Source organism: Leucoraja erinacea, chromosome 20 (assembly GCF_028641065.1).
Source record: "Leucoraja erinacea ecotype New England chromosome 20, Leri_hhj_1, whole genome shotgun sequence".
Taxonomy (NCBI): Eukaryota; Metazoa; Chordata; class Chondrichthyes; order Rajiformes; family Rajidae; genus Leucoraja; species Leucoraja erinaceus.
The window spans coordinates 34,520,850-35,598,466 of NC_073396.1; the positions used below are offsets into that span (position 1 = coordinate 34,520,850).

Here is a 1,077,617-nt window from a genome sequence, read left to right on the forward strand (position 1 = left end):
GTTCATATCTAGCAACACGATCAACGAACCAGACAGCAGTTGGACGCAGTCATGCGATTAGCAAGCGATTGATACGATTTGATGGGGCACCCTGAGCTTTTTTGCACTAGTATTAGGGTTAAGTTATTGAATTTATTTGTTTCTCATACATTCTCATACAATCTATGAATATTGTGTTTACACGCCACTGTTGCAAATAAGAATTTCATTGTTCTGTGGTGGGTACACATGGCAATTATACATTCTTGACTCGACACTTCACATGCATTTTTGCAATAGAAAACATAGAAACATAGAAACATAGAAAATAGGTGCAGGAGTAGGCCATTCGGCCCTTCGAGCCTGCACCGCCATTCAATATGATCATGGCTGATCATCCAACTCAGTATCCTGTTCCTGCCTTCTCTCCATACCCCCTGATCCCTTTAGCCACAAGGGCCATATCTAACTCCCTCTAGAATATAGCCAATGAACTGGCCTCAACTACCTTCTGCGGCAGAGAATTCCAGAGATTCGCCACTCTCTGTGTGAAAAAAGTTTTCCTCATCTCGGTCCTAAAAGATTTCCCCTTTATCCTTAAACTGTGACCCCTTGTTCTGGACTTCTCCAACATTGGGAACAATCTTCCTGCGTCTAGCCTGTCCAACCCCTTAAGAATTTTGTAAGTTTCTATAAGATCCCCCCTCAACCTTCTAAATTCTAGCGAGTACAAACCGAGTCTATCCAGTCTTTCTTCATATGAAAGTCCTGACATCCCAGGAATCAGTCAGGTGAACCTTCTCTGTACTCCCTCTAAAACGGGTACCTATAGCACTCTGCGCCGTTAGAAAGGGTCATCAGTTAGTCAGGAAGTGACCATTCGCCTCCAAAGAGCAACCCTTTGTTAGGTGGCTTCACTAAATGGTGTGATTCAATATTCCTCCAGCAATTATTTTTTTTTTGCTAAAGATTTGCAGTCGCATGCGATTTAATACCATGTTCCGTTGCGATCTATCTAATGGATGGCCCATGCTGAAGCACACGCAGCATTGAAATGTTAATACCACAATCAACAAGAATATTGAACAATACAGTAACTGAGGACACTGGAGTTTAATTTTACAAATGCCCATTTTCACAAAGCAAGTAACTTTAGGCAACGTTACCGGTTTTTAAGAAGGCAGACATTGCACTGACCACTTGAAAATAAATCAGTGGTTAACTGGCAATGTAAACATGATGGTGTGCCTGCCACCAAAGTAGCAGGCACTGTGGGAGCACGGTGGGGGAGAGGGAGATGAATGTGGATGGACAGGGGATGAAACAAAAAGATAAAGAGCTGGTTTCAGACCAACAGCAGTACAAAACTTGAAACAGCTGGTCACAGGGCTAAGAGGCGGAAGTGCTTCAGGCTGCTGTTGGACTGAAACCAGCTCTTTATCTTTTTGTTTCACAGATTCACTTCAAGCTCGGTCTCTACATTATAAATGCAACATGAACAGTGATGGAAATGGGTTTTAGGAACTAAGGGTACGCTAAGGTCTGTGAGGCTGAGGTTGGGAAGGGGGGTAGACGTTATAAGCCCCCCGTGAGAAATTTTATTTCTCTGAAATGGAAGATAGACATAAAGCTGGAGTAACTCAGCAGGACAGGCAGTGCAGCGACTCTGGAGGGAAGACCCTTCTTCAGACTGAACTGAACTCTCGTCGGTGAGAGTATTTGTGATTGTCTGAAGAAGGGTCTCCACCAGAAACGCAACCCTCTTCCCAGAGCTCCTGCCCGTCCCGCTGAGCTCTGGGAAGAGGGTTGCGTTTCTGGTCAAGATGAGAGAGAGAGAGCGAGAGAGAGAGAGAGAGAGAGAGAGAGAGAGAGAGAGAAAGAGAGAGAGAGAGAGAGAGTCGTTTTTAAAAAGAAATCTGCATGGCGAATGTTTTAAAAAAATCTTTATTTAACAAAGCAAATTTGTATTTCCATACGAAATATGGAACATTAGTGCGGGCTCCTCTTAGGCGCGGGACCCAATGGGGAGCAATCGGTCCAATTGGCTTTAGGCCGGCCCTGGCAGTTCCTTCCTACACATGTTGGAATGGAAATTCCATCAAATAACCTTGTACAATGCCAGCATGGACTTGCCTGCCTCGTCAATCATCTCTTTGCCTTTGCAAACAAAGATCTATTTTATGGAAATACTGTTTCAGGATTGGCACAGAGCGGCCAATCTCTGCCGTGAAGAATGGTGCAGCACACATAGTGAGCAGCTGATGTGTGAGCTTTCACCTCATGTTTCGCCAAAGGTGTATTTCACCAACATTGGCTGCCTTAAAATATGTAATCATCATACTTACGCATATTTTTTTCATGTGTTTACGGTTGGAGTATTATAGTAATTGCATTATTGGGTCAGTAGAAGGCCTGATCTAATGATTTCAATTCCCACCACACCAGCTGAGTAATTTAAATTCAGTTAAATACATTTACTAATTAAATTAATCTGGAAATCAGTGTTAGTATCAGTGACCATGAAACCGCGGATACTATTAAAAACCCATCTGCTTCATTAGTATCTTAAGGGAATGAATTCTGTTGTCCTTACCCATTTTGGTCTGTATATTTTTACACACGGCAACAGCTTAACTCTTCATTGCCCAACAAGTTACTCAGTTGCACCCACCAGTTGCACCCACCGGCGGAATTAGGGGTGGAATAAATGCAGGGTTTTCCAGTTCTACCCACATCCTCTGTCAAGCTTCTCAGGTTTGTGGACGACACAACCCTGATTGGACTGATCCAAGATGGGGAGGAATCTGCCTACAGGCAGGAAGCTGGCGTCCTGGTGCCGTAACAACAACCTAGAGCTTAATGCTCTTAAGACAGTGGAATTGATTTAGGAGAGCTCCCTCTCCCCTCACCCCAGTCACCATCAACAACACCACAGTCACATCTGTGAAGTCTTTTAAGTTCCTGGGAACCATCATCTCCAAGGACTTTAAGTGGGAGGCTACCATCGACTCCACAGTCAAAAAGGCACAACAGAGGATGTACTTCCTGCACAATCTGAGGAAGCACAATCTGCCACAGGCAATGATGGTCCAATTCTACACAGCCATCGTAGAGTCTATCTCACCTTCTCCATCATGGTCTGGTTTGGTTCAACCACCAAGCACGACACCTGGAGGCTGCAGCGAATCGTCCGATCAGCAGAGAAGATTATTGGCTGCAACCTTCCCTCCATTGATGAACTGTACACTGCAAGGGCCAGGAAGCGAGTGGGCGAGATCATCTCTGACTCCGGACTGTCAAAGCTGCCACAGCCAGACATAAAAACAGGTTTTATCCATGAGTAGTTGCTCTACTCAACAGCCAAAAATCTGTAGCCTCCCTTTGATCTGGTATTTTGTTGATTCACATGCTTGATCAATGGTGTTTTATCATTAATGTTTTATTATTATTAATGTTTAGTGTTTTCTGAGTCATTCGTAACTGTCACTGTGTGTCATGTTACTTGTGGGTGGAGCACCAAGGCAAATTCCTTGTATGTGAATACTTGGCCAATAAACTTACTTACTTACTTACTTACTTATACTGGTGAAATTGGTGTGCTGCAGTGGCTCAGCAGAAGAGCTAATGCCTGACAGCGCCAGTGACCCGGGTTTGATTCCGACCACGGAGTTTGTACGTTCTCCCCGTGACCCTTCGTGGGTTTTCTCCAAGATCCTCGGTTTCCTCCCACACTCAAAAGACGTACAGGTTTGTAGGTTAATTGGCTTGGTATAATTGTAAAAAAATTGCCTTTAGTGTGTGCAGGATAGTGTCAGTGTGCGGGGATCGCTGGTCAGTGGGCCGAAGAGCCTGTTTCCATGCTCTCTCGCTTCTTCTTCTTGCATATGGCGAGCACAGCTGAAAGTTGTAGGACAACTTGTTCTATTTGATCTTATCTGATTGTGCACGCCAGGTTGATTGCATTAGTTGAAACAGGGCGGACCACGTGAAGGTTGCAATCTCCCACCCCGCTCTCTCGCTGAACTAAACTAAACAATTAAAAAGAAAGCTTATCAGAAATAGAGGTAATAGGCGATATAATGGAAATTGGCTCTACAAATCATGTTTTTGCTAAATATAAATGTATGAATGAATGCATGAATAAATAAATGAGCCAATGAATAAATGCATATTTTATTATCACATGTTACAAGTCACGGTGCAATTCTTTGCTTGCATTCCCAAGATATGCAAATAGTCACCACATAAAGGAGGCTGACAAATTTACAGAGTATCCACGCCAGGTCCCCCTTTGTTCTCCCCTCCCTCCTCCCCCTGTAACACAGTCTGTAAATAATACAATTTAAACTTGTTAGCAAATATAGATCCAATTGATTCATCTATTATTATGTCATGCTTTTGTTTTCTTTTCATTTATAAGTTGGGGAGAAGGCAGGAATGGGGGAACTGATTGGGGATGATCAGCCATGACATTGAATGGCGGTGCTGGCTCGAAGGGCCGAATGGCCTACCCCTGCACCTATTGTCCATTGTCTATTGTCTAAGTTGTAAATGATCTTTAATGGAAACATAAAATGCACTTGTACTTTGCGGGGAATAGAGGGATAGAGATTATGTGCAGGCACATGAGCAGTTGCAGTTGTACTGGTCAGCGCAAACATCATGGGCCGAAGGGCCAGTTCCTGTGCCCCTGCACTGTTTTGTATTCTTTCCATCATATAACTGTTTACTAAGTTTAAAAGTAATTGTTCTTGATTAGGCATGTGGACTATTTCTGAGACAATTATTGCAGCTCATGTGCATTTTAACGTTAAATGCGAGTCCTCGCATTTTAAAACCATGAAATATTTTGTACCCCCCGCATCTCCTCCCTCTTTGTAGTTCTGTCAGCATTACTATGATTGCTTGGCTTGTTCAGATTATAAAGACCATTGAACAAAATATTCTGTAAACAAATGTTGGTGCCCAGCACACGGGCAAAATGGCACAATTCCAACTCTCGGCTGACCACTTCATAACCAGGTCAGAACATTGGTTACAGCATCAGTATAAATGATATGCAGTTGTTCATATGTGATAGGAAAAGAATTAGGCCAGTCAGCCCATCAAGTCTACTCCGCCATTCAATCCAATCATGGCTGATCTATCTCTCCCTCCTAACCCCATTCTCCTGCCTTCTCCTCTTAACCCCTGACACCCGTACTAATCAAATAGTATGGGTGAGGTTTGTACATTCTGCCTGTGACCATGTGGATTTTATCTGGATGAATTGGTTTCTTCCTATATTCTAAAGACATGCAGATTGGTATGAATCAAATTGGGTGAATCAAATTGGCAGGGGTGCTGAGGAAGAGGATTTCTTGGAATGTATGCGGGATAGTTATCTAAATCAATATATAGAGGAACCAACGAGAGAGCAGGCTATTTTAGACTGGGTATTGAGTAATGAGGAAGGGTTAGTTAGCAATCTTGTTGTACGTGCCCCTTTGGGCAAGAGTGACCATAATATGGTTGAGTTCTTCATTAGGATGGAGAGTGACATTGTTAATTCAGAAACAATGGTTCTGAACTTAAAGAAAGGTAACTTTGAGGGTATGAGACGTGAATTGGCCAAGATTGACTGGCAATTAATTCTAAAAGGGTTGACGGTGGATATGCAATGGAAGACATTTAAAGACTGCATGGATGAACTACAAAAATTGTTCATCCCAGTTTGGCAAAAGAATAAATCAGGGAAGGTAGTACATCCATGGATAACAAGGGAAATCAGGGATAGTATCAAAGCGAAGGATGATGCCTACAAATTAGCCAGAAAAAGCAGCATACCGGAGGACTGGGAGAAATTCAAAGACCAGCAGAGGAGGACAAAGGGCTTAATTAGGAAAGGAAAAATAGATTATGAAAGAAAACTGGCAGGGAACATAAAAACTGACTGCAAAAGTTTTTATAGATATGTGAAAAGAAAGAGATTAGTTAAAACAAATGTAGGTCCCTTGCAGTCAGAAACAGGTGAGTTGATCATGGGGAACAAGGATATGGCGGACCAATTGAATAACTACTTTGGTTCCGTCTTCACTAAGGAAGACATACATAATTTGCCGGAAATAGCAGGGGACCGCGGGTCAAAGGAGTTGGAGGAATTGAGTGAAATCCAGGTTAGCCGGGAAGTGGTGTTGGGTAAACTGAATGGATTAAAGGCCGATAAATCCCCAGGGCCAGATAGGCTGCATCCCAGAGTACTTAAGGAAGTAGCTCCAGAAATAGTGGATGCATTAGTAATAATCTTTCAAAACTCTTTAGATTCTGGAGTAGTTCCTGAAGATTGGTGGGTAGCAAACGTAACCCCACTTTTTAAGAAGGGAGGGAGAGAGAAAATGGGGAATTACAGACCAGTTAGTCTAACATCGGTAGTGGGGAAACTGCTAGAGTCAGTTATTAAAGATGGGATAGCAGCACATTTGGAAAGTGGTGAAATCATTGGACAAAGTCAGCATGGATTTACGAAAGGTAAATCATGTCTGACGAATCTTATAGAATTTTTCGAGGATGTAACTAGTAGCGTTGATTCAGATTCAGATTCAGATTCAATTTTAATTGTCATTGTCAGTGTACAGTACAGAGACAACGAAATGATAGGGGAGAACCAGTGGATGTGGTGTATCTGGATTTCCAGAAGGCTTTCAACAAGGTCCCACATAAGAGATTAGTATACAAACTTAAAGCACAAGGCATTGGGGGTTCAGTATTGATGTGGATAGAGAACTGGCTGGCAAACAGGAAGCAAAGAGTAGGAGTAAACGGGTCCTTTTCACAATGGCAGGCAGTGACTAGTGGGGTACCCCAAGTGTCAGTACTGGGACCCCAGCTATTTACAATATAGATTAATGATCTGGATGAGGGAATTGAAGGCAATATCTCCAAGTTTGCGGATGACACTAAGCTGGGGGGCAGTGTTAGCTGTGAGGAGGATGCTAGGAGACTGCAGGGTGACTTGGATAGGCTGGGTGAGTGGGCAAATGTTTGGCAGATGCAGTATAATGTGGATAAATGTGAGGTTATCCATTTTGGTGGAAAAAACAGGAAAGCAGACTATTATCTAAATGGTGGCCGATTGGGAAAGGGGGAGATGCAGCGAGACCTGGGTGTCATGGTACACCAGTCATTGAAGGTAGGCATGCAGGTGCAGCAGGCAGTAAAGAAAGCGAATGGTATGTTAGCTTTCATTGCAAAAGGATTTGAGTATAGGAGCAGAGAGGTTCTACTGCAGTTGTACAGGGTCTTGGTGAGACCACATCTGGAGTATTGCGTACAGTTTTTTGGTCTCCAAATCTGAGGAAGGACATTATTGCCATAGAGGGAGTGCAGAGACGGTTCACCAGACTGATTCCTGGGATGTCAGGACTGTCTTATGAAGAAAGACTGGATAGACTTGGTTTATACTCTCTAGAATTTAGAAGATTGAGAGGGGATCTTATAGAAACTTACAAAATTCTTAAGGGGTTGGACAGGCTAGATGCAGGAAGATTGTTCCCGATGTTAGGGAAGTCCAGGACAAGGGGTCACAGCTTAAGGATAAAGGGGAAATCCTTTTAAAACCGAGATGAGAAGAAACTTTTTTCACACAGAGAGTGGTGAATCTCTGGAACTCTCTGCCACAGAGGGTAGTTGAGGCCAGTTCATTGGCTATATTTAAGAGGGAGTTAGATGTGGCCCTTGTGGCTAAGGGGATCAGGGGGTATGGAGAGAAGGCAGGTACGGGATACTGAGTTGGATGATCAGCCATGATCATATTGAATGGCGGTGCAGGCTCGAAGGACCGAATGGCCTACTCCTGCACCTAATTTCTATGTTTCTATGTTTCTATGTATATTCATTAGGTCACGGTAAATTACACCTATTGTGTGGATGAATGGTGGAATCTAAGGGAAGTTGATTAGAATACGCTGCTGAATAAAAAAAGGGATTAATTGAGGATTAGTGTAAATGGGTTGATGGTCAGAGCGGACTTGATGAGGGGCCTGTTACTGTGCTGTGGGACCCAATAGCTCTAGGTAGTAGCACTAGGAATTAGAACTATCTTCGAGGTATTAGTGAATAATAAAAAACATGTCTCAGGAAGCTGTCAATGGACGATGAATAAACCTGAATTTCCTAGAAAAATCTATGTATCTCTGCCTTAAAAATATCCATTGACAGTCTTCTGTGGCAATGAATTCTACCGATTCACCACTCTCTGACTGAAGGGATGTCCTTTATTTCCGAGGCTCTGACCTCTGGTCCTAGACTCTCCCACTGGTGGAAATATCCTCTCCACATCCACTCTACCCAGGCCTTGCACTATTCGGTAAGTTTCTATGAGGTCCCCCCTGAACCCCAGTGAGTGCAGGCCCAGTGCCGTCAAAGTGTTACACTTAGCCATGCATGTTCTGAATGGAAACTGGCTGATAGATTCTCGTCTGTATCTCTCCTGAATTTAACTTTCACCAAAGTCAATGGAAATAAAAAAATGAGAAGCATTTGAAAGATGAACCTGCAAAAGAGCAGCCAATTCGAGACGTTTAAGAAGGAACTGCAGATGCTGGAAAATCGAAGGTAGTCAAAAATGCTGGAGAAACTCAGCGGGTAAGGCAGCATTTATGGAGTGAAGGAAATAGGCAACGTATCGGTGTCTATTTCCATCGCTCCATAGATGCTGCCTCACCCGCTGAGTTTCTCCAGCATTTTTGTCCACAGCCAATTCTAGGCAAATGCCTTAAGATACGATCGATCTTGCTGCCAGAGGGGAGATCTTGCAGCCGTTTCAATTGGACATCTCTCCACGGTGTTTAAATTAAATAAATTAATTCAATTAAAATAAAATAAAATAAAAAATAAAATAAATTAATTTATTAAGTGAGATAAAATAAATTAAATTAAATTAAATAAGCCACGGTGTTTAAATAAAAGGGAGAAATTATTTGCATCTGTCCTGATTTTATTTTTTTACAATTTTTCAGGTACTCTTTGGCACGAGGAGCAAAAACGTGACCTCAAGGAAGTGTTGAAATGTACAGACGCTGAGGTGCCATTGGTTTTTGTCAGTGGCAACCATGACATAGGCAACACCCCGACTGCGGACACTATCCTGCAGTACTGCGAGAGCTGGGGCGATGATTACTTCAGCTTCTGGGTCGGCGGCGTCTTATTCCTCGTGCTGAACTCCCAGTTTTTCCACGACGCCTCCAGTTGCCCCGAGTTAAAGCAAGCCCATGACCAGTGGCTCAATGCACAGCTCGCTGCAGCCGAGTGCAAGAAGAGCAAACACGTGATTGTGTTCCAGCACATCCCCCTCTTTCTCCAGGACCCTGACGAAGAAAATGGATATTTTAACCTTGAAAAGTCTTTACGGCGAGATCTTCTGCAGAGGTTTCAGAAAGCAGGTAAAGTGCGTTTCCTTCCTTCTGTATGTGGCTTCTGTTGTATCTTTAACGGAATAGCTGAGAAACATGAGCATAGGATTTTTCTTCTGAAGAAGGATTTCGACCCGAAACTTTGACTATTTCCTTCGCACCATAGATACTGCCTCACCCGCTGAGTTTCTCCAGCACTTTTGTCTACCTTCGATTTTCCAGCATCTGCAGTTCCTTCTTAAACATTTTTCTTTGCGTGTCTGCTGGATATGCATCGTCCCTTAGATAGTCTGGGCCTTTGAGAAGAAACCTTATATTTCCCATGCCAGCTCTTTGCATGTCTTGTGTGCGTGGCTCAGGCCACCTTCCCTTCCTCTCTCCCTCCATCTCTTCCTCCCTCCCTAAGCTTTTGTTTTGGAGCTTTCGAGGTGATAATTGAGACATCCGCAGCTCGGGGATGGGAGGGGAGATTAACAAGATATTGCTCAGATATTAACAAGCCTAGTTCAACTGCCGATCACTAAAACCTGTGCCAACGAATATCCCATCTTTACCTTCCCCTTGAATGCTCTGACACCCAGTTCACCAGCTTGGCTGAATCCTGACGACTGCACCATTCTGAAGAAATGCATAGGAATGAACTGCAGATGATACAAGATACAAGATACAAGATACATTTAATTGTCATTCCTCTGGTCGAGACTTGACCTTCAGGCCCTTCTCTCCTTCTCTCCAGAGATGCTGCCTGTCCCGCTGAGTTACTCTGGCATTTTGGGTCTACCTTTGATTTAAAGATGCTGGTTTACATTGAAGATAGACACAACATACTGGAGTAACGCAGCATCTGCAGAGAAGCAATGGGTGACGTTTCAGGTCGGGATCCTTCTTCAGAACCTTAATTTTTCAGAATTCTTAAGAAATCTTTGTTATCAGAAGGGAGTTATTTGGCTATTCCAACCTATTGACTTTATTTCAATAGTATTTATAAATTACTTTAAATAATTTTCACCATGTGGTCAGAAACAGAGGTCTGCTGCTTCATCAGGCAAGAGGTCTTTGGGCAGCTTAATTGCCCGATATTGCCTGGTGCATAGAGCATGGTGTTGAAGGAGTGAGGTTAATCCTGTGCCGAAGCTTTTCCTAGCTCTGCCTTTTACTGCCGTGGCATCTTGGTGAATTGGGACAAGAATAATATTATTTTGTGCAAACTGTTGCCATTTCCTAAAGTTAAAGTGTAGTATATTATCTACTGCAGTCTCGTTGAGAATCCCCAATGGATTCTGTTTTGGCAGCAAAAATGAACTTTTATTTCAGTTAAGGCTTATTTCCCAATGCAATCAGATCATTGAAGATATTTTCCGTCCCTGCTACTAACAGCTGAGATTTATCTCAAGACTATCTGGGTCTATAATATAATATTTATAAAATATATCTGAAAGACATGAGGAAACTGTAGTCAGGTTTAGTGGAATGAGCAGAGAGGCAGCGTATACATGCAACACAAAATTGGAACAGGTAATTAGTAGGCAAGGGGAATGGTGGTCTTTCATTCACAGGGGAAAGTATTGGAGGCTGGGAGTCTTGTCATTTCTGTATGATGCTATGGCAAGATCACACTGGGAATACTGTCCATTGTTTCTCCCCAACTGCTATCAGGGAACTGAATCATCCGACCACAACCAGAGAGCAGTGCTGAACTACCATCCTCTCAAGGCCTATCCTTGATCGGAGTTTGCTGGGATAACCTTATTCCCTTATCAAGTAGACACAAAATGCTGGAGTAACTCAGCGGGACAGGCAGCATCTCTGGAGAGAAGGAATGGGTGACGTCTTGGGTCGAGACTTGACCTTCAGACCCTTCTCTCCTTCTCTCCAGAGATGCTGCCTGTCCCGCTGAGTTACTCTGGCATTTTGGGTCTACCTTCGATTTAAAGCAACATCTGCAGTTCTTTCCTACACATCCATTGTCAAGAGTCTATACACTGTAAATGGGTCGATTGAAATCATGTAATGACTTTCTGCTGACTGGTTAGCACGCAACAAAAGCTTTTCACTGTACCTCGGTACACGTGACAATAAACTAAATTGACTGTTTCAGTCACTGTTTCGAAGGAAAGACATGCCGGCCTTGAGTGTATTCCAGAGAAGGTTCACTAGATAGATCCCAGGCTTCTAATAAGTATGTTGGATCTACACTCACAGGTATTTAAAAGAATGATTGGTGAATTTATTGAACCATGTAAGATTATGAGGTGTATCGGAGCAAGCCATGAACAAGCTGTCCAACAACAAAGCAAGTGTCTAAGGTGACTTGTATAGGGTGGACAATATTGAGAGTAATTACTCGATGGTGATTGTGTCACATGAGGTGTATCGTGCCATGAACAAGCTGTCCAACAACAAAGCAAGTAGCTTGGATCATATCTCTGCTGAACATCTTAAGTATGCGAATATGAGGATAGCTCCCTTCCTAGCTATTTGTTTTACTGGCTTTATGATTCATGGCTTGTTACCAGACTCAATGTTGTCTGTCCTGTTAGTGCCGGTCATTAAGGACAAAGCTGGTAAAGTAGGCAGCCTAAATAATTACAGGCCCATAGCTTTAGCCAGCATATTGTCAAAAGTTTTAGAAAGAGTTCTGCTGGATAGAATAAATGAGTTTGTTAACTCCACAGATAACCAGTTTGGCTTTAAAGCTAAACATGGAACTGACTTATGCATATATGCTCTAAAGGAGATTGTAAACAAATATAGAGGCAAACACTCTTCAATCCTTATGTGCTTTATTGATGCTTCCAAAGTATTTGACCGTGTTAATCACAGAAAGCTGTTTGGTAAAATGAGACAAAGAGGGGTGCCTAAATACATTGTTAGAATTCTGGCCTACTGGCATGCCCACCAGACTATGCAAATAAAATGGGGCAATAGGGTCTCAGCCCCATTTGGGGTTAGCAATGGTGTTAGACAAGGGGGAATTTTGTCCCCAGTCCTTTTTAATCTATATATTGATGATCTGTCTAAACAATTGAAAGCCTGTAACACTGGGTGCGTGATTGATAATATTTTAGTGAACCATATTATGTATGCAGATGATCTTGTGGTCTTTAGTCCATCTAGCGCTGGTCTCCAGCAGCTTCTTACTATATGTTCTGTGTATGGTGTGGAACATGATATTAAATATAATGCTAGTAAGAGTGCTGTTATGATCTGTAGAACCAAATAAGATAAATGCCTAAAATATCCTGATTTTAAATTGCCTGACAACAATCTTAGTGTCTGTAATAAGATAAAATATCTAGGGCATATTATTACAGAACAAATGACAGATGATGAGGATATTTATAGGCAACGACGCATGCTGTATGTACAGGCGAATATCCTCTTGCGTAAATTTGGTGCGTGTGCAGATGTGGTGAAGATGTCGCTATTTAGAGCATACTGCACACCACTCTACACTGCGCACCTGTGGTCGAACTATTTAAAGACAAGTATGCAGAGACTAAAGGTGGCATATAATGATACCATGAGAACACTGCTAAGGCAACCTAGATGGTGTAGTGCCAGTAATATGTTTGTGGCTGCATGAGTCAGCACTTTAGAAGCTATCCTAAGAAATCACATGTATAAATTCATTTGCAGGATAAATGACTAAAAATGTGCTTATTGTGGCCTTGACAAACATAAGGGTCAGCACTACACGCTACGAATCCCAGTTGTGGAGACACTGGTATCGTTGTCTCGTTGTAGGACATTGATCATCTTTTAATCTGGATTTTTAACTTAAGCATTGTGGTATTTTTTAATATAAATTATTATGTTTTTATAAGTGATATACCAAGATTTTTTATGTATTTATGATATTTGATATGCAATGCATTTTTAATGTAATGTTTCCCCTTGTCTGGACCTTGAGTCCATAGTAAAAATTATTTTATTATTATTATTATTATTATTATGAGTTTGGAAGCCAAAGTAGTGACAGGATGGATGAAGCCGTTGAGGATATTTACTTTTTGCGGGGTCGACAGCTGGGGGAGTAGTTTTGAGGATGAAAGATCACTACCAGGAAATATTTGATAATGTGTGATCTTTATCCCAGACAGCTGAAATGCCGAGTTATTAAGTACATTCAAGATGAAGGTGAAGATTTAGAATATAAGGGAATGAAAGATTATTGGAAGCAGGCAAGAAATGTAGCGGAGGGTATTGAGCAGATATGACACATCAACTGGTAAAGCAGACTCAAGGAGATGATTGGCCTTTTTCTGTTTCAGTATTCTTATTGAATATGTGTGTGAATGGACATCCCGGGGAAGAGATACGTTGTTAATGTGAAGACGTATATGCTGTAGTGTGAATGAACAGTGACCCAGTGAAGTGCGGTGCAGTGTGAATGAACAGTGGAGCCAGTGGTTCAGATGTATCATGGTTCTGAAAGTAAAAACACAAAGGAAAAATACATTTTTTTCCAAGTGCCACGGGGTTCAAGAACCAATGACCAATGATGAATCGAACCAAATGATGAACAGCCACAATTGAAACAAAATGACCCCATTTTGTTTTCTTCCTGAACATGGTGCAAAGGTACATAATGTGGTGGGCAGGCGGGTAAATTCAATGGGCAGGAATTCCAAGGACAAGTGTGCAGTGGTACACAGAAATGCAAATACAGGTGCACAACCTTTTATCCGAAATTCCGGAAACCGAAAAGCTCCGAAAATCGGACATTTTCGGTCCTGGAAAAAGGGAGGGTATATTGCCCGGGAGAGTAGGAATCCTTAGACCTAGTACAGTGAGCGTTCACCGAGGGTCACCCGGAGAGGTTCCTTGGTCACCTCTCCGGGTGACCCTCGGTGGACGCTCACTGAACTAGGTCTAGGGATTCCCAAAAATGCTGGAGAAACTCCGCAGGTGCAGCAGCATCTATGGAGCGAACGAAATAGGTAACGCTTCGGGCCGAAACCCTTCCTCAGACTGCCCTATCAGTCCCCCCTATCAGCCTGAGGAAGGGTTCGGCAAAGGGAGGGGAGAGGAGGGAAAAGAGAGAGGAAGGATCTGCCGGACTGTGTGTGTGTGTGTGTCTGTCTGTGTCTGTGTCTGTGGCCAGGTGATGCCGAGGTCTGTGAATGTTGCTGCAACCCCCGATGTGTGCGCGCAGCGGCGGGAACGGATGCCTGGGGCCACGCGGCAGCTGCCGCCGAGGTCTGTACACGTTGCTGCAACCCCCGGCCCGGCCCTCCGTGTATTGTTCACCACGTCTTCCTGGAGAGAGGGGGAGGGCGGGAGCCGGGACTGTGTGGTTGAAGCACGGCGACTAGAGGGACGGGAGAGCTGCCCCGGGAGCGTGAGGGCACCTCCCCCTTCTCCATTCCCCCTCACACCCCCCTCCCCATCTACCCCTTTCTTCCCCCTCTACCTCTCTACTCTCTCTCGGCCCGCAGCGATCTGCCGGACATGCTGTGTGTGTGTGTGTTTGTTTGGCGGAGTCTGAGGGGAGAAACGCCGGCACTAAGAGCGAGCGAACGCGCGGACAGAACGGACAAAAGCAACGATCATAGGTCGGAATAGGTGACCAAAGATCTTTGTAGGTGACATTTTGGGTCGAGACCCCTCTTCTGACTGACTCGGGGGAAAGAGGAGCAAGAGCTATGGACGGTACTAAGGACAAGTGAATGGAAGATATGCCGATATCGCCCGTTTCCCTTTCCCTTGACTATCAGTCTGAAGAAGGGTCTCGACCCGAAATGTCTACCAACGCCGCTCTATGAACGTTGCTTTCGTCCGTCTGTCCACGCTTTCGCTCGCTCTTGGTGTCGGCGCTTCTCCCCTCATGGCAGCTATTGAAAAAGTAGACCCGAAATATCACTTATTTCCTCCTATTATCACGTATTCCTCATCAGAGATGCAGCCTGATCCGCTGATTTACTCCAGCCTTTTGTGTCTGTCTTCGGTTTAATCAGCATCTGCAGTATGTGCCGTTTAAAAAGTACAAGGCTTGTGCCGTTTAAAAAGGAAGTGATAAAAAACATTTAAAACATTCAACAACACCTAAACTGTTCCCCCGCAACGCTGCGAGAGGCATAACTGAAGTCGGGTCGGGGTTACTGAAATGACGTAGGTTGCGCTCCGGTGCGGACTATGCGTCAGTTCATTGTATTTAGCAGGAGTGGACCATCTTGCGCGCTATAAGATCTTTGCTCCAATTGATTTGATTACTCTAGCGCGGGGCCCCCTTAGGCATGGGGCCCAATTGGGAGAAATAGGTCCTATCGGCTAAAGGCCGGCCCTGACCGGGTAACTGCTGGGACCGAGGCGCAAACTCGCGACCTTGCGGCCACGAGCCGAGCACTCTACCACTGAGCCACATGTTAAAATCTACGCTAAAAACCTTCTGTTCGGAAAACCGAAAAATCCCGAAATCCGAGAAGTGTCTGGTCCCAAGGCTTTCGGATAAAAGGTTGTGCACCTATAGCAACACTGATGCCTCACATCTCCTGCGCACCCTGATTCAAATCTGATCTTTTATGGTCTCTGGGTCGAGTTTGCATGTTCTCCCTGTGACCTTATGCGGTTCTTTGAGCATGCACTGGTTTCCTCGCACATCCTAAAGATATGCTAGTTAATTGACCACTGTAAATTTTCCGTGTGTTTGGATGAGTGGTAGAATCTGGGAGCATTGATGGAATTGGAGTCAGACAGTCACGCAGTACGGAAACAGGCCCTTTGCTCCAACTTGTCTGTGCCGATCCAGGTCCAAGCTAGTCATATCTGCTCATGTATTCATCAAAGCTTTTCCTATCCATGTACCTGTTCAAATGCTGACCGGTTGCATCGTGGCTTGGTTCAGCAACTTGTGCGCACAGGAGCGGAAAAGACTGCAAAAAGTAGTAAACACTGCCCAGTCCATCATCGGCTCTGACCTCCCTACCATCGAGGGGATTTACCACAGTCGCTGCCTCAAAAAGGCTGGCAGTATCATCAAGGATCCACATCATCCTGGCCACTCACTCATCTCCCTGCTACCTTCAGGTAAAAGGTACAGGGGCCTGAAATCTGCAACATCCAGGTTCAGGAACAGCTTCTTCCCCACAGCCATCGGGCTATTAAACACAACTTGAAACAAAAATCTGAACTTTAATAGCCTATTGCACTTTATATGCTTATTCGTGTGTGTGTATATTTATTCAACGGTATATGGACACACTGATCTGTTCTGTATTTATTTATGCCTACAATATTCTGTTGTGCTGAAGCAAAGCACGAATTTCATTGTCCTATCTGGGACACATGACAATAAACTCTCTGGAATCTTGAATCTTTAAATGCATTTTGGATGTTGTTATTGCGCCTGCCTCAGCTACTTCCTCTAGTAGATCATCCTATATACCTACTACCGTCTGGGTGAAAACGCTGCCCCTCAGGTTCCTATTTAATATTTCCCCTCTCACCTTAAACTAATGCCTTCTAGATCTTGATTTCTTTACTCTGGGAAAAAGACTGTGCGTTGACCCTATCTACTGCCCTCATAATTTTACACATATCTTTAAGATCAAGCTTCAGCCTCCTGTGCTCCAAGGAATAAAGTCCGAGCCTGCTCATCCTTTCAAGCACTTGAATTCTGGCAACATCTTGGTAAATCTGATCTATCGTACACTCTTTCCAAACTGAACACAATACTCCAAGTGCGGTTTCACCAATGCATTGTGCAACTGTAATATAATGTCTCAACTTCTATACTCAGTTCCCTGACTGATGAAGGCAAAATAACTTTTTCAACACCTGGGATGCCACATTCAGGAAACTATGTACTTGCATTCCTAAAACCCCTTTTTCACGGGGCGACTTGACGCAAGAGTTAACCAAAGTTGAACATCGTGGGAACTTCTTGCGATAACCGTACGGCATTTGTGGACCACCATGGACCACCGTGGCACTAACGGCAGGTACTCGCGTAACTTGGTGACTCGGGAGAAAATTCAAACAAGCTTGAATTTCTCCAAGAGTGACTTGTACACTTGTGGTTGAACATTGCAACATTATATGCACGTAGTGGCCAGTGCAATATCCGTACTGACTCTTGCGGTTACCGTGGGAACTCCTGCGAACGGTGAACCCGGAAGCTGGACAGAGGGGACAGAAGGTGAGTAAATATTGTCTTCTGTGGGATTGAATTTAAAAAATAAAGATTTGCATCCGCATATGGACATCAACTTATTCATGAGTTATGTTAATGAGATTCAAGAAAATAACTATAATCTTTAAAAGGGACTTTACTGAAAGGTCCCGCATTTTTATGGTCCGTGAGAAATTTTTCACATGTACTTCTTTGAGAGATACAGCTCGGAGTCCTCGCCGACCAGCGATCGATGCCTTTCCGAAGCAGGGTCCGGAACGCTACCAATCAATGTTCTCCAGAGACCCGTGTAAAGGAGTGAACTGCACATGCTGGTTTAAAACGAAGACAGACACAAAAAGCTGGAGTAACTCAGCGAGTCAAGCAGCATCTCTGGAGAAAAATAGGTGATGTTTCGGGACGAGACACATCTTCAGACTCAATTCCGATTAGGATGTCTGAAGAAGGGTTCCGATTCGAATCGCCACCTATACTTTTTCTCCAGAGATGCTGCCTGACCCACTGACTTACTCCAGCTTTTTATGTTTTTCTTCCCAGATCTGACTTACCTGCTGAGTTACACCAACATTTTGTGTCCGTGTTCACTATGAACATTGAATTATTTAATTTTAGGTAACTTACACTCTCTCTCTCTCTCCCCCCCCCACACCCCCCCCCCCCCCCCCCCTCCCCCATGCAGTAAATGTCGGTTAACCAGTCCAAGGTTTGCAACGCTGGTTCCCTCTTGGGATCACACTATCCTTAGCCAACAATTGGCCTATCAGGGAACCAAATATAGACATAAAGTGCTGGAGTGACTCAGTGGGTCAGGCAGCATCTCTGGAGGAAAGGGTTTGGTGACATTTCGGGTCGGGACCCCTCTTCAAAATACCCTGCTGAGGTCATCTGTTGTTGGCCCTGATTTGTCCCGGTCTTTTCGTGCTTCCAGTTCCCCCCTACAATCATCCCGAAGAAGGGTCCCGACCAAAAATGGAATCTATTCCTTTTCTCCACAGATGCTGCCTGACCTACTGAGTTACTCCAACATTTTGTGTCTAACTTGCTGATTCAGACAGTTTTTGATTTACTCTGAAACACGTTGGAAATTTAAACTTGGGCGCAACTAACATCGTCTTACTACAGTGGGAACTCTTTAACTCAGCGGGAAGGCATTGTTGCTCCCTTCAGTTTATTCAGTTAATTGTTGCTCCCTTCAGTTTCCCAGGGGGTCGGGATGGGACTGGAGTTGGGAGGGAAAGGTGGGGGAGTCGAGGGAGAGGAGGGGAAGACAGATGGGGGTGTCTTCATTTACTGGCGGCGGGTGTCTGTCACTGAAACAGGCAGGTGAGATTTCACATCCACCTTATATGTGCCTCTCTCTCTCTCTCCCTCCCTCCCTCTCAAACAGGCTGAGAGACTCTGCCTCTGTGAGTGTACGTCTATTTCTCCCCCTCTCCCACACACAGTAAAGACCGAGTAACTGTGCTCACTCCATCTGTGTCTCCCACATACACAGTAAAGCTCTGCTTTGTGTGTGTATATACCAATTCAACCAAGGGAGGATATTTATAGTGTGTGAAAAAAAAGTGACATCATTTGTGCCACGTGATGATTTAATTACACTTGACAGTTTACAATGTCATTCAAGATTTAACAGGAAAGCTCGGGAGACGGACAAGTCACTCGCACAAATAACAGAAATGCCGAGTGCCGTGGGAACTCTTTGTCTACCCCCCCCCCCCCCCCTTTATATCATGTGATATCGTGCTAGACCACGACCACTTCACTCTGGCTACATCTTGCGTCAAGTCGCCCCGTGAAAAAAGCCTATTAGACAGACACAAAAAGCTGGAGTAACTCAGCGGGACAGGCAGCATCTCTGGTGAGAAGGAGACCCTTCTTCAGAGATGCTGCCGGTCCCCCTGAGTTACTCCAGCTTTTTGTGTCTATCTTTGGTTTAAACCAGCATCTGCAGTTCCTTCCTATAGTTTTTGTCTACTTGCATTCCTAGATCCCTCTGCTCAACAACACTACCCAGGGCCTTACCATTCATTGTGAAGATCCTGCCCTGGCTTGACTTCCCAAAAATATCTCACATATATCTGGATTAAACTCCATTTGCCGTTCATTGGCCCACAAGCTCAGTGATCAAGATGTAGTTCTTGATAACCATCTTTACTGTCTACGAAACGTGTTGGAAGGAACAGTCTAAAGAAGAGTCTCAACCCAAAACGCCACCCATTCCTTCTCTCCAGAGATGCTACCTGTCCTGCTGAGTTACTCCAGCACATTGTGTCTATCTTTACCACCTCTCTGGTATATCTGCAAACTTATGAACCTTGTTATTCAAACCATTGATATCGATACAAGACACATAGAAAATAGGTGCAGCAGTGGGACATTCGGCCCCTCGACCAAGCACCGCCATTCAATATGATCATGGCTGATCATCGACAATCAGTACCCTGTTCCTGCCTTCTTCCCATATCCCATGATTCCTCCAGCCCTAAGAGCTCTATCTAACTCTCTTTTGAATGCATCCAGTGAATTGGCCTTAAGAGTCAGAGAATTCCACAAATTGACAACTCTGGGTGAAAACGTTTTTCCTCATCTCAGTTCTAAATGGCCTACCCCTTACTCTTAAACCTTGGTCCCTGGTTCTGGACTCCCCCAACATCTGGAACATGTTTCCTGCCTCGAGCCTGTCCAATCCCTTAATAATTTTATATAAGATGTCCTCTCATCCTTCTAAATTCCAGTGAATACAAGCCCAATCGTTCCATTGTTTCATCATGTTACAGTCCCGCCGGGAATTAACCTTGTGAACCTTCGCTGCACTCCCTCAATAACAAGAATGTCCTTCCTCAAATTACAACTGCAGGACCTCTTTGCTCCTATACTCAAATCCTCTTGTTATGAAGGCCAACATGCCATTAGCTTTCTTCACTGCCTGCTGTACCTGCATGCTTACTTTCATTGACTGATGTACAAGGCCACTCAGGTCTCATTGCACATACCCTTATTCTAATCTGACACCATTCAGATAATAATCTGCCTTCTTGTTCTTGCCACCAAAGTGGATAACCTCACATTTATCCACGTTATACTGCATCTGCCATGCATCTGCCCACTCACCCAACCTGTCCAAGTCACCCTGCATCCTCATAGCATCTTCTTCACAGTTCGCACTGCCACCCAGCTTTGTGCCATCTGCAAATTTGCAAATGTTACTTTTAATTCCTTCATCTAAATCATTAATATATATTGTAAGTAGCTCTATGCAATCCCTGCACTGAGCCTTGCGGCACCCCACTAGTCATTCGCTACCTGCCATTCTGAAAGGGACCCGATAATCCCTACTCTTTGGTTCCCAAACTGCCAACCAATTTTCTATCCATGTCAATACCCTACCCCCAATATTATGTGCTCTCATTTTGCCCACTAATCTCATGTGTGGGACCTTATCAAAGGCTTTCTAAAAATCCAGATACACTACATCCACTCTCCCTTGTCCATTTTACTTGTTATATCCTCAAAAAATTCCAGAATATTAGTCAAGCAAGATTTTCCCTTCGTAAATCCATACTGACTTGGACCGATCCTGTTATTGCTATCCAAATGCATCTTTAGTAATTGACCCCAGCATCTTCCCCTCCACCGATGTCAGGCTAACTGGTCTATAATTCCCTGCTTTCTCTCCTTAAAAACGTTGATAACATTAGCTACCCTCCAATCCACAGGAACTGATCCGAAATCTATAGAACTTTGGAAAATGATCACCTCTTGAGTACCCTGGGTTGCAGGCCATGAGGCCCCAGGGATTTATCAGCCTTCAGTCCCATCATTCTACCCAACACCATTTCCTGACTAATGTGATCCTTCAGTTCCTCCTAATGGTTCCTTCACCTCAATTCCCTTATAAAATCCAGTTAATTACACAACTCTAAATCCAGAATTGTCTTCTCCCTGGTAGGCTCCAGTACAAGCTGTTCTAAGAATCCATCTTAGAGGCACTCCACAAACTCCCTTTCTTGGGTCCAGTACCAACCTGAGTTTCCCAGTCTACCTGCATATTGAAATCTCCCTTAACCACCGTAGCATTGCCTTTGTTACATGCCAATGTTAACTCCTGATGCAATTTGCACACTATCACCAGGCTACTGTTTGGGGGCCTGTAGATAACTCCCATTGGGGTCTTTTTGCCTTTACAATTTCTCAGTTCTCTCCACAATGACTCTACATCTTCTGATTCTATGTCACTCCTCGCAAAGGACTGGGTCCATTGCTATGTCAAACAACAATGGACCCAGCACCTGTCCCATGGCACACCAGGACTCACAGATCTCCAGTCCCAAAAAAACAACCATCCAGTACCCCACTCTCTGCTTCCCACCATAAAGTTAGTTCTGTATCCAGTTAGTTAACTCTCCCTGGATCCCATGTGGTCTAACCATCCAGAGAAGCCTACTTTGCAGAACCTTAGCAACGGCCTTGCTGACGTCCACATAGACTAAGTCTATGCCTCCGGCCCTGCCCCAAGGCAATGTATCTACTGAACTTGCAGTCATTGACTTTTGCCCCAATGGCCGACATCCCACTATTGCACTCTTCATTGGATCCTGCCAATCTAATTTAAACCCTCTAGCAAACCTGCGTCCCATGATATTAGACCCTCTCCAGTTCAGGTGCAACCTGCTCCCTTTGTCCCTCAGGTACTATCATACCTTCACATTACTACCCTCAGTAGCATGTGGCACCGGGAGTAATCTGGTTACTAACCTTGTATTCCTACTTTGTCACCCTTTTGCCTAACTCCCTATATTCACTCCACAGGAAGCCTGACCTTTTCCTACCCATGTCATCTGTGCCAATGTGCACAATGGCTTGTAACTGCTACCCTCCCTCTTGGGAATGTTCGACAGAGGTTCTGTGACATCCTGGACTCTGCTACCAGAGGGACAACATACCATCCTGGAGTCCCGCTTGGTGCCGCAGAACCTCGCGTCTGTACCCCTTAACTAACGAGTCTCCTTTCCCCATATACCGATGTTTCTTCACTGTACCTAGCTGTGCTTCAGAGCCACACCTGGTGCCACACACCAGCTTGCTGCTGCTGCTCCCCTCTGAACAGTCATTGCCTCCACTGTATCCAAAGGAGTAAACTTGTTTACGGGGGTAACAGGGGATTCCTGCTCTCTCCGCCTACTTCCCTTCCTGATGGTCACACATCTACTTTCTGCCTGCAACTTTGGTATGACCATCTCACCACAACTCCTGCCTATGATCCTCTCTGGACAATCCTGAGATTGTCCACCCCCACCTCCAGTCAGTCAGCAGCTACGCTTGGACACACTTCCCACAGGTGTGGTTCTCGGGGACATGGGGGGTTCAGACAGCCTTGCAGGCAGAGCGGACCAGTTCCCCTATCGCTGGTCGGTGTGGACCCGGTGGGCCGAAGGGCCTGTTTCTGTGTAATATCTCTAAAGAAGGTTCAGCCTGACAATAATATATTGTAGTAAACTTAGATAACAAGTCGGATTGAGAATTTTCTCAGGGTTATTCTCATCTTGCACGAGTTGCCTTTTATCAGGTGAAATTTGAGGAAAATTCCCATTATTTTCTATACATTTTTATATATAGTTGCAATGCTGAGCAGAACATGTTGCAATGCTGAGCAGAACATAAAAGTAAAAGTGATATTTCATCCGTGGATTGCTCCTATGCGGATATCAGGACAATAAATAATCCTCCAACATTTTGGCCATCTCCAACGGGATCCCACCACTGGCCACATCTTCCCATCTCCACCTCTTTCTGTTTTCTGCAGCGACCGTTCCCTCTGCAACTCCCTGGTCAACTCGTCCCTTCCCACCCAATCCACCCCCTCCCCAGGTACTTTCCCCTGCAACTGCAGGAGATGCAACACCTGTCCCTTTACCCCCCTCGACTCCATCCAAGGACCCCGGCAATCTTTTCAAGTGAGGCAGAGGTTCACTTGCACCTCCTCCAACCTCATCTACTGTATCCACTGTTCCAGGTGACAACTTTTCTATATCAGCGATACCAAGCATAGGCTCGGCGATCGTTTCGCTGAACACCTCCGCTCAGTACGCCTGAACCTACCTGATCTCCCAGTTGCTCAGCACTTTAACTCCCCCCTCCCATTCCCAATCTGAGCATTTTATCCTCCAATGTCAGAGTGAAGCCCAGCGCAAATTGGAAGAACAGCACCTCGTATTTCGCTTGGGCAGATTACACCCCAGCGGTATGAATATTGACTTCTCTAACTTCAAATAGCCCTTGCTTTCCCTCTCTCTCCATCCCCTCCCCCATCCCAGTTCTCCCACTAGTCTTCCTGTCTCCGCCAACATTCTATCTCTGTCCCGCCCACTCCCCTGACATCAGTCGGAGAAAGGGTCTCGACCCGAAACATCACCTATTCCTTCTATCCAGAGATGCTGTCTGTCCCACTGAGTTACTCCAGCATTTTGTGTCTACCGAGGACAATAAATGGACTCATCAGCGGGTGAGGCAGCATCTATGGAGCGAAGGAAATAGGCAACGTTTCGGGTCGAAACTCTTTGGCGGGCTTTTTGGAACTCTTAGGTTACACATGCTTGAGAGTCAGCAACAGATTGAAACTGGAGATAAACTACTTTCTGGAGGATTCTTGGGGATTTTATGAGATGTCCCAAGCTCCAAGAATGTACGAGGATTGCTTGGCACTCACAACCAATACCATTTGAACTGATGCATCAAGAGAAGCAAAAAAAAAAGATGCATTACCGTTTTGACTTTGGAGGTGGGGGTTGGGTCGTGTCCCTTGGAACAGGGATCTTGTATTTCCAGTAAATTATGAAAAACTGATCAATGAACACAGTGGGTTAGTCTGGTGGCAACAAAGGAATTCTCCAAGAACAAATTAATTGTAAGTCGTGAAGATACACACAGAACAGCTTGACAAGTCTTCAAGGTCAGTACAAAGTAACTGAGCTTTAGACAGCCTTATTAATGTAAAATTAAAGAAGGGAAAGAATAATCATAATGAAAACCTCATGAATTATGGGCATATTCCACAATGCAGTTGGTTCCATTGGGAGTTGATTTAAAGCTTTTGTAAAAGTAATAGTTGATGGCAGCACAATGCAGAACACAGAGTCCTGTGTCTCTTTGGTATCAATACCTTCTAAATAAGCAGTGGGGGAGGTCAGAGCACATTGTTGGTAATAAAGATTCCCCCCAACCACGCAATGCATTGATTTCTGTAAAACTGACTGTTTTTGCTTCAATGCATTTCACCTTCAGCTTGCAGGATTTATTAGAGGTGGTGTTTGATTACTGTTCCCAAGGTGATTCCTCTATCTTGCACGCTATCCTCTTGCTGCACTCTTCACATTACTAACTCGGTTGTAAATCATGGAGGACTCCGTTGACTCTTTGGACTTTTGCAAGTTGAGTGGGATGTCAGGGAAGAGAATAAACAGTTCAGCCATGTGGCGGCTTCACAAATTGGAGTCTGGAGTGCTACCTGCTCTCTGCTGAGTGCGATGAATTATTAAACATGTACACGGAAGGGTCTTCATTATGTGTAAATAGACTTTGAATTCCTTGTGTTTGATTTTATTTACAAAATTCAGATGGTGTTAGTTCAAAAGATTGCAATGGCTTGCTTCTTGGTTTTAGTTGCTAGTCTTGGTTCCTTTTGATTTGTTTTGTTTAGTTTTGAAAATAATTTAGTAAAGAATGTTTAGTTTTGTTTTAGCTTAGTTAAGACGGCACCATAGCGCAGCGGTAGAGTTGCTGGCTGACTGCACTTGCAGTGCCGGACACCCGTGTTCGATCCTGACTACGGGTGCTGTCTGTACGCAGTTTGTACGTTCTCCCCATGACCTGCTTGGGTTTTCTCCGAGATCTTCGGTTTCCTCCCACACTCCAAAGATGTACAGGTTTGCAGGTAAATAGAAACATAGAAACATAGAAATTAGGTGCAGGAGTAGGCCATTCGGCCCTTCGAGCCTGCACCGCCATTCAATATGATCATGGCTGATCATCCAACTCAGTATCCCGTACCTGCCTTCTCTCCATACCCCCTGATCCCCTTAGCCACAAGGGCCACGTCTAACTCCCTCTTAAATATAGCCAATGAACTGTGTGGCCTCAACTACCTTCTGTGGCAGAGAGTTCCAGAGATTCACCACTCTCTGTGTGAAAAAAAGTTCTTCTCATCTCGGTTTTAAAGGATTTCCCCTTTATCCTTAAGCTGTGACCCCTTGTCCTGGACTTCCCTAACATCGGGAACAATCTTCCTGCATCTAGCCTGTCCAACCCCTTAAGAATTTTGTAAGTTTCTATAAGATCCCCTCTCAATCTTCTAAATTCTAGAGTGTACAAACCAAGTCTATCCAGTCTTTCTTCATAAGACAGTCCTGACATCCCAGGAATCAGTCTGGTGAACCGTCTCTGCACTCCCTCTATGGCAATAATGTCCTTCCTCAGATTTGGTTGGTTAAATTGGCTTGGTTAAATTGGCTTGGTTAAAATGTAAATTGTCCCCAGTGTGTGTAGGATAGTGTTAATGTGCGAGGATCGCTGGTCACTGCGGACTCGAAAGGCTGAAGGGCCCGTTTCCACGCTGTATCTCTAAACTAAACTAAACTTTTGTTTTGTTTATTATTATCACATGTATCGAGGTGCAGTGAAAAGCTTTTGTTGTGGTGCTATCCAGTCAATGAAAGAATATACATGGTTACAACCAAGCCATCCACAGTTTAGACTTGAAGGGACGTGGAGAACAAAGGTGGACCCTGTGTGGGGCAGGGGAGGGAAGGGGGCACTCTAGTTTTGAATCCTCTGCCCAGGGGATAAGTCTGTGTTTGTTTGTTTGTTTGGTTGTTCATTTGTTCTGGTGAATGCGCTGTATACACGGCAGCCAGCTAACAGTCGCTTGCCTTTTCACTTTTAATTTATTTTTGTTTTCACGTTTAATGTCAAGTTTTTGTGTACCTTGTGTGTTGCAACTGTCAGCAGACCAGTTTCCCTCTGGGGATGAATAAAATGTTATCGTATCGTATCGTATGTTGAAGGAGTGGAGCGATTGCAATGTATGACAGCAGATCCTCTTCTGGAACCAGTGAGCAAAGAGCCGCCCAGCTCAAGCGTGATGAGGTCCTCATAATCTTGTTATGGAACATCCCGTTCATCACGGCAGATTTTACATCTTTAAATGTCACTACTGCCATCATTTTAAAGCGGTTGGATATCAGAGCACAGCACAATATTAAGCTTGGCGCGTAGCTCAGTCAAGCCAGGTTGAGACTAGGCCAAGTCTATAATTCAGAAGGCAGAGCATAGAAAATGTAGAATCTCCAAATAGTGAAGACAGAATCCATGTACAATACTTGCTGGTGGCTAAGAGAAGACAGACACAAAAAACAACTAAAGAAGAGAAACAACTCTGAAGGAGGGTCTCGGCCCGAAACGTCACCCATTCCTTCTCTCCAGAGATGCTGCCTGTCCCGCTGGGTTATTCCAGCTTTCTGTGTCTATATAAGGTTTAAACCAGCATCTGCAACTCCTTCGTACACTAAAAACAACTGTCATCATCAAAAGGAAAGATAACCTGTGAAAGATATTTGGGAAACTTTCTCAAGTTCTGATAAGTTAACTTAAACTTCAGGATTTAAAGCAGTGGGTCTGGACACCAAGTCCATTACCCTCTTTCTTCAGACGAGCATAATGTGCACCCTGAATACCTTATGGTTAAGATGACCTTGGCATTGCAGTCTGGCCTCACATTGTTTTCTGCAGGTTGAAAGGGTTGTTTACATTGTATTAAAAATGTACACTCAACTAACTCAATTATCAAATCCCTGCAGCTGCCATGGTGATTGCATCATTTTTTCATGCTGTCAATCAATTTGTAAAGTTACTTGATTAAAAATAAAACAAAAAGGCACAAAGTTCTGGAGTAACTCAGCGGGTCAGCCAGCACTTTTGAGGGACATAATGGACAAGCGATTTTTCGAATCATCTGAAGAAGGATCCCGACCTGGAATGTCACCAGTCTACGGTCTTCAGAGATGCTGCCTCACCCGCTGAGTTACTCCAGCACTTGTACTTTTTTTGTTTGTAAATCAGCACCTGCAGTTCCTTGCGCCTACATGTAGTAAAGGTTATCCTTGGTGCCAGAATGCATCAGATGAAAAAAATATTTTTTTGTATTCAATTACTTTTTTTTCACATAAATTTTGTAAAAGCATGTTTTTAATCCGCCCCCCAGATTTTTTGGTCGTGATTTGTGAATTCCGTGACTACCATAATGCGGGATATTTGCCTGTATGCTTATATCCTGTCTTTTTGGAATTGCACCAAGAATCAGCCTCAGTTCTCAAATATATAAATGTAAAAACAATATCACTGCAGTGTAGCCCAGTGGCGCAGCGATAGAGTTGCTGCTTCACAACGCCAGAGACCGCTATTCGATCCTGATTACAGGTGCTGACTCTACAAAGTTTGTCGTTTCTCCCTGGGGCCCCCGTGAGATTTCTCTTTGTGCTCTGGTTTCCAACTTTCCAAAGACCTGCAGGTTTGTAGGCTAATTAACTTCTGTAAATTCCTCCAGGTGTGATGGGTAGAACTGGTGTACAGGTGATCGCTGGTCAGCGTGGGTTTGGTGGGCAGAAGGGCTTGTTTCGATGCTGTATCTCTAAACTAAACTAATGGTCAGTGAGCAAGCTTGACTGCAAATCTCAACAAATTTAGTTTCTGGGTCCCTTTTATTACTAAAGTTCTATCATACCAGTCAAGGCCCACCATGGCTCCAGTCTACATAGGGACTGATCTCCACTGGGAGATGGAGTCATTTGTGTAATTCATCTGGATGTGATAGCAGAAAAGACAAGAGGCCTCTTGATGGGGTTTGTTAGGCCTCCAAGTACCTACTTGTTCTTTCTATTAAGAGAGATCACGGAATCACTCATTGTTCCTGTAAGTGGGGTTCTCAAATACCTGGGAACAGCTAAACATGAACACTGCAAATTTATTGAATGCTGAATGAATATTGCTTTCAGTTCCTGACAGGCATCATTTTTTTATGGGCTGCCGATTCCCTCACACATTGATTATCCTTGACTAGCCTCAGTGGGAGTGAACTAACCTCGAGCTAGCAAGAGGTTCATGGGGCCTCATTAGGCACTGTAGGTGAAATTCCGAGGGCCAACCCTAAGGTGGGCGGCATGGTGGCGCAGCGGTAGAGTTGCTGCCTTACACCACTTACAGCGCCAGAGACCCAGGTTTGATCCAGGCTACAGGTGCTGTCTGTACGGAGTTTGTACGTTCTCCCCGTGACCTGCATGTGTTTTCTTCGAGAACTTTGGTTTCTGTACTATATTCATATGTATTTATGTATATGTTAATGAGTTGGCATTGTATATAAGCAGGGAATGTAGGGTAATAAATCTCTCTCTCTCGTGATCCAGGCAACCTGCGTGTAAGTTGTTATTCATTCTGCCGCCGGAATATAACAAAATTGGTGAGGAGGGTGGGATAGAGTTTGTGAACTCATTCTTTAAATGCAGTGCAGGACTGTTTTGCAACATGCAGTATTGTTTAACATTTTGAACAGTAAATACGGAGTTGTGTCGCAGTTGTTTGCGAGCTGGACACGATAAGCCCCAGATCCTATGCAGGGGACTGTAGTTTAAAACAGCAGCTGTACAAATTGGCGAGAATTTGTCAGGCTATCTCTATGTTGTGTCTACGTGGCAAGATGCTGTCCTTGAGATTGTATAAGATTTTAGACTGAGTTTTTTTTGGCGAGCTCCTTAAGCTGAATAGCCTTTGTACAGCTAAGTTTTAGGGTGAATTGTTACACCAGAACAGACAGGAAATCGGGGTTTTTGAAAGGACTTTAAAAAAAAATAGAGAACGACACGATGGCAGCGTCCGCAGGCCACATTGGAAACCTTGGCACTTTTGACAAGAGTAGAGAGCCGTTCAGCTCCTATATGGAGAGAGCAAATATGTTTTTCACGGCAAACAATATAACGGAGATTAGTGGTAAAGGAGAGAGTGACTGAAACAAATAAAGCCGTTTGCGAACGCATGAAAGCGATTCTGCTCACGGAGACCGGTCCTGAAGTGTACGGCGCACTCGTGAATCTCCTTGCGCCCATAAAGGCAAAAGGCGTGCCATTCAATGACATTATGTAGAAGGTGGAGGAGCACTTCAACCCAAAGCCTCTGGAAATTGCAGAAAGCTATAAATTTGGCACTAGAAACCAGAAGCAGAATGACGCAATCAATGAGTACATTGTTGCCTAGAAAAATTTAACTGTACACTGTAAATTTGGAACCTTTCTTTGACGCACACTACGCAACAGATTTGTTTGTGGTTTAGTGGATGAATTAATTCAGTCCAAACTCATGAACTCTCCAGATCTTACAATCGAGAAAGCATGCAAGATTGCTACCACAATGGAGATGGTGTCAAAGCATGCTCACGGGTTTCGTCCACCATGGACTGTAGTGACCATTTACAGTCACAAGGCAGTGCCTATGGCCAAACCAAGAGGCGCTAAACCAAAACCTAAGTCTGGCGAGGAACCGAGTTCAGCCAGTTGTCATCGTTGCAACGGTAATCACTCATCCTAATTTTGTCCGTTCAAAATGGCCAAGTGCTATAATTGCCAGAAGAAAGGCCATATCGCCTCAGCATGTCGGGCCAAGCATAAAACAGGAAACCAACAATCTGCGGGAAACAAGCAACAACACCAGAAAGGAGTTCACAACTTGGAGGTGAACCCATATGGAAATGAACTTGGGTTGTACACCATTTATGCAACCAACATCGATAAGCCTACAACCACCCAAGGCAAGGACTTTCAAACTAAACTGTTGATTAATGAACGGTTAATCGATATGTGTATTGACACGGCAGCAGATTGTTCGGTCATGAGCAAAGACCTGTACGAAACAAAGTTCCCACAGACACCATTGTTTGAGAGTAAGGTCAAGCTGACAACCTACTCGGGCGAAGTTTTGGAGACTTGTGGACAAATGAACTGTAAAGTTCAGCATAATGGTCAGTCAGTAACACTGCCCATCATAGTGGCCAGCTACAGAAATAAACCAACCCTCCTTGGAAAGGATTGGCTGAGTAGAATAGAGTTAGACTGGAAGAACATTTTCAGCGTCGATTTGTCCAAATCACGTCTTGAAAACGTCATAAACAAACATGCAGAAATATTTGCCGACAGTTACACGGGAATAACAGGGTACACTGCACACATTCGACTTAAGCAAGATGTGAAACCTGTGTATTGTCGACCAAGACCTGTACCATATGCACTAAAGCAACAAGTGGAGGAAGAACTTGACAGGTTAGAGCGGAATGGAGTACTCGTGAAGACAGACCAGAGTAACTGGGCAACGCCAACTGTGGCCGTACCCAAGGCCGACAAAACTGTTTGCCTATGTGGTGACTACTAAGTCACAATCAACCAAGCCATTGACGATGAACAATATCCGTTACCAACCTCACAAGATCTTACGCAGAACATAGCGGAGCAAGAGTTTTCACTAAACTGGATTTGTCTCACGCTTATGCCCAACTCAATGTCGACAAAGAAAGTCAGCAGTACTTGACTATCAACACACATAAGGTCTTGTATTCATATACAAAGCTGCCCTATGGTGTGAAATCCTCCCCAAAAATCTTCCAGTCTGTCATGGACAAAATGTTACAATAGCGTCTGCCACTGTGTGTGCAACCAGGAAGACCTACTGATATTCACAGAGGGCATGGTAGAACATCTGGAAATCCTTGTGCAAGTTCTCACACGACTGAACTGCCACAATGTCCAACTGTGACAAAGTAAATGTGCATTTGCGCAGTCAGAGGTGGTCTACCTTGGACTCAAAATAGACGTCAATGGACTTTGCCTTGTGAAGGCGAAAGTGGAAGCAATAGTGAATGCTCCAAAACCCAACAATGTGTCAGAGCTACGATCATTCCTTGGATGGTGCAGTTGTATGCACGATTCCTTCCAGATTTAGCAACTGTGCTAAAGCCACTACATCATCTGCTACAAAAAGATGTGAAATGGACTTGGGTGAAAGGCGCAGCAATGTGCATATGACATCTGCAAGGAATATTTGACAAATTCCTTGTTCACTACGATACGACACTGCGAGATGAAACTTGCTTGTGATGCTTCAAGTTATGGTGTAGGTGCAGTGATCTCCCTCGTAATGAATGAAATTGTAATAATGACAGGAAAAGCCTATTGCTTGTGCATCCCGCACCCTATCACCGAGTGAATGCAATTATGCACAGATAGAAATCGTGTTCGGAATCAAGAAATTCCATCAGTTTCTTCTCGGCAGACCATTCACCTTAGTGACTGATCACAAGCCACTACTAGTGATACTGGGTCCCAAGTCAGCTATACCTTCCATGGCGGCATCAAGGATGCAGCGCTGGGCAATTCTGCTGTCCCAGTACAAGGTGGAGTATAGAAGCTCCAAGTGCAACGCAGTTGCAGGTGCGTTGTCCCAGTTGCCCCATGAGAACTCTGATGTGGGAAGTAAGAACTCAATCTACACACGGCAAGTTGTAGATGAAGACTTTCCGGTGAATGCAACAGAGATTGCAGCAGAAACAGATAAAGACACGGTGCTGAAGAGGGTCTAGGAACAGACATTGAACGGTTGGACTGAAATCGAAATTGGATTGAACTCAGTTCTGAACTCAGAGCTGAAGCCTTTCCATAATGGACGCCATGAATTGTCATGTGAGCACGGATGCATTAAGTGGTTGTACTAGAGTCTTTGAGAAACAAAATTATGAATGAACTTTATGCCGAACATTCTGGCATAGTAAGCATGAAATCAGTTGCCAGAGGTTTCGTGTATTGGCCTTGTATTGACAGTGACATCGAGTCATTGAGCAAATGTAGCGTCTGCCAAAATTACCGGAGCAAACCACGAAAAAACACCACTACAAGCCTGGTCATGGCCAATTAAACCTTTTTCAGAGAGTTCACGTGGATTCATGATCACTTTCCGGTGCTGGTAGATAGTCATTCCAAATGGATTGAGGTTAAGGATATGGGGTCAAGCACTACTACTGAGCGTTCCATAGATGAGTTGAGATCAGTTTTTGCACGCCATGGTTTACCGGAAGAACTTGTTTCTGATAACAGGCCTCGTTCAGAACGTTTATTCAGAAAGAGTTCATGCAACGGAATGGTGTAAAACACGCACTTGTCCCGCCATACCATTCAGCCTCTAACGGGGCGGCGGAAAAGTCTGTTAGAATTGTCAAAGACGCTCTCAAGAAACAGGTTTTGCAGGGTAGTTCAAAGCTCAGCATGAAACATCGTTTGGCTAGTTTCTTGCTGAAGTACAGAACCACACAACACACAACAACGGGTTACTCACCTGCAGAACTGTTGTTGAAGAGAAGGCTAAGTCTAGTTCAACCCAATTTTGCCTTTTGGGCAAAAACAGTTAAGACAAAAATGCCACTTTGACTCCCACAAAAAGGAGAGGTACTTCAAGCCAGATGAGCAGGTTCATGTTCTCAGTCCTCCCAACAAGTCCAGTCGAGACAAATGGGATGTTGGCAGAATAGTGGAAGCATGTGAAAGAAAAAGATACTTAGTTGAAGTCGGAGATAGAATCAAAAGTGTTCATGTTGATCAAATGAATATTCCAGTCAAATATGAACCAAAATCTGAGCATGAAGTCCTAATCCCTGAGTCTTTATCGGAAAGTGAGCTGGAAGCGCCAACTGTGATTGAAACACAAAGTTCAGTTAGTACAGACAAAGGAACAGATTCCTCTGGTCAAAGTCAGGGTACTAAAACAGAGCCAAACAAGCCAACAATTGAGTCAAAACCTAAACCTGTTACTGTTAGACGATCACGCAGGATCCGTAAATCAGTAGGCAGATTAGGTTTGTAAGTTAAGTAACTCACTGTATAAGTAAAACGAAAATGTGTAGATATGTAAAATAAATATATTATGTTTATCATTTAAGATTTTATAAACACTGGTTTAAATCAAGTATCACAACAACAATTGTAACTGAGTACTTGGATTTAATACTTTAAAAAAAGGAGAGCAGTGTAATGTATTCATATATATTCATGTACATGTTAATGTGTTGGTGTTGTATCTAAGCAGGGAATGTTGGGTGATAAATCTCTCTCTCCTGATCCACGCAACCTGCGTGTAAGTTGTTATTCATTCTGCCATCCGGAATATAACAGTTCCCTCCCAATTCCAAAGACGTACAGGTTTGGAGGTTCATTGGCTTGATGTAGTTGTAAATTGCCACTAGTGTAGTGGTAATGTGCAGGGACTGTTGGTCGGCGCGGAGTCGTGGATGAAGGGCGTGGTTCTGAGCTGTATCTCTCTAAACCCTGAACACTAAACTACCAGACACGCCCCCTATCTCCAGCAATGGAGGAGGAAGGCCTTCGTACTCGCTTGGCTGAGGTTTCGCACACACAGTCAGGTTTTGACCTAAATTCTAGTCCCCAACAGGGACTCAGCCTGCTTTCCAGATTGGGATCCCAAGGGAACTTCGGGCATGAGGGAGCTCTGCGCTCGTGTGTTTGGATGAAAGAATAGAATTCCACCCAGTGGCTTTTTATTTTTTAACTCTGCAGGAGGTAATATCATCTTGCTCTGGACACTGGGAAACTGAGAGTCACCCTTATGGAATCCAGTTATAGCTTTATGCCAGGCTAGAATTATACAGCCATTGCTGCTATCTCAAACCATCATTTATTTCATTCACACTAATTAATTTGTCATGTCTGATTCACTAGTTGTCCAGGGTGTTGCATGGATGTGTACCTGAAATCACTTACACTGATGATCGACATGATTTTAATTACATCATTTGGAAATTAATGTGCTAAAATGCCGATATTTCATCAGTAAAGATCTCGATGTGGCTTGGAGCTGGATCATTGCCAGCAGAAAATGGTATATGGCCATGAATTTGTTAAGCTTCTTTATTTGAAGGAATTAATGCATTTTTATCTAGATTAGATGTTCATTATAAAACTTTAATAGTCAAATTGGAAGATTATACGACCATCCATGTAATGATGTGATATATTTTTTCTTTGCTAAGAATTGGTTGAAAAAAGTATGTTGGTGCATTACAAGTAGCTCATCTTATTGAGCGTTGGCACCTGGCCAATTCAATCCTCTTTATGTACTTTGTAAATTGTGCAGCTATGAAAATGCATTAGCACAATTTATGTCCTAATATCAAAAATTGAATGTCCTTGAGACTATTCTGAAATCAAACAGCGACACTTTGGGAACAGCCTGGTGTACAGCGAAGAAATCCCAATGGACTATGACCCAGTTTTGAACCATTTAATTGATACCTGGTCCCAGGGCACAATGCTGGAGTAACTCAGCGGGACAGACAGCGTCAATGGAGAGAAGGAGCGGGTGACGCTTCAGGTCGAGACCCTCTTCACATCCCGGTCTTCCTGTACTGAATTACTGTTAAAGGTCTGCCTTTTTGTTGGTTACGTCGAATGGTCCTCGGCCCACCATTCCCCAACTCTTTCTCCACTACAATGACTGCACCGGGGCTGCTGCTTCCTGCATCCATGCAGAACTTGATTTCATCAACTTTACCATTAACTTATTCTCATCTCTCGACTTTGTCTACCCGTCTGCCAATACAACCCCCTTCACCCGTATCCACATCCCCCGTCTGAAGAAGGGTCTCGACCCGAAACACCGCCTATTCCTTCTCTCCAGAGATGCTGCCTGTCCCACTGAGTTGCTCCAGCATTTTGTGTCTATCTTCGGGGTAAACCAGCATCTGCGGTTCCTTCCTCCACATATCACATGCCAGGCTTTATCCTGCCCCCACCTCAACTCCAGCTTGGTCTCCTGCTCTACAATCAGTCTGAAGAAGGATCCTGAAAGGCCACCTATCCATTCCCTCAATTGATGTTGCTTGACTTGCTGAATTACTCCAGCACTTTGTGCTTTGCTAAAAGAAGCTATTACTGCTTGTCCATCACATTCCTCTATATTCTTTTATGTCCATTCTTTGATATATAATAATGACTTGGGGAGACAAGCAGCTGATGAAATTTAATATAGAGACATGTTCAGTGATGCATCGTAGCAGAAAACAAGGACAATAAGGTAGGCTAAATGGCACAGTGCTAAAGGGTGTGTAAAAACAGTCATTGACAGCAGTAGATGTGTTCAGGATAAAGGCAGCAGGTGCAAAGGCAGAGAAGTTATATTAAACTCGTATAATACATTGTTTAGTATGAGGAGTTAAATCAATGCTGGTCACTGCTTCAAGAAGGAGAAGGTGCAGCAATGACTTGGTAAAACAGTTGCAACGATGAGGGATTTGGGGCATGTTAGACTGGAGAAGCTGAGATTGTCTTCATTCCCCAGACTTGAGTGTTTTATTGTCATATGTCACAAAACAGAACAATGACATTCTTTAGGCCTGACCCTCAAGCGATTTTTAGGCGACTGCTGGCGACTGTCATAGTCGCAGAAGGTCGCCGAAAAATCGTCGACGTTAGGTGATTTTTTAGGTGACTGCCGGCGAATGCGACAATGGAATTCACCAAAGTCAGCACCGGCGACAACCTACGTCACCTGGCGACACCCTACGGTAACCTGGCGACAACCTACGTCACCTGGCGACAACCTATGACTGCACCCACGTCAAGCTACGCTCATTTGGCATCAATCCTGTGGTCGCCACTGTCGCCGAACAGCGGAGACCAGAAAGACGTTACGACTCTTTGTGCGACCGAGGAGACTACTCACGACCATACAGGCGACACCCCGGCGACCGTGTGGCGACAGCCTAGTCACCTGCAGTCGCCTAAAAAAATCGCCTAAGTGGGACAGGCCCGTAACCTGCAGCAGCACAACAGATATGTAAATATGGCACTCGATAAAACCCATAATAAACAACAATGGCAAATTTGATGAACAGATCGGGTAGAAGCCCAGAATCTCTTGCCCAGAGTAGAGGAATCAAGGACCAGAGGACGTAGGTTTAAGGTGAAGGGGAAAAGATTTAATAGCGATCTCAGGGGTAACTTTTTCACACAAAGAGTGGTGGGTGGATGGAACAAGCTGCCAGAGGAGGTAGTTGTGGCTGGGACTATTGCAACATTAAAGAAACAGACAGGTACTGTACATGGATAGGACAAGTTTGTAGGGATATGCTCCCACCGCAGGCATGTGGAACTAGTGTAGCTGAGACATGTTTGGTGGTGTGAGCAAGTTGGGCTGAAGGGCCTGTTTCCACATGGTATCACTCAAAGACTACGACGCTTAAAAAAAGTTATTTATGTCTATGTGTGTGGATGTGTGTGTGTGTGTGTGTGTGTGTGTGTGTGTGTGTGTGTGCGCACGTGCGTGCGTGCGTGTGTGTGTGTGTGTGTGTAAATACAAACAAAAATAATGCAAAGTGACAAATAATGCCCTCGGGACTATATGGTTCGGAACCTATTTGAGGTTGTAGTGTTTAATACACTGCTGGTTGGAGGAGAGAAGCTGCTCCTGAACCTGAACTTTACTGTTTTCCGGCTCCTTCTTCCCGATGGCAGGAGTGAAATGACAGTATGGCCAGGGAGGTGCGGGTCTCTGATGTTGCTGGCTGCCTTTGTGAGGCAGCGACTCTTCCAAAGTCCACCATCAGTTCCTTGGTCTTAGTGACGTGGAAAGCAAGGTGGTTGTCCTGGCACCATTTGGCCAGTCGATCGATCTCCCAACTATACTCTGACATCATCATCTCTAATTCATCCAACAACGGTTAATGTCATTGGTAATCTTGAAGATGGAGTTGGAACTGTGCCCGGCTACACAATCTTGAGAATACAGTGAGTAGAGCGAGGGGGTGAGCACGCAGCCTTGTGGTGCCCCCGTGCTGATGGTTATCGAGGAGGAAGTGTTGCTGCTAATTTGTACAGATTGTCATCTGTTAATGAGGAAGTCGAGGATCCAGTTGCAGAGGAATGTTCAGAGACCCAGTTCCCTGAGCTTGGTAACAAGCTTGGAGGAGATGATGGTGTTAAACGCTGAGCTGTAGTCTATAAACAACAGCCTAGTGACGTATGTTTTTATTGTCCAAGTGGTCCAGTTGAGTGCATTGTAGCCCTGTCATGGCTGCCGAACATCTGCCATCCCCCAGCTTAGAGGGAAAGTCCTTTTGGCCTTTTGGATGGCCTTGTCTAGGTCAGATCTGGACTTCCGATATCCCCCTGCATTGCCAGACTCGAATGCCCTGGATCTGGTCCTCAGAAGAATGCGGATCTCCTGGTTCATCCAACGCTTCTGGTTTGGGAACACAGTTCTATGGATGGATGGCTTTGGTGGGAACACAGTCCTACACACATTGTTAGTAACAACTGGCGTATTCATTCGGGTCACATTGCCGAGTCCTTGAACGTTGCCCAGTCTACTGACGCCAAGCAGTCCCGGAGTCGTTCCTCTGCCTCCCCTGACCAGCCCTGTGTAGTCCTCACCGCTGGGGGTGGGTTCTTCAGTTGCTGCCTAAACGCAGGAGGCAGCACCAGGGCCGGGTGGTCTGATGTCTCACTGTGAGGGAGGGGGATGGATGGATGGGCATCAGAGATCGTGCTACGGCAGTGGTGGGAGGGGTTTGCTCTCCTGGTGCCACAGGACGCGTGGCTGGTGGTAGTTAGGGAGTGAAGCACTAAAGTTTGAGAGGATGTGTAGTAGAGGTGTACTAGATCACGATGCTGGAGGTGGGATGGACAGAGGGAAACATTTCCCTTCACTTGGTTGGCTTGAGGTCAGGTTCAAGTTGCCGGGCAGCAGATGGCAGGGGGATGGGTGAGTGGGGAGGTGGATGTGAGCGTTGACTTTCATTATGCAGGGGATGGCGAAGATCGGGAACGCTGCCTGGAAGGTGGTGGATATGGCCTGTCAGGGCTTTCAAAAGGAATTGGACGCCCACTTGAGACAAAATAATTTGCAGCCTGAGGTGAATAGTCTTCTCCTGCACCATTGAACCTGCGGAGATTGGTTGTGTCTCACCGCACATGCTGAGGGAGTTCTCCATCCAGTACTATCAGCGTGTTCTGCTTTAATCTTTATTCTATTCCAAATAAATATTTACCCCTTTATTGAGAGTCTGTGCTTCTGATTCCAGAACCAGGGGCCACAGTTTAAGAATAAGGAGTAAGCCATTTAGAACGGAGACGAGGAAACACTTTTTCTCACAGAGAGTGGTGTGTCCATGGAATTCTCTGCCTCAGAGGGCGGTGGAGGCAGGTTCTCTGGATGCTTTTAAGAGAGAGCTTGAGAGGGCTCTTAAAAATAGCGGAGTCAGGGGATATAGGGAGAAGGCAGGAACAGGGTACTGATTGGGGATGATCAGCCACGATCACATTGAATGACGGTGCTGGTTCGAAGGGTCGAATGGTCTACTCCTGCACCTATTGTCTATTGCCTATTGTCTATAACATTGTCCTAAAACTCTGCACTGAAGAGTCTAAATATCTTCTATTATTTTGGCTAAAGTTATACCCCAAAGCACATAAAGGAGCAGTGAAGACTTAATTTACCTTTTCTAAAGCACAGTCAGGGTTCTTTCATGTAACCTTTTCGCCCTCTCGTAAAAGAAGGCCTTGTTTCCGTGGCTCCTTTATAGCTCCGAGTATCAAATTAATGAAGCTCTTCGTGACGCTTTCAGGCCCTTGGTTTCCTCTCTGAAGCAGAGCGTTCAAAGCTGAACAGAGTCACTGCAGCGTGCAGGACCCTTAGATCTCCCACAGACCTTGGCTGAACGCTCAGATCCATGCGCAGCATTCATTGTGTGGCCAGGCTACTTCATTCACCCCACTTTACAGCCCCTATTTGATTGAATCACCTCATCAAGTCATTTAAATGCGTGACTGGGTACATTTTCCACAGGGGATCTTCTAGAAACATATAAAATTATAAAAGGACTGGACAATCTACATGCAGGAAAAATGTTCCCAATGTTGGGTGAATCAAGAACCAGGGGCCACAGTCTTAGAATAAAGGCGGGAGGGGGCATTTAAGATTGAGGTGAGAAAAAAACGTTTTCACCCAGAGAGTTGTGAATTTATGGAATTCCCTGCCACAGAGGGCAGTGGAGGCCAAGTCACTGGATGGATTTAAGAGAGAGTTAGATAGAGCTCTAGGGGCTAGTGAAGTCAAGGGATATGGGGAGGACGGGTTATTGATTGGGGATGATCAGCCATGATCACAATGAATGGCGGTGCTGGCTCGAAGGGCTGAATGACCTCCTTCTGCACCTATTTTCTATGTTTCTATGTTGATGTACAGATTTGTCATTTCATCGCAGTTTGGGTTTCGCATCTAATGATTCCACCCGGTACAGAATCACTGTGGAATTACAAATATCCTCTTCCCATTTCAAACTACCTCTCCAGTGTTACTGGAAATTGCTGATCACCATTTTACCCCTAAATGTTGTCATTTTCCACACCTGCGACACTGTTCTAGCAGTTGAAAGCTTTGCTCTTCACTTACATCTCAAGTGACTCCTTTTCCTCTCCGCTACTGCCTTTATCCTACTTGTACATCGTTCAGCATGTTGCCTGGTTACAGTCATCCTGCATCGGTTTATGAAGTGTGATTAGATGTGTACCTCATAAAGCCAGAGCTTACATCAATATGGTCACGTCCAGCGAGCCTGAACTTTGCCATTACAGTTGGGGCCTCCCTGCTGATTGATCATTGTTCTGACTGGACTCTTGGTTGTGATCAGGTTTGTATTTGTGGTAACTTGGTTACTAATACTAGTTAAAATAATTCTGTTGAATGATCCTTGGCTTAGTTCCCCTACCCTCTTAAACTACCAGTGTTGTGGCTTCACCTTGTTCCGTTGCCTATATCCTTTCTGCTTAAAACTACATCCACACTCACAGTATCTTGTTTCTGATTTACTCCAACAAAATAGTAAGATTAAACGAGAACTTACCAGTTTGAAGTTTGATCTGTATTTTATGAGGAGGAACGTTGAGGGAATACGTGAAGAACCCGCTTCCAACGCATGCGTGTCATTCTTCAAAGCAGCGGTGTGAGGTCACAGAAAACTATAATGACCTAACATAGTAAGATTATCAAAGAGATACCAGTTTTTGATATGATCATAGGAGGGTGGGAGCGGAGGGCACGTATTCCCTCAACGTTCCTCCTCATAAAATACAGATCAAACTTCAAACTGGTAAGTTCTCGTTTAATCTTACTATTTTACTTCGGAGTCACGTGAGTGACTACGTGAAGATTTCAAAGCTCTGTGACCTCATGCCGTGGAACGAGTCCATGCTTCACAACTGCCTTGGGTATTGGGAGAGAGCATCATTAGTAATTTTAAAACACACTTATACAAAGAGTTGTGTGGTATAACGAAAAAATAAATTTATTAATTGAAAATCATAGCCCTGTAACCTTTCGGGCAAATTATATTGTTGAACGTAAAATGGTTTCCGAACACGATGATGGCTCCAAAACTGGTTTATTATAAAACCTTTGGAAAATCCTTTCGGATGACCATCCTGCCATTCTGAGGATTTGGTCTGTGGGTACCTCTAGAATTTTTGCTGCGGATGTTGCTGCAGCCCTGGTGGAATGAGATTTAAAAACATTAGTGTCTATTCCTGCCATCTTTAGGACATATTTGAGCCACCTTGATATAGTTTGGGTCGTGACCCTTTTGTGCGGTTTCTTGTAAGAGATTAACAACGCCATTTCCTGACCTCGAATGCTCTTAGTATATTCTATGTATAATTGGATGTGTCTTGCTATACACAGTCGTTCGTCATATGGATATACCATAAATTCAAACACTTGACCCGATGAACCTGGTCTGTTTTGTTTTATTAAATCCTGTATGACAAACACCAGTTTCTCGGGTGAGATGATCAGGGAGTCCAGGCTCAGTTTGCTTAATGACTGGACTCGTTGTGCGGTAACTAACGCCATGAGCATAACCATCTTCATGGTCAGTTTCTGAAGTGACAATGCTGTTATGGGCGACCAGCTCCTCAGCATGTTTAGAACGACACCCACCTCCCAGATTTCGGAGTACCTGGTTTTAGGGGGAATTGCATTGAATATGCCCCTCATAAGTTTTGTTACCAGGGGGTGCGTTCCCACCGTGGCCGCTCCGTTCCTTGTGATAGGTAATTGGAGAGTGCACTTGTGGCATTATTGATGGCACTGTAGCCCAATCGATTATCATAATGGAGGCTTGTTAACAATTCCAATACGGCCGGAATGTTCTTGGCCCTTTGGTCGAGGTTGTTGTCCAAGCAGTATATGCCCCATTTCTTGATGTGTCCAAGGTACTGCTTCCGTGTTGACAGTCTTTGTGCAGATGAGATGAGATTCATCGTCCTGTCTGACAGCCCCATGCCGTGTAGTGGGTCTTTCAGACTCTACAAATCAACAAATCCCTAGTCTTATGGCATGGATGACTGCCCCCAGTCACTGGATGAATTAATAAATTCGGGCTATGTCCATAAGGGAACATGGTTCTAACACCATCCCCTGTATGACCGAATACCACGGTTGAGTAGGCCCATCGGGTACTATGAGAATCCCAGATGCCGAGTCTTGGTGAATTTTCCTTAGTACCCGATTGATGAGGCAGAACGGGGGAAATACATCACCCTATGGCTTTGTTTACGTAACAATGCCAAAGCTGGTTTCAGAATTTTAGTAAATAATCTGGGGGCTGATGTTAGCCCATTTGGTAAGGCTCTATATTGCCAAAGTTCCCCCATCCAGTTAAATTTCAAATACCATCTGTGATACCCTCTGATGGGTACTGTATAGTGTGCATCTTTTAAGTCAATGCTTGCCATATACAAACCCAGCTGACACTAATTCTTTAGCAGTAATAAGAGTATCCATCTTAAAATGAACATATTGAACAAATGTGTTTAGGGTTGAAAGGTCAATGATAATCCTGCAACCCCCATCTTTTTTATTTTTAATAAATATGTTTGATACAAATTCTAATTTTTTCATGAAAAGTATGCTCAATCACACCTTTTGTGTACAATCTTTGTAGCTCCATGTGGGCTTTAGATTGTTCGATTTTTGTAAGGACAAAATGCCTTTCTCGTGTTGTACTGGGGATTGGGATAAGTAAATTCTATCAGATAACCCTGAATACTGCTTCGAATATACGAGTCTGTAGTGATTTTACACCATACATAACTGTAGTATTGCAACCCCCCCCCACCGTCGTGGGTCCCTTTTTTACAGAAGAACCACACCCACCTACCTCCATGGTTACTGGTGGTTGTGTTATTTACTCGTTTTTTTGAAAAGGGGGGTTCTGGTTTGATATCTCTTGTTCGGGGTTGTGTGGGAGGTTGAGGCTTCCGCATCGTCCAGGGTGGCCATCCCTGGCCATACCCTAAAAAAGGCTGCTGCGGGTAATATTGATTTTTGGCACTGCCACTGGTATGAGCCACATTTTTTGGTTTTGCATGTGGCTGGTATCGTGCTCCAAAATAGGCCTTTGCGCTGGCCTTGATGAGCCCCAGTGTCTTGGCTTCGTCATCCAGTTTTTTGACTTGTGCGGTCAAGTCTTGTCCAAACAAAAGGGTTGAGGTATTTGCGGTTCTTTGTTTGCAAATGGTAGCATATTTGGGGTCCAGTGCTGGCTGAATGGCAGCCTTCCGCATGTTGTTCAGCTCATATTGTACATTGCAAAACAGAGCTAGTGCGTCTTGATGGTCTTTGGTTAGCTCTGTTTTGTTCAGGGTGCGGGTGTATGCTGTGATCCCTGCCGTCAGTCCCTTTAAGGTTTTCTGGATCTTGAGGTCCTGGTTCCTAATGTTCCTCCCCATATGCTGCCAAATGCATTGGTTTACACTGGGCACCTATAATGCCTCACAGTTGCCAGGTGGCAGATGTCTGGCCAGTCTCTGTAAATATTTCTTGTTGGAGTTTGTGGCCAGACATATAGTGCCCCTGTTTGACTTGGCTTAAAGTAATCAGCCACCATGTCCAGCAGTGTCCCTGCTGTTTTAGGATCATGGGACGCTGTATTACCAGGCTCTGGCCCATCAGGGTCCTGCCCACTCTTTTTTATAGAGTTAGAGGTCTCTAGGGGTCCCGCACGGGGTACCCATGTGGGGCTTACCTCCTGCCCACTGTGGCTAGTCTCCACATCCATGTGACTGCTACTGTGAAGGAGCTCCTTTTTTCCTCCGCTGTTCCCGTCCCCCGTACACACGGGCACTGGTTTGCGGGTTTTCCTCGCCCCACCGCTGACCGCACCGGTCTTGTATGTAGGTCCACCTCTCCACATGGTCCCGGTACTCACAGGCACCTGTGCTGGCTGCTGATCATGCTGCAGCCACTCGTACCGGCTTCCTCCAGCGTGGGCTAGCGGGTCCACGCCGTCTCCGCACTTCCAGCGCCTCGGACCCATCTAATACTTTAACCAAAGGATTAACCAACAGATTCTATGAAAAAAACCCTATTTTTAGTTCTACACCATTTTCCCACATACCTATAGTAAGGGTCATAGTAACATAGAAAAACATAGAAATTAGGTGCAGGAGCAGGCCATTCAGCCCCTCGAGCCTGCACCGCCACTCAATTCAATGGGGTTCGTGGGGATGTACCTGATTCGTCGGGATTTTGCTGTGTAGCCGGTCAAACCCGGCTCCAACACTCTCAGCGCTCCTGGCTGCTCGTTTATCTCAGACCGCTGGGACCGACCCCGGTACTCACGGTACTGGTCCCTCGCGGTCGTTTGCAGCCGGACAACCCCGCTCCAATGTCCTCAGTTCTGGGAGCCTCAGCACTGGCCGCTAGCGACCGCTCCAAGCCAGACTCGCTTGAGACTGGCATACGGGACGTCTTTGCTTTGCTGCCCGCCCGGCCGAGAAGTGAATTTTGCCGGTGCTGGAGCGAAGTCGGGCACAGGTGTCTCCTCTCCGGAAATCGGCGTGCCGTTGCTGCTCCTGCCGGCTGCCCGCACTCCGCGGTTCTCCCCCGCCAGCTTTCCGCAGCCTTCATGGATCCGGTCCATGTCTGCACCTAAAAGGTAAGTGGAACGCAGAGTCTCTTACCTGCTGTTCCCGACTTTCAAATTCTCCCGCTGGGGAACGTCGTTCCCCCTGTGTGTCAGATTCGAACCGCTCGGACCGACCCCGGTGTTCACGGGACTAGTCCATCGTGGCAGTTCCGCAGTCGGTCAAACCGGCTGTTCCCTCAGCCCTGGCCGCTCCCGGCTGCTCGTAGGGACCCCTCGGACCAACCCCGGTACTTACCGTCTGAAGAAGGGTTTCGGCCCGAAAACGTCCCCACTTCCTTTGCTCCATAGATGCCGCTGCACGCGCTGAGCTTCTCCTGTGTACCCCCGGTACTTACAGCACTGGTCCCTCGTTGCTCTCTGTCCTGCAGCCTCGGCGCTGGCCGCTAGCGACTGCTCCAAGCCAGACTCACTTGAAACTGGCATACGGGACGTCTTTGCTTCGCTTCCCGCTCGGCCGAGAAGTGAATTTTGCCGGTGCGGGAGCGAAGTCGGACACAGGTGTTTCCTCGCCGGAAAATTGGTGCCGTTGCTGCTCCTGCCGGCTGCCCGCACTCCGCGGTTCTCCCCCGCCAGCTTTCCGCAGCCTTCATGGATCCGATCCATGTCTCCACCTAAAAGGTAAGTGGAAAGGAATGCAGAGTCTCTTACCTGCTGTTCCCGACTTTCAAATTCTCCCGCTGGGGAACGTCGTTCCCCCTGTGTGACTCGTTGCAATGCGTGTAGCGATATGACACGCATGCGTTGGAAGCGGGTTCTTCACGTAGTCACTCACGTGACTCCGAAGTAAAATTCATGTTGCTTAGGTCGGCACTGTGGTGCAGCGGTGGAGTTGCTGCCTCACAGCACCAGACACCCAGGTTCGATCCTGACTATGGATGCTGTCCGTATGGAGTTAGTACGTTCTCCTCGTGACCGCGTGGGTTTTCTCCAGGTGCTCCGGTTTCCTCAAAACACCACAAAGACGTGCAGGTTTGTAGGTTCATTGGGTCGGTACAATTGACCTTATGGCGAAATTGGAGAGGCCAGGACACTAAAATTGAGTAAAGGCTTCTGGGCTGCTAGACCATTTGGTCAATTTAAATGTGCCATCTGCAGAAATGAGACAAGCTGCAGAATGGTGCCAGTTTGTCTTGAGCCTAGATAAGAGCTGCAGGAAGAGAATGGAAACATCTGCAGACCCTTAAAATTAGGTGCAAATTGCATAGAATGGATTGGATGAATGCAAACCAGACATACACATTGTAAGTAATGTTGCAGAGCTTTACTTTGCTGGATGTTGATTGGATTAAGTATTGAGCATTGTCTGGTTTTCTTGCATATCAGGGCACATGTTGCGATGTCCGTTTCCTTTGAGAAGCACCATTTGAATACTTTGTATTAGTCACTGTATTATTGGGTTAGGGAAATGTCCATCATATACTGTGTTAATCGATATCTGTTATTGGACTGTAAAGAGACCACCCCTATGGGGTTTGGCCCCTCAAGGTTTGGGAACCTACGAGGTCCTGTGTCGATCTTCTGGATGAACGCTTGGGACTGCATGACCTTCTGGAGCGTCTCTACCTGAGCGAGGCTAGGAGAGCTTGATCAGGCAGATACAAGGATCAAAACCGCGGTGGTTAGGTATAGTAGTTGAACTGTAATTGCGTTTTGTCAAAATAAAGCTTAGATGCGCAAGTGCTTGACGCAGTGATTTTTGACTGAACCTAGGCTGGAGGGAAGCTTAGGATGAGCTATTTACATGTAGGATAGAGCAAGTGTATGGTCAGCACGGACTCGATAGGCCGAAGAGCCTGTTTCCACAGTATCTCCGCAGTATGACTATGTACGTTCTCCCGATGACCACATGGGTTTCCCTGGGTGCTCCGTTTTCCTCCTGCACTCCAAAGATGAACAGGGTTCTAGATTAATTGCCTTTGATAAAAATTATAAATTGTCCCTCGTGTGTAGGATAGTGTTGGTTACATAGATCGATGGTCGGCACAGACTTGCTGGGCGGAAGGGCCTGTTTCCGTGCTGTATCTCTAAACTAAACTGAAGTGTCAGGCTATGATCCTCTCCAATAAGGGAGAGTTTTACCATTTAACATTCAGTTACTCCATCATTCTGTGCCTATCTTTGACATTCAGTCGTTCTACTGTCACAGAGTCTCCCACCATCAATATCTTGTGGTTACCAATGACCAGTAACGTAACTGGACCTGCCACATAAATCCCATGGCTACAAAGATCAGATCAGAGGCCGGGCATCCTGTGATGAAAGACTCATCTCACCTCCCACGGCCTTCCCACCATCCGCAATGCACACATCAACGCACACATCAACGCACACATCAGCAGCTTGATGGAATTCTGTTCCTTGGCCTTGGATAAGTGCAGCACCAATAACTCAGGCACCATGCACTATGGCCCAGCCTGCTTGATCGACCATCCCATTGATTGCTCAGCGTTCATTCCCTCCTTCACTGGGGCACAGCAGCTGCACTGTATTCCATGTACAAGATGACCGCAGTCTCAGCCACACAGCACTTCACAAACATTTCAGAAGAGAATCATCGCCTACACTTTCCCCTCCACCCTGGACTCCACCCTGTCTTGTCCATTCTTTATTCTGCTGAGTCTAAATCCCAAACACTCCACATTTTGTACCTTCACACAAAAGGCCGCAGCTGAACAACACGTTCACAGGATAGACACAAAATGCTGGAGTAGCTCAGCGGGACAGGCAGCATCTCTGGAGAGAAGTCTCTCGGCTTTGTCCACCCGTCTGCCAATACAACCCCCTTCACCCGTATCCACATCCCCTGTCTGAAGCACCACCCATTCCTTCTGTCCAGAGATGCTGCCTGACCCGCTGAGTTACTCCAGCATTTTGTGTCTATCTTCGATTTAAACCAGCATCTGCAGTTCTTTCCACCCCATTCACATGAGCACTTCAGTTTGTTATAGTTAATAAATGCTGACCTTGTAAGTGACACCCAGATCACAATAATGATTTTTTTTTAAAATAATGACCAGATAAATCTGCATTATTGATGTTAATGGAGAGGGGATTATGAGTGAGATAAAGATTATGTTTATTTCAAGATCTTTATGTCCTCTTGTAATAGGTGAGGTCCCACCGGATGAGACAGTAACCAATGTTGTTCCTTTGATTATGAAGAGGAGTAGAGATAAATTATGGAATTAGGCTGGTCAGCCTCACGCCATTGATATGGAAGCTATTGGAGAGGATTGCTTAGATAGGATTGACTCAGATTTGGAAGGGCGTTAATTGGGGCAGTCAGCGTGGGGCAGTGGATGTTGTGTACATGGATTTTAGAAAAGCATTTGATAAAGTAGCAATGTTACAAAATTTTGAGATTTAAACAATCAAGTCTGCAATTTATCCCATCAGATAAAGCATAAAAATAAGTTTAATTTGACACCTAATTCACTTTCATATCTCAAGTAATAAAAAAGTTATGGCCATTTTCATACTCGGAAATTAGCATCTTGTTCCCTATTGATTTTCTATGGACATTACAAAAAAGCTGTGATCATGGACAGTCAAAAGCCCATAACCTTCTTAAAAATTAAGAGAACTGAATGAAATTTTCAGTTATCATAGATTGAACCATTCTGAAACAAATATAAAATAATCTTACTTGGATGACCTGAAATTAAAGCATATAATTAGTTAGTTACCCAATTGTAGCTAATTTCAAACTTCAATTACTAGATCTAAACATCTATCCATTTCTTAATAAATGATTAACATTTTTAAATAGCCTAAGTGTCCAAATAATATTCACAAATAATTCACAATAAAACATGATTTTTAAATCTCATTTACATCAATTTATAGGCCAAATGGAAGGAATTTAGTGTTCAATTGATGTAAATTAAAGTCCATTTTAAATTGGCTTTCTAGTGGGTTCCTGTGAACGCGCTGGTTTAGAACGTTCACATTGCGCTGGATTTGTGCCCTCAAATGCCCAGAAAAATACTGCGGGATATAAAGAGCCCAAAATGAGCTACTCGCTATAGAAAATTTTATATACAGGGTTCTTAAGAAGCCCCTTTTAATGTAAAAATAAGGTACATACCTTTAATTGTTTGCTTTATAAAACCCTGGGGCTGCGAGAAGTCGCGGGTTTAGAGAGTGATTTTTAAAACTACTATAACTATTATACAAGGCCATAAAAACTAATAATACCTTTTGCGACGGGGTCTTTCAGCGATTTTTCGTTAATGATTTACTAGGCTGAACATTTTCGATTGCAACAGCCTAGTAAAAATCGCGTTTTAAACCCGCCCCCTCTAAACAGCGCCAAAATCACACACATGGCCTGGGGCAGATTCTCAACGACGATTCAGGTAGGCTTTGCAACATACCTAGATAAAGTCCCTCAAGGTGAGCTGATCCAAAAGTTCTGGTCGCCTCATTACAGGAAGGATGTGGAGGCTTTGCAGAAGGTGCAGAAGAGGTTTACCTTCAATCTGAAGAAGGGTCTTGACCCGAAACGTCACCCATTCCTTCTCTCCAGAGATGCTGCCTGAGTTACTGCAGCTTTTTGTATCTTCCTTCCATTTTAAACCAGCATCGGCGGTTCCTTCTTACACAGGTTTCATGCTGCCTGGATTACATGGTATTAGCTACAGGGGTTCGCCAATCTTGGATTGTATACTTTGAGGCATCGGAGGTTGTGGGGAGACCGATAAAAGTATATAAAACAATGAAAGATAATAGAAACCTTTTAGTAGGGTGGAAAGTTCAAAAACCAGTGGGCACAGCTTTAAGGTCAGGGGGAGAAAGTTGAAAAGAGATGTGTGGGGCAAGTTTTTCGCACAGAGAATGGTGGGTGACAGGAACATGCTGCCAGAGGTGGTAATGGCGACAGATATAATAGTACAAGTTGAACAACGATCTTCCGGCAACTCCAATAGTCAGGGTAAAATTACGAGACTTCAGATGAAACACCAGCATTCTGTTCAATTTTTCACTTAGCCTCTAGAACTCTAAACCTCCTGCCAAGCCTTCTCTAATTTACTGGCCAGCATTAAAAGACTACTTCTCAAAATCCCTTTTCAACTATGCTCTCAATCTTCCCTCCTAACTGTTTCGCAAAGACAATACAGTAAACCCTTGTTTTAACGATGAATTTCAGATGTCGTGGACGGACCTGTTGACCCATCCCCAGCTCCCACCGTCTCCCTGGTCATTTAGAGCCCCGGCTTCTGACCCCACTCCCGACTCGCAAGATGCACCAGGGAGCCCTTCTTCACCCACCGCACGATGCTATTGATGCGACTGTTGTTGCGGCTCACGTTGGTGCCCCTGGAGACGACGCTGTCTTCAGGCCACTGCCACTGACAGGGCACGCTCAGTCACCATGGGGCTCCCTCCCCTCTCACCAGCTGCTGATTCTTACTGTGGGTGGTGGCTTTGACTGCTCCCTGCTCAACCACTATTGATCCGTACAGTCGGCCCTCCCCCCCCCCCTCTCCCAAACCCCCACCTTACAGTCCCCCCCCCCCCCCCCCCACCCTCCCCCCGCCACCCTCACTCCACCCGCTCTACCTCCCCCTCCCCCTCACTGACTTACTCCTCTCCTTGGTCTCTGTGGCAGCAGGTGAGAGGGGAGGAAGTCCCATGCTGACCGAGCATGTCCTGCCGTTGGCAGTGGCCTGAACCGAGCCGGTCCTGTCGGGATATTACAAGGTGAGCCGCCACCACAGTGAACAAGGGTTCACTGGTGTAGACCAGCGACAATATGCGCCTAGCTGTAAAGTGAAATTACACAAAATGCTGCGGCAACTCAGCAGACCGAATCAGTCTGAGGAAGGGTCCCGATGTCACCTATCTATGCTCTCCAGAAACCCTGACCCGCTGAATTACTCCAGCACTTTGTGTCCTTTTGTCTATTAACCATCACCTGCAGTTATCGGCAATAATGGACACCAATCCCCCCACTTTAGTATGTTTGCAGTAAATCCTCGTTATAATGAGCCATATCAGGGGGAGTTGGAGACAAAAAATGGTGGAGAAACTCAGCCGGTGAAGCAGCATCTGTGGATAGAAGGAATTGGCGATGTTTCGGGTCGAGACCTTTCTTCAGACTTCAGGGGGAGTGGTGACAATTATTGCCTGTTGTCCGCTATAACCTAGTAAGGTACTATCATCGTGCGTATATGAAACAAAGAACTGCAGATGAAGGTTAATGGACAAAATATCAGCTTGCAGCCCCCGACAGGATGCTCCAACGTTCCATTGTGCAGATGGCAAATATTTTATCAAACACAATCAGGAGCCAACTGTCTGAAGGCCCGATGTTGTCATTTGTTGATATAATTATCCTTTCAGTAACTATATAGTCTGCATGGTCAAAATCCAAAATATTACTTCTGCTTTGTCAAATTACAAGGAAAAATAATTTAACGCAGTGCTTTTCTTTACTAGTAAATTCTGGCAATACTGGGAATCTGACAATGATGCACAACATGCTGGAATTATTCATCAGGCCAGGCAGCACTTTAGTTTAGTTTAGAGATACAACGCGGAAATAGGCCCTTCGGCCCCACGAGTCGGCACCGACCAGCGATACCCGTACATTAACACTATCCTACACTAGGGACAATTTTTTACATTCATACCAAGCTAATCAACCTACAAACCTGTACGTATTTGGAGTGTGGGAGGAAACCGAAGATTTTGGAGAAAACCCACGCAGGTCACGGGGATAACGTAGAAACTCTGTACAGACAGCACCGGTAGTCAGGATTGAACCCGGGTCTCTGACGCTGTAAGCGCTATAAGCGCTGTAAGGCAACAACTCTACCGTGCTTCCCCTGGTGGAGAACGACACATAAATAATTCTGACGAAAGGCATCTCCCTGAAGCGTGAATTGTTTCTTTGTTCAGTGATGCTATTTGACCCGATCAGCATTTCCAGCGTTGTCTCGTTTCATGACCCCTGTCTTTTTTTTAAATAAAGGGGGTCATAAATTTACCGATTCCTCCAAAGGATAACAGCCCTGAATATGCATCATCCCCCACCCCTCACCCCTCAGCTCGGGACTAGCGAGTTTAAGAAGGAACTGCAGATGCTGGAAAATTGAAGGTAGACAAAGGTGCTGGAGAAACTCAGCAGGTGCAGCAGCATCTATGGAGCGAAGGAAATAGGCATCGTTTCGGGCCGAAACCCTTCTTCAGAGACTGATGTGGGGGGGGGGGGGGGGGGGGGGAGAAGAAAGGAGAATGGAAGAGGAGGAGCCTGAGGGTTGAGGATGCGCTGAGAAGGGGAGGAGACAGCAAGGGCTACCAGGGGGATTGTTTTACTAGGGGGGTTTGTGCAAGTCTCTGGAAATGGATGAGTCATAAGTTAATGTTCATAAGTGATAGGAGCAGAATTAAGCCATTCGGCCCCTCATGTCTACTCCGCCATTCAATCACGGCTGAGCTATCTCTCCCTCCTAACCGCATTCTCCTGCCTTTTCCCCATACTAATCAAGAATTTATCCATCTGTGCCTCCACAGCCTTTTGTGGCAATGAATTCCACAGATTCACCACCCTCTGACAAAATAAATTCCTCTTCATCTCCTTCTAAAAGGAACGTTGTTTAATTCTGAGGCTGTGACCTCTGGTCCTAGACTCTCCCACAAGTGGAAACATCCTCTCCACTATCACTCTGTCCAAACCTTTTACTATTCAGTAAGTTTCAACGAGGTGCCCCCTCATCCGTCTAAACTGCAGCGAGTAAAGACTCTGTGCTGTCAAACACTCGATAACCTCAGTCTATAACTTCAGTATCAGCGGTGAAGGTGTCTATTGACCCACCTAACAAGTAGTTCATCTGTAGCAGCTCCAGATTTAGAACCCCATCAGGCACTTCTCAATTGCTGGAGTTAATCTCAGTAGCTGAATGCAACAGTACAAGGATTGCTCCACAATGAGAAGCTCCTGCACAGAAAAACACAAGTCACGACTTTAGCTGCAAATAAAATATACTAATACAGCATCATTTACCTTGAAATAATTCCAATATTTTTCCAGTTCCTTCTGCAAGACAGGATACATAATAATATTGTGCCATTGTTATTTAACTAGCATTAATTACAGTAAACTTGACTGTATCAGCTGCATTCATCCTGTGTTGCAGGAGTCGTGCCTATTAGAGGCTTGGGCAGGCATTTAAATCATCATATTTCCTAAAGATTTTGTGGGTTTTTATTGCCAAGTATGGAAACTACATTTTGTGTAAATACAACGGCCAATTTTACCAAGACCATGTTTTTTGGTGAGATAACTCAATAAAGGCTCATCTACAGATCAGGGTTGATCGTTTCCATAGAAACAGGGCCTTTACATTTTCAGCTGCAGTCCCCACAGTCTTGTTCTTCCTGCGCTAGCCTTTTCAGAATTGCCAAAGTCAGGAATTATGATGGTCGGGGAAGGAACACAGACGCAATAACTCCAGTTATTTTTGCTACTGCATTGGTAGCTGGGGTGAAATAAAATTTAGCACGGCCATGATTAGGGATAGTTTACACACACCAGAGAATGCTCCATCAATCGAAAACCGAGAGAAGCCAGCCACTGGAGAACAATTATCTTGATCAGCCACACAGTTTGTTTGGACTCCTTTCATTATATCTCGAAGCCTTTGGAAAACGTTCCACTGAGGCCATGCTGTCATTCTTCTATGAAAAAAGATGAAACAACCTATTTACCTCCTGCCTCTGAACACAAACAACTAAGCTGCATTTTATATCAGTCCAGTCGCACATTGTAAAATATAATATTATACGAACACAATTTTGTTTAAACTATGGGTGCCTACACCGGGAATGCCAAGATCATTACATTTTATATTCTTGACCATTATTGGACTATTTACCGTCTAGGTTAATTAATGCATTACATGCAGATCAATCTTATCTGATACCTTAAATGCAGTTGTGCAATAAACCAGCTCATGCCTAGATTCTGTCTGGAATACTGCATGTCCTACTGACTTCTGTATCAGAGCAGGATAATACATCTTGGGATAATTGGTAAGTGTATGAAGAGGGTGATAGAAACGAGGTTTCAAATTATACAAGTTGTCTGAATTTCTTTAACACACGGCAGAATATGTGACTGAGACTCGGAAGTGGGACATAACAGGAGGACATTTTAATACTGTTTGTCATATTTTTGCATTTCAGATCTTCAAATTGTGTGGCTCTCAAAAGAATTAGTCTGTTAACTGAGGCCAATAGGTGGCCAACAGCTACAGTTCGCATCCAGCAAATGAGAACCATTCATTCTTGGCTGAGTTCCACCTGCCTGAAACCAAAGATCCTATACGATCTTTGCCTGAAACTGTATGGAGTCTTGATTTTATTTTAAGGTGAGAGACAGCCATTGTGCAATTGGCAAGGTTGGTCTCAACAGAGGTCTGGGGCTTCTAATGGGCCTGTCCCTCTTAGGCGACTTTTTAGGTGACTGCAGGAGACTGTGCAGTCGACACATGGTCGCCACATGTTCACAGGTGGTTGCCAGGGAGTCGCCTTCATGGTCGTGAGGAGTTCCCGCATTGTGGGAACTAGTCGCGGACTCATTATGGTCACCGTGAATTTTTCAACATGTTGAAAAATAAGCGGCGAATAGAATGAAGCCGCCATGGAGGGTAGCGTAGGTGGGTCGCCAGGGGGTCTTAATGGGTTACCAGGAGGTCGAAGGTTCTCGGAGGTTCGCATAGGTTGTAGCTGGTGCTGACTGGTGAATTTCATTTGCTCATTGGGATAAAAAAAGTAAGCAGTAGTTTTCAGAACCAAGGAACGGACCGGTAATGTTAATGTCTGCCGAGTTTCACAGCCGTGTATCTCTTGCTTCTTAAAAGTTGACTCCACTCCTTCTGCCCCCTACTTCACCCTCTTCCCCCCCCACCCCCCCCTCCCCCCTCTCCCCCCTTCTTTTAAAGGACTTACCGTACACTGTGCTTTAGCCATCTTTTTACAGCTGTTCATCGCAGTGTGTATCTGTTTCACCTTGGCTTTGCACCGTGTGAATTTTTTAGATAGGACAAGCGGGAAGAGCTTGTCTAAAAATTTGCACGGGCTGGTGAAGGAAGCGATGTGTTTGTGCGTGCGTGTGTGTGTTCCACTCTGACAGTCGCCGTTCCAATTCACGGTTTTTCAGGTGACTGCCGGCAACTTGACGCTGAAAAATCGCTTAAGTGGGACCGGCCCATAACTCCTGTGCCTTATAGTTTGGATTCAATCCCTGGATGAAGCTCTACATGGATGATGAAGCCAGGCACAAAATGCTGGAGTAACTCAGCGGGTCAGACAGCATCTCTGGAGAGAAGGAATAGGTGACATTTCGGTTCGAGACCCTTCTACAGACCCTTTTTCTGAAGAAGAGCTTCGACCTGAAACATCACCTATTCCTTTTCTCCAGAGATGTTGCCTGTCCCGCTGAGTTACTCCAGCTTTTTGTTTCTGTCTTTGGTTTAAACCAGCATCTGCAGTTCCTTCCTCCACACGGATGCCACTGGCTGGAAATCACGACCAGGCTGTAGTTAGAATTCTAAAAGGTGCAACTGTATGTTTTATTGTTTTTAAGAATCACAAAATTTTGTAAATAATGATTTGAGGGATTGACAAACTACACATTTTTTTCCGAGCTGAGAGTCATAGACATAGTCATAGAGTCGGTAACCTGGGCATCGACCCCTCCCTCTGCAACTGGATACTGGACTTTCTAACCAACAGACCCCAGTCTGTGAGGTTAGACAAGCACACCTCTTCAACCCTCACCCTGAACACCGGCGTTCCTCAGGGCTGTGTGCTGAGCCCCCTCCTCTACTCCCTCTTCACCTATGACTGTACACCTTACATGGTACTAACACCATCATCAAGTATGCAGATGATACAACGGTGATTGGCCTCATCAGCAACAACGATGAGCTGGCCTACAGGGAGGAGGTCCAGCACTTAGCAGCATGGTGCGCTGACAACAACCTGGCCCTTAACTCCAAGAAGACCAAGGAGCTCATTGTAGACTTCAGGAAGTCCAGAGGCGGCACGCACACCCCCATCCACATTAACGGGGCGGAGGTGGAACGTGTTTCTAGCTTCAGGTTCCTGGGGTCAACATCTCCGATGACCTCTCTTGGACCCACAATACCTCTACTCTGATCAAGAAGGCTCATCACGTCTCTTCTTCCTGAGGAGACTGAAGAAGGTCCATCTGTCTCCTCAGATCCTGGTGAACTTCTACCGCTGCACCATCGAGAGCATGCTTACCAACTGCATCACAGTATGGTATAGCAACTACCCTGTCTCCGACCGGAAGGCATTGCAGAGGGTGGTGAAAATTGCCCAACGCATCACCGGTTCCACGCTCCCCTCCATTGAGTCTGTCCAAAGCAAGCGCTGTCTGCGGAGGCGCTCAGCATCGCCAAGGACTGCTCTCACCCCAACCATGGACTGTTTACCCTCCTACCATCCGGGAGGCGCTACAGGTCTCTCCGTTGCCGAACCAGCAGGTCGAGGAACAGCTTCTCTCCGGCCGCTGTCACTCTACTAAACAACGTACCTCGGTGACTGCCAATCACCCCCCCCCCCCCCCCCCCCCCCCCCTACAGTGTACTGTACACTGACAATGACAATTAAAATTGAATCTGAATCAGAGTGATACAATGTGGAAACAGGCCCTTCGACCCAACTTGCCCACACCCACCATCAATGTCTCAGCTACACTAGTCCCACCTGCCTGCATTTGGTTCATATCCCTCGAAACCTGTCCTATCCATGTACCTGTCTAACTGTTTCCTAAACATTGGGATAGTCACAGCCTCAACTACCTCCTCCGGCAGCTTGTCCCTTACACACAATACCCTTTGTGTGAAATAGTTACCCCTCAGATTCCTATTCAATCTTTTCCCCATCACCTTGTACATATCGATGTCCTCTGGTCCTCGATTCCCGTACTCTGGGCAAGCGATTCTGTGCATCTTCCCGATCTATTCCTCTCATGTTGGACAATATTTATGACAATACCACTTGCACTGGACTCAGGACTTTTTGGTTTACCATTTGTGTTTTGCCTTAATGTCTTATTTTTGTATAGTCTTTCTTTACTGCCTTGCAGGATTTTGTTGTAATGTATGTATAATTGATGTTTTTGTGTGTTGGTTGTGTCTGCTTATCTGTGATGCTGCTGCAAGCAAGATGTTCATTATACCTCTACCTCACTGTACTTGACTATGACAGTAAACTCAACTTGATTTGACATGATTTGTCATGAAAATTCACGTGCATCTCATCTAACAAAGTATAAGACTTCCAGAATTTCCGTCACAAAGATAATAGTTCTTAAATACCCAAACCTCTTGCCACAAGGTTGATTTCAGAAGACTGCAAAACAATGTATCTGGACAGGAGCAGTCATTGTTTTATTTCCACCTTTACTCCAGACGTTGCTGTTACTCCAGAATGAGTGTTTAAGAGGGAACTGCAGATGCTGGAGAATCGAAGGTTACACAAAAATGCTGGAGAAACTCAGCGGGTGCAGCAGCATCTATGGAGCGAAGGAAATAGGCAACGTTTCGGGCCGAAACCCTTCTTCAGATGGGTTTCAACTCCAGAATGAGTGTTTGCAAATCATGCAAAAATGAATCTGGAAGTACAAAATACAAATCACGAAAAGCAGTTGAACTGGTAAAGAAAGCCATAATGAAAGCAACCCAAAGATCAGAATTGAAAGGTGGATGGGTTAAGACTAAACTTGTGTTAAATGTTGGTTGGCCCTAACTTTGTATATTGTGCTGCTTGTTCTATTAAATTGAATAACTGGAAACGATGAACGGTAGGGTGGCATGGCGGCGCAATGGTAGAGTTGCTGCTTTACAGCGCCGGAGACCCGGGTTCGATTCCAGCTACGACTGCTGTCTGTCCGGAGTTTGGACGTTCTCCCCGTGACCTCGTGGGTTTTCTCCGAGATTTTCTGTTTCCTTCCACACTCCAAAGACGTACAGGTTTGTAGGTTAATTTGCTTGGTATAAGTGTAAAATTGTCCATAGCCTGTGTCGGATAGTCGGATAGAAACCCACGCGGTCAGGGGGAGAACGTACAAACTCCGTTCAGACAGCACCCGTGGTCGGGAATCGAACCTGGGTCTCCGGCATTGCAAGCGTTGTAAGGCAGCAACTCTACAGCTGCGCCACCGTGCCGCCCTGTCCAAATTCTCATGTTGTTGAAGCACATTAACAAGTTGATTACACTGCTGAATCATTACTCAAACACACCTCTCAAACAAAGTGGGCATTTTGTGTACGCAACGTATTTCCAACCTGTTTGCACCTAAATGGGTGTTAATGTCCTTACATTCTGAACTCCAGTTATGTAATTTATTGGAAATCTTGGAATGTAATGAAAGCTTCATCTCTCTCTTCTTTCAACCTTGCTAATTTTTTACTTAGAAATCTTGAATAGTGATGAAGAAATCCATCACTGTGCATTAAGAGAAGGACAACAGGGCTTTGCAGCAATACCTAATTACAGTAATGAAGAGAACATAGAAACATAGAAACATTGAAAATAGGTGCAGGAGGAGGCCATTCGGCCCTTCGAGCCAGCACCACCATTCATTGTGATCATGGCTGATCATCCCCTATCAATAACCCGTGCCTGCCTACTCCCCGTATCCCTTGACTCCACTAGCCCCTAGAGCTCTATCTAACTATCTCTTAAATCCATCCAGTGACTTGGCCTCCACTGTGGCAGGGAATTCCACCAATTCACAACTCTCTGGGTGAAAAAGTTTTTTCTCAGTCTTAAATGACCTCTCCTTTATTCTAAGACTGTGGCCCCTGGTTCTGGACTTGCCCAACATTGGGGACATTCTTCCTGCATCTAGCTTGTCTAGTTCTTTTATCATTTTATATGTTTCTATAAGAACACATTTAGGCAAAATTAATTTGATACAAAAAAACTGACTACATTTACCAAAGATGCAATTATTTTCAAGAATGCTAATGAAAATCTGAATTTCATTAAAAAATCAATTAAATTCCGAGTGTTTATGATTTTTATTCTAGGATTAATGGAAGATTATGTCATACTGAAAACACAGATTAATGCCAGAAGATGCTCTTTGACTTATATGCGTGCAGGAATAAGCTGCTTAACTGGAGCTGCATTTAAACCGATATGTCATCTGATCAAGACTTAACTTTTAAATATTATAATTTATGAAATGTATGAGATAGTAAACAAAGAGGTGATCAAATCTCACTTCGTGAAATTGAAAAGATGTGACTCTCGGTTGCGGTACATGTCTACGGAATGTGCTTTCTTCGAGGAATGAAAAGCATAATTTAATTGGCAATAATTCCAATTTGAAATGTTGATTGCATATTTTGACACCAAGTAATATAAATCTTCAATTAAAATTCAGCAAAATGATGCTAAAACCTGTATTTCTTACAAATTATGCATTGCTCCCGATTATGCAAGATTACAATAACTGAACTAGATTTATTTTCAGGTAAATGATTTTTGGCCAAATTGCAAGAGAATGTGTAAAATCAGAAAATAGGAATTTCGACAAGCATTTTGAATACTGCTTCAAATGGTTTACTTTGTTCGTCAGAAATTCTCTCCAAAAATCAAATGGTTTAAAGGTCAGATATTAAACTAATGACTTTTGTTGGTAATATATAGTGTGATATGTTACTACCCAGCATTGGGGAACATATACCTTGAAGTTATCATTCAGACTGGCACCAGTAAAGCAAATGGAACTCAATTTACAGGTTATTTGCATATTCATAGATGGGATATGGGCATTGCTGACAATGCCAGTATTGTTTTGCATCCCTAATTACCTTTCAGAAAGTGATATTGGGTGGTCTTCTGGCAGTCCCGTGGTATATCTGTTCAGTAGAGAGTTATGGGCCTGTCTCACTTAGCAGGGCTGCCAACTCTCACGCATTGAGCGTAAGACATGCAATTGACAAAATTCTCACGATCTCACCCTGATCACAAATTTCTCACGCTCAAAAATCTGCAGGTGCTGGAAGTTCAAAATAAAGCAAGAATTGTTTTAGAGGTAAGTAAAAACCACGAGGGGAATATATAAGGTGAATGCATAGTCTTTTTCCCGGGATGTGTGATTCAAGAACTAGAGGGCATTGGTTTAAAGCAAGGCTGTCAAACTACCGCCCGCGATGATGTGGGGTGAAAAAAAAGTTGTTTAGTTTCTCCCGTGCAAATGGTGTGTCCCAGCACCAACCCTCACCCTCACCCTCACCTCCCCCAGACCCCAGCTGGACACAGAGCACCTGGGCCGGCCCGCATTCCCGGGAGGGGTGGGGGGGGAGAGAGACAGGGGGGAGAGGGATTTGCTCCCCGGGCATCGCCAAGTTTCCACTCACTCTGGATGTTGTCGCCGCTTCACTGACACACACTCTCATACACACACTGGCACACACAAGGTTTTTTTAATTTATTTTTTATTTTATTTTATTTTTATTAGCAGTACAGTAAATCACATTAATACATTGCATATATCTTATTACATTATGTTGTACCACTTTATTTTTTGAGCTTTAAAAAAGATAGAAATAAAAGAAGTAAGGAAAGTAAGCAAGAATCGTGAAGGTGCAGGAAAGTGTTGGGAGAAGAGAACCCCTTAGGGAAGGAATTAGAGAAGGAAGCAAAGAAAAGAAATAAGACCCTAGAAAGAAAAGAAAAAAAAAGAAAGGAAAATCAATCGCTCTATTGTAACACAAAACTCCGCAAAAAAAAGGATATACCAACCGTGTTTTTATTAAAAAATTATTTTATACCCCCCGTTACCAGGTCCTGGTAGCCTTTATGTTTTAACTTATTATTGCACCTTCTGCACACACAAGGTTTAAAGGGATATGGGCCAAATGCGGAAAAAAGTTTAGATGGGGCCTCTTGATCTGCATGGACAAGTTGGGATGAATCGACTGTTTCCATGCTGCAAGACTATGACACAATGTAGAAAGGGTGCAATTGCTCTGGAGAGGATCCAGGGGCGATGTATGAAGATGTTGGCAGGGCTGAGATTTTTTTTTCACTTTGAAGAAAGATTTGATAACTGGAATTGTATTCTCTGCAGCAACGGAGGTGAAGAAAAGAATTAGCCGAGGTGAATAATATTATGAGAATAACATTTCACTGTTTCACTTAACAAAGAGTGTAGGAAAAACTGCAGATGTTGGTTTAAACTGAAGATAGACACTAAAACCTGGAAAAACTCAGCAGGATAGGCAGCATCTCTGGAGTGAAAGAATGGGTGATATTTCGGGTCAAGACCTTCAGACTGAAGAGGTTGAAAACCAGCCATAAAACACAATGACTGGAGATTTGTGTTATCCAACTAAGGGCAAAAATCAGAATCATGTGTTCATCTTTATTGACGTGACACCATAATAAATATATGACAGAAAAAATAATTTAATGTGGTGGCACGGTGGCGCAGCGGAAGAGTTGCTGCCTTACTACCACATGGGTTTTCTCTGGATATTCCAGTTTCTCCCACATCTGAAAGAAGTGCAGGTTTGTAGGTTAATTGGCTTCTGTAAATTGTCCCTGGCGTGTAGGTTGGAACTGGTGTATGGTAGATTGCAGGTCGGTGTGGACTTGGTGGGCTGAAGGGCCTGTTTCCATATATATTTTTTAACATATCTTTCTTAATTTCATTGAACCATATGCGATTGAATATGTGGCATTATTTTTGTCTTGTTTCTATAGTCAAAGGGTAAGGTTGATTGATTTATTTGTGCAGAACAGTGATGGAAGTCCAACTCTTGCCTTGTTTCTCTGTTTTTTTCTCTCTATATATATATATGCATAGCAGCATGAACTATAATCTGATTTCCATACATTAATACATTGTCATTCATGTGCTGCACCTGTTGATCAGAGCCCGGCTCTACTGTGGAATGCAATTAGGAATGTAATTTAGCCTAACCTTATTCATACCTAATCCAATTTAAAGCATAAATGTTGCATTCAAGTGTAAGTTTAAAGACTCGCTACAGTATGCACAAGATTGCAGAATTTCAAGCTGAAAAATGCGAAAGCTCCCTATGGTGGGAGGGGGGATACAGTGGGAGGGGCTCCCTCGCAATTTCTCACTCTCAACTCTCACCCAATGTTGGCAGCCCTGCGCTATTTTTAGACGACTGCCTGCGACTGTCATAGTCGTAGCAGGTCGCGGCAAAACTGGCGACTGGACCCCCCCTTCGACATAATATTTGAAATAGATTCATACTTTAACAACAAATAAAACCTGGTCAGCGCCGGCGACAATCTTCGACACCACCTACGTCAGGAAAAGTCAAGCTACGCTCATTGGCATCAAGCCAACTGTCGCTGACTGTCGCTGAAAAGTTTTGCACATTTCAAAGTCCAGTGGCGACCAGAAAAACACTACGATTCTTTGGGCGACTGAGGAGACGACTCACGACCATACAGGTGTCACCCTGGCGACCATGTGGCGACAGTCGCCTGTAGTCACCTGAAAAATCGCCTAAGTGGGACGGGGGCATTACAGTTTGTAGGCCCAATGAAGACACAGTAATGCTTTTCCAAGTGAGGAGGGTGTAATTTGGAAGGGAACCTGGAAGAGGTGGTGTGTTTCCACACGCTTGTTGTTCTTGGCTGCCCTGGTAGTCGAAGCACACAAAGCTTTAGGTCCGCTCATTCAGCACAGTTATTGGGAGGAAGGAAGGAAATGCACGACGGGACAAGGTGCAGATTTGAGCCAAAGCACTGGAGACGATGGCAAGTGTGGCATTGGAACAGAGAACAAAGATGGCATATCTCTACTTTCCACTTCTCAGCCCATGCCTGAATGTAGCCATTGGGATCTCCTGCAGTGAGATGCTGGGGCAAGAATGAGTTACAGTGGCTTGCAAAAGTTTTCATACCCCTTGAACTTTTACACATTTTGTCACGTTACAACCACAAACGTAAATGTATTTTATTGGGATTTTATGTGATAGACCAACACAAAGTGGTGCATAATTGTGAAGTGGAAGGAAAATGATACATGGTTTTCAAATTTTTTTACAAATAAAAAACTGAAAAGTGTGGCGTGCAAAAGTATTCAGCTCCCCTGAGTCAATACTTTGTAGAACCACCTTTCGCTGCAATTACAGCTGCAAGTCTTTTGGGGTATGTCTCTACCTGCTTTGCACATCTAAAGACTGAAATTTTTGCCCATTCTTCTTTGCAAAATAGCTCAAGCTCAGTCAGATTGGATGGATAGCATCTGGGAACAGCAATTTTCAAGTCTTGCCAGAGATTCTCAATTGGATTTAGGTCTGGACTTTGACTGGGCCATTCTAACACATGAATATGCTTTGATCTAAACCATTCCATTGTAGCTCTGGCTGTGTGTTTAGGGTCGTTGTCCTGCTGGAAGGTGAACCTCCGCCCCAGTCCCAAGTCTTTTGCAGACTCTAACAGGTTTTCTTCCAAGATTGCCCTGTATTTGGCTCCATCCATCTTCCCATCAACTATCATTTTCCTTCCACTTCACAATTATGCGCCACTTTGTGTTGGTCTATCACATAAAATCCCAATAAAATACATTTACTTTTGTGGTTGTAACGTGACAAAATGTGGAAAAGTTCAAGGGGTATGAATACTTTTGCAAGCCACTGTATGTTCAAAATCGGTATTCGTCTTCCTGTGTGCTAAGTTTGCTTGCAGCTACTGATACCCATTGCCTGTGGGTTTCCAGGTTTACTTGATACCACAAACACTCAGTGGAATGCTGCTTAGACGACAAGGGCAATTACTCTAGTCTCCGATTCAGAATTCATCTATACGACTGGGTGTGATGGCGTCTGGGAGTTTAGTAGCCCTTGTAAAATGCACACAGGGTGTCCCTGAGTAAATTCTGTGTGATAATATTATCAATAACACCTTCCACCCTTTTGCTGATGACAGAGAGTAAACCGATTGATTGGACAATAATTAATAATATTGGTTTATCCTTTTTGTGAATGTGTATACTGGGCAATTGTAGGGTAAGTTGTGAGAGTTGTAACTGAAAGCTTTGGGATCTCATGACTACATAAGGGTAACGGGTAGACACAAAATGCTGGAGTATGTCTTCTCTCCTCTCGAGATGCTGCCTCACCCGCTGAGTTACTCCAGCATTTTGTGTCTACCTACAATTGAAACCAGCATCTGCTGTTCTTTCTTACACATAAAAATAACGGGTGTCAAGGGTTATGGGGAGAGGGCAGGAAAATGGGATTAGTAGGCAGAGATCAGCCATGATTGAATGACTGGATAGCACGCAACAAATGCTTTTCACTGTACCTCTGTACATGTGACACTAAACTAAACTGAAACTGAATGATGGTACATATTTCTACTGTTGCTGATGGCTAATGGCATCTTGTTGATTTCCAGTTTTAATCTGTTCTGAGTTCATTCCATTCAGCGTGGAGGCAGATAGTTTCTGGCTATTTGAGATGAGAATTTCATTTGAGATGAGTAATTCACTTGAATTAATTAAATGAATGTAATCGGGTATATTGGTGAGGCCTAGATCAAGTTGGATCACTCGCTGTCTGGCATAAACCTAAAACTGACAAAAGTATGTTTAATATGCCATTATTAAAGACCCTCAGTGAATCCCCTCTTCAGTTGAGTGAGGGCAATACATCGTAAACAAGAGGAGCTATCCTTGGCAACATAGGTTTGAAGCCTGGTGTCTATACTGACTGCCAGTGTTACTCCCTCTGGCCTGTGCAACCTCTCTGGTGGGTCTGGCAAAACTGGGTGTTTTTAGGGATTGTAGATCATTGCACAATTATTTTGAGGCAACTTTGTCAGCGAGGTTCTTACCTGGTCTGCAGTATAGACACCAAATGTTTTGTGAGAAAGACTGGAATAGAAGCAAAAAAAATGTGTAGGAAGGAACTGCAGATGCTGGTTTAGACTGAAAATAGACACAAAAATGCTGGAGTAACTCACAGAGGTGGATCTTATGGAAACATATAAATATATTAAGGGATTGAACACACTATATGCAGGAAACATGTTCCCGATGTTGGGGGAGTCCAGAACCAGGGGGCACAGTTAAGAATAAAGGGTAGGCCATTTAGAACTGAGATGAGTAAAAACGTTTTCATCCAGAGAGTTGTACATGTGTGGAATTCTCTTCCTCAGAAGGCAGTGGAGGCTGATTCACTGGATGCATTCAAAAGAGAGTCAGATAGAGCTCTTAGGTCTAGCGGTATCAAGGGGTATGGGAAGAAGGCAGGAACGGGGTACTGATTGTGGATGATCAGCCGTGATCACATTGAATGGCGGTGCTGGCTTGAAGGGCCGAATGGCCTACTTCAGCACCTATTTTCTATTGTACTGTATCTATGGCTAGGATTAGTTTAGATTGGCATCATGGTTGGCACAGGTAAGATGGGGCAAATGACCTGCTGCGATGCTGTACTATGTCTATTAAATTAATGTGCTCAGTGCAAAATGCACTACATTTTGGAATCCAAGTACAACACTTGTTGTCTAACATGTTCCGTGGTACTAGGATGAATTTCTGGGCACATACACCATCTTCAAGTGTTACTATCAAACTTGGCTGGGAATGTTACTTGGGACGTTATGGCATGTTACTTGGCTGGTAACTCAAGCCTTAATTTCTTCCTACTCTTCAATGTGCTAACTTTAAAAGAGCTGTATGTACGATTGTCCTCATAACTCTCCTCATTTGTTAAAATAATCTGCCAACCGCCTTTTACTTTGCGCTAAGAGTGTGGAGTCTTCCCAGTGATGGGGAAAATAGTGGCGAAATAATTCATAGTATTTTGTCCTTGCAATCTTACACTGGCTAACATTTTCCATTAGTAAAAAGCAGCAGAAGAAATACACAGTACAACTGTGAAATGAACTCTGACAGATGCTAATCTGTTCAGCAACAGAGATGTGTCTTTGAAAATTCAATTAAAATAATGTATTATTTCTGTTGTTTATTGGCCAGTCGTTTTAGGTATAAGAGCTCCAGCAATTCCCGCAGCGAGCTCTGATGACGGTAAGTTGGAACAAGAGCAGCCTGTCACGTTGTTATTAGTTTAGCAGTAGGAAGCGGTCCTTTGAGAGCTCTTCCGATTAGCAGCAAATTTACTGCTGGTTGGTTTGAATGCCTGCTCTGGATATTGGAATGTAATAGAAAGATGGGGCAGAGCTTCACTAAATACTGCTTGTGAAGGGATCCTATGGTCCTCATTTCTCTTTATGCTGCCTATGCCCCATCATGGAGACAGCATTGATCCTTGTTGCTTGTGTTTACCACCTTGGCTACTCATACTCACTCACCTCTGAATATTCAATTCAATTCAATTTGACTTCACTCAACCGGGTCCACGTGTGTGAGCACAATCTGTGGCTGTACTTTTACCCACAATTTATATTGGGGTCCATGTAGATTTCTCCTACAAAATCTAGACACAAAATGCTGGAGTAACTCAGCGGGACAGGCAGCATCTCGGGAGAGAAGGAATGGGTGAAGTTTCTTCGAACACTCCGCTCAGTCTGCCTTGACATGGCCTCCCGATTGCTAAACACTTCAACTCCCCCTCCTATTCCCAACCTGACCTTTCTGCCCTGGGCCTCCTCCACAGTCAGAGTGAGGCCCAACGCAAACATAGAAACATAGAAATTAGGTGCAGGAGTAGGCCATTCGGCCCTTCGAGCCTGCACCGCCATTCAATATGATCATGGCTGATCATCCAACTCAGTATCCCGTACCTGCCTTCTCTCCATACCCTCTGATCCCCTTAGCCACAAGGGCCACATCTAACTCCCTCTTAAATATAGCCAATGAACTGGCCTCGACTACCCTCTGTGGCAGAGAGTTCCAGAGATTCACCACTCTCTGTTTGAAAAAAGTTCTTCTCATCTCGGTTTTAAAGGATTTCCCCCTTATCCTTAAGCTGTGACCCCTTGTCCTGGACTTCCCTAACATCGGGAACAATCTTCCTGCATCTAGCCTGTCCAACCCCTTAAGAATTTTGTAAGTTTCTATAAGATCCCCTCTCAATCTCCTAAATTCTAGAGAGTATAAACCAAGTCTATCCAGTCTTTCTTCATAAGACAGTCCTGACATCCCAGGAATTGGAGGAACGGAGGAACATTGCAAATTGGAGGAACGGCATCTCATATTTTACTTGGGCAGCTTACACCCCAGCGGTATGAACATTGACTTCTCTAACTTCAAGTAACCCTTGCTTTCCCTCTCTCTCCATCCCTCCCCCAACCCAGTTCTCCGACCAGTCTGACTGTCCTCCTGATTAAATGTTATTTCTGTATGCTTCGTTGTCAACTTCCCCAAGCTAACAATGATCTATTCGTCATTGTCCTTGAACTTTGTCCCCTTTGCTCTCGCGTTTACACACCTTACCCTTCCATATCTCTGTGTCTCCCTCTCTCCTGACTCTCAGTCTGAAGAAGGATCTTGACCCAAAACATCACCCATTCCTTCTATCCAGAGATGCTGCCTGTCCCACTTTCACGACCTACTTGGCGACCTCTGCCGAGTTTGCCCTTGACTCATACTCGCAGCATGGTCACCATGTAGGAGGTCGTAGGAGGTCTTCGTAACTCTTCCTCCTGCTCGTGAGTGGTCTCCGCGTACTCGTGGCCTCAAGTAGGTCGTGGCGTTTTTTCCAGTCTGACAAAAAATGTCCATGAGTAAAAAAAAGATCGGCATGGAAAAAACTGATACTTTTTACTTTTTACTCGTAGGTAGGTTGTGATGGTAGTCGTAGGTCGGTAATTGGCCCGAGAAAAAAAATGCAAACATGACATCATTTTATCAATTTGATGACTCCTAGCTAGTAGTAGTTGGTCTTAGGAGTGGAAGACTGAGGTCGAGGGGGTCCTAGGAGGTCGTAGACATAGTCGTAGGAGGTCTTTTACTTTGGCGAGACAACACAACCTTGACATCTAGGGTCTTCTAAACTCGTGGATTAGGTCGTCCAAGTGGGACAGGCCCTTTACTCCAGCATGTTGTATCTATCGTTAGTGCACAGTACTGAAAAAGTGGAGTTAGAACTGCTGTCGACTGGATGACTGGATAGAGGACACCTCGTATTGTCGGCAGTGAGACTGGAATCAGTCCGTTTTTAATGATTACTAGACCAAGTGCAGACCCGTTGGGTCTGTTCCCCCAACGAGCGGTTTGGGGAGGGAGGCGGCATGCAGCGTCACACACTATCCCCCGCACCCCCCTCCCCCCCCCGCACTCACGCTAATTACACCCCTTGATATTATATTAATATTATTAATTTGCTCCTTTTACCCCATAACCACCCTATCTACGGACGCATAGCCCCCAACTTGCAGTCACATCTAGGGAGGGGGGGGGGGGGGGGGGTAGAGAGTGAGGGCAGAGAGAGAAGGGGCAGAGACAGAGAGAGAGACAGAGACACAGAGAGAGGGGCAAGAGGGATAGTGGGGGTGGAGAGGAGGGTAAGAGGGAGGGTGGGTGGGGGGGGGAAAGGTGGGGGAGGAGGAGGAGGGGAGGAGAGAGGGGGTGAGAGTGAGGGGGAGAGAGAGAGGGGGTGCTGAGAGGGGGGATGAGGAGGAGAGGTGGGGAGCAGGGAGGGGGAGGGGGGGGGTGGAGGGAAGAGGGGGGGAGGGGAAGAGGGTGGGGGAGGGGGTGGAGGGGGAGGGAGGGAAGGGGGGGGGGAGGAGGGATGGGGGGGGAGAGAGAGGAGGAGAGGAGAGAGAGGGGGGAGGGAGGGAGGGAGGGTGTGCTGAGAGGGGGGTGGGGATGGGGGGAGGTGGGGAGGTGGGGGGGGAGGGGAGGGGAGGGAGTGGGGGAGAGGAAGGGGGGGGTAGGGGGTGTGTGGAGGGGAGGGGGGTTAAGGGAGGGACCGTGGGGAGGGGATGGATGGGAGGAAAAAGAGGGGGGAGAGAGAGTGGGGGGAGGGAGGGAGGGGGGAGGGGGAGGGGAGGGGAGAGGAGGAGAGGTGAGAGAGAGGGAGAGAGAGAGAGAGAGAGAGAGAGAGAGAGAGAGAGAGGTTGTGTCTGCTTCAGCTCCGGTGGCTGAGAGGATTTAAGTGGCCTTTCAAGGTTTTTTGGTGAAAGGAGAACGTACAGAAGCGGAGAGGCTTCATAGTTTGACTTATTGTTGGACTGTTGAAACTTTCCTGTGCTTTAAAAATATGCCTCCACAAGTGTGAAAACCCTGAGAGTTCTCTACATTGTCGAGGGAGCGGCTGCCATTGGCGGACTGCCAAGAGTGCCTGGAGAGCGAGGGTATGGAGATTTTTTTGGTGTCTTTGTCGTGGTTTTGGCACTGATTCTCTGCCCTAAAGTCATTTTGCACAGTGCGGTTGCCTGGCATAATGTGAAGAAGGTGCTTTTGGTGTCAGCAAGAAAAGGCGAGGTCTTTTTATCGGCAGTGGAGTGAATTTGGAGGAGTTTCTACGTTCGGCTGGAGGACTTTGCTTTTTGAGGATTGCTTTGGACTGTGACTGTCCCTGGGAATTGATTTGCTGAGCTGCTGGAGTGCCGGGAGCTGGTTTGTGCCTCTATCCCGGATGGCGATGGCGGGGGCTCGGCCGAAGGCGAGGAGCTACGCAGTAGCGACATCAGCAGCGGAAGCGAGGCCATCTGAACATGAGCATCATGTTGACTTGGACTGGGACAGTTTTGGTATCTCGGTTCAAACTGGGCCCCAGATGTCCAGGGGATTAATTACGAAGGCTATGAATGCCCTTCTTGGTAGGGGGGCTATTGTCTCTTCCGAGCTCGAGAGGGGAAAGGTTGAGATGATTTTGAAGACCCGGGAGGATGTGGTCAAAGTGTTGGAGAGGGGGATTTCAGTGGGGGGGGTCCATATGCAGGTGGACCCATGGGTGTCCAGGGTGAGACCGGTTCTCCTGCGGAGTTGCCCCACATGTATTCCGGATGCGACACTCATTCCACACCTGTCTCAGATTGGGGAGGTGCGGTCTAAGTGCTTTAGGCTCATGCACCCTGGGGGGGACCCGGAGGAAAAAGGGATTTATAGTTTCAAAAGGAGGGTGTTCGTGAAGGTGGGGGAGGGGGAAGGTGATGAGGGGAGTTTCGAGGTGGAGTGTAGGGGTCTCCCCAGAACCGTGCGTTGGAGTTGGGGAAAGGCACGGTGTCATGCGTGCAGTGGTTATGGACATCTCCGAAAGGAATGTCCTAATCAAGGGGTCGCTGCTAGAACTTCTCGCGCAGCGGCCCAGGAATGCACTGCTGGCCCATCAGGGGTTGCTCGTCAGGTCTCGGAGGGGCGGGGTGGAATCGCTGACCTGGCAGGGGCTGCCGGCTCTGCCTCGGTGATCCGGGGCAGCGGGGATAGCCCTTCTGGGTCTGCAGTTTCAGCCTTGGGGACCCAGGGCAGCAAGGGCCCCCGCCCCCCACATCCTGAACCTGAGGGGGTGGCTGAAGGTGAGACACAGGGTGAGGGGGGAGGGAAATGGGAGCAGCAGAAGAAGAAGAAGAATAAGCAGATAAAGACCACCCAAGCGAGTCAAAAGCAGGCGGGTGTGCTACTGCCGAGTGCGGAGATCACCCAAGGGGCGCCTGTCAGCTCCAGGGGGGTCCAGAGTGAAACTGCCGTGGCCCAGCAAGGAGCTGAGGTGGCTCTGAAGGGGGTAGGGAAGGCAAAACGCGTGGGTGGTAAAGAGGCGGGGGGTAGTGTGGAGGAGGAAGGCCCTCTCCTTATGGAGGTTACCACACCGCCGCATGCTAGTGGGATAAAAAGGAGGATTGGGCCTGGTGAGGAAGAGCAGGGACGTGAGTCCAAAGTTAGGGGGGTGGAGTTTTCCAGATCTTCCACCACCGATGTGGTTGGAGGTCAGGAAATGACGTCGTCTGGGTTGGAGGTTGAGCATCCACTTCAGGGATCTCTCGAGGGTACCACAGGGTCAGGTGAGGGGGTAGACCCCTCTGGAGTTGTGTCCTCTGGGCGGGGGGATGTCCTTTTGTCTCAGGGGCCCTCCGAGGGGGGGATCTCATCGTGTGTTGATCTTGGCTCCCCTGGGGGTGTGTCTTCTGGGTCGGAGGAGGTCCCCTCGTTTCAGAGGCCTACTGAGGGTGTTAGCACGCAGGAGGGTGGGGTAAGCTCCCCTGGTAGTGCGGACCCTGAGACGGGGGATGAGCAGAGTCAGACCAGGGGGGGGGGGGGGTCGGGGGGAGTGGTGTTCCAATCAGTGCTCAATTTGAGAGCCAATGGTGGTTCTGAGGTGTGTATTGTATTGCCGGATGATTTAGCAGGGGAGGGGAAAAAATCTAGTGGAGAGCCTCTGGGTGTTGCCAGTGGAGGGGGTGCTTTCGGTGCTGTGGAGGTCGGAGTTACTTCAGGCAGCGACCTTCTTTCAGATTCTGGGGGTGCCAGTTTACCACAGACCCGGGGGGTGCCTCTTATTTTCTCTTCCCCAGGCCCAGATATAGAGGGTGAGGACAGAGCGCAGGAGCCCAGCCAGTCAGTGGGCTGCGTGACGTGGAGAGGGGCTTCGGGACCCTTCCCCGGCATTGATCCTGGGGGTGGTATCATGCCGGAGGAGAGGGAGAGTGGAGGGGCCGATTTGTGTGGAGGGGTTGGCGAAATTCCAGAGAGCTCTGGTTTTTCGAATTCTGAAAATGACCTTGGGGATGCTGAGCGTGTTGTGTCAGGTGCGAGTAACTTGGACGACAGCCCAGAATCCAATTTTGGGTCTCATGGAAGTGTTATCTGTGAAGTGAGGGAATTTTTAAAAACAAGCCGCACTAATAGAACAAGGTTAGAGGCGGCTAAGAGACGGTGGGCTGATCTGTCGTCCTTAGTTAAAACTCTCGAGGCTATCCTTGCGACCAAGGATAGTGATCTTCTTGGCTCTGAGCAGTGTCAGTTTAGGGACTTTTTGGAGTTCCTAAAAAGAGAGGGGGCTACAGAGCCCAGGAGGAGAAGTATGAGGATTTCAATTTAATGTACCAGTGCATTCACGTTAGCTACCCTAAACTTAAACGGGAGTAGAGCGAGTTTTCGCAGGTTCCAGCTTTTATCGGTCCTTAGGGAGGGGAAATTTGCAGTGTGTTTTCTGCAGGAGACGCATACTGTTGTCAAGGATGAACCCACTTGGAGGTTGGAGTGGGAAGGAGAGGTCTATATGAGTCATCTTAGCTCAAATTCGAGTGGGGTGGCCATTCTGTTGGCTCAGAATTTCTTGCCCAATATTATAAAAGTGCAAGAAGTTGTGCCAGGACGTTTGCTCCATCTGGCCGTGAGCCTGGATGGCATGCCGTTGCATTTCATTAACGTGTATGCCCCCAGCTCTGGCACGATGCAGGCCGGCCTAATTCAGGAAGTGAATGCTCTGTTGAGCACTATTGATCGGGGAGAGTGTGTCTTCCTTGGGGGGGACTTTAACTGCACACTTGAGGTGCGAGATCGTTCTGGTACTCAGTGTGCTCCTGCTGTAGCAAAGAAGCTGAGAGGGTTGATTGATTCTTTTGAGTTGGTTGATGCGTGGCGGGACCTCAACCCAGACTCCACTGCTTTTTCGCGGAGGTCTGAGGGCGGTGGTTCCCGCATTGATCGAATATATATCTCCCGAGCGTTTGTTTCCCGTGTCTCAGCGGCCTCAATGCAGCTGGTGCCATGCTCGGACCACTGTCTGGTGCGTGTGGATTTTAATCCAGCACGCGTTCGGGCTGGGTCTGCGTACTGGCACTTTAATAACCGGCTGCTGGAGGATCGGTGTTTCCGGGAGTCATTCACTCGGTTTTGGGTGCGGTGGAGAGAGAGGCAGAGATGCTTCTCTTCCCTAAGGCAGTGGTGGGATGTGGGGAAAGCTCACATCCGTATTTTTTGTAAGGAATACACGTGGGGGTCGACCGGGCGGCGGGACTCAGCGGTTGAGAAGCTTGAGAGGGAGCTGATGGACGCAGAGTCTCGCCTGGGTCAGGTTGGAGGTGACTCTTGCGAATGGGGTGTGTTTCATGAGAAGAAGGAAGCCTTGAGGAACCTGCAACTTGAGCGGTCCCGAGGCGCTTACGTGGGGGCGCGGGTCCAGATGCTGCACGATCTGGATCGAGCTTCGCCTTTCTTTTTCTCTCTGGAGAAAGGGCGGGGAGCCCGCAAGCAGCTCGTGGAGCTGCTCGCAGATGATGGCTCCTCTGTCACAGATCCGGAGAGGATTAGTGCCTTGGTCAGGTCCTTTTATGGTTCCCTGTTCTCCGCAGGTGGAGTCAGCGGGGAAGCTCAGCAGGACCTGTGGGAGAGTCTACCGGTTATAGATAGGGAGGTGGCCGATCTTCTTGATGGCCCTTTATCTTTGGAGGAGTTGACTTGTGCACTGCATCAGCTCAGGAGGGGTAAGTCCCCCGGGCTGGATGGGCTGACGGTAGAGTTTGTAAGAGCCTTCTGGGGTATCCTGGGGGGTGATTACATGTTGGTTCTGGGGGAGAGCCTGGCGACAGGGGAGATGCCCCTCTCGTGGCGTCGAGCAGTGGTTGTCCTGCTGCCCAAGAAGGGGGAACTCCGCCTGCTGAAAAACTGGCGCCCGGTCTCTCTCCTATGCACAGAGTATAAAGTATTTGCACGGGCGATGGCAAATCGCCTGGGCTCTGTGCTGTCTCAGCTGATTCACCATGACCAGTCTTACACAGTCCCTGGTCGGTCCATTCAGGATAACATCCACCTGGTTAGGGACCTGATTCATCTAGCACAGGGAACTGGTCAGTCAGCTGCGTTTCTGTCTCTTGATCAGGAGAAGGCTTTTGATAGGGTAGAGCATGAATACCTGTTCGGAACGTTGCAAGCGTTTGGATTTGGACCGCATTTTGTGGCCCGGGTCCGCCTCTTGTATGCTGCAGCGGAGTGCCTTGTGAAGGTCAATGGTGCGTTGTTGGTTCCTTTTCGTTTTGGGAGGGGGGTCCGTCAGGGGTGCCCCATGTCAGGGCAGTTGTACTCGGTCTGTGTGGAGCCTTTCCTGTGTCTTCTTCGGAGGAGGTTGACAGGCCTGGCCCTACCGGGCCCAGGGGTGGAGTTGGTTCTTTCGGCCTATGCCGATGATGTACTCCTTATGTTCACCGATCCTGGTGACCTGCGGAGGATGCGTGAGTGCCAGAAGATTTTCTCGGATGCATCTTCTGCCAGGATTAATTGGAGCAAGTGCTCTGGACTTTTAGTGGGTCAGTGGCTGGTGGACTCCCTGCCAGAGGAGATGGCAATGTTTGCGTGGAGCACCACGCACCTCCTCTATCTGGGGGTGTACCTGAGTCCCACTGAGGATGCTTGGCCGGCAAATTGGCAGGAGTTGGAGACGAAAGTGGTTGCCAGGCTGGGGCGCTGGTCAGGCCTGCTTGGAGTTCTTTCTTTTCAGGGGAGGGTGTTGGTCATAAACCAGCTGGTGGCCTCCATGTTATGGTACCGGCTGGCTACTCTTGTCCCACCTCCCATTTTTGTAAATGCTTTACAGATGAAGCTGGTGGACTTCTTTTGGGGAAATAGGAAGCACTGGGTTTCCGCAGCTGTCCTGAGCCTCCCGTTAGAGGAGGGCGGCCAGTCCTTGGTATGCGTGCGTACCCAGGTGGCGGCTCTCCGCCTCAGGACTCTGAGGAGGTATATGTATATAGAGAACCCCCCCAGATGGCACGTTTTGGCCACGTATTTTTTTGCGACAGGGTCGTTGTCTAAGGGGGGTCTCGCGGCTCCCGGTGGCGGGCATCAGTCGACCTGCCCTAAGGGGCTTGCCTGTTTTCTACCGGGATGTGTTAAGAGTGAGGAATCTGGTTGTTTTCAGCCAGCGTGTTGCTCCACGAGGGGAGGGGGATGTTGCGGCTGCGGGAGTGGCCGGTCCTCAACAAATCGTGGTGGGTGTCGAGGAGAGGCGTGCGCCTAGAGTGGTTTTAAATGAGCCCTTACCCGCTCCGTCAGATCTGCTCTTTGGGCCTCGGTTCCGGGATATATCTCGGGCACCGGTTCCACACAACCTGAGCCGCCTTTCGGAGATGACCAGCATGCCGTTTCGTGACGCGAAGAGACGCTCACTGTATAGAATGTTCCTGCACATTCTGCACCTCCTTGCCTTCGTCTCCCGTCCCGACACACCATGGCGGACGGTGTTACCACCTGAAGGAGGGGAAGGTCCCCAGTGGGGTCCCTCTACAAGGGAGTTGTCCCCCTATACGTGGGGGACCTGGGGTGGAGAGTGCTGCACAGAGCGGTGGCATGTAACAAACTTTTGAGTCGGTTCACGGACTCGTCCGCTGCCTGTATTTTTTGTGGCGAGGAAGAGACCGTGTTCCACATTTATATGGAGTGTGAGAGGCTACTGCCCCTGTATCAATATCTGAAGGGGTTGTTCCTAAAGTTCTGGTTACATTTTAGTCCTACGATTCTTGTGTTTGGACACAAGGCAGGGTGTGGGGAGAGCCAAGTGGGAGGGTGGGACCTACCTGTCGGTCTACTCCTGGGCCTGGCCAAGATGGCCATACGCGGATCCAGGCAGCAGGCGATGGATGGTCAGGCAAGAGTCGGCTGCTTGCCCCTCTTTCGGGCCTGCGTCCGTGCACGTGTGTCCCTGGAGAGGGAACATGCGGTGCTCACGGGGACTTTGGAGGTATTCCGTGGGCGATGGTCACCGCGTGGGGTTGAGAGTATTGTGAATAATGATTGTAATGTTGTACTATAATGACACGATATAATGTAAGTCCGTTATGTGTATGACTTGATTTGTTGTAGGATTTGATGTGTTGAATAAAGTCTTTGAAAAAAAAAAAAAAAAAAAAAAAAAAAAAGAGAGAGAGTGCCTTTTTAATTCAACCAAAACCCAGACAACCATTTGCAGGCAGTGCTTTTTTACCTCTAACCATATTTTCTTTTTCAAACCAAATTAAGGGTACTCACAGTGCTGTAGACATTTGACAGTGTCATTCAAAGCTCTGATTGAGGCACACCACTTGCAGAGACTGATTGAGGCAGACCGCTTGCAGAGACTGATTGAGGCAGACCGCTTCCTGGATTTATAGTCGCTCCCCCTCCCTCCAGCAGGGGCAGCAGAGACAATGGGGAATGTGGTAAAACCATTAATATCTCTGTCAATTTTCATCGACGGGAAAAATCCTCGGCACACACGCGTCAGAGGGGGGGCTCTGAGCGAGGTGGCCAAAATGACGGGCCGTAGGTGGGGGCGTACTCTCGGAAACCGCAGCACAGAAAGCCGAAACCAGTCAAGAACAGAGTTTTACCAATATAGATAGATATCAAAGCCCAGAAAATCAAACAGAAATAGATCAATAGTAATTTTCACATCTTTGAAGGTAGATTGACTTTGGCAGATGGCTTCATGATCTATTCCCACATACATATTGAATCCAAATTTCTCTTTTCATGGAGTGACCGAGAGGAGAGACAGGATGCGACGCGCCTGCTCTTTTTTTGCGGGGAGTGTCAAAAATCAACATTTTAGGATAGTATTTTGAATCTCATCCCCTCTGGGATTGCTCCGCTCATTGTTGAAAGCTTGAGACAAAGATTAGGTAGTTTACGCATGTACTTTGGAGTCCTAGAGCCAGGTGTGTGACCCCTTCAAAGAATAGTTCAGGACCACAACAAGCAGTGCTATTCATAAGGTCATATAAGTGATAGGAGAAGAATTAGGCCATTTCTTCCCATCAAGTCTACTCTGCCATTCAATCATGGCTGATCTATCTCTCCCTCGAAATCCCATTCTTCTGCCTTCTCCCCATTTCCTCTGACACCAGTACTAATCAAGAATCTATCTATCTTTGCATTAAAAATATCCGTTGAGGACCTCCACAGCCTTCTGTGACAAAAAAATCCACAGATTCACCACCTGCTGACTAAAGAAATTTCTCCTAATCTCCTTCCTAAAAGAACATCCTTTAATTCTGAGGCTATGACCTCTAGTCCTAGACTCTCCACTAGTGGAAACATCCTCTCCACATCCACTCTATCCAAGCCTTTCACTATACGAGTGCTGTTGTGCTCCTGAATTATCTTGCCAGAGGAGACTATTTGACAAAATAAAGTCAGCAAGTGTATTTTACAAAGGAGCAGGAACTTATTCATCAGGATCCTCGTGTTTGCTCCAGATTCCAGGGATCAGTCGTCAACTGGTTGACAGATTATGCTTCCACGTGCTTTCCTCAAATATTTCAGTGGTCCATCCAGTTGTTTTACAGGGAACTGGAGCAATGGTTAGTTTTTGTTTCTTCCATCGTGTCAGTGTGGAGACTGAAAGAAGGAATGGCCACGTGGGAAAACCTGATGGTTACATTTGCCTCTCATCTTTGCTTCTCCTTTCTGTAACCCGGACTCATGCAGGAGTCAGCTCTGGTCTGGATTTCCAATTGGAAATCGTGGAGCGGAATCCTCAGGCCCAGTGTAGAATGAGTCTTGTCGTTAGTATTTTCTAGCTATGACGATATCTCGACTATTGGATTTGGTAGGACTATGGAAGTGGACTATGGAAGATGGAAGTGGAGTTGGTAGGACTATGGAAACATTTTACAAGTTAGCATGATTTAATAACCCCTAGTATCTTCAGTTTTTTTTTACATATTAAGGTCATAAGGAATAGGAGTAGAATTAGGCCATTCGGCCCATCGAGTCTACTCTGCTATCCAATCATGGCTGATCTATCTCTCCCTCCTAATCCCATTCGCCTGACTTCTCCCCATAACCTCTGACACCCGTACTGATCAAAAATCTATCTATCTCTACATTAACAATATCCACTGACTTGGCCTCCACAGCCTTCAGTGGCAAAGAATTCCACAGATTCATCACCTTCTGACTAAAGAAATTTCTACTCATCTCCTTCCTGAAAGAACATCCTTTAATTCTGAGGCTATGACGTCTAGTCCGAGACTCTCCCACAAGTGGAAACATCCTCTCCACAATCACTCTGTCCAGGCCTTTCAATATTCTGTATGTTTCAATGAGGCCACCCCTCATTCTTCTAAACTGCAGCGACTACAGGCCCAGTGCCGTCAAATGCTCATCATATTTCTGCACTTAAAATTCTTTGGTTGAAGTACAAATTTAGTTTATTCTATGGATATATTTATTGATATCTGTTTATAAATCAAGTTTGATTCATCTGTTTAATATAAGTTTGCCCAAGGAACCCTTGGAATAAGAAGTTCTAGGCAGGGATTCAAAAGGGTTCTCCTTTGAATCTCAGGTAGACAAAAGTGTTGGAGAAACTCAGCAGGTGCAGCAGCATCTATAGAGAGAAGGAAATAGGCAATGTTTCGGGCCGAAATCCTTCTTCAGATCTTCTTAATCACCTTTAAATCTCAATGTTTTCAACCTAAAATTCTGAGGATCCTTGGAATAAACTGTAGGAAAAAAAACTTGTTATTAGTCTTATGGCCCTATCCCACTGTACAAGTACATTCAAGAGTTCTCCCGAGTTTGCCCTGATTGGAACTCGGAGATTTACGGTAATGGCCACTCGTAGGTACTCGGGGATCTAGTGGACATTTTTCAACATGTTGAAAAATCTTCACGAGTCTTCCCGTGCTTACCTGCCACTAGCGAGTCTTCCCGAGTACATGCCGTTTGCATTACGAACCGCTATGAGATGTCCTGAGCTCCGATGTACCCGCTACGTACATTCCACGAGTTTGATTTTTTTTTAAACTCGGGAGAGCTCTTGAATGAGCTTGTACTGTGGGACAGAGCCATTAAGTTGCTGTTTTTTCTTATGATATCTGTTGAGTTTAAACAATGACAGCTGCACATTCAACATGAATATGAAAGCTGAAACACTGACACAGTAGTTTTCCACCTGCTCTTTTCTTCCACCGAAGACCAAGAGCTCAGTTGCAGAAAGTAATTCCAGAATTTGCACTGTGTTCCCAGGGACTGAACTGCTAGCTTATTTCATGGCAATTGCTGGTGCCTGATGCCATCTGTTCCATTTTTACAGACACACACACACACACACACGCGCGCGCGCGCACACACACACACACACACGCACACACGCACACACACACACACACACAACACACACGCCAGCAAAAATGAAAGTGAAAGAAAGTTTCAATTTTACTTCGGAGTCACGTGAGTGACTACGTGAAGAAGACCCCAGTCGTTGGTATGCACGTCATTACGACGCTCGCATGGCGAAGCACCGGTCTGGCAGGAACGTCGCTCCTGCCAATGGTAAGTTTAAAGTTCTGGTAAGTTTGTATTTCTTACCTGTTTTTGATTTCTTGCAGGAACCTCCTCTACCGATGCTTCGCGAAGGCCGACGAGGGAACCCAGCTATGGGCTGTGGGGAAACCCCGGTTCTGACCGCGGAAGCGGGTAGCTGGCGAATGTCGGGTTCGCAGATCCCAGTGACTTCCAGATGCTGGCGTTCCCGGGGAGGGGAAATCCAGCAGCAATGTAGCTCCCAGACCGCAGGGGTCCGCAGGATATGGGGGTAAAGCGACCAGAACGGTCAGCCCTGGTGCCGGGAGCGTTTCCCTCCAGTATGAGTAAAAATTTGGAAGTTGGCCAGGATGGAGCTCCTAATGGAGAGGAGGCTCCATCTAGATACACTCCCAACAGCAGGAGTTGTGTCAGGGCGGGCCGATGGGAGAGCCCGCACTAGCAGCGCCTTGTAACAGGGCTGCTTAATGGGGATGCCGAGTCTATGGCTGTGCCGGCCTATGGGAGAGGCCGCGCCAGCAGCGCCTTGTAACAGGGCTGCTTAATGTATGGCAGCAGCACCTGTAGAAGGGCTGCATAATGTCTCCCTCATGGAGGAGGTGAGCTTACCGGGGCAGTTTTGTTCTGACCCTGAAGTTGGAGGTATTGCAGAGCAGCATACCCCAAGGCATGGAAGCCGCCGGGTCAGTATTAGTCTGATGCCGAGTCCATGGCAGCGTTGGCCTATTCGAGAGGCCAATGTAGCAGGGCTGCTTAATGTCCCCCTCATGGAGGAGGAGAGCATGCCGGGTCAGTGTAAATCTGACGCCGAGTCTGAGGGTATAGTTGTGGAGCATACACCAAGGGATGAAGGGCATGTGTCAGAGGTACTATTCCTGGCAGCAAGGTGCCATCCCAACACAATGCAGTGAACACCGCTACCAGGGGACATTAGAGCCTCCCGCCGAATCTTCTGTTCAGTTAAGACCTATTCAACAGGCAAAACCTAGAGCATGAAGCACAAGCTGTTGGACCAATTAAGGCCAATGATGAGCAAGGCTTCATAGTTTCGGCGACAACGCACCCCACGTCTTCATCGGTAGTAAGCGGTTCACTGAAGCTGGTGGCAGCATGAAAGCTGGCCAGAGGGTCCACCCACTCTACCAGTTCTACTCTACAACTAAGGGACCACTTGCAAGTTGGTAAGATTTACACTTGGTTGTACAATACACAAATGATTAAGAAGTTGTCATCTACTCAGAGGCATTTAACCATGTAAAACTGGACAATACTAGCATTCCAAGCAGGTTGGAATTGGGCCAGAATTGTGTTGAGGCAGGCTCAGTATTTTAGCCAGGATTGCCTTCGAGACAGGCTCAGAAATATGGGCAGAATTGTCTTTCAAGGCAGGGTCAGAATTGTGGCCAGAATGGTCTTTCAAGACAAGCTCATAATTATGGCCAGGGTTGTTTTAAGACAGGTTAGAATTATCAGACAGGCTCAGTATTATGGCCAGGGTTGTCTTGCAAGACAGGTTCAGAAATCGGGCCAGAGTTGCCGTTCAAGGCAGAAATGATGGCAGACGTGGCCTGTTCATTATGAAAGATGGCTGATTAACAACTGATTCATAGAGTGATCATCGGAGATATTTGGAGGCATTGCTATGCTGAGGCAATATTACAGTAAGATGACAATAAATCATTCAAAGAGGACTACTCAGAGTTCAAAAACACTTGTTATGTATTGTCTGCTTGATATTTTAACCCTGTATTTTGCTAAAATTCACTGTTTCCGTCTCAAACTATATTTGAGAAATTGGGCTCCTCTATCCAGTTAAAATTAAGTTGTTATCAAATAGACTTGTTGGTCATTGGGATTTACCTTTAGCTATCAATTGACCTATGACTCCGCCCTGGGCAACAGATTGGAGTCAATAGAAACCTGTAACAGCCTTGTTGTTATAAAGCAGCCTTCTATTCATTATGACTAATTGGCAATGTAATAGATGTGATGCAGCTGTGCAAGTGGGAGAACTGTCATGCTAAATGGCAAACTCTAAAGTACCATGTAGGTCAATGTTCACACACCTTTGCTATTACCAAGTGAAGCTACCAAAGTCACAATGATGGACAAACAGTATTCAGCATTGCTCCAGTAGTTTGGTCAGTAAATATTTCATTATATTGCAAAATGATGCTAATGGCCTAAGGTGGGAAATTGCGAATGTCATCTCTAGTTTGGAGGTGGATGAGATTTGCATGAGTTACCAATTCTTCAGTTATTCGTGCATTTTATGGGTTAAAGAGTGATTGAGCGAATATGCATATCTGCATGCTCAACTTCATGTTGATATACTATGATTGTTGATTATGTTAGTCACGTGGGTGCAATCAAGTAAAAGAATTCTGTAATAGTTGCATAATCGTATCATCAAGTACAGATCAGTGACAACACAGAATGGGTGTTGGATCACACCGTATTTATGAAATTCTGATTCAATGGAACACCGAATATAGATCTGTTGTTTTCATGCTAATTCACAGGTTGCAAAAATATGTGGCATAACAGTGGCGAAAGATACATTCTCGCTACAAGCAGGAGGAATGGTCTTTTATGTTTTCCTCCATTTTGCTTCATCAGTCGGGTCTTCAAATAAAGTTAGCAAGAGCCCGCTTTAGGTTTCCTACTGTGTGATTGGCCTATGCAGCTTTGATTCCCGATTTGTCGGGAATAATAATACAACCTTGTATGGTCATTCTAAATGTAACTTTGCTGGTTTAGCCTGTGGCTAGGGAAATCAGCTGTTGCATGATAAAATCAATGTATGTTCTGCAGATCCTGAATAGACTGCCCTACGGCTTGGGTTGTCACACCTATCCTTGTATGTTCAGAGTGCTGGGGTAGCACTAAAAAAGCAGTACTTTGCTTCTTCAGGAGATGGGAAGCGTTTGTTTAATGCTCATGTTGCATTTTAAATGGTACAGATTACTGACGTCTTGGAGTTCATTTTAAATGGTCTTTGGACAATAATTGAGTTATAGGGTCATTAACTGTGCCAACGTGCCTTCCATCAGATTTGCTGCAGCAAACGAGACCCACTCTGTTGGGTTCACCCCGGATATCGAGTTTGTAAAGGATATCTTTAATACAAGTTCTCCCAGGACAAGTACAATGCAGTATGGGATGTTGACATTGTGTTAACACTATTTCACCAGGGGGTTCCAGCTACATCCTTAGCTTTGGCTGGATCTCATTAGGTAGTTATCCTCCTGGCGCTGGTTTAGCGCAACAGGTCAATCGCTACATAATTGCGACGGGTCAGGATGATTACATCTGTAATAATATGTATAATATTTTATGTTTATAATTTACTTAAGCAGAGCAGTAGGGGTGTCGGGTCTCAAAATAGTTCAAGGCATACCCAGGGACCTTTCGTTATGTGAGGGCACACATATACAACAATACGTCAAGCATGCTGAAAATTGTCCGCGAGTGAAAATTGATCGGCATGGAAAAAATCAACATTTTTTTATTCGTGGGTTTAGACGTAGTAGGTTGTAGTAGGTCGGCATGTTAATCGAAGGGTAGTCGAAGGTGGTCGTCTTCACTCTCCACTATTCGGTGTCCAATTTTCCAGAGATCATCGGCGAGTAAATCGTAGATTGTCAAAGTTAGTCTTCAACATAGTCGAAGAAGGTCGAAGGAAATCGAAGGAGGTGTTCTACATGATCTTAGGAGGTTCTCTACATAGTCGAAAGAGGTCGTAGGACTTCAGCGATACAACAAGACCATGACACTCGTTGACTCTCCTAAACTCTTCTAAACAAGGTCTCCACAGTGGGACAGGCCCTAAACAACGGCTTGCTAACATTTTATTCTTCATGTGATGAATTGTTACTTGTTCCTGAAATCCTCACAATGTGCACACGTGGCTTGATTTTTGATGTTTAGAGGGATTATTATAATTTGTATTCATGTTTACTTAAGCCTAAATTTACTTATTAATGGCCACCTAATGAAAACTCGCAATATAATGTTATTGATTAGGGATTAGTTAATTCCCTGTATATATTTAAATGTGTTTGCTTAATAGGAATGATTGGATCAGGAAACATTTCCACTCGCTATGTTTGGGGGGGATTTATTCTTTAAGGTAGACACAAAATGCTGGAGTAACTCGGCATGGGTGACGTTTTGGGTCGAGACCCTTCTTCAGACTGATGGAAGGTGTGAAGAAGTGCCTCGACCCGAAACGTCACCCATTCCTTCTCTCAAGAGTTGCTATCTGTCCCTGAGTTACTCCAGCTTTTTGTGTCTACCTTCGATTTAAACCAGCATCTGCAGTTCCTTCCTACACATTTATTCTAGAAGGGACAGGTTCTGTTGCATTGTTTCTCCAAGGTTGTTTGTAATTCATTCCTAATAGTCCTGCAGCATTTCCAAGTTGTGCTTTTCAGCACACATGTAATAACAAAGCAGAAATTGGCAGCCTGCTAGTAAGGTTCACAATAAGAGAATTGGACAGATGAAAGGATGGTGTTAGAGATTTAGATTTTTGGACCATTGGGATCTCTTCTGCAGTAAAGGTCACTTTAGTTTACAGTAGCTTAGTTTAGTTTAGTTTAGAGATACAATGTGGAAACAGGCCCTTCGGCCCACAGAGTCCGCACCCACCAGCGATCCCCGCACATTAACACTATCCTACACACACTAGGCACAATTTACGCAAACACCTAGCCAATTAACCTACACACCTGTACGCCTTTGGAGTGTGGGAGGAAACCGAAGATATCGGAGAAAATTCAAGCAGGTCACGGGGTGAACGTACAAACTCCGTACAGACAGCACCCGTAGTCGGGATTGAACCCGGGTCTCCGTGGCTGCATTGTACAAGTGGGAAGGGTTGCATCTGAACTGGAGGGGCACCCACATCCTTGCAGGGAGGTTTGTTAGTGCTTCTCAGGAGGGTATAAGCTAGAATGGCAGGGGAGTGGAAACCGGGGCAGCAGTCGGCAAATGGGAAAGGGCTGACGAGAAATTGGAGGCTATGGCAAGTAGGTCTCAAAGGAAGGACAGACAGGGAGAGATTCATGAATATGAGAGAGAGAGATGAGACACTTTTACCGTCACACATGACAAGTCACAGTGAAATGCTTTGTTTTACATACCGAGGCCGACAAAGACTCACCATGTAGAGGGCGGCAAGATGAAGAGTGCTAGTGTGTTTATTTCAATGCAGGGATTATTGTGGGTAAAGCTAATGAACTTAGAGCCTAGATCAGTGGAACTATGATGTTGTGGCCATCACGGAAACATGGATCCGAGAGGGATCACAGTGGCTGCTCAACATGCCTGGGTTTCGATGTTTCAGCTGAGAAAGAGAGGGGGGTAAAAGAGGTGGAGTTGTTTTACTAATCAGGGAGAATGTCACGGCGGCATTCAGAGAGGACATATTGGAGGTTATGTCGACTCGGGCATTTAGCTAAGAAATAAGGAAGGAGCAATAACTCTAATGGGATTAGATTATTGGCCAGGAGATGGTGCCTTAGTACTTGAAGAGGATTAAGGTGGATCAGTCGTCAGGATCTGATGAGATTTCTCCCAGCTGATTGAGGGCAGCAAGAGAGGAGATTGTGGGGGCCTGGATAAGGATCTCCAATCACTTAGGAACTTTTGAAGTGTGAGTTGATGCATTTTGGGAGGTTGAATGTAAGGAGAGTGTATACAGTTAATGGCAAGACCCTCAACAGCATTGATGTGCAGAGGGATCTTGGAGTCCACGTTTATCGCTCACTGAAGGTGACAGCACAAGTAGGGTGGTCGTGGTGGTGCTAGGAGCATTACATGTAAGAGTCAGGAAGTCATGATGCAATTCTATCGAGTTTTGGTTAGGTCACATTTGGGGTATTAACTGCAGTTCTGGTCGCCCTAGTACAAGAAAGATGTGGAGGATGCAGAGGAGATTTAGACAATAGACAATAGGTGCAGGAGTAGGCCATTCGGCCCTTCGAGCCAGTACCGCCATTCAATGTGATCATGGCTGATCATCCCCAATCAGTACCCTGTTCCTGCCTTCTCCCCATATCCCCTGACTCCGCTATTTTTAAGAGCCCTATCAAGCTCTCACTTGAAAGCATCCAGAGAACCTGCCTCCACCGCCCTCTGAGGCTGAGAATTCCACAGACTCACCACTCTCTGTGAGAACAAGTGTTTCCTCGTCTCCGTTCTAAATGGCTTACTCCTTTTTCTTAAACTGTCGTCCCTGGTTCTGGACTCCCCCAACATCGGGAACATGTTTCCTGCCTCTAGCATGTCCAAAACTATAACAATCTTGTATGTCTCAATGAGATCCCCTCATCCTTCTAAACTCCAGAGTGTACAAGCCCAGCTGCTCCATTCTCTCAGCATATGACAGTCCCGCTATCCCGGTAATTAACCTTGTGAACCTACGCTGTACTCCCACAATAGCACGAATGTCCTTCCTCAAATTTACCAGAATGTTTCTTGGATTAGAGGGTTTCAGCTTCAGGGAGAGGTTAGATGGACGTGGATTGTTTTCTCCAGAACGCCGGGGGTTGAGGGGACAGTTATAATCTTTTTCTCCAGGTTGGCTATGTACAACATCAGAGGTGAGGGGTACAAGGTGAGGGGGGAAAGTTGAATGGAGATGAGCGGGGCAAGTATTTTACACAGAGGGTAGTTAGTTCGCTCGTGTGGCAGGCGACGTGTGGCTTCTGTCGTCGTTCAACATGTTGACAGAATTGGTCACCCGACGCGTCTCAGAGTGCATCGTGTGATTGTTTCTGGGGATCGCCACGAGGTGGCTTTTGTCATGATCCCCACAGAGTGTAGTTGGAACCTAGAATGCATTGCCAGGGGAGGTGCTGATTGAGACAGATATGATAGAGGTGTTTAAGAGGCTTTTGGATAGGCACATGGAAGTGCACAAATAATGGATGTGGATCATAGACAGCAGAGATCAGTTTAACTTGGCTATCATGTTCGGCACAAACATTGTACTGTTCTATGTTCTTGTCAATTGTCGTTAGGTCACTGTTTCCTTGGCCACATCAACAGCACAATTTTAAACCATAAACTAGTCACAACCTTTCTGTAAATCCCACTTTTCTTCAAAGAGCTCAAATTTGCCCTTATTAGTGCTTGTGTAAAAAGGAAAGCAACAACCTTTCTTGCACAGCAGTCAGAGCCCAGGGAGAGATGGAAGTAGGAGGCACACGCTCCCAGCGGGAGGGAAGGTCCACCATAGTGTCAACTCTCATTACTTTGTGGGAATTTCAAATTGCCCCACAGAAGGATATTTTTGGCAGCAATGAGTCTTGCGTGGTGCCAGGGTCAAGGACATCACTGAACAGGCAGTGAAAATTCTTTGAACAAGAAATGCTGTGCTGTGGATAGAAATAGGGTTAAAACCATTGGGAAGCACAATAGGAAGCCAGCAAACAGGATTGTTTCCATTACCATGTGCCTGTGATTTAGGATCAATAACATAAAGCAGGTTAATATGTGACTGGAGAAATGTAAAGTGGGGGGGTGGGGCTAGTGTGGACGGGTAGGTGCCTTCTGAACACTGGGTGTTAATAGAAATATTAGTGATGAAAGACCGGATCAGAGATGGGTGTGTTGCACATCAAAGCGGATGGGTCTAATGTATTGATTTTTTTTTAAATGCTGTTGATACTCTGCAAGTCGTGCAGTGTCAGTGAAATACTCCAACGCCTGGTGTACATATCGCTGGCCTGTTCATGCAGCTAGTCGGGAGAGAACGTTCCTGCCTAATGTCCTATTTTGGACTATCCAAACAGGCTTTTACTATTTTGCACAATACTTTGATTTGAGGCAAGAATATTAAATAACGTTGCAAAAACACTCGGAGGAGCAAGCGGCATCTATGGAAAACGGTTAACATTGAGACCAAAGACACTTAACTAAGAATTCCCTGACCTGAAACATGAATTCTATTTCTCTTTCCACAGATGCTGCCGAACCTGGTGAGTGTTGCCAGCATTTTGTGTTTTTATTTCAGGTTTCTGGCATCTGCAGTCTTTTGATTTTTCTTACGGGAATGTTAGCCGGGCAGGAGTGGGAAATGATTGTTACCACCAATGGTCCCCTAACTTGGCGCCTGGTTGTGTGATGGTCAAATAGCCCCATCCCCCACCGTCCAGTGGGCCAGCAGTTTAGCTCGGTGCCTCCTGCCGCTCCCACCAGCACAGCGTTTCCACTTTGAAGGAAATTACCCGAAATTCGGGAAACTCCGGTTGTCTTCGGGTAGTTTTAGGGAAATGAAATAATTTCGGGAAATTTCCCGGCCGGGTAAGCCTTCCCCAACTGCGCGTGTGCGACTGCCGCCCCAAATGCGCACGCGCGGATACTGGGCCCACTGCGCACGGTGATGCGTTAGGGACGTCGTCTCCCCGCGCATGTGCAGTGGGCCCGGTATCTGCGCAGTCACACATGCGCAATTGGGGAAGGATTTCCGGGCCAGGAAATACCATCAAATTCCAGCTAATTTGGAATTTTATTTCAGGAAAAAAAATATGTTGAGGTGTGGAAGACCACAGAGCCCGTTTCATCACAAGATTCAGATTCAGATTCAATTTTAATTGTCATTGTCAGTGTACAGTACAGAGACAACGAAATGCAGGAGGCATGTCCCATGTCCTGAGCTATCCTGAGCTACTATCTGCCTCATTGGAGACCATCAGACTATCTTTGATCAGACTTTACTAGACTTTCTCTTGCACTAAGCATTATTCACGTTATTCAAGTTCAAGTTCAAGTGAGTTTATTGTCATGTGTCCCTGTATAGGACAATGAAATTCTTGCTTTGCTTAAGCACACAGAAAATAGTAGGCATTTACTACAAAACAGATAAATGTGTCCATATGCCATGATATAAATATATACACACATGAATAAATAAACTAGTAAGTGCAAATAACAGAAAGTGGTTATTAATAATCAGAGTTTTGTCTGAGCCAGGTTTAATAGCCTGTGGCTGTGGGGAAGTAGCTATTCCTGAACCTGGTTGTTGCAGTCTTCAGGCTCCTGTACCTTCTACCTGAAGGTAGCAGGGAGATGAGTGTGTGGCCAGGATGGTGTGGTCTTTGATGATACTGCCAGCCTTTTTGAGGCAGTGATTGTGATAAATCCCCTCGATGGAAGGAAGGTCAGAGCCGATGATGGACTGGGCAGTGTTTACTACTTTTTGTAGTCTTTTCCTCTCCAGGGCGCTCAAATTGCCGAACCAAGCCACGATGCAACCGGTCAGCATGCTCTCTACTGTGCGCCTGTAGAAGTTAGAGAGAGTCTTCCTTGACAACCCGACTCTCCGTAATCTTCTCAGGAAGTAGAGGCGCTGATGAGCTTTTTTGATAATTGCGTTAGTGTTCTCGGACCAGGAAAGATCTTCAGAGATGTGCATGCCCAGGAATTTGAAGCTCTTGGCCTTTTCAACCATCGACCCGTTGATATAAATGGGGCTATGGGTCCCCCTCCTACTCCTTCCAAAGTCCGCAATCAGTTCCTTGGTTTTGCTGGGCCAGGTTATTGCGCAGGCACCATACGGACAGTTGCTCGATCTCTCTTCTATATTCTGACTCGCATGACATTCATCATTGACATCTGCCTTCTTTGGGAAATGACTCCCGATAAATGGGAAGCAGTCCACCTATTCCAGGGTCTCTTACTGGACTTGTCACAAAGTGGTGTTGGACAATGAGAGGGCAGTGGTAGAGGACCTTTGTTATTCAGATGTTCAGTGTAAGGTCAGTGTGGTACGCTTCAGTGAAAAGTTGACATTGACAGAGCTCTGCCTCTGAATGCAAATGCACAAGTGTAGTCTAACCACTGCAACCGTTTTACTGATATTGCTGGACCTTGGTTTAAAGTGGAGGCATTGTAGGTTCAGTGGGCAGTGGGCAGGTGCTATAGACTTCCTCGGGAAGGTAGACGCTCCCGCCCCCACCAGTCTCGGGCAGATGGGGCTCGTCAGCCTGGGAAGGCAGCCCATCTAGGAGAGGGAAAACTCTGATTTAATTCCTCCACTGCCTTGTGGCCATTATCCATCATGGAAAAGGCTCCTGGAGTAAACCTCAAGAAAATCCGGAGTCGGAGCCCCTAAGGCAGTTCGTCGTTGTCTACAACCTCGCTGTGGCAGCTCCTGCGATGGCGCTGGTGCCAAACTGTAACGGCCCTGCTGTTCCCTTGGATCGATCAGCGACGTGGAGAGGGGGGACGTGCTGCATGGGCAACAGCCTGTCCTCCATATGACATCGCCCAGGCTTGCATCCGACCAGGATGCATCACCCATGGTCAGTCATGACCGAGGGGGGCCTACTACTGTAGGTTCAACATTGTCCCATCTGTCCTACAAATTCCCGTCATTATAGCAGGGTGCCAGCGGGATCGTGAGGTGCTGTGGAAATCATTGAGAAGAGCATGAGGAGGACACAATGGAAGATAGACACAAAAAGTTGGAGCAACTCAGTGGGACTGGCAGCTTCTCTGGAGAGAAGGAATGAGTGATGAGACCGAGGTCGAGTCTGAGGAAGGGTCTCGACCCGAAATCTCACCCACTCCTTCTCTCCAGCGATGCTGCCTGTCCCACTGAGTTTCTCCAGCTTTTTGTGTCTATCTTCAGTGTAAACCAGCATCTGCAGTTCCTTCCTACACATGGCAGAATTAACCAGGAGCTTGGGGGGGGTGCAGAACCTGTAGTCAAGAGTGGGAACAGGTATGTGGCAGGCATAGATCTGGAGTCTTGTACAGCTGTGAGAGGAGCAAGTCTGTAGCCAGGATTTTCACACAGAGAGTGGTGAATCTCTGGAACTCTCTGCCACAAAGGGTAGTTGAGGCCAGTTCATTGGCTATATTTAAGAGGGAGTTAGATGTGGCTAAGGGGATCAGGGGTATGGAGAGAAAGCAGGTACGGGATACTGAGTTGGATGATCAGCCATGATGGCGGTGCAGGCTCGAAGGGCCGAATGGCCTACTCCTGCACCTAATTTCTATGTTTCTATGATAATGCCCAATTAAATATTTACAGTGCAAAATGTAATCACTTATATTTTCTTCTGTTATGGGAATATATCCACCATATATTGTGACTATTCTAACGAAACATCATATCGCTATAAAAACGTATTATCAGGTTTGAAGTGTGATATAGGACTTTGAAAAATAATCCATATTCTCAGTGTAAAGCATTGCATGTAATCATTTTCATTTCAGACAATGCCCTCATAGCACCCAATGTACAGCTCACACTGCATCTCTGTACATTATGAAGAGCTATTGCTTGAATGGTTTAATCAACGTCCATGTAGGGATTACACACAGAATTATGAAGAATAAGTTGGATTTAACTGTAGTTTTGTTCTTATAATGAAGAGAGAATATTTGAAGCTATAACACAACATGAATGCTGGTGATTACTGATTTTCCATGAACAGTGACTGTGCATAAAAGCCATTAAAGCGAATAATTAAGTGCATCATTGCTTACTTTCTCTTTTGCACTCTCTGAAGTACTTGTGTACGGTGTGATCTGTGGAGAAAGCATGCAAACAGTGTTTATGGCTGTATCTCGGTGAACGGCAACAATATACCAATACATGGTGCATCGTGTAACTGTAGGAGCGTTGTTATTTAAGCCTCATCTTGGTTTAATTTGTTTCTTCTCATCACATTGTAGTGTTTCATGTGTAGGAAAGAATTGCAGATGCTGGTTTACACCGAAGATAGAACACAAAATGCTGGAGTTAAGGGTCTGTCCCACTTTCATGACCTAATTCACGATCTTTTTTACTTATGGACATTTTTCATCTTGTTGAAAAAACGCCCCGACCTACTTGATTCCACGACCTACCTACGACTAGCATCACGACCTGCTACGACCTCCTATGACCTTGTGACGACCATGCTGTGAGTATGAGTCAAGGGAAAACTCAGCAGAGGTCGTGAAAGTGGGACAGGCCTTTAACTCAGCGGGACAGGCAGCACCTCGAGAGAGAGAAGGAATGGGTGCCGTTGTGGGGATTTTAGCATAGCCTTGAGATACCACCGCATTTATGTAGTCCTTGTCTTTCGAAGACTTTCAGATAATGGTATCTCTCAGATAATGGTTTAAGATCTCAGTGAGTAAGTGGGAATCCATGACAACCTTCTACCCTCATTCAAAGCGAGGACTACCAGAATGTGTGGTTTTAGTTTAGTTTTAGAGATACATTTAGTGAAAACTGGCCCTTCGGCCCACCAAATCCGAACTGACCAGCGATCCCCACACATTAACACAAACTAGGGACAATTTTACATTTATACCAAGCTAATTAACCTACAATCCTGTGCGTCTTTCGTGTGTGGGTGGAAACAGAAGATCTCGGAGAAAACCCACGCGGTAATGGGGAGAACGTGCGATCTACGTACAGACAGAACCTGTAGTCGGGGTTGAACCCGGGTCTGTAAGAAAATTGTATTGAATGTTCATTTTGTCGTGGAATTTTGTGCTTATTTGGACTGTCGTATCCGCATTATGTCACTTCACCCATTGTGTTTCAATAAATAAGGCACCTAAGAGGTATAAGATGGTTCTAAATAAATGTGAAGTCATCATGGTGCCTGAGGAACACTAAAACTAAATGTGGATGCAGTGTTTTAAAACTGCCAGTGCAAAATTCAAGCCTGCAATAAGACTTGCAGTTTTTGGAGATTCGTTCAAGGAATATGGGCTTTGCACGCCAATTGCCAATCCTCTGTTGCCCTTGTAAATGTTAAGTTGAGGGAACTGCCTTGTTGAATCGCTGCAGCCTTGAGGTGTGGGTACTTCACACTGTTGTTAGGGAGAGGGTTCCAGCATTTTGTCCCAGTGATACGGTACAATACCATACGATACAACTTTATTTATCCCAGGAGGGAAATTGATCTGCCAGCTGTCATAAAGCACAAGATACATGAAACATGAAATTAAAGTGACGAGTGGAAAGGTTTGGGGATGTGCAAAGATTGGGGAGGGTGGGGGGGTAGAGGGGAGTCACTCAGTCTACCCCACGACAGAAAGGGGATGAGTTGTACAGTTTGATAACCCCAGGGAAGAAGGATCTCCTGTGGCGTTCTGTGCTGCATCTTGGTGGAACCAAGTGCATCCGTCGTTGAAGGTGCTCCTCAGGTTGACCAATGTGTCATGGACGGGGTGAGCTGCATTGTCCAAAATGCCCCACAGTTTGAGGAGCATCCTCCCCTCCAAGACCACCTCCCATGTATCCAACTCCACACCCAGGACGGGGGCAGCCTTCCTGATGAGTTTATTGTTCCTATTGGCGTCCGCAGCCTTCGCCCTGCTGCCCCGGCGCATGGCAGCGAAGAAGATGGCACTGGATACCACCGGTTGGTAGAACATCAGCAGCATCTTACTGCAGATGTTGAAGGAGTGGAGCCTTTTCAAAAAGTACAGCCGGCCCTGTCCCTTCTTGTACAGGGCCTCAGCGTTCCTGGACCTGATGCTCCTGATGGTGAGGGAACAACAAAATATATCCAAGTCAAGATGTTGTGTGGCTTGGAGGGCAACCTCCATGTGCTGATGTTCCCATGCTTTTGCTGCACTTGTCCATCTAGCTGATAGAGGTCATGGACTTTCGGAATATGCTGGTAAATATACCAATTTTACAGGGAATATCAGTAGCCCAGACTAAGGATCCCATTATTATAATTCAGATGCTGCACTGAAGTTAATTAAGAAATTATTTTGGGTAACAGCTCCACAAAATATATAAATCCTCTTCCATTCAAACACAGCCAACATTCTTTTTTTAAATTGTGGGAAGTAATATCAGTTCAAGAGAATTGGATATTTTAAAACGCCGAGAGAAATCCAGTTAGATGGCTTTTCTGCATCAGGATTCAGCTTGCATAGGTGATAGGAAGATCTTCTTCATGCATTGAAAGGGATCTGTAGTGTTCGCAATGCTCTGCACATCAGCTAATGCCCACATTTTCTCACAAGGCTTTAAGTTTAGAAATGCATGAAATCAAGGAGCTTAAAAACCTATTGTCTTTCACATAAAATCCCTGACGCAGCCACTTATTATAGCACAAAATTCAGTGTGGTTGAAAATAACTAGCATGAAATGTAGCCGCTCTAAAATAAATCTTTAATATAGAAACACTTATTAAAGCCCTGTCCCACAGTAAGAGTTCATTCCAAGAGTTTGCTCTGATTCGAAATGGCTACTCGTCGGTACTCGGGGCTCTCGTGGACATTTTTCAACATGTTGAAAAATCTTCACGAGTCTTCCCACGCTTACCTGCCGTTAGCGAGTCTTCCCGAGAACCTGCCGTTAGCGTTACTAAGAGACATCCCCAAGCTCCGACGTACCATCTACGTTCATTCTCCGTGCTTACCACGAGTTTGATATTTTTTTTAACTTGGGAGAGCTCTTGGAGTGAACTCGTACCGTGGGATAGGGCTTTAAAGCACCACAGATTTATTTAGTGTTTTGTGGTCTATCTAAAACTTCCAGTGGACATAAAGCAACACCCTCTGGCAATTGGGTCAAAGCCATTTCTGAGTTTCGAATTAGCTTATCCTACGATCAATTGTTGAGTCATAGCAGAGGGCTGGTGATCATGAGATCACTAAAGCTTGGAGACCACACTTGGACTACACTGAGGATATAATTGAGAGGCTGTATCTCTTGTTGCAATTACCAGGAGAGAAATAAAGAGCCGCCCATCTGAAGAACAGTCAAATACGGACTGTCAAGGAAAGAACTACCACTGCTGGTTTACACCGAAGATAGACACACAATACTGGAGTAACTCAGCGGGACAGGCAGCATCTCTGGAGAGAAGGAATGGATGACGTTTCAGGTCGAGTCTGCAGAATGGTCTCGACTCAAACTGTCATCCCTTTCTTCTTTCCACTGCTTGTCCTGCTGAGTTACTCTAGCATTTTGCGCCTATCTTAAGGTTTTTGTCAAGCTGAACTTATTGTCATGTACGGTGAAGTGCAAGTACAATAAATATCTCGTCTGCTGCAACGTCACAGGCACACAGACTCAATCAGCACTAACGCATGGATTACACATAAAGTACACATTAATTCTACCAGACATGAAAGTATAAAATACAATTAGAAAGCGTTAATTTGTTGTCTTTGAGTTTATTTTCACCTTTCAACTCAGCTGCCAGCATTTCTCAGAGGCATGGCTAACAGCCGCAGCCTCTCAGCCCTAGTGACCTGGGTTCAATCATGATCACGGATGCTGTTTTTTGTGCAGTTTGCATGTTAATTGACTTCTGTAAATTGACCCAGCATGCAGGTGAGCAGTAGAATCTTGTGGACGGGGGGGGGGGGGGGGGGGGATGGGGGGGGGGGGGGGGGGAGGAAAGTTGAGGAAAGTTGAATTTGGAGAGATAAGAGAGATCAGAATAGAATCAGTGTAAATGGTGGCTTGATGGTCAGCATGAAGTAGGTGGAATGAAGGGGCTTCTATGCTTCTACAATATGCAAGTGCCATGAATTCTCATGTGAATGAGGAAGTTCCACACCTGTTGGCCACTCTTTGACAATGTCCAGTCCATAATCCTCATTAAATCAAGATGCAATGCAAACATTGCCCAGGGTATAAGTGAATTTTAGTTTTTAGTTTTAGTTTTAGAGTTACAGCACGGAAACAGGCCCTTCGTCCCACTGAGTCACACTGAGTTGACCATCAATCACCGCACATTAAAAGTACCCTACACACACACTAGGGACAATTTTACATTCACACTAAGCCAATTAACCTACAAATATGTACGTCTTTGGAGTGTGGGAATAAACCGAAGATCTCAGAGAAAACCCACGCGGTCACGGGGAGAACTTCGGGCGTCGGGATTGAACCCGGGTCTCTGGCGCTATAAGGCAGCAACTCTACCGCTGCGCCACCGTGCCGCCCTCTTTATCGAATCTACCCCAGTGTTAGTCATACAGCATGGAAGACATTTTGCCCGCCACTTCCTCGGCAACCAGTCAGAATCCATCCTTGACCCCATCTTCCATCTCTTGGCCACGGGGTTCCATGCCAAAACAATTGTTTACCAGAATGCTGCCTGGATTGGAGGGTTTCAGCTACAGGGAGAAGTTGGATAGACTTGGATTGTTTTCTCTGCAACGTCTGAAGTTGAGGGGAGACTTGATAGACTATATAAATGTATGAGAGGCATAGATAGGGTAGACAGTCAGAACCTTTCTTTGGGGTGGAAATGTACAACAGCAGAAAGCGTAGCAATAAGGTGAGAGGGGGGAAGTTTAATGGAGATGTGCGGAACAAATGTTTTAAATGGAGAGTAATGGGAACGTGTTGCCAGGGATGGTGTTGGAGGCAGACACGATGGTGCAGCGAATAGTATATGTGGAGGCAGATTAGATCAGTTTAACTTGGCAACCTGCTCGCCACAAACAATGTGGGCGGAATGGCCCGTTCCTGTGCTGTACTGTCCTACGTTCGACATTAATTTGTATTCGTCTTGTTAAGTGCTGTCAGCATCTCTGCTTCCATTAGACTTTGGAACAGTCCATTTCAGATACTCACCACTGCCTGGTGAAAAAGGTCCCCCTCAAACCCCTTTCTAAATCTCTTGCCCTCAGATAAGTTAAAGTGAGTTCAAACTTGTCCCCAGGTCATCTTATTGAGTCCACATCACAAGATGTGAAATTGTTTAGCCGGAGCTGAACACACGTGTCGGCATCTGCAGACAATGGCTTCTTGTGCTTCTTGTGTGTTGTGGTGGCAAGATTGGTGGATACAGCACCGCGACGTGAACGCTCTTTCCTTCACCCCCGACCCCAGGTTATAACAAATAAAAGAGATTGACCATGTTGGAACTCGGTTAAGTATAGAGGCACATACATTTTTTGAATTAATTAGGTTTGCTTTAAGGTTTTAATTGTTGAAGTGTGTTTCCAAGCAACTTAATTTTTAAATATTTTAATGTAGTTTCATCAATTTTTCATAGTTTTTTGAATGCTGCTTAATGTCAAGGACATTTGTAAGTATTCCACTCCTTTACAGGTTTAACAAGCCAACTGGGTGTTCGCTTTTTTGTTTGAAAGCTATACATGCAGATGCAGGACGTAGGAAATAAATGCTGGGAACACTCAGAGGGTAAAGCAGCATATGTGGAACGAGAAACCATTCACTTTCACGTTGAAGACCCTTGGTCAGTTTCTCAGAGCAGGTGTGGTGTGTTTTTTGGGCACATGCACTTGACAGCGTAATGTTGCTCAGGACCCTGTCTCAATCCAGGGCATCACTTTGTACTGGAGTTGGCTTGCGAGCAAGTTGACACCAGAAGATACACACAAAATCTGGAGTAACTCAGCGGGACAGGCAGCATCTCTGGAGAGAAGGAATGGGTGACATTTCGGGTCGAGACCCAGAACGTCACCCATTCCTTCTCTCCAGAGATGCTGCCTGTCCTGCTGAGTTACTCCAGCTTTTTGTGTCTATCTTCGGTTTAAACCCGCAACTGCAGTTCCTTATCATATAAATTGACACCAGAGGGAGAAGGAAAATGGAAACACTCAATGGAGGCAGAAATAGATAGATTCTTGATTAGTACGGGTGTCAGGCGTTATGGGGAGAAGGCAGGAGAATGGGGTCAGGAAAGAGAAACATAGAAAAAATAGGTGCAGGGGTACGCCATTCGGCCCTTCGAGCCAGATCATGGCTGATCATCTAAAATCAGTACCCCGTTCCTGTTTTTTCCCCATATCCCCTGATTCCTTTAGCCCTAAGAGCTAAATTTAACTCACTTGAAAACATCCAGTGAATTGGCCTCCACTGCCTTGTGTGGCAGAGAATTCCACAGATTCACAACTCTCCGGGTGAAGAGGTTTTTCCTCATCTCACTCCTAAATGTCCTTATTCTTAAACTGTGATCCCTGGTTCTGGACTCCTCCAAAATCAGGAACATTTTTCCTGCATCTAGCCTGTCCAATCCTTTAAGAGTTTTATATGTTTCTATAAGATCCCCTCTCATCGTTCCAAATTCCAGTGAATACAAGCCCAGTCGACCCATTCTTTCATCGTATGTCACAGAAGGCTGTAGAGAGATAGATCAGCCACGACTGAATGGTGAATGGACTTGATGGGTCGGATAGCATAATTCTGCTGCAGCCACGTATGAACACTCAGCATGTCATGCAACATCTACCAGCATTGGTTGTGATGAAGGGGCCTCAACCTGACACATTAACTCGGCTTGTATTTGTGGATAATGCTGCCCGACTTGCTGAATGTTTCCAACATCTGCAGTCATTCTTTGATTTTCAACCAGATGTGGAAACGTACATCCTAGCAGAGTGCTGGCTATTGTTTCATTCTCCTTCCTGGACTTCCTGCTTTTCCCATCATATTTGCTGTTTTATCTTTTCTGGGTTTCTCGTCTTCCAATGATTCCTCTGAAACAATTCGAAGGATTAGACCCCCCTGAAGTTGCCGTGCTGCTGCAAGTAAGAATTTCATTAGTCTATCTGGGTCATATGATAATAAAAGACTCTTGACTCTCGAACCAATGTTTCCTGTCTTTGCCTCCCCTGAAGCCCTTCTGTCAAATCAACACATCTGAGGAATCGCTCCAATCTATTGGAGTTATTTGAATGGCCAAGATTTAAATTGAGAGCATTCAAAAGAGAGTTAGATAGAGCTCTTAGGGCTAATGGAATCAAGGGGTATGGGGGGGGAAGGCAGGAATGGGGTACTGATTGTGGATGATCAGCCATGATCACATTGAATGGCGGTGTTGGCTCGACAGGCCGAATGGCCTACTCCTGTACCTATTGTCCATGTATCTACTGTATGTAAGAGCTCATTACATAAAATTAATCAAAAAACTCAATTCATTTAACATTCAAACTTGGAGGAAACACAGTCAACTGGGGCTCTCTTTAAGGTTCTAAGTGTCCTTCAAATGTAAATGGTGACTACTGCTCTCTCTCACCTTGACAGCCAGAAGGGGGGCTGCGAGGATGCTGTTCATAGACTTAAGTTCAGCCTTCAACACGATAGTCCCCACCAGACTTGCTGAGAAACTGCTGGAATTGGGACTCAACACTCCCCTGTGTGCCTGGGCCCTGGACTTTCTCACCACCAGTCCCCAGGTAGTCAAGATGGGGGGAAATACATCAAAGTCCCTCACCCTAAGCACAGGATCTCCCCAGGATTGCGTCCTCAGCCCCCTATTGTACTCACTGTACACACATGACTGTGTGGCTAGTTTCACATCCAACTCTATAATCAAGTTTGCTGATGAATCTGTGGTGGTGGGCCTGATCTCTGATAACATTGAGAAGGCCTTCCGGGAGGAGGTGGCTGATCTGGCACTCTGGTGTCAGGACAACAGCCTCCTCTTGAATGTCAAAAAAACTAAGGAGCTGATCGTGGACTTTAGGAGGGCACAACATCCGAGGACGTACACACCATTGAAGATAAATGGGGATCCTGTGGATAGGGTGAGATGCTTTAAATACCTGGGAGTCCACATCTCTGAGGATCTGACATGGACATCACACGCCACAGCACTGGTGAGTAAGGCAAGGCAGCGCCTTTACCACCTCAGGCAATTGAGGAAATTCAGAGTGTCTCCGAGGATCGTCCAGTGCTTCTACTCAGCGGCTGTGGAAAGCATCTTGTCTGGAAACATCACAATTTGGTTTGGGAACTGCTCTGCCCTGGACAAGAAGGCTCTGCAGAGAGTAGTGCGTTCGGCCGAACGCACTATGGGAACTACACTCGCCCCTCTGCAGGAACTATACATCTGAAGGTGCAAATCCAGAGCCAATAAGATCATGGGGGGCCCTTTCCACCCCAGCAACAGACTGTTCCAGCTGCTATGGTCAGGCAAACGCCTCCCTTGCCATGCTGTGAAACCAGAGGATGAGAAGGAGTTTCTTCCCAGAGGCCATTAGGCTGTAAACTCCTATCTCACCAGGTACTAACTTACTGAACCAATTTACTGTTGTGTGATGTCTTTTTAAATTGTCTCCCATAAATATGTAATTCCATTCTGTTTTGTAGTCTATTTGCACAATCCACAAGCATTGCCACTTTTCATTTCACTACATATCTCATATGCGTATGTGATGAATAAACTTGACTTGACTTGACCTGTGACATAGGGCAGTGGAATACATAGTGAAAATAGATATAAAATGCTGAAGTAGCTCAGCAGAATTGGCAGCATCTCTGGAGAGAAGGAATCGGTGATGCTTCGGGTCGAGATCCTTCTTCTGATTCGACCTGAAATGTCACCTATTCCTTCTCTCCAGAAATGCTGCGTGAGTTACTCCAGCATGTTGTGTCAATCCTTGGTGTAAACCAGCATCAGCAGTTCTTTCTTACACGCTGAATACATAGTGTTGCTGATTGATCAGGGGTACAGCGAACAATCAAAGCAGAACATGCCATCAGTCTGACCTGCCACTACATACCATTACTCTGTGAATCCTTCTCTCAACTCCCAACAGTGTTCATCATCACTGTGCCATTGTGAAGTGGTCATCGTTTACCTGCTGATAGGTTAGTTGCTGATTGATTTGTTTCTCCTAATCGTTAACGTGATCCCACCAGTTTTGCTGCTTAGCCCAGATGTTTTGTTTCCATTGCCCAATGGGAGGGCGGCCATATAAAGAAGGTCTGGACTGGTCAAGCTGGTAATGGGAGGGCAGCCATGTAAGGAAGGTCAGGACAGGTCAAGCTGGTATTTGGGAGGAGGGAGTGTATCAGGGGTGGTTGGGGCTTGGGACTGTGAGGAGGGGGAAGATGGGGAATTACCTTCTATTGGGAAGCCATATTTGCCAAAAATGATAGAGGAGCTCTCCAGCAATTCGGTTAGGGTCAATGTTTGTGGCTTGTGAGCTTGTGAGATGTTTGTGGCTTGGTGTGCTCTGAAATCTCTGCTGTGTCACAAGGGGCTGTGATGGTGAAAGTTGCAAAAAAAAACCTCCATCATGCAACTGGTGGCTGCTGTTGATATTTGCAAGGTCTCACAATTTTGCTGCTAATAATTGTGTCGTACATAAAGAGAGCGAACTACACTTCATGTGTAAGAAAGAATAGTAAGATTAAACGAGAACTTACCAGTTTGAAGTTTGATCTTTATTTTATGAGCAGTAACGTTGAGGGATTACGTGAAGACCCCGTCCAGTACGCATGCGTGTCAATCTTCAAAGCAGCAGTGTGAAATCACAGAAAACAGTTGTTGAAATGAACATAGTAAAATAAGAGAACCATAATACCTGTTGAACTTTATGATAGAGGGCTGGGAGCGGAGGGCACGTAATCCCTCAACATTACTACTCATAAAATAAAGATCAAACTTCAAACTGGTAAGTTCTCGTTTAATCTTACTATTTTACTTCGGAGTCGCGTGAGTGACTACGTGAAGATTTTAAAGCTCTGTGATTTCATGCCATGGAACCAAGTCCAGGCGTCATACACTACATCAGTAGGCCAATGATGAGTGAGCATTAAGAATGCATTCAGACATGACATAGATATAGACATGTTGATGCTATAAATTAATAATAGTGGCAATAGTAACCTCCCTCAACCTGGACGAAGTATGAACCATACCTAACATAGAATTGGCAAATACCCCTGTTCTGGCAATAGGTTTATTCTGAATATTTGGATTGGTCAATAGTTTGACCATCCTGCAACCGCTAGGATGTGGTTCATCCCTGCTGCTGAGATATAGCGGTCCTGGTGGAGTGAGACTCAATGTCAATGTACAGTCCTGTATATGCCAGACCCATATAACCATCTGGAGAAGGTTCGTAGTGATACCTTCTAACAAGATTTTATGTAATTTATAATATTGCTGTCAGTCTATAAGGCTCTTAGGAACCTTGACATACTGGTGTAAATGCGTGATCACACGCAACCCAAGGTCCATGGGGTATGCAACTCTAGTTTGGTCTTATGTCCCTGTCAAATCTGCTTGATTAATCATAAACAAACATGTTATAATAGCCCACAGATATGATCATCCTATCCAGCGTTGCAATGACTGGACCCATAGCCCTGTACTCGGTGTCATGGCGTAATTACTAGTATGTGAGTATGACCATGGGCAGGGATGTTGCTGATGCCCATCGGTGAAGTGATGTAGTACAATGTTAACAACCCATATCTCTGCGTCCCTAAACCTGGGAGGTTTTAAGCTGATGGTACCTTCATTCTCTTGATATCAGAGGGTGAGAACCGGACAGAGTGGTTTATGTACTCATCAGCCAAATGATTAAGAGGTACTTAAGGCACAGTAATGGAATAGTAACTTAATGTTATAATCCCATAAAACTGAATTTTAATGTGTCAGTCATCCGTGCCGTGTTAAACGTAAAGAAGCATAAACAATGCTTCCCATCTCCTATGCAGATAGCTGCTATTTGGTGCTATCCCTGCAATCTGTAGTGAGCACTCTAACGCTCATGGTTTGACAACCCGAGCCGCAGAAACGATCTCTCAGAGTCTGTGAGTCTATGATTGATTATATCATGCAGAGGATGGTTTCAACATCACAACTGAACCAGCATCTTTTTACCCGGAATTAACCATGTAAGGTTTTATGTTCATTCTTCGCCTCAGCAGGAGCCATAGGTGTATAACCCAGGCAGGCACTATGAAAACCCGGAAGCGGGAATCTTGCTGAATTTTGCAAGACCCGTCTATTGAGGCCAAATGGAGGAAGACATAAAAGAACATTCATTCCTAGTGTAGCGAGATTGCACCCTTCGCCACTGTATGCCTCGTTCACTGTTGATTGAAACTGGATGCAAGCAACTCAATAGTTAGTGTTCTATCAATCCACATTGTCATTAAATACTTTGTGATCACACATTCATTCTGTGTTGTCATTGATTTTGCATAATAATACACCAGTGCTAAATGTGGTTTGGTAAAACTATCACCGGATACTTTGATTTGATTGTACCTTTGTGATTAACATATACCACCACCAAAGTGTATCACCTTGGACTTGTGCATGCCTTATATGCATATCTACACACTCTTTAATACTCAGAATGCACCTGGTGTCCATTGGCAGTTGATACCATGACTGAACACTTGATAATTCATGCTAATCCCATCTGCCTCCGTAACTAGAGATGGTATTAGTAAATTACCCATCTTTGGGCAATAGCATCAGTTTGGAAATGACTGAAGATTTACGGATAAGAGGTTTTAGTGGAGCAAAGCTGTCCATCATAGTGACTTTGATTGTTTCAGCTAAAAATAGCAGAGGTCTAATTTTTATCTCAGAACTGATCCCAGACCAATAAATGGATGATTGTATCCCAACAATCAATAGCTTCAGTTGGTATCAACTTAATTTAAATTTAACTGGACGGGTGTGAACCAATTCCTCAAATATAGCTATGTGGCTGATAATGCTAATTTAGTAAAATACAGTATGTTCAATATCATCCAGATTGGCCATGCTACTTATTTGTTAGCTCTGTGCAGTCGAAGCACTGATAGTAGTGATTTGGTAAATAATCTGGAAACTGAAGTTAGCCCAATGTAACGCTACTGAGTGAATCGTTGCCTCATCCAGTTAAATTTCAAATATTTTCAACCCTGTGAGTGGAAATGATCGCATGGAAGTTATTCAGAAAAGTCTATATTGCACATGCGGTTTGAGGCTGTTGATAATGATCAGCCCACATCCCATTCTTGTGAGCCTTTTCTTGAAAGGCAACTCCAACCATACCTGTGTGCAGTATTAACTAATCTAGTGTTATCCCAAGCCAGATATTCAAACCAGTTTAATATTACCAACTTGTATCCGTGACTGGAGACATCATCGATGAGGTTCCATACCTTTATCCGAATGGGAGGACTTATGCAACCCGACCAGGAGCTGCCTCAACCATGTGTGCATGATTTTACATCTGCTCCTGGAGGTAGAGGAGCTCGCGTACGAGGTTGGCGCATCTTCCAACGAAGGCCATTCTGGGCTGTGGCCTAAAAAAGACCTTTGTCCTGGTTGTACGGCCTTCAAGCTTTCACCAGCTTCAGTTCATCTTGGTTTGCTGGTGGGTGCGTAGGGGTGCTGCCGTCGAAGATGTGAGGTCTTGCGTGATGATGCGGCCTTCCTGAACCCGACGCCACTTGTCGAGCTCCTGCTGCTGGTAGTGTTGTTCCTGCACCCCCTGCACACTTGTGGTTTCTTCAGCCAAACCCCTCTCTTCAGAGTCAGCCCAGAAGTGACTCCTAATACACACCTCTGTCGAGGGAGTTGCATTATGCAGCCCTCAATAAGGTGCTGCTATGGGCGTCCAAGGACCCCCTGGTGACTAGGCTCCATATACCGGAGCATGTCACATTGGAGCTTCTGATCCATCAACCGCTCCATGCGGGATATGTGATCACAGTTGCTCCCGCCGGCGTCCATTCCTGTAACATATTCTCACAAAACAGCACACAACGACCTTCGAGTAAGGAATTTACCTGCATGTCCTTTTAAAACCTTCTGTTGCGGGGCAACACTCCTCCCGAGCCTGGTCTCGTGGTCGCGGTTTGTTACAGGTGGGGTGCCTCTGTGGCCCTTGTAGAAACACTCCATTGTGGGTTATTTCTCCCCCCCCAGCTTTTCTCCGCGGTCCCTTATAACAGGGGTTCTCCACGGTGTTCTCCAGCTGGGACTTTCATCTCCCCCCCCCCCTCTGAGTATCCCCGCAGTATATGCAGCCGGGATATCCCTGCGGTCCCTATCAAAGGGTTAGCCGCAAATTACTAAGGCGGGGGGGGGGGGGGGTATATTTACTGCCGTCTGCTCCTCGCATCCCGCAGTCTACAGAGTGGGTTCTCGGTCGCTCCCCGTATTCTACGGTCTCCAGAGCGGCTGTCCCGGTGTCCCCGGCACCAATGTGAAGCCGCTGGCTCCGCAGCCAGCGGCTCGAAGGCGAATCCGCCGCCGTCAGCTCCCCGCGGTCTCCGGGGCGGCAATGTAGGTGAATCCGCCGCCGTCCCGCGGTCTCCGGAGCAGGTTCTCCACCATATGAAGCCGTTGGTTTCCTGCCAGCGGCTCAATGGTGAATTTACCGCCGCTCGCTACCCGCATTCCGTGGTACCGAGCGTCTAGGTCCGTGGGCAGGATTCCCCGTGACCGGGGTTCCCTGAAGTTCGAGACTGGGGTTTCCCCTCCGTCCCGACTTAGCCCGGACTTTAAGCAGGATCTCTAAGTAGAGGTTCCTGCAAGAAGATTTAACCTGAAAGTATTTTAAAAACTTACCTCAGGTCTGTTGTTGGCAGGAGAATCACTTCACCCTGCCAGTCATCACGCAATGTGATAGACGATATGACACGCATGTGGTGTGGACGGGGTCTTCACGTAGTCACTCGTGTGACTCCAAAGTAAAATTGCAGATGCTGCTTAAAATTGAAGGTAGACACAAAATGCTGGAGTAACTCAGCGGGTGAGGCTGCATCTCTGGAGAGAAGGAATGGGCGACGTTTCGGGTCGAGGCCCTTCTTTTCTCCAGAGATGCTGCCTCACCCGCTCAGTTACTCCAGCATTTTGTGTCTACCCTCACTACACTTCATTCTGCCTCGCTGGAGATGGAGTGAGTGCGAGGGCTTGCTGAGGATGAGTCTTCCCCACTGGACACCACTGACTGCGTGCACAACGCTTTGATTACGCCACATAGCAGAACATGCACGAGCCCAAAGTGAACGGGATCCTCTCCTGCCTTCACCCACCCAGTAATGTGACCATGGGCAGCTCATCCTGCCTACAATGGTGATGCCTTCATACTGAGCCAGTTGTACGAGAGACACCACGGCAGATTAAATGTGCCCCCTGGGTAACAAGAAGCATCAGTTGACAGCATGACCCTAGGTTGTGCTATCTCCACAGTGGGAGCAAAACATGGAATGGGAACTAAGCTGCCACACCTGAGATGATAGCAATGGCACAATGAAGCAACATGCGCACTGCCTGATACTCAGGGTTCCTGAAGTACATGGCCCCAACAGGTCTGACAGTCTACAGCATATTATGTATGAGGGGACGGGGGACATTGAGGATCCGTAGAGCAGGCGAGTAAAAGAAGGAGGGAAAAAGGATAAAGAGGTGTGGAGCCGCAACGCAAACTACACCTGAATCTGGGATTTATAGGAAGGGGAGATTCCTATACGACAGCAGGAGCTATGGCCCTACCTCCTGATTCACTGTATTCCCACAAACACAACACATAGGCTGCTTCACCACCATGGAAAAAATAAAACCTACCGTCTAATCCATACTGAGAAATCCAGGAATACCACTTCCCACGGAGACACCAACAAATAATTATCGTGCAGGCTGTTGCCAAATGTCTACTATCTGCCTTCAGCTGTCCACCTTGCTATAGTGTTGTATCTGAGACTGTCGTGACTGGCGGGAGACTGTATGAGGACAACTCCTTGGCCTTGAAGCCTAGAGCTGTTGGGAGCAGTGATTTTAATAGATAAAGATGCCGTTTCCCTCATTGTGTACTCGAACCCACCATGTTGAATCGGTAGTAAGGAAGGCAAACACAATGCCAGCATTTATTTCAAGAGGGCTAGAATACAAAAACAGTGATGTAATGCTGAGGTTCTATAATGGGCTGGTCTGGCTGCGTTTGGAGTACTGTGAGCAATTTTGGGCCCTATATCGGAGGAAGGATGTACTGGCTCTGGAGCGGGTCCTGAGAAGAATGATCCCAGGAATGAGTGGGACCTCATTGAAACTTACTGAATAGTGAACAGCTTGGATAGAATGGATGTGGAGAGTATGTTTCCATTAGTCTAGGACTCGAGGTCATAGCCTCAGAGAGGTCAGCCATGATTGAATGGCAGAGTAGACTTGATGGGCCGAATGGCCTAATTCTGCTTCTATCAAATGACCTTATGTGATCAGATTTCTTTCTCTAATTCAACAAGACAATGATAAGTGCCTTAAAAGTGGGAAGTCACGTGCTGAACAGTGCTGGGTGGCAATGGAGGGATTGTTGGTCCTGAGAGCGGGCAGGAGGTGACAACACGCAACAAAAGCTTTTCAGTGCCCCCTAGATACACGTGACAGTCACAGCACTGATAATCTGTACAGGTTTCTGTACCCTGTGCAAACCTCTCAATCACGGTGCTTCAGTACTTCTTGACATTGGACACAGATTTATCTCAGGTTCAATTTCTTGTCATATGCATGAGTACGGGCATATCTGGCAGGCTTCCCAGTGTATTTTGTTATGTGTACCCTTCAGCCTTTAGTAGGTTGCCTCATTGACATCTGTCTTTGTCCTCTACCCTGGCAGAATGCCACTTGTGCCTGAAGTTCTGCCACAAGCAGCTCGCAGACACCGCTCTCCTCTAAGTTACACGCAACGTCAGGAGCTTTGGCTTGATCTTTTGTTTACTTTAATGTAATTTAGAGATACAGTGCGGAACCAGGCCTTTCGGCGACCTGCGATCCCCGCACAATAACACTATCCCACACACACTAGAGCCAAATAACTGTTTTATCAAGACCAACTAACCTACAAACATTGGACCGTGGGATGAAACCAGAGATTCCGGAGAAAACCCACGCAGGTCACGGGGAGAACGTACAAACTCCATACAGACAGCACCAGTGGTCAGGATCGAACCCGGGGTTCTGGCGCTGCAAGGCAGTGGCTCTACCGCTGCGCCACCGTGCTGATGTGAAATTAAATGATGCTGCAGCTCCATCATCACTAGCGTCCTGGTCTTCCTCCACTGCCTGACCAAGCCCAACCACCTGGGTACCAGATAGGACAAGTCCACAAGGAAAATAATGGCGAGATGTGAGTGCCTTTTTCCGTCATCTATAGCCTGTGAATTGTGGGAAGGGGGGTGGAGTGGGATATGAATGGAAGGTTAGATATGATAATGCCATGAACATGAATGCTCTTAGTTCTACCTCCCGGATGCAAGCTCACAGTGACAAGGCCCAAATGGCCGCATATCTCTTCCTTGGAGGTAGGGCATGAAAGTGCATGTCTTGCCCCTGTTGGTTCCCGCTGCCTTTGACCATGTACTTTCATCTCCTGCAAATAGAGTGAAGTGTACTGATGCTCGCTTCACACTGTGTGTGGAAGATGAGATTGTATGTGCATGTGGTGAGATATTGTGTAACAATTCTAAGTGTGAGGAGTGAGCCTGTTGGGCCTGACACACAAGGTACTGCAGATGTTGGAATCTTGAGCAACTCAGCAGATCAGGCAGCATCTATGGAAGGAATGGACAGACAGTTTCGGGTCGGGACCCTTCAGACTGAAGAAGAGTCCCGATCTGAAACGCCCTTCCATTTCCTCTACCGATATTACCTGATCCGCTTAGTTCCTCCAACACGACGTTAGGCCTCAGTTCTGTTTTAGATGGAGAACGGTAGGTGAACGTTAGGGTGCGGTTAATTAAGCAATGCTTAGTTTAGTTTAGTTTTGTGATACAGTGCGGAAACAGCTCTTCGGCCCATCGAGTCCGCATCGACCAACGATCCCCATATGATAGCACTATCCCACACACTAGGGACAATTGCACTGAAGCCAATTAACCAACAAACCTGCATGTGAAGCTTTGGAGTGTGGAAGGAAACAGGAGCACCTGGAGAAAACCCACGCGGTCACGGGGAGAATGTACAAACTCCATACAGACAGCACCCCTGGTGAGGATCAAACCCAGTTCTCTGGCGCTGAAAGGCAGCGACTCTACCGCTGCACCATCATGCTACCCACATGCCTGAGACAGATGGAATTTAAAACTGCAATCACAATTATTCATAAGACATAGTTGTGCTTTTTATGAACCAGAACCTGGTTTCTAATCAGGCATAGAATGTCGAGGCTCCCTGCAACCAGTGTAATACACCAGGAGTATCCTGAAGATACATCCCATGTCTCCCACTTTCCCTTCCTCCACCGACACTTCCATGTGTGTGCTCGCTCCAAATTCCAATCTGCTTCTTACTCTGTGTAGGAAGGAACTGCAGATGTTGGTTTACAACAAAGATAGACACACAATGTTAGAGCAACTCAGCGGGACCGGCAGCATCTCTGGATAGATGCGACACCCATTCATTCTCTCCAGGGATGCTGCCTGTCCCGCTCAGTTACTCCAGCATTTTGTGTCTTGCTTCTGACTCTCTTGGCTCTCAGTTCCCATTGGACTCCCGGCACCTGCATCTGTCACAGAGAACCTCCCCTTTAAGAAGTACAGGCAAACATTAATTCACATGAGCCCCCTGCCGAGGTGTGGGCCTCTGAATGTTGAGGTTAGCACTGACAATACATGGCAGTTATATAAATAACAGGGTCATAATTGTCCATCGCAGCCCACGCGTCTGTTTTCAGCATTCCCTGGATTATCTGTCTCCTTCCCCATCCCTTCCAAAACTGCTTCATGGAAAATGGTCACAAAATGCTGGAGTAACTCAGCGGGACAGGCAGCATCTTTGGAGAGAAGGAATGGGTGATGTTTCGGGTCGAGACCCTTCTGAAGAAGAATTCCTTCCCTCCAGAGATGCTGCCTGACCCGCTGAGTTACTCCAGCATTTAGCATCTATCTTCGGTATAAATCAACATCTGCAATTCCTTCCTACACACTGAATCTCAGAACTGTTCCTCTCTCCATCGTGGTGTTTTCTGTTCCGCTGCATTCTTCCAGTTTTGTAGGGAATGGTTAGAAACCTATTGTGACACAAGGGACTGCAGATGCTGGAATCTTGAGTAAACACAAGTAGATACATTGACTGGAGAAGGGTCTGGACCCGAAACATCACCCATCCCTTCTCCCCAGAGATGCTGCCTGACCCTCCAGTAATTGCTGAGTTACTCCAGCAGTTACTGTGTGTCTATCCTCCACAGATGCTGCCTGACCCACTGAGTTAATCCAGCACTTTGTGTCCATCTCGGTTTAAACCAGCATCAGCAGTTCCTCCTGCACACTGATGCAAGATGGTGTTTGTTCTGGAAAGATTGAGATATAAAGAGACCCTCGTCACAAATGCACCAGTCTTTCACGAAGGAACATTAATATTCTTATTTCCCACAGCCCCGCTAAAGTATCCTAGACGTGAGATGGGGGTGCACGGCTGCCTGCTCTCATTAGATTTCTACACGCCTGTGCTGCACTGAGTGAAAGTGCTGGCTTTCTCCATTGATGCCTTTGCTATCTCAGCTGCCTTCAGGGCACTCTGTTGGAAAGGTGAAGGCAGACTTTGAAGACCGACCATTTTTATGCCACTTAAAAGTCACATACGTCTTAATGTGTGGGCAGGAATTGCAGACGCCTGTTTAAACTGAAGATAGACACAAAATGCCGGAGTAACTCAAAGGGTCAGCCAACTTCTCTGGAGAGAAGGAATAGGTGACGTTTCGGGTCAAGAAGGGTTGAGTCTGAATACGGGTCTCGACCTGAAACGTGATATTCCTATTCTCCTAGAGATGTTGTCTGACATACTGAGTCACTCCAGCTTTTTGTGTCTCACATCCACCTTAACGGCTTGGCCAAGACAGACCATGGAGAGCCTCTGCTCTCAGCTGAGTGACACATTCTAGCAAATACGCCCAGAGAAAGACAAAGTTACTGGCACAGCTGGATGGAAGATTGGAAATCTGTTCCAAAAGAAATATTAATATCCATGCACCCAAGTAATATGTGTCAGCATAATGACTGTATGGTCTGGGGTTATTTTATAACAGCTATGACTTTGATATGACCATATATGGCACAAGAATATCTCCTGCCACCTTGAATTGAGTTTCAGCGAAACTTCATTTCTAAAGCAGGAGGGAAATTATTCTAATTGAGTTGGAACAGAAAGTGCTGACCTTTCAGCTGTTTATTAATTTATTAATTTTAAATGTTGATTTATCGAGGCAAATATAAATTGAATATCTTGCCATGCGGGGATTTAAAAAGCTGTGGTTTGATCAGAGAAATGTTGCAGATCTGAACCAACCTCAAGTTGCTCCGGTGATTAGGCGTTCTAGAATGATTATAATCCTGCTGTGCATTAATTTACTTTGGCAAAGCAACCCCAGCGAAGATGTGGGTCACAGTGCTTCTTAGGTAAGTTCCTGCCGTTATTTGATTCATTTTGCTTGGATTCTGCTTGCATGAACTTCATGAGTTGGAAGGAACTGCAGATGCTGGTTTAAAGTGTAGGTAGACACTGGAGAAACTCAGCGGATGAGGCAGCATCTATGGAGCGAAGGAATAGGTGATGGTTCAGGTCGAGACCGTTCTTCTGACGAAGGGTCTCGATCCAAAACGTCACCAATTCCTTCTCTCCAGAGATGCTGCCTGTCCTGCTGAGTTATTCCAGCATCCATGTAATGAATATCGTGTAATGGCACAACAAGAAGCTCAACTAGCCGAGAGACACTGTGTAGAATAGATGAGAAAGGCATATGAGCCATGGTGGGTTTGTATTGTCCATGTATCTCAGTGTTTAAAATACCTGGGTTATGTGTGCTGCCCTTCATGTTTTCCGTCGGAAATAAATAGATGCACCATGGCGGCATGGTGGCGCAGCGGTAGAGTTGCTGCCTTACAGCGCATGCAGCGCCTGAGACCCGGGTTCGATCCCAACTACGGGTGCTGTCTGTACGGAGTCTGTACACTCTCCCCCTGACCGCGTGGGTTACCTCCGATAACTTCGGTTTCCTCCCACACTCCAAAGACGTACAAGTTTGTAGGTTAATTGGCTTGGTGTATGTGTAAATTGTCCCTGGTGTGTGCAGGATAGTGTTAATGTGCGGGGACCGCTGCTCAGTGCGGAGTGGGTGGGCCGAAAGGGCCTGTTTCCGCGCTGTATCTCTAAAACTAAAATACTCTAAACGATATTGAATAGATTTCCACGAATGGTTAAAAATCTCACATGCATCCATTGCAAATAAAACCCATTTTTACCTGCATCATTGTTTATTATATAAAGTCACCAACATAAACGTGGTGGTACATTTCCTGTCTAAAGATACGAATCCCCTTATAATATTGCCCTGGGCTCACTCCCGTGAGGGCGGTCCGGCTCGGGGCTGGAACGGCGCTCCCGTGAGGGGCTGTGACGCTCCCGTGAGGGCGGCCTGGCACGGGGCTGAGACTCTCCCGTGAGGGGCTGTGGCGCTCCCGTCGGAGCAGCCCAGCTCGAGGGTGGAATGGCGCTCCCATCGGAGCGGCCCAGCTCGAGGGCGGAACGGCACTCACGTGAGGGCGATCCGGCTTGGGGCTGGAACAGTGCTCCGGTGGCTGGGACAGAGTTCTGGCAGCGGTGACCTGAGTCCGGGATTCAGCCGCGGGCCAGCGGCTGTGTCCGCTGGACAGGAGGGCGGGAGCTTCGACCACCCCGGGCCGCGGTGTTTGAGCCGGCCTGTTTGCGGGGTTCGGTGAGCCGTGGGTCTGTCTGTGCCATCGCCCGTTGGGGTATCGCCTCAGCGCAGAGGGAGAAGAGGAGGGAAGAGACTGCAGCCCTAAGATTTTTGCCTCCACCACAGTGAGGAGGTGCTTGGAGGACTCGCTGTGGTGGATGTTAATTTGTGTTTATTGTTGTTTATTATTGTATTATGTACATATTGTATTATAGTATATGACTGCAGGCACAAAATTTCGTTCAGACCGTCAGACAATAAAGGTAATTCTGTTCTATTCTATTCTCCTATTTGCACGTTAGGCAGGTATTCTACAAGTAAAGATCTTGTGATTCATGAAGAACAACTAGCATTAAGTGAACCATGTTTATTGAAGTTCAGGTTTGACTACTATTTAATAGTTTAATTTAAAAATACTTGGAAACAGGCCATTCGGCCCACCAAGTCCACGCTGATCATCAATCACCCGTTCACACTCATTTTAGGATATCCAACTTTCTCATCCACTCCCTACACACTAGGGGCAATTGTTACGAGACCAATTCACCTACAAACTCGTACGCTTTTGGGTCATGGGAGGAAACCAGAGCACCCGGAGGAAACCCACGCGGTCACAGGGAGAATGCACAACCCATACACAGACAACACCCAAAGTCAGGATCAAACCCATGTGCCTGGAACTGTGAGGCAGCAGCTCCACCTGCTACACCATTGTGCTGCCCGTAATTATAAGATTTCTGATTTCCCGTTGCACTCCTGATTCAAACAGACCTCTATTATTATAATTATAATTTAAATTATTAATCATCCTTTCGTAATTGTAAACCATGCATCAGATCACATGCACAGTGTATAGATGACTGTTGATGTCAAAGCTCTTGAAATGTACTTTTCAATATAATAATTGGTTTCTCGTGGTTAGTATAGAAGTTTATCGAACCAACCACTCACTTGTGGACACTTTCAAAACTGACTGACTCCTTGCGGCACTCTCATGAATAATTTCTGTACATTCTTGCACCAAGGACATGTTCCTCTAAGGTTTATTGTCATTACATGAATATCACTGAGAATATATGTTTTAATATCTGTGTAAACTTATGGCAAGAACAGATATTTTGTCCAGAAAGAAACGCCATTATTATGGCAACATGAATCACTTGGCTTTATCTCCCTCCTTATACAATGTTTAGCATGAGCCTCGTGATGAAATCTCTCTTTTAGATCACATATTTGCTCAACAATCGGATTAGAACATTTAAAACAAATTGAAATGTTTTCGAAGGTAGACAAAAATGCTGGAGAAACTCAGCGGGTGCGGCAGCATCTATGGAGCAAAGGAAATGGGCAACGTTTCGGGTCGAAACCCTTCTTCAGACTCGAAACGTTGCCTTTTTCCTTCGCTCCATAGATGCTGCCTCACCCGCTGAGTTTCTCCAACATTTTTGTCTGCCTTTGATTTTCCAGCATCTGCAGTTCCTTCTTAAATTAAATGTTGTTTTATGAGGCGAAACGAACAGTGACATTTGTAATCTGCCGGAGTTTAATGGAAAGGTGAGCTTAAATAAATAAGTACGGTTCCAAAGATTATTCAAAATGAAACACCATTATTGCTTACAACAGTAAGATGGAACAGCCCTTACTATCATCCATTGATCTGACCCAGGTTCTGATCCAAGATGGTGCCCAACCCAGGCGACTATCTGCGTGCTGGCCACAGAAGCAGATCTTACAAACTCATATTACAATCGTTCCACACTCTTAAATCTCTATTCCTACAGCAACATTTCTTATTTCCTTGTATCTATACACTATTAATGGATCATTCGTAATCATGTATTGTCTTTCCGCTGACTGCTTAGCACGCAACAAAAGCTTTTCTCTGTACCTGTGATATGTGTGTGTGTATGTGTATGTATATGTGTATGTGTATGTATATGTGTATATATGTGTATGTATATGTGTATGTGTACATGTGACAATAAACTAAACTGAACTGAACTGAATTAAACCAATGAAAACGCCCTAGCTCAGAAATTGTCTAAAAACCTAGACAGAACAAGGATGTACGGGATGTACAAGGATTAGGGCGGCACGGTGGCGCAGCGGTAGAGTTGCTGCCTTACAGCGCTTACAGCGCCAGAGACCCGGGTTCGATCCCGACTACGGGTGCTGTCTGTATGGAGTTTGTATGTTCCCGCATGACCGCATGGATTTTCTCCGAGATCTTCAGTTTCCTCCCACACTCCAAAGACGTACAGGTTTGGAGGTTAATTGGCTTGGTGTATGTGTAAAAAATTGTCCCTAGTGTGTGCAGGATAGTGTTAGTGTGCGGGGATCGTTGGTTGGCGCGGACACGGTGGGCCGAAGGACCTGTTTCCTCGCTGTATCTCTAAACTAAATAAACTAATCTACAACTTTTATTTATCATATACTACCTTATTGAAATTGTTAATTTAATATAATGCTGAGTAAGTGTGATGATTGATGATCTACGAAGTTAATGTAATTTGCAGTGAGCCATGTCTGTGAAGAAATCCTGCCTTTCCACTGCACGTGGCCAGCAACATCTCTGATCCACCTGATCACCGATTAGTTCCTGCCAACATTTGCTGCATAGGGAAGCTCGTATATAAATTGGTATCACGTGGCAGACTGATTATTTGTTTTAATGAAGTCGTATGCATCTATTGCATTAACAGTGTAATAAATACCCACTTATGGAACAATTAGCAGGCAGTATTTTGGTTAACAAAACAGCACAATTACAATGTATCTGTACTTTTTTGACATGTTTAGCTTTTCATCTGCAGAAGAGTATGTGGGGAAAGTGCATAATGTTTTTGTTCTGTAAAAGGATGTTTTATATAAAAAGTAAACAAAATATGTCTGTATATCGGCAAAGTGGCTCTGGAAACAGGTTGAGCAGTTAAAATAGTCATTCGCAAAACTAGCATTTTTTAACTAGGTCCAAGATTATTTTGGTGTTTTTAGATAATCCATTATTTTTAATAGTTGTCTTTATGTCTTCTTATGCATTACAATTGTTCCTTATTATCAGACATTTAAATCTGGGAGAGTCTAGCACTAGAGGTCAAAGGCTCATAATTAAAGATTCTTTTAGGAAGGAGATGAGGATCATTTTTTTTAGTTAGAGCTTGGTGAAGCTGTGGAATTCTTTCCCACTGAAGGCCGCGGAGGTCAAGTCAGTGGATATTTTTAAGGCAGAGATAGATAGATTCTATATTAGTACAGGTGTCAGAAGTTATGGGGGAAAGACAGGAGAAAGAGGGAGAGATAGATCAGCCATGATTGAATGGCAGAGTAGACTTGATGGGCCGAATGGCCTAATTCTACTATCATTTATGACCTTATGACTGTAAAACATTTACCTAACAGTCCTGGACACAAAGTGCTGGAGTAACCTAACGGGTCAGGCAGCATCTCTGGAGAACATGGATAGGTGATGTTTCGAGTCAGCCAAGGTCCTGACCTGAAATATCACCTATCCCCGTTCTCCAAAGATGCTGCCTGACCCAGCGAAATTATTATGGAACCTTGTGTCCTTTTTTTTAAACCAGCATCTGAAGTTTCATTGTTTCTACATAGTACAGTAAACCCTTGTTTCAACGGGCCTCTTTATTATATTCTATTTTACTTCGGAGTCACGTGAGTGACTACGTGAAGAACCCGTCCAGCACGCAAGCCTAGAGTAGGTTCTCCAAGCCTAGAGTAAGGTCATGGAGTAAATTGATTCCAATTGAATCACCACAAACCGATGTATGTCGCATGAAACCAGACTTTGAGGCAGCGGCAATGGATACATTCCCGCTGAACTGGGGGGGGGGAATCTAATCTCTATGTTCTCCCCTTTTCTACCTCATCAGTCAGGGACTACGGCCTCATCAGTCGGGTACTACGGCCTCATCAGTCGGGTACTACGCAAAATACAGATGGACTCTACTTCAGGTATTTTGATAGTACCCGACTAAACCCACAGTCATGGTTCCCAGTGGTCCTCGACATGGTCATTCAAACCCTAATGATTTTCCCAGTGGCCCAGACTTATCAACTTACCCAGTTTCAGGCATAAGCCACCCATGCCACGATAAATTAAACTACTGGGTTGCAGATTTGAAAAGACCACTGCTGGGCCTGGGTTGCAGAATTGGGAAGACCACTGCTGGGCCTGGATTGTCAAACAGCACTATCGACATGATGACAGCATCCCATCGCATATCCACTAGGGAACATACTTGGCGAACATCAAGAAGTGGGAAGATACTGTTCAAATACAGGAACTACATATTCAACTAGAACAAAACCTGTGTTCAAGAAGGAACTGCAGATGCTGGAAGATTGAAGGTACACAAAAATGCTGGAGAAACTCAGCGGGTGCAGCAGCATCTATGGAGCGAAGGAAATAGGCGACGTTTCGGCCCGAAACGTCACCTATTTCCTTCGCTCCATAGATGCTGCTGCACCCGCTGAGTTTCTCCAGCATTTTTGTGTACAACAAAACCTGTACTGGAGTTCCTGGCAGGTCTTCATCACAATGAAGGACTCAGCTACTGCGCCATCAATACAGCCAGAAGTGCTCTGTCAGCCTACTTAACTCAGGCACCAGGACAACAGGCCATAGGGTACCACCCACTGGTGATCAAATTCAGGAGAGGCATATTCAACTTTAATCCCCAGACCTAGGTGCACCCAAATCTGGGATGTCAGTGTGGTTCTGACGTACCCTAGGGGATGGTCACCAGCCAGGTCCCTCACCCTGGAACAGCCTACCCTGAAGACGGTCATGCTGATGGCCTTGTCTCAGCACAGAGTCCAGTTCCTCCATCTACTACGATTGGACAATATGGTTATAACACCAGACCGTGTCACATTTACCATTCAGGGGCTGGTCAAACAGAGCAGACCAGGAACATCAGGTCCAGTCATGGAATTCCGGGCATACCCACCTGAACCACGTTTATGTGTCATGACCCACTTATTGAATTACATCGACACAATAAGAAATCCCTGAAGGAGGAAACAGCCTTATGGGTCAGCCACAAGAAACCTCATGGTCGGGTGACGAGCCAAGCTATCCCAAGTGGCTCAAGCAGGTACTGGGAGTAGCTGGAGTAAATACTAACGTGTATAAATCTTACTCCACCAGGGCAGCATCCACATCGGTGACTAAGAGGATGGACGTGTCTATGGACCACATCCTGGCTACAGCGGGGTGGTCTAGGGAGTATATGTTCCAAACTTTTATAACAAGCCGCTGGCAGAACCTGTATCGTTTGCAGAAAAAGTATTAGAATCTGCAAAAATATATAATTTAAGTCCGGGGGAGCATTTTGGTCTTGTTATTGTTAATAACACCATTATTGTTTTACAAACAGATTCATGGTTGATTACGATAACATACTTCCTCCCTCGAATGACTTCCGCAGCGAGTGAAGTATGAACTGTTACACGGTTTGAAATCACAGAGCTTTAAAATCTTCACGTAGTCACTCACGTGACTCCGAAGTAAAATACAGGTGCACAACCTTTTATCCGAAATTCCAAATAACGGAAAGCTCCGAATACCGGACATTTTTTCGGTCCTTGAAGAAAGGTCCTTGAAGACGTTCATCGAGGGCGGCCCGCAGAGGTGACAGGGGATCCTCCGGTCGGTCCTCGAAGAAAGGGGAACTAAATCCCCATTCATAAAAGAGAAGGTGAAGGTATATTGCGCGGGAGGGTTAATAATTGACAATCTGCTACTGCCTGCCCGCTGAGTTAAAAAGTTCCCACGGTAGACTCACGATACACAGTGTATCGTGAGTCTACCATGGGAACGTTTTAACTCAGCGGGCAGGCAGCAGCAGATTGTCGCTCCCTTCAGTTTCACCCCACCTACACCCCTCTGCTTCCCGGCCATGTGTGTGACCCCTTCCCTCCCCTTTCCAGCTCCCCGCCCATTGCACCGGTGCGGGGACTTTGCACTGTCTTCACGTCGGCGATGCCAGCAGGTCAGTGCTAGTCACCGGAGACGTCAGGACCAACGGGACACCGGCCCCCAGGCCCACTGCAACAACGGAGATCCTAGAGACCCACAGCCAGCAGCAGCCCAGTCCCGTTCCAACTCCAGAGGAACCCGGGTTGCGGATGAGGGGGCGCTGCTCGGGCTGTGGGCGAACTGCCACTTGTCGCCATAAGAGGCCCATCGGAGAGCGGGTTCCTGTTGGTCCTGACGTCTCCGGCCACCCCCCTGGACAGGAGCTGAGACTGGGAACTGTACCGCCCTTGCCCCCTCCCTCTGCAACTGCAAACAACCCCACTCTCCTGCTCACCTGCAAGGGCGGTACAGTTCCCAGTCTCAGCTCCTGTACAGGGGGGTGGCTGGAGACGTCAGGACCACCAGAAGCCGCTCCCCGATGGGCCGCCACGGTGACAAGTGGCAGTTCGCCCACAGCCAGAGCTGCGCCCCCTCATCGGGACACTAACCCCCAGGCCCACTGCAAGCACGGAGATCCCAGATCAGCAACTCCAGCCCAGCCCTGCTCCAACTCCAGAGGAACACGCTAGGGGCAGAAGCTGATGGTGTGCAAGGTACGTCTTGTTCTTGGGGTGGCGCAGCTCGGGCTGTGGGCAAACTGCCACTTGTCGCCGTAGCGGCCCATCGGGGAGCGGGTTCCTCTGGAGTTGGAGGGGGAAGGGGGTATTGTGCTGTTTGACCGCCCCCTGCTATCCCAGGGACAGGGAGACACAGCGGCCTTTGAGAATGGTGGGCAATCACTTCCAAAGTTCTGCCCACACAGTCAGTACACCTCTCCTACACTTGTCTCCCGCACTAAGATCATCTCGCAGAGAATGATCCCAGCCTAACCCTCCCTATTCTCTCCTATTCTGCAAGAAAAAACGACATTGAAGACTCAAACTCGCGATCGAGTAACTGCCTGGATCGAGGCGCAAACTCGCGACCTTGCGGATATGAGATGAGCACTCTACCACTGAGCCAGCCGTTAAAATTTACGCTAAAAATCTTCCATTCCGAAAGGCGAAAAATTCCGAATTACGAAAAGTGTCTGGTCCCAAGGCTTTGGAGGTTAATTGGCTTGGTGTATGTGTAAAAAATTGTCCCTAGTGTGTACAGGATAGTGTTAGTGTGCGGGGATCGTTGGTTGGCGCGGACACGGTGGGCCGAAGGACCTGTTTCCTCGCTGTATCTCTAAACTAAATAAACTAATCTACAACTTTTATTTATCATATACTACCTTATTGAAATTGTTAATTTAATATAATGCTGAGTAAGTGTGATGATTGATGATCTACGAAGTTAATGTAATTTGCAGTGAGCCATGTCTGTGAAGAAATCCTGCCTTTCCACTGCAAGTGGCCAGCAACACCTCTGATCCACCTGATCACTGATTAGTTCCTGCCAACATTTGCTGCGTAGGGAAGCTCGTATATAAATTGGTATCACGTGGCAGACTGATTATTTGTTTTAATGAAGTCGTATGCATCTATTGCATTAACAGTGTAATAAATACCCACTTATGGAACAATTAGCAGGCAGTATTTTGGTTAACAAAACAGCACAATTACAATGTATCTGTACTTTTTTGACATGTTTAGCTTTTCATCTGCAGAAGAGTATGTGGGGAAAGTGCATAATGTTTTTGTTCTGTAAAAGGATGTTTTATATAAAAAGTAAATAAAATATGTCTGTATATCGGCAAAGTGGCTCTGGAAGCAGGTTGAGCAGTTAAAATAGTCATTCGCAAAACTAGCATTTTTTAACTAGGTCCAAGATTATTTTTGTGCTTTTAGATAATCCGTTATTTTTAATAGTTGTCTTTATGTCTTCTTACGCATTACAATTGTTCCTTATTACCAGCCATTTAAATCTGGGAGAGTCTAGCACTAGAGGTCATAGGCTCATAATTAAAGATTCTTTTAGGAAGGAGATGAGGATCATTTTTTTTAGTTAGAGAGTGGTGAAGCTGTGGAATTCTTTACCACTGAAGGCCGCGGAGGCCAAGTCAGTGGATATTTTTAAGGCAGAGATAGATAGATTCTATATTAGTACAGGTGTCAAAAGTTATGGGGAAAGACAGGAGAATGAGGGAGAGATAGATCAGCCATGATTGAATGGCAGAGTAGACCTGATGGGCCGAATGGCCTAATTCTACTATCATTTATGACCATATGACCGTAAAACATTTACCTAACAGTCCTGGACACAAAGTGCTAGAGTAACTTAACGGGTCAGACAGCATCTCTGGAGAACATGGATAGGTGATGTTTCGAGTCAGCCAAGGTCCTGACCTGAAATATCACCTATCCCCGTTCTCCAAAGATGCTGCCTGACCCAGCGAAATTATTATGGAACCTTGTGTCCTTTTTTTAAACCAGCATCTGAAGTTTCATTGTTTCTACATAGTACAGTAAACCCTTGTTTCAACGGGCCTCTTTATTATATTCTATTTTACTTCGGAGTCACGTGAGTGACTACGTGAAGAACCCGTCCAGCGCGCAAGCCTAGAGTAGGTTCTCCAAGCCTAGAGTAAGGTCATGGAGTAAAAAACTCCAGCGAGACTTGCCTCGGGAGCTGGGGCAAGCTCGCCAAGGGAGCATAACACTCCCGCTCCAGTGCACTAACAGCACTGGCCATCTCCCTTATCGAGGGATCGATGGCGACCAGGGCTGGGCTGGTCAAGAAGAGGGGTCACTGGCTGAACAACATTGGGAGTATGCTTGAGGTACAGGATCAGGAAGAGCTGCTGGGTGTGGCCGCTACGTGGCTACACCACGAGCGAGATGGCCTTTTCAGTCTAAACTGACGGCCAGCTTACTGCCTGTTTTTTCCAAAAATAAAAACCTCTCCAAGACAGGTAGTCATGAGGCGTTGGATTTTATCATGCCTCCCCAAAATTGCATTTACTCAAAGTGCCCACCATTATTGGGGGTACATTGAGCAGGGCATTTTAAAACGCAAATATTTTAAATTGCATTTGATACCCCTGACGGCGGCTATCATTTTTGCATGCTCATTCCAGAGGGGCAGGGTAGTATGGCAAAACACCTGACCCTACTGTTCAACACAGTATGCTCCGCAACTTCTCGAAGGAAGTCATAAAACCTGCCCTCAACCTAAAAAATTCACAGGACTGTGAGAACGCCGACCTCACAACCACAGATCCTGCTATCTGGCAAAGTTACCAAACCAAGCCTAAAAACTGGACGAAGTGTCCAAGATATTCGGCATCAAGAGGGCAGGGCCTGGAATGAGCACAACACAAAACCAGACAGCAGTACCTCCACGCGTCCACCAGTAGGCGTCTACTTAATGGTACTGGTGAAAGCTCGGGGCCCGCATGCCAGCCCCCGTAAGCCTTTTCAGGCCAGGGTCCAGAGCGGGCCCCATGGAAAATGCGCCACCCCCCAACAACACCATCCCGACAGACAAGGAACCAGAAACCGAAGAAATGAACACACCACTAAACATCAGTGAAGACCGATAAGTATGGTTCCTACCATCACATAAAAGGTGAAGGGTTTGTACTAAAGGGTGGGAGGGGGGGGGAGTCACACCTGGGTTGGAAACATGAACAACTATCACACTTGGTAGTTATATACCAAAAGTATTCAAGGATAAAAATTGAATCAAGAAACTTACCACCAGTTCAGCATGCACCCCAAAGGGGTCTACCCTCCCACTAAAAAAGAACATGAGGGACTAGCTAACTAGAGAAGATATACAAAGGGTCATAAAGAAGTCTAATATGAACCTTTGGTACCAAAAAACCCAAGGATGGTGAATGTCGCACCATCATTGACTTAACCACTTGAATATTTTCACTAGGTATATACACTTATGGAAACTTGTAACTGCTAACCGTGGATTTCCTAGGATACTTTATGGTAGACATTGACTTAAAAGATGCATACTATTCAGTACCCATTCATAAAAGATACCACAATTTACCCGGATTGGGTAACTATGGCAGTATAAATTATTGACAATGGCTAAATATGAGCCAAAACTGTTTCCAGATATTCAAACCAGCCCTGACACTATTAAGGAACATATCATCATGGCATGTCTCTATGATATTAACGACAGACAAAACCATGGAAATAGCTAAATCAGCAGCATTAGCTACTAAAACGTATTTAGCCTGGGCTCTGTCATACAATCCAGATAAATCTACGTTGACACCATCCACAACTATTGACTATCTGGTATTCAATTAACTCTACCCACTCATATATAACATTGCCATAAGGAGAGTCAGCATATGGCACAACCTGTAACAATTAATGGTAACAATCAACCAACCATTCAACAAAGTGGCAAGAGTAATTGGGAATTAGTAGCAGCATTACCAGCTACTTAACTTGAACCTTTCCATTAGAGCTAAGGTGCTAGTGTTTAAACAAAATAACCCATACCCAGAACATGGTGGCAAATGGACTAATCTGGAGTCGTCATCACTATAGACACTGGACATAAAACCTAGTTGGAAATATTGAGTACGTTCTATGGGTAAAAGCATATTGTTCAGTAGTATTTTGCATGTTCATTTATAAATTAACAACATCACAGTGGTGGCATATACCTAACCAAAGTATTTGCTGAAATTACAAAGCAATATGGAACACCAGATATCGATTTCCTTGTATTCGAATTGAATCACCACGTACCGATGTATGAATAAGGGGGGTGGGGTGTTGAATGGGACAGTGGAGGATGGAGTTAAAGGGAAAGGGTTTCTTAAATGTGTGAGCATAGAGACCGAAGGGTGTAAAATGAGGGTAGAAGAAATAGGTAGCAAGGTGAAAAGTAAAAGTGGCAGGCAGACAAAACCAGGGCAAAAATCAAAAAGGGCCACTTTTCAACATAATTGTGTAAGGGGTAAGAGTGTTGTAAAAACAAGCCTGAAGGCTTTGTGTCTCAATGCAAGGAGCATTCGTAATAAGGTGGATGAGTTGAATGTGCAGATAGCTATTAATGACTATGATATAGTTGGGATCACGGAGACATGGCTCCAGGGTGACCAAGGCTGGGAGCTGAACATCCAGGGATATTCAATATTCAGGAGGGATAGACAGAAAGGAAAAGGAGGTGGGGTAGCGTTACTGATTAGAGAGGGGATTAATGCAATGGAAAGGAAGGACATTAGTTTGGAGGATGTGGAATCGGTATGGGTAGAGCTGCACAACACTAAGGGGCAGAAAACGCTGGTGGGTGTTGTGTACAGGCCACCTAACAGTAGTAGTGAAGTTGGAGATGGTATCAAACAGGAAATTAGAAATGCGTGCGACAAAGGCAAAACGGTTATAATGGGTGACTTCAATCTACATATAGATTGGGTGAATCAAATTGGCAGGGGTGCTGAGGAAGAGGATTTCTTGGAATGTATGCGGGATAGTTATCTAAATCAACATGTAGAGGAACCAACGAGAGAGCAGGCTATTTTAGACTGGGTATTGAGTAATGAGGAAGGGTTAGTTAGCAATCTTGTTGTACGTGCCCGCTTGGGCAAGAGTGACCATAATATGGTTGAGTTCTTCATTAGGATGGAGAGTGACATTGTTAATTCAGAAACAATGGTTCTGAACTTAAAGAAAGGTAACTTTGAGGGTATGAGATGTGAATTGGCCAAGATTGACTGGCAATTAATTCTAAAAGGGTTGACGGTGGATATGCAATGGAAGACATTTAAAGACTGCATGGATGAACTACAAAAATTGTTCATCCCAGTTTGGCAAAAGAATAAATCAGGGAAGGTAGTACATCCATGGATAACAAGGGAAATCAGGGATAGTATCAAAGCGAAGGATGATGCGTACAAATTAGCCAGAAAAAGCAGCATACCGGAGGACTGGGAGAAATTCAAAGACCAGCAGAGGAGGACAAAGGGCTTAATTAGGAAAGGAAAAATAGATTATGAAAGAAAACTGGCAGGGAACATAAAAACTGACTGCAAAAGTTTCTATAGATATGTGAAAAGAAAGAGATTAGTTAAAACAAATGTAGGTCCCTTGCAGTCAGAAACAGGGGAGTTGATCATGGGGAACAAGGATATGGCGGACCAATTGAATAACTACTTTGGTTCCGTCTTCACTAAGGAAGACATAAATAATTTGCCGGAAATAGCAGGGGACCGCGGGTCAAAGGAGTTGGAGGAATTGAGTGAAATCCAGGTTAGCCGGGAAGTGGTGTTGGGTAAATTGAATGGATTAAAGGCCGATAAATCCCCAGGGCCAGATAGGCTGCATCCCAGAGTACTTAAGGAAGTAGCTCCAGAAATAGTGGATGCATTAGTAATAATCTTTCAAAACTCTTTAGATTCTGGAGTAGTTCCTGAAGATTGGCGGGTAGCAAACGTAACCCCACTTTTTAAGAAGGGAGGGAGAGAGAAAATGGGGAATTACAGACCAGTTAGTCTAACATCGGTAGTGGGGAAACTGCTAGAGTCAGTTATTAAAGATGGGATAGCAGCACATTTGGAAAGTGGTGAAATCATTGGACAAAGTCAGCATGGATTTACGAAAGGTAAATCATGTCTGACGAATCTTATAGAATTTTTCGAGGATGTAACTAGTAGTGTGGATAGCGGAGAACCAGTGGATGTGGTGTATCTGGACTTCCAGAAGGCTTTCGACAAGGTCCCACATAAAAAATTAGTATACAAACTTAAAGCACAAGGCATTGGGGGTTCAGTATTGATGTGGATAGAGAACTGGCTGGCAAACAGGAAGCAAAGAGTAGGAGTAAACGGGTCCTTTTCACAATGGCAGGCAGTGTCTAGTGGGGTACCCCAAGGCTCAGTACTGGGACCCCAGCTATTTACAATATATATTAATGACCTGGATGAGGGAATTGAAGGCAATATCTCCAAGTTTGCGGATGACACTAAGCTGGGGGGCAGTGTTAGCTGTGAGGAGGATGCTAGGAGACTGCAGGGTGACTTGGATAGGCTGGGTGAGTGGGCAAATGTTTGGCAGATGCAGTATAATGTGGATAAATGTGAGGTTATCCATTTTGGTGGCAAAAACAGGAAAGCAGACTATTATCTAAATGGTGGCCGATTGGGAAAGGGGGAGATGCAGCGAGACCTGGGTGTCATGGTACACCAGTCATTGAATGTAGGCATGCAGGTGCAGCAGGCAGTAAAGAAAGCAAATGGTATGTTAGCTTTCATTGCAAAAGGATTTGAGTATAGGAGCAGAGAGGTTCTACTGCAGTTGTACAGGGTCTTGGTGGGACCACACCTGGAGTATTGCGTACAGTTTTGGTCTCCAAATCTGAGGAAGGACATTATTGCCATAGAGGGAGTGCAGAGACGGTTCACCAGACTGATTCCTGGGATGTCAGGACTGTCTTATGAAGAAAGACTGGATAGACTTGGTTTATACTCTCTAGAATTTAGAAGATTGAGAGGGGATCTTATAGAAACTTACAAAATTCTTAAGGGGTTGGACAGGCTAGATGCAGGAAGATTGTTCCCGATGTTGGGGAAGTCCAGGACAAGGGGTCACAGCTTAAGGATAAAGGGGAAATCCTTTAAAACCGAGATGAGAAGAACTTTTTTCACGCAGAGAGTGGTGAATCTCTGGAACTCTCTGCCGCAGAGGGTAGTTGAGGCCACTTTATTGGCTATATTTAAGAGGGAGTTAGATGTGGCCCTTGTGGCTAAGGGGATCAGGGGGTATGGAGAGAAGGCAGGTACGGGATACTGAGTTGGATGATCAGCCATGATCATATTGAATGGCGGTGCAGGCTCGAAGGGCCGAATGGCCTACTCCTGCACCTAATTTCTATGTTTCTATGTTTCTATGTAACATGAAACCAGACTTTGAGGCAGCGGCAATTGATACATTGGGGGGGGGGGGGGGAATCTAATCTCTATGTTCTCCCCTTTTCTACCTCATCAGTCAGGTACTACGGCCTCATCAGTCGGGTACTACGCAAAATACAGATGGACTCTGCTTCAGGTATTTTGATAGTACCCGACTAAACCCACAGTCATGGTTCCCAGTGGTCCTCGACATGGTCATTAAAACCCTAATGATTTTCCCAGTGGCCCAGACTTATCAACTCACCCATTTCAGGCATAAGCCACCCATGCCACGATAAATTAAACTACTGGGTTGCAGATTTGAAAAGACCACTGCTGGGCCTGGGTTGCAGAATTGGGAAGACCACTGCTGGGCCTGGATTGTCAAACAGCACTATCGACATGATGACAGCATCCCGTCGCATATCCATAAGGGAACATACTTGGCGAACATCAAGAGGTGGGAAGATACTGTTCAAATACAGGAACTACATATTCAACTATAACAAAACCTGTGTTCAAGAAGGAACTGCAGATGCTGGAAGATTGAAGGTACACAAAAATGCTGGAGAAACTCAGCGGGTGCAGCAGCATCTATGGAGCGAAGGAAATAGGTGACGTTTCGGCCCGAAACGTCACCTATTTCCTTCACTCCATAGATGCTGCTGCACCCGCTGAGTTTCTCCAGCATTTTTGTGTACAACAAAACCTGTACTGGAGTTCCTGGCAGGTCTTCACCACAATGAAGGACTCAGCTACTGTGCCATCAATACAGCCAGAAGTGCTCTGTCAGCCTACTTAACTCAGGCACCAGGACAACAGGCCATAGGGTACCACCCACTGGTGATCAAATTCAGGAGAGGCATATTCAACTTTAATCCCCAGACCTAGGTGCACCCAAATCTGGGATGTCAGTGTGGTTCTGACGTACCTTAGGGGATGGTCACCAACCAGGGAGCATTTTGGTCTTGTTATTGTTAATAACACCATTATTGTTTTACAAACAGATTCATGGTTGATTACGATAACATACTTCCTCCCTCGAATGGCTTCCGCAGCGAGTGAAGTATGAACTGTTACACGGTTTGAAATCACAGAGCTTTAAAATCTTCACGTAGTTACTCACGTAACTCCGAAGTAAAATACAGGTGCACAACCTTTTATCCGAAATTCCAAATAACGGAAAGCTCCGAATACCGGACATTTTTTCGGTCCTTGAAGAAAGGTCCTTGAAGACGTTCACCGAGGGCGGCCCGCAGAGGTGACAGCGGAACCTCCGGTCGGTCCTCGAAGAAAGGGGAACTAAATCCCCATTCATAAAAGAGAAGGTGAGGGTATATTGCGCGGGAGGGTTAATAATTGACAATCTGCTACTGCCTGCCCGCTGAGTTAAAAAGTTCTCACGGTAGACTCACGATACACAGTGTATCGTGAGTCTACCGTGGGAACGTTTTAACTCAGCGGGCAGGCAGCAGCAGATTGTCGCTCCCTTCAGTTTCACCCCACCTACACCCCTCTGCTTCCCGGCCATGTGTGTGACCCCTTGTCCCCCCTCTCCAGCTCCCCGCCCATTGCACTGGCGCAGGGCCTTTGCACTGTCTTCACGTCGGCGATGCCAGCAGGTCAGTGCCAGTCACCGGAGACGTCAGGACCAACGGGACACCGACCCCCAGGCCCACTGCACCAACGGAGATCCTAGAGACCCACAGCCAGCAGCAGCCCAGCCCTGTTCCAACTCCAGAGTAACCCGGGTTGCGGATGAGGGGGCGCAGCTCAGGCTGTGGGCGAACTGCCACTTGTCGCCGTAAGCGGCCCATCGGAGAGCGGGTTCCTGTTGGTCCTGACGTCTCCGGCCAACCCCCTGGACAGGAGCTGAGACTGGGAACTGTACCGCCCTTGCCCCCTCCCTCTCCAACTGCAAACAACCCCACTCTCCTGCTCACCTGCAAGGGCGGTACAGTTCCCAGTCTCACGTGGCAGTTCGCCCACAGCCCGAGCTGCGCCCCCTCATCGGGACACCGACCCCCAGGCCCACTGCAAGCACGGAGATCCCAGATCAGCAACTCCAGCCCAGCCCCGCTCCAACTCCAGAGGAACAGAAGCTGATGGTGTACAAGGTACGTCTTGTTCTTGGGGTGGCGGATGAGGGGACGCAGCTCGAGCTGTGGGCGAACTGCCACTTGTTCCTCTGGAGTTGGAGGGGGAAGGGAGTATTGTGCTGTTTGATTGCCCCCTGCTATCCCAGGGACAGGGAGACACAGCGGCTTTTGAGAATGGTGGGCAATCACTTCCAAAGTTCTGCCTACACAGTCAGTACACCTCTCCTACACTTGTCTCCCGCACTAAGATCATCTCGCAGAGAATGATCCCAGCCTAACCCTCCCTATTCTCTCCTATTCTGCAAGAAAAAACTACATTGAAGACTCAAACTCATGATCGAGTAACTGCCGGGATCGAGGCGCAAACTCGCGACCTTGCGGATATGAGCCGAGCACTCTACCACTGAGCCAGCCGTTAAAATTAACGCTAAAAATCTTCAATTCCGAAAAGCGAAAAATTCAGAATTACGAAAAGTGTCCGGTCCCAAGGCTTTCGGATAAAAGGTTGTGCACCTGTAGTAAGATTAAACGAGAACTTACCAGTTTGAAGTTTGATCTGTATTTTATGAGGCGTTACGATGAGGGATTACGTGCCCTCCGCTCCCGCCCTCAATTATAGAGATCAGCTGGTATTTTTAGTTCTCCTTTTCTACACTATGTTTATTTCAATTATTGTGTTTCCTGTGATTCCACGCCGCTGCTTTGAAGTAAACCACGCATGCGTGCTGGACGGGTTCTTCACGTAATCCCTCATCGTAACTCCTCATAAGATACAGATCAAATTTCAAACTGGTAAGTTCTCGTTTAATCTTACTATTATAGTTCAGTTTAGCTTATTGTCACGTGCACTGAGGTACAGTGAAAAGCTTTTTGTTGTGTGCTAACCAGTCAGCAGAAAGACTATACATGATTACAATCAATCCATTTACAGTGTATAGATACATGATTAGGGAATAACGTGTAGTGCAAGGTAAAGCCAGCAAAGTCTGGTCAAGGATAGTCAGAGGGACATCAGAGATAGATAGTAATTCAGCACTGTTCTCTGGTTGTGGTGGGCAGTGGGCATAGTCTATAGTGGACAGACCTGCCAACACCATCCGCCCCTCTGTAGTCTGTTATAACAAGGGTTTACTGTACTATTTTATCAAAAGTGAGGCTCCATCTCACCCCAGTCTCCTAGCAAGGATTCTGCTGACTGAGGCCTGCTCACCACTGGCATCTCACTGTGCTGTATGGACCTATCCAACTTGGTCATTTTTTAGGCAACTGCCAACGACTGTGATAGACGTAGCAGGTCGCCCAAAAACCGGCGACAGCCTACGTCATCCTGGCAACAACCTACGAGAGCACCTATGTCAGGAGAAGTCAAGCTATGCTCATTGGCGTTAAACCCACTGTCGACGAAAAATGTTCAACATGTTGAAAATATAGCGGCGACCAGAACGATGCCACGACTTTCTGCACAACTGAGGACACTACTCACGGAGGGCATGTGGCGACAAACTAGTCCCCTGTAGTTGCCCTAAAAATGGCTAAAGTGGGGCAGGCCCATTACTCCCAAACCCTGAGATGTAGTGGCTCAGTGTGATTGAACCTTCACTTCTTGACCAGGTGAGTGCAGAAGAGTAGACTCCACGGGGTGAGACCTCCAAATATCCCCCCCCCACCCACTCAAGGCATCATAAATGTATATTAGGGCCCCTATTTGAAATGCTCTTTCTCGGTGAACAGTGTTTGAATCATTCTAAGCCATCTCCGTTTCCGTCAGGTTGCACGATGTCTTTCTGCATTGTTTATGTGTCCAGGTTACTTACTGCGTGTGGCTCTCCACAATGTCAAATGATTGAATAAGATGACCAATACCATAAAATGTGATCAAGCTGAATAAATTGAAATGTCAAGTGGTATTACCACAAAGCAGCTTTGAGTGACATTAAGTTGCAGAAGGTCTCCGAGCTCACATTACTCAATGAAGCCCTTTCACTAAAAAATCATTCTAGATTGCTTTTGTACAATTCCATCGATCCAAACATATTTATATCACCGACTTGTTTAAAATTATCTTTTAGGGAGATATTTTGTATATATATTCAAAGGTCAACTGTTGAAGTAAATCCTTAACATTTATTTGCAAAACGTTACGCTAGCCAATTTCACTGAGAAAGGAGAAATTCAAATAAATTCTAAAGTGAGGATTTTCTCTCAATTATTGAAGGGAAATTATTTACTTTGGAATTCAACGTTTCCTTTTTTGTGGATCAAATTGTCATTTTTCGTTATATGAGAGAAATGATTGATGATATTCTTAGATGTTACTGAAGAGAACACGATGACAAGAGGAGTAAAGGAATAAGGGAATGATATTATTGTCATTGACATCATGCTTTATCACTTGGCCAGACTTTAATCACCACTCGCTCATACCCACTTCCCACTTTTATCAATATGACCATTTCAAGGTTTCAATTAAGGTACAGTCAAATTTGAGTTACCATGCAGCCTTACTAAGTGAAAAGCAACAAGACACACAACCACATAAAAGTTAACATAAACATCCATCACAGTGGATACCACATTCCTCACTGTGATGGAAGGCAATAAAGTTCAGTCTTATTACTCTTCTTCTCCCGCGGTCCGGCCAGTCAAATCATCCGCAGTCGGGGCGATCAAAGTCCCCGCAGCCTGGCGGTCAAAGCCCCCGTCGGGGTGATCGAAAACTCCCGCGTCGGGGCGGTTGAAACACCCGAGTCCGCCCCTTCATACCAGAGACCGCGGGCTTCATGATGTTAAAGTCCACAGGCCCTGTGGTAGGAGCTTCGATCCCCGGAAAAGGGATCACAAGCCCCTCGATGTGAAAGTCCCGCAGATTCCTGCAGCTTGGAGCGCCGAGTCGGTCTCCAGGAAGGGCCGCCAACTCCACGATGTTAGGCCGCATTGGGGACGGAGATACGATACGGAACAAAATTGTAAGAGATTGAAAAAAGGTTTCCCCAACTCCCCCCTCCTCCCAGCCCTCCCAGCCCCCACATAAAACAAACCAAGGAACACTAAAACACACTTTTTAATACATATAAAAAATAACAAAAAGAAGAAAAGACAAACAGACTGTTGGCGAGCCAATCAATGCTGGTGTTGCCACCCGTTGCTGCAATCCATTATTTATTATTTATTAATTGCTTTATTATTTCGCTGCTCGGTTGAAACATTATTCTGCAGGTATTTCCTATTCATAATATATATAGATATAAGAATTGCATTCAAAGGAGTACAGATGTGTTTTTTACTTAGTCTGAAGAAAGGTCTTGAGTTGAATCACCCACCATTCCTCTCTCTGGAGATGCTGCCTGTCCCACTGAGTTACTCCAGCATTTTGTGTCTATCCTGTGCTTTTTACATGTTGGGGATGTATAGACACACCTTCACCAATCCGGGCTACACCAGTAAATTAGTGATGTGACCCAGGCATAATGGGTGAGCCGTATAACTACTCGGACACAAACTTTGACAATTGATCACTGAATTTGACTGTGATTCCAGAGTAAGGCAGAAGAAAGGTCCTCAAAATCTACACAGCTTCTCTTTGCATTTAATAGTAGCAATACAGGACACCTAAGAACAGAAGATAGACACAAAAAGCTGGAACAGCTCAGCGGATCAGGCAGCATCTCTGGAGAAAAGGAATAGGTAATGTTTCAGGTCGAGACCCTTCTTCAGATTGGACTTGCCCCGAAACATCACCTATTCCTTCTCTCCAGAGATGCTGTCTGACCCGCTGAGTTACTCCAGCTTTTTGTGTCTATCTTCGGTTTAAACCGGCATCTGCTGTTCCTGCCTACGCACCTACGAACAGTTTGACCAAATGCTCCCTCTGACCTTGAATAGAGCATAACTTTGAAGGGTTTTGTTGCCGTTTGCCTGTGACATTGCGACATAGCTCCAGCATGTAGCGAAGCAGCAGGCGGCAACAAACGTGATGACCTTAGGGAATTTCACAAGAACACTCCAAAGTTCTCCCCAAGATCCCAACAGGCTGGGCTCGCAGCTCACGGCCTTGCTGCGTTCTTTTGAAATATCAAAGGGAAATACTGTTGAGGGAAAGAGTGCTGGCTGATCGTGCAAAGAGATAGTTGTGCAAATTAAATTGATTGTGTGGAAAAGCATTCTTCACTGGAGTCCTTGGAAGTCCCCGTCAAGCTGCGATGTGTCGGGTTGAGTCACAGCTTGGTTTGGGAACAGCTCCATCCAACAGTGAAAGAAATTGCAGAGAATCTACACCTCATGCTGCCCCGGCAAGGGCAGCAGTATAATCAAGGACGAGTCTCACCCTGGCCACTCCCTCTTCTCCCCTCTCACATCAGGCAAAACATGTAGAAGTGTGAAAACACACACCTCCAGATTCAGGGACAGTTTCGTCCCAGCTGTTATCAGGCAATTGAAGCAACCCACCACAACTAGAGAGCAGTACTGAACTACTATCTACCTCATTGGAGATGCTCAGACTATCTTTGATCGGACTTTACTGGCTTTACCTTGCACTAAACGTTATTCCCTTGTATCTGTACACTGACTGGCTCGATTGTAATCATGTAATTCCTTTCCGCTGACAAAAGCTTTTCACTGTACATCGAGAAACGTGACAATAAAATGAAATAAACAGTTTCGATGTTGACTCGGTACAGCGGTATACAGTGGTAAACAGTGGTTAGTAATCACAATATCCGAAACAGGTTGTAAAATGTGGAAACTTCTCAAATAGTTTCTTGTATGGCTGACGCGGGAACATCGTGGAACATTTCAGCAGCACACAGCTAAGAAGTGAAATACATCGCATTGCTGTGACACATCACAATACATTTATGATGTATGGCACAACGGTAGAGTTGCTGCTTTACAGCGCTTACAGCGCCGGAGACACGGGTTCGATCTCGACTACTGGTGCTGTCAGTACGGGGGTCGCCAGAAGGGAGCGTTCCGATCGCTGGCTCGCGGCAGCCTGAAGCCGTGGTCTGCGGAGATTCCAGCTGGCGCGGCGTCCGGAGCCTGGGATCCCTTGTTGGGGACCCCAGAGGAGAAGCGCTCCTACCGCCGGACTGTGGCCTACATCATCTTAAAGCCGCGGTCTCCAGTAGGGAAGCACCAATTGGGAACTTACCTTGCCTGTACATCTGGCTGCCCGCAACGGCGACTGCGGAGGTTCATGGTCCCGACCACGGGGAAAAATGGAGGAAGACTGCCTAAACTTTATGCCTTCCACCACAGTGAAGAATGCTGTGGTGGATGTTTGTGTTAAATTTTTTATTGTGTATTGTGTGTTTTTTTTTTATTGTACCGCTGCTGGCAAATTCATTTCACTGCACTTCATTGCGTTTGTGACGAATAAATCTGACCATTGACTATTGACGTTCCCCCCCTTGACCACGTGGGTTTTCTCCAAGATCTTCAGTTTCGCTCCACACTCCAATAAGGTACAGGTATATAGGTAAATTGGCTTGGTGTAAATTGTCCCTAGTGTGTGTAGGATAGTGTTAATGTGCAGGGATTGCTGATTGGCGCGGACTCGGTCAACCGAAGGGTCTGTTTCCATTTTATATAATGTTTCTCTAAACTAAAGTAAACTAAACATCGATCTGTTTTGATGTGTTCCAGGTGTGAACGCAGTCTTCTCTGGCCACTACCATCAGAACGCCGGTGGAAGGTTTAATGACCTTGATATGGTGGTGACTTCGGCTATAGGCTGCCAGCTGGGACAGGACAAGCATGGTGTGCGGGTGGTAGCAGTGACGGAGGAGCATATCCATCACAAGTACATCAGTCTGGATGAGCTGAACGATGTTACAGTGGACGAGGTGCTGTCCTTCCCTACTGAAGTAAATGCTCCAAAACCCCACCTACAATGAAAGGTGGTGAGAAAGGGCACTCGTGGACCATCATGGCATGAGTGACATCAGTGGATACATGTGTACATCTGCTGAAAGTTCATAGATTTATCTTAAAAACATTATATAAAATCAGAGCTTCCATACTGAGATAATTTTCAGACTCTTTATGACTTTATTTTTGCTAGCGTCTCTGTTAACTTCACGATCTACACTCAGCTCTCTGTACATAAGCTCATATATTCTTGTCATCGGTGCAGAACTAGGACATTCGGCCCATCGCGTCTACTCCGTCATTCAATCATGGCTGATCTACTATCCCCTCTCAACCCCATTCTCCCGCCTTCGCCCCATAATCCTTGACATCCTCACCTATCGAGAAACACCCTCACTAATCGAGAATACAATCTGTCACACTCAGAGGTATCCAAATAATTCAAGGAAATAAGCAAGAACACCAAAACAACACATAGTAAAAGTGGTAATAAGGATATCGTTTTTGAAATGTTCAGTGTTAGATTAATTAATTAAAAATCACAGCAATTTTGTTTTTGGTACGAGCAGTGTGTAGGAATCTATTTCTGGTGCAACTTCACTATCACTCCAGAAACCTCCCATTGGACAGAGCTTCTAGTAAATATGTTGTTATATGCCCAATTAGTGTGTTAATTGGATATCGCTGTGGTTATGAGGCAGCTCGAGCCATTGTTACTTTCATTTCAGACTGATGCAAATGCAATGCAAAAATAAATCTCCATAATCTGTAAACCATTCTATGCGTGGAAAACATGTCAGTGTCAAAATTGGCACAGAATCCCATTGATATCGTGGCCTGTTGTCTCCGTATAACCTTTTTTTTTGTCTTCTGGGCACTGACTGCCAAATTGTCAATGTAGCAATGATCAGTGGGTACAAACCGCCTTGGTAAAAGTCTACGTAGCATTGAGAGTGTGCTGCCTCATCAGAAATGTCAATGAAATTGTCTACCTTCGATTTTCCAGCATCTGCAGTTCCTTCTTAAACACTTTGTCTACTCCACTGTGAAATCTCCTCAAGGTATGCCTACTTTGAAGTTCTCCTCCTCCCTCTGAAGACAGTTTTACAACCTCCTCTTTAACTGCCCCCCTCTGTGATTCCCCCTTCCCTCCAACTCTATGACCACATCCTAACCCAGACTTGATACCACAGCCACATTTGCTTCCTCGGGAAATGCCTGCGCCTCCATCTCGTACCTCATGGCTTCCAGCTCCACCTCCCTACCTCCCAGATCGGACCCAAGCTGGACTATCGATACTGACTGGCTATCTGCAGCCACACACAACAATTCTCCCACCGGGCATTGAGATACCCCCCCAACCCTACATCAGTCTGAAGAAGCGTTGCCTATTTCCTTCGCTCCATAGATGCTGCTGCACCCGCTGAATTTCTCCAGCACTTTTGTCTACCTTCGATTTTCCAGCATCTGCAGTTCCTTCTTAAACAAAATACACATTATCTGGTCTTTCTTGGATTGATTTTCCCTCCACTCTTCTTTCAGTCTGAAGAAGGGTCTTGACCCGAAATGTCACCTCTTCCTTTTTCTCCAGGGAAGCCGCCTTGACCTGCTGAGTTACTCCAGCACTTTGCATCTATCTTTGGTATATACCAGCATCTGCAGCTCCTTTCAACACACTTTTTGGAGAAGTTTGCTATGCGACTTCAATACGGTATCTGTATTATGAGTACATTTCTGAGATTATGAAATCAATAAGTAAGCACGACATTCCCATAGTTCTTCAGTCTAAAATGGCCTACTTCTTACTCTGAGACATTTGCCTAAATAACATTAGACACTTGACATTACCCGACTCACACTGGGGACAATGTTACACTTCCACCAAGCCCAATTAGTGGCCAAACCTGTGGGTCTTTGGAGCGTGGGAGGAAATCGAAGATCTCAGAGAAAACCCATGTCGGTCACGGGGAGAACATACAAACTCTGTAGAGACAGCACCCGTAGCCAGGATCGAACCTGGGTCGCTGACACTGTAAAGAGCCTGTCCCACCAGCATGCGATTGAATGCATCTAGCGCGACCAAACGTGGTGGCTTGAGGCGTACGGCCTCGCGGGGCCGGTCCCACTTCCAACAGCGGAGCCGTCTGGAGTTGTGAGGGGCTGGTCCCGACATCATACTCACCAATCAGCTGGGCAGGAGGCGGGACGACTGAATTTGGACGTCGCACGACGTCGGGCGGTGACGTCATCATGCAACACCACGCGCTAGGCATACGCTGTCAAGACGCTGCGTATGCCCTCAATGCGCCTGCGGGCCGACAGGCCGTTGTTGCGCAGAAATTTTGGTCAGTGCGGTTTTTTCGGAGCCCCGCGCGATGTCGGGACCAGCCCCGCACAACTCCATACGCCTCCTCGGTTCGAAGTGGGAACAGCCCCGTGCGGCCGTACGCCTCATGCCACCACGTTTGGTCGCGCTAGACGCATGCAATCGCATGCTGGTGGGACAGGCCCTTGAGGCAGCAACTCTACAGCTGCACCACCGTGCGGCCCGAACATTTTGGAAATCTTGCAAGTGTCTAAGGGACAGCTTCATTTCTAAAATTACACTTGCCGAACTCAACTGATGCCCAAGCCCATCACCCGTGACTGCAGGACTTCTAATGTGTAGGTACATATTACACACACATTCCACATTATGTACATACATGTGCATCACACATGTTGCAGACACACAGTGCCCCAGCTGGGTGCTCACAATCACTGGTGGCCCAGAACACTCACTGTATGAGTGAGAGTGGTGGAGGCAGAGAGTCTCACAGAGATGCCTCCCAGCCCGGGCTAGCCACAGAAGCAGATCCACAATCACATATTTCAATTGTTCCACATATTTAAATGTCTACTGGCTTTACCTTGCACTAAATGCATTATTCCGTTATCATGTATATCTGTACATTACCAATGGCTCGATTGTAATCATATATTGTCTTTCCGCTGACTTGTTAGCATGCAACAAAAGCTTTTCACTGTATCTCGGTACACGTGACAATGAAGTAACTAATGTTGCAGTGTCAGGATGAACAGGAACGACTACATATCAAGGTCTCGGCATAATTTAAACGGCATCAATATAATCCTGCATTAAATTTTATGGTCATCTTTAGCACCGAGATCAGTTAAGGTCCTGTCCCACTTTCCCGAGCTGCTCACGAATTCTCCCGAGTTTTTCCCTTGATTCAAACTCGGAGATGCCAGACGTAGGTACTTGGGGCTATTTTTATACTCGTGGACATTTTACAACATGCTGAAAAAACGTCCCGATTTACCTGATGCCTCAAGTACCTACGGCTGGCATTATGAGCCGCTACGAAATGTCTACGGACTCCTACAGACTTGCTACAGACATTCTCCGAGTTTGAATCAAGGGGAAAGCTCGGGAGAATTTGTGAGTAACTCGGGAAAGTGGGACAGGCCCTTTAGTCTTGCACAGTATTGTCGGGAATCTCAAATGTAGCGAACTAAGCTGAAAGTTGCAGAATACAATGGCAGTACCACAAGGAGCTGTTGCAATTATCCAGCCCTAGCAACCACAGCATAGATGTTACTGCAACATTTAATCACATTGTATCATTAACCCAGAAAAACATTGCAAGCCGTTTCTGAGAGCAAGCAGAGGAACAAAGATCGACTTCAACGTCAGCTTTCTATTAACAGAATGCGATAGTGACAAGTTCTTATTAATTAGATGACAATGTATAATGGCTACGAGTGACCCATCTAGATATACTGTTCTATATTTAAAGTCGTAAAATCAACTCATACAATAAACAACAAGAAAATCAATTTGGACCACTATTTTTCACAACCGCATAGAAATCTAGCAGCATCCAGTCACACGTCCTAATAAGGTCCCAGATAGACAATGGAACTGTGTAGAAAGGACTGTATGCACTGTTCCAGGTGTGGACTCCTGTACATCGGCAAGACCAAGCTCGGCGATCGTTTCATTGAACACCTCCGCTCGTTCAGCCTAAACCTACATGATCCAGTTGCTAAACTCTTTAACCCCACCCCGCTCCTATTCCCACACTGACCTTTCTGTCCTGGGCCTCCTCTATTGTCAGAGGGAGGCCCAACACAAATTTGAGGAACAGCACCTCATATTTCGCTTGGGGAGGTTACACCCCAGCGGTTTGAACAAGTAACCCTTGCTTTCCCACTCTCTCCATCCCTCCCCCATCCTAGTTCTCCAACCAGTCTGACTGTCCCCTGATTCATGTTTTATCTGTGTGCATTGTTGTCACCTCCCCTGCTAACAATGATCTATTCTACATTTTCCATGAACCGCATCCCCTTTGATGTCTGTTTTTCACACCATATCCTTCCTTATTTCTGTATCTTCCTCACACCTGAGTCTGAAGAAGGGTCTCGAAGGGTCACCCATTCCTTCTCTCCAGAGATGCTGCCTGTCCCATTGAGTTAATCTAGCATTTGGTGTCTATCTATGGTTTCTTAAAATCTTCCTAAAATCGGTTTTGTAAAAATATATTTTTACTTCGGAGTCACGTGAGTGACTTCGTGAAGAAGCCCGCTCAGGGCGCAGGCGCAGGCGCGGCATTACGCCCAGCAGTGCAACAGCGGCGGCAGCTGGAGTCAGGCTCTCCAGCTGCACTTTAAAACGGACCGTCAGGTAAGTGGACGGTGCGTTGGGACTAACCGGAGGAGAGTTGGCGTTAGTGTTTTGCAGTGCAAAAAATGTCTCAACGCAGGAAGCTCTCACAAAGAACTGCCCGCGCTCTAACTCCACCAGAGGAGCGACCAATTCCAGCGGGGCAGCAACCGGCGGCAGCACCGCTCGTTGAGCGGTTTGCTATCCCTGAGACCGAGCCTGACCCAGTCACGCCAGAGCCTGCACGGCGGGCTGGGAAAGCAACCCGAAAAACAAATCGGCCGGTCGACTCCGACTCGTCGGAGGGGGAAATGTCCTCCCCAAAACGGAGGAGAGACAGCCGCCTGAGCTGCATTCAGCAGCTCCTAGAGGAGATGGTCTACCGGGAACAGCAGCGCTCCCGGGCAGACAGGACAGGCGCCTCCTCCATAATGTCGAGTCCGGCACTTCCCTTTGCTACCTCAGATCTAGAACTGGAGGCTAGCATTGGTGACCAGGGCAGGGCTGGTCTGAAAAAGGGGCAGGCGGAAGGAATCGGGAGTATGCAGGGTGTGCAGGAACAGGAACAGCTGCTGGGTGTGGTGGACCGCTTTGTAGCTACCCCATGGGCTGGAGCACCTCTGGAGCCGAGGATGGCGGCTAGCATAAACCACCTGTCTAATAAGCCTCTACAGGAGAAGGTGCTCACCCAAGTACTAGAAGAACACACAGCGCCAGAGAACTGTGAGGCCCTTAAGGTCAAGAGCCTCAACAGTCAAATGTGGGGGGCCCAATACGGGCACAAGAAATAAAGCTACAGCGGATCCTTAGGCTCCTGACGTCGGCCATCACAGCTTTTGCTCGTTGCGTGGAGACTACGGAGATGAGTACACACCAGCAGGATGTGCTGGCATTGATGTGTACAACCCAATTTGAGTTAAACAACCTCCGGAGGGAAGACATAAGACCTGCCCTCAACCCAAAATTTGCTGGCTTGTGCAAAGCTCCAGCTACGGAGGCAGATTCGTTACTGTTTGGGAACGACCTAAACAAACAGCTGAAGGATATGGAAGAGGCATCCAAAACCTTCGGCCTCATGAGGGCAGGCCCCACGACGAGCAAACCACGAACAACTCTGATACCCAAGCGGCAGCACACCACGGCATCCACCAGTCGACATCTGGAACATGGGACTGGTGAAAGCTTGGGGCCGCAATATCCCCAAAGACCTTTTTTAGGTCAGGGCCCGCCGCGGACCCCCTGGAAAATGCGCCTCCCCCCAACATCGCCAGCACGTCGACAGAACAAACCTTTAAGAAGAAAGAAATCACAAAGTCGTCATTAACCATGGAGGTAGGTGGATCTGGTTCCTACCAGCATATAGAGAATAAGGGTGCCTTACTAACAGGGGGAAGGTTACACTTGTTTAAAAAAGCATGGGGAATGATCACTAATGATAAATATATACTCAATAGCATTGGAGGATATAAAATTCAATTTATTTCAAAAACACCGCCAGTTCAACACTGGCCCGAAAGGGTATTTTTTCCCTCCAAAAAAGAACAACAGGAGGGACAAGCTGAACTGGTGAGACTTATAAATAAAGGGGTCATAGAAAAGACCAAACATGAGCCCTTGGAATTTGTTTCCAACATATTTACAAAAACTAAAAAAGATGGTGGATGTCGCATCATCATTGATTTAACATCCCTAAATAATTTTGTTAAGTATATACATTTCAAAATGGAAACATTTGTGACTGCTAGACAACTGATTTCCAAAGGATACTATATGGCAAGCATTGATCTCAAAGATGCTTACTATCTGGTACCCATACATAAGGATTATAGCAGATACCTTAAATTTATCTGGATGGGGCAGCTGTGGCAGTATAAAGCACTGCCTAATGGGCTCACGTCAGCCCCAAGACTATTCACAAAAATATTAAAACCAGCCATGACAACATTAAGGAAACAAAATCATATAGTCATGGCATATTTGGACGACATCCTCATAGTTGGGAAAACTATGGAATTGGCTGTAGCAGCAGTATCAGCTACAAAACAGCTCCTAGAAACGCTAGGGTTCGTCTTACATCCAGATAAATCCAAGTTAAATCCATCCTCTATTATGGACTTCCTGGGTTTCACAATTAACTCAGTCCAAATGACTATTACCCTGCCAAGGGAAAAGATGATTGCATTAGTACAATCATGCAATAACTTAAAAATTAACAAAAGACCAACTATTCGACAAGTAGCAGCAGTAATTGGGAAAATGGTAGCAGCATTTCCGGCTATCCAATTTGGACCTTTGCACTATCAAAATTTACAAAGAGCAAAGGTGCAGGCACTAAAACAACATAAAGGTCACTATGACCGGGTCATGATGTTACCCTCTGAAGCAATATCAGAGCTACAGTGGTGGATACAAAATATTTGGCATAGTTGTAGTCCTATTATTATTACTAATGCTACTTTAGTTCTCCAAACAGATGCCAGTGCTCAAGGCTGGGGAGCAACTAACTCCATATCCAGCACAGGTGGTAGATGGACTAACTTAGAATCATCATTACTATCTACACTGGGCATTAATTATTTGGAAATGTTGGGCGCCTTTTATGGTTTAAAAGCATATGTATCCGATATGCAGCACTTGCATGTTCGATTACAAATAGACAATACTACGGTGGTGGCTTACATTAACCATATGGGCGGCATAAAATCTTTATCATGCGACAAATTGGTCAATACGATTTGGCAATGGTGTGTCGAAAGACATATTTGGCTTTCAGCTACCTATCTACCAGGTAAGCTAAACACAGTGGCGGACACCAGGTCACGCAAATTCAATGACAACATCGAATGGATGTTAAATCCTAAAGCATTTGCTAAAATTGTAAAGCAATATGGAAAGCCAGATATCGATTTATTTGCATCAAGACTAAATCACCAATTAACTACGTATGTCGCTTGGGAACCAGATCCAGAGGCAGCAGCGGTAGATGCCTTCACGCTGGATTGGGGAAAGTTCTTTTTCTATGCCTTTCCTCCCTTCTGCCTCATCAGTCGGGTACTTCGCAAAATCCAGATGGACTCAGCCTCTGGAATTTTGGTGGTACCCGACTGGCCTACACAGCCATGGTTCCCAGTACTTCATGACATGGTGGTGGAATCACCAATGGTGTTTCCCAGTCATCCAGGTTTATTGATTCACCCAGTGTCAGGCATAAGCCATCCATGCCATCAAGACATTAAACTCCTGGGTTGCAGATTCTAAACCGACCCTATCTGGACCTGGGATTATCGCAACAAACCATCACCACCATGTCAGCATCCCTGAGAACATCTACAAAGAGGCAGTACCTAACCAACATCAAAAAATGGGAGAAGTACTGCCAAGAAACAGGGACTTCTTACGAAACAGCCACAGTAGCCAATGTTCTCGAGTTCCTGGCCTACCTACATCACTATGAGGATATGAGCTACAGTGCCATCAACACGGCACGTAGTGCCCTCTCCACTTACCTCAAACCTGCAGGACATCAGCCTATGGGGTCCCATCCGCTGGTGGTTAAACTGATGAGGGGCATATTTAACATCAAGCCCCCCAAGCCCAGGTATACTCAAATTTGGGACATCAGTGTCGTTCTGACATACCTCCGGGACAGACCACCAGCAAGATCCCTCAGCCTTGAGCAATTAACATTAAAAACGCTCATGCTAATGGCACTAGTATCTGCACAGAGGGTCCAGTCGTTACACAAACTTAGACTGGACAGCATGGAAACAACGCCAGACCAGGTAACATTCACTCTACTAGGTCTGATAAAACAAAGCAGGCCAGGAACATCCAACGCGCTAGTGGTATTCCGGGCCTACCCACCAGAGCCACGATTGTGTGTGGTGACCCACCTCAAACAGTACATTGACACAACCCATAACATCTGAGGGAGTGAAAGAGCCTTATGGGTCAGCCACAAAAAACCACATGGCCGGGTAACAAGCCAGACCATTTCATGATGGTTAAAACGGGTACTGGAAGCTGCTGGGATAGACATTAATCTTTACAAATCTCATTCCACCAGGGCAGCATCCACATCAACGGCAGCTAGGGTGGATGTGCCTATTGACCTCATCCTGAACAAAGCAGGATGGTCGAGGGAATCCACATTCCGAACGTTCTATGATAAGCCTTTGGTGAAGCCTGATTTGTTTGCAGCGAGAATATTAGAAGCTGCAAATATTTAATTTAAAGCCCGGGGGAGCTATTTTGTTTTTGTTATTGTTAATAAATACCGTTTTGTTTTGAAAACAGATTCATTGGTTAATTACAATAACACTTCCTCCCTCAAGAGCTTTCGGCAGTGAGTGAGTAAAACTGTTACACGGTTTGAAATCACAGAGCTTTGAAATCTTCACGAAGTCACTCACGTGACTCCGAAGTAAAATAGTAAGATTAAACGAGAACTTACCAGTTTGAAGTTTGATCTGTATTTTATGAGGAGTTACGATGAGGGATTACGTGCCCTCCGCTCCCACCCTCATTATATGGATCAAACTGATAAATTGATGTCTCTTTTTTCTTTACTATGTTACTTCAAATACTTGTGTCTGTCTGTGATTCCACACCGCTGCTTGGAAGCATGCCGCGCCTGCGCCCTGAGCGGGCTTCTTCACGTAATCCCTCATCGTAACTCCTCATAAAATACAGATCAAACTTCAAACTGGTAAGTTCTCGTTTAATCTTACTATTAATTTTTATTCTTTATCACCGGTAAAGTGAACATTAATGTCCAACTAATCACAAAGTGGGTTAATGCTCTGTTTCTCGACACATTGCGAGTCAGCAGGATAAATTGTGTGACTGCTTCATGCTTATACAGGGTCAATAAGTAACTTCAGGACAAACGGATGAAGAGGCAGGTGAAGGATTTTTAAAGACTTGCATTCTAACCTCAAGAAGCCCGAAAGCCAGTGGTGTATTTTTGGATATCTAGTCACTGTTAAAATGTAGGCATGCTGGCAGTCTTTGATGAGGGATAGCAAACTGCTGCAAACAGCAACTAAATAAATGTTGACACCATCAGTTTACCAAGAAACTCAAGAAGAAACTTTTCCAAGACATGCTATAAAGTTGCATGTTCACTGAGAGAGCAGAGCAGATCTTGAATTGACAACTCAATGAGAAATCAGCACCTTTGACTTTCCGGCTATCCTTCATTAGTACACTGTAATGTCAGTTTGCATTTTGCACTCAAACACCTGAAGTGGTACTTAACTCAGTCTGCTTCAGTCTGAAGAAGGGTCTCGACCTGAAACGTCACCCATTCCTATCCAGAGATGCTGCCTGTCCCGCTGAGTTACTCCAGCATTTTGTGCCTATCTTCAGTGTAAACCAGCCTCGTATTAAGTATACCATATGCCTCAGTACTACAACTTACAAACAATGTGGTGACTTTCATATAGTACTGATAGAGTGAACGAGCCTGTGTTAAATCATTTAGAGGTTTACTGGCTTCATTTCTATATATACAGAAAGTTAGAAGCACCGAGGAGTCTCAATGATATTCCCTTTCTTCTCCAGCTTTTAGAGGCTAACGTAATCGCTGTAGATTATGCTAAATGTGCTGTCAAATTAAATTTAATGCTAAAGGCACCCACTATTGTTTATGTGCAGCAGCATCTACCAAAGATCCGGCACAATTAAACAACGGTTTGTCTGCGTTAACCTGTTCCATTGTCAGGAATGCAAAAATGGCACTTCGCTGACCACTAACATAGTTTATACCATGTGACGTTGTAGCCATTGTGTGGTCGATTTGAAACTAAATTTGCCGCGGCAAGTCAAAACCCTTATTACTCTTAATATCTCTTAAGCAGCAGCAATTTATTAACTAACAGCCACTCTTTGCTACTGAAAATTAACAATTACAATTAAACTACAAAGTATACACTTGTGCTGTAACACCAGGATCAGGATAAGCACTCAACCAAGAAAAACAAACCCAAAGCACAAAATACAATCTAAACTGATTATAAACATTTCAGCTAAGGACAATAATACACAATAATCATGCTACTATGTTATTAAAGCTCCAAATTTAAATTGTTGGGCTTTTAAAATACGTTTTTGTTTCATATTCCATTCTTCCTCAGATTTTTCTTTTAAAGTCAAATTATCTGTCTTTCCCAACCTAATTTTTGATTTGCACTCTAATCTACACATTTCTATCCTTGTATTGTTAACTTTGCAACCCTGGTTCATTAATGTGATCCAATGCTCCGTATCCTATTCACTCAGGTTTCTAATTTGCAATTTCAGGAACTTGCCCATGTAAAATGTGAAAACCTAAATGTGAACCAACCTTGCTGGAAATGACAGGCCCGCCTGTTAACTTAAAACATTTTTTTTGTGTGATTATTTTATGCACCAACTGTAATAATATTAATAATATTCTTTTTGCAATGTATACTGTAAATGAATATGTGCAATGAACTACAAATTTTCAACATTGCTATTATGCTTAATCTGCCATTCTGTATTAATAATACCAATAATCCTTCTCATTTTGCAAATATTAGTCTACATTCTCAAATTCAAATCCTACTGCCAATGCAAGATTACTTTTCAGAAGTCACCAGGCAATTCTTGCCCTTCACTGAAAATCTACTTGGTTATATATTATTTCTATATGCCGTCATGTGTGTTTGCTGTAATAAAATTGTTTTGTCTATTTGCACATGGTTCCATAGCCCTCTGTAAAACATTAACTGGATGAGAGGTGAATTGGTGAATGCAACATATAATGCAGAACCATGTAAACTAGAAGGATCCCCAGTTTGATCTGATGCATTGGCTAATCTTAGTCACGGTGGCGCAGAGGTAGAGTTGCTGCCTTACAGCTCTTGCAGGCCGGAGACCCGGATTCGATCCCGACTACGGGTGCTGTCTGTACGGAGTTTTACGTTCTCCCCGTGACTGTGTGGGTTTTCTCCGAGATCTTAGGTTTCCTCCCACACTCCAAAAACGTACAAGTTTGTAAGTTAATTGGCTTGGTATAAGTGTAAATTGTCCCTCGTGTGTGTAGAATAGTGTTAGTGTGCGGGGATCGCTGGTCGGTGCGGACTTGGTGGGCTGAAAGGCCTGTTTCCGCGCTGTATCTCTAAACTAAACTGGTCAAACTGGCCATGGATTGTTACAATTGATCTTAGTATGTAATGGTCAGGGAGAAGACGGGATGAGTGAATTAGTGGTGGAAATATTACTTGAGCAGGATTGGACCCTGCTGTGAATACATTCAGCATGTAGGCATATCCATGAATTACATAATGGATGGACAACAGGATTGAGAGCAGCTGGCAGTGGTTGTTTATCCACCCGAATCATGGGGAGAGATGTCCAAAGGGGCGGGAGAATTATCATCACAAATAATATGTACTGTAATCAAACAGAAGGTGTAGAGTGTTTGACACAACATGCTGGAGCAACTCAGCGGGTCAGTCAGCAGAATAGGTGACGGTTCGGGTCGAGACCCTTCTTCAGATCAGACCTGAAACGTCACCTATTCCTTTTCGTCAGAGATGCTGCCTGACCTGCTAAGTTACTCCTGGTTTTTGTGTTTCATTTCAGTTTAAACCAGTGTCTGCAGTTCCTTCCAACAGGTGTAGAGTGTGTCTGTCTTATCAGTGTTAATAGAATCTTTATTTCTTTCTCCACAAATGCTGTCTGACCTGCTGGACATTTCTACTTCTATTTTATTTCAGATTTCCAATATCTGCAGAATCTTATACTGTACTTCTGTAATAAACAGCAAACCAGGTTTCAGTTCTTGAAGGTAATGTTTAGGAGATTCTGACATGAAATCAACGCTGATGGCTAAAACTAAACAGAACTTTTGTTCCTGCCAAAATTGTTGGAATCTGTAAGTTCACTCATTCAAATTTCTGAAGCTGAATCCATCTTTGTTCTCACTACCTAACAGAATCAAAGCCATGGATTGATGCTGACAGTTTTGAAATTTAAATCTGATCTTTTAATTACTTTAAACAATTATTTTGGTGAAGAATAACGAAATCATTTTGCATTGTTTCTGAATTTTGTTGAGAACAAAAGTGCTCTTATATGTGAATAGCGGCTATTTGTGTTTATAAAGTTGAATGTACGGCATGCTGCACATTTGTATAATTGCATCATAATTCAAACACATTAGTTGTTTGGAACAATGTAATTACATTGTTAATATTTCCTGTGAAGATAACTGGGGAAAAGTTCTTTATCCAATTAGTCACATTTTAGACAGTTCCTTATATAAACACAGCTGTATAATGCAGTCATTTTCAAAAATGCAGCAGCCACAGCCCAAGTGACAGGCCAGCTCCTTGAAGTCAATAATTTCTCATTAAGAGTTTCCTTGTTAGCAGTAAGTAGCTATATAATTTGGGCACTTCTGCAGATGAAGCGAAAGCACCCTACTGTGCAACGCAGAGTAAATTTAAAACAGCAACACCATTGTGAAGTAAAGAGAACCAGAACACACGATAATCAAGCCATCTCATTCCAAGCAAGCTTCCCTCTGCACAGAAAGATCCAGAGTCAATTCAATTATCCATGAAAAGTGCACAGGGAAAAACAAGGTGGCTTGAATCCGCACTGCTCAGGTGTAAATATGTACACTGAGATTCTGAAACTTCATCAGTGATTTATTGTTTTCTAAAGATAAGACAAGATAATTTTACAACCACGTCAATGGTTGTATTGGAGTAAAACTTCCCACACTTATCTCCACAGAGTACCTCCATGGCTAAGCTTAAAACATGCCTGGTGCTAACACTCGTACACTTCCACCCTCACAGTAATCTTCCTTACGACACGGTGGTGCAGCGGTAAAGTTGCTGCCTTGCAGTGCTGACAGCACCGGGGACCCGGGTTCGATCCTGACTACGGGTACTTGTCCTTACAGAGTTTGTACATTCTCCCCGTGAACTGCGTGGGTATTACAATAGACAATAGGTGCAGGAGTAGGCCATTTGGCCCTTCGACCCAGCACCGCCATTCAATGTGATCATGGCTGATCATCCCCAATCAGTACCCCGTTCCTGCCTTCACCCCATACCCCCTGACTCTGCAATTTTTAAGAGCCCTATCTAGCTCTCCCTTGAAAGCATCCCGAGGACCTGCCTCCACCACCCTCTGAGGCAGAGAATTCCACAGACTCACCACTCTCTGTGAGAAAAAGTGTTTCCTCGTCTCCGTTCTAAAGGGCTTACTCCTTATTCTTAAACGGTGGCCCCCTAGTTCTGGACTCCCCCAACATCGGGAACATGTTTCCTGCCTCTAGTGTGTCCAAGCCCTTAACAATCTTAGATGTTTCAATGAGATATCCTCTCATCCTTCTAAACTCCAGAGTGTACAAGCCCCGCTGCTCCATTCTCTCAGCATATGACAGTCCTGCCATCCCGGGAATTAACCTTGTAAACCTACGCTGCACTCCCTCAATAGCAAGAATGTCCTTCCTCAAATTAAGGGACCAAAACTGCACACAATACTCCAGGTGTGGTCTCATTAGGGCTCTGTACAACTGCAGACTCTGTACAACTGTACAACTATTCTCCGAGACCTTCGGTTTCTTCCCACACTCCAAAGATATACAGGTTTGTAGGTTAATTGGCTTGGTATATATGTAAATCGGCCCTAATTTGTGTGTAGGATAGTGTTAATGTGCAGGGATCGTTGGTCAGTGCAGACTCGGTGGGCTGAAGGGCCTGTTTCTGCGCTGTATCTCTAAACTAAACTAAACCCATCTTCGGGCAACCATTCTGAAAGTGTTTCTGTTTTATATGAAGCAAGATGATGTTGGGAAGACACAGCAAGTCAGGCTGCATCTGAAGTGGGGAAAACAGAGCTAATATTTTGGGTTGAAGACTGTCCTTCGGACCTCAATGCTGAGTATTTCCAGTGTTTTCTGATTTCTGATCTGCAGTCCATTTATATTTTCACAGCAGTTGTATTTTATTCATTCTTCGTAGCAGATCTGTTATTTGTCCACAGTGTTGTCCGCACCTAGAGAGCCTCTGTCTTGATGGTGGGATTACTGGAGCGCGGCAGGAATCTGTCACCATGTGGTGGCCATGCAAGTATATGTCACAGGTGATGCTTTCCTCCCATATGGAAAAAAATGGCTGTGCTCACCATGCAGAGCAGTGACAGCTGGTTGTAAGAATTACTGTCACGCTCATCTCATGTGAAAGATGCCCAGATGTTTAAAGGAGGGAGTGAACAAGCACACTTGGGTGAAAGAAGACAAAGAGGGTTGGAACTCACACAAGGTGGGAGTTAACAGCAGGCCCATGATACCAAATTGACATGCTCCATCTTCTATCTGACCGCTATGCAGATTACAATTCAGCTGATTGCCCAGAGTCAGTTAGGGGCAGGATAAGGGATGGGGGAGAACAGGGAAGGTAAACACCTCACAGCAGAAGACTTCTGGTGGTCTGAGAGAATCACTCCCCAGCCGACAGGCTTGATATGTAACACTTGCTGCTGGGCTCCCCAAACACAAAGTGTTTACGCTTCCAATTGCTGCCAAAATATTCTCTTGCCAGACCCATCGCTCCGAGCAGGTAACGTAACACTCTGTTCCTCACCCAGCCTCAGGATCTGATGAACTGTTTGCTCAACATAAAATAGATGGACTAACACTTGGCACAACACTGCAATGCTGAATGATTGGAAGAAAAGGAAACTGTAATATAGGTCTCTAGTTCCCAAGTGACATTAGACCGAAGCACATGGTGGCTCGCACATGAAGACTATCAGCGGGACACCTGGATGTCACTGGCCATCTGTTCTTCATGGTCCACGACCCAGTGAAGTTGAACAGGCTGGAACTTTTGGGGGACTTTTTACGGCCACTCTAGGTGACCTTCCTTCCCAAGTCACACTCTGGCCATCATCTCTACAGGGGAGGAGGCTTCAGCTCACTGGATCCATTCTGTAGGTCCCACGCCCTTTATCTCTCTCCACTGCCCTGAAAGTAGACTCCTTTTTTGAAACCATTGATCATTTCCACTTCCATCAACCTTGCTCATAGACAAGGCTCTTCCTCGGGAGGAAGAAGGGTCTGGACCCGAAACGTCACCCATTCCTTCTCTCCAGAGATGCTGCCCGTCCCGCTGAGTTACTCCAGCTTTCTGTGTCTATTCCACCTCTCCCCAATCCTATCTCTCGCTGGTAGACGTGCTGCCTAGTTTTTGCATTGGCAAATGGGAACAGTGTTCTCTGCCTACGTTAGCTTAACCTAACATGATCTTGTACACCTCGATCGAGTCTCTCATCTCCAAGGTGTTCATCCCCAGCATTTCCAGCCTAAATTCACAACTCATGGAACCATTCTGCCAAATCAATAAGGGAAAAATGTATTTGTGAAGTTCCACCAAAGGGTAAAGAACCTTCTGATTTGGCTTTGTGCAGAAGTGGTGGCATGATGGCACAGCGGTAGAGTTGCTGCTTTACAGTTCCAGAGACTCGGGTTCGATCCTGACCACGGGTGCTGTGTGTACGGAGTTTGTATTTTCTCCCGGCCACCTGCATGGGTTTTCTCCAGGTGCTCCCGTTTCTTCCCACACTCCAGGTGCATGGTTCCTTGAAGGTCGAGTTGCAGGTAGATAAGGTGGTCAAAAAGGCTTTTGGCACTTTGGCCTTCGTCAGTCATGAGTATTGAGTATAGAAGTTGGGAGGTCATGTTGCAGTTGCAGAAGACGTCGGTGAGACCGCATTTAGAATATCGTGTTCAGTTCTGGGCACCATGTTATAGGAAAGATATTGTCAAGCTTGAAAGGGTTCAGAAAAGATTTACGAGGATGTTGCCAGGACTAGAGGGTGTGAGTTATAGGGAGAGTAAGTAAGTAAGTACGTTTTATTTATATAGCACGTTTTAAGTCAACTCGCATTGACACCAAAGTGCTTTATATAAGATAAATAATACGTTTCCATACAAACCATAGAAAAAGGTTAAAAAAAAATTTAAAAATGGACACAACACATTATAGAGTTCAACACAAACGTCCCCCCACAGCAGAATCAAAAATTTCCACTGTGGGGAAAGGCACCAGAAAGTTAAGTCCTCTTCCTCTGTGAAACACCCGAGGTCGGGGCCCATTTGTGGCCTTGAGTTGTGGTTGAGTAGACTGGGCCTCTATTCCATGGAGCGCAGGAGGATGAGCGGTGATCTTATAGAGGTATACAACATCATGAAAGGAATAGATTGGGTAGATGCACAGAGCCTTTTGCCCAGAGTAGGGGAACCGTGAACCAGAGGACATGGGTTCAAGGTGATGGGAAATAGATTGATAGGAATCTGAGGGGTAACGTCTTTACTCAAAAGGTGGTGGGTGTATGGAACAAGCTGCCAGAGGAAGTAGTTGAGGCTGGGACTATCCCATCGTTTAGGACACAGTTGGACAGGTACATGGATAGGACAGGTTTGGAGGGATATGGACCAAGCACAGGCAGATGGGACTAGAGTAGCTGGCACATTGTTGGCCGGTGTGGGCCGAAGGGCCTGTTTCCACGCTGTATCGCTCTACGACTCTACGACTCCAAAGAAGTACAGGTTTGTACGTTCATTGGTATAAATGTAAATTTATAGTGCGTGTAGGATAGTGTTAATGTGCTGAGATCACTGGTCAGCATGGACACGGTGGGCCGAAGGGCCTGTTTCCGTACCGTATCTCTAAAACTAAACCTAATAAACAGAAGATCCTACATCATGGGAAGGCTGAAATTATTTTTGGGTGATGTTGTGGGCTGGGAATAACTAGAGGTGCCAGCATCATGGGTCAAACACTTCACTTTACAGACATGCTTTTAGAACATTCTTCATTCCACAGTCAGGTAGACAAACTATTTTAATTGTTGGGGGGGGGGGGGAGAAGAAAGGAAGAGGAGGAGCCAAAGGGCTGAGGGAGAGCTGAGAAGGGGAGGAGACAATAAGGGCTACCAGAAATTGGAGAATTCAATGTTCATGCCGCTGGGGTTTAAACTGCCCAAGCGAACTATGAGGTGCTGCTCCTCCAATTTGCGGTGGTGCTCACTCTGGCCATGGAGGAGGCCCAGGACAAAAAAGTCGGATTCGGAATGGGAAGGGTAGTTGAAGTGCTGAGCCACCGGGAGATCATGACCCGAGCGGAGATGTTCGGCGAAATGATCGCCAAGCCTACGCTTGGTCTCACCGATGTCGATCAGCTGACATCTAGAGCAACGGATGCAATAGATGAGGTTGGAGGAGGTGCAGGTGAACCTCCATCGCACCTGGAATTACTGCTTGGGTCCTTGGATGGAGTCGAGGGGGGAGGTAAAGCGACAAGTGTTGCATCGTTTGCGGTTGTAAGGGAAAGTACCCGGGGAGGGGGTGGTACGAGTGTTTCACCCCTCACCGTACATTAATCTGAAGAAGGGTTTCAGCCCGAAACGTTGCCTATTTTCTTCGCTCCATAGATGCTGCTGCACCCGCTGAGTTCCTCCAGCATTTTTGTCTACCTTCGATTTTCCAGCATCTGCAGTTCTTTCTTAAACAATTTTAATTGTTTGGATTTCCCACCTCAGCCAATAATGGGGCTGGCTTGGCAAAAGTTGAACATTGCTGTGAAATGCCTGAACTGAAGGTCAAGACTGTTCAAACACATTTTATAGCTGACAGAGAGAGAATCAGCTTCCATAATGAAATCCTTCCACAGACTTAAAACAATGTTAACAGCTGCCAAAAGCGGAGAATATGTTGATGCTTGCTCCGAAGAAAACACATTAAAATATAATTAAGGTTTAGTGTTATTTTCAGGTTCCACACTTCATTATGTTTTTCATTGAAATGATTAACTAGCATTTACTAAAACTGCTGTCAGAATCTTATTAAAAATGAATGAGTACAAAAACGTTACTAAGAACCATTTTGTACCATGTTATAATCGCAGTCTCCATGGTCAACTGTCTAATGACCTCAATACACCACTTCTCAATAAAATGACTTGCAGCAGTTGCGTTTTGAGCTGCATGAGGTCTCTCAATTCCAAGTTGCAGCTCATTACTGCTGCTGCGGCTCCACAGGTGGTGCCCTGCTTACTTGGTGTTGTACTTCATCAAATAAGTTATCCACATAGATACCTCCTGGCTACCGCATCAACCGAACGTCTTTGGCTGCTCAGCTGTAAGAAGCAAGATCCTATATTCATTGTTTGGTTCTCCCCCTTCTGTCATCTTGCAATTAATATTGAGCTAGTTCTGCAGAGGCACCACTTTCAGGCGGTTCACATAAAACAAAGGAAAATTGCAAGTCAAAAACAGACCAAGGATAGAAGGACATTTGGAGTAGAATGCTCAAGGGCATTCACCCCAACTGCAGGCATTCAGGATAATCATCTTCAATATTTTACTAAAACTTTGATATGGGATGTGACTGCCTCACAGCGTAAATCATTTTTCTGTTGCCCGTTAGGAATGAAGGTGGGAACTTCAATTGCTTCTTTGTGGTTCAAGATTGGTAAACAGTTAATGTGTTTTGATGGCAATTTTGATGGGTTTTTCCTTAAGCCTTTCTATCAAACACTGATTGTCAGCGGTAACAATAAATCGCTCTAAATAACAAAATATTTAGAGCCATTTAATATTTGCTGAAATAAACGGCGGTCGAGGTTGGGTCGGCGGTTGACGACTGGCCACGTGGGTGCCCGAGGAGACGCGCCGCTGAGAACAAAGGGGGACCCAGCGCCCTTTATGTGGTGACCCTTTGCATACCTTGGTTATGAAAAACAAAGCAAATCACCGTAACATGCCACATATGACAATAAAGTATCTTTCATTCATTCATTCATTCTTCCATCTTCAACAATTTGTCCTGATGAAACCACATTGACTCTACAGCCACAGAAACACATCAATGCCTCTACTTTCACAGATGGCTCATGACATTCAGCATGCCTCCAATGACTCTTACCAATTTCTACAGATGCCCCATGGCAATCATCCTACCCTGATGCCACACAGCTTGGTATGGCAACAGATCTGCCCAAGAACTCAGGAGATTGCAGGGAGCTGTGAATTCAGCTCAGTCCACCACATATATCTGCCTCCCTGCAGCAGCAACTTCATCCACACTTCACTCTGCCTTAGAAAAACAGCCAACGTAATCAAAGGCAACTCACAACCCAGTCATTTTCTTTATATCCCTCTCCTGTCTGGCGTAAGACACAAGAGCTTGAACGCACGAACCACCCGATTCAGCAACAGTGTCTATCCTGCCATTATTAGACCAGAGCAGACCACTCGTATACTGGCGATGAATTTCTATTCTTCCACTGTATCTTGGTGCACATGATAGGAAGATATCAAACCACACTGTACCCTACGCAGATCTGGAACAAACTGAGAAAAACATTGATTTATATGAATAATATTATATTAATATATTGTTGGCACAGTAGTGCAGCGGTATAGTTGCTGCCTTACAGCGCCAGAGACCTGGGTTCGATTCCAACTACGGGTGCTGTCTGTACAGAGTTTGTACACTATCCCCATGACCTGTGTGGGCTTTCCCCGGGTGCTCTGGTTTCCTCCCGCACTCCAAAGACGTACAAGTTTGTAGGTTAATTGGCTTGGTACAGTTGTAAATTGGCCCTAGTGTATGTAGGACAGTGTTAATGTGCGGGGATCGCTGGACAGAGCAGACTTGGTGGGCTGAAAGGGCCTGTTTCTGTGCTGTATCTCTGAACTAAACTAAAAACTGAAACTAAACATTGGTGGATTTGAAAACAACTTGGATGAGAGATAACTATCAAGACAGCTGAAGAACATTGAATTCCTTCTCTTTGTTGCTGCTGATCCCCAGAATCGCACAGCGGCAGATGGTGTGGGAGAGCAGAATGTGCCACTCAATCCAATCTTTGGCCAACCAAATGGAGCAAAATTGATTCATACATTTTGACACCAACATTCACCGCAGCAAATTTAATTTATACCAAGCTGATGCTTTTCAGATGTGCTATCTCACTGCTCTGTCAGGACTGACAATTTATCGTCAGGTGTGTCTGCTGCCACAGAATCACAGTGAGTAAACCCCTCAGTGCAGTGGATGAAGAACCCCCTTTGAAATGGAGATTTAAGTTCTCAAGGGAGAAACATGCCTCTGACCATCATCTAGTTGAAGATACCAGGTTAAATTGTTGGATATACTAATGGCTACATTTCTGAACAGTTTTCTTAAACATAGAAACATAGAAAATAGGTGCAGGAGGAGGCCATTCGGCCCTTCAAGCCGGCACCGCCATTCATTGTGATCATGGTTGATCGGTTACTATCAATAACCCGTGCCTGCCTTCTCCACATATCCCTTGATTCCACTAGCCCCTAGAGCTCTATCTAACTCTCTCTTAAATCCATCCAGTGATTTGGCCTCCACTGCCCTCTGTGGCAGGGAATTCCATAAATTCACAACTCTCTGGGTGAAAAACTTTTTTCTCACCTCAGTCTTAAATGACCTCCCCTTTATTCTAATACTGTGGCCCCTGGTTCTGGACTCGCCCAACACTGGGAACATTTTTCCTGCATCTAGCTTGTCCAGTCCTTTTATAATTTTATATGTTTCTTTCTTTCTATCTAAACTTTCAGAATCAGAATCAAAGGACAAAAGACAAAGGACATTTATTGTCACATGGTGTACTGAAATTTAAGTTGCCATTTGCAGCACACCAATAACAGTAAGACACCAGATTAAAATATAATTTAATATAAAACATAAAAACATCCCCCACAATGGTTCCCACTGTGAGGGAAGGCACAAAGTCCAGTCCTCTTCCCCTTGTTCACCCCTGGTCGGGCCTATTAAGGCCTCCGCAGTCGCCACAACGGTGGCCCGATGTTCAGGCCCTCTCGCCGGATGATGGGGCTTCGGTGTTGGGAGAACACTCTTCAGCGGCTTGGAGCGTCTGGAATGGCCACTTGCTGCCAGAGACCGTGGCTCCTGAAGTCCACAGGCCGTGCTGGTCGGACCTCCAACACTGGCGATCTTGGCGAGAGATCCCAGGCTCAGCGGTGTTCAAAGTCAGCGCCGCCGCGGCTGGAAGCTGCAACCACAGCTCCGCGATGTTGGGAGCTGGCGGTCACAGCACTCCGGAGCCCACCGCACGGCGACCCGGGTAAGGCATTGCCTGCTCCGTGATGGCGCCCCTGCGTTGCGCTGCCACCGAAGTTCTGGCCGGTCCCGGCAGGAAACGCCGCTCCAGTCCCGCTGGTACGCCGTGAGGAAGGGACAAAGATACTGCCCGGAGAAAAGCCGTATCTCCGACCAGGTAGGGACTGAGAAAAATAGTTTCCCCCCCCTTTCCCACCCACCCCCCCCCCCCCCCCCCCCCCCCCCACCCCCACATAAAAAAGATTAGACCTCCAAATGAACTTTTAACATACTAGAAAAGTTTTAAAAAGGGTGAAATGATGGACAGCTGCAGGCTGGTCATTCATACTCGACAGATCAGAATCAGAATCACACTTTATTCGCCAAGTATGTTTTGCAACATACGAGGAATTTCACTGGCCAGGTCAGTCATACAATTAAAAGCAATAGACTCAAAAACACATTTTAAACTGTGATGGAAAGGCGAAATAAAGTTCAAGTCCTTCCTTTTATTTTCCTCGGTCATGGGCCTCGAGCCCCCGTTGACGGGACGACCTTGACTCCCGTGGCCGGCGGCGTTCGGGCCCTCCGCATCGAGGTGATCTGCTCCCGCATCGGGGGGGTTGTCAGCTCCCCCGCGCCAGGCGATTGAACCTCGTGTCGGGGCTGGTCGAACTTTCCGCGACGTTGGAGCACCCGACTCGGCCTCTCCCGAAGGCTGCGAGCCCTTGATGGAGATTCCACGGTGGGAGCAATCCCAGGCAAGGGATCCGCTCCGATGTTAAGTCCGCGCCCTGTGGTGGGGCTCACGACAATCCGAGGAGGCTTCCAGCTCCATCGATGGTAGGCCGCAGAGCCCGGAGAATGTGATCCGAAAAATAATCACATCTTTGGCAAGGTAGGAACTTGAAAAAAATTTACCCCTGATCCCCTCCCCCTTCCCCCCTCCCCCCACATAAAACAAACCAAAGAACATTAAAACAAAACTTTTAACAAAGTAAAAATAACGAAAGAGTGAAAAGACAAACAGACTGTCGTCAGGGCTGTCATCTCCCCGACGCCCCTGGTGGTCAACCACTGGGTATTTGCTGACTGTACTTTATACTTGAGCCAAATATTGGTGAGAACATCTTCCCTTGATTGGTAACAATTCAACACTGCAGAATTGTTCTACGTTTTCTGCGAGCCTCATTTATTTTCAGTATTGAACTGCAAGAGAGACTAATTGGAAGACCTTAACCTGTAAGGCACAAACCATTATCCATTGAATATCGTAAAACACAAGGTGTTGGATGGGGGTGAGGGAAGATCCACCCAAGAACCACAACAGTCCTTACAGGTGAGACAGAGCTTCACTTACACCTTTTCAAACCTCATCTACTGCGTCTGGTGCTCCTGACGAGACCTCCTTTTTGAACAAATTGGCAAGTCCAAGTGTAGCCTTCTCCATTGGCAAGGCCAAGTGTCCCCCTACCCTGGTGTGCACTCATTTCTCACCGTCTCCCAAACCCCTTTCCTCCCCAAGCACCCCTCCTTCGTACATTCATCCCTCGTCCCCATGTTACTCATTTTCCTTTCATCCACCATCTCTCTTTCCTCCTTGTCCCCTTCCACCTCCATCCCTCTTTCTGGCTTTAAGTTTCACTCCTTCTCTTCTCCTTTATTGACATCTTTCAGTTGCCTTTTCAACTCTAGCCTTTGTTATTTAGTACACACACACGCACGCACGCACACACACCTGTATCCACCTATCACATACCAGGATACACACAAAATGCTGGAGTAACTCAGCGGGTCAGGCAGCATCTCGGGAGAGAAGGAGTGGGTGACGTTTCGGGCCGAGACTGTTCCTCAGACTGAGGGTCAGGTGAAAGGGGAACGAGAGATAGAGACGGTGATTATAGCGAGATAGAGAGAACGAATGAATGAAAGATGTGCAAAAACGAATCAATGATCACGGAAGCAGTCCATTGATAGCTGTGGGCTGGGTGGGAACAAATTATACAGACATTAAACTCACCAGGACAACAGTGAAACTAGGACAATGTGGGGAAGGGATGGAGAGAGAGGGGATGCAAAGGTTACTTGGTTGGAGAAATCAATGTTCATACCGCTGGGGTGTAAGCTGTCCAAGCGAAATATGAGGTGCTGTTCTTCCAACTTGTGTTGGGCCCGACTCTGACAATGGAGGAGGCCCAGGACAGAAAGGTCAGTGTGGGAATGAGAGGGAGATCCCGTAGGACAGGGCAGACTGAGCAAATGTGTTCAGCGAAAAGATCGCCTAGTCTACGTTTGATGTTTGATACATCTTGCTGATGTATAAGAGTTCACACCTGGAACAGCGGATACAGTCACCAGCCAGGCTTTGTCCCACCACCACCCCCTCTCTGCCAGCTTCCTCCCTCCATCGCAATGACTGATGAGCAGTTCCAATCCAACACATTGCCTGCCCATTCTCTCCACAGATACTGCCTGACTTGCTGAGTTTCTCCAGCATTTTGTGTTTTGCTCAAAATAAGGGTGCGTGCAGTTCCTTGGATATTCATAGAACATAGAACAATAGCCCAGGAACAGGCCCTTTGATGCATGTTAAACATGATGCCATATTAAACAAATCCCTACTGCAAGCAGATGATGCATATCCCTCCAATCCCTGCATATATGGCTATTTAAAAACCTATCAAACACCTTCAATATATCAGCTTCCACCAGCAGCCCTTATACGGTGTTCTAAGCTTCTACTGCAATCTGTGCCAAAAATATTTGCCCAACACATCTCCTTTAAACTCTCCCTCTCTCATCTCTCACCGAAGGCGTAACGGGGTGGAGCTGGGAAGATGTGACTGATTCCGTGCGGTATCTCTAAAATAAACTGAACACCGGCTACTCTCCAGTCTCCAGTCCCCCTGGGGCCTCACCAGTGGCTGTATAGGATGCATATTTCTCCCCAGCAAACTCCACGGTTGCCTCTCTTAATAACCTGAGATAGGCCCCTTAAGGACTGGGGACATCACCTCAATCTCCTTCCTCCTCACTAGAACATGTCGGTCTTGAACTTTGATCATGTTATGCGCTTTGGATGATTTCTCAATCTTCCAATCTACTTTGTTGCAGTCAGTGCACTTTTTTATCTGCACTTTCTCTGTAGTTGTAACGCTATATTATGCCCACCATTTTCTAGTTTGCACCACATGATGTGTGGTATAATCTGTCTGGATATCCCACAAAATAAAGCTTGATAGACATGATGATAATAATATGGCAATCCCAAGACCAATGAACATCTGGTGCAGCCACTTCCCTGAAACTACTGACTATATCCGCTCTTCCTCCTGTATGCTGCTCAGTGCCCAGAGGGTTACATCTATCATTATCACCCCTTAATCCAAATAAAATCTGTATTCCAATAAAATGTCCACCAATAACAACCTGGAACTGCAAATTCCCAAAGAGAGGTTCCAGTAACAAACGTTTACCTCTAGAAAAAACATATTATGGAAGTGTTAATAATTGGTTTTAAATCTCCATAAATAAGACTTTTATTGACAAACTGGAATACTACTGTTTCTTCAATCCATTTTTTGAATAATCTGAAAATATAGATAAAACTGTGGGAATAAATGAAGGGCTACAATTAATGGGGTGGATGTTCTTGCTTGCAAAAGTGTTTGCTTTGAGTTCCAGCAAGAATTATCTTAATGTAGTTTAGTTTAGTTTAGAGATACAGCACAGAAACTTTGGCCCACCGTGTCCGCACATTCCCGCACATTAACACTGCCCTACACACAATAGGGACAAGTTTACATTTATACCAAGCCAATTAACCTGCAAGCCTGTACGTCCTTGGTGTGTGGGAGGAAACCGAAGATCTTGGAGAAAACCCACACAGGTCACGGATAAAAAGTACAAACACTGTACAGGCAAGCAGTCACGATCAAAGCCGGGTCTTTGGCACTGTGAGGCAGTACCCCTGCACAACCAAGCTACCCATAGGATTTGAGAAACTCCAGTTACATAAAAGTTGAAAGGATAATGAAAGTACCACAGCATGGATATCAAACTAACTAAATGTTAAATTACTTCGGAAACCCCTGGCAACCAAAATACTGTAAAACAGAGCTGTTTTTAATTTGTTGATCTGTAAAATATTCTTGAAATTGATATGGAATTGCAAAATAACCAATGCAAAAACATCTACACCACAAGTACTTTGATGAATTTCGAATATCTGCAACATATTAATATTTTGAACATTTCCCTCAAAACTATGTAGTTCAGAGGTCGGAGTTTGCTTCTTTAATATTTATTAAGTTTCAGCTTACGCAATATGTATATGTGGTAACTTGAAATCTTGCACTGGATAGCGAGTATAAGCTAGTATTAAACTAGAATGGTTGGGGCGAGGGACTCAAATAGAGAAAGCTAGTAGACAGAATGGGAGGCAGGAAGCAGAAAAGGGAAGCACTCGGACAAGAGGAGAAAGAAGAAAAAGGAAATAAACAGAGAATAAGAGGCGGGGGGTTACTTAAATGTGCATATTTTAATGCTAGGAGCATTGTAGGAAAGGTGGATGAGCTTAGAGTCTGGATAGACACCTGGAAGTATGATGTTGTGGCGATCAATGAAACATGGTTGCAGGAAGGCTGTGATTGGAAACTAAATATTCCAGGATTTCGTTGCTTCAGGTGTGATAGAATTGGAGGGGCAAGAGGTGGAGGTGTTGCATTGCTTGTCAGGGAAGATATTACAGCAGTGCTTTGGCAGGATAGATTGGAGGGCTCATCTAGGGAGGCTATTTGGGTGGAACTGAGAAGTGGGAAAGGTGTAGCAACACTTATAGGGGTGTATTATAGACCACCAAATGGGGATCGAGAATTGGTAGAGCCAATATGTAAGGAGATAGCAGATATTAGTAGTAAGCACAAGGTAGTGATTGTGGGAGATTTCAACTTTCCACACATAGACTGGGAAACACATTCTGTAAATGGGCTGGATGGTTTGGAGTTTGTAAACTGTGTGCAGGATAGTTTTTTGCAGCAATACATAGAGGTACCTACTAGAGGAGGGGCAGTACTGGACCTCCTGTTTCGAAATGAGACAGGACAGGTGGCGGAGGTATGCGTTGGGGAGCACTTCGAGTCCAGTGATCACAATACCATTAGTTTCAATATAATTATGGAGAGGGTCAGAACTGGACCTAGGGTTGAGATTTTTGATTGGAGAAAGGCTAACTTTGATGAGATGCGAAATGATTTAAAAGGAGTGAACTGGGACAGTTTGTTTTATGGGAAGGATGTAGAAGAGAAATGGAGGACATTTAAAGGGGAAATTTTAAGAGTACAGAATCTTTATGTTCCTGTTCGGTTGAAAGGAAACAGTAAAAATTGGAAAGAGCCCTGGTTTTCAAGGGAAATTGGACATGTTGTTCGGAAAAAGAGGGAGATCTACAATAATTATAGGCAGCATGAAGTAAATGAGGTGCTTGAGGAGTGTAAGGAATGTAAAAAGAATCTTAAGAAATAAATTAGAAAAGCTAAAAGAATATATGAAGTTGCTTTGGCAAGTAAGGTGAAAGTAAATCCAAAGGGTTTCTACAGCTATATTAATAGCAAAAGGATAACGAGGGATATAATTGGTCCATTGGAGAGACAGAGTGGACAGCTATCTGCAGAGCCAAAAGAGATGGGGGAGATATTGAGCAATGTCTTTTCTTCGGTATTCACCAAGGAGAAAGATATTGAATTATGTGAGGTAAGGGAAACTAGTAGAGTAGCTATGGATACTATGAGTTTCAAAGTAAAAGAAGTACTGACACTTTTGAAAAATATAAAAGTGGATAAGTCTCCAGGTCCTGACAGGATATTCCCTAGGACATTGAGGGAAGTTAGTGTAGAAATAGCCGGGGCTATGACAGAAATATTTCAAATGTCATTAGAAACGGGAATAGTTCCCGAGGATTGGCGTACTGCGCATGTTGTTCCATTGTTTAAAAAGGGTTCTAAGAGTAAACCTAGCAATTATAGACCTGTTAGTTTGACTTCAGTGGTGGGCAAATTAATGGAAAAGATACTTAGAGATAATATATATAAGCATCTGGATAAACAGGGTCTGATTAGGAACAGTCAACATGGATTTGTGCCTGGAAGGTCATGTTTGACTAATCTTCTTGAATTTTTTGAAGAGGTTACTAGGGAAATTGACGAGGGTAAAGCAGTGGATGTTGTCTATATGGACTTTAGTAAGGCCTTTGACAAGGTTCCTCATGGAAGTTTGGTTAAGAAGGCTCAACTGTTGGGTATAAATGCAGGAGTAGCAAGATGGATTCAACAGTGGCTGAATGGGAGACGCCAGAGGGTAATGGTGGATGGCTGTTTGTCTGGTTCGAGGCAGGTGACTAGTGGGGTGCCTCAGTGATCTGTATTGGGTCCTTTGTTGTTTGTCATGTACATTAATGATCTGGATGAAGGTGTGGTAAATTGGATTACTAAGTATGCAGATGATACCAAGATGGGGGGTGTTGTGGATAATGAAGAGGATTTCCAAAGTCTACAGAGTGATTTAGGCCATTTGGAAGAATGGGCTGAAAGATGGCAGATGGAGTTTAATGCTGATAAATGTGAGGTGCTACACCTTGGTAGGACAAATCAAAATAGGACGTACAAGGTAAATGGTAGAGAATTGAAGAATACAGTTGAACAGAGGGATCTGGGAATAACCGTGCATAGTTCCTTGAAGGTGGAATCTCATATAGATAGGGTGGTAAAGAAAGCTTTTGGTATGCTAGCCTTTATAAATCAGAGCATTGAGTATAGAAGCTGGAATGTAATGTCAAAATTGTACTGGGCATTGGTGAGACCAAATCTGGAGTATGGTGTACAATTTTGGTCACCCAATTATAGGAAGGATGTCAACAAAATAGAGAGAGTACAGAGGAGATTTACTAGAATGTTGCCTGGGTTTCAACAACTAAGTTACAGAGAAAGGTTGAATAAGTTAAGTCTTTATTCTCTGGAGCGCAGAAGGTTAAGGGGGGACTTGATAGAGATCTTTAAAATGATGAGAGGGATAGACAGAGTTGATGTGGACAAGCTTTTCCCTTTGAGAATAGGGAAGATTCAAATAAGAGGACATGACTTCAGAATTAAGGGACAGATGTTTAGGGGTAATATGAGGGGGAACTTCTTTACTCAGAGAGTGGTAGCGGTGTGGAATGAGCTTCCAGTGGAAGTGGTGGAGGCAGGTTCGATGGTATCATTTAAAAATAAATTGGATAGGCATATGGATGAGAAGGGAATGGAGGGTTATGGTATGAGTGCAGGCAGGTGGGACTAAGGAAAATAATTGTTCGGCACGGACTTGTAGGGCCGAGATGGCCTGTTTCCGTGCTGTATTTGTTATATGGTTATATAAGCAGTAAATACAGAATTGTCATGATGATAATGATACGTTATTGTCACTTGTACATAGCTCGGTGCAGAGAAACTCTTTATTTTTACATAAAATGTACGCGTCCCCACAAAGGCGGCGTGAAAGTTACAGAAAGGACTAATTCCTACTTGGTTCCCCCCCACCCCACCCTACCCCCGCCACCCCCCCACCACCCCCCCACCCCCACCCCCCCCCCCCCCCCCCCCACCACACCCCCCCCCCCCCACCCACAAAACCAAACCCCCCACCCCCCCCCCCCCCCACCACACACCCCACCCCCCACCCCCCCCCCCACCCACCCCCCCACCCCCACCCCCACCCCACCCCCACGCCAGGTCCCCCTTTGTTCTGGATCTGGAAGACTCTAGCATCTGGAGTTAAATCAGTGACCGAAGACAGTCAAAAACGTACTGTTGTCATTGGAGGAGGGAACTGCCAGACGGGTGTAGGAATGGCGTGGAAAATTAAATTGCTATCTACTTGAAGGTTAATGATTACAACTGTTCAGTAAATGAAAGTCAATCAGTTCACATTTGGTCCTCCTCTCCCCCTCTCCCCACCCCCACACCACAAACAATGTAGAGAAAAGGACAGCATTGTCAGCTATGTGTATGTGATAGTGTATTGGAATAAGTGGTGCAGCGGTAGAGTTGCTGCCTTACAGCGCCAAAGACCCCGGGTTCGATCCTGGCTACGGATGCTGTCCGTAGGGTTTGCACGTTCTCCCTGTGACAGCGTGGATTTTCTCCGAGATCTTCAGTTTCCTCCCACACTCCAAAGGCGTACAGGTGTATAGGTCAGTTGGCTTGGTATGAATGTAAAAAAGCTTGTCACCAGTGTATGATGGTGTTAATGTACGGGGATCGCTGGTCAGTGCAGACTCAGTGGGCCGAAGGGCCTGTTTCCGCGGTGTATCTCTAAACTGAACTAAACTAAAAGTGTATATCAATATTGTCACCCCAGAAGGATTAGTGTTGTATCCAATAAGAACAGTGGAGGTAATTGATGGGTTATAGGATTCTTCAGGTGAGCAGAATGCTTTGAGAGGTGAGTGATATTAGTGGTGATTGACATACAGGGGTGAAGAGTTGGGTTGGGTAGTCCTGTTTGTGGAATGATGGAAAAGTGGGCTGAGCATGGTTGGGAGTTTATGAGGTAGGAAACTACTGCGCTAAATGGATACACTCTCATCATCATGTTAAAGTAAGAAGATAAACTAGGGACAGTACAGAAAAAGAGAAATATATTCCTGGATCATCACTGGATCATCACCTCTGTGTAGTTTAGTTTTTTAGTTTACTTTAGATATACAGCGTAGAAACAGGCCCTTCGGCCCATTGAGTCCGCACCAACCAGCGATCCCCGCATATTAACACTCTCCTATACACACTGGGACAATTTTACATTTATACCGAGCAAAATTATCTACAAACCTGTACGTCTTTGGATGTGGGAGGATACCAAAGACCTCGGAGAAAACCCACGCAGGTCACGGGGAGAATGTACAATCTAGGTACAGACTGCATCTGTAGTCAGGATCGAACCCGCGTCTCTGGCGCTGAAAGTGCTGTAAGGCAGCAACTCTACCGCTGTATCCGTACAGTGGCCTATTTGTAAAGGTAGCTTCCTTTATACAGAAGTACAAAAATAAGGACAGAATAGAAAGCAGAGCCTACGGCCGGACTATTCCTCCAAACCCACTGTCAGCCATTTTCGGTACCCCTCCCAACACCAACCTCTCTGTTGCGGTGAAACGGGTTCTAGCTTTTACAACCTTGTTAGCCCGGAGACTGATCTTGCTTAACTGGAGGCTCACCTGTCCCCCGACACACACCCGCTGGATTAAGGAGGTGCTTTACAATTTAAAGCTTGAAAAACTTAGGTTCTCTCTCAAAGGCTCTACCAAGACATTCCTAGATACATGGAACCCTTTCTTGGAACTTGTTAACTCTCTCAACTTGTCCCCGGACTCGGAAGAGGACTGAGTGCTCTCCACCATTGTTCTGCTCTACTGCAGCTGCTCTCCCCTTAAACCCCCCCCCACCCCCCTCCCCACACTTATTTATTTAATTACTTACTTATTTACTGTTATTAGTGACCCCCTTTTTTTTTTTTTCTTTTTTTTTTAAGTACTTTTTTTTTTGTTTATCTTACCATATTTGTGTGGATGTGTATGTATGTGAGTGTTGTTTGTCCCCGTTTGGTTCCGACCTGATTCGGGTGGGTTGAAGGTGCATAAGGGTAAGGGCTTTGAGGGTCGCTTACATACTGTTGCACAATTATGCCTTGACTGTCACTGTCTGTTATCATTGTATGTATGCAAATTGCTGTGAAATTCAAATAAAAAGATTGAAATCAGAATAGAAAGGGAAAAATAACAAGTTTCTGCGAGAAACACAGGGGAATGGTACTAATTGGTTGCTCTTTCAAGGAGTCCATCGGGACACAATGAACCATATGGCCTCGATCTGCTCTGCTTCCTTGTCTGGCCCTCGGAATGAATAACTGGAAAAGCAGGCCTAAAGTGCTTTTACAGATCCCAGAGTAATTGTTTGTTGGCCTCTAACATCAATTCAGTTAATAACAAAGCATGGCTTTGATTTCCATGTGCAATGTTGGAGCATAATCAATTTTAGTTTGCACTCAGGATGTTAGGCATGATCATCCAGTTGGAAACGGACTGTACTGCTGGGATGACATTCCATTGATGTTCAAAGGTGCAGAGCAGAGGAATATGTTTGAAAGCCAGTTCTCAGCAAAACACTATCGCAGCTAAGCTCCTGGAGAATCAGAGCATTGTAGACAGCATCTCAACCTTTACTGTGCCCAGAGCACCATAATTCCAATAGAATAAAGGCTCTTGCCCTTTGATCACTATTCTAAATTACCAGGCATGACAGGTCAAGATCAACGTCCCATGTAAAACTTGCAAGTCTTATGAGATTTGGACTTTTAGTAGCCTTTCCAAAATTGGTACCTGTTAAAATTATTTCCATGTACTTTGAAAAATCTATATTTAAATAACTTGCTTACAGGATTCGTTTCAACTGTACAACTGGCTGAGAAATATAATACTTTAAAACAAGAAGGTATAACCTTTGTTTCCCTCTAGGATATTAAACGTCTCCAGTAAAGTAGCTCCTGACGTGCAATATTATGCCCAGTGGACCCGTTGACAGTTAAAACATCTACGTTAACTTGGCACTTACCTCTAGCATATTGAGTTGTTCTCTACAACATGAAGTGTGACACCAGTAATTCACACACACATCCCCATGGGGAAGGCTGCTCAGACCACACTCAATTTACAGCTGAAGGCATCTCACAGCTCTAAGAATACAATTTTGGGAGAACGATATATTTGATACCTGGCACAAAACTAATAGCATTTCTGATTTGAAATTCAGAACTAATAATCACTATTGTTGACCAGGTGATCCCACAACAGTACTCGCACAGCAGGCAAAAGTGCATTTTATCTTTTGTGCATTTGGTTTCAAAAAAAGCATGACATGGCTGATTTTTAAACATGATCTACATCTTTACTATTTACCACATGGTGTGTAACACAGAGGAGAGTACTGTGCGCTAGCATTAACTGGAAGCAGGAATGTTATCTTGTTCAATTGGTTCTTGTTGTAAATGCCTTGTCAACTCATAGAAACATAGAAACATAGAAACATAGAAAATAGGTGCAGTAGTAGGCCATTTGGCCCTTCGAGCCTGTACCGCCATTCAATATGATCATGGCTGATCATCCAACTCAGTATCCTGTACCTGCCTTGTCTCCATACCCCCTGATTCCTTTAGCCACAAGGGCCACATCTAACGCACTCTTAAATATAACCAATGAACTGGCCTCAACTACCTTCTGTGGCAGAGAATTCCAGAGATTCACCACTCTCTGTGTGAAAAATGTTTTTCTCATCTCAGTCCTAAAAGATTTCCCCCTTATCCTTAAACTGTGACCCCTTGTTCTGGACTTCCCCAACATCGGGAACAATCTTCCTGCATCTAGCCTGACCAACCCCATAACCCCAAATATTTACATACAACATATATGTTAAGCACAATCAGATCATAAGTTCCTTAAAATGTGCAGAGATATGGCCAAGTATTGTTCATACCAACGTATTTATATCTGCACCTCATTGCACGTGCATGTGACCATATATTAGATTTAACTTGCACAAATACCATGTATAATAGAAAAAGGGATGATATGTGATTTCCCTTCCCAGCGCAGTGTGGAATGTATCAGAGGTTATTTATCCTCACCAACGGAAGCCAGGTCTATTACCATTGTGAAATGGATACTGTCTTTTTCCATTATAAGCAAAAATACAAAAGAAAATACGAGTTTTACACAAACTGCAGCTTGAAATGAAAACTGCAAACTTTAGATTAAATCATAAGTGAAAGATAATTTGTTAAAACCAACACAATTAGAAAGATTACAGCAGCATATTGTATCATATAATGAAATATAATACAGAGGCACAGAATAGATCTCCACATAACTGAAAATAACTGTGATACAGATGACGATAATTCTATTTCATTGAGTATGAAACATACATCCTCAGAGTACAAATAGTCTTGGCATGCAATTAGTAGATATCTGTACTGGAAAGCGTTTAACTTGCATTTCAAACCCAGGTTAATTAGTAATCTCCTCAACTCGGCAGATTAAAGATGTCATTGAATTCCTGAATTATTTGCAGTTAAAGTGAGAACTGATTTGGTCTGTTTAGTGCACACATTATCCAGCAATATAAATGTGCAAAGGATTCTCATAACACTTAGGAAAAGTACATCAACAACTGGGACAATAAAGGGCCTGCCCCTCTTATGCTATTTTTTCGGCGACTGCCTGCACCCGTCATAGTCGCAGCAGGTCGCCGAAGATGTTCAGTCTGTTGAAAATCCAGCGGCGACCAGAAAAAGTGACGACTCTTTGGGCGACTATTCACGACCATACAGGCGTCACCCCGGCGACTCACAACCGCGACGCACGACCCCACGAAAAAATCGCGAAAGTGCAACAGGCCCTTGACTGAAGAACTTTTCCAGAGACCTTTCAGCTTCATTGTGAAAAAAATCATGACAAACAAAGAATTCCCTTGCTTAACATTTTTGATTTAGTTTCTTTAAAATTTCCCTTACTGATTTTACTGCAGACACTATCGATGGAAAATGTGTTCGAGGAATTTTAAAACAGAATTTTAAAAGCTGTGAATTGTGGAAAATAGCCTTGAAATGCTGCAAATACACAGCGAGTCACAGTTGTAAAAGCTACTGACCTTTGCAGTATTTTCTGCATTAAAAAGATACACATTAACGTAACCAAGAAAGTTGATGATGTTGTCCATATGGATTTTAGTAAGTTTCAAGGTACCATCTAGTAGGCGTGTCCAGAATATGAAGGCACATGGGATCCAAGACATGCTGATGAATTGGAGGCAGAGGGTAGCAGTGATTGTAAGACTGTGACCACTGGTGTACTGTAGGGAACCCTTGTTGTTTGTGAGATATCATTGACATGGTTGTGAATACAGGAGGTAAAATTAGTATATTTGTGTCTGGCATGAAAGTTGGTGCCGCTGTGGAGAGTGGGGATAGTTGATTAAAGTTACAGCAGGATATCGATCAGATGGAAAATTGATCAGGGATGGAATTTTATCTGATCATGTATGAGGATATGCATTTCGGAATCTCAAATAGGTGTAGGACATAAATGATAGGGTTAGATAATATGAGAAAGACAATTAGATAGGTAAGGCTTAGAAGGATGAAAATCTAATGTGGGCAAATGGTATTAGGATAGAGGGCAAAGGTTTGCATGGAGTTGGTGGGCAGCTATTCAATTTCCATGCTATACAATTTTATTACTTGAAACCTTAATGGGCCTGTCCCACTTAGGCGATTTTATAGGCAACTACTCGTGACTAGTTTGTTGCCACAAGCTCACCAGTGGTCGCCGGGAGTAGTCTCCTCAGTCGCACAAAAAGTCGTAGCGTCTTTCTGCTCGTCGCTAAATTTCTACAGTGGGTTTGACGCCAATGAGCGTAGCTTGACTTCTCCTGACGTAGGCGCTGTCGTAGATTGTCGCCAGGATGTCGTAGGTTGTTGCCGGTTTTTCGGCATCCTGCTACATCTATGACAGTCGCAGGCAGTTGCCTAAAACATCGGCAAGTGGGACAGGCCCATTATAACACTTTTTCCTTATTACAGTTAATGATTGGCCCAGCAATCAGTTTTTAAAGTGTAACCTGCTTTTAAAGTTCATGATCCAATAACTACAAACCTTTCTGTAGGCTTGTTGGTTACTCAGTTTTATTGCACAATTATCGGCACCTTTAGTGAGTGAAATTAAACTTGTACTAAAAGACAATTTTTATACATATTGACAAATGGTCCCCTTCACAAATAACATCACAGTTGGTTTCATGAATGCAAGTAATGCTGCCAGTTTACAGAATGTGTAATTAGAGATGAACGTTTGATTTATCTTGAACCAAACACTCATTGTGACAGCAGTTACAGATCATTAACATTAGTAATCGGAAGCTGGGCACGTATAAATAAATGAGCACAAATGCTAACAATACTTTTGTTAAGAAAACTTTTTATTCAAAGTACGCCTATCGATCTTTTTGCTTCCCCTTCTGATTTACCAGTTCTTCAATATCTATTTCAAATGAATCACTAGATCCTGTTCATTATTAGTCTGCCTTTATGAAATTAATAGATAGCACTTTTTCCTTATTACAGTTAATGATTGGCCTTCTATCAGTTTTTAAAGTGTAACATGCCTTTAAAAATGTTGCTTAGCAGCTGCACTCTAATAGTTAAAATATGGAAGTAGGAGGCATAAGCGTCTTTCAAATATACCTCATTACTAATTTGCAACATTATTAAAGTTCATGAGAAAAACCTGATACTGAACAGTAACAACATAGTGTTAAAGAAGGAACTGCAGATGCTGGAAAATCGAGGGTAGACAAAAATGCTGGAGAAACTCAGTGGGTGAGGCAGAATCTAATAGCATCTAATAGTGGGTGAGGCAGCATCTAATCTATGGAGCGAAGGAAATAGGCAACGTTTTGGGTCGAAACCCAAGGGTTTCGACCCAAAACATTGCCTATTTCCTTCGCTCCATAGATGCTGCCTCTCCCGCTGAGTTTCTCCAGCATAGTACTTCTAATATTACTATCAATTCACAATACTGGCAAATACTAATCCCCCCCTTTTACCCAGGTTCCCCTGCAGTTGGCCTGCTCACGAAACATTTTAACAGTGGAAAATATAAATGAATAAAAATACAGACACAGTCAATTAAAAGTAATAGCCCAAACACTACTTGCCCCCCTCGAGATTCTTCTGAAGCATGTTTAATTTATATTTAATAAATACAATTAAATTCTATTATTGCATTATGCCTAAATAACAATTTAATTTTAGCAGCATGGCATCAGATTTAGAATAAAACACCACAGTAGGTGTCTGTTCATTTTCACCCTTGGACAGGGACAAATGTCGAATATTAGGTGATACGTCGATTGTATTTGGTTGAATTTGCAGTTTGGTCCATCACTAACATGTGAAAGGTGAAAAATCAGCCCTTCTATTTAGTTAAATAATGCAATCAATTAGTTGATTTTAAAAGGAAATAAATTGGATTAGATTAGTCACAAAATCCCGGAGTAATTCAGCGGGACAGGCAGCATCTCAGGAGAGAAGGAATGGGTGATGTTTCAGGTTGAGACCCTTCTTCAGACTTCAAATTAGTAACGTGTTTTTTGAGTCTAAAGCATGACTCAACACGATTTGGAAAAAATATTTCCATGTCTTCTTTGAAAGATAATTGTAGTGAAGGGAAAGTGCTAGCATACACATCAAGTGTGAGGACTGGACTTTAGTTATAATTCGAGCAGAGAGAGTTTCAGCTCTCTCTACCCAGCAGGATATGGCCTGGCTCCATCAACAGTAAATGTGCTATTTGGCATTTCCGGTTTTCATCACACGGACTCCCGTCGAAGGCTGCAAGTCTTTCAGGCTATAATGGGCAACAAATCAAAGCGGGACAGAACCACTGGCAACAACACATCCCTCCCCGACAAGCTCAATGTCTTCCATGCTGATTTGGAGCAGAAAGTCAGCGGAAAGACATCTTCGCCCCAACAGCACTCGGGAGCATCCGTTCCCACCGACACTGCCGCAGATCCCAGAATTCCAGAGAGTGAACCAACAGAAAGTGACTGCCATGGAGTTCTCCGGTCATGCCTTCAAAAATTGGCAGAATTCCCAGACATCTTTAGATCGATCAAGATAGATAGATTCTTGATTAGTCCAGGTGTCAGAGGTTACAGGGAAAAGGCATGAGAATGGGGTTAGGAGGGAGAGATAGATCAGCTATGATTGAATGGTGGAGTGGACTTGATGGGCCGAATGACCTAATTCTACTATTATTTATGACCTTTAACCTCATCCTACTCCAATCTTAGGTTCCCACCGGCTTTAAGAAGACCTCTATCACCCCAGTGTTAGACAATAGACAATAGGTGCAGGAGTAGGCCATTCGGCACTTTGAGCCAGCACCGCCATTCAATGTGATCATGGCTGATCATCCCCAATCATTACCCCGTTCCTGCCTTCTCCTCATACCCCCTGACTCTGCTATCTTTAAGAGACATATCTAGCTCGCTCTTGAAAGTATCCAGAGAAATGGCCTCCACCGCCCTCTGAAGCAGAGAATTCCATAGACTCACAACTCTCTGTGTGAAAAAGTGTTTCCTCATCTTCGTTCTAAATGGCTTACCCCTTATTTTTAAACTGTGGCCCCTGGTTCTGGACTCCCCCAACATCGGGAACATGTTTCCTGCTTCTAGCGTGTCCAAACCCTTAATGATCTTATATGTTTCAATAAGAAAACCCCCTCATCCTTCTAAATTCCAGAGTGTACAAGCCCAGCCGCTCCATTTCAATAGTCAATAGTCAATTTAATTGTCATTTTGACCCCTTGAGGTCCAAACGAAATGCTGTTTCTGCAGCCATACATTACAAACAAATAGACCCAAGACACAACATAATTTACATTTTACATAAACATCCATCACATCGCTGTGATGGAAGGCTAAAAAAAAAACTTATCTCTCCACTGCACTCTCCCCCCCCCCCCCCCCCCCCCCCCCCCGATGTCAGTCAAAGTCAAAGCCCCCGGCTGGCGATGGCGATTGTCCCGCGGCCATTAAAGCCACGCCGGGTGGTGCAAGATCGCACACCGGGTCTTGGTGTTAGAGCCCCCGGCGTGCGCTCGCAGAGTCCTGCGGCCATTCCAAGCCGCGCGGGGCGGTGATGTTAGGCCCCGCTCCAGGAGCTCTTCGACCCCGCAACTCGGGCGGGAGAAGTCGCCGTTGCAGGAGCCCTGAAAAGCGGTCTCCCTCCAGGGACCCGCGGGCTCCCGGTGCCGCCGTCCGCAGACCCGCAGTAGCAGCCTCCGAATCTCCGGAGGTCGGGCCGCAGCAGCAGCAGCGCTCCACCACCGCTCCACCCGCTCCGGACTCGGCCAGCTCCACGACGGTGACGGTGAGTCGTCGGCACCAGAGTCCCCGGTCTTCTTCTGTTGGAGGCCGCTCCTCATTGCAGCCCCAACGACAATGGAGACCCGACAAGAAAAGGTCGGGTCTCCCGTGCAGGGAGAGATTTAAAAGTTGCCCCCTCCCTCCCACCTCACCCCCACCCCCCCACACACACACCCCAACAAAAAATAACAAAAACTACATAGAAACATAGACAAAAAATAATAAAAACGCGGACGGCTGCAGAGGCCGCTGCTGACGAGAGTCGCGCCACCTACCTCATTTTCTAGGCATATGACAGTCCCGCCATCCCGAGAATTAACCTGGTGAATCTACGCTGCACTTGACAACAAGCAAGGGAGTTAGCTCTAATACCCACTGCCCAGTGGCTCTGACAACCACAAGTTGAAGTGCTTTGAGAGGCTGCTCATGGCACAGGAGCTGTGGAAGCAGCACTCCCTCTTTATAATGGGGAAAAATGTGCTCATCAGGTGTGAGGTGCTCTCGGGGCTGATGTACTTGGCGCAAGTGTGGCCTGTCCCTCCCTCTTACGCTACAGGGATCACCCGGGCCGTCTTCCAGTTCATCTGGGGGTCACGAATGAACCGGGTGCGAGGGCCACAATACACAAGTTGGTAGACAACTGGGGTAAAAGCGTGCCCAACGTCGCCCTATGCCTGCCTTCCGCAAAGAGCGCTCCATCCGCAACTCCCTTGTCAATTCTTCCCGTCCCTCCCGTACCACACCCTCCCCGGGCACTTTCCGTTGCAACCGCAAGAAATGCAACACCTGTCCCTTCACCTCCCCCCTTGACTCCATTCAAGGACCCAAGCAGTCGTTCCAGGTGCGACAAAGGTTCACCTGTATCTCCTCCAACCTCATCTACTGCATCCGCTGCTCTAGATGTCAGCTGATTTACATCGGGGAGACTAAGCGGAGGTTTGGGTGATCGTTTCGCCGAACACCTCCGCTCAGTCCGCAATAACCTACCTGGACTCCCGGTGGCTCAGCACTTCAACTCCCCCTCCCATTCCCAATCTGACCTCTCTGTCCTGAGTCTCCTCCATTGCCAGAGTGAGCAACACCGGAAATTGGAGGAACAGCACCTCATATTCCGCCTGGGTTGCTTGCGTCCGGATGGCATGAACGTTGAATTCTCCCAGTTTTGCTAGCCCTTGCTGTCTCCTCCCCTTACTTAACCCTCGAGCTGTCTCCTTCCATCCCCCCGCCCTTGGGCTCCTCCTCCTCCCTTTTTCCTTCCTTCTCCCCCCACCCCCCATCAGTCTGAAGAAGGGTTTTGGCCCGAAACGTCGCCTATTTCCTTCGCTCCATAGATGCTACTGCACCCGCTGAGTTTCTCCAGCATTTTTGTGTACCGTCGCCCTCACCATTATGGCCACCTTTGTGTGTGGCTGCATCAGGTGGAGTGTAGAGCCAAGGCACGTGGGCACTAAGTGTCACTACCTGCTGAGGTTCTACCTGTCCCCGGTGTTGCGAAGGATGGGCCTGGCGCAGATGCCACGCAATGTGCCAGTCAGCTGGACATTGCCGCCCCATCTGTCGTCTGTGGAAAGGTTCTTCTGGACCAACACCTTTGACCACAAGTCCATCGGGCAGTGGTCAGCACGGAATGTCCTGCAGGCACTGCAGGGAAAGGACTCGATGGATCCGGTGGCGTGGTTCCCAGAGCAGACTGCCCAGCTTGTCTGGCAAAATGCCTCATCGCCAGAACTGACCAACAAGCACCAAGACCTGGCTTGGCTGGCGGTGAGGGGAGCCCTCCCAGTTAGATCCTTCCTGCACCGTCGGAACCTCACTACCAGCGCACGCTGCTCTCGGGACGGCTGCTATGGAGAGGAGATGGTTGCCCACCTCTTTGCAGAGTGTGGATTTGCAAAGAGAGTCTGGAGAGGTATGCAAGGGTCCCTGTCACGATTTATTCTGAACAGCTCCGTCACAGAGGACTCTGTGATTTACGGACTGGTCCCAGGGACACATTCAGAGACTGACACCAAGTGCTGCTGGAAGGTCATCAACTCGGTGAAAGACGCTCTTTGGTCTGCCCGAGCGTTGTTCACCACCCAGCAGAGAGAGATGTCCGTCAGGGAATGTTGCCGACTGGCCCACTGCAGACTGCAGGAGTACATGCTGAGGGACGCACTGAAGCTTGATGCAGCCAACGCCAAGGCTCGGTGGGGGAGGACCACAGTCTAGGGTCTTTCCGCTGCTGGACATTGGGGGCACGGTGTGGTGGAGACGCCCCTCAAATGAGGGAAGGTATTCCACGCTAGTGGGCCACATGAGTGGTAAGGGTGGGAGAGAAATCTGTGAAATTTGAGCAATGTGACAGTATTGAATGTTTGTATAGCTTCGGAAAATGTCAGATTAATTTTTTGCACGGTTCATATAATGTATATATTTATTACCTGAATAAAGTCAATTTTGAAATAAAAAATAACATCAACTCCAGCCTCCGAGGCTGCCTTCATCCACTGTCTGTCACCTTGATGGTTTCATGCAGACGCCATCCCACTGGCCTCATGCTCATCCCTGAAATATATGTGGATACCAAGAACAGCTACACGGTAGATCTGTTACAATACTTACCTTCAGCGGCGCTGCAATTCTACCACTGGCCGTGTGCGCGATTTTGGCGCGTTTGAGGAGGGCGGGGTTAAAACCCGTTTTTTTTCCGGCCTGGTCCTGAATTATATTTTGTTGGAGTGCGAGATGTTGTTAAAGAATCGTTCCGATTCTAATGAAAATGGCTATAACTTTTTTAATACTGAAGATATGAAAGTGAATTAGGTGTCAAATTAAACTTCTTTTTATGCTCTATCTGATGGGATAAATTAAAGACTTGATTTTTAAAATCTCAAAATTGTGTAACATTGCTATACATTGGACTCCTATTTATTGAGCACCATATTCCTCTGCAAATATATGCTTCACATCCTGACCACAGACCACAATCAGCAAGGATAGAAGACAAAATATTCCCTGCATCATTCTCAACACCAGGGCCCAGCCGCTTACTGTACTCCCTGCTGTACTCCAAGCTCATCACCAAACTTGCAGGTCAGCGCAAATCTCTGCAAATGGGTCCTTGAATTTCTGACCAACAGACCCCAATCAGCGAGGATAGGGGACAAATCATCGTCTACCACACTGGTGCTCTGCAGGGCTGCGTTCTCAGCCGCCTTCTTTACTCCTTGTACACCCACGACTGTGCAGCCATGTCTAATTCAATTTACAAATTCACAGACGACACTACCATTGTGGGTTGGATATCAATTAATGATGAGACGGAGTACAGGAATGAGACTGAGAACCTCATGTCCTGGTGTTGAGACCACAACCTTTCTCTCATGTCGGCAAGACAAAGGAGATAGTGATGGACTTCAGGAAGTGAAGCGGTAGACAGCCAAAGTAGAGATGGTTGAAAACTTCAAATTCCTAGGAGTCAATATCACCAACAACATCTTCTCCAGGACCACCCACATTGAAGCAATAGTCAAGAGAGCACACCAACGCCTCTACCTCCTTCGAAAGCTTAGAAAGTTCAGCATGTCCACAACAACTCTCACCAACCTCAACAGATGCGCAGTAGAAAGCATTTTACTGGGATGCGTTATGCGCTCCCTCTGCTGGAGTTATAGGGTACTCACCTGTTTGTGTTTTCTCCTGAGTGCAGACCTTCACGGGGTTAAAGGCTCCTGTACCCGATTGGCCAAGCTGCGTCAGGTGGCGGGTGACTCATCTGAAGCTTAAATACCAGAGTTTCCCAGGATTCTCTCTCTTCTTCATAGACCCTGACTTGTGAGCAGCCTGCTGGTGTGAGCTGAGGAAGGCCTGGCCACATGGCATAGAACTTTGTGTACTTTCACCATTACTTCTTAACAAATATTGAATTGGGACGGATAAGGGCTGACCTTAGTGTTTTCGTGTATTTTGTTTCAGGGTTATATCTCTTTCGGCAGGTTTTAGAGTCTCTGGTTAGACGGTCCATTACGTGGCTGGTTGGAGCACTGTTTAATTGTTTGTTAGTCCATCCATATCCCTGACTGGGTGTTTGAATCAGGTTTGGATTTTGGTTCCATTGAATTTTGTGTTCTTCATTGAATAATGAAAAGACTGCTCTGTCTCCGACCGGAAGGCATTTTTGAAATTGAACCGGTTCCTCGCTCCCCTCCTGGTCCAAAGCAAGCGCTTTTGCGGAATTATGCTGTTTACCCTTACACGGCTCCTGAAGTCGAGGAACAGCTTCTTGTCACTCTACTCAACAACGTACCTCGGTTGACACTTATTATATTTTATTCATCCGTTTGCTATGTCGAGGGAGTAACTTGCAATTGTCTCTGTACTGTACACTGACAATGACAATTAAAATTGAATCTGAATCTGAATCTAATTAAAATATTTTTGAACTTGAACTTGGTTTTTGAATTATGTTACACGGCTCCTAAGCTTTGAGGACCCTAGACGTTTATGAGGGGTTTATGGGGTTTTTTTTGGTAGGCTTCTGGTGACTGAGGAAGTTTGTGTGTGGTGAGGGAATTTTTTCTTCCCTGTTTGTGGTAGCATTTGTGCCCAGAGTATAGCTGGTGGTTTGGTGCTACATTTGATATGGAATTTAAGGTGCAAGACTTTGTTGAGGCTCCTTGTCAGGAGTTGTTTGATAGGTGTACTAAGGAGAGTTTGATTTTGCTGGCAGATTACTATGACGTGTTTATTGGTAAGCATTCGAAGAAACAGTCTATAAAGACGGTGTTATGGTCTGCTTTGGTGAAAAGTGAGGTATTGCCTGGTTGTACAGTCAGTCCTCCATCTTCTATACAGCCTGGTCAGGACATGGAGGCAGTCATTAGGTTGAAGGAGATGGAGATTGAGGCACAGAAAATAGCCTTAAAAAAGGATGTTCATGCATGTTCTTGAAATGAAATGGCTTGAGCTTGAGGCAGAAACCAAAAAGGCTGAATTTCAGCTGCGGGAAAAAGAAATAGATAATTCCCGGGTTTCTTCTAGGGAACGGGAGTTTGATATGAGCAAGAACATCTGCCTGGTTCCCCCGTTTAGTGAGAAGGAAGTGGACAAGTATTTCACAGTGTTTGAACGGGTGGCGTTGTCCTTGAAGTGGCCTAGGGACGTGTGGACCTTGCTATTGCAGTGTGTCCTTGTGGGTAAAGCACGGGAGGTGTACTCGTCTTTATCTGTTGAAAGCAGTCTGGACTATGAGTGTGTGAAGTCTACAGTATTAAGGGCTTATGAATTAGTTCCAGAGGCGTACCGGCAGAAGTTCCGGCGCTTTAGGAAGTTTGATAGTCAGACTTATGTGGAGTTTGCTAGGGAGAAGGAGGCACTTTTTGACAGGTGGTGCGCTTCTCAAGGAGTGAAGGATATTGGGCAACTGCGGGCCTTGATGATTATGGAAGACTTTAAGAACTGTCTCCCTGAGAGGGTTGCTATTTACCTTAATTAGCAGAAGGTGAATGAGGTGTCTAAGGCCGCGGTGTTGGCAGATGAGTATGTGACTCATAAAACTAATTTTGTTGGGCGTTGATACAGGGGGAGGTCCGAGCTGATAAGGTTGACGGAAATTTGAGGACTAAGGAAGGTCCTGTGTGCTACTATTGTAGAGGGAGAGGGCACATGTTAAAGGCGTGTCCCGTTCTGAAGCAGAAAAATGCAAAGGCTGTGGCTTTGGTGGGTACACAGAAGACACCTGTGGTTCCTGAGGTGCCTGAGTCTGATGAGTGTAGGAATTATTCTGAGTTCATCATGAATGGTTTTGTTTCTCTAGAGGATGGGGGTGATAGAGTTCCAGTATCCATCTTGCGTGATACTGGTGCTACTCAGTCCTTTATATTGGATAGTGTACTGCCGTTTTCTGGGGAATCATCGGTTGGGTCAAGTGTCCCAGTGGTAGGATTCGGGATGGGTGACATGGTTGTGCCTTTGCATACCGTGAGTCTCGAGTCCGAGTTGGTTTCAGGCCGGGTAACTGTTGGGTTACGGCCGTGTTTTCCCATTGGGGGAGTTTCTGTGATTTTGGGGAATTACTTGGCAGGAGGTAGAGTTTTAGTTACTCCTGAGGTGACGGCTGTTCCGATGGTGCAGAGTCCTGGTAGATTGGCTATGCAGCATCTGAGGGTCTTCGCAGCTTGTGCTGTCACAAGGGCTATGGCTAAGAGCCAGGCAAAGTTTGAGGATGTAGTGGACCTGAGTGAGAGCATTTTTGGGGATCAGGATGATAGATCCTGTGTTGTGAAGGGTGTTTCTCCATCTCAAGATGGGGTAGTGTCTGGAAATGTGCCGGTGTCGCTGTCACGTGACCGGCTGATGAGTGTAGGAATTATTCTGAGTTCATCAGCAAAAGAGTGATCCAGGTTTATCTGATCTGTTCGACTGTGCGGTGCCTGAGGGGGATATGGATTCCACAGCAAAGGGGTATTTTCTAAGGGAGGGCTTACTGATGCGAAAGTGTTCTCCCTTGGATATATCTGGGCATGATGATTGGAGCGTGGTTGATCAGATTGTGATGCCTCGTCGGTATAGGGACAAGATACTCTGTTTGGCTCATGATGGTCCTCTGGGTGGACATTTGAGGGTCAATAAGACGTATGACCGTATCTTATGGAATTTGTTTTGGCCATTGTTGAAAAAGGACGTGAAACAGCACTGGAGGTGTTGTCACATTTGCCAGGTGGCAGGGAAGCCGAACCAATCGATTGTTCCTGCGCCTTTATATCCAATCCCTGTGGTTGGTGAGCCGTTTGAGCGGATTCTAGTTGATTTTGTGGGTCCTCTACCTCGGACAAGGGTGGGTAACAAGTTTTTATTAACAATTATGTGTGCGTCTACCCGCTTTCCGAAGGTGGTCCCTTTGCGTAGAATTACTGGCCCTACCATTGTGAAGTCTCTCACCAAGTTTTTTTCGTTGTTCGGTTTGCCCAAGGTTGTGCAGACTGACGAAGGTTCCAACTTCATGTCGAAGGTTTTTGGTCAGGTAATGAAGTTGTTAGATATTGAGCTGTGTCCTTCGGTTTCGTCTAAGCCCATTTTGGCTGCAGTGGTGCTGCCCCCTGACACGGGTGGTGATGTGGGTGAGGCACGGTTGTCTGTGGCAGTGACGCAGGGAAAGCTGAGTAACCCTGAGGCTTTGGAGTCGCTTCCCTTGCGGTTGTCTCATTTGACTGAAGGTCAGCGGAGTGATCTGCTTGCTTTAGCAGAGTCAAATGGGTCACTGTTCTCGGATGTGCCTTCTCAGACGTCTGTGCTGCAGCATGACATTGACGTGGCTGGTGCTGCGCCAATTAAACAGCATCCGTATCGGGACAACCCTGACAGGCGTCATCGTCTAAGGAGTCAGGTTGATTATATGCGACGGCATGGCATTGCTGAACCTAGTTGTAGTCCGTGGAGTTCTCCGTGTCTGCTGGCTACGAAGGCTAATGGGGAGGACAGGTTTAGCACGGACTTTCGGAAAGTGAATGGTGTAACTAAGCCGGATTGCTATCCACTTCCACGGATGGAGGATTGTGTGGATCGTGTGGGAAGTGCATCTTTTGTGTCTAAGTTGGACGTTAAAAGGCTATTGGCAAGTCCCTTTGACTATGCGGGCGAGGGAGATCTTGCGTTCGTTACGCCTGATGACTTTCTTCAGTACACGGTAATGGGATTTGGGATGCGCAATGCGCCGGCAACCTTCCAACGGTTGGTGAACATTGTATTGTCGGGTTTGTCCTTCTGTGAGGCATACCTTGATGATTTGGTTGTGTGCTGCAGGTCGTGGATCGACCACATCGGTCATCTGAAGGAGGTATTTCATCGTCTAGTGGAGGCAAACCTAACGATCAATCTGGGGAAGTGTGAGTTTGGCCAGGCCACGGTAACGTATCTGGGTAAGGTGGTGGGACGGGGTCAGGTTCGCACTCTCGAGGAAAATGTGGGGCATATTGTCGCATTTCCTGCTCCAACCTCTAGGACTGAACTCTGTAGGTATCTGGCTATGGTTGGGTACTATAGAGGATTCTGTCCAAACTTCTCTGCGGTGGCTGCCCCTTTAACGGATTTGCTGAGTCCGAAGGTAGCTTTTGTGTGGTCCGCAGAGTGTCAACAAGCCTTTGATCATACTAAAAGTCTTCTGGTGCACTCACCTGTGCTTGCGGCACCTGATTATGAGCGTCCATTTAAGCTGGCAGTGGATGCTAGTGATCGTGGGGTTGGTGGAGTTCTTCTACAGGATGATTCAGATGGGGTGGAGCATCCAGCTTCGTACTTCTCTAAGAAGTTTAATCATTATCAGAAGTGGTACTCCACCATTGAGAAAGAAGCCCTTGCTGTTTTAATGTCTCTGAATCATTTCGAGGTTTATGTTGGCTCCTCGAATGTCCCTGTCATTGTACTCACAGATCATAATCCTTTGGTATTTTTGCAGAGAATGAAGAATAAGAAGTTAATGAGTTTTCAGCTGCAAGACTACAACCTGGAGATCAGGCATATCCGTGGCAAAGATAATGTATTGGCTGATGCATTGTCGCGTAGTGATGTCTGTGCTACTGAATAGTTGCTGAAATTTGGTGGTGTTTTTTAGTTCATTTTCAGAAACGTATTCAGTATATTAGGAGGGGGGGGGGTGTTTGCGCTCCCTCTGCTGGTGTTATAGGGTACTCACCTGTTTGCGTTTTCTCCTGAATGCAGGCCTTCACGGGGTTAAAGGCTCCTGTACCCGATTGGCCAAGCTGCGTCAGGTGACGGGTGACTGATCTGAAGCTTAAATACCAGAGTTTCCCAGGATTCTCTCTCTTCTTGGTAGACCCTGACTTGTGAGCAGCCTGCTGGTGTGAGCTGAGGAAGGCCTGGCCACATGGCATAGAACTTTGTGTACTTTCACCATTACTTGTTAACAAATATTGAATTGGGACGGATAAGAGCTGACCTTAGTGTTTTCGTGTATTTTGTTTCAGGGTTATATCTCTTTAGGCAGGTTTTCGAGTCTCTGGTTCGACGGTCCATTACGTGGCTGGCTGGAGCACTGTTTAATTGTTTGTTAGTCCATCCATATCCCTGACTGGGTGTTTGAATCAGGTTTGGGTTTTGTGTTCCATTGAATAATTAAAAGATTTTTGAACTTGAACCTGGTTTTTGAATTATATTACGCAGCTCTGAAGTACCTGCATTCAGGAGTCGTAACAGATGCATCACAGCTTGGTTTGGGAACAGCTCCATCCAAGACCAGAAGAAATTGTCGAGAATTGTGGACACAGCACAGATCTTCACACAAACCAACGTCCATTCCATTGCCTCCATTTATACCTCACGCTGCCTCAGCAAGACCAGCAGCATAATCTAGGACGCGTCACACCCTGGCCACTCCCTCTTCTCTCCTCTCCACAAAAGGTATAGAAGTGTGAAAACGAACACCTCCAGACTCGGGGACAGTTTCTTCCCAGCTGTTATCGGGCAACTGAACACTTCCAGAGAGCAATCCTAAACCACTATCTAGCTCATCGGAGACTCGTTAACTATTTTTGATTTGACCTTACAGGCTTTATCTTGCACTAAACCTTATTCACCTTATACCTGGTCCTACTAAAGGCCAAGGACATTTGGCAATGATTCTTACCAATTGGATTAAAATCTCCAATGATTCTTTCCAATTTCCACAGATGCACCACAGGAAGTATCCCATCCAGATAAATGTGTTTAAGAAGGAACTGCAGAACAACAAGGGCTACCAGAAATTGGAGAAGGGGAGGAGACAGCAAGGGCTACTGGAAATTGGAAAAGTTAATGTTTATGCCGCTAGGGTGCAAACTGCCCAGGCGTTAAAACGACATGCAGGTCACTTTGATCGAACCATGAAATTACCCATTGAAGCAATATCAGTTACAATGGTGGATAGAGAACATTTGGCATAGTTCCAGCCCTATCATCATCAATAACCCCACGTTAACTATTCAAACAGATATCAGTGCTCAAGGCTGGGGAGCAACTAATACCATATCCAGCACAGGTGGTAGATGGACTAACCTAGAATCATCTTTACTACAGACACGGGGCATAGATTATTTGGAAATGTTGGGTGCGTTTTATGGTTTAAAAGCATATTCTACGAATATGCACCACTTGCATGTTCGTTTGCAGATTGATAATACCACGGTGGTGGCCTATATTAACCATATGGGTGGAATACAATCGATATCATGTGACAATTTGGTCAACATAATCTGGCAATGGTGTGGCGATAGACATATTTGGCTATCAGCAACTTACCTACCAGGTAAGCTATATATAGTGGCAGACACCAGGTCACGTAAATTGAATGATAACACCGAATGGATGTTAAATCCTAAAGCATTTGCTAAAATTACAAAGCAATATGGCACACCAGATATCGATCTCGTTGCATCCAGACTAAATCACCAGGTACCAATGTATGTCGCTTGGGAACCAGACCCTGAGGCAGCAGCGATAGATGCATTTGCGCTGGACTGGGGGAACTATTTATTTTATGCCTTTCCCCCCTTCTGCCTCATGAGTCGGGTACTTCGCAAAATACAGATGGACTCTGCTTCAGGTATTTTGATAGTACCCGACTGGCCTACACAGCCATGGTTCCCAGTGGTCCTCGACATGGTCATCGAAACTCCAATGACCTTTCCCAGTAGCCCAGACCTATTGACTCATGGTATCAGGCATAAGCCATCCATGCAATGACAAAATTAACCTACTGGGTTGCAGATTATGAAAAGACCACTGCTGGGCCTGGGATTATCTGACAGGACCATCAACATGATTACAGCGTCCCACCGTATGTCCACAAGAAAACAGTATCTATCGAGCATCAGGATGTGGGAAAGATACTGCTCGAATACTGGAACTACATACTCATCTACAACCATAACCAATGTACTGGAGTTCCTGGCAGGCCTTCACCACAATGAAGGACTGAGCTGCAGCGCCATCAATACTGCCAAAAGGGCTCTGTCAGCCTACTTAATACAGGCATCAGGACAACAGGCCATAGGGTCTCACCCGCTGGTGATCAAACTCATGAGAGGTATATTCAACTCCAATTCCCCCTAGACCTAGGTACACCAAAATCTGGGATGTCAGTGTGGTCCTGACATACCTAAGGGGATGGTCACCAGCCAGGTCTCTCACCCTGGAACAGCTAACCCTGAAAACGGTCATGCTGATGGCACTAGTCTCAGCACAGAGCGTCCAGTCCCTCCACTTACTGCGACTGGACAACATGGTTATAACACCAGTCCGTGTCTCATTCACCATTCAGGAGCTGGTAAAGCAGAGCAGGCCAGGAACATCAGGCCTAGTTATGGATTTCCGGGCATACCCACCTGAACCACGGTTATGTATCATGACTCGTTTACTCACTTACATCAACACAAGAGATTCCCGAGGGAGAGAAAAAGCCTTATGGGTCAGCCACAAGAAACCTCATGGTCGGGTGTCGAGCCAAACTATCTCAAGATGGCTCAAGCAGGTACTGGGATCTGCTGGAGTACATACTGACGTATATACATCTCACTCCACCAGGGCAGCATCCACATCGGCGGCTAAAAGGATGGACGTGCCAATGGATCACATCCTGGCTACAGCGGGGTGGTCCATGGAGAAAACATTCCAAACGTTCTACAATAAGCCGCTAGCAGAACCTGTATTATTTGCAGAAAGAGTTTTAGAATCTGCAAATATATAATTTAAGCCCGGGGGAGCATTTTTCTTTTTGTTATTGTTTAATAAATACCATTATTGTTTTACAAACAGATTCATGGTTGATTACGATAACATACTTCCTCCCTTGAATGACTTCGGCAGCGAGTGAAGTATGAACTGTTACACGGTTTGAAATCACAGAGCTTTAAAATCTTCACGTAGTCACTCACGTGACTCCGAGGTAAAATAGTAAGATTAAACGAGAACTTACCAGTTTGAAGTTTGATCTGTATTTTATGAGGAGTTATGATGAGGGACTACGTGCCCTCCGCTCCCACTCTCAATTATAGAGATCAACTGGTATCTTAGTTCTCCTTGTCTTTACTATGTTTATTTCAATTATTGTGTTTCCTGTGATTCCACACCGCTGCTTTGAAGTATGTCGCGCATGCGTGCTGGACGGGTTCTTCACGTAATCCCTCACCGTAACTCCTCATAAAATACAGATCAAACTTCAAACTGCTAAGTTCTCATTTAATCTTACTATTTTCTCTTATGCACCACCTGATATGATCATGTGTGGTATGATTTGACTGAATAGAATGTAAAACAGTTTTTAACTCTATCTCAGTATAAGTAACAACAATACCAATGATAGGTGAATCTGGAAAGTCTCATTAATCAATACTATCGGGAGCCCAGAATTTCCAAGGGGCAGCAGGGTGGTGCAGTGGGGGAAGATGTTACCTTGCAGCACCAGAGACCCTGGTCGATCCTGACTGTGGATGCTGTCTATATGGAGTTTGTACGTTCTCCCCGTGACCATAAGGGTTTTCTCCGGGCGCTCCGGTTTCCTCCCACATTCCAAAGATATGTAACATTTTTGGCTTCTGTAAATTGTCCCTAATGTGTAAGATACATTGTTAGCTTAAGGGCTTGTTTCACATGACACACAGCTGGGTGGGAGTGTGAACTGTGAGGAGGATGCTATGAGGTTGCAGGGTGACTTGGATAGGTAAAGTGAGTGGGCAGATGCAGTTTAATGTGGGTAAATGTGAGGTTATCCACTTTGGTGGCACGAACAGGAAGGCAGATTGTTATCTGAATGATGTTAAGTTAGGAAAAGGGGAAGTACAACGAGATCTGGGTGGCCTTGTTCATCAGTCACTGAAAGTAAGCATGCAGGTACAGCAGGCAGTGAAGAAAGCTACTGGCATGTTGGCCTTCATAAAAGAGGAGTTGAGTATAGGAGCAAAGTGGTCCTTCTGCAGTTGTACAGGGCCCTGGTGAGACCACACCTGGAGTATTGTGTGCAGTTTTGGTCTCCAAATTTGGCGAAGGACATTCTTGCTATTGAGGGAAGGCAGCGTAGATTCACAAGGTTAATTCCCGGGTTGGCGGGACTGTCATATGTTGAAAGAATGGAGCGACTGGGATTGTATACACTGGAATTTAGAAGGATGAGAGGCTATCTTATTGAAACATATAAGATTATTTAGGGATTGGACACGCTAGAGGCAGGAAACATGTTCCCGATGTTAGGGGAGTCCAGAACCAGGGGCCACAGTTTAAGAATATGGAGTAGGCCATTTAGAACGGAGATGAAGAAAAACCTTTACACCCAGAGAGTTGTGAATCTGTGGAATTCTCTGCCTCAGTGAAGGCAGTGGGGGCCAATTCTCCGGATGCTTTCAAGAGAGTTAGATAGAGCTCTTAAAGATAGCAGAGTCAACAGGGTACTGATTGTGGATGATCAGCCATGATCACAGTGAACGGTGGTGCTGGCTCGAAGGGCCGAATGGCCTACTCCAGCACCTAATGTCTATTGTTTCCACTCTGAATCTCTAAACGACACTAAATTCCTATCAGCACCTTGATCAGCCATTAAAAACTGTCAAAAAGCCTCTAGAGTGTGGTGTAAATTGCCCAACGCATCACCAGTTCCTCTTTCCCCTCCATTGAGTCTGTCCAAAGCAAGCGTTGTCTGCAAAGGGGGCTCAGCATCGCCAAGGACTGCTTTCACCCCAACCATGGACTGTTTACCCTCCTACCATCCAGGAGGTGCTACAGGTCTCTCCGTTGCTGGACCAGCAGGTCCAGGAACAGCTTCTTCCCTGCGGCTGTTACATTACTTAACACTGCACCTCGGTGACTGCCAATCACCCCCCCCCCCGGACACTCCTCCCACAGGAAAAACACTATGACTGTATGCATGTAAATAGATGTATTTATTGAAATCATATTCTATGTCGCTCTTCCAGGGAGATGCTAACTGCATTTCATTGTCTCTGTACTGTACACTGACAATTAAAGTTGAATCTGAATCTGAATAGAATACACTTTTAAATCTATACTCAGTGAACTAGCAACAGTGTTGTATAAAGAAAATCTGAGTGTCACTGATAGTCATAGTCATACAGTGTGGAAACGGGCACTGCAGCCCACTTTGTCCACACCAGCCAACATGTCCCAGTTACACTAGTCCCATCTGCATCCAATGGCTCACATCCCTCCAAACCTGTCTATCCATGTCTAACTGATGGTCTCCTCTGAGCAGGTAAAGACCATCATGATACTCCACCCATCTTACCTGTGCCTCAACATCCACCATCCTACTAGTTATGTATAGGAAGGAGCTGCAGATGCTGGTTGAAACTGAAGAAGTCTGATGAAGGTTCTCGACCCAAAACGTCACACACACCTTCTAACCAGACATGCTGCCTGTCCTGCTGAGTTACTCCAGCATTTTATGTCTATCCGACTAGTTGCCGTCTGTCTGTAACAAAGGGATTCCTATCCATTGTGGGACCTCTTCTCCCACTCCCTCCCCACTCCGTTTCTCTCTTTAGCCCTCCAGCCCTGCCCGCCTTGCTATCCATTGCAGCAAAAACACTCTATGCAATGGGGCAATTAATATTTTCCAGGTTAACTGCTCAATACCCCAGCAAAGTATTTGCTGTCTGCTTCCACCAAGTGTCAAAGGCATCCCTTCAAAGTCCCACAGATCTAAATAATTATAAAAAACGCCTGTAATTGTCTGTAAAAGCTTATTTCACATAACTATGCTCTTGCTATTTCAAAATGGTACACAAATGAACACTTGTGCACTTAGCTACATGGAAACCACAGCACATGCTCTCTTTATTGATTGTATTTTACTTCCTTTCTATTAGATGGTTTGTCTTCCAGTGTTAAATCGTTTTATTGACATTTATTAAAATATTCAATGAAAAAAAGTGTTATAATATCTTCGAATGTCAAGCTGCCCAGTTCACAATCCAAATAACCACAAACATTTCTGTAGATTTATTGGTTACTCAGTTTTATTGCAGAATTATCGGCACCTTTAGTGAGTGAAATTAAAATTGTACTAAAACACAATATTTATACATATTGACAAATGGTCCCCTTCCCAAATGACATCACAGTCGGTTTCATGAATGCAAGTAATGCTGCCAGTTTACAGAACGTGTAATTAGAGATGAACGTTTGATTTATCTTGAACCAAACACTCATTGTGACAGTAGTCACAGATCATTAACATTAGTAATCGGAAGCTGGGCACATAAATAAATGAGCATAAATGTTAACAATACTTTTGTTAAGGAAACTTTTATTCAAAGTACGCCTATCGATCTTTTTGCTTCCCCTTCTGATTTACCAGTTCTTCAATATCTATTTCAAATGAATCACTAGATCCTGTTCATTATTAGTCTAACTTTACGGAATTGATAGTAAAGATGTATTTTAAACCGAACATGATGATGAAGAAATAACAAGCTATTACGTTGTCATCAGTATATAAATAATGTTCTCTGTGGTTGATGCAATCTTTAGACTGCACTGGACAAAATCCTCTTCTGACACCATTCCTTGTATCTTATACAATGAATGGAAGATAGACAGAAAATGCTGGAGTAACTCAGCGGGACAAGCAGCATCTCTTGTGAGAAGGAATGGGTGACTTTTCGGGTGGAGACTCTTCGACCCCAAACGTCACCCATTCCTTCTCACCGGAGATACTGCCTGTCCCGCTGAGTTACTCCAGCATGTTGTGTCTATCTTCGGTTCAAACCAGCATCTGCAGTTCCTTCCTACAAACAATGAATGGAGATGGCTGGACAAGTTGCACACAGCACCAACACCAAAGTGACTTTTCATTTTTGTAAGGTAAAATCATCAATGAATACCAAACACTGACAAAAACAGCAAGATGACTCATGAATTTACAGTCACGAATGTCAAGCCTAGTGTAGTGACCGGTTGCTTTTTCATCGATATAATAGAAAATATATTACATTACTTTGCAGCCATCCATTCTAATCAATAACTTAAGGGGATCTGATCTCATTTCTGTCACGCCGGTTTCCTCAGCTTATTATAAAGCCACTTTGAACAAATACACATCCCAGTGCAAATTACGCTCACAAATGAATGCTAATAAGGGAGTAATGTATGCTCAAAATATTAATTTCAACTTGGTCTCAAATATATTTCAACATATTTATGGAGTCCAGAACTTTGAATTGAATGGACGGCCTATCTTCAGTGACCTAGCTGTAGGAAGCTTTCTAATATTTGAATCTATTGGAGTCCCCAGTCAGTGGAATGTTTTCTAGTGATGATACATCTCTAGATCAGTTGCCAGGTTGATATTCACCCTTATCAAAGTGAAAGTTCATGTCTAGGCTTCTGCTTGAAAATAAATTGACCACACCAGTTGAGTAGGGAAGTATCACAGAGTATCCAACGTAAAATTACTTACATTTGTTACTACATTTTTAAAAGATAGGCTTGAAGGGGAATAGAGGTGTACTCCGCCTGAGAATTTCCTTGCACAACTTCAATGCATAACCTCAACAGTCATGCCACTAAATATCATCCACAAGCAGTATTGCAAAAATGCTCACTTCATAAAGATGAAATACTTAAGTTTAACAAAAAAAATCAGCAACTTGCACTTAATCATAATCATGCATATTTATTGAAGCTTATAAATGTGTATAACTTGGCCATTTCACTTATAAATGGCTAAGTTATACACAATTGGATGAAATATTTTCCTCAATGCATTTCTAATGACAAGTAAAATTTTAACTGCAGTGCTTAACATCAATTGAATGCTACATTTTGCACATTGACAGGGGAGAGATGAATCTGTTTGATATCAGATCCAACCTATCTAATGTACAAGTGCCAACATGGGAGTCAATAGTTTGAATAAGTGCCCATAAATGTAATCGCTAAAAGATTTTCTGGAAAGCATTAGCATGTTCGCCATTAGCTTGTTCCATCGCGCTGACCCTAAGTCTTCTTTCATCAAGATTGCACGCAGTGGACTGAGCAAGTTCAAGACCTCTTGGATGACGAATGCCATATCCATTATAAATATGTCACTAATTGATAGGAGTAAGCTTGGGCAGTTGAAGTGTGAGTCGGATGGATTAGTGAAGGCTGCATTACTGCAGGGGGCCATTAATGGGAGTGGTGCAGATTGATAGCACAGAGTACAAAAATGACCTGGTCACATATTGATTAAGAAACTTGAGAAATTTGGGGTAATTTGGAGTAAAAGTAGAAAAGCAGGAGTGAAATCATTGTAATTTGACGATATTTTGAGATGGACAATTCTTTGCTTGTAATTCTGGCAGATTTGCTTTTCAAGATGAATCATGGCTGTATCTGGGTGATACATTGATTTAAAAAGATCATATGCAGAAATATACTTAATATAAAAGCTGAAAAGGAATTCAAGAGGGAAAGCATTTTCCCTTGCATGGCAAATCATATTATTCATATTTACAATGTAAACTTTCAGAGCAATAGTCGTCACCAAGTACACTTAAGCAGGGTGCAAAATATGCCTTGACGATACTCATAAATGGGGGAGTTCTAATGAAATTTCATTAAATGGTTAAAAAATATACCCAGAAGTAAAAGTGCAAGTCTCAAAGTAAAGAAAATATTCAAAATAAACATTGTTTTCTTAAAGTCAATTATACTTATTATTTAAGTATAATTTTAAAAGTGATATTTTAAGCATTAAAATTCACAGCTGCTTTAAGAATAGGTACTATATGTTTGCTTTCTATATTAATTTTAAGGCTAATATTTCTGAATGCATGTAAGTGTGTGACCTCTTATTGGAAAAAGACCTAGTAGGTATTATCTTGGAATTTATTAAAATGTATGAAGTTGTGGTACCCAACCCTTGCCTTTGTGGGCTTGTAGCTCTGACTTGAGCACTGAATGCCAGTACTAGCTCAGAATAACAGCTATTTATTGTCATGATCTGATACCTGTATGCTGCATGATGACAATAAAACATTTTCTTTATAATCCCCATTCTGCTGTAAAGGAGTAAAGTCAAGATTACCTTACTAAAAATCTTACAAAAAGGATTAAGGTGTGAAGGTTATTAAATTGTTCCTGGGTTATTCATTACTTGCGTGTAGAAACCATTTCACTGATGTGGTCTCTACCAGCCACTAAGTAGGATCTGTGTCAACTGATAAGGCTCTTTCTGATGCTTTGAGCAGTTTGCCTATCTCGAGCTGCAGTTGTTTCCCAGCCTCTGGCTTCATTAAATTTGCAGTGACAAATATAAACTAAAGAATCAAATTTGGAAATTGTACTGAGAATCAAAAGTAAGGGCGACATTGGATTTCAGACTATTGGAAGCTATTTTACACAAAATGCTGTTTTTTTAATAGCGTGGGTTTCCAGTTCATATTGAGTACCTTATCATTAACAAAACCTCTCTTCACACTGTCTATGTAAGGTCGGGAAGAGAGGAGAAAAGCACCCGCCATTTCTCATCGAAAAAATTGTAATTTAACTTGAAACTATTACTCGATTTATCGATTGAGTACGTGATGTAAAAAGAGATAACAGTGTTTTTTGTAAAGTGGTACAGAAATCTTTCTTTCTCCAAGATATTATACACAGATAAGGAGTGTATTCGAAGGTGTTAAAGTGAACACTCGGAAGTTGATATAGTTCTGGAGGATGAGGAATCACATTTGGAGTTCATGGCAAAAAAAAAATAATTGAGAGATCTTCTGATTGTGTCACCAAAATAAATAATCAAGGTAAATTGTAAATATTTCAAACTCTGCAGGTGAACGGAGTCTTACTTTATCTTGATGGTTCTTTAAAGCAAATAATAAATTCAAAGATACCGACAATGAAAGGTGCATGAAAATGTACCATATTCCCACATCATTTCACAAGAAATAACACTGAAGCATTATCTTCTTCCTCTAAATCAACTGTGCGTGGAAGGGTTATTTGATGGTTCAAATAAAGAGCAGCTGAACAGTGTGCTGAGATCTTCAGACCGTAAACTGGTCATAAGTCACCACTCTGCGGCTCAGGATTCCTCGTCTCTCTGTGCTGAGTCCTGCTCAACCTAGAAAACTTAGAAGCGACCTTTGACTTTGTCGTATTCGCAGGTTCTCCCGTTGGCTGTAAATCACTGTGGAGGTAAAAAAACAATATTTAAAGAATAGTTCACAATTTGGAATTCAGATCACCTCACTTAAAAACAATGAAAAACAATGCACAGACATTCCCAGAGTCATGTCTACAAATCACATGAGACCACAAATATAGCAAATGTCAAACGGTCATAAGTGACAAGAGCAGAATTAGACCATTCGGCCCATTAAGTCTACTCTGACATTCAAACATGGCTGATCTATCTCTCCCCATAACCCCATTCTCCTGCCCTCTCCCCATAACCCGACACTCATACTAATCAAAAATCTATCTATCTCTGCCTTAAACATAACCATTGACTTAGCCTCTGCGGCAAAGAATTCCACAGGTTCACTAACCTCTGACTAAAGAAATTTCCCCTCATCTCCTTCCTAAAGGAACGTCCTTTCATTCTGAGGCTATGACCTCTAGTCCTAGACTATCCCACTGGTGGAAACATCCTCTCCACATCCACTATATCCTCTCCACATCTACTATATCTAGGCCTTTCGCTATTTGATGTGCATCACTTGACACATTGCACTGACATGGAGTCTCAAATATACATGGTTTAAGGCAGTGTGTAGCAGTAAAATTTGATTTGTGAGAAATGGTGTGAAAATAGCTTAAGGGACTAGCAGTGCTTCATTTTGGATCAGACACAGAAAGAATCCAAGTGATGAGAAATGGCATTTCTAAACCTTAACAACTTCAACCACCAGTAACTTTAACTTGAACGCAGTATGGGCTAAAACACGGATCTTAAACATAATTCTAAAGGAGGTTGAGTGTGACTTGAGGGGTTGTCAGTGTGGTGGAGAGTGAAACAAGACTTGCACCAGTAGGTTATCCTTGAAGGATTTGGGGGAAAAATACTCATTCTCCTCCTGGTCCTCACCTGTGATGTTTGGGAACTGGCAACCATTCTTTATTACCCGAATGGTCCACTGGCCAGTTTTCTATACTCAACACATCTGAGGTTGGCAGGCATGAAAATGCCCCATTCACCCATCCTCATGTACCCACTGATCTACATGGGCTGCACATCCTACACCTGCATTCTGAAATCTCATGCTAATTTCTGTAACCTTCTCCAGCTCTGCACACTCCTGGGATTTTAGTTTAGTTCAGAGATACAGCTTGGAAATAGGCATTTCGGCCCACCGAGTTCACGCCAGCCACCGTACAGGAGTTCTATCCTACGCCCTGGGAACAATTTACAGAAGTCAATTAACCTCCAACCTGCACTTTTATGGAATGAGGGGGTAATGGAGTGCATGGTGCATGGAGACAACCCACACAGTTACAGGGAGAATGTACAAACTCCGGACTGACAGCACCCGTAGTCAGGATCGAACCCGGGTCTCTGGTGCTGTAAGGCAGCAACCCTACTGCTGTGCCAACCTACTCATTTCTTCTAATGATAACTAATGAATTACTTTTAAACTGTAGTCTAAGCTGCAATTTAAACACACTAAGCTCCCGACTGAAGAAGGGTTTCGGCCCGAAACGTTGCCTATTTCCTTCGCTCCATAGATGCTGCTGCACCCGCTGAGTTTCTTCAGCACTTTTGTGTACCTTATAATTCATGCTGTTATGCATATGTAGAGAGAGAAAAACAGAGAAACAAGGCAAGTCAGACTTCCATCACTGTTCTGCACAAATAAATCAATCAACCTTACCCTTTGGCTATAGAAACAAGATGAAAATAATTCCACATATTCAATCGTACATGGTTCAATGAAATTAAGATATATGTAAAACATATATATGGAAACAGGCCCTTCAGCCCACCAAGTCCACACCGACCAACAATCTATCATATACCAGTTCCATCCATCACGCCTGGGACAATTTACAGAAGCCAATTAACCTACAAACCTGCGCTTCTTTCGGATGTGGGAGAAACCGGAATATCCAGAGAAAACCAGCAGCAACTCTTCCGCTGCGCCACCGTGCCACCCCATTAAATTATTTTTTCTGTAATATATTTATTATGGTGTCACGTCAATAAAGATGAACACATGATTCTGATTTCTGCCCTTAGTTGGATAAGACACATCTCCAGTCATTGTGTTTTATGGCTGGTTTTCAACCTCTTCATCTCCAGAGATGCTGCCTATCCTGTGTAGCAGCACTTGCTGGGGCGTGCCAGCGTTGAACCCTGCGGTCTGAAGCCGCGTGCACCTGCCTCTGGGAGGGGTCGGGTTTTCGCGCGGTTTCTGGGCTCAGCCAGCCAGTCGAATGAGGACCACAGTTGTGGTCAGTTGTGCGTTAGGACTTGTGATACCAGAGAACCTTGATTCAGAATAAATCTTGTTTCAAACCACTGGTCGTTGTCTATAATCCACTAAACCTGCTGAGTTTTTCTAGTTTTTACTGTCTATCTTCTGTTTAAACCAGCGTGTGTCAGATATATCAATGAATGAATGAATACTTTATTGTCACAGGTGACATGTCACAGTGAAATTCTTTGCTTCCACACGCAAGTATGCAAATAGTCACAACGGAAAGAGCGCTGACAAGGTTACAAAGTATCCACCCCAGATCAACCTTTGTTTCCCCCCCCTACCTCCATGCTGGGTCCTCCATAATATTTTGTACTAAGCTGTTTCGCCGAACACCTCCGCTCGGTCCGCAATAACCAAGCTGACCTCCCGGTGGCTCAGCACTTCAACTCCCCCTCCCACTCCGTCTCCGACCTCTCTGTCCTGGGTCTCCTCCATGGCCACAGCGAGCAGCACCGGAAATTGGAGGAACAGCACCTCATATTCCGTTTGGGGAGTCTGCATCCCGGGGGCATGAACATCGAATTCTCCCAATTTTGTTAGTCCTTGCTGTCTCCTCCCCTTCCTCAGCCCCCCTGCTGTCTCCTCCCATCCCATCCCCCAGCCTTTGGGCTACTCCTCCTTTTCCCTTTCTTGTCCCCACCCACCCCCGCCCCCGATCAGTCTGAAGAAGGGTTTCGGCCCGAAATGTTGCCTATTTCCTTCGCTCCATAGATGCTGCTGCACCCGCTGAGTTTCTCCAGCTTTTTTGTGTAACCTTTATCTCCTACGTTGCTTTATATTTCACACGAAGCCAAGCAAGATAACAGATGACAAAGCAGTAGATTTTATGGAGCGCCTTAATAGGAGAGGGGTAGAAAGCATAGAGGTTAAAGTTTGGGGGTCAGAATATTGAATTCCAGAGCTTACAACCTAATGGGACTGTCCCACTTAGGCGATTTTTCAGGTGACTGCTGGAGACTGTCAGAGTGGAACACACACGTACACACACATCGCTTCCTTCACCAGCCCGTTATGCAGGCGGGGGACAGGGCAAGCGGGGGGAGCACTGTCTGAGTGAAATTCACACTGTGATACAGACACACACTGCGATGAACAGGAAAGCTGGAGCTGTAATTAAAACGGCTAAAGCACAGTGTATGGTAAGTCCTTTAAAAGAAGGAGGGAGAGGGGGAGATGAGGGGGAGAAGGAGTGGAGACAACTTTTAAGAAGCCAGAGATACACGGCTGTGAAGCTCGGCGGACATTTAACATTACCGGTCGGTTATCCTTGGTTCTGAAAACTACTGCTTACATTTTTTTTCTCCCAATGAGCCAATGAAATTCACCGGTCAGCACCAGCTACAACCTACAAGAACCTCCGAGAACCTTCGACCTCCTGGCAACCCACTAGGACCTCCTAGCGACCCACCCACGGCTCGAGAATTCTCGCTACTCTCCATGACGGGTTCATTCTGGTCGCCGTTAATTTTCCAACATGTTGAAAACTTTGTGGCGGCCATAATGAGGCCGCGACTAGTTCCCAGAATGCGGGAATTCCTCACGACCATGAAGGCGACTTCCCGGCAACCAGCCGCAAACATGTGGCGACCATGCAGTCGCCTAAAAAGTCGCCTAAGTGGGACAGGCCCATCAAAGATGCATTGATTAAAAATGGAAGTTGAATGGAGGAAGTAGCAGATGGAAAAATCTGAACGTAGAAAAGGAACTACGCTACTGACCTCTCTCTTTACCTTAAACCTATACTTAATAATAGCAGTTAATCATGATAATATAATAGCTGTGGTACTCAGCTATAAATGAAAAACGAACTGAATTTTTAAATAAAAAAGACACAAAGTTCTGGAGTAACTCTGTGGGTTAGGCAGCATCAGTGAAGAACATAGATTGATTAGCTATCGATGTTCTCCAGAGATGCTGCTTGACCCGCTGAGTAACTCCAACACTTTGTGTCATTTTTTGTCAACCAGCATTTGCAGTTCCTTGTTTCAGATTTTTTAAATATATTGATATGGAACTCACAATAGATAGATTACTCAGGAATGTTAATGCTGAATGTTTAGTTTAGTCAAAATTGTGGTACATAAGAAGTCCACTCCCATCTTACTGTAAAGCAATAAGTCTGTAAATCAGAATGAACTTGCACGGACACATGCACGGTAACCAACGACAATTAGGACCATACAATTCACCAATGGTTTGGACTTTGGAAACCTCCATGTTTTTACAGCTCAGCTTCATAGACAAAATTAAATAAATAAATCTCATGGCACAGTCCATTTACTGGCTAGCACGCAACGAAAGATTTTCACTGTACCTCGGCACACGCGTCAATAAAGTAAAGTAAACTGTACCGAACTGATTTAATGCATCTATCCAATAAGCCTTGAGAGATGCTTCACATATTGCACATTGCCATAGTGCCGTTTCCCATTCTTTACCCATTACAGGAATCAAGTGCTCTGCAGATCCACTGTGTCTATGATGCAGAGGATGTATCACCAACTCTCAGTTTGACTATGCACAACTTACACATTGACAATCTGTCTTGATTAAGTTAATTTGGCATTTACTCAAAATAATTAACTAGAAAACCTTATCAGTACATTTCTGTTCCAGTCAATGACAAATGGCAACAATATATTTTCTTTGTAAGTTTAACAAGGGTAAGATTCATTTAAAGTCATACAAATCAATCATATATTTGTTTCGATATATAAAATAAACAAGTGACTGAAGTTCCGCCTTTTCACACATGGGATATGAATTTAATTATGTTCCCGTCGGTGGCATTTAATAGATCCACAGCCCCACAATATCTCATTGTTTGTCTCTGCTAATTTAATGAGGTTGCTCTTTTATAAATGCATGTGAAATAGCTAAATCTATTGTAATTAGACAATAAAGATTTTTTTTTAAATTACAGCAGCTAATTGAAATGATAGACTATATAAATGATAGAATGATCTTTCACACCACCACTGAAAATGTACAAAAACTACAAAAAATAAAGAAAAACTATGAACACAATTATTTCAACAAACAAAAATGCTGTCCATATGATCAATACGATCAATCAAAAATGATCTCCTTGTGTTGCTTTACACTCATTTGCAAGCAAATGACCAGGTTTTCTGGAATTCATACTATTCTAACCTTTCACCTCAGACCCAGGCTAGTTTACGTCAACCTGTGGGAAAATAGGATATAATATAACAGAAAATAGGAAAAAAGTGCACCGATATCTTTCCTATTTTAGCAATCTCAAGGAATGTTTTTCTTCTTCTGTTCATCCAGTAACTCTGAAATGCATCATTCAAGAAATTGGTCACTGTGCACAGTAACCCCAGACTGCTGAACAGCCTGCATGCATTGTAATTCACCTACTGCCACAACAGGTCCACGGCAGACACCTCCTCCCTGGCCCTGCACCCCTCCCTGGAACACCTGGATAACTGGGTCACTTACGTCAGACTCCTGTTTGAAGACCAGAGCTCTGCCTTCAACACCATATTGGTTTGGGAACAGCTCCATCCAGGACCCGTATGAAATTGCAGCGAATTGTGAATGCAGCCCAGGCCATCACACTAGCCAACCTCCCTCTATTCATTCCATTTATACCTCACGCTGCCTCGGCAAGGCCAGCAGCATACTGAAGAATGAGTCGCACCCTGGCCACTCCCTCTTCTCCCCTCTCCCATCAGGCAAAAGGTACAGAAGTGTGAAAACGCACACCTCCAGATTCAGGGACAGTTTCTTCCCAGCTGTTATCAGGCAACTGAAACATCCTACCCCAACCAGAGAGCAGTGCTGAACTACTATTTACCTCTGATGTCCATCGGGCCATGACCATGTCCATGACCGGACTTTGCTGAGTATGTATCTATCATGTATCTATACACTGTAAATGAATTGATTGTAATCATGTATTGTCTTTCTGCTGACTGGTTAGCATGCAATAAAAAGCTTTTCACTGAACCTCGGTACACATGACAATAAACTAAAGTGAACTCATCTCCGAACTCCTGGACCTAGGACTTAGCACTTATCTCTGCAACTGGATCCTTAACATCCTGGCCGATAGACCACAATCAGTAAGGCTAGGTGACAAACCATCCTCCACTATAATTCTAAACACCAGTACCTCACAAGACTGCGGTTTCAGCCCTTACTATGCTCGCTACAAATTCCTGACCCAGCTGCCAAATTCTGCTCTAATTTAATGGTCAGTTTGCAGGTGACACCAACATAGTGGGCTGGATGTCAAACAATGACAAGACAGAGTACAGGAAAGAGATGGACAGTTTAGCAACATACAAAACTCTTCCTCAATGTTATCAAAATGAAGGAGCTGGTCATTGACTTCAGGATGCGGGGTAGAGTACACCCCCACCCAGTCTGTGTCAATGGTGTTGTAGTGGCGGTGGTTGAGAGATTTGTTACTGGGTGTAAATATCACCAATAATTTGTCCCAGTCCAACTACATTGACGCCGTGGCTAATAATGCATGGTCATTATCTTTTTGCCCCTCTCCCAATGGGCAGAAGATCCAAAAGCTTCTTCCCCATTGATATCTGAACTCTTAAATGCTAAAGATGAATTTTGACCTTCCAATCTACCTCAATGCGGCCCTAGAACTTTTTATTCTGCACTTCCTCTGCAGCTGTAATTGTGCACCCTTTTTTTCACTTTGTACTAACTGATGTACTTATGTATGGCATACCTTGTCTGGATAACACACACAACAATGTTTTCACTGTATCTTGGTGCAGGTGACTATAAAAAGCCAATGTCAATACCAGTTAACAGCAGTGTCCATTTATAAGTTTCAAAAACAGTTCACAAAGCTCCCTATCAAAAACACATTTTGCAGTTAGTATTTAAACAAAGTCTCAGGGGAGGATAGAATGGTAGTTATTGCTGTTATTGGTCACAGTGAAGAGTTTTTTTAAATAATCTTTACCACTGTTGTTTGTAAATATAATATAACATGATGATCCTCTTGAAAAGGTAAATGACAAGAGTGGAACTACATTGTTGTAAAAGTTTGAAAAAGTCTGCACTAAACCAGAGTTTTTTGGAAATGCAGTTAGAAACTCCATATCAGGGCTTTCACAGTTGAATGATTCAGGTACTGAGACTGACAAACTCATCAAAAAATGTATTAGTGAAAAAAGATCAAACTGCTGAAGCAACTCAGTGGGTCAGGCAGTACCTGTGGAGACAAAGCTTAGTCAACATTTGGCTCGAAACCCATGCAGTGGGATCGGAGTCAATGAATTCCAGAGCAAAATAAATGTGTTGCTTAAGTTCTCCTAAACGTTAATTATTTGGCATTTGTTCTCTGCACCATGCATGAATATAAAGGTGAGCAAACAGCCTGTAGGAAACTTCTGCTGTGGACATCTGCTGTCCCGATTCAAAACTACAAACACAACATTGGTTGGCTATCCACCAAGAATGAAAAAGATGGTACAATGTTTGGATATAGTCCTTTTTGTTAAAATGAGAACCTGTATATAGTTTTTAAATAATCTGCAAAGCAAGTAAGTAAGTAAGTAAGTCTATTGGCCAAGTATTCACATACAAGGAATTTGCCTTGGTGCTCCACCCACAAGTAACAACATGACATACAGTGACAGTTACGAATGACTCAGAAAACACCAAACATTTATAATAATAAAACATTAATGATAAAACACCATTGATCAAGCATGTGAACCAACAAAATGAAGTAGATGCAAAACATAGTTAATGAAAATGTAAAGGTTTAAAAACTGTGTGAAATGGAAATGTGACAAATTGCTGAGCGAATGGGGGAGATGTGCAACATCTGTAGTTCCTACCACCAACCAGAGGTTGCAAGAGAGAGTTTATGATGTTCCTTTATTGTGAGCTGAAAGAGATCAAGGTAGGAGGGTAAATAATGAACAGGCTGAATGGATAGCAAATTGGCTCCTTGGAACAAAGCAGAGGGTGATGGTGGAAGGTTGTTTCTCGGTCTGGAGGCCTGTAACTAGTGGCAAAAGTTGTACCTCTTTTCATGAAGGACTGCAGGAAAAATGCTGGGAACCATAGGCCGGTGAGCTTAACATCTGTAGTTTGGTAAGTTACTGAAGAGTATTCTGAGGGATAGGATATACAGGCATTTGGATGGGCAAGGGCTGATTAAGGATAGTCAGCATGGTTTTGTACATGGGAGGTCGTGTCTCATATATCTGATTGATTTTTTTGAAGACGTGACCAAAAAGGTTGATGAAGGCAGAGCTGTAGATGTGTACATAGACTTCAGTAAGGCATTCGACAAGGTTCTGCATGGTAGGCTCCTCTGGAAGGTTAAATCACATGGGATCCAAGGAGAGATACTGTAGCTGAATAAATAGCAAATTGGCTCCATGGAAGGAAGCAGAGGGTGATAGTGGAAGGTTGCTTCTCGGACCGGATGCCTGTGACTAGTGGTGTGCTCATGGTTCGGTGCTGGGCCCGTTACTGTTTGTCATCTACATCAATGATTTGGATGAGAACATACAGGGCAAGATTAGCGAGTTTGCTGATGATACAAAAGTGAGTGGTTTTTCGATAGTGAAGATGGTTGTGAAAGATTGCAGCAGGATCTGGATCGATTGGCCAGGTGGGCGGAGGAATGGTTGATGGAATTTAATACAGCGAAGTGTGAGGTGTTGCATTTTGGGATGTTTAACAAGGGCAGGGCCTAATGGTAGGCCTCTGGGTAGTGTTGTGGGGCAGAGGGATATAGGGGTGCAGGTGCATGGTTCCTTGAAGGTCAAGTCGCAGGTAGATAAAATGGTCAAAAAGGCTTTTGGCACATTGGCCTTCATCAGTCAGAGAATGGAGTATAGAAGTTGGGAGATCATGTTTCAGTTATGTAAGATGTTGGTGAGACCGCATTTAGAATATTGTGTTCAGTTCTGGGCATCATGTTATAGGAAAGATATTGTCAAGCTCGAAAGAGTTCAGTAAGAATTTACGAGGATGTTGCCAGGACTAGAGGGTGTGAACTATCGGGAGATGTTGAGTAGGCTGGGTCTCTATTCCTTGAAGCGCAGGAGGATGACGGGGAGATCTTATAAATGTGTACAAAATCATGAGAGGAATAGATCGGGTAGATGCACAGAGTCTCTTGCCCAGAGTAGGGGAAAGTAGGACCAATGAAGATAGGTTCAAGGTGAAGGGGAGAAGATTTAATAGGAATCCGAGGGGTAACCTTTTCACACAAAGAGTGGTGGGTGTATGGAACAAGTTGCCAGAGGAGGTAGTTGTAGGCTTGGACTATCCCACCGTTTAAGAAACAGTTAGACGGGTACATGGATAGGCAGGTTTGGAGGAACAGGCCGGTTTGCAGGCAGGTGGGACTAGTGTAGCTGGGACATTGTTGGCCGGTGTGGGCAAGTTGGGTCGAAGGGCCTGTTTCCACACGGTATCACTCTATGACTCTAATGGGAAAGAAATGTTAACATATTCAGCCAAGGGATATCAAATGATAGAATTACTCTATTAGGCAATGATTCAGTCAGCACATAATTGGAAAATGTCATGCACTGTGTCAAATCATGAATTTTTGCAATATTATTTATTTAATCTTTCATTCCTCAGTTTGAATGGCAGTGGCAGTACACACACACACAAGAACAGTACAGCATAGGAACAGGCCCTTCATCCCGCAATGTATGTGCTGAGCACAATGGCAAGTTAAACCAATCTCTTCTGCCTGCATCTGATCGATACTCCATTCCCTGCATTTTCAAATGCCTATCTAACAGCCTCTTAAACACCACTGTTGTATCTGCTGCTTAACCCCGGCATCATGTTCTAACCACCCACCTGTGTAACACTCTGTGTAGAGTGGTGGGTGCCGAGAACACAATGTCTGTTCTAGGCACACGAGATGTAATGGCTACTACAAAAACAAATAAGCATATCTCCGTTAAATGTTGTCCCTCTCACTTAAAGCTATGCCCTCTAACCTTTGACATTTGTACTTAGGGTAAAAGACTCTGAGTTTCTACCCTAAGCATGCGACACACCTTTTTTCTCCACTACCCGCTCATGTTGCCATTTTCAGGGAGTTATGGAAGGGATATGGACCCCAAGATCTCTCTGTACATCAATATTGTTTTAGTGTCATCCGCAAATTTACCAAACAACCCATCCAAATTTAAGTCCAGGTTGTTTATATGTATGACAAGCAACAGAGTCCCGGCACAGATCCTTGGTGGAAACTGGACACAGACGTCCAGCTAAATAACATCATTCCACCACTACCCTCTGTCTTTTATGAGCAAAGCCAGTTCTCTACCCAAACTACAAAGTCACTGTGGATCCCATGCATCTTAATCTTTTAAATTAGCCTAACATGGGGGACTTTATCAAATGCCTTACTAAAATCCATGCCGACAATATCCACCACCTTAACCTCACAGATCAACTTTGTCACCTCCTTAAATATCGCAATCAAGTTCATAAAACACGACCCGCTGTGGACAAAGCAATGCTGCCTGTCCCAAATAATCCCAAATTATTACCTTCCAAGTGTGAGTAATCCTACACTGTAGGATCCACCCCACAGCTTCCCTACCGCTGATGTGAGGCTCACCACCCTATAATATCCTGGATTATCTCAACGCATCTTCTGAAACAAAGGAACTGCAATGGCTACTCGCCCGTCCTGGGGGAGTAGCTAGCTAGAGAGAATACAAAACTCTTCGCCAAGGCCTCTGCAATCTCCTCTCTTACCTCTCCCAATAACCTGGGATAGATCTCATCACACTTCAGGGATTTATCCAAATTACTCCTTTTCAACAGCCCCAATACCACCTCCTTAATGATCTCAAACTACCTCCCGCATGTTAGTATGTCCCATATTGATCTCACTTTCCTCCATGTATTTTTCCTTGGTGAATACAGATGCAAAGTGCATTAGGACTAGGTTTTCATTTATTGGGCAGTGGGACAAAATGCCCTCTGGTTCCTAATGATCTCCTCCTGGAGATTCATTTTCACCATGTACTGCCATGTTGGTTTGGCCCACAGTCTCACTAACATTGTCCAAATCTCCTGGCCTTTCCCCTTGCCCTTCTGTAGAATTGTGAGAGTCAGTCCGGGGGTCCACCCAATGTTTGAGCCTAAGCTGGGTTAATGCCGATGGGCTCTCACGTCTGTAACGCTTCAATCCTTCCCCTCTCTGGCCTCTTCCTAGGCCCGCTTGACCAATTTATGTTTGTTTCTAGGCCCCTAACCTCACTTGCATACTCTGACTTCAAACATAAATTCCCCCCTTTGTCCTTGAAAAGAAAATACAAAATGTGTCTGAAACAATGTTATGCCAGATGGATTCCATGAGTAGCAGCCTAACTCAATTAAATAATTCAGGTTTTGTTGAGGGTCTCTCATTGTTATCCATTTCACCATTTTTTCTGTGTTCTTGGGACAGGTATTGATGGCAGGGCAGCTGCATTTATTACCTGTGGATGGTTAAGGGCCTGTCCCACTTGGGCGTCATTTGCTCGTCCTTGACACATCATTTACGCGTCATGCCGCACCACACGCATGTCGTAACACACACGTGATGTGCGCATGGTGCTTGATGAAGTAGGCAGCGACGCGCAAATGACGCCCAAGTGGGACAGGCCCTTTACACTGAAAAGGTGAAAGTGAAAGCTCTTGAACCACTGCTATCCAAGTATTAGCAATGATTTTGCTTTCAGAAAGAAAAGTCGTTATAGATTTTCATTGAAGGTGTTGAACGTCAGAGCATATCCAGCAATGATGCTTATTTTTAACGCAAAAGAATTTGCCATTTTCTAACATATTTCAAAGGTAATAACAGAGAAATGGATTTTTTCCTAATTCTCTTCATTTTCTTGTTCTACGATGTTATCATTTCTATTTTTTCCTGCAGCTACTGAAAAAGGTTTGTACTCTCCAAAGCAAACTGAAGGATTGAAATGTTCAAGTATTGAAACCACCAGGCTATTTGTTAAATCATACTGTATATAGCTTATGGATCAGTAATTAAAGAGAGCAGTGTTTGTGAAAATGAAGCCTCAAATTTTCAAAGAAGATCGGGCAGATGCACAAAGACTCTTGCCCAGAGTAGGTGAATCGAGGACAAGAGGACGTAGGTTTAAGGCGAAGGGGGGAAAGATTTAATATCTGAGGGGTGACTTTTTCACTCAAACGGTGGTGGGTGTTTGGAACGAGCTGCCAGAGGAGGCAGCTGAGGCAGGGACTCTCCCGACGCTCAAGAAACAGTTAGATACATGGATAGTGTTCAAGAAGGAACTGCAGATGCTGGAAGATCGAAGGTACACAAAATTGCTGGATACATGGATATGACAGCTTTTGAGGGATATGGACCAAACGCGGGCAGGTGGGATTAGCGTAGCTGGGACATGTTGGCCGGTGCGGGCAAGCTGGGTAGAAGCACCATCAACACAGTCATGAGTATAGTGTGAGTATAACAGGGGGCTGAGCACACAGCCTTGAGGTGCTCCTGTGCTGAGAATTATCAAGGAGGAAGTGCTGCTGCCAATTGGTACAGAATGTGGTCTGTTGATGAGGAAGTCAAGGATACAGTTACAGAGGGATGAACAGAGACCCAGTTATGTGAGCTAGGTAACCAGTTTGGAGAGAATGATGTACGAAACACCGAGATGTAGTCTATAAACAACAGCCTGATGTATGTGTTTTATTGTACGTGGTCCAGTATGGAACTGAGAGCCAGTGAGATCACATCCTCCATTGGACTGTTGTGGTGGTAGGCAAATTGTGATGGGTTCAGGTTCTTGTGGAGGTGGGAGTTGATATGTGCCAGAACCAACCTCTCAAAGCACTTCATCACCATAGATGTTAGTGCCACTGGTCGATAGTCATTGAGGTACATCACCTTACCCTTCTTGGGCACTGGCATTATTGATGCCCTTTTAAATCAGGTGGGAACCACAGACTTCAGTTCAAGATGTCCATAAAAACTTGGTCTGCACAGGTTTTAAGAACACGACCAGGTATACCATCGGGTCCAGCTGCTTTCCGAGGGTTCACCGTCCTGAAGGATCTTCTGACATTGGCGCCTGTGATTGAGATTTTAATACCATCATGGCTATGGGGGCTCAGGAAGGCACATCAGTGTTCTCCTTTTCAAAATGTGCATAGAATGCATTGAGCTCGTCTGGGAGTGATGTCTCACTATCGCTCGAGCTGGCCCCTGGTTTCGCCTTGTAGGAAGTGATGGTGTGCAAGCCGTGCCATAGTTACCACATTCCATGGGGCCCAACCATTTACTGTGAAGGTCTTGCCCTGGTTAGACTTCACAAAAGGCAACATCTGGCACTTATCTGCATTGAACTCCATTAAGCATTCTTCAGCCCACGTGCCCACCTAATCAAGACACTGCAGTACTTGTTGATAACTGTCTTCACTACCTATTATTACAGAATCCCTGCAGGATGCTTGGAAAAATAAGTCTTGTCTCACTGACTTGAACTTTCTGAAGCAATTTCACAGTTGATGGAATATGTATATGTATCACGACTGCTACAAAAACTGCTATTGTTTAAGGCTGTAGGTACAGAGAGTGAACCTGGGGAGGATCATATAGTTAATGAATCCTTGACGCACAGTATCTCAAGTTCAAAGGAAATCAAACAGCAATAGGGGGAAATGTGGGTGTATGTAGCTCAAACTATTATATAAGACATCGGTGAGGCCGCATTTAGAGTGTTGTGTTCAGTTCTGAGCATCATGTTATAGCAAAGATGTTGTCAAGCTGGAAAGGGTACAGAGAAGATTTATGAGGCTATTGTTAAGGCAGAGATAGATAGATTCCTGATTAGTAGGGGTATCAGGGGTTATGGAGAGAAGGCAGGCGAATGGAGTTTGGAGGGGGAGATAGATCAGCCATGATTGAATGACAGAGTAGACTTGATGAACCGAATGGTCTAATTCTGCTCCTATCACTTATGAACTTGTAAACTTACCAGGACTCGCGGGTCTGAGCTATACGGAGAGGTTGAGTAGGCTGGGACTATTCCTTGGAGCGCAGGAGGATCGGGGTGATCTTATAGAGGTGCATAAAATCATGAGAGGAATAGATCAGGTCAATGCACATTTTAGATCAGGTCAATGCACGATTTACCTACTCTTGCCCAGAGTAGGTAAATCGAGGACCAGAGGACATAGGTTGAAGATGAAGGGGAAAAGATAGGAATCTGAGGGGTAAATTTTTCACCTGAAGGGTGGTAGATGTAAGGAACGAGCTGCCGGTGGAAGTAGATGAGGCAGGGACTATTGCAACGTTTAAGAAAGAATTAGACAGGTTCATGGATAGGACAGGCTTGGAGGGATATAGTGGATGAAACGCAGGCAGGTGAAACTAGTGTAGCTGGGACATGTAGGCCGGTGTGGACAAGTTGGCTGTAAGGTCTGTTTCCACGCTGTATGACTCTATGACTGTAAACATCTCAATTAAAAAATCAGAAATTCAAGATTTATACATGCCGAAATCTGTAATGCCTTGTCAGTCTTTGCCACAGCCGGCTGTGGAGGCTGTCAATGGATAAGTGGATAGATTCTTGATTAATACGGGTGTATGGGGAGAGGGCAGGAGAATGGTGTTAAGAGGGAGAAATAGATCAGCTAGGATTGAATGGTGGATGAGACTTGATGGGCCGAATGGCCTAATTCTGCTCCTATCACTTATGACCTTATGACCTTATGACATCCTAAATTAGCTTGAACACTGCCTGGGTATTAATTCCGATATATTTAATGTGGTACCTCTATTTGTCAGATTTTTGCATTTCACCCATTCAACACAACTGTTTTTGTATCCGGTTATTACAAATGAAACTGGACAAAGTTGGCTAGCTTGGTCACCCTATCAGTGGCACAGGGCATTAACAAGCCTTCATCTTTACTTTTAGACGGTATACTTTAGAGAAACAGTGCAGATACAGGCCGTGAAACTTTACCGACCAACGATCACGTACACTAGCACTATCACACGCACTAGGGACAATTTACAAATTTACCAAAGCCAATTAGCCTACAAACCTGTATGTCTTTGTAGTGTGGAAGGAAACCAAAGCATCCGGAGAAAACCCACGTGGTCACAGGGAAAACAAACAAACTCTGCCCAGACAATGCCAGTAGTCAGGATCGAACCCAGGACTGTGGCGCTGTAAAGCAGTAATTCTACCGCTGCGCCACTCTGCCACCTATTTAATTAAATCCAATGTATTCTACATACATTTGAGTAAAATCCAATGTAATTTACCCCTTTAAAACCCCATGGACATATTATGGTAACATTGCTACCACGATCTTAGTTGAAACAATTCCATTCCTTTCAGGTGAGGCGAAGACTCACTCACTCAGTTCTCCTTGGCCTATGCGATCTCCCAGTCGCCAAACATTTTAAATCCCCTTCCCATTTGCATACTGATCTTTCTGTGCTGGGCCTCCTCTACTGTGAGTGCAAGGCCACCCACAAATTGGATCAGTCTGAAGAAGGGTCTCGACCCGAAATGTTGCCTATTTCCTTCGCTCCATAGATGCTGCCTCACCCGCTGAGTTTCTCCAGCATTTTTGTCTACCTCCAATTGGATCAGCACCTCAGCTTACAACGGTACGATTATTGATTTCTCTAATTTCAGGTAGGCCTTACATTCCCTCTCTCTGTCTCTTCCCCACCCTAATCATCTTGCTAGTTTCACTGTTTGCATCCCTTCATTATCACCTCTTCCATTGCCATCATTGTGGGCTCCACCTTTCTTGAGTCATTGGTGCCGGCTGTGATTTGTTCTGTACTTTTACATACCTCTAGTTTCCCTCTCCCCTGACTCTCAGTCTGAAGAAGGGTCTCGACCTGAAACTTCACCTATTCCTTCTCTCCAGAGATGCTGCCTGACCCGCAGAGTTATTCCAACTTTTTGTGTCTATCTTCGGCGTAAACCGGCAACTGCAGTTCCTTCCTACAAGCCAAATCAATTTAAGATTGGCTGAGGAGACTTTCTTAATATTTGTACTGAATAAATATACTGTAAATAAATAACCTATTGTTCCAGTGGGGGACTTCCTTGTATAATAACATGCACTCTTTCATTTCATGTGCAATGTGCAAATGCTGTAGTGATACATAAATGACACATACATTTTTATATGAGGAATAAATACAGTTCATATTCCCATTGTGATTACAGAATCACGGTTAAAGTGGTGATAGCTTCAATTCATAAGAGACACTGTTGGACTGATACATATATAAGGAATATTACTTTACCAAAATACATGCTCAAGAAATGCCAGAGATATTATGCAAATAGATCAAAAGCGTATGCCATTTAGCAGCTCGCTAGTGGCATGAGAAATCCCCAATCAGAAGCAGAATAATTTTACACCACAGAAGGACTTTGTAAAATACATCACTATTTTGTTTATGAAAGAAATTGAGGAATTGTGTTTACTAGGGTTCATTCCCCCAGATACAATGTTCAATGGAATGTTGGCTCTCAATGAGCAGCACTTCCCATGTATAAATATTAATAACTTAGAAAGTTTGAGCAGTGCCATGAATAATTAAACCAAGAAAAAAAATCACTGAATCTGTTTAACGTAGTTGTCATCTTAGTGCACTTAAGAACATCCCTCCATAAGATGTTTTGTTTTATAGGGTATTTTAATGTTTATTAATTTTAATAAACACACAAAATTATAAGGTACTAGACTAAGTGGGACCCGTTGGGTCCCAGCATCACACGGGGGGGGGGGGGGGCTGGTCCCCCAACGCAATATTCCACCTCTCCACTAATTCCAATATTGCTGGCCAGTAGGGGGGGGGGGGGTTCTGGAGCGCTAACATGGGTTTTGTGGGTTGAAGGGACTGGTTTCCAGAGGGCTAGTATGGAAATTGTTAGCCGAATGGATTCTTGGGCTGGCAGCACAGTCACTCAGGCCTGGCAGGCTGGCAGCTCTGAAACTCAGGCCTGGTGGGCTGGCAGCTCAGAAACTGCCAGAAATTCTGCTGAAAACAGGTGACAGACTGTGAGAGAGAAGGGGGAGAGGATGGACAATCCATTTTAGACATTTCTATCTTTTTTTGCAGATCACAGCAATGAAGGAGGAAAGTTTACCCTTGTGTCGATCTCTGGAGCGCTATTATGGGTGTTGTGGGCTGAAGGGACTAGTTTCCAGAGGGCTAGTATGCACATTGTGGACTGAATGGATTCTTGGACTTGCTGTTCAGTGAGTCATGGCTGGTGGGCTGGCAGTTCACTAAGTTACAGCTGGTGGGCTGGCACTTCAGTCACTTACAGCTGGTGTGGTGGCAGTTACCCCTCCTCCCTTCACCCCCCAACTCTGCTCCTTGCCATTCCCCTCCATCTCCCATCAACCTCCCCCCCATGCACTCGTAGTGGCTCTCTGACAGCACAGCCATTCCTGCTTATTAGGTACCCATTGTGATGAAGAACAGCAGACATGGCAAGTGGAAAAAGGATTTATTAAAGTTTAAAATGTGAATGAGTCATAAAACATTGCAAGTCCAACCTCACAGCACTCCAAGCAGAGTGCAGCTCCTCCACACCCTGCACTTCCTCGCCCTGGTCCACCGTCCGGACACCAAGTGGCGGTCAGTGTTGCCTTCCGGTCGTGAGGGGGGCCCCCGGTGGGGGTCCCTCTACGCAGGGATTTTCCCCCTCTACATTGGGGAGCCTGGGGAGGAGGGTATTGCACCGAGGTGTTCCCTGCAACCTGTTTCTCTCGCGGTTCACAGACTCGCCAGCCGCCTGCCACTTTTGCGGGCTGGAAGAGTCTGTGTAACACGTGTACATGGAGTGCGTGAGGCTGCAGCTACTGTTTGAATATCTAAAGGGGCTGCTCCTTGCCTTCTGGCTGCATTTTTCACCCACCATCCTCATCTTTGGACACCCTGTGCGTAGGGGAGAAGGTAGGGCTGAAGATGTCCTGGTTGGGTTGCTCCTGGGCCCGGCCAAGCTGGCCATCTGCGAGTCACGGCGCCAGGCGGCGGAGGGCTCTACCCGGGCCAGCTCCCTGCCCCTTTTCCGGGGTTACGTCCGTGCCCGGGTGGGATTAGAAAGGGAATACGCCCTGTCTGTGGGCACCCTGAGGGAGTTCCGGGACCGCTGGGCTCCGCAGGGTGTTGAATGTATCTTCAATAAGGATTGTATCATAATTGTATAATAGTTTAGTATGGATATATGTTTGTATTGTATTTATGGTGGTGGGATCTGGCTTGTTTTATTGTAGTGTAAATATTATTTTTTAATAATTGAATAAATTTTTTGATTAAAAAAAAAAAAAAAAAAAAAGCAGAGTGCAGGCAGCAAATCCAACCTCACAGCACACCAAGCACTCCAACAGAGACACACACATTGAGACACAATCAAGCCATTCACAGTGTGCAAATACATGAGAACGGAATAATGGTTAATGCAAGATAAAGCCCGTAATCCGATAAAGTCGGATCAAAGATAGTCCGAGGGTCTCCAATGGGGTAGATAGTAGTTCAGGACTACTCTCTGGTTGTAGTAGGATGGTTCAGTTGCCTTATAATAGCAATGTTACAAAATTTTGAGATTTAAAAAATCAAGTCCGTAATTTATCCCATCAGATAAAGCATGAAAAGAAGTTTAATTTGACACCTAATTCACTTTTATATCTCAAGTATTTAAAAAGTTATGGCCATTTTCATACTCGGAAATTAGCATCTTGTTCCCTATTGATTTTCTATGGACATAACAAAAAAGCTGTGATCGTGTGCAGTCAAAAGCCCATAACCTTCTTAAAAATTAAGAGAACTGAATGAAATTTTCAGTTATCGTAGATTGAACCATTCTGAAACAAATATAAAATAATCTTACTTGGAGGACCTGAAATTAAAGCATATAATTAGTTAGTTACCCAATTGGAGCTAATTTCAAACTTCAATTACTAGATCTAAACATCTATCTATTTCTTAATAAATGATTAACATTTTTAAATAGCCTGTGTCCAAATAATATTCATAAATAATTCACAATAAAACATGATTTTAAAATCTCATTTACATTAATTTATAGGCCAAATGGAAGGAATTTAGTGTTCAATTGCTGTAAATTAAAGTCCATTTTAAATCAGCTTTCTAGTGGGTTCCTGTGAACGCGCTGGTTTAGAACGTTCACATTGCGCTAGATTTGTGCCTCAAATGCCCAGAAAAATACTGCGGGATATAATGGGCCCAAAATGAGCTACTCGCAAAATTAAACTTTGTATAAAGGGATCTTAAGAAGCCCTTTTTAATGTAAAAATACACAGCCTACCTTCTGTTTCTGCTGTATGAGACCCTGACAGCTGCCGGTGGTCGCGTGTTTAGAGATTGATTTTTAAACTACTATAACTATTATACGAGGCCTTTAAAACTAATAATAGCTTTTGCGACGGGGTCTTCCAGCGATTTTTCGTTAATAATTAACTAGGCTGAACATCTTCGATTTGAACAGCCTAGAGAAAATCGCGTTTTAAACCCGCCCCCCCTCTAAACGGCGCCAAAATCGCGCACACCCGCAGCGACAGATTTTCAGCGACGCTTCAGGTAGGCTTTGCAACATACCTACTTATAACAGCTGGGGAGAAACTGTCCCTGAATCTAAAGGTGTGCGTTTTCACACATCTACACCTATCGCCCAATGGATGAGGGTGCGACTCATCCTTAATTATACTGCTGGCCTTGCTGAGGCAGCGTGTGGTATAAATGGAGTCATTGGGAGGGAAGTTGGTTTGTCTGATGGTCTGGGCTGCGTCCACAATTCTCTGCAATTTCTTGTGGTCTTGGATGGAGCTATTCCCAAATCAAGCTGTGATGCATCCCAATAAAATTATTTCTATGGTGCACCTTTCGAGGTTAGTGAGAGCTGTTTGGGGCTGCTGAAATTCCTAAGCTGTCTAAGGAAGTATAGGCCTAGGATTAGGAAGGATCTAGATCGTACAGCAATATTATTAAAATAAATGGGAGGTATCAGCCAGTGGGAGAAAGGAAAACAGAACATTTCTGAGTACATTTAAATCTTTTGTTATCGTTTTGAAGTATGTCGATATTTTTGGGTCTTTCAACTTTTCGTACAATGGCGCACCTGATAGAGCTGCTGCCCCACAGAACCAGAAACCCAGGTTCGATCCTGACCTTGAGTGACGTCTGTGTGGAGCTTGCATGCTCTCCAGGTGACTGCGTGGGCTTTTGCTGGGATCTCTGGTTTCTTTTGACATCCCAACGACGCTTGGGATTGTCAATTAATTTGCCTCTGTAAAATTGCCCCTGGTGCGTATAGAGTCAATGCCAAAGTGGGATAACATGGAATTAGTGTGAACGTGAGATCGACGTTTGTTGTGGACTCCCTACGTGGACTCCAAAGATGGCGTGGGAGGTAATGCATTGGCACGTGAAGAGAATTGGTCAATTTCAGTACAACTCTTACATTCGGGACTTTGGTTGTGCTCGATTGGCAAATCTTATGGACTGTTGGGTGTTATTACAATTAATATTCCATGACACTTTTAATTCACTGATTTTGTTCTAACACTGCACAGTAAATGTAGAAACAAGGATCTGTAGATGCTGGTTCATAAAAAAAAGGACACAAAGTGCTGGAGTAACTCAGCGGGTCAGGCAGCATCCCTGGTGAATATGTGAAGTGACGTCTGATGCTCTTCAGTCTGATGTTTCAAGTCGGGACCCTTCTTCAGTCTGAAGATAGGCCCTGACCCAAAATGTTAGCTATCCATGTTCTCCTGGGATGTTGCCTGACCTACTGAGTTACTCCAGCACTTTGAGTCATTTACAGTAAATATATCATATTTTCTGGTAAACCATGTGAGATTTAAGGGGGGGAACAAGAATGGAATTGTCGTGAGTTGAAAGGGAAGTCAGGAACATGGCTCCCGGTGGTTTTAAGTGTCTGTTAATCTGAAAGTAGTTACACATACTCATTGACAGTGACAGCTTTAACATAGGGCTGGCTGCACTGGCTGTTGAAGCTGTTCTGTGAGTGTAGCTGACTGCCTTTCCTGAGACAGTTCCCATGTTGCACTGCACCATGCCAAAGCACTGGGACTGGCTCCCAATGGAAGACTAGGCCTGAGACCATGATGCAAGAAACAGCTGGGCTCAAGGGCAGAAAGCCAACAATCCCAAGACAGAGGAACATCTGCCGAATGAATGTTTTAAATTAGTAACATAAGCAAGTTAATGTCATTTAAGAAAGCAATAGCACATGCTATCCACACTTTCACAAGCAGCAAAATTAAGGTGTTTCAGGAATTGTATGGTTAATAGCCAATAATGAGGAAGAGAAAATCTATATTTAGCAGCTGATTTAAGAAGTTCTCTCTATAATTTCAAGCATTTTTGCCTGCAGTTCTCTGTGACTGTAAATTTATACACATGGTTGATTTCTATGTTCTGACCTTAACATAGAAACTTAGAAAATAGATGCAGGAGTAGGCCATTCGGCCCTTCGAGCCTGCACCGCCATTCAATATGATCATGGCTGATCATCCAACTCAGTATTCTGTGCCTGCCTTCTCTCCATACCCCCTGATCCCTTTAAGGGCCACATCTAACTCCCTCTTAAATATAGCCAACAAACTGGCCTCAACTACCTTCTGTGGCAGAGAATTCCAGAGATTCACCACTCTGTGTGAAAAATGTTTTCCTCATCTCGGTCCTAAAAGATTTCCCCCTTATCCTTGAACTCTGACCCCTTGTTCTGGACTTCCCCAACATCGGAAACAATCTTCCTGCATCTAGCCTGTACAACCCTTTAAGAATTTTGTAAGTTTAGATGCCCATATTCTAAGCACAAAAATAGTATTTGAAGTAGGGCGCTCGTGTGCTAAACGGAAATGTGAACTGTGAACTGGTAGACCCTGGTGTGTTACAGTGAGCATAAGAACCAGGGTCCCAATGTGTTAAAGGGTGTATAAGAACCAAGGCCCTATTGTGTTGTAGGGAGCACAGCACGAGCAGCCTGCTGTGTTAAAGAGAACACAGGAACCAGGATTCCAGAGTGTTCAAGGGAACACAAAGAACTGGGGTATAAGCGTTGTACAAGAAGCGCAGAAACTGGGACTTGGTGTGTTAGGTAAAGGGAAAACATGAAATAGAAATTGGTGCATTTACGATTTGACACCTGATGAGGTGTATCGAGCTGTTGAATACTCACCTTACTATATGTTTATAGGTTCAAGGTACATCAGATATGTCAGAAAGCTAAACACTTCCACATGAACTGTATGCGCTTAATAATTCAAGACTCAAGAGTGTTTTATTGTCATCTGTACCAAAACAGACCAATGAAATTCTTCACAAGAAGCAAGACAAGATTTCAGACACGCAGATTCTATTTCAATCAAACCTCCCTATTATTAATGAATTTGTTTTAGAAATACAGCATGGAAACAGGCCCTTCGGCCCACCGAGCCCGCACCGACCAGTGATCACCCGTACACTAATTCTACCCGACACACTAAGGACAATTTACAGAAACTAATTAACCTACAAACTTGCAAACAACTTTTGAATGGGTGAGGAAACTGGAGCACCCACACAGTTACAGGGAAAATGTACCACTCCATACAGATAGCATCTGTAGTCAGGATCAAACCCAGGTCTCTGACGCTCTAAGACAGCAACTCTACTACTGTGCCACCCTATATATTATAGACATCATTGAAAGAATCACAGATCAGGTGGGAAAGGACATGTCTGATGACCGAATACCAAAGCTGCCACTTTATGGAGAGGGGACGGAGCACAAAATGATCACATGGTTGACAGAAAGAGACTCTTCCCTGAAGTTTTGACATTGACAAACACCACTGGGAACAACCTGCTAATAAAGTGGTGTTTGTTCCTATATGAGGACGCTAGAATGGAGGAAGTAAAGAGGAAAAGAGAATATAAAACATCGAATCACAGATAATACAGCATCTGTACTCCTCTGCCACCTATGTGAAAGGAACTTTTGAGCCCACATTAGTCTAATCAACTACCTCCAAACACATTGCAACATTATAAACTAAATGTTGAGATCTTACTTGAGAGTGACAACAACAATTCTCAACCTATGATACAAACTGAATTCAAGACCCTAATGCTGAAGCTTAAAAAAAATACAAAATGCTTCAAAACATTCATCTAAATTTGGAAATATATCTCATGAACTTAAAAATATTACATAGTGATTGAATCTGTAAATGAAGATTCTGTAATGATAGTAAATGTAGTATAACAGAGATACATTGAGAGATGTATGGCCAGGCCTCTTAAGGGCCTGTCCCACTTTCACAACCTAATTCACAACCTTTTTTACTCGTGGATATTTTTCATCATGTTAGAAAAAACGCCCCGACCTACTTGATGCCACAAGTACCTACGACTAGCATCACGGCCTGCTACGACCTACCTACGAACTCCTACGACCTCGTCACGACCATGCTGCGAGTATGTCAAGGGTAAACTCGACAGAGGTCGTGAATTAGGTCGTGAAAGTGGGACAGGCCGTTTACTCTGTCACAATCACATTGCCCCAGTTTGGGAGGTTGCAAGAAATCTTTTTGGCTATTTTTTCCCGTCTCGCTGCAACTCTTTCCTTTGTTGTAAATTTTTAAGTGAATATACTTGTGAAGCTATTTAGATACTTCACTCTGTGAAATGCACAAAATTAATGCCTGTTGATGTTAACAGTCTAATGTGTAATTTTCAGTTTCAATCATTGTTGTTTGGTTGCATGCAACAGAAACTGGCAGAGGTTATTAGACTCAACTTGCAACGAGGAAGCTTTCCTGCTATCAAGGCAGGATCAACATTTAAGTTGAACACCCGTTTCAAAAGCTAAAGGTACTTCACATCAGTCTAGGTCCTTAACTAAATTACTCTTGAGTTAGCCAATAGAAATTGCACAAATGTTTTCCAGATCCATTACCCTCTGAAATCTTCTCCTCTTTATTCTTTGTTCTTCTCTCAATGAGCCAAATGGATATAAAGGTAGTGGAAATATAATGTCCCATACCACACAGCAGCCTGTTACTACAACAATGCATTTTCATCTATGTGAATTTAAATTAACTTGTTATTTATATTTAACAGTTGCACACTGATTATCTACAACTTATAAAATGTCTTCTATGAAATATCATTAAAATGGATTCATCTCTACTTCTGAAATTAAAAAAAAACACATTGCTAAAATGTACCATATTTAATTTTAATTTTCGAAAACTGTGATTCCAAACAAAAATCTTGTCTTCTCGCCATGCTATTTTCTAAGACACGGGGTCATGCAGGGCCAGATTTACTTATAAACTGGACAAGCTTCAGCTTAGGGCCTCGACATCTAGGGGGGCCTCGACATCTAGGGGGGCCTCGCAGAGCCGGATTTACCACTAGCCTTCATAGGCTGAAGCCTAGGGCCTCGAAATCTAGGAGGCCTCCGGCCAATGCAGGACACCTGCCGTTCAACTCTGGACAGGGCCCCCTCTCTATCTCTCTCTCTTCTCCCCTCGCTATCCGTGTCTGGGCCGCCGGGTCTCCGTTCTCCGCTCGCTCCTCATCCGCCAGCATGGCAGGCCGCCATTCACATGCGCACTGCATGTGGCCTACACGTCCTCTCCCTGCACATGCGCACAACCACGGCCCGCACTTCATCGGCTCCCCTGCGCATGCGCACTGCCACGGAAACTGGTCGACGCTGGGCACTTTTTCCCTCGCTTTGAATTGTGGGAAATGAGGCCGCCATTGCTGTCCGGTCGCTGCGTCGCCGCCAGCGCTGAAAACCAACGGAGAATCACTCCCTGACCCTGGATCAGGAGTAACTCCCTGGAGTAACTCTTGCTTCTGGTTTCCTGGTCCTCCATAAATATTCTGAATGCAATTTAAACTGGAGGTGGTAGAGGGTTGAACAATAACAGCCTATTGCATTTTACCCGTGTATTTATTGTGTATATATATGGTCTAAGGTATATAGACACACTGAACTTTTATCTCCTGTTCTGTATTATGTTCACATATTCTGTTGTGCTGCAGCAAGCAAGAATTTCATTGTTCTATCTGGGACACATGACAATAAAACTCTCTTGACTCTTGACTTGGACAAGCAAAAAACGGTTCTTGGGGAAAAAAGAGGTACCTTAAATTTTGTTGCGTCTAGTTGGCACCTATGGTAGGGTGAAGACTATTCCATGCTTTAATTGTGCGGGGGAACTCCATGGAGCAGCCAGCAACTCTGGATAGAAGAAATTGGGTGACGTTTCGGGTAGAGACCCTTCTTTAGACTCCCTCTGGTTTTAGTGTTTTAAGTTTAATTTAAAGATACAGCATGGAAAGAGGCCCTTCAGCCCACCGAGTCCACGCCGACCACCGATCACCCGTACACTAGTTCATTCCCACACATTAGCGGAGTGAGTCAAGAGTCAAGAGTGTTTTATTCTCTCACGTCCCAGTTAGAACAATGAAATCCTTACTTGCAGCAGCACAACAGAATATGTAAACATAGTACTCTGTAAACAATGTTATAAACGAGAAAACAAAACGGTGTATAATTATATATGAATATATAACTATATAAATATATATGTGTGTGTGTGTGTATGTGTGCGTGTGTGTGTGCGTGTGTGTGTGCGTGTGTGCGTGTGCGTGTGTGTGGGTGTGTGTATAATAATTTCCTCCTGGGATTAATAAAGTTCTATCACATAGTATCCGTATCTATAGTATTCTATAGTATTCATATCCATAGTATTCTATCACATAGAATTTCCCATTTTTTTTTCCCGAATTGGACCTGGGTTTTTATCCGGTTTTTTGCCTCCCCCAGGAGATCACGAGGTTCTTGGGGTGGAGAGGGGTGATAGAGGTATAAAGGGGAGGGTAGTGTCTTGTGTTCTGTGTCTTGTGTCTACTGTTTGTGGTAAGTGTGTCTGTTTAGTGTTCAGCCATGAGCGAGTGGCGGTGCGGGCTCGACGGACCTGGTGGTCTGCTCTCGCACCTACTTTCTATGTTTCTATGTATCATGTGTGTAGGAAGGAAGTGCAGATGCTGGTTTACACTGAAGATAGACATAAAAAGCTGGAGTAACTCAACAGGTCAGACAGAATCTCTGGACAAAAGGAAAATACTACGTTTTGGGTTGCGTCTGAAATAGGTTCCTGCACACCTTTGCAACGTTGAAGGAAACACGAGCACACGGAGAAAACCCATGTGATCAAAGGGAAAAGGAGCAAACTCCATACAGACAGCGCCCATGTTCAGGATCAATTCCGGGTCTCTGGCACTTTTAGACAGCAACTTTATGGCCAATGTACAGCCCCATAGCCTTGAACTTAATTAAAACGACAAGTGTGGTAAGGGGGGTGACATGCAAAAGAAAGGAAGAGGCGGAGACAGTAGGCTGTGGGAGAGCTGGGAATGGGAGGGGAAGGAGGGAGAAAGCAAGGGCTACCTGAAATTAGAGAAGCCAATGTGCATACCGCTGGGGTGTAAACTACCCAAGCAAATATGAGGTGCTGCTCCTCCAATATGCGGTGGGCCTCACTTTGGCCATGGAGTATGCCCAGGACAGAAAGGTCGGATTCGGAATGGGAAGGGGAGTTGAAGTGTTGAGCCACCGGGAGATCAGGTTGGTTATTGCGAAATGAGTGGAGGTGTTGTGCGAAGCGATCGCCAAGCCTGCGCTTCGTCTCACCGAGGCTGATCATACGCTGAATAATCCAACCACATTTTTGTTTGGAAGTGGAAAGAAATAATAGAAATTGCATTCATTGCAACGTGTAGAAAGAGTTGAGATACTGTATTATAATTTTGCTGCATGTCATTGTGGTATATATCATATCTTGATTGGTGAATATGTTTAGTTTGTGGCTTTATTTGAAGCAGAAATAATATGTGAATGCTTCATTGAGCATAATTCCGACTGGTAACTACGCACTTCGTCCAAGCACATTATCGCACTCGTCATACAAGCCGTCTTAAATGACCACCTAAACTGTCATTTGGCAACTTAAAAAGCTGCCACGGTTAGAAAGTAAGGAAGTAGTTAAGAAAGTTAAGGAAGTAGCTCCAGAAATAGTGGATGCATTAGTAATAATCTTTCAAAACTCTTTAGATTCTGGAGTAGTTCCAGAGGATTGGCGGGTAGCAAACGTAACCCCACTTTTTAAGAAGGGAGGGAGAGAGAAAACGGGGAATTACAGATCAGTTAGCCTAACATCGGTAGTGCGGAAACTGCTAGAGTCAGTTATTAAAGATGGGATAGCAGCACATTTGGAAAGTGGTGAAATCATTGGACAAAGTCAGCATGGATTTACGAAAGGTAAATCATGTCTGACGAATCTTATAGAATTTTTCGAGGATGTAACTAGTAGCGTGGATAGGGGAGAACCAGTGGATGTGGTGTATCTGGACTTCCAGAAGGCTTTCGACAAGGTCCCACATAAGAGATTAGTATTCAAACTTAAAGCACACGGCATTGGGGGTTCAGTATTGATGTGGATAGAGAACTGGCTGGCAAACAGGAAGCAAAGAGTAGGAGTAAACGGGTCCTTTTCACAATGGCAGGCAGTGACTAGTGGGGTACCGCAAGGCTCAGTACTGGGACCCCAGCTATTTACAATATATATTAATGATCTGGATGAGGGAATTGAAGGCAATATCTCCAAGTTTGCGGGTGACACTAAGCTGGGGGGCAGTGTTAGGTGTGAGGAGGATGCTAGGAGGCTGCAAGGTGACTTGGATAGGCTGGGTGAGTGGGCAAATGTTTGGCAGATGCAGTATAATGTGGATAAATGTGAGGTTATCCATTTTGGTGGCAAAAACGGGAAAGCAGACTATTATCTAAATGGTGGCCGATTGGGAAAGGGGGCGATGCAGCGAGACCTGGGTGTCATGGTACACCAGTCATTGAAGGTAGGCATGCAGGTGCAGCAGGCAGTAAAGAAAGCGAATGGTATGTTGGCTTTCATAGCAAGAGGATTTGAGTATAGGAGCAGGGAGGTTCTACTACAGTTGTACAGGGTCTTGGTGAGACCACACCTGGAGTATTGCGTGCAGTTTTGGTCTCCAAATCTGAGGAAGGACATTATTGCCATAGAGGGAATGCAGAGAAGGTTCACCAGACTGATTCCTGGGATGTCAGGACTGTCTTATGAAGAAAGACTGGATGGACTTGGTTTATACTCTCTAGAATTTAGGAGATTGAGAGGGGATCTTATAGAAACTTACAAAATTCTTAAGGGGTTGGACAGGCTAGATGCAGGAAGATTGTTCCCGATGTTGGGGAAGTCCAGGACAAGGGGTCACAGCTTAAGGATAAGGGGGAAATCCTTTAAAACCGAGATGAGGAGAACTTTTTTCACACAGAGAGTGGTGAATCTCTGGAACTCTCTACCACAGAGGGTAGTTGAGGCCAGTTCATTGGCTATATTTAAGAGGGAGTTAGATGTGGCCCTTGTTGCTAAGGGGATCAGAGGGTATGGAGAGAAGGCAGGTACGGGATACTGAGTTGGATGGTCAGCCATGATCATATTGAATGGCGGTGCAGGCTCGAAGGGCCGAATGGCCTACTCCTGCACCTAATTTCTATGTTTCTACGAAACATAGAAAATAGGTGCATGCCATTCGGCCCTTTGAGCCGGCACCGCCATTCAATATGATCATGGCTGACCATCCAACTCAGTATCCTGTACCTGCTTTCTCTCCATACCCCCATGCCCGGCTGACAACAGAGAAAAAAAATTAAGTGAGAGCCCTGCAAGCTGTATAATATTTTTGACACTGTCATAGACCTTTCTTACATATGCTGTCACAATGCACTGTAGTCTCTAAACAACCCTTCAGTAATTTTCCTTGCCCTCCATTTCAGAATAATAATGTTTTAAGCCAATAACTCGACTCTAGCAGTGGCAATAAATAAATAAATAAAGCACAGCTTTCCAGCCCCTTATCTCATTGGCCACGATCGGTTGCAAATCGTAGTCAATCTGGTGGACCATCTTCCTCTAGTCGTGGGGGTGGGGGATGGGGGGCTCACAATTGGAACAGCTTAGGGCCTCTCTTCATCTAAATCCGGCCCTGGGGTCATGTATTAACATATATGACCCCGTGGTCATATAATGGAGTCTTGTCCTGTACTCTAACACGCTGAACAACCTCCCTAAGTACTACTGTAAAGTTTCTTCCAGGAGGCACACAGATGTCTCCCCATTGTTCCCTGCATGGAGACAGGAACTCCACAGAGTGTGTAATGAAATATCTCACAGCACTCCAATTATTGTTGCTCCTTGCACTCTTATCTCTGCATCACTCAGCTTGCCTTTATGTTTGCAAATGTCCTGGTGTTTTTGTTTTCATCAAGATTTGTTTTTTTCATTTCCTTTTAATAGACAAGCATCTCTTTGTTAATTAGCAATCTGTTTGCTCAAGGAGTTTTGGCTCAAAGATTAAAGATAGGTCAGAGACCAAGATACAAAAAAACCCCACAATGCAGCAAACTAACAAGATTTATTTCATCCCGGCAGAGAAATGATCCAGAGTTTGTGGTGTGGACTCCCGAGTTATTTGTAGTTTGCTGAAATATGCTTTGTAGCTTACTTTTCAAAAAAGGTATAAATTTTAAAGAAACAGTTTTCAAATGTGCAGAGAATTCTACACACCAGAGATAAGTATGTAGATGACTTAAAAAATAAATAAATGTGGTGACATTGGTGCTCAATATTTCATCTTGCCAGAGGTAACAAATGGGAGCAAAAGCTGCAACATCATGATGAAGCCCAACCTATGATTTTTTAAAGAGGAAAAGGCTTGTTTATTCACAAATATCTTCACCCAACAATACCGTGGGCAATAACATACTGATCCTCCATTGACCCCACTATAAATAGATGCTCCCCTCCAACCAAGGTATGTTATTCCCTGTTACACAATGAACTGGCTGAGATTGCTGTTCATATTGACAACATTTTAATTGTCGTAATGAAAAAAGGATGCACCTCAATGTTTCTTGTAGAAACACAGCGTGGAGACAGACCCTTCAGCCCACCGAGTCCCATGCTGATCATCGATTACCCATTCACACTAGTTCTAGGTTATCCCACTTTCTCATTCACTCCCGACACACAAAGGACAATTTAATGAGGCCAATTAACCTACAAACCTGCATGTCTTTGGGGTTCGACAAAATGCTGGAGTAATTCGGTGGGACAGGCAGCATCTCTGGAGAGAAGGAATGGGTGACGTTTCGGGTCGAGACCCTTCTTCAGACTTTGCCTTTGGGGTTAGTTTAGTTAGGAGATACAGCGTGGAAACAAGTCCGTTTGCCACCGAGTCCACACTGACCAACGATCACTCATTCTATGCAACACACTAGCGACAATTTACAGAAGCCAATTAACCTACAAACCTGCATGACTACACAGTGCGGTAGGAAACCGAAGGGCTTGGAGAAAACCCACACGGTCACAGGGAAAACATGCAAACTCTGAACAGACAGCACCCGTAGTCAGGATCGACCCACGTATCTAGTGCTGCAAGGCAGCGCCTCTACCAGATGTGCCGCAGTGTCGCCCAGTGCCAATGCCAGCATATTCCAGCTTTGGCCTCATTGGCACTTTTGCCTTGATCGGCAAGATTGTGGTTTGAAGCCCTGATCTAGAAATGCGAACACAAACATTTAAGCTGACACTTTTTATCTCAGACATACTTTTGCTGCACTTCAAAGTAAACACTCGAATGCTCCAAAATACAAAATGTGTAATAGAACATTTTTTTTTACAAAACTATTGCTTCTATTCAGTAAGCTATTCAATTGTTGTTATGATACTGACTTCTAACTGAAAAGATACAGCGTTGGATTGGTCTGGCAAGCCCAGTAAATGCAGAATAATTTATACCTGAAGTGAGCACTCCACTCACCAGTGACCTTGTAGCTGCTCATTTTAGATTTGGTTAGAACTACATATATTCTGATTTCACCACACCCTGATACCATTGGAGATGCCAAAGCTCAATGTGGGATGAGAGATAAAAACGTACAGCATACAAACAGGCCCTTTGACCAATCTGTCCAGGCCAGCTAAGCTTGTTGCGTTGGCTTGACTTTGGCCGATAATATTCGAAACCTTTCCTATCTGTACATCTACCTAAATGTCTTTTAACTGTAAGAAATTTGGAAACTATAGACCAGTACATCTGTGATGTACAAGTTACTGGATAGTATTATGAGGGATAAGATCTCTATGCATTTGATAGACAGGGACTGATTAGGGATAGTCAGCATGGTTTTGAACATGGGGAATCTGATTACATTTTCAAAGTAACCATTTGATGAGGGCAAAGCTGTAGACAATGTCTATATAGACTTCAGCACAGAATTTGATAAGGTTCTGCATGGTCGGCTGCTCTGGAAGGTTAGATAACATGGGATCCAGGAAGAGCTAGCCGACTGGATAGAGAATTGGCTTCATGGAAGCAAGCAGAGGGTGATGATGAAAGGTTGTTTTTCAGACTGGAGGCCTGTGACTAGTGGTGTGCCTTAGGGATCGATTTATGAGGATGTTGCCTGGACTTGAGGGCCTAAGCTATAGAGAGAGGTTGGACAGGCTAGACTTTTATTCCCTGGACTGCAGGAGAATGAGGAGTGATCTTATAGAGGATGTATACGATCATAAGGGTAAACACAGAGTTTTTTACCCAGATTAGGAAGATCAAGAACCAAGAGACATTGGTTTAAGGTGAGAGAGAAAAGATTTATGGGCACCTGAGGGGCAACTTTTTGCCATAGAGGGTAGCAGGTATATGGATCAGGCTGCCAGAGGAGGTTGTTGAGGCATGTACTATAACAACATTTAAACGACTTTTGGATAGGTTTCGAGGGATATGTGCTAAACACAGGCATGTGGGACTGGAGTAGATGGGGCATCTTAGTTATCATGGAGAAGTTGGGCTGATGTGCCTGTTTCCATGCTGTATGACTCCTTTAAATGTAGTTATTTGATGAATTGAGATGAGAATAGGTACATGAAGCCCAAAGACCCCTTTTGCTAATCAAAAAAATTCCAGTGGCTGTAGTCATATCTGACACAATCCTTGCTGGAAAGGTCAAGCAGCAAATACACAGGATTAAGGAATAATAGCATGAGTTGCAAATCTCCATAGCACATAATCAATTTATGATGCATTGGTGTTTTAACTTACATATGCCGCATTTTGTCCATAAATCTCCTTTTTGTTTAGAACCTGCTGGACCATTAATCTCACTACGGAGCTGTGGCTGGCAGATAAAGACATAGGTAGAGAAAAAACGAAGCAAAATGCTAGAGTAACTCAGCAGGTCCCTGAAGAGTATGGATAGGTGATGTTTCATGTTGGATTCCTTCTTTGGATTCAGACTGATTGTTGTGGTGGGGGGTGGGGGTGGGACAAAGCTGGATGAGAGATGGGGGCAGGGCACAGCCTGGCAAGTGATAGGTGGCTACAGGTGGGGTGGGGGGGACCCCATAATTCTTGAGGTGGAAAGACAAAAAATGTGAGATACGGAGATAAGGATAAAAAGGGTGCGATTTGTGAGTACGAAATATAGGAGGAAGTGGCGGGGTGGGGTGGGGGGAGATGGGTGTGAATCCATGTGGAGGGGGGGGGGGGGGGGGGTGAGTGTTTGTAGGTACTTACCTAAAATTGGAGAATTCAATGTTCATTCCATTAAGGGCCTGTCCCACTTACACAATTTTTTCCGTGACTTGCCGGCACCCGTCATAGTCGCAGCAGGTCGCTGAAAATTTTCAAAATGTTGAAGATCCAGCGGCGACTAGAAAAAGGCACGACTCTTTGGGCGACTACTCACGACCAGACAGGCGTCACCCTGCGACATGTCGCCGAAAGAATCGTGTAAGTTGGACAGGCCCTTTAGGTTGTAAGCTACGCAAGCAGAATGTGAGGTGCACTTCCTCCAGTTTGCTTGTAGCCTCACTCTGGGAATGGGGAGACCCAGCATGGGAAGGTCAGTATGGGGATGGGAAAAGGGAATTATAGGGTTGGCAACCGGGAGGTGTTGCGGGTCTTGGCAGACCAAGCACAGGAGGTTAGACTAGTCTAGCTGAGGTAAATGTTTTACCGAACACTTGGGCTTGGTCCACCAAAGCCTGCTGAATCTCCCAGTTGCTAACCATTTTAATTCTCCTTCCCACTCCCATAATGACCTTTCTGTCCTGGGCCTCCACCATTGCCTGGGCGAGATCACATACAAAGTGAAGGAGCAGCATCTCATATTCCGCTTGGGTAGCTTACAACCTAAAGGTATAAACATTGAATTTAAGGTAACTACTCACAAACACTACCCCACACTTTTGTCTCCCCTCTTTTCCCTGTATTCTCCCACGATTCGCACCCTTTTCTTCCCCCTCCCCCTATCCCCTTCGATTTCCAATCCTTCCTCTGGCTTCACAATTCCCACTTCTTCTATCCTTATCTCCTCATCCCATACCTTTTGTCTTTTCATCTCAGGTCTTTCCCCAAGCATCTGCCCCCCCCCCCCCCCCCCCCCCCCCACCTGAATTGGGGAATTCAATTGAGAAAGTTACAGGTGATTGAAGTTTGGGAGCAACACTTTATCTGAGCGTGAAGAGAGCGGAAAAACAACTGTGCCGTGAGATAACCTCCATGAACAAGATTTTGTGCAATGGGTTTTTTGCTTATTTTTTTAAAATCTTTTTACTAGTTTTTTTCAAAAACAAAAACAAAACAAAAAAAAATGATAAACATAACAATGATATTGATACATAGGGATCAGGATTACATTCATAACAAGTTTAACCTAAATATGAGTCCAGTGTCAAAATGCACATTGAGTAAAGTCCTCCCAGTCTCTATGTAAACATAGTTAAGTTTAAAAGAGAACTTATATATATAAAAACAAAAAGGTAAAAAGAAAAAAAAGAAGAGAAAAACAAAATCCCTTAAACTAGAAAAAAAAAGCAAAACAGAATCTGGGCTGCAAAGAATTTCAACAATTTAAGTCCCTGTTTGTCGTCAAGTCCGTTCCACCGTATAAAGGTAAAATAATTATTATAACGGTTGGAGACGGGATCATTTATATCGTGTGAAAATGTTGAATAAAGCTTCCCCAAGTCCTATCAAATTTAACCAAGGGTTCAACAATGTCAGTGGTGTTGTGGTATTGGACTTTACCAACGTACCGCCTGGAGTAGATGTCATGGAGGGAGCCAGTGATGTCTGGCTGTAATGCTGAAGGCAGGCACTCCAGAACCAGCTGTACTTCAAGCCATGCCGCATTATAGCCAGCGCCCTCTTCCCTTCAATTATACATCGTTTACAATCAACAATAAGATGTCACTGTGTGGGAAGGAACTGCAGATGCTGGTTTAAACTAAAGGTAGAAACAAAAAGCTGGAGTTACTTAGCGGGACAGGCAGCATCTTTGGAGAGAAGGAAGAAGGGTCTTGACCTGAAACGTCACTCATTCCTTCTCTCTGTTTGTGGGGCAAAGAAGGGAGTGCTTCTTTAAGTCCACAATCCAACCATTTTTGCGGAATTGGACAGCCCTCTCGATCACACGTTCATCACCCACCAACATCCTCCGACATGCCTCTTCATTCACTCTCTGCCTTCTTGACCTCACTCAATCCTTGACTCGACTGATATCCTGACCTTTAACCCCAACAAACAGGAAGCTTGGCCCAGTCCTCAGCTGTGGCCTTTTTGAGGAGTGTTCCAAACCTTACAGCCAATCAAACTCGTTGGGTTTCCTTCCTGTACTTCCTCGTTTCATTCTTTGAGATCTGCCCCAAAACAATGATGTCATCTGCAAACTCTAAATGGAAGTGGAGTGGAATTTGGCTGAATAGTTGTGAATGTACAGGAAGTAAAATAAGTGGTGAGATCGCTGCCTTGCAGGCCACCAACATTGAGAATTACCGTGGAGGATGTTTTGTCCAGGGAGCAGTGGAAGCAGAAACTTTAAATATATTTAAGACTAAAATAGATGGTTTTTTAGCTGCCAAGGGGATAAGGGGCTACGGGGAGAGGGCAGGGATATGGAGATGGTTCGTATAGTGACCTGAGTGATCTCCTGGACAAGGCCACCTAGATTGGGGTGAGAATTTTTTTACCGTGGACCTGGGTTTTTATGTTTTTTGCCTCCCCCAGGAGATCACGAGGTTTGGGGTGGAGAGGGGTCACTTAGGGGAGGGTAGTGTCTTGTGTTCTGTTGTGGTACTCTGTTTAGGTTCAGCGAATGGCGGTCATGGACCTGGTGGTCTGCTCTCGCATACTTTCTAATGTCACTTACTGATTGTGGTCCAGGAAGCAAAGATCCAATGTATGGCCGGTCCAAGTGATGTTTGTTGGAATTTAAAGAGAGGGCACATGGTTTTAAACTAAATAGATTACTCTGCTGACATGATGCTGAAGTTGTGAGGAATTCTTGCTGCCTTGTTAAGGAAATGAGATGTAAATGCTCCTAAAATGCAAACCAGTGCTCTGGTGATATGTCACGGTTTCTCCGGAGAGTAGCAGCTTTTCTTTAAATTATTCTCGATCTGCTCTCCAAGACCAGAGGACATAGCCGAAAATTAGTGACATTCTGTTGTTGTTTTACTTTTAAACTGTAAAGTCTTACATCTTAAGTGTGATGACTGTTGTGAGACATTTATATTTGTAGAAAGGAGATGAGCCAAAAAGGTCTTCAGTGCTAGCACACACGCGTAGATACTTGCATCTTAACACTTCACAAAAAGCTTCACAAGTATCCTGTGTAAGAAGGAACTGCAGATGCTGGCTTATACTGAAGATAGACACAAAAAGCTGGAGTAACTCAGCGGGTCAGGCTGCATCTCTGGAGAGAAGGAGTGGATTTTTTTTTTGGGTCGAGACCCTTCTTCTCTCCAGAGATGCTGCCTGTCCTGCTGAGTTATTCCAGCTCTTTGAGTCTATCTTCATAAGTATTCTGTTCTGAAAGGGATGGTAAATTATGAAGCTACATGCGGATGGAGACGATCAAATATTGCACGGCATGCATTAGTTTGTGTTACTGGGGCATGGATCAGTGGAAGAAAAATTCTGTTCCTCTGTATCAGAGAAATCTAAAATGACTCCTCCTTCCATCCCTTTTATGTTACCGCTGATGTTCTATTTTTGGTCATTACTTATTTATGGGCTGGCCTTCAACATAATTTGAGTCTATTTATAAAGATAGTCTGATGAGATTCAGCTCTAACTCACTCCCAACTGTCGACCCCTCCCCTTGCTCTCAATTGTGAGACTGCTTGTCTGACATATTACCCCCCAACTAAATGTTGGGAGAGCTGGGTCCTTGACACAAACTGTTGACTAACTGCCATCCCAATACCTCTCTCTCTCTGTGGCATTTCTCCAAGACTGAACCAGACTAATCCTGATGCTTTGACCCAGAAAGGAACTTCCATGACTTCACTTAGCCTGTTGCATCCCAAACTCAACTGCTGTCCTGCTGAGACCCACATCCATGTCTATTTATTAAACCTTCAGTCACGACTAGCCCAGCACTCCTGGCAGCCTCCCATCTTCCATCCTTTTCTTTCCATGTCTTGATACACACAAGGTCTCACTCACCCAATACTCAATGCCAGTTAAACCATGTATAGAAAAGAACTGCTGATGCTGGTTTGCACCGAAGATAGACGCAAAATGTTGGAATAACTCAGCGAGACGGGCAGCATCTCTGGAGAGAAGGAATGGGTGATGTTTTGGGTCGAGACCCTTCTTTACACTGGAGAAGAATCTCGACCCGAAAGGTACCCATTCCTTCTCTCCAGAGATGCTGGCTATCCCGCCGAGTTACTCCAGCAATTTGTGTCTATATTATTGCCAGTTAAACCATACCTTATTTTTTAATCTGAAATCCTTTTTCAAATCTCATCCTTCCTAATGTCTGCAATGCCACGCCTGTAAATGATAGATGTCCACAAAATCCTTGTTCCTTCAATTCCGCCCTCTTGATCATCGCTCCACAGCCTGCTCCCTGTGATCCATCATTCTCTTCCCTTTCTGTCTCTTGTTTGTTAAGACAGTCTTTAAAACACATTCCACTGACCTTGCTTCTCATAATTATTGCAATACCTCACGAGACCTGTATCAAATTTATTCTGATTACACTTGTGAAGCATCTTGGGCCGTGTTGTCATATTATAGATGCTGAAGGTACAAGTTGTCTTTGTAATTGCTCATGTCCCAACAGTGTAAACTTTAAACTAAAGCCGGTAATTCATTGCTTCAAACAACGAGCCCTGGGGCATGGAGAAAATTCTGGGATCCCACCCCCCCCTCCCAAGAATAAACCATCAATTAGTAATGGGATGCATTTAATAAGATAACGATACATTATTCAAAAATGATCCAATTTACTATGCGTAACTCTATCAAGCACATTTACATAAGGCATTTGATTTGGCAGTTTGCTGGAAGCCAGAATCATTCTTGTGGAGCTAGCATGTCAGGGCTCCCAATTCTCACGCATTGAGCGTGAGAATCATGCATTTGGCCAAATTCTCACGCTCTCACACTGATCATAAATTTCTCACGCTCTGTCGTGATTCTGTGATCAACGAGAATTTCAAAACTCATATCAAGTGCATGGGCCGCAGTTGTTGGAGAGCCGGTGCTGAGGGATGGAGGGATGCAGATGCAGGGAGCCAGGGCTGGCGAGTGTTTGCCGGGATGGCGAGTCACTCGCTGCTGCTCTGGCCATGGAGCAGTCTCAGTGCAAGAGTCCCTGGCCGTCGGAGTCGTCGGAAGCGTTGCGCCGCTACCGTTAGTCTCTTGTGCCGAATTCGCCCAGGTGACCGGCATGGATCAGGCAGCGGCTCTGGTTAGAAGGAATGGGTGACGTTTCTGGTCGTGACCCTTCTAAGGGTCTCGATCCGAAACCTTTAGAAGGGTCTCGACACGAAACGTCACCCAATCCTTCTCTCCAGAGATGCTGCCTGTCTCACTAACTTGCTCCAGCATTTTGTGTCTATCTTCGGTTTAAACCAGCATCTGCAGTTCCTTCTCACACAATGAGACCCAACTAGACGACTTTGCAGCTAGTACCAGGTAGTAATCGGGTGGGGGAGGGACGGAGAGAGGGGGGATGTTAAATAAATCGATATTCATATTCAATCGGGGAAATTAGTTGATATCTGTCTTTAAATTGATATTTTGTTCATCTTTAAATGTAAGTTTTGGATTCATGTATCGTGGGAACAAATAATCAAAGGCAAGATGGTAAATATAAACTGCAAATTAACTTCAGAAAATGAAACTTGTAGAGATGAACTTTGCCCTTCACTTTACAAAGAATAAACTCAGGGATTATGCAGTAAATGCCATTCAAATACTCTGCAACCTTGGGATAATATTGTTCATGTTCAAATCCAATAGGTAAGTCTTGATTTGTTCAATATTATAATCAGTTCAAAGATACAGCGTGGAAGCAGGCCCTTCGGCCCCTCGAGTCCGTGCTGACCATCGATCACCCGTTCATACTGGTTCTATGTTATCCCACTTTCTCATCCACTCCCTACACACTAGGGGGCAATTTACAGAGGGCCAATAAACCTACAAACCCGCATGTCTTTGGGATGTAGGAGGAAACCGGAGCACCCGGAGGAAACCCACACGGTCACAGGGAGAACGTGCAAACTCCACACAGACAGCACCCGAGACCAGGATCGAACCGGCGTCTCCGGCGCTGTGGGGCATTAATTGTAATGCTAATACTTGGGCCTCCACTGATATGCCGGGATGATTACCCAATATTGCTGATTATTAATCCATTGTATTATTGATTATATATGTTGCGCCTGTTCACCTTTATCTGTACATTGTGAGCGGCTTGCTTGTATTTATCGGATTGCACGCAACAAAAGATTTTCCCTGTACCTCGCTACAGGGGGCAATAGTAAACTAAATCAATCTATTTACATGTATCTGTGTGTTGTTGCTTTTATCGGCCTGTTAAGGTGCAGCAACTGAGAATGTCATTGTTCTGATGTTGCTGCACGCGACAACTAAACACTCTTGTCTTCATTCGCCAATTTAAAATGACCACAATGACATTTAAATGGCATTTGGACAGGCACACGTGTAGGTAGGAACTGCAGATGCTGGTTTAAACCGATAGTCACAAAGTGCTGGAGTAACCCCACGAGTCAGGCAGCACCTCTGGAGGGAAGGAATGGGTGACGTTTCGGGTCGAGACCCTTCTTCAGACTGAAGGTCTGGTTAATTGGCTTGGTATAAGTGTAAATTATCCCTAGTGTGTGTAGGATAGTGTTAATGTGTGAGGATCGCTGGTCGGTGCAGACTCGGTGGGCCGAACGGCCTGTTTCCGCACTGTATTTCTCAACTGAACACTGTCCGGTTAGCAGGGCTGTGTAAGGCCGAGTGCCGGGACACGGTGACATCTGGCTCTGGACATCTCCACAAAGCCAATCACGTATCGAGCAGCGCCGCAGATCAGTGGGCGTCTGGTGCTTGGAGTCGGTCCACAGACACAGATAGGAAATTGGATGTTACTCCGGCTTTATGTGTCTATCGGCGACTTGGAAAGTGAGCTGGACAACGAGTGATGCAGCTGGTCGCGGCTCCCCTGATCTACGCTATTCCCACGAACTTACGGACCTGTCCCACTGAGGCGATTCTTTAGGCGACTGTCAGGGACTTGTTTTACTATCATTCACCTCCTGACAACCTACGATAACCTTCAACAGCAAAAATTGTTGCCACTGTCGCTTGTAGTCGCCCAAAAGATTGCCTAAGTGGGACAGGCCCTTCAGGCTGCTGCTCGGTGCATCCTGGAGGACAACCAGTGGCTGCTGGAAGTAGGTACCAAGCACTGGGTAGAAACGGTGGAAGATAGTGGCCTTCAAATGGCGGAGAAAGCATCCTGCTTGCCTGCTAGATTTTCACATTGTAATTGCAGGAAAAATGGTCCCGATGTTGGGGGAGTTCAGAACCAGGGGTCACAGTTTTAAAAAAAGGGTAGGCCAGTTAGGACTTTCTTACTTTCTTCACACACAGAGTTGTGAATCTGTGGAATTCTCTGCCACAGAAGGCAGTGGAAGCCAATTCACTGGATGGTTTCAAGAGAGTTAAAGTTAGCTCTTGGGGCTCGCAAAATCAAAGTATATGGGCAGAAACAGGAAAGCGGTACTGATTTTAGATGAGCAGCCATGATCATATTGAATGGCAGTGCTGGCTCAAAGGGCCAAATGGCCTATTCCTGCACCTATTTTCTATGTTTCTACGCAAGAATATATGGCAATAAAACTCGACCACTTGATTTTGAAGTATTCATACACGGTGGAGGTATAATGTTGTCATAGAGTGATACAGTGTGAAAACAGGCCCTTCGGCGCAATTTACCCACACCCGCCAACATGTCCCAGCTACACTACCTACTTTTAGTCCATATCCTTCCACACCTGTCCTATCCATGTATCAGTCTAACTGTGTCTTAAATGTTGGGATAGTGCCTGCCTCAACTACCTCCTCTGGCTGCTTGTTCCATACACCCACCACCCTTTGTGTGGAAAAAGTTACCCCTTAAAAAGTTACCTCTTAAAAATGCTTCAAACAAAAAACTTTGAAATCGTACTTCTACAATGCACTAAAACATGATTTTAATACATCAAATTTCAAAAAGTTCCTTCCCTGGGAGGGGGGGGGGACACCCCCCAGAGTAGGGACTTTTTGAAATTTGATGTATTAAAATCATGTTTTAGTGCATTGTAGAAGTGTGATTTCAAACAAAAACGCTCCATGGCCTCTGGTTCAGACAGAGAGCAGTGCCAGATGTGAGCGGGGAACTGAGGCCAGTTGTCTGTCATGTATGGATCCCAATGCTCAGCGCTTTGTGTTTTGGAGTTCGCTAATGTTATTGATTTGTAATTAGCCTGATTTGTAATTAGTTGGCAAAACCTTAATTAATTAATCCAGAATATCCAGGAAGATGGGATAAGTGCAATATTAAAATAACATGCAAGGTGTCAGGCTGTCTGTCACAACATACAGCATCGATAACCCATTATTTCCTTCAGTTAAATATTGGGCAGGTAGCACTATTGTCATTTGCCACTCAACTATTATGTTTGTTTACCTAACTGACTATTTCTAACCCCCCCCCCCCCCGCAAATTCCTTTGACATGTTGAATAGAAACGTCCCCAATCTTATTGTTTTATTAATTGAACACGTAGATGAACATCCTCAAGGAGTGTAATCAGATGGAAACTGATTCAGATGTGATGTTTAAGAGCTTGTTCAAAGAAGGGGCCTATTTGAAAGGAGTGGCAGAGATGCTTGCAGAGGAATGTGTGAGGAGGTTATTATTTGTCTTTAGTTTTAACTTGTACCAGGACATCTGAAGATTCAAAGTTTAATATACTAATTGTGCTGATACTGACTCCAACCAACCACGTAATGAATATCATTCATTTCGGAGGTTTTATTTTTCTGATGCCATTTAAACTTCGATGGATTTCAATCACGTCAATGTAAAAGTAATTGGAAATGGAGAGCATTGGGATAAAAATTTGCCCTCGGTACATATTAACTGTAATATAATAATGTATGCATGTTGATAGGTGCAATCAAAACAAAGGTATATATCATAGTTGTGTTATGAATACCACAGAAAATATTGTGTACTCTCAAGATCACATTTAATAGAATAATATTGCTTAAATGTATAGTTATTGGACTTTGCATTTCGGAAGTCCCAGCTGAAAGGAAGACAGCAAATGCTGAAAATATTGAGGGTGAAAATGACTTCAGAACTTTGATAACCCTCAATTTTTTAATAAAATTCTGAATAAAATTGCCGAATTTAATTATCAAAATGTTATAATCGGAGGAGACTTCAACTGTGTTTTAGACCCTTATTTAGATAAATCGATGCAAAAACAAAAAGGTAATATGAAATCTAAAACCAGTGAACTCTTACATACATATATGGAAAACACAAATATAGCAGATGTATGGAGGATTGCAAATCCGACGGGAAGGGACTACTCGTTCTATTCAACGGTGCATAAAACATATTCACGGATAGATTATTTTCTTGTGGATACAAAATTAATTACACACACTATGAATCCTAAATACCACATTAATGCGATTTCAGATCACTCTCCTTTAACCTTTGTTTTAAAATTAGAGGGAATATCTATGAATAAATCGTTCTGGAGGTTTAATTCGCAACTTTTAAAAGACCCACAAGGGAGTATATATCTAAAAAAACAGATGGACTTATTCTTTGAGATAAATGATACACCAGATATATCCCCCACGCTATTATGGGAATCCTTTAAAGCATTTATTAGAGGAGTCATTATTTCATTTCAAGCTTACCAAAATAAAAAGAATAAGAAAGAACAAAGACATTTAGAAGAACAAATAAAACAATTAGATACAGATAATGCTAAAGATCCAACTATGGATAAACATAATAAAATCCTATTATTGAAATTCAAGCTGAATAAATTATTGTCAGAGAAAGTTATAACATTATTCCAAGTTACAAAACAAGAACACTTTGAATTCGGGGACAAACCCCACAAACTCTTAGCACGCCAGTTGAAAAAACGGGAAAAAGAGAATGCAATACTAAAGATTAAATCAGATAGTGGGGAATTATTAACACTACCCAAGGATATCAATAAAAGATTTGCTCAATTCTACGAAAATCTATATACATCTAAAACGTCAATAGATAATAATAAAATTTCAGAATTTCTGGAAGATTGTAACCTTCCAAAATTAGAATTGAGGGAACAAGAGGAACTGGGAGCAATAATTACTTCTAAGGAGATAGAAGACACAATAAAAACACTAAAGAATGGTAAAACACCAGGACCAGACGGATTCAGTAGTGAATTCTATAAAGCCTTTTATGATATAGTTACCCCACGATTACAGAAAATGTATACACACGCTTTTAAAGAGCAAAGCTTACCCGAAACATTAGCAGAATCAACGATCACATTAATACTTAAAAAAGATAAAAACATAGAAGAACCAGGCTCATATAGAGCTATCGCTTTGTTAAATACGGATCAAAAAATAATAGCGAAAACACTAGCCAGTGGATTAAGCAGGTACGTTAGTAGATTAATAAATGGAGATCAAACAGGATTTATACCTAAGAGACACTCATTCAATAATTTGAGACGTTTGCTTAACATAATGCACTCACATAAACCTCACGACCAAGAGTTATCTATTATCTCACTGGACGCAGAAAAAGCGTTTGATCAAGTAGAATGGGATTATATGATTAAAGTATTGCAAAAATTCCAATTGGGAGAAAACTTTATCGCATGGATAAAACTATTATATAACAAACCTACGGCTAGAATATTAACTAATAATATCTTATCCTCGAAATTTGAACTATCAAGGGGCAATAGACAAGGATGCTCATTATCACCGCTGTTATTTGCTTTGGTAATTGAACCCCTTGCTGAAAAAATAAGAACACATCCGGATATTTATGGTTATAATACAAAATACTCAAAGAATAAAATATCCCTATATGCCGATGATGTACTACTGTACATCACAAAACCACAAATTAGTATACCAAACATATTAAACTTAATTGAGGACTTTGGATCCTTTTCAGGATATAGAATAAATTGGAACAAAAGTGAAATTATGTCGATAAAACCAAAAGACTCAACACAGCTTCGGAAATTTCCCTTTAAAATAGCTACAGAAAAATTCAAATATTTGGGAATTGAAATTACTAGAAATTACCAGGATATGTTTAAAGCCAATTATAATCCTTTACTCAAGAAATTGAATAATCTGATTAAATTCTGGAAAACACTTCCGATGTCCTTAATAGGCAGAATAAATGCTATTAAAATGGTTTTCTTACCACAAATTTTATACCTATTTCAATCAATACCTATATACCTCCCAAAAAAGTTTTTCAAAAAATTGGACTCAGACATTACAAATTTTATATGGGATTATAAATCCCATAGAATACAAATAGCACACCTTAATAAACGAAAAGAGCTGGGGGGTCTAGCGCTCCCTAACTTTATGTATTATAACTGGGCAGTAAATATTAAAAATATGATTCACCTGCTGGACAATTCTGCACAGCAGGCGGACTGGATGGTAATGGAAAAAGGGGACTGCTCCCCGAGTAATATAGGAGCGACCATCCTCTCACCAACAAATTTGAATAATAAAAATTATAATAAAAATCCAATTATACATAACACAATAAGAACATGGAAACAAATAAAACAGACTTTAAAATTAAGAAACCTATCTCTTTTAATACCAATAGTCAATAATCCATCGTTTAAACCATCAATCATAGACAAATCATTTATTCAATGGGAAAGAATGGGAATTAAAACGCTCGAAGATCTGTATGAATTGGGGAATTTACTATCATTTCAACAACTACAACTGAAATATAATTTGAAAAATAACCAATATTTTAAATATCTTCAAATTTGTGATTATCTGAAAAAACACACAAAAGACTATCATAATATGTCTTCCGACTTATTGGATGAAGCAATGAAGACCAAGGCGGAATCAGCTAATTTAATATCGTACCTATATAATATCATTTTAAACATAGAAATACCCACAACAGATGGAATTAGAAAAGATTGGGAACAAGAATTAGCTATAAAAATCTCAAAAGAGACCTGGGATAATCATTTACTACAGGTACATAAATGTTCGATCAACGTACGACATACGCTCATCCAATTTAAAACATTAGATAGATTATATTATTCAAAAACTAAATTAAATAAAATCTTCCCTAATGTTTCACCAATCTGTGATAAATGCCTATGTCAAGAAGCTACCATAGCGCACTCTTTTGTTTTTTGTACAAAAATCCCAAAATTCTGGTATGAAATATTTGATATTTTTTCAAAATTGATCAATATAAAACTGGTACCAAAACCAGAATGGATTATCTTCGGAATATCGGAAGGTAACCCTGAATTAAACGTGTTTCAGAAGAATTTAATTAATTACGGGCTAATAATGGGAAAAAAGCTTATACTTAAATTCTGGAAAAATGCGCCGACACCAACAATAAAAATGTGGATATCAAATATGTTTGAAACATTACATCTGGAAGAGATGAGATTCCTCCTAGCAGGTAAAGCAGACCAATTCCAAAAGACGTGGTCTATGTTTCTGGACCTATTACAAGTATGAGGTGCAATAGTAATCTAAAAAAAACAAATATATAAATAAGCGGAATCAGGACCTGGTAACGGGAGGTAAAATAACAAAAACAGACTTGGTTGGTAGTCCCCTTTCTGCGGAGTTTAATGTTATAATAGAGCGATTGTTTCTATTTTCTCTTTCTCTCTTTTCTAGGGTCTATTTTCTCACTTTACTTCCTTCTCTAACTTCTTTCCTAAGGGGCTTTCTTTTCCTTACACTCTTGCACTGCACGACTCTCTTGCACTTTCTTTACTTTCCTTACTTCTACCTTTTTCTTAAAGCTCAAAAAAAAAAAAAAAAAAAATGAAGCGGTACTAAAAATGTATTAAGATATATGTGTTGTGTAGAATTATAATTTACCGTACTTCTAATAAAAAAAAAAAAAAAAAAAATAAAAAAAAAAGAAAATGACTTCAGGACAATTTGTTAGGAACATGAAGGAAATGATAACAGAATACTTATACAGCTGAGTATAATTTTATCGATGAGAAATTGTGTTCAACCAATTGATGATTTCTTTGACAAAGTAACTAGCATGTTAGATAACAAGGAAGCCAATGGATGTAGCAAATTTTGTTGTACAAAATTTGGTCTGTGAAGTGCCCCATAAAAGATCACCGCATTAGATACGCACCTGTGGACTTGAACATAATAGGTTAAGTCCAGGGGGTCAGATATGGGGCTTTATGTGTGGGCCAGATATATTGTCAGTGCAGCGGGGCTAGGAGCAAGGCCAAGTGTGCATCCAGAGTCAAGGTCTGGAATAGTACTGGGTGTGCAGTCAAAGCTGGAACAATGGGGGTGTTCAGCACTGAGAACCTAAGCAGGTAAGCAGCTATGATCAGGGTAGAATAGGGGGCCAGGAGTAGGGCTGGACTCAGGATCAGGAATGAGAGAAGGTATGCAACTGGAGTCAGGGTCAGGAGTAGTACCAGGCGTGCTGTGAGACCCAGGTTGGTCAACATGGGCCAAGTGTTTGATTATAATCTGATTTCCATACATGAATACACTAAGATTGTTGATCCTGCACTTGTTGATCAGAGCCTGGCTCTACTGTGGAATGTAATTAGGAATGTAATTTAGCCTAACCTTATTCATAGCTAATCAAATTTAAAGCATAAATATTGCAATCAAGTGTAAGTTAAAAGACTCGCTACAGTATGTACCAAATTGTACAATTTGAAGCCGAAAAATGGGTTTTGAAATGTTCAAAACCTTTCGACGACAGTTGGCTTGACGCCAATGAGCGTAGCGTGACGTAGGTGCTGTCGTAGGTTGTCGCCAGGTGACGTAGGCTGTCGCCGGTGCTGACTTTGGTGAATTCCATTGGCGATTACCCACGTCAACCTACGTCAACCGGCGACAGGTACCGGCGACTGTCGACGAATTGTCTGCAGTTGTCGCCGACAAGGTCGTAGCTTGTCACTGGTGGATGTAGGTCGTCGCAGGTATGGTCGTAGGTTGATGTGCTAAGCGTTGCCGGTTGTCGGTAGCTTGCTGTAGCTTAACGTCGACTAGGTGGTAGGTTGTTGGAGACATTGTCATAGCGGTGGTCCAGTCGCCGGTTTTTCATTAGGATGGAGAGTGACATTATTAATTCAGAAACAAGGGCCCTGAACTTAAAGAAAGGTAACTTTGAGGGTATGAGACGTGAATTGGCCAAGATAGACTGGCAATTGATTCTTAAAGGGTTGACGGTGGATATGCAATGGAAGGCATTTAAAGACTGCATGGATGAACTGCAACAATTGTTCATCCCAGTTTAGCAAAAGAATAAATCAGGGAAGGTAGTGCATCCGTGGATAACAAGGGAAATCAGGGATAGTATCAAAACAAAAGATGAAGCTTACAAATTAGCCAGAAAAAGCAGTCTAACAGAGGACTGGGAGAAATTCAGGGTCCAGCAGAGGAGGACAAAGGGCTTAATTATGAAAGGGAAAATAGATTATAAAAGAAAACTGGCAGGGAACATAAAAGTTCACTGCAAAAGTTTTTATAGATATGTGAAGAGAAAAAGATTAGTTAAAACAAATGTAGGTCCCTTGCAGTTAGAAACAGGTGAATTGATCATGGGGAACAAGGACATGGCAGACCAATTGAATAACTACTTTGGTTCTGTCTTCACTAAGGAAGAGATAGATAATCTGCCGGAAATAGCAGGGGACCGAGGGTCAAATGAGATGGAGGAACTGAGTGAAATCCAGGTTAGCCGGGAAGTGGTGTTAGGTAAATTGAATGGATTAAAGGCTGATATATCCCCAGGGCCGAGATAGGCTGCATCCCAGAGTACTTAAGGAAGTAGCCCCAGAAATAGTGGATGCATTAGTGAAACATTTTCAAAACTCTTTAGATTCTGGAGTAGTTCCTGAGGATTGGAGTGTAGCTAATGTAACCCCACTTTTAAAAAAGGGAGCGAGAGAGAAAACGGGGAATTACAGACCAGTTAGTCTAACATCGGTAGTGGGGAAACTGCTAGAATCAGTTATTAAAGATGGGATAGCAGCACATTTGGAAAGTGGTGAATTCATTGGACAAAGTCAGCATGGATTTATGAAAAGTAAATCATGTCTGACGAATCTTATAGAATTTTTCGAGGACGTAACTCGTAGAGTGGATAAGGGAGAACCAGTGGATGTGGTGTATCTGGACTTTCAGAAGGCTTTCGACGAGGTCCCACAAAAGAGATTAGTATACGAACTTAAAGCACACGGTATTGGGGGTTCAGTATTGATGTGGATAGAGAACTGGCTGGCAGACAGGAAGCAAAGAGTAGGAGTAAACGGGTGCTTTTCACAATGGCAGGCAGTGACTAGTGGGGTACCGCAAGGCTCAGTGCTGGGACCCCAGCTATTTACAATATATATTAATGATTTGGACGAGGGAATTGAATGCAACATCTCCAAGTTTGCGGATGACACAAAGCTGGGGGGGCAGTGTTAGCTGCGAGGAGGATGCTAGGAGGCTGCAAGGTGACTTGGATAGGCTGGGTGAGTTGGCAAATGCATGACCGATGCAGTATAAATGTGAGGTTATCCACTTTGGTGGCAAAAACAGAAAAGTAGACTATTATCTGAATGGTGGCCGTTAGGAAAAGGGGAGATGCAACGAGACCTGGTTGTCATGGTACACCAGTCATTAAAAGTAGGCATGCAGGTGCAGCAGGCAGTGAAGAAAGCGAATAGTATGTTAACATTCATAGCAAAAGGATTTGAGTATAGGAGCAGGGAGGTTCTACTGCAGTTGTACAGGGTCTTGGTGAGACCACACCTGGAGTATTGCGACAGTTTTGGTCTCCTAATCTGAGGAAATACATTCTTGCCATAGAGGGAGTACAGAGAAGGTCCACCAGACTGATTCCTGGGATATCAGGACTTTCATATGAAGAAAGACTGGATAGACTCGGCTTGTACTCGCTAGAATTTCGAAGATTGAGGGGGCATCTTATAGAAACATACAAAATTCTTAAGGGGTTGGACAGGCTAGATGCAGGAAGATTGTTCCCGATGTTGGGGAAGTCCAGAACAAGGGGTCACAGTTTAAGTATAAGGGGGAAATCTTTTAGGACCGAAATGAGGAAAACATTTTTCGCTTAGAGAGTGGTGAATCTCTGGAATTCTCTGCCACAGAAGGTAGTTGAGGCCAGTTCATTGGCTATATTTAAGAGGGAGTTAGATGTGGCCCTTGTGGCTAAAGGGATCAGGGGGTATGGAGAGAAGGCAGGTACAGGATACTGAGATGGATGATCAGCCATGATCATATTGAATGGCGGTGCAGGCTTGAAGTGCCGAATGGCCTACTCCTGCACCTATTTTCTATGTTTCTATGTTTCTATGAGCTACTCCAGCATTTTGTGTTTTTTTTTGTAAATCACCATTCAATATATTTGCAGCCTCAGAATGTAATTTATCATGGGCAGAATGGGAACATCGTTTGAACTTTTAAGCAGAAAATATCACAGATCTGAGCAGATATATATGTAGAGGATTACGTGTGCTCAGCGTTATAATTGATTTCAAGGGAGTGAATATGTAGTTTCTGGGAGTTCATTATATTTATTTTTTAATGAATAAGAAAGCAGTGATTTCCAGTATCTTCATAAAGTGAGGTCAAGCCTTTTGCATCCCTAGTCATCTATTGACCCAAATATAGCATGTCGTGCCATGTCAGTAAAAAATACCGAACTCTGCAATGAAAATGGATGTGTTACGATGTGTTTAATGGGGTGTTATTTATAAACAAAGTAAATAGATTCAACCGAACAGTGCAGTATCTCAAATTGTCTTATTCCTCCCAGTTGTTAGACACAGTTATCAGATGAATGTTTGGATTGTATGAACAAAACTGATGAAGGGAAATATATTTGACAAAATGCTTAAAGGAACCCTACATAGCAAGTGTTCAATTAAGCAGCCTTTTTAAAAAAACTCTTAAAGGGGCTGTCCCACTTGGGCGACCTAATTGACGAGTTTAGAAGAGTTTAAAAAAATGACATGTTGAAGACCTCCTTCGACTGTGTAGAAGACTAGCTACGACTAGCGACGACTAACTTCTGGAAAATTGGACACCAAATAGTGGAGAATGAAGACGACCTCCTACGATCTCCTTCGACCTCCCTTCGACTATGATGAAGACTATCTACGACTACCTTCGACTACCCTCGATTACCTACGACTAACATGCCGACCTACTACGACCTACTATGACTAAACCTACGAGTAAAAAAAGTATCGATTTTTTCCATGGCGACCTTTTTTTACTCGCGGGCATTTTTTAACATAGTGAAAAAACCGCCGCGACCTAGCTGAGGCCACGAGTACGTGGAGACCACCCACGAGCATGAAGGAGAGTTACGAAGACCTCCTACGACCTTGTGTTGACCATGCTGCGAGTATGAGTCGAGGGCAAACTCGCCAGAACTCGCGGATTAGGTCGCCCAAGTGGGACAGGCCCTTAAGTATATTTTTCCAAATTTGACACCATTTTGTTCAAAATATGGAGATGGTGCAATGGGGAACTAAGAAGCAGAAACAGAAATTATCACCAGGGGATTATTCCAAGAAAGATTCCAAAAGGCCAGCATGGTGGTGCAGCGGTAGAGTTGCTGCCTTACAGTGCTTGCAACGCCATAACCCAGGTTTGATCCCGACTACGGGTGATGTCTGGAAGAAGTTTGTACGTTCTCCCCGTGACCTGCGTGGTTTCCTCCCACACTCCAAAGACGTATAGGTTTGTAGGTTAATTGGCTTAGTATAAATGTGAATTGTCCCCGGTGTGTGTAGGATAGTGTTCGTGTGCGCAATCGCTGGTCAGTGCGGACTCAGTCGGCTAAAAGGCCTGTTTCCGCGCTGTATCTCTAAACTAAAGAGAGCTCAATTCCCATTGAGGCACAATGGAGACAAGTAATCTACAGAAGGTAAATTACATACAAATACCCAGCATTATCCACCAGCCAGTGCCCATGGTCTGCTCGCTCCTGTGCTTCCCCAGTTGCTGCAGTACGGGAGATGGAAAGTTGCGTGATTTTGAAGTGGCTGTGGTCTAAGAGCTCAGGCACATCGCTTGTCTGTAAAGAGCAGCCACTTGGATGCTGAGTAGCAAGTGGCAGAGGAACCAGTGCTTGAGGGCAGGGCTACAGAGTGAGTGTGCCGTTCACTTGAGACTTGGCAGCAAGTTCAATGTCATTGCAACCAGGTTGTGAAAAATAACATGAATAGATTTCACGCCTTGCCCTTCCTTATCTCCGTGTCTCCCTCTCCCCTGACTCTCTGTCTGAAGAAGGGTCTCGACCCGAAACATCACCCATTCCTTCTCTCCAAACATGCTGCCTGTCCCGCTGAGATACTCCAGCTTTTTGTGTCCATTTTCGGTGTAAACTAGCATCAGCAGTTCCTTCCTCCACATGAATGGTTTGTGGTTCAATGCTCCAACAAAAATTCAAAAAAGCTGGAACGAATTTGGTTCAAATCTGTATCTAATTGTTCTTGCCTCTCCAGTTAGTGGATATCATTGAAGCCCAACAACACTAGCGAGATTATTCCTTAGACCAGATTTGAATGCTTTGTGTTTCTCAGCAGGATTTAAATTCAGAAATGAATTGTTACGACACTGTTCCACTTTGGAAGCATCCTGTCGGGCGGTACAATAGGGTGTGCAGATCAATCATCTTTTTGTGTCGGAAGGAGCTGCAGATGTTGGTTTAAACCAAAGAGAGACACAGAAAGCTGGAGTAACTCAGTGGGACAGGCAGCTTCTCTGGAGAGAAGGGATGGGTGACGATTCGGGTTGAGACCCTTATCTTTATGATGGTTCACAGAGTCGGGTGAAGACCAGTTGCTGAAGTCTGCATATTGATCTGTTTTGTAGTCATGCCTACTATGTTCTGTTGTGCCGGAGCAAAGCAAGAATTTAATTGTCCTATCAGGGGCACATGACAATAAACTCTCTTGAATCTTGAATATTGCTTCAGCAGAGATAAGTAGTCTTTGCTATCTGCGTTTACTTCTGCTTGCTTAGCTGGGTATTCTGCAAACATTACCAGCATATTCACTGAAGAGCAAATATTATGCTTGGCCACAGCTAGTGATTACTGATTGTTGGTCCCTGCTGTAAATAAGGCAATTGCACCATGCTCCAACCGAAGCAATTATACTATAATCACAGCAAATGAATAACAAGTTTGTTTTCATTTCAGAGGCAAGTGATGAGCCTATAATTGATTTGAAAAAGTCCGACAAAACACGCATCGTAGGTCATGTGATGGAAACTGATTAAAATCAAATATTTTCCTGTGCCTAGCATCGATAATAGCAAGAATAAGGAGCAGGCCATTTAGGACTGAGATGCCGAAAAACTTTTTCAGCCAGAGATTTGTGAATCTGTGGAATACTCTGTCACAGAAGGCAATGGAGGCCAATTCACTGGATGTATTCAAGAGAGAGTTAGATATAGCTCTTAGGGCTAACAGAATCATGGGATATGGGGAGAAAGCAAGAACAGGGTACTGATTCAAGTTCAAGTTCAAGTGAGTTTATTGTCATGTGTCCCTGTATAGGACAATGAAATTCTTGCTTTGCTTAAGCACACAGAAAATAGTAGGCATTTACTACAAAACAGATAAATGTGTCCATATACCATGATATAAATATATACACACATGAATAAATATACTGATAAAGTGCAAATAGCAGAAAGTGGTTATTAATAATCAGAGTTTTGTCCGAACCAGGTTTAATAGCCTGTGGCTGTGGGGAAGGAGCTATTCCTGAACCTGGTTGTTGCAGTCTTCAGGCTCCTGTACCTTCTACCTGAAGGTAGCAGGGAGATGAGTGTGTGGCCAGGATGGTGTGGGTCTTTGATGATATCGCCAGCCTTTTTGAGGCAGCGACTGCGTTAAATCCCCTCGGTGGAAGGAAGGTCAGAGGCGATGATGGACTGGGCAGTGTTTACTACTTCTTGTAGTCTTTTCCTCTCCAGGGCGCTCAAATTGCCGAACCAAGCCGCGATACAACCGGTCAGCATGCTCTCTACTGTGCACCTGCAGAAGTTAGAGAGAGTCTTCCTTGACAAACTGACTCTCTGTAATCTTCTCAGGAAGTAGAGGCGCTGATGAGCTTTTTTGATATAGATTCTCGATGATCAGCCATGATCATATTGAATGGTGATGCTGCCTTGAAGGGCCGTACGACCTACTCCTGTACCTATTTTCCATGTTTCTATTTACTTCATGTCATGACGTATCGCTTGGTTTGGCATAAACGTACTTTGGGGCAGGTTAAGTCTGTATTTTAAACTGCCATCACAATTGTCTTGTCAATTTCTATCCTTTGGGATGTTCTTTCCAGAAATAAATATGCCATCACCTTTCCCCATTTTTGATCCATAGTCATATAATCATATGTGTGGATACAGTGTGGAAACAGGTCCTTCGGCCTAACTTGCCAACATGTCCCTGCAACACTAATCCTGCCTGCCTGCGCTTGGTCCATATTCCTCCAAACATGTCCTATCCATGTACCTGTCTAACCATTTCTTAAACGTTGGGATAGTCCCAGCCTCAACTTCCTCCTCTGGCAGCTTGTTCCATACACCCACCACCCTTTGTGTGAAGAAGTTACCCCTCACATGCCTATTAAATCTTTTCCCCTTCACCTTAAATCTAGGTCCTCTGGTCCTCGTCAAATCCAATCATCTAATTTCTATTGAATGTGACAAAAGCAATTCAGTCAGAAACTAGATAAAACTAGTTTCACTGAATTAAAATACAGTGCCCTCAATAATGTTTTGGACAAAGATGCATCATTTATTTATTTGCCTCTGTCCTCCACAATTTAAGATATGTAATAGAAAAAAATCACATGTGGTTAAAGTGTCAGATTTTATTAAAGGGTATTTTTTATAAATTTTGGTTTTACCATGTAGAAATTACAGCTGTGTTTATACATAGTCCCCCCATTTCAGTGTACCACAATGTTTGGGACACATGGCTTCACAGGCGTTTGTAATTGCTCAGGTGTGTTTAATTGCCTCCTTCATGTAGGTATAAGAGAGCTCTCAGCCCTAGTCTTTACTCCAGTCTTTCCATCACCTTTGGAAACATTTATTGCTGTTTATCTACAGGAGGACCAAAGTTATGCCAATGAAAGTCAAAGAAGCCATTATGAGCTCACTAATCGCAACGGGACTGGCAGGCCAAGGAAGACCTCCACAGCTGATAACAGAAGATTTCTCTCTATAATAAAGAAAAATCCTTAAACACCTGTCCGACAGATCAGAAACACTCTTCAGAAGTCAGGTGTGGACTTGTCAATGACCACTGTCCGCAGAAGAATTCATGAACAGAAATACAGAGGTTACACTGCAATATGCAAACCACTGGTTAGCCGCAAAAATAGGATGGCCAGGTTACAGTTTGCCAAGAAGTATTTAAAAGGGCAACCACAGTTCTGGAAAAATGGTCTTGTGGACAGATGAGACGAAGATTAACTTATATCAGAGTGATGGCAAGATCAAAGTATGGAGGAGAGAAGGAATTGCCCAAGATCCAAAGCATTCCACCTCATCTGTGAAACACAGTGGTGGAGGTGTATGACCTGGGCATGTATGGCTGCTGAAGGTACTGGCTCACTTATCTTCATTGATGATACAACTGCTGATGATAGTAGCATAATGAATTCTGAAGTGTATAGACACATCGTATCTGCTCAAGTTCAAACAAATGCCTCACAACTCATTGGCCGGCGGTTCATTCTACAGCAAGATAATGATCCCAAACATTTTTTTGCTAAAGCTACAAAGTAGTTTTTCAAAGCTAAAAAAAGCTAATTTCTATAGGGAATAAGTCAATCACCCAATCTGAACCCAATTGAGCATGGCTTTTATATGCTGAAGAGAAAACTGAAGGGGACTAGCCCCCAAAACAAGCATAAGCAGAAGATGGCTGTAATACAGGCTTAGCAGAGAAGACAGCCAGCAACTGGTGATGTCCATGAATCGCAGACATTAAGCTGTCATTGCATGCAAAGGATATGCAACAAAATACTAAACCTGGCTACTTTCATTTACATGTCATTGCTGTGTCCCAAACATTATGGTGCCCTGAAATGGAGGGACTATGTATAAACACTGCTGTAATTTCTACATGTTGAAACCAAAATGTATAAAAATCGCCATTTTTTAAAATCTGACAATGTGCACTTTAACTACATGTGATTTGTTGTATTACAAATCTCAAATAGTGGAGTACAGAGGCAAACAAATAAATGATGGGTCTTTGTCCCAAACATTATGGAGGGCACTGTAGTGCATTGCAGTTTCTTGGCTCCAGAATATCCAAGAGCTTCACAACCAATTAACTACCTCTACTGTCTAATCATTATTATTTTGGGACAATAAAGTAATCAATTTATTTAAAGCAAGATCTCAGAAACTACATTACAGATTCTGTCTAGTTAATTAGTTTTAATGTTGTCGATGAAGGAAAATATTGGCCAGAGCATCAGGGATTCAGCCTGCCTTAGATTAACATTGGTTCCTATCACAAGCTACTTTCAATGTCATGTAACACTTTGGTTTACTGATTGAAATGTCTCCTTTGGTGTCAAGAAGCCGGAGATATTTGATATTTATAATAAAACTAAATCCAGAGGAATCTAAACCAAAAATATTAAATCCTGTAAATATACAAGGCGATCAACCTCTGAGCAGAGATGGTGTTTTAGTGTTTTATTTAAGCCTACTTCCATTTGCTTGCATTTGGCCTATGTCCTTCCACACTCTTTCTATCCATTTACCTGTCCAAAAGCCTCATACGCACTGTAATTGTAAAACAATGTAATCTTTCTTGTTTCCAATAGCAACTCAAAATGGTAATCTGTCTGTAAAATCCACAGTTACTTATTTGTAGCATCCCCTGCTTTTGTCCATATATTTAAGTTTATAGTGTTAATGCCTCTTATATATAAATATCAGTTTGCGGTGTTATTGTGTGATCACACAGCCCCGACAAGACTGGGGCTGCAACTCTGCTGATGTATAATGGATGATGCAGAATGTGCAACTCTAAAGGAGGTAGACAATGATCTGACCTTGGTCTCAGCCTTCATAATGATCCTTGATGATCCACTCAAAGGATGTACGTAAACGTCACTCAATTCTATTGCTTTAACATTGTCCTTAACCCTGTAATCAACTCCTGCTGTCAAGCATTAAAGTCCGAAATTGTCATGGACGTGTCCAACTTTCCTTCATCTGCACATCAAAACCATGCTCTGGCACCTACTCAAAAACTGCACCCATTCTTCACTGACTCCATCATGATCCTGGCCATTGACTCAGACTCAACCCTGCTGTGCAAGATCTTGCCATTCTGCTCAACCAAGAGACAAGCTCCTTTGTTGTTGTTTATGTTATCTATTGTCTACTGTGTTTACCTGTTACGTTGGTGTAAGTAAGAATTTCATTGTTCTGTTTCGGTACATATGACAATTAAACATTCTCGACTCTGAAGCCTGACTCTCCCCATATTCCACTCATCAAGTTATTTTATTCTTACTTGATCTCTTATCCATGCTTTTGTATCTCTGACTTGATTTGTTGTGTCCCTTCTGACATTATTATTTAACCCAAAATTTGGCTATCCATATTCGCTCTATATATAAATACCAGTTGCTGTTTGTATTTTAACATTCAACTTCAAAACAGTGCAGAATAATCATGCAATACTGTACAACTTGGCACTCAAGGCTATAGACGTTGAGAGCTGTAGATGGCTAGTACATGTGCCTTTAACATAGTGACCTCACTACCCTTAACCACTCCCCTTATTAGGTGTATAATTGCATGCTCCCTCCCTGGTGTCTCTCTCTCTAGCTACGGTGACAGACCACGTACAGCTAAGATAGTAATAATGTGAACAGTTAATAAAACTACAGTTAAGACAAAGTGTTGTTGAGACTTCTTTACATGGTGTCACAGCTGTGACCCCGCGCCTCCTGTTTGCCGGTTTTCTTTTATTTTATACCCCAGTACCCTTACCCTGATTCCTTCTCTTGTGCCATGGCCAACTCGTGCCGCAAGCCCGACCCGCTTGTATTTGACGATGACATTGCCCATCGCTGGGATGTCTTCCGACGTGATTTTCAGCATTATGTTACCATCGCCCACCCTGCTGCCACTGCTGAGACGCGAGCATCTCTGCTCCTCAACTTGGCCGGTCCCGACGCCCTGGAACGGTCCGAGTCGTTTGTGTTTGCTGCTGGTGAGAATGCCCTCGACCCGGTATGTCTCATTGCTAAGTTCACTGCCTTGTGTGACGTTCCCACCAACTGTATTTTGGAGCGTTTCAAAATGTTTAGCCGTCGGCAAAACGCTGACGAGTCCGTCGGTAACTACATCGCCGCGTTGAGGCACCTGGCTCGGCGCTGCCGCCTTGATGCCCTGAACCCCGAGCAGGTGACTCGTGATATCCTGGTATACGGCCTCCGCGATGCAAAACTGAGAGCCGAACTTCTCAGAAAGCCCGATCTTTCGCTGGATGAGGCTCTACACGCCGCACTCATGGCTGAGGCTGTCGCCTCTACCTTGCCTCCCGAGGACAATCCTGTCAACTTCGCCTCTGCCGCCGGCCGGCGGCGGGACGTTGCCCCGCGGCGGCAACAGGGTCCACCCCCACCCAAGTCCGGCGTCGCTCGCCGCTGCCCCAACTGCAACTTTGCCACCCATCAGTTCAATGTGTGCCCTGCCCTGGGGAAGACCTGCAATTTCTGCAGAAAGCTGAACCATTTTTCTGCAGCCTGCCGAGCCCGCGGGAATACAGCCCCCCCCTTTCGGAGAGTGCCAGTCAACCTTGCTCAAGCTGATAGCGTGCCTGGCTCCGAGCACCTGCCTGATGATCTCACCCTCTCTGATATCAGTTCCTCCGAAGGGGAGGCTAGCGTGTTTTCGCTCCTAGACTCTCATGCTTTGGTTGCAAACCCCTCTGTCCGTGTGACCGTCAATGGTACTTCATTCTCAGCGAAGTTAGACACAGGCGCTTTTACGAATGTTATGTCAACAAGCCTGTTTCGTCAGATAAGGTCTGGTGAGAAAGTGTCTGCTGCCCACTCCCGCCTACATGCCTATGGGGGAGCCGTACTCGTTCCCGTGGGAAAGACAACCCTGCACTGCAAAGTCCTGGAGGCCACTCGGCCCCTCACTTTCTACCTGCTAGATTCCAACAACGTGACCCTGCTGGGCGCCCGAGCGTGCCAGGACCTCGGTTTGGTCTCCTTTCACCGTGACATCCATCAGGTGCAGACCCTCATGGACCCCCTCCGTGAATACCCTGACCGTTTCGATGACAGGCTGGGCAAGCTGCCCAGCTGCTACAAGATTGCTGTCGACTCCAGCATAGAGCCTGTGATCCGCCCGCCACACCGCGTCTCCTTCACCATGAAGGACAAGGTGAAGTCTGCGTTACTGAACATGGTCTCCATGGACATCCTGAAAGAGGTGAGCGAGCCCACCCGGTGGGTCTCCACCATGGTGGTGGCGGCGAAGAAGGACAAATCTGAGATTTGCATCTGTATTAACCCTAAGGACCTGAACCTGGCCATCAAGCGCCCGCACTACCCGATGCGCACAGTAGAGGACGTCGCCGCACAGGTTGGCCCGGCCACTGTTTTTTCGGTCCTCGATGCCAAGAGCTCTTTCTGGCAGATACCGTTAGATGAACGTTCTTCCTACCTGACGACCTTCAGCACGCCTTTCGGCAGGTTTCGGTTCCTGCGGATGCCATTCGGCATCAACTCTGCCAGCGAGGTGTTCCAGCGGACCATGGAGCAGCTGTTCGCCGGCCTGCCGTGTGCCATAATAGTCGACGACATCCTGGTCTATGGCAAGGACGTGGCTGAACACGACCAGAACCTCCGCAAAGTCCTGGATCGTGCCCGGGACATCAACCTGAAACTCAACCCGAAGAAATGCCGATTCCGCGTTAAAGAAGTCACTTACGTGGGCCACGTCTTCACCGCCTCGGGGCTGAAGCCCGACCCGGAGAAAACTGCTGCTGTCTCTGGAATGTCCCCTCCCACCGATGTGCCCGCTTTACAGCGTTTCCTGGGCATGGTTAACTACCTGGGGAAGTTTATCCCTGACCTCAGTGAGCTGAGCGCGCCCCTGAGGGAGCTCATCAAAAAGGACACTGCCTGGGCTTGGTTCCCGCAACACCAACGCGCCTTTGACGTCCTGAAGTCCCGGCTGATCAGCACCCCCACACTCAAGTTTTTTGACCTGAAGCACCCCATCGTTCTCACCTGCGACGCTTCCAAGTTTGGTTTAGGTGCCGCTTGCCTGCAGCTCCACGACGGCCGGCAGCTGCCCGTGTCTTACGCGTCCCGCACCATGACCCCGGCTGAGCAGCGATACGCACAAATTGAAAAAGAACTCCTCGCTGTGGTGTTTGCCTGCTCGAGGTTCAAGGATTACATTCTGGGCAACACCTTCACGATTGAGACCGATCACCAGCCGCTAGTAACTATTCTTAACAAACCGATCCACGCTGCTTCCTCCAGGCTGCAGCGTATGATGTTACAACTGCAACGGTTCACCTTTACCATCGTATACCGAAAAGGCAAAGACATGTTCGTGGCCGACACTCTGTCCCGCGCCCCACTGCCATCCTCTGCCCGCCACCCTTACGAGTCGTCGGACCTAATGGTACTAAATGTCAACTTTGTACCTTCAAAGCAGATGCAGTCCCTCATTTCCCACACTGCCAAGGACCCTGCCCTGCAGCTACTGTCCGACATAATCGTCCAGGGTTGGCCTGAACGCCGCTCCTCCTTGCCGGCCAGTGTAGTCCCGTATTTCCTGGTCCGCGATGAGCTCGTCCTGCACGACGGCGTGGTGGTTAAGGGGCACAAGGTCGTGGTGCCCGTAGCTCTGCGGGCCGCCTATTTTAAGTCTGCCCACAACGGTCATCCTGGAGCCGAGGCCACTCTGTCCAGCGCCCAGGGTCAGTTCTACTGGCCCGGCATGGCCAACGACATCCGGGAGTGGGTCTCTGCTTGCCCTTCTTGCAACAGCTTGGCTCCTCACCAACAACGTCAGCCGCTGCTGCAACAACCTGCCCCTGATCTCCCCTGGACGGCGGTCGCTACTGACATTTTCGAGTGGCGTGGGAAACACTTCCTGGTCCTCGTCGACTCCTATTCTAACTGGTATGAGGTCGACCAACTCCACTCTCTCTCCTCCTCGGCTGTCATCGGGAGGCTGCGTCGCCACTTTGCCACGTTTGGCTCCCCTGCTCGCCTCCAATCTGACAACGGCAGCCAGTTTACCAGCGCCGAGTTCCAGCGTTTCGCTTCTCAGTGGAACTTTAAACATTTTACCAGCAGCCCTGAGTACCCGCAAAGCAACGGCTTGGCGGAGCGTGCTGTCCGCAGTGCTAAGGGTTTGCTGGAGCACTGTCGTCTGTCCAATTCTGACTTCCACCTGGCCCTCCTCAATCTCCGCAACATCTCCCGCGACCCTGCCCTGGGCTCGCCGGCACAGCGCCTGCTGGCTCGCAGAACTCGCCCCCCACTCCCTGTTGCCCAGCAAGCCCTTGCCCCCTCGGTTCTCCCGCCCGCTACTGTCCAGGAGCGTATTGACGCTAAGCACGACTCGCAGAAGCGCTCCCATGACCACTCCTGCCGCCCCCTGCCACGTCTGTTTCCCGGCCAGATCGTCCGGATGCAGACGGCCTCTGGCCACTCCAAACTCGCCACGGTGGTCGGCGATGCCGGCTCGCCACGGTCTTACCTGGTTAACCACAACGGCGTCATCTACCGCCGCTCCCGCCAGCATCTGCTGCTCGTTAACGAGCCCCCTCCTCCGCCTGCTGCTCCCTTCTCCCCTCCGCTTTCCGATTCAGCTCCTGCCGTTCCGCGTTTGCCTCGTTCCCTCCCTTCTCCGTTGATTAAGCCGCCGTCTCCTCCTCCCAGCCCTCGTTCTCCCTCCTCCCCGCCGGCGGCTGTGTCCTTGCCCGCTCCAGTGCCTTCCCCTACCGCTTCTCCCCCTGGGTCCCCGGTTCGCTCGCCTGCCCCGGCTCCGGCTGCTCTTGTTCCTGCAGGGGGAGGAGGCTTCGCACCCGGTCTGGCAGGCTGGTCAAGCCGCCTGTCCGATATGGGGATTTCGTTTAGCTCTGTAATCATTGTATGCCTGCTTGTAGCGCATGAGACGTGGTCGCCCAGTCACCATTATATTGCTTTGTTTGAAGAGAAAGGATGTAGATGGCTAGTGCATGTGCCTTTAACATAGTGACCTCACTACCCTTAACCACTCCCCTTATTAGGTGTATAATTGCATGCTCCCTCCCTGGTGTCTCTCTCTCTAGCTATGGTGACAGACCACGTACAGCTAAGATAGTAATAATGTGAACAGTTAATAAAACTACAGTTAAGACAAAGTGTTGTTGAGACTTCTTTACAAGAGCATCCCAAAGTTCTGCTGTGAAAAGGAAACTTGAAATTATGAGACACTTTTACAACATCAGGATGTTGTACTTTATTTAAATTGTGATGGTTGTTGTACTTTTTGGAAAATGTTGCTGCAACACTATTTGACCATAGCTCGATATTGAGATATATGTGGTTTGATTCAGGGTAAATATTAGCCACACCATTGGAGAGAATTACCCTACTTTCTTCAAGCAGTGCCATGAGATTTGCTCACTCACTCATCAAAAAAAGATGGGTCTCAATCCCTCAATTAGGATTTGACCTGAGAGCTCACCGATTGATAGGTAAAAGGGATGTAGCCATTGGGATAACTACCATAACAGGAATCCAATTTTTCAAATAGTGAAGGAGAAAGTCTTCTGCCTAAGATAACATGATTGAACATAAGGAAAGCAACCGAATAATATGAACCAAAGCAAATGGCAGTGCAAGCTTGCTGTGTTACAGCCCAGGGACGTTTCACTTCCTCTCATATGCATCAAGAAAATCAAAACTACCTCAACTAAAAATTAGCATCACGACTGGTGATTATTGAACAAAAAGATCTACTTTAGTGTAGTTTCATTTAGTTTATTATTGTCACGTGTACCGGGTACAGTGAAAGGCTTTTTTTTGCGTGCTATCCAGTCAGCTGAAAGACAACACATGATTACAGTCAAGCCAAGAACACTGCAGATACAGGATAAATGGAATAATGTTTAGTGCAAGATAAAGTTCAGTAAAATTTGATTAAAGATGGTTTGAAAGTCTCCAATGAGGCAGATAGGAGTCAGCACTGCTCTCTAGCTGGTGAGTGGATGGTTCAGTTCCTTCATAACAGCTGGGAAGAAATTATCCTTGAATCTGGAGGTCTGCATTTTCAAACTACTCTACCTCTTGCCTGATGGGAGAGCAGAGACGAGGGAGTGACTGTTATGAGACTAGTCCTTAATTATACTGGTGGCCTTGCCAAGGCAGCGTGAAGCGTAGATGGTGACATTGGAAGGAAGATTGGTTTGTTTGAATATTTCATGAAGATATGCTAATGTTCGGACAAAACAGGAATATCATTCAATACAGTGCTAGAATGTTCATGATGTCAATTAAGCAATAACCTTTCCGTGCAATGATCTAAATGTATTTAGTATATTGAACCTGGTTAACGGTAGTGATCTCCCCCCTCTCTTAATTCTGTATATCACCCATTAGAATTCCAGCACTTCCATTCTTTTGCACCCCTTGAAATCACTGTATTTTGCAAATGATTTGGTGTAAATGTATTTGTCTATCAAGGTTTATCTGAATTATATGCGGTTATGTCGGTATCTGCAACTTCCATATTTCCATGTGAACACCAATGTCCAGGAATTATGAATATAGAAGTCCTTTAATGCCAAGCTTTCACAGCGGACTCCTCATGGGATCCAGAGCAAGAATGACTTTGTGGCACTTGCTTCCACTTGCACGTAGGCAATCTGCTCACAGTTGTGCCCACAAGGGGTTGAGTTAATTCAAATATTTTATGTTCCAGAGTGGGCTTTTATGCATTTTTCACTTACACTTTTTGTATTATAAAAAATATTTTACCCAATCTGAATGATTTCAGAAGTTCTTTATTATTTTGTCAACCAGCTAACTTGGGCACACAGCTTAACCAGTTGTTTGACTAACAACAAGGCCACATATACACCAGTTCCTGATGCTATGCAGGATATTATTGGAAAGGAAGAAGATGGCTTCCTACCTCGTTCCCGTTAACTGATTGCAGTCACACTTCAGGGATCAGTGCAGGCATATATGGTCTGCTGCTGACTCCAATCATTGGACCAACAATTAAGCCATTGTGACGTTGTTCAAAGATGCACATTTTAACACTGAAAATATCACTGATAATAACTTAGCAAATTCTGCTCTCATTTATTTTAGCACCAAGAGGATTTGAAGTTTTAATTGCAGCCACATTTAAGAAGGTTTCTCCACAATCCTTCTTTGTGACATGTTTTTGTGAGATTATTAAAATGTGCAGAAGATAATAAAAGCCCAGGGCATCTAAACACATTGCAGTGAAATTACTTATCTCCAGATTGATAACCAGTGAAAATTCCTGTTGCGGGGTAGACTTACCCGCCCCACATAACCACCCCCCCCCCCCCCCCCCACCCCTTCCCTCCCCAATCTTTGCACACCCCCAATCCTCCTTTCCACTCATCACTTTAATTTCATGTTTCATGTATCTTGTGTTTTATGACTGTTGGCAGATCAATTTTCCTCCTGGGATAAATAAAGTTCTATCATATCGTATCGTAAAAGACCTGTTGGCAGCAAATGTACCTAAGACCCCTTAAGCAGTGATGAGATACACATGTGGTGAATTTATTGTCTCATGCCCATTTTAATAATCTCACAAAAACCTGTCACAAAGGAAGAATTGTGGAGAAACCTTCGTAAATGTGGTTGCAATCATAATCCATCTCTCTTTTCCACCGGCTGCATGATGATACAGAAAGCTCTGATTTGAACCAGCAGGCCACCCAAAGACCAAATCTCAATTGTGGTCTTAATCTTCACTCTCTTCCTTGGATGCCAAATACTATGCTTGTGCATTGGATGCAGCGGTGATGTCACTCCCAACCACTGCACAGGCTTCAAACGGAAATAGTTCACCTCACCTCTAACAGGCTCCTCGGTGGAATGGGACTAATTAATGTGGAGCTATTTATTATTCACCACCTCCATTTTAGAAACAAAATCACTCTAATCTCAGTCATGTGGCTGTAATTCACAGGTGAGACTTGTGTAACAGCACACTTGGAAGCTAAGATCTAAGCCATCATTGACGTTCACTGAAATATAAAAGTGTAAGTGCCTTAAATTGCACATCATTCAGGCAAATGTCTTTGACCAACTTGCTCAATATCACTCCCCAATAATAGAGGTCTATGAGGGGATCCTAGAACACATGGAACACTTTCAACCTTCTGGCAGCCACCTCTAATGAAGGCAAATATTATCAACATAAATCTTCCCCAATGCATTAGATGAGTCTTTGGCCATCTGAAATTAGTGTTTGAGGATCAAGATCTCAAATCCTGTGCTATACTTACAGTTCATTCATAGCAATGACCCATGTTCTCCGATGTGCTACAGAAATACAGCACTTCAACAACCGGCACCTCTAAGTCACTGCAAACCTCATTTTGGCAACATTCTTCAAATCCATTGGCAGGATAACTGAACATGCTCTCTGAGGCAATTTTGATCAGCCAGCTCCAGTGAACCACCATGCCTGAAACAAGTACTCTCTTCTGAGATCTGTTACATTTAGATTTCCTGGAGAATGTTCTCAACCCCTCAGGGTCGCATGAAAATCCTTGGCCGCTGACCAAGATGGAGGAGCTGCTTCTTTGAAGATAAAGTCTTTCAACAAGATCATATAAAGACCACATAAAACTCAATGAAAGAGCATAGAACTATCCATCACACCAAGCACTTCTTTCCATCTTGTTAGAGTTTGCAGATACTGCATAGACCTTATCAGCCACATCGGGAGTGAAAACAAGTCATCAGCGACCTCCAAGAAGAAGATTAAGATCATACAAAATTTAACACTGAGCTATATAAGGTGATGTTACGCTAAATGGCAAAAATACTTGTCCAACGAGGAAAGAGAGGTAGTGAGGCAGGGGTGATTAAGGAATACATTCTAGAGATAATTGCCTTGGTATTGGAAGGCACAACTGCTAATGTGCAATTATTAATATCAGGCACAAAGCTGAGCCACCAGGTTGAACATGTGATTGCCAGGATGAACCTGAGACTGCCAGCGCCTCCTCTCAAGGCAAGGGTGAGCAGCAGGGCGACTCGCCTGAGATGTCCACGTCTTCGAAGACCAAGACTGAGCTGACGGGACAACCCCGAGATCACTAGCGCTATCTTACATGCGCTCTAATGGTGAAGGACAGCGCCCCCATACAGCCTGGACTTTCTGACCACAAGTAAAATGTTTACACCCTATTGCGAGTGTCACTGCCGAACCTGGTGTCATTCCAATGCCACAGAGGCCAGAGTTAAGATGACAGACTGTACCAGATAGTTACCAAGGAGATGTATGGAGTAGATGAGTAGGGAATCACAATTTATTTCGAGGATCAAAGAAAATGGCTTTGGTTGCCACAAAGTAAAAGAAAATCTTTGAAATTCCTTCACACCTTAGTGTGCTGTTTACGTCTCTTCAGATGAAGGTTTCCTATTTGTTCAACTCTAAAGCGTGAAATAGAACATTTGATTTTGAGTACTTGTTATCTATAAATTGAAAAATGCAGATGCCAGAAATAGAAAATAAAAACAGAAAATGCCAGAAATACTCAACAGGGAAGGCAGCATCTGTAAAGGTCAAAGGCCCTTCATCAGAACTGTTCTGACCAAGTTCCTTTGGCCTGCCACATTAATGTTGGTTTTCTTTCCGCAGATGCTGCCAACCCTGCAATTTCTGCTTTGATTAGAGCATGTGTAGTGTGCAATGAACCACCAACTCAATGCATTTACTGAACATTTGTCAAGGAACACTTTAAATGCATTCTCTTCAAGGATTTTGTTTTGTACAAAGTAGTCATGGCAATAAAAATAAAGATTTAAAATTACTTAATTAACAATGAAACAGCACCAGCAAGTTATTTGATGGCACCACTTAAATGAGACTACTCATCTTCACACACAACCTCTATCAATTTGATGGCTGCTATGTCCTTGGCAATACCTTGCCCTTGAATGTGAATTCACCCAAATTCATATTGTACCAAATAGTCCCAGATTTCGACCAGAGCTGAGCAAATACGAGTATAATTACATTAGTCTTTATTTTAATTAGTGTATATCGTAAAATCTGGGGAATCAATAAAGACGACACGCAGATTTCTAGGACGGTTTACTGGCTGGTCAATGTAACAATGGGAGTTATTATAATGGTGTAAACAACATATCGAATTTTATGGCAGAAATAAAAGTTCAATGCAGCACAAAACAGCAAAACATACAGTATAACTTGACAGTCTGAGCTAGTGAACATTACTTGAATGTTAAATGCCATATGCTCCAACGATCATTATTTTGCAAAAAGATGATAATGAATCCTTCAGGATACTCTTTTCTGCCTCATGTTTTAAACAGTGCTCAGTTTTTAATACCACAATAAAGGTGATTAGGAATTTATTATTAATACTGGTTTGAGGCATATAAATTGCAGTAGCCAACTCCTCAAATGATATTTATTACTGTGGAATGAAATTGCATAATACATCCTGAAAATTAGGACCTCGAAAGCTGCAGTCACTAATGGTAAATGCCTTAAATCCGTTGTAGATAAGAACGTAATAAATGAGACAATGCAATAAGCCTCTGCAGGCGAGGATTACAGGAGAAGTCAACTAGTTTGCCTTGCAGATGAATGCAGCATAACTCCTGTACTAGTTTAATTCTTGTTTTTTTAAACAAGTAATGCTGAGAGTGATGCGAATAAATATCAGGTGGAATAATGGGATACACTTTCTATGAATGAAATATATAAATCATGCTGCTAGAAAATAAACCAACATGTTTATCCGAAATGCCCCCACCCACCCCAAAATATTTCCAATAAAAGATACATTCATATTTTTAATAAATAATTACTCCATACTTACATGCAAAATGGCAGCAGGTTTATAAGGGTTTCTTTCCTAGGACTGGATGTAAATTGTGGGAGTATCTGTATAATTTTGTTCATTATGTTCCTCATGTACTCTTGGAGCTGTTTACGACGTTCCTCCACAAACTTTGCATCCTTCAAAGCACAGGAAAATGGAAATAATGTCATTACAAAGCCACCCTTTTCTTAACAAAGTAATACAAGACTGTTATAAAGCTTTTGCAGCCGATGATAGTCTGTAGCCAATGCATCTCAGCGACACAGACCAATAACCATTATATAATATTTTGTTTCACATAGTCACATCTCCATGATTATCCTAGCATCTGCAAAATTTTAGATTGATGCTTGATTATTCTAAAAAAATAACATTTAAGACACGGTGGCGCGGCGGTAGAATTGCTGCCTTACAGCGCCGGAGACCCGGGTTCGATCCTGACTACGGGTGCTGTCTGTACAGAGTTTGTACGTTCTCCCCGTGGGTTTTCTCCGAGATCTTCGGTTTCCTCCTACACTCCAAAGACGTACAGGTGTGTACGTTAATTGGCTTGACGTATGTGTAAAATTATCCCTAGTGTGTCTAGGATAGTGTTAGTGTGTGTGGGATCACTGGTCGGTGCAGACTTGGTGGGCCGAAGGGCCTGTTTCCACGCTGTATCTCTAAATTAAACTAAGGAACACCTAAATGTTTGTGGAATAAATGTAAAAGTTATCTGATGTAAGACTTGAATGGTGGTACATGTGAATAAAGAAAGCTGTAGGAAGGAAATGCAGATGCTGGTTTAACCTGAAGAGAGACACATAAAGCTGGAATAACCCAGCGGGGAAGACCGCATCTCTGGAGAAAAGGAATAGGTGACATTTCGGGTCTAGACCCTTCTTCAGACTGACAGTCAGGGGAAAGGGAAACGAGAAATATAGACGGTAATGTTCAGAGATAGAGAACAAATGAATGAAACATCAAACAATCACTGAAAATAAACATGCAGGTACAGCAGGCAGTGAAGAAAGCCAATTGCATGTTGGCCTTCATAACAAGAGGATTTGAGAATAGGTCCTTCTGTAGTTGTACAGGGCCCTGGTGAGATCACATCTATAGTATTGCGTGCAGTTTTGGTCTCCTAATTTGAGGAAGGACATCCTTGCTATTGAGGCAGTGCAGCGTAGGTTTACAAGATTAATCCTTGGGATGGCGGGACTGTCATATGAGGAAAAATTGGAAAGACTGGGCTTGTATTCACTGGAATTTAGAAGTATGAGAGGGGTTCTTATAGAAACATATGCAATTATAAAAGGACTGGACAAGCTGGATGCTGGAAAAATGTTCCCAATGTTGGGGGAGTCCAGAACTAGGGGCCACAGTCTAAGAATAAAGGGGAAGCCATTTAAAACTATGATGAGAAAAACTTTTTCACCCAGAGAGTTGTGAATTTGTGGAATTCTCTGCCACAGAACGCAGTAGAGGCCAATTCACTGGATGGATTTAGAAGAGAGTAATGAGCCTATCCCACTTAGGCGACTCTTTGCCAGGGACTTGTTTTAATGGAATTCACCTACGACACCTGGCGACAACCTACGACAACCTATGACAGCAAAAATTGTCGCCACTGTCGCCAAAAACTTTTCAACGTGTTGAAAATTTTGCGGTAGTCGCCTGTAGTCACCCAAAAAATCGCCTAAGTGGGCAGCTCTAGGGGCTAGCGGAATCAAAGGATATGGGGAGAAGGCAGGCACGGGTTACTGATTGTGGATGATCAGCCATGATCACAATGAATGGCAGTGCTGGCTCGAAGGGCCATATGGCCTCCTCCTTCACCTATTTTCTATGTTTCTGTTTCTATATGCAAAAAAGTACCGATGATAAAGGAAACAGAACATTGTTAGCTGTGTTCTGGGTGAGAACGAGTTACAGACGATGAGATAATAAAGAAAAGTACTGCTTTCGAATGTAATTAATATTTTGAATTCAAGTCTAGTAACTGAAAGTAATTAAGCTCCACATACAAAGTGACTGTAGAGAGTTCCAGGATTCCCACTTGCGGTTAAAAAAATAGGTGAATGGTAATGTCAGAGACATATTTTCTGTATTTAAAACTTTCTCCTACTGTACTTTTTTGATTTGATGCAATTCAAGTTTACATAATAAAATGCAATGATTCAAGATTTTAAATTAAGCAACTTTGAACAAAGAAAGATTGCAAAACATCTCACACCGTTAAATAAAGTACAGGTTGGCTTATGGCTGGACAATTGTTTGCAACTCTGATCATCGTAATTTAGGAAAAGATGAAGAACCCAGATGGGATGCAGAAATGATTTATATGAATGGATCCAGGGTTTGAGAGATTTCAGCTGCAAGTTTAGATTGGGGGTAAGTTTTAAGACAACACATGAAAACATGATACTTTAGTGAACTACACCTGAGAGCGGTGGGTGAATGTAATCCACTGCTAGAGAGTAGTAGCAGCAGATTTGCTGACAGCATTTAAGAAATGTCTAGACAAGCACTTAAACCACCTAGGTACTAAACGCTAGATCCAAGTGCTGGAAGAATGGATTTAAATGTTTTGGTGCCCACTGGACAGTGTGGACATGGTGGGACAAATAGCCTGCTTTCAAGTTCTAGGACAATGAATGTTGATGCCTAACTTTGTTTCCTGGGCTGTGGGAAAGGACACACTGGATGGCTCTGCAGCGCAGGCACGGAACTCGCTATCAAAATATGGAGGGGACCGGGGTACAGGGGGGGGGGGGACACAATTTTTTTGACGGCCGCGCGCGCATGCGCACACTCACACACACATGCACGAGGCTTCGGAGGCTCAATCCAGCGCTAAATTCAGCTCAACTCTGCCTGTCTCGACGGGTTAACCTACAGCCCTGACTGAACTGACGGGATACCAGCGCTGGCCATATTTCCTGCAAGCCCAGGCAGGTTCACCTAGCGGGACAGGCAGAGTGAGCTGGGTTTAGCGCTGCTTCTCTGCGCTGGCTGTGGGCCTGGGGGTACTGCGCCCGTCTGACTCCCGACCTCTCTGGCCACCCATGGGGGGGCACTCGGGTGGGGCAGGACAGCTCCGGAGACCCGGCCGGGATCGATCCTGGCTGCGGATGAGGCGCAGGTCTGGTCCACGTCCCCCTCCTCCAATCACCGCACTGAATCGTCATGTCCCGCCCCCATTGCCTGCTGACCGACGTCTCTCTCGTCCAACCGGCGCCCTCGATCAGCAGTCCCACCTCCAGTGTCTCGCAGAAAGCGGAGAATTTAACATCCGGATGATAAAAATTTGGGGGGGATGTCCCCCACCTCTTAAAACATGGGGGGGGATGTGTCCCCTCTGCCCCCCCCCGGGCTTTCCGCCCCCTGCTGCAGCGTCACCTCGGATACAGTGAGACAAATGAGCTCCTTCTGTGTAACAACAGCTCTGTGATTGTAAAAAGCATCGTTGAAGCCCTGTTGGAAGAATCGCACTTTAGCACTCTTCTCATTTCTGCCGACGGTTAAATCACATCTAACAAACCAAAATAGATTAAATTGCTATTTTTCCTGCCGTTCCTGCATAAGGCCTGTAAAATCGACCACTTTCAATTTTAGCAACTAGTTAGAAGAGTCACAAAACTATTAGTTTGCCCATGTCAACATATCAACCTGTTTGTTTTTGTTCAGGTAAACAGTTAAATCAAATGGATAGAATAACCAGATGATACATAGATTTGTGCTAATCCTAGGTTACACAAACTCGAGAATGTTGTGTGATTTCACATGCTGGTGTGATAGGCAGCTTTGTTTATTTTTTGAAGGTAGATTTCCAATGTTACGGATTGGACTTCAGGAGGCACAAGTTTACATCTTAGAGCAGTCATCCTGTTGAAAGGTTTTCTATTTAAGCAATTACGAAATCGGCTGAAAGTTGAGGTGTCTGACTAACAACATGCGTAGGAAAGAACTGCAGATGCAGGTTTAAATCGTTTAAATCATTCCTTCTCTCCGGAGATGCTGCCTGTCCTGCTGAGTTACTCCAGCATTGTGTGTCTGACAACTTGGCAGTTAAAATTCTCATAGGGCATAATTTTTCAGGACTAGTTTTACTACAAATTTTAACAGTACTTTAACAGTACAGTACATGCCATAGTCATGGAGCAATGTTACTGTAAACACTGCTTGGCTATGCTAGAGCTTCTTTTAGAGACAGACACAGACGTTTATAATGCACAAGGAAGACATTTGACTCTACACATCCACAGTAGATCCTGAAGGAAGCTTTGCCTGTGGCTATGTATCAATCTCTGCTTCAAATATTTATCTACTGCTCCATTTAAAGGTGAAAGAGTTTCACGGTCTTAATTGCCTCCCGCGGGCTTGCTTCCCATTTCAAATAACATGCTGTAGAAAGAATTTCAATCCTACTTTCTTAAGGGGAAAATTGAATTCATGACCGATTGTCACTAACCTTCCATTCTCCATTCAGAGAAAATCACCTTTCCCTATTCAACTCATCATAACACTTCATAATTTGACATAATTTCTATTAAATATTTAGCCTAGTATATGCCAATGGAAGTAGTTACAGAAAATAGAGTATCTTTCCGAAATAGTTTTTCAGCACAATCATCTCTTCTATGCACATGCTCTATGACTTTCTATCTAAAACTGTTTAGGGGTTAGTTTAACTAGGCATCATGTTCAGCACAAACATAGTGGAATGATCGGCTCATTCATGAGCGGTGCTGTTCTATGTTGAAGAGTCTCGACCCAAAACGTCACCCATTCCTTCTCACCAGAGATACTGCCTGTCACGCTGAGTTACTCCAGCATTTTGTGTCTATCTTCGGTGTAAACCAGCATCTGCAGTTCCTTCCTACACTGTTCTATGTTGTCCAACTGTGCTTATAAAGTCCCATGGAACATCTTATTTTTGTGACTGACCATTGATGGTGAGGGTGAGGAAAATAACAAAGACAAGAGCCCAACATCTAATTTACATCACCATCAGAATGCAAGTTCAAGTTTTCTCAACTCTTTTCCAACATCATGCCCTAAACTAAGCATCACTGGAATAACTGAACCAAAGCGAATCGTTTTATTTCCAGCTGATAAGTTTGGTGACAAATTGTATCCATTCTTTGTTGAGGAACTAAACTTATTAAGCTGGATGACTTTCACAAATCATCTTAACCAAACGATGAATTATATTATTTTGAACTTAATTTCAATCCATTTTATAATGTTGCCTCCTGGCTTGTATGTTCTATTTTATATTTGTGCAACGATTTTAAGCTGCGCCGGGCGATGGAAGGCCCCGCGAACGAGCCGATTCAAGCTCCGCTCTATGATCTTTGCACCACCAGGACGTCTCCCACCTCCAATCACCGCGCTCTATCCTCAGTCCCACCCCCCTACTTCCGCCTCTGACAGACACCTCCCTCCTCCAATCATCGCGCTGAACCATCATGTCCCCCCCCCCCCCCCCACTGCCTGCTGACCGACGCTCTCTTGTCCAATCGCCGCCCTTGATCATCAGTCCCACCCCCACTGTCTCGCGGAAAGCGGAGATTTTTATTCACCGAATTTCTAAATCCGGATTACAAAATATGGGGGGGGATTGTCCCCCACCTCTCAAAACATGGAGGGGACATGCCCCTCCGTCCCCCCTCCCCCAGGGATTTCCACCCATGGTGTAACGCAAAACATTTAACAGTCAGTCATTAACCAATGCTAAAATATATATAATTTCAGGAGGAATTCCAGTAATTGATGTTTTCAGTGTGAAAACTGATCATCTCAAGCAGAAATAACCCATGTTTCTGGATTGTAAACGTTAGATAGATATAATTTCAATGTGAATGGCTGGTTACACAGCAGGATTCCATCACATTTGAAACTTAAGGGAAGTATAAATCTACAAAGGTGAAAACACACAGAATTCATAATTAGCATTTTGAGCAGCTCAGAGAATAATTTGTATGCACTGCACTTCATAATATTTCAGATGCTCAATTTCTATTTTAATTGCAATATATAAAAAAAAATAATGCTCCGTTGAATTGTGTTCTAAGCCCTATTACCTTACAAATACAAGATTGTGATTTAAAGCTGGAGATGGTTCAGCAGTGGCACATGCTCATTAGCATACCAATGCCAAAATCCATCAAGAAAATGCATATCATTGAGGTATTATTGTAAAATCTTGAACTTCCAATTTAACAGCATTAATTAAGCAAACAAATGAGCTAAAACAAATTGGAAGTGAAGAAATCTTATTATTTCCAAGGAATAGAAAGGCGATATGAAATTCAACCATCCAACTGCAAGATCAGTTTTTATTACGCTATAAACCAGATTACAATGCTAGACATGGTTCCACATCCTTCAGAACCAATGATTAATTTACAAAATGGCTTAGTAAATGTATTCTTGCAGAAGCATTCAAAATATATGTTGTGCTCTCAATATAACATTGATAAATTTCACCATGCACCAAAGTGGTGCAATTAGTACAATGAAAATTAGGACGCAATGACTCTTCTCTTAATGTTTTGTAATTGATGATGATATTTATTTCCAACAATCATGACTACTGGTAAATTATAAAGCTGAAGTGATGCTTTAGGATCGAAGACAGGACAGACACAAAATGCTGGAGTAGTTCAGCGGGACAGGCAGCATCTTTGGATAGAAGGAGTGGGTGACGTTTCGGGTCGAGATCCTTCTTTAGACTGAGAGTCAGGGGGGAGGGAGGCACAGAGATAAGGGGTGAAAACGAGACATCAAAGAGATCAAGGAAAATGTCGAGTAGATCATTGTTAGCTAGGTGAAGGTTACAACAAAGATAACATTTAATCGGGGGGGTGGGGTGCAGGCAGTCTGGTTGGAGAACTAGGAAGTGGGAGGGATGGAGAGGGAGGGAAAGCAAGGGTTACTTGAAGTTAGAGAAGTCAATATTCATACCGCTGGGGTGTAAGCTGCTCAAACAAAATCAATTTGCGCTGGGCCTCACTCTGACATTGAGGAGGCCCGGGACAGAAAGATCAGTATGGGAATGGGAGGGGGAGTTAAAGTGTTTAGCAACCGGGAGATCAGATAGCTTTAAGCGGAATAAGCTTCAGGACCAGGCTGAACAACAACATCAGGACAATTTAGACACTACGTGAGACTACAAAACGTGGCTTTATTGACTGTCAAGTCATTCTGGGCAGGTAGTCACTCACATCTGCCGGGAGGTGTTCTGTGCTACGCTGGGATGTGGCAATATGCTGGAATTTATTTCCCGGTGGGAAACCACACTCGGAAATGTACTGGAGGAAACGGCACAGGTGTATATCTCGGGGCACTGGAACATTTGGCCCATTATCTTGCATCAGGGTGAATAATATTCATTGCCTTAAAATCTTTCAATTTACGGACCGTGAATTCGTATCAAACATGCCAACATCAAGCACAACGTATATTCACATACAAAAAAATCACAGGATTAAGCTCTGATATACCAGTTGTAATTTATTTTAATTTAGTTTAGAGATACAGAGTGGAAACAGGCCCATCGGCCCATCGAGTTTGCAGTCCAGCGATCACCACACATTAACATTATCCCACACACACCAGGGACAATTTTACATTTATGCCAATCCAATTAACCTACAAATCTGTACGTCTTTGGAGCGTGGGGAGGAAACCGAAGATCTAGGAGAAAACCCACGCAGTCATGTGGAGAACGTAAAACTACGTACAGACAGCGCCCATAGTCGGGATCGAACCCCGTTCTCTGCACCCTGTAAGCGCTGTAAGGCAGCAACTCTACCGCTGCGCCACCGTGCCACCCTAAATTGTAGTAAATTAAGGATGAATAATTGACCTGAGGGCAAGAAGAATAATTGGAGAAAATTTGAAATGAAGGAAATATATAGAGATAGTTACTTCAGGATTATTTTCTTTGAGGCAGACAACAGTTATAGCATATGAATCCAAAAGAAATTTGTATTTTCTGTCCTTAAAATTCAGAACTTGCGCAAAGATAAAGTTGTTGTTGATAAATTAGTGACGTTAGGAATTGTACTGAATATTTTTTATTTGATATGCATCACTGACGTTCCAAGTCATTTCAAGTCTGTATAGTTCCTCAATAAAAATAACTGCAGTCTGACATTTAAATCTGACTCACATACACAGGCAATTAAATACCTTGTGCTCATTATTATTGTCTGCAGAAATACACTTTTATGCCAAAACTATTCCTTTGAAAAAAAGTGAAGTGATTTGTGCGAGAAATACTCCAATATACTCATACGTGTAATGTGGCTTCATTTGATCATTTTTGAATATCGAATCACAGATAGTATTTTGCAGCAAAAATAGAAAGTTAAATCACACCAACAATGCTAAACAATTAGCAAATGTGAACACATCCAAGTAAACATATTCATGCCTCTTTTTTCCTCTTTGTTGGCAAACTCTAATGGACACCGTAACGGCCATTTAGGACTGAGGTGAGGACAACCTTTTTCACCCAGAGAGTTGTGAATCTGTGGAATACTTTGCCACAGAGGGCAGTGGAGGCAATTAAATTGATTTATTCAAGAGTGAGTTAGATTTAGCTCCTAGGGCTAATGGAATCATGGGATATGGGGAAAAAGCAGGAACAGGGTACTGATTCTGGATGATCAACCATGGTCATAGTGAATGGCGGTGCTGGCTCAAAGGGCCGAATGGCCTACTCTTGCACCTAATTTGTTTCTATGTAACGGTGCCGGGACCATGACTTAAGTATACAACACCACATAGAAGTATGGGTCAATTCAAACTCACCCGGCTTCAGTTTTACTAAAGTAACATTGCTAATTTTGCAACTTTGGAAACTTACAAAATGTTACAACTTTGCTAATATTCCAAAAATGCTTCATAGAGTAGTTGTCAGGCAAACCTGAATGCAGGCCCAAAGTAGTTACTTGAAAGAATGTGAGGTTCAGAGATATTCTTCAAGGAGGGGAGAAAGTGAATAGAGGAGAAAAGTCAATAGAACTAGATCGAGTGGGCATACACATGCCTGTGTTAGAATAATAGACAATGAGGCACACAGAGTGAACAGAACCAAATGAGTGGAAAACTCTGGGGACATAATTGAGTTGAAAGAGATGCACGGTAAGCAACGGGCAATGTCATGACAGAAGTTTGACATGAGGAGAGAGCAATGGGAACCAATGTACGTCAGCAAAGACTGTTGTGATTATTGAAATATTTTGGTGCAAGTTTTTCCAATCAACCCTAGCAGATGTAGAGTGGACACACAGTGCTGGAGTATCTCAGTGGGTCATGTAGCATCTCTGGAGAACATGGACAGATTACACTTTGGGTTGAGACTCTTCTTCAGACTGAGAAATACGTGCAAATTGTGGAGAAATAGGTGCAAATCCAGGTGTGGCAAAGGACGGGGGAAGAAAGGGGTTGGGGGTGGGGGAGAAAGGAAAGGGGGGGGGGGGAGTCATTATTAGAGGTTTCTTAAAAGTGGAGAATTCAATGTTCATACCATTGGGTTGTAAAATATCCAAGTAGAATAAAGATAAAAATCAAAAATTTAAAGATGCTAGAAATCTGAAATCAAGCCAGAAAATACTCTAAACATTCAGCAGGCCAGACAGCAGAAACATTGACTTCTACACTTTGCACAGATATTGTCTGGAGTGTTGAGGGTTTCCTGCATTTTTTATTTGTTGTTACTCAAGTTGGGGCTGGTAATGACAAACAGGCAACAGAAGGTAGAGACCTTCTGAATATTGTCGATCTGAAATACGGCAAATGGCCAGCGATAGATTCTGCTGACATCTTTAGTTAGAATTATTGAGCACACGTGCCTATTTTATTACTGGCTACTCTATTGAAAACCAATGCACTGGAATGATTTAGTCACTCGTGAGCATGCTTTACTTGTGCAGTTGTAACTCTCCTCCACTTGCACAGAATGATAACAAGCAGAATTAATTAAACTGACCATTAACACCACTTAGACTTTCAAATCGACAGAAAAAAATGTCAATATTTCAAAAGAATCATAGAACAGTGACTGTACAGGAGGAGGGCATTCGGCCCACCGTGTCGCCGAGCTGCTAATTACTTGTTCTGTCCGCATCCTCTGGTTTTATATCCTCTCGCCTATATATTGGCATGAAAGCTGAACGTGGAATGGAACAGATAAACGTGTTCAACATCAAGGCATCATCCAGCTAAAAGTGGCACCAAGCAGCCCTCCCAAGTCTGAGGTCAATGATGAAAATTGTTCAATGGCTGGAGTCACACAAGACAGAAAGAAATGACTCAGGATTGTTAAGGGGTCATTATTTCTGTTCTCGGTCTGTGGATGAATTCCGCAGGAGAGTATCCCAAACTGAACCACTTCTTCCTCAGTTTCTTCAACCAATTTCTTTCTACATGAGAAATGAGGCGCCTCAGAGCCGATTATCCTATACTATAGTGGTCTGCATTTCATCATGGAATAGTGCATGTTAACCTACACCATCCAAACTTAGGGTGATAAATTAAAAGTGGAATACATGCCATTTGTCAAATAAGGATCCCATTTAACATGAAAAGACTTAAGGGGCTGTCCCACTTGGGCGACCTAATCTGCGAGTTTAGAAGAGTGTCTTCGACCTTCAAACTCGCAGCATGGTTGACACGTGGTCCTAGAAGGTCCTATGAGGTCGCTGGAACTCTCCTTCATACTAGAGGGAAGTTCCCACATACTCGTGGCCTCAGCTAGATCGCGGAAACATTTTCAGCATGTTGAAAACTTTTCCGCAAGTAAAATTTGGTCGGCACGGTTCTTTTAAACTCGTAGTGCAGTGGAGTGGGGCCTTCAAGGCACCAGCACAACCACTAGGGTAGTTACAGGCAGTCCAGGGCAGCCGTACGCAATTTCCTTCGCTGACCTGGGGGCATTTTGATTCGGGCATTTCGAGGGGGGAGGGTTTTCATTGGGATTACTTTTTGTATGTGACGGCTGGTGGGTGAAAGGTGAGGACTAGGGGGACTCGGCCCTTTTTGGGGGGGGATGGGGAGAGAGAGCAGTGTTGCAGCTCATTTATGGTGGAGGAGGGAAACCAAGGAAGACTTACCTGTAGGATAAATGCCCGGTCAGTGGGTTTGTAGTGTATGTCGGTCAGAAAATGTCGGTTCTGACCGACATACACTACAAACCCATTGACTCCCATGGCTATCTGGACTACACTTCTTCCCACCCTGCTTCCTGTAAGGACTCCATCCCCTACTCCCAATTCCTCCGTCTACGCCGCATCTGCTCCACGGATGAGGCGTTCCACACCAGGACATCTGAAATGTCCTCATTATTCAGGGAACGGGGGTTCCCCTCCTCCACCATAAATGAGGCTCGCACCAGGGTCTCTTCCATACCCCGCAACACTGCTCTCTCTCCCCATCCCCCCACTCGCAACAAGGGCCGAGTCCCCCTAGTCCTCACCTTTCACCCCACCAGCCGTCACATACAAAAAGTAATCCTCCGTCAGTTTCGCCACCTCCAACGTGACCCCACCACTCGCCACATCTTCCCATCTCCCCCCATATCTGCCTTCCGCAAAGACTGCTCCCTCCATAACTCCCTTGTCAATTCTTCCCTTAAGGGGTTGGACAGGCTAGATGCAGGAAGATTGTTTCCGATGTTGGGGAAGTCCAGGACAAGGGGTCACAGCTTAAGGATAAGGGGGAAATCCTTTAAAACCGAGATGAGGAGAACTTTTTTCACACAGAGAGTGGTGAATCTCTGGAACTCTCTGCCACAGAGGGTAGTTGAGGCCAATTCATTGGCTATATTTAAGAGGGAGTTAGATGTGGCCCTTGTGGCCAAGGGGATCAGAGGGTATGGAGAAAAGGCAGGTACGGGATACTGAGTTGGATGATCAGCCATGATCATATTAAATGGCGGTGCAGGCTCGAAGGGCCGAATGGCCTACTCCTGCACCTAATTTCTATGTTTCTATGTTTCTATGTTTCCCTTCCCTCTCGTACCACCCCCTCCCCGGGCACTTTCCCTTGCAACCGCAAGAGATGCAACACTTGTCCCTTTACCTCCCCCCTCGACTCCGTTCAAGGACCCAAGCAATCGTTCCAGGTGCGACAGAGGTTTACCTGCATCTCTTGCAACCTCATCTATTGCGTCCGCTGCTCTAGATGTCAGCAGATCTATATCGGTGAGACCAAGCGGAGGTTGGGCGATCGTTTCGCCGAACACCTCCGCTCGCGTCCGCAATAACCAAGCTGACCTCCCGGTGGCTCAGCACTTCAACTCCCCCTCCCACTCCGTCTCCGACCTCTCTGTCCTGGGTCTCCTCCATGGCCACAGCGAGCAGCACCGGAAATTGGAGGAACAGCACCTCATATTCTGTTTGGGGAGTCTGCATCCCGGGGGCATGAACATCGAATTCTCCCAATTTTATTAGTCCTTGCTGTCTCCTCCCCCTCCTCAGCCCCCCTGCTGTCTCCTCCCATCCCCCAGCCTTCGGGCTCCTCCTCCTTTTCCCTTTCTTGTCCCCGCCCACCCCCGTCCCCGATCAGTCTGAAGAAGGGTTTCGGCCCGAAACGTTGCCTATTTCCTTCGCTCCATAGATGCTGCTGCACCCGCTGAGTTTCTCCAGCTTTTATGTGTAACCTTCGATTCTCCAGCATCTGCAGTTCCCTCTTAAACACTAGGGTTGCCAACTGCCCCGTAATAGCCAGGCCATCCCATATATTGGGCTAAATTGGTTTGTCTCATACGGGACCACCCTTGTCCCGTATTTGACTGCTACTACTTGGGTCGAGGGGACTGTTGGGTCGGAACGCCGCGTCCGGCCCAGCCTCACCGGTCCTGACGTAGTGCAACCCATGGAGTGCAGCAGCAGCAGCGCCTCACCCGTGGTCCCGTCGGTTGGCAGCCCTACGATTTTGATACAATGATAAGTAAGGAAAGTGATGCGTGGAATCAGATTTGGGAGGGTGATGGGCAGATGGAGTCAGTGGGGAATTGGGTGGGTTAGGAGATCCAGTGGATTGAGTGAATGGGTGATGGGTAGATGGGAAGGGGAACGGAAATAAATCCAGTAGGAAGGGATTTGGAAAAAAGAGAGCTGGGAGAACGTGAGTGGGTCAGAAAGTGAGATAAAGGAGGAATGGATCATATGTTGAGCTACAATTTGAAAATTCAATGTTCGTCCAAAGGGTGGCATGGTGGCGCAGCGGGAGAGTTGCTGCCTTACAGTCACGGGTTCAATCCTGACTACGGGTACTGTCTGTACAGAGTTTGTACGTTCTCCCCATGACCTGCTTGGGTTTTCTCCGGGATCTACGGTTTCCTCCCACACTCTGAAAACGTACTGGTTTGTAAGTTAATTGGCATCGTATAAATGTAAATTGTCACAGGCGTGTGTAGGCTAGTGTTAGTGTGCAGGGATCGCTGGTCGTCGCGGACTCGGTGGGCCAAAGGGCCTGTTACCGCGCTGTATTTCTGAGCCAAACTAAACTGTTGTGCTGAAGACGACCCAAGAACACTATGTGGATATATATTATTAGATCAGAAAGGGCCTTATGATAATGGGCCTTTGTTCTGCAACTGTTCAATTTATGCCCCATTCGCTCATTTGCTTCAGTGAACAAGCTCGCAAAGACATGAAGCTCGACCTCTGAACACGTGCAGTCCGCAAATTGCAACTTCACGAATAAAATTGGGATGACTTTCTGCAGTGGAGGTGGCATTGGTTGAATAGTTTCCAATTTGTCCTTTAGATTAGCTCCACTCCAGCAGCAACCTTATCAAAGGTCCAGTGCCCTTCATAATGTTTGGGACAAAGACCCGTCATTTATTTATTTGCCTCTGTACTCCACAATTTGAGATTTGTAATAGAAAAAAACACATGTGGTTAAAGTGCACATTGTCAGATTTTAATAAAGGCTATTTTTATACATTTTGGTTTCACCATGTAGAAATTACAGCTGTGTTTATACATAGTCCACCCATTTCAGGGCACCATAATGTTTGGGACACATGGCTTCACAGGCGTTTGTAATTGCTCAGGTGTCTTTAAATGCTTCCTCGATGCAGGTTTAAGAGAGCTCTCAGCCCTCATCTTTCCTCCAGTCTTTCCATCACCTTTGGAAACTTTTATTGCTGTTTATCAACATGAGGACCAAAGTTGTGCCAATGAAAGTCAAAGAAGGCATTATGAGACTGAGAAACAAGAATAAAACTGTTAGGGACATTGGCCAAACCCTAGGCTTACCAAAATCAACTGTTTGGAACATCATTAAGAAGAAAGAGAGCATTGGTGAGCTTACTTATCGCAAAGGGACTGGAAGGCCAAGGAAGACCTCCACAGCTGATGACTGAAGAATTATCTCTATAATAAAGAAAATCCCCCAAACACCTGTTCGACAGATCAAAAAGACTCTTCAGGAGTCAGGTCGTCTTCTTATCGAGTTCACATCAAGATTAGAAATTGTTCAGCCAGAGCTGAACACATTTCTCGACATCTGCACACAATGGTGTCTGTCTTGCGCTTCTGTGCTTCTTGTGCGTGGTGGTGGAAAGATTGGTGAAAACAGGACTGCGACGTGAACACTCTTTCCTTAACCCCAAGAGTCAGGTGTAGATTTGTCAATGACCACTGTCTGCAGAAGACTTCATGAACAGAAATACAGAGGCTGCAAGATGTAATCCACCGGTTAGCCGCAAAAATAGGATGCCCAGGTTAGAGTTTGCCAAGAAGTACTTAAAAGAGTAACCACAGTTCTGAAAAAAAGGTCTTGTGGACAGATGAGCCGAAGATTAACTGATATCAGAGTGATGACAAGAGCAAAGTATGGAGGAGAGAAGGAACTGCCCAAGATCCAAAGCATACCACCTCATCTGTGAAACACGGTGGTGGTGATGTTATGGCCTGTGCATGTATGGCTGCTGAAGGTACTGGCTCACTTATCTTCATGGGTGATACAACTACTGATGGTAGTAGCATAATGAATTCTGAAGTGTATAGGCACATCCTATCTGCTCAAGTTCAACCAAATGCCTCAAAACTCATTCTACAGCAAGACAATGATCCCAAACATACTGCTAAAGCAACAAATGAGTTTTTCAAAGCTACAAAATGGTCAATTGTTTAGTGGCCAAGTCAATCACCCGATCTGAACCCAATTGAACATGCCTTTTATATGCTGAAGAGAAAACTGAAGGGGACTAGCCCCCAAAACAAGCATATGCTAAAGATGGCGGTAATACAGGCCTGGCAGAGCATCACCAGAGAAGACACCCAGCAACTGGATAAGTCCATGAATCGCAGACTTTAATCAGTCATTGCATGCAAAGGATATGCAACAAAATACTAAACATGACTACTTTCATTTAAATGACATTGCTGTGTCCCAAACATTATGGTGCCCTGAAATGGGGGGGACTATGTATAAACACTGCTGTAATTTCCACATGGTGAAACCAAAATATATAAAAATGGCCTTTATTAAAATCTGACAATGTGCACTGTAATCACATGTGATTATTCTATTATAAATCTCTTTATGAATATCTGACTTTAACCACATGTGATTTTTTTTTCAATTACAAACCTAAAATTGTGGAGTACAGAGGCAAATAAATAAATGATGGGTCTTTGTCCCAAACATTGTGAAGGGCGCTGTAAGGGGCAGCATTGTGGCAGGTGAGTTTATAAAGTGTTGAGGTGATAATATAATTACTAGCATAATCACTTATTCATTGTTAACATCTGCAAACCAACCTTTGTCCAGAAAGTTTACAATTTTAAATGTGGTATTATATAGACTGTGAATAATTTCAGGAGATTTTGATATTGTAATATTTTCTACTTAATTTACTTATTTTCATTTTTTAAATCACATCTTTCTTTCTGGTTCTCTATTTCTCTTTTCATATCTGATTTGATATTGAATTCATTGATTCTCATTCCCCCAGTCTTCTCTCCTTTTTCTCAGTTTTCACATTTCATTAATTAACACGATACCTCATTAGTCCCATTGTTCACCAGGGTTCCAGATGCCTATTGAACGTTTCTGCATTATTTATCATCTTTCACTTCCAGGAACGTTGTTGGGATTTTTTTTTAATTTTAAATGTGTGCCACAAAGCTGAATTAATGGGATATGCCAAGTTGTACCACACTTCAAGGTCTGGACCACCAAGCTTTTAGTTGGAAACATTTTCAGCCCTTGGACAGTATTTTCTCTGATGTTGATGAGTTGGTTACCTTGCCTCCCTTTGGGAAACTACGGCTAGCCTTCAAATCATTATTCGTGGAGATGTCTGCACCTAAAGGAGATTTGTTCTTATTTAAATTCCTCTTCCATGTTGGTGGCTCTAACTGGACCAGCTCCCTCGATATCAGGAAAATATGGATGTCCTAGTGACACACTTAAATGTCTGGAACAGTCAGACAATCTTCCGTTAATTTGCCCAGGAGTATTTCTGATTTTAAAACAGCAATCTTCAACACAGGCACAGAACATGCTTTCTTCACCATAAAGACCCGATAAGAAATATTTAAAGATCTGGCTCTCATAATCCCCCACCAGCGTTTAAATCATTGAAATACTGGAAACCAGACACGCAAGGTTGCATGTTTGTCCCTGGCTCATTAACTTTTTGTTAACAAATGGATCACTCTCTGCTACCGATAAGTCCCTCTTAACGAGGTGTGTCTGGGCGTGCAGATTTTCTTCAATCCCTGGTAAGGAATGCTATGTTTGTATGAGCCTTCAACGTTTAAATTAGTATTAGCTTTTTCCTTTCGCAGCTCTCAGTCTGAGCCCAGATTCCATTTGAGAGCAATTCTCCACACACTTCTTCTGCGGAATTGACAAACTAATTTCGCATTAAACTTTAATGCCACTGCTTTGGGCTGTATTATAACCCAGAAACCAGATGTCAAAGGGAAGCTGAACAGCCAAGCTACTAATATTCGTTTTGATCCATGTATTAATTTTTTTTTAAATATTTTGATTGGGGTGTTTTTGTTTTGCCCCAATATGAACGTTCATTTCTGGGGTTATTGTGACCCAGATATCTGAGGGGATAGGCAAAGGTTCAATAAGTACAGATACTATAGTCCAAAGTCAGTCAGAGAAAATAATTATTTCTTGTCCTAAGAGGGTTTAGCATTCCATCTCAAAAAAAATTGCTGTCCTTGTCATAGGCAAATTACCTCATTAACAGCCTGGTGTTCAAGGCACAGAAATTCTTCAGGGCCTCAAGTCACAGAGCCATGTATATGAGAGCCATGCCAGGTTTTTTGAAGGCACCTGTCCTCCACCCTATGCTGGCAGCAATGTTCCGCCATGCGTGAGGTCTAAAGGGCCTGTCCCAAGAGCATGCGCCTGCATGCGGCAAGCGCGACCAAACCGGAAGCGGGGTCTGCGCGGAGATCGAGTGATCCCCGTACAGGGCCGGTCCCAAGAGCATGCGCCTGCATGCGGCGAGAGCGGCCAAACCGGAAGCGGGGGCTGCGCGGAGGTCAAGTGAATGACGTGAAGTTCGAGAGAAGTCCTCGGGAAGTTCGCTCGTGACGTACCGAGTCAAGACGCTGCGTCTGGCGTCGAGACGCTGCGTATGCCTGTCGAGGCGGTGCTTACGGCGTCGAGGCGGCTGCGGGCCGGCAGGCCGTTGCTGTGCGGAATTTTTGAACACTGTCAGTTTTTCGGAGCCCCGCGCGATGTCGGGACCAGCTCCGTACAACTCCATACGGCTCCGGCGATCGAAGTGGGACTGGCCCCGCGAGGCCGTACGGCTCCAGTGACCACGTTAGGTCGCATTTGCCGCATGCAATCGCATGCTTGTGGGACAGGCCCTTACGGTGTCACATTCAGTGGAATCCACCTTACACATGGAATGGTGCACTACAATCTTTTGCTTCACCAGCCCCATCATTGCAAATTGGAAGAGAGGTGGTGAAAAATAAGGATGTGGGAGTGGAAATAATCCATGGAATCATTGGGAGTGGAAAGAAGGAAGTTGTCAGGGGCAAGAATCAAGTGAATCGCTGTAAGAACCGGCAAACTTGGGGAAAGAGACACCGAAGGCTGAACATATGAATGGGATGGGGTCAGGGTTTAAAGGGAGCAGGGTGTGTCTTGTGGACGTTTGAGACACAGTTGGATAATCTGGGGTCAGGGAGAGGTCAAACATATGATTATACTAATTGGGGACGAATAGATAATCCAAGCATAAACTGGTGTTGACCTTGCTGTGGTACCAAATTTTTGATTTTTGTAGATCTTAATTCAAAAATCAGGTGGTCAGATATTTGTGGTCACCCTCTCCTTCACCACACTGTGAATATATTGCGTTATTTGCTTCAGATCATAGAGGGAACTCAGATGATGGTGGTAGTTTGGGTTGCCAACTTTGCATGCAAAGTCCGGCACCCCATCCAACTCATGAACCAATGATTGGGCATGAAAAGGAGGGGTGGTGGTGTCGGCGGTAAGCGAAGGTCGGACAGCTGGCCGGGCTGCCGACCAGCAGGGCCACAGGCGAGGCGCTGCTGCTGCACTCCATGGGCTGCACCTCGTCGGGACAGGTGAGGCGGGGCCGGACACGTCGATCCTACCCGATATTCCCCTCTACCCGAGTAGGAGCTGTCAAATACAGGGCAAGGGCGGTCCCGTACGGAACAAACCAATTTAGTCCAATATACAGGATGTCCCGGCTAACAAGGGACTCACAACACCCTTCCATCCTTTACAATGGCTACCTCATCACGACATGCTCAGTCCTGATGCAGGGTCTTAATCCACAATGACGGCTATCTCAGATGCTGCCTGACCCGCTGAGTTCCTCCAGCAGTTTGTTGCTTCGTCCTTGGAAAACATGGACCACTTCCAAAATCTTGGGAACGTTCTCTCAACGAAAGCAATCGTCAATAATGTAATTCATCATCAGCTGCGAGCTAGCCTTTAAGCAGCAATGTACAAATGCGGGAACTTGATGAAAATGAAGAAAACAAAGCACCCAAGATAAAAATGTAATAAACTCCCCAATACCAATACCCTCCTTGCAAAGATACAAAATCCAAAGCACCTACAGGATATGTCTATTGGAATTCATACATACAAAATGAAAGCACATTCGGGAACTATCCAATGTTTAGCTATGACCTGTCTTTACTGCTATTGCATCTGAGATGCAATTACTATTATGGGAAATCTATATCTTTTGAGATTGACAAGCCTCTTACAGCATCTTGCATTTTAATAACCAAATCACTATCTTTTCCATTCAAATTCCTGTACAGTAAGGGTAATCACATAAATCATTTAAGCAGTTTTCTATTTTTTTGAATTAATTTGCATTAAATTGGTATATATTCTGTGCAGAATGAGATGCTATATATTATCGAGAAAATTGAAGCGCTCTATTGCAGTACCTTTTGTGATAACACCATCATCCTTTAGGGGTGATCATCATCACACTCAACATAGCCTGTGCCATATCTCGAGAATGTGAAAGCCTTCTGGTAAATGTTTAATATCAAAAAATCTGAAGAAAATGTTACTAAATTTGAACATATATTCTTCATTTTGATATTATCTAAAGTTATAAGGAGTAGAATTAGGCCATTTGGCCCATCAAGTCTACTCCGCCATTCAGTCATGGCTGATCTATCTCTCCTAACCCCATTCTCCTGCCTTCTTCCCATAACCTCAGACACCTGTAAAATATAATTATAAAATGCATATAAAATATAATTATAAAACATTACAAACATGGGCAGAACTCTGGAATGCTATCTAAGTGTTTTTTATGTCAAAGGGATTCGCATTCAACACTATTGGTATATTGTGGTACAAATGGTCATGAAGCTATACAGCACAGAAGCAGGCACAAGCAGCCCAACCCATCCACAATGAACAAGTTGCTTAACTGAGGTCCATCCCATTTGCCTTTGCCAGGCCTATATACAATTCCTATCCATGAACCTGTCCAAGTGTCTCTTAAATGTCGTAATGGTACCTGCCTGTACCACTGCCTCTGGCAGTTCTTCTCATGTACGTATCACTCTTTGTAAGAACAAGTTGCCCCAAGGATTCTTTTAACTTTTGTTTAGTTTAGTTTCGAGATACAGCGCGGAAACAGGCCCTTCGGCCCACTGGGTCCGCGCTGACCAGCCATCCCCGCACATTAACACTGTCCTACACACACTGGGACAATTTTTACATTTACCAAGCCAATTAATCTGCAAACCTGTACGTCTTTGGAGTGTGGGAGGAAACCGAAGATCTCGGAGAAAACCCATACAGGTCATAGGGAGAACGTACGAACTCTGTACAGACAGCACCTATAGTCGGGATCGAACCCGGGTCTCCGGCCCTGCATTTGCTGTAAGGAAGCAACTCTATCGCTGCACCACCGTGACCACTGTGAATCTCTCCCCTCTCACCTGAACCTATGTCCACTGGGTTTTGTCTCCCCTCCACCGGGATAGACTGTGGCTATTCATCTTATTGATGCCCCTCATGATTTTGCATTCCCCTATAACATCACCACTCGGCCACCTACGCTCAGGGTAAAATATACCCAGACTATCCCTTGTAGCTCAATCCCTTCACACCCAGTTCTTGGTAACCATTCTTGTACCTGTTACAATTTCATTCCGGAGTAATGTGTCGGAAGGAACTGCAGATTCTACTTTACACCGAAGATAGACACAAAATGTTGGCGTAACTCAGTGGGACAGACAGCATCTATGTAGAGAAGGAATGGGTGACGTCTTCAGTCTGAAGAAGAGCCTCGACCCAAAATGTCACCCATTCTTTCTCTCCAGAGATGCTGCCTGTCCCGCTGAGTTACCTCAGCAGTTTGTGTCTATATTAAATTTTAATACATCTTTCCTACAACTAGGTGGCCAGAACTGTAGTGATTTTGTGCATTGTACAATGCTGCAAATGATATTACGCAATGATCCTTTGATATATATATATATCCTTATAATAGTTGTATTAGTAGTAAAGGAAGGATGTTGTCAATTTTCATTTGAGTCTCAGTCAATGATTCCACAAAGAACAGATGAAGAGAAATTGTTTTTATGCTGTTTTGTGCTGCTTGGGTTATGGAGCACTCCAGGGACATTGCAGAATCGGTGACTTCTTAGAATATATAGTTAATTATCTCTCTCAACACTTTGAAAACCCAGTAAAATGTTCTGGCAGTACGTTCTCACTGAAATTGTTCTATTACACAAACCCATTTGATGACTGCAGAGTTTCCGTGCACCTTGTGAATGAATTGCAAATCCCCCTTCTCTGCAGCAATATATGGAAATGCAATCAACCCAAGAGAGCCACAACCTGCCTGTGCTGCTTCTACAGATTAACCTCTCCTATCATATTATTGTGGCAGGTATATTTTTTAAAACACAGTTGCAACTGGATAAAACCAATTTCATTGCTGGAATAATCCTTTGGCATTTTATTAGTTTATAAAGATTCTTCTGAACAGTAATTTTACTCGAGGGTAAAAGGCTGTAGTTGAACAGAACCAATTAGAATTTATTGTTGCCCAGGATACATTAAGCTATGACTTGAAATCAGTTATGAAACTTTGTCGGTCATACATACTTGACCAGATATCACCAATTCTGCAAAGCTCCATCAACAAAGTAACGCAAAATAGCAATAAAATAATGTAGCTTCATCTGTTCTTTATGAAATCATTGACTGGGACCTAAATGAAAATCAACATCATCCTTCCTTTACTACCAATACTGCAAGGCCAATATGCAGGAGGGTAAAACTGTCCACATTAAAGCCCACATTGTAAATATTAATGCCTCATGCCAATACTCATCTTTTTCATTCAAACATATTTTCTATACTTTAAATATCTTGACAATGTGAGCCTCAGCAAAGTGAATTATAAACATGTAAGATATGGATCACTTTGTTAAGTTTAGTTTAGAGATACAGCGTGGAACCAGGCCCTTCGTCCTACCGAGTCCGCGCCGACTAGCAATTAGCCATACACGTTCAATCTTACACACTAGGGACAATTAACAGATGCCGATTAATCTGTAAACCTGCAGAATTTATTTATAAACCTGCAGAATGATCTATAAACCTTTGGAGAATATACAAACTCCATACAGACAGCACCCATAGTCAGCATCGAACCTGGCTCTCTGGCGCTGTAAGGCAGCAACTCTACTGCTGCACAACTGTGCTGCCCTGTCCTGTAACCATTTTCTGGGCATGCCATTTGCAGGCTACAAAGAGGGGGGCCTGGTGCGGATACTGTGTATACTCTGTAACTTTGTCAGTACCATTATGTGGTGACTATTTGCATACCTTGGGTATGCAAGCAAAGAATTTCACTGTGACTTGTCTTAAGTGACAGACATAAGTAAGGCAGTTACAGTTTTAGACTTTAGAGATATAGGGTGGAAAAAGAACCTGCAGCCCAGCAAGTCTGCGATGACCAGCGATCATTCTGTACACTAGCACCATCCTATACACCAGGGACAATTTACAACTTACAGAAGCCAATTAACCTACAAATCTGCACATCTTTGAGTGTGGGAGGAAACCTGAGCATTTAACCATATAACATATAACAATTACAGCACGGAAACAGGCCATCTCGACCCTTCTAGTCCGTGCCGAACACGTAATCTTCCCTAGTCCCATATACCTGCCCTCAGACCATAACCCTCCATTCCTTCCCCGTCCATATAACTATCCAATTTATTTTTAAATGATAAAATGAACCTGCCTCCACCACCTTCACTGGAAGCTCATTCCACACAGCCACCACTTTCTGAGTAAAGAAGTTCCTCCTCATGTTACCCCTAAACTTCTGTCCCTTAATTCTCAAGTCATGTCCCCTGGTTTGAATCGTCCCTACTCTCAGTGGGAAAAGCTTACCACGTCAACTCTGTCTATCCCTCTCATCATTTTAAAGACCTCTATCAAGTCCCCCCTTAACCTTCTGCGCTCCAAAGAATAAAGCCCTAACTTGTTCAACCTTTCTCTGTAACTTAGTTGCTGAAACCCAGGCAACATTCTAGTAAATCTCCTCTGTACTCTCTCTATTTTGTTGACATCCTTCCTATAATTAGGCGACCAAAATTGTACACCATACTCCAGAATTGGCCTCACCAATGCCTTGTACAATTTTAACATTACATCCCAACTTCTATACTCAATGCTCTGATTTATAAAGGCCAGCACACCAAAAGCTTTCTTTATAACCCTATCTACATGAGATTCCACTTTCAGGGAACTGGGCACAGTTATTCCCAGATCCCTCTGTTCACCTGTATTCTTCAATTACCTACCATTTACCATGCACCTGGAGAAAACCCACAAGGTCACGGGGAGAACGTACAAACTCTGCATAGGCGGCACCTGCAGTCACGATCGAATTGTCGCAGCTACACCATCATTGTGGGGTGGATCTCAAATAATGATGAGACGGAGTACAGGAAGGAGATTGAGAACCTCATGTTCTGGTGTCAAGACAACAACCTTTCCCTCAATGTCAGCAAGACATAGTGATCGACTTCAGGAAACGAAGCGGTACACCTCCCCTAGTGTGCATTCTTGGCGCCAAAGTAGAGATGGCTGAAAGCTTCAAATTGTTCGTAGTCAATATCACCAACAAATTGTCCCGGACCACCCACATTGAACCAATGGCCAAGAGAGCACACCAACGCCTCTACTCCCTTAGAAGGCTTAGGAAGTTCACCAAGTCCCCAACAACTTTGACCAACTTCTACAGGTGCGCTGTAGACAGCATTTTATCGGGATTCATCACAGCTTGGTTTAGGAACATCTCCATCGAAGACTGCAAGAAATTACAGCAAATTGTGGACGCAGCCCAGATCATCACACAAACCAACCTCCCTTCCATTAACTCCATTTACACCTCACGCTGCCTCGGCAAGGCCAGCAGCAAAATCAAGGACGAGTCTCACCCCGGCCACTCCCCTCTCAAATCGGGCACAAGGTATAGAAGTGTGAAAACGCACAACTCCAGATTCAAGGACAGTTTCTTCCCAGTTGTTATCAGGCAACTGAACCATCCTACTTAAACTAGAGAGCAGTCCTGAGCTACTATCTACCTCATTGGAGACCCTTTGAATATCTTTGATTAGACTTTCCTGGAGTTTTTCTTGCACAAAGTTATTCACTGGACATGTTTTGTCTTTCTGCTGACTGGTTAGCACGCAACAAAATCTATTCACAGTGCACATGACAATAAACTAAACTCAAATGAACCTGGGTCTCTGCCGCTGGAAGGCTGCAACTCTACCACCGTTCCGCTCTGTTTAACACTATCAAAAAGTTTCAATAATAATTTCCCGGTGCTAGGTCACATTTACCAAACCTATTGTATTCATTCACAAAGTTTATCATGGTGAGATTTAAATTTCATGGTATCTGCATTATCAAATTCATTACCATTAAGACTACTGAACCCTATATAAAATATCAAATGTGACAGGTTTTAATTTCTTACACAACAGGCATTCTTGTTTTAAACAGCGTTATTTTTGAAAAAGCTTTTCCCATTAATGTTCTACGTACAGATTTCTGAAAATGCAATAATTCAGTTCCTACGGGTCTGGAATAAGTGGGTTTTTTTGTAGTACATTGACGCTGATAACAATCAGTGGCAAATATTGCTTCAATTCATCCTTGCCACAGAATTAAAACACAACACAAATTTTAAGTGGGTGTTTGCGAGCATTACTTATAAATTAGAATCAGGACTAAATATGCTGCAGGGGTGTCGATCTCTAGGAAGAAGGAATGAGCCTTGAAATTGTAAATTCGTAGAGCCAGAGTGTCAAAAAGGAATTAGCCACTTTAGTTCCATCCTCCAGCACTGGGCTCAATCTGTGAGACACCATTAACATGCACTTGGAGAGACAGGAAATGATCAGGGCAAAGTCAGCATGGGTTTGGTCAGGAGAGAGAGATCCTGTCTGACTAGTTTGATTTTGTTTGATCTAAGGTAGTGTATTTGATGGATTCTCCATGGACATCAATAAGGACTTTAACAAGGTTCACCATAACTCGTTCCGTAAACACTCTTCCACATGAGAAACAGATCCAAATATGAACATAGACACAAAAAGCTGGAGTAACTCAGCGGGACAGGCAGTATCTCTGGGGAGAAGGAATGGGTGACGTTTTGGGTCGAGGCACTCAAATAGGAACATATTGTATCTGGGGCAATTTGACAATTTGGATCTGAAGATGGTTTAGTGAAGGAGGTGGATGGTGATAGTTGAGGACTTTTTGCAATCAGCATTGTAGAGATTATTTTGGGTTTAGTGCTGTTTGCTAGATAATAATGATCTCGATATGAAAGCAGGAGGTATGGTAAGTATGGATATCCGGTAGGCGGCGCGACTCTGGTCAGCAGCGGCCTCTGCAGCCTGTCCGCGTTTTTATTATTTTTTGTCTGTGTTTTTATGTAGTTTTTGTTATTTTATGTTGGGGTTGTGTGAATTGTGTGGGCCAAATCTTAGGGGGGGACTTTGGTGGGATAGGGGGGGGGAAACTTTTTGAATCTCTCCCTGCACTGGAGACCCGACCTTTTTAGAGATGTGACTCGTCGGGTCTCAGGTGTCGTTGAGGAAGGCCGCAACGAGGAAAGCGGCCTCCAATGGGAAGAAGCCGGGGACTCGGGTGCCGAAGAAACCTTTTGCCGTCGCGGAGCTGGCCGAGTCCGGAGCGGGAGGATGCGGTGGAGGAGCGCTGCTGCTGCTGCTGCTGCTGCTGCTGCTGCTGATGCTTTACTAAATGGACATATTTTTCTTCGGAGGCTCCAACTTTTATCTAGGCCCCTCAGACATTCTGTAAATTCATAGCGGCGCGGTAGGGAGCCCACGGCTCCTCAGCCCAGGGAGACCGCATTTTTCGGGGCTTCTGCAACGGCGAATTCTCCCGCCCGAGTTGCGAATCTATCTCGAAGAGCTTTCCTGGAGCGGGGCCTACATCATGAATTCCACAGATTCACCATCCGGACTGGAATCTTCCGCGGACTTCTGCGATCGCACACCTATGACTCCTCCTAACACCAAGACCCCGGTCCACGACACTCTCGCAGCCTTTCACCTATTCGTGGTTTTTAATGGCCGCGGGACAATCGCCATCGTCCATTCTGTACCAGGGCTATCTCCAGTTTGACTCTCAGAACTGATTTATTCGGGGGGGGGGGAGAAAGAGTGCAGTGGAGAGATAAGTTGATTTAGGTTTGACCCTTCTTCCATTAAGAGTCACAGCTATGTGATGGATGTTTATATAGTAAGGTATGTAATTATGTTGTGTCTGGGGTCTATTTGTGTGTGTAGGTGTATGACTGCAGAAACGGCATTTCGTTTGGACCTCCAGGGGTCCAAATGACAATTAAATTGACTCTTGACTCTTGACTCTTGACTCTTGAAGTAAGTTCTCAGATGGCAAGTAAATTGGTGGTTTATTGAGAGGGCAGCATCTTTGGCTACAACGTGAGATCATAATTAATAATATGGGCTGAGAAGCGGAAGATATTACATAACCCAGAAAATCATGAGATGATGTATTTTAGATGAATTAATGAGGCTAGGACATATAAAATGAATAGTAGGTCCCAAGGAAGTACTGAGGAACAGAGGGTTCTTGGTGTACATCTCCAAGGATCCCTTCAGGGTGTAGCATAGTAGATAAGATGACTAATTAAGAGCATAGAAGGAATACTTGCCTTCATTAACTGTGCATAGAATATTAAAGCATTAAGTTATGGCAGGCCCATAGCAAACTTCAGATAAGTTGTGTCCACCATTGTGTGTAGTCCCCCACAAATCCCTAGGGAATTGCGGGCTTTGAGTGGATTGAACGATTTCAGCTTAAGGAGAGACTGAATGTTTTTTTTTGGAGCAAAGAACTATAAAAAACCTGTAATGAGGTAAACTTAATGATGAATACCCACAAAGTGACAAATAATGAATTCAATAGAGAAAATACAACCACACGCAAACATTATAAGGTGCACTTAAGTTATTCCAGAGGGGATTTAAGGGGATTACTGACATGAATGGAACTGTCATTCACATGTCAGCCATCTCAGGCAGAAAGTAGAGATCCTGAATTCAAAGTGTGTCTTTTCCTCACCTCAACAGTGCTCAGCCTCACTGATCAACGATGACTTCAGTCAGGAGCCAAGTCTTTCTACCTGTTTCACCTATTCTTTGAAGAATCAACAATCAAACTACTTTCTTTGCCTTCACTGTAGTAAGTTTCTGCAAAAATACTTGTGCCTTGACTGCAATGGTAACTTTCAGTTTCCCAGCCTCAAGATAATTCCAGATTGGTGCCGCAAACGTCTGTCCACAGTCTGCTGTTTATTGCTGAAATTGAGAGGTAACCTCAATCAGGCACATTACGGTATCACCTAACACCTAGCCAACAATGGACTTTTCCTTGATCATCGTTAATTTTACGCATATCTTTCATTCATTTGTCATATCACCGCTAATATCTCTAATTTCCCTTTCCCCACACTTTCAGTCTGAAGAAGGGTCTCGACCCGAAACATCACGGTTCCTTCTCTCCAGAGACGCTGCCTGACCCGCTGAGTTATCCAGCTTTTTGTGTCTATCTTCGGTTTAAACCAGCATCTGCAGTTCCTTCCTACACATTACCTCTGTGGTTCCATATGTTAATTTAGTCCCAAGTCCTTCAGTAGAACCTCTTCGCACCTGTGTAGTTGGTTCTGAAAGCGTATTAAGCCAATAGGATGCATGCAAGAATGGTTTATTTGGAAGTGAGTCCTTTTTATTGGCAAATACATTTGCAAAACTAATTTCTGTTATTAAACTTAATTGGCTTTTACTTATACATTTGTGGCATACATTTGTGCAAAGGGGCTACAGCCTCCAGGGATATGGCCAGATGCTCCTGGCAGGAGGTTGCCATGGAAATCTCTACAACAACTCTACAAATCTCTACACGAACATGAAAATGCGGAAAAGTTCTAATGCAGGAAAATCTCCATGCCTACTCAGACGGCTGAAGGCAAAGTGGGTGAAGTCCCCCCTCTGTTAATAGAGCATTTAGGTGACCATCCTAATGCAGCAACAAATAGCAAACTTTAAATGTAACAGAGATCAGTAGCAACAGCTTAGAATGGTCCTGAGACTTGTACACACATGCATTAATCGATATGTACAAATAGCTAGAGTAGAGCATTAATCGATATCTACAAATAGCTAGAGTAGAGCATTAATTGATATGTACAAATAGCTAGAGTAGAGCATTAATTGATATGTACAAATAGCTAGAGTGCACCAATTTTACAGCTGTCATTAACGTATTCTTGATGCCTTGTGCTAATCTTCCACAGGCACAAGAACACTTGGTAGTCACCAGTTTTCAAGCTGACACGGCTCACGGGAAAACACAACAACATATTTTATAAGCACAGACACACTCTGTTACATAAAACACAAACCACGTCCTTCCTGCGACACTAAATCTGCATCTTCTTTGAGTTGACAAGGTCTAATCAATAAGCATACACGGATGAGATCATTTAAGATTAACTGCCATTCCGACTGAAGGTCATAATCTTGCCTTGCTCATGTGAAAGGTAATTAAGAGCTGGAGGCTTCGAACTTGCTTTACACCATTGTCCTGGCACTGAAGTGGAATGTTGGGTCACCTTAACACTTTGGAAGTCACATAAAGAGAAGGAACTTAACTATGTCATTCACTGAAGAGCAATATCAGGTGTACATGTGTGATGTTGTGCTGAAACTGACATTATTTCTCTGAATGTCTAGGAAGGAATGGCAGATGCTGCTTTAAACTGAAGATAGACACAAAAACCTGGAGTAACTCAGCGGGACAGGCAGCATCTCCGGGAAAAAGGAATAGGTGATGTTTCGGGTCGAGACCCTTCTTCAGGCTGAAATTTAGGGGAAAGGGAAATGAGAGATGTAGACGGTGATATATCTCTGAAGATGTGTTGAAAGATTTTACTTTGGTTACCTTTTAACTCAGCAAGTTCCCACCGTCAGCCCTTAAAGTGTTGCACACAATGCCACCTACACTCTCCCAGCTCTTGAGATGCGTCTCCACTGAATGAATGTTTGCAACATTGAGGGAAGGACTTGGGAGTGTTCCTTCATAGGATCAGTGTGACCTGACTATGTTGAAGAAGAACAGTGTTTGCAAGAGGCATACATTTTTGCAAAGGGGCTACACCCTCCAGGGATATGGCCAGATGCTCCTGGCAGGAGGTTGCCATGGAAATCTCTACAACAACTCTACAAATCTCTACACGAACATGAGAACGCGGAAAAGTTCTAACGCAGGAAAATCTCCATGCCTACTCAGACGGCGTCTGTCAGCTGAAGGCAAAGTGGGTGAAGTCCCCCCTCTGTTAGATAGATATGCCATTTATTGTCACCATACATGTACAGTGAAAGTGAAAGCTGCTCTTACCCAATGCATAACACCAATTTTACACAAAAAAAAAAAAAAACAAAAACAAAACGGGAGGGAGAGGGGGGGGGGGGGGAAATAGGTGCACAAATTCTACGGCGCTACATACATATATACATACATACAGATGGAAGTCCGTGGTGTTGGGCAGTGAAATCAGTGCATGTGTGAATTAGAATTCACCAGTTTAGTTATAATTCTCACGGGAAACACAACAACACTATTCCTAATTTGTCCTGGATTTGATGCACCTATAGCGTCCTTCCAGAGGGCATCTTCTTCGAGTTGACAGTCCAAACGCAGGATGGGGATGAGTCATTAAGATTATGATCTTCGACTGCCCTGCTTGGCAGCGGGATGGTGTAGATTAAGATCTGGAGGCTTCGAGGGCTTGCTTTATGATCCTCTGCGCTGTCCTAGTTACCCTCTGAAGCCTCTCCCTGTCTGCCATGGTGCAGCTGCCATACCATGCTGTAATGCAGTATTCAGCAGGCTCTCGATGGATCAGAAGGTCAGCAGCAGGTTAGAGTCCAGGTTGTGCTTCCTGAGGACCCTCAGGAAGTGCAGCCGCTGCTGAGCCTTCTTGATGACCGCTGTCGTGTTGCCCGTCTAGGAAGGAGATATCAGCAGGAGATATCAGCGGGACAGACAGCATCTCCGAAACCAAAGAATGTTGACCCTCTCGAGACCCTTCTTCAGGCGAAATTTTGAAAGTGTATGGGGGCTAAGTCGGTGCTGTGCCTCCTGAAGTCGTTGAAAGATTTTACTTTTTTACCTTTTCCTGGTGTTCAGACCGTCAGCCCTTTGTTTTCTGATGCACCACCTTGTCAACTTCAGGACTGTTTGCCTCTCTGAGGGAAGGCTGCCTCGTCTCCCTTTGAAATAGTGTGACCACAGTAGTGTCGTCAGAAAATTTGACGATGCGGTTGTTGTTGTGTGGGCGGACTACAGTCGTTGTGACAGTATAAAGGGGGCTTAGCACACAGCCCTGTGGGGAACTGGTACTCAACCTGCGAGTGGAGGAGAGGTGGGGGCCGAGTCTCACAGTCTGGGGCCGGTTGGTGAGGAAATCCTTTATCCAGGCACATGTGAGAGTGGGGAGGCCGAGAGTGACCAGTTTACCAATGAGAATGTCCGGAATGATTCTGTATTAAAGGCTGAACTAAAATACAGCATTTACAGTTAATAGAGCATTTAGGTGCCCATCCTAATGCAGCAACAAATAGCAAACTTTACATGTAACAGAGATCAGTAGCAACAGCTTAGAATGGTCCTGAGGCAAGGAAGATGGGAGTAACAATGACTCAATCTCCATGTTCAAAGGTAACATATGAGGTTATATTTGAGATGGAGAGAGGCCACAGATCTCAAAATGACAAAGAATGAAGGGGGCTTTGGCCTTTTAAAACGCTCAGGAATCTGTCGCAATATTTTGACCCAAAACGCTGGCCATTCCTCAGCAAACACAGATACTTCTCGACTCGCTGAGATCCTTTTGCAGGTAGCTTGTAGCTTGAATAGAATGTCGCAGGAAGAAAAAAGGTGCAGTTGGGTTGATGGAGTGCTGAACCTCCGACCTTGTAAAGAATACATTTCCATTGGCGAATGTCTTTTTATGAACTTGAGAATTGAATATGAAAATAAATATCTCAGCCATGTTTTTAACAAGATCAACATGGTCAACCTGTTATCAACACTGGAGTCATGACAGGTCAGTAAAGGGTCTGTGCGTAGTCTGTGGCATCTCACCTGAAATGCCGTGTGTTCAGAATGCTATGGGCATTCATTGTAAAAAATACCAGAAGATTAATTTCTTATCTACATTTCAGCTATGTTTACATGTTCATGTGGCCAAGTGAATGCAGTTTTGGCTACATTTAAGGCATAGAATTGAAGACAGATTTTTGCATCTGTGAAGCACATGGATAATGCATGATAATATTAAGTGTGGATTTAACACAGAAATGATGAGTATAGAAATCTTGATTTATGACTGAAATAAACCATGTTAATTTTAAAACCATCTTGAGAAAGCTGCAGTGGAAACTCCTTTTATTAAGAAATCTTTGTGTGAGATTTAAACAAAACCATACAATGTGCAATGCACATTTCTGTGTCATAATTAGTTTTGGATAACCCAAAATACACCAATCAATTTGTAACTAGCAAACATTCTCAAAACTATCATATTTATTGATTCTCAATTGCTCTTTGTATTAACTCAGCTCTGCAACATTAAAGATGTGCACACCTACATTTTAGCTGAAGAATACCTTGGGGTGGAATTTCAATTGTGGTTCCTTGTGTAAAAATGATTTTTGCAGTCTGGAAACAACTCTGCAATAAACTCTCCGAAAGAGTTGTGTTCCATTAGAGTCAATAAAATCAAAATTCGTGAGAGGAATACTACCACTACCCAGCTATATGTTCAAGAGTCAAGAGTATTTAATTGCAACCTGCAGTGGGAACAGAACAGTGAGATTCTTTCTTAGAACATAGAACAGTACAGCACAGGAACAGGCCCTTCGGCCCACAATATATAAGCCCAACATGATGCCTAGTTAAACCGATCTCATCCGTTAGTGACACAGCGTTGAAGTAGGCCCTTTATCCCACCGAGTCCATGCCGACTAACGATCACCCATACACTAGTTCTACCCTACATTCTAGGAACAATTTACAGAAACCAATTAACCTACAAACCTGCAAGTCTTTGGAATGTGGGAGGAATCCGGAGCGCCCGGTGAAAACCCACGCTGTCACAGGGAGAAGGTACAAACTCTGGATCGAACCGGAGGTCTCTGTCATTGTCAGGCAGCAAGTCTACCTCTATGCCCTGACTGAACATGATCCATATCCCTCTATTCCATCACTTCCATGTGCCCATCTAAAAGCCTCAATTCCAACTATCATATCTGCCTCCACCTTGGCAATGCGTTCCAGGCCCCCACCACTCTCATTATAAACAGCTTGTGCCCCACCCATCTCCATTAAACTTCCCCCCTCTCACCTTGTACCTATAACCCTCTAGTGTTGGACATATCCAGTCTGGGAAAATGTATTCTGACTATTTAACCCATCTATGCCTCTCATCATTTTATATACTTCTATCAAGTCTCCCCACAACCTCCTACATTCCAAGAGAAAACCGTCTAAGTCTATGCAATCTCTCTCTGTATCTGAAACCCTCTAATCCGGGCAGCATTGTGTAAACCTCCTCTGCACCCTCTCCAAAGCCTCCACACCTTTCCGGTAATGGGGCGACCAGAACTGCACTCAATACTCCAAATAAACTCCTACATGCTGCAGCTTTATAGGCATATATCAATGCCACAACACAAAAATAAATATGCAATAAACAATAATACCATAAATCTTCCATTATACGAGGTAAGCATGCCATAATAGTGCAAGTCAAAGTACATAATGCAATTCTTATCCATGGTGCTGAGGTAAATAACAATGAGGGGAGGTTAATAACCGTGATGTACTGGGCAATTTCCACCACTTTCTGCACCCACTATGTTCTTAGGTGTTTGAATTGCGAAACCAGGCCGTGATACAACCAGTCGGTATGCTCTCCACCTTGCAGCTGTACAAGTTTGATAGAGTATTCGGCAATATGCCGATGAGCTTCATTTGTGATTGATGAGGTTTATTTGTGATTGCTTCAATGTGCTGGGCTCAGGGCAGATCATCAGAGATGTGTGTGTTGACTCTCTCCACTGCCGTCTTGCTGATGAAGACAGCCTCATGGCTTTCTCTGAAGTCCTTGGTCTTTCTGACATTGAGAGTAAGTTTGTTGTTCTGGCACCTCTCAAGCAGATGAACAACCTCTCTCCGGCACTCATTCAGCGTTATCCATTGTTGATCCAACATTGATTGTATTGCTGTTGAATTCAAAGTTGGGTTTGGAACTATCTTCCTTCACAGTTATGGGTATAGTTGAATAGAGGCAGAGGACTGAACACACAGCACCAGATGCGCCGTAGAAAGCATTTTGTCGGGATGCATCACATCTTGGTTTCGGAACAGCTCCATCCAAGACCAGAAGAAAATCCAGCGAATTGTGGACGCAGCCCAGACCATCACACAAACCAACCTCCCTTCCAATGACTCCATTTATACCTCAAGCTGCCTCGGCAAGGCCAGCAGCATAATCAAGGATGAGTCACACCCTGGCCACTCCCTCTTCTCCCCTCTCCCATTGGGCAAAAGGTGTAGAAGTGTGAAACACACACCTCCAGATTCAGGGACAGTTTCTACCCAACTGTTATCAAGCAACTGAACCATCCAACCACAACCAGAGAGCAGTCACCTCATTGGTGACCCTCGGGTTATTATTGATCGGACTTTATTGGCTTTATCTTGCATGTATCTGTACACTGTGAATGGCTTGCTTGTAATCATGTATTGTCTTTCCGCTGACTGGTTAGCGCATGGCAAAAGCTTTTCACTGTACCTTGGAGCACATGACAATAAACTAAACCGATACTAAACCCACCCACCCTCTTCTTCCCTAATATAGCCGCCTCATTCTACCTCCCCCTCCTAGACCACACCTGGACTTACACCTATTTCCCCCCTCCCTCCTGCTTCCCTCTAACTTCACAATCACAACTCTTCACTTCTTTTCACTTGCACTTTTTGTATTTTCATCTCTGGCCTTTGTCCAACCATCTGCCTATCCAAAACTGTCCTCACCTGTATCAACCTGTTACCTGCCAGGCTTTGCCCTGCGAGGAGGGCCATCTGAGAGTGAACCGTCCTGGAATAAGGAGGGGACTGTCGAGAGTGAGGGGACTGTCAGAGAGTGGGGGGACTGTCGAGAGCGAGGAGGGCTATCAGGGAGACGAAGGAGGCCATTGGAGAGTAAGAAGGACCATCGACAACAAAGGGGGTCCCGGCAGGGGGAGTGGGAGGGGGTGCACCAAGAACGAATGGGAACAATGGGGGGGGGAGGGGTTTGGGGTTAGTCACCGTGAATGAAGGGGGACCCAGTGAGCAGGCCGCCAAGAACGGTGGGACCCGGCGGGATGGGGAGTGGGGGGGGGGGACGGGACCTATTGCCACGTGAATAGATAGGAATGTTCGGTGAACTTTTGTGTCTTAGTCAGTGCCAAAACGTGGCGCCACTTCTGTTCTGCCTGGGTAAGGTCTGCTACATGATTTTACCAGGTTGTATGTCAAACAAAGCATTTCACTGTACTGAGGTACATGTGACAATAAAGTATCATTGAATCCTGGTCTCTTCTAGCTTTCCTTCAGATACTCAGTCTGACGAGGAGTCCCAACCTGAAACTTCCAACCTCTTCATTTTCTTCAGAAATGCTGCCTGCTCCTCCGAGTTACTCCAGCACTTTAGTTTAGTTTTGAGATGGTTAGGTTAGTTTGGATGTATCGTGCGGAAACAGATCCTTTGGGCCAAGAAGTCCACGCCGACCAGCAATTCCTGCACATTAACACTGTCCAACACAACAGGGCCAATACACAATTATACCAAGCCAATTAACCTACTATCCTGCATGTTTTAGGAACGTGGGAGGAAACCAGATCTCAGAGAAAACCCACGCAGGTCACAGGGAGAAGGTACAAACTCTGTACAGACTGCACCCGTAGACAGGAACTAATCTGGGACTCTGGCGCTGTAAGGCAGCAAGTCCACCGGTGTGCCACCGTGCCATCTCTGCTCCGGTCAAATGACTTATTCCAATTGTCTTACTTCTTCACCTTCTCTTTACCACGCACACTTAGGGCCTGTCCCACTAACCCGTCATTTACGCGTCGTGATACGCACGTGATGCGCGCATGGTGCACTTTACGCGCGCATGGTGCGCGATGACATAGGCAGTGACGCGTCGCCGCGCGTGGAGTCCTAGGATTTTGCGATGTACAAAATCTTCGCATGCCATCTGCGTAACGCACAAATGACAGCCAAGTGGGACAGGCCCTTTAGTCATCCCACGCTACACTGCTATGCAATTAAGTACACATTATTAACTGCGAAGATGGTGTATAGCTGTTTCATCTGATGTTTAGCTTAATTGTACCAAGAAAACTATACAGAAAGCATTGTGGGGGCGAATTTAAACAACATCACAAACTCTTCAGAAGATACACGAGTTGATTTATCAAAGATATTGCCTTGTGAAAACAACATTATCCACTTTGTTGCTGTCCACCTGCATTAGTTACCAGAGGAATAATTTCTTAGCTGTGTATCAGCAATGCGTTAATTTGTTCTTTTTCAGCTCATTTTCGGTTTGCACATAAGATTTTCCATCAATTTAGATTGTTACCATAGAAATATTGTTTATTTCTCCAAATACATTGGAGAAATTACAACATAGTCACTCCAGTAGCATCTAGTAAACATCAATGCATGTTACTGATGCGAAATATTGTGACAACATTGACCCCAATCTCTTTCAGACTCAATTCCCTTCCTTTGCTTTTTAAATTGGCAATAAGTTATTTTAAACGGCAATAATAATGGTCGCTATAATTTTTTTTCAATTGACCCGAGAAGAAGTTAGTTTCATGCATAATGATCACCTACAATTAGATGCAGTATAGTCAACCTTATATAATTCTCCACGTACACCTGGGGAGTTGTGCTTTAAGAGGGAGAAATGTTCCATAGATTCACTAAGACACCATTCTGACATAGTGGTAACCATAGAATTGCATTTTCAGTTGTTGTTCAGAGCTCTCCCATCACAATCCCTGTGTATAATCTGTTCCACAAGAAACAAAGACCCACCAGAGTGGTACATAATAACCACAGAATGGCCCTGGGAATCCATATTAACAAGGTGAGACAACTGGGTATCTGGAGTCATGCATAGCCCAAGGAATCTATCAGAATCAGAATCAATTTATTTGTCATTTGGACCCCTGGGGGTCCAAACGAAATGCCGTTTCTGCAGCCATACATAACACACAAATAGACCCCAGACACAACATAATTACATTTAACATAAACATCCATCACATAACTGTGATGGAGGCCAAATAAACGTATCTCTCCACTGCACTCTCCCCCCCCCCGATGTCAGAGTCAAAGTCAAAGCCCCCGGCTGGCGATGGCGATTGTCCCGCGGCCATTGAAGCCACGCAAGGAAGCACCATTTACCGGGTCTTGGTGCTAAAGCCCCCGGTGTGCGCTCGCAGAGTCCGCGGCCATTCCAAGCCGCGCGGGGCAGCGATTTAGCTCTTCGACCCCGCAACTCGGGCGGGAGAAGTCGTTCGCAGAAGCCCCGAAAACGGCTAGGGAGCCGCGGGGCTCGGCGCCGTCGTCCACAACCTGCAGCGCAGCCTCCGACTCTCCGGGCAGCAGCAGCAGCAAAAACCAGCAGCTGGCAGAAGCACACCAGCAGCGGCGCTCCTGCACCGCTCCGGACCCGGCCATCTACGGTGAGGTGAGGGAAATAGGTGGAGGCCGTCCTCGTTCGGCCTCAACGACGACTGAGACCCTGAGAAAAGGTCGGGTCTCTTGCAGGGAGAGATTCAAAAAAGTTTTCCCACCCCACCCCCCCCCCCCCCCCACCACACACCCCAACATAAAATAACAAACTACATAAAAATCACAGACTGAATAAAAACGCGGACAGGCTGCAGAGGCCGCTGTGGCCAGGAGCCGCGCCGCCTACCACTAGGGCCAATTACCACTGCCCACTCATCTCCAATGAATCCACTACCCTTGATGATGTTGGAAAAATCTAATAACAGCAAGGAAGCACCATTTACCATTGTTGTGGGCTAATAAATTCATTATCAAACGGTTCATTTATCTTGTTCAAGAAGGAACTGCAGATGCTGGAAAATCGAAGGTACACAAAAATGCTGGAGAAACTCAGCGGGTGCAGCAGCATCTACAGAGCGAGGGAAATAGGTAACGTTTCGGGCTGAAAGCCTTCTTCAGGTTCATTTATCTTCATCACTGACTAAGTCAGGTCCGGAGTTGCCTAACTGAGTCTAAGTGAGAAGTGAAAAAAAACACGGGGGAACCGACTTGATCCCACTCTTGTCAATCTATTGACGGCAAATGGATTAAACTGCAACAGAATTGATTGGAGCAACAGTCCTTCAAAAGAAAAATCCCAGTTGACACTGGGGACACCACCATGGATTTATATTACACCACCATCATGGTAAGTGGCATAGATTCAGAACAGGACTGGTGATTCATGTTGCGTTCCAGATCACTGCCACTTGCAGATTTGGATTCTACCATGTAGCTTCCGATATTATTACATCAAATCAAAGAATCAATTCTTTTTTTAATACAATTTTTTGTTCAGAGTAGCATGTTACTATAATCTAGGCATTTATGGATTATTTGTAAATTGAAGATATCATTATTACGTGAAATCACTTTACAACAAAAAGATTGAGTACGGAAGTACAGAAAAACAGTGGTACATTGGTGCAGCTACAGGAACTCAGGCCACCAAACTATTTCAAAATGAAGGACAAAGCTATGATGTCGAGGGGTTATGGGGAGAAGGCAGGAGAATGGGGTTGAGAGGGAGAGATTGGTCAGCCAAGATTGAATGGGGAAATAGACGATGGGGCCGAATGGCCTAATTCTGCTCCTGGAAGTGATGGAACTTAATATGAACCAAAAAATAATTATTTAAGTTTAATTTTGAAATACAATGACATGAAGATTCAGGGTTTTAAAATATTATCAAAATAAGAGATTATTGTGCAGGAAGGAACTCTGCAGCCTGTGATTGAGGCGAGTCTGTTGCTCACCTGAAGAATGCACAATTCATCTACATTAAGTAAGTATCCACGCGTGGCCAAGAGAAAGGGTAAATAAATCCACAAGAAACAAAATGGGAAACTGGTGATATGGTAATTGAGATAAAATGGATCATATTACCTAGAGACAGAGGTTCAAAGATTATAGAACTGAACTCAGAAGAGTTTGTTTCGGCTCCTCAAGAAAAAGTTGTGGAATTTTATAATACAAATTTGAATGCAAAATCACCAGGTGTGAAGAAAAGCAGTACAACTAATTATTCAGTCAAGCTCTGAATAGTCTTACGGTGTTTAGTTCCATTTATAAGACGGGAAACAGATAGATAAGAAAAGGTCTATGTATTGCAGAATTGTAATTTCAAGGGGCGTAAATATTTTGGCTCAAGAATGGCAGTGAAGGAGAAGTCACAGAGGACACCAAGTGACAGAGGACACCAATCTGCTGGAGTAACTCAGCAGGTCTGGCATCATCTCTGGAGAACATGGAAAGATGATGTTTCAGGTCGAGACCCTTCTTTGTCTGCATGTGAGGTGGAAAGCTGGGAAAGGGGAGAGACAATACAGAGTGTGGCCGGTAGACGCAGTCAAGGATTTGTTTTGGACAGGAAAGGAAAGTAGCAGGGCGTGGGGCGCAGAGGGTGGGGTGGGGATGGAGGGTAGAAGTAGGCGGGAGTCCTGGTGAGGCCCAGTGAAGAGAAGGGGGATGGAAGGGATGGGGGGTGGGGGGGGAGGAGGAGAAAGAAGGGGGGGGGATACTTAAAAATTGGAGAAATCAACCGTTGGGTTGTAAGCTACCCAAGCGGAATCTGAGGTGCTGTTCCTCCAGTTTACGTGTGGCCTCATTCTAGCAATGGAGGAGGCACAAGACAGCAAGGTCAGCATGGGAATGGAAAAGAGAGTTAAAATGGTTCGCAATCGCGAGATCCAGTAGGCCTTGGCGGACCGAGTGCAAGTGTTCAGCGAAATGGTCACCGAATCTACGCTTGATCTCGCCGATGTACAGGAAGCTACACCGGGAACGCTGGATGCAGTAGATGAAGTTTGAGGAGGTGCACACGAACATCTGTCTCACCTGTAAAGACTTATGGGGTCCCTAGATGGAGGCGAGCGAGGAGGTATGGGGACGGGTGTTACATCTCTTGCAGTTGCATGGGATAGTACCTGGGGAGGGAGTGGGGAGGGTGGGAAGGGGTGAGTGAACCAAGGAGTTGCAGAGGGAACGGTCTCTATGGAAGACGAAAAAGGGTGGTGACGGGAAGATGTGTCTAGTGGTGAGATCACATTGAGGGTGATGGAAGTGTCAGAGAATGATATGCTGGATGCAGAGGCTGGTGGTGTGCAGGTGAGGTCCTGGGGAATATCCTTGTTCCATTTGGAGGGAGGGGGGGAGCAAAAGCAGAACTTTGGGACACATGGAAGACATGGGTGAGCAAACCATCGATGACGGAGTGAGGAAAATCATGTTGGCTGACAATAAAGGACATCTTGGATGGAAAGTCTCACCTTGGGAGCAGATGTGGCAGAAACAGAGGAATTTAGAGTCAGGAATAGCATCTTTGCAAGAAGCAGGGCGGGAGGAAGTACAGTCTAGATAACTGTGGATGTCGGTACATTTATAGTAGACATCGTTCGATAGTCTGTCGCTTGTGATGAAGACAGAGAGATCAAGAATGAGGAGAGATGTGTCAGTGATAGTTCATGTGAATTTGAGGATGGTGGAAGATATTAGTGAAGTTAGTGAAATCCATGAGTTCTGCAGGAGGTGTAGGAGGCAGTTGTCGATGTAGTGGAGAAAGCATTGGGGACAGGCCCAGTGTACGTCTAAAACAAGGACTGTTCGATGTAACCAACAAAAAGATAGGCATAGCTGGAGCCCATGGCTACACCTTTAACTTGGAGGAAGTGAGGGGAGTCTAAAGAGAAGTTGTTGAGGGTGAGGCCAAGTTCTGCCAGGCAGAGGGGGCTGTTCGTAGAAGGAAATTGATTGGGTCTCTATTGGTGGAAGAAACAGAGGACCTTGAGACCTTCCTGGTGGGGGATGGAGGTGTAAAGGGACTGCATGCACACAGTGATGATGAAGCAATGGGGGCCTAGAAAGTAAGAGTTATTAAAGAGATGAAGGGCATGCTTTATGTCCTATCTGGTGTGGGAGTATACTTGTCAGCGCTGTGTGTCTGCTCTGTGGGGCAAATGTGTTGAGCAACACCATGCGAGTCAAACAAACTGATTCTAAACTTCTCCCGAAGTTAGACACAAAGTGCTGGAGTAACTCAGCGGGTCAAGCAGCATCTCTGGAGAAAAAGGATGGCTGACGTTTTGGATCGGAACCCTTCTTTAGACTGAAAGTTGAATAGAGTGAACTGGAGGTCAGAAGAGGTCAGAGTAGTAGGAATCACAGAGGGGAGCAGTGAGGGAGGGTCTCACAGAACTCCCGGCGGAGCGAGGAGAACGTTTTCAAGTTGAGTTCACTGAGGAGAGTGATCTGAAGAATAGCAACAAATATGCTGAAGACATGCATGATAAAACAACAAAGGCAGCGCTCTGGGTATAAAGCTAAGCAGTCTTACAATTAATGGATCGATCACCGATTTGCAGTCCTGCTCCAGTAGTAAATGAAGTGGAGTTTCCCAAATCATCCCAATCCTCATATATGGCAGTGGCCAGTACTTGGATGTCAAAGATAAGCCTGAAGCCAAAGCAGTCATTGATGCGGCTATTCACTGGGAACTCTGTGGCGAACGATTCATTTTTAGATTATCTAAAGCTTTTCCACTATTTATAATTTGAGAATATGAATACTCTTCACTTGGCTGGATGAGTGCAGATTAAAGAACACTCACCAAGCTTACTTCACCAAGGACAAAGTAGAGTACTTCATTGGTACCCAGTCATAGGAATATATTCCTGCAGCTGCTGAGAAATGTTTCTAGTAAAGAGATTACAGCAATTTGTCAAGGTTTTTTTCAAACATCATAATCCCAAAACGTGAGGCATCTGCTACTAGGCAGGATAAAGGGCCTGTCCCACTTGGGTGTCATTTGCGTGACATCATTTACGCGTCACGACGCACGACCCGCGCGCATCAAGGTGTGCACATGGTGCATGGTGACGTAGGCAATGACACATGGTCGCGCGCGGCACCCCAGGGTTTTGTCATGTACACCATCTGCGTGACGCGTAAATGACGCCCATGTGGGACGGACCCTTAAGGGCAGTGGGTGGATAGAATGCATACCATCTCTGGGTGTCAATATTGGAATTAGCAACCATTTCCAGTGCAGTTGTTCCTCTACCACATAGACTACAACCCGTTCAAGGCAGCAATTCACTCTCACTACCTCCAGTACATTTAGGGATAGGAAATTAATACAAGGTCTGCCGGAAACATAAGTTTCTGGTGAAAATATAAATTAATGTTTGAAAGTGCAAGTCTTCAAGAAAGTAATTTCTTTCAGAAATTAAAGATTAACATAATTCAACAAAATATTTTACAACAAGCAATTATCTTTCTATTTCTGCTTGATCAGTTACTCTTATTTCCATATAAGTTTGAAGTCAATATGCAGTTTAAGATACTTTGGAAAAGTTAAAATGAAAACAGGTACAATATATAACGAATGAATACACCAATGATAGTTTAGAGATTAGAACATTTACGATTTACCAAGGGCAAAAATGTGCACATTTCTACAAAATCTTTAAAGTACCTTGTTTCCAATAGCTTTTTTAGGTGGGAAATGAAAAGTGTTCACTGTCAGGAATTTGGTCCGTAGTCTATTGTGCAATGCTCTGAATTCAGTGTATCTCCTATACACATTCCATTCATCATCTTTGATCCGAATGTAAACCTGCCATGACAAAAAAAAACAAATGGTGAATGGTCATGTTGGTGCTTTAGAGAGATAACATTCTGTTACTCAATTACATGCTTAGTAAAAGTATGAAGCTGCTGTCTTCAATCTTAAGGAAGCTGTGCACATGGGAGCCAGATGATTTATCACTTTACAATGCTTCCAGCAAGCTGTTATCAAGAACAGTCTGTACTCTGTAATGATCTACACTCTATATATTGTACAAACGCTACAATGATGTACAGTCATACTCAAGATAATGAAAATCAACTACCAATGTAGGAAGTTGAAAGGTACTACATTATCTTCTCTCAACACAAAACGGTAACAATCAAATGGAAAAGAAAGGTCTGTTAAATGTATAACACCTTTAAGTTAGCAATTGTTGTTTGTTTCACCAAATGGCATTTCATTTCAAAATGATAGCATTCAGTTTCCTGCAATAAAACATGCCACTTAACAGTAATGTGTTCAATTTAACAGCATGAAATTAAAGATGAGAGATAACAAAGCTCTGAAGTAGAATTCCACAAGGCTTTATCCAGAAATACACTGTGATAAGGTATTGGCGTTGCAGGCTGGACATGCAGTGGAGATATTTGGACACGGGTTTCCCGAAATGTTGCTGAGTTTGTGACTTGTTTCATGAATAGATGTCCTGCCTTGAAGTCAGTCTGACAGGCTTGGTTGCCAGATGGGTAGGGAAGGCTGTAGAATTGAATGAAGCTCAGAGGCCGATAGACTTGGTGGTTAGTATGAGCAGAGTCTCAGCATAGAGAAGGGCAGGGGCCAACAAGCAGAGTGTGCTGTATGCTGTCAAATTAGATTGTGAGGATGTCAGAAATCAGCTTTTCTTGGCCCAAATCCATTTGATAATCCTGTTCTAGCCCTTTGTTTTCTATGTACCTGCATTGTTTCCCAAAGGCCCGACAACACGGGCACAGAATTAAAAATAGAAACCATGTATTCAAGAGAGTTATATATACAGTGCCCCCATAATGTTTAGGACAAAGACCCGTCATTTATTTATTTGCTTCTGTACTTCACAATTTGAGATTTGCAATAGAAAAAAACACCAGGGGCTAAAGTGCACATTGTCAGATTTTAATAAAGGGCATTTTTATACATTTTGGTTTCACCATGTAGAAATTACAGCAGTGTTTATCCATAGTCCCGCCATTTCAGGGCACCATAATGTTTGGGACACGGCAATGTCACGTAATTGAAAGTAGTCAAAATAATATTTTGTTGCATATATTATGCATGCAATGACTACTTGAAGTCTTCATGGATATCACTAGTTTCTGGGTGTCTTCTCTGGTGATGCTATGCCAGGCCTGTATTGCAGCCATCTTCAGCTTATGCGTGTTTTGGGGGCTAGCCCCCTTCAGTTTTAAGATTCAGATTCAGATTCAGATTCAATTTTAATTGTCATTGTCATTACAGTACAGAGACAACGAAATGCATTTAGCATCTCCCTTGAAGAGCGACATAGCAAACGATTTGAATAAAAAAAAATAATAAGTGTCTTGAGTAATAAAAAGTAATAAGAGTCTTAACATATAAAAGTCATGCTCAATTGGGTTCAGATCGGGTGATTGACTTGGCCACTCAAGAATTGATCATTTTTAGCTTTGAAAAACTCCTTTGTTGTTTTAGCAGTATGTTTGAGATCATTGGCTTGCTGTAGAATGAACCGCCTACCAAGTTTTGAGGCATTTGTTTGAACTTGAGCAGATAGGATGTGTCTATACCCTTCAGAATTCATTATGCTACTACCATCAGCAGTGTATCATCGAAGATAAGTGAGCCAGTACCTTCAGCAGCCATACATGCCCAGGCCACAACACCCCCACCACCGTGTTTCACAGATGAGGGGGTATGCTTTGGACTTTGGGCAATTCCTTCTCTCCTCCATAATTTGCTCTTGCCATTACTCTGATATAAGTTAATCTTCATCTCATCTGTCCATAAGACCTTTTTCCAGAACTGTGGTTGCTCTTTTAAGTACTTCTTGGCAAACTGTAACCCAGCCATCCTATTTTTGCGGCTAACCAGTGGTTTGCATCTTGCAGTGTAGCCTCTGTATTTCTGTTCGTGAAGTCTGCAGACAGTGGTCATTGACAAATCCACACCTGACTCCTGAAGAGTGTTTCTGATCTGTCGGACAGGTGTTTGCAAATTTTTCCTTATTATAGAGAGAATTCTTCTGTCATCAGCTGTGGAGGTCTTCCTTGGCCTGCCAGACCCTTTGCGATTAGTAAGCTCACCAGTGTTCTCTTTCTTCTTAATGATCTTACAAACAGTTGATTTTGGTAAGCCTAAGGTTTGGCCGATGTCTCTAACAGTTTTATTCTTGTTTCTCAGTCTCATAATGGCTTCTTTGCTTTTCATTGGCACAACTTTGGTCCTCATGTTGATAAACAGCAATAAAAGTTTCCAAAGGTGATGGAAAGACCGGAGGAAAGACTAGGTGCTGAGAGCTCTCTTATACCTGCATTATGGAGGCAATTAAACACACCTGAGCAATTACAAACGCCCGTGAAGCCATGTGTCCCAAACATTATGGTGCCCTGAAATGGGGGGACTATGTATAAACACAGCTGTAATTTCTACATGGTGAAACCAAAATGTATAAAAATGGCCTTTAATAAATCTGACAATGTGCACTTTAGCCACATGTGATTTTTTTCTATTACAAATCTCAAATTGTGGAGTACAGAGGCAAATAAATAAATGACGGGTCTTTGTCCCAAACATGACGGGAGGACACTGTAGCTGTTAGAATCAAGGCATATGGGGAGAAAGCAGGAACGGGGTACTGATTTTAGATGATCAGCCATGATCACATTGAATGGAGGTGCTGGCTCGAAGGGCCGAATAGCCTTTCTATGTTAGAAGGAAGGTAAGCAACCTCCCTAAAATATGTTAAATACCTGACCTGTCTCGAGTACATGTTCGTCACCTGTCACTTGTTTTGTTTCCGTTGCAGTTGAAGATGAGGAGGATTTTGAAATAGCTTGGATTCCGCTTAATTTAAACTTGCTACTCAAACCAAACCCATTTATTTTGGAGGTAAAATGACCTTCATGAAATTTATTTGAGCTGGGAAATGTTTACATTGCAAATTGTCAATGAATGTGGCCTGCTACACCGAGTATTCCTCTATTTAAACAAACATTCAATTTTTTTTTCTACATACCATTAATTCTTTGGGGTGCATAGCCTCAATTGCCATATCAAATATTGTACGAGGAGACAGAGAGGCAGAGTCCAGCAACTAATAATAATACCTGTGTAATAGCTAGTCACCAAACTCCCATGTGTTTCCATAATGTATTATCAAGTTCAAGTTACTTTTATTATCAAATGCACCAATTGGTACAGTGGGATTTGAATTACCATACAGCCGTACAAATAAAAAGAACACAATACTCGATAGAATTTAACATGGATATCCCCCCACAGCGGAATCAACGTTTCCCACTGTGAGGGAAGGCAATAAAGTTCAGTCACTTCCTCATTGTTCACCCGTGGTCGGGGCCTTTGAGCCGTCCGCAATCGCCTACGGACAGCCCGATGTACAGGCCCGCTCGCCGTGATGATTGGAACTCCAGCGTCAGAACGGAAGAACACACTCAGAGGCTTGGAGTTCCGAATCGGCCGCTTCCTACCGGAGACCGAGGCTTCCGAAGTCCACAGGCCGAGCTGGGCAGAGATCCAACACTAGCGACCCTCGGCAAAAGATCCCAGGATTCCGCAATGTTAAAGTCAGCGCTGCCCCGCGGTTAGAAGCTCCGCAAAGCAGAGCTCCACTGTGTTCAAGTCAGCAGGCCCAACACTCAGGAGCTCCAACACAGGCGATCCCCGGTAAGGCATCGTCCCGCTCCGCGATGGAATTCAGTGCTGCGCCCCTGCTGAATCTCTGGCAGGTCTCCGGCTGGATAGGCCGCGCCAATCCTGTTGGTAGGCCGCGAGGGGGGGGGGGGGCAAAGATGTGACTCGGAGAAAGACGCATCTCCGCCAAGGTCAGTGACTGGAAACGGTTTCCCCCTATTCCCTCCCATTAAAAAGACCAAGTAAACTTTAAAACAAACTTTTTGACATTGTTTTTGACAGTGTTATTTTTGCTACAACTGATCAGGATCAAAGCTAGCCCAATCCAGCCCTTTGTCACTTCAGACTAGGACTGGAGAGAAGGCAGGATAATGGGATTAGAAGAGAGCAGCCTTGATTGAATGGCAGAGTAGACGATGGGACGAATGGCCTAACTCTATTCCTATTCTTTATGATCTTATGACTTTATTCCTTACAAAGTAAGAGACTGAGGGGTAATCTTATAAAGGTGTATAACAATTATGATGAAAACACATAGAGTGACTGCACAGTTGGTTATCCAGAGCAGGGGAGTAAAGAACAAGAGGGCATAGATTTAAGGTGTGAGAGGGAAGATTTAATAGGAAGCCGAGAGGCTACTTTTTCACTTAGAGACTGATGAGTATGTGGAACGAGCTGCCAGAGGAGTTAGTTGAGGCAGGTATGAAAACAGATTTTAAAATCACTTGAATAGCTACATGAATAGGAACGATTAAGAGGGATATAGTCTAAAAGCAGGCAAATGGGATTAGTTTGAACGGGACAATTTGGTTGGCATGCATGGGTTGGGCCTGAGGAGCCTGTTTCTGTGCTGTATGACTCTCTATCTACACTGGTACCACCTGTCTGCATTTGCCCATATCCCTCGAAACCTATCGAACGTCTTAAATGTTGCAATAGTCCCTGCTACAACGACTTCCTCTGGCAGCTCGTTCCATACACTGACCACCCTTTGTGTGAAAAAGTTACCCCTCAGATTTCTATTATAATTTTCCCCCCTTCACCTTAAATCTACATCCTCTGGTTCTCGATTCCCCACGTCTGGGCACGGGACTCTGTGTGTGTGTCTACCTGATCTATTCCTCATGATTTTATACAACTCTATAAGATCAGTTAAAATACCAATGTCAAAGTTCATTTGAGGATTTGTCATTTGGTTGATGCTATCTTGTCATCTTTTAGCGTTAAAGAAGCTAAAACAAGATTGTTTTTAACAAGTTTGTTTCTGCATCTACAGTTTCCCTGCAATGCTGACATTTTAATGTTTTTCGCAGTCTCTGGTGCAATTTCAAAGTGTTATAAATTAGAATCAGACTGCATTTTCTCCCTGCCTTTTCCTCAGGATCGTCATACGAACAACATATCAGCAGAAAATGTCCTATTTTAAATATTACTGGGTCTCACATTTATTTCCGTTTAAATAATAATCTACACTGAGCTGTTTATTACAGTTCCGATGAAAAGTCATGTCAGGTGCAATCTGAAGAAGGGTCTCGACCCAAAACGTCACCCATTCCTTCTCTCCAGAGATGCTGCCTGTCCCGCTGAGTTACACCAGCTTTTTGTGTCCAAAAGGTTTAAACTGGCATCTGCAGTTCCTTCTTACACAGAAATATTAACCTTGTTTTTCTCTCCACAGATATTATATAACCACCATCTACTATTTTCATTAGGAGTGCGGTATTTCATCACCATATCTCAATTGCTGATGAAGAATTTTTTTTTTTTTTTTTTTTAATTGCCCTTTTAGCCTTTTTTTATTTCATTCAAATCAATTTTGCCTGCTTGTTCTATGTCTCTGAATTCTGTATCTAATTTCCTTCTTATTCTTTATACTATTAATTTCACGATCCTTCAATCCAACTGGTTATAATGGTACACAGTTGCTCCCAGGTGCACTGTTTTCATCCCAGTAATCTGCTTCTAATTTTGGTAATTTGCTGTACAAAATGCCTCAATTCTAAATGCTGAAGGCCAAATCTCACTAAAAGAAAGTAAAGCTAAACACCCTGCCACGTCAAATTATTGATCATTATCTCTGCTGTCTATTTACTTCCTACCAATGGCTTGTTTTCTTAACCTTTTACCAGCTCTTAGCCCACATATTATCGAATTTCCTTTTTACTCTCTCTAAGACTTCCTCGCCTTTTTCCCAACGTTGCTAGATGTGCTTCAAACCTACTTATATCATCTCTCCCACAAACCCAAGGGCCCAGAAATTCTGTCATGTTGTGCAACACTGATATTTGTTGAGACACGGAAATGTATCCAAAACCTGATCATGCATGCATGGTCTTGAAGTTTCTGAACCATGTTCCTGGTCCCCAGTGTACATGACCCTCATGCACATGACAGAATAGCAGCAGAAGTAGGTCTTGTGGCCTGTAACTTTGGCACGGTCAAAATGTATTTTCTATCCGCATATACTTTTGAGAAGGTAGTGAAAGTATTCTCACAACCCTGTTATAAAGAATAGACAATAGGTGCAGGAGTGGGCCATTCGGCCCTTCGAGCCAGCACCGCCATTCAATGTGATCATGGCTGATAGAATAGAATGCTTTTTATTGTCATTCAAACAGATAATGATCATCCCCAATCAGTACCTCGTTCCTGCCTTCTCTCCATATCCCCTGACTCCGCTATCTTTAAGAGCCCTATCTAACTTTCTCTTGAAAGTATCCAGAGAACCGGCCTCCACCGCCCTCTGAGGCAGAGAATTCCACAGAATCACCACTCTCTGTGAGAAAAAGTGTATCCTCGTCTCCGTTCTAAATGGCTTACTCCATATTTTTAAAAAGTGGCCCCTGGTTCTGGACTCCCCCAACATCGGGAACATGTTTCCTGCCTCTAGCTTGTCCAAACCCTTAATAATCTTATATGTTTCAATAAGATATCCTCTCATCCTTCTAAACTCTAGAGTATACAAGCCCAGCCACTCCATTCCCTCAGTATATGACAGTCCCACCATCCTGGGAATTAACCTTGTAAGCCTATGTTGCACTCCCTCACCAGCAAGAATGTCCTTCCTCAAATTAGGGGACCAAACCTGTACACAATACTCCAGGTGTGGTCTCACCAGGGCCCTTTACAACCGCAGAAGGACGTCTTTGCTCCTATACTCAACTCCTCTTGGCATAAAGGCCAACATGCCATTCACTTCTTCACTGTTATGTAGGAGTTTGCTATTGCAGCAATGAAGGACTGGTGGTATTATTCCAAGTCAGTGCAGTGCGTCACTTAAGATACGGAATTGCACAGAATGATGAACCCATGCACCTACTGCTCTGCTCTCCGACACAGAGAAATTTAAAGATTTAAAAGGTCTTGTTGAAGAATGCATGTTCCTTAAACTTGCAGCATCCTCAGGATATAAGAAGGAATAACCGGGATGGGACAAATCTTTGATGATGTGGCTGCTTTAATGAGACAGCAAGGTGTAGATGGAGTCATTGGGAGGGGGGAATCTAATCTGTGTGATGGACTGGGCTTACATCCACAACTTCTTCCAATTTCTTGCGGTCTTGGGCAGAGCTGTTTCCAAGCCAAGCTGTAATGCAACCCGACAATATTCTCTCAATGGTGCGTCTGTAGAAGTTTGAGTCACTGGAGACATTGCCGAATTTTGTCAGTCTTCTGAGGAAGTAGAAGCGCTGGTGTGCCTTCAATGTGGTTGGTTCATGACCGATAGTTGGTAATATTAATATAAAGGAACATGGAAGGAAGCAGAGGGTGGAAGGTTGCTTCTCGAACTGGAGGCCTGTGACTAGTGGTGTGCCTCAGGGTTCGTGCTCGTTTGGCATCCATCAACGACAACTGAGACCATAACGAGAAAAGGTCATTTTATTTAATGGTGTCTCCAGACACTCAAGGAGAGATTCAAAAGTTCCCCCCCCCCTCCCACCCCACCCCAGCACCCCGCCACACACACACCCCAACATAAAAAACAAAAAGCTACATAAAAAGCATAGCACAACGAGTTAAGATTGATATAAAATAAACGCAGGACAGACTGCAAGTTTGCCGCTGCTGACCAGTGAGTGTCGCGCCGCCCAAAGACCAGAGTCGCGCGCACTCCCTCAATACCAAGAATGTCCTTCCTCAAATTAGGGGACCAAACCTGCACACAATACTCCAGGTGTGGTCTCACCAGGGCCCTTTACAACTGCAGAAGACGTATTTGCTCCTAAACTCAACTCCTCTTGGTATAAAGGCCAACATGGCATCCACTTCTTCACTGTTATGTAGGAGTTTACTATTGCAGCAATGAAGGACTGGTGGTATTATTCCAAGTCAATGCAGTGCATCACTTAAGATACGGAATTGCACAGAATGATGAACCCATGCACCTACTGCTCTGCTCTCCGACACAGAGAAACTTAAAGATTTAAAAGGTCTTGTTGAAGATGTTCCTTAAACTTGCTGCATCCTCAGGATATAAGAAGAAAAACCGGGAAAAGGCAAATCTTTGATGAATGCCATGCTGCTTTAATGAGAAAGCAGCATCCTCAGGATATAGAAGGAGTCATTGGGATGGGACAAATCTTTGATGATGTGATGCTTTAAGGAGACAGCAATCCACAACTTCTTGGAGTCTTTGGTCTTGGGGGGCTGTTTCCAAACCAAGGACTGGGCTCTACACCCACAATATTTGCAATGAAATGTAGCAGAGCTGTTTCCAATGGGACAAGTTGTTTGGCACAATATTCTCTCAATGGTGTGTCTGTAGAAGTTTGTGTCACTGGACACATTGCCGAATTTTGTCAGTCTTCTCGAACTGGAGGCCTGTGACTAGTGGTGTGCCTCAGGGTTCGGTGCTGGGCCCGTTACTGTTTGGCATCTACATCAATGATTTGGATGAGAACATAATAATAATAATACATTTTATTTAATGGTGCCTTTCAAGACACTCAAGGTCACCTTACATCACATAATATCAGTAATAAACATACAATAAGCAACAAAGCACCAGTAATAAAAAAATCACCAATAAAACATATAATAAGCAACAAAGCATAGCACAACGAGTTAAGATTGATATAAAATAAGATGCAGTTGTTGCAGGGCAAGATTAGCAAGTTTGCTGATGATACAAAAGTGAGTGGTTTTGCAGATAGTGAGGATGGTTGTGAAATATTGCAGCAGGATCTGGATCTATTGGCCAGGTGGGCAGAGGAATGGTTGATGGAATTTAATACAGAGAATTGTGAGGTGTTGCATTTTGGGACATCGAACAAGGGCAGGACCTCTTGGGTAGGCCCCTGGGTAGTGTTGTAGAGCAGAGGGATCTAGGAGTACAGGTGCATGGTTGCTTGAAGTTCGAGTCGCAGGTAGACAAGGTGGTCAAAAAGGCTTTTGGCACTTTGGCCTTCATCAGTCAGAGTATTGAGTATAGAAGTTGCGAGGTCATGTTGCAGTTGTATAATACGTTGGTGAGACCGCATTTAGAATATTGTGTTCAGTTCTGGGCATAGGAAAAATATTGTCAAGCTTGAAAGGGTTCAGAAAAGATTTATGAGGATGTTGCCAGGACTAGAGGGTGTGAGCTATAGGGAGAGGTTGAGTAGGCTGGGTCTCTATTCCATGGTGTGCAGGAGGATGAGGGGTGATCTTATAGAGGTATACAAAATCATGAGAGGAATAGATTGGGTAGATGCACAGAGTCTCTTGGCCAGAGTAGGGGAATCGAGGACCAGAGGACATAGGTTCAAGGTGAAGGGGAAAAGATTTAATAGGAACCCAAGCGGTATCCTTTTCACACAAAGGGTGGTGTATGGAACAAGCTGCCAGAGGAGGTAGTTGTGGCTGGGACTATCCCATCTGTTAAGAAATAGTTAACAGGTACATGGATAGAACAGGTTTGGAGAGATATGGTCCAAGCGCAGAGAAGTGGGACTAGTGTAGCTGGGACATTGTTGGCCGGTGTGGGCAAGTTGGGCCAAAGGGCCTGTTTCCACACTGTATCACTCTATGACCAAGGAACTTAAAGTTCTCAACCATTTCCATTTCAGCATCAATGATGCTGATTGGGGCATGTACTCCAACATGCCTCCTGAAGTCAATAATGAACTCCTTCATCTTGAGGACATAGAGAGAGAAGTTGTGTATGAAAGAACTGCAGATGCTGGTTTAAACCGACGGTAGAAACAAACTGCTGGAGTAACTCAGCTGGTTCGGGTCGAGCCCCTTCTTTAGACTGATGTCAGGGGAGGGGGCGAGACAAACATGGAATGTAGGCGGAGACAGTAAGACTAGGGGGAGAACTGGGAAGGGGATGGAGAAAGAAAGCAAGGGCTATCTGCAGTTAAGAAAGCAAGAGCTATCTCCATCCCCTCCCCCTCCCCAGTTCTCCCACTAGTCTTACTGTCTCCGCCTACATTCTATCTTTGTCCCGCCCCCTCCCTGACATCAGTCTGAAGAAGGGTCTCGACTCTCCAGAGATGCTGCCTGTCCCGCTGAGTTACTCCAGCATTTTGTGTCTACCTTTGAGAGAGAAGTTGTTGCTTGGCACCATGTTAGTAAGTTCCCTCTCCCCATCCTGTACTCCGTCTCGTCATCCCTCGTGATCCGCCCCAACATTTATTGATAGAGTTAGAGCTGAATGTGGCCGCACTGTCGTGAGTGTGTGGGGGATATAATAGGGGACTGGGAATACATCCTTGTGGGGCAGCGATGTTGAGAATTATTGTGGAGGACGTGTTATGACCTACCCTCACTGATTGTGGTCTGTGGGTTAGAAAGTGGGGAGGTGCTGATTCCTTGGTCCATGAGTTTGGAGATGAGTTTGGATGGGATTATGGTGTTGAAGGCAGAATTACAGTCGGTAAATAGGAATCTAATGTAGGTGTCATATAACCATATAATAACAATTACAGCATGGAAACAGGCCATCTCGGCCCTACAAGTCCGTGCTGAACAATCGGTGCCGTCCGTATCATTGTTGTCTAGATGTTCCAGTGATATGTTTAAGGCCAGAGAGTTGGCCTCTGCTATGCACCTGTTGTGAACAAACACCATCACCAATCTCTCATTCCTAATACAGAGCAACTTTTCATTTTCAAAGTTTTGAAAGTGTAATAGCATTTATACTGCAGCAATACAATGCCCCTGTTTCCCTTTGCTCCTTATTCATAACATGTTGGGAATTTCTAGCACTCCATCTTGGGATAGAGTCCTTGCTTTATACCTGATGAGTTGATGACACTGATGAATCTGAGCAGAATATTTATTCTTACAAATTCAACCAGAAATAAGTGGACTACTCTCACAATAAGGCAACAATTCACTATATTTTGAAGCCAGAAGCATTACATAATGTACTGCACAAATAGATTATTATACTGCAAAACCAAACCGCTGTCATTTTGAGGGCACCGTTTATAATCTTAAAGGCAAATAAATTCAGAGTGCGATTTCACAAAATTACAGTATATCACTGATTGTCAGGTGATATTAATTTCAAGCTTGAAGTAAATAATATGACTAATTTTTTACATTTATAACTAGTTTGCCATTCAAAGTGTGAAAACTTGTGAAGATTTAAAACCAACACTGATGATGCTTTGTCAACAAATAAGAAAATATTACTGTGTGATGCAAGGGAAAAAGTGTTATCAGGATCACTGATCAATGGTCAATTTATATTGCAAAGCATTTTAATGTAATAATTGAACTTCAATAATTTTGTTCAAATTTATTGCAAATTATAAATTGGTAGCTTTGATTTCTTAGCATCTACCTATTTTCCTATCTCTACTTTCCTAACACAGGAAGATAACATTAAATGTGTTTGAGACTGCAGTGGGTGGGGTCATTTAATAGCACTGGTGACAAGGATAAGCAAATTTGTTCATTGAAATACTTGGCAAAGTAGTCGTGGGAGTTGGCAGAATTGACCAGACACAAACTGCTGGAGTAACAGCGGGACAGGCAGCATCTCTAGGTAGAAGGAATGGGTGACATTTCGGAACGAGACTCTTCTTCAGACTGGGAGAGGGAAACGAGAGATATGAAAGGGAAAGGTGTGAAAACGAGAGATCAAAGGGGATGTAGTTCAAGTAGAATAGATCATTATTAGCTCGGGGAAGGTGACAACGAGGCATACAATGTAAAATTTCATCAGGAGGACAGAATTGACGAGTGTTTGTGTGCTTTTGGGGAGCAGAGGGGGATTTTGATGTCTTGATCTTCCGTGTTTGTAAAACAGAAGCTAAGACTGAGTCAAAGATTTAAATAGCTGGAAAAGCAGATAAGCATTCATTGGATGGATGAATCCTGGGAATAATCAGATTGCAAGCGAGTGTGAGAAAGTAGCAAGAATAGTGTCTTGGGGATCTGGTATGAACAAGTTGTAAATGTGGGGTATGGAAGTACTAGATAGTGCATTATAATCCATGATGGGGCTTTCTAGATGTGGAGATACAATATACCTCTATTGGGGCAGTTTATGTAATAGAAATTTGCCCTTATAAAGTGACAAATCACCATAACAAATTGGATATACAGGATAAAAATTCACTCTAATAGTATGAATGTGAACCCCCCCCTACACACACACACACAAAATGTACTCAGCGAACTTGTCCTGTCATTTTACATGGGGGAGACACACTTAAAGGATTTGTATACGAGATTGATAAGGCAATCTCTCTTATTAATATTTATTAAAGTAAATTATACTTTATTCAAGCAATGTAATATCCATTGCTAGTTAATTTAAAAAAATCCTATCTTCTGCCTACAATGCAATCAGAGTTCCCTTGTTTATAGACCATGTATCCACAGGGGTATTAATGTTGAGAGAAAGATTTCCCGTGGGAATACCTCCTCATTTATAATGTGGGATTCAATGGGAAAAAGGGTTTACATCAAGGAAAATCACAATGCGGATGGTGTTCTTTGAAAGCAACCTCTGTTACTCGGGGGTTCAGCATATTGGGAACAGAGCACAAGCAAGAGAGACTCATGATTCGGGAGCACGATGGAAATGTAGAAGGAGTTCAGAGGGGCAGCAAATCTTGACAGAGATATTTTCAGATTTAACCGTACTAGAGAAGTAAGGAACTTATGGGTATGGGGCTTGACATTATTGGAAGTTGAAAATCCAGGACCAACTTTGGGATTAGCTTGGGACAGAATTGACACTCTCTCCTCTATTCATTTACAAACTTTTAAAGCCAATTTCTTTGCAACGTGCTATGAACTGACAAGGCTGTTAATAATCATTTTTATCGATTGACAAAATATTAAATTATTAACAAATGTGTGTTGAATAATATTTAACGGGATGAGCGGGTAGGTGGAGGGAGAACAATGAACAATAGGGGGAGGGGCACTGCTGGGGGGGATAAAAGGGGAAGCCGGCGTGCTTTGTAACCTTATCAGCGCCGTAGGTGGCTGCTATTTGTATACATTGTGTACGCAGCAAAGAATCTCACTGTGCCTGGTCACATGTGACAATAAAGTATTCCTATTCCTAAATAACGAAGAAACACATTTTAATTCATTACATTTCTGGAAGGCCGAAATTCACATTCTTGGTTAAGGGCCTGTCCCACATTCACGCCCCAATTCACAACCTCTGCCGAGTTTGCCCTTGACATACTCGCAGTATGGTCGTCACGAGGTCGTAGGAGGTTGTAGGTAGGTCGTAGGTAGGTCGTGATGCTAGTCGTAGGTACTCATGACATCAAGTAGGTCGGGGCGTTTTCCTAGCCTGATGAAAAATGTCCACGAGTAAAAAAGGTTGTGAATTAGATCGTGAAAGTGGGACAGGCCCTTGAAACGTTGCAGAAGATTTAAATCTCTTGCTGCAGGGAAAAGTCTGACCTTCAGAGCAGGAATGATTTTGACATGAAGTCGCAAAAGACAGAGGGGGTTCAGGCAGGTGAGAAGTTTCAGGTGGGTGTTAATCTTGAAAACAATGTTTCCACAGTAGGACGACAGCTGGGGGACCCAGCATGGGAAAGTTAAACTAATTAGAGGCAAACGTCGGTGGTTCAATGGTACGTTATACTCAAGTGTACCGAAGTACAGTGACAGTTTTGTTTTGCTTACAGTTCAGTGGCAATCCTAAATTAATTAAAATGTAATGTAAAAATGGGAACTTTTGGCAGGAATAAAAATCCTGATAGACATTTATAATGAAATAGGAGAGGGAGAAAGTTTTGAAACTACGAAATGAAATGTGTAGCATACGTTTTCACAGATTCATAGTTGTACACAAATGGGTCCATGGGCCCACCGTGTCCGTGCCAACGCTTTTGCCCATCTGTACTGTATTTGCCTGCATGAGGACCGTAATCCCATCTGTTCGCATTAAGACCATATTTGCATTTGCTTACATCATTACCATAATCCATTTGGCTGCATTCGGACCATAATTCCATCTGCCTGTATTAGGACCATTATCATATTTGCTCACATTTAGACAATGCTTTGATACAATTGATACAATTGCCAAGAAAAATTAAAAGTAATGGAAATATGGGGATATTGTAATTTGCGGAAAGGCTAAAATTATAATTTAAATATTTCCTGATACTTAAACATGCACATGAGTCTTAATGCACTTGTTGATATCCTGAATCAGGAATGCCTTCTTAGATTTTCACCCATGCCAGCACAGCCTCTTGAACCAGCAGGCTTACATGGAGAAGCAGGTATTCACAGCACCAGTGCAGCATGCTTCCTGCTGGCTCAAGGGAAACCAGTGTTGGAGATCCTTGCTCATGGGGTCTGGTGATGGGATCCTGCTTCACAAAGAGTCATTTTAAACTACCCACTGTCTCTTCAGAAATTTACTTAGACCCATTCCCCAACCATGTGGCAACCTCCACGCAAGCCCCCAGCTTACAGTACTGGCCCACTCACCAAACATCAATCTGGTAAGCTGATCCATCTGTACATCTGCCCCCATTCTCCCAACAAGCATCACCTCACCCACTAGCATTCCCTCCCAATCATCCCATTTCCTCTCATTCAAAGATGGACAAGACTCTTCTCATGTTAACCTCTGAGACTTTCCAGCCCATCTCCAATACATTGTGCTATTCATCGGATATAATCTGGCTCAGTGCTGCAAAATCATGACACCTGACATACTGTCGCGCTATGCCTTGATAGCTCAATGCACCCTCTCCCTTCCTCACCTCCTGCAGAGATTGGGCCCTTTATAACTCTGTCCCTACACCTACTGTTTTCTTACACTCAGCAAAACCTATAAAGTTCTTTCACATCCAATGATCCATTTTTACCCCTCCTGAGGCACTTATCCATTATGTGACTACAATGTGCAGGAAGGAAGTGCAGACACCGGTTTAAACCGAAGGTAGACACAAAACTCTGGAGTAACTCAGCGGGTCTGGAGGAAAGAAATTGGTGACGTTTTGGGTCGGGTCTGAAGAAGGGTCTCCAACCGAAACATCACCTATTCATTCTCCCCAGAGATATTGCTTGAGCTGCTGAGTTACTCCAGGTTTTTGTGTCTATGTACTACGATTTATATGCAAAGAATGTTTTAAAAACATTAGTTGGGGTAGATGGAGGTCGGGAGAGACCAGCAAAGGGTCAGCAATCAGTGGGTTTAAAAATTCCCTCTCATTCCATTATATACTAGACCAAGTGGGACCTGTTGGGTCCCTGTCACACGGGAGGCCTGATCCCCCAATGCAACCCGTTCCCCAAGGCAATATTCCACCACTCACCCGTTCCTCCAAAGCAAGCCGTTCCCCCAACGCAATATTCCAGCACTGCCCCAAAGCCCACAACGACGCTGGGGCAGCTCATTTCTGAACCCTCCCTCACTTTTGATCAAAATTGCACTTACTGTGAGGACACCACGTTAAGTGAAAACAGGACTGTGATTGGAAGGCAAGGGTTAGCAATTGGATTTGGAATTTTCAGTGAGAAGTTTAAAATTTTAAAGTTATAAATATGAATATCATAAAATATACCATCAATCTGAAGGAAACTTGATACACAACACCACGGGACAATTGTGAGTAAGGTGGTCCAAAATTGTAGCGCTATCATGTACCGTTTTCACGTAGTTCTGGGATCACACACGCAGAATCACAAACAAGATGATAGTTTTAGTAATATTCTGGACCAAGTGGGACCATTAGGTCCCTGTCACACGGGAGGCATGTTCCTCCAACGCAATATTCAACCACTCACCCATTGCCCCCACGGGATGCCTGGTTCCCCTACGCAACCCATTCCCCAACGCAATATTCCACCACACACCCATTCCCCCAATGGGCCCCATTCCCCCAACGCAATATTCCACCACTTATCCGTTCCTTCAACGCAACCCATTTCCACCATTCACCCATTCCCCCAACGTAACCCGCTCCCCCAACGCAATATTCCACCACTCACCAATAACCCCCAACTGCGCAGGTGCGGCTGATTTCCCCTTTAAAAATCCTTGATGCCAGGAATATAAAACAAGGGATTGCAACATTGTAGCTTGCAACTGCACTTGCTAAGGCTGGCAGGACTGAGTGTCCCTGGATTGCAACATTGTAGCTGGTAGTGTTACAATCCCATTGTGAAGTCATAGTTGCAGAGGGAAGAATTTTTTCTCAAATTTGATTTTTTTAAATTAAAGAATGTGAAAAAACTTGTGAAATATAACATCAATCTGAACGAAATTGGACACGAACCACCACAGGACAATTGTGAGCAGGGTGGTGCAGAAAATTTAGCGCTATCATGTACCGTATTGGCGTAATTCAGATAACGAAAAGCTGGCAAACAAACAAATACGCTCACAGATAAGATGAGAGTTTGAGTCCCCATCAAACGAGAGGCATGGTCTCCCAACCCAACCCGTTCCCCCAACGCAATATTTGACCACTTACCCATAGCCCCCACGGGGGTCATTTTTACATTACATTTTAATTACATTTTGGATTGTTACTGAACTCAAAGCAAAAAAATTAATATCACTTTACTTAGGCACACATGACAATAAAGTACCATTGAATCACTGACGTTTGCCTCTAATTAGTTTAACTTTCCCATGCTGGGTCCCCCAGCTGTCGATTTATGTCGTCCTACTGTGGAAACATTGTTTTCAAGATTAACACCCACCTGAAACTTCTCACCTGCCTGAACCCCCTCTGCCTTTTTCTACTTCATGCCAAAATCATTCCTGCTCTGAAGGTCAAACTTTTCCCTGCAGCATGAGATTTAAATCTTCTGCAACGTATAACCAAGAAGGTGATTTTCGGGCTTTCAGAAATGTACTGAATTAAAACGTGTTTCTTCGTTATTCAACATATATTTTTAAATAATTTTATGTTTTATTATCAATCGATAAAAATGATTATTAACAGCCATTTCAGTTCATAGCACATTGCAAAGAACTTGGCTTTAATCATTTGTAAGGATACAGAAGATGGAGTGTCAATTCTGTCACAAGCTATTTCCAAAGATGCCCTTGGATTTTCAACTCCCAATAATTTCCCCATACCCATAAGTTCCTTACTTCCCTAGTACTGTTAAATCTGAAAATAACTCTGTCAAGATTTGTTGTTCATCTGAACTCCTTCTGCATTTCCATTGTGCGCCCAAGTCATGGGTCTATATTGCTTGTGATCTATTCCCAATACAGTGAACCCCCGAGTTACAGAGGTTGCATTCCTTTTTCCCATTGAATCCCAGGTTATAATTGACGATGAATTCCCACAGGAAATCTTTCTCTCAACAGTAGAACTCTTACCTTCCACTACCTGCAACCTCCGGCAACCACCTTCAACTAGCATCGCAACCGGCTTCAACTAAAAAATTACTGATTTTTAAAACGCAACCTATTTTTAGTCACGGCCGGTTTCGAATTTTTTGAAATAATCGCCGGAACATAGAAGAAGCGGAAACCACTTTCGACCATTAGGGAGACTGACAAAAACCTCCGGGAACCGCACGGAAAGTCTCCAGAGGTTTCCGTTCAGGTATCCTAAGTGGGACGGGCATAATACTCCTGTGGATACATGGTCTATAAGCAAGGGATTTTGATCGCGTTGTAGACAGAGAGAAAGGATTGTTGTTCTAATGAACTAGCAATGGATATAACATTGCTTGATTAAAGTATCATTTACTTTAATAAGCATCAATAAGAGCGCTTGCCTTTATCAATTTCCTAAGCAAATCCTTTAAGAGCCGCCCTCTCCCCCACTGTGAAATCACAGGTGACAGGTTCTCTGTGTTCATTTTGTGTTTATTTTTTTCTGATACATACGTAAGAGTGAATTTTCATTCTGCATCTCTAATTTATTGATGATCATTTGTGAAGTCCATAAGGGCGAATTTCTGTTACCAAAACTGCGTTAACAGAGAGGAATATTGTATCTCCACATCTAGAAAGCCTCATCACGGATTATAATGCACTATCTATTACTTCCATACCCCACATTTACAACTTGTTACTACCAGATTTCCATGACACTATTCTTCCTACTTCCTCACACTCACTTGCAGTCTGATTATTCCCAGGATTCATCCATCCAATGAATGCTTTTCTGCTTTTCCAGCTATTTAAATCTTTGACTCAGTCTGTTTACAAAGGACTAAGCCGGAAGATCAAGACTTCAATATAATTGCTCCTAAAAAGCACACAAACACTTGTCAATTCCGTCCTCCTGATTAAATTTTACATTGTATGCCTCGTTGTCAACTTCCCCGAGCTATGTGCAGGAAGGAACTGCAGTATTCTGTTGTTTTGCATTCATTGCTGTCTTTACTGTTGTACTTATTGTATTTAGTGTTTACAAGCTTCATGTGAATAATGAATTTCATTGCAACCTGGTGTATATATGACACAAAGTGATAAATATAGGGAGAAATCCATATGATTAGAGTAGAACCTGAAATGTCGTAAAATAAAATAAAATTTAAAGCCACTTATTTCAAAATGTTCATGTTAATGATTTATAATACCGATACATAAAACAACTTTTATTAAATCCAAATAGTTAGCAAAGCAGTAATTATGGCTTGATCTGCCTTATAAAACTTTATTTGACCTAATTTAATTAAGTGCAAGGCACTCGGGATATTTTACAGTGAGACTATTTCCTCAGTCATTTAAAGTCACCACAGTTTATGTGCTATCAGCTTGATTGTGTGAAGAAAACTGCAAGCAGGAAACCCTGAAGATGGCCTGGATCTTGGAAGCCAACTAGCTCTGTTAACCATGTTAAACTTTAAATACATGACAGTACAAATCTTCCTATTAGCTTCATGGATTAATTAAACGGAGTACAAGTAGTTTCACTATCGAAGATAAGACACAAAATGCTGGAGTAACTCAGCGAGACAGGCAGCATCTCTGGAGAGAAGGAATGGGTGATGTTTCGGGTCAAGACCCTTCTTCAGTCACTCTCTTTGGGTTAGGGTAAGATTAGTATAAGGGACGGTGTGTTTCAGTTCTGCCTTTCTCTATGACTATTTTTTGGGTCTTTATAAGGGACTGTTAATTATGGTGAATGTATAAACTCACTTTAAAACTCATTGGCCTTCATGACCATCCGGTGGGCGGCGCGACTCTGGTCAGCAGCGGCCTCTGCAGTCTGTCCGCCCCGTCCTGTCTGTGTTTAAATGAGCTTCTTTATTTTTTGTTAGGGTCCCGTGTCTGGGGGGTCAGGGGGGGATCAACTTTTTAAAATGATTCCCTGCCTGGAGACTAAGCGGAAGCTCAGGGTTTCCGTTGTCGTTGGGGCCGCAACGGGGAGCGGCCTCCAACAGGTAGAAGCCGGGGACTCTGGTGCTACGACTCACCGTCGCCGTCGCGGGGCTGGCCGAGTCCGGAGCGGGTGGAGCGGTGGAGGAGCGCTGCTGCTGCTGCTGCTGCTACCGGAGAGTCGGAGGCTCCAACGGCAGGTCTGTGGACGGCGGCACCGGGAGCCCGCTCCTGGATGACCGCTTTTCAGGGCTCTCGCAACGGCGACTTCCCCCGCCCGAGGGGTTGAAGAGCTCCTGGAGCGGGGCCTACATCACTGCCCCGCGCTTGGCTTTTGGCCTGCGGGACTCTGCGTACTCACGCCGGGGGCTTTAACAGCAAGACCCGGTGTGGATTTCGCACCACCCGGCGTGGCTTTAATGGCCGCGGGACAATCGCCATCGCCAGCCGGGGGCTTTGACTTTGACTCTGACATCGGGGGGGGGAGAGTGCAGTGGAGAGATAAGTTTATTAGGCCTTCCATCACAGCGATGTGATGGATGTTTATGTAAATTATGTTGTGTCTTGGGTCTATGTGTTTGTAATGTATGGCTGCAGAAACGGCATTTCGTTTGGACCTCAAGGGGTCCAAATGACAATTAAATGTATCTTGTATCTTGTATCTTGTATCTTGACATGGTTAGATTACGAAATGGGGAGTTACGCAGGTGTCTTGGACAATGGTTATCCACTGCTCAACGTTTTATAAAACAGGTTCCCTGGTAATTATTACATTGCTCCTTTGGGAAACTTTTTGTGTGCAAATCATCTGATTGGTTTCCAAAAATTACAATAGTGAATACATTTCAAAATTACTTTGGGATGTAAAGTGCTTTATCATGTCCCAAAATATAACTATTTTCTTCATTCATGCAGAGCTGCCATGATATAGGTACATTGTAGTCTCATAGACACAAAAAGCTGGAGTAACATAGCGGGCCAGGCAGCATTTCAGGTTGTACTTTAATCATATGGACCCTTCCCCATATTGAGCATATTCAGATTGGTTTGTGTCTTATATATACCAGTGTGCAATAAAATTCTTTATTCACATGAAGCCCGTAAACACTAAATACAATAAGTACAACAGTAAAGACAGCAATGAATGCAAAACAGCAGAATAGTGCAAAGATTGTAGTGATGTGAGGTAGTACAAATAAATTAAATTGCAAGAAATGAATACCTGAATGAGTTTGTGCTAAAATTAAGAGTACGTGGTAGCAACTTCAGGAAGGAAATGCGAAAGGTGGTTGGTTCACAAGCTATTCCAAGTCTGGATGTTCGAGCTTTCATACTGCTGTATCTTTGCGAGGAAAATATAAAATAGATAAGGGAGGCAGGCATCCTTGATGATGCTTCCAGTCCTGCTGATGCAATACCCTGTTTAGGTAGACTGGGTGGAAGGAAGCAACAAGCCGGGGATAGCCTTGACTGTGTTCACCACTCTCTGCATGTTCAGGTGGTCATGAGTAGAGCACATGCCATACCAGGCTGAGATGCATCTTGTCAGAAAACTTTCTCTCGGGCATCTGCAGAAGTTCAAGCGAATCTTTCTGGACATGCCAAATCTTATCAGATGCCTAAGAACGAATATAAGCTGATGTGCTTTCTTGATCAGCGCATTAGTGTGAAGGGACCATGGAATTTAAAGCTGTCCACCATCTCGACAGCAGGTCCATTCATGTGGACGAGGTTACATTCAAGCCCCTCCTTCCCTTCTTCCTTACGACAACAATCAACTCTTTCATCTTGGAACTGCAGATGCTGGTTTACACCAAAGATAGACACAAAATGTTGCAGTAACTCAGCGGTCTCCACCCGTCACCTATTCCTTCTCTCCAGAGATGCTGCCTGTCTCGCTGAGTTACTCCAGCATTTTGTGTCTATCTTTGGTGTAAACCAGCATCTGCAGTTCCTTTCTACGCATAACTCTTTCATCTTCTTGGTCTTAAGGGCTAGGTAGTTGTTCTGGCATCATGACACAAGGTACTTGATCTCTTTCCTGTACTCCATCTCATTGTTGCTGGTGATCCAGCCAAAATATTGGCATCATTGTGAAATTTGAAGATTGTGTTGGTGCTTTAGTCGGTGACTGTACACGGAGTAGAACACGGGACTTAGCACACATCCTCAAGTGTATCAGGATGGTGGAAATGTTGTGACTAAATCTAACCGACAGAGATCTGCTAGTTGGGATGTCCAGATGCCTTTTGCAGGTGGGAGGCCAAGGCCAAGATCCAGAAGTTCAAAGGTGAGTTTATTCTGTATTATAGGAAGACTGAGTTGTAGTCAATGAATTGCATCCAGACAAAGGTGTTCTTATTGTCAATGTGATCTAGATCTGAATGTAGTGCGGGGAAGATGGCTTTATCCTATAGACCTATTTTTCCAGTGTGCACATTTCAGTGGGTCTAGATTTTCTGGCGCAGATGTGGGCCATATCCAACTTTTCAGAGTACTTCATTATGGCCGAAGTTAAAACAACTACATAGTAGTCATTGAGATAGTTTCCTTCTTCTTGGGGACAAGAATTATGGAGGTGTCCTTGAGGCTGATTTGGACAGTAGACAGTCGAAGGGACAGGTGTAAGATATCGGTGAAGACCGTTAGTTAAACGGCACACAGTTTCAGGACCCATCCAGGGACTCCAGCTGGGTCGGCTGCTTTCTGAGAGTTTACCCTCATGAACACAGATCTAACTTCTGCCACAAATTGTATAGGACAGAGCCGACAGGAGATGTGAGGATGCACCATGGTTGAACTTAGTTTACCTTTAAAAGGAACTGAGCTCATCCTGTGGCCAGAGACAGTTCCTGCATTTGTAACCCCAGATAGTTTGCCTTGTAACCCCGGATAGTATTCAGGACTTGCCACATCCCTTTGATTGAATTGTGCTGCCAGCGTGTTTTGGAAATCTCTCTTGGCATTCCTGATAGCCTAGCAGAGATTATGCTTGGTCTTCTTGTACAGTGTGGTGTTATCCTTCTTGAAAGTGTTGGATTTGAACTTTAGCAGAGAGTGAATCTCCCTGTTCATCACGCTTTCTAGTTAGGACCTTAACTGTCCTGGTGAGAATGCAGTTGCCAACACATTTCTTGACAAAACCAGTGACAACTAATGTAAACTCATTTAACCTGGATGACGTAGTCTTGAACATGTTCCAGTCCACTGATTCAAGACAGTCCCTCAGCCTCTTAGGACCACTGCAGTATTACTCTTACATTGGTACCCTGTGCTTTAATGTATCTGTAAGCCACAAATACCAGCATCAACAGACGATCGAACTGGCCAAAATGAGAGTGAGGAAAAATTGATAGGTGTACATGATAGTGATGTAGCAGTGGTGTAGAGTTAGCACCCTGAATGGGGCAGGAAACATGCTGAAACAATATGGGGAGTACATTCCTAAAGTGAACCTAACTGGTCACCAACAATGATGAATCGGGTATCAGGATAGTCTCCAGAGAGTTGACGAGTGAGTATAATTTGTCCAGTGACATATTTGCATTAGATTGAGGTGGTACGCTTGCAGTGGCTGATCATATGAGAGAGATAAGTTCTCTCAGGAGTTAAAAGGAAGGGCATTTAATGTACAGGTATTCCAGACTACCAGAATTGGAATAAGACCATCACATCTGTTCACTCGTCAAGTTTATTTGTGAATTAATGAACATTGGGTAGAAAAATGGTGGGGAGGTGAAGTTTGAAATTGCTGTTATTTCATCCACACCTGAACCATTCTCCCACCAACCACCGCCGGCCATACTTCTGTCATTTGCTAGCACATCCAGCTGTGCCAGTAGCACCGGGTCTAATAAAAATCAGTGGTTCCTAGGGCTGCTTTGATTTTGCGGAGTTTGTAAGGAGACTTTCAACACTGGATCTAATGACTTTCTTGGTGCTGGAGTAGATAGATAATAACAAATAATGCTCATAGAATGATGCTTTAAGGGTAGCAACATGCAAAATGTCTCTACTCTTTGGCACCACTTGTATTAGTAGAATATTTGAAAATAAAATAAGAATTTCAATCTGCTTCTATGTCCATGAGAAACTACCGTTGAGTCTGAAGAAGGGTTTCAACCCAAAACATTGCCTATTTCCTTCGCTCCAGAGATGCTGCCTCAAGGGCCTGTCCCACTTGTGCGTCATTTGCGCGTCCCGTGAAGATTTTGTGAATCCCAAAATCCTGGGGCGCCGCACGGGACCGCGCGTCACTGCGTACGACACCACATACCATGCGCTCATCACATGCGCGTCACGACGCGTAAATTATGTCGCGTAAATGACGCACAAATAACTCCCAAGTGGGACAGGCCCTTTACCCGCAGAGTTTCTCCAGCATTTTTGTCTACCTTTCCTTGATTGGGCTTTACTTTACTAGCTTTATCTTGCACTAAACATCTGAAGAAAGGTCTTGACCCGATACGTCACCTATTCCTTTTCTCCAGAGGTGTTATCTGACCCACTGAGTTAATCCAGCTTTGTGTCAATCAACAGTTTGACACTATCTTCAGTAAAACCAGCATCTGCAGCTCCTTCCTGCTCGTTATCCCATATCATGTACCTGTACACTGTGAATGGCACGATTGTAATCATGTATTGTCTTTCCGCTGACTGGTTAGCACTCAACAAAAGCTTTTCACTGTAGTCAACTACTAATGTAATTCGTTTGTTACTTGGGGGTCATAGGTGCAGAACCACAATGACCCTTCTGAATGACGACTTCAAAGTAGCAAGCATTCAAAAAGTAAAGTTCTCATCACTGAGATCACTGGACCATGGTGGGAACTGTAAATGTTGGCCCTTTACAAAATTTGGGATGAAATAACCGCAACAAAACTTCACATAATGTCATCTAAATAAACTCTATGTATAAGATTTTCTAATACATAGCAGTTTTATTTCAATGTGAAATTCCATCAATGTCACACTTCTGCTGTAATATTCACTCCCTCACATATAGTTGAGTCGCTCGGTGAAACATCACTAAATAAAATTAAAAGATAGGAACTACGTATATCAAAAAAGAAAATAAGCCAAAAACATCTATAAGCTGTTTGAAATTTTTTTATAAATTCCAGCAAGGAGAATTACTGCTGATGAAATAAAAATTACAAATGAAACACTACAATCATTTCCTGATGAAAATTTCAAATCATTTTTGTCTCAGTAACTGAACTTTACCATCTCCAATGATAAGTTTAAACCAAATGTAAAATCTACATCTTCTATGATAATCTCATTATTGATGGGTTTTAAATTTGTGATCACCAGTCTTTCTGTGAACAAGAGTATAAAAGATTACATAGCTAAAAGGGAGTGTTTCGGGTCTGAACCTTTCTTTCAACGAAGAATGCAAAAGTCCTGAGGGACAGAATGGCCTTCTCGTATTCCTGTGACTGATGTGACAATGAGTTAGGCTTTGAACAACATATCTGTGTTAACTCCAAAATTATCTACTACCTGATGCTGGCCTCTGCACTTACTTCAGAGCTGGTGCAACCGTCACCTATGCCCTTAGTACCTCTGGACTTGACTATTCAATCACATTTCTGGTTAATCTCATTTTCTCTACTCTCTGCAAACTTGTGGACATCCGATACATTGTCAAGAATCAAGAGTGTTTTATTGTCATATGTCACCGAAGTGACAATGAAATTTTTGCTAGCTGCAGCACAACACAATATGTAAACATAGTACAAAATGGGAGAAAAAAAAAATAATGGGAGAAAGAAAAAAAGTTGCTGCCTTAGTCCTACATCCCGTCTTGAAGAAGGATCACAACCCAAAGCATCTTCTGTCCAATTCTGGCCCCTGATGTTGCCTGACTCGCCTAGTTACTTCAGCAGTTGTTTTTGTTACATCAAGTCAAGCCTGGTTCACATGTCACATGTGCTCACTGACCTAGCAGTTCCCAGGTAAGTGACATCTCAAGTTTATTCATCAGGATAAAATTGATGGCATCTATCAGGTGTAACCATGCTCTCAGCTGCCAAGGCATTTATAATCCTGTCTGGTATATTCAAGCTCTACGTCGGGAATCTTTAATGCTATCAACAATCAAACGTTCGGTCAATTTCCCTCTTTTTTACGCTAATGTGCAAAGCACCATGAGCAATTTACTCTGCTAAACACACAATGCAACACATGCTGTCTTGCTTATTTTTTCAAACGGCGGCACGGTGGCGCAGCGGTAGAGCTACGGCCTTACAGCACTGGAGACCCGGGTTTGATCCTGACTACAGGTGCTTGTCTTTACAGAGTTTGTACGTTCTCCCCATGACCTGCGTGGGTTTTCTACGAGATCTTCGGTTTCCACCCACACTCCAAAGACGTACAGGTTTGTAGGTTAATTTGTTTGGTATTTAAACGTACATTGCCGCCAGTGTGTGTAGGACAGTGTAAGTGTGCGGGGATCACTGGTCGGCGCACACACGGTGGGCAGAAGGGCTTGTTTCCGCGCTGTATCTCTAAACTGAACTATTAACACACAAGTTTTGTTTCAAGGTTTTATCCTGGATGAAAAATCTAGATTTCAACTATTTCTTCTCAAACATTTGCAGGGCCTAAGCACCCACAACAATCCTTCATGCCTATAGTTGCTTTCCAACAGTTAAAGAAGATTTGAGTTTCTTGTCTTTATTCAAACTACTGTGAACTTAATTAGGATTTTAAATTTATTTAAAGCAGGTTTCATAATTAAAACATGCACAGCTCCTCTTGTCTTTTGAAATATTAAATTACATCTGGCAGACAAACTGACAACACCTGTTTTTCACCATGATTTATTTTATTGACATTTGAGAAGTTATATAAATATTAGTCCAATATCACCTTATTTCTGGGTGAGGGAAAATAATGAATTCATAGTTTCTTCCGCCTGTATGAATTTAAATATTGCAGGAAGGTGAAGCAGATTTATTCATCTTTCCGTTGAACCTAAACCAAATTCTTCGAAAATATATTTACTTTTCTGATAATTTAGAAGCCTATTTTAGCACTCAAAAAACATGTGGGAGAATATTTCAGGTCAGGTCGGGGGGAGTTCCCCCCGCCACGGGTACCATGTAATCCCGTGCTACCTGCTCCATGGTCGGATAGTCGGCGACTAAACCGTCTCCCCCACCTGGTTTGCTAAGATCTCCTTTCTTTGGCCATTTCACTATCAAACCTTTCCTCCAATCTTCTGGCACTTGTTTTTCTTCCCAGCATGCGTTACATAGCTTCGTGAGTTTTCCTCTCAACATTTCCCCTCCGCTCTTTAGTAGTTCTGCTGGAATCTGGTCGAGGCCTGCTGCTTTGTTATTTTTCAGATTCTTAATTGCATTTCCGTTTCGGTGATTGGTCCAACCTCCACCTCTAGATCTGGAGTATCTTCCTCTTCAGGGAAGACAAACAGTTCAGATGGTTCAGGTTGATTCAATATCTCTTTGAAGTGTTCAACCCAATGTGTGTTTTGCTCTTCTTCTGTCAGAAGTACTCTCCCGCTCTTGTCCTTTATTGTGCACCACAGCTACTTCCGGAATCTCGCAGATCTCTGGCTATGTGGTAGAGTGTATGGGTGTCATTTCTGTCCCTGGCTTCTTGTGCTTGTGCGCATTTGCTTTCTATCCAAGCTTTTTTAAAAATCTTTTCCTCTTCACTAGTTTGTGTATTTGTCTACAATGTTCTGCCATTTCTTTCCTTTCTTCAGTTGTCTTTGCTCTCTCTCTCTCTTCTGCTTTATGCCTCGCCTTCTGTCCATCATCTCCCATGTGTCTGATCTTATCCAACTTTATTTTCTGATCCTACGTCTTCGGCCCATGGTGGTATCTGCAATTTCCCGAACTGCCTCCTGGTACATTTGCCACTGTTGTTCAATGTCATCTCCTTCCTGTAACACTTGCAACATATTTGTCACTTCAAGTTGTAACTTATTTGACATCTTTTCATCTTTTAGCTTTGCAATTTCATATGGATTTTACAACTTTCTGAACATTAATCTTTTTCAGATTCAATTTTAATGTTCCTCTAACAAGGTAGTGGTCAGTACCAATGTCTGCCCCTCTGTAACTCTGTGCATCTTGCATCGCACTGCACCATCTCTTGCTGATGCAGGTGTAGTCAATCTCAGTCCACGTGTTTCAGCCACGATGATCAGCCATGATCATATTGAATGGTGGTGCTGGCTCGAAGGGCAAAATGGCCTACTCCTGCACCTATTGTCTATTGTCCATCTGAGGATCGCCAAGATTATGCTGAAATAGTGTGTTTCCCACGCACATTCCATTCACACTATAAAATGATAGAAATTATTCTCCATTGTCATTTGTCTTGCTGGCTGACCCAAATGGTCCTATTACACTTTACACCCCAAGCCAATGCCGGTCCCAACCCCGGGTAAGGGTGTAGGGCTAGCATCCCTACCCTGTCAAGCCTCAAACCTGCTACGGAAACAGCAAGCATAAACTATACTGGAAACCGACATGAGAGATGGATCTCGACCCCTGCATGTATGACGGGCTCGGGCCAAAGCCTCCGGGACGCTTGTGTCCCAGAAAAGAGTAACATCTTCTCTGCTAAAACTGCTATGAGAATAGCTACCTGGGATGTCAGGACTTTGTACCAGAGTGGGAACTTATCCCAGCTACTGAGAGAGTTTGAGGAGTATGAGCTGAGCATCTTTGGGCTGAGTGGTCCGATGGATAGGGAGGGGAAAGCTAACATGCGAAGGAAAAACACTGATGCACTCTGGGCATGAACAACACCACATACAAGGAGTAGGGCTGGTGTTAGACAAAGAGGCAGAGAAAGCTATGATAGGCTGGAAACCTGTGAATGACCGTATCATCACAACGAGGTTCCAATCCCGACACTCTAAAACAACAGTAGAACAAGTTTATGCACCCACTGAAGAGGCAAAAGATGAAGATAAAAACAGCTACAAGATGCGATGAACGACATGATATGACGATACTCATGGGGGACTTGCATGCACAAGTAGATTAGCACAGAACAGGGTTTGAAAGTGTAATAGGACCATTTAGAATGGGACACAGACTGTAATTTTGGGAGGCAGCCAACAGTTAAGTTTTTCATTCGACAGCCCCAAAGTTTCTCTGGTTCAAGGAGTACTTTAAGTACAAAGACTCAAATTCCATTCCAAGCAATTCAACAACCTGGGTCTGCCTCCAATCCAAATGTCACCTAAGTCTTGGGTCTTCCAGCACTTCTACATCACACAAATCTTTCAAAGTATTGATAGTTTAAGAGACTCCTTTACACAAACGTCAGATTCTGGATATGCCCAAGCCACGGGGACAGTGCCACTGCTGACATACCAGTGTCCTCTGACTGACCATGCAGGTGTTCCCTGACATCAGTCTGAAGATGGGTCTTGACCCAAAATGTCTCCCATTCCTTCTCTCCAGAGATGCTGACTGTCCCACTGAGTCACTCCAGCATTTTTTGCCTGCCATGCATGTATTCACATTATTAGAGGCGGCACGGTGGCACAGCGGTAGAGTTGCTGCCTTACAGCGCCAGAGACCCGGGTTCGATCCTGACTATTAGGTGCTGTCTGTATGGGGATTGTACGTTCTCCCCGTGACCTGCGTGGGTTTTCTCCGGAGCTCTGGCTTCTTCCCACACTCCAAAGAAGTAGAGGTTTGTAGGCTAATTGGCATTGGTAAAATTGTAAATTGTCCCTAGTGTGTGTCGGGTAGTGTTAGTGTGTGGGGATCGCTGGTCGGCACAGACTTGGTAGGGCGAAGGGCATTTTGCTGCATTGTATCTCTAAACTAAACTAAACTAGTGAGTTGCAACTAATCACACTCTCGTCGGAAAGGAATATGTCAAAATGATAATTTAGTCGAAAATCACACATCTGCTTTAAGCAATCTTACGATCATCTCTTAATCCCTTTCACAATTATCCCAGGCTCGCTGCACTGTTTTAAAATAGTTCATACATTCTACGTGTTTGGATTATTTTTTCTAAAAGATCATGACTCATGTTACATGCTAATCAATAACACTTCTGTGAAGTGACATTTAAGGTACTGCAGAACATTGAGGCATAGTTTCCATTTGCCTCAAATCATTGACCACCTGCCCCTGCCATATGGTTGGCAGAGTGGGGGGGGGCGGGGTAAGTATTAGACTGCAAGAAGACTGAATCAGTTGGCCAGAAAATAGCAAATGAAATTTAAGCCAGAAGAGTAGAAAGGGAAAAAGCTAGATATTCAACATGCTCAGGTACTCAAGCAGCATATATGGTGAGGAACAGAGTTCGCATTTCAAATCAATACCTTTTTATGAGAAACACAAGAAACTTCAGATGCTGGAGTTTTGAGCACAAAGGAAACTGCTCAGCAAGTCAGGTAGCATCTGTGGTGGGACATGTACATATGGTAAAGGGTTTGAAGAGGGGATATGACCCAAACGTAGTCTACCCATGGGAAATACTTAACACTTGAAATGCTCATAATTTTTCTGTATAACATTCCTCAATTATACCATAGACCACAATTTTCAAAGCATGTCTGCAGTAGGTTATACGTGTAGAAAATGGATGAAAAACTTCAAGAATCTATCTTGAAATGTTAATCCAATTTAAATGCAGACTTCATTCAATCAGAAGTTTATTCATTTCCTATTTGTTAATTCTAACATCACAAATCCATCAACATCACAGTTGTAACAATTGTCTTGTATAATATGTAGCAATGTTACAAAATTTTGAGATTTAAAAAATCAAGTCTGCAATTTATCCCATCAGATAAAGCATAACAATAAGTTTAATTTGACACCTAATTCACTTGCATATCTCAAGTAATAAAAATGTTATGGCCATTTTCATACTCGGAAATTAGCATCTTGTTCCCTATTTATTTTCTATGGACATAACAAAAAAGCTGTGATCGTGGACAGTCAAAAGCCCATAACCTTCTTAAAAATTAAGAGAACTGAATGAAATTTTCAGTTATCACAGATTGAAGCATTCTGAAACAAATATAAAATAATCTTACTTGGATAACCTGAAATTAAAGCATATAATTAGTTAGTTACCCAATTGTAGCTAATTTCAAACTTCAATTACTAGATCTAAACATCTATCCATTTCTTAATAAATGATTAACATTTTTAAATAGCCTAAGTGTCCAAATAATATTCACAAATAATTCACAATAAAACATGATTTTTAAATCTCATTTACATCAATTTATAAGCCAAATGGAAGGAATTTAGTGTTCAATTGCTGTAAATTAAATTTAAATCGGCTTTCTAGTGGGTTCCTGTGAACGCGCTGGTTTAGAACGTTCACATTGCGCTGGATTTGTGCCCTCAAATGCCCAGAAAAATACTGCGGGATATAAAGAGCCCAAAATGAGCTACTCGCTATAGTAAACTTTATATACAGGGTTCTTAAGAAGCCCCTTTTAATGTAAAAATAAGGTACATACCTTTAATTGTTTGCTTTATAAAACCCTGGGGCTGCGAGAGGTCGCGGGTTTAGAGATTGATTTTTAAACTACTATAGTTATTTTACAAGGCCATAAAAACTAATAATACCTTTTGCGACGGGGTCTTTCAGCGATTTTCCATTAATGATTTACTAGGCTGAACATTTTCGATTGCAACAGCCTAGTAAAAATCGCGTTTTAAACCCGCCGCCTCTAAACAGCGCCAAAATCACGTACACGGGGTGGGGCAGATTCTCAGCCACGATTCAGGTAGGTTTTGTAACATACCTATAATATGATGCATAAATACAGAATAACAATTAATACCATCCGGGTGGATTGGGGTGGGATTTTATTTCACTCCAGACTCCCTTTTCTGATCTCTAAACATCAACTATTTACATACTCAAAGTAACGAAAGATAAAAAATATATATCAGAGCATTTTCCTTAGTGGTTTCACTTATAAGCATGTATCAGGTCAAAAGTAATAAATAGATCCTTTTATTTTTATTAAACACCTCAGTCTGTGGTCTTGGCACTTACGTAAGCACAGCTGATGCTTTGCGCATGTTACATTTGTGACAAATGGTAGCTGCTGTGCAATGCTGAATGTGTCAAAGTCCTGACACAGTCCAGGGTGAGGGAGTGGTGTGGGCAGATTGCTGTGGTGAAGGGAACGGGGAACAAGGGAAGCTGGAGGTGATGGAGAATGTGTTTTGTAGTTTGTGCGTTGCAGTGTGTATTTAGTTTAGTTCTTTGACATCAAAATAGAAATGTCATCAACCAAAAATAAACCGTTCTTTCCTCAATCATAATGGCCAATTGTATCAGCGTTTCACATTGGAAGCTATACTTTTATGTCACTGCTGACTTCAGACCAACACATCAAGAGTGAATCAGCCCATTCATTGTAATATACAGTCAATCAAAATGTTCTTTTTTGTCCATCTCAACTGTCCAGATTAAATTCTACAGAATGTGACGTATTCTGCTACAAAGCCAGACAAAGATTTTAGCAGGTTTTCACACCTCAAGGTGAAAATGTTCACATGCCTTTTAAAAGGATTACAATTAGGTGTCAAACCACACACATGGCATAACTAAACTGCATTGTGTCACGAGTTAAGAATATTCGGTGAATTATATAATTCCACTAATCACAACACCTATTGTGATATTCATTGTATTATTCATCTTAAATTTCTAGTATAGTATTTATCTTCGAATAAAAATGCTGATTTTTATTAATCAGTAGTCAATAGTCAATAGTCTATTTAATTGTCATTTGGACCCCTGGAGGTCCTGAACTGCCATACATTACACACAAATGACCCCAGACACACAATTATTTATTTGGCATAAACATCCATCACATAGCTGTGATGGAAGGCCAAAAAAAAAACCTTATCTCTCCACTGATGTCAAGATGCAAAGAGTCAAAGTCAAAGCCCCCATGGCGATGGCAATTGTTGCGGCCATTAATCGAGCACGACGGGTGGTGCGAGGTCGCACACCGGGTCTTGATGTTGGAGTCCCCGGTGTGCGCTCGCAGAGTCCCGCGGCCGTTCCAAGCCGCGCGGGGCAGTGATGTTAGGCCCCGCTCCAGGAGCTCTTCGACCCCGCAACTCGGGCGGGGGAGAAGTCGCCGTTGCAGGAGCCCTGAAAAGCGGTCTAACCAGGGAGCCGCGGGCTCCCGGTGCCGCCGTCCACAGACCTGCCGTTGGAGCCTCCGACTCTCCGGTAGCAGCAGCAGCAGCAGCAGCAGCGCTCCTCCACCGCTCCACCCGCTCCGGACTCGGCCAGCCCCGCGACGGCGATGGTGAGTCGTAGCACCAGGGTCCCCGGCTTCTTCCCGTTGGAGGCTGCTCCTCGTTGCGGCCTCAACGACAACTGAGACCCGACAAAGGTCGGGTCTCATGTGCAGGGGAAATTTAAAAGTTTCCTTCCCCCCCTCCCACCCCACCCCCACCCCCCCACACACACACCCCAACATAAAATAACAAAAACTACATATAAACATAGACAAAAAATAATAAAAACGCGGACAGGCTGCAGAGGCCGCTGCTGACCAGAGTCGCGCCGCCTACCGGATAATAATAAATAGAGAAGTCTGATATTACCTGAACTGTACAAAATATGAAGAAACATTATTTATTTGGCTAATATACCACCTATGAAGTAATTGAGGCAAAGTTAGCACAATGATGTCAAGAGCAAAGCTTTAAAGCATTGAATTAGTGTTGTTCTAATCTACAATACTACATCGAGCAATATGTCAGACAAAATTCTGAATACGTTAATGGTAGATGTAAGGAACTGCAGATGCTGGGTGACAAAATAATGACACAAAGTGCTGGAGTAATTCAACGGGTTGGACAACATCTCTGGATAACATGGATAAGTGATGTTTCGTGTCAGGAGCTTTCTTCAACTAAGCTAGTGAGTCCGGTTCAGAATATGATTCGCTAACCATGAAAAATGGTCCTGGCTACACCTATCCATATTCTCCAGAGGTGCTGCCTGACCCGCTGAGTTACTCCAACACTCTGTGTCCTTTTGTATATGACTACATTAACCTGTGCAAAGTTATTCATGTAAATGGGGAGATAACTCTGAGCTTCATTGAGTTCTAAATGCATCAAAATCTCTCTCAGTGGAAATGGCATTCCAATTCTTTGTGAACCTTTCAATTTATGAAAATTTAAAGCATTGTGCTTTCTTTAACTACACATGATTTAATTGGCGTTGTAAGCAATGTTTTTCATTTTAATGGGCCCTTTGCCTTTAATGGATTTCAAATCGGACATGTATCTTCTGGCTAAAATGGAATAGTCAATACAGACTGACAAACTATACTTCATCTGCTGCAGGGCTTATGTGCAAACTACACTTGATAAGTGACATGAACAATAAATAAACAAACTAATTAATAAAGAGATAAATAGATAAATAAACAGCCTTTTAAAAAAAATTCTTAACACAGGCATAGACAACATTGGCTTCATGTTAAAGAAAAACGCAATATGGCAACATTCCAGCAATGTAACCCCTTCCCATAGTGTGGTTCAATTGGACCAGGTAGTTCAATTGGACTGACAATACCAAATACAATGCATAACTGAGAAGGTTCAGAGAGAATGTCTAACTTTCAAACCTGTTTATCACGCCATCTGCGTGACGTGCAAATGACGTCCAAGTGGGACAGGCCCTTAACCTTCCCAACTCTGTTGAAACGTAATTGAACTGAAATAAATTATGTTTCTCTCTCACTACATACCGTTATTTACAACATATTTTCTGTTTATTATTCATTGTAAATGAAATCATATCTGTAATATTTTGATTGTAAAGTATGCAAAACATACTTTGGTGTTTTGTTACAGAACAATTTCTGTTTTCTATTGATTTAAGGTTATTTCCATGTCATGGAGTACTTACAGGCATTTGAAGTAGGATGTTAACTTTCTAATTTTAAATTATCACAAAGAACAGTAAATACTTTGTCTAGAAATTACACTTGGCCTACTTCTTATCGAGTCCTTCTTATCGAGTCCACACACAAGATTAGAAGTTGTCCAACCAGAGCTGAACACTTTTCTCGGCATCTGCACAATGGTGTCTGTCTTGCACGTCTTGTGCTTCTTGTGGGTGGTGGTGGAAAGATTGGTGGAAACAGGGCCGCGGCGTGCAGGGCGGAAATCCCGTCCCCCCTCTGTTTTGAGAGGTGGGGGACATCCCTCCCAAGTTTTTGTAATCTGGATTTTAAAACCTGGTGAAATCTCCGCTTTGACAGTGGGGGTGGGACTGCTGATCAAGGGCGCCGATTGGACGAGAGAGACGTCAGTCAGCAGGCAATGGGGGAGGGACATGATGATTCAGCAAGATCATTGGAGGAGGGAGACGTGCCAAAAGACTCTCGGCACAGACCGGCGCTTCATCCGTAGCTCTCCGCCACTGTCCCGTCCCCACCCGAGTGCCCGCTCCTCTAGTATCTTTGGCCAGGATCGATCCCGGCTCTCCGGCACTGTCCCGTCCCCACCCGGGTGCCCCCCCCCCCCACGGCTGGCCAGAGAGGTCGGGAGTCAGATGGGAGCGGTGCCCCCAGGCCCACAGCCAACGCAGAGAAGCAGTGCTAAACCCAGCTCAACTCTGCCTGGACTTGCGGGAAATATGGCCAGCGTGGAGAAGCAGCGCTAGTGTCCCGTCAGTCCAGGCAGGGCTGTAGTTAACCATGCGAGACAGGCAGAGTTGAGCTGCATTTAGCACTGGATTGAGCCTCTGAAGCCTCGCGTGTGTGTGTGTGTGTGTGCCGACAAAAATTGTGTCCCCCCTGTCCCCCGTTCCCTCCATATTTTGTTAGCGATTTCCGTGCTCTTTCCTTGACTTCTGTAATAGAGTCAAAGAGCACGGATCCAGTATCCAACTTATCCCCATGTTTTATAACTGACTCACATTTGCCAGCATTTGGTACATATTCCTTTAAACTTTACATATTTATTTACTTGTCTAAAACTCTTTTAAACATTACCATTGTACCCACCTCTGCGGCTTTCTCTGGCAGCTCGTTCCATCTCCACACAACCCTCCATGTGACAAATTGTCCCTCAGATCTCATTTAAATGTTTCCTTTCTCAACGAACCCATGCCCTCCAGTTCTGAACTCCTCTACCCTGTGAAAACTGTGACCATTCACATCTATATCTCTCATGATTTTAGATATCTCTATACTCTATAGAGGCACTACTCAATCTTCTCTGGTCCAGGGAAAATAGGCCCAGCCTATGCTGCCTATCCGTATACTTCGAGCCTTTTCCAGCTCAATTATATCCTAATATATGCAGGCCACGTGCCCTGCCATTTAGGCTTTATGTGGTGAAACTTTTCTTTGTGCAATTTGCCAATGTGGCAAACAGGAATAGAGTGGGCTGTATTTTGACCAGCAAGGAAAGTGCAAAGGGGGTGGGTGCTTAGGGTAAGAGATTGAAAGTTGTGTCAGTGTAGAAAATTGATGGGATGATGCCAGACAGTGAGACAATCAGTGAAGTATAGTTTGGTTTAATTTAAATTAGAAATACAGTGCGGAAACAGGACCTTCGGCCCACCGAGTCCACACCGACCTGCGATCCCCGCACATGAACACAAGCCTACACCCACTAGGGACATGTTACACTTATACCAAGTATACAAACCCAAGCCAATTAACCTACAAACCTGTACGTCTTTGGAGTGTGGGAGGAAGCCGAAGATCTTGGAGAAAACCCACGCGGTCACGGGGAGAACTTACAAACTCTGTACAGACAGCACCCATAGTCGGGATTGAACCCGGGTCTCTGGCGCTGCAAGCGCTGTAAGGCAGCAACTCTACCGCTGCGCCACCGTGAACACCCCTGGAAAAGGGGGAGAAAACTAGAGGGAGACAAATCATGAGAGGATTAGATAAATTAATGGTCGAGGATGATTGACTGGGGATCAGACCACAAACTGGTGGTGAGAAATGTTCTGAAAAATAGACTGATAGTATATTGATGGGCTCAATGGTCAACTAACGGTCTGGGGTTGAGGGGTGGGGAGTGAATCAATGCAAGAAATGATCTGATTTGGGAGGTTACCTTTGAGTTCTGCCAACGCAGACCTCATGAACATCGTGAAGAACTGCTTATGCACAGTTGGTTCAAACTGCCTGCAGGCTGTTCATGTGTGGTTCAAAACTATAGAAGCAATAGCAGACACATATTGGAGTCAGTTGGACACTACGCAGCATCTGAAGCCTACTCCATGCATTAGCCTATTAATTTCCAGGAGAAAAACGTCAGAAAACGTCTTTGCAAATGGAATGAAATTCCCAATTTCTGTTTGTGACAGATGCCTCAGTCGGATGATATAATGTATTGCACAAACGCTTGATGTTATGCAGAAGCGTCATCAATCAAATTTAGCACCGATCGCAGCAGATGACTAACAACTTGGTTAAAAGAGTATGTTTTAGTTGGTAGTTTCTGGGCTGAGAATGTTTCATTTAAACTAATGCAAACTGCTTTCAAATTAAACAGAGGCAACCTTCTCCAATTAGCAGTTGGTAAATTATCTTGCTTCACAAGATTTAGTGATCGCAGCAAGGTACCCATTTTGTAAAAATTAAGCTAAATGCCGATGAGAAGGTACATTTACGTTTGCTTACAGACAAGAATGGGAACATTTAGAATAGAGAATAAAGAAATAACAGAGCAATTAAGCAGATACTTTGATTCTGTCCTTACAGAAGCACACACGAATAAAAAAGAAAAGCTTGGGAACCAAAGGTCTTATGGAAAGGAGGAATTAAAGGAAATTAGTACGTAAAATGTAAGTGCCAGGGTTGAAAGTTGACAAATCTCCATGGTCTGACAGTTTGCATCTCACAAAACTAAAAGAATGAATGAATGAATAAGTTTATTGGCCAAGTATTCACATACAAGGAATTTTCCTTGGTGCTCCTCCCGCAAGTGACAACATGACACACAGGGACAGTTAGGAATGGCAAATAAAACATTAAACATTAATAATAAAACATTATTGATTAAATAAAATACCAGAGCAAAAGGAGGCTACAGATTTTTGGTTATTGAGTAGAGCTACTACTCGTGGAAAAAAAAAATTGTTTTTATGTCTGGCTGCGGCAGCTTTGACAGTCCGGAGTCGCCTTCCAGAGGGAAGTGATTCAAAGAGTTTGTGGTCAGGGTGAGAGAGGTCAGAGATGATCTGACCCGCTCGCTTGCTGGTTCTTGCAGTGTACAGCTCGTCAATGAAGGGAAGGTTGCAGCGAATAACCTTCTCGGCTGATCGGACGATCAGTGGAGGTGCAGTCATTGGTGTAGAGAGAGTAGAAATGCAAATACTAGATGCAATAGTAGTTTCTTTTAGTTGAGTTTAGAGATTCAGTGCAGAAACAGGCCCACCTTTGGCCCACCGAACAGCGATATATCAGCATGAGTTGAAAACTGGTTGACAGGCAGAAAAACACAGAGTGGAAACAAATGGGATTTTTTAAGTACCAGGTGATGACTAATGAGGTACTGCAGGGATCTGTATTTGTACTAACATTCACCAATTATTTGACTGTGCAAACTGACAACATGCATGGACTTAATTGCAAAGACAATGCTATGTGACTGAGTGAGCAAATACACAGTAAACGCCAAATAACATGAATACATTTTATCCTTGGTGGGAAAAAAACAGGAAGACAGAGTATTATTTAAAGAGCGAGAGATTTTTGGAAATGTTGATGTACAAGAGAAAGTGGGTGACCTTGTATGGCAGTCACAGAAAGCAAGCATGTCGCAAGCAATGGTATCTTAGCCTTCACTGCAAGACGTTTCGAGTGAGAATACAAGGATGACTGACTACAATTATGGAGGGCATTGGCGAGGCCACACCTGGACTATTGTGCATAGTTTTGTGTAAGAATGAACTGCATATGCTGGTTTAAACCAAATATAGACACAAAAATCCAGAGTGACTCAGCGGGTCAGATAGCATCTCTAGATAAAAAGGAATATGTGACGTTTCGGGTCGAGACCCTTCTTCAGGGTTTTGCTCCCCTTACCTCAGAAGATCTGTACTGGCCACAAAGGGAGAGCAAGGGTGGTTACCAGATTGATTTCAAAGTTCAATAATATAAGGAGTCTTATCAACCAGGCCTGAATTTACAACAGTTCAGAAGAATGAGAGGAATTCTCCCTGAAATGTATAAATGGACTTGACAGGCCAGATGCAGGGATATTTCCATAACTGGAGCAACTAGAACTGGGTTAATTTACATTGCACATTACATTACCTAGTTCAAAGAAAGACAAAGCATTCTTCTGGGTGAGTTATTTGAGAACTTGTGTAAAAAAGAATTAAAGACACACGTCATTGTCTGTTTAAATGAGAACACATTTAAATGAGAACATAAAATGAGTTTTGTTGGATGTTCAGGACAGAAAAATATATATATTCCGAGCTTTCACAAAATGTTTTACGTGGAAGATGAATGAGAAATAGAAGAAAATGTTCAGAGGTTATGTTAAATAGAGTGAGGGGAAGCATAAACACAGGCATGGAGCTAAAGGGTTACATACTATAGCTCATTCAATGTATTCTATACATTACAATGACTTACTGTATGTTGATTATTTGTTTGGAAGTACATTGACTAATGATGCTGAACTAGTCCTTTTCTCCATAGATGCTGCATCAACCACTGAGTTTCTCCAGCATTTTTTGTCTACTAATGATGCTGAATAGTGTTTTGAGTATTATTTGAAACTATTACTGCTATAAAAATAGTTGAATTCGGGATTCTTGTTTCACATCAACCTCAGTCTCAGTCTTGGTTCAAATATAATTTTAATTTCACAAATTCTGACAGCCTCAGTCTGAGTCATTCACTATATGAAGTTGCACTTGTATTATACAGTCTGCCTGCACCACAATGCTGGTTTTTGACAAGGAAATACCCTGAGTACATTTCACAACAGATTGATCAATAATAGTCATTTTGTTACAACCAGAAATACATGTTACTTGTGCTTTGTGTTCACGGATGTGGAAAGAATGTATCTCACAGATGCAGTGGGATCAGTTTCTGTCCGTGGGACGAATAGGGTTTTATTGTACCTACACGACAGCAGAAATAATAGCCTAATTGAAACCATTGATTGCTTCTTCAAAGGATCAATATCCTCGGATTATGAACATATTGGAAAACACCTGTGCTGGCTCAGGGAGACAGGCTAATCAAATGATATAAATAGATGATTTTTTTTATGGCAAGTATGTTTCAACATTAGATTCTTGGCTATGGAGCACTTTTGCACATTTTGAAAAGGATGTGAAAAGAAGCATAAAATGTTTTTTTTTAAATGGGTGATGTGAAAATTGTATAAATTCCAGGGCTGCTTAGAATTTTCAATAAATTGACAAAATCGACACCAATTTTATGTGAAGATTTTCTCGAATTAGAAAATTATCAGCAGTTATCCCCGTCAAGACCTCAGACAGATTCTATAATTTGAAGTAACCAAGCCAAGATATAATTACCAGAAAATAACCAGGTTACGCAACATTTAAATAGAGGTCTTGTTACAGGTTACAGATGGGTTACAACTGTTTGAAACGTGAATACGTTGCAAGTCGGGAATGCAGCTTATTCCATGCGATAACAGCGAGTTATCCAATCTGAGTAGATCGTCTGATGAAGCATATTCAATCTCATTTCACCATTCTTAATAATAAAACTGATATTAACAAATTTACCCCGTGCCTATATCAAGCTAAAAATGATATCCTTGTCAAAGATTTTACTGCCGCAAGGCTTTAAATGGAATCAGTCTGAAGAAGGGTCTCGACCCGAAACATCACCCATTCCTTCTCTCCAGAGATGTTGCCTGTTACTCCAACACGTTGTGTCTATCTTCGATTTAAACCAGCATCTGCAGTTCTTTCCTCCACACTTTAAATGGAATTGAAGGTTTCAAATAGGACGCTGCTACTTTGTCGGGCTGCATGTCTCGAGAGAGAATTCCCAAAAAGGATATTGATGTGTTGATCAGAATGTATTCTTCCTGGGATCAATGTGGCAAGATTCCAGCTTATGTCTACAGTCATCTACAGCCCCACAGCAGTCAGCAAATCCATCTCCCCGATCTCCCAAATGCTCATTTGTATAATGTTGGGCATTCATAAATTGCTGACCGCCTGTAGTTTAAGTTTTAAGAAGCTAGGATTTAAAAAATACTTGGTGACATTTGTATTTGAATATAACAGCTTAGTTACTTTGTTACAAACATGGCTAAGGAATAATGGTTAGAATTTCTATTATTGTATCAATAAGATGGAGGATATTTTTTTGTCCCTGAAACAGTTTAAATATAGACCATGACATAACGAAAATGACAGACCATGTGAAATTTATTTTCTGTTTATTTTAGAGATCAGGCTTGGAAACAGGCCCTTCGGCCCATCGAGTCCATTCCGACCATCGGTCACCATTTACATTAGTTCTGTTATCCCACTTGTCTCGACCACTACCAACACACTAAGAGCAATTTACAATGACCAATTTTCCTACAAACCCACACGTCTCAAGGATTTGGGAGGAAATTGAAGCACCCAGATGAAGTGCACATGGTCACAGGGAGAACGTGCAAACTCCACACCAACAGCACCTGAGGTCAGGATGAAACCGGGGTATCTGGCGCCGTCAGGCAGAAGCTCTACCAGATGCACCACTGTGCTTGGACATCTGCTTAGAAATTAAGCACCCACTTGCAATGCTGACATGTTAGAAACCAGTGTCAAATTCCAATGAACGTTGGATGAAGATCGGAACATGGTAACGTCACTTTATGCCCTATCTAGCCATAGCGATGACAGTAGACTTGGAAGAAATATTTAATTTTTGTCATTTTTTAAAATCTTAGTAATTACATTAGAAATTAATATAGGGACAAAATGTAAAGGTTTCACAATGGAAATGGATCTTGCCACTCTGCATAACCCTTGCACTAGGAAGTCGGAATTCAGTACACTGGGACATAAGGTACAAGTATCAATCCTATCACAAATATAACAGAAAAAGTGACTGCGAAATAAGTTGTCGCATATCAGGAAGACGTCGCTTGCATCCTCTGCCTTTGCAATTTGTTTCAGGACCATGTCAAATCAATTTGTCATTGCGACTGAGGGTAAGAAGCTATTAAGTCAATTGAAAATCTGTTTCCAGAAGCTTATGCCTCAAGCCAGTGAGACTTGAAATTGCACCAAAGTATATTTGTGTAAGAATCCTTGATGTGTTCACCTAAAATCTTTCGTTCTGTATATTCAGCAGAGGGATAATTAATTCAAAATGAATGGGTTGATGCCTGTATCAAACAGCAATGCAGGAATTTCAGATAATGTATTGATCATTTTGCATATAAATTCCTCATTGTAATTTTAAGGAGGTTTTGTTAAAATAACCAAAAAAGTATACTGAGATTAGCAAAGAAAGAAATTTGCTTTAAAAAGTTTGTAAACAATTACGACATCACCCTGCAGCTGGCTAAAGAGGACATTTGGGATGAATCAAACATTATCAAATGGTCTAAAATTATTCAGTTTACCAATCGCTGTGGTTTCTTTTCAAGACCAAAATGCTGTCTGGTCATTTTATGTTGTAGGATAAGCAAAATGAGGGTCATATTTGTTCATACGTTGCAGGCTCTTTACAGGCTTTAACTACAAATGCCGTTGCTGAAAAGGCTCAACAGGTCAGTCAGAAGAGGAGAAGAAGATTTAACTTTTCAGTTCAATTTACTTTATCAAAACAAAAATGTAAATGATTTGTATCTCCACAGATGCTTTGGTCTCATGCATAATCTTACTTTTCTTTTTTATTGGCATGCTGGTATGTTTTAGCCTTGTTTACGACAGTGAATGGCAGGGCTCCGGGGAGTGTTGTTGAGCAAAGGGATCTAGGGGCGAAGTACATAGTTCCGAGCAAGTGGCGTCACAGGTGGAAAGGGTGGTCAAGAAGGCTTTTGGCACTTTGGCCTTCATCAGTCAGAGTATTGAGTAGTGAAGTTAGGAAGTCATGTTATAGTTCTACAAGACACATTCGAAGTATTGTCTTCAGTTTTGATCACCCTGTAATAGGAAATCAGGTGACAAGCTGGAAAGGGTGCAGAGAAGATTCATGAGGATGTTTCAGGACTTGAGGGCCTGGGCTATAGTGAGAGTTTGAGCATGCTAGGACTTTATTCCCTGGAGCACAGGAGGATGAGGGGTGTTTAGTATTAATTTAGAGATACAGTGCAGAAACAGGCCCTTCGGCCCACCGAGTCCACCCTGACCAGCGATCCCCGTACACTACCACTATCCTACACTCGGGACAAATTTTACATTTATTCCAAGCCACTTAACCTACAAACCTACACGCACATCTTTGGAGTGTGGGAGGAAAGCAAATTTCTCAGAGAAAATCCACGCGGTCATGGGGAGAAGTACAATCCAGGGTCTTTGACACTGTAAGTGTCGTAAGGCAGCAACCCCACTGCTGCACTACCAGTGGGATTAGATAGGGTAAATGTACAGTCTTTTACTGAGAGTAGGAGAATCAAGAACCAGAGGACAAAGGTTTCAGGTGAGGGAGGAAAGATTTAATAGGAACTAGACTAAGTGGAACCCGTTGGGTCCCTGTCACACAGAAGGCTTGGTCCCCCAACGCAATATTCCACCACTCACCCCAAGCCCCCAACTGCACAGGCACAGCTCATTTCCCCTCATCCCAAGCACTCCCCCCCTCCTCTTCATCCTCCCTCTTATTTCCCCTCCTCCTCCCTTCCCCCAATCCCTCCCTCACCTTTCTCTCCCTCTCCTTTCCCCTACCGTCAGTCGCTCCTCCCATCCTCCATAACTCCTCCCTCGTCCTATCCATCTATCCCCCACCTCCCAAACTCCTCACCTCCCCCACTGCCCTCCATTCCCCCTCCTCCCCCATTCTCCCTCCTTCTCCTTCTTTTTCCTCTGCTCCTACCCTCCCCCAATCATTCCCTCCCTCTCCTTTCCCCTACCCTCAATCACACCCTCCCTCCCACCATAACTCCTCTCCTGTCCCTACTCCCCTCCTCTCCCTGTATCCCCTCTCCACCCCCCACTTTCCCTCCGGAGGAGGAGCATCAGCCATCGGCGCGGATCCTTGGCTCGGCCTGGAAGTACCAGCAGCTACGGCTGCGCCGGCGTGTGGGCGGGGGGCTGGAGAGCTTAGAGAAAAGACGGGGAAAGAGCCATGGGGGAGAGGGAAGGGGCTGGAGCTGCAAGGCCTGGTGTGCCGTTGCGTTTGGGACTCACAGCAGGTGTTGGTCGCTCTGTTCCGCCGGGATCAGATTCTCCACTTTCCGTTTGGCGACATCTCCCGCGCCGGGTTGCTTCCGGTCCCTCTGAAATTTGTGTCCGGTTGGAGACTTCCACTGGCCACCCGCAGCGTCCCACAGCTCCAGTAAAGACGCGATGGAGCAGGAAGGGGTGGACCGTCCCGCGGAGTGACAGGAGAAGAGACCAATCCGCACGGCGCTGACTGGCAGGAGAGGAGATCGATCTGTGCATGCGGTTTTTAAGATCTTTAAACATCACTAACTTTTAAAATATTCCCACCGATCGGAATGAAACATGTTGCACTCGCAGCACTGGAGAACGGTGAGTGAGCTGGCAAAAAATCGTAGCGCTATCGCGTATCATTTTTGTGCAATTAGAAAAACGCACAAACCGGAAGAGCACAAGATCAGAGTTTTACTTATGTATAACTTTTTTACATAAAGTGTGGTAGGTATAGGGAATGAGCTGCCAGAGATTCAGATTCAGATTCAGATTCAACTTTAATTGTCATTGTCAGTGTACAGTACAGAGACAACGAAATGCAGTAAGACAACGAAATGCAGTGAGACAGAGGAGGTAGTTGAGGCAGGTACTATCACAATGTTTAAAAAATATTTGGACAGGTACATGGATTGGAGAGTTTTTGAGGGATATGGGCCAAACATAGGTAGGTGGGACTACTGGAGATGGGCATGGGCAAGTTGGGCCAAAGGGCCTATTTCCATGCTGTATGACTCTTTGAAGAGTCATTAACAGAAATGTTACATAGATGATATAAAATTATTTATGTCTGATATCTACCACTATTATATTATTACACATTACCACAAAATAAACTCAAAGAAAGAAAAAAGTACGATTTGTGGAAAAGAAATGAATCTTCACGGCACATTACTAAACAGTGGTGGAGGATTTTGAACAGGGAGAGCATAATTCAGCTGCTAATACTAACAAACTTACGCCTCTGAATAGCAAGAACCACATTTTCTCATGTTTATTGTCAGTTTGTCAGTGTAGCGCCTCGGGGAAATTCTATCATGTCCAATTTGTAGTGGTACTTTGGGCCATTTTTACTATTGTCTTAAATTTGATCGTTTTTTCCACTTCACAGCATTATGCTTCAGGTGAGCTGCGCCAAATCGTATTATTCTGTGCACATTCCACTTTGGTTTTCAGAGATGGATGGGTGGTTATTTTACGCTTTAACAGCACATTGTTCACATCTAGCATTACACTTAATTGCAACATCATCAAATTAGCAACAGTTTCTAATGAAAATGTATCTCTAATAAAAATAAAAATAAAATCCCCTTGGATTTCCTGCTAATCATGAAGTCGATTTCTTCCAATTTGTTAGCTATATGCTTTAGGGCAAGAGAATGATGGACCCAGCCACCCTTTAAGTACCCTCTCGCCCTTCAGATACACATCAGCTACTGAGGAAATTTCTGAAGAAGGGTCCCGACCTGAAACGTTACCCATCCTTTTTCTCCAGAGATGCTGCCTGACCCGCTGACTTACTCCGGCACTTTGGGTCTAAACTTGAAGATATGTCTGCTTGGTATCTTACTCACAAATATAATTACCAAGATGATACAGAAAACAGAAACAAAAGATCCTTTGTTAAATGAGGAAACAAAAGTAGTGTAGCAGCAGTGAATCGAATATACCAATAAGTGAAATTAAGTTAATTATATAAAAAGAAAAGCTGCAGAGAGAGGCGAAGCAGGCTAGGGCACTACTCCTTGGAGCGTACGAGGCTGAGGGGTGATCTTATAGAGGTGTATACAAGCATGAGAGGAATAGATTGTGTAGATGCATAGTCTCTTGTCCAGAGTAGGGGAATTGCAAACTTGAGGACATGAGTGATGGGGGAAAGATGTAATAGAAATCTGAGGGGTAACTTTTTCACACCAAGGGTGCTAGATGTATGGAACGAGTTGCCAGAGGAGACAGACACAAAATGCTGGAGTAACTCAGCGGGACAGGCAGCATCTCTGGAGAGGAATGGGCGTCGTTTTGGGTCAAGACCCTTCTGCAGTCTGATTATATCTTTGCTTTAAACCAACATCTGCAGTTCCTTCCTACACATTCTGCCAGAGGAGGTAGTTGAGGCAGGTACTATCGCAACGTTTACAAAACATTTACACAGATTTAGAGGGATATGGGCCAAACGCAGGCAGGTGGGTCTAGTGTAGACGGGACATGTTGTGTGGGCAAGGTTGGCCAGGGCGGGTGGGGGTGGGGGGGCTGTTTCCTTGCTGTAAGTCCCTACGACTCTAACAGGTAGTCAGAAAAATACTAGAAACAAGTATAATCAATTAACAAGTTGAAGACAGATGAATGATATCCAAGTATTTCTCTACATCCATCTCCAAGTTTTGCAGCAATACCAATACATTACAATCAAGTCTTCCAAGATTTCATATCCTCATATGAACTTCCAGGTTGAAGAAAAATAACCAGCGGAACATATGCATTTCTGTGTGAAGTTACAGAGGGTGGGGATGAGATGGATAGTACAAAGGAAATGTCTGATCAGCAATGGACATGGTTGATCTGGTGATAAATTGTGGCTGAAATGATCTGATTGGTTAATGAGGGAAGCTAGCGAAAAAGTACACAAAGGAATGTAAAAGCCATGAAATTCGAAGCTGCGGGAAATGTCCGGCAAGTGGGGCCGTGATACTGGAGAGAAAACAAACTGAGGCAACCTTACACATGAATGACACAAGTTCTGACGCAAATGGTCAACATATGTTGTGAGGGAAGGAACTGCAGATGCTGGTTTAAATCAAAGATAGACACAAAATGCTGGAGTAACTCAGCGGGACAGGCAGCATCTCTGGAGAGAAGAAATGGGTGATGTTTCAGGTTGAGACGCTTCTTCAGACCTGGCTATAACTCAGCTTCTCTTCACATGGATGCTATCCGCTTGCAGTTATCTGCAGTTTTTTTTAAATTTTCAGTTTTTTCCTGTGTATTATTTAATGAGTATACTGGCGAATTGATGGGGTTCGTTTTGATTTACCGAGTTCTAGTTTGACCATATTCCTCTTTAACAAAGACCAGCTATTACAGCTTGCATGCAAGATGTACATTTTGTTTTATATACAGTTCTGAGGCTTTGTACTTCATGAAGTCCTGTTCAAACTTTAAAATACCACAACCACGAGCACAAATAATTTAAAATCAGTTGAGACAAGGTCAGTGTGAGCTGAAGGACACAGATAAGCATCCAAATATCTGCAGGAAATGGATAACTAACTTTATTATCAAGCTTTGGTGCTCATGGATAAGTCATTATTTTGTTGCAGATTCAGGGCCACAAATAATTACATCAGGCTGGCGGGAGGACATTTTAAGAAAATATGAAACAAGTAAAAACCCAAGAAATAATAATAAAATTTGCATCCTTACACATAGTCTTTTCCAGCACAATTATTAACATATTAAATTAGAGGTAAATATTTTCTATGTGTAACTGCTTGGTATTCATTTTCGTAATCTACTCTTTTATGAATCCAGCCCTATCACACCTGATTAGATATTAATATGTTCATTTCTGGATAAAGTGGTAAAATGGTGCACATGACCAAGAGGATTGAATTTATAATTGTAATAATGAAAATGACTCTAGCAATCTAGCCAGTCTCAGTTCAGCTACTTTATTAAGAAGTGCTGGCAAATATTTGGGTTAAAAATGAAGTTACAATCTTTAAATACATTATCCCTTCAGCCTGAAGCTCCCATCTGTTTCCAACTGATAACACTCTTAGTAAATGCCGCAAAGCTACATTTTCCCTTTGACCATTACAACGTTAAATAAGATTTACCTGAAAGTATTCTTGAGCGAGTTCGTGTCAAGTCTGGTAAGTCGTTATTTGCTCATAAAAATCCTGTATATCTTTCACCTCATAAAACTGGCTTTGATAATTCCTGATACATGACCCAAATGTTCAATATAATCTACTACATAGAATTGGACTGGCAATCCATGACCATGGTTCTACAGGTAACATTTTGTTGGTTGTACACACGATAAAGCTTTATGAAATTATAGAAAATATTAAAACAATGTTTTTGCAGCAGAAGGTGGGAAACTGAATCATACATGAAGCACTATGTACATCAATTATTTCGATATGGCTTCAAATGGATTGCTGGTTTTGTGCAAACGGCCGAAAAAAGTTCAAACAAGTTTCTTACATGATATTAAACAAAGAAAAATAAAGAATCGTCAGGCTTGCTGTGTTACATATAGAAGTGATAGGAATGGAAGGTGAAATTAAAGGACGTATAACTAATTTTGGAGATCAATAAAAGTGATTGCCATTAATTTTACAGCTTAATGCAAGCTGTTTAGCAATCCTACAATTTCTTTATAAAGAGTACAAACATGTTTAATCAAGTATCTTTTTGTGCTTCTTTCTCCACAATACCATTATAACTGCATTTGTCTGGAAATTAGTGCAGCATTGTTTATTTGACGCTAAGCAACTTAAAATGGGCAGCTCAAATGCAATGCAATTGCAATCTTTTCTGGTTCTATTTGTGATTGTCCAGGCATTCGATTCAGGGCTTACCAGCAAATGCCTTGCTGGCTAGTATTATGAAATTTCATCCAACATCATTCAGGATGATTTTATTCCCTGTGCAACTCTCTTTTGCTGCATTGCAGGTGAAATTAGAGCAGGTTACCCCAGAATCAAACATTATTGGTTCTCCCAAAACAACCAGTTCATCACAGAACTGCAGCAGACTTTAGCAAGGACATTCCTCCACATTCTCCCCCCCTCCAACCCCTATCCCTCACGCCTCCCTATCCCAGTCCTGAGTCCATCCACATCCACAGATAAGCTCTGGTTCTAAATTTCCAAACTCTCAAGGCCATGACCTCCGGCGGCCACGACAATTTGTGAAAGACCAAGCACTAATCCCTAATCCCTACTTCACCCGCCCATTTCACATTTGACCTTCAACTATCCCTCTGACCTTCCAATGTATTCAGCCAAGCTCTGTTCCCCCATGACACGGGGACTCACAAACTCTAACTCCATCACACCTTGATTAGTCCAGGTGTCAGAGGTTATGGGGAGAAGGCAGGAGAATGGGGTTAGGAGGGTACAATCTACTCAGCCATGATTGAATGGTGGCGTAGACTTGATGGGCCGAATGGCTTAATTCTACTCATATCCCTTATGAGTTTATGACCTCCCACAGCTTTATTGACCACTGATTACCAACACTGATGCAACCATCCCAGGCACATCTAATACCCGAGCACCTTCCTCCTTACGGCTGGCCACTTATTTTATTGATAATCTAATGTCACTATCCGATCCTCAGCACCAGCCACAAAACTGATCACTGATCCAACTTGCAAACAACCCAGCATTGGGCTCACACTCTGTTCTTGCCTGAACTCTTTCCTACCCTACCCCTCAGGTTCAGTACAGTTTTATTTCCAATAAAATACATTTGTTCACTCTTGCCAAAAACTAGGACATAACAAGTCTGCAACCAATGACCAAAGTGGTCACTTGAGCTCTCCCACAGCAACGAGTAATTTATTTCACAAATTTGCATTTCATGAATTATTCCAAGCTTTTTAGTACTTTTTCATTTTGTTCTTTCGTGAGTTTTAAGTAGTTGCTGTTTATTTAATGTTTAATTACTTGAAATGTGCAATAGCTGGCTCTGAGTTGATTCGAGCTGCAACATAATCCAGGATTTCACAGGATGTCAAAATGCAAATGCTGTGCTTTACAAATTATCACAGATCTAAGCAACAAATTGACAACACATGGTTAAGAAGAATTATTTCCTTTTCAAACATTTATATGTTTTTAAAAATTGATGATTATTTATTTCTGATTTTAACTGTAAATTTCTCTTTGTGCGTTGAGATGTATTGACAGTTATGGTATTAATAAAAGACATGAAAGATACATAGGTATTCACTGTTAACACAAACTAGACATTCATTGAGCCACATAAATAATCCAGGTCATGGCATTGTTACTGAAGCACACTGATAATCCACGAAACAATATTTCTTCTGGCAGCATAGCTCTTGGTATGCAGTTTCCCATCAGGAATCATGATTTTGCCCTTGCTGACTAGATGCCAGCCTGTGACTAAGCCATCAGTTGAAGTCACCCAGGCTCGTAAAAGATTAATCAAGCATGACATTTGGACAATGTTCTTCCTGCAATCATTAACAAGTGATGATTCAAGGACTGATAGACACAAAATGCTGGTGTAACTCAGTGGGACAGGCAGCGTGTGTGGATAGAAGGAATGGGTGGCGTTTCGGGTCGAGACCCTTCTTTCAAGGACAGAAATCCTTTTTCATTGAGGAAAAATCCCATAACAACATAATATATATCTATATAACTAAAAGTCTCATCTTGACCACTTCCTGTCTGTGCTGTATATTGATTTTAGAAAAAAAGCTACCATATATCGCTATGATTTTTGGCCATCATACTCACTGTCCTCCTCCGCTGAGGCAGCCCTGAGGATTTTTCCAGATCAATGAAAAATAGAAAAGTTATGAGTGTTTAAAACATCTTGAGATCAGCTGATTGGTCATAGAAACATAGAAAATAGGTGCAGGAGGAGGCCATTCGGCCCTTCGAGCCAGCACCGCCATTCATTGTGAACATGGCTGATCGTCCCCAATCAATAACCCGTGCCTGCCTTCTCCCCATATCCCTTGATTCCACTAGCCCATAGAGCTTTATCTAACTCTCTCTTAAATCCATCCAGTGATTTGGCCTCCACTGACAATTTGGTGGCCTGCACTCTGCTTGAAATGCTATGAAATTGAATTTGGTGGCCTGCGCTCTGCTTAAAATGCTATGAAATTGAATTTGGTGGCCTGTGCTCTGCTTGAAATGCTACGAAATTGAATTTGGTGGCCTGCACTCTGCTTGAAATGCTCTGAAATTGAATTTGGTGGCCTGCACTTTGCTTGAAATGCTATGAAATTGAATTTGGTGGCCTGCGCTCTGCTTGAAATGCTATGAAATTGAATTTGGTGGCCTATGCTCTGCTTGAAATGGAATTTCAAGGAAATGCCGTGAGTGAACTGCCGGCCCACCAGCCCTGAGTGACTGAGCTGCCAGCCCACCAGCCCTTAGTGACTGAGCTGCCAGCCCACAAGCCCTGAGTGACTGAGCTGCCAGCCCACAAGCCCTGAGTGACTGAGCTGCCAGCCCACAAGCCCTGAGTGACTGAGCTGCCAGCCCGCCAGGCCTGTGTGACTGAGCAGCCAGCCCAAGAATCCATTCGGCCCATAATGTCCATACTAGCCCTCCGGAAACCAGTCCCTTCGGCCCACAACACACATACTTGCGCTCCAGAAAGCCCCACCTCCCCACTGACCACCAATATTGGAATTGGAAGAGAGGTGGAATATTGCGTTGGGGGACCACCTCTCCCGTGTGAACATGGGACCCAGTGGGTCCCACTTAGTCTAGTGCTACAGTAAATGCAGCAGAAGCCTACGATACAATCAAAACCAACTCCCTATATCAACCTGGGAATAATTTTGCTCCATCATTTGGTAAATCGAAGGCAAATATTATGTCCTAAACTGGAAGGTGGGTTTCTTCCAGATACAGCAGTTGAGGACCCAGCTACAATAGCTGCAGCATCTGGTGACAAACTCCCGGGTTGGGAACCCATCAGTTAGTGCCAACCTCCATGCTGATGTTGCTGAGTGAAGGCCTGCTATGGGTATGCTTTCCCAAACGTCTAAACCTCCTCCCATCATCATGTTCATCAGTCCCATAAGCAGACATTCACCAACCATGAATGAAAAAAGAATATTTGCAGGGCAGTATTGCTCCTAACTTGTCAAAAATTAGGATCGAGTTGCTGCGTCAGGAAGGTAGCAGCTAGTCAATTAAAATACCCAGTTCAAGCAGCAACTTAAGAATATAAAACCTTGCAGTTCATCTGAGTGGTGTGCATGCACTATTGAAATCCCAGCACTCTGATTTGCAGAGCTAATTAGTCACATAACATGTCAGGATCAGCCCTCCATGTTAATCCACATGGGACACTTCAAAAGTGAACCCAATTTATTGTTAAAGATGATTGGTGGGGATAAAAGAGATGAGCCTCATGAAACCAGGCACATCCATGACATGAGGCAAACACCATCCAAAGCCTGCTCTCTTGAGCATATCTGTCATTTTTTCTTTATATTTTAGATATCCAGTGTCTGCAGCTGTTTTGATTTTAATTTATTGAAAGGTAAGGCTGGAACTTTTTTCTTTGAAGTGTAGGAGTCTGACGGGTGATTTTATTGAGGTATACAAGATTACAGGGAGAATGGAAAAGTGAATGCTCAAAGTCTTTTTTCCATGGTGGAAGAATATAATCCTGGAGGACATAGTGCGGCATGGTGGCGTAGCGGTAGAGTTGCTGCCTTACAGCGCCACAGACCTGGGTTCGATCCTGTCTGTGGGTGCTTGTTTGTACGGAGTTGGTACATTCTCTCTATAACCTGCGTGGGTTTTCTCCGAGATCTTCGGTTTCCTCCCACACTCCAAAGGCGTACAGGTCTGTAGGTTAATTGGCTTGGTATACAATGTAAACTTGTCCCTCTTGTGTGCAGGGATCGCTGGTTGGTGCATACTTGGTGGGCCGAAAGGACTGTTTCCACGCTGTATCTTTAAACTCAATGAAATAGGCTTAAGGTGAGAGTGGAGGGATTTAAGACTTCAGAGGCACGTTTTTTCACTCAGATGGTAGTCTGCATCTGTAATGAGTTGAAAGCGGAAACTATAGAAGCAGATGCAATGACAACTTTTAAAAAACAATTGAACAGATATATGGATAGGAATGATTTAGGGTCAAATGCCTGCTATGGGTCAAATGCAGGCAATATGCCGACTTGATTGGCATGGACAAGGTGAGCCAAAGGGCCTGTTCCTGTGCTGTACAGCTCTATGACTCCATGACACCTGATTTACTTTTTCAGTTAACTATTTCAGTAAAAATCTAACAAAAATACCTAATTTCAGACCACCACTTCTACATTTTTACTCCAGAAAAATGTTTAAAAAACCTGAAGTTCCGTTCATAAAAACTGTTTTTATGTTGCAACTAATTTTCATCTGGGTCATTTCTGTGTTGTCATTTAGCATGAAGAACAAACCGTGTATCTGGGTGCTGCTGGGAAGGTCATTCACGAATGCAGAATTACAGCTTTTGCAGAAAGCATTTTGCCTGGTGCAGCTGCAAGTGTTGTCAGGGGACTTGATAACCTCCGTAAGCAGCTGCTTTTGAGAAATTGTATTTCAGACAACGTCAAGAAAATAATGTGGAGTTTGACACTCTGATTGTGGTTTTCTTGCCTGAAAGACAATCAGGCATGATGGCACTACAATTTTAGCTCGAGGCATTGCAATACTGGAAAACCTTTTTTTCCCCAAAAAATACACAATGGACTATGGCATTTAGTCCTCAATACTAAGCTAGATTCAATTTTAGCTGCAGAAAATGCACATATCAAAAATCGTTTGGTTTTAACATTTTAAATAATTAATTTTACAACGTTGTATTGTCAATGCATCTTATTATGTAATATTTTTACACTCAAATATTGTGCAATGAAAGTCTTCCTTTTGAAATGCTGTGGTTTGGTAGGAATGTACTTTATCAGTAAACATTCATAGATATTGATTTCACCTCACACTCAAAGATGGACAAGAAAATATTTAGATGATTAATAACTGGAATTGAGTAATGTTTGCCCAGGAGGGAGAGGCGTGAGGGATTCATTTGGATTCAACGTGAAGAAAGAAGACATCAACAGCTCAAGGAGAGCAAGGTTGTGATCAGATCTCCACACTACACTTCTCTCTTCACTATTCTTGCGGATCAAGGCCTCAACACACTGTTTGACAGCAGCAATAGAGGTGCACTGTGGAACAGAGGTCAATCACAATGTTTGCAGCAAGCCCCAAGTTGCACTTGAAAGTCGTAAGGTCATAAATCATAAGGTCATAAGTAATCAGAGTAGAATTAGGCCATTCGGCCCATCAAGTCAACCGCCATTCAATCATGGCTGATCTATCTCCCCCTACTAACCTCATTCTCCTGCCCTCTCCCCATAACCTCAGACACCTGTACTAATCAAAATTCTATCCACTTACAAAATCAACTCTAGATTGTGATATGCCATCATTGATAAATGTCCCCTCCATGATTTTATTAATGTAATTCAGGACATATACAGTGCCCTCCATAATGTTTGAGACAAAGACCCATCATTTATTTATTTGCCTCTGTACTCCACAATTTGAGATTTATAATAGAAATAAATCATATGTGGTTAAAGTGCACATTGTCAGATTTTAATAAAGGACATTTTTATACATTTTTGTTTCACCATGTAGAAATTACAGCTGTGTTTATACATAGTTCCCCCATTTCAGGGCACCATAATGTTTGGGACACATGGCTTCACAGGTGTTTGTAATTGCTCAGGTGTGTTTAATTGCCTCCTTAATGCAGCTCTCAGCCCTAGTCTTTCCTCCTGTCTTTCCATCACCTTTGGAAACTTTTATTGCTGTTTATCAACATGAGGACCAAAGTTGTGCCAATGAAAGTCAAAGAAGCCATTATGAGACCGAGAAATAAGAATAAATGCGTTGGAGACATCAGCCAACCTTAGGCTTACCAAAATCAACTGTTTGGAACATCATTAAGAAGAAAGGGAGCACTGGTGAGCTTACTAATCGCAAAGGGACTGGCAGGCCAAGGAAGACCTCCACAGCTGATGACTGAAGAATTCTCTCCATAATATTAAAAAATCCCCAAACACCTGTCCGACAGATCAGAAACTCTTCAGGACTCGGGTATGGATTTGTTAATGACCACTGTCCGCAGAAAACTTCATGAACAGAAATACAGAGGCTACACTGCAAGATGCAAAACACTGGTTAGCTGCAAAAATAGGATGGCCAGGGTATAGTTGGCCAAGAAGTACTTAAAAGAGCACCACAGTTCTGGGAAAAGGTCTTGTAGACAGATGAGACGAAGATTAACATATCAGAGTGATGGCAAGAGCAAAGTGTGGAGGAGTGAAGGAACTGCCCAAGATCCAAAGCATACCACCTCATCTGTGAAACACGGTGGTGGGGGTGTTATGGCCTGGGCATGTATGGCTGCTGAAGGTACTGGCTCACTTATCTTCATTGATGACACAACTGCTGATGGTAGTAGCATAATGAATTCTGAAGTGTATAGACACATCCTGCAAAAGTTCAAACAAATGCCTCAAAACTCATTGGCCCGCAGTTCATTCTACAGCAAGCCAATGATCCCAAACATACTGCTAAAGCAACAAAAGGGTTTTTCAAAGCTAAAAAAATGGTAAATTCTTGAGTGGCTAAGTCAATCACCCAGTTGAGCATGTCTTTTATATGCTGAAGAGAAAACTGAGGGGGACTAGCTCCCAAAACAAGCATAAGCTAAAGATGGCTGCAATACAGGCCTGGCAGAACATCACCAGAGAAAACACCCAGCAACTGGCGATGTTGATGAATCGCAGACGTCAAGCAGCCATTGCATGCAAAGGATATGCAACAAAATACTAAACATTTACATGATATTGCTGTGTCCCAAACATTACGGTGCCCTGAAATGGGGGGGACTATGCATAAACACTGCTGTAAATTTTACATGTTGGAACCAAAATGTATAAAAATGGCCTTTATTAAAATCTGACAATGTGCACTTTAGCCACTAGTTAATTTTTCTATTATAAATCACAAATTGTGGAGTACAGAGGCAAATAAATAAATGATGGGTCTTTGTTCCAAACATTACGGAGGACGCTGTAATGGTACAATTTAGGAGCAGGATGAGGCCATTTGCACCTTCAAGCCTGTTCTCTCAATATCAAATATCACCCTTTGCTTACCATTTATCTATCTACGTCAAAAAATGTTCAAAGATTCTGATTCCCTCAGACTTTGGAGAAGTTCCAATGACTCACAACCCTCTGAATAAAAAATATTCCATTTCATCTGTCTTCAATGGAGTATCTTCTGGTTCTAGATTCTCTCTCAAGGGGAAAATGTATTTCTGCATCCTTCTCTGTGATCTTCCCTCATAAGACAATCTCCCCATTCTGGGTAAAACATTTCTGAACTAATCACACTGAATCAGGATGTTAGTATTGTACCCAATATTCCAGATGTGATCACACCAATGCCCTCTAAAATGAAGCAAATCTTCTATTCTATTTGTCGGAGGCATTGAGTAATACAGCATGAAAACAGGCCCATCTGCCCGACTCATCCATGCTTGTACTTCCAGTGGCGCTGGTGCCAGCAGCCTCCACCTACAGCCCGGTATCTTTTTGTTTTTTTGTTTATTTAGTTATGTAAAAGTGTATTTTTTTGTGTTTTTTTGGTGTTTTTATGTGGGGGAAGAGGGCACGGTGCGGGGGATACCGTACTTCAGCCGCTTCCTGGTGAGGACGCGACTATTATTCGAGTCGCGTCCTCGCCCCCCCCCCCCCCCCCACAGCGGCCTACCTACCTGGATTGGCGCGGCCTTTCCTGCCGGGATCGACCGGAGCTCCAGCAGCGGCGGGACAGCGCTGAAACATCGCGGGGCTGGCGATGCCTTACCGGGGGTCGCCGTCTGGAGCCCGGAGTGCTGGACCTGCTGCACCAACATCATGGAGCTGCGGTTTGCGGAGCTCCCAACGCGGGCGGCGCTGACTAACAACGCGGGGTCCTGTGACTCTGCCCGGCTCGGCCTGCGGACTCAGGAGCTGCAGACTCCGGCAGCGGGAGGCGGCTGATCAGGAGGTCCGGGCCGCTGAGGAGGAAGATGCTCACCGTCGGGGTTCAGCGTCGGCGTTCCACCAGCCCGGCGTGAGGGCCTGAACATCGGGCCACCCGGGGCGGCGACTGCGGGTGCTCGGAAGGCCCCAACCACGGATGAACACGGAGGGGAGGCTGGCTGGACTATGGTGCCTTCCTCACCTTGGTGCCATATATGTTATGTTGTGTCGTGGACTTTCTGTGTTTGTGCTTTTTTAAAAATTTTAATTCAATTTCAAATTTATTTTTAATATGTTTTATTATTTATTTATTATTTCTTTTTATTATTTCTTTGTGATTTTTTTAATGATACTGCCTGTAAGGGAAATTCATTTTGTTGTCTCAAATTGAGACAATGACAATAAATTTGAATTACAATTACAATAAACAAGATGCCCATCTAAGCTAGTGCCATTTGCCTGCCTGTATGCCTCTAAACCTCTGCTACACATGTACCTGCCTCATTTCCTCTGGTAGATTGTTGCATATACATCCCACCTTCCCTCTAGTCCCTTTTAAATCTTACCTTAAACCTATGCTCTCTAGTTTTTTTATTCTCCTTTCCTGGGAAAAGATTGACTACATTCAACTTATGATTTTCCTATTGCCCTCTCATGATTTTATACACCTCTATACGCTTCAATCCCCCATGCTCCAAGTAATAAAGTCCTCGCCTGCCCAACATCTCCCTTTAACTTAGGCCCTTGAATTCAAGCAACATTCTCGTAAATCTTCTTTGCATTCTTTGCAGATGAATGTCTTTCCCAAAGCAGGGTAACAACAACTGTACACAGTACTCCAAGTGCCACCTCATCAACAAAATATGTTGCATTTCCTGTACTTGATGCTCTAAATGATGAAGGGTAGCATGCCAAATGCCTTCTTCACCATCCTGTCCATCAGTGATACCACTTTCAGGTCACAATGTACTTGTGCTCCTAATGGGCCTGTCCCACTGAGGCTATTTTATAGGCGACTACAGGTGACAGGTGACCACATGGTTGCCGGGGTGTCGCATTTATGGTCGTGAGTCGTCTCCTCAGTCGCCCAAAGAGTCGTAGCGTCTTTCTGGTCGCCGCTGGATTTTCACTATTTTTGGCGACAGTGGGTTGATGCCAATTAGTGCAGCTTGACTTCTCTTGACGTAGGTGCTGTCGTAGGTTGTCACCAGGTGACGTTGGTAGTCGCCGGCGCTGACTTTGGTCAATTCCATTGGTGACTACCTACGTCAACCGATGACAGGTACCAGCGACTGAATTGTCTTCAGTTGGCGCCGATAAGGTCGTAGCTTGTCGCGCGCAGGTAGGCATAGGTTGACTTTGGTTGTCGCAGGTTGTCGCCTGTGTGGTCGTAGGTTGTTGTAGGTGTAGTAGTAGGTGGACGTCCTAATGGGTCACTGCTTGTCTGTAGCTTGCCTTAGCTTGATGTCGACTAGGTGGTGGTAGGTTGTTGTAGCTTGTCGTAGACATTATCGTAGAGGGGTCCAGTCGCTGGTTTTTCAGCAACCTGCTACGACTATAACAGTCGACGGGTGTCGCCTAATAAATCGCCTCAGTGGGACAGGCCCTTAAGTCCCTCCGTTCTACAATATTCCCAGGGGCCCAACTGCTTACCTTGAAAGTCTTAACATAGTTTGACTTCCCAAAATGCAACTCCTTGCAATTTTCTAAATCGAATGCCATTTGCCAACTCCTCCATCCAAAATCCCACTATAATTTTTGATGAACTGTTTACACCGTCTACAAGCACCTATTTTAGTGTTACCTGCAACTCTTGCCTTGACAACCACATTGTTTAAAGAAATAACAAACAACAACAGCTCCAGCATCAATTCTTACCATCCAGCCAATTTTGTCTACAAATAACAAGCTCTTCCTGACTCCCCTGTGATCTAACTTTCCAGTGGAACCTTGGCAAATACCTTGTTTAAGTCCCTATAGACACCTTGCCCTCATTAATCCTCTTGGTTACCTCTTCAATAAACTTGAATAGATTTCCTTAAATAAACAACAACTTTTCATTAGTTTTCATCATTGCTACACCTACATTCTAACCTATATAATCACCAAAACACCTCTATTTTCCCTCCGGATCTCTGCAAGATTTCAGTATTAGATATTACATCTCTTTCTCTGTCTGCCTGCCAAAATGGATAATTTCACATTTTTCAAATTATTCTCCATTCGCCATATCTTATCCCACTCAGTTAACCTATCTGTACCCCATTTGTACTCTCCTTATGTTATCTTCACAACTGACCTCTCCTACCTAGAGTTACTCCAGCATTATGTGTCTATCTTCATGCCATCAAATAAACCTGCAGCCATACCTTTGATATTTTCATGCAAAAATGTGCATTTACAAAATTGATCCTGTCTTTTCCTAGCCAGTATGTCTTCTATCCATACAAAGAAGCTACCTCCAATACAATGTTCCTATTTGCTGTACTAACCTTGGACATGGCATCTTATCATATGCCTTCTTAAAATTTGATTTGAATATATCCACCAGTTCCTCTTTATGAATAGTTTATGCTTCATCTTCCAAAACCTCCATTATTATCCATTAAATTAATCAAAGACAATTTGCCTTTCACAAAGCTACGTTGACTTTGTCAGTAAGTTTTGAGTTTTTATTAGTGCCTTGCTATATTGTGTTTAACAATAGATTCTCACACTTTTCCATTGAGAGATGTTAAGCTAACTGGTCTGTACTTTCCTACTTTCTGTCCCCCTAATTTTTCAATAAAGAGGCTGTTATTTCAAGACCTAACGGAACCATCCCCAAATTGAGGTATTTAAAAAATATATCTATTGCATTAACTATCCCACTAGCCACTTATCTAATACTCTGGGATTTAGTTTGTCGGGACCCAGAGATTTATCAGTCCACAGCTCCACTTTGTACACTTTCCCAGGTAGAGTACCTTTTCTGAATTCCTCCCTCCCATTTCCTTATGTCCTTGTATCCTCGGTTTGAAGAGTGAAAATTCATGCAGATAAAAGTCAAAATAGATGCCAAAAATAAAGCCAATCTGCTGAAATTGTCAAAAAACTGATTTTGCCAAGCCTGAAAATACTGTGATGACCATCAACTCCTTAACCCAATATATCTCTTCCTTCATTTCAATGTTTTATGCTACATCTGCAGAGGAAGCCTGCATCTATTAAGGTGGGCCATCATGCAGGGACTGAGTCATGTGTAACTGGCTGCATCATTAAGAACCACATGGGAACCCAGAAGATGACAGCATGTTATTCCACGAAATGTATTTAATTTGCTAAATTAAATGCTAATTTAGGAGTGGGTGTAGGGGAGCAGATCAACATTGTTCTTACATTACAGGTACTTTGCAGCACTCCATTTGGCTTTCGCTCCAAACCACCAGTTTTTACGGAAAGCATCACATTCAAAATAGTGCTGTAACATACATTAAAATCTGTTTAAAGAAGCACAGATTTTTACAGAAAGACAGTGTGATCACAGTGCATGGCATTATATGGTACATTACCATTCACTCCTCTCCCTTCTCACATAGGCTTGCCAGGCACTTACAGCAAAAAAAAAGTGTGTCCTTTCAAAAACAGTCAGTGCAGGCAGCTGCAAAACTGCCCTTCAGGTCAACTACTCAAGTTTGCCAAGTTATGAAATGGAAATAAAAAAAGAAAGACAATTGATGTATGCTATCCATAGCTATAAGACTGGCATCCCATCCATCATCCTAAATATGTATTCCCTTCACCTTCAGTGCATCAGAATTGTAGCACGTGCCATCTATAAAATGTGCAGCAGTTGTTCATAGAGGCTCCTCCAACAGCAACTCTGCAATGCTGTGATCCCTCTCATTACAAGCAAAGGGCAGCAGACCTACAGTAGGCCTTTCATCAACCTTTCAAAGAGTGAACTTCAAACCCCGTTCACCTTCAGGGTAAGAAATATTTTTGTCATCTCCCTTCCAAGCCTTCTACCAATTATTTGTCCACTTGATTTGATCTATCAGTGAAGGCAAATAGCCATATCTACCTACAAAATATATTGTCATCACTCAACCTCCTGTACTTCAACAGAAACAATTCCTGCATTTCACAGTTGCAACATACTTTGGTCTATATTATTTAATTCATGCTCTCTCTCTCTCTCTCTCTCTCTCTCTCTCTCTCTAACTGTTCTCATTCATTCATTGACCAGATAACCTTGTTTCTATCTCATCCACCGGGTGGCGCCAGAAATAGCTGCCTCGTAAACTGTCTGTCTGTCCTTTCCTTCTTTGTTTAAATAGTATGTGTTAAATGTATGTTTTTAATGTTGTTTTAACTTGTTTTATGTCGGGGGTGGGAGTGGGGTGGGAGTTGGGGGAAACTTTTTCCAATCTCTTACCTCGAGAGAGATGCGAATCGTATCTCCGTCCGCACTGTGGCCTAACATCGAGGAGTTGGCGGCCTTTGCTGGAGACCGACAGGGAACTCCAACGCGGGGAGCTAGCGGACTTACCATCATGGAGCCCGCAATCCCTTTGCCAGTGATCGACCTCGGAGCTCCAATCATGGGTGCCTGAAGACTTTAACATCGCGGAGCTTGTGGTCTCCGGTTAGAGATCGATTTCGGGGAAGTCCAAGCTTCAACCACCGCGACACGGGAGTTTCAATCGCCCCAGCACGGGAGGTTCGACCACCGGCTGCGGGAGCTTCGATCGCCCCAACTGCGGATGGTTCGTCTGCCCTGACCGCGGGAGTATAAAGAGGAAGAAGATTGGACTTTATTGCCTTCCATCACAATGAAGAACGTGGGGAATCCGCTGTGGTGGATGTTTATGTTAACTTTCATGTAGTTGCATGTCTTGGTGCTTTTTTTCTCTCATATGGCTGTATAGTAATTCACATATCACTGCGCCTTAATTGGTACACGTGACAATAAAATACCTTTGAAAGCTTTGAATCTTCATGGCCAAATGGTTGAACCCAAACATTCACCCCCCACTCAACCCCTCCCCTTTTGAACCACAAACTCCCCACCCCCCACCCAACCCCTTCCCCTTCTTCCCTGCGATTTAAGCAGTTCATTTGGACACTCCCCAGTTCTTTTGCTCTTCCGAGAGAATGACCAGACCTGCTGAATAGTTCCATCTTTTTCTCTTTGTATTTTAGGTTTCCAAAACGTGCCAGGTTTTTTTTTACATTTTCAAACAACTGCAGCCTATTCAAACTTCACGGCTACAATTTCCCAGTCTCGACAATATCCTTGTAAATCTCTTCCTCACCTTCTCCAGTGCGATAATACTTGTAATCTGGTGACCAGAAGTACACATAGTTTAAACATGTAGTCCAGCTGGCATTGTTTACCGTTCTAGCATATTATGCTATCAAAGTCCGTTGTTCCTCCAAACCACTCACCAACCCACCATTTATTGACTATGCACCGGCCATGTAGCATTCCGCCAAATGAGTTACTGCACACTTTTTCAGATTAAGAAGGCTCGCCGGTTGGCAGGACTGGGAACCCACACGAAGGCTCGTCGGACAGCGTAACCGAGAGGGACCTGGAGACAATGGAAGTGAGCAGCATGGGACGGAGGGAGGGTGAACCAGGGTAGCGCCTTCAGATCAGCTGCAGGATGCGTCTCCGGGACACAAACATGGCCAGACGGGCCGATTGGACTTTGGATAATGGCACCCAAAATGGCGGTGCCCACATGTGTAATATATGCAAAAAGAATGTCACTGTACAGTTGTATATGTGGCAAATACAACATTATTGACAATTGACTATTGGCATTGCCCCTCAGGTCTATTGTTATATTCATTCATACTTTCCAACTCAATTATAAAATTGTGATTGCTTCTCTCTATTTGAAGATGCTTAGACATATCCTCTATTAACACACACATTTTTTCGTCTTGAATAGGCTCCATTCCTTTCTTAGTTATCCCCTTACTCTTTTCTAACATAAAATAACTTTGGATATTTTTAAATATTAATTGTAGCACATTAAGTTGGAAGCTCACTGCCATCTTCTCGAGGGAAATTATCAATTGGCAATAAATTCTGGCCTTGCTATCAATATACCCACCTACCATAAAAATCAATACAACCACATTGTCAGCAATTATTATTCAATGTTAGCCAGAGTAACATGGGTTACAAGCTTAATACATAATTAAATTGCCATGGAGATGAAGGGATAAACTATAGTGCACAGATTTTGAGTTGGGTTTACTCTGTACACAAGCAGGGTCCTTGCTTGTAAAGATCAAGAATACCTAAAAAAGTACATAAAGTAGGTGTTAATACTAGGACACGTTTCAGCATGTCAATTTGTTTTTGCATTCAGAATGCTTGTATAAGTCCTCCCTCCACCACACACTTTCACCATCCTTTTTCATGAAAAAATAAAACAGGACGAGAAAAAAGTTAGTTAGCAGCGATCCACACTATACCGGAAAGGCACTGTTCTCACTATGTTGCTGTCTGTGCCTGTATGGTAAGATAGACACAAAATGCTGGAGTAACTCAGTGGGTCAGGCAACATCCCTGGATGGAAGGAATGGGTGACGTTTCAGGTTGAGATCCTTCTACAGACTCCTTTTTAATTAACTATGATAGAAGAGGGGAATCCCCATCTGAAGATGAGTCTTGACCCGAAATGTCACCTAGATTAGATTAGATTAGATTAGATTTGTTTATTGTCATTCAGACCTGTCGGTCTGAACGAAATTTAGTTTCCCTGCTGTCATACATATAATAAAAAAATGACAAAAACACACAATCAACACATATTTAACATCCACCACAGTGAGTTCACCAAACACCTCCTCACTGTGGTGGAAGGCAAAATCTTAAAGTCTCTGTCTCTTCCCTCTTTGTTCTCCCTCTGTGCTGAGGCGATGGTTCAAACTCCGCGGGTTGCCGCCGCCACAGCTCCGAGGCCGAGTCGGGTCTCCACTGCCGCCGCCACGGTTCCGGGGCCGAAAAGGACCTATTCCTTTTATGCAGAGATGCTGCCTGACAAGCTGAGTTAATCCATAATTTTAAGTCTATCTTCAGTGTAAACCAGCATCTGCAGTTCCTTCTTTCACATTGTGTCTTCATGGTATGCTGCTTAAGCATTATTTTCATGTATTCATTTTTCAGGATATGGGCATCATCAGCAAGGACTGCAATCATTGCCCACCTCAAAATGCACATTCTATAATCGAGAAGACGTATTAAGCCACCTTCTTAAACAGCTGCAATCCTTCTGGTGAAAGTATTCTCACAATGCTATTGTTGCAGTGACAATGCTAGTGTAATTCCAAATCAGCATGATATGCAACTTGGAGATGCATCTGCCTGTATGCTGCTCCCATGCATCTGTTTCTCTTCTCCATTTGGTGGTGGAGGTCACCATTTTGGAGATGCTGTCAGAGGAAACTAGATGAGTAACTGGATTGCATTTTTTTTACGGCTCACACTGAAGCCACAAGACAATAATGGTGGAAGAAATGAATGTTGGGAATCAATGGGATGCCACTCATGGGCTCCATTGTCTCAATGGTATGGAGTTTCATAGATGTGGCAATGAGGATGTGGCGAGGCGGGGAGTCAGTCTCAGTTTTTTTCCCAAATTGCTGCAAGAAAATCTGCCGCCAACTTTGAATACAGAAAAGGCTCTGCCAGCCTGCTGTCTTCAAAGTGTAGTCCTCTTTTTTGGGGGGATTCTCTAGGCTATCTAAAATCAATGGCCCATCTGGCAGGCTGATATCTCCTGGACTGCACCAGTAATGATGTTTCAGTTTCTTGTGCTAGATAAGTGAACATTCTTCTGCTAAACCCAATACAGAGCATACTAGTGCTGTAATCATTATGGGAAAACCTGGCTAAAGACGTTGTTAGATGTGCAGAATGAGACTCGTGGCCAACATTCACAAGTTATGGGCCATTCGGCCCATTGAGTCAATTCCTCCACTCAATCGTGACTGATCTCTGCCTCCTAATCCCATTTTCCTGCCTTCTCTCCATAACCCTTGACACCCGTTCTAATCAAGAATTTGTCTATCTCTGCCTTAAAAATATCCACTGACGGCCTCCACAGCCCTCTGTGTCAATGAGTTTCACAGATTTACTACCCTCTGACTAAAGAAGTTCCTCCCCATCTTTCTAAAAGAGCGCCTTTTAATTTTGAGGCTAATTCTTTATGGATTGTCACCTTGTCGAGGTGGAGAAGCTTGTGTGGTCCTGAGATCGATGTTGTCTAGAGCTATGCTCCTGGTAGGGTGAGTAAGGTCGAGGGGGAGGTCTCTGACAAAGAGCAATCCAACCAAGCCCTCAACGGTGGAACAGGCGGAGGATGATGGCTGACTTTAGTGGAGCGCCACAACGGCTGGGAAGGCGGATGAAGGGTCTCCAGTCGTCTTAGATTCCATGCCACTGGATTCTGCCCCAGATCTGTCGATGACCATGTGGTGGCTGTCTGTGCACCCGTCTCCCCACGTTAAACAAAGTCACGCACAGGCGTCCTCCATGAGAGGACAGTCATACTCATTTCAAGTGACCGCCGATGACGATGACCTCTGATCCAACATATTGTTGGGTGACACTGTTATTATGAACAAGTGATAGCATAGTGCAAGATGGAAGATATGAGCATGGAGCGCGATGCGGGGGGGGGGGGGATTTGGTGCATGATGAATTCCACAGTGCCCGATATTGGTAGTACAGTGGTAGGTTAGAACAAATGAAGATGCATTCATAGAGCATAATCACTTATAGAGATCAGCAGATCTCTTAAAACATTGCATCGACGGTCCGACTTTGGTAACAACATATAGGCATGATGACAGAGCGATTAGTGCCATTGCCTCAACTCCAGGGTTATGGGTTCAATCCTGACCTCGGACTCTGCCGGTCCTGAGTTTGTGCATTCTCTCCGCAACTGCTTCAATTTGCTCCAAGTGCTCTGGTTTCCCCCCCGTCCCAGGGATGTATTTGTGGGTTAATTGTTGCAGTAAATTACTCCTTTGTTTTGGTCAATTGCAAGAAAAAGAATCATAAAGGGGCTTTCAAGAGAGCGAAGAAATTGCAGGAGTTTAGGGAAATGAGGACAGTGGCAATGGGACTGGGGATTATTCCATCAGGTCCAGGCCTGGGAGGCAGCATTGGTCCAATGGGCCAAAGGGCCTCCATCTGTGTCATTAAAAACCCACATTTAAAATCCATTTTGGCTGACTTATGAGAATAAGTCCAGAGATCATGACTGTAAGGCCATTTGATTATGCCTGATCTACTTTTCCTTCTCCATTCTCCTGCCTTCTTCCCATAACCTTTGTCACCTTTACCAATCAAGAACCTATCTACCTCCGTTTTAAAAATCCCAATAACTTGGCCTGCACTGCCGTTCGTAGCAATGAATTCTAAAGATTCACAACCCTCTGGCCAAAGAAATTCCTCCTAATCTCCATTCTAAATCTACGCCCTTTTATTTTTAGGCTCTGACTTCTGGTCCTTGGCTCTCCCACTACTGCAAACATCCTCTCCACATCCACTCTATCCGGACCTTTCATTATCCGGTAGGTTTCAATGAGGTTCCCCTTCATCCTAAACTCCAGCGAGCACGGACCCAGTGCCTTCAAACTCACCTCATATCCAATCATACTCAGGATCATTCTTATAAACCTCCTCTGGACCCTCTCCAATGCCAGCACAACCTTCCTCAGATATGGGGCTCAAAACTGCTAACAATATTCCAAATGTGACCTGACCAGCACCTTATAAAGCTTCAGCATTACAGCCTTGCGTTTATATTCTAGTCGACTCGTAATGGACGTTAAAATTGCATTTGCATTCCTTACTACCAACTCAAACTGCAATTTAACCTTTTGGAAATCATGCACAGCACTCGAAATTCCCTTTGCACTTCCGATTTCCGAACCATTTCCCCATTTAGAAAATAGACTGCGCCTTTATTCCTTCTATATCACAATGCTATATTCCATCTGCCACTTCTTTGCCCACTCTTACAACTTGTCCAAGTTCTTCTGCAGTCCCTGCTTCCTCGACATTACCTGCCCCTCCACCTGCCCCTTCGTATCAGCCGCAAACTTGACCACAAAGCCCTCAAGCCAAGGTCCCCTTACACTGATACACCCAGTCTAGCAGGCACTCGAGTGAAGTGTGCAAAAACATGTTTTTCTTTTCAGATTATAGTCAACATCTGCACCAACTACAATGCTCCTCTACTGCGAAATGCAACCTCATTTGAAATAAGATAGACACAAAATGTTGGAGTAATTCAACGGGTCAGGAAACTTCTCTGGAATAAAGAAATAGATGACGTTTCGGGTCTGAATCCTTCTTCAGACGGCTAACCAGACTATAAACCAGCATTTGCAGTTCCTTCCTACGCATTTGAAAAAACATAGGCTCAAAAACAGGAACTAGCCATTCATGACTCCTTCTGATGTGTCCAGCCAAGCAAGAGCCTAGTTATTATATTCATAGAAGTGAGCAGCAGGCAGGTAGGCAGATTTCCAGGAGCTATCTGTTGAAGCACTCGACATTTCCTATGCCTGACTAACATTCTGTAATCTTTCTATCAACGTTCAAACCATTGTTATGCACCTCTCTATTGTTTTCTTCAGAGCAATGATTGCAAAATGGGGAGATGAGAACAGTCAACTAGTGCACTAAATGCCGCAGTAACTCAGCGGGACAGGCAGCATCTCTGGAGAGAAGGAATGGGTGATGTTTCGTGTCGAGACTTTTCTTCAGTCTGAAGAAGGGTCTCGACATGAAACGTCACCCACTCCTCTCCAGAGATGCTGCCTGTCCCGCTGCGTTACTCCGGCTTTTTGCGTCTGTCTTCAGTGTATAACCAGCATCTGCAGTTCCCTGTGCAGTTCCTTCCTACACAACTAGTGAAGTAAAACTGGTAGAGATAAGCTTGACATTTGAGCACCACGCAAGCAGCAATCTGTTCATGGTTGGATTTTTTTTACTTCTCATGATTAGTGGATCCACTTTATTATCTCTGCACATCGTGGTTCGGCTTCATATCTGACATTTTCGAGACATGAATCCCACATTTTTGCCTCCTACTATTATTTTCATTTTCTCTCTTTTTCTCTAATGTCTACATGTTTTCCCTGAGGATCTTTTATAAAACCAAACTGTATTCCATTAAGCAATTTGCAGACCATTTAACACTTTTATTCAACGCTTTGTATAATCAGTAGCTCTAAACCACCTCTGCTGTTTTTCCAATCTTACTAAAATGTTGCCTTTAATCTCAGTTTTTCATTCTAATAAAGGCAGTTAATACAAAATGCCATAATCTGTCTTGTCCCTTTACACCTGTTCGCTGATTGACTATGTGTTTATCATGTTCTCCAGTGCTTAGTGAAAACTTCCAACATTTGCATCTCCCCCTTTTTTTATTACACACGTACAATGTGCTTCTTAGGCGAGAAACCCCAACTTTGAGCTCATTAAGCAGTAAAATTAAACAGAAAGAAAACAATAGAATGTGTCACTTAGTTAAATAATACACAAACCTCTAACTCACAAATGAAGCATAAAATCTGTGGTGAAAGCAAATATTTGATTTTTGTCTTGTTCGGTTGGATACATAGATACATAGACAATAGGTGCTGGATTAGGCCATTCGGCCCTTTAAGCCAGCACCGCCATTCAATGTGATCATGGCTGATCATCCACAATCAGTACCCCATTCCTGCCCTACTCCCCATATTCCACTAGCCCTAAGAGCTCTGTTCTATCTAACTCTCTTTTAAATGCATCCAGTGAATTGGCCTACACTACCTTCTGTGCCAGAGAATTCCACAAATTCAGAACTCTTTGTGTGAAAACGTTTTTCCTCATCTCAGTTCTAAATGGCCTACACCTGATTCTTAAACTGTGGCCCCTGGTTCTGGACTCCTCCAACATCGGGAACATGTCACCTGCATCTAGCATGTCCAATCCCTTAATAATTGTATATGTTTCTATAGGATTCCCTCTCATCCTTCTAAATTCCACTAAATACAAGCCCAATTGCTCCATTCTTTCATTATATGACAGTCACGCCATCCCGGGAGTTAACCTCCCTCAATAGGAAGAATGCCCTTCCTCAAATTAGGAGACCAAAACTGCACACAATACTCCACGTGTGGTCTCACCAGGGCCCCTGTACAACTGCAGAAGGACCTCTTTGCTCTTGTACTCAACTCATCTTGTTATGAAGGCCAATATGCCATTAGCTTTCTTCACTGCTTGCTGCACCTGCATGCTTACTTTCAGTGACTGATGTACAAGGACACCCAGATCTTGTTGTACTTCCGCTTTTCCTAACCTGACACCATTCAGATAATCTTCCTTCCCGTTCTTGCCAACAAAGTGGATAACCTCACATTTATCCACATTATACTGCATCTGCCATGCATCTGCCCACTCACCCAACCTGTCCAAGTCACCTTGCATCCTCATAGCATCCTCTTCACAGTTCATGCTGCCACCCAGCTTTGTGTCATCTGCCAATTTACTAATGTTACTTTTAATTCATTCATCTAAATCATTAATGTATCTGGTAAATAGCTACAATCCCAGCACCGAGCCTTGCGGTAACCCACTAGTCACTGCCTGCCATTCTGAAAGGGACCCGTTAATCCCTACTCTTTAGGTTTCCTGTCTGCCAACCAATTTTCTATCCATGTCAATACCCTACCTCCAATACGATGTGCTCTAATTTTGCCTGCTAATCTCCTGTGTGGGACCTTATGAAGGGCTTTCTGAAAGTCCAGGTCCACTACATCCACTGGCTCTCCCTTGTCCATTTTACTTGTTACATCCTCAAAAGCTTCAAGAAGAATTGTCAAGCATTATTTCCCCTTCGTAAATCCATGCTAACTTGAACCGATCCTGTTACTGCTATCCAAATTTAATAATCAACTCCATCATCTTCCCCACCACTGATGTCGGTCTAACTGGTCTATAAATCCCTGCTTTCTCTCTCGCTCCATTCTTGAAAAGTGGGATAACATTAACAATTCCTCCAATTGGAAAATGATCAGCAATGCATCCACGATTTTTGGAGCCACGTCCTTGAGTACCCTGGGATGCAGACCATCAGGCTGTGTGGATTTATCAGCCTTCAGTCCCATTAGTCTACCCAACACCATTTCCTGACTAATGTGAATTTCCTTCAGTTCCTCTATCACCCTAGGTCCTCTGCCCCCTAGTATATCTGGGAGATTGTTTGTGTCTTCCTTAGTGAAGACAGAACCAAAGTACCTGTTCAACTTGTCTGCCATTTCCTTGTTCCTCATAATAAATTCACCTGTTTCTGTCTTCAAGGGACCCACATTTGTCATAACAATTTTCTTCCTCTTCATATACCTAAAGAAGCTTTTACTATCCTCCTTTATATTCTTGGCTAGCTTACCTTCGAACTTCATCTTTTCTCCCCTAATGCCTTTTTTGTTATCTTCTGTTGATCTTTAAAGGTTTTCTAATCCTCTGGCTTCCCGCTCATCTATGCAATGTTATATTTTATTTCTCTTTTATTTTCATACTGTCCTTGAATTCCCTTGTCAGCCACGGTTGCTTCTTACTCCCCTTAGAATCTTTCTTCTTCTTTGGAATGAAATGACCCTGCATCTTCTGGATTATTACCAGAAATACCTCCCATTGTTGTTCCACCATTATCCCTGCTAGGGTCTCTTTCCAGTCAACGTTGGCCAGCTCCTCCCTCATGCCTCCATAGTCCCCTTTGTTCAATACTTGAACTGCAATGCTGACACTTCCGATTTTACCTCTCCCTCTCAAATTACAGATTCAAATTTATCATATTATGGTCACCACCTCCTAATGGTTCCTTTATCTTGAGTTCCCATATCAAATCCAGTTCATTACACAACACTAAATCCAGAAATGTCTTCTCCCTGGTAGGCTCCAGTACAAGCTGCTCTCAGAATCCAACTCGGAGGCATAGTTGATCTTTACTTTACTCTAAAGATAAATTAAAGGCAAATATTAAGAAGTGACTTTTAAAAAGCTGGCAAATTAATGGGAAAAGAATACTTGAAGATGTTCTGGAGATCAGCACTAATATACTAACAGACCTGATTATCAAAATGCATATTGGGCAGTGGCTTATTTATTACTTTTATCATGTGGTGGAAATCACACGACAACACAAAAAACAAAAATGCCAGAGGATTAGGTATGATATATCCTGGATTTCTGAAGACATTCTAAGCATGAGGATGGACCCAGGCTTACCAAGCCTTTGAAAGCAGAGGTAGTCATATAGAAACATAGAAAATAGGTGCAGGAGTAGGCCATTCGGCCCTTCGAGCCTGCACCGCCATTCAATATGATCATGGCTGATCATCCAACTCAGTATCCTGTACCTGCCGTCTCTCCAAACCCCCTGACCCCTTTAGCCACAAGGGCCACATCTAACTCCCTCTTAAATATAGCCAATGAACTGGCCTCAACTACCTTCTGTGGCAGAGAATTCCAGAGATTCACCATTCTCTGTGTAAAAAATGTTTTTCTCATCTCAGTTCTAAAAGATTTCCCCCTTATCCTTAAACTGTGACCCCTTGTTCTGGACTTCCCTAACATCGGGAACAATCTTCCTGCATCTAGCCTGTCCAAACCCCTTAAGAATTTTGTAAGTTTCTATAAGATCCCCCCTCAATCTCCTAGATTCTAGCGAGTACAACCCGAGTCTATCCAGTCTTTCTTCATATGAAAGTCCTGGCATCCCAGGAATCAGTCTGGTGAACCTTCTCTGTACTCCCTCTATGGCAAGAATGTCTTTCCTCAGATTAGGAGACCAAAACTACATAGAACAAACTGCACAGAAACAGGCCGGCACTTTGGTCCATCCCAACCATGCTGACCAAGTTACTTAACTTGTGCCTCTCGGACGCACCTGGCTTATATCCCTTCTAATGTACCTGTCCATATGTCTTTTAGATGTTGCTGTTGGACCTGCCTCAACCACATCCTCTGGCTGCTCATTCCATATACACACCATCCTCTGAACAAGTTGCTCCTCAGGTGCCTTTTAAATCTCTTCTCTCCCACCCTATGTCTCCTCTCCCCTCCCCTGGGGAAATATCTGCGGCTACTCATTTTAACCATCCCCTCATGCCTTCATATACTTCTACAAGGTCAGCCCCTCAGTCTCCATTTGGCTGTCTATGAAGAAATAATGGCTGTGTAATTGTTGAGGGAAACCTCCATAGAGCTTTGTTCTCCTTTGCATTTTTTAGATGCTCTAATATATCCTATATAGATTTCCTCCACATAAGCAGTCTGCAGTGAACTTAGATAAAAAAGTACTTGGCAAAAGTCTCATTGGATCAAAGCTGACACATATTATTTCCTAAAATTATATTCAAATCTGAGAAATATTCCTCTACTGTGCATGGATAAAACCAACTGGAGGCACAGAGGAAAATCAGATGAGGTTTATACATAACAGAACTCTTTTTCAATCACTTGAAGAAGATCAGATTGATGACCCTCTGAATTTTTGATTTGACACATCAAATTTCCTCTATTTCACCATTTATTAGCATCCAAGACCAAAAAGTGTTTTGCCACAGGAAATAAGACAGTTTTCTGATCTGCTGTGACATATTCAGTCAAAGATGAAGTGTGAAATGTGTAACTCAGCATCTTTTGCTATCACAAAGGCACAGTCTCAGCTTTAGTGCAATATAGTTTTCTTGAGCTTGCAGCACCCTGAGGCAGGAGCGTCATTTCTCAGGATAGATATTACAAGCCCTAGCAGATAGCTGGCAGTGCACAATTCAGCAAATGTAATCTGAGAATTTGACACTAACTCCTAATGTGTAGAGATTCATGTGCCTTTTTTCACCATATCCTGTCAACAAAACTTTAGATCATCACGACTTTATTGAAAAGAGGTTCTTGATTTAGATTCACACATTCCATCGAGGTCAAAAAGATAAAAAACAGCATTGTAAACTATGTCCATATAAGGAGCCTATATGCAGATTTGCACTCCAATCCATTAGTATTCTAACAGTATATCTTACGATGGGATTTGCATGCTATCACCTACTACACAGTGAAACTGGGTGAAATAAAAAGTGACGACACTTCGGATTTAGCTTGATGTCTTGTATGGACACTTGGAAATAATGACAACGCCTCTACTTCCTGAGAAGATTACGGAGATTCGGTATGTCAAAGAGGATTCTCTTGCACACCTACAGGTGTACAGTAGAGAGCATATTGACTGGTTGCATCAAGGCCTGGTTCGGCAACTTGAACTCCTAGGAGCAGAAAAGACTGTAAAAAGTTGTGAACACTGCCCAGTCCATCAACGGCTCTGACCTCCCCACCATCAAAGGTGTCACTGCCTCAAAAAGGCAGCTAGCATCATCAAAGACCCACACCATCCTGGCTACTCACTCATTTCACCATTACCATCGGGTAGAAGGTACAGGAGCCTGAAAACTGTAACGTTCAGGTTCAGGAACAGCTTCTTCCCTACAGCCATCGGGCTATTAAACACTACAAACTCCAATAGGCTCTGGACTACAATAGACTATTATTATATTATTATTATTGCACTACTGTTTGTCTTTTGAGTGTGTGTGTGTGTGTGTGTGCGCTTGTGACTGTGTACATATATACACACACTGAACTTTTTGTTTTCCTGTCTCGTTTATCATATAGTTTACAATGTACTATGTATACTCTGTTGTGCTGCAGCGTCAGTATGTCGTTGTTCTATCTGGGACACATGACAATAAAACACTCTTGACTTGCCATCCACAGGACCCCCACAGCCCTGTGATCCCAGTCTGCGATCACTGTCAGAGGATCATTCACAAGCATGAATCCACATAAAGTGTTTGTTGCAGATGTTCTGGGCTGCTGGCATCATTGCTGGGTCGGAGTTGGAGGGAGTTACACAGTTTCGAATTTCTGCAGGGTTTACATCTTTTAGTTTACGAGCTGGATTGGTATATGGCAAATTCATGAATGTATAAGGAATATAAGTAAAGGGCTGAGAACACATGTATGCAGGGCAACAGTGTTGGAGATTTTCGTAGAGGGTGATTTGTCACCTATCCTCTCTGATTGTGGTCTGTTGGTCAGGAAGTCGAGGATTTATTTACAGAGGGGAGTGCTGACTCCAAGTTCCATGAGTTTGGAGATGAGCTTGGTTGGGATAATGGTGTTGAAAGCAGAGCTGTAGTCTATGAATAGGAGTCTGACGTAGGAGATGCTGTCAGCAGTGGATCACGGTTGCTAGGTAGGCTGACTCTTGAATGACCTTTCCAGGGTCCAGCACATAAACATAATTATAAAGAAGGCATGCTTCAACTTTCTTAGATGTTTAAAGATATTTGGCATGCCACAGGAATCCCCATCAAACATGTATTGCAGAACGTATCCTAACTGGTTGCATCGTGGCCTGGTGGAGCCATTCTAATGCATAGTTATTCGAGAAGCTGCAGAGAGACTTGGACTCAGCCCAGTCCACCATCAGCACAGCCCACCCACCATCAGAAGCAAAGACACAACGCATTGCCACAAGAAAGCTGCACCTATCATCAAATAAATATCATCGAGGAAATCATAATCTAAAGAAGTGTCTCGACCCGAAACATCACCCATTCCTTCTCTCCAGAGATGCTGCCTGTCCCGCTGAGTTACTCCAGCATTTTGTGTCTATCATCAAGTATCCTTACTGTCCAATAAGGCTCTCTCCTCACTGCTACCATAGAGCAGGTGGTACAGAAACCTGAAGCCACCCACACCAGGTTCAGGTACAGCTACTGTAACTATCAGGTTCTTGAACCATCATCCTACCTTGGCAACAGAACACTGCAGACCACCTCGTAACTTACCACGGACCTATTTGTTTCTAATGTTCTGCACTAATGTCTTGTTTTTTTGCACACATTCTTGTTTTCTTCTCACTGTCTTGTAAAAATGGTGTAATTTGCATGTAATTTAATCTGTCATCTGAATTTGTGTGCCGCGATGCTGCTGCAAACAAGATTATCATTGTACCTCCACTTCACCATACTTGTGCATATTACAATAAATTTGACTTGATTTGAATCAATAAATGAGGCGTGAACTCAAACTAAAGCTTTCACTAAATTAAAAATCACATTCCTACACCTTCAGAATTCGGGAAAGTTGTAACAAATATTAGCATTGATTTCAATCACGAGGGTCTTGTATGACAGCCTCCAGAAAGCTATGATAAAAGTGGTAAGACTAGAAGTTATAATTTCTCTGTTTAGTTAGAATGAATGAGTCTTGTGGGAACTGCAGGACCAAGCAAGGTGACACTTTGTAACCCTCATATCGAGGTAATAAACTCCGAACTGTACACCTTGTCTTCCATCTTTAAGTATGATCACCTAACCTCGTGTCAACCGGAATTTGGGACATTTTTAACCTATTAGTTGTGCACTGGGCATTGCTTCAGAGTTGAAGAACTTTGTAGGGATGATGTACTTGAATTTGACTGAAACATTGTTGTTCATATGTATAAAGCTGAAGGGAAAACAGTCTCATCAAGTAGACAAAAAAGCTGGACAAAAGGGCAACCCGAAACGTCGCCTGTTTTCTTCGCTCCATAGATGCTGCCTCACCATCTGAGTTTTTCCAGCTTTTTTGTCACCCTCGATTTTTCCAGCATCTGCAGTTCTTTCTTAAACGTCTCAACAAGTATGTTATTTAAAAAATACTGTTACATGCATAACCACATGGTAAAATGCTGTAATAAATAATCATTCTAACATTTTAATATTTGCATGCAAGCCAAGGAGATTTGGGTGAAATGTGAACTATACTAGATGGGCTAAATAGTTGAGAACACGGAGGAAGGAATATAAAGTGGAAAGATACAAGATTGTTCACTTCAGAGCAGAAACAAGAAAAGCAGAAGTTTATTTAAAAACAGAGACAGATTGGAAAAAGTTGCTCTTGGAATGAGGTGTCCTTGTGAACAAGACACTGAAAGTATATATGCAGGTGCAGCAACAATTAGCAAGGCAAATTACATAGTGGCCCCTATCATGCGAGGATACGAGTTCAGAAGTAAATTACTGCAATTATGAGAATGCACCTGGTGTTCCGAATTTAGTTCTGGGTGTCTGACCTAAAAAAAGATGCACCTGTCAGAGAAGGAGTGCAGTGTAGGTTTACTAGACTAGGTCCAGGATGGGCAGGTTTGCTTTTGGCAGATTGAGTGGACTAGACCATTATCAACTCAGTTGCTAGAACAGTACAGCACAAGAAAGGCTCGTCGGCTCACAATATCTGTGCCTAACATAATGCCAAGGCAAACTGTTATCTGCCTGCATATAATCCATATCCCATCATTCCGTATATACCCATACTGCCTGTTAAAATGCCACTATCATATCTGCTTAAACCACCACCTGAGGCAGCGTGTTCCAGGTACTCACCACCCTCTGTGTAAAAAATAAGATGCCTCGCAAATCTCCTTTAAACTTTGCCGCTCTCACCTTAACGCAATGCCTCTATTAGATGATATTTCCATCCTGAAAAGCTTCTAAGCCTCCATCGAAGCCTCTCATAATTTTATATAATTCTATCCAGGCTCTCTGTAACCTCCAGAGAAAATAATCCAAGACTGTCCAACCACTCCCTGTACCTAACGCTCCCTAATGCAGTCACATCATTCTGGTAAACCTCCTCTGCACCCTTTCCAAAGCCTCCACATCCTGACTGTAATGGGGCAACTAGTACCACACTCAATTCTCCAAATGTAGCCTAACTAAAGTCCGAATGAGTGGCATTGTGACTTCCTTATCCTGAAACTTAATGCCCTGAGCTGTGAAAGCAAACTTTACCACAAGTTAAAGTTTAGAAGAATGAAAGAAGAGTGCTTGAAGCTCACATGATAGTTCACTCAAAGCAGTGATTGATAGATTTCTGGATATTAAAGTAATCAAAAGTGATATGGGAATGATGGACAAGAAGATGGACAAGAAGTAGACGGACCAGTGTTAGATGGATGGCAAAAGGCCAGATAGCCAAGTTTTATCCCTACTTTTTATGTTCTTAACAAGATACCTTTGACAACATAAAAAACATATTTCTATAACATGGACGGTGATTAATTTTAAGTTCCTTTATATTAGTTAGATAGAGCTCTAGGGGCTAGTGGAATCAAGGCATATGGGGAGAAGGCAGGCGCAGGTTATTGATTGGGGATGGCCAGCCATGATCACAATGAATGGCAGTGCTGGCTCGAAGGCCCGAATGGCCTCCTCCTGCACCTATTTTCTATGTTTCTATATTGTGTAGCAGGATTAAGACTTAAAGCCTCCTTCAACAGTCGATTTTCCATTATTGAATATTCATGGATGTGATGCTCTTTAATAAATGTTAAATTTGGAACTTAAGGCTAAAAAATGTACATTTTTACGTTAAAACAAATAAATAATAAGTAGTGTGGCAAATATTTTCTTGACTGGTTAAATGAACATCTGTCAACCAAAGCAGATGGTCTCAGTCAATGGTTGCATGTGACAGATCACAACAGATTCAAACCTGAATGCTTTTCCAAATTCAACATTCTGCCAGCAGAGTTAACGTACAGTTGCAGATGCTGCATGCAATTTTCTGAAATAGCTCAGTTATAAATGCATTTTGATTCAGAGATTGAAAATGGACTCAGTAAAGTCTCAGTCTTTATACAGCCACACAATAAAAAGTAACTAAAGTTAACCATGTCCTGTGATACAGAAAATATGGATGAACTCACTGGTTCCATTTATCATTTTAAGATAGCTCTACCATAACCATTTAATTTTGGCAGTAGTAAAGCATATTAAATGTCAATTACAACAAATAATCCTCCGACATTTTCACCACCTCCAACAGGATCCCACCACTGGCCACATCTTCCCATCTCCTCCCCTTTCGGCTTTCTGCAGAGACCGCTCCCTCCACAACTCACTGGTCAATTCGTCCCTTCCCACCCAAACCACCCCCTCTCCTGGCACGTCCTTACAACCACTGTAAATGTTACACTTGTCGCTTTACCTCCCCCCCTTGACTGCATTCAAGGACCCAAGCAGTCTTTCCAGGTGCGGCAGAGGTTCACCCTCACCTCCTCCAACCTCATCTATTGCATCCGCTGCTCTAGGTGTCAGCTGCACTACATCGGTGAGACCAAGCGTAGGCTTGGCGATCGCTTCGCCAACACCTCCACTCAGTTTGCAATAATCAACCTGATCTTCCGGTGGCTCAGCACTTCAACTCCCCCCCCTCCCATTCCGAATCCGACCTTTCTCCTCCATGGCCAGAGTTAGCCCATCGTAAATTGGAGGAGCAACACCTCATATTTCGCTTGGGTAGTTTACACCCCAGCAGTATCAACATTGACTTCGCCAATTTCAGGTGGTCCCTGCTATCTCCTTCTTTCCCCTCCCCTTCCCAGCTCTCCCTCAGCCCACTGTCTTCCTTTCTTCTTCCCGCCCTCCTACCCTCACATCAGTCGTAAAAGGGTCTCGACCCGAAATGTTGCCTATTTCCTTAGCTCCATAGATGCTGCCTCACCCGCTGATTTTCTCCAGCATTTTTGTCTACCTTCGATTTTCCAACATCTGCAGTTCCTTCGTAAATATTAAACGGCAATGGTGTGTTTAATACAAGTTTAAATTGATTGCAACAATTGCTGGTAAATCGAAATGTCCTTAATTTGTTTAATTACATTAATTAAATATAAAAGTACTTGCTCACTAAATCACTTATGGATTAGGTTTCATCTCAGAAGGAGTGCCATCAGGGAGAAAAGGTGTTACAAATCACTGGAAAATAAAAATCTTTTTATTACATGGATTAACTGATTGATTAGAAAGCCGTGGGAATAACTAATTATGGGAACTGATGTCAACCCTTCAAAAAGTGCCTCAAGTCTGTTTTGCCATTCTATCAAATCATGTCGCTATTACTTCAATTTAATTTCCGCATTTCATCCATAAACTGCTTTTGCCCAATAACAATCACCCCACCCAAGATCTGAACATTTCTACTGAATTTGCACTCTTGGCAATAGACAATAGGTGCAGGAGTAGGCCATTCGGCCTTTCGAGCCAGCATTGCCATTCAATGTGATCATGGCTGATCATCCCCAATCAGCACCCCATTCCTGCCTTCTCCCCATATCCCCTGACTCCGCTATCTTTAAGAGCATTATCTAGCTCTTTCTTGAAAGTATCCAGAGAATTGGCCTCCACCGCCCTCTGAAGCAGAGAATTCCACACACTCACAACTCTCTGTGTGAAAACGTGTTTCCTCATCTCCGTTCTAAATGGCTTACCACTTATTCTTAAATGCAGGGAACATTTTTCCTGCATCTAGCGTGTCCAAACCTTTAATAATCATGTGTTTCATCCTTCTAAATTCCAGAGTATACAAACCCAGCCGCTCCATTCTCTCAGCATATGACAATCCGCCATCCCAGGAATTAACCTCGTGAACCTACGCTGCACTCCCTCAATAGCAAGAATGTCCTTCCTCAAATTTGGAGACCAAAACTGCAGGAACGGGGGGCACTTTTAAAAAGAGAGCAGTATGGATTTTTACTGTCTTTTGTATCCACATATATTTCTTAACTGCACTCCTGAAAGGTGCAATCTTCAAATTAAGATGATGTCATCCTCTTTTTGGTTCATCTACCAGAGAAAATAACCATTGTGCATTTTTCAAAGCCCAAAAGTATTTATTTTTTGAAACCATTATTTAAGTCACCCTTTCCACCTTCTGAAGTGAAGAAAATACTGACCAAGATTCTGTAACAGACAGATGTGATCAAAGCCCTGTTTAGAAACATAGAAAAATAGGTGCAGGAGTAGGCCATTCGGCCCTCTGAGTCAGCACCGTCATTCAATACGATCATGGCTGATCATCGGAAATCAATTCCCCGTTCCTGCTTTTTCCCCATATCGCTTGATTATAATGAGCTAAATCTAACTCTCTCTTGAAAACACCCAGTGAATTGGCCTCCACTGCCTTCTGTGGCAGAGAATTCCACAGATTCACAATGTTCTGGGTGAAGCGGTTTCTCTGCATTTCAGTCCCCCCACCCTCCCTCCCCTCCACACCCCCTTCCCTCCCCCTCCCTGCCCCTCCTCACCTCTCCCCCTCACCCCCCTCTCAGCACCCCCCCCTCTCTCTCTCCCCCTCACTCTCACCCTCTCTCTCTGCCCTCACTCTCTACCCCCCCCCCCCCCTCTCTAGATGTGACTGCAAGTTGGGGGCTATGCGTCAGTAGATAGGGTGGTTATGGGGTAAAAGGAGCAAATTAATAATATTAATATAATATCAAGGGGGGTAATTAGCGTGAGTGGGGGGGGGGGGGGGGGGTAGTTAGTGTGTGTGATGGTGCATGCAGCCCCCCCCCCCCACAACCGCATGTTGGGGGAACAGACCCAACGGGTCTGCACTTGGTCTAGTATCTTTCTATAAGTTTGACTGAGGCAACACTTCATGTTGTATTCCGGCCTCTTTGAGTTAAATAGTATTGTATTATTAGCCTTTTGATCACTTTTGTATCTGTGCTCTGTTTTCTAATGACAGGTTTAGATATACATGAAAATATCTCCGCACCTCCACAATTCATAATCTCTTACTATTAAGAATACATTCTGGTTTGAATTTCCTGGATTTAAAGAGGAATTTCTCACAATTCCTTACACTGAAGTTAATCTGCTGCAGTCTTACTCAATATTTCAGTCCTTGCCGCATTCTAATTTTGTGTTTACTTCTGCACAATTTAATGTCACCTTAAACAGAGCCACTGGCAAACGTCACTGTACGACGCTCTATTTCTTCATCAACATATTTAATACATTTTAATAATGTAATATTTAATACAAAGCTGCAGCTCCATGAGAGATGTTTATTAGGAAGTACTGCTTGTCCCACACCACCAGAAAGACATGAAAAATAGGTGTACGGCAGGTATTCACACTTTTGAACCTGCTCCCGCATTCAATACAATCATGGCTGATTCTCTATATTAATGCCCTGTTTGCGCTCTCTTCCCATATAGTTTGATGGCTTTTGTGGAAACCAACCTAGCTCCCTTTAGAAATATTCAGTTATTTAGTATTACAGATTTCTGTGATAGAACGTTACAGTAATTCATCACGCAATGAGAAAAGGAATTTCTCCTCATCTCTTTCCATCATGTCTTACCAGGTTTTCTGAGGTTCTTTTGTCACACAAGCTATAGCCTGGGAACACATCATCCTACATTCAATAAAAAAATTATCATCATAATTTCCATTTTTTTGTATTACGAGGGGAATAAAAAAGTACTACTTTAAAGAGTCTGACATCTTATGTGGTAGCATTTCCATTCAACTAATCAATCCCCATCCACTCCTAGATGCTCTTGTTCTTCATTTCTTTATATTACATTAACTCTAACGGTCGCACTGCTTGAATATTATTGTTCTTTTTTTTCTGTAGCTCTTGACTGTCTTTGCATTTCTTTATTTGTTATTTTCAAAGCTCTCCCAGTCTTCTAGTTTATATATTTTTCTCCCTGCATTTCTTTTAGTTTAGCATTTCTTCAGGGATAAGCACACGACCAGATACAGGAGCACAGATACCCCTGGTTGTGTAATGTAGCGAGAGCTTCTTTGACAACTTGCCACTTCTTGAAATTAGTTTACTGTGATCAAACAAAATTTGCTTTATTGAACCTGAAGTATGTGCTTTGATTCTCCCTTCTACCTCTCGAACCCAATGTTTAATTTCATATTATAATAATCATTTGCAAGGTATTTCCTTACAGCCGTCTCTTATTCATCACTAGATCCAATATAACCTCTTCGCTGGCCATATTCTAGAACACATTCTCAACTTTATTAATTTGTATGTACAGAAATAATTTCAGCTGTAAACCACAAGCTTGCTATAATATAGGTAAACAATGAGTATGCTTTTGAACGTACATTACAATACATGTATTGTTTAATTACAGGCTCCAATAAAACTATTAAAACTATTTAATGAAAATTCCGTTCCCCACCACGAATAAACTGAATAATAATGATCTGTCTGGCAGCAGCAATCAGCACTCCATATATATTGAAAACGCACTAGGATGTGTGATTGTTATACACCAATGGACTAATGTATTTCTCAGTCAAACATATCATTTAACAATTTGTTTTAACATAGGAGTCGTAGCCAGAAGATATAAAGGCAATTTTATTACAACTCATTCCTCATTATCATTATGTTCATTATTCTGAACCATTAGTCGTGAGCTTTCAAAAATGTGCAACAGTCCCAGATGGCCAAAAGGTTAAAACAAGATGTTCAAGGATGAAAGGAAGGATAAAATGTTGAATGGAGACATAAGGAACTGCAGATGTTGGTTTACAAGAAATAGACACTAAGTGCTGGAGTAGTCAGCAGGTTAGGAGATAAGAGATTAATCACACAATACAATGTGTTAGGAAAATTGTAGCAACGTAGAAACATAGAAGATGTTTTTTCCCTTAAAAAAAAAGTCACCAAAAAAAAAAAAAATCAATGTTTCCACTTTGGAAACGGCCAGTTCTCTGTTCTCTCGTCCCCGGGCGGGAGTGGCTGAATCTGAACCCAACGGCTGTAACCCCAACACCAGTCGCCACTGCGGCGGGGCCCGCTCCCCTCGCCTCCCCCCGCCGCCGGGGCCCAAGCCATCTTCCCCCCCCCCACACCACCCCCGCACTGGGCCCACGCCACCCCGCTGGGCTTATGCCACCCCCGCTGGGCTCATGCCACCCCCACTGAGCCCACGCCACCCCCTCATGCCACCCCCGCTGGCCCACGCCACCCCCCCTGCTGACCCCCCTGCACGGGTCGCTGGGTCCACGCCACCCATCCCTGACCCCTTGGGGGTCATGCCACCCTTGCTGGGCTCACGCCCCCGCCCGCCCCGCTGGGTCCATGCCACCCTCGATGACACCCGCTGGGCACATGCCACCCCCGCTGGGCCCACGCCACCTTAATTTCCCCCGCCCACTGGGCCCGCGCCACCTTCGCCCCCCCCCCGCAAGAAAGAGGGGGGATGTGAGAGGGCGAGGGGGAGGGGGAGAGAGAGAGGGGAAGGGAGAGGAGAGAGAGATGGGGAGGGGAGAGGGAAAGGGGAATTATCTTGAGTGAGATTGCAAAATTAAGGTAGGTTTTAGAGCTATTATATTTTATCCTCCACATGAATAATATTAATATCAAATAATATCAAAAGAATTGGAACTGCTTTCTTTTCCTTGATAACAATACTGAAAAATATGAATTCCATAGTTTGTGACATAAATACACATTTTAATGGGATCATTACATACAGATGTAACATTTCCATGTTGAGATTGGGGGAAGTGCTGGGGGAAAATATGCGTCAAGCCGATAGCCCATCGTTAAAGAGTTAAAAGATAGCCTAATTGATAAAGCGCTGAGAAGAGGAATCAGAGCTGCCAAGGAAAGATACTCTGAGAAGTTGAGGAGCAAGTTCTCAGCTAGTGATTCTTCTTCAGTTTGGAAGGGCATGCAAGAAATCACCAGCTATAGGAGGAACCCCCCCCGCTCTTTGGACAATCGTCAGCTGACGAACAACCTGAATGAGTTTTACTGCAAGTTTGAAAATCAGAAACGTAACCCTAGTACCCCCTCCCCAACAAACACAGCCAGACCCCAGTCTGCAAAGAATGGACCCGGCACCCTCTCCTTCCCATTCACCACTTCACACCTACTTAAGGCAAGACTCCAGTGTGAAAAGAGTGGAACCTTTCCCACCCCACCCAACCACTTCACACCCACTCACAGCCTGACCTCAGTCTGCAAAGACTGGGCCCTTCTACACCCACCCCACTCCAATCACCACTCCAATCCAATCACCACTTCACACCCAATGACTGCACCTCCACAGACACCTCTGTCAAGCTTCTCAAGTTTGCGGATGACAAAACCCTGATTGGACTGATCCAGGATGGGGATCTCTGTACTCTTTTCAGTTTGACATCTTTCCTATAACATGGTACCCAGAACTGAACACAATATTCGACACGACCTTCAAGGAACCATGCAACCATCAACCATTCCTCTACCCACCTGGCTAATTGATCCAGATCCTGCTGCAATCTTTCACAACCATCTTCACTATCTGCAAAACCACTCACTTGTATCATCAATCATCTTCCCTGTTCTTGCACAGACTTGCTTAGCAAGTTTGCTGATGATGATCCTGCTGCAATCTTTCACAACCATCTTCACTATCTGCAAAACCACTCACTTCTGTATCATCAGCAAACTTGCTAATCTTGCCCTGTTCTGTGACGTTTCAGAGTGCTGGAGTAACTCAGCGGGTCGGGTGAGTATAGAAGTTGGGAGGTCATGTTGCAGTTGCATAAGAAGTTGGTGAGGCCGCATTCAGAGTAATGTGTTCAGTTCTGGGCACCATGTTATAGGAAAGATGTCATCAAACTGGAAAGGGTACAGTGAAGATTTATGAGGATGTTGCCAGGACTAGAGAGCTAGAGCTATAGGGAGAGATTGAGTAGGCTGGGACTCTATTTCATTGAGCACAGGAGGCTGAGGGATGATCTAATAGAGGTGTATAAAATCATGATTTGAATAGATATGGTTGAGTCTTTTGCCCAGAGTAAGTGAATCGAGAAGCAGAGGACATAAGTTTAAGGTGAAGGGCAAAAGATTTAATAGGAATCTGAGGGGTATGTTTTTCACACAAAGGGTGGTAGGTGTATGGAACAAGCTGCCAGAGGAGGTAGTTGTGACATTTAAGAAACAGTTAGACAGGTTCATGGATAGGACAGGTTCGGAGCGATATGGATCAAACGTGGGCAGGTGGGACTAGTGCAGATGGGACATGCTGGGCCGTAGGGCCTGTTTCCACACTGTATCACCCTATGACTCTATCTTCCCCTCTCAAACCCATTCTCCTGCCTTCTCCCCGTTACCTCTGACACCCCTATCAATCAAGAATCTATCATTCTCCTCCGGAAAAATGTCCATTGACTTGACCTCCACAGCTGTCTGTGGCAATGAATTCCACAGTTCACCACCCTCTGACTTAAGAAATTCCTGCTCATCTCCTTCCTAAAGGAATGTATTTTAATTCTGAGGCTGTGGCCACTGGCCCTAGACTCTCCCACTAGTGGAACCATCCTCTCCAAATCCACTCCATCCAGGTTTTTACCAGGCTGGGACAGACGGCAACAGCTTCACACCATTTCCCAAAGCTTGTGTCCTGTCCTGCATCACCCAAGGCAGCAGAGACGTTATAGGAGAGGGCAAGCACTGTAACAAAGTAGCTCACGATGGTTTGGGTAACATTCAGGAATGTCTATGCATGTCACATCATGAATATTACTGAAGAACGGTCTTGACCCGAACTATAATCTATACCTTTTCTCCAGAGATGCTGCCTGACCCACTGAGTTACTCCAGCACTCTGTGATATGTCACCTATCCATGTTCTCCACAGATGCTGCCTGACCCCTGAGTTACTCCAGCACTCTGTGATATGTCACCTATCCATGTTCTCCACAGATGCTGCTTGACTTGCTGAGTTACTCCAGCACTCTGTGAAACGTCGCCTATTCATATTCTCCGCAGATGCTGCCTGACCCACTCAGTTACTTCAGCACTTTGTGTCTATTTTCCCTTCACCCATCTGCCCAAGCCCACTCTCCCCCTCCTTTCCTATTTTCCTATCCGCCCATAAACTTCTCTCTGCATTTACATTTCACTCCTCTTTCAAATCTGCTCTACTTATCTACATGCATTTTTCTTCTTCACTTTTTAGTCATAGAATGATGCAGTGTGGAAACAGGCCCTTCAGCCCAACTTGCCCACACGGACCGACATGTCCCTCTACACTAGTCCCACTCACACACGTTTGGCCCATATTCATCTAAATCTGTCCTATCCGTGTACGTGTCCAAATGTCTCTTAAACATTAGGATAGTCCCAGCCTTAACTACCTCCTCTGGCAGCTCGTTACATACACCCAGCACCCTTTGCGTGAAAAAGCTACCTCAGATTCCTGTTAATTTCTGAAATATTGGTCATAAATTTGGTGCATCGAGGGACTTCATGCTTCGCGCTCGTGATGTGTGCAGCACATGCATTATTTCACATTAAGTTTTTTGTAATCCTGCCATGCCACCCCCCTTTTTGAAAAGCTTTGTACGGGCCTGTAGAAACATCGAAAATAGGTGCAGGAGAAGGCCATTCGGCCCTTTGCGCCAGCACCGTCATTCAATGTGACCATGGCTGATCATCCACAATCAGTATCCCATTCTTGCCTTCTTCCCATATCCCATGATCCTGCTAGCCCTAAGAGCTCTCTCTAACTCTATTTTTAATGCATCCAATGAATCGGCCTCCACTGCCCTCTGAGGCAGAGAATTCCACAAATTCACAGCTCTCTGGGTGAAAAAGTGTTTCCGCATCTCAGTTCTAAATAACCAACCCCTTATTCTTAAAGTGTGGCCCCTGGTTCTGGACTCCCCCAACATCGGGAACATGTTTCCTGCATCAAGCGTGTCCAATCCCTTAATAATTTTTTATGTCTCTATAAGATCTCCTCTCATCCTTCTAAATTCCAGTGAATACAAGCACAGTCGTTCCATTGTCTCATCATATGACAGTCCCGCCATCCCGGGAATTAACCTGGTGAACCTATGCTGAACTCCCTCAATAGCAAGAATGTCCTTCCTCAAATTAAGAGACCAAAACTGCACACAATACTCCAGGTGTGGTTTCACTAGGGCTCTGTACAACTGCAGAAGGGCCTCTTTGCTCCATTACTCAAATCCTCTCCCTATGAAGGCCAACATGCCATTTGCTTTCTTCACTGCCTGTTGTACCTGCATGTTTACTTTCAGTGACTGATGTACAAGGACACCCAGGTCTCATTGCACCTCCCCTTTTCCTAATCTGACACTATTCAGATAATAATCTGCCTTCTTTTTCTTGCCACCAAAGGTGGATAACCTCACATGTATCCACATTACACTGCATCTGCCATGCATCTGCACACTCACTCAACCTATGCAAATCACCCTGTAGCCTCATAGTGTAATTATGCTCTCAACAGCTTACCCCCCTAGTCTAGTTCAGTAAAGTCTACTGAGTCAAGCACTGGATCAACTATTCTTTATTCTTCCCAAATACAAACAAACTCCATATACAATACCTAACCACCGCTGGTCCGATCCTTGTCTCTACTCGTCCAAGCCCTTCACCTCGTGCGAGCAGACACCTTCAGATAGTCGCACAAGTGCATCTCCAGAAGATTGACTCTGATGCATGTGGGGTTCACTCTTTTATAGGGCATCGGACCTGCGGCGCAAAACTATTTAGGGGGGGGAGGGGGGGGGGGGCAGCCCCTACAAGCCAATCACACATATCGATCATGTTATACTGTTATAGACAGTTCCCTAACTCAATCACAAAGTACCCATTACATTGTTTCCACATAAGCTTCTAGATGGAAGGCAGTTAACCAAAGTAAAGAAACATTTCCCCAGGTTGTATAAGGTGATTTCACCAAAGGTCAAATGAGCGTAGATCCCCCCTCACGTGACCGAAAAATTTAATTGGAGGACATATGTCACTTCCGGTACACGTTAGTGAATGGGGAAACACGCACTTTCACACCCGTTAAAAACATGGAAAACGGCCGATTTTTTAGCTGAAATTTTCTGTGCTAGTCGGGGTGACCGTGAACCACAGCGACCTAAATTTTCAAGCAAAATAAAAGATAGAAGGTAAGGTAATTACAAGAGGGAACTGAAGGTGGAAAAACAGCGGAAGTGCTTAGCAGACATTTGCCGTGGAGATTTAAAGGTCCAAAATATCGGGAATTATCGCGTTTGCTCGCTGAATTTCATCAAAAGTAAGTCAATAACGCGATAATTCCCGATATTTTGGACCTTTAAATCTCCACGGCAAATGTCTGCTAAGCACTTCCGCTGTTTTTCCACCTTCAGTTCCCTCTTGTAATTACCTTACTTTCTATCTTTTATTTTGCCTGAAAATTTAGGTCGCTGTGCTTCACGGTCACCCCAACTAGCACAGAAATTTTCAGCACAAAAATCGCCGTTTTCCATGTTTTTAACGGGTGTGAAAGTGCGTGTTTCCCCATTCACTAACATGTACCGGAAGTGACATATGTCCTCCAGTTAAATTTTTCGGTCACGTGAGGGGGGATCTACTCTCATTTGACCTTTGGTGAAATCACCATATAAACAATTTGAACAAGGCTTCACACTTTAACCAATCATCAGATAACAGCACACACACCCTGCAACATAATTAACGATACCTTTATGCACCCCCATCTATAACCAATCCTAATCATGCATTTGCAGACCTGCTCAGCTCTTCTGCAAAACCATCATACATAATAAGAAAAGGAAGGAAATCTGGACCTCACCTTATCCTCAACTTCCATCTAGGGTCCAGACTCCTTGGAGGCCTGACTCCCAGCTTGCAAATTTCACAGAAAGAGGCCAAGGAGACCCTGCAAATACAGAGATCCTCTATTTTGTGACCTCTTTAATTTAGCCAATATTAACAATAGCATCCTCCTCGCAGCTCACACTGCCACCCAGCTTTGTGCCATTCGCAAACTTGGAGATGTTACATTTAATTCCATTGTCTAAATCGTTAATATATATTGAAATAACTGGGGTCCCAGCACTGAGCCACTAGTTACTACCTGCCATTCTGAAAAGGACCCATTAATTCCTACTCTTTGCTTCCTGTCTGCTAACCAGTTCTCTATCCATGTCAATAGCCTACCCCCAATACCATGTGCTTTAATTTTGCACACAAATCTATCGTGTGGGAGCCTTGTCAAAGGCTTCATAAGCACCACATCCACTGGATCTCCCATATCCATTCTACTTGTTACATCCTCAAAAAACTCCAGATTAGTCAAGCATGATTTCCCCTTCATAAATCCATGCTGACTTGAATTGAATTGAATTGAATTGAATCCTTTATTTGTCATTCATACCTTTCGGTCTGAACGGAATGTCGTTGCCTGCAGCCATACATGTAATAATAAAGAACACACAATAAACACAAATTAACATCCACCACAGTGAGTTCACCAAGCACCTCCTCACTGTGATAGAGGCAAAAGTCTTAGGGTTACTGTCTCTTCCCTCCTCTTCTCCCTCTGCGCTGAGGCGATACCCCACCGGGCGATGGTAAGTCAGTCCCGCGGTTCAAGCTCCGCGGCCCGGGGGTGGTCGAAGCTGCCGCCCTCCAGTCCAGCGGACGCAGCTGCTGCCACGGGAGCTCCGGAAAACAGGCACCAGCCTGAGACCCGCTAGCTCCCGACAATGTTGTCCACTGGCCCAAGGCCGAGCCCCGGATTCAGGTCACCGCCGCCAGAACGCCGCCTCAGCCACCGGAGCACCGTCTCCGCCCCGCACCGGGCCGCCCACACGGGAGCGTCTCAGCCCCGCACCGGGCCGCCCCCACGGGAGCGTCTCAGCCCCGCACCGGGCCGCCCCCACGGGAGCGTCTCAGCCCCGCACCGGGCCGCCCACACGGGAGCGCCTTCCAGCCGGGAGCCGGTCCGCCCTCACCGGAGCGCCGAGTCGTGCCGCTGCCTGAACGCCGCCGCAGCTCGGAGACGGCCAGCCTCGCGTTGGTAAGTCCTGGCTGGATCAACCACCGGAGCCTCGAGGTCGGTCGCAGGTTGGAGGCCGCCAGCTCCGCCATTAGGCCTCAGCTCAGACGGGCAAGAGAAGGGGGATATGACAAGAAAGTCGCATTCCCCCGAAGGGAGAGACAGAAAGCCCTGTTTCAGCCCCCCTCCCACCCCCACACATAACACAACCTAATAACCAAAAGTTTAACTGAACAAGACCAAAAAAAAACAACACAAAAAAGCAAAAACAGACAGACTGCAGGCGAGCCGCAGCTGTTTCACAGCGCCGCCACTTCCGGATCCTGTTACTTTGACCGATCCTGTTACTACTTTCCAAATGTGCTGCTATTACAACTTTAATAATCAACTCAAGCATCCTCCCTACTACTGATGTCAGGCTAATTGGTCTATATTGTAAGAGATGGAGGAACTTGTGAATTCTGTGTACATATTATTTTCAAAAAGCATTTAATAAAGAACAACCCAAGTTAAATAAGGGCACATAGGCTTGTAGTTAATAATATAGCATAGGTGAAAGATTAAAAAATAAAAAGAGTAGGAGTAAATAGGTAATGTTCTGGTTAGCTGAACAATTTTGTAGAACACCTTCATCTATTAATACACGAGTTCAACGGCTTAGATGAAAGGGCATAATGTATTATATTCAGGTTATTCTATGATGATTGATTGTGGAATGGAGTTTTTTGGAGGAGAAGATTACTAGTCTCTGCTGGTGAAACAGTTGATCCTTTAGAGAAGGCTAACCACATATCTTTACTGTCTATCAAACAAGCATTTGGCTGTTGAGCCTGCCACCTAAATCAGCCCAGTAAAGAAGAGGAACCATTGCATAAAATACCCACCTATAGGGGCGTTTCAAAAAAACGTGTTTGATTCAAAGGCCAAGATTATTTCTCTTAACAACTTTATCTTTCTTCTTAAAGACATCTGCCATCTAAATACCAGCTCCGGAGCTGTAGTTACAGATTTCTTTGAAGTATTTATTTTCCAGAATGCATATGGTATAAGAGCCGAAAATCTAAATGCATAGGTCTTTATACTCATTTACATGCCATTTACATCAGCGCACTCTATAAGCTGTCAGGTGCAATCACCTGAAATTCAGATGTGTTAATCAGGCACAGAATAAATCCTGATAATGGAAACGCACACGATATTTCTGCACCTGCCATTAACGTCACCATTTTATCCCTCGGCAGTTTAACAGCAGGCTAAGTCAGGAATTTTGCACCAACTTCATCACAATACAATATTGATAGATGGAGACAGTTTATAATTTAAAGCCACTTATAATAGTAAGATTAAACGAGAACTTACCAGTTTGAAGTTTGATCTGTATTTTATGAGGAGGAACGTTGAGGGAATACATGAAGAAGCCCGCCCACAGCGCATGCGTGTCATCCTTCAAAGCAGTGGTGTGAGGTCACAGATACCCAATATTGACCTAAAATTGCAAGATTACAAAGAGATACCAGCTCCAGATTTGACCCCTTGAGGGTGGGAGCGGAGGGCATGTATTCCCTCAACGCTCCTCCTCATAAAATACAGATCAAACTTCAAACTGGTAAGTTCTCGTTTAACCTTACTATTTTACTTCGGAGTCACGTGAGGGACTCCATGAAGATTTCAAAGCTCTGTGACCTCACGCCCTGGAAATCCGAGTCCATGCTTCACAACTGCCTTGGTAGTTTGGGAGAAATTGTTAATGATTTCAAAAACCAGAAACTTAATGCAAATTGTATAATGTAACAATAAATCATATTTATTAAATCAAATCATAACCCTTATTCCTCAGGGATAAATTATAACACGGAACTTAAAAGTTTCCCCGAAAACGTTTCTATACCACTAAGTGGTTTATTACAGAATCTTTCAAATGTCCTCTCCGACGACCATCCTGCCGTCCTGAGGATTTGGTCCATGGAGACCTCAAGGCGTTTTGCTGCGGATGTAGCTGCCGCCCTGGTGGAGTGAGATTTAAAAATATTAGTGTCCACTCCTGCCTTGTTTAAACCATATTTAATCCATCTAGAAATAGTCTGAGTAGACACCCTTTTATAAGGTTTCCTATAGCTGATTAACAGCCCCATTTCTTTGCCTCTAACGGCCTTAGTCCGTTCAATATACAATAAAATATGTGTCATTACACAGAGACGTTCGTCCTGAGGGTAAGCCAGAAATTCAAGGACTTGTCCTGCTGATCCTGGTCTGTTCTGTTTAACCAACTCCTGTATAACAAAGACCAACCGTCCTGCCATCTTAGAGAAACTATCCAGTCTCAACTTTTGCAGTGACTGGACCCTCTGTGCCGTAACCAACGCCATCAGCATAACCATTTTCCGAGTTAACATGTCCAGCGTCAATGCTGTGGCCGGCGACCAAGTTCTAAGCAAGTTGAGGACCACTCCTGCATCCCAGATCTGGGTATACCTAGGTTTCGGAGGTCTGGTGTTAAAGATTCCTCTCAACAATTTTATTACCAGTGGATGAGACCCCACTGACAGGTGATCTGATCCTTGCCACAAAAAGGTAGATAAAGCACTTCTCGCACTATTAATGGTGCTATACCCAAGTCCTTCGTAGTGCAGACTAGTGAGGAACTCTAGCACTGCCGGCACATTCTTATCCCTGTGGTCCAGATGATTATAACAACAGTAATTAATCCATTTTTTAATGTGAGATAAGTATTGTTTCTGAGTTGACTTTCTTTGGGCTACAGTAATCATATCCACCGTTCTACTGGATAGCCCCATGTCTTGTAGAGGTTCCTTCAAAGTCTACAAGCCAACAAATTAATATATTTATAATACGGATGGCTATCGTAGGTTACCGGATGCACCAGCAACTTATTACTATGTTTCAAGTGCATACATGGTTCCAAAACCATATCCTGTATCACCGAGAACCATGGTTGAGTAGGCCAATCAGGTACTATGAGAATCCCAGATGCCGAATCCTGTTGAATTTTTCTTAGTACCCGATTGATGAGGCAGAAAGGAGGAAATGCATATATGAACCATTTCCCCCAGTGCAGAGAAAAAGCGTCTGTAGCTTCTGCCCCAGGATCTGGTTCCCATGATACATACCTTGATAACTGGTGGTTTAACCTGGATGCAAAAAGATCAATATCCGGTCTTCCATACTTTTCTATGATTACCCCGAAGACCTTTTTATTCAACATCCATTCTGTATTTTCATTAAACTTTCGTGACCTGGCGTCCGCCACTGAATTTAGTACCCCTGGTAGGTACGTAGCCGATAACCAAATATCTCTTTGGATACACCATTGCCAAATTAAATTAGCCAACTTGTCACAAGATATTGATATATTTCCACCCATATGATTTATATATGCCACCACCGTGGTATTGTCTATCTGCAACCTAACATGCTGCTGGCTCATTCGTGAGCAAAAAGACTTAAGCCCATGAAATGCACTCAGCATTTCCAAATAATTTATACCCATGGTGTTTAGTAAGTTAGCTTCTTGAATATTCCATCTCCCTCCACAGCTGGAGATGGTATCCGTAGCACCCCAACCAATTGCACTGGCATCTGTTTGTAATACCATAGACGGGTTATCAATAACTATTGGTTTGGAGCCATACTTAACATTGTGTTCCCACCATTGTAGTTCTTTTATAGCGTCAATTGTTAGCTCCATTGGCCTATCAAAATGGCCTCTATTCTTTTTAAGTGCTCTAATTTTGTCTCTCTGTAAGTTTTGGTAATGTAATGGTCCAAATTGTATGGCAGGAAAAGTAGCCACAATCTTCCCAATCATCCTGGCTACCCGTCTAATGGATGGCTTAACAGTATTAATAAGCTCTAAACAATCACTTTGTATTTCTGTGGCTTTCCCTAGAGGTAAAGTCACTAGCATATCAATTGAGTTAATGGTGAACCCCAGGTAATCCATATTAGTTGATGGTGTTAAATTGGACTTAATTGGATGGATAATGAACCCCAGGTGTTGAAACAATTGCTTGGTGGCCTCCACTGCCTGACATGCCAATTCATAAGTTTTACCCACTATAAGGATATCATCCAAATATGCCATTACTCTATGCTTTTGTTGTCGCAGCAGTGCCAAAGCTGGTTTTAGAATTTTTGTAAACAACCTGGGCGCAGACGTAAGTCCATTTGGCAAAGCCTTATACTGCCAAAGCTGTCCCATCCAATTAAATTTCAAAAACCTCCTGTGTCTATATCTAATGGGTATTGTATAATAAGCATCCTTAAGGTCAATACTTGCCATAAAATAGCCTTTAGACACTAAATCTATAGCAGTGCTAAACGTATCCATTTTAAAATGAACATATTGCACAAAATCATTAAGTGTTGACAAATCAATAATAACTCGACAACCCCCATCTTTCTTATTCCTAATGAATATGTTGGATACAAACTCCTGTTTTTCAGGTTTGGTTTGTTCAATGACTCCTTGATTAAATAACCTTTTTATTTCTATGTGAGCTTTTGCTTGTTCTAATTTAGTAAGTATATATTTCCTGACCGGTGTATGTTGTACTGGAGGGTTATGTTCATGTATAAACTCTATGAGATATCCCTTAATACTGCTAAGGATAAATCTGTCCTGAGTTATACTGCACCATGCTTGCAAATGAAATTGCAATACCCCTCCAACCTCCGTGCTCCCTACAACTTTCGGAGCCGCAGATTCACCTACCTCCATGGTTATCGGTGACAATTTATTTATTTTCTTGGTTTGGTGCGCTGATGTGGAGGCCCTTGATGTTGGGTATACGATGGCTGCTGATGTACTGGCTTCCTCATTTTCCACTGCGGACGTCCCGGGCCAAACCCTAAAAAAGGACGCTGTTGCCGCTGTGGGCTCCTCTCTTTCCAATTCCTGGTGGTATTAAATTGGCCACCCTTTCTAGGACGCCCATAGGGTTGATACCTTCTACCTAGGTACCCCTTCGCTGCCCTTATCAGCCCCAAAGTCCTGGCCTCCTCATCCAACTCTTTGACCTGCTTAGATAAGTCTCCACCAAACAGAAGCGTTTGAGGTTTAATATCCCTCTCCTTGCACAAGACCGCGAATTTAGGGTCAAGTACCGGCTGAATAGCTTCCTTCCTTAAGTTATTCAATACAAACTGCACATTACACAGTAATGCTAATGCATCCTTCTGGTCGCTATTCATATCCACATTCTCAAAGGAACGGGCCAGAGCTGTGAGCCCCGCTGTGAGACTCTTGAGGGCGCTTTGGACCTTAAGATCCTGATTTCTGATACCGCCCCCCACATGCTTCCAAATACACTTGTTAACACTGGCTACATGCAGCGCATTACAATTCTTAGGTGGTAAATGCCTAGCCAATACTTCTGCCATCGTATTTGCCTGCAACTGGTGTGTAGACATGTATTCGATACTTGCAGCCATCCTTTCCTCGAGCTCCTTGCCGGTCTGCTGCTGCTGAAAATAGTGTCCCACCATATCCAGTAAATTATGCTCCCTCCCTTCAATGGGAGAAGCCGAATCCACCTCTTGCTCCGATTGTGAGCTCATCAGACTTTCAATATCCCCCTCAGAGGAGTCTGAGATATCTGGCAGCCCTTTAAGGGAACCTGCTGTTGGGCTTACATAGTGCCCACTGTGGCTATCTTGCCTCTCACGGAGCCTGCCACTCAGGACTATTTCGTCCAGCAGCCGCTCCAGCCGACTTTCGCGCTCTCGGGCGCTGGTCGATCGCGGGTGCTTACCGGGCCGCTCCAACCGACTTCCGTGCACTCGGGCACTAGTCGCTCGCGGTACCCGTTGCCGGTCCCCATGCCTTCCTGCACTGGTCGCTCCCGGCCGCTCCGTGCTATCCTGCCGCGCTTCCCGACCCCGGTACTGACGAGCACCTGTCTCCGGCGGCTGGACATCAATCCACTGATAGCGGCTTTCCAGCTCCGTAGGGCTGGCCGCTCCTGGCTGCTCCATATCCCGCAGCTGGTCCTCAGTTCCCCTGAACTGGTAAGGACTGTCTCCACCACCCGAATTAAGGTGATGGGACTTTCGTTTTGCCTTCCCGCCCGGTCTAGCAATCGATGTAGCCGGCGCGGGGCTCAAGTCGGGCATCACAGGTTCCTCCATGGATAACACCTGTGGCAACGGCTGCTGCTGCTGCCGGTCCCCGGCTCCTTCCCGACTCATTTGCTGCTTCCTCACCGACTTTCTTGTAGGCACTCTGTCCATTCCTAAAACAAGTTAGAAATGCAGAGTCACTTACCTGCCGTTCGTCGGCTTTTATTCTCCCATTCACGGGGACGTCCTCCCCAGGTGCGACTCGTTCATGCGTTGTTTGCGATATGACACGCATGCGCTGTGGGCGGGCTTCTTCATGGAGTCCCTCACGTGACTCCGAAGTAAAATTGATTGAAAGTACTCTGTTGAATTTTCTGGATCAGTTATTACATTGTCAAACCATTCTGATAATCCCTTTTCTCAAATCATTGTATTTGGGGGGAAAGTTGGCCCCATAATGGACAGCAGAGAGACTGCACTGTAGTTGCCTCAGGAACGATGTCTCCAAGGAGCCGGATATTGGTGATGAAATTGAACGTATTCTTCAATGCAATGGACGTCTTTAGCCATCAGAGGAAAAGATTGGCATGCCTCAAACATGGCACAAAGCTCTTGATGAGTGTTTTATTGTCATATGTCCCAGATAGAACAATGAAATTCTTACTTGCAACAACAAAATATGTAAACATGGTACACTGTAAACAATATAATATACGAGAGAAAAAAAGTTCCGCATATATCATACATATATATACACACATACTGTTTGTGGCACCATGTTGGAAGCACGCAGCTCTTGCTGAACTCTAGGATCCCTGCACTCCTGTGTGGTTCTGAGGTAGCTCATGAACTACCATGATTCTAAGTCTTGAAAATGCAGGCACATTAAATTACTTAAGAGATATTGTCAACACTATCTCTACAGAATCTTCCAAATCATTTGACAGGATAAATGAACGAAAGGAGTCCACTTGCAAACCAACATCCCAAATCTGAGGCCCAAATTACACTCCTATATCATTCATAAGCCTGATGCAGTGGCTTGCAAAAGTATTCATACCTCTTGAACTTTTCCCCATTTTGTCACGTTACAACCACAAACGTAAATGTATTTTATTGGGATTTTACGTGATAGATCAACACAAAGTGGCGCATAATTGTGAAGTGGAAGGAAAATGATACATGGTTTTCAAATTTTTTTACAAATAAAAAACTGAAAAGTGTGGCGTGCAAAAGTATTCAGCCCCCTTTACTCTGATACCCCTAAATAAAATCCAGTGCAACCAATTGCCTTCAGAAGTCACCTAATTAGTAAATAGAGTCCACTTGTGTGTAATCTAATCTCAGTATAAATACAGCTGTTCTGTGAAGGCCTCAGAGGTTTCTTAAAGAACATTAGTGAACAAACAGCGTCATGAAGCCCAAGGAACACACCAGACATGTCAGGGATAAAGTTGTGAAGAAGTTTAAAGCAGGGTTAGGTTATAAAAAAATATCCCAAGCTTTGAACATCTCACGGAGCACTGTTCAATCCATCATCCGAAAATGGAAAGAGTATGGTACAACTGCAAACCTACCAAGACATGGCCGTCCACCTAAACTGACAGGCCAGCATTGATCAGAGAAGCAGCCAAGAGGCCCATGGTAACTCTGGAGGAGCTGCAGAGATCCACAGCTCAGGTGGGAGAATCTGTCCACAGGACAACTATTCGTCGTGCACTCCACAAATCGGGCCTTTATGGAAGAGTGTCAAGAAGAAAGCCATTGTTGAAAAAAAGCCATAAGAAGTCCCGTTTGCAGTTTGCCACCAGCCATATGGGGGACACAGCAAACATGTGGAGGGAGGTGCTCTGGTCAGATGAGACCAAAATTGAAGTTTTTGGCCTAAATGCAAAACGCTATGTGTGGCGGAAAACTAACACCGCACATCACCCTGAACACACCATCCCCACTGTGAAACATGGTGGTGGCAGCATCATGCTGCGGGGATGCTTTTCTTCTGCAGGGACAGGGAAGCTGGTCAGAGTTGATGGGAAGATGAATGGAGCCAAATACAGGGCAATCTTGGAAGAAAACCTGTTAGAGTCTGCAAAAGACTTGAGACTGGGGCGGAGGTTCACCTTCCAGCAGGACAACTACCCTAAACATACAGCCAGAGCTACAATGGAATGGTTTAGATCAAAGCATATTCATGTGTTAGAATGGCCCAGTCAAAGTCCAGACCTAAATCCAATTGAGAATCTCTGGCAAGACTTGAAAATTGCTGTTCACAGACGCTCTCCATCCAATCTGACTGAGCTTGAGCTATTTTGCAAAGAAGAATGGGCATAAATGTCAGTCTCTAGATGTGCAAAGCTGGTAGAGACATACCGCAAAAGACTTGCAGCTGTAATTGCAGCGAAAGGTGGTTCTACAAAGTATTGACTCAGGGGGGCTGAATACTTTTGCACGCCACACTTTGTGTTGGTCTATCACATAAAATCCCAATAAAATACATTTATGTTTGTGGTTGTAACGTGACAAAATGTGGAAAAGTTCAAGGGGTATGAAAACTTTTGCAAGCCACTGTAGCTGATGCCCAAAACAAAATCCCTATTCCAACCTCAGTCACTGGAAAAAATTACCAAGTGCAGAGAAGAAATATTTTAAGGTTGTTTTCAAAGTTGCCTTTAAAAATGTTACATCTCTACCAACACATGGGAGTTCCTGGTCTATGTCTATTAACATTGAAAAGAAGCATTTGTGACATTACATATTACACCAAACATATTCCTTGAGATCACATAGATGCTCGGAGTACGCCGCCAAAAGTGTGCATCACCTTTCACGCTACCTACCTGCTTGCCCAACTTGTGTCAATTCTGTAGGTCCGACATCGACCGCATCACTACCTCAGAACCCAGAGAGGTAGAATTGAAACTCGGAGGACAGAGGATTAAGAGGATTAAGACAGAGGATTAGAGACACAGAAAGGAAAGTAAAGGAGGAAGAAAAAGAAGAAAAAGGCACAGCTGAAGATGAAAGAAGACAGCTGAAAACAAGGTAGCAACATAATAATATGGATCAATGAATTAAGCATGGTGAATGATCACATTGGGAATCAACAAACTGACTTTGATTCTGTATTTGTTGGATTAACAAACATTGCAGTGTTCAACGACATCATTTTGTAAAACTGCCAGTAACTTTAAAAGGTAGACAAAAATGCTGGAGAAACTCAGCGGATGAGGCAGCATCTATGGAAATAGGCAACGTTTCGGGTCGAGACCCTTCTTCAGACTGATGTAGGGTGGGGGCGGGAAGAAGAAAGGAAAAAAGAAAGGAATAGGAGGAGCCAGAGGGCTGAGCTGAGGGAGAGCTGAGAAGGGGAGGAGACAGCAAGGACTTCCTGAAATTAGAGAAGTCAATGTTCATACAACTGGGGTACAAACTGCCCAAGTGAAATATGAGGTGCTGCTCCTCCAATTTCCGTTGGTCCTCACTCCAATCATGACCAGGAGGCCCAGGCCAGAAAGGTCGGATTCGGAATGGGAGGGGGAGTTGAAGTGCTGGGCCACTGGGAGATCAGGTTGGTTATTGCGAACCGAGCGGAGGTGTTCGGCGAAGTGATCGCCAAGCGTACGCTTGGTCTCACCGAGACCAACTTTAAAATGTTTGCAGACATATATGTTTAACATAGATATTCCAAGACCATTGTTAATGATCCAGGTTTCTTTGCATGCGCTGTGTCGTTTGCAACCAAGGAAATTGGTGAAATTGAAAAAGAAAACAAGAAAATATCCTGAAAATGTTATAGTTGTTGAACGAGTTATTATGACCAAATCTATTTTACCATTCAGCAAAGTCTCTGGTCCTACAATACAAATTGACTGAAAGTACTGCAGGTGCTTGTCCAAGCTGGTCCAGCATCAAGCAGTACGAGGAGAGCCAACGCATGGAAAGACCACCACCAGCAGATTTCCCTTCAGATTACACCATCCTGATCTGGAAAGAAGCTGCGTCTACGTCTTCGGCCACGTCTAAATCCTAGACTCCCAACCAACAGCAGTCCATGAGTTCTGATGCAAGGACATCCATGATTCAAGGCAGCAGTTCACCATTTACCTTCTCATGGTTAATTAGGGATGGACAATAATTGCTTGGCAACAACATCCACATCATGACCATCAGGGGCGCCGGGGAGATGGCCAGCCCTGCCGGCAGTCTGTTCATTTTTTTCATCTTTTTCATTTTTAGCATCTGTTAAGAGTTTGTTTTAATGTAGTTGGTTTGTTTTGGGGGGGGGGGTGGGTGGGGGGGGGGGGGGGGGGGGGGGGGGGGGGGGGGGCGGGGATCTGGGAAAACTTTTTTTCAATTTCTTACCTTCCCGGAAATGTGATTGATTTTCGGATCACATTCTCAGGGCGCTGCGGCCTACCATCGATGGAGTTGGAAGCCTCCTCGGATTGTCGTGAGTCCCACCGTGGAGCGCGGACTTAACATCGGAGCGGATCCCTTGTCTGGGATCGCTCCCACCGCGGCCTGCGGACTTACCAGCAAGGGCGCACAGTCTCGGGAGAGGCGAGTCGGGAGCTCCAACGCCGCAGATAGTTCGACCAGCCCCAACGTGAGGTTTTATTGCCCGGCGCGGGGGAGTTACAACCCCCCGAGCAAATCGCCTCGACGCGGAGGACCCAAACGCCACCGGCTATGGGAGTTAAGACTGTCTCGTCAATGGAGGGCTCGAGGCCCCCGACCGAGGAAGAACAAAAGGAAGACCTTGAACTTTATTTCCCCTTCCATCACAGTGAAGAATGTGTAGGAGTCACTGTGGTGGATGTTCATGTTAAAATGTGTTTTTGAGTGTCTGTTGCTTTTAATTGTATGACTGACCTGGACAGTGAAATTCCTCGTATGTTGCAAAACATACTTGGCGAATAAAGTGTGATTCTGATTCTGATTCTGAAAGATGAACAAATATGTATTTTCGAATGCAATCGTTTTTAAAATAATAAATATACTCTTAAATATTATTTATGAAATTCCACCTTGGACCTTAATCTTATGTAGATATTAGTAAAATTATTTTGTCCTCAGAAAGACAGCACAAAACGTTAGCTGATGTTCTTCGTGCTTTGCTCTTCCCTGTTTGCTGTCCATGAGGATCTTTTTTTTAATTGGAGGCGCATCTGGCTTGATGACAAAAAGCAAAAAGCTGGAGCATCTCAGCGGCTCCAGCAGTGTGTTTTTTGTTCAAGATTCCAGCAGCTGCAGTCTCTTGTAGCTCCAGCTTGATGGCATGGCTGCTGAAGGATTCCCAGGAGCGGCTTGAACTGATACTGACAGCAACAATCATTAAAAAGAAGGAAATCACTTTATCTTTGTGAACAGTGTTATTTGAAGTTATGGCAAGCAATGTCGTTTCAATCCCATGTGTAGAATCCAGCCAAATAATGTTTTGTTCTAAATTTAAATTCAATCGTCTATTGTAAAGGGCTTCAACGCATGTATAACGAAACAAGTATAATGTGTGCTTCATTTTTTAATCACCATTCAATCTACTTATGCTGACAGTATTTTACATCTGATCATGAATGATTGACAGAACTCACTTCAAAGGGATGCTCAGTGCTTTGCAAAACATATATATAAATTTGCAAACAATTCTTGAGCCAAATATCCACATGTAACAGCTTTTTTGTATTCCTGTACTTTATTCCTTGATGAACCATCTCTTATGTTTTGATTTTCATGACTTATGTGTGTTATACTCTTTCAAAATTGCAACTATTGAAGATAAGTAGATGTCTCACTTTTCAAACAGGAATTACAAGGATCCAAAGAAGAGGTCAGATTATTGGCCTTTGGCATTTGTCAACTCAATTGCTTCACTCTTGCTTTGCCGGTGATTGAATTTTCCAGGAATACATGAATCCTGGGTAGGACAACCTAGCACAACAAGGCATACAAAGACATAACATTGCAACTAAAAAATCAGTTTTCTAAAGTGCGAATTGTACTTCTTTTTAAGTATATATTTAAAAACATTAACACAGGGGCAGCATGGCGTTGCAGCGGTAGAGTCGCTGCCTTACACGCCAGAGACCCGGGTTCGATCCTGACTACGGGTGCTGTCTGTACGGAGCTTGGACAGTCTTCCCGTGACCTGTATTGGTTTTCTCCGGGAACTGCAGTTTCCTTCCACAAAGATGTACAGGTTTGTAGGTTAATTGGCTTGGTAAAATTGTAAATTGTTCCTAGCGTGTGTAGGTTTGTGTTAATGTGCGGGGATCGCTAGTCAGCACAGACTCGGTGGACCTAACGGCCTGTTTCCGCACTGTATCTCTAAACTAAACTAACAACACAAGTACTAACAATGTTGTCCTGACATCCACCTTTGGTGAAAACAAGTTTAGCAGGCTGTGTAACTGACAGGAACATGGTGGAAAAGTATTGATGGCTTCGCAATTTGGCGAAAAAGGGTATATATCATCTGTCAAATGTTTCATTTACCCTATTATTAATCTTTTTTGTTCAAATAATATTTCATATTAGTGAGATTATAGATATCTTAAATATAAAAGCATAAAATGAAAAATTCAGTGTTACATTAAGGCTAATAAACCAGTGAATTGTGGCATTGTCATTTTTTGATTGGTGATAAGAGATTATAGAAACAAATTAATGAAGAAATAATACCTCGTGGAATATAAAATAACTGTCCAGTGCAAGCCCCACTGTGTAACATCAGTGACAATTCTCAAACCATCTACAGTTTGTAAAATTGATGCAGAGATTTATAAAGATAAATGCTCAAGTAAAACAGTGCATCAACTTTGTGGACAGAAAATGCGCAGTAGTAGAAGTAGTTAAATAATTTATACATGAGTAAACGAGCTTTAATTAAAGAATGAATAGAATAGAAGAATGCCAAGCTAACAGATTAATCAGTCACCATGTTATGTTGTCATTAGTATTTTCTAGCTAAATAGTATCTTTTGAAGTTGCCAAATGGAAGAAATTAATCATTATCACAACTATTTCTAAGAATTGAAATCTCAAAAATGTGATATTTAGGAGCTGAATCTGTTGCTCTTAGGAATGGGATACATTGTTTAAAGATAGACACAAAATGCTGGAGTAACTCAGTGGGACAGGCAGTATCTCTGAAGAGAAGGAATGGATGACGTTTCGGGTTGAGACACTTCAGACTGATGAGGTTTAAAGGTGACTATCTAATGGGCCTGTCCCACTTAGGCCACTGCAGGAGACTATGCAGTCGCCACATGCTTGCGGGTGGTTGCCGGGAAGTTGCCTTCATGGTCGTGAGGAGTTCCCGCATTCTGGGAACTTGTCGCGGCCTCTTTATGGTCGCCGCTAATTTTCCAACATGTTGTAAAATTAGCGGCGACTAGAATGAAGCCGCCATGGAGAGTAGCGAGGATTCTCGTGTCGTCGGTGGGTTGCCAGGAGGTCAAAGGTTCTTGTAGTGTGTAGCCGGTGCTGACTGGTGAATTTCATTGGGAGAAAAAAAACGTAAGCAGTAGTTTTCAGAACCAAGGATAACTGACTGGTAATGTTAAATGTCCGCCGAGCTTCACAGCCGTGTATCTCTGGCTTCTGAAAAGTTGTCTCCACTCCGTCGCCCCCCTCTATCCCCCTCTTTTAACTGACTCACTGTACACTGTGCTTTTTAGCTTCTTAATTACAGCTCCAACTTTCCTGTTCATCGTGGTGTGTGTCTACATCACATTGGTTTTGCAACGTGCAAATTTCACTCAGACAGCGCTCCCCCGCTTGCCCTGTCCCCCGCCTGCATAACTGGCTGGTGAAGGAAGCGATGTGTGTGTGTGTGTGTGTGTGTGTTCCACTGACAGTTGCCGTTCCAGTTGCCAGATTTTCAGGCTGAAAAATCACCTAAGTGGGACAGGCCCATAAGTTTAGTTTTAGTTTAGTTGAGAGATACAGCGCACAAACAGGCCTTTCGGCCCAGCGAGTCCACGCCAACCAGCAATCCCCACACACTTACAATATCCGAACACGAGGGGCAATTTACAATTATAGCAAGCCAATTAACCTACAAACCTGTACGTCTTTGGAGCGGGGGAGGAAACCGGAGCACCCAGGGAAAACACACACAGGTCACGGGGAGAACGTACAAACACCTTACAGACAGCACCCATAGTCAGGATCGAACCCGGGTCTCTGGTGCTGTTAGGCAGCAACTCTATACCGCTACGACACTGTGCGAATAAATGTATTCTAATTTTTTATTTGCATCTCCCCTCATTAGAATGATGGCAGCTGCTCTCTCACCGGATAGAGGTCTTTAAAATGATGAGAGGGATAGACAGAGTTGATGTGGATCAGCTTTTCTCCTTGAGAATAGGGAAATTCAAACAAGAGGACATGACTTCAGAATTAAGGGACAGAAGTTTAGGGGTAACATGAGGGGAAACTTCTTTACTCAGAGAGTGGTAGCGGTGTGGAATGAGCTTACAGTGGAAGTGGTGGAGGCAGGTTCGTTGGTATCATTTAAAAATAAATTGGATAGGCATATGGATGAGAAGGGAATGGAGGGTTATGGTATGAGTTCAGGCAGGTGGGACTAAGGGAAAAAAAGTTGTTCGGCACGGACTTGTAGGGCCGAGATGGCCTGTTTCCGTGCTGTAATTGTTATAAGGTTATATGGTTATATGGAAGTGGCGACGCTGCCCAAGCAGCAGCGGCTCGCCTGCAGTCCGCCTGTCTTTTTCTTTTTTTTGTTTTCTTGTGTCTTGTTTGACGTATGTTTTAGATTATTTTTAGTTGTGTACGTGTGGGGGGCAGGGGAAACTTGTTTTAGTCTCTTCCTTCGGGGGAATGCGACCTTTTTTTTGTCATATCTCCATCTCCATCTCCGTCTCCGTCTGCGCTGAGGCCTAATCGCGGAGCTGGCGGCCTCCAACTGGGACCGACCTCGAGGCTCCGGAGGCAGAGCCAGGACTCATCATCACAGAGCCAGGACTCACCTTTGGACCCTCGGAGGTTTTGGCTGCGGGCCCTGTGGACGACAACATTGCAGGTCCCAGGTTGGTGACTGTTTCTCCAGAGCTCCTGCAACAACAGCTTCGCCTGCTGGACTGGAGGGTGGCAGCTTCATCCAGCCCGGGCCGCGGAGTTTGAACCGGCCAGTTCACGGAGCTCAGATTTGGCCGCGGGACTTACCATCGCCCGGCAGGGGGGCCAACATCGAAAGCCTGGATTGCCTCAATGCAGAGGGAGAACAAGGAGGGAAGAGACAAGGACTTTAAGACTTTGGCCTTCCATCACAGTGAGGAGGTGCCTGGTAGACTCACTGTGGTGGATGTTAAATTGTGTTCATTGTGTGTTCTGTTATTTTATTCTCTGTCATGACTGCAAAGGCACGTAATTTCGTTCAAACCAAAAGTTTGAATGACAATAAAGGATACTTTACTTTACTTTAATGACTACTCAAGCTTCAGAATAAACATGGTTACGTTTGCACATGTCTCTCCTCCCAGTTACTCCAACACCACAAAGGGAACGTGAGCCATTAGTGCTAAAAATTACTGAAAATAAATCAGTCAGCAGCATAATTGCGGAACACAACTTACACGGGAACAAACAAATAGTTCAGAACACATTCTTGAAAGGTATATCTAATTCTGTTATGTAGATACCAATGGATCAAAATGCTTTGCATTAAATGTCCTGTTTAAAAAAAAAAAAAAAAAAATGTCCTGTTTAACAACATGATTGATTGATTTGATAAAAACAGCATGGAAACAGGCCGTTTGGCCCACCGAGTCTCACTAGTTCTATGTTATCTCATTTATTACACCCATTTGTCTTTGGGATATGCGAGGAAACGAGGGTACCCGCAGGAAACCCACGCGACCACAGAGAGAACCATGCAAACTCCACACAGACGGCACCCAAGATCAGGACTGGACCATGTCTCTGGTGCTGTGAGGCAGCAGCTCTACCAGCTATGCCACTGTGCCGCCAACATGAATGATTGGAAAGTCTTATCCTTGCACCAGGAGGACCTAGCTGATAAGGAGGGTATTATACAATATTGCCCAAGAAACTTTGAAGATTTCAAAGTAACTCGGAAAATGTTAAATATCCCAAACTTAACGAGATTCTTTATATCTGCTACTTCTTCACTTGCATTTACACTTATTTTCATCCTAATTCATTCTGCTAATTTTCTTATCGAGATGTCAATGTCCATGCATTCCTGCATTGTAAGCGAAGGTACAGTTTTGGGGAGTCATGGTTCACAAAGCAACATCATACACATTAGAGGTGGCCAGGGTGATAGGAAGTTATATTTGAAGATGTACAGAGGCTACACGACACAGAGCATCCGCTGTTCCGAAAGCTCGGATGGTCAATGAAATCAAGGTCGGAAAGATGTGAATATGATTTCTGACTACACAAAGTAAATTTGAACAATTTTCCTTTTGGTCATCTATTCAAAAAAATTGAATTCATAATAGGATGGATTTTTTGTGCAATGTGAAATGTAATGACCCAAATAGCTTTTGCTAAATTCACTGTCACCAAATGAAATGCACTCACAAATTACAACATTCAGGATTCAGATTGCAGCTATATTTAAGCAGCAGAAAGAAGACGAGAAAGAAAGTCTTTCGGGAAACATAATTGCGTAATGAAAGAACATTTTGCAGATATTTAAAAAGCTTGAAAAATAACATACTGCATGGTATTTTTTCTCAGTGCTTGTATCTTTGACATACCTGATACACATGAAAAGCATTAGCAGCTCGTCCACGTAGAAACACTGTTGGAATCCAGACATTTATCAGTGCACAGTGAGCCCTGACAAACACAAAGTAATCGACAATGAGTTTCAAGGAAACGCATAGAACTCACAAAACAACTTAGAATCAAGTAATCAGTTCATTTAGTACATTTTAAGGGAACCTCAAGAGGGCAAGGCTGGAATCTCCATGCATGGCTGCTGGCTAGGTAAAACGGTCTCATCAACATTTTTCTCAATTCATTAATTAACTGATTTAGGTGCAGAATTTCTAATATGGCACGCAGCACGCAGCAAGCAGATTAAAAATGTTGCATATTACAGAGTTGAAATGAAAGCATTCTGTGAAGGCAGATTAACACGCAGAGACTAAAAATATCACTATTAGTGTTCATTCTGCTAAAAACATAGGGATTGTGATTGAAAGGTCGAGATGGATTACTGCAAATGCCTCAAACTGAAATAAATGAGGAAATCCAGTATTTGAAACCTTTCTTACATAGGCCATTACCAATAGTTTATCAATTATCTGTAAAATAATTTATTGTGGGAATTAATGTTTATCTCAAGAGTGAAGCCAAGAGTCAAGAGAGTTTATTGACAAGTGTCCCAGATTGGACAATGAGATTCTTGCTTTGCTTCAGCTCAACAGAATATTGTAGGCATGAATACAGAACATATCAGTGAGTCCATATACCATTATATAAATATATACACACATCAATAAATAAGCAGATAAAGTGCAAATAAACAGATAATGGTCTATTAATGTTCAGAGATTTGTTTCAGTTGAGTTTAACAGCCTGATGGCTGTGGGGAAGTAGCTATGTCAGAACCTGGACATTGCAGTCTTCCCCGAATCTCTCAGAATATTTCACAACACAGCTTCCAGGTATTTTGATTTCACAATTTTTAAATATAACAATTGCCTTAAGTGTCAGGGCACAATTTGTCAACTATCTAAAGACCATTTATTGTTATAAAATTATTTCAACATGGTGGTCAGAGCTGAGGGGAACTGCCAAGACTGACTGAAAACATGATGGTGCTGGAGGCAATATTGCAGGCAGGTAGAGGTCTGCAAGGTAATACAATTCAAAAATATAAGATTGTCCTTAATTCACACCACAAATAGAAATAGATTTGAAAAGTACTGAAATCTTTCAACACAGATGTTAAGCCTCTTGTGAACAACACACATATTCCGGATGATAATGTAAAATTAATGACTATGAGAATACCTGCATTTAATAGACACTTTTCCTCAGTTATGTCAGGAGTATTATCTTGAAATAAAATTGGTGTAACTTTGTACGAGGATGATTTAATTATCTATAGTAATACACCACTTTTGTTGACAGAAAGCTATTTCAATGATATGCAACATGGAAGTCAATGATGGGCTACCCATTGATTTGTCTATAACTCAGATTCTAAACAGTCCTGAACGTTACTAAGCTGATGCAAGGTGATCTTCCAAAGTACAAGAGAGAAATATTACAAAAGAGCAGCAACGCACTTTGCAGTATCAGGAGCCCTGCAGAAGGCAGTGAAATTTGCTGGATACCCTTCATATCAATGCAATACACTCAGGTTGAGGTCGACCGAGTTTCATGAATCACAATGCAACCTAACAGGTTCAATATAAATAAAATAACATTAAACAAGTGGCTCAAATAAATTTATAAAACAAGAAAAATATATAAATAATATGGTACAAAAGAAGGCCTGAAATGATGATCTGGAGTGTGTGAGCTCTAACTGAGATTGCATACAGCAGGCTCCAAACCAAAAGTGCACAATTGATAAGGTCAGAAAGAAACTTGGATGCAACAGGAGACAGACTCACAATGAGATTACTGCAGACAGATTATGGAGGAGCAAGGACACAGAAAAAAATCATAGAAATAGGTAGATGGCACAGACAGGGTAGACAGTCAGAATCCTTTCCCCGGGATGGAAAAATCAAATACAAGGGCATAGCTTTACAAAGAGGGGGGTAAAGTTTAAAGGAGATGTGCGGGCATGTTTCTTTACACATAGGGTGGTGAGTGCCGGGAATGCACTGCCAGGGGTGATGGCACATACATTAGTGGCATTTAAGAGACTGTGGATAGGCTTCTGGATATGCAAGGAACGGAGGGATAAGGGTTATATACGGGTAGATAAGTGATGGTCTTGGTATTATGTTCAGCACACACATTATGGGCCGAATGGGCTGTTCCTATACTGCACTGTTCCATGCTCTAAAAATTAGAACAGCATGTTATAAAAAGAAAACACACATGTGCTATCTGCCACAATTTTGAAGACTCGATGAAGGATAAACATTTTGTAAATTATTTAATGCATTATATTTTAATCAGTAAAGGGAAGACAGTATTCAATATGAAGAATAATATTTTGCTTAAAGGAACAAAAGCGCTTTGTTGTTGACAAAAGGTGCTTTTTATCGGGATGCGTCACAGCGTAGTTTGGGAACAGCATCCACAAGAAATTGCAGACTGTTGGGAACATAGCCCGGACCATCACGCAAACCCACCTGCCTTCCATTGACTCCATCTACATTTCTCACTGCCTCAGCGAGGCCACCAGCATATGCAATGACCAACCACTCTCTTTTCTCCCCTCTCCTATCAGGTAAAAGGTAGAGAAATTTATAACCGCAAACCTCCAGATTTAGGGACAGTTTCTTCCCAGCTATTATCAGTCAACTATCCTCTCACCAGCTAGAGTACCCACCCTGACCTTCCTTCTACTTTGGCAGAGACTTTTGAACTATCTTTAATCGGACTTTAATTGTACTAAATGTTTTCCCTTTAACTGTACAATGTGGACGGCTTGATTATAATCATGTTTAGTCTTTTCTTTGACTGGACAGCATGCAAGAAAAGCTGTTCACTGTACCACAGTACACAACGAAGGCTTTTGTTTCTTTGCGCAAAATATGACCTCTCATATCTAATATTGTTTTCCCTTTACTGATTAAAATATAATGCATTAAATAATATGCAGATTATATGCAGTCTGAAGAAGATGTTTGGCACAAAACGTTGTCTATTCCTTCGCTCCATAGATGCTGCCTCACGCGCTGAGTTTCTCCAGCATTTTTGTCTACCTGCAGATTTTTTTCCTACATAAAGCTTTCGGAAACGTGTATTATAATAAGCTAACTAAATAACCACTTGAAATGCCTAGGGTGTGAAGCTCTTTCCAGTTCAACATTCCTGACCTCCTCACCATGGCATTATTGTGCTGGAACACGAGTGCATTGGAATCAGTTGCAGCCACAACAATTGTGGGACACAGCACTGGGTCCGGGGACAGAGCAAAGAATACCCTGAGCCAAGCAGATAAATGCAATTGGTATCTGGAACCTCAGTTTCATGCCAGCAATAGTTGGTTTCAACAGCATGGCCTTATTCATTTGAATGAACTTGCTAACTGGGTGGAAAATAATTAGTATTAATCATTTTTTAATTTATTCATATCAGTTAAATGCCTTATGAAATAAATTTGTTTTTTTAATAATTTTAAATCATTTTAAAATATTTTAAAGTATTTAAAATAGATTTTTAGAGACATAGAAAATAGGTGCAGGAGTAGGCCATTCGGCCCTTCGAGCCAGCACCGCAATTCAATATGATCATGGCCGATCATCCAAAATCAGTTGCCTGTTTCTGCTTTCTCTCCATATCACTTGATTCCATTAGCCCCAAGAGCTCTATCTGACTCTCTCTTGAATACATTATGTGGCCGAGAATTCTACACATTGAAAACCCAACAGAGTTTAGGGCAGGGGTCAGACCCAGGCACGTCTTTTGTTTAAAACCGCAGTTTAATTGATTTCAAATGTCTAATTATAATTGATTAAAAGGCCATCAGGTCTGTGTAGGTGCAGGTGCTCAGAATCCCTACCTAAAGCCCAGTCTCTGCTAATGGAGTGCTTCACATTTCAGGATGGCAGTGAGGCCGGCAGTCTGATTAAACTTAGGGGACCATAAATTGTTAGTGGCTCCACGTGAAAAAATACAGAGGGTGAGTACAAGGTGGAGGCTGGATCCAGCCCGACAGAATTTAGTTTCTGATTAAAAAAACTGTTGTTATCAGAATTTGTTATCTCAGTCACTAAAAGACATTAAAACTGAGTGACAATAAATTCTGATCTGATGTTGTTTACAGCAACAATTCTACAGCATGTACGAGTAACGACCTGGAAGATGATGGCAGATTAATGAGTTAAGATTTGAACAAGTCAAATATTAAAAAGTACTCCTAAGAACATTGAAGCCAACAAAGTACTTTGGAAAGGTATTGGTAGACCCATGAATAAAAATGCAACAAAGATCAAATAATCAATTTTTATGTTATTAGCTGGGAGATACTTGTGGCCTGTATGCCAGAGATAATCACGTAATTTTCCTTTTTAATGGTCATCTAGCAATAAAGCACACTAACAACTTCTATGGTCCATCACATCCATACCAACCAGAGTACCAATCCTATTTACCAGCACATGGACCACAGCTTTCAATGCTGCACAGTTCATGTCTTTCACTGGATACATTTTAAATGTGAGTCTGTCTCCATTGCCTCCTCAAGCAGTGTTATCCAAATGTCAATCAATTTCTCAGTGAAAAATTCTTCTCATTCTCATCTAAATCTCAATCTCCTGCACCTAACCCTGAAGCCAACCTTTCTAGTTTTATACAGCTCTGCTATGGAAAAAAACCCAAAATAGACACAAAAAGCTGGAGAAACTCAACGGGACAGGCAGCATCTCTGGAGAGAAGGGATGGGTGATGTTTCAGGTCGAGAGCCTTCTTCAGACTAGTCAGGGGAAAGGGAAAAGAGAGATACAGACAATGAAGTAGAGAGATAAAGACAATGAATGAAAGATATGCAAAAACGTAACAATGACAAAGGAAACAGACCGTTGGTAGCTGTTTGTAGGGTGAAAACAAGAAGCTGGTGCGACTTGGGTGGGGGAGGGATGAAGAGAGAGGGAATGCTGGGGAATGCAAAACCCTCTCTGTGCCCTTCATAAATTTGCATACAGCAATCAAATATTCTCTTCAGCCTCCTTCACTCCAAAAAAAAAAACGCATACCATCTATGTAAAAAAACAAAGTGCTGGAGGAACTCAACAGATCAGGCCACACTTGTGGAGGGAAATGTACAGATGATGTTTCGGGTCAGAATCCTACTTGTGTCTCCAGACTATGGTGTCTTTCATGTCGCCTGAGACAGCAGAAGCGGGTATTTGAATTTAATCTGAAAAATAACATCTTTAACATAGCAGCACATTTATGATGTTGCCTGGTTTGTCAGCCTAAATTTTAAGCTCAGGTTTTGGAAGTAGAGTGCTCTATTCAGACGGAGTAAAATGGATCGAAAACCTATTGGGTTGAAAAAATATGATTAACGTGTGTTGCAAATTGAAGAAGCAAGCCTGAAGAAATAACAAGTTTAATACAAGGAAAAGGAATATTTAGCTATCATCATTGAACAATGAGATAGTCAATGGGATAAAAACAAGAGAAGTGAGAATCTGTAAAAGGTAAATGTGGGAAAAATTGTTAAGAATATGAAACCTGTTCTGAATCAAGCAAGCATCGATGATAATGCATGCAAATTCAAGAAGCAAAAGCAGGAGGATTTGACCATGCTGATCTACAAAAGCATTCAAACTAAACAAGATTAACTTGAGACAAAAATATGCCAGCTGACAAAATAAATCTGAAAGATTTTGAAATTAAAAACCAAAAATGTGAGAAATTTAAGTTGACAAGCACGAAAATTGGCATAAATTACCTGTAATAACCGGAGTCTGGAAACATTGAATAAAAACAATGCCGTGCCATATCAAATGCTCAGCACAAAAACACTGTAGAAAAGGCATTTGCGTTGAAAGCACAACTTCACTTCAGCCACAGGAGATATTATGGAATAGAACAGGTAATAGAGCAGCAAATCACTACATGATAATAACATTTACTGCATCATTTAATGCTACTATTCTAATAACTGAATTGTACAGTGCCATTGTGCAAATGAAAAGGTAGCAAACTAAAATGCTCTTTCTGCAGCATTATTCTGGTGATGCTGTCAACATTACAAAAGATTCCCCCGGAGATTATATGCAGAGAATATTTCCTGCCATGAACGAATGAAGTTCTCACTCTCCTACGTAGATTTTACATACTGCAAAATCTTAGCTTCCAAACATTTTCTACATCACATACAAATGAGCCTATAAAAAATCGTTGAAATCAAATTTATTGGATAGAGATTGCATTGTGCTAATTTTTGTTGGCATAATTTAGCGTGCAAGGATTTACACTCAGGCAGAACATGCACTCTCACATTCATACACGTCTAAAATCAGTTTAAGTAGAATGACATTGGTAAAGTCATAGAACTTTGTTGTGATTGAACTTCAATTTGCCAAAGATTTTCTTCAAAATGGATACACTCCAGTGCATTTACAAGTTTCTGTCAGCACTAAAAAGTGAGAGCATGCTTTTGGAATTGACTTTTAAAAAGAGTGTCTGGTACTCGTGTTGTGCACAACCCTTTGGCTGCCTTCATGGAGCAGCTTGTGCAGTCCTGAACTACTATCTACCTCATTGGTGACCCTTGGACTATCTTTAAGAAAGAACTGCGGATGCTGGAAAAATCGAAGGTAGACAAAAATGCTGGAGAAACTCAGCGGGTAGGCAGCATCTATGGAAAGAAGGAATAGGCGATGTTTCGGGTCTGAAGAAGGGTCTTAACCCGAAACGTCGCCTATTCCTTCTCCATAAATGCTGCCTCACCCACTGAGTTTCTCCAGCATTTTTGTCTACCTTGGATTATCTTTGATCGAACATTACTGGCTTTATCTTGCACTAAACGTTATTGCCTTATCATTTATCTGTACACTGTGAATGGCTCGATTGTAATCATGCGTTGTCTTTCCAATTAGCACGCAACAAAAGCTTTTCACTGTACACGTGACAATAAACTAAACTGGAGATTTTTGCATAGAATGTTCCTGTGTAACAAGTGGATGATGAAATAGAAATGGCCTGAAAACTGAATGATGCTTATCTTGTCGGTTTAACTGGCTTCTTTGGTCACTTTAGCATTCTGTCCAACAGCTCATTCAATAATTCAGAGGTACATGAGGCCAAAGACATTGCACAATACTGAACATCTTGAAGCTGGAAAGGTCCTTCCTCTGTCAGTTGCCAATGACATTCAAGCCAGTCTAAGAATGGTCACGGGTTGAGGGATGGGTACGCTGCAATAGTAATGCAGAGATGGAGAGGATTATATTAACCTATAGATGATTGGGAGATGGGCTGTTGGGAATCAGGGCCAAACAGTTAGATTGGGGGTGGAGGATGGATAGAGTGCAAGATGCGTGGATGGGTCGGGCAGGAAGTGGAGTAGGGCAAGTGAGAGAATGATGGGAGAGGAGCCCAAGAAAGTTGGGCATGAAGAACATAAAGCCCTCTGATGTGAGCACCAGACTCTGCACGCAGATCCTCCCAGAGACTGAATGTTTCAAATGTCCCCCCAAAGATGGAGGAATGGAGTGTGTTGCACAACACTGCTACCACATATGGAGGAACAGGAATGAAAACTGTGAAATCTGTGCATGGTTTTCCCTTACTTTTCATTAGTCCCTGAAACGGAATCAAACAGGCCATAAAACATGGCATGGGATGAAACAACTTACAAGGAATATTGTGATTAACTGAATCCAAAAAATGAATTTAGGTCTGCGTTCCTCATAGCTGAACACAGGGAAAGTAAGTGGATGCAGTTTTAAAAGGAATTCAATCTTGGTTCTTTCATCATTGAACTTTGTAGTGTAAGGAATCAACCACTCTGATCAATGAAAGTTGTTGCAGCTCCAAGCCTCACCTATTCAGTGACAATCACAGTTGATATTGTTCATAACTTTCTCCCTGACAAATTTCATAGCTCATCCATTTGGCTGAAATCTCCCACAGCCATTGCACTGGGATCTCTCAGTGGACTAGATTGAGCCTTTTACTGGATCCCATCCATGCACTGTCATGAATGGAAGTCCTGCACTTACTGACAGACTCTGGTAATGGACGACACAGAGAGTCCACAAGGGGAAACAAGTCTTTCTGGCTGTAAGGCCACATTTTTCATAAACTCAAAGAGGACGAAAAACACCAATGGGATCTTTTTTGACCTGTGTTTTGTTGATAACGTTTTGCAAACCATAAAACTACAGGCTGACACAAAATCCCAGAGTAACTCAGTGGATCAGGCAGCAATTGTGGAAAACATGGATAGGTGATGTTTCGGGTTGGGAGTCTGATTGTGGAGGGGACAAAGCTGTGAGTGAGATGAGGGAAGAACAGATCCTGGCAAGTCATAGGTGGATACAGGTGAGGGAGGTTTTCATTGACAGATGGTTGGACAAAGGACAGAGATGAAGAGACAAAAAGTGTGAGTTAAGAAGTGCAAAAGGCCCCTCAGTTTTTGGAAGGTGAAAAGGGACGGGGGATAAAGGAAAGAGAGAAAAAGGTGCCAATGCAGATGGGGCTGAGTGGAGAAAGGGGAGGGGTGGGGGATGGGGTATTAGTAGGTTCGGTACCTAAATCTGAAAAATTCAATATGCATTCCATCGTGAAACACTCCTGTTCACTCCGTGGGGATAACCTTGAGCTTTAAGTTTAGTTTAGTTGAGTTTAGTTTATTATCACGTGTACTGAGGTACGGTGAAAAGCTTTTGATGCGTACTAATCAGTCAGCAAAAACACATTACATGATTACAATCGAGCCATTTACAGTGTATGGGTACGTGACAAGAGTATAACGTTTAGTGCAAAGTAAAGCCAGCAAAGTTCGGTCAAGGATAGTCCGAGGGACATCAGAGGTAGATAGTAGTTCAGCACTGCTCTCTGATTGTGGTAGGACGGTTCAGTTGTCTGAAAACAGCTGGGAAGAAACTGTCCCTGACTCTGGTGGTGTGCGTTTTCGCAAGTCTATACCTTTTGCCTGATGGGAGAGGGGAGTGGCTAGAGTGCGACTCCTCCTTGATTATGCTGCTGGTGCTGAGGCAGCGTGAGGTATCAATGGGGGTTGGGTTGCGTGATGATCTGGGCTGCGTCTACAGTTCATTGCAATTTCTTGCTGTCTTGGATGGAGTTGTTCCCAAACCATGCTGTGATGCACCCCGATAAAATGCTTTCTACGGCGCATCTGTGGAAGTTGGTGACAGTTGTAGGGGACATGTCGAACTTCCTAAAGTGTCTGTCCCGGCAGGATGATGAACATGAGGAATCATTGCTTCAATATGTCATCATGCCGAGTCACGCCGCATCATGCCGAGTCACGCCGCATCATGCCGAGTCAGTCACGCCGCATCATGCCGAGTCACGCCGCATCATGCCGAGTCACGCCGCATCATGCCATAACATTTACGGTGGCCTGATACGTCAGTCAATGATGCCGGCAGTCGCTGAAAAAATCACCAGGTGGGACAGGCCCTTAAGCCTTCTAAGAAAGTAGAGGTTAGATGTACTCTCTTTGTTGTTGCTTCAATATGTTGTGGTCCAGATGTTGTTGGTGAGATTGACTCTTAGGAATTTGAGTTCTCAACCATCTCTACTTTGGCACCGTCAATGCACACTGGGGTGTGTGTGTATCGTTTGGCTTCCTGAAGTCAATCACTATCTCCTTTGTCTTGCTGACATTGACAGAAAGGTTGTTGTCTCAACACCAGGCCACAAAATTATGGTTCTTGCTATACTCCATCTCATCATTATTTGATATCTGGTGCACAATTGTGATGTCGTCTGTGAATTTGAAACTTGAATCAGATTTGTACATGGCTGCCCAGTTGTGGGTGTACAAGGAGTAAAGAAGGGGGCTGAGAACGCAGCCCTGGGGAGCACCCATGTTGAGGATTATTGTAGAGGATGATTTGTCCCCTATCGTCACTGATTGGGGTCTGTGGGTCAAGAAGTTGAGGATCCAGATGCAGAGATGTGTGCTGACACCAAGTCCCAAAAGTTTTGCGATAAGCTTGGACGGTGTAAGGGTATTAGAGGCAGAGCTGTAGTCTATGAATAGAAGTATGGCGTGGGTGTCTTTCTTATCAGGTGTTCTAGGGATGAGTGCAGGGCTAGGGTGATGGCATCGTCCGTGGACCTGTTGTGGCAGTAGGCAAACTGCAGTTGGTCAAGGCTGCTGGGTAGACTGGACGTAATGCATTCCATAACTAGCCTCTCCAAACATTTGATGATGATGGATGTCCAGGCCACTGGGTGGGAGTCGTTTCATGATAACTTGCCTCTCTTCTTCACTCACTATTTATCTTCACCTCTAATCTGTCTGGAGCCTCCTTCATTATCCAACAAGGCCCAATGTAAGCTTGAGAAACAGTCATTCACCTTCCCTCTGGATGCCTCGCAGGCAGTAATGAGTTTGTAGTGAACGTGGATCAATCGTGACCTTTGGAGCTGCTTGTGTTTTGCCCAGGTCTGTGTGGGTTTGTTCCCAACAATGTATGGTGAGGACAATTATTTACTGTAAACTACTCCTTAATGTATGTGAATGGAAAAAGAATTAAAGGGTTAATACATACACAAACGATAATAAACTGCAGGGATATAAATGTGCCCGGAAATGTGGTCAAAGGAATGGCCTGCAAGTATGAATGAAGTGCCAATGTCTACGACCTCCCTTCCCTAACATCCCATTGACCATTGTACAGTTCCCAGAAAATAAGACTCAGGACGGCGGCGTGGTGGTGCAGCGGTAGAGTTGCTGCCATACAGTGCTTGCAGCACCGGAGACCCGGGTTCGATTCCAGCTACGGCTGCTGTATGTACGGAGTTTGTACGTTCTCCCCGTGACCTGCGTGGGTTTTCTCCGAGATCTTTAGTTTCCTCCCACACTCCAAAGACGTGCAGGTTTGCAGGTTAATTGGCTTGGTAAATGTAAAAATTGTCCCAAGTGTTAATGTGCGGGGATCGCTGGTCAACGAGGACCCGGTGGGCTGAAGGGCCTGTTTCTGCGCTGTATCTCGAAACTAAACTAAACTAAACCTAAGGACAAGATTGCTTTAACATCGGGAATGCTGTGAACTGGAATACTGGCATAAGGCTTACTCTTTCTCTAACTTCCCTCACTAATCAGTCACCCAGATTGCTTTGTAATCAAAGTAAACCCTCAGCAACCAATCAAGGTTATTCACTTTATCCTGCCCAACACTCATCCTCTCTCAACTTAATATTAACTCTCTTTCTCATTTTTCTAGATAAAGAGTCTTCGACTTGAAATGATTTTCTTTTCTCCACAGATGCTACCTGACCTGCTGTGTGTTTTGAGCCCTTGCTGCTTTTATGTTGAGTCACTGTTATTCAATGCTTCCCTGATACTGGAGCAACACTGCAATGAATATAAATGAAGTACATGCCTATTGACATCTATAATGATGATTGCTCCCTCGCCAAAAAATAATTAAATCACACTACTTGAACATTTGTTTATGCGAATATTTGTACATTTTTCCAAGATTCCATAAAAATGATAATGTAGATCAAGACTTACGTTTCAAAATCTGACAAGCTTTGATCTTCAGAGGTTTGACTTAAATCACCAGGTACCTAATAATGAAAATAAAAATCAATGTTGGTGTACGAATTACTGATATGCCCTGTTCAGTAGATTCTAGAGATTTGTATTTTCATGCAAAATAAATTGATCTGAACATAATCAGCTGTAAAATATAACATGCAAGACACATTTTAGATCTTATTTCTAATTGTAAACCTTGCAAAGTTAAGAATTATTTATCTTTAACAAACAATTTACTACTGTTGTCTCAGATTCCGTTTCCAGTGCCTGATTAAAAGTCTTTGAAGTCTTAAGTCTTTTTCTTTTTCCACAGAACCTACCTAAATGGCAGCATTTTCTGTTTTTATTAACGGTGACTATGACGACAACTGTGGAAGAATATCGATAACTCAAATGGGTCCTAACCACAGTATCTGTAAAGCCGTTTCTCGCTCATTTCCAGGAGCTACCTCTGCCAAAATACTTGTGGCAAGCTCTCTAAAAATGTTTTTTAGCTGTAAGAAAGGTCACCCATGCTTCAATCCAGAGCTACTAAGCAAAAGATAGCAGGAAGATGGGAGGAAGATTGATTTTGTATTTAGCCTTGCATCACCGCTGGAAAAATCTCTTAAATTAAGGTGACTGGGAATCTACCTGTTTACATCAAATGGATGGCATGGTTTCTCCCCAATGGAAGGCATTTCAGCAGCCTAGGTCAGGGAAGCATGGATATAGATTGGTAAAGCAAAGTTAAGCATCCCCTGTTATTGGAGATTTATTAGTTCATCAGAAGTGATAGGCATCCAGTTGGACCTTGCTGGAGTCATAATATTTATCAGAACTCTAAACATTATCAAGATCCAAGCACAGGATAAAGTATAATACAATTGGTTAAAAGTTTGGTGTTTGTGCAAGATATTGTAGGATTGTTTGTGTTGGGAGCCACTGTAATGGAGTGAGATACACAAAAAGCTGGAGTAACTCAGCGTGACAGGCAGCATCTCTGGAGAGAAAGAATGGGTGACGTTTTGGGTTGAGACCCTTCTTCAGTGGAGTAAGTATGGATATGGAAGGAGAATACTGAGTATGATATGAGAAAATAAAGCAAATTAGAAGTCACTACTAATATCCATAAACCTTGAGAATTTAATCTGTGAGACATAGTTTTAAATTAGATTGTGCAAGACAATCCTAGCAGGAGGTGGCTATGTAACATTCAAGGCAACTTGGAGACAGAGATGACTGACCGCCAAGGAGGATAAGCTCCAAATGTAGAGTGTTGGTCTACATGCAGAAAAGGTGCTGCAGATAAGTGCTATAGGAGCGCTGTTAGTTTCAATAAAGTAGTGTTTTAACAGAGCAATCACTGAGTTAATATAAAAAACAATGGCCAGCATTTAGAAAGGTAATCAAAGTGGAGCTTAGATAAATCCCCCCTTTACCATCTCATGAAATCAATGTTATGAAGCTGACAGCAAGATAAGGCTGGATCTTGTTTTTGTGACCTTTATGTTTCACCTAAGTTCAGGCAGCATGGCAGTTAGGGGATAGACTGCTCCTCCTGCAGGATATGGGAAGTCAGGGAGAGTTTCAGTATCACTGAGGGCTACACTTGTGGAAGTGTGTCCATCCGTAACTCCCCACTGACCACGTGAGGAAACTACAGCTATGACTGGATGACTTCAGTGTCAGGGAGAACGAGAACATCATTGGGTTATACTGAGGCGGTCACATCTAAAGTACAGGCAGAAAGTGATGGGTGACCAGCAGGGATGGTGAAAGGAGCAGGCAGAGAGGGTAGGAATATTCCGTAGTCATTCCCCTTGAAAACAAGTAGTACTTGCACTTTTGTTACTAAGTCAAACCAGTGCAGGTTAATTGCACAGGACACGCAGAACAGAAAGATTTGAATGCAGGTGCATGCCGAGTTAGATAGAACGTGTGGTGAAGAACGTGCTTTTCTTCATAAGAAAAGGTTTTCAGCACAAAAGGTGACACATCATGATACAGCTCCACACATTGTTGGGGAGGCTACGTTTGAGTACAGTATGCAGTTCTGGTTGCCCAACTACAGGAAGAATGTGACTACGTTGAAAAGGGTGCAGATGTGATTCACCGTTATGTTACCTGGGCTTGAGGGCTTGAGTTGTAGGGAGAGGTTGGATAGGCCGGGACTTTTTTTCTTTGGGGAAGTTGACCTTATTGAGGGGCACAAATCATGAGTGGCATGGATAAAATGAAATAACATTTCCCACACTAGTGGATTACAAAATTAGAGGGCTTTTAGTTAGGCTTAAAGTGAGAGGAAAGAGATTTAGGACTAACCCTAGGATCAATGCTTTCAACCATCGGGTAGACAATATCAGGAAAGAGCTGTCATCGGTGGGTACAGAAGTGGATGCAATTATACATTTAAAAGAAGGGGTTTTGAGAGCTATGTGTTGACAGCAAGTAAATGATACAAGCATAGTATGCTAACTTAGTTGGCATGGACAAGGTGAACCAAAGTTGCTGTACAGTTTGTGACTCTAATCATTTGAAAATTTAATTGGGATCTTAAAATACACAAATGTAAAATTTGCACAATGATTATTTTAAAGTGCTCTCAAGACATTCAAATCAAAACAAGTCCCCTGTTTCTACCCAAATAAAATATTTGATCGTCACTGTACAAACCATGCAACTACTTATTTAAGGTGATAAAATAATTTATATTCTCCGAGATTAAAATAATTTGTTCTATTTAATAATAAATGTTATAATATAATATGTGTCAATAATTTAAATATATAATAATAAATAAACAATAATAAATTAATAAAATGATGAATATATCATAAAAATATATATAGTATAATATAATAACATAATAATAAATGTTGCTGGTGCCCTGCATCCTTGACAACCATGTCAATTGAATGGAGTTCAGTATTATTGATTAAAAGGTCCTCATGAAGAAAATGTCCATTATTCTACAATTCATACAACTTTTCAACTAACGATTCCAAACTAAAAATGCGCGTCTGGATGCACAGAAGTGTACATCAGTAAATAGAAATGTCCATCAGGACTCACTGAATCCAGCGGTAACAATGATGGATTTCTGTCAGGAGAAAACCTAGCAAAGTATTTCCTGGGGCACGATGTATCATATGGACTGACTGAGCAAAAACAGCTGAGATTTGTTTAACAGTTCAACCCGTCAGTTATACTGTACTTTAATTAAATATCTAGACATAAAATATATTTAAATGTATCTAAATTGGTTCTGCTGAATTTAAATCCACCCGAATGTGCCCTTGGTATATTTAAACATTTCTAAATATGGACAGCACTATTGCAAAGGCTTTGACGTTTCATGAAATGAAGTGACAGCACCTGCCCTCTGACAGACTGCCAAAGAAAATGAAATTTCACAAAGCTGCTAAAATGAGTGACCTCTCTAACCCTCTCAGCACTGCTTCCAGACAGTCCAATAAGTAGCATAGTTATGCCTGAATAGCCTGAATAAAAGTGCTTCAACAGGATGTCAGAGATGATTCTGTTAATTATGCTTCAATTTGCCAGGACGTTGCACGGCCAAAGTTGTGTTTATTTTGAAAAGCTGAATGTGTAAATATTATCTTTTACAATTCAACCTGCATGAAGCAAGACCAGTCATTGACAATTATTCGTTCTTACATACAATAATCCTCTCCAGTTACATTCAATAATTTAACTTCACACTCGGGTTACAAACAGTGTGTTTGAAGTATTCCCTCTCTCATTTAAGGAAGAGGGCCTGTGGTAACCACACAAATGAGTAATGCTAGACACAAGGAACTGCAGATGCTGGTTTACAAAAAAACACACAAGGCGCTGGAATAACTCAGCGTTGTTAACTCAATGACTCAACACCAGAACAAATAACAATGTTCTGGAGAACAATGCTAGGCTACATTACGGCTCAGGATCCTAATTAAGGGCGGCGCAGTAACGCAGTGGCAGAGTTCCTGCATCGGAGACATGGGTTCGATCCTAACTGCAGGTGCCGTCTGTCTGAAGTTTGTACGTTCTCCCTGTGACCATGTGGGTTTTCTCCAGGTGCTCTGGTTTCCCCCCACATTTCAAAGGCGTGCACGTTTGGAGGCTATTTGGCTTCTGTAAATTGTCCCTAGTGCGTTGAATAGAACTAGTGTATGGGTGATCACTGGTTAGTGTGGGCTCAGTGGGCCAAAGGGCCTATTTCCACGCTGTATCTCTATCCTAAACCAGACTGATAGTAGTGAGGGAGTGGGAGAAAGCTGGAAGAGAGGTAGGGAGAATGGGACAAAATCTGGCAAGTGAGGTGGGAGGGGGTTGATTGGCAGATGGTTGGACAAAGAATAGAGATGAAAAGACAAAACATTTGGCATATAGGTTTAGGCCAGATGGATTAACTAATAATGGCCATTTAAATTGCAACAAGGAAACACTTGCATTCAACATTTAGATGATCCTATAAATCAGCATGAAATATAGCATCCTGTCCTAGTGGATATTTAAAGATTAATATTAGCCATCTACTAGTGAGCCACCACAGCACAGCACTAGCCAAAAAGTCACCCGTTCCTTCTCTCCAGAGATGCTGCCTGTCCCGCTGAACTACACCAGCTTCTTGTGACTATCTACAGCACTAGCTATCATTGTTAATGCAGCATCAACTACAGATGTTTTATTTGATCACTGCATTTGTTAAATTACATTCTTTGACAAGGAAAATTGAAATGCAGGATATAATGAGATTTTATAATGCCTTCTTAGGTTATATATTCTGTCATCTTCCGATTGTCAGATTTTTAAATTCTCACCTTGAATCCATGTGAAGTGATGGCCAGCTGTTTCTTTAACATACAGATACATCAACTTAGTCATGATCACGGTTTTCACTTTTATTCAAAGAAAAAATTAAACTTCTTGACATGTAAAATGAGTTCAGAGAAAGCACCCTTTCAACTCATATTGCACTACTCTTAGGAACAAATGATTTATACATTTTAATCTAATGCTTTGGTATGAGAAACATATTCACAATCTCCCTACAGAAATTTGAATTGCAAGAATATTGTTCATTATATATGATGAGCACTAGAGTGAAGTGAAGTGTATTTGCAAGATGAATTCTGCATAGTAATCAGTTCCAAATAAGTTGTATTCTGTATTTTATTCACATTGACGTGGCCAACATTTTATTAACATCCCTCCCAGCTCCAGAAATTGGCTCGTCCCCTTTCTGAGCGTCCGGAACAGCAACTATGGGGGTTCATGTAACACTGGTAAAGGGCAGAGTATTCTACAATGAAGAATTGGTAAATCATTTCCAAGTTTGATGGGGTTTGGCTAGGATGTGAATCTTCAGTCTAGCAAATACTCCCCCAAGGACATTGGTTCCATTCCAGCCCAGGTACAGACCACCCTGTTTGTATAGGTGGGACCAGTACAAACAGGACGGCCTGCACCTGGGCTGGAATGGAACCAATGTCCTTGGGGGAGTGTTTGCTAGTGCTGTCGGGGAGGATTTAAACTAATGTGGCAGGGGGATGGGTACAAGAGCAGAGAGGCAGGGGGGTGTAAAATGAGGGTAGAAGAAATAGGTAGCAAGGTGAAAAGTAAAAGTGGCAGGCAGACAAAACCAGGGCAAAAATCAAAAAGGGCCACTTTTCAACATAATTGTATAAGGGGTACGAGAGTTGTAAAAACAAGCCTGAAGGCTTTGTGTCTCAATGCAAGGAGTATTCGTAATAAGGTGGATGAGTTGAACGTGCAGATAGCCATTAATGATTATGATATAGTTGGGATCACGGAGACATGGGTCCAGGGTGACCAAGGCTGGGAGCTGAACATCCAGGGATATTCAATATTCAGGAGGGATAGAGAGAAAGGAAAAGGAGGTGGGGTAGCGTTGCTGATTAGAGAGGAGATTAACGCAATGGAAAGGAAGGACATTAGTTTGGAGGATGTGGAATCGGTAGGGGTAGAGCTGCAAAACACTATGGGGCAGAAAACGCTGGTGGGTGTTGTGTACAGGCCACCTAACAGTAGTAGTGAAGTTGGAGATGGTATCAAACAGGAAATTAGAAATGCGTGCGACAAAGGCAAAGCAGTTATAATGGGTGACTTCAATCTACATATGGATTGGGTGAATCAAATTGGCAGGGGTGCTGAGGAAGAGGATTTCTTGGAATGTATGCGGGATAGTTATCTAAATCAACATGTAGAGGAACCAACGAGAGCAGGCTATTTTAGACTGGGTATTGAGTAATGAGGAAGGGTTAGTTAGCAGTCTTGTTGTGCGTGGCCCCTTGGGCAAGAGTGACCATAATATGGTTGAGTTCTTCATTAGGATGTAGAGTGACATTGTTAAGTCAGAAACAATGGTTTTGAACTTAAAGAAAGGTAACTTTGAGGGTATGAGATGTGAATTCGCCAAGATTGACTGGGAATTAATTCTAAAAGGGTTGACGGTGGATATGCAATGGAAGACTGCATTTAAAGACTGCATGGATGAACTACAAAAATTGTTCATCCCAGTTTGGCAAAAGAATAAATCAGGGAAGGTAGTGCATCCGTGGATAACAAGGGAAATCAGGGATAGTATCAAAGCGAAGGATGATGCGTACAAATTAGCCAGAAAAAGCAGCATACCGGAGGACTGGGAGAAATTCAGACCAGCAGAGGAGAACAAAGGGCTTAATTAGGAAAGGAAAAATGGATTATGAAAGAAAACTGGCAGGGAACATAAAAACTGACTGCAAAAGTTTTTGTAGATATGTGAAAAGAAAGAGATTAGTTAAAACAAATGTAGGTCCCTTGCAGTCAGAAACAGGTGAGTTGAACATGGGGAACAAGGATATGGCGGACCAATTGAATAATTACTTTGGTTCCGTCTTCACAAAGGAAAACATAAATAATCTGCCGGAAATAGCAGGGGAGGAAATAGCAGGGTCAAAGGAGTTGGAGGAACTGAGTGAAATCCAGGTTAGTCGGGAAGTGGTGTTGGGTAAATTGAATGGATTAAAGGCCAATAAATCCCCAGGGCCAGATAGGCTGCATCCCAGAGTACTTAAGGAAGTAGCTCCAGAAATAGTGGATGCATTAGTAATAATCTTTCAAAACTCTTTAGATTCTGGAGTAGTTCCAGAGGATTGGCGGGTAGCAAACGTAACCCCACTTTTTAAGAATGGAGGGAGAGAGAAAACGGGGAATTACAGACCAGTTAGTCTAACATCGGTAGTGGGGAAACTGCAAGAGTCAGTTATTAAAGATGGGATAGCAGCACATTTGGAAAGTGGTGAAATCATTGGACAAAGTTAGCATGGATTTACAAAAGGTAAATCATGTCTGACGAATCTTATAGAATTTTTCGAGGATGTAACTAGTAGCGTGGATAGGGGAGAACCAGTGGATGTGGTGTATCTGGACTTCCAGAAGGCTTTCGACAAGGTCCCACATAAGAGATTAGTATACAAACTTAAAGCACACGGCATTGGGGTTTCAGTATTGATGTGGATAGAGAACTGGCTGGCAAACAGGAAACAAAGAGTAGGAGTAAACGGGTCCTTTTCACAATGGCAGGCAGTGACTAGTGGGGTACCGCAAGGCTCTGTGCTGGGACCCCAGCTATTTACAATATATATTAATGATCTGGATGAGGGAATTGAAGGCAATATCTCCCAGTTTGCAGATGACACTAAGCTGGGGGGCAGTGTTAGCTGTGAGGAGGATGCTAGGAGACTGCAAGGTGACTTCGATAGGCTGGGTGAGTGGGCAAATGTTTGGCAGATGCAGTATAATGTGGATAAATGTGAGGTTATAAATTTTGGTGGCAAAAACGGGAAAGCAGACTATTATCTAAATGGTGGCCGATTGGGAAAGGGGGAGATGTAGCGAGACCTGGGTGTCATGGTACACCAGTCATTGAAGGTAGGCATGCAGGTGCAGCAGGCAGTAAAGAAAGCGAATGGTATGTTGGCTTTCATAGCAAAAGGATTTGAGTATAGAAGCAGGGAGATTCTACTGCAGTTGTACAGGGTCTTGGTGAGACCACACCTGGAGTATTGCGTACAGTTTTGGTCTCCAAATCTGAGGAAGGACATTATTGCAATAGAGGGAGTACAGAAAAGGTTCACCAGACTGATTCCTGGGATGTCAGGACTGCCTTATGAAGAAAGACTGGATAGACTTGGTTTATACTCTCTAGAATTTAGGAGATTGAGAGGGGATCTTATAGAAACTTACAAAATTCTTAAGGGGTTGGACAGGCTAGATGCAGGAAGATTGTTCCCGATGTTGGGGAAGTCCAGGATAAGGGGTCACAGCTTAAGGATAAGGGGGAAATCCTTTAAAACCGAGATGAGAAGAACTTTTTTCACACAGTGAGTGGTGAATCTCTGGATCTCTCTGCCACAGACGGTAGTTGAGGCCAGTTCATTGGCTATATTTAAGAGGGAGTTAGATGTGGCCCTTGTGGCTAAGGGGATCAGAGGGTATGGAGAGAAGGCAGGTACGGGATTCTGAGTTGGATGATCAACCGCGATCATGTTGAATGGCGGTGCAGGCTCGAAGGGCCGAATGGCCTACTCCTGCACCTAATTTCTATGTTTCTATGTTTCAGTTGGCTGTTCCAACTGAAGTTGTCTTTCCAGGTGTGGAGGTGGAACATTTGTAGTGCAGCTAAAGAAGCAACAGTGAGCTGGTGCAGTGTACCATAGAAACATTGAAAATAGGTGCAGGAGGAGGCCATTCGGTCCTTCGAGCCAGCACCGCCATTCATTGTGATCATGGCTGATTGTCCCCAATGAATAACCCATGCCTGCCTTCTCCCCATATCCCTTGATTTCACTAGCCCCTAGAGCTCTATCTAACTCTCTCTTAAATCCATCCAGTGATTTGGCTTCCATTGCCCTCTGTTGCAGGGAATTCCACAAATTCACAACTCTCTTGGTGAAAAAGTTTTTTTCTCACCTCAGTCTTAAATGGCCTCCCCTTTACTCTAAGACTGTGGCCCCTGGTTCTGGACTCGCCCAACATTGGGAACATTTTTCCTGCATCTAGCTTGTCCAGTCATTTTATAATTTTATATGTTTCTATAAGATTCCCCCCTCATCCTTCTAAACTCCAGTGAATATAAGAATATGTGTACATTATAGATGTAGCCATGATGTTTTCAAATACATGGAGATGTACACGGTCTAAATCACATGGATTTTAAATGATGAGCCTAAGAAATGTTTACCTTCCAAAAGTAAAATATGAACAGATTGCTTTGTGAAATAAAAACATAGCCTTTATGTATTTTTTCCAAATTGCCTGGAGATCCATCTGTGAAGTGAAGTGAAGTCAAGTCAAGAGAGTTTATTGTCATGTGTCCCAGATAGGACAATGAAATTCTTGCTCGCTGCAGCACAACAGAATATAGTAAGCAAAAATACAGAACAGTTCAGTTCAATATACACATAAATAAGCAGATAAAGTGCAATAGGCTGTTACAGTTCAGAGTTTGTTAGTTGGCGAGTTTAATAGCCTGATGGCTGTGGGGAAGTAGCTATTCCTGAACCTGGATGTAACGGATTTCAGGCTCCTGTACCTTCTGCCCGATGGTAGCGGAGAGATGAGTGTGTGGCCAGGATGGTGTGGGTCCTTGATGATGTTGGCTGCCTTTTTGAGTTTAATAGTCAGTACCTTATTTTATCGTTTTTTACTGATCAATATGTTTTCATGTCCGCAGTTAAAGGGAATGGCTTTGGGTACAGAGTGTGTGCTGTTCTCAGGATCCTGGTCATGTGGTGAAGGTTGGAGTGGTCCTGCCCTGCCACTAGCCCCACCAGCAAACTGGACACAGCAGAGGGTTTTCATGTTGGTTTTGACAGACCTACATGTTACCAAGATTCATTAAAACCCACACTTGGTTCAATGTCACAATGATATAAAAAGCTGTTATTCACAACTTCTAAAATCCAGCTCATCTGTTCTTTTTTTGGATCCAAATGGCTATGTTTGGAGCCAAATAATCCAGCCACCATCCAAAATGAGTCCATATTTGTTGGTGATAAATTCTACCCAATGGTGTTAGCAATGAAACCTTCCATTATCCACCAACATTCGACTGATGGATCTATAATTTGATGGGATAAGGTTGACCTGCTTTCTGTAGATTGGGTATAAATGGAACATTTCTATATTCTCATTAATGCCAATATTGCAGCTAGGATGGATAGCTGTATATAGATGCAAAGGTACTGGAGCACACATCACCGGCCCCACATCGAGGATAATGCCTGGCCCAGTGAATTTATTGTCTTCAGTGTAGTCTGCTTTTTCACTTTGAGTGAATCATAATGGTCGACTTACACAATGCAAAAAACCTCAGTAGTAGGGCAAGAAGGATCATCTGTTAAACGTTCCTGGCTGAGAGTGCTTGCAAATGATTCAATCTTGTCATTAATGCAGCGCTGATATTGCACAAGGCTGGGGAGCTCAGAGCCAGGGGTCACAATTTAAAAATACAAGGTCTGTCATAAAGGAAACTGCTTAGAAGAAATGTGTTCACCCAGAGGTAGTGAATCTTAGGAATAGTCCACTCAGGAGAGCAGTGAGAGGCTCAGTCACAGAGTGGGAGGCTCAGTCACACAGAGAGCAATATTTTTTTTAGAATGTAGGAACAAGAAACTGCAGATGCTGGTTTACAAAAGAGGACACGAAGTGTTGGAGTAACTCAATGGGTCAAGCAGCATCCATGGAGAATTTCTGGCCCAGGACAGAAAGGTCAGTGTGGGAATGGGAAGTGGACTTTAAATGATTAGCAACTGGAAGAATCGGTAGGACTTGGCGGACCAAGCACAACATTTCAGTGAAAAGGTCGCTGAGTCTTCGCTTGGTCTCGCCAATATACAGGAGGCCACATCGGGAACACCAGATGCAGTAGATAAGCACATTCGGTTTAGAATTTAAGGTAATCAAAAAATATGAGGTTAGTAAAAGAGATTGACATGGGGGTACAAGGTTTCCAACATGATCTTATTGAATGACAGAGGGGGCCAAATGGTCCACTACTACTTACTCCTATTACTTGTGTTTTTATGTCCCTTTGCATTTTTGTGCTGGGCTGCACCATCACTTCTCCGTGGATTGTCACCTTGTCGTGGTGGAGAAGCTTGTGTTAACCTGAAATCCTGAGAGCGATGCCGTCTGGAGCTATGCTCCTGGTAGGGCCACCCATGGTGGTAAGGTCGAGGTGGAGGTCTCTGACAAAGAGCGATCCAACCAAGACCTCAACGATGGAATAGGTGGAGGATGATGGCTATGGAGTGTCACAACAGCTGGGAAGGCAGATGAAGGCTGCAACAGAAAAGGGTCTCCGGTCGTCTTGGACTACATGCCACTGGATCCTGACCCACATCTGTCAAGGACTGTGGGGTGGCTGTCTGTGCACCAGTCTCCCCACGTTAAACAAAGTCACGCCCAAGCGTCCTCCATATAGGGAATAGCACCCTGCAGACACCCATGGTCAGCCATGACAGAAGGGGGCCTAAGAAGAAGATGCACCATCACGAAGCACCGAGATGTTAATGGAGATTCCTAGGTTTAGGTTTACTATTGTCATAAGTATCGAGGTACAGTGAAAAGCTTTGTTTTGCAAGCTATGCAAATAGATCAGATATACCATACATAGATGCAATCAGTTCAAACTCACGTTAGATTAGATTAGATTAGATCCCTTTATTTGTCATTCAGACATAAATATAATAATAAATAACAAAACACACAATAAACACAAATTAACATCCACCACAGTGAGTTCACCAGGCACCTCCTCACTGTGATGGAGGCACAAGTCTTAAAGTCTCTGTCTCTTCCCTCCTTATTCTCCCTCTGCGCTGAGGCGATCCAGGCCTCCGATGTTGTTACCCCACCGGGCGATGGTAAGTCAGTCCCGCGACTCAACCGAGCTCCGCGAACGGGCCGGTTCAAGCTCCGCGGCCCGGGGTGGTCGAAGCTGCCGAAGATGCCGCCCTCCAGTCCAGCGGACGCAGATGTTGCCGTGAGAGCTCCGTAAAAACAGGTCACCAACCTGTGGCCTGCGAACTCCCGACGATGTTGTCCACTGGCCCGCGGCCGAACCCCGGATTCAGGTCGCCGCAGCTGGAACGCCGCCTCAGCCCACCGCCACCGGAACGCTGCCTCAGCCCCGAGTCGGGCCGCAGCCACCGGAGCACCGCCAGAGCCCCGAGTCTGGCTGCTGCCACCGGAACGCCGCCACAGCTCTGAATTCGGCCAGCCTCGCGTTGGTAAGTCCTGGCTGGCTCTGCTTCCGGAGCCTCGAGGTCGATCGCAGTTGGAGGCCGCCAGCTCCACCATTAGGCCTCAGCGCAGACGGCGGCAGAGAAGGGGGATACGACAAAAAGAGTCGCATTCCCCCGAAGGAAGAGACAAAAAAACATGTTCCCCCCCCACACACATAACACAACCTAATAAACTAAAATGTAACTAAAACAAGACAAAAAAAAACAACAAAAAAAGTAAAAAAACAGACGGACTGCAGGCGAGCCGCAGCTGTTTAACAGCGCCGCCACATCCGGACATGAAACAGCACAAAGGGGAAGATAGAGAGTGCATCAGTTCCTTAGATAGTGAAATGTCCTCAATGGGGTAGAGGTGAATTGAACAGTACCAGAGCTTCCATGTTATCTGTTCAACTGTTCACAAGTATTCACTGTGATGGACTGTGGAACTTTTAATTTTCTCTCAGTGTGACCTCGCACAGGACAGACAGAGTGCCTGCTTGATGTATTACATCACTTTGCCATTCTCCGTGAAGACTTGGTTCAGTCAGCTATGCTCTATGACTTCAACACCAATCACTGCTTGTTTGAATACCTTCAACAGGAGTTGTTTGAAGACTGCTTTGTGCTTCTATCAATGATTTAAGAATAAGGGGTAGGCCATTTAGGTCTGAGATAAGGAAAAACGTTTTCACCCAGCGAGTTGTGAATCTGTTCAATCCTCTGCCACAGAAGGCCGTGGAGGACAATTCACAAGATGTATTCAAGAGAGAGTTAAGGGCCTGTTCCACTTGGGCGTCATTTGCACGTCACGCAGATGGCGCACGAAGATTTTGTACATCCCCAAATTCTGGGGCACCGTGTGCGACCGCGCGTCACTGCCTAGATCACCACGCACCATGCGCGCGTCATGTGTCATGACGCGTAAATGATGACGCGTAAATTACGTGCAAATGACGCCCAAGTGGGACAGGCCCTTTAGATATAGGGCTAACGGAATCATATTGGGAAAAAGCAGGAACAGGGTACTGATTCTGGATGATCATATTGAATGGTAGTGCTGGCTCGAAGGGTCGAATGACCTACTCCTGCACCCATTTTTAATGTTTCTATGTTTCTATTTGATTGCACTTGCAGTTAGATATATAAGTAGCGAGTTATCATTTTCAGGTTGAAAGTATTCGATTGCCATTAGTTATCTAAACTAAATTTGAAACCCTGTGATCCACAGATGCTTCTGTTGGACTGTACTGTTGCTTCACAAAGTTGGCACCAGAACTACAGATGTGATTGGTACTGGTCTTGGCTTGCTCTTCCACACTACTCACTAACCCAAGGTTAGTCCTCACTCTTAAAGATAATGGTAATTCCAGGCCATGGATTTACAGATTGTGCTGGAATCTAATTCTGCTGCCTTTGATGGATCACCTATATGCATTCTTGTCAGCACTTAAATCGGCTTAGATAACGTTTAGTAATAAGAAAGGAATAACGTTTAGTGTAAGGTAAACTCAGTAAAGTCCGATCAAAGATAGTTTAAGGGTCACCAATGAGGTAGATAGTAGTTCAGGACAACTCTCTAGTTTTGGGAGGACGATTCAGTTGCTGATAACAGCTGGAAATAAATTGTCCTGAATCTGGAGGTGTGCGTTTTTACACTTCTATACCTTTTGCCTGTGGGAGAGGGGAGAAGAGGATGTGGCCTGGATGTGACTCGTCCTTGATTATGCTGCTGGCCTTGCCGAGGCAGCGTGAGGTATAAATGGAGACAATGGAAGGGAGGTTGGTTTGTGTGATGGTCTGGGCTGCGTCCACAATTCGCTGCAATTTCTTGTGATTTTGGTTGGAGATGTACCCACACCAGGCTGTGATGCATCCTGATAAAATGCTTTCTATGGCGCATCTGTAGAAGTTGGTGAGAGTTATTGGGAACATGCCGAACTTCCTAAGCCTTCTAGGGAAGTGGAACAGTAACCCTGTTAATCTGGTGCACAAATCAAGCAATTTATACAAAATTCATTTAATATTTTAAGTAACAACTGGAACAGCAATTCGTCCCTTCGATGCCCATCACTGGCTGACAGGCATCATTGGTAACAGCTGGGTCCAATTAGCTGATGTTGGTTTGGCCACCTGAACCTTGTCAGCCTTCTCTCTATAAAGGCTGGGGAGGAACGGGGAGGTGTGGAATGCCGAAGGGAGGAACACCCTGCTGGCTGTGTACCCCTGTCGCAAGTTTGAGGAAGGCTGAGCCACTGGGACAATACCGAGACCAGCAATGTCATCTTGTGGTCCAGACTGAACTGCCAGGAAGAAGCCCTAGACAGTCATCGCCTCTACTGAGGCTTCATCAATAAGATCGACAGCAACAGGTGTTCTGACAATGAGGGGCAGCGTTGCCATGTGGAACTGGACTTTCTCACTACTGTAAATAAAGTATGAGCTCACCCTTCGGTGAGTGTTGGTGTGGTCACATCCAAACCCAGAGTCTTCCCTTATGCCTTACAACAGAAATAAATTCAAACCTCTTCAAGCTAACTGGAATGATGCATTCAAAACCAAAATGTTTCAGAGCTTAGAGATACAGCGCGGAAACAGGCCCTTTCGGCCCACTGAGTCCGTGCCGACCAGTGGTCCCCGCACATTAACACAATCCCACACCTACTAGGGCCAATTTTTACATTTTACTAAGCCAATTAACCTACAAACCTAGAAGTATTTGAAGTGTATGAGGAAACCGAAGATTTTGGAGAAAACCCACGCAGGTCACGGGGAGAACACAAACTCCATACAGACAGCACCCACAATCGGGATCGAACACGAGTCTCCGGCGCTGCATTCGCTGTATGGCAGCAACTCTACCGCTGTGCCAGCGGGTTTGTTCATTTAAAAAAAATGATCTAACAATTTAGTTTGCTGCTATGCTGGAAAAACCTACAACATAATTCATGTAAACAGGTCATTTTATCTCAATGATGAGAATTTATCAATCCATATGAAAAAGCTATTTGCAAACTATATATTTTTTAAAGTCTACCCAAACTGCCCAAGTTTACAAAACAAACTTTTTTTGTTTTTCAATTTAAATTTGTATCACTTTATGTGTTGACACAAATGAGTGATTATAACAGAAGCTTTTCCATTCCAAAGATTTAATAATTCAGAAGAACATTTTTATGCACTTTTAGTTAGTTCTATGTGCCTAAACTAAGTCTGAAGAAGATGGTGATGTAAAGCTGAGCTAATTAAAAGGGAAGAGAAAATGCTTACCCACTCAGCCATGTGCTTGTCGTAGGTTTGTTCAGCATAGCAGCAAACTAAAACTTCAATTTTTTAAAATAAACAAGCCCGTTGGCTAGCGGTAGAGTTGCTGCCTTACAGCGCATACAGCCGGGCTCGATCCCGTCTACGGGTGCTGTCTGTTCTCCCCAATACCTGTGTCGGTTTTCTCCGAGATCTTCGGTTTCCTCCCATACTCACAGTCATAAATAATGGTAATATCTAGTGTACACAAGATCAACTTTGTTTAGCAAAGAAGGCAAATGAATACCGATTCGACCTTTTATTGAAGTCAATGATGTGGAATTTGGAGGACAGATTAATGTGTTGATATCATTGTACGGAGTTTAGAGTGAATGCCCAGGGTTGGATTTCTGGATGAAAATGTTTCTGGTGCCACAGCCACCAACTTTAAGAGAAAATAGATATAGAATTATTAAATATGTAAAAAGACAATTTGCATGACAAATTTTATGAAATAGGACCTGGGTGACCACTTTTGCCTTAAGGCTGATTAGTCTGAATGAGAGAAACCTTACTTGAAGCCATATTTCTTTAAAATTATACAATGCATTTCTTGCACTTCAACAGGAATTACTCTGTTATAATAATTATGTGAATTCATCTGAACGTTGTCGGGTGTACAAAGTGCAAGGCAGGTTGGCGCAGGGAAGATTGGATGACGGGAGAAATTGAAGCTCTGGTCAAGAATGAACGAGGAGGCAAAGGACAGGTATAGGCAGCTGGGATCAGGTCTATCTTCGGAGGAGTTTACGTAACCAAGGAGTATGCTAAAGAAGGAAATCGGAGGAAAACGGGGCAGGAGATAGCTGTGGCAGATAATATTCAGTATAATCCAAATACATTTCATGGGTACATTAAGGGGAAAAGGGTAACCAGGGAGAGAATAGGGCATCCCAGGATGCGGCCACCTCTGTGTGGAGCCACAGGAGATGGGCAAGGTCCTCAATCAGTATTTCTCCTCTGCTTTTACTGTGGAGAAGGTCCCGAGGGCCGGGGAACTTGGAGCAGTCAACGGAAGTATCTCGAGGTCATCAGTGTTATGGTCGAGGAGGTGCCGAACGTCCTAGCGCGTATGAAGGTAGCCAAATCCCCTTGGCCTGATCAAATATATCCCAGGACACTGTGGGAAACTAGAGAAGAAATTACAGTTGCTCTGGGTGAGATTGTGCCTCTATTTAAGAAGGGATGCAAGGAAATGGCCTGGGAAGTACAGGCCAGTGAGTCTAACATCTGTGGTTGGAAAGATACTAGACTATTCTGAAGGACAAGCTATACATGTATTTAGATAGACAATGGCTGATTAGGGATAGTCTGCATGGCTTTGTACATGAGAGATTATATCTCACAAATTATTAGTTCAACTTTAATGTATCTGTTTTGTAGTTTTCATTTAAATTCAATTTCTTAGTTTTGACATTTTCTTCATATCCAACTTTTATTATTATTCCTTATCAATTTTGAGTTGTGCAAAACCTGCCATATATCTATATTACTAAAACTCTGTTCTTGACCGGTTTCGGCTTTCTGTGCTGCGGTTTCCGAGAGTATGCCGCCACTTCCGGCCGTCATTTTTGGCCACCTCGCTCAGAGCCCCCCTCCACCGCGTATGTGCCGAGCATTTTTCCCGTTGATGAAAATTGACAGAGATATTAATGTTTTTACTACATTCCCCATTCTCTCTGCTGCCCCTGCTGGAGGGAGGGGGAGCGACTATAAATCCAGGAAGTGGTGTGCCTCAATCAGTCTCTGCAAGTGGTGTGCCTCAATCAGAGCTTTGAATGACACTGACAAATGTCTACAGCACTGTGAGTACCCTTAATTCGGTTTGAAAATGAAAATATGGTTAGAGGTAAAAAAGCACTGCCTAAATGGTTGTTTGGGTTTGGGTTGAATTGTCTCTCTCTCCCTGTCTCTGCCCCTTCTCTCTCTGCCCTCACTCTCTACCCACCCCCCCCCTCTAGATGTGACTGCAAGTTGGGGGCTATGCGTTAGTAGATAGGGTGGTTATGGGGTAAAAGGAGCAAATTAATAATATTTATATAATATCAAGGGGGGTAATTAGCATGAGTGACTGCTGGGGGGGGGGGGGGGGGGGGGAGGTGTGGGGGATAGTTAGTGTTTGACGCTGCATGCCGCCTCCCTCCCCCACAACCGCACATTGGGGGAACAGACCCAACGGGTCTGCACTTGGTCTAGTATATATATATATTTAAAGATCACTTGGCAAATGACCCTCCTCTCATTCTGATGATCTCTTCTCATCTTGTTCCCACACTCGATTCCACGCCCTCTCCCCCCGTGTGCATCGAGCCTCCTCTGCAGCATATCCAAGTTGCCATCTCCAACCACCCCACAATGCGATGAGCTCTGTATTTTTTCACAAATGGATGCAGCATAAAGTCTTGTTTGTGTTCAAAGCTACACGATTATCCAAGGGCATTCACTTCTCCGTTTCTTCTAAGTCCATAATAATCACCACATACAATATAAAGCAGAGTGCTTCTGTGAAAGATTTAATGCACGATACTGTAGATATACTTTCAGTGTCTGGTGCTCGTGGATTGCAAGGACTTGCAACAAATTTTTTTTTTAAAAAGAGCTTCATGTCTCAAATTAATTTGCATTATGTTTCAGGGTTCAAAAGAGGCAGCTGAAAAGGTAAAAAAACATTACACCTTTGAGAGGAACAGAGGGAGAGAGGGAGGGAGGGAGAGAAGGAGGAAGGGAGGGGGGGATGGAGGGAGGGAGATAGAGGGAGGGAGGGGATGGAGAAGGGGAGGGGAGAGGGAGAGGGAAGGGGAGAGAAGGAGGGAGAGAGACGGAGAGGGGAGAGGTGGAGAGAGAATGCGAGAGAGAGAGAGCAGAGAGGATGAAATGTATCAGGTACTGGGGTCAAGACGGGGAGAGAGAAGGGGGAAGAGAGAGAGGGAGGGGGAGAGAGGTGGGGAGAGAGGGAGGGAGAGATGAAGAGAGAGGGAGGGAGGGAGATGGGGAGAGAGGGAGGGAGAGGTGGGGAGAGAGGGAGGGAGGTGGGGGGAGAGAGAGAGGGGGAGAGAGGGAGAGGGAGGAGAGAGGGAGGGGGAGGGAGGAAGGAAGGGGGAGGGAGGAGGGAGGGAAAGGGGGGAGAGAAGATGGGAGGGGGAGAGAGGAGGGCAGGGGGGAGAGAAGGAGGGAGGAAGGTGGGGGAGGGAGCGAGGAAGGTGGGGGGAGAGAAGGAGGAGGTGGGGAGGGGAGGGGGGAGAGAGGGAGGGGAAGAGAGGGAGGGAGGAGAGAAGGAGGGAGGAGAGAGGAGAGGAGGGAGGAGGGATGGTAGGAAGGGAGGGGGGGGAGAGAGGGGGGAGAGAGGAGAGGGAGAGGGGGGAGGGAAGTGGGGAGAGATAGAGGGGCGAGAGATAGAGGGAGGGAGGTGGAGAGGGCGAGGGAGGGAGGGACTGGGTGGAGAGGGAGGGAGGAGGAGATAGGGAGGGAAATAGGTGGGGAGAGGTGGGGGGAGAGAGGGAGGGAGTAATTCTCAATAATATTCAGTTTATCATTAAAAAATAATCTGGAGAAACTGGATGGCGGCCATTCTCCAATCATTTTTCATCAGTGGCAAAATATAATATTGAAGAAGTGGCAGCTCCCTACAGATTTCCCAATTATCATTTGGCAAAACACCAAATGAATTATCATTAATCATTTCCTTGCTGTTACAAAGGGGCATATCACCTTATTGGTTTAAATCCAACAGTCATCTAACCTCTCCTGCCCAAAGGTTAAAAAAAATGACAATTTATAAATATACTCTACTGAGATATGAAAATGGGTCAAAGTACTTAGACCATGGAAATGAAATCATACAGTGCACAACAGTTTACTGATACAGGATGAAGAGAATAATAATCTTAAATAATAGAACATGACAAATGTGAAAGTAACAAAGTATGAGCAGTCAGTGTTGTCCACAGTGTTTGAGAAGATGTGGGAAATGTGTGCAATTGAGTGCTAGAAATGTGAACAAATACCTATTTATCCTCTCTGGATCGTTCTGCATCACTGTACAAGGTTGACCCAGCACCTCAAGGCACAAGCCGTACACGTGATTCCTGCAGCAGACACACATTAAAGGAAGATGAACACAAAATGCTGGAGTAACTCAGCAGGACAGGCAGCATCTCTGGAGAAAAGGAATAGGTGACATTTCGGGCCAAAACCATACCTCAGACTCGGAGTCGTTGGGGGGTGGGGGGGGAGGGAAACTTGAGGTATGAATATTGTCAGAACAAATGAGAGCCAGCACTGATGACGAAGGAAAGGTAGAGCCCACAATGATCCATTGTTGGCTGTAGAAGCTGGTTTGTTCCGAACTTTTTCATACCTCTAGTTTTCCTCCGTACTGACTCTCAGTCTGAAGAAGGGTTTCGACCCAAAACGTCACCTATTCCTTTTCTCCAGAGATGCCGCCAGACCCGCTGAGTTACTGCAGCATTTTGTGTCTATCTTCTGGGTAAACCAGCATCTGCAGTTCCTTCCTACATTCCAACATGAAACATTTGTTTCTGAGAGCACTGCTGGGAATGAAGTCTACAATGATCCAGTAATATCCATTAATAGTCATTGCCAGCACAACGCTGGGCTGGAACCCTAATGGGTTTTCCCCCTCATTCCTGACCCACCTCTTCTGGCTATGACCTCTGACCCAGCAGCTTCCCCCAAATTCTCTCATTTCTCACCCCACCTTCTCGTTACATGCTGCTGGGTAACTGAATCAGCCATAACCCCAATTCCAGGCCCTGACTGTACTTGATCCAGAGCTGCACCCAAACAGACCTCTGAAAAGCAGCATCCCTCTCTTCCATGCAGTCTGGAGGTCCTGGATGCAGCATTCCCCGTGTCCCATATAGTACCTGTTGAGTGGCGTCTGTCCATAACCAAAACAGTTATGGCCACGCCACGTAATAACACATAGCTTATCTTTATCAGCACATTGCAGTCGACAGGTGTCTTGGCATGGTACGTCATTTTATAATATAGGCAAGTTTATTAACGGCTAACAGACACTGTCATAACTTATTGAAAGTCAATGTAACTAACAGATACAATGGATCAGTATTACCTTTCATCTTAGCTGGACACAAAAAGCTGGAGTAACTCAGCAGGTCAGACAGCATCTCTGGAAAAAAGGAATAGGTGACATTTTGGGTCGAGATCTCAACCCGAAACGTCACCTATTCCTTTTCTCCAGGGATGCTGTCTGACCTGCTGAGTTACTCCAGCTTTTTGTGTCTATCTTCGGTTTAAACCAGCATCTGCAGTTCCGTCCTACACTTTATCTTTAATCTTCAGTTTAAAAATGTGTCCAACCTCATTGGACTTAGCCTGCACCCATCCACCCCTCATGGGGATACCTACACTCATATTTACTTTTTGTGGCTGCACTTTGTCCAAAATTCTGCCAGGTTTAATTCCACAAGGTGGAACGTTCCTTGAGTGGTCACACGGCCCAGACAGCAGTAAAAGCCCTGATGGCATTAGTCCCCCTCCCTCTCCCGCCCTTCGTGTTTTTCTGTCAGAAGACTCTCCCACTTGTTCTAAACTGCTGACCAAGGGCATTTATAGATTTAAATCACATTTATATAAATGAAAATAATTAAATTATTAACTGTAAAATTTAAAGTGATTTAAAAACGTATGTAGCAACAATAAACTTCAATGTTAATTAAAATAACGTTGGTACAAACTGCTTAGGTTCATTTACCCATTGATATGAAAGAGTCCAGACTGCATGCAACAAGCAAGCTGTGGCACCAGACAATGTGGCCCAGATCTGGTGGCCATCATACTCTGTAGCTTCATGCAGCAGTGCACAGTGGCAGAGGTCCAGGAACACATTGCCTGTCAGTACAATACGCTCCACTAATCATCTTTATTTCAGACACAGTTATTCTGTTAGTTTTTCATAACTCTGAAGTTTAAAAACCACCATTTTAACACAAAAGACAGATGATAATCAGATGCTGGAATCGAGTCTGTGATGTGGTTGTCACAATCTACTCGAAGCTTGACATACCGTGCAATATTGATTCATTTGCTGCATAAAGCTGACTTAGAAGATGCTCAGTGGGACATTATGAAGAACGGCGTTTGGATCCAGCTGCTTTAGAAGCAACTGTTATGCTCCAAAAATTATTCAAAGTTTCCTGATCATGGGGAAAACTTAACTCTGTGTACATAATTACAATTATATAACGTGAAGGAAACATAGAAAGTAGGTGCAGGAGTAGGCCATTCGGCCCTTCGAGCCAGCACTGCCATTCAATGTGATCATGGCTGATCATCCAGAATCAGTACCCTGTTCCTGCTTTCTCCGCATATCCCTTGATTCCTTTAGCCCTAAGAGCTCTATCAAACTCTCTTTTTAATACATCCAGTATATTGGCCTCAACGACCTTCTGTGTCAGAGAATTCCACAGATTCACAACTCTCTGGGTGAAAAAGATTTTCCTCATCTCAGTCTTAAATAGCCTACCCCTTATTCTTAAACTGTGGCCCCTGGTTCTGGACTCCCCCAACATCGGGAACATTTTTCTTGCAACCAGCCTGTCCAATCCCTTAAGAATTGTATATGTTTCTATAAGATCCCCTCTCCTCCTTCTAAATTTCAGTGAATTTAAACCCAGTCAATCCATTCTTTCATCATATGTCAGTCCCGCCATCGCAGGAATTAATCTGGTGAATCTACGCTGCACTCCCTCAATAGCACGAATGTCCTTCCTCAAATTAGGAGACCAAAACTGCTCAAATTAGGAGACACAATACTCCAGGTGCGGTCTCACCAACTGCACCTATACAACTGTAAGAGGACCTCCTTGCTCCTATACTCAAATCCTCTCGCTAAGAAGGCCAACTTGCTATTAGCTTTCTTCACTGCCTGCTGTACCTGCATGCTTACTTTCATTGACTGATGTATAAGCACACCCAGGTCTCGTTGAACCTTACCTTTTCCTAATCTGACACCATTCTGATAATAATCTGCCTTCCTGTTCTTGCCACCAAAGTGGATAACCTCGCATTTATCCACATTATCCACACTGCATCTGCCATGCATCTGCCCACTTCCCAACCTATCTATGTCACCCTGCAGCCTCATAGAATCCTCATCGCAGCTCATACTCACCCAGCTTTGTGTCATCCGCAAATTTGGAGATATTACAATTAATTCCTTCGTCTAAATCGTTAATATATATTGTAAAGAACAGGGGTCCCAGCACCAAGCCTTGCGGCACTCCACTAATCACTGCAAAGGGTTAAGGGTCTCGACCCGAAACATCACCCATACCTTCTCTCCAAAGATGCTGCCTGTCCAGCTGAGTTACACCAACATTTTGTGTCTACCTAAAATTATATAATCTTTCCTATTAACAGCGTACGGCTCCCATCTCACGATATATGCACTACAGACTGCAAAATACTCTCTCGACTACTGGTCTCAAATTTGTTTTACATCCGCATTTGAGAAATAAGTTCATAAGTTATAGGAGCAGAATTAGGCCATTCAGCCCATCGATTACACCATTCAATTGTGGCTGATCTATCTTCCCCTTTCAACCCCATTCTCCTGCCTTCTCCCCATAACTACTAACACATGTACTAATCAAGAATCTGTGAATCTCCGCCTTAAAAATATCCATTGAATTGGCCTCCACAGCCTTCTGTGGCAATGAATTACACAGATTCACCACCCACTGACTGAAGAAATTCCTCCTCATCTTCTTTCTAAAGATCCGTTCTTTTATTTTGAGGCTATCGCCACTGGTCCTAGAATATCTCAATGGTGGAAACATCCTCTCCACATCCACTCTATCTAGGCCTTTCACTATTCTGTATGTTTCAATGAAGTTCCCCATCATCCTTCTAAATTCCAGCAGGTACAGACCCAGTGCTGGCAAATGCTCATCATATCTTAACCCACTCATTCCTGGGATCATTCTCGTAACCTCCTCTGGACCCTCTGCAGAGCCAGTACATTCTTCCTCAGATATGGGCACAAAGCTGCTCACAATACTCCACACGTGGTCTGACCTGTGCCTTATAAAGCCACAGCATTACATCGCTGTTTTTATATTCTAGTCCTCTTGAAATAAATTGCACTCGCCTGCCTTACAGAGTCGACTTGCAAATTAACTTTTTGGGAGTCCTGCACCAGCACTTCCATGTCTCTTTGCACCTCTGATTTCGGCATTCTCTCTCCATTTCAAAAATAATCACACCTTTATTCCTACAACCAAAATACACGAGTCCACACTTTGCTACGCTGTATTCCTTCTGGAATCAAGAATTTGGCTATCTCTGCCCTAAAAATATTCACTGACTTGGACTCCACAGCACTCTGCAGCAACGAGTTCCACAGATTAACTACCCTCTGACTTAAGAAGTTCCTCCTCACCTCCTTTCTAAAAGAGCACCCTTTAATTCTGAGGCTGCGACCTCTGGGCCTAGACTCTCCCACCAGTGGAAACATCCTTACCACCAGGTGGCGCAGTGCGATGGCAGCCCTGCCAACGGTCTGTCTCGTCCTTTTTCCTTCTGTTGTTTTTAGTCTGTAGTTAAAAGTATGTTTTAGTGTATCTTTAGTTGCATTATGTGGAGGGGATAAACTTTTTTTATCTATTTCCTCGACGGAGATGCAACTTTTCCGTCCGCACTGCAGCACTTACATCGTGGAGCTGGCTGCCTCTTGCTGGGGATCCACTTTGGGAGCTCCAACAGTGGGAGCCTGCGGACGTAACATCGTGGGGCTGGTTAGGGACTGACTTTAGGAGCTCCAACCGCAGAAGCTTCGACTACCCCGATCGCGGGAGTTTCGATCACCGGCTGCGGGAGTTTCGATCGCCCCGACTGTGGATGGTTCGACTGCCCCGACCGCGGGAGAAAAGTAGGGAAGATGGTATAGAAACATAGAAACATAGAAATTAGGTGCAGGAATAGGCCATTTGGCCCTTCGAGCCTGCACCGCCATTCAATATGATCATGGCTGATCATCCAACTCAGCCCGTACTGCCTTCTCTCCATACCCTCTGATCCCCTTGGCCACAAGGGCCACGATCTAACTCCCTCTTAAATATAGCCAATGAACTGGCCTCAACTACCCTCTGTGGCAGAGAGTTCCAGAGATTCACCACTCTCTGTGTGATAATACGTTATTTGCCTTCCATCACAGTGCGCTGTGGTGGATGTTTATGTTCATTTTTATGTAGTTGTGTGTCTTGTTGTTTTTTTGGTATGACTATATGGCAAATCAAATTCCTTGTATGTTTTTACTAATTTGGCTAATAAATTAATTACAATACAATACTCCACACCCACTCTATGCCTTTCATTATTCTGTAAGTTTCACTGAGGTCTCCCCTCAACCTTCCAACGAGTACAGGCCCAGTGCACTCAAGCGCTCAACATTTGCTAACCTACTCATTCCTGGAATCATTCTTGTAAACCTCCTCTGGATCCTCTCCAGAGCCAGCACATCCTTCCTCAGATATGGGGCCAAAATCTGCTCACAGTATTCCAAATGCGGCCTGATCAGTGCCTAATAGAGTTTCTGTTTTTGTATTCCAGTTCTCTTAATATCATTGAATTTGCCTTACCGACTCGACTTGCAAAATAACTTTATGGGAGTCCTGCACCAGCACTCCCATGTCTCTTTGCACCTCCAATATCTGGATTCTCTCTCCATTGCAAAAATAATCTACACCTTTATTCTTATTACCAAAATGCCATGTCTTTCTGCAAAGTCCCTGCTTTCTCTACAATACCTGCTCCTCCACCAACAATATCTCCGCATCATCTGCAAAGTTGGCCACAAAACCTTCAGTCCCTCATCCAAATCATTGATATACAACGTGAAGAGTAGTGGCCTCAGCATCGACCCCTTCGTAACTCCGCTAGTCACTGACAGCCAACCAGAAAAAGCCCTCTTTATTACCACTGTTTGCCTTCTGCCAGTCAGCCAATCTGAATGAATGAATGAATGGATGAATGAATGAATGAATAAGATTATTGGCCAAGTATTCACACGCAAGGAATGCTATCCATGCTAGTAACCTCCATCTAATACCATGTGCTCTCATCTTCTTCAGCAGCCTCACGTGCAACACCTTATAGACTTAGACTTAGATTCCATTATTGTCATTCAGACCTTTCGGTCTGAACGAAATTTAGTTGCCTGCAGTCATACACAATAATAATAAATAACAAAACATACAATAAACACAAATTAACATCCACCACAGTGAGTTCACCAAATACCTCCTCCCTGTGATGGAGGCAAAAGTCTTAGTCTCCGTCTCTTCCCTCCTTGTTCTCCCTCTGCGCTGAGGCGATCCAGGCCGAAGATGCCACCCTCCAGTCCAGCGGACGCAGCTGTAGTTGCGGGAGCTCCGGAAACAGGTTACCAACCTGTAACCTGCGAGCTCGCGGTCGTCCACTGGGCCCGCGGCCGAACCTCCGAAGTGATGTCGCCGCCGCCTCAGCTCCGAGTCGGGCCGCCACCGCCTCAACTCCGAGTTGGGCCGCTGCCGAAAGCTGGAACACCACCTCAGCGAGTCGGGCCGCCACCTAAGCCCCGAAGTCGGCCAGCCTAGTCCTGGCTGGCTCTGCCTCCGGAGCCTCAAGGTCAGTCGCAGTTGGAGACCGCCAACTCCGCCATTAGGCCTCTGCGCAGACGGAGGCAGAGAAGGGGGATACAACACGATAAAGTTGCATTCCCCCAAAGGCCTGCTACTGAAAATCCAGGTAAACGACACTCCTTTGTCCATCCTGCTATTTACTTCCTCAAAGAATTCCAACAGGTTCGTCAGGCAAGATCCCCCTTTCACAAAATCATGCAGACTGGACTATTTTATTTTGTGTTTCTAAGTACTCAGAAACCTTATCCTTTATAATGGATTCTAAAATCTTACCAACCACTAGCGTTGCCAACTTTCTCACTCCAGACTTTGCAGGCGACACCCCATCCATCCCGCCGATGATCGGCCATGGGAAGGAGGGGTTTTGGTGTCGGCAGTAAGTGAAGGTCAGAATGTTGGAAAGCTGGCCGGGCTGCCGACCGACGGGGCCACGGATGAGGTGCTGCTGCCGCACTCCATGGGCTGCACTACGCCGGGATGGGTGAGGCGGGGCCGGACGCAATGCTACAACCCAACAGTGCCTTCGACCCGAGTAGTGGCAGTTAAATACGGGACGGTCCCATGTGGGACAAACCAATTTAGCCCAATACATGGGATGTCCCGGCTATTACTCAGTTTGCCCCAGTTGGCAACCCTATCAACCACTGAAGTCAGGTTAACCAGTCTATAGTTTCCACTCTTCTGCTTTGCTCCCTTCCAGAACAATGGAAAAATATTTACAATTTTCCAATTGTCTGGAACCACTCCCGAGTCCAGTGATTCTTGACATATCACTGTCAATGCCGCCACAATCTATAAAGCCACCTCTGCCAGCACCCTGGGGTGCAGTCCATCTGACCCAGGTGACATATCCTCCTTCAGTTTTTTCAGTTTCCCAAGCTCCTTCTCCCTAATAATAATAATAATAAAAAATTTTATTTTCGGGCGCCTTTCAAATCTCAAGGTCACCTTACAAAGATTAAACAGAGAGAATAAAAAACCATATAGTCGGAGAAAAATAAATAATAAGGACATCATCAATACACAAATTAAAGACAGAAATCGCTCCAAAGACACAAAATCAAAAAATCTAAACAAACACAATGTGAAGAGAGAGCAGCGGCAGCTAAAGCGCGCCAGCGTCCACTCTCCCTTCCGACAGCCATCTTGGACACAGACTAACAAAGTACCTTACATACAGAAAAATCATCCCCCCACAGTGGTTACCACCGTGGGGGAAGGCACAAAAGTCCAGTCCCCAACCCCAGTTCTCCCAAAACTCAGGCCTATTAAGGCCACCGCTGTTGCCTCAACGGAGGCCCGATGTTCCTGGCCGTTCTAGCCGGGTGGTCTTGCCTCAGCGTCGGGGGAGTCCTCACAGCGGCTGGGCCACCTGGAGCGGCCGCTTCCTAGCAGGCCACTCCCTAGTAATAACCACTCCACTAACTTCCACCCCCTGACTATCTTGAATTTCAGGTACGTTGTTGGTGTCTTCCACTGTGAAGACTGATGTTGAACGTTTTCAAGTCATCTGCTGTTTCTTTATTCCCCATTATCACTTCTCCTGCATCATTTTCCAGCGATTCAATGTCCACTCTTGTCTATTTTTTACTCTTTAAATATCTAAAGAAACCTTTGCTATCCTCTTTTAAATTATTGGCTACTTTCATATGTTATCTTTTCTCACCGTATTGACTTTTTAGTTGCCTTCTGTTGTTTTTTAAATGCTTCCCAACCCTCCAACTTCCCACTAATCTTTGGATCAGAAGGCAATGTTATATGCCTTCTCTTTTTGATTCATGCTGTCCTTGAGTTCTCTTGTCAGCCACAGTCGCCTCATTCTTCCCTTACAATCATTCTTCCTCTTTGGAACAAAACGATCCTGTGTCTTCTGAATTATTTGCAGAAATTCCTGCTATTGCTGTTCCACCGTCATTCCAGCTAGTGTCCCTTTACAATCAACTTTAGCCAGCTCCTCCCTCATGCTTCTGTAATCACCTTTGCTCAAGACGGACACATCCGATTTTACCTTCTCCCTTTTAAATTGTATGCTGAATATATCATATAACTAGACCAAGTGCAGACCCGTTGGGTCTGTTCCCCCAACGTGCGGTTGTGAGAGGGGGGGGCGGCATGTAGCGTCACACACACTAACTATCCCCCCCCACCCCCGCCGCACTCACGCTAATTACCCCCTTGATATTATAATAATATTATATAATTTTTTCCTTTTACCCCATAACCACCCTATCTACTGATGCATAGCCCCCAACTTGCAGTCACATCTAGAGGGGGGGGGGGGGCGGCAGGGGTAGAGAGTGAGGGCAGAGAGAGAAGGGGCAGAGACAGAGAGAGAGGCAGAGACAGAGAGAGAGGGGCAAGAGGGAGAGGGGGTGGAGAGGAGAAGAGGAAGGGTGGGTGAGGTGGAAAGGTGGGGGAGGAGGGGAGGAGAGAGAGAGGGTGAGAGTGAGGGGGAGAGAGAGGGGGTGCTGAGAAGGGGAGAGGTGGGGAGCAGAGGGGGAGGGGAGGGGGGAGGGAGGGGGGAGGGAGGGAGGGAAGAGGGTAGGGGGTGTGGAGGGGATGGGGTTTAGGGGAGGGTGGGGGAGGGGAGGAGGAGAGAGAAGGGGAGAGGGAGGGAGAGAGGGAGGGGGGGGGGGGGGGGAGGAGAGGGGGGAGGGGGGGGGAGAGAGAGAGGGGGAGGAGAAGGGAGAGGGAGAGAGAGAGAGTTGGAGAGAGAATGGGGGAGGGAGAGGGAGGAGAGAGAGGTAGGGAGAGGGTAGAGAGAGAGAGGGAGAGAGAGGGAGAGGGAGAGAGAGGGGGGAGAGAGGGGGGAGAGTAGCGAGAAGGAGGGAGGGAGAGAGGGAGGGAGAGGCGGAGGGAGAGAGGGGGGAGAGAGAGAGGGTGTGCTGAGAGGGAGGTGAGGTGAGGGGAGAGGGGAGAGGTGGGGAGCAGGGATGGGGAGGGAGGGTGGAGGGAAGGGGGTAGGGGTGTGTGGAGGGGAGGGGGGGGTTTAGGGGTGTGACGGGGGGGAGGGGATGGAGGGGAGGAGGGGGAGGAAAAAGAGGGGGGGGGGAAGGGGGGAGAGAGAGAGAGAGGAGGGGAGGAGGTCGAGAGGAGAGAGGGGGGAGAGGAGGGAGAGGAGAGGGGGAGGGGAGGAGGAGGGGAGAGAGAGAGAGGGGGGTGGAGGAGGAGAGAGGGGGACGGGGAAGAGAGACGAGGCAGTGGAGAGGGGGGGAGAGGGGAGAGGGGGGGTGGGAGGGGGGAGAGAGGGGGGGGAAGAGGAGGGGGGGGAGAGGGGGGGGGGGAGGGGGGGGAGGGTGGGGGGGGGGGGGGGGGGGGGGAGAGGGAGAGGGGGGAGGAGGGGGGGGGGAGGAGAGGGGGGAGGGGGGAGAGGGGGGGTGAGAGGAGAGGGGGGAGGAGGTGAGGGGAGGGGGGAGGAGGGGTGGGGGAGCAGGGAGGGTGGAGGGAAGGGGTAGGGGTGTGTGGAGGGGAGGGGGGTTAGGGGAGGGACGGTGGGGGATGGGATGGAGGGGAGGGTGGGGGGAAGGAAAAAGAGGGGAGAGATAGAGAGAGGGGGAGGCAGGGAGAGTAGAGGAGAGGGGGGGGGGGGGGGGAGGGGAGGGGGGGGGGGTGGAGAAAAAGGGGGGAGAGGGAGGAGAGGGGGAGAGAGGGGGAGAGCAGAGGAGGGAGGGGGAGAGAGGGGGAGAGGGGAGGGAGGAGAGGAGAGGGGGAAGAGGGAGGGGGGAGAGAGGGGGAGAGGGGGGAGAGGAGAGGGAGAGGGGGGAGGAGGAGGGGGGGGGGAGAGGAGGGAGAGGGGGGGGGGGGGAGAGGAGGGGGGGGGGGGGAAGAAACGGGGGGGGGAAAAGACAGGGAGTGGGGGGGGAGAGGGGGGGGAGAGGAGGTAAAAAGAGAGAGAGGAGGGAGAGAGAGGAGGGGAGAGAGAGGAGGGGAGAGAGAGAGAGAAAGGGAGAGAGACAGGGGGAGAGTGAGAGAGAAAGAGAGGGATAGGGAGAGAGAGAGGAGGGGAGAGAGAGAGAGGGTTCCTTTTTACCTCAACCCAAACAACCATTTGCAGACAGTGCTCTTTTTCCTCAAACTAACCATATTTTCATTTTCAAACCACATTATGGGTACTCAGCTGTGGAGACATTTGTTCAGTGTCATTCAGAGCTCTGATTGAGGCACACCACTTCCTGACTTCCTGGTTTTACAGTCCCTCCCCCTCCCTCCAGCAGGGACAGCAGAGAGAATGGGGAATTGTGTAAAAACATTAATATCTCTATCATATTTCATCGATGGGAAAAATCCTCGGCACACATACGGCGGAGGGGGGCTCTGAGCGAGGTGGCCAAAAATGACGGCCGTAGGTGGCGGCGTTCTCTCGGAAATCACAGCACAGAAGGCCAAAACCGGTCAAAAACAGACTTTTAATAATATAGATGGTCTCTGCCTCCGAGTACCTTAAGCTCCCTAATCAAATCCGGTTCATGACACAATACCAAATCTAGAATTGCCTTTTCCCTGGAAGGCTCCACTGCAGGCTGCTCTAAGAAATCTTGTCAGTACTCTACAAATTCCCTTATGGAATCCAGTACCAACCTAATTTTCCTAATCTGCCTGCGTATTGAAATCTCTCATACTTAAATTTTGGAAAAATACAACCATACCAACTGTTAAAATGTGGATTAGGAATATGATGGACATAGCACGCCTTGAACAAATGAGACTCCGACTAATAGATAAATATGACCAATTCTTAAGGAGTTGGTCTCCTTTCATCGACTTTTTGGAATCATGTGATGCAGCAGTACCGTAAAGATTGCTGATTTCAGTTCATGACGTGGATAGATCTACATCTCCGAATACAGACTTGAAAAATTCTCTTTTAAGGGGCTTTCTCTTCTATTTCTACTTTCCACTTTTTCTTTTTCTTTTTTCTTTTTTATATTCACACTTCACATTTTTCTACTCTTTACCATCTATTTTTCCACTTTTTCCTCTTTCTATTGTTTTCTTTTTCTTGTCTTGCTTACTTCCTTTTCATAACATAAAACTAGAGGTTGTGCATAGAATGGATTACGGTATGACATAGTTGGCACCTAAAATTAGGTTCCACTGTACTGTTTTGTACTGTATTAACTTCTAATAAAATAAACAAAAAAAAAAAAAAAAAAAAAAGAAATCTCGTAAGCACTCTACAAATTCCCTCATGGAATCCAGTACCAACCTGATTTCCCCAATCTGCCTGCGTATTGAAATCTCTCATGTGCACCGTAACATTGCCTTTCTTACATGCCGATTGTATCTCCTGATGTAATTTGTACCCTATATCCTGGCTACTGTTCGGGGGGCCTGTAAATAACTCCCAGCTGGGTCTTTTCCATTTGCTGAAGGAACAGGGGCTATGGATATGATTCGATATCCAACAATTTAATACATTTAATAGTGCACAAAATACTATCTAAAAATCAATAGAATTAATCAAGTGTATGTGTTTAGTAATCTAACAATATTTTTGGGTTTCCATATATTAATGTTGCATTCAGACTCTAGTTATGATTAAGTACAGTATACATCAAAACAGCTTCATTGTCTACTCAGAGATTCAATTAAGCTGAACCGCACGTTTCTTGAATTCATTAAACCACTCCAACGATAATCATATTAGTGCAGAGATATTCTGCAATTTGATTAAACGTCTTAAAATACGACTGTAATTCATTTTTCTTTGCTCCTTTGTGAATTTCTTTTTATGCCCCCCTTTAACTTATTTTAATGCCTCTTCCAAGAAGCTGCCTCCATACGATTAAAGAAAAATAAACACTTCAAAGGAACGCTCTTTGTACTCGTTTCTCAGATATTTTTCATCCCGATACTACAATCATTCTTTGTCTCTTGTCTCTTGATATTTGATTCTCGACTATTTCTTTCCAAGTTACTTTTGGTAACTTTAGCCACACTTTAGATATCCTTTGTTATCTTCTCTCTTTGCAGATTGTTCAAAATTATCACAGTTTCGGAGGAGATTGCACAAAGCTACTTACTGGTCCTCTTAAATCAATAAGCTCCTGTCTCATCTGGGAGATGAGGGCTTCCTTGGCCATCAGTGATCTGTGCAGCCTCTCATTGAATTCTATCAGCTCTCCATGCATCTCTGCTACCTGAAAATAAAGCACAAAAAAATATTAGAGATGAAGAAACAAAACCAACTGATATTAAACATTAAGATTTCAGTTGCACCAGACCAATAGCAAGCAAAGTCATTAATAGCAAGCAAAGTCATTAATAATATTTCACAACTCTGATGAAAGGTCCTGGAGCGGAAACGTTAAGGGGCTGTCCCACTTGGATGACCTAATCCACGAGTTTAGAAGACCCTAGATGAGTTGAAAAGCCAAAGTTAAAGATCTCCTATGACCTCCTACGACTATGTCTACGACCTCCTACGATCCCCCTCGACCTCAGTCTTCCACATCTAAGACCAACTATGACTAGCTACGAGTGGAGAATTATCACGTGATAAAATGATGTCATGTTTGCATTTTCTTTCTCAGGCCAGTTACCGACTCACAACTTTTTACCATGCCGATCTTTTTTATACTCGTGGACATTTTTTATCAGGCTGGAAAAAACGCTGCGACCTACTTGAGGCCACGAGTACGCGGAGACCACTCACGAGCATGAGGAAGAGTTACGAAGACCTCCTGCGACCTCGTGGCGACCATGCTGCGAGTATGAGTCAAGAGCAAACTCGGCAGAGGTCGCCAATTAGTTCGTGAAAGTAGGACAGGGGCATTAACTGTTTCTCTTTCCAGATGTAGCCTGAAGTGCTGAACCTCCCTAGAATTTTCTGATTTCTTACTTCCAACATCTGTGGCTTTGTGATTTTCAGTAATAATGGGCTGGATTGTGCTCATTCCTGCCTAGCGAGATAAGAAAAATATATTGACGCAGCCTAAAATGATAAAAGATAAACCCACATCAAAAGATTCTCAATCTTTATACCACTGTTGCAAATAAAACGTACATTTCAATTTAAAATTCAGAATAAGGACATACCAAAAGTGATAATTTATACTGACAAAACAGTGCTCCCCGATAAGTGTTTAATAATGTACAGGTACACTCGCACACTGCTAGAAATAATCATTCTGACCACTAATTAATTTGACAGCAAAGAAACAAACTGCTGATGGAACTCAGTGGGTCAGTCAGCAGGTGTGAAAGCAAAGGAATAGTTGACATTTTGGAGTAACTCAGCGGGACAGGCAGCATCTCTGGAGAGAAGGAACGGGTGGCGTTTCGTGTCAACAGGGTCTCAACCCAAAATGTCACCCATTCCTCTTCTCCAGAGATGTCCCATTGAGTTACTCCAGCATTTTGTATCTATCTTCGGTTTAAACCAGCATCTGCAGTTCCTTCCTACACTGTTGATGTTTTGGGTGGAGGTCCTACATCAGACTGGAGTCCTGTATCAGAGTCTCAACCAAAAATGTCGATTGTCATTGCCAGACCCACTGAGTGCCTCCTGCTCTGGGTGACAGTGGGTGTTTTGTGCCTCTGTAATTCATTTGGCAAGACACTATTTTTTGAAACCTGTGTGAATTTTATTATGTAATCTATAAAAATTTGTTTTAACTTTTGCGGAGTATTACAACAATGACGGAAAACATTCCACATTGCAACATGCTTTTCTTATTTACAACTGTACGATCCTAACTGTGCAGCTGGAGGGTGAGGCAGTATCTATGGAGAGGATCTCTGGGGAGAAGGACCTAAAGAAGGGTCTCGAACCGAAACGTCGCCAATTCCTTCTCTCCATAGATGCTGCCTCACCCACTGAGTTATTCCAGCATTTTGAGTCTACCTTCGATATTTTTGTTTAGTTTTGTTTAGAGAACCTCCTAGCAGGTAAAGCAGACCAATTCCAAAAGACGTGGTCTATGTTTCTGGACCTATTACAAGTATGAGGTGCAATAGTAATTAAAAAAAAAAAAACAAATATATAAATAAGTGGTAACAGGACCTGGTAACGGGAGGTAAAACAACAAAAACAGACTTGGTTGGTAGTCCCCTTTCTGCGGAGTTTAATGTTATAATAGAGCAATTGTTTCTATTTTCTCTTTCTTTCTTTTCTAGGGTCTATTTTCTCACTTTACTTCCTTCTCTAACTTCTTTCCTAAGGGGTTTTCTTTTCCCAACACTCTTGCACTTCACGACTCTCTTGCACTTTCTTTACTTTCCTTACTTCTACCTTTTTCTTAAAGCTCAAAAAAAATGAAGCGGTACAAAAAATGTATTAAGATATATGTGTTGTGTAGGATTGTAATTTACCGTACTTCTAATAAAAATAAAATTAAAAAAAAAAAGTTTTGTTTAGAGAAATAGTAGCCCTTTGGCCTACCGAGCCCTCACCGACCAGCTATCCCCGCATATTCATGCTATTCTACACACACTAGGGACAATTTACATTTATACCAAGCCAATTAACCTACAAACCTGTACGTCTTTGGAGTGTCTAAGGAAACCGAAAATCTCTGAGAAAACCCACGCGGTCACAGGGAGAACGTACAAACTCCGCACAGACTGCACCCGTAGTCGGATTGAACCCAGGTCTCTGGCGTTGCAAGCTCTGTAAGGCAGCAACTCTACTGCTGCCTGTTATAAATTAAAAAACTGTGACCAAAAATCTTTCTGGATCACCACTATAAATCTTTTGTCCCCAAACCAAATTGCACATCCATGCTGTTTCTTCTCAATGTTATTTCATGGGATTCAATGTTGCTGCCACAGTTAATTTGTGGCAATTGAAAAAAAAACCTGTTAAAATTCCAAAACCATAACAGATGGCAAGTCCTGAGGTGCTATTTCCCAGTTGTCCTGATGGCCTTTTTGACAGCTTGCTGCTGTCAAAGGTCTTTTTAAATAAAATTCAAAGACCTCTGACATAATAATCTAAATAATGTCTGACAGAGATATTAAAAAAACATTACAACTGGACAAACATTAATTTAAATAATTACCGAAAAGTTTTAATTTGATACCTCTATGGTTTGAGGAATAAATTTCAAACATTAAGGCGTTTGTAATCATCTGGCACCATGCCTATGTCCAAAGAATACTTAAAGATTGCAGGTGGTGCCAATGTAATTTTGACACTTACATCCAGATTAGCTTATTACACTTAAGTACAGCCAGCCTCTTTGAAAACCCTTTTGTTATCCATTTTTAACCTGTCATGTAACTGAACTGCAACCTTCTTAACAATGACTTGGTGCCATCTTTTTTCATGATCATAAGTTATAGGAGCAGAATTAGACCATTCGGCCCATCAAGTCTACTGCACCATTTAATCATGGCTGATCTATCTTTCCCTCTCAACCCCATACTCCTGCCTTCTCCGCATAACCCCTGAATCCTGTACTAATCAACAATCTATCTATCTCCGCTTTAAACATATCCGTTGACTTGGCCTCCACAGCCTTTAGTGGCAAAGAAGGAAACACATGCTTCTGTCATGCATCAATCTTCCTTTGTTTCACTTTACACTACTATACACTGTATGTTTGACAGCATACATTTTCAGTAGACTGCAAAAGACGTAATTAGTCTCCAATTTGCATTGATTGCTAAATCTTCAATTTTCAGATAAGTACCCCCAAGCAATTTCATATTAAGGCAGTCAGCAATTAAAACTAACATTGATACGGTCCAAATGAACCTTATCTACAGTGCACCTCATTTAATGCTTGCTTTCATCCTTTGGCCTATATAACATCCAACATTTTCAATGGGACATCAAGTGCTGGAGTAACTCAGCAGGTCAGGCAGCTTCTCTGAGTAACATGGATATGTGACTTTTTGGGTTGAGATCCTTTTTCGGACTCATTGTAAGGGGGGGGGGAGAGAAAAACTGGAAAAGGGGAGAGGCAGGATAAAGCGTGGTAGAATTGGAGAATTCAATGTTCATAACGTTGTGTTGTAAGCTAGCCAAGCGGAATATGAGGTGCTGTTCCTCCACTCTGGCAATGGAGAACCAGGACAGAAAAGTCAGCGTGGGAATGGGAAGGGGAGTTAAAGGGGAGTGTGATCAGGAGAGCCAGTAGGCCTTGGTAGATCTAAAAGTGTTTCAATGGACAAGGTTCTCGTGACAACACATTTCCTCTAATCTTCTACTGAGTGACATGTAATTAAACCTCCAGAATCCTTAATTTGCAGGGTTTAGAGATCATATTCAAAGTCAAACATTTGCTCTCGGATACATTTAGCCAACATCAGGCGATATTTTTTCAGCCGGACATCTTTAATTAAAGCTATTGATCTGTTGTGCAGGCAACCACTAAATACTCTTCACTGTGTAGGAAAGAAATACAGATGCTGGTTTAAATCGAAGGTAGATACAAAATGCTGGAGTAACAGCGGGTCAGGCAGCATTTCTGGAGAGAAGGAAGGGGTGACTTTTCGGGTCGAGACCCTTCTTCAGACTCTTCACTGTCTGGCTTCTGTCATGTGAAAATCCCTTTTGCAATAAATAATAGTTTCTGAAAATATATTTGTACAGCCTTTAACCATTCAGAGACGCCTGCATTCAGAATATTCATAGGCAATTATCCTTGCAATGATTTGAGGACATGGTCTTGTTCAAATTACATTACTGATTTGCTTCTGAATAGAAGATAGACACTAAAAGCTGGAGTAACTCAGCGGGACAGGCAGCGTCTCTGGAGAGAAGGAATGGGTGACGTTTCACGTCGAGACCCTTCTTCTGAAGGCTTCTGAATAGATGCAGATCTCACTGAATAGATGCAGATCTCACTATATATAGATACTTAAACAAATTTAAAGGCCTTTGGTATATTGTGCCAGATGTAAAAAGTGGATATATTTTAATAAAATAAAAACAGAAAATGCCGGAAATACTCATGCAGCACCTATGAAGTGTGACACAAGATTAATATTTCAGATTGATGACTGTTCAGCAACTAGGGCAAAGTGGTAGAAAAAAACATGCTTTCTGCTGCAGAGAAGGAGGTGGGGCAGAGGAAACAAGTATGATAGGATAGAGAACAAGAGACACTGAATTACACAAGTGCCAGTGGTACCAGTTGACAGTTGGCAGTGAAGGTTTGTTAATGGAACTGTGAGATATAAAATACTAAAGTTGTTAGAAACTTGAAATGAAAGATTGCTGTTCTATCCAGATGGTCACATAGATCCAAGGAAGAAGAAACATGTTACAGAAACTGAGAATGCACAACAGATCAGAATTGGAGAATTTCAGCATGGCTGAATATTGTGCTTTTGCTTAACAGCTCAATATCAAAACCTATAATCATTTGTGCAGAATGCAGCCTCCCAATTCTCAATTAATTCCAAAAGACACAAGAAGGCCGCTCTCTTTTGATTCAGCAAATCGAAACAACAACAGACTTGACATTATCGAGCATACCCAGCTTGTCAAAACCTCACACAAGCAGTGAATGTGTGATACCGAGACCAATACTTGGACGAACAACAGGATACAGAAATGTGTTACCGTTAAATAGAAGGCTAGATATTTAGATCAGGGAAAGACGTGATAATCATTGCTATGAACGAAAACATTAGAATCTCATGGAGAGTTTAAAGAGGAATTGATGCAGATGCAATGGTATCAAAAAGGAATGAATGAATGAAAGAAATTCCATATGCCAGATCACCAGGTCTTTTTCCGCATTGCTTGCACATTTTGCCAAGGCGAGGCAATCAGCCTGAAATGGAGAATCCATGCTTACGAACCGTCGTTATATAGATCTGGAAAAATCTTGATATAGTTGAGCCGAAGAATTGTTACAATCTTGATCAAACAAGTTGGAGATTTACATATTAATCATATATTGTATAATACACACCATATGTTGTATCAGTACCTCTACATATACAGATCCCATGCAAATAATGAAGTTGAAGCATTCAAAGGATGTGATTATTAATTTCTGACATTTCATCTTTGTTCTCATATGAGGAAGAAGCCTTTATGGGTGTGAGATAAAAACAACAGAACTCCTGGAGAAAAGGAATAGGTGACGTTTCGGGTCGAGACCCTACTTCAGACTCGAAATGTTACCTATTCCTTTTCTCCAGAGATATTGTCTGACCTGCTGAGTTACGCCAGCTTTTTGTGTCTATCTTCGGTTTAAACCTGATGCATCTGCGGTTCCTTCCTACACAACAGAAGAGTAATCATCACCATTCTGCAGCAATTGATGCTGTAGAAGAGGATGTGCAATATAATTGGAATAGGGTGTTTACTGCTAGGAGGGTGAAGGGCAGAGCTCCAGCAGGTTTGCATTGTGTCACGTCACTTGACCGTGGACATAGAATCAGCCCCTCCAGTTTAGTGTGGTCGGTCCATGCCCACCAAGTCCTCATGATTATCACCCCGTACACTAGCACTATCCTACACACCCAGGACAATTTACAATTTTACCGGAGCCAATTAACCTACAAACCTGTGCGTCTTTGGAGCATGGGAGCAAACCGGGGCACCTGGAGAAAACCCATGCAGTCAAAGGGAGAACATACAAACTCCGTCCAGTACCCGTAGTCAGGATCAATTCCGGGACTCTGGCGCTGTAAGGCAGCAGCTCTACTGCTGCACCACTATGCCGCCCTAGCCGTACACTAACGCTATCCCTCAACTCTTTCTCCACTACATCGACGACTGCATCGAGGCTACCTCCTGCACCTGTGCAGAACACATGGACTTTATTAACTTCACCGCTAACTTCCACCCTGCCCTCAACTACGCCTGGGCTATCGCTGACACCTCTCACCCCTTCCCTTACATTCTGCTTCCCAAAGTGTAAAACCTCGCACTTACTCAAATTAAACTCCATCTGCCACTTCTCTGCCCATTTCTCAAGCTAATCTATATCCTGCCGTATCATCCGACAGCCTTCTTCACTGTCTGCCGGTCCTCTACATTTGATGTCGTCAGCAAACGTACTCACCAACCCATCTACATTTACGTCTTTATCATTTATGTATTTATCACAAAGCGCTGAGGTCCCAGCACAGATCCCTGCCGATCTCCAGTGGTCACAGACCTCCAGCAGAATATCTAACTTCCATCACAACCCTCTAGAATCCAGGCAATCGCTTTCCACTGCAACAACTGTTCCATGACCAGACTTGTTTCCCAATGCAAGGTCCTGTATGGTCGCTCCTCAAGTCAGATTAGCCACATACTGTTTAAGGAAACCTTCTTGGATACACCTAACTAATTCTGTCGCATCTAATCCTCATGCCCCAAGTCCTAGTCAATATTGGGGAAGCTAAAATCACCCACTATAACAATCCTGCGGTTCTTGCATCCTTCCATAATCTGTCTACATATCTGATCTTCCATCTCCCAGTGGCTACTGGATGGCCCATAATATAATCCCATTAGATTAATTGCTCCTTTCTTATTTTTGGGCTCAACCCATAACACCTCATTAGAAGTATCCCCCAGTACGTCTCTCTGTGTACTGCCTGACACTCTCCCTGATTAGTAAAGCAACTCCTCCACATCTTTAACCCCCTTCTCTATCCTGTCCAACAGGTGAGCTGGGATTCAGTATTGAACAACTGATAGGTGCAATAGGGCAGTAGTGAGGAGCAACAAAAAGAAAAAGATGAGGTGGAAACAAAAAGAGTGGAATAAACTTTCTATAAATATTCAGGTTTCAACCAAAATGTTGTTTGCATAATTTGTGAGTAAATGTAAGAGAGAGAATATGGGACCCATGAAGACCACTGCCAGTGAGAGTGTAATGGATACTAAGAAAACAGCACAAATTTTAAATGGACGCTTTGTATCTGTTTTCACAGCGGAGAGAGAAAGGGCAAAATACCATTGGTACGAGGGAATTGTAAAATAAATCAAGTGAGAAAATCTTAAGGATTTAATATTAGTAGAAAATGGTAATGGAGAAATTATGCAAGATCTAACTGCAAGCCCCCGGGGGGATGAAAGGAAATGGTTGAAGATATAGAAAATGTGAAAGTCATAATTTTCCAGCATTAAGAATCGTGCTATTGAATTGGAAAATGGAGAATTTCAGTTTTACTAATTAAGAGGGAGTAGTTGTAGACCTTGCAATTCAATGTCAATGTGTCAAAATTATTCAAATGTGTTATCAGATGTGCCAGCGACCGAGTTCTGGCTCATCTATGATTACTGCACCACAGTGCACGTGCACAGAAATCAAAGACACGTTGATTGAGCAGCATTACATTACCCTTTAAATCTCACTATGATTTTTTTAACTTATGAAGTGGTTATTGGAAACCCATAAACATAAAATTCACCAGTTCCCTTTATCCACTGTGCCAATTGCAACCTCGTAAAACTCCAACAAATCTGTCAAACATAATTTCCCTTTCATTAAACAATGTTGACTCTATCTACAGTAACTGTATTGTGACTTTTCTAAGTGCTTTACTACCACTTCCTTAATAATGGACTCTACTACACTTCCTTTGATGTCGTAGGACTATCCTGCCTGTGATTTTTTGTTTTCCCTGTTACTACTTTCTTAAATATCAGTGTTATATTGTAGATTTCTGATATGCTGGGATATTTCAATAATCCAAGAAATGTTAACGTATCTTGTGTACACAAAAAATCAAATGAAACTAACGCCAAGGCAGCCTCTATATGAAAAAAAGTAGATTTATATCACTCATATAAGGCTGCAGAGAGTAGAGGGCTCAACTATACTGCTTCCCACTTTTGAAGTGGGAAAGATTTGATATGAACCTGAGAGGCAACTGTTTTTACAGAAAGGGTGGTAGGTATTTAAGAATAAGGGGTAAGCCATTTAGAACGTAGACGAGGAAACACTTTTTCACACAGAGAGTTGTGAGTGTGGAATTCTCTGTCTCAGAGGGCGGCGGAGGCCAGTTCTCTGGATACTTTCAAGAGAGAGCTAGATAGGGCTCTTAAAGATAGCGGAGTCAGGGGATATGGGGAGAAGGCAGGAACAGGGTACTGAGTGGAGATGATCATCCATGATCACATTGAATGGCGGTGCTGGCTCGAAGGGGCGAATGGCCTACTCCTGCACCTATTGTCTATTGTAAACGGAGTGATCTGCCAAAGGAAGTAGTTGAGGCAGGTACTATCAGAACATTTAAAAACATATGGACAGATACATTGAAGTTTAAAGGATATGTGTCAAACGCAAGCAGGTGTGACTAGTGTAGTTCTAGTGTTGGTCGGCATGTGCATGTTGGGCTGAAGGGCCTGTTTCCATGGTGTATGACTCTATAAACAGTCAGGAAGACCCAATAAAAAGGTCTGATATTTAGCCATTCTTGGAAATCTTAGATGCTTCACCAAAGCATGTTAGTCATCAATGCCACACAAACAAACTCAAATCAGTTGCTGCAAGATGTTCGAAGAAGGAAAGCTCTCAAGGCTCATTTAATTTTAAATGGTGCATCAGATTCACTTAAACTTTCAACAGACTTGGGATCAGCCAGCTGTGCAAACTGCTTATTGCAACACGAGGTTGCCAGCAAAACTTGTGATATCACAGCTGTCGTTTTCACAGCCGTATCCAAGCCCGTATGGGATCCTGATGATGTTATGGGAGTGGTGTTTAGTCCAACTCTGATGGATAAGAATTTTAAGGAAGTGCTTCTTTCACACAATGAATGGAAAGAATTGGTAATTTGTATGAATGAATGAATTAAAAAGTTTATTGGCCAAGTATGTACACAAACAATGAATTTGCCTGGGTGCTCTGCTCGCAAGTAACAACACGACATTAATAAAACATAAAACATTAAAGCATTAAGTATAAAACATTATAGTTTAAGCATGTGAATGAAATAAAATACCAGAGCAAAAGGAGGCTACAGAATTTTGGTTGTTGAGTAGAGCATCTAAGATTTCCAAGAATGGCTAAATATCAGACCCTTTTATTGGGTCTTCCTGACTGTTTCTACTGCTCGTGACAAAAAGCTGTTTTTATGTCTGGCTGTGGAGGCTTTGACGGTCTGGTGTCGCCTTCTAGAGGGAAGTGATTCAAAGAGTTTGTGGTCAGGGTGACAAGGGTCAGCGATGATCTTACCTGCTCGCTTCCTGGCCCTTGCAGTGTACAGTTCATTAATGGGGGGAAGGTTGCAACCAACAACATTTCTCAGCTGATCGGACGATTCGCTGCAGCCTCCAGATGTCGTGCTTGGTGGCTGAGCCAAACCAGACCATGATGGAGAAGTTGAGGACAGAATCTACGAAGGCAATATAGAATCGGAGCGATCGCAATCTCCACTGTTGATTGAGATAAAAATGGAACATGCTCCTCCAGAAAGGTCTGCGGCAGGCAGAGAACGGCACGACCCAAGTCAGAAGACATGGTTAAAAGACATGGAACTGCAGAACCCAAGTCATACCAATGGGAAGTTAATGGCATGAGGGGAAAATATGAGGACCAAAAACTCACACGAGCCTCGAAGACCTGCAAGCTCTGGGTTGCATGAAAATAGAAAAGGTATGCAGTCTTTTATAAAATGATTCAATAGGAACGTTTTAGGGATCAAACTGTGCCCCTTGGAACAGAAACAAATAAACATAGAAAATAGGTGCAGGAGTAGGCTCTTCAGCTCTTCAGCACCGCAATTTAATATGATCATGGCTGATCAAAATCAGTACCCAGTTCCTGCTTACTCCCCATATCCCTTGATTCCATTAGGCCAAAAATGGGGATGAATAACTGAACCAGGGGAACAGTCCATTTGGATTGCTGAAAAAGAGTGGAAAATGTGTCTAGTGATAGAATCTCATTGAAGGTGAGAGACATTACAGATCACTGTCAAACCTGTATATCTGTTAAAAAAAAGGACATAACACAATTGATTTTCTAATCCTCAATGTCCAGCATCTATCTACCTGATGAAATTTACCCCTCTGTTCTTCATTAAACGGCAGGCTTGTATTGGTGATGTTTCGAAATCGTTACCAAGAGAATTACCTCTGGCACCAAACAGCTGGTGAACATACAAGATAAACAAAGAGTCACAAGCAATAGGGCTCTTAAAGATAGCGGAGTCAAGGGATATGGGGAGAAGGCAGGAACTGGGTACTGATTGTGGATGATCAGCTGTGATCACAGTGAATGGCAGTGCTGGCTCGAAGGGCTGAATGGCCTACTCCTGCACCTATTGTCTATAATATCTCCCTGATACACCAGTCTAACCATACACCCATGACTTAATCTTGGGTTTAAATAATGATATTAAGTATTCTAAGAAATTGTTAGTAATATTACATATTTTCCAAACATTTTCAATCCAGGAACAAGATCTGTTATGTACAAAAAAGACAAAACTCATCCGTATAGACCATTGCACACATTCAATGCCCTCGAGGAAGCAGTGGATCAAATAGTCATGCCGCTGAGGGGGGCCACGTTTAAATCTCAGCAAGATATCATGTCTACTTGGAATACAAGAATCATTTCATTTCAAACACAGAGCACTTTCAATCTCAAAAAACATTTAATCTCGGCTCACACTGATTGTTAGCAAAGGCTGCTCACGTGGAATTGCTATTCTTTTACAGGAAGGGCAAAGGATTAAATGAAATGTAACTTAATTGTTGTTTTGCTTCAAATCTTTAAATCCTGAATTTTAAAAGCTTAATTCTTCCATGTTAAGGACACCTGTACATATGAATGAGCTCAGAAGGCTGACATCGCTGGCTGCTGTAGGGCTGCAGGCATCTTTTGCTGGATAGGTACATGGCATGTGTGCCTTCTCTCCCCACCTACTCCATATACCTGAGCCGTAAAAACTCAGGGGCTAGGTCCACCAAGTATTGAGCAGACTTACTCACTCACACTGTGTGATATAACTCACTGAGATTCTGGCAAGCTGGCGTCCAATCTTTCCGCTTCTGCTGGCTTTCCTGTCACAGCTGTTTCTGTGATCTTCTCAATGAGTATTGTTGAGGCAGAGATAGATAGATTCTTGATTAATACGCGTGTCAGGGATCACGGGGAGAAGGCAGGAGAATGGGGTTAAAGGGGAAAGATAGATCAGCCATGATTGAATGGCGAGTAGACTTGATAGGCCGAATGGCCTCATTCTGTTAATATTGCTTATGAACTTATGAGCACTGTTTTAGTTCATTTCTAACTTACGAATAATTCTAATTATAAACATGTAACAAGGAACTGTCGATATTGGTTTATACTGAAGACAGACACAAAATGCTGGATTAACTCAGCAGGTCAGGCGGCATCGCTGGAGAACATGGATAGATAAAGTTTCAGGTCAGAGGTTTCCAGTCTGAAAAACAGTACCGACCCAAAACATTGTCAATCCGTGTTCGCCAGGGATGCTGCTTAACCCACTGAGTTACTCCAGCATTTTGTGTCTACCTTAGGGTATAAACAGTTCTCAGGGATAGAGCCCTGCCATAAACTGGATCAGAATCATTTTTATTTTCACATGCTTATACCCTAACTTGTAAAAAAGCAACATTCGGCAATTGAAGACAAGAGCATAAGACATCCACTTGATTTCACACCTAACTTCAAAAATGTTTTTTCTTTCATTTTTTAATCTACAAGCTGTCACCAAGTCTCATTTCCAACTGGATCAGCAATGAGAAAGCACAGCTGGAGTTATACAAAAATGTGCAATATGTCTTTATGCGGTTTCCTCTTCATTAAATAGAGGAAGAAAATTCTTCATCTATAAAGATTAATGATGCTCACTGTAAATCAAACGATACGCTACTATTTGAAAATAAATATACAAAACAATGGAATACACAACATATGCTCCGTTGTTATAAGGCTTGCACTTCTGAGGCCCCACAGATGGGGAATATCCTGACCTAGTTCACCAGGATAGTCCCTATATCCCTATGTGTGGACTTAGAAGACCAAGTTGAAGTTCTCCCTCAATATCAGCAAGACAAGGAGATTGTGATTGACTTCAGGAAGAGAAGCAGTACACACACCCCAGTCTACATTGATGGCATCAAAGTAGAGATGGTCGATAGCTTCAAGTTCCTAGGAATAAATATACCAGCAATTTGCCCGGGAACAGTCACATCAAACTTACTGCCAAGAAAGCACATCAACTCCTCTGCTTTCTTTGAAGGCTTAGGAAATTCAGCATGTCCACAATAATCCTCACCAACTGCTAGCGATTTGCCACAAAATCATCTTTCGGGGATTCATCGCAGTTTGAGAACTTCTCTATCCAGGACTGCACAAAGTTTGCAGAGGGTTGTGGACGTAGCCCAGGCCATCACACAAACCAGCCTCCCTTCCATTGACTTCATCTACACTTCACGCTGCCTCGGCAAGGCCAGCAGCATAATCAAGGAGCAGTCTCACCTTAGTCACTCCCTCTTCACCCCTCCCCCATCAGGTAAGTGGTACAGAAGTTTGAAAAAACAACACCTCCAGATCCACAAATAGTTTCTTCCTAACTATTATCAGGCAACTGAGCGGTTCTCTCATCAGCTAGAGTGCGGTCCTGACCTCCCATGTACCTCATTGGAGACCTTTAAACTATCATTAATCAGACTTTATCGGACTTTAATGCTATATCTTGCGCTAAATGCTGTACCCTTTATCGTTTATCTGTAGATTGTGGATGGCTTGCTGGCATTCATGTATAGTCTTTTCATTGAATGGATAGCATGCAAACAAATGCTTTTCACTGTACCTCGGTAGACATGACAATAATAAACTAAACTAAAAGTTCTGCACGTTTATCTGTAGCTTCATGGCTGCTTATGAACCCTGACTCAGCATCTTGGAGAGACAAAAAGGGGGAATGGATTTGCTGACTTTTCACAAATTTCTGTTTGAAGTGAAGGTCATTGATCCGAACTATTTACTAACTCCGTGTCTCTCTCCACAAATGCTGCCTGACCTGTTGAATACTTCCAGCATTGCAGATTTCCAACATTTGTGATATTTTCCCTTTTATGTTGTTGGTTTCTTCTTAGTTTCCCCATCTGCTCAGTTAATTCTTTTTTTGGTTACCCACCAAACAAATTCAAACATAACTCCTTTTTTTACAACTGTGATGCTTTTAGGGGTGACTGATGCACAGGATTCGAACATTTAGTACGGTCGGTCCTTGTTGAGCTGATCTATGTTGCAATGATAACAGCACACAGGGCGAGAGGAAGAAAATCAACAAATGTTTCTGTAGCTAACTACTGTTCAATCCTCACTAAAGCACTATCTAGGTGTAAGATGAGGACAAGATTTGGCTCAGCTGTGTTGCACCCTCATTCTAATCACTTGCCTGTACTTTATCTATGATGCACAAATACTTAAAGTGACATACTGCAGTGTACTCCTGCTTATGAAATCATTCAGCAACATATGTCAATAAGTTTAAATGCAAGAGAAAATCTACAAGGAGATTTTTAAATATATTAAGCGTTGGACCAGATTTACCACGCAATTGCTTGAAATGGGCAGATTGCAAGAAGGGTCTCAACCCAAAATGTCACCCGTTCCTTCTCTCCAGAGATGCTGCTTGTCCCGCTGAGTTACTCCAGTACTTTGTATTTATCTTTGTTTTAAAGACTAACATGCTTGGCTTATATCTGCTGCAGTTTTTAATATTGGGAGATGACTTGGTTGAAATAAATAAGATCCTGAGGGGTCTTGATAGGCTGAATGTAGAGAGGATGTTTCCTTTCGGAGAGAATATAGAATATGGGGTAACTCTATAAATAAGACATCAATAAGACACCATTTACAGTTAGGCTAGGCAGGAGTGCCAAGTTGTGGATACTGCAGGTCAGCCCTGATCATACTGAATGGAAGTGCAGTGTCAAGGTCCAGGTGGCCAATTCCTGCTCCTCCTTCATATGACTAACAGTTAGCCTAATCAACTGGAATAAACCACAGAAGAATTGTGTAAACAAAAGAGTAAAGAGCAGTCAGAAAAACATACCTAAACAATGCAGATTCTTATCTTAACCCAACTGTTGAGGCACTGAACGAGAATATTCTCAAAAGGGCTGGACTGCACTTAGAACATTAACTATTAACTATGAGGAAAAAAGTTTTCTCCCAGAGAGTTGTGAATCTGTGGCATTCTCTGCCACAGAAGGCAGTGTGGGAGTTAGATACAGCTCTTAGGGTTCTTCTTGTTTCTTGGTCCTCCAAAATATTCCAAATGGAATTTAAACTGGAGGTGGTGGAGGGAGGACTTAAGCCAGAAAGGGTTATTGGGAAGAAAGAGCTACTTTAAATTTAGTTGCATCTGGTTGGGTAACTATAGTAGGGTGGAGATTATTCCATGCTTTAATTGTGCGGGGGAAGAACGAATTGCTGTACACATCTGTCTTTGTAGCTGGGATCACAAATTGGATCGAATGCCCTCGTCTGCTCCTAATTGGTTTGGGTTTGGTGTAGGTCTTGTAATCTATGTCAAGCTGACCATTTAACATTTTGTAAAAACAGGTCAAACGGTGAGCTTCACGTCTGTCTTGGAGAGGGTTCCACCCCAGAGAATTCAGAAGTTTGGTGACACTCGCTTCTCTCTCATAGGTGTTAGTAACAAATCGAGCTGCCTGTCTGGACACGTTCGATGGAAGAAATGTTTTTATTTGTGTATGGGTCCCATGCTGCAACTGCGTAGTCCAAATGAGGTCTAACGAGGGTGAAGTATAGCTTCTCGTTTCGTGTTGGAACGAATACCATAGAAGTCAAGCTTCGTAAGCAGTCTCTGGTGTGGGATGACATCAAATGCTTAACGGATTAACGGGTTAACGGAATCAAGGGATATGGGAGAAAGCAGGAAGGGGGTACTGATTTTGGATGATCAGCCATGATCATATTAAATAGCGGTGCTGGCTTGAAGGGCCGAATGGCCTACTCTGGCACCTATTTTCTATGTTTCTATTCCTTGATTCAACCAACATTGAGTGCTGATTTCAACATATTGGTATATTTTTCTCTTTAAAAAAATCCTGCACTTCCACACACAAGAAACATTTATGCTATTCAGTGACCATTGTAACTGCCAGGAGTAAAAATTCAGGCCAGAGCAGATCATGTCAAATAGCTTCCTAACATCTACCGTCTCGTCTCTAAAAGTGGAAAGTTCACTTAGGGAATCTACCAACGGGTATTCAGTGCCTTGAAGCCGTAAGCGAGCAAGCATACCTCAGGGTAAACCCCAGTGGATGAGTGAATAAAATAGGAACGAACAGTCAGACAAATATGCCTGAGCACACTGAATCTTAAGCCAGCTGTAGAGGCTCGCAACCAGGGTATTCTCCAAATAGTGCGTGGACCATACGTAGAGCATTAACTCTATTCCTTGCCTCACCAAAAGCAGGTATTGATTTAGACATATTCGCATTGGTACATTTTGCTGTTATTTTTAAATTAAATTTTCCCAGTTCTGAAAACTTCACGATTGAATAATATTCAATGAATGGTGCAGATGTAAGGCAGTTCAATAGAAACATTAACAAGATTTTTTTTTTAAATCATGATTTTTAGCGGACAAATATGTTTAAAACTCATCAAAAGGCAAATTTAAAATGATACTTTAAAAGCTTTTCCAGAATTGCAAATGATTGTTTGAATATAAATTACTGAAGTGTGCAGTTTTCGAAAAACTAATAAGCACTTGGAAGGAGAAGTTAAAACTGTCAGTTATATAAGCATTATATGCGACTGGTCAATTCTGTGCAGCTGTAACACTCTGGGGAAAGAAAGTCATGTAATTGCAATCAGACAACCTTATGTAGGCAGTTTCCAATATAAATGTGAATGTAGGAATTCATAATGAGAAGCATTGACAGAAAGTGCTTGCAGACATGGGTTTTTTAATACATTACTAGTCACTCTTGCAGAACTTTACCCATGGTTAGAGAATGCAATCACACTCTGATAAAGCTTTGATGTCTTTGTATTGCATTTTCACAGAACCATTCTTCAGCTTCTGACGCTTTCTTCTCCTTAATTTTATTCCCCTCAGATGTTTCTGTTCTCCTTTCTTCCCTCTGCTGCATTCACTGTACTATCCTTCCCTGTTAGTTGGCAGATGGCTGAGGCACAGAGCTGACTGAAGCCTGCATTTGAAAGATGTTTGCAAAGTCAATGTGACCCTTAGACTTTTCTATTTCATCTCCTCGTCCAATTACCTTGACATGGCTCATTCACAATGCATCCCCTGTCCCTTCACCTTTACACAAACTGTTCCTTAATCATTGTCCATCTTTCCTGCTCCCCTTGGGATTACACATCAAACCCAACATCCCCTTCTTGTTCTACATTACCCACTTGTTCTACATTATTCACAACATCTTTAACCTACTCCATTCCAATGTGAAATCCTAAGATGTCTAAATGCTCATTCAGTTTGTTACCTTTGCTCAGCTTTTACCTTCAACCCCTACCAATCAATTTATCAAAGGGCTTGATTGTTTCCCCAAAAGCATTTTACATAGATCCCCTTTTTTACATAGAACTAGGTATGGATCAAAAACTTATTTTGCCTTTTTTTTCTCTTATTCGGTCTGCTGAACAGAAACCATCAGAGCATCTCATGGGTCGAAAGTAATTAGCACCAATCATTTCTAACTAATATTAGCTGGCTTTAAAATCAACATCAATTCTTGAAGACAAAAGCAATGTTAATACAGATAGTACAGAGAGCCAGATATAGAGCTGGAGCAGAAATGTTTATATTGTAGCGGCACCTAGTGGTGCCTTGGGGAAGTGCGAACCTTCGTTATTGGTTGGCGCCATCACGTGACCGCGGGCTTTTCTCCTCAGTCGGCAGCGCTCCTCCTGGTAGCAGGAGCTATTATACAGTTGGCTGACCTGGCATGTGGTTTCTGAGTGCTCTAACCTGTTTGTTGTTCAACTATAAAAAACGTTTTACTCAACCTGCCTGTCTCGCCAAAGTGGTGACCCCGCTGGTCCGCTCGTTATTTCGGATCTTGATTATGAAAGCCGCCGAAAACCTCGACGCCCAGCCCACCCAGCAAAACCTCGACGCCCAGCCCACCCAGCAAAACTGCCCGCCCAGCAAAACCTCGACGCCCAGCCCGCCCAGCAAAACCTCGACACCCAGCCCGCCCAGCAAAACCTCGACGCACTGCCCGCCCAGCAAAACGCGGTGGCCTTGAATCTGCCCGTTTTCTGGGTGGTACAGCTTCAAGTGTGGTTCGCCCACATTGAGGCTCAATTTGAGCTCCACAACATCGTTGTGGACACCACTCGCTACTTTTACGTAGTTGGGGCGCTCAGTCAGTAGACCGATTGCTGCCTTACCTGCAAAATCCGCCCGCGTTCGGCAAGTACGAGGGTCTCAAGGCGCTGCTGCTCCGCACTTTCGGGCTCAGTCGCCGTGATCGCACAACCCGCCTTTTTCACATGGACGACCTCGGCGATCATAAGCCGCCTGGTGGCTCTGTTTCGCCAGTTCCTCCTGTGCCGCCAGTTGTGCCTGTTCCTCTGGGTCCCGCTCAGTTCTTCACCTCAAGTTCTTGGGGGGGGGGGTCCTATAGCAGCACCTAGTGGTGCTTTGGGTAAGTGCGGACCATCGTTATTGGTTGGCGCCATCACGTCACAGCGGGTGTGAGTTTGCGGGCTTTTCTCCTCAGTCGACAGCGCTCCTCCCAGTAGCACGAGCTATGATACAGTTTGCTGAGCCGGCACGCGGTTTCTGAGTACTTTAAATTGTTTGTTGTTCAACAATAAAAATCCTTTTACTCAACCTGCCTGCCTCACCAAACTATTCTATAAAAGCAGTGAGACGGTGATTATTCAGCATTATGTGGATTTTCCTATGAATGTAATGCACTGGCGTGTAAAACATGTGACATTGTGGATTATATAAAACCCATTGTAATAATCATTTTGAGCATCCCAATTGACGAATACACCATAGAAAGGGGATGAGAGTGTCATAGTTGCATAGCGCAGAACCTTTCGTGTTTGAGGGTGCACTCAACCACTTGCAGCTTTGACGGGGAGTAAGCTGCAGGTTAATTGCAAAGTTGCAGCGAGTGCTATCAGGAACCTTGGCAAGCACTGAGCAGGATTTTTTAATATGTTTCCCAATTGGCAGTGGTACTTTGGTGATGGTCCAGTTGTACCATCTGCAGCAAGATGAGAGGGGCAGCCCAACGGCAGGCCAGATGCCAGAAGACCCGAGAGGAGGGGTAGAAACACTCCAACGTAGGAAGCAAACCTCCCAAAGGTGCAAAGGAGTCAAGAAATTGATGTATTCTATGAAGATAAATGAATTCAGAGAGTAAGGTTTTTAGAGTCACTGCTAATAGAAATACGGCATCTTCTGCAGTGTGTCCACTCTGCCTGCGCAGATAAAGGTTACTGTACAGAAACGTGTAATCTCTTAGAACTGGACCACTTCATGTGGCAGCAGCAGACCAATGTCCCTCCTCTTGTACAGGTCACCCCTGTCCTAGAAGAAATCCTGAAGATAGACACAAAATGCTGGATTCTCAGAGGGTCAGGCAGCTCTCCGGAGAAGAGGAAGAAATGATGTTTTGGGTTGAGACTGATAAAGGGTCTTGACCCGAAACGTCACCTATTCCTCTTCTCCGGAGATGCTGCCTGACCCGCTGAGTTACTCCAGCATTTGTGTCTATCTTCAGTGTAAACCAGCATCATCTCTCCTTCTTAAACTGAATACCCCCCCTCCCCCCCCCCCCCCCCCCCCCCCCGCACCCCCTCATGATCTAAAAAATCTCAAATCCTCAGCCCCCCCCTACACCTGCACCATCTGAGATCAATCCTCAGCCAATTTTTTGCCTAACTCCCTGTATTCACTTCACGGGACCTCATCCCCTTTCCTGTGTCATTTATGCCAACTCCCTAGCACCTGGCCCCATGTCGGCAGTCAATCCTGGGAGATCACCCTGGCACCCTGGAGGAAGTCCTGGTTTTTTAAATCTCTGATTGCCTAACTCGCATGATAGCAGCTTCAACTACTTCCCAAAATCCATGAAGTAATGTCACTATAATCCATTATTTATTCAATGGTAGCACTAAATGCCAATATGTGATTAAAGGGTGTGAACGTGAAAGTAGGTTCTCACCACAAATAAATCCCTCAGTCAGTGGCAGGTTTAAAGCTGGTGTTGTCCGTTGCTTGGGTACATGACTCAAAGTCACGTAGCTTCCTCACTTCAAAATGATTGCTCCATGAACACTACTTCCTTGCTTAGGTTGTTGCAATTCTCATAAAACGGATATATTTCTCTATGATGAACTTTCCCTCCAACAAGTGTTACAGCAGGTGTGAAGGGCCTGCCTCACACAAGGTCTAAAACTGCTATTAATTCAAGTCAAACACAAACCACCTTATTTGGCTTTTGGCTTTCTCTGTTTGTGAGTCAAACAAAGCCATGAAAGCAGCAGCAAAGGATTTACTTGTGAACAATGAAATTAGAATAATTATGAAACAAGCATAAACTTGGTCACATAGCCGTGATCAGTTTAACAAATCAGCCAGGTGTTTCCATCTTGCTCATATTTTCCCAAGTGCCTTTGTCCGGCCTTTGTTTCAAGGCGGCACCGACTCACAGCTGTAGATGAACTGCTTGGCGGTTGCTTCCTCAGCGTGTGGGACTCCGAACAGCTCTGTGCCTGGATGGCTTAGCATGTGGCTGTACTGTTTTGGAATGAGAAACAAGAGTGTGAGACAAACTGAGGGGCAACTGCAAGGGCAGTATTGAAACACCACGATCGAGTGTGCTCAATACTTTCATCCTAATCAAATAACAGGACTTCCCTCGACTGAAACATCAGATGGTTTTTACAACCTGTAGGAGGACAGATTGGATCAGTGCATTACAACTTTGAGACTCAGACCTTCATGCAGGCTGAACAATGCGCCAAGCATCTCCAAAACATTTGTAAAAGTCTTGTTCTGTAGGCTACCTCCTTGTAGTCTAGATCTTTGGAATAGAACTGTCTACATTCTCACTTATTGTTGAACAAATACATAGAACATCCAGCACAGGAACAGGCCATTCAAACCACAATGTTTGTGTTGAACATGATGCCAAGTTAAACAGATCTCATCTGCTTGTACATGTTTGATATCCCACTATTAGCTGCACTTCCATGTGCCTATCGAAAAGCCTCTTATAAACCATTATCGTACAGTATCTGTCTCCACTACCACCCTGGGCAATGTGTTGCAAGTAAAAAACTTGCCTTGCACATCTCCACTTTGTCCCCTATTAGCAACACCCTCTAGTTTTGGACATTTCCATCCTGAGAAAAAGGCTATGACTGTCTACCTTATCAATGCCCCGTTTATATTTATATAATTCCGTCAAGTTTCCCCACAAACTCTGACGTTCCAGAGAAAACAATCTATGTCTATCCAACCTCTCCATGTAGTTGAAACCCTCTAAAACGAGGCAGAATTCTCAGTAACCTCCTCTACACCCTCTCCATAGCCTCCACATCATTCCTTTAATGGGGCAACCAGAACTGCATGCAATACTCTAAATGCAGCCTAAACAAAGTCTACAGAGATACACTATAACCTTTCGACTCTTATACTCGATTGTCCCTAGCAATGAAGGCAAGCATTTGCCTTCTTTACCACCCTATCCACTCGTGTTGCTACCTTCAGTCAGCTGTGAATCTGGACTCCAAGATCCCACTGCACATCACTGTATAGTTTTCTCTTACATGCACCTCCCAAAGTGCAACACCTCACAGTTGCTCAGATTAAATGCTATCTCCCATTTACAGCCCATTTCAGCAACTGATCTATATCCTGCTATATTGTCTAACAGATTCCACACTGTCCGCAACTCCTCCAATTTTGGTGTTGTCAGCGAGCTTACTCACCAACCCATCTTTAATTACGTCCACGTCATCAGAGGTCCCAGCACAGGTCCCTGCGGAACTCCACTGATCAAAGACCTCGGGCCACAATATATTCCTTTCACCACAACCTTCTGTCTTCTTTGAATAAGCCAGTGCTAAATCCAAATCACCATGAATCCCGTGTATGTGAATCATCTAGATCAGCCACGGGTAATCCATGAGTTGACACTCAGTATTTCTAAACCCCCCTAATGGTAATTTAATCAAAAAGGACAATATTCCCCAACAATTATTATCAAACATAAGTTTTCCCTCAATTTCCAGCTGTAGAACATACATCAAACAATCAGAGAGCAGCAATGTGGAATTGAGACCAAAAAAATCAGCCTAGATCATGGTAAATGAATTCTTCCTGGTTCTATTTGTCAATATTTCTACATCTCCTTGTACTTTTCGTTCTTCTCACTGGTGACACATATCGCTATTTTAGCGTACAACAATCCCTGGGATAGGATTCATCCAATAAATGGTAGGGCCATTGTTGTAGAATAAAGATCTAAGGTTCAGGTACATAGTCCCATGTAAGTGGCAGCACAGGTAGACAGGGTGGTGAAGAAGGCATTGGATAGTGTATTGAGTAGGAGAGTCGGGATGCCCATGTTGCAGCTGTTCAAGACATTGGTAATGCTACATTTGGAATACTGTGTACAGTTCAAGTCACCCTGTTGTAGGAAGGATATCATTATACTGGAAAGAGTGCAAAAGGATTAACAATGATGTTGCTAGTTATATAAGGTTTCAGTTATAAGGAAGGCTGGATAGGCTGTGTTCTTTCTCTCTGCGTCATTGAAGGCTGAGGGGTGGCCCTGCTGAGACATATAATATCACAAGGGCCACATTTTTATTCCAAACTAGAGGGTATAGTTTAGTTTAGTTTAGTTTAGAGATACAGCGCGGAAGCAGGCCCTTCGGCCCACTGGGTCCGCGCCGACCAGCGATTCCCACATAATAACACTATCCTACACCCACTAGGAACAATTTTTACATTTTTCAAGCCAAATTAACCTACAAACCTGTACATCTTTGGAGTGCTATAAGGTGAGAGAGGCACGATTTAAAAGCGACCTAAGTTGCAACTTTTTCACACAGTGGGTGTCACGTAGCAGAACAACCTGCCAGAGGAAGTTGTAGATGCGGGTATAATATCATTTAGAAGACCCTTGTAAATCTACATGAATAGAATGGTTTGGAGGCATACGGGCTAGGTATAAGCAGGGTGAGACTAGTTTGTTTAGGCAACTTGGTCAGCATGGCAAGTTGTATCGAAGAGCAAATTTCTTTGCCGTATATTTCTATGACTCTATCATATTGACCTAAAGGAGTGGAGCTATTTTAATTCTTAACTTAAAATATCACAATTATTGATACTGGAGGATACCTAAAGGTAAAATAGTTAATAAATGAAGTGTGGGTGAAAAAAATGAATAAATGTTCAAGCTGTGTACATGCTTTGTATGCCGTCAAAAATCACAGAATCCAAAGGTGCAGAAACTGTGAAGACAATTCCCTTTGCTATAACACACCTTACATGTACAAATATTTTGTGGGTGAAAAAAATAAGTTTCTGCAAAAAACAATAGGCTATGTTCACTTGGCATTCCTTGACATAACTGAATTTACTGTACTGGATATAAAGATTGCCATGTCACATAGCCTACTCGATTTGTTTTGTTCATTTCCTTCCACAGATGTTGCTTGACACACTGAGTTCCTCCAGCAGTGGTTTTGCCCATATGAATACCTCAATGACATTCATGAAGTATTAACCATTATAGTATAACCACAGTATCATGACCAGCTCACAAATCACATTATTGAATGAGTGACTCTATACATCAAGTCAATAGTTCATAGACGCTTGGAATTGGAGTGATTCTCAGTCCAGTTTGTTTTCAGCAAAATGCATTGACATCAAATGGGACCACTTCCCATGGTGACAGATCAGAGCTGCCGATCTGGAAATGAGCCCATGCTTGGAAGCTTTCAGCTACAGCTCAGAAGGCTGGTAAACAAAGAGATTTCAATAATCAGTCACTCAAAATGGGAAATCACAGCTATATGTCCATTCATATCTATGTTATTGTAATTGTAATATAGATTTAATAATACATTTCTATTTTCTATTCAGCAGAAGTCAGCTGTACATTACAGACCAGCTAAATCACGCACTGTTAAATATTTTTTCAAATACATTTTTAAATCAATTTCAAATGCATTAAGTAAAGAAAATGCCCGGTATTATGATATTTTAATTGATCAACTGATTTACTGGGTATATATGTAGAATGCGTAAGGACAGCATTGCTTTTGAGCTCATGTCCATTGGTTTTCAAGTCACAACTATGTACAAAATCAGAGCTATCAGAATTTAGCATAACTAATGAGCCTCTCTTTGTAAGTAATTATTCATTATCAGAATATAGTTGAACTAAAACTATTAAAAGATGCGTTTTACAATAGTTCGCACAGTGGAGTGATCTGCAGAGCTCCATTGGATATTGAAGACGATGCATTGAAGGTTTATAAGGAGGAAACCTGAATTGAGTAGTTTGAACCAGCAGATGCACCCTTTTTCTCCTTTTTCAGGAACAGTAGTATGACATGTTATGGGGGGGGAGTGGGGGGTTTAAATGGTGGAAGGGTTTGAGAGGGTTGAGATGTTTCCAGTTAAATGTGAATCCAAAATTACAGGTCAAGATATAATCACTAATAATCACTAATATAATCACTATAATCACTAACAAATCTGATAAAGCTTTGAGGAGGAATATCTGAGAATTCTTGGAGCAAATGAGACAAATAGCACAGGTGTATTTATCGAGAAACTAAGCAAAAGGTAGATTAAGACAAACGATAAGATTGAATAAAGTAAGGTTATAGAAGGAATGTTTCAAGGTTTAACTGGCATTGACTGAATGGCTTATTTTTGTGTTATCAGTTCTGCACAACAGACAAAAACAACATTTTCTTTTTACTCCTCATAGATCGCAAAGAATAAAACATACTTTGACTGAACTATAAAAGTTCTATCACTTGCAATGGACTAAAACAAACTGCACATCATCTTATCCATGCAAACAACACTACCAGCACATGCAGGTTAATAATGTGAAACAGCATCTCTGATTAAAACCAACAGTGCTTTGAATAGATTCAAATAACAATTACCAATTCTGATGTATTTTTATAAATAGTTTTTGACCTTCTGAAAAGTGAAGCTTGCACATCATTGGCAGTGAAATTACTGAGAGATAACAATGCAGCTGACACACGGGATAAGCACCAACACAAACATCAACATTAATTTGAATTAATCTGAATTCCTCACAGCCTGGATCTTATGAACACAATGAAGTAAATGAGCTGAAGATGAATTCTGATTATTCTAGCTGGACAAAGCAGTGACAGATATACAAAAACATCCGTAAAACGACTAGCAAAACAAAACCGGCCAGAATTTAGAGTTCCATATGTAAAGCTAGCCTAGAAAACCGATCATATGGCAAAGGGTCTCGACCGGAAACGTCACCTATTCCTTTTCTCCAGATATGCTATCGGAGTACTGAGTTACTCCAGCTTTTTTAGTCTATCTTCAGTGTAAACCAGCATCTGCAGTTCCTTCCTGCACATATCATATGGCAGTGTTGTTTCAGCTCATGAAAATCATGTTGTCTTTCCCAGAATAGAATTCAGAAGCAACAGATGCAATGGTTTTGTTTAAACTGTGCCACTCCTGGGAAAACTCATGTGTGCAAAAATGATGTGTTGCATACAACAGGTATGCACATAATATGTATTTATAAATAGATCTAATTATTTGTCCTCCACTATCCTCAGGGCAAGACAATTCAAAGGATCTGAATGGAAGACATTCTAATGCACCTCAACTTTAAATGACCAGCCCTTCATTTGTAACTTTGTCCCCTACTTCATGACTCTCCCACCAATGAAAACATCTCAACATCTATCCAGTCAACATCTATCCAGGATCTTATATATTTGAAAAGTCACCCCTCATTCTTCACAACTCCAAGGAATACACCAAAGATGAACGTAAAAAGCTGGAGTAACTCAACGGGTCAGGCAGCATCTCTGGAGAAAAGAAATAGGTGACGTTTCGATCGAGTCCCGAATACACACCGTCCAGCCCCTCTTGATAGGCCAACCCTCGCATCCCTGGTATTACCCTGGTGAATATCTTTTGGATTGCTACTATATCTAGTTTTAAGGTATTGGTCCAAATTCTCTCTCCACTTAGATAATAAGCAGCCTTCAAGATGACGGCGTTGCCTTTGCAGCTGCGGCTCGTCTGCAGTCCATTTGTTTTTTCTTTTTTTTTTGTAGTTCTTTTGTCCTGTTTTAGTTAATTTTTGGTTTATTAGGTTATGTATGTGTGTGGGTGGGGGGGGGAGAAACATGTTTTTGGTCTCTTCCTTGGGGGGGAAATGCGACTTCTCTTGTCGTCTCCGCCCGCGCCGAGGCCTAATAGCGGAGCTGGCGGCCTCGGAGCTGGGGCAGTGTTCCAGCGGCAGCGGCGACCCGACCTCGGAGCTGTGGCGTTCCAGCGGCAGCGGCGACCCAACCTCGGACGACATCGTCGGGAGCTCGCAGGTCACAGGTTGGTGACCTGTTTTGCCGGAGCTCCCGCAACAACAGCTGCGTCCACTGGGCTGGAGGGCCGCAGCTTCGGCAGCTTCAACCACTCCGGGCCGCGGAGTTTGAACCGGCCCGTTCGTGGTGCTTGGATCCAGCTGCGGGACTGACTTGCTTACCATCACCCGGCGGGGTCACAACATCCGAAGCTTGGATCGCCTCGGCGCAGAGGGAGAATAAGGAGGGAAGAGACAAAGACTTTAAGATTTTTGCCTTCCATCACAGTGAGGAGGTGCCTGGTGAACTCACTGTGGTGGATGTTAATTTGTGTTTATTGTGTGTTTTTGTCATTTTTATTATATGTATGACTGCAAGGCAACAACATTTTGTTCAAGCCGAAAGGTCTGAATGACAATAAAGGCTACTTTGACTTTGACTTTGATTTCTCTTGCTGATGAAAAAAACTTTGCTCTTCTTCATGGTAAACCCCATTTGCCAGGTTCTTGCCCATTTACTCAATTTATCTATTGCAAATTCACAATATTCTCATCACAATATGCCTTCCATGAGATCCATCTATTTTCATATCATTGGCAAACCTGGAAAGCTTACATTTGTTTATTAATGTTCATAGTAAACAATTGAGGGCTAAGTACTAGTCCCTATGTATTTGTTACATCCTTCCAGCCTGAACAGGACACATTTTTGCCAACTCTCTTTTCTGTGTGACAGCCAGTTTTCAATTCACACTAACACACTTCCTTCAGTATCTTGGGGCTCTTAAGATAGGCATCAGCCTCTTAAGTGACATTTTTTTTTAATGCCTTTTTGAAATCTAACTACACTTCATCTACATGTCTGCTCTATCAACTCTCCCCAAACACATGGTTATGCAGCATGAAAACAACTCAACCATGCCGTCCAAGATATCACATCCAAGCTAATTACACTTGCCTGAATGTGGCCCATATCCCACTTTGGCTATTCATGTACCTGTCCAAATGTCTTTCAAATGCTGTTTTTGTGTCTGCCTCAACTAGTTCCCTGACAGCTCTTTCCATTTACCCACCTCCCTCTGCTTGGGGAATAAAATGCCCTTTTGGTTCTATAATGGCAATTTCGAACTTTTCCGGCACCTCTTTTCCGTTGCCATGACTACACAGGTAAATAGGAGTGATCTTACACAGACCAAAAAGTACAGATCTTCCTGTCGTTACTTCCAGTTTAATTGGTTCTTTATTGAAGCAGTTGTACAAACAAAGAGATGAACGTACCAGGTTCTCCTTATTCTCATACAAGTTGTAGATCTCTGTTCTCCCCGATCTGGTGAGAACTGTGTAACCTCCACCTCCTGTGCTAGGTCTGAATCACTCCCTGTTCCCTAAGCCCATATGTTACACCCCTCCAGGCATCAAATGACTGCCTACAAGTGTCCAGAATAAAACTGCTAGAAATATCTAGACAAAATAATGTAATATGCCAAGAGTAATTAACCTAAACATAATTGGCTCCTACAGGGTCTATTAAATATTTTTCCCTCATATTTTTCACCTTAAACCTGTGCCCTATAGTTCTTGATTAACCTACCGCGGGGAAAAAAAAGACTGGGCATTCAACCCTTTGTATTCTCTTGGTTTTATACACCACCAGACCATCGGCCCTCAGCTTCCTGCACTCCAAAGCATTAAGTCCAAACCTGCTCAACCTCTCCCTGCAGCTCAGGCCTTTTACTCAGTCCTGCGTAAATCTTCTCTGCACTGTATCCAATGGTATCATTCCTATCAGAGAGTGACCAAAACGGAATACAATACTTCAAGTGCGGCCACACCAATGCCTTGCACGGCTGGAACATAATGTCTGCCTCAACTAGTTCCCTGACAGCTCTTTCCATTTACCCACCTTCCTCTGCTTGGGGAATAAAATGCCCTTTTGGTTCTATAATGGCAATTTCTAACTTTTCCGGCACCTTTTTTCCGTTGCCATGATGCTACATAATGTTCCAACTTCCACATTCAATTTTCTGACTGATGAAGTCCAATGTGCCAAAAGACTTCTTCACAACCCATGATGCTACTTTCAGGTAACTAAATACTTGTTCTCCTAGACCCCCCCTGCTGTACAACACCCCCCAGGACCGACTGTTCACTATAAAGGTCCTGCACAGGTTTGACTTCACAAAATTCAACACCTCAATTGAATTATCTGAATTAAACTCCACTTCACATACTGTACCTTACCTCATATCCGCAGCTAATAAAGATCCTGATGTGATTTTTAATAACCTTCTTCACTCTCGACCATACCACATACTTTGTGTCACCTACAAACTTCCCCTATGCATTCTCATCCAATCGTTGAAATAAATGACAAACAGCAGTGGGCCTAGAGCACTGATCCCCATGGCAAATCACTAGTCACATGTCTTCAGTCCCAAAATGAACCTGCCACCACCACTCTCTTTATCTTACCATCAAGCCAATTCTGTACCCAGTCCCACAATTCTAAATTTGCAAAGCAATGCTGAACCTCGTCAAAGGCCACGCTGAAGTTCATATGGACTAAGAATGGGGCCCTACCTTGTCAACCTTCTTGGCTACTTCTTCAAAAAACACAACCAAATTCACGAGTCACGATCTCCCATGCACAAAACCATGCTGTCTATCACTAATCATTCCGACTTAACGAATCAATCTTATCCCTCAGAATCCTCAAGGAACAGATGTTAGGATTACTGGTCTATTGTTCCAAAGTTTTTCTTTGCAGCCTTTCTTAAATAGAAGCACAACATTAGAAAACCTCCAGTCATCAAGCACCTCGCCCACATCTAAAGATGATTCATACATCTCAGCCAGGACTCCAGCAATTTCCTCTTTAGCTTCCCACATAAACCTGATCAGGCCAGGAGATATATCTATCTTCACACATTTTAGGACACCCAGGATCTCCTCGACTGTAATATGAACTATCCTCAAGACATTTCCACTAACTTTCCCGAGATTCCTTGTCTTCTTGTGTTTTTCCACAGTAAAACAGAGGACAAATATTCATTGAGGACTGTGTCCAGCATCCGTAGCTCCGCGCATAGATTAACATTTTGTTTTCTGAGGGGCTCTATCTTTTCTCTAGTTATACCTCAATATACACACATAACTGTGTAACTGTTAGCTGCCAGACCTATCTCGTGCCCTTCCTTGCCCTCATGCTCCTCAAGCCCCCTGTCCCATGCCTCTTCCTGTTTACAGATCAGAGCAATTCCTTTCACCGTCCATCATTCCTTAATCTTACCTGCCATGCACTTCATTCCAGCAAGAACATACATACCTTCAACTTTCACCAACACCTTCAAAAGCATCCACTTTCCAGACATCCCTTTGAGCATAAACAACCTACTCCAATTAACTTTTGATAGATCCCGTTTAATACCCGGGTGGCACAGTGTTGCAGTGGTACAGCTGTTGCCTGACAACACCAGAGACCCGCATTCAATCTTGATAATGGGTGATGTCTGTGTGGAGTGCTGGTGCTCCAGTTTTCTCCCACACTCCAAAGGCATGCAGGTTTGTAGGTGAATTGGCATCTGCAAATTGTCCCTAGTGTGTAGGATAAAACTAGTGTATAGGTGATTATCACAGGGCATGGACTCTAGTGGGTCTCCACACTGTATCTCTAAACTAAACTAAACTAAACCATCAAATATTGTCTTGCCCATTGATCCATAACTATTTTAGAACTAATGAAACTGTGGTCACTGTCCCAAAGTGCTCATCCCTGACACTTCAGTCAATAGGCCAATTCCCAATCTCAAATAATTCAAGCAACTTTGTCAAACTATTCATAAAATCATGTTGGCTGCATTTGATTATATTCAGCATTCTTAAATGATTAGTTATTTCCTCCTTGTTTATTGACCAGCATCCTGCCAACAGCAGATGTTAAACTAACTGCCCTACCTTTCTCTGGCTTGGTATTTCATCCCAAAAGGGAGTCACATTGGTATTTTCAATCTTTTCATGCCCTCTCAGAATTTAGTGAGTTTTAAAACATTTTGGCAAATGTGTCCAATCCATCAACAGCCACCCTTTAAACGTTTGGATGCAGGCCACTGGGTGATGTTGGTTTGTCCTCCTTTACGATTAAAAGTTACAGCATGGAAACAGGCCCTTTGGCCCACCGAGTCCACGCAAGCCATTGATCACCCACACACTTTCGCATCTACTCCCACACAAGAGGCAATTTACAGAAGCCAATTGACCTACAAACCAGCACGACTTTGAGATGTGGGAGGAAACCAGAGCACCCAAAGAAAAACCCACATGATGTTCGGTCCTACTCTATCTGTTGTGATTGGAATTTCGACAAGTTAGTTACTCCGTGTTATTTGAGACTAGTCCACCTGTTATCTTAGGGATCAAGGGGACTCTGCATTGCAGCCACTCGGGTAATAGCTATTCACCTCTCAGAATTCACAAATCACTAACTAAAAATGAGTGTTTCAAAATAATATTTGCTCCTGTGAAATATATGTGAAGAAAAACACAATTTTTCAACGTGTTTATTGCCAAATGTACAGGTAATATGGCTTCCTGTTATAGAAAATTCCAATACAGACTATTTTCTAGGAATGCAAACTCCACCCCCCACTCCCATAACGAGGGGTGGCCTATGTTCAATGTCCTCAACAATGAAGACCAATGCATAAAGCTGATATACCACATCTGATATTTCTATGTTTGCTGTAATTAATTAACCAGCCTTAAGGGCCTGTCCCACCAGCATGCAATTGCATGCGTCTAGCGCGACCAAACGTGGTCGCTTGAGGCATACAGCCTCGCGGGGCCGGTCCCACTTGTAACCGCGGAACCGTCTAGAGTTGAACGGGGCTGGTCCCGACATCATACTCACCAATCAGCTGGGCAGGAGGCGGGCCGACTGAATTTGGACGTCGCACGGTGTCGGGCGGTTACGTCATCACGCAACTGCATGCCGGGCGGTGACATCATCGCGCAACGCCACGTGCTAGGCATACGCCGTCAAGACGCTGCGTACACCCGTCGAGGCGCTGCATACGGCCTCAATGCGGCTGCGGGCCGACAGGGCGTTGCCGCACGAAATGTTTGAACAGTGTCAGCTTTTCGGAGCCCCGCGCGATGACAGGACCAGCCCCGCACAACTCCATACAGCGATCGAAGTGGGACCGGCCCCACGAGGCCGTACGGCTCAAGCGACCACGTTAGGTCGCGCTTGCCGCATGCAGTCGCATGCTGGTGGGACAGGCCCGTTACTGTCCAGAGGTCCCAAGTTTAACTTAGCTCCCTTACATATCCATGGAACGTCTTACTGCTTGTTCTGATATACATGCAAGCTGGGATGCATTACTGCTAAGCCTTATAGAAACATAGAAAATAGGTGCAGGAGGAGGCCATTCGGCCCTTCGAGCCAGCACCGCCATTCATTGTGATCATGGGTGATAGTCCCCAATCAATAACCCGTGCCTGCCTTCTCCCCATACCCCTTGATTCCACTAGCCCCAAGAGCTCTATCTAACTCTCTCTTAAATCCATCCAGTGATTTGACCTCCACTGCCCTCTGAGGCAGGGAATTCCACAAATATATGGACTAACAATTCCACTTGTGGACTAACTACCATAAGACATGTCTCAGTTTATTCTCCAAGTCCGCCGTAGAGAAACTCTGTTTTGAGTCCTTTAATTCTCAGCTATTTTCTCTGCACTTGTCTCAGTGAAATGATCTCCACCAGTGACCACAACTGGATCAGATAATCCATTTGCCATACGATGTCCCCACTTTTCAGTTAAAAGAGACAATCAGGTGTTCTCTAAAAACCTCTCAATTGTTTTAGTTCAAAAGGATTCAACTACTGAATTATGGAGGTATGAATTCATGTAAAGCAGATGGCATTAAGATACTTTTCCTGAAGATGCCACATTGTTCAAACATAAATCAACTAATTTTACTTCGGAGTCACGTGAGTGATTCCGTGAAGACCCCAGCTCCAGTGCGCATGCGGCATTATCGCACAGCGTGCAGAACGCGGCAGCCAGCGGGAGTCGGGCTAGCTCCCGCATCCAAGGACGAGAGGTAAGTACTTACCTTAATCGGGCCTTGTGGTTTTTGCTCCAGCGGGAGCAAAGTGAGGCATGGTGAGCGGGCCCCGTTTCGACTCCAGCGTGGGGCCGACAGTGACGGGGAAAAGGTGCCACCCGGACCGCTAACGCTGCGGACCAAAGGTGCCACCCGGACCGCTAACGCTGCGGACCGCTGCAAGGAGCTGCGCTAATGCCGGTCCGCTGAACAGCTGTTCCGTACAGCCGCGGACCGGCGGGAAATTTTAAAAAACCCGACCGGCAGCCCTGCAGACTCCTGACCAGGAGAATCACCGCCCGGGAACCGCCACAACGCCGCCTGAAAAACGGCAGGCAGCCTCTACTTACAGGTAAGGGGAAATCTTACCAATTTACAGGTTCTACAGGAGCCATCTTCCTCCAAGCTGGAACAGGTTGGAGAAGGCAAAAATGAGTATGTCTGTCTCCCCAAGCCAGAGGAGGTCATGAAGTTCACCTCCAGGAGAAGGACTGCCTGCCCAACTCCACACGAGGGTCCTTATCTGGGAGGCAGCCACCGGTAGCGGTGGAGCTATTTCAATGCTCCCGCTCACTCAACACCGAGCCGCTCCCTGTGCCGCCGGTGTAAAGGGGCACTGGCTGAATGCCAAGGGAGCTGACTCCTACCCCAGTGCTATTGCACTAGCCATCTCCCTTGTCGAGGGATTGATGCAACAGCGGAGTGGAGTGCTTTGCCTCCTCCCATTTAGCGCATCCTTTATGCTCCTTTTTTAAGGGCTAAGGAGGCCAGGGCTGGGCTGGCTTAAGCGCTGGGCAGGCGGACGAGAACAGCAGTATGCCAGGGGAGCAGGATCAGGAAGAGCCACTGGGTGTCGTGGGCCACTACATGGCTCCTCCACGCGACCATCTTCCCAACAAAAGCCCTGCAGGAACAGGCCTTTCCAGAGGCAAATCCGCAGGTAGCTGGGTCTCATAGACTCACAGACAAGCAGCGAATTCTACAGAAGGTCAAGATGTTACCACCTTTGCTCGCCTTTGGTGCTGACGCCTAAGATGTTCCCATATTTGGGATACTCGACTGAACGATGGTGCATATAGACCTGCCCGCAACCCCGAATATATGGGGCTATGCAAACCGCTGCTGCGGGGAAGAGGGAGCAGGCTATGGGACGAGCAGGACATCACATCCAACCCCCAGCTGGCAGCACCCCTCGGCATCCACCAGCAATATCAAACAAGGACTGGTGAAAGCCTGGTGACCGCTGCAGATCCCCCATAGTTCTTTTTAGACGGGGCCCAGAGCGGAGCCGTGGGAAAATGCGCCGCCCCACCGACAGCACCAGCATACCAGCAAACTACGCCTTCATGAAAAACAACAAGCATGGAGGTAGGTAGTCTGGTTCCTCCCAGTTTACACTAAAACAAGGGTGTTCTACTAAACTGCATGGGGAGTGGGCTAAGCATGGGATGCTGTCACAAATAACCAAAATATACTCAACAGCATTAGAGGATAAAAACGAATTCAAATTGGGCATTTTACTGCCAGTTCAGCAATGCGCCCAAAGGGCTGTTTTCCCTCTAAAGAAAAGAGAAGTGAGAAGGCAAGCTGAACTAAACAGGCACATTACTAAACGGATTGGAATTTGTATCGAATATATTCACCAAAACTATAAAAGATGATGAATGTAGCATCATCATTGATCTAATATCACTAAATAAATCTGTTGAGTATATCCACTTTAAGATGGAGGTGGAGTTTTGTCACTGCCAGACATCTGATCTCCCTAGGATACCTATGGGGAGCATTGATATGGGAGATGCTAACTATCTCTATACCATACACTAGGATCATTATAGATACCTAAATATATTTACCTGGATCATGGATATCCCGGTTAGGGCAACCATGGGAGCATATAGCATTTCATATGGTCTAAACCTCCGCCCTAAACTATTAAAAATGGCCATGAAAATATTAAGAAAACAAGCATAATCATGGCACATATTGGATGATATCCTCATATTAGGGGAAACAAAGGAATTAGCTGTGGAGCAGTTCTAGCTACGAAACAGCTCCCTAAAGCTGAGGTTCATCCCACGCCCAGATAAACCAGAATTGAAGCGTTACTACCAAGGATTATCTGGGCTTCAATAACAATTCCGTCCATATGACTGTTACTTTGCCAAGACACTTGGGTCACTATAATCAAATCATGAATGTACCCACTGAAGCTATATCACAATTAAGGTGGTGGGCAGACATATATTTGGCATAGTTTTCAGCCCTATTATCATCACCAATCCCAACTTGGTTATTTTAAAAACCAATGCCAGTACTTTAGGCTGGGGAGCAACTAAACTCCATATCCAGCACAGGTAACAGATGGACCAAGTCACAAACATCGTTACTACACATACCGGCATCAACTTCTTGGGATTGGTGATCGCCTATTGGGCTAAAAAGCATATGCATTTCAAATGCAGCACGTACATATGTGGTTACGGATTGATAATACTATGGTGGTGGCTTATATCAACCATATGGGGAGCATAATAATCATTATTGTGCAACAAATTGGTCAAACAAATCTGGCAATGGTGTGTCAAAAGACATTTTAACTATCAGCTGCCTATGTCCTAGGAAGCTAGAACACAGTGGGAGACACCATGTCACGGGGTACAATTTATGATTACATTGAATAGATGTCATAACCCAAAATATCTGCTAAATTTATTAAGCAGTTTGAAAGCCAGATATCAATTTGGTTGCACAAGACGGAATCACCAGTAACCCATGTATGTGACTTAGGAACCAGATTAGAGGCAGCAGCGATAGATGCCTATACGCTGGAAGGGGGAATTTCTGCTTTGCCTTCCTCCCTTCTGCCTCATCAGTCGGGCACTTCGCAATACAGATGGGATCTGTCTCCGAGATATTGAACGTGCCCGACCGGCCTACAGCCATGGTTCCCAGTTCATCACGACACGGTGGGCGAGTCACCTATGGATTTCCCTAGTGGACCATGGTTGCTGACTCAACCCAGTATCAGGCACAAGCCACCCATGCCAGGGAAACATCAAACTCCTGGGTGCAGGTTTTGAATAGACCTTACCAGGGACTGGGATTATCCAAAGGAACCATTACCACCATGTCGGCATCCCTGCGAACAGTCACTAAAAGCTAACATGGGTAAAATACTGCCACGACGCAGGGACAACGAACTATTCAACCACTGACGTATTGGAGTTCCTGGAACATCTACACCATGACTAAAAGGTGAGTTACAGTGCCGTAAATACAGCATGGAGCGCCTTTTCTGCTTATCTAAAACCGCATGTCAGCAGAGCATGGGATCCCATCCACTGAAGGTAAACTTATGAAGGGCAACTATAATATAAGCCCCAAACACCCAGGTATATACCCATGTATGGGATATTGGTGTGATATTGACATACCTCAGAGAATGGCACCAGCCAGATCCCTCAGCTTGCTTAATCTATGTTTTAAAAAAGGCTCATGCTTATGGCTCTCGTACACGCTCAAAGAGTCCGGTCACTCCATAAACTAGACTGGATACATGGTGATTACCCCAGACGCATCAAGTTCATATTTAGGTCTGGTAAAATCTAACTCGCAGGTATATGGATTCGGCACGAACTAGCAGGGTCGAGATCGCCTGTGTTTTCCGTGCTGTAGTCGTTATATGGCTATATGGACCAGGAACGCCCGATTCACTGGTGGGATTCCGGGCCTACCCACCAGAGTCCAGGTTGAGTGTGGTGACCCATCTACTACTATATATAGACACAACCCACTATCTTAGAGGGAGAGGAAAGCCTATGGGTCAACCACAGTAACCCAAAACGGGGTACGAGCCAAACCACTCCAAGGTGGCTCAAACAGGTACTGAAAGCTGCCGGAATAGATAATAATACATTTAATCCCATTCCACTAGGGCAGCATTGGTAGCAGCGGCTGAACGAATGGACATCCCGGTTGACCACATTTTCAATACAGCAGAATGGTCAAGGGAACCGCGTTCAGAACATTTTTTATTATAAACCGTTGATAAACCTGATTTAATTGCAGGAGAATATTACAAACTGCAATATTAATTTAAGCTCAGAGGAGCTCTGTTATGTTGTTATTGTTAACAAATACCTTTCTGTTTCTTTTGAAAGCAGATCCACTGGTTGATTACGATAACACTTCCTCCCTCATAAACTTCGGCAGTGAGTGAAATAAAAACTGTTACACGGTTTGAAATCACAGACCTTTGAAGTCTTCACGGAATCACTCACGTGACTCCGAAGTAAAATAGTAAGATTAAACGAGTACTTACCAGTACGAAGTTTGATCTGTATTTTATGAGGAGTTACGGTGAGGGATTAAGTGCCCGCCGCTCCCACCCTCATTATACAGATCAAGCTAATAAACTGATGTCTCGTGATCTTTACTATCTTACTTCAAATATTGTGTCTATTCTGTGATTTCACACCGCTGCTTCGAAGTATGCCGCATGCGCACTGGAGCTGGGGTCTTCACTTAATCCCTCACCGTAACTCCTCATAAAATACAGATCAAACTTCGTACTGGTAAGTACTCGTTTAATCTTACTATTAACTGAAATGCATCTTTATTAAGATGAATGTCTTTCCCACTCAATTTGAAGTTACCGGTGATATTATTTATCACCTAATAGATCCCAATGATATCACAAAGTAACATGCTGGTGCTACACTTTCCATTACAGTCTCCAAAAGAACTGTGTGCGAGAATGTGAATAAGTAGCTAATATACATGTGATTGTGCAACATGCCATCTCATATCGAGTGACAGAAATCTAAGTTTCTTCCACAATGTGCCTTCAAAGAAAGAGATAATACTTAAAAAAGAACCGCTTGTTATTTCTAAGCCTGAGGCAACTATGTAAAACAACTGATTAAAAAACAACTTGACGCGGTTGTGCTCTGATTTTTTTACCGAAAGGGATTTGCTTTTCAATGATAAGTCAAAACTTTGGGATATTTGTTATTGGTATGTGGTGCCCAGTACAGAGAAAGGGTTAGGTGCCCTATACAGTATCCTCCATAATGTTTGGGACAAAGACCCGACATTTATTTATTTGCCTCTGTACTCCACAATTTGAGATTTGTAATAGAAAAAAAATCACATGTGGTTAAAGTGCACATTGGCAGATTTTATTAAAGGGTAATTTTATACATTTTGGTTTCACCATGTGGAAATTGCAGCAGTGTTTATACATAGTCCCCCCCATTTCAGGGCACCATAATGTTTGGGACACAGCGATGTCATGTAAATGAAAGTAGTCATGTTTAGTATTTTGTTACATATCCTTCGCATGCAATGACTGCTTGAAGTCTGCGATTCATGGACATCACCAGTTGCTGGGTGTCTTCTCTGGTGATGCTCTGCCAGGCCTGTATAGCAGCCATCTTTAGCCCTTCAGTTTTCTCTTCAGCATATAAAAGGCATGCTCAATTGGGTTCAGATCGGGTGATTGACTTGGCCACTCAAGAATTGACCATTTCTTAGCTTTGAAAAACTCCTGCTTTAACAGTATGTTTGGGATCATTGTCTTGCTGTAGAATGAACTGCCGGCCAATATGTTTTGAGGCATTTGCTTGAACTTGAGCAGATAGGATGTGTCTATACCCTTCAGAATTCATTATGCTACTACCATCAGCAGTTGTGTCATCAATGAAGATAAGTGAGCCAGTGCCTTCAGCAACCATACATGCCCAGACCATAACACCCCACCACCGCATTTCACAGATGAGGTGGTATGCTTTGGATCTTGGGCAGTTCCTTCTCTCCTCCATACTTTGCTCTTGCCATCACTCAGATATAAGTTAATCTTCGTCTCATCTGTCCACAAGAACTTTTTTTCCAGAACTGTGGCTGCTCGTTTAAGTTCTTCTTGGCAAACTGTAACCCAGCCATCCTATTTTTGCGGCTAACCAGTGGTTTGCATCTTGCAGTGTAGACTCTGTATTTCTGTTCATGAAGTCTTCTGCGGACAGTGGTCATTGACAAATCCACAATTGATTCATGAAGAGTGTTTCTGATCTGTTGTACAGGTGTTTGGGGTTTCTTTATTGTAGAGAGAATTCTTCTGTCATCAGCTGAAGAGGTCTTCCTTGGCCTGCCAGTCCCTTTGCGATTAGTAAGCTCACCAGTGCTCTTTCTTCTTATTGATGTTCCAAACAGTTGATTTTGGTAGGCCTAAGGTTCGGCTGATGTTTCTAACAGTTTTATTCTTGTTTCTCAGTCTCATAATGGCTTCTTTGACTTTCATTGGCACAACTTTGGTCCTCATGTTGATAAACAGCAATAAAAGTTTCCAAAGGTGATGGAAAGACTGGAGGAAAGACTAGGTGCTGAGAGCTCTCTTATACCTGCATTAAGGAGGGAATTAAACACACCTGAGCAATTCCAAACACCAAAGATTATGGTGCCGTGAAATGGGGGGGACTATATATAAACACAGCTGTAATTTTTACATGGTGAAACCAAAATGTATAAAAATACCCTTAAAATCTGCCAATGTGCACTTTATCCACGTGATTATTTTCTATTACAAATCTCAAATTGTGGAGTACAGAGGCAAATAAATAAATGATGGGTCTTTGTCGCAAACATTATGAAGGGCACTGTATATTTGCACAGTGTCTTAAGCCACTGAAAATGTGAATGGGGGTATTGCTTTTTGTGGGTGTTCAGCAGGACAGCAGTAAGTGCCGAGGATTATGTGGTGGGAAACACATGGATAATTTCATTATCTCCTTTAAACATTTTCCTTCCCTGATGAGGTTCAACCAATGATACGAAACTGTCATATATCACAATTGACATTAAGAACAGCCCATTATGAACCTGCATTTTCTTTTCCCTAGCTGACTGAGTCTCCATCTGCTCCTTAATCCTCACACGTTCCTTGCAACCTCTTCACATGATGGCTCCAATGCTTCGGGAAGCTGAAGGAGAAAGGAAACCAGAAACACAGCAGAAGGAGTGATACATCAAGAGGAAAAGGCCACCGGAGAGAGCAAAGACTTGGAGACATTATGTAAATGGTGTTAAGTTGGGAAAAGGGGAAGTTCTTGTTCATCAGTCTATGAAAGTAAGCATGCAGGTACAGCAGGCAGTGAAGAAAGCGAATGGCATGTTGGCCTTCATAACACGAGTTGAGTTTAGGAGCAAAGAGGTCCTTCTGCACTTGTATAGGGCCCTAGTGAGACCACACCTGGAGTATTGTGTGCAGTTTTGGTCCCCTAATTTGAGGAAGGACATTCGTGCTATCGAGGGAGTGCAGCGTAGGTTTACAAGGTTAATTCCCGGGATGGCGGGACTGTCATATGCTGCGAGAATGAGCTTGTATACTCTGGAGTTTAGAAGGATGAGAGGAGGTCTTATTGAAACATATAGGATTATTAAGGCTTTGGACACGCTAGAGGCAGGAAACATGTTTCCGATGTTCGGGGAGTCCAGAACCAGGGGCACACTGTTTAAGAATAAGGGGTAAGCCATTTAGAAGGGAGACGAAGAAACACTTTTTCACACATAGTTGTGAGTTTGTGGAAATCTCTGCCTCAGAGGGTGGTGGAGGTTGGTTCTCTGGATACTTTCAAGAGAGAACTAGAGAGGGCTCTTAAAGATAGCAGAGACAGGGGATATGGGGAGAAAGCAGGAACAGGGTACTGATTGGGGATGATTAGCGATGATCACATTGAATGGCGGTGCTGGCTCGAAGGGCTGAATGGCCTACTCCTGCACCTATTGTCTATTGAGAAACCCATGAGTTTGAAATGAGTAGAAAAGAAAGGAAAATAACAGATGAGAATGAATAACTCATAGAATGAAGAGTTGCTGCCTAACAGCGCTTGCAGGGTCGGAGACCCGGGTTCGATCCCGACTACGGGTGCTGTCTGTATGGAGTTGGTACGTTCTCCCCGTGACCGTGTGGGTTTTTTCCGAGATCTTCAGTTTTCTTCCCACACTCCAAAAACGTACAGGTTTGTAGGTTATTTGCATTGGCACTAATGTAAAATTGTCCCTAGTGTGCGTAGGATAGTGTTAATGTGCGGGGATCGTGGTCGGTGCGGACTGGGTGGGCCGAAGGGCCTGTTTCCGCACTGTATCTCTAAACTAAACTAAACTAAATAAGAGCAAAGGAAAAGTGAAAGAGAAAAGGAATTTAAAAAAGAAGTGGAGGCATTAAGAAAGGGCAGCCCAAAAGGGTGGAGAGACAAGAGGGGAAAAGAAGATGAGGAACAATAGGAATTTTAATGAAACTGGGAACTGTTTCAGACATATGGCAAATATGCAAAGAGCTGAGGAACCACTCTTGAAGACAGTCATAAATTAATGTTTAGCATTCTTCTGCCTGCTGTTTTCAAGGTGTTATTGACACATGCATTGAGATAAAAGAGAAATGTCACGTCAACAGATTAAGCTTTTGACTGATTACTGTAATTTTCATCTTATTTCAAGTTGAATTAATTAAGTGCCATTTGTCCCAATTGAGAAGCATCCAGATACGGTATTATAATTTCCTTTGGGAAAAATGATTAAGGTCCAGTTATTGACCTAGTTGCAGTCCAAGACATATCAGTACCTGTATATCATTTACGTTACACATTAAATACATCACTGAAAACATACTAGGCATGTAGCAACATTGAGAGCAAACAACATTTGAAAGCATAAGATACTGGTCTCTGCAACTACTGATTGCTAGACTAAGTGGGACCCGTTGGGTCCCAGTCACACAGGAGGCCTGGACCCCCAATGCAACATGTTCCCCCAACGCAATATTCCACCACTCACCCATAGCCCCTAACTGTGCAGTTGCGGCTCATTTCCCCTCATCCCCCAGCACTCCCTCCCCCTCCTCTTCATGTGTGGGAGGGGAGGAGGGAAGGGGGGTGTGTGGCAAGGGGGCTGTGGGGAGGGAGGGGAGGAGGGGAGGGCTGTGTGTGTGGGCCGGGGAGTGTAGGAAGGGGGGCGAGGGTGGTGTGAGACGGGGGTGGGGTGTGAGCCAGCGAGGGGGACCAGAGGGGAAGGGGCTCTAGCTGACGGTGAGCTGACGACTCTCAGCGGGCGCTGGTCGTGGACGTTCTCCTCTGCTGGGATCAGAGTTGCAGTTTTCCGTCTGGTGACATCGGCGTCATCTCCGACTCCGCCCCGGGCTGGGTTGGGTTGAGCTGGGTTGGGCCGGGCCGCTTCCGGGCCCTACATAATTGTGTCTGGTTGGAGACCAGGCCATCCAGAGCCGGCCATCCAGAGCGTCCCTCGGCTCCAGTAAAGTCATGATGGCGCAGGAAGGGGCGGACCGTCCCGCAGAGTGACAGGAGAAAAGACCAATCCACGCGGCGCCGACTGGCAGGAGAGACGATCGATCTGCGCACGTGCGATTTTTAAACCTCGCTAACTTTTACATTACACCCCCGATCGTAACAAAACTTGGTGCACTCGCAGCAGAGAAGAATGGTAAATGAGTACGCTGGCGAAAAATTGTAACGCTATCGCGTACTGTTTTTGTGCAAATACAAAGGCCGCGTAAACCGAAAGAGCACAAGATCAGAGTTTTAGTTATGTATAGGTTTTTGCAGGTGCACTGACCCACTTACTTTAAGTAGGTTACACCACCAATAAAATAAATGAACTGGTTTTATTACATCATAATAGATTCTGCTGTGGCTATGCTAGTGTATGAAACCAATAGGTTATGCATCTTTCAGCGAGTCAAACAAGTTCTCTTGAGAGGACACACCTACACAAGCCCTCGCTGCCTCGATGACCACATGATCTTAGTCTATGATGCCAATGTCAGGGTAAACCTCTTTAATCTACTTAAAGTAAGTTTTCTGCTGCAGAAACGGAAGGCAGAGGGAGAAGGGGAATAGCGCTGCAAGTTAGAATTTGCTATTTAAAAGATAAAGGTTTTTAAATATTGTCGGGAAGAAGTTAGTCGCGGTTTCAGAGTGCTAATTGTAGAGGCGGGACATTAGAGTGAGGCAGGCGTCCGATAGGATTATTTGCAGCAAATAAAAGGGAAGCCAACATAACGTAGTGGAGTGGTCGTGTTGAGGTGACGTGCCGTGTGGAGGAAATGTGCATCTTCACGCTTTGGCTCGTGAGGCTTCGGAGAGAAGGGCTGAGGAGAGAGGAGCGGACCTGTCAGACCTAGAGCAGCTGCAAGTAGAAAGTTTTGCAGAGATTTGTGAGATATGCAAAGGAGACAGGCAGGGTCACGCGATGTGCTGCAGCTGCATGATGTGGGAGCTGGTGGACTCCTTGGTGAATCCTGGTGACCACATCTGCAGCAAATGCTGGTTGATTGAAGAACTATGGCTGAACGTGGATGACCTGGAGATTGAGTTTCAAACACCGAGGCACATCAGAGATGGGGAGACTTACCTGAATGCTGTGTATCTGGAGGCAGTTATGCCCGCTAGAGTAACTGCTTCCAACATGGTCCGTGGTGACATAGAGGGTGTGACTGCTAGTGAGGCAGGCAGGCAGGGGGACAGAGGTGAGGACTGAGTTAGAGGACTGTAGGAAGGTTGAGCAACCTGACCAGGGGGTCGTGGTTCAGGGGGCCCATTCGAGAGGGAACAGGAAAGAAAAGCATGGTTGTCATTGGGGATAGTATAGTTAGAGGCATTGACACTCTCTGTCGCGAGGATCGAGAGTCCCGAAGGCTGTGTTACCTGCCTGGTGCCCGGGTTCAGGACATCTCGTCTGACCTGCAGAGGAACTTGGAGTGGGAGGGGAAGATCCAGTCATCGTGGTCCATGTGGGTACCAATGACGTAGGCAGAATGTGGAAAAAGGTTCTGCTAAACGTATAACGTATGAGGAACAATGAAGACACTGGGCCTGTACTCATTGGTGTTTAGAAGGATGAGGGGGATCTCATTGAAACTTACCGGATATTAAAAGGTCTAGATAGAGTGGGCGTGGAAAGGATGTTTCTAGTAATGGGAGAGTCTAGAGCCAAATGACACAGCCTCAGAATGAAAGGACGTACCTTAGGTATGGAGACGGGGAGGAATTTTTTAGCCAGAGGGTGGTGAACCTGTGGAATTCATTGCCACAGACGGCTGCGGAGGCCAAGACACTGGGTATTTTTAAAGCAGAGATTGACAGGTTCTTGATTAGTAAAGGGATCAAAGGTTGTGGGGAAAAGCAGGAGAATGGGGTTGAGTGGAAAAAAATAGATTAGCCATGTTTGAATCGTGGAGTAGAAATGATGGGCCAAGAGGCCTAATTCTGCTCCTATGCATTATGGATTTTAAATTTGTCTCAGAAACGATCAGAATGTTTGACATTTTTCAGAGTCATTATTAGTTGTACCTAATCTGAGTGCCAGTCAGCTGTCAATATTTAATGGAAAGGGCTTGTTTTAGCATTTGCACCAATTGCCATTAAAGCCTCAGTCGCTGCACGCAGTGGACCAAGGGTCCATTCTAGAATTTTCTGTAGTACCCACTGGAATGATTAACTAAGTCTGCATTTTATTTCAATGCTCACTGCTGATCACAAATGCCCCTAAATAGAGCATAGAAGTAACCACAAGTGCTGAAATGAATGGAATAAATTATGGGAACAATTAAGTCTGCTCTGGCCAAAAGTTGATAAAAGCATCCCAATGGAACATTTTTCTATCCTCTTAAAAGGTTTCAGCAGTATCTTTTAACTACCAGAAGTGAATGGAGTTACAACAGAAGCTCTTTAAAGTGGAAATACGCTCAGCCTACAGTGTTGAATGGGTCTGGTTTAACCACTGTTCGAGGATGCATTAGTGGGCCTGAACATCACTCTGATGCAAAGTGCGTGTTGAGTGACAATGTCTCCACTCTGCAGAGAGGACGGTTTTAGTAGAAAATCTGTAATTAGCAAAACAGAAGACAATATAAGTGAACAGGAACTGAGCAAAACCAAAAGTCTGGCCAATGTTGGAATGAGGGCAAGAATCCTCAAGGCTATTTAAAACTAACAGAACTTCAGAAGTATACTACATTCTTTCCCCACAGACGCTGCCTGACTTGCTAAGCATTTCAAGCAATGAGTATTTTTATTATAGATTTACATGTGCAGTATTTTTATAGTGTTCCTCACTGTCAGCATTGTCTTTTCCTATTCTCATTCTGTGTTCATTCATCTTCTTGGATTTACATCTCTTCCAGATAGATCTATCCAGAAGATATACAAAAAGCTGGATATATCCCATTTTCCTTTCCCATGACTTTCAGTCTGAAGAAGGGTCTCAACCCGGAACGTCAACCATTCCTTCTCTTGCTGAGTTCTTCCCGATAGATCACGTGTAATTAATGTGTCTTCACTATCTTCTGTCAGTTTGCATCATCATCACTTGTGTTATTTCCTCTATCTGGGACTCCATCCGATCATTTGTTCATTCCACCCCCCTCTAACCCCACCCCCTCTAACCCCACCCTGCGTGAAAACAAGTCCTCCCATTATTGATAATCTCAATCTTAGTCTCACCTGTAACCTTAAATCAATGTTTCTCTCCCTCTGTCGATGTTTCCAGACCTGAACTTTGCGTTTTGATTGTATTTTGTATTGACATCCATGTTTGGAATGTTCAAGAAGGAACTGCAGATGCTGGAAAATCGAAGGTAGACAAAAGTGCTGGAGAAACTCAGCGGGTAGGGCAGCATCTAGGGAGCGAAGGAAATAGGCAACATTTCGGGCTGAAGAAGGGTTTCGGCCCGAAACGTTGCCTATTTCCTTCGCTCCATAGATGCTGCCGCACCCGCAGAGTTTATCCAGCACTTTTCCCTACCTTCCATGTTTGGAGTACCAACTTCTCTAAAGAGCCTGTAACTCAAAGTGAATTATTTCAAGCAAAAACAACATTTTTATAATCAGAATCTGGCCAATTTGGGTTAAGGTTAGGGAAGGGAAGAGAAACTGCTGATGCTGTTGCATTCTCCCTGAGCTACTCAAGAGTTTTTCAGTGGTTCATAGATTTCTAAGAATTACAATGTGTTATACTAAATACAATAATGGGCTCTCCCTAAAGTATTCTTATTTACTATGAAACAGTACTTTGGCAATGAGAGTGAGATTGTGATTTCCTTGAACAACACAAGCAGCAATGAGAAGGTCTTGCTAAATTAGCTGCAGCATTGATATGACAAAATTAATAAACTGGGATTTGTTTGTTTGAAAGAAATTATAGTTGAAAATTCCATCCCCAAAGATCTTCTTTAATCTCTTGCCGAAGGCACCATATACCAATTTACCGGTCAGTGTGCACCCACATTGTTTTGGAAGAAGACAGCGGTGTGGATGAGCACTAATGAGGCGTTTATTGCAGTCAGTTTTAATAAGACAGATGGTGCAAAACTAATTTGCTTTTGCTCGATATCACAGCCAATATAAATGATAAAAAAATGCACAGCCTTTTGTTCTCGAATCTTATTTTCCAATATCATCACCTACGGCCATTCAATCTAACTTGTGTTCAGCATGCAAAATTAAACTGATCACAGAAATTACTGTAAAAAAAATAGAACTAAAAATAAATGCTAATAAAGCTGTACATCTGGAGAACATGTAACTGCGTAGAAATGTGTAGAGGACCTGTCAATATTGAAAATTAACAGGTTAGATGGAATCCTTCACTAAGGCATGTGTGATCTCTGGAAAGGTTGCAAACAAACATTAACAGTCTCTTAATGGTGCTGACTGGTCTGTTGTGTAATTGCTGAAGTTTATTTACAGTATGTCTTTGCAATTGTAAAATATGTTGGGGGTCTTGAGAGCTTCCATATTTCATGCTAACTCGACATGGAAATTCTTCCATGGGGATGAGGTATACATGGATGTCTACAAATGCTACATTTTGACACTAATAATAATTATCTTGAGTGGTCACTTCATTGAATAATCATGTGACTAATGGTCTGAATTTCCTGCTCACAGTTAATTCATGAAAAATGGTTATAAAATGCAACATAGAACAGTACAGCTCAAGAACAGGCCCTTCAGCACACAACGTCTGTGCCGAGCATGATGCCAAGACCATACCTTATCTACCTGCACATAATCCATATCCCCCCCAGTCACTGCATATCCATATACCTAACCAAGAGCCTCTTAAATGCCATTAATGGTATTATCGTGTCTGCCTCAACCATGAACCCTGGCAGTACGTTCCAGGCACTCACCTAAAAAAGAGTTTTCAATAAGTTGCCCCACACATTTCCTTTAAACTTTTCCTCTCTCACTTTAAAACTATGCCCTTTAGTATTTGACTTTTCCATCATGAGTAAAACGTTCTGTGTCTACCCTATCTATGCCTCTCATAATTTTATATACTTGAATTGGACCTCCCCGCAACCTCTGACATTTCAGAGAAAACCATTTAAATCTGTCTAACCTCTCCCTCTAGCTAATATCCCCTAATCCATTCCCGTAAACCTCCCCTTTCCAAAGCCTCCACATCTGTGCTGTAATGGGGCAAACAGAACTGCACGCAATATTCAAAATGTGACATAGCGAAAGTCCTATTAAGCTGCTTCGTGACGTCCTGGCTATTATAGCAGTGCCCTGACCTATGAAGGCAGGCATACCATATGCTTTCTTTACCACTCTATCTACGTGAGTTTCCACTTTCAAGGAGCTATGGACTTGGACCGCAAAATCTTTTCGTGCCTCAAGAGTCAAGATAGTTTTATTGCCATATGTCCCAGATAGAACAATTACATTCTTATTAATTAATTGTATAATTTCCCTTGCATTTGACCTCCCAGAGTGCAACACCTCAAACTTTCTCAGATTAAACTCCATCTGCCATTTCTCTGCCCATGTCTGTAGCAGATCTATATCTTCCTGCATAGCTTGACAGCCTTCCTCACACTCTTTCCCCAGACATTTTGCTGACATCTGTAAACTTACCCACCAACCCACCTACGTTTGTGCCGGAGTCATTTATAGATACAGTAACCCCTCGTTATAATGGACCATAGTGGGGGGACTGGTGTCCGTTATTGCCGAATGTCCGCTATAACCAAGGAAGAAATGATCATCGTATTAATAGTAGATACAGACAACTGCAGATGATGGTTATTACACAAAAGGACACAGTGCTGGAGTAAGCTAGCAGGTCAGGCAGCATCTCGGGAAAACATTGATAGGTGATATTTTGGGTCAAGACCCTACTTCATGCTCTTCGTCTGTAACTGGCCGTTGCATCCAGGTGAGTTGATGGCCTAGCCTACTGGCAGCTGCGGGAAGAGGTGAAAATCGGTGGAGACATTGGTTGCGGCCAGAGTTGCAGGTAAGGTGTGGTGATGGCAGCGGCAGGCACAGCATGGAAGGGGCCGAGGAAGCTGTGTGGACCAGTGGTGGCGGCAGTAGATCCGGCCTGGAAACGGCGGGGAAGTGGTGCTGGCCAGCATCGGCCCCCTGGCTTGACGGTGAAAGTCAGTAGGTCTGGCCTGGAAGTGGCCGGGTGGGCAGTGTGCGCTGGGGGTGGTATCAGCAGCAAAGCCCGGAAGTGGTCGGCGAGGTGATGTAGGACGGGGCTTCATTCCTGGGCGTTCGAGTTCCCAAACCAGGCCATAGTGCAGCCAGTCAATATGCTCTATGCCCCTTCTTATAGTTCAAATTTCAACTTTGTACACGAAAGGTATCTTTGGTTCCAACAGTATTTTCCCAGTATTATTCATAATTCTTTTTCATTTAAAACGCTTCATAGTTACTATCTCTATTAATTGAGATAAATTGTGTTTAGATCACATAATTAGCCAATACATACTTTTTTTTGCAATTCATAAAAATGTCTCACACTGCCCAGAACTAAAATAAGATGCTGTTAAATTACATTAAAAAGCACTGTATATTGCACAATTTAAAAATATCTTTTGATAACCACATCTCTGATAAAAGGCTGTTGTGTGTACAATTAAGCAACATAATATTAAAAAGTTTATTTGGAGGCAGAGTTACATCAGCTTGGAATTGCTTGCAAGTAGGCCGATGGTCTGAGACCTGATGTACAGGAAGGAACTGCAGATGCCGGTTTACACCGAAGAGAGCCACAAAAAGTTGGAGTAACTCAGCGGGACAGGCAGCATCTTTGGAGAAAAGGAATGGGTGACGTTTTGGTCGAGACCCTTTCTCTGAGACCTGAGATGGGTTTCACTAATTCAATAAATGTGGAAGAAAATGTTTTAATCCTTTCTTACTTAATATTGATCGTAATTAAACAGGGTAACAAAAGGGTGTGCAGATGTGGCAATCGTAATCTCTCGTTGACCAGGTGCAGAGGAGCATGGTGTGAATTGGCAAAATCAGATTTAGATGCATTACCTCTTGTCTGGGAATGCGTGGAATGGTGAATGGTGAATGTAAACATAACAGAATTAGGCCAGAGATAGGGAAGCCTGTTTTCGTCCACGCCCCCTACCACTAGTAGCATAGAAACGTTGCAGTAAATGGGGGCTTATGATTAGCTTGTAGAGAGGGCAGTGGCGTGGTCTGCTTGAAAGATGAGATAATGTCAAGATGCCCTTGTCTATCTATTGAGTGGGGGCGCCGTCGAGTATGGCTGCCCAGCCTGCAGCTGTCCGTCTTTTCACCCATTTCCTTTTATTTTTTAGCATGTTAAAAAGTTTTGTCTTGGAGGTCTAATCTTTTTTATGTGGGGGGGGGGGGGGGTGGGGGGAAGGGGGAAACTGCATTTCTCAGTCCCTACCTCGTCGGAGATGCGGCTTTTCTCCGAGTCGCATCTTCGCCTCTTCCTCGCGGCCTACCAACGGGACTGGAGCGGCGTTTCCTGCCGGGACCGGCCAGAACTTCAGCTTTGGCGGCAGCGCAACGCTGAAGCACCAGCGCAGAGCGGGCGATGCCTTATTCGGGTCGCTGTGTGGTAAGCTCCGGAGTGCTGAGACCGCCGACTCCAACATCGCGGAGCTGTCATTGCGGGGCATCCAGCCGCTGCAGCGCTGGGTTCAAACACCGTGGAGCCTGGTATCTCTCGCCAAAATCGCCAGTGTCGGAGCTCCGACCAGCGTGGCCTGTGGACTTCTGGAGCCGCGTTCTCTGGCAGCAAGCGGCCATTCCAGACACACTCCAAGCCACTGGGGAGTGTTCTCCCGATGCCGGAGCTCCATCATCCAGTGAGAGGGCCTGAAACATCGGGCTGCCGTTGCGGCGACTGCGGAGGCCTCAAATAGGCCCCGACTACGGGGTGAACAAGAGGAAAAGGACTGGACTTTCTTGCCTTCCCTCACAGTGGGAACCATTGTGGGGGGATATTTTTATGTTTTATGTTAAATTCTTCTTTAATGTGGTGTCTTACTTTTATTGGTGTGCTGCAAATGGCAACTTAAATTTCACTGCACCAGAAATGTGACAACAAATGTCCTTTGTCCTTTATCACGTTTGATTTTCTTTAACCATCTGTTATTGAATAAGATTAGCATAAATAAAAAGTATATTATGGCTAATTAAATAATTAATACCTATGTAGGTGATGGGAGTTACAGGAAAACAGACAGCCAAGGACAAAGTATATTTTCGTATAGTAGTATCAAAACAAAAAAATAAAAGTTGTTTACTGCACAGTATAAATGTCGGCTAATTCTGCAGAGTAGTCAGAGAGCTGGTGAGCCATTAACTGCCGCCATCTCGCCATGATATCATACAATAAAGCCTCTTGAAGCAAACCTCAAAACTTTTTCTTTAATTTCCATCTGCTCATTTCTTCCACAATAAATACAGGCCAAGATATACGTATCCCCCCCCCCCCCCCCCCCCCCCCCCCCCCCCCCCACCGATGTTGAGCGTCTACCACTCTCAACAATCAACGAATGTCGTGAAATGCTCCCCACCTATTGGCACAAGGGACTTCTTAACATCTTGTCCTGTGTATTTGATTCTTTGCAAAAGTTCCACGAGTCTAATGCAACACTGTCATTTACATATTAATATTCAGAGATTTCATAAAAATGAACAAATACATTTGGCCAGAATTTGATGGATAAACAAGGATGAATTCATGACACAGTATTATTAGAATGTTGAGAAAATGTCAATATGTGTTAAGGAAAAGATGTGACATGGGAATCACCACGTATTGCAGAACAATTTGTACTGCTCCATGTTAGCCTTGCAAATGATATGATTGAAGTGTCAATTTTCCTTTGTGTCAAGAAACAAATTAAAGTTGCCACAGGAAGTTAGGGTGATTATTTCATGATGCAAGAATCTTGTTAACATGATAATTTAATTCTGACCTTATAATCAAATGTAGAGGATTGGAAAGGTAATGATTGCTTACAGCGGCAGTTCACATTCCTGCAGGTAATAGATTGTTCTGAAATATTTTTAAATTAAAAACAAACATTTGTTCTGTTTTTCTTTCTCTCTCTTAATTGAATCTTTCTTTACTTAATTTTACTTCGGAGTCGCGTGAGTGACTACGTGAAGAACCCTCTCAGCTCGCATGCGCGGCTTTACGCCAGCAGTGCAACAGCGGCCGCATCGGGAGTCAGGCGCTCCCGCTACGGGGTGAAAGAACGGACTGTCAGGTAAGCTCTGAGGTCGGGTTTTCTTTCACAGGAGGAGCCTTCTGCTTTCAGGCAGAGGAGAAAGGCTCTTGAACAAACCTGTCCCCCGCTCGACTCCACGGAGGAACGTTCCATCTGGGGGGGGGGCAGCAACAAGGCGGTAGGACCGCTTACCCGGCGCTCCGCTATTCCCCGACACCGTGCCGAGCCCAGCTCCGCTAGCGCCTGAGCAGCGGGCTGGAAATAAAGCCACGGAAGAGGCGTCCGGCCGGTGGCTTCCGACTAGTCGGACGGGGACGTCTCTCCACCCGCATGGGTAGGGGAGACAGCCGCCTGAGCCGCTTGGAGCGGCTCCTGGAGCAGGAGCTCCAGCGATACGCGCTTTGTAAGGGGCGCTCTCGCTGGGGGAGTTCAGGCACTCCCTCCACAGTGTCTTGTGCACTGTCCATTGCTTCCTCCTTACCCGAGGGTAGCTTTGGTAACCAGGACTGGGCTGGTCAAGAAGAGGGGACGCTGGCTGAAGATGTCGGGAGTATGCAAGGGGTGCAGGAACAGGAAGAGCTGCTAGGTGTGGTGGACCGCTAAGTGGCAGCCCCACGTGCAGAGGCCGTTAAAGGCCAAACCAGCGGCCAGCATTAACCACCTCTCCAACAGGGCCCTACAGGAGGGGTGGTCAATGAGCCTTAGAAACGTATACAGCTCCAGAGAACTGTGAGTCTCTTAAAGTGCCGGCTGTAAACAGCCAAAACTGGGGGCACGTTGGGGCAAATATTCGGAACCAGGAGCTAAAACTGCAGCGGATCCTCAGGCTCCTGACGTCAGCCATCACATCGTTTGCTCGTTCCGTGGACAAATACGGAGATGACCACAACATTCGTAAACAAATCATAAGACCTGCCATAAAATCCTGCATTGCGGGGTTGTGCAAAACCCCAGCCACTGAGCCAGACCCACTGCGCTTTGGCAAAAACCTCACAAAGCATATGAAGGATATGGAAGAGGTCTTAAAAAACTTTCGGTCTCATGAGGGCAGGCCCCGGGACGAGCAAACCAAAAACAATAATTCCTAAGCAGCAGCACCCCATCGCGTCCATCAGTTGACGTCTACCATATGGGACTGGTGAAAGCGCGGGGTCCGCATTCTATCACCGGAAGTCTTCTTTAGACCAGGGCCCAGAGCGGACCCCATGGAAAATGCGCCACCCCCCAACATCACCGCCACGTCAGACAACATGCAAGACTCGTTGGACCGGCAGGAAACAGAAGAATACCCATAACCATGGAGGTCGGTGGGTCTGGTTCCTACCAGCGTGTAGAAAATAGGGGCTTAATACTAACAGGGGGGAGATTACACCTGTTTTAAGAAGCACGGGAGTCTAACACGAGTGATCAGTATATACTCAATGGCATTAGTGGATACAAAATAGAAACATAGAAACATAGAACATAGGTGCAGGAGTAGACCATTCGGCCCTTCGATCCTGCACCACCATTCAATATGATCATGGCTGATCATCCAACTCAGTATCCTGTACATGCCTTCTCTCCATACCCCCTGATCCCTTTAGCCACAAGGGCCACATCTAAGCTTAAATATAGCCAATGAACTGGCCTCAACTACCTTCTGCGGCAGAGAATTCCAGAGATTCACCACTCTCTGTGTGAAAAAAGGTTTTCCTCATCTCGGTCCTAAAAGATTTCCCCCTTAGCCTTAAACTGTGACCCCTTGTTCTGGACTTCCCCAACATCGGGAACAATTCAAATACAATTCATACTAGAAAAATTGCCACCAGTTCAACGTTCACCCTAGAGGGTATTTTCCCTCTCCATTAAAGAAACGAGAGGGACAAGCTGAACTGGTGAGACTAATTACAAAGGGTATCATGGGAAAACAAAACATGAACCCTTGGAATTTGTATCAAATATATTCACTAAACCCAAAAAAGATGGTGGATGTCGCATCATCATTGACTTAACTTCACTAAATATGTTTGTTAAGTATATACATTTCAAAATGGAAACGGTTGTTACTGCCAAACAACTAATTTCCAAAGGATACTTCATGGCAAGCATTGATCTTAAAGATGTTTACTATTCAGTACCATTCACAAGGATCATCGCAGATACCTGAAATTTACCTGGATGGGGCAGCTATGGCAGTTTAAAGCGTTACCCAATGGGTTCACATCAGCCCAAGATTATTCACCAAGATACTAAAACCAGCTCTGGCAATATTAAGAAGACAAAAACATATTGTCATGGCATATCTTGATGATATCTTAATAGTAGGCAAGACCATGGAATTGACTATGTTAGCTGTATCAGCTACCAAACAGTTGTTCGAAACCCTGGGATTGTCTTACATCCAGATAAATCTAAGTTGAAGCCATCCACAATCATGGACTACTTGGGCTTCACAATTAATTCAGTCTACGTGACTGTAACATTGCCAAGAGACAAAACAGTTGAATTGGCACAATCATGCAACAATTTAATGGTCATCGTACGACCAACTATTCGACAAGTAGCAGAGTAATTGGGAAAATGGTAGCAGCATTTCCGGCTACACAATTCGGACCTTTGCACTGTCAAAACTTACAAAGAGCAAAGGTACGGGCACCAAAATGACATACAGGTCATTATGACCGTGTCATGAAGTTACCCACTGAAGCAATATCAGAACTACAGTGGTGGGCAAAAAACATTTGGCTTAGTTTCAGCCCTATTATCATCACTAACCGTACGTTAGTTATCCAAACAGATGCCAGTGCTCATGGCTGGGGAGCAACTAACTCCATATCCAGCACAGGTAGTAGATGGACTAACCCAGAGTCATCATTACCACTTACACTGGGCATTAATTATCTAGAGATGTTGGGTGACTTTTATGGTTTAAAAGCATATGCACAAATATGCATCACTTGCATGTACGGTTACATATAGATAATACTACGGCGGTGGCCTACATTAACCATATGGGCGGCATAAAATCGGTATCATGCGACAAGTTGGTCAACACAATTTGGCAATGGTGTGTCGAAAGACATATTTGGCTATCAGCAACTTACCTGCCAGGTAAGCTAAATACAGTGGCAGACACCAGGTCATGTAAATTTAATGACAACATCGAATGGATGTTAAACCCCAAAAAATTTGCAAAAGTTATCAAGCAATATGGCACGCCGGATATCGATTTATTTGCATCAAGGCTAAATCACCAGGTACCTATGTATGTCCGCTTGGGAACCAGACCCTGAGGCAGCAGTGGTAGATGCGTTTGCGCTGGATTGGGGAAATTCTTCTTCTATGCATTTCCTCCCTTCTGCCTCATCAGTCGGGGACTACGCACAATACAAATGGACTCTGCTTCAGGTATTTTGATAGTACCCGACTGGCCTACGCAGCCATGGTTCCCAATACTCCATGACATGGTTGTTGAAACTCCGATGGTATTCCCCAGTGACCCAGAGTTATTAACACCCAGTGTCGGGCACAAGCCACCCGTGCCATGAAAAAATCAAACTCCTGGGTTGCAGATTCTGCACAAACCACTTCTGGGACTGGGATTATCGGAATAAACCGTCGACACCATGTCAGCATCCCTCCGAACATCCACTAAAAAACAGCACTTGTCCAGCATCAAAAAATGGGAGAAGTACTGCTTGGATAAAAGGACCACCTACTCAACCGCTACAGTTACCAACGTACTGGAATTCCTGGCGAACCTTCACCACGATGAAGGACTCAGCTACAGAGCCATCAACACAGCAAGAAGTGCCCTGCCTGTCTATTTAAAACCAGCTCCAGGACAACAGGCCATGGGGTCCCACCAGCTGGTGGTCAAACTAATGAAGGGTATTCACAACTCTAACCCCCTAGACCAAGGTACACCCATATATGGGATGTCAGTGTGGTGCTGACATACCTCAGGGGATGGCCACCAGCCAGATCCCGCAACCTGGAACAATCTATGCTCAAAACACTCATGTTGATGGCACTTGTATCTGCAGAGGGTCCAGTCACTACACCTATTGCAACTGGACACCATGCTCACAGCTCCAGACCAGATCTCTGTCGTTATCCAGGGACTAATCAAAACAGAGCAGACCAGGAACACCTAATCCAGTCGTGGAATTCCGGGTTTACCCGCCAGAACCACGGTTATGTGCCATGACCCACCTACTATCCTACATAGACACAACCAAAAATATTCGAGGGAGATGAAAAGCCTTGTGGGTCAGTCATAAAAAACCTTATGGTCGGGTGACGAGCCAAACCATTGCGAGATGGCTCAAGCAGGTGCTAAAAGCTGCTGGGATAAACATTAACATGTACAAATCTCACTCCACCAGGGCAGCATCCACGTCAACGGCTAAAAGAATGGACGTGCCTATAGACCACATCCTGGCTACAGCAGGATGGTCAGGGGAAAGACCGTTCAGAAATGTTATAATAAGCCATTAGCAAAACCTGTTTTATTTGCAGAAAAGATTTTACAGACTGCAAATATTTAATTTAAGCCCAGAGGAGCAGTTTAATTCTTGTTGTTATTGTTAACAAATACCTTTGTGTTTTTCTACAAACAGATTCATTGGTTGATTACGATAACACACTTCCTCCCTCAAGGACTTCGGCAGTGAGTGAAGTAATAACTGTTACACGGTTTGAAATCACAGAGCTTTGAAGTCTTCACGTAGTCACTCCCGTGACTCCGAAGTAAAATCGTAAGATTAAACGAGAACTTACCAGTTTGAAGTTTGATCTGTATTTTATGAGGAGTTACGATGAGAGATTACGTGCCCTCCGCTCCCACCCTCAATAATATGGGTCAAACTGATAAACTGATGTCTCCTTTTCTTTACTATGTTTACTTCAATAACTGTGTCTATCTGTGATTCCACACCACTGCTTTGAAGTATGCCGCGCATGCGTGCTGAGCGGGTTCTTCACGTAATCCCTCATCGTAACTCCTCATAAAATACAGATCAAACTTCAAACTGGTAAGTTCTCGTTTAATCTTACTATTTTGTTTTCCTTGTTTGTTATCTAAATTGAACACAATTCCCATTTCATAGTCATAGAGCGATACAGTGAGGAAACAGGCCCTTCGGCCCAACTCGCCAATGTCTCAGCTACACTAGTCCCACTTGCCTACGCTTGGTCCATATCCCTCCAAACCTGTACTATCCATGTACCTGTCTAACTGTCTCTTAAACGTTGGGATAGTCCTAGCCTCAACTACCACCTCTGGCAGCTTGTTCCATACACCCACTACCCTTTCTACTGTACCTTCAACTTTTCTTCAATCTAAAAAGCTAAGGATATCAGTGCCAGCAATTAGCAAGGTTATGGATGCCATGTAGATCTTTCCCACTTCATTTTGGCAGATTTGCAACTTTGCCGATGACATAAAGCTGGGTGGCAGAGTGAGCTGAGATGAGGATGCTATGAGGCTGCAGGGTGACTTGAATAGGTTGGGTGAGTGTGCAGATGCATGGCAAATGCAGTATAATGTGGATCAATTTGAGCTTAGCCACTTTGTTGGCAAGAACAGGAAAGCAGATTAATATCTGAATGGTGTCAGATTAGGAAAAGGGGAGGTTCACGGGACCAGGGTGTCCCTGTACATCAGTCACTGAAAGTAAGCATGCAGGTACAGCAGGTAGTGGAGAAAGCAAATGGCATGTTGGCTTCCATTGTGAGAGGATTTTGGTTTAGGAGCAAAGAGGTCCTAATGCAGTTGTACAGGACCATAGTGAGACCACACCTGGAGTATTGTGTGCAGTTCTGGTCTTCTAATTTGAGGATGAACATTCTTCCTATTGAAGGAGTGCAACATAGGTTCACTTGGTTAATTCCCGGGATGGTGGGACTGATATGTGATGAAAGAATGGGTCGACTGGGCTTGTACACACTGGAATTTAGAAGGATGAGAGGATATCTTATGGAAGCATATACAATTCTAAAGGGATTGGACAGGCTAAATGCAGGAAAAATGTTCCCCATGTTGGGGAAGTCCAGAACCAGGGATCACAGTTTAAGAATAAGGGGTAGGCCATTTAGAACTGAGATGTGGTATAACCTTTTCACCCAGAAAGTTATGAATCTGTGGAATTCTCTGCCACAGAAGGCAGTGAAGGCCAATTCACTGGATGTTTTCAAAGGAAAGTTAGGTTTAACTCATAGGGCTACCGGAATCAAAGGATATGCAGGAACGGGGTACCGACTTTGGATGATTAGCCATAATCATATTGAATGGCGATGCTGGCTCGAAGGGCCGAATGACCTATTTCCTATGTTTCTATGTTCGTATGACACAAAATGCTAGTAACAGGACAGACAACATCTCTGGAGAGAAGGAATAGGTGACGGTTCGGGTCGAGACCCTTCTTCAGTCTGAGAATCAAGGGAGAAGGAGTAAAGAAATATGGACGGGTAAGGTGTGAAAACGACAGATCAAAGCAGACGATGATAAGGAAATATAAAACAAATATGGAATGGTTTCCCTCTTCATTATCAGCAGGCACATACAACATTTTTTGGAGTAGGTTTGTGGCACAATCATAAGTGTAAATAACAACTCCCAATCTAAGCATTTGCTGCAGCAAATTATGGACTGGTGTGATTTCACTCATGAATGTTCTTCTGGTTTTCATCAATATTGTTCTAAAGCCGAATTACACGCTATTATATTATGAACAATGTACAACAAAGAGTTTGGATATTGAGGCCTGAGATTTCTACTAAGCAAAATTGCAAGAATATCAGCACTCACGGTTAAAATAGAAGATAATCTGAAACAGGCTCTTGGGAAGACATGTGCATTTAAGGTGACAGTTTACAAATTAATTTCTGAATTATCCTACTTCACCATTGAGTGCACTACTGCAGCCTTCTCTGGGCCAATCAGACTAAATCAGTCAATTAATGCTTACTACAGTGTATAAAAAGAGACAATGTTGCTCCTCATTGAATTTTTTAAATGGCCAAATTCTAAATTAATGCACCACTTTTCTGATGACAAAATACACCTAATTGTCTGGTGCCTAGTTAAAGAATCATAAGAAAGAATATTTAAGAAGGAACTGCAGATGCTGGAAAATCAAAGGTAGACAAAAATGCTGGAGAAACTCAGTGGGTGCAGCAGCATCTATGGAGTGAAGGAAATAGGCAACGTTTTGGGCCGAAACCCTTCTTCAGACTCCGAAGAAGGGTCTGAAGAAGGGTTTCGGCCCGAAGCGGTGCCCATTTCCTTCGTTCCATTTATGCTGCTGCACCCTCTGAGTTTCTCCAGCATTTTTGTCTACCATAAGAAAGAATGTGTTTATTTAGCATCAGGAGCTTGCCCTGCCATCAATACAATCAAAGACCGAGCTTCCTCCACGCTCTTGGGGAGTGCACTACCCTTCTCATTTCAATCCTAAATAGTTTAACCCTTATTTTGAGTCTATGACTGCTTGCTCTAGACTCTTCAGCCAGGGATAGAATGGACATACTACCTTGTTGAATGTTATGTTTCATTGAGATCATCTCTTGATCTTCTGAACTTGAACAAATAGTGTAGGATGTCTGAAGAAGGGTCTCGACCTGAAATATCACCCATTCCTTCTGTCCAAAGAGGCTGCCTGTCCCGCTGAGACACGTCAGAAATTAGCGTCTATCGTCTTTAAAAAAATAGAGGTTCAGCCTGTTCAATTGTTCCTCATGTGACACAACTGTGGTCACAAGAACTAGTCTGGTGAATCTTCTTTGCGTTTCCTCCACAACAAATGCATTGTTTTTAGGCAAAGAGATTAAAATTATACGTAATGTTCCAGTCGTGGTAGCATTAAGACCTGTATAATTGGATTACCACATCATTATTTTTGCATTCAAATCCTCTTAATAATAAAGGCCAACTTACTGTTTGCCTTTCTAAATGCCTTCCGCACCTGCTTGTCAACTTCCAGTGACTTGTGTACAAGAGCATTCTAGTCTCCATTAATGTCAATAGGTTTGTTTTTCTACTGAAGTGGACTTTGCCAGTTTGCGCTTCATCAGCCATGTTGTTGCCCAATCACTCCACCTGCCTATACAGTATCTTTGAAGTTTCTTCGCTTCATCTCATCAGCAAACGTGGAACTCTCACATTTGGTCCGCTCACCAAACTCAGTGATAGAGCTGCCCTTGACAACTCACCAGGCACAGCCTACCAACTGAGAGAGAACCATTTGCTCCTACACTAGTTTTCTCTAAGTTCACCTAAACTTAATCCATTATGACATATTACCCCCAATTCTATGTACATTCATTTTGTTCAGCAATCTCTTCTATGGACCATGTCTTTGGTTGCACTACAGACTTTATGTTTTTAATCATACTATTAAGGGTCTGTCCCACGGTACGAGGTAATTCAAGAGTTCTCCCGCGTTTTTTCCTGATTCGAACTCGGAGAATGTCCGTATAGGGTCCGTAGGAGTTCGTGGATGTCTCGTAGCGGCTCGTATGAGTAAAAAGTACCATTTATTTCATCACGAGTATTTTTTTACTCGTGGACATTTTTCACATTGTTGAAAAAACGTCACGAGTTTACCGGATTTCCCGAGTACCTACCGTTAGCATTACGAGCTGCTACAAGACATCCACGAACTCGCTACGGACATTCTCTAAGTTCGAATCAGGGGAAAACTCGGGAGAACTCTTGAATTACCTCGTACAGTAGGACAGGCCCTTTATGGTTAGCTAGTACCATGGTTATTAGTTTTATTTGATTATTATATATTTGTGTGCTATTGCATTTATATGCAACAAGTAAGAATTTCATTGTCCCGTAATGTAACAATTTTACTTCGTAGTCACGTGAGTGACTACGTGAAGAACCCGCTCAGCGTGCATGCGCGGCATACTTCAAAGCAGCGGTGTGGAATCACAGATAGACACAGTTATTGAAATAAACATAGTAAAGAAAAGGAGACATCAGTTATCAGTTTGACCCATATTATTGACCGTGGGAGCGGAGGGCACGTAATCCCTCATCGTAACTCCTCATAAAATACAGATCAAACTTCAAACTGGTAAGTTCTCATTTAATCTTACTATTAAACATTCTTGAATATCGACTATAAGGCCCAATCAAAAAACTGATCATTCAAACTTACCATATTGAAAAGAAAATCCGTTTGAGAATGGCAATACTTCATGTATTGTCCAAGTTAAAACAGCCTTCTAAGATTGTTTTTGCTTATTATCTATCTGTTCCAGTGCAGAGAAAGTCATTATATCCTGCCCTGAAAGTCTGCTGTCAGCATTGCGAAATCAGAGCAGCACTTGGAACGAGCAATCTTATTACACCTACGCTACTGGTAGAGCTGAGTACAAAGAAAACAACTAAGCATGACAGTCAGGAGGTCAAATGCACACAAAACCATGGGAATTTTGACTCTTCCCTTCCCAGTACAGTTCTAGCTAACGTTAATCACAAGAGAGCAAACCAGAGGAGCTGAGAGCAAGGTTGGTGTTTCAAAGAGAGATCAAAGGCTTCACTGAACCATGGTTCACTCCTGACTCACTTGACCCTGTTATAACAACCTGAATATTTTTCTATTTATTGTGTGGACTGTACAGAATCCTCAGACAAGGAGAGAGGTGACTGCGTCTGCTTTTTGACTAATGCTTTGCGGTGCACTGATGTAACTTAGCTCAATTTTGATCCTCCAACCGAGAATATCCGATCATAAAATATGATTCCCTTTTATCTCCCAAGGGAATTCTCTTCTAGGACCAAGTTCCTGGTCTACACTCCTCCCCAAACTAATGTTAAAGTGGCATTGCACAAATTGTTGTACTTGGTAGCCAAATCTCTTGAAACAGCAAACCCTGATGCATTATTTAACATCACCGGTGAAATTAACCAAGCTGACTTCAGTAGGTGTTTAGGAAGGAACTGCAGATGCTGGTTTAACCAAAGATTGACACAAAAAGCTGGAGTAACTCAACGGGACAGGCAGCATCTCTGGGTGGAATGGGTGACGTTTCGGGTCGAGAAACGTCAGGAAGTACTCTGCAAACACCATCAGCATGTCACTGCTCATAAGGGTTGTTAACACTCTAGACCACTGCTTCACCACCATCATGCATCTAGCCTGTCCAACCCCGTGTCTATAAGTTGCTCCATCTCTAAACCTCACTCTATCATTTTGGCCACATCAGTCTGGTGAACCTTCTCTGCACTCCCTCTGCAAGCTTACAGAGAGAGATTGAACTGCGAGGCACCGACTAAGAGAGCACCGCAGTACAGCGGCACAGTGGTAGACTTGCTGCCTCACAGCGCCAGAGACCCGGTTTCCATCCTGACTATGGGTGCTGTCTGTATGGCATTTGTACGTTCTCCTTGTGACCATGTGCATTTATTCCCGGGTGCTCCGGTTTCCTCCCACACTGTAGGTTAATTGGCTTTGGTAAATTGTAAAATTGTTCCTAGTATGTAGGATAGTGTTCGTGTACAGTGGTTGGTGCTGACTGGGGGTCCAAAGGGCCAGTTTCTGAGTTGTATCTCTAAAGTCTAAAGTCTAATACTGCAGTGCCAAATACGTTCATCACTAAACTTCGAGATCTTGGTCTTGGGGGTCTCCATTTGTAACTGGCTTAGAGACTTCCTGACTGGAAAAAACTCAGCCAGTTAGTAATTGTCACAAGATTTCCTTCACCCTGGCCCTCAACACTAGTGCCCCTCAGGGTTGTCAGCTCAGGCTCTTTCTCTACTTCGTGTACACCCATGATAGAGCACCAACGTGATCTTTAAGTTCGCTGATGATATCACTGTCGTCAGTCAGATCAACAACAATGATGAGATGGAGTTCAGGAAAGGTATCGAGAACCTTGGGTTGTGGGGTCAAGACAACAACACTTGTTGCAAGTCCAACATCAGCAAGATGAAAGAAGTCTAAAGGGCCTGTCCCACTTTCCCGAGTTATTCATGAATTCTCCCGAGGTATTCACAAATTCTCCCGAGTTTTCCCCTTGATTCAAACTCGCAGAATGTTCATTACGGGTCTGTAGGAGTCCGTAGATATATCGTAGCGGCATGTTATGCCAGCCGTAGGTACTCGGTCATCCTCCCGACTATTGATTTACTCGTGGACATTTTTTATCAGGCTGGAAAAAACGTCCTGACTTGCCTGATGCCCCGAGTACCTGCGGCTGGCATAACGAGCCACTACGATATATCTACGGACTCCTACGGCCTCCTAAGGAACATTCAGCGAGTTTGAATAAAGGGGAAACTCGGGAAAATTCGTGAATAACTCAGGAAAGTGGAACAGGCTCTTCAGGAAGCAAAAGGTTGAAAACAATCAACTCCTCATCAATGGAGCTGCTGTCGAAAAGGTTGAGAGCTTCAGGTTCCTTGGCATCCATGTCACGAGCAACCTAATCTGGTTCCTTCACACTGATGGGGTTATCGAGAAAGCACATTAGCATCTTTACTTTTATTAAATATCTGAGAAAATTCAGCATGTCCACAAGAATCGTCTTGAACTTCTACAGATGCTCAATAGAAAGTATTCTGATGGGATGCAGCTCAGCCTGGTACGACAACTGCTCTCCTCTTGATCGCCTGAACTTGCAGCGAGTGATGAATACGTCGTTCACATTCCCTTCCCGCAGATAGAAACATAGACATAGAAACATAGAAATTAGGTGCAGGAGTAGGCCATTCGGCCCTTCGAGCCTGCACCGCCATTCAATATGATCATGGCTGATCATCCAACTCAGTGTCCCGTACCTGCCTTCTCTCCATACCCTCTGATCCCCTTAGCCACAAGGGCCACATCTAACTCCCTCTTAAATATAGCCAATGAACTGGCCTCGACTATCCTCTGTGGCACAGAGTTCCAGAGACTCACCACTCTCTGTGTGAAAAAAAGTTCTTCTCATCTCAGTTTTAAAGGATTTCCCCCTTATCCTTAAGCTGTGACCCCTTGTCCTGGACTTCCCCAACATCGGGATGCTACCATGTACTCTGATTCTTCATTCTACCTCATTGGCTTATTCCGTTAGAACACTTCGTTTTCCGTTTGCACTACTTCACAATGCGTGACAATATTTGGACCATTCTGCTGTCTTGCACATGTTACTGTATTGACTGTCGTACTTATTGTTTACACCGTGTGCTTCATGTGAACAAGGAATTTCATTGCACTGTGTGTGTATCATACTCAGCTCATCTGTATCTAAATCCACACACACTCTCTCATCTTCTCCACTAGATACATCCTGAAATATAATTTCCCTTTCGTTAATCCATATTGATTCTGCACAATCATATTATAATGTCCTTGATGTCTCAGTATCACATCCTTTTAGTTTTTAGATTTAGTTTTAATTTTAGAGATACAGCACAGAAACAGGCCCTTCGGCCCCATGAGTCTGCACCAACCAGCGATCCCCACACACGAGCACTATCCCACAAACACTAAGGCCAATTTACAATTATACCAAGCCAATTAACCTAAAAATGTGTACGTCTCTGGAGTGGGGGAGGAAACTGAAGATCTCGGAGAAAACCCAAGCAGAGCATGGGGAGAACGTACAAATTCCGTAGAGACAAGCCCCGATAGTCAGGATCGAACCCGGGCCTCTGGCGTTGTGAGGCAGTAACTCTACCGTTGCGCCAGCGGGCCGCACGATTAAATACTTTTATGACATAGACTCCAGCAATTCTCCAATGCCACTGTCCCCAGTTACCTCTTACCTCTTTCTTATTTATTGGAGTTGCATTTTCTACTCCAATCGCAGAGTATATTCCAGCATCTATTGCATTTTGGAAAATGTAGCCACAGCATCCACTAACTCCATAGCCATCTATATACCTGTAAAACTATGATCTTGGGTGTGGATGTGTTTGTGTGTGTATTTGTGTGTGTTTGTCTGTGATTTACATCTCCTCGAAAACACGACGCACTAATGGTGAAAATTTTACATATTCCGATAGAGATTTACCTCATGATTTCAAAAATCGCCTTAACAGAAAATTTGATTCATTATTTCTTGAGCTTTTTAAGTCAAATTGTTCACAAATCTGAAATCTTTTTTGAAGTTAACGAGCTGATGACATTACAATGGCTCTGCTCCTCGCGGCCCTCTGCGCAGTTTTCAACGCGCAGACTGCTGGGCACTGTTTTCCAGGACCTGCGAGTAACGTCACCCCCACTGACTCGCAGTCGACTCACACTCGGCCGGCCATCCTCCCCGCCCCGCCCCGCCCGCAGCCTAGCCGCCCTCCCTCCCAGTGCTCTGGATTGTAGCCATTGAAACGCAGTAATTTGGTTGAGCTTCCAAGGGCTTCAGAGGTCCCGCGAGGTCCCGAGAGCTGCCGAGGCCTGCCGCCCGCTCGCACACGATCCCGCCCGCTCAGTGTCCTTGCTGCCCGCTCGCTGAGTTCAAGTCCGCCCTCTCCCCTCTCTCCCCCCCTCCCGCCTCTCTCCACCGTCCCCCCGCATCTCCCCCCCCCCCCCCCGTTCCTCTCCTCTCCCCCTCCCCCTCACCCACTCCCCCTCTCTTCCCCTTCCCCCTCTCGTTCCCCCCCACTCTTCTCCCTCCTCTCTCCCTCTCTACCCCCCTCTCCCCTCTCCTCTCCCCCACTCTCCCCTCCCTCACCCCCCTCTCTCCCCCCCCCCCCCCTCCCTCTCCACCTCCCCCTGCTCCCTCCTCTTCACCCCCTCTCCACCCCACTCTCCACCCCCTCTCCCCCCCCTTCTCCCCCTCTCCTCTCCTCCATTCCCCTGCCTCCACCCCCCTTCTCTCCCCCCCTCCCTCTTTCTCTGCCCCACTCTCTCTGCCCCTGTGTCTCTGCCCCCTCTCTGTCCTCTCTCTCTACCCCCGTCCCTCTCTGGATGCACCTGTGAGGTGGGGGCTATGCGTCAGTGGATAGGGCGGGGATGGGCTAAAAGGAACCAATGAATAGTATTAATGTGGCGGGCACTGGCAGGTGTCCAGCCAAAAACTAGTCGGACACAAGTTGTGTGCTCTAGACGTGTTTATTCTTCTGCTTACAGCTCCCTACTCCTCAGCTGACACTGGCGTTGCCCGGCCTTAAATAACAGCTCAGATAACGACTCCGTGACTCGCGCCACCCCCACCAAGATGCCGCCCTCTAGAGCTGATGGTTCGTCGTGACCTTGGGTTGCTATCAGGTGCCGCCACATTAATGTATATCAACAGGGGTGGTTAGTGTGTGTGTGTGTGTGGGTGGGGGTGGTTAGTGTGTGGGTGGGGAGGATGGTTAGTGGGCGTGTGATGCCGCAGGCCACCCCCCCCCTCCACCCCAACGGGTCCCCCTTGGTCTAGTTATTCTTAAAATCTAGAATATAGGTAATCCGTTCCTTGGATTCATCAGTGTTCTCCCTCATTGATTTCCCTAGTAACACTTTTTTTCATGAATACTTTTTCTTCACTGCATTATTTGCACTGCATTATTGGTATTTCTGAGAAGTTTTCTTGCAAGTCTTGCAGGGCTCTAAGCTCATGTCATTAAATTATTTCTCAAAATGTATAGCAGGGTGAACAGCATTAGAATTTACAAGGTCCACCAATAATTCACGGAATTGGCAGCAGTTCCGTTGTTGAAGACATTGAGCCTCCTCATTCATTTCAGCCTGGAAGTGAATCCACGCATTTCAAGTTTATACTATTATGGCCTTCAAATTATTGATAAATTCCCTTTCCACCTTAGTTTCATGTGCATGTTCCAATCATTTATGCTAAAATAATTAGTTCAGATTAATGATTTATTTCCTGGACTTGATTTGCTGTCACTGAGAATTGTTAAATTTGACTGTCTGCCCAGCATACATGTTGACAGTCCAGCTCTGTCAGCCAGAGATCTCCAAGAGTTGATACCTGACAGCTGATGTTGTGGAAAGAGAAACCTACACTACAGTAATCACTTTATGACAAATGTGTCTCAGGCCATTGCTGAGTAGCATCCTCTTGCTACGAACTTCAAAATCCAATCGAGAGTTTCTCTATGCAGGCAAGATAATTGGGGCTTCTAGATAGAGTTGGATTGTGTCATTCTGCCAAGGCAATTATGCCATCGGCTATTTCGGGATGCATAAGACATCAAAATTGGAATATATAAGGATCAAAAGAAATATGAAGAAAGTTGTGGCTGATTTTACAAAGAAAGGAAGGGTCGAAGCAATCAAGGAATCTTAAAACAAGGATGGAGCCATGAGAATTGACAACAAAAATGCATATTCTTTCCCTTTCTCTACAACACCAACTTCTGCTTTCCTATAATCACAAAAATTGTAACTAAATCAGATTTGCTGCAAATTAGGAGAGTTCTGGATGAGCTTACCTTTGTGAAGTGGAAAAGGTGAGAGGCCGAACAAATGTGTGAAATAATCAAGTATGCAGGCACCAAAGATATATTAAGGTTTTCGCGGCAGCTGAACAGAACAGAGGAACACATACACTCGGCAATGTTCTGAAGATAGATATGCTGAAGCCTAATGATAACATGCTGATGCAATTTGAAAGGGGGGGGGGGGGTAGAGAACATCGAGTTTGCAAACACTCGCAACCAAACTGCCAAGCATTATTAACCAAATGAAATGTCGTTGGCAATCTTGATGTAAATCTGAATTTATTCATCATTAATGCCTCTGGAGTTTTACATTGCTAGCCATATTTAGCACTACAGGTACACAAAATGAGTGGGGATCATCGCTCATGAAAGTCAAAGAAAATGTGGACATTTTACCCTGGAAACAGAATTTGAAGAAATTTGAATGTTAACCTGTCCAAAACTAAAATCCCTTTATTTATTTAGGGCCCTAAGCTATAGTCAACTAATTATTTATCAATGTGTGAACCAGGAAGAATAACATTTGAATCATCAATGTCCTCCAATAATTAATTGCAATGGCTACAGTATCAGTGCTGGGACATAGTTATTACTAAATAAGGTATGCCCAAGGTTAGATTTCTACAGATAAATCCAGCAACATATATGCCAATCTCCTGCTATGATTTGGTATAATTAATGACACCTCATATTAAATAAGACAATTATAATACATGCATTTGTCTGAGGAAGTAGGATCTATTACAAATTCTAAAATGAACAAATAATTCAACAAATAACACAAACAAAAGTATGTATAATCAACAAAATATCTTCCACATACTTGTGGAGAAGATGAAATCAGATGTGTTGGTATTACTGTTGAGGAAAGGCAACTACTGAGGCATGAGGAGGAACTGGCTAAAGTTGACTGGAAAGGCACGCTAGTAGGAATGACGGTGGAACAGGAATGGCAGGAGTTTCTGGGAATGATTCTGAAGACACAGGATCTTTACATCCGAAAGAGGAAGAAAGATTCTAAGGAGACAAAAAGGCGGCCGTGGCTGACAACAGAAGTCAAAGACAGCAAATAAGTAAAATAGAAGGCATATAATATTGCAAAGATTAGAGTGAAACTGGAGGATTGGGAAGCTTTTATAAAACAACAGACGGTAACTAAAAAGGCAAAACAGGGAGAAACGATGGAATGTGAAGGTACGCTAGCCAATAAGATAAAAGAGAATACCAACATTTTCTTCAGATATATAAAAAGTAAAGGAGAGACAAGAGTGGATATTGGACTGCTTGAAAATTACGTTGGAGTAATAATAAAGGGGAATACAAATATGGCTAATAAATTGAGTAGGATTTTTGCATCAGGCTTCACAGCAGAAGACATTGCCTGAAAGTCAAGAGAGTCAAGGGTGAGAGGTTAGTGGAGTTGCTATTACTAAGGAGAAGGTGCTTGGGAAGCTGAAAGGCCCAAAGGTGGTAAGTCACCTGGACCAGTTGGACTGCACCCCAGGGTTCCAAAAGAGGTAGCTTTAGAGATCGTGGAGGCACTAGTGGTGATCTTTTAAGATCTTTTAGGATCTTTTAGTGGTCCCACAGCACTGGAAATTTGCAAATATTACTCTGCTATTCAAGAAGGGAGCAGAGCAAAAGAGGGGAAACTATAGGCCGGTTAACCTGACTTCAGTGATAAGATTTGGAGTCCATTTTAGAAGATGAAGTTTTGTGTGTGCTTAGAAGCACATGGTAAAATAGGCTGATTCAGCATGGTTTTGTGAAGGGGAATCTTGCCTGATGAATCTGTTAGAATTCTTTGAGGAAGTAAATAGCGGGATAGACAAAGGAGAGTCGGTGGATGTTATTTATCTGGATTTTCAGAAAGCCTTTGATAAAGTGCCTCACGGAGTCTGCTAAACAAGGTGAGAGCCCGTGGTATTAGAGGGAAGATACTAGCATTGACTGAAGGTTGGGTGAAAGAGTGGGAATAAAGGGGGCGTTTTCTAGCTAGCTGTCAGTGACTAGTGGTGTTCCGCAGGGGTTGGTGTTAGGGCCGCTACTCTTCATGTTCCATGTCATGGATTTGGTTGAGGGAATTGAAGGATTTGTGACCAGGTTTGCAGATGATATGAAGACAGGTAGAGGGGCAGGTAGTGGAGAAGGAGCAAAGACTCCGCAAAATGACTTGGACAGGTTGGGAGAGTGGGCAAAGAAGTGGCACATGGAATATAACATAGCAAAGTATGCAATCATACACTATGGTAGTAGGAATAAAGGCATAGACTATCTTCTAAATGGGGAGAGGATTCAGAAATCGGAGGTACAATGGGACTTGAGAGTACTGGCGCAGGATACCCTAAAGACTAATTTACACGTTGAATCGATAATAAGGAAGGCAAATGTAATGTTAGCATTTATTTCAAGAGGACTAGAATATCAAAACAGGGATGTAATTCTGAGGCTTTATAAGGGACTGGTCAGAACGCATTTGGAGTAATGTGAGCAGTTTTCTGCTGCATATCTGTGGAGAGGATTCAGAGAAGGTTTACAAGAATGATACTGGGGATGATTGGGTTAATTTATGATGAGCCTTTGACAGCACTGGGCCTGTATTCGCTGGAGTTCAGAAGGATGAGGGGGAAACCTCAGTGAACCTACTGAATAGTGAAAGGCCTGAATAGAGAGAGGCCCTTAGATGTGGAGAGGATGTGTCCATTCGTGAGGGTGTCTTGGGCCAGAGGGCACAGCCTCAGAATAAAAGGACATCCCTTTGTAAAGGAGATGAGGAGGAATTCCTTTAGTCAGAGGGTGGTTAATCGTGGAATCCATTGCCACTGACAGCTGCGGAGGCCAACTCATTGGATATTTTTAAAGTGGAAATTGACAGTTTCTTGATTAGCAAAGGTGTCAAAGTTAGGGGAAAAGGCAGATGAATGTGGTTGAAAGGGACAGATGGATCAGCTATGATTGAATGACGAAGTACACGCGATGGGCTGAATGGTCTAATTCTGCTCCTCTGCCTTCTGAACTTGTGAACTTACTTGTATGAATATTGTTCATCCTTACATTTGTTTTACAAATGAAAGGTGGTGTATTTTCACAGATGCTCAATCTCATACATCATGGAAACATGTTCTTCAGTCCAGCTGACATATGCTGATAGAGGTGCCCCTTCTACACTGGTCCTGTCTGCCAGCATTTTGTCAATATCCCTCTAACCCTAATAAACCTAATCCATGTATCTGGCCAAATGTCTTTCAGATGTTGTTATAGTTTCCACCTACCTCCTCCGGAACCCATTCCATATACCCACCATATATGTGAAAAAGTTGTTCCTCAGTTTCCTATTAAATCTTTGCCCTCTCCTTAAACTTATGTCCTCTGGTTCTTCATTCCCCTACTCTGGGTACAAGACTCGGAGCATTCATCCTATCTATTCCCCTCACGGTCTTATACACCTCTAGAAGATTACCTCTCATTAACCTACACTCCAAGGAATACAGTCCCAGCCTGCCCACGTCTTCCTACCGCTCAGCCCCTCAGTCCTGGCAGCATCCTCGCAAATCTTCTCTACACTTTTTCCAGATTAGCAACAACTTCCCTACAGAGGATAACCAAAACTAAACACAATAATCCAACTGTAGCCTCACCAGCACCTTGTATAGCTGCAACATGAGATTCCAACTTCTATACTCGATACTCTGACAGATGAAGGCTCCTGTTCTGAAAGCCTTTGTGACCACCTTATCTACCTGTCACATCACTTTCAACGAACAATATACATGCACTACCAGATCTTTCTGCTCTACAAGACTCCCCAGAACCCTTGCATTCACCGTGCTATATTTGATCAGGCCCAGGATATCTTTCTACCTTCAGACATGCCAGGACTGACTGCCCTCAAAACACTTCCATTTTCTACTTCAAGTGCCCGGGATTTCATGTTTTTCTCCATGGTAAAAACAGGGGAGAAAAACTTATTGAGGACCTTGCCCATCTCCTGCGGCTCCTCATAGAGATCCAGCTTTGAATCCTGAGGGGGGCTATTCTCTCTCTCTCATTACCTGATCTAATAATTTAGAGAAAGCCAAACTAATCTCTATCCACAATGCCTCCCTCCACCTAACTCCATTTCCCCCAAAATACCCTTTGACTACTCTCCTTTCCTCCATGCTTTCTTTGGAATATGAAGAACATTTGTTATTCTTGTTTAATTATCCGACATTCTTTAGAGGCTCAGGAAAAACGGAGTAATTTTTTTAATAGCTTTTCATCTGAAATCAAACTGTCTTGTGAACTTATGCAAAGGGATTTTAAAAATCTATCAATTCAGCGGGGAGAAAGAAGACAAAGTCAGACAGAAATGATAGGTCTAAAGAAGTTATTTATTGAAAACTACACCAAGGTTGGAATGATCTTCAAGATAAGGAATCAATTTGATTTTTTTACCAATTGGCCCGCAATCATTAAATATCCTGAGGCACTGATTATGAGTTGTCCTCGTTCTGTGAGTGCCTTTATGTGAGCAATGCAAGTTATTTACCACAGCAATATATCTATCAAAAATATATGATTTAGGAGCAAGATAGGCCACGCCTATGAACCTTCTCCAACATTTAATCAGATCATGAATTATCTCAATTTAATTATCTCATCTTAACATTTTATCTACTTTCAGCTTCAATGTCATTTTGAGTAATATTCCAAAGGCTCACAACCCTCTACGAGAGAAAATACCTTACCTTTGCCTTAAATGAGGAACTCATTTTTAAACCTTAGTTCTGGGTGCTCCATCAAAAATAAACATCCACTCTCTACCCATTATATCCATACCCACCATGTCAAGAACCAACCGAATCTTAACAGTTTCATCCAGTTCCTTCTCACTCGTCAGAATTCCAGCATAGAATACAGAACATATGACAGTACAGCACAAGAGCAGGCCCTTCGGCCCACAATGTCTATGCTAAATATGGTGCCAAGACCAATTCTTATCTATCTGCACATAATTCATATCCCTGCATCCCATACACATCCATATGCCTATCCAAAAGTATCTTAAATGCCTCAATCAGCAGCTCCAGACGAGTGTTCCAGGCAGAGAGATACAGCATGGAAACAGGTCCTTTGGCCCACCGAGTCCGCGCTGACCAGCGATTCCCGCACATTTACAATATCCTGCAATTTATATTTATACCAAGCCAATTAACCTACAAACCTGCACGTCTTTGGAGTGTGGGAGGAAACCAAATATCTCAGAGAAAACCCATGCGGTCATGGGGAGAACGTACAAACTCCATACAGAGAGCACCCATAGCCAGGATCGATCCCGGGTCTCTGGTGCTGTAAGGCAGTAGCTCTACTGCTATGCCACTGTGCTGCCCAACTCACCATCCTCTGGGTAAAAAAACATGTCCCACACATCTCCTTTAAACTTTACCCCTCTCAACTTAAGGCTCTGCCAGCTAGTATTAGATTTTTTTCCAAACGGGAAGTCTACCTTATTTATGTCTCTCATAATTTCATACACTTCTATCAGGTCTCCTCCAAACCTCCAGTGTTCAGGGGAAAACAATCCATATCTGTCCAACCTCTCCTTGTAGGTGATACTCCCTAATTCAGACATCTTCTGGTAAACCTCCTCTGCACCCTTCCTGTAATGGAGCAAGCAGAACTGCATTCAATAGTGCAAATGTGGCCTACCCAAAGCTGTACCATGACTTCCCGACTCTTACACTCAATGTCTGACCAATGAAGGAAAGCCCTCTCTACTTGTGTTGCCACTTTCAAGGCGTTATGGACCGCAAGATCCCTCTGTATATCAATGCTGTCAAGGGTCATGCCATTCATTATATGTTTTCTCCTTACATGTGACCTTCTACAGTGCAACACCTCGCACTTGCTCAGATTAAATTCCACCTGCCATTTATTTGCCCAATTCTGTAGCTAATCTATATCCTGCTGTATACCTTGACAGCTTGACAGCAGAGGGGCAGCGACAGAGAGGGGCAGAGACAGAGAGATAGGGGGGGGAGAGAGGGGGGGGACAGAGGGGGAAGAGAGGGGGAGAGAGGGGGGGGGGAGAGAGGGGGGGGAGGGGAGGGGGGGGGGGGGGGGGGAGAGTGGTGGGGAGAGAGGTGGGGTGAGAGAGGGAGAGGGGGAGAGGGCAGAGAGGGGGGGAGAGAGAGAGAGGGGGAGAGAGAGAGAGAGGGAGAGGGGAGGAGAAAGGGAGAGAGAGAGAGAGAGAGAGAGAGAGAGAGAGAGAGAGAGAGAGGGAGAGGAGGAGAGAGAGGGAGAGAGGAGGAGGGGGGGAGGAGGAGAGCGGGGTGGGTGGGGGAATAACATGTGATTAATGCAAGATTGATGTAGATGGCTGTTTGATGGTGAACATGAAATTAAGTGGGCTGAAAAAAACAATTGTCCACACTGTATGACTTTGCAAATGGCTCACCCTAATTTTAAGACTCCGGCCCCTGCTACTAGACACTCCAGCCTGGGGAATCACTACCTACTCTGCTGCTCCTGCTTCATAAGAATTTGTATGCTTTAATCAGATCACTTCCCATTCTATTTGTTTCTCAACAATACTCCTTCTGAAAGCATCAGTAATGTTGCATAGCATTTTTACTTCCCATTCATTTCTCTAATACGTGTGGGGTATTAAGACAAGAAAAAGGATGTTTTGCTAGAACTTCATAACACATTAGTTATGGCACAGCTGGAGAACAGTGAATGCCTCTCCTCACCACACTGCCGGCAGGAATTGATGGCACCAGCTTTATGAGAATGATGCCCGGTCATGTGAACCAAGATCAGGCAGATAAGGTTCTATATTTTTCTAAATACAGGATTCTGAAGACATTTTAAATTCTGCGTTAAAAATGATGTAGAGGCACGATGGAGTGAATAGGGAGATTTCATTGTAAGCAGGGGAGAGATTTAAAACAGTTGGCGAGGAAATTGAAAGAGGGTTGAAAGATTCTGTTGTCTCCAGTGGCCAGTGGGGAATTAGAATTCCATTGCGAACAGGGTAGAAGTTCCATAACCCAAGAGATCAAAGGCCAGAACCTTAATGAGAGCAATCTGCGACTAATTCCCTTCCCCTGCTGCCCCATCAAAAGCTTATAGCTTTTCAATTGAAATGTATATTTGTTCTTCCCAAGAAAGCTGCAATTCCCTCTGCCTCTATTAAAATCAGAATCAGAATCACACTTTATTCGCCAAGTATGTTTTGCAACATACGAGGAATTTCATTGGCCAGGTCAGTCACACAATTAGAAGTAACAGATCACGCAAAAACACATTTTAACATGAACATCCACCACAGTGACTCCTACACATTCCTCACTGTGATGGAAGGCGAAATACAGTTCAAGTCCTTCCTTTTGTTCTTTCTTGGTCGGGGGCACCGAGCACCCGTTGACAGGACGACCTTGACTCCCGTAGCCGGCGGCATTCCAGCCCTCCACGTCGAGGCGATTAAGCTCCCACATTGGGGGGGGATTCCCCGCGCCAGGCGATTGAACCTCGTGTCGGGGCTGGTCGAACCTTCCGCGACGTTGGAGCTCCCGACTCGGTCTCTGCCTAGACCGCGAACCCTTGATGGTAATTCCATGGTGGTAGCAATCCCAGGCAAGGGATCCGCTCCGATGTTAAGTCCACGTCCCGCGGTGGGGCTCACGACAATCTGAGGAGGCTTCCAGTTCCATCGATGGTAGGCCGCAGAGCCCGGAGAATGTGATCCGAAAATTAATCACATCTCCGGGAAGGTAAGAACCTGAAAAAAAGTTTCCCCCGATCCCCTCCCCCCACATAAAACAAACCAAAGAACATTAAAACAAAACTTTTAACAAACTAAAAAATAACAAAAAGAAAGAAAAAAGGACCATACTGCTGGCAGGGCTGCCATCTCCCCGGCGCCCCTGGTGGTCACTTGGTGAATATTTGGTTAGTCCTGATGGTGAATAATTTCATATTTATACCAAGATATTTTTTTCATTATCCAATTTTGTGTTGCACTTGATAACACTTGCTCATTCAAACCAAAACATTTTAAAGACTTTTTGAAAATGTTTACTCATAGATTTAAGCCCCAAGGCCAAAGTCATAAGACCTCAAGGTCCTTTTCCACTGTATTCTTGGAAATATCAGTGGAATTTAAAATTAACCTTTAACTACTTTTGACTTTGAACAATATGACCCAATTTGCAAAACCCAAGATACAACTGGCTAGGTGACATTTCCAACATTATATTCTAGACTTTAGGTTAACCAAGTTGCAGCACTTTCAGTTGTGACTCTATTAGTGTGATCTAGTCAAATGATTTGGAACAATTATGCAGAAATTATTACAAATATAAGAGAGAGGAAGTAAAAATCATACAATCTCACTGTAGAAGCTGATTTAACTGAACTCCACTATCCCATCCTGTGCTTTCATTCCCTTTGTGCTTTTTCAACTGCAACAGATACCAACTTCTGGCTGGGGATATAATTAGATTGGTGCTACAGAGCCCTCCATAATGTTTGGGACAAAGACCCATCATTTATTTATTTGCCTCTGTACTACACAATTTGAGATTTGTAATAGAAAAAAATCACATGTGGTTAAATCACATTGTCAGATTTAAATAAAGGCCATTTTTATACATTTTGGTTTCACCATGTAGAAATTACCGCAGTGTTTATACATAGTCCCCCATTTCAAGGCACCATAATGTTTGGGACACAGCAATGTCATGTGAATGATAATAGTCATATTTAGTATTTTGTTGCATATCCTTTGCATGCAATGACTGCTTGAACTCTGCGATTCATGGACATCACCAGTTGCTGGGTGGCTTCTCTGGTGATTGCAGTCATTTTTAGCTTATGCTTGTTTTGGGGGCTAGTCCCCTTCAGTTTTCTCTTCAGCATATAAAAGGCATGCTCAATTGGGTTCACATCGGGTGATTGACTTTGCCACTCAAGAATTGACCATTTTTTAGCTTTGTTGCTTTAGCAGTTTGGGATCATTGTTTGCTGTAGAATGAACCGCCGGCCAATTAATTTTGAGGCATTTATTTGAACTTGAGCAGCTGGGATGTTCAAGTTCAAGTTCAAGTGAGTTTATTGTCATGTGTCCCTGTATAGGACAATGAAATTCTTGCTTTGCTTCAGCACACAGAACATAGTAGGCATTTACTACAAAACAGATCAGTGTGTCCATATACCATGATATAAATATATACACACATGAATAAATAAACTGATGAAGTGCAAATAACAGAAAGTGGTTATTAATTAATAATCAGAGTTTTGTCCGAGCCAGGTTTAATACCCTGATGGTTGTAGTGAAGTAGCTTTTCCTGAACCTGGTTGTTGCAGTCTTCAGGCTCCTGTACCTTCTACCTGAAGGTAGCAGGGAGATGAGTGTGTGGCCAGGATGGTGTGGGTCTTTGATGATACCGCCAGCCTTTTTGAGGCAGCGACTGCGATAAATCCCCTCGATGGAAGGAAGGTCAGAGCCGATGATGGACTGGGCAGTGTTTACTACTTTTTGTAGTCTTTTCCTCTCCAGGGCGCTCAAATTGCCAAACCAAGCCACGATGCAACCGGTCAGCATGCTCTCTACTGTGCACCTGTAGAAGTTAGAGAGAGTCTTCCTTGACAAACCGACTCTCCGTAATCTTCTCAGGAAGTAGAGGCGCTGATGAGCTTTCTTGATAATTGCATTAGTGTTCTCGGACCAGGAAAGATCTTCAGAGATGTGCACGCCCAGGAATTTGAAGCTCTTGACCCTTTCAACCATCAACCCATTGATATAAATGGGGCTGTGGGTCCCCCTCCTACTCCTTCCATAGTCCACAATCAGTTCCTTGGTTTTGCTGGTGTTGGGGGCCAGGTTATTGCGCTGGCACCATATGGACAGTTGCTCGATCTCCCTTCTATATTCTGACTCATCCCCATCAGTGATAGGCCCCACAACAGTGGTGTCGTCAGCGAACTTGATGATCGAGTTCGCAGTGTGCTTGGCTACGTGGTCATGGGTATAGAGTTAGTACAGCAGGGGCCTGAGCACGCAGCATTGGGGTGCTCCCGTGCTGATTGTTATCGAGGCTGACACATTTCCAGCAATACGAACAGACTGCGGTCTGTGAAGGAGGAAGTCGAGGATCCAATTGCAGAGGGATGCGCAGAGACCCAGTTCTGCGAGTTTGGTAACCAGTTTGGAGGGGATGATTGTGTTAAATGCCAAGCTGTAATCGATGAATAACAGCCTGACATATGAGTTTTTGTTGTCCAAGTGGTCCAGTGCGGAGTGGAGGGCCAGCGAGATCGCATCCACTGTTGATCTGTTGTGGCGGTAAGTGAACTGCAGTGGGTCCAGGTTTTTGTCGAGGTAGGAGTTGATCTTCGCCATGATTAACCTCTCAAAGCACTTCATCACCACCGGCATTAGTGCCACTGGTCGATAGTCATTGAGGCACGTCACCTTACTCTTCTTGGGCACTGGTATAATTGATGCCCTTTTAAAGCAGGTGGGGACCTCAGAAATGAGAGGTTGAAAATGTCCGTAAAAGCTCCAGCCAGTTGGTCCGTACAGGTTTTTAGAACACGACCGGGTATACCATCAGGTCCAGGTGCTTTTCGGGGGTTCACCCCTCTGAAGGATTTCCTGACGTCGGCCTCTGTGACTGAGACTGAAATGCCATCACAGCGAAGGGGGGATCGGGAAGCACATCAGTATTCTCCCTATCAAAGCGTGCGTAAAACGCATTGAGCTCGTCAGGGAGTGATGTTTCGCCGACTTTCGAGCTGCCTCCTGGTTTCGCCTTGTAGGAGGTGATTGCATTCAGGCCTCACCACAGCTGCCGAACATCTATTTCATCCTCCAGTTTGGAGCAGAAGTCCCTTTTGGCCTTTTTGATGGCCTTACCAAGGTCGTATCTGGACCTCATGTAGGCAACTGTATCATTGGAAGTGAATGCTCTGTGTCTGGACTTCAGAAGAGTGCGGATCTCAAAGTTCATCCAAGGTTTCTGATTGGGAAACACTCGGAAGGTTTTTGTAGGGATGCAGTCCTCCACACATTTCTTTATGAAGTCTGTAACGACTGTGGCGTATTCGTTCAAGTCCGTTGCCGAGTCCTTGAACATTGCCCAGTCTACAGACTCCAAACAGTCCTGGAGTTGCTCCTTTGCCCCCCCGACCAGCTCTGTACTGTCCTCACTTCTGGGCGTGCGCTCTTTAATTGCTGCCTGTAGGCAGGAAGAAGCAGCACTGCGGTACGGTCGGATTTACCGAAGTGAAGGCGAGGGATAGAACGATAGGCATTCTTGATGGTGGTGTAGCAGTGGTCGAGGGTGTTAGGTCCTCTGGTGCAGCAGGAGACATGTTGGTGGAAGTTAGGTGGATGTGTCTATACACTTCAGTATTCATTATGCTACTACCATCAGCAGTTGTATCATCTATGAAGATGAGTGAGCCAGTACCTTCAACAGCCTTACATGCCCAGGCCAGAACACCCCACCACCGTGTTTCACAGATGAGGTGCTTTACTTTGGATCTTGGGCAGTTCCTTCTCACCTCCATACTTTGCTCTTGCCATTACTCTGATGTGTTCATCTTCATCTCATCTGTCCACAAGACCTTTTTTCCAGAACTGTGGTTGCTCTTTTAAGTAGTTCTTGGCAAATTGGAACCCAGCCATCCTATTTTTGCGACTAAACAGTGGTTTGCATCTTACAGTGTTGCCTCTGTATTTCTGAGTTCATGAAGTCTTCTGCGGACAATGGTCATTGACAAATCCACACCCGACTCCTGAAGAGTGTTTCTGATCTATCGGACAGGTGTTTGGGGATTTTGCTTTATTATAGAGAATTCTTCTGTCATCAGCTGTGGAGGTCTTCCTTGGCCTGCCAGTCCCGCTGCGATTAATAAGCTCACCAGTGCTCTCTTTCTTCTTATTGATGTTCCAAACAGTTGATTTTGGTAATCCTAAATTTGGCTGATGTCTCTAACAGTTTTATTCTTGTTTCTCAGTCTCATAATGGCTTCTTTGACTTTCATTGACACAACTGTGGCCCTCATGTTGATAAACAGCAATAAAAGTTTCCAAAGGTGATGGAAAGACTGGAGGAAAGACTAGGTGCTGAGAGCTCTCTTATACCTGCATTAAGGAGACAATTAAACACACCTGAGCGATTACAAACGCCTGTGAAGCCATGTGTCCCAAACATTAAGGTGCCCTGAAATGGGGGGACTATGTATAAACACAGCTGTAATTTCTACATGGTGAAACCAAAATGTATAAAAATGGCCTTTAATAAAATATGGCAATGGGCACTTTAACCACATGTGATTTTTTCTATTACAAATCTCAAATTGTGGAGTACAGAGGCAAATAAATAAATGATGGGTCTTTGTCCCAATCATTATGGAGGCAGGGTAGATACCTCCAGCAAACTGTATGTGTAATTCAGCTTCAGGCTACAATATTCCAACAAAAGACAAAGTGCTGGAGTAACTCTGCAGGTCAGGCAGCATCTGCGGATGAACTGGATAGGTAACATTTCGTGCCAGACTATTAGTCGAAAGCTGGTATAGTGGTGAGGGCAGGACAAAGCCTGGCAAGTGATAGTCCTGCCTGAGGTAGGTGGAGTAAGTAACTAATGCTCGAGATCAAAAGGAAATTAAGCAGGTGTCAGATGAGAATAAGTGAAATGTAACGCCAGAGGAAGACAAATAAGTGGGAGGAGACCGTTCGGGGGAAGGGGGGGGGTGGAAATGAGTGATAGGATGCCGGGAGGAAATGTGGTGAGGGGGCACAGGAAAGAGAGAGGGGGAAAGAGGATCATACTTAGAATCATTTATAGCGTTGAGTTTATAAGTTACCCAAGAGGACTACATGGTGCTGTTTCTGCAGTTTGCGTGTGGTCTCATCCCGGCAATGGAGGAGGCCCACAATAGAAAGGTCAGTGTGGGAATGGGAAGCAGTGTTAAAATAGTTAGTAACTGGGACATCCATTGGGCCATGGCAAACTGAGCATGTGTTCAGCAAAACTAGTTGCCTAGTCCTTGCTTGGGTCTCGCTAACGTAAAGGAGGCCACATCAGGAGCACCAAATGCAGTAGATGAGATTTGAAGAGCTAGATTTGAACACCTGTCTCACCTGGACAGTCCCTGGATGAGTGAGCGGGGGGAGGGGTAAAGACAGCAAAGTCACTGAGCAGAGGGTATTTTGGGGGGAGGATGGATGTGAACCATGGAGTTGCAGAAGGAGTGGTTGCTGCTCAATGCAAAAAGAGGTTGGTGTGGGAAGATGAAACTGGTGGTGGGTTCATATCGAAGATGGCGGAAATGGCAAAGAATGATGTGTTGAATGCGGAGACTGGTGGGCTGAAAGGTGAGGACCAGGTGAACTTTATCCTTGTTCTATCCAGAGAGAGGGGTAGTGAGAGTGGAACCCAGGGCCACAGATAAGGCATGAGTGAGGTATCCATCCACAACAGCAGTGGGGAAACCATGTTTACTGAAGGTAGAGGACATCTCGGATGTCCTCGAGTAGAAAACCTCATTTTGGGAGCAGATGCAGCGGAGATGGAGAAATTGCGAGCAAGGGATGGAGTTCTTGCAAAGGGCAGGGTGGCAGGAGGTATAGTCGAGGTAACTACAATGGGTTTGTAGTTGATGTCATTCGATGGTCTGTGCCCTGTGATGGAGGCTGACAAAGGGAAGAGAGCTATCAGCGAGAGCCCAAGTGGAGGACGGGATGGAAGTTAGTAAAATTGATGAAATCAACAAATTCTGCATGGATGCAGTAGTAGACGGCGATGCAGTTGTTGATGTGATAGAGGAAGAGTTGGGAGATCATACCAGTGTACATTTGGAACAAGGACTGGTCTACATAACTAACAAAAAGGCAAGCAAAGCTGGGGTCGATATTGGTTCCCTTGGCTACACCTTTAACTCGGAGAAAGTGAGAGGAATCAAAGGAGAAGTTGTTGAATGAGAGGACAAGTTCTGCCAGATAGAAAAGAGTATTGAGGGATTGAGGGATTAGAACATAGAACAGCAGAGGATTGCAACATCATATTTCACTCTAGCCCAAATTGACAAGCCAATGTAAATATTAATTAAGAACCAAGTTACGCTACAATTCACACTGAATCTGCATTTTGACGATATTATAATTTATGGCTGTTTTACCGTTGCACAAAATGCTCCTGATCATTTCATTTTCTAAATTCCTGCATCATTGATAATATAAAAATGTGATCCTTGCCTCTGGATTTAGTATACTACTCTGTATTAGTTTTGTATTATTCCTCTGTCACCATTTTATGGTAGAAACACTTAGGGCTATAGGTTTTTTTTATGCCAGGCAAATGTGGTGTGTAAAAGGGGCACTCAAATTCCATTACAGTAACTAAAAGGAGTCAAATCCTGAATATAGAGCATTTTTAATTAAACTAAGAAGCTTTTGTGGTCTAATGGCCAAAATATGAACCAAAAGAGAGTGACTGGCCTTTATAACAAGAGGAGTAGAGTATAGGAGCAAAGAAGTCCTTCTGCAGTTGTACAGGGCCCTGGTGAGACCACACCTGGAGTATTGTGTGCCGTTTTGGTCCCCTAATTTGAGGAAGGACATACTTGCTATTGAGGGAGTGCAGCGTAGGTTTACAAGGTTAATTCCCGGGATGGCGGGATTGTCATATGCTGAGAGAATGGAGCGGCTGGGCTTGTACACTCTGGAGTTTAGAAGGATGAGAGGTGATCTTATTGAAACATATAAGATTGTTAAGGGTTTGGACACGCTAGAGGCAGGAAACATGTTCCCGATGTTGGGGGAGTCCAGAACCAGGGACCACAGTTTAAGAATAAGGGGTAAGCCATTTAGAATGGAGACGAGGAAACACTTTTTCTCACAGAGAGTTCTGAGTGTGTGGAATTCTCTGCCTCAGTGGAGGCCGGTTCTCTGGATACATTCAAGAGAGAGCTAGATAAGGCTCTTAAAGATAGCGGAGTCAGGAGATACTGGGAGAAGGCAGGAACGGGGTACTGATTGGGGATGATCAGCCATGATCACATTGAATAGTGGTGCTGGCTCAAAGGGCCGAATGGCCTACTCCTGCACCTATTGTCGATTGTCTATTGTCAAAAGGAATTCTTCCCAGTAACTAAAATGACACTGGATGCTCAGCAACGCTAGTTTGTAATGTTAATCAGGAAAACTGCACAGCCCAGTGTTTGCAGTCAAGACTAATACAATTTTAATATGAGTATGGATATCCATAATATGAATATGGATTAATAGAACTTTTACCATAAACAAAAATTTATTTGTGCATGAAAGAAAGTTGCAACAAATGGTGGAAATCTATACACAATATGAGGCAGCTATGAACAAAATACCAATCAAATGCAAAAAGTTTAATAAAGCAAAGACAAAACACAATAACACCCCCCCTGTCCACACCCACAAAGACATGCTTTAAACCATGGGACCATGGAGTCAATTAAGAATATGAGAGTAAGAACATTCTTGCCACCACTTCATTGGAATTACACGTTAAAATATTTATAACATTCCGTATGGATCCACAATCATAAAAGTCTAATTAAATTACTACTTCAGGCAACCAGAAACGGAACTAAAATAAAATTTGAAAATAAGTAATTTGTGACTAAGTACTAATGTATTTCTGGTTAGATTAAACATTTGTTCTCATCGCCTGGAGGTTTCCTTTAATTAAAGTTTTAGTATCAACAGGTTTTAAGTCAGTTGTCAGTGATACACATTAAAATCACTGGTTGAGCCTCCTTCTGTATGTTCCCTCATCAAAGTCCTCATCCATGTCTTCTGTAGTAGAACCTGTATGCAGCTCTGATCTCTGGCAATCTGAACCCTGCACTGGCCTTGCCTTTCAGATGAAGGATTAGCCAAAACATCCTTTAAGGCATCCTTTCAGCTGGCCATACAATGATGACATGACATCTCTTTGATGGGGTTTAGCACATAAAGCCGTGCCTTTCACAATACTGGCCCTCTCTGCCCTCTTCAGATACACACAGACTGAGTTATCCTGAGAGCACACACAATGTGTCACTTTTGTCTGCTGTGAAGATGAAATAGTTGACAGTGTGCCCAGATGTGCTGCAAATGTGTAGCTAACAACGTTATATGAATGTTGTAAGGAAGTAATGATACACATGACAGTTAGCTACTGTCCCACAGAGAACATGGTACAGTACAGTACAGGAAAGGGCCCTTCAGCCCACAATGTTTGCATCAAACATGATGCTAAGTTAAACTGATCTCTTCTGCCTGGTCCATATCCCTCTATTCCCAGCAATTCCATGTGCTTCTCTGAAAGCTTCTTACCGCTAGCAATGCATTCAGGCTCCCACTATTAAACACGGCTCGGACAAAACTCTGATTATAAAGAACCCAATATCTGTCATTTGCACTTTATCAGTTCATTTATTCATGTGTGTATATATTTATATAATGGTACTAGACCAAGTGCAGACCCGTTGGGTCTGTTCCCCCAACGTGCGGTTGTGGGGGGGGAGGCGGCATGCAGCGTCACACACATTAACTATCCCCCCTCCCCCCCGCACTCATGCTAATTACCCCCCTAGATATTATATTAATATTATTAATTTGCTCCTTTTACCCCATAACCACCCTATCTACTGACGCATAGCCCCCAACTTGCAGTCACATCTAGAGGGGGGAGAGGGGGGCTAGAGAGTGAGGACAGTGAGAGAGGGGGGGCAGCGACACAGAGAGAGGGCAAGAGGGAGAGGGGGGTGGCGAGGAGAGAAGAGGGAGGGTGGGTGAGAGGGGAACGGTGGGGGTGGAGGGGAGGAGAGAGAGAGGGTGAGAGTGTGAGGGGGGAGAGGGGGGGGGGGGTGATGGGAGGGGGGGGAGAGGGGAGGGGAGAGGGAGAGGTGGGGGGAGCAGGGAGTGTGGAGGGAAGGGGGTAGGGGTGTGTGGAGGGGAGGGGGGGTTTAGGGGAGGGACGGTGGGGGGGGGGGGGAGGGGAGGAGAGAAATGGGGGGAGAAAGAAGGGGGGGAGGAGGAGGGGGGGGAGGGAGGAGGAGAGGGGGGGGGAGAGGAGGGGGGGTTGAGGACAGGGGGGAGGAGGGGGGGGAGGAGGGAGGGGGGGGAGAGGAGGAGGGGGGAGTGGGGTGTGCTGAGAGGGGGGGGTCAGGAGAGATGGGAGGGGGAGGTGGGGGGGCAGGGAGGGGAGGGGGGGGGAGGGAGGGGGGGGAGGGGGTGTGGGAGGGGAGGGGGGTTTAGAGGAGAGGAGGGGGGGAGGGAGAGGGCCTTTTATTTCAAGAGGGGACCCGGAGAGGGAGATTTGGGGGGGAGTGGAGGGGGGAGAGGAGAGGGGGGGGAGGGAGGGGAGGGGGAGAGGTGTGAAGGTGGGGGAGGGGGAGAGGAGAGGGGAGGGGAGGGGGGGAGAGGGGGGGAGAAAGGAGGGGAGGGGAGGAGGGGAGGGGGAATGAGAGGAGAGGAGAGGGGAGGAGAGGAGAGAAGAGGAGGGAGGGGGAGAGGGGAGGAGAGGGGGGTAGAGGAGAGGGGGGGATTAAGGGGGGGGGAGAGAGAGTGCCTTTTTATTTCAACCCAAATCCCCCAAACAACCATTTGCAGGCAGTGCTTTTTTACTTTAACCATATTTTCATTTTCAAACCACATTAAGGGTACCTACTCACAGTTGTGTGAACATGTGTTCAGTGTTATTCACAGCTCAGAGAAACGTGACCGTCTGCCTTCTTCCATCTTGAAGAGACTGTGAGACACACCACTTCCTGGCTTTATAGTACCTCCCCCCTGCCGCCAGCAGGGGCAGCAGAGAGAATAGGGAATTTTGTAAAATCATTAATATCTCTGTCATTTTTCATCGACAGGAAAATTCCTCGGCACACATGCGGCGGAGGAGGGCTCTGAGCGAGGTGGCCAAAAATGACGGCGGTAGGTGGCGGCGTTCTCTCGGAAATCGCAGCACAGATCGCCCAAAAAAGAACAGGTCAAGTTCCCCCAAACAGACTTTTAGTAATATAGAGGGACCAAGTGCAGACCCGTTGGGTCTGTTCCCCAAACGTGCGGTTGAGGGGGGGGGGGGGGGGGGGGAGAGGGGGTGAGGGGAGAGGGGGGGAGAGTGGAAGGGGGGGGGGAGGAAGAGGGGAGGGGAGAGGGGGGGGAGGAGAGAGAGGGGGGGGGGGAGAGAGAGGGAGGGGAGAGGGAGAGAGGGAGAGGGGGAGAGAGAGGGGGGGGGGGGAGAGGAGAGAGGGAGAGAGAGAGAGAGAGAGAGAGAGAGGGAGAGAGAGAGAGGGGGGAGAGAGAGAGAGAGATAGAGTGCCTTTTTAATTCAACCCAAACATCCATTTGCAGGCAGTACTTTTTTACTTCAAACTAACTATATTTTCATTTTCAAACCAAATTAAGGGTACTCACAGTGCTATAGACATTTGCTCAGTGTCATTCAGAGCTCAGAGTGACAGAGACTAATTGACAGAGCTCCAGCTTGCAGAGACTAATTGAGGCACACCACTTCCTGGTTTTATAGTCCCTTCCCCTGCCTCCAGCGGGGGCAGCAGAGAGAATGGGGCATTTTGTAAAAACATTAATATCTCTGTCACTTTTCATCGACAGGAAAAATTCTCGGCACACATACGGCGGATGACACATTTGAGCAAGGTGGCCAAAAATGACGGCCGTAGGTGGCGGCGTTCTCTCGGAAATTGCAGCACAGATGGCCAAAACCGGTAAGGAACAGACTTTTAGTAATATACAGATATGGACACACTGATCTGTTTTGTAGTAAATGCCTACTATGTTCTGTGTGCTGGACCAAAGCAAGAATTTTATTGTCCTATCAGGGACACATGACAATTAACTCACTTGAACTTGAACACTATGTGTAAGCAAAATTTCCCCTTTTCGTCTTATAGCTATGCCCTCTAGTGGCGGTGGATGGCAAAATTATGCAACAATTGAAATCTCAACCCAAAATGTTGCCTATTCATGTCCTCCCGAGATGCTGACCCATTGAGTTACTACAGCCTGAAGTCAACTCCACCATGTTCAGGAGCAGCTACTTTCCTACAATGCCAGATTGTTGAACCAACTCGCATTACACTAATCCTGACTCAACAACAGAAAATTCCGATCCACCTCTTGCACCACTGTGGACATGTATTATTATAACGGTTTGCACTATTGCCGCGTTTTCTTCCAGTCTTCTGTCCTTCAGATACAATTCCCATGTTTCTGGAAGCACCTACTCCATTTACAATGAACCTTTGCAGATGCAAGCTAGCTTCAACCAATGTCCGCTTGTTAACACTGATGCTCGCAAGTCATGTTCTTGAGCCTCTGCTGATACAGATGCAGATGCTGATTGTTATTGTAACCACCAGCAGGATGAGGAGATTTCTGGAGTTAAAATACAGTTTGCTGCTTGCCTTGAAATCAGTAGGCAATGGTTAATCATACATTTTTGGGTAATTTCCAATGTTTCCTCTTGGATGTTTCAGTAGATGAAAGCAGTGACTCCAATTCCGCAGAAGTAATGAGCAGTTGGCCTGAACAATAAAAGACTATCTTCAGGTCCTTCCTGAGAGAAAGAGCGATTGGAAAATGTTACATCAGTCAAAGATTCAAATTGAAAGAGCAACATTGCAGCCTCTGCGGTAAACTACCACTGAGTCTGCTGATCTGCCCTTGGGCAAACATTGGCATGAAAGTGCTTCATAACCGTTTCTGCCATTTTTTGCAATGTGATAACCTGAATAAATAGAAGGTAATTTGTAACACAAAGCCTATTATGGCAGTAACCGCAGCTTTCAGAAAGGGTGCAAATCTTAACATGAAGGGTTCAGCATTGTGGGGCCATGTACATGAAAGCTGTGGCTTCTGCCTGTATATACTGTATTCTAAGCTCAAATGGAATCCTCCACCTTATCCTGATATTTAAGGGGCTGTCCCACTTGGGCGACATAATAGGTGAATTTAGAAGAGTTTGAAATAATGACATGTTGAAGACCTCCTTCAACTATGTTGAAGACCAGCTTCGACTAGCTACCACTAGCTACGACTAACTTCGGGAAAATTGGACACTGAATAGCGGAGAGTGAAGGCGACCTCCACCAATCTCCTTCGACCTCCCTTTGAATATGATGAAGACTATCCACGACTACTTTGACTACCTTCGACTACTCTCGATTACCTACGACTAACATGCCGACCTACTACGGTGGCCGATTGGGAAAGGGGGAGATGCAGCGAGACCTGGGTGTCATGGTACACCAGTCATTGAAGGTAGGCATGCAGGTGCAGCAGGCAGTAAAGAAAGCGAATGGTATGTTAGCTTTCATTGCAAAAGGATTTGAGTATAGGAGCAGGGAGGTTCTACTGCAGTTGTACAGTTGAGACCACACCTGGAGTATTGTGTACAGTTTTGGTCTCCAAATCTGAGGAAGGACATTATTGCCATAGAGGGAGTGCAGAGACGGTTCACCAGACTGATTCCTGGGATGTCAGGACTGTCTTATGAAGAAAGACTGGATAGACTTGGTTTATACTCTTTAGAATTTAGAAGATTGAGAGGGGATCTTATAGAAACTTACAAAATTCTTAAGGGGTTGGACAGGCTAGATGCAGGAAGATTTTTCTCGATGTTAGGGAAGTCCAGGACAAGGGGTCACAGCTTAAGGATAGGGGGGAAATCCTTTAAAACCGAGATGAGAAGAACTTTTTTCACACAGAGAGTGGTGAATCTCTGGAACTCTCTGCCACAGAGGGTAGTTGAGGCCAGTTCATTGGCTATATTTAAGAGGGAGTTAGATGTGGCCCTTGTGGCTAAGGGGATCAGGGGGTATGGAGAGAAGGCAGGTACGGGATACTGAGTTGGATGATCAGCCATGATCATATTGAATGGCGGTGCAGGCTCGAAGGGCCGAATGGCCTACTCCTGCACCTAATTTCTATGTTTCTATGTTTACTACAACCCACTACGACTAAACCTACGAGTAAAAAAGTATCGATTTTTTTCCATGGCGACCTTTTTTCACTCGTGGGCATTTTATTAGATTGAAAAAAACGCCGCGACCTAGCTGAGGCATCGAGTACGCGGGGACCACTCTCGAGCATGAAGGAGAGTTATGAAAACCTCCTACGATCCCGTGTTGACCATGCTGCGAGTATGAGTCGAGGGCAAACTCGCCAGAACTCATGGATTCGGTCGCCCAAGTGGGACAGGCCCTTTACTGGAATTGGTTGCCACCGACCCAATTAACCTGCCCCACTTTGAAAAGAATGTTCTCAAAGTTTGGACTATTTGGCAGATAAAAGCAACCAGCAAGCTCTACAAGCTCTACTGCAAGATGCAAGCTCTACTGTTCCACTTCGTTTACAGACACTGTGCTGCCAGGGACAATTCCAACTCCAATCTTTAAATTCTCCGACAACACCACTGTTGTTGGATGAGTTACGGATAATGATGTCAGAGTACATGATGGAGATTGATAATCTGATTGAATGGTGCCATAGCAACAACTTGCTCACAGCATCTGCAGGACCAAAGAGCTGAGTGATTGATTTTAGAAGACTGAAGCGGAGGATCCACAAACCTATCGTCCTCATGGGTTGGCGGTGGAACAAGTCAACAACTTCAAGCTTCTGGGTGGCAATATCTCTGAAGATGTGTCCTGGGCCCAGCACATTGATGCAATCATAAAGAACATTGAGGAGATTTGCTATGTTGACAAATACTCACTTGAACTTCTACAGGTGTACAGTAGAGGGCATATGGGCTGGTTGATTCACAACCTGGTTCAACAGCTCAAACATCCAGGAATGAAAGAGATTACAAAAGGTGGTGGACACACCCAGTCCATCGCACAGACTGACGCCCCCACCATTGAAGGCATCTATAGGAGGCTCTGCTCAAAAAGGCAGCCAGCATCATCAAAAACTCACACCAACCTGACCATGCACTAATATTACCATTGGGAAGAAAACTGTAACTACCAGGTTCAAGAACAGCTTCTTCCCAGCAACCATCAGGCTCTCAACATTACAAATCACAAACTAAACTTTGACCTATGGACTGTCTTTAGTTGCACTAAGGACTTTGCTCTTCCACTTACTAATATGGAGTTAATAATTTATTGATTTTTGTTTGGTTATTGCGTTTACAAGCATGTTCATTGTTCCGTTGTCGGTACATACGACAATTAAGCAGTAATAAAAAGGATATACACAAAATGCTGGAGTAACTCTGCAGGTCGGGCAGCATCTCTGGTGAAAATGGATAGGTGAAATTTTGGGTCGGGATCCTTCTTCAGACTGATTGTGGAAGGAAGAGTAGAGATTACAAATCTAAAGGAACTGCAGATGCTGGTTTGTACCAAAATACTGGAGTAACTCCAAAGGTGCTGCCTGACCCGCTGAGTATTTTGTGTCTATCTTTGACAATTAAACACTCTTGACTCTTGACTCCACCTACAGGAACTGCTAGCTTATTGCATGGTGTTGTTAATTCAGAAAAGACGCCTGTGCTTCTTTATGCCCCTGTCCTACTTAGGAAACCTGAACGGAAACCTCTGGAGACTTTGTGCCCAACCCAAGGGTTCTGTGCGGTTCCCGGAGGTTTTTGTCAGTCTCCCTACCTGCTTCCACTACCTGCAACCTCCGATAACCACCTGCAACTCCCGGGAACCACACGGAAACCTTGGGTGGGGCGCAAAGTCTCCAGAGGTTTCCGTTCATGTTTCCTAAGTGGGACAGGGACATTACTTTCTCAGGTGATTTCAGTTAATTATAACAAGGGTTATAATTAGCCAATATTTCTACATTCTCAGAAGTTTAAAGAGATTCGGTATGTCAGTGAACACTCCAACAAACTTTGAAAGATGAACTGCAGAAAATATCCTGACTGGTTGCATCATAAACTGGTCTGGTCATTCTAATGCACAGAAACACAAGGGGCTGCAGAGAGTGGTTGATTAAGCCCAGTCCACCTCGGGCATTGTTGTCCCTGCCATTGAAAGTATCTACGCGAGGTGCTGCCACAAGAAGGTGACCTCTATCATCACAGATCCCCACCATCCAGGCTATGCCCTCTTCTCGCTGTTGCCTTCAGCCAGGAAGTACTGGAGCCTGAAGCACCACACCAGCAGGTTCAGGAATTTCATATAATTATCAAGTTCTTGACCCAACCTACACAACCCTAACCCTACCTCGAACACAGAACAGGTCTGGCCACCAACTGCACTACCATGGATTTGTTTTCCAATTATACACTAAAGTCGTGTTTTTCTTAAGTCTATTGTCCAGACTTTTGTGGAAACTGATGTTTTTTTATGTGTGAGTCCATGTGCCTGTGATGCTGCTGCAAGCAAGATTTGTCATTGTACCTTGTGCCTCATTGTACTCGTGCATGTGGTAATAAACTTGACACTAACTTGTCAGCTATTTGAAGATCAATTAGTCAGGTGTGACACAAAGCTTTACTGGACAGCAACAACCCTGTTATTCTCTACGATTCTGAGCCACAGTACCTTTCACATGCAGTTCAAGACACTGGCAACATGCCAGCAATACTGGCTCAGTTCAACCCTTCAAATTCATTAAATAGACAAACAAATCAATGCCAGTGTATTCTCTCAGATGAACAGCAGGGAAGATTGGAATGAGAGGCTCAAGTTCATGCACCTGGACCTTGGGCATGAAGAAGCACTGCTTTAGAGGATGCAAACTCATAAGCTTCTCCTCAGTATCCCACAGCTCTACCCCGCTCCCCCTCCCCCTAGTCACAACAGGGACAGAGTCCCCCTAGTCCTCACCTTCCACCCCATCAGCTGTCGCATACAACACATTATCCTCCGAAATCTCCGCCACCTCCAACGGGGTCCCACCACCAACCACATTTTCCCATCTTCACCCCTTTCCGTCTTCAGCAGAGACCGTTTCCTCCGCAACTCCGTAGTTAACTCATCCCTTCCCATCCAAACCCCCCCCCCCCTCCTTCCCCTGCAACCGTAGAAGATGCAACACCTGTCCCTATACCTCCTCCCTCGACTCTGTCCAGGGACCCCGACAGTCCTTTCAGGTTAGGCAGAGGTTCACCTGCACCTCCTCCATCCTCATCTACTGTATACGTTGATCAAGATGTGTACTCCTATACATAGGCGAGACCAAACGCAGACTGGGCGTTCGTTTCGCGGAACACCTTCGTTCAGCCCGTGTGAACCAACCTGATCTCCCGGTTGCTGGACACTTTCATTCTCTTTCCCATTCCTACATAGACCTTTCTGTCATCGGTCTCCTCCATTGTCAGAGTGAGGCTAAACACAAATTGGAGGAACAGCATCTCATATTTCGCTTGGGCAGCTTACAGCCCAGTGGTATGAATATTGATTTATCTCACTTTAGGTAGCCCTGGCATTCCCTCTCTCCCTCTATCCTTCCCCCACCCAAGTTACACTAACTTCTCATTTTCACCCAACAAACACCTGTTTCCTTAATCATTGTTACTTTTTTGCTTATCTTTCATTCAATGTTCTTTATCTCTCCACATCACAGTCAATATCTCTCATTTCCCTTATCCCTAACCAGTCTGAAGAAGGGTCTCGACACGAAACGTCGCCCAATCCTTCTCTCCAGAGATGCTGCCTGTCTCACTAAGTTACTCCAGTTTTTGTGTCTTTCTCACAAACTAACCATCTGCCTGACCTTGCAATAGGGCGGCCACGGTGTCACAGCGGTAGAGATGGAAACATTAAAAAAATAGGTGCAGGAGTTGGCCAGTTGGTCATCTAAAATCAGCACCCCGTTCCTGCTTTTTCCCCATATCCCTTGATTTCTCTAGCCCAAAGAGCTAAATATAACTCCCTCTTGAAATCATCCAGTGAATTGGCCTCCACTGCCTTCTGTGGCAGAGAATTCCACAGATTCACAACTCTCTGGGTGAAAAGGGTTTTCCTTATCTCAGTCCTAAATGGCCTACCCCTTATTCTTAAACTGTGACATCTGGTTCTGGACTCCCCCAACATTGGGAACATTTTTCCTGCATCTAGCCTGAATATAAAAGAATTTTATATGTAATTTTTTTATGCAAATTGCTGCACAACAGTGCTTGCAGCGCCGGTGACATGGGTTTGATCCCGTCTACGGGTGCTGTCTGTACGGAGTTTGTACGTTCTCCCCGTGACCATGTGGGTTTTCTCCGAGATCTTCGGTTTCCTCCCAATGTCAGTCCCACACTCCAAAGACGTACAGGTATGTAGGTTAATTGGCTTGGTGTATGTGTAAATTGTCCCGAGTGTGTAGAATAGTGTTAATGTCAGTGCGGACTCGGTTGGCCAAAGGATCTGTTTCTGTGCTGTATCTCTGAACTAAACCAAACAAAACTAAGAGTTGCGATTCCCACATTGGCCTCTTTGGCCAATTCAGAGCGCACCAAAATGGCGATGAAGTCGGTCATCATTGTCTACCATTGTTGATGAGGTATTATTTGAGAAGACTTCAGCAGCAGAGGAAATTATTGACAAAAACGCAGCTCCTGATAAGTTTTTATACTACAACCATGCTGTCGTAAGTATACATTTTAATATTGCCTTCGTCAAAGTAAGATCCCCTGATTTTTTTTTTAAAGCAGCCATCAACTGCAACCATTATTTTGTCTGTGGAAACAACAGCTGGAACTAAACCAGACCAAATTTAAACTGAACATTTAAAAAGCTCTCAAATAACCATAAACAAAGATTTAAAGAATATACACAAACATTTCTTTAGTTGATAGTAAATCTACATCGACCGTTAGTTTCCTTGTAGCTTGTTATCAAATCCACTTATCCAGTGTGGAAAAGAACAACAGTGCAGTGTTAAGCACTCCACTCAATCTGCGTTTATTCCCCTTAATTCGATCAGCAGTGGTGCTTTGGTTAAAATTAACGATATTTGCTCCTTGTGATCAATAAAAACATGCTGGAAGGTGCATGAATGTGATACAAAGTAAAGCTAGGCTGTGAAGCTACAAACTGGTGGTAGAAGCTGCAATCATTCAGGCTTGAAGAAGTGACTCATATGGGACATAAAAGCACAATATTAGTTCGAGCAACATTACACAGTGTTTAAGTTGTCGGAGAAGTACCTTTAGGCTTGAATTATTGGTCAGGAAACACATGTTCTAGTTCCACCATGATAGCTGGGGAATATAAATTCAAGTAAATAAATACATTTGGAATAAAAAGCCGTATCACTAATGAAATTATTAGATTATCGTAATAATCCATCTGTTTGTTGAATACACTTTTGCAATTGAAACCTACTATCTTTCCCAAGGCTGGTTTTTATGACTCTGGGCACCAAAGAATCACAAATATCCTCACAGAGTTAACTTAAAAAGACACTCAATCCAACCATGATTACAATTGAACCATAATAGATGGCCCAGGTCACTGACACCCACATCGCTTAAACAAATTAATAAAAAGCTGTCGTCGTTGTGAAAAGGCCTAATAAGAAACAAAATCTATGTACGGTTTTCTGAAATTTCCCCATGAAAATATTCACAAAAAAAACAAGATATAAACGAGTGCACTGCAGTATAAAGAGATTCTTCACTTTGTACAAAGTACATGGTTGAAAACTTATATATAACAAAACGTCTGCTTTGTTTAAATTGTGTTGCGCTGTCAAATCAGTAGTTTGTCGTGTCATTTTCATCTCGCTGGAAGCGATTTATCTCACCCAAGTAAAGCCGGTAATCCATGAAAATAACGCTCATGGTGTCACCTTGCCAAAGGGCATCGTCATCTGCCATTAATCTGCTGTTGCTCCTACAGTGTTACGATGCAAAAATAGTCAACTTTCGACAGTAATACTACGTAGAATTGCAGAGAACTGCAATGTTATAGTCATCGCCACCAATTTATAGCGCAGGGTTGGAAAACAAATGATTCAACACAGCACAAGATTCAAAGGAGAGGATACTGACGAATTCCATGTTAAAATGCACTTTTCTGAAACATATGCTCGAGGACACAATTCTAAAATGGATACAATGAAACCTGGAGTGGGGGGAATAGATGGATGAATAGTTCATTGATAGTAGCTGTGCGATTTGACAGAATTTATAAATTCTTGTGGGATTCTGGTCTTCATTAATAGATGCATGGAGCACAAAGCAAATGTCAGTATTGCTTAGTTAATATTTATAAAACAACTTCATCAACTTTTGGAATATCATGTTCAGTTCTGGATACTACTTTTTAGGGAAGATATGAAGGTTTTGGTGAGGGTGTGGAAGAGATTTACAAATATTATGATAGACATAAAAGTATGGACTGATGTAGAAACATAGAAAATAGGTGTAGGATGAGGCCATTTGGCTCTTCGAGCCTGCACCGCCATTCAATGTGATCATGGTTGATCATCCACAATCAGTAACCCGTGTCTGCCTTCTCCCCATATCCCTTAATTTCGCCACTCCGTAGAGCTCTATCTAACTTTTAAATTAATCCAGTGAATTGGCCTCCACTGCCTTCTGTGGCAGAGAATTCCACAAATTCACAACGCTCAGTTTTAAATGGCCTACCCTTTATTCTTAGACTGTGACCCCTGGTTCTGGATTCCCCCAACATTGGGAGCATCTAGCTTGTCCAGTCTTTTACAATTTTATATGTCTCTATAAGATCCCCTCTCATCCTTCTAAATTCCAGTGGATACAAGCCCAGTCTTTCCAATCTTTCCCCATATGACAGTCCCGCGATCCCGGGGATTAACCTCGTGAACCTAGGCTGCACTGCCTGAATAGCAGGGATGTCCTTCCTCAAATTAGGAGACCAAAACTGCACATAATACTCCAGATGTGGCCTCACCAGAGCCCTATACAACTGCTGAAGGACCTCTTTACTCCTATACTCAGCGTGTCAGACAACATCTCTGGAGAGAAGGGATGGGTGACGTTTCAAACCCATCTGAAGAAGGGTTTTGACCCTAAACGTCACCTATTCCTTTTCTCCAGAGATGCTACCTGACCCGTTGAGTGTCTATCTTCGGTCTAAACAAACATCTGCAGTTCCTTTCTGTACTTTATCGAAATGATTCCAAGAATGAGAGGTAATAGATATGTGGATAGATTGAATTGTTCTTCCTGAAACAACAGATATTTAGTTCAGTTTAGTTTAGAGATACAGCGTGGAAATGCCCTTCGACTCACCAAGTCCACACCGACCAGTGATCTCCGCACATCAACAATACACTACACACACTAGGGACAATTTACATTTATACCAAGCTGATTAACCTGCATACCTGTACGTCTTTGGAGTGTGGGAGGAAACTGAAGATCTCGGAGAAAACCTATGTGGTCACGGGGAGACCGTACAAACTCCGTACAGACAGCACCCATAGTCAGGATCGAACCCGCGTCTCTGGCGCTGAAAGCGCTGTAAGGCAGCAACTCTACTGCTGTGCCACCGTGCCTACGTGTTGTGAAGGGGTCCAATTGAGATATTTAACATTTTGAAGGATATGGACAAAGTTGCTAACATCCAACTGGTAGAAGCATCAAGAAGTAGGGCAAAGAACTAACGTAATTGGCAAAATAATTAAAAGTGACATGGGGAGAAAACTAGTTTACAGTGAGACATTAGGGTCTGAAATGCATGAGGGTTAATGGAGACAGATTCGTAGCGTTTGAAAGATTATTTGTTAAGTATCTGAAAGGAAAGATTTTGCTGGGCTCTTTCAACAGCAAAAGGGCAGTGGTACTAGACGGACTGTTTTTACATGGAGCCAGCATGCATTAGACAGCATTCAGTCTTAACAATTAGGGTTTTGTGAGTTAAATGATTCTGAGTTTCATTGATTCTGTATGGAAGGACAAAGTTTATTAAAAGTCATTCTTCTGTTCTGTTCAAGACAGGGAGAATCATGAGTTTTTGAAAGACAGACGTAGGTTTTTTAATGATTTGTTAAGTATTGAAAGGAAAGATTTTGCTGGGCTCTTTCGACAGCAAAAGGGCAGTGGTACTAGACGGACTGTTTTTACATGGAGCCAGCATGCATTAGACAGCATTCAGTCTTAACAATTAGGGTTTGCCGTGAGTTAAATGATTCTTTTTTTCATTTATTTCATTATTCTTATGGAAGGGAACAATAGTTTATCAAAAGTCATTCTGTTCAGTTCAATCCACCAATCATGATGACTTGCCCAATAACGTAGGTTTTTTAATGATTGTGGTATTTATTGACGACGTGTAACTCTCTCCTTTCATTCGCCCCCTGTTTGGTTAATGATTCTTTTACCATTATTCATTCTTAATTCTGAAAAGGAACGTTTATATTTTCCTTGTCATTTGTTCTCTGCAGGAACATATCCAAAGTTCTCCTTTTTGTTTTGGATGTCCAATATTTGCCATTTGTATTTTTATTAATGGGGTATTTCGCAACTGGTTAAATGGTGGGATAATGGTAATCTTTCCCATTGGTTTCAATTTAAAAACACTGGCTGCATTCTAGAGCTCAAACATTTGGTTCAAACACACCTCAGGACTTAAAAATACATCAATGGATTGATCTGAAGTAAAAATATACAATGTTATTAATAAATCTTAAATGATTAAAACATACATAATATACTTCATATACTCTTTAAAATTACTCCCCATAAAATACACCAGCCTCCTTTCAATTTATCCCCACCACCATCCAGCTCAAGCTATCTCCTGCTCCAGTCATGTATCTGGGCAACATTCGACTCACTTTCCCATCCCTCAAATCTCCAAAGTCCAAAGACTTTCACCTCCAAAGTCTTGACCCTCTTTTTCCCACCTTTTCCCACTTCCCATTCACCTACTCTCTCTTTCCTAATCCAACTATCGACCCCCATTGCTTCCCCAACCCTTTATTCTTTGCACCGAACCTCAATCCACTTTCTACCCACAAGCTTTTCTTCTCTACCCCAACCTCCGACAGCAGCGTTGTGATCATTCTTCACAACAAAAATTGCTCTTCACTTGACTGGGATTTGAATTGTTGATTTTTGCTAACATTAAGCATTCCTCATTATAGTGAAATGAAACCTCATAAATCATGAGCGTCGTCTCGAGTAACAATTCAGTGAAAATTCAAAATTAGAAAATTTGTAAATCAAACCATAATTGGTTTTTAATACAAGTCAGTGATTAACGGGGAAACTTAAGCAAATATTTTGCAATGCATGCATTAATTATTTAAAGTAACTTGAAGTTGACAATCTATCTATACCTAGATATATATTACTAAAACTCTCATCTTGTTTGTTTGTTTGTATGTCTGTTTGTAAGAGCGTGAGTTCTGGAAACTCTGCCAAAATGGTGTGCAGCACCAAGTTTTATTCAGATTTATGTTATATTTTAGAAGTTATTGACATTTAAAACTTAAAATCAATTTAAAACAGCACCCCCAATTGCCGGCCGCGCCTGCACGTTCGCAGTGGGCCCGCTAACCGCCATGTGGTGAGTCCGGGAGCAGGGAGAGGCCTCGCCAGGGTACCGAGGCCTGGGTGCTGTGGCTGGGTCTTGGGACGTCGGCGCTGCTGCTCCGGGCCTGCAGGGAAGGAGAGGAGCAGGACCCTGAGCATGGACCAGGCCGCAGCCTTGGCCTCTCCCTCCATGGCTCCAGGCCACTCGGCCCATTCCCCCCCACCCCCCGCCTCAAGTACAACTTAATCGCAGACGTGGTTGAGAAAATGGGACGGGCGGTGGTTTACATCCTGGGGAGGTGGGGAGGTGAGGAGGGAAAGTGGGGGGATTGAGGGAGAGAAGTAGGTAGGGAGGGAGAGGGAGGGGAAAGTGGGGTAGGAGAGGAGGAAGAGTGGGGGAGGAGGGGGATAGAGGGAGAGGAGGGGGGGGGCTGGTGGAACATTGCGTTGGGGGAACAGGATCCAACGGGTCCACCAGCCATCTAGCCTTTAATAAAAATCCACTGCAAATGTATGTTAAAATTACAAAATACTTACCAAAACAAGTGCATGTATTTTGTTAATTCCCAAAATAAGTTAGTCATGCCACTAATTCATTTGTAAATTCAAAGAATACTTCAGGCCAAATAGTTATATTACTGTAAACCATAACAGTAAAGGGCCTGTCCCACTTTCACGACCTAATCCACGACCTCTGCCGAGTTTGCCTTTGACTCATACTCGCAGCATGGTTGTCACAAGGTCGTAGGAGGTCGTAGGTGGGTCGTAGGTAGGTCATAGCAGGCCGTGATGCTAGTCGTAGGTACTCGTGGCATCAAGTAGGTAGGGGCATATTTTCTAGCCTGATGAAAAATGTCCATGAGTAAAAAAGGTCATGAATTAGGTCGTGAAAGCAGGACAAGCCCTTAACACAATAAAAATGAATGGAAAAAAAAGAATCTAAGGCACCTCAGATAAAGTAAAATCATTGCCAAAGTTCACCTTTCATATTGAGTAAAGTTATATTCAGCCATTTTTAAACCTCCATTTTATTCTGAAGATAACTATTACAACAATGGGTTTCCGCCTTCCCCTGAATCAGCTCAAGGGTTCTGCCAGCAATAAATTGTTTGAAATAATTCTCAAAATGGCTCCGCCAATCTCAGAGGAAATGTGGACATTTCTAAAAGAGCCAACAGTGACATTGAGCAACTCTACACAAAGAGCATCATTCATGCACTGTAAATGTAAAATACATTGAATCAATCAGCGCACAATACCAACACCTGGTGGTCTGTTGTTAACCATTCAAAACGAACAGCAAGGACATCTGCCATTTTCAGGGACTTAGATAAACAATTAGTTTTCCAAAAGCAGCACTTTCTCTCATTCACAACAGTAAACTGTTTGAAAAACTCCATGACCTCCGACAATGAGGGTTCACTTTAAGGCCCAGAAAAACAGTGGTCGCATCTCACATCCAAGAAGCCATCTATCAGTGGAAAACAAACTGCTAGTGGGACTTGTGTAGGAAGGAACTGCAGATGCTGGTTTAAACAGAAGATGGATACAAAAAGCTGGAGTAACTCAGCGGGACAGACAGCATCTATGAAGAAAAGGAATATGTGACGTTTCAGGTAGAGACCTTTCTAGTGGGACTTAGCAGGTCAGATGTCAATTTTCCCTCCACAGATGCTCCCTGACCTGAGTTCCTCCAGCAGTTTGGTTTTTACTCAAGATTCCAGCATCTGCAGTCTGTTGAGTGACCTCAATGAAGAAATTCACAAACAAGTGGGAAGAAACTACCAGGTGTCAAGTCAAGTCAAGTCAAGTCAAGTTTATTTGTCACATACACATACGAGATGCGCAGTGAAATGAAAGTGGCAATGCTCGCGGACTTTTGTGCAAAAGACAAACAACAAAACAACCAAACAAATTATAAACACAATCATAACACACATATTCTTTTACATAATAAATAATAGAAGGAAAAACGTTCTGTAGAGTTAGTCCCTGGTGAGAAAGGCGTTTACAGTCCGAATTGCCTCTGGGAAGAAACTCCTTCTCAACCTCTCCGTTCTCACTGCATGGCAACGGAGGCGTTTGCCTGACCGTAGCGGCTGGAACAGTCCGTTGCAGGGGTGGAAGAGGTCTCTCATGATTTTGTTTGCTCTGGAGTTGCACCTCCTGTTGTATAGTTCCTGCAGGGGGGTGAGTGAAGTTCCCATGGTGCGTTCGGCCGAACGCACTACTCTCTGCAGAGCCTTCTTGTCCTTGGCAGAGCAATTCCCGAACCAGATGGTAATGTTCCCGGACAAGATGCTTTCCACCGCCGCTGCGTAGAAGCACTGTAGGATCCTTGGAGACACTCTGAATTTCCTCAATTGCCTGAGGTGGTAAAGGCGCTGCCTTGCCTTACTCACCAGTGCTGAGGCGTGTGATGTCCATGTCATATCCTCAGAGATGCGGACTCCCAGATATTTAAAACAGTTCACCCTATCCACAGGATCCCCATTTATACTCAATGGAGTGTACGTCCTCGGATGATGTGCCCTCCTAAAGTCCATGATCAGCTCCTTCGTTTTTTTGATGTACTGAGAAAAGATCCAAGGAGGTGCTCAAAACCTCTTTGAAGCAAAGCCACATCCCCAGTGATTCTTGTGACTATAACCAAGTCCTCAGTAACGGAGCTGCTGTAGAGATGGTGGATAACGTCTCAGCATCTACATCACCAGCAACCTTCACATATGAAGTGGTGATCAAGAAAGCGCGTCAGAGTATTTACTTTCTACAGCATCTGAGAGGATTTGGCATGTCCATGCGGATGTTCTTGAACTTACACAATAAACGGCAAAGTTGGAGAGCAGAGGGATCTGAGAGTACAGGTACATAGTTCCTTGCATCACAGGCAGATAGAGTGGTCAAAAAGGCTTTTGGCACATTGGCCTTCATCAGCATAGAAGTTGGGAGGTCATGTTGCAGTTGGATAAGACGTTGGTGAGGCCGCATTTAGAGTTTTGTGTTCAGTTCTAGGCACCATATTTTAGGAAAGATGTCAAGCAAGAAAGGGTGCAAAGAACATTTATGGGGATATTGCAGGACTCGAGGGCCTGAGCAATAGGGATAGGGTGAGCAGGCTAGGAGTCTATTCGTTGGAGAGCAGGAGGATGAGGGGTGATCTTATAGAGGTGTACAAATTCATGAGAGGAATAGATCGGCGAGACGCAGAGTCTCTTGCCCAGAGTAGGGGAATTGAGATCTAGTTGTGATTCTATTCCGTTTAAGAATAAATACTTCACTGTTTAAGAATGGAGTGAGAGAGGGAGGCAAAAGAAAATAAATGATAGGCCAGTTAGTCTGACATCTGTGGTCAATAACATTTTACAATCCAGTATTAAGAATGAGGCTTCAGGCCACTTGGAAGCACATGGTAAAGTAGGCCGAAGCCAGCATGGTTTTGTTAAGGTGAGATCGTACCTGACAAATCTGTTGGAGTACACAAAATGAAACAAAGTGCTGGAGTAACTCAGCACGTCAGGCAGCATCCCTGGATAACATCTGTAGATGACGATTTGTGTGGTGACCTTTCTTCAGACTGATTGTAGGGGGGAGAAGAAAGGTGGAGAAGAGGAGAGGCAGGACAAAGCATGGCAGGTAATAGGTGATATACGCGAGGGAAGGAAGTAGTTTGATAGGCAGATGGTTGGAACAAAGGTCAGAGATAAGAAATGAAGGAAGACAAGTCTGAAGAGTTGCAGATTGTAAACAGGTGGGGGGAGAGGGGAGAGGGGGGGAGTGGAGGGGCACAAGGGAGAGAAGGGTTTGGGGGAGAAAAGGAGGGTTGATTTGTGAGAGATTACCTAAAATTGGAGAATCTAATGTTCATACAGCAGGGTTGTAAGTTTTTGATGAGGTAACAAGCAGGACAAATGCAGAACAGTCGGAAGATGTTAACCTGGATTTTCAGAAGCTCTTTGATAAGGTGCCACACGTGAGGTGGCCAAGTAAGATAGGACCCCGTGGTATTAGAGACAAGATAGAAGATTGGCTGACTGGCAGAAGGCAAAGAGTGGGAATAAAGGGCACCTTGGCTGACAGTGACAGGTGTCAGTGATGAAATGTGTTTGAAATATTGTGAGCCGTTTTGGGCCCCATATCTGTGGATTAATGCGCTGGTTTTGGAGAAAATCCAGAGGAGGTTTACGAGAATAATCCCAGGGATGATTGGATTAATGTATGAGAAGTGTTTGAATGCTCTGGGTATGTACTTGTGCATTTAGAAGGATGAGGGGGAACCTCATTGAAACCTACCAGATAATGAAAGGCCTGGATAGAGTGGACATGAAAAATATTTCTCTAAATAATGGAAATGTCTATAAACTGGAAGGCACAGCCTCAGGATAAATGTATGTACCTATTGTGCACAAGTTTGCAGATTAAACACAAATTGGTGGAGTTGCGGACAAAAAAAGAGACTGTCAAAGTTTACAGCTGCAGACATAGGCGGTGAGAAAATAGATGGAGTTTAACCTGTCAAGTGTGAGGTGAATGAATACAGTTAATGACAGGAATGTATACAGTTATTGAGTAGGAAGGAATTGCAGGTGCTGGATTAAACCAAAGATAGACACAAAATGCTGGAGTAACTCAGCGGGGCAGGCAGCATCTCTGGAGAGAAGGATTGGGTGACTTTTCGGTTCGAGACCCTTCTTCAGAGGAAGGCCTTTCATGACCCGAACGTCACCCATTCCTTCTCTCCACAGACGCTGCATGTCCCACTGAGTGACTCCAGCATTTTTGTCTATATACAGTTAATAACCCTGAAAGTAGCAAGACAAGTAGCTAGAGTGATTTAAAAAAAGGCATACGTCTATTTTCAAGAGTCGGGTCATTGATAAGAGTTAAGAAGTGAGGTTGCTGCTATATAAAACTTTGGTTGTGCGCATTTACAGTTTTGTGTGTGGATCCGGCTGTTCCATTAAAGGTAGGATGTGAAGAGGATTCAGAAGAAGCTCCTAGATTAGAGGATAGTAGATAAAAGGAGCGATTGGACAAACTTGTATTGTTTTTTGCAGAACATCAGAGCCTGTGGGATGACCTGATTGAAGTTTATTAAATTACAAGAGGCAGGATAGGCAGAACATTTTTTCCATGGTGCCAATGTCAAATACTAGAGGGCATACTATAGCTTTAAGGTTAAAGGGGAAAGTTTAAACATGATGTGCAAGACAGACGTGTGCACAGATAATGGTAGGTGTCTTGAATATGTTGCCAGTTGTGGCGGAAGCCACGACAATAGTGGTAATTAAGAGATACGGAAATGTAGGAATGGAGAGATATGGATGACCGGCTGGCAGAAGGAATTATTTTAAATTGGCATCATGGTGGATATGGGCATCATGGGCTGAAGTGCCTGTTTCTGCGGTGTACTGTTCCCTGTCCATCACTAAATTCCTGTTGCTTTACTGTGTGCATGTGGACACGCCTGTGTTTTTTGTGGTGGGAAATTAGAGAAAGTGAGAAAAAGATAAATAAATCACACTGTTTATTAGTTTCCTCTGCTTCTGCAGAATCCAGTTCTTTAGGAGCAGAGGTTACACAGAAAAGCTGGAGAAACTCAGCGGGTGCAGCAGCATCTATGGAGCGAAGGAAATGGGCAACGTTTCGGGCCGAAACCCTTCTCCAGCTCTTTAGGAGCAGATGTTTGTTGTTTAATAGAGCAGGGCATAAGGGATTTTATGAGACACTCTGATGCTGAGCTCAGGCTCTGAACAAAGAATGAGTCAAGCACATAACTTGGTCATGATAAATAATCATAAATTCAGGCCATCATCATTGCAAATGCAACAATGGGGAAAATGAGAATAATGAGTATTCAAGTCTTAAAGAAATACATAACTACGGTTTCCCATTAATTTTGAACCAAGTTGATTTTGATGAGATTGCAATGTTCATACATGCTTTACCTGCTATACTAAATTAATTGCCTAAGTCAATTACCCAGGATAACATCAATATCAAATTGAAATGTTAACTGTATCATCATGCTGCTTCAATATTCCCAGCATTTTCCTTATTTTCCTCACCTCCCTGGTGTCTGGTATACATCCAGCAGTTATTCAATGCAACTTAAGCAGAACATAAACCACACAACATATTTTTTTCAGCCAAGAGTGGATAATGAAAAATCTCATCATATTACAGCTGGATGACTCAAATAAAATATCATCTCAATTTTTGCCTCCAATTAAGATGTGACAGGAACAAATGGTGTAGATCGCTAAAAGAAAGAGAACTTATATGGGCAGTAAATTGCTCCAATGAAAAAGCATGAATATGTATAAAGCAAGAATTGTCTCACGGGGTTTAAAATAGTTCTATGCGTGTTGTCTCCAGTCAAGCTTGTCGTTCTGAAGCAACTTCATTGTGCATTTGTACTTGATTCACACTAATGAAGGTAACTTTGCCCGTCTTTCAATTTCCAAAGAACAGCAGTTCAGGATGATCGAACACTATTTCCTTCACCTGACGTTTTATCGTTGTAAATGTACACAATCCGGTTGGAATTAAGATCATTTGATTACAGAATTGTGGTGAATCTAAGCTGGTGTCAGAATAAAAGTGTCAGGAAATAAAACTAACACCTGGTAATTATTGTTGCTCTCTCATGTTTAATTCTGAGCATTACTGAATGAAAATAAAATGGTAGATATAGGGAGCTCTCGCCCATGTCTCATGTTTCCTGCTATTCTGTTCTTGCTCCCTCTCCCCCAGTCGGAGCATGGATAACATTCCCTGGAACTCTCCTTTTACACCACTAGCCTCCGCATCTAAACTATAATTTTTAGGACATTTCCGCCACCTTCAATGTGATCCCACCAGCAGTCACATCTTCCCACTTTCCGTCCTCCTCCTACCCTCACCACCACCCTCACCCCTCCCCATCACCACCCCCCTTATCTGCCAACACATACTGAAGCTAGCCATTTTTAACTCCCCTTCATCATCGACTTTTCCATCCTTGGCCTCCCCTATTGCTAGATTGAGCCCGCACAGAAACTGAAAAAACACCACCTCATATTCCACTTGGGTAGCCTACAACCCAATGGTATGAACATTGAATTCCCCAATTTCAAGTAATGTCCACCTTCCCCTACTTCTCCTTACCCCTCCTGCAGCACATATACGTCTCCCACCATCTTATTCCTTCCCTTCCTCCTTATGTTAGAAACATAGAAACATAGAAATTAGGTGCAGGAGTAGGCCATTCGGCCCTTCGAGCCTGCACCGCCCTTCAATATGATCATGGCTGATCATCCAACTCAGTATCCCATACTTGCCTTTTCTCCATACCCTCTGATCCCCTTAGCCACAAGGGCCACATCTAACTCCCTCTTAAATATAGCCAATGAACTGGCCTCGACTACCCTCTGCGGCAGAGAGTTCCAGAGACTCGCCACTCTCTGTGTGAAAAATGTTCTTCTCCCACCGCTCCCATCTCCAAGTTCCCCATTTTCCTTTTATCCAACCTTTCCCCAGTCACATTCCAATTAAATCCTTCCCTCTGGATTTACATATCACACCTCCTCTTCTCTTCTCATCTGGCATCCTTGTGTCCTTTTCACCTCTAGCCTGCATCACTGCACTTATCTGCCAACCAACCTTCCCTCACCTGTAACCACCTATGATTTGCCAAATTTTACCCCATTCCTACTTATCTTTTCCAGTTTTCTCCCCGCTACCCCATGAGTCTGAAGAGGGGTTCCCCATGCAAAATATCCTCTGTCCATTTTCCTCCACAGATGCTGCCTGACCCACTGATTTCCTCCAGTACGTTATTCTTTTTACATCAAAACCAATCAGTTACAGGTCTCCCTGCCTGTTGCATTTTAATAATATGTCAATTTGAAGCAACTTGTACATCATGCAGGCATACTGTATGAACAAGATTATTATATTGTTATACATACAGTGAAAATCCTACCAATTCATAAACATGGAGAAAATTCTAGGTTTATGTTCTAACCTGTCTTTAGTTCACAGATAAAATGACAATCTTGGGGTAAGGATGGTAGGGATAAGGAATCTTTCACCAGATCAGTCAGATTTGAGAGACATAGTTAAACAGCACAGAGACAGGCCCTTCAACCCAACTCATCCATGCTGACCAATTTGTCCATTAAGCCAGTCCCATTTGCCTGTGTTACGCCCATATCCCTGTAACCCTTTCCTTTCAATGTGCAATTATCGTTGCACATGTACCTGTCTCTGCAGTTTCCTCTAGCAGCTCGTTCCATAAACCCACCATCTGTGAGAAAGGTAGCTGTCAGATCCATTTTATACACAATAAGCTGGAGTAACTCAGGTGGACAGGCAGCATCTCTGGAGAGAAGGAATGGGTGATGTTTCAGGTTGAAATGTCTGAAAAAGGGTCTCGACCCAAAACATCACCCATTACTTCTCTCCAGAGATGCTGCCTGTCCCGCTGAGTTACTCCAGCTTATTGTGTTTATCTCCTCTTTAAATATTCAGTTCTATGACTGTGATTCTCATGTTGGGTCACAATCTGACAGTGCAGTGCTGAAGCTGGATCCTCCATCTCCTTGGTCCAATTGTTTTATACTTTTCAGTGAGACAACACTTGAAGTGTAACTCCGGAAAACAATGCAACATCAAAAAAGCTTTACAGAAAGCTCAGGGGGACCATTGCACAGACATTTGATAAAGCATCCAGAGCTCGGTTAAGTGTTTCACGCTGTCAACTCTTACATCTGTGGACTCAAAGGATTTAAAACTGTAAAGCTCTGTCCTACATATGACTGTTAAAATCGCAGACAAGCAATATGCACTAGATATTGCCATCTGGCAATTGATGCTAAAACAGCTGATCTGAGATCCCAGGATACATTGTAACTACACCACTGTGACCTTATATTCATATTGTAATAGCAGGAATTATTTCATTGAATGTGCAATCACATATAGTTTTTAGAGATACAGCATGGAAACAGGCCCTTCAGCCCACCGAGTCCGCGCCGACCAATGATCACCCACACACAAGTTATATCCTAAACATGAGGGACAATTTTACAGAAGCCAATTGTCCTACAAACCTGCACGTCTTTGGAATGTGGGGGGAAGCATGCGAACCCAAGGAAAAGCCATGCAGTCACAGGAAGAATTTACAAACTCCGTACAGACAGCACCTGGAGTCAGGATCAAATCCGGATTCCTGGCTCTGTAAGGCAGCAACTCTACCACTGTGCTGCCCCTTTGAACAAAATGTGCTACATATGGTATTCTCATTTGACATTAACCCAAAATATTAAAGGACAATGTGACAAATTAATGAGTGACATACATTAAAATTATATCGGAATTATATGAAAAGTCGTACTTGTAACATCCCCATCCTGGTATAATTTTGATATCCATCCTTAATATAGTTTTATTTTCTAAATAATTGAACTTGTTGATGTATCACTAATTTACATGTGGTAATTAAAGTTGGGATATGAACACCTCCAGAAAACATGCACTTACAGTCCATCAAACACTGCCCACAAAAAGAGGTAAGCCACTACCTTGAACTTTTGAAGTCAATGTTGTGGAGGTAGTCACACAGTTTATTGTGCCAGCACCAGGTCTTTGACCAAGGGGCACGGAAGAAATGATGATATGCTTTCAATTCAGGACTTTCAGGTCAAGTATGACTTTGATTCTGTCTTTACGCATCTACACCCCTTGTTCTTCTTGGTAGTAACATGTTGTCAATTAGGCTTTTGTAAATTGCTTCAATGCAATTTACAAAACACTACAGTCTGCAGATATTTAAGGCAATGATGGAGAAAACTAACGCAGAGTATGGTGAATTAGGTGCCAAAAAAGCGGACTGCTTTGTCCCAGAAGCTTCCGACCTTCCTGAGTATTGCAGAAACAGCACTCATCCAAGTGGGAAGTGTTGAACCACACTTCCAAATTGTGCCTGATTGATGGTGTAAAAGAGCTCGGCAGTTCTGTCATTCACTTCAGAAAATCAAGTCTTCAGTTTAGTTTATTGTCAAAGACCTGGATGCTGGCACAAGAAACTGGTACAGTGAAAAGCTTTTGCTGCGTGCTATCCATTCAGCAGAAAGACAATGCATGATTACAATCCAGCCATTTACAGTATATAGATACAGTATATAAGGGAATAACGTTAGGGCAAGGTAAAGCCAGTAAAGTCCGATCAAGGATAGTCCGAGGGTTACCAAAGATGTAGACAGTAGTTCAGCACTGCTTCCTGGTAGTGATAGGATGAATCAGTTGCCTGATAACAGTTGGGAACAAACTGTCTCTGAATCTGGAGGTGAGCATTTTCACACTTCTATACCTTTTGCCTGCTAGGAGAGGGGAGAAGAGGTGCAACTCGTCCTTGATTATGCAGTTGATTATTACTATGGCTGGTTCAGTTAAGGAGCTACAGAAGCAAAAATTAAGTGATTCTGAAAACCACATGGCCATTTGTTTTAAAGTTTTGGCGAATTAAAAACTGAGATTCAGAAATAGTCAAGAGCTGAATTGACAATGATAAACAGTAGGCATGTAATCGAAAGAAAGCGATTCAGTTTTGATAGACAATGTAATAATTTGATTTAGTGAGACAACGGAAAGAAATGTTTGAATTGGAAAAGTGAATATTATTTTAGATGCGCAAATGTTCTAAGTCAATCTCATCTTTTGGATAACTAACAAATTAATATCAATGTGGCTCATGGGCACAAACATAATTATCTTAAGCAAATACAACATTTATTTATATCTGGGACCATTTCATCAGTAAAGCTGCCAGAAATAATACCTGATTTATTACAAAATTATTAGTGTATCTTAGAGACTAATCATTTTAAAAACCGTAATGAAGTGTGTTTAATTTTTAAATGTAAATTAATTTATACAATCCATTCTGTAGCTAATGGTTCTGCTTGCATTTTAAATGACTAATTTACTGATTCAATTTTGTTTCACGATTATTACCTTCCATCATCAAGTGAATAAGTAAGTCACATGCTAAGTTGTATATCAATATCAATTGTAGATAGCTTGCTTAAGATGCACATTGCCCAGTGAAGTATCTCCCACTAATATTCCTTTGTACCCAGGTTAGAGGATATTACTGCTAATGTAAGAGACATAGATGTTCCAATTCAATTTAAAGAAGGGTATTCAACTTTCTTTGAATGAATAAAAAATAGCAACTTTTTTAAAATACTCAGTTAATTAAAAGGAGAACAATTAACGAACACACTTGCCTCAGAAACACAACGGAGACGTGGTTGCGAGAGGGACAGGACAAGCAACACAATGTTCCAGGGTTCCAGTGTTTCAGTCGTGGTAGAGAAGGAGGACAAAGGAAGGTAGGTGGAGGAGTCTATTTACTAATTAGGGAGAATGTTGCAGCGACACTCAGAGAGGTCATCCTGGGATGTTTGTCCACTGAGGCAATTTGAGTAGAACACAAACATAAGAAAAGTGCAATCACCTTTGAAGGTGGATAAATCCACATGCCCTGAATGAATCTATCCCAGTCTATCGAGAGGGACAAGAGAGAAGATTGCAAGGGGCTTGCAAAGTTCCTTGTATCTTCTCCAGCCACAGGCGAGGTCTTGGAGAGTACCCAATGTTGTACCTGTTTCAGAAGGGAATTAAAGGAAATCCGATAAATTATAGGGTGCTGCGTCTCAATCAGTGATAGGGAAGCTATCGGAGATGATTCTTTGGGATAGGATTTACTCGTATTTAAAGATACAGTAAGGAACAGGCCCTTCAATCCACCGAGTCCACACAAACCAGCGATCACCCATACATTAGTTCGATCCTACATACTAGAAGACAATTAAGCTACAAAGCTGGCCGTCTTTGGTATTTGGGAAGAAACTAGAGCACCCGGAGAAAATAACACGCAGTCACAGGGAGATCGTACAAACTTCCTGTAGTCAGGATCGAACAGCACCTGGAGTTAGGATCCAACCCAGGTCTCTGGAGCTGTAAGGCAGCAATTCTACCGTTGCGCCCCTTTGGGATGTCACAGTGTTACGAATAACAATGCTGCCTGAATATCCCAGTATCATCACCAGCTTATGGACTGACTTACACATCGGTGAGTTCAAATTCACCGTCAGCATCAGAAGGATGAATATCAAAGGCCAGGATTCTGCCTTGCACGCATCAAATTGCACTGAAGATGTGCTTCCATATGTTGTTCATAACTTTACATATCTGATCTCCACAATGACCATAACCTGTCAGTTGATGCTACAGTCTATGCACATTGCAGCTGTGCATTGCCAAGCCCAGCATGTGAGTACACCAGTCACACCTAACAGAGAACACCACACTACCAAGACTGTATTCTTTGGGCACTCTTCAGTCGTCAATGTTTTGAGTAGAAATTGCTTTACAGCTATGTGGACTGGGAGGGAAGAGGAAAGATTGTAGGTATATAGCAGTATGAAGGGGCAGGGGAGAGAGGGACAGAGGATGGTATGTGGCAGTGGAACCAGATGGGGTCATATCTGGTTCCACTGCCACATATGGAGTTAGGATTAGGGGGGGGGAATTGGTATAGCGAATGGGAGGTGACAGGGATGATGGGCAGAATGAGTCAAGTAAAAGGCAGGGGAGGTGTGAGAGGTGAACAGGACAGACAGGTTTGTGTTGTATGTAGGAAATAACAGCAGATGCTGGTTTACACCGAAGATAGACACAAAATGCTGGAGTAACTCAGCAGGACAGGCAGCATCTCTGTATAGAAGGAATGGGTGGCGTTTCAGGTCGAGACCCTTCTTCAGACTGAGCCCAATGCTTAAGTAACTTGAGTGCTAATAATATAGTTGTTGTAGGGCCTTCCTTTCCACATTCCAGTAGATATCCGAGTAAGTGGGTCAACAGTGTGGGTGGGAGGAGAGCACCAATATTGTGGGTTACCGGAATCTGGAAAAGTCAGCATTCATGCCATTAAGTTGTAAGTTAGCCAAACACAATACAACATGTTGTTCTTTCAATTTACATTTGGCGTCTCCATTGACTGGAGGGCAAATCAAGTGTTATTTGACACAATATATTAGATAAACACAGCATTCATAAGATAAGGAATGGGTGACGTTTCGGGTCATTTGAAGGGTCTCGACCTGAAATGTCACCCATTCCTTCTCTCCAGAAATGCTGCCCGTCCTGCTGCCTGACTCCAGCTTTTTGTGTCTATCTTCGGTTTAAACCAACATCTGCAGTTCCTTCCTACTGTATTCATTAACATCCTACACAGTTGCCACATCAAATGCATTCAATTATATTTCAATCCTGCATTGAAAATTAGACAACAGACCTGGCCTTGATTTTTTTGCATAAAGTGTAATGAGATAATGTTAAGTGGGAGTCAGCATTGTCATGAACATTGCTTCATCATTTGGGGATAACCTTTCATGAAGATTATTAAAATTACTTTATAACAGTACTGTAGCTTTGGAGTTTTCACCCATAATTATTAGGTAAGAGTTGATATAATTATAATGTAGGGGATGAGATTGAGAGGAGGTGAATATCAATTTGTTTTCACCAGTTTAGAAGTTTTTCTGTGGGATAGAGTACATGGAGTATGTACAGAATTGAAACAGCAACATTGGTATAAAAATACCAACTTAGCTCATTAAATTTTCTATGGAACAATCAAGTTCAGCTCTGATACATAGGAACATCAACTGTGAAGTGTGACGAGGGTAATGTATTCCATTGCTGCATTCATTTGATGGCTTGCTGAACTCCAGAAATCATCTTCGATGTTTGCAACTGTTTCTATTCACTTGACAAGTCCAAGTATCACAAGATGCTCACATCTGTTCTGTTCTTTGGCAAGATTGATCAGGATGAGCATTACCTAAGCGGTTTATGGGATAATGCAAACATTTCTCTATTATAGACTGGTATAAAGCAATGGAATTCAGAAAAGAGTCACAGCACTGGATTTGCTTTCAGTGATCAACATCTATATAAAATTGTAAAATCCAGGTCTAATATTGAAATAGATTTGAGGCCTTTGAATAAAAAAGTATGGACAAAGGTGTCCAACGACATAAAAGCCACTTTCTGAACTAAAATTAAATATGTCACGATGAAATGTGTATATTTTTGTTAATGCTACCAATCGAGTCAGCAAATGCGAAAAAAATGCCAACGTTCTTTTGTAGTGAGGCATTTTGAATAAGTCAATTGGTTCATCTTGTGCTTTTTAAAATTAATACCTTGTTCCTATATAACTTAGGATGGAGACACAAGGACTGCACATGCTGGAATCTTGTGTAAAACACAAAATGCTGGAATAACTCAGTGGGTCATGCAGCATCTGTGGAAGGAATGAATAGAAGATGCGCTGGTGTCCTCAAAAATGTCTTCTCATTTCTATTGCTCGGTTCTTAACTCCTTCCAGTTTTTTGACAAGTGCATAACTTGCCGAAATTCTATCGTGCTGTTGTCAACCAATACAACTCTGTTGTCAACGAACCAACAATGTGACAGCTAACGTTTCATAGATAACAGGTGTGATGCAAATATGTTCTAAAAATTGTGCTACGTTATAAATTAAGCTTGAAGTTAATTGCTTCCTTCTAAATTAACTGACCATCAAGTAGGGAAATTCACTAACGATACATGAATTCAAACTAATCTGAAGACTTGAGGGCAATGCAAGATTTTTGAGCAATAAATCAGCTGTGATTGTCAGCTGAGTGCCAAAGTTTTTTGGAAACACCACATCCTCAGGCAATGAACAATTTATGCTAATCATACACAGGAGAGATTTTACTTCGGAGTCACGTGAGTGACTACATGAAGAAGAACCCCACCACAACGCATGCGTGTCATATCGCTTCACGCTTGCGAAACGACAGGCGGGGTGGAGCGTTCCCCCGCAACGGTAAATTTGAAACCGCGACCTGCAGGTAAGTGATTTACTCTGCGGTAGTTTTTGTCCCCGCACTGTTTTACACAGGGGGGGGAAGCTGGACAAAATATGTGTCCACAAGTGCTGCGAGTAAAGCTGGCTGGGGAGGACCGCAAAGTTGCGGGAGCCAGCAGCAGCTGAAGGCACAAGCCCCCTAAGGGATCAGCTGTGCCGACTTTTGGTCCCGCGCCGGCCAGAACACCACGGCCGGGTGGGAGACTATTCAAATGGGGTCGTGGACTTTTTGGACAAGTCGAAAATGGCAGGAGACGGGGTGGAACGACGTTCCCCCGTAGCGACAATTTTAACTTGGACCTGCAGGTACGAGCTGCGGTCTTTTTGTGTTTTTACCATGCTAATTACTGGTGGAGAAACCAACGGGCTGCGACAAAGCTGGTGGGCTAGATGGGATCAGCTGTGCCCGATGTCGCCTCTGCACCGGCCAGATCCACTCCACGGCAGTAAGGACAAAGCTGGTGAGGGAGGGCAGCGGGCAGCCAGCAGCAGCCAGCGGCACTCGGATCACCGATAGGGGATCAGCTGTGCAGATGTCGCCTCCGCAAAGGCCAGATCCACTCAGGCGGGCGGAAAGGTTAGACACAAAAACAAACAAGGTCGTGGACTCAGAGGAGTCCGACTTTGAACAACCGCGGGCGGCCAGCGACCGAGAGCGCTGGAGCCGGATGGAGCGGTGTGTGGAGCATTTGCTCCAATGTGACAGACTCTGGGAGATGGAGTCGGGTCACTTTGGGCCCTATGATAAACCCACAGCAGTACTTCTTGAAGGGCGGCACAGTGCTTCTACCTCATCAGAGGGGAGCACTGCGGGTCAGTTCTGGGCTGACCTGGAAGCGGGGTCCGCAGAAGGAAAGACAAGTGTGCAAGGGGTCCAGTAACAAGAGAACCTACTGGACTAATAAAATGGACTCCAACAAACACTACAGCCAAAGACAGCACCCCTACGCACCCACCAGCAGAACTGGTGAAAGCTCGAAGGCCCGGTATTCAAAACATGAGTCTTTTTAGGCCATGGCCCAGGCCGGCCTTCTTGGAAGATGCGGGGACCTCCAACGCCAACCAAACCGAAAATCCAGACACCAGCGCAACAACAGCAGCGAAGAACCTACAAAAAGAAGTAAATCTGCCACTGGTAACTATGGAGGTAGGTGGGTCTGGTTCCCTACAAAATACAGGGAGCATGGAGGTTGGGGGGGAGACTACACTCTTTTCTGAATGCATGGAGCATGTTAACAACCGATACTTACATCTTAAGCAGTATCCAGGGATATACAATAGAGTTTATACACAAGTACAGCCCTCCAGTTCAACATATACCGAAATCTGACAAAATGGATACCTTTGTTACTGCTAAACAATTTATTTCCAAAGGTTACTTCATGGCCAGCATCGATTTAAAAGATGCTTACTATTCAGTGCCTATACGAGGTGACCACAGATGTTACATAAAATTCAACTGGATGGGCAACTCTGGCAGTCAAAAGCACTGCCAAATGGGTCATCAGCCCCAGGCTGTTCACAAAAATGTTGAAACCAGCCCTAGCGTTTCTACGGAAATGTAAACACATGGTCATGGCATATTTAGATGACATTCTCATTGTGGGCAAAACTTTGGAATTGGCCAAACAAACTGTAACAGCCACAAAACAGTTATTTGAAAAACTGGGATTTATTATCCATCCAGTTAAATCTAAACTAACGCCTTCCACTACTATGGACTATTGGGGGTGCCACCATTGACTCAGTTCACATGTCGGTGACTCTGCCTAAGGGAAAGGCTAGAGATTTAATAGAGGCTTGCATAACCTCATTGACCTCAGCAAACCATCCATCAGATTGGTAGCAAAAGTAATTGGCAAATGGTGGCTGCCTTTCCAGCCACACAGTTTAGACCTCTACATTACCAAAACTTACAGAGAGCAAAAATACAAGCACTCTAAATTAATGCAGGTCACTTTGACAGACCTAAGAAACTACCAATCAAGCTAAAATGGACTAAAATGGTGGATAGATAACATCTGGCTTTGTTCCAATCCAATCATTGTCAGTAACCTTTCCATGGTACTACAAACTGATGCCAGTGCATTTGGGTGGGGAGGCACCAATACCATCACCAGCTGTGGAGGTAGATGGACTGCTCAGGCGGCATCATTATTACTCACACTGGGCATAAACTACCTGGAAATGTTGGGTGCATTCCATGGCCTAAAGTCATATTGTACTGGATCATATCACCAGCATGTTAGACTACAGATAGACAATACCACCGTGGTAGCATACATTAACCACATGGGTGGAAACAAATCGACATCATGTGACAATCTGGCTAATACAATTTGGCAATGGTGTATCCAGAGAGATATTTGGATATCAGCCACTTACCTACCAGGAAGACTAACTTTAGTGGCAGACACCAGGTCACGCAAATTTAATGAAAACACCGAATGGATGTTGAATAAAAAAAATATTTGCTGATATTACAGCAAAATACGGAACACCAGATATCGATCTATTCGCATCCAGACTTAACCACCAGTTATCAAATTATGTTTCATGGGAACCAGACCTATGAAACTACCAATCAAGCTGGGGCAGCGGCGACAGATGCATTTTAGCTGAATTGGGGGGAAATTGTTTATTTACGCATTCCCTCCTTCCTGCCTCATCAGTCGGGTATTAAGGAAAATACAACAAGACTCTGCGTCTGGTATTTTGGTAGAACCTGATTGGCCTACTCAACCATGGTTCCCAGTGGTACAAAACATGGTATTAGAACCATGTATCACCATCGCATATAGACCAGACATTGCTACATCCCGTAACAAGGGATAGCCACCCATGCCATAAACATTTGAACTTATTAATTAGTAGAGTTTAAAAACACCTCTACTACAACTGGGACTGACGGACCGAACCGTGAACATAATCTCGGCGGCCCAAAGACAGTTACCAAAACAGTATCTGGTCTATATCAGGCAGTGGGAGATGTACTGTCACAAAAACAACATCACCGACAGAGACATGAACATCCCATCTGTTCTGGATGATCTGGCAGGCCTCCACTATGATGAGGGGCTCAGTTACAATGCCATCAATTACGCCAGATGTGTCCTATCGACTTACCTATGGTAGGGGACAGAGCGTTACACTGTTGGGACTCACCCACTGGTAACAAAACTTATGAGGGGAATTTTTAATACAAATCCCCAAGAACCAGGTACTCCCAAATATGGGATGTAAGTATTGTCCTGAAGATGCTCAGGAATTGGTCTCCAGCAACAGCTCTGTCCCTACACAGACTGACATTAAATCAGTCATGCTAGTGGCATTGGTCACGGCAGAGGGTACAGTCACTGCATAAACAAAGACTGGACAACATGACTTCGTCAACTGAAAATATTACGTTTCATATCTATGAATTAGTAAAGCAGAACAGACAGGGATCAGCAGGCCTCAATATACAATTTAGGTCATACCTAACAGATGACCGTCTCTGTATAGTAAGACATTTGTCGTTATACATGGAGAAAACAAAAATCCTAAGAGGCAATGGGAAGGCACTTTTTGGTCAGCCACTAGCAACCACACAAAAGAGTGACGGTCCAGACCATCTCAAGATGGCTGAAACAGGTGCTAACACAGGCTGGGGTGGATACTAATATTTTTAAATCTCATTCCACCAGGGCTGCAGCTACATCGGCAGCGATACAGTTGGATGTACCAATGGACCAAATCCTCAAGGCAGCAGGATGGTCTGGGGGAAAAAACATTAAAATGATTTTACAATAAACCAGTAATGAAACCTGGAACGTTTGCAGAAACAAATTTAAGTTCTGTAAATTAATTTAAACCCATAAAAAGGGGTTATAAATTTGTGTTAATAAATTTTATGATTTCAATGTCGAATTCATGTCCAAATTATGTTAACACAATTCCTCCTACAGTCATCAAGGCAGACGTGATGCATGGACTCGTTTCCACGGCATGAAATCACAGAGCTTTAAAATCTTCATGTAGTCACTCACGTGACTCCAAAGTAAAATAGTAAGATTAAACGAGAATTTACCAGTTTGAAGTTTGATCTGTATTTTATGAGGAGTTACGATGAGGGATTACATGCCCTCCGCTCCCACCCTTGATCATATACTTAACTGGTATCGCTTCTCTAATCTTACTATGTTTAGTCATTACAGTTATCTGTGATTTCACACCGCTGCTTTGAAGAATGACACGCATGCGTCGTGGCGGGGTTCTTCTTTACGTAATCCCTCATCGTAACTCCTCATAAAATACAGATCAAACTTCAAACTGGTAAGTTCTCGTTTAATCTTATTATTTATGTCACAACGTGAGATACCCTCAAAATGTCTAGACAGCACTGATAAATATAAAGAAATAAAAAAGTAAAGAAAAGGCATAAAAAATAATCGTGACATAGAGTTACCACTTTATCTCTCATGATATGCTATGCCAAACATTAATGGGGACAAGAATGATGAGTCTTTTATTATACAATAATCACAACTGGGGACTGGCTTTTATAAAGCAATTTGGTTAAAGGTTGCTTGGAGACAATTCAGGTACTTCCAATTTAAGGTGTAGGAAGGAACTGCAGATGCTGGTTTAAACCAAAGATGGACACAAAAAGCTAATGTAACTCAGCTGGACAGGCAGCATCTCTGGAGAGAAAGAATCGATGACCTTTAGGGTCGAGGCTCGACTTCTGATGTGTGAAAAAGAGTCTCAACCCAAAACGTCACCCATTCCTTCTCTCCAGAGATGCCGCCTGTCCCGCTGAGTTACTCCAGCTTTTTTGTGTCCACTTCCAATTTAAGGTTCATTCAATGCCACGTTTTCTTACACGACAACAGGAAATATCGATTGACAGATTCTTGATTAGTAAGGGTGTCAAGGGTTATGGGGAGAAGGCAGGAGAATGGGGATGAGAGGGAAAGATAGATCAGCCATGATTGAATGACTCGATGGGCCAAATGGCCTAATTCTGCTCCTATGACTTGTGAACTTAAGAACAGAAAATCCATTTATTCAATTATATCGTTGAAATCAGAATGCAAAGGTACTGTGTATTTGTACAAAGTACGTAACACTGACACCAATGTGCAACTGATGCACATTGCTCATAGGCATTACAACTCATGTTTCACAGTGATGTCAGTGAGGTTAACTCGAGAGCTAATATGAATGTCTCTGCAAAAAGTTGTGAACATTCTGATATTTAAATGTGAACATTGGAAGAAAATAATTAGAACTCTTTGCTTAGGTAATAACAACGTGAGTCATTCTGAATTTCATAAAACAATATTGTTTTTTAACTGATGATTTGCATATCTACCAATTTTGTAAAAATTGTTTTCCAACATACTAAGTGTCAGTTTTGACATGATGCTGCCACTGAACACAACATTGATTAGAACATTTTTGGAGTATTATGCACAATTCTGGTCACACAGATGACACAAAAGTGGGTGATATTGTAGTGAAGATGGTCGAAATAAATTGCAGCAGGATCTTTTAATCAGTTGGGCAGGTGGGCTGAGGAATGTTTGATGGAATTTAACACAGAGAAATGTGAGGTGTTGCATTTGGGGAAGTCGAACATGTACAGTAGAAGGATCTAGGAGTGCAGGTTCGCAGTTCCTTGAAGGTGGAACACAGGTATATAGGTGGTCAAAAAATCTTTTGGCGCATTGACCATCATCAGTCAGTAGTGAATATAGACTTTGGGAGGTCATGTTGCAGATATATAAAACGTTGGTGAAGCCACATTTAGAGTATTCAGTTTTCGACACCATGTAATAGGAAAGATGGAACGGGTGCAGAGAAGATTTACGAGGTGGCTGCCAGGACCCAAGGGAACTGAGATAAAGGGAGAGGTTGAGCAGGCTAGGACTCTGTCCCTTGGAGCACAAGAGGATGAGGAGTGATCTTAAAGAGGCGTTCAAAATCATGGACAGGAATGAATTGGGTAGATGCACGGTTTCTCTTGCCCAAATTACTTGCCCAAATACTTGATTGTTCTCATGTATAGACGATTTCACTGGGCAGCATGCAAAAAGGTTTTTCACTGCATCTCAATACACGTGACAATAAAAATAACAATACCAATGTTTGTATTTGATTTGGGGCAGAGGCCAAGAAGTAATGAATGGCAGTAAAGAGAAAAAAATATTAATTTAAAAAAATGTGGCAGTAAAAAGTAAGAAGTCAAAAGTAGAAGAATAATAGACAACAAAGCCAAAACTGAGAGGGAATGGGTCCTGGAATAATTAAAAAATAGTTTATAACCAGTAGTGGTTCACTGAACACACTGTAAACTTCCATCTGGGAGGAATTTTCTCAATCCTTGATGAACCTTTGTACAAGTACATTGCTGTGATAATAGAAACAAATATATTATAGAAATGTACGGATGCACATGTGTGTACAGTCATGGATATATATATGATAAATAATTTTTTAAGAATGTTTATTGGGCTAAAACCAACATGAACAATAATTAGCAAAGCAAATAGCAAGCACTGCGTCATTAAAGTCCACCCATAATCACAGGGATTAAAGATTTGTTGAGCTTCCATCTGGACATCCAGCCTGCCCGCATACACCATATACCAATTCCATTAGGCAGGCTTCCTGGTTTCCATGCAAATTAGGGCACACTTCCTCAACAGATCCTTCTGATCTTCCTAATTCTTTTGGATATTAATATATTTGTGATTCATAGAAGCATAGAAAAACAACCTTGTAGGATGAGCCATGATGAACTGCACCAGAAATAATGCATACAGTTTTGATCTCTCTACCTAATGGAGGATAGATATGACAGAAGGAAGGCAAGACAGGTTGCAGGGCTGTCTAGTTTCCCATTTAAGGAGAGGTTGGATTCTCTTGAATTTAAAAGATCAAATGAACACTTTGTTGAAACTTATGAAGAGCAGCTGAATGCAGAAAAGAAGTTTCCCCTAGCGAAGTTGTCTAGAACCTGTCAGAGTTGCAGAATGAGTGGCAGGCCATTTAGGAAAGTAATGAGAAAATATTTCTTAACTCCGAGGATAGTGAATCTTTGGAAATCTCACTCCCCGCCCAGGGAATGGAGACTCAGCCACGGAGAGCATTCAAAACATATTTCTGGATATTAAGGGAATAAAGGTACAGGTATCTGTATATAGTCCTGGAAAATGGAGCTAAGGTAGATCTTGATGATATAGAGCAATTTCAAACAAAAAAAATGGTTTCCTCCTGCTTTCAATTCTTAAATTCTTAAGTCCGAAGAGTTCAGCCTATTTAAAGAATACCTTTAAAAATAAACTGCAGCAAATTACTATCTGCATGGCTCTGTAACTTCTGAATAAAATTCTCATCACAACCAAAAATGAAACTGAAAATTCCAATTAACTAATAAACATCTGTAAAAAGTTGATATTAGATATTTTATCTGGCCACATAAAACAAATACAAAATACAACACATTGCTTAATGTTTAATGTATAATCCTGCAATTATATCTTGTAAAAGATCGTCAATCTTGAAGTAAGATAATATATGGTTCCATGCCATGAATTGAATACAACATGATTGATGAGCTGATTGAATTCGGGAACATTATTTGTATCATGTGGGTCAAATTGATTATAATGCAAATTTGATTGGGAACTAGAGAGCCACCTAAAAGTTAACTTGGGAATTAACAAGCAGAATAAAAACTGTCTTGCAAAAAAATAGTCTCGGAAAAAAAGTTGTTTCCGTGAAGCCGCAAAGATACCATTGTCCCTTAAGGACATCATCTGCCAGTTTGTGACAATTTCCATTGAAATTGGCAAATGCTTGCTTCTATCATTGTGCAATGATACTCTATTAAACACTTTTACATTCAGCCTGTAGTATTTTTAAATTGCAGTAGTAAAGATAAACATATAACTATTAAAAAGACCTTTATTTTTGAAAATCCTGCAGGGAAAAATAATGTTGTTAATGTGAGTCTGAAACTGTCTAGTCCCCCCCCCCCCCCCCGGCTTTCCTCATCAACAATTGCTTCTATAATGCGTCGTTTCTTAGGAATGCAACTATCATGTTATTGGACTGCCTATAGTCAAACATTATTAGGGATCAAAGCAAAAATAGCTCTAATGACTTTGACAGTTAATTTATTCTGATTTGCAGTTCTTTCGGTCTTAGTGGATATTCAGGCATCTTTAAATATAAAAAAGCACATCATGCCTTTAACCTTTCCACACCATACGTGCTACACTTAAACACCTCCTTCCTTGATTGCAAATGTCAATTATGTTACCATTTGGTTATAACTCAATCAAATAACTCCAGCAATCAGTCTAATGGACCCTTATGAATATGTACATCCTTTGAATGTTTCCTTTGTGCTCTAGTCCAACGCAATGTTTCTTTTCAGCTTGCTTCTCTGAATATTACACTTCTCCAGCTTCAGGAGTAAAGGATGTGAGTCTCCTCCGACCACTTTAAATAATTCACTTACTGGATCATTTGGTGCAAAAGGATACATTAACTTTAGAAGAAGCATTTTGAAAACAAACTGTAGTACAACATACACACAAACACACACACAAAAATCACAGGTTAGCACTGTAATTATGGTCCATTATCTTATATGATTGAGTATAATGCAATGAAAGTTACAGGACAGTGTTTGTTTCATAAACTACTAAACTCCTATATTATATGCAGTATTAAAATCACTTTGCAAAAAAAAAACTGCTGGAGGAACTCAGCGGGTTAGGCAGCATCTATGGAGGGAATGGACGGACACCCCATTAGGTCAGGACCTTTCTTCAAACTGATGGAATAGAGAGGTATAAACTGGAAAAGAGAGGTGGGGGTGGTGAAAAACCTGCCAAGTGATAGGTGGATGCACATGTTTATGGTGGGGGTAGGGGTGTGGTGGAGGGAGAGAGAGTGGGTTGATTGATTGGCAGATAGGTGGAATAAGTGACAAAGGTTGGAGGTGTCAAGAGCCAAGAGTCATATGCACCAGCCACAGGACATTATTGCTGCAGCTTAAACATGCACCTAATGCAACAACACACAAATCAATATCTGGTGATGAATAACAAAGGAGACAAATGGGTGTCAGATAAGGTAAAAAGAGGATGAATGAAATGTAAAGCCGGAGAGAGGGATATATAAGTGGAATGTTACAACTAGGAGGGGAAGGGGGAGGAATAAAAGGGAAATATGGGATGAGAGATGAGCAACCAGAGAAGAGAGGAGCAGGGTGACAAGGATGGTGGGAGCAGGTGGAAGAAGGGTGTGCACTGGGATGGGGGGAGGGGTATTACTTGAAATTGCCAAGTCTACGCCTGGTGTCGCCGTTAAAGGATGCCACATCCAGAGCACCAAAGATGGTCGACGAGGTTGGAAGAGATGCACGTGAACTTCTGTCTCACCTTGAAAGGCTGCTGTGGTCCCTGGATGGAAGTCTGAGAGGAGGTGTTGGAACAGGTTGCTAATATATTGGCAGGGAATAATGTTAGATGCCAACTAATTGAATCATCATTTATAATCTTTAATTGTTTTTTGATTACCTTAATTATCTGCTAAATCCAAAACTGACTGGTTCAGTCTAGATTTAATCAATATTTCTATCTCCTATTCCTATTATTCCAACAATATATCATTGGGCGATAAAATTATTTCTCCCTTCCCTTTGAAATGAGCATCTCTTTATTTTGAAACCATGATCTCGAGTTCTAAACTTACCCTGAAGGAAAAATCCTCTCAACATATGTTTGAGAACGAATGCAAATTTTTGAAGACTTGTTTTAGATACAAGCAAGATACATATTGAAGCAGTGAAATTAAATGTGGTCCTCATTAAGCCTTTTGCTTCAATTACCAATATAGAACAGCACGCACGACTCAAGGCTTAACAAAAAGAGTTGCTCAAAATCAAATAAATACTCACTTGCAACTGAACATTATTTTAGGCCCTTATCAATGCAAGCATGGGAATACATCTGGAGAACAAACAATCTTCAGCAAACACCCTGTGTAGGAAGGAACTGCGGATGCTGGTTTAAACCAAAGATTGACACAAAATGTCTGAAGGAGGGTCTCAACCCGAAACGTCATTCATTCCTTCTCTCCAGAGATCCTGCCTGTCCCACTGAGTTACTACAGCATTTTGTGTCTATCTTCAATAAATCCTTGCTTCAATACCTGTGGTAAATGACACACATTTTATTGCACATATGTATTCAATAACAGGCACATATACCCATCACTCTCACCTTCCCATTTCCTCTCAACATGCCTCTTTAACTTCATGCTTTAGTTCAAATATCAAAGGCAAGGTTTTTGAGCAATACTGTAGCCTTCAAGAAAAAACAAACTAAATGTTGATATTGCAAGACAGAAAAGATGGATGCATTAAATTATGATGTGTTTTTTTATGTTTTATTCCAACTTATCAAAGACAATTAATTTTTCAATTATTCAGAAAGTAATGCTGTATAATTTTTTATTTTTGGTAAAACAATAGTTAGAGTAGAGGTTCTGTGCATTTTTCACAGATTACAATTGAGAACTAAGAGAGTTTTAACAATAAAATTGCTACCACAGGGGACCAGCAGTTACCCTGGAGACAAAACTTTAATGACTGGCACATACCAGCTATCCAATTTGGTATAGCGATTAATCAGTCAGAAAGTTCAAATGAAACAACTGCATCAGGCTGTGGCAGTGAGAAAACGGATGTAAAAGTATCAAAGCATGCCAACACCCCTGATGTATTTGCAGATGCCTTTGTTGTTCCCATTTACAAGCTTAAAATCCCTGTTTTATAATACAGGCTAAATACCACCTCTTACAATCACCCCACAAACCCTGTTTACGGGTTCCCTGGACCAATGGCAATTGTACCGTCCACAATGTAAAGGAACTGGCAACTATGCATTCCAGCTCCTTTTTGACCTCAGCGCAGCGTTTGATACAGTGGACAATACCATCCTAATTGACCGTTTCCGGTACGGGGTTGGTGTTGATGGCATTGCCCTGAGCAGGTTCGTTTCCTACCTAAAAAACTGGAGTTTCTCTACCAACATAGGCAATTGTTTCTCTTCCCCAGCTAGCCTTTTCTGCGGGGTTCCACAAGGCTCCATCCTTGGCCCCATTCTCTTCTCTCTCTACATGCTTCCCCTCGACCAAGTCATTCAAAGGCATGGCATTTGTTTCCACTGCTATGCAGATGATACTCAGCTCTATCTCCCCCTGAAATCCAACAAAGGTCTAATTTAAACAGCCTCATGCACTGCATCGATGATTTAAAATGTTGGATGGCTCAGAACTTCCCCCAACTTAACGAGAGCAAGTCTGAGGTCATCCTACTCAGCTCCTCCGACCCCATCAAAACAATAACAGGCGGCCTTGGAAGCCTAACTTCCTTAGTCAAATTGCATGTCAAAAACCTTGGCGTGATATTTGACTCTGCATTAAAGTTTGATAAGCAAGTCAACTCTGTGGTAAAACCTGGTTTCTTCCAGCTTCGTACAATAGCTAAAATCAAATCATTCCTCAAATTCGACGACCTTGAAAAAATCATCCACGCATTCATCTCCTCCCGCCTTGACTACTGCAACTCCCTATACACTGGCATCAGCCAATCATCCCTGTCCCGCCTACAATTGGTCCAAAACGGTGCAGCAAGACTTCTGACGGGTACCCGTAAAAGAGACCACATCACCCCGATCCTGGCCTCTCTCCACTGGCTCCCAGTACGGTATAGAATCAACTTCAAGCTCCTCTTATTCGTTTACAAAGCCCCTGCCCCCCCACTATAAAACAAAAATCTTCTAACCCACCATTCTACCTCCAGGTTCCTCAGGTCGGCCGACTTGCGGCTACTGACTATCCCGCGGTCTAGGTTTAAACTCAGGGGTGACCGTGCTTTTGCGGTTGCAGCACCTGGACTGTGGAATAGCATCCCTCTCCTCATCAGAATTGCCCCCACCATCGACTCCTTTAAGTCACGACTCAAAACCCATTTCTACTCCCAAGCGTTTTTGAGCCCCTCTGAGGTGGCGCTGTAAACAGTTTATGTATGTATTGTTAGGTCTGTGTACCGTTGTATATATCACATTAGTACCTGCACTGATGTGAAGCGCTTTGGTCAACATGAGTTGTTTTTAAACGTGCTATACGAATAAATGTATTATTATTATAAACACAAGTAATACTGAAGGAAGTACTGTTTATGGCGCATCTAGTGGCCTGCCACAACCAAGTCTTTATTGACTCTGTTGTTATTCCTTCATTAGTTATAATATCATGCCAACAATCAATTCAGAGGGCAACGGCCGATTCGGAACTCCAAGCCGCGGAGAATGTTCTTCCGTTCCGATGTCGGAGTTTGGATCATCCCGGCGAGAGGGCTTGAAGATCGGGCCACCGTAGCGGCGAGGGCGGTGGGCTCGAGGCCCCAACCACGGGTGAACAGAGGAAGGAAGATGACTGATTTATTGCCTTCCCTCACAGTGGGAAACGCTGATTCCGTTGTGTGGGGATGTTCATGTTAAATTCTATCGTGTGTTGTGTTCTTTTTTATTCGTATGGCTGTATGGTAACTCAAATTTCACTGTACCAATTGGTGCACGTGACAATAAATGTAACTTGAAACTTGAACTAGTGAATGTATGAAAATAACATGTATGGAGGGGAAATGACTGAGAAATATGGTGGAGGGATGAGGGACTGAGAAACTGGCCTAAAATATGACCATTTTAGACAGCTTAACTTGATGAAAGAATTACCTAATTCAAACGTTGTGTTCCATCTATAATATAATACACAAGCTTGACATAAAACAAGAATTCTCTCCCACATCTGCATGTGCTGCATGGCACTCATTAAGGTTAATCATATTAAATCATAAGTTAGTGTTAGCAAATGATATGAAACTTTTACAAAGAGCTAAAATGCAAGATGATTATTCAAGCTACCCATGATAAGTAAGCAAATCAGACGTTGAAATTAAATCCATAAAGATAGCCTCCACTTACTCATACTGCAATAAGTATTTCTAATCAGGGTAATCTATCTATCTATCTATTATATATTAAAACTGTGTGGCTGCCGCCTGCCGCCTGGCGTCCGGCTGCCTTTCTGCCTTTTGATTCGCTGCTCCTTCCTATCAGCTTCCAACACACTTCAAAACAAAGTTGCAAGACAGGAACACTCTGAACGTTTCACCTCAATGGGATATCACAGCAAGTGCTTCAACAGGAGGGGGAGGGCCAATTGGTATTGCAATTGGAACTGCTGCAGCAGGCAGGGAGGTGAAATTGGGATTTTTTTTTTAATCCACTGCTGAGGGAGGCAGGGGAGTGCTGGAATCTTACATTTGGGAACGGCTTCAGTTCCGTTGGAGGAGACGGGTGCATGGTGGAATATTGGGTTGGGGGATCACACCATTGGGGGAGCAGACCCAACGGGTCTGCACTTGGTCTAGTATATATATAAAACTCTCGCCCCATCCGACCGCCTGCCGTACGGTGCCCTTCCTGCCTTTCGATTCGTTCCCGCCGTGCGATGTCACAATGCCCGATGCTCGCGGACGTCCAATCGCGATGCCCGACGCTCGCAGACGTCCAATCGGAATGGATCCATTTGCATGTACGGCTTCCGGCCGCGTTTCTTCCTTTGATTCCCCGCAACTCCGAAACCGGACGCAGAATCGCCGACATCTTTTCCATTTCGGTAGAGATTTCGCTTTTCTTTCTAAGTATCCGCTCCTCATTACATTTCGTCGTGTTTAAGTACACATTTTTAATCAAATCCTTCACCCCTCCCCCCCCCCCACCTCGATATTTCAAAAATAAACTGGCTTCTCACCCACAGAAGCAGCACCAGCCCCAGCCCCTGATGAACGTTCCATCGTGTGATGTCACAATGCCCGATGTTCACATATGTCCAATCGGAATGGATTAATTTACATATGCCTTTGCAGGAGCCCAGCCCATGGTGAACGTTCCATCGTGTGATGTCACAATGCCCAATGCTCAAATACATTGTTGCCATAGAGAACGCTCAGTGATTATTCAAATTCTTCACTAACCGTCATTCTGACTTTGCTTGTGAAGAGAAAAGTCCTGAATTGCATTTGTCTGATGCAGGAAGATTGTTCCAGATGTTGGGGAAGTCCAGGACAAGCGGGACACAGTTAGAAACATAGAAATTAGGTGCAGGAGTAGGCCATTCGGCCCTTCGAGCCTGCACCGCCATTCAATATGATCATGGCTGATCATCCAACTCAGTATCCCGTACCTGCCTTCTCTCCATACCCCCTGATCCCCTTAGCCACAAGGGCCACATCTAACTCCCTCTTAAATATAGCCAATGAACTGGCCTCAACTACCCTCTGTGGCAGAGAGTTCCAGAGATTCGCCACTCTCTGTGTGAAAAAAGTTCTTCTCATCTCGGTTTTAAAGGATTTCCCCCTTATCCTTAAGCTGTGACCCCTTGTCCTGGACTTCCCTAACATCGGGAACAATCTTCCTGCATCTAGCCTGTCCAAACCCTTAAAAATTTTGTAAGGATATCCAGTTTAAGGATAAAGGGGAAATCCTTTAGTACTGAGACGAGGAAAACATTTTTCACACAGATAGTGGTGAGTCTCTGGAATTCTCTGCCACAGAAGGTAGTTGAGGCCAGTTCATTGGCTATATTTAAGAGGGAGTTAGATGCGGCCCTTGTGGCTAAAGGGATCAGGGGGTATGGAGAGAAGGCAGGGATGGGATACTGAGTTGGATGATCAGCCATGATCATATTAAATGGCGGTGCAGGCTTGAAGGGCCGAATAGCCTACTCCTGCACTTAATTTCTATGTTTCTATGTGTCCCTCTCCTCACCCCTCTCCCTCTGCCAGCCATCTGTCACTCCCCCACCCCCTTCCCTCTCTACCACCACCCCCTTCCCCCTACCCCTCTGTCCCTCTTTCACCACTCCCCCTACCCATCCCTCCCCACTCTTCCACTTCTATCCCCTTACCTCACGCCTCTCCCACCCATCTCTCTTCCCCTCCCTTCCCCTCTCTCCCCCACCTCTTCCCCTACCCCTCTGTCCCTCTTCCACCACTCCCCTGTCCCTCTTCTACCACTCCCGCTACCCCTCTACCCCTCCCTCCCTCCCCACTCTTCCACTTCTCTCCCACTCTCTCCTCCCCCCTCTCCTCACCTCTCCAATCCCTCTCTCCCCCACCTCCCTTCCCTCTCTACCCCACCCCCTTCCCTCTCTCCCCCCCCACACCCTTCCCCTATCCCTCTGTCCCTCTCCTTCCATCACTCCCGCTACCTCTCTCCTCCTCCCTCCCCACTCTTTCCCCTTTCCCCCCCACCCCTCTCCCCCCCATCCCTCCCTCCCCTCCCCTCCCTCCCCACCCCCCCCCCCCCCAAAGCTTGCTCCCCATCCCTCGCTACCCTACCCCGCTCTCCTTTCCCTGCCAAATCTATCCCGTTTCCTCCTCCTCCCTCCCCTCTTCTCACCCCCCCCCCCCCAAACGCCGTTCGCAAACGCCGTTGGGGAAACAGATGTCACAATGCCCAATGCTCAAAGGCATTGTTGCCATAGAGGGAGTACAGAGAAGGTTCACCAATGGAGAGAGTACAGAGGAGATTTACTAGAATGTTGCCAGGGTTTCATCAACTAAGTTACAGAGAAAGGTTGAACAAGTTAGGGCTTTATTCTTTGGAGCGCAGAAGGTTAAGGGGGGACTTGATAGAGATCTTTAAAATGATGAGAGGGATAGACAGAGTTGACGTGGATAAGCTTTTCCCACTGAGAGGAGGGAAGATGCAAACAAGGGGACATGACTTGAGAATTAAGGGCCAGAAGTTTAGGGGTAACATGAGGGGGAACTTCTTTACTCAGAGAGTGGTAGCAGTGTGGAATGAGCTTCCAGTGAAGGTGGTGGAGGCAGGTTCGTTTTTATAATTTAAAAATAAATTGGATAGTTATATGGACGGGAAAGGAATGGAAGGTTATGGTCTGAGCGCAGGTATATGGGACTAGGGGAGAATACGTGTTCGGCACGGACTAGAAGGATCGAGATGGCCTGTTTCCGTGCTGTAATTGTTATATGGTTATATGGTTAAGGTTCACCAGACTGATTCCTGGGATGTCAGGACTTTCATATGAAGAAAGACTGGATAGACTCGGCTTGTACTCGCTAGATTTTAGAAGATTGAGGGAGGATCTTATAGAAACTCCTGATTACATTTTGTCGTATTTATGTACACATTTTTAATCAAATCCTTCCCCCCCCCCCCCCCTCCCAATATTTCAAAAAAAAAACTGGCATCTCACCCATAGAATCAGCCCCAGCCCCTGGTGAACGTTCCATCGTGTGATGTCACAATGCCCAATGTTCACATATGTCCAATCGGAATGGAATCATTTACATATGCCTTTGCAGGAGCACCAGCACCCGCTGAACGTTCCATCGTGTGATGTCACAATGTCCAATGCTCAAAGACATTCTTGCCATAGAGGGAGTACAGAGAAGGTTCACCAGACTTATTCCTGGGATGTCAGGACTTTCATATGAAGAAAGACAAGATAGACTCGGCTTGTACTCGCTAGAATTTAGAAGATTGAGGGCAGATCTTATAGAAAAGTACAAAATTCTTAAGGGGTTGGACAGGCTAGATGCAGGAAGATTGTTCCAAATGTTGGGGAAGTCCAGAACAAGGGGTCACAGTTTAAAGATAAGGTGGAAATCCTTTAGGACAGAGATGAGAAAAACATGTTTCACACAGAGAGTGGTGAATCTCTGGAATTCTCCGCCACAGAAGGTAGTTGAGGCCAGTTCATTGGCTAGATTTAAGAGGGAGTTAGATGTGGCCCTTGTGGCTAAAGGGATCAGGGGGTATGGAGAGAAGGCAGGTACAGGTTACTGAGTTGGATGATCAGCCATGATCATATTGAATGGTGGTGCAGGCTCAAAGGGCCGAATGGCCTACTCCTGCACTTAATTTCTATGTTTCTATGTTTCCCTCTCCTCACCCCTCTCCCTCTGCCACCCATCTCTCTCTCCCCCACCCCCCTTCCCTCTCTACCACCACCCCCTTCCCTCTCTACCACCACCCCCTTCCCCCTACCCCTCTGTCCCTCTTTCATCACTCCCCCTACCCCTCCCTCCCCACTCTTCCACTTCTACCCCCTTACCCCACGCCTCTCCACCCCCACATCTCTCTCTTCCCCTCTCTCCCCCACCCCTTCCCTTACCCTTCTGTCCCTCTTCCACCACTCCCCCCCGTCCATCTACCACTCCCGCTACCCCTCTACCCCTCCCTCCCTCCCCACTCTTCCACTTCTCTCCCACTCTCTCTTCCCCCTCTCCTCACCCCTCTCCCATCCCTCTCTCCCCCCACCCCCCTTCCCTCTCTCTACCCCACCCCCTTCCCTCTCTCCCTCCACACCCTTCCCCTATCCCTCTGTCCCTCTTCCATCACTCCCGCTACCCCCTCTCCTCCTCCCTCCCCACTCTTTCCCCTCTTTCCCCCCACCCCTCTCCCCATCCCTCCCTCCCTCCCCCCTCCCCCCTCCCCATCCCCCCTCCCCCAAAGCTCTCTCCCCATCCCACACCCCCTACCCCGCTCTCCTTTCCCTCCCAAATCTATCCCGTTTCCTCCTCCCCCCCCTCCCCCCCCCCCCCCCAAATGCCGTTGGGGAAAAAGACCCAACGGGTCTGCCCCGTGGGCTAATATATGTTTAAAATTAAATGACAATTTCTGCTATGATAAGGAAAAGAAATGGTGCAAGTTATCTTTTTCCATGTTCTTGTATAGTAAGACCAAAAAGAGTATGCTAGGCTGCAGCTTCCATATTCTCAGATGTCATTGATTACAATTTGCAAGACTCATTTGGTGAAGACAACCAATGTTGCTGGAAATTATGTGAAAAATATTATTTCAATGCATTCAATGAATGCATGAGTAGGTTAGTCAAGGGACTGGGGAGCTAGTCATCTTAGGCTGAGATTTGTGAAATTAGTTATTTAATAGCTGTGTAATAATCGAAACTTAATAACACTTAATTTTTTTTGAGTTTGTGCCATTTGATTAGTCATAGATTCACAGTTATAGTCACAGAATGATACAAGCGGAAACAGGTCTTTCAGCGCAACGCCAGTAAACACGTCCAAATCACACTTGTCCCACCTACCTACGTTTGGCCATATCCCTCCAAAACTGACCGATCCATGAACTTTGATGTTCCTTACTCCCATTAGACTTTGCTAAGATTGAAAAGTTTAATTAACAAAGTGCAGACAGTTATGAACAAGGCAGTTCCTCACATTAAAAAAATAATTTAAGATATGCTTCCCAAACCATAATCAGTATATTTTTAGATAAAATATCAATATTGGAGAGTGTGTAATCAAACGTAGCATATTCCTTTACAGATAATGTCTTGATTATTTTTTAACTTCGAGTACCATAATGCTACACCATGCAAAGAAAAACATTAATTTCACTCCCATCAGCAGCCCAACTCCCGTAGTCACAACTTTAATTTCCCATATTTTGTCCAGAAGTAACATTGGTGTTTGAAATTATTTAGAAACATGGATCGATTCATCATCACCAGAACTACTTCACATTAAATGCCTGTCGTTAAATGGTATAATGCAATGAAAGACCAAAATTATATCTACAAAAAGCAGAACGCTCATTGTCTTTGTGATGAGCAAGCTCCAAGCACATTTCAGTCATCTGAGGGATTAACCAGCAGATTATTTTTGTTTTACTTTTCAACTGTAAATTAGGTTTATATTAATTGGTCTAAGGATTCGAAGAGAGTTGAAGAAAATGTATTTCTCCAGAAGAGCGGTGGAGGTATGGGATTCAATGCCTGAACGACTGATGAAGGCAGAAACATTAACACCAATTTTAAATATAGCTAGACAAACACCTAAAGAGCCTTCAACTGTTTAGCTATATATTGACAGCTGGGAAGTGTGATTGACCTTGAAGATTGATCTTCAGAACATAATTCACAATTACTTGTTAGAGGCAATGCATTTATCCTACTTCCAATCCATGATATAGGTAAAAGCAAAATAGATGCACGGCACTACAGAAATAAGAACTCCTAGGAACATTTCAGTTTTAAAATCACATTGATTAAAAAATGACTTTATTTGGCCTACGTTATTGACGCTGCACAGAATCACTTGATTTTGGATGCAGTCTCTTGACATTTTCAATCTACTTTAAATCCACCACAACTGGCAATAGAACAAGAAAGCCTCTTATCATAGTTTAACAAAGTTTAACTGTACAGTTTTTTTGTTTGAGAAAAAATAAAAATCTCAAAAAGAATATCTTCCCTGGAGCACATGTCTGAGTTGTTTGAAGGCTGCCAATTGTTCAGGTCATTAAATAAGAAATTGCACGGGCTCTCCACTCTGCACTGGATAATGTGAACAATGAAAACACACATGTCCGGCTGTTGTCCATAGTTCAACACTGTTCTCCTCCAAGCTGGCTATCAGCCCCACAGAACTGGGTGTCTGCGCATCCCTCCACACTGGATCCTCGACTGCCTCATCAACAGACCACATTCTGTACAATTTGGCAGCAACACTTCCTCCTCAATAACATCAGCACCCCCCCCCCACCCCCCCCCCCCCCCCCCCCCCCCCCCCAACCCCACCCCTGCTCTACTCATGTTATACTCAAGATTGTTTAGCTGGAAACAGTTCTAAATCCATCTTCATGTTTGCCGACGTCACCAGCGTTGTTGGATGAATTATGCCCCTGTCCCATTTAGGAAACCTGAACGGACACTTCTGGAGACTTTGCGCCCCACCCAAGGTTTCCGTGCGGTTCCCGGAGGTTGCAGCTAGTGGAAGCAGGTAGGAAGACTGACAAAAACCTCCAGGAACCGCACAGAAACCTTGGGTGGGGCGCAAAGTCTCCAGAGGTTTCCGTTCAGGTTTCCTAAGTGGGACAGGGGCATTACAGACGATGCTGATGACGAGTCAGTGTATAGGAGGGAGATCGATCGACTGACCAAATGGTGCCAGATCGACAACTTTGCTCTCAACGTCAGTAAGACCAGGAACTGATTGTGAACTTTGGAAAAGGAAGGACATGGATCCACAAACATCGATGGGCCGGTGGTGGAGAGAATCAAAAGCTTCAAATTCCTGGGTGTGCATATCTCTGAAGATCTGTCCTGGACCCAGCACATTGATGTAATCATAAAGAAAGCCCATCAACATCTCTACTTCCTTAGAAGATTGTAGAGATTCGGTTTGTTAACGAATACTCTTGAAATTCTACAGGTGTACAGTGGAGAGCATTGTGCCTGGTTGCACCACGGCCTGGTTTGGCAACTCGAATGCCTCGGAACAAAAAGGATTACAAAAAGTGATGAACACTGCCCAGCCCAGCACGGGTACTGACCTCCCCACCATCAAAGGCATCTACAAGTGTTGCTGCCTCATAAAGGCAGCCAGCATCATCAGAGACCCACACCACCCTGGTCACATTCTCATTTCACTCCTGTCTTCAGGAAGAAGGTATAGGAGCCTGAAAACTGTAACGTCCAGGTTCTGGAGCAGCTTCTTCCCTACAACCATCAGGCTTATGATTTGCATTATTATTGAACTGAAGTTTTTTTGTTGTTTAGTGTAAGTTTTACAGAATATAATGTTTACACATCTGTTGTGGCTTGTGCAAGTAAGAATTTCATTGTTCCGTTTCGGGACATATGACAATAATACACTATTGACACTGTATCTCACTTAGTGCTCGGGATGTGATCCCAAGTACTCATGGGATTACTACAATAGCCTTTAATTTACAGAGGCATTAGTAATAGTACTGTGGTGCCAAGAATCCAAAACAAACCCACGGCCTTGCTGCTCATTAGGTACTCGGTGTAAATCCAGCAATAGATGGCCCCAGTGCCCAGCGTGGAAGAGACTGCCTGTGAAGCTGTTATTGGACACACCATCTGCAAATCTCAAGATTCAAGATTCAAGACAGTTTATTGTCAAATCTAGGAGCTGCAGAGAGTTCTGGAGCCAAACAAAAAGGAGTGAAAACAAAATCTCCCAGGACATACGACAGAAGATGATGAGAGACATCTACAACCTGTCAACACTGGTTGCCAATCCCCTACAACAGCCCAGAATCATATGATAAGGTGCGATCACACCTCTTGCTCTGGTCAACCCAGCACCAACCTTCACAAAACTGTGCGATGACTTTTTGTTGAGGAAGAACCAGCAAAGAGCAGAGATTCATGCCAAGGTCCTGACACAGCAGCAAGCAGCAGCAGGAAGGAATGGACTTCACTTTAGGTTCTTGAAACAACAGCACACAATCTAAGCAGATGTATTTCTTGAAGCAAAGTCGGGTACATGGTCCTGAGTGTTTGGATTTTAGGATCAAGAGCATTGTACCAATACTGCAGTCTGTGGAGTAGTGGTCAGTGGAGTACCAGTGAACATTTTGGAGTAGATAGACACACAAAGCTGGAGTAACTCAAGTAACTCAAGTTCCACCAGCTTTATCTTCGGTTTAAACCAGCAGCTTCAGTTCCTTCCTAGATATTTTGGAGAGCATGGGAATTATTAATTTGTATATATCCACTAATGTTGATTTTATTCCTGGAATCCATTCTAGAGTCAAAATAACAACTAAGTAAATTAACTTCCAAGAAATAGTATTCTTCCCAACATATTCATGCAATGCAAGTTTGTTCAACTTCGCCTTATAGCTGATGCCCTCTAATCCAGGCAGCATTCTGCTTAACATCTTCTGCACTCTCTCAAATGCCTCCACGTTCTTCCTGTAATGGGGCGCCTAACCAAAGTCATATCAAGCGGCATCACTGCCCAATACATACTCAATGCCCCGAGCAATTAAGGCATGCACACCAAACTAAATTATTCATGTTTTTATATCCTATAAATCATTAACATTTTAGTAATTTAATGATTATGATTTTGTTGTAACCATATAAACTAAGTGTCTGAAGATTTGTTAGTCTTTTCAATTTCCAATTATTTCATTGAGGTGGACAATGGCTCAATTCGTGCTTGCATTTATTTGAATGGAACAGCAATAACCAAATAGCTGTGCTCTCTGTCTAAATATTCAAGTCATCTCTTTGCAAATTATATCTTTGCAAATGTCTACATTGCACTGAACATTTTCAGTCCTGTTTTCCTTAGATTAGTGTCTAGCTGCAGCAATTTTTGTTTGATTACGTCTTTTGGTGGTAAAAGTGCAATGCATCCTAAATATTTATGAACTCCCATTATGAGACTGGTGACATTATTACAAAGATTAATAATATTGTAGCAGATTATAAACAAGTTATAAAAGATTATTATGACAGTTAATTACCACACTTCTTGGAGATATAATTGATGGAATATCTATAAACTCTCATCTTGTTTGTAGCTATATATATTTGTACCTATATTTGTGCCTATATATGCGCAAAAACAGTACACGATAGTGCAATAATTTTAGGCCCACCTTGCTCACCATTGTCCTGGTATGTGCAGTATCAATTTCCATTCAGATTGATGGTATATTTTACAAGTTATTGAAATTAAAAAATATATAAAACAGCGCCCCCACTTGCTCTCTTTTCTTGACTTGGCATCGCACTGGGCATCCAATGGGTCCTCAGCCATCCTCAGTGGGGGAAAGGAAGAGGAGAAGGTGAGAATTGTTGTTTAATGTTATTTAAACATTGTGTTTAGTGGGGGAGTGGGTTAGGGGGGTGGTGAGGTGGGGAAGAGATAGAGGAGGGGCTAGGGAGGGGAGAGGGGTTATGGAGGGAGGGAGGGGGAGGGGGGAGGGAGGGAGGGAGGGAGGGAGGGTAGGGGAAAGGAGAGGGAGGGAGAAGTGATGGAAGGAGTGGGGAAGGGGAGGAGGAATGGGGAAAGAAGAGGGAGAGTGAAGGGGGGGGGGGGGGGGCTGGGGATGAGGGGAAATGCGACGCGCCTGCGCAGTTTGGGGGCTAAGGTTGAGTGGTGGAATATTGCGTTGGAGGAACGGGACCCAACTGGTCCCAGTTGGTCTAAAACTCATCTGTAACACTCCCATCGTTTCTATATTTCAATATTTCTATATTTGTACGTATATATATATCCGCGCAAAAACTGTACATAATAATGCTACAATTTTTGCACCACCTTACTCACCATTGTCCTGTGATGTCAATTCAACAAGTTTCGTTCAGATTGATGGCATATTTTACGTTATTGACATTTTAAACTTTACAAAAACTATTATTTTCCACCAGCAGATTTCCACCCCACAATGACATCACAATGGCATTTCATCTCAGGGGATATGGGGAGAAGGCAGGAACGGGGCACTGATTGGGGATGATCAGCCATGATCACATCGAATGGCCTACTCCTGCACCTATTGTCTATTGTCTATTGTCATTTACATAAACTGCCCGTCAGCAGTGTTCCACCCCACAATAACATCACAATGGGATCTCATTTACAGCAGCTTCCACCTCACAATGACATCAAGGTGGGGTAGGGGGAATGGATGAGGGGGAATGGAGGAGGATAGGGGGAGGATAGTAGGAAGAGGGATGATGAGACGCACTTGGGGAGGGTTGCTGTAACTTGCGTAACAACGGGGATCTCTGGCGGGAACCCATCAGCTATGCCTGTGCAGTTTGGGGCTATGGGTGAGTGGTGGAATATTGCGTTCGGGGACCAGCCCTCCCATGTGACAGGGACCCCACGGGCTCCAATTGGTATAGTCTAAAACTAAAACTCTCATCTTGTATGTATATTCGTATGTATCTATGTGCCCGAAATACAGCCAAAACGGTACACGATTGCGCCACAATTTTAAGCCCACCTTACACACGTTTAGTCTGCGGTGTGCAGTAGCGCATTTTGTTCGATTTGACAAAGTATTTTCTTTATAAACTTTAAAAATATAGCCAAAAGTGTGATTTGTTCTGCATGCCTGTATATGCTTAAAATAGAGCCAAAACAGTTCACGATAGTGCTACAATTTTAGGGGTGCCTGACTCAACATTCGCCTGGGGTGTATAGTAGTAAGTTTCCTTCCATTTCACAAAGTAATTCCCAGGTTATTCCCTTAATAAATGTTTATTTCCTTTATACCGTTAACTGGCCCTGTCAGCCATGCCTGCGCAGATGGGGGAGGGTTGCCAGGGCCGCTATCCACATGTGTGCAGTGGGCCCGCTATCCACACGTGCGCAGTGGGCCCGGTATACGCGCCTGCGCTGTTGGGGGAGGGTTACCGGGACGGGATCGCCATTTTGACTGAACATTGCCTCATCTATGAGTGAGTGGTGGAATATTGCGTTGGGGAGGGGGACCCAACGGGTCCGCGCCTCATCTAGTCTATATTACTAAATCTCTGATCTTGACCGCTTTTGGCCAACTGTGCTGCGATTTCCGAGAGAACGCCGCCACCTATGGCCGTCATTTTTGGCCACCTCGCTCAGAGCCCCCCTCCGCCGTATGAGTGTGGAGGATTTTTTCCGTCGATGAAAAATGAGAGAGATATTAATATTTTTACAAAATTCCCCATTCTCTCTGCTGCCCCCGCTGGCGGCAGGGGGAGGGGCTATAAAACCAGGACGTGTCGTGCCTCACTCAGTCTCTGCCAGACCCAGGAAGCGAGAGGGTCACGGCTCTCTGAGCTGTGAATCACACTGAACACACGTCTACTCCACGGTGAGTCCCCTCGATGCGGCTGTAAAGTGGCTGCAGCCCTTTTTAACAAGTTTGTGTTCACAAAATGAATTTTGGTTGTCGGGTGTCTGCAGCCCAATTATTTGCCTCGCCTTTTTTACAAGTTTGTGTTCACAAAATGAATTTTGGTTATCGGGGGCTGCAGCCCAATTGTTTGCCTTGGCTTGGCTTTTAAAACAGTTGGATACCTGCCCAAGCATCCATACGGCCCACAATGTCTATACTAGCCCTCTGGAAACAAGTACCTTCGGCCCGCAACACCCATACTAGCGCAACCCCCCCCACTGGCGAGCAGTCTTGGAATTGGTGGAGAGGTGGAATATTGCGTTGGTGACCAGCCCTCCCGTGTGATGCTGGGACCCAACGGGTCCCACTGAGTCTAGTATTATATATAACTGATTAAATAAGCAAACAAATCAACAAATATAACATTTGTATCACTCCTACCACATTAACCACTTACCTGCACAAATATTATTGAATAGTATGAAAAAGATCAATAGATCTACTTCTGAGAAAAACTAATTTGGGCCAGTATAGGCCATGGGAATGAGAATAATATGATTCAAGTGTTTTGTTTAAGGTGGAGAAAGCACTTGCTTTCTCCACCTTAGTCTCATTTCAAAGATTACACCACAAAGAAAATTGACAGTAAAATAATCAAAGAACAATCTTTCAAATAAATCAAATTTCAGAACGTTCACAACTTCACGATATATTTACCATATAGCCATGGTTTAATCTTCTCCATTATCAAGTATTGAATGGCACATAGAGCAATTAGTAACATTTCTCTCATGCTCAAATGTCAAACACTCAGTGTCTATCAAACTTGCACCTTGTGACTTAATTAACAATTTACATAAAAAGTAATTGAAAATTATTAACTGAAATATGTCAAGTGCCACACTTGTACATGGATCGGAAAGGTAGACACATACAAATATGCAAAAGGCAAACAGGAAACTTATCAAACAAAATGCAAAAAGCAACTGGGAAACATCTAAAAACCTACCATACAGTAAAATCAAATTTCAAAGCATACTCCAGAAATATTTCCAGCCATCATCTGGGATACTTGGTGTTGCAATGTTACAGTACAGAAGCGATTGTTTCAACACAGAAAATAGAAACCAAAGTTCAGGTGGAAATCTTAAAAGTGAACCCGTTAAGTAAGATGCTTGTGGATGGAGTTACATTTGCTTTCTGCTGCCTCCTGCTCGCCTTTATCGCCCTTACCTTAACGTTAGGGTTGTGTGTTTCATCACAGACCAACATCTGCAAACCTTGAGCTCGCTTGTGAAGATACAGATTCTGTTTTTACTCTGCAGCCTTTTCAGGAATATTTCATGCCTCAACATTTGTCATAGCTATTGATTTTTCATCCTTTACATTCATCATTTCTGGCCAACTAATTGACTTGCTGAACGGCCAAGCCAAAGTCCTTACTATCCACAGAGACTTCTTACAGTGATTCAACAGTGGGTCAAACCATAGAGCTCTCCCTATGAAACAGGAAGCCGTCAGGGGACCCCGAAAACTATTTAATTTCAATTTGATTACATTTATCCATTGAGTGTGCTAAATGAACTGAGTTGTGAAATTAGCCATATGAAACTTCTGGTCCCCGATGCCCAAGTACACCTGCTCCTTCATCATCTTCTACACATTCTTGCTTCATGCTATGCACTGGCACTGTTGTTTTAATTGATTCATGAGTATCAATGCAGAAGACCAAAAATATAGGTGCTTTACCACTGTTTATGGTGGGAGAGTAAGAAATATCCTTTCCCCTAGAAAGAAGAAATTAGTGCACTGGTATAAAGTTGATGATGCATTTCTGCAATCTAAAGGTCACCTACATTGTAAACTAGAAATCCTTTGAAAGGCAAAATAGAACACTTTGCTGACATGATTAATTACACAAAACTAAGACTTAATTGGATTCATTGACAGCTTTTAGTTCCCGATATTATATGCATAACTGTGTGCTGTGTTCACCCAACTAAGATTGGAAAGTAAGTGTAAATGTCAACACAAGGTTGCTCTCAACGACTTTCAGACAACATATCACCTTTCCACTCTTGCAAAGTGCAGGTCCAATGTTGAATAGTTTGCAGCAAGACGATTACATTCATCAAGAGAAGCTTACTCAAAGAGATAAATACCTAAATAAACCAAGAAAGCCCGAGACTGTGTTACCTCAATCAGCTTCCGCTCATAGGTGCTTGCCAGTTCATCATTATCCACCACAGGTTTAGGTTCTGGGATCACAAGATCTGTATCACCACTCCTCAAGTTTGGAAAAACTAAATGAGATGAGATGAAAGATAAACTTAAAGTTACACAGCTTAATGTTTTATTGTGTGAAAAAGCAATGTATAGCTTTTAGTGACAAATTATTATACATTCAAGCATCATCTAAGGAGATTATTACACCTTTAACTATTATCTGAAGAAGGGTCTCAACCCAAAACGTCACCCACTCCTTCTCTCCAGAGATGTTGCCTGTCCCGCTGAGTTACTCCAGCATTTTGCGTCCATCTTCGGTTTAAACCAGCATCTGCAGTTCCTTCCTATACACCCTTTATGATAACTACTTTTTTTTTTTAAACCTTCTGCTCAGCTTCTTTCCTGTAATATGATAGTTAATGTGATAATTAAAAGTGTAGGTGGGGCCTAAGCCTTTTGAAAATAAGTCTGCTTCAGACACAATGATGATTCTTTGGTGCTTCGGCAAAAATTACAGACCAACTTTTTAAACCACATATTAGTTGATAATCTCTGCTCTGCACCTCTCCACTAAATGTGTAATCTGGTCACCTGTTCAACTGAGCATTTCAAAGCACTCAATCTGCTCCAGATTCCCTGTTTAACCAGCAATTGCTTGCACATCAATGGCTAGTTCTGCAATGAGCATTCCTTTCCATTTGCCCAGAAAGACTACTGATGTATGCACAGGTTTGTGCAGACTAAGTATTATTACATACAACAGTTGAGGCCAGCTCTACAGTTAGTTATTCCATTGTGGCCCTGACTGGTCAAACCCACTGCTGACCTGCCACCTTCACTTTCTCCGTCAGCAACTAGCAGATAGGTTTACTTTCATTCCCAAATCTCGGGGGATGTTACAAGTGCAGGTCAGGCTTGGTGGGTCACAGCCCTCAATGGCCAACCACCAATGAATTGGTCGTCTTAAAGTAAACTAGGTTACACTTCAAAGATGGAAATATCAAAGTATTTGCAAAATAAATAGGATGAATTAATTTTGATGGTCAATAACAGAACCCTGTGGAACCATTTGACGTAAAAATATGAAGAAATGTACAAACATCAATGTTGATTTACACCATTTACATCCAGGTTAACAGATGCTTCCACTTTACTAACATTTCAATTCCAACCACTTTCTATATCAACTACTTTTTGAGGTAATTATTCCTATCAAGTGTTTTGCTTTCAAGGTTACTTGCTGGCAGGTTTTTGCCACAATGGTCATGTTTCTCCATCAGTGTAACGTAAGGGTTAAACAGACTGTGAACTAAAATGGAGTTGTCAATTAAATGAGCACCACCACATTTCCAACCATGCTTAGAAAAACAAGTAGATACTTTCGGTGAATGCTTGGGCTAATTGAAAGGGACCAGGAGATCATGAGGAAATCTGCGAGGTCACTGCTTTCCCAGAGACATCTGCGACTATCTCGATGTCTGATAGGACACATAACTCCCACCATTGTAGTACCAAGGAGGATAGCTAGCTTGACACATAATTACCTGTTGTTCAGTGAGAGAGAAAGAAAGCGAGAGAGAGAGAGAGAGAGAGAGAGAGAGCGAGAAAGAGAGAGAGAGAAGAGAGAGAGAAAGAGAGAGAGAGAGAGAGAGAAGAGAGAGAGAGAGAGAGAGAGAAAGAGAGAGAGAGAGAGAAAGAAAGAGAGAGAGAGAGAAGAGAGAGAGAGAGAGAGAGAGAGAGAGAGAGAGAGAGAGCAAGAGAGAGAGAGAGAGAGAGAGAGAGTGCAGACAGGATACTCGAATACGCAGGGAGTGTAAGTTATTTGGCATCGTTTCTTTATTGTTAGTTGATCTTTGTTTTGTGTTTTTCATGTGTTTGCTTGAATAAATAATTGTTTGTGCTCTTCACCTTGTGCATCCGCCATTCATTGATCCGAATCCTTGAGTCATTGGTAATTACAATCGGTCAGTTTTGCTGCTATGTTTAAATATGTGGGCAAACCTACAAGCCCATCCTAGTATAACTGCACCATGCAAAGATATTTGGAGCTTCAAGGAGCACCAAATAGCTAATTGATCCTGATTCAAATTAACAATTGGGCATGATGAATTATAAGACCAGTGATAGTCCGTTTATAGTAATATTTCACATTTTGCCTCATTCAAATGATGTGTAAGTAATAATAAAGATTTAATAACATAAAGATTTAAACTCTCAAGTTTGGCACTCCTAATTAATAAACAATTCAAATTTAAATTAATTGTTTATGTATTCAAGTGAAGGATGCAATTTTTTCTCAAAATATCACTGAACATTAAATAAGTGCCACAATGACATCAGCTGTTAATCAGATGAGAAAACTTTGATAAAAATAACATTTAATGTAGTCTCAGAGGATCACCTGAAGAACTGCTCGAACACTATTTGTGTAAATCAGCAGCTGTAATTATACTATAAACATGTATAATTTATGTAGGAATTCAATCCAGTGTAGAATGGACCCAATTTTACAGTAAACCTTCATTATAACATACCATATGGGGAGGGGTGGAGGAGTTCGTTATTACCCACTGTGACCTATAATGTACGGTATTATTATTGTATAAGCAGTAGGAACAAGCAACTGCAGTTGCTGGTTATTACACAAAGTGCTGGATTAATGGTCTCAGTCGGGGCAGATGCAAGGATCGGCAGTTATTGGTCGCGGCCCGCGGGTAGCCAGAGCGCACGTAAGGGTCGGCGGTGGCGGTGCAGACACAGCCTGGAAATGGCCAAGGAAGCTGCGTGGGATGTCATCAGAGACCTGCATATCTCTGAAGATGTTATCAAATTTGCTCTTCAACATATTCACCAGCTACATTTGACTTCCCCCTTAGGTCAGAGCTCCAATAATCGACCACCCATCAGAATTTGTTTCTCACATCAGTCCGGAATAGTTGACACTTATTTTAAGATCTGAAACCTTACTCTGTACACCATCCAGAGAAAATATCAATCCTACATTTACCACCTAGTAAACCCTCCAAGAATTATGTGCATTTCAATATCGTCTGTTTTAAATTCTAGAGAACAAAATACAAGTTTGCCTCATCTCTCCTCATCTCAGTAAACATCAGCATCGCAGTAATCTTGGTGGAAATGTAGAAATGGGGAACTGAAGAAGCTTATTTACAAAAATGGTCACAAAGTGATGGTAAAGGGGCTGTCCCACTGCGGCGACCTAATCCGCGAGTTCTGGCGAGTTTGCCCTTGACTCATACTCGCAGCATGGTCGACACGAGGTCCTAGGTCTTTCTAACTCTCCTTCATGCTCAAGAGTAGTCCCCGCGTACTCGTGGCCTCAGCTTGGTCGCGGCGTATTTTTCAACATGTTGAAAATGCCCATTTGTAAAAAAAGTTCGCCATGGAAAAAATCGATACTTGGTTTACTCGTAGGTTTAGTCACGGTAGGTCGTAGTAGGTCGGCATGTTAGTCGTAGGTTATCGAGGGTAGTCGAAGGTAGTCGTAGATAGTCTTCGTCATAGTCGAAGGGAGGTCGAAGGAGATTGAAGGAGGTCGTCTTCACTCTTCACTATTCGGTGTCCAATTTTCCCGAAGTTAGACAAAGCTAGTCTTCTACACTGTTGAAGGAGGTCTTCAACATGGCATTTTTTCAAACTCCCCTAAACTCTTCTAAACTCGCCAGTTACGTCGCCACAGTGGGGCAGCCCCTTAAGGCTGCATCTCTGGAGAACATGGAATGGTGATGTCTCGGGTCGGAACCCTTCTTCAGATTGATTGTCGGTGAAAGCTGGGAGAGAGAAGTGGCAGGAAATAGTAAAAACACAGGTGGGGGGGGGGGGGGGGGGGGGTGTTAAGGTAGACGGTTGGAACAAAGGCCGGAGAATAAAAGAGAGATGGTGTGAGACAAAAGGAATAGAGTTACAAATGTGTGAAGCCAGAGGAAGGAATATGAGTGGAGAGGGAGGGAGGCAAGTCCAAGTGGGACATGGAAAGGGGATGAATGGAAGAAAAGAGGGGGGGGGGGGGAAGGAGCAAAGGGAGGGGTTTGTTCCAACCAGCTGCTTATCAAAAAACACCCTCGCCTTTATTCACCTATTACCTGCCTTGCTTTGCCCTGCCTCTCCTCCCTACCAGCCTGCTCCCCCCCACCCAATCCTCCCAAAATCACCTCCCATTTCCTACACCGAGTACGCCAGCATTCTATGTCATACAAGATACAAGATACATTTAATTGTCATTTGGACCCCTTGAGGTCCAAACGAAATGCCGTTTCTGCAGCCATACATTACAAACACACAGACCCAAGACACAACATAATTTACATAAACATCCATCACATCGCTGTGATGGAAGGCCAAATAAACTTATCTCTGCACTGCACTCATGTTTATTTTTATTGCATTCCCTCTTTCACATATCCCTCCTGGTCAGCAACACTATTACAGATGTGGTGTGAGAAGGGCCATAATGACATCTTTACTTTTGTGTTTAAATTATCTTGCAATAAAAGCCAACATTGCTAACATTATGATTGCTCGCTGTGTATTAACGTGCAGAGATATATGTACAAGCTCACTCAAGTCTTTTGAAACAGCAGCATTTTTTAATCCCTCGCCATTCAAAAATCACCCTGCTTTTCTACTTTTTCTACCTAGGTGGATGGCTTCATATTTGTTCAAATTACATTTCATCTGCCACATCATCGAAACCCAATCTTGACTGATGTTTCTCAGCAACATTCTCACTACCCACGCCCTTACCTAGCTTTGTATAATTAGCAAATTGGTTCTGATGCACATTATCCTCTCATTCAAATCAATGAATTGAATCAGAGATTATGAATAGCAGGGGCCTTGTAAATCCTTATGACAGCCCATGACTCACTGCCCTCTAACCACAAAAAGCCACATTCACTCCTACTCTCAGTTTTCTATCTGTGACACAATCTTCAATCCTTTTATGCTGCATCTTATCAAAGGTTCCATAAAAGTACAAATACACCAGTTTAACTATTTCACCTTTACCTATTTTATGGTAATTTTTTTTTTTAAATTCTGACATACCAGTCAAACATAATTTCACATTCATTCATGTTAACTTTTATTATGATTATTATCAAGGTGCCCACTTAACACTCCCTTAACAATAAATTCTAACATTTTCCAATAACTGCTGCCAAGGTAACTCATTACTTGTTCCCCATTTCTCTCTACCTCCTTTCCTAGATTTGGGTAACATTTACCACCTTCTGTAACTATGGAACTTCGGAAGATTATAAACGTTCTGCACAAATTAAACTTTGGGGGATTGGTGTGGTGAGGATGTTTCCACTGGTGGGAGAGTCTAGGAATAGTGGTCATAGCCTCAGAATTAAATTATGTTCTTTTTGGAAGGATATGAGGAGAAATGTATTTGGTCAGAGGTTGGTGAATCTGTGGAATTCGTTGCCACCGAAGGTTGTGGAGGCCAAGTCAGTGGATATGTTTAAGGCAGAGATAGATAGATCCTTGATTAGTACAGGTGTCAGAGGTAATGGGGAGAAACGTAGAAAATAGGTGCAGGAGGAGGTCATTCAACCCTTCAAGCCAGCACCGCCATTCATTGTGATCATGGCTGATCGCCCCAAGGCAGAGGAATGAGGTTAGGAGGGAGAGATAGATCAGCCATGATTGAATGGCGGAATAGACAGGATTGGCCGAATGGCCTAATTCTACTACTATCCCTTATGACCTTAAGAGATGAAAGCTATATCCATCACCATAGTGTCCATGGAATGCAGGTCACCTGACCCAAAGGATTTATCAGCTTTCAATTAGTTCCCCAATCACTCCAGTTTTTTGATCTTTACTATTTCCTTAGGTTCCCTGTAATAACTTCTGCAAAGACAAATGTAAAAGATTGAGCTCATTTACTTCCTTCTTCCAAATATAGTTACAGCAGCCTCAATCTGTTAGGCATGAACATTACCTTATGCTAACCTTATTCTTTTTACATATCAACAGACGTTCTTGGTAGTTGCTTTTCTGTTTGTTCTACAACTTTTATTCTACATTCCCTCTCATCTTGCTGAAATCTGAGATTTTCAAATAATTCTCATTGTTCTTTTTGGCTGTATTATAAACTCTTCCCTTTCAGACAAAATAATTTCTCAAATTTTCCACTCATTTCCTGAACCGTACGCTCCTCTACATAACTGGAGATGGACACAAAAAGCTGGAGTAACTCAAAGGGTCAGACAGCATCTCTGGAGATAAAGAACAGGTAACATTTTGGGTTGAGACCCTTCTTCAAATTTTATTGGCTGAGGGCAAACCTCTCAAAGTGTTGCCTCCATTTTGCAGTCCCATCTAAAGTGATTCTTCATCTTGATTTTCGGAACCAAGATCCTTTTGTTCTCCTGCTTCGATTCATCCTTTATTATTGGGGCTATTACCAGAAACATAATCCTCCCTCTGACCAATCTTATAGAATACAGAATGCAGCACAGGAACAGACCCTTAGGCCCACAATCTCTGTGCCGAACTTATTACCAAGACCAACTCTTATCTGGCTGCACTTGATCCATACCCTTTAATTCCCTGCATATCCATGTGCTTATCCCAAAGCCTCTTAAATGCCTCAATTGTATTTGCCTCCATCACCACTTCCAGCAGTGGGTTCCAGGCACTCACCACCTTCATTGAAACATGCAGAATTGTGAAATACTTGGATAGGGTAGATGTGGGGAGGATGTTTCCACGATTGGGAGAGGCAAAGACGAGAGGTCATGGCCTCAAAATTAAAGGAAGGAGATGAGGTGAAATTTATTTAGTCAGAGGGTGGTGAATCTGTGTAATTCTTTGCCACAGAAGGATGTGAAGGCAGGAGAAAAATGTGGATATTTTTAAGGCAGAGATAGATAGATTCTTGATTGGTATAGGTGTCAGGGGTTATGGGACGAAGGCAGGACATGGGGTTAGGAGGGAAAGATAGATCAGCCATGATTGAATGGTGGCATAAACCTGATGGCCTAATTCTACTCCTATCACTCTTATGACCACCCTTCATGTAAAATACTATCCCCAAACATCTCCTTTAAACTTTGCCACTTCTCACCTTAAAGCTCTGCCCCATAGCATTTGATATTTTATATCCCCCACGGAAAAGGTTCTGACTATCTACCCTATCTCTGCCACTCTTAATTGTATTCTCTTCAGACTAGTCTCCCTCAATCCCCAGCATTCCAGAGAAATGTCCACTTTCTCCCTGTAGCTTATACCTTAGTCCAAACATCACTCTGGTAAACCACCTCATAAACCCATAAAAATGCATGTCCTTTGTTTAATTAAACATTAGTGAAATCAAGGGAGAAATATTTTTTAGCTTAACCACTTCTTCCCTCCTTTTCCATTTGGTCTATTTCCCCAAATGTTGAGTCTCCTGATATATTCAATTTGCAATCTTGAACACGTTGCTGCCGTTCCTCACTAATGATGATTAGATTGTACCCATCTATATAATTGGTGGCATCAATTTAAATGTTATTAGAGTGTTATGTGCATGCAGATAAAGAGCCTCCGTTCCTGCATTTTAACCATTGGTGCCTTCTAGTGGTGGGGCCATTGCAAATGGCTGCATGAAAAAACGTTGACCGAGGTTTTGCTGTCCATGTAATCTCTCCTCTGCATCAAACTAGGCATGTGAAGAAGGGTGGACCCTGAGGTTCTGCGAGTTGGGTTGAGCTAGATTTGGCACAGTGGTATAATTTTTTAAATGATCATTACAGCCCCAAAACACTCACCATTGCTGCTGCCCACCTTATCCAATTAATTCTCTAAAACTGTTCACAACAAAAAAAACCCTACTTCAGCTTACAGCATACAGATTATAAATGTTCTCTTGAATGCATTTCAATAATTCTGTATCTTCCTTACTTTTTATTCACAAGATTGAATATTGAAATTTCTTGCTCTAGCTGCCTTATTATATATTTTTATCTCAGCAAAACCTCTTCTGATTTACACTTATACCTCCCTCTGACATTTGGGGGGAAAGGGGGCTATAATAAATTTCCAATCATCTGAAGACCCTTTTCCTTATCTCAGTTTAAAGAACCTGTCCCACTGTACGAGGTAATTCAAGAGCTCTCCCGAGTTTAAAAAAAAAATCAAACTCGTGGTAAGCACGTAGAATGTCCGTAGCAGGTACGTCAGAGCTCGGGACGTCTCTTAGCAGCTCGTAACCAGAACTCATTCCTCCCCTCCTTGTTTTATTCCTCTCCATATGGATCTTTTAACCAGGAATTGATCTGGCACTGCTTCCTATTTTGGACCCATGTTTCTGCAAGAGGCACTGAAACGTGGCTCTATGTTGCAGAGAATTAATATATTCAGGATTTTTAAATTGCTAAATTATTTCAACACTTGTTAAGACTGAAAATACCTTTCCTTGACAGATTTGTTTCAGGGATTATAAGCAACATTCATTATCTATGCCAACCTGTTCTGCAAGTATAATTTGAATGACAGGCATTTTATCCAAGACAGCAAGTTTTATAACATTTTCGGATGAGCAATTAAAATCAAATTAATCACAAAGGGTGTTGGTATTTATTCACTTACTGAAGAGTTGCATTTAATTAACAAAAAGTCACAAATTATTTAGCCTGGAGGTGAACAAAATGTCTAAACATTAAAAAATAGTAATATATTACCGTGACAATGCAGACAAACAAAAGCCAAACAAGAATCACAGAGTCAACTTTTGGTTAGCATTGACATACAGTATAGCTCAATGAATCTAAATCACAAATTCTGCACTGAATTTTTCATATCACATTCAAAATCGCACATTTGTACCTTCTGTTGTAAACAATGTTTATCAGATAGGAAAGCAATTAAATTGGTTAATTGTTTTTTACAATAGCTTCCACGTTTAAGCTCTGACATCCACAATGTCCACATCATAATATTTGAAGATTAATGTAGACACAAGAGATTGAAGGATCCTGATGCAGGGTCATGACCTGAAACATCATCTACCCCTTTGCCTCCTCAGATGCTACTCGACCCACTGAGCTGCTCCAGCAGTTTGGTTTCCCCCAGGGTAATGATTGATCATTGTTGACGAAGAAAATATTCAGGTGTACATTGCAGCACCAACAAGACAGCCATCCAAAATAACCATTAGAAAGCTATAAGGTCTATTGAATATAACTTGACTGATAACTGTGGGCCTGATAGAATAACTGATTTCTATCAGGAACTAGAGAACCACTTAAAAGTTAGTTTGGAAATTGACAGATGGAGAACTAGCTGTCTTGGGAAACAAAAGTCCAGACAAAAAGAGACTATTTCCATGTAACCTCCCTGCAGTAATCAGGCACCATTATCGCTTAAGAACACAGTATGTCCGTGTCACTGTAGCTAGCCATTGAAATTAACAAGCAATCACTTTGTTTAACATCTATGCGATGATGCAATGTATTAAACAATGTAACATATAGCCTTTGTGTTTTTAGCTTGCAACAACAAAAATTAACTTATAACTATTAAGAATATATTTATTTATGAAATTCATCCAGGAAAAAGAACATTGTTGATGTGTCTGAAACTCTCTCATGTCTTTGTTACTTCTGGGATGTCTATTCCAATGATATCCTGGCATCCTTCGTAAACTTCAGCTCAGCCAAAACTCAGCTGCGTAAGTAGTAAATGTACCATATCCTGCTCGCCCAAATTCCCTGCTTTACTGACGTACCTTGGCTCCTGGGGCTAACAAGGCTGAACTTTAAAATAATCATCTTTTCCTTCGAACTTCTACTTATTCTTCACATCCCTTTCTGTATACCCTTCTCCAGGATTAGTGCAGGTGGACAAAAAGGTCTGCATGGACGCAGCGGGCTCAAGCGCACGTTTCCATGCACAGGGTGTGAAATGCGTTGGCATGCCTGCAATTTATTATAAATCCCTAACTGCTCACTGAACAGACATGGGCTGGTACAAAGGGCAGTTTCAAGTCAATCGCATTGGTGAATCCAGAGTGAAATAACGTTGAGCAGGATAAGAAAGCACATTTCCAACCCTTGAAGGGCTTGAATAGACCAGATAGATTTTCACAACGATTGTAGTTTCAAGTTCAACATTACCGTTCTGCTCAAGTCTCAAACTTCTGGATAATTGCCCTATAACTACAACGCTATTGTGCCCTCCAGCACTTTCCTTATGTAACTCATCCAATAACTACTTTTTGCATTTGCATTCAGCTTTATTACAAATATATATTCATAGTAAGTTGTCAATTTAACATTTGAGTGAAACCTAACACAATGCTGTTTGCCAAAATTCAAATGTGTAGGAAGGGACATCAGATGCTGGTTTAAACCAAAGATAGACACAAAAAGCTGGAGTAAGCTCAGCGGGTCAGACAGCGTCTCTGCAGAACATGAATAGGTGACGTTTTGGGTTGTGATCCTTCTTCAGACTGAGAGTTAGTCTCGAGTCCTTTTATGCAGAGATTCTGCCTGACCCGCTGAGTTACTCCAGCTTTTCGTGTCTATCTTCTGCCAAAATGCAAGTATTGGGGCCTGTAGGAGTTAAATAGACACAACAAGTCAATAATGCAGAATAAACTATTTAATATAATGCCACTTACATAGTTGATACCTTCACTAAATTAACTATTCTCTTCTATCATATAAAGCATTTGCAGCCATTACAGATTTGTTTATTTCAGTTGAATTATATTTTTGTTCAATGAGTATGACAATGAATATGTTTTTATCCGTTCATTTTCTTCATTTTATATTAGTGTATCTATCACTCGACAAAATACAGATTTTTTTTAAATTACCACATCACAGTAGTTGCAACACACTTTGTTACAAAGTTGGGAGTCATGCAGACTCATTTAAATGGCCAGTCGAATTCACGTATAAATATGTCATTTCAGATTTCACAGTCAGTAGCAAAAGAACTAGATTTTGCATTCATCACATTTACAGCAGCCTGCGGACATGTGGGCTTTTGATCAGCAACTTAAAGTATTTGGAATCTTTTACAGCTCAATGCACATCACATTTATAAATAGACGAAGCAACAATAAGTCATGCTGACAAACCCTCACAGAGACACACAGAGGTAGAAGTTTATCCACATTTATGCAAAAGATGTCAAATAATAATACTTGCATGCTGCATTTCACTATTGCAAATTTAGTTTAGTTTAGGTTAGAAATGCAATGTGGAAACAGGCCCTTCAGCCCATCGTGCCGCCCTTGGATTCCATTAAAGTACATATAATCAAATTTCAGGGTATAAGTGACCAAGGTCTAAACCAGGTATAAATTGAAATAGTTAAATCAATATTAAATGATTCAGAGACAGTAAACTGCAGTAAAATAAAAAAAGATAGCTTCAGGAGTACATGAGACAGGAGATATAGAATGAAAATGTAAAAGCAAAATCTCAACTTTCCATTTTTATAAATCTTCAAAGATCATTGAATTCTAAAGAGATTGTTTGACAGCAGTTGAAGGCTGTCACATAACCCAAATCTATCAGCCCAAACTCTTCTGCTGTGTTCAATGAATAACTAACTAATGGGAAGGAGGCACATCTTCACAAATGTTGTAAATTACAACCAGTGTCTCTTGGTGAAGATTATTATACGACTATCGGAGGAGCATGTTCTGTATTATTTGTAATGCTTAATATGAATTGTAGTCTTGGTTTAAATAAGCTTTTAGAGAGGGTTCTGTACTTGGCTGCTCTTTAAATCTTGACCCACTTTGGATCAGGCTGAACTCACAACAGATATAATGGAAAACTACCTACATAAATAAATAAATAGGTATCTTAGTTCAGATAGAATCGAACAGCAAAGAAATAGACCCTTTCACCCAATTCAGCCACGTCGATCCCGATGCCATATCTAAGCTAGAGCCATTCAGCTACATTTGGCCCATATCTCTCAAAATCTTTCCCATCCATGGAATATCAGGAAAATTTAGATTGAATTTTCAAGGCAATTGGTCTGATAATTAAGTAAATGCTAAAAAGTTAAAGCGGAATTTAATCTCCATGGTGATATTAGTTATATCCCATTATTAATTCAGTTGATAAGATATTTATTCATCATCTTTTATTTTTGGTGGAAACACTCCATGCTCAATTAGGTACATCTTCTGGAACAGTAGGAGCTTTGCTCCTCATGAAGAATAATATGTAATTTAGAACATTATCTAATTTTCATTTAAGGGGCTAAAATGGAAGAGAGGAGCTTTCTGCGCAAATAATAACTAAATTTTTGATTATATTTGTAAGATTTTATATTGATTCACCTGGAATATATTGTAAAGATTTACCTTCCAGCTCAGAGCAGATAATCATTGAGACCGCATTACAAGCTTATACAGATTTGGTTGACAACATGCAACAAAACTACTTTTTAACATTTACAAACTGCAATACACAGCACATGTACTTGGATTGCAATTATGCTTTTGAATGTTCGTTGCATAGAGTTTGCTTTTTTTTAATAAAACAGTTTTACTGTATGGATCAAATTTTACCATCTGGGCCATCAGATTCAGCGCAAACCTCCATGACAAGTTAGAACCAACTAACTAGAGTCTATGAATGATAATTTGACATCACATTGTTTGCTCACATTTGGTGCTGCTGTCAGCTTCAACAAAACCCTTCATAAAAACAGAAGTTACACTCAGGCAATATATTGCTGGAAGAAGACCAAAATGACAAGAGAGAGAAGCCAAATTATTTGATGTAGTGCGCAGTTTTTTTTACAAGATTATGCAATAATATATGAAGTAAATGGATCTGACCCAATGGCTCCTCTGTATGTCTTGGAATTGGAAATAACAAGTTTAATGATTTGTAACCAGCGTTATGTTTAAGAAAGAACTGCAGATGCTGGGAAATTCGAAGGTAGACAGCATCTATGGAGTGAAGGAATAGGTGACGTTTTGGCTCAAGACCCTTCTTCAGACTGATGGGGAGGGGGAGGAAAGGGTGGGGGGGGGGGGGGGGGGGGGGGGAGGGGGGGGGGGAGGGGGGGGGGGGGGGGGGGGGGGGGGGGGGGGAAGGCCTTAACTCATCAGGACGCAACAGATTCTGGAAAAATATATACCCGTAAAAGATATAATTGCTAAACCCAGATCACCAGTGAATACAAGACACTTCTCATTTGCTCCAATTATTGCTGGGGTCTCCAATGTATTGTCAGAAAACCTTGATGCTTACACCCTTGCTTATTCAGCCTCTTCACAGAGCCTCACAGCAGATCCACTTTTCAAAGGTCTCTTACCACTTCTCACGCCCCAAGTACATCTCTCTTTCCAGAGATGCAAACGGTCTTTAAGCAATCCAAGTCATTTAGGGTATCAGGCACCCTGTTGTCAGAAGCATCTAATGAACAGCACACTTAGTGCTGCCTACAAATAGCAATCAACTGAAACAGCAAGCCTCACAAATGTAATGTGCATCTTGCATTGCAAAGAACAGACATGAGTTAATCACATACAGTATCACCGTCCTCATTTATGGAGTTTATCCAAGTTAATCCCGTTCATCTCCAACATTCTTAACTATTAATTGATAATTGATGAAAAATTAAGTCGTCACACATAATAACTAATCTTCAGCTGGCAATTTGTTTACTTCAATTTACTACACGATAACAACAAAAATGGCTGAGTGCAGGGCTGTGGTTGAGATTGGAGACTTGTGACCACTGGTATGTCACAGGAATGGGCATTCAGTCCTCTGTTGTTTGTCACATATATTAACGAATTATAAGAGAATGAAGGTGGTAAGTTGGTGAAAGGCACCAAAATTGGTGGTAGTGGGCAAGAATGAAGATTGTCCAAGGATACAACAGGATCTAGATCAAATGGGTAAGTGAATCAAGGGACAGCAAATGGAAGATGGTGCAGGAGTAGCTCAGCAGGTCAGGTCAGGACCTTTTTTCAGACTGATTGTATGTGGAGAAAAGAAAGGTACAAGACAGGAGGGGCAGGACAAAGCCTGGCAGGTAATAGGCCGAAGATAAACACAAAATGCTGGAGTAACTCAGCGGGATAGGCAACATCTCTGGAGAAAAGGAATAGGTGACGTTTCAGGTCGAAACCCTTCTTCAGACTGCTGCCTGTCCCGCTGAGTTACTCCAACATTTTGTGTCTATCTTCGGTTTAAACCAGCATCTGCAGTTCCTTCTGGAACACAGGTAATAGGCCAACGCAGGCGAGGAGAACTGGGATTTAATTCAGACGTGAGAAGTGATGCATTTTGGCAAGTTAACCCAAAGCAGGCACAGTGAATGACAGGGCCCTGGGAAATGTTATAGAACAAGAGATCTGTGGGTGCAAGAACAGAGATTCTAGTTTAGTTTAGTCTTGTACAGTGGAAAAATGTTTAGGTTGCATGCTCTCCAGTCAGCGGAAAGACTATATGTGGTTACTATCACGCCATCTATAGTGCTCATGATATAGGATAAAGAGAATATCATTTAGTGCAACATATAGTTCAGTAGAGTCTAATTAAAGATAGTCCGTGGGTCTCCAATGAGGTAGATAGTAGGTCAGGACCACTCTCTAGTTGGAGACCCAGGTTCAATCCCGACTATGGGTGCTGTCTGTACGGAATTTAGGTTTTCCCCAGGTGCTCCGGTTTCCTCCCACACTCCAAAGACGTAGGTTAATTGGCTTTGTAAATTGTCTCCAGCGTGTGTAGGATAGTGTTAGTGTGTAGGGATCATTGGTCAGCGCAGATTCACTCAGTGGGTCGAAGGGCCTGTTTCTGCGTTGTATCTGTAAACTAAACTAAACTAAACTAAAATAAACTAAAGGTATAGGCTAGCCTATTAAAGCAGAGAAATGTGATCTGCAAATAAAATATTATATCAAACAGGCAAACAGTCCTGTTGAGAAATCATCATGGAATATCAAAAGTAGAACAGATGGTACATTAGGTCCCTATTGAGTAATCAAGAAGTTATTGCCTGCAGACTCGAGTTTAGTTTGGAAGTAATTTGCTTATTCAGAAAAGACACCACAAATTGGATGCATAAAAACACGGGATCTAAAACTCTGAAAAGAAGCAGTGGTATTAAAATTTGCTGTACCACATCACGAAACACTGCAAAATGCTGCAGAAATTAAATACTTGAATTTCATGACTATGATGCAATTGTGTCGAGGGTACAATGTGATAATGCCTTAAAAGGTTAACAAAACATGTCAGAAATTATTGAAATTGAAGGCCACAAAATGAACAATCAAGTACGGACACATAGTGAGTTCCTATTTCATTGTGATAGGAGAAACAGCTTAACTCTTCCATTAGATTTGAGATATTATAGTGAACAAGAAATGTTTAACTTTTCAGAATACTGTATTTCTGCAGTATAAAATCTGATTTGGTATTGAAGATTTATGGTCTTTTCTCTTTCTCATTTATTTTATTTTGACTGTTTTTTTGGCTTTTCTTCATCCCCCATATTACAAGGCAAAATACACTTAAAATACATGCAGGTTCAGTGCCCAGGTCTGCATGATGGAGCTGTACTATCACAGAAGGCCCATCAGTCATCAAAGCAGATCATTTCAAAGAATGTAGCGCATCATATCACATTATGCAGAGCATTGCTATTTTAAATGTAAACCATGGGTGTTATACATATTTCACATATTTCAGTTTATCTCAATGGAATGCTCACTGTCCATAGAAAGTTTTTGTGAAGTTATAACATAACTTAATACAATAAGTAGGTATACAGGACTGCAGATGCAGGTTTACAAAATTAGCATGTCAGGCAGCATCTCTGGAAGACATGGATAGACAACGTTTTGGGTCAGAACCGTTCGTCAGACTCCTTTTAATTATTTTCCCCACATCGGGAGCACCGAATGCAATAGATGAAGTGAGAGGAGGTGCATGTGAACCGCTGTCTCACCTGGAAGGCCGGCAGGAGTTCCTTGATGGATATGAGAGAGAAGGTGCAAAGACAGGGGTAATTTCTTGCGTTTCCTGGGGAAAGTGGGGAGTCGGTTGCGGGATAGTTTTCTAAACCAACATGAAGAGGAACCAACGAGAGATCAGGCTATTCTACACTGGGTATTGAGTAATGAGGAAGGGTTAGTTAGCAGTCTTGTTGTGCGTGCCCCCTTGGGCAAGAGTGACCATAATATGGTTGAGTTCTTCATTAGGATGGAGAGTGACATAGTTAATTCAGAAACAAGGGTTCTGAACTTAAAGAAAGGTAACTTTGACGGTATGAGGCGTGAATTGGCCAAGATAGACTGGCAATTGATTCTTAAAGGGTTGATGGTGGATATGCAATGGAAGGCATTTAAAGACTGCATGGATGAACTACAACAAATGATCATCCCAGTTTGGCAAAATAATAAATCAGGGAAGGCAGTGCATCCATGGATAACAAGGGAAATCAGGGATAGTATTAAAACAAAAGATGAAGCATACACATTAGCCAGAAAAAGCAGCCTACCAGAGGACTGGGAGAAATTCAGAGTCCAGCAGAAGAGGACAAAGGGCTTAATTAGGTAAGGGAAAATAGATTATGAAAGAAAACTGGCAGGGAACATAAAAACTGACTTCACTAAGGAAGACATAAATAATCTGCCAGAAATAGCAGGGGACCGGGGGTCAAATGAGATGGAGGAACTGAGCGAAATTCAGGTTAGCCGGGAAGTGGTGTTAGGTAAATTGAATGGATTAAAGGCCGATAAATCCCCAGGGCCAGATAGGCTGTATCCCAGAGTACCTAAGGAAGTAGCCCCAGAAATAGTGGATGATTAGTGATAATTTTTCAAAACTCTTTAGATTCTGGAGTAGTTCCTGAGGATTGGAGGGTAGCTAATATAACCCCACTTTTTAAAAAGGGAGGGAGAGAGAAAACAGGGAATTACAGACCAGTTAGTCTAATATCGGTAGTGGGGAAACTGCTAGAGTCAGTTATTAAAGATGGGATAACAGCACATTTGGAAAGTGGTGAAATCATTGAACAAAGTCAGCATGGATTTATGAAGGGTAAATCATGTCTGACGAATCTTATATAATTTTTTGAGGATGTAACTAGTAGAGTGGATAAGGGAGAACCAGTGGATGTGTTATATCTGGACTTTCAGAAGGCTTTTGACAAGGTCCCGCATAAGAGATTAGTATACAATCTTAAAGCACACGGTATTGGGGGTTTAGATGTGGATAGAGAACCGGCTGGCAGACAGGAAACAAAGAGTAGGAGTAAACGGGTCCTTTTCACAATGGCGGGCAGTGACTAGTGGGGTACCGCAAGGCTCACTGCTGGGACCCCAGCTATTTACAATATATATTAATGATGTGGACGAGGGAATTGAATGCAACATCTCCAAGTTTGCGGATGACACAAAGCTGGGGGGCGGTGTTAGCTGTGAGGAGGATGCTAGGATGCTGCAAGGTGACTCGGATAGGCTGGGTGAGTGGGCAAATGCATGGCAGATGCACTATAATGTGGATAAATGTGAGGTTATCGACTTTGGTGGCAAAAACAGGAAAGTAGACTATTATCTGAATGGTGGCCGATTAGGAAAAGGGGAGATGCAACGAGACCTGGGTGTCATGGTACATCAGTCATTGAAAGTAGGCACACAAAAAAGCTGGAGAAACTCAGCGGGTGCAGCAACATCTATGGAGCAAAGGAAATAGGCAACGTTTCGGACCAAAACCCTTCTTCAGACTGATACGGGGTGGCGGGGAGAAGCAAGGTAAAAGGAGGAGGAGGAGACCGAAGGCTGAGGGATGGGAGGAGACAGCCCAAGGGCTAAGGAAGGGGAGGAGACAGAAGGGGCTAACAAAATTGGGAGAGTTCAATGTTCAAGCCCACAGGCTGCAGACTCCCCAAGCGGAATATAAGGTGCTGTTCCTCCAATTTCCGGTGTTGCTCGCTCTGGCCTTGGAGGAGACCCAGGACAGAGAGGTCGGATTTGGAGTGGGAGGGGGAGTTGAAGTGCTGAGCCACCGGAAGGTCAGGTAGGTTCTTGCGGACCGGGCGGAGGTGTTCGGCGAAACGATCGCCCAACCTCCGCTTGGTCTCACCGATGTAGATCAGCAGACATCTAGAGCAGCGGATGCAGTCGATGAGGTTGGAGGAGATACAGGTGAACCTCTGTCGCACCTGGAACGACTGCTTGGATCCTTGAATGGAGTCGAGGGGGGAGGTAAAGGGACAGGTGTTGCATTTCTTGTGGTTGCAACGGAAAGTGCCCGGGGAGGAGGTGGTACGGGAGGGAAGGGAAGAATTGACAAGGGAGTTGCGGAGGGAGCGGTCTTTGCGGAAGGCAGACATGGGGGGAGATGGGAAGATGTGGCGAGTGGTGGAGTCACGTTGAAAGTAGGCATGCAGGTGCAGCAGGCAGTGAAGAAAGCGTATGGTATTTTATTCATAGCAAAAGGATTTGAGTATTTGAGCAGGGAGGTTCTACTGCAGTTGGACAGGGTCTTGGTGAGACCACACCTGGAGTATTGCGTTCAGTTTTGGTCTCCTAATCTGAGGAAAGACATTCTTGTCATAGAGGGAGTACAGAGAAGGTTTTCAAGACTGACTCCTGGGATGTCAGGATGATGACTGGGATGTCAGGATGATGTCATATGAAGAAAGACTGTCAGGATGTCAGGATGATGTCATATAAAGAAAGACTGGATTGACTCGGCTTGTACTCGCTAGAATTTAGAAGATTGAGGGGGGATCTTATAGATACTTACAAAATTCTTAAGGGGTTGGACAGGCTAGATGCAGGAAGATTGTTCCCGATGTCAGGAAAGTCCTGAACAAGGGGTCAAAGTTTAAAAATAAGGGGGAAATCTTTTAGGACCGAGATGAGAAAAACATTTTTTTACACAGAGAGTGGTGAATCTCTGGAATTCTCTGCCACAGAAGGTAGTTGAGGCCCTTGTGGCTAAAGGTATCAGGGGGTATGGAGAGAAGGCAGGTACAGGATACTGAGTTGGATGATCAGCCATGATCATATTGAATGGCGGTGCAGGCTCGAAGGGCCGAATGGCCTACTCCTGCACCTATTTTCTATGTTTCTATGTTTTTATGAGTAAACCGAGAAGGTATGGAGGGAGAGGCCTTTAGGGAAAGCGGAAAGGGGTGATGTGACTAGTGATGGGATCACGTTGAAAGTAGCGGAAATGTCAGGAGAATGATGTGTTCGGTGCGGAGGGGTGAAAGGTAAGGATCTGGGGAACTCTCTCGTTGTTCCGTCTGGGGAGGGGGGAGCAAGAGCAGAACTGCTGGACATGGAGGAGGGATCAGTCCACAACAGGAGAGGGACAGGGGTGAGATGTCCCTCTACAAAGGGGAGGGGGAAACACGGTTACGAAAGAAAAAGGACCTAGAATAGAAGATGCAGATGCAGCAGAGACAGACAAATTGAGAAGAGGGGATGGCTTCTTTACAGGAGACAGGGCCAAACTAAATAAGGATCCCGACCCAAACCTTGCAGACCCATGTCATCCAGAGATGTTGCCTGACCCCGAGTTACTTCTGCACTCTGTGCCTGTTTGTTTAAATGTAATAAATGCTTTCAAGCATGGTCCAATAAACCTTCAGCACATAGTGCAGAGACAGCATTATTTTTATCCTGATTTTAACTATTCTTTTAGAAGTATTGAATCAAGCAGTTGAAATATTGAATTAAGCAGTTCCTTCAAGCCATAATAAGATTTTTAAGGAATAAGATCTCATGTTATCCATTTATTAGATATCCGTGTATGAAAAAATATTTACAGAAAAAATATTAGTCATAGAGAGATACAGTGTGGAAACAGGCCCTTCGGCCCAACCTGCCCACACCAAACGCCTTACTGAATTAAATGCATGTACACAACATCTACAGCTCTCCCCGCATCGATCTTTTTGGTCACATTTTCAAAAAATCAATCAGAATTGTGAGACACGACCTCCCACGTACAAAACCATGCTGACTATCCCTAATCAGCCCTTGCCAATCAAAATGCCTGTATAACCTCAGAATGCTATCCAGTAACTTTCCAACTATAGATGTTAAGCTCACCAGCCTAGAGTTCCCAGCATTTTCCCTGCAGCCCTTCTGTTTTTACTGTGAATTCATTTTATTAGAAGCAATTGTACAGGAAAAAGGCAATCGACACGACAGTTATACAATTGGTGTAAAGTTTCATTTTTAACATTGAAACCCAAGTCAAAAAAAAGAAAAAGGAGAATGAAGATAAATAACTAAAATAAAAGAAAGGAAAAGACCCCTAAACTACCAAAGAAGTACAAGAGGAAAGAAGAGAAATAAGAAAAAGGAAGATGGGCATATACCTTCCCCCCCCTCATACTCATCCCTGGCATTTGTGTTTAACCATTCTGTTGTTGCAGATATTCAGTGAAAGGCGACCATGTTTTGAGAAATTGATCTGCTTTTTCCAACAAAACAAGCCTAATGTTTTCTAAATGTAATGTCTCGGACATATTAGTAATCTACATCTCCACTGTGGGAACTGTTGCCTTTTTCCAACATTTGAGCAGTTATTAAGCCAAAATCAAGGAAACGTCTTTGAAATATTGTTAGCTTAGAACAGGCGTCTGACATACCTAATGTGATAAGTTTTATATCTGGTTCCAGTTTAATTTTAAGTATTTTAGAGAAGATATCAAATATTCCCCTCCAGAAGTTTTGTGTCTTTGTACAGGAAGCAAAAGAATGGGTTAAAGTCGCTTCTTGGAGGTGGCATTTATCACAAATAGGGGAGACGGTTGGGAAGATCTTATTCAATTTAGTCTTTGAATAGTAAAGTCTATGCAGTATTTTGAATTGTATCAGGGAGTGCATGACATTGAGAGAGCAGTAATGTATGTAATGCTTTCCTCCCAGATATCCTTTGAAATTAATGAACCCAACTCGTCTTCCCATGCTCGCCTATACATCTCAGAAGATGGGGTATGCGCAATTAAGAGTGTTATAAATGTAAGATGTTAACTTGGCCCTTCTTGAATAGGGGCACACCATTTGCCATCCCTCCAGTCTTCTGACACCTTTCCTGGATTCATAAATTTCAACCAAGACTCCGCAATTTCCTCTCTAGTTTCCCGCAATGTCCTCGGATATATCTGATCAGGCCCTGGAGATTTATCTACCTTCCTACACGATAGTACCTTCTGTACTTCTTCAATGGTAACACTGACTGCTCTCAAGACACTTCCATTGACTGCCCCAAGTTCCACAGTCGAACTGTCTTTCTCCTCGGTAAATACAGAGGAGAAATACTCATTGAGAACTTTGCCCATCTCCTGTGGCTCCACACAAGAGATGACCGCTTTGATTCCTGAGAGGTCCCACTCTATCTAGTTACCCTTTTCTCTCATGTATTTCTAAAATATTTTGGGATTGACCCACCAGAGCTATCTCCTAGCCCCTTTTTGCCCTTCTGATCTCCTTTTTCAGTTTACTCCTTAGTTCCTGAAACTCCTCCAGGGATGCACTTGATCCCAGCTGCCTATACCTGTCCCATGCTTCCTTATGTTTGCCTGCTTTGCCCTTCACTCTAACGGGGACATACATATCCTGTACACTTTTTTAAAAGCATACTTTTAAAAACAACCCATCTGGCCGATGTTCCTTTCCCCTCAAGCAACCTGCTCCAGTCAACTTGAGTGACACCTGGTCTTATACTCTCAAAGTTGGCCTTACCCCAGTTTAACACATGGACCCTCTCCGTCCCTATCCATAACTGTCTTAAACCTAATCGAACTGTGGTCACTGGTCCCAAAAGGCTCCTCCACACACTTCATTAACTTGCCCTTCCCAATTTATCAATACTAGATCCAGTGTTGCCCTTTCACATGTGGGGGGCCTCCACATAAGGCTTAAGAAAACTCTCCTGAACACTTTTGAGGTATTGCCCCCCATCTAAACCCTTCGCACTATGATTTTCCCAGTCTATAATGGGAAAGATAAAATCCCCCTACTGCTTACTACAACCTTATTTGACCTGCAGCTGTCTGCAATCTCTTGGCATATTTGTTCTTCTAATTCCCGTTGACTATTTGGGGGTCTGTAGTACACCCCCAACAAGGTGACCATCTCTTTCTTGTTCCTCAGCTCCAACCATGTAGCCTCACTAGACGAACCGTCCGTAATGTCACATCTGATCACTGCCTTGACATCCTCCTTAACCAACATTGCAACCCCCCTCCTCTTTTACCGTCACCCCTGTCTCTCCTGTAGCTCCTGTACCCTGGAACATTGAGCTGCCAGTCCTGCCCGTCCCTTAACCAGGTTTTAGTCATGGCTACAGCGTCCCAGTCGCTTGTACCCATCCATGCCCTAAGCTCATCTGCCTTATCCGTCAGGCCCCTTGCATTAAAATACATGCAGTTTAAACCAACCCTCCTTCCTCAGTCTCTGCCTTTCACCTGCCTATTCTGCCCACTAACCTTTCCCTCACCACCCTCCATACCAACTTCTAGCCTCTCACGTGCCTCTGTCCTGCACGAGATCCCACCCCCCTGACAATCTAGTTTAAACCCTCCCGCGTAGTATTAGCAAAGCTGCCTACCAGGATGTTAGTACCACTCCAGTTATGGTGCAACCCGTCCCTTTTATACAGGTCACACCTGCCCCAGAAGTGATCCCAATGATCCAGACATTTAAATCCATGTCCCCTGCACCAACTCTTCTACCACACATTCATTTTCACTATCTTCCTGTTCTTACCTTCACTAGCACGAGATACTGGAAGCAATCCTGAGATCACTACCCTGGAGGTCTTGTTTTTCAGTCTTTTGCCCAACTCCCTAACCTCGTGTTGCAGAACCCCCTTCCTCTTCCTTCCTGTATCGTTTGTGCCAACATGCACAACAACCTCCGGCTGCTCTCCTCCCTCTTGAGGATGGCGTACAGCCGCTCCGAGACGTCCTGGACCCTGGCACCAGGGAGGCAGCACACCATCCTGGAGTCTCGCCTGTTTCCGCAGAATCTACGCTTAAATGTAGTGGCGTACTCCCTAACATAAAACAGAACATAATTTGCAAAAAAAAACAACCAGCCCATGTCGGAAATTTAAATCAGAAAATGTTGGTATTGCACAAGTTATCTGGAACTGTAGACAGAAAAGTTCTCAAAGAATAAAGACCTCATTTAGCTTGAGCCTCCAACTAATCTTTTCTCCATGGTTGAAGCTGAGCAGACAGTTATGTATTTCCAGTCTTATTCATCCATTCAGTACCGTCAAGAATGAAGAGACATTTATGGCTTGTTGTTGTAATAAACAAAATAATTCCATATTGTAAAGCAAACCGGCATTTGCTATTTTAATCATTTACGCCACACAAAGCATCCCTTGAAAGAACCACGTCGGAACACCGCATAAATAAGGAATGTTCATTTCTAGTAGGAACTTCAAACCCGTGAAATAAAACTTTAGTGCTTCAACTAGTAAACGGAACGCAGGAAAAAAACGTTTAAAAAGTGCTGGGTCAGGGAGCATCTCAAGGGAACATTGATAGATGACACTTCATGTTGGGACCCTTCTTCAGACTGATTGGGGTGGAGGGTGTGGAAGAAAGCTGGAAGAGAGGAGGGGCAGGATAAAGCCTGGCATGTAATAGGTGGATACAGGTGGGGAGGGGGGGGAGAGATTCCGACACAGGGCAGACGTCAAAACGCAAATATTGTGAGACAAAGGGATTGAGAATTGCAAATTCAGGAATGTCGGTGGAAGAGGAGGGTGAGGGGAGAACTAGGTGCGAGGCCAGAGAGCGCAGAGGGGGGAGGGTGAAAGGAGGGGTGGGGAAAGAAAGGGGTGGAGGAAGTAAGGAGGGGGTTGGGGGAAGAGAAAATGGGGGAGAGAAAGTGGGAGAAGGGAAAGTGGGGGGAGGGAAAATAGGGAGATAGGGGGACAGAAGGGGGGGGAGAGAAAGGCGGGAGAGAAAGGGGAACAGAGAAAGGGGGGGGAGAGAATGGGGGGAGAGAAAGGGGGGAGAGAAAGGGGGGGGAGAAGGAGAGAGAGAAAGGCAGAGAGAAGGGGGGAGAGGAGGGGGGGGGAGAGAAAAGGGGGAGAGAGTAAGGCAGAGAGAAGGGGAAGAAGGAGGGGGGTAGAGGGAGAGAATGGGGAAGGGAGAATGCGGGGGGAAAGGGAGAGGGGGGGAGATAAAAGGGGGTGAGGGGGGGGAAATGGTAAAAGAAAACAGTGGGTGTGAAAAAAAGGGGGGAGGGAAGAAAGGGGGGAAGGAAGAAGCAGGGGAGGGAAGAAGGGGTAGTAGAAAGGGAGTGGGAGAAGAAAGGAGAGGGAGGGGAGAAAGGGTCGGGAGTTGTTTTAACCGAAAATTGGAGAATTTAACATCAACAAGATTTAGGAAACATGTTAAAACTCCTGGACAAAGTTTCACGTATAACCATAAAAGAAACTCAACTAAACAAGCACAATTCTAAAGCACCAAACTCACAAAAAAAAAGATCTCATGAAATAAAAAAGTAAAACATATTCAGGCCTCATTCTTATGGGCCTGTCCCACTTAGGCAACTGCAGGAGACTCTGCGGTCGGCACATGGTCGCCACATGTTCGCGGGTGGTTGCCAAGGAGTCACCTTCATGGTCATGAGGAGTTCCCACATTCTGGGAACTAGTCGCGGCCTCATTATGGTCGCCGTGAATTTTTCAACATGTTTAAAAATTAGCGGCAACTAGAATAAAGTCGCCATGGAGAGTAGCGAAAATTCTCGAGCCGTAGGTGGGTCGCGAGGAGGTCCTAATGGGTTGCCAGGAAGTCGAAGGTTCTCAGAGGTTCTCGTAGTTTGTAGCCGGTGCTGACCGGTGAATTTCATTGGGAAAAAAAATTCTGACAGTCGCCGTTCCAGATGCCGGTTTTTCAGGCGACTGCCGGCAACTTGACAGTCGCTGGCAGTCCGCTGAAAAATCACCTCAGTGGGACAGGCCCAAGAGGTTTTTAAGAACTCACAACATGAGAATGATAAAGATAGGCAGTACTAAAGATTAGATACAGCAAGACAACAAATAATCAATTAAGTAGGAAATTAAGAATTATTCGGGTGGCCTAGTGCAGCAGCTGGTTGAGCTTTTGCTTCACAGTGCCAGAGGCCCTGTTTACACCCTGATATTGGAATCTGATTTTGTAGATGTTGCACGTTCTTTCTCTGACCACATGTGTTTTTTCCAAGTGCTCAGTTTCCTCCCACATCCCAAAGATGTATGGGTTTGTACGTTATTGACCTCTGTAAATTGCTTCTTGTGTGTAGGGAGCTGATGCAAAATTGGGATAATGTGGAACGTATGCACGAGTGATGATCGGCATGGTCTTGGTGGGTCGAAAGGCCTGTTGCTATGCTAAACTAAATCAAGAAATGTTGAAAGGCAAAGGTGAGAATCTCTCAAACCTTGAGCTCTGGACATGTGTAACAGATTGTTACCTGTAATCCCTGGTTCTGAGTGATCCAGGCAGTCCCAGCGTTACGGTAGTACTGACTAACAAATTCTTGGTGTTACCAAATTTTCCAATCAGTTTTTAAACAAATTGTTTGAAACAAATTAAGCATTCCTAACTTTATAGCAGAGCTTCACAAGTGAATCTGTGATGTAAATCAAGTGATTTGTAGTTAGCCAATGTGGTCAAAGGAGCCTGGAGGTGCAGCGATATTCTTTTGTGGTTTGAGCCACTGTTCGGAGGTCTGTGTGGCGGGAGGATTTGTCAGCTGCTGCGGGCTTGCAGACGGCCGGCTAATTGATGGTACGGAACTTTGTGTGTGTCTTCCCTGTCACAGTGGATACCACAGCAGAGGCTGCATAACCCCCAACCCAACTGGGAGCACAGAGCAGACTCACTCACTCACACTCTCAATCACTCACACTCTCACTCACACTCACACTATCACTCACTCACTCATGCACTCACACCCACATGCTCACACATTCACACACCTGTATGAAGTTGTGAAAATAATAACAAGTTTGTTTAACTTCAAATTCAGTTTTACTAACCATGAGGTAACCATGAGGCAGATCCAGCCCCTGCCTCCAGACCCAGTGTAGCCCGCCATCCCCTACTCCCAGGACGGTCTCCACGAACACCCGACATGGACTAGGAATACAGTGACTGACACTGATCTACATTCCCTTTCCTTAGCTCATGCCCAATATAAATAAAACAATAACATATTAACTGTAGCAAAGCTTACATAAACTCTCTTGACTTGACCTGACAAAATGACCAATATAGTGAAGGGTGTGTATTTGTGATTTGACTTGCCGATTCGACCTGAGCGCGTCCTGTCATACCCCTCCGTGGTGCTCAAAGGCAGCTTGGCCACGGGCACAGGCGCCTGAACCTGACGATGCTCAGTGTCCATTGTTTCTCGTCTATCTCTTGTGAAAGCATTATCGTCTTCTGATCCAAGTCCAGTATCCTGGTGATCAGTAGCAGCATCACATGGATTTAGATGTGCTTGGGCAGGCTCGACTACAGGCAAAATGTGTCTGCGATCCCTCCTGTATAGCTTTCCTTCCGAGTGAATAATGTAAGACCTGGGCTCCTGGCATATCTCCTTTACCATGCCTGTTCAGTTGTAGCCTTATGGGGTCTATAACCCGACAACCTGGCCTTCCATCAAAGGCTGGAGTAGTTGACTTGATTGGTCATAGCACTTTCTGCGACAGTCTTTTGTTTAGAAGTAGGGCTTGAACCTCCTTAGTCTTGCGCATATGTGGTTCAAGCAGTTTCCTTGAGACTGGGAGTGTAGTACATGTTTGCCTTGACATTAGTCTTTGCGCAGGAGAGCCAAGCTTTTTGTCACGTGGCACATTTCTAAGATTGAGGAGGTTTAGAAAAGCATCAGTTTTGTCTCTGTAAGACTGCACCATGACTTGTTTAGCGCTGCAGACTGCTCTTTCAGCTAACCCATTAGATTAGGGATACTCTGAGCTGCTGGTAACATGAGTGAAGTCCTACTGTATAGCGGACTTTAAAATGCTGGCTTGTGGACTGTCCAGCATTGTCTGATATCAGGGTGTGTGGTGCTCCATGCATTGAAAAGTGTCTCATCAGTTTTAAAATGACAGCTGCTGAAGTAGTATTATGAAGCAGGTCAATCTCATACCAGCCGGACTATGAGTCCACTCGCACCAAGTATTGCTGACCGTGCCATTCAAAGATGTCTGTTGCCATCGTGGACCAGGGCAGGTCTGGAACTGGATGCAGCAGAAGTGGTTCTTCCTGCTGGTGCGACTTTGTGCTGTTACACACAGAGCATGATTGTATCTCCTTGTTGATATCATCTGTCATTGTCGGCCAGAAATCTATGCCCCTTGCTCTTCTTACAGTAGCTTCTGCCCCAGGATGCCCTCTGCGCATGATGGCGACGTACTCTGTTTGTAGTGAGAAGGGAATGACTGCTTTATGACCCTTCATGATGACCCCGTCTTCAATGGTTAATTTATCTCTGAAAGGAAAATAAGTTCGAATAGCATGCGGAAGCATGTGTTGTTTGCTGGGCCGTCCATGTCTGCTGATAGTGCTGAGTGTCTGCAGAGTTGCGTCATCTGCTGTGTGTAACCCCAGTTCCTCTAAGCGAGAAGAGGAAATATGATTGACCGTCATGACATCAAAACTGTCCTCCTCGGCAGCATGCTTAAGAAGGAACTGTAGATGCTGGAAAATCGAAGGTAGACAAAAATGCTGGAGAAACTCAACGGGTGAGGCAGCATCTATGGAGCGTAGGAAATAGGCAACATTTTGGGCCGAAACCCTTCTTCAGAGCTTCATCAGTCTGACAGGTGACTGAAGTTGGGGATACATTTCCCGAGGTAATTGACCATCCACAGAAACCTTTGTAGAGCGGGGACATCTGTTGGTGCTGGCATCTCACTGATTGCTGTTGTTTTGGAAGGGTCAGCTTTGAGGCCTCCACTTGTGAAAATGTGCCCAACATAGCTGACCTGGTTCAAAAGGAACTTGCATTTGAAAGGATTCAGCTTTGTTCACCTTTCTGGCCCAGTCGAGTGTGTGCAGAGGGTGGTATGGCCCTTTCAGAGCAGTGTTCAGGGCTCCTGGATTGATACATATTCTGATTTCCTGCTTGTTTTTTTTGATGGTGGCTCCCATAGATGACACCCAATCGTTTAGAGATGTATTTGTAGACAAAACTTAACTGAACAATTAGTTAGCTCCGTCACAGGATTGATGACACCCAATACCTGCATGCTGTCTAGCTCAGCTTTGACTCGGTCCCTCATAGCCACAGGTATGCGATGTGCAGGACGAACAATAGGTCTCACATCCAGGTCAACTGTCATGGAATAGGTTACCGGCTGCTTTCCAAGCTCATCACTGAAGAGATCGCCCTATTCCGCTTGAATTTGGTGTGATAGATCATCTTCAGCGGTGGTCAACTGGTGAACATCCTTACTGAATAAGACCAGCCTCATTTGCTTGCATGCACGCAGCCCTAGCAATGGCAGAGCACTCTCATGGATGGCATAAAATGGTAACGTGTGTAACTGTCCCTCTAGGTGGCACTGCAACTTTACTGGTTTGATTTTGCTGCCCCCATATGCAATAAGGTTTGTTGCTTTGCTGCATGCTTTTATTTGTTCTTCATCTTGCAGTTGCATAAATGTCAGGCAGTGACTAGTGGGGTACCACAAGGCTCAGTGCTGGGACCCCAGCTATTTGCAATATATATTAATGATTTGGACGAGGGAATTGAATGCAACATCTCCAAGTTTGCGGATGACACTAAGCTGGGGGGCAGTGTTAGATGTGAGGAGGATGCTAGGAGGCTGCAAGGTGACTTGGATAGGCTGGGTGAGTGAGCAAATGCATGGCAGATGCAGTATAACGTGGATAAATGTGAGGTTATCCACTTTGGTGGCAAAAACGGGAAAGTAGACTATTATCTAAATGGTGGCCGATTAGGAAAAGGGGAGATGCAACGAGACCTGGGTGTCATGGTACACCAGTCATTGAAAGTAGGCATGCAGGTGCAACAGGCAGTGAAGAAAGCGAATGTTATGTTAGCATTCATAGCAAAAGGATTTTGAGTATAGGAGCAGGGAGGTTCTACTGCACTTGTACAGGGTCTTGGTGAGACCACACCTGGAGTATTGCATACAGTTTTGGTCTCCAAATCTGAGGAAAGACATTCTTGCCATAGAGGGAGTACAGAGAAGGTTCACCAGACTGATTCCTGGGATGTCAGGACTTTCATATGAGGAAAGACTACATAGACTCAGCTTGTGCTCGCTAGAATTTAGGCGATTGAGGGGGGATCTTATAGAAACATACAAAATTCTTAAGGGGTTGGACAGGTTAGATGTAGGAAGATTGTCCAGGACAAGGGGTCACAGCTTAAGGATAGAGGGGAAATCCTTTAGGACCAAGATGAGAAAAACATTTTTCACACAGAATTTCTGGAACTCTCTGCCACAGAAGGTAGTTGAGGCCAGTTCATTGGCTATATTTAAGAGGGAGTTAGATGTGGCCCTTGTGGCTAAAGGGAGCAGGGGGTATGGAGGGAAGGGATATTGAGTTGGATGATCAGCCATGATCATATTGAATGGCGGTGCAGGCTCGAAGGGCCGAATGGCCTACTCCTGCACCTATGTTCTATGTTTCTATGTCTTTTTGACAACATAGTGCGAGGTGGCTTGTCAGAGTGTGCCGCAATGATGAAAATGTCCTATTCTTGCTCAAAGATCCACCATTTCTCGCCGATATTACCGTCAAAGACGAGTAGGTACAGCCTCTGGAATGCATCCGCGATGTTGACAGATAGTCTGCTAGCTATGCCGTGTAGCAGGCAAGCCTTTTTTTCTCTCTTGCAAAAACAGATCCCGGTTGAAGAAACTCAAGCCGTTAAAGTTACGGAATAAAACTTCTGAAGTTGTGAAAATAACATTGTTTAACTTCAAATTCAGTTTTAATAACCACGAGGTAACCAAGCTGCAGATCCAGCCCCTGCCTCCAGACCCAGTACAGCCCGCCATCCCCTGCCCCCGAGACGATCTCTACGAACACCCGACATGGGCTAGGAATACAGTAACTGAGACTGATCTACAACACTCACTCACACTCTCACACGTACTCACACTCACACACCCACTCCCGTGCGCACTCACACTCGCTCGCACACTCAAACGCACTCACACTAACCAACTCGCTCACACACTCACTCACATACTCACACACTCGCTCACTCGCCACTCACTCAATCACACCTCACTTGCTCACTCATACACGCTCACTCACTCACATTCTCGCTCACTCACACACTCACTCACACTCCACTCACTCATTTCACACACACACACTCACAATCACACGCTCATGCACACACGCATACACTCGCTCACTCACACACACACACGCTCACACTCACCTGCTCACACACACTCACTCACTCACATTCACTCACATGCTCACTCACCCCACACTCACTAACTCACACATACACTCACTCACACACTCACTCAAATGCTCAGTCATTCACGCACTCACACATTCACTCACTAACTCACTCACACACACACTCACTCACGTGCTCACTCGCTCACGCACGCGCTCACTCACACAGACTCACACTCGCGCTCACTCACGCTCACTCACACATGCTCACTCACACACGCTCACGTATTCAATCACTGTGCATATCTCGCTCACACACACTCACTCACACTTACTCACACACTCACTTGCTCACACTCACCCGATCACCCACTCACTTGCCCACACAATCACATTCACTCACTCACACTCATACACAATCACATACACAGTCACACTCACTCACTTACCCACCTACTCACTCAGTCACTCGCTCATTCACACTCACCCACACACACTCACTCACCAACACACACTTACTCACCCACCCACTCACACACTCAATCATATACTCACTCATTCACATACTCACCCACTCACTCACACACTCACTCGCTAACTCATACGCACATATCACTCACACAATCATATACTCATTCACATACACACCCACTCACTCACTCAGTCATTAACACACTTGCTAACTCACACGCACATACTCACTCACACAATCACTCACTAACTCACACATTCACTCATTTACATGCTCACTCACTCACACTCACAAACTCACACACTGACTCACTCACACAGTCTCTCACACACTCAATCACATACTCACTCACACTCACTCACATACTCACTCACTCACATACTCACTCACACACCCACGCTCACACTCACTCACCCGCTAGCTCACACTCACTTGATCACACAATCACACACTCACTCACTCACACTCAATCACACACTCGCACTTAAACACTCAATCACATACTCACTAACACTCACTCACTCAAACACACTCACATAGTCAGTCACTCACATTCACTCACTCACTCACCCACCCACTCACACACCTGCACACTCACTCACACACACACACATTCAATCACACTCACACACACATACTCACTCACACACTCACCCACTCTCACGCAAACACTCACACACTCACCCATGCTCATACACTCACTCACACACTCTCATTCACCCACTCACACAAACTCACACACTCACCCACGCTTATACACTCACACTCACTCACGGGTCAGTGGCCACCCATGCTGTATCTGCTCTCCCTCCCTCCCCAGCTAATTCTGTGATCCTCTCCCAAGCACGGTTTCTGTTCAGTTCCAATTTACGAAAAGTTATAGTTGCGAACGGATGTCAGGAACTAATCATTTTAGCAACGGATCCTTTCTTCAATCTGATCTGACTTCTCACCCATAACCCTCATAACTCATTCAATAAAGTACTACTGTACCTGTCACTTTCTGGATTCCAGAACCTTAGTTGTAGCTAGCCTGCAACCAGCTCCGGAAGGCTCCCATCCGCTGAGACAACAGGATAAGGCAAGCACGTTTGTTCCAGGAGTTACAACTATTTGAAACTGCACAAGGGAAAGTGACCCATTTCCAGTTACCATGAACCTGTACACGTGTGATACAGAAATCATATGTAAAGCACAGGAAGAATCTGCCCAAAGGTGTCAAGTCAAATTTCTAGGGCAGTCCAAGTCAAGCCCAAAATCTATGTTATCACATCCCATTCTGGAAATTTTCAGATGCATATCTCCTAAAAAAAACTGCATGCTACTACTTCTGGTCAAAAAGATGCACGTTTCCAAATAATGAAGTTTGGCTGAATACTATATAACTTCAGTACACAATACATGGATATCCAATCTGAATGAAAGGAGGTGGAAGAAACTGATAGGGTGAAAGCAGCAAAAGTCAGAGAGAATGTGAGTGAGAAATGTATAAAGCCAACTGAACTACCACAGGTGTTGAAATCAATATCACAGGTGTGATGTTACCACAATGAAGATTAAGCAGCAGTGGTCACATGTATTCTCAGGTAGCTTTATCATTAAAGCACGGTCGTTATTTTAGAAATAGGAAAAGTTCAACATTGTTTTCAGAGATTGGCTTGGACTGCCAACGTTAGATCTTACACTCCATTTACATAAAAAATCGAGCCAAAAAAACAAAACAAATTACACAGAGGAGCAGCCTGTTGCTTCACAAAGAGTGAATCAGTGGGAGATCCGTGAATGATGTTTACAGTGGCTTGACTAAAATTAACGATTTGTAGCTCTATTAAAACCAGCAGTATAAAGGTACTTGTACAAACAAGAGGTGAAGTTTAAAAGAGGACCCTGCGGTGTATACAGAGTGAATTTTAAAGAAGAACAGCTACAAACTCTGCACACAATCAAATTAGAAGTTGCTGTTCAAATGACTGCAAAAGACTAATGGTTGAGACACCAAGATACAAAACCAAACTAGAACTCTGCATCAGGACTAAGATTATGACGGCCAAAACAGTGAGAATATCTATCGCTTCTGCTTGCATTTTGTATTATGTGAAAACTTAATAATACAGGAAGAAAAATATCATCACATAGGCAATATTCAAACTAAGTTTTAAAAAGGTGCTATTTAAAGAAATAAAGGCAGCAAAGAGGAGATTAGTCTTCTGTCCATAATGCTGGTGAATCATATCTGATAATGAATCTTACTGGTTTAACCATAGGTGACGTGCTTATGCAGCCATAAGAATGATTTGGAATGAAGATTCTCAGATATCTGCAAAACCTCCTTTCCTTGCCTTTGAACATTTTAAGCACCACATCTTTTGGTTGAAAATATTTAATCATTAATCCTTTTATCAAATATTCTACACTTGACACCTGGTGACCCGCCCCAAAGCTAATTTAATATTGCTATGCAGCCAGCTTCAAGTGCTCAAATTACATAATTATGTTCGAGAAATTAATAAAGCTAATTTCATCATAAGTGAATGCTGATTGGGAATTTATTGCATAGGAAATAGTGAAACAACCATGCCTTCCCGTTACTCAGTAATCAAAGGCAGTAAACCACTCACGCCAGTCTCGTTCCTGGACCAGACTTCCACTTCCACCCACAGGAACACTTTAACACACAAGTCTTATGTTCCAGTTGTTCAATTTGAATTATCTAACATTTCCTAATCCTTATGTGTAGGAAGGAACTGCAGATGCTGGTTTACACAGAAGATAGACAAAAAATGCTAGAGTAACTCAGCAAGAGAGGCAGCATCTCTGGGTAGAAGGAATGGGTGATGTTTTGGGTCGAGACCCTTCTTCAGACTGAGAGTCAGAGGAGAGGGAGACACAGAGATATGGAAGGGTAAGGTGTGAAAATGAGACATCAAAGGGGACAAAGTTCAAGGAAGAATAGATCATTAGGTACACAAAAATGCTGGAGAAACTCAGCGGGTGCAGCAGCATCTATGGAGCGAAGGAAATAAGCGACGTTTCGGGCCGAAACCCTTCTTTAGACTGATGGGGGGGTGGAGGGGAGAAGGAAGGAAAAAGGGAGGAGGAGGAGCCCGAGGGCAGGGGGATGGGAGGAGACAGCTCGAGGGTTAAGGAAGGGGAGGAGACAGCAAGGGCTAGCAAAACTGGGAGAATTCAACATTCATGCCATCCGGACGCAGATCATTGTTAGCTAAGGGGCCGTGGCAATAAAGCATACAAATAAAATTTGATCAAGTGGACAGTCAGACTGGTCGGAGAACTGGGGAAGGGATAGAGAGAGGGATGGAGAGAGGGATGGATAGAGGTTACTTTGTTAGAGAAGTCAATATCATACCGCTGGGTTGTATGAAGCAAAATATGAGGTGCTGTTACTCCAATTTATGTTGGGCCTCACTCTGACAGTGTAAGAGGCCCAGGACAGAAAGGTCAGTGTGGGAATGGGAGGGGGAGTTAAAGTGTTTAGCAACCGGGAGATGATGTAGGTTTAGGTGTTGTCTTTGTTTCAAAGAAAATCCTTGCATTCTTACTTCTCCCATAAATATTGCTTGCTAGATTGGTTTACTTCCTTACTTAAACTCCATTCCATCTGAGCAGATGTGCTGCTGCTGTTTAAATGGATCAACATGGATTTAAACTGGGCTACAATTGTTTAGGAATATCACCATTGATCAGCCTTTCCTTGTGCACAGGTCTGGATGTGAGTATTCCATTGAGCACAGAATCTCAGTAAACACCATGTTTGATCCCATCCTCAGTCAAAGTTGGTGCACACACATTCCCTCACATAAGTTATTGCCTTTCAATCAAGAATGGGAGCAGAATATTAACTCTGGTTTAAATTTCAAATTCCTCATTCAGGTCTCTCTGAACCCAGGTACAAAACTTCCATAGCTTTACTGATTAAGAATGGTTTATCCAACGGTTAAACCATTCTATGATTATGAAACACAAGGCTTTTGTGATTCAGATCACTGACCTATTAGAGTTCCTGACCAGAATAATACAAGTATTGGTAATTATTTCATTCTGCACCTACAATGAATGTTGTCAGAAAAGATCAGGTTACATTTTTCACTACAATTTATAATACAGCCATTGAGTGGAACTTCTTCAGGTATGGTTTGAAAATTACATTCAGCTGATTTATTTGTATGAAAATTATTTTTAAAAAAAACAATGACTCCACATCCAATCCTCACCTTTCTAATCAATTATACCTTGCAGAATGAAAATGAACAAAAAAGTTATGATGTATATATGTGTATTTCATCGTCCACCCTTTAAAAAATGAAATGAAGTTAATCTATTGAGACTGAAACTGCATCCACTAAGTAGAACACTGTATCATGAGTATAATTTCATCACCTACAATATTTAACAATCATTAACTAAACTCTAGGGGGCTTTCATTAATGTAATATTATATCACACTTTAACAACCTTACATAAAATTAAAACAAGCACCAGCTGCAAATACCTAGCCCATGTTTCTATTTGATTTATTGAACTTAATTATGGTATTTTCAAAGTTGTATAAGTAAGATGCAGTGCCCGCCATAATGTTCGGGACAAAGACCCATCATTTATTTATTTGCCTCTGTACTCCACAATTTGAGATTTGTAATAGCAAAAAAAAAATCACATGTGGTTAAAGTGCACATTGTCAGATTTTAATAAAGGCCATTTCGGTTTCACCATTTCAGGGTACCATAATGTTTGGGACACAGCAATGTCATGTAAATGAAAGTAGTCATGTTTAGTATTTTGTTGCATATCCTTTGCATGCAACACATCACCAGTTGCTGGGTGTCTTCTCTGGTGATGCTCTGCCAGGCCTGTCTTTAGCTTATGCTTGTTTTGGGGGCTAGTCCCCTTCAGTTTTCTCTTCAGCATATAAAAGACATGCTCAATTGGGTTCAGATCGGGTGACTGACTTGGCCACTCAAGAATTGATCATTTTAATTAGCTTTGAAAAACTCCTTTGTTGCTTTGGCAGTATGTGGGATCATTGGCTTGCTGTACAATGAACCGCCGGCCAATGTTTTGAGAAATGTATTTAAACTTGAGCAGATACGATGTGTCTATACACTTCAGAATTCATTATGCTACTACCATCAGCAGTTGTATCATCAATGAAGATAAGTGAGCCAGTACCTTCAGCTATACATGCCAAGGCCATACCAACCCCACCGCCGTGTTGCAAAGATGAGGTGGTATGCTTTGGATCTTGGGCAGTTCCTTCACTCCTCCATACTTTGCTCTTGCCATCACGCTGATATTAGTTATTCTTCGTCTCATCTGTCCACAAGACCTTTTTCCAGAACTGTGGTTGCTCTTTTAAATACTTCTTGGCAAACTGTAACCTGGCCATACTATTTTTGCGGCTAACCAGTGGTTTGCATCTTGCAGTGTAGCCTCTGTATTTCTGTTCATGAAGTCTTCTGCAGACAGTGGTCATTGACAAATCCACACCTGACTCCTGAAGAGTGTTTCTGATCTGTCGGACAGGTGTTTGGGGATTTTACTTTATTATAGAGAGAATTCTTCTGTTATCAGCTGTGGAGGTCTTCCTTGACATGACAGTCGCTTTGCGATTAGTAAGCTCACCAATGCTCGCTTTCTCCTTAATGATGTTCCAAACAGTTGATTTTGGTAAGCCTAATGTTTGGTTGCTGTCTCTAACAGTTTTATTCTTGTGTCTCAGTCTCATAATGGCTTCTTTGCCTTTCATTTGCACATTTTTGGTCCTCATGTCGATGAACAGCAACAAAATACTGGCAGAAAGACTTGTACCTGCATGAAGGAGGCAATTAAACACACCTGAGCAATTACAAAGCCTGTGAAGCCATGTGTCCCAAACATTATGGTGCCCTGAAATGGGGGGACTATGTATAAACACAGCTGTAATTTCTACATGATGTAACCAAAATGTATAAAAATGGCCTTTAATAAAATCTGACAATGTGCACTTTAACCACATGTGATTTTTTCTATTACCAATTTCAAATTGTACAGAGGCAAATAAATAAATAGAAGATGGGTCTTTGTCCCAAATACTGTACATGGTTTCTCTTTAAAAGAACAGGTGTGTTGTCTATTTAGTGACAAAATACCTTTATTGTTATCGTCAAAATCCATGAAACACATTGTTGCCTTGTGGCAAAGCCACTGTTTCGAATCTAGCAAATAAAATAAGTAAATATGACAAAAGCTGCAAGTATGAAATTAAATCAAAAATCAAGAATATGGAAACATGCAACATATCAGTTGCATACATGAAAAAACATCACTTTAGGACACTGCCTCCAAAATCCCAGTATCACCACGACCTTTTCTATCTACACCATCCATGACACCTGCTTAGAAAAACAAAATCACCAGTATCGCCAAAAGTCACCTTCTCCACAAACAAATTAGTTTCCTGCATAAAAACGTAAAATTGCCCACTTGTAACAAACTCATGAGTTTTAATTGAATAGAATCACATCAATCATAAACTTGATGGCTTCAATCTGGTAGTATACAAGGCTGAATAACTTTAAGCACTAGTATCACAATATCTGCTGTTGCAGCTTCTGTCTGCCTCTAATGAGAAAGAAAAAAAAATCTCGGTACCAATCAAATTAGTCACTGAAAATGTGAAAACAGAAATGCAGAATTTGGAATTAACGTAATTGGTCACAGATATTGTGTTTAACAATATTATCCATTATTATAGCATCAAACTGACACCTCTTTAGTGAGGATGGCTGCTCAGCCAACGAGATGATATCACACTTGCTGAACTTACAGATTTAGAAGAGACGAAGCCCTTGTGACAGATTCCTCCATCATGGTGACCAGCTTTTGAGTTCAGTGACAACCATTGATCGTATTACCACTGACTTCAAGATGTAGGCTAATATCGCAAAACCCAAAGGCTGCTTGTAATAATTTTAATTTTAGATTTATTAGCAAGAAGGGAAAAACACCCACACTTATTTGAGATAAAAATAAATGAAAATGACATTCTACCAAATAATTAATGAAGACATAAGGCTGTAAATGATAGAATCTTGAGCAAAAACTGCTGGAGAACTTAGCAGTCCAGGCAGCATTTGTGGAGAGAAATGAAGAGACGACATGCCAGACTGAGCTGGTTCCATTTGCCTGCGCCTCGCCCATATCCCTCCAAACCTTTCCTATCCATGTACTTGGTTAAATGTTCTTTAATTGGGTCATAATTGTATTCGCCTCTACCATTTCCTCTGGCAGAGAGTTCCACATGTGTACCAGCCTCTGTCTTAATAATTTACTCCACAGATACCATTTCCATTTGTCCTCAAGTTTTAAACTTTCGCACCCTCACCTTATTTATTTCCCTCATGATTTTATACCTCTTTATAAGGCCAACCCTCAGCTACCTAAGCTCCAAGAAAAATAAGACCAGCCTGGGTTAAAGTATGAAGAGCATTGACGACTCTAGGCCTGTGCTTGCTGGAGTTTAGAAGCATGTGGGAGTCATTGAAACCTCCCGAACCCCTAGATCAGGGGTTAGCAACCTACGACCCCTGGGCCGAATGCGGCCTGTAACCCGAAATCGTAGGCGGATTTTTTTCCCCATAATCATCCAGCCCGCCGAGCGCAGCTGAGCGCCGAGCTCTGGCAGTACCGCATCCTGCGCAAAGCTGTCGGCCAGCCGCGTACCTTCTGTGATTTGATGCCTGCCATGCAGGATGGAATGGGGGCGGGTTCCATGTGTACACGTGATTGATGTGGCCCGCCATCCGCTCACGGACATGCGTCCTGGCCCCCATGCAGAACAAGGTTTTTTATGTGGGGGGATGGAGGGGAGGGGGAAACCGTCTTCTCAGTCACTACCTGGTCGAGCATGCGTCTTTTCTTTGAGCCGCATCTTCGCCCCCTCCTCGCGGCCTACCATCGAGCAGGCCTACCTGGGGCGGCTGCCCAAAGACGTCCTTCTGCTCGCCGGCGCAGATTTCAATGATCCCCGGCCACTGGCTGCCCTTCCGGTTGGACTGTGGTCGGCCCAGCAACGGGGTGGAACCTCAGCCAGTCGTGCATCGGCAGTCCTGCGACGGATTCCTCGGCAGCTTCCAGTCTCCGTCGGGGGCGCAGCAGCGCAGCCGGTCTCCAACGACACCAGCGACAGTGGGTGGTGTTCCTACCTGCAACGGTGGGGCAAGGCCTATTGATGCCGGCCGCCCCACACGCATCCAGGAATCGCCTCGGTTGGCCGCCTCGGTCGGCTGCCAAAATGGCCACCACGGCCAGCCGGAAGCGACGCTCAATCTGCTCTAACTGCCGACAACAGCGCCACCTTCTGGCCGGATGGTGTCTCTGCAGTCTGAACGTCGTCCACAGCGCCACCTCAGCTTGGATGGTGCAGCCTGACCGCCGTCAGCAGCGCCACTTCAGCACTGGATGGTGTCACTGCAACCCCCAGTTTTCCATCTTCCAGCACAGCTTCTCATCGGACATTGGATTCTTGAGCCATCCTGCACCATTCGCACCATAACCATTGAAATTTTACCTTCCTACGACTTTGGACGTTGCATTATGTTTGCTCACTGTAGTATGATTTTTCTTTTTACTATTTCATCGTAATGACCTAGCCGGGTTTAGTTATTAGTTTATTGTTTTTCCTTTATTATGTTTTCTTTGGTTTGCATTGTTTCCGACGTCTCCAAGCCATTGCTGGGTGCCGTATTTCTCCGATCCCTTGCTGGTCGATGAGATGCAACTGTGCCTCATCCATCCTGCCTTTTTTTGCATCGTTCGCCTGCCGACCTGTCCGTGGCCGACCACGACCACGCAGTGCGCCGACTGCGCCCGCGGGCCCCATGGTCCCGACTCGTGGCCAAGGGCCCACGACCTGTTGCAGGAGCTGCCCTCGACCATGCTTGCGCACCTTCCGGTAGCAGATGAGAGTGCTCTATCCCTTTTTGCCTGTGGGTTTACGAGTTTTGGCTGCCGCGTTTCGTCGGCCTGCTCGTTTTCCTTCCTCCGGATTTGGGGGGGGGGGGGGGGGGGGGGGGGGGGATGGGGGTCCTGTGGCGTCGGCTGTTGGTCAGACCACTTACTGTCGAACCCTCGTCAGTGGTTACGAGGACTGTCACATGATGTCATGGGTTAAGGGGAGTGTCCTGCTACATCAGCAGATCTTATCCAGAGCTTGTTAGTCAACAGGTAGCTGAGCTCGAGTCAATACCCTCGCTCAGCAGCAGCAGCAGCAGCAATGGCTCTTATGTTAGAGAGTCCCAAACGCACATGTATGTAAACTTATCTTGCTAATAAAGTAACCATTTGATCACAAAGTTTGGACTCGCTACACCTCACCCATTTCCTGTGGCTACGCACGCAGACAACTCTGTTAATCTTTCAAGGCTTCTATTTTCTATACTTTTGTCCTTAATATACTTGTAGAATCTCTTTGGATCAGCCTTTCCTTTATCTGCCAAAGTTGCCTCATGTTCCCTTTGTGCCCTCCTGATTTTCCTCTTAAGTGGCATGGTGGCACAGCGGTAGAGTTTCTGCCTTACAGCGCTTGCAGCGCCGGAGACCCAGGTTCGATCCTGACTACGGGTGCTGGCTGTGGGTAGTTTGTACGTTCTCCCCTTGGCCTGGGTGAGTTTTCTTCCCACACCCCAAAAAGTAATATAGGCAAATTGGATTGGTAAATGTAAAAATTGTCCCTAGTGTGTGTCGGATCGAGTTAACTTGCGGGGATTGCTGGTTGGTGCGGACCCGGTGGGCCAAAGGGCCTGTTTCCATGCTGTATCTCTACACTATAAACATGTCCTCCTCCACTATACATCTCAAGGTATTCACTTAACCCCGTGTTCAAGAAGGAACTGCAGATGCTGGAAGATCGAAGAAGGGTTTCGGCCCGAAACGTCGCCTATTTCCTTCGCTCCATAGATGCTGCTGCACCCGCTGAGTTTCTCCAGCAATTTTGTGTACATTCACTTAACCCCAGCTGGCCTCCATTTTCTTGACCAGAGCCTCAATATCTCTGGTCATCAAGGGTTCACTTCTCTTGTCAGCATTGCCCTTCGCTCTAAAAAGAACATGCATGGCCCTGAACTCTAGCTAACTCATTTTAAAGGCCTCCCATTCATTAAGAAATTAATTTTCATAAACCAGCTCTTGAGGGCTGGCAACATTATGTTATCATATTATTATGATTAATCAATATTAACAAACTCAGATGATCTGATAATTTGTTACATTTTAAAAATATATTGAAAATCTCAGCAATATATTCATTATAAAAAAACAAAATAGCTTTTGAAAGCAGGCATGATTAACTGTCGAAGACCAATGGTATTTGCAAGGGCAATTAACCTGATGTGGAAATAATGTAAAAATCTCTGTAATTTATACATATCAGTGGAAAAACAACATCAAAATCTAAGTATCTCAGCAAATAGCGTTATTACATAATGTTATGGCAAAGAGCACAACTTTTACAATTAATAAGTAAAGAAATCCTGCAAAAGATGTATCCAAAAGACTAAACTTATTCTGTGCAAGAAGGAACTGCAGATGCTGGTTTAAACCGAAGATAGACACTAATAGCTGGAGCAACTGGAAGAAGGGTCTCGAACCGTCTTCTCTGGCAGTGAATTCTACACATCAAGCATTCTGTAAATAAAAACCTTGCTCAGATCCCCTTTAAAGCTCCTCCCCTTCACAAACTAATGACATCCTATTTTCATCAGCCTGAAGAAGGGTCTCGACCCGAAACGTCACCCATTCCTTCTCTCCAGAGATGCTGCCTGTCACGCTAAGTTACTCCAGCTTTTTGTGTAAACTTATTCTGCCAGGTTAGTGCAGTGTATATGGACACAAAAAGTAGCAATGTTACAAAATTTTGAGATTTTAAAAATCAAGTCTGCAATTTATCCCATCAGATAAAGCACAACAACAAGTTTAATTTGACACCAAATTCACTTTCATATCTCAAGTATTAAAAAAGTTATGGCCATTTTCATACTCGGAAATTAGCATCTTGTTCCCTATTGATTTTCAATGGACATTACAAAAAAGCTGTGATCTTGGATAGTTAAAAGCCCGTAACTTTCTTAAGAATTAAGAGAACTGAATGAAATTTTCACCTATCATAGATTGAAGCATTCTGAAAAAATATAAAACAATCTTACTTGGATGACATGAAATTAAAGCATATAATTAGCTAATTACCTAATTGTAGCTAATTACAAAATTGACCGATGTGACAGAAATGGTAATAAACAACCAGACTGCCTTGAAAATTCAAAAATGTGATATTTTCAAGATCAGAACTTTAATATTATTGTATAATATACTGTAAGTCAGTTATGGATAGGTAAATAAATTACAATTTCTAGCAAAAGACCAAGTCTTTATGGAGAGGATCAGCTGCTAGCTGGTACATTGGCATATCATAATCAGTAGCATTCACAATATAACATGATTTTTATATCTAATTTACATTAATTTATAGGCCAAATGGAAGGAATTTAGTGTTCAATTGCTGTAAATAAATGCCCATTTAAATCGGCTTTCTAGTGGGTTCCTGTGAACGCGCTGGTTTAGAACGTTCACATCGAGCTGGATTTGTGCCCTCAAATGCCGAGAAAAATACTGCGGGATATAAAAAGCCCAAAATAAACTGCTCACTATAGAAAACTTTATAAACAGGGTTATATACACGCCCCATTTAATGTAAAAATAAGGTACATACCTTTAATTGTTTGCTTTATAAAACCCTGGGGCTGCGAGAGGTTGCGGAGTGAGAGAGTGATTTTAAAATTATTATAACTATTAATCGAGGCCTATAAAATTAATAATACCTTTGCGACCGGTCTTCCAGCGATTTTTCGTTAATGATTTACTAGGCTGAACATCTGCGATTAGAACCGCCTAGTAAAAATCGCGTTTTAAACCCGCCCCCTCCAAACAGCGCCAAAATCGCGGACATGGCTTTGGGTAGATTCCCAATGACGATTCAGGTAGGTTTTGTAACATACCTACAAAAAGCTGGAGTAACTTAGCGGGTCAGACAGCATCTCTGGAGAAAAGGAATAGGTGACGTTTTCGGGTCGAGACCCTTTGTCAGACCATTCATCAGTGTACCGATTTTCCAGCAACTGATGGTCAGCTGCCTCATTTAATCCGGGAAAACATTACCCTGTTCCCCTGAACATTTGGTGTCTAGGCCGGGTGAGTCCGCTGATCTAGGCGTTGGCTCCCATTTCTGCAGCTTGAATTTCTGTGGTCGGCTTGGGTCAGCCCTCCGGGGGCTCGAACCCACCGACCGCCGTTAACCCAACACTTATGTGGTCAGCCTGAGCCTCCGCCCTGGCCGGGCACCACCTCTGGAAGTGCCACCCCAACAAAAATAAATTGATCTCCGGGCAGTCCTCCAACCGCCCCTGTGCGGAAAATGCAAATCTCAGGTCGGGGGTTTAGCCCAGATAATGTGCCGGGAAATCGACGCTTCGGTCTCGCGGGACTCATCGGGGCTTCCCAGGGCAACCCGTTAAGCAGCGCCCAGGCCGCCCATGCAAGGTGTAAGTTTAATATAATTAATATTTGCTTCATTTAAATTTCATACAGTCCAGGGTGCTGTTGAGACACGGGAAAGGTATAATTACTGGGTTAGAGGGGTATTGTTGAATTAGAAACATAGAAACATAGAAATTAGGTGCAGGAGTAGGCCATTCGGCCCTTCGAGCCTGCACCGCCATTCAATATGATCATGGCTGATCATCCAACTCAGTATCCCGTACCTGCCTTCTCTCCATACCCCCTGATCCCCTTAGCCACAAGGGCCACATCTAACTCCCTCTTAAATATAGCCAATGAACTGGCCTCAAATACCCTCTGTGGCAGAGAGTTCCAGAGATTCACCACTCTCTGCGTGAAAAAAGTTCTTCTCATCTCGGTTTAAAAGGATTTCCCCTTTATCCTTAAGCTGTGACCCCTTGTCCTGGACTTCCCTAACATAGGGAACAATCTTCCTGCATCTAGCCTGTCCAACCCCTTAAGAATTTTGTAAGTTTCTATAAGATCCCCTCTCAATCTTCTAAATTCTAGAGAGTATAAACCAAGTCTATCCAGTCTTTCTTCATAAGACAGTCCTGACATCCAGGAATCAGTCTGGTGAACCGTCTCTGCACTCCCTCTATGGCAATAATGTCCTTCCTCAGATTTGGAGACCAAAACTGTACGCAATACTCCAGGTGTGGTCTCACCAAGACCCTGTACAACTGCAGTAGAAGCTCTCTGCTCCTATACTCAAATCCTTATGCAATGAAAGCTAACATACCATTCGCTTTCTTTACTGCCTGCTGCACCTGCATGCCTACCTTCAATGACTGGTGTACCATGACACCCAGGTCTCGCTGCATCTCCCCCTTTCCCAATCGGCCACCATTTAGATAATAGTCTGCTTTCCTGTTTTTGCCACCAAAATGGATAACCTCACATTTATCAACATTATACTGCATCTGCCAAACATTTGCCCACTCACCCAGCCTATCCAAGTCACCCTGCATTCTCCTAGCATCCTCCTCACAGCTAACACTGCCCCCCAGCTTAGTGTCATCCGCAAACTTGGAGATATTGCCTTCAATTCCCTCATCCAGATCATTAATATATATTGTAAATAGCTGGGGTCCCAGTACTGAGCCTTGGGGTACCCCACTAGTCACTGCCTGCCATTGTGAAAAGGACCCGTTTGCTTCCTGTTTGCCAGCCAGTTCTCTATCCACATCAATACTGAACCCCCAATGCTTTGTGCTTTAAGTTTGTATACTAATTTTTTATGTGGGACCTTGTCGAAAGCCTTCTGGAAGTCCTGATACACCACATCCACTGGTTCTCCCCTATCCACGCTACTAGTTACATCCTCGAAAAATTCTATAAGATTCGTCAGACATGATTTACCTTTCGTAAATCCATGCTGACTTTGTCCAATGATTTCACCACTTTCCAAATGTGCTGCTATCCCATCTTTTAATAACTGACTCTAGCAGTTTCCCCACTACCGACGTTACACTAACTGGTCTGTAATTCCCCATTTTCTCTCTCCCTCCCTTCTTAAAAAGTGGGGTTACGTTTGCTACCCGCCAATCTCCAGGAACTACTCCAGAATCTAAAGAGTTTTGAAAGATTATTACTAATGCATCCACTATTTCTGGAGCTACTTCCTTAAGTACTCTGGGATGCAGCCTATCTGGCCCTGGGGATTTATCGGCCTTTAATCCATTCAATTTACCCAACACCACTTCCCGGCTCACCTGGATTTCACTCAATTCCTCCAACTCCTTTGACCCACAGTCCCCTGCTATTTCCGGCAAATTATTTATGTCTTCCTTAGTGAAGACGGAACCAAAGTAGTTATTCAATTGGTCCGCCATATCCTTGTTCCCCATGATCAACTCTCCTGTTTCTGACTGCAAGGGACCTACATTTGTTTTAACTAATCTCTTTCTTTTCACACATCTATAAAACCTTTTGCAGTCAGTTTTTATGTTCCCTGCCAGTTTTCTTTCATAATCTATTTTTCCTTTCCTAATTAAGCCCTTTGTCCTCCTCTGCTGGTCTCTGAATTTCTCCCAGTCCTGCTTTTTCTGGCTAATTTGTACGCATCATCCTTCGCTTTGATACTATCCCTGATTTCCCTTGTTATCCATGGATGTACTACCTTCCCTGATTTATTCTTTTGCCAAACTGGGATGAACAATTTTTGTAGTTCATCCATGCAGTCTTTAAATGTCTTCCATTGCATATCCACCGTCAACCCTTTTAGAATTAATTGCCAGTCAATCTTGGCCAATTCACGTCTCATACCCTCAAAGTTACCTTTCTTTAAGTTCAGAACCATTGTTTCTGAATTAACAATGTCACTCTCTATCCTAATGAAGAACTCAACCATATTATGGTCACTCTTGCCCAAGGGGGCACGTACAACAAGATTGCTAACTAACCCTTCCTCATTACTCAATACCCAGTCTAAAATAGCCTGCTCTCTCGTTGGTTCCTCTACATGTTGATTTAGATAACTATCCCGCATACATTCCAAGAAATCCTCTTCCTCAGCACCCCTGCCAATTTGATTCACCCAATCTATATGTAGATTGAAGTCACCCATTATAACCGTTTTGCCTTTGTCGCACGCATTTCTAATTTCCTGTTTGATACCATCTCCAACTTCACTACTACTGTTAGGTGGCCTGTACACAACACCCACCAGCGTTTTCTGCCCCTTAGTGTTGTGCAGCTCTACCCATACCGATTCCACATCCTCCAAACTAATGTCCTTCCTTTCCATTGCATTAATCCCCTCTCTAATCAGTAACGCTACCCCCCACCTCCTTTTCCTTTCTGTCTATCCCTCCTGAATATTGAATATCCCTGGATGTTCAGCTCCCAGCCTTGGTCACCCTGGAGCCATGTCTCCGTGATCCCAACTATATCATAGTCATTAATAGCTATCTGCACATTCAACTCATCCACCTTATTACAAATGCTCCTTGCATTGAGACACAAAGCCTTCAGGCTTGTTTTTACAACACTCTTACCCCTTACACAATTATGTTGAAAAGTGGCCCTTTTTGATTTTTGCCCTGGTTTTGTCTGCCTGCCACTTTTACTTTTCACCTTGCTACCTATTTCTTCTACCCTCATTTTACACCCTTCGGTCTCTACGCTCACACATTTAAGAAACCCTTTCCCTTTAACTCCATCCTCCACTGTCCCATTCAACACCCTACCCCCCTTATTCAGTTTAAAGCCACCCGTGTAGCAGTGGCAAACCTGCCTGCCAGAATGCTGGTCCCACACCTGTTAAGATGCAATCCGTCCCTTTTGTACAGTTCCCCCTTACCCCAAAACAGATCCCAGTGATCTAAGAATCTAAATCCCTGCCCCGTGCACCAGATCCTCAGCCACACGTTCAGGTCCCGTATCTCCCTGTTCCTGCTCTCGCCAGCACGGGGAACTGGAAGCAAACCGGAGATAACAACCCTGGAGGTCCTGCTTTTCAACATTTTTCCGAGCTCTCTAAAGTCACGTTGCAGAATATTCATCCCCTTCTTTCCGACATCGTTTGTGCCGACATGCACTACCACTTCCGGATGTTCACCTTCGCCCTTGAGGATTTTCTGCACTCTGTCCGTGACATCCTGGATCCTGGCACCGGGAAGGCAGCACACCATCCTCGCATCCCGTCTGTTGCCGCAGAAACCCCTGTCCGTACCTCTCACGATGGAGTCTCCCACTACAATGGCCTTGCCTGCCTTAGGCCTTTTTGGTTTTGGCTCAACAGCCCTATTCGCATCACAGGCCAGTCCGCCGCTCACGTCTTCTGTCCCAACAGCTTCTAAGCGGATGAACCTGTTTACAAGAGGTACATCACCCGGGGACGTTGGCATTCCATGCTTCCCTCCCTTTCTCACTGTCTCCCACCTTCTCTCTTCCAGTACCTTAATTGAATTATTATTACGTGATCTCTGTTGGTCCAACAAAACAGATAATCTGGCAAGGCTCTGGAGCCAAGAGAGTAAGAAAGTCAGCGGTGGACCTGCATCTTATTTGAGGAAAAACTGTGGGTCTGTGGGGCTATTGAAATGGCTTTGTAGATGGAGATAATAATCATAACACTGTAAGTGTAAACCCTATGTCATATGCTAATCAGTTCATCAAATATGATTTGACAATTCGTCAATTTATACTTTGTTGTTCTTTCTGCCTCTCCTCCGCCATTGCAATTTCCCACTTTCTATCTCTAAACTCTTCCTTCTATGCAGACATGCTGCCTGACCCGCTGAGTTACTCCAGCTTTTTGTGTCAGCCTCCCGAAGTACCTTTGTAATATATTACCTAAAGCAAAATACACTGAGTTCTGCATTCCAACATATTATAGTCAAAACAACTTTGTAAATGAATTAATTTCAAAGTATAAATTAAACCTTATTAATCTCTACATTTATAATTCCCGACCTGAAACGTCACCTATTCCTTTTCTCCAGAGATGCTGTCTGACCCGCTGAGTTACCCCAGCTTCGTTTTAAACCAACATCGATAGTTCCTTCATGAACATTTCTAAATGTTCTCCTCCCCCAACATCTCACCAAATAAATTTATGTAATCATACATATTTAAAAACTCAGATGTCATGTTATACAAGGCATTTTAATACAGTTAATAGAACATTCAATGTCAATGGAAGTGTCTTGAGATCAGTCAGTGTTACCATTGAAGAAGTACTGAAGGTACTGTCGTGTCGGAAAGTAGACAAATCTCCAGGGCCTAATCAGACATATCCAAGGACATTGCGGGAAACTAGAGAGGAAATTGCGGGAGCTCTGGTTGAAATTTCTGAGTTGTCCTTAAATACAGGAGAGGTGCCGGACAAATGGAGGGTGGCAAACGTTGTGCCTCTTTTCAAGAAGGGCCTCAGGGAAAATTCTGGGGACTATAGGCCAGTGAGCTTAAGATCTGTAGTTGGAAATTTACCAGAGAGTATTCTGAGAGATAGGTTATACAGGCATTTGGATGGACAAGGGCTGGTTAGGGATAGTCAACATGGTTTTGTACATGGGGGGTCGTATATCACAAATCTGATCAATTTTTTTGAAGACATGACCAAAAAGGTAGATGAGGGCAGAGTTGTAGATGTTGTGTCCAGGCATTTCATTCATTAAGGTATTCAACAAGGTTTTGCATGGTAGGCTACTCTGGAAGGTTAGATTGCATGGGATCCAAGGAGAGATAGCTGAATGAGTAGCAAATTGGTTCCATGGAAGGAAGCACAGGGTGATGGTAGAAGGTTGCTTCTCGGACTGGATGCCTGTGACTAATGGTGTGCCTCAGGGTTCGGTGCTGGGCCCATTACTGTTTGTCATCTACATCAATGATTTGGACCAGAACATACAGGGCAAGATTCGCAAGCTTGCTGATGATACAAAAGTGAGTGGTTTTGCAGATAGTGAAGTTGGTTGTGGAAGATTGCAGCAGGTTCTGGATCGATTGGTGAGGCGTGGCATTTTGGGATGTCGAACAAGGGCAGGACCTACACAGTAAATGGTAGGCCTCTGGGGAGTGTTGTAGAGCAAGGGATCTAGGAGTACAAGTGGATGGTTCCTTGAAGGTTGAGTCGCAGGTAGATAAGGTGGTCAAAAAGGCCTTTGGCACTTTGGCCTTCATCAGTCAGAGAATGGAGTATAGAAGTTGGGAGGTCATGTTGCAGTTATATAAGACCTTGGTGAGACCACATTTAGAATATTGTGTTCAGTTCTGGGCATCATGTCATAGGAAATATATTGTCAATCTTGAAAGGGTTCAGAAACGATTTACGAGGATGTTGCCACGACTAGAGGGTGTGAGCTAAAGGGAGAGATTGAGTAGGTTGGGTCTCTATTCCATGGAGCACAGGAGGATGAGGGGGGATCTGATAGAGATGTACAAAATCATGAGAGGAATAGATCGGGTAGATGCACAGAGTCTCTTGCCCAGTGTAGGGGAATGGAGGACCAGAGGACATAGGTTCAAGGTGAAGGGGAAAAGATTTAATAGGGGTAACTTCTTCACACAATGGTGGGAGTATGGAACAAGCTGCCAGAGGAGGTAGTTGAGCCTGGAACTATCCCATTGTTTAAGAAACAGTTAGACAGGTACATGGATAGGACAGGTTGGAGGTATATGGAGCAATCGCAGGCAAGTGGAACTGCTGCAGCTGGGACACTGTTGGCCGGTGTGGGCAAGTTGGGCCGAAGGGCCTGTTTCCACACTGTATCACTATGACTCTACATGGATAATATTTTTGAACATTAAGTTTAATATTTTGTTTAACCTTTCAAGTTGCTTTAACAAAGAAAACAGCAAATTACTTTAACAGAAAAATACTTCAAAACACTGACAATATGCTAATGGTGAAGAAACCACAAAAGAGAATTGTGGAGGAAGTTTCACTGATGAATTAATCACAGTATTAAAAAGACCAGAGAGAAGAATGATTCAAGAACGTGAAATCCAGACAATGGTCTGATGCAAGAATTTTCCCATTTCTAACAGAATATTTTCTACTTGCGGCACACAATTATTTGTTAGAAAATATCTACTTTTATGCCCATTGTATTAATATGCACAGGCTGGGATTGTCAGACATTCGACTTGAGAGAGCAGCAGATCTAGTTGTCCTTCAATCGTTTCAATGGCAACTTTATATAGTTAATTAAACCTACAAGAGACACTGACGGATGGGACAAACAGGTTATTTTTCCCATGGTAGGGATATTAAAAATAGGATGGCAGACACAAAATGCTAGAGTAACTCAGCGGGACAGGTAGCATCTCTGGAGAGAAGGAATGGGTGACGTTTCGGGTCGAGTCCCTTCTTCAGATTGATTAAAAATAGGATGTCATTGGTTTAAGGTGAGGGGGAGGAACTTTAAAGGGGATCAGAGGCAAGATTTTTTTTTACAGAATGCTTGATGTGTGGAATTCGCAGCCGGAGAAGAAAGTGGTAGGAAACAATTGCACCATTTAAGAGATTTTACTTCGGAGTCACGCGAGTGACTTCGTGAAGAACCCCGCTACGGCGCATGCGTGTCATATCGCATACACGCATTGAACGTGTCGGACCTGGGGAGGACGTCCCCTTGAACGGGAGAATTGCAAAGCCGGTGGACGGCAGGTAAGTGACTCTGCATTTTCACCCTGTATAGGAAATGGCAGAGCAACACGCAGAAAGGCTGTGAAGAAGCTGCAGGACGTCAGCGGTGAAGGTGCCGGGGACCCGCAGCAGCAGCCGGCGGCACAGGCAGCTTGTACTGAAACAGCTGTGCCAGATTTAAACCCCGCGCCGGGAAAAACAAATTATAGACCGGGCGGGAAGGCTAATGTATAGCAAGATATAACCTCCATCCAAGTCTGAGGATTACTCACTTCTTGCAAGTTCAAACCAATATAGCAACTAAAACCACTGGTTGATTTCCATTTTTGCTGCGAAAGTGAGCTCGAAAAGTCGCCGGTAAATACTTACCTATATCGCAGTAATGATGACCAGCTGCAGGGCATAGAGCAGCCAGCAGCGACCACATCTGCAGAGCTCGGAAACCAGTACGAGTGGCTGCAGCATGTGGGGCCGTCATCAACATGTTCCGAGGAGTACCGGGACGGCGAACAACGGCATTTGCAGCGGCCGGGAGCAACCAGAGCCGGTAGGCATGGGGACCGGTTGCGACAAAAACCGCGTGCGACTAGTGCCCGAGGGCACGAAAGTCGGCAGGAGCGGTGGGCTAAAAATAAACACCCGCGATCGACCAGTGCGGGAGAGCACGTAAGTCGGCTGGAGCGGTTGTCGGAGGAATTTCTCCACAGTGCCAGGCTCCAGAATATGGATAAAAGCCACACAGGCAAAGGTGTAAGTCCCTCAGCACATTGCCAGAAAAGGCTGCTGGACATTTCATCCTCCTCTGAAGAGGGTGTTCAAGGGCTGCCTGAGTCAGACTCTGAACAAGAGTCAGAGCCACGTTCCCATATGGAGGATGAGGGAACACAGTTGCTGGACATGGTGGGCAAATATTTCCAGCAAGAACAGACTGGCAAAGACCTAGAGGCCAGGATGCAAAAAAAAAAAAAAAAAAAAAATATAAGTCCCACAGCAGTTTCCCATAAGGGCTGCATGAAATATCAGACGCCTCTCAGGAGGGTATGCAAGGTCTGACGGGGTAAAATCTGAGCAGGTGATGGAGCCACCTTCCCCTATTGAAGGGTGGGATAAAACAACCTGCTGAACATGATGAGCCAGTACTGCCAGCAGGAACACACTGAGAATGATCTCGAGAAGGATGCCTGTGAGTATTGAATATATGTCCACTCATCAACTTCAAGCTAATACTTTTTGCTGAAGTGTTGGCAAGGCATTTATACCCCGGGATATTGTGGTGCTCTTAATGTAGCCAGTGTTACAGGTGCACTTGCAGACATGTTGGGAAGGCCGTTAGGAGTCGGGATATTAAAATCCAAAATACTCTGAAAGGTCTCATGGTGGCATAACAGCTTTGGCCCGCATGTTAGAAAAGGTGGACATAATTAGTGACCACAAGGATGCTATTGCACTATTTTTGCAATGTGCAGTTTTGAACTAAATATATTAGAAAGAGGGCCATTCAGCCAGCCCTAGACCCTAAGTTCGCTATACTATGTAAGCAAAGGGCTATAGACCCTGTTATTTGGGGGAGACTTGTCCAAACAGGTTAAAGAATTGGATGAGGAGGCTCGACTTTGGGCCTGATTAGAGCATCCAAAGGATATCTGGGGAAGACATTAACCTTATGTGCATCCTAAGAGAGGTAGTGTTTGTAATTATACTACAAAGAATTGGGCACAGGTACCCAGCAGCAGCGTCCTGTTTAGGGTTTTTGGCCCGGGACGACCACTGTGGAAGATGCAAAAGCCTCTACGTCAGCATCTACCCTAACCTAAACCTTTAGGCCCTCCACAACCGCGAATGAAACCAAGAAAATACTTGGTTACCACCGATAACCATGGAGGTAGGTGAATTTGGGGCTCCAGCAAATAGGGAGCACGGAAGTTGGAGGGACATTGCAACTTCATGTTGAAGCTTGGTGTAATATATCTATGGACAGATATATCCTTAGCAGTTTTAAGGGATATCTGATAGAGTTTTCTACACAAACAAAACCCTCCAGTACAACATAAACCGGACATATATCATGCTTACTAAAAGGGTAATGGAATAAACCAAACCTGAACAACAGGATTTGTCTCAAACATCTTTATTAGAAATAAGAAAGATGGGGGTTGCCGTATTATTATGGATTATCAACGCTTCACAATGTTGTGCAATATATTCATTTTAAAAATGGATACTTTTAGCAGTACTAAAGAGTCAGTTTGCAGCAGGCTACTTTATGGAAAGTATTAATCTTTAAGATCCTTACTATTCAATATCCAACAGGAGAAAAATTTTAAACCAGCTTTGGGACTGCTGCAACACAAAAATCATAGAGTAATGGCATAGGTGGATGATATCCTTATTGTGGGAATAACTTATGAATTGGCAGGTTAGGCAGCGGTTGCCACTAAACAATTGTTTGAACAGCTGGAATTCATTGTCCATCCACTTAAGTCAAAATTGACACCATTAACACATTTAATATGTTAATGACTTTACTAATAGGGAAAGCCACAGAGTTCAATGGGCTCAAAATTATAGAGGCCATTTATTTTGGCCAATGGAGCTAATGATAGAAACTTACAAGGTTTATGAATTGATTTAATAAATATTATTTACTATTTTTGTTTAAAATGTTGGTATGAATGTATTTCTTGAATACCAGTAACAATTTCTCCCAAACTACCAAGGCAGTTGTGAAGCTTGGACTCGTTCCACGGCATGAGGTCACAGAGCTTTGAAATCTTCACGAAGTCACTCACGTGACTCCGAAGTAAAATAGTAAGATTAAACGAGAACTTACCAGTTTGAAGTTTGATCTTTATTTTATGAGGAGGAACGTTGAGGGAATACGTGCCCTCCGCTCCCACCCTCATATGGTCATATCTTAAACTGGTATCTCTTTAATAATCTTACTATCTTAGGTCATTATAGTGTATCTGTGACCTCACACCGCTGCTTTGAAGAATGACACGCATGCGCCGTAGCGGGGTTCTTCACGTATTCCCTCAACGTTCCTCCTCATAAAATAAAGATCAAACTTCAAACTGGTAAGTTCTTGTTTAATCTTACTATTTTACCGGCCATTTACAGTAAATGGGCAAGGCAGAGATCTATACAGACCTTGTATTGGCAAATGGGATAGAACACATGGGTAAGAGGGGCAGCATGGACATGGTGGGCCTAAGGAAATGTTTCTGTGCTCAATAACTTTACTTCAACATTCGTGGTGTATAATTAATTTAATAAGATAATTTTTGTAGCTCAGTTTAATTCATTACATTACACATGCCCATTTGTATCTTTTGCTGGTTTAATTCCAATTCAACCTTCCTGAATTATGTCTCCAGTGCCTATTCTGTTTTGTATCTCTATCAAAATCTTTTGCTGGCGTATAATTCAGCTCCCTGAGAATGTTTTTACGACAGCTGTTCTCATTTTGCTATCCACTCCAGATGCCCAAGATGCTTATTAAAACCACTGAAAGCAAAATGAACACAGTGTACAAGAAGAAAAATGGGACTGTTGCTGGCATATAGATTTTTTTCCTTGTGTAAAGGGTGCCACTGGTGCACTCATGACATCCATTTAATGAAAATTATAAATTGCATGAACTCATTCAAACTGTAAAACCCCAATAGCATTCTTGACATTTAACAAGATGCAACATCAATGCAAAAGTTAAGATGGACATGCTTGGAAATCTGAAACAAAAGCTGAAAATTGTAGTGGCACCTCATGGTGGCTTAAGGCAATGCGAACCCTCGCTATTGGCTGGCACCGTCACGTGATCACGGGTGTGTTTTTGCGGGCTTTTGGGTCCTCAGTTAATCGAGCTCCACCCGTGTAGCAGGAGCTTTGAGATATTTGGCTAACCCAGCACGCGGTTGTGTTATACATTCTGTTTGTCGTTACAAATAAAAACTTATTTTATTCACTGCCAAAAACTACTAGAGATATTCAGGAGATCAGGCAGCATCTTTGGATGAAGCAGCAAAGTTTACTTGTCCAGTCAATGATCTCTGTCAGAATTTAATAAGCTAGGCCAAAATAATGGTACTGCAGGATGCTCATCCACAGACCTGGATTAATCTCCACAAGATTGAATACGAGTTCAAATCTTGGATCAGGGTGGATGTCTGTGAGAATAATTCCCGGTTGATAATGTTACATTGATTTAAATGTTTTGCGCACTTTCACACAATGAGTTCACAATCTTCAGTTCTGAACACAAGGCAGATGTTATTTATCTAGCAAGCAGAAATCTGATTCATCCAAGCAAAGATCAAAAATGTAGACTTTATCAGTGTCCCACTACAGGGCAGTAATGACAGAATGGATCGACAAATTGGAGGAACAGCATCTTCTATTTCGCTTGAGCAGCTTACAACCCAGCGGTATGAGCATTGATTTCACTAACTTCAAATAACCCTAGCTTTCCCTCTCTCTCCGTCGCTCACCAACTACTTTCACTGTCCACTTGATTCATTTACTGTTTGTATGCCTTGTTGTCACCTTCCTCTCAGCCAACAATGAACCATCCTACATTTCTTTGATCATCGTCTGCTTTGATCTGTCGTTTTCATGCCTTACATTCTCTTTGCACCCTTCCGTATGTCCAGTTTCCCTCTCCCCTGAGTCACCCATTCCTTCTCTCCAGAGATGCTGCCTGTCCCGCTGAGTTACTCCAGCATTTTGTGTCTACCTACGCAGTAGCAACGTTGTTTGAGTAGCAGGTCACTTTCTTATCTTTAGTTGGGGCCGGGCGAACGACTAAATAATGATTGGGCAAAGTATGTCGATTGTACCAATATTAATTAAAATGTTTAGAATGTATGCAGATATTTACTTAGATTATCTCTATGCTGTTATTAATACCACGGTGATTAAACAATAGTTTAGAACCGTGGCTCATCTCAGCAAATATGCCGCCTTAAGCTTTTTTTACACTCAGCTTCTGAGCAGAAGTACAGGGGATATCTGCACAAAATACTCTTGCACCTAAAACAGCTGCTGCAGCATAGCTTTACATCATTGATGTAAACAAGCAGAAAATTGTCAGGTATATTCTGTCCATAAAAACCAGTACAAATCAATAAGGCCAATTACTAACCAACCAAAAGAGTAATGAATAAGTCATTAACTGTGCTATCTATCAGTGGCACTTACCAACATACTGCTTACCGAAGCTCAGTTTCACTTCTATGGGTATCATTCACTTCTAAACCTTTCTTCAGCTTTGATCAAAACATCGATACAAGAGCTGAATTCCAGAGGAGAGCAGAGAGTGATGCCCTTGACATCTAGAGAGCAATCAGCCAAGACATTAGGGAGACCTTTTGCATCTGAAGTCAAAAGGAAGCAAGTGAAACTCTCCCAGTGGCTGATCACACCAGCTTGAAGATCTTTATGGTTCTGGAAAGACAATTGTTTCAATCCCACAATAAATTAGAACTATCCCAGAGAGTAAGGCTCAAGATTTTATTTAGCAGTTTCGCTCGAGACCCATCCTGTACGTTTGGATGAGTAATGGATATGTTCACCTGTTTTTCTCTCGTATTCTTCGTTCTACATTGCTGTTTTCTGTTCATGTGACGTTAGGAGGATAAAAACTGTCATCAAATATTTATTTCAGTTCCCAACCGGTCCACAATGGTACTGAAAAGCAATGTTACTCCTTTGATGATGGCTGCACAGTGTGTGGCCGCCCTGACAATGTCAGATAATGAATCAGTGCAACTTGGCACAGAACGAGCTGGAGTCAAATCTAAACCTCATTCTCATATTTCGCTTGGGCAGCTTACAGCCCAGTGGTATAAATATTAATTTCTCTCACTTAAGGTAGCCCCGGCATTCCCTCTCACTCCATCCCTCCCCCACCCAAGTCGCACTAGCTTCTTGTTTTAACCCTACAAACAGCGTACAATAGCCCGTTTCCTTAATCATCTTTTTTACTTTTATCATGTTACTTTTTTGCATATCTTTCATTCATTGTTCTTTATCTCTCCACATTATCTCTCGTTTTTCTTATCCTTAACCAGGCTGAAGAAGGGTCTTGACCTGAAACGTCACCCATTCCTTCTCTGCAGAGATGCTGCCTGAGTTACTCCAGCTTTTTGTGTCTTCGGTTTAAACCAGCATCTGCAGTTCCTTCTTACACAGTGCAAAAAATGCCATGCCATGCCTTGAACAGACTGGTTATTCTGAGGCAAGTAGCTCATCGCCTGACATCTCAGCTACCCACGAGACGAGTGATAGCACACTTTCTACTTGATTTGATAAATGCACTTGTATAAACAACTTATACTTTGCGGAGATTACTCGAGCACTAAACATCCTAAAACACTACAAAGGGACAATGATCGCATTTGTCACTGAAAGAAATTCCAGAGCCTGGGGGTAACACAGCTGAAGACATGGTATTTAAACCTGTGACAACAAAACAATAGTGACAGCAGAGTTCAGAAATGCAGTTCTCAGAAAACTGTAAAGCTTCACAGAAAGGGATGAGGTTGCTGCAACATTTTAAAACAATGCAAAAAAAATGTATAATTGTGGTGTTGCCAGACCTGAAGCCAAGTTAGTTCAACAAACAAAAGAGTCATATCCAATCAGGAAGCATTTTGGATGAATGCAAATGTACTCATTTTGTTTAGAGATACAGCATGGAAACAGGCACTTCGGCCCACCGAGTCCACGCTGACCTTCGTTGAAGGCCTTGACAGTACATTTTACGGTTATTTGGCCTCAAATGATGGTTTCAGCTGCATGCTGAACCAGGACCCCTGCAGGGAGAAGTATGCTACAATGATAGCTTTGAAACATAGAAACATAGAAACATTTAATTGGTCCGCCATATCCTTGTTCCCCATGATCATCTCACCTGTTTCTGACTGCAAGGGACCTACATTTGTTTTAACTAATCTCTTTCTTTTCACATATCTATAAAAGCTTTTGCAGTCAGTTTTTATGTTCCCTGCCAGTTTTCTTTCATAATCTATTTTTCCTTTCCTAATTAAGCCCCTTGTCCTCCTCTGCTGGTCTCTGAATTTCTCCCAGTCCTCCGGTATGCTGCTTTTCTGGCTAATTCGTACGCATCATCCTTCGCTTTGATACTATCCCTGATTTCCCTTGTTATCCACGGATGTACTACCTTCCCTGATTTATTCTTTTGCCAAACTGGGATGAACAATTTTTGTAGTTCATCCATGCAGTCTTTAAATGTCTTCCAGTGCATATCAACCGTCGACCCTTTTAGAATTAATTGCCAGTCAATCTTGGCCAATTAACGTCTCATACCCTCAAAGTTACCTTTCTTTAAGTTCAGAACCATTGTTTCTGAATTAACAATGTCACTCTCCATCCTAATGAAGAACTCAACCATATTATGGTCACTCTTGCCCAAGGGGGCACGTACAACAAGACTGCTAACTTACCCTTCCTCATTACTCAATACCCAGTCTAAAATAGCCTGTTCTCTCGTTGGTTCCTCTACATGTTGATTTAGATAACTATCATGCATACATTCCAAGAAATCCTCTTCCTCAGCACCCCTGCCAATTTGATTCACCCAATCTATATGTAGATTGAAGTCACCCATTATAACTGTTTTGCCTTTGTCGCACGCATTTCTAATTTCCTGTTTGATACCATCTCCAACTTCACTACTACTGTTAGGTGGCCTGTACACAACACCCACCAGCGTTTTATGCCTCTTAGTGTTTCGCAGCTCTACCCATATCGATTCCACATCCTCAAAGCTAATGTCCTTCCTTTCTATTGCGTTAATCTCCTCTCTAACCAGCAACGCTACCCCACCTCCTTTTCCTTTTCTCACTATCCCTCCTGAATATTGAATATCCCTGGATGTTCAGCTCCCAGCCTTGGTCACCCTGGAGCCATGTCTCCGTGATCCCAACTATATCATAGTCATTAATAGCTATCTGCACATTCAACTCATCCACCTTATTAAGAATGCTCCTTGCATTGAGACACAAAGCCTTCAGGCTTGTTTTTACAACACTCTTACCCCGTATACAATTATGTTGAAAAGCGGCCCTTTTTGATTTTTGCCCTGGTTTTGTCTGCCTGCCACTTTTACTTTTCACCTTGCTACCTATTGCTTCTACCCTCATTTTACACCCCTCTGTCTCTACGCTCACACATTTAAGAAACCCTTTCCCTTTAACTCCATCCTCCACTATCCCATTCTACATCCCACCCCCCTTATTCAGTTTAAAACCACCCGTGTAGCAGTGGCAAACCTGCCTGCCAGAATGCTGGTCCCACACCTGTTAAGATGCAATCCGCCCCTTTTGTACAGTTCCCCCCCTTACCCCAAAACAGATCCCGGTGATCTAAGAATCTAAACCCGTGCTCCGTGCACCAGTTCTTCAGTCACACGTTCAGGTCCCGTATCTCCCTGTTCCTGCTCTCGCCAGCACGAGGAACTGGTAGCAAACCGGAGATAACAATCCTGGAGGTCCTGCTTTTCAAGATTTTTCCGAGCTCTCTAAAGTCACGCTGCAGAATATTCATCGCCTTCTTTCCGACATCGCTTGTGCCGACATGCACTACCACTTCCGGATGTTCACCTTCGCCCTTGAGGATTTTCTGCACTCTGTCCGTGACATCCTGGATCCTGGCACCGGGAAGACAGCACACCATCCTCGCATCCCGTCTGTAGCCACAGAAACCCCTGTCCGTACCTCTCACAATGGAGTCTACCACTACAATGGCGTTGCCTGCCTTAGGCCTTTTTGGTTTTGGCTCAACAGCCCTATTCGCATAGCAAGCCAGTCCGCCGCTCAGTGTAAACATGTCTTCTGTCCCAACAGCTTCTAAGCGGATGAACCTGTTCACAAGAGGTACACCACCCGGGGACATTGGCATTCCATGCTTCCCTCCCTTTCTCACTGTCTCCCACCTTCTCTCTTCCAGTACCTTAGGTGTAACAATCGTACTATAGGACTTGTCGAGGAACGACTCCGTTTCTCGGACGAACCGGAGGTCATCCACTTGCTTCTCCAGTTCCCTAACACGGTCCTTCAGTAATCCTCCGTCAGTTTCGCCACCTCCAACGTGACCCCACCACTCGCCACATCTTCCCATCTCCCCCCATATCTGCCTTCTGCAAAGACCGCTCCCTCCATAACTCCCTTGTCAATTCTTCCCTTCCCTCTCGGTCCACCCCCTCCCCGGGCACTTTCCCTTGCAACCGCAAGAGATGCAACACTTGTCCCTTTACCTCCCCCCTCGACTCCGTTCAAGGACCCAAGCAATCGTTCCAGGTGCGACAGAGGTTTACCTGCATCTCTTCCAACCTCATCTATTGCGTCCGCTGCTCTAGATGTCAGCAGATCTATATCGGTGAGACCAAGTGGAGGTTGGGCGATCGTTTCGCCGAACACCTCCGCTTGGTCCGCAATAACCAAGCTGACCTCCTGGTGGCTCAGCACTTCAACTCCCCCTCCCACTCCGTCCTCTCTGTCCTGGGTCTCCTCCATGGCCACAGCGAGCAGCACCGGAAATTGGAGGAACAGCACCTCATATTCCGTTTGGGGAGTCTGCACCCCGGGGGCATGAACATCGAATTCTCCCAATTTTGTTAGTCCTTGCTGTCTCCTCCCCTTCCTTAGCCCCCCTGCTGTCTCCTCCCATCCCCCAGCCTTCGGGCTCCTCCTCCTTTTCCCTTTCTTGTCCCCACCCACCCCCGCCCCCGATCAGTCTGAAGAAGGGTTTCGGCCCGAAACGTTGCCTATTTCCTTCGCTCCATAGATGCTGCTGCACCCACTGAGTTTCTCCAGCTTTTTTGTGTAACCTACGGTCCTTCAGGAGCTGTACCTGGATGCACTTCTCGCATTTGTAGCAGCCAGAGGCACCAGCGGTGTCCTTGACCTCCCACATACTGCAAGCATCGCACTGAATCAGCTTGCCTGACATCTCCTTCTTTCATCTCTACCTCTCAAGTGTATTGCGTGGTCTCCTCTCCTCAGCCTCCTCGCCGAAGACTCTCGAGCCAAAGACTCACGCTTTTCTCACAGGGCACTTCCCTCACAAGGCCGCTCACTCACTACCGCTCGCTAAGAGCCGTCTTGTTTAAATGGACTGATAAATTGCTTGATTTACCAATTTACAAACCAAATTCCTCAGTTTTCAACTGTTTTCACCCCTCTGACTCACTTCTCTCCTCCCATTTGGGCTAGAGCCAATCAGTCGTATCTCTTGCTAATCTCATGCTGCTGTTGCTCCCAAATCTACAGCAGTTCTGAGTAAAATCTGCCTGTCCTTGGCCTTTACTTAAACTGTTTTCACCCCTCTGACTCACTTCTCTCCTCCCACTTGGGCTAGAGCCAATCAGTCGTATCTCTTGCTAATCTCCTGCTGCTGTTGCTCCCAAATCTACAGCAGTTCTGAGTAAAATCTGCCTGTCCTTGGCCTTTACTTAAACTGTTTTCACCCCTCTGACTCACTTCTCTCCTCCCACTTGGGCTAGAGCCAATCAGTCGTATCTCTTGCTAATCACATGCTGCTGTTGCTCCCAAATCTACAGCAGTTCTGAGTAAAATCTGCCTGTCCTTGGCCTTTACTTGAACTGTTTTCACCCCTCTGACTCACTTCTCTCCTCCCACTTGGGCTAGAGCCAATCAGTCGTATCTCTTGCTAATCTCCTGCTGCTGTTGCTCCCAAATCTACAGCAGTTCTGAGTAAAATCTGCCTGTCCTTGGCCTTTACTTAACTGTTTTCACCCCTCTGACTCACTTCTCTCCTCCCACTTGGGCTAGAGCCAATCAGTCGTATCTCTTGCTAATCTCCTGCTGCTGTTGCTCCCAAATCTACAGCAGTTCTGAGTAAAATCTGCCTGTCCTTGGCCTTTACTTCAACTGTTTTCACCCCTCTGACTCACTTCTCTCCTCCCACTTGGGCTAGAGCCAATCAGTTGTATCTCTTGCTAATCTCCTGCTGCTGTTGCTCCCAAATCTACAGCAGTTCTGAGTAAAATCTGCCTGTCCTTGGCCTTTACTTTTACTGTTTTCACTCCTCTGACTCACTTCTCTCCTCCCACTTGGGCTACAGCCAATCAGTCGTATCTCTTGCTAATCTCCTGCTGCTGTTGCTCCCAAATCTACAGCAGTTCCGAGTAAAATCTGCCTGTCCTTGGCCTTTACTTAAACTGTTTTCACCCCTCTGACTCACTTCTCTCCTCCCACTTGGGCTAGAGCCAATCAGTCGTATCTCTTGCTAATCTCCTGCTGCTGTTGCTCCCAAATCTACAGCAGTTCTGAGTAAAATCTGCCTGTCCTTGGCCTTTACTTGAACTGTTTATTCACCCCTCTGACTCACTTCTCTCCTCACACTTGGGCTAGAGCCAATCAGTCGTATCTCTTGCTAATCTCCTGCTGCTCCCAAATCTACAGCAGTTCTGAGTAAAATCTGCCTGTCGTTGGCCTTTACTTAAACTGTTTTCACCCCTCTGAATCACTTCTCTGCTCCCTCTTGGGCTAGAGCCAATTAGTCGTATCTCTTGCTAATCTCCTGCTGCTGTTGCTCCCAAATCTACAGCAGTTCTGAGTAAAATCTGCCTGTCCTTGGCCTTTACTTAAACAGTTTTCACCCCTCTGACTTCTTCTTCTCCTATATAGTGTTTTTGGGCGGTTGGCAAACAACTTTTGTGGTGCATTACCGCCACCAACTGGCATGGAGTGTGGATCAAACAACAGCATTACATATTCTACCAATTATCCTTCCGAACAAATTGGTTACCCTAAGAAAAAGCAACAGGATTTGATAGCACTTATTTGAACTCCCTTGCAAAATATCTACCAAATAAAATTGTACTCCTTCTTTTCTGAACTGCTCACTCATCCGTTCTCTCTCGTCCTCATACCTCTCACAATGTACAATGGCATGCTCTATCGTTTCCTCTTGCCCACAGTATTCACATCTGCCTGTATAATGCTTGCCCATTACAAAAAGTGTACTGTTCAGACCAGTGTGTCCAAATCTAATTCTTGAAATCACTGTCCCCTCTTCTCTGTTCTTTCCTGCACATCTCATCTCTCCCACTTTCCTCTGGACTCTGTAGAACCACCGTCCTTTCCGCTCTTCCTCCCATTGCTTTTGCCATCTTTCCTTCAGTCTTTGCTTAATAATGTCTTTGATTTCAGTTTTACCTATGTTAATACTTAAATCAATCTTACTTATTTTTGTTACCTCTTTTGCTACCTTATCTGCCATTCCGTTTAATGCCAATGTGTGCTGGTACCCATAAAAATATGACTGTAAGCCCCATCATTTGAATTCTACATAGTGTTTGTTGTATTTCTATCAAAATGTCTGGTCTACTGTCTGAATGACTGTGCTGTAAACTCTTTATTGCTAAACTTGAATCTGAACAAATAACTGTCCTTAAAGGCCTAGTATCCTCGACCCACTGTACTGCTAACAATATTGCAATCATTTCACCTGTGTATACTGAGACCTCATTATTGATCCTCTTCCCTACTTTGATGTGAAATTCTGGTATAATAAATGCTACTCCTACTTTATCTACTGAATCTTTTGATGCATCTGTATAAATTTGGACAAAACTGTAGTATCTGTCAATGTATTCCTGTATGATGACTGAATTATACATATGCTGTTTATCCTTGGTTTGCTGTTCTAATATTGTAAAGTCTACTGTTGCATCTGGAAGTATCCAAGGTGGAATTGAAGGTAATGGAACCGTTGGAACCACATTTAATTGTGCTATGCGAATTTGTATTGCTCTCTGGGTCACTGTCCATCCAAAACTTTTTGTTTCCCTTCTCTCCTTTTCCCAGCATGGTTTGACAGTAACTTGTGCTGGGTGTTCTTGACTGTGGCCCTGTAGGTTAATCCAGTAGTACAAGGAAAGCTGTATCCTTCTCATCTCTAGAGGCATCTCCCCCATTTCAACCTGTAATGCTGCTGTTGGAGTTGTTTTTATTGCACCTGTACATATTCTCAATGCCTGATATTGAATGTTGTCTATTTTCTTAAGAGAAGTACTTGATGCGGACCCATACACCACACAACCATAATCACCCCTCTGACTCACTTCTCCCCTCCCACTTGGGCTAGAGCCAATCAGTCGTATCTCTTGCTAATCTCCTGCTGCTGTTGCTCCCAAATCTACAGCAGTTCTGAGTAAAATCTGCCTGTCCTTGGCCTTTACTTCAACTGTTTTCACCCCTCTGACTCACTTCTCTCCTCCCACTTGACCTGCTCAGTAGTTTATTAGAACGAGTTACTGTTGAACTCATACTGGAATTCGGATTTTGCAACTTGGCAAATCAGAGGTGTTAAGAGGAAATTGAAAGTGCAGATGAATTAACAACACTTGCTGTTCATGACAAAGACATTTGTTTGAGCTACATCTTGCATCCTCTATGCTGTAGTATCATGGATGCGCTGCGTGCTATCCACAGCAATTTACGAGTGCTTTCCCAGTAGCATCTTCTTACTCTGCAACACCCAACACCAAGAAGTAGAAGAATATGCATACAGATCCCATCGTCTCCAACATCCCGACATGGAAATATATAATTATTTCTTCTCTGTCGGTTAAGCTAAATTCTGGAATATCGTGCTCAGGCATTAATGAGGCCATCATTAACTGCACTATTTCGTGGGATGTTACATAGACCTTAAATCTTAGCTAGACATAAAATGCTGGAGTAACTCAGCGGGTGAGGCAGCATCTCTGGAGAGAAGGAATGGGCGACGTTTCAGGTCGAGACCCTTCTTCAGACTGAAGGGTCTCGACCCGTAATGTCGCCTATTCCTTCATTCAAGAGATGCTGCCTCACCCGCTGAGTTACTCCAGCATTTTGTGTCTTCCTTCGATTTAAACCAGCATCTGCAGCTCTTTTTAACACATTAAATCTTTGCCTTGTCAGGACAATTCTCTTCATAACAATACATAAATATAAAAGCACATAACATCATATAACGGGCTGGAAGACTTCAATCTACAGTTGCCAGAGCGTGCCTGCTCTGCACTTTTCCCGCAGTTATACTCATTATTTACAGCTCTGTGGTTCCAACTGACCAACTAGCAGTTATCTTGTGAGCAAAAAAGGGCCACAATTGAAATCAAGACCTCAGGTGGCATCTTCAGATCCTGCCTCAGACAACAGGCTGTTAATGTTGCACCACTGTCAATGGCTTTCAAATACGTTTTAAAAAGTGTCTAACAAAATATTTAAATTTAAAATATACTTTAAAATAGCTTCAATCAAAAATAGAACTATATCAAGCAGAACTGATTCAGACTTAATTTTTGAACTGAAATGTTTTATGTGTTATTTAGATTATTCAAGGTATTGCAAGAGCAGTGACAGTCATTAGACAACCAAAGTGCTTCTGACTCGTCAGCCCGGTCCATTCAAGCCATCTTCTATAAAATAAATAGTCTTTGCTGTACGTATCTAGATACGTTTATTCTGTTTAAAATTAGTTTAAATTCTACTTGAAAACTAAAAAGTAGCTTTTAATTCTTCAGTCTAAACTTATTACATAGCTCTTCAGAGCAATTTCAATCTAGATACGTACAGCAAAGACTATTTATTTAATTAGTTACTTAATTGAGCGTAAATTAAGCAGATTTGACTAGTGCATCACCTCACACTTGCACGGGTTCAATCCTATCTGCCATTTCTCAGCCCACTTTAGTAGCTGATCTATACTCTGCAATATACTTTGGCAGGCGTCCCCACAATCCGTGACCCCAGCAACGTTGGTGTCATCTGTGGGCCTCCACTGTTCACAGAACTCCAGCCTGAAACATTGCCCTTCCACCGCAACCCATTGTCTTCTGTGAATAAGCCAGTTCTGAATCCATGCAACCAAGTCATTGTTAATCCTGTGCATTTAAATCCTCTGGATCGGCCTACCAAGGGAGACTTTATCAAATGCCTCACTAAAATCCATGTAGACAATCCATGTTGAAAACATCCACCGATCACCTTTGTCAGATCCTCAAAAAACTTGATCAAATTAGTAAGACATGACCTTCCGTGTACAAAGCCACGTGTCTGTCCCTATTTAACCCATTCTCTTCCAAATAGGAGTAACTCTTATCCCAAAAAATCCTTTGCAATAGCTTCTCCACCACCTCGAAGTCACCAGCCTAGAATTCCCTGGAATCTCTCTACTTCCCTTCATAGATAAAGGAACAATATTAGCAGATTTCCAGTCCTTCGGGACCTCACCTGTGGCTAGAGAAGATGTAAAGATCATGGTCCCGCATTCTCCTCTCTTGCCTCTCTCAATAACCTGTGGATAGATGCCATTAGGTCGTGGGGATTTATTCATCTTAATGCTCTTTAAGAGCCCCAACACCTCCTTCCAATCTCAACTGGCCCATGCATAGTAGTAATTTCCCCAATTATCTCACTGACATCCAACGGGATCCCAACACTGGCCACATCTTCCCATCTCCTTCCCTTTCGGCTTTCCGCAGAGACCGCTCCCTCCGTAACTCTCTGGTCAATTTGTCCCTTCCCACCCAAACCACCCCCTCCCTGGTACTTTCCCTTGCAACCACAGGAAATGCTACACTTGTCGCTTTACCTCCCCCTTTGACTCTATCCAAGGACCCAAGCAGTCTTTCCAGGTGAGGCAGAAATTTAGCTGCACCTCCTCCAACCTCATCTATTACAACCACTGCTCTATGTGTCAGCTGCTCTACATCGGTGAGACCAAGTGCAGGTTTGGCGATCGCTTCGCACAACACCTCCACTCGGTTCGCACCAACCTGATCTCCAGCTCCGCACTTCAACTCCCCCTCCCATTCCAAATCCGACCTTTCTGTCCTGGGCCTCCTCCATGGCCAGAGTGAGTCCCACCATAAATTGGAGGAGCAGCACCTCATATTTCACTTGGGCAGTTTACACCCCAGCGGTATGAACATTGACTTCTTCAATTTCAGGAAGTCCTTACTTTCTCCCTCCTTCCCCTCCCCTTCCCAGCTCTCCCTCAGCCTACTGTCTCTGCCTCTTCCTTTCTTCTTCCCCCCCCCCCCCACCTCCACATCAGTCTGAAGAAGGGTCTCAACCCGAAACGTCACCAATTCCTTTGCTCCTAGATGCTGCCTCACCCGCTGCATTTCTCCAGCATTTTTGTCTACCTTCATTGACATCCAAAACCATTTGCAATGTTTCTGTAAAATACTCTTTTATTACCTCACCCCTATATCCCCAGACTCCAAACACAAATTCCGTCCTTTATCCTTGAGCAGTCCTACATTCTCCCTGGTTTCCCTCATGTTTAATGTATCATTCTTAACTGTCACTGTATGTCACGTTGTCACTTGCGGGTGGAGCAGCAAGGCAAATTCCTTGTATGTGAATACTTGGCCAATAAACTTATTCATTCATTCATTCATTCGTAATGATCGGCAAGCTTACGCTTGGTCTCACCGATGTAGAAATGTAGGCGATTTTCTCTGCAGCACCTCAGCTGAGGGAAAGCCTGAAATAAGTTTATTAGTGAGAGTAGGAGAGTTTAAAGGAAATATGCAAGACAAGTTTTTCATTACATAGAATGAAATGTGCCTGGAACGTGCTGCCAGGGCTGGGGATGCAAGCAGATATGAATCAAGCACGTGAATATGCAGGGGTGAGAGGTATATGGATCATGTGCAGAAAGAAGGAATTAGTTTAATTTGGTATCATGTTCAACACAGACACCATCGATTGGTGTACCTATTGTAGTGCTATATTGCTCTATTCAGATATTTGAAAGGTCTGTCCTGTTGTAATGCAGATTGAAGACCTGACAATGCTTAAGAAGTAAGTGTAGATGCTGGTTTTCACCGAAGACCTTCTACAAAGACATTCAAGACCTGACAAAGTTATCCACTGCAGCAGTCCACAGCACCATCACAGCACATTAGCTTTGCAGGAAGCAGATTACAGATAAGAATGGTCATTACTATCTCCGCTTCATGGATCTGCATTTACTTGCACCTCAGCTGCATTTTCTGAGTACACTGAGTAATAATGGCTTAACATGTTCATGATCCGCAAAGTTGAGCAATGAGAACCTGGACAAGTTGGGAGAGTGTGCAAAGAAGTGGCAGATGGAATAGCAAGTGTGCGAAATGTGCAGTCATACACTTTGGTAGTAGGAATAAAGACGCAGACATCAGTCTGAAGAAGGGTCTCGACCCAAAACTTCGCCAATTCTTTCGCTCCATAGATGCTGCCTCTCCCACTGAGTTTCTCCAGCATTTTGTGTCTACCTTCAATTTTACCAGCATCTGCAGTTCTTTCTTAAACAGTGGAAACTATAGGCTGGTTAGCCTGACTTCAGTGGTTGGTAAGATTATAGAGTCCATTATAAAGGATAAGGTTTCTGAGTACTTAGAAGCAAATGATAAAATTGGCTGAAGTCATCATGGTTTTGTGAAGGGAGATCTTGCCTGATTAACCTGTTGGAATTATTTGAGAAGGTAAATAGCAGGATAGACAAAGGAGAGTCAGTGTATCTGGTTTACTTGGATCTTCAGAAGGCCTTTGATAAGGTTCCACACATGACGCAGCTAAATATGAGAGTCCGTGGTATCAAAGGGAGGAACTAACATGGATAGCAGGTTGGCTGGATGGCAGAAGGCAAACATTTCCTAATTGGCCTGCGGATTTCCGCTGGGGTCGGTGCTGGGGGCGCAACTCTTCACGATGTATATCAATGATTTGGGTGAGGGAATTGAAGGCTTTATGGCCAAGTTTGCAGGTGATACAAATATAGGCAGAGGGGTGGGTAGTGCAGAGAAAGCAGGGACTCTGCAGAAGGACTTGGACAGGTTAGGAGAGTGGGCTGAGAAGTGGCGGATGGAATATAGTGTAGCAAAGTGTGGTAGTAGGAAAAAAGGCATAGACTATTTTTTAAATGGGGATAGAATTCAGAAATTGAAGATGTAAAGGGACTAGTGCAGGTGCAGGATTCCCAAAAAATTAATTTGCAAGTCGAATCAGTAGTAATGAAGGCAAATACAATGCCAGCATTTATTTCAAGAGTGCTAGAATTTATTTTTAAAAGGGATATAATGCTGAAGGGCCTGTCCCACTTACCCGACTTTTTCGGCACCTGTCATAGGTCGCCGAAAATTTTTGACATGTTGAAAATCCAGCGTCGACCAAAAGAAGGTATGACTCTTTGGGTGGCTACTCACACGTCGCCAGGGTGTCGCCTGTATGGTCGTGAGTTGTCTCCTCAGTCGCCCAAAGAGTCGTAGCGTCTTTCTGGTTGCCGCTGAATTTTCAACATGTTGAAAATTTCGGCGACCTGTAACGACCTATGACGGGTGCCGGTAGTCGCCGAAAAAGTTGCGTCCATGGGACAGGCCCTTAAGGCTTTATCAGACACTGCTCAGACTGCATTTGGAATATTGTGAGAATATTTGTACCCCATATCTCAGGATGGATGTGCTGACGGTCCAGAGGCTGTTTACGAGAATTATCTCAGGGATGATTGGGTTAACATATGATGAGCGTTTGAAGACACTGGGCCTGTACTCATTGCAGTTTAGAAGGATGAGGGGTAACCCCATTAACTTACCAAATAGTGAATGGCCTGGATAGAGTGAATGTGTAAACGACGTTTCCACTAGCGGGAGTGACTAGGATCAGTGGTCATTGCAGAATTAAAGGACGTACCTTTAGAAATTTAGAGGAATTTATTTAATCAGATTGTGGTGAATCTGTGGAATTAATTGCCACAGACAGCCGTGGAGGCTAAGTCAATGGATATTTTTAAGGCGGGGATTGGCAGATTCCTGATTAGTAAGGCTGGCAGCGGTTATGGGGAGAAGGCAGCAGAATGGGGTTGAGAGGGAAAGATAGATCAGCCATGAATGAATGGCAGAGTAGATTTGATTTATAGACAATAGACAATAGGTACAGGAGTAGGCCCTTCGAGACAGCACCACCATTCAATGTGATCATAGCTGATCATCCCAAATCAGTACCCCGTTCCTGCCTTCACCCCATATCCCCTGACTCCATTATCTTTAAGAGCCCTATCTAGCTCTCTTGAAAGTATTCAGAGAACCAGCCTCCATCGCCCTCTGAGGCAAAGAATTCCACAGACTCACATCTCTGTGTGTGAAAAAGTTTGATGGGCCAAATGGATTAATTCTGCTCCTATGACTTATGAACTCTTCCAATCATTTTGGCAATGTTAAAATGTAACTCAGGGCTGGTTTAGGGGGTTTTTAAAACAGGGTCTTCCAATCAACCAACCCAATTTTGTTGTGGAAATCTAAATGAAATCAAAAACAGAAACACATCAAGCAGAAACAACTTACATTTAATTTTAGAACTGAAATCTTTTGCATGTGCTGAGATTATCCAAAGTAACAATAGTTATTAAATAGTTACTAAGTAACCTCCGAACAGAGAAACATTGTCACCATATTTGGAGAACAATGAATAGTGTCAGACATGAAAGCAGTAAGATAGGAAATCGATGGACTGGAATATTTTATATAAAGGATAGTATTGTGGTCAAAAAACCAACTGCTAGGGGAATGCGATGCGCCAGACAGCATCTGAGGGAAATGGACAGGAAATGTTTCCTTCTGTGTTTGATTTGTTAAATTGAATGCAAAAATTACTAACTCACTCAAACAAAAATCAGTTTGAAACATCAAAATTGTGTTCAGTGGATTAACGCTTTCAAAATAAATCTCCATCACTTTTCTCATTCTCACATCCACAAAGTTTCCACCAGTTAATGCCTGTCCCCACAGGCTCAATGATGAAGCCTTTCAATTTACAGGTCATCCCCTTCAAGTCTACTGCTCTAAGACTAAATGGAGCAAGTTATTTTCGTAAACATACTTCTCCCTCCCAAGAGGCTTCCCTTTTAACTCTATTTCATTTTATGTTTACAAGTTCAGGTCAGCCACAATGACCCACTCTGAAAACACTGAAATACCCAAGAGCCATGAAAGATTCTACTCTAGTAATAGTTTTCAGTTCCTACCAGATTCTCAAAGTAAAAGGATTAGTTGTAAATGTGAGTTTGCCAGAAGCCAGGGTATTAATTTTAAAACAGGAAAAAGTTTTATTCAACATAACAGGTTGAAACAGGCTGCACGGTGGCGCAGCGGCAGAGTTGTTGCCTTACAGCGCTTGCAGCCCCGGAGACCCGGGTTCAATCCCGACTACAGGTGCAGCCTGTACGAAGTTTGTACGTTCTCCCCGTGACCGTGTGGGTTTTCTATGAGACCGGTTTCCTCCCACACTCAAAAGACATACAGGTTTGTAGGTTAATTGGCTCGGCATACGTGTAAATTGTATCAAGTGTATATAGGATAGTGTTAATGTGCGGGGATCGCTGGGCGGTGTGGACTCGGTGGGCCGAACAGTCTGTTCCCTCACACTGTATCTCTAAATTAAACTAAAGTCATGTAATATGTGTTCAATGTTTAGTAACAAAATAGCTTATGTTAAAGATATGCACCCCTGCCATAACCACTTTGCAAAACGGTGTCCGTGTTTCATACGCAACATGACAGGCACGCTATCCTGCTTTATTTTTTGATATGCACTTCCTGCAATTATAAATTACTGTGATTCTGTTAATGTTGTCTATAATAAAAAATTACAATCTTTCATTTCCATTTGAACAACAATTAGGAAAATAAGAACAAATGTTTTAAGTGCAAATGAGTCTCACCTTTTCTCATTGTTATATTAACAACACCCCATTTAAAATGGCAGGACATAATGTGGCCAAATCATTTTCATTCCACGTTGCTGTTCATGCTTAATATTTCCAACCTTCAATTTATGTTAAGGTAAACTGATTTCCAGTCCAAGGTGGACATAGCTGGCCAGATGCCCGAGTCACTTGGCAGAAAGGCCAATGCGTATTTAGAGCAAGCCATATTAACGCATTTTTATGTTGAAAAATTCACCCATCTCTGGGACTCCAATGCAATCGCTCTCAGAACTCAGCGGGAAAACATAGCATTTATAATTAATTACTTTCATAGACCTTTCAAGAATGTTATGAAATATACAAAGGCAATTGGAACTCTGCTTCAAATAAGTGCACAACTCATTCAACGGAGTTAGGATATAAATGACAAAGCAAAATCAATTAATCGTATCCGAATGCTGTGCTGAATCTTTTAGAAATCAATGAATCTATTTTTTGAACACTATGTAAAGGACAATGCAAGAACTACATGCCATTGTTCTGTTTCAGAGTAAATCACATGAACTACCACTCACTCACACAAGGGAATAACTGGATAAAGCATTACATTTACAGATACTATCTTCAGCTGCAAAAGTGTATCACGGCACTAGGATGAATCATTAGTTCATAGATAGGAAAAAAAATTCAGTTCAACTGCATTGGAAAATTATTTTATTGAGATGCAAAATTGTAAACAGAAATGGAAAAGTTTGTTATTTCAGAACTTTCTTTTCAGAAAGATATTTTATTATTTTTGTGTAACGACTTCCAAATGATTTACTACACCTAGGAAAAATTGTTTAATACTATCACAATAACACATCAGTAGTCTGGATCAGTACATCTCTGAGAGATAAGACATGGAGTTATACTCTAAGCATGGTTTTTGCTGTAGTGTAAAAGTCAACGTATCTCCCAGTACAGAAGCGGCACTGAATTTTAGCTAAACACACTCATACAGTACTTGCAATCATTTAAACACGGTCAAGGTCAGGCCACAACGTAAAGAAGTGAAATTGCTGAACTGACTTCACACCAATTTTCATAGTCCATCGACAGAGGCATCGTTCACAACTTGAGATATACCCCCCCAGTGCTTGTAAACAACCCGAGACACTGCAGATATAGAGCAGAACGTTCCCTCCATGTTCAAAACTTTTGCTGGAGTTCCTTGTTTCCCTGCAATTTTTCCTGATTCAAGATCTGAGTTTAGTTTATTGTCACGTGTACTGAGGTAAAGTGGAAAGCTTTTGTTGCGTGCCAACCAGTCAGCGGAAAGGCAATACATGGTTACAACCGAGCCATTCACCCTGTACAGATACATGATAAACAGAATAACGTGAATAATGTTTAATGCAAGATAAAGCCAATGAATTCCGATCAAAGATAGACCGAGGGTCTCCAATGTGGTACATGGTGGTTCAGGACTGCTCTCTAGTTGTGGTAGGGTGCTTCAGTAGCCTGATTACACCTGGGAAGAAACTGTCCCTGAATCTGCAGGTGTGCATTTTTACATCTATACTTTTTGCACGACGGGAGAGGGGAAAAGAGGGAATGGCCAGGATGGCCAGAAGTGAGAGATTATTTGAAGAAGTGAGAGATTATGTACACTCTGGAGTTTAGAAGGACAAGAGGGAAACATATAAGATTATTAAGGGTTTGGACACGCTAGAGGCAGGAAGCATGTTCCCGATGTTGGGGGAGTCAAGAACCAGGGGCCACAGTTTAAGAATAAGGGGGAAGGCATTTAGAATGGAGATGAGGAAACACTTTTCACACAAAGAGTTGTGAGTCTGTGGAATTCTCTGCCTCAGAGGCCGGTGGAGACCCGTTCTCTGGATACTTTCAAGAGAGAGCTTGAAAGGGCTCTTACAGATAGAGGAGTCAGGGGATATGGGGAGAAGGCAGGAACGGGGTACTGATTGTGGATGATCAGCCATGATCAAATTGAGTGGCTGTGCTGGCTCAAAGGGCTGAATGGCCTACTCCTGCACCTATTGTAATTTGTCTATTGTCTATTTATATACAAGGTTCATTAAGACTATGGTTATCTTGAGGCTGTACTGGATTAGAATCCAATGGTGAATCCAGAGATATAAGTCAGTGGATCCAGAAATCTGAGTTCAAATCCGGCAGTAATTGCATTTCAATTCAAAACTATTAGACTACCATAAATATCCATTGTGTTTGCGCATCTTCCTAAGTGAAGGAAATATGCGATGCTTACTTGATTTGATCTAAATGCAAGTCCAGGCCCTCGCAATGTGATTCGCATTAGCTGCCCTCTGAATTGGTATAGGAGACACATCTGTTCAGAAGTCATTTAGCGTGGGCATAAATAATGGCCCAGAATCTACAAAGGCAAAATGATTTAAAAAAAAAGTGAATGTGGAGAAAATAAAATGGAGTTCATATAGGACTGGTGTAGTTGGTACAATGATTGGTGCAGACTCAGTGGACTAAGGAGCCTCTCTTCATTCTCTGATTCTATAGGTCTTGTACTCCTTTGTATATTGTTATTCTGAAGCTAGTTTCATTGTTCTAATGCCACAGTTGTACAATACATTTCTATAAATGCACACATGGCCATTTCCACTGCTTTTATATCACAGTGTTCCTTACTAATTGGTCCTGTACCAATCTAAAGCATTACCTCCTGTGTTCCAGTTTTTCAACTTTTGCTCAATAATCCTGAACAGTTAGATTCCCGATTACACTAGTACTATGCCTGCTTTGACAGAAATTGATAAAATCCATCCTGGAAATAGCTAAAGCAAAAATCTTTCCACTACTCCAATATGTAATGAAATATACAATTGATTATTCCCATATTGTCTACATATCAAATGCTGTGAACATATTGCTGCCTGTTCTAGTTTTTAAAATAAATGTTCATGCACACAAACATTTTAAACGTGTACATGCAAATAAAAACAGCTAGAGGAGCTCAACGGCTGTGGCAACATTTGTAGAGTGAATGAAATGGTTGCCGTTTTGGGTCGAGACCCTGCATTACAACTGAGAGTAGAAACCAAAGATCTCGGGACGCGGAGAGAACGTACCATGTACAGAGAGGTCGGGATCAAACCCGGGGGCAGTAAGGATGAGGCAAGGGCCGTGGCGATGGGCAGATTGCCAGGTGACAACGGAGATGATTAGTGATGTGGAAACACAAGAAGCTGCAAATTTGAGTTTGTGGTAAGTGGAATCAGATTGAGATATGGGCTGATGGAAAGAGACCCTTCTAAAGGTCACAATCCCACTGAGTCCGCTTCCTTGTGACCACGATCCCCGTTTATTTTAGTTATTTAACACTACCCTGCAACTGCAATCTTATGCCGCAACGTGATTGGGGATGATCAGCCATGATCACATTGAATGGCGGTGCAGGCTCAAAAGGCCGAATGGCCTTCTCCTGCACCTATTGTCTATTGCCTATTGTGACAATACTGGTTCAGGCAGAAATTGTTCCAATAAACAAAGGAAAATGCAGGCATATCATCTTCAGAATTAAATAACTTTCCTGATGTGTGTTTCCTAAGTTTCCTACCAAAAGCAAGTGCCGCAAACATCGATGAAATTATGCTCTATCAAAAATCATATGGACTGGATCTGAGCATGCAAGAATACACAAGCATCTAGAACCCTTGGTAGATGGATAGTAGGTTAAAGCATTAAACCCTGCAGCCCAAAGGATCACACAAGCAATGGTAGATTGAATAGGATAAACCCCCACAGTGAAGGGCTTGATGTAGCGCCATCCATAGTTGAACATAGTTAACACCATTCTCCTATACAAGCTCATCACCACACTCGCGGGACCTGGAGTCAGCACACATCTCTGCAACTGGATCCTTGACTTCCTGACCCACAGGCCCCAATCGGTGAGGATAGGGGACAAATCACCCTCTACAATAATCCTCAACACTGGTGCTCACAAGGATGCGTTCTCAGCCGCCTTCTTTACTCCTTGTATAGCCACGACTGTGCAGCCATGTACAAATCTGATTCAATTTATAAATCCGTAGATGACACCATCATTATGGGCCGAATATCAAATAATCATGAGACGCAGTACAGGAAGGAGATTAAGAACCTCATGACCTGGTATCAAGACAACAACCTTTCAATGTCAGCCAGCCAAAAGAGATAGTGTTCAACTTCAGGAAACAAAGTGGTATACATACACCTGTTTGCATTGACGGCGCCGAAGTAGAAATTCCTAGGAGTTCAATTCCATATTGGACCAATGGCTAAGAAAGCACACCAACGCCTCTACTTCTTTAGAAGGCTTAGGAAGTTTGGCATGTCCCCAACAACTCTCACCAACTTTTACAGATGCGCCATGGAAAGCATTTTATCGGGACGCAACACAGCATGGTTTGGAAACAGCTCCATCGGAGATGGCAAGAAATTGCAGAGAATTGTTGACGCAGCCCAGTCCAAGGCACAAACCAACCTCCCTTCCATTGACTTCATTTATACCTCGCGCTGCCTCGGCAAGGCCACTGTCACAATCAAGCCTGAGTTTAACATTTTTACTTCAAGAGTAAATTTCATCATGTTGAAAGATTTTCACGAGTTAACAAGTTTCCGAGTACCTGCCGTTAGCGTTACGAGTTCCGACGTTCCCGTTACATTAATTCTACGAGTTTGATTTGTTTTAAACTCGGGATCACTCGTGGGTGAACTTGCACAAAGTCCTGGAGTAATTCAGCGGATCAGGCAGCATCTCCAGAGAAAAGGGTGACATTTCAGGTCGCGACCCTTCTTCAGACTCTTCAGAGTCTAAAGGGGGTCTCGACCCGAAACATCACCTATTTCTTTTCTCCAGAGATGCTGCCTGACTCACTGCGTTACTCCAGCATTTTGTGCCTATCTTCCTACACAAGAGAAGCATACTAACCAAGGAAGTAAGCAAACCAGGACCAAGGACATTTTTTTAAATCACTGAGCCTGGGAACAGAAAATAGCTATAGCAGCAGTAATTGATTGTGTACCATCCAGCACACTTCCGCTCACAAAGATCATGACTGTAATTTGACAGAAGCGCAGGCTTATGTCAGAGGTGTGATGCAAGATGTATAAATGGGATCTTCCATGTTGCATGGGGACAGAAACAATGTATTTGAATGAGGGACAATTACAAAATTTTGAGAGAACCACCAGCTAACATCATCAGATAAAGCATAAAAAGAAGTTTAATTTGACACCTAATGGGTCATGTAAGTGTGCATCTTGTTCCCTATTGATTTTCTATGGACAAAAAAAGCTGTGATCATTCCTGACTTGCATCCCTACATAAATTAAAGCATATGAGGCATTGAAGGCACGTGGAGCTAGTCCCATACCTGCGCTGGCTTATCTGACCTTCCAGCTACCACTCTCTGAGTACCCCTAAACTTCAGTCCCTTAATTCTCAAGAGTGGAGCTTCATAATGCAGAGCCAGGGCACCAAGTACATTTCCCATCTGAATGAGGTTGTCAGGCTTCATTGCAAAGATAGGTGAAGTGGTTTGGGTCTTTTATTTTGATTAATGCTGTCGTTTAAATTATGTTTTATATTCCTCATCAGTTAAATGTGTTTTAAATAAATGTATTCATTTAAATAACTTTGCTTTTTGTAATGATCGAAATCTATACACCTTCAAATGTCTCTGGTTATCTGGACTTTGACAGTGGCAGCTAATTGGGCCCACAGGGCTTTGACGTGCTAGTGAGGCCATGGGGACTGAGCATGCAATGCAAGCTAGGTCTGGCACAAAGCATTCCACTAGTAACACTAATGAGTCAGGACCAATTGACAGAGGAAATCCAACAAAATTGAAATTCAATTAAAATTGGGTACTTTGCTATCTCTTAGAACTGTTATCCATATGCAGAGAGAGGATTCAACAACTTAAATTCTTCTTTTTCCAGATCAGTGAAATTGATCAATATTTAAAAATCAGTACAATATTTACAAATGCTTTTATCCTTTATTATCAGCCTTAATTCTGCACTGAATTTAATGGACAAATAATGTTCAAATACAACAAATTCTTTAAGATGTGAGTTATATGAACAGTGCTATGGTATAAATTAAGCAAAATGTCACAGACATACAAAATAAATCTTAATCCTTGAACCTGTGACCACATCAGTTTCCCCCAGGTGATCAAGTTTCCTCCCATGTCCCAAAGACATGCAGTTTGTCAATTAGTTAGCTGGAATTGGATTAATTAACTGAAAATTACCCACAGTAGAAATGGGTGGCAGGAGAATAATGAAGCTTGTGCTTATGTTCAGGGAAATAAAATGGAGGATGGGATTTATGGGAAGCCTGCGACCCGGCATAGATTCAATGGGTAGAACGGTTTCATATGCCATTGAAAAATATGAGAGATATCGGCTTCATTTCCCTGAACGACATATATGTTCAGCTAGAATACAATCCGACACTATATTACTTTTTAAAAACTAAGACTAAATATGCTTCAAAAATATCAGGAAATTTCACCAACTGCCATTATGGTTTTTAAATGAGAAATGAAGAAATTTCACATTAGTAGAAAAGAACACAGAGAACATGTCCAGTTGCAATATGCTGTTAATCTTTGTAGGAAAGAACTGCAGATGCTGGTTTAAATCACAGATAGACACAAAATGCTGGAGTAACTCAGCGGGACAGGCAGCATCTCTAGAGAGAAGGAATGGGTGACGTTTCGGGTCGAGAACCTTCTTCAGACTGACGATGTTTCAGGTCGAGACCCTTCTTCAGACTGATCAATCTCAACCCGAAACCCATGCCTTCTCTCCAGAGATGCTGCCTGTCCCGCTGACTTGCTCCAGAATTTTGTGTCTATCTTTGCTGTTAATCTTGTGTTAGTCAGAGCTTGAAGGTGCACTAAAACATCAAATTTCTTCTAACAAAATAGAAATAGTTTCTTTGTGCACTGCTAGTTGTGGCAGTTCCTTAGTGTATCTACTAAGTTTACATTTCATAAATGCCAATCTTAAAATGGCCATTGGTACTCAAGGGGTAGAACTGGAACTTAGCACTCATTCAACACACATGCCTGAAATGCTTGTTAAAATAAATTTTATAGCGCTGACAAACATCAACTATTATTTTGCACATTTGAAATTGCATTTTTCTTTTCACGCTGCATCTATTCACCCCAGAGCCATGAAGTTACCAGTTACAACATGGAGCAAATTACCTTACATCATAGGTGTGATACCACAGCTGAGTAACCATTTGGCTCCAGAACATCTGCTGAACCACAATCTGACAGTGCAGTACATTGCAGGAGGTAAAGCTAAATTGCCACTTCTCGCGTTTTAAACTTTAATATTTTGATGAAGTAGCAAGGAGGGGGTTAGTTGAAGAGAGACACTGTCATCACATCAATATTTCTAATATGCAAAAGCATTCAACAACATTTGCTATAAATGCCTCAGCAATAAAAGTGACATGTTTGATTAAAAAAATACACTAAAACTATTCCCAACACGCATTTAGGATGTAAAGATTTATCAAATTGTACATTTACCACTTAGTCAATATATGTTTTTAAGTATCAAAATATTCTCAAAGCATACAACCGTAGCAATTTGTCATTGATTTATTCTTGCAATTTATTGCTTCCTAGTTTTTCAATTTATTTTCTCTGTTTAAACCTTGTATTTTAGTTGAAGATTTTACAATGACAATAGATGATATTGAACTACTCTTGTTGATAAACTATTAAAACAGTATGATTTTGATCTTCAATGTTTAATCCTTTTGATGAACGAACCAATATTGTTGTATCCTTTTAGAAATCAACTCAAATTACTTCACTTTTTGACAGAATAGTTTCACAGAAAGGCACAAGAGGCCACATTTGCTATTATAACTGATCTAGTTCGTTCAAGTTTATTATCACTTAACCAATTAAGGAACAGTGAAATTTGAGTTACCATACTGCCATACTAAGTGAAAAGCTACAATACACACAGTCACATAAAATAAAATTTAACATAAACATCCACCACAGTGCAATCCACATTCCTCACAGTAATGGAAGGCAATAAAGTTCAGTCATCTTCCTCCTTTAAAACTAATTTAAATTAAAACATTATCAATGCATTAAAACTAAAATAACTCCAAATTTCTGCACAAATTGAATCATTTGTGGCAATAGTTTTTTTACAATAATGACAATGAATCACAGAACTACATAGCATGCAAGAGGTCCTGCAGCTCAACCCGTCCATGCTGACCAAACAGCCAATGAAATGGTCCCAATTGCCTGTGCCTGGCCCTGATTCCACCAAACCTTTCCAATCTATGTTCCTGTCAGAGAGTCCAGTGGGTACTCCCCTCATACAGATGAGTGGCAAGGGATTGGGTTCAGGTTGGAGGTGGGGGGGAGGCAAGGCGTGTGACAACAATTAGCTGGAGCGGATAGCCACGGTCAAGAAGAAATTGGGTCTGTGGAAGCAACGTTGCCTCTCACTAATGAGGAATATTTTGGTCATCAGATGCAAGGAGCTCTCGGGGCTGCTGTACTTGGTGCAAGTGTGACCCGTCCCCCAACTCCTCTGCCTCAGCGATTACCCGGGCCATCATCCAGTTAATCTGGGGTTCAAAGATGGAGTGGATCTGATGGATCACGATGCAAATGTCGACGGACAACGGGGCCAAAAGCCAGCTCAAAGTATCCTTCATTCTGATGGTCACCTTCGTCTTTGGTTGCATCAAGCTGTGCATAGCGCCGAAGTACGTGGGTATGAAGTGTCACTGCCTGCTGAGGTTCTACCTATACCCGGTGTTGCGAAGGATGGCCCTAGTTCCGATGCCGTGTAATGTCCCAGTCAGCTGGCCATTGCCGCCCCATCTATCCTTCGTGAAAAGGTTCTTCCAGGCCAACACCTTTGACCATAAGTCCATCGGGCAGTGATTAGCACGGAACATCTTACAGGCACTGCAGGACAAGGACCCAATGGATTTTGTGGCGTGGTTCCCTGAGCAGACTGCCCAGCTTGTCTGGCGAAATGCCTGATCGCCAGAACTCTCCCAATAAGCACCAAGCTTAGCCGTTGGTGAGAGAGGCCCTACCAGTCGGATCCTTCCTGCACCATCAGAATTTTGGTAGCAGTGCACACTGCCCTCAGGAAGGCTACCGTGGAGCCGAGATGGGTGCTCGCCTCTTCGCCGAGTGTAGATTTACGAAGAGAATCTAGAGAATGATGCAACAGCCCTTGCCATTGTTTATCCCGAGCAGCACCGTGACAGAGGACACTCTGATTTACGGATTGTAGATTGGTTTCCACTTGTTAACCAATGTAGTGCTTTATTATTAGAAGCTCCACCTACTACACTGTTCATATTATCGCAACCCAACTTGTGCTGGCAGACCATGCTGTTACACAGCAGAAGCAACATTCGACATGGTGTCAGAAGTGGGATTCGAACCCACACCTCCAATCAGAGACCATTATCATTATTTGACCTTAAGCTTATGAAATTACACGTCAATAACACCATCGCTTTGCGAAGATCGACATTGGTGCCAAATGCAATGTCATGTCATTATCCGAATTTAAACGGAACGGTAGTGCAGAACGTATTATAAACACTTCGCCCACTTTGCTAGCCTACGGGGAGGGGAGTTGTTCCCACTCGGAGAAACTGAACTGAACTGCTGCCTGGAGTCACAAGCTCACAAACTGAAGTTTTTCATTGTCCGTGGGAAAGCTGCAACTCAGCTTGGCATTAACGCGTGCCAGGATCTAGGACTGGTATCTTTTGGGCCTGCTGTCCATCAAATATCTCCCTCTGAGGACTCCTCTGAGACTTCAAATGTCTTACCTGTGGTTCGAGCACCACACCGCATTCCACATGCTATGCGCGAAAAAGTTGAAGCCTGCGCTGTCTGCAACATCCTGACACCACACCAACAGAAGCAGCCATTGCTCTCACACCCTGTTCATCCTGTGCCTTGGTCCACGGTCGTCACCGACATATTCGAGTGCCTGGAAATTATTATCTGGTTCTCGTTGACTCGTATTCGAGCTGGTTCGAAATCGACCTGCTCCAAAGCATCACATCCGATGCTGTCATCCTAAAGCTGTCGCGCCATTTCTCCGTACATGGCGCACCTGCACACCGCCTGTCAGATAACGGCAGTCAGTTCACCAGACACTGTTTCAAAAACTTTGCTCAACGATGAGATTTTCGCCATGTCACCAGTAGTCCTGAATTTCCACAGTCAAACGGACTCGCAGAACAAGCTGTCCGGATCACCAAACAATTAATGGAGCACTCACACCTTGCCAAATCCAATGTCTACTTGGACCTGCTCAACTTATGTTATATCGCCCATGATCCAATATTAGGGTCTTCAGCCCAACGCCTGATGTCTCGGCAAACCCGTGCTTCCCTGCCCGTGCCCCAGCAGCTGCTGCAGCCACCACGTTTTGTTCACCACCTGTTGTACAAAAACAACTCCAGCTGAAACGCAACGCCCTGAAGCGATTTTTCGATGTCCACTTAAACCTCTCTCCAGTGGGCAAGTCGTTCGCCTACAGACTGACAAGGGCTATAGCCGTTTGGGTCACATCCACAGCCCTGCAAAATAGCCGCGCTCGTACCTGGTAAGCGCCGATGGAGGAATCTACAGATGCAACCGTCAACATCTCCTTCCTGTGAAGGAACCACGTCCTTTCTGTGAAGGAACCACGTGGCGGGGCCTGAATGCAATCACCTCCTACAAGGCGAAACCAGGAGGCAGCTCGAATGTCGGCGAAACATCACTCCCTGACAAGCTCAATGCGTCTTAAGCACGCTTTGATAGGGAGAATACTGATGTGCCTTCCCGATCCCCCATTCGCTGTGATGGCATTTCAGTCTCAGTCACAGAGGCCGACGTCAGGAAATCCTTCAGAGGGGTGAACCCCCGAAAAGCACCTGGACCTGATGGTATACCCGGTCGTGTTCTAAAAACCTGTGCAGACCAACTGACTGGAGTTTTTACGGACATTTTCAACCTCTCACTTCTGAGGTCTGAGGTCCCCACCTGCTTAAGCTTCATATGTCAGGATGTTATTCATCGATTACAGCTCGGCATTTAACACAATCATCCCCTCCAAGCTGGTTACCAAACTCGCAGAACTGGGTCTCTGCGCATCCCTCTGCAATTGGATCCTTGACTTCCTCATTCACAGACCACAGTCTGTTCGTATTGGTGGAAATGTGTCAGCCTCGATAACAATCAGCACGGGAGCACCTCAAGGCTGCGTGCTCAGCCCCCTGCTGTACTCACTCTATACTCATGACTGCGTGGCCAGTCACAGTGCGAACTCCATCATCAAGTTCGCTGATGACACCACTGTTGTGGGGCGTATCACTGATGGGGATGAGTCAGAGTATAGAAGAGAGATCGAGCAACTGTCCATATGGTGCCAGTGCAATAACCTGGCCCTCAACACCAGCAAAACCAAGGAACTGATTGTGGACTTTGGAAGGAGTAGGAGGGGGACCCACAGCCCCATTTATATCAACGGGTCGATAGTTGAAAGGGTCAAGAGCTTCAAATTCCTGGGCGTGCACATCTCTGAAGATCTTTCCTGGTCCGAGAACACTAATGCAATTATCAAGAAAGCTCATCAGCGCCTCTACTTCCTGAGAAGATTACGGAGAGTCGGTTTGTCAAGGAAGACTCTCTCTAACTTCTACAGGTGCACAGTAGAGAGCATGCTGACCGGTTGCATCGTGGCTTGGTTCGGCAATTTGAGCGCCCTGGAGAGGAAAAGACTACAAAAAGTAGTAAACAATGCCCAGTCCATCATCGGCTCTGACCTTCCTTCCATCGAGGGGATTTATCGCAGTTGCTGCCTCAAAAAGGCTGGCAGTATCATCAAAGACCCACACCATCCTGGCCACACACTCATCTCCCTGCTACCTTCAAGTACAAGGTACAGGAGCCTGAAGACTGCAACAACCAGGTTCAGGAATAGCTACTTCCCCACAGCCATCACGCAATTAAACCTGGCTCGGACAAAACTCTGATTATTAATAACCACTTTCTGTTATTTGCACTTCATCAGTTTATTTATTCATGTGTGTATATATTTATATCATGGTATATGGACACACTTATCTGTTTTGTAGTAAATGCCTACTATGTTCTGTGTGTTGATGCAAAGCACGAATTTCATTGTCCTATACAGGGACACATGACAATAAACTCACTTGAACTGCCAGCAGCCTCCACCTACAGCCCGGTATCTTTTTGTTTTTTTGTTTATTTTGTTATGTTAAAAGTGTATTTTTTTGTGTTTTTTTGTGTTTTTATGTGGGGGAAGAGGGCACGGTGCGGGGGATACCGTCCTTCAGCCGCTTCCTTGTGAGGATGCGACTATTATTCGAGTCGCGGCCTCCCCCCCCCCCCCCCCCGCGGCCTACCTCCCTGGATTGGCGCAGCCTTTCCTGCCGGGATCGACCGGAGCTCCAGCAGCGGCGGGACAGCGCTGAAACATCGCGGGGCTGGCGATGCCTTACCGGGGGTCGCCGTCTGGAGCCCGGAGTGCTGGACCTGCTGCACCAACATCAAGGAGCTGCGGTTTGCAGAGCTCCCAACGCGGGCGGCGCTGATGGACAGCGCGGGGTCCTGTGACTCTGCCCAGCTCGACCTGTGGACTCAGGAGCTGCAGACTCCGGCAGCGGGAGGCGGCTGATCAGAAGGTCCGGGCCGCTGAGGAGGAGGATGCTCACCGTCGGGGCTCGGCGTCGGCGTTCCACCAGCCCGGCGTGAGGGCCTGAACATCGGGCCACCCGGGGCGGCGACTGCAGGTGCTCGGAAGGCCCCGACTACGGATGGACACGGAGGGGAGGCTGGCTGGACTATGGTGCCGTCCTCACCTGGGTGCCATTTATGTTATGTTGTGTTGTGGACTTTTTGTGTTTGTGCTTTTGTTAAATTTTTAATTCAATTTCAATTTTATTTTTTTAATATGTTTTATTATTTATTTATTATTTATTTTTATTATTTTTCTTGTGATTTTTTTTAACGATACTGCTGTACGGGAAATTCATTTCGTTGTCTCAAAGTGAGGCAACGACAATAAAATTTGAATACAAGAATACAAGAACTTCAACTTGAACTTGAACGTCCTGCGGTCCAGTATCCAGACACCTCGCGTCCAATCTACCCTTCTACTGTCAGACTGTCTCTTCCCTCGCGCTCTGCTGCTGCAGATCAGCCGTTGGCTATGCCCCCTATGGCCTCACCACCCCGTTCGGTGCCCCGCTCGCCAGCTGTGTTCATCCCCCGGGTCATCAGTGCTCTCGTCGCATGGGCCCCAGTTATTTTGGCGATGAATGGAGGAGATGCGGTTCTGTACCGTATGCGCGCGGGACGGGTTTGTAGGCCACCCCTTAGATACGGGAATTTTGTTTAAACCATCTGTACGTCCCTGTATGCGCTATTAGCGTTTCGGGTACTGTATTTTTCAGTTATCACGTAGTAATGTGTTAATGTTCTTATCGGTCACTTTTATTTAGATGTGCTCCACTTTTATTTCCACAAGGAAAGATGTAGATTGGTTACTTCACTTACTAACCAATGTAGTGCTTTATTATTAGAAGCTCCACCTACTACACTGTTCATATTATCGCAACCCAACTTGTGCTGGCAGACCATGCTGCTACTCAGCAGAAGCAACATGCTGTAGTGTGTTATATGTGCTTTTCAATAAATACTGTTGAACCATGTTCGTGAGTATGACTGGGTCATTCAACACGGAATGTTCCCAGGAACACATTCAGAGTGCTGCTAGAAGATCATTAACTCGATGAAAGATGCACTTTGATCTGCCAGAAACGTGTTGATTTCCCAGCAGAACGAGATGTCCATCAGGGAATGTTGCCCAATTGGCTATTTTAGACTGCAGGAGTACGTGCTGAGGAACACCAAGGTTCTATGGGGGTGGACCACAATCCTAGGTCCTTCCACAGCGGGATCCTTGGAGGTAGGGTCTGGTGGAGACACCCCTCAAACAAGGGAAGGGATATCAACCCCGAGAGGGGCCACATGAGTGTCAAGGGTGTTTGGTATGAGGATAGTTTGTGAGCTCTACTGAATATAACACTAATGAATGTATAAATGCTGAGAATGGTGGAAGAGTTTTTGAACAGTTCTTGTTTTGTATATATTTAATATTCTTCTGAATACATACGTCATCTTTAAAGGTAGGTGCAAACACTACTGAATATGGCACTGTTGAAACCTCTCACTGTTATAGACACGGAGAGGTTTGAAGAGTTTTTGTTTTGTATATATTTTATATTCTGAATAATTTTTATTTTTGAAATAATAATGTCTTTTAATTGTCTTAATTCTACCCGCTTCTACAAATTTCACTGGCAGCTCGTTCACATACCCACTATTCATTGTATGAAAAAGTTGCCCCTCAGGTCCCTTTTAAATAATTCCCACTGACATTAATTCTGTGCCCTCAAACCAGGTTCATTTAAGGTTGGGTTAATTTTAACTAATATAATAAGTATTGTAATTAGAAATTCAAAAGAATATCATAGGAGTCACAGAATGAAGTGCCCTTGATAAGTCAGAAGGAAAATGCACAAAATGTGGAAACTAAGTTACTTTTAAAATATTTAACAATTTTAATTTTTGTAACTTTTGAATTTTATGTTATTTTGAAGGAATGACTTTCAACACTTGTAAAATTGCTTTTCCAGTTCCAGATGTGGTGTTCAGCAGCAACAATCATTTAGCATGATTAAAGACCATGGAGGCTGGAGGCTGGAGGATTCGGGGACATCTTCAATCTCTTGCATCTGGGGTGTGAGGTTCCACCTGCTTCAAAAGGGCATCTATCATATATGTGCCCAAGAAGAGCACAATGACTAGCCTCAATATCCAGTTGCACGTACATCCACCATAATAAAGTGCTTTGAGAGGTTGGTTATGGAATGAGTCATCTCCTGCCTCAGAAATTATCTGGACCTGCTTTAATTCACCCATTGCCACAACAGGTCAATAGCAGACGCTATCTCACTGGCTCTCCGCTCTGCACTGAACCATCTGGATAGCAGGAACACAAACGGCAGGCTGCTATTCATGAACGAGTGCTCAGCGTTCTACGTTATCATCCCTTCCAAATTCATCACCGAGCTTCATGATCTGAGTCTCCCTTTACAACTGGATCCTTGACTTCCTCATTTGCAAACCATAATCAGCATGGATTGGTAACAACATCTCCTCCTCACCGAACATCATTGCTAGTGCCCTTGAAGCAGCATGCTTAGTGTCCAACTCTACTCTATTACACCCATCACTGTGTGGCTAAGCACAGCTCCAATTCCAGCGATATCACTGTTGTTGGTGATTAATCTGCATGTAGGAGAGGGATAGAATACCCGGTTGAGTGGTGCTGCAACAATCTCTCACTCAACGGCAACAAAACCAAGGAATTAATGACTGAGCTCAGAAACTGAGAAGTCGGGATGACCTTCCCTGGACCCAGCACGTAGATATAATCACAAAGAAGGTGCGTCAGTACATCTACTTTCTGAGAGGTTAAAGAGATTCAGCACTTCACCGAATACTCTGACAATCATCTAGTGATGCAGTATAGCAAGTGTTCTGACTGGTTGCATCATGGTCTCTCTTCATACTTTACTAGAACCTACTTTAACACAACAACATTATTAATGTGTAGGAAGGAACTACATATGCTGATTTACACTGAATGTTTATTAAAGATTTTTCACATTAGGAATAAAAGTAAATAAAAGGTTCCCCCCAAATATGGTCAGTTAAGTCCAAATGTTGGTGGGACTATGTCTAAAATGAAGATCAGCACACTAATTAAGACTGGTTTAATTTTTGAAATGGAAAGATTACCAAGGGTAGAATAAGTACCTTAACAATCCACCAAAAATATCGTAATGTTGTATGTGTAGGAAGGAACTACAGGTGCTGGTTTAAACCAAAGATAGACACAAAATGCTAAACTCAGCTGGACAGACAGCATCTCTGGACAGAAGGAATGGGTGACTTTCCAGGTCGCGACCCTTCTTCAGACCTTGGCTCAGTCGGAAGAGTCTCAACCCGAAACTTCACCCATCTCTTCTCTCCAGAGATGCTGCCTCTGTCGCTGAATTACTCCAGCATTTTGTGTCTAGTAATGTATGCCACTTGAAACAAGTACATTAATTCCACAAGGAACATGCTTATTAATATAGGAATCAAAACAAGACAAGTTTGGGCAGAACACCAATGAAGAGATGAAAAGAACAAAGGTGGGGTTAAAACAATCAAAGTACTGAAGGAAAATAAATAGGAGACAGCATGTGTGACAATTAATGCGGAAGTCCCAATCAAATAGCTCAGTCTGCAAGAGAACAAACAAGGATGAAAAGGAATAGCTCGATCTGTGAAAGAAGAAACAGGGCTAGTAATGAATAAAACATAACATGCATTATTGAAACAGCAAGGGGTAAGATAACTCAGGAAACTGTTAGTGATCATGTAAGATCCAAGAAGAAACGGCAAGAGGGGTAGATGGGGAGAGATTGAGAGAGAAAGAGAGACAGAGAGGGTAGACCAAAGTGCTGGAGAAACTCAGCGGGTGCAGCAGCATCTATGGAGCGAAGGAAATAGGCAACATTTTGGGCCGAAACCTTTCTTCAGACTGAGAGAGAGTGAGAGTAAGGTGAAGATAGTTAAAAAGGGATTGAAAAGGTGTAAGAAAAGGAAAGAAGGGGTATCAAATGTGAAGCCAGAGGAAGGGATAAAGGTTGGAAGGAGGCAGGGGAAGGGGAAAGGGGCTGGGATAATGGAAGAAATGGGTGTGCACCCAGGTAGAGTACAGGTAAGAGAGGGGGGAATAAAAGGGGAAAAAAGGAAGTGGGGTGCTACCCAAAATTGCAAAATTCAGTGTTCATACCATTGGGTTTCAAACTACGAATATGAGATGCTGTTCCTCCAGTTTGTGTATAGCCTCGCACTGGCAATGGAGGAGATATGGACAGAAAAGTCAATATGAGAACGGAAAGGGAAGTTAAAATGGTTTGTAACCAGGAGATCCAGTAGGCCTTGGCACATGTTCAGCGAAATGGTCGCCTGGTCTACACTTGGTTTCGCCAATGTAGATGAACACCATTGGGAGCACCGAATGCAGATGAGGTTAAAGGAGGTGCATGGGAACCTCTGTCTCGCCTGGCATGATTGTGAGGGAGGAGGTATAGATGTGTGCCAAGAAGTTGTGGGGGGTGGTGGTCTTTTTGGAAAGCAGAAGGTGGTGCAAATGTTGAAGAAGGATGCATTGAATGCAGGTGCTGGTGAGGCGAAAGGCAAGGACCCGGGGAACTCCATTCTGTCCCATTACTAGAGAGGGGAAGCAGGAGCAGAACTGCACGACACAGAGGAGATACGGGTGAGAGATCCAACTACAACAGAAGAGGGGAAGCCAGGTTTACCGAAGAACGAAGACATTTCGGATGTGATAGAATGGAAATCACTTATGCCAGCATCCGGATTTAAAGGTCCTGTCCCACTGCAGCGACCTAATTACCGAGTTTAGAAGAGTTTAGGAGAGTTTGAAAAAGTGTCATGTTGAAGACCTCTTTCGACTATGTAGAAGACCTCCTTCGACCTCCTTCGACTATGTTGAAGACCAGCTAGCCTCAGGAAAATTGGACACCGAATAGTGGAGAGTGAAGACGACCTCCTTCGATCTCTTTCGACCTCCCTTTGACTATGTTGAAATCTACCTACGACTACCTTCGACTACCCTCGATTACCGATGAATAACATGCCGACCTACTACAACCTACTTCGACTAAACCTACGCGTAAAAAAAAATACAGATTTTTTTCCATGGCGACCTTTTTTTACTCGAGGGCATTTTTTAGCATGTTGAAAAATACGCCACGACCTAGCTGAGGCCTCAAGTACGTGGGGACTACTCTCAAGCATGAAGGAGAGTTACAAAGACCTCCTACAACCTCGTGTCGACCATGCTGCGAGTATGAGTCAAGGGCAAACTCTTCTAAACTCGCCAATTAGGTCGCCGCAGTGGGACAGCCCCTTAACTAAACGTTTGTAAATATCAGAAGTTGCTATGTTTTTTTAATTATAATATCAGCAGAGACTGACGATCTCACTATTATACCAACTATTATACCACTATTATATCCAGGTTACATTCTATATCAGCTGAAGCTACTGTACAATTTCTTTTAACAAAGTTCAACCTATTCTTTTACAATCTCTGAGACAAACATTTATGTGGAGTTATATATGTATCAGTAATTCTTAAAAGTTCTTATGCGCATCATTTATACCATCCATTGGTCTAATTAAAATTTGTCAAAATTGTTAGTAGACTAAACATATTTGGAAAGCTCAATGTTGAATCCTCTATTTACATAATGCAGAGGTGTAGCTCAAGCTTCTTCCCCACCCCACGTTCTTGATTAAATATGCTGCTTCTTGTACTGTCCAATCATAATACCCTTCTGAATGATGGGAAGATCGAAATGATGACCATATCAGTGACCTGACAAGAGGTCTATCCACTTGTGAATTTCTCCCATTTAGTCAGACTATTAACAAAGGAAATGTATTTCATACCATAATAAATATACAACTTCCACACCACTACACTACGATTGCCAACTGCCACATCATTAATCACTCATTCCGGCTGCTTCTGAAACATTCACTTGTGTCTCTGTCACAGTCGTAATCCAATTTCCTCCACTTTCTTTGTTGGCCATCTATTTCCTCTTAAACTCATCTAGCTGTACCACCAATATCTTGCCTTGCACTACTTCATTCCCTGGCATCACCGGCTTGTCTGATTCCCCAATTTAAAGCACACATCCTTGCACAGACATCATCTTGTTGCATCTCCTCCCCTATCTCTGTAACCCTCAACAGTGAAATAATTCTCCCATAGCCACCTCCAACATGCCATTTGTCCTATACTGTTTTATCAGTATGAATTCAAATACTCTGGAAATCCTTCATGAAACTCCTTCGCCTCTTCCCTTCACTATCCTTCTTTAAGACCCTCCTTAAGATATACAAGAATGTGCATGATCACAATTTTTTTCTCAGGATTATTTTCAAACTGTTCTTCTGAATATATTTAAAAACTTATCCCATATTACCCAAATGTTCTTTAAAATAGTAATAGGCTTATGTTCTAAATATGAGATGAGGTGACACAACAAGACTCTTCAATAGTATTTTTAAATCCTTTAGTTGCTCATGATTGCATTAAATTGCTTGCACATAGATGAAAATATATGTTATCCAAGAAATGTCATAAATATTTGACAATGATTATATATTTTGAAATACAGTCTTTCAGATAAACTGCATTTGCTGTAAGAAGCTATTCCCCCATTATGAAATGTACTCAAACCTCACTGTATTATTTATTAATTATTCTTCACTTAGTAAGTCCAGAAGATAAAAGCAATCATGTTTTTCATGTCAATTAAAGCAACTGAATTACTTTTCAGTACATTAGCAGGAGAGAAATTGCCCATTTACCCTCAAGGGATAGCTTGATAAGATACTGCGTAAGCATTACTGTGCATTACAAAAATTACATTCAGACTTTCTCCATTGACTGATACCATATCCTTACCATCGTTCAACTGGCTTGCTTCACGCTTCAGCATTTGGACAGCTCCCACGTACTTCTTCAGCTGCACCTTCAACACTTCGTTTTCCCTGCAGGATCCAAAACAGACCTTAAGTTAATCAAAATGATGTGTTAAATGAAGAAAAATGACACAGCAGTAGATTGTAAGAATAATGATGGATTATATTTTCAATAGTTTACCAAATGCAAGATTAATTGCTTCAACAAAAAAAATCACACAAAAAAAATTGCAGTAGTTTTAATATATTTGATTCACAAATTAACAACACAATTCTTATGACCGTGCTGTTTTACCAAATTATACAATAAATATACAATTAATATTAAACAAATAACATGACATGAAATGTACCGCCACAGCATGTTCACCAGAGTTATCAGATATGATGTTAAATAACATTCACCATTTTTCCTCTCAAAGGGATCATTGATCTAACCAAAACCAATTTTCCTGATGTTCTGCCAAAACAATCATCAGCAATAGGTCATTGATTTCATTGTCGTGGTGGTCAAGATAGTGCATATAACACAAAGTTCCTTCTAAAACAGTTATAACAAACTTTTATGATTGTTTCTCCGATTATCTATTCATTCCAGCACTGAGAAAGCCCTGAGTTCCAGCTCCGAAAGTCTCCTGTCACTCATCGCTATTTCAAAGAAACTCTTGGAACTATTGATCTTTATTAGATCCATCGCTGCCGGCACAGCAGTGAGTAATAACAAAACATGGAAGTGTGGCCATTGGGGGTTGGGGGGAGGGGCTCAAAATGCAATTGAAATGACAGGCATCCCTCCCCACCAATCCTTCAACAAAACATTTGAAGTGCTTAGAGCAAGGCTGCTCTTTCAAAGGGACATCAGGGACAGCTATGTGTTTTGTTTCACTGAAACATTGCTCACCTGTGACTCATCTGCCTTTACTATACTGCCTGAGGGTCCCTCCATTTATCATTTATACCATTCCGAATCCTTAGGCAAGGGGAAAGGAGGTGCCCTCTGGTTTTTGATCAATGTTTCATGCTGCAGTAAAATTCTGGTATTGTAAAATGTCTGTTCATGAAATGCTCTCTCTGTTATCTAGCAAAAGAAACCACCTATCTTATCAGTGTTCATCAGACCACCCCAAGCCAATGTTAAGATGGCACTGAACAAATTATACTCTTTTAAGACAGCACATTGTTATGCCCTGTTCGTCATAGCTGGAAATTTCAATCAAGCTGACTTCAGAAGCCTAGTCCCCAAATACCATCAGCATGTTGAAGGTAGACACAAAAAGCTGGAGTAACTCAGTGGCACAGGCCACATGTCTGGAGAGAAGGAATGGGTGAGGCATACAGGGTGTCAACACTCTTGACCACCACACCACCATCAGGTATGCCTGTGGCTCAACACGCCAGTCTGATTATCTCTCAATGTTGGTCCTGTCGGAGCATTGAGGCCTGACTGAAGCCTGAGGCACCAATGAAACAGTAATACAGCAGCGGACTGAGGAGGTCAAGGTCTACTTTCTTTGAGTGCTGGACTAGAACATGTTCAAGGCTGCTACATCCTAGTTTCATCAAGAAATACATCAACGACTGCATTCCTATAAAATACATTTAGAGTCTATCAATCAATCAATCAATCAATCAATCAATCAATCAATCAGTTTTATTTGTCACATTGCACATAAAGTGCAAGTGAAATGAATTTGTCAGCAGCGGTACAATGATAAAGAACACACAAACATAATAAAAATTTAACACAAACATCCACCACAGCTTTCATCACTGTGGTGGAAGGCACAGAAATTGGCCAGTCCTCCTCCATTTTCCCCCGTGGTCGGGACCTCAACCCTCCGCAGCCATCGCTGCAGGCGTCCTGATGATAAAGGACAAGGTAAAAGTCAAGGTAAGTCCAGGATCGTCTCTTCCCCACCGGAGACTGCGGCTTCAGGCTGGTGTAGGCCGCAGGCCAGCGGTCGAAGATTTAAAATTCGCGCCGCAGCCAGAAGCACCTAACCAGAACCTATCCTAACCAGAAACATTGGAAAAACAGGAAGATTCACTGCTTTCAAGGACACTGATTCTGGACTGTAACAGAAGGCCAAGTATGATCTCTGCAAGGCGATCAGGGATGCAAAGAATGAACCCACAAATAAACTGAAAGTGGCCTTGGAAGGACCTGAATACCATCACAGGCAAGAAATTGAAACCAGGAGTGATTTCTGTTAATGATGTATCTCCACCAGATTAGCTCTATGTGTTTTATGTTTGTTTTAAACATTTCCTCCTCCCAACCCTCAACACTATTGCCCTGCAGGTTGTGTGCTCAGTCCTCAACTCTACTCCCTCAACATCAATTATTGTGTAGCCACACACAATGCCAGCTCATTCCTCAAGTTCGCCGATGATGCTATTGTTGTCAGCCAGATCTACCATGCATTTATTACGGAGAGGTTGGACAGACGTTATGGAGGTTGGCAAAGACATTATGAGCCAAAAGGCGTATTTCTGGGCTGCATGACACTATGAAAACATAAGATCCATAATAACTACACTACTATCGAAATATTTTTGTTATTAATCATCAAGGCTTTCAAAAATTGGCAATATTTATCAAAGAAAGTTTTATGATGGTGCAGCGGTAGAATTGCTGCCTGACATCGAATGCAGCGCCAGAGATCCAGGTTCAATCCTGACTACGGGTGCTGTCTGTACGAAGTTTGTACGTTCTCCCTGCGACCTGCGTAGGTTTTCTCCGAGATCTTCAGTTTCCTCTCACACTCCAGAGACGTACAGGTTTGTCTGTTAATTGGCTTGGTAATGTAAACTTATCCCTAATGTGTGTAGGATCGTGTTAATATATGGGGGATCGCTGGTCGGCGCAGACCCGGTGGGCCCAAGGGTCTGTTTCCGCGCTGTATCTCGAAACTAAACTAAAAACTAAATCTTAAGCCATGAGCTATTGTGAAAGACAAATTTTGGGAATGCATTTAGGCCCAAGGTAACTGAATGTACAGATGTGGTTGACACTTTGATTAAAATTGGACATGTGCCAGTGAATGGCATTGGAGGACTGACTGCACTTATCTCAAAGGCATACATGGAGGATTGCGACTGGAGATTACAATTATCAGGAGGTATGAGGCTCTGGAAGGACCTGAAAATGAGCATTTGGACTTTGTTCTTGAATGGCTAATATGAGGTATGCGTGATGAAGCTTGTGTAAAAATTATTCAACAGCCTTGTAATTATAACCGAATAAATTAGTTGAGCTTGACAAATTATTATGTGATGATGAAACCTACCGCATGTCATGGGAAGCATTAAGGTATGAAATTAATTTCTGTTTGTGATAAATTGGTGATAATTCACAGAGGACAGTGTGGTGAGTTCATTATTCACTATAAATGACTACGAATCTCATATCTGATTTCAATACCATGTCGTGTTCCTTAAATCGCGTTTTTTATTTATGATTTTGCATTTTAACATGGATTGGAACAGTTAGAGCAAAAAACAAGGACGTGTTTATCTCATACTCTTAATTATTTCAGAATGTTCTGAAGCACTTCACAGCTAATAAAATATTTAACTATGCGTGGTTACTGTTTATGAAAGTGATTTCCATCAGTTTGCACAACACCAAATGCACATTCAAGATTCAGATTAGTTTATTGCCGTATACTCCAGCGTGCAATGTAGTTCCTTGTTCACATGAAACCCAAGGAGTAAACATGCGATAATGATGGATTTACGACAAGTGTAACACGTCACTATTGTGCAATGTTAAGTAATGCTGGAAAAAACTCAAATACAATAATAGGATTACCAAATGAGGTAGAGTTGAGAGTAAAGGGCCTGTCCCACATGGGCGTCATTTGCGCGTAAAATACACAGCATCATTTACGCGTCACGATGCACGACACACGCGTCGTGCCGCGCATATGATGCGCGCATGATGCGCATTACGCACATATGATGCGCATTACACGCACATGGTACATGGTGATGTAGGCAGTGACGCGCGGCCGCTCACAGCGCCCCAGGATTTTGGGATGAAAATCTTTGCGCACCATCTGCGTAACGCGCAAATGACGCCCAAGTTGGACAGGCCCTTAAAGATCCACTTGCCAATTTTTTCAGTGACTTCCAGCATCATTGACTGACATATCAGATCACCGAAAAATTTGTGGCGTGATACGGCATGATGCGGTGGTGACATGCGGTGTGTTTTCAAGTGTCGCAGCATTTTTTTTGTCACTGCTGGATTTTGAAATGTTCAAAATCTTTTGGCGACACGGACATGTCACCGGTGACACTAGCGTCACCAATTCCGGACTTACCTTCCAGACGAGAGGGCCTGATATCTGGCTGCCCGCAGCGGTGACTGCGGCGGTTATGGCCCCGACCACGGGGGAAAATGGAGGAGGACTGACTATACTTTGTGCCTTCCACCACAGTGAAGAATGCTGTGGTGGATGTTTGTGTTAAATTTTTATTGTGTATTGTGTGTTCTTTTTTATTGTACCGCTGCTGGCAAGTTCATTTCACTGCACTTTATTGTGTTTGTGATGAATAAATCTGATTGATTGATTGATTGATTGATTGATTGATTGATTGATTGGTTGGTTGGTTGGTTGGTTGATTGATTGATTGATTGATTGATTGATTGATTGATTGGTTGATTGATTGGTTGATTGGTTGGTTGGTTGGTTGGTTGGTTGGTTGGTTGGTTGGTTGGTTGGTTGGTTGGTTGGTTGGTTGATTGATTGGTTGGTTGAACTAATTGCCAAGTGAGACAGGCCCTTAAGAGCACGTGAATGTCAAAAAGATGATTGTTTCAGGAATATGAAAGGTCATAAGGGATAAGAGGAGAATTAGGCCATTCAGCCCATCAAGAACTTGAAGATGGTAACTCTTACCACCACTGACTCGCCAATGAAGAATGACACAAGGTCTCCTGACGTTTCCCTTTCCAAAGTCAACAATTAGTTCCTTGTATTCATTGACATTGAGCGAGAGGTTGTTGTCGCACGGCCCATTTGGTGTTCTCTCTCCTAGAGCAGACTTATCATCACCTGTGATTCAGCCAAGAACAGTGTTCTGCAAATTTACATATGGCATTGTACACACACACACATATATATATATGTATATATATACTTGGCTAAGTGGGACCCGCTGGGTCCCAGCATCACACGGGAGGGCTGGTCACCAACACAATATTCCACCTCTCCACCAATTCCAATATTCCTCGCCAGTGGGGGGGGGCTTTCTGTCGCTCTAGTATGGGTGTTGCGGGTCGAAGGTACAGGTTTCCAGAGGGCTAGTATAGACATTGTGGGCCGAATAGATTCTTGGGCTGGCAGCCAGCTGTTGCAACAATGTTCTTCACAGAACAGCTGTATTTATACTGAGATTAGATTACACACAAGTGTAATTATTTACTAATTAGGTGACTTCTGAAGGCAATTGGTTGCACTGGATTTTATTTAGGGGTATCAGGATAAAGGGGTCTGAATACTTTTGCACGCCACACTTTTCAGTTTTTTATTTGTAAAAAAATTTGAAAACCATGTATCATTTTCCTTCCACTTCACAATTATGCGCCACTTTGTGTTGGTCTATCACATAAAATCCCAATAAAATACATTTACATTTGTGGTTGTAACGTGACAAAATGTGGAAAAGTTCAAGGGGTATGAAAACTTTTGCAAGCCACTATAAACACTCTTGACTAGCTGTGCTTAGCCACAGTCCTGGGTGTAAAGAGAGCAGGGCAGGACCCTTAGCAAAGAACCTGAGATGTACCTGTGTTGATGGTCAATGAGGAGGAGATGCCCCCATGAGCAAGTCAAGGATTCAGTTACAAAGGGAGTTTCAGAGGACAAGGTTTTGAACTTGGTGATGAGTTTACAAGTGTTGATTTTGTTGAATGCCAAGCTGTAGTCAATGAACTTTGCTGACATAGGGGAGAGCCTGTGAGATAACATCCATTGTTGACCGGCTGTAGCGATAGGCAAACGCAAGTGGATACAGATTATTTCTGAGGCATTGGTTGATTTGCGCCATTAGCAAATGCTTGAAGCATTAGGGTTGATGTAAATGCTGCTGGGCGATAGTTACTAAGGTAGGTTCTTCTTATCCTATTAATGCAGGTGAGAACCTCAGTCTGCAGTCACAAGAGTTTAAAGATGTGCTTGAGTACTCCAGCCAGTTGGCCCACTTTAGCACTGAGCCAAGTATGATGCCTTGGCTGGTGCATAGATTCACCCTTGTGTAGATAACGTTGGCTTCAGAGAAGGAGATCACCGGAGTGTCGTTGTTCTCCCTTTAAAAGACTGCACAGAAGATGTTGAGTTCAACTACAAGTGATGCTTCGATGCCACTTATGCAAGCTGGTTTCACCATGCACAAGCTTATAAGCTCTACCACAGCTATTGTCTATACCAGTAGTTCTCAAATGGGGGTACGCGTACCCCTGGGGGTACGTGAAGGCACTACAGGGGGTACGTGAGATTTAAAAATATAGGCCTACACTCTTCCTGTTCATCCTCTCTTGCTGCCGCCCGCCGGCTCAGTGGGACGCCGGCTCCCCCCGGCGCTGTGCTGCCCCTGCCGCCGCCTCCGCCTCCACGGCCATCGCAGCCAGCCCGGGCTCACTGAGGCTCCGCTCCACATCCGCCCACATCGTGCTGCAGCTCACCTTGCACGTGGACCGCGGGAAACTCAGCGCCGGGGAGGCGTCACCGCCGAGTGTCTCACCCCGGGGTTGAAACGTTCAGCGGCATTTCCTTTGTTGGCCCGGCTGCTGTACTTTCTGTATGTCACTGGAAAGACTCAGCAAGCCAGGCAGCAACCCAATGCAGTACCTCCCCGCAAGGTCCAGCCTTCTCCCCGTTTTAAATAATCTAAAAACTTATGGAGTTGTGTTCACTATAACCAAAATTTTCTTCCACTGTTATGTCACCTGGTCAAGATCGTTTCTGAGTGTCGACGTGACAGTCTCCCTGTGACTTAACTCCTCAATCTATTCCCCCCCCCCTTCACGGTCACATCTAAACTGGAGGGGAACAAATATCCTGGGAGGGAGATTTGCTAGCGCTACTCTTGAGGCAGAGGGTCTCATGCATAAATGAGGCAGAAAAGAAGTTGGGGGGCAGGTATTGTAGTCAAATAAAGCAAATTTAGTGGACAGGACAGGACAGGCAGGAGAACAGCAAAGTGAGAGACGGGACCAATGGTTTAGAGTCTATCAGTTCCAAAGTTTAATAAATCAGACACTGATGGCACAGTGCTCTGTTTTAAGTCTTTTTTTTTTCAACCAAAAATGCTTTGCGCTGGTTAGGGGGTACTTGGCTGAAAAAATATTTCACAGGGGGTACATCACTGAAAAAAGGTTGAGAACCACTGGTTCTCAATAGAGAACCTCTATTACTCTGTGACTTGCCCACATATCTGCATCTTCCACTGACCATTAGGAGCCCTTTTAGCACATCATTAAATTACCTATCATTGTGCTCTAATACTCAGCAGCACCTGGCACTGGAAACAATTCAGAGATTACAACCATGGAGGTACTGTCTTTTAGATAGACACAAAATGCTGGAGTAGCTCAACGGGACAGGCAGCATCTCTGGATAGAAGGAATGGATGACGTTTCGGGTCGAGACCTTTCTTCAGGCTGTCAGGGGGAGAGTGAGACTAGATATATTGAAGGTAAGGTGTGAAAACAAGAGATCAAAGGGGAGGAAGGTCAAGTAAAATGCAGATCACTGTTAGCTAGGAGAAGTTGACAACGAGGCATACAAAGTAAAATTTAATCAGGAGGGCAGTCAAACTAGTTGGAGAACTAGGTTGGGGAGGGATGGAGAGAGAGGGAAAGCAAGGGTTACTTGAAGTTAGATAAATCAATATTCATACCGCTGGGGTGTAAGCTGCCCAAGCAAAATATGAGGCGCTGTTCCTCCAATTTACGTTGGGCCTCACCCTGAGACTGTTCTTAATTCCACTACCTAATCCCTTATTCACGCTACGGAAACCCCATCCTTTTTTTCCCCATGCCAGTGATACCAATATGTGTCACAACTAATGAAGGTTCACCCGTCCCCTACAGAATCCACTGCAGCCATTCTGAGATATAACACAATGGAGGCAACATACCATTTGCAAGTCTTGTCCACACCCACAAAAATGTCTGTCCTTTTCCTTACAATCGACTCTCCAGTTGCCATAGTTCTATCCTGCTATGCAGGACAGAAATCCATGCCACATGTTTGGCTGGTGGTGCTTTCCTCTGAAAGGCCTCGTTTAAGAAGGGAATGGACACAGGGGATGCCTGCACTACTAGCCTTTGCTTACATCTCTTCTGGGTAATCACCCACTGCCTTTCATTTAGAGGTGCTATATAAATGCAACATTTTGTGTTGAATATTTAGCTCCCAATCAACAATTACTTTTAGCCACGACTCTTTGTTTACTGCAGCTAGTTGTGTCTTTTTTTAAAGCATGTATTTTATTCTTTACTTGATGTGCACTTGTCCAATGAACTACTATTTTATTCACCTGCCCATATGTCCTGACAGTATCGTACTCATGCCTTTTAACATAACATGTTTTCTTACTTTCCATCTATCTTGGTTTAGATATTATAGTATGTGGAATATTTATCGTATTTATTTAAGTCCGAAGTTTTAATAAATTATAACCTTTTACTGTTTCATTAATCTTCTTATGCATGTCATGTGCAATTTTTAACCCATTGAGCACCATCCAATGGTTTAGACAGACCATATCCTAAATCTTAACAAAAAATAATTTCTATAAATTAATGCATTAACTTATTTTCTCCAATATATAACTGATGAATACTGGTCAACTGTACAAACCCTGTATAATTTGCTGACTCGAATACATTGAAAATGACTGAAATGTATGCTTTAACTAAAGAGTCTACAGTGTGACGTGTTATTGACCTGTTATCTAACACAAACATGTGAGCTAGTGATAAATCATTACTTCTTAGCTAAGATTTTGCATGCAATAATTCATTGCTATAAAGGGCCAATTTACCCCCAATCAGACCCTTCATAGAGCCTGGCCAAACTGAGCAATCGGGGGAGAAGGGCCTTAGGATAGAGACTTACTAACATATTCAGGGAGGTGGCCAAGAACCCGATGGTCACTCTGACAGAGCTCCAGAGTTCCTCTGTGGAGATGGGAGAAACTTCCAGAAGGACAACTATATCTGCAGCACTCCACCAATCAGGCCTTTATTGTAGAGTGGCCAGACAGAAGCCATTCCTCAGTTAAAGGCACATGACAGCCCGCTTGGAGTTTGCCAAAAGGCACCTAAACACGATTCCCATGCCTGATGAAACCAAGATTGAACTCTTTGGCCTGAATGCCAAGTGTCACGTCTGGAGGAAAACAGGCACCGCTCATCACCTGGCCAATACCATATGAAGCATGGTGGTGGCAGCATCATGCTGCAGGGATGTTTTTCAGCGGTAGGAACTGGGGGACAAGTCAGGATCGAGGTAAAGATGAACGGAGCAAAGTATAGAGAGATCCTTGATGAAAACCTGCTCCAGAACATTCAGGACCTCAGACTGGGGCAGACGTTCACCTTCCAACAGGACAACGACCTAAAACTCACGTCCAAGACAACGCAGGAGTGGCTTTGTGACAAGTCTGTGAATGTCCGTAAGTGGCCCGGCCAGAGCCTGGACTTGAACCCGATCGAACATCTCTGGAGGGACCTGAAAATAGCTGTGCATCAACACTCCCCATCCAACCTGAGAGAGCTTGAGAGGATCTGCAGAGAAGAATGGGATAAATCACCCAAATACAGGTGTGCCAAGCTTGTAGCGTGATACCCAAGAAGACTTGAGGTTGTAATCACTGCCAAAGGTGCCTCAATAAAGTACTGAGTAAAGGGTCTGAATACTTATGTAAATGTGATATTTCAGTTATATATTTTTAATTATTTTGCAAAATTTTCTAAACACCTGTTTTCACTTTTTTATTGTGGGCTATTGTGTGTAGATTGCTGATAAAAAAAATGAATTTAATCCATTTTAGAATGAGGCTGTAACGTAACAAAATGTGGAAAAAGTGAAGGGGTCTGAATACTTTCTGAATGCATTGTAAATAACCAGATCCTGTGTACAAGATATTTCCTGGAGAAGACGTTATCTCAGGTCCCAATTGTTATTTCAAGAACTTCTTTCAACTTACCTCCATTTGAAGGTTAAAAGGGGCAGAGGAGCAACGTATCCTAAAGCCACAATATTTTGGCGGTCTCCTACTTAAATACAAGTCTCAATTATATTGAGATAACAAAATGCAAAATAGCAAAATGCTGGAGTAACTCAACGGGACAGGCAGTATCTCTGGAGAGAAGGAATGGCTGATGTTTTGGGTCCAGAAATCTCTGAAGTGCCACAAACCCTTGACCTTCTGATTCTGCGGCAAGAATTCGACCATTGAAAGCTGGCAATCATGATAGTTGCATGGAGATTATGATAGATCAGTTTATTTCGTGATGTTTTTTCATGAAACTGATCTTTCCTTTGTATAAATCCATTTAACATAATAGTAACTTGAAAAGGAATGTGCACATGTTTGGTACTGCAAATCAAATAATAGCCACCAGGAGAGGCTGTATAGTTTGGAGTGACTCAGCGGGTGAAGCAGCATCTCCAGAGAGAAGGAATGGATGGTGTTTCGGGTCGAGACCCTTCTTCAGTCTGAAGAAGGGTTTCGACCCGAAACGTTGCCCATTCCTTCTCTCTAGAGATGCTGCCTCACCCGCTGAGTTACTCCAGCATTTTGTGTCTACCTTTGATTTAAACCAGCATCTGCAGTTCTTACTTACACTGTATAGGTTTGGGTTGCTTTCGCTGGAACAGAAAAGGGTGATGGGGGGTTGACTTGGAACTATAAAATTATGAGGGGTCTGGAAGGAGTAAATAAAAATGATCTATTTCTCTTCAGCAGAGGTAGTCAAGAACTAGAAAGCATATATTTACAGCAGTTAGACAGAATAAGAGAGGGAAGATGAGAAAATACATTTCTCCCAGAAAATGGTAAACGTCAATGCCTGAAAAGATGGGAGAAACGGAAGCATGAAGCATACGCATTAACCTATGGCTCTGCCTACCCATTCACATCAACATAGAAGATCCAACAGTTTTGTTTTGGGAGGGGGAGAGAGGAGAGGAATTATCCTATGTATTATCTTGGAACATCATGATTGATAATTTTGATGATCAAATCATCAAATGACAGATTATCCTTTCATTAGCTCACTTCTGATTAAGAAAGTATCTTTTACATATATTGTCACTGAAATAGTCAGTCCTTTTCAAAAGCACTTTGAGATAAAGTTGTAGAGACATGCTATTAATACAAGTCTCTGAATTTTAATTCATATTTAGTTTAATTTAGTTTAGTTGAGATACAGAGCGGAAACAGGCCTTTCAGACCACCAGCGACCAGCGATCCCCGCACATTAACACTATCCTACACACACTAGTGACAATTTACACTTATACCGAGCCAATTAACCTGCAAACCTGTACTTCTTTGGAACGTGGGAGGATACCAAAGATCCCGGAGAAAACCCACACGGTCACGTGGAGAACATACAAACTCCGTACAGACGGCACCCATAGTCGTAATCGAACCCGAGTCTCTGGCGCTGCAAGCGCTGTAAAGGGCCTGTCCCACGAGCATGCGACTCCATGCGATAAGCGCGACCTAACGTGGTCGCTTGAGCCGTACGGCCTCGCGGGGCCGGTCCCACTTCGATCGCCGGAGCCATATGGAGTTGTGCGAAGCTGGTCCCGACATCGCGCGGGTCTCCGGAAAACTGACCGTGTTCAAAAATTCCGCGCGGCAACGGCCTGCCGGTCCGCAGCCACCTCGACGCCATACGCACCGCCTCGACGGGTATACGCAGCGTCTTGACACCAGATGTTACGCGCAAACTTCCCGCGGACTTCGCTCGAACTTCACGTCACTCACTCGACCTCCGCGTGGCCCCTGCTTCCAGTTTAGTCGCGCTCGCCGCATGCAGTCGCATGCTGGTGGGACCTGCCCTGTACGGGGATCACTCGACCTCCGCGCGGCCCCCGCTTCCGGTTTGGTCGCGCTTGCCGCATGCTCGTGGGACAGGCCCTTAAGGCAGCAACACTACCGCTGCACCACCGTGCTACCCTTGTCCGACTAAATACAAAATGTCAATCTTTCAGGACTGGAGGAAAGCCAATGTTTGTTGGCCTTTGTTTAACAAGCAGAGATAATCTACAAATTATAGGGCGGACACCCTCATGGTGAGGAAGCAATTGGAGAAGATTCTTCAGAATAAGGTTTACTCACATTTGGAGGAGAATGGGCTAATTCGGAATGGTCAACATGGCTTTGTCTGGATACTGTCTACATGGATTTTACTTTGTCATTTGATAAAGTTCCTTATGGTTGGCTAATGTAGTAGATTAAAACGTAGATAGGTTGGTTAGTAAGTTTGCAGATGACACCAAAATTCATGGACTTACGTTCAGTGACCAAAGCTATCAACGTATACAATGGGATAGAAATCAGCTGTCAGCTATTGAAATTCTTGGAAAAATGGCAGTTGGTGTTTAATCCGAGCAAGTGTGAGATGGTAAACTTTGGGTGATCAAATGCAGGGAAAAAGTGTGTCGTTAATGGCAAGGGCTTAACAGCATTTATGTACAGAGGGATTTTGAGGCCGAAGTCCATAGCTCCCCGAATGTGGCAACACATATAGATAGTGGTGAAGAAAGATTGTGGTATACTTGCCTTCAGTGGTTAGCATCGAGTACAAGAGTCAGAAAATCACATTGCAGCTTGGGAGGGCTTTGGTTAGGCTGCATTTGGAGTATTGCATGCTGCAGCTGTGGTTGCCCCATTACAGGAGGGATGTGGAGACTTGGGAAAGAGTGCAGAGGAGGTTGCCAAAATGCTGCCTGGATTAGCGGGTATTAGCACTAAGGAGAGGTTGAACAATGATAAACGTATATAAAATTGTGAGAAGAATCAAAGCAGTCACCTTTGTGTGGAGCACAGGAGCAAGTTTGGCTTTCTTCCCAACCAATTGTTCAAGCGCTTTTGATTGCAACATGCACCTTAATTTAGTTCAACAAAGAAACTGACAAGTTACTAAAGAACCTTCAAGGTCCTCAATGAGTATTTCTGTATTTACCGAGGAGAAAGGTAGTTAGATGGAGGAACTTGGGGCAGTCAATGGAAGTGTATTGAGTGCAGTCAGCCTTACCGTCGAAGAAGTACTGAAGGTAGACAAATCTCCAGGGTCTGATCAGACATATCCAAGGACATTGCGGGAAACTAGAGAGGAAATTGCGGGAGCCCTGGTTGAAATTTACGAGTCATTCTTAAATACAGGGGATGTGCCGGAAGACTGGAGGATGGCAAATTTTGTGCCTCTTTTCAAGAAGGGCTGCAGGGAAAATGTTGGGAACTATAGGCCGGTGAGCTTGATATCTATAGTTGGTAAGTTACTGGAGAGTATTCTGAGGGATAGGTTATACAGGCATTTGGATGGGCAAGGACTGACTAGAGATAGTCAGCATGACATGGTTTTGTATGTGGGTTGTCGTATATCACAAATCTGATTGATTTTTTTGAAGACACGACCAAAAAGGTCGATGAGGGCAGAGCTGTAGATGTTGTGTACATGGACTTCAGTAAGGCGTTCGACAAGGCTCCGCTTGGTAAGCTGCTCTGGAAGGTTAGATCACATGGGATCCAAGGAGAGATAGCTGAATGAATAGCAAATTGGCTCCATGGAAGGAAGCAGAGGGTGATAGTGGAAGGTTGCTTCTCGGACTGGATGCCTGTGACTAGTGGTGTGCCTCAGGGTTCGGTGCTGGGCCCGTTACTGTTTGGCATCTACATCAATGATTTGGATGAGAACATACAGAGCAAGATAAGCAAGTTTGCTGATGATACAAACATTTGTGGTTTTTCAGATAGTGAAGATGGTTGTGAAAGATTGCAGCAGGATCTGGATCGATTGGCCTGGTGGACGGAGGAATGGTTGATGGAATTTAATACAGAAAAGTGTGAGGTGTTGCATTTTGGGATGTCGAACAAGGGCAGGACCTACACAGTAAATGGTAGACTTCTGGGTAGCGTTGTAGAACAGAGGGATATAGGAGTACAGGTGCATGGTTCCTTGAAGGTCGAGTCGCAGGTAGATAAGGTGGTCAAAAAGGCTTTTGGCACTTTGGCCTTCATCAATCAGAGTATTGAGTATAGAAGTTGGGAGGTCATGTTGCAGTTGTATAAGGCGTTGGTGAGACCGCATTTAGAATATTGTGTTCAGTTCTGGGCATCATGTTATGGGAAAACTATTGTCAAACTTGAAAGGGTTCAGAAAAGATGTATGAAGTTGCCAGGACTAGAGGGTGTGAGCTACACGGAGTGGTTGAGTAGGATGGCTCTCTATTCATTAAAGCACAGGAGGATGCGTGGTGATCTTATAGAGGTGTACAAAATCATGAGAGGAATATCTCGGGTAGATGCACAGTTTCTTGCCCAGAGTAGGGGAATCGAGGACCAGAGGACCAGAGGACAGAGGTGAAGGGGAAAAGATTTAATAGGAATCTGAGGGATCACTTTTTCAAACAAAGGGCGGTGGGTGTATGGAACAAGCTGCCAGAGGAGGTAGTTGAGGCTGGGACTATTCCATCGTTTAAGAAACAGTTAGACAGGTACATGGATAGGACAGGTTTGGAGGGATATGGACCAAGCGCTGGCAGGTGGGACCAGTGTAGCTTGGACATGTGGGCTGGTGTGGGCAAGTTGGGCCGAAGGGCCTGTTTCCACACTGTATCACTCTATGACTCTATGAGGCTGTTGTAGGTAATTGTAAGGAAGCTGAGTAGGTTGTAGTATGGTTAACCCGAGAGTTCACATACTGAGGAACATGATGGGAAAATGGCTATGAATGTAGTCAGAATAGCAATGGTACCTTATATACTGAGCACCTCCAGCAATTTCTGTTTTATTTCAGATGTCCAGTATTTCTATGTCAGATCATTGTATGACTTTCTACAGGTACCACTGAAGGAATTCACTGTTTATAAAGGATGAATTTGTATTTAAAAAGCAGCTTGTGTAGGAAGGAACTGAAGATACTTGTTTAAACCAAAGATAGACACAAAAAGCTGGACTAACGCTGGCAGCATCTCAGGAGAAAAGGCATGGGTGACGTTTCGGGTCCATCCAGAGATGCTGCCTGTCCTGTTGAGTTACTCCAGCTTTTTGTGTCTATCTTGAAAAAGCAGCTTTCTCAATTCTCATATTGTCCTGGAAATCCACAAATATGGGGGATGTAGTGCCACCATTGGCCTGATGCATGGATGTGTGTTCACTCCACTGGGTAAAATTCTTGGATTTCTTCTAATGGGCCATTTTAGTCACGTGTGACCAAAAAGATGAAAAATTGTGGAATACATCTCTTCTAATTCTGAAAGCATTACAGTTATATTGTTTTGTACTGTAAATATGATTCATATTTTTTCAAAGATTATCCAGTGAAAATGTTATGTTATGCTGATGTGTTCAAGAAGGAACTGCAGATGCTGGAAGATCGAAGGTACACAAAATTGCTGGAGAAACTCAGCGGGCGCAGCAGCATCTATGGAGCGAAGGAAATAGGCGACGTTTCGGGTCGAATCCCTTCATTATGCTGATAATGTGTGTTTAGGGTCAGAGGTGAAATATGACTGGTCACGTGTGTGACGTCACAAGGAAGCATTTTTTTCATGACAGTTTTATCTTACAAACTCAGAATTTTAGAAAGCTAGAATGTTTATATCTCCAGCAGACATGCATTATAATTAAGTAGGTAGGAAAATAGCTATGAATAAGATTAATCTCTTACAAGAATGTTTTTAATGTATTACTTTATGTGATGACATCTGGTCACGTGTGTGATATTTTGGTTCACTTTCTAAAGCCTGTAGAGTTACTGCCTCACAGCGCCAGAGTCTTGGGTTCAATCCTGATCTCAAGTGCTGTTTGTGAGGAGTTTGCACATTCTCCCTGAGACCACATAGGTTTCCCGCAGTTACACTGGTTTCCCCGGCCAAACCAAAATCATGTGGCTTTGATGGTCAATTGGCCACTGTAAATTGCCCCCTAATGTGTAGATGAATGTAGGAATCAGAATTGTTGAGAATGAGGGGAGAATTAACCATACAACCATATAACAATTACAGCACGGAAACAGGCCATCTCGGCCCTACAGGTCCGTGCCGAACAACTTTTTTTTTCCCCTTAGTCCCACCTGCCTGCACTCATACCATAACCCTCCATTCCCTTCTCATCCATATGCCTATCCAATTTATTTTTAAATAATACCAATGAACCTGCCTCCACCACTTCCACTGGAAGCTCATTCCACACCGCTACCACTCTCTGAGTAAAGAAGTTTCCCCCTCATATTACCCCTAAACTTCTGTCCCTTAATTCTAAAGTCATGCCCCCTTGTTTGAATCTTCTCTATTCTCAAAGGCAAAAGCTTGTCCACATCAACTCTGTCCATCCCTCTCATCATTTAAAGACCTCTATCAAGTCCCCCTTAACCTTCTGCGCTCCAGAGAATAAAGGCCTAACTTATTCAACCTAATATAGGATTAATATAAATGAGTGTTGGTTGGCTGCCTCAGACTTGGAGGGCTGAAGGATCTGTTTCTGTACTGATTGTATGATTCGTTTACCCAATTTATTAACAGTACAGACAATAAGTTTATCAATGCTAATTGAATGGTTATCAATGGAATCCTATAACTTACCCAGTACTGCTAACTTTGAGATTTAATAGTCAGCCCAATTTCTTGTCGCTTAGGGACAATTCTTATTGGACATTCAACTAGTGCTCCCTTTGCTGTGATAATGAAAATGCTTTCCAACCGTTTCTTTAAAAAAAAATAGAAATTCTTTCTCAGATTCTCAATGATTGTGTCCCAAAGCAATCTTTGATTTTAAATTCATATTAAAACAGGTATGATTTTAGTCTTATTTGACCTCCCTTAATGCTCATAAAATTGTGTAATTCTGATGTTGAGTATAGTCGGCATTCAAAATGCAGATTATAATGATTGCATACAACAAGTTCAAATTAAATCAACTCCATTTAAAACAAATATTGCGCCAAGCTTCAGCCTTCAGTGTACTTCTGCCCAGAAAGATAAAGGATGCTGAATACATAAAAGGTCACGATCCCTTCTTGCCCGGAAAGCGCAACAATAACCCAAATACATTATTCATTACCTTCACTGGCCAAAAGTATATTAACCATTGAAGCCTAAGCTTTAAAAATAATTCAATTCATTTCAAGGCCACAAAGGTATACTCTGGTACTGCAATCATAATGATTCAGGGCACATCATTTCCCCATATTTCCGTCTGCCAACTGAACCAGTTTATAAACGATACATTATAAGCACAGCTGTGGCACAATTTTATTCCAGACATCACAATTGAGAATCTGATTGATTCAATATTGTTCACTGTAAAATATTATATTGTACAACCCTTTAATAATTTGTCTTCTTCAAGTTATTAAATGCTTAATAAATATTAAACACAAGGAGGTACACAGACACTGCTTATTTTATTGATTTATCTATGATGTCAAATAAAATTAAAAAGACAATGATTACTGTTATAATAAGCAGTTATAACTAATATTTTGCACTGACAATTTACAAAGCGATAGTCAGTGTATGCCACAAGAATACAATTTTGCAACATCCGCACAGCATAAAAAGATTTTTCAGCTCATTATGGTACGAATAAGCATAATTACAAAATAAAGTAAGTTTTCCATTTCCAGCACTATCAAAATCAAGCACCCTCAGGCCATATTTAGCAAAAGCCAAGCCAATCTCTAATATGCCTTCAAATGACTCGTTTCATACTGACTGTAGTGGGGGGGGGGGGGGGGGGGGGGGGGTAAAATTCTAGATAGCAAACCTCTGTGGCTAGTCTGAGCGATATTGCAAATGACTGTAAAATCATAACCACTCTTATGCTGTTCATTTATAACCATGAGGAAATGGGAAGCATTTGTCTTGGATCATTATTCACAGGATCCGCACAGCCAGAAGAACAGAAAAAACCATAAATACTCAGTATACACTGAATTCAGAGCATAATCCTCCAGGAAGAAAAAAAATGTAACCAACTGCACTACCCAACCATGCTGAATAGAAAAAAATGAATTCAATAAATATCAAGATTAATTAGCGGAATGTAGAAATGAATATTTGAATCAAATGTGATTGCTAACAACTTCCTTTTGATGCCCCAACCCTCTCAGCAGCCAGTCATCTGCCAATACCATTCACTGCAGGTGATACCAGAGTACAAGATACATTTCAGCCCATGAAAGCAGACAAGCTCACTGCAGTAATTCTGAAGTGTTCATCGCCAGCACGTTCCTGTTAGAGTGATGGGTAAGGCTGGCATAATAAGCAAATCGTGGAAGATGAGGGATATTAAGGTAATGGTCAGGAAAAAGCAGGTGGGATCAAGAGAATCCCTTGATGAGTATTTAACATTGAGATCATGGAAGTTGAGCAATGAGGGAAATTCATGACTCCTTTGAGTTGGACTCCACTGGAGCATATTCAGGGAATCTGCAGCTAACCTAGACAAATATGCCTCTGCTGTCACAGACTTTATTAGGAAGAGTGTAGAGGACTGTGTACCAAAGAAGATGATACGCATATTCCCCAACTAGAAACTCTGTATGAACTGCGAGGTCCACTCCCAGGTAAAGTCCAAGGCTGCAGCATTCGTCAAACATTCCCAAGAGGTAGAAGAAATCTATCTATAACTTTTGCAGAGCCATTAAGAATACAAAGAGGGAATATCAGACTAAGCTGGAGTCTCGATGGAATGACAGAGATACCCGTGGATTGTGGCAAGGCTTGCATGGTATAACAAGGCTACAAAGCGGGCAGGCAGTATGTCTGGCAACGATGAACTCGATGCATTCTAGGTGGAATGCAACCTGCTCTGCCAGTCTCAGGTGCGTCTGAACCAAAGTTATGTGGCAGACGCAAGATCTGCCTTCCTGAAGGTGAATCTAATGGAGAACTTGACTGCGTCCCCAGGGCCTGGATGGACCAACTGGCAAAGGTTTACACAGACATCTTTAACCTCTCACTCCCATTCTGAGGTTCCCACCTGCTCAAAATGACCCAATATCATCCCAGTGCCAAAAATAAAGTAAGGTATACTGTCTAGTGGTTCTGACATCCACTAACTATCATGATGTGCTTTGAGAGACAGGTGATGGCGCACATTAACTTCAGTCTCTCAGCCAGCCACGATCCACTACAGTTTGCTTACCATCGCAACAGTTCACAGTAGGTGCCATCTCCTTGGACCTAAACTCATGCTTGGAACACCTAGACAATAAGGATACCCAGCTCTGCTTTCAACATCATAATCCCATCCAAATTCACCTTAAATATCCAAGACCAAGGAATCAGCTGCCGCTGCATCCTCAACTTTTTAACTCACAGGCCTCAATCAGTGAGAATAGGTAATAACACCTCCTTCACAATAATGCTCAACGCCGCTGAGCCCCAACAATGCATTCTGTCCCCCACTATACTACCTATAGATTCACAACCGTACGGACAAATTCAACTATAATTCAATCTACAAGTTTGCAGACGACACCAGTAAGTGATGGGCTGACTTGCAAACAAAGATGTGACGGTGTACAGGAAGGAGAGATAACAGTAACATGGTGCCAGGGCGATAATTTCCCTCGCAATATAAGTAAGACAGTGAAGATAGATGGTGACTTCAGGAAGCATGGTGGAGCACATGCTGCAATCAGCATCAATGGAGCAGAAGTGGAAATGGTTGAGAGCTTCAAGTTCTTTGGTGTTAATATTACCAATGACCTCGCGTCGACCAACAATATTGATGCGAAGGCCAAGAAGACACATCAATGCTTCTACTTCCCAAGGAAATTCAGCATGTCTCCAGTGACACTTACAAACGTTTCCAGATGCACCACGGAGAGCATGGTGTCAGGTTGGTTTGGGAACAGCACTACTAAACACTGCAAATAAATTGCAGAGCGTTGTAGACGCAGCCCAGTTCATCACTCAGACCAAACTTCCTGCCGTCGACACCATCTACACTTCACGCTGCCTCTGAAAAGCAACCAACATTATCAAAGATAATAAAAAGGAACTGCAAATGCTGGTTTATACCAAAGATAGATACAAACTGCTGGAGTAAATCAGCGGGTCGGCCGGGCATCTCTGGGGAACAAGGATAAGTGATGTGCGGGTGGACCCTTCTCCGTTCTAAACCATTATCAAAAACTTGTCCCATTCTGGTCATTCCTTCTTCTCCCTATTCCCATCCGACAGAAAATACAGAAGCCTGAATGAGCGCACAACCAGACTCAGAAAAAGCTCCTTCCCCTCTACCCCATTGAGAACATTGGACTTTGGAACGAATGTGCTACAATGCTGAGAACTATATTCTGCATCTGTATCTTATCCTTTGCTTTGTGTATTGTACCTTAGTTTGACTTGACCACGTTTACATATGGTATATCTGAATCTGAGCGAAGAATGAATGTTTATTGGCCAAGTATTCACATACAAGGAATTTGCTTGGTGCTCCGCCCGCACGTGACAACATGACATCGGATGGCGCCATCGAGTGTGGCAACCTCGCCAGCAGTTGTCCGTCATGTCACTCTTTTTGTTATATTTAGCGTATCTAAAATTATGTTTTAAAGGTGGCTTAGTCCTTTTTTATGTGGGGTTGGAGGGAGTGGGCGGGGGAATAGGGGAAGCCGTTTCCCAGTCACTATCTGGTCGGAGAGTCGTCTTTTCTCCGAGTGACATCTTCACCCCCTCCTCGCGGCCTACCAACTGGATTAGCGCGGCCTTTCCTGCCAGAGACCAGCCAGAGCTTCAGCAGCGGCGCAGCACTGATTTACCATCGTGGAGCTATGGTCTGCGGAGCTTCTAGCTGCGGGCAGCGCTGACAAAAGTACAATTATCTAAAGTGGTCATGTAGAGATATGGAAGGGTTAGGTGTGAAAACACAGATCAAAGGGGACTATGCTCAAGGATAATGTAGAATGGTTCATTGTTAGATGCGGGGAAGGTGACAACAACGCATACAATCGGTAACATTTAATCAGGACAGTGAACATAGTCAGAGAACTAGGATGGGGGAGGGATGGAGTGAGAGGGAAATCAAGGGTTACAATTATCTAAATATCATTTTGAAAGGAAGGCTGCATGTTTATATCTCCAAGGTTTTCCGATTTTGCTTAGTGAAATGTGTTGTATAATTTGAAACTGCTATTTACTTCTGTCTTTTAAATTAATCCATTTATTATTGAAGAAAATCTCTTGCATTTCGATGAGGAATTCTTCATTCTCCACAATGCATTATCCCCAAAATATGACTAATATAAGCAATTATCACAGACTTCCCCCTGAGATCCCCACCATTACAGATACCAGTCTTCAGCTAATCTGATTCACTCCATGTATCATCAAGAAGCAGCTGAGAGCATTAGATATAGTACAGGCTTTGGGACCAGCAGACATCTGCAGTACTGAAAGATCTGCGCTCCAGACTGCACATGTAGCCAAGCTGTTCATATAATGGTTATAATACTGGCATCTATCCAATAATGTGGAAAATTGCCAAGTTATGTGTTGTGCACAAATTTAATCCAACTATTTATTGTCCAAACAGTCTACTCTCAATAATCATCAGAGCGATGGAAGATGTTCTTCACAGTGTTAATAGGTGGTATATACCCACCAATAACATGCTCACTCATGTCCAGTTAGGTTTCACCGGGATCACTTGGCTCCAGATCACATCAGAGCCTTGATCTAAGCATGGCTAAAGAGACAAATTCCAGAGGCGAGGCGGAGGTGGCTGCTCAAGGCAACATTTGGAACGCTGGGAAAATGGAAGTGAATGGGCAATAAGGGAAAAATACTGCAATGGTTTTGAGCAAAACTTCACCCAGAGAATGATCACTGTGGTCGATAGAAATCAAACATCCTAGCACAAACATATTACCGCAGAAATTCCTCAGAGTGTCAAACTCATCCATCTCCAATGCTTCATCATTGAATTTCATTTTATGAAATAGTGATGTCTGCATAATGTCCTATTCCATCCATTACTCCTCTGCAAATGTGGTTGCTTGCAACAAGGCTTGGACACCATTCAGGCATGGACTGAGGTGTGGCAGTTAACATTTATACCACTACAGTGCCCGGCAGTTCTCTCTTCAACAGGAGCAAGCTTAACCATCTACCCTTGACATTCAATGATTCATGGCTTGTTTCCCGTCAACTTCCTGAGAATCATCCTTAGTCAGAACTGGACCAACGAAAAACGTAATGTGGCTACACAGTGCATCAGAGCCCATATATCCTGCAGTAACTGATCCACCTGCTGACACCCCAACGCTTTAGCAAATATCTACTAGGCTGAGTCAAGAGTCACAGAATATCTTCTACTCACTCAGATGAATGCTCCAGCAACAACCATCTAAGGCAAAGCCACCGCGTCATTGGTACTCGCACACAACACTTGTGAATAATAATTCCATTCATATTGCCATAGAGTGGCAGCTGTATATGTAGGAAGGAACTGCAGATGCGGATTTAAACTGAAGATAGCCACAAAATGCTGGAGTAACTCAGCGGGACAGGCAGCATCTCTGGAGAGAAGGAATGGGTGACTTTCCAGGTCAAGACCCTTCTTCAGACTGTATATCATCTATATATAACTCACAGCTTTCAGCCCACACTACTCTTCCAAATCCAAAACATCCATCACCAACAAACACAGAGGACTTGGGCACATGGAAACACAACTATTTAAATGTTTTCATGTTCACACAATAAATTCTCTCCTCCTGGGAAATACAATTTAAAAATACTTCTGTAAATAATTGCATCTTTAGTAATCGTATTTAATATTATTAAAGCTTTGTCTCTGCAGTTTACCTTCATATTAGTGTTTGACCAATGAAGCCAATTTAAAAAATGTGTTCAGGTGACTCTTCATGATAAAATTATTCATCTATAAAAATCTCAGTTTGTGACAATTTAGAAACAATAGCATTATTTGAAGATCTCGTTAGTCAGGAGGTCACAGAGAAATATTCTTTGCTTTGTAATGCCCACGTCAAATTGTACAAAATTAAACCTCTTAAGATAGATCTATGAAGTAAATTGGTGTTAGATGTGTGGGAAGAATATTCAAAAAGAAAAATAATTTCATCTTCATTTCTTCATTAATTCACAACAACCACTACTCTGAATAGTTAACAACAATGTCACTGCTCAGTCTGTGAATCACATGCTCACATTTGGCAGCTTCTGTTTCTTTGTCAATCAGTTGTATTCATAATTGACAGCCAAGTGCCAAATACATTTCAAATTAAATTGCTAAGACATATACCTTGTTGAGTTATAACCAGTCAACATATAACAATAATTTGTCAAGTTCTAAATTTGAAAAATCTGCCATCAGCGAAGGCACGCCAATATTTATTGAGAAATGTTTTTGTGAATCTGTTAATGCTTTCCGGGTAATTTAAACACAAAATATAGTTCCAGGAGTACGTGCAAAAGGGTTACAATAAATAGTCACAGCATTTGCCATTTGCAATAAAACGAATATAATACAATAAAATAGATTATAGCTAGAGGAAGGGAATTGCTCAACATACCGTCACAAGAAGCATAAATCTACTGACAAATTATGCCAATGATTCAATGTGCATACAGCAAACAATTGGAAACTTGATTATGTTAGGGTGTGAATTGGCACATTAAAGGAATGGAGAATTGAAAAAGGAATTGCAAAAATGTATTCAAGTGTACACTAAATGCGAGCAAATCACCATTCACCTTTCTATATTTCTGACCTTAGTTTGGAATCTTTACAGTGAGTCATTGAACTGTAGAGCACAAAAACAGGCCCTTTGGCCCACCTTGCCCATGTGATCAAGTTGGCACACTGGGCGAGTCCCATTTGTCTGCATTTGACCCATAGCCATCCGTATATCAGTCCAAATGTCTTTTAAAGTCATAATTCTATCCACTTCTATAGCTTCCTCTGGCAACTCATTCCGGATACAGACTAACCACTGAGTGAAAAATGTTGTGACTGAGGTCTCTCTTAAATATCTCCCCTCTCACCTTAAGCCCTCTAGTTTTAGAATACTCCACCTTCGGGAAATAGTCTGTGAACATTTATTTTATCCATCCCCCTCGTGATCTTAGACACCTAAATAAGGTCACCCCTCAGCCTCCTAACTCCAAAGAAAAAGTCCCAATCTATCCAATCTCTTCTGATAACTCAAGCCCTTATGCCTACGCAACAACCTGGTGAATCTCTTATGTACCTTTTCCAACTTAATGACATCCTGTAGCTGGCAAACAGAACTATACACAGTACTCCAAAGTGGTATCACCAACCTCATATACAGCTGCATCAGAATGTCACAACCTTTGTATCATTAATACCATTGCCAAAAAGGCAAGCCTGCCAAACGCCATCTTTACCACTATGTCCACTCTCCACTTTTAGGGAACTGTGCAATTGTACCCCCAGATCCCTCCATTCTGCAATCCTCTCAAGGGATCTTCCATTTGCTATGCAAGTCCTGCCCTGGTTTGACTCACTAAAGTGCAACAGCTCATACTTATTTTACTTCGGAGTCACGTGAGTGACTACGTGAAGAAGGGCCGTCCGTCTGCGTGCGCGTCATTACGTCTGAACGCAACGCGCGACGGACTGGCAGAGGCACTGCGTCCTCCCAGGCCGTTAGGATGGGCAGGTAAGGAAAGTTGAATCACTTACCTGCGTTCTTTCGGGCTTGAAACTTTTTGTAGTTTCAGGGCCCAGATGTCGAGGAGACGGTCCGCGGGGAAGTCGGCTGCCGAAGACCGCAGCATTTCCCAGTAGCGGGCAACGGTGTTTCCCGACATTTAGCGCCGGCAGCTGAACCGGCAGGAGACTTGTTGCAGGAGGAGAGCTCCATTGGTGGTCCTGCAGTACGGGAAAATCCACCCGCTAGTCAAACAACCCATTGACTCAGAAGAATCCGGGGAGGGAAAGGGATACCCTCCCTCAACGGAGAGCGTCTGAGGACGACTCTCCCACATAGGAGCAACGTTTTGGAGAAGTTGCTCCAACAATGACCTGATCTAAGGAGAGAGCTGTGTCAGCCGGGGCCTACAGCAAGCAGGCAGTACCGGGAGCCTTGCATAATTGGGCAACCCAATGTCTTCCCCATTGGAGGGGGAAGTACATATGGAAGAAACCACTCTGAATCAAAGTACAAAAGCAGGGGGGGGTGGGGGAACCATCCCAGGGACAAGCAGAAGAAAGGAAGTAAGTAAGTAACTTTTACTTATATAGCACTGTTTAAGTTAACTTGCACCAAAGAGCTTTACATAAAATAAATAATAAGCACAAAAGAAAAGAAATACTTCTGCAATCATCCAGATTCCACTGGGTGCTTCCCTGGATAGAGATCTAGCAAATGTCTCCTGCTCTGAGGAGAGGAGCGTTCACAGTCAGTTTCAGTCTGACCCAAAGCAAGAATCTCATTTAGGCCCGCTGGAGGGGCCATGTCAGCGCAGGTATCCTCAGGGGCCTGCGGCAGCACCTGTTTTCAGGGCTACCTACAAATCTCACTCTCAATGGAGGGGAGTGTGAGTGATCAGTAGGTAACTGATCTCGAATTACAATACTATACAATACCATTTATTTGTCATTTGAACATCACATAACGTTCAAACGAAATTTGGTTTTGAGATCAGTAGGTAACTGATCTCGAATTAAAGTATGAACATACTGAAGCACATGCATATGGCCTCAAGAGACAGCAGTTGGCAGAATATCCGCACAAATGCCGGCAAGGGAACATCGCCATCAGGGTGACTTTGGAGAAACCAGCCGCCGAATCCTCTCTTCAGGTAGGTATGTTACAAAACCTACCTGAATCGTCATTGGGAATCTGCCCACAGCCATGTCCGTGATTTTGGCGCTGTTTGGAGGGGGCGGGTTTAAAACGCAATTTTTACTAGGCTGTACTAATCGCAGATGTTCAGCCTAGTAAATCATTAACGAAAAATCGCTGCAAGACCCGGTCGCAAAAGGTATTATTAGTTTTATAGGCCTCGATAATATAGTTATAATAGTTTTAAAATTACTGTCTCATTCCGCAACCTCTCGCAGCCCCAGGGTTTTATAAAGCAAACAATTAAAGGTATGTACCTTATTTTTACATTAAATGGGGCATATATATAACCCTGTATATCAAGTTATCTATAGCGAGTAGTTCATTTTGGGCTTTTTATATCCCGCAGTATTTTTCTCGGCATTTGAGGGCACTAATCCAGCGCTATGTCAACGTTCTAAACCAGCGCGTTCACATGAACCCACTAGAAAGCTGATTTAAATGGGCATTTATTTACAGCAATTGAACACTAAATTCCTTCCATTTGGCCTATAAATTAATGTAAATTAGATATAAAAATCATGTTATATTGTGAATTATCTGTGAATAATCTTTGGACACTTAGGCTATTTAAAAATGTTAATCTTTCCTTAAGAAATGGGCTTTTGACTATCCAAGATCACAGCTTTTTTGTAATGTCCATTGAAAATCAATAGGGAACAAGATGCTAATTTCCGAGTATGAAAATGGCCATAACCTTTTTAATACTTGAGATATGAAAGTGAATTTGGTGTCAAATTAAACTTATTGTTATGCTTTATCTGATGGGATAAATTGCAGACTTGATTTTTAAAATCTCAAAATTTTGTAACATTGCTACTTCAGGTAAGACCAGAAGAAGGAAGCAAAAGCTGTCGGACCAATCAAGGTACCAACGACAAGCAAAACTTCATCAGTAGGCGTCAACACACCCCACACCTCCATAGGGGGTAAGCAGTTCACTGAAGCCAGTGGTAGCTTGAAAGCTGGGCACGGAAATATGATCAGTCGTCTTTCAAGGCAGACTCAGAATTATGGCCAGAATTGTCCGACAAGGCAGGCTCAGTATGATAAGGTTTTCAGACCAAGACCTAAGCAGAGGTCAGGAGAAACATGGAATCCACACTCCCTACCAGTCCAACTCCCAATCAAGGAGAGAAAAGGAACCCGCATCAGGGGCCTTTGGGCTTACCACAAGACCACCGGTAGCCATGGAGGTAGGTGGGTCTGGGTTTACTGAAACAAGGGATTGTGGACCAGTTACATGTTGGTAATTTTACTCTTGTGTTTTTGTTCAAAATGACAATAACATGAATTTCAGATCTGTTTTTAAAAAACAGATAACAACATGTTTTATAGGAGCTTCCTATAAAATGGTCACATGGCATGCATCGACCTCAAAGATGCATACTATTCGGTGTCTATTCATTAAGAACAGGAGATATTTGAAGTTTAACTGGATGGCATGGCTCTGTCAAATGGGTTGACATCAGCTCCTAGACTATTGACTAAACTACGGAAACTAATTCTGGGACTACAAAGGTCTCAAAACCACATAGTAATGGCATATTTGGAGGACATTTTCATTTTGGAGTCACCAAGAACTAGCAGAAGCATCAGTCAAGTAAACCAAAACCCTGTTTGAAAGAATTGGTTACCTCATCCATCCAGTTAAATCAAAATTGACACCTACAAGGGTAATTGATTACCTAGAATTTACTAACAAAACCAGTAAATATGTTGGTGACTTTGCCTAGGGGTAAACGACAATATTAATTAAGCCTGCAATGACCTGATAGTCAAATTCTAGTCATCTATCAGGCAAACAGCGAGTGTAATTGGCAAATAGTAACTGCATTCCCAGCAATACGGGCCTTTGCATTACCAGAACTTACAGCAAGCAAAGGAACGAACACTCAGATTACATGCAGGCCGAATTGACAAACTATGGATTGCCAGCAGAGGCCATTGTTGAATAACTATGGTGGATAACGAATGGGAGACAGCTCAGGGAAATTTTGCTTGAAAGCCATCGAGGGTTCTTCAGACCTATGCAAGCGGGGAGACACCAACACAGTATAAAGCTGTGGGGGCAGATGGAATGAGCAGGAGTCTGTAATTCCCCAACACATGGAATCAATTACCGAAAATTGTTGGGGACACAATATAGACTCAAGGTTCTCTGTAGCGATATGCAACCGGTGCTTGTTCAAATTCAGATTGATAACATCACTGCGGTGGCATATATCCATTAACAAGGGTGGTGTAAAATCTGTATCTTACGACAGATTGTCGAACCTCATTTGGCACTGGTGTATCGAGAGGAATATTTGGGAAATCTACGAGGTAGATATAACACGGTGACAGATGCTGGATCACGAATGTTTAATAACAACACAGAATGGATGTTGAATCAGACGGTATTTAACAACATAACTACACGATTTGGCATACCAGATGTTGATCCGTTTGCATCTAGACTAACCATTAGTTACCCAGATATGTGTCCTGCGAGCTGGATCCAGGAGCAAGGCAGTGGATGCTTTCTCCCTCAATTGGGGAGGAATGTTTATGTGTGCTTTCCGCCAATTTGTCTCACAAACCGATGCTTGACAAAAATCAAGCAAGACTAAGCCACAGGCATATTGGTAGTGCCAGATTGGCCTACTCAAGCCTGGTCCCCAAAAAATTGGGGAATTATAGTCCAGCCAGTAATGGCTGTACCCAAGAGCAGGGACCTCGTAGTGAACCCAGTTACAGGGAGCAATCATCCACTACATGAACGTATAACTTGTTGGTCTGCAGATTCTGAGGAGGCCATTTCAAGGCATAGGACTGTCCGAACAAATACAACACAGTTCGGATAACGGATGTCTTGGAGTTCCTATCAACTATAATATAACTATAAACTAAGTTATAGTGCATCTATAGTGCCAGAGGCGCACTCTCCTCCAATCTGATGCCGGAAGCAGGGCACAGTTCGATAGGAACGCACCCCTTTACAGCAAAATTCCATTTGCCATTCCTTGGCGCACCTTCCTAGCTGCTCTAGATGTTGTTGTAAATTAAGATATCCTTCCTCACTGTTTACTATACCACCAGTTTTAGTGTAATCTGCATTAATGACACTGTCATCAAAATTAATCATGTATATAACAAACAGCAATGGATCCAGCACTGACCCCTGCAGCACTCCACTCATCCTAGTTCTCCAATCAGATAAACAACACTCCACAACTACCCTTTGACTCCTTCCTTCAAGCCAATTTTGAATCCAAATGGATTCGAATCCTGGGATTTCATGTGATCTGACCATCTAGAGTAGCCTCCCATGTGGGACTTTGTCAAAGGACTTGCTTCAGTCCATATAGACAATGTCTACTGTCCCCCTTCCCACAGCAATTCCTTTGCTGTCCTCTTAAAACACTTTTACCAGATTTGTCAGACACAATTTCCCACGCAGAAAACCATGCTGACTATTTCTAATCAGTCCGTGCCTATCTGAATGCTTATAGATCCTGTCCCGAAGAATCCCTTCCAGCAGCTTTCCCACCCACTGATGTCAGGCTCACTATAGTTGTTTGGCTTGACATTGCTGCCCGTCTTAAACAACTGTACAGTTTGAGCCACCTTCCTCTATTCTGGAACTTCACATGTGGCTAAAGATGATGCAAATATCTCTGCAAGGGCCTTCGTATTTTCCACTCAAGCTTCCTCCGTGGATGTACTTGGATAAACTTGGTCAGACCCTAAGCATTTATCTACCTTAAAACATAAAGACATTGTCTTTGGTAATTTGTGTATGATCTAAGACATCTCAGTTCCATTATCTCAATTCCTTCGTTACCGTGTTCTTATCCTCAGCGTAAATGAATGTGAAGTATTCTAAAAGCATTTTAAAACTATTGCTATGTGTTGAATGTTGATGTGTGATTGTGCAGTGTGTCTGTGAAATGCGTCTGGTTGATTGTGCAGTATGCGTGCTGCTTATGTTTGTTGATTGTGTCCCTTTTTAAAAAGCTACTGTAATGCGCCTTTTTAAATTGCCCCTCGGGGACGAATAAAGTGCTTTGAATTGAATTGAATTGAATTGAATTGAATTGAATTGAATTTCATATCTCTCCCACCTCATGTGGACCAGTCCGATCCTTCTCTATTACTCCTTTAAAACTAATAGAATTATGATCACTGGTCCCAAAGTTCTCTCCCACTGTCATTGCAGTCAGTTGGCCTACATTAATGCACAAGCACTTAGTAAACTTCAACATCCTTTGTCTAAAATCAGGTAAATAATTAAAAAACAAAGTTTGACTAAATGCCGCATTATAGCATTGTAGATGGCACTGCCCATAATGCTGTTGGTGAATGAGTGCATTGTCTGATTGTACAGTAATTGGTCACTTTGGGTTTGTTCTGCTTAATGGAGTCAATACGTGCTTGCACAAGTTTCCACATTATCAGCTGGCAACTGTTCTGGAACAGGTGGCAGTAGCTATCACTCAATTATATTTCCTAAGCTCAATAAGATAGAATGTATTAATTTTGTTTCCACATATCATGAAACTGAGGAGAAACACAAAATCCATGTAAAAGCATGGAATAAAACTGAGCAGAGATGATTTCTGGAATTTGGCTATACTGAATGGAAAATGCAATGCATTCTGAGTTCATGCTGCAGTTTTGTACAAATACGACTTTACATTTTCTTAACAGTTTTATGAAGGATATTTTTTCCTGCATTGAAAACAATTTGTTAACAAGCATCTTAAACATTGGATTCATCCATGTCTGATGTTATTTTTTAAAATAATATACTTCAGCACAGGTTAATTGACGTTTATCACCTTTCACCCCATGAGGCTCGACATCCGACACATCATACTCTGACATTTCTGTCCCATCCAACGTAATCCTGCCAAGTCACATCTTCCCATCCACACCCCTTTCCGCTTTCCAGAGATTGCGCCCTCTGCAAATAGTTGGTTCACAGATGATCCCTTCCCACCCAAACCTTTGCCATCTCCAGGTACTTTGGCTGCAACCACAAGAGATATAACACCTCCTCCTTCGCCACCATCCAGGGACCCCAGCATTCCTTCCAGATGAGGCAGAGGATCATGTGCATCTCCTCTAACTGAATCTTTTGCATCCAATGGTCCCAATGAAGGCTCCTGTACATTGGTTATACTAAGTGTGGACTCAGCGATCATTTCACTGAATACATGCACCAAGTCCACCAAAGCCTACTGGATATCTTGGTTGCTAACCATTTTAACTCACCTTCCCATTCCACACTGACCTTTCTAGGCTTTCTCCATTGCCAGAGTAAAGCTGCATCCAAACTGGAGGAACAGCACTTCATATTCCGCTTATTTAGCTTAAAACCCAACAATATGAACATTGAATTCTCCAATTTTAGGTAACCTCTCACTACCCACCCACCATTTCCCTCCCACTTCCATCCTCTGTGCCCCACCTGTACTCTCCCCCACCCCCTATTTTCCCCCCCCCCCCCCACTGGCTTTACAATCCGCATCTCTTCAAACCTTCATACCTTCCTTTCTGATCTCCGGCCTTTGTTCAAACATCTGTCTATCAAATATCCCCCTCGCCTATTTCAACCTATTACCTGCCACGCTTAGCTCTGCCTCTCCTCTTTTCTAGCTCTACAATCAGAGAGAAGGGTCTCGACCCGAAACGTCACCTATCCATGTTCTCCAGGGTTGCTGCTTGACCTGTTGAGTTACTCCGGCATTTTGTGTCCTTTTGTGTGTTAACCAGCACCTGCTGTTCTTTGTTTCTACACAAGTAAATATGTTTAAAGGAAACTTTTTTGTTTATTATAATCTAATTTCTGTATTTAACAAAATGTCTTATTTCCAGACCTCAAACTGGAAATAAGAAACATAGTATCAAAAAGCCAATCGCCCTCATGGGACTATGAGCCTATGATGCACGTTGCCTCTCTACATGGGTCAATATTCCAGGTTGATCTTCCTTTCCCCTACCTTGCCAAAGCCTGAATCTTGGCAGCATGTCGTTCTTCTTGCTCTGCCAGTTTCTTTTGCTGGTTGTCAATTTCTTGCCTGAGCGCTGCAGAATGCTCCATCTCACCATCAAGTAAATTCCGCAGTGACCTGGAAAAACAGAATTTACCATCTGTTAAACCAGACCTACAAAGCAGTCAGATGTAGAAAATCCAAGGTTACAAAACGTCAAAATGGCTTTATAACTTCTACAATCCTTGACTGCTCATGCCTACAATAAGCATATTTTTAATATCAACTACAAAAGTATGATTGCAGCCATTTTATATCTCTTACAGAAATATCTACTGTGGATTGAATGACCTGTTTTATTCTCTACTCTAGTGTTGTTCAATGAGAAAATAAAAGTTTACAATTATTTAAAGCTGAGAACCAAGCAAGATAGAAGTCACCAACACTGATGAGAAAATGTACAATCATCACCTTAAACAAAAATAATTCACACAAAGGTTGGTGGGGTATGGAACAAGCTGCCAGAGGAGGTAGTTGACGCTGGGTCTATCCCAACATTTAAGAAACCTGTTAGACAGGTACATGGATAGGACAAGTTTGGAGGGATATGGACCAAGCTCAGGCAGGTGGGACTAGTGTAGCTGGGACATGTTGGCCGGTGCGGGCAAGTTGGGCCGAAGAGCCTGTTTCCACTCTATGACTCTATGACTCTAATCCCATCTTGTATCCTGAAACCCATACTTAATTCACCCCAGATTTCCTTCCAACTTTCGCGCGGAAGCTTCTGCAACAAATCGTGGGCAAATCCGCTACATCAGGAACTTCAAGTTTTCTATGCTGAATTCATCATCATCTTATTTCCACTAAACATTTCTTATGCCATCTTCTATGTACTCTATGATCGTGTGGTCTTAATCACTGACAGAGGTCTCTTCAACCACATTATATCCCTCACCATCAACAAGCCTGGCCCTTCGTAAATCTTACTTATTTCAGCATCACTTCATTGGAAAAAATTCTCAATCAATCGCCTCATGCTGCATTTTCTAATGCTGGACCTTCTAGATATCTTTGTGCCCACCTGAATATTTGTTGTCCACCATTCCTATCTTTCCCAAATTAGGGAAAATTCAACTGAAGTCAGACAAACATACAGGATTAGACATCAAATGCAAATGTGGCTTGATCTTCAAGTTTTCTTCTGGGTGAAAAAACTGCAAAATGTGTTTTTTTTTTAAACATTCCAAAACTTCTCCGGCCCTACACACTACCAAGTGTGAGTAACGTACAATTTATTTATCACCATTAAGGAGATCTCTTGACTACTCATTATCTGACTACCATGTTCTCCAAGGACACTGCCCGACCCGCTGAGTTACTCCAGCATTGTGCATATTTCTTAGGTTTCGGATGAGATGGGCAAGTTGATAGTTTGTGATGGTTCAGTTCATCGACCATTGTGCTGAGCTTCTGTGTACTGTGTGCTTCTGAAGCATAGACTGAAGCATGTCATCCTGGATATCTCTTCTCTTCTCATGGTCCAGAGAATTCTGAGTGTCAGAACGTATTTTGCATTATTATGAAAGAGACTTTGAGGATGACTTAAATCGCTTCCTAAGTCCAAGGCAGAACATCAATAAAGTGCCTGTTTTAGGTGCGGTTGAGTTCATGAACCAAGTTCCTTGCTCAATATAAGTCTACTGAGAGTAATTAGAGTCTTAACATTGGGGATTATAACCAGGGAGAGAATGTCAAGTCAAGTCAAGTCAAATGAGTCAAGTGAGTTTATTGTCATGTGTCCCTGTATAGGACAATGAAATTCTTGCTTAGCTTAAGCACACAGAAAATAGTAGGCATTTACTACAAAACAGATAAATGTGTCCATATACCACGATATAAATATATACACACATGAATAAATAAACTGATGTAGTGCAAATAGCAGAAAGTGGTTATTAATAATCAGAGTTTTGGCCGAGCCAGGTTCAATAGCCTGATGGCTGTGGGGAAGTAGCTATTCCTGAACCTGGTTGTTGCAGTCTTCAGGCTCCTGTACCTCTACCTGAAGGTAGCAGGGAGATGAGTATGTGGCCAGGATGGTGTGGGTCTTTGATGATACTGCCAGCCTTTTTGAGGCACCGACTGCGATAAATCCCCTCGATGGAAGAAAGGTCAGAGCCGATGATGGACTGGTCAGTGTTTACTACTTTTTGTAGTCTTTTCCTCTCCAGGGCGCTCAAATTGCCGAACCAAGCCACGATGCAACCAGTCAGCATGCTCTCTACTGTGCACCTGTAGAAGTTAGAGAGAGTCTTCCTTGACAAGCCGACTCTCCGTAATCTTCTCAGGCAGTAGAGGCGCTGATGAGCTTTTTTAATAATTGCGTTAGTGTTCTCGGACCAGGAAAGATCTTCAGAGATGTGCACGCCCAGGAATTTGAAGTTCTTGGCCTTTTCAACCATCGACCCGTTGATATAAATGGGGCTGTGGGTCCCCCTCCTACTCCTTCCAAAGTCCACAATCAGTTCCATGGTTTTGCTGGTGTTGAGGGTCAGGTTATTGCGCTGGCACCATATGGACAGTTGCTCGATCTCCCTTCTATATTCTGACTCATCCCCATCAGCGATACGCCCCACAACAGTGGTGTCGTCAGCGAACTTGATGATGGAGTTCGCACTGTGGTTGGCTACGCAGTCATGGGTATAGAGTGAGTACAGCAGGGGGCTGAGCACGCAGCCTTGATGTGCTCCCGTGCTGATTGTTATCGAGGCTGACACATTTCCACCAATACAAACAGACTGTGGTCTGTGGATGAGGAAGTCGAGGATCCTACTGCAGAGGGATGCGCAGAGACCCAGTTCTGCGAGTTTGGTAACCAGTTTGGAGGGGATGATTGTGTTGAATGCCGAGCTGTAATCGATGAATAACAGCCTGACATATGAGTTTTTGGTGTCCAAGTGGTCCAGTGCGGAGTGGAGGGCCAGCGAGATCGCATCCACCGTTGATCTGTTGTGGCGGTAAGCGAACTGCAGTGGGTCCAGGTTTTTGTCGAGGTAGGAATTGATTTGCTCCATGATCAGCCTCTCAAAGCACTTCATCACCACCGGCGTTAGTGCCACTGGTCGATAGTCATTGAGGCACGTCACCTTACTCTTCTTGGGCACCGGTATAATTGATGCCCTTTTAAAGCAGGTGGGGACCTCAGACCTCAGAAGTGAGAGGTTGAAAATGTCCGTAAAAACTCCCGCCAGTTGGTCCGCACAGGTTTTTAGAACACGACCGGGTATACCATCAGGTCCAGGTGCTTTTTGGGGGTTCACCCCTCTGAAGGATTTCCTGACGTCGGCCTCTGTGACTGAGACTGAAATGCCATCACAGCGAATTGGGGATCGGGAAGGCACATCAGTATTCTCCCTGTCAAAGCGTGCGTAAAACGCATTGAGCTCGTCGGGGAGTGATGTTTTTCACCGCCATTCGAGCTGAATGCTGCCTTTGGTTTGGAGGATGTTGCTGAGATGGCACTGACGGTACCTTTCCAATACTTTGAGATGTCTGCTGTGAATGGTTCAACTGTCAGAAGGATATAGGAATGTAAAGATCCTTGTGGCTTTGTAACCATTAATTTTATACCGGGTTTTATATTTTGATCATCTTACAAGCTTTTCCTCTGTTGACCAAAGATTATGCTGACCCAGGGAAGGCAATGGTAACATTTAATCATCGACAGCAACAGTATCTAAACAGAAAGGTACCTCCGAATTTACAGAAAGTAGTCCACTTTTTCTAGACCTTGCTATGAAATCTCCCATTATCAGAGGACAGTGTTGCACAGTACAGGCAAATTTGTCATGCAAGGCCCATTCTCTCGCAAGCTTCAATGAACAAGTCAACAATGACTTGGAACTCGGTGTCCTTTCAGCACATACAAAAGCAACATGCATATGCTGTAGCCCAGTTCTTGGTTCTGAAGTGTAGGTTGAACAGTGACCCTATAGTCCTATAGAATAGTTCCATTCCTGTGAAAAGCTTGGTCATGACGTGGAACATGTGGCAAGTAAAATTGATAATATGTGTCCGGGAAGTGGCATAGCCTCACTTGACAGTGGTTTTCACTGAGATTGGCACTGTTATAGATCCAATCATTAGGATCTCGGCTTCTCTTCCACCCTGAGAAAAAATGAGATGGAGATAGATGCCAGCTAAATTAGAAGAGGGTCCTCCATTGTAATTCTTAGTCTCCCCTGCTCCTTTTATTTCTCTTTAAGCTGTTATGCAGCAAAGATCACGTCCACCCTGCCTTCAGAAGGACAGAATCATATTGCAATGTAGGAAGAAGGTTTTCAGCCACTGGGAAGAGGTGGTTGGGAAGGATCCTCTTGAGGACTGTGGCCCAGAACACTGATGCAATCATAAAGAAAGCACATCAGCGCCTCTATTGCCTGAGAAGATAATGGAGAGTCGGTATGTCAAGGAGGACTCTCTCGAACTTCTACAGGTGCACAGTAGAGTGCATGCTGACCGGTTGCATCGTGGCTTGTTACGGCAACCTGAGCGTCCAGAAGCGGAAAAGGCTGCAAAAAGTTGTAAACACTGCCCAGTCCATCATCGGCTCTGACCTCCCTACCATCGAAGGGATCTACCGCAGCCGCTGCCTCAAAAAGGCTGCCAGCATCATCAAGGACCCACACCATCCTGGCCACACACTCATCTCACCGCTGCCATCAGGTAGAAGGTACAGGAGCCTGAAATCTGCAACATCCAGGTTCAGGAACAGCTACTTCCCCACAGCCATCAGACTATTAAACACAACTTCAAACAAACTATGAACTATAACAGCCTATTGCAATTTATCTGTTTATTTATGTGTGTGTATATATATTCTATGGTATATGGTCACACTGATCTGATCTGATCTGTATTTATGCCTAAAATATTCTGTTGTGCTGCAGCAAGCAAGAATTTCATTGTCCTACCTGGGACACATGACAATGAACTCTCTTGACTTGACTTGACTATTACTATAGCACCTCATGATCTTCTTGTTCCATAATTCAGTTAATCCCTGGTATATTCTGGGGTTATGAAGTCGATCTGTAAGGCACTCAGAACTCAACGAGTTAACAAAATGGCACAAGCAAGAATTATTCATTTGGATTTGACCTAATAAACTGTAATTCTAAATCAAATAACAATGCAATTCTGCAGTGGTGCCTAATCTAGTTAAAACCTACTTTCTATTTGTGTGTCAGACACATGTTTTGAATATACTTAATAACTTCCTGTGTAAATAGAAAACAATTTAAACATATTCCAGTGGACCATGATCCACTGCATTCCTGTTGTATATTATGTTAAAGTACATAACACTTCATGTACTTCTGTAACTCTCCAATATGCAACCAGTACACATGATACTAAAGTCCTCAGGTCAGCCACATTTGGACTATTGTATGCTGCTCAAGTCGCCACATTATAGTGAGCATGGAGAGGCCTTGGAGAGGGTGCAGAAAAGATTTTCCAGAAAGTTGCTCAGATGAGCGTGTATAAGTTAAAAAGAGATGATGAAGAATATGTATTTGTTTTTTCTGGCTGAGAAATGTATATAGAATTATGAAAGAAGTAGACATGGTAGACAGTCAGAGTCTACTGGAGGAAATGTCTCAAGTACTGGAGGGCAGGATTGGAATGGTGAGAAGTGGAAAGTTTAAAGGAGATTTAAGAGACAAGTGTTTTTTATTTACACTGTAATAGGCGATTGAAATGCATTGCCATGGTAAATCATGGTAGCAGATATGACAGCAACGGATGAGAGACATTTAGCTGAGAGACGGACAGGCAGGAGATTGAGAGGTGTGGACCAGGTGTGCACTGATTTGCAGTTTAAATTGGCTTCTGGGTCAATACAAACAATGAGGGCCGCAGGGCCAGTTCCTGTGCAGTACTTTATAGATTCTATAAAAGCAGAGAATGAACAGCAAACGAGCTGCAACATATTTTCCAAATTTCCTGCTGAAATACAGAATACTTCCAGACTATGTTAAAAAAAAGCTTTTTTTTTAAAAAAGGGGTTGTGCTTTCAATGATTTAGATGAAAATGTGCAAGGTATGATTGGTAAGCTTACAGTGGGTGGTATCAGAGACAGTGAACATGGTTATCAAAAATGACAGCAAGATCTCAATCAGCTGGGTCTTCTTCTTTCGTGTGGCATGCACAGCCTAAACTTGTTGGACAACTTGTTCTATTTGATCTTCCATTTGTGCACGTCGAGTTGATTGCATTAGTCGAAACAGGGCGGACCATGTGAAGGTTACAATCTTCCACCCCAATCAGCTGGGTAAGTGGGTTGAAGAATGGCTAATGGAGTTCAATGCAGACAAGTGTGAGTTGTTGGATTTTGGGAAGTCAAACCAGGGCTGGACCTTCACAGTGAATGACTGACCCCTGGGGACTGTTGTAAAGCAGAGGGATCTCAGAGTACAGGCACACAATTGTATGGCTGCATGGTAACTCAAATATCACTGTACCTTAATTGGTGCATTTGACAATAAATGTGAATGTGAATGTGAACGTGAATCTGAATCAGTTCTTTGATACAGGTAGAGAGGGTGATAAAGACGACTTTTGGTACATTGGCCTCCATCAGTCAGAGTATTAGTGCAGAAGTTGGGACATTATGTTAAGTTGCACAAGGCATAGGTGAGGCCACATTTCGAATATTGTGTTCAGTTTTGATCAACCTGCTATTGGTAGGATGTCATTCAAATGGAGAGTACAGAGAAGATATATGAGCATGTTGCCAGGACTTGAGGGCCTAGGCTATATGGAGAGATTATGTAAGCTAAGACCTTGTTCCTTGGAGCGCAGGCAAAGGGGTGATTAAATAGAGGTGTATTAAATAATGAGGGGAATTGACAGGCTGAATGCACAAGAGTCTTTCATCCAGGGTGGAGGAATCAAGAGCCAAAGGTTTAAGGTGAGAGAGGAAAGATTAATAGGAACCCGAGAGAGAACTTTTTCACTCACACGGTGGGGGGGGGTGTATAAGGAACGAGCTGCTAGATGAAGTAGTTGAGGCAGGTACGATATTGACATTTGAAAGACACTTAAATGGGTACAAGCACAGGAAAGGTTTAGAGGGATATGGGACAAATGCGGGCAAATGGGACCAGCTCAGATAGGGTATCTAGGTAGCCTGGATGGGATGGTCTATTTCCATGCTGTATGACTGTGCTTCGTGTGAAAATGAAAAAAATAAATTTCAAAACAACTTCAAAAGTTGCATTCAAAACAGTTCAGTTTAGTTTATTGTCACGTGTACCGAGGTGCAGTGAAAAGTTTTGAATATAAAATACAAAGAATACAAGAATATACAAGAATATAAAAGATCTTATATGGGTGTCAGTGGTCAGGGCTTATGGGGAAAAATGCAGGAGAATGGGGTTGAGGGAACGATGGATCAGCCATGATTGAATGGCAGAATAGACTTGATGGGCCGAATGACCTAATTCTGCTCCTATTACTTCTGACATGACTTTATGATCTTATTTGCCAATTACATAACTCATTCAATGAACTGAGCACAATTAACAGGCTCTGAATACTCAGGGTTGACTGCTAGTTAATCTTAATCTATATTACTAAATCTCTGATCATGACCGCTTTTGGCCGACTGTGCTGCGATTTCCGAGAGAACGCCGTCACCTACGGCCGTCATTTTTGGCCACCTCGCTCAGAGCCCCCCTCCACCGTATGAGTGCGGAGGATTTATTCCGTTGATTAAAAATTAGAGAGATATTAATGATTTTACAAAATTCTCCATTCTCTCTGCTGCCCCTGCTGGCAGCAGGGGGAGGGACTATAAAACCAGGAAGTGTTGTGCCTCACTCAATTTCTGCCAGACCAGGAAGCGAGAGGGTCATGGCTCTCTGAGCTGCGAATAACACTGAAAGCACGTCTACTCCACGGTGAATCCCCTTGATGCGGCTGGTAAAGTGGCTGCAGCCCTTTTTAACAAGTTTGTGTTCACAAAATGAATTTTGGTTGCCGGACGTCTGTAGCCCAAATGTTTGCCTAGGCTTGGCTTTTAAAATCGTTGCAACAGTTGGATGCCTACCCAAGCATCCATACGGCCCACAATGTCTATACTAGCGCTCTGGAAACCAGTACCTTCATCCCGCAACACCCATACTAGCGTAACAGACAGCCCCCCCACTGGCGAGCAGTATTGGAATTGGAGAGGTGGAATATTGGGTTGGTGACCAGCCCTCCCGTGTGATGCTGGGACCCAACAGGTCCCATTTAGTCTAGTTTTAAATAAATGCAAACTAAAATGTTTGAATTCCCCTCGTGATTAAATGATTATTACAATTTTAACTTTCAAAAGATATTTTGACAGATATATTGATAGTGGGACTACAAAGGGAAATTGCCAAGTTACCAAATGGAAGCAAATGGACTGGTCCAAAATACCAACTTGGTCGGCATGGAGAAGGTGGGCTGAGGGGCCTGTGCCCATTCTATGATTAGTTATGGCCTGTCGATTAAATCCATGTGCTACATTGAATGGTTATTCCAGATGGTACTGAGTAGTTCAAATGCCCTCATTAGCTCTGGGAACAGAAAGCAAAAATAAAATGATGTGTAGAGTTCCTATTCATAGCTACTGGCCAGTAACATCATAGAGAACTAAACAGCATAGGAAAAAGCCCTTTTGCCCAGAATGTCCGTGGCGAACATGATGCCAATTTAAACTAATCTCCTCTGCCTACAGGTGATCCATATCCCTCCATTCTCTGCATACATATGTGCCTATCTAAAAACTTCTTAAATTCCCCTGTTATATCTGCCTCCACCACCACCCATCGCAATGTTTCAGGCACTCTCCACTCTGTGTAAAACAAATGCCCTGCACATCTTCTTTAAACTTTGCCCCTCTTACCATAAAGGGCCTGTCCCACGAGCATGCGACCTGCATGCGGCTAGCGCGACCAAACCGGAAACGGGGGCCGCGCGGAGGTCGAGTGATCCCCGTACAGGGCCGGTCCCACCAGCATGCGCCTGCGTGCGGCATGCGCGACCAAACGGAAGCGCGGGCCGCGCGGAGGTCGAGTGAGTGACGTGAAGATCGAGCGAAGTCCGCGGGAAGTGCGCGTGTGACGTATGGCGTCAGGACGTTGCGTACGACGTCAAGACACTGCGTACGGCGTCGAGACGCTGCACACGCCCGTCGAGGTGGTGTGTACGGTGGCGAGGTGGCTGCGGGCCAGAAGGCCGTTGCAGCGCGAAATTGTTGAACTTGGTCAGTTTTTCGGAGCCTCGCGCCATGTCGGGACCAACACCGCACAACTCCATACGGCTCCGGCGATCGAAGTGGGACCGGCCCTTAAGGCTATGCCATCTTGTCTTTGACTTTTCCACCCTGAGAAAAGGTTCTGTCTGTCTGCATTGTCATCTAAATCGTTAATGTCTATAACAATGTTAATTCGCATGTTTAATCAATAATGATTTATTATTAATGTTTAATGTTTCATGTGTCATTTCTAGCTGTCACTGTATGTCATGTTGTCACTTGTGGGCAGAGCACCAAGGCAAATTCCTTGTATGTGGATACTTGGCCAATAAACTTATTCATTCATTCAAACAGCAGTGGGCCCAGCAAGGAACCCCACTGGTCTCAGGCCTCCAATCAGAAAAACAACCTTCCACAACAACCCTTTGCCTCCTTCTTACAAGCCAATTCTGAATGCAGTTGGCAAGCTCACCTGGATTCCATGCCTTCCAGACAGGCCTACCTTGCAACCATACAGACAGTGTCCACTGCCCTGCTCCTATCAATCCTCTTGATGATCCCATCATCAGATTTATCAGACATAATTTTGCAACAAATATTCTGCATTTGCTTTCTTGATTTTATTTTGGAACGAGCTACTACATTATGATGTCCAACATTCATATTTATGTTATCTAGAATTTATTCTCTGGATCGAGGTGTCATTAACAAGGCCAACATTTATTCCCCATCCCACATTTACCTCAAACTAAATGAGATGTGTGGCCATTTTAAACTGCAGTTAAGAATAAACCACTTTGCTGTGGGTGTAAAATGATGTATTTGACAGACCAAATGGTGACAATGGACAAGAGTCAACAAGATGGCTCTTTAATCAACAAACAAGTAGGCAGGTATGTTGGTAGAAAAAGTGGAGAGGTATATGGGCCAGGTGCGGGCAAAGGCAATAGCTCAGATGTGGCATTGTAGTTGCCATGGATGAGTTGGGCACCAAGCACCTGTTTCCATGTTGTATAGCTCTTAAACACTAACAACCCGGTAGCTTTATAGTCATCACAGCAAGTGCAAGATATTTTAATGAATAAATGAACTGCAGATACTGATTTACAAAAAAAGATACAAAATACTGGAGTAACCCAGAAGGTCGGGCAGCTTCTCTGGAGAACATGAAGAGGTGACGTTTCGGGTCGGGACCCTTCCTCAGATTGATTGTGGTGGAGGGGGAAAGAAAGTGAGAGGAGAGGAGGGGCAGAACAAAGCCTTGCGGGTAATAGGTGAGGGGGAGGGGGGTTTGATGGGCAGATGATTGAACAATGGCAAGGTGAGAACTCACTAGTTTAGAAGGATGGGCGTCTCATTGAAGCCTACTGAATAATGAATGGCCTAGATAGAGTGGACATGGAAAGGAAGTTTCCAGTAATGGGAGAGTATAGAACCAGAGGCCATAGAATTAAACGATTTACCTTTATAATGGAGATGTGGAGGTATTTATTTAGCCAGAGGGTGGGTGAGTCCGTTGACTGCATTGCTATGTATGACGTGGAGTATTTTTAAAACAGAGATTGATAACTAAGGGTATCAAAGGTTACAGGGAAAATGCAGGAGAATGGGGTTGAGAGGAAAAAATAGATCAGACATGATTGCATAGTGGAGTAGACTCAATGGGCCAAAATGGCCTAATTCTGCTCCTATGTCTTATGGTGTTATAATAGCAGATAGTGAAGGCAGGGGGAAGAATGTAGGTGGAAGGGAGGGAGGACAGAAATGGGTGCGTATCCTGATGGGAAGAGGGGGAAAGAAGTGCGGGAAGGGGATTGTTGTAGATCAGTTACTTAAAATTGGAGAATTCAATGTTTATACCATTAGGTTGTAAGATCTGCAAGCAGAATATGAAGCGCTGTTCCTCCAATCTGTGTGTGGCCTCAATCTAGCAATGAAGGAGACTCAGGTCAAAAAGGTCAGTGTGGGAATAGGAAGGGGAATTAATTTGCTTTGTTCAGACAGAGCGCAAGTGCAGCAGGGAACTGTGTTCCCGATGTGCTATATAAATAAACATTATTATTACATCAGCGAGACCAAGTTGCAGAATCAGCAGAATATGAAGCGCTGTTTCTCCGAACACGTTGGCCTCAATCCAGCAAACTAGAGACTCAGGTCAAAAAGGTCAGTTTTTGAATAGTCTGAAGAAGGGTTTCGGCCCGAAACGTTGCCTGTGTTTCCGATGTCGCTCCATAGATGCTGCTGCATCAGCCGCTGAGTTTCTCCAGCTTTTCTGTGTAACCTAGAGGATTTTAGAATTGTGTCAGAGAAGGAGAACAAAATCAATTCAAAGATCAATTCAAAATTAGATGGATATAGTAAATACAAAAAGAGCATAGCTTTAAGGTGAGAGCACCAAAGTTTAAAGGAGATGTGTGGGGCAACTTTTGTTTTTACACAGAGGGTGGTGGGTGAGTGCCTGAAACGCACTGCCAGGGTGATGGTTGAGGCAGGTACAATATTGGCATTAAGCGACTTTTGGATAGACATATAGATATGTAGCGAATAGAAGGATATGGATTATCCAAGATTTGGTGGGCCTAAGGGACTGTACTGTTCCATGTTCTATACTTAAAGAAAGAGTAAAATAAATTTGACACTAAATATCTCTGGTATTTGAGTTCATTTGAAAAGGTCACTAATTGTGACATTCCTTTGAATTGATTTAATGTGTTCGTCAACGTTTACATTGCAGCAAACAGTACCTGTTTTGCTCATCCAGCTCATCTTTTCTGTTCATCATGGCTACAATGGCTTGTCGTAGTTCATCTGAGGAAGATAAGCTCAGGTTAATGTATTGATACAAAAACAAAGAGTACATTTCTGAAACATTTTTGAACAAGGTATATGGTACATTCAAAGGTATTGATGTACATAGAGATAAATGCATTTCCCATTTTCCAATGAAATAGAGATAATTTAATATTTCATGACAGGAAAATGTTAGAATCCTATAAAAAGTTGAATTACACAACATCTGAATTAGGGGAAAATAATTTGAAATGGATAACATTGACTTCAGAAGATTAACCCATTGAGCAGATTTGAGGAAAAGATGTGAGTGGCAGAAATAGTGTCTGTTGATTTTCAGAAAACCTTTGACAAGATACCAAGCTCGAGAAAAACAGGTGATTAATGGAAAAAAATTGTAACAAATGTTATTTAGCATGAGTTGACAAGGTATATCTTCCTGAAATTTAGGAGATTGAGGAGGGATCTTATAGAAACTTACAAAATTCTTAATGGGTTGGACAGGCTAGATGCAGGAAGATTGTTCCCGATGTTGGCGAAGTCCAGAACAAGGGGTCACAGTTTAAGGAAAAGGGGGAAATCTTTTAGGACCGAGATGAGGAAAACATTTTTCACACAGAGAGTGGTGAATCTCTGGAATTCTCTGCCAGAGAAAGTAGTTGACGCCAGTTCATTGGCTACATTTAAGAGGGAGTTAGATGTGGCCCTTGTGCTAAAGGGATCAGGGGGTATGATCAGCCATGATCATATTGAATTGAATGGCGGTGCAGGCTCGAAGGGCCGAATGGCCTACTCCTGTACCTATTTTCTATGTTTCTATGTTTCTATGGTATGGAGAGAAGGCAGGTACGGGATACTGAGTTGGTTGATCAGCCATGGTCATATTGAATGGCGGTGCAGGCTCGAAGGGCCGAATGGCCTACTCCTGCACCTATTTTCTATGTTTCTATGAAATATATGGAAAGAGGAAAGCCAGACACCGCAGAAGAGTTGACAATTAGAAGGTTAAGTTAAGCTAACATTAAAAACAGTAGCTCAGATGCATCAAGTTAGTAAAGGAAGTATTATCATGGTAGACAAAAATGCTGGAGAAACTCGGCGGGTGAGGCAGCATTTATGGAGCAAAGGAAATAGGCAACTTTTCGGGCCGAAACCCTTCTTCAGACTGATTATCATGTCCAATTTTATGGCAAGAGGTTGGGATCCAATTTGCAAAAACCTGCAAAAGGCAACAGTTGGAATCAACTCAAACAAGTCGCTCCTCTTTCCTAATATTACTGATTATTATTGATTATTGTATATTTATTAGTATGTTTTGTGTTAATGGCCCATAAGGGTGAAGAATATAAATTTGCATTGTTCTGTTGCCGGTACATATGACTATGAAAGATTTTTGACACTTTGATCATGTGTGGAGTTCTGGATAATACAATAAGGGAAAGACATCGAGGATCCATTGCAAATTTAGTCACAGAGATATACTGCACGGAAGCAGGTCTTCGGCCCAACTTGTCCATGCCAAGTTGCTTAGCCAAGCTCATCTCACTTAACAGCACCTGGCCCATATCCCTTCAATTCCTTTCTATCCATGTATCTGTCCCAAGTGTTTCTTAAATGTCATCATTAAATTTGCCTCTAATACTTCCATAAATGCTGCTTCCAGTTGTATGATAAATTCACTCTGCAGGTGCCACATCTTTCCCATCTCATAGGTTTTCTAGTTTTAGATTCCCCTATTCTGGGGAAAAGACTGTGGCTATGCCCTCATGATATTATAAACATCTATTACATCACACCTATCCTCTCCTTTTAACTCAAACCCTCCACACCCAGGATCATCCGAACAAATCTTTTTTACATTTTTTCCCGTCTATAGCAGGGAGACCAGACTGTTCACAATATTCCAAAGGTGGCATAACCAACAAGTTGTACACTAGAACATGACATACCAACTCCTATACTCAATGCCTTGGCCATGAACAAACAACTTCTTCACCACCCTGTCCACCCGTTTTCATGGAACTATGTACCTATACCGCTGGGTCTCTCTGTTCAGATTGATATCTAATGTGATGAAGCACCAAGTATAAAATAAACACTTGTAAAACTTAGCTTGCTTCTGTGTGTCCCTGAGATCATGAAGTAATTTCACAGTGGCTTCGGAGGAGATAACATTTTGTAGAAACTAGAAACTTGAATGGCGGTGCAGGCTCGAAGGGCCGAATGGCCTACTCCTGTACCTATTTTCTATGTTTCTATGTTTCTATGGTATGGAGAGAAGGCAGGTACGGGATACTGAGTTGGATGATCAGCCATGATCATATTGAATGGCGATGCAGGCTCGAAGGGCCGAATGGCCTACTCCTGCACCTATTTTCTATGTTTCTATGTTTCTATGGTATGGAGAGAAGGCAGGTACGGGATACTGAGTTGGATGATCAGCCATGATCATATTGAATGGCGATGCAGGCTCGAAGGGCCGAATGGCCTACTCCTGCACCTATTTTCTATGTTTCTATGAAATATATGGAAAGAGGAAAGCCAGACACTGCAGAAGAGTTGACAATTAGAAGGTTAAGTTAAGCTAACATTAAAAACAGTAGCTCAGATGCATCAAGTTAGTAAAGGAAGTATTATCATGGTAGACAAAAATGCTGGAGAAACTCGGCGGGTGAGGCAGCATCTATGGAGCAACGGAAATAGGCAACTTTTCGGGCCGAAACCCTTCTTCAGACTGATTATCATGTCCAGTTTTATGGCAAGAGGTTGGGATATAATCAAATAATCGGGAATGTCAGAAAGTGAGGACTTTGATATCATATTACATTGCATATTACATATTACATAGCAACAGGAGAATTTTTTTTAAATACTGAACTGGTGAGATGTGTAAAAAGCAACTAAATTTGGTAACTGAAAGAAACACCACACAGTAAACTCTCATTATAACGGACCATAGGGAGATGATGGTGTCCGTTATTGCCGATTGGTCGCTCTAATCAAGTACAGTATTATCATTGTATGTAGTTGACGCAAGGAACTACAAATGCAGGTTAATACACAAAAGGAAACAAAATGCTGGAGTAACTCAGTGGGTCAGGCAGCATCTCTGAAGAACATGGAGAGGTGACAGCGGGACCCTTATTCACACTAATTCTGTCTGCAGAGTTATTCCAGCACTTTGTGTCATTTCACCTTAAAACTAGGCGCCGATGCCGCTGATCTGCACCAGCGAACCCTTCTTCACCATCTGCTGCACAGTCCGGATCATACAGCTGTTGTTGTGGCTCATGTTGTAGCCCCTGGGGACAGGGCTTTTTTCAGGCCGCGGCCATTCGCAGGATGCGCTCGGTCACTTCGGGGCTCCCTCACCTCTCACCAGCTACACCTTCTTCCTATCCGCCGTCGCTTTCTCCTCTCCCCACTTCCAAGGTGGAGTTTGTCGGCACCTCCAGGGGAGAAGGATAAGGAGGTGGCAGTGGAGGTGGGGGCAGTAAGTGGCCGATTAGGAGGCGGAGACGGAGGAGGTGGAGGAGGAGGAGGAGGAGGAGGTGGAGGAGGAGGAAGAGGTGGAGGAGGAGGAGGAGGAGGAGGAGGAGGAGGAGGAGGAGGCGGAGGAGGAGGAGAAGGCAGCAGTGGAGGGGGGTGGGGGAAAGAGGCTGAGTGGACAAGAGCAATGGGAGAAGGAGGAGGCAGTGGCGGTGGAGGGGAGGAGAATTCGAGTGGACAAAACAATGGCCAACTGAAAGAAGAGGCAATCGGTGAGAGGGGAGGGAGACCCGTGGTGACCGAGCGCGTACTGTTGGTGGCAGTGGCCTGAAGAATACGTTGTCCCCAGGGGCTACAACCTGAGCCGCTACAACAGTTGCGTCAACGGGACCGTGTGGTGTGTGAAGGGCGTGCTGGTGCACCTTACGAGCCAGGGCTGGAGTGAGTCTGCAGGTCAGTCCACTATAACCAACATCGTTATAAAGTGGTCCGTTAAAATAAGAGTTTACTGTATTAACATTTATGAATAGACTATATTAAATATCTATATCCATAATTTACTGTAAGATATTGTAAAATAAATGATATTTTAATTTACATTAGAAATAAAATCTAAGCATTTGCACAGACGTACTATAATTATTGCCACATCTCAATGCAAATTGAGGACCACATTTGGGACGCTGTTTTCATGTGTACTTTCTCCAAGATCTCAGTGTTGTTTAATATCAGAAAATAATCTCCTGTCTCACAGAGCCGTGTAATAAAGCTTACAAAAAAAAGGCAACACTTCTGATGATAATGAAACAAAGGTGTATAATAGCTACATGTATTGACAATGAAACTCAACTTAAATATCTTGGTCTCAATTTCTAATTATGCTTTTTCAACAAAGGCCTCTGATTTTGCAAAGTGGCTCAGAAGCTCAGCAGAGATGGTAAATTATCTCATAAAACTGGAATTATTGCTTTTGAGAAACATTAATAACAGAAATTTAAAAAATCTTATGCTTGTAAGTATATTTATTGAAGTCAAACATACCAGAAAACAAAAGCAATATATTATCAATTGTAACCATGCACAATGTACAACTTTGCTTGCTCCAGTTTATATAAACAATGACAGCTGTCTTCCTGATCATCTTCCTGTCATTTAGCTGTAGTAGATTAAGGTTATGTAGACCATTAACCTTTCAACCCCAGAGCACTCTGGGAGGCACTCCAGGATACAGACGTCACTGTGAACTTGAACGCTGTTTTTTCAGGGGATGGCACTGCCTTGGAATGATGTTGGTCCTTCCAAACTTTAGAGGTAACATTGGCAGGGGCTCAAAATGCTAAACAAAAATGAACAATGCTGGATGAGTGTCCTTTTATAGAAAATGCAAAAGAGGCCTGGTTTCAGTCCAGTTCAGGACATCCCCATCCCTGCAAACTATTTTCTCCATTGCAATGGTGACTGAATTGGTACTTCTTCCTGCAATTATTCAGAACATGACTGTTTCTTTACCATGTCTGAAGAAGGGTATCAATCCTAAACATCACCCGTTCCTTCTCTACAGAGATGCTGCCTGTCCCGCTGAGTTACTCCAGCTTTTTGTGTCTATCTTCAATTTCATTACTAATTCAATTCTGCACTCACCTTGATATGGTCCATCCTTACGTGACAGTTCTAATCCATTCCAAACAAAAGGTTAATGTTCATTATTAGCCCATCAACTCCCAGAGTTATATCAACTGCCATGGATGCCCTCCACCGAAAAAACGGTGTCTGAGACGGGCCGGGAAGATCATTAAAGACCCCTTCCACCCTAACCATGGACTTTTTGCCCCCTCCCATCAGGGAGGCGGTACAGGAGCCTCAGGTCTCGTACTAGTGGGATGGGGAACAGCTTCTACAATAATACCATCACATTGCTGAACTCAGAGTCCCGTCGATAGACTTCTCCAGTCTCTCCGTCCACATTGTTTGATTATTCTGTACTTTTATTTCTATATTGCACTATACTACGGACTGACGCTTAACTGCATTTCGTTGTACCCATACTTGTATTTGTGCAATGACATTAAAGTTGAATTGAATTGAATTGAATTGAACTGCAGTACCTCTCATGTTGCTTACTATGCAAATTCCATTTCATTCTCTCACATTCTTCTTGTCTGTCATAATTGCATTGATAATGACTTTTTTCCACATCACTACTTTCAGAGGGTCTTTCGTTTTTATTTAACTATGGCTTTCCACCTCCCATGGCTGACAGGTCTCGCAATCACGTCTCCTCTATTGCCTGCACGTCTGTTCCTACAGCCTGCCCTTCCAGTCAGATCAGTGATGGGATTCCTCTTGGCCTCACCAGCCATCCCACCAGTCTCTACATTCCATGTATTCTCCTCCATAATTTCAGTCATATTCAAAAACATTCCACCATCAGCCCACATCTTTCCCTGCTCTCTTTTGATTTACAATTTCAAATGAACCATTTGTTGCAACTCTCTGTTCCACTTCACACAACACTTTACCTCTCCACTGCACTCCTTACATGTCATACCACTGAGCAGCGACCCAAACATTTCTTCCAGTTGAAGTCGCAATTCACTGGCAGGTCTTCCAATTTAGTGTACTCTATGCAGTGCTCACAATATGATCGCCTCCAGATTCCAGAAACTAATCACAAATTGGGTGTCCACTTGGTAAAACACCTCCATCAGTCCATGAGCTTCTAGTTACTTGTCAATTTTAATCTGTCCCCCTCCACCTTCCTTATATTTGGCTTCCTACATTGCTCAATCATGCCACTATCAGCTCAAGGTACTGTACCTCACCTACTAATTGAGCATGTTGCAGTTCTCAGCACTACATTTAATAATTGCACCTTTTCTCTTTATTTATTTTCCAGATATACGGCTGCACCTTTGTTTTGTATGATTTGGTCTCTTCAGTCTCTCACTGCCAGATTTCAAAATAATTGTTGCCTCTACTCGCTACAAGAGACATTCTGTCTGATTTCTCTTTACATATCCTACCATGCTTTCCACTGCATATACATAGACGGTTGTAACTTAGAACATGCTGTTCTTTCATTTGTCCAATTCTGATAAAGGGTGGTTCTTCATCAATGGAGAGGTGGTTGAGAGGGTCACCTCCTTTAAGTTCCTCGGGACCACCATACGTCAATCCCTATCATGGGAGCTCAACACCAGTCTCATAATCAGTAAGTGCCACCAGCAACTCTACTTCCTGCGGCAGCTTAAAAAATTCAGGGTCGGTCGACCAGCCATGATCCACTTCTATAGGTCTACCATAGAAAGCATACTCACATTCTCTATGCTTGTCTGGTATGGTCACACAACCTAGCAGGATAAGATTCGGCTGGAGAGAATAGTGCGCCGAGCTTCTAAGATCATCGGTTGCAGCAGACTTCCCTCAGTGACATCACTTTACTCAACAAGACTCACCAGAAAGGCCAAAAAAAATCATAGCAGATCACTTTCACCCGGCACATTACCTCTTTAATCTCCTTCCATCAGGAAGCATTAAAAGTAAAACATCTCGCTTCAGAGACAGCACCTACCTCCAAGCCATCAGATATTTGAATTTGCACTAATCACTTTGCACTTTCTTTTGCACTGTATTATTTATTGTGGTGTATGTGGTGGTTGTATTGTACTGTATTGTATCTGTCTGAGAGCGAACCAAGACACACTCCTATCAACTTGTTAACATGGCAATAAATTTCATGAATCTTGAATCTTGAATCTTGGACTACAACATTGACACCCCACAATTTTTTGCCAGAGTACTTTTCAGTAAAATTATTTAAATAAATTCTCTCTTTGTTGATAATGGCTAAATTATTTGCATTTTTTTAATTACTGGATCTTGTACATCTTTTTTCAGAAAAGAGGAATATTAAAAAGACTGAAAATTTTAAAATATTCATTAACTGCTCAGTGGAAACCAGCAAGCATAAAGCAAATCAAAATCATTTACTTCAATTTTCTTCATTCAGTAACACCCTCTTCCTAACAATTTTTCTGATTGATTGTTCTACTTCATTCATAGAAGGATAACTAAATTCTAATGCATATAACACAAGCATCCGAAAGTATGTCTGATTAATCACATAACGAGTATTGCACAGAAAAGGCTTACATGAGGCATTAATGCCATCATCTTGGGAAATGTAAATACATGTGCCATTTGTTGGTACGTGTGCAGTAACTGATGTTGTCAATTTTGCAGACAAAACTGCTTTCATATACTTACACACCAGTGCAGGAAAAAACAGGTCATAATTCACTTCCAAAATATAGCTTGAACACAAAATTCTGAAATAACCAATTTAAAAACAGAAATACTATTTAGAGGCAGAAGAGGCTTCAGATGTAGGATTCTTGAGCAAAAACCACACTGTTGGTAAATGTCAGCGGGTCAGGGAACATCTGTAGAGGGAATTGAACACATGCCGTTTCAAGTCTGGACAAGCAGGGACCCCACATAAAATATCATCTCCTCCATTTCCCTCCACAGATGCTGCCTGACCCACTGAGTTTCTTTAGCAATCTATTTTTTGCTTGAAATACTATTTAATTGGAAAAATCTAACCTATTTTCGGATTACAAATCAAACATTATATTTGTTTCAATATTTAATAAGGATTATCTGCTGCTACTTCTGCAATCATTGGCCATTTAAATCAGTGGCTATTTGAACAATATTTTAAGCTGTTAGAAACAAAATCTCATGTTTGTGACGATGACAATGAATGCACACAAGTGAACATGCCCTCCACATTCTACGCAGGTTTTCAAGCTACATGACACTATTATTGCAAAGCAAATCTTTTTAGGCCATATTATCTTTTACCCAATCACTTTTTCTAATTTTACCTGTCAGTCTATATGCAATTTGAATCCTTATTCATATTTTAACACATTATTCCTGTTGCACAAGACAGTTGGAAGTGCTTAGTTCTCTTGAAATGGGCAATATAATCAACATTTCACAAAATTACAGTAAACATCACTCCAGAAAATGACAGCCATACTTGGCAAATATACTGTGGACAGACTAGCTTTGACCATATTGCGTAACAAACTACGGATTGGACAGAAGACAGGCAGCTCTTGGGCTGTGTTTATGAGGGGAAGATCTCGAGTACAATAGCAATATTTCTGAACAGGAATAAACTAAATATCTCAATCTGCTTATAACCCAAACCATAACCCACAATCACAAGCTTTTGATAATCATAACGCAGATAATTATGCAGCAAAATAACTCATAGTTTATAGTATTTAGTGTTAGTATATAGTATTACTAACTTACACAAGAACATGGAAATAGGAGCAGGCCATCGGAACCTTCAAGCCTGCTCCGCCAGTTAATATGATCAGGGCCGATCTACCCCAGGCCCTTTTATACCCCAGGTCTGTCTTTGGTATAAACCAGCATCCGCATCTGCATTGTCTTAATTCCCCCTCTTTGCCTGATCTCCAAACTCTCAATTCCTTGATCTTCCAAGAATTCCAAGACTTCATTTTAAATATTTATAATGATCTAACCTCCATAAACTTATTGGGGCAGAGATTTCCTGAGATTCACAACCCTTTTTAAGAAAAAAGTTCAATGAGACTGGAGTTTAAAATCTGGCTAAAGTCTATTCATTCTAAACTCTCCTATTGGATGGACAGGGACTGGTATGGCAAGCATGCTCTGTCTACCGAGGGAAGGCATTGCAGAGGGTGGTGAAAATTGCCCAACGCATCACCGGTTCCTCGCTCCCCTCCATTGAGTCTGTCCAAAGCAAGCGTTGTCTGCGAAGGGCGCTCAGCATCGCTAAGGACTGCTCTCACACCAACCATGGACTGTTTACCCTCCTACCATCCGGGAGGCGCTACAGGTCTCTCCGTTGCCGAACCAGCAGGAATTAGGAACAGCTTGACATTGGTGGGGAAGATGCTGTCATTATCTGAAATAGCAACACATTTGGATAGCAGTAACAGGATCGGTCTGAGTCAGCATGGATTTACGAAGGGGAAATCATGTTTGACAAATCTTCTGGAAATTTTTGAGGATGTAACTAGAAAAATGGACGAGGGAGAGCCAGTGGATGTAACAACGTACCTCGGTGATTTTATGACCCCCCCCCCCCCCCCCCCCCCCCCCCCCTGAACCTTGGCACTTATTATTATTATTATTATTATTTATTTTTTTTTATTCAAATCGTTTGCTATGTCGCTCTTCAAGGGAGATGCTAAATGCATTTCGTTGTCTCTGTACTGTACACTGACAATGACAATTAAAATTGAATCTGAATCTGAATCTGAATCAATTAAAATTGAATCTGAATTAGGGACAGTTAGCATGGTTTTGTACAGAGGGGATATCTGAAGAGGGATGTGTGGGCGTTGGAGAGGACCCAGAGGAGGTTTACGAGAATGATCCCAGGGATGATTGGGTTAATGTAGGAGGTGCATGTGACGGCTCTGGGCCTGTATTCACTGGCATTTAGGAGGATGAGGGGATAACCTCATTGAAACAGTGGATGTTTCTGCTATTGGGAGAGTCTAGGACCAGAGGGCACAGTCTCAGAATAAAAGGGAATTATTGACCAGTTAGCCTGACATCGGTGGTGGGGAAGATGCTGGAGTTAATTATAAAAGATGAAATAGCAGCACATTTGGATAGCAGTAACAGGATCGAAGGTCTGAGTCAGCATGGATTTACGAAGGGGAAATCATGTTTGACAAATCTTCTGGAAATTTTTGAGGGTGTAACTAGAAAAATGGACGAGGGAGAGCCAGTGGATGTAGTGTACCTTGACTTTCAGAAAGCATTTGATAAGGTCCCAAGTAGGAGATTAATGGGCAAAATTAGGGCACATAGTATTGGGGGCAGAGTGCTGGTGTGGATAGAAAATTGGTTGGCACACAGGAAACAAAGAGTAGGGATTAACGGGTCCCTTTCTGAATGGCAGGCAGTGGCTAGTGGAGTACCGCAAAGCTCTGTGCTGGGACCGCAGCTATTTACAATGTACATCAATGATTTAGATGAAGGGATTCAAAGTAACATTAGCAAATTTGCAGATGACACAATGCTGGGTGGCAGTGTGAACTGTGAGGAGGATGCTATGAGAATGCAGGGTGACTTGGACAGGTTGGGTGAGTGAGCAGATGCATGGCAGATGCAGTTTAATGTGGATAAATGTGAGGTTATCCACTTTGGTAGCAAAAATAGGAAGACAGATTACTATCTAAATGGTGTCAAGTTGGGAAAAGGGGAAGTACAACGGGATCTGGGGGTCCTTGTTCATCAGTCAATGAAAGTAAGCATGCAGATACAACAGGCAGTGAAGAAAGCAAATGGCATGTTGGCCTTTATAACAAGAGGAGTTGAGTATAGGAGCAAAGAGGTCCTTCTGCAGTTATTTAGGGCCCTAGTGAGACCACACCTGGAGTTTTGGTCCCCTAATTTGAGGAAGGACATTCTTCCTATTGAGGGAGTGCATCGTAGGTTGACAAGTTAAATTCCCGGCATGGCAAGACTGTCATATGCTGAGAGAATGGAGCGGCTGGGCTTGTATGCTCTGGAATTTTAAGGATGAGAGGGAATTTTATTGAAACATATAAGATTATTAAGGGTTTGGACAACTAGAGGCAGGAAACATGTTCACGATGTTGGGGGAGTCCAGAACTAGGGGCCACATATTAAGAATAAGGGGTAAGCAGGGGAAGATGGCACCCCAAACCCTGCCTTTTTATACCCTCCGGCTAAGGACCGCCTCCGGACTGCACCACTCCTGTGCCGAGGGGTTCGGCAGTATAATGGGACGACCCTTAGGAGCCGCCACCGGACCCCCCCCCCAGAACCAAGGCACAAAACGCACCGGCGGGCGCACGACCCGGGTCAGGCATCCCCCCCTTGCGGTGGCTGTAGGTGGTAGGGCCAGGGTCGATGGACGGCGTGAGGACGGTTAGAACTGAGAAGAGGAAACACTTTTTCTCAGAGAGTTGTGAGTCTGTGGAATTCTCTGCCTCAGAGGGCAGTGGAGGCCGGTTCTCTGGATACTTTCAAGAGAGAGCTAGATAAGGCTCATAGTGATAGCAGAGTCAGGGGATATGGGGAGAAGGCAGGAACTGATTGGGGCATTGATTGGGGAGGATCAGCCATGATCACATTGAATGGTGGTGCTGGCTCGAAGAGCCGAATGGCCTACTCCTGCACCTACCTTTAGAAAGGAGATGAGGAGGAATTTCTTTAGTCAGAGGTTGGTGAATCTGTGGAATTCATTGCAACAGACGGCGGTGGAGGCCAAGTTATTTGGTATTTTTAAAGCAGAGAATGACGGGTTCTTGATTAGTACGGCTATGGGGAGAAGGTAGGAGAATGAGGTTGAGAGGGAACGATAGATCCGCCATGATTGAATGGCAGATAGGTTGAACAGCCTAATTCTTCTCCTATGACCTGAGCTTATGGAAGGCAAGGTCACATGGGATCCAGGAAAAGCTAGCTGACTGGATAGAAGGAAACAGAATGTGATTGTGGAAGGTTGTTTTTCAAACTGGAGACCTGTGACTCGTGGTGTGCATTAGGGATCGGTGCTGGGCCCATTGTTGTTTGTGGTTTATAGCAACGATCTGGATGAGAATGTATAGTTTATAGAATGTATGGTTTATAGCAACGATCTGGCTGGTATCATAGATAGTGAAGATGGTTATCAAACATTAGATAGCAGGACGTTGTTCAGCTGGAGGTTGACTAAAGAATGGTGAATGGATTTCAACGCAGTTAAGTAGGATGTGGCGCATTTTGGGAAGTCAAACCAGTGACAGACCTTCACAGTGAATGCCAGTGCCCTGTGGAGTGTGTTAAAGCAGAGAGGTCCAGGAGTACAGATACATAACTCCATGAAAGTGGCGTCACAGGTAGATAGTGGTTCAGAAAGTTGTTGGTACATTAGCCTTCATCAGTCAGGGTATTGAGTATAAAAGTTGGATTGTTATGTTGCAGTTGCACAAGATGTTGGTGAGGCCACATTAGGAGGATGGTTCTCAGGTTTGGTTCCTCAGGAAGGATGTTGTTAAGCTGGAAAGAGTGCAGAGAAGATTCATGAAGATGTTACCTGGACTGAGGGCCTGAGCTTTCGGGGTTGGCAGGCCAGGACTGTTACTTGGAGTGCAGGAGGCTGATGAGTGATCTTGTAGAGGTGTATAAAATCATGAGGGGAATAAATGGGATGAATGCACACTTCTACTCAGAATAGTGGAATAAAGAACCAGAGTACATAGGTTTACAAGTGAGAGGGAGAAAAACACACAGAAGGAACAGCTGTCAGACCAGGTAGCTGAGGCAGGTACTATAGCAACATTTAAATGACATTTGAACAGGTACAAGGATAGGAAAGGTTGAGAGGTATATCGGTCTAAAGCTGGCAGGTGGGGACTCGCGTAGATGGGGCATCTTGGCCATAATGGGCAAGTTGGGCCAAAGAGTTTGTCTTCTGCTGTATGACTCCACTATTAGTGGAAACATTTTGGCAGCAACCCAGTCATGCCCCTGAAGTGTTACGCATTTCATTAGTTCATAAATCATAGGAGCAGAATTAGGCCATTCAGCCCATCGAGTCTAATCCACTATACAATCATGGCTGATCTATCTTTCCCTCTCAACCCCATTCTCCCGCCTTTTCCTCATTACCCTTGACAACATTATTAATCAAGAATCTGTCAATTTCTGCCTTAAAAATACCCAATGATTTGACCTCCTCAGCCATCTGTGGCAATAAATTCCACACCCTCTAAAGAAATTCCTCCTCATCTACTTTCTAAAGGTACGTTCTTTTATTCAGAGGCTATGCCCTCTGGTCCTAAGCTCTATCACTAGTGGAAACATCCTCTTGGCATCCACTCTATCCAGGCCTTTCGCTATTCAGTAAGTTTCAATGAGTTCCCTCCTCATCCATCTAAAGTCCACTGTAACATTGACCACTGTAACATTGCCTTTCTTTCATGCCCATTGTATCTCCTGATGTCATTTGTACTCTACATCCTGGCTACTCTACAGAGGCCTGTAAATAACTCCCATCAGGGTCTTTCTACCCTTGCAGTTTCTTTGTTCTACCCACAAGGATTCAACATCCTCTGATCCTATGTCACTCCTTCCCATGGAATGAATTCCTTACCAGCAGGGCTAACCCACCCCACTACCTACCTGTCTGTCTTTTTATAGGATACGTAACCTTGGACATTCAGCTCCCAGCTCCGATCCTCTTTCAGCCACGTCTGCGTAATGCCCACAACGTTGTGCCTATCAATTTGTAACTGTGCCATAAGCTCACCCATTTTCTTCCATATACTGCATGCATTCAAATATTTAACACCTTCAGTTCAGTATTCACCACCCTTCCTCTCACATAGGTCCCAATTTTACCTGACCTTAGATTCTTATCCCTTCTTAATTTACAATTCTTATCCCTTCCTAATCTACATTAAACATCTTTCACCCAGAGGGTTGTGAATCTGTGGAATTCTCTGCCACAGAAGGCAGTGGGAGCCAATTTACTGGATGTTCTCCAGAGAGAGATAGATATAGCTCTTCAGGCTAACGGAATCAAAGGACCGGGGTACTGATTTCGGATGATCGGCTACGATCATATAGAATCCTGTTATTTTAAATATAGAATCATATTACTTGCAGTCACTGAAAGTAAGCATGCAGGTACAGCAGGCAGTGATGGAAACGAATGGCAAGTTGGCCTTCATAACAAGAGGAGTTGAGTATAGGAGCAAAGGAGGAGAATTACTCTTTAGCACAACCATAAGACATAAGACAAAGGAGGGGAATTAGGCCTTCGGCCAGTGAGTCTGTTCTGAGGGAGTGTAGAAGCAAAGAGGTCCTTCTGCAGTTGTACAGGGCCCTAGTGAGACCACACCTGAAGTATTGTGTGCAGTTTTGGTCTCCAAATTTGAGGAAGGACATTCTTGCTATTGAGCTGGTGCAGCATAGGTTCACGAGGTTAATTCCCAGGACGGCGGGGCTGTCATACGTTGATAAAATTGAGCGGCTGGGCTTATATACTCTGGAATTGTATAGATATGTGAAGAGAAAGAGATTAGTTAAAACAAATGTAGGTCCCTTGCAGTTAGAAACAGGTGAATTGATAATGGGGAACAAGGACATGGCAGACCAATTGAACAACTACTTTGGTTCCGTCTTCACTAAGGAAGATATAAATAATCTGCCGGAAATAGCAGGGGACCGCGGGTCAAATGAGATGGAGGAACTGAGTGAAATCCAGGTTAGCCGGGAAGTGGTGTTAGGTAAATTGAATGGATTAAAGGCCGATAAATCCCCAGGGCCGGATAGGCTGCATCCCAGAGTACTTAAGGAAGTAGCCCCAGAAATAGTGGATGCATTAGTAATAATTTTTCAAAACTCTTTAGATTCTGGAGTAGTTCCTGAGGATTGGAGGGTAGCTAATGTAACCCCACTTTTTAAAAAGGGAGGGAGAGAGGAAACGGGGAATTACAGACCAGTTAGTCTAACATCGGTTGTGGGGAAACAGCTAGAGTCAGTTATTAAAGATGGGATAGCTGCACATTTGGAAAGTGGTGAAATCATTGGACAAAGTCAGCATGGATTTACGAAAGATAAATCATGTCTGAATCGAATGTTTCGAGGATGTAACTAGTAGAGTGGATAAGGGAGAACCAGTGGATGTGTTATATCTGGACTTTCAGAAGGCTTTCGACAAGGTCCCACATAAGAGATTAGTATACAAACTTAAAGCACACGGTATTGGGGGTTCAGTATTGTTGTGGATAGAGAACTGGCTAGCAAACAGGAAGCAAAGAGTAGGAGTAAACGGGTCCCCAGAATGGCAGGGAGTGACTAGTGGGGTACCGCAAGGCTCAGTGCTGGGACCCCAGCTATTTACAATATATATTAATGATTTGGATGAGGGAATTGAATGCAACATCTCCAAATTTGCAGATGACACAAAACTGGGGGGCAGTGTTACTTGTGAGGAGGATGCTAGGAGGCTGCAAGGTGACTTGGATAGGCTGAGTGAGTGGGCAAATGCATGGCAGATGCAGTATAATGTGGATAAATGTGAGGTTATCCACTTTGGTGGCAAAAACAGGAAAGTAGACTTTTATCTAAATGGTGGCCGATTAGGAAAAGGGGAGATGCAACAAGACCTGGGTGTCATGGTACAGCAGTCATTGAAAGTAGGCATGCAGGTGCAGCAGGCAGTGAAGAAAGCGAATGGTGTGTTAGCATTCATAGCAAAAGGATTTGAGTATAGGAGCAGGGAGGTTCTACTGCAGTTGTACAGGGTCTTGGTGAGACCACACCTGTAGTATTGCGTACAGTTTTGGTCTCCAAATCTGAGGAAGGACATTATTGCCATAGAGGGAGTACAGAGAAGGTTCACCACACTGATTCCTGGGATGTCAGGACTTTCATATGAAGAAAGACTGGATGGACTCGGCTTGTACTCGCTAGAATTTAGAAGATTGAGGGGGGATCTTATAGAAACTTACACAATTCTTAAGGGGTTGGACAGGCTAGATGCAGGACGATTGTTCCCGATGTTGGGGAAGTCCAGGACAAGGGGTCACAGTTTAAGGATAAAGGGGAAATCCTTTAGGACCGAGATGAGAAAAACATTTTTCACACAGAGTGGTGAATCTCTGGAACTCTCTGCCACAGAAGGTAGTTGAGGCCAGTTCATTGGCTATATTTAAGAGGGAGTTAGATGTGCCCTTGTGGCTAAAGGGATCAGGGGGTATGGAAAGAAGGCAGGTACAGGATACTGAGTTGGATGATCAGCCATGATCATATTGAATGGCCGTGCAGGCTCGAAGGGCCGAATGGCCTACTCCTGCACCTATTTTCTATGTTTCTATGTTTCTATGAATTTAGAAGGATATGAGGGAATCTTATTGAAACATATAAGATTATTAAGGGTTTGGACACGTAAGACGCAGGAAACATGATCCCGTTGTTGGGGGAGTCCTTAACCAGGGGCCACAGTTTAAGTATAAGGGATAAGCCATTTAGAATGGAGATGAGGAAAAACTTTTTCACAGAGGGTTGTGAATCTGTGGAATTCTCTGCCTCAGAAGGCAGTGGAGGCCAATTTTCTGTATGCTTTCAAGAGAGAGTTGGATAGAGGTCTTAAAGATAGCGGAGTCAGGGGATATGGGGAAAAGGCAGGAACGGAAGAGACTGTGGATGATCAGCCATGATCAAAGCGAATGGCTGTGCTGGCTCAAAGGGCCGAATGGCCTACTCCTGCACATATGTTCCATGTTTCAACTTTCTGTCCTATTCTTTTGCAGATTTCATTAACCTCTCCTGCACTCTCCTTCCTTTAACTTCATCCACACATTTCCAATTTGTTGACCCCCCATCTCCCCATGCAGTTTGCCATAGTCAGGCTCAATTGGAGTCTGTCCCATCAGAACAGTTCCCTCCTTCCCCAATAATGCTTCCAATGTCCCACAAATTCAAATCCATTTCTCCCACACCAATCTTTGAGCCTCGCGTTCAACTGTTTAATCTTCTTGACCGTATGCCAATTTGCATATACCTCAGGATATTACCTTTTTGGTTCTGCTTTTCAATTTAGACCCCAGCTGCTCGAATTCCATTCGCAGAACCTCTTTCCATGTTCTACCTACATCAATGGTACCCACATGAACCACGATGACTGGATCCTTCCGTTCCTATTCCAAATTCCTCTGCAGGTCAGACAAGATGTCCTGAACCCGAGCACCAGGCAGGCAACACAGCCTTCGGGACTCTCGATTCTCATGACAGAGAATTGTGTCTATTCCCTGACTATAATATGCCCAATAATAACTATGTGTTCGAGGGGCCGAATGGTCTACGCCAGCACCTATTTTCCTATGTTTCTATGTTTATGTGTTTCCAACTCCCATTTACACTACCCGCTTGCTGCTTCTCTGCTCTGGGCTTGACAGGTCAGCACTCCGTTCTCTGCCATTCTCACCAAAGCCTCTTGAGCCAAAGCCTCAATTGTATTTTTCCTCAACACAGCACTTCCCTTCAACACTGCCGCTCCCAACAGACTGCTCCGTTGTACCTTGCCTTCTTTTATTTGCTACTCTGCCTCTTGCTGAGCTGATTTCAATCTAATGTCCTGCCTCCTCAATCAGCAACACTGAACTAGCAAAAACACTCCTCTACTTCTTCCCGCCGATTTTTTTTAAGTTGATTTCTGTTTTCAGCAAGATGGCTGCTCTCCACTATCTTCACGTTAAGAAGGTAGAAAAAAAATCTCTCCATTCAAATGTCAACAAGGTGGCCTTTTATTCTTCTAAAGTCCAAAGAATGCAGGGCCAACCCGTTTAGCCTTATTCCAAGGAATTAACCAGGTGAATCACCTTTTGACTGCTTCTATTGTTACTGTATCCATTCTCAGGTAAGGAAAACAAAACTGTGCATATTATATGGCCTGATCAAAACCAGATACAGCTGTGTACAGTACAGAATGTTCTTATTTTTAAACGCAACTTATTTTGCAAGACCAAATGCCATTCTCAATTATTTGCCAACTTTTAATAATTCATGTATGATAACACCTCGGTCCCTCTCTACTTCACTCATCTACAGTCTCTATCCTTCAGCCAAAGTTCATTACCTCATATTTTCTCACATTAAAGTCCAGTTACCAAGTTTTCCCAATCACTTACTGGTGCAGAGTCAAAATATCCCCATCAGAACATGCCCTTCATTATATTTTCATATCAAAGCAAGCGTGGATACTTTATGATATTCTACCTCATTAATATAAACCATATATGACTAAGGGCCAAGACATAATCCCAAAGGTACTCCACTAGTTGAATTACCAGTTTATCAGTTTCCAATCCACGTCATTGTAGTGGTGAAAAGCCCTGCAGAAAGTAAAGCCTCTCTGAACAACCAAACGGAACCTGAAAATTGTTTGCTACGTCACAAATGATTATAGCCTCATTTGACTGCCTGGAAACAAAAATTAAATTAACATCAGCCAAAAGAGTATTGGACATCAATTGGGTGCACGGTGCTATTTTATGCCAGGCACCACAGCCTCCCACAACTCCAACAATCAACACTTCATCACTAACACTATATTAACCAAACCTACTGGCATCCTCTGCATTTCTACATTTATACCCATATGCTTCTCGCAAATTTTTTCCATAGATTAATTGGCCATTGTAAACTGCCTCAGAAATGGCGGTGAGGAGTAGAATATAATGGAGAGAAAATGGGAATGTGGAGAGTATAAAAAAAAGAGTATAGTAAAAATGAGTGTGCGATCGTCAATGTGGACTTAGTGGCCGAGGGGCCTGTTCCTATGCTGCATTTCACTGTGACTCCCGTCAATACCATGAGCTTTTGACTTGTGCATCAGCATTTTCTGTGGTACTTTATCAAATGCCTTTTGCAAGTCCAAATGCACAACTATAGGTTCCCCACCACCTACATTACATTTTCAAAAAATCTCAAACAAAATGACCGAACATGGATGAGAATGTGTATGGCAAGATTAGCAAGTTTGCAGATGATACAAAAGCGGATGATATTGCAGATAGTGAAGATCGTTGTCAAAAATTACAGCAGGATCTTTTACAAGACAGGAGCAAGCAGAAGAAGGTATGACCTGGGTAGGACAAGTCATTTTCTGAGGCAGCCTGAAGTGTAGATTGAGTCAATGGTGGGGTTTGGTCTCTGTGATAGACCTGGCTACATCTGCAACTCTCTGCAGTTTCTCATGGTCTTGGGCAGAGCTGTTGTTGCAACCCAACAGTATGAATCTGTGGAGGTTTGGAGACATGCCACATTTCCTCAGTCTCCTCAGGAGGTAAGGGCGTTGTGTGCCTTCTTGGCTGACATCAATGTGGTCGATCCACGATAGATCATTTGAAATATTAAAGCCTAGTAACTTAAAGCTCACAACCATTTCCACTTCTGCACCATTGATGCTGATTAAGGCATGTACTCCACCAAGGTCCAATGTGTTCTTCTAATACCTCGTCCTCATGGTTGTTTTTTTTTTCCAAGTTCCTCCATGCAGTTTGGGATATGTTATCATTGGGATATTTGCAATGCCCTCCATGATGGTAAATAAATTGGTTTAACATATCTGCTGTTCCTTACTTTCTGATGCTATTCCCCCTGCGGCATTCGATAGAGGTGCCACACTTGCCTTAGCTATTTACATCCTTTTATTTATCTATTATGACAGTGCCCTCTCCCTTGGATGCCGCTCTGATCCCTTTAACTGGCTGAAAGGCCAGCAGAGGTCAATCCTCAGATGGTTCCAATTAGCTGAGATTGGTCGGCCTATTGAACGTGCCAGCCTACCTATCAAACCCAGGCACAAGAGCGAGCGCATTTCCTCTTGAGGCAATGTTGAACTGCGGGAAGAAGCCTGAGACCACCATGCCTCCTCCTTCGCAAACCAGGGACAAGCCCATGATCGCCAGCGTAATCGCACATGTGCTCTGACAGCGAGGGACAGTGTCCCCATGCAGAACTGGACTGTCTTACCACTGTCAATACAATATATCACATTAGTTCACCCTACTGCCAGTGTTGGTGTGGTCACTGCCGAAACCAGTGTCGTCCCCAAAGACACACTATAGAAACTTTAACTGTCTTGAAATTTAAGGTTTCTCTAAAAAATAAAATTGTTTTCCTTTATTATGAAAGTTTTAATATTTTGCTGCTGGTTCCTCAAAAATTCCCAGTCCTCGGATCTATCATCTGTTCTTGCTGCTGCGCGGGCTTTACATTTCAATTTAACATTACTTCTTTGTTTACCAAGGCTAGTTCCACTTTCTTATGGAATCGCGCTTACTATTTGGGATACATATACAAATTTACCATTACGTAGTTTTGAATAGGTAGAAAAAGTCTTGTGGATAGAAGAAAATGAATTGCAACCCTTAAAGATTTAGAAGAGATTTTGTCAGAGACAGATGTTTCTGATTTGAGGGGGGTTCTACTTGCACAGATGTGATTGTTGAGATTCGTAGAAGTCAGGATATATATTTTCCCGTTAACCTTCCAAAATGTTTAACTCATTACTGAGACTATCACAATTTGCATCATTTATTTAAATAAGGATAGCATAAGATATTTGAGAAGCACTAACGTGGAAACGATCCTCAAGTCAAACTCAGTGGTTCATGTATTAAGTCTCAGTTTGTGTTACAAAATTGGGATCAGGGAGCTTAGAAAAAATACTGCAGGCATTTGACACAAAGTTATCTTTTCAATGGTAACCTCACAGGATATCTCAAAAGGGCTTCACTGCCTTGCTTTCTAGTATTTACTGACGTGAATACAAAAATCACACTTTATTTCCAATAACCATTCACACAAGAGCATTGCAGCAGGAGTTCTCATCAGAGCAGTTATGCCCAACAGGTAAGAATGAAAAACCTGATACTGCATTGTCTAGAAATGTCTATGGAATAGCTTGATAGCAGTCTTTAGATGATGTAATCATAAGGTAGAGGAAGAACTCTCTATTTGTGGGGAAACCAGGAGGTCTTGAAGACATTTGTTAATCAAAGTTTAGTTCGAATTTGGAACTTGCAGTTGAGCTGAATAGCATCAATTCATTGAATCACTCCCAGGGGAGAGAAAGGAATAAAAGGTTATACAGGTACTGAAAGAGTTAGATGTGGAGAGAGAACAAGGGGCTTGAGTAGAACTTAAACACCAACATTGCTTTCTGCAGTGCTCTGGATAAATGTATGGTCAATTTAAAAATTCTGCCTCTTTTAAATCACACCATTTCACATTCATATAATGTCTGACCTTCCTGCACTGCACTAGTTCTTGTTGAAACAATGTCTTGTTTTATAATTCTCACCCTTGTTTTCAAAACCATCTTGCCTTATCTTTACTATTTGCACTAACCTAAAAATCCCCTGCTATGTATGTGTCCACCAATTGTAATCTCTTACTTGATTCCAAATTCAAACTACCAAGTTTATTTTATCAGTATCTACTGTCCTTCAATATATCCTTAAGACTACATTTAAGATCTACTCTTCTACCAAGCTTTTGGTTATGTTGCCGAAGGGGCCAGAAACTGCGATCTGAGCTGTTGCCCAAATTCAGTCAGCAATACCTGTCCAGCTACACAATGTCAAGTTAACCTCTTAACCAGAAGTAATCTCATCCTTTTACTCACAACATTTTACTCATGAAACTGGATAGGTATGGCATCAGAGGGGTTGGATTGGATTGGGTGAGAAGCTATTTAAGAAACAGGCAACAATTTGTAGAAATAGGTGAACATAAATCAGCTTACATGAACATATCTTGTGGAGTACCTCAAGGGTCTGTGTTAGGTCCAAAGCTTTTCATAATATACATTAACGACAAATGCAAAGTATCAAATATACTGAAATTGATTATATTTGCCGATGATACGAATATTTTTTGTTCCGGTGACAATTTGAAGCAACTTTTGGAGGTCATCACATCAGAAATGAATAAATTAAAACAGTGGTTTGATGTCAACAAATTGTCTCTAAATTTAAGCAAAACAAAGATTATGCTATTTGGAAAACATAAAACAAACCCTCAAGTACAATTGAAAATAGATAACATAATTATAGAAAGAGTATATGAAAATACATTTCTTGGTGTGATTTTAGACCACAAAATCTGCTGGAAACCACATATAAACCATGTCAAAGCAAAACTGGCAAAGTCTATAGCAATATTGGGAAAATCAAGGCACATTCTGGACCACAAATCATTACATACTCTATAATACACTCATGTGCCATATCTGAGTTACTGTGTGGAGATATGAGGTAATACCTACAAAACCAACCTACAGCCGTTATGCACATTACAAAAAAGAGCAATAAGAATTATTAATAACGTTGGATATCTTGAACCTACCAATTTATTATTCTTAAAGACACATACACTGAAGTTCACCGATCTGGTTAAATTTAAGACTATGCAAATCATGTACAAAGCAAGAAATAATTTACTTCCAAGAAATATACAAAAACTGTTTATAGAAAGACAGGGTGGGTATAATTTGAGAGGGGAACATAATTTAAAAAAACTCAATGTCAGAACAACTCTTAAAAGTATGTGCATAGCAATCTGTGGGGTGAATTTGTGGAATGGTCTGGAACAGGAGATAAAACAAACATAACTCAGTTTAAAAAGGTGTACAAAAACACTTTTTTTAAAGGATACTGGGATGAGGATAGGTGATTGTGAGTGGGATATTTGTTATACTGCTTGTATTGGGAAAGGTGATTATAGGGTGATGGGTTATATATATGACCAAGATACTGTATAGTATATGAGGGTTTTTTCTTTTCTTTGTTCTTTATTTCTCTCTTTTTTGTATGGCTTTGTAAATATTAGATTGGTGTATAATGTAAATAATTTGGTGTACATATAGCTGCTGGTGTACATATAGCTGCTAAATTTGTATAAGATAAATATAAGCAGTTGAATAAGGGGTGGGAATTAATAAGCTTTGGCTTCTTCCTGCTCCTTTTCGGACACATACGATTTCATTTATTTATAGATATTGTTTATGACACTTTATAAATATTCTTGTTTTGTATTTTGTATGCTGTTTCACACTTGCTTTTTATTCTTTTATTCTGTTCAAAATAAAGAATCAAATAAATAAATAAATAGATCCTCATCATACCACAACCAGGCCTTGGATTTACCATCATAGTCCCTTGGAATTGATTTCCAATGTCTCTGATCGAGAGATATAAAAACTGTTCAAATAGCCTAATTTGTTTCAAAAACGATTAAGATTTCGAACAAAAATTAATTGGAAGCACCGTGAATATTATAGCAAATATTTCAAAAGAATGTAAATCACTTGCTCTTATTGATCATTTTTCACAGTTAATGACCAGATTCAACTGAATCAAGTCACAGTTGGAATGCCAGCCATCCCTGACGCTAAGATGAGAGATGAGATGCAAAGTGCCTCGGGCTCCTCATCTCAGCGCATAAGTTTTTAGCCATTGAACTTAGTGGGGAATCTAACGACAAAGTGGGAGGTAGGATGTGTTGGTATCCGTGTCCAACTCCTCTCTGACTAACAAAACACATTGGAGACAAACTGTGCAGGGAGGAAATGCAGATGCTGGTTTAAACCAAAGATAGGTACAAAAAGCTGGAGTAACAGCGGGACAGGCAGCATTTCTGGAGAGAAGGAATAGGTGGCGTTTTGGGTCGAGACCCTTCTTCAGACAAACTGATCAGCTTTCAGAATATTGACGTTAATTCCCTGCAGAATCACAGGCCAATTATAAGCACAGTCAAATTCTACACCTCTTGTAGTTCAAATGTTATATGCAAACCTTCCCATATGATGTTATGTTAAGGCACTCTGGAAATAAATGTTGGTTTTATTGTTGTTGAATAACCATTTTAGATTTTAATTCAACAATTACCTTCAACCTGTACTTCCTACATCTGACCATTCTGCACAGATGGAATCCTAAGGACATTGGACTGTATAAAAGCAATAGACTTTGAATACCTTATGCCCAGAATGAAAAATCTAATTTTGAATACTCAATACAGGTGCACAACCTTTTATCCGGTGTTCCGGAAACCGGAAAACTCCGAAAACCGGCCATTTTTTCCAGATGTCGTCTGCGCACCAAAGCTCGCATTTGGCGCCAAACTTGACCCGAAACGACCCACGGTCAACCCAGGTCTGTACTACTGTAGCGGCTGCCTCCTCCCCGAAGACCGGGAGACCCTTAAACATCTGTAAATCATTGCTTAAATGTTAGTCAGTTAGTTTGGAGGGCTTTTATGTGAAGGGGGGGTGAAGGGGTAAACTTTAATTCTTAGTCCCCTACCTGGTCGGAGAGGCGGGGAGCGGTCAATGCCTTACCGGGTCGCCGTGCAGTAAGCTCCGCAGCGCTGTGGCCGGTGGGGCTGTGGGCGGCGCCGGTTGTAGCTCCGACCCCGGCAACTCTACCACTGGCTGCGAGGCGCTCCAAATCCAGCGCGGCCCGCGGCCGGACGCCCCAGCTCCGCGAATGTTGGGAGTCAGCGGCGTCGCAGCGCTGGGACACCAGCGGGGAGCGGGCAATGCCTTACCGGGTCACCGTGCGGCATGCTCCGGAGCGCTGTGGCTGCCGACTCCCAACATTCGCGGAGCGTCGCTGGATTTGGAGCCGCGCAGCCAGGGGTAGAGTTGCCGGGGTCGGAGCTCCAACCGGCGCCGCCCGCGGCCGGACGGAGCATCCAGCTCCGCGAGGTTGGGAGTCGCCGACCAGGTAGGGGACTAAGAATTAAAGTTTCCCCCTTCACCCCTACTCCACCACCACCACCACATAAAATCCCTCCAAACTAACTGACTAACATTTATGCAATGATTCTCCCGGTCTCCGGGGAGGAGGCAGCTGCTCCAGACTTTTCAAGCCGCCCGCGCTACCTACCTAATCTACGCTAAAAATCTTCCATTCGGAAATCCGAAAATGTCCGAAATCCGACAAGTGTCTGGTCCCAAGGCTTTCGGATAAAAGGTTGTGCACCTGTAATGTGAAAAAGATTCAAACCAGACAGAGTCTCCTCACGGACTCCTGGGATAGTTTCCCTGGACGGAAATGTAAATCAAACTCTTACATCTGACCACCATGGATTGAATGTCCCATTTTAAAATCAAGCTGAATTACAAGTTATTGCTGTGACATCAAGTATCTTATGTTTAAGAAAGAACTGCAGATGCTGGTTTAAACCGAAGATAGACACAAAAAGCTGGAGTAACTCAGCGGGTCAGAAAGCATCTCTGGAGAAAAGAAATAGGTGACGTTTTGGGTCTGAAGAAGGGTCTCGACCAGAAACATCACCTATTCCTTTTCCCCAGAGATGCTGGCGGACCTGGTGAGTTAGTCCAGCTTTTTGTGTCTACCTTTAGTTTCTTATGTCGTCCAGTGACAGGACGGAAAAACAACATTTTCTACTCACACAGCCAGCATGTACAAGGCACATATCACCCCCACAACCTATTCACAACAGTATCACATCAAAACTTCGGCCCAGCAAACAAAGTTAAAAGATGCCAAGAAATAACCCAAGCTGTCTGACTGTTGTGCTGCCATGACATATTGCTTGAATTGTTTTAATATGAATGCAGTAATATGAAATAAGATGATTTACAATTACATTGTTAATTATTAATGAGTGACTGGAGCCTACTCGTTCAAACTGCTGGCAGGCATGTATATATCCCATGCATAAATCAGTTATGCTTTAACAAAATATGTCATTTTATCTAAGGAACATCAGGCACATGTCAAGAGCTATGCATTTATGGTACAAAAAAGTAACGTCACAACAGGTTTTTGTCAATGTTGGGGAATTGGACCACTCAAATGGTTACGTGCAGAGTAAATATATGTCAGCCCGTATTGTGGGAAAGTACATTATGAAAGGCTGCCAACAAAAACAGATTATATAAAGTAAAATATTTAATTTAACATTCCAATCAACATTACAGCTGCAGATAGTATTAAGTTTGATATCCCAGGCACTGCACCATTGAATTCAATGGCAAGACCGGCCCTAGAGAAGGAGATCAGATGGATCAACATGAGACCCTCATCTTACCCAATTTCCACATTTCAACACATACGCACGAACGTCGAAACGGCGGGCCACGTGAAGGTTGCAATCCCCCACCCCAGTGGTTGAATTAAACATTGAATCAAGAATGGAAGGAAATGAGTATAAGCAAGCCTTAAGTAAACTTCCATAACCTCTCAGCAACGCACGTGAAATTGGTTTCTCAATTGAAAAAGAAATGACGATAACTTCTCAAAAAGAGAGCTGTAAAATGTCTTTATAGAATGGACTGAGGAATTACAAAGATATATAATCACATGGTCTAAATGAACTGGACAGTTAAATATGCAGAAATTAAAACAGAAAATGCTGGATATGCTCAGAAGTCAGGACTCATCAGAACTTGGAAGGAGATAAAAGTAGTTACTATCAAACTACAGTGATGGTGAAGGAGGGTTGGCTAGGACACGGGAAATACAGACATACACGAGACTACAAATGCTGGAATCTTGAACAAAAAGAATACCTCTGGTACGGCGAGGCCAGGTTTGTTCTGGAGATGTGGCAAATGAGATCTTCCAATTAATGCGTTAAGGATGGGGAGGGGTTAATCTGGGAGCGAGAAAATGGTCTTTTGTCCATAACAGCAGAAGTAGAGTAGAATGCGGACAAGGAAATGTCCTTGTGAAGAGCTGTGAAATGCAGGAGTCCAGGACGTTCCCCGCAAGTCAGGCTGTGCAACTGGACAGAGAAATAAACTGACTCAATAGCATTGGACCATTCTGACATATTGAGTTACCTGAAGTTGCAGGATTCAATATCATGTCCTGACAGTAAATGAGGTGCTGTTGCTCAATCTTACATTGGGCCTCATATTAACAGTACGAACAGCCACCGGCAAATCGGACAGAATGGGGTGGGGTGGTAAATTATAGTGGCATGCAAAAGGAAGCTCTGGTTATCACTGTGGACTGAGCACTGGTGCATCGCAAAGTGGTCACGCCATTTGTGTTTGGTTTCTCCAAACTAGAGGAGATCACATTACGAACACTGAATGCAATACACAGCAATGGAAGAAGTAGAAGTTGATCACTACCACACATGGAAGGACCATCTCCTCCGAGGCAAAGGAAAGATAATCATCATCATCCACTCCAAAAGTTTCACGTTCCACAGATCACATTTTCTTCCACCTTCAACAAGATTCCACCACCAGATACATCTTTCCCACTCCGCTGCGTGAGGCTTTGGGCTCTCATGTCAACTCACGAGGCTGCTCATCGATCTCCACCATCCACTCCCCATCTTATGGCACTTTGAATGTGTAGGAGACGCCACACCTGGGCTTTTGCCTCTTCCCTTTCCACCACCAAGAGGCTGCCCAGGAATCATTCGCCCTTCTGATCTGATATAGTACATTTGGTGTTCACAATGTGATTTCCTCCCCTCCAGAAAAAAAAAGAAAAGCAGATTGGCTGACTTGTCACAGTCCCAAATATAGGTGCAGCCATTCAGGACTGGCATGAAAAAAACATTCTTCCCCCACAGTGATGTGTCACAATGTGAAACGCTCCACCTAAAGGGCCTGTCCCACTTTCACGACCTAATTCACAACCTTTTTTACTCGTGGATATTTTTCATCATGCTAGAAAAAACGCCCCGACCTACTTGATGCCACGAGTACCTTCGACTAGCATCACGGCCTGCTACGACCTACCTACGACCTCCTACGACCATGCTGCGAGTATGGGTCAAGGGCAAACTCGGCAGAGGCCGTGAATTAGGTCGTGAAAGTGGGACAGGCCCTTAAGAATGCTGTGGAGACTGCGTGGCTGATTGTATTCAAGGCACACATGGATGGATTTTTGAATATAGAGGAAATCAAGGAGTATAGGAATCATGGTCTGAAAAAGTGTTGACAAAGAACTGCAGATGCTGGAAAAATCGAAGGTAGACAAAAATGCTGGAGAAACTCAGCAGGTGAGGCAGCATCTAGATGCTGCCTCACCCGCTGAGTTTCTCTAGCATTTTTGTCTACATATGGTCTGAAGATGGGTCTCTACCCAAAACGTCACCCATTCCTTCTCTCCAGAGATGCTGCCTGTTCCGCTGAGTTACTCCAGCATTTTGTGCCTGTCCTCGGTGAAAAATAAGCATCTGCAGTTCCTTCCTACACAGTACGGGAATCAAGCAGGAAAGTGACCACAAGGTGATTGATCAGTCACAATTTTACTAACAATGCATGTGCAGTGCCAACAGCGACTCTTGTTTCAATTTCTTATGTACAGCATTGTAACGCCATTCAAAACAAATTATTTTGCCTTTTCAATTGCTTCTTCACCAATACATTCAATCTAAACAGAAATCATTCGAGCAACAGTCCTTGCTGAATGTGTTTGCTCCGCTGTTGCTTTCTTCAGTTAACTCTTCCGAAATTGTATAGAACTGCAATGTATTGACTGCAAGAGCAGCAATTAGAAATGGCTGGTTTTGGAGATCATGATTTGCAAATTATACTTTTCTCTTAAATTGCAAGAATTAAAGAAACATTTGCGACAAATTTTAGAACACCCTAAGGAGGTACACGCCTTGGGAAAACGGGGGAACTCGCAAAAGAAAGACACTCAATGCAAAAGCTGTCAAGTTAGTAACAAGCAATGTTGGAAAACATACTAAATACATCCGAGGCAAATAAAACCAAATTGCACACCATACTGGCTTGATAAATAACTACTCGTCCCTGGGATGCAAGAGGTGTTTAATGATGGCTAAATGTTTCACCACAGGAATGAGCAAATGAAAATTACATCGAAGGCAGTGTTGCAAGGATACCCTGTTGCAGCTCCAATTAGTTAGCTGGTGCAATGTAAGGGTTAAAACAGATTGTGTGAACTAAAATTGAATTGTCAGCTAACAACCATATGCACGCTTTTCAACTAAATTAACAGCACCACATGTCAAGCAAGCAGGTTCACTTAGAAAACCAATTAGATATTTGGGTAAATGCTTGGGATAACTTAGAAGAGCCAGTAAATCATGAAGCCATCTGCAAGGTCACCAAGATAAACTTATGCCTTCTCAGAGAGATCTGAGACTAGCTTGGAACTTGATACGACAAATAACTTTTGTTTTCTACACTTAAGAGGACAGCTAGTTTTAAAACATAGTCAACTGGTGTTCGTCGTTTAGGATGGAAGCTTGGGCATTTGAGTATAAAAATGCTTGGTGCACATGAGTTCACAGGACTTTACCTCGGACTGAGATCAGAATAGTTCCAGGATATTCAAGTTCTCCCTCACCAGTGGGAGTCCCCCATTAGCAGAAAGCCATGAGACTCATTGCTATTTTGGGTGAATTTCACATTCGGGGAAAGAGAGGGGGACTTCACCTCATGCCGAGCTTCAGGAGTGACGCCAGGGCACATAGGTTCTTCAAAAGATCTCCAGCCCAAGCTTTTAAACAGAGTTCCCAATAAGCTTTTCAAGTTACAGCCTTTGAGGCTGAAGAATGTGTGAGATTCAGTGTGTATTTACTATTTTCTGCTGCTATTTATATCATAGATTATTTGTGTGTTTATTGCTGCTTTTACTGAAGTTATACTGTTAATCTAGTGCTACGTTTTCTTTGGTTGATTGGAGCTTTAATGTTGCTTTAATACATGTGTACGCTTTTAATTTTATATTGTCCAAGATTTCTTCCTCCATCATTGATACAAATCCTTGAAACCTGGGTTTCATTACAGCAGGATAATAGCAGTAAGATACTTGTCAAGAAGTGAACAAACTAACTCAGTCAAACATTATACACCACAGAAATAACAAAAGACTTGGTACACAACTTCTTCGAAGGACAGCTTACAGTCTATTTCATTTTCGAGATAAGGTCATGGCACTCATTTCTGAAACCAAGCAATGAGAGAATCTGATTCTGAACCATCTCTGGAATCGCCAACCAAATTAATTTAATGTAGGATTACTTCAGCATCCAGATGAATCAACCAAATTGTCAGTGAACTTTTTCGCTTTGAGGCATTACAACATAGACCCATTCTTAACCATTTTCTATAACAGCCAAATCTGAACCAGTGATAGCCATGAAGATCTAAGCACAACCATAATCGAAGCTGACATGCATTGCAACTGATATGCTATATTTCACATAATTAATAAATACCTGACCCCAGAGCTGCTCAGCAAATTTTTGTAGTCTGACCAATTTTTTGTGTCTATCTTTTGTGTATTCATAAAGATGTCAGGAGTGTTAATTTCAGCTGGATGGTATAAAGACCATTAAAATGGCCTCCATAACCCACATAAGGAAAGCCATCAGTGCACTTGATTTCCAGGGTTGGCTGCAGTGGGGGAGGGAAATGAAATAAATGATCAATTGGATCGATATTTCCCAATTAACAAAATATGAAGGGATATGTATGGTTCACAACAATATCAACAGTACTGGATTCATGCTCAAAAGTGGTCATGGAGAAGGCAGACAAGATCAAACGGCATCAGTGAATATTATTTTGCTGAACACCTTCGCTCAGTCCACCTGGGCCTATGCGATCTCCCGGTTGCTAAATACTTTAACTCCCCCTCTCATTCCTATACTGACCTTTCTGTCCTAGGCCTCCACACTGTCAGAGTGAAGCCCAATGCAAATTGGAGGAACAGCACCTCATATTTTGCTTGGGTAGCTTACAACCCAGCGTTATGAATATTGATAACTCTAAATTCAAGTAACCTTTGCTACCCCTCTCTCTTCACCGCCCCCCGCCCCCAGTTCTCCTACTAGTTTCACTGTCCTCCTGATTACATTTACTGTTTGTATACCTTGTTGTTTGTATACCTTCCCCTCAGCCAACAATGACCATTGTACATTTCCTTGATCATCTACTTTGATCTGTTCTTTTCACACCTTACATGTTCTTTGTACCCGTCCATCTCTCAAATTTCCCTCTCCCCTGACTCAGTCTGAAGAAGGGTCTCGACCCGAAATGTCACCCATTCCTTCACTGCACAGATGCCTGCCCCGCTGAGTTACTCCAGCATTTTGTGTCTATCTTCAGTGAATATCTTATCTTTTTCAGGAATGCAAATAAACCAGCTCTACCTAGAATGTTGAATGTTGTGGTCACATCTATTGAATTGATCTATTTTGCTTTCTGCACTTTTCTTAACCACCAACATTTCACGACATGCACACATGTAAATACATGCTACCATCTCCAGCAGATTACTAAAACGCTAGTATACAAAGCTTGCACAGTTAGTACTCTTGTATCAGGCAAACATGGACAACTTTGGCAAATCATGAGAACATATTCAATAACTTTAATCTATCAGGGTCTTGTTCCTAGCACACGCAATATCAAATGGCAAGAGGAAGTCACTATTGTGGAGATTTTTCAGAAGGCAAATTTACCAAGCATGCCAGTCCAGCACAAACAGAGATGACTACCCTTGCTAAGCTGAGAAGAGTTAAAGGTGGTTGGTTGTATTGCCAAGGACATGGCCACTGGAGGGAACAATCAGAGGATACCGCCAACTTTGCATAAAGCTCACTGCGAGCAATCTATCAAAGCACTTGGAATTGAGCTAAAATTACCACAATAATAAAGTCAGCAATTTTTGTTCTTCTGTACATTTAGTTTTTGTTTCTGTACAGCAGGGTCTCCAAAATATGGTCCGTAAGGGGAGAGGGAGAGGAGAGAGAGAAGGGGCAGAGAGAGAGATGGGGAGAGAGACACATCAGACCCATCACAAGATTTTAACCTCAGATTCGAGTCGGGGAGCGCAGTGACCCGGGGCTGCTCTTAGTGCAGTTACCGATTAGATCCCTCGAACTGTCAGAGCCGAGACATCGCTGGGCCGCTGTGAAGAAGGGTGCAATGGTGCGGTGCGGGGTTCGGCGGCTATCAGAATGGGGCGGCTGTGCGTTATAATGTACCATCGTTCCTCTCTCTCCCCCCTTCTCTCTCCCCATCTCCCTCTGCCACTTCTATCTCTCTCTCCCTGTCTTTCTCTCTCCCTGTCTCTCTCTCTCCCTGTCTCTCTCTCTCTCCCTGTCTCTCTCTCACCCCTTCTCTCTCTCTCTCCCTGTCTCTCTCTCTCCCTGTCTCTCTCTGCCCCTTCTCTCTCTCTCTCTCTCCTCTCTCCCTGTCTCTCTCTATCTCGGTCTCTGCCCCATCTGCCTCTCTCTCTCTTCCTCCCCTCTCTCTCAGTCTGTCTCTGCCTGAGAGTTAGCAGCCCTGCTAGTGTCTTAGGTCCAAAAGAGGACAGAAAGAAAATTATTTAAATGGTCTACATTAGAAATTTTAAATAAACTCTTCTACATTGAAGGTAAATTGACATATCAGTGGCAAAATGCATCTTCAATATACAGGTCTCTCCCCACAACTGAACAATTGCACTTAAATGATATATCATTCATTCTGCAGATATGTAGTTATAACTACATTTTTTCCTTCTTAGTTATCTTCAATATGAGATTTTCTGTAATTTCAGCGGGTCCAGAATACTGGTCGACAAGATCTCCTCCACCAAAGTCTGGTGTACTTGTCAACCACCTGCCGTCTGAACTTGACTAGTTTTCCAACAGGCAGACCAATGAGAGGCTAAATTGCATGCAGTTCCAACGCTATTTGACATCCTGAACATGCCAAAATTCTGTTTTCCCAACGCAGGTTACTCAAGAGGAAGTATGAGAACCTTCCGTTAGCCACACAAAATTGTGCAAATGACGATTTATTTATTATTGTATATAAATTGGAAATTTTGTTCTTTGGTGTAAGCAAGGGGTGGGGCTATCATTGTCTGAAATATGTTGAATTTTACATCACTTTCAAAACACTGCAACCCCCTGTATATGTCGTGCACAAAATGATGTGAATTATGTAAATATTACCATAAATGACGGAAATAAAAAGTGTTTTCCTTGTTTATAAAGTTCAATTTAGAGTTATTTGAAATTGTGGGGGTTGGTGCAATATACGGCTGACCCACAAATGTGTCATTATGAGACATTCACATTTAAAAAAAATCCATGTCTCAAAATAAAAACAAGAAGATCCCCATATTATTTGATCAACTTATCGACTGAATTTAAATATGTAGGTATGTATGCACTACATTATGTTACGCTAATATAGAATTGAAAAATATTTCGACATTGTGTTCATGGATGTTTTATTCACAATATTAGGATTTCATATATATACATATGTATGTATGTATGTATGTATGTATGTATATGTGTATACACATATATTGTGATATATATGTGTATGTATGTATATATATGTGTGTATATGTATATATGTGTATATGTATATGTGTGTATATATATGTGTATATGTATATGTATGTGTATATGTATGTATGTGTGTGTGTGTGTGTGTGTGTGTGTGTGTGTGTGTGTGTGTGTGTGTGTGTGTGTGTGTGTGTATATGTATATGTGTGTGTGTGTGTATGTATATGTGTGTGTGTGTGTGTATGTATGTGTGTGTGTGTGTATATGTACATGCATGTATGTGTGTATGTACGTACATATGTGTGTGTATATGTACGTACATATGTGTGTGTGTATATGTACGTACATGTGTGTGTGTATATGTACGTACATATGTGTGTGTGTGTATATGTACGTACATATGTGTGTGTATGTATATATGTGTGTGTGTGTATAGGTATGTGTGTGTGTATATTTATATATGTATGTGTGTATATATATATGTGTGTGTATATATATTATATATGTGTGTGTATATATATTTTTTTTTTTCAAACTGCGTGTGTGTATGTATATGTGTGTATATATACATACACACACACAGATTGAAAAGAAAAATGTATATATATATATTTTTTCTTTTCAATCTGTGTGTGTGTGTATATGTATGTATGTGTATGTATATGTATGTATATGTATATATATATATGTGTATATATATCAATGTGTGTGTGTGTATACACACACACACACACACACACACACACACACACACACACACATTGAAAGAAAAAGGTTGCTAAACAAATTAGAGGAAATCTGAAGAAAGAAACTAGAGAAATATGTCAAGTCACTTTTATTTATATAGCACAGTGAAAGATTTTTCAAGCGACCACGTTTGGTCGCGCTAGACGCATGCAATCGCATGCTGGTGGGACAGACCCTTAACTTTCCTCTCACACACAGGCACACACATTCATATAAATATATATATCTAAGTTAATTTTAATTTTGTGCACAATGTGTGTTAAAGCAATAGAAGGGAAACTGCACAATACAATGCAAGGGAAACTACGCAAAGGTGGCGGCTGGGGAGGAAAGATGGGAGGGAAATGGGGGAACGGGGAAAACATTGAAATAAAATTAACTAAAATATGTGATGTGATAGATGCGCTAAATCAAACACTGTTCCCTACAACACTGATGACACCAGACGATAGAGCAGAGTACACAGCGGGAGGCATAAACAAATGGCGGCCGTGACGTTCCATCATGTACTACACGTCAGCCCATTGGATTTTGGAGGAGTGGTCTATCTTGCTCCTCTATAATCTTTGGTCCGAATGGCCTCTGGGAAGAAACTCCTTCTCAACCTCTCCGTTCTCACAGCATGGCAACGGAGGCGTTTGCCTGACCGAAGCAGCTGGAACAGTCTGTTGCATGGGTGGAAGGGGTCTCCCATGAATTTATTGGCTCTGGAGTTGCACCTCCTGATGTATAGTTCCTGCAGGGGGTCGAGTGAAGTTCCCATAGTGCGTTCGGCCGAACGCACTACTCTCTGCAGAGCCTTCTTGTCCTGGGAAGAGCAATTCCCAAACCAGATGGTAATATTTCCAGACAAGATGCTTTCCACAGCCACTGAGTAGAAGCACTGGAGGATCCTCGCAGACACTCTGAATTTCCTCAATTGCCTGAGGTGGTAAAGGCGCTGCCTTACCTTACTCACAAGTGCTGCGGCGTGTGATGTCCGTGTTATATCCTCAGAGATGTGGACTCCCAGATATTTAAAACAGCTCACCCTATCCACAGTATCCCCATTTATCCTCAATGGTGTGTATGTCCTTGGATGATGTGCCCTCCTAAAGTCCACGATCAGCTCCTTCGTTTTTTTGATGTTCAAGAGGAGGCTGTGTCATTCTTTTCAAGGAGCCTTTGAGAATGTCATTGAAGCATTTCTTTGTCATCATCGAAAGTTCTTGCAATTAAAATCCTTGGAGCTGAGTCAGGCCTATAGACAGTGCGTTCTGCCCACTGGAGCGGGGTAGGCTTGACCAGAGCTGCAATGCTGGACAGGCTGCCCTTGGAGAGTAAGATGACATTTATTCATCTATCCCACTGAAGAATTTGTTGCATTTTCCAGGGCAGTACTGGTGTAATCTCTCCAGTGCTTTGAAATGTTTACTGCTGATACTGCATGTCTCAAAAGTGTACAGGAGAGTGGGGGTCACTGCTTTTTGATGGAACTAGAGTTTTGTGCCAGATTTCAGATCTTGGCAATATTGCATCTCTCCACCAACAAACCGCCTGGTGACTGAAGTTAATGTACAGGATGCACTGGAAATTGCCCAACCTGTTGTTGTCTCCATTCCAAAACTTTGATCTTCTCAACATGAGTCACTGATTTATACATGCAGATAATACGTGCATCTGTGCACATTCAGAGGCCAAACTTCGTCATCTTTGATTCAGTCACTGAACTATACAAGAGATTGACTGTGCACTAAATGTCCTTATGGTAAAAGATCTCCATTAAACAAAATCACCATTTCCTTAGTGAACGGAAGATTCCACGAGCACTCTGAAGGATATGGTGAATTTCGGCAGGTGTCTGTCTCCATCAGTAGGCAGCTCTCAAGATCAGGAGTGGAATCTAAACTTTCCCAGGGCTCGTCATGGGGCACGTTCAGTGCTAAGAGTCAGTTTACATTGATATCACAACTCAGCCTTGATTGAACCAACTGACATTGGGTCTGTCGTGGTTCACATGCCATGAGGCAGCAATGTGATTGCAGTGGATAATGTGCATTGAGAGGGGGTTGTGGAAACTCACATTAAAGACAGCATCTTTATTGAGATTTTTAACTGCCGTTGTACTCTGTACAATACTCCCCTCTGTATGTGGGATGGCTCCTTCGGTGCTGTGTCCTTAAACCCCTTTCTCACGGGGCGACTTGACGCAAGAGTTAACCAGAGTTGAACATCGTGGGAACCTCTTGCGATAACCGTACGGCATTCGTGGACCACCGTGGACCACCGTGGCGCTAACGGCAGGTACTCGTGTAACTTGGTGACTCGGGAGAAAATTCAAACAAGCTTGAATTTCTCCAAGAGTGACTTGTACACTTGTGGTTGAACATTGAAATATTATATGCACGTAGTGGCCAGTGCGATATCCGTACTGACTCTTGTGGTTACCGTGGGAACTCCTGCGAACGGTGAACCCGGAAGCTGGACAGAGGGGACAGAAGGTGAGTAAAAATTGTCTTCTGTGGGATTGAATTTAAAAAATAAAGATTTGCATCCGCATATGGACATCAACTTATTCATGAGTTATGTTAATGAGATTCAAGAAAATAACTATAATCTTTAATAGGGACTTTACTGAAAGGTCCCGCATTTTTATGGTCCGTGAGAAATTTTACACATGTACTTCTTTGAGAGATAGATGCTGCTTGGCCCGCTGAGTTACTCCAGCATTTTGTGTCTAACTTGCTGATTCAGACAGTTTTTGATTATCAAGAATTCTGTACTGACTCTTTACTCTGAAACACACGTTGGAAATTTAAACTTGGGCGCAACTAACATCGTCTTACTACCGTGGGAACTCTTTAACTCAGCGGGCAGGCAGCAGTTAATTGTTGCTCCCTTCAGTTTCCCAGGGTGTCGGGACGGGACTGGAGTTGGGAGGGAAAGGTGGGGGAGTCGAGGGAGAGGAGGGGGAGACAGATGGGGGTGTCTTCATTTACTGGCGGCGGGTGTCTGTCACTGAAACAGGCAGGTGAGATTTCACATCCACCTTGTGTGTGCCTCTCTCTCTCCCTCCCTCCCTCTCACACAGGCTGAGAGACTCTGCCTCTGTGAGTGTACGTCTCTTTCTCCGCCTCTCCCACACACAGTAAGACCGAGGTACTGTGCTCAGTCCATCTGTGTCTCCCACATACACAGTAAAACTCTGCTTTGTGTGTGTATATACGTCTCCCCTCATTTCTCTCTCTCCCCCCCATCATTTGTGCCACGTGATGATTTAATTACACTTGACAGTTTACAATGTCTTTCAAGATTTAACGGGAAAGCTCGGGAGACGGACAAGTCACTCGCACAAGTAACAGAAATGCCGAGTACCGTGGGAACTCTTTGTCTACCCCCCCGTTATATCGTGTGATATCGTGCTAGACCACGACCACTTCACTCTGGTTACATCTTGCGTCAAGTCGCCCCGTGAGAAAGGCCTATTAACTGCCTTCTGTGTGTTGAAGACCCCACGCATCTCATGGTTAACTGGCTAGTTGCTATTTCTCCTGATAACATTCCAAGAATCATTGATTCATAGACCACAAATTATTTGTTGACACTAACCCCATAGCTCTGTTTTTTCTTCCTGCCCCTTTGAGACATGATCATATTTCCAGTCCATGAATGCTTCACTCGACAATAGTTACTGTCTTGGGGTTATTCTCATCAAAGCAGTCGCAATGTTTTTTGCACAGGTGCCAATTATTGCAAACTAACATCAGAAAAGGCACAGTAGTGACTGCTACTCTTGTTAGTTGGGTATCCTCAAGTTGTTTGTGAAGCACCACATAAAGGTTTCTTTGTGAAGTCTTTAAGGTTTTCAATGCTGAATTTCCTGCAGCTTGCTGTGTCCTTATATTTGCTTCTCCATCACAGCATCCAAATTCTGCTTCGTTTAGTTCAGAGATACAGTGCAGAAACTGGCCTTTCAGTACACCGAGTCCATGCCGACCAACGATCCCCGCACACTAACACCATCCTACACACACTAGATACAATATACAATTTTACCAAGCCAATTAACCTACAAAATTTTGGAGTGTAGGAGCTCCCGGAGAAAACCCACATAGTTCGCAAGGAGAACGTACACATTCCGTACAGACAGCACCCATCATCTGGATCGAACCCAGGTCTCTGGTGCTGTAAGGTAGCAACTCTATGCCGCCCAGCTGTGCTCGCTATTGATACAAGAGCCAAAACGTGAAATAAAAAATAAAACCTCAAAATCCTAAATCTTCTACAATTTCAGATTAGAACTGTACTTGCATCGAGGACAAGTAAATGACTCCTAGTGCAATAACTATTAGCAGTTGCAACTTTGTTTTGTACATATACATAATCAATTCTCAGATGAATGAATAAGAACCCCATGATGAATAAGACCTAACGTAACCTTTTGGAAGCCTTTCTGAGAAAGTGCAGTCACAGTGACCTTGCATTCATTTTCAATGAGCACTGAAACAACAAAAGATTTGGCCTGAGCTCAATGGTACTGCTGCAACCACAAACAAAATGCAATTGCTCCTCCTAGTGGATTTTTGCTACATTTCTCAGATCTTGATGCCTTCAATTATAGCTTCATTTCACAATTGCCAGATTCAGATGGAGAGGTAGCAACGATGACCAAACTGATCATCGCAATTCCAAAGGAAGATTTATATATTCTGCATTTCCTCTGCGACTGTAACACTGTTTTTTGCACTGTGTGTAATTACTCTTTTGCACAACCATGAGACATAAGACAAAGGAGGAGAATTAGGCCATTCAGCCAGTGAGTCTGTTCTGAGGGAGTGCAGAAGCAAAAAGGTCCTTCTGCAGTTGTACAGGGCCCTAGTGAGACCACAGTTTTGGTCCCCAAATTTGAGGAAGGACATTCTTGCTATTGAGGGAGTGCAGCGTAGGTTCACCAGGTTAATTCCCGGGATGACGGGACTGTCATATGTTGATAGAATGGAGCGACTGGGCTTGTATACTCTGGAATTTAGGATGAGAGGCTATCTTATTGAAACATATAAGTTTATTAAAGGTTTGGACACGCTAGAGGCAGGAAACATGTTCCCGGTGTTGGGGGAGTCCTGAACCAGGGGCCACATTTTAAGAATAAGGGGTAAGCCATTTAAAACAGAGATGAGGAAAAACTATTTCACACAGAGAGTTGTGAGTCTGTGGAATTCTCTGCCTCAGAGGGCAGTGGTGGCCAGTTCTCTGGATGCTTTCAAGTGAGAGCTAGATAGGGCTCTTAAAAATAGCGCAGGCAAGGGAAATGGGGAGAAGGCAGGAACAGGGTACTGATTATGGATGATGGCTCGAAGGGCCGAATGGCCTACTCCTGCACCTATTGTCCATTGTATATTGCCATTTGATCATAGATGATTAATTTTTTTCTCCTGACCCCATTCTCCTGCCTTCTCTCCATAACCTTTGACACCCTTTCTAATCAAGAACCTACCAATCTCCACTTTAAAAATACGCAGTGGCTTGGCCTCCACCACCGTCTGTGGCAATCAATTCATCAGGTTTACCACCCTATAGTAAAAGGAATTTCTGCTCATCTCTATTCTAAAGGTAGGCCTTTTATTCTGAGCCTGTGCCCTCCGGTCCTGGACTCTCTCACTACTGGAAACATCCTCTCCACTCTATCTATAGGCCTTTCATTGTTCGGTAGGTTTAAATGAGACCTTCTGTTTATCCTTCTGGACTCCAGCGAGCATAAACTCAGACCCAACATATGATAACCCAAGCATCCCCGAGATCATTCTCATAAACCTCCTTTGTAACATCTCCAAAACCATCACGTGTTTCCATGGAATGTGGGGCCCAAAACTGTTCACAATATTCCAAATGTGGCCGAACCACATCTTGCAAATCCTCAGCATTGCATCATCCCTTTTATATTCTTGTCCTCTTGAAATGAATTCTAACATTGCCTTCTCCATCTTTTCTACCGATTCGACCTGCAAATTAACCTTTTGGGAATCCTGCGCCTGCAATCCTAAGCCCTACTGTGCATCCGATTTCTGAATCATCTCTCCATTTTTAAAGTAATCTAATCATTTATTCCTTCTACCACAGTGCATGACTGCACACTTTACTACACTGTATTACATTTGCCACTACTTTGCCCACTCTCCCAACCTGTCTAAGTCCTTCTGCAGACTTCCTGCTTCCTCAACACTGCCCTGCCCCTCCACTTATCTCTATAGCATTCACAAACCTGGCCACAAAGCCATCAATTCCAGCATCCAAATCATTAGCATATAATGTGAAAGGTAGTGAACCAAACACCGACCCCTGCGGAACACCACTAGTCACCGGCAGACAACCAGAAAAGCCCCCCTTTATTCCCACTCTTTGGCTTCTGCCAGGTAGCCAATCTTTTATCCATGCTAGTACCTAACCTCTAATACCATGAGCTCCTTATCTTGTTCAGCAGCCTCACGTGTGGCACCTTATCAATGGCATTGATAAGGTGCCATTGCGTTTTAGATCCGTTTTAGACCTAGCAGGCAAGCCAGACCATTTCCAAAAGATTTGGTCTCCATTTATCGACTTGTTACAAGTATTGGGTGCAACATAACGTTGAAAATAAATGGTTTCAGGACCTGGTGAGGGGTGTGTAAAGATACAAAGTAGGTATATCCCTTTTATCTTATTTTACTTTCTTATATCTTCTCTATTTTTCTCTTTCTTTTTCTTTGGTTTTCTTTTTATCTCTTTTTCTTGTTTTACGTTTCTACGGGTCTCTCTTGATCACTCGTTCACGCACTTACTATCCTATCTAACTCTCTCTACTTGCCTTCTTTTTAAAGTTTAAAACAAGAAGTGGTACAGGAAATGTATCGTGTTATTTTTGGCTTATATCACTATAATGTAAATTACTTCTAATAAAAATATATCTTTTTAAAAAATCAATGCCATTCTGAAAATCTAAGTAAACAACATCCCGTGACTCCTTTGTCTATCAGCACGTTGGCACAGTTGTGGCTTTACAGCGCCTGAGACACGGATTCGATACTGCTTGTCTGTACGGTGTTTGTACATTCTCCACATGAACCTCGTGGGTTTTCTCCGGGTTTGTAGGTTAATTTGGGTTAGTATAATTATAAATTGTCCCTTGTGTGTAGGATAGTGTAAGTGTGTGGGGATCGCTGGTCGTCGCAGATTCGGTGGGCCGAAGGGCCTGTCTCCGTGCTGTACCTCTAAACTAAAACTAAAGATCTACACAAAATGCTAGAGCAACTCAGTGGGACAGGCAGCATCTCTGGATTGACGGAATGGGTGATGTTTCGAAACGTTCCAAAACGTCACCCATTACTTCTATCCAGAGATGCTGCCTGTCTCACTGAGTTATTCCAGCATTTTGTGTCTATTTTTGGTTTAAACCAGCATCTGCAGTTCCTTCCTATAAAACTAAACTATCCTACTTGTTACCTCCTCAAAGAATTTAACAGAATTGTCAGGCAAGGTCTCCCCTTAACAAAATCATGCTGACGTTGGCCTATTTTATCATGTGCTTTCAAGTACCCCAAAATCTCACCCTTAATAATGGATACTAATATTTTACCAACCACTGAAGTCAGACTAACCGCCCTATAATTTTTCCTCTTTTACCTCGCACCCTTCTTAAATAGTGGAGTAACATTCGCAATTTTCCAGTGCTCGGGATCCATTCCTAACTCTGATTCTTGAAAGATCGCTACTAATGCCTCCACAATCTCCTTGGCTGCATCTTTCAGAACTCTGGGGTGTAGTCCATCTGGTCCAGGTGACATCCGCCTTCAGATCTTTTATTTACCCAAGCACCTTCTCCTCAGTAAGAGCGACCACACTCACTTTTGTCCCCTTACTCTTGAATTTCTGGCACATTACTGCATAAATATGCGGTACTGCACCTGCAACTGCTCGGACAGGAAGGCTCTGCAGAGGGTAGTGAGATGAGCAGAGAGGATCATTGGCGTCTCAATACCCTCGTTACAAGAACTGTTCCAGAGCCGCTGTCTGAAAAAAGCTCAGAGAATTGCTAAGGACAAACTGCACCCCCTCCACATACACCTGGATCTCCTGCAATCAGGCAAGAGATATCGAAGCATCAAAGCCCGGACTACAAGACTGCTAAACAGCTTCCTACCACAGGCTGTGAGACTGCTAAACAGTCACTCTGTACTCATAGTCACTTGATTCTGCGGCTGGCACGGACACTTTAATAACTGGCACTGGCCACTCAAATCAGCTGCCACGGACATTTTTATGATTGGTTTATTGTATTTTAACGTTGTGTTTTACCTGCTTTTAACTATTTATACTGTTCCATCAGGGACTGGATTGTTTTTAGTGTTATTATGTGTGAAATGTTTTAAATTTCATGTGCGATGCTCCGATATTCCCTGGGAAACGTCTTTTCATTTTGCACTGTACAACTGTTGCTTGCAAGATGACAATAAAGGTTGATTGATCGATTGATTGATTGATTGATTGATTGATTGATTGATTGATTGATTGATTGATTGATTGATTGATTGATTGATGGTGTCTCCTACTTCGAAGACTAACGCACAAACGTATTCAGTTCATCCACCGTTTCTTTGTTCCTAACGCAAAAACGTATTCAGTTCATCCACCACTTCTTTGTTCCCCATTATTACTTCTCCAGTGTCATTTTGCAGTGGTTCAATGTCCACACCTGTCTCTCTTTTACTCTCTATGTCGCTAAAACAACTTTTGCTGTCTTCTTTTATATTTGCCTTCACAACGGTTGATGTACTTATGTATGGAATGTTTTGACTGGATAGGTTTATCTCTGTATATGTGAGAATAATAAACCAATAAGAATGTCAAATTTAAATGTCTTAATTTTCCATAAATGACAGTCACATACCAGATAACAAAAGATTACAATGTAAGGTGTTTAAGAAGGAACTGCAGATGCTGGAAAATCGAAGGTAGACAAAAGTGCTGGAGAAACTCAGCGGGAGCAGCAGCATCTATGGAGCGAAGGAAATAGGCAACATTTCGGGCCGAAACCCTTCTTCAGATTGACGTGGGAGAAAGGAAGAGGAGGAGCCTGAGGGCTGAGGGAGAGCTGATGTAAGGTTGATGTCATGTGCAATGTAAGGTTTTTTCAGGCACATTTGGAATATTTTAAGCAGTTTTGGGCTCCCTATCTGTGGAAGAATGTGCTAGCTTTGGAGAGGGGCCAGATGAGGTTTATGAAAATGATCCTGGGGATGATTCGGTTAACGTATGAGGAGTGATCAAAGGTTCTGGGCCTGTATTCGCTGGAATTTAGAAGAATGGGGGGGGGGGGGGGGGGGGGGGAATCTCATTGAAACCTGCTGGATAATAAAAGGCCGAGACAGAGTGGACATGGGAAGTAATGGACGAATCTAGAACAGAGGCCACTGCCTCAGAATAAAAGGATGTACCTTCAGAATGGAGATGAGAAAGAATTTCTTTAGCTAGAGTAGTGAATATGTGGAATTTATTGCAACAGAAGACTGTGGAGGCCACGTCATTTGGTATTATTAAATAATTCTTGATTAATAAGTTGTCAAAGATTACTGGGAGATGGCAAAAAAATGGGGTTGACAGGGATAGATAGATCAGCCCTGATTTAATGGCAGAGTAGACTCAATGGGCTGAATAGCCTCATTCTGCTCCTCTGTCTTATGATCTTCACAGGGGTCATATTTGACTCTGACATCGGGGGGGAGAGTGCAGTGGAGAGATAAGTTTTTTTGGCCTTCCATCACAGCGATGTGATGGATGTTTATGTAAATAATGTTGGGTCTTGAGTCCATTTGTTTGTAATGTATGGCTGCAGAAACGGCATTTCGTTTGGACCTCAAGGGGTCCAAATGACAATTAAATTGAATCTTGAATCTTGAATCTTGAATCTTTTTGAGTCAAGATGCAGGTTTTAGTAGGTACCGAAAAATAATCTTTTCAATTTCAATCATCTATAACATTAACTTGGCATACATGATCTCCCTGTTGCCTAACCCTTTGACTCCACTTCCCATTATGACCTTTCTGCCCTGGGCATCCTCCATTGTCAGAGTGAGGCCAAACTTAAATTGGAGGAAAGCAACTCATATTTCATTTGGACAGCTTACAAGCCAGCAGTATGAATATTGATTTTACATATCTTCCATTTATATATCCTATGTACTGTCTATATCTCTCGTTCCCCTTTCCTCTGACTCTCAGTCTGAAGAAGGGTCTTGACCCGAAACGTCAACTATTCCTTTTCTCCAGAGGTGGTGCCTGACCCACTAAGTTATTCCACCTTTTTGTGTCTGTCCTTGGTCTAAACGAGCATCTGCAGTTCCTCCCTACAAAAAGGGCTTCAGAATACCCCTGCTACTATAGTGTGACATTTCAATTTCCCACAGCAGTCTGATTCAATTACTTGAAAGAAACCATTAACACGAGATATCAGAGCAAAGTAACATTTATATTAAAACAATCTAAGTTACCACGTGCAAGCTTTGAAAAATCTCAGCACACCACGAATGTTGGTGTTAACATTTCAGGTGGATGATTTTACATCAGAACCTAAAACTTTGCCTTGGTTTCTCACTTCGCTGATGATGCCTGGCCTGCAGACTATTTCCAGCATGTTGTGTTTCTTTCACATTTTCACCGCCCTCGGTTTTTAGCCTCGACTTGCTTACACAATATTTATTGTGAGTCAATTGAGAGGACTCTTGCCTTTGAGTCAGAATTTAATTGATTCAGGATGTTCTCCTGCACTTGAAAATTACATGCCAAATCTCAGCTCTCTTTGCAGTGTAGAAGCAGTAATACAGTGCCACAGTAAAAGCCCTTCAGATTAAAATTTAAAGCCTTATCTCTCAGGTCAAGGTAAAGATCATTCCATAACAAAGAAAGCAGTGAAATTGTTACATGTAACCAAGTATTTATCCCACTGTAGTAAGCCAAAAAAACAAGTCATTGTTTTCTGTGGGATGGGATGGGGAGGGGGGATCTTGTGCACAACAGAAATACTCCTTTGTCTGCAATGTGATTTGAAATGTCCTCAACAGAGGTCAGGAAGCAACATGAATACTTTTTAAATTACTTCTTTCTACAAGGCATTAATAATCGCAAATCAAGTCTTACTGACAACCATTTGTTGTATCATACTGTTGGCATAAGTATGATAATATCAAATTATTGGAAAATAATGAATGCAATAAATCTGCACTTGTAGAGTGTGATGTTGATCAAGGATGGTCGGCATGGCCGTTAATGGGAGGGCCATCATAATCAGTTTAGTTTAGTTTAGAGATACAGCCCTTTGACCACCGTGCCGACCAGCGATTACCCCATACTCTAGCACTATCCTACACGCTAGGGACAATTTCCAATTTTACTGAAGCCAATTAGCCTACAAACCTGTAGGTTTTTGGAGTGTGGGAGGAAACCGGAGCACCCGGAGAAACCCCATGCGGTCATGGGTAGAATGTACAAACTATGTAAAGACAGCAACCATAGTCAGGAACGAACCCGGGTCTCTGGCGCTGGACGGTAGCTACTCTACCGCTACATCACCATGCCGCCCTAAATTCATTTGATTTTATTGAAGAGGTAACTAAATGCGTTGATGAGAACAGTACAGTTGATTGACTTGAGGAAAGACTTTGACCAGGACATGGGATACCAGTTCAAAAAAGCTCATGGAATCCAGGGCAATTTGCACATTGATTTGGTGATAGAACCAATGGTCTGTGGCGACGATCGAGGATTGTTTATATGAACAGAAGTCTGTGACCTGACATGTATTGCAGAGACTGGTATGGGGATGATTATTAAGTTTGCATACGACACAAAAATCAGTAGTGTATTGATGGTCTTTGGCTGCTGATTAGGAATAAGATGGGGGAACAGAAGATAGAATTTAGTAATGAAAAAATGTGTGATGATGTATTTTGGGAGGACAAGAATATACACAAATAATGTTAGAAACAGAGAATCTTGGTGTACCTGTTCAAGGAACCCTTAAAACAACAGCACAGGTAGATAAGATGATTAAGAACGTGAGATTGTTATATTTGTTAGAGTATAAGAACAGGAAAGATATGGTGCAACTACATAAAACATGTTAGACCACAACTGAAGATGGGAAGACCAAGCGGGCCCCGATTGATGTAAACAAAATTATGAGGGCAGAGTGTGAAAAATTGGAGACTACGGGGAGGGTAGATAATGAGAAACACTTTTTTTTCATTATCAGAATTGCTTACAACCAAAGCTATAGATATAAGGTAAATAGACAGGTAAAAAGCAGGAAACCAAGAGGAAGAATTATTTCACCCATGGTGGTTATTACCTGGAATGCAATGAGTGTTGGGGGTGGTGGGGAAGACATTAAATAAATATTTAGCATGGGTTGAATGCTGGAAAATTGGATCAGTAAATTTAGATACACGATTCTTTACACACGCCATGTGGGCCAAAGGAACTGTGTGTGTAACCTCAAGCCCTCGCCAATTTTAAAATAATGTGGTCAGAAAATATTGTGAATCATTCCAGCCAAGTTTCAGTGCTTAATAATTAATACAGACCCAGTTGCTACTGTATAATATATTCATGTGATCATTGCTTACATCCATTACAAAGGTAATACCTAAATCAGTCTCCTGTGATGATGGTCATGATAAGTCAAATTGTAAACTCACAATACTGATAAAATAACCCCCATAAGACATTCTTCCTCAAGCTGACTCACATATCGAGTCAAATCAAGTCAAGTTTGTTATCTACACGTACCAAGAGGTACGGAGAGAGTAAAAATTGTACTTGCAGCAGCATCACAGGCAACGCACAAAAACTGAGATTATACAAAAATTCTGCCCGACTGAAAAGAAAAATACTTTGCAAAGAGAGAGGCATTAGTGCAAACATACACAATTAGAAAACAAGTCTATGGTAGCAATAAAAAGGAACTGCAGATGCTGGTTTATACCAAAGATAGACAGAAAATGCTGGAGTAAATCAGCGTCTCCAGAGAAAATGGATAGGTGACGTTTCAAGTTGGGACCTAATGTTACCTATCTGCTGCGTTACTCCAGCATTTTGTATCTATCTTAAGTCTATGGCAGTGCAACAGGTGGTCCAAGTTGCTGAGCTACGATTATTTATCTTGCTGCCTCGTCCCACATGCTTCGATCGTGCCACACAACTGGTGATTTTCCCTTCTTCCCTGTTTCTTTTGCATAAGATTTTTCTCTGACAATGCAACTCTCCCATAAGGTGCATATCATTTTCTTTCATTTACGTACCCACCACCGGTTCCCCAAAATAATCTTTAACTCGTTGTTCTTTTTCTCAAGATGGTCCAGTAACCTGCCCTTCAACATCACCGTGTCCACCAAAGTCTCTCTATTACTTAATTTAATTGACCCAACTTTGCGGTAATAATGGCATGATTACCAATAAATCTTTTTGTGAATCAATTATATTGAACACATTCACACTTGTTCTCCAGATTTATTGCACTGCCAAATGAGATTTGTTGGAGGTGAGGTGCAACATTGCAGTGAAGAAGATAAAAAGTGTCGGGGCAAAGGTGCAGTTTATATGACATTACTCATCATTGGGATTGGTTCTGTTGCAGATCCATTGGTTGATATCATGGTTAGCACACCTTTAGGGGCCAACCTAAGATGGAGACAGCAGCAATGATTCAAAGTTGTGATTTTAGCCGTGGAGATTTACAATAACCCAACCTACAAATGCAAGGCCCTGGCTATAGATCATTTGAAGAGAAAGAGCACTCGGGGTGATATTGAGAATCTGTGCAGTTTTGATATCCAGCCTTCCAAAAGCAAGGAAAGGAGCACACCACCTCACAAACCATCCATCCCGCCCCTCAGTTTGCAGTCGCTACATTGGCCTCATTAGCCACCTCAGAACCCACAAAACCACTGTGAAGTCAACCTCAATCCTGAGAAGGATACCACGTTATGCAAGAAAGCCTGATCTTCATGGTCGCAAATCCCTAACAGACATCGTTGAAAGGAATTAATGTCCTTCACATAACAGCAAACCTCGGCCACATGTATTTGCGTCAAAATACTAAACTTAAGTACGGAAAATTAGTGTTGATTTGATATATTGGAAGAAACGGTATATTATGACCCAAAATGCTGTAAACACTGTAGCACAGTAAACCCTATGGTTAATACCAGAAAAAGAAATGCAGGTTGAATTATGTGGCTTTCCTCATTGAAATATCTGAAGTATAGGTTGGTTGTGTGATGCTAGTTTCAGACTTTCAATAAGGTTGCATGCAATGGTGATAGAGAGAATATAAATATAGATACAAATCCCATGCTCAGAGAGCTTGTTGATAAATTACCAAGTGGGCTGTGGTGACATGCAATGCTTGAAATACAATTGTTCGGATTGGGTATTTGGAGATGCTTTCAGAGACTTTGACTACCTATTATGGAATTGTGAGCAGCAGTGGAGTCATGTCCAAGGGCAAGGGTTCCCAACCTGGGGTAAATTTACATCCAGGGAGTAAATTTCACCTACCTAGGGGTAAATTTGTACATGGATTCTGGATTTGTACACATTTTTTCTCATTGATTGATTGTGTTTGGTTCTGGTATACCGGTATCTGTCCATCATTAGCTGTTCATAAATAAGTGAAATAACATTGTTATGTGCTATTAAAGTTGCCAGGGGTAAACGGGGCGATGAAGGTTGGGAACCCCTGTCCAAGGGGCTCAACATCTGGCACGGATTTAGCTTCAAACTGGTGTTAGCTGCTCAAAATATTTGACCTTTGTCAAGATATCAAGCCACTAATCTATATTAAAAAAGGCAACACTAAAGTGGGGCTATGTGATTCAGCGAATTCCACAATCCCAGATTTAAGGAGAAAAAATATAATTTTCTCAGATCATATGATACTCAAATCATAACATTAATGCTGAATTAAGTATTAATGTCACTTCATGACCACTCCATTTAATGTACATTTTGGAAACAATACAAGTCAACGGCCACCTCAGAATGCACAAAACTAGTGATAGCAAGTCATCCTCAAAGGAAAAAAAGGGAGAACATTGAGATAAATGACAAGACTTAGATTCCTTTATTGTCATTCAGACCTTTTGGTCTGAACGAAATTTCGTTGCCTGCAGTCATACACAATAATAATAAATAACAAAACATACAATAAACACAAATTAACATCCACCACACTGAGTTCACCAAGCACCTCCTCACTGTGATGGAGGCAAAAGTCTTAGTCTCTGTCTCTTCACTCCCTGTTCTCCCTCTGCGCTGAGACGATCCAGGCCAAAGATGCCGCCCTCCAGTCCAGCGGACCTCTGAAGTGATGTCGCCTCAGCTCCGATTCGGGCCGCTGCCAAAAGCCGAAATGCCGTCTCCGCTCCGAGTCGGGCCGCCATAGCCTCAGCTCCGAGTCGGGTCGCTGCCGAAAGCTGGAACGCCGCCTCAGCGAGTCGGGCCGGCGCTGCTTCAGCTCCGAGTCCCTCAGCCTCAGCTACAAGTCGGCCCGCCGCCGAAACGCAGCCTCAGCTCCGAGTCCCGCTGCCTCAGCTCCGAGTCCCTCAGCCTCAGCTACAAGTCGGCCCGCCACCTAAACGCAGCCTCAGCTCCAAGTCCCGCTGCCTCAGCTCCGAGTCCCGCTGCCTCAGCTCCGAGTCGGGCCGCTGCCGAAAGCTGGAACGCCGCCTCAGCGAGTCGGGCCGCGCTGCTTCAGCTCCGAGTCCCTCAGCCTCAGCTCCGAGTCCCTCAGCCTCAGCTACGAGTCGGCCCGCCACCTAAACGCAGCCTCAGCTCCGAGTCCCGCTGCCTCAGCTCCGAGTCCCGCTGCCTCAGCTCCGAGTCCCGCAGCCTCAGCTCCGAGTCGGGCCGCTGCCGAAAGCTGGAACGCCGCATCAGCGAGTCGGGCCGCCGCCGCCTCAGCTCCAAGTCCCGCAGCCTCAGCTCCGAGTTGGGCCACCGCCGCCTCAGCCCCGAAGTCGGCCAGCCTCGCGTTGTAAGTCCTGGCTGGCCCTGCCTCCGGAGCCTTGAGGTCGGTCGCAGTTGGAGACGGCCAGCTTCGCCAAGAAAATGTCGCATTCCCCCGAAGGAAGAGACAAAAAAACATGTTTCACCCCCCCCCACACACATAACACAGCCGAATAAACTGAAATTTAACTAAAACAAGACAAAAAAAACAACAAAAAAAGTAAAAACAGACGGACAGCAGGCGAGCCGCAGCTGTTCAACAGCACCGCCACTTCCGAAATATGAAGAACGCTAATATTCAAGGACATCTTGAGATTAAGGAGCAGAAGCTGTTGGGACTCTTGATGAGCACGAAGGTGGGTAAATCCCCAGGACCTAATGGGATTTGTCCCAGGTTTTTGAGTGAAGCAAGAGAGGAGATTGCGGGAGCCTTGATGAAAATCTTTGCAACTTCACTAGCCACAGTTGAGGTCCTGGAGGACTGGAGAGTAGCTAATGTTGATCCTTTATTTAAGAAGGGAAGTGGAGATAATCCAGTGAATTAGAGGCCAGTGAGTCTCAAGTCAGTCGAAGGGAAGCTAATAGAAAGGATACTTCAGGATGGAGTTTACTCCCATTTGGAGGAGAACAGGTTAACTGGTCAGCATGACTTTCTGCATGGCAGGTCATGTCATACTAACTTGTTTATGTTTTTTGAGGAGGTGACGAAGGTGATCAATGAAGGTAGGGTGGTGGATGTTGTCTATATGGTCTATAAGTCTATATGTCTATAAGGCATTTGATAAATTCCCCAAGGTTGATTCAGAATATTATGTTGTACAGGCTTGACAGTAACTTGGTCATACGGACTCTAAACTAGCCCACTGATAGAAGCCCAAATGAGTTGCGGTGGAACGATAATATTCAGGCAGGAAGTCATGACCTTCTGGAGTTCTGCAGGGATTTGTGCTGGGACCTCTGCTATTTGTGATATATATATAAATGACTTGGATGTAAATGTTAACGGGTCAGTTAGTAAGTTGGCAGATGACACCAAGATTGCTGTAGTCACGGACCGTGAGGAGGAACGTCAAGGTACACAGCGGGATATAGATCAGCTACCGAAATGGGCAGAAAAATGCCAGGTGGAGTTAAATTCGAGCAAGTGCGCGATGTTGCACTCTGGAAGGTCAAATGTAAGGACATATGCAATTAATGGCATGACCCTCAACCGCATTGATGTACAGAGGGATCTTGTGAGTCCAAGTCCATAGCTGCCTGAAACTGGGAATACAAGTAGATAGAGTGGTATAGAATGCACATGGTATACTTGCCTTCATAGGTCAGGTGAGCGAGTATAACATTCAAAATGTCATGATGCAGCTTTATAGGACATTGGTTAGGTCACATTTGGAATACTGCGAGCAGTTTTGGTCACCCCATTATAGGAAGGGTTTGGAAGCCAGGGTGGGTGCAGAGGCGATTTACCAGAATGGTGCTTGGATTATGGGGTATTTGCTACCCAGAAGAGGTTGGACAGACTTGGATTGTTTTCTCTGGAGGGAAACCCGATAAAAATATATAAATTTGAGAGGCAGTTAGAACCCCAGGGGGGGGAATCAAATACTAGAGGATAAAGCTTTCAGGTAAGAGGGGCAAAGTTTTAAAAGAGATGTTTTTAGTTTAATTTAGTTTAGAGATACAGCGTGGAAACAGGCCTTTCGGCCCACCGAGTCCACGCTGATCAGCGATCCCTGCACATTAACACTACGTTACACAAACTGGGGACACTTTTTTACATTTATATCAAGCCAACTAACTTTCAAACTTGTATGTCTTTGGAATGTGGGAGGAAACCCACACAGGACACGGGGAGAACGTACAAAGTCCGCACAGACAGTACCCGCAGTCAGGATTGAACTCGGGTCTCTGGTGCTGTAAGGCAGCTCTACCTCAACGCACTATGCTGCCCTTTTTGCCCCTCACAGAGGGGGTAAGGGCAGTGCGTGCCTGGAAGGCGCTGTCAGGGTTGGTGGTTGAGGCAGATATGGTAGTGTTAATTAAGAGGCTTATAGATAGGCATATGGATATGGAGAGAATGGAGGGATATGGATTATGCGCAGGTAAATAAGAGATGGTCTTGGCATCATGTTCGGCACAGACATTGTGGGCTGAAGGGTCTGTTGTTGTGCTGTACTGTTCCATGTTTTATGTCAGGGGAATGTACTATAGCTGAAATGAAATAGCACACATTTTTGTCAGCTGTGAGATTTTGCAGAAGATAAAATTAAACTAAGATGACCAATATAAAACATAAGTTTTCCATTGATACACTTTGAGACATATTAAAATATCTAATCCTGAAGAAGGGTCTCGACCCGAAACGTCACCTATTCCTTCGCTCCTCACTCGCTGAGTTTCTCCAGCATTTTTGTCTGCAAGCCATACCAAAACATCACTTCATAAAGTTACAAATAACCCGACTTAAAGGAGTCTATTATCCATGGCCATTTTCGGACAATGAAAAAAGTTTCGCAGTTTGTTGCAGTCTTGAATGGATAATTTGCTCTTCACAAACTGGAGCACATGCCAAGGCATTGCTTTGGAGTTTAAGATTTACGATTTCAACATTAGACAATGGGATATTCAGCTTAACAATTTTCATTTGAGGGTCAGCTTGCACATCTTGCAGAGAAGGAACCTGAATAATAAATCTCCGTGATTTACTGTTTGAGAGTTTAACTACCTGCCTGTTGAGGAACAAAGCTCACCATAAATTGTGCTGCTTTCGTTATTTGATCATGTTGGAGGCATCCTGTTTTTCAGTTAGTACAATGAAAATCCTCCATGCACCAAATTTATAATCGAGGTTCGCAACATAACCCAAATTACATCAATGTGGCAAATCGTACAATCATCCATCCAGACTAAAACTCACGTGTGATATCTTACTTAGGGCTTTGCCACTCAAGGAGACTTTAATATGAGTGCAGCAATTTTACAGACATTTAGTTGCAATTATATTTCTTCCATCTGGTAATGTGTTTTTCCACACCACCAACTTGGCTGCAAACTTCAAAAATAACACTAATTCCCATTATACGTCAAACTGCATGACTGTCTGCTATCCATACATCTATTCTTTCTTCTGTCACAATGCCCAATGCTCACAGATGGCCAATCGGAATGGATTCATTTACATATGCCTTTGCAGGAGCCCAGCCCCTGGTGAACATTCCATCGTGTGATGTCATAATGCCCAATGCTCAAATACATTGTTGCCATAGAGAACGCTCAGCGATTATTCAAATTCTTCACTAACCGTCATTCTGACTTTGGTTGTGAAGTGAAAAGTCCTGAATTGCATTTGTCTGATGCAGGAAGATTGTTCCAGATGTTGGGGAAGTCCAGGACAAACGGGACACGGTTTAAGGATAAAGGGGAAATCCTTTAGTACTGAGATGAGGAAAACATTTTTCACACAGATAGTGGTGAGTCTCTGGAACTCTCTGCCACAGAAGGTAGTTGAGGCCAGTTCATTGGCTATATTTAAGAGGGAGTTAGGTGGCCCTTGTGGCTAACGGGATCAGGGGGTATGGAGAGAAGGCAGGTACAGGATACTGAGTTGGATGATCAGCCGTGATCATATTGAATGGCGGTGCAGACTCGAGGGCCGAATGGCCTACTCCTGCACTTAATTTCTATGTTTCTATGTGTCCCTCTCCTCACCCCTCTCCCTCTGCCCCATCTCCATCTCTCTCTCTCCCCCCCCCCCCCCTTCCCTCTCTATACCCCACCCCCTTCCCCTACCACTCTGTCCCCCTCTTCCCATCAGTCTCTCTACCTACCCCGTCCTCCACTCTCCCCTCTCCCACTTCTCTCCTCTTACCCCACCCCCTCTCCCCCCTCACCCCTCTTTTTACCCTTCCATGTCACACCCCTTCCCCTACCCCTGTCCCTCCCTCTTCCACCACTCCCTGCTCCACCTTCCCCCCCCCTCCCCCGTCCCTCTTCCACCGTCCCTCTCCTCCCCGCTACCCCTCCCTCCCTGCCCTCCTCTTCCCTCTTCTCTCCTCCTTCTCTCCTCCCCCCTCTCCCTCTCCTCACCCCTCTCCCATCCCTCTCCCCACCCCTTCCCTCTCTAACCCCCCCCCTTCCCTCCCTCTCCCTCGCACCCCTCCCCTCTGTCCCTCTTCCACCACTCCCCCCTTCCCCTCCTCCCTCTCCCACTTCTCTCCTCTTACCCCACCCCCTCTCCCTCCTCCACCCCTTCTCCCCCCTCCCTTCCCCTCTCTCTCCCCCACCCCTTCCCCTACCCCTCTCTTCCACCACTCCCTCCCTCTGTCCATCTTCCACCATTCCTGCTATCCCTCTCCCCCTCCCTCCCCACTGTTCCACCTCCCCCCCCCTCCCCCCCACCCTCTTTCCCCTCTCTCCCTCCCCCCCCCCTCTCCCCCACCCATCCCACTCTCCCCCCCCTCCTCCACTCTCTTCCCCCTCTTCCTCATCATTCCCTTACCGTGCAGTCTCTGCCCTTTAAGAAGGACTACATATGCTGGAAAATCGATGGTCGACATAAAAAAAGCTGGATAAACACAGCGGGTGTGGCAGCATCTATGGAGCGAATTGAATGGTCAACGTTTTTGGCCGAAACCCTTCTTCCCGGGTTTCGGCCAAAAACGTTCCCTTTTCCTTCGGTCCTAAACCTTCTGTCGCTGGTTTCGGCCGCTGACGTTTATCCAGCTTTTTTGTTCTTGTTCCACCCGCCCCTCTCTCTCTCTCTGCCCCTCTCTCTCTCTCTCGACGCATGCACACCCGCTCCAACCCCTCCAACCCCCCCCTCCTCTCTCCCCCCATTCCTATCTCTCCCCTCTCTTCTTCTCCTCCCCCTCCCCCTCCCCCTCTCCACCCTCCTCCTCCCCTTTCTCACACAATATTTTTTGTGGGGGCGGGTCCACAGTGCGTGTGACTGTTTGTGGAGGCAGCCACGCGCTCTCCATTCAAGAAGACGCTCATCTGTTTGTGGAGGCGCGAGCTTAGTGTGTGACCAAAGATCTTATAGCGGAGCTCACCGCTACAAGATCTTTGTGCGTGACGACACACGCTCCCCCCCCCCCCCCCCTTTGGTGCAGGAGGCGCGCGCAGCATCTGAACGTTCAGCGATTGTTCGAATTCTTCACTAACCGTCATTCTGACTTTGCTTGTGAAGAGAAAAGTCCTGAATTGCATTTGTCTGATGCAGGAAGATTGTTCCCGATGTTGGGGAAGTCCAGGACAAGCGGGACACAGTTTAAGGATAAAGGTGAAATCCTTTAGTACTGAGATGAGGAAAACATTTTTCACACAGATAGTGGTGAGTCTCTGGAACTCTCTGCCACAGAAGGTAGTTGAGGCCAGTTCATTGGCTATATTTAAGAGGGAGTTAGATGTGGCCCGTGTGGCTAAAGGGATCAGGGGGTATGGAGAGAAGGCAGGTACAGGATACTGAGTTGGATGATCAGCCATGATCATATTGAATGGTGGTGCAGGCTCAAAGGTCCGAATGGCCTACTCCTGCACTTAATTTCTATGTTTTCCTCTCCCCACCCCTCTCCCTCTCCCACCCATCACTCTCTCCCCCACCCCCCTTCCCTTGCTACCACCACCCCCTTCCCCCTACCCCTCTGTCCCTCTTTCACCACTCCCCCTACCCATTCCTCCCCACTCTTCCACTTCTATCCCCTTACCCCACGCCTCTCCCACCCCCACCCCTCTCTCTTCCCTTGCCTTCCCCTCTCTCCCCCACCCCATCCCATAACCCCCGTCCCTCTTCCACCACTCCCCGTCCCTCTTCTACCACTCCCGCTACCCCTCTACCCCCTCCCTCCCTCCCCACTCCACTTCTCTCCCACTCTTTCACTCTCTCTCCCCTCTCTCCTCCCCTCTCCCTCACCCCACTCTTTCCCTCTCTACCTCCCTCCTTTCACTCCACACCCTCCTCCTCTCCCCCCCCCCCCTCCCCCTCCCCTCCCTCTCCCTCTCTCCCCCTCTACCCCCCTCCCCTCCTTTCCCCCTCTACCCTCTCCCTCTCCCCTCTTCCCCTCCCCCCCCCCTTGCCTCTCCTCCCCTATCCCTCCTTCTCTTCCATCACTCCAACTTCCCCTCGCCACCCTCCCCTCCACTCTTTCCCTTCTCTCTCCCCCCTTCCCCTCCACTCTTCCCTCCCGACTCTTTCCCCTCTTTTCCCCCCACCCCTCCCCTCCCCCCATCCCTCCCTCCTCCCCATCCCCCCTCCCCCACATCTCTCCCCCCATCTCTCACCCCCCTACCCGCGCTCTGCTTTCCCTCCCAAATCTATCCCGTTTCATCCTCCTCCCCTCCCCTCTTCACACCTCACTCCCCCCCCCCCCCCCCCCCCCCCCGCAAACGCTGCTGGGGAAACAGACCCAACGGGTCTGCACTTGGTCTAGTATACTTTTAAAACTCTCGCCCCATCCGACCGCCTGCCGTACGGATCCCTTCCTGCCTTTCGATTCGTTCCCGCCGTGCGATGTCACAATGCCCGATGCTCGCGGACGTCCAATCGCGATGCCCGACGCTCGCGGACATCCAATCGGAATGGATCCATTTGCATGTACGGCTTCCGGCCGCGTTTCTTCCTTTGATTCACTGCAACTCCGAAACCGGACGCAGAATCGCCGACGTCTTTTCCATTTCGGTAGAGATTTCGCTTTTCTTTCTAAGTATCCGCTCCTCATTACATTTCGTCGTGTTTAAGTACACTTTTTTAATCAAATCCTTCACCCCCCCCCACCACCAATATTTCAAAAATAAACAGGCTTCTCACCCATAGAAGCAGCCCCAGCCCCAGCCCCAGCCCCCTGGTGAATGTTCCATCGTGTGATGTCGCAATGCCCAATGCTCACAGATGGCCAATTGGAATGGATTCATTTACATATGCCTTTGCAGGAGCCCAGCCCCTGGTGAACGTTCCATCGTGTGATGTCATAATGCCCAATGCTCAAATACATTGTTGCCATAGAGAACGCTCAGCGATTATTCAAATTATTCACTAACTGTCATTCTGACTTTGCTTGTGAAGTGAAAAGTCCTGAATTGCATTTGTCCGATGCAGGAAGATTGTTCCCGATGTTGGCGGAGTCCAGGACAAACGGGACACGGTTTAAGGATAAAGGGGAAATCCTTTAGTACTGAGATGAGGAAAACATATTTCACACAGATAGTGGTGAGTCTCTGGAACTCTCTGCCACAGAAGGTAGTTGAGGCCAGTTCATTGGCTATATTTAAGAGGGAGTTAGATGTGGCCCGTGTGGCTAAAGGGATCAGGGGGTATGGAGAGAAGGCAGGTACAGGATACTGAGTTGATCAGCCATGATCATATTGAATGGTGGTGCAGGCTCAAAGGTCCGAATGGCCTACTCCTGCACTTAATTTCTATGTTTCCCTATCCCTCTCACTCTCCCACCCATCTCTCTCTCCCCACCCCCCTTCCCTCGCTACCGCCACCCCCTTCCCCCTACCCCTCTGTCCCTCTTTCACCACTCCCCCTACCCCTCCCTCCCCACTCTTCCACTTCTATCCCCTTACCCCACGCCTCTCCCCCCCCCACCCCTCTCTTCCCCTCCCTTCCCCTCTCTCTCCCCACCCCATCCCCTACCCCTCTGTCCCTCTTCCACCACTCCCCGTCCCTCTTCTACCACTCCCCCCGCTACCCCCCTACCCTCCCTCTCTCTTTCCCTCCCTCCCCACTCTTTCACTTCTCTCCTTCTCTTTCACTTCTCTCCCACTCTCTCTCCCCCCTCCTCCTCTCCCCTCTCCCCATCCCCTCCCACCTCCCCGACCCCTTCCCTGTCTACCCTACCCCCCCCCCTCTCTCTCCCCCCCCACCCCCTTCCCCCTATCCCCTCTGCCCCTCTTCCATCACTTCCCTCTCCCCTTCTCTCCCCCTCTCCACCTCCCTCCCCCTCTTCCACCACTCTCTCCCCCCCCTTCCCCTCCACTCTCCCTCCCGACCCTTCCCCCCCCCACCTCTCCCCATCCCCTCCCTCCTCCCCCCATCCCCCCTCCCCCACATCTTTCTCCCCATCTCTCACCCCCCTACGCGCTCTCCTTTCCCTCCCAAATCTATCCCCGGTTTCCTCCTCCTCCCTCTCCCCTCTTCACACCTCACGCCCCCCCCCCCCCCCCCCCCCCCCCCCCCCCCGCAAACGCTGTTGGGGAAACAGACCCAACGGGTCTACCCAAGTCGTCTGCACTTGGTCTAGTATATACTTTTAAAATTCTCTCTCCCCCGTCCGACCGCCTGCCGTACGGATCCCTTCCTCCCTTTCCCTTTCGTTCGTTCCCGCCGTGTGATGTCACAATGCCCGATGCTCGCGGACGTCCAATCGCGATGCCCGACTTCTCGCGGACGTCCAATCGGAATGGAGCCATTTGCATGTACGGCTTCCGGCCGCGTTTCTTCCTTTGATTTCAAACGCAACTCCGAACCGGACGCAGAATCGCCGACGTCTTTTCCATTTCGGTAGAGATTTTGTTTTTCTTTCTAAGTATCCCGCTCGTCATTACATTTCGTCTGTGTTTAAGTACACTTTTTTTTAATCAAATCCTTCACCCCCCCCCCCCCCCCCCCCACCACCACAATATTTCAACAATAAACAGGCTTCTCACCCATAGAAGCAACCCAGCCCCAGCCCCAGCCCCCTGGTGAATGTTCCATCGTGTGATGTCACAATGCCCAATGCTCACAGATGGCCAATTGGAATGGATTCATTTACATATGCCTTTGCAGGCGCCCAGCCCCTGGTGAACGTTCCATCGTGTGATGTCATAATGCCCAATGCTCAAATACATTGTTGCCATAGAGAACGCTCAGCGATTATTCAAATTATTCACTAACTGTCATTCTGACTTTGCTTGTGAAGTGAAAAGTCCTGAATTGCATTTGTCCGATGCAGGAAGATTGTTCCCGATGTTGGGGAAGTCCAGGACAAGCGGGACACAGTTTAAGGATAAAGGGGAAATCCTTTAGTACTGAGATGAGGAAAACATTTTTCACACAGATAGTGGTGAGTCTCTGGAACTCTCTGCCACAGAAGGTAGTTGAGGCCAGTTCATTGGCTATATTTAAGAGGGAGTTAGATGTGGCCCTTGTGGCTAAAGGGATCAGGGGGTATGGAGAGAAGGCAGGTACAGGATACTGAGTTGGATGATCAGCCGTGATCATATTGAATGGCGGTGCAGACTCGAAGGGCCGAATGGCCTACTCCTGCACCTATTTTCTATGTTTCTGTGTCCCTCTCCTCACCCCTCTCCCTCTGCCACCCATCTCGCTCTCTACCCCACCCCCTTCCCTCTCTCCCCCACCCACTTCCACTACCACTCTGTCCCTCTTCCACCAGTCTCTCTACCCCTTCCTCCCCACTCTCCCCCACTTCTCTCCTCTTACCCCACCCTCTCCCTCCCTCACCCCTCTTTCTACCCTTCCCTGTCACACCCCTTCCCCTACCCCTGTCCCTCTTCCACCATTCCCCCGTCCCTCTTCCACCACTCCCACTACCCCTCCCTCCCTGCCCACTCTTCCACTTCTCTCCCTCCCCTTCCCCTCTCCTCACCCCTCTCCCATCCCTCTCTCCCCCCCACCCCTTCCTCTCTACCCCCCCCCACCCCCTTCCCCTCTCCCCCGCACCCTTCCCCTCTGTCCCTCTTCCACCACTCCCCCTTCCCCTCCCTCTCCCACCTCTCTCCCCTTCCCACACCCCTCTCCCGCCTCCCCCTCCCTTCCCCTGTCTCCCCCACCCCTTCCCCTTCCCCTCTGTCCCTCTTCCACCACTCCCCCTGTCCCTCTTCCACCATTCCTGCTACCCCCTCTCCCCCCTCCCTCCTCCCTCCCCACTCTTCCACTTCTCTCCCCCCCTCCCCCCCCCCACCCACTCTTTCCCTCCCTCTCCCCCCCCCCCTCTCCCCCACCCATCCCACTCTCCCCCCTCCCACCACACTCTTCCCCCTCTCCTCCTCATTCCCTTACCGTGCACAGTCTCTGCCTTTAAGAAGGAACTACATATGCTGGAAAATCGATGGTCGACATAAAAAAAGATGGATAAACACAGCGGGTGTGGCAGCATCTATGGAGCGAATTGAATGGTCAACGTTTTTGGCCGAAACCCTTCTTCCGGGTTTCGGCCAAAAACGTTGCCCTTTTCCTTCGGTCCATAGATGCCGCTGCACCCGCTGAGTTTATCCAGCTTTTTTGTTCTTGTTCCAGCCCCTCTCTCTCTCTCTCTGCCCCTCTCTCTTCTCTCGACTCATGCACACCCGCTCCAACCCCTCCCCCCCCCACCTCTCTCCCCCCTCCTCTCCTCCCCCTCTTCTCCTCTCCTCCCCCTCCCCCTCTCCACCCTCCTCCTCCCCTTCCTCACACAATATTTTTTGTGGGGGCGGGTCCACAGTGCGTGTGACTGTTTGTGGAGGCAGCCACGCGCTCTCCATTCAAGAAGACGCTCATCTGTTTGTGGAGGCGCGAGCTTAGTGTGTGACCAAAGATCTTATAGCGGAGCTCACCGCTACAAGATCTTTGTGCGTGACGACACACGCTCCCCCCCCCCCCCCCCCCCCCTTTGGTGCAGGAGGCGCGCGCAGCATCTGAACGTTCAGCGATTGTTCGAATTCTTCACTAACCGTCATTCTGACTTTGCTTGTGAAGAGAAAAGTCCTGAATTGCATTTGTCTGATGCAGGAAGATTGTTCCCGATGTTGGGGAAGTCCAGGACAAGCGGGACACAGTTTAAGGATAAAGGTGAAATCCTTTAGTACTTAGATGAGGAAAACATTTTTCACACAGATAGTGGTGAGTCTCTGGAACTCTCTGCCACAGAAGGTAGTTGAGGCCAGTTCATTGGCTATATTTAAGAGGGAGTTAGATGTGGCCCGTGTGGCTTAAGGGATCAGGGGGTATGGAGAGAAGGCAGGTACAGGATACTGAGTTGGATGATCAGCCATGATCATATTGAATGGTGGTGCAGGCTCAAAGGTCCGAATGGCCTACTCCTGCACTTAATTTCTATGTTTCCCTCTCCCCACCCCTCTCACTCTCCCACCCATCTCTCTCTCCCCCCCACCCCCCTTCCCTCGCTACCGCAACCCCCTTCCCCCTACCCCTCTGTCCCCTCTTTCACCACTCCCCCTACCCCTCCCCCCCCACTCTTCCACTTCTATCCCCTTACCCCACGCCTCTCCCACCCCCCCACCCCTCTCTTCCCCTCCCTTCCCCTCTCTCCCCCCGCCCCATCCCCTACCCCTCTGTCCCTCTTCCACCACTCCCCCCCGCCCCTCTTCTACCACTCCCACTACCCCTCTACCCCTCCCTCCCTCCCCACTCTTTCACTTCTCTCCCACTCTTTCACTTCTCTCCCACTCTCTCCTCCCCCTCTCCCATCCCTCTCTCTCCCCCCACCCCCCTTCCCTGTCTACCTACCCCACCCCCTTCCCTCTCTCCCCCCACCCCCTTCCCCCTATCCCTCTGCCCCTCTTCCATCACTCCCGCTACCCCTCTCCACCTCCCTCCCCACGCTTCCACTTCTCTCCCCTTCCCCTCCACACTCCCTCCCGACTCTTTCCCCTCTCTTTCCCCCCACACACCTCTCCCCATCCCTCCCTCCTCCCCATCCCCCCCCCTCCCCCACATCTCTCTCCCCATCTCTCACCCCCTACCGCGCTCTCCTTTCCCTCCCAAATCTATCCCGTTTCCTCCTCCTCCCTCCCCTCTTCACACCTCACGCCTCCCTCCCCCCGCAAACGCTGTTGGGGAAACAGACCCAACGGGTCTGCACTTGGTCTAGTATACTTTTAAAACTCTCGCCCCATCCGACCGCCTGCCGTACGGATCCCTTCCTGCCTTTCGATTCGTTCCCGCCGTGCGATGTCACAATGCCCGATGCTCGCGGACGTCCAATCGCGATGCCCGACGCTCGCGGACGTCCAATCGGAATGGATCCATTTGCATGTACGGCTTCCGGCCGCGTTTCTTCCTTTGATTCACCGCAACTCCGAAACCGGACGCAGAATCGCCGACGTCTTTTCCATTTCGGTAGAGATTTCGCTTTTCTTTCTAAGTATCCGCTCCTCATTACATTTCGTCGTGTTTAAGTACACTTTTTTAATCAAATCCTTCACCCCCCCCCACCACAATATTTCAAAAATAAACAGGTTTCTCACCCATAGAAGGAGCTGTTGGGGAAACAGACCCAACGGGTCTGCACTTGGTCTAGTTATTATATAAAACTCTGTGGCTGCCGCCTGCCGTCCGTCCGTCCGGCTGCCTTTCTGCTTTTTGATTCGTTGACGGCTGCTCCTTCCTATCAGCTTCCAACACACTTCAATACAAAGTTGCAACACAGGAACACTCTGAACTTTTCACCTCAATGGGATATCACACCAAGTGCTTCAACAGGAGGGGGAGGGCCAATTGGTATTGCACTTTGCGAGCAAAACTTAGAGCTGAAATACAAAGTTTAGGAGCATTGAATTAGTTATTCATAGCCAGTATATGAACTATGCTCTTCACAGAGGCAAAGGATGTTGAAGTTGATGCACTGAGTGCCAAAACTTGAAGAAAAAATGGCCTGCATCATGTAGAACTGCAGATGACAATACTGCAGAGATATTTTGGCAGTTCCACAGAGAACCACCGGCTAACAACATTGTTTTTTCCTACGTAATGTAACGTAGAAGAAATATGTTGGTGAATTGACTTCCTACTCTTTTGACATGCTCAGTGCTATATTCAGGGGCAGTTGTAGATCAAACTATAAGGAGGAAAAAGGAAAAATAAGTTCCTAGGAATAAATATTACAAGTAATTCAAGATCCTATGAATAAATATCAACAGCAATTAGTCCTGGACCAGCCACATCGAAGCGATCGCCAAGAAAGCACAGCAATGCTTCTACTTCATTGGAAAGCTTAGAAAGTTCTGCATGTCCCCAACAACCCTCAGCAGCTTCTACAGATGTACCGTAGAAAGCATTTCATTGGGATGCATCATAGCCTGGTTTGGGAACAGCTGCATCCAGGACCGCAAGAAATTGCAGAGAATTGCCACACAGGCTATCACACAAACTAACCACTCTTCCATCGACTCCATGTACACTTCACACTGCCTTGGGAAGGCCTGCAGCAAAATCAAGGATTACTCACCCCGGTCACTCCCCCTGCTCCCCTCTCCCATCAGGCAGGAGGTGCAGAGGTTTAAAAACGCATACCTCCAGATTCAGGGACAGTTTCTTCCCCGCTGTTATCCGGAAACTGAACGGTCCTTTCATCAACTAGCGCGGCCCTGACCTACCATCCACTTCACTGGAGACCTTTGATCTATCTTTAATCGGACTTCGATATTATATCTTGCACTGAATGTTGTACCTTTGTCTGTGCACTGTGGATGACTTGATTGTATTCATGTATAGTCTTTTCTTTGATTGGATCGTACACGAACAAAAAGCTTTTCACTGTATCTCAGTACACGTGATAATAATAAACTAAACTAGAAATGTTATTTCACTTCTGATTAATGTCTTTCATTATGTTACAGATATACCTATTATTTTTCAGGATTTTAATGATATTCTTTTAAAGAATAATGATTACCAGAGGTCAATGGCCTTTGACAACACGGATTTCAGGATGGTCTGAGAGAGGAGCCTCACGATCGCTCCCGTGGCTTTGTCGTCATTCAATGCAGCCTAACATCTGGTACAGAAGATGTATAGTATGCTTGCCATGAAGTCACGATACTGCTCTATAAGACTATGGTTAGTCCACTTTTAAGGTATTGCATGCATGCATATCTTCAATAGCTTAATCTATGTCTTCACACTGATGCAATGATTAAGAAAAACATATCAGTGTTTTTATATTCTAAGGCATCTGAGAGGATTCAGCATGTTCACAACGATTCATTCGGATGTTCCCAAATGCTCTCCAGAAAGTATTCCGACAAGATATATTTCAGCCTGGTAAGGCAACTGCTCCACTTTTGACCGCCTGAACCTGCAGAGAGTAGTTAAGACTGCGTCGCCCATCACGGGTTTAACACTTCCTTTCATCCAGTCCATGGTCAGGGTTCGTTGCATCAAGAAGGCTGGCAGTACCATAAAGAATGGCTGCCATCTTGGCCATTCCCTTTTCTCTCTTCTACCTCCTGGGAATAAAGCAGCTTGCAAGACTGGACGTCTAGACTTAAAAGCAGCTTCTTCCCCCCTGCTATCAGATTCCTGAACAATCACCTCATCCACACTAGATTCCTGGAGGTGCCAACCACGTACTCTAATGCCCCTGTCCCACTTAGGAAACCTGAACGGAAACCTCTGGAGACTTTGAGCCCCACCCAAGGTTTCCATGCAGTTCCCGGAGGTTTTTGTCAGTCTCCCTACCTGCTTCCACTACCTGCAACCTCCGGCAACCACCTGCAACCTCCGGGAACTGCACGGAAACCTTGGGTGGGGCACAAAGTCTCCAGAGGTTTCCGTTCAGGTTTCCTAAGTGGGACAGGGGCATTACTCTGAACTCTGCCTCATTCAGTTATTCCATTATTACACTTTAGGGGTGTTTTTGTTTTTGCACTGCTTCAGATTGCAATACAAGCTTTGCACCATTCTGTTTTTAATTCATTGTTGCATTTATTATTGTATCATTACCGTATACTGATTATGAGCTTATTACGAACAAGGAATTTTATTGCACCCTGGATGTATATGGCAAACTAATGTGGATTTGATTTCTTTTTTAAGTTAATTCAGATACTCTATATGTATAAGTATTCATCAAAAGTTCACAAGTAATTTGAAGAACATTAACAAATTTAATGTAACCCCAATCATTTTGTGGGATTACTCACCAACAGTCATCGATTCTGGGACTGCAGCTGGTGGCAAAAGAGCTCCAATGTCAGCCTGAAGAGGAGGAGTGACTTCAGTACTGTATGAGATAAACAATATATACATCAGCAAAACAAAACCTGTCTTGGCATCTAAACTGTGCAGTAAAAGCTGTAATAGTCTTTGTGAACATTTCTTTCGCATATCTTTGCAATATTTATAGCAAATAGAATATTTCCGTAAAGGAAACCAACTTACCAACACTCGGGTCATTGAGAATTATCATTACAATCATACCTGTACTGAAATTGGGATCCTTTCTGGGCAAGCTCTACAGCAAGTGAGGCATTTTCATGTTCATCGCAGTATATCAAGTTATCAGACGTGGCATCTGAAAAGCAAGATAATTTCAATAACTTAGCCGCATAAGTTAATTTGGCACTCAGGGACATGGGACAAGTACATTTTCTTTAACAAAATACTTTTCATATTTTACACGGTTTACACGCATTTATTATTTGCCAGCATTTTTTTAGAAAAACAGCCTTAAGTGCCTGTCTCACTTTCACAACCTAATTCACGACCTTTGCCGAGTTTGCCCTTGACTCATACTCACAGCATGGTCGTCACAAGGTCGTAGGAGATTGTAGGAGGTCGGGCGTTTTTTCTAGCATGATGAAAAATGTCCACGAGTAAAAAACGTTGTGAATTAGGTCATGAAAGTGGGACAGGCCCTTTAATATTTGCTGGCTAGACCCATTCGGTATGAGTAACGTTTCACATATACCTTCATAAGTTGGCTTCCTCAGCTAAGTACGCATGATTACATGGATTTAGCAGGTTTAGAAGGATAAGGTCTGTAGATGATTTATGCATGCAACCTATAATATAGCTACCTCAATACCACTAACCACGCCTTAGTTATCCCGGTATAATTGTGATATCTTCCCCTTGCTCCTCCCCTGGTTCCAGTACGCCTGAAGACTAGATGCAGTCAGTACTGGGATGTGCCTTACATGTGCCTTTATTAAATACTCAGTAAAGTTACAAGTGTGCCAGACTTGACTTCTTTACAAATGTCCTATGATGAAAATATGTCGATGTTTTCAATGAATGAATGAATAAGTTTATTGGCCAAGTATATACACATACAAGGAATTTGCCTTGGTGCTCCGCTCGCAAGTAAGAACACGACATACAGTAAACAATTAAGAATAAAACATGAAACATTAATAATAAAGCATAGTTTAAATATGTGAATGAAATAGAATACCAGAGCAAAATTGGGCTGCAGATTTTTGGTTATTAAGTCGAGCTGCTGCTCGTGGAAAAAAAGCAATTTTTATGTCTGGCTGTAGCAGCTTTGACGGCCCGGAGTTGCCTTCCAGAGTGAAGTGATTCAAAGTGTTTGTGGCCAGGATGAGAGGGGTCAGAGATGATCTTACCCGCTCGTGTCTTGGCCCTTGCAGTGTATAGTTTGTCAATGGGGGGGGGGGGGAAGGTTGCAGCCAACAACCTTCTCAGCTGATCGAACGATTCGCTGCAGCCTCTGGATGTCGTGCTTGGTGGCTGAGCCAAACCAGACCATGATGGAGAAGGTGAGGACAGACTCTACGATGGCAGTATATAATTGGACCATCATTGCCTGTGGCAGATTGTGTTTTCTCAGCTGCCCCAGGAAGTACATCCTCTGTTGTGCCGTTTTGACTGTGGAGTCGATGGCAGCCTCCCATAATCCAGGATCAGTCAATTCAGGGTTATGCCATCCGCAAACTTGAGAAGCTTGACAGAGGAGTCTGTGGAGGTGCATTCGTTGGTGTAGAGAGAGTAAAGGAGAGGGGAGAGTAAGCATCTTTGTGGTGCTCCTATGCTGAGGGTCTGTAGGTCCGAGATGTGCTTTCCCAGCCTCACATGCTGCTTCCTGTTTGTCAGGGACTTGGTGATCCACTGACAGAGGGATTCAGGCACAATCAACTGGGAGAGTTTGGAGTTAGCTCTGGCACAATGGTGTTGAATTCAGAGCTAAAATCCACAAACAAAATCCTTGCATAGGTCCCCTGGTGTAGGTCCCCTGGCTGCTGGAGGAAGAAGTGCAGGCCTAGGTTCATTGCGTCATCCACTGATCTATTGGCCCGGTATGCAAACTGCAGGGGGTCCAGCAGGCGGTATGTAATATTTTTCAGCTGGGCCAGCACGTCTTTCAAGGGTCTTCATCACTTACAGAGGTCAGTGCATCAGGCCTGTAGTCATTAAGACCAGTAACCTTGTCTTTTTGGTTTCAGGGACAATAGTGGAGACTTTGAAATGGGCAGGGACAGTACAGGTTTGCAGGGACTGGTTGAAAATGTCTGTGTAGACCGGAGTCAGTTGTTTGGCACAGAGCTTCAGGGTAGAGGGGGAAACATTGTTCGGTTCTGGAGATTTCCGGCTTTTCTGTCTTCCAAATAGCCTCTCCACCTCAATTTCTATTTTTGGTGATGGAGAAGTGGCCAGACTGATGTTGGGCAGCATGGAGGAGGTGGGTAGTGGACGAGGGTCCAGTATTTGCAGACTGGAGTCGGGCTGCAAGTGGGTTTTAAGTTGTGATCGGCAGGGGTGGAAATCCTGGGGGGGGGGGGGGCTGCAACCTCTCATATTTTGAGAGGTGGGGGACAATCCCCTCCATGTTTTGTAATACGGATTTTGAAATTTGGTGAAAAAAAAAAAAAAACTATTAAAATCTCCGCTTTCCGCGAGACAGTGATGGTGTCACCGTTAAGCGCTTGTTAAATGTGTCTATTAATACCGTATTAACACGATGTGTCACCAATTGTGTTTTGATCTTCCAAAGCTGTCTGATATGGGAACAATTACCATTTGAATTAATTGGATGTATTGGTGGATGGGAAAGATTTAAATGGGTATCGGATTTTAACAGGTCAGGTCATTAAGGAATCGGTCGAACGGGTTTCCTGGCTGGCTTCCAGGTAAGTCCCTCACGTTATTTAATATTTTGTTACCATCTCTCTCTCTCTATTTCTATCTCCCCCCACCTCCTCTCCTTCCAAGGTTGGTTCATCTGCTTGCCTATATTTGCTTCAGTTTTATTTGTTTAAGTGTTATTTATCACATTGGAGCTTTTGAAAGATTCAAGCGGATATCAGACGCTTTCTAAGAGCTGAATCGGCCCATTCGCGGGGCCTTTCACCGCCCGGCGCAGCTTAAAATCAATCTACTGCGTCGTGGCGATCAAGGCGCCCAATGGTGACGCCCCCACCAGCCGATTTTAAGCCGCGCCGTGCGATGAAAGGCCCCGTGAACGGGCCGATTCAAGCCTCACGATTCGGGGCGGACAACGCTGCTGTTGCTGGAGTTCCAAGTCGGTCACCAATCAGGTCCCGATGTTACCATCCACAGGGCCCACGGCTGAAGCCTCCGAAGCCTCGCGTGTGTGTGGTTGCGCGCGCATATCCGCGGTCGCCATGAAATTGTGTCCCCCCATGTCTTGATAGCGATTTCCGCCCCTGATTGGAGAGGGGTGGATGGGAAAGTGCCCAGTCTTTTTGCCTGAAACTAATGAACTTTGTAGATTTTCACTATCATATCTATATTACTAAAAGTCTGATCTTGACCACTTCCTGTAGTTCTTTATATTGATTTTAGAAAAAACACTGCCACTTACGGCTGTGATTTATGGCCATCTTACTCGGAGTACCCCTCCGCTGCGCAGGACAAGAGGATTTTTCCCATAGATGAAAAATAAAAGAGTTATTAGCGTTTAAAAAATGTTGAGATTCTCTCTCCTGAAGGCCATGCCCCTTCCAGAGGGACTATAAAACCTGGAAGTGTGGAGGTGCCTCAGTTCTCTGCAAGATGGGGGAGCGAGAGATCGCAATTCTCAGTCTGAGCTGTGAATAACACTGACCACATGTCTACTAAACTGTGAGTGGTTTTACTGACCTGTCAGTGCCCTTAATGTGGTTTGAAAATGTAGTTTGAAAATGCAATAGTGTGTTTTGGTTTGAAAGTGCTAAAGCCGTGTTGCCCTTGGTTTTGAAAGTGTTGAAAGCAAGCTGCCTTGCCTTTGGTTTTCAAAGTGTTAAAGCGAGCTGCCTTGCGCAATTAGAGCTGCCTTGCCTAAATTTTGGCCATCTTACTCAGTCCCCCCCTCCGTCCATCAGGTGCCGAGGATTTTTCCCATTGATGAAAAATAAAAGAGTCATTAGTGTTTAAAAAATGTTGAGATTCTCTCTCATGTCAATCACGCCATGAAGGCCACGCCCTTTCTGGTGGGAGGGGGGGAGGGACTATAAAACCCAGAAGTGTGGGCGTGGCTCAGTCTCTGCAAGATGGGGGAGGAAGAGGTCACGACTCGCTGTCTTTAGTGGCCTTGCACCCTGCTTGCAATGGTATGAAACTGCCCTTGAATTTGGTGCTCTTGCACCCTGCTTGAAATGGAATTTCAAGGAATAGCCGTGAGTCAACTGCAAACCAACCAGCCGTGAGTAAGTGAGCTGCCAGCACAACAGGCTTGAGTGACTGAGCCGCCAGCCCAACAATCTATTCGATCCACAATGTCCATATTAGCCCTCTGGGAAACCAGTCCCTTCAACGCGCAACACCCATACTAGCGCTCCCCCCCACTGGCCACCAATATTGGAATTGGTGGAGAGGTGGAATATTGCGTTTGGGGACCAGCCCTCCCGTGTCATGCTGGGACCCAACAGGTCCCACTTAGTGTAGCATAATATAAAACTCAGATCTTGGATGTTTACTTGTGGGGATGTTCGCTTGTTTGAACTTTTTCTTTGACTCACCTCCTCGAAAACCCGACGCGGTAACGATGAAGGTTTTACATATTCTGGTAGAGATTTATCTCATGATTTCAAAAATCCCCTTATCTGTAAATTTGATTCATTATTTCCCAAGATTTTTACTAAAATTGTTCACCAATCTGACATTCTTTAAATCTAACGAGCTGGATGACGTCACAATGCCTTTGCTCCTCACAGCAAGCTGCTCAGCATTTTCAACGCGCAGGGGCACTGTTTTCCATGAGCTGCCTCTGCTCCTCACGGCCAGCTGCGCCTACAGCCTGCTTGCACTGCTCTTCCGTGGCGAGGAAGAGACCGCGCCCCACCTCCATGTGCAGTGTGAGAGGCCGCAGCCCCTACTCAACCATCCGAAGGGGCCGCTCCCCAAGCCCCGGCCACATTACAGCACCACACTCCTGACACCTGGGCACCCGGTAGAGAGGGGGGAGGACCGGGAGGTATGGGGGGGATCTCCCCGTCCGTCTGCTCCTGGGCTCGCCCAAGACAGCCACCCGTAGGTCCAGGCAGCGGACTGCCAACGGCCGCACCGAGGTCGACCGACCGCCCGCCCCTCCTCCGGGCCCATGCCCGCGCCTCCCCGGAGAGGGAACACGCTGTGTCCACGGGGACCCTGGAGGCCCTCCGCGAACGCTGCCCCCCGCCCCTCCCCCTCTCCTCTCCCCCTCCCTTTCCCCCCCCCCCACCCTCCCCCTAGGGAGAGTATCTAATAATTATGCCTTAGTTGAGAAAAATATTCTTTATTTGTCACTTTGTATATTATAACAATTGTATATTATAACAATTCAGTTGAATTTAGTGGATGGTAACTGATAATTTTGCTTGAAGGAGGGGAAAAGCTTGGCTTCGGCATGTTACACTATTTCAATTCAGCTAATGATGACAACCACAAGAAAGACACTCAAAGTAGACAAGACAATGAGGATGAAAGAAAATGCTTAGGGGGGGGGGGATTATTCTTTAAAAGGGGAAAATGATGCATCATGTAAAGAAATACAGGATGTACTGCCTGGTCATGAACAGGTGATCATACATTAATGAAGCACCAGAGGGAGCTCCAAGCTAATAAAGAATCAGCATAAATCACTGCTGTTTTCACACACTTACCAGACTGCGAACAGGAACCTACGGCAACAACTGGAAACAGGATATCAGAACTATCATTATCATTCAAAACTTGCAGGGTATTCCAGCTGGACATTTGTGCAATGGAAATATTTTCCACAAGAGGTCTGAAATTTTCAAAAACATGAAAAGTGTTAATTGCACTATTTTTTTAAATCTGTAAAGCAAAAATATAAATAAATATTTTGAAGAAGTTCATCTCTTATGACATCAAACAAAACTTTGTTTTAAGTTCACCTTACTAATTGTTTTCTCTACTTACTCTTATGGACTCCATGAAAGAAACCCGCTACGACGCATGCGTGCCATATCGCATACACGCATTGAACGAGTCAGAAGTGGGAGACGACGTCTCCCTAGAGAGAAAGGCAAAGAAGCAGGTAAGAGACTGCAAAAATTTTTCCACTTACCTTGCAGGTAGGAAATACAAGAAGCTGCAGGAGCTGGAGGGAGACTGCAGAAATATTGCAGCCAGACCAGCAGCAGCAGCCGTTAGTGTGAATTCTCTCCGGAGAGGATTCCCAAACGGCTATTTTTAGCACAGAACAGCTGTGCCCGACGTCGCTCCCCGCACCGGCAAGAGACTGCTGCCGGGCGGGAAACAAAGCTACACGGCCCGGGGAGTTTCTAGACCAAGTCGGGTCTATTTTTAGATGCAGTCGTTCGGCGCTCCGCAGCTGATTAAAGCAGCTGCACCACCCGGGAGAGAGAGAGAGCAGACATCGGGAACAGCAGCCCATGGACCTGCGCTACGGGGTCCGTGGGGCTGCGGGAGGAAGGACGTTCCTCCGAAAACGGCAGGCTGAAAACCAGTACAGGTAAGAACAAATTTCCCTTACCTTTTTTGGTGCTTTTTCCAGAGTGCTTGCTGTATTCTGAAGAGACTGGTGTGTTGCTGAACAGCAGGGAGCCAGCTAAGGAAGGCAGGCCACAGCCACAGGTCGTTACTGGTGGGATGCTGAACAGCAGGGAGCCAGCGACTGATGTCAGTATAGAGCTGAAGGGCTGTTGTTTAATGACCAGCAGCAGCCAGCAATAAATGTCGGCACCAGCATCTCCCAGATGGGAGCGAGTGCCAAACTTCACCCTAAATGGGTAGAGGTGCCCGTGAGTACCAGGACCATGGGGAACGGTCCAGTGCCCGTAGGCATGGGGACGGGCTGTGGGATATACCGCGTGCGACTAGTGCCCGAGAGCACCAAGGTCGGCAGGAGCGGTCCCATATATTAAGCACCCGCGACGACGAGTGCCCGAGAGCATGTAAGTCGGCTGGAGCGGTTTGCTGGAGTAAAATTCTCCATATTGGCAGGCTCCGGGATTGGAGGTAGCCACAGTGGGCAAATAATAATATAAGTCCCACAGCAGTTTCCCATATGGGCTGCATGAAATGTCGGACGCCTCTGAGGAGGGTATGGAAGGTCTGACGGGGTAAAGCCTGAGCAGGTGATGGAGCCACTGTCCCCTATTGAAGGGGGGGGAAAACAACCTGCCGAATATGATGAGCAGTACTGCCAGCAGAACTCACGGAGAATGATTGCGAGAGGATGGCTGTGAGTATTGAAGGACTGTGTGTCCACCCATCAACTTCAAGCTAATATTTTTGCTGAAGTGTTGGCAAGGCTTCTATACCCCGGAATATTGTGGTGCTCTTAATGTAGCCATTGTTACAGGTGCATTTGCAGACATGTTGGGAAGGCCGTTAGGAGTTGGGAAAATCCGTAATACTCTGAAAGGTCTCATGGCGGGCATAACAGCTTTGGCCCGCATGTTAAATAAGGTGTACAAAATTAGTGACCACAAGGATGCCATTAGCACTATTTTTTTGCAATGTGCAGTTTGAAGGGCCATTAAGCCAGCTCTAGACCCTAGTTCGCTATACTATGTAAGCAAAGGGCTATAGACCCCGTTATTTGGGGGGGGGAGACCTGTCTAAACAGGTAAAGAATTGGCGAGGAGGCTTGACTTTGGGGCTGATTAAAGCATCCAAAGGTTATCTGGGGAAGACATTAACCTCATGTGCATCCTAAGAGAGGTAGTGTTTTTGTAATTATACTACAAAGAATTGGGCAGAGGTACCCAGCAGCAGCGTCCTGTTTAGGGTTTGGGCCGGGACGACCACTGTGGAAGATGCAAAAGTAACATTAACCATTAGGCTCTCCACAACCGCATATGAAACCAAGAAAAATAACTTGGTTACCACCAATAACCATGGAGGTAGGTGAATTTGGGGCTCCAGCATTAATAGGGAGCACGGAAGTTGGAGGGATATTGCAACTTCATGTTGAAGCGTGGTGTAATATATCTATGGACAGATATATCCTTAGCAGTTTTAAGGGATATCTGATAGAGTTTCTACACAAACAAAACCCTCCAGTACAACATATACCGGACAGATATACATGCTGGTAATGGAATAAACCAAACCTGAAAAACAGGATTTGTCTCAAATATCTTTATTAGAAATAAGAAAGATGGGGGTTGCCGTATTATTATGGATTATCAATACTTCACAATGTTGTGCAATATATTCATTTTAAAAATGGATATTTTTAGCAGTGCTAAAGACTTAGTGTTCAGCAGGCTACTGTATGGCAAGTATTAATCTTTAAGATCCTTGCTACTCAATATCCAACAGGGGGAAAAATTTTAAACCAGCGTTGGGACTGCTGCAACACCAAAATCATAGAGTAATGGTATAGTTGGATGATATCCTTATTGTGGGAATAACTTATGAATCGGCATGTTAGCCAGTGGTTGCCACTAAACAATTGTTTGAACAGCTGGGATTCATTATCCATCCACTTAAGTCAAAATTGACACCATTAACACATTTAATATGTTAATGACTTTACTAATATGGAAAGCCACAGAGTTTAATGGGCGCATATATTATAGAGGTCATTTATTTTGGCCAAGGGAAAAATGATAGAAGCTATAAAAGAATTACAATGTTGGGAACACAATGTTAAGTATTGCTCCAAACCCAATAGTTATTCACAACCCGTCTGTGCTATTACAAACAGATGCCAGTGCAATTGGTTATGGTACAACTGATACCATCTCGAGCTATGGGGGAGATGGAATATATAAGAAGCTAACCTACATAACACTAAGGGTTAGAAATGTTAAGTGCATTTCATGGGCAAAAATCTTATTGCTCAGGAATGAAACTGCAGCATGGTAGATGGTAGATAGATAATACCTCGGTGATGGCATATTTAAGTCATATGGGTGGAAAGATATCACCAGCTTGTGATGAATTGGCAAATTAAACTTGGGAATGGTGTGTCCAAAGGAATATTTGGTTATGGGCTACGTATCTACCAGGGATACTAAATCAGTGGCAGACACCAGGCCACGAAAAATTATTGGAAGTACTAAATGGATGTTGGATAGATGGTATTTGCTAAAATCAGTAAAGTAGGTAAGGCCGGATATTAGAATTGCATCCGGGGTTAAATCACCAGTTACCGAGGTATGTATCATTGATACCAGATCCTGAGGCAGAAGCTACAGATGCTGTTTCACTGCACTAGGGGAGGGGTTTTTCATTTATGTATTACCTCCTTGTCTAGTTATAAATTTGGGGTACGAAGGGACATTCAACAGGAATCGGCATTGGGGATGTCTTAGTACCTGATTGGCTTACCCAACTATGGTTTTCCCGGGGTACAGGACATGGTGCTGGAACTATGTATAACGGTAGACGTAGTCCTAAGTTGCTGGTGCATCCAGTAACTGAGGATAGCTATCCATGTCATAGAAAATATTGATTTAGTAGGTTGTAGACTCTATAACACCGCTATGGGACATGGGGCTATCGATAGAACTGTGGACATGATCACAGCAGCACGAAGAAGGTCTACTCTATAACAGTATTTAGGTCATATTAAAATGGACTAATTACTGCCATGAAAACTTTCTGGACCACAGAAATAAGGATGTTCCGGGGGTGCTACAGTTGCTTACCAGCCTGCAATATGGAGGACTGTGTTTCAGCACTGTGAATAATGCCGAAAGTGCATTGTCAAGTTATTAATGGCAAGAAACAGTAAGATAACTATATTTGGAATGTAAGTGTGGCTTTGATCTTGCTAAGGAATTGGTCACCGGCTACAGCATTAAATCTGGATAACTAACTAGAAATGGTAATGCTGATAGCGCTAGTCACAGTGCATAAGCTCCAGTTATTGCTAAAAGTAAGACTGGATGGCTTCACTATTGCGGCACGAAGATTGAGGTTTGTGATCCAGGACCGTATTATTAAACAAAATAGGCCAGGATTAGCAGGGCAGGTCATAGAATTGATGGCCTACCCGGAGGACAATGCCTATGTATAGTAAAGTACGGTTTTGTTATACAGTAAGAAAAATAAGGCTATCAGAGGCAAGGAATTGGCGTTTAATCAGCTATAAGATACTGTACCATAGAGTGTAACTCAGACCATTTCGCGGTGGCTGAAATATGGGATATGATAGGCGGGAGTGGACAATAACATATTTAATTCTCACCCCACCAGGGCTGCAGCTACATCTGCAGCAAAACGCCTTGATGTATCCATGGACCAAATCCTCAGGATTGCAGGATGGTTGTTGGAGAATACGTTTCAGAAATGTTAACAAACCAGTTAGCAGTATGGGAACGTTTTTTCGGGGAACAATTTTAAGTTCTGTATGATAATTTATCCCTGAAGAATACAGGGTTATGATTTGAATTAATTCGATATTATTTATCATTTCCATTAAATAATTGGTATGAATGCTTTGAATATAATTAACAATTTCTCTCTAACTACCAAGGCAGTTGTGAAGCATGGACTCGTTTTCCACGGCATGAGGTCACAGAGCTTTGAAATCTTTCATGGAGTCCCTCACGTGACTCCGAAGTAAAATAGTAAGATTAAACGAGAACTTACCAGTTTGAAGTTTGATCTGTATTTTATGAGGAGGAACGTTGAGGGAATACATGCCCTCCGCTCCCACCCTCATAGGGTCAAATCTTAAGCTGGTATCTCTTTGATAATCTTGCTATTTTAGGTCAATATAGGGTATCTGTGACCTCACACCGCTGCTTTGAAGGATGACACGCATGCGTCGTAGCGGGTTTCTTTCATGTATTCCCTCAACGTTCCTCAATGGCCTACTCCTGCATCTATTTTCTATGTTTCTATTCCTTTTCTCCAGATATGCTGTCTGTCGTGCTGAGTTACTCCAGGTTTTTGTGTCTATCTTTGGTTTAAATCAGCATCTGCAGTTCCTTCTTACAGATAAAACAATCCTATCAATTATGTAACTGCAAATCATTTAACCTTTTTTTGCTTGTTAAAATTATTTACAAATGTGTAGTGTTTTATTTGATGAAATTAAGTTATTTTATTTAATTTAATGGATCAGTGCTTGGAACTATGATGTGATGGCCATTATGGAAATTTGTTTGCGAGAAAGACAACACTGGCAACTCAACATTTCAGAGTTTTAATATTTCAGATGCAACCATCTGCAACCTCCGGCAACCACCTTCAACTAGCATTGCAACCAGCTTCAACTAAAAAATTACCAATTTTTAAAACGGCAACCTATTTTTAGTCGCGGCCGGTTTTTAATTTTTTTAAATAATCGCTGGAACATAAAAGAAGCGGAAACCACTTTCGACCATTAGGGAGACTGACAAAAACCTCCGGGAACCGCACGAAAACCTTGGGTGGGCGCAAAGTCTCCAGAGGTTTCCATTCAGGTTTCCCAAGTGGGACAGGGGCATTACGCTACTAATCTGGGAGAATGTCACGGCAGCACTCGGAGAGGACATTATGGAGAGTTCTCCCACCCAGGCAATATGGGTTGACCTCAAAAGTAAGAAAGGTGCAAAACTCTAATGAGATTACGCAATTGGCCTTTCAATAACCAGCTGGAGATAATGGAATTGATATTGTGATGTATTTGTAATATAAATGCCAGTGCCCCTTTAATATAAATGCCTGTGCCTCGTGATCGAGATCAGGTGACCTTCGAGAGGTTTCCGTGGGTTCTTCAGAATAAACCTTACTTACAAGATGTCGGACGTATTTTCTTTATGCTAGTCACAACAGGGCCTTACATGGTCTCAAACATTACATGGTGTCAGAAGTGTCACAATTGCTACAGATGCTTCCAACAGCGGATTTGGAGCGGTCCTGATGCAAGACGAGAGACCTGTTGTCTACGGATCATGCCGAGCGCAACTATGCAACTATAGAGAAGGAGCTGTGCTCCATATTGTACGCATGCAGAAAGTTTCATGACTTCATTGTCGGTCAGTGCACAGTAATCTTTACTGACCACAAACCATTAGTAGGCTTGCTCGCCAAGCCGCTACACAATTTAAGCCCCAGACTCCAACGCATGCGAATGCACCCGCTATGGTATGACCTGGAAATACGGTGGAAGCCGGGACGTGAAATGTTTGTCCCCGATGCCCTGAGTCGGCTGCCCAGTGCAAACACGCCTGCGGAAGAGTACACCGCACTGCCAAACGTGATAGATGCTGTAGAAGCCATCCTACACATGTCAGACGAGCGCCTTGCGCAGTTCAAAGCTGAAATTAAAAAAGATCGAACCCTAACACAGTTGTGCGAGTATATAAGGAAGGGTTGGTCTAGTAACAGGCGTGATCTGCCCTCGAACTTGACTCAGTTTCATACATACCATTATGAGCTGGTTGAAGTTGATGGATTAGTCTTGAGGAAAAACCGAATCGTAGTCCCCCAAAGCATGCGGAGGCAGATGCTGAACGCGCTACACGAATCACATCTGGGAGTAATGAAAATGAAACAACGAGTCCACAATTTATTTATGTGGCCAGGGATGAACGCACAGATTGAGGACACAGTGGGAAATTGCTCGATATGCCAGGCGAAGGAGGTAAACAGAGAGGTCAAGCGGGCCATAAAAATTGCCAAGCTGAAATACAAGAACAAAGTGGAGCAGACCTTTGGAAAAGGGAACCTCCGTGCGGCTTGGCAGGGCCTCAAGAACATGGCAGCAGTGAACTCTGTCTCTACCAGCCGCAAGCCCATTCAGGTAGCAGGAAGCAGCTCCACTTCACTCCCGAATGATCTCAACTCCTTCTACACCAGATTTGAAAAGGACAAGAGCACCCAGCTAGAATCAATCGTCTCCACACTCAGACCTGATGACTCCGGCCTCAACATCAACATATCAGAGGTGGTGAGAGCCCTCAAAAGGACTAAAAAGAACACAGCTCCAGGGCCAGACAACATCTGTGGGCGGACCCTATGGCACTGTGCTGAGCAGCTGGGAGGTGTGTTCCAGCATCTGTTCCACGGCTCTTTGACCAGCAGCACAGTCCCCGCGATGTGGAAAAACTCAACAGTGATTCCCATCCCAAAGAAGGGCACCACCAAGGTCCTGAATGACCTTAGACCGGTGGCTCTCACCTCCCTGATCATGAAGGCCATGGAGAGGATCATCAAGGAGCACATCACCAAGGCAACTGGCTCGATGATGGATCCATTGCAGTTTGCTTACCAGGCTGGCAGGGGTGTCGATGACGCAAAAATATTCATCTTAAACACCATCCATAAGCATCTGGAAATCCCCAAGGCCACAGCCAGACTTCTGTTTGTAGACTTCTCATCAGCATTCAACACCATGCAGCCACATATTTTGGCTGAGAAGCTCATCACCCGCTTCCACCTCAACCACCAACTCACTCTGTGGATTATAGACTTCCTCACCAACAGATCACAGAGGGTGTTGGTGAACCACACCTTGTCCGACACCCTCTTCACCTTCACTGGCTCTCCACAAGGCTGTGTCCTTTCCCCACTTCTCTTCATTCTCTATACTGATGACTGCAGATCCACCCAGCCAAACTGCCACTTCGTAAAATTTGCTGATGACACAGTTCTCCTGTCTCTTCTTCCCAGCCACACACAACATCACAGCTCAGCCCTGCAGGACTTTATAGTATGGTGTGAAAAGTCTTGTCTTGAGCTAAATATAAGCAAAACCAAGGACATGATTGTGACTTTTTCCCCCCAACAGAGACAGATGGCTGAGGCAGCCACCACTATCATCCAGCAGGAGCCAGTGGAGATAGTGGAGGTATACAAATACCTGGGAACAGCCTTCGACAACCTGCTAAGGTTTTCCTCTAACATAGAGGAAATCCTTAAAAAGTGCCATCAGAGACAGTACCTACTCAGGAAGCTGAAGTCATTTGGGATTAACAAAGACATTCTCACTACATTCTACTACGCATTCATTGAAAATGTAATAACCTTCTCTTTCACTAGCTGGTTCCACTCCATCACCCTGCAAAAGAGAAACCGCCTGTTGAATGTGGTCAAGGTCTGCTCAAAAATCATTGAGCAGCCCGTCCGAACTCTCACTGCCCTATGCGACCAACAGTCTGTAAAGTTAACACGCAGGATTCTTCAGGACCCCTCTCACATCCTGTTTCCTGAGTTTGAGTGGCTCCCCTCAGGACGCAGACTCCGCTGTCCGGGTTGCCGGACACAGAGGAGGAAGGCAACCTTCATCCCCAGGGCTGTCCAGCTTTTTAATGCTGATCACTGACTCATGAACATATGAAATGAAATAACCTTCTATATGCACTTTTTAATTGAAGCACTTAGGAAGCACTTTAAAACAATTGCTATGTGTTGAATGTTGATGTGCGGTGTGTGTTGTGTGATTGTGCAGTGTGTCTGTGAAATGCGTGTGCTGGTTGATTGTGCAGTATGTGTGCTGCTTATGTTTGTTGATTGTGTCCCTTTTTAAAAAGCTACTGTAATGCGCCTTTTTAAATTGCCCCTCGGGGACGAATAAAGTGCTTTGAATGGAATTGAATTGAATTGACCAGGAAAGCACAAGCAAGCGAGCCGCTCCAACCACACTTCATCCCCAGCAGACCTTAATCTAAGGTCGGCGCAGACATCTTCCATCTGCATGGAGTTGACCATTAGCTTGTAGTGGACTATTACTCCAAGTACCCTGAAATAGCGCTACTGACAGACATGATGTCACATTCGATGATACGTGAGATGACGGGCATGTTTGCTGACTTGGTGATGACAGACTTGGTGATGACAGACAACGCGAGACAATTTGTCTGTGCTGAGTTCCGTAGGTTACAGGATGACTGGGAATTTGCCCATCTCACCTCAAGTCCCATATATCCACAGAGCAACGGGCAGATAGAGCGCTGTGTGCAAACTATAAAAGGATCAAGTTATTAATTTTGACCAACGTTGAAGGGGGAGATGTAAGGTAATTTAAGAGAAGGGGGAGAATTGTAAATAAAGTAAAGGGGGAGATGTGATGTATATGTAATATAAATGCCTGTGCCTCGTGATCGAGATCAGGTGACCTTCGAGAAGTTTCCGTGGGTTGCTCAGAATAAATCTTACTTACAAGATGTCGGACGTGTTTTCTTTGTGCTAATCACAACAGGGCCTTACGTGGTCCCAAACATTACAGATATGTAGGCAGATACGTTAATGGTATTTAAGAGGTGTTTGGATAGGCACCTGGATATGATGGGGAAAAGAGGGACATGGATCACGTACAGCCAAAGGAGATTAGTTTATCCGCATCACATTTAGCACGGACAATATAGGCTGAAGGGTCTGTTCCTGTGCTGTACTGTTCGATGTTAATAGCTGCTGAGATGGAGCAAAATTACCACCTTAAAAACTTATGTAGAATATTTGATTACATCCATCTATTGTGGAATAATTCTCATCACATACACATGATGGACTCCAAAAGGTGACAACATACATGATACAGCCTACATTAATGTTGTTTTATTTTAAGCCACAACATGCATCTTCATATTCATTCCATCACATGAAAATATCCAGTATGGTGAAGAAAATAACATTGTTATTATTGGAACCCATACAGTTAAATTAAAAGAAAATCCAGTCGAAATGAAAACAAAGATTGACATGTGTATGTGGCATTGGGTTCCTTTCATTTAACTTTCCATATTCTGCACAACAGGACAATATTGTGCAGAATAGATCAAACTGGTGTTGATCTTTAATATCATTCACAACTAATAATGAGAAAATATCAGCAAAATTAATTAATATGTCTACACTTGTTCATATTCATTCAGTACATGTGATCATCGCTAGTAAAATTAGCATTTAATGTTCATTCCTGATTGCCCCAGATCCGGAGACTGAGGTACAGTGCAAAGCTTTTATTGCGTGTAATCCAGTCAGCGGTAAGACAATACATGACTACGATCGCACCATTTACAGTGTATAGATACATGATAAGGGAATAACATTTAGTGCAAGGTAAAGCCAGCAAAGTCTGATCAAGGATAGTCTGAAGGTCACCAATGAGGTAGACAGTAGTTCATAGGTGGACATCATTGGTTGCTCTAGAGTTACATGCAAGCCATACTAGTAAAGGAGACCATAGGTCCTCCCTTCGAGGCCTTGTGAACCAGAGAGGTTTTTACAACAATTCAGTTCTGTCATTCATGACACAATGTTTTTTTTATTCCAAGTTGATGTAATTAATTTAAATTTGATAGAAATCCAGGTGAATTTGAACTCATTCTTTGGAATAATTGTCCACACTTCTGGATATTAGTCCTGTAACTGAACCATTGTGCCTCATGTGATACCCAACTATTGCAATAAAACTGTATCTGAAATAACTTGTAAATAGCAAATAGTAAAATTCAACTACTGTATTTATCCCTCAACAGGTAACTTGCCATCAGCAATCTGACATTTCGAACAAGATCTGTGCAACAGGGAAGTGACAAACTAAATGTCATGAATGTAAAAGGTTAACATTCTGATGGTAAATACCCAATCTTGGATTTTAAAAACACACATTTTTATCTATACTCATTAAAATAAACAAAATTATGATGTTGCAGTTTTGTGGACTTGCACTTAGGCGCATGACAACACACTGGATTTCAGCGAGCTGTGGATTTAGTAGATTGTTATTGTTTAGTGAATCTGCGATGGGTTCAATTGAGGATACATATCTTTTCATACGAGGTGCCAGGAATGCAGAACTTCACATGCAAACTAACCAGAGCTCCTTTCTACAAGACCTACCGTACCATTCAGTAAAAAAATTGTCAAGGAATTTGAATTATTTCATCTTATTCAACCATAAATACAGCTTAAAATTAATGCTCAAACAACTAGAGCAGAAAATCACTTACTGCCCAATGGAATGCATTCCATTTATCCCCTTTCCACTTCCTTTCTCCAACACAATTCTTTATCACATACGCAAATATAAAGAGAAAAACTGAATTCTAAATTCCATTTCCACTGATTTTGGCTTGGATAATTCTGCAAAATGTTGGATGGATTTCACTTTAATCACACTGTAAGACAGAAGATTGGAGAGGCAGATAGGGAAATCTGGATTGCTAAATGACTAAAATGCACAATGGTGAGTCAGCAAGACAAAGGAGATTGTGGTTGACTTTCGAAGACAACGTGATACACATACCGGCGTTAAAGTAGAGATGGTTGAAAGCTTCAAGTTCTTAGGAGTAAATATCACCAGCCACTTGTCCTGGACCAGCCATATCAAAGTACATTGCTTTGATATGGCTAGATGCCAAAGAAAGCACACCAATACCTTTACTTCCTTAGAAGGCTTAAGAAGTTCGACATGTCCCCAATTACACTCACCAACTACTACAGATGTTTAAGAAGGAACTGCAGATGCTGGAAAAATCGAAGGTAGATAAAAATGCTGGAGAAACTCAGCGGGTGAGCACACAGCACACAGCACACAGAAGGTAGTTGAGGCCAGTTCATTGGCTATATTTAAGAGGGAGTTAGATGTGACACTTGTGGCTAAAGGGATCAGGGGGTATGGAGAGCAGACAGGGATGGGATACTGAGTTGGATGATCAGCCATGATCATATCGAACGGCGGTGCAGGCTCGAGGGGCCGAATGGCCTACTCCTGCACCTATTTTCTATGTTTCTATGTTTCTATGTGAGGCAGTTATGTGTGAGGCAGTGACGTTTCGGGTCGAGACCCTTCTTCAGTCTTTGTCTGAAGAAGGGTCTCCATCCGAAACGTCACCTATTCCTTCGCTCCATAGATGCTGCCTCACCCGCTGAACTTCTACAGATGCGTCGTAGGAACCAGTTTAATGGGATGAATCACAGCATAGTCTAAAAATAGCTCCATCCAAGAGCACAAGAAATTGCAGAAAATTGTGGGCATAGCCCAAACCATCATAAACACCATTCACCATTCAATTGACTCCATCTACACTTCACACTGTCTTGGCAAGGCCAGTATAATGAAGCAAGAGTCATATCCAGGCTACTCCCTCTTCTACCCTCTCCCATCGGGCAAAAGATATAGGTGTAAAAATGCACATTTCCAGCTTCAAGGACAGTTTCTTCCCAGCTGTTATCAGGCAACTGAACCATCCTACCAGCAACTAGATAGCAGTCCTGAGCTACTATCTACCTCATTGGAGACCCTCGAAATATCTTTGATCGGACTTCACTGGGCTTTATCTTGCACTAAACGTTATTCAGATTATTCCATTTATTATGTATCTGTACATTGTGGATGACTCGATTGGAATCATGTATTGTCTATCCGCTGACTGGTCAGCACACACAAAAGATTTTCCTGTACTTCGGTACACGTGACAATAAAATAAACTCAAACTCTAACTACACACTTGCAATCATGTACAGTCTTTTCGTTGACTGGAAAGAACGCAACAAAAAAAAAACAACTTTTCACTGCACCTCAGCGCACATAACAATAATAAACTTAACTAAACTAAAGAATGGGAAGAGGAAGCATGTGCAATGGGGCTTAAGTTAGAAGAATGGATTCCAGTCAGGGAGCTGCAAGACGGAAAAGGAATAGAAGGGCATAAGAATCAACATTCAAAATTTCAGTTCTTCATGTCTTGAAGAGGGGCCACACTGCAGAAAAGAAGGTGCTGAAGTTTTTAAAACACTAAGATAGACAAGTGTTTCAGTTCGTGGGAAGCTAGGGAAGAAATTGCTGGGACCTTGTCAGTGATTTTTGTCTCACGAGTGAGGTGCCAGAAGGTGGCTGATGTTATGGATCTATTTAAGAAAGGATGTAAAAAAAAGATTAGGAGTCAAATCAGTGAGTTTAAACTCAATGGTGAGTAAGTTATATGAGGGGATTCTGAGAGAAAGGATTTACGTGCATTTGTAAAACATGGACTGATTACAGATAGTCAGCATAGCTTTAACCATGGGAGTTTTTTGAAGTGATCAAGAAAAGTGATAAGTGCAGAGCAAGGGCCATAGTTTACGTAGGTTTTAATGAGGCCTTTTGCAAAGGTCCTGCGAGGTAGGCTGGTCTAGGAGGTTAGATCACATGGAATCTCGGGTGAGCTAGCCAATTGGATTCAGAACTGGCTTGGAGGTAGGAGGCAGAGAATGTGGCAGTGGAGTGCTCCTCAGATTGCCTTGAGCCCTGCAACAAGTAGTGTGCCATCAGAATCCGTGTTAGATACTCTGTTGTTAGTTATTTATATTAACTACCTGGATGTGAATGTAGGTGACAGGTTAGTAGGTTGGCAGTTCAAATTGCTGCTATGTTGGACAATAAAAAAAGATTCTCTAAGATTACTCCTGATATTTGGGCACCCGGTACAGAGGGAGGGAGGGAGGGAAGGAAGGGGGAAATCTCCCTGTCCGTCTGCTCCTGGGCGTGGCCAAGATGGCCATTTGTGGGTCCAGGCAGCGCGTAGTCGACGGCCGCACCTGGGTTGGCTGCCTGCCCCTTTTCCTGGCCTACGTCCGTGCCCGCATGTCCCTGGAAAGGGATCATGCGGTGTCCACGGGGATATTGGAGGCCTTCCGTGAATGCTGGTCGCCATGGGAGGTCGAGTGTTTTGTTGATAGAGTTGGCGTTATGTTAATTTGATGGTCGCTTGTTTGTAAACTGTCAACAAAGGCAGCCTTTGATTGGGTTAATACTCTGTATGTTTCTTTTTATTTTTTGAATAAAAGTGTTTGTATAATAAAAAAAAGATTACAATGGGGTCTTGATCAGCGAGGTCAATAGCCAAGGAATGGCAAATGGAGATTAAGTCAGATAAATGGGAGGTGTTGTCTTTTGGTAAGTAGGATCAGGTACATAGTTTCATGCAGGTGGTGACACAAGGAGATAGGGTAGTGAAGGCAGCATCTGGCACATTTGCCTTCAATGGGTCAGAGTATCAAGTACAAGCTGTCGGCCTGGTACTTGGGCCCAACTCTTATGTCGCCATGTGTAGGAAGGAACTGCAGATGCCGGTTTAAATCGAAGATAAACACAAAATGCTGGAGTAACTTAGTGGGACAGGCAGCATTTCTGGACAGAAGGAATGGATGACGTTTCGGGTCGAGGCCCTTCTAAGTTACTCCAGCATTTTGTATCTATCTTATGTCGCCCTGGTCAACGATCAACGCTTTTGCAAGGGGTCGAACACCAGTGAGTAGTAGAAGCAGTCCTCTCTATCCAGGTATTTGCTCAGCTTCTCCATCTCATTCAATAAGGCCACATTACATTTCCCCCTGATGTGCGTGGCTGGGAGGGACTCAAACTGGCGAGAGAGGAAGAGCTCCTGTCGGCTTCACCGGGATCGTTTGCGTTACCCTACTGGACACCGCGAGGCGCCCATCTCCACCACTCCGCATTTGGGGATCTGAACCCGACACCCTTTCGATCGGCTGAGGGCAACGGAGGCCATCGCCCGTCCCTTCAGAACAGCCTTCGTCCATCACCTAGGACCGACTGACCCATGGAACCCTTCTCCACTTCGGCCTTCAAAGTTCTAGTTTGAATATTTGCTATTACCACCAAGATCTACACCTGTGGCGGCTCCACCCAGGCCCACGCCCTGGGCTTCCGTGCTCACCGCAACGGCCCTCATCCTCATTGCGGCATAGCCCCCACAGCTTTTCGCCTCCACGGCCAGCGATGGCCAGGTATGGGCCCGACTCTCCTGTGCCATCCATTTTCAGGGCTAGTTGATTCAGCAGTGTAGTGGCTATCTGGCTTATTTTCTGTGTCATTAATTATGACATGTGTCTTTAAATTTTAGACTGCCCGTTATATTGTCGGTGGGATTTATGATGTATTTTTGGCCGTGTTGAGAGCTAAGTTTCTTGCGCAGAAGCTTAGTTTTTAGTTTAGTTTCAGACCAGCATCGAGAAGGTTTACCCTTTGACCGTGCGAAGTGTAACTGAGACACAAGGAATTTTCTAATGTTTAAAGCGTAAAGCTGGAGTTTGATGAAGATTATAGCAACGAGTCGGAAGAAGTTTGGATTTATCTTCTTGTTTTTCATCAACAATAAATAATTTATTAATCAAAAGACTGTGTTTTTGAAGACTTATCTGTGAAGAAGCTCTGAATGTCTCTGACGGAGAGCTCGCATGCGTATAAAGATATTCCCCTTAACCATGCAGTCCATTTAGCAGCTAGAGGGAGTAACCTCTTGAACGATATAAAAATCTGCTGCTACAGGCAGGTGAGTTGTTACACGCTCCTTAGCGGATTCTGACTTCCACGGCCACCGTCCTGCTGTCTATATCAACCAATACCTTTTGAAAAGTATCACCATTGTGATTGTACAGGGACACTGCAAACTGAAGTTGAGACTGTGGGGGATCAGACTCAAGACCACCAAATTGATGAGCCAAGAATGCACGAGTCTGAGGAGGAGACTATGAGAAACCAGAATCAAGATGATGAACTGGTGGAACCGGACAAGGACATGGTAAGGGTCACTTCAAAGCTGAAGATGACTGTGAGTGTTTTAGATGTGAGATGTATTGACAAGTGAAAATGATGCATTATCGATGCAACTAATGCCATATCCTAAATGGTGTTGGGATGTTCAATTTACAATGTGATGATGCAGATATCCATTTTGTTTGCTAAGGGAGGGATGTCAGGTAACTGAGGTTGTATTTAAACATATCACGTGTTACTATGAGTCAGAAAGGTCACAGGACACATGTTGCCAGGATGTAAAGGAATGGCGGAGGAATAAACCAAAGCGTTTATGTTCAGTGTCCTTGAAGCGTGTTTATTACATTTGGAGGTTCCGACACAGGCGTTTGACCGTCATGTTACAGATATCGGTATGGACACATTTGAATTATTGTGTATGGTACTAGTTGCCCCGCTACAGGAAGGAGGTCTTCAAAATATGCAAATAAAAAAGATTTACAAGGAGGTTTTGGGTCTGGAGACTTTGAGCTACATTGGAGGTTAGATCTTTTTACCTGGAGAGCAAGAGGTTGAGGGATGACCATATAGATGTTTATTTATTTATCTTTTATTTATTTATTTATTTGTTTGTTTGCTTATTTATTTATTTTTTAATTTTATTTTTATTAGAAGTACGGTAAATTACAATACTACACAACACATATATCTTAATACATTTTTTGTACCGCTTCATTTTTGGGGAAAAGACTTTATCAACCCTATCTGTGCTTCTCATTATTTAATATCCTTCTATCGAGAATAATCAGTTGTCAACATGTTATTTAGATTGCAAAAAAAATGCCACTCCAAACCAGCACATCATTTTGTAATACCCTGCAGAGTGCTGAGCTGAGCTGACAGTGTGAGTAGCAGACAACAAAAGAAAAAAAAAGAAAATCTGGTAATTGAAACTTATCAGCTTGATAAATGATTCTAGATCGCTTGTCGGACATTGTCATGTTGTTTAAGTTTGCTCGGCTAATGAGAGCACAATAGTTATTGATCCCTTTTAGAGCTGATTCAATTAGCATTCTTGTTCACAGTCCAGGGAGAATGATGATCGTTTAGACACAAAAAGCGGAAGTAATTCATCTCTGGAGAAAAGGAATACTGTAGGTGGTGTTTCGGTTCGAGACCCTTCTTTAGACTGAAAGTCAGGGGAGAGGGTAACAAGAGATATAATAGATGATATAGAGAGATATGGAACAAATGAATTAAACAAATGCAAAAAAGTAATGATGATGAAGGAAACAGGCCATTGTTAGCTGTGATCTAGGTGAAAATGCGTTACAGACAATGAGACTCAACAAGACGACGGAAGCTAGGGTGGGGGAGGGGCGGAGAGAGAGGGGGGGGGATGCAAGGGTTACTTGAAGTTAGAGATATCAATATTCATATCGCTGGGTTGTACCCAAGCAAAATATGAGGTGCTGTTCCTCCAATTTGCCTTTGGCCTCACTCTGACAATGGAGGAGGCCCTAGACAAAAGGTCAATTGGAAGAATGAGGTAGGAACAGACGTGAATGAACTGTACAAGTGAGATCATAGTAAACAATGGCCAATCTATCACGAGCCGCTGAGCTAAAGATGATTTTGAACTAACAATGTGTGATCTTCAATGAATGTGCTATTTTTCACCAGTAGAGCCAATGAAATTAATGGGACTTTACTGAAGATCTGCAAAGGATACTGTTTGCTTTCATCTGGTGATTGAGAGATAAAGCAAGGACCCAAACTGCTAAAATAGTAAGATTAAACGAGAACTTACCAGTTTGAAGTTTGATCTGTATTTTATGAGGAGTTACGATGAGGGATTACGTGAAGAAGCCCGCCCCAGGACGCATTGCGGCATAACTTCAAAGCAGCGGTGTGGAATCACAGACAGACACGTATTTGAAGTAACATAGTAAAGAATAAAGAGACATCAATTATCAGTTTGATCCATGTAATGAGGGTGGGAGCGGAGGGCACGTAATCCCTCATCGTAACTCCTCATAAAATACAGATCAAACTTCAAACTGGTAAGTTCTCGTTTAATCTTACTATTTTACTTCGGAGTCACGTGAGTGACTTCGTGAAGATTTCAAAGCTCTGTGATTTCAAACCGTGTAACAGCTTTATATCACTCGCTGCCGAAGCCTTTGAGGGAGGAAGCGTGTTATCATAATCAACCAATGATTCTGTTTATAGAAAAAACCAATGGTATTTTTACAATAACACTGAAGAATTTTAAATGCTCCCCTTGGCTAATTTGAATATTTGCAGATTGGAATCTTCCTGCAAATAAAAAACAGGTTTTGTCAACAGTTTATAATAATTTATTTCTCTGAACGTTTTACCCCCACTATTCTGCTGTAGCCAGGATGTGGTTTACAGGCACGTCCATTCTTTTGCCGTTGACGTGGAAGCTTCTCCTGTGGGATGACAACTTTATACATGTTAGTTTTATCCCAGGAGCTTTAACCTGCTTGAGCCATTTCAAAAAAAGGCTTGTTACCCGACCACAAGGTGTTTTGTGACCAACCCACAAGGCTTTTCATCTCCCTCGCATAATTAGGTTGTGTCTATGTAAGGTAATAGGGTCTTGGCACATACCGTGTTTTCTGGCGGGTAGCCCGTTTTTTATGACTGGATAAGGTGTTCCTGGTCTGGTTTGACCATTCCCTGAACAAATGATAGAGATCTGGTCTGAAGCTGTGAGCATGGTGTCCAGTTGAAAATAGGAGTAATGACTGGACACTCTGTGCTGCTCCATGTGCCTTTAACATATGTTTTTAGTGCATAGAAGGTTCAGGTTTAGGGCTCTGGCTGGTGGGATCCCCTGAAGTGTGGTTAACCACTGTGACATCTCATATATAGGTGTAGCTAGTCTAGGGGTTTAGAGTTTTAATACCCTTCAAATTACCTCCAGCCAGTGACCCCATGGCCTGTTGTCCTGTAGCTGTTTTGAAAAAAGAACAGGCAGGGTAATTCTAGCTGTGTTGATGGCACTGTAGCCGAATCCTTCATCATGATGAAGGTTCTCCAGGAATTCCAGTTCGTAGTACCTGTATCGGATGAGTAGGTTTTCCCCTTTATCCTTGCAGTACTTCTCTTGATGCTGGACAATTGTTGTAGTCCAGTGGATGTTCAAAAGGATGCTGACATGGTGTCGATTATTCAGTATAACAATCCCAGTCCCAGAGGCTTGCGCAGAATCTGCAGCTCAGGAGCTTATTTCTCATGGCACAGGTTGATTTGTGCCCGACTCCGATATTAATAATTCTGGGTACTGGAAAACACCATCCAAGTTTCAACAGCCATGTCATGGCGTGAAGTGAAACAAGGGCTGCGTAAGTCCGTCAGGTACTATCAAATACCTGAAGCAGAATCCTTTTTTACTGTGCGTTGTTCTCGATTGGTGAGGCAGAAGGGAAAAATACATAGAATTAATTTCACCAATGCAGCGTGAACGCATTTGTCTATCAATATTATAAATACATTCTTGAATGACAACATGACCTATAGGTCAGAAAAGTTAATATATATAGCTGACGATCTTTCTGCTGGAACTATCTGTCCCAGAGAAAATTTTTTAATGAGGATTCCACTGGCCCAGGGTCTGGTTTCCCCCCGCGACATACATAGGACATCCCCGAACACCTGGTGATATAGCGTTAATGCAAATAATCGATATCAGTTTCACATTCCATTTTAATTGTCATTGTCAGTGTACAGTACAGCGACAATGAAATGCATTAATATCTGTTGCATCATATAGCTTAATAGTTTTGTTAACTTTATATGAAAACATCTAATTGATGTAGTCCTTAATATTATGTGACCTGGTGTCTGTCACTGTATTTTGCTTACCACCCAGGTAAGTTGTTGATAGTCAAATACATCTATGGATATACCATTGCCAAATTGGTTTGACCAACTTCTCATATGATACCGACTTTATGCTGCCATATGGTTAATATAGGCCACCTCCATAGTGTAGTCTATTTATACCCATACATGCAAGTGCTTTAAACTCATAAATTCACCCGAACATTTTTTAGATAATTAATGCCCAGTATAAGTGGTAACCCCACCACTGTCTTTCTGATATTACTTCAGTGGGTAACTTCATGAGATGCTCAATGACAACCTATATGTTGTTTTTGATACTAACATCTGAATGATGTAGACAGAAATGGTACCATTTTTTCCCAATTACTCTGTTATTTGTCGAGTAGTTGGTAGTTTGACCATTACTTTGTGCTTGTTTGTGCCAATTCAACTATGTTGTCTCTTGGCATCCTTATAGTTACGTGGACTGAATTAATATGAAAGCCAAGATAGTCCAAGAAAGCGCTCTATATGCTGGTAGGAACCAGACCCACCTACCTCCATGGTTATTGGCGGTTTTGTGTTTTCTGTTTTCTGAGTGCTTTTGTTCTGAGGATGTGCTGGCGACGTTGGGGGGGGCGCATTTTCCAGGGGGTCCGCGGCGGGCCCTGATCTAAAAGATCTTTGGGGATAGTGCGGCCCCAAGCTTTCACCAGTCCCATATTCTAGACATAGACTGGTAGATGCCGTGAGGTGCTGCTGTTAGGTTATCGAAAGTCGTGGTTTGCTCGTCCCTTGGCCTGCCCTCGTGATGCCGAAGGTTTTTGATACCTCTTCGATCTCCTTCAGCTTTTTGTTCAGATCTCTCCCAAATAGCAGTGAGTCTGCCTCCGCTGCTGGGCTTTGCTCAAGCCTGCATCTTTGAGATTGAGGGCAGGTGTTGTATTTCCCTTCAGAGATTATTTAGTTCGAATCGTGGTACACCTTAATACCAGTACTTTCTGGTGGCATGTGTTGATCTCGTTATCTCCACAGAACAAGCATAGGCTGTGATAGCTGACATCAGGAGCCTTCGGATCCGCTGTAGCTTGAGTTTTTATGCCCGCATAAGGGCCCCCACAACTTCCAGATTTTGCTGTTTTAGGCTTATTCCCCTTAAGGGCCTCATAGTTCTCTGGTGCTGTATATTCTTGCTGGCTGCCATTGTTTTGGCTCCGGCGGTGCTCCAGCCCGTGGGGTTGCTACGAAGCGGTCCACGACACCCAACAGCTGTTCCTGATCCTGCACCTCATGCATACTCCCGATTTTGTCCGCCTGCCCCATTTGCAGACCAGCCCTGCCCTGGTCACCAATGCTAGCCTCCTGCTCCAACCCGTGGTATGAGGGTAGCAAAGGGCAGTGCCTGAACGACACTATGGAGGAGGTGCCTGTCCTGTCTCGCCGGGAGCGCTGCTGTTCCCGGTGGACCTTCTCCTCCAGGAGCTGCTAAGTGCAGCTCAGGCGGCTGTCTCTCTCTGCTTTGGTAGAGACATGTCCCCCTCCGACGAATCGGAGACGACCGGCCGTTTGGCTTCCTGGCCGCTTTCCCAGTCCGCCGTGTAGGCTCTGGCGAGACTGGCTTGGCTCGGTCTCAGGGATAGCGAAAACGCTCTGCGAGCGACGCTGCCGCCGGTTGCTGCCCCGCTGGTAGAGTTGGAGCGGGGCAGTTTCTCTTTGCGAGTTTTTTGCGTTGAGTTCCTGAAATCTGTAATAAAACACAACTGCAAACTCACCTTTCCAATGCCCAAGAGCCGCTCCTGCAGCTCAGGCGGCTGTCTCTCCCCCTCCTGGGTGGAGAGACGTCCCAGTCCGATGTCGGCTCCACCGCCCGGTTTTACACACATCCAGCCCGCTGCTCAGGCGCTAGCGGGCTGGCTCGGTCGCGGTGTCGGGTTTGCGGACCGCCCGCTAAGCGGTCCACCCCTGTTTGCTGCCCAACGACGTCCTTTCGTCCAGCGGGCAGGTGCAGCATTTCCCCCCCCCCCAAGCCCGCAGCTGATGCTGACGGCTTGGTGCAGTGTCGGGAGCGGGCCGCTGATTAGCGGTCCTCGCTCTATCTGGCAATTCTAGCTGACTCTGCACTCGGGCTGCTGCTCACCTGCACTCGGGCTGCAGCGCACTCCACGCCAGCACTGTACAGTGGGGTCCCCGCAAAACGGGCTCCGCAAATGTCGGAGCGAGCCTCCTCCCGTGCCCGCCGTCTCCTGCGCTCTTGATGGCCCCAGTAGTTACCGGCACCGAGCTCCCATTCATGGTCCGCCCCGCTCTCAGTGCTAGCGCTTTCGTCCCTTCCCCGAACAGAAAACTCCTCCCGGATGTCGCCCCTTGCCCTGGAGAGTTTACCGACGCAAACCGGCAGTAGTTCCTAAACTTAGATTTTTTTTCCGCCGGCGCTCTCTCTCCCTAGCCGCAATTCGTCCTGCGGCGGGCTTCTTCACGAAGTCACTCACGTGACTCCGAAGTAAAATAGCTCAGCGGGCCAGGCAACATCTCTGGAGAACATGGGATAGGTGAAGTTTCAGGTCGTGACCCTTCCAGGCGTACAAAATGAAAATTCACAAAGGCTTAAGGACCAAATGGAAAGACTGGAAAGAGAACCTTGAAGATCAAGGAGCTCTGGAGGCTTTAGAACTGCTCGCCTGCTGTAACGTACAAAATGTTGTGCTTTGTAATGAACAGCCCATCTTTTATCAACATTTCTGGTTGCTGTTCACAGACTCTTGTTCAAGATCTATCCCATTTTTAGAGTCTCAATAGGAATAATTTTGCAGTGGAAGATAAAAATCTTCACAAAATTAGCTGCACATCTGATAAATCAATATTACGTCTGATAATGAAATACCTGTATTGTTAATCTACAAATATGGAAACAGTGTTTCCACACCTCAAAAAATGGTTTCCTTAAATAGAATCCCAAATTTCCTGGAACTTGATGGCATTTCCTGAAATTTTCAAAAATGCTTCCTGCGTGCTATTTGTTGTTTTTTTCGCGGGCACTCGTTAAGAACACAAAGAAGAACAAGGCAAAACAGATCTATGTAACTACACCGTATCTGCCTGCTTCTGTTACTCACTTGTACAGTGTTATGCAAGGCAGCTTTCGTTGCCCACAACAGATTTCGTTGTCTTTGTTTTTTCAACCTGCTCTCACATCTCAGTCTCTTCTCTCCCTCCCACTCCCTCCCTCGCTCCCTCCCTCTTTCTCTCCCTTCCTCGCTCTCTCCCCCTTTCCCTACCTCCCTCCCTCTCTCTCTTCCTCCCTCACTCGCTACCCCTTCCTTTTTTCTCCCCCTCCCTCTCCTTCTCCCTCTCCCTCCCTCTTTCTCTCCCTCCCTCCCCCTTTCTCTCTCTCTCTATCCTCCTTCCTTTATTCTCCCTCCTTCCCTCTCTTTTTCCCTCTCCCTCCCTCCCTCTCTCCCTTCCTCCTTCTCCCACTCTCCCTCTCTCCACCCCTCCCTCTCTCCCCCTTGTGCCCACCCACCGTTCTGTAAGATCAAGGCCAATCCCAATGTAACTGCAATCCCACCGCCCACTGGTAACTTTTCACCGCGAGGTTTATCCAGAATTCTACCACTGCCAGAAAAATAATCAAAGGCTCAACTTCCACTGAGAAAGAGAATTCCAAAGACTCATTCTTATACGAGAATTTTCCCGAACAGTCTGTGACCCATAACGCTGTAACTGTAGCGCTATGTTTAAAGCCCATAGCGCTGTGGCCATAGCGCTATGCTTAAGGTCCATAGCGCTGCAGCCGGTAGCACTATATTTAGAACCCATAGCACTGCAGCCGACAGCTCTTTGTTTAAATTCCCATGCGTTAAACTGACAGCGTCTGTTTATACATTTGAGTGCCAAACTGTCAGTGCTGTGTGTATTACCTTCACACCCCTTCGTGGGCCGGATGCGGAAATTTCCAGAAATTATTTCACTTCCCTAAAATTACCCGAAGACAACCAGAATTTCTCGAATTTCGGGTAATTTCCTTCAAAGTGGAAACACTGCATGGACAAACCATATACTTCACAGAGCTTTCTAGCCACGGTTTTCTTGTAGAACCCAAGGTATGCATATGTTTTCATATTTGTTTAATCCGTCACGACTATTTGATTGTTTTATTTGATGGAAATTATTCTTTTTTTTATGATGAGAAAAAAAAGACATCTTTTGTAAATCATATTTTATCTCAGCAGTCAAATTCACATACGGGTTAGCTGGGAATTGCTTGTCCGTCTGAATCCGTTTGGAGCATTTGACGACACTGGGCAACTGAGGAGGGGACCTCATTGAAAGGTACAGAATAGTGAAAGGCTTGGACAGAGTGGATGTGGAGAGGATATTTCCACTAGTGGGGGAGTCTAGGACTAGAGGTCATAGCCTCAAAATAAAAGGACGTTCTTTTAGGAAGGAGAAGAGGAAGAATTTGTTTCGTTAGAGGGTGGTGAATCTGTGGAATTCTTTGCCACAGAAAACTGTGGAGGCAAAGTCAGTGGATATATTTAAGGCAGAGATAGATAGATTCTTGATTATTACGGGTGTCAGAGGTTATGGGGAGAAGGCAGGAGAATGGGGTTAGGAGGGAGAGGTAGATCATCCATGGCGGAATAGATGATGGGTTGAATGACCTAATTCTACTATCACTTATAATCTTATGATCCCAAATCTCCAACAATATTACCAAAGACAGTACTTAAGTACGATATTTAATTAAACATGACTTGACAATAAAGTTTGAAAAAGTCAAGAGATGGCTGGCAAACGAGGCGTTTTAATTTTAATCACTCACTGTTCTGAAAGGAGTCCGTCCTCTTCGTTCACTTTACTTTGATATATGCGCTCCCCATCTGCATCTTCATCTTCATCATCATCGTCATCATCGATACTTTTCATATCTCGTTTCTTGTGAACAGCGTCACCATTTAGACATACATCCGCAGTCTTCAAGATACTGTTGCTGAATTCCTCTCCATTAGAATCTGGTTTGCCATACAGATCTGGAGCAAATGCAGTTAAAATCACAGCTGAAGAAACAGATGAAGGTTTTTCTGAATTTTCCTCAAAACATTCTATTGTCACATCTGAATGTTTCACTTGTTCAGAGCATTGTTCTTCCTCTTCATTGTCACCATCAAAGGAAATAATATTTGGCACCATTTTCTTTTTCTTCTTTTCTCTTTTACTTTTTGCATCTAATCGTGGGAAAGAAAGCAATAAATCATTATCACATTTTACCAGTGCAAATTTGGATTGGATTGTTAGCTTAAGAAAAAATGGCATTAGTATTTTTTATTTGAAAAGGTCAAGATATTGCCGCTACAACTGTTAAAGTACTAATGTAATAATATAATAAACAAATGCAACATATGGCCATATCATTACTGCCCAAAGATGATTGAAAGAATCGGCTTGCAAACAACAGAAATGTGACATCAATCACACAATGCAAGCCAGGTTGGCCACTCTCCATAGTGCCACATCCACAAATATGAAGGATTTATCTCTGCTGCGAAGGAACAAATGGCAATTACAATAAAATGAGATCTAACGGGTAAAAAGAACATCTGTCTGTCTCTCACCGAGTGTGGTTGCTGTCTGCCGCTAGGCGATTGAAATGTATTTGTTAATCTGCGTCTTCCTAAGGTGCATGATGTATGTTTGTTGAAGGACCAAGTGAAGGGGAAAAGGCTCAAGTGCCTGCGGGAATGAACTGCACATTAAAGAGAAATGTGGTGCATCAGGAGCAGTTGAATCTTTCTTCGGTGAGCAATCTACTTGATTGCTCCCAGTGATCACTGGATTTTACGCTCTGAAATGAAGTCTTGATTACCTTGTCCGATCCTTGTGGTGTGTTTTAAAGTTTTCTTTAACGCTACCTGACTGCACCCCAGATGCAGTTACATGGTCTACTGGGTGACAGGTCTTAGATCATGTGAAAGGAATCCTCACCCCTAAACAGTCCTGACACAGATAAAGCCCTAACACGGCCAGCTGTGAAAACTGTCACTGATTTCAGTAGGTTTAAAATATCCCTGAAATTGAAGCATGTAAAACTATTAAAATGCAATTAAGTTATGAATAAAAATTGAATATTCATTTCAACAGGTTACACATAGCAAAACACCTCCTAGCATAATTATTTAAAACATTTGAAAGGAAATATCTCAAAAGGTAATAATCTAAAACCTAAATACGCAGAATTATGCGGGAAAGCCCAACAGGACAACCCCCCTCCATGGGGAGTTCAGTAGTTAACCCAACTGGCAGATTTTGCCCATAAAACCTATCTTCAAGACCCACATTTCTGCATTTCACATTTCATTGAAGACCTGAACAAATAATCACAATTTGCAGTTGACTCCAATGACGTACTGATAGAATCCTGCATTGAAGATGTGTTATCTTTGGAATAACATGTAAAATGGTTGTAGACACAAAATGCTCAGAGGGTGAGGCAGCATCTATGGAGAAAAGGAATTGACAAGTTTCACACCTACTCCTATATATTCAAATCTCCGACACCTCCTCCTACTTATCTTTGGACCGTGACCCCACAGTGCACCAGACCTTAATCTCAAGCACTATAACTGACCATCACTTCCGGCTCCCTGCCCCCTAAAGCCTACAAGCTTATCGTTCCCCAGCCCCGCATGACCCAGTTTTATCTTCTCTCCAAAATCCGTCTTCAATTCCTTCTCTGCATAGATGCTGCCTCGCCCGCTGAGTTACTCCAACATTTTGTGTCTACCTTCGATTTTATCAGCCTCTGCAGTTCTTTCTTAAACATGTAAAATGTTGGTCCTGTAGGTTCTCCCAAGGATTGTTATTTTAAGGACTGCGTAGTACTATTTGAATAGCTAAGAAGTACTGCAGGCATCCTGGTCAACATTTATTTATCACCACCAAAACACAATCGTTTGTCTATTATGGGCCTCTGTCATCAGCAGATTCACTGCTTCATTCACAAACATTATTATCGGTACTTTAAATAACGTGTTGGCTGTGAAACAGAGACACCCTGAGAACATCAGCATCATTTTACAAATGCACATCAGCTTTTGCTTCTAAACCACAAGTTGGCGGGCATGAATAATGAATAATTTTATTCAGTTGACGAAATAATTCATCAAGTGGTTATTCTACACACGAAAAACACAATATATTGACAGCAACATTTAAATTATGCTTAAGATATTCCCCTCTTTCAAGTGATAAAAATTAATTAAAATTGAATGTTAAACCAATGGTCTGCCATTTACAATTTACATTTTGTAAAAATCAATCTATTTACCTTGGTTTACAGTTTTAGACAGAACTGGCAGTCGGTCAGATTCAGGCTCAGGTCGCATGAAACTTGGCACAGCAGAAACTGTTGAGATTTCTTTCAGAAGCGTGCTGACCCCCTGGGTGGATTCCTTTAACAGGCACGTGACATTTTGTGTTGATTCCTTCAGTAAGTTAGCAACTGCAGATGCAGACTTGTTTGGTCCATTCAAATCCTGGTTGTCAATGTTGATTGCAAAGAGGATTGAGTTTAACCCTTTAAATGAAGTTGGCATTGGTGAGGAACGATTCACAGTTCTATCGAGAATTACAATAAGAAGTGCCCGCTTGGAGGCCTCCCTATGCTGATTAACTATTTTTTTTAATACAAACATCAGTCAATCTAAGATCAGAAAGCCAAACCAATTTAGACTTCCCTCCTTAGGAACCTTTCCAGTGCAAATGAGAATGCATACTGGAATTTATGTAAATTATTTGCAAAGCAAACTAAATATACATATTGAACATCATTCAAGTAGAAAAATAATCTTCTTTTGCTGCGACCTGGAAGAACGCGATACATTGTATAAATCAGGAGTTCATGAAAGATAAATCATTGTTTCATCATTAATTTGAAGTTTTATTTTGCCTTGTAAAATCTGCATTTGACATGGACAGCACAATGACACACAGAGAGTAAAGGGCCTGTCCCACCAGCATGCGATTGCATGCGTCTAGCGTGACCTAACGGAAGCGGAGTACGCGCTAAGTATGCGGTAAATTCGCGCAAAGTTCGCATGTGACATAATTTACATCAAACTCATCAATCAGCTGGGCAGGAGGTGGGCCGACAGAATTTGGACGTCGCACGGCGTCGGGCGGTGACATCATCACGCAACAGCACGCCGGGCAGTGACGTCATCGTGCAATGCCACGCGCTAGACGCTGTGTACGATGTCAAGATGCTGCGTACACCGTCGAGACGCTGCGTACGCCCTCAATGCGCCTGCAGGCCGACAGGCCGCTGGCGCGCGGAATTGTCGAACAGTACAAGATATTTGGAGGCCCACGTGATGTCGGGACCAGCCCCGCACAACTCCATACCCCTCCGCCAATCGAAGTGGGAACGGACCCGCGCGGCCGTACGCCTCAAGCGACCACGTTTGGCCGCGCTAGACGCATGCAAATCGCATGCTGGTGGGACAGGCCCTTAAAGCTGCTGCCTCACTACTCAGGCAACCCAAATTGAATCTTGACTTTCATTCTATCTGTGTGAAGTTTACACATTCTCATCAGTGACCAGGGCCTTTGGTTTACTCGCTCATTCCTCAGGACCTGCGACTTGGTTGGTTAAATGTCCACTGTAAATTGCCGCTCGTGTGTATGAGGTTTAGGTTTATTATTGTCACGTCATCCGAGGTCGTGAAAAGCAATGTTTTGCATGTTATCCATACAGATGAGATATACTATACAGAAATGCAATCGTCAAACTCAAGTACAATAGATAGAGCAATGGGGAGATGACCGAGTGCGGAATTATATGAGTGGTAGAACATGAAGGAGTTGGTTAGAATATGGCAAGAAAGGGGAAATAGGGGGTGAATGTAGAATTAGTGTAAAAATGGATGCTTGATAATTGGTGGCTGAAGGACTTGGTTCCACACTGTATGACTATGATGATGACATCCAGAAACGAAAAAAAAGAAAATATCTAATTATACAAATCCTGCTCATCAAAATAAGCATCATAGATCATAAAATATAAGGTGAATCATTTAGAAAGTGAACATTGTGTTTTTTTTCCTATTTAGCAGAGTCTCCTTTTAGTTTAGGTTCATTATTGTCATGTGTATCGAGGTGCAGTGAAAAGCTTTGTTTTGCATGCCATCCAATCAAAACAGATAATACCATACCATCAAGCCAAATTCAAATACAATAGATAAAGCAAAAGGGAAGATTCAGAATGCAGAATATAGTTCTCAGCATTGTATCACACCAACTCCAGAGATAAATTCCAATGTCTACAATGGGATAGAGGTGAATTGGACACTACCATGGAAGGACCATTCAGAAGCCTGATAACAGAGGGGAAGAAGCTGTTCCCGAGTGTGCACTTTCAAGATTCTATTTCCTCGGCCTGACCAGTATGGGAAGAAGAAATGACCGGTGTGGGAAAAGTATGTGATTATTTTTCGAGGCACAGTTGTGTGGGAGTACTACCTGAATTCGTAAACGATTAAAAGCAGAGGAGAAAAAGCACAGGACTGCACCCCAGGGTTTTGAAGGAGGTGGCCTCCATCAGATTGTGGAGGCATTAGTTGTGATATGTTAGGAAGGAGATGAGGAGTAATGTCTTTAGTCAGAGGGTGGTAAATCTGTGGAATTCTTTGCCACAGAAGGCTGTAGAGGCCAAGTCAGTAGATATTTTTAGGGCAGAGAGATAGATTTTTGATTAGTACAGGTGTCAGAGGTTATGCACAGAAAGTAGGAGAATGGGGTTGGGGGGAGAGATAGATCAGCCATGATTGAATGGCGGAATATTGATGTGCCAAATCGCCTAATTCTGCTCTTATCACTTATAGCCTTATGATATTTCAAGAATTACTAGATTTAGGAGTGGTTCCTGAAGATTGGAAAATTGCAAAACTATAGGCTGGTTATCCTGACTTCAGTGGTTGTTAAGATTTTAGAATCAATTATAAAGGATGAGGTTACGTAGTACTTGAAAGTTCATGATAAAATAGACCGAAGTCAGCATGGTTCTGTGAGTGGAAGATTTTGCCTGTTGAATTTACTGAAGTACTTTAAGGAAGTTAATAGCAGGACAGATAGAGGGGAAGCTGTAGATGTTGTTCACCGAGATTTTCAGAAGGCCTTCGATAAGGTGCTGCGCGTTAGGCCCATGGTATTGAAGGATAGATACCAGCATGGATAGCGGGTTGGCTGGACGGCAGGAGTTGCAATAAAATAGTAAGATTAAACGAGAACTTACCAGTTTGAAGTTTGATCTGTATTTTATGAGGAGTTACGATGAGGGATTACGTGAAGAACCCCGCTTCCAGCGCATGCGTGTCATACTTCAAAGCAGCGGTGTGAGGTCACAGAAAACTATAATGACCTAAGATAGTAAGATTATCAAAGATATACCAGTTTGTGATATGATCATAAGAGGGTGGGAGCGGAGGGCACGTAATCCCTCATCGTAACTCCTCATAAAATACAGATCAAACTTCAAACTGGTAAGTTCTCGTTTAATCTTACTATTTTACTTCGGAGTCACGTGAGTGACTTCGTGAAGATTTCAAAGCTCTGTGACCTCATGCCGTGGAACGAGTCCATGCTTCACAACTGCCTTGGGCATTGGGAGAGAGCATCATTATTAAGTTTAAAAACACACACTTATACAAAACTTGTATGGTAATAAACAAAACTAAATTTATTAAAGTAAATCATAGCCCTGTATTTTCTAGGGCAAATTATATAGTTGAACCTAAAATAGTTTCTGAAAATGATGATGATGATGGCTCCAAAACTGGTTTATTATAAAACCTTTGAAAAGTCCTCTCGGATGACCATCCTGCCAGTCTAAGTATCTGGTCCGTGGGTACCTCCAGCATTTTCGCTGCTGATGTTGCGGCAGCCCTGGTGGAATGAGATTTAAACACATCAGTATCTATCCCTGCCATCTTTAGGACAATTTTGAGCCACCTTGAAATAGTTTGGGTCGTGACCCTTTTGTGCGGCTTCTTGTAACTGATCAGCAAAGCGTTTTCCTGACCTCGTATGCTGTTCGTATAATTGATGTAGAAACGGATGTGCCTCACAATACATAGTTGTTCATCATATGGATAGGACCTGAATATGATCACTTGACCCGATGAACCTGGTCTGTTTTGTTTGATTAACTCCTGGATGATAAATACCAGTTTCTCGGGTGAGGTGATCATGAAGTCCAGTCTTAGTTTACTTAAGGACTGGACTCTTTGAGCGGTAACCAGTGCCATAAGCATCACCATCTTCATGGTAAGTTTCTGGAGTGACAAAGCCGTAATGGGCGACCAGCCCCTCAGCATATTGAGAACAACACCCACATCCCAGATTTCGGAGTACCTGGCTTTCGGAGGATTCGCATTAAATATGCCCCTCATCAATTTGATTACCAGGGGGTGTGATCCCACCGTATTCCGCTCCAATCCTTGTGCCAGATAATTGGAAAGTGCACTTCTTGCACTATTGATGGCACTGTAGCCCAAACAGTTATCATGATGAAGGCTTGTTAAGAATTCTAATACAGCCGGAATGTTGTTTGCCCTCTGGTCCAAGTTGTTGCGGAGGCAGAATAAGGCCCATTTCTTTATGTGTCCCAGGTACTGCTTTCTTGTTGATAGTCTTTGGGCCGATGAGATCAGATTCATTGTCCTGTCTGAGAGCCCCATGCCGTGTAGTGGGTCTTTTAGACTCTACAAATCAATAGATCCATAGTCTTATGGCATGGATGGCTATCCCCTGTTACTGGATGAGTTAATAGTTTTGAACTGTTTTCAATGAGGGAACATGGTTCTAAAACCATCCCGTGTATGACAGAATACCACGGTTGAGTAGGCCAATCGGGTACTATGAGAATCCCAGATGCCAAGTCTTGTTGAATTTTCCTTAGCACCCGATTGATGAGGCAGAACGGGGGAAAAGCATAAAAGAAACAATTCCCCCAATGCAAAGAGAAAGCATCTGTAGCTTCTGCCCCAGGGTCTGGTTCCCAAGAAACATACCTTGGTAATTGGTGATTCAACCTTGATGCAAACAAATCAATATCTGGTCTACCATATTTTGCTGTAATTTTTGCAAATATATCTTTATTTAACATCCATTCCGTGTTCTCATTAAATTTACGTGACCTGGTGTCTGCCACCAAATTTAGCTTACCTGGAAGGTAAGTAGCCGATATCCATATATTTCTTTGGATACACCACTGCCAAATTAAATTAGCCAATTGATCACAAGATGTCGAAATGTTTCCACCCATATGATTGATATATGCTACTGTGGTGGTATTATCAATTTGTAATCGTACATGCTGGTGGTTAATAGCTGAGCAATACGACTTAAGGCCATAAAATGCCCCTAACATTTCTAGGTAATTAATTCCATGTGAATTAAGCAAAAGTGCCTCTTCTTCCTTCCATCTCCCACCACAACTAGAAACAGAGTTAGTTGCTCCCCAACCAATGGCGCTGGCATCTGTTTGTAATACCATAGACGGGTTGTCAATAATAATGGGGTTTGAGCAATACCTAATATTCTGAACCCACCACTGTAACTCAATGATAGCTTCGCTAGGCAGCTCCATAGGTCTATCAAAATGACCTTTATTAATTTTGAGTGCTCTAATTTTGGATCTTTGCAAATTTTGATAATGTAATGGTCCAAATTGTGTGGCCGGAAAAGTGGCCACAATCTTCCCAATTATTTGGGCCACCCGTCTAATGGAAGGTCTGATGGTGTTAAGAAGCACGCTGCAATCCTCCTGCAAGGCTGTAGCTTTATTTATAGGTAAGGTTATTAACATAGTGACCGTGTTAATGGTGAACCCCAAATAATCCATATTAGTTGCTGGTATCAAATTACATTTAATTGGATGGATAACAAACCCTAGCTGTTCAAACAAAAGTTTAGTAGCGCGCACTGTTTGATATGCCAATTCATAAGTAGAGCCCACAATAAAGATGTCATCTAAATATGCCATCACCGTATGGCTTTGTTTACGTAACAACGCCAAAGCGGGTTTAAGTATTTTTGTAAATAACCTAGGAGCAGACGTGAGCCCATTTGGTAAGGCTCTATACTGCCAAAGTTCCCCCATCCAATTAAACTTCAAAAACCGTCTGTGATCCCTGCTAATGGGTACTGTATAATAAGCATCTTTTAAATCAATGCTTGCCATATAGAAACTTGTTGACACTAATTCTTTAGCAGTAATAAAAGTATCCATTTTAAAGTGAATATGTTGAACAAAAGTGTTCAATGTAGAAAGGTCAATAATAATCCTGCAACCCCCATCTTTTTTATTTCTAATGAAGATGTTAGATACAAATTCCAATTTTTCATGAACAGTACGCTCAATCACACCTTTAGAGGACAACCTTAGTAGCTCCCCATGGGCTTTAAATAGTTCCTCTTTAGCAAGGACAAAAGTCCTTTGAGGTGTATGTTGTACTGGGGGTTTATGGGGATAAATAAATTCTATAAGATAACCTTGAATACTGCTAAGAATATATGAGTCTGTAGTGATTCTACCCCATACATAACTATAGTATTGCAACCTCCCCCCCCACCATAGTGGGACCCTTATTTATAGCAGAACCATACCCACCTACCTCCATGGTTACTGGTGGTTTACTTATTTTTTGGGTTTCTTGAAAAAGGGGGGTTCCGGTTTGATGTTCTTGCGGTTTAGATTGTGAGGTTGAGGGTTCCGTGTCTTCCAGGGTGGCCGGCCCTGGCCGTATCCTAAAAAAGGCTGCGGTTGGTATTGTTGAGGTTTGACAGAACGGCTGGTGTGAGCCACATTCTTGGGTCTTGCGTATGGCTCGTACCTTGCTCCAAAATATGCCTTCGCACTGGCCTTAATGAGCCCAAGTGTTTTCGCTTCCTCGTCAAGTTGTTTGACTTGAGCGGTCAGATCTTTACCAAACAACAGAGTTGATGTACTAGCCGTCTTCTGCCTGCAGATAGGCGCATACCTGGGGTCTAGCGTTGGCTGAATGGCCGTCTTCCGCATGTTATTCAGTTCGTACTGCACATTGCAGAACAGAGCAAGCGCATCCTGGTGATTCTTTGTAAGCTCTGTCTTGTCCAATGTGCGGGTGTACGCCGTGATTCCCGCTGTCAGTCCCTTGAGTGCTCTCTGAATTTTTAGGTCTTGATTCCGAATGGTCCTCCCCATATGTTGCCAGATGGATTGGTTCACAGCAGGCACTTGCAATGCCTCACAATTCCCCGGTGGCAGATGTCTGGCCAGAGTTTCGGTGAATATGTCTTGCTGTAGTTTATGGCCAGACATATAGCTGATGCTGGCTGCCATCCGGGGATCCAAGTCTACCCCAGTTTGACTCGGCATAAAGTACGTGGCAACCATGTCCAGCAGAGTCCCTGCCTTATTGGGATCATGTGCCTCCGTATTGTCAGGCTCTGGCCCCTCAGGGTCCTGCCCACTCTCCTCCGAGGAGTCTGAAATTTGTGGGGGTCCCTCACGGGGTACCCTAATAGGGCTTGCCTGCTCACTCTGGCAAGTCTCCTTATCGGGACTGCCACTATTAATGAGCTCCACGAGCAGCTCCTTTAACCGCTCCCTGTGCTGGGCTGCACTAGGCATTTTAAACTGCCCCAGCTCATGCAGGCTTCCAGCAATTTGCTCTGCCCTAGTATATCCCAGCTGCTCCCGACCCTGGTACTCACAGGTGTCGGCTTGTGGGCTTGCTTCCTTGGGGCGCTGACCACTGAGTTCCTTAGTTTGTCCCCGGTCCGTGGCGTCTTTTGAGTGCTCTGAATGCACCCATTCATAACGGGTTGATTGCAGCCCGCGCTCCTCAGCCGTAGTATATTGACACGGGCTGGTCTGCCGTTGCGGGAAAAAGTCGGGTTTCTCTAAGTGATGCGTCTTCCTGCGAACTTTCCCTCCCGTTTTGGCCATAGGTTTTGGTGGTGCCAGAACTGTTTCTGGCACCGCTGGTACTTCTGTCGGAATGTCCATACTCGGTGGCTGCTGTTCCTGCCGTTCACTGGTGTTTTCCACCCGTTTGTCTGGCAGCTTCTTTGCAAGCCGTTTTCTAGTAACTCTATCCATTTCCACCTGAAATGTAAAATGTAGAGACCTTACCTGCCTTTTGCTGGTCCTTTTGTACTCTCCCGTTGCAGGGGACGTCCTCCCCCTCCTGTTTGACTCGTACAATGCGTGTAGCGATAAGACACGCATGCGCTGGAAGCGGGGTTCTTCACGAAGTCACTCACGTGACTCCGAAGTAAAATGTGCTTTTTCAGGTTGGCTGCCAGTGACTAGTGGAATTCCCGCAAGGGCCGGTGCTGGGCCGCTTCTCTTCGTTGTATATTCATGATTTGGATAAGGGGATTAAAGGCTTTTTGGCCAAGTTTGCAGAAAAATTGGATTAGGAGGCAGAGATCAGCCATTGAGTCCACACCGACATTCAATCATGGCTGATCTCAGCCTCCTAATCCCATTTTCTGCAAGTTTCTCATAGCCCTCAATTTCCTGACTTTACAAAAATGTATCTGCTGGTTGGAGACTATTGAGCAACTTAAACATATAAGTTTTATTTACATGAGGCAGCATAAACTTACAACTAGAACAGTAATCACATTCATGCCAATTATAAGATCATTAATTCAGCAATTTATTGGGAAAAATTGCATCATGGAGGAAAATATTAATTTCAGTTAAACATAGGCACTGGTGAAAGTGGTGTTCATAATAGGTCCGCAGAAACTAATGGGCCTGTCCCACTTAGGTAAAGTTTTAGGCGACTACAGGAGACTATGCAGTCACCACATGGTTGCCACATGTTCGTGGGTGTTTGCTGGGGAGTCCCCTTCATGGGAGTGAGTAGTTCCTGCATTCTCAGGCCAAGTCGTGGCTTTATTCTGGTCGCCGCAAAATTTTCAACGACCAGAATGAAGACGCCTTGGAGAGTAGCGAGAATTCCCGTGCCGTAGGTGGGTCGCCAGAAGGTCCTTGTGGGTCGCCAGGATGTCGTAGGTTGTTGTAAGTTGTAACCGATACTGACTGGTGAATTTCATTGGCTCATTGTGGAAAAAAAACATAAACAGTCGTGTTCAGAACCAAGGATAACCGACCACAACCAAGGTAATGTTAATGTCCACCGATCTTCACAGCCGTGTATCTCTGGTTTCTTAAAGGTTGGCTCCATTCCTTCTCCCCACATCGTCTCCCCCTTCTCCCTCCCACATTTAAAGGACTTAAGTGAGACTTCCTGTACACTGTGCTTTCACCGTCTACAGCTCCAACCATCCTGTTCATCGTGGCGTGTGGCTGTATCACATTGGCTTTGCACCGTGTGAATTTTACTCAGAGAGCATCTCCCCGCTTGCCCTGTCCCCAACCTGCAGTGTGTGTCTGTGTCTGTGTCTGTGTCTGTGTCTGTGTTTGGCGGCGCGACTCACCCGTTGCAGCTGCCCCTACAGCCTGTCTGTCTTTTTTTTTTTTGTCTAGTTAAATGTAGTGTTTGGTGTTTTTAATACTCGTTTTAAATGTGTGTATATGTGGGGGGGGGGGGGGGGGGGGGGGGGGGGGCAGGGAGAAACTATTTAAAATCTCTTCCCTGTCGGACAGACCCGACCTTTTCCCTGTCGGGTCTCCGTTGTCATTGGGGCCTAGCACCGTGGAGCGACCTCCAACCTGAACGACCCGGGGGCTCGGGAGACTGCGGAGCTGCGAACTACTGACCATCGTGGGGCTGGCCGGCCTCGGAGCGTGGGGAGCGGTGGTGACTCGCTGCTTTCGCACCAGCAGCCTTGCAGGGACGTCCAGCCCGCTGCTGCGACTCGACTCCTGGGGCTTGGAGGCTCCAGCAACGCAGCTGCAGGTCCGGTGGACCGGGACGTCGGGAGCTCGCGGGTCCGGGGGGGGGGGGGGGAGAGACCGCTTCCCGGAGCTCCCGCAACGCGACTTCTCCAGCCCGTGTCGCGGGGTTGGAACGACCCGGACCAGGACCGTACATCACCTGGCGCGGCTTCATGGACGTGGGACTCACCATCGCCCGTGGGGGTTCCAACCTTGTACTTTCAGACCGGGAGCGGGGCCGTAAATCGCCCCGCGCGGCCTAAAATGGCCGTGGGACTTATCATCACCCACCTGGGGCTTGGACATCGGGAGAGAAATTGAGAGCAGGGGAGAGAAAAGACTTTGCCTTCCATCACAGTGGGTTCACTGTGATGGATGTTTGTGTGAATTTAATTGTGTGTATGTCTGTAGGACATTGTCTTTGTTTGTATGGCTGTGTAAACAAAATTTCGTTTGAGTCTCACTGGGGCTCAAATGACAATAAATTTGTATTGTATTGTATTGTGTCTGTGTCTGTGTCTGTGTGTCTGATGTACTATTGGCGTAATCTTATGTTCTCAACAAATATAACATTTTACTGTCAACCCTACGAGGTGTGCTGCAGAGAAAGTTACAATGTGCTGATGTTGTACCACATTCTGCGCAAAAATTACTTCTACAGGTCACATGCGTCTACAGGAGAAATTTTTAAATCAAAAGTAGGTCAAATTGCAAACCGTAACAACAAAACCTTCAAAATAAATCGGAATCCCATAATAGGTCCTAAACAGCTATACTAACAAAGTGCTGGAGTAATCCAGTGGGTTAGGCAGCATCTGAGGGAGGGAATGGCAGGCGTTGTTTTGGATTGGGATCCTGCTTCAGACTGATTCAGCATCTGCATGATTTACAATATTTTTTTCCTTAAACACATCATTCTGCAGCCATTGTTTTGGCCTGCCAACATTTGCATATAAAACCCCATTTGTTTCAGGGAACCTGCAGAAAATCAGGATCTACTACTTGCAGACCAATTTTATACTCTTATGTGAACATCAACACATATTCAAAATATAATGAAAGCAAATGAAAATTGCTTTAGATACATCAATTTGCATCCTACCTGCTGCCATGGTTGGAAGCATGCTTGCACGTTCTTCATCCCTCATAAAGGACCAATCTTCATAGAAGACACTAAAAATCATGTGGAAAACAAGACACAAGGGTAATTTATATGTGCATTTAACATCATAAATCAGAATAAATTTGAAAAAATTCAAATCTATTTTCAAAATCTTTTCAGACTTCCTGATATATTCCAACTCTTGCAGTTACTTAAGAAGCTGGATTACTTTATCTACAAGTGAAAATGTTCATCCCATTAATTCCTTCACACTGATGCAGTGATCAAGAAAGCACATCAGTATTCTACATTCTGAGGCATCTGAGAAGATGCAGCATGTTCATGAGCATTCCTTGAACCCCTACAGATGTTCTATTCTGCCAGGATGCATTTCAACCCTGTATTGCAACTACTCTGCTATTGACTCTTGAATCTGCAGAACATCCCAGTCCATCACTTCCTTCATCTAGTCCATCTGCACAGTGCTTAGCATGAGGAAAACATGAAGTATCATCAAGGATGGCTGTTACGCTGGTTATTCTCTTACTTTTCCAACTGCTGGGAGAAAATACAGGAGCTTGCAAACTCAGGCAGTGAGACTTTCTCACCTCTTTCTCACCACCTTTCCCGAGTTGCTGCCATGCACTCTTCCTCTGAACTCTATCTCACTTAGTTATTATGATATTGTACTTTCAATTTTTTTATACAACTTTGTATTGCACTACAATCTTGAAGCAGTGTTATTATGCACTCAACATTGTATTTATGGTTGTATTTATCATTCCTGTATATACTCTGTTTAGAAGGAATTTCATTACACCTTGATGTATTTAATAAACATATTTAACAATAAACTAATCTGATCTGAATCTGTAAGCTAGTTTCTCTGATCAATATGGATTTTATGAATGTGCAAGATAATGAACATTCTGGGAATAGATAAATACACATTCAATTGTCGCCCCATTACCAAAATGCAATATTTGAAATGCCTCCAGAAATTAATTAGAGAGTGTGTTACATATCAAGTTTTTGAACAGATATATTTGACTTTCAAACTATGATCTTTCCCTGTCCAATAGTATAAATGGAATATGATAGGAGCAATATTAGGTGGGATAAGATGTGGGAATTGTAAATTAAAAATTAATGGTAGACCCACAATTCTAGAGTAACTCAGTGGAACAGGAAGCATCTCTGGAGAGAAGGAATGGGTGACGTTTTGGGTTGTGAACCTTCTTCAGACTACCTTCAGTCTATCTTCGATTACTAGCATCTGCAGTTCTTTCCGACAAATAAAAAAATTAAATCAGTTTTATCATTGATGTGCAAGAATATCTTGAGAATTTACGAAGATTTGGAAACACCCGTTCATAGTGAACATATACAAACATTCTGATTTGATGAGGTTTATCTTTAAAGGGGAAACTTCTGCAATGGATAGAAAATAGTAGAGTAAAGACATCATATTTGCAGGAATAGCCTAGAGCTGTTGATTCCTGACATCAAATCTCCTAAAGGAACTATTCTGAGCTCAGCTTTGGAAAGAGATCACTAGGCAAACAGAGGAAAAGATTTAGGAATATGATTCGAGTCACTCGGAACAATTGTACTATCTGGGAATCTTGGCCCATGACCATAGAGTCATAGTGTCACATAGTCATAGAGTGATGCAGTGTGGAAACGGGTCCTTCAGCCCAACTTGCCCACGCTCGCCAACATGTCCCAGCTACACTAGTCCCACCTGCTGCGTTTGGTCAAATGCCTGAGATGGGGCATTAGGAATGGCATTAATAATAATAATGGCATTAACAATATCAGGTCTACACATCTGAAAATCTCAGAAGCCCTGATCAGTGGCAGAAGGTGTACATCTAGTCAAGTCAAGTTTATTCGTCACATACACATACGAGATGTGCAGTGAAATGAAAAGTGGCAATGCTCTTGGACTTTGTGCAAAAAGACAAACAAACAAACAACCAAACAAACTACAAACAGAATCACATATTCTTTTACATCTTAAATATTGTGGGCGGAAGGAAAAAGGTTCAGTAAAGTTAGTCCCTGGTGAGATAGTAGTTTACAGTCCGAATGGCCTCTGGGAAGAAACTCCTTCTCAACCTCTCCGTTCTCACAGCATGGCAATGGAGGTGTTTGCCTGACCTCTACTCAGAACTACCCTTCTGCATACCCTATCAATTACTTCCTGCTCGTCATGTAGAAGAAAGTCTGCAGTTCCCATATTGGCCTCATCAGCTGCCTGAACCCTCAAATCTGAATTGTCACTTAAGTCACATAACCCAGAGGTACGCCTAAAATGACTGAAATAGCCCCTCAATAACATAGAAATGAAAAATAAAGCATATTAATCATGTGCAACTTTAGATTATTACATTACTTCCTATGCTAACAAACTCTGGTTAAAATACAGAAAGTTTGATAAGCAGCAAATAAGTGTCTATTTAACTTGTTTCTGGCATTGTTTACTGAAGGAGGAACATTACCCAGAAAAATACCCCCCCCCCCCCCCCCCCCCCCCCCCCCCCCCCCCCCCAATTATTTAACTGTCATTGACCCTAACCAGCCCACGTGTCCACTCGCCATAACCTGACAAATAGGGAGAATTTTAACAAGCTGTCCCTCTATATCTGTGGATCCACCTGCCAAACCTGAAGCCCCATCCTGGAATGCCTATCTGTTATCAAAGGTTATTTACTTGTATTTAAATGTCTTTGGTAGTTGTAGTTAAAGCATAGTTCAAATTACCAAATTTACCAAGTAAAATTTCCCAAAAAATTAACAACATTTAACAAGTTTACTTTAAAATATTGATATCAAATTATTAATATTAACATTAAGCTGAAGCACAGTGGAAAAAATCCTATAATGCTTAACTTCAAAGAATGACGTTCCAGGAATGAAGTTAATACATGGGACTTTATGGCATGACTGTTATTTGTCAGTTCAATCCTGAATGTTATCAAGGTGGACACAAAATGCTGGAGTAACTCAACAGGACAGACAGCATCTCAGGAGAAAAAGAGTGGGTGACGTTTGGGGTCGAGACCCTTCATTATCAAGGTCTTGCTTCCTGGAGGCAGCAACTGCTTTTTGCAAATAGTAAAAAGAATTAGACGTGTACTCTGCAAACGTTCACACTGTCAACCCCATGACAGAAGCAACTGAAGAGAGTTGGGTTTGGAACACTTGAATAAACTTGATGGTCTGGAGGCAGCCATTTGGCTCAGCCGATTGGTGCTTTGTCTTTGGACACGGTGGCAAGGGCATTGGCAAGATGGAGGTCAAAGGTACTGGCCCACAAGAAGCTCATGACGTGCTGTTCACAACCAAACGCCATATCAGTGTATAATCTAAAATGATTAAATCATGGTGTGAATCAAACTAGCAACTTCCTGATAGGAGATCAACAAATCAAGCCAAATTACATTATAGTGACTACCTACATTTATGTAAGATACCTTTATCTTACAACCAACAAAATGTCTCAATCACATTACCTTAGCTGGTTTCCATCACCAAGAAGCATGTGCATATATCGTTCGAGTGAATGTTCATTCAGTGCAGATCGGAGCCAAGCTCTGCCCCGACCTATATCTGTGGTGATATTCCTTAAAGAACAGTATCGCTGTAGCTCATGTTTGTTCATATGCTCTCTTACATAATACCAATAAACAGGCTCTGAAAAGTAAACAAAATGTAATATTTAGAATCTAATTGTATAAATAAACATATTTTCTATACATAACAGTACACGTCTGCTTACGTGACAGAATAAATATAAAAGCTTAGCTCGACAATTATGCCATTTGTTGCAATGCATAAAAGTCAGTACATTATGTCTGCAACTGATTTAAAAGGAAAAACAATTTAATTCCACCTGAGCATCATGTGATTTATCTGAACACAGCCTTGATTCATAGCTGAAACCGAATTTGAGCAATACATCTTCAAATTACCTTTGCCCATTCAGATTTAGAATGTAGAATTCTAATAACAAACTATCTTGCTTCAATCAAACAATCAATCTAAAGCCATTAGGGAGATATGGACGTCAGAGAGATTCAATGAAAAGACAACATAAAATATCACTCATCACAAATCACATGTTGAAGTTTATGCCTTAAGTAAGAAAAGTTACAGATTCAGCAGTTGTCTTGCAGGAAATGGATAAGCACTTGAAGAAAGAAATTGCATGGAAATGGGGAAACAGCTCAGAAATATAACTCACAGTATTGCTCTTCAAATGAGCTGGCAAGATGCAGCAGGCAAAATGGCTTCATCCTGTACTGAGCAATTATACACTTTAAAAAACTTCCAGAAAGAAGAACGGTCTCATTGAAAATTCTTACAGGCCTTCTTAAAATTATACTTAGTTTAGTGTATTGTCACATATACTGAGATACAGTGAAAAGCTGTACAGTGTTAAAAAAAAAATAAGTTTGGTGGTTTTCTCAAATTATACATTGTTCATTTTAGTTCTAATCAATTTGGATTCACAGTTGCATGTGGCTCATGATTATTATATTTGACAACAGCGAGATAAGCACATTTTTGCTCTTATGTTTTTGGCTCACATTTTCAAGTTCAGTAGTTGCGAAAGTCCAAATAAGGTTGAATAAAATCAAAAGGAGAAAAAATATAATCTTATAGGAACACCGCGAAGCACAAAAGCGTAATTATTTTTTTAAATACAGTGCTTTGCCCTGGAACACAAATGACTTAGTTTAAAACGTCTAGTTTTTATTTAACTACTAGACTAAGTGGGACCTGTTTGGGGGGAGGGGGGGGGGGGGTGGGAATGGGGGTAGGCGAGGAGGGGTGTGGGGGAAGGGGGTTGTGGGGGGGGGGTGGGGTGGGGGTAGGGGTGTGGGGGAGGGAGGTAGGGGGTGGTGGGGGGAGGAGGAGGGAGGGGTGTGGGGGATTGGGAGGAGGGGTGTGGGGGGGGGGAGGGAAGGAGGGCTGTGGGGATAGGGGGGGGAGGGGTGTGGGGATGGGGAGGAGGGGTGTGGGGGGAGGGGAACGGAGGAGGGGTGTGGGGTGGGAAGGGGTGGGGGTGTGGAGGGAGGGTGAGGTGGAGGAGGGGAGGGGGTGTGTGGGGGGGGGAGGAGTGTGGGGATGGGGGATGAGGGGTGTGTGGGGAGGGGGAGGAGGGGTGTGGGAGGTAGGGGATGTGTGTGGGAGGGGGAGGGGTGTGTGGGGAGGGGTGTGTGGGGGGGGGGGGGAGTGGGTGTGGGGGGGGGGGTGTTTGGGGAGGGGTGTGTTTTGGGAGGGGTGTGTTTGGGAGGGGTGTGTGTGTGGGGTGTGTGCGTGGGGGGTGTGTGTGGGGGGGGGGTGTGTGTGGGGGGGGGTGTGTGTGGGGGGGGGTGTGTGGCGGGAGGTGTGTGGGGGAAGGGGGAGTGGTGTGTGTGGTGGGGGAGGGGTGTGTGGACACGGGAGGGGGACTACGGCTTTACTCAGCGTTTCCCGGCCCCTGAGTAAGGTGGCGAAAAATTGTAGCGGTATTGGGTACCGTTTTAACACAAATTTAAAAATAACTCAAACTGGAAGAGGACAAGATGAGAGCTTTAGTTAAGTATAGATTATGCAAGTCAAGTAGGGTCCTGATAATTTGACCACTGTTATGGGCTGGATCTCAAACAGTGATGAAGAGTACAGGAAGGAGATAGAGAACTTAGTAACAAGGTGTCAAGACCACAGCCTCTCCCTCCACATTAACAAGGCGAAGGAGCTAATTATGAACTTCAGGAAGTGAGATGGTATGCACACCCCAACCAGCATCAATGGTGTCAAAGTGGAAATGTTCCAAAGTTTCTAGTTTCTCAACACAAATATCACCAACAATTTGTCCGCAATGTGGTTGGATCACATTAAAGGTATGGCCAAGAAACCACACCAACAATCAAAGATCACTTGCATGGTCATTTCCTCTTCTCCCCGCTCCCGTCAGACAGAAGATACAAAAGCTTAAAAGCATGTACCAGCAGATCAGGAACAATTTCTTCCCTCCTGTTATCAGACTATAGAATGGTTCTCCCATAAGCAAAGGTGCAGTCCGAATTTTCCAACCTACCTCATTGCAGACCTTCCATTTTTTTCCTGCAATTTCTCTGTAACTGTTAGACCATAGTAGTGTGGACTGCAGGGAGACACAAAATGCTGGAGTAACTCAGCCGGACAGGCAGCATCTCTGGAGAGAAAGAATGGATGACGTTTCTGGTCAAGACCCTTCTTCAGTCTTGACCCGAAATGTCACCCATTCCTTCTCTCCAGAGATGCTTCCTGAACCGCTGAGTTACTACAGCATTTTGTATCTTTCTTCGATTTAAACAAGCATCTGCAGTTTCTTCCTACACATGTTGTGGACTATATTCTGCACTCTGGTATTTGTCCCTTTACACTAATTGTTCTACTTGTATAGGACTTGATTGTACTAGTGATTTGACTGGTCGGCATATAAAGAAAACTTTTCACTGTGTCTTGATAGATGGATAATAAAAAAACAAAACTAATATCAGCACGTCTCATCAAATATGTCGCTTGGGCAGTTTGCACCCCAGGGGTATGAACATTGACTTCTCGAATTTCAGGTAGTTTCCACTTTTTCCTCTCCTTCTCAGCTCTGCCTCAGCCCACTGGTTCCACCTCTTCCTTTCTTCTTCCCGCCCACCCACCCCCACCCTCACATCAGTCTGAAGAAGGGTTTTGACCCGAAACGTTGCCTATTTCCTTCGCTCCATAGATGCTGCCTCACCCGCTTCGTTTCTCCAGCATTTCTGTCTACCATCCATTACATCAACTTCTTTTCAGTTGAAGGAACATGATTCAATCCACAGCTAACAATTTTGCTGCGTTACATACATCAACAGGTTATTAAATATTAAACAGGGGACAGTTCATCTAGTTAGTTAATAAGGATGAACAAATAGTATTACTGAGCATTTCTTTACATTAATTAAACACTAAATTTGCCGCTACTGTTGTGTTATGAAATCAAGAAGTCAGGGTGCAGAAATTCACTTTGATGACTGATATGTTAATTTTATATGCCTAACAAGATAGACAATAGGCAATAGGTGCAGGAGTAGGCCATTCGGCCCTTCGAGCCAGCAGCTCCATTCACTATGATCATGGCTGATCATCCACAATCAGTACCCCGTTCCTGCCTTCTCCCCATATCTCATCACTCCGCTATCTTTTAGAGTATCTAACTCTTGAAAGCATCCAGAGAATCGGCCTCCACTGCCTTCTGAGGCAGAGAATTCCACACATTTAGAACTCTCGTCTCCATTATAAATGGCCTACCCCTTATTCTAAAACTGTGGTGGGCCCTGGTCAGCACCCCCCACCCCCCCCCCCCCCCCCCCCCCCACACCCCCACCCCAAACATCAGGAACATGTTATCCTGCCTCTAGCGTGTCCAATTCCTTAATAATATTTTATGTTTCAATAAGATCCCCTCTCATCCTAAAATTTATCTGTACTAAACTAAAACTCTAATCGTGTGCTCTTCCGGTTTGTGGGTTTTTTCTATTTGTGCAAAAACGATACACAATAGCGCTATGATTTTTCGCCAAGTTATGCACCGTTCTGTTGTGCTGCGAGTGCGACAAGTTTTGTTCTGATTGGTGGTATATTGTAAAAGTTATCGAGGTTTAAAATTCTTAAAAAATGTGCGTGCGCAGATTCCTTCAGTCCTCGCCACGCAGATTGGTCTCTTCTTCTGTCAGTCAATGCCACGGCCGGGATGGTGACGCCCCTTCCTGCCCCGTCGTAGTGAGCCTGCCCCGCCTCACTCACAAACTCCTCTTTTCCCCCTCACAGTAACTTGTCTATCGTCTCCCCCACCACTGATGACGGCCACGGGGCGGGGGGGTTCAGTAGAGGCCCAGTGGAGGTTCAGGTCCCGACTCTCTCACCCTCATCACTCACCCCTCTCCCCCGCCCCCTGCAGCAATGGCCTGGCGGCGGCAGCGCGCAGGCAGGCAAGCAGGCACGGGCTGAGCGGCAGCAGCGGGCAGGGCGGGGACAGGCCGAGCGGCAGCAGCGGGCAGTCGGACAGGGACGAGCAGCGGCTGTGCCGGAGTGGGCAGAGGAGGGAGGGAGAGTCGAGTTGCAGGGTGTTGCAGGGCGAGCAGTTTGTGCGGATTTTCACACACACACATCTAAACCACAGCTAACAATGAATGACCTGTGGAGGAAGGAACTGCAGATGCTGATTTTTATGGATGGAGGGAGGGAGGGAGGGAAAAGGGAGGGAGGGAGGGAGGGAGGGAGGGAAAGGGAAAGGAGAGGGAGGGAGAAGTGGGGGAAGGATTGGGGGAGGGGAGGAGGAGGGGGTAAAAGTCCTGGGGAGTCGAGGAGTATGGAGGATTGAGAGTGAGGAAGAGGTAGAAAGGGAGGGGGGAAAGTTGAGGAGGAGGGGGAATAGAGTAGGTAGGAGTGGGGAATATAGGGAGAGGGCAGTGGGGGAGGTCAGGAGGGATAGTGGGGGGGGACAGGGAGGTGAGGAGTGGGGGAGAGAGGGATAGGAGGGGGTAGGAAGGGGAAATGAGTTATGGAGGGAGGGAGTGATTGAAGGCAGGGAAAAGGAGGCAGAGGGGAGGGGAGGAGGAGAGGGAAAAGAAGAGGGAGGGTGAAGAGGAGGAGGTGGGAGTGCTGGGGGATGAGGGGAAATGAGTCGTGCCTGCGCAGCTGGGGGCAATGCATGAGTGGTGCAATATTGCATTTTGGGGACAGGTTGCATTGGGGGAAAAGGCTGAGTGGTGGAATATTGAATTGGGGAACGGGTTGCATAGGCCTCCGTGTGACAGGGACCCAACGGGTCCCACTTAGTCTAGTAATTAATAAAAACTTTAATAATTAATGAAGTGTACATATACAGCTTCCTGATGGCAAAGTGTAATTGAGTCATACAGATTAAAAAGTGCGTAGACAGATTCTTCATTTGTGCTGAATTAGTTAACATCATCAATGGCGATGGAGTTGGCACCATTGCCAGCAGAAGACCAATGGAGAGAAGAAATGTAGCCAAAGAATACAAGTAAATCATGTAAATGACTACCAATGGTAAAACAAACAGCAGGCAAGAACTTTTGAAAAATTTATTGAAGAGTCATGACACACCTACAACATCTCAATAACCAGAATGCTTCCAGTTAAATGAAAATGGGATTTTAAAAGCTATTTCATGTTTGCATTGATTCATTGAAAAACTGATCGGCCTGTAAGGTTAATGATTCATTTTAATAAAGAACAATGAAGAATAAAGAACAAATGTCGGCGGCCTTTGAACATATTCAATTCAATGGGAACAATCCATGTAGCCAGAATGAAAATGGGCACAGCAACAACATTTTAATACACACTTATATCAACTATAATAGTTGGTGGTTGAACATTCCAATTTTGAATTTTTCCAATTGGAATGATTTTTGATTAGAAACATATGTCAATAACCAAAGGCTGTGTTGGTTCCAACTACCCACCAATCCACAGTGGAATACTCAAATGAGTAACAGATTTGGGCAGAGATTTGCCAGGGGCGGATCAGGATACACAATAGTTAAATTTACAGAACTGAGCCAAACAAATTATTTCAAAATAATAGCAAGCATAGCAACAATAAAAAACTGGAATTTTTCTAACTATAATTTGGATTTTTAAGCATTGGGATGTAGGAGTGTGAACAAAATACACAAAATGAGTAACCAGAATATTTTGAAAAGAGCAGTAAATACAATCGTAGACACGAAAAACTGGAGTAACTCAGCGGGACAGGCAGCATCTCTGGAGAGAAGGAATAGGTGATACAATTCAATACAATACAGCTTTATAAAGGGTGTTTTCAAACTATTTTAAATTGTTTATACCCAGTGAGATCTTTTCATTGTAGTGCAGTGTTCACCAACTGTATTGAATGCTACAATCTGTATATTGTTAACTAGAATATCCACTTTAAAAATTCACCTTCCTTGATTCATGCAAACAGAACTAAAGCCAAGAGCATTGTCAGCTAAAATTTCACAAAAGTGCCCAAGGTTTGGAAACGTCTCAGCAGCACAGGAGAAACTGCCATAGCAACTAATATCAAAGACTGATTTAACATAAGTTCATGAACAAAGATCTTCTCAAAAGATTAAAATTATTATTTGACAAGATCACCACAAGAAAATAGTCACAGCAGAAAATTACTATCTGTACTTTAGAACCTATCATAAAGACATTTCCATTGAAGGATTATGAATATAAACCCGGAAAGATATATACTCTGCAGCATTCTGCATACAAGAAATATCCCTGTAAAATTATACATCAGCAATAGTAAAGGTTTTCCATTAGAATTTGTAGTTTCCAAATTAAAATTGGGACTTTCCAATCGGGATAGAAACAGCACAATATGAAGGAACCATAAATTAAACACACATCTTGGGAAGAAAAGTTATTTGACCTGATTTTATAACTGCTGGTCAAATCAGTTCTTCCCTCGTGTTAGGAAGGAACTGCAGATGCTGGTTTACTCCAAAGATAGACACAAACTCCTGGAGTAACTCAGCGGGACAGTCTGCGGAGAGGTCTCGACCCAAAACGTCACCATTCCTTATATGCTGCCTGTCCTGCTGAGTTACTCCAGCATTTCGTGTCTATCTTCCCTCGTCTTACTCTGACGAGGAAAGCATAATGAAATGTAGTGGCTGTAAGGTCACATTCAAGAGCAGTGTCTCACTGCAGCTGATAGTTTGCTCAACAAAAGTGGATAAAACAGCACAAATATGTCTCAGTTCACCGAAAAGATTTTGCAAAATTTGAAACACTAACCATATGTTGATAAACTTGAAACAACTGCATATATTCTCAGGCTAACAAACAATATTCTGTAGGCACAAGGAACTGCAGATGCGGATTTACAAAAAAAGACAAAATGCTGGAGCAACTCAACTGTCAGCGGTATTTCTGGAGAATATGGTATAGGTGACATTTTGGATCGGGCCCCTTCTTCAGAATAATTGTGGTGGGGGGGACAAAACTAGAACAGAGGTGTTAGCGGGATAAATCCAGCAAGTGATAGGTGAATACAAGTGAGCAGGGGTTTTGATTGGCAGATTGTTTGACAAAAGCCAGTGATGAAAAGACAAAAAGTGTGAGAAGGATAGAAGAGGTAAGAATTATGTAGCCAGAGTAAGGAATATAGGTGGAAGCGGACAGGCTGAAGTGGATGAGGGGTAGGAATGGCTGTGCATCCACGTGTGGCATAGGGCAAGAGATATAACACCTGTCCCTACACCTCCTACCACAAAGCAATCCAGGGACATCAGCAGTTTTTTCAGGTAAGACAAGAGGTTCGCATACATCTCCTCTAACCTCATCTACTCCATTCAGTATTCCCGACGTGGTATCCTTTTCATTCGCAAGATTAACTGTAGATTAGGCACCTGTATTCGGTCTACCAAGGCCTGCTGGATCTTCCGGTTGCTAACCATTTGAACTTCCCTTCCTATACCAACATTTCTGTACCGGTCCTCTTCCACTGCCAGAGTGAGGCCACACACAATCTTGAGAAATAGCTCATCATATTCTGCTTGGGTAGCTTACAACCCAATGGTATGAACAATGAATTTTCCAATTCAAAGTAACTAACCTAACAACCCCATTTCCTCCCCTCCTCTTCCCTGTGTCCACCTGGATGTGCACCCATTTCTTCCTTTCCCCTTCCACCTATACTTCTTTCTCTGGCTTTTTATTTCATGCCCCTTCTATCCTTATCTTCTTCTTCTTCTTCTTCTTTGGAGTTTTACGGCAGCCGGCATCCACAATGTTGCATTGCTGCCACCTTCTGGCTTCACTCCACAGTCCTCATGTCTTTACTTTATATCCTTTTTATAAGGCCAGAGGCCCTCAAGAAATTAAACAACAAATTTACTCCTTTTCCTTCCCCTCCATACTCTAGAATGTTCTTTTCTGGTATATCTGTCATTCCAATTTTCTTCATTTCATTGATCAAAACTCTTCTTTCTGTTGCATATCTTCTACATGCAACTAGAGCATGCTGAACTGTTTCCGGCTGATGGCATTCCTCACACATCCCAGTAGGGTGTTTTCCCAACATTTTTAATGTGCTGTTCAGGTGGGTGTGTCCTATCCTCAATCTTGCTAATACTACCTGTTCTCTCCTGTTCCCCCCTCTTCTTGCTGTAATGCCCACTCTGTTTTGTAGCGAATAGAGGTGTCTCCCCTTTGTCTCCTGTTCCCAGTATTGTTGCCATTCCTGATTTATTTTCTTCCACACAATGTGTCTTCCTTCAGATTTGGATAATTGTAGGTTTACCTCTATGTTCTCTTTTTTAACGGCTTCTTTTGCTAATTTATCCACTTTTTCATTTCCTAGCACACCAATGTGTGCTGGGACCCACAACAAAGTCACGTCACTGCCCTTCCTTGTTACTTGGCTTAATAGTAGTAGAATTTCATACACTAGGTCAGGCCACCTATGGGATGCACCAGACCCAATACTCTGGATTGCAGACATTGAGCCGCTACGTATTAATATTTTGCATGGTTGCACCTGTTCTATCCACCGAACTGCCATCAAAATAGCGTACAGTTCCACTGTATAGACTGCCAAATAGTTATTTGTTCTTTTGCAAATCTCAACATTCATCCCTTGCACTACCACAGCTGCCCCTGTTGTTTCAGCTACTGGGTCCTTTGATCCATCTGTGAAGATTAAGAGGTGGTCCCTGTATCTATTATATATATGGTTATGGTATTCTGTTTTTAGGTCCGAATTTTTCTCCCTCCTTTTTGCCTCCCATATCTCCAGATCAACTTTTGGGATGTTCAGTAACCATATTGGGACAGATGGCCACAATACTGCAGGGCAGAACTCTTTGTCCTCTACTCCCATGTCCCTTGCCACAACTCCTCCAACCCAGCCGAAGCTTCCAGACTGAGCCACCCCTCTCTCCCAGCACTCCTGTACTACCTGTTTTGTTGGGTGGTTCTCTCCATGACCCTTAAGGCTTAGCCAGTAATTAGCCATTAGTTGTCTGCGGCGCAGTCTCAACGGCATCTCCCCAGTTTCCACCTGTAGTGCACATACAGGTGACGTCCGCACACCTCCTATACAGATTCTTAGAGCTTCCGCTTGGACTTTGTCCAACTCGGACAACACTGACTTAGATGCTGATCCATAAGCTATACTGCCATACTCTAGTCTGGATCTGATCAGTGATACATAGATATGTTTAAGAGATAATATATCTGCTCCCCACTCTAAACCTGCTAAGCATCTCATTACATTGGTGGCATTTTTCATTTTCCAATTATTTTTGTAATGTGGACCCTCCATGTTAATCTGGAGTCAAAGTGGACTGCCAGGAAACGGAAATCTTTTACTCTTTCCAAATTGTTGCCGTATAGTTTTAGCTGGACATCCTCTCTTCTATCCTTATCTCACACCTTTTGTCTTTTCATCTCTGGCCTTTATCCAATTATCTGCCAATCGAAAACCCCCACTCACCAGTGTCCTCCTATCACTTGCCAGGCTTTGTCCCACCTCCACCAATCAGCATGGTTTTGTTAAGGGGAGATCTTGCTTGACAAATCTGTTGGGTTTTTTTGAGGAGGTAACAAGCAGGATAGACAAAGGAGAGTCAGTGGATGTCATCTGTGATAAGATGCCACATGTGAGGCTGCTAAACAAGATAAAGCCCATGGTATTCGAGACAAGGTACTAATATGGATAGAAGATTGGATGTCTGGCGAAAGCCAAAGAGCGGGAATAAAAGGGGCCGTTTCTGTTTTTTGCTGCCGGTGACTAGTGATGTTCCGCAGGGCTCAGTGTTGGGTCTGCTACCTGTCACATTATATGTTAATAATCCGGATGAGGCAATTAATGGGTTTGTGGCCAACTTTGCAAAGTGTATGGCCATGCACTTTGGAAGAATAAATATAGGGTTATTGGGTTAGATTTGGGAGTGCTGGTGCAGGATTCACAGTTGAGTTGGTGGTAAGGAAGGCAAATGCATTGCTTGCATTCATTTGGAAGGGGCTAGAATATAAAAGCAAGGAGGCAATGCTGAGGCTTTATCAGGTGTTGCCAATGCCAACATTTGAAATATTTTGAGCAGTTTTGGGCCCCATATTTGAGCACGGATGGGCTAGATTTGGAAAGGCTCCATAGGAGGTTGATGAGAATGATCTTGGGGGTGATTGGGTTAATGTATGATGAGTGTTTAATGGCTCTTAGTCTGTACTCGCTGGATTTTAGAAAGATGAGGAGAGCCCTCATTGAAACCTATCGAATAATGAAAGGCCTGGATAGAGTAGATGTGGAGAGATGTTTCCACCAGTGGATTGTCTAGAGCCAGCCTCAGAATGAAAGGACATACCTTCAGAAGTAGATGAGGAATTTATTTTGCCTACAGCTGTGGAGGCCAAGACATTGGGAATTTTTTAAAGTGGAGATTGATAGGTTTTTGATTAGCAAGGAAAGAAGGCAGGAGAATGGGGTTGAGAGGGAAAAAAAGGTCATGCATGATTAAATGGCGGACTAGAGTTCATGGGCTGAATGGCCTAATTCTGCTTTATGATTTTTTTCCATAAGACCATAAGACAAAGGGCCAGAAATGAGAAAATAATCTGGCAAACATACATCACAAACAGTGTTAATATCATCTAACTTCAGCTTCCTAGAGCAATTTTTTAATGGATCAAATTTGAACTTCTTCACTCCTTCATTCTTAACAAAGAAATACAAATCAAGCAAACAACATGGTGCAAATTTTTGCTTTGGATAATTACCTGTTTCTGTTTTATTGGCAAATCCTGCTGCTTGTTTGAAAGCAGCTGCTGTAAGTGCTAATCCTTTGCTTCTCCTCAAGCCATGCTGTAGTACAGTCTCAAACTGAGCACAGAGACAGATCACCCTGTTAACAGAAACATATACATGATTGTTTGGAGGCAATACATCACATCTGATACCTGCTGCAACTGAGGTGTCAAAGCATTACTTAAAAACAAAATCATTCCAGGATTTGAAAGCACCAATAAAAGTGTCTATCAGAATACTTGAACAAAAAGCACTTTCATAAATGTCTGAGAACAGGCAGCATCTCTAAAACAATTTATGATCAAACATATCTTGCCAAAGAATTACAGGCAATGTAATGCTAAACACTAAATCAAATATCTTTAAGGTGAGAGGAGCAAGTTTAAAGCAAACATTGCATCAATCATATGGTTACCTAAAAACTTTCAATACACACCTCAAGAAATTATTTTGTGATGAAGTGTAACTGTGGATTAAAGTTTGTAAATAGTGCACTGCACATCAGTAAATTATAGTCAAGGAAAGAGTCATATGTACCAAAAATGGAACAATTAAATTCTGGTGCAGCAGTATAATAGGACTGTTAAACACAGTATTCACAGATAACATAATAAACAACAAAAAACTATTGTTAAATATAGTGTAAACCAGTATTAAAAATGGAAGTCTCCAGGTTTCTTTTAAACAAAGGTACAGGTGCACAACCTTTTATCCGAAGATCCAAATAACGAAAACCTCCGAATAGCGACATTTTTTCAGTCCTTGAAGAAAGGTCCTTGAAAACGTTCACCGAGGGCGGCCCGCAGAGGTGACAGCGGAACCTCCGGTCGGTCCTCGAAGAAAGGGGAACTAAATCCCCATTCATAAAAGAGAAGGTGAGGGTATATTGCGCGGGAGGGTTAATAATTGACAATCTGCTGCTGCCTGCCCGCTGAGTTAAAAAAGTTCCCGCGGTAGACTCACGGTGTATCGTGAGTCTTGCATGAGAACCTTTTAACTCAGCGTGCAGGCAGCAGCAAATTGTCGCTCCCTTAAGTTTCACCCCACCTACACCCCTCTGCTTCCCGACCATGTGTGTGACCCCTTCCCTCCCCTCTCCAGCTCCCCGCCCATTGCACCGGCGCGGGGGTTTTGCACTGTCTTCACGTCGGAGCTAGTGCCAATCACCGGAGACGTCCGGACCAACGGGACACCGGCCCCCAGGCCCACTGCAAGCACGGAGATCCCAGAGTCCCACAGCCAGCAGCAGCCCAGCCCCGTTCCAATTCCAGAGGAACACGCTCCCTGTAGGGACCGAAGCTGATGGTGTGCAAGGTGCGTCTTGGTCTTGAGGTTGCGGATGAGGGGGCGCAGCTCGGGCTGTGACGTCTCCGGCCACCCCCCTGTACAGGAGCTGAGACTGGGAACTATGGGGTTGTTTGCAGTTGCAGAGGGAGGGGGCAAGGGCGGTACAGTTCCCAGTCTCAGCTCCATTCCAGGGGGGTGACCGGAGACGTCAGGACCAACGGGACACCGACTGCAAGCACGGAGATCCCATAGACTCACAGCCAGCTACAACTCTAGCCCAGCCCCGCTCCAACTCCAGAGGAACCCGGGTTGCGGATGAGGGGGTGCAGCTCGGGCTGTGGGCGAACTGCCACTTGTCGCTGTAGTGGCGCATCGGGGAGCGGGTTCCTGTTGGGCCTGACGTCTCTCAGCTCCTGTCCAGGGGGATGGCCGGAGACGTCAGGACCACCAGAAGCCGCTCCCCGATGCGCCGCTACGGCGACAAGTGGCAGTTCGCCCACAGCCCGAGCTGTGCCCCCTCATCGGGACACCGACCCCCAGGCCCACTGCAAGCACGGATATCCCAGAGACTCACAGCCAGCTACAACTCTAGCCCAGCCCCGCTCCAACTCCAGAGGAACCCGGGTTGCGGATGAGGGGGCGCAGCTCGGGCTATGGGCGAACTGCCACTTGTCGCCGTAGCGGCCCATCGGGCAGCGGATTCCTCTGGAGTTGGAGGGACAGGGAGACACAGCGGCTTTTGAGAATGGTGGGCAATCACTTCCAAAGTTCTGCCCACACGAGTCAGTACACCTCTCCTACACTTGTCTCCCGCACTAAGATTATCTCGCAGAGAATGATCCCAGCCTAACCCTCCCTATTCTCTCCTATTCTGCAAGAAAAAACGACATTGAAGACTCAAACTCGCGATCGAGTAACTGCCGGGATCGAGGCGCAAACTCGCGACCTTGCGGATATGAGCCGAGCACTCTGCCACTGAGCCAGCCGTTAAAATCTACGCTAAAAATCTTCCATTCCGAAAGCCGAAAAATTCTGAATTACGAAAAGTGTCTGGTCCCAAGGCTTTCGGATAAAAGGTTGTGCACCTGTATTGTAATACAAGATAAAGGCAACCATTACTAAGTGATAGACCTATGTTGTAGAAAGAGTCAGAAGGCAAAATTTTGCTCATAAATATACCTTCTATACAAAGAAAAAAATAATAACAACAACAAAATAAGTTGGTTGATTTAAACATTCTATGGTGCACAGGGTTCCAGTACTCCTTGGTAAATGACTCTTACCAATTTCTACAGACGCACCATAAAAAGCATCCTTTCAGGATATTTCACAGCTTGCTATGACAACTGCTATTTCCAAGAACACAAGAAATTGTAAAGTTGTGAATGGTGTAGCCCAGTGCTTCACACAGACCAGCCACTATCCTATCCATAATCCCCCTTGTCACTCCTCTCCATCCACTCTAACATAATCAAGGACTCTGGTACGCACCCTCTTTTTTCCCCCCTCACATCAGGCAAAAGATATAGAAGTTTGAAAGCACATTCCACCAGCTTCAATAACAGCTTCTTCCCTGCTGTCATCAGACTCTTGAATGGATCTCTCGTGCTAGGGATATATTCCCAATCTTCCAATCTACCTCATTGTGGCCCTTGCAATTCTTTCATCTGCACCATTCCCCACCTGTAACATGACATTCTACACTCCTCTTTATTTTCTTCTTTACACTACCTGGTGTATTCATGTCTAGTACAATTTGCCTGAATAGCATGAAAACGTTTTTTTTACTTTATCTCAGTGCATGTGAAAACAATAAACCAATAATAACCCTTACTCCAACCCTTGTAAGTATACCCAAGTAAATCAGAGACTCGATATCTGTATTACTAAAAGTCTCATCTTGACCACTTCCTGTTGCACTGTATATTGATTTTAGAAAAAACGCTGCCACTTACGGCTGTGATTTTTAGCCATCTTATTCAGAGTCCCCCTCCGCTGGTCAGGACAAGAGGATTTTTCCCATCGATGAAAAATAAAAGACTTATTAATGTTTAAAAAATGTTTGAGATTCTCTCTCCTGAAGGCCACACCCTTCCAGAGGGATAATAAAACCCGGAAGTGTTGAGTGCCTCAGTCAGTCTCTGCAAGACGGAGGGGCGAGAGGGTCACGTCTCTTAGTCTGAGCTGTGAATAACATTGAACACATGTCTACTAAACTGTGAGTGCCCTAAAGGTGGTTTGAAAATGATTGCTAAAAGTGTTTTTTGGTTTGAAAATGCTTGCTAAAAGTGTGTTTTGGTTTGCAAATGCAAGCTAAAAGTGTGTTTTGGTTTGAAAATACAAAAGTTGCCTTTGGTTTGAGAATGCTAACGTTGCCTTGCCTAATTGAAAAGTTGATTTGAGAATGCTAAAGTTGCCTTGCCTAATTGAAAAGTTGATTTGAGAATGCCTTGCCCAATTGAAAAGTAGGTTTGAAACTGCAAACGTTACCTTGCCGTCCATATATAATTAAATATCTAATCTTGACCACAATCTGTTGAGATTCTTCTCCTGTCAATCATGCCATGAAGGCCACGCCCCTTCTGGTAGGAGGGACTATAAAACCTGGAAGTGTGGGCGTGGCGCAGTCTCTGCAAGAAGGGAGAGGTCACGACTCTCTGTCTTTAGTGGCCTTGCAATCTGCTTGAAATGGTAGGAAACCACTCGAATTAGGTGGCTTTGCACCTTGCTTGAAGTAGTAGGAAACTGCACTTGAATTTGGTGGCCTTGCACCCTGCTTGAAGTGGTATGAAACCGCACTCGAATTTGGTGACCTTGCATCCTGCTTGAAGTGGTATGACACTGCACTCAAATTTGGTGGCCTTGCACCCTGCTTGAAGTGGCAGGAAACTGTACTTGAATTTGGTGGTACACAAAAAAGCAACACACAAGAAACTCAGCGGGTGCAGCAGCATCTATGGAGCGAAGGAAATAGGCAACGTTTCGGGCCGAAACTTGTTTTCAGTTCAGTTCAAATCTATTTCACCACCCAGAATAATGTAATCAAAATGTAGCCCTTGAAAAGAGATACAGATTGTGGATAGACACAAAAAGCTGGAGTGACTCAGCGGGACAGGCCTCATCTCTGGAGAGGAATGGGTGACGTTTCGGGTCGAGACCCTTCTTCAGATTGGGGAGATAATCCGTGCAGAATGTCATCAGTTTACACAGAAGTTTGTTTAGACTGGACGATCACCAACTGGGACAAATCTCATCAGTAACCAGATCACAAAGACTAAACAAATATCTTTATTGTTCCAATTCTGCAGATAATCCATTTCCTCCTTATCTCTTATTTACAAATCCTACTGATAAGAGAGCTTTACATAGAACGGGTTGATATTATCTTTTGAGGCAAACTGAATATGGTTCTGACTGATAAATTATTAGCAAGTACACAGTGAAACAAGAATTGATTTGGAATTTTGGGAAGACTCAAGTCAGGAATGGTTGGAATGTGCATTTATTTAATTTCCTGTTGCAAGGCAGTTCTGATTTATCCATAAACCATGGACATGATGTAAGTAAACCAAATCAAGCAAGCAAGGTCAGTCTACAACACAACTAAACAAACTAGTCACAATATAAATGAATATCCAAACAAAGGAAAGATCTAACATACAGTATACTTTTCACTGTCCCTGACCACAAGATATTGGAAACAACTAAAAAGGAGTGTCAAAATGTTGTCACTGCTGTCGCGCTAGAAAATCTTGCTTTTCCATTCACAACAATTTATTAAATGTTTTTTACTGAAGGATAAAAATAGAGCAGATCATAGTGAGATTTTCCATGCCCTTCTTCAAATAGAGCCAGTTATGGTCAATTGATAGAACAAGTAAAACTTCTTCATATTCAAACTCTAACTCAACTTGCAGAATGTTCTCTTGATACTGGACCAAGCAAAATTAAGGGCTCTGCAGCAGCATGCATAGAAAATAGTTTAACAAATAATAGGGAGTTTATTTTTTTTAGTTTAGTTTAGAGTTACAGCGTGCAAACGGGCCCCTCAGCCCACCAAGTCCACACCGCCAGCGATCCCCACACATTAACACTATCCTACACACACTAGGGACAATTTTACATTTATATCAAGCCAATTGGCGTACAAACCTGCACGCCTTTGGAGTGTGGGAGGAAACCGAAGATCTCATAGAAAACCCACGCAGTCACGGAGAGAACATTCAAACTCCGTACATATAGCACCCATAGTCAGGATCAAACCCGGTCTCTGGCGCTGTAAGGCAGTAGCTCTACAACTATACCACCGTGCTGATTGTTTTGGGCTAGAGAGCATGTACATAGAAGCGTCCCAGGAATCTGTAATAGTTCCACTGCTTTTCGCAACATTTGGAAGAGGATACACAGGTACAATTTCCATATTTGCAAATGATGCAATGCTCGGAGGATGGATGAGAAAGATAGCAATAAACTTCAAGGAGATGAAGACAGGCCGGTGGAAGAATGCTGATGTATGAGCAGATTACATTTAATGCCAAGAAATATGAAATATTACATTTTGGTAGTAAGAATGAAAAGAGACAAAAAGAAGGCATTATTCTAAACATGCGACCCTCTGCCCCCAGAATGTTCAGCAGCTTTCCACCAAGGAAGGACTTCACCATCCATCTGCATAGCAGCCACACCAGGCATGGTGGCACAGCGATAGAGTTGCTGCCTCAAACCGAATGCAGCGCCAGAGATCCGGGTTCGATCCCGACTACGGGTGCTGTCTGTACGGAGTTTGTACGTTCTCTCCATGTCCTGCGTGGGTTTTCTCCGAGATCCTAGGGATTCTCCCACACTCCAAAGACGTACAGGTTTGTAGGTTAATTGGCTTGGTAAATGTAAAACTTGTCCCTAGTGTATATAGGATAGTGTTAATGTGCAGGGATCGCTGGTCGGCGCAGACCCGGTGGACCGAAGGGCCTGTTTCCATGCTGTATCTCTAAACTAAACTAAATCTGCCTACACTTTCAAATTCTGGGTTGAAATGTGCCATTTACCAGTCACTCAGCTACTCAGATGGACTACAAGATGGCAGATACTTTCTCAAGCACCAAATCTTGAAGCCTAAATCCCTCCAGCTGTCAACGTTTACTGCAACTACTATTTAATAGCATGTCTGCGCCTATCGCAAGAACAGGAGTACGGAGGATGCCATCTCAACGGCACTTCACTCCGCCCTCTCCCACCTTGACAACAGAGACACTTATGTAAGAATGCTGTTCATCGATTACAGCTCAGCATTCAACACCATTATTCCATCAAAACTGATCACCAAACTCGGTAACCTGGGCATCGACCCCTCCCTCTGCAACTGGATACTGGACTTTCTAACCAACAGACCCCAGTCTGTGAGGTTAGACAATCACACCTCTTCAACCCTCACCCTGAACACCGGCGTCCCTCAGGGCTGTGTGCTGAGCCCCCTCCTCTACTCCCTCTTCACCTATGACTGCACACCTGTACATGGTACTAACACCATCATCAAGTATGCAGATGATACAACGGTGATTGGCCTCATCAGCAACAACGATGAGCTGGCCTACAGGGAGGAGGTCCAGCACTTAGCAGCATGGTGCGCTGACAACAACCTGGCCCTTAACTCCAAGAAGACCAAGGAGCTCATTGTAGACTTCAGGAAGTCCAGAGGCGGCACGCACACCCCCATCCACATTAACGGGACGGAGGTGGAACGTGTTTCTAGCTTCAGGTTCCTGGGAGTCAACATCTCCGATGACCTCTCTTGGACCCACAATACCTCTACTCTGATCAAGAAGGCTCATCAGCGTCTCTTCTTCCTGAGAAGGCTGAAGAAGGTCCATCTGTCTCCTCAGATCCTGGTGAACTTCTACCGCTGCACCATCGAGAGCATCCTTACCAACTGCATCACAGTATGGTATGGCAACTGCTCTGTCTCCGACCGGAAGGCATTGCAGAGGGTGGTGAAAATTGCCCAACGCATCACCGGTTCCACGCTCCCCTCCAGTGAGTCTGTCCAAAGCAAGCGCTGTCTGCGGAGGGCGCTCAGCATCGCCAAGGACTGCTCTCACCCCAACCATGGACTGTTTACCCTCCTACCATCCGGGAGGCGCTACAGGTCTCTCCGTTGCCGAACCAGCAGGTCGAGGAACAGCTTCTTTCCGGCCGCTGTCAATCTACTAAACAACGTACCTCGGTGACTGCCAATCACCCCCCCCCCCACGGACACTTATTATTTATTTTTTTAATTCAAAATCGTTTGCTATGTCGCTCTTCAAAGGAGATGCTAAATGCATTTCGTTGTCTCTGTACTGTACACTGACAATGACAATTAAAAATTGAATCTGAATTCGCTCTTCAAAGGAGATGCTAAATGCATTTCGTTGTCTCTGTACTGTACACTGACAATGACAATTAAAAATTGAATCTGAATCTGAATCTGATCTTAGATTCAATCTGGAACTAAGTTTCAGCAATAGTGAAAGGAAAACTGAATATTGGAATTCTAAATCAAAAGCCATCAATCTAATGAATAAAATAAATTATATATAAATAAAAGTAAGGAACAATTGTAAAAATGCCTTACCTACTATCTGCATCTGATGCAATTTCCTTTCTTCCTCCAAAGCGAATTTGGCACTATATTTGAAAAAGCGAGGAGTAGGATCAGTGATGAAACCAGAAAAATAAATATCAAATATAAGAAACACAGCTAAGTTTAAAACTCTGAAGACAAACATAAATTAGTATGTATCTTTCTCTAACACCAAACTGGAGAGCTTATATTCATTTAAGGGATGTAATATTCAGCCATATCGTGTCTGATAATGCCCATGTACATCACATCTGCTCTTTGCATGAATGCACCCGTGAACATTTTGCAGTCAAATCCCTCTACACCTTTCTCAAACACACAAAGCAGCAGAGAGCTGAAAGGCATATATTGCATTACACTTTCGATTGCAATATGTGGGCAATCTAGCAAATGTTAAGATAATTCACACAAAATTAACATTTCAGCACAAATTATTGAGGCTGCATATCTATAATGCCAGTGTCCAAGTACAAGTACAAAAGTAGAAAAATGGGGAAAAACTGCCAGGACGTTTAACTGAAAAAAACAGCATTGATTTTACCAGCAAAGTTTGCAATGACATTAGTTTTTCTACAAAGAATTGAAAAATGAATTTTCAGTGGAATTAATAACCTCACTATGAAGCGAACAAGTTACATGGAAGAAAACATGAGAGGTCAGTTTGTTAATGATAATTCCAAAGTGAAAGCAGCTAAAGTGCAAGTGTGGGCCTCGTACAACTAATTGCTTGAAAAGCTATTAATAATTTAAGTGATCCAATTTACTCTGTATAAAGATTTAGAAGATTAAATGAGTAAAAAATGTGATTTTGACAGCCATAAAAACTCACAAATGAAAATTGAAGTGAACAGTTATGGAGATGACACCATAATGGGAAAAGCAGTTGGAATCTGGTTGATGAACTGGTGCAACCAGAACAAATCACCAAAATAATGTTTGATATTATAGAACAACAAAACAAACACACAGCTGGAAGATCAAATGAAAATAGTATCGGGGAATGAGAATTGAGAGAAATAAAGTTCAACATTTTATTTTAAACATTCTGAAAAGAGGAGATAAGAGAACAGCAGAAAATGAGGAGGGATGCTTCAAAAATAAGAATTCATTTGAACTCATTCACTTAATTTGATTTTTTTTAAAATCATTTTTATTGGATGTGGGAATTATATACATTTCTTGCTCATCACTCATTGAATTCAAGATGTTGGTGATGAGCCACTCTTAACTTGCTTCAGTTCATGCAAAGGATGTCAAAAAATAGTGCTGGCAGTTCTGGGAATTTGACTGAGGAACAACAAAATAATAGCAATATATTTCTCATTTAGAATATTGCATGAATTAAGAAGCATGCAGGAGGTGATGATATTTCCTGGTACTTGTTTAACTCTTGATCTTCTAACTATTACAGATTATGCATGTAAGAGCTGAACAGTCTGAAGAAAGATGCCCCGGTACATCTTTAAGATGACATATATTACAATCAAGATGCAGTGAAAGTGAAGGAAGTGAATGTTTAAAATAATGGACAGGGTGCAATCATATTAGCTGATCTCTCTCTTAAGATTGAAAAGCTGCATTCATCCATGTAACTTAATCAAACATTGCAATTGCATCTTTTGTCTGGCAGACCCATTGTTTCTGCTTGATCCTGCCACACTGAAATCATTTCCACATACCTCAATTCCACCCTTTCCTCTCCGACCCCCCCCCCTTTATCCAATCCCTCCCAACCCATGTCAGAGACAACTCACACACCCTTCGACTCTTCAATAACTTTTGGTTTCCAGGTCCCCGATATCTCATCTTTACCATGGACGTCCAGTCACTCACCTCCATCCTCCACTAGGAAGGCCTTCAGGCCCTCCCTTGACTACAGACCCAGCCAATTTCCTTCTACAAACACTCTCCTCCACCATGTAGAACTGGTTCTCACACTTAACAACTTCTTCGACTTCTCCCACTTCCTCCAGATCAACGGTGTAGCCAATGGCACTCGCATGGGCCCCGCTATGCCTGCCTTTTTATTGGGTACGTTGAACAGTCCCTCTTCTTGACATATACGGGGCCTATTCCCCAACTCCATCTCTGCTAAATTGGCGACTGCATCGGATCAACCTCCTGTACCCATGCAGAACTCATGGACATTATTAACTTCATCACTAACTTCCACCCTGTCTTCAAATTCACATGGACTAACTCGGACAACTCCTTCCCCTTTCTTTACCTCACCATCTCCATCACGGGAGATAGACTGGCATCAACTACAAACCTAATGAGTCTATCTAGACGTCACTTCTTCCCACCCTGCCTCTTGCATAAACTTTATCCCCAACTCCCAATTCCTCCCTCTCCACCGCATCTGAGAGTTGCATACCAGAACACTAGATGTACTCATTCTTTGGGGAAGAGGGGTTCCCTCCTTCTGTCATCGGTGACAATCTCACGTCTCTGTATCCCGTAGCTCCGCTCTTGCTCCACCCAGTCATAACATGGACAGAGTCCCCCCCAGTCCTCACCTTTCACCTCACCAGCCGTCACATACAACAAATCATCCTCTGACATCTTTGTCACCTCCAACGGGATCCCACCGCTAGTCACATCTTTCCCTCACCACCCCTTTCTGCTTTCCGTAGAGACAGTTCCCTCCTCAACTCCCTGGTTCACATCCCTTCCCACCCAAACAACCCTCTCCCCAGGGACTTTCCCCTGCAACCGCAGGAGATGCAGCACATGCCCTTATACCTCCACCGTCCATTTTGTCCAGGGACCCCAACAGTCCTTTCAGGTGAGACAGAGCTTTACTTGTACCTCCTCCAACCTCGTCTCCTGTATCCGATGCTCCCAGTGTAGGCTCTTATATATTGGCGAGACCAAGCGTAGACCTAGTAATCTTTTTTGCTAAACACACGTATGCGATCGTCTAGTTGCCAATCATTTTAACTCCACTTCCTATTCCCATACTGACATTTCTGTCCTGGACCCCCTCCATTGACAGAGTGGGATCACATGCTAATTTGAGGAACAGCACCTCATATTTCGCTTGGGCAGCTTACAACACATGCTATGAATATTGATTTATCCAAATTCAAATAACTCCTGCACTCTCTCCCCTCTTCTCTCCTCTTTCCCCACCCCAGTCATCCTACCAGTTCCACTGTTCACATCCTTATATCCCTCTCATTAACACATCTTCCCCAACCACCAATAGACCATTATGGACTCCACCCTTCCTGAGGTCATCAGTTACCAACCCTGACTTTTTCTGGCTTCCAGGTTCCGACTCAAAACAATAGACAATAGGTGCAATAGACAGTAGGCCATTCGGCCCCTTCGAGCCAACACTGCCATTCAATACGATCATGGCTGTTAATCCAGAATCAGTACCCCGTACCTGCTTTTCACCACACCCCCCCCCCCCCCCCCCCCCATCTCTTGATTCTGTTAGCCCTAAGAGCTATATCCAACTCTCCCTTGAATACATCCAGTGAATTGGCCTCCACTACCTTCAGTGGCAGAGAATTCCACAGATTCACAACTCTCCGGGTGAAAAGGTTTTTCCTCATCTCAGTCCTAAATGGCCCCCTTATTCTTAAACTGTGACCCCTGATTCTGGACTCCCCCAACATCGAGAACATTTTTCCTGCGGCTAGCCTATCCAATCACTTAATAATTTTATATGTTTCTATAAGATCTCCTCTCATCCTTCTAAATTCCACTGAATATAAGCCCAGTCGATCCATTCTTTCATCACATGTCATTCCCGCCATCCCGGGAATTAACCTGGTGAACCTACGTTGCACTCCTTCAATAGCAAGAATGTCCTTCCTCGAACTAGGAGACCAAAAATGCACACAATATTCCAGGTGTGGTCTCACCAGGGCCCTGTACAACTGCAGTAGGACCTCCTTGCTCCTATACTTAAATACTCTCGCTATGAAGGCCAACATGCCATTTGCTTTCTTCACTGCCTGGCCTGCTGTACCTGCATGCTTACTTTCAGTGACTGATGTACAAAGACACCCATGTCTCGTTGCACCTCCCCTTATCCTAATCTGACACCATTCAGATAATAATCGACCTTCTTGTTCTTGCCACCATAGATTTTCTTGATTCTCTTGATGCTTTCAAGAGAGAGTTAGATAGAGCTCTTAAAGATAGCGGAGTCAGGGGATATGGGGAGAAGGCAGAAACGGGGTGCTGATTGCTTATGATCAGCCATGATCACATTGAATTGCTGGCTCAAAGTGCCGAATGGCCTACTCTTGCACCTGTTGTCTATGTATCTATGTAAAATGGATCACCCTCACAACACAATTCCTTTTCTCTAGAGATGCTGACAGACCTGCTGAGTTGTTCCAGCATTTTGTGTCTATCTTCCGTATGAGCATTGAATTCTCCAATTCTACTGCCCCCCCCCCACTTCCCTGTGCCCTGTCTGGTTTTGCACCCAATTCTCTTTCCCTACCCTCCTTCCTCTAGCTTCAATCTTTTTGTCTCTCACTTTCTATCTTTTTTATATCTGGCCTTTGTCATACTATCTGCCTATCGAAACCCCCCCTCACCAGTAGCCACCTAAATTACTTGCCCGGTTTTGCCCTGCCTCTCCCCTCTTCCAGCTTTTTTTTCCTCCCCCCCCCCCCCCCCCCCCACCCACACACACACACACAATCAGTCTAAGAAGGGTTCAACCCAAAATGTCACCTATCAATGTTCTCCAGTGATGCTGCCTGACCCGCTTTGTTACTCCAACACTGTCTCTTTTTTGCAAACCAGCATCTGCATTTCTTTGTTTCTAGATTAACCTGAAATGATTTGCATCCTCTTTGTTGTTGATGAGTATTGGTCTAGCCAAATCCCCAGTTCTCAATTACTTGAATTTTACTTGAATTAACTAACATTATTATCATGGAAATACTGTCTTGATGTCAAGGACAGTAAATCTCAGCTCCAGAATGAGATATGCCAAACTCATGATAATTTATATAAAATAGAGAATTTATGACAAGAAAGCTTTCCCAAAGCAGTTAGTGAAAGATAATGCAGCTATTAAGTGAAGGCTAATCAATGATCTCTTCTAAATATGGCAACTTAAAAGAACTCCAGAACTCTGCACTAACGCTTTACTTTTTCTGTTTCATTGATCAGATCGTGAGTTCTAGTTTAAATGACTTATTATAATCAATATCCTCTTTCATCTTAGATTCAAGCACAATACTTCACGGTAGCATTAAGCACTGGCACTTGTTAGATTATATCATCAGCAAAAGCAGAACAGCCTACAATTTAGTAATGGCAGACATTAGCTTCAAAGCATTAGCAAATCTTTGGTCCACTAAGGAAAAGAGTAATTGAAACACATCAAAACTTGCATAAAACACATGGTCTCAAGAGATCCTCCTGGACTACCCATAGCAGTCACCTCAGGGAATACAAAGATCCCATCAATGCTATATCTATGCAATCCTCCAACAAACACTGAAAGGATCTTGGTGTCCTCTCCAAAGCTAATATTCCCAGGCTTGGTTGCCATTACACTCAGTCATTTCTATTGAGCAGGTCACATTGCTTACATGCTCACCACCAGATATCCAGAAAAGAGTTTGCAAAAGAGGATCGGGCACAGAAATAAATTACAGTATGTACAGGAGGAAAATATACAAGGATGGGCTCAAAGTTTTGAACACTCCAACTGAGTCCATTATCCCTGGTTGAAGTGGAGGAGGAGGAGGATTCACAATGGCTTTAAGCCCTTGCATCAGGAGACACAGAAGCCCTGCATGAATGGTGCAAGGAGCATACTCCCTCACCAATTAACCACCCAGACTGCCAGGCCCTTCTGCCTCATTTGCCAGATAGTCAACAGTTTCCACATTAGCTTCATCTGTCACTTCAGGAGCCGAAGAACTTCAGTGAAAACAACTCTTCCTCGATTCCGAGGGACTGTCTGAGAAGAAGGGTTCAAATGAGAAGGGGAAACTTCTATCTTTCTGCCTTTCACTTTAAATAAGGTAAATATAGTAACGAAAATGGACAAAATTAAAAGTAAAATTAGACAAAATTATCGGAAACAAATTTTGATTGTATTCCGATATTTATTTATTTATTTATTATGTTTTCTCTTCTGTTTTGTACAATTGTAAACTCTATGTTGTGTTACAGATTAAATTATCTGAAAAGCTGGACACATTACTCTGAAAGTTTTCTTCAGACTATACAGTTGAAAGCATGACTGGAAGGAAACAGTCAAGACAGTATGTCACAGTTTGTGGTTCTTTAACATTTGGAAACTAAAAAATGATTCTTCAAATCAAATCAAATTTATTTATAAAGCACATTTAAAAACAACCCACGTTGACCAAAGTGCTATACAACTGTTCTCTTGCACAATTCTGATTGTGCAAGAGAGCAGCAGGTAGTCACATTTCTTTGCAAAAGTTGAGGTCTGTAACGAGTCGATTTCATAGATTGCAAGCTAGATTGTTTCACTTTGCTGTTAAAAACACCTCAACCGAGAACATTTCCTGTATAGAAAAACTGCTTTAAACTGGAATGCAAAGGATGAAGCATAGAGATAACAAAACAATTGAATGTTCCAGAGACCAGACAGAAATATTTCATGTCCAACAAAAAAGTAAAAGAAAGGAAAAGTTAGGTTTTGGTCAATACAGCAACAAATTAAAAAAAAACACAAAATCAAAATTAGAAGATTAAAATGGCATTCAACATTAAAATACAGGATCTTCAATTTTCTTCACTTTGTATTGCCATTCATTCGCATCTAATAGGAAATTATTCACCAGTTTGTGATGAATTTCAAAAAAGTTATTTCTTTCTCACATAATATATCCGTGGCTATAGGCAGTTTATTCACAGATATCACCCTTTATTGTCATTGCACATAAGCGCAACAAGATTTGGTATGCAGCTTCCAACCGATGTCATAACATAAATCTATATTACTAAAAGTCTGTTCTTGACCGCTTTTGGCCATCTGTGCTGCGATTTCCGAGAGAACGCCGCCACCTACGGCCGTTATTTTTGCCCACCTCGCTCAGAGGCCCCCTCCGTCACATGCCTGCCGAGGATTTTTTTCCCTTCGATGAAAATTGACAGATATATTAATGTTTTTACAAAATTCCCCATTCTCTCCGCTGCCCCTGCTGGAGGAAGGGGGAGGGACTATTAAACCAGGAAGTGGTGTGCCTCAATCAGTCTCTGCAAGTTGTGTGCCTCAATCAGAGCTCTGAATGACACTGAACAAATGTCTACAGCACTGTGAGTACCCTTAATTTGGTTTGAAAATGAAAATATGGTTAGAGGTAAAAAAGCACTGCCTGCAAATGGTGGTTTGGGTTTGGGTTGAAGTAGTCTACAGCACTGTGAGTACCCTTAATTTGGTTTGAAAATGAAAATATGGTTAGAGGTAAAAAACACACTGCCTGCAAATGGTTGTTTGGGTTTGGGTTTGGGTTTGGGTTGAAGTAAAAATGCACTCTCTCTCTCTCTCTCTCTCAAGTCACTCGAGTCAAGTCAAGTCAAGTTTATTTGTCACATACACATACGAGATGTGCAGTGAAATGAAAGTGGCAATGCTCGCGGACTTTTGTGCAAAAGACAAACAACAAAACAACCAACAAATTATAAACACAATCATAATACACATATTCTTTTACATAATAAATAATGGAAGGAAAAACGTTCAGTAGAGTTAGTCCCTGGTGAGATAGGCGTTTACAGTCCTTCAATTGCCTCTGGGAAGAAAACTCCTTCTCAACCCTCTCCGTTCAGCACCGCATGGCAACGGAGGCGTTTGCCTGACCCTAAAAGCTGGAAGGAATGGTGGTGCCTCACCCAACCATGGAGTCCGTTGCAGGGGTGGAAGGGGTGAGTCCCCATGAATTTGCTCTGGAGTTGCAACTGCCTCCTGTTGTATAATTCTGCAGGGCACTGAGTGAAGTACCGTAGTGCGTTCGACCGAACGCACTACTCTCTGCAGAGCCTTCTTGTCCTTGGCAGTGCAATTCCCAAACCAGATGGTAATGTTCCTGGACAAGATGCTTTCCACCGCCGCTGCGTAGAAGCACTGGAGGATCCTCGGAGACACTGTGAATTTCCTCAATTGCCTGAGGTGATAAAGGCGCTGCCTTGCCTTACTCACGAGTGCTGAGGCGTGTGATGCCCATGTCATATCCTCGGAGATGTGGACTCCCAGATATTTAAAACAGTTTACCCTATCCACAGGATCCCCATTTATCCTCAATGGAGTGTACGTCCTCGGATGATGTGCCCTCCTAAAGTCCATGATCAGCTCCTTCGTTTTTTTGATGTTCAAGAGGAGGCTGTTATCCTGGCACCAGAGTGCTAGATCAGCCACCTCCTCCCGGTAGGCCTTCTCGTCGTTGTCTGAGATCAGGCCCACCACCACAGTGTCATCAGCAAACTTAATTATTGAGTTGGAGCTGAACCTAACCACACAGTCATGTGTGTACAGGGAGTACAATAGGGAGCTGAGGACGCAACCCTGGGGCGAGCCTGTGCTCAGGGTGAGGGACTTCGATGTATTCGCTCCCATCTTGACTACCTGGGGCCTGGCGGTGAGAAAGTCCAAGACCCAGGCACACAGGGAGGTGTTGAGCCCCAATTCCATTAGCTCTCTCTCCCCACCTCTCTCTCTCTCTCCCTATCCCTCTCTCTCTCTCTCCTCTCCCCCTCTCCCCCCTCTCCTCCCTCTCCTCCCCCCCTCCTCCCTCCCCCCCTCCCTCTCCTCCCTCCCCCTCTCCTCCTCCCTCTCCCTCCCCCCTCCCCTGAGGACCCCCCCCCCCTCCTCTCCCCCCTCTCCCTCTCCTCCCCTCCCTCCTCTCCTCCTCCCCCTCCCTCCTCTCCTCCCCCTCCTCTCCCCCCCTCCTCCTCCTCCTCCCCCTCTCCCTCCCCTCCTCTCTCTCCAACCCCTCTCTCCCCTCTCTCTCTCCCCCCTTACCTCCTCCCTCTCCTCTCCTCCCCTCCACTCCTCCCCTCTCCTCTTCCATCTGCCCCACTCCTCTCCTCTCCTCCCCCCTCCGCCCCCCCTCTCCTGTCCTCCCCTCCTCTCCTCTTCCCCCCTCCCCCCCTCCTCCTCTCCCCCCCTCTCCTCTCCTCTACCTCCCTCCCCTCCCCTCCCCCCTCCTCTCCTCCCCCTCCTCTCTCCCCCACCTCCTTCTCCTGCCCCTCTCCCCCCCACCCCCCCCTCTCCCCCTCCTCTCCTCTCTCTCCTCCTCTCCCCCCCCTCTCTTCGTCCCCTCTCCCCCCCCCCCCCCTCTCCTCCCCTCTCCTCCCCCCCTCTCCCTCCTCTCCCTCCTCTCTCTCTCCCCTCCTCCCTCTCCTCTCCTCTCCTCCCCTCCTCTCCCCTCCCCTCTCTTCTCCTCTCTATTTCCTTCCCTCCCTGCCCTCCCTCCCCCCTTCCTCCTCTCCCGCCCCCCTCTCCCCTCCTCACCTCTCCTCCTCCTCCTCCACTCCTCTCCTCTCCCCCACTCCCCCCCCCCCCTCTCCTCTCCCCTCTCCCTCTCATCCCTCTTTTCTCTCTTTCTCTCCCTCCCCCTCCCCTCCCTCTCCTCCCTCCCCCCCACCGTCCCTCCCCTAAACCCCCCTTCCCTCCACCCCTCCCTCCCCCCCCCCTCCCCCTCCCCTCCCCCTCCCTTCCTCCCCACCTCTCTCCCCCGCCCCTCATCTCCCCCCTTCTCTCACTCCCCCTCTCTCTACCCCCCCCCCCCCCTCCTCCCCCCCCCCCCCTCTCCTCCCTCCCCCCCCCCTCTCCCCCCCTCCCCCTCCCCCCTCCCCCCCTCTCCTCCCCTCCCCCCCTCCTCCCCCCCCCGCCCCCCCCCCCCCCCTCCCCTCCCCCTCCCCCCCCTCTGCCCTCTCTCCCCCCCTCCTCCTCTCTCTCTCCACTCCTCCCCTCCATTAGCATGAGTGGGGGGGGGAGATAGTTATGTGTGTGATGCTGCATGCCGCCTCCCCCCCCCACAACCTACGTTGGGGGAACAGACCCAACGGGTCTGCACTTGGTCTAGTAACTAATAAAATTTGGATTTAGATATATGATATCCCAAGAACATGGATTGTAAAAAGAACAGTAAAACAGTGAAAACTGTTCTACAGACTAAAGTGCATATGTGTCTGTGCGACGTGACCATCCGAGGGAGACAGTCCAGGGGGGATGGGAGGCACTCAGCAGGGCCGGTACAGAGCCGCTATAGCTCTGGGAATTAAGCTGTTCCTGAGTCTGGAGGTTCGGGCGTAGAAGGCCTTGTAACGTCTGCCGGAGGGAAGTAGTTCGAACAGTCCATTACAAGGGTGTGGGGAGTCTTTATGGATGCTGACGGCCTTCCTGAGGCACCGTGTGTGGTAGATGCCCTCAAAGGCTGGTAGCTGTGTCCCAATAATGCTCTGCGCTCTGTGGACGACTCGCTGAAGAGCTCTCCTTTCCGCCTCCGTGCAGCTGAGATACCACACAGAGATGCCATACGTTAATATGCTCTCTGTGGTGCAGCGATAGATATATGTGTGTGTGTGTGTGTGTGTGTGTGTGTGTGTGTGTGTGTGTGTGTGTGTGTGTGTGTGTGTGTGTGTGTGTGTGTGTGTGTGTGTGTGTGTGTGTGTGTGTGTGTGTGTGTGTATATACCCGTTGGGTCCCAGCATCACACGGGAGGGCTGGTCCCCCAACGCAATATTCCACCTTCTCCACCAATTCCAATATTGGTGGCCAGTTCGGGGGGGGGGGGGGGGGGGGGGGGGGGGTGGATGGGCTTTCTGGAGCAGTAGTATGGGTGTTGTGGGCTGAAGGAACTGGTTTCCAGAGGTCTAGTATGGACATTGTGCGCCGAATGTATTCTTGGGCTGGCGGCTCAGTCACTCAAGCCTGCTGTGCTGGCAGCTCACTCACGGCTGGTGGGCTGGCAGTTGATTCACGACTATTCCTTGAAATTCCATTTCAAGCAGGGTGCAAGGCCACCAAATTCAAGTGCAGTTTCATACCATTTCAAGCAGGATGCAAGGCCACTGAAGACAGCGAGTCATGACCTCTCCCTCCTCCATCTTGCAGAGACTGAGCCTCACCCACACTTCTGGGTTTTATAGTCCCTCCCCCCCTCCCACCAGAAGGGGCTTGGCCTTCATAGCATGATTGACAGGAGAGAGAATCTCAACATTTTTTAAACACTAATAACTCTTTTATTTTTCATCGATGAGAAAAGTCCTCTGCACCTGATGAGCGAAGTGGGACTGAGTAAGATGGCCAAAAAATCATAGTCGTGCATGACAGCGTTTTTTCTAAAAATCAATATAAACGCAAACAGGAAGTGGTCAAGATTAGACTTTTAAATATATTTTAATTAGGCAAGGCAACTTTAATTAGGCAACACAACTTTAGCATTTCCAAACCAAAGGCAACACACTTTAGCATTTCCAAACCAAAGGCAACACAACTTTAGCATTTCCAAACCAAACGCAACACAACTTTAGCATTTCCGAACCAAACGCAACAAACTTTAGCATTTCCAAACCAAAGGCAACACACTTTAGCATTTCCAAACCAAAGGCAACACAACTTTAGCATTTCCAAACCAAAGGCAACACAACTTTAGCATTTCCAAACCAAAGGCAACACAGCTTTAGCATTTCTAAACTATATTTTCAAACCACATTTAGGGCACTCACAGTTTAGTAGACATGTGTTCAGTGTTATTCACAGCTCAGGCTGAGAGACATGACCCTCTGGCTCCCCCATCTTGCAGAGACTGACTGAGCCACTCAACACTTCCGGGTTTTATAGTCTCTCCGGAAGGGGCATGACCTTCAGGAGAGAGAATCTCAACATTTTTTAAACTCTAATAACTCTTTTATTTTTAATCGATGGAAAAAATCCTCTTGTCCTGCGCAGCGGAGGGGGACTCTGAGTAAGATGGCCAAAAATTACAGCCGTAAGTTGCAACATTTTTCTAAAATCAATATACAGAACAACAGGAAGTGGTCAAGATCAGACTTTTAGTAATATAGATAACATTACAACAGACTTGACTTCCGTGGTAGGCATGCAAATTACGAGGCATGCATCTTGTGGGTATTGTTTCACTGTGCTCTTTATTTCCATCTCTATTAGAATGTAAAATAAAACATACAACTTTATTAAAATTCATGTTTTATTTTACAGATGGAAAGATAGAAATATTCAGATTTTCATGAACCACATAGGCATCTGCCGTGAAACATTGCAATGTTCATGTTAATTTACATATATTTATAATAATGACCAACATCTTGGTTTATAATTAGAACGTACTCATTAATGAGGCAAAAGCACCGGATATCCCTTTTGAAAATGCACGCTTACAATATTCAAAAAACAATATTCACAAATTTGTGTAAATAGGATGCACCCTACAAGCTCAAGTATTAGAACTTGAAAATGGCCGTCTTAATCATCAAATGTTAACAATTTACAGTCAAGGAACCATAATACATGCAGCAGCCAAGAAAAGAGATTCAGACTTATCTTTGAGGCACAGTTTATCATTGCCTTCTACAGTCTAAGACAAATACAAGAGGGCATTTGATATTGAGAGTGAGCTGTAATACAGAGAAAAACTCAGAACAAACTCAGCAATAAGTCTGCAACTAAAGACACATCTTGGGTCATAATGAGTGGGTGAACTCATGCAAGAAACATCCAAAAAATAGCAATTATTTTTATAAATAATTCATATTTTATTTGCTTCATATTTTCCAATACCTGTGCACGTTGGCAGAATTACGCTGTATGCACTGGTATATATGGAACTCTAATGCAAAAGAAAAACTTGATAAAAATATATTTTAAGAATGCTCAAATAGCTTATCCATAATTGTGTCAGAGTGTTTGTCCAGCCTTAATGCATTGATTAAAGATGGAATGAATATCAGAGAACAGACTTGAGGGGCCCCTTGAAAAAGGTTACCTTTCCACTCACTGAAAATGCAGATTATTATGTCAGATGTGTTAAAAAAAAAAAGCATTTGAATCTCCCAGGCAAGTCAACAAAGTGTGAACATTAGCAAAAATATTGAGAAAATGATAACACGTGTGGAATTAGATCTAGCATTTGTGGCTTTCTAAAGGCAAATCTGACTGAACAGATGACCCACCATTACTCCACTGAACTGTTAGTTCAACAATGTTTATGTAGAAGGTGACCACAGGTATTTTTATTTGCAAATTAATTGCATATTTTATTCAGATAGGGTTTAATTTTGTACGTGCAAATCAAGAAGGAGAACACTATAAGGATATATCCAACATAACATCTTATCCCTGTCATTGCAGTCTAGTATCTTTCGAAAAAAATTTAAGCTGAGTCTCCTTTCTTCCGATCTCATTCAACATCGCTGCAAATTGACTACTCATGCCAAATTATTTACATGTCCCATTGTCTGCTTTTCTGGCTTTGTTTAATCTTATTTTTTGCAAACCACGTGTTACGTCTCACCCTCAGCAGGAACCCTAAACAGCCTTCCCATCTTGTCATTTTCTTTTATATGCTGGCAACAGTGGTTCTTTTTTTCTATATCAAATTCAAAAAGTGCTGCAAGTGTGACTTAGGAAAACAATTCCAGGGGACCTCAGTTGACTGTAGACACAACCAACATAAGTCAGATAAAGGAATGGGAATAGCAAAAAGATGAGTTTGGATGTTGCAGTTTCTTTTTAGATATGACGGGGGGAAGAAAATCATGATTCATCTTACTTACAAGTTGGAAATTTTAAAGTTAAGGAGAAATCAATGGCTGATGGGGAATGGAAGATAGCAGGCCATTAAGGAGAGATTTTATGATAGATGAACGGTAAAAGGCAGGTAAATGTAGTGCATTTACAGAAGAGCAAAGCCTACAGTGTGTACCATCTAAAATTAATTGAATTGATTGAAATATCAGCTTGAAAACCGGCCCTTTGGCTCACTGTGTCCATATCGCTCACACATTAACCTACAAACCTGCACGCCTTTGGGATGTGGGAGTAAACCGGAACACCTGAAGGAAACCCACGTGTCACAGGGAAACCATGCAGACTCCACACAACACGCAAGCTTAGAATCGAACCTGGATTTCTGGCACAATGAGGCAGCAGTTCTACCAGCTGTGCCTCTGTGCTTCCCCAAAAATATTTTTCAATTTCACAGAGCGAATGGATGTTAAGGACGATAGATGCCCTTCTCCTCAGGCTGGCCAAATTTTAGTTTTTATTTATTTTGCAACGGACATTTTCGTAATCAATAAGCCTATTAACAATTATATATTACATATAAAGCTATTTTCCTTTACCTGCTTAACTGCATCAAGAAGCCTTTCGAGAAGGGACTGCCTCCTCTCATTGTGTTGGGACACTGAAAGAGATTAAATGTTCAGAATTAGCTAATATATTTATATATTTTATATATCTTTACATTATGAATCTGCCTGGAAATACTACTAAAGAATAAACTGGTAAGCACCATATACCTTGCACCTAGTGGTTACTGTCCGGTCCCACCAATGTCAACCATATGACAACTGTGCCACAAAATGACCATTTCAGCTATTAAAAGGTATTAATGGTCCACTGCACAATTCAAATGATAGCTACGTGTTCTTCAGTGTACTGTAGCTAGTCGATCAATCATCCCAATTGTCTTGCTAGATTATACTTATGCAGATGATAGACACAAAATACTGAGGTAACTCAGTGGGACAGGAAGCGTCTCTGGGTAGAAGGAATGAGTGCCGTATCGAGAGACAGAGAGAGAGACAGACAGAGAGAGAGACAGAGAGAGAGACAGAGAGAGAGACAGAGAGAGAGAGAGAGAGAGACAGAGAGAGAGACAGAGAGAGAGACAGAGAGAGAGACAGAGAGAGAGACACAGAGTGCTGGAACTCCTCATGACCATGAAGGCGACTCGACGGCAACCACCCGCGAACATGTGGCGACTATGTGGCAGTCACCCAAGTGGGGCAGGCCAGATTGAACCTGTGTCTCTGGCGCTGCACAACTTTAAAGTAGAGTCAAAGTCATGGATGATTAAAGAGAGCACTTGATGTGGTGTGTAGATGTTTAAGGTGCCAAATAAGAATTTTGTAAGCAAGCTTTAAGCATACCAAGTGAAATACAGAGTGGCAGGTTGAATAAATAATTGGTTTAAATGGAAAAGAATCATGCTGAACATTTGTTGTTTGGTCTGAAGGAAGGTGGCTTGGCAGAATATAATTTAGAGTTAACATGGTGACAGAAAAGGACAAACCCCAGGAATAAAAATAGAGGTAAGACCAGTTTAGGCTGGTCCAGAAGATTATTTCAAATGGGATCCATAGTGACTTGGTAAATTGGGTCCAATACTGACTTAGTCATGGAGATGATGCAATGGCAATGGGACTTTTATTACCATTATAATTATAATTCTGTAGTTAGCCTTGGCTATGTTAAATTATAATGAGGTTGTGATAAGGGATGGATGCTTGGAGAGGAAAATAATTAAATTGATGGATTTGTTTATAAAAAGTCGAAGAAGCAGATGAAATTCTAATGTAATGGTATGAGTTGTAAATCTACCTTGTGCTCTGCCTTGTACATGAGATTGGAAATCCAGCTTCCAGATAGCAGGAAAGGGGCTACAAATTAGAATTAAGTTGTATCCTGGCACCAAACACTAATTAAGTTGACAGATTTATGACCCATCCATGCTTGGTTGGGAGATGTGTGTGGGTTTTGAATTTAGAAACTGTAATTCGGCAAACTTATATATTTAATGTTTTAAATACATATGTAATAGTATTTTAAACTGTGTCAAATTGTAGTGAAACAATTTATGAAATGTATTGTCTTAGTAGGAATGTAAACATTAGACTTTGTTTAGATTTATAGAAATATCTTTCTTCTTGGTATGGAAAGTGTGTATGACTTGTGTGATCATTGTATTACATATGTATCTTATATTTTGAGGAGTGGTCTTTGATAATTGAGCCTACTGGGGTTTTGCTGTGTTGAAATAAAATAATTCTAAGCAAAGTCATACTACAGGCAAACAAATGTTGTAAATGAGGTCAGGGAAGGGGGATCATGTGACTGATGTTGTAAATCACCAGAAGGACTCAAATGATTGGTTACTAGCTTGTCATACCCTCTGTATCTGAAATGTCTAATACCTATATAAATGCCATGAGTTCTATCAAAGTTACTCTTTTCTGGACCTACCTCAGAGCATCAGCTCTGTGTTGGAAGGTTCAAAGACTAGTCTCAGCTGAATTAAAAAAATCGATTTCAACAGCTACAAGCATTTTAGTCAAGTTGACTTTAGGTTGACAATAGAACTCAGTTTAACATATTAATCAAGAATCTATCTTAAATATATCCGCTGACTTTGCCTCCACAGCCTTCTGTAACAAAGAATTCCACAGATTCACCACCCACTGACTAAAGAAATTCCTCCTCATCTCCTTCCTAAAAGAATGGAGAAATGGCAGGAGGTGTTTAATCAGAGTGTGGGAGATCAAATACAAGGAATATAGCAAATGGCTGGGCTCTTGGGAGGTTGATATACAAAAGGATCTTTTGGTGCATGTCCATAGCTCACGGAAAATAGCAACGCAAGTAGCTAATGAAGTAAAGGAATATGGCATGCTTGCCTTCATTGATCAGGGGATTGAGTATAAAAGTTGGCAAATTGTGCTGCATCTGTAAAAAACCTTTTGGTTCTGTTACATTTGGAGTATTCTGTCCAATTGTTGCCACAATAGAGGCAAGATGTAGAGATTTCAGAGAAGGTGCATAATGCTTTTTGAAAAAAAGACATGCAGTGCTAGAGTAACTAGGCAGATCAGACAGCACCCCCCTCACCCATGTTTTCTACTGCTTATTAACCACTTTCTTTCTTAGACTCACTGTTATGGCCACTTGTCCTTTGTCAAAATATAAACATAGTTTCCCTGGTCCTTGTTTTTCATCCCACTAGCTTCCACATTCAGCATATCCTTTATCTCTTCTGCCAACTTCAACACAATCCCACAACCAGCCACATCTTGATTTCGCCACCCTTCTGCAGTGACTACTCTCTCCATAACTGCTTGACCTGCTCATCATCCCGTTGGCACTTTCTCTGCTGGAGGGCAACACTTGTTCCTAAACATCTTCCCTAATCACCTTTCAGGGAACTAAGCTACTCTTCCAGGTTAGGTAAAGATTCACGTGCATCTCCTTCACCCTTGAGTACTGCATCCAGTGCTGTTGATGTAGCCTCCTCAACGATTCCAAATGCAGAAGAGGCGACTGGTTTGCAGAGCATCTGAGCTCTGTCCACAAGAGCAATCCTGTGATCCTGGCTACATGTTATTTCAACTTCCCTTCTCATTTCCACACTGACTTGTCCGTCTTCAGCCTTGTTCACAACCAGAGGAAAGATTAACACAAACTGAATGAACAAAACCCGATGGAGGAAAGTGAGATGGAGAGGGCATAGGTTTAAGGTGAGAGGGGATTGTTTTAGCCTGTTGAGGTAAATGAGGCAAGCCCAATAACAACATTAAAAAAGGTACATGGATAGGAAAGGTTTGTGGGGGATATAGTGTGGATGTTGGACCGAAGGGCCTGTTCCTGTGCTGCATGGCTCTGACTAACATAGCAGATTAGTCAGCACTTGTTCCCCTCTCTCCTCTTGGTCCTCTCATTTTTGTTCTCTTTCCCATTAAACCCACCCCCCTGAAATGGGGGGACTATGTATAAACACTGCTGTAATTTCTACATGGTGAAACCAAAATGTAAAAAAATGGCCTTTATTAAAATATGACAATGTGCACTTTAACCACATGTTCTTTTTTCCATTACAAATCTCAAATTGTGGAGTACAGAGGCAAATAAATAAATGATGGGTCTTTGCCCCAAACATTATGGAGGGCACTGTATAAAATGACTGACATGGTAACTTAATGAAGTTGTAAACTGCTAATATTTGATATTGCACAAAAATATGATACAAGAAACTTATTGGGGTTTTTTTCCTTTCCCATCAGAAACAAGTACTTTCAACATAACCAATATTGGTTTAAAAATATTGTTTCCTGAGATTAATTTTAAAGTAATAATTTAAAGGTATTTTTAATAAAGTGAAAAACAGAAGTTAATGATCAATAAAGGTCTTGTGAATTAGGAAAGACCACAATAAAAAATGAAAGGAAACAAACCTTGGTGCTGTGTTCAGCTAAAAAAGGGGAAGGTCAATAGTTTAATAACTGGCCATGCTGAATCAGTTGAATTCAGCCAGGAAGCCATTATAAATGAATTACGGAGAAACTGGTTTACAACATAACATTTTTGTGTGGTAAACAACTACGTTTCAAAGAAAAATTACACAAAAAAAATGAACATCGTTGCACATTACACAAAGACTGCCTTCCGAATGCTCAATGTACCTCACTCACAATATTAGAAAAACTTGCAGCAACACTAAATGTTGTGGTACATCAGGCACGAATCCAAGATTTTCCATCACACACCCGCCACTAAAACAGAAGAAAATTATCTCCTACTGCCTTATCCTCATTCCCATCCACCAACCCATTCAGCCACCTGCCTCCACCAACACCATCCCAAAGACATATATCTGCCTCCCAACACCATTTCACCTCTGACCACCAGACATCTACTTTCGCCACCATGTATCTGCTCCTCAATCTCACTCCACCACTCATTTGCTAACCAATTCACCTTGATCATCCATCTGCAGTTACCATCGCCCTTCAATGATTGATCTGCAGTCAACTATTGCAGACTCACAATTCCTTGGTCAATCGCTGACCATAAATCAATCTTCCACCCAACACCAGCTTCAAAACACTGGTCACGAATCCATGCCCTGGTGAAACCACAAACTTACCAGTCCAGCCCCCCTATCAATATCTGATCTAGATCCCTGGACCTCTCTTTCATTCCAAAACCCCTTGGAGTTCAACCACACCGTTTCTGACATCCGTCTCCCAGTATATTAAAGATGGCGCCTACCTGCGGCGACATTTTACCAGCAGCCCAACAGAAGAGGATAATTTACAGCTACAATCAACTTGCCTGGATCAGAAACAATAGTATATGGACACACTAATCTGGTCTGTATTTATTTATGCCTACAATATACTGTTGTGCTGAAGCAAAGCAAGAATTTCATTGTCCTATCTGGGACACATGACAATAACCTCTCTTGAAGTCTTGAACTTGAACTTGAACAGTTCCCCCACCAAACACAGCCTCCAATCCCTGATTTCAGATTTATGTAATGGCATCTATGTTTTCTGCTCAACCTGTGTTAACGAGTGCTTCAATAGACACAGTTTAATCTGACACATTTCTTCTTTTTTACAAAACATTTACGATACACCAGAATAGTTAATGAGTTCTGGTGACTCCAAAAGCTGCAGCAAACATAGTTTTGACTTGATTCTTGCAGTAGCCATGACAGTGAGTTTCAATATTTGGAGAGAAGGTGAGGAACACCATGCGACAGCACATACATTCTCCACAGTAAATGCTTCACAAGTAAAGGCATCTTAGTGAAGTAGATATTGTGAGAGGAATTCTTTTACCCAGCATGATTTTTCCCCAGAGTGAATACTTTTGACTTCACTTTCAGGAAAGCCAGCAGATACCTTTAGATGAGCATGAAATTCAAAGAAAAAGAGAAAGGAAACACTTCTGTCAATTCTTATAGAATAGTTTGCCTTCCCATCTGCACAAGGGAAGAATAGAACAAGTTTAACCAACTGGTGCGCTTTCCAGAAATGCTAATGTTCCTGACAAGACATATGGCAAAGCAGAAAAGAGCACCACAGGGGAGAACGCACCAATTTCGCACCAGTCCACCTTCTACCCACATGTATCACCCAAGAGATCCTGTTCCCCATCCGGTCCATCTGACCTTTATCTCTCCATTAACTCCTTTAATCACCTTCTTTAAAGATCAGATTCTAACAAGAGCACTCGCCCTCACTTTAGGCAATCAGCCAACCTGGCTATGCTCCTTCTTCCTGTGTATAGGCAGCTACCAATGAGGTCTGTACAGAACTGGTGAAGTGAGGCACAAGAACGACAGCATGATTGTTTAGAGTCGGTAGACTGGGCAGGGTTATTACTATATGGCCAGGGTTATTACTAACTTCATTCGGGAATGTGTGGAGCAGTGTGTTCCTACCAAATCATGTAATTGTTCCCCAACCAGAAGTCGTGGATGAATAAGGAGATCCACAATCTACTCAGGACAACACAGGTTCTTTAGGAAATCCAGATATTACCTCGATAAGACCATCAAAAAGGCAAAGATACACTTTCGCTCAAAATCAGAGGGTAGACATTCGGCCTTGTGGCTTGCCATCAACTTCTACAAGGCAAACCAAGTGGCAGCTCAAGCAACAGCGAGGCATCAGTTCTGGAGGAGCTCTATGCACGCTTCGAAAGGGAGAACACAGATGTGCCATCTCCACCCCACCATAGTTTGCAGTGGCATGGTAATCACTGCCACCAAGGCTGACGTGAGAAGATCCTTCATGAAAGCATCTGGACCTGATGGTGTACCAGGCCACATTCCCAAAACTTGCGCGGAACAACTGGCTGGAGCTTTGACAGGACATCTTCAACCTCTCATTACTAAGGTCCAAGGTTCCAACCTGCTTTAAAAGTGCATCAAATAATACCAATGTCCAATAAGGGTAAGGTGACATGCCTCAATGATGACAGATTGGTGGCACTAACGTCTGTGATTTGAGAGGTCAGTTATGGTGCATATCAACTCCCACTTAAGCAAGAACTTGGAACCGCGACAACCACAATAGATCAACAGGACATACGATTTTGGCTCTTCACTCTGCGCTGGGCCACTTGGACTATAAAAAAATGTAAGTCAGGCTGTATTTCATCAACTACAACTTAGTGATCAACTCCATCATCCTCCTCCACACTTGTACCCAAGGAACTGGGAGTCTGCATATCCCTATACAGCTGGATCCTCAACTTCCTCATCAACAGACCATAACCAGTACAAATTGGCAACTTCACTTCCTCCTCGATAACCATCAGCACATGAGCAAACTCTAACAACCCCTCCATCCCTCCCCTTTCTCCCCCACACACACTCATTTCTTCCCTGGTGGGGATGGTGAGAGTAATAAACCGTGGAATTGCATTTGAGGGTTCCATCGACCAATGACATTTTCAGAGGCCCTGGAGCAGAAGGCCTCATCTTGAGAACACATGCAGTAGAGAAGGAGAAATTGAGAAAAAGGGATGGCATTCTGACACAAGGTATTTTGTCTGCACTGCCACCTTTTCCTTTTATCCAGAGATGCTGCCTAACCTGCTGAGTTACTCCTGCTGTGTCTATCATTGGTGTAAACCAGCATCTGCAGTTCCTTCCTACACACGGTATTTTATTCTTGTTTGTAGTTTTTCCATTACGCAACTGTGCATTATGTAAATTACTTTGTAGTTACATAATAGTTTAAGTTATATTATTTGTAGTGGCTTTACATTATACCAGCTAGCCACATCATTATTAAGTTTGAATAAATAATTGATAAGGATTGAGTTATGCTGCTCTCTGAGGCTGGCTAACTTTTCCCAACGTGGAATGAACCAGGGGCTCATACAGATAATTGAAACCTAGGATGACAACCTGCACAACTTGTCTTTCAGCAGATGATGCTGAACAACATTTATCCTCCTAGCCTGAAATGGTTATTCAAGGAACAACTGTTCACTGTATATTAGATTCAAACTTTGGTTAAATTATTTTGGCAAGGTCAAACATCATTGTAAATCAACAGATGACAAATTGCAACTCAAATATTTTATTGACATTATATACCATTTTTCACCACTTCAGAATCACCAACGATAATTTTCAGCAGACTCCCCAGAATAAGTCCTCACCAATCGAATATATTTTTCAAATGAAAGCTCATCATCCTGAAACATGAACTGTTTCCATTTCTAAAAACAGTGCCTGACCTGCTAAGTATTGTAGCAGGAAATGCTACGCTTGTCACTTTACCTCCCCCCTCCAGTCCATCCAAGGACCCGAGCGGTCTTTCCAGATGAGGCAGTAGTTCACCTGCACCTCTTCCAACCTCATCTATTGCATCCGCTGTTCTAGCTGTCAACTGCTCTACATCGGTGAGACCAAGCGCAGGCTTGGCTATCGCTTCGCCCAACACCTCTGCTCAGTTCGCAATAACCAACCTGACCTCCCGGTGGCTCAGCACTTCAACTCCCCCTCGCATTCCGAATCCGACCTTTCTGGCCTGGGCCTCCTCTATGGCCAGAGTGAGTCCCACTGCAAATTGGAGGAGCAGCACCTCATATTTTGCTTGGGTAGTTTACACCCCAGCGGTATGAACATTGACTTCTCCAATTTCTGGTAGTCCTTGTTTCTCCTTCCTTCCCGTCCCCTTCCCAGCTTTCCCACAGCCTAATGTCTCCGCCTCTTCCTTTCTTCTTCCCCCCCCCCCCCCCACATCACTCTGAAGAAGGGTCTCGACTCGAAACACCACCTATTCCTTCGCTCCATAGATGCTGCCTCACCCGCTGAGTTTCTCCAGCATTTTTGTCTACCTGCTAAGTATTTCCATTATTTTTGTTTTATTTCATATTTCCAGCATCACTCACGAATGCCATTTAGATAATTATAGTAACATTTCACATCAATTCACAAATTAGGTCCAGTTTACAGTAGTTTTCATGGGACAGACTATGGCTTATGCTATAACAGCAAAATAAATTCAAAGTTGTAAGCAAAGTATATATAGCCCAGCAGAATAGAAATTATCAGTTTAATTCTTACGCCTTGAACAATAAAAAACGATTTACATCGAGTGTTGGCTTAAAAGCAAATTTGTTCAAGTGTTTTATTGTCATATGTCCCATAACAGAAAAAGAAAATTTGTTGTGTATAAAGGAACTGCAGATGCTAGTTTACACCGAAGATAGGCACAAAATGCTGGAGTAACTCGGCGGGCCAGGCAGTATCTCTGGAGAGAAGGAATACGTGGCGTTTCAGGTCGAGACCCTTCTTCAGACTAATCAGAAGGAATGGGTGACATTTCGGGACGAGACCCTTCTTCAGACTAATCTGAAGACTATATTTACAAACATTTGAGCTGCTGCTGCAAGAAAGAATTTCTTAAAATGAAGATAGACGCAAAATGCTGGAGTAATTCATCTCAAGCAGCATCTCTGGAGGGAAGGAATGGGAAACTTTTGAGTCGAGACCCTTCTTCAGACTAATCTGTCTGAAGAAGGGTCTCGACTCAAAAGTTTCCCATTCCTTCCCTCCAGAGATGATGCTTGAGATGAATTCCTCCAGCATTTTGCGTCTATCTTCATTTTAAGAAATTCTTTCTTGCAGCAGCAGCTCAAAATGTTTGTAAATATAGTACTCAATAGATACACAACCAACAAACACAAATTCAATAAATCACATCAAAACAAGACCATGGTATTAATTTAATCTAGACCAGGCCTTAACGTGGTCAAATGTGAAATTGTCTATTTCAGCAGGAACATTGAGAAAGCATAATATCTCAACGGTGAGAGATTCAAAAGTTCTGAGATGCAGAGGGATCGCTGTGTTAAAGTACATGACTCACAATAGGCCAATACGCAATTCAGCAAGTAATTAAGAAAACCAATAGAATATTAATATTTATTAATTGCAGGAAGTGAATGCGTAATGCTTCAGTTACCTGCTTCAGTTACAGAGGCTATTGCTGAGGCCTCATCTGGAGGATTTTGTATGATATTCGTCTCCACATACAAGGGATGACGCACTGAAAGCAGTTCAGAGATGATTTACCGGACAGTTAACTGGAATGAGTGAATTGTCTTATGAGCAAAGACTGAACAAGCTTGGCCTTTATCCATTGGAATTAAGAAGAGCGAGAAGAATGAAACAGAAGATTCCGAGGCAACTTGATAAGTCCTATTTGGGAGAATCTAGGACTGGGAAATCACTGTTTAAAAGTAAAAGAAGCAAGAGGTTGTCCATTTAAGACGGCGATGAGGGATTTTTTAATCCCCAGACCCCAGAAGTAACAAAACTCCCATCTTACAATGAATTCAACAAAACAAAGCGGATTCTCACTACTCTACAACCTCTTCACTTTGTTCATAAAATAGGTTCTCATGTTGAAGGCAATGCTATTGCCAAAACCAAACTATCACATGGCCGGAAAATCATTTTCACTCCCATCATGCATGCTTAATAAAAGTTTTCATCATGCATGCTTAATAAAAGTTTTCTTCGCCACACCCTTAAATTCAGTTTTTTATGAGCAGGAAATCTTGCAAACACTGCTCTGTACAACCACTTTGCAGTATTGACTGAATGATAGTCTGGCCAAATGCCAATCATATTCACGTAATCCCTTTACATTGAAATTAATCTCCACACTATGGAACTGATGCTAATTTCAAATTCTAGTCTCAATTTTCACTGGAATTTTGCAACTCAGACTTGGCTTCCACTCAACATCATTCGGACTTGCAATTACGTGGGGAATCCCAGGCACAAAATAATTTCCTCATATTCTAACGAACATAAGTTTATAATTAGAATCAGTTCACTTTTAGGTCACACACTTGGCTGGTTCAACACATAAACAATCAAGCTATTATTTTGCACCTTTTCAGAAACAGGATAAAAATAGTTAATTGCCATTTGTTCTCTTCCTTTATAAAGATAACAAAAATCCTAAGGTCCTTTTATACTGTACCGCTTTCATGATTGCTATCCCAACATTGTTCAATGACGAGTTCAAATACCATATCTTCAAATCAAGGAAGAGATTACAAATAAGTATCTGAACGTTTAAACAGAAATCAAAATGTTCACATGTGTATAAAATCATGAGAGGAATAGATTGGGTAGATGCACAGAGTCTCTTGCCCAGAGTAGGGAATCGGGGACCAGAGGACATAGGTTCAAGATGAAGGGGAAAAGATTTAATAGGAATCCAAGGGTAACTTTTTCACACAAAGGTTGGTGGAGGTTAAGAAACACAGTTTTAGAAAGTTAGACAGGTACATAGACAGGATAGGTTTGGAAGGATATGGACCAAGCGCAGGCAGGTGGGACTAGTGTAGCTGGGACATGTTGGCCGGTGTGGGCAAATTGGGCCAAAGGGCCTGTTTCCACTTTGTTTCACTCCATGACTCTATTTGATTACTAGAGCTGGCTGAACATAAACGTCCTGGTTTATTTAACAGTATCTTCCCATTGGACTCATTGCTTGCAATTTTCCTCTAAACCTGCATCTCTGTGTCTTTTCCACGTTACTAAGTTGCCATACCCAACAAAACATAATCAGCGAAATTCCTTGCAAAATTGTGCAAAGTATGTAAAAGAATTGAAACAAGGGTTTCTATTGCATTTGACGCTGCAGTGATGTCTGCTGATAAATATTTGGAATTGCCATCTTTCAAATACCATTGAAGTATTTGTACAATTATTATAAGATCACTTATGTACAATAAGTGATCTATGTTACTCTAAGTGATTCCAAAGCATCGGTTTTATAATCATTAAACATGAGACAAGTTTACATCTTTCGTCATTGCAAACAGTACAAATTCAGTGGAGCTGCAGAGTGAAATAAGTTGTCAAAGAATGGAGTGGGATATCGATCAGTTGCAGAAATATGGGAGAGAAATGGCAGATGGAGCTTAATCCAAATAAGTGTGAAATGTTGCACTTTCGGAGGTCGAATGTAACGGGAGTGTACACCTGTACAGTTTAGGTGGAAGACTGTACACCTACATTCTCACATCAATCTCTCATGCACTTAAACTATTTTTAAACAATTAGGTTGAGAGAATGAGAATTTAAATGCTTTGCTCTAATTGTGTAACTAGCATTAGTAATAGACGACATGTGGCGGAACTGCAAATGCTGGTTTACACCGAAGATAGACACGAAATGTAGGACTAACTCATCGGGTCAGGCAGCACCTATCCAGAGATGCTGCCTGTCCCGTTGAGTTACTCTAGTATTTTGGGTCTTTCTTTAGCATTTGTGTTGGAGATGCCACGCTTTCAATTTCCTTCAGTGAGCGCGTTTTTAACTGAAACCTCCAGTTTGCAAAAACTTTCACTTCACGATTCCAACTTCCCAATACGTGTAGATTCACCACAGTGATCTCACTTGCCTGGGTGAGTGGACTGGAAAACATCGACAGGTTAACAGCAAAAATCACAACAAACTAACACAATGCTCTGTTAAAAGTTACAACAACAAAATAACGCAAGAGGATCAATCTCAGGAAATAGATGTAGTTGGAGATGAATAATAAGAAGCAGACAGATAGATGAGCAGCCTGACAGGAGTCAGTCCCCAACACAGCGCTGTCACCGGCCCGGCTCCTACACACAGCCCGGCACCAGGCCAGGTGCACACTCCAACACATGTTCACCAACAGGTTTGTATATTTACCGCTCATGCTGCAGGCGTCTGCCGGCTCAGGGCCGGCGTCAGGCGAGGGGCTGACACGTAAATAACAGCTTCATGGTGGCAACGACCCCGCAGTCGGCCCGCACCGCGCATGCGCCGTCGCTGGGGCCGGGCCCAGCCTGCACATGCGCACAATGCAGAGGACAGCTCCGTTAGTGCGCATGCTCCGGCTGCGGGGACATCCCAGGCACCGACTGACCTCAGGCCAGACACAGTGCTGGAGTAATAGTGGGGCATGCAGTATCTGTAGACTCACAGTGCTGGAGTAATAGTGGGGCATGCAGTATCTCTAGACACAGTGCTGGAGTAATAGTGGGGCATGCAGCATCTCTAGACACAGTGCTGGAGTAATAGTGGGGCATGCAGCATCTGTAGACACAGTGCTGGAGTAATAGTGGGGCATGCAGCATCTGTAGACACAGTGCTGGAGTAATAGTGGGGCATGCAGCATCTCTAGACTCACAGTGCTGGAGTAATAGTGGGGCATGCAGTATCTGTAGACTCACAGTGCTGGAGTAATAGTGGGGCAGGCAGCATCTCTAGACTCACAGTGCTGGAGTAATAGTGGGGCATGCAGCATCTCTAGACTCACAGTGCTGGAGTAATAGTGGGGCATGCAGCATCTCTAGACACAGTGCTGGAGTAATAGTGGGGCATGCAGCATCTGTAGACTCACAGTGCTGGAGTAATACTCACAGTGCTGGAGTAATAGTGGGGCATGCAGCATCTCTAGACTCACAGTGCTGGAGTAATAGTGGGGCATGCAGCATCTCTAGACTCACAGTGCTGGAGTAATAGTGGGGCATGCAGCATCTCTAGACTCACAGTGCTGGAGTAATAGTGGGGCATGCAGCATCTCTCTAGACACAGTGCTGGAGTAATAGTGGGGCATGCAGCATCTGTAGACTCACAGTGCTGGAGTAATAGTGGGGCATGCAGCATCTGTAGACTCACAGTGCTGGAGTAATAGTGGGGCATGCAGCATCTCTAGACACAGTGCTGGAGTAATAGTGGGGCATGCAGTATCTCTAGACTCACAGTGCTGGAGTAATAGTGGGGCATGCAGTATCTGTAGACTCACAGTGCTGGAGTAATAGTGGGGCATGCAGTATCTCTAGACTCACAGTGCTGGAGTAATAGTGGGGCATGCAGCATCTGTAGACTCACAGTGTTGGAGCAATAGTGGGGCATGCAGCATCTCTAGACACAGTGCTGGAGTAATAGTGGGGCATGCAGCATCTCTAGACTCACAGTGCTGGAGTAATAGTGGGGCATGCAGTATCTCTAGACTCACAGTGCTGGAGTAATAGTGGGGCATGCAGCATCTGTAGACTCACAGTGCTGGAGTAATAGTGGGGCACGCAGCATCTCTAGACACAGTGCTGGAGTAATAGTGGGGCATGCAGCATCTCTAGACTCACATAGTGCTGGCGTAATAGTGGGGCAGGCAGCATCTGTATAATCACAGTGCTGGAGTAATAGTGGGGCAGGCAGCATCTCTAGCCACACAGTGCTGGAGTAATAGTGGGGCAGGCAGCATTTCTAGACTCACGGTGCTGGAGTAATAGTGGGGCATGCAGCATCTGTAGAATCACAGTGCTGGAGTAATAGTGGGGCATGCAGCATCTGTAGAATCACAGTGCTGGAGTAATAGTGGGGCATGCAGTATCTCTAGACACAGTGCTGGAGTAATAGTGGGGCATGCAGCATCTCTAGACTCGCAGTGCTGGAGTAATAGTGGGGCATGCAGCATCTATAGACTCGCAGTGCTGGAGTGAGAGAGGGGCATGCAGCATCTCTAGACTCACAGTGCTGGAGTAAGACAGGGGCAGGCAGGCAGCATCTCTAGACTCAGTGCTGGAGTAATAGTGGGGCATGCAGCATCTATAGACTCACCGCGCGGGAGTAATAGTGGGGCATGCAGCATCTCTAGACTCACAGTGCTGGAGTAATAGTGGGGCATGCAGCATCTGTAGAATCACAGGGCTGGAGTAATAGTGCTGGCATCTCTAGACTCACAGGGCTGGAGTAATAGTGGGGCAGGCAGCATCTCTGTAACAGACACAGTGCTGGAGTAATAGTGGGGCATGCAGCATCTCGACTCACAGTGCTGGAGTAATAGTGGGGCAGGCAGCATCTCTAGACTCACAGTGCTGGAGTAATAGTGGGGCATGCAGCATCTCTAACATAGACACAGTGCTGGAGTAATAGTGGGGCAGGCAGCATCTCTAGACTCACAGTGCTGGAGTAACTGGGGCAGCTTCATCTCCAGATGATAGACACACAGTGCTGGAGTACCTCTGCAGGGCAGGCCGCATCTCTAGAGGATGGGCTCACAGTGCTGGAGTAACAGCGCGTTAGGCAGCATCTCTGTAATATAGACATAGTGCTGGAGTAATAGTAAGGCAGGCAGCATCTGGGGAGAACATGGACAGGGGAAGGTCCGGGTTGGGATCCATCTTCAGACTGATTAGGGATGGATGTGGGAGTGACGAAACCTGGCGAGTGAAAGGTGGTGGAAGCATCAGCAGATGCTGATTTACACCGAAGATAGACTCAAAATGCTGGAGTAACTCAGCGGGTCAGGCAGCATCTGGGGAGAACATGAACAGGTGATGTTTTGGGTGGGGACACATTTTGAGACTGATGGGGGGAGGGCGTGGGGGGAGAAAGCTGGAAGAGAAAAGGGGCAGAACAAGGCCATCAAGTAAGAGATAAGACTTTTTACCTTCCATCACAGTGAGGAGGCGCCTGGAGGAGACTCACTGTGATGGATATTTATGTTAAATTTAAGTAATTGTGTGTTTTGTTTGCTTTTTAATGCTATGACTGTATGGTAACGACATTTCGTTCAAATTTTTTTCAAGTGTTAGGTGGATGGACACTAAAACCAGGAGTAACATTAGGTCAGGCAGCATCTCTGGAGAAAAGGAATAGGGATATTTTGGGTTGACATTTCTTGTATTTCAGACTGTGAGTTGGGGAGAGGGAAATGAGAAATATGAAAAGGCATGTAGAACAAATGAATGAAAGATATGCAAAGGAACAAATCAAAACCAGCAACGATGATCAAGGAAAGGTGGAACCCACAATGATCTATTTTCATACCTCTCATTTCCCTCTCCCCGATTCTGTCTGAAGAAGGATCTCGACCCGAAACATCAGCCATTCATCAGATGCAGCCTGTTCTGCTTTTACTCCAGCATTTTGTGTCTATCTTCGGTGTAAACCAGCATTGGCTGTTCCTTCCTACACAAGTGATAGGTAGATACAGGTCAGAGGGTTTTTGATAGCTAGGTGGTTGGACAAAGGCCAGAGATGAATAGATTAAAGGTTCTCACCTCTCCCCTTACAGCATCTCACCAAAACAAAAATCCATCACAGTATGTAAGCGTAATCAAGGTTGCCAATATTTTTTACTTGGGTGGATATAAGGTTATAAGATGGCACCAAAACCTGGCGACTTTTGCATGCTGCCTCAGTGGACTATTTCTATGCTCTTTGTACTAATGTGCTTAGGAATGGCTTTACTGAACTGCATGCAAAACAAATTTCACTGTACGACTATACATGTGACAATAAAGAACCATTGAACATTGATGTGGAAAAGGCTGGATTTTGGAAGAACATTGTTGTAGGATTAAAGTGTGTACTGTGAACAAGAATGGGGATACCCAAGTCTATTCAGGGCTTTAAGAATTTATTTAAAATAAAATTATTGAAGTTATAAAAGCAACTTCACAAATGTTAGTAATTTATTTGCTTAATATTGAGATTAAAAAACACAATTTATTCATATTACCTTTGAATTACACCACTAATGTTTAATTTTTCAAATGAGCATTTTACCCTAGTTATTTCCAGAAGATGTAAAGAGAGTGCAACATTGATTTTGCCTGAATACCCACCCACTATGAATGCCCACTAACTATCTCATAACAATTTATTTTAAACTTGCATTTATCCTTTAGTTTTGTTCAGTGAATCAAAACTAAAATGGGGAGCAATAATATGAATGGGGGACACAAACCAACCTCCTCATTTTGATGCCATTTAGATAAGGTTTGACCTTGTCAAGAATTTAGGTTATAGAAATTCTGACCAACAGAAAATAATCTTTGTTTGTAAAAGACAGAATGACACTGGCTGAATTGATAAAGTGGGGGCATGTTGGCGGGAGAACAACTATAAATGAAACGCTAATAAATGTCTGTACTAAATTCAAAATTGTTGATGCCTTCAAAAGAAGGTACAAAGAATTATTAAAGTAAATGCATAAAGGAATATATGGGAATAAATTGGTGAAAATAATATTTTAATGAACTTGATGCAATGAAGAGTAAGTGCAATGATGGCCAGTGAGAACTGTTAAAAGAAATAGAAAAGTTATGTGATTTCCAAAATCCTGGACCAGTCTCAGGATCCTGGTCCAGGAACAACACTGGGATTGTCAAACGGGCCCATCAGCAACTGCACTACCTGAGGAAACTCAAACATGTCTCACTCCCCACCAACATCCTCAGGACTTTTTACAGGGGCACGGTGGAGTCTGTACAGTTTTTTACTTGTATTTTTAATGTTGCTGTTTTTACCTGCACTTTTTTAAACTATTCGTACTGTTTTATCAGGAACTGGATTGCTTTTTGTTGTTTTTTATGCGTGAAATGTTGAAGTTTTTATGTGCGATGCTCTGGTATTCCCTGGGAATTGTCTTCTCATTTTGCACTGTACAACTGTTGCTTTGCAAGATGACAATAAAGGATGATAAAGATAATGATAATGACATTTAAGGAAAATGCATGTAACAGCAGGAGAGGAAGTACCAGAACAAGACTGACCAACTAATTCTGACAGAAATACTGCAAAAGTTACAAAGACTGAAAAGGTTGACAAGGAAGACAGCAAAAGTAACTGTGGTAAGGGAAAAACAGAGAATAAAAATATGAAACGGAATGGGAAGAACCAAACAAAAAACAAAATAACTTGCCCAAGGCCAAAATGAACCATTGAGCAAAAACAAAAGAAAACCATTTGAACTATAAATTAAAGGAAGCAGAAGCAAAAGCAGCCAGCAGCCGAGAACTAATGGAATGTTGCAAACCAAACTTTAAACTGAATGGAAGAAAGGGATTTTATAAAACAGAATTATAAGCTATAAAATTATTTTAAAAATTAAAGAAATGCATAAAAGTAGAACCCAAAACTAATTTCATAATATTTCTAGAAATTATGGGAAAAGCAAAAATATAAAAGTAAATTTGAATATTGTCAAACAAAATAAGGGAAGTAAATTCTAAATGTCATTACATTAAAATGCAAACCACTGAAGGAGTTAGAGAACATGCCAGTCAAAAAACCCAAAAAGAAAACACAACGGCTTAAACAAATGAGAAATGTTTGAATTGGTTAATCAAGATGACAGGTAGGAATGGAGAAAGAGACATTGAAGTAACATATAACCATATAACATATAACCATATAACAATTACAGCACGGAAACAGGCCATCTCGGCCCTACAAGTCCGTGCCGAACAACATTTTTTTCCCTTAGTCCCACCTGCCTGCACTCATACCATAACCCTCCATTCTCTTCTCATCCATATGCCTATCCAATTTATTTGTAAATGATACCAACGAACATGCCGCCACCACTTCCACTGGAAGCTCATTCCACACCGCTACCACTCTCTGAGTAAAGAAGTTCCCCCTCATGTTACCCTTAAACTTCTGTCCCTTAATTCTGAAGTGATGTCCTCTTGTTTGAATCTTCCCTATTCTCAAAGGGAAAAGCTTGTCCACATCAACTCTGTCTATCCCTCTCATCATTTTAAAGACCTCTATCAAGTCCCCCCTTAACCTGCGCTCCAGAGAATAAAGACCTAATTTATTCAACCTATCTCTGTAACTTAGTTGTTGAAACCCAGGCAACATTCTAGTAAATCTCCTCTGTACTCTCTCTATTTTGTTGACATCCTTCCTATTTGGGCGACCAAAATTGTACACCATACTCCAGATTTGGCCTTGTACAATTTTAACATTACATCCCAGCTTCTATACTCAATGCTCTGATTTATAAAGGCTAGCATACCAAAAGCTTTCTTTACCACCCTATCTATATGAGATTCCACCTTCAAGGAACTATGCATGGTTATTCCCAGATCCCTCTGTTTAACTGTATTCTTCAATTCCCTACCAGCTTGATTAAACTATAAAAAGGAAAAAAATAATGGCGGTTGACTAGAAAAATCCAGAAGGTATAAAAAATAAGAAAATTCATCATTATTGATATATCTGGAGTAACTGTGGTAGGGAAAACCCAAGAATAAAAATATGAAATGGAGAGGAAAGAACCAAAGAGAAAACAAAATGAAATAATAGGTGACGTTTTGGGCCGAGACCCTTCTTCAGATTGAGAGTCAGGGGAAGGGAAACCTTTCACTTTTCCCTGACTCTCAGTCTGAAGTAGGACCTCGCCTAAAACGTCATCTATTCTTTTTCTCCATAAATGATGCCTGACCCACTGAGTTACTCCAGCTTTTTGTGTCTATCTTTGGTTTAAGCTGGCATCTGTAGTCCCCCCCCCCTACACATTATTGATAAATCACTTGGCAGAATCGGTTTCATCTCAGTCTGCAATCTACAAATTGTAGCAAAGACCACATGAAAGAAAAAAACTTCCATTTATATGGCCGTTTGCCCTTTTGACAATCTTGGGTTATCTTAAAATACCTTAAAGCCAACAAAGTACATGTGAAGTATAGGCAGGGCAGCCAATTTGCACCAAGCAAGATCTCACAAACAGCAATATCATTTTTCAGGAATTGTTCTGCAGAATTCAACTTGTCAGCTAATTCACGTTTCAAAATTCAATTTTATTGCTAAAGTCATGCTTTTTTTTTTAAACAGTCACGCAGTTCTTTGGTTTTGTTTGTGACAAAAGCTGTTGCTCCTTCTTCAGTAGCCGGTAAAGGAAGTGATGCATCATAGTCACAATCTCCCTGAACACCTGACATCAATGTCTTCAATTCACTTCCTTCAACGGGACAATTGGAAATGTAAAGTTCCACAAACTGTTCCAATTGTTCAATGGTCCAATGCTCCAATGCTCTCAGGATCTGAGGTCCACACAAGTTTCTTCACCACTACAACGTGACAATCCACGGAGAAATCTTTATAATGGAATTGGTATTAGGTGTTTTTTTCTGTGACCATTCTCTCATTTCATGCAGGGCTTGCAGTGATCGGATACTGTGCCTGTTCCTACTGGACACACTTGCAGATCTGTGAAGGCAAGCAATTACATTTTCTGATCAGATAGATTTAATAATCACTAGACCAAGTGCAGACCCGTTGGGTCTGTTCCCCCAACGTGGGGTTGGGGGGGGGGGGGGAGGCGGCATGTAGCGTCACACACAATAACTTGCAGTCACATCTAGCGAGGGGGGGGGAGTGGGGGGGATAGAGAGTGAGGGCAGAGAGAGAAGGGGCAGAGACATAGAGAGAGGGGCAAGAGGGAGAGGGGGGGGTGGCGAGGAGAAGACGGAGGGAGGGTGAGGGGAAAGGTGGGGGTGGGAGGGGAGGGAGAGAGGTGAGGGAGAGAGAGGAGGGGGAGAGGTGAGGGGAGGGGTGGGGGAGCAGGGAAGGAAAAGGGGGAGGGGTGTGTGGAGGGGAGGGGGGTTGGGGGGGAGAGGGACGGTGGGGAGGGAGGGGAGGAGGGGTGGAAAAAGAGGAAGGGAGGAGAGAGAGAGGGGGGAGTGGAGAGGAGAGGAGGGGGGAGAGGAGAGGGGGGAGGAGAGTGGAGAGGAGGGGGGGGGAAGAGGAGGGGGAAGTGGAAGAGAGGGGGGGGGGGAAGAGGAGGGGGGGAGAGAAGAAGGGGGGAGAGAGAGTGCCTTTTTATTTCAACCCCCCAACCCCCCAAATAACCATTTGCGGGAGGGGGAGGGGGGAGAGGAGGGGGGGGAGGGGGGAGAGAGGAAGGAGAGGGGGGAGAGAGGGGGGGGCAGGGGAGGAGAGAGGAGGGGGGGCAGGGGGGAGAGAAGAGGAAGAGTGGGAGGGAGGATGAGAGGGAGAGGGGGAGGGGGAGTAATGGAAAAGGGACAGAGGGGGGAAGGGGGGGGGGGGGAGAGAGGGAAGGGGTGAGGAGGTAGAGAGGGAAGGGGGTGTGGGGGAGAGAGGGGATGGGAGAGGGGTGAGGAGAGGGGGGGAGGAGGAGAGTGGGAGTGAAGTGAAAGAGGGAGGGAGAGGTAGCGGGGGAGTGGTAGAAGAGGGACGGGGGGGGAGTGGTGGAAGAGGGACAGAGGGGTAGGGGGAAGGGGGTGGTGGTATAGAGGGAAGGGGGGTGGGGGAGAGAGAGATGGGTGGCAGAGGGAGAGGGGTGAGAAGAGGGAAAAATAGAAACATAGAAATTAAGTGCAGGAGTAGGCCATTCGGCCCTTCGAGCCTGCACCGCCATTCAATATGATCATGGCTGATCATCCAACTCAGTATCCCGTACCTGCCTTCTCTCCATACCCCCCTGATCCCTTTAGCCACAAGGGCCACATCTAACTCCCTCTTAAATATAGCCAATGAACTGGCCTCAACTACCTTCTGTGGCAGAGAGTTCCAGAGACTCACCCACTATCTGTGTGAAAAATGTTTTCCTCATCTCAGTACTAAAGGATTTCCCCTTTATCCTTAAACTGTGTCCCGCTTGTCCTGGACGTCCCCAACATCGGGAACAATTCAATTCAATTCAATTCAAAGCACTTTATTCGTCCCCGAGGGGCAATTTAAAAAGGCGCATTACAGTAACTTTTTAAAAAGGGACACAATCAACAAACATAAGCAGCACACATACTGCACAATCAACCAGCACACGCATTTCACAGACACACTGCACAATCACACAACACACACCGCACATCAACATTCAACACATAGCAATTGTTTTAAAGTGCTTCCTAAGTGCTTCAATTAAAAAGTGCATATAGAAGGCTATTTCATTTCATATGTTCATGAGTCAGTGATCAGCATTAAAAAGCTGGACAGCCCTGGGGATGAAGGTTGCCTTCCTCCTCTGTGTCCGGCAACCCGGACAGCGGAGTCTGCGTCCTGAGGGGAGCCACTCAAACTCAGGAAACAGGATGTGAGAGGGGTCCTGAAGAATCCTGCGTGTTAACTTTACAGACTGTTGGTCGCAGTGAGAGTTCGGACGGGCTGCTCAATGATTTTTGACCAGACCTTGACCACATTCAACAGGCGGTTTCTGTTTTGCAGGGTGATGGAGTGGAACCAGCTAGTGAAAGAGAAGGTTATTACATTTTCAATGAATGCGTAGTAGAATGTAGTGAGAATGTCTTTGTTAATCCCAAATGACTTCAGCTTCCTGAGTAGGTACTGTCTCTGATGGCACTTTTTAAGGATTTCCTCTATGTTAGAGGAAAACCTTAGCAGGTTGTCGAAGGCTGTTCCCAGGTATTTGTATACCTCCACTATCTCCACTGGCTCCTGCTGGATGATAGTGGTGGCTGCCTCAGCCATCTGTCTCTGTTGGGGGGAAAAAGTCACAATCATGTCCTTGGTTTTGCTTATATTTAGCTCAAGACAAGAATTTTCACACCATACTATAAAGTCCTGCAGGGCTGAGCTGTGATGTTGTGTGTGGCTGGGAAGAAGAGACAGGAGAACTATGTCATCAGCAAATTTTACAAAGAGGCAGTTTGGCTGGGTGGATCTGCAGTCATCAGTGTAGAGAATGAAGAGAAGTGGGGAGAGGACACAGCCTTGTGGAGAGCCAGTGAAGGTGAAGAGGGTGTCGGACAAGGTGTGGGTGATGAGCTTCTCAGCCAAAATATGTGGCTGCATGGTGTGGAATGCTGATGAGAAGTCTACAAACAGAAGTCTGGCTGTGGCCTTGGGGATTTCCAGATGCTTATGGATAGTGTTTAAGATGAATATTTTTGCGTCATTGACACCCCTGCCAGCCTGGTAAGCAAACTGCAATGGATCCATCATCGAGCCAGTTGCCTTGGTGATGTGCTCCTTGATGATCCTCTCCATGGCCTTCATGATCAGGGAGGTGAGAGCCACCGGTCTCAGGTCATTCAGGACCTTGGTGGTGCCCTTCTTTGGGATGGGAATCACTGTTGAGTTTTTCCACATCGCGGGGACTGTGCTGCTGGTCAAAGAACCCTGGAACAGATGCTGGAACACACCTCCCAGCTGCTCAGCACAGTGCCATAGGGTCCGCCCGCAGATGTTGTCTGGCCCTGGAGCTGTGTTCTTTTTAGTCCTTTTGAGGGCTCTCACCACCTCTGATGTGTTGATGTTGAGGCTGGAGTCATCAGGTCTGAGTGTGGAGACGATTGATTCTAGCTGGGTGCTATTGTCCTTTTCAAATCTGGTGTAGAAGGAGTTGAGATCATTCGGGAGTGAAGTGAAGCTGCTTCCTGCTACCTGAATGGGCTTGCGGCTGGTAGAGACAGAGTTCACTGCTGCAATCTTCCTGCATCAGACAAATGCAATTCAGGACTTTTCTCTTCACAAGCAAAGTCAGAATGATGGTTAGTGAATAATTCGAATAATCGCTGAGCGTTAAGATGCTGCGCGCGCCTCCTGCACCAAAGGCGGGGGGGGGGGGGGGGAGAAGAGGGGGAGGAGAGGAGGGGGGGGTGAAGGGGGGGAGGGGTTGGAGCGGGCGTGCATGTCGAGAGAAGAGAGAAGGGCAGAGAGAGAGAGAAAGGCTGCTACAACAACAAAAAAGCTGGATAAACTCAGCGGGTGCAGCAGCATCTAAGGAAAAGGGCAACGTTTTTGGCCAAAACCCTTCTTCGGGTTTCGGCCAAAAACATTGACCATTCAATTCGCTCCATAGATGCTGCCGCACCCGTTGAGTTTATCAAGCTTTTTTTATGTCTACCTTCGATTTTCCAGCATCTGTAGTTCCTTCTTAAAGACAGAGACTGTGCACGGTAAGGGAATGAGGAGGGAGGGAAGAGGGGGAAGAGTGTGGAGGGAGGGGGGGGAGAGTGGGATGGGAGAGGTAGAGGGGTGGGGGGGGAGAGAGGGGAAAGAGTGTGGGGGGGGGGGGGGGGGAGAGAAGTGGAAGAGTGGGGAGGGTGGGAGGGAGAGAGGGGTAGCAGGAGTGGTGGAAGATGGACAGGGGGGTAGGGGAAGGGGTTGGATAGAGAGGGAAGGGAGGGGAGATGGGGGTGGAGGGGGGGAGAGGGGTGGGTTAAGGGGAGAGAAGTGGGAGGGGAGGGGTAGGGGAGTGGTGGAAGAGGGACAGAGGGGAAGGGGGGGGGGGAGAGAGAGGGGAAGGGGGTGGGGTAGAGAGGGAAGGGGTGGGGGGGAGAGAGGGATGGGAGAGGGGTGAGGAGAGGGAGAGGGGGAGGAGAGAAGGGGGAGAGAAGTGGAAGAGTGGGGAGGGAGGGAGGGGTAGCGGGAGTGGTGGAAGAGGGACAGGGGGAGTGGTGGAAGAGGGACAGAGGGGAAGGGGTGTGACAGGGAGGGGAAGAAAGAGGGGTGAGGGAGGGAGAGGGGTGGAGTAAGAGGAGAGAAGTGGAAGAGTGGGGAGGGAGGGGTAGAGAGGGAAGGGGGGTGGGGGAGAGAGGGATGGGTGGGAGAGGGAGAGGGAGAGTGGTGAGGAGAGGGAAAGATAGAAATTAAGTGCAGGAGTAGACCATTCGGCCCTTCAAGCCTGCACCACCATTCAATATGATCATGGCTGATCATCCAACTCAGTATCCTGTACCTGCCTTCTCTCCATACTCCCAGACCCCTTTAGCCACAAGGACCACATCTAACTCCCTCTTAAATATAGCCAATGAACTGACCTCAACTACCTTCTGTGGCAGAGAATTCCAGAGATTCACCACTCTCTGTGTGAAAAATGTTTTTCTCATCTCTGTCCTAAAGGATTTCCCCCTTATCTTTAAACTGTGACCCCTTGTTCTGGACTTCCCCAACATCTGGAACAATCTTCCTGCATCTAGCCTGCCCAACCTCTTAAGAATCTTGTAAGTTTCTATAAGAAAACTAGTTTTCCTGTTTAGTTTCTATAACTAAACAGGAGTCAAATTAAAAGTAGCAGTGTCAGTAAGTTCGATGTGGCCGTGTCTGCCTCGGTTTGTTAGCATTCAGTATTTACAAAGGGAGACCACGTGACATGCATTCAAGCAACCCTCGTACAGTTAACCACCTAATCCTGACTGACATAAATGCAGAGTTGACAGAGAACAACACTGATGTAAAGATCCATCTGTTGCATAAAATGTTCAACAGAAGAACATCCACTCCCCACATGAATGTAACCCCCTCCATGACACACTGGTCAACCTGAGGAGTACCTTCAGCAGCAGACTGGTTCCACCAAGATGCAGGACAGAACGCCACGGGTGATCCCTCTTCCCTGTGGCTATCAAACGTTACAAGGCCTCCCCCTTCTGCCGTGGGGTAGACTGAGATCGACTCCCGCCCCCCCCCCCCCCCCCTTCTTGTGCTGGAAAACATACAGCGTTCTCAGTAACATGTTAACTATTTTTGCTCTCGAACTCAATGGTGCAGAATACTCCCTGAGTACTAGGTACACAAAAAAGCTGGAGAAACTCAGCGGGTGCAGCAGCATCTATGGAGCGAAGGAAATAGGCAACGTTTCGGGCCGAAACGTTGCCTATTTCCTTCGCTCCATAGATGCTGCTGCACCCGCTGAGTTTCTCCAGCTTTTTTGTGTACCTTCGATTCTCCAGCATCTGCAGTTCCTTCTTAAACACTCCCTGAGTACTATTGTGCACCGATTGCAGGTTGACTTTGCCCTCCATCCCCGGCATTGACATACGCTCATAGTTGCAGGTGTAGCACAGGCAGGCAGGGGTCGCGCCCTGCCATTGACACAACGGAGTTCGCACTGTTTGCAGACGTGCTTTATCACAGTAAAACGACTTGGGGCACTCCGAGCCACGCGGTTAAAAGAACTTGCTCTGAACACAAAACACACACTTCTTTTTTTCTATGCTGTAGAAATGGCGAGAGCAACCAATGCGTTTCAATGAAAGTCGCTATCGAAAGAGCAGCGGGATTTCCCTCTTGCTCTCTGGGGTTTTTTTTTTAAATATGCTATCATTTGTGTATCACGTAATTGTATTCCTCAATCACAAAATATTTTTAAACCAGGTTACTGAAATGTTTAAAAAAATGTAATATTTCGTCCTTTCCATTCGTGGTCCAAATATTAACAACTCCAAAAAATATATAAAAACAGATAGGACAGGTAAAGGGTTTTTAATTTTAATTCTGGGTTATTTAAATTATTTTTTCTCTCGCAGTTTTAATAAGAAGGTCGCCACCTAGCGCTGCGGTTGCAAGCAAGTTTCGCCTCATGTAGCCAACATGTCAGCGCCATCTGGCGAAAGGCCACCGGGTGCCGGATGACTTGGTTCCCCTTCCCTCGTGAATCCGACCAGAATCCCAAACTCTTCCAGCGATGGGGCTGGGAATGCCAAGCTCTTACATCGATGGGGTAGTAAGGGGACCGCAAACTCTTCCACCTTCAAGGTATGAAGTACCTGACAGGGTGGCAGGTGGATGGATAATCGAACAAGCTCTTGCCTTCCATCTGACCATCATCACAATCTTTTCACATAGTCTGTTATCAAATTATTCAACTTTATCCGATCCTTTCTGGAATCCTGTAGCAGTTATTCTTAGTTTGCAAATTGTTATAATACCATTGACTCTATCGGATAAAAATCATAAATATTTTCCTTTAGTTTACACCAATGAATCATCCCTGCACTAGAATGCATTGCACCAAAAATCGGATTTTTCTTACATTTTATCATTCTGTGAGAATTAACAAAATGATTGAATACCTTGAAGATCTTCCATTTTTAACTCCAGACTCTCTACTAAATTTACTAGCAACACATATTTTCCTAACTATATTTTCTATATTCCCTCATTGCCCTTGTCCATCCTTCTTTTCAATTATGAGTGACTGCGGTATTTTCTCATAGGACGGAAACATTTCTAAATGAAAAGATTTAGGCAGATTATAATTTATGCATCCATTAGACTTTAATCCACTTTCTTTAAAATCCTTGGAAATACAACATATTCCTGGGATATTTCACTTTTTCCTGTCGGGTCTCCGTTGTCGTTGGAGCCTAGCACCGTGGAGCGGCCTCCGGCCGGAACGACCTGGGGCTCCAGCCAAGGAGCTGCGGACTTACCATCATGGGGCTGGTCGGCCTCGGAGCGTGGGGAGCGGTGGTGGCTCGCTGCTGCGGCCAGACCCGGAGTTCGGAGGCTCCAGCTGCAGCCGCAGGTCCGGTGGACTGGAACATCGGGAGCTCGCGAGTCCGGGTGAGAGACCGCTTTTCGGAGCTCCCGCAACGCGACTTCTCCAGCCCGTGTCGCGGGGTTGGAACGACCGGGAGCGGGGCCGTACGTCGCCCGGCGCGGCTTTAATGGCCGCGGGACATTCCAGCGCTCGCCGGGGGCTCCAACTTCGTGACTTTTAGACCGGGAGCGGGGCCGTACATCGCCCGGCGTGGCCTAAAATGGCCGTGGGACTCATCATCGCCCGCCTGGGGCTTCAACATCGGGAGAGAAATGGAGAAAGGGGAGAGAAAAGACTTTGCCTTCCATCACAGTGAGGAGGAGATTCACTGTGATGGATGTTTGTGTAAATTGAATTGTTTGTATGTTTTGTAGGAATTGTCTTTGTTTGTATGGCTGTGGAAACGGAGTTTCGTTTGAGCCTCACTGAGGTTCAAATGACATGTAATAAATATTCTGATTCTGATGACTTCTTTTTTGCTATTTAGCTCACAATTTTAGTGAATTCATTTCCTTCAGTAATAATTTCCTTGCCATGTTCAGCATTTCATACTCTAGTGTAAATATAGATGCAAAATGATCATTTAATGCATTTACCATGTCACTGGCGTCTATCTTTAAGGGATCGATATTGCCCTTTCCCATCCTATATACTTAAAACTCTGATCTTGGATGTGTGTGTGTGTGTTGTGTGCATAATCACGTCTGCTCGAAAAAACAACCCCCTGACAGTAAATTTTTACATATTCCTGTAGAATTTTATCCCGTGGAATCCGAAATTGCCTCATCTGAAAAATTCATGCTTTATTTCTCGAGTTATTTATGAAAATGTTCAAAAATTTCAAACAACTTAGAAATTGAAAACCGCTGGCTTTGGCTGATGACGTGAGTACGTCACAATGGCTGCATGTTGTGTTCACACGCTGCGAATCATGTCGCCCGCCCACGCCGCTCGCAAGACCTTAGAAAAAAAACCGCGCAGTTCGCTAGCGCTGCGAGTAGTCACCCCCCCCCAAAAAAAAACCGCCCCCCTATCTCCCTCTCTGAACCCCCACACCCCCCCCCCCCCCCTTGCTCGCCCCCCCCCCCGCAACGGGTAGGGGATGGGTGCATTTTGCAACCAGGAGTGACGGTCACGGGAAACTTCCCCCCCCCCCCCCAAACCCTTCAAAATCTACCCCCCCTCTCCTGCCTCTGTGTCCCACTCCCCCCTCCGTGTCCCTCTGCCGCTGAACCCTCTCTCCCCACCCCCCCTCTCTAGCCCCCCTGCGAGTTGGCTATGGGTGAGGGCATAGGGCGGGGGATGGGGTAAAAGGAGTGAATTAATAATAATATTAATATAATATCAATTGCGTTAGTGGATTATTGCATATGTGCGTGTGGGGGAGTTGGGTGGTGCGTGTGACCCAGCAGGCTGGGTCCCCCATTACGGTCGGGATCCAACGGGTCCCAATATATATAAAAATGATCTTTGCTGATATTGAGAAATTCTGAATTATTTTCATACTCTCTTTTTGTATTCCTTGTTTTTTTCGCTACTCTTCTTTGCATATGCCCCAGTTCTGAGTAACTGCATAAAAAAAATCTTTGTACATACTCTTCATTTAATTTTAAATATATGGAGTTTTCTAGCATTAAGCGTATTCACCTTTGGTAGGTATCACATGAAAGTTGATCAGGAATCCCAAACTTGACGGTACATGTAAGCAAATGTTGGCAGATGCACAGTAAGTCCAAAAGAAAGAGAACTTTGTTTATCATAACCACAAAACTCATTGCATGTGCAGAATCCAATAGGACAAGTTTGGGTCACCATCATCAAATACTTTAGATCCAATAGTATTCATCTTATTTAAACATTAAGTTTGTAATATCACTTGTAATATAAGGTGCCCCTTAGTTCACCAAAACTGCGTCACGACCCGTAAAAATGTGTAAAACAGCAGTTTCAGATTCCCCCCCTTTCTAAACACTGGTATTTTATAAGCAACACAGTTGTATTCATGGCAATAAATGTTTAATAACCAGGTCAGGTGCAACTTGTACCCTTACTATTTCTAAAATTATTTTACTTAATTCTAAATCAGACATAAAGGAGGTCTCATTCACTCATTTTTAATTCATGAAGAGTAATTGGGATGCCAGAAATCTTTCAGAAGGGTTCAAAGGTCAGTTTATTGCCTGTACCAATTAAGGTACAGTGAAACTTAAATTACCATACAGCCATATTAAAAAAAAGCAACAAGCCACACAAATACATAACATTTAATATAAACATCCACCACAGGGGATTCCTCACATTCCTCATTGTGATGGAAGGCAACAACATCTAATTTTCTTCCTCTTTATTCTCCCACGGTCGGGGCAGTCGAAATATCCACAGTTGGGGGTGATCGAAGTTCCTGCGACTTGGAGCTCCCGAAGTCGGTCTTAAACCAGGGACTGTGAGCACCTCAATGTTAAAGTCCGCAGGGTCCCCGCGGTTGGACCTCCAAGATCGATCCACGACAGGGATCGCCAGCTCAACGATGTTAAGTCCTGCAATCTCTCTTGGTTGGACCTCCCAAAGTTGATCTCCAGCAAGAGGCTGCCAACTCCACGATGTTAGGCCGCAGTGCGGACAGAGATACGATACGGGAACAAATCGCATCTCTCTCAAGGTAAGATCTTTAACAAAGTTTCCCCCAACCCCATCCCCCACATAAAGAACACTAAAACATGCATTTAACACATACTATAAAACAATAAAGAAGGAAGAGGCGAGATAGACTGTTGGTAAGGCAACCATTGAGGGCGCCACCTGGTGGTTTGTTGTCATGTGAGGTGAAGACACTTGAATTTGCTCATACTAAAGGTTACTTGAAGCAAATAAGATAAGAGGTTGCTTATAATATAGTGATACAGCGTGGAAACATACTCTTCGGCCCAACCTGCCCACACTGTCCAACATGTCCCAGTTACATTAGATCCATATCCCACCAAACCTGTCCTAGCCATGTACCTGTCTTTCTTAAACGTTGTTATAGTCCCAGCCTCAACTACCTCGTCTGGCAGCTTGTTCCATACACCCACCACCCTCTGTGTGAAAATGTTACCCCTCAGATTCCTATTAAATCTTTTCCCCCTCTCCTTAAACTTATGTCCTCTGGACCTCGATTCACTTACTCTGGGCAAGAGACTGTGCATCTACCCGATCTATTCATCTCATGATTTTGTACACCTCTATAAGATCACCGTTCATCCACCAGTGCTCCATGGAATAGAGACACAGCCTACTCAACCTCTCCCTATAGCTCACACCCTCTAATCCTGGCAACATCCTCGTAAATCTCCTCTGTACCCTTTCCAGCTTGATAACATCTTTCCTATAACCCGGTGCCCAGAACTAAACTGAATTGAACACAATACTCCAAATGTGGCCTCACCAATGCCTTATACACCTGCAACATGACCTCCCAACCTCTATACTCAATACTTTGACTGATGAAGGCCAATGTGCCGAAATCCTTTTTGATCACCCTATCTACCTGTCAATAGACCAACTGATAATCAATGGGGAACCTGTGGAACATGCCACAAGATGTACCTATCTTGGCAGCATGTTCACAGTAGATGGAGATTTAGAAGTCAACATCAATTGGTAAAGCTGCATCAGTCTTCAGACGAATATAGCCAATATGGTCTAGTGGTGGGATATCCAAGATGCTAAAAGCCAAGCTCTTCCAGTCCATTGTCCTCCCGACAGCCCTCTATGCCAGTGAGACATGGAAAATCAATGTGAAGATGAAAAATAAATTGGATGCATTCCAACAACGCTGCTTGAGGAAGATCCTGCAGACTAGCTACAGAGACCACATCACAAACGAAGAGATCTACCGTGAAACTGCAACAAAGCCTCTCAGCCAGGACATAGAGATACGCAGGATGACATTTGCAGGACGTACTCAGAATGTCACCAGAACGTGCACCTACGATAGCAATGACATGGCAACCTGACGGCAGAAGGAAAAGAGGCCAACCAAAACTCACATGGAGGGGAACATTCCAGAAGGATTTGGAAGCCCGGGACGCAAGCCTAACGAGGGTGGAAGACGTCGCACAAAGCCGAACAGAATGGTGAAAGCTTGCTGCCCAATGCACTCAACAGTGTGGGAGGAACTAAGTCTAAGTAAGTATCTACCTGTGATTCCACCCTCAAGGAACCATGCACCTGCACTCCTAGATCCCTTTGCTCTACAATACTCCCCAGAGCCCTGTCATTCACTGTGTAGATCTTGCCCATATTAAAATGCAGCACCTAACAATTTTAATCCAATGTTCAAACCACATCCATAAAAGGGAATTATGTTCTCTTTTCATGCATAATGGAGGGGCTATGTATCTTTTCCCAATGATTATTGCTACCATCAAGGAAGTTTGAGGAGGTGATTTTGCAGTGCAAATCAACTAGTCAGTGGATTAACAAAGTTGTAAAGCTTTGTACTATTGCCCGAGTCCAGTGGGTCTTGAGATTTGTGTAGGTTTAACAGTGTGTGTAAGGAGGAGATGTTTTTCCTTGTTGTAGAATAAAGGGTCATTGATTAAAAATAAAGGACCGCCTATTATACAGAGAGGAGTTGAAATCTTTTCTTTGAAAGGGTCATTAATCTTTGAAGGTACACAAAAAAGCTGGAGAAACTCAGCGGGTGCAGCAGCATCTATGGAGCGAAGGAAATAGGCAACGTTTCGTCCGAAACCCTTCTTCAGATCTTTAATTTTTTTAAACTCTCTTCTGCTAAGGGTGGTGGAAGCAGAGTCCTTGAACATTTTTAAGGTGGAGGTAGATATATTTTTGATAAGCCAAGGTTCTGAAAGTTTATTGCAGGTAGATGGAAACATGAAGTTGAGGTTGGAATCAGATCAGCCAAGATGCTTTTAATTGGCAAATAGCTTGAGTGACTACTATATTCTGTTGTGCTGAAGCAAAGCAAGAATTTCATTGTCCTATCTGGGACACATGACAATAAACTCTCTTGAATCTTGAATCTTGACCAAGTCCCACAGCTTAAGCCCCTGTCCCACGATGCGACTTTACCCAAGAGCTCTCCCGAGTTTAAAATAAAAATCAAACTCGTGGTACTTCATCACGAGTATTTTTTTACTCTTGGAAATTTTTCACACTGTTGAAAAAACTTCACGAGTTTCCGCGTTTCCCGAGTACCTGCCGTTAGCATTACGAGACATCCACGAGCTCTGACGTACCTGCTACATACATTCTACGTACTTACCACGAGTTTGATTTTTTGGATTTGTGCCTGGAAGGTCATGTTTGACTAATCTTCTTGAATTATTTGAAGAGGTTACTCGGGAAATTGATGAAGGTAAAGCAGTGGATGTTGTATATATGGACTTCTGTAAGGCCTTTGACAAGGTTCCTCTTGGAAGGTTGGTTAAGAAGGTTCAATGGTTGGGTATTAATGGTGGAGTAGCAAGATGGATTCAACAGTGGCTGAATGGGAGATGCCAGAGAGTAATGGTGGATGGCTGTTTGTCAGGTTGGAGGCCAGTGACTAGTGGGGTGCCACAGGGATCTGTGTTGGTTCCACTGTTGTTTGTCATGTACATCAATGATCTGGATGATGGTGTAGTAAATTGGATTAGTAAGTATGCAGATGATACTAAGATAGGTGGTGTTGTGGATAATGAAGTAGATTTTTAAAGTCTACAGAGAGATTTAGGCCATTTGGAAGAGTGGGCTGAAAGATGGCAGATGGAGTTTAATGCTGATAAGTGTGAGGTGCTACATCTTGGCAGGACAAATCAAAATAGGACGTACTGTACATGGTAAATGGTAGTGAATTGAGGAATGCAGTTGAATAGAGGGATCCAAGAATAACTGTGCACAGTTCCCTGAAGGTGGAATCTCATGTAGATAGGGTGGTAAAGAAAGCTTTTGGTGTGCTGGCCTTTATAAATCAGAGCATTGTGTATAGAAGTTGGGATGTAATGATAAAATTGTACACGGCATTGGTGAGGCCAATTCTGGAGTATGGTGTACAATTTTGGTTGCCTAATTCTAGGAAGGATGTCAACAAAATAGAGAGTACAGAGGAGATTTACTAGAATGTTGCCTGGGTTTCAGCAACTAAGTTACAGAGAAAGGTTGAACAAGTTAGGTCTTTATTCTTTGGAGCGCAGAAGGTTAAGGGGGGACTTGATAGAGGTCTTTAAAATGATGAAAGGGATAGACAGAGTTGACGTGGATAAGCTTTTCCCACTGAGAGTAGGGAAGATTCAAACAAGAGGACATTACTTGAGAATTAAGGGACAGAGGTTTAGGGGTAACATGAGGGGGAACTTCTTTACTCAGAGAGTGGTAGCTGTGTGGAATGAGCTTCCAGTGGAGATGGTGGAGGCAGGTTCGATTTTATCATTTATAAATAAATTGGATAGTTATATGGACGGGAAAGGAATGGAGGGTTATGGTCAGAGTGCAGGTAGATGGGACTAGGGGAGAATAAGTGTTCGGCACAGGCTAGAAGGGCCGAGATGGCCTGTTTTCCTGCTGTAATTGTTATATGGTTATGTGGGATAGGGCCTTAATTTATATCTTTGCACGTTTATATCCCCATTGCCCACGACATAATGGAGATGCAAGATAATTAGTTTTATTGTGGATGGAAAGCAAAATATTGTCTTTTAAGAGAATTGGCAGAGCAGTACATCATAGAATATGTATACTTGCTGCCTAGTACTATACTGTAGTACATGCTAAATGAGGCCGACTGCGAACAGATCTAGCAACTGAGGGCAAGTCATCCATGAAGCTATGCAGTCCATCATCAGCAGCAGAATTGTACTCAATCACAATCTTGAATCTCATGTCCAGCATCTTCTCCCATTGTACCATCGCAATCAAACCAGGGATCAATCCTGGTTCAATGAACTCTGAGGAGAGTGTGCACCATCTTTCCAGTGTATTGGTTGGCCGCTGCAAATCTCTTAAGGGTGCAGGGTGATGGGATCAAATTCTGCCCCGTACGCCAGGAGCGTGGTGCTGGGTTGAAGTCAACACTCTTGTACCTCAGAAAGGTTCAAGAGTGTTCGACACCCACCATCCAAATGTCCTGCCCAGAGGAGGCAACCATTCACTCGCAATTTTTCTAGTGATCCAGTGGGCTACACTCGCTGTTTGCTAAGCATCCTCCACTACATTGGAGAAATCCGTTGCAGATCAGGTGACCACTTTGCAAGTGATCAGACCCTGAGCTTCCTGACACCCACCTCTGTAATTCCCCATCCCATTCCAACCTACCAATCCAAGCCTTCACCTCTGTTACAATGAGGTCCAGTTCAGCTCTGCTGCGATGAGGCCCAGCAGAAGATTGAGGCACAGCTATTCCACAGCAGCTACTCGTGTGCCTGAGGCCTGAATGCCACAGACTCCCAGCAGATTCCTTTTGATCTGACAGCTTCGCCCAGCAGTGGACAGAGGAAAGGAGTGGAGCCAGTGAGCAGGGTGGGAACCCATCTCCCGTGTCCTCAGTGGTGCTCTGGGGATTCTGAGGCATCTCAACTGCTGGAGGCAGTACCAGTGCATGGAGTTATGGCCAAGTGAGGCAAGGGATGGCACGTTCATTGGTTGATGTGTTGGTGGAGTGGGTCACTGGAGGCCCTACAGCAGCCTGAGGCTTTTTTGGATTGGGCTCTGCTCCAAGAGGCCGAGTGCACAGATCAGACATGGCCTGCAGCGGTGCGGAGCAGCGGTGGAGGACACCAACAAAATCACCTGGCCAGGCCGATCCAGCGCATCCACCAGGACAATGAACCTTTATGGCCAAGTTAAGACCCTACATTTTAACAGCTATGAGACCGAAGGGTACAGGTGAGCTGGAAAAGTGACAACTCTCATAAACAGCATGCATAGACAGAGGTAATCGACCCTACAATCAATGGGTCAGATTGAAGCTCTGTAATCTTGCCATATTCCAATCATGAACGGCGATGAACAATTAAACAATTCACTGGAGATTCACTAGATTCAAGATTCAAGAGAGTTTATTGTCATGTGTCCCAGATAGGACAATGAAATTCTTGCTTTGCTTCAGCACAACAGTATATTGCAGGCATAAATAATACAGAACAGATCAGTGTGTCCATGTACCTTTGAATATGTATATACACACATAAATAAGCATATAAAGTGCAGTAGGCTAATTAAAGTTCAGATTTTGTTTGAGTTGAGTTTAATAGTCTGATGGCTGTGGGGAAGCAGCTATTCCTGAACCTGGTTGTTGCAGATTCCTGTACGTTCTACTGAAGGCAGCGGAGAATGTGTGGCCAGGATAGATGCCAGCCCTCTGTCATTTCACAATAAACTGAACTGGAGTAGCTTTGTACACAATCTGGCTACAAGACCCGGCCAGACGTTACCAATTGTGCAGTGTGTAGGCCACCTCCTAATTCCCTAAAGCCTGCGATCCATCGACAAGGCTCAAGCCAGGGGCATGATGGAATACTTTCCACTTGCTTGGATGAATACAACATGAACAATACTGAAGAGGTTCGACACCATGCAAGACATAACAGACTGAAGAAGGGTTTTGACCTGAAACGTCACCTATTTCTTTTCTCCAGAGATGCTGCTTGACCCGGAGTTACTCCAGCATTTTGTGTCCATTTTCGGTGTAAGCCAGCATCTGCAGTTCCTTCCTACACATAGCAGCCTGCTTGATAGACATTCCATCCATAGCCATTCACTTACTCCACCACCAACACACAATATAACAGTTTGTACCATCAACACTAGGCACTGCAGCAATTCACCAAGGTTCCTCATAAAACACCATCAAAGGTCAAATGTTTAATTGAATTAGGCACCAGGGCCAGAACAATGAAATTCTTCTGAACTTGGTACAGCTTTTTCTGGTACAGCTTTACAGACACATTAATGTAACAACACAATAAATATACAATGAACAATAATACAACAAAATATCAGTTATACTATGTGACCAGATCTTCTTAATAGTGCAAGCTGAAGTATGTAATGCAGTCCTTATATGAAGTTCAAGAGTAGTTTGGTGCTGAGGTAAAGTTGTTCTTAGGTTTCCATGAGGTGGTTCAAGAGTCTAATGGTTAATGGAAAGAAGCTTCTGTTGAATCTGTAGGTACATTTCTCATGCTCCTGTAGCTTCTTCGCGATGGTTACAGCAAGATGAGAGCATGCCCAAGGTTGTGTATATTTTCAATGATATTAGCTGACTTCTGGAGGCAACAATCCTGCGTTCACGACTTTCACCAGTTTGAGGGCAAGAGTAGCAAGAGTATGGGAGTGCTACCGCCTAGAACAGGGATCGGCAACCTACAGCCAACCGGCCGGATCCGGCCCGTAACCTGAAATCAACCGGCCCGCAGGCATATTTTCTTTCAATTCGTTTTTGTGACCTTGGAACTGCAGCCAGTCCCGGGGCAGGCAAGTTGACCTGGGCGCTACAATCTGACCTGGGGCAAGCGAGCCGACCTGGGAACGGCAGCCAATCCCAGGGCAGGCGAGCGGATCTGGGCATTACAGCCAGTAACCCCGGGGCAGGTGAGCCAACCTGGGAACTGCAGCAAGTCCCGGGGACACGAGCTGAACTTGGAACTTCAGCCAGTCCCGGGGCACTCGAGGGACCTGGGAACTGCCGAAAACTAATTGAAAAACACGTGAAAATTAATACGAAAACCAACACCAAGTGTTACACTATGGCGATAGATGTGGCCCACCATCCACTCACAGACATTGGTCCTGGCCCCTCCTTTGCAGAACAAGGTTGCCGACCCCTGACCTAGAAGTTGCCCTCCAAGCCACACGGCACCTTGACTTGGAAATATATTGCCGTTCCTTCACTGTTGCTGGGTCAAAATCCTGGAACTAACTACATATCAGCATTCTGGGTATAAACACACCTCAGGAACTGCAACGGTTCAAGAAGGAAGCTTCCCCTCACCTTCTCAGGGGGCAATTAGGGATGGCCAATTAAATGGCGACTCAGTTAGCGATGCTTGTGAAAATCCCTTGAATGAATAAAATAATTTTGAACGGATGTGGTCTTACTATATAGGTCATTTACTATATTCAGAATGTACACCAGAATAAGTTTCAGGTCTCAGTCTTCTTCCAGACACAGGCATTAACTTCTGAAGTACTCGGTCAATAAATTCCCTCATACAGGGTTATCAGTTTCATGTGTATCTTTCATTCAAGCTGAAACCATTAACACTCAAAAAGTGAAAAATTGCAGATGGAAGTCTAAAATAAAACAGAAAATGCTGGTTAGGCTGCAAGAATCTAAGTTACCATTTTAGGAATAGCCTTTGATCACCTTAAATATAATGCAGCTGACTTCTTTCAATCTTGGACTGTTTGAAATTAAATTGCATTCCTAGTCTTTCTGTGACAGTATGGTGTATTTAAAATTGAATTTCCAACAGTTTGCTCATTTAGTGCAGGACTTGTTTTTATCGGTTGTTTCGAATGGTTCCGTGCCATTTGAAAGACACAAAATGTTAGAGTAACTCTCCCTGCCTTTGGCATTGGGAAAATAATGTTTTCTTCTGATTGGTAGGGATGAAGAAAAAAATTGCATCTACCAAAGACAAAAGAAAATTCCCTTCATGTTTAAAACCGGCAGGAGTCCCATTTGATATCAATTACTGTAACAAATTAGCATAAACACAAGGATTTCCCAACTGTGTAGGAAGGAACTGCAGATGCTGGCTTAAACCAACAACAGACACAAAATGCTGGAGTTACTCAGCGGGACAGGCAGCATCTCTGGAGAGAAGGAGTGGGTGACGTTTCGGGTCGAGACCCTTCTTAAGACTGAGATGGAGAGTCCCTGACTCTCAGTCTGAGGAGGGGTCACCCATTCCTTCTCTCCAGAGATGCTGCCTGTCCTGCTGAGTTACTCCAGCATTTTGTGTCTACTTTGGATTTCCCAACTACTCAGTACCAATGTTATGATCAACTATCCACAGCGCCCTATACTGAATAACACTTGTTTTAACAAAAGAAGCCACACGAGTATGAAACCCCGCACATGTAATCAAAAAGCCAAATTGACAAGGCTGGAAAACTGAAATAAGAATAGAAAATGTAATTATTTTGTTTATGAATTACTTGGGATAATTAATCTGAAATTTGTATTTCATTTTAAATTGTGCATGAATATTTAATAGAAAAAGCTTAAAATGATCTAATAATGGGATGAGAAAATTATTTTTATTTAAGACCCACCTCTGTAATTTTGCAGTTATGTTGGTGTAAAATTATCTACATTTGCCATCACCATAACCCTTGATGAAAATTTATATTTTCTCTAATATACCTAGTTTCAATGAGTACTACTTTAGAGAGCATACATTAATCAGCCTTCATGGTAAAATGTTAAAGAGATCCATAAAGTTATTATTGCTCAATATTACATGCAATTTAAAATCAATGGATATTGTGAATATCCGTTCACATCACCTCATGCCACTGTACATATTGGAATCCACATACTACCTGGTTGATATCAAGATTATCACATACTGTAGCTTTGTACAGGTTATTGGAAATCCTGTTTGGAAAAATATCTAATTTCTATGAAAGATTTCTGCTGGTTTCCTCAGCTGAAGGAGAACGAGCTACAGTACGAGTCCTTTTTAATAAAAACAATTACTTTATCTGAGAAGGTGTGGTGAGCTGTCTTTTAGAATCATTGCAATCCTTCAAGTGTTGTCTCTCTCCTCAGTGCCTTGGAGGACAACCTCCAGCCCTTGTTCTGCGTGCAGGTAGAGGTAAGCGGTTTAGATGATAGTTGTGGATATGGTACCTATCAAGCAGGCTGCTATGGTGTATAGCATCTGGAACATTGTAAAAGCTGCATTCATCCAAAATCCATCACATTCCTGTCAATGGTAAACCCCCTTAGATATTGATAGTGAAGGATTGAGTGATCACAATGCCATTGAATGTTTTCAGGTTGGATATCGTCATTGCCTGGCACCTGTGTGGCACAAATTTTACTTGTTACACTAGGCTAAGTGGGACGCGGGAGGCCAGGTCCCCCAATGCAACCCATTCCCCAACGCAATATTCCACCACTCACCCATAGCCCCTAACTGTGCAGATGTGGCTCATTTCCCCTCATCCCCGAGCACTCCCCTTCCTGTGTGGGACGGGGGGGTAAGGGAGGTGTGTGGGGTGGGGGGGGGGGGGGGGGAGGGGGATATGTGTGTGGACCGGGAATTGTAGGAGGGAGGGGGGAGGGTGGTGTGGGGGGAGGAGGGGTGTGGGTGAGCGGGGGGGTGTGGAGGGGGGGAGGTGTGTATGTGGGCAGGGAGAGGTGTTGAGTGGGGGGGTGTGGGGGGGGTGGGTGGTGGTGGGGGGGGGTGTGGACGGGGGAGAGAGAGAGAGTGATTGTTTTTCAGACTGGAGGCCTGTGAATAGAGGTCTGTCTCAGTGATTTGTGTTGGGCCGATTGCTGTCCATAGTTTATATCAAAGAATGTACAATGCATGATTAATAAGTTTGAAGATGATAATAATGTGAGTGGTATTGTAGTTAGCAAAAATGGTTATCAAGAATTGCAGAATATCTTGATCAGCTGGGCAAGTGGGCAAAGTATTGAATGAATGAATCAATCAATCAATCAATGATACATTATTGTCACATGTGGCATGTCACAATGACATTTTTTGTTTTGGATATCCAAGGAATGCAAAGAGTCGCTACATATAGGGTGGCGACAGTTACACAACTATTTAATTTAGTCCACTATGATCCTCCTTTGTTCATGGCACCCACCACCCCCACCCCCACACCGGGTCCCCGTGTGTTCTCCGCGGCTCCCACCACGCCGGGGCCCCGTGTGTTCTCCGCGGCCCCCACCACGCCGGGTCCCCGTGTGTTCTCCGCGGCTCCCCACCACGCCGGGGCCCCGTGTGTTCTCTCGGCGGCCCTTCGCGGGTGGGTCCCCCTTTGTTCGCGGCGATGTGTCAAGCACCCACGTGGCCCATCCGACCACCGGCACCCACAAGGCCCGACCTCAACTGCCGGATCTTTACTCACCCTCGACCACCAGTGTTCCAAAGCAGAGGGATATATGAGTGCAGGTACTTGAAAGTTGTGTCATTGGGTGGTCAAGAAGGATTTTGTCACATTGGCCTCCGTCAGTCAAGGTATTGAGTAAACAGGTTGGATGTTATGTTGCAATTGAATAAGATGTTAGTGAGGCCACATTTGGAGTATTGTGACCAGTTTTGGTCATCCTGGTACAGGATAGATGTTGTTAAACTGGAAAGAGGATGGGGAAGATTTACTCTGGACTAGAGTGCCTGAGACAGAGGTTAGAGATTGGACAGGGTAGGACTTTATTGTTTGGAGCGCAGGAGGATGAAGGGTGAGCGCAGGAGAATGGAGGTGTGTATGATCAAGAGAGGAATAGATAGGTACTAGATTAAGTGGGCCCCAACCCCACGTTCACACGGGAGGGCTTGTCCCCCGACGCAATATTCCACCTCTCCACCAATTCCAATATTGGTGGTCAGTGGGGGGGCTTTCTGGAGTGCTGGTATGGGTTCTTGGGGTGGCAGCTCAGTCCCTCAAGCCTGATCTGCTGGCAGCTCACTCACGGCTGGTGGGCTGGCAGTTGACTCATGGCTATTCCTTGAAATTCCATTTCAAGCAGGGTGCAAGGCCACCAAATTTAAATCCATTTTCCTACCATTTCAAGCAGGGTGCAAGGCCACCGAATTCAAGTGCAATTTCTTACCACTTCAAGCAGGGTGCAAGGCACCCGAATTCAAGTGCAGTTTCATCCACTTTCAGCAGGGTGCGTTCAGTGTGTTCAGTTGATTCACAGCTCAGACAGAGTCATGACCTCTCCCTCCCCCATCATGCAGAGACTGAGCCACACCCACACTTCCGGGTTTTATAACCCCTCCCCCTCCCACCGGAAAAGGTGTGGATTTCAGGGCGTGATTAACAGGAGAGAGATTCTCACCATTTTTTAAACACTAATAACACTTTTATTTTTCATTGATGGGAAGAATTCTCTTCACCTCCCTTCACCACCTCCTGTTTAAATTCCATTTGGAATATTTTGGAGGACCAAGAAACCAAGAACCAAGAACCTGCTCAGCGGAGGGGAGTAAGATGGCCAAAAATCACAGCCGTACGTGGTAGCGTTTTATCTAAAATCAATATACAGTGCAAACAGGAAGTAAGTGCATTTGCAGTAATGCCTTTTAACTTCAACCCAAAGCACCCAAGCCACCATTTGCAGTAAGTAGTGCATTTCAACTTCAAACCAAAGCACCCGCCACTATGTGCAGTAAGTAGTGCCTTTCAACTTGAAGCCAAAGCACCCAAGCCGCCATGTGCAGCAAGTGATTATTTTCAACATCACGCCAAAGCACCCAAGCCACCATTTGCAGTAAGTAGTGCCTCAAGTCAAAGCACCCAAGCCATCATTTGCAGTAAGTAGTGCCTTTCAACTTCAAGCCAAAGCACCCAAACCGCCATTTGCAGTAAGTAGTGCCTTTTAACTTCAAGCCAAAGCTCCCAAACAACCATTTGCAGGCAGTGCCTTTTTATCTCAAACAAACCATATTTTCATTTTCAAACCACATTAAGGGAACTCACAGTTGAGTAGACATTTGTTCTGTGTTATTCAGAGCTCAGAGAGATGTGACCCTTTGGCTTCATCCATCTTTCAGCGACTGAGTGAGGCACACCGCTTCCTGGTTTTATAGTCCCGCCCCATCACTCCAGCCAGGACAGCAGAGAGAATGGTGAATTTTTTTTAAACATTTATATCTCTCTGATTTGTCACCGATGGGAAAAATCCTCCGTTCCCGGAAGGCGGAGGGGGGCTCCTGGTGAGGTGGCCAAAAATTATGGCCGTAGGTGGCGGGATTCTCTCAGAAATCAGGCCACAGCGAGCCAAAAGCGGTCGATCAGATTTTTAGTAATATAGAAGGTACATGGTGCACATAGTCATTTATCTAGACTAGGAGAATCAAGAACCACATGACATAGGTTTAAGGTGAGAGGGGAAACATTTAATATGAACATGAAGGGCAACTTTTTTCCACAGAGTTTGGTGGATGTATGAAATGAGCTGCCAGAGAAGGTAGTTGAGGCAGGTACTATAACAACATCTAAAATACATTTGGACAGGTGCGTGGATAGGAAAGCTTTTTGAGGTATGAGTCAAACCGGGCAGTTGGGACAAAGGCAGATGGGGCATCTTGGTCAGCATGGGCAAGTTGGGCTGAAGGGCCTGTTTCCAGCTTGTATGACCATGAGTCTATGGTATTTAGTTGAGATCAAAAATCAAACTTGTGGTAAAATATTTTTGAATTTCATTTTCTTCTTCATTGTTAAAACATTAGTGCAATATTTGAAAGGAATGGTCTGATTTTAAACAGCATATTTTCAGATATTGCTTCATGAATATCAATAGTGTGATATAAATGGCAAAAAAAAAAATAATTTCCACATGCAATTTGAAAATAACCTTCAGATATTTAGTTTCCGGTACTACACGTGCACTACTAAATGATTGACTTTCAGAAATACAATTTCTTAATAAGAATTATTCGGATATGTTTTCCTCATGATATGCGAAACAACCTTTTGCAATTCGGATACAATCGAAAAAAGGGGCTTATTTGACTGAAGAGGGAATAACGGCAGTTATTTCATAAATTCTTTAGCTTGCAACAAAAATGATGCATATCACCATGGTTTTTAAAATGATTTTAGACAGAACATGATACAGTGAAAGTATAGAACCAGATGGAGACATATTGTACATGCACAAACTTAACAAGGTCAACATCACTAAATAAGTGATTCTATTCGTTTCCTTTCATTGTTTGTAGAAACTTTTTCTGCTACCTTGTTTCATACTTACTGCCTATTATGCCTCCTGGCATGTAGGGCAGCAATGAAGGTCCTCCACTGCTGTGTGTTCTGGGCTAGCTTCTGGACACTACCCCAGGTCAGGTCCATTGTTTTCATTTCCTCCTCTACAGTTCGATGCCAGGTGGTTTTGGGTCTCCCTCTTTTCCTTTTTCCTTCTGGTGTCCAGTGCAGGGCTATTCTTGGGATGCGGTCTGGTTCTCTTCTCAGTATATGGCCAATCCAGTTCCAGTGCCTTCTCATGATGCCTAATCTTATGTTTGGCATTTAGAACTTCCACCTTCCTGCCAGTGGCTTCCTTTCGGCTTTCACCATTGACATTCATCCTAGTATCCATCGATAGCCCTGGAAGTCCATCACGCCCACTAGTGTTGATTCCTTCAGTTGCTGTTTCCGTAATATATTTGTTTTATGAGACAGGGTTGTTCACCCTGTGCTCAACCTCCAACCTGGAGTTCCAGTGGATCGCTCTTCATCTCGCCTCTACCCTTCGACCTGTCCAGCATGGGAGACCCTAACAGGAGACGAATGGCCCGCTGGCATAGCTCTGGGGGTCACTGAGACACACAAGCTCCGACAAAGTTGCAATCCAATGGGGGAGTTTTTTCATACATTGCATATTCAAACACCCTTCAATATTTGTTTTTAATTGGTCATGAAGCCTTTTGGGACGTCCTGTGGCTGTGAAAAGTCTTGGCTAATGCAAGTTCTTTCCATGTTTGAAGATATTGCCGTATGCAATTAATATACAATTTTGTTCATTTTCTTTTTAGTTAAATGGCAACATACCTCATTCTTTGAAATGAATTATGAAATGTTCACAATAAAGAAAAATTGAATAAGATCAACTTTGTTTATTCAATGTTATGGATTTCATGGGAAGCCATCAAGTCTTACACAACTAGTAGTTTATGGATGGATGGTGATCTGATCCCACTCATCTACCAGTCAAACTCTAAGCCAACCAACAAGAGAGTCTTTTTTTTTAATTCAATAATTTTCAGTCCATGAAAATCAAGAAGTAATATTCTGAACTTCTCTCTCTTAAAATCATGTCAAATTATGTTTACAGCACAACCAATTTTCCCTGTTGAAGAAGCTGGCTCCTTGCAAAGTAGTTCTGTGAGTTATCATTCACAACGTACTGTAACCCATGTGTACAGTATATTGTCCATATACAAGTTTTAAACATTTGTTTTCAGTTATGGGAGGGCATCATGTCAAAGCATGAATCTGTTGCCACACGAGTACTTCCTTCAGGGAGAAGTGGATATCATACATTGGCAGAATCTCTTTTAAGGGATGATTCTTTAAGTTATTTAAGGGATGATTTTAAACTCCCTTTTGCACTCTAGATGAGAAATATTTCATAGCATGGAGTTTATTACATTTATTTTTCTTCACTTGGCCACAATTTATTTTATTTTTTATAAATAGTCTGCTGAGGGGTGGGCAAATTGGGTGCATGGACTGAATAGGATAGGTGCAATGTGCCTGATTATCTTTTCAATTCAGCTTTCCATTATCCCACTCATACCATTTATTGTTCCCGTTATCCTTTTCTCTCAGGTCTAGATTGGCTTCATGTTCAACTGAGACCTGGGTTTCACATTTTTCATCCTTATCTTCAAATTTCTGCCTGGCCCTTTCTCTGACTAGGTGCAGCATTACAGCCTTTCGAGAACACAGTGCTCCTCCAGTTTTTTACATCAATAATGACATGTGCTCTTGTAGAAAGTGGCAAGCCTGCTGACACTTACACTTTTGCATGAAAAATAATTACTGCAATAAAATACTGTTTTTGCAGAAGTGTGGAGCAACATTCGAAAATGACCCAGGTTGGCGTTACAGTGCCCTCCATTATGCTTGGGACAAAGACCCATCATTTATTTATTTGCCTCTGTACTCCACAATTTGAGATTTGTAATAGAAAAAAATCACATGTGGTTAAAGTGCACATTGATTTTAGTAAAGGCCATTTTTATACATTTTGGTTTCACCATGTCGAAATTACAGTAGTCTTTATACATAGTCCTCCCATTTCAGGGCACCATAATATTTGGGACACAGCAATGTCATGTAAATTTAAGTAGTCATGTTTAGTATTTTGTTGCATAGGACATCCGGTGGCGCTGTTGCTAGCTGCCTCCGCCTTCAGTCCGGTATTTTTTGTTTTTTTTGTTATGTTTGAAGTGTGTATTTTGTGGGGTTTTTTAATGATACCGTCCTTCAGTTGCTTCCTGGAGAGGACGCAACTATTATTCTAGTCGCGTCCTCGCCCCCCCCCCCCCCCCCCCCCCAGCAGCCTACCTACTGGATTGGCGCGGCCTTTCCTGCCGGGACCAACCAGAGCTCCAGCAGCGGCGGGACAGCGCTGATACATCGCGGGGGTGGCGATGCCTTACTGGGGATCGCCGTTTGGAGCCCCGGAGTGCTGGGTCTGCGGCACTGACATCGTGGAGCTGTGGTTCGCGGAGCTCCCAACGCGGGCGGCGCTGGTCTACATCGCGGAGTCCTGCGACTCCGCCCGGCTCGGCCTGCGGACTTCGGGAGCCGCGGACTCCGGTGGGAGGCTGATCTGGAGGTCCAGGCCGCTGAGGAGGATGTTCTCCGTCAAGGCGTGAGGGCCTGAGCATTGGGCCGCCCATGGTGGCGACTGCAGGTGCTCGGAGGCCCCGACCACGGGTGAACATCTGGGAAGATCGGTGGGGAGGCTGGCTGGACTATGGTACCTTCCTCAACTTTGGTGCCACTGTGGGGTTGTGTTGTGTCGTGGACTTCTGCATTTGTGATTTTTTTTTAAATATGTTTTATTTATTTATTTTATGTTACTTGATTGTAAGGAAAATCCATGTTGTTGTCTCTTATGAGATAATGACAATAAATTGAATACAATACAATACAATACAATGACTGGTTGAAGTCTGCGGTTCATGGACATCACCAGTTGCTGGGTGTCTTCTCTGGTGATGCTCTGCCAGGCCTATATTACAGCCATCTTTAGCTTATGCTTGTCTTAGGGGCTAGTTCCCTTTAGTTTTCTCTTCACAATATAAAATACAGACTCAATCGGGTTCAGATTAGTTGCTTTAGTTGCTTTAGCAGTATATTTGGGATCATTGTCGCTGTAGAATGAGCTGCCAATAATGAGTTTTGAGGCATTTTTGTTTGAACGAGCAGATAGGTTGTGTCTATACACTTCAGAATTCATTATGGTACGACCATCAGCAGTTGTAACATTAAAGATAAGTGAGCCAGTACCTTCAGCAGCCATACATGCCCAGGCCATAACACCCCTACCACCTTGTTTCACAGATGAGGTGGTATGCTTTGGATCTTGGGCAGTTCCTTCTCTCCTCCATACTTTGCTCTTCCATAACTCTGATATGTTAATCTTTGTCTGATCTGTCCTCAACCTATTTTCCAGAACTGTGCTTGCTCTTTTAAGTATTTCTTGGCAAACTGTGACCCGGCCATCCTATTTTTGCAGTTTGCATCTTTCAGTGTAGTATCTGTATTTCTGTTCATGAAGTCTTCTGCGGACAGTGGTCATTGACAAATCTACACCTGACTCCTGAAGAGTGTTTCTGATCTGTCGGACAGGTGTTTGGGGATTTTTCTTTATTATAGAGAGAATTCTTCTGTTATCAGCTGTGGAAGTCTTCCTTGGCCTGCCAGTCCCTTTGCGATTAGTAAGCTCACCAGTGCTCTCTTTCTTCTTGATGATGTTCCAAACAGTTGATTTTGGTAATCCTAAGGTTTGGCTGATGTCTCGAACAGTTTTATTCTTGTTTCTCAGTCTCATTATGGCTTCTTTGACTTTCAATGGCACAACTTTGGTCCTCATGTTGATAAACAGCAAAAAAACAATTCCTAAGGTTCATGATTCAAGATTCAAGAGAGTTTATGGTCATGTGTTCCTGATAGGACAATGAAATTCTTGTTGCTTCAGCACAACAGAACATAGTAGGCATTGACTACAAAACAGATCAGTGTGTCCATATACCATTATATAAATATATACACACATGAATAAATAAACTGATGAAGTGCAAATAACAGATAATGGGCTATTTTACTTCGGAGTCACGTGAGTGACTTCGTGAAGAAGCCCGCTCAGGGCGCAGGTGCGGCATTACGCCAGCAAGTGCAACAGCGGCGGCAGCTGGAGTCAGGCTCTCCAGCTGCACTTTAAAAGCGCACTTTCAGGTAAGTGAAGGGTGCGTTGGGAACGGAGCGAGTTGGAGTTGGTTTTGTTTTGGAAAACATGTCCCAACGTAAGAAACTCGCGACTAGAGCTGCCCGAGCTTTAACTCCGCCAGAGGGAGTCTATTCCAGCGAGGCAGCAGCCAGCGGCACTACCGCTGGAACAGCGGTTTGAAATTCCTCAGACCGAGCCGGGCCCAGGCACGCCAGAGCCTGCACGGCGGCCTGGGAAAGCCACCCGTAAGACAAACCGGCCGGTCGATTCCGATTCGTCGGAGGAGGACATGTCCACCCCGAAGCGGGGGAGAGACAGCCGATTAAGCTGCATCCAGCAGCTGCTGGAGGGGATGGTTTACCGGGAGCAGCAGCGCTCTCGGTCAGACAGGACAGGCGCCCCCTCCATGGTGCTGAGTCCGGCACCCCCCTTTGCGACCTCGGACCAGGACTGGGAGGTCAGCATCGGTGACCAGGGGCAGGCTGGTCTGAATATGGGGCAGGCGGAAGGTACCGACAAAGAGCAGGGTGTGCAGGAAGAGCTGCTAGGGGTCGTAACTCGATTCGTTGCTACCCCATGGGTTGGAGCACCACTGCAGCCTAGAATGGCTGCAAGTATAAATCACCTCTCCAACAAGCCACTGCAGGAGAAGGTGCTGGCCCTAGTGCTGGACGAGCACATCGCCCCGGATAACTGTGAGGCCCTGAAGGTCAAGAGCCTCAACCCTCAGATATGGGGTAACGTGGGTGGACCTATTCGAACTCAGGAGGTCAAGCTCCAGCGCGTACTTCGCCTCCTGACGGCGGCGATAACAGCATACGCACGGGGAGTCGAGACCACAGAAATGACAGCTCACCAACAGGATGTCTTGGCGCTCATGTGCACGACGAATTACGAGCTGAACAATCTCAGGAGAGATAACATTAGGCCGGCACTGAATCCTAAGTTTGCGGGATTGTGCAAAGCTCGCACTGTAGAGACCGACTCATTTCTTTTTGGGAAAGACTTAAATAAGCAACTCAAGGAAATGGAGGAGGCTTCAAAAACCTTTAGCCTCATGAGGGCAACACCGCCAGCACCTATACCGAAGCTCTTCATAACACCAAGGCGGCAGCACACCGCTGCATCCACCAGTCGGCATCCTCCATATGCGACTGGTCAAAGCTTGGGGCCGCACTATCCCCAGAAACCTTTTTTAGGTCAGGGCCTGCAGCGGACCCCCTGGAAAATGCGCCTCCCCCCAACATCGCCAGCTCGTCGACAGAGAACATCCAAAAAGAGAAAACCTCAACCCCGCCAATAACCATGGAGGTAGGTGGATCTGGTTCCTACCCACATATTGTGAATAAGGGTGAATTACTAACAGGGGGAAGGTTACACTTATTTAAAGAAGCATGGGGGAGGATCACAGATGATAAATATATACTTAATAGTATTCAAGGTTATAAAATAGAGTTTATTTCGAATATACCGCCAGTTCAACACATGCCTGAGAGGACATTTGTACTCTCCAACAAACAACAACTGGAGGGACAAGCTGAACTGGTGAGGCTTATAAACAAAGGGGTCATAGGAAAAACTATTCATGAGCCCTTGGAATTTGTTTCCAACATATTTACTAGATGTAAAAAGGATGGTGGATGTCGCATCATCATTGACCTGACATCCTTGAATGTATTTGTTAAGTATATACATTTCAAAATGGAAACATTTGCGACTGCTAGACAACTGATTTTCAAAGGATACTATATGGCCAGCATCGATCTCAAAGATGCTTACTATCTAGTACCGATACATAAAGATTATAGCAGATATCTTAAATTTATCTGGATGGGGGAGCTTTGGCAGTATAAAGCTCTGCCTAATGGGCTTACTTCAGCTCCAAGACTATTCACTAAAATATTGAAGCCAGCCATGGCAACGTTAAGAAAACAAAACCATATAGTCATGGCATATTTGGACGACATCCTCATAGTTGGGAAAACTATGGAATTGGCTGTAGCAGCAGTATCAGCTACAAAACAGCTCCTAGAGACTCTAGGCTTTGTCTTATATCCAGATAAATCCAAGTTAAATCCATCCACAATTATGGACTATCTGGGGTTCACTATTAACTCAGTCCCAAATGACGATTACCATGCCAAGGGAAAAAATGATTGCATTGATACAATCATGTAAAAACTTAAAAATAAAGAAAAGGCCAACTATTCGACAAGTGGCAGCAGTAATTGGCAAAATGGTAGCAGCATTTCCAGCTATCCAATTTGGACCTTTGCACTATCAAAATTTGCAAAGAGCAAAAATAACAGCATTAAAATGGCACAAAGGTCATTATGATCGGGTCATGACTATACCCCCTGAAGCAATAGCAGAGCTACAGTGGTGGATTCAATATATTTGGCACGGTTATAGTCCTATTGTTATTACTAATCCTACGTTAGTACTCCAAACCGATGCTAGTGCTCAAGGCTGGGGAGCAACTAACTCCATATCCAGCACAGGTGGTAGATGGACTAACTCAGAATCTTCATTACTATCTACACTGGGCATTAATTCTTTGGAAATGTTGGGCGCCTTTTATGGTTTGAAAGCATATGCATCTGATATGCGTCACTTGCATGTTAGATTAGAAATAGATAATACAACGGTGGTGGCTTATATTAACCATATGGGCGGCATAAAATCTTTATCATGCGACAAATTGGTTAATACGATTTGGCAATGGTGTGTCGAAAGACATATTTGGCTTTCAGCTACCTATCTACCAGGTAAGCTAAACATAGTGGCGGACACCAGGTCACGGAAATTCAATGACAACATCGAATGGATGTTAAATCCTAAAACATTTGCTAAAATTGTAAAGCAATATGGTAAGCCGGATATAGATTTATTTGCATCAAGACTGAATCACCAACTACCTGTCTATGTCGCGTGGGAACCAGATCCGGAGGCAGTAGCGGTAGACGCTTTTACGTTAGATTGGGGAAAGTTTGTGTTTTATGCTTTCCCCCCCTTCTGCCTCATTAGTCGGGTGCTTCGAAAAATCCAGACTGATTCAGCGTCTGGAGTTTTGGTGGTGCCCGACTGGCCTACACAGCCATGGTTCCCAATTCTTCAGGACATGGTGGTGGAAACACCTATGGTATTCCCCAGTCATCCAGGGTTACTGACTCACCCAGTATCAGGCATCAGCCACCCATGCCACAAAGATATGAATCTCCTGGGTTGCAGATTTTAGACCGACCTTACCTGGATCTGGGGTTATCGGAACAAACCGTCGCCACCATGTCAGCATCCCTAAGGATATCCACGAAGAGGCAGTACCTAACCTGCATCAGGAAATGGGAAACGTACTGCCAGAAAACCGGGACTGCTTATAAAACAGCCACAGTAGCGGATGTTCTGGAATTCCTGGCAGACTTACATCATCGTGAAGATTTGAGCTACAGTGCCATCAACACGGCACGTAGTGCTCTTTCAAATTACCTCAAACCTGCGGGACATCATGCCATGGGAGCCCATCCGCTGGTGGTTAAACTGATGAGGGGCATATTTAACAGCAAGCCCCCCACCCCTAGATATACAAAAATCTGGGATGTCAGTATTGTACTCACGTACCTGCGGGACAGACCACCAGCTAGATCTCTCAGTTTAGAGCAGTTGACTTTAAAAACACTCATGCTCATGGCATTAGTATCTGCACAGAGGGTCCAGTCCTTACATAAACTTCGACTGGACAACATGGACACTACATCGGATCAGATCACATTCACTATTCAAGGTCTGATAAAACAGTCCAGCCCAGGAACATCCAACACGCTGGTGGCATTCCGGGCATACCCACTAGAGCCACGATTGTGTGTGGTGACCCACATAAATATTTACATAGACACAACCCATAATATCAGAGGAAGTGAGAGAGCCTTATGGGTCAGCCACAGGAAACCACATGGCAGGGTAACAAGTCAAACCATTTCAAGGTGGTTGAAACAGGTTTTGGAAGCTGCTGGAATTAACATTAATTTATTTAAATCTCATTCCACCAGGGCAGCATCCACATCATCGGCAGCCAGAATGGATGTGCCTGTGGACTTAATCCTCAACAAAGCAGGATGGTCACGGGAAGCCACATTCCAAACATTTTATAATAAGCCGTTGGTGGAACCTGATATATTTGCAGTCAGCATTTTAGAAACTGCAAATAATTAATTTAAAGCCCGGGGGAGCTATTTTTTCTTTTGTTATTGTTAATAAATACCGTTTTGTTTTCAAAACAGATTCATTGGTTGATTACAATAACACTTCCTTCCTCAAGAGCTTTCGGTAGTGAGTGTATAAAACTGTTACACGGTTTGAAATCACAGAGCTTTGAAATCTTCACGAAGTCACTCACGTGACTCCGAAGTAAAATAGTAAGATTAAACGAGAACTTACCAGTTTGAAGTTTGATCTGTATTTTATGAGGAGTTACGATGAGGGATTACGTGCCCTCCGCTCCCACCCTCATTAGATGGATCAAACCGATAAGCTGATGTCTCTTTGTTCTTTACTATGTTACTTCAAATACGTGTCTGTCTGTGATTCCACACCGCTGCTTGGAAGCATGCCGCACCTGCGCCCTGAGCGGGCTTCTTCACGTAATCCCTCATCGTAACTCCTCATAAAATACAGATCAAACTTCAAACTGGTAAGTTCTCGTTTAATCTTACTATTAATGTTCAGAGTTTTCTCCAAGCCAAGTTTAATAGCCAGATGGCTGTGGGGAAGTAGATATTCCTGAACCTGGTCATTGCAGTCTTCAGCCTCCTGCACCTTCTACCTGAAGGTAGCAGGGAGATGAGTGAGTAGCCAGGATGGTGTGGGTCCTTGATGATACTGTTAGCCTTTTTGAGGCAGCGACTGCGATAGATCCCCTCAATGGAAGGGAGGTCAGAGCCGATGATGGACTGGGCAGTGTAGTCTTTTCCTCTCCAGGGCGCTCAAGTTGCCGAACCAAGCAATGATGCAACCGATCAGCATGCTCTCTACTGTGCACCTGTAGAGGTTCGAGAGAGTCCTCCTTGACAAACCGATGCTCCATAATCTTCTCAGGAATTAGATGCGCTGATGTGCTTTATTAATAATACCATCAGTGTTCTCGGACCAGGAAAGATCTTCAGAGATGTGCACACCCAGGAATTTGAAGCTCTTGAACCTTTCAACCATCGACCCGTTAATATAAAAAGGACTGTGGGTCCCCATCCTACTGCTTCCAAAGTCCACAATCAGTTCCTTGGTTTTGCTGGTATTGAGGGCCAGGTTATTGTGCTGGCACCATATGGACAGTCGCTCGATCTCTCTTCTATACTCATCTATGACTCATCCCCATCAGTGATACGCCCCACAACAGTGGTGTCATCAGCGAACATGATGATTGGGTTCACACTATGACCGGCTACACAGTCATGAGTATAGAGTGAGTACAGCAGGGGGCTGAGCACGCAGCCTTGAGGTGCTCCTGTGCTCATTGTTATCGAGTCTGACACATTTCCACCAATACGAACAGACTGTGGTCTGTCAGTGAGGAAGTCGATGATCCAATTGCAGAGAGATGCGCAGAGACCCAGTTCTGCGAGTTTGGTAACCAGCTTGGAGGGGATGATTGTATTAAATGCCAAGCTGTAATCAATGAATAACAGCCCGACATATGAGTTTATGTTGTCCAAGTGGTCCAGAGTGGAGTGGAGGGCCAGCGAGATCGCATCCATCTGTTGTGGCGGTAAGCGAACTGTTTGTTGAGGTAGAAGTTGATTTGCTCCATGATCAACCTCTTAAAGCACTTCATCACCACCGGCGTTAGTGCCACTGGTCGATAGTCATTGAGGCACGTCACCCTACTCTTCTTGGGCACCGGTATAATTGATGCCCTTTTAAAGCAGGTGGGAATCTCAGACCTCAGGTTGAAAATGTCCGTAAAAACTCCAGCCAGTTGGTCCGCACAGGTTTTTAGTACACAACCAGGTATACCATCAGGTCCAGGTGCTTTTCGAGGGTACACCCATCTGAAGGATTTCCTGACGCCGACTGAGACTGAAATACCATCCCAGCTTATGGGGGCTCGGGAAGGCACATCGGTGTTCTCATAGAAACATTGAAAATAGGTGAAGGAGTAGGCCATTCGGCCCTTCGAGCCTGCACTGCCATTCAATATGATCATGGCTGATCATCCAACTCAGTATCCTGTACCTGCCTTCTCTCCATACCCCCTGAACCCTTTTGCCACAAGGGCCACATCTAACTCCCTATTAAATATAGCCAATGAACTGGCCTCAACTACCTTCTGTGGCAGAGAATTCCAGAGATTCACCACTCTCTGTGTGAAAAATGTTTTCCTCTGTGAAAAATGTTTGCCTCTATCAAAGCGTGCGTAAAATGCATTGAGCTCGTCAGGGAGCGATGTTTCGCCGACATTCGAGTTGCCTCCAGATTTCACCTTGTCTCATCCTCCAGTTTGGAGCAGAAGTCCCTTTTTTGGATGATGGAAAGGCTGGAGGAAAGACTAGGTGCTGAGAGCTCTATTATACCTGCATAAAGGAGGCAATTAAACACACCCGAACAATTACAAACGCCTATAAAGCCATGTGTCCCAAACATCATGGTGCGCTGAAATGTTTGTGGGAGGGAGACTATGTATAAACACAGCTGTAATTTCTACATGGTGAAACCAAAATGTATAAAATTGGCCTTGAATAAAATCTGACAATGTGCACTTTAACTACGTGATATTTTTCTATTACAAATCTCAAAAGGTGGGGTACAGAGGCAAATAAATAAATGATGGGTCCTTGTCCCAAACATTATGGATAGCACGGTATATAATACTGGTAAATAAAAGTTGGATGAAGGCTGTTACACTGGTTTTACTCTTCAAATTATGAACTTCTGTGGAAGTGATTGGTAGACGTGGCATTGTTAATGGGTCAGCTTGTTAATATCACCTCCCAGAGTGAGATTCATTCACTCACCCTAGCATGCGTCTGAAACTAAACCAAATGGTGTTATATTTGACTTGATGAGCTCTCGACCACATATCCGTGCCATCACGTTGATCATCCATTCTACCTCCAGAATCTACCCCAACTCTTCCCCATTCTTATTTCATCTCATTCTAAAATCTTCATCCTGCCTTTATTACCACTTGATTTTTACTTTTTCTTTCTTTCTTTTTAAATCTTTTTATTAGTCTTATTCAAAAAACAAAAACAAAACAAAAAAGACAGAGCAAAAAGGGTAATGATAAACATAACAATGATATTGATACATAGGGATCAGGATTGCATTAATAACAGGTATAACCTAATATGAGTTCAGTGTCAAAATACACATTGAATATAGATCTCCCTGTCTATATGTAAATATAGTTAATTGTTTAAAAGAAAACTTGTATATGTAGAGAAAAAACACAAAGATAAAAAGACAAAAAAAAAGAGGGAAAAAGGAAGAAACAAAACCCCCATAAACTAAAGAGAAAAAAAAAGCAAAACAGAATCTGAACTGAGAATTTCAACAATTTAAGTCTGTTTGTCATCAAGTCCGTTCCACCATTTAGAGATAAAATAGATTTTATAACGGTTAGAGAGGGAGCAATTTATGTTGTGTGAAAGCATTGAATAAATTTCCCCCAAGTCTTATCAAACTTAACCAAGGGTTCAACAATGTCACTCCTGATTTTTTCTAAATTTAAACATGATATTGTTTCAGAATACCACTGGAGTGTGGTCGGAGGGTTGGGGTCTTTCCATTTAAATAAAATAGATCTTCTGCCGTGTGGTGTGGTAAAAGCAATCAACCGATGGGCGGAGCGGGACAAATGAATAAAATCTAACATTGGTAGCCCAAAAATTGCAGTAACAGGATGTGGTTGTAAATCAATACCTAAGACTACAGAAATAGTATCAAAAACATTTTCCCAATACTTTTCCAAAAGTGGGCAGGCCCAAAACATATGGGTCAGTGAGGCCACTTCATAGTTACATCTGTCACAGGTAGGATTTATATGACCATAGAAACGAGCTGACTTATCTTTTGACATATGAACTCTGTGAACCACCTTGAATTGTATCAGAGCGTGTCTTGCACACATTGAAGAGGTATTGACTGAAGAATCCTCTCCCATTTCTCTATATGTGGAGTTCTCTTTCCCAGTCATTCTTAATTTTATCAAATATATCTATTTGTAATTTCAAAATCACCTCATAAATAGTCGTTATTAATCCTTTCTGATAAGGGTTCAAATGAAAAAAAAAATCCCAAATTTCGGTTTGGTGTGGTAGCAGAAAAAAGGGTAGAGTAGCCTTCAAAAAATGTGTAATTTGTAAATATCTAAAAAAGTGTGAATTAGGTAAATTATATTTATTGGGAAGTTGTTCGAAAGACATAAAACAACCATCCAAAAACAAATCACGAAAAGCTACTAATCCCTTCCTCTTCCATAACAAAAAGACTCTATCAGTACTAGAAGGTTGGAAATTTGATAAGATAGGGCTCGATAAGATAAAATAATTTGTGCAAAATCTGAACTACAAAAATGTCTGAAATGTCGTCACTTCTGGCTCCGCCCTAGATTTTTCTTCTTCCAGTATCATGAACTATTAGGCTTTAAGAAATTAACCCTTTACATCCCACATGATTTTTACAAGCAATATGGATGAAGTTATTAACTTCCTTTCATGGAATGTGAATGGCTTGAACCATCCCATTAAGAGGAAAAAAATGTTTAAAGCTCTTCGCAGACTAAATGCCCAGATTATCTTTGTTCAGGAAACTCATGTAAGGCAAGATGACAATCAACGATTTTTCAAGTTTTGGAGAGGACAGCAGTTTCATTCAAATTCACAGGCTAAGGTGAAAGGAGTCTCTATTTTTATTGACTCCTCAATTCCGTTTGTTCATTATGAAACAATTTCTGATCCATATGGCAGATTTTCAATGATTACCGGTGTTCTTTATAAGCAAAAAGTTGCTATGGTGAATGTTTACGCACCAAATATTGATCACCCTGAGTTTTTTTAAACAGTTAATTGCATCCTTTCCTAATTTAAATGAACACTTTTTAATAATGGGTGGAGATTTCAACTGCTGTCTGAACCCCTTGATTGACAGATCTACATCTGATCATGTGCTTCCAAATAAATCAGCTAGTTTTATCAATTATTTTTTACTTGACTCTGGAATGTTAGAAGTTTGGAGATTCTTACACCCAAATGACAAAGAATTTTATTTTTTCTCTCATGTATATCATAGTTATTCTAGGATTGACTACTTTATAATAGATTCTCGGCTAGTTTCATCGGTCACTGCATGTAAGTATGATGCAATTGCTATTTCTGATCACGCACCATTGAAACTATCAATCAAACTACCTGATTCCAAGTTTAGCGTTAACATTTAATGCTACTTTGCTTCAAGACTTAAACTTTATTAATTTTATTAAATATCAGATTGCTTTTTACTTCTTGACAAACTCTACTGAACATAGAAACATAGAAATTAGGTGCAGGAGTAGGCCATTCGGCCCTTCGAGCCTGCACCGCCATTCAATATGATCATGGCTGATCATCCAACTCAGTATCCCGTACCTGCCATCTCTCCATACCCTCTGATCCCCTTAGCCACAAGGGCCACATCTAACTCCCTCTTAAATATAGCCAATGAACTGGCCTCGACTACCTTCTGTGGCAGAGAGTTCCAGAGATTCACCACTCTCTGTGTGAAAACAGTTCTCATCTCGGTTTTAAAGGATTTCCCCCTTAAGCTGCGACCCCTTGTCCTGGACTTACCCAACATCGGGAGCAATCTTCCTGCATCTAGCCTGTCCAACCCCTTAAGAAGAAATATCCAATGGTGTAGTCTGGGATGCTTTTAAGGCATATATTCGTGGACAAATTATTTCATACTCCGCGGGATTAAAAAAAACAAACTCAAAAAGAAATACGTACATTGGCTGACAAGATTAAAGAAATTGATAAAAAATATTAAAAAGCTCCTAGTTTAGAGCTCTATAAGAATAGAGTTGAACTTCAATTGAGATATGATTTGTTATTAGTATCACCGATTGAGAACCAGCTACTTAAAACCAAAAGTCAATTTTATATACATGGCGAAGAATCTGGTAAATTATTCGCTAATCAGTTGAAAGCGGTGTCGGCCAAGCGTCAGATTACTAAAGTGAGTAAATGGGATGGTACACTAACTATAGACCATGACGAAATTAATAAATCCTTTCAGGAATTTTATATCTCCCTATACCAATCAGAATTTCCTACTGATTCCAATAGAATGCATGTGTTTTTATAAAACTGAACTTACCAAATTTACCATATAATGGGTCTCTGTTGTTAGATGAACCTCACGGAAGAAATACAGAAATTCCTTTCAATGAATTTTGGTAAAGCTCCCGGTTTAGATGGGTTTAAAGTAGAATTTTTAAAGTATTTTTCAAATTTATTGTCTCCCTGGCTATGCAGGGTATTTAAAGAAGCCTTTTTAAGGAATAGATTACCACAATCTTTTTATGAAACATCTATTTCTTTAATCCTTAAAAAAGATAAAGACCCTACTGAATTGACATCATATAGACATATATCACTGTTAAATGTAGATTTCAAAATTCTTTCCAAAATATTAGCTATGAGATTGGAAAATATTTTACCGCAAATTATCTCTGAAGATCAGACAGGTTTTATTAAAATTCGTTACATACTTTAACATTAGGAGATTAATGAATATTGAATATACAACGTCAAATAAAACCCCAGAATGTGTCATTTCACTTGATGCCAAGAAGTGTTTAATAGAGTAGCATGGGAATAATTAATCAATACACTTGAAAAATTTAAGATTGGTCCAAAATGTATTTCTTGGATTAAGCTAATATATCATATACCACAGGCTTCTGTACTTACTAATAATCAGAGATCCCCTTTTTTCAGTATCTTTCGAGGTACTAGACAGGGCTGTCCCTTAAGTCCCTTACTATTTGATATTGCTTTGGAACCTTTGGCCACCGCTATTAGGGAATCCCCTAATATTTTTGGTATTGTCCGTGGGAATAAGACACATAAGCTATCTCTTTATGCAGATGGTCTGTTATTATTCATTTCTAACCCTGAGAAATCTATTCCAGCAATAGTAGCATTACTTAATCAATTTTGTAGTTTTTCTGGTTATAAACTAAATGTTAGTTAGAGTGAGCTTTTTCCATTAAATAATCTAGATTCGAATTATGGACAGTTTCCACTTAGATTGACTACTAAAAGTTTTACTTATCTAGGTATTAAGATTACCAAGAAACACAAGGATTTATTTATGCCTTTAATTGACCATATTAAACAAGTTTACTAAATGGTCACCAATGTCCTTATCTTTAATCGGCCGAATCAATGCTATTAAAATGTTCACTTTACCTAAATTTCTGTATTTATTTCAGACGACACCAATTTTTATTTCCAAATCTTTCTTTGATATTATAGATTCTAAATCAGCCACTTTAAGACAATTACAAAGTCAGCCTACTATCACCTTAAGAATATATCAAGTGTTAAAGGACTTATGGTTCAGCAGGATTTGGAAAAACGTATCCATGCATTTATCTACTGTAATGCTGTCTTCACAGGTCTCCCTAAAAAATTGATTAGTCAGCTGCAGCTGATAGAGAACGCTGCTGCTCAAGTCCTCTCTAAGACCAAGAAAGTGGATCACATCACTCCAGTTTTTAGGTCTTTACACTGGCTTTCTGTCTGTCAAAGAATTGATTGCAAAATATTACTGTTGGTTTATAACACACTGAATGGTCTCGGGCCAAAATACATTTCTGATCATCTGCTACATTATGGACCACCCAGACCTCTGAGATCGTCTGGGACAGGTCTGCTTTCTGTCCGCAGAGTCAGAACTAAACATGGAGAAGCAGCGTTTAGTTTTTATGCACCACATATATGGAACAAATTTCCAGAAAAATGCAGGTCCGCTCCAACTCTCAGTTCTTTTAAATCGGGGCTCTAGACTTTTCTGTTTGACGCTGCTTTTAATTACTTTTAATTTTAATTAAATTAAATAATTATTCACTTCTAACACTGCACTGTAATTTTTATTCTTGTATTTTATACTTATGTTATTCTATTTTAGCATGATTTTATTTTCTATTCTTTTAATGACTTTTTAATTGCTTTTGATTGCTTTGTAATACTTCGTGTAAAGCACTTTGAATTGCCATGTTGCTGAAATGTGCTATATAAATAAACCTGCCTGCCTGCTTGCTTGATGATCTATATTGGATGCTGGTTGAACAGTGCTTCAATTTTGATAAGAGACAGTTAACTAAAATATGCAACTGTGTTCTCCGCTGGCTAGAATCCTAATCCTAATTCTAAATAAATAAAACAGACTCTTCACTAGAATTTAACATTTTAGTTGGCAGGACAAATATGAATCACATCGACTCATTTCACAAATTAATGAATATACCTTTTGAGATGCTCCTTCTGAAACTATAATCCTTCAATTCAAATATACAGTTCCCATTTGTCATTTGAAAGAAAATATTAATTAGCTCTGCAATTGAAGCACATAATACACCTTAAACAAAATAGAAAGTCAAAGCCTGCATTTAATAAATAATGGACTGGAGCAACTAATGCAAGAAAACTGTTATGGTTCAATGCTGTTCTTTTTACACTACAGAGCCACATAATGCATGAATACACTATTCATTCATCTCTCTGAATTGAGGTAAAGGCCTTCTTCTCTCTGCTATCTTGGAGGTTCAGAAATTAAATAAAGTTGTAATATATAATGTTTAGCTTCTCATAAATATGCATCCATTAATCTTAATTATAACACCATATTTTTAGCCTAAAAGCATTAGCTTTCTCAAAAGTAATAACATAATTTAATGTACATATTTTGTGATAGAAACATAGAAACATAGAAATTAGGTGCAGGAGTAGGCCATTCGGCCCTTCGAGCCTGCACCGCCTTTCGATATGATCGTGGCTGATCATCCAACTCAGTATCCCGTACCTGCCTTCTCTCCATACCCTCTGATCCCCTTAGCCACATCTAACGCCCTCTTAAATATAGCCAATGAACTGGCCTCGACTACCCTCTGTGGCAGAGAGTTCCAGAGATTCACCACTCTCTGTGTGAAAAAAGTTCTTCTCATCTCGGTTTTAAAGGATTTCCCCCTTATCCTTAAGCTGTGACCCCTTGTCCTGGACTTCCCCAACATCGGGTGCAATCTTCCTGCATCTAGCCTGTCCAACCCCTTAAGAATTTTGTAAGTTTCTATAAGATCCCCTCTCAATCTCCTAAATTCTAGTGAGTATAAACCAAGTCTATCCAGTCTTTCTTCATAAGACAGTCCTGACATCCCAGGAATCAGTCTGGTGAACCTTCTCTGCACTCCCTCTATGGCAATAATGTCCTTCCTCAGATTTGGAGACCAAAACTGTACGCAATACTCCAGATTGTGCTCACCAAGACCCTGTACAACTGCAGTAGAGCCTCCCTGCTCCTATACTCAAATCCTTTTGCTATGAAAGCTAACATACCATTCATTCATGTGTAATCATAAGATGACATTGCTCATGTATTTTCCATAAATATTCATTTATAGTGAGCTGGAAAAGTGCTTTGCTGTACTATTAAAATATTATAACAAGAATTGTTTAAAGAGCTCTGCATAACATATAATTTTAATTGAGAACTTTGTGTAAGAATTTGGAAAATAAAAATACTTATGTCACTCTGAAGGATAAAACATCTTAAACAAGAACTAATATTGATTTGGCAATTTTCACTCTGTGGAATGTTCCAAAGCAATTATAAAAGGGAGACATTTGACACCAGGGAAATATTTTTTTAAATCTACCTGAGAGGGAAGATAGGACGGAAGATTAATATTTTACCTAAACTTTAGCTATATTATCAGCTTTGCTTAGGTTTCCAGCACATGTACATTTTTCATTTTCACTTGGTGTACAAAATCATGAGAGGAATAGATCAGATAGATGCACAGAGTCTCTTGCCCAGAATAGATTAATCGAGGTCCGGAGGACATAGGTTTAAGGTGAAGGGGAACAGATAGGAATCTGAGCGGTTAATTTTTCACACATAGGATGGTGGGTGTATGAAATAAACTGCCAGAGGAGGTAGTTGATGCTGGGACTATCCAAGTATTTAAGAAACAGTTAGACAAGTACATGGATAGGACAGGTTTGGAGGGATATGGACCAACGCGGGCATGTTCAAGTTCAAGTTCAAATTTATGTGTTTCATGCACCATCAGGTGCAGTGAAATGAATTTACCCTGCAGCGTTACAATTAAGAAAGGACATAATACACAACATAATTCAACAGACATCCACCACAGCATTCATTCACTGTGGTGGAAGGCAATACAGTTCAGACAGTCCTCCTCCTCCTCCTCCCTTGTTCACCCGTGAACAGGGCTGACCCTCCGTAGTCACCACTACGGACAGCCCGATGTACAAGCCCTCTGGTGAGGATGGTCGGAAAGCCAACGTCGGGACAGGTCGAGCACACCCCTTACCAGAGACCGCGGCCTCATGATGTTGTAAGCCGCAGGCCGGCGGTCGGAGCTCTTCTGCGGCAACCCCCAGCGAGGGATCGCCCGCTCCACAATGGAAGATCCGCTCCATGCCTGCCACCAGATGATCTACAGACCGAGGCTCCGAGATGTTGTAGGCTGCAGGCCAATGGTCGGAGCGCTTCTCCGGCGACCCTCAGCATGGTGATCCGCGATGTTAAAGTCCCTGCTGCGCCGCTGCTGAAGCTCTGGGCCCAACTCCAGGAAAGGCCACACCAAACCAGCTATAAGGCAGAATGGGGGCGAAGAAAGCCGCATCTCCGTCGAGGTAGGTGCCTGAAAAACGGTTTCCCCCTATTCCCCCCCAACCATCACCCCCCACACCAGACATACAGAGAATCACTAAAACATACTTTTTGACAAACTAAAGAAAAACAAAAAAAGTCGAAACAACGAACCCGCTGCAGGCGAGGCAGCCGACTCGCAGCTCCACCGGAACCGGACTAGTGTAACTGGGACATGTTGGCCAGTGTGGGCGTTGGGCCGAAAGCCCTGTCTCCACACTGTATCACTCCATGACGATGACTTACTGAATGTCCATGGTAAGGTTTATCAGGCAGCTTGGCATGCTTTGTAGCTTTCATTCAATGTGCCAGTCCTTCTTGAAATGAAAAGAGTCACTCAGAGATATATGCCGCCTTGTACTGTAATTAATGACACCAGATGATCTTTGGAAAGATGGAAATGTGGAATGCACCTCAGGTAGTTTTAATTTCACTACAAAATATAGTTATTCTATTCAGAGCATTATTAAAGATATATTAATATTCAGATACATTATTAAAGATCCATTCCATGCTCTTTTTGCTCTTTTGCTGTAGACTCATCCAGTATCCCTCGTTCTTGTTATCTCTGAGTCTAAAAATAGAATCAGGTGCAATGTGAAGCTACTTAAATTGTCTGTTGCAAACCTGTAAGCTGCAAAAGTTCAAAGACCTTCAGAGCTATAGTCATCTTTCAGCTGCTCCTAATGGAATACCATGGACGTCATAACACTTTAAAAGCATTTCTTAAGATGCATTTCATTTGCTGCATGTTATTGCAGTCTACAAATACTTTGCAGGGTAAAATATTAAAGGATGAGACATACAGATTTAGTTATTTTTAAAAATGGAATCCTGAAATTGTTAGACTACTTTTCCAACACCAAAAACTAGATGAAATTACATTTATTCCAGTTTAATAATGGGAACATTAAAAAATTGAGCATGCCTTTTATATGCTGAAGAGAAAACTGAAGGGGACTAGCCCGAAACAAGTATAAGCTAAAGATGGCTGCCATACAGGCCTGACAGAGCATCACCAGAGAAGACACCCAGCAACTGGTGATGTCCATGAATCGCAGACTTCAAGCAGTCATTGCATGCAAAGGAAACAACACAATACTAAACATGACTCCTTTAATTTACATGACATTGCTGTGTCCCAAACATTATGGTGCCCTGAAATGGGGGGAACTATGTATAAACACTGCTGTAATTTCTACATGGTGAAACCAAAATGTATAAAAATTGCCTTTATTAAAATCTGACAATTTGCACTATAACCATCTATCTTCTATATATATATATCTATATTACTAAAAGTCTGTTCTTGACCGGTTTTGGCCATCTGTGCTGCGATTTCCGAGAGAATGCCGCCACCTACGGCTGTCATTTTTGGCCACCTTGCTCAGAGCCCCCCTCCGCCGTATGTGTGCCGAGGATTTTTCCTGTCGATGAAAAATGACAGAGAAATTAATGTTTTTACAAAATTCCCCATTCTCTCTGCTGCATGTTATTGGTGGAGGCAGGGGATGGGACTATAAAACTAGGAAGTGGTGCGCCTCAATTAGTCTCTGCAAACTGGAGCACTGTCAATTAGTCTATGTCACTCTGAGCTCTGAATGACACTGAACAAATGTTTACAGCACTGTGAGTACTCTTAATTTGGTTTGAAAATTAAAATATAGTTAGTTTGCAGTAAAAAAACACTGCCTGAAAATGGTTGTTTGGGTTGAATTAAAAAGGCACTCTCTTTCTCTCTCTCTCCCTCCTCTCTCTCCCCATATCTCTCTCTCCCTATCCCTCTCTCTCTTTCTCTTTCTCTCCCCCCTCCCCCCCTTCTCCTCTCTCCCCTCCTCTCTAGATGTGACTGCAAGTTGGGGGCTATGCGTCAGTAGATAGGGTGCTTATGGGGTAAAAGGAGCAAATTAATAATATTAATATATCAAGGGGGGTAATTAGCGTGAGTGCGGGGTGGGGGGTAGTTAGTGTGTGTGACGCTGCATGCCGCCTCCCCCGCCCCCAACAACCGCACGTTGGGGGAACAGACCCAACAGGTCTTCACTTGGTTACACAAAGGTTGTGAAACTGTCTCCGGAGACCAGGTCTTCACTTGGTCTAGTTTCTATTACAAATCTCAAATTGAGGAATGCAGATAAATAGGGTGATTTCACCAAAGGTCAAATGAGCGTAGATCCCCCCCTCACGTGACCGAAAATTCTGACTGGAGGACATCTCTCAGTTTGGTACATGTTAGTGAATGGGGAAACACGCACTTTCCCACCCGTTAAAAACATGGAAAACGGCCGATGTTTGAGCTGAAATTTTCTGTGCTAGTCGGGGTGACAGTGAAGCACAGCGACCTAAATTTTCAGGCAAAACAAAAGATAGAAAGTGAGGTAATTACAAGAGGGAACTGAAGGTAGAAAGCCGCGGAAATGAACAGCTGACAATTGCCGTGGTGATTTTAAGATCTAAAATATCGGGAATTATCGCATTTGTTCGCTAAATTTCATCAAAACTAAGGCATTATTAACTTGTACCAAACTGAGAGATGTCCTCCAGTCAGAATTTTCGGTCACGTGAGGGGGGGATCTACGCTCATTTGACCTTTGGTGAAATCACCCTATACATGATGGAGTTTTGTCCCTAACATTATGGAGGTGGCGGTAGCTAAGTAGTCTAGAACTGAGATCACAGTCACAAAACCTTTAAGGGCTGATCGAAGGCGAAATTGCTTTACTCAAAAGAGATCTTCGCATTTACCTTCCCCGGAGGACTGTGGGGTTTCTGTGGAGTTTCTGGATTTTATACAGAGATGGTGATAGGGCAAGAAAATTGTGTTTGATCACCCGTGATTCTCACGAACGGCAGAAATGGTTCCGATATTCTATTATTTCAATGGTATCGCAATATATTTTACATTCCAATCAGTATGCTAACGATCCTTAGAAGGGTGTAGAAATAATGTTTGACGCTGGGAACATTTAGTTCGGTGCTTCATATCTCAGGGTGTATAAAATGGCATTCAATATAATACACACTGAACCCGGGGAAGGTTTATCCTTGTGGCACATCGCTGATGTATTCCCTGACCAGGCCAGGCCTTGCAACATCAGGGAAGAAACGTAGACTTTTGGGTCCCATCGCGTTGAAGTCATGTCCTGCTAATCCGGATTGGGCGGGGGAGGGGGGAGGGGGAGACGATTAAAGCCTGACATGGTCTAATCTCTCACCCACTCCCTTCGGCCAAACGCTATCTAACGGGAGAGGCTGTTACTGCGAGGTCACACATCCGGGGGGTGTTGGTCGGCAGGGCGCGCGGGCTTCTGGTTATTGTAGTTCCCCCCGCCGGAAGCTCAATGCCGTGCCGGCCGCTCGGGCATGCGCAGAGGCGGGCGTTTATCACTAGTCTATCACGTAAGTGAACGTCAGCCCTTTCGGGAAACACACGCGGAGAGGGCAGGCGGGCGGAGTGAGCGGCGCGGCCATCGGCTTGTTACCGGCCAAGCCACAGCCTGCTCCCAGGACTCCTCCCGATCCGCGCACTAACAGCCTCGGAGGAGCCAGCGAGGCAGGGAGGGAAGGAAGGAAGGAAGGAAGGAGGGAGGGAAGGAGGGAGATAGAGAGGAAGAAAGACACGTTATTTTTAAGCCCAGCAACATTCTCAGTACGGCCATGGATTCGAAAGACGTGGCGGATTACGCCCCTGATTGCTGGGAGCTGGCGGCCGACACGGATGTCGAGGCCCAGATGAACAACTCTTTTTCTAAGCTCAATGTGAACGCCAAGCCGTTCGTTCCAAACGTCCACGCAGCAGAATTCGTCCCCTCGTTTCTGAGGGGTTCGGACGAGGCCGCGGAGTCGCCAGAAGGTAGTAAAAAATATTTTTTTGCTAAATCGAGGGAAGGAGGCGGGTGGGGGGAATACAAGGTAGAGTAAAGTGTGGGGGGCAACTTGGGGCCTTTGTTCATTTATCCGTAACAGCAGGGTTGTGGCAATGGGCTGGATGAAGGGTTGGGTGGCTCGGAGGTAAAAGAGTTTGTGGCCTAAGTTCCATCGTTTGTCCTAGATACGCTTGTATCTAAGTTCTACTAATTGTGTCGAACAAGGCGATTTAAAAAAGCTTCAAATTGGCTGTTTTGCAACCCATGTCAACTTCAGGCTTCAATGCTTTAAACACAGTTGATCTTTAACCCCAGTTTCATGCATAATTGTTCTCATGGTATGAGTATATATTTATTAAGAATGTTTCATATGGTAGTCGTGAAATTTGTTATAAGGCTTGAGGCCCAAATGTGGGGACCAGTCTCCATTTGAATGAATCGTCTGTTTGCACTTTCTCTCGATTCCAGGTATCTACTCAATAAAGATGGCAGCGCACGTTTTTCTAAGTAAGCGCTAAAGTCTTGCATTACAAAAAATATTTGCGGGGGGATACTGGTTGGTTTATTTTAGGTTATGAATTCACTTATTTATTGTAAATGGTTTGTTTGCAAGTTTAAGAAACAAACTTTAATCCCCATTCGTGGAATAAAGGCACAACTTCAGATGCACTAGTCAGATACTTTACAATTATTTAATTACAATTCGCATGGGGTAGAATTATTTGCTGTTGAATCTACACTTTATTAGATGCAACCACTGCTAAGATGCATGCTGGTATGCCCTTTAGGAGTACTGTACGGTAATTGTCATATTGGCTACTTTCAGCACTTTTTGAAGACATCATGCTGCAAACAGCTTGCATTTTATGCACAAGGATTTATTAGACGGTATGTATTTGTGCTACAGTTATGACAATTCTAGTGGCTAGTCTGTTATAGTAATTAAAACTGCAATGCAATAGCTGAAATCAAATCTAAAGACTGAATTTTATATTTTACCAGAAACAACACTTGAATAGCAACTTGAACTCATAGTTCCATTAACAGAACAAATGTACTAAGAAACTTCAGAACACTAATAAACTGACAATGAGTTACAAAATATTAGGGTAATTAACTAAACAAATCAAGGGGGAAGCATGTTGAAGAGTTTGGGACAGGATTCCAAAGGGGGTAAGCAGCCGAAGACATGACCATCGATAGTGACAATCATTTCAGGACCACTGTAATTCCCAGGGAAGATTAGAGTTAGGAAAGGCAAAGCCATTATATGGATTTTGCACAGATTAACCACGACCCAGTTTGTCAGTGGGAACAGACATACAATTGATGATGAATTGAAATTGATGCCATTTGAGAAACACTTTTTTTTAAAGGAACTGTTTGAAGAATTCTGGGTCAAGCAGCCTCTGAAGGGAAATGTATGGATGACATTTTGGATCTGGACATATGAGAAATATGCAGTGATTTTAGATTTGCATTTTAAGAGGGATTAAGAAAGATCAACGTGTGAGGAACTATCAGCAGCAACTGAGCCAAGTAAGGACCATTCTGCCAAGGACAGAATAGATGGTCTTGATCATGGCACAAGGATGAGACTGTTTCCAAACGATCTGGGAAAGGGGCAGCTGCTCTCAATGTCTACTTGATGTGCCATTATAATAGAACACTATCTACCAAATGCAGAGAAATTGGGTGATAGTGTGAAGCTTAACGAAGGAGAGATGAGCTATCCTTTGGACTTCTCGTGGATTAGGCCTAAGGGAGGTGTCCAACAGGGTTGTCAATTAACATTTATTGTCATCTTAAATCCCTGATTATTTCATGATCATAAACAAAACAAATGTGAAAAGTGACAGCTCAGTTCTTCATGAAGATAGACACAAAGCTGGAGTAACTCAGCAGGACAGGCAGCATCTCAAGCGGGGAATGGGTGATGTTTCGGGTCAAGAGCCTTCTTCAGACTAGACTGAAGGGTCTCGACCTGAAATGTCAGTCACTCCTTATCTCCAGAGGTGCTGCCTGTCCTGCTGCGTTACTCCAGCTTGTTGTGTCTATCTTTGGTTTAAACCAGCATCTGCAGTTCCTTCCTACATGCTCGGTTCTTCATATTTGATGCGAGCTGCTTGGATATTGTGGCATCTAATATCAGATCAAGCAGCATCACAACCACTTGGTGACCATTCTCTGGTGAATCAATCTTGCTCTGCAAAATGCCATTTTAATGTAAGGAATGGGAGGAGCAGGAAGCAAGTGTGCTTTGTCAGAATTCATTGTCCATACCAAGATTAGTGATATTGTCCCTAAAGGGCCTGTCCCACTGTACGAGGTAATTCCCGAGTTTCCCCTGATTCGAACTCTGATAATTGCGGTAATAACCGTTCGTAGGTACTCGGGGCTCTCGTGGCCATTTTTCACAGTGCTGAAAAAATGTCATGTGTTACAGCGTTTCCCGAGTACCTGCCGTTAGCATTACGGGCCTCTACGAGACATCCATGAGCTCCGACGTAGCCGCTATGTGCATTCTATGTACTTACCACGAGTTTGATTTTTTATTTTTCAAAATCGGGAGAGCTCTTGAATTGCCTCGTACAGTGGGACAGGGCCTTTAACCACCTAGATTGATTGCTGCAGGTGAGTACCTGTGGAAGAGAAAAATCTCACTCCCCATCTACCAAACCTACTGAACCAATCTTAATAAGGCTTATTTGTCAATCCCTGATACGTTGGATCATAATAATAGCGCAGTCCCTGCAAAAACAGTTGAAATGATACTCCCATCAAACTGGATAAGTTCAGGGCAGCACAATGGTATAGTAGTAAAGCTACTGCCTTACAACGCCAGAGGCCCAGATTAAATCCTGACTATGGGTTTTGTCTGTACATTCTCCCCATGCACAGCATGGGTTTTCTCTGAGATCTTCGGTTTCCTCCCACACTACAAAGACATGCAGGTTTGTAGGTTAACTGGCTCAGTGTAAATGTAAAATTGTCCCTAATGAGTGTAGGGTAGTGTTAGTGTGCGAGGATTACTGGTCGGTGCAGACTCAGTGGGCCGAAGGGACTGTCTGCGCTGTATCTTTAAACTAAACCCTTTTTCAAAAAATCAACAGCTCAAAACTGGCCATTCAATGCTCTGGGCCATGGGAATTGCAATAATCTATAATCCATATGTATATAAATGTAGACAACAGAAAGTGTAGGTGCTGGAATCTGAACAAAATGCAAAGTAGTGTAGAGCAACTCAGCAGATCAGACAGTATCTGGGATGGGAACTGGAGTTTCTCCGCAGATGCTGCCTGACCAGCTGAGTTCCGCCAGCATTTTGTGTTTTGTTCATGGATATAAATATTGTATTTACCTGGTGAAACAATATTTTAGTAGAGATAGCATGCTTTAGGCCAAATTGTGATGTAGGAAGCCAAGGATCATATCTCCAGTTGCAGATTATCATGGATAATCATTTTAAACAATTTATGCGAATGAGAATTGTCATTACAATGCTGGTGGTGCCCAGTATTAAGATGTAATAGATTAAGCTGAAATATTTACAGCTTTCAAGAGACAAATGCTCCATCGATGATTCATTTTCATGAATTCCCCACTCTCATTGAAGCCAGCCTTTGGTCACATTGCTTGCCTGTGATGCCAAAAAGTTACAATCTCCAAGTAGTTAGTTTTAACCAGCTTACTTCAGTCTGAAGAAGGGTCCCAACCCAAAGCATCACCTGACTGTTCCTTTCACAGATGCTGCCTGATCTGCTGAGTTCCTCCAGTACTTTGTGTTTGACTTCAATACTCATTGGGACTACTATCATTGTAATCACCTACTGTGAAGGTTGGTCCAACTAAGAACAAGTCACAGGTATGATGGGATACTCGCCGTATTTCTGAGTGAGTGCATTTCCAAAAACACATGAATGACCCGACAGTATTCAATTGTGATAGTTAGCCGCCCCCACCCCCACCCCCTTCAATATTTGCTCTCTCCACTGCCAAGCACCAGGACTGTGGCACATTTGTGATAAATTAATTTGCTCTCTGCTGAGTGTTATACAGGGATCAAATGCACTAGATCGTGCCGTATATAATTTAAAAAGCATATTGCTGTCCCCGTAGAACCAAAACACCGGCGTAAGAAGATTGGGTTGTTTTCCTTGGAGCAGAAGTGGCTGAAAAGCACAGTATTGAGGGGCACATTTAAGGTAGATAGTAGGAAACGTTTCACCATATCTAAATGTTGAGGGCATAGATTTGGGGTAAAAGATTTAGAGATCTAAGGAAGAATGTTTTTACCTAGAATTTGGAATGCACTGCTGGGCCATGGAGATGCATGTTCACATAGGTTGTAAGTATATAGACAAGTACTTGAATTGCCATGTTGAAGGCTATGGATAATGTACATATCAATGAGATCAGTACAGATTGGCACAATGGTTCGTTGGACGTGGTCTTAAAGTCCCAGTTTCAGTCCTGTATCATTCCGACTGACATCTGCAATTAAAATCTACCCATTTTCAATCATGGCAGCTTCTGCAATTAGCTGAGAATTACTTGGTGAACAAACCATTTATATTTTACGGTGATTGGTACATGATAGTTATTATATTATGCCACATTAAAAGGTGTTGGCCTTGTTGCCAATGCCCACTTGCTCTCTCTTGCAACCTGATGCTGTTTCCAAAATATTATTTTTTAAGGGCATGGGGAAAGAAAGCTATAAGAAGGAACAAACATTTATTCCTTGGGTAATGCCAGGATTAACTGGCAAAGATTCCTGCCACAGAGAGGTATGGTGATAAATTGGTGGGATATGGGGAAGAATTCCAGAGCCGTGTGATGCCTGAGCAGACATCATTACTGGTCTGAAGAAGGGTCTTGACCCAAAACGTCACCCCTTCCTTCTCTCCAGAGAAGCTGTCTGTCCTGCTGAGTTACTCCAGCATGTGTCTGCCTTCATTATTAGTTTCACTGTGCAACTAGAAAGAAAAGCAGATAACCTATTTACCTTGGAACGGTGTCTTCTAGTCAAGACAAGATTTGGGTATCAATGAAGTGGAATTTGAAGATCAGGCCATGGGAGGCATTATTAGTTTGCACTAAAGGGACATTGTGGGAAAATAGTTGTGATCTTTGCGATAAGGTAATTGAGCTGATTGAGCTACAGGTGGGGGAAATCGGAGGCCACAAACTCGTTTTTTTCTTTTGCTGAATAATTCTGTACAGTGATTTGAAATTACATACAGTGAAAACCTGGTCTTGATACTTTTGTTCAAATATTGAATAGGAAGTTGCAAGGGAATATCCTTTGGTCAACTCCATGTGATTTTTGTGTGTGTGGCTGTGTTTTGTCACTAAAATGCCATTTTATGATATGGGTTTGTAATACTTCAAAAGATAAGAGGTTTCATCCCTGGTGTGTTTCAAAGATAATGTGCAATTTCTTCAGGCACCCTTCAATCTTTTGATGTGTTCCACAACTTTCACAAATGTTCCACAGTAGCTTCCATTGGTATCTTTTTGCCTTGCTGACCCCACCCCTTTCCCATAACTCTTTTTCTTCCTACTTGCATGTAGATCTGAGTTTCTCTGCTGACATCTAGGATTATGAATTGTGGCAAGAATTGTATGGAGGATTGTGGGTGCCAACTGCTCTTGAAAATGTAGCCGTGGGGGGGGGGGGTCAGAGTGAATGAGGTCTTCACAAAGATATCAAATCTACCTATTGTCTCAGCCCCTGTTAAAATGTTTATCTTTTGGCCTATTGTTTGTTTTATTGATGGATTCGCTGATATTTTCAAAATGGTCAATAACCCATTGAAATGTAATTGAAAGTTGTCCTTGAGCGTCATGAAATTTAATCGCTCAAGCTGATGACAGTGCTTTGTCTCCTGGAAAAGGGACATGCGTTAACTATTGGTTGATAAGGAAACTGAGTAAACCATATGTGTTGAGGTGTGCGTTTTACCTTGCACCATGATCTAGACCAAGAAAGAAGTTTAGAGGCTCTGTGGAACATTTGCTGGAGGCATCCCGAGGGACTGGTGGATCCTTCCCCTGTTATTGAGTGAGGTAAGAAGAGATTGCAGAGGCCTTGAAGATCTTTCTACTCTAGCTGTTGGTAAGGCCCATAAGAATGGCCAATGTTGTTCCTTTGTTGAAGAAGGGAAGCAGAGATGATTGAGTAAATTATAGGCTGGTAAGTCTCGCATCAATGGTAGAGATCTATTGGGAAGGATTCTTCAGAGTGCAATTTACACAAATTTGGAAGGTGATGGGCTATTTACAGACAGTCAACCTGGTTTTGTCCATGGCAGGTCATGTTTCCCAAACTTGATTACGATTTTTCAGGAGGTGATTGAGGCTAGTGCAGTAGATGTTGACTGCATGGACTTTAGTAAGTCATTTGATGCAGTCCTTCATGGTAGCCTAATCCAGAAGATAAAGATGCATGGGATCCCTGGTGACCTGAATGTGTAGATTCGCATCTGGATTATTCATAGAAGGCAGAGGGTTGTGGTGAAAGGATGTTTTTATAGCTGAAGGCCTGTGAGCGGCGGAAGTCTGTGTTGGAACTTCTGTTTGTGATGTATATAAATGACTTGGATGTAAATGTGGATGGTAAGTTTGTAGATGACACACAAATTGTTGGAGTTGTGGGCAGTGGGGAAGGTTGTTGAGTAAACGGGTCAAAAAAAGTTTTTACTCTGGGGAATACTGCTTTGAAAAGGGAAATTAATAATTTTAAGATGTAAAGCACCTTAAATTTAATTAAATTTATTAAAAAATCCACTTATTAACATGCTTCATTTTTGAGCGTCACATCTGGGGTACTTGTTCCCTGTCTCTTTCAGTCAATGAAGACTATTGATATTTGCACTGGCTGGCATCACTCTCAAACTGAATATTGCTTAAGAAAGAACTGCAGATGTTGGAAAAATCGAAGGTAGACAAAAAAAATGCTGGAGCAACTCAGTGGGTGAGGCCGCATCTATGGAGAGAAGGAATTGGTGACATTTCGGGTCGAGACCCTTCTTCCGACTGATGTCGGGAGAGGGGGGGGGGGGGGGGGGGGGGGGGGCGTGGGAAAAAGATAGGAAGTAGGCAGATACAGTCGTACTTGTGGGAGAACTGGGAAGGAGGGGTGGAGAAAGCAAGGACTATCTAAAATTAGAGATGTCGATGTTCACACTGCTGGGGTGTAAACTACCCAAACGAAATACGAGGTGCTGCTCCTCCAATTTGCGCAGGGCCTCACTCTGGCAATGGAGGAGGCCCAGGAAAGAAAGGTCAGTGGGAATGGGTGGGGGAGTTGAAGTGCTGAGCAACCGGGCGCTCGGGTTGGTTAAGACAGACTGAGCGGAGGTGTTCAGCGAAGCAATCGCCGAGCCTGCGCTGATGTAGCGATGTTGATGAGTATATATTGCACTTTGTTTTACAAATTTGCGGTGCTTGCAACTGAATTAAAGTGGAAGCTAAATAATGAAAGGATATCTTGGAAAGTAATTCTGTAATCTTGAAACTGGCAGTAAAATGCAACTAAAGCCGATCATTTGACATATTTGGTGCTGTGCCTTTGGGCAGCAAGTAAGTATGGGCCATGCTACTCTTGACAACTATTTGGGCATTCCTTCCATTATTCATCATATTGAAGTTTTGCATAGGTTTGGATGTTTCATGATTTATTATAATGAGGAATTCTATCTCCACAGCGGAACTGGATCATGCAACAAAGAAAGGTTTGTGTAGGAATGAACTGCAGATGCTAGTTTAAACCAAAGATGGATACAAAATGCTGGAGTATCTCAGTGGAACAGGCAGCATGTCTGGAGAAAAGGAATGGGTGATGCTTCAGGTCTCGACCCTTTTTCAGAGATAAGGATGTAAAAGGTGTGAAAATGAGAGAGGGGATGGGGATCGAGGAAAATGTAGAATGGATCATTGTTGGCTTGGAGAAGCTTAGAAAGAAATGTTAGTGGAGATGAAATAACCCATCTAAAGAAATAACTTGTAAGTGTAGAGAGAATTGAAATGAGGTGATATAATTAGTTTAGCTATTGACAATTTTATTGATAGTCTATTTCAATGGTGCTTTATTTGTCACATGCAACTGCACAGTGAAATTTTCCTTTGTATTTATAATGTATGTGGGCACCACCATTTTTGGCACCTTTATTCAGAGCCCAGTCGGCCCATGTGCCCACTTGACATCGTGGAGCAGTTCCTGTGAACCAACGTCCCTCTCCTCGCCCAGCTATCTTTGTGTTCCGGGGACACCTGCAGCCTACCTTTAAGGTGCTAGAGCCGTTACCTCAGTTCAACAAGCAACAAGGCTAGTTACTGGTCCCACGAACCGCCAAGCCTTCAGCCGAGGTCCCGTCAACCGCAGAGCATTCTGGCAGGCACCTCGGGAGAAGAGCTATTTTGATTGAATTTTTTATGTACATTGAATCAGGAAGAGCCAGTGTTAAGCATTATACAGCATAATCTTCCACTATTAGACATGGCAGTCTTATCAATATAATGGAATAATACCAAATTTGTATTTTGGGTAATCTATATTCTTGTTATAAATGAAAATAGACAAATTTTCTGCAGAAAGCTCTGCAATTCTGAGTGTATTTTGGATTTGAGTTGGAAATGTGGATAATATATAACTTCAGTGAATCACATGAAAGTGTTCCTGGATTATAAGCACGTCTTTTCAAAAACAAAACAAATGTCTTGTTACCATTGTGCTGAGTCAGAAAATGGAGTTTAATAGTGAGGTCTCAGTAACACTCTTGTGGATAAAGTGACATTTAAGATAGTGTGTGCATTATTTGGCAATCATTTATGCTCTGTGATGTAGAACAATATCCCATCGTTTTATGCATGAAAGTTTGTGAGTAGAAGTACATTTTCTAACTCTCTAAATGCAATCTTGTTTATTGACAACACTCATTTTTATTTTGAAACCTTTCAAGAGCTGAAGAAATTCACAAAATCGTTCCATTGTAACTTCTGACAATGGAGCGATGATTCGGGTTTAGACTCTTTTGAAACAGATATATGTGGGCCTGCATTGATCTTGCTTTATACAATTGCCAGTGCTTTTTATTATACAGATTCAGATGTTCAAGAAAACATGTCCAGATTGTCGGCTGTTTGGTCATGTGGAAAAACATGGAAAAAATGGTTTTAACTTCCTGCTATTCGGATATTTTACTGATGTTGAATGTTTCTAATTTAACAAATCAGTGGAGTGAATTTGTTTCTGTTCCATATTCTGCGTAGTGAAGCTAATGTGACTTTAGGATAGATTTGAGGATGAGGCAAAGTTCTATTCATAAATTTATAACAAAAAGGCAACATTCAACCGTTTGTCCAATGGAGGGCGGTTGTGTTGGATTGTGATGACAATAAAAAAACAAATCTCAACTTTTAACTTTATTTGCTGGGTGGTATTTTATTTAATTTATTATTGTCACATGCACTCGGTTACAGTGAAAAGTTTTTGTTGCGTGTTATCTTGTCGAAGAAGAGACTATACAGGATGTAGACACAAAATGCTGGAGTAACTCAGTGGGTCAGGCAGGATCTCTGGAGAGAAGGAATGGGTGATATTTTGGGTTGAGACCCTTCTTCAGACTACACAGGATTATATGCGTGTATGCTGTCCCCTAGTTTTGCAACCACAAGGGTAGTGCCAACAGCCAAGAGGAAGTTCTCAATTGGCAGGGTACTGAGCAGGACTTGACTGAATTTATAATGCTAAGATAAAGTTGATTAGACCACCTTTGGGTCTTTAGTCCACACCTGGAGTATTGCGTACAGTTTTGGTCTCCAAATCTGAGGAAGGACATTATTGCCATAGAGGGAGTGCAGAGACGGTTCACCAGACTGATTCCTGGGATGTCAGGACTGTCTTATGAAGAAAGACGGGATAGACTTGGTTTATACTCTCTAGAATTTAGGAGATTGAGAGGGGATCTTATAGAAACTTACAAAATTCTTAAGGGGTTGGACAGGCTAGATGCAGGAAGATTGTTCCCGATGTTAGGGAAGTCCAGGACAAGGGGTCACAGCTTAAGGATAAGGGGGAAATCCTTTAAAACCGAGATGAGAAGAACTTTTTTCACACAGAGAGTGGTGAATCTCTGGAACTCTCTGCCACAGAGGGCAGTTGAGGCCAGTTCATTGGCTATATTTAGGAGGGAGTTAGATGTGGCCCTTGTGGCTAAGGGGATCAGGGGGTATGGAGAGAAGGCAGATACGGGATACTGAGTTGGATGATCAGCCATGATCATATTGAATGGCGGTGCAGGCTCGAAGGGCCGAATGGCCTACTCCTGCACCTAATTTCTATGTTTCTATGTACACTTCATCCATTGAGTTCCAGGCCCTGGATACTCTGGTAGAACAGCATTTTCATTCACCTCTCTACTTGTGAACAAGAAATGGAATTCAATCCTAGTATATAGGATTAATCCTAGTATAAATTAATCTGAATCTTTTCCTTCCATCAATTAAGTTTCTTTATCTGGCTCTCAATTTTGCTGCCAACAGTAGCCTTCAATAATTGTGAATATCAATCTCATTCATTTCTCCTCAAAGAGTAAAGGTGGCAATTCAGAGTAGGTAGATTAATCAAATGAAGGCTGTATTTGAAAACAAAAAGCTGTAATTGAGCACCAGTATCCATATTCCATATCTACACTTAAATCTGAGTTTTACCACGGCGTTTCCAAAATCATATTGAGCATATTTCATTTCCTTTCCCCTGCTTGAACATTGAGTTTGTGTCCCACTGTAACAAGCTTTGGGCACTCACTGACTATGGCAGTTTTGCCCCAGAATTCTGTTCAGCTGTCCTCGCCATGTCGCACAATACATTCTCAATTATTTTCTTTATTCCTGTCTATCTGAAAACTTGTGCACGTAAAACATTTTATTGCATCCACATTATGATGCTCTCTCCAAACAATTATACAAGTTAAGCAGCATTGTAAGGGTTAAAAAAATTGAAAAATAATTCCATGGCACTGAACTGATACAGTACATATAGTACTCATTTTCACATGTTGTGAAATTTGACCCCTCAAAGTATGATTGTTCCTGCTAAGTTGCTTGTTCATATCTCAGAGCATGGCTTATGTGCATTCTGCTCTCTATTCTGTCATCAGATTGGATGTTATTGAGATAAAATCCAGTGATTGTATTATTCCCCACTTAACTATTAACAATTCCAAAAATCTATCACAATGAATGTTCTTTTGGGTTATTTGTCTTTGCCAAATACTTATTCTTATCCATGAGGGTTCTTCTATTTGGCATGTGACAATTACAGCACGGAAACAGGCCATCTCGACCCTTCTGGTCCGTGCCGAACACATATTCTCCCCATGTCCCATATACCTGCGCTCAGACCATAACCTTCCATGATAAAAACGAACCTGCCTCCACCACCTTCACTGGAAGCTCATTCCACACAGCCACCACTCTCTGAGTAAAGAAGTTCCCCCTCATGTTACCCCTAAACTTCAGTCCCTTAATTCTCAAGTCCTGTCCCCTTGTTTGAATCTTCCCTACTCTCAGTGGGAAAAGCTTTTCCACGTCAACTCTGTCTATCCCTCTCATCATTTTAAAAAGCTCTATCAAGTCCCCCCCTTACCCTTCTGCGCTCCAAAGAATAAAGCCCTAACTTGTTCAACCTTTCTCTGTAACTTAGTTGCTGAAACCCAGGCAACATTCTAGTAAATCTCCTCACTACTCTCTCTATATTTTGTTTTTTCTTATGTTTGTGGTATGTTTGTGGTATCTTTTGATATCGATCATTTTCCGTAGGGATTATATTAAGTTTTCCTTTACAGGAAAATTTGATAATGTATATTTGATGGTTTGGAAGGTGGGAAGGTGGCTTTTTTTGGCTAAGGATGGAAAAGTAGCTGCAAGGAAGACTTCAGCTAGACAGTCAGCTGGGCTAGATTTTAAGTATCTGCATTGTACGTAGATTATACATAGATTATTAGGGGCCATGCAGAGATTTAACTTTAAGGCTGCATTAGATCACAAACTTGCACTAAACCAAAATCTTATGCAATGTAGCTAGAAAATTTAGAGCTCAAATATGTTGAGCACAGCAGTAAATAAGCTAATCATATGTTAAGTACTGCTGCAGAAATATTATACTCTGTATAATACTGTTAAATAATTTGCGTGGTTATCTCAACCCTTCTACCGTGGCACATGTGCTTGTGTATATTGTTCCATAAGAAAAATGAAATGAAACTGCAAATCTTAGGGAAAGTCTTGCATTTACTTGCATTTGCTGAAATGTACCTGCCTTGTGCTCGTCTAATGCCTTGCCAACACTAATGGGTAAGGGCTCAGAAGCTGCCATGTGATGAGAAATCTGCGAAACATAGGTAAGAGAAGCTTACGTGATATAAATTGACCATGGATCTGACCATGGGTTTATCGTCCAAATGTGATGACGTGGTCAACTCTTGTCTCTCTTGTGCCAAAATGGAACTTGGAAAAGAAATGCAATTAGTTCAATTGTTCTGTCTACTGTACTGCAAGAATCCATGAACAATCTGGAAGACATCTGACCAGTGGTGTTCCTCGAGATTAGTGCAGGGATCTGAATTTGCGATGTATCTGTTTTGAACAGAAAATGTTGGGTTAATTAAGTTTGCGGGTGAGACAAAAATTAGTTGAGGTGGATAGTGTGGAAGGTTATTGGAGGATAAGGCAGGATTTAGAGTCATGCAGCATGGAAACGGGCCCTTTCGGCCCAACATGCACGTCGACCAAATGTCCCATCTACACTTGTTCCACCTGCCTGCCTTTAGCCCATATCCCTTTCCTCTCCATTTACTTGTCCAATGTCTTTTAAATATTATCAATCAGAAATATGGGTAAGGTAACGTCAGGTGAAGTTTAATCCGGACATTTTTTTTTGTCTAGTTAAATGTAGTGTTGGTGTTTTTTAATACTTATTTTAAATGTGTATATGTGGGGTGGGGGGGGGGGAACGGGGACCGTTTAAATCGCTTCCCTGTCCAGGAGACCCGACCTTTTCCCTGTCGGGTCTCCGTTGTCGTTTGGGCCTAGCACCGTGGAGCGGCCTCCAACCTGAACGACCCGGGGGCTCGGGAGACTGCGGAGCTGCGGACTACTCACTATTGTGGGGCTGGCCGGCCTCGGAGCGTGCGGAGTGGTGGTGACTGGCTGCTGCGACTCGACTCCTGGGGCTCGGAGGCTCCAGCAATGCAGCCGCAGGTCCGGTGGACTGAGACATCGGGAGCTCGAGGGTCCGTGGGGAGAGACCGCTTCCCGGAGCTCCCGCAACGCGACTTCTCCAGCCAATGTCGCGGGGTTGGAACGACCCGGAGCGGGGTCGTACATCGCCCGGCGCGGCTTCATGGCCGTGGGACATTACAGCGCCCGCCAGGAGCTCCAACTTCGAGACTGTTAGACCGGGAGCAGGGCCGTACATCGCCCCGCGTGGCCTAAAATGGCCATGGGACTTATCATTGCCCGCCTGGGGCTTGGACATCGGGGGAGACATGGAGAACGGGGAGAGAAAATACTTTGCCTTCCATCACAGTGGGTCCACTGTGATGGATGTTTGTGTGAATTTAATTGTGTGTATATCTAGGAATTGTCTTTGTTTGTATGGCTGTGGAAACAGAATTTCGTTTGAGCCTCACTGAGGCTCAAATGACAATAAAAGATATTGTATTGTATTGTAAGTATAAGGTAGTCATAAGTAAGAGAAAGGTGTACAGTAAATGGTTTGAACCCTGGGAGCATTGATGTTCAGAGGGATCTGGAGATGCAAGTCCATAGCTCCCTGAAAGTAGCAACACAAGTAGTCATAGCATTTATGGATAGTAATGCTGTAACAGCAGTAGTTGTTTTCCTAAAACGGTATGTATAGAAAATTGAGTTAGAAAGATGATTGTCAGTGAGGCAGAGGGGGTTAGGGTGCTAGCATGTTTCAGACTTTAACATCAAAGTTATTTTCTTCCCTTAGTTATTTTAGTTAATTAGTTATTTTCTATTGAAATGTTTTTTTTTCCCCTGCAAGCTAATTACTAAAGGCTGTATGATACTTTGTTTAATAAGTATAGTTGCACAAGTGTCAGTAGAGGCGTTCACTTGTCAATTTCACTGGCTGTCCAAGGTTGAGGTGGTAGCTGAGACACGATGGTGCCTTATTAATATGGAGAGTGGAAACGGGACTTTTGTCCCCTAGACTTTAAATACAGACCTCTATTTCTGTTTGACAATTTGCGAAATATCTTATTTTACTCAATCACATTATAACCAATTCGGCCCATGTAAGGCAAATAGAGTTGCCTAATTCGGCTTTTACATTGTATCCAATTTGTGCTTTGTAAACGCTTGTTACAGCAGAACTACTTTCACCAGTTGGGACCTTCATTGGTTGTGCTATCTATATTACTAAAAATCTGATCTTGACCGCTTTTGGTCCACTGTGCTGCGATTTCCGAGAGAAAGCCACCACCTACGGCCGTCATTTTTGGCCACCTCGCTCAGAGCCCCCCTCCGCCTTCCGGGACCAGAGGATTATTCCCATCGATTAAAAATCAAAGAGATATTAATGGGTTTTTTTTAAATCCCATTCTCTCTACTGCCCCCGCTGGCGGGAGGGGGGAGGGACTATAAAACCCAGAAGTGTAGTCCCTCACTCAGTCTTTGCCAGACCCAGGAAGCAAGAGGGTCACGGCTCTCTGAGCTGCGAATAACACTGAACGCACATCTACTCCACGGTGAGTCCCCTCGATGCGGCTGTAAAGTGGCTGCTGCCCAATTGTTTGCCTCGCCTTTTTAAAAAGATTGTGTTCACAAAATGAATTTTGGTTGTCGGGTGGCTGCTGCCCAATTGTTTGACTCGCCTTTTTTTAAAGTTTGTGTTCACAAAATGAATTTTGGTTGTCGGGTGGCTGCAGCCAAATTGTTTGCCTCGCCTTTTAAAAAATTTGTGTTCACAAAATGAATTTGTACAAAATGAACGAGTGACTGTACTGCCAGGCCTCAGTGACTGAGCTGCCAGCCCAAGAATCCATTCGGCCCACAATGTCTATACTAGCCCTCGGGAAACCAGTACCTTCGGCCCACAACACCCATACTAGCGCAAAAGAAAGACCCTTACTACTGGCAGCAATATTGGAATTGGTGAAGAGCTGGAATATTGCGTTTGTGAACACAGTCACTCATACAAATTCATTTTGTGAACACAAACTTTTTAAAAAGGCGAGGCAAACAATTTGGCTGCAGCGGGGGCAGCAGAGAATGGGGTATTTAAAAAAACCCATTAATATCTCTCAGATTTTTCATGCTGGGACCCTTAGTCTAGTTGAATATAAAAGTCAGGATGTTGTGTTGGTGCTGTATAAAACTCTGGTTAGTCCATGTTTGGAGTATGGCGTGCAGTTCTGGTTGCTGTGCAACGAAGGATGTGGAGGCTTTGGAGAGGATATACAAAAGAGGTTCACCAGAATATTGTGTGTTTACATAACACTAAATATTTACAGTGCGATTGATCAATTGGGCCACCATTTGAATTGCACTGATCAAATTGGTCACAAAGGTTGAAAACAGTTTTCCGGCACCGTCCGTGCTAGAGCTTTTCTGGATTATCTGATTTTTCTGGACCAACAGAGGTCAAGTAGTAGTGAAAGCCAATACACTCGCTCACTAATGACACCTATCCCGTGTCTCTAAAATGGAATGTCAGAAATAAAACAAACATGTAGTATAAACAAATATAAAATGTAAATGTGAATTGAATGACCTACTGACCCATCCTGGCTGGCACCGGACTCCACAACTGTTTAGAGTCCCCACTTCCGACACCACTCACCAACGCACAGGGTGTACTAGTAAGTCTTTCTTCACCCATCGAAAGGTCACAAAGTGCTTGAGTAATTCCATGGTCAGGATCTCTGGAAAACTAAGAATGTGACATTGCGACCCTTCTGACTAATTCAGCCAGCTAAATTATTCCAGCACTGTGTTGGCTCACCTTAAACCAGGTGGCCATGACGCTGGTCTGCACTACTTCACCGGTTCACCTGGCTGTTATTGTGGCTCCTGTTGTATCTTTTCATTGTGCCCCCTCTGTCACTGTGGAGCTACCTCCCCTCTCACTTGCCATCACTTCCAAGGAGGAGTATGTCGGCGACTCCAGGGGAGGAGGCGGTGGTGGCGGGAGAGAGAGAGGGGGGAGAGGACCTTCGGGTCCCCTCCTTCTCCCCCAGTCGCCAACATACTCCACTTTGGAAGTGACAGTGTGGGGGGGGAGAGTCCAATGGTGACCGAGGAGGCACACAGAAGAGCAACAATGTGAGCCGCAAAAACAGCGGGATAAACCATTGAAGTGGGGCTCGCTGGTACAGGCTGGGGCGCCTAGTTTTAAAGTGAAACGACAGTGTGGGGGTAACTCGGCTAACTGAATCAGTCTGAGGAAGTGTCTCGACATCATCTATTTGCGTTCACCAGAGATCCTGACCTGCTGGATTACTCCAGCGCTTTGTGTCCTTTCTGTGGGTCTCTTCTTGCGAATTAAACATCAATAAACCAAAGGAATAGTTGGATCTCAGGCCGGGTGTTGAGCAGCCAGGTTGTTGTCTCTGCATCAATATCTGCCAGGCCCTGAGCTCCAAGCAACAGACATGGTTGGCTGTCTGTTGCTTGGCTCCGCATTCACAGACTGGGCTTCGGTGGGTGAAGGCTGGCTCACTGGTGCACCTTCAGAGTCAGGTGTGGTGTGGAAACGGAGCTCTAAACGGCCGTAAAGACTATGCGAGCCAGGAATGGGTCTGTATTATCTTTGTGAAAACATTATTAAATTAGTTCACATTATGAAGGATGTCTAAAACTGACAGGTGAACAGTAGGCAATAATAAAACAAGGAAAAGGGCAAACAATGCTGTTAAGGCTTTTGGTTGTTTTAATTTTCTTCTGTTGATGTTTAGCAGAACCAACAGGCAGAGTGGACAAACTGTTTTAATTGTCCAAGTTTCAAAAGGATAGAAACATCATGCATTTTCAAACATTCCCCATGACCTAGTACATATTTTTTCTCGTGGTGCTAGCTGACAATGTTGAAGGACATACAATGACAGCTGCATGGTACCATGTGACAAACATCATTATTTTGTGCTGAGACAACTGTAGGAATGGTGATCTTAAGTGTGGCAAAAACTTTCAACAAATCTTTTTCTAACTCAATTTGTGTTGTATGGCAGCCAAGTAAATGTACTTCCGATTTTGTTTATATTCTGAAGGTTTCTAGAAATATTGAAGTTTGGTGCGTGCTATTCTAAACCAGGATCTGAATAATATTTTGGATTTTGAATTATGAGAAATCTGTATTTGATCATGTTAAGAAATGCCTGGGTACTCCCTGCAATCACAAAGTTTTCCGTTATCCAGACTGGAACAGTTCCCTTTAGCATGTCTTTATTCTACAAAAATGTATATAATTCATCTTGGCACTACTTGGGTGGAAGGCCATGTTGCAAAAAGGATACTGTGATTAGACAATGAGACCTAGATGGAGTGAGTGCAAAAGGCTGGCAAATTAAGTTTCATGCGCTTCAGTCAGAGAATCGAAAGGTAGATCTCCACTAAATGGAGAGAGGCTGCTGAAATACAGAGGAATCGAGGTGTTCTTGTGCATGAATCTCAAAGCTAGCAAACAGGTCCAATGAGTAGTTGAGAAGGCAAATAAAATGTTGGCCTTTATAGCAATGGGTTTGAAGTTGCCTCGCCTGGAATGCTGCAGTGTTTTGGTCTCTCTGCTTTAAAAATAAAGTATATCATAGAATTGAAGTTAGTAGAAATTAAATTTGCCAGGCTAATTCCTGGGATGAGAGGGTTGTCCTACCAAGAGAGACTAAATAGTTTGGAACTTCATAGCTAGTGGTTTAGATGTTGGGAAGTTTTCACTAGTAGGTGAAATAACATGGTTACACAAAAAAGCTGGAGAAACTCAGCGGGTGCAGCAGCATCTATGGAGCGAAGGAAATAGGCAACGTTTCGGGCCGAAACCCTTCTTCAGACTGATCGGGGGCGGGGGTGGGTGGGGACAAGCAAGGGAAAAGGAGGAGGAGCCCGAAGGCTGGGGGATGGGAGGAGACAGCAGGGGGGCTGAGGAAGGGGAGGAGACAGCAAGGACTAACAAAATTGGGAGAATTCGATGTTCATGCCCCCGGGGTGCAGACTCCCCAAACGGAATATGAGGTGAAATAACATGTTGGGTTTGACAGATTGGGGAATAGCAGGAAATGGAAAATGGCATAGAAGGGCAGTTGAGGCCAGCAGAGATCAGCAATGATATTAAATGGTGAGAGGCTTGAAGGACCTGATGGCATACTCCTGCTATTTTCTAGTGTTCTTTGATTGTAATATTTTATTAGTCTATTGTTATGTACACCAGGGTGAAATGGAATTCTGTGTTCACATTAAGCTCTTAGATTAAGCAGTGCATGTACAGTAATGATAAATACAATGACCAGTGCAAAACAGCAGAATGGTGCAAGATTATAATGCTCAATCAGAGTGGTGCACAAAACATTAAAGTACAATAGCAAAATTACTGAATGAGGTAGAGTTGAGAGCATTTGGTAACAACTTCAGGAAATGGATGTGAAAGAGGTTGTTGGTACATGATTCAGATAGCCGTGGGGAAAAAAGCTATAGCATCAAGAGGTTAGAAGAGACAAAATGGAATGGCTGGAGTGTGGGTCATCCTTAACTATATTTCCAGCCGATGTTGTGCAATGCACCACGAAGATGGTCTACATGGAAGTATGTGTTCACATTAAGTAAGTGTAAGTGATGCGTCCACATTATGTATCATTTCCCTCAGCCGAATCTGGTAATCTTAAGAGCTGAGTGGTTGCCATACCACACCACCTCACACCTTTTACTGCATTTTTTTAGCTGCTGGTGCTCTTTCCTTTCCACTTCACTGTGGAGAGGCTCTGTATATTAAACATTTTTGATTTGGATGAGATCTTGACTAGGACCTTGGCCTGTTTACAAGCTATTTTGTGAATATCGCATGGGTTATTCTGCAATGAAGTACTGTTCTATGAAGTATTTGAAAGCTGACAAAGGCCTATTCCTAGTTTTGCCTGCTGTACCGAATACTAAATGTTAAATATAATCTACAGCCCAATAATCTGCATTTAAATCACAAGGATGTCGGATCATATGCCAGGTGTAGACTGAAAGATGACAGGAGGCTTGATTACTCCAGTGTAAATGGTGACCAGCCAGTTTTTGTCCCTTTGACTATGTGTGAAGAGTGGTAAAATAACATGACCGATGTAGGCATGCAAATCTGTCACTTAGTATGGAACTTAACTGTTTGACTGGCTTGGATTAACATTGACACAATGACACAGATGATAAAGTGGCTGCGTTGCAGCTCAAACAACCTCGGATCAGTTCTGACCAATAATGCTCCCTGGAATTTTCACATTTTCTGTTACTACATCGATTAGCTTTTGGTGTTCTGCTTTCTTTCCAACATGTGTAGCTTGGACCAAGGTTTGAATCCCGGGTGTGCCCACATTAATGTGTGAACCACATAATAGGACTATTATAGGATTATTGCAAATGGATGCTTAACAGTCAGCGCCATCTTGGTGGGCCAAATGGCATTGTACCTTGCAGTATGACTGACTCAATCTATTACTATACACAATGATCTAAGTTTAAAGAAGCTTTAGAAATGTGTATTTAATACTTCATTGGATTTTTTGAGTTCGATGCTTTAAAGTTTTTCAAAAATATATAAATAAACGCGGTCCCTGTTTCCACTGGGCTTTTGGGTCCATAGCTGAAGCCAGTTGCCCAAAGCAGCTGTCCAAGTTACTAATGGGGGAGCCAAGAACTGTTATTTTCAAAAACAATCATGTCCTTGCCACGAGTTTAAAAACCCTTTAAAACAAGCATCATGAGTGAGAACCATAGCTCATTTTTTATTAAAATCCTTTTAGTTCAATGTCTCACCAGTTGAAGAACCGCAGCAGCAACTTATGCAAAAGTCAAAACAGTTGACTGTAGATTAAATTGAACATTACATCAACTGCCAACGTCATTTTATTTGTTAGACCCCCTGAGTTTTAATTTTTTAGAATGCTTAATTGTGCCTCCAGGTTTAGTGAAAAATTGGATTGCTCTTGCCGTTTTGATAGACTCACTAGAGTTCTTCCCTGAACCTTTGGTCAGAATATGAAATTATTACATCTGTATTACTAAGCACTGTAAACAAAATCCAGTTTTATTCTTGGTGTAAAAGAAAAAATATTAAATTGGTGTATTAGCTCATGTCAAAGTGATAGGAGCAGAATTAAACCATTCGGCCCATCAAGTCTACTCCCCCACTCAATCATGGCTGATCTATCTCTCCTAACCCCATTCTCCTACCTTCTCCCCATAACATCTTACACATCTACTAATCAAGAATCTATGTATCTCTGCCTTAAAAATATCCATTGACTTGACCTCCCCAGCCTTCTGTGACAAACAATTCCACAGATTCACCACCCTCTATTTCTGAGGCAATATTCCTAGATCAAAGGCTGAGGCTCTAGTCCTAGATCAAAAATGCTTTTTAAAAAAAAAAAAATTCTCCCAACGGTCGTCAGTATTTTTTAACAATTTTTTTTCTTCTTTCCTCGCCCCCTGCCACCCCCAGTCTTTGGGCATGTGGAAGATAACTGGTGAATCCAGGGAAACTGAGAGTACATGCAGATTTAACACCCAACGATGCCAAAGCTGTGAAGCAGCAGCTCTTTTAACTGCCACCATTACAGTGTTTTTGGTCATGTCTTAACCTTGAATGTTCAGTCTCCAAGGTCTCAAGTCTGTCATTATGATGATTTATAATTTATTTGGTAGATTCTCCTTTATTTCACTCCTACAGTAGTTTGTCCAAAATGCCAAATGGGTCTCCAATTGCAGCTTTAGGTTTAACAAGAGTCAATTTGTCATTACCTCTTCCATATTCTACATTGAGGGTTGTGTTGATTTTTTTGTGTGTTAGATGTTTATGCAGCCTCCAAGTGGCTTGTGCTGATTATGGGGTTGCTCCGCTACACTCTGTAATAAACGTTAGCAATAAGATTCATTTATTTTTCCCATGTAATCTTCAATGGGATGGTGGGTGTCCCAAGTCACCTAATAAAACTTTGTTGCTATTTCAAGCACATCACTATTTGTTTTTCAGGACCTGATGATACAGATCCCAGCATGGAAGTTTCAGAACCTGCTGGTAAGAAACCTTTTGTTGGATTTCAGCCTTACATTTGTTATGATTTGACAGCTTGTAAATGAAACTATTGATCAGCACATAACTGACAATTTTGACTTTTTAAATTTTATCTTGATATATTTTAAAAATATTTGTGTTTTCCCTTTTGTTCTGTTCTTGATTTGGCTTAATATTATTGTGATAACTATTAGTGATAACAAACTATTAGTGTCTCTAAATACAATGACTATCATGACCTGACCATTTACATTTTGCAGCGCTAGTGGAAAATGGAGATACAGAAGCAGGGTCTGAAGAATCATGGGAACAGAAAGCAGAACCAAGTGAAGCAGAACCAGGTGGCGATCCTGCAGGCGACGGGGGTCCACCTTTGGCTGCTCCAGTCGAAATGGAAGAGGAAGAGGAGGTGTCTTCACCAAAGGTTGCAGTGGTAGAGCCAGGTGCTCCAAGGAAAGAACACGTGAATGTTGTATTCATAGGTCATGTAGGTAAGTTACTAGATAAAATGTAACCTCATGGACTTGTGCCTAGTTTAATGCATTTGGTGAACTGGTTTTCTCATGACCTGCTGCATTGACATTCAGCCATTGCTGCAGCTAGAAATTCACTGTTTATATAGCAACATTACATTGTTAATGGAAAATTCTACACTAGCCAATACAATGTAAAATTTGTTCACACAGCCTTTTGTATAATAACTATTTTAATTTTTCCACAGATGCTGGAAAATCCACTATTGGTGGACAAATAATGTAAGTTATTGCTTCTGTTCTGATAAGTGTTGCGTAGAGCAGGGGGAATCTAAATGGAGTTCTCAATCTATAATTACCAAACAAAATACAATTTAAGCTATTATTTCTTGCAACTTCTATATGAGAGTGTTTCACTCTGGGTATGCCCTTGTTTCTTTAGTCTGTAGTGTGTGGAATTTAGGCCTCTGCATGGATTTGAATGGGAATTTTTCACTTTGACTATAATGTATATTAAACAGAATTGCCTACTAGCTAAAGATGCTTGGGGAGGTTATTCATATTCTAATGTCCTGTGGAGTATCCTACTATCAACTGATACCACTATAAAGTTTAAAGATCAACTGATTATATATGGTGCTTAATATCTCATGGAATAGTTGCCCTTTATTGGTAGATAAGAATGTTATTTTGTTTATAGTTGATTTCTTATATTAATTTCTTATGTTGATATATGAGCAAAATATCTTGCAGTCTTGTACCTTTGCATTTATTGCAGTGCATTCTATAAATAGTTTCTGACATAAACTGACCATTTTGAATCGAGATAGCTAATTCGCAATTGGAATTATATAATATTTTGTTAAATTCATCTCAAGAGATGAAGCTTGAGTCTTGACTGTTAAAGGCCAAATAAAGCCTAATATTGTGTATTTTGTTGCATATTTTATAGTTAAATTACTTGTAAACACTTTTTATATGAATAGAAATTGAAGTAGAACCCATAGACAGTAAAAAAAAATCAACAGCAAGAAGAGATGTGTTGAGTTTTCATTGGCAGTTCTTTTAAAGGTATCTGACAGGTATGGTGGACAAACGAACACTGGAGAAATACGAAAGGGAAGCCAAGGAGAAAAATAGAGAAACATGGTGAGATCATTATTTGTATGTCGAAATTGGGGGTTTCAACCTACTACATGATTCATAAATTAGTATTTTATTTTGGTGTCCATTCCTAATTGCTTTTTAGAAGTGTAACTCCTGTTGTCAATGAAATTCATCTTAGAATTATAAAGTTACGGGTATCTCTAAGCTGGTGACCGGTCTCTATTATAATTCATTTGGTTCCCTTAATCATATGTGGGGGGAAAGGGGTATTGTGTACTGAAAATCCACATTGGAAATGTGCAGGTAGTGCTTGATTTTAATGTCTTCCTGCTGTCATTTTGGCTTTGTTGGGACTTGCATATGGCCACTCTATTGATGTTGCAGGACGGCTTAGAACCTGGAATTATGCTCCCAGCAAAGGAATCTCCGTATGCAAGGAGAATAAAATGGGAGAACTAAGTTACTGATAGCAGCAATGTTCTTGGTATCTTGGTCCTCCAAAATATTCCAAATGGAATTTAAACTGGAGGTGATTAAATAGCCAAGAGCTGAAATGCAGCTATAATTGTTTAAATCATTTTATTTCCCTTATCTTCTCACTTTGGTTAAATGCAATTGTATTTCTGTTTGGAACCACGATAATTAGAGTTCATATGCATCATATAGCAATTCATCGGATATGTTTATGTTGAATGAAGCATGTTTATTTGTATTCTTTGCTAAGAATTGCACAAAATTGTGTAGTTGCTTTATCTTATTACCATATTACAAAATATCATTGTTTAGGTACCTGTCCTGGGCCTTGGACACAAATCAGGAGGAGAGGGACAAGGGAAAAACAGTTGAAGTGGGTCGTGCATATTTTGAGACTGAGAAGAAGCACTTCACCATTTTAGATGCACCAGGTCACAAAAGCTTTGTACCAAATATGATTGGTGGTGCATCTCAAGCTGATCTTGCTGTACTGGTAAGAGATCAAGTTTTTTGCCTTTATGGGGCTGTCCCACTGTACGAGCTACACGGTTCAAGAGTTCTCCCGTGTTTCCCCTGATTCGAACTCTGAGAATTACGGTAATAGCCGCTCCTAGGTAATCGGGGCTCTCGTGGACATTTTTCAACATGTTGAAAAATCTTCAAGAGCTTACCGCATTTCCCGGAGTACCTGCCGTTAGCGTTACGAGCCGCTAAAAGACGTCCTGAGCTCCGATGTACCCGCTACGTACATTCTACGTACTTGCCACGCGTTAGATTTTTTTTTTTTTTTTTTTTTTTTTTTTTTTTTTTTAAATTCTGGAGAGCTTTCGAATTACCTTGTGCAGTGGGACATGCCCTTAATTCTTCATAGTAAAGATAATGGTTCAGTAAATAATTTGATAGCGGGTTCCACTTCAATTTTGGTCATTAATTATTTGGGAAGTGGGTAATCGGTGCAAGAATTAGGCAACATATAATAGCATATTTTAAAATTTTCATTAAATCCTAATGGTTCATTCATATGAAGGATGACGTATTTTTGATGTGTAAATTAAGTAAATTTTGTTGCCAGATCCAATATTTGTGGGTCTCTCTTGATGATTTCATTAGGCCACTCAATCATTTTGAATTTTTTTTTGAGGTAAAACAAGCCAATTTAGTACCTGTTTCGTGTTTATCACAATCCCATTCATAAAAATTTTCTTGAATCCAAAAGAAAACTCCGTTCTGTCATTTATTTAGGTCATCTCAGCCAGAAAAGGTGAATTTGAAACTGGCTTTGAGAAAGGTGGGCAAACACGAGAACATGCTATGTTAGCAAAAACGGCAGGAGTCAAACATCTGATAGTTCTCATCAATAAAATGGATGACCCAACAGTAAACTGGAGCCAAGATAGGTATGTTTTATATTTTGTACACAGTTTTAGAGGTGTCTTTATGCAAACCACAATTAAATACGTGACACCTTGTCATATTGTATATATCTGACTAAGCATTTGTACGTAACAAAGATACATACTGAATAACTGTTTGACAAATACATTGGTGGGGGTTGTGTATGAGAGTAATGGAACGATTTAAGTCTCTGACATATATTGCCCCTGAAATAGACACAAAAAAGCTGGAGTAGCAGTGGGTCAGACAGCATCTATGGAGAAAAGGAATAGGTGACGTTTCGGGTCGAAGCCCTTCTAAGGAAACAAGATAAACTGTGATTTAGAGAAATATAGAACAAATGAATGAAAGATGGGCAAACAAAAGCCTATCTGATCTAGTTGTCAAACACATTAATTCCCCTACCCATTCCCACACTGACCTTTCTATCCAGGGCCGCCTCCATTGTCAGAGTGAGGCCCAGCGCAAATTGGAGGAGCAGCACCTATTTCGCTTGGACAGCTTACAATCCAGTGGATTGAATATTGATTTATCCAACTTCAAGTAACTCTTGCATCTCTTCTCTCTCCGTCCCTCCACCACCCAATTGGTTGTCCAAGTTTCAAAGTCATCTTGTTGAGTCGCATTGTCTCGAACACGTTTTCACCTAGCCACAGCTAACAATGGCCTGCTTCCTTTATCATCATGACTCTCAGTCTGAAGCAGGGTCTTGATCCGAAATGTCACCTGTTCCTTTTCTCCAGCTTTTCGTATCTTTCTTCAGTTTAAACAACCATTTGCAGTTCCTTCCTACTTATATTATCTTAATTCTGTTACCAGTATTTCAGTCCATTTATCTAACTGAAATGAAGTTGGTCATTCCTTGGTACTTCTAGAACTCGTTTTCCTTTTAATTACGACTCTACTGTCATAATGTTTCCATGGTTTGTGTTGTTTAAAGCAAATGTAATACTATATTTGCAACACATCTGTCCACAAGTTGTGAATCAGGACAACTGTGGTGGGCTTAGTTTTGATCCCTGGAACAAGATTACTATAGTTCCTTCAAGCTGAAATAAATTCATTACGAACAGCATTTTGGTTGCAAAACTGAAACCCAATGTTCTTAATTGTGTGCAAAATAGCACTTCAAGTGCTTTGAGAAACAAAATGTTACCAAGTTATCTATAATTTTATAGGTGTGAACAAGTTATCTATAATTTTATAGGTGTAAATTCATAGTGGAGGTAACATGCTAATGCAAAATGCCACAATGTAGTCCTAATTTTATTTTGAAGAAGCATGAAGTCCTTTCAATTTTTGCACTGAGTTGTGTGTACAATGGCAAAAAAATATTTCAAAGCAGAAAAGGGAATACATTCTTTCATGTAGAGGTGAAGGCCAATGTTCACTTTCTTGTCAAACGACTAAATTTAACGTTAGTTGTAGTTCACTGCCCTCTTCTGTTTAGCACTAATGAATAAAGACTTGAAACTATTTTGAACCGTTTAAATGAGTGATTAATCAATTGGTTTGTAATCAACACAGCTGTATGTAATGTTATGATTGCAAATAGGAGCCGGTCTGGCCAACCAGTCTTTCAAGTTTACTATCACATTCATCAAGATCACATCTTTTTAATTTCTGCACAATAAAATTTTAACTCCTTCCCAAAACAATTTCTTTAAAATTCAACATCCTACGATTCCCTCAATTGGCTTTACTATCTATGTCTTTGCATTCAAGAATTTTTAAACGGGTGTTTGATTTTTAATGGAGTTTGGTAATAATTGGGACATTTGTTTGGAAAGCAGGACTGCCAAGAACTCCCTAATCTATGAAAATATATATTTTGTTTGATCATTGTTTTAGGTGGCTGATTATGTCACAACAGGAGGTTTCACAGGTTGAGTGTACTATTAGTTTTATTGTTCCTGGTGCTTCAGGGCTTTTTCCAATAACCCCAATGTGGTTCTCGTGATTGGTAAAGACAAACCCGGAAACAAGCCCTTTGCTAGTTGTAAAACTTGAAATATTGATGCAAATTTTGAGTGATATTCTATATCATATTTAAGTTATTCTAGTTGTGGGGTAAGGAAGCATTTGGTGTTCGTGTTATTGAAACTATCCCATATCTGATTAATTCTGCGATTTTTAGACATCACCAAATATACATTTTTTCTTTTCTTTCTCCTACCATCACTACCTTTCAGATACGAGGAATGTAAAGAAAAACTGGTTCCATTTTTGAAGAAAGTTGGTTTCAATCCAAAGAAGGATATCTATTTTATGCCTTGTTCTGGACTGACTGGTGCCAACCTAAAAGAAAGAGCAGAGAACTGCATGTGGTACATGTAAGTCCTATTTGCCTCTAGTGTTATTTGTCACAGAAAAAATGTCAAATGTGAAAATGAAAGTTTTAAAATTAAGTCAAATATTGGTGCTGACTATTTATGGGAAGGAAATACAAATAATTGCTTGTATTAAGTACTATGTTGTTAGTCAGAATAAAATTTTGTTCAGGATATTAGCATTTGAATTTGAGTAATGATTGAGCATTGGTCCATATTATGCTGAATGCAACAGCTATATTTCGTTATGGCCTCTCATTTGTCATCTATCACATGTTTTGAATACCCTGACAAAATTAATTAAAAACTTGAAACTAAAGATATTTTAAAAAATGACATTGTACTGTCCACCAATCATTTGCCGGGCTTTGTCGCACATCATTCCCATGGAATGCATGTCACTTCACTTCTCTCCTTATCTGACATCCTTTTTAATCTCCAGTTTTTGTCCACCCTTTAGCCAATAGTAACCCCCTCCACATCTGTATCCACCTCTCACTGGCCAGACTTTGTCACACTTCCTATCTCTTATCCAACTTTCTCCACCCAGCCAACTACAACGTGTCTGGAGGGTCCTGGCCCAAAACATGGCCTATCCATATCCTTCAAAGATGCTGCCTTTGTTGCACATCTACTTTCTTTTCCAGCCTCTAATCAGTCTGAGGAGGTGTCCCCACCCAAAACGTTGCTTGTCCATTCCCTCCACATACCTGACTGATTCTCCTGCTAGCTTCTTCCAGCACTGTTTTGTTCAACATTCCAGCATCAGCTTCTTGTCGCCATCATCCTTGAGTCTGGTATTTGTCTTTTTAAAAAAAAAATAAAAAAATTACCATGACAAGCAGCTAGCTGAAAAGTCAAATTACAAATTAGCCAAAATACATAGTCATTAGTGCTTCCAATTCAGTTGAGTTAAGATTTGTGCTTAAAACAAATACTAGTTTAAGATTTGACTGCTGCAATTTACTTTTTTTTTTTTCTTGTTACAGTGGTTTACCATTTATACCTTATTTGGCCAATTTGCCACATTTCAATAGGGTCACTACGGGACCCGTGCGGGTACCAATTGTAGATAAGTATAAGGTAAGGTTATTGATGTTAAGTTCCAAAGTCTTCTAGACCATGTGATTTACTATTGTTCAATTTCTAAAGCAGAATTTGTTAAATAACAAATGTGGCTACAGCAAGGTACTCTCTAAACTAGAAGCATCTAAAAGAAAAACTCAAGGTCTCTGGATGGATGAGAAGTAGTTAAGTGTAAATAGGTACTCCATTTTTAGAATGCCTTTGGGGAAAATAGTCCTCATTGGCTACTATTAATTATCACTTTTCCCTTAAGATGCATCATGTGGTAAGACAAATTTTGTAAACTAGTAGTTCTCATTACAAATAATGCTCAGGGTAATGGCATATGATGTGTGTTTCTTTTTAAATATGGGTAAATATGTAGAAAATAATCTACATAAAATCCATCCCTTCAAGCTCACAAGGTAATGGTTAGTTGTCTTCCAGAAGCATCCCAGGGTTAACCACCTCAGTATATATTGGAATATAGACATCATCGATAGTCTTTTGATATCTGCAAATATGGGAGTGCTCATTAACACTAGTTGCTCTTTCATTGTAATTTTTGTAAGCAGCTTATTTTAACGGCTAACTAAACGTTTTCCAGGCTAGCCGCTTGTGTGAAGTTGAGGAAATGTGTTTGTTTTCCTTAAGTATGAATAGCTGATATTGACTCTGTTTGATAGGGCTTTGCTAGTTGGTAGAATTTTAGAAGTTGTGAACCTTTAAGTCTTGCCTTTAATTTAAATTTAATATGAACATAGGGTTGCAACACTAATCAAGATTTTGTCAAAATAATATGCCTTTCCTGTCAGTTCGTGCACAGCCTGGAAAGGATCTTGGGAAAATTGTTTGTGTTGGACTGCACAGAAACGGGTTGTTCAGTCCAGTATGCTCATGTTAATAAAAGGGTTAATTGCAAAGAAATTAGAACAAGGACAGCTTGGTTTGGATTTGTAACTGATGCGTGGGACATTACAAAAAGGTAGACGTGAAATAATTTTATTGTTAAAAGCCGGTTTTCTTTTCTGAACAAAACCAACTACTTCAGTTGAACATTAAGAAAAGTGTGCTTTCCAAAGAAATCTTGCATCGCAAACAGTTCTTTAAATATGGATTGCTGCATGAAATTCAACTTAATTCAGGAATGACGGATTTTGTTGATGAGAAAGGGAAATGGTATGCGGTAATTTTGTGCTTAAATTGGTCTACAGTGGTTTAAAACAATGATATATGGTATTTTGTGTGTAGGATATGGGTACCGTGGTTTTGGGCAAACTAGAATCTGGACTAATTGGAAAAGGACACCAACTTGTTATGATGCCAAACAAAGTAAGTCAACCTTTTACTGTACATCATTGAAGTGTTAACAAATTCATCTTGCGAGTTCATACTATTAATATGGTAACAAGTATCTGTTCAGTTTATCTTTTAGATAATGTACTATATTTGCAGTAAGATATTTTGTCTCGAGAAACACTTTTGTTTTCAGCCACCGGAACTTGCTTTGTTTTATTATGTATAATATTGATGGCATGAACATTTGAGATTATTACCCATCACTTCTCAAGAAACTGTAATGGTCTGCTGCCTTTAATTGTCCTTGTGCAGTGGTTCTTTCAAGAATGTATTTTAAGACTGTTTAAAACTGGATTTCCCGTTTGTGTTTTCATTAATGCACGAGAGATAATCGTGAATCAGTGCACTCAGTGGCAGTATAATTGTGTAAATAAGGGATAGAGTAAGAAACGTGGCATAGCAGCTGAGTGCAGTGAATTGCTATCAAAGTTATTAATTGTTCAGTTACCTTTGTATTTAATTGTTGGTTTGCTCTTGAATGTCCTTTTATTTCTGAAGATAGAAAATTTGGTAGATACTAAATATGTATTGTTCCATTGGAAAATGTCTGTTTCTAATTGATCCGCCAGTTCTGTGACCCCAAAGCTTTGATGTTAGTTTTGGCTGAAGTCGGATAACTTCTGGATTAGGGGACATGCAAATTAAATATGGTATTCTGTTTTGCAGCATAATGTTGAAGTTCTGGGACTCTTGTCTGATGATGTGGAGACTGATTCAGCAGATCCAGGGGAAAATCTGAAAATACGACTGAAAGGAATTGAAGAGGAAGAGATTCTGCCAGGATTCATTCTGTGTGATCATGGCAACCTTTGTCACTCAGGACGTACTTTTGATGCACAGGTAACTTCACTTGGGGAAATTCTTACGAAGACTAAACCTTGACTGCAAGACATCAAGAAATTATTTGTAGCGTATCCCCATCTCCAATACGTATAGTTTAAAATAGTTTAGTGATACAACGTGGAAACAGGCCTATCAGCCCAACGGGTCTACGCCAACCATTGATCACCCGCATGCTAGTTCCATGTTACCCCACTTTCACATCCTACACACTAGGGACATTTTACAGAAGCCAATTAACCTACAAACCTGCACCTCTTTGGAATGTTGGAGAAAACCCACGTTATCACGGATATGATACAAACTGCACAGATGGCACCCGTAGTCAGGATTGAATCCAGGTCTCTGATGCTCTGAGGTAGCAGCTTTATGGTGAAATGGTTGTTGTGTCTATGCATTGTCTCGCTGTTGTTGAGGCCATACCGGGAGCACCAAATAGAGTAGGTGAGGTTAGAGGAGGGAAACATGAACCTCTAGATTACATGGAACGGCTTCTGTGGTCCCTGCACGGATGTGAGGGAGGAGGTATAGAGACAGATGTGATAGCTCCTGGGGTTGCAGGGTCTGAAAAAGATGGATGAGGTGGGGATGGGCGGATGGAACAGGTGGTGGGATCACATTGAAGGTGGTGGAAATGTTGGAGAATGATGTGTTGGATGCGGAAACGGGTGGAATGAAAGGTGGGGCAAGGGAACTGTATCCTTCTGTCTAGGGGGAGGGAAATTGAGAGAACTACGGGCAAAGTGATGCCGGTGAGGGGTCCATCTCTGACAGCAGGGGGGAAAGCACGTATACTAATGTAAGAGAATGTTTCTGGCATGTTCTAGAGTGTTGATCCTCATCTTGGGAGCAGATGCGGCAAAGGTGAAGAAAGTGAGAGTAAGAGCACTCAATTGTAGGCATATTCCAGGATACACAGCCTATCGAAAATATAGGTGGGCAGAGGGTGTGGGGTGCTTGTAAGAAATGAAATTCAATCGTTAGCAAGGGATACCATAGGATCAGAAGATGTAGAATCCTTGTGGTTAGAGTTCAGAAATTGCAATGGTAAAAATACCCTGATGAGAGATATATACAGGCCGCCGAACAGTAGCCAGGATATAGGGTACAAATTATATCAAGAGATACTATCAGCATGTAAGAAATGCAATGTTACGGCTGTCATGAAGGATTTCAATAGATCCGTAGACAGAAAAATCCGGTTGATACTGGATCCCAAGAGAAGGAATTTAAAGAGTGCCTATGAGAGTTTCTTAGAGCAGCGTGTGGTTGAGCCTACTAGGGAAAAGGCTAATCTGGATTTGGTATTGTATAACAAACCAGATTTTATTAGTTAAAGGAACCCTTGGCAGGTAATGACCATAGTATGATAAAATTCAACCTACGATTTGAGGGAGAAAATGAAAGACGTTGATATTACTGTGGAGTAAAGGTAACTAGTACAGAGGCACAAGGGAATAGATAGCTAAAGTAGATTGGAAAGGGACCCGAGCATGAATGACTGTGGAGCAGCAACGGCAGGAGTTCCGGGAGTAATTGGAAAGATGCGGAACCTTTTAATTCTGCAGAGGAAGAAAGCTTCTAAGTGGAATATGAGGCGACTGTCAAAGACCGCTTGAAAGTAAAAGAGAAAGCATGTAATATTGCAAAGATTAGTGGGAAATTAGAGGATTAGGAAGAGTTTAAAATCCAAATGAAGGCAACTGCAAAAGGCAATAAGGGGAGAAAAGATAAAGTATGAATGGCTGTTTTTATGACTGTTGGCAGATCAATTTTCCTCTTGGGATAACTAAAGTTGTATCGTAAACTGACCAATAATATAAGCGCACACCAAACGTTTCTTCAGATATATAGAGAGTAAAACAAAGGCTAGAGAGGACGTTGGATTGCTGGCGATATAGCAATTGGGAATAAAGAAATGGCTGATGAATTGAATTTTTTAAATCTGTTTTCACGGTGGAAGACACCAGCAACATCCCAGAAATTCAGTGTTGGGAGCAGCAATTGGTAGAGTTCCTATTACTAAGAATGTGCTTGGGAAGCTGAAAGGTCTGATGGTGTATAAGTTGCCAAGGACCAGGTGGACTACATACCAGGGTTCTGAAAGATGCAGCTTTAGAGGTTGTGGAGGAATTAGTAATGATCTTTCAAGAATCATTAGTCAGGAGTGGTCTCAGAGAACTGGAAAATTGGAAATGTTACTCCACTATTCAAGAAGGGAATGATACAAAAGACGGTTAAATGTTCGCCTGGCTTCAGTGGCTGGTAAGACGTTAGGCTGCCATAATTAAGGATGAGGTTTCCAAGTACTTAGAAGCACATAATAAAATAGGCTGAAGTCAGCATGGGTTGCCTGACAAATCTGGTGGAATGTTTTGAGGAAGTAAATAGCAGGATAGACAAAGGAGAGTCAGTGGATGTTATTTAATTCAGAAGGGCTTTGATAAGGTGCTGCATGTGAGGCCGCTAAACAAGATGAAAAGCCTGGGATTAGAGGGGATACTATCTTCGAAGATTGGCTGAATGGCAGAAGGCAGAGCAGGAATAAAGGGGCTTTCTCTGCTTGGCTGCTGGTGTCCAGTGGTGTTCTGCAGGGGTTGGTGTTGTCTTGGACTTTGGTTGTGGGAATAATGAAGTAGACTGAATGGGGAGAGGATTCAGAAATTGAAGGTGCAAGGGGATTTGGGAGTGCTGATACAGGATTAACCTTATTCCCATATGGTTAATTTGCATGTTGAATCCGTAATGATGAAGGCAAATGCATTCATTTCCAGAGGACTAGAATATAAAAACAGGGATGTAATGCTGAGGCTTCATACGGCACTGGTCACACCATGTTTGGAGTACTGTGAGCAGTTCTGGGCCCCATATCTGAGGGGGGGGGGGGGGGGGGGGGTGTGCTAGCATTGGAATGGGTCTGGAGGAGGTTTACGAGAATTATCCTGGGGGTGATTGGGTTAACATATGATGAGCATAAATGGCTCTGGACCTGTACTCGCTAGAGTTCAGAAGGATGAGGGGGATCTCATTGAAACTTACCAAATAATAATAGAGTGGGTATGGAGTGGATGTTTCCACTAATGGGAGAGTCTAAGACCAGATGGTACAGCCTCGGGGTAAAAGGATGTTCCTTTAGAATGAAGATGAGGAAGAATTTTGTTAGCCAGAGGGTGGTGAATCTGTGGAGTTCATTGCTACAGACAGCGGTGGAGGCCAGGTCTTTGGGTATTTTTAAAGCACTGATTGATACGTTCTTGATTAGTAAAAGTGTCAAAGGTTACAGGGAGAAGGCAGGCAAATGGGGTTGCGAGGGGAAAATATATCAGCCATGATGGAATAGCAAAGAGTGGACTTATACTGCTCATATGACTTATGAACTTATTTGAAGCAGTGCCATATTAAACCATGTGTGTTTTCTAAAAGATTAGCTAAAATTAGTACTAAAATATCTTTTTTTGCAGATAGTTATAATTGAGCATAAATCCATCATCTGCCCAGGTTACAATGCAGTGCTGCACATCCATACTTGCATTGAAGAAGTTCAAATAACGGTAAGTACTAAGTACTTCAGTCTGAAGAAGGGTCTCAACCCGAAACATCACCCATTCCTTCCTTCAGCCTGTCCAGCATTTTGTTTCTACCTTCGATTTTTACCAGCATCTGCAGTTCTTTCCTACACATACTAAGTACTAAGATTCACTGATGGATTTCCACAGAAACTGAATTAGTTTCATTTTATACACAATTTTGAAAGATTTTCATATTCTGTGTGAAATGTGTATTGTAGGTGATAAAATAGGTGCTTTTGGCCAGGATCCAAACAGCACTAGTTCATTATTTGACTTTTTACTGACAAATGTTATTTAAAATCATAACTCAAACAATGTGTGTGAAAACAGTTAATTTTCTTATTGGTTTCTTAATTTTGTTCCATTTCTTGCAATTATGTAGTCACTAGTTTCTGCCATCTGCCACTTTGGAGTTCTTTTTGCCTTTTTTATTCCACTTTTCACCATTTAATAAATTCATACCTTATACGTAACCAAACTCTGTGCCTTTTCGTGCAACATAACATAGCTTTGATTAACAATAATTAAATGATCTTGATTTCAAATTAGCTGTTGATCGGGCATCAGTTACAGGTACAGTTCCAAAATTTTGGTGCCCTTTTTTAGAAGTGTTTTTTCTCTTGATTTGATGTTTAAAGAATGGGCCTAGTTTTGGATTCCTAAACCAGTGAATATAATTTCTATATACCTTGTATTCCCTTTTATTTCATTTAAGTATCTCTAATTTCGTAATTCTGCAAATGGAACTCAAGTTTGTGCACTTCCTTGATTTAGGTCCCTTGCCTTTAGCTCCAGTGTACTTTGCATCCTCAAACTGAGAAGAAAGAGTCCTTGATCAAATCAGGCTGGGAACTAGAGGGTCCGATGGAAATGTAATGCACATGCTTATAGATCTTTTGCCTTTGTAATTATTTTACTGCCTCCTCACAAGTCCTTTCTATTTTGGTTATTTCTGAAATGTTTAATGTTTGATCCAAGTGGTCTTCAGTTTCCAAGAAATGCAGGGTGAATTCTAAGACCCTGAGTTTTGATTGTGGGAAAAATAAGGTGGCTGGTTTTGTTTGTCTTTAATATAAGCTACAATAGAATCCAATCCAGGGATATTTATTTTGAGACATCACAACTTTAAAAGTATACTCAACTCTTGTCTGAATGACACAGAAATGTGTGACTCCAATTTAGCCACATGCCAGCATTCTCTGGGTGTCAATCTAACTTCAAATATTACAATCCAAGTTTTATGATTGATGCATTTAAAATTGAACAGGAATTTACTCGCATGGAAGTGAAACATAATGTCATGTAATTTTTAGAAGTGGGAAAATAATTGTGACATGAAATAATTAATTTGCAACATTTCTTTGTCTAGGCCTTAATCTGTCTGGTGGATAAGAGATCTGGAGAAAAAAGCAAGACGCGGCCTCGTTTTGTTAAACAGGATCAGGTTTGCATTGCTCGTTTAAGGACAGCAGGCACAATCTGTCTTGAGACCTTCAAAGATTTTCCTCAGATGGGGCGTTTTACCTTGCGAGATGAAGGTTAGCCACAGAAATTTAGAAGAATATTTTTTACAGCTGCCTTGCTTACAATGGTTTCAAGCTTGCGTTATTACTCTTATTAGTAGATTTTTTTAAACCTGCATTAAATGGTTAATCTTTTGGCTGGCAGAAATCTAGGAAAGATTTGGCAGGAAATAAATAATTCTGGTTACCTTATCAAGAAATGGAATTTGTATTCACAAATTAAGTAAAAGTATACTTGCAAATATTACCCTTGCATTTTCCCTGAACATACTTATGGGATATGTGGACTTATCTCTTGAACAGTAAGAAAATGTCCATAAACTTAGAGTTGTCAACTCATTATTGTGATCCAAGTGGTTTATTTTTCTTAAAGATTTTCATATTAAAAACAATTAAGTAACTTAAAATGGAACGTCAGTTTTGTTTCCGTATTTTATGAAAACCTGACTGCAGAGTGAAATATTGATTTGTGTTTACTTGACATTTTTGCCAAATTCCATTAAATAATTTAGTTTACCACGTTATTGATTCTGACAAAAGAGAATGATCACTGTTTGATCCGCAGTAGTCAAGTTAATGGCATTACATGTCCTGTGGTTTGCTTTACCAATAGACTGTTTTTACTTCCTCTAACAGGTAAAACCATTGCAATTGGAAAGGTCCTGAAGTTGATCCCTGAGAAGGACTGAAGATCTACAATCTAATGCTGCACAATACTGTGATGAAAAAGGACTCAGCAACAGCCTACTTCACGCCTTCTTTTCTTGGTCTTCATAATTTCTCTGCCTATCAATACTTTTATTTCCCCATGTACTGCAAATTGCTGTAAACATGTCCACATTTTACGTCAGCTTTCTCATATTGAGAGCTCTGCTATGCCATTGTTAAAGCTACCATTTAAAATCCTCCTTCTGAAATCTGCTTCCTTAGAAATACGGCAGTAGCTACCTAACTGATGTGGACAGAATTGCCTGCAAAAATAAAATTAAACCAAAAAAGTTTATTTTATTCTGGCATCATTCTCTTTTGTGCATTTTGGCTCACCTGTGTTTTTCAACCAGGTCAGATTATTCAACAGATCAGTGTGAGTGTCCCTGTGTTAGAAAGGTCTGGAGAGACAATAAAATCAATTTGAAATATTTCTGGCATTTGAATTATTTTGGAAAGGATTCTTCTGAAACAACCTTGCATCAACTTGTTCGCTAGTTTCCCAGCAAATGATCTATTGACTTTGTTAATTTCTTTGCAAGTTGAATGTTCCATAATTTGTTTTTTCATGTAGCTACACAGTATGCCCTTTGTGGTAATTTTCAGCATTCACAATGCATGATGTGTGTTATTGTCAATGTTCTACTGGCTGGGAAACAAAATATCAATACATAAGTATTGAAAAAGATGCAAGTGAAATCGTCAATTTTGAAACAATTGCATCTGTTCAATTTATGCCATCTCCAAAGGAATCAAATCTTTTCTAAACATGTGAAGGTACATAACAGCAATCCAACAGATGATGTGAATTGTGAAGAACAAATGACTGCTGCATGAGTTTATAGTGATATTCCCCTTTGAACAGGCAGTATATTAGAGTATCTAGGTTTGATTCTTTTGAAATATTTAAAATAACAGATTAGAAAATCTATAGCTTTTTTCTTGCTTTAAGTGCATTTCATAGAACAGTTAACACGTGGAAGCACTTGTGACAACAATACCACTTAAAGTGGGAATTTCATCACTTGCTACAACTTTCATATCAACTATTAATTTTATAAGGAGTGGATATTTCTTGGATGAGTAATGAGAAAAAAATCATCAGAAATAGAACCTGTGTGGTTGGTAATACGAAATGTGAGAAATATAGTCCTTGTACATATTTGAAAACCTTGTAATTGAGGCAGCAGTTATTTAATATAATGATAAATTTGCTACTGTTAAAGGGTCAAAATGAAGTTTTTTTTTTAAATTCCCTTGCCTAGTTAAATTACTATTCCAGTTAATGAAAGGGATTTATGAAAGATGTGATTAACTCTAAACAACAAAACGAATAGTGTTATGAATGGTGTAATCTAGGATTGCCAACAATTAAGTGTCATTTTGTAATAAAACAACAATTTACATTCAGGCTTGGAACAACCATACGCCTGAACTCTAAAACATAGCAAACTCCATTGACAAACGGGCCACTGTTCGAGTGAGCTCAATCCTGCCACTGAAATTGTATACAATTTCCCCAAAAAATTAACCGGTATATTTAATCCATTTTAATAAGACAATGTTTAATAATGACAGGTTTTCTTTTCTTTCACTACTGCATGGAAATGAAAATCCCACTTTTGTCAACAGTGTGAATTTGCTGCTCTCGGAGGGGGGGGGGGGGGGGGGGGGGGGGGGGGGGGGGAGAGGCACTTAGATATATTAATAGTAACATTTCGCAAGGGTTTCGATTGCTGTGATTATACAATTATTTAATTTGGAAAGTGTGTAAGGAAAATGTTAAATTGGTGTCATATGAAATGCCCTTGCTCTTAATTGGAGAAATGTTGGCTTTCTCTTGCTGATCTGACTTGAAGTTGTCTGTTTTGTAATGAAATATCATCATTGGCAATACAGAAGTTGGTGTAAGACAGCACAGCTGTTAATATGACCACAGTATTGTATAGTAAACAAATTTACTGTATGCATTCTTAATCTTGCAAAATAAAATTTGATTTCATTTCCCTTGGAATATTGCTTCTAACTGTAGAAATATTAGTTTTTTTTTCCATTGTATAAAATTCATTGAGTGGAGGGTTAATATGAAGCTTTCATTGAAAAGGCTTTGTTTATTGCCACCCTTTTCCATAAATATGTTGTTATGCTGAAAGGTTTTTGGAAAGCCTGCTGCTTTACCAGTTGTAGAAAGCCCTGCAGATCTCCAGCATAGATAGTTAAATATTTAATACCAGGGCAGTGAGGGCAAAACTCCTTTTATAACCCTGCCTTAATCTGTGAAGCAATTCTGATTTGAAGTGCAGTTTTCTATCCATATTGGGTATTGGAAATCTAGATTGGTCAATCCATTGTTGAAGACAACTACAGTAGTAGGTGTACATTTAGCTCGGTCTTTGGAAGCCGGACAAAGTCACATGTGTCTAAATTAAAGGACCCATTTCTGCTCAGAAATTCAGCAGCAGTCACCCAGTCTAAATATGTGAATGAATGTGGATACACATTTTATTCTGCTTTTGAAATTAGTCCATTTCTCAGAAGTGGAGTACAACGCCCAGTTGCAACTAATGTACACTCAACGCAGGTGACTGACAAAATTCTGCTTATCTTTTATATATTTGTACATAGTCGGATCTCCTTTCTTATAGTGTCTATGATATCATGGCAACTAGACTACACAGGTGATTTTCTGTGTTACCTTGGTGACGTTCAAAATATTGTTCACTAAAATGCATGGTATTCAATATGTTGAAAGTAAACAAAGTTGTATCAACTTGCTGAATTTCTGTTAAACTGAAGTATAAGTTGCTGAAAGTGACCCTTTTTTGTCCATGCTGTACTTTCAGTGTACTTAGGATGCAATGTGTTGTATAAGTCATTTCATTAACCAAACAATAGAAAGGGAAAAGTGATCATAAAACAAGCTGTAATACAAACTAAATTTCATTACAAATAAATTGTGTGCAATGGAACATTATTAACTTGGTGAATTCTTGGGGCAATAGTCTTGTGGCAAATGCAAAGTACTTTACAGACAGATTAATACAGCCTAAATTTGCTAAATTGACCTTGATTCCCAAGATGAAATCGTATGTTGTGAAATTGTACATCAAATAGTGTTAAATTACAATAAAGTTTTAACGAAGGTGTTTATATGAAATCATTTATTCCTAATCACAGGATGAGTGACATGACTCTGGAATGATTTGTTTTACCCAAATGGCAACAGGCTTGTGTAGCAAAGAGCTACATGTTGCAAATTATGAGAATACCACACGCATGTGGGTCTACGCTAAATGGTAGTATGATTAGGTGTTGTTGGATTCCAGCTGGATAGTGACATATTAAGATATTTCTAATCCATTCTTTGTGGTGAGTGCATAAACAAATATTGCAAAGAATACTCTGGTCATATTTAATAGTGGGAATGGGAAATAAATTGTGTGGCTACCTATACATCTAAAAAAAACATTTTAATCATTTAGATTCAAGCTGCATTCGACACATTGAAAAATCTGACTCAAATTTTCTATTCTCCATGATACCTGCTAAAATTTGTCCATTGTATTTGCCAAATTGAGGGATGCACAAAAAAATTAAAATAATTCTCAATTGGTTTCTTATTTTGGATTTCTGTTAAATGAACCGAAAGCCTAAGAATTTTTTTATTTTTTATTAAATTGGACGCATTTCAACAGAAATTCAAGGTTTCTTAATATCAATTCCCGATCAAAGTAATCAAAAAAGCAAGTGTTCCAAGTTTCCACAATTTACAATAATGCAGAAGAATTTGGACATGGGTTACTGCTGGGTGCAGTCATCATAGAGCATACAAACATCTCAATGTTGTACATGCTGGAGTCTGAAAGGATTATTTGCATTAGATCAGACCAATGCATTGACAAAAGGATCTACAAAACCAAGTGTTTTGGAACTGCAAATAAGATGGACAGAATTTCAGTTTCGACACCTGTCAGAAGTGCATTCCATTTTGTTTTACATATTGCTCTTTTCCTGGTTGGCTATGTTGTTATAAGCAAAATGCAGCTCCATAATTTAATTATTAATCAACACCAATCGTTTGGAAGACCTTCAATTCGATTGGAATAGGAACTTGATTATTTTTTAACTGTAATGAATGATTGCACAGTGTGTGACGCCACTTTCAATCTTTAGAGAAGCTTCTTAAGTGAAGTTTATGTTGGAATCAAGAGCACAGGTGTGCTGACTTTTACTACAAACTTTTATTGATAATGGGTGCAGCTGAGACAAGCTATGTTACTTTAGCGCTTTTTAAAATACGCATCTGTGATTCCTTGTGCTTTCATTGTTATTGGTTTATGACCAGCTCATGGTAATAATTTATTATTATTGTCCCTTGTACTAAGATACAATGAAAAACAGTTTTGCATGGTAGCCAGTCAAGTACCATACATGAGTACAGTCAAACCATACCTAGGTCAACAGGTGATACAAAGGGAAGAATAAAGTACAGAATAGTTACAGCTACCGAAAGTGTAACGGATGCAACAGATTGGGAGATCAGACCTCCCTTATCTTATGAAGGGACAGTTCAATAGTCGTTCTTGATCCAGTAGTCTGTGCATTCAAGCATTTTGCATTTTCTGCCTGATGGAAAAGGTGGCACACAAAAGAGAGTTTGATAGAGCTCTTGGAGCTAGCAGAATCGAGGGGAATGTGGAGAAGGCAGGAATGGGGTACTGATTGTGGATGATCAGCCATGCTCATAATGAATGGTGGTGCTGGCTCCAATGGCTGAATGACTGACTCCTGCACCTATTGTCTGTATCAATGACCAGGATGTAAGTGGTATTTGATTATGCTACCTGCTTTTCTGAGGCAGTGTGAAGTTTAGATGGAGTCAATTGGGGGACGAGGCTGGTGTGTGTAATGGACTAGACGGCATCTAAGTTTCTGCAATTGCTTGCTTAGAGCAGTTATCCAACCAAATTGTGTTGCTTAGAGCATTCTATGGTGCATCTGAAAATCTGTAAGAGTCATTGAGGAAATGCTAAATTTCCGTTGTCTTCTGAGAAAATAGATGTTAATATGCTTTCATGGCCACATCATCAATGTGGTTGCACTGGAGCAAATTGTTGTTGATATTTACGGCTACGAACTTGAATTTCTCAACTATCTCGACTTTGTCATTGACGTAGACGGGTGTATTACTCCCCACTTCCTGAAGTTAACAATGTGCACCTTTGTTTTGCTGACATTAAGAGGTTGTTTTCTTGACATCATGCCACTTGGCGTTCAGTCTCTTTCCTATCCTCCGGGTTGTCACTGAGATCTGCCTCAATACAGTTGTCATCTAAAAACTGGCAAAATGTGGTTAGTGCAGAATTTTTCTGCAGGTATGACTGCATAGGGAGCTTAGTAAGGGGCTGAGAAGACATGACACTGGGATTGAGAATTACTGTAGAGGTTGTTTTGTCACTTATCCTTACTGAGTGTAGATTACGATTCGTCATGTCAAGTAACCAGTTGCTGAAGGGTTGTTGAGTCCTAGGTCCATGAGTATGGAGATAAGTGCGAGTTGGCTGACTCAAGGGATCAAAGATAGTTGGTAAATGCATATTTGCCTCGCACATATCAATATTCCTAAAATATGACAATTTAATTGACCAGCCAATTGTGTATGAAGCAATGATTCAGCAAAGCAACCTACACAGGCACTTGAGCCGTTTCAAGTCGGATCAGGAGTGAAACAGGGATGCGTTATTGCCCCAACACTGTTTACCATCTTCATTGTGACAACCATCCACATCATCCAGGATGACCTACCCCCAGGAATCGAAATCGTCTACAGAACAGATGGCAGACTTTACAATTTTGCCCGTCTCAAGTCCAAAACTAAGACATCTATGAGTTCCCTCATCGAGTTCCAATACGCAGACGACAACTGTGTTGCAGCTCTCTCAGAAAGTCATCTGCAACAGATCCTGACTGCCTTCAACAGTGCATACACGAAACTTAAACTTACCATCAACTCCAAGAAGACTCGGGTTATCTACCAATCATCGCCAACTGAGACAAATCAGAAAGAACCAAAAATTCAACTTGGTGAAACAACCCTGGAAAATGTGGATCACTTTCCATACCTTGGAAGTCACCTCTCCTCCAATGTTGACCTTGATGACGAGATCCAACATCTTAAGTGTGCTGGAACAGCTTTTGGACGTCTTCGAACGAGTCTTTCAAAATCGTGACATCCAAACAGACACCAAAATGTTATTGTACAAGGCAGTGGTGATTCCAACGCTCCTGTGTGCATCAGAAACCTGGACAACATACCGACGCCATCTGAAAACACTTGAAAAGTTCCATCGATGATGTCTTCGAAGCAGTTTAAATATCAGCTGAGAAGACAGAAGAACCAACGTCAGCATGCTGAATGAAGCAAAAACATCTATCATCGAAGCCTTCGTCATCAAGATGGGTCGGTCACGATGTTCGGATGGAAGACAAGTGTCTACCAAAGGAAACCTTCTACTCCCAGCTTAAAGAAAGCAAACGTAAAAGAGGCGGAAAAAAGAAGAGATTCAAAGACGCCTTAAAAGCCAGCATGAAGAAATGTGAAATCGACATCGACAATTGGGAAAACAATGCCAAGGACGGGAAACTGGTGAACCATCATCCAAGAAGGAACAGTGGCCTTTGAAGCCAAGTGATGCGCAGAATTAGAAGGAAAGAGAAGAAAACTGAAAGAAAGGCAGCAACAACCAAAGCCCGATCTGCCATCTGGTATTACCTGTCCTGAATGCTGAAGAACTTTCAAAGCCGGGATTGGACTCATAAGCCACCTGAGAGTCCATAAAAACAACAGAACGTAGACCATCATCCTCGACCTCGAGGGATAGCCACCACGACAGGGTGTTGGTATATTCACTTATAGTTGGAGTTTTAAACCCATGCACTTGTGTCATGTTGCACGTGCTGAATTGATTCAGGAATTTGGATATTAAACTAGTGATTCAAATTGTGGCTAACTCATTATTAATTATTATAATTGTGGATTACTCTAATTTATTGTTTTATGATCACATGGGATGGATTGACTTCAAATTATAAGATCCACTGCAAAACATTTTGCCATCTTATTATTTGGAAGTTGCTTTAATGTAATTAAAGCTTATGGGGTGATCTTCAATTTAAAGCTTAATTCCAAACATACAAAACCAGTTTCTGCTGAGTGGCAAGTTGAACATGATCTGTTGTGTTTAAGAAGGAACTGCTGATGCTGGAAAATCGAAGGTAGACAAAAATGCTGGAGAAACTCAGCGGGTGAGGCAGCATCTTTGGAGCAAAGGAAATAGGCGACTTTCGGGTCGAGACCCTTCTTCAGACAGTTCTGTTGTGTGTTAACATCTGTGTCTAATTTGGAATTTGGTTTGTGTTTAATGCTAAGAGGATAAAGATGAAATGTCCAGAGTGAAAAGTAGAACATTCTCTACAGTCTAAAATTTCAGTGAGAAATTGTGACTGTTCCAGACAAAATTAATTTGGCAATATATCCAGCCATTCATTTGTGTTTCCTCGTATTCACAAAATGTTATAACACATACAATTTGCCATTGTCTTTAACAGCTTTCAAAATACCTCTGATTCTTCCCTGCTACCGTGTGCTTTCCCCCCCCCCCCCCCCCCAAATGCTGCTTTTTTTTTTTTTTTAACGCTCAAAATGGAAACTGCATGACTACCTCTTCAGAGAATACACTCAGTTCATCGTAACTTGCTGAATTGACGAGAATTACGGCATTGCCCTCAGGAATGTTTGTAACCAGCGAAACTTTCATTTAAAGCACCAATATGTCTTTTTAATTTTTCAAATATTAAATACGGTTTCATATTAAATTCTAAATTTCAACATGTGTAGTGCTTTCTTCCTCTAATAAACAATCTTTTAAGACAATTTTCAAGTTTGCAATCGTAAAAATAGACATGTCTACATTCAAACTAGCTAAATATATTTAAATATATTTAATTGCCTCTATTAAATATGTAGACAAATTCATGATGTTGCTTATAGATAATTTGGTTAATAAATTTACTGAAACGGTACACAAATTAAATCAAATTTAATATTTTACTTTTTTTTTAATTATGCAGGGTTTTGATCACATTCTTGTATAGCTTGGCCATATTCATATTGTCCTGTTTCCACTGTATTCTAGCCACATGCACAATCTGACCTAATGACCTGATTTCCAGCTAAGCACTCTAAAACAATTTTCGCTTTATTTTGAACTTTCAGCACCCGCAGATATTTGAGAGTGAGAAATTTTGTGATCAGCGTGAGAGCGTGAGAATTCTGTCTTCAGCGTGAGGGCGTGAGAAATGTCTGAAATGCCTGAGTGTTACGCTCAAAGCGTGAGAGTTGGCAGCCCTGCTATTACTCTACAATCGCACATCTGCAAGTGCTCTACATCAGGCCCTATTCCAGAATGACTAAGATCCATACTTGGTTACATTTCCAGTGTAATCTGACTACATACATGACACCATTCCTACCCTCCTGTGGCTGTATGTCTCCTGTTCTCAGCTGCAATCGACCACCATGCTCCAGCTATACTTTGGCTTCCACGGCGGCTCAGCTTGCACTGGTGCAGATACAGGGTGATCATCCCAGCCCGTTTGATGAGAGTGGACAACTGAGGTAGAACCAAATGAACTTGGCTACCACTTGTTTCCAAACCACTTGATGTCCCTGTAAGAAGCAAAGCATCACCCTGGTGATTTTTGATGATGTACTGTAACCAGGTTCAGGAATGGAGCTACTTTGCAGAACTAAATCTGAATCCTTTCCAACTACAGCAGCAATCCTCCAGAATCCAACCCATGCCATCCAAATCGTAATAACTTTCTGGTGTCATGAGTGTTTAACTGTCATATGTATCACCAATATAACAATTACATTCTTACTTGTGGCAGCGTAATAGGCCCTGTAAATACAATACAAATAAATCAATAAATTATTAACAATAATACACTTTCAAAAAATCCAAAGTCCATTGTGCAACCAAAGAGCTCAGAACATGCATTGTCCCTGTTAGAGTGCGGGGCAAGGCAGACAAATGTAAGGAAGCTTGGCTGGTGAGGGAAATTGAGGTTTTGGTCAAGAGTTAGGAGGTGACATGGGACGGGTATAGGCAGTTGGGATCATATGCATCCCTAGAGGAGTTTCAGGAACTACCGATCAAACTAAAAAAGGTAATCTAAAGGGCAAAAAGGAGATGGAGACAGCTCTGGCAGATAGCATTAAGGATAATCCCAAGAGATCTTAGAAGTACATAAAGGGGAGAAGGGTAAAGAGAGAATGGGACCACACAGGTGTCAACTCTGTATGGAGCCACATGAGATGGGCAAGGTCCTCAATGAGTTTTTCCTGTTTTTATCGTGGAGAAAGAGGAGGACTGAGGAACTTGAGGTAGTCAATGGAAGTGTTGAGAGAAGTCAGCATTACAGTCGAAGAGGTGCTAAATGTCCTGACATGCATGACAAATCTCCCGGGCCTAATCAGATATATCCAAGGACACTGGGAAACTATTGAGGAAATTGCAGAAACTCCTCCAGGTGCCGGAAGACTGGCAAATGTTGTACCTCTATTCAAGAAAGGCTGGGAACTATGGGCCAGTGAGCTTAACATATGTAGTTGGAAAACTACTGGAGAGTATTCTGTAGGATAGGATATACATGCATTTAAATGGACAAGGGCTGATTAGGAAGAGTCAGCATGTTTTTTTACATAGGAGGTCGTGTGCAGTTATATAAGATGTAAAGCCACATTTAGAGTATTGTGTTCAATCCCGAGCACTATGTTATAGGAAAGATGTTGGAAAGGGTACAGAGAAGATTTATGAGGATATTGCCAGGACTTGAGGGTCTGAACTATAGGGATAGGTTGAACAGGCTGGGGCTTTATTCCTTGGAGCGCAGGAGTATAAGGGGTGATCGTATGAAGTATATAAAATCAGGAGAAGAATAGATCGGGTAGACGCACAGAGTCTCTTGCCCAGAATAGAGGAAGTGAGAACCAGAGAACATAGGTTCAAGGTGAAGGGGAAAAGAGTTAATAGGAATCTGACATGTATCTTTTTCTCACAAACAGTGGTATGGAACGAGCTGCAGGAGTAGATAGTTGTGGCAGGGATTATTGCAATGTTTAAGAAACAATTAAACAGGTACATGGATAGGACACATTTAGATGGATATGGGCCAAACACAGGCAAGTGGGACATATTGGTGGTCGGTGTGGGCATTTATTTCCACTCTGCATAACTCTATGACTCTAAAGAGACAGTCCATGATAGTTGCTGAGATTAGTGTTGAAGAACCTGATGGTTACTGGGAAGACGCCATTCTTGTGCATTCTTCTCAATGGTAGGAACAAAATGAGAGCATTGACAAAGTGGTCTTTGATATTTACTGCTTTTTTTGCAACAGCGCCTCTTCTAATTACTTTTGATGGTGAAGAGGTCAGTACTGGTGATGGACTGGCCAGTGTCTACCACTGTAACCTCTTTTGTTATTGGGTGCTCAAATTGCTGGACCAGGCCAAGAAATGGTAGCCTATCCCCAGTTGATCTGTAGTGACGATAAGCAAATTGCAGTGAGTCCCAGTCCTTACGAAGGTTGGAGATGATGTGCAGCATAACCAGCCTCTCAAAATGCTTCTTCAATACAGACGTTAGTGCCACCAGTCAGTACTCATTGAAGCATGTCACCTTATTCTTCTTGGGCATCAGTTTTATTCATGCCCTTTTAAAGCCAGTGGGAACCTCTGACCTCGCTGTGCAGATAGTGCTTGTGTTTGTCCAGTGGAAGCAAATCATCTTAGATCCAGAGGAAGCTTGAGAAATTGTCAAAAAAGGCAAAAAATTACAGTCTTTTCAGGTGAGGCAGAGGTTCACTTATACCCCCTCCAACCTCATCTACTGCATCCGCTGTTCCAGGTGTATACTCCTATATATATAATGGTGAAACCAAGTGCAGGCCCGGCGATCATTTCGTTGAACGCCTCCACTCAGTGACTGAATGAAAACTTTATTGTCATTCAGATATACACCTAGACACAGTGCACCTTGAACGAAATTTTGTTGCATTTTACTCTCCAAAATCAGGTAATAGTTAAAAGTTCTAGGTGCGTCCATAAAAATGCCTCATGCGCATGGTTCTGTAAAATAAATATATATAAAAAGTTTTTAAAAAGTGGCGATATTTAAAAAGTTCTAGCCTCGGTTTTGTTGATTGTTCAGTAATCTTATGGCCTGGGGGATGAAGCTGTTGCAGAACCTGGTTGTCCCGCTCTTCATGCTGCGGTACCTCCTCCCAGGGTTAAGCAGTATGAACAGTCCAAATTGTGGGTGTGTGGGGGCTCTGGTAATGCCCTCTAATCAGACAGCGCTTATACCCCATGTCCATGATGGAAGGAAGAGAAGTCCCAATGATTTTTTCCGCTGTCCTCACCACTCTCTGAAGGCACTTCCAGTCCGCAGCTGTACAGCTGCCGCACCACGTAGAGATGCAGCTGGTCATGACCGACTCAATTGTGCTTCTGTAGAAAGTGGCGAGGATGGGAGGGTGGAGGTGTAAACTTCTCAACCTGCGGAGGAAGTACAACCGCTGCTGTGCCCGTTTTGCCAGAGATGTAATGTTTGTGGACCAGTTTAAGGTGTCCGTTATATGCACCCCCAGGAACTTGATGCTTTTCACCTGCTCCACTGCTGAGTTGTTGATGCAAAGTGGAGTGTGACTGGGCTGAATTTTCCTTCTGAAATCGACGACAATCTCCTTGGTTTTGTTCACATTTAGGAGAAGGTTGTTCCTGCTGCACCAGCTCACCAGCTGTTCCACCTCCTCTCTATATGCCTGGTCGTCGTTATTGCGGATGAGGCCCACTACTGTTGTGTCATCCGCGTATTTGATGATATGATTAGTAGTGGACCTGGCGACACAGTCATGTGTCATCAATGTAAAGAGCAGCGGACTCAGGACACAGCCCTGAGGGGAGCCGGTGCTCAGTGTGATGACCGAGGAGGTGTTCTTCCCCACCCGCACAGACTGGGGTCTTTCAGAAAGGAAATCCACGATCCAGTTGCATAGTCTGGTATTGAATCCTAAGGGTGCCAGTTTGCTCACCAGATGCTGGGGGATTATCGTGTTAAATGCTGAGCTGAAATCAACAAACAGCATCCGCATGTGGGTGTTCCTCTCCTCCAGGTGTTGTAGGCTCAGGTGGACTGCAGAGGAGATAGCATCCTCTGTGGAGCGGTTCGGGCGATAAGCAAACTGGAACGGGTCAAAACTGGAGGGGAGTTTAGAGACCATGTGCTGCTTAATAAGCCTCTCAAAGCACTTCATTATTATTGGTGTGGGTGCTACGGGGCGATAATCATTCAGACAGGTTATTGTGGACTTTTTGGGAACTGGTATGATGGTGGCTGTCTTGAAACATGATGGAACAATGGCCTGGTTCAGGGAGATGTTAAAAATGTCTGTCAGAACCAGAGCTAGCTGGTCGGCACATCCCCTAAGCAGCTATGTTATCCGGTCCCCTAAGCAGTTATGTTATCTGGTATGTTATCCGGTCCGGCTGCCTTTCGCTGGTCAATGCCCTCCAGGATTCTGCGGACAGCAGTTTCAAAAGACAGTGTCTGTTCTCCTGGTTGTGGCTCTAATTTCCTCACTGTAGTGGTGTTCAGTGCCTCAAACCTGCCGAAATGATTATTTAGTTCATTTAGAAAGTCTGTGTCATCTTTACAAGACATCTGAAGGGCCTTGTAGTTTGTTATGGCCCGGATGCCTTCCCACATGTTCCTGCTGTTGTTACCATCCTGGAAGAAACCCTGGATTTTCTGTCCGTGGGCGCGCTTTGCTTCCCTAATTTCGCGGTTGAGGTTGGCTCTCGCTGTTCTCAGAGCCCCCAAATCACCAGATTTAAAAGCCGCATTTCGTTCTTTCAGCATGGCACGCACCTCTGCAGTAATTCAAGGTTTGTGGTTGGCCCGGGTTGTGATGTTCCTGATGACAGTGACGTCCTCCATGCACTTCTGTATATATCCCGACACAGACATGGCATACTCATCCACATTGATGGTTGGTTGTGAGTGGCTGCTGTCCTGAACATGTCCCAGTCCATGCACTCAAAGCAGTCCTGGAGTGCTTCTGTAGCTCCCTCAGACCAGACTCTAACCTGCCTAAACAGTCTGCCTAAACCTACCTGATATCCCAGTTGCTAAACACTTTAAACTCCTCCTCCCATTCCCACACTAACCTTTCTGTCTTGGGCCTCCTCCATTATCAGAGTGACGCCCAGTGCAAATTGGAGGATCAGCACCTCATATTTCGTTTGTGCAGCTTACACCCCAGCGGTGTGAACATTGACTTCTCTAACTTCAAAATAACCCTCGCTTTTCCTCTTTATTCATCTCTTTCCCTTCCCAGTTCTCCGATCAGTTTTACTGTCTCCGACTACATTTTATCTCTGTTGCTTAGTTGTTACCTTCTCCCAGCTAACAATAATATATTCTACATTTTCCTTGATCTGCATTCCCTTTGTCTATTTCACACCCTAAACTTCTTATCTATGTTCCTGCCTCCACCCTGTCTGTAAGAAAGGTCTGGACCCGAAATGTCACCCATTCCTTCTCCCCATAGATGCTGCCTGACCCGCCAGTTACTCCGGTAGTTACTCCAGCATTCGGAGTAAACCTTCAGTGCTTGAGCAGCATCTGCAGTTTTAAATATCCAACTGAAAAAAGTTGGGACCCAAAATGTCACCCATTCCTTCTTCCAGAGATGTAGCTTGACCCTCCAGTAACTGCTGTTACCCCAGCACTGCGCTTTTAAGAGGGAGTTAGATGTGCCCTTGTGGCTAAAAGGATCAGGGGGTATGGAGAGAAGGCAGGTACAGGATACTGAGTTGGATGATCAGCCATGATCATATTGAATGGCGGTGCAGGCTCGAAGGGCCGAATGGCCTACTCCTGCACCTATTTTCTATGTTTCTATGTTTCCATCCCGCTGAGTTACTCCAGCATTTTGTGTCTATCTTCGGTGTAAACTGCATCTGCAGTTCCTTCCTCCACAAAATTGGTAATTAAGGTCTGGACCCGAAATGTCAGCCATTCCTTCTCTCCAGAGATGCTGCCTGACTCACCAGTAACTGCTGAGTTACTCCAGCATTTGTGTCTACCTTCAGTGTTGAGCAGCATCTGCAGTTTCATCCAACACAAAGTTGGGAATAAATAGTTCACTTTTAGTTTGTGCTGGCGGCGACTCGCGGGCTCCCCCTGGCGGCGACTCGCGGGCTCCCCCTGGCGGCGACTCGCGGGCTCCCCCTGGCGGCGGCGGCGTGTGGCGGCTGCGCAGTCGGGCGCTGCCGACAGTTTGGTTGGGAGCTGCGACGGGACGCCACACGTGGAGGCAATGGCGGCGGCAGACGTGGACTTGGAGCAGGTACGGGGCAGGGGGACACGGTGTTTATCTATCACCCTCTGTAAATGGGCTCAGAGATGTGAGGTGAGGCCGCGGGTTGGAGCAGCAGCAGGAGCTGGTGAGGCCGCGGGCCGGGCGGGTAACGGGGACCGGGCGCGTGGGGGGGGCCTCAGGACTGGGCCTCGGGCCGGGGGCTGCAGCGGGCGGGGGGTCGGGGCCTCGGGCCGGGGGCTGCAGCGGGCGGGGGGTCGGGGCCGGGGGTTGGGGCCTCGGGCCGGGGGCTGCAGCACAGGTGGAGCTGAGCACTGCTCCTGCAATAAACCACACACGCTGGCAGCCCAGAACACAAAACAAACGGGCAATGCTGGAGCCGCGGGCGGGCGGGTCAGGAGGCGCCCGTGGAGGGGGTGAAACAGTTCACAGGTTAGTTTTGTTCAGTCCGTTTCCCTTCATGCGCCCGCATCTACAGTTGATTTTCGGCCTTTAATCTCTGAGAAATATCCGTTGCCAGGAAGTCCCGTGGAAACCATCAAGTCTATTTTCAACTTCTCATATTACTTCCAACACGAAGGCGGCAGAGTTTGTTAACTATTATAGGAACTATAGGATGGAAATCAAAGCTTAGCATCTGTGAAGTGCATTTTTTTTTCATTAAATGGAATTATAGGAACGGTAGACGCAAAATTCTGGTCGAGACCCTTCTTCAGACTGAGAGTCAGAGGAGAGGGAAACGGGGGATATAGATGGTGATATAGAGAGATGTAGAACAAATGAATGAAAGGTATTCCAAAATGTAACGATGATAATGGAAGCAGGTCATTTTTATCTGTATGTTAGGTGAAAACAGACAGTGAGACTCACTAGGGCGACATTGAAACTCGTATAACGACCTAAGGTGGGGAAGGGATGCCTGGGCCGATGTTGCCAAACACTTTAATTCCCCCTTCGCCCCATAGATGCTGCTGTACCCGCTGAGTTTCTCCAGCTTTTTTGTGTACCTTCGATTTTCCAGCATCTGCAGTTCCTTCTTAAACACTTTAATTCCCCCTCCCATTCCCATGCTGATCTTTCTGTCCTGGGCCTCCTCCACTGTCATAGTGAGGCCCAACGCGAATTGGAGGAACAGCACCACATATCTCGCTTGGGCAGCTTACGAATATTGCATAATTTACTTACTTTTGATGAAATTCAGCGAGCAAACGTGATAATTCCCGATATTTTGGACCTTTAAATCTCCATGGCAAATGTCCGCTGTTCACTTCCGCTCGATTGGCACCTTCAGCTCCCTCTTTAATTTACCTTAGTTTCTATCTTTTGTTTAAACTGTAAATCTAGGTAGCTGTGCCTCACGGTCACCCCGACTGGCACAATAAATTGTAGATCAAAACCTGGCCGTTTTCTATGTTTTTAACGGGTGGGAAAGTGTGTGTTTTCCCATCCACTAACATGTACCGGATGTCTAGCATGTCCTCCACTTGAGATGTTCGGTCACGTGGGTGCGGATCTACGCTCCAGTGACCTTTCGTGAAATCACCCTATACAGACCTGCGTTTCATCTGTAGTCAGGATGGAACCGGGTCTCTGGCGCTGCAAGTGTTGTTGAATGGCTACTGGAGTTAGCGACACTAGTTCTCCCTTCTCCACTGGTCCATGCAGAAATCTCAGCAGTGACAATCTAATGAATCACGGTCCAGACCCGCTCAGCCTGGGTGTATGGGTTCCATACACACTCGGGCTGCCCTCCTGAGTTATACATGGTTATTATACAGGGGCGAACCACTCACCCCTCTCGTGCATAACCCCAGGAGGCAGAATTGTGAGCGGAGTCTCACTACCGTCCCCATCCCCTCCCGATTGTCCGATTCCTGTCCGGGTGCGGCCGGATATATTCGGGGTGACTCTGGACTGGTGGGACACCGGCCCGGAGCAGTGGCGGCCACAGGCTTACAGCCAGTGCGGAGAAGAAGTGCTAACTCCAGTTAAACTTTGTTCCAACTCCCGAGGAACCCGTTCCCCGACGGGCTAGGGGCTGTCAGCTGCATCTCTCGCCTTATCCAGTGGCTGTTGGTTAACCCCCTCGGTGCTGGCGAAAGCCGAGCACCAGTCATCCACGGGGATACACACAAAATGCTGCAGTATCTCAGCAGGTCAGGCAACATCTCTGGAGAAGGGTCTTGACCCGAAACGTTACCAATTCCTTTTCTCCAAAGATGCTACCTGTCCTGCTGAGTTACTCCAGCACGTTGTGTCTGTCTTCGGTGTAAACCACCATCTGCAGTTCCTACAAGGTGACGCCTGTCCGGGTAAAGAGGAGGCGGCGGGGAGAGAGTAACTCGCTATCACGGCTTCACTGCAGGTCCCGGACTCTCCGTCTCCACAAGAACTCCCCGGCGCTAGGACAATCCACCCATCCCCCCCGCCTCCGCAACCAACGTGCAAACCCCGGCACTCCCCGCGGAATGTTAAACTAAACACACCTGTGAGCAAAACACAAACACGCACGTCTTTCACCCTCTCTCTCCCCCACCTCTCACCGTCTCTATGCCAGACCAGTCTCTCCTCCTCCCTGTCTCCCACTTGCATCTGCCCCCTCTCTCTCGTTGTTACACCCCGCTCTCCCGCTATTTGGCAACCCCGTTCGCTTTTATTTTCTCGAATGATTCCATGATTCTCTGCGTTTTTCGGAATACTGAACTCGCTCATTTTGAGCTTGTTCAGATGTATGGAATTCGTGGCTATTGCCTGAAAGCTTGTATGATCTGAAAAGTGCACTTCATAGATACTAAGCTTTGATTTCCATTTAATTTGCTTGGTAGGAGTATTATAGAATTCTGGGTCAGAGGGGATGCAAGGGTTTCTTCCCTTGATTCCAGTTGAGGGTAAAGAGAGAGGGAGAAACATAGCAAATATAAAAATTGTGGTATTGGGAACCCTTGAAATGAAATATGTTATTCTTGAGGGCAACAGTCACAGAGCTGTATACCACAGAATCGGGTCCTTTGACCCAACTCATCCATGCTAACCACATTGCCTAACTGAGCTAGCTCCAGTTGCCTGCTCTTGGCCATGTTCTTACAAAACCTTTCCTGCCATGAACCTGTCCGAGAGTCTTTTAAACTTAAATTAAATTGAAATAATAATGGCTTAATTTAAGATTACATGAAAATTACACTTTCATTTTAATGGTGTGCATCGCAGATGCCTTGAATACAACATCCAAGTGTTCTCAAGTTTTAGAGAGTTTGTAATTGAAATGCCTTGTTATCCCAAAATGGATATGTTATTTTGTATTGACTTTTGCACCCGTGTCATTTCATCCCATCAGGTACGGAAGGCTGTTATTGCATTGAATGAATTTGTGAAGAAAGGCAAAAAGGACACAAAGCTATTTCTGAATGAAGATGAAACTATAATGTTAAATGTCACTGTGTGGAAGATTCCAAAACGGGAACAAATATTAAAAATGTGAGTAAACTGAAAGCTCTTTTGAATGCAAAGTTTGAGGCAAAATAGGATGCCACATTTTCTTTGAATTAAAGAAGATTGTTTATTGTGGTGTTTGTACCAAACTTTCATTTTTTTAGTTTGTTTCAAACTATTGCAAAATGAGACTTCTTGCCCCATGAATCTTTAGGAATGTGTAGCAGGGGGGGCCAGCAAATTAATAAGGCCACTTTAAAAAAAAAAAAAATCATTTTACTTTGATTTTACGATGTAACAACAGGCCATTAAAAGGCTGTGTTTGTACTTTGCTCCGGCTTTTTGTTTCTCATTAAAGGGCCTGTCCCACTTGCCGATTTTGTTCGGCAACTGCCGGCATAATTGACTGACGTGCCAAGTCAGCGAAAAATTTGCGGAGTGATGACGTGCTGACTTTTTCAAGTGTCACAACATTTTTTTTGGCGCCACTGGATTTTGAAATGTTCAAAATCTTTTGGCGACACTGATATGACACCCGCAGTCGCCGAATAAATCGTCATGTGGGATATGCCCTTTACTGTCAGGCTGCTCTCCACTGCCTTCTATCTTGTGCTCATCTGTCTTCTCTTCTAATGCAACTAAACTATCATCTGCAACTACTCTTATGGCAGCAGGTTCCATAATTTTACCTCTTGGGTCCACAGAATATTTTCAAATCCCTACTCGTGGATTGTTATCCTCTTATGATGCCCGCTAGTTTTGCTCATCTTCACCAATCGAAACGCACACTTTGTGTCTTATCAGAATCTTTCCTAATTTTAAAGATTACCGTTGGACCCTGTTTTAGCTTTTAAAAATACCCATCCTTTATCATTCCAGGTGTAATTTCAAAGTTCTGTTTTTCTCCTTGTGACCTCTTATTGTGTCCTCTGCAGTAGCATTGTTTGTATAAATGGCGATCAGATTATTGCGTAGTGCTTGCAAAGTATGATCAAACCAAAGTTAGTACACTTCTAAATCCCTGTGAGAAGTCTGGTGGTTGCAAAGCTTTATTTTATAATTATTGACCTGTAATTCAACATTTGTAACAATTTTGTTCTCGAGATGTCTGTTCTCTAGTCCATTTAGTTTCTTATTTTCCAAGTAAGGTGTAGTCTGCTTTTAATAAAACGTATTGGCCTGGATTGTGCTTCATCATGGGCGGTGGTTTCAGAGGAAATCAAAGCTCTCCACTTTTCAGTGACAAATGCTTTTGGTTGTCAGATTCAGATTCAAACTTTATTGTCATTGTGCAGTGTACAAGTACAGAGACAACGAAATGCAGTTACCATCTCACCCAGAAGTGCCTAATATATATATATAATAGGTGCTGGGCCGAATGGCCTACTCCTGCACCTATTGTCTATTGTCTATCCAAATGACAATAGGTGCAGGAGTAGGCCTTTCGGCCTTTCGAGCCAGCACCGCCATTCATTGTGATCATGGCTGATCATCCCCAATCAGTACCCCGTTCCTGCCTTCTCACCAAATCCCCTGACTCCGCTATTTTTAAGAGCCCTATCTAGCTCTCTCTTGAAAGCATCCAGAGAACCTGCCTCCACCGCCCTCTGAGGCAGAGAATTCCCCAGACTCACCACTCTCTGCGAGAAAAAGTGTTTCCTCGTCTCCGTTCTAAATGGCTTACTCCTTATTCTTAAACTGTGGCCCCTGGCTCTGGACTCCCCCAACATCGGGAACATGTTTCCTGCCTCTAGCGTGTCCAAACCCTTAACAATCTTATATGTTTCAATGAAATCTCCTCTCATCCTTCTAAACTCCAGAATGTACAAGCCCAGCTGCTCCAATCTCTCAGCATATGACAGTCCCGCCATCCCGGGAATTAACCTTGTAAACCTACACTGCACTCCCTCAATAGCAAGAGTGTCCTTCCTCAAATTAGGGGACCAAAACTGCACACAATACTCCAGGTGTGGTCTCACTAGGGCTCTGTACAACAGCAGAAGGACCTCTTTGCTCCTATATTCGATTCGTCTTGTTATAAAGGCCAACATGCCATTCACTTACTTCACAATTAATCTTGGCCCAAAATTTGCACTCAGCATTGAGCCAACAAGAGTCATTGCTTTCATTATTTAAAAATTGACCACTTAACTTGATGATTGCCCTGGTGTTCAACTCGCCTAAGGATTTTTTTTTCTTAAAGTTACTCCATTAAATAAGAAAATTAGAACTGTTTGACATCACAAATTAATTCTAGAAGCAATTAAAAAAAACTTTTTTTTAACTTTCAGTTCTATTAAACAGTTTCATAAAATGGAATCTGGCTGTAGCACATTTTTTACCATAAATGATGAGTGATTTTAATGCTTTTTTCCTTTCACCCCAATGTTAATGTGACTGCAGATGCTGGTTTAAATCGAAGGTAGACACAAAATGCTGGAGTAACTCAGACAGGCAGTATCTCTGGAGAGAAGAAATAGGTGACCTTTCTGACCCGTCACCCATTCCTTCTCTCCAAAGATGCAGCCTTTCCAGCTGAGTTACTCCAACATTTTATGTCTACCTTAGGTGTATAACCAGCATCTGCAGTTTTTCCTACACATGAATACTATTTGATATTTGCAATGTATATTAGGTAGCAGTCTCTATTTGACTGAGCCAAAGTAAACTACGTTCAGTTTAGATTATTGTCACGTGTACCAAGGTACAGTGAAAAGCTTTTGTGTGTGCTGACCAGTCAGCGAAATACAACACATGATTACAATCGAGCCATTTACAGTGTATGGATACACAATAAGGGAATAATGTTTAGTGAAAGCCAGCAAAGTCCGATCAAGGATAGTCAGAGCGTCACCAATGAAGTAGATAGTAATTTGGGACTGCTCTCTGGTTGTGGTAGGATGATTCAGTTGCCTGATAACAGCTGGGAAGAAACTGTCCCTGAATCTTGTGTACCTTTTCAAATTTCTATACCGTTTGACATGGGAGAGGGGAGAAGAGGGAGTGGTCAGGGTGTGAAATCCTTGATTTTGCTGCTGGTGTCAATGGAAAGAAGTCTTTCTTTTCTTATGCAGAATAGGAATCTGAGGGATAACCTTTTCACACAAAGAGTGGTGGGTGTATGGAACAAGCTGACAGAGGAGGTAGTTTAGACAGGGACTATCCCTACATTTAAGAAACAGCTAGACAGGTACATAGATAGGACATTGCTCCCAGGATGAGGTGGTCCACACCAGGGCATCAGAGATGTCCTCATTCTTCAGGGAACGGGGGTTCCCTTCTCCTACTATAAATGAGGCTCTCACCAGGGTTTCTTCCAAAAGCTACCAGACTGATTCCTGGGATGTCAGGACTGTCTTATGAAGAAAGACTGGATAGACTTGGTTTATATTCTCTAGAATTTAGGAGATTGAGAGGGGATCTTATAGAAACTTACAAAATTCTTAAGGGGTTGGACAGGCTAGATGCAGGAAGATTATTCCCGATGTTAGGGAAGTCCAGGACAAGTGGTCACAGCTTAAGGATAAGGGGGAAATCCTTTAAAACCGAGATGAGAAGAACTTTTTTCACACAGAGAGTGGTGAATCTCTGGAACTCTCTGCCACAGAGGGTAGTTGAGGCCAGTTCATTGGCTATATTTATGAGGGAGTTAGATGTGGCCCTTGTGGCTAAGGGGATCAGGGGGTATGGAGAGAAGGCAGGTACGGGATACTGAGTTGGATGATCAGCCATGATCATATTGAATGGCGGTGCAGGCTCGAAAGGCCGAATGGCCTACTCCTGCACCTAATTTCTATGTTTCTATACCCCATAACACTGCTATCTCCTCATCCCCCCCTCCACCCCCCATTCGTAACAAGGGCAGAGTCCCCCTAGTCCTCGCCTTCAACCCTACTAACCGTCACATACAACAAATAATCCTCCGTCATTTTCGCCACCTCCAACGTGACCCCACCACTCGCCACATCTTCCCATCTCCTCCCCTGTCTGCTTTACGCAAAGACCGCTTCCTCCGTAACTCCTTGGTCAATTCGTCCCTTCCCGCCCGTACCACCCCCTCCCCGGGCACTTTCCCTTGCAACCGCAAGAAATGCTCCACTTGTCGCTTTACCTTCCCCCTTGACTCCATTCAAGGACCCAAGCAGTCGTTGCAGGTGCGACAGAGGTTCACCTCCCATCCTCCAACCTCATCTATTGCAACCGCTGCTCTAGATGTCAGCTGATTTACATCGGTGAGACCAAGCGTAGGCTTGGCGATCGCTTCGCCGATCACCTCTGCTCGGTGCGCAATAACCAACCTGATCTCTCAGTGGCTCAACACTTCAACTCCCCCTCCCATTCCGAATCCAACCTTTCAGTCCTGGGCCTCCTCCATGGCCAGAGTGAGGACCATCGGAAATTGGAGGAGCAGCACCTCATATTTCAGTTTAGCACCTCATATTTCGCTTGGGCAGTTTAGCACCTCATATTTCACTTGGCAGCGGCATGAACATTACCTTCTCCAATTTCAGGTAGCCGTCACTGTCTCCTCCCCTTCTCAGCTCTCGCTCAGCCTTCTGGCTCTTCCTTTCTTCTTCCCCCCCCATCCTACATCGGTCTGAAGAAAGGTTTCGGCCTGAAACGTTGCCTATTTCCTTCGCTCCATAGATGCTGCCGCACCCGCTGAGTTTCTCCAGTATTTTTGTCTAACATAGATAGGACATGTTTGGAGGGATATAGATCCAACGCGGGCAGGTGGGACTAGTGTAGCTGGGACATGTTGGCCGGCATGGGCAAGTTGGGCCTGTATTCCACATTATATCACTCTGAGGTTGGTTTGTGTGATGACCTGGGCTGCGTCTACAATTTGCTGCAATTTCTTCGATGGAGCTTTCCCAAACTGCTTTACTTTGCAGTTTTATTAGCATTGTGTAAATTTGCACTGCTTCTCTGTTAATTCAGCTACTAACGCAAAGAAACCACGGGTGGCAATATTTTGAACTCTTATTTCTTTTTTTTTGGTTTGTTTTTGCAGAACTCTGCCTCATGAAATTAGAGTGGAGACAAAAGAAGTTTGTCTCTTCACCAAAGATGAACCAAACATGAATACTGATCAGACTCAGAAATACTATAAAAACCTTCTCAACAAGCATGGCGTTAAGAACATAACACAGGTAGGCTTCAAACCTGGGCAAGTCATGACATTCTATAAAAAGACAAATTGCTGGGTTAGATCAACGAGTTGGGCAGCCTTTTTGGATACTGGTTAAGTGACGTTTCAGGTCGGGATATTCTTCAGTCTGTGTGTGTGTGTGTTTTTGTTTGTTTGTTTCCTGGTTCTTTCATAAAATTCTATTTTAGATTGCCTCTTTGAAATAAAATTATCTGTATGAAGACCTATGTGGTTCTTTATTGATATGTGTGTTTTATTCTTTGAAATCTTGTCACTTGCATAATTGCCATGGTAGTGACCTATAGAACAGCATCAAAGTATCATGCTAACAGGCTTGTTTCACTGTTTTTTTAAATCTTTTTGTCATTGTTTTTTATGCATGGGAAAGGGAAATGAAATAACATTAATTGACTTAATTTCTTTTGGTGTATTTCTTCTCATGCATTTATTTGGTGCTTCGATCCATGTCCATGTCCAGGATTGGAAAATAGCCTTATTCTAATTTGTGCATAACAACCATTGAGTGGAGAAACAGCTTGATATATAGCCTGATTTATTTTTTTACTCATTAAGATCAGTGCAGATATTTCCTCCGTGTTAGTGTGTACCATTGGATACAAAAATAAGTTGCAGTAATCCAAGCAATTAAATATTTTAAATTGAAGACAGAAGAGACACCAGTAAAACTACAGATCTGGAATCTTGATCCCAAAAAAACGGCTTGAGGATGTCAGTGTTTCAGGCAGCGTCTGTGGAGGGAATGGACAGACAATGTTATGAAAAACAGCCAGAAGAAGAGTCCCAACGTGTAACGTTTTCTGTCCACTCCCTCCACAAATTGCTTGCCTGACCTGCTGAGTTCTCTTAGCACTTTGGTTTTTGCTCAAGTATTTTCATTTTTCATGGTCATAGGTAAACACAAAAATGTTCTCATTAGAGGGACTAGTAGTGTGCACCTTTCATGTATTTCTTTTGCTTCTCCTTTTGCTATAATAGTGTAAATTAAAGGTCTAAAAAGGCATGTTATTACATCGTTGTGAGATTAACAATTTTTGTCTGAAATTGCAAAATATGAATTTATCTAATTCCATTTTTGTTTGTGATTTTTTTTTTTGTATAACATTTGTGTCCGTTTTAGGACTTTGGGTTTTTGTTCCTCTGGTGGTTAACATGATCTGGTTATCGATGGTGTTCATTCAATTTGTTTGTAATATTGTAAAATGAAGGACATTTATTACAGGTTGGAGTAAATGACCCATAATGTTTAATAAGCTTGTAAATTGCTGAGGCCTTATCTCCCTTTTTTGAGTTAGTTATCCTGAAAAGGAATAATAGTTATCTTTTAAGTAGGTTATCATTGACAACACCTTAAGTGGGAATCTAATATAATGCTAATCTAAATGTTGTTGTATTAGATCATTCCATATAAGGCATTGAAGACTGAATACAAACCATTTGAAGCAAAGCGTCGCCTGTTGAGCAGATTTGATCTGTTCCTCGCTGATGACCGAATCAGGCGGCTTTTACCTTCGCACTTGGGGAAGCATTTTTATAAGGCTAAAAAGTAAGTTGTGTAAGTTTGCTATGATTGCTTATTGAAGAAGGGTCTCGACCCGAAATGTCAGCCATTCCTTCTCTCCAGATATGCTGCCTGTCCCGCTGAGTTACTCCAACATTTTGTGTCTATCTGATTTCTCATTTCTTTAACCATTGCCAAGCTTTTGATCTCATTTTATTCAGAGCCTTCGGAAATCCTTGAGCTGTCATATAAAATAAACAATTTGTTAATTTATTCATTTATCTGGACTACACGTCTTCCCACCCTGCCCCCTGTAAAGACTCCATCCCCTCCTCCCAATTCCTACGCCTACACCGCATCTGCTCCCAGCATGAGACGTTCCACACCAGGGCATTGGAAATGTCCTCGTTCTTCAGGGAACGGGGATTCCCCTCTGCCACCATAGATGAGGCTCGCACCAGGGTCTCATCCATACCCCGCAACACAGCTCTCTCTCCCCATCCCCGCACTCGCAACAAGGGCAGAGTCCCCCTCGTCCTCACCTTTCACCCCACCAGCCGGCAAATACAACAAATAATCCTCCGCCATTTCCGCCACCTCCAACGTGACCCCATCACTCGCCACATCTTCCCATCTCCCCCTATGTCTGCCTTCCGCAAAGACCGCTCCCTCCGCAACTCCCTTGTCAATTCTTCCCTTCCCTCCCGTACCCCCCCTCCCCGGGCACTTTCCGTTGCAACCGCAAGAAATGCAACACCTGTCCCTTCACCTCCCCCCTCGACTCCATTCAAGGACCCAAGCAGTCGTTCCAGGTGTGACAAAGGTTCACCTGTATCTCCTCCAACCTCATCTACTGCATCCGCTGCTCTAGATGTCAGCTGATTTACATCGGGGAGACTAAGTGGAGGTTGGGCGATCGTTTCGCCGAACACCTCCACTCAGTCCGCAATAACCTACCTGAACTCCCGGTGGCTCGGGACTTCAACTCCCCCTCCCATTCCCAATCCGACCTCTCTGTCCTGGGTCTCCTCCATTGCCAGAGTGAGCAACACCGGAAATTGGAGGAACAGCACCTCGTATTCCGCCTGGGTTGCTTGCGTTCAGATGGCATGAACGTTGAATTCTCCCAGTTTTCTCCTCCCATCCCCCCGCCTTTGCGCTCCTCCTCCTCCCTTTTTCCTTCCTTCTCCCCCCCCCCCCCCACCCCCCATCAGTCTGAAGAAGGATTTTGGCCCGAAACGTCGCCTATTTCCTTCGCTCCATGGATGCTGCTGCACCCGCTGAGTTTCTCCAGCATTTTTATGTACCTTCGATCTTCCAGCATCTGCAGTTCCTTCTTGAACAATTTATTAATTTATTTTGATTGTGCATTTGTTTATCCTCAATGAAACAACGGAACTCCGTAATTCCGCCCTTTTTGAACAATTGAGTGGATGTTAGGTGGTAGTTTACACAATAAGTAACAAATAATTGCTAAAGTTGTACATTCAGACTTCTAATGAGAAAAGGGGCAAAGTTTTTGTTCATTGCAGTTGTACTAATTGGCTTAGAGATTTGTTTCCAATTTTTTATTTTTTATTTTTAAGTATGTACATATATATTGTGCCCTTTATGGTATGAGTTTTGATATGTAAATGCAATTATAATTTAGGGAAATTAGGTGACCAGCTTGCACCCACAAACATTTCACAGGCCTGGGTAGAGTGGATGTGGAGAAGATTCTCCGCTAGTGGGAAAGTATAGGACCAGAGGAATGTTCCTTTAGGAAGGGGATGAGGAGGAATTTCTTTAGTCAGAGGGAGTTAATTGCCACAGAAGGCTGCGGAAGTCAAGTCAATGTATATTTTTATGGCAGAGATAGATTCATGATTAGTACGGGCATCAGGGGTTATAGGGAGAAGGCAGGAGAATGGGGTTGAGAGGGAAAGAGATTAGGAGGAGTAGAGCTGATTGGCCGAATGGCCTAATTCTGCTCCTATCACTTATGAACAGTGTAATTGAGATCAATGTTGTTCAAAGAACAAAATGTTGACAGGACATGTTGGAAGAACTGCTTTGGGTTTCTTTGAATTGCACTTTGGGATTAAGGGTGGGTAGGAGAGTTACTACTCAGCTTATTGACAGTGGCCCTTTCATCATTTATAAATCTACATGATGCTCTTGGGTCTTGGAAGTGAGGATTGGTTCTCTTTCAGGCTCCAGTTTTTCATTCATTCAGTTAAATGAGCTATGTACAGTGGAGGTCGCACTCTGGCGTTGATGTTTGTTCCTAGTCGTCGTGATTTTGGTCATGTGGGCAACTGCAATTAAATTCTGTCTTTGTGAGGAATCTCTAGGAAATTCCAACTCCAAATTCACAAAGGAAATGTATGTTTTAATCACCCTTTTTAGTGCGGATATGTTATGAGTCATTAAAGGAACAAAAATACATTAATTACACTGCCTAGTGGATCTGATTAGGGGCCACAGTTTAAGAATAAGGGGTCAGAATTTGAAATTCTGTTGGTATCTCGATATCTGGCACTTGGAAGCTCACAATATACAAATGAAGTGTACAAATACAAATGAAGTGAAGTGTGTTGAGCCCACTCCTCTACGCCCTCTACACCCGCGATTGTGCCCCTGCCCACTCCACCAACACCATCATCAAGTTTGCGGACGACACGACTGTGGTTGGACGCATCTCAGGAGGAGATGAGACAGCCTACAGGGAGGAAGTCCAAAGACTGGCAGCATGGTGATCAGACAACAATCTCATCCTAAACACCACAAAAACAAAGGAAATTATCATAGACTTTCGTAAGAACAGTGCAGCCCTCAAACCCCTATTCATCAATGGGGACTGTGTGGAAAGGGTCTCAGACTTCAGATTCCTGGGCACACAAATTACGGAGGATCTCTCCTGGACCACAAACACCACCACAGCAGTCAAGAAGGCCCAGCAGCGACTCTACTTTCTGAGGATCCTCAGGAAAAACAACCTGGAGGAGAAGCTGCTGGTGTCCTTCTACCGCTGCTCCATCGAGAGTGTGCTGGTGTACTGTATAACCACATGGTATGCCAGCTGCTCTGCAGCGGACAGGAGAGCCCTTCAAAGGGTCATCAACACCGCACAAAAAATCACTGGCTGCCCACTGCCCTCCCTGAAGGACATCTTCAGCTCTCGCTGCCTTGGCAGGATAGCCAACATCCTGAAGGACCCTTCCCACCCTGGATACAACCTGTTCCACCTGCTGCCCTATGACAGACGGTACAGGTCTTTCAAAACTCGCACAAACAGACTCAGAGACAGCTTCTACCCCATAGCCATACGTGAACTTAACAATGCAAAATAAGAAATAACACTCACATTCAACTGAATGGCTCTACCTCAGCTGCTATTGTTATTTATCTGTAATTTTTTAATTTTATTTTTACATGTATGTATTTTTACCTTATCTTATATATTTAAAATTGCTCTTGTGAATCGCACCGTGGGATTGACTTTTAAATTTTGTTGTACCATGTGCAATGACAATAAAGAGATTCATTCATTCATTCAGTCATTCAATCATTCATTCATATATTTGGTCCTGGCTATGTATTGTGCATGGACTTGCTTTGATTTTTGTTCTCTGTTTTCAGAGCACCTCTGTCAGTGAAACTGTCTTCAAAGAATCTTGCAAAAGAACTGAATAAATTAATCCAGGGTACAATCCTTCCAATCAGCAACAAGGGCAGCTGTTAGTGAGTATTGAAGATTATGTCTCCATCATTTATTTCTTAATATTTGAAAGTGTCTATCTCCTCATCTAAATGCGCAAAATTGTTTCTGTTTTAATTTACAGAATAGTTCTGAATGAGGTTGGTGAAAGAATTAAAGTGTAGACATTCCAAGCCCACAGATTCCAACAATCATTGATATTGCCTCAGTTTTTCTCTCTGTCCGCACAGCCTGACATGGACATGTCCCGCAGCTTTGCCGTCTGCAACATTTGTGTTCTTGGTGTTTTCACTACCTAATGATCCTCAATTCAAAGCTTTATTCATTATCTCCCCCCTCTCTCTCTCTTCCCCTGCTCCCTCCAATCAATTAGGATATCAGAAACTTTATATTTATTCCATCCATCGCTACCCCACATTCGGAAACGTAAGACTAACTTTTTTTTAATTTTTGTGTTTTTAGCAAAACCTCATAGACCTGAAAGATATTTTGTATAGAGGTGCTACCTAGTCTGCCGTATATTTTCAGCATTTTCTGTTTTTCTGAGTTCCAGCATCTGCAGTTTATTAATTTTCTTCAATTTTTCCTGGTAGTGCTTCCCAGGTAGCTCACTCTGGGATGAAACTGGAGGAAGTCGTGGAAAATGTTACAGCAGTTATCAGCACTATTGAAGTCCAGTTACCCCAGGTAGATTTAAAATTGCTCTTTTTGAACTGTATGCATAACTTAGTCTTTACACTTCTATTTCCATTTTGTATCTTACCATTTCTCCAACTCTTATGTTGTACTACTGAACTTTTATCTTCAATAATGTAGAGGGCTAGAATGTTGCAATTGATGTAAAGATGTTTTTTTATGGACAATTAACACTAACATTTTTTGATTTGGATGCAAATTGCTGAAACATATTTTAGTGCCAAAAGAGTGCATTTATCTAAGAACATTATTGTTTTAACTGGTACAGTATACATTGAAGAAATGTAAGAAACACAGGAAGATCCTCTGCTTAACAATTACAATCACATTTTCATTAAAAAAAAGTGCCGGTGATACTATGCATCTGTGGAGGGAATTGACAGATGACAGGACCCTTCTTCAGACTTGCATCTGTAAAGGGAATGGGCAGGTCCCATTCCAATGTCTATTCCCACCATATATGTTGCTGACCCGCTGAGTTCCTCCAGTACTTTGTGTTTTGCTCAAGAATCCAGCATCTGCAGTTCGTTGCATCTTTGCAGTTACTGTTTGATTGTGTGTGTTCCTATTTGAGGTGATGATAAATGTTCTCTTAACCACAACAGACATGGCTGCAAATGAATTCTCAGGTTATTGCATCATCCAAACCCCTTATGATTAGAACAATTTGTTAAACGTTTCTTGTACTCAATTGCCAATTTAGAATTATAATGTCAGGAAAAATGTTTTTTTTAATAGGAAATTAAGATGAATAGAAAATGATTGATAGAGTATATTAAATATATTCTATTGGGCCAAAGGTTTCTTTTTGTGGTAATGTAAGCAGATTATAATAGTTACATTTTGAAATACCGCAAACGTTGAAAATTAGATAAAAATTAGAAATTAAATTTCAATCTTAGGCTATTAGTCTTCTCAATCATGTTTGTGCTCTACACCACATGGCTTGAGAAGCTCAGAATTCAACTTTGCCAGTCCAGTTCTATTGTATTAAATGTACCGGGTTACTTTACAGAAACTTGGCATTTTGATGTTGTGCAGGAGGAGATAAGGCTTGGTACGCAATGGATGCTGAGTCAAGCAGTTCAGTATCGCCCAAAATAACACTATGAATGAAATATTTGCATGCTATTTTGGCATGCCTTACTACATTTATAAATATGATTACCAGTGATGCTTTATGAACTAGCCAATATAAGCTTGCACAATAGTACATATCTTTGTTTGGGGTAAACAACTGATTTTGCTTATCTTCTCAATTGTATATGGTTCTTGGAGAAGGACTGGCCAAATTTTTGCAGCATTCATCACTGTGGTGGATGTTTGTGTTAAATTTTTATTGTGTATTGTGTGTTCTTTATCATTGTACCGCTGCTGACAAATTCATTTCACTTGCACTTCATGTGCAATGTGACGAATAAAACCATATTGTATTGTATTTTACTGGTGTCTAATCTATTTTCCTCATGTGCCTAAAAGTTTTTTTTCTGACTGTAGCAATGGAAAAATGTGAAAATTCTTCATCTGAAAACCACAAATTCTCCTGCACTTCCTATATACACATCTAATATGTATTACCTTAAAGAACTGCAAAAGAAGGATCCCAAGAAACGCAAACAAATAGTAAGCTATTTTTTTTAAATCTCTATTTATAAAAAAAAAATGTTTTTAAAGTGGGGCATGGTATTCCCTAATTTACTATATAGAATAGGGGAGTTTTGAAGTCGGGGGTTTCTAGTCAAGTAATTTCTATGACAGAGATAAATGTATCGGGTCACTTTACAGAAATTTGTCATTTTTGATGTTTTGAGGGAGAATGTAAGGCTTGGTAACCACTGGATGCTGAGTGAACCTGAGTGAACCTTGGGCTGATGAACCTGTTCTTGTGCTGTACAGTTCTGTGAAAGTGGAAACACAAATAAATAGGGTGATGAAGAAGGCATTTGGCATCCTTGCCATTATTAGTGAGTGTATTGAGTACAGGAGTTTGGACTTCATGTTGCAGCTTATAAGATATTGCTACTGCACATTTCAAGTACTGTGGAGATTTTTGTCGCTCTGCTTATAGGAAGGATATCTTTAAACTGGGAAGGGCGGAAAAAAGATTTATGGGGGTAGTATAGGGTCTGGAAGATGATTTGATTTACAAATCAAATCATCTGAGTGACATGATTTTTATGATAATGCCTGGAGCATTATCCATCAATAACTGCTCTTTTAATAATGCTTTTTCACTGTTGACTTATTTGGTAGAATTCATTGACGTTATTTCTTCTAGTTTGTTCATTCCCAACATTTTTCCTCTTCTTGTCCCACACCCATGTCACTGGAATTGATGTCTCCTTTCTCAGTCTGTGTTGCTTCTTGGCTCTTATGCTTTTGTCTCTGGATTTTCTCTTTGTGTATACTGATGGCACGTTTGGTACGGGTACACTGCCTGTCTATGACTGCTGTTGTCAGGTTGTCCTTTACCTGGTTTAAGAAGAGCTACAATTTCCCATAAGTAATCTGCCTTTTGGGAACAGGATGGGGGTATTTAGCTGTTGGATATATTTAAGGATTATTAAGTCTTTGAATTCAAACGGAATCGGGGGAATGAGGAAATCAGATGAAAATTGGGCAAGCTAGGAAATCAGTAACATTATTTTATGGTGCAGTGTTTTAAATGTGATCATGATGGATTGCACCTGTTGGGATATTTTCAATTAAGCTTCAGAATGAATGAACCCATTATATATTTCATTCTTTGCAGCCATTCTCTCGGGATGCAATAAATGATTTGATGTTTTACAATCCCAACGACAGCAAGCCAATCTGAAAATCTTCCTATCCAGCCACAAACGCCACTTGTTCTGAACTTTGCTTTTATTTCCTGCCTCTGTCCATCTGCCACAGAAACATTATCCGTGTCTTTATCACTTTGGGAACTGAACATTACTATCATTTTCTCCCACTATAATGAGTGGCTGATTTGGATTTTTGCTGTCAGCAGTTCTTTCCCGTTCTTTGCTTTTTTTAAATTTGTATTCTCTTTCCAAACTGACTCTGATATCCAATTATCTCTTCATATTCTTGCTCTCAACTGCCCAAGAACGTCTCAATCCTAAGTTTCCTTTCTTCTGGCGCTGGCCTTTAATGCAGTTTCTCTTCCCTTTGTGATCTCATTGGTAACTTCCTAGTGATGCGTTTTGAAACCCTTTCCATAATGCCCTCTGCTTCTCGTTCTCCTGATTAAACAGTCTCCAAGCTTTCAGTCACCCCTGACAAAACCTCAATTTTTGCAAACATTTTTTGCCAGATGTCACCTCTTGTAAAACATACCACATAAATAGAGTATTGTGTTTAGTTCTGGGCACTATCACATAGCAAAGATGTTATTAAGCTGGAATGGGTACAGAGAAGATTTACGAGGATGTTTCCAGGACTAGAGGGCCTGAGCTATAGGGAGAGGTTGAGTAGGCTGGGACTCTAGTTTTTGGAGCGCAGGAGGATGAGAAGTGATATTTTAGAGGTGCATAGTCTCTTGCCATAATCATGAGAGTCACAGAGTCTCTTGCCCAAAATAGGTGAATCGAGGACCAAGGGACATAGGTTTAAGGTGATGAGGATAATATTTAATAGGGGTAAATGTTTTACACAAAGGGTAGTGGGGGGTGTAGAACAAGCTGCCAGAGGAGATAGTTGAGGCAGTGATGATCCCATCGTTTAAGAAACAGTTAGACAGGTACATGTATATGACAGGTTTCGAGGGATTTGGGCCAAACGCAGGCAGGTGGGACTAGTCTAGCTGGGACATGTTGGCCGGTGTGGACAAGTTGGGCCGAAGGGTCTGTTTCCATGCTGCATGACCCTATGACATGGAATGAGGTTGGCTGCATAGACTTCAGTTTTACCTCGGCTCCATCCGACCCATTCCACCCTGAATCCCTAGATGAACCGAGGTGGCTGGGGTGATTGGCAGGGCAGAGGAGCAGGGTCGGGCCACACCGATGACTGGATTCTTCCCGGTTAACCGCTTTCGGTCACCTCCTCGGCAGAGCGACGACGTTTTCCATCGCCCCCGAAGTCGGGCCCGGAGCTTCAGCAGCGGGCGCAGCGTGAACTTCTCCATCGCGGAGCGGGCGAACCCTTGCCAGGGGTTGCCAGAGAGGCCTGGTGACTGTGACATCAAGGAGCTGTGGTCTGTGGAGCTTCTAGCCACGGGCGTGGAGTGGACTTACCATTCGGAGTCTGGGATCCCTTGCCGATGATCGCCAGAGAAGAGCGCCGGCCAGCGGCCTATAACATCCTGAAGCCGCGATCCCCGGTAGGAAAGTGCCGATTCGGGCGCTCCAAGCAGCGGAGTGTGTTTGACCCTCCCGATGTCAGAGTTTGGATCATCCCGATGAGAAGGCCTGTACATCCGGCCGTCCATTGCAGCAACTACGGAGGGTTTATGGCCTCGACCACGGATGAACAAAGGACGAGGACTGACTGAACTTTGTTGCCTTCCACCACAGTGAAGAGTGATGTGGTGGATGCTTGTGTTAAATTCTATTGTGTATTGTGTATTTTTTCAAGTGTATCGCTGCTGGCAAATTCATTTCACTGCACTTTCGGGTGCATGTGACGAATACATTTTACTTTTACTTTGACTTTAATGAATAAGAGCACTGCTCCCACATTCCCAATCTTTGTTTTATCTTGCCCGTCCACTCCAGTCACCAACACTAACTGCAGGTACTTTGGATGGAGTCTAATAAATTGATTACATCCTGGAAAAATGTCGCATTTGTAAAGTGATGCTGAATATATCTGTTTCTGGTATGGAAGCAGATTAAAACTGCATAAAGGTGTTACTGACATTTGAATTTTTAAGCAGTATGCACCTCAATTATTGGTTTCCTCAAAAGGAAACCAAGGATTCTTGGAGGTACATTTCAATTTGAAGAATACTGCAAATAAAATCATTTAGTTCCAAGACAATGTTGAACAATAAATGGTTGTATAATGAGTTATTCTACTTTGTACTTTCCAGTGGGTGGAAAAGTCAAACTGCAGTTGTGTTTTGAGAAAGCATTAATTCTGATAAAGATCCATGCCCAATCAGTAGACATCATGAACTAAGCTGCCAGGAACCAGAGTAGATCGTTGAAATATATGAAGTTGTCATTTTCCTTAGATTTAACATGGCGGAAGGTCTCATTACATTTTGTTTTGAATGCATTCTTTTTTTTCATCAGAAGAAACAGAAGAAAGCAGCAAAAATGAAGAACTTGGAAGCTCCAACTGATGAACAATCATCTGAGGTCACCAATGTTCTTTTTGAGACTGTGGAAAAAAACTCTCAAAACATAAAGCCTTCTATTGGCAAGAAGCATTGTGCAGAAGAAATACCACAACTGGTCCCTATTGATGAGCAAACACCTGCAAAGAAGGCAAAATTACAAGTATGTTGCATAGTCTATATGGATTTTTTTTCTATTTTCTGTCTTGGAACAAATTGTGTCCTTGCATGACATCCCTGTGTACAAATGCCATTGGTGTGTTCACTATGAATTATAGATTATGTGCCTAAATATATGGCCATCTCATCCAGATCGTCGTTGTGAAAAAGTGACTGAGTAATTAAGCACAAATAGAGATAAGCAAATGCGATGACATGGGATATGCATTGGTGGTGGTGAGGCACAATGGGTTGGAGAGCAAAAAGTAGGGAGAGAAAGAAGGAAAAATGACACGATATACAGAAAGGGAAACTGACGCAGGGGGGGGAAGATAAACGCAGATGGGAAATGGGGCGGATGCACAATGGACACAAAGGGAATGAAACTGAAAACTGGTGGGGATGAGTAAGGCAAAGGCATTAGGAAATGATTTAGGATGAGGAAGAGAGAAAGGCAGACAGAAAATTAATAGGTGATTGGATATTGAGGGGGGATGCTATGGAAAGGTAGATCTACAGAAACCAAGAATTAACGGGGAGAGAGAAGGTTTGGAGATACAAAAAGCTGGAGTAACTCAGCGGGTCAGACAACATCTCTGGAGTCTGAAGAAGGGGCTCAACCCAAAACTTTACCTATTCCTTTTCTCCAGAGATGCTGTCTGACCCGCTGAGTTACTCCAGCTAGACAGAAGGTTTGGAGATTTTTGTTTTAAATACTGACCGAGCATAGACTGAATATACAGGAGGAAAAACTACCAGAGAAAGAGAATAAGCTGCCGTGTTACAAGGAAATAAGGAAAACAAGGAATGAGGGAATAGCACTCTGCTGGTTGTGAACTTAGACCCAATTGGGAAAAATAGCCTCCTGTGTCATCAAAAGAAGGAAACAGTGAAGCAAGGGAAGGCAAATGTGAAAAATACGGAACTATACATTGGGCACAGTTTTTGTAAAGTGAGATAAAGTATGAAATAAAGGGCTGAGGGAGTGCATATCAACAAAGAATACTAAGTAATTAGTTTAGTTTAGAGATGCAGCGTGGAAACAGGCTCTTCGGCTAATCAAGTCCACATCAACCAACAAACTATAGCTAGTTCTGTTCTGCACTCTTTAAGGACAATTTACAGAAACGAGTTGACCTACAAGCCTGCAGGTCTTTGGAATGTGGGAGGAAACCGGAGCATTTCCATGAGAAACCCATGCGGTTACAGGGTGAACGTGCAAACTCCGTAAATTCAGCACCTTATCGAACCCGGGTCTCTGGCGCTGTAAGGCAGCAACTCTACCGCTGCGCCACAGTGCCGCCCACAGTTAATTTAGTAGTTAGTGTGACTCTTGTATGGAAAGATTTTTTTTTTAATCCAAAGTGGCACCCTGTGGAATACGCTTGACTGTTTATAAATGTAACAAAAGCCAAGCATGTTTTTAGTTCCTTCCTATACATTTTTGGTTGATTTAATTCTACCAGCAGTGACAAATTGAAAATTGGCAGAATTTTAATTGTTCTCGCATATAAATTTGGGAGTGATTTGTGATTTTTGTGTGCAACTAGGATATCTCACTGAAGCATTCTTAATTTGAAGTGAATTAGCTGCCATTTATGGAAATTAGGTCTCATTACAAACTAATCCGTTAGTCTTTTTCTCTATTTAATATCAGATTTGTCTTTACTCCTTTATGTACCTTTTTTTGCTGTGCAGAAATTACAAGGAGTAGCCCACACCACACCTAAGCCAGTTGATGAAAACGTGACCCCAGTTGGTAAAAAACCGCAGCAAATAAAACACAAAAAAATGCAGAAAACGCCTAACAAGAACCTAGGAAGTCTCAAACCGCAAACTCCAGGTAAAAAAGGGAAAGGCCTTGAAATATCAAAACCAGAAGTGAAAGAAAATGAATTTTCTTTGGAGAAAATTGCGCGAAAGAAAACAGCTAAAAAACCTGAGAGAAAGTCGCTCGGGGCCCCGAAGACAATGAAAACACCCAAACAGAAAAAAAAGCAAAAGATTCCGCAGTCTGTCTGAGTTTTACCCCTGTATATTTGAGTAGTGTAAATCTTTTATTCAAAAACTGCTAGTAAATTCTTTACGACGCAAAGTGGTCGGTTTGAAATTTTTTTATAATAACTGTTCAGGTGTACGTGACGCGTTTTAATAATGTAAATGAGATCTTTCATTGATAACCAATAACAATGATAACATCACTATCATCGGTGTATCAATCCTGGTAATAAAGAATGTTAACTTTAATTATTGGTGTAATCAAAAATATACTTTGATCTTCGTGTCTGTATTTTTCAACGAACGACATAACCAGCTGTCTCTGCTTGATACATGTTTTCCTTCGCCCATCAGCCATTTTCTCCTTAAAGGACATTATGTTAGTGTGATTCTGTGTCACAGTCTAGGCAATAATTGAATGCTTTAACTATGTCTTAGAAACATAGAAACAGAAAATAGGTGCAGGAGGAAGCCATTAGGCAGTTCGAGCCTTCACCTCCATTCATTGATCATCCACAATCGGTAATCCCTGCCTGCCTCATACCCCTTGATTCCACTAGCTCCTTGAGCTCTATCTAACTCTCTTTTAAATTCATCCAGTGAATTGGCATCTACTAACTTCTGTGGCAGGGAATTCCACAAATACACAACTCTCTGGGTGAAAAGGTTTTTTTTCCATCTCAGCTTTTAATGGCCTCCCCTTTATTTTTAGACTGTGGCCCCTGGTTCTGGACTCCTCCAACATTGGGAACAATTTTCCGGCATCAAGCTTGTCCAGTCCATTTTATAACGTTTCTTTAAGATCTCCGCCTGCTAAATTCCAGTGAATACAAGCCCAGTCTTTCCAATCTTTCCTCGTATGACAGTCCTGCCATCCTGGGGATTAACCTCATGAACCTACGCTGCACTGCCTCAATGGCAAGGATGTCCTTCCACAAATTAGGAGACCAAAACTGCACACAATACTCCAGATGTGGTCTCACCAGGGCCCTGTACAACTGCAAAAGGACCTCTTTATTCCTATTCCTATACTCAAATCGTTATGAGGTCGAACATGCCATTAGCTTTCTTCACTGCCTGCTCTACCTGCATGTTTACTTTCAGTGGTACACAAAATTGGTGGAGAAACTCAGCGGGTGCAGCAGCATCTATGGAGCGAAGAAAATAGGCGACGTTTCGGGCCGAAACCCTTCTTCAGACTCTGAAGAAGGGTTTCGGCCCGAAACGTCGCCTATTTTCTTCGCTCCATAGATGCTGCTGCACCCGCTGAGTTTCTCCAGCAATTTTGTGTACCTTCGATCTTCCAGCATCTGCAGTTCCTTCTTGAACACAACTGTTTACTTTCAGTGACTGGTGTACAAGGACACCCAGGTCTCGTTGCACTTCCCTTTTTCCTAATCTGACACCATTGAGATAATAATCTGCATCCTTGTTCTTACCGTCTAAGTGGATAACCTCACGTTTATCTTTTTGGTTTTTGTCTTTGTACCTCTGTGGAAGAGGCTTACAGATGACTCAGTACAGTCAGCTGTCCATTGCAAAGAACAAATGACAGTGTAATTAAAACCGATGCAGAATAAGTACATTTGCAAAAGAATGGATGTTCCTTAAATTTTAATAACAACTGCAACAAAATTGTACAAAAACATTTCTCATGTCTGAATGTGAATCCGATTGTTCAGTTTTAGTGATATCTTAGTGTAATAGGGAAATGCATTGCAAGATTTTTATTTGATTTCCAATGCACAAGATTGCAATGCTCTTTAATATATGCCCATATTTGTGTTGAATTTGGCTCATCTTCATTGTAGTTGCCCTGTGAGGAACGTTTGCCATGAGAACAGTCAATTGCAATATAAACTCATGTCACAAGTTTGTTTATTAATAGTATATTGGCCTTCAGACATCAAATAAAACTTTTTTTAAATTGTAGCTTCAGTTCTTTGATTTTCTAATATAGCTCATTGGCTGATGTCATAGGGGCAGAATTAGGCTATTCGGCACATCGAATATACCACCATTTAATCATGGCTGATCTACCTTTCCCTCTCAACTGCATGCACCTGCCTTCTCCATGATCATGAGTCCATCTATCTCTGTCTTTAAAATATCCATTAACTTGACTTCCACAGCCTTCTGTGGCAATGAATTCCACAGATTCATCTCCAGCTGACTAAAGAAATTCCTCCTCATCTCCCTAAAGGAACATCCTTTTATTCTGACTCTGACCTCTGGTTCTAGAATCTCCCACTAGTGGAAAAATCCTCTTCACATTCACTCTATCCAGGCCTGTGAAATGTTAGTGCGTGCAAGATGGTTTGAGTAATGCATGCAAAACTGGTTTCAATATATTTAATAAATATAACTATAACTAGGGTTCCAGTCACACGGGAGGCCTGGTCCCCCAACGCAATATTCCACCACTCACCCGTACCCCTAATGCGATATTTTGTGTGGGGGAGAGGGTTGTGTGGGCGGGGAGTGAGCTCGGAGAAAAGACGGGGGCATCACGGGAGGGAGGGAGGAGCCATAGAGGGGGACCAGAGGGTAGTGGCTGGAATTGGCGGTGCGATGGGGACTCACAGCGGGCGCTGGTCGTTCTTTGCCAGGATCAGAGTCTCCGCTTTCTGTTTGGTGACATCTCTGACTCCGGGCTGGGCTGGGTTTCTCATGCTGGGCTGGGCTGGGACGGGTCTCTGATGTTGGGCTGCTTGGTGCTGGTCTGGGCTGGGCTGCTTTGGGTCCCTCCGAAAGTCCGGTTGGAAACCTCCGCTGGCCATCCTCGGCTCCAGTAAAGACGTGATGGTGCAGGAAGGGGCGGACCATCCTGGGGAGTGACAGGGGAAGAGACTAATCCACAAGGCGCTACCTGGCAGGAGAAGAGGTCGATCTGCACATGCACGGTTTTTAAGATTTTTAAACTGCGCTAACTTTTACGGCATTCAACCAATCGGAACGAGACGGTGCACTCACAGCACATGAGAACGGTGAGTGAACTGGTGAAAAATGGCAGCGCTATCGCGAACCGTTTTTGTGCAAATAGAAAGACCGCCAAACCTGAAGATAACAAGATCGGAGTTTTAGTTATGTATAGATAGATAGATAGAGCGTTTGAATCCCCATTTTATTCAGTTTCTTGTCATTGAGGGATATTAGGTGCATGATTCTGGTTTATTGTTCCAGTTTTGACCACTTGATTCCTTGAAAGCAGTGTCACACCTAGTCTTCAGTCAGAGTACTGAGTATCAACCATCGGATATGACACATAATCCGACATTTACGCCACCTCCAATGGGATCCCACCACTAGTCACATCTTCCCATCTCCACCCCTTTCCGTCTTCCGCGGAGACTGTTCCCTCTTTAACTCCCTGGTTAACTCATCCCTTCCCACCGAAACCACCCGCTCCCCAGGTACCTTCCCCAACAACCGCAGGAGATGCAACACCTGTTCCTATACCTCCTCCCTCAACTCTGTCCAGGAACCCCAACAGTCCTTCCAGGTTAGGCAGAGGTTCACTTGCACCTCCTCCAACCTCATCTACTGCATCCGTTGTTCAAGATGTGGACTCTTATACAATGGAGAAACCAAATGTAGACTGGGCGATTGTTTCGCTGAACACCTTCACTCAGTCTGCCTGGACCAACCTGAACTCCCGGTTGCTAAACACTTTAATTCTCCAATGCTGATTGTTCCGCTGAGTTACTCCAGCACTTTGCATCTGAGTGATCTGAGCGAAATCCAGGTTAGCCGGGAAGTGGTGTTAGGTAAATTGAATGGATTAAAGGCCAATAAATCCCCAGGGCCAGATAAATTGCATCCCAGAGTATTTAAGGAAGTAGTCGCAGAAATAGTGGATGCATTAGTGATAATTTTTCAAAACTCTTTAGATTCTGGAGTAGTTCCTGAAGACTGGAGGGTAGCTAATGTAACCCCACTTTTTAAAAATGGAGGGAGAGAGAAAACGGGGAATTACAGACCAATTAGTCTAACATCGGTGGTGGGGAAAATTCTGGAGTCAGTTATTAAAGATGGGATAGCAGCACATTTGGAAAGTGGTGAATTCATTGGACAAAGTCAGCATGGATTTATGAAAGGTAAATCATGTCTGATGAATCTTATAGAATTTTTCGAGGATGTAACTAGTAGCGTGGATAGGGGAGAACCAGTGGATGTGGTGTATCCGGACTTTCAGAAGGCTTTTGACAAGGTCCCAAATAAGAGATTAGTATACAAACTTAAAGCACATGGTATTGGGGGTTCAGTATTGATGTGGATAGAGAACTGGCTGGCAAACAGGAAGCAAAGAGTAGGAGTAAACGGGTCATTTTCAGAATGGCAGGCAGTGACCAGTGGGGTACCGCAAGGCTCAGTGCTGGGACCCCAGCTATTTACAATATATATTAATGATCTGGATGAGGGAATTGAATGCAATATCTCCAAGTTTGCAGATGACACGAAGCTGGGGGCCAGTGTTAGCTGTGAGGAGGAGGCTAGGAGGCTGCAAGATGACTTGGATAGGTTGGGTGAGTGGGCAAATGCATGGCAGATGCAGTATAATGTGGATAAATGTGAGGTTATCCACTTTGGTGACAAAAACAGGAAAGTAGACTATTATCTGAATGGTGGTCGATTAGGAAAAGGGGAGATGCAGCGAGACCTGGGTGTCATGGTACACCAGTCATTGAAAGTAGAAATGCAGGTGCAGCAGGCAGTGAAGAAAGCGAATGGTATGTTAGCATTCATAGCAAAAGGATTTGAGTATAGGAGCAGGGAGGTTCTAGTGCAGTTGTACAGGGTCTTGGTGAGACCACCCCTGGAGTATTGTGTACAGTTTATGTATGCTAATCTGAGGAAAGACATTGTTGCCATAGGGAGAAGGTTCACCAGACTGATTCCTGGGATGTCAGGACTTTCATATGAAGAAAGACTGGATAGGCTCGCAGGCCCGTATGAAGCTTTTCAAAAAGGGGGGTGGCATGACAGAATTACAAAAAACTTAATGTGAAATAATGTGCGCGAAGCATGAAGTCCCTCGATGCCAGGGGTTTTAGATGCTCTCTGATGCATTCTGAGCCTTATTTTGGAGCATTTTTGCACCAAATTTATGACCAATATTTCAGAAATTAACAGGAATCTGAGAGGTAGCTTTTTCACACAAAGGGTGCTGGGTGTATGTAACGAGCTGCCAGAGGAGGTAGTTAAGGCTGGGACTATCCTAATGTTTAAGAGACATTTGGACACGTACATGGATAGGACAGATTTAGATGGATATGGGCCAAACGCGTGTGAGTGGGACTAGTTTAGATGGGACATGTTGGTCGGTGTGGGCAAGTTGGGCTGAAGGGCCTGTTTCCACACTGCATCATTCTATGACTAAAAAGTGAAGAAGAAAAATGCATGTAGATAAGTAGAGCAGATTTGAAAGAGGAGTGAAATGTAAAGGCAGAGAGAGGTTTATGGGTGGAAAGGAACATAGGAAAGGAGGGGGAGGGTGGGCTTGGGCAGATGGGTGAAGGGAAAATAGTCACAAAGTGCTGGAGTAACTCAGTGGGTCAGGCAGCATCTGCGGATAATATGAATAGGCGACGTTTCACAGAGTGCTGGAGTAACTCAGCGAGTCAGGCAGCATCTGTGGAGAACATGGATAGGTGACATGTCACAGAGTGCTGGAGTAACTCAGTGGGTCAGGCAGCATCTCTGGAGAAATGGTATAGATTATATTTCGGGTCAAGACCGTTCTTCAGTAATATTCATGATGTGACATGCATAGACATTCCTGAATGTTACCCAAACCATCGTGAGCTACTTTGTTACGGTGCTTGCCCTCTCCTATAACATCTCTGCTGCCTTGGGTGATGCAGGACAGGACACAAGCTTTGGGACACAGTGTGAAGCTGTTGCCGTCTGTCCCAGCCTGGTAAAAACCTGGATGGAGTGGATTTGGAGAGGATGTTTCCACAAGTGGGAGAGTCTAGGACCAGTGGCCACAGCCTCAGAATTAAAAGACATTCCTTTAGGAAGGAGATGAGCAGGAATTTCTTAAGTCAGAGGGTGGTGAACTGTGAATTCATTGCCACAGACAGCTGTGGAGATCAAGTCAATGGACATTTTTCAGGCGGAGATTGATAGATTCTTGATTGATACGGGTGTCAGTGGTATTGGGAAGTAGGCAGGAGAATGGGTTTGAGAGGGAAAGATAGAGTCATAGGGTGATACAGCATTGGCCCAGCATGTCCCATCTGCACAAGTCCCACCTGCCCACGTTTGATCCATATCCCTCCGAACCTGTCCTATCCATTTACCTCTCTAACTGTTTCTTAAATATTGGGATAGTCCCTGCCTCAACTACCTCCTCTGGCAGCTTGTTCCATACACCCACCACCCTTTGTGTGAAAAACATACCCCACAGATTCCTATTAAATCTTTTTTTTAATTTTTATTATTTTTTATTTTATTAGAAGTAAGTAAGTCATATGGCACCAAAGTGCCTAATATATATTTTCATAATACTTTTTATGTACAACTTCTTTTTTTTTTTGTTACATTGAAAAAAGATTAGAATAAGAAAAAGAAGTTAGATAGGAAAGATGTGAAATATGTAGTGTGTGAAGAAAGAAAACGAGTAAATGCAGAAAGTTGAGAGAGAAAATAGAGAAAATAAAATAAACTAACAAAGAAAAGGAGATCATTATTTATAATCTTGACCAACCCTCGACCAGTCCTGAAACAGTTCTTTTAGGCAAGGCAAGGCAAGTTTATTTGTATAGCACCATTCGTGCAAACAGCAATTCAAGGTGCTTTACAGGAAAGAAAAAATAAAATAGTCAATAATTAAAAATTGCAAAATAACCAATACGACAAATGTATGAATAATAAAACAACGTCAATGAAACGAATAAAACGATTTAAAAAAGCACATAAAAGGGTTAAAATTTAAGTTAAGATTACCTGCATGTCGGGTTATGGACAAGCTATAGTAAACAACAGTGTTTTTAGGCCTGATTTAAATGCGCTTACAGTCTGTGCACACCTCAGGTGTTCAGGGAGCTTGTTCCACAGGTGTGGATCATAAAAACCGAATGCTGCTTCAGCCTTTTTAGTTCTGACCCTGGGAACACAGAGTAAACCTGTCCCTGAAGACCTGAGGAGTCTAGGCGCCTCATATACAACAAGTAGGTCAGAGATGTATTTTGGACCTAGACCATTCAGTGCCTTGTAGGTCAGTAACAGAATTTTAAAATCTATCCTCTTACACACAGGGAGCCAGTGCAAAGATTTAAGGACAGGTGTAATGTGGTCCATTTTCTTGGTGTTGGTCAAGACTCTGGCAGCGGCATTTTGGATAAGCTGCAGTTGTTTAATTGATTTTTTATTGAGACCTGTAAAGATGCCATTACAATAATCTAACCTACTAAAAATATATGCATGAACAAGTTTTTCAGTGTCTTCTTTGGACAGAAATCCCTTGATTCTTGCAATATTTTTAGATGGTAATAGGCAGATCTGGTAATGGTCTTTATATGGCTGTTAAAATTCAAATCCGAGTCCATAACTACACCAAGGTTTCTGGCTTTGTCTGTGGTTTTCAGTGCAATTGAGTCAAGTTGAGCACTCACCTGTAGCCTTGTTTTTTTGGGACCAAAGACAATAATTTCTGTCTTATTTGCATTGAGCTGGAGGAAGTTCTGGTTCATCCACTCATTGATATGTTTGACACACTGGCTCAGTGAGTGTAGGGGACTATGGTCATGTGATGACACTGCGATATATAGTTGTGTGTCATCGGCATAAGTGTGGTAGGATATGTTAAAATGCTCTATGATCTGAGCTAGGGGGAGCATATAAATGTTGAACAAAATGGGTCCACGAATGGAGCCCTGAGGAACCCCGCATGTGAGTTTTGTACGTTCTGATTCAAAATTACCAAGTGAAACAAAATAATCCCGATCTTTCAAGTAAGATTTGAACCAGTCCAGCACAGAACCAGAGAGTCCCACCCACTTCTCCAGTCTGTTAAGCAGTATGTTGTGGTCCACCGTATCAAAAGCAGCACTGAGATCTAGAAGTACCAAAACTGAAGCTTTTGATGCATCACTGTTTAGATGTATGTCGTTTAGGACCTTAGTGAGTGCAGTCTCGGTGCTGTGATGTGGCCGAAATCCCGACTGGAAAACATTAAAAATATTGTTTTGGGTCATAAAGCAGTAAATTTGTTGGTAAACTACCCTTTCAATAATCTTTGCCAAAAATGCTAAATTAGATATGGGCCTGTAGTTGCTCATAGCTGAGGCATCCAAATTAGGCTTCTTCAATAGGGGCTTGATCACTGCTGTTTTTAAGGCTTCGGGAAAATGCCCCGATTGAAGGGAAGTGTTTACTATGTTCAGTACTTCTGGTGCAACACTGTTAAAAATATTTTTAAAGAAGCTTGTGGGCAGCAGATCAAGACAGCAGGTAGTGGACTTTAGCTGTTGAACAGTTTCAGTCAGAGATGCACAATCTAAAAGTTTAAAATGTTGTAGATTCATTAGTGAATCTGGAGGCATAGGTGACAAAGCCATGTTCCCTGAGGTGGAGCGAGACATTGTTTGTCTTATCTTCAGAATTTTATCGGTGAAGAAATCTGCAAAGTCATTGCACGACTTGCTGGACAGGAGCTCAGGAGGGACTGATGATGAGGGGTTTGTCAGTCTATCGACAACAGCAAACAGGGTGCGGGAATTATTATTTTTGTTGATAACCTCTGAGAAAAAGGATTGCCTTGCCCCTTTCAATTTCTGATTATAGATACGGAGGTTGTCTTTGTAGATGTCGTAGTGGACCTGTAGTTTGGTTTTTCGCCACCTACGTTCGGCCTGTCTACACTTTGTTCTTTGGGATCTCACTGCTGTGGCATTTCTCCATGGTGACTTTTTCCTTCCAGATAAAACCTTGGTCTTTACAATTGTGTTGCACCATATGATTCCAAAAAAACGACGAATGGAGACCAACTCGTTATGAATTGGTCTGATTTATCCATTAGGAGGAATCGCATTTCCTCAAGATGAGCGGTGTCCAACATACTTGCAATCCACATTTTAAGTGTTGGTATTGATGTACCCTTCCAAAATTTAAGTATTAATTTTTTTGCTATTATTAAACCATAGTTAAGGAATAGATTTTGAGATGTGTTCAATTTATTCCCATCTTCTATTACTCCAAATATAATCATTTCAGTATTAGGTTCCATTCTTGTCTTGAATAATTTTGTAAATATTTCAAAAATATCATTCCAAAATTTATAAAGTTTTATGCAGGAAACTAAGGAATGTGTTATAGTTGCCTTTTGGGCTAGACATTTATCACAAGTGCCGGATATATTTGGATAACATTTGTTCAATCTTGTTTTTGAATAATATAATTGATGTACAATTTTAAATTGAATTAGATTATGTCTTACATTAATTGAACATTTGTGAATATATTTGTGAAGTATTTTTCCCATTTAACCTTCGTAATTTTTATCATTAGTTCCCGTTCCCACTCTTCTCTAAGTACCGCTGTCGATGGTAGGTCTATATTTAGAATACTATTATATAAATATGATATCTTTTGCCCTTCACCTTAAACTTATGTCCTCTGCTCCTCGATTCACTTACTCTGGGCAAAAGACTCAACCATATCTATTCAAATCATGATTTTATACACCTCTATTAGATCATCCCTCATCCTCCTGTGCTCCATGAAATAGTCCAAGCCTACTCAACCTCTCCGGCTCTCTATTCCTGGCAACATCCTCATAAATCTTCACTGTACCCTTTCCAGTTTGATGACATATTTCCTATAACATGGTGCCCAGAACTGAACACAATACTCTGAATGCGGCCTCACCAACTTCTTATGCAACTGCAACATGACCTCCCAACTTCTATACTCACCTGGCCCGCTGAGTTACTCCAGCACTCTCTGAAACGTCACAGAACAGGGCAAGATTAGCAAGTTTGCTGATGATACAGAAGTGAGTGGTTTTGCAGATACTGAAGATGGTTGTGAAAGATTGCAGCAGGATCTGGATCAATTAGCCAGGTGGGCAGAGGAATGGTTGATGGTTGCATGGTTCCTTGAAGGTCATGTCGCAGGTATATCAGGTGGTCAAAAAGTATTTTGGCACTTTGGCCTTCATCAGTATTGAATATAGAAGTTGGGAGGTCATGTTCCAAATACTTCAGAATTAAGGGACAGAAGTTTAGGGGTAATATGAGGGGGAACTTCTTTACGCAGAGAGTGGTGGCGGTGTGGAATGAGCTCCCAGTGGAAGTGGTGGAGGCAGGTTCATTGGTATCATTTAAAAATAAATTGGATAGGCATATGGATGAGAAGGGAATGGAGGGTTATGGTACGAGTGCAGGCAGGTGGGACTAAGGGGAACAAAATTTGTTCGGCATGGACTTGTAGGGCCGAGATGGCCTGTTTCCGTGCTGTAATTGTTATATGGTTATATGGTTATATGTTGCAGTTGTATGAGGCTTTGGTGAGACCGCATTTAGAATATTGTGTTCAGTTCTGGGTACCATGTTATAGGAAAGATGTCAAACTGAAAAGAGTACAGAGATCCCCATCCTAGATCAGTCCAATCAGGGTTGAGTCATCCGCAAACTTGAGAAGCTTGACAGAGGTGTCTGTGGAGGTGCAGTCATTGGTGTGGCGAGAGTAGAGGCGAGGGGAGAGTACGCATCTTGCGATGCTCCTATGCTGAGCGTTTGCGGGTCCGAGATATGCTTTCCCGCCTCACATGCTGCTTCCTGTCTGTCAGAAAGCTGGTGATCCACCGACAGTGGGGTTCAGGCACAGTCAACTCAGAAAGTTTGGAGCTTAGTAGCTCTGGCACAATGGTGTTGAATGCAGAGCTAAAATCAATAAAACAAAATCCTCGCATAGGTCCCCTGGCGGTCTAGCTGCTGGAGGATGAAGTGTAGGCCCAGATTGACTGCGTCATCCACAGATCTATTGGCCCAATATGCAAAATGCAGATGGTCCAGCAGAGGGATTGTGATATTTTTCAGCTTGGCCAGCGCAAGCCTTTCAACGGTCTTCATGACTACAGAGGTCAGTGCAACCTGCCTGTAGTCAATAAGACCAGTAATCCTAACCTTTTTGGGTACAAGGACAATAGTGGAGACTTTGAAGCAAGCAGGGACAGTGCATCTTTGCAGGGACTGGTTAAAAATGAGTAATTGGGTGTGGTGGTGATTGGAGTTGGATGGGTGTAGAAGGGCCCAGTCTTTGCAGACTGAGGTCAGGCTGTGAGCAGGTGTGAAGTGTTGGGTGGGGTGGGAAAGGGTCCACTCTTTTCATATTGGAGTCTTGCCTTAAGTAGGTGTGAAGTGGTGAATGGGAAGGAGAGGGTGCAGGGTCCATTCTTTGCAGACTGGGGTCTGGCTGTGTTTGTTGGGGAGGGGGTACTAGGGTTACGTTTCTGATTTTCAAACCTGCAGTAAAACTCATTCAGATCGTTCGTCAGCTGACGATTGTCCAAAGAGCGGGGGGCTTTCCTCCTATAGCTGGTGATTTCTTGCATGCCCTTCCAAACTGAAGAAGAGTCACTAGCTGAGAACTTGCTCCTCAACTTCTCAGAGTACCTTTCCTTGGCAGCTCTTTATCGATTAGGCTCTTTATCTATTAGTCTATACTGTCAACTATTTAACGGATTGATGCATATTTTGACGCAGTTTGACCCCCCCCCCCCCCCCCCCCCCCCGATCTCGAAATTGAAATGTTACATCTGTATATAATGATCCCATTAAAATGTGTATTTATGTCAAACTATGGAATTCATATTTTTCAGTATTGTTATCAAGGAAAAGAAAGCAGTTCCAATTGTTTGATATTATTTGATATTGTTTAATATTATTCATATGGAGGAGAAAATATAATAGCTCTAAAACCTGCCTTAATTTTACAATCTCACTAAAGATAATCCCCCTTTCCCTCTCCCCTCCCCTCCCATCTCTCTCTCTCTCCCCTCCCTTCCCCTCTCTCTCTCTCCCCCCCCCACATCCCCCCTCTTTCTGGCAGGGGGATGAAGATGAAGGTGGCGTGGGCCCAGCGGAGGTGGCGTGGGCCCAGTGGGGGTGGCGTGGACCCAGCGGGGGTGGCATGGACCCAGCAGTGGGGTGGCGGGATCCAGCGGAGGTCAACGGGGGGTGGCGTGGGCCCAACAGGGGTGGTGTGGGTGGCATGGGCCCAGCGGGGGTAGTGTGGGGGGAAGATGGCTTGGCCCCGGCGGCGGGGTGAGGCGAGGGGAGTCTGGTGTTGGGGTTACAGCCGTTGGGTTCACATTCAGCCACTTGCCCGGCGACGGGAGAACAGAGAACTGGCCGTTTCCAAAGTGGAAACGTTAATTTTTTTTTTGTGATTTTTTCTTGCGGTCAATGCACCCCCCCCCCCCCCCCCCCCCTTCGGACGGCCATGGACTCGTCTTGTACTCGCTAGAATTCAGAAGATTGAGGGGGGATCTTATAGAAACTTACAAAGTTCTTAAGGGGTTGGACAGGCTAGATGCAAGATTATTCCCGATGTTGGGGAATTCCGGAACTAGGGGTCACAGTTTAAGGATAAGAGGGAAGTCTTTTAGGACCAAGATGAGAAAATCATTATTTACACAGAGAGTGGTGAATCTGTGGAATTCTCTGCCACAGAAGGTAGTTGAGGCCTGTTCATTGGCTATATTTAAGAGGGAGTTAGATGTGGCCCTTGTGGCTAAAGGAATGGCAGGGATTAGATACTGGAAGGCGAGTTGGATGATCAGCCATGATCATATCGAATCGCGGTGTAGGCTGGAAGGGCCGAATGGCCTACTCCTGCACCTATTTTCTATGTTTCTATGTTGCTATCTATCAAAGTTGGGAGGTCATGTTGCAGTTATATAAGACATTGGTGAGGCCACATTTAAAGCATTGTGTTCAGTTTTGGGCACCATGTGATAGGAAAGATGTTGTCAAGCTGTAAAGGGTGGAGAGATGATTTATCTTGGCAGGATTCGAGGGTGTGAGCGAGAATGTGAGAGGGAGAGGTTGAATAGGCTAGTACTCTATTCCTTGGAGTGCAGGAGGATGAGGGGTGATCTTACAGAGGTGTATAAAATCACGAGAGGAATAGATCGAGTAATTACACACAGCCTGGAGTAGAGGAACTAGTAAAGGACATAGGTTTAAAGTAAAGGGGGAAAGATTTAAAAGGAACCTGATAGGTAGATTTTTTACACAAAGGCTGGTGGGTGTATAACGAGCAGCTGGAGGAGGTTGTTGTGGCAGTGTCTATCGCAATGTTTAAGGAACATTTAGAAAGATACAGAGATAGGACAGGGTTGGAGTGAAAACGCAGGCAGGTGGGTCAAGTGTAGCGGGGATGTGTTGGGCGGTGTGAGCAAGTTGGGCCGAAGGGCCTGTTTCCGTGCTCTATGACTTCTGCTACAACCAGGCAGTGCAGGATAAGGGTCAACTCTTCGGGTCAAACGGCTTACTGCAAGGTTGCAGTGAATAATGTCATTTGCAGACGCTGCTGATATGTGACTATTACTACATTTGAGGGGTGTATAGAAACTTGTTCTTTGTCTGGAAACTCTGACATTAGAAGTGATGATTTAAGTAATTGGTCAACAAATGGAAATAAAAACTTCAAATATAGTGATTAGTTGGTAGAAACAGCTAGGAAGATCTCTAGCCTGAAAATAAATGTACTAATTGCAATGTTAAAAAAAATCTCTGCAAGCTACAGTTTATTTTGTTCATTCTTGTCAAGGGGTTACTATTTATAACTTAAACAAAATACTTTCGGATCCATTAGTTTATATTGGATATTATGATTTGGTTCCCAGTTATGTTTAAGAAGCAAGTGTTTGTATTGTAGAGAACTATTATTTAGGCCACACTTTTCTGCATTCCATGTAAGGTTAGCTTCAGTATGTCTGGCAGTGCCATGTGTAGCTGTTACTGGTGCTCCCTCATAGCATAAACAAGTATTCAAACTCAAAGATTTCCCTGCACTCAAAACTGTCACCAATGACTAATTCCTTGTATGTAGCAGCCTCTAAGCGTCCTACAAAGAAATTAATCTTCAGTACTACCGACATTAAATGGATTAAGAGCATTGTGCGGAATCAAAAGTTGCCATGGCAATAGCAAATGACAGTCTCTTGATTTTATTTTGACAGCCCCCAAGTAGTTATACGTTTGCATAAGCAAAGTAGCTCATCTTTCCACAGTAGATCCAAACTATTCTTGGTGAACAATGTGGTCTACATATTCCCCTGTGTTTGGCAATAAATTATAGCCTGACTTTGGAAGCCAACAAGGCTGTGTAAGAAATGGAAACAATGACTTAAGAACAGAAGCTATTTCTTAAGTCATTCTTAAGTAATTCAAAGGGTTAGCGGAATCAAGGGATATGGGGAGAAGGCAGGCACGGGGTATTGATTGTGGATGATCAGCCATGCTCACAATGAATGGCAGTGCAGGCTCGAAGGGCCGAATGGCCTCCTGCTGCACCTATTTCTATATTTCTATTAGATCTTCCAGGCCTGTCCCACTGTTCAATGAAGTCATGGTTGACCTTTTTCTTAACACTACATTCTTATACTTACTACCAGAGCCTCTTTATTTACTAACAGTCAGTCCCTTGATCTTTGTTTTGAATTCACACAGTAAATGAGCCTCTACAAACTTCATGGCTGGAGAATTCCAAAGATATACCACTTTCTGGATGAAGAAATCTTTCATCTCAGTCTAGAACGTAGAGTAGGGGAGAGAAGATGGGGAGGAGGGGGGAGAAGGGGAGGAGACACTTTTAAGAAGTTTAATAAAGTTTAGCAGGCATTTTACCTACCGGAAAGTTTTCCTTGGTCCTGAAAACTCATATGATCCAATCAAAATGCCCGGCCAGCGAAGGAGATTGCGTACGGCTGCCCTCGACTGCCTGTAACTAAATAACGACACCACTCCACTGCACTACGAGTTAAAAAGAACCGTGCCGACCAAATTTTATTTGCAGAAAAAATGTCAACATGCTGAAAAATGTTTCTGTGACCTAGATGAGGCCACGAGTATTCGGGAACTTCCCTCGAGCATGAAGAAGAGTTCCAGTGACCTCATAGGACCTCCTAGGACCACGTTGTTGACCATGCTGCGAGTTTGAAGGTCGAAGACGCTCTTCTAAACTTGCAGATTAATTTGCCGCAGTGGGACAGCCCCTTTAAAAGTTACTATTGTATCTACTTCCACAATTTAGTAGCATGATAGTCATCTATCAGTTTCTGTGTAAAGATAACTCGCTCCATACATCTTTAAACTTTCCCCTCTGTCACTTTAGAGCTATGGCCTCTAGAATTTGACATTTCTATCCTGGGAAAAAGATTCTGACTGCCTTCTCTATGTCACTTACAATTTTATATCGCATCATCTGTCTGCCTCCACAACTCCAGAGAAATCAATCTAACTTTGTCCAAACCCTCCTTGTAGCTAAAATGATGAGAGAATTATCTCGAGGTTTGCTGATGACAAAAGGCTGGGTGAGAGAGTGAACTGTGAGGGGGGTGCAGAGTGGTTGAGGGATTGGGGAAAATGCCCAACAGATGCTGTAAATGTGGATAAACATGACGTTTGATGCCAATAATGAGAAGGCAGATGAATGGCAATAATTAAAAACATTGAAGGTGTAATGACTAGGAATGAACTACAAATGCTGGAGTCTCCAGTCTGAAGAAGGGTCTCGACCTGAAACATCACCTATTCCTTTTCTCCAGTGATGCTATCTGACCCGCTGAGTTAGTCCAGCTTTTTGTGTCTATCTAAGGTGTAATGAGTCCTGGGTGTTCTTGTGCACCAGTCAATGAAGGTAAGCCTGCAGATGCAGTGGGCAATTTAGAAGGAAAGTTGTGTGCTACCCTTCATAATGAGTGGACAGCCATTTCTAGCTCCAATGGCGCCAGGCCTTGGGATCATACATAGAGAATAACCTACAGTTTTAGCATCTTTATCCAAGGAAAGATGTTCTTGCTCTGGAGAAACTGCAGTTAAAGTTTACCACTGATTGCTGGGATATATGTATATAAATGAAGTCTATTAGGCTGGAATTCAGAAGAATGGGAGAGATCACAACAAAATTCCAACAGGACTGGACAGATTAGATGCAGGAGGGACTCGGTGACCAGAAGTTACGGTGCAAGGATAAATATGTAAGATATTTAAGATTAAAGAGGAGAAATTTCTTCTCCCAAAGAGCAATGAACCTCTAAAATTCTGTTAGAAAACCAATTGAATCCAAATAATTAAATATACTCAAGGCGTTAGATATTGTTCTGAGAACTAAATGGATGAGTGGGTGTGTGGGGGAAACAGAAACAGATTTGGTATTGACGTTGGTTTATTGCTGTTACATTCATCCAGATTCAGTGAAAAGTTTTAGTCTGTGTGCCAACCAATACCAGACAATCCATACAATCATGGGTCATACTGAACAATCAAGGCACACACAGGTGGTTTCAACAGGTGGTGCAAAGAGAAAAATACCAGCTGTAGTTTACACCATTTGTGGCGTTGCAGTTCCAGAGAAAAGTCCAATGTCTGCAATGAGGTTGGTTGCAAGATGGGGGACTACAGCCTAGTTTATGTGAGGTCTGTTCAACAGTTTGTTAACAAAGAGGAAGAAGCTGTTGCTGAGTCTGGCAGTACGTGCTCAACGTGGCTGCTCGGTCAAGAAGGGGGGTCACATGGTGGAACAGGTTCCCTGAGCCTATTCCTGCTTTTACTTTTCTGTTCCTCGGTTTCTACTTGACTGATGATCACCCAAATGTCCAAATATACCACATCTGCTGGTTTTATAAGTTCTAGGAGGAGAGTGAGGCCATTCAGCCCATCAAGTTTACTCTCCAATTAAATGGGATCAATGGCTGATCGATCTTTCCCTCTCCTGCCTTCTCCCCACAAGCCCTGACAGACTAATGAAGAATCTGTCAATCTCCGCCTTAGAAATATCAATTGACTTGGTCTTCACAGCCGTCTGTGGCAATGAATTCCACAGATACACCACCCACTGACTAATGAAATCCCCCCTTATCTCTTTTCTAACAGTGTCCTTTTATTCTAAGGCTATGATCTTTGGTCTTAGACTCTCCCACTTGTGGAAATATCCTCTCCACATTTATTCTATTCAGCTCTTTCACTATTCGGTTACTTTACAATGAGATCTCCCCTCATCTTTCTAAACTCCAGCGACTACAGGCCGAGTGCCATCAAATGCTAATCATATATAACCCCAATCATTCCTGGAATCATTCTCATAAACCTCCTCTGGACCCTCACCAGCACCAGTACATCCTTCCTCATATAGTGGAGCCAAAACTGCTCTTCCCCTTATTTTGTCTACAACTTACAATCTAAAAGAGTTAATAGATTTATCAAACATGACCTTAGCCCATGTTGAATTTGCCAAATCGTGTTATTATTTCCAAAGTGCCCGGTTGCCACTTAATAATAGATTCCAGCCTTCTCCCAACTGTGTCAGCTGGAGTCTGCCATCCCTGTGTTCTCTCTCTCTCTCTCTCTCTCTCTCTCTCTCTCTCTCTCTCTATCTCTCTCTCTCTCTCTCTCTCTCTCTCTCTCTCTCTCTCTCTCTCTCTCTCTCTCTCTCTCTCTCTCTCTCTCTCTCTCTCTCTCTCTCTCTCTCTCTCTCTCTCTCTCTCTCTCTCTCTCTCTCTCTCTCTCTCTCTCTCTCTCTCTCTCTCTCTGTTAAATTGTAGGATTACATTTGTTCCCTTCCATTCTGTGGGTCGTGTTCTGGATTTCCATAACATTTTGGAAGATGACATCTTGTGCAGCACTATCTCCATCGGTAACTCTTTCAAAATGTAAGAATGCAAGTCACTACTCCTATTAACTACTCCAATGTTGATATTTCACCAATGATTTTTCAGTCCCAATTTCCACTATTTCATGGACGGTTTTTAAGTTATGTAACGATAAGTATATGGTTCATTTCTTTACCCTCCCTATTCCCAATTTCATTTCTCCTGTTTCAACCTGTAATGGACCTGTCCCACTTAGGCGACTCTTTAAGCGCCTGCCAGGGACTAATTTCAATAGAATTCGCCTACGACAACACCTACGTCAACCTACAACAGCAAAAATTGTCGCCACTGATGCCGAAAACTTTTCAACATGTTGAAAATTTTACAGCTGTCGCCTGTAGTCGCGCAACAAAAAATCGCCTAAGTGGGACAGGTGCATAAGTTTTCCACATTATCCTTTTTGGGTTGGATTCGGTTGATTGGGTTGATAACCAAAAAACTGTAGCCTCTTTTTTGCTCTGGTATTTTACATGTTTAATCGATAATGTTTTATTATTAATGTTTAATGTTTTATGTGTCATTCCTAACTGGCACTGTTTGTCATGTTGTCACTTGCGGGCAGAGCACCAAGGCAAATTCCTTGTATGTGAATACTTGGCCAATAAACGTATTCATTCATTCTTTGCTACCCTTTTCCATTTCATATCAGTTCGGAAGCTTTTACAGTTTGTCTTTATGTTTATTCTCGGTTTACTCACCTATTTGCTTTCCTTTATTGGCCTGTGGTGACTGGATTTAATGTGACATGTCTTTATGGTGTGCTTGTGAATTGTAGCGAACTGCCGTTTGTTTAAATACAGTGTCCAATATACATGACCAATTATGCAGTCACGTTTGAAATGAGAGATATCCGACAAAGTTGTCATCTCCACTTGTTTGCATCATCTGGAAATATATTTGTCAAATATGTAATGACTTTTGCGGGACACAGGAACACAGCCAATAATCGATCCACCATCGTCTTATTTCTCGGCATTGAATGATTGTTTGCAGACCTTAAGTAATTTATGTGTGGAAGAGGGAATGTCAACAGTCTGCATCTGGTCAAAGTTCCCTGCATACAGGTGGTGATGCATCCAGACAGCGACTAAACAAAACACATAATTACTTCGTCGATTCTGTCTCGGATCTCAGTCTCAACCTCTCCACCGATATCTTTCATCCAACGATTCAAGACTCTGGGCCGATGAGAGGTGCCTGCAAGTCAAACCGGGGAAGCGCCTTTTTAAACCTTTCGCTGGTGGGGCAACTGCAAAATCACGATTTCCTGGTGCAGGATTCACAAACATTGTTCCTCGCTTGCGATTTTCAGTGTGTGTGTGTGTGTGCAATGCGGACATGTCGCTGAGAAATGCTAATAACAATGGCTGTGTGACACACATTCTCGCAGATGATGCTGCTGCGACATTTAATCAAGTGCACTCTGTGGACAGTGGTAAACACCAATCAACAATTACATGTGATACGCTGTGCTAGCTGAGAAATGACCAGCTACCATGACTTTACGGATGCAATAAGAGGTGGCCAGACATTTACACGTAGAGCAACCTGCTTCTGAAACCCACTGATGCGCAGAACCCATAGATTTCTTTGCCCCTCTCCAGATTAAGACCACTCTGCCGGCCTGCTTCACTCCTTTAGATCCTACTCCGTGGCCAGAGAATCAAACTTCAGCAGGAAAAATGCTCCCGATGTTGGGGGAGCCTAGAACCAGGGGTCGCAGTTTAAGAATAAGGGGTTAGCCATTTAGGACTGAGATGAGGTAAAACGTTTTCACCCAGAGAGTTGTGAATCTGTGGAATTCTCTGCCAATTAAGGCAGTGAAGGCTAATTCAGTGGATATGGGGAGAAAGCAGGAACGGGGTACTGATTTTGGATGATCAGCCATGATCATATTGAATGCCAGTGCTGTCTCGAAGGGCTAAATGGCCTACTCCTGTACCTATTTTCTATGATTCTAAACTTCCACCCCAGCTGTGAGCTTGCACTGTCCCCAGTTGTCTTACTTTCGCCGTTTAATTCTTCACGCTTACCATGTCCATGGGTTTCCTGATACTCTATCCTTTCCCCATGTCACGGTTCTCTTCCCGGCCCATAACTTAGCGTTCACTCGCTTCAGAAACTGCCCCCTCCCCTTTAGTTTTGCCGTTATTATCTCTCTCTCATCAATCACAACCTCTGTGCGGTCACATATGCGGTTGCGACAAAGGTGATCGAGGCTTGTTTACTTTGACATAGCCACTGGCTCCCTCCCCATTGCCTCGACACAGGTAGCAATGATTTCATCCACTCATTCATATCCATTCATTCATAGCCACATAATCTCCTGAAGCGCTTCCCATCCCACCCAACCCTTTCAGTTCCTTATATACGATGGCAACAATCAGCTCCACACTAACACTTTGATCTCTCCGTAGTATTTAACTTGTCCAACCACGCATTCCCTTGCTACTGATTCCTCTGCCTGGGAACTCTAAAAGAGAACGAGTTTACAAACTCGGTGTCCAATTTGACTTCTTCAGCCAACATATTTGCATCATCACAAATACCATTCTCTCTCACTCCATCGCACCATCCTATCTCCGTGGCATTTACTTAACCGTAAACTTGGCTGTTCGGATGTCCAGGATATGGGGAATCAAGAACTAGAAGGCATAGGTTTATGGTGAGAAAATGGGTGCAGGAGTAGGCTATTCGGCCCTTCGAGCCAGCACCGCCGTTCAATATGATCATGGTTGATCATCCAAAATCAGTACCCCGTTCCTGCTTTCTCCCCATATCCCTTGATTCCGTTAGCCCGAAGAGCTAAATGTAATTCTCCATTGAAAACCAATTCTGCTCCTATTACTTATGAACTGATCAACCTGAAGGGAAGCGGTTCCACACAGAGGGTAGTGGGTATACTGAACGGAATTCGATAGGAAGTAGCTGAAGCAGCGACACAGTAAGCCCTTGTAATAACGGAGCATGGGTGGGGTGGTGGATTGAGATTGTATCTTTTATTGCTGATTTGTCCACTATCACGAAAAGGACACAGAGTGCTGGAGTAACTCGGCAGGTCAGGCAGCATCTCTGGAGAATTTGGACACGAACACGTGTCCCTGATGACTACACCGGTGGAAATTATGTCCAAGTGCAGCTCCTTATAGGCACAGCAGGGAACTGGAGCTGTAGCTGGATGCCCTCAGAATCTTGGACTGTTGGGATCTCTTTTGGAGCTGAGGTGAACTGTACAAGATGGAATCAATATCTTCGTGGGTAGAACGAGAGTTCAGATAGGCAGAGAGCGAGGAAGGGCTGTTCGATTGAATTGCATTTGATGTGAGAGGCTTGACTGGTAGGACAGATGAACTCAGGGCATGAATAGATGCATATGACTGGATCCGGGTCGCCGTTACAGAAAATTGACGAAAGCATGGACAGGACTGGCAGCTTAATGTTCCAGGGTACAGATGCCATAGGTGAGATAGAGGTGCTGGAAAAGGGGAGGGGGTGTTGTTTCATTAAGGGGAATGTCACAGCAATGGTCCAATTAAGACATTAGTGAATGTGATTGAGGTGTCTGTGGGCGAGCCTTCTATTAGCTGTAAAATAGTGATGTTTAAAAAACAGGACTGGTCCACCAATTAAAATTCTGAATTGGGGCAAGGTCAACTTTGAGGCAACTTAGAAACTTGTGAAAGTTGATTAGAGTGGGCTGTTTGTGGGCAAAATAATGTCTGGAAAGTGGAATGCTTGTAAACGTGTGATGGCAAGGGTTCACCATGTTCCTGTTAGAGTGAAGAGCAAGGCAGGTGGGCACAAGGAAGCTCGGACGGTCAGGAAAAATGACAGGTGGAGACCGCAGGTATCAAGTGTATCCCTGAAGTAATTTCAGGAACAGAGGAGCATACTTGAGAAGGGAATGCGGACAGCAAAACATGGGAGTTAGCTCCAACAGGTAACATTACGGAAATTCCCAAATTTTCCTAAGTACATTAAAGGAAAGCGTGTAACCAGAGAGTGAATAGGGCCCCCCAGCCACCAAAGCGGTCATCTCTTTGTGGAACTGCAGGAGCTGAGCAAAGTACTCAATGAGTATTTCTCCTCTGTTACACAGAAAAGCTGGAGAAACTCAGCGGGTGCAGCAGCATCTATGGAGCGAAGGAAATATGCAACGTTTCGGGCCGAAACCCTTCTTCAGTATTTCTCCTCTGTTTTACCAAGGAGAAAGACTGGGGAACTCGGGATAATTAATGGAGAAGTCTTGAGGACAGTCCGCATTACAGTCAAGGGGGTGCTCACAACACTACACAGCACTAACCCTAACAATTAACTTCCGTGGACAGTCCTTCGTTGCATTAGTACTTAGGGCTGTTTTGGATTCAGACTTGGCTGGAATTTCTTTCTTGAATCTGTGGGTGTCTTTGCCCTGGTTTCTCTGTTAACGCCTATCCCGAAAATGGAAAACAGTCGGAATGGGTTCCAATCTTTTTTTGCCGTTCCATGAACCCATTGTAATTGTGTGAGAGGTGATATGAGTGATTGTAACACACAAGCGGCGCGCATGATGCATGCCATGGTGGGCTCCTCTACAGGCACCTCCTTTAGGGCTGGCTCTTCCCCGTTTCTCCCCCCAGCCAATGGAGCTGTGGCAAACAGAGAGGTGTTCTATTCTCACCGTTAGTCCATGCAATGCAACTTTGCTGAATTGCTGCAAAGTCTTGTTTCATCGCATTGTGTTCGCCGGGCACGCAATCTAACGTCGATATCGGCAAAGTAAGTCCAGTATACCGCCACGCTGAGAAGTCGTTAACATCCAACTTCGCGCCCACTCTCTCTCTCTCTCTCTCTCTCTCTCTCTCTCTCTCTCTATGTCTCTCTCTCTCCCTCCCTCTGTCTCTCTCCCTCTCCCTTTCGCCAACGGTTGTTGCCGGCAGATTGGATCAGGCCGTAATAGCTTTCATTGTCGACTGTAAAAGTGTGGAACCAACACTTCTGACGACGTGGCCAGGTTCGCATTCAACTGTTCTTTAGATGCTTGTAAATAACCGGCAGATCTGTGATACATCTCAATATCTCATTTTTTTAGGATATTATAGCGCCAAGGTGACAACTGAATTGTGCGTTTGCTAATACAACCTCGGCAAAAAAAGTCTTCAAATAACTCATCGTAGAGAGAGAAACACCCTGTTTCACGGGACTAGTTTTTAAGTAAATGGATATCGCTGTTTATCGATTTCAGAAAGTGATATATGCTTCAGCTGGCCTTTTTCTGCTGCGAATGTAAAGACTGAAATCGTGATTCAATTGTACAACATGTTTCTCTCTGTAAATTACATAAAATTTGCGACGCCGAACAAGTACAAGGATGAGCAGACGAACAAATATGAACGTTACACTACATACCCAATTCGCCATAGATTGTCAGGGTAGTAGGTTAAATTACACCAGATATCTATCCTGTCATTAATACCCTCATGTATTTTCACCTGACTGTGCATTCTCTCTGTCGCTGCACCCCTTTCACACATACTGATTATTATTTAAACTCTAAGAACTGCAACCGCTGGTTTCTAAACAAGAACACACGAATTGCTGGAGTAACTCGGCTGGCCAGGCAACATCTCTGTCTGAAGAAGGGTCTTGAGCCGAAACGTCTCTTATTCCATCTCTCTAGAGATGCTGCCTGTCCCGCTGAGTTACTCCAGCATTTTGTGTCTAAATATTATTTAAATATGCCAGTATGCCTGCCGCAGTGTTCCTTTGCGTGGTGTTTTAATGATTTTTTCTTTGTTGCTGTTATTGTATTTTGAACGCAGGACAGAAAGATAGCAGGAAGCAAGCGAACTAACCAAAGGAGCAGGAGCTAAACGACCAATAAGGTGAGAGATTGATATAAATCTCAGTCAAACTCCACATTCCCCACATTCCTCTCAATTCTCTCCAGTTCCATTGTGTCGAGTGAACAGAACTCACCCCCTTTGTATGCATCCATCTAAAGGCACCTAGTCCTTGAGCAAATGGAAATAAAATGCCAGAGAGGGGTCCCATGAAGTCAGTTCATAGGTGTTAGATGAAAGCATTTGTTAAAGTGGAAAAGGATAGTTGCTCAGAGAATAATTTATATTCCAGATTTTAACCAGATCATTTATCTCTGCACATACAAGTGCACCATTTCTCAAATCCTTATGAAATATGCCTCAGGCTCATGGGGCTCCGAAGGATCAGTGATGTTCCACTTACTGGTTTAACAAATCACTGAACCATGATGGAAGCTGGACCAGTCTCATTATGCCAGTTGTGTAGGAAGGAACTACAGATGCTGGTATTAACCGAAGATGGACACAAAACGCTGGAGTAACTCAGCAGGTCAGAGCATCTCTGGAGAAAAGGAATAGATGACATTTCGGGTCGAGTCTGAAGAAGGGTCTCAACCCGAAACATTACCTATTCCTTTTCTCCAGAGATGCTGTCTGACCCGTTGAGTTATTACTCCACCTTTTAGTGTCTATCTTCATCATGTCAGTTGACTGGATATGTGATGGGCTTTCCATTCACAAGGTTTGGTTGCTCACTTGTGATGCTTGAGCATAGAATCTAAACTGACAGCACAGTGCAGTATCGAGGTACATTCATTACCTGTCCTGGACTACACCAGTGATAACCCTGCAAAGTACTTGGGACATCTCGAAATTGTGAAATGCATGTCTTTTTTTTCAAACATCCCCAGACTTTGATAGATTCTGTACACATGTAATGATTTATTTTGCCTTATCTCCTCCTTTTCCCATACTCAAGTTGAAATTCTCTGCCACATACTGGCATAGTTGAACCTGTATATCTTAGACATGAATTAAGATATTTATGTTTTAACACAAATGTGCCATAGAAAGCATCCTATCTAGATGCATCGCTGCTTGAATGTCATTGTTTTGTTGTCGGTACATATAACAATGGAACTGCCCTGACTCTCTTGGTTTGGCAACTTTTCTGTCCGAGCCCACAAGAAATCACAGAGTGTTGTAAATACAGCCCAGTCCATCATGGAAACCAGCCTCCCTTCCCATTGACTCCATCTACACTTTGCTGCCTCTGGAAAGCAGCCAATATTATCAAGGACCATTTACACCCTGGTCATTCTCTCTTTTCCCCTCTCCCATTAAGCAGAAAATAATAAAGCTGGAAAGCATGTAACACCAGATTTGAGACAAGACTTCCCTGCTGCTATCAGACTCCTGAATAGATTTCTTGTATGCAAAGAACGTATTCTTGATCTTCCAATCTACCTCATTTTGCTTTTGCACTTTATTTTTGATTTTGTACATTTCCTCTGTAAAAGTACATTATATTCTACACTGTTTATTTTCTGTTTTGCACTCCTTGTTGTACTTATGTCTGGTATGATCTTCCTGGGTGGTATCCAAAACAAAGTGGGATGACAACAGCAAACCAATACCAATATTAATGGTGAACTGAGATGGGTTGGTGTTAAGGGGTGAACCCTTCAGACACCTTGTCCAGATGCTTAGAGCAGATTCCATTGATATCTTACATGGGAGGCAAGTATCTCAGGTGGTTTGTTAGTGATGGCTCACCCGTCGATCCCATGAGTCATGTTTCAGAGATCAAAAATCAATACTTCCATTAAAATGCTGAGCTTGTACCCATGTATTATTTAAATTCAAATGTTGAACTTTAAAAATGAAATGTCTGAATTGTTGTCGTGAACTTTTGTTATGTACATCAAGGCACATGTTATTTATTTTTCCTACAAGTTATTTTAACCTTTCAAGATGAACGCGAACTAAAATAAAAACAGGAAATGTTTGATATATACTGCAGGTCAGACAATATACTTAGCGAGAAAAATAGAGTTCATATTTCAGATCTATGGAACTGGGAAAGGTAGAAAACAAGAATGATTTTAAGTTCTAGAGGGTGGGAGTGAGCAGAGAAGAAAGGTGATTTATGTGATTTGTGGGGGAAAAATAGTCATACTGCACTGAAACAAACTCTTTAACCCAGATCTTCCATGTCGATCAAACTACTCAACCTGAGCTATTGACATTTGCCTGTATTTCTCTCATACCTCTCTAAACCTAATCTATTCTGTACCTGTCCAAGTGCCTTCTAAATATTGTTATTGTATATAACTCAACTACCTCCTCTGGCAATTCATTCCATATACCCATATCTCTCTGTGAAAAAGTCGTCCCTCATGTGCCTATTAAAGTTTTCCCCTCTCATCTTAAACAAATGTCCTCAGGTTCTTGATTCCCTGACCCTGGAAATCAGTGCATTTCCCTATCAATTCCCTTTATGATTTTATACACCTTTATAAGATCACCCCCTAGCCTCCTGCGATCCAAGGAATAAAGCCTTAGCTTGCCCAATTTCACCCTAGAGCTCAGGCCCTCGCGTCCTGAAGCATCCTAGTGAAAAAGGATAACAGATTAATGAATGAAAACAAGAAAAACCTGCAAATGCTGAAAACCAGACGTTTTGGAAACGCTGTTCCGTCCTGCTGTAGGTTCTGCATCTATAACAATCAATTAAAGTTTTCTCTCTCCGTTGATGCTGTCTTGCTTCCTTCATGAATCTGTCCATCAGATAGCTTCATCAGCAGCTTGTCATCACAACAACCCTGGCATCACCATATCAGAGACATTGCCTTTGTCCCATACACCCCACTGCTGCTCTTCCTGAACTTGAAACAAACTTATTTATCTTCTTTCCCATCTCTGAAGGAAGATCGATAACCTGAGATTCACTCTGTATCTCTCCCCACAGACGCTCCCTGACCTGTTGAGTGTTTGCACGATTTTCTGTTCTCCTGTCATGAATTGGCGGTGGTTGAGAATAGGAGGTGAAGGCTTCTGACTTGCAAGGAGATGCGTAAAGGGGAGAATAGGGGAGAGAGGATATGGATGCTGAAACTGTCATGGTGCAACGTTGGTGGAAGTCTGAAGTAAGAAAGAATGTTGAGGAGAGAGAGAATCTGCTGCATAACCTGTTGACACAAGGAACTGCCGATGCTGGAATCTTGCCTGGAACACAAGGTGCAGGAATAACTCACCGGCTCAGGCAGCATCTCTGGAGGACAGTCTGACAAAGAGTCCCGACTCGAAATGTCGCCGATCCATGTTCTCCAGAGATGCTACTTGACCCTTGGAGTTACTCCCGCACTTCATGTTTCTCTGCATAGCCTGTTGGGCTACTTGATCTGTTATGTAGATATAGCAAAAGATAGGCCAAATGGTCTCCCAAATGCCATTCATTTAGAGTCATAGTCATGCATAGTGGAGCCAGGTCCCTGGGCTCTACTTGCCCACACTGGCCAACATGTGTGAGGAAGGAACTGCAGATGCTGAAGATAACATGTCCTAGCTACACTAGTCCCACCTGCCCACATTTGGCTTATATCCCTCCAAACCTGTCCTATCCATGTACCTATGCTTTATCAACGTGGCGATTGTACCTACCTCAACTACTTCCTCTGGCAGCTCGTTCCATACACCCGCCATCCTTTGTGTGAAAAAGTCACCCCTCAGATTCGTATTAAATCTTTCCCCCTTCACCCTAAACCTATGATCTCCGATTCTAGCTTCTCCCACTGTGGGCAAGAGACTCTGTGCTCCTCTCATCATTTCATACACCTCTATTAATATGGTTCCTCGTGAGAAGTCTCAGATTGTACCACACACAGATCTTTGCAGTGGTTCACCAGCAATTTCATTCAACTAACATATTTTTTACTTTTACAGATTACTCGGAAGATGCAACTTGTAGCCTTGGGCTCGAACGAGTTCGGCTCAGATCAACTCTCCTTGCAGGCGAGTGCGAGGCCCTACCCGTTGGGGGGATCTCAGGCGCGGCGGGACACCCGAGCCGAGTTGGGCAGCGCGGCTGAACGCGAGGAGTTGACCCAGTGGATCTACTATCACAAACCCGTAACCGTGTTCGCCATCGGACTTCTCGTTTTACTGGCCGGAGTCATTCTCACCATCCTTCACTTCATTGGAGTGCTCGACGTCCCGTACGTCCTGGGGCCGGTGTGTCTCTCCATTGGGTTGATGTTCATGGTGACCGGACTGGTGTGGATCCCCATCGTTAAGGAGAAGATCAGACAGAACGGGTTCATAAGGAAACTGGACGCCAGGCGCACGTGATACATGTTTTGTCCGATTTATCTGACACGCATTTTTTAAACATCCCCCGTCCAAGTCGTTGTACTAGTTTCAACGTTGTCTTGTTGTGTCTCATTGTCTGTAACTCGTTTTCACCTAGCACACAGCTAACAATGGCCCGTTTCCTTTACCGTTGTTACTTTTTTTTGCAAGGCTTTCACGAATTTGTTCTATATCTCTCCACCGCGCGTCTATATCTGTCGTTTCTCTTCCAACTGGCTCTCAGTCTGAAGAAGGGTCTCGACCCGAAACATCACATATTCCTTCTAACAGGAGATGCTGTCTGGCCCGCGGAGTTACTCCAGCTTTCTGTGTCTGTGTCTGTGTTCGCCCTGTCGTGTTCTGTCTACCAACCTCACCTGGCAGGTTATTGCATCCAGAACTCCACTTCTTCTTTCTATATAGTGTTTTTTGGCGGTTGGCAAACAACTTTTTTGGTGCATTACCGCCACCAACTGGCATGGAGTGTGGATCAAACAACACCATTACATATTCTAATAACCTATATCCTTCCGAACAAATTGGTTACCCTAAGAAAAAGCATCAGGATTTGAAAGCACTTATTTGAACTCCCTTGCAAAATATCTACCAAATTAAATTGTACTCCTTCTTTTCTGAACTGCTCACTCATCCGTTCTCTCTCCTCCTCATACCTCTCACAATGTACAATGACATGCTCTATCGTTTCCTCTTGCCCACAGTATTCACATCTGCCTGTATTATGCTTGCCCATTACAAAAAGTGTACTGTTCAGACCAGTGTGTCCAAATCTAATTCTTGAAATCACTGTCTCCTCTTCTCTGTTCTTTCCTGCACATCTCATCTTTCCCACTTTCCTCTGGACTCTGTAGAACCACCGTCCTTTCCGCTCTTCCTCCCATTGCTTTTGCCATCTTTCCTTCAGTCTTTGCTTAATAATGTCTTTAATTTCAGTTTTACCTATGTTAATACTTAAATCAATCTTACTTCTTTTTGTTACCTCTTTTGCTACCTTATCTGCCATTTTGTTTCCTCTAATGCCAATGTGTGCTGGTACCCATAAAAATATGACTGTAAGCCCCATCATTTGAATTCTGAATAGTGTTTGTTGTATTTCTATCAAAATGTCTGGTCTACTGTCTGAATGGCTGTGCTGTAAACTCTTTATTGCTAAACTTGAATCTGAACAAATAACTGTCCTTAAAGGCCTAGTATCCTCGACCCACTGTACTGCTAACAATATTGCAATCATTTCACCTGTGTATACTGAGACCTCATTATTGATCCTCTTCCCTACTTTGATGTGAAATTCTGGTACAATAAATGCTACTCCTACTTTATCTACTGAATCTTTTGATGCATCTGTATAAATTTGGACAAAACTGTAGTATCTGTCAATGTATTCCTGTATGATGACTGAATTATACATATGCTGTTTATCCTTGTTTTTCTGTTCTAATATTGTAAAGTCTACTGTTGCATCTGGAAGTATCCAAGGTGGAATTGAAGGTAATGGAACCGTTGGAACCACATTTAATTGTGCTATGCTAATTTGTATTGCTCTCTGGGTCTCCAGAACTCCTCTGGCAACCAGTGGGTATTTCCCAATCTGTAATTGTCAGTGATCACCCCCCCCACTCCACGGGCCATTAATACCTGACGTGACCCAACCTACACACCGGACCCTAATCTGGGCATTTATGGCAAAATAAACTTCCAAAGACCACAATCTCTCTCTCTCTCTCCCACCACTAGTCTAGTTTAGTTTAGAGATACAGAGCAGAAACAGGCCCTTCGGCCCTCCGGGTTCGCGCCGACCAGCGATCCCCCCACATTAACACTATCCTACACTCACTAGGATAATTTTTTACATTTGCACCAAGCCAATTAACCTACAAACCTGTACGCCTTTGGAGCGTGAGAGGAAACCGAAGATCTCGGAGAGAACCCACGCAGGTCATGGGGAGAATGTCCAAACTCCATACAGACAGCACCCGTAGTCGGGATCGAACCCGGGTCTCTGGCGCTGCAAGGCTGTAAGGCAGCAACTCTACCGCTGCGCCACCGTGCCCCCCACCCCTGCACGAATCCCGACCGCTCACACAATACTGCATTAAAATTCAGATAATGGATGACAAAGGGTGATGTAAAGTCATATAACTTTTTTGTCTGCGTTTACACTTTCTGAATGCTATGCAGCAAACCCTGTTTCCCAGGTTTTACACACTTTGATCCGCTCCTTTACATTAGAACGTTAACTGTTCGTTTTCTTCAGCTGCTGTCTGACCTGCTGGGTATTCTGTTTTTATTACCATGTGGGTTTGGATCTATGAGGGTGGTTGAGATGTTTAGCGAGTGACTGTCCAAATCACAATCCCTCGCTTGGCGCTCTGTCTTGATTGGAACTTGGAAGAAAGAGGCAGCTCTTAAACACGCGTCTCGTTGCCGCTCACGGACCTGCGATTCCCTGCTGGCACGGTGGTGCAGCGGTAGAGTTGCTGCCTTACAGCGCCAGACACCCGGGTTCGTTCCTGTACGTTCTCCCTGTGACCGCGTGGGGTTTCTTCCAGATGCTCCGGTTTCCTCCCACTCTCCAGGTTTGCTTCGGTAAAATTGTAAATGGTCCCAAGAGTGTGGGGTAGCGCTGGTCGGCGTGGACTCGGCGGGCCTGTTTACCCGCTCTACATCCAAAATCCAAAATCTCTAGTTCCACTGAAGTTCGGTCCCGGCTATTGCGATAGCAGTCTCTCGTTCTTCACAGGACTTAATCTATAATGTAGGGAGGATATTGATTACGGTACGAGAACAGTTTAAAGTGGAGATTGAGTCATGGCATTTGATCATACAGTACAGAAACATGCCCTTCGGCCCACCATGTCCATGCCAACCATCATGTTCTCATCTACACTAACGCCCTTTCATCAACACTTCTCCCGTAGCCGTCGACACCATAGCGAGTCCAGTACTTCTCCAGATTCTGAAACGTTGTTATAACACTTGCCTTTCCTACCACTCAGACAAAACATATCATAAGGCTGCAATATTCTGTGTGTGTTCTCTATCACTTTGCAGAGTACATGTTTTTCTCTTCCTCTCATACATCATGCAGTAGAACTTAATTTACAATAGTACTTAATAAATATATCTTTTTTTTATTTTAATTGATATAGTGAACGTTACATTCACAGTATGTTATCCAAAGTAAACTAAAAATTATCCTGTTGCAATAAAAATATATTTTAAGAATTGCTATTTATAGACTGGGGCCAACCCGAGATGTTTTAGAAAATGCATCAGTTTGCAAGATAAAACCTTCGCTCAGTCTGCCTGGACCTACCTGATCTCCAGGTTGCCAAGCACGTTAATTCTCCTTCCCATTCCCACATCACCTTTCTGTCCTAGGCCTCCTCTACTGTCAGAGTGAAGTTAATCACAAACTGGAGGAACAGCATCTCATATTTTGTTTGGGGCAACGCGCTATGAATATTGATTTCTCTAACTTCAAATAACCCCTGCACCCCCTCTCTCTCCATCCCTTCCCACCCAGGTCGCATCAGGTTACCATCTCACTGAACAAACAGCTAACTATGGCCTGGTTCCTTTATAATCATCACTTTTTTGCATATCTTTCATTCATTGTTCTTTATCTCTCTACATCATCATCGTCATCTATATCTCTTGTTTCCCTTTCCCCGGACTGGTCTGAAGAAGGGTCGTGACCTGAAAAGTCACCCATTCCTTCTCTCCAGAGATGCTGCCTGTCCCACTGAGTTACTTCAGTTTTTAGTGTCAACCTACATTTTGATCTATGCAAATAACTAATGTACAATACACTCAATGGAAAGTGACTAGAAGTGTTTAACCATTACAAAACAACTCGTTTAGTATTGTGGGCATGTAATCCTTTAATAAACATGAGAGTTGAAATGATATAATATTTGCTTGCAAAAGTATTTTCAATCCTCTTGGGGAACATTTATACAATCCCATAAATTCCTAAAGCTTTGTGCCAAAAACACTTTTACAAAAATGTTATCTGGTATATTGCTCATCTACATACAGTACGAGGTGACACTTCACTGAAATAGACCATTATGGAAAACCCCATAACCTGAGTATAGAAGTCGGAATGTCATGTTGCAGTTGTAGAAGACGTTGGTGAGGCCGCAATTAGAGAATTGTGTTCAATCTGGGCACCGTGTTATAGGAAAGATTTTGTCAAACTGGAAAGGGTACAGTTGTATGGAACAAGCTGCCAGAGGAGGTAGTTGAAACAGGAATGATCCCAACATTTAAGAAACAGACAGGTACATGGATAGGACCGATTTGGAGGGAAATGGACCAAACGCAGGCACGTGGGACTAATGTAGTTGTAACATGTTGGTCAGTGTGGGCGAGTTGGGTCGAAGGGCCTGTTTCCACACTGTATCATTCTAGGACTCTATGAGTCTATGACTACAATTGGAGTGTGTTGTTCTTTCCTCCACAATAGTGAGGCATTACTCGATTAACAAATGTCAGTTATTGGATGTTTTACCATTTTCCGCACAAAACACTGAATGCCAATGCCCTTCCAGTACTTTAAAAAGTGTAGAGTACTTGAAGCCTTCGCCCAGGGCTGCAGTAGTTTGAATGCCTGAGGCCTGTCATTGCAGGTGAAATGCTATAAGGTTAGAATACCTGATTCTGACGCTGTCTGTTAGTGAGCTCATCCACTAAGTAGATTGTTTTCCACATCACACTTAGCATCCTGGTAATATTGAAACAACATAGTTTTTGATACAGATCTCCATAGAGCAGTCTGGATAGTGTTAGAGTCGCCTGCAGCTACACATACAGTTCACAGTGGGACCATTCTGTGACACGCCTACGGTTGTTTCGAAGGGAATATCATTTTTTTCGTGGAAGATAGACACAAAAAGCTGGAGTAACTCAGCGGGCCAGGCAGCATCTCCGGAGAGAAGGAATTGGTGACGTTTCGGGGCAAGACCCTATTTCAGACTCCAGAGATGCTGCCTGCCCCGCCGAGATACTCCAGCATTTATTGTCTATCTTCGGTGTAAACCAGCATGTGCTGTTCTTTCCTCCACAATAGTGAGGCATGACTCGATTAACAAAGTGCACTTTGAGGCAAGGGGAATCCTGACAGAAAATTCAGGCATGAACCCTTAAAACTTCATAATACATTATGTGCTGCGTGGTTTGGGAACGAACCTTTGAAAGTAAATGTTTCAAGTCTGAAGAAGGGTCTTGACCCGAAACTTGACCCGCATACTTTCTTCGCTCCATAGATGCTGCCTCACCCGCTGAGTTTCTCCAACACTTTTGTCTACCTTTGAAAGTAAATAGTTTCCCGTCGTGGACAGTTTTTAATGCACTTGGCAGCGACCTGGGGGTTATTTCAGGCGCGAACCTGATGTGTTTGCTCTTCTCACGCTTCAACGACCACTTTGTACTTGTCGGTGCGAAGGAGCAGTGAGAGTCAGCTGTCTATTCCATTATGAAAATACAACATTAAAAACACACAAAGCAGCCCGTCAGCTTTTATACCTGAGACAGATTCAAAAAGCTGGAGTAACTCCGTGGCGCTACCTATACCTTCTCTCCATAGATACCACCTGACCCGCTGAGTTACTCCAGCTTTTTGTGTCTAATTTCGGTTTAAATCAGCATCTGCAGACCCTGCCTGCAGCTTTGATACCTGACGTGCTTCTTTCGATCTGCATAGTGCAGTTATTCGCCTGAGTTTCGATCTTACGGTTATATCCCCTATAACTGGTGTGACTCTTCTGCCCAGATAAACCAATACATTCCTCATCTCCTGAAACTAAAGCACATAGACACTGAAGAAGGGTCTCGACCCGAAACGTCACCCATTCTTTCATCCCCTCTCAGATATGCTGCCTGCCCCGCTGAGTTACTCCAGCATTTTGTGTCCATCTTCAATGTAAACCGGTATCTGCAGTTCCTTCCTACACCCAGATATTTAGATGTTCTTTCAAGCGTAGAGAGAATGAGCGAGATGAAGAATTAATGAACCCCCTAAATTTAACTTCTAACACAACATTAATAGACAATAGACAACGGGCAATAGGTGCAGGAGTAGGCAATTCGGCCCTTCGAGCCTGCACCGCCATTCAATGTGACCATGGCTGATCATCCCAATCAGGTTCCTGCCTTCTCTTCATATCCCATGACCGCTGTTTTTAAGAGCCATATCAAGCTCTCTCTTGAAAGCATTCAGAGAACCAGCCTCCACCGCCCTCTGGGGCAGAGAATTCCACAGACTCACAACTCTCTGTGAGAAAAAGTGTTTCCTCGTCTCTTTTCTCAATGGCTTACTGGCTTATTCTTAAACTGTGGATAATAATTTGATATGTTTGAGAAAATAAAGGTGGCGGGGAAGGTGTTATGGTAAAAAAAAAAAATCTTCAGACCCCTTGTTGGGTTGGTCCGCATTCGAGCGCTCCATCTGCTCGAGTGCATTATAAGGTGAGCGTGTACAACTTGTAAAACGCCAATGATGGCAGCCAGCCAGCGCCGCTGCTCCGCCCCACATGTGACGTGCGGCCAGGTGCTGCGCCCAGGTGAATGGGAGCTTGTGTTTGGCTGCGACCTTTACCCCATGGTTACCTGTTGCGGGGAGGGCAGGCGGGCAGGTGCAGGGCGCTGCTGCTACTGCTGCTGCCGACATGGTCTTCCTGCAGGCCGGCTTGGGCCGCTGCGCCTGTGCCTTCTGGCTGGCGGTCGCCTTCGACGCGGTGGGGTTGACGGTGCTGCTGATCGGGGTGTTCGTCAACGTGTTCTTCTACGACTTCCTGATCTACGCCGGCTCCATCGTCATCTTCCTCAGCCTGGTATGGTGGATCTTCTGGTACACGGGCAACATCGAGGTGCCGCTCGACGAGCTGGAGGACGACGTGGGGCTCAAGAAGGAGGCCAAACTGAGCGGCTTCCTCAGAAGTTTCTCCAGGAGCTTCTCGCGAAGTTTCAGGAACAAGTCGGGCAATAGGTTGGTCGGCAGCCGGACAATTGAAACTGCCAGCTCGATGAGCACAAGGACGAAGGCGAGTTTAAGCACTTTCCCTCCAGCGGACACTCCTCTGCAGACCCTCTCCGCTTCTCTCAGCACCGAGGTGAACTTCAGCGCGCTGGACAAAGCAAGCGGCGCAAGAAACATAACCATCTAGTCAGGTAACACCTGCTCATTTAACCACGTTCGCTAAATAAAGATTTTTATTTGGGGAGTTATCTTTGCAAGGAGCTTTGGCCCCGAGGTTAATAATTAACCGTTCCTGTCATCGTTGGGACATCGATTAGTGAGAACCAGGAACTGTTTACAGAGCGGTGTATGGCTGGCTGGGTGGGGACTTTGTCCAATTTCGCTTTACCAATGAACCCACGCTGCAGGCGGGCACGGCGCTGAAAGACTTTCGAGTCGTTGAAAGGTTTTAGAGAGGGATGTGTAGGAAGGAACTGCAGGTGCCCGTTTACACAGAAGATAGACACAAAATGCTGGAGTAACTCAGTGGGGGCAAGGCAGCATCTCTCGAGATCCTTCTTCAGACTGAGAGTCAGGAGAGAGGGACTTTAGAGATATGGAAGGGTAAGGTGTAGAAACGACTGATTAAAGCAGAAGGTGATCAATGAAATGTTGGATGAAGGGAAGGTGGCAAAGAGGCATACAAAGAGAGATGGTTTGTTGTGAAATTTTCCCACAGGTGAGGGTTTTGCCCCATCAGACTGACTTTCCCCTTTCTCTGAATATCACCACCTTTGTTGGTGACATCATAATTGAGAGTGACTGCCTCTGGCCAGTGTGGCAGCCAGCAGCCGTCCCTTGCTGCCCTTGGACATCCATGTTATCCAATAAAAAATGCTAATTCGCCCTAAGGACGTGTCTCGCCTTCTGCTGCATGCATTCACACCGTTACACAGCACATATTAGTAACACAAATGATATATTTTGCCAATGTAGATAGATACAAGGAACTACAGATGCTACTTTACAAAAAAAAAAGCCCATTCACAGTGCTGGAGTAACTCAGCGGGTCAGGCAGCATCTCTGGAGAACATAGATGAAGTTTAGGGTCATTATATATTTTGCAGTTTATTTTACTTGTGAAGGATTTTAATACTGTACAGGCCATCAACCTTATTCCATTTTGACTCAAATTAATTCAAATGTTTGCTTTAAATAGTAATACAAATTATGCATACAGTATTAATATATTATAGGTTGTCCACTCAATATTGCTATAACACCAGTCATGAAATATGTGTAGCATTGCAGATAAAATAAAAATAAGTTTAAATGTGGCAATGTTTTTGTGACAATTGTGGGATGGTTCGATGGTATTAAGTAAGTAAGTAAGTAAGTTTATTGGCCAAGTATTCACATACAGGAATTTGCCTTGGTGCTCCGCCCACAAGTAACAACATGACATAGTGACAGTTACGAATCTCAGAAAACTCTAAATATTAATGATAATAAAACATTAATGATAAAACACCATTGATCAAACATGTAAACCAACAAAATATGTCTGCGCATATGTTTGCACATACAATATTGTGTGCTGTCTCTGATCAAATATAATTGTTACACCAACATTGAAAGTGGAATTACAGGGGGGGGAGGGGGGCACAATGAGTTTGAGTTTAGTTTATCGTCATGTGTACCGAGGTACAGTGAAAAGGTTTTGTTGTGTCTAACCAGTCAGTGGAAAACAATACATGATTAAAATCGAGCCGTTCACAGTGTACAGATACACGATAAAGGGAATAACATCACAATAATGATCACATTCTCTCATTGGGATGATTCGTTCAATATTATCACCATCAGCACCATATATGTAGAAAGATTTGCAGGAAGGAACTGCAGATGATGGGTTAAATCGAAGATGGACACAACATGCTGGAGTAACTCAGCGGACTGGCAGCATCTCTGGAGAGAAGGGATGGCTGACGTTTTGGGTTGAGACCCTTCTTCAGGTCTTACAATGAACTCGTAAGAGACGAGGAATAATTAAGGAGACAGTTATTCAAAGTGGAAAGTTTTGGAGTTATGCTCATGAGTCCAGTTTCTGTCTTAGAACTAAAATTTGGTTGTCAATATTTTGCCTAAATGGCAACTAGAAATCTCAGGAGCAGTGTCATTATGAAAGCAGAAGTGATTCAAATAGAAGCTACTTTCTCAAATGAGCCTCAGCAGGGTAATAAATGCTCAGTGGAGTAGATTTAAGCAGGGTGGCAGGGTAAATTTAAGCAGGGTGGCAGGGTAGATTTAAGCAGGATGGCAGGGTAGATTTAATCAGGGTGGCAGGGTAGATTTAAACAGGGTGTCAGGGTAGATTTAAGCAGGATGACAGGGTAGATTTAAACAGGGTGGCAGTGATTTCTGAACTTCTAGCTGCTGACTGATTGTACATTCTCTGTCATCACCTCCCGCTAGATGTGACAGAAGTGGCTGACTTTCCTTCTCTTTATTTTGGATGCATTGCTCCCCCAACTCGGAGATTTCTCTGTGGTAATAAACTCAATGGTGGGGCGCCACAGGTGATGTAATGTGGTCAACACAAGGAACAGCTGCTGCCAATGGCCAGCAATCGGCCAGAGTTACTGGGTGGCTTGATGCAGTCATGAACCCAATTGCTCAGCATCTTTAGGCCATACAACTTGACTCACTTGGTCAATGCACCAAGCCCTCGCATGTAGTCGTTGTACATTATTACCTTGGTGACTGAATTAGTTTAGTTTATTATAATAGGCCCCCCTCAGTCATGACTGACCATGGGTGATGCCATCCTGGTCGGATGCAAGCCTGGGCGATGTCATATGGAGGACAGGCTGTAGCCCATGCAGCACGTCCCCCCCTCTCCATGTCGCTAATCGATCCAAGGGAACAGCAGGGCCGTTACAGTTTGGCACCAGCGCCATCGCAGGAGCTGCCACAGCGAGGTTGTAGACAACGACGAACTGCCTTAGGGGCTCCGACTCCAGATTTTCTTGAGGTTTACTCCTGGAGCCTTTTCCATGACTGGATAATGGCCACAAGGCAGTGGAGGTTTTAAATCAGAGTTTTCCCTCTCCTAGATGGACTGCCTTCCCAGGCTGATGAGCCCCATCTGCCCGAGACTCGTGGGGGCGGGAGCGTCTACCTTCCCGTGCAGGTCTATAGCACCTGCCCACTGCCCAGTTTATTATTATTATCATATAAAAGTGTGCAACAATTGTAAGTACTGTAGACATTCTTCTGTGACACCAAGCAAAGAGTTGCCATGATCCAGTACTGTTGTACAACAATCTCCGAAAAGTCTGACTTTAGCCAAAAGGAGATATCTAATTTCTTATTTTGTCACTTTAAGGTTTGGTGTCCTGGCGATACTGGATCATTGATGTGGGGTCGGTCTGGTCCAGAATGATGCGCCAGTTCCCTTCACCGCAACTCTCTCACTGTTGATTTCAGAATGGCAGGCAGTTACTAGTGGGGTACCACAAGGCTCGGTGCTGGGACCGCAGCTATTTACAATATAAATTAATGATTTAGATGAAGGGATTAAAAGTGACATTAGCAAATTTTCACATGACACAAAGCTGGGTGTCAGTGTAAACTGAGAGGAGGATGTTATGAGGATGCAGGGTGACTTGGACAGGTTGGGTGAGTGGGCAGATGCATGGCAGTTGCAGTTTAATGTGGATAAATGTGAGGTTATCCAATTTGGTGGCAAAACCAGGAAGGCAGATTATTATCGGAATGGTGTCAAGTTGGGAAAAGGGGAAGTACAATGAGACCCGGGGGTCCTTGTTCATCAGTCACTGAAATTACATAAGCATGCAGGTACAGCAGGCAGTGAAGAAAGCGAATGGCATCTTGGCCTTCATAAAAAGAGGAGTTGAGTATAGGAGCAAAGAGGTCCTTCTGCAGTTGTACAGGGCCTTAGTGAGACCACATCTGGAGTATTGTGTGCAGTTTTGGTCCCCTAATTTGAAGAAGGACATTCTTGCTATTGAGGGAGTTGGTTCACAAGGTTAATTCCCAGGATGGCGGGACTGTCATATGTTGATAGAATGGAGCAGCTGGGCTTGTATACTCCGGAGTTTGGCAGGATGAGAGGATATCTTATTGAGACGTATAAGATTGATAAAGGTTTGGACACGCTAGACGCAGGAAACACGTTCCTGATGTTGTGGTAGTCCAGAGTAAGAATAAGGGGTAAGCCATTTAGAACGGAGATGAGGAAAAACTTTTTCACACAGAGGATTGTGAATCTGGAATTCTCGCCTCAGAAGGCAGTGGAGACCAATTCTCTGTGTGCTTTCAAGAGAGAGTTGGATAGAGCTCATAAAGATAGCGGAGTCAAGGGATATGGGGAAAAGACAGGAATGGGGTACTGAGTGTGGATGATCAGCCATGATCACAGTGAATGGCAGTGCTGGTTCGAAGGGCCGAATGGCCTACTCTTGCACCTATTGTCTATTGTCTATGCTGCTACTGTAGGAGGGCCTCTAGCAACTGCCTCCACCAACTGCCTCCACCATACCAGGGATTAATGAGCATAAACTTAATAAATAGCTTTTTTTGCATCATCTGGTGTTCATTCATTGAAGGTGTTACGGAATGTTTCACATTTTAGTAAACTCCAATCCTTGACAACACAGTATCTCTTATGGTATTAGATTGGAGCATATATCTAGATAATGGCTGCAAAGATCCTCAAAGAAGCCAATGTCCAGTAAGTTCATAACAAGAGGATTTCAGTATAGAAGTAGAGAGGTTCTTCTGCAGTTGTATAGGGCTCTGGTAAGGCCGCATCTGGAGTATTGAGTACATTTTGGTCTCCTAATCCGAGGAAGGACATCCTTATGATTGAGGCAGCGCAGTGTAGGTTCACAAGATTGACCCCTGGGATGGCGGGACTGTCATATGAGGAAAGATTAAAAAGACTAGGCTTGTATTCACTGGAGTTTAGAAGGATGAGGAGGATTTTTATAGAAACATATAAAATTATAAAAGGACTGGACAAGCTAGATGCAGGAAAGATGTTCCCAATGTTGGGCGAGTCCAGAACCAGGGGCCACAGTCTTAGAATAAAGGGGAGGCCATTTAAGACTGAAGTGAGAAAAAACGTTTTCACCCAGAGAGTTGTGAATTTGTGGAATTCCCTGCCACAGAGGGCAGTGGAGGCCAAATCACGATGGATTCAAGAGAGAGTTAGATAGAGCTCTAGGGGCTAGTGGAATCAAGGAGAAGGCAGGCACGGGTTTGTGATTGGGGACGATCATCCATGATCACAATGAATGGCGGTGTTGGCTCGAAGGGCTGAATGGCCTCCTCCTGCACCTATTTTCTATGTTTTTAAAATTTTCATCTAGTTGGCAATGTTAATAACTGAACTAATTTTATTCAGGAAAAGTATGGAAGGAGATAATATAGTGGAAATAAATATAATAAAGTGGGAAAAATGACTGTCAGAATATGCTAGTGTGGGAGACAATTCATATTGCACTTTATTGTGTATCCTGTGAGGATGTATTTCAAACTGAAATTAATAAAACTTTGGAGGAAGTGCTGGAGGAACTCATTGGGCTAGGTAGCATCTCTGAGGGGATGGACTGACAGACAGATTACTGTTAATATCACACAATGGTGTGTTTGTTTGTTGGTTCAAGTGAAATATAAATAATACAAGAAATTATAGTCCAGTGAGCCTCACATCAGAAATAAACGGGTTTTGAGAGTAAGTATTCTGACAAATGATTGCTCCTAGCAGTTGTTATTCTCGTATTTCTGAGCTCAAGGAACACAATAGTTTCCAAGGCCATGATCACAACTGAGCTGGTCACGTCCAGGGCAGATGTCTGTGCTTGTGGTCATAGTCAAAATCATGGCTGGATTTTTATCTAGATACCAAGATTGCTGTATCACAATGGACAACCTACTGAGATCAGCCCAGACGATTCAGCATCCTCAGAATCCTGTGGATTTTACCCCGTCTCTGAGACTGATCTACAGTATAGTACTCAAGTAAACTCAACATTTAATTTTAACGACAAATTCAAATGATTCGTGATTTAAGGTGAATTAATCCATAAGGTGAAATGTTTAAGACCACTGGAGAGATCAGTGCTGGGAATCTTGGTTGTTTGTGATATGTATGAATTACTTTGTCGAAAATGTAAATGGGTTGGTTAGTAAGCTAGCGTAAAACATTGGTGGAGTTGCAGACATTGAAGAAGGTTGTCAAAGGATACAGATGGAAATTCTCCCAATTTTGTTAGTCCTTGCTATCTCCTCCCCTTCCTCAGTCCCCCTGCTGTCTCCTCCCATCCCCCAGCCTTCGGGCTCCTCCTCCCTTTTCCTTGTCCTTAGATGAATCAGCGGTAATATATTTACAAATTAGGCAGGGGTTTGACTTGGAGGAGAACTTTGAGATGGTGACTTTATGTATCTGCAGCTCGTGACCTTGGGAGGAGCTGTTGAAGATAGTTTAGTGGAATACTGTAATGCCTTTGGAGATTTCATATGCTGACACCGTGCATAGTGACCCAGGGTTTGGTTTTTAAGTATCTTGTGTACTCAGCCATTTACTGATCACGTGCAGTGAATCAGATTGGCTGGAGATTATTCTGTGATAGTGAGCACCTCATGATGGGACCAAAAATGGATGATGAGCTTGACACCATGCGAAAGTGGCACCACAGGTAGATAGGGTAGTCACAACGGCACATTGACCTTCATCATTCAGAGTGCTGAGTATAGAGTTTGGAGAATACTGCAGTCATATAATACATTGGTGAGGCCACATTTAGAGTATTGTGTTTGGTTCTGGGCACCATGTTATAGGAAAGATGTTGCCAAGCTGGAACGGGAGCAGAGAAGATTTACAAGGACGTTGCCAGGACTACAGGGCCTGATCTACAGGGAGATGCTGAGCAGCCTAGGACTCTTTTCCTTGGAGCGCAGGAGGGTGAGGGGTGATTTTATAGAGGTGTCAAAATCATGAGAGGAATACATCAGGTAGACACACACAGTCTCTTGCCCAGAGTAGGGGAATCAAGAACAAAAGGACATAGGTTTAAGGTGAGGGAGGGAAAGACTCAAGGAACTCGAGGGGTCATTTTTTCACACAAAGGTTACATAGAACATAGAAACATAGAAAATAGGTGCAGGAGTAGGCCATTCGGCCCTTCGAGGCTGGTGGGTGTATGGAACAAGCTGTTGGAGGAGGTAGTTAGGGCAGTTACTATCATAGCATTTAAGAAACATTTAGACAGGTACAGGGTTAGGACAGGTTTAAAGGGATATGGGCCTGGTGGGACTAGTCTAGCTGGAACATGTTGGACGGTGTGAGCAATTTGGGCCGAAGGGCCTGTTTCCTCACTGTATGGCCCTATGGCACGGAATGAGGTTGGCTGCATAGACTTCAGCTTTGTCTTTCGTACCCACTTACTGTGCTTAGCCTACATTGAAAATAGGAATATTCATTGAATATAATGTCCTTAGTGTGATCTCTTCCCTGTGGCACAATGTTACTGCTGTTTAGTATTTATAGTACGGTATCATCACCAGTTTGGCATTTATTCTGATGCAGTTCTGCTCATGCCTTCTCCTTAATGACTGGTTTAATGATTATGATGGAGGGTGAAATATGTTGAGCCCCGAGGTTACAGAAAATAATGGAATCTAATTTAGCTGTTGCCGGCAGCCTTTGGAACCTCAGATGTCCAGCATTGAGTTGGTAAATCTGTTCTAAATCCCTTGTACATTGTGGCCTCACGCAATTCAGTTTGTCCATGCCATGGTATCTGCCCCCCAATGGTGGTGGCCAGTGCTTGAAATAATATCATGGACAAGCTGTCTGAAATTAGATTGCTTATGAGAAGAACAAATAGTTTATTTCCCCCATTTGCTGTTTCACCTACCACATACTGCACATTTGGTGATCCCTTCAATACTCGGCTAGCTCAGTCAGTCATGATGTTTTGATACCACTAATGGTGACGATAGTGCTAATGGTATGTCGTTACTCTTGATGTATTTCTTTGTTACAAGAATCTGTAAAACCAGGATAACTGATTCCGATTTATATATTTACAGAATCCATTACGAGCATCAAAAGGAATACAGCACAAGTCTGAATGGCGACAATCAAATAACATCGATTTGCTATTGTTACAGTTCTTTAAGAAGAAGAATTTCACTGTTCTGCCAATGTACACTATATTTCCTGCCATTGTTGCTATTTGTATTCTAGAGAATGAAACCTATTGAACAATGAACGGTTTTTAATCATTGATCATTTCACTGGTCTGAATTGACTGTTTTAATTGCTGCTTTAATAATTAATGTACATGTATTTATTGGTTCACTTTGGTGAATTAGAATTTAGAATTAATTTTGTAATTATAAGAAATGTTCTTGTAGATATGTTATTACAAATGATCAGAATTTCTAATATGCCATCCAATAAAATTTGATGCAGGGAACTGAAGGAAGCTTCTCATCAAAAGATGTGCAAGAACTGTCCCTTTCAGTGTCAAATGCTATCAGGCATCAGCTCAAGGAGACCCCCCCATCTCTCATACACCCCACACACTACCCCCACCCTTCTCACACCCCACCCCTCTTTTGGACCCCACCCCACTCCCCCCCCCCCACCCCCCACCTCACCCCTCCCACACCGCCCCTCTCCCAAACCCCGCACACCACCCCCCTCTCCCCCCACCTCAACCCCCCACCCCTCTCACTCTCCCCCCCGCCCCCCCTCCCATACCACCCCTCTCCTACCACCCCCTCCCACACCCCCCACACACCCTCTCACACCCCCACCTCACCCCCACCCATCCACCCTCTCACCCTCCACACCACCCCTCTCACCCCCCCACCCCCACCCCCCCTCTCACACCCCGTACACCACACCTCCCACAACACCCCTCTCACCATCACGTTCTAACAGCAGGGGGTGTCATCAATTTGGTCGAGCAACCATCCATATTAAAGATTTCCCACAAGCAGCAGATCAAGAAGCTAAAATCACATTAAGTTTAGTTTTTGCTTGGTGTGCCAAGAAATAAAGATCGAAACACAGACTTGTGATTTAGATAAAACCACTAAAAATAATTCAAATTGTTCAGAAATATGTTTAATTTATTTTTCAAATGACCTTATGTTTTGAAAGTTATTTACAATCTGCATAGATAAATTTAGCTGGATAGGACCAGAGTGTTTACTTATCATTAGATTTTTGGTGTGCTTAGAATTAAGATTACTTTTTGAATTCATGAATTCTACATCTGTTCAAGTGATTTATTTTTGATTAGACAAAAATACTGAAGCACCAATCGCATCTTTGAGATTTCTGCAATAAACTATTCACGTGTAAATCTCAAATCTGCTGGGACTTTAATGTAGTATTGTTGTTGAATGGAAATACTTTGCCTTTATTGCTACCTCAAAACCCAGGCTATCAAGATTTAAACTGGTCAGAGTTTTCATCTTGTTGCAGATCATAACTATTAATTTATATGTATCTATAAATGTTCTAATGGGAAATTCATGCTTCCATAATTACTGCATTGTCAATGTAAATGAAATGAAGAGACTACCAAATTAATTAAAATGTCGCATCTTTAGATTACACTGCTTTCCTATCATTAATTAAATGTAAAATATTTATCATAATCACAGCTTTCCTTTCATTGAGGTTGGCCTACCAGTGAGAAAAAATATCCTTGTAGTCCTGAAATTGGATTTCTAGTGGCTGAATTGGGCCCTTTTGTGAATTTTTTTACATTATTGTTAACTCTTCTTGCTTTCTGCAATTAAATTTTAAACAGATAAGTTAAACATTTGTGGGATCTTAAATATAAGTATCAAAGGTAGAACGTGTCCATCATTAAACAAAACTTATAACTGAAACAGCCTCTGATAACTTTTCAGTAGCTGACAGCAGATTTTTAGTTTATTGTTTTTCCATTAATGAAAAATGCTTAGTCACACGAGTATGATCATAGTTTGTTTTTATGTGAGCTACTAATCACCATGTAAATCAACCACATTTTCTCTTAAATTCCCGCAACCCCAGTGCTATTTTCACTGCATTAAACATTAAGCAATGGCTGTCTCGCCAACAGTCTGTCTGTCCCTTCTTTTTTTGTTGTTTTATAGTTTGTGTTAAATGTATGTTTTACAGTTATTTAGCTTGTTTTATGCGGGGGGGATGTTTATGTTAACTTTTGTGTAGTTGTATGTCTTGTTGCTTTTTTTAGTATGGCTGTATGTAGCAATGTTACAAAATTTTGAGATTTAAAAAATCAAGTCTGCAATTTATCCCATCAGATAAAGCATAACAATAAGTTTAATTTGACACCAAATTCACTTTCACATCTCAAGTATTAAAAAAGTTATGACCATTTTCATACTCTGAAATTAGCATCTTGTTCCCTATTGATTTTCAATGGATATTACAAAAAAGCTGTGATCTTGGATAATCAAACGCCCATTTCTTAAGGAAAGATTAACATTTTTAAATAGCCTATGTGTCCAAAGATTATTCACAAATAATTCACAATATAACATGATTTTTATATCTAATTTACATTAATTTATAGGCCAAATGGAAGGAATTTAGTGTTCAATTGCTGTAAATAAATGCCCATTTAAATCGGCTTTCTAGTGGGTTCATGTGAACGCGCGCTGGTTTAGAATGTTGACAGCGCGCTGGATTAGTGCCCTCAAATGCCGAGAAAAATACTGCGGGATATAAAAAGCCCAAAATGAACTATTCGTTATAGATAATTTGATATATAGGGTTATATATATGCCCCATTTAATGTAAAAATAAGGTACATACCTTTAATTGTTTGCTTTATAAAACCCTGGGGCTGCGAGAGATTGCGGAATTAAACAGTAATTTTAAAACTATTAGAACTATATTATCGAGGCCTATAAAACTAATAATACCTTTTGCGACCGGGTCTTGCAGCGATTTTTCGTTAATGATTTACTAGGCTGAACATCTGCGATTAGTACAGCCTAGTAAAAATCGCGTTTTAAACCCGCCCCCTCCAAACAGCGCCAAAATCGCCGACATGGCTGAGGGCAGATTCCCAATGGCGATTCAGGTAGGTTTTGTAACATACCTACTGTATGGTAATTCCCATATCACTGTACCTCATTGGTACACGTGACAATAAAAGACCTTTGAACATCCAGGCATGATATCAAAACTGCTAATAACAATTATTAGCAGTTATTAATTTGATAGTTAAGGTATGATTGAGTTGATAGCATAGAAACTGGCTCATTTTCCCAACGTGACCTTCAAGTGCTCTAGAGCTCAAGTTCTCATTTAAACACTTAACTGTAGTATTTGTATTAGTTTCCAGCACCTCTTCGGTAATGTGTTGAAGATTCCCACCTCAAAACCAACTTATATCTTCTATTGCTCATCCTACACCCATCCCTTAAGTTTTAGACAGCTCTGAAATGGAGAAAGGTTTTCTACTCCCTACTACATGTCTCATAGTTTGGCAAACATCTATCAGGCCACCCTCAGCTTCCTGTACTTCAAGGAAAACAAATCCAACCTGTCTAGTCTCTCCTGATAACTGAAATGCTTCGTCCCAAGCAACATCCTGGTGAAATTCCTGCACTCTCTCCAGTGTAATCACATTCTCCCTATTGTGGAAAAAAACTGCACACTATACTCTTACCTGTGGCATAGCTAAAAGGTTTTATACAGAAAGCCCTCGTTAAAATGGACCAAAGGGAGGGGGGGGGGGGGAAGGGGGAATGGTGTCCGTTATTGACGATTGTACATTCTTGTTAACCTCCTCTGGACTCTCTCCAGAGTCAGCACATCCATCTTCAGCACATCAGTCTGAAGAAGGGTTTTGGCCCGAAACGTTGCCTATTTCCTTCGCTCAATAGATGCTGCTGCACCCGCTGAGTTTCTCCAGCATTTTTGTGTACCCAGCACATCCTTCCTCAGATACAGTGCCCAAATTTGCTCACAATATTCCAAATGCGACCTTACCAGCGCCTTATAGTATCAACAACATAACCGGGTCATTGTAGAAATAATAGACACAAACAGCTGCAGATTCTGGTTAATACACAAAGGGCAGAAAGTGCTGGAGTAACTCAGCAGGTCAGGCAGCATCTATGGCAAACATGGACAGTGACGTTTTGGGTTGAGATCCTTGTCAGATTTTTGGTCTGGAATTTGGTCAGGAATCCAGGTGAGTTGACGGCTCCGGCCTGCAGGTGGCCAGAGAAGAGGTGAGGATGAGCAGGGTCACTGGTCGCGGCCTGCAGGTGGCTGGAGTGCAGGGAAGGGGCAGTGGTGGTGGCAGAAGGAACAGCCTGGAAGTGACTGAGGAAGCTGTGTGGACGACGGTGGTTGCAGTAGGTCCCGGTTGAAAGTGGCCAGGGAAGTGATGTAGACCGGAGGCAATGCTGCCTGGGGGGGGGGGGTGAAGGTTGGCAGGTCTGTCCACTGTAACCAAAGCCCACAAACACTCATTATAGGCTAACTTACTCGTTCCTGGGGTCATTCTTGTAAACCTCCTCTGGACACATCCCTCCTCAGATATGGTGCCCAAAATTGCTCACAATATTCCAAATGCGGCCTTACCAGCGCCTTATAGTTTCAAAATTACATCCCAGTTTTTGTATACAAGCCCTCTTGAAATAAATACTAGTGTTGTTTGAAACATAGAAACTTGGAAAATAGGTGCAGGAGTAGGCCATTCTGCCCTTCGAGCCAGTACCGCCATTCAATATGATCATGGCTGATCATCCAAAATCAGTACCCCGTTCTGGCTTGGACCCCATATCCCTTGATTTATTTAGCTCTAAGAGCTAAATCTCAGTCTCTCTTGAAACCATCCTATGAATTGGCCTCCATTGCTTTCTTTGGCAGAGAATTCCATAGATTCACAACTCTCTGGGTGAAGAAGGTTTGTCCTCATCTCAGTCTTAAATGACCTACTGTGGTGTATGCCCCTTTAAGAGATATCATACACCTATTGTACTACCGGTAGCCACCAAAGGGGGCTTGCTTAGTATAAAAGCCCTGGTGGTAGTGTGAGCTCTCTCTCTTCCTTTCCCCCTCTGAAACCATGATTAAAGGCACGTTGGTTTTACCTGATGGTTTCTCGATGGTTAATTAAGTATCTGACCCCAGTACTTAACAGTGGCGACGAGATTAAAGAACCCTGATGTCTTACCGACCTCGACATCCTGAAAGATCGAGTGGAGAACGCTCCCCGCACCCTCCCAAGGCAAAGAAGCTTGGTAGAGGCGAGTGTGTGGTTGAGGCTGGACTGGAGCTCCAAAGTTGTGAGTGTAGGGGCAAAGTGCAGTCAAGGGGGAGAAGTGACCTCGGAGAGCGGGCCCCAGGAACGCATTGGTAGTTGGGGTGAATACCGTTGGTAGTGCATAGTGTGCCGGTGGGGGTTTTCCAGTTTCAGCAGTTAAAGAGGCCTGTATACCCGATGGAGGCTGAAGAGACTGGTTGGAAACGGACCTAGAGGGTCCAGGAAAAAGAAACGCTGCGAGAGAAGGGCGCAGACAGGGCGGGAACCGCCATTTTTGGCACGCCTAAAAACCGGAAGAGAAGGGTGCAAAAGCGGGAACCGCCATTTTTGGCACGCCTAAAAACGGAAGAGAAAGGGTGCCATTTTACAAGTTTTACAAATTTTATTGAAGCTAATTGATGAGCAACATGGCAATAAAAGGAAAATTTGGAATCTTCGAGAGCAACTTAGAGACTTGGGACACATATTTGGAAAGATTTGATGTATTCTGTACTGTTAATGACATAGCAGAGGATAAGAAAGCTGTGAATTTATTGAATTATATGGGTGCTAAGACTTATGGATTAGCAAAGGGGTTGTTACATCCTACAAAAGCTGCAAATGCAACATTTAAACAGATATCTGATAAATTAAAGGAACACTTGAATCCAGCACCATTGTTCTTATCTGAGCGTTTTGCATTTTATAAAAGGGACCAGCAGTTAGAAGAAACTGTGGCACAATTTCTGGCAGAGCTAAGAACATTAGCTGTATTTTGTAAATTTGATGATTTTTTAAATCAAGCATTACGGGATAGATTTATTTGTGGATTGAAAAGTGAGACTCTATTACAAAAACTGTTAGCTGAGGGTGATATAGATTTGTCCAAAGCATTTACAATGGCTATGTCATTTGAGAAAGCCCAAGAGGGCGCGGCGGCCATACAACAGAAGAGTCCAGAGTTTGAAACACATAAATTACTACCAAAGGCTGAGAGATGTGTCCGGTGTGGAAAAACCACTCACCATCAGAATGATTGCTGGTTTAAAGATAAAATATGTAATGGATGTGGAAAAGTGGGTCACATTGTACGGGCTTGTAGGTCAAAGAAGCCTGGTGGAAGTGAACACTATAGAGCAAGGACATTGGGGGCTGAGGCCAAGTTAGTCCATGAAGTTAGGGAAAGTAGTGTAAGCAGCAGTTGTAGTGACTCAGACTTAGAAGCAAGAGAAGTAAGTTGCTTAAAGATTAAAGCAGTGCAGAATTCGACAGAACTGGATACAATGTGGGTAATGTTGACCATTTCAGGAGTTTCATTGAAACTAGAATTGGATACTGGTTCAGCGTTAACGGTGATAAATGAGAAGGATTATTATAGGTATTTTTCACATAAACGGTTGCAGAAGACTAATATTGCTTTAAAAACTTATACGGGTCAAAAGGTTAGGCCAAAAGGAAGGATTGAGGTATCAGCCAAGTACAATGGTATGACAGTGAGGAATCTGTTTATACATGTGCTGAGGGAAGGCGGACGGCCATTACTGGGTAGAGAGTGGGCTAGGAGACTGAAATTTGATTGGTCAACTATTCACTCATTAAAGCACAGGGAGCTGGGGTTAACAGGGCCCTTGCAAAGTAAATTGGTTGAAATAAAGCATAGGGAACGGGGGTTAGTAGGACCCTCAAAAAGTAAATTGGCTGAAGTGTTGGCAACAGCTCCAGAGGTGTTTCAATCAGGACTTGGCAAGTTGGTTGGTATTAAAGCTACTACAGGTGCACAACCTTTTATCCGAAAGCCTTGGGACCAGACACTTGTCGGATTTCGGACATTTTCGGATTTCAGAATGGAAGATTTTTAGCGTAGATTAGGTAGGTAGCGCGGGCGGCTTGAAAAGTCTGGAGCTGCTGCCTCCTCCCCGGTGACCGGGAGAATCATTGTATAAATGTTAGTCAGTTAGTTTGGAGGGATTTTATGTGGTGGTGGTGGAGTCGGGGTGAAGGGGGAAACTTTAATTCTTAGTCCCCTACCTGGTCGGCGACTCCCAACCTCGCGGAGCTGGGGGCTCCGTCCGGCCGCGGGCGGCGCCGGTTTGTAGCTCCGACCCCGGCAACTCTACCCCTGGCTGCGAGGCGCTCCAAATCCAGCGCCGCCCGCGGTCGGACGTCCCAGCTCCGGGAATGTCGGGAGTCGGCGGCGTCGCAGCGCTGGGATACCTCCTCTACCTCCATCTGCAAATATGCTTGTGCCAGATCTATTTTAGAAAAATGTTGCCCTCCTGCCAATGAGGCAAAAATCTCATCAATCTTTGGCAATGGATATTGTACTACTTTTAACACTGGATTCACTGTAACTTTAAAATCACCACAAATACGTACTTTCTGTGCTAATCCCGGGCCATCCGGCAAAGCCTTTTTCATAACCGGCACTATAGGTGTAGCCCATTCACTCCAATCTATCCTTGAGAGCACTCCTTGTTGCTCTAAGTTATCTAATTCAGCTTCCACTGCTGGTCTAATTGCAAAAGGTACTGGTCGAGGTTTAAAAAACTTGGGGGCAGACCCCTCAGTAATTGATATACAGGTGCACAACCTTTTATCCGGTGTTCCAGAAACCGAAAAGCTCCGAAAACCGGCCATTTTTTCCAGATGTCGTCTGCGCACCAAAGATCGCGTTTGGCGCCAAACTTGACCCAAAACGACCCACGGTCAACCCAGGTCTGTACTACTGTAGCGGCTGCCTCCTCCCTGGAGACCGGGAGACGCTTAAACATCTGTAAATCATTGCTTAAATGTTAGTCAGTTAGTTTGGAGGGCTTTTATGTGAAGGGGGGTGAAGGGGTAAACTTTAATTCTTAGTCCCCTACCTGGTCGGAGAGGCGGGGAGCGGTCAATGCCTTACCGGGTCGCCGTGCAGTAAGCTCCGCAGCGCTGTGGCCGTTGGGGCTGTGGGCGGCGCCGGTTGTAGCTCTGACCCCGGCAACTCTACCCCTGGCTGCGAGGCGCTCCAAATCCAGCGCCGCCCGCGGCCTGACGCCCCAGCTCCGCAAATGTCGGGAGTCGGCGGCGTCGCAGCACTGGGATACTAGCGGGAAGCGGGCAATGCCTTACCGGGTCGCTGGGCAGCAAGCTCCGGAACGCTGTGGCCGCCGACACACAACATCGCGGAGCGTCGCTGGATTTGGAGCCGCGCAGCCAGGGGTAGAGTTGCCGGGGTTGGAGCTCCAACCGGCGCCGCCCGCGGCCGGACGGAGCCCCCAGCTCCGCGGCTCCAAATCCAGCGACGCTCCGCGATGTTGTGTGTCGGCGGCCACAGCGTTCCGGAGCTTGCCGCACGGCGACCCGGTAAGGCATTGACCGCTCCCCGCCTCTCCGACCAGGTAGGGGACTAAGAATTAAAGTTTACCCCTTCACCCCCCTTCACATAAAAGCCCTCCAAACTAACTGACTAACATTTAAGCAATGATTTACAGATGTTTAAGCGTCTCCCGGTCTCCAGGGAGGAGGCAGCCGCTACAGTAGTACAGACCTGGGTTGACCGTGGGTCGTTTTGGGTCAAGTTTGGCGCCAAACGCGATCTTTGGTGCGCAGACGACATCTGGAAAAAATGGCCGGTTTTCGGAGTTTTTCGGTTTCTGGAACACCGGATAAAAGGTTGTGCACCTGTATATCAATTACTGAGGGGTCTGCCCCCAAGTTTTTTAAACCTCGACCAGTACCTTTTGCAATTAGACCAGCAGTGGAAGCTGAATTAGATAACTTAGAGCAACAAGGAGTGCTCTCAAGGATAGATTGGAGTGAATGGGCTACACCTATAGTGCCGGTTATGAAAAAGGCTTTGCCGGATGGCCCGGGATTAGCACAGAAAGTACGTATTTGTGGTGATTTTAAAGTTACAGTGAATCCAGTGTTAAAAGTAGTACAATATCCATTGCCAAAGATTGATGAGATTTTTGCCTCATTGGCAGGAGGGCAACATTTTTCTAAAATAGATCTGGCACAAGCATATTTGCAGATGGAGGTAGAGGAAGATTCCAGACATTACCTGACGATTAATACTCATAAAGGCTTGTATAGGTATAATAGGTTGGTTTTTGGGGTAGCTTCGGCGCCGGCTATGTGGCAGAGAGCCATGGAGCAGGTGCTGCAAGGTATTCCAGGTACCCAATGTTACTTGGATGATATTTTGATCACAGGTAGGACGGTGGAAGAACACCTCTCCAATTTGGAACGGGTGTTGGGCAGGTTAAAACGTTATGGCCTTAGGGCTAACAAGGCCAAGTGTGACTTCTTCAAGGAACAACTGGCGTAGTGTGGACATTTGATTGATAGACATGGGTTGCATAAATCACCAGACAAAATTGCTGCGGTGGTAAATGCGCCAGCTCCGGTGAATGCGTCACAGTTACGCTCATTTCTGGGACTGATAAATTACTATCATAAATTTTTGCCAAACTTATCTGCTATCCTGTATCCATTAAATGGATTGTTAAAATCAGGGGTGAAATGGAATTGGTCGTTGGAATGTGTGAAGGCATTTGCTGATAGTAAGGCTTTGGTTACATCAAGGAAGGTGCTTGCACATTTTGATCCAGCAATACCAATTAAGCAGGCATCTCCTTATGGTATAGGTGCAGTGCTTTCACATCAGTTTCCAGGGGGTCATGAACGACCAATTGCATTTGCATCAAGGTCATTGTCCACGGCTGAAAAGAATTACGCCCAAATTGATAGGGAGGCTCTTAGCCTTGTATGGGGTGTTAAAAAATTTAATCATTACTTATATGGACAGAAATTTACATTGATTACGGATCATCAGCCGTTGGTTTCGATATTTAATCCAAAAAAGGGGGTGCCCTTGATGACGGCACAGCGCTTGCAGAGATGGGCCTTGTTTTTGGGTGCACATCGTTATGACATCCAGTATAGAGGCACAAAGTTGCATGGGAATGCAGATAGTTTGTCAAGATTGCCATTACCGATTGTAAGTGATGTACCAATGACTGATGTGGCAGAATTGTTTCATATGTCCATTTGTGAAGTGTTGCCAGTGGATAACAAACGTATAGAGCGTGAGACAAGGAATGATAGGACTCTTTCAGGGGTATATGATGTAACAGTACGAGGGTGGCCAGCGGAAGGAGATTCTCGTTTTCCTCAATATTCAGCAAGAAGAGAACAATTGTCTACGTGCAGGGGTACCGTGATGTGTGGTTCTAGAGTGGTGATCCCCCAAAAGTTACAGAAACAAATCTTGGAGGAACTACACGTTGGTCATCTAGGATGCACTAAGATGAAAAGTCTGGCTCGTGCATATGTATGGTGGCCAGGTATTGATGGCCAGATTGAGGAATTGGCCAAAAATTGTTCTGGCTGTCGGCTTGAGCAGAAGACACCTCCATTGGCCCCTATCCATCCATGGGAATGGCCGTCTGGTCCATGGAAACGGGTTCATATTGATTATGCAGGACCCTTTCAAGAGTCTATGTTCCTGGTGGTAGTAGATGCGCATTCGAAATGGCCAGAGGTTATAAAGATGTCCTCGACTACGTCTCAGAAGACGATTGCGACGTTACGAACAATTTTTGCAAGGTATGGTTTGCCTGAACAAATATGTTCGGATAACGGGCCTCAATTTGTATCTGAAGACTTTAAGAGGTTTCTGAAGACTAATGGCATTAAACACTATACGTCGGCACCTTATCATCCAGCAACAAATGGACTGGCGGAGCGTTTTGTACAGACCTTTAAGAAGGCGCTTAAAGCAATGAAACATGAGGATCTGCCTATGCAACATAAATTGGACAATTTTTTGTTCAACTATAGAAATGCGGTTCATGCTGTAACAGGTCAATCACCTGCGATGGTGTTTTTCAACAGACAGTTGGGTTCCAAATTGGACTTAGTTCGTCCTGATCTTAGAAGACAAGTGGAACAGAAAGTGTTCCATTGTGCACCTCAACGTCTTACCAGGAGTTTCCAGGTTGGTGAAGCTGTACTTGCCCGCGATTATAGAAACCAGAAATGGCAGCCGGGAGTTGTTGCGGAGGTACAAGGACCTCTAATGTATGCAGTCAACACGGCCAATGGCCAGATTCGCCGTCATGTGGATCAAATCGTACAGTCTACTATTGCTCCTCATCTGGAACCTCGGTTAAGTGCTTCGAATCAGCCAGTATCAATGGGGGGCCAATGGTCGAATAAGGAATTGGAACCTATTGTGCCTATGTCTTGTTATCCTGTTCTAGCTGCCAAAGAAGTACCGATGCCTTCGTTGGATATTTCACCAGCTAAAGTAGCAGTACAGGTTCCTGACCAGGTGGTTGCAATACCAAACAGGTGTTCCCTAGCTCGGAAGTGCGGTGTTCGCCTGAAGAATCTGGATTAAGACGCTCAACCAGAATATTAAGGCCGCCACAGAGGTTGATTGATGAACTTTGACATTGAATACGGGACTGACTAAGTGATGTTTCCTGTGTGTATTTGTTTTTTGGTTTTTTCCCCTCACGTATTGGTGATGGTGTTATTATATTGTGCTTGCAAAATATAAGGTGATAATGTAATTTTGTCATCTATTATATGATCTGTTGTAGGTATGGTGTACTTTTTAAAGGGGGAGGATTGTGGTGTATGCCCCTTTAAGAGATATCATACACCTATTGTAATACCGGTAGCCACCAAAGGTTTGTTACAAAGGCTTGCTTAGTATAAAAGCCCTGGTGGTAGTGTGAGCTCCCTCTCTTCCTTTCCCCCTCTGAAACCATGATTAAAGGCACATTGGTTTTACCTGATGGTTTCTCGATGGTTATTTAAGTATCTGACTCCAGTACTTAACACCTACCCCTTATTATTAAACTATGGCTCTTGGTTCCGGAGACTGTGGAATTAGTCGGGAAGGTGGCGCTGCGAGTTGTCTGCCCTGCCAGCAGCGTGTTCGTCATTTCTACGTTTTTGTTTTTTTTTAGTCTGTCAAAATGTGTGTTTTAATGTCTCTCTGTGTGTCTTGTGTGGGGGGGTTAAGGGGGGAATCACTTTTGGTTGTCTCCTCCACGAGAAAGGGGGAAACTACCTTTCAGGGTCCCTACCTGGTTGGAGAGGCAGCTTTTCTCCGGGCTGCAGCTTCGACCCGTCCTCACAGCCTACCAGCGGGCCTGGAGCGGCGTTTCCTGTCGGGGACCGCCCAGAAACTCGGCTTCGGCGGCGGCACAGCGCTGGAGCGCTATCGCAGAGCGGGCGATGCCTTGCCCGGGTCGCCGCGCTGGAGCTCCGATGAGCTGAGACCGCCGGAACAACATCGCGGAGCTGCGGGACTGTGGAGCGACCAGCTGCGGGCGGCGGCGCTGAACTGTACACCGGGAGCCTGGGATCTCTAGATGAGATCGCCAGTGGTGGAGCTCCAACCGGCGCGGCCTTGTTGGCTTCGGAAGCCGCCGTTCCAGGGTTCCCAAGCCGCTGAGAGGGCTCTCCCGACGCTGGAGCAGCCGGCGAGAACGGCCTGGAACATCGGGCCTCCGTAGAGGCAACTGTGGAGGCCTCAATAGGCCCGACTATGGGTGAACTGGGGTTCTTGGACTAGACATTGTGCCTTCCCTCATAATGGGAACCATTGTGGGGGGAATGTTCTTTATGTTTAAAACTCTTATTAATGTTATGTCTGTTCTTTCTTTGTGTGCTGCAAAATGGCAAGAAGCATTTTACTTCATTACACCTAGGTGTATGTGTATGTGACCAATAAAATACCTTTGATACCTTTGAGAGGCCTCCTTTGCGGCCTAACCCCATGGATTGGAGTGGCCTTTCCCGGAGTCGGGTCCAGAGTTTCAGTAGCGGGCGCAGCGTGGACTTTTCATCGCAGAGCAGGCGAGCCCTCGCCAGGGTCGCCTGAAGGGAGTGCTCCGATCACTGGCCCGCGGACTGTTACAGCTTCTTGCCGCGGGCACGGTGTCTGGAGACTGGGACCCCTCGCTAGGGATCACAGGAGAAGAGTTCCGATCGCTGGCCTGCGGCCGATAACATGCTGAAGCCGCCGGCGCGGCGTGGACTTACTATCTGGAGCTTGGGTTCCCTCGCCGGGGAAAGCCAGAGAATAGCTCCGACCGCCGGCCTGTGGCCTACAACATCCTGAAGCCCTGGAACCGCCGATTTGGGACCTCCAAGCCGCGGAGTGTGTTCGACCGTCCCGACGTCGGAGTTTCAACCATTCCGACGAGAGGGTCTTTACATCGGGCCGTCCGTAGTGGCGACTACGGAGGTTTATTCCTGCTACCAAAATGCATGTCTCAACACTTTGCTACATTATATTCCATCTGCCCATTCTCGCAACCTGTCCAAGTCCTTCTGCAGCATCCCTGCTTTCTCTACACTACCTGCCCCCCAACTATTTTCGTATCATCCCCCTCATCTAAATCATTAATATACAATGTGATGGGTAGCTGACCAGCACCGACCCTTACGGAACTCAACTAGTCACTGGCAGCCAACCAGAAAAAGCTCCCTTTATTGCCACTCTTTGTCTTCTGCCATCCAGCCAACCTGCTATCCATGCTAATATTTGCCCTTTGATTCCGTGAGCTCTCATCTTCCTTAGCAGCCTAATGTATGGCACTTTACCAAAGGCTTTCTGAAAATCTAAGTATACAACATCCACTGACTCTCCTTTGTCTGTTCAGCTTTTTACTTCTTCAACGAATTCCAACAAAATTGTCAAACAAGATCTCCCCTTCACAAAGCCATGTTGACTGCGGCCTATTTTATTGTGAACTTCTAAGTACTCTGTAACCTCATCCTTTATAATGGACTGTAAAATCGTACCAACCATCGAAGTCAGACTAACTGGCCTATATTTGAAAATTTATCTTATCTGCTGCAATAAAGACTAAATAGGGCCTGTCCCACGAGCATGCGACCTGCACGCGGCAAACGCGACCAAACCGGAAGGGGGGGGGGCTGCGCGGAGGTCGAGTGATCCCCGTACAGGGCCGGTTCCACCAACATGCGACCTGCACGCGGCGAGCGCAACCAAACCGGAAGCGGGGGCCGCGCGGTGGTCGAGTGAGTGACGTGAAGTTCGAGTGAAGTCTGACGGCCATGCACAGCGTCAAGACGTGCGTACGGCATCAAGACGCTGTGCATGCCCGTCGAGGCGGTGCGTACGGCGTCGAGGCGGCTGCGGGCCGGCAGGCCATTGCCGCGCGGAATTTTTGAACACGGCCAGTTTTTCGGAGCCCCGCGCGATGTCGGGACCAGCTCCGCACAACTCCATACGGCTCCGGTGATCGAAGTGGGACAGGCCCCGCGAGGCCGTACGGCTCAAGCGATCACGTTAGGTCGCGCTTGCCCCATGGAGTCGCATGCTCGTGGGACTGGCCCTTAAAGGGGATCACTCGACATCCGCGCGGCTCCTGCTTCCGGTTTGGTCGCGCTTGCTGCTTGCAGGGCGCATGCTCATGGGACAGGCCCTTCAGGAATCAAACCCACACTGTCTGCCTTCAGAGGAGCTGTTAATTTGGATATTAACTAGAAAAATTGCAAACGAACAGAAACCACTAATGTTCATGATTGTTTTCTCTAGTTTGGGACACTTTGTACTTGTGCATAGAACAGTGTAAAGTTCTTATTCCATTATTACACTTTTTAAACAGAGTTAAGGAGATGGTCTAATCAAGGCTATAGCGTGGGCAGACAAAATATATAAGGCAGGACAAGAGGATATAGAATTAATATTAAATTTAGTGATTTTTTTAAATGTTATCAGGAAGTGCTTCTACAGATTAATAAAAAAAAATAGAGTCAGAGCATAGAAGCAGCCACTACAATCCAACTCATCCATGCTGACCAAGATGCCCCATCTAAGCTAACCGCCTTTGCCCACATTTGGCCCATATCCTTCCGAAATTTTCCAATCCATGTACCTGTCCAAATGTCTATTAACTGCTGTTATACCATCCCATCCAAACTACCTCCTCTGGCAGTTCATTCTACATAATTTGAGTGAAAAACTTACCCCACACATTCCTATTAAATATCCTCTCCTTGCCCCCCTCCCCCTTAAACCTATGTCCTCTGGTCCTTGATTCCTCTCCTCTGCATTCACCCTACTAATTCCCCTCATGATGTTACAGCTTACTATGCTCCAAGGAATAAAATGCTAGCTTGCCCAATCTCCCCCTATAGCTCCGGCCCGCGAGTCCTGCCAACATATAACAAAAATCTGTTATAAAAGTCTTTCCCCTAAAAAGCTGAGGAGGCTAAATTGGAAATATCAAAGATGAAGCTCATGCATTCCGTTTGAGAAGGATATGAACTATAATGGAAACAAGTCCACTCTCTTGAATTAATATACAGCATAGTAACCCCCAAGTTGCTCATAAGTTTGTGGCCAAACAAAAGTTGATAATGAACCTCACATGACAACCCTTGGACTCTACCCAAGGCTTGAATAGAGCAGATGTGGAGAGGATGTTTCCACTAGTGGGAGAGTCTAGGACTGGAGGTCATAGCCTCAATTAGACAACATCCTTTCAGGAAGATGAGGAGGAATTTATTTAGTCAGAAGGTAGTGAATCGGTGGAATTATTTGAATTAACAGAAGGTCATGGAAGCAAAGTCAGTGGATATATTTAAGGCAGAGATAGATAGATTGTTGATTAGTATGGGTGTCAGAGGTCATGGGGAGAAGGCAGGAGAATGGGGTTAGATCAGCCATGATTGAATGGCGGAGTAGACTTGATGGGGCAAATGGCCTAATTCTACTCCTATCACCAATGAACTATTGTTCCCACTATTCTGCCTTGCTTCCTTTTTGTGCAGCGGGGTAATATTGTCAATTTTCCAAACATCTGGGACCACCAGACTCTAGTGATTCATGAAATATCACTGTTGATTGTCACCACAATCTCTAAAGCCACCTTAGGGTGCAGTCTGTCGGACCCAGGTAACTTAGCCACCTTCAGCCCTTTCTGTTTCCCAAGCCCCTTCTCCCTGGTAACAGCCACCCCACTGACTTCCACCCCGACTCTCTTCAGGCACGTTGCTGGTGTCTTCCACTGTGAAGTCTGATGCAAAAAAGTTATGCAACTCCTCTGCCATTTCTTTATTCCCCATTATCATTTATCCTGCATTATTCCCCAGCAGTCCAACATCCACTCTTGCCTCTTTCTTGCTCTTTATATATCTGAAGAAACTCTGTTATCCTCTGTTATATTATTGGCTAGTTTACCTTCGTATTTCATATTTTCTCCCGTATTTTCTTTCTAGTTACCCTCTGTTGTTCTTTAAAAGCTACCAAATTAATGTTTAATGCTTTATGTATCATTCTTAACTATCACTGTATGTCATGTTGTCACTTGCACGTGGAGCACCAAGGCAAAATCCTTGTATGTGAATACTTAGCCAATAAACTTATTCAATCACTCATTCATTCATTCAATCACTCATTTATTCTTTCATACATTCATTCATTCATTCATCCATTCATTCATCAATTCATCATTCATTCATTCATTCATTCATTCATGCTTTCATACATGCTTTCATTCATGCTTTCATTCAATCATTCATTCATTCAAATCCTCTGGCTTCCTACTAATCTTTGCTATGTTACACACCATCTCTCTCTAGTTTTACACTGTCCTTGACTTCCCTTTTCATTCTCTTAGCATCTTCCGGATTATTTCCAGAAGGGCGTTGAATCTGTGAAATGCTCTACTTTGGAGGATTTTGGATGCTAAATCACTGGAGGAAGGAGGGAAGATAACTTTTTGAAAGATCAGAGAATGGAGGGCTCTGTGGAAATGGTACCGAGCAGAGACCTAGGCAGACCAGCCCTGATTGTGTTGAATAGCACAGCAGGCTTGAGGGCAGCCGGGATGCCTCCTTTTCCCTTTCGCTCAAAATCTAATATTTTCAGAGTTAAGTTACATCTGCCATTGTTCAATCCATCTTTCAATTACCGGTATCATTCTGAAGCTGGTCTACCCACATCGTTATCAACAACATTACTAAATGTTTGTGTCATCTGCAAACACTCCACATTCACACGTAGATCATTAATGTATATTACTGCAAGGGTCCCAGCATTTTGCAAACTTTCAAATCCAAAAACAATTCTAACCCTGACCATTACAATCTACCCTCAATCACCAAGCCGTTTTGGATCAACCATATTGACTTGAACCCATTGGCTCTTAAGGGCGTGTGTCCCACTGTACGAGGTAATTCAAGAGCTCTCCCAGGTTTGAAAAAAAAAAATCGAACTCGTGGTAAGTACGTAGAATGTACGTAGCGGGTATGTCGGAGCTCGGGGACGTCTCTTAGCGGCTCGTAACACTAACGGCAGGCACTCGGGAAACGCGGTAAGCTGTGAAGACTTGTGAAGATTTTTCAGCATGTTGAAAAATGTCCACGAGAGCCCCGAGTACCTACGAGTGGCTATTACCGTAATTCTCCGAGTTTGAGTCAGGGGAAACTCGGGAGAACCCTTCAATTAGCTCGTACAGTGGGACAGCCCCTTATGTTGTGAGACTTTGTCAAAGACCCTACTAAAGTCCACGCAGGTTACATGTACCGCTCTCATCAGCACACTTGGTTGCCTCTTCAAAAGATTCTAACAAATAAGTCAGACTGAATTTCTCCTTAACCTATGCTGATCATCTTGAATCAATCCCTGCCTCTCCAATGTCCTCAGTAATGCAAGCAAAATGCCCCAACAAGGATGTTGGACCCATAATAAAGATTGTTGCTTGGTTAGATTAATCTTTAATTGAAACCTGATCTCAACCTGATATTATTTGTTCAAGGAAACAGAAACTGTATCTCTCAGTTATTTATGGTTTGTACCATCTAAAAAAGAGCTTTTGAATCACCATGTGGAGTTAGAACTGTCCTCAACCGACAAGCTACAGAGGGCAAGGTGGGCATCAAAAATTCAAGCAATTTGAAACCCCACCAACTCACCCCAAATATGATTTAATTATGTTTTAATGGTGAAAGATGAAATGATTGTGTTAAACAACTGCTTGGGGATGTCATTAAAATATGTTAATGAAGTCAGGTGCCTTAAATTTAACCATAGTTTTTCTTTTAATTCTGCAGGCCAGGTTTTCTACAGGTTGGTAAACCTGGCAGTTGAAGTAAGGTGAAGGAGCAGGTGGGTGCTCGTGTAGCATGTGTATCCTGGAGGCGATGGGACAGTGTTGAACAAAGCACTCTCTTTCTGACCCACCATCCAAATTGGTTTTCCCCACTGAACCACCCGACCCAGCTCAATCAGAGCAAGCAGCAAACCTACCAGAACCTGACATGTCCACAGTAAAATAGTGATGGGGGTTTATATTGCAGACCAGAGATGAAAGTGAGTCAATGTGGAAAGTTTCTGGAGTACCTGTGAAGAAGTGTTCAATGAAACCTGTACTGGTAGATTACATTGGCAATGTTTGAACCCATCAAGATACTTACATTACCTTCACCGCATATAGAAATGTAGCAATGGAACAATAGCAGTTCCGCCCAATATCCAAGTTCCCCCAACTCCAGCCCATCTCCCCACAATGACATCACCTTCTCTTCACAGCAGGCCATGGAACAAAGACCTGCATCCACTGCCTCACGATCAGCCAAGTCTAATTTGTGTAGTTGCTTTGGAGATCAAAGCCCTTTAGTCTTGCTGGTAAGCCTTGCTAATAATATTAATATTCTGTCACTGAGTGAAGTTCGCATTAATAATGTGACCTGGAAACCATGGGATCTGCCTGATTTGAGGTGGAACGATCTGCGAATTGACTTGCCCTGGACTATTTGTGATTCCAGATCCAAGGAAACCTGAAGACTTGTAAACCTTAAAAATCTGAAACTGCTCAGGAAGGCATGTGACTCAAGGATAACAACAACTGCTAGCTGCCTGTCATCCAGGAACTAGGAAACGTTAAGTTCTAGTAAAAAGCATCTCGGACTGTCTCCCTTGAGTGAGTCCCTCCACCGCTCTCTTCTTGTGAGCTTTCAGCACCTTAATTGAGTAACAATTCATGTCCTTTTATTTTCTCTAGATTTTCCACTTAATACAAATCAAATGTTTGAGATCTGATTCACAGCTGCGTTCACTTGTTGTATACCTTTTAAATAGTCCCATAACTTGCAATTTTGTTTTGTGAAAACTATTTTTGTGTGCAGGGGTGGCACAGTTAGTAGAGCCACTGCATCGCAGAACAGTGACCCGGGTTCAACCTGACCGGGTGCGGGGAGTTTGCACGTTCTCTGCATAACTGTGTGAGTTTCATCTGGGTGCCCCAGTTTCCTCTCGCGTTGTTGGAAAGACAGGTGTGGATTGTAAATTACTCCCAGTAGTTGGGGTGAAGGTACAATTTGGAGGTAGTTGAGGCTGGGACTGTCCCAACGTTTAAGAAACAATTAGACAGGTACATGGATAGGGCAGATTTGGAGGGATATATATACCAAACACGGGCAGGTGGGACAAGTGTAGCTGGGCCATGTTGGCTGGTGTGGGAAAGTTGGGCCGAAGGGCCTGTTTCCACACTGTATCATTCTATGACTTTATGAATCTATGACCATGATTGAAATTATATACAGTAATTATCAATAGCACAGATTTAGCACTGGACAATTTGGTTAATATACTTGGAAATTACGTGAAGCTGGAACATTATTTTGCTGTCGTATAACACTTTGTTGCGGCCACCTTTGAAGTATTGTGTTCAGTTTTAGTCGACAAGTTGTAGGAAAGATGCTATTAAACTGTAAAGGTGCTGGGAACATTTACAAGGATGCTGCCAGGACTCATGGGACTGAGTTATAGGGAGAGGTTGGACAGTTGAGGACTATTCCTTGGAGCGTAGGACTGAAGCATGATGTTATGGAGGTGCATAAAATCATGAAGGGCATAGATAGGGTGTATGAACCCAGTATTTGTCCCAGGGTTGGGAGTCAAGATCTGAAGGACATAGGTTTACGGTGCGAAGCAAAAGATTTAAAGGAACCTGAGGGGCAACTTTTTCACACAGATGGTGGGATCAACATGGAATGGGCTGCAAGAGTAAATGGTTAAGGAAGGTACAGTAATCACATTTAAGGAACATTTGGACAGGTAAATGGGACTCTGGTAGATGGGCACCTTGGGCCTATTTCCATGCTGCATGACTCCAAGGCTCTTACAGAATGTTTCTATAACATTATGAATACACACTACACAATATTTCGATAATGTTTTATGCAAAACATAGATGCAAACAGGGATAATAACAGCCAGTGTAATGGGAAGAGTGCACTACATTGTTACAGAAGCATATTTTAAGTTGAAAATCAAGCCATTTGCCTGTAAAACAGTCCATGGTGTTGAAGAGCAGAAGCTCGTCCTCCCAATACATATCCCTGAACAGCATCACCAAAGAAAAAATAAATGCTCAGCCATTTCATTGATATCTGCAGGGACTGGCTTTGTGCATAAGTCTGCATAACATTTGCTGGAGTTCATTGTGTGTGAGGAAGGGCATTTTTGTATGAAATATTATCAGGTGTAATGTGATGGTTTCCTAATGGAGTGTTTTGTGATACAGAGCATTGAAACATTATATCATCCAATATGGCATTACCAGGAGCTTACAAGGTATGAAGCTGTACAAATGTAATGTTTACCTGATATGCGAATGAAGTACGTGTGGATCATGTGAGCAGTGTTGCTAAGGCTTATCTCCAACCCTCAGTAACTAAACAACTCAGATTACACTCTCCCAGGTGCTTTCACCCGCCTATTTAATTCCCAGGTCTAGCCTAACATGGCCTGTAGGGAAAACCAACATAGGCAGTTTCAAGTAGCTCATTACAATGAAACTATACAGCTGTCTATTTGTTTTTTCTAATACAAAAATAATTGAATCCCTTTCGAAGATTCAATTAATGAACACACCTCGTGACTCATGCTTACCTGCAAAACTGCAGTATAAACAATTCAAGCAACATTTACTGGGATCTTGCCGATAGGTAAACTCAGTCATTTGGTTTAAACTACGCTTCTGCACGCAAGGTATCTGACATAACCTCCCTGCATACAGTTTTGTTTATTGTCTCGTGTACCGAGGTACAGTGAAAAGCTTTCGTTGCGTGTTATCCAGTCAGCAGAAAGCCAATACATGATTACAATCGAGCCATTTATAGTGTATAGATACATGATAAGGGATAAGGGAAGGTACTGCATTACTGTCATGGAAGTACTGTATATATTTTCAGGCCAACACAATCGATTCTATTGACAGTCAACATGCGAACAGGATAGATCATCATTTCAGCATGCCTTTAATGAGCAGAATGCCCAGGTCTTCCAAACTGCCAAATAAGATGACCTGAGAAATTTTATAAATTACGTAGTTTCAGATACGCTGTATATAATGTACAAGCCGTGCATTTTATGAATGACTTGAAATAAGTATTTTGGCAGTGTAATCATTAGTTAACTCTCCATCAAATACAATGACCTCTTTCAGCATCAAGGTCTCAGCATTCATTATCATCAGCATTGGAAAGTAAGTTTCAAAGTCCATATTTTCCAGTCAATAGAAGCAGATATAAACTAATTTGGAGAGTTAATTAGTGGCACTTTTTTCCACAATTGCAACTTCCACTTCAAATACAAAGGCAATGTTTGAAGGTTTTAAAACAAAATATTTATTTAAATAACCTACAAATTTGCAATTAAGTATCCAGTAATAGATAGAATGAACACAGAATATCTAAGTCATCTTTATAATGTACTAGACTAAGTGCAGACCCGTTGGGTCTGTATCCCCAACGCGCGGAGGGGGAGGGGATGTTAAGAGGGGTGGAGAGAGGCGAGAGTGAAGGGGAGAGATGGGTAGGAGGAAGAGAGAGGGGAGAGAGCAGGGAGGGAGAGGGAGACGGGGGTGGGGGTGGGACAAGGAAAGGGTGTGGAGTGAGGGGAGAGGGGTAGCGGGGAGTGGGTGCAAGAGAGAGAGAAAGAATGGGGTGGGGGGGAGGTTGAGGAGGAAAGTAGGGAGGGAAAGAGGTTGAAGGGAGTAGGGGGGTTGGGGAGGAGGAGATGAATGACAATCAATGTTGTTTTGAATGTGGCTTTTGAATGAAATGTGCTTTGAAATGAATGTGCTTTTGAAAAAATGGAGCTTTTGAAATGTGGCTTTTAAAATAAAGGTGGCTTTTGAAATGTTGCTTTTGAAATAACTGTGGTATTTGAGGTGTGCTTTTGCAGTGTGGTTTTTTTTGTGGTGTGGCTTTGAAATAACTGTAGCTTTTGAAATATGTGTGCTTTCGAATGTGGCTTTTGAAAAAAAAAATGTAACTTTTGAATTGAGGCTTTTAAAATAAATGTGGGTTTTGAAATAAATATGGCTATTGAAAGAAATGTCGCTTTTGATAGAAATGTGGCTTTTGATATGTGGCTTTTGGTGGTGTGGCTTTTGTAATAATTTGCTTTGAAGTGTGGCTTTTAAGGTGTGGCTTTTGAAATAAGGTGGATTTTGAAATAAATGCGGCATTTCAAAGAACGTGGCTTTTGAAATAAGTGTTTTTGAAATGGGGCTTTTGAATGAAATGGTGCTTTTGAAAGAATGTGGCTTTTGAAAGAAATGTAGCTTTTGAACGTGGCTTTTAAAATAAGGTGGCTTTTGAAATTGGCTTTGAAATAACTGTGGTATTTGAGGTGGGCTTTTGCAGTGTGGTTTTTGTGGTGTGGCTTTTGAAATAACTGTAGCTTTGAAATAATGTGGCTTTCGAAATGTGGCTTTTGAAAAAATGTAACTTTTGAATTGAGCCTTTTAAAAAATGTGGATTTGAATATATGGTGGCTTGAAATAAATGGGCTTTGAAATAAATGTGGCATTTCAAATGAACGTGGCTTTAGAAATAAATTTGTTTTTGAAATAAATGTGGCTTTTGAAAGAAATGTAGCTTTTGAAATGGCTTTTGAATGTAGCTTTTGAAATTAATGTGGCTTTAATATGAATGTGTCTTTTAAGAAATGGCTTGAAAGAAGCGTGCTTTTGAAGAAATGGGGCTTTTGAAAAAAAAGTGTTTGAGTGTGCTTTTGAGGTGTGACTTGAAATGTGGCTTTGAAATGAATGTGGCTTTGAAATGTGCTTTGAACTGTGGTTTTGAAATAATGTGGTTTGAAATGTGGCTTGTGTTTTGAATAAAGTGTTTTGAAGAAAAAGTGGCTTTTGAGTGTGGCTTTTGTGTGTTCTTGAAATGTAGCTTTTGAATAACGTGGCTTTTGAATGTGGCTTTTGAAAACAAAATGTACTTTTGAAATGTGGCTTTTAAATAAATGTGGTTTTGAAATAAATGTGGCTTGAAATAAATGGGGCTCTTGAAATAATTGGCATTTCAAATGACATGGCTTTGAAATAATGTGTTTTTCAAATGTGGCTTTTCAATGAAATGTGGCTTTTGAAATGAATGTGGCTTTTGAAAGAAATGTGTCGTTTGATAGAAATTTTGCTTTTAAGGTTGTCTTTTGGGCTGTTGCTTTTGAAATAAATGTAGCTTTTAAGCTGTGGCTTTAAGGTGTGGCTTTAGAAATAAATGGGCAATTGAAATAATATGCCTTTCGAAATGTGGCTTTTGAAATAAATGTAGCTGTCGAAATAACGTGGCTTTTGAAATAAATGTGTTTATTTAAATCAATGTCGTTTTTGAAATTTGCTTTTGAAATTGATGTGGCATTTGAAATGGATGTGGCTTTTGAAATATGGCTTTGGAAAGAATGTGCCTTTTGAAATGTGGCTTTTCAAATAAATGTGGCTTCTGGGGTGTGGCTTTTGAAGAAATGTGGCTTTTGAAAGAAATAGTAAGATTAAACGAGAACTTACCAGTTTGAAGTTTGATCGTTATTTTATGAGGAACGTTGAGGAATACGTGAAGAACCTTGCCAGGACGCTGCATGTCATTCTTCAAAGCAGCGGTGTGAAATCACAGATAACTGTAACGACTAAACATAGTAAGATTAGAGAAAGATACCAGTTGAGTATATGATCAAGGTGGGAGCGGAGGGCACGTATTCTCTCAACGTTACTCCTCATAATAACGATCGAACATCAAACTGGTAAGTTCTCGTTTAATCTTACTATTTTACTTCGGAGTCACGTGATGCCTACGTGAAGATTTTAAAGCTCTGTGATTTCATGCCGTGGAACAAGTCCATGCATCACATCTGCCTTGATTTAGGGAGAATGTGTTAACATCATTATATCAATACGATATTGAAACAACTAAAAAATGATTACACCAATCTAGCCCCTATTTATGGGGTAAAATCATATTCAAGAACTAAAAGTGTTTCTGCAAATGTTCCAGGTTCAATGACTGGTTTATTATAAATGTTTGGAAAGTTCTCTCCGTTGACCATCGCTGTCTTGAGTATTTGGTCCATTGGAACATCCAACTGCATTGCTGCTGAGTAGCTGCAGCCCTGGTGTGGTTAGATTTAAAAATGTTAGTGTCTACCCAGCCTTTATTAGGACCGTTTTAGCCACCTTGAGATGGTCTGGACTGTCACTTTTTTGTGTGGATTGTTTGTAGCTGATTAAACGTGCCATTTCTTTGCCTCTGATGATTCTTGTATATTCATATATAATAGTAAGTGAGTTACTATACAGAGACATAATCCGTCGGTTAGGCCCTGAAATCTATTTTTAGCCCCACTGACCCCTGTCTGTTCTGTTTGACTAATTCAGGATATGAAAAGTCAAATTCCCAGATGAAATAGTCAAGTTGTCCAGCCTTAGTTTTTGTAGCGACTGGACCCTTTGTGCTGTGACCAAGGCCATCACATGACCATTTTCATTGTTAGTTTCTGTAGGACAAGTTGTAGGTGGAGACCAGTTTCTTAACATGGTCGTACAATGCTCACATCCCAAATTTGGGTGTAACTGGTTCTTGGGGGTTTAGTATTGAAAATGCCCCTCATGAGTTTGGTTACCAGGGGTGTGTCACTACAGATATCCGCTCTGTTCTTGTCACAGGTATGTTGACAGAGCACCTGGCGCAGTTGATGGCACTATAGCTGAGCCCCTCATCGTAATGGAGCTTGCCAGGAATTCCAGAACAGAGGGATGTTAATTGATCTGTGGTTGAGGTTATTGTCGTGACAGTACTTCTCCCATTTCTTGATGTACACCAATTACTGTTTTTTGGTGGACTGTCTGTGGGCCGATGCAATCATTCCATTGTTCGGTCCGTCTCCAGTTGTTGTAGAGGTGCATTCAAACTCTACAAATTATAGGTTTGTATAATTAGACATGGGTGACTTCCTGTGTTACTGGAGGACCAGTAAATTAGGTCTTGATGTATGATGACTGGTTCTAATACCATGTCTAGTATCACCGGGAACCATGGTTGAGTAGGCCAATCGGTACTATCAAAATACCAGACGCAGAGTCTTGTGTATTTTCCTTATACCCACTGATGAGCAAAAAGGGGAATGCATAAATAACAATTTCCCCAATGCAGCAAAATGCATCTGTTGCCGCTGCCCCAGGGTCTGGTTCCCATGAAACATCGATTCAGATTCAGATTCAGATTCAATTTTAATTGTCATTGTCAGTGTACAGTACAGAGACAACAAATGCATTTAGCATCTCCCTTGAAGAGCGACATAGCAACTATTGAATAAAAATAAATAATAAGTGTCCGGGGGGGTGACTGGCGTCACCGAGGTACGTGTGTAGTAGAGTGACAGCCCCGGAAGAAGCTGTTCCTCGACCTGCTGGTTCGACAACGGAGACCTGTAGCCCTCCCGATGGTAGGAGGGTAAACAGTCCATGGTTGGGGTGAGAGCAGTCCTTGGCGATGCTGGCGCCCTCCGCAGACAGCGCTTGCTTTGGACAGACTCAATGGAGGGAGCGTGGAACCGGGTGATGTTGGGCAATTTTCACCACCCTCTGCAGTGCCTTCGGTCGGAGACGAGCAGTTGCCATACCATACGTATGCAGTTGGTAAGGATGCTCTCGATGGTGCAGCGGTAGAAGTTCACCAGGATCTAAGGGACAGATGGACCTTCTTCAGTCTCCTCAGGAAGAAGAGACGCTGATGGCCTTCTTGATCAGTAGAGGTATTGTGGGTCCAAGAGGTCATCGGAGATGTTGACTCCCAGGAACCTGAAGCATAGAACACGTTCCACCTCCGTCGTTAATGTGGATGGGGGTGCGCGTGCCACCTCTGGACTTCCTGAAGTCTACAATGAGCTCCTTGGTCTTCTTGG

The 1,077,617-nt window shown here is 43.6% G+C and overlaps 5 protein-coding genes across 7 annotated transcripts in view; 4 read left to right on the forward strand and 1 right to left on the reverse strand.

Moving 5' to 3' along the window:
• cpped1 (calcineurin-like phosphoesterase domain containing 1) overlaps positions 1-135,007 on the forward strand; it is a 303,516-nt gene extending 168,509 nt beyond the window's left edge. Inside the window, exons 3-4 of the mRNA XM_055651848.1 lie at positions 8,976-9,398; positions 132,742-135,007. Of these exons, the coding sequence (XP_055507823.1) occupies positions 8,976-9,398; positions 132,742-132,992 (674 nt within the window). The 3' untranslated portion in view covers positions 132,993-135,007. The remainder of the gene's footprint in view (positions 1-8,975; positions 9,399-132,741) is intronic.
• Positions 135,008-186,768: 51,761 nt separating this feature from the next.
• On the reverse strand, positions 186,769-882,415 carry snx29 (sorting nexin 29). The gene is made up of 21 exons (XM_055651849.1): positions 882,258-882,415; positions 870,088-870,149; positions 855,751-855,803; positions 847,826-847,950; positions 836,524-836,704; positions 833,006-833,076; positions 822,337-822,585; positions 819,835-820,237; positions 795,409-795,533; positions 789,788-789,881; positions 789,511-789,590; positions 724,479-724,542; positions 712,454-712,582; positions 680,349-680,434; positions 589,348-589,454; positions 450,486-450,602; positions 418,191-418,246; positions 406,582-406,663; positions 300,148-300,288; positions 258,173-258,312; positions 186,769-190,940 (listed from the first exon to the last, which is right to left on the reverse strand). The coding sequence occupies exons 1-21, from the start codon at positions 882,262-882,264 to the stop codon at positions 190,814-190,816; spliced, it is 2,499 nt and encodes an 832-aa protein (XP_055507824.1). The 5' UTR covers positions 882,265-882,415; the 3' UTR covers positions 186,769-190,813.
• Positions 882,416-935,062: 52,647 nt separating this feature from the next.
• Positions 935,063-972,104, forward strand: LOC129707074 (eukaryotic peptide chain release factor GTP-binding subunit ERF3A). 3 transcript variants are annotated; one of them, XM_055651850.1, is made up of 14 exons: positions 935,063-935,516; positions 956,789-956,833; positions 957,091-957,321; positions 957,552-957,585; positions 958,375-958,452; positions 959,197-959,377; positions 960,127-960,281; positions 962,472-962,612; positions 963,599-963,692; positions 964,926-965,006; positions 965,700-965,873; positions 969,335-969,424; positions 970,812-970,980; positions 971,602-972,104. In XM_055651850.1, the coding sequence occupies exons 1-14, from the start codon at positions 935,321-935,323 to the stop codon at positions 971,652-971,654; spliced, it is 1,722 nt and encodes a 573-aa protein (XP_055507825.1). In that variant the 5' UTR covers positions 935,063-935,320; the 3' UTR covers positions 971,655-972,104. The 3 variants fall into 3 exon arrangements, with proteins under 3 accessions (XP_055507825.1, XP_055507828.1, XP_055507826.1); XM_055651853.1 differs by lacking the exon at positions 935,063-935,516 and adding an exon at positions 936,000-936,036; XM_055651851.1 differs by lacking the exon at positions 935,063-935,516 and adding an exon at positions 936,381-936,417.
• Positions 972,105-986,036: 13,932 nt separating this feature from the next.
• On the forward strand, positions 986,037-1,008,292 carry rsl1d1 (ribosomal L1 domain containing 1). Its single transcript, XM_055651854.1, has 9 exons — positions 986,037-986,151; positions 989,456-989,595; positions 994,565-994,703; positions 996,118-996,266; positions 999,846-999,947; positions 1,000,518-1,000,611; positions 1,002,118-1,002,243; positions 1,005,843-1,006,049; positions 1,007,744-1,008,292. The coding sequence occupies exons 1-9, from the start codon at positions 986,122-986,124 to the stop codon at positions 1,008,065-1,008,067; spliced, it is 1,311 nt and encodes a 436-aa protein (XP_055507829.1). The 5' UTR covers positions 986,037-986,121; the 3' UTR covers positions 1,008,068-1,008,292.
• A 33,725-nt stretch (positions 1,008,293-1,042,017) lies between these two features.
• Positions 1,042,018-1,051,729, forward strand: si:dkeyp-72e1.6 (transmembrane protein 238-like). The gene is made up of 2 exons (XM_055651855.1): positions 1,042,018-1,043,269; positions 1,051,179-1,051,729. The coding sequence occupies exon 1, from the start codon at positions 1,042,768-1,042,770 to the stop codon at positions 1,043,263-1,043,265; it is 498 nt and encodes a 165-aa protein (XP_055507830.1). The 5' UTR covers positions 1,042,018-1,042,767; the 3' UTR covers positions 1,043,266-1,043,269; positions 1,051,179-1,051,729.
• The last annotated feature ends 25,888 nt before the right edge of the window (positions 1,051,730-1,077,617 follow it).

What these genes read in the sequence shown, in the direction of transcription:
- snx29 (XM_055651849.1), bottom strand. An exon ending in TTATTGATTTAAGAGGACCA is followed by an intron (nt 418,247 to 450,485) that starts GTAAGTAGCTTT and finishes TTTCATTATTAG; the next exon opens with GTACCTGGTGATTTAAGTCA. An exon ending in ATGCTTTTCATGTGTATCAG is followed by an intron (nt 300,289 to 406,581) that starts GTATGTCAAAGA and finishes TTGTCATGGCAG; the next exon opens with GTTTACATTCGGATCAAAGA.
- si:dkeyp-72e1.6 (XM_055651855.1), top strand. Translation starts at nt 1,042,768, where the DNA reads ATGGTCTTCCTGCAGGCCGGCTTGGGCCGCTGCGCCTGTGCCTTCTGG.
- LOC129707074 (XM_055651850.1), top strand. Translation starts at nt 935,321, where the DNA reads ATGGATTCGAAAGACGTGGCGGATTACGCCCCTGATTGCTGGGAGCTG. An exon ending in AAGCTGATCTTGCTGTACTG is followed by an intron (nt 959,378 to 960,126) that starts GTAAGAGATCAA and finishes TCATTTATTTAG; the next exon opens with GTCATCTCAGCCAGAAAAGG. An exon ending in GTAAACTGGAGCCAAGATAG is followed by an intron (nt 960,282 to 962,471) that starts GTATGTTTTATA and finishes ACTACCTTTCAG; the next exon opens with ATACGAGGAATGTAAAGAAA.
- rsl1d1 (XM_055651854.1), top strand. Translation starts at nt 986,122, where the DNA reads ATGGCGGCGGCAGACGTGGACTTGGAGCAG. An exon ending in AGCAACAAGGGCAGCTGTTA is followed by an intron (nt 999,948 to 1,000,517) that starts GTGAGTATTGAA and finishes TTTTCCTGGTAG; the next exon opens with TGCTTCCCAGGTAGCTCACT. An exon ending in CCAAGAAACGCAAACAAATA is followed by an intron (nt 1,002,244 to 1,005,842) that starts GTAAGCTATTTT and finishes TTTTTTCATCAG; the next exon opens with AAGAAACAGAAGAAAGCAGC.